The 1,153,433-nt window shown below is 38.0% G+C and overlaps 3 protein-coding genes and 1 long non-coding RNA gene across 13 annotated transcripts; 2 read left to right on the forward strand and 2 right to left on the reverse strand.

Moving 5' to 3' along the window:
• Positions 1-15,648: 15,648 nt before the first annotated feature.
• Positions 15,649-208,516, reverse strand: FER (FER tyrosine kinase). Of its 7 annotated transcripts, none has more exons than XM_055790584.1 (21): positions 208,439-208,516; positions 206,308-206,488; positions 194,286-194,390; positions 188,846-189,104; positions 184,746-184,919; positions 181,026-181,125; positions 163,338-163,521; positions 160,742-160,879; positions 159,679-159,798; positions 153,574-153,696; positions 149,836-150,025; positions 124,985-125,077; positions 119,636-119,839; positions 115,727-115,849; positions 89,412-89,468; positions 86,235-86,350; positions 84,522-84,616; positions 68,906-69,029; positions 32,089-32,243; positions 28,503-28,625; positions 15,649-24,280 (listed from the first exon to the last, which is right to left on the reverse strand). In XM_055790584.1, the coding sequence occupies exons 4-21, from the start codon at positions 189,050-189,052 to the stop codon at positions 24,138-24,140; spliced, it is 2,469 nt and encodes an 822-aa protein (XP_055646559.1). In that variant the 5' UTR covers positions 189,053-189,104; positions 194,286-194,390; positions 206,308-206,488; positions 208,439-208,516; the 3' UTR covers positions 15,649-24,137. The 7 variants fall into 7 exon arrangements, 6 of the variants coding, with proteins under 6 accessions (XP_055646559.1, XP_055646560.1, XP_055646561.1 ...); XM_055790585.1 differs by having other exon boundaries at positions 206,308-206,485; positions 208,439-208,467; XM_055790586.1 differs by lacking the exon at positions 206,308-206,488 and having other exon boundaries at positions 208,439-208,495.
• An 82,057-nt stretch (positions 208,517-290,573) lies between these two features.
• On the forward strand, positions 290,574-572,111 carry FBXL17 (F-box and leucine rich repeat protein 17). 4 transcript variants are annotated; one of them, XR_008744725.1, is made up of 9 exons: positions 290,575-292,864; positions 299,638-299,760; positions 303,097-303,354; positions 304,126-304,257; positions 371,673-371,780; positions 381,842-381,972; positions 476,479-476,555; positions 477,958-478,119; positions 556,188-556,320. XR_008744725.1 is itself a non-coding variant. In XM_055790427.1 (9 exons), exons 1-9 carry the CDS (start codon positions 292,109-292,111, stop codon positions 570,250-570,252), a joined length of 1,866 nt encoding a protein of 621 aa, XP_055646402.1. In that variant the 5' UTR covers positions 290,636-292,108; the 3' UTR covers positions 570,253-572,111. The 4 variants fall into 4 exon arrangements, 3 of the variants coding, with proteins under 3 accessions (XP_055646405.1, XP_055646403.1, XP_055646402.1); XM_055790427.1 differs by lacking the exon at positions 477,958-478,119 and adding an exon at positions 570,115-572,111 and having other exon boundaries at positions 290,636-292,864; positions 556,188-556,330; XM_055790428.1 differs by lacking the exons at positions 304,126-304,257; positions 477,958-478,119 and adding an exon at positions 570,115-572,111 and having other exon boundaries at positions 290,578-292,864; positions 556,188-556,330.
• On the reverse strand, positions 545,753-638,745 carry LOC129782701 (uncharacterized). The gene is made up of 3 exons (XR_008744726.1): positions 638,225-638,745; positions 635,219-635,290; positions 545,753-546,644 (listed from the first exon to the last, which is right to left on the reverse strand). It is a non-coding gene; the product is annotated as an uncharacterized LOC129782701 (long non-coding RNA).
• A 195-nt stretch (positions 638,746-638,940) lies between these two features.
• On the forward strand, positions 638,941-853,605 carry EFNA5 (ephrin A5). The gene is made up of 6 exons (XM_055791401.1): positions 638,941-639,057; positions 639,566-640,871; positions 811,510-811,802; positions 843,930-843,995; positions 844,379-844,459; positions 849,387-853,605. The coding sequence occupies exons 2-6, from the start codon at positions 640,747-640,749 to the stop codon at positions 849,506-849,508; spliced, it is 687 nt and encodes a 228-aa protein (XP_055647376.1). The 5' UTR covers positions 638,941-639,057; positions 639,566-640,746; the 3' UTR covers positions 849,509-853,605.
• Positions 853,606-1,153,433: the final 299,828 nt, after the last annotated feature.

Below are 1,153,433 nucleotides of genomic sequence, written 5' to 3' on the forward strand. Positions count from 1 at the left end.
GCCCGCCTCACCCCGCTGGGAATGATGTACATTCTTTGCATCTGCTGACTACTTCAGTGTTCCCTTCGCAATAGCAGTGGCAAATCCAGATCTGTGGTAGCTCCTCTCCGTGCTGCTGTGTCAGTTTCTGCACTGTGCCCAGAATAAGACCATGAAAGCAAGAATGTGGCTTACACTGGAGAGGCAAGTGACAGATATCTTAGGGTAGGCTCTTGCTTGATTTCTGCTTTCTTTTCCCTCCCAACAAATATGCAGGAATTCTAGCCATTTTAATCCCAACCAGAAAAAAGCAATTGAAAGGTGTGAATCTAATTATTTTCTTGAATCAGTGTGAGTTTCTACAGGGGAAAAAACTAACCTGGCAGGAACTGGGACTATGTGGTAGACATAGGACAAAACCATTGTTGCTTTGAGTTTTGGAGAAACTGTCAGCACGCCTTTCTAGAATACATGTGTTTCTTCAGTTTCTTCATATTGATCTTTCAGATAAATCAATAGTGACTTATGATAATTGGCACCTTGAAGGGTGACATGTTGTGCTAGAACACTTGAACATGTTTTCCTTTTTCTATGTTGTCAGTTGTACCCATAAATATAGACTAAGCAGAAATTCAGTGACTAGCATAATTTAATACATTCCAGACAATTTGTATTTTACAGTGCAAGAAACTGGATTTTCTTACATTCTTTTTCCCTGCCTTTGTTGCTTATTTTGGCTACTATATAGCCTCTGGCATTCCACAGCAGAAGTCCAAGGAAGATCAGTGCTGCACATTTGTCAGCCAGAGTATTTGGTAGTTCAATGGTCCGTAGATGTTTCTGTTACAAGCAGTGTTTCAGAAGGACCTCCAGGTGTAGCTGAGAAAGATGACTGTGCGGTGCACAGGAGTTCAGACGACATTTCATTTGTTTCAGCACTTTTGAAGCATTGCATGTGTTTATAGCAAACCTTCTTGAGACTTTTGCATGTTTCATCATTTTCTTCTTTCAAAAGCTAGATGTTCTTTCAAAAACTGGATGGTAGATGTTAACAAGTATGCATATTGAAGTAATGCAGTACCCTAAAATACCACTCTGTTTTGCTGTGTGTCATGAGGAGGAAGAAGACTCGTTGGGAAGGAAGAAGCATGGCAGACAAAAAAGTAACTTTTTCTTTATTACAAAACACTGTTCCCGTTTTCCCACTGGGGAACAATTACCCTTGGGGAGTAACAAGGTCTTGCCCTAAACTGTTGAGAATTCCATTTCAATGGGTATGAAAATGTTTTTTGTGCATAAGATCTGTTTTAATCTGTTACGTGAGGTGTCTAAAGTCATATAAAATAATTCAGTTTTCAAAAAATACATAATGTGAAAGGAGGAAGTTTAGTTGTGGAACAGCAAGGGAATTAAGCCAGACAGCTGAACTGCTGCTTTCACCAGCTTGCTCTTCTGTGTCCATTTAACCTGTAGAAGGGGAGTGGCTGAATGGCCATTCAGCTGGGTGAAAGTGAAAGTTAGCACTTGCTGATGGTATCCATATCCATTTTTAAAAAATTAAATTTAAAACTTCTGTGTCCTTTCTGCAGCATGGATATAGGAAGGAAGTGGTTTCCTGTTCACAAGGAAAATGGTTTCTGGTACCATTGCTAGATGCTGGGGCATATGGATAGGATGCATGCAGAATTACAGGAGTAGCGACAAATCAACTGTCTTGAAGGGTCCTTGCCAAATCAGACCCCTGGCTTGCCTGGTCTCTAAAAGGAGCCCGTAATATACTTGGCCAGGCTTGAAACCTGAACCTGAAGGCAGAAGAAGCATTGAAATAACTTGCCATCAACAGCCAGGCCAATGCCAGTGACAGCAAGGGACAGTCAAAGGTACCTGGAGACAAAAGACCACTCAGTTACTTTACTCTTGCAGTCACCAGATACACAGTGTTTGAGCACTCATTGCTGGTGTAAATGAGCCCTCTGCAATCCTCCTGACAGCTGGTTTACCGGTACCAGCGGCAGAGAGAGACACCAGCTGTGAGGCAGCCTGGCTAGGACTTCCTGCTAATGATACCTCTTTCACCTGAACCAGCTTGGTGACAGCATACTTTGAAGACCCACCCGAAGCCTCTGTAATTCCTGGATGCTACTGCATTTGAAGGTGGTACAAAATTTGCCCTTTCCAAAATTCAGAAACAATTAAACTTTAACTTTTTTTGTGTGTCTTTAGCTTGTAGCTTCAGAAAATGATTTTTTTTTCAAGATGGGAACTAGTCCATATTGATTTAACAGCGACACAGAAGCAATAACAAAGCTGCACCTTCCCTCTCGTTCCCCAGAGTATTTTTTAACACATCTCTGAATGAGAGCTGACTCAGGAAATCAAATGAAGTGCTCTCTTCAGATAAAACTTTGATCGTCATGAACAAGAAATTGAAAAATGGCAGGATGCAGAGGACACTTACTGTAAAACTTCTTCCCAGTTAAGTTTGCTTTTCTGCAACAGTTTCGCTACTCTTTGGAGCCCCAGTTTACTGAAGATGGAATTGGACATCTGTAAATCCACTCACAAGTTTTAAGAATGGGTGAGGGGTGTGTGTGAAGAGTGATGGATGAAGTGATGAGACTGTCTGGCAGAAGGTTGCCACCTTACTGCTCTGAGCCAGGGTGGCCCTGATGGGTGAGAGCTGGCTGCCTGCTAAGCCCACCTGCCCTGCAGGCTGTTTCTCCTTCAAGGGCCCTGGGCAGCCCTTGGGCAGAGGTCTAACTAGTGGAAGGCCAATAGTGGCAGGCCAAGCCCCCTGCCTGGGGCAACCCAAGGCAAAGGCTCTGCCATCAGTTCCCTTGATTTAGTGTGCACTGCTGGTCCAGTGGCATCACTGTTTGGTTGGATGCTGTTAATAACAGCACTGGTCATGCCTCGCTTAAATAAGACAGGAAGTATGAATTTACAGGGAAGATAATATTTTTTTTAGAAAACCTTCTTTTGTTGCACTTTTTTTTCCCCCATACAGTTTAGCACCACTAAAGCACAGCTCAATCATCCGAGCCTGATTTAGAATGCTAGTGTTTGGACAGGAGGGTATTAGGGAAGCTCTGTCTCCTCTTGCTCACCTCTATTAATAATTTGCTCTATGCCTTTTTAAAAAACTGGATATGGAGCAAGGTGACAGCCGTGTTCTGTGTGAGTGGGATTTCTCTCAAACAGAAATAATAAGCTGTCACAGGGCTCAAACACTGTAGCAGAGACTGAAAGGAGTTTCAGGAGAAAATGCATATAAAATAAACAAACTTGGAGATTGAAGTGAAATCTCTTTCTGAGAGAAGCAGTGTGTGTGCTTTAGGAAAGAATAGACAAAAATTCTTGCATTTGAAGATTTAAATACTATTTTCTACTGAGTGTTCATGTATCTTTTGTAACACTAGGACAAGCAAGGAGGCAGCTGGGACAGAGAGGATTTATGGAAGCAGGGTGGGACATCAGTGCAACACTGCGCGAATACTTCCAGATGTCTTCTGTTGCAGGCTTTGAGAAGGACTGATCTTCAGGGAGCTGTGCTCAGGCACTGATACCTGCACCTACCCATCACCCCACCTACCCTCATGAAACTTAATTGCCTTCTGTTTTGGCTGTAGTATTCACTGAGCTCACAGGTAGCAATGAAAATTCTTCGATATATTGCCTACTATGTAATCAATAACAAGAAAATTCAACCTGCATGCAGTGACAAGGGGGAAAGAAAGAGGTATGGGAAGGGAATGAAAGGTAATGGCTGCAACACCCTGTGTCTCCTGTCCCCCCTGGCTGTGCTTACCTACAGGATGCCCACAGAAGAGAAATGCCAGATTGAATAATGTTTGCACAGAAACCAACTGTAACTCCCTTGGGCAGCACAGTTAGAATGCTGTTTGTCAACGGCATGTCTTGTGATTGTAGTTCTAATGAGAGCTCTGCTGACGTGCTTTTCATCTAGAAAAACCCTACATTTTCTTGTATTCACCCTCTGTGTTAAGACTGATTGTGAGGATTGCACTGAATTGTAGAATAATCTTTGCTAATGCATAAGTAATGCACTCTGACTTACCAAAAAACATTTACTTTTTTATTAGGAAAAATAAAGAAATGGTTCATAAAGACAGCAACTCAATACTGGTTTTCACTTTCATTTTAATGTTTTATTTCCTCTTACAATCATGTAAGTTGGTGAGTGCCTTCTTGGGGGAAAAAAAAAAAGTACAAATCAAGATGGCATCTTGATGCTTGTGTTAATATATAGATCTTCTCCTCAGAAGTCTGCCTGTATTGACCATCAGATCTTTTCCTCCTTTAATCAGCAAGAAGACCTATTGTTCCTTTGGCACACATAGTAAGGCATACCACCCATCAAAGGTAACAGTACAGCTGACCTCCTGCATGCACAGGCAGGGTAGCCAGGAGTTTTTCTTGGGTGCTTAATTATGAGCTTCTTGATGTCCTTGGTGTGAAATGGGTCTGCTGCCTTGGAGGACAAGATGCCACATGTGGGTTTTCCTGCCCTCTGCCCTGCCATCCCTACCACACAGACCAGCTGTGCAGGCAGGAGTCAGGTTTGAGTAGCAGCTCTTATGAGGCATCCTGTGGCTCACAGTCCTGTGCTCCTGTACGGCGTTCAGCTTGCCCATGCACTGTAGATTACTTAACCCTACCAGCTCTTTTTCTTTAGAGCTGTATTAGTGCCAGAGATGCCTGTCTATAGACTGTTATTAACAACAAAGTTGTATTTATGCCTTTGAAAGCTGGTGGCTGTTTTTTGCTCCTCAGCATTTACATAGATGGGCAAATAAACAAAGGTAGGAACGTAATGGCTCCTTCTTCAAAACAAGTAAAAGCAGTAAGCATTGCAAATGTCTGAAAATTTAACATCTTTTTTGCTTTTTCTTCGTGTGAGTAGTTGCATTTACATAGCTGAAGAAGAATATGCGGGGCTACAAACTCTTATTCATGACACCAACCCCTTTGAGTGAAAATGATGAAAGAGCAGCTATTTTCAGAGTTTACTGGGAAGGTGAGGCTGATGTTACTTTTCAGGTTGTGCATAATGCCTCTTACTAGCTCGCACTAGTTTGCTCCCTAAGTATTAAAAACTAGTGCTGGCTATTTATCCTGCTTGTTTGTTAAAAAGAGGAATAAAAACCGTGCAGGAAACCATTTTGATCAGGAGTACTAGCCCTAGCCAGGCACCTGTCCCCAGGTTTCCCTAGCCATTGAATAATTCTGTCCTTTCTTCTGAGCACTTCTGTGCAGCTTGACAAGGTCCTGGCTTTGCTAGTGAGCCATTCCTTTTGGCACTACTGCCACAGCCGAGTCACTGTGACATGACCTGACCCAAATGGCACAGCAGATCAGCCTCTCGTGATTTTTCCACTTGACATGCAGTGTAGTGTCTATTCTTGGAGACAATAGTAAAAGACTAAGACTTGGAAATGTGTTTTCTGAAGTACAAATTGGTCTCCCTTGAGAAAACAACCTTGCTTTCAAAAGGGAGAATGTAAATAACTGCCTGCTCGCTGCGTATGGAGTGTCAGTGCCACATAAGTACCATAAAGACCTCCTCAATCCTAGATAACGGAGCATTTCTCCCGAGGCACAGCAGAAAATACAGTAAGAACAGGGTCATTCAAATGAGGCTGTGGTAATATTTTTGAGGGAATTTTACTTCCCACATGATGAAAATCTTTAAGTTTTAGCAACAGATTGGTTCTTGTTCACAGTTCCCTTTAAAAATACACTTTAAAACCAATTTCTTAGTAGGCATGAAATGAACTTGTTTAGAAATTTAGAAACAAAGTACTTCATGACATTTTTGTGAAGTCTAGATGTTAAAAAATTGGTAGATGATCTGAGAAAAGAAATGAAGCACAGTTGAATAATCAAGAAGCAGAATGCAGAAGTGAACGGGCTACCCAGTGCCGTGAGTACTTCTATGTTGCTCTCAGTATGAGGCAAATGAGACCGAAACATTGCCTGGGATGTGCAGAGCTGAGGTCTGAGAGGAGCAACTGCTAAACTCCATGTTTGAATCCTGTGCCCCTTGTCTTCATACCTAGGGCAACAAGAGGAAGAGAAGGGATGCTCAGAGCTAAAAAGCAGGCCCTTCTACCCGTTTGGCTCTGCCATCTGGGATGGCTGCCAGCTGGAGGGCAGGGTGGCAGCGATGATTGGTCACTGCCGGTTTGGGAACTGCCACCAGAACAGCTGCTGTGCTTGGTTGGGATTACAGCTGTAGGTATGTCAGTAGCATAAAGCTCTGTTTCCCAGCAGGTCTTGCCAGCTTTTGGCAATGGCCGAGATCCTTAACTACATTACGAGATGGCTGCTCAAGTGTTGGGGAGACCTGAAAAAGGCAGTGTTATTTCACACAGTGTTGCCATCTGTGGCCTCAGTGCTGGAAAGAGAACTAGGTGCCAAGATCTCTGCATGGTCTTCTTTGGCTTATATACAGATGTGATGTTCCAGGTCTTCACTGACTTCATCACACCCCACGCAGCGAAAAGAGGCAAGTCACAATATGAACAGTGATATGATAGGACTGTTGGGTGCTGTGTTTAATTTTGCATTTATCTAATATCAGAAGCTTGAAGTGCCCAAAAAAAGAGTCTATGCAGAGACGATTATTGGTGTTTTGCTGAACTCATTAAAAAGTGCAGGGACACAGCAGGCCTACAGCAATGTCATGAGCCTGTGTGCTGAATTCCTGCAGCACTCATGGAGCATGAAGCCTAGCAGTATTTCTATATGCTCCCACAGGTGCACTTGTTCTTCTAGCTTATGTTGTTGCTGAATATAGCCTACAGAGCCTCCATCACTCCTGTCACAACTCTCTCCTAAATGAAACCAACACTATCAGAAAAAACCAAACCCCACAGACATCTTTGTGCCAGCTCTGAGCACTGATACCACTCTCGTTCCCTTCATGCTGTCTTCCAAACATGTCTGGTAATAAAAAACCAAAAAGTAAATGCTACTGAAATCTAATCAGGCACAGGCAGGAGCCTCAGGAAAGGCTTCCTAGCATTTGGTGAGGGAAGGACAATATTTCCTAGGGGAAGGAGGGCAGCTGAAGTGAGATTTATTTAGACACTGTGTTGTCAGAAGTACATCTGAGTATGAATGTGCCACTGTAAAGAGGGTGGGTACACAATCTCTTAGTTTCCACATTTTCTTCCTTTTCATTCTGCTTGCTTTCTCTGCTTTGTGGGGAACCACAGGAGGTGCAGGTATGACATGCCTGCCCATTTGAAGCATTACAGTAGCCCATGGGACCTCAGAAGACCTGTCACAGTGCAGCTTTTGCTGGAGGCTATATAATGGATGGGTTATCCTCAAAGGGAATATAAGAGTCACAAATCATTTCCACACAGGGACCTGAGAAATCACATTATAGACTGAAAGGCCAGTGGAAAGTCAAAAAAATGCCCTTGGGCCTGAGCAAAATTTTGTCCTGGATCACAGAGATCACCAAGTTTGAGGGAAATAGACGTGGCATTGGAATTTGTTTTTCTGCTCCTGCAGTGAAATTTTTTTTTCAATATAAAAATAAATGCAGTGCCATTTTGCCGACATTATCAATTTGTTGGGCCAGTAAAAGACCAAGCCCAAGCGCCCTGGAGTTATGGCTGTCACCACTGAAGGCTCCACAGGGTCTAGGCAGACTGATATTCATGATCTGCTTCTGACTTGTGTGCCTAACCATGGCCCATGTCTGGGAGCCACCTCCCAGAGGTGCTGCCTCTGCTGGTGTTTGGGCATGGGTACTGCATGTAGAAGTTTGGTCCTTTAGCAGAAAAATAGGCATTAGTTTCTTTTAACATGTGAAAGAAATGAGACTCACTCTAAACAGAATGCCAGTCATCTTCTTAAGGCAGAGTATATGTGATTCATTATTCATTTTGGTGAAATGCAGAGTGCACCTTGCTGTGCAGGCCAGCTGCTCATTTATAAAATTGATTACACATTCTCTAAAGCCATCTCTAGGGAGCAGCTAAATTGCATTCATCGCCACCAAAGACTTTGGTATCCCTGTGGCTGAAGAATATTAATAATAACCAAGAATAAAAGAAAGACAGGCTGTGCTCTGATTTTTGGTGTTTGTCAAATTTTGCTTGTCTCAGAAAGTTTTAGGGGAATGTTTCTGGAGTGCAAGCTGTTCTTAACCTCACAGCAGGAGCACCTGAAGATGTCTAGGAGAGTCAAGGCTACTTTTACCGTGAAAGAAGCATAATAATTTCCCTGCTTTAAATTTTTTTCCCCACAGTTCAGGTGCTTAGTTCAAGTAATAGAATATTGGATCCCTGATTCTGTTGCTTCCATCTGAGTTCACCAACAGCCCTATGAAGTGTCAAATGGAGACAGAGGGGAAGGACCATTCACCGTGCTTTATGTAACACACTTCCCTTTAGGTGTGGAGTCCCAGGGGTGGTGCAAGGAGATGTTGCCAGCAAGACTGAGAATGGTAGGCAGCACCTGACCCCAAGCTGCATTGGAAACCACGAAGCTGTCCATCTCAGGGTGCCAGGCGCTCATACCAGGTGCAGGGGCTTCCTCCCCTATCTGGCTGTGACTGCAGCTTTTGAGCAGGGTGTGCACATCACTTTTCTCTGATGAAATGGGAGGAGAAGGGCTCCTGCCCACCTGGCAGTGCTCTGAGCACCTCTGACACAGACCAGGCTCCTAGCCCCTCTTCCCATAAACATTAGGACTGACTGTTGAAATTGGGCTTGAAGAGGTGGATGGTGTGTTTGCAGGTAACTGTCAGGGCTTAAGAAGCCTTATGAACTGGTGGTGATAACACTGTATGAAAGGCAAGATCCAGCAGTCTAGTATTCTCTCTGTAATATCAAATAGCTGTGTGTAAAACTGCCCAAACTTCGGCTTTTCTGCAATTGTTTGGCATAATTTTATTCTGAAATGTACCCTTAGTAAACTACTTTCCCCCACCCCCCACCCCCAGTACAAGCTCCTGTAAACCAGTGATGAGCATCGGACTGCAAAGCAGATACTGCTTTTAAATGGATCCTGAAGAAACTGCAGAAAACATTAAAAGGCTTTTCTCTTTTCCTACTTGTAAATTCACTTAAATCTTGTATTTCACAGTGATCTTGTAATTAGAGGAGTTCTAGCAATAAACCTAATAATCCCTGAGTGACAGACTGTGGCATATGTTGCCTATGCTTTCCAAAGCCATCTAGTCTCTGGTTTCCAGGAACTGCTTTCAGGTAGTGTCTTGCAGCTTAGAGGAGAGACGGACAGCTGTATGGATGTATGCAGGATGCTGGGTGGGAGCTGCCTAGGTCCAAGTCTGCATTGTGCAGGCTACTGATGGCTACAGACACTGGTTGTTGAAGTAGCAGATTGAGCCCTGCCAGGTGAAGACCCAGTGTTGCCTCCATGCTAGCCAAGTATCTTGCATGCTTTTCTGGATGAAGCCCATTTGAGTGCCTTGAAATGAGGCTCGATGCTTTCCCCCAGTTCAGTAGCAGCAGCTGGAATTGGGTCTGCAGGGGGTGGTGATGTTTTTTGCTCACAAGGCCTTGGTAAAGCTTCCCTTGCTGTTGTGGAGGTGCAGAAAAAAACAAGGTCACAGTTGCTGGGGAGGACTTTTCTCCCCACTTGCCTCCCCTGTTGTGAAAATAAAAGCTTCACAAGGCCAGAGGAGAGGAGTGTTTATGTCTGGGCTTCCAAAGAGGTATTTTGGTGTTCATGGGAGGACTGGTTAACCTTGAGGCCCAGTGAGCATCCCAGGAACATTTAGCATTTGTATGTTTTACTCCAATGACTGTTTAATATAAACACCTATGGGGTGCTTTCACTGGTAATCAACTGGCGCTGCCCTTATCCCTCCAGCCCTATCTGAGGAACAATGCTGCCCACCTGCTTCCTCCAACCAGCGTGTCTACAGCTCTTTCACAAGGAGAATTTCAGATCCATGGGGCTGGAGTGCGAAAGTGTGATTGCTGCTGTGAGCTCCACCCTGAGGAGCTTCACATGCACTGCCTCATATTTAACTTTTTTCCCTGTGCCCTATAGTGAGTGCCTGGCAACCAGAGGCTGGCGCACCCTTTCGAAGGGACCAGCTTTCAAAAAAAAAAGAAAAGAAAGGTGAGGGCAAGTGTCGACAGCTCTGTTCCTGCCTGGCTTAGCTCAGCAAGTTTTAGAAGATCAAACAGTTTCAAAGGTTCCTTGCCCAGGGTATTTTTCTTTTTTTAAATATTTTATTTTAGTCTGTCAAGTGGTTACAAGGAGGAGGTTGTTGTGCCATACTCAGTCCCTGCTCTGCAGGCTGTTTGCTTACAAGTGTACTTGTTGGGGACGGGAGCTGGTGAGTTTTGGGGGTGTTGGTGGATAACACTCTACTGCTCAGCTCATTCAGGAAACCTCATAATTGGTTACCATAGTATGTTGACTTGCCAGAAAAATGCATTTGTTGTCCCAGAAGTCTCATATAAATTCCTGTATGAAGAGTGAATCATATACATCTGTTATGTGTGTTCTGTTGTGAATGTGAATGTGTTCCCATCAGATACAAGTTCAATGGAAATTATTTTCTGTCCTGGAATGCAAGGCAATCCTACTTTCCTGTAAAGGAAAAGTGGAGATGAAACATGCTAGTTTGTACAAATAACAATTGAATTTTTTTGTTTGAGACTGTTAAAAGCATCAGTTATACCTGAAATTTCAACTACTGTGGCAAAAGGCAGCTATGGCTGACAGCTTCAAAGCTGGCCAATTGCTTCTAATAGCAGGGGGTTTCCATGGTTTTCCTCCTTAAACTTTATTGGTGGTTAAAAAAATAACCAAGCATCCCAAGCTTGACAGAGCTGCTGAGTGTGAGGGAGAGCTGGCTGAAGTAGGTATCAGGCAGGAATGCTGCTGTACACATCACAGCAAGAAAGCAGAATAGTCTGTCTCTTACGGTAGTCTGTCTCTCTTCTGTAAGAAACCTTGCTGGGACAGCAAAGGGGACTGGTTGGGAAGCTCTCCTGTATTTAAAAACAAAAAGAGGTTTTGGGGTTGAGCCTGTTCTGGCTGATCCAAGCCTACCTGAAGTTTATGGGTCACCTGTTTGTGATGAAGTACTCTAAAAGTCTTCTAACCTGATGTGATGGAAGTGCTCGCTTGCTCCTCCTGCTTTTAATGTTCATGCCAAGAGAGGACTGAGAGAGGAGGAAGACATTGCCCTGGTGCACCCGCTGCAACTTGTGCTGAAAAGAGCTGCTCTGAAAACACACCGACTCCTGCAATGAGCACACTGAAAATATTCCTCACCTCTTATCCTGGGCTTTGTGTTGGTTTGATTTTAAGCCCACTGAACACTCCTGTGTGAAACAGGCTGGGATTTTTGCATCTTGGCAACTTTGTCCCCACATGTCCACAGCTGGGGAGAGATGTTGGTGGCCCCACAGTATGGGATGCCCAAGCCCTCATTCCACAATCAGGGGAGATTTCCTAAGGGGAAGGCCAGGAGCTAGCTAGTGGGTGACACTGGGCCACGCGTGTGGCAGCAGGAGAGAGAAGTCGTGGCCCTGACTGTGTTTTGGATAAGGCTTGCTCAGGAGGTGTGCTCTGAATACGCCTCTGAGGTTAGCCCTGATGGTGAGAGACACAGGGACATGTCTCATCTCAGAAGCTCTGGGAGGGCCCAAGAATGAAAACCTGGATGGTGACCTGTACCTCCACTTGTGGAAGATCTGCATGTGGTAGACTGGGTAAGGTCAAATGCAATGACTAAATCTGCAAATTTGGATTTATATAAGAGCTTACTTCTGCTTCAAATGCAAAATCAAGCATTGAGGCTTCTCAGCAAGGAAGAAGTTTGGTTTCGGTCCCCATGTCAAGTAAAATTTAGTCTTTGCCTGTAGTTTAGACTATAACTGAGCCATATATGGGTAAAAACTTGGAATTGTCCCATTTACATCACTTGTTGATTGATGGTTTTGCACCTGTGTTTTATTGAATAGCCTTATTTTTGTGCTATGTGACTTATCGAGAGACTGACTTTCTGTCTTACCCCAGGCTTCAGGTGGATTTGACCACCCCTGCCTGCTCTACCACGTCCCACCCCCTGTGTCAGGTCTGGGGAAAGACAGAAAGTCAAGTCTCAATACATCAGCGGCATAGCACAAAAATGGCCCCTGTTCAGGCCCAGACATCAAGAGACCTTACCCTCTGGGTCCATGACTATGAGTGAAATGGAAACTACCTGTTTAGCTTGTTCATATTAGAAGGTGCTCTAATTAGATCTAGCTAGACTGAGGTCACTGCATTTTTTTCGCTTTAAACTCAGGGTTATGGAGTATTGGAAAGGCTTTTTTGAACTTGTGGGGCTGTAAGTTTAGATGAGCAAGGGTCTTTAGGAGTCAAAATTTTTATGGAACAGCTTAGTATGTGTGGGGTTAACTTTACAGTGGCTGTGACTTCCATGTGTTAGTGTTAACAGGATGGGCTTTCATACCTATTGATTGCACAGATTAAATTTTAGTAATTGGATGATCATACTAATCCTTCTCTGTGCTTCTCTTCAGTGAGTTAAACTTAGCAATGTAAGCTTCTAAGAGGAAGCAGAAAAATATTTCCATATACTCCAGCTGTTGCTAATACAATCTCATTTTTCCTTCAGCTGTCAGAGAGCTAATATATCATGAGTTGAAAATGTGTGTCAAAGACTCATGTTTCTTTCCATTAAAGAACAGTCAAATGCCAGTCCAGTTTTTTGAGGATTCAAAGCTAGCTAGTATTTGATTTTATTCTTCCCTGACTTCTCTTTGCAGCGTATTAGGTCATTGAAGGCTGTGGGAGCTTATGCATCAGAAAATTAGAGCACAGTGTCTCATTATTCTGTATTCTCAACACAGAGCTATTTCTCCAGTCCAGATGCACTTCTGCAGACTGTTCAGCAGCAGTGCTTTTAGTGTGGCAGACTTGCAAGAAACTGGGGGGGAATGGAGGAGGAGGTGAATACTGATGAAACTGCCTTGACGAAGGGCTCTGTGCATTGCAGGGTTAGTGGTTTGTGCACATGTCATTGACTTGTGTTTCCTCTGTGGTTGTCTGTACCACGTCCTTTGAGGTGAACAGTGTACAGCTGCAATTCAGACTCTATCAGTGATGTTACTGTTTTTTTGCATTTCTTATGATGAGAACATGATTTAAGGAGGACTGAAATCTAGCTGCAGAGTAGCCTCAGTGAATTTGTGTGAGGGAGACCACACAGTCCTTCAAAGCATTTTCGTATCAGACACTTACAATTTTGGCACTGCTGGAACTTCATACTCAGTGACCTGTGATGGTCTGATGTCCTCAGGCTCCACACTGAGCAAATGTGACTTATAGCAGGTTTCCTCAGACCTGTTTTATTTTGGAGGGTAGATCCACCAAACATCTTAAATATGGGAATAGTTGGCTTTCGAGCCCTCTATGGTCCTTGGCCTGAGTTAAGCTCCCAGAGTGTGGAGGTGGTGAAGACTTAGGTACCTAGGAGTAATATTCATGGAACTCAGCAGTCCCAGTGTGCCACTAAATTCAATATGCTGGAAAGGAAAAAATCAACTCCCAAAACCAACTCTCCCACTCTCTGCTCTTCCACTAACTTCCCCAAATCCCTTTCATCAGGCTGAAGGCAGGCACGTGCTTCTGCTTGGAGTCCTCAGCTGCGAGCCTCTTCTGTGTTTCTGAGCAAGACTAATGTCTCTCCCTCATTTAACAAGAACAGTATTCCTGTCAAACTGCAAGGGAGGTTTTGTACCTGAACAGCAAAAGATTGTTGCCTGTAGTACATGGCTTTAAGAGCAAGGTACATCTGCCACTTGTAGAGAGAAAGAACTGCCCTAGGTTTGACATGCAAACATTGGGTGATTAGAAAATACTGGCTGGATGGAAGCACTGCTATCCAGCACTTCTTTGCCCAGACGCCTTCTGTGTAGAGTTTTGCCAGCTGTACAGTACCTACAAGGTCAGGAGTCACAAGTCAGCTAGGCAGGAAAATGCTGTGATCTGCATTTAAAGTGGTCCTTGGGTGCCTAATGTCCTCTGGGATCTTCTGAGAAGAAGTGTTACCAACTTAATTTTTTTAACTCCAAGTCTTTTAAATCTACTTCTGAACTGTAAAAAATGCAGGACTGCACACAGGCATCGATCACCTTCAAGACTCCTTTCTTTAGCCTCATTCCTAATTAACTGCTGTGACACTTCAAATGAGGAAATTTGATGACCCTGTGCTGCCCAATGTTTGGCAGTAGCAGATTTTCAAACAACATGTTTTTATTATTTGGAGGCCAGGCATCACTGAGCAGAACAGATTTACTTGCAGTAAGCTTTTCTAAAATTATCCTGCTAATAAATTAGTCTCTCAGCAGAATTGTACCAGAGTTATGTGCAACACGCTGTGTTGTCTTCTGTTTCAGTGCACACCAGTAAATTCAGGGGATGAGGTTTGGACTTGCACCTCTCCCATTCATGATTGCTGGGAAATGGTGGGGAAAACTCCTTCAAAGTGTTTATAAGAGGGAACAATATTTTAATAATAAAAAAGTGACCAAAATAACAGGTACCTCAGTGCCACTTATGAACCAGTGCCATAAAACTGATTCTTTGCTAATTCCCTCTTCAGTCAGGCACCAAGTCTTGCAAATCACAGTATTGTGCCAGCACGCAGTGTGCTTTATTGTGCCAGCATGCAGTGTGCTTAACACTGCGTGAGGGTGCAAGTACACAAAACCCTCTCTTTCTACCCACTACTGGGTGTTAAAACAAAGTGCATCTGCAGGGAGCATAAGGTTGTAGAAGAATTCTTTCAATAGGGTATTCATACTTTACATTACCCACAAGATCTCAAAAGATTCGTTTAAATTTTTTAAGGCATAATAATGCTGATTTTTTACCTCAGTCGTAATTTTGTTATCACAGTCTTTATATGAGAAGGGATTATGGAAATCAAAGAAATGGCATCCAAGCGTGGTGAAAATGGTGATTATTATGGAGCCTGGTTTCATTCAAAGTAAATCATAAAGTAGCTTTAAACAATCTGCTTTAAAATGCAATTTGTATTTAGAATGCATTATGATTTTTTTTTAATATAAAGGGAACAGAGCACTAGATAATCTAAAAGAAACAGTATCAAGCTTGGATATGTCTTTAGATTAACTGGAAAAACTTGTAGGTTTTGCTTTGCTGTTGGAGTATAGAATATGCGTGTTTGCTTTTCAGTGCCTAGCCTCCTAACAAAACTTTGCCTTGAAGAGAAATGTGTGGTGCAACATCCTCAGAACTGCAGAGCTCCAGCCGTGAAGTTCTCAGCCTGTTTCAACATGTCCTTTCCCTTTTGCCCACTAGGTTACTCCTTTCAATACCTCCTGAAATACAAAAGGTAAACAAAACTGACAGCCAAACTCTTAAGTGAGGATCCACAGATATTATCCCGAAGTTGTCAAAAAAAAAAAAAAATTCATATAAGATTTCTTTTTCCCTCTGTGAAATTTTGAATTGTAGCTATTCCTGGTAAGATTGATCTTTTTCTTTGTGAAATGAGTATTTTGAATTGTAGCTACTCCTAAGAGCAATGCTGCTGGAGTCCATATTCCACTTGATTACAGAAGCAAGTGAATAAACACAACCTGTAAGTACCAAATAAAATGAGACATCTTGATACAAATATTTTACATTTATTGGAAGAGTACAGTAAAAAGGGGACTGCAGACTCATTAGTGGTAACTGGTCCATAAGAAAAGACAAAGGACTACTCGAGAAAGGTCTGCAGTTTACAAGAATACTGAAATTCTGTTTTGTAACAGCCTAGGAAAATAAAAAGTTAGCTTGAGTTCAGAAGTGTAACTTTAAAGTATATAAAAAATTGGCAAATAAATAAAGTTAAAATGCAGATCTATTTAAAATTATGAAGGACAGACAACCGGCAACTGTATTAAAAGTTATCATTTTCAGACTTGCTTAAACTCACAAGCGTTATTTCCTTTTTTTTTTTTTTTACATGTGTACTTTTGGGAAGATGCACCCATTTCCAGTGTTATGTATTACCGATCTGTTTCACAAATATATTATTTTTAAACAAGAAAGAGTATAAAAGGTGCTTTACCTGATATTAAACTTGCTGGTGCGTACTTTGGCACAAAAGTGAAGAGAAATCTAAACATGTTTGCAAACAGTATCTGTGCCCCACTCAAGGTTATGGTGTCAAAAGTCTTGCATGTGCCAGCAGATCAGTGAACCGACCTTCCCTCCTTCCCCTACACACCTCCTCTGTCTCCAGCTGCCTACAATTACATAAAGGAAAAGTAACACATGCAACTGAAAAAACAGTAGTCTCACTAACCTTAATTGGAAGTTTCATCCCTGGAAGTAATTTGAACATGTATACAATTACACAGAAGGGACAAGACAGGTGTTTATTGTTGTCTTTCAGTCCTCAAAATTTCTTTGCCTGCCTTTTGTGTCCTCTGTGATGAGACTGTATCATGATTTTTTTCCTATTGCATGATTTTTAGCATCTCAGAGAAAACTAGGTTGGGAAGCTTGGTGGAAAAATCAACTTGTCCATTGATCAGATCAGATAACGATACAATGAACCGCACAAACAGTTACGTTTCTTCTAGTTGTCCTGTCTACTGAAGACTTTGAATCTGTGACACAACCAAGTAGGAGGTGGAAGGAAGGAAGGAAATAATGCAGACTCTCCCCACTGTAGATTGCATTTGTGCATTTTGTGACAAAGAAAAAAATGTCACTATTTCTCCTTATGCACTACAACTATAGGTGATTTAAGGAATTGGCCACGCTCAGAGATATAGCAAAATTCCACTCCCCAGTGCACTGTATTTATTAGTGACTTGTAGCAACCACAGGTGTATTATAAAGAGGGGCCACGCAGACTGCAAGACCTTCTCTATGGCATCCTGGCTACATGCGCTCTACCTATCAGAATTGCTGACAGCACCTGAACTGGCTATTTGAACTCAACAGTTCCCTTCCCTGATAAACTAGAGAGGAAGGAAGGTACCGTTCTACCTTCCTGTTGAGTTCTAGTCAACTGGAAACATTACTATGGATGAGATACCTTAAGCAAGGAAAACTATTGTGCTTACTGTATAACAGTTTTTAATTGAAACCATTACTTCAGTGATACTTGAAATGCATTACATCTTTGCAACTCATGACACCTAGTGAAAGATCAGTTCCCTGTAGACTTAGCAACGCTTATCTTCTGAATTTGCAAGTCTCAGCACTTCGTGGTGGTGGTGGTGATATAATTACCACTACAAGTAACTGTTGTATGATAAACAGAAGTCAAATTTCTAAAAGCAAAATGGATGACAATAATGAAATTAACACTGGAAAGGTCTGTTAAGAAGGAAGCTTACAACGAAGCTTTGCTGGAATTAAGTCACTGCTGTTAATTTTAAAGCCATTGTTTGTATCTGGGCTGACAGCAAAAGTCTTCCTTTTTCAAGGAGTGTATTTAGCTTTACATTGTTCCACAGTAGGCATGGCATGCTCTGTATTGTAAACTAGGCTGTCAGGAATGTTGTTTTTCTGATGTCTTTTGCAATGTGGACAATTCACAATATATTTAGGGGTTTTAACTTGATTAAAAATGTGATTTGAAAAGTGTGCATCACCTTGATTCATGGTCACTTCAATTTTCACACAAATCCATTGCCACAGTTATCAAGGTTTAAAGCACTACAGTATTTCTGAGTCAAACTAAAGCAGGGATATATTTGAACTTTTCTGTCACATCAGTAACTTTTTTGAAGTATGTGAAAGGGCACCATTTGCAGTATGTGGAGCCATAAAAATTAGTAAATGTCTGAGATGCAACAGGCCAGATCGTTACAGCAGAGCTCAGCTAGAACTGTAAGCCTACCGCAGCCTTTTATAAAGAGCAGAAATATTCTTTAAGAAATGAATCAAAAGATCAGTGAAGCTGTTTACATTTCAGTAATCCAAGGATTTTGTACTACTACTGCATTTAACAATTACAGAATTCTTTATATGTTGAGAAAGACTGTGCTGACTGTATTTAAAGACAGTAGTGTGGCTCTTTCTTTTGTTAGTGGTGGATGTTTCTGGCTCGTACTTTGAATGTGTGTAATCTAGAAGGAATTGCTGATCAATCTGATTTTTCTTTTAAAAAGCATACCTGCTTTAAATTGACAAAGGGTTTCAATGGAGAAGCGTGCGCTGCCTCTTACCATAATCGCAAAACTTGTTATGTACTCATCTATGAACATTTGTAGTTCTAAAATCAGACGGACAGTTTGCTAGGAGCACTTTTTTCCAAGTCTTCTTTGCTGGTAGCAATATGAGTCCTAGGTTATCATACCTGTTCACAGGGCATATTTACCTATAAACACAAAGCCAGTTATTGCAAGTTTTATTTATAAAACATTCAGTTCTGGGACGGTAAAGGAAGAAAGACTGTAGTTCATGGCTCTTCTGTGTTTTCACTGTATGACCATAGTCAACTTTATTGAAGGGCTTTATCCATTTTTTGGAAGTATGGCTAACAGTTTTTGATTTAGAGAAGGCATCCATAACCAGATCTATACATGAACTACCCTCTCACAGCTGTAATCTGAAACAGCTGCAAAACAACAATGCATGTAGCTAGCAATCATCTAACTAGTCCTTCATCTCACAAAAAAACCCCAAACTATCTGGCAATTCTAAACTAAGTCCTGCCTAGATGACATCTGAGAAAATGGTGTTCTAAAGCAGCTAATAATATACAACTTCCTGAAAATTAAACAGCTCAGAATTAATACCCAAGTTCCATACCTGGACATACATTCCAGTTAGAATTTTATGTCAAAGAGGAGACAGATGGTCAAAAAGGGACGTACGGGTAAATTACGGTTATGGGTGGAGATAGCATTCCCTTGGAAATAACAGTAAATATATCTATGACCATTCCCATTTTATAGATTAGTAGTAAGGCTGAAATACAGAAATTGCTTTTGCTTATTTGACAGAGAACCAAAACCAAGTTGGCTTCTAGAGTCAAAACTGTGAAATTTTGGGGGATTAGCTGCTGATTTGAAGACAGTATCTAGCTTCCAGCTCCTGTTCTATGGGATGCTTATTAGAACGAACACAATGACACTGATAACTGAATGTGGAAACTGAGGAAAATGTGGGAGCCACCAGGCAGAACTTGCTGAACTTTTCAATGAAAGAGTCTTCCCTTCCTTGGTCTAAAAGTAAAGTAGGGTGTTAGTAGTGCACTAATATGCAATTCTGAAAAGAGCTGGGAATCACAGGTGCATTATCTGACAATACTTGAAAGACTGTTGAGAATGACAAGTGAAAGAATTCTTCTGCTTCAACTTGGAGCTTTTGGATTGTTAAGTTCCACTCCCCCTGCCCCGGAAAGCTATCCTGACGGACTTCTACTACAAGAGTACAAAAAAATATTCTTTACTGAAGTTACTCTTAAAGAAGCTTGATAGGTTTCTGAGGTTGATGGATTTTTCTTGTAAGTTATTACTGATGACTGTTTAAGGACTGCTTCTTTTTACAGTAAATCTGCAGAAGGAAACTAGAAGAAAACATTTTTAATAGACTTGACGTTCCAAATTTAGCAGGTCACTCTTGAAAACTCACGGTTGTTTGGAACTTCAGGAATACTGGACGTGCCCTGTACTTTCTAATCACTAATTAAAATCCTGTACTCCTGAAAGTGAAGGACTGCATGAATATGATTCTAGGGAGAAAAAATATGTACCTTGGTTGGTAGTATGGGTATTCTTCCCTCCATATATCCTGACTTGCCTAGCAAGAATGCTTCCAATAATATCATGTCCTTCTGTGCTTTAAGAAAAAAATAAAATGGTGAACTCTTCTTTTAATAGCAAACTATTTTATGCTCAGTCATAAAAATATTACAAATCCAATTGCACTGGCATACAAGACATTTCTATTGCCTACAAACAAGACAGCTGTTAGAGGAAGCAGATTCTCTCAATTAGCCTCTTTCTTTTTATTCCATCTTTATAATACTATCATTATTTGTGACAACCAGCCGTTTTGAGAACTACTGCTCTTGAGTACCATGTTTGATGATCCTATTTATACACTAACTCATCTCTTCAAATACTGCACTGTCTCAAGTGTGTCAATGGCATTGCCATTGAGAGGATGTGAGACAGTGAGAATAATGGCAACAAGGCTAGTAGTTAATCACTATTGTTAATATCTGTGCAGCAGCACACTAGACAGTCTGGGGAGCAGGGAGACATTTTTTAAATGCTTCTGAGAGTTGGTTACTCTGTAACCTCAGGAAAGTGTTTTTTCTTTAGTATCTTTACAATGGGTGCAAAAGGGATAACAAAAGAGTTACAAAAGATAAGAAATGGGTAACTTTATAGTTTTAGTGAAGTGCAGTAAGTTTTAGCAACGTGCTTGTAGAACTTGAGTAAGCATAACAAGTGGTCAAAGACACGGATGAAAAAATACTTCAGTGTGAATAACCTAGTAATTCTTTGACCATTTTTCTGCTTCTCATCAGTAAGATCAGGCTTATTTTAGAAACTGCAGTTCTTACTGATAGCCTCCTGGTGATATATGTTCCAATAAAAACTTCCAACAAAATTATTAGGCAACTCTGCAAAAACGCAGATTTTTGTTAAGAAGAAATGCAATATAACTGTACTTGCTAAAAGAAAAACTAGTCCATTGGTTTCATGAGAAACTAATGAAAATGTACGTTTCAAAGAGAATGTCTTGGTGGGATGCTGACTTTAAAAGATTACACTTTGCTGAAGCAAGGTTTGTTTTCAGACAAGACATTTTTCACTATTTTACTTTCCATAAAATCGAAAAGCTTCAGAATCGTCATGTTTTCACCAACGATGGAACTCTGAAGCTAATATATGTACTTAATTTCCACTGAAAACAAACTAAGTATGCATTTTTTGCCCTCAAAACAATCTTTCTTAAAATGATGAATGCAATTTCTTGGAAAAGGATGAAAATAACAGATAACCTGTTGAATTCCATCTTGTGTAACAGGCTGAGATATTTCAACCTGACCCTTAATAGTACTCAGAGTTTCTCCCATTTAACAATGTAAAAAATTCAGGATTCCCTCAGGGTCCCCCTAGCTGGGACACTGCCAGGGTAAGAACCTACCCGAAACACCACACTTACAAAAGAGAGTAAGTTAACTATTTTGTAAGTTCTCTAGGATAAACACAGTACATGAGCCAAATGACCAGTGTCTGGCTAACCTATAAAGAATGCAAGACTAAGTCATCAAAAGTCCACAGAAAGCAGATATGGCAGCTTTGGTTCTTGAATACTGCATTTTTTCCTTTAAATTTTGTTGTATGGTAGGTTTGTCTGTGGGAAGTCTACAAAAACTTAAAACCCAATATCTGTATGTATGGATTCCACTTCCTAAACTGTGTAATTGCAATAATTACAAATGAGACATGATGAACAAGTTCTGCCAGAAAATGTCGAATCAATGATAAGAAAACAGTTTAAATAATTGAAGAAACATGTACATGTGTTTAAATTCATTCTGTAACTATAAACTCATTCTGGTATTCTCCCAGAGTTATTATTTTTTAACTAAACTGATGCTTACTTCAGGAATAATAATAAATTTTCTTGCTGCTTTAGAAATCCCATGTATTAAAAAGTCTCTAAATTTAAACGAAGTGTGATATGAATTACAATTTCAGAATAAAATATGAGTACAATTTTTATCTTTATGTGAGAGTCAGGATGGTGACTGGTTAATTAAGACAAATAAAACAGTATTTTATTTTATAAAAATAAAACAGTATTTCTTTGCTGTCAAGAGGGCACACAGCGAAGAAACAGTTAATCTCTTTCATAGAAGAAGAATATATTAACTCTCCAGAGAAGCTATGAATGCTGACAGAGGAGACACCTTTATCCTCACCTGCAGGTTTTAGCGATGCATACATAAGGACCTGCAGTTGGATGAGTCTTGAATTTTTCCAAACAATTGTGGAATGTTCTTTAAATCTTAGTACACTTGCATTTGCATTAGCTTACTAGCAAATTAAGGCACAAACTTTGTGAACTACTTAAAAGCATGCAAATGAACAAGAATGTTTCCCATTACTCTTGAAAAATATCTTTGGGCTACTTGGAAGTACAGAACTAAGTAAATATATCCAGTAAGCTTGTAAGGAAGTTTATGCCACCAAGTTTTCCAAGCACTACACCTTCATGGGTATGTATATGCTTCCTTAGCTCCAAGAAAAAAATGACTTAAGAAATGCAAGAAACGCTCATCGTTCCCTATAGCTGGATGTCGACAGCTCCACCTCAAATTCAGGTGATGTGCTCCAGCATGATCATTCATTTTTTATTTGGACACTAACGCCAATGTAACAGACAAACTCTTCTAGACTACACATATTTTGGTCACACAGAGCCCTTAAACATTACCACTCAGTACTAATATAAATACACTTCAGAGGGCAAGAATATTGTGGACAAGAGAAAAGTCACCTTAACTTAAGAAGAAAAAATGTAATGTAGCCACTGACTTCACTACATCTCAATCCCACTTTAACAATAAAATACAGGGCTAATTAACATTCCAGATGCTGTGTTACTTACAGTCCCTGTTTGTTATTTCCATTAGCAGCAACTGGCATCCCTTGATCAAAAAACCTTTAGTTAAATCTTAGAAAAATTTTAAGCACCTTAACCTTGAGACTCAGACCAGGATACTTTAATTTGTTCCTGTTTCTGTGCAGAGCCCTAGAAAATAATTCCAGCTGCAAAGAGGACCCAGAGCCACCGTAGCGAACTGTGCCTTTACTCTCTCCCTTCTCTAGTTAGTTTTTATTCTTTCTGGCAGAGTATTTTATATATATATATATATATACACATATATGTATGTATGTATACACACATACAAGGCTTTTATTCCTTGTGGCATTTAAAACTTACTGGTCCCCAGACTTTTGAAATCTGACTGCAATGATTTAAAAAAGTTAGAATAGAAGGTTAGTATTTCTAGTCTGCCTTGCTCAGCCTGTCAGAGGCTTTGAACGTATTTCTTTATATTGGTTGCTTGAACAATTTCCTTACGCCATACAGAAGTAGTATTTTCCTTTGGACACTATGCACAGAATGTACCTTTGCTTAGCATAAACTTTTGTAGGCTACATCTGCATTCTGAGAATTATTACCAATTTAAGGAAAAAAATCAAGATCAAAAGCAAATCCAGCAATTCACATTCTTTAACTCCTCTAAGATCAATGATATATATCTGCTGCTATCATTAGCAACACTTTTTCTGTAGGCCTACTGCTTTTACATATTCTTTGGAAGGCAGACATCCTGGAGTATTTCTTAACATGTGCAGTAAAGACTTCGTATTGGGGTTTTTGTTTCTTAAATATAGGTCATTGTAAAGGACACATATTGCTGAATTCTGATGGCTTTGTAGGAAGAAAAGGCGTGGCTTAAGTAAATCACATCAGAAGTCAGAAATATTTACTACAGTATGGTAATAAATGCACAAGAAATTCAATTTTCTACAAAAGAAAATTCTGGATTTCACCATTCAGTAACCAGATTTGCATCCAGAATCTGACCTTCATCCTTAAATCAAAGTATCACTAAAAATATCAGTTGCAGAATGAATTTTAAAAATAGAAAAGTTTCTAGTTAAAATAGTTGTCAAAACTGTCTTCAGTTTTAAGGCCAACATGTATGACAGTCACCCCTTTAGAGTGCTGCTGGTGTTGACATACAGGGCAGGGACAGCAGAGTGAGAACACAGCTTAAAGTAGCAAACCTCTGAGAAATGTCACTAGTAGTTACTTCCCGTAAAACAGACAGAAGCCACAGTCCCTTATATCTATCCTATATGCTCTTCTATTTACATGTAACCTAAATGACAATATTACTGTGACTGGATATATAGCATTTTGCAGTATACGTCTTTAATGCAGGTGCAGACATCATTGAAGATGATACACATATATATAAACCCCAAATAATTTCAAAGTAACCCTAGAAGAATATTGCAAATAATGTTGTATAAATGCATAGTGTTTGAAGGGAAAAAATTATTTCACTGGAAAATAAAGTCCCACATATTGAGTTTGGCACTTGTGTATCACTATGTCACTTTTTTTTTGATTGAAGACAGCTCTTTCTGAATCTCACTGAATTTTGGCCGGTTTTCTGGTTTGTAGTCCCAGCACCTCTGCATTATTTTATATATTTCTTCTGGACATTTTTGTGGTGTTGACATTCGGTAGCCTGGTACACAAAAAAAAGGGGGAAAATGTTTAGCATTGAAAACGGATGCATATTGACAAACCAAAAAGGAAACAAGTGAAGTTCAAGATCATTGCATTAAAAAAGATTTTCAGGGTATATGAGGAAAGCCTTCAATATATAACCTATACAAGACAGATAATGATTAAACTAATCAAAGCTCAGGTACCAATGGCATTTAGATTGGGCATGGTAAATTATCCGTATGCTTCTCACCCCTAAGGGTAGCAACCTGTGCAGGTTTGTTTCCTGTATCTTAAAAAGTAGCTACTCTTTAGGTTTTAATTGTGTTCTGCCACCCCCCGACCCCTGTCACCCCCCCCCACACCCCCCACACCCCCCCCCCCACCCCCCAGGAAATCAACAATAATGATGGGGGTATATTTCTTGGCTTTTTCAGGGTGGATCAAGTTTTATTCTCATGTCTCTTCCTTTTTTGGTCTCCTTAAGAAGTTCCCTTCCCACCTGCACTTTACCCATTTATTTTTCCTCCCCCCTGTTTTCTTAAATTTTATATTTTCCCATCATCTTAACTCTTATTATTCTGGGTTGCTTAGATAGGCAGTGGCCTTCCACACCTCTCTACTGCCATCAGCTGAAGGTGATCTCTGATTTGGTGATGAGCAGGAGAATGAACAATCAGTTAAATAAATTAGCAGCTAATTATTCAGAAGCCACAGATAAGTGGCTGTTTCAGCATATTATCCATACCCTGGGCCAAAGACAGGTACTCACAGCAATAAAGGCAACTTCCGAATGAGTCGGAAGTTGGCCAAACCACCAGGACAGCATGGATGAACAAGGAATTCCTAGACAAATTCAAACATAAACCAGGTAATGCGGGAGGAATACAGAAGCACTGTCTGTGCATCCAGGGATGAAGTTAAGAAAGCTAAATCCCAAATGGGATTGAATCTGGTCAGGAATGTCAAAGACAAGAAAAAGAATGTAGGTGACAAATGGAAGGTAAAATGTGGGCCCACTGCTGAATGATGTAAGGCACCTGGAGACAACTGCCGTGGAAAAGGCTGACATACTGAATGCCTTCTTTGCCTCAGCCTTAACCAGCAAGACCTGCCTTCAGGAATCCCAGGCCCCACAGACCAGGCAGAACATCTGCAGCAAGGAAGATGTAGGCTTGGTGGAAGAGGATCTGGTCAGGGAATACTTAAGCGAAAAGGATTTGCGTAAATCCAAGGACCCTGATGGGATGCACCCACAAGTGCTGAGGGAGTTGGCTGATGTCACTGCAAGGCCACTCTCAAGAATCTTCCATCCATCCTGGTGACTGGGAGAAGTGCCTGAAGACTGGAGTGAAGCAAATGCCACCCAGGGAACTGCACGCTGGTCAGCCACACCTTGAGTCGTGGTGACATGATGGAGCAGCTAATCCTGGAAATGATTTCCAGACACAAGGTCTTTTATGCCATGAAGGACAAGCAAGTCATCAGGAGTAGTCAGCACGCATTCACTAAGGGCAAGTTATGCCCGATCAGCTTGAGAAACTTCTGCAATGAAATGACTGCGCTGGTAGATGAGAAGACTTCAGTAAGGCTTCCAACACTGTCTCCAATAAAATCCTCAAAAAGACACTGTTCAGTTCTGGGCTGGATGAGCAGTATGGTGGATGAGCAGTGAGGTGGATTGAGAATGGGCTGAATGGCTGGTCCCAGAGGGAAGTGATCAGTAGCCCAGAGTCTGGTTGGAGGCTGGTAACTATTGGTGTACCCCAGGGGCCAATACTGGGTTCAATACTGTTTCACACCTTCAGTAATGATCGTGATAATGGGGCAGAGTGCACCTCAGCAAGTTTGCAGACGACACCAGACTGGAGGAGTGTCTGTACACCAGTGGGTCATGCCTTTCAGAGGGACCTGGACAGGCTGTAGAAATGGGCTGACACGAACCTTGTGCAGTTCAACAAAGGGAAGTGCAAAGTCCACCACCTGGGGAGGAACAACCCCAGGCACCAGTAGGTGCTGGGGGCCATGCAGATGGAAAGCAGCTTGGCAGAAGGGGGCCTGAGGATCCTGGTGGACACCAAGGGTTGAACATGCACCATCAATGTGGCCTTGCAGCAAAGAAGGCTAATTGTACCCCTGGCTGCATAAGAAGTGTTGCCAGCGGGTTGACAGAGATGATCTGTCCCCTGTGTTCAGTTCTGGTGAGGCCACACCTGGAGTACTGTGTCCAGTGCTGCACTCCCCAGTACGAAAGAGTCATAGACATACTGGAGAGAATCCTATAAAGGGCCACCAATACAATGAAAGAATTGGAGCAACTCTCACATGAGGAAAGGCTGAGAGAGCTGGTGCTGTTCAGCCTGGAGAAGAGAAGGCTCAGGGGGACCTCACCAGTGTATATAAATACCTGCAGGGAGGGTGCGAAGACACAGCCAGGCTCTTTTCAGTGGTGCCCAGTGCCAGGGCCAGAGGCAATGGGCACCCAGGAAACACTGGAGGTCCCCTCTGAGCATCAGGAAACACTTGTGCACTCTGAGAGTGACAGAGCACTGGCACAGGTTGCCCACAGAGGTGGTAGTCTCCAACCTTGGAGATATGCAAGAGCTGTCTGGGAATGGCCCTGGGTACCTCTTTCTAGACGGCCCTGCTTGAACACTAGGGTCGAACCAGACGACCTCCAGAGGTCCTCACAGACCTCAGCCACTCTGTGACTCTGTTTACCACATGTAGCTCTCTTAGCAAACGACAGGCAGAGGGCAATAAAGCCAGCCGGCACATAGGACTCCACAGCTAAATGCAGCTCTGTGACTCAGACTTTCTGCACAGGTCTCTGTATCTGTCTTGTAAAAACAGAGTATAAATGACACTGGCTCATACAAAAGGTAAGTCTTGGAAATGGGGGCTGGATTAATGTATGTAATGTAAAGGAGAATGACTGAGCTCTAGGACACTTACAGACAAAATAATATGAAACAATTTAAAAATCTTTTCATATACAAGGTTTCCTCTAGAAACCACTCCTTGAAAACAGTGACAGCAGCAAGCATTTTTTGTCATTAAAGTGAAGTGATTCTATATAGTTATTTAGAATTGAAATTATCTTGGTTTAAAGCAAGCATTCAAGTGACTAAATTCACTGAAGGCTCTAACTGATTAACTGAGAGAAGATCAGGAAGAGAATCTGGAGTGTCTTAGCCCACTATCCTAATGAGAGAGCTATTACATACCATACCCCAAGAAAACAGGCTGGTAAAAGAAATTAAAACTCCATTTAAAGAAAAAAAAGAAAAGGAATCACTGATGGTCCAGTGGGACTCTTTTCCCCACATATCTGAAAATGGATAAGCATACTTCTAAATCTTTGAATTTTATCAATTTCAAGAGCTTATTATTCTCAGTGGATTAAAACAGAATCTCGGTCCTGAAGTAGTACGACTTGTTTTTACAAGCACTCCTCTGCTGTAGAGAACACTGGATTTTTTGATTTGGCCTTTTAAGAAACTCTGATGGTCATCTACAGTGTGTGTAACAAATACTGGCAATCTGTATAAATCAGCAAACTAGTTGTCTTTTTTTTTTTTTTTTGTAAATAATTTAGCAGTTTTACTAGCTTAGAACCTGTTTATGAATTACACAGTAGTTCTCTGTATAGGAGGAACAGTTCTGAAATGCCACTATATATTTGATGCAAATAAATCAATAAATCCTGAAATCCTCTCACAGTTACTTGCTACTTTAAATAAAAGCCTTTTGATTATTCTGTAAAAGAAAAATGTGGCTTTCAGCGCTCAACTACCTTACCATTCTCCATCATAATTGCTAAATCTTTGTCTGAAATGCTTTAATAGAGAAGATGGAATGATACACATTTTTTCTTCTGGCTCTTTAGAATATTTATACCTGCATTAGCATAATCTTAAGTAATTCATTCTGGTCAAGCCCTTGCTTTGCACAGCAGTAAATCCCTCCTCTCCATCTCACCTTTTAGTTTTGCAACAAAGAAAGTCAGCATGCTTTAAGTCTTCTGTCCTTTAAGTCACTGGTCAGTATATTCCTTTTTTCAAGAAGCCTATATATCACACTACTCCTCCTAGATAGCTACATTCAGCATTAAAAATGTCACAGTACTTTTGCTAAAGTTGCTGGATAATTCATGCATTATTTCTTTGCTGTTTTATACTGTATATACTACATCCTTATGAATCTATACAGGATTTCTTTCACTCCCTACGAGTAACTACCTTTCTCAACTTGTTCTCGTGCTTGCTGGTTGGTCATTCCAGGGTACGGACATACTCCTAAACTGAAGGTCTCCCACAAAAGGATTCCAAAGCTCCATACATCACTCTCAGATGTGTATCTTCCTAAGAAAAGGAGAGAAAAACCTCACTTAATGCACAGAGAAATTAAAGTTTCAGGTAATTATGGCCCCAGATTTTCTGTAAAGGCAAGGTGTTATATTGGCAAGCTTTAAGCACCACAAATCTATAGCTACTAACAATACATTCTGCAGATATCAGTGTCTCCTGCATTTCAAATGATAAACAAATTATCTTCCAGGTCAATACCTAGGAATAATATAAGCTAAGTTAAAGTTCTACTATTTGACGGACCTTACCATGTCAGTAATTTTTGATACAAATTAAGAATTTCTTTCATTCTTAACGCAATTTTTTTTCTCCTTTTAATATAAAAGGACAGAAAAATGTCAGGTGTGTCCCTCCCCTGTCCCGCCCCCGCCCCCCCCCCCCCAACCCTTGTTTATAATCACTTTGAATTCAAAAGATACTTTTAAAAAAATTAACTTTCCCAGGTCCCTAAAATAGCATAGCATTGAGTACTCTGAGAGAAGTTACCATCAGCGTATTTTGCAACTGCAAAAAGAGCCTGGTTTTCATGCTTTGACAAACTGTTCTCTGGAAATGGAAGTATATTGCATCAACTTGTTTAATTTGGACCCTGAAGGATGGAAGCACCCATCATTTAAAGACAAAGAAAAAAAATCTGGCCTTCTGGTGCCCTTATCTTCAGCTGTGCTTCAGAGACAGCAAAACAGATAATTGATATTGTATTCCAAACCTCTTTGTGTAATGAAAGCTTTACGTTATGGGAGAAGGGGAGATCTTGCAGCAGATATTTCTATTGTCCCTGATGGATTCACATAATGAAGAATGGATTCATATCAGAAAGTTAAGGCTCCTAACCCTTTGCAGCAGGTTCGGTGAAAGTGGCAACTTAAAAATCCATTTTCAACATTTTTCATGAGTTTTTCTTCTGTACTATTACATTCTGTATGTCTTTATTCTTTAAAATATACATGTTTGTGAATGCATTGTTTGTTCATCTCTAATCATTAAACAAAGCAAACTAAGCCACCTTCTGACTGGAAAAAAGGAAAAACACATGTAAATTATAGTGAAAGTTGGTGATATGACAACTGTTCCAATGTCAGAAAGTTCATTTTACTGTTAAACCAAGTATCACTTCCAGCTGTGCTACATTAGCTTGTGTACTTCATAGATGGCAATTATGGACATTCACCATGCTTTTTGTAGTAAGATTAGTTTTCTTCTCTATATATCAACTCTCTTCAAAGTCTGGCATCCAGTAATTTAACACTTTTCATTGAAATCACTCAGTAGATACAAGATAAGCCATTAGATTTTGTAAAGAAAGTACACGTTCTGCACAGTTAATTCTCTTTTCCACTATGGCATTATCAGGGCAAAAAAAAAAGGCCTGTTTATTCACAAAAAGACCTCTCCACACAATAATTGATTAACATGACAAACGACTCAAAATGTTGTACTGGAAAAACATACATACTAAATGTGCATTTAATTTTGAAAGAACAGGAATCAAAAATATCCTACACTTGGCCTAAGTAAGTAATTTCATTAGGAATTTTTCAAACATTTTTTTCCACTTACTGGAAGTGATGGAAATCATCTAGCTCCAAGCAAAAACAATGGGATGGGATGGCACCAAGCAGCACCCGCTAAACCAAAGGTTCAATCTCCCACAAGTTCCAGTAGCATCAGCCTGTGACTTCAGATACAACTGCCTAACCACTTCATCTCCCCCAACCTGTTTTCTAGACTTCACAACTTGTGTGTTTCTAATTTAAAATATTTTTGTGACTGCTATTAATTTGTAATATACAGTGAACCCAAAACTTCTAAGTAGTTTCTTATGCACTGTACCATTCATGCAATGGCCAAGTGACTCTACCCTTCATTTTCTTCCAAATCTTAAATGTTGCCATTGAGGAACAACATGGACAGTAGTTCCCAACAAGTTTTGAAATATTTCAATTTTTGTCCTATTTCACTGTGATATCCTTCAATACCTTCTGCCTTACACAAATTAATGCAATATTTATGACCACATTATTAGGATGGTAAATGGTAAAAGACAAACCAATTATTTTTACTCACATCTTTCAAAGGAGTGGAAAAGATCATCCTTGCAAAACACACAGAAACCTTCTCCAACATTTTGAAAGTTGAATAATGCTGAACTCATTAACAAATATTTGAGAGAGCTTACTTTCCAAAAACTACAGAAAATCACTTAGGGCTGCTTGAATATGTATGCATTTTAGGAAACACAAAATAAATAGATGTTAATCAACTATCCTCTCTTGTACTATGCAGAAAAAAAGACTCAGAAGTACAAAAGTGAAGGTGTTGTCACAACAGCCTGTTTACTGTTTAATGTAGTCCACTGGACTGCATATGGCTACAAAAGATAGGTTTCCATTATATATCAAATAAACTGTATGCGTTTCTGAAATAACAAAAATAAAAATTCAAACCACTGTTTATAGTGGAACAAACACCCAAACTAGAGAGGTTTGCTCCCCCGTGAACATTAGCAACAGTAACACATCTTAGAATGATTGATCATACAGGATCAACTATGTAACTAAATGTATTAGCCTACTAATCTAATTATGAGAGGAAATATTTTGCTATAAATCGTAAGTCACAAACTTAGGATTTCCAATGCATTCTTTTTTAAAAAAAGCTTTAAGACATGGCAGAAATATTTGTAGACACTTCAAATGAAGAATTTAAAACTATTTTTTTCTAAGTACTCAACTAAAGAACTGGGTGAAAGAACTACATCCAAAATGTCTCATTGTTCATTTAACACGCTGATTCTTCACAGCCCACTTTACTTAGAAGTTACTTTTCTAGTTTCATATAAGCTAAAAAACTAAATACAGCAGCTTCTGCTTCTGTTCTGGAACTATCACCAATGTAGTATGGACCACTTCCCTCAATCAGAAATAATATTTTTTTTCCCCCCAAGACAACAGCGTAGCAATATATAAAAATGGTAAAGAAAAGCTGCAGTTAAAAAAACATATAAATCAGTGACTATACTTTTCTCCAATGCAACGATTTATCTAACAGAGTTTTCTAGTATGTTGACACTTGCTACTTTTTTCAAAGAGGTGCTAGAATAATCACTGCCATAAGTAGGCAGAACTTGCCATTCATTTTGCTAACAATCATGATTTAGATGACTGCCTAGGTAGACTAGTAGGATGAATCAGCAATATAACCAAAACATTACTTCATTGCTGCACAATAGGAGTTTTGAGATTGCTTATTCTTTTTAAAGGAAAACAGTATTTTATGTATAACTTAAATAAGACTGATATATTACTATTATTTTAAACATTATTGATTTGAACTGTGCACTAAGAATATGTATATATATGAACAAATATTGCTGACAGCGTAGTCCTGGTGCTCCTTATGCTACCTTTTTTTTTTTTTTTTTTTTTTTGGCAAGAAACTGGAGGTATGTCCTTACCATAGTTGAGAGCTTCTGGAGCAGTCCACTTGATAGGAATCTGCTTTAGGCCTGACGATGAGTACACGCCATCATCCTCTTGCCGGGACATTCCAAAATCGCTTATTTTCAAAATGTTGCTTTCACCTACCAAGCAGTTCCTTGCAGCCAGGTCTCTAAGTTAGAAGAAGAAATAAACCCCCATAATTTTGCACATTTGAAAGTACTTGAAGCCTTTTAAAATGGCTCCCCTCAGCCAAGATGGTGGCACTCTCAGAAAACATATTTAAGAAAGGGTAAAAAACGCTGCACAACAGTTTTGAAAAAGAGCAGTAAGGGAGTGAAAATAAAAGTGTGAGAAATAATCCTGTGAACACCAAGGTCAGTGAAGAAGTCAGGAGAACAGGTGCTGGAGATGATGGACGTGCTCCAGGTGCTGGGGCAGAGTCCTGCAGCCCGTGGAAGGACCTACACTGGAGCAGGGAAACAGTGTGAGGCGGAAGGAGCAGCAGAGAGGAGCTGTTACGGACTTACTGCAACCCCCATTCTGCATACCTCTGCAGCCCTTGGTGGGGAGGAGGTGGAAGAGTCAGGAATGGAGTGAAGGTGAGCCTTGGAAGAAGGGAGGGGTGGGGGAAAGGTATTTCAGGTTTTGTCTCCACTTTTCACCATTCAACTCCATTTTAATTCACAGCAAATTAAATTTGTGTTCCCTAAGTTCAGTCTTTTGCTGATTGTGAGTGATCTCCCTGTTTTTATGATGACCCACAAGACTTTCTGCCTTATTTTGTCCCCTGTCCTGAGAGTGAGAGAGCAGCTGGGTGGGTGTCTGGCAGCCAGCCAAATTCAGCTCACCACAGCTGAACTCTCTGAGGTCCGAGAAATAAACCCATTGAATAACAAATAAGATTTTATGCAAAATGAAACAGAATTTGAAGAAGCACTCAAAAACATGTTCCTGTATTATGAAAGATGGTGAGAAACTAGAGAACTGGCTCCATTTTCTCTCTGCCCATCTTAGCATTAGTGTTTTCATCAAAAATAAAAAGCTACGCAATATTGCAGGAAAAGGAACTTTGGCTCAGTGATGGATGAGAAGATCAGAAAACCAACACACTTTCCCTCCCTCCATCTCAAACATGTTTTTTTTAGAAGACAGCCTGTAGTAATACCTGATAAAGGACCTACTGTGGTTTCTCTACAGCATACATTTGGAATAATAACACATGCTAATAATATATTATTAACATACCATAAGTATACCATGTTTTTTTTTTCCACAATGTGTTAAAATACTACACAATAGGTATTATTATTCCCATCTTAATGCAGTAAAATACAGGGAATTCTTGAAAGGAGAAAAACGTTAAGCAACAGAATTAAATTTGTAACGTTATGAACATCATGGGCATAAACTAAATTTACTATGTTTGTTTTCAGCTTAAACAGCCAATATGCTCACAAAGAGCTTGTCTTACGTGAATATGCCAGAATAATTAAATTAGCTTTAATGTTTGGATTAGAGCTGTAGCATAGTTTTGGAGCAAGTCCCCTGAGCACTTAATGCACATTTATTGGTTCTGAAGAATGATTTTGGTGCATGCAAACTAGATTACTCGTGGAAGAAACTAACCTAGAACTCTGCCTACAGTGGGCACCGAGTTTGCTTCTACAGCTAACGCAGAAAGAAAGGTCTGAACCAATGACAAACACTTTCAAACCCTATGGATGATGGGACTTTCATGACAAAGGACTGAACTATATTTAGTGTAAAGTAGAAGTTTTGAGCCATATATAGTGATGTTAAAGCTCATACATCTACAACTACTTTGATCAACTGATTCAAGTTCATATTGCACTACATTATTTGATGTATCGACAAACCCTGCATTTGAGCATAAATACTATAACTTGATTTAAGAATTTTAACCTGTGTGACTCATATAACTCTTCTGACACTAAGTACATTTATGGCTTTTGACCTCGATGCTACAATGATATAAATGCAGTTATTCCTGGAGTTAGAGAAGATGGACCACTTTAAACCAAGTCTGAAGTCACAGGCTCCAGCTGAAGATACGCACAAATGTATAAAACAGCTCAATATGCACTAGGTTACATAGCTTGATGTTAGCATGTGGCATCGTTTGGTGAAAATAAGACAGCTGCAAAACAAAACCAGATTTCTATTGCTTATACTAAAATCTGTAAAAAGTATCAGCATGAAACTTCAAGAATTTATGCCTCAGGTTCCAATCACACTTTAGTAATTACTATTATTATTATTTTTTACTCAGTTTAGTCTAGACGTTGTGACAAATGAACATCAGAGGTGGAAAAAGTAATGAGGTGATATCTCAAGAAAATTTACAGTTAATTACAATCATGGAAAACTTCTTACCTGAGTCTGACCTAGCATTTAAACAGGTTCTGAATCAGTTCACATAATTTTTGTCTGTTTCGTATGTAGCAGTTTTCTTTTTCTTTCAGAGTCATCTAGTGGAAATGTTTTTCATCATTACTGAACATTTACAAAAACATTTGCATGGAAATCAAACTGGTATTTGAGACAGCTGGTAAAGATTGTGATACTATGTTTAGGATATACATAAATTAACACTACATGTCCTGAAACACCACAGATACACGAAGTCTGTGCTTCATGAAACAGTAGTTTTCAAGCTGTCTGTTGGCTGGTAGTGAATCACACAACGACACTGTTCAAGCTGCTGCGCTGCAGACAGGTGCCAAGGGAGGAATCATGGGCCAGTGGTTAGCTAATGACCCACAACTTGTGCGGGTGGACACAACTGTCATGTCCACCATCAATCTTTCCAGGCAAAGTGCTTCTTTATGTTTGTATCAGTTTTTATTAAAAAACAAAGCATTTTCATTGCCATCTTCCACAGAGTATCAGTGACATTTTATGAAACAGTGAGTGCCGAGCTATTAACAATAAGACAGAAAAGGATGCATTATGACAACTGAAATTACTAATAAAGCTACAAATAGCAATGTAAATATAGTAGTGCTGGTTAGGCATCTCACAGTATTAATATCTTCTGCTTTTAGCTAAAACTCTTTAAATTCTTGAAGCTATATTACTGTGTATTACTTTTCAGACACTGTCTATCTCAATAAAGTCTTCTGAGCACTTAATATGTTTACTTCTGACTTAAGCAAATTTGCTTTTTTTTGTTTCTCATGTGTAAGATAGACTATTCCTCTCACTTATTTAGAAAATACTTCATATGAGAACTTTTCTTTCCCTTTTTCCTTCACTTCAGTCATAGTATTTTTAAAGAATGTTTGTAATCCTCCTCTCAGGCATGTAGGTTTTTTTTCATGATTCTTGTGAGGAGTTGGTTCTTGGAGTACATAGAAACCAACAGTGTTTAGCAGATCCAGTGGTATTTAGAATGATGCTAAATCCTGCCAAAAGTTCTGTTACTTTGCACTTTTAATAACTTGCCATTCAGTGGGGTGAAACAATATGTTTACAATTTCATTCTCAGTGCTCCACCACCAGCCACTTCAGATTCTGCAGTTACATCCACTGTAGATGCATTTTTCAGGTTCTTTTTTTTTTTCCCCTGACCTCTTACTTGTAATTTCTTCACAGTGTCTATTTGACTTACATTTATTATTTGATTCCTCAGTCTTATAAATGTCATGATAGTTGGAGTATCTTGTTAGCATTCCTGCTGCCATTTCACATGTTTTGTATTCTCAGTGATTTGTTGCTGAATCTTCCAGATTTCCTTCTATATATTTGCATGCTTAAAACCATTTTAAAAAATATTGTCACACTGAAGCCTATACATTCACCAAGCTTTTTTTTTATTTTATTCTGAGGGTCCGGCTAAGATCCTTCAATAGTTTTCAAGCAATTTCTTCAATAGTTTCTCCTCATGTCTAACAGCCTCTTTTAAAAGGATGTTCATATTTTTCATTCTTGATACAGAGAAAATTACCAAAAATGCAATTTAGTCACTGTGATTTGTTATAGAATTTATACCCAGAATCTGAAAAGAAGGTATCAAGAAGTATTATTTCCATTGCTTTAAATTATTAACTAATTTAATTATAACTATTTATATATAGTTTTTATTTATTTAATATAGTTATTAATTAATATATAGTAATTAATATAATTAATAAAGTTAATAATATTTAACTATAATAACTATTACTTCTAGAACCCTAACCAGGGTTCTAATTAATTTCAATTTGCTCCAGAAAAAAAGAAAGAGCTCTAGTATAATAGTATTAAGGGGCTTATAAAAAAGCCTTTACATCTTAACATTCCATATAAAATACACACAATGGGGGTTTCATTCAAGTATGTCTGATAGATGACACGAGTGAGGGAAAACAAGAAAATGTAAACATTTAGGCTGGTGACTGAAAACAACTATGAGAAGTCAGTATTACAGTTAACTTCAGTGTTAAATATTTCTAGTACATCATGACACTTTCTACATGGCTTTTTTTCCAAAAAACCCGTATCAACTTTGCTTTGCTTGTCTTCTTTCCCCTAAAAAAACACATATATTCTATTTCTTTTCCCTTCCTTCTCCTTAACGTTCCCTGAAGCCACCACCCTGGAGAAGTACAGATGTAATTACATGGAACTAGGTGTCTCTCTCTGCCTGGGACATTGTTTTTTTTCTCATATAGAATTTGCTACTTGTTGCAGTAATTCCATAAAATCAGCATTTTTCTTTAACATAGAAAACAAGAAAATATTCTTCATTTCACAACGTGAAAGCTGTACAAATTGGGCACAAATTACACTGAGCTGCTACCAAACAAGTTCATTAGCAAAAGAAAAGCTGACTCCCACTATTTAATACCAAGATTATGTAAGTGCTTAGTGCTGTTAGAAACAAAGCATCTTCCCTCCAACTACTACGGAATAAAAAAATAATATGTAAATTGGAATTTTCATTTTTAAGCACTGCTGTGCAGTCCCTATAAACACAAGCAGGATGTTGACATTAAGATGGGTTGAATATGCTGAACCTACAAGACAGAGCTCATAAGGCTTTTGCTAAAAATCCAATAGCCAGTTAAAGTGGAAGTAGAGGCAATTTCTCTGTGCTGGCAGTTGTTACCACCTGGATTCATGTCTGTCTGTAAGGACATAAGCCTCATAAACTTTTCTCTAAGGACATTTTCATACCCCCTCCCTGCTTCCTTCCACCATCCCAAAAGAATTACACAGCAAGTAATACCTAGAATGTCAAGGGAATTCCATCAATTAAAGCAAATCAAAACAAGATAGTAAACTCCTCATTACTAAACCAGTAGGACAGATTGCCTCACTGAACTAATTAGCCATTTTATATCCTCTCCCTGGATCATGCAGTTAAAACACTCTTAGGTGATAAAAGCAAGTAATTAATTAGTGAACAGAATCAGTTTGTCTCCTTTGCACTTTTAATTCAATGAAAATAGTCTATTACCTGATCAAACAGGTGGCAAGTCTAAAAGTGAAACAGTTGGTTTTTAGTGGACTGTAAGACACTACCTCTCCTTCCAACACCTGAGGTAATTTCCAGTGGTGTCTAAATCAAAACACACCTATTTCAGAACTTTCTTGAGACACATATACTGCTACCTTTGCTATATGTGGAGAACATAGCAAATAGTGTGTGTCTAATAATAAACTAGGAAAATATTAGAGGGTCAGAAGCACATCCTTCCATGCATTCTATGTTGTATTCCCCCCTTACAGTTTGTTTTACTCATTTCTTCATCTTATTTAGCTGTCACATTATGCATCCTAATGGAGCAATATTAACTACTATGCTAATGGTTTCTGAGTTCCTCATATAATGCAAGTGCATCTTTATCTAAAACAGTGCTAGGAATCCAGAGAAAGTTCTAGTTAGATGCAGTAGTCATTTCTCAATAATGTCAGGTGTTCTGCTTGCTATCCATAGTTTTGGATATTGCTCAGTTCTCAGGCACAAAATGAGTAAAATTTCCCACCTCACAGCATTAGTGACAATCAATTATTCCTTCTAAAGCACTTTGCAAATTTCTGATGAAGGTTGTAAAAATTTTGCAAAAAGAACTGAAAAAGAAAAAAAGCAACAAAAGAAACTCCAAATAAATATTCAGTAGGTGAACAAAAGCACAAAACCTAGCTTCTATCTAAAAATGCAGAGAACCTTTATTTCCTCCAGGGTAAAACATATCCTACATTCCAGAAACGGTCTGCATTGCCCTGTTCTCTCTCACTATCATGACAGTAAGAGCTCCCACACAAAATGCTTTGTAGCAATTTGGTGAACATATTCCTGTGAGCTAAGATTAGTAAGATCACATAAATTAAAAGACAAACTTCCAGTAGCAAAGGCCAAAGAAAACAGAAGAAAATAAAAAAGCCCAATAAAGCTTAAGCATCTAAAATATGTAATACACTATAACATTGTCTCACTAAAAATTGGTTGCTAAATTGGTAAACAAAGAATCTATTCATACATGTCAGATCTTTCCAAAATAACAAACCTGTATTAAAATACAAAATATGCTCCTTAGATACTGGGAGGAGTTGCTAAGTTTTTAAAACTCCTTTAAGGATAAACACACTGTTGAGGATCCCAGAGTTCCTAATTCAAAATGCCAAACATCTATGGATTATTATTGTCATCCCCAACCTCAAAAAATATACTTGGTAACTGTTATGCTCCTGATTTTCTCTAAGTGCTTTGTTTAATATATGATAGATTGCAGCATGGGTCACAGTAGCAGATGACAGAAAGCTGCAGCACCAGAACTACAGTGGGACACAAATGTGCCCTTGGTTCACAAGGACAAATCATATTGCTTCAGCTGTTGAGGATTGCTCAGCTCAGTAAGGAACACACCACTTGCAGTGGACTTAACACAGTCCCACCCCAAAAACCTTAATCTATTTACATTCCCACAGCAAGTTTTTGAACAGGTGACAGCTGTCCTGGACGGTACAGCAAGAAGAAACTTCTTAATGAACTGCTGTACAGAAAAATACATTAACATTTTCTGTACCACAGTTCGTTATTGCAAATGCCTTCACATACATATACTTGAAAATAAAAATAAGATATAAAGTCAGATAAAAACTTTACTTGTTGTACAGTCATTTATGATGGACAAGTATAGTATAAGAATCAGTGGATTATAGTATGTTTTATAGTCTACAAATTAGTCAGTTACTAGTAAAACCCCACACAATTACAGTAAGGTATACCTTAACGTTGGTACAAATATTTGGCGTACTAAGTTAGAGATACTATTTAATTATTTCTGTAGAGGAGTAGCAGAAATGACTTTAGGACTTTGAACAGGATACTTTCTCCAATATGCTTATTTCAGAGTCAAGCTTCCTGATCATGACAGAGGTCATCCACACCTCAAAGGGCATAAAGTGTCCCTTTGGAGGTACAAAAGTGAAGCACAAATGCTACATAATTTTATCACTTCTCACAGTATTAGTTCTGGTCTCCTAATACATGGTGTTTCACATAAGGAAGTCTAGTTTTAGAGTTGAATAACTGTGTTAAGTATGAATCTGAATGTTCATTCAAAAAGAAACCATCTAAGATGGATGACTAAAGAAGACACTAGAAATGAGCTCAGAGATAAAAGAGGAATAAAAAAGTAACCCAAGATTCCTGTTTTCTGAATGTTTTGCATGTTTAAGTGATGCAGTATTTTTTTATAAAAACAAGACTGGCAATTCTATATGGAAGATATTTGAGTTGATCCAGACTCCTTCTCTGAAGAGTGACAAGGTCACTCCTGCACCTTGGAACCTTCTCACTTGCCTCCTCTGGGTACATTTTTACTAGGACTTTTTTTCTGTCACACATTATATGGCACATGTCACCTACAGAGGTGATAAAGGAGGAAAATTAAGCAATTGTAAACTTACTGTAAAGCCAGAGGTGGCTCAAGGGACTACACAGATCTACTCTCACGTTACAAAACTTTTATCTTGAATTTTATTCAGGTAGAGTTACTATTTGTCTTCCATTTTCCTAGTAGGATAAAGTTTCTGTACCAGCTATTTTAAAAGAGATAAAAGATGGGCATAGCAGACAATGAGCAGCTCCCGAAGAGAATCAAAGCAGTAGACTATGAAGATGGAAATGAAGCAATAAATTGACACATCATTTATTCCTCCCACCTTTGTCCTATTTTCTGAGGTTTTCTTCACAATGCCCGGTTCTGGGACAGAAACATTCCTATGAGCAGCATCTAAAATTTGCATTGTTTCTCAACTTTTTTTGAATGTAATAGCTATTGTCTGTATTGTTTCTGAAGAAATATTTTGATGAAAATAGCATCAGTCACTTTAGTCTATAATAGTAGTCTTTGCATTGATATCCCTGTAGATTTTTATAACCCATTTTTCCTGTGCACTGCTGATTACATGTAATGTGCTGAGCAAGATGTAAGACTCATGAATGTCTAATTTTTTTTTCTTCTTGTACTTCATTTATAACTTGAAAGAAATGCTTGCAATTCAAATTCTTTTGTGTGCTGAGTTATTTCATTTGTTTGCCAGTTAAGCTTACCTTACCTTTGTCCAATGTGAATAACTTAACAGAGTACATTATTATTCCTTGCAATTTTGTACTAATACTCAACCTTCTATATGTTGCTGTTTTTTCCTTTCTAAAGTTAGGGGAATCAAAGATTCACAAAACACACATTTTATAGCCATGAGAAAGCCCTTTACAAATTAAGTTTGTACAGCTGAAAAGTAACCTACCCAGCCTCTTCACTTGCTCATAAAGTAATGGTTTACACCATGAGAGTGAACTCTAGAAAAAAAATTACAAAAGCAATCCTAGCAACAGTCTTAATGAAAACTAGGGGTCTGGATTGTCCTCAGACTGGATGTGAAGTAGCTCTACAGAAAACCTAGCATTAGGCCAACTGCAAAGTGGAAAAAACCTTCCAGAAATTCCCAATGACAAGATACACAGAGGAGTAATACCACTGCTGCATTCCATGCAACCACTCCTAGGCTCCTGAAGTTTTTAATAGAAACATTACAGAACATTAGAAGCACAAATATGGATAAATTTATGATATGGATAACATTTTTAATATTTTTTAAAAATCTATCTGATATTAATTGAATAATAGGGCAAATTAAGTGTCCAAAAAGTAATTAACCAAGATGGATAATTATCCAAGACGGACCAGAATGTAAGTTCATGTTTTGCGCTCCAAGAAAGTTGTAGTGGACTTAATTCATGATCACAGATGTCTTCCATTTCCAAAATCAGTTATACAAGTAGACTGTACTATTCATAGTGAAGGAAATACTATTTTCTAGCAAAAATTTCAACAAGTACAGTATCATTCACAGAAGCAACTAAAATGAAACACAACAATAGAGCATATGATTGTACTAAAAACCCTATTTTTTGTGATACCATGGTGTTATTCAACCAGTGTGATAACACAAAACTTGCTGCAATAATTGTCCTTGCCCTTTTATACAAGGAGGATGCCACAATTTAGTTCTTAATTATGAATTCAGTTCTGACTTATCTCTTCCTTATTCTATTCTATAGTATAACGACAAACCAACATAGATTTCTCCATAAAGAGGCATTAAACATTGGTTTAACTTGTTTACAAACTTGGTAAAATCTGAAGAGGCAGACCAGACATGGTCAAAGATCGTATTCACTTGTCCATTATACATCAGTGACAGAGAAACTTGCATGCTAATTTACAGAAAATGTCTAAATCAGAGTAGCTTCTAGCACTGACTTTCTCATGATTTTTTTTAGAAAATGAATTTTTTATTTTATTCAACAACGCCGTTTTTATTGTTAATACTATTATGTATTCTATTAAGTCTAAAAAACAGTTGAAGACTAATAATGAAAGCAAAGCATGAGAAGCACACAAAACCCACTTCAAGTGCTGAAGGAACCAAGAAATTCCTAAGCATAATTGTAATATAGGTCAGTCTTTTCCACCTTTGTCATTAGAATAAAATGAACAAGCACAATGGCATAGGTCTCGGTGAAAAGGAAATATTTTTAAATCTTTCTCTTCTCAGGTCAGAATGAAGTACTTCCAATTGGTGTATATCAAAGTTAATCTGAGGCAGGCAACAAGTTTAGCCACTATGCTGTTTCAACAGGTAACACCAGCAATGTTGTATTCTGGAATAGTTTGTTAGCTCCTTTAACTTAATTCTACTTGTGCTTCTACCAGCAGTCAGGCACGGATTAAGATTTTCAGAAGTTATAGGTAAGTATGGACTAAACGTCATGGGGTTTTAGTAGATAAAGTGTTATATAGGGACTAGATCCCAAGACACTGTATTTAAAAGTTTTTTAAACTAAAAAACAAAAAGTTAATAATCAGGTTACAAAGAAATGAAGCATCCAGCGTCACTAAGGTACAAGAGATTACATAGTTACGAAAATAATAAACAAGGGATAAGAAAGAAACCAAATAAATCAGGTCTGATTACAACTCAGGAGGGAAAGACAGCAGAGAAATAGTAAAATCAAATAGTGCAAGACAAGAGGGTTATGTTGTTGTCTAAAGCTTTGTGCCTAGAATATGAAAAAAACCCTAACCTCTTAAATTATTAAGATGAAGTCATAAAGAAAACCAGTAACAATGAGTGAGAGAAGAATCAACCACCATTTAAAACAATTATTACACTGTGGGTGTTTCTTACTTAGGAAGGGAGAAATTTCAGCAGATGGCACAGGTAAGCATTATTAACAATGGAAACCAGTTTGACAAAGATACATACTAATAGTTCACTAATTCATAATTTTCTAATTAGATTAAAAAACATTTTGTAATTTGTACTTTACAATATCTCTTTACTTTTAATCAAAGATTACAAGTAGATTAAACAAATGATTACTGGCATGTTTAGTATTCTAAAAACAGTCTGGTTTGTAAGTGTAATAAAAGAATCTAAAGCAAAGATGAATAAAAATGAAGATGAGTAGTAACTTACTAATTGTCCTAGACAGCCGAGGAAGATTTGCAGTTACCTTATAGAAATATGTAAAAGATTTTATACGGCTAATACGCTGTTGAGAATGACATACAGAAATTGAAAGAAATAAAATGACCTACTCATTTTCTATAAACTAACAAGTTAGGAAATAAATTGAACCTCTCTCCCTTTTTGCTGCTATTACTCAAAATCTACAATAGGTTTTCTACCCCAAAATAAAACATAAAAGTGGAAGAAAAAAACTGCACTCTTTTTTTGGTCACAAGAGGAATCTTGTGATGGGATCTTGACAATTTTGGTGGGGTACCTGAAGTAGGAAATGTGGAAGAAATATGAGGTGACAGCGTGCTGATTATGGACCATGATTACATCTCATATTGTATCAGCAGATGTGACAGGACTGACATAGCTTTCAGAAACTAGAAGAACTCACAGCACATGCACATTCATCATGGTAAGATTTTATAGCTGGGAAGAGTCAAGGAATACGTGTTAATATGCCCAGGAACATTAAGGTCATCATCTACTAAACTCCATCCTATTTCTCACGTTAAAACTTCATGCTATCTCGTGAAGTCATCTGTTACAAGACTGCCCTTCCTGGAAAATACAGACTTATGTATTTAGAAGAAGCCGCTCTGCCTCTGGCTGTTATCTGCCTCTGTTGAAGCATGCTCACTCATGTATAGTGTTGGTGGTCAATGGAGCTGGCGTGCTCCTGTGTCCTCTGGGGACTCAAAAGTTTGTTGGAGGTGCAGGACACAATTTCCAGTGCTTAATTTACAGACAGGAATAGAATGAACTATTAGAAAACTATTGCAAAACTATGAATTTACTATACTTGGCTATTATTCTGAAATATTTCCACACACAAAACCATTCTAGCACTACACTGTAGATACACAAGATCCTTTTTGCTATTTAACATATTATGTTCATTTTAGCATTTTCTGTGAGCAAAGGTTATAAAATAACCAAAGTTTAGCTAATCATTTGCTAAACTACTAAAACTTTCCTGCATAAAGAGATGATGGGTACACAATTTCTTAAAAGATCAGAGGAACTGTTACAGTCCATGGCAATAGACTGAAATGGTCTGTTTGCATTTAGGAGCTTTGTTAATGATCTACAAGAAAAGTCAAATAGCAATTTAATTAAATTTCCAGCAGATATCAAATTAGGAGCTGCTTCACACAACAGTGAGGGCAAAGAAATTAAAAAAATGAAAGAAAGAAAGGATGAAGAAATGTCTGTGGGAAACAAAATTAGAATTGCCCTGTAACCTTAAATTAATATATTTTGAAAAATTAAGCCTAAATAGAGACATTCAGCAAAATAAAAATACTAATATGCAATCATGTGGAAAGAAAAGAGAAGCAAACAAGGCATTTGGATTAAAACAAGGACTTTGATTAAATACAAGTAATGGAATTAAACTGAGCATAGGAAAATAAAGTCTTATTACTTACTAGACTGTGAGAAAGCTGCTTAGGAAAATTCTATTTTATTAATGCAGTTACTTAAAAAACCAAAACCAGTTAACCAGGTGTACAGACCAATGTCAGTTTCAAAGAGTCAGACTAAATAAACTAATACCACTCTTTATTGATTTAAAATAAACATGTGAATTGTCATATGTCCTGGAAACTATTATTATATTATCAGGTATATAGCACACCAAAAAAAGGTGGCAGTCAAAATAGGAACGACCCCAAGAAACATTAATTTTCTGAATGAGGGCATTTGTTTATTTTACCATATATGAAAAGATGACTTTTTCAAGAAGTATATATTTTTCTTCCACTTATAACATGAATTCCCAGCATTGTAACATGAATTGCCAGCACCTCAAACCAAAACAGCTCTACAGATTTATTTTTACTGTACATTTATTTCATTTTCAAGTAGAATGCACAGCAACTAGTATAAGCAAATTTAAGATGGCATTTTGGTATCTTATGATAAAATGAATCAGGTAACTGTTTGCTAGCTGCTAATTAATTGATAACCGGAGAGTGACATTTTTTGAAAAAAGCTTTTAAAATAAGTTTAATGATGGGCAAAACAAACTTCAAATGCATTTAATGACACAAACTGCTCATTTCTGTACAGAAAAGTACTACAGATGTTGCCATCTGGGTAAGGTAGGTTCCTACAAAGTCATATGTCAGAATCTTAAATCTGCTACATTGCCTATACTATTTTCATCAAAGCCTGCATCCACTGCATCTTTACTGTAATTCAGTCCCTCTATTAAAATTACTGAGCTGATGTGAACTTTGCTGCTACTAAAAGCATGCCATTTATGAAATCTCAGCATAAATACTAAAAACTCTAGACAATTTGAAAAAAGCTGCTGAGCTATGTGGTTTTAATTTTGTGAATTTTCACTCTCAACTTGAATACTATACTGATCACAACCTGCAGAAAGTTCAATGGCGGTGTACTGATGATTTGTGCTTCAAAGTGTGCCATCCCATACACAGTCCTTGTAGCACAGCAGAGGCTGCCAAGACTTCAGCATGAGTTGCCCACAGCATTATTTGCAAGGAGGTGATGAAACAGGAACTAGAAAGATGGAGGTTTTATTTTGAATTATTTTGGATCTTAATCCAAGATATTTAATAACAAGGCATGTTTGGAAGGTCATTGATATTATAGGGCAAGAGACACATCTTAATGCTTAAAAGCTCCCACACAGACAGAGCTTTGGATGGTGGATGCAGCTCTCCAAGCCCCGGGCTGCAGGGAGCATCTGGGGCCTCTCACTGATGCTAAGAGCAATGGTCCTCTGTCCTGCAGTGCTGTTGTGGAGCAGTTGTGCTGCAAAGTAGGAGTTACAGGAGGAAGTGAGTAGGCCAGGAAGCATCAGAAAAGATAAAAGGGAGACAGACAGAATCTTCTCTGAGACACAATATCTTAAAGAACTCCAGGTTCCAGCTGCAGCGGAGATGTAGGCAGCGTACACCCTTAGTACTAAGGTAAGACTCTGGAGAAGATGAAGCTCATGATTTCTGCCTCCAACAGGTACATTCCTGCCCTAACAACAAAATACGGTCACCACCCTCAAAGTGGAAGAGAAACCAGATGTGCTTTCAAGTAAAGGATTTGGGCCACCTGACCCTAAACCACGCAAGACCACCAGGAAGAAGTGAGTGACTGTAATGGGGAAGTCCCTGCTGTGGGGACCAGAGGTACCCATCTGCTGACCTGAGCTATCATTGAGAGGTTTGCTGCCTGCAGGAGGCCTGATTCACGATGATGTGAACTGTCAAAGCTTGTTCAACACTGTTACTCCTTCTTCTTCCATGTGGCCATCTGTGATACTGCCATAGACTACCTGGAGAGTAGCATAGGTGACTGCAGAGCTCTGGGGCAGAAGTCAAGGGCATTGGGGCCCAGGTAGTGTCCTCAATCGTGCTGGTGAGGGAAAGCATATGGGGAGGACAGTACTGATAGTACACGGCAATAATTGACTGTGGAGCCAGAGTTGGCAGCCGAGTTTTGGGTTCTGTGACCATGGGACCGTGCCTACAGATCAGTGTTTGCTCGGGAGAGCTGGGTCCAGTTCACTAAGTGGGGTAAAGCTATGTTTAAGAATAGGATAGCTGACCTGGTAAGGAGAGCTTCTTAACTAGGAATAATGAAAGAGGCAGGGAGTCACCAGCAATGCTGTGAAGGAGTGAACAGGATGGATGAGGAAAGGGCGAGGGGTGACGGAACAGGATGAATGCCTTCTTTGCCTCAGCGTTAACCAGCAAGACCTGCCTTCAGGAATCCCAGGCCCCACAGACCAGGCAGAACATCTGCAGCAAGGAAGATGTAGGCTTGGTGGAAGAGGATCTGGTCAGGGAATACTTAAGCGAAAAGGATTTGCGTAAATCCAAGGACCCTGATGGGATGCACCCACAAGTGCTGAGGGAGTTGGCTGATGTCACTGCAAGGCCACTCTCAAGAATCTTCCATCCATCCTGGTGACTGGGAGAAGTGCCTGAAGACTGGAGTGAAGCAAATGCCACCCAGGGAACTGCACGCTGGTCAGCCACACCTTGAGTCGTGGTGACATGATGGAGCAGCTAATCCTGGAAATGATTTCCAGACACAAGGTCTTTTATGCCATGAAGGACAAGCAAGTCATCAGGAGTAGTCAGCACGCATTCACTAAGGGCAAGTTATGCCCGATCAGCTTGAGAAACTTCTGCAATGAAATGACTGCGCTGGTAGATGAGAAGACTTCAGTAAGGCTTCCAACACTGTCTCCAATAAAATCCTCAAAAAGACACTGTTCAGTTCTGGGCTGGATGAGCAGTATGGTGGATGAGCAGTGAGGTGGATTGAGAATGGGCTGAATGGCTGGTCCCAGAGGGAAGTGATCAGTAGCCCAGAGTCTGGTTGGAGGCTGGTAACTATTGGTGTACCCCAGGGGCCAATACTGGGTTCAATACTGTTTCACACCTTCAGTAATGATCGTGATAATGGGGCAGAGTGCACCTCAGCAAGTTTGCAATGGCTCTTTTCACCACTCAAAGCAGTAACTTCCTGTAAGTTCTGGCTGGCAGCAAATGTTCCTCTCCTCTACATGGCTTAGCTCTGTTGACTTTTTTTCCAATGCAAAAAGGTTATGTACTCCTGAACAGAGGACTTACAGAAGGAGGTAAGAAATTTTGGTCCTACCATTCCATACCATTCTATACCATTCTATATGCCTACATGAAGCACTTTCCCTTTCCTTTTCTCACAGATGGTTCTCACTACAGAAACTGGCCATTGTCAAAGTGACCCAGACGACTGTTGGATTACTGAGCCTTCCTTTCCATGGTACACCTTGTAATCTTTTAATTATCTTTTCTTCTGTGGATTTTAAAACTTATAATCTCGTGGTGGGGGTGGTGTGTCCAGCTGGAAACCATGAGATCACTTCCATTGTCTATCTGCTGACATTAAAGGAAGCCTTTCCTGACTGCAGCTACCATGCTGCAAATGAAAAGATCTGGCGATTTCTTGCATTCCTACTTTTTAGTTTTACCCTTCTAGCCCCTTCTGGACTTTATAATCACATTACTGGTGAAAAGATTTGCCTACTTTTCCTGGAACTCTATCTTTGAAAAATGTTTAGCTACAGTATATGATATATTGAGGGGAAAGAAGGGTGATCAGCAGCTGTGGCTGCTCCATTGTAAAGTGTGTGGAATAGTCTTTGCAATACACAATTTCCACAGGACTAAAGTTATATGTCATTTGGATATGCAAGTCAACTGCAAGTTTGACTGCTTAAACTATCCTTGAGAGCTGGATTTAATGATGCAAACAACCCCCCAGGAAGAAACTGACCAGTCTCTAGCTCACTGCAGAGAAGTAAGTCTGAAAGGGATGAGGTTGGAATATGAACAAGTAATGATGCTGGCATTGTGAGCCAAACCTTCCTGCACATAAACAAAAACCAAATGTTTTGTGTATACAGTTAAAAACAGTCCTGTTTGTTAACTAGCCATTTCCTGTAAATATGAGACAGTGCAAAATCCTGGTTCTACTGAAGTTAACTAACTTAATCGAATTAGGAATTCAACCATTGTTTTTAAGCTGAATTTGTTCCAACGTTTCACTAGGTTTTTCCCAACTTTGTTTTCCTAAAAGCAGATATAGTGTCTTGGGAGAAATTCTGCAAAACTACTCTGTATATGAATTAACACAGGGGAGTGACACACAGAAAACCGGGCCCCAAGAACTGTCTTGGTGATAGGACAAAGTAAATTCCCTTTTTCCACAAAGAATAAATTACTAGCTTCCTTTAGAAGCACATAGTGGTTTTTAGCTGCAACCACAGCAACTATGGCAACTAGCTTCATAAGATAAATGCATTCTCCAGCTCTAAATGGAGGTCTTCCCTAACTTGGCTCATGTTTAATTTATGGACTCCCTCCCCATATATACACAAATCCAGACTCCAATCTTCAACTTCTGTTTTCAGAATATTTTTATTAGATCAACCAATAATCTGTTCATTTTACCTTTTGTATTCTTATCATAATGCAATTTGTTACCTTATTGGATAATTTAAACCAGGGGTCCTCACACTGTTTAACCAGGGGCCGGCGCGGATGCAGTGGCAGGCAGCCATCTGCGGCTGATTGGTTCCCCCCCCAAGCCCCGGTGGGTGGGGGCGGGGGGGTCTGTAAATACCGGGGGCCAGACTGAGGACCCTGGGGGCCGTATCCGGCCCGCGGGCTGTAGTCTGAGGACCCCTGATTTAAATCAAACTCTTATAATCCATTACATTTTTATTACTCAGCCTTCTCTATCAGTTTTGCCTATACTTCTGTTTTTTCCTGACTTACTACTTTATTTACCACTTTCTACTATCAATGTCTAGAGCTGCATGTAGTGTTCTGTTCAATGTATCTTTCTGCTCCCTCGCAGGCTGGCACATTTGTGCTTTTTTCTACCTGTTTCTAGTACTTGGATAACTATTGCACCTCCTTATCTCTGTAAAAGAGATAGGAGTGACACAATATACTAAATATGGAATTAATTTGTCTTGGATATATATATCAGAAAATAAAAGAAGCATATGATTAATCAGTGAAATGAAATTCAGTATTTAGGCCAGAATCATAGGGAAAATACTTGGAACAACATTTCAATGTTATTTTAAAAATATTGTCAGTAGCTGCAATTAGTAACTCTATGGAGATTTGAATTATGAAGGTCAAACAGGTACCTCTACATTAGCAAATAATTCAGTGCAAGAGAAGCAGATGAACAGACTGAAGTAGCTGGTGCTGAGTCTCCTCAGGTTTTGATTACATGCAGTTACAGAAGCTTACTTGGGATTAGATGCAGCCAGGTTTCACGTGCCAAACATGACGTTTGGCTTCCTCAGCTACAGGCTGCTTTAGGGAGCACCATTTTATCCTTTCCCTTATCCCTGATAATATCAGCAGCACATCAGTGACACATCAGAGCCCCTGCTATTACTGCTCACAGAAGACTCCCCATTATTTTTGCTTCTCCTCATAGCATTTTTGAGTTATGTCATTGCACCTGATGACTGTCCTACCTTCCAGCTCCAGGTCTAGACAACATCTGCTGCAAGGGGCTCAAAACACCAGTAGAGGTGAAATGTGTAGTTTTGAAGAATAGGTTAAAAATCTCATAGAAAAATACCGGCTCACGACCAAAACTAAAAGATCACAAAGTACTGTATCAGTTGCTATAAAATACTCTCCAAAAGGAAGATGAAGCACTTCAATTTAATAGCTACTTGATAGTCAAAATAAGCAACAACTGCCTGTTTAAGGAAAAAAGAGGTCTTTATATTTGACATAGAAAAATCTTCCATAACTCAGTCTTCCAGGAGTTCTGTCTGCCTGACTCTCTCTGAAGGTTACAATGCTCTATTGCAGTGGCAAAGATGGTTATTTACATACAAACAACTAGTTCCAATTTACAGCTGAAGCCCAGCTGTTTTACAGAAGAATAAAGAAGTTAAACAAACCCTTAGAAATTAAAATACATTAATAAATAACTAGGATAAATAAATATACCTGTAACCACAGTAATATTATTTCACACTTGAGTTTAGCTAAAATAAGACAATAGCAGCATGAGAGATATTGTCATCTCAGTTCTGCTATCTGTTTATGATACCCAGAATTTCCATTCAGGAATATGATAATCCTTGACAATTTCAAGCTAGAGAGATATTAAACTCCTATCTATGACTAGTTTGTCATCTAAGCAGTTACTCTAGCTCCCATAAGGATTATTTGCAATATGAAAGGGAGGCAAGGGTGGTCTCAGTAAAACAAAATGAGGAAGGAGTGGGGCTTTGTGTTTTCATGTATGACCCTGCAAGGAGGGCAAAAAACTTGCCCAGATAATCATGTGCAAGAGAGGATGGTCTGTGCAAGCAATAATGAGAAGAAAGGATGGCTTCCTGAATGAGAAGTCAGGAAGGTCTACGATACCAAACAGGGAATGGATATGTTTGTAACCAACTAACTATTAAGAAGCAATATTCATAGCAGGAAAGCATTTATAAGCGTACTCATCATACTGATCTCCAAAATCCTGCCCAGAAATTACTCCAAAAGCAGAAAGCCTTTTGAATCAAGTATTTTTACTTACTCTGCCATACTATTTCTGTATTTTTTTTTAGAACAGGGATTTGTCCCTTATTTCACTATTTTTATTTCCCAGAACCCATGAGACTTGATGAAGTATCTGACACACAGCTTTGCCAGGAGCTGCTTCTGTCAGGCTTGAGTGACTCGGCTTAGATCTGTGAACAACATAATACTGTAACATTGATTCAACAATTCTTACAGCTCCAGGTACCCTGATGATCTCTCTCAATCTTACAAATCAGTTAACATGCCAATAAGGCTTTCTTCACTGCCTAGTGCCTTGCATAAGGGATTCTGAAATAGCCTTTAACAAAGAGTAAGTCCATACTTCAATCAATACTCACAGTGATATTAAAATGTTTCATAAAAGCACATCCCTGTACTATAATTCTGCCAAGCAAGATAGAAAGAGGCTGAAAACTACAGAGCAATGACAAAAAGTGAGAGAACATAACATGCACTTAGCTTACTGTATGTTTTATTTTACTCATTCTCAGCAACTGCGATTCCCTTAAAATGCATTTTACTTGTTCAGAATCTTTTTGTGAGCTGTACCTATCAGAACTGAATTTACCTTTGAACTGAGCCGAACATGCAAAACTTCACCTAAGTTTCTCTTGGCTTTATCAGAAAAATATCTTGATTCTCAGGGAAACATGAACAATAAGCTGGAAAACAGCATTTTCTTTGTTATCTTGTATACCATATATGATCATGCAGAAGTCATATATTCTCTAAAACATAATGCTTTTCAGCTGCACAAACTTCAAAACTAACTTCTTGCATGAAGGCACACTAAAACCCATTTTACATTCCTCCTTCATCTGTTTTTCACTATGTACACAGCCAACACCTACGCCAAATGTAATACTTCAGTAATAAAACTACAGCAATGTAAAGCTTGGAGGCACTTCTGAAAACTCTCCTGAGACAGTGGGAAGAATAAAGTAAGGCATATCGTCACTAGTATAATTTGAAAAAAAGAGTAGATAAACTTTTTGTCAAATCCAGAAAACGTGTAACCTAGCATGCATCCATAAATGCATACATATGTATGTATAAAAACTGGAAAAGGGAAATATGATTATTTTCCCCAGGAAAGCAATATGGGAATTCATTATTCATGACTATTTACATACAGCCTAAAAATTTTTATTAAAATGAAAGTAGTTTCCTGTCTGAGACAACTGGGGTACACTCCTCTTCGGAATGTCAAGAATCATTACCAGGAAGCCAACAGAATACTGAAGTAATACATGATATCTTAGTACAACATGTATTTCCTTTTCTAGAAACACTAATTTGAATTTTCTGCTGTAAGAAATAAACCAGGATAAGTTCTACACCCTAAGGAAAACAGTGTACACGAAAGCATGCTTTGGCTTTACTAAACAAAAACCGACACACATCCTCTTCTGATCAATGACCTATGCTCAAAGAACCCTGCACCTCAGTTCTGAGGTGACTGGCATTTAGTTGACTACATTCTTCTTCTCCTCCCCAGTCCAGCTTCTGGTTTTGTCTTATCCTACCACCCAACCTATTGTTTATCATCTGCCACTAACACCTCCTTTACACATGAAATCTTGCAGACCATCTTTCTTTTCTGTACAGATTATCAAAAATACAGTTTAAAGATTCTGTGGAAACACCACCATTGATACAGTTCAGCCACAAACATGGTTTGCATCTCCTGGTTGTGAAGTATTTGGTATCTGACAAGGGTGTGTCTGAACAGCCTAAGCAGATTTAGTATGAAACTTTGAACTCCACAATACAGTAAACAGAGAAGAATTACTGCTGTAGCTTCATGGCAATGACTACAACAATTTGTTGAATAATATGTATTGGAGGTATAGCAAAAGCAGTCATTATCATCCAAGGCCCTACTTCTTTTCCAGTTGAATTCAATGACATTTTTTTTGTTGCTTTCAGCATGGCAGCTACATTTAATAAACTTACATAAACATGCAACACTGGTTTTGCAGTGTCTCCTGCACTTAAACTTCATTCTGTGGGATCAACTAATTTTTCACTACGATTTAATAGTATAATTATTACTTCAAAGATGGCAAGCAAACCACTATTCCATTTAAAATAACTAGATAGCCAGTGATAACAGCAAATTAATTTACTACTAATTCATGGAATAAAAGGATCAGACTGTTAAAATTTGCAGCTTTTTATTTACTATTAAATTCCAGTGGGAGACTGGGACCCTTAATTGAATAATGATTTCCCTTAATATCTCTTGATACTTCAGATTCACACCTTACCATTTCCTCTTAAGATACTATAACTAAAGCTACAGTGTTCTCCAAACTTCACTTGTAGATCCATTAAAAAAACACTGATTACAGAATAGATAAATACTTCAATAAAATGGATAATGGAGCTATTCCTGAAAAAGTATGCAAATGTTTACATTGTTCAACATTGGGTTGCATTTTTCCTTTCCGGAAGACATTAGGGAATTTCAAAGTTATTTGCAAATTATGTCTTTTCCTACTTAAAGAAACTAGTATACACAAACTAGCAAAACCTGGAGAAACACTGATGTCTGATGGCATACTGGAACTTCTTCCTCTTAAAAGCCCAATAATAAGTCACAGAAATTAAAATTCTTGTTGACATAGTGAAAGCTAAGAGGACATGGAACAGTTAAAAATGAGTCTTTAACAGCTACAGATGCCCACCAGCAAGGTCTGCAAGAAGAAACAGCACTAGCAGCACACTGTGGATACCATAAGAAGAAAGAGCACTTGTAGTGGGCGGTTCTCTGTTAAGGGGCATGGAGGCAGCCATCTGCCGGCTGACAGGGAGTCGTGTCAGGTATGCTGCCTTCCCCGAGCTAAGGTCCACGGTGTTGTCAAGAAGGTACCACAACTTGTCAAACAGCATGGGATATCATCCAGTGCTACTCTTTCACCGATGACACTGCAAGCCACAACCCGGGCAGAATCAATGAAGACTATAAAGCAAGTAAAAAATTTTCATGCCCAAGTTTTTTTTTCCATTTTACCACTAAAAGGAATGGATGCAGCCAGAAATAGATGTATAATGCAAGCCAACTTCTGGCTTCATTGCTAGTGCCATCACGAGGGTTTGCGCTTCTGAGACAACAAGCAATTCTTTGACTATAGCATGTTAGGGAGGGGTGGGATCCATCCGTCTAGAAGAGGCAAGGGGATCTCTGGCAGCGGGCTGGCCAGTGGGGTGAGGCGGGCTATAAACTGAAGGACTCGGGGCGGGGGGGTCCAAAGTGTCACTGATCATATCATCACATCCAACCAGGGAACAAGCAAGGCCAACCAGAGCACCGATACATGTTCCTTAGCCGCCTCCCAAAATGAGGACAAGAAGGCCAGACACCTCAAGCGTGGGCATGGCTACGCTGGATCTTCTTGCATCCCTCCTGGGAAACCTGCGTGCTGGATTACCTCTCTGCACTGCCTGTACCCCAGCGCACACAGCCTGGGGAATAAACTGGAAGAACCAGAGATCTGTGTGTGGTCGCAGGGCCATGATCTCGTTGCAGTTACAGGGACACGCTGGGACAGCTCGCACGACTGGAACTCTGCCATGGCTGGCTATGTACCTTTTAGGAAAGACAGGCCAGCGGGGCGAGGTGGTGGAATTGCTCCTCATGTGAGGGAGCAGCTGGAATGTATCGAGCTCTGCCTGGGGGTGGATGCAGAGCGAGTCGAGAGCTTATGGGTAAAGCATTAAGGGGCAGGCCAGCACGGGGGACACCGTTGTGGGTGTTTGCTGCAGGCCACCTGATCAGGGAGAGGAGCTTGATGAGCCCTTCTACAGACAGTTGCAGGCAGCCTCACAGTCGCAGGCCCTGGTTCTTATGAGGGACCTCAGCCACCCGATACTACTGGAAAGACAGCAGAGCTGGGAACACACAGCCCAGGAGGTTCCAGCAGGGCATTGATGATAGCTTTTTGATGCATGTGGTGGAGAAACCAAGAAGGCAAGGTGTGCTCCTGGACCTTGTACTCACAAACACAGAAGGACTGGTTGGGGATGTGAAGGCTGGGGGCAGCCTTGGCTGCAGTGACCATGAGAGGGTGGAGTTCAGGATCCTGCGTGAAGGAAGCAGGGCAATAAGTAGGACTGCAGCTGTGGACTTCAGGAGAGCTAACTTTGGTCTCTTCCAGGACCTGCTTGGGTCAGGGGTCTAGAAAGTACAGTGGTCCAAGAAAACTGGCTAATATTCAAGCATCTCTTCCTCCAAGCTCACAATTGGTGCATCCCTCTGAGTAAGAAATCAAGCAAGGGGAGCAGGAGACCTGTATGGATGAGCAAGAAGCTTCTGGCAAAACTCAAACAAAAGAAGGAAGTTTACAGGATATCTAAAAGGGGATAGGCCACTTGGGAGGGGTACAGAGATGTCAGAACATGCAGGGGTGCAACAAGAAAGGCTAAGGTCCACTTTGGATGAAACCTGGTGAAGGAGGTCAAAGACAACAAGAAAGACTTCTTCAAGTACATCAGCAGGAAAAGGATGACTAGGAAAAATGTGGGCCTGCTGCTGAATGTGGTGGGTGCCCTGGTGAGGAAGGACACAGAGAAGGCAGAGTTACTGAGTGCCTTCTTTGCTTTGGTCTTTACTGCTAAGGCCACCCCTCGGGAATCCCAGACCCTGGAGGTAAGGAAGTCTGGAGAAAGGAAGACTTCCTCTTGGTCAAGGAGGATCACGCTAGGCATCATTTAGGCGAACCTGATGCTCACAGATCCAGGGGCCCTGATGGGATGCAGCCCTGAGTGCCAAGGGAGCTGGCAGGTGTTATTGCTGAGCCACTGTCCCTCATCTTCTCATCATCTTCTCCCTCATCTCCCTCATCATCTGACAGGAGAGGTGCCCGAGGATGAGAGGAAAGCCAATGTCACTCCATTCTTCACAAAGGGCAAGAAGGAGCACTCAGGAAACTACAGACCATTCAGCCTCACCTCCATCCCTGGGAAGTGATGGAACAGCTCATCCTGGAGGTCATCTCAAAGCATGTGGAGGAAAAAAAGGTCATCAGGAGCAGTCAGCATGCATTCACCAAGGGAAAACCATGCTTGACCAACCTGATAGCCTTATGTGATGGAATGACTGGCTGGGTAGACGAGGGGAGGGTGGTGGATGTTGTCTGCCTTGACCTCAGCAAGGCTTTTGACACCGTCTCCCGTGACTCCCTCACAGGTGAGCTCAGGCAGTGTGGGTCAGGTGAGTGGATGGGGGGTGGACTGAGAACTGGCTGGTGGCAGAGCTCAGAGGGTTGTGATCAGCGCTGCAGAGCCTGGCTGGAGGCCTGTGGCTCACGGTGCTCCCCAGGGGTCAGTGCTGGGCCCAGTCCTGTTCAGCTTGTTCACCAGTGACCTGGGTGAAGGGGCAGGGTGTCCCCTCAGCACGTTGCTGATGGTGCAGAACCGGGAGGAGCGGCTGATGCACCAGAGGCTGCGCTGCCATTCAGGGAGACCTGGTCAGGAGAGCTGGGGCAGAGGGACCTCATGGAGCTCAACAAAGGCAAGTGCAGGGTCCTGCCCCTGGGGAGGGACAGCCCCAGGCACCAGCACAGGCTGGGGTGACCTGCTGGAAGGCAGCTCTGCGGAGAAGGACCTGGGAGTGCTGGTGGGCAGCAAGGTGCCCGTGGGCCAGCAGTGTGCCCTGGTGGCCACGAAGGCCGGTGGGATCCTGGGGGGCATCAGGAGAAGCGTGGCCAGCAGGCCGAGGGAGGTGATCCTCCCCCTCTGCTCTGCCCTGGTGGGGCACATCTGGAGTGCTGTGCCCAGTGCTGGGCTCCCCAGTTCAGGAGAGACAGGGAACTACTGGAGAGGGCCCAGCGGAGGGCTACGAAGGTGATGAGGGGACTGGAGCATCTCCCTGATGAGGAGAGGCTGAGGGAGCTGGGCTGTTTGGCCTGGAGCAGAGCAGACTGAGAGGGGATCTTACCAATGCACACAAACACCTTAAGGGTGGGCGTCAGGGGGACGGGGCCAGGCTCTTTTCAGTGGTGCCCAGCGACAGGACAAGGGGCAACGGGCACAAACTGCAACAGAAGACATTCCTTTTGAATGTGACTTTGAGGGTGACAGAGTGCTGGAACAGGCTGCCCAGAGAGGTTGTGGAGTCTCCTCTGAACACACTGAAAAAGCTGCCTGGACATGGTCCTGTGCACCTGGTTGTAGGTGAACCTGCTTTAGGAAGGGGTTGGACTAGGTGATCTCTAGAAGTCCCTTCTAATCTCAACCATTCTGTGATTCTGTGAATCTACTTATACTAAAATGAAGGTATGAGGTAGAAATATCTAGATGTTGTAGGCAAGAGTAACCTAATTAGTGGTGCACTCATAGCAGAAGTATAATACTCTCTTTTCTCTGCTTGTTTGTTCATAAGGTATATAGGTATGTCCTTTGACAACAGTTCCAGAGTGCATGCTTTTATTGACCCTGTACAACGTAAGACAGAAAATTCACAGACTGTGAACTTAAAGTTTGTTATTTCTCTCTACAGTAGATGTCCCTAAACTTTTGACATTTACCATAGGAAGTAACTATATTTCATCCACTATTCTCCATTGCAATAGGACTATGAGAGTTTAGAGAGTATTATTCATACTATGCAGGAAAGCTATCTGACTTTATGATCACCACAATGACTTTCACAAGCACTGGCTGTATGTTATTTTTATCTTAGTTTCAGTATCCTGTACTCTAATTTTTTACTTTTCACTTCTTAATTAGAGACAGCCTGTTGCTCTCATGCAGTGAGTACATTTATTATTCTAAAAATATGTTAGTCAAATGATCTTGTCTGAATAATACTTGTAAATTCCTAATATTTATCAGCAAAAACTGGTATTGCAGTTAAATTAAAACAACTCTAACACAATACCATAAATGCTACAGCTTGTTAAGCAGAATGACAGAGTCTAAGAAAATTTGCTTATATTTCTTTCAATCCTATTTGATTTATTTCTAGCAAAGAATAGTCATTTTTAAAGAGAGAGTTTTCTATATTAGGGATATCTCATGAGAAAAGATACTCTGATTCAACTCCAGAAAGGCAAAAAAAGAAGTACTACCCATAATATGTATCTTCTGTAACAAGAAAAAAACCCCTAAGCCTCCTCTGAAATTTCTTATTAATTGTTTATAACTCAAGAATTTATTCTGACTTCTTACAATAAATATAATCCTTTTTATAATTAACTTTTGACACTTAAGTTTTCTCCCCCTGTCTATAAAACAATGTTTCCTAATGCAAGATCTTTATTTTGGTTTTACACACAAGAACAGATGTCTCACAAGAATAAAACAGACACACTTCTAAAAGATCATGTAACTGTATGAATTCTATATAATATTTTACTATGTTATATCACAGTATTTTGAAGATATACTTTGTGTTGTCCTTTTGGACCCTCTAATGAGCCTTGGGACCCAAACACAAGTTCAGAGTGGCAGAAAGACCAACCATTATCTGAGATTTCCAGGAATGTATTCACTGTTCGTCGCTTGAACATGCAAAAGCATAAATACCAGCTAGCTAGTTGAACATATGTGCTTTACCTATGCTGTAAGAAGAACAAATAGTATTTCCTTCCTAAGAAATATTCCTTTAGCAAATCTTTTTCTCATTCACATCTTAGCCAATTATTCAGTAAAACCTGGAAGGGTAGGGACAATGTAAAGTTACCAGTTCTCAGAATAAGAAGCCCTGGTCCCTCAGAAAGTAAAGTAAGTTTAAAAAGTGGGTTTAGGTGAATTGTCTTTAGAAATGGTCTCCTAAAAATGGTACATTTCCTTCATTTTATATTTGTGTAGAACATGCGTTCCTCAGCAAGGATTCTCATGCTTTTCCTTTGTGAAGCTAAATCATCTTCCCATTCTGTGTGCCAGGAACCCAGTGCCACAGTCAGTCTCACTTCTTCCTCCAAATGACCGGGCAAATGCCTGGAGAGTCATCGTCTCCCATCTCTACACTACTCCTACTGCACCCGCCCCCCAAACAGTCCAATTACAGACCCTGTATCTCAGTAATTTGCAGTCATGTTATTGTTCAGGCATTGAGGTCCTTGAACGAGGAAAGCTGACCATTTCATTAGAACAAGGATGTAGATTATATGGATGTAATTCTTTAAAATTAGTTAATACTGCAAAATATTTAATTTACAAATGAGCTTGGATACATACTAATACTTAGATTATTAATTCAATATTATTACTCTTATTTTCATTATGCACATCAGGTTACATTAGGTAAATTTTGGCCTGGCAGTGTGCCCACGCATGCACTGAACAGAAAAACCAAGCTATGACCTGCCCCCCTCTGACCCCAAGTAAGAAAACTTGAGTTAGTACCATGATCTTTCAAGAAAACAAGAATGTTTTTTGGTAGTGTAAAAAAAAAAGGTGTTTTCAACTACAGATACCACCTCTGGAAGGTTATTCATTTGAATGCAGATCAGTTCTGAAAGAGGAAAAGGATGTTCCCAGCTAAGTCATAGATAGTAACTGCCATCCAATATAAATCCAGTGAGTGTGATTTTTACTTTCCATGTGGCAAACAATGTGTTATGCTTTCTTTAATGAAAAGACAGAGCAGAGAGGCTAAGAAACTCAAGTGGCCATGGAAATGCTGAAATCTAAGGAAATCTTTGGCAGGACAGGACAAGACATCAGTTGGAGTGGGCTGGCAGGGGCAGTCTGAATGGAAACCTCGTTCTGCTCTCATCCCCAGCCAAATGATTTCATTTACCAAGGCTGCTGCATTAGTTTGTTTCAGAAGTACAAAACCTGTAAGTGTTAAATTAAGGTCTCTGGTTACATATAAGTTATACATAAATACATGAAACACTTCTGGTTCCTTAAAAAGGCAATACAGAGTCAGTCAATCAGAATGAAGAATTTACCTTCCAATGGCAAATCTAACCTCTAACTGCCAACTGAAAGATGAGAGCTACCAAACCAGAACGCAAAAATGGAACCTGTTATACATTTCTAGCTATTACGAAAAATAATACATTTTCAGCTTCCCATGTATTAGCAGTTACTGGTGAATTCTATCACCCCATATATTTTCATTACAATAGTCTATTGTCAATATGGAAGTTGCATTTTTTTTAAAATAACTGCACCTACAAAGTAATTCTGCAATAACATGCCAAACACTTTATCTATTACTACCTTTAGTTTAACTCTACATGACATTTTAAATCATCATCCTCGAAAAAGTGACATATTGAAATCTTAGAGGTCTGAAATAATTGGGTATTTTCCCCATTTTACAGGGAACACATACAGGATATTCAAGCACAAGCTGAACAGGGAGCACTACAGAAAGTTTACTGTAAAGGAAAATATCAACCTCGCTGAAACCTTTAACAGACACTTCAAAACACTGATATAAAGAACTGTCTTTGGCTGATCATACAGGATTACCCCGATGCCATTCAGCTGATAAAGTAGACTGTGTATTGGTTAGATATAAGATGAAGCCTAAAGGAAATTTCAATTAAAGAAGACAAAATGTTATAACTGCCTTACCAAAAGAAAAGTCAATCATGGAAAGAAAAAAGTTCATTCTTTTTTATTTATTTCATATGAAGAAACTTCACTTTGGCATTCTAAATAGAGAAGCAGCAGAATGTAATACCCTGCAGTAAACTGGCCTCTGGGAACTATTCATTATTAATATTAGTCTCAGAATGACCACAGTTAAGCAACTTTGTTTTGCACTTGTATGAATAGATGCTTTATAATTTAATATTTAAGAAGAAGAGTAGCAAATGGTAGAGATAACTGGTGCTGGAAATTCCCAGTGGCAAATAAAATCTGTCCTAATAGCAGCCATTAAGCTAACATGATGTAACACAAAAAACCACAATTTAAATACATATTTCCTATATACTGTGACCCCTGATGACTCTGGTAACAGGACTGCATCCAGCACAATTCAGAAGTACAGGAAAGACACCACTACTTCAGTCTATTTGAGATAGCATGGTATGTTGAGATTCACAGTAAACAAAAATGTATTCAGACATTTCTCATATCACACTCTGACCATCCAAATCCACGCATCTGTTACTCTAATTACAAGCCTTCTGCAGCTGTGGCAAACATAAATCCGAGCTAACTCATTTTTAATAGTGGTTGGGGTGAACTTCAAGTAAAGTACACAAGGGGAAGTGGTATCACCTCTACAACAAATACACGGAGTCTGCAAGGAAAAACTGTATTCCTCTCCCTTTCTAGATCTTTTGTTACTCTGCCATGCCAGAATTCAATAGCTTAGGGAAACAGGTAATAGATTAGAAGGAAGCTCAATTTTTATTCAGAAGCAGCTCTTCACCATAGATCACATCCACTTACATTACAGCATATTATTGATTCAATAATATCTCTAATTAATTATAATGAATTTAAAGTATACAATATTAATAATATTTAATTTAATAAGTTTGGATACTTAAAACTTCCCCCCCCCCGATTTTTCCTTAATACTTTCAGATCAGACTCATACAAGCTCATTAATGAAAAAATAATCAAGTTGCTCAAATAAGATTTCAGACAACCAGAAGCAGCAACTCAGAACTGATTCAGCTTTAATTGTAAATGCATTTTTCTAGGATCAAGCCACATTTACCAATGTGACAGTGGACAGTTTTTTTCTGTGACTGCAGAAAAAAACCCTTGAAAATCTATTTTTAAAAGCTGAAACCTGGTATATAATACTCTAATCTATTCCTATGTGACAAGCAGAGTGAAAACATAGCAGTGTTCACCTGTCTCTCCTCCTAGATGACAGCAGCTGAAGAGCACTGTATTAGTTAATTTAGGGTTGGAAATACCACATTTTGAAAAAACACAGTAGTGTGAAAACCATTAAAAAGAATTTCCTGGAGCATTTGAAAGCACTGACACATTTATATTGATTAATGTTATGGTCCAGCATGCTGTTTTAATAGCCACTGATGAAAAAAGGATCATTGTACCCTTGGAGTGCAGAGACTCCAGCAGAGAGTGCTGAAGACTCCAAGCACCTTGGTACAGCATTAGCAGAATGTCAGCAAACACTGCAGCATTATGATGGTTGCAGCATTTCCTTCTTGCATTAGAAGCAAGAGTGCCAAGCAGCACCGCTAGGGGAGCAGCACCACTGCTTTGGAAAGAGTCAACACTTCCTTGATTTGCTCAGCAACAACTAAGACTCCAATGAGCTGCTCCTTGAACTTAGGTTTTTTGGAAAGACTTAGCAGACAGATCCTTAGCTACCCACCAGTAAGCTGGGAGGAGGGCTTCTGCAGTCTTCCTGTACACTTGCCATCTGGATCGTATCTCCAAATAAACACTATGCATTTGTAACTGTTCTTCCATTAGTACTTCTTATCACCAATAGACCAAACAAAAAATAATCAATAACCTGTGTAAAACCTGCAATGCTATAACTGCACAGTATCTTTACAAACTAATAAAGTCAGCAGAAATACTTGTTTTAGTGTAAAAAACCTTATTAGTTTATAGGCAACATGGAAGGCTGCATAAAGCACTTCATGTCCATATTATGAAATAAAATCTTAATACATGGCACTGTAACATGCCAGTTAAATTGAAAGTTTGACTAAAAATTATTTTATAGATATGACAGAATAAATTTTGGTAGTTTTCTCTGTTTTTTTTAAACACTAACAACATACCTACTCATAAACAACAACGCTTATAAACTGGCCTACAGAAAGCAGCAGTTTTTCATCATTTGTTGTTTTAACTTTAAATAGAATGGAAACATTTCTAATATTTATATTGTAAAAAACATGCTTTGAAACATCATTTTATATAAAGCAGAGGCATAATATTACAAATAAGACCTGAAATTATGATTATTCATTACATTTAGGTGGTGTTTCAACTGTACTACTGACAATAATTCTCTGACTTACTTGTTGAAGCATGATGAACTATAATTATTAATGCAACCGTACAGAATTTTTTGATTCAGTAATAAATGATTAAACATTTTCTGTGAAAGAAAAGCTATAGAAATGGAATCTTGCATCACCACTTGATTTTATGCATTCAGTTCTGAATGAATCATAAAAAGCTCATTAATAATGACAAATTAATGCTTACACAATAACTTTAGTGAAACACTGACACTGGGAATGTTTATTAATTGACCACTTTCAAGATTCTAACTTTTATTATAGCTCTCTCCTAATACTGCATCTTCAAATTTGTTTAATCACAAAATGGTCTGGGTTGGAGGGGACCTTCAAAGACCACTCTACCATGGGCAGGGACATCTTTCACAAGGTCAGGCTGCTCAAAGCACCATGCAACCTGTTCTTGAACATGTCCAGGGATGGGGCATCCACAGCTTCTTTGGGCAACCTGTTCCAGAGTCTCGCCACCATCACCATAAAAAATCTCTTCCTTTCAGTTTAAAACTGTTGCCCCTTGTTCTGTCACTACAAGTCCTGGCAAGAAGATTCTCTCCATCTTTCTTGTACAGTGGCCTTCATACAGTGAAAGGCCACAACAAAGTCTCTCTGGAGCCTTCACTTCTCCAGGCTAAACAACCCCAACTACCCCAGCCTTTCTTCACAGCAGAGGTGTTCCAGCCCTCTGATCGTTTTTGTGGCCCTCCACTGGTCTCAATCCAGCAGATCCATGTATTTCTTGTACTGGGGACCCCAGAGATGAAAGCAGTACTCCAGGTCGGGTCTCATGAGAGTGGGCCAGAGTGGGAGAAGCCCTTCTCTCACCCTGATGGCCACCGTTTTTTTAACGCCGCCCAGGACAGGGCTGGCCGCCTGGGCTGCGAGCACACATTGGCAGGTCGTGTCCAATTTTTCATAAACCAGGGTCCTCAAGTCCTCCTCTGCAGGAGTGCTCTCAATCCATTCATCACTCAGCCTGTCTTGATACTGGGCATTGCCATGACCCAAGTGCAGGACCTTGCACTTGGCCTTATTGGCCTCATGAGGCTTGTATTAAATTATTTTTTAAAAAATAAACTAGTTCTTAATGTATTTGTAAAAGCTCTTAAACAAGTAAACGTCAATCTACTCCTCAAGTAAAGCAGTGAAACCATTTGCAGAACACTATCAAGGAGCAGAGCAGCTAACTGAAAAAAAAAAATAAAATGCTAGTTTCAATTAGAATTATACACATATTACTTGTAGATAAAGGTACCACAAAAGTCTCCCCACAGTAATATTTTCAAGACCTAACTGTACCTTTGATTTTGAAAGGTTTTACGGACTACCAAATCACACAAACAGAGGAAATCCTACACATAATTGCTTCTCAATATTAAAATATTTTTCCAATTGAGTTCCACTATGATTTGAAATATTTTCATTACAAAACAATGGCGGTAAAGAGAAGGGAAAATAAAATAATCTATAGGTATGTCCAAATTCTCTGAATTGGGTAGTTGCAGCTTTTCTCCTACGCTTCCACAGAATCAGTCTGGAAACTAAACATAAATTATGGACAAATGCATTCATTCACATGCAAATAAAATACTGGGAAAGAAGACCACTCATAAATACTTACTGAACCAACTGAAATTATCACATCTCCATACTTATCTTGTGTTTCTAATTAACAGAAAAAAAATGGAACTACTTAAACAATAGCATATGGTAAAAATGAAATGCAAGAAACAATTCTTCAACCTCATGTTAATTAAATGGAGATGAAACGACTACATTCTTCTGTGTATGTTCAACCACTCTTTTTTTATTTCTTTTAACAATGTCTTTTCACACATCTTGGTTTTTGGTGGTTTTTTTTTCCCCCTTTAAGCCCACTCATTTCTGCTTTTTAAGCAGAACAAAGAGCGAGCAAAGAACAAGTGATATCTGGATGCTAGAAGAGATGAAAATGCAGATCAAATAATCACTCACATGCATTGAGCATTCTAAGTCTGACAGATTTTAACTTAATATTTGCACCTAATGAAACACCATAGCACACACAAAAATAGAAAACAAAGCACAGATTAGTTGTTGCACTGACCCCACCACTGAAAGGCTAAGTCAAAGTATGACTCAAATAGCAATTTCAGAAAGCCAGTACAGATTTAGCTTGACTTTTAAAACATAAAGACTAAATATTGCTAGTGGAGCTACAACTAAAAAGGGGCATTAAAAATAATTTTAATAAACTGCTGAGCAGCCTTTAGTTTCACATTAACATCAAGTCAAATGTACATGGTACTAAATTATAGTCATCTAAACTACTAAAAAAGCATGAGGATTCTGAACAAATCTTTAAAACAACAAATAGAATACTGCAGAAAAACAACAGCATGAAGGTAAACAATTTTGGTTTGCTGCAACCTACATAATTGAAACTATTTCTAATTATATATTACTGATCCTTCTTAAGTAATAATAATCAAAGCCTACGGACTTCTTGACAAAGTAAAAAAACATTCCACTGCTTAGTGCATTTTCTATCTAGTCAATTTTCTTATCTCTTTTTGACTTGAGAACCACTTTCAGTTGATGACAAAAAAGAACAAGTTTATTGTTCTTTCAAAAAAACTACGATTCTCTTTACATCCATCTTCTTTCTACTATGAATTAAATTGTTCCATTCTAATCTACATGCTCTCAACATTACATTTATTCATGAATAATTTGTCCTACCTGACCCAAAAAGGAGGGAACAAGGGCTCCCAAATTCCTTGTACAGACCATGCAGTCATATAGCTGGACTTTCCGTGCTTGCGTAAGGAGGGGCTGAAACTCCCGTGGGGTACTGAGTCCTGAACACCTAATTGCTGGCTTACAAAGCACCAGACAGTTTGACTTTTCCCTGCCAGCCTGTCATTCCCCTGTTTAGTGTACTTGCAGCACAGCACCAAGAGTGTTGGGCCCACTAGCACGCAACAGGTTCAAAGTACCCAGCAAGCAACAGATGCTCTGTGCTTCTGTGGCAGACCAGGATTCTAGACAAACGTATCTCCAGCCATTCCCCAGTGCCCAGAAATCCTGCTCAAACTCCTCAAACAGGGAACATACCTAGAAAAAAATTGTGTGTGCTAATCCTACTAAAATACAGTTTAGCCTTTGGTAAAACACATTTTAAAACTGCATAAGCTACCTTCCTAGAGTAAGCATTTGGCAATTAACCTGTATTAGTAACACAAAAAAACCCCACCCAGAAGTCCCTCTGTGATTACTGCTAAAATCACTAAACTTGGTTGGTTGTTGTCCTGATTCAGAAAATTTCTTTATGTTTGCCCATCATATTCAGAAGAATTAGATTATAAATATTAAAAGCATATATTATGGCTAAACAGATAAAACTTAAAAACATCCTGAATATCCCAGAAAATCAGATTGGTAAAATAATACTGGAAATGTATATTTTGATTTATTAATCCATGTGTTTCATAAAATTAAACAGTTTTCCTGAAGATACTGTTTGCTTGCTTGGTTGTACTTTATAACTGTGGTCTTCTTCAGAATAGCTTTACTAAATATTTTGTTTCTACTTTTAAGGAAAGTGGTAGCTCTCTCTGACAACTTCCTGTGTCAAACTGTGATAATAATACTGCTATTAAAAATTTTTGTGAACATTTTGAAAGTTAAAAGGTAAACAGGGTGAAAGAAATTTTTCCCTACTAGTACCATAGTATGTGTAATCCAGGCTGTGCATGTTGGCAACCCTATAGCACTAATAAAACACGTCAGATTACAGCTCTTTTTCCTGCTTGAGATCTCTATGAGACGTTTGTATTTTCTAACTGGAAACAAGGAAAAAATGAAATCTTCAGATGGTAAGACATTGCTACATATATCTCCTCTGTGAAATGTATTATCTGAATCACTATTAGCTTTGTAAACATACCTTAAGAATAGCTGTTCCCATTTACTGCTATCCACCAGCGCATCTTTCAGAGCTACAATGAAGCCACATTGTAATCTATATAGTCTATAGTAATTAGAACAGTACTAATCCACACAGATGAGCAGTGTTACCCTTTCCCCAGAATTAAAATTAAGAAAGGCGGGGGGGGGGGGGGGGGGCGGGGGGGGGGGGCGGGGGGAGAACAGTACTTCTACAAAAATAATAGTTTCTAAAATTATTTATATTTTGTAGGCATCACACTATCATTTAATGAACAAATACTGTACTCTTTTTCAGTAATTGCCATTACCAACGAAGACATTACACAATACGGTTCTAATAAATTTTAGTTCTTCAGCTATTACTTTTCCCCTCGGTTTTATCTTCTAAGAACACAGGAGTTCTAAACAGGTACTTTTGATATAACATTGATCTGACAGTTGCAGAAATTATTAGGCACTAGACCTTTCAAGATGGTCGTGTAAATCACAAGTGCTGTTATTACTTGCTCTGATTTTTATGCCATTATTTTCTTGGTAAACAGAGCCAGGCTGAAAAAAATTCTACCATGACAGAATGCTTAATCCTATTTCTTTCCATGGTGCTTACAATACTTTTGTGGGATTTCCCAAAGGAGTACTCCATAGTTTTATATCGTGAGTTAGGTGGGGATTTTTTCCTCTCAGTGTTTCTTATGTATCATGATCTTGCAGAAGTGTTTAAATCAACCTGCGTTTCAGAAAAAAATTTCCAGGTTTTGGAAACAGCATAAGATTACTATTCTATTGAAGCTTCCTTAAATCTAGCTGAACACAAAAAAGAGACTTACAATAATACTGTAATATTTTATAAATAGGGTTTGAGCTTAATCCTGTTGGAAGAATGTTTTTAAAGACAGATCTACTTCCTGACATAATCACAACTGAGCAATTAACTGTTGATAAAAATCTAAAAGAAATACCTCTCAAGGCCTCCAGTAACAACATTCATCGGAACAGTGCTAAATCTGAAATGGGCTGATTATGTAAGTGAAGTGGCATACAGTTCACCTACAAATGTTCTACAACACAAAGCAGAAATCATCAATATTATAAATGAAACTTGTTCTTCATATTTTTTCTGTAAAGTGGATTATCATCATGTTTATGTCCCATATTTCAGCCACATCATTGTATCATTGTATATACTCTGTATATAGAGAAAAATAGGTGGAAATTAAATACATTCCCTTTGATAGAAACTGAATGTAAGCAGTGCCACAGCAGCCAAACTCGAGATGAAACAGCAAAAAAGAATGGTAGAAATAGAAATAACGTACCCCAAGAGCATAATGCCTGATAATCTTCTGTAATTCAGAAAGAGCTGTCCAGGAAATTAGTATCTTAATATACAGAACTCTATAGTTTTCCTCCCTTTACTACCTGAGAAACCAGTGGATCTTGACAAAACACACTCCAAATGTATCTTAACTTCTCTGTTGGCCAGCCAAATACCTGTAAACTTCAGCCAGGATATAAGCCTCACAGATTGCTTTTTGCTGTGATTGTCATTGTATGAATTATGCTGCTATAATGCAAATTATTATGGAAAAAATCATTATGAACTTACATTAATAGCAATAAACTGTACAGATCAATAATGGAGTACTTATTTTTACCCAAATGAACAGGAACAGTTTTGAATTAGACAAGCAATAATGACCTCCTCTAAGAAAAAGTGTAGCCTTTTTGGTTTTTAAATTGTAGTCATCACTGATAATAGTAAGCACCATAAACACTTAAACAGCTAGCATTTCCAATGATCAAAATTACAATATTGAGAGAAAAAAAATCTTTCTTACCTATGTATACAATTTTTAGATTCTAGATATGCCATACCAGAAGCAGCATCTAATGAAAATTTCACCAACTGTTTGGTTTTTAGCTCATCCTTCTTTTTTCTTAAAAAGGACAGGAAATCACCTCCTACAAAAACAGAAAGATGGACAGTTAGACATGACGGATAGGATACTGACAATTAATCTCTCACTAGGGTTGAGAGACCAAACAAAATACAGCTATCAGCTGTTCTCACCAACTCATCAGTTTGAGTTTAGCCTGAGAAAAAGGAAGGGACTCACCATTCAAAATGCAGTTTCTGTAACTTAGTAGGTGCTTAAAAGTGAAAACCGCACCACAGAAAACTGCACATATGTTTTTGATATACCCAAAATCTTCACCAGGGTACATTAGATACAGACTTACATGAGAATTTCTGACAAAAATGATTGATAGTTTGTGATAAATGTAACTCTAATCACAGACTGGTTGCTGTAGGGATTTAATAAAAACTGTGAATAAAGGTTAGTTGCTTTTAGTTACATGACAGTGACTTGATTTTTAATTGATTTGCAGTGCTGTTTCTCACGTTCTACACTGATGTGTTTGGAGGGCTAAGTGTTTTACTTCTTGGGCAATATTAACTGCACATTTGACACTAACAATTCAAGGCAAAAAACCATTACTGTGACTTCACAGTCTTCTGCCTGGGGGGAATAAAGTTGATGCCCTCTTGTCTGAGGAGGCGCAAGGGTCAGCATGAAGTATTTCTAAAAAGTAACCTGCATTTTCAAAAAAAAAAAAAAAATCCTGAAAAATTGATTTAGGACAAAAATAATCAGGAGACACATTATACAAACACTGCAATGCCATGTTCTGATTGATATAACTGAATTAAAGATCTTTTTCTAAAAAAAGATTTTACTGTTCCAGTCAAAGGCAAAAAAATCATAGTGGAGCTTTCCACATCACACTACTTATTTGCTAGTGTACAGCCAGCCATTGCTCTGGTCTTTGATTCTTTTAACTTTGCACTGAATTCACTATAGAGATTCTCTCCTGCAAATAATGCACTGCTACACAATTTTATATACTGCCTTTCTTAGCAATATGAAAAGACACTATATATTAAAGGTTTCATATGGGATTTTCTTAGGAGGGTATTTCTATTTATATTTCATACTCTAAGAAATAAGAGACTATTAAAGAAAAAAAAGTCTGCTGTTAAGACATGTAACTGTAATACCTTTAAAATACTAAGTTGAAGTAACTGTAAAAAGGATTAACACCTTAACTGCCAACTGTTTTGTTTATTCATTTTGCCTGGGATCAGGCTTTTTTTAGTACAAATAATCTGGATATGATGGCTTTATAGGCTGACCGTTAATGAAAACTCTGAGATAATAAGCACCTGATAAACTGTAGATCAAAACAACTGTTACCATTTTGCTTGATTTCCTTTGTTGTAAACCTGTAATACCACAGGAAAGCCAGAAAATGCTCTATTTTCACACAATCATGTAACACTCGGGCTTCCAGGGACCTCTGGGGATTCAAACTGCCTGCTCAAGCAGGGCCACTTAAAGCTGCTTGCCTAGGACCACGACCAGATGGTCCTGGTGAACATCTCCAAGGAGGGAGACCCCACAACCTCTCTGGGCAACCTGTGTCATCCTCACAGGGAAAATAAAGTGTTCCTTCATGTTCAGGAGGAACCTCCTGTGTTTCAGTGTCTGCCCGTTGCCCTGGCACTGGGCACACACTGAAAAGACCCTGGGTCTGTCTTCTTTGCACCCTCCCTTCAGGTATTTATATTCACTGGTAAGATCCTCCTAAGCCTTCTCTTCTTCAGGCTGAACAGTCCCAGCTCTTTCAGCTTTTCATCCAAGGAAAGATGCTCCAGTTCTTTTATCATCTTCGTGGCTCTTCATTGGGCTGTCTCCACTACATCCATGTCTGTCTTGTACTGGGGAGACCAGCACTGGACACAGTACTCCAGATGTGGCCTCACCAGAGCTGAACAGCAGGGAAGGATCACCTCTAATGCAGCCCAAGATACCATTCACCTTCTTTAGAGCAGTAACACACCACTGGTGGATGTTCACTCGATGCCCAACAGGACCTCCAGGTCCATTTCTGCCAAGTTGCTTTCCAGTTGGGCAAGCACCAGTATGTACTGGTGGCCTCTCAGGTGCTGGACTTCGAACTCCTTGTTGAACAGCACAAGGTTCCTGTCAGCCCATTTCTCCAGTCTGTCCAGGTGCCTCCAGATGGCAGCATGACCCTCTGGTTTATCAGTCCCTTCTCCCCGTTTGGTGTCATAAGCAAACGTGCTGAGGGTGCACTCTGCCCTGTTACCAAGATCATTAATGAAGATGTGAAACAGTATCAGACCCAGTACTGACTGCTGGGGTAGACCAGTAGCTACTAGCCTCCAATTTTCTTAATACTCTTGATTCCAAACAAACAGGTGAATAAAATTACTGATACGTTCTTCTTCAGTGACGAACAGCAATTTTTAAAAAGCAGTGTACATAACAGCAAAAACCAGCCTGTTTTAAAGCCTATATGGTCTATTTTCAGTTTGTAAGGGTAACAAAGGGTTTGTATAAACCACGTAATACAAAACTACTGATCATGTAGGTGTTTAAAATCAGACTGCCAGAACAATTGTTAATGTGCAAGGATGAAAGCAAAGGTGAGTAATCTTTTTTACTCACAACACAGCAAATGCTCTCATGTTGGCCAACAAGAACCCCTCAGATGGGCAGGCAAATACTGCATCCTCAGCATCATCATACTATATCGTCTGCATCATCAACAGAGCCGCTGGCACACACAGAGCCCGTGATGCCCTTCGCTCCTAGGCTGGGTAACACAAAGATGAAAAATCCAGATCTGACTGGATGCCCTTGACTCTAAAGTCAGTTTGAAATACCATGTTTTACACACATTACATCTCCAAAGTTTGACAGGGTGAATATTGTGATACTGAATTTTAAAATTCTAATGAAATCTTAGAAGAATAGAATACTACTGTAAACTGGACTGGGTAATAATTGCCTTTCCTTTGATCTGAGAGGTTACTGACATCGTTTAGTAACAGGTAAAAAGTAGGTATTGCCAGAGAGAAGGAAGGTAAACACTACATTGAAATATGTGTCATTTCTTATAGATGTGAACAGAATTATTCTGGTTACAGCAGACAGATAACAATACTTCTTAAACAATTCCCCCCTCTAATACATACAAACAAGGTGATGAAAATTATTTTGTTTATATACTGAGAACTTACTGCTCTGTACATAGGAATAATCTTTTAATTCACAAGTATGATTATATGCCTTTATGAATGTGAAGTCTTTCAACCTTGACAAACTGTGGCATTATTTGAAGGAGAACAGTAAATCAAGGAAGCTTACAGGAAAAACATGTAAGTTCAACCTAAAAAAAATTTTATCTTTAGCCACCAATGTTCCAATATTGAAGACTAAGAATTTCTAACAATTTACTGCAGGAAGAACTGAAAATAAAGATAAGCGCAGTTTGATACACTGAAGAAAAAAAAAAAAAAAGCCTTCTCACATAGCCATACTAAAAATGAATGAACATGTCCTAAGTAAGAAAGGTCTCTTTATAAAAGGTGTTATAACAGCATCAGTGTTAATCTAAATTCAAATTCCTCACAGTTTGTATAAATTCTTTGGAGAAATTAGTTACTTCTTTTCAAAATCAATAGTAAAAAATCTGTTCTCAACAGATTACTAAAGATAATAAGGTATCAAAAGAAAAGCTAACCATATCCAGTAAAACATTAGAAACAATACATGTTATGAATTTGTTTCTAACATGCACAGGCAGTCAGATTAAGACCCTAATTTTCATGACATCATATCTGAACAGGATTAAATGCTGCTGAGTTCCTTCCAACAGAGTATGCTGAAATCTCACAGCACAAACCTGTAACCTCCCAATATAATCAGACCATCAAGAACTGATTTAGACTTGCTGATTTTCAGTGTTTGGCATGTACTGTATGAAATTCCAGAGTTCTGAGCAAAACCAGCACTGTATACCTCAAGTTGCATAAAAGGTATTTTATGCCTATCATCAAAACACTGTTTTCATAGTATTATCTTGCCTCAGTCTCAATGGTGAAAAAGGTCATCAAAGGTGCATTTTTGCTAGTAGTTCTGTCTTCACTTGTATCCATCCTCACACAGAGATAACAAAAATGTCTTTTAAATACTCTATTCAATACTGACTTAAAAGCACTGTTTGTTGCAGACAAAATAAATGAGCAAACTGATACACATCTCATTCTGTACAAGATATGTAATTTTAGGTTAAATCTGATTATCCTTATCATTGTGACACCAACACAGACAAGTGTCTGTCCTTCAACTAACAGAATTATTCTCATTAGTAAATTCGGAGTTTAAATGTTCACTGTGGCCAATGTCTCAGCTACTCATCTTCACAGGAAAGCATCTGCATGAATACTTTCAAAGCTGAGTTAAGCGGATTTCACTACAAACCTTTCTGTGCAGAACTATGGCTATGTAATATCTTCATGTACTTCTTAAAACAAGTTTAAATATAAAAAGCCCTAATTCACTATTTGCAGCACATAGTGTCAGAGCATTATCTCCAATATAATAGCTGTTGGTAAATAAACAGACCAATTAGACTATGAAACATCTGAAACAAAACTAGCTACCTACGTAATAGTAAGTAATGCTTTCTCTTATATGTGGAATTTCTATTGTATTCTAGACAGCTACCTGTTTTCCAGTTAATGGCACACAACACTACCAGTAAATGAGGTCTGCTCCCACCACTCTAATAACTACAGAAATAACTAGACCATTACAGTATGATCACCAAGCAGAAATCAACTGCCTGTTTTGGGTTTACAGAAAGATAAATAACAGTACTGGAGTGTCTGCTTAATATAATAGAATTATTTTACTAAATAGATGACAAAATGTAGTACATAAGCAGAAGCTCCATGAGATCAGCCCGCTATTCGTGTATTTCACTGTGAATGTGAGCTATTTATCATTACATGCAGAAATTTTAAGAGTGAAAATACCACATATAGGTATCTCCTAGTGTTGGCCATACTTTATAGCATAAACTTTATGCTGTATGTTAAGTAGTATTTTATGGCAGTATCACTGTTCACTTAATGGTGCGCACAAAAGTAAGCTAGTGTTTTGCAAGACAGAAAAACACTACCTGTGATCTCTGAGAAGAAATCAAAATGCAAGAAACAGTAATGAAATATGTTAAATCAGTTTACAAAATAATTAATTATGGTAATCTTTGAATTTAGTGGAATTTATAAGAAATTATGAGTACATACTTCAGGGTTCTCCTGAGCTCGTGCCCAAAATGTTCTAGGCACTCCTGGCAGCATTCTAATAACCAGTATTGACACTGAACGTAATTAAAACATATTTTTGAAACTTTGGTGTGAAATCTCCCACTCATTGATATCTAGATATACAGACAGACATTGTTTATGTATTACATCTCTATATAGCATCATACCATTTAAATAATGTTATGCATAATAATTATACAAATATTAACATATATGATAGTGTAATAGCAATTATTAATAATGAATGGAATTACACATATTATTATTCACATATAGGTTTTAATAAAGTGGGATAACTTCCTTTATTAATCAGCCTTGCTAAGCAGCAGTTTGTTTGGAGTCCACTCTTCTTAAATTTATACACACATTAATCATGTAGATACGGTATGCTTCTGGCCATACCACTTAATGGTCACTTAACACAGAGAAGATCCACGACTCAATATTCGTAATTGTTTTATAAGCTCTTATAATATTATTGAAATTACTTTTAACTGCTCCTGTATTTATAAATTTGATAATTCATATGATCAGTCTTCTGACTAACCTAAAAGATATTTAGAGCATCTTTATTGCCCAGTATCTTAATCCCACATACATCATCAACAAAAAAAACCCAAACACAGCTACTTAGAATTACGAATTTAAAATAGAAAACATGCATCTGCAGCAATTCTAGAAGACAGCTTTTTAACAAAGTAAGCAGTTGTTTGACAAACCATTAAAAATGTAAGAGTTTAGAAATGCTGAAGCACTCCTTTTCCTTTTGTGTGCCTTCACTTTCAACTAATGGATCATTTGTGTGGAGTGAAGTGCTTTCATTTTTTAAAAAACCTCTTACATAAGTAGTAACAGAAACTGTAAGTAAACCCAAGGTTTTTCAACTGCCTACAGAGTACTATTGTAAAATCCACTTAAAACATCATTTTTCCTGCTAAGCAAAGCAAATTAAAGTTGCTATAATCATGTAAGGTTTTGCCATACTAATGGCCAGTGGGATCCTGGGGGGCATCAGGAGAAGCGTGGCCAGCAGGCCGAGGGAGGTGATCCTCCCCCTCTGCTCTGCCCTGGTGGGGCACATCTGGAGTGCTGTGCCCAGTGCTGGGCTCCCCAGTTCAGGAGAGACAGGGAACTACTGGAGAGGGCCCAGCGGAGGGCTACGAAGGTGATGAGGGGACTGGAGCATCTCCCTGATGAGGAGAGGCTGAGGGAGCTGGGCTGTTTGGCCTGGAGCAGAGCAGACTGAGAGGGGATCTTACCAATGCACACAAACACCTTAAGGGTGGGCGTCAGGGGGACGGGGCCAGGCTCTTTTCAGTGGTGCCCAGCGACAGGACAAGGGGCAACGGGCACAAACTGCAACAGAAGACATTCCTTTTGAATGTGACTTTGAGGGTGACAGAGTGCTGGAACAGGCTGCCCAGAGAGGTTGTGGAGTCTCCTCTGAACACACTGAAAAAGCTGCCTGGACATGGTCCTGTGCACCTGGTTGTAGGTGAACCTGCTTTAGGAAGGGGTTGGACTAGGTGATCTCTAGAAGTTCCTTCCAACCCCAAGTATTCTGTGATTCTGTGATCCTGTGACTGATAATGGTCAGCAAACTTGCCTTAGACTTAAGGTGGATCAAAGAAGCTAGAGTGTGAAGCCAGTGATCCTACCATAAAAGCCTGTCCAAAAAACGAAGTCTGTCATTATCTGCCAAGAAGTAACCAGAAATCATAGTGAGACATCAACAGCCAGCATCTCCTGTCCTTTGTGCTGCATAAGATAACACTGCCTGGACTTACTTGTACTCGTGGTATTGTGGCTATTAGTATATAGGACTATAAATGGGTGGATAGAATCTACTTCGGAAGCTAACTAAAAGGGAGATAATCTTCCCCCGGGAAGACTTCCATGCAGTTTTGTTTCATTGATGCCTATAATTGGATTATGCTTAAAAAACAATAATCACTGGCCTTGAAAATTATTCCAGATTAGAAAGTCATGATAGTCTGTGTGAAACAGACCATACATGAAGAGCAGGGTTTTTTTAACCTAAAGAAAAACTATGAACATTTAAATACAGACACATAAAAAAATATTTTTACTTAAAGAGTTTCTGTAGGTAAAGCAAAAATAATAATGTGAAGGAATTCCAAAGAAGTAAGACAGATATAGACATTGTTGTAGCTATCAAAACATTTGCTGATTTTTTGTATTGGGTTGTTTTTATTTAGTTTTCAAACAGATTTTCTAGTTTCATCTACTTGCTGATTTACTTTTGTACGATCCTGATATAAAATAAAGTATCATCAAAGCCTAAAATAATTGAAAAGATAAACATCAAACTCCAGTCTCAAAAGAATACTGTACAGTGAGGCTTTGGTCTTGTTTTATCAAATAGAGAAACTCTGAGCTGCAAGGAATTTTTAATCACCACTACCTACACCCCAACAAAGGAATCTGACTGTTCCCCCTCTTCTCTTTGTATCTTCACAGCTGGAAACCATGTAGCAAATAGAAGCCCACATCAACGTACAAGACTAAGAAGGGAAGGGGGGAAGAAGAAATGGGGTCTGTATGTGTATGTACATGTGTGTGTAGTACAAGAGGACTCGGGGTGAGAGGATGAAGTTGGACTTATATATGGAAGAAGAAATCCACAGGGGGGTGTATGGTTCACAGGACGATGTGCCCAACAAGAGAGAAGATGGCAGAGGTTACAGAGAAGTAGAAACAACAAAAAATGGAAGCTGGAAGCTTATTTGGGTGCAGTAGGAAAGGATACAGTAAGAGACAAAACCTAAAGAAACAGACGTGGATCATATTTCTGTGAAGAGAAGCTGTAGGGTAGACAAGAATACGGCTTTAGCAACAGCTGGGTATTGAATGAGACAACTTATTTGGCTAGGTAAAAAAAAGAAAAAAAAAAAGAAGAATTGCATGGAATAATCCAGACAGTCACTATCACTGGTAAAAATCTGCACCTTATCTCTAATTTGAATTTGTCTAGCATTTGAATGACCATTTGTTGTTGTTGCACTGACTTTTGACAGCATGCAGTAAAGATTCAGGATGTGTCTGCAAGACAGAACACAGATCTGAAATTTGGTGGCAAAAGTCAGCTACTGAAGGTGTACTATACAACCAATAAGGCAGATCATGCCGGACTTCATTAAGTATTCAGGGATCTCTAAAGAGAAGCAATTGGAAAAAATCGTGAAGATCTCTCTGCCTTCAGAAGCAGGAAATAGAAAAAAAAGACACCATACAAAGTAGAAAGCACAGCAGTTAAATCACATAACATAAAATTAAAAGTTAACATTTTTTTCAGCATCAATCAGCCTTCCAGCAGACTCTTTTTGCTAGAGGGACAGAGGCACTTCTGAAAGTTCTGCAAGATCAACTGTTGAAATAGTTGCATGAAGTTGTAACTGCACCATAGGATTACACATCTATCTTCAAAATGCCCTACTCTAGAACACACAGCTCATGAACATAAAAAGTTCCTACCTCTAAACTAAGTTCTCACTTCAGGGCAAATTAAAATTCAATTCAATTAAAACGAACATGAAGAAGGAGAAGAAAAAAACTGTGGCTTGAGATTGCTTTTAGTATCTTACAGATTACATTTATTTTGGTTTGTTTTTCCCCTAAACCTAGGAAGAGAAAAAAAAATTCAAAGTTTAAAGGGACTCCCCCAGTTTGTTTTTGATTACATGGGAGACTGCATGATAAATTAAGAGCAGATGAAAACACAATTAAGTGATCCTGAGTGTTTCAGTATATTAAAACCCCTTATTCTCAAAGCAGAAATACTATAAGGTCCATGATCACTAGGAGAGAAGTTGGGACCTTCCTAAGACAGGAAGATAACAGTGAGGAAGGGTACAAGAGAAGAGTATTCTAGTTTCTTCTTTTTCCATCTTTTTCCGTGAAAAGATGCTGAGTTCACTCTGGAAGGAGAAAAGAACAGGAAGCAGGTTTTAACAACTCCTTCACCATTTTCCTGATAATCTTCCCTACACCCCATCAAAATCCGGCATCCATTTGTCTCAGGTTATCAGCCTGGACGCTGGCCAGCTTACAGATAATGCTAGCGGTATTCCAGGCAGTCTCTCTGATCATCACCTAAATTTGCTAAAAATGAGCTGTTATGAAAACTCCTCATGCCCTGTGTGGCCTTAAGAGACAATGGCAAATTGTTCTTCTCCTGTTCTGAATACCAAAGCAGTTCCTCATAATTACTTCCCTTTCCTCAGTTTTAAGGTCAACAATGCAGGACTGAAGCGCAAAAAAACCAACTGGGAAAAGATGCACAGAGCAAATTAAAATGAATACATTAACCCAGAAAATATGAGTAAAAAGCTCTATTTTTTAGATTTATGTGGCATCACAAAAAAATTACATACTTTCTTACATACTACAAACCATACTTCTACACAAGGTTCTGCTGTTCCTCACCAACCCTAACAAAGGCTTATCTATACTAGAAAATTCCTGTGGTGAAGGCTACAGACTACATTCAGAGTCTCAAATATACAGCAAACCTTACTGAACTGGTAGCCCACCCTTTCTACATTACTTTTCAGTCAGGCTAGCCAAGTCCATATGACAATACAAACTCATGGCGCTATACTAACATCAAGCATTTGGCAAATCTCAACATACCTGGTTTCTTTTCCCAAAATTCATTAGCAGTTCTCACTTTAACATCTTCTGTCTGTCTTAGGATAAACTGAATACTTAAAATGTATCACAACAGATTATTAAAAAGTTACTATACTGAGTTATGAAATAATGCATATTCACATTTTCAGATCAGAAGATATCAGAAAAAAACTCCGTCAAATACTACCTTTGCAACAAACCTTACCAAACCGTCTTAGCTGACATTTCATTATAAAGTAGTAAGAAGAAAAGGAAGAATAGTACAAAGAAAATAATTTATAGCAACATATGGGATCACCAGAGTTCTTTGTAATACTAACAGGTTCCATAACCTAGTGTTTCCAAGCAGCACTTTTGAAAGGTATGAAAATCCTGGGCAGTATACATCAACTTGAGAGTTGTACTCTACTTTTCCTGGAGTTCATCTGAATAATTTCTGCTCCTTCAATGCAGTATTTAAAATTCACTGCATGACACTGCAATTACAGTAAGATTTATTTCACTGTATTGTAAAATCAAACATGCCTTTTTGGCATGGACTTCTCATTAGCTATATGCTAACACAGCATCTCAAATCTGCTCTGGGGCAGTGGAGACAGAAGAAGAAACTGGCAAATACTGTTTTTCACTACTCAGTAGCCTCCCTGGAGTCAGAATCAGTAGGGAGAGTTTAGCCACTGTATTCTCCCCAGGTATTGGTGAAGCTTAGGTCATAAACCAAGTTTATAGGCTTCTTATCTGCACAACAGCTTACTATCAGAACACAGTCCTCCACTGGATGCATCCCACTTACTTTGCATATGCTATGCAGATGATAAGCAAATGCTCAGCAAATTAGATGGTGCAGCTCACTCTGCAGGGAACTGAAGTTACACTGAATGTGGATCTCACATCACATGCCCTCTGGCTCAAGACATCACACCACATGTTCAAGGAGCTGAGATTACCTGAACCTCTGTATCTAGAAACCAGCACATCTGACTTACTGCAAGTGCAGAGGGCATGCACATATACATTGTTCAGGGCTATCCTAAATTAAGAGTCCTAATAGAATGTGAAGAGCAGACACTAGCAATATGAAATCAGAAAATAAAAACAAAGGTCAGCACACAGCAAAAGAGAAATTGAAGTCCAACTTTTATTAGGAACACAAAACGCATAAAAAAAATCAGCATATAAATGCATGAGTGATGTACTCCTAAAATTTTCTTTCTTTTTAATAGTCTTAATATTTTCAAACTGATAACTATAGTTGTCACAGAGAAAGAGTTAGAACTACCAAAGAAAAAGAAGAAATCTCTATGGGAAGTTCTCCATTAACAAAACGTAATACAAAGATAATTTCCAAATAGAGTTGTTTTCTCAGTTCTTAGTCTACTAAAAAATTCACAGAAAAAACTATGCCACTGTAAAATACAGATTAATTTTTCTTATAGTAGCTGGGAAGCCACACAGCCACTTCAGCATTGGGCTCTTGTAAGGATCTGGGCATTAGTTCTTTTTAGTGAATATTTCAATGTCATTTAGGTAAAAAAGAATAAAACTAAGTATTTGCTAAGAGTGCTTTAGAGGTTATTACAGATTTATCTACTATGCAATCACAAATCAACATTTTAAAACCATCTGCTTTGCCAAATTGCTTTTTCACAGCAACTAGCTAGCATAACTTAAGCCTGCAAATAAGAATTTTCTATTGTTCTCTGGTAACGTATATATACATTTTATATATATATATATAAAAAACATAAATACATAAAATGTTTATAAGAAAAAATATTAAGGACGCTTCAACTCAGTTTCAGTGGTTATCTTAGCAATTTTGGGAAGGTAGGGGAGGGAGTACAATTTGCTTGGAATTTCAAAAATTATTGATTTTTTTTCAGTAACTCTCATTATGAATTCCTGAATGGCAGTTTTATGTCACATCTCTTCTATACATGTAAACTTCCATGTATATATGAAGGACATTGTTGCTGCTACATACATTTTAGCTTCTGTTTATATATGACAGGGAGTACTCTAATTAGTTTATTTTTTATCAATTAGAAGAATAGTTTTTAGAAAGCAGTAATAGGTCTAAATTACAGAACATATAAATACTATCTGACACAAAATAGAAGCATATACCTCCCAAAAAACGCTCTTTAGAATACTGCTTGGGATTTTCTTATTTGTAGGTAGCCACTCTATCTTACTGAGATTTTTATTTGTGGCACATATGCAAAAAAAAATAAAAAACAACTGCCATAATGTTCTCTCCTGTATTCAAAGAAACTAGTTCTTGTAAGTCTTTACTTGGGCAATAGTACCAGTTGCTTACCTGGAAAACAGAACTCAGCTCTTTAAAAAGTATTCCAGTAGGTTTTTTTCCTATATTAAAATGCACATTCCTTAAAATAAATTTTTAAAATGTAAGAAAGAAACTTACCTAGTAATGGCCATTGGGCATATTTTATTAGATAACTGTAAAACACATCTGTATTAAAGCATTTGTTATGATTTCTGAGTTCTCAGAAGCAACGCTCTTTCACCAATTTACTGGAGTCCCTCATCTTATACAAGAATCATGCATAGCTTAAATTTAAAAAAATCATTGACTCTTACTCATTTGTTTTCAATCTAGTAGATAAAGCATCCTAAATTCATGTCATCATCAATGGTACCATTAAAAAAAATATGGTTACAGTAACAAAAAAACCCCCAAGTTCTGTCATTCCTAGCCTTTTCCTTTCTCAATTTAAAGGACTGTTTTTTTCAATAGATATTGCCTGAGAAGCCAGAAGGACTGGAGTAACCTCACCCCAACCAAACACAGAAAAAGATGTCAATATTCTGCTTACAGGATGTTCCCCCCCTTCCCACCTGTAGAGGCTCTTGCAGAAAGACCTGCAGGACAAGACTGAGAACAGGCCTGGGCCTAACAACTGAGCCAATGGCAAGGAGATAGGATGTGTTTTTCCACATACTCATCCCTTAAAGAGATGTATATAATACACAAACACATCACATTAAGCTCTTTCCCTCATTTCTTGACAGGTGGTGGATTGTAAAAAAGATTAACACAGTCTTTCTGTACTGACGTCATCTACAATGGATTGACGCTGAGTGGACACATAACAGTGAGATCAGCACAGCCACCAGCAAGTAAGTGAACAGTAAGTAAATTATGCTTCTTTTTCATTAATATATATAATTTCTCATCTACCTTTTCACTTTGGCTATATATCCATAACACAATTTGCTACCTTATTTAATATTTCAGTTAATCCCTCCGAAATCATTCATCTTGAAAAGCCTTTATTGATGTGATGGCTTTAGGACACATGCCACTTGTTATGTTGACACCCCCCACCCCCCCTTCCCAGGAAAAGACATCTGCCTACAAAGGGTAATTGTCTTTGACAACTTGCTTTACTTCTCTGTTACCTGTTGGCAATGTCTGGTCTATTTTTGCATGTAACACTGGATGCACAGATGCTTCAATATGCATCTGCCACCTTTCTATTGTTTTCTCTGATGACTTTATCCAGATGCATAGTTTGTAATCCCATTTACATTTGCAACAAAGGAAAAAGATTTCTCTGCAGAGACAGTTTATGACAGAATCACTAACAAAGTAGCACATTTCTACATAAAGTGCCAAGTTTCAAAATAAGTTTTTAATACCTGAACAAATTAAGAATCTGAATTGAAATCTGAAACTGGAATGAAAAGCAGAATTAGCTGCTACTGAGCCACATGACAACAGTCTCAAAAGACACAGTAACTGTATAGCCTACATGTATCTGAGATATAAAAACAGTAGAAAAAGTGCAAACATTAAACTGAACTCAGAAAACACAGGAGAAACCCCACGTTCTACAGAGATGTTTCTAATCTTTTCCTCAGGGAAAAGACTGTCAGACATTTATTAATTACATGCCTTCTTAGCCATATACTTACAGAATACAGTTCTAAGCTAAACCATGCCATTTTAAAATGATTTTTTATTATTAAATAAAAAAAAATAGTTATTAAAAAGAATGTCAGAGTAAACTGCTTGAACACCTTCAAGTATTTAAGACAAAAGACAGACAAAGCACATACTGAGAAAGTTAAGTGTTAAATGCAGGTCAACAAGCCTACCACTATTCTTTCTTCAAAGGGCATCATTAAACACCAGATCAGTGCACTAATAATGTTTTTTTTGTAGGTAATTGCACCCAAACTCGCCATTAGAAAACAGAAAACCAGTAATGTCAGAGTCACTGCTTCCCTGAAGTGATCTAAGTGTTTTGTCTTTCCTGTGCTGACTTCTTCAGAGCTGGTATCCTTATGATTTCTAGCTGATTTGGTCAGTTTCATGGCATGCTAGCACAGGTGTAAAAGAATATGGAAATATGTGATGGCTTGAACACAGTACAGTCTTTCTGAGGTAAGGCATGCATGGAAGCTACCCAGAGGACTTACAGACCAGCAAAACAGGCTAAGAATTTAGAAGTTCCTTGCAAATGCAATGAGACAGAAGAATTTTGGATAGACTCGGACTGCAAAATATGCAGGAGAATCAGAGAAAGGTTCTCACTAATTCCTCCTTAAATTGTATTAGTATGTTTCAACTACTTGTCCTAGGCTCTGAAAACCCTGAACCAGGATGATGAAAGTATTAAAAGATTATGATTTGTTTTTATCTTCAGAGATGTCTGGAGAAGCTGATTACCAAAGTATTCCTTAAAACCAGGACACTGGTTTTAGTCTCCATTTTAATAAAGTTAATCACACGTACAAATAAAATAATCTAATATAATACAACCTAATTGAATAGAGGCAGAAAATTCCATTAGGTCAAATGTTTTTCATCAGTGCTCTTGTACTAAAGCCAGTACTCAAGAATTATAAACAATTTAAGTCTTCATGAATGAAATGGTTCTTAAAAAAGGTTACTGTATAATTTTGAAGACAAATCCAGTGATATATAAACCAAATACAGTGTTGCATATTAGGTGGTACAAGAGGCTACCAAATGCACACATTTTCCAGCTGCTGAAAAAATCAACAAAGAGGTAAAACTGCCCAAAATTGTTAATCATCCCAACAACCTGAAATTGTATCCAGCCATTATTGAATAATATGAACTCAAAATTCCAAAAATAAATCAAAAGCAACCCATAAACTGAACAACATATTTTGGTAAAGAAAAAACCTCTTATATTACCATTAGATGACTCAAATCTAAGTTATCAAAACCGAAACATTACCCAGCCACAATGTTTCTTTAAATACAACCATCTTAACATTCACTGCATAACTCTATTTTAAGGGAAGTACCATGTAGTATCTTGTCAGGAGGAAAATTAAGACACAGCTGAGATACCTTTCAGCAAATTATGTTGTCTTGAATGGCTACAGAAAAACTCACAACAGATTTGTGGAGCTCACTCCACTCCAAAGTTAGTAGAACCCAATATTTCCAACGATTCGTAAAACAGGTGACTTTTGAGATCACATATATAAGAATGGAGAAAAAGAAAAATAAATGTATAAACCAATACATTTTATACTATGAAAACAATACCTATGAAAATATGCTGGGGAAAAAAAAAGGAAAAGAAAATTACCTGGAACAAGTTCCATAACAATATAAATAGGTTGTCGTTGTGTGCAAACTCCTATAAGTTTTACAATATTAGGATGATCATACTGTTTGAGTATTCTGCAAAACACACAGGAAGTTTATTATATTAATATATGGTATTGTACAAACTGATTAAATATTATATGAAAATCTTTCAAACCCTTTATGTTATTTTAATGGAACATGTCATTACTGTTATCATAAAGAAAAAACCTCTACATGACAAATCAGTCATCATTCTGTTTGAGATGGAGGGCATACTGATTCACTAATAAATCAAGATTAAACACTATATTATTCTTATTATAATTTTACCATTTGTCTACATAACGTTTGTCTATATAACTGCAAAATGGACTGAGAGATTTGCAGTTTCTCAAGAAACTTTGTAATTAAGAGAGCATTTCAGTGGTGGACAAGAAGCAGAGCTACATCAAAAAGGCATGCGTAGCATGTCTCTACACTTCCCTGCTGCACTTTTTAAAAGCACTTCATTCCAATTTTACTTGAACAGATTAATTAATATAGTAAGTTTTAGAAGAATATAAGGACAGCAATTTTAATTTTGGGAATTAAACAAAAACATTTACATCTTCTTACACAAGAGTCTAATAATATTTGGAGCCTAAACCAGCATGCTATGATTTATAAGGGAAATGAAGGGCAAAGAAGAATTCTGCAGAGTCCGTGTACCTTTTTTTTTTTTTTAAGTCAGAAACAATTTCCTGACTTAAAGCATCTCCTCTTTTTCCCTTTTTTTCCTGGGATCAAAAGTAAAATACTAACCTACCTGGTAAATACATATTTAGGGAGAAATAACACATATAATGTTTTTTCAGACTAACACTGCTCCAGTAGTGGCACACTGCTTAACAAATGAAAGATCTTTGCAGTTGCCAAGTTACAAGCTGCTTAAAATTATTCAATAGATATAGTGGTCTAACTTCATTCTCTAAATGTAGACAGTATCTTTTACTTTTCCACATTGGATCATACTAGTTTGGGAGTAAAAATGACAACAGATGAAGCTTTGTAGGAAGAGGAAGCAGGTTAATTTAAACACTTCTGAAGTTATCTCAACACACCCCTCTACTCTGAGGCCTCAGAACCTACCTATCCACATCAGCTATATTCAGAATACTTAACATATTGTGGCATGACTGTCATTTGAAAAATAAGTATGCAATCACATTCTGCCTGACACAGCACAAAATATCTCCACTGAAGTGAACTCTTCTTAGAAAAAGAGTACTACTAAATGGGGTCTATATATTAACCTAGCCACATTTGATCAGCTCTATTAGTCATGCATGTCAGATAGGATTTATGACTGGTATAATCACATTTAAATTAACAGCATCTTCCAGTCTTCTTATCCCAATCCTCATGGCACATCTCAGAAGTTTTAAATGGAAGCATTTACAACAACAAAAGTGTGTTTTATAGGCATAACTTGCTCTGCTGAAGAGATAGTTTCATCAAGTGCAGATGCTACTGCATTCACACATTAAAAATGCCTATGTTTCATTACCAGGGCAACAGTTGTGGAGTGTACTGAGGGGTAGAAAGGAAGCAAAAAGTTTGACTACTGCTTTGATGGTTTTGAAGGTCAGATTTTGTAAATCCATCTAGTAACAGACCTTGAAAAAAAACCCCAATAACAAGTATATATTTTGATTAAAATCAGAGAACCTACCTGGCTTCTGACAGAAATTTTATTTTCAGTTCCTGAGGAAGATCTTCTTTACAAGTTTTTACAGCAACAGGAGTTTTATCCTTTAATGTTCCCTTATACACCTCACCAAAATTACCCTGAAAACGAGGCAGGGGGCAGGAATCATTATAAGTAAACAAAATCTTCACAAATATCCAGAATAATAATGCAAACCGCTAATGTAACTGGTACAGAACCCTGAAACGTGTTTATGAAGGCAAATGAGGTTTTCTTCCAGTATCTGCCCCTAACATAATGTATTTCACACTGATGTAGTACTATTACATGGACACAGTGTATGAGTTCTACTTTGACCTTGCTGGAAACAGAAAAATACACATTAATTGTGTAATTACAGTTTTCTCACAAAACCTCTTAGTAACTTCTACAGTCAACAGACACTGATAGTAGTACCTTTTTTCCTTATTCTTACTCCTGCTCTCTTTCATTTTCACACTATGGTATTTTATATATATAGTTTCTAATTTGCAGTCTGTAAGAGACCAGAAAGTGATCTGTGAAACTAGGATAAACTACACCAAAATAAGATAAAAAATTCTCACATATCCAAGAAAGAAAAAAATGCAAAACAAGAAACCCAAACACATTCAATATTAGTTTTGATCATAAATTAAAACTGCTGCAAAAACCCACATTGTTGCATCTGCCCTGAAAAAGCTGTGTGATACACATTTTTTTTCAAAGCTATGCTCGGCCCTACTCTGTAAGGCATGTGTGTGAGGCCTCAGATTTTTTAGGTCTTCAACAGCGTAACTCCAGGTGGGGTAAGTTGTTTATTTTTTTAGCTTTCATAGAAGAAAACAGAAATAATGAAGACCACAGAATAATCTCCATCAGATGTATTTTTTTAATTAAATAAAAGCAAATGGAAAATAAAATTAGGACACAAATTGAAGGAAGAAGGAAAGTGTGGGTTATAGAACAAAACACTGGTATCAATGAAAAAAACCAAGATAAGAAAAAGAAGAAAACTGAAGATCTCACACTTTTAGCTGAGTTTTGTATTTCCCAAAGAATAAATACACCTCAATTTTAAATCTATGCCTGATAAATTTCCACATGAATTCCACTTCTGTGTCCTGGTATCTGGGGCTGCATGTGACTTCAAAAAATAGTAAATCTCTGCTAGAAATGTTTTCCTGTCTTTCCTGACTAATGAAGATGTCATTACATTATGCATTTGAATATGGTATTTTATTGCCAAAGGAAGAAGACAGACAAGGGGAAAAAAGAAACTCACAGATGGAAAAAAGATAATGTGCTGCTAGCAACAAGGTAAGAAATTTAGGCCTAAACGCAGCTTTCCAATACTTTATATACTCTAGGATGAGGAAGACATACCTGGCAAGCAAGGCCATAACCTATGATCTACAACAGCAATCTGCCTTTCTAAAATAGCACTTCTAGAGGCCAGGACACCACCTCTGATATCTAAAGTGGCATGAGGTACCCATAGGTGAGAAGCTGTGTCATTCCCAACACACTTTTCCTCAAGCCTTCTGGTCAGAAGTATTTCACAGTGAAAGCTGAACCAATGTTAAGGACTACTTCAGTATTGAAAATGGTTTTCTTCTTTATTGAAAAGATTTAATTATTGTGCATATAGATAGATAGACAGATAGATATAGATATGTTTTTTAATAAAACATGCTCCTTTCATACAGCTTTCATTTTGTGAGTTATTATAGAATTAATAGTAAATAAACAGACCATTTACTCCTGAGGTGAAGGAAAATCTTCGTCTTTTCTAAAGTTTGCATGGTCTTCTGCCTTAGGCTTTCATGGTTTTCCTCATCTTTTCCAGGACACTCAAGACTTATAGACCCTCAGGTTTCTCACTTCCATAGTGAACAGCTGTGTAGTTTATTTAATATTCTGTCATACACATGCTGATGGTCCTTTCATTCTTACCTTTTCTAGTCTGACTGTATTTTTAGAGAGGGATGCATAACAGATTTGTACTGTGTTCCAAGACAGTTTTTATCCTGTTCTGTATTTTTAAAGAATGTATCCTTCTACAATCACTTTTAAGCATCAAGTTGTCTCCAATCAATGTTAAAAATGCTCTGTGCCAAAAACATGCAATGCATGTGTAAATTCAGTTTAGTAAACTAATCAATTTTCAGATTGCTTTAACTTTCTTTATTCATTAAAACTAATTCATATTTACTTTTTAGCATGACAAAGTTTTTTTTAATGCCTGAAACATCTTTATTTTTCTCCCCTGATACTATTCTGTTTAACAATGTGAAGCTGTCATGGTACATTATGTATTTTGTGCAGACACAAATGCTATGCAGACCCAGCTCTACCTACCAACAAATAATATTTTTTGTCATCTCATTGCCAAAAAGATTTTATCCTGGATAACAGAATTTTCTGACAGTACTGAATTCCCCCATTTCTTGAACAGTTTATCAATTCTTTCAGTGTGTATCATAGTAAGAAGGCAATTATTGCTTTCACTTGTCTCCCCCTCATTTAAGCCTGTTTTTCAGTTTTCGGGAAATCTTTTGGAACACTGCATCCAAAGTGGCACTTGAAACTAACATAAAAATATTAGTTATATTATTAGCATATAAATAACTAATATAAGTGAGGTATGGGGCTTACCTGACTTTAAAGACTTATAGCTCCTAAGCAGTATTTGTGACATAAACTACACTACCAAAAACTTAATTTAATACATACATGATTGTGAAGTTACATTATATTCAATAAGTCATACAAAAGCAATGAAAATTTAACAAATACTGATTTAATAATCTTATTATATCAACTTTTTAATATAACTTTTATTTATATTAAATATAAATATAAAATATTTATGTTTTTATATTTTGCAGCATTTTTGGTAAGACTACGTGAAGTGAAACAGCCACATCACGCTTTATAGAAATCTAGTTAGCTTATGGAAAATATGTATGCTAGTTGAACACTTTCAGCACACACATTGTATCATTTACCAGTTAATGTGACATATTTATTTAAAGCACAATGCTGTATCTTGTGTATTTAAGAATTGATATAAAAATTGCATACCACAGTAATTTAAAAGATAAGACAAACAGGAAATATCTAGTCTTAATGATTAATATATATTTATTTAAATGTTGTTCAGCTTACTTCATTACTTACCTTGCCTAGTAGTTCTCCCAGTGTGACATCTTCATGATTGAGAACCCATTTCTTATCCTACCAAAAGAAAAGGAAAGAAGAATTTTAAGTCTGTGCAAATACGTAAGGTACAGTTTCTGTAAGATACGTCTCAGTAGAAGTGGAGCTAAAGAAGCATTATATTCAGACTGCTAAATAAAAAGCTTGCCAGGAAGTTTTAAATCTAAATGTTTACAAAACAGAGTTTAGAAAACTTGCTATACAATAAAATATTGAACTATACCATATAGCAAATTTCCATCACCAGTTTAAGCCTACAATATGACAGTATGTATGTAGATAGACCACTCTGCAATTTTTCACACAAGCTCTGGAAATGGTAACTAGCACCCTGTTTTTAAAGTTACTTGAGTCAAAATCAGAAAAGAAAACTTCATTTTAGTATATAGAATAATTTATTGCTGTATCAAAAAAAAAAAATATTCTCCTCAGCATGTATGAAAAAGTACTGATTTTTCTACTTATTAACAAGACACGTATTTGCACCTCTTACATCTTCTGTGGTAGCTTGAAATATTACAGGCAACTACTTGAAAAGACAACATAACAAATGCCAGTTAAAGTATCTCTTTGCTGCTGCTGACCAACACTGCAAATATTCTTCAACAGTCTAAAGACATATGAAAACAATTATAAACTTCTTGCTGCACAGATGTATTGAATAAACACTTCCTTAAAATGCTACAGTAGAGTATTTTAAGTCTAATCCATATTTACTATTTTTCCATTTTATTTCTCTGTTAGCACCTCATCTACTTATCACCTCACATTGTTAGTGCTTCTAATGTTAGTGGTAAGGTCCTAAGCATTCTTTATTACTAATGAAAAAGGCAAATATCTAAACAAGCTTAAGCCAAGTCATTAAACGATTTCTCATTTAAGCTCACAGAAAACCAAGCCAAACTGGTGGCTCTGAAGTACACCTAACATATATCAGATTACCAGGTTTTCTGGACCATGCAGGACCTGCAGTGATCCTGACCGGAATACTGTTGTAAACCAAAGTGTCGCTGATCCATACAGCAGCTAACTGGAGTGAGCACAGGTCAGTGACGCGCTGCACAACCTCGGCATCAGGATGAACTCCACCAGCACACTGCAACGGAGCCTGCAGGGAGCTCCTGCTGGGGACCAGCCATTGCACCACCTGTGTGGCCTTGCCTTCATTTGCAAGTGCTCCAACAAGTTCTCATGTGGGCATCCTTTCTGTTTGCCAGTAGAAATAATGGACAGAGTTGTTTCCTTGTAAGGAAGTCCTGTTATAGCTTAAATGACCCAAATGTGAGAATCTCTGTTACAGGCAGGGAGTGCCTGGCATGCTGCATGTGGATCAGTGGCCCATTCAATCCTACACCCTCCAGGACTCCCACTGTCTAAAGGCATGCAAGATTGTCTACGCTATTCTCTCCTTACAATCTTAACTCTATAGATAGCATTTTAAATTATACCTTACAGACTCAGAGTGCCTCTCTTACCGGGATCGTAACAGTACCTCCTGGTGCAAAACGGGAGTTTTCCAATTCGTATAAGTACCTAACAGCAGGGTATGAAGAAAAGGGAGCCAGACTCTTCTCAGTGATGCTCAATGACAGGACATGAGGCAATGGGCACAAATTAGAAAACAGGAAAGTTGTTACAAACATAAGGAAACATGTTTAGTGTGAGGGTGGTCCAACACCAGAACAAGTTACTCAGAGAGACCTTGAAGTCTTCAGCTGTAGAGACACTCAAAACCAAACTGAACACAGTGCTGGCAAATCCACAGTAGCTGAACTACTACTGCCCGAGTTGAGGAGTTGGACTACACAATCTCAAGAATACCCTTCCAACCTAAATGAGCCTGTGATTCAAAGACAGAGAAAAACCTCCTGTAAGTAAACAGACAATAGAATCACAGAATGGTTTGGGTTGGAGGGGACCTCCAAAGATCATCTAGTCCAACCACTCGGCTGTGGGCAGGGACATCTTTCACAAGGTCAGGCTGCTCAAAGCACCATGCAACCTGTTCTTGAACATGTCCAGGGATGGGGCATCCACAGCTTCTTTGGGCAACCTGTTCCAGAGTCTCGCCACCATCACCATAAAAAATCTCTTCCTTTCAGTTTAAAACTGTTGCCCCCTGTTCTGTCACTACAAGTCCTGGCAAGAAGATTCTCTCCATCTTTCTTGTACAGTGGCCTTCATACAGTGAAAGGCCACAACAAAGTCTCTCTGGAGCCTTCACTTCTCCAGGCTAAACAACCCCAACTACCCCAGCCTTTCTTCACAGCAGAGGTGTTCCAGCCCTCTGATCATTTTTGTGGCCCTCCACTGGTCTCAATCCAGCAGATCCATGTATTTCTTGTACTGGGGACCCCAGAGATGAAAGCAGTACTCCAGGTCGGGTCTCATGAGAGTGGGCCAGAGTGGGAGAAGCCCTTCTCTCACCCTGATGGCCACCCTTTTTTTGACGCCGCCCAGGACAGGGCTGGCCGCCTGGGCTGCGAGCACACATTGGCAGGTCGTGTCCAATTTTTCATAAACCAGGATCCTCAAGTCCTCCTCTGCAGGAGTGCTCTCAATCCATTCATCACTCAGCCTGTCTTGATACTGGGCATTGCCATGACCCAAGTGCAGGACCTTGCACTTGGCCTTGTCGAGTTCACAAGGTTCCCATGGGCCTTCTACTCAAGCCTGTCAAGGCCTCTCTAGATGGGATGCCTTCCCTCTAGTGTAACAATTGACTACTCAGCATGGCGTCAACTGCAAACTTGCTGCGGGTGCACTCAATCCCACTATGTCATTAATAACAATATTGAGCATTACCAGTCCCAATATGGACCTCTGAGGTACACCACTTGTTACTGATCTTTGCCTGCAGCCATCCAGCCTGTTCCTTACCCATCAAACAGTCCATCCACCAAACCCATCTCTCTCCAATTTAGCAACAAGGGTGTTGTGTGGGGAATTTGCTTTTTTGTTATAGGAGGAACTTGCCTGTAATATGCTATGTGAAGCCATGTTATATGCTGAGAACCAAGTATTACATAAATAAGAATTCTGCCAAATACTGAATCCTAACAGAAAGCATTGCAACAGTCAACATTGCCTTTAACATTATGCATAATTATTATTTTTTTAGTTATTAGTGAGACATGTAAACAATACGGGAAATTTTGACTCCCTAGGTAAGAAAGCCATTTTAAAAATCTATCTAATATATTTATATACTCATCCCTGCCATGGCTGAATTCTAGGTCACTATTACAGAACATTACGTATGACCAGGGTACAAAGCTTTACGAACAGCCTTTTCTGTAACATAAAGCTTGAGATCACCTTAAAAGAAGGTGTAATACATTATTTTTTTTTTCAAACTGTGAAAATCTTTCTTCCCCTTCAGATGGGGGCTAAACCTTTAACAAAACGTTCCCCACTGGCAGCACTGTGAATCCAAACTATTTCCTTTGACCTACACAAACCATAAAGTCTGCTGTCAACTCCTAAGGAAGGTGCAGGCTAGTACTGACTTCTGTTTCCCTGTTTTTGCAAGGAGAAAACCATTCAGCAGGTAATCCATAGACGTTCTGGGTAACTGAAAGAATTAAAGGATTACAGAAGATTTATGCTGCACAGTGCACCTTGCTGGGAAGGTGGCAACTCATTACTAAGATCCACATTTGACTGAGTTGAATTTAGCAGAGGAAAAAAAAGGGCAGAGGGTGGTGGTGGTGGTGAGATCATTGCTGTTGCAATGTCTATGCTTTTTTCTTATGCATAACTTCATGAAATCACACAGACCATTGTTCTTGTAAACTGTGCTCAGTGCACATTCTAGAGACTCTTGAATACCTCTATTGAGCCAAACTTCCAGCACCCAACTCCTGTCAGCCCCTCACATGAATTCTTCTACCATACCACCATGCTCTGTAAAAGGGATCCACGCTTTGCCATTCATTTTCCCTGGGTGAGGTACTGGCAGCCTTGTGAGGAACTCTGCAATAACCATGAATTTATTTTTCTCCCATACATATTATTGATTAAAAATACTGCCTCACTGATCAGACATCATAAGTAATGTATTTCCTTCATCTCCTCTTCTCAATTTTGCTAAAAATCGTAAATATTCTGTTCGCTACAGATTTTCTAGATAATTTTTTCTGATTGGATGTCTCATTCAGAAGCTGTTACACTAGAAACAGGATGTGCTATCAGACTGCACATTTTCCTTTACCAGTAAGGCTCCAGTTTAAGAAAACAATTTACAAAGGAAGCTGTAAAGAAAAAACCCACACAATGACTACTTGGAGGTATTAACATAATAGTTCTTAACAATGAAATAAGTACTGCAAAACCCAACAAGTTATAGAATTAAAATTTAATGGATTTTTTTACCACTTAATTCCAAGGATTCAGTACTTCAGTGCATGATTTTTTGAAAATATTGACATATCATTGCAAAGGCTTGTTTATGAAGAAAAAATCTGACGCATAATCATTCAGAGGACTGATTAAAGAAAACAGCACCATCAACTGGAATCAAATGATCTGTTGAAGGATTTGTTATCACTGTATCAGGAAATTATACCAGTGTAATCCATTCATTACATTATCATGGTTCTGCCAGATTTTTCACAAAGAATTATTCAAAGTTTGATCAGCTTTGTTACTGAAGTTCTTGTGCTTGGTTTAGAAAGAAAAATCTTTATTGATGAATGTATTCAAATTGTGCTGCCCTGCTAGTATCAGTTTCACAAAGTATCAGTAAATGAATATTCATCTCAATGGTACATAAATTGACAGTTTGCTGCTTATAAAAGCTTTCTATGAATGGAAATCTTTAATTACTTTTGTAGGTATACACACTACATCTTAGATTTAGGTGACTCATCATACGTGTCACTTCTACGGCTACATGGGCTACATGGCTCAGACAGCAGACTGAAAAGGTGGCAGGTACTGCTTCAACAAGCTTTCTGCTTCTGGCTGGAATCACTTCAGAACTGTTCTTTCACTTCTCATCAGGTAACACCTGCACAGACCTCAAAAGCAGACAGCTAAAGGAAGCGATGCAATCCTTGGCATACTGCACTCTTTTTGATTGCACTTCTCGCCGTTCATTTAGTCTTTTAACTTGTATTTGCAATGGAACCTGACACCAGGAACAGACAGACAACCCACATGAGATTTGCATAAGATATGTACTGTCACACAATTAACACAACAGAAACTGTACCCCAAAACTTCTAATTTCTCTCCCCTCACCCTCCTTTCCCTGCCTCTTATACAGCCTTCACTTTGTGTGCTATCATTGAGCTTTCGGATAAAGAGATGGCAGCTTTCATAGTACATCCTACTCCTTTGAAAACTAAACTAATTCACTTGAGGATACTTTTCGAAAGAGGAGAAAAAGTTCAGGTTGCTGCAGGACATTTAGTACTGTAACGCCTATGCAGAGAGAAGTACTTAAGCCCTAGCACTAGCTAAGCCTGTAATTTTCTCCTAAGACTGTAATTTCCTCCTAAGGTACATGACCCCTTATGCACTGAGAATAGAGGCTGGAAGCCTAACTCAGAGCTTTGTATTCTGTGACGGTAGTGAAGCACTTCCAACTATGGTCCCTAAGCCCCTCTGTGAATTTAACTCTGAACCTGCAGATGGTCCCTCTGTCCCGCAGCACTACTCAAGTTGAAGAAAGCATTTCAAATATAAGCATTAAGTTAAAAAAGCTGGAGCTTCACATACATTAGTTTTATCTAGTATCTTAAGGCACTTATGCAGTGATATAACCCCTGTTAAACTGCACCAAAGCAGTTTTCTCAGCAGACAGTAACAAAGAATCTAAGAGAAGAGATGCTGTCATCTACATCATACCAGTATACAATTCTGGCATTAAAAATGAAACTAACTCAATTTTCTATTTTTCAATGTGTTAGAAATCCATTTAAATATTGTTTCAAAACAAAGTGTCACTTGTCCACATAATTAACTTTAATTAATGAACTATAATATGAACAGTACTGCAAGGTGGATAGTAACAAGGACAAGCCTGTTCCTACTGCAACTATGTTGTCTCACCAATTCTGCTCAAATAGCAGAGTTATGTCATCATTCAATATTTTCATTGCTACCAATAATTAAATAGATCAATTAAGCACACAAAGGAATGGATGCATATTAGCATATCATAAGCAAAAGTTATAAATTAAGTCATGTCTTTTGTCTTTTTTCTGTTGGTTCATAAACTACATAATCTTCTGTAAGTGCTTAACACTGATCAGGAATAGAATGTAAGTATTTCTCCAGTTAAATGCTGTTACTCTACAGATTCATCATGCGTGAGAAAGATATTGAAAGTTACAAAAGGAATGTGACAGCAAAATGGGGAATAAAAATAATCTTTAGTGTAGGTATAGATAAATAGTCACTGTAATGCCCATCAGTCTAAATCACAGAAATTCTCACTTCAGTAGAGTTTCTTCTAAACCAAATAGAGCAAATCCATACATTTCCATACCTAATCATAAACTAAGCTGAATGACAGAGGATGGGACTCCTGTTAATGTCACTATTATTCCCCCAGAAAGAAGCTGCTTACGATGTAGCCCTCTTCTTGTAAAACTACTGTAAATTTTTACCTCGTGCTTGTTCACATTTTCCTGTTGTTAATTTTGGGCACTTTAGACAAATCCAGTTACAGAAATTAGTGCTTGAGCATATTTGGTTACCTTATTTCCAAATGGTATTACTTAAGAAATCCAGAAACTTTACCAAATTCTCCTTTATTTATGTTTTCTGGTTTCCCCCAGGAGGGGAAACTGAATTACATGAATGCCATACTTCTCAGCCAAGCACAAAAACTGGTGTGGCTCAGCTCAGACAGAGCTTTAGCGCTTCTTAGGAGATAACCCTTTATCAGACATGAGGACATACTTGACAAAAGCACGCCTTTGAGATTCTCTATGGAAGAATGCCAGGGAAAAGACAAGACACCTAAAGGACAGGAAGGTACTGCCTCAAAGTGTCACTTCTTTGAAGGAAAGTGAAAGACACACAAGAACCCTACTGAGACTGCTCCCGTTAGAACATGGTTGTTTCCACAGCAGGCAAAGAGGTTCCTTCTTCCCTGGATGGGAAAGGTATTAATGTCTTCTGAAGCCACATCCTCCCACCTATTTTGTTCAATGGTATTACCACTCCCTGCTTATTCTCGTTAGTTACAGAGCAGCTGGAGCAGCAGTGTGTAGGTAGAGAGGGCTGGTTGCTCCCTGGAGCTAAGCAGCTGCAGGGGACCTCAGCTGCAGGAGCCAGCAGGGCTGAGGTTCTCCAGTCAGGACCCACCCTGCTGCCCTCAGTGATGGAGCAGGGCAGCCTGGGCAGTCAACCTCAAGTTCAGATCGGCCAAGTCTGTGGTGATAAAGCAGGTCTGGGGTCAAGCTGGGAGGTCAGCCTGTGGGTCAGGGTCAGAGGGAAGGCGAGTGAGAGGGACCAGCATCAGACACAGCCCCATGACCGAGGCGGTGCTGAGGTCAGTCCAGAAGCCAGCCGGGGGTCAGGGTCCCGGCGCAGATGAACAGGGTGCATGGCCAGGCACAGGCAGGGCTGTGAGGCAGCAGAGCTGGGCCTCAGGTGGGGCTGAGCAGTACAGCCTCAGCTGAAAGCGGCTCCCATGGGACAGGGTGCGACCCTGCCTGGGACCTTCTCCCCAAGGGGGTGAAGCCTCCAGCTGAGGTCTGGAAGGAGCAGCCCTCAGCAGCATTATTGTATGTTGGTCCTGAGCCCCAGCCAGGAGTGGAGATGCTCTCAGGGTCCTTACTGAGCCAGCTGTTTACTAGTAACACGTCTGGCATCCTATCACTGTATCTAACCTTTGGATATAATGCTAGATCTGATGGCCAAACACTGAGAAACAAGTCATCAACTAGGCAATTCACACAAGTGGCCTTGACACTGCCACCCTGCCCCAATGGTCAGGTACTAGCTAACAGTCACTATACTGAGGGTTTATATAAACAACAGTCCAGTACTGAAGTACCTTTCCAGAGTTTCTGAGACTGTCCAGGATACTTGTTTGTTTTCAGCAAAGACAAGCATTTTCACAGAGGAGAGTTATTTCAAGAGTTAACTGTAACTCACAAAAAATTCAAACAAACCAGTAATTAAAGAAATAAAACCTACATCGGTGAAGAAGAATACTTCAAAAATAACCAGAATTTTCTCTTTTTATTTGTAAAATGAAGTATTCTGGATATGAGATGATGTTAGTTAAGTTTCATGGTTCCCTGGACCATGGTAAGCTTCAAGCCTTGACCAACCAGCAGGGAATCAGTTGTGCATTGTCCTTTCTTCAGCGGAGGTGCAGGTACTGGAGTTGCGTGCAAGGCCACAGAGGCCACAGTATGAACAGCAGATGACCACTGTACAAGATGCAACCTCATTTTTCTTTTTCTGACCTATGAGACTGAAATGTTATCACCATTACCCAAGATTTCTTCCAAACATAAGCTCAAGTCTGAAGCAGTTTTCCTCCTGCCTATCTCCCTTCATTAGCAGAAACCACATCAAAGAAATCACAAATTATTATGCCAGGAAGAAGGCTTACAAATTAGTTGCAGTGAATTATAACAGCTTTGAATAAAATGGAAAACATAACCCAGAACGAATACTTAGTGTTCAAATTCCCCTAGCATTATTTTTCTTTAATTTTTGTTAACAATTTCAATCATGAGGAACTCTTAAAATGGTACTTTTTCAAGTTAACAACTAGCAGTAAGGCAATTAGATACTAAACATTTTTAAAACAGACATTTTGGGAATTAGATATGAATTTATGGGCCTCAGCTTAAACACTTGGTTTTAAAAATCTTACCATTTCTAATAGAAGAAAAAGGGATAAAAAGAAAATTCTATCTGGGCTTGCGCTTAGAGTACCATCAAACAAAACCAAGACTCTTACCCAGAGTCCAAAGCAAGATTTGTAAAAGAGGAAGAGTAAGCAAATCTTGATCAGGTTCCATCACAGTATGAATTTAAATAAGACTTCTACATTATCATCACTGTTATTTACTTATCTCATGTTCCCTGCCACATTTACTCCAGCTAGTTCAGACCACATTAAAATCATAAAGCTAGATTCCATCACACTAATGAAGGCAGGATCTATAGCAAGTTCTGCCACTTGTTTTCCTCTTAAGAGTAGATATAATGAAAGCAAAAAAAGGCTAAAAGCCTCTAAAAATTGGAAACCTTAGTTGATTTAGGGAGCACCAAAATGACTCAACCAAAAGCAAAACAGATTGCTTTAAGAGAACTGAAAACCTAAGACTTCCCAACCTAAGAATCTATCTGAACAGAACATATGGAATTTACCAAAAGTCTAAATATTCCTTCCCTTTAACCCAACCCAGGAAATTCATCACCAGCATGACTCGAAAAAACCCATAAAATAAAGGGATATTGTCAGAATTTCATTAGCATGGTACATAAACATGCCCTATGCCTGTTTCTTCATGCTGTAAGCAGAAACAATGCATTCAGAGAAATATTTTGAAAAGTAGTATTTTGCTTTCCTTCTTCCAAATGAAACAGAAAATATCAATAGTATGAATTACCACAGTCAAGAGCAATTCTTCCACACAACAACAAAAAATGGAAAGTCAATCTTTAATTTTCAGTATTAAGAATAATTACAGTAAGATTCCTTTTAAAGGTTAAGAAAACAACAATTGCAGATAATTTTTCATCATAACTTAATGCACCAGAGAAAAGAAAAAAAAAAAAAAAGAAAGTAACAGGTGTGGACATGTGGATAGGGCCCATCAATGCAGAAATTTTTGACGCCACCTATGCCAGTAGATCTAATGTACATATCAATTTCATGAATCATAAACTGTGTGTTTCAGGTCCTACAGATTAAGCACAGAAATTAAGGTAGCTAGTGGAAAAGATTTTTCATAAGAACAAGTCTGTTCTACAAGAGGGGTTTTGAAAATCCCCACTGACAACTTCTTTAAAACTGTTTCAGATTACTCTGAAAATAAAGCTGTAAAAATTGTAATGGAAGCTGTTCTGCATTATTATCAGCACTGTATTAAGCCACACTGACGAAACCAATGTGAGCTGTAAAACAGAATAATAGTGCAGATAGGTATAGCTCCTTGAAAAAGGTACTATTTCATCTGACTTGTTATTGTTCATAAAAAACCACTGTGAATGTCAGCCTTTCTGCTGAACTAAATTCTAAATGGCCATAAACCAAGAGGGTAGAAGTGAGATTTGCAAAAGCTACTATGTAGTGTATAAACTGTAGAAGTGACCTCAGATTAACTGCACAGCTTTTCTGTGAACAGTCTTTCCTGAAGATCAATAGACAAAATGACTGTAGAAATCAACATACAAAATCTGTTTTCTTCACTTTTTTTTGGAAGGATGTGCAGCATTTCCCCAAGTTTATATTCTCTTATTCATCAAAGGACTAGAAAGATGCTGAGGATCTTTCAGGAAAAATACCAGAAATAAAAAAAAATAAAGGAGGAAAAAAACCCCACCAAACTGAGAAGGAAGACACAGAATTTAAATTCCTTAAGCACAGGAAAAGGAAAGTCAAGTTTATGTCAAAACCATTGTATTTCAAACACATTAAAGAAACCTAGAGCATTCCTCTCTAGTTAATAAATTCAGCTCCCAAACCAAACTACTCTGAATTGCCTGTTAACCAGATATATGCAGAGAAATTATCTGCCCTTTATCAGATATGCCCTCCAAAACAGTGACAGTCTTCTGTACGCTGAAAGACAGAGCTGTGTGATAATGTAGTTTTTCATTTAGGCATTCTGTATGATTAAAAAAGAGAGGAATGCAAAAGCACAGTCATACTAAACAGGCATCAATAAATACACTCAAATGGTTAAAATCAGCTAGGATATTTTCCCATATGCACAAACAGTTTTACTTCCACCCATGTGCATGAAGAGGTATATACTGCTGGGGTTGTGGGACTACAGATGTATATAAAAATGTCCAAGAGAGTCTCCTTGAACTATGTAAGATACTTAGCCACATTAGTTTCATTCCAATTTAACTTTAAAACATCCAGCTGTTTCCAGTTAGCTGTTTTCTCTTCCCCAGGAGATAAAAAAAGTAACTGATTCTTTTGGCAATATCGACACACTAAGGTATACTCTCTGCAAGACTGCTCCTTTACGTAGCAAACAGTCCTTCCAAAACAATTTCTATATTACAGTGATTAGTATGCAATACCTTTCAAAGAGCTGCTATTTCCATATCACAGCTTCTACTAAATTACTATTTTGTTCAAAACAAAAGCCCAAGATCCTTCATCCTATCCCTTCCTAGCCACATCTGCTTATCTTGCATCGGCCTTCATGATCTTCAGATAACATGTTAAAACCACTGAAACGGACTAGAATTAACCTGGCAAAATTTCAAATACACTGTTATATTAGCTTACTTTGTGATTGAAAAAAAGCAAGAAAAAGGCAAAGCCACACAGAAAGGAAAAGAGAGTGAGAACACCCACCTCTCCCACACATACACACCTTGGTGGCACCAGCAATCTGTTCACTTGACTCAGCTATAACATGAAACTGCAGCTTTAATTTGTGAGACATTTTTCAGTGTGAATATCAGTAAGCTCCGCCTGCATTCCAAGCAAGACAGACAATGGCTTCTGATCAGAAGTCATACAACATTACATAAAAGCTAATAGTTTAAATGAAGCATGTTGCATTTTTTACATCAGATACACATTGCTCTTTAACAAGATATTGCTAACTTCTCACACACCACTAACTGATTAGTCAGAACATCTATGGTGGCAGAAACAGCACCAGTCAGTGAAGGACACACAAAGGGAAGAAGTGGTACAGACATACCAAGTGGCTCCCCTAAATATTAGAAGCGTCAATTATTACTCATGTACTCTTCTGAATGCTGTACTTAGCATTTTTTTTTCTCATGTATTAATGACTTCAGCTTGATAAAATTTTCCTATATGGTCTATGGCAACCTACTCTTTGTTACACCTTACTCTATCTTCTGTGTCTTTCTAAAACTCGTCTGAGAATTAATTATGCAGTGTCCTCAATGCGTCAGAACTCCGTTTGAACAAAGAGATCTATAATTAAGCAAACAAATTTACTGTTCATATTTTTTTAATTTAAAACATGAACACGGTGAGATAAGGAAAAACATCTATGTCTACAATTAAACTTCTTTAGCTTGCTTTTGTTACTTGGAAAGCACTGTAAGTCTACAAGTCTTTCTGCTGGTCATTCTGTAAAACACTTTAACTTGGAAAGAATCACCCCTTTTCACTTCATTCATATGTAGAAAAGAAATCCATTGAAAGCAGTGTTTCAACTTTCAGAAGCACATCACCCTCACAGACATCTAGCCCTTCAATGTGCCTTCACAGAACCACAGAATGGTTGAGGTCTGCAAGGACCTCTGGAGGTCATCTGGTCCAACCCCTGCAGCTATTTATATACATTGGTAAGATCACCTGAGCCTTCTCCAAGGCTAAACAGTCCCAGATCTCTCAGCTTTTCCTTGTATGAGAGATGTTTCAGTCCCTTCACCACCTTGGTGACCCTTCATGGGACTCTCTCCAGTATGTCCACGTCTGTCTTGTATTGGGGAGACCAGCACTGGACACAGTACTCCAGATGTGGCCTCACCAGAGCTGAATAGAGGGGACAGATCATCTCTGTCAACTTGCTGGCAGTACTGTGTTTAATGCAGCCCAGGATGCTGTCTTTTTTGACACAAGAGCATGTTGCTGGTGCATGTTCAGCTTGATGCCCAACACGACCTCCAGGTCCATTTCTGCCAAGTTGCTTTCCAGTTGGGCAAGCTCCAGTATGTACTGGTGGCCAGGGCTGTTCTTCTCCAGGTGCTGGACTTCGAACTCCTTGTTGAACAGCACAAGGTTCCTGTCAGCCCATTTCTCCAGTCTGTCCAGGTGCCTCCAGATGGCAGCATGACCCTCTGGTTTATCAGTCCCTTCTCCCCGTTTGCTGTCATAAGCAAACGTGCTGAGGGTGCATTCTGCCCTATCATCTAGTGCATTAATGACTATGTTAAAACAGGATCAGACCCAGTACTGACCCCTGGGGTAGACCTGTAGTTACTGGCCTCCACCTAGAGCTTGTTACACTGAACTCCTCTCTCTGAGGGTGATCTCGGGCTTAGTAACCACAGTGGATACACTATGTAAACGACTGGCAACCTTTTTAGCACTGCAACTGACTGAAAGGGCAAAACTAGTAATAGCATTATGAACTGATTATGAGATCCAGGCGTTGCACTATATAGTACACTAAATACAGTATTTGCCATGCATGTAAGGCATTCTGAAGTCCTGTCTAAACTGGCCCCTGAACTCCTCCTTAATCAACGCTTACATACCTCTCAAACAGACATCTTGAGTATTCAGACACTATTACACACGTCCGATGCACACAGCTGATTCAAGACAAGCCCTGCCTCCCTTAGTGTGGGGCTGCTTCTGTGTGCATCCTTTGCTTCTCCACATCCGAAATGTCCAAAGACAATGGACTTCACCAAATCAGTTCAATTCTTCTGTGGCTTGATCTTGTAGAATAACATATCTGTGATACATGTGATGAAATGCCAAGAAACTTAAGTGCAAGCAATCCTTAAGGAGTAATTGTATTTTTGGCAGTAACTACAAGATAGCTTCTGGAGATTCACATATATCTGTACAAGCACTATGCCACTGTAGATACTGTTGGAAAAGCTTGGTTTTTTTCATAAACAGTAGCTATTTATTTAAGTATTCAAGAGCAATTTCCAACTGAACTGCTCACTTTGAACTTGCAGTGCAACAGGTATAAAAATAAGCACTATGCTAACAACAACATTTACTAGTAGAAATTCTGGGGCTCTCCCATCCTTATAAATATATCACTTGCAGATTGCTTTTTGCTCTGTTGGAACGCCAGCAACCAAAGGCTGGGAAATAAAACTGAAAAAATGAAAGTGTAGGTACCCAGCAACCCCTGACAAAGAACACGCGGAAGGTGAGGTGCACTCACACTGTATACAGAAGGACAGAAAAGCCCCACAGCTCGACTGTTCTAGGAAACTTCCGCATGCACAACAGACAGTACACTGACAAGAGCCTCAATTACTAGCAAGTAATTTCTCTCAGTATCAGATACAATCACCTTAAACTTCCAAAACTCATTAAGACTATTTCTTTAAAACAGACTCTGTAAATCTATGGTAACATACGTACATTCTAGCACGTATACATACCATAATCAGAATAGTTGTGACAAGAATAAATTGTGCTTCTTAGAGGTTTTTGTTGGAGGACTCCTGAGGTATTTTATGTACATCCATGACTTGCTCCACTTACTGTAATGTACCGCAGATAGGAACCCAACTCAAGGGAATCTTCTATCAAAAATGACCTGCCCTATGCCTAAAACCAATATGCACTAGAGGTACAGAATCAACTCTTTTAATGATGTTTTACACATTTACACAAGATCATTGCACATCTGGAGTGGTTAATAACAGGACACACTCCTTTGCTTTAACACCCAGCTTCAGCTTGACCTACTTTTACCTTCCACACTTAAAGCTTCACATTTGGCTGCCTTATGGAAAGAGACAGATATACACGGTACACATAGAGAAAACACCCTCCAAGCTTCATATACACTACCAATTATATTTTTATCACCAAAATGTTTATTTTATTAGTAAGCTTTAGATGTGTTTATTGTTGGTAGTCTGCATACGAAATCTAACTCAACAGTGAAGATATTTCATGATGCTTAAAACAGACAAGCCTTAAGTCCACCGCTCTTCTACACACAGACATGCAAAAGTGAAAACTATATATTCATCAGGTTTCCTTTCATGTATGTGAATAGAGAAGACAGTTTGCATCTGAAGAAGACAATGACATGCTAAAGGGCAGTGGTATATATTCACCAGCAACACCATGGAAGGTCTAGGTACACTAAAGTTTGCAGCTACAGAAAGAACAGGCATCTATTCTCTTATGCTCTCCTACTCAGGAAATCAGGAAAAAATAGCTTGCTGTGATGCCATCATTTTCCATGCAAGTTTCTTGTAAAGGGCTTTGATGGGAGTCCATGAACCACATGCACCATCCTACTATTCCATCAGAACACATGTGCTGGCACCAAAGCACTGCAGGGTCTTTTTATGATAGGGTGATCTTCCTGAGAGGAAGTATTACTTGCTCTGAATAGCACACTCTGTTTATGATACGGCTACTGGAATTGCTAGTCCAATTTATACCCAGAATTTTAGTCTGCAAGCCCTGTGACTATCACTATCCTACTCTTCCAATATATATTGGTGGAAACCTCAGGTACTTCTGAGATAATCTGTGAAGACACACCACTGCGAATTCCAAAGCAGACAACTACTATAGCAGACACATGATTTGCTACAATTACATAAAGCTCCACACAAACTAATCTACACCTATGTGGGGATGTAGTCAGCATTTAATACTAAAAAAGTTCAATTTTAACAATGTCAACCTAAGCACTGATTCACTACAAGAAATAGTTTTAACAGCTCTAATAGCAGAAAAAACAACTGTTCAGCACTCTTCCTCTGCCCAAATAGAAACATGACAACATACTGTTTAAGTATTTGGCCATTTTGATGTTACAACATGGTAAGCTATTTCAGCACAAGTATTTACTTATTGATAAAACCTATACAGAATTACATTCTTGATTAAGAACAACAACCCCCCCAAAAAAAACCCCAAACTATAAATTTACATGTAACATTTGTAGCTAAATTACACTTCTTTTCTTTTAGTACATTTCAGTACCTACACGAAGTCATATACAAAGATGAAGGCATCTGGTATCAAAAAAGAATAGATGAGAAAGGCAATATACTTAATGACAAAGCAAACTGAAAGAATAAAATGGAATCAAAACTCGTATTATATTCCTTACTACCATCTCTGCCAACAATCCTGTTTTTCTTGTATCTTTTGGCCACATTACAAAAGGAAAACAAAAGCAAAAAGCCTAGTTGGTGTAGTATGTATGTCTTCAGCTGATCTATATAAAGAATCTGTCCATATTAATTATCGCTTCATCATCAGAATAAGAAACATTTCTTGGCCATTCTTTTGAGCCTCTAAATAAAAAGTTGTTTCAAAATTCTATGGAGTAATGCTTCTTCTTTTTCCCAGAATAACTTGCACAATGTGGACAATGAGTATGTAGATCATACCATTATACACCTAAGGTAAAACATACCTAAAGATAACACAACTATCTTGTTTTCCATCAAGAGAGGAAAAATGCCCAATGCACTTCTGCTGCAGTATCACCACAGAAAACATGACAGTCACTCTGATGACTACTTTAAAATGTACAGTAGCTTTTACTTGTAAGTCACAGAGAACTGTAACAGAGTTCCACACTCCCTGCTGCCTCTTTACATTCCACTCCTTTTTACCATTTTGTTCCACTTAAACTAGTGGAGGCTAAAATAGTTGGAGGCAATCACAAGCTACTTCATACTACCTCATTGTGCATAACTATAATTCTACAATGGCATTTAAAGAGCACAGACTCTGATTCTTACACTCAATATACACCGTGTTTTTTGATCCATGACAGCCTACATTCAAGTTAGGTTTCATACTTGTCAGCCACATCCTATGAAAATATTGTAAACTCAAAACATTATTTCTATTAAAGTCACACTGACAGCACTAGTAAAAACAAGAACAATATATTTAGAAGCCTACATGAAATCTGTAACACACAGTCTTCTAAAAAACAATTATTACAGAATGCTGGAATTACAAATCTGGAGATATTACTTCAGCAGAAAAACAATTTACTAGTACAACCTATCCAATTCTAATAAAATTTTATTATTATGCCATATTAATGTCTGATTATAAAGCTTCTGATGATACTGGAAAGCCACACTGCAAAGCCCCAGTGTTTACAAATGTTCCACAAAAGTGTGACTTACAGCTGGAATACTACTGAACACAGTCAATCCTTTGATTTCAAAATGTGCCTACAAAATGTTAGTAATAAAATCTAGTAAATCTGAGTCTTTGCTGAAGGATAGTTTAATACAAGTAGTTTATTTTCCTAGTTATAACTTTTTGTCAACACCTTCATCTGAAATCTTCCACTTAATATTTTTTCTTCCCCTTTTACCAACATAGTTTGTTATTTATTAGAGTCACAGAATCATAGAACCATTTCCCTTGGAAAAGACCTTTGAGATCATCAAGTCAAACTGTTAACCCAGAATTTTCAAGTCCATCACTAAACCATGACCCTAAGTACCACATCTACGTATTTTCTGAACACCTCCAGAGATGGTGTTCAAACCACCATGTCCCTGGCAGCCTGTTCCAATGCCTGAACACCCTCTCAGTGAAGAAAATTTTCCTAATATCCAATCTAACCTCCCCTGGTGTAGCTTAAGGCCATTTCCTCTTGTCCTATCACTTCTAATCTGGAAGAAGTGACCTACCCCCACCTGTCTACAACCTTCTTTCAGGTAGCTGTAGAGAGCAGTAAGGTCCCCAAGTCCCCTTTTCTCCAGGCTAAACACCCCCAGTCCCCTCAGCAGCTCCTCATCAGACCTGTGCCCCAGCCCCTTCCCCAGCCCCGCTGCCCGTCTCTGGACACGCTCCAGCCCCTCGATGTCCCCCTTGCAGTGAGGGGCCCAGACCTGAACACAGGGTTCAAGGGGCGGCCTCACCAGTGCCCAGGGCAGGGGGACGGTCACTGCCCTGGTCCTGCTGGCCACACTGTTTCTGATACAGGCCAGGGTGCTGCTGGCCGCCTGGGCCCCCTGGGCACACTGCTGGCTCCTGCCCAGCCGGCCGTCACCCAGCACCCCCAGGCCCTTTCCCACCAGGCCCTTTCCAGCCGCTCTGCCCCAGCCTGTAGCGCTGCGTGGGGCTGGTGTGACCCAAGGGCAGGACCCGGCACTGAGCCCTGCTGAACCTCATACAACTGGCCTGGGCCCATCGCTCCAGCCTGCCCAGGTCCCTCTGCAGAGCCTCCTGCCCTCAGGCAGGTCAGCACTCCCACCCACCTTGGTGTCACCTGAAAACTTACTGAGGATGCACTTGATCCACTCATCCAGATCCTTGATAAAGATACTAAATAGGCCTGGCCCATGTACCGAACCCTGGGGAACACCACTTGTGACTGGATGCCAGCTGGACGTAACTCCATTCACCACCACCCTTTGGGTTCAGCCATCCAGCCAGCTTTGCACCCACACAGAGTACACCCGTCCAAGCCATGAACAGCCGGGTTCTGCAGCACAATGCAGTGGGAGATGGTGTCAAAGGCTTTACTAAGGTCCAGGTAGACAACACCCACAGCTTTTCCCTCATCCAATAGGCAGGTCACCTTCTCATAGAAGGAGATCTGGTTCGTCAGGCAGGACCTGCCTTTCATAACCCCATGCTGGCTGGGTGCTGTGTGATGACACTCAAAGTGATCTGCTCCACAACCTTCCCCGGCACCAAGGTCAGGCTGACAGGCCTGTAGTTCCCCAGATCCTCCTTCCCACCCGTCCTGTAGATGGGCATCACACTGGCTAACCTCCAGTCTGCTGGGACCTCCCCAGTTAGCCAGGACTGTTGATAAATGATGGAGGGTGGCTTGGCGAGCTCCTCCACCAGATCCCTCAGGACCGTCAGGGGGATCCCATCCAGCACCATAGACTTTTGTACATCTAAGTGGAGGAGCAGGTCACTAACTTTCCTCCTGAACTGTGGGGACTTCATTCTGCTCCTCCTCATCCCTGTCTTCCAGATCAGGGGGCTGAGTACCCTGAAGATAACTGGTCTGACTGTTCAAGGCTGAGGCAAAGAAGGCATTAAGTATCTCAGCTTTCTCCTCATCCTTTGAGGCAATGTTCCCCACCACATCCAATAAAGGATGGAGATTCTCCTTGGCCTTCTTTTTGTTTCTAATGTATTTGTAAAAATATTTTTTGTTACCCTTTACAGCAGTGGCCAGGCTGATTTCCCTCTCTGATCTTCACCCTGCATAACCCTGTGACACCCTTATAGTCCCCCAGAGCTGCCTGCCCCTTCTTCCAAAGGTGGGAAACTCTCCTTTTCCCCCTGAGTTCCAGCCAAAGCTCTCTGTTCAGCCAGGCCAGTCTTCTGCCCCACCGGCTCATCTTTTGGCGCATGGGGACGGCCTGCTGCTGCACCTTAAGACTGCCTTCTTGAGCAGTGTCCAGCCTTCCTGGACCGTTGGCCCTTCAGGGCTGTCTGCCAAGGGGCTCTGTCAACCAGGCTCCTAAACAGGCCAAAGTCGGCCCTCCAGAAGTTCAAGGTAATGGTACTGCTGACCCCCCCCCTTACTTCTGTGAGAATCAAAAACTCTATCATCTCATGATCGATGTGCCCAAGATGTCCTCCAACCACCACATCACCCACCAGTCTATCCCTGTTTGTCAACACCAGGCCCAGTGGGGCATCTCCCCTGACTGGGCACTGACCAGCTGTGTTGGGAAGCTGTCTCCCACACACTCCATGGACTTCCAGGACTGTTTTCTCTCCACGAAGTTGTATTTCCAGTGGACATCTGGTAGGTTGAAGTCCTCCATGAGAACAAGGACTAGCGATCTTGAGACCTCTCTCAGATACCTGTAGAATGTTTTGTCTGCCTCTTCATCTTGGTTGGGTGATCTACAACAGACATCCACCAGGATATCTGCCTTGGCCCTCCCCCTGATTCTTACCCGTAAACATTCAACCTTGTTGTTACCACCATTAATCATGTTAACATCATTAAGGCAGTGGAGCTACCTCACCACCTCTCCTTCCTTGCCTATCCCTTCTGAAGTTTATAGCCATCCACTGCAGCACTCCAGTCATGCAGGTCATCCCACCATGTTTCCATGATGGTGACTATGTCATGGTCTCCCTGCTACACAGTGGTTTCCAGCTTCTCCTGTTTGTTGCTCATGCTTCAGGCTCTGGCATAGGGGCACTTAAGCTGTGCCATCGATCTCAATCTTGCCTCCAACCTTGGCATGCTGTCCACAGGCTCATCTCTAGTCAGCTGGTTTTTATTCATTTTCCCATTCAGTAAAAATGGCTTGCTTCCGTCTTCTGCTTCATAAATTTTGGTTCTTTTTCCTGCTTCCTAGTGATTCAGTTGTCTTTGAGACAATTTCTTTCACTAAATTTGTACTCCACATAGCAATATGGCATTCTTTAATTTTTTATACGAATGTACAAAACCCATGAATTCACACGCACCCAAGGTGCTCATTTAATATTTGTAAGACAGAGATTCTTCTTGAAGAGATTGCTCAAAAATGACACTTTGCTAGCTGAAATGGAATTAATATACTTCACAAAGTACACTTTTTTCTAGGTTTGAGCATAAGCTAATGCTTAGAGCCTTTAAGAGTGTTATCTTCCAATTTTATTCTAAAAATGATCATGGAAAGAAATACCATGAAGACAAGACTGAACCAGAAACATTCATGGGAACGGATTTTTAATGCCATGGCCTTTAGAAAAAAATACAGAAAACTTAAATCACTGGATATAAAACAAACTTTGTCACTCTTTTTTTCAGGTAGCCTTATGTGCCCCTGTTAATACATCATTTTTTTAAGGGATTTTTTTTTTTTTTTTAGAAAATATCCTCTAAATTTTAAAAGCAGTCAAGCTACCTGAAATTATATGTAAGTTTGGTTCACTGCTTTGTTAGCACAAAAATAAAACTACTCTTTCTGCATTTTCTCATTCGGATAAAACGCCTTGACAAGTACAGGCCACCATTATGGAAGATGCATTCCTTTTGCTACCTGACAAATACTGCAACTCTCTCTGCTAAAAAGTCTTAAAAGCAAATCCTTTACTACCTCTAAATTATGGGGAAATAGGAACACAACTGAAATGCATCTCTAGTATTAAGATATGAAACTGTTACCAAATATCAATAGCTGCAGGCTTTTCTTCAGATTTCAGGATTGAACTAAAGAACTTACTGAAAATCTGCCTAAATTCTTCTTAAAAATATATTGTCAATTTCCCTAACATATGAATCACAGGCCTTCTGGATGACCATACTACCATTGAATGGCAAATAAGTGGCAAGAGATCCATTTCATGCTTACGCAAGAAACACAGTCATTTTCTACAAGTGTATATTTTACATACCATAAATCCTTACTTTTTATTGTGGATTCCAGTTTCTTAAAGAACAGATATATTTTAACAATTAAAAATGCATATATCAGACTTGAATCATGCTCATGAGAATTACAGCTTTGAGCCAAAAACAACACATGGAGACCATAACCACCGGGGCTTCTCAGCATTCCCACCAGCCTGGCCAGATGCACAGGTACCACACAGGAAATTCACAGTGGGATCTTCTTTGGAGCTACAAAGCTAGCCCAGGTAAAATTGCACTAACCGAATCACTCACTGCTACAGCTTGCTTCTTTCTTTCAGCTGAGATTTCTGCTCCTAAAGAGCTCTCCTCGGTCAAACAAATGCAGGATGATCTTCCCAAAAGGTAGCACCATTACTGCAGTGCAGCTGTTTCCCTTTTCAGCATCTTCATTCTTTCCTGTCACCAGAAGAGCATCTTTAATTGAATGACAGTACTACACTGTGATAAACTTGAAAGTCTCCTTGCTACGTCTCTTTGCTTCTCTCAGCAGGCCTAGGAAGGCCTGTGAAAGTGAGGATATTCAGCAACCTCCTTCAATTCCTCCATGTTGGCCTTGCTGGCCTGAGAAACACACACTACCTGCACCACCAACATGCATATTACCTGCAACAGTGAACTTCAGCTTGTTTTTGCAAAATACAGCAAAACCAAACAAAACACATGCAAGGCCAAAACTAAGGGGAGCCAAAAACCAGGAAAACAACTTTTCCTTAGCTTTGCATGTGTAAGTGTATGTTAACTAATTTCTAAAGGAGCCAACGTTAGTTCTAGGATATTACTAAGAAGTTGAAACATGGGAGCTAATAGATCATTCATGCTTTCTATCTTTTAAAACTGAGCTCAAAGAATTCTAAATACAAACTACAGCTCAAATGGGTTCAGACACTGAAAAACTAGGGTCATGTCAGACTTTTATGAGTGCATTTTCATGAAAAAAACCTACCTTTACATTCTCACTTAAATTTATATTTCTTCATCATTTCTCCATGTCTAACTTATTAACATACTCATATCTTCCAAGACAGCATCAGAGCCACACAGAATTCTCATGTAATTTGCAAATTTATTCATCAATACTAGAACCCCTCCTACAAAATCAATCTTCTTTTTCTTTTTTAACACTTCATTCATCTCACTCAACATTATTTATGGTTCATAATTTTCCTGTGTACAGAAGATGTTTGAAGCTGTATCACAGGCTTCTTTTTCACATCAAAATAGATCCACAAGATTTAAATGAAAGTTACTGGCAACAAATACATACCTAACTCAACTGACAAAGTAGCGGTTCGGTTTTTTTCATGAGCTCAGAATTTGAATTTACTACAGAGCATCCAAAGACTAGGACTACATTAGCACTAGTGAAATAGTGGCAGATCTCCAGAATGAAACAGTTGGTGCTGGGCACCTGAAACACACATCTGGGGGGAAGAGAATTACTTCAGACTAGATCTCTCCTGGTTCTTAAGACTGAACTCCCTCCCATCAGCAATTGTGCTTATTCCTATTTTGTTTCAGCTGAAAGGAGTAAAGTTTGAATCCTTGGTGACTGCTCGATGATGGAAGCATAGCATCCTAAGCGACACTAGGCAGATTTGCTGCAAAGGTGATTTTCTGATCCAAACAAAAACATTAGCACAGATATATCAAAATAAAAATAGCATTCCTTATTTCCTTAATGATTCTTTTTCCTAGTAGTCAAATGAAAGCATATCCACAACTTAATACAGATTTCTTAAATGTAAAAAATGTATTTCAGAATATTAAAAAACCTCCACAATGTAAGGTCAAACATGTCAGAAAGTTAAAGTATATTTAATATGGTTAAAACAGCATTTCTACTAATAAAGTCCTTGGGTATGCACTGAGGTTACTCAGGGGGCTTTACATACTAGTCACTCCATCAATAACAAACCGAAGAACGTAACATACATTTTTTCTAAAACATTATAAATAAATATGAGAGACTTTTCCATTAAAGACATCACTTGCAGATATCTTTTTAATGTCCTCACTTTTTCTAATTCAAATTCTATTATTACAGTATCATTGAAATTCCAAGCAGGCAGATTTGGTCTACATGAAATGGGGTATGGGACAGGCCTTTTGTGACATAATTAAGACTGCTCCTTTCAAAGGCAACGTCACAGAAGGTGAGCACGAATTTTACTAATATGGTAAAGGAGGATAAATGACTAAGGGAAGGATAGGAAGCAAAACCAAACTATGTAGTGTAATTTTTTTCCTGTGAAGTTCTCTGTCATATTTAACTTTCACTTTCTAAATACGTTATTACAGGGACAGCAATTTGCACAAAAAGATTAAAGACTGCATGAAACGTCAAAGGCTGCTTTGCAGTTATAATACGAACAAGAAAAACAGTCTTTGCAGATGTCAAATGAATTTTAAGGAAATGATCAAAGATATTCTGACAATAGCACATGATGCATAAAGTACCGCCAACACTAGGTGTCAGAGTGCATATGCTATTTCTCAGAAAATAACTTAAAATATCTCCACTTCCCCATATGGAAGCCAGACCTCCATGCAAATTAAAAAGAAAAGCTCACAACAATCTTTTTTGTTAGTTCTGTAATACTTTTTCCCAACAACTAGTTTTTATCAGATGGGAGAACTAAAATCACAAAATTGTAGCTCAGACCAAAAGGTATTACGAAACAATTTAAATATTTTTAAAAAAACTGCTCTAAAGCAATTTAAATCATCTAGCTAGCACTCTTTTAAATACTCTTACTTGGTTCAAATTGCTGATTGTGAAGCACTAAGTACACTGTACATTGGTTTCAGTTTAAACCAAGTGTAAGTAGCAATCAGACACTCATACTCTATCTCACAAATTCTTGAAAGCTTACATACAATGTACGTAATATGCATATTTAAAAACTCCTATACCATGAAGTTTCCTTTCACCCAATACTCTTCTTAGCACTAACAGTATTACCATGGACATCCCCTCCATTATTTCACGTAACGTATCAGACTGGAAGTTGCAAAGTTCATCAACCCTGAACGAACTAGACTTCAATATTAAGACTGATGCACACCAGCACAAAGTCAGTCATACAGTGAAATAAATGGAGCCTGTGTGACTCCATTTTATGGATAGATGCCTGTTACTTGCAGCACTTTGGGAAACCTGAGCAGTCAAAAGTACTTTTGAACTGCAGCTCAAATCACCTACCCACTGGTTATAAAAATAGCATGATCCTAGAGGAAAAATTATTTCCACTAATTTTAGTTAATACTAAGACTAACTCAAGTCAACAAATCCAGAGGGGAATGGGCCCACCTCATCTTCTCCAAAAATAAGAAAAACACAAAAGTGACTGCACCCAGTGACAACAGAAAAGCTAAAAAGTCTGTTTCAAAAATTGTTCTCCATCACTTTGTAAGAAGGTTACGGTACAACTGAATGTAGTGGTAGGGGGATGGATTCAGGTCCTGGAAAGATGCACCGCACAGTCATACATGTCTACACGGTTATCATCAATGGATTTAGACTATTCCCTATGTGTATTTAACACCTCAAAGGCCATGAGATCAAGTACAGCCATGAAGAAATGATCGGGGAAGTCACTTGGGACCACATTTCTTCCACAGTATTGGTACTAGAAAAATTCTTTGACTATAGATAATTACATAAAACTATGCATAAATTAAAACTTCACTTTATTTTACAAAATTATAGCAAAATGAAACAAAATTTATGTTTTCCACCTTCTGTTTTCTTGTATAACCTTGGCAGAAAGCAACTAAGAATAAATTCTCTTATCATTTAGTGTGTAGTACCATACTGCACTATAGTTTTACATTTGCTAAATCAGGGCTGCTCTCACAGTGTGTACATTATAAAAAGGCAGAAAAAAACCCAGGAAACAGAAAAAGCATTAAACATTTAAAACAGATAGGGTACTGTAAAAGACAAAAATTTGCAAATAGATACAAAAAGATGTCAAGTTTGACAGCCCTTTATTTTTAAGGTTTATATCAAAATACAATTAATCACAAATCAAAAATAATATCTTATGCTTTCTCATATATTTTCTAACGCATTTAAGCATGATTTTATGTTTAATAAAGTGTCAATTTGGTAATCAGCAAGACATTAACCTAAAATATGAATTTACAAAGCCTCCTTCTTTAAATTTTAAAATTAGATAGAATAGGTCGGCACAGGTAGGTGCAAAAAAATCACATTTATTTTGAGAAAGGGTATATGCTTTTATTTCTCAGGATTATTAGCAGAAAACAACTAGGACCTTGGAGTAGGAAATTAACTCTGAAATACAAATTGTTACGTTTCCTAAAATTTTGTAGAACACAGAAGGTGCTTTACACATGCTTGAAACCAGTCTTTAAAAAAAAAATAAACAAATGGCTTACTCATAGTTAAAACACAAAGGTTTAAGTAGAAAAGAGTTGGCTCACAAACGAAATATCAACTAAGTAGATACTAACTGCAAAACTACTGGAAAAAGCCAAGGAGACTCTTAGGTTTTCTAAACAGTCATATAGTTTAATATTTTGATCCCTTTTGTTTCCCTCCTGAAAGACTTTCTGCAATAGCTTACTGATTAGAAAGAGAATTTTCATTTCAAATTTGCGATGACGCTGGAATGACAGTACCTTTTTCTGTGTCTGTAGAGCTTATTTCCAAGACACAAAGTACAGACAAAATGTTCTCAAAACTCTTCCAAATTTCTTCATCACAATGTTATGGGCGATGAACTACTACTTTCAATTACTGAGCAGTGAAATGCAAATGGAAAACCAAAAACATAAGTAGGATATTTTGTGAGATGCTGAATGCCGTTCTTTCAAGATAGTAACAGGATGGAACATTATTTTAAAGGAATGTGTTGCACAGAGCAGAAAAGGTTGAAAAAGCTCACAAAGTCACAAAATGAGCAAGAATGAAAAACCTTCTAAGAGTTATATAGGAACATATCTGAAATAAAAACACAAGCCTCACCCCCCCACCCCCCCCCTTCTTTTCAAACAGAGTTCTTGGAATGTATGCATTACCTTAACAACAGGATTCAGCAGAACAACACCTGATTTCTTTGTAATAACTTGCTTTGTTGTGTAATGATGTTCTATGAGCTGAGGAATAGTTGGAAACCCAGTTCCTTCAAAACGATACTGATTCTGTATGGAGGTAAAAGGAAATAATTGTTTCTCTACAAGCAATATTACAAACAAGAAACTGCAAAAGAGCATCACCAAGCCTCCCTCACTACTAACAAAACAAAGACATGTTCACCTTCACAGAATTAGATTTCTTTTCTGATCTGTTTAATAGGTTTTCTATTGACTTAAATGGAATTATAGGAAGATGACATATTAATAAATGCAAAATTACTGCTTCATTCATTAAATGCAACATGATAAAATAACTACCTATTTAAACTTAATTTAAAGAGATAGGACACAAACTTAAACTCTTGACATAATGAAATAAAAACATTAGAAATCAGAGGAAAGAACACTAACTTCCTAATTACTTAAATTTCTAAGAATTACAGAAAACAAACTAAAAATAAACATCTGACAATAAAATAAAGAGGAGATTAGTAACACCATCTTACTCAGATCTTACTGCATTTAGAATGCTTGTTAAAATTAATAAAACCCTGGCACAGAGTATAAGATGTGTGATTGGTCTTTAAGAAGGACTATATGCCAGGAGAGTCTACAGCAGCTAAAAACAAAAGGCAGGTCATGCATATAATTCATAGAGAAGCTGAGGAAGACAAAATTCCTCCCCCCTCTGCTGCATGAATTTTGAACACAATGGAAACAATTAACTCTTTTAATATTTTCTTAGAAGTATGTAACATTTTCTTTAATAAAGGCTGCTATGACATTTCATTCTTTCAGCTGTAAGTGGAAAAATGTATTTTTATTGCTTATCTTTGCCCATACACTTGAAGGGGAAAAAAGCAGTAACAAAGTGTTTATTTCATCCTCCTGGATGTCATAAATTACACACTGCAGCTGACTGGGAAATAGGGTAAAGTCTTATGCCTATAGGAGACTGCATCTACAGGTAGGGAACTCAAGTCCACAAGACAGGAACTGCCATAAGCTAGCCTGACAATGGCAATCATAAACAAGTACTACAATTAAAAAAACTCAAGCACAGCAGGTAAGTCAAGTTAATTTACACAACTAGACAATGAAAACCTCTGCCACTGGCATGAAAGCTTCTTTCTCTCTAGTCCCCAGGGTCAACTTCCTTGCATGATGCATCGTAAGTTTCTCTTCCTTTGGGGTTAAATCATTAACTTCCTGAAAGGTGTTACTGTTGTTAGTAAAGACAGCTTGGTCGTGTCACCTTTTTTTAACATTCCTGGTTCTCTATCATAAAAATGTTTTTATAGTCTGTATATTTTCTGTTGTTTATTTTGTTAACTTCATTCACTTATTGAATAGTGACTCAGCTGTGATTGACTAACAGCACTAGTTTCCATTTGTTTCAGGTAAACTTCGTATTTCTGTGCTGATGATCCAAAAAAACTGATGTCCTAAGAATCTCCCTAGCACAATAACCAGTACTGCCTATTATTTCCTCACCCCAGACCCAGCCACGTGCCCATTTGCTACCATCTATGTATGACCTCCAGGGCAGACACTGTTCTTCGACTGTGTGTTCACACAGGATCCTGACCATTATTAAAATCACTAACAAACAATTTTAAAATAGCACAGCCTCAAATAAGCAGCAGTGAAAAACAGTAGCCTTGAGTACCAGCAGAGAATTTTGATGCTTAAAGCTGAACAATGAATTAATCACATGCATATTTTATTAAGATTAGCCTTTAAAATAACAGTAAAACCAGAGAGAAACATTTATGCAATTAAGGGGCCAATGTTAAAACAGACGCATGCCCCACTGCCCCTCAGTATTTGATTCGGAAGAAAATCTCTATACAGAGACGAAGTTTGGTTTCTATACGGTGACTGTCAGAGATCCAACAGTGTGACTTGGCCACTCACAGGGACCCGATACCACATTGTTCATACCAATGTACACAAAGTTCTTGCACTAAATTCTCCTCAAACTTCCCTACCAAAATGTTTATGAATACAATCCCTCTTGTTACATGACCAAAACGGTCCCTCTGTCTACTCATTCCTTCTAAAAGCTTAATAAGCTTTTCTTCTTTTCACAATTGACACTTTTTCCACAACAAATGCAGAAAATTCACCCCTATACGAGTGCATAAGGAAGCCTGCATTTCTTTAAGAAAAAATTTTAACTTCCATGATTGTCAAGAAAATCTGCCACAAATGAATCCCAAGAGCAGATGAACATAATGCCCTATTACAATCAGACAGATCTAGTGAGCTGATGATGTTTGGACTGTCCAAGCTCTGCAATATTAAACAGTATCAGTCTTACATTTCAAATGTAATTCCTAAGAGATAGTAGTGAAAATATGGAAAGAAAGATAGCTTGCTAGATTTTTTTTTTCTTTTTTCTTTTTTTTCTTTTTTCTTTTCTTTGCGTGTGGAAAAAACAATATAAAAAAGACTCGGCTTACAGGTAAGCCTCAAAGTAATACTTAAAAAAAACCCCAACCCTCTATTTTAACTCACTTGAAAGTCCAATCTACATTTTTTTTATATCTACTTGCCACATACAATGATATACACAAAATTGTTTCAGGCACACCAAGTATACAACGTGCATTTATTTCTGCTGGATCAGGATCAGAGAACTCCAAGCATCTTGTGTCTAGGCACAGGTGATTTTATTGCTCTTATTTTCTCATTCAGCACTCTGACACATCAAAATAGTTCAAGGTCATAAAATCAAAATAAAATAAACACTGACTTTGTGTAAAGGTTCACTTCTACAAGGAAAACTCTAGGTGAAAATCAATGAAAATTCCAGCTGGACAAGTGTCCATAGTCATCGATCCTACAGAAGCCTTCCAACTTCTATGAAGCTTGCAAAATATCACTGCCTCCAATTAAAAAGAAATAGACCACGTACACAATATTGACTTCCCGCAGGCATCCTGCATTAGCTGGAGTTTTAGGCAAGGGAATTTCGTCAGTGTAAACACTCATAGGCGATTAGGTTTATGCATTTTTTTTGTATGTGGGAGATTTTATTATAGGAGACTGAAATACATTTTGGCAGCATCACTCAATCAAAACTGAGAATGATTTGCTGCTAATGTCATACTTCAAGAAGAATTTCTAGTATTGTTATGAGAACTGTTATATTTTGAATGAGTTTAAAATTCTGAAAGGTAAAACCAAAAATACATACATTTGAAACCCCAAGTAATACATTAAGAAGAATAAAAAGAAATACATTGGATAAAGGCATGACCGATTTTTCCTAAGTTAGAACAAGGGGATCAGTTCTGGTCCTCAGAATCATATATGCGTGCAACATCCACAAGCACTTGTGTTGTATTGAACAAAACAATATCCATAGGGCTAAAAAGAACATATGCATCTCTAGGGCAGCAGGGACTTCAATTCCCAACTGTATAGAGACCAACACAGATTATTTTCTTCTCTGTGAATGTTTCCATTTTTCAGAAGGAATCTTTACATTTGAATTAGAAGTAGCCTACTTAGCACCAACTATGAAAATGGGTTTAAAAATAAATACAGCTACATGCATAAATTAGTAGTAACAAGTTCTGGGTTTCAAAGCATTTACAAAAATATCTTGGTTTTTAAATATAAGATAAAATATGTTGAATAACTTCATACTTCATACTGTTCCTTTGTTTCTCAAAATGATCTTTTCCCCGATTTCCACACTGATGGAAATAATTCCAACAGCTTTCCTATTTTCATATAAAGGCAAAAGCCTTTTGCCATAGTAAATTATGTAGACCCTAAATTGTTTAGCTGGAATTATAAGCTTCCTAACTTTGAATATTCAGTACTGTATCAGAGACGTACATCAGCATATTGTATGATAAAGTGTCTCCGTTGTCCATCTGAAAACACAGAAAGGACATATTCACCAGGTTTCCCGTGGCTCTCTCGCACCAAGAAGTCTCCTTGCTGTTTTAACAGCTCCTGGGCTTCTATTCTTGGAATTGCACCATGATACCAGTCTTGCTCAGCCAATGGTTTCTCAGTGGTTGAAATTACATCAAAGAACTTGGGAAAAATATTGAAGAAAAATGTTACTATAACAGTACATTTTTAGAGTTCACTTTTACATGAAAAGCATGATAACAATAATTTCTGTTTCTCTAGCTAAATTATGTATTCCTATTAACAAACAAAATCAAAGCTTTTATATTCACACAGAAGACATACTGATCACCTTTTCTATTACCTAAAAACCTAATATATAAAAAGCAGCTTATGGAAATGTCCATAAACCATGTAATATTTTTCAATTAGCCTGCTACTTCTCCTAAGCCATACCAACCAACTCCTTCTTATGCATTCTAACGTGGTATTAACAGCAATTCAAAATGAACCATTTCTTTATCCAGACAGAAACTTCTCAGACATAAAAACTTAAGATATTGATTTATATAAAGTATTTCAAATGGATAAATTCTTTTCACAGGTTTTACGAATTGCCAATTACCAAATTTTACCGATTATACAATCTACCAATTACCAATCGCAAACCAATTACTAGCTCTATAAGACATTCTTCCTAGCATTTACACTGTAGCACAGAATATACACCTGGGTGTATGGTGCTTATGAACTTTAGCATAGAGTTTATGAAGGCACAAAGATTTTAAGAAATTCTTTTCATTGGCTATAACTGGAAGCTAATGAGTTTTAAGCTATAATCTCACATATTTAACAAGCTTACATTGTTTAAGCAAACACCAAGGAAAACTTCATACTTTGTTCAATGACCTCTTCAGATGTACTTGTATAGCTAGACAGATCTTACTTAAGCTGTGTATCATGTTAATACCACAGCTCACAGAAATTCTCACCGCCAGAGTGGTAAAGCTCTGAACAAAACAACGTAGGGTTTATCCAATCATGAGTTAAACAGATATGTGGATGTGTCCCAGGCAAGCCTGCTGAACTGCATTTAGGTAACAGCCAAAGACCCACACCTCAATTAAGCATGATCAAACAGATACAGACAAAGCATAGCATATGATTCTGAATTAACCTCTCCTACTGCTCTGCCCTGATAAAAAACCAAGTTTTTCTTTGTATCATCAATGACGATACCATATTTCCCCTAGGCAGATGGGGAAAGAGAACAGGAAACGCTCCACTGGTGCATGCAAGGGAAAAATTTGATGTGGTGCAGCTACGGACATGGTGGAGCCTATCCACACATTTATGGTCTTCCTGGGGAAACATTTAGGTTAAGATGACTTAGCTAGCCAAAAAACACTAGGAATAATCTCAGACTCTCAGAGTCTGAATGAGTAGATCCAAGAAAGGGCATCTACTCAAACTTCTTGTTTCCAAATATCTGTAATTCTTCAGCACTTTCATAGTAACATTTCCGGTATAAAAAAAATGCTTTTCTCTGTGGATTCCTGGCTGCCTTTCTAAGTTATACCTCGAAAGGTCTAGTTTAGTCAAGGATCCTGATGGGAAACTGGAGAACTTATTTAAGAGCCTGACAGAGCTCATATTCTCAGACATCAGCACTGGGATCTAGAGCCCTGGGCCTGCATGAAGGATAATTTCAGACATGAGATTTTAGGCCAGCACTGTAACCAACAGACTCATCACTAGAAAGAGTGAGTATGCTCTATTACAGATTTTGCTCTATTACAGATTCAGAGCCAGGAAGGGCTATTTAAGAAATAACAACAGCCTGAACATAAAGTGCACAGTCAGAGTTTTTAGGAGCAAAAGATGTACCTCAAGGAACTGTGTTTATCAGCATAGTGAACTACTAAAAGCCCAAGATATTGTTTAGCCAGGCAGGCAGTCATTTATTTCAATCCTATCAACAGTTAAATAGATCTTAGATCAGAGCTGTCTACCACTGTTAAATGATGCTGTGTCATTCTCTTTCAGAAATTTCTAAAAGAAAAAACTAGCTTTCAAAATGTTAGATAATGTTACTTATTTGGACATTCGTTGTTCAAAGATGCCAAGTATGGCTTGTCAGAAAACCCAGAAAACTATGTTATCAAGAAATGTTAAGGGGTTCAGAGTAGCAAAGCCTTTGCCAGAAAAACACATTTTTACTTGAGATGAAGTGTTTCTAAGGATAAAAGGCCAGTTCAGGGTCAATAAAATAGTTCATGGTTTTCACAAAGGAAGGTTAAAAAAATTTAAAAATCTGACTGGCAACTCATTTAGCTCACTTAAGAGGAAGCCACCAGATAATAACACCTGCCTATGTTTAGACTGGGTCAAGTTTGAGTCACTGTTCAGACAATCATGATCACTTTGCAGATTAAAACATCTTAAAACCCTTTATGACAGAGAAAGACAAGAACAAAGCATTTTAGACATGCCTAACTATGGCGTTGTTTATGACACTAACATCAAGCTTCCCCCTGCTTTTAAATATCATTAAACTATTATTTATTACTTTACAAGAAAACAGTGAAATTTCCACAAAGTATCCTCTGCTGATTGTCTCCTACCTTACACTACCTTTAGTTTTTGTCATATACTATGAGGCAATCATAATCAAGGTGGTTTCTCTGATGAAACAAACAGTAATTATACATGTTGTGAGTGTAAATAAAACAGCATTGTTTCTATGAACAAGTCTTCTAACTGGAACATATTTTCTGTATGATACAATATTCACCCTGACTGGCTATGAAAGAAAACATAGCTGAAAGCCCACAATGAAACAGTACAAATGCAAGATATGTAATCATTTTAATATTGATTTCAACTCAGTTTACACCACTTAGTGCTAACGTTTCTACTGAATTGTATAGTTAGAATTAAATGGTTTGAATACAAGAAAGGTTCGTCTTTAAGGAAGATAGAGGGAAAAAAGCCACCCACACAAAATTAAATTCACAACTTGTTTCCTTAACCTCTACTGAGTTTAAATATCATCAAGCAACTTAACATAACTAATTGGATACCTGAAAGCACAGACTTGCATTCTAGGCCTCTGCGTTTTACAATTTCATGTATGGAATAAGATCTCTTGCTCATTTATATGTATACAACTACAGAAGCACTTTCAACAGCTTAAATGAATAAATACTAAGATTTTTGTTGTTGATTTGACTGCAAGCCAAGAATAAAATAAATAATTAACAAAACCATACAAAAGGAAAGGAATTCACATTGCTAGATTTCTACTCTCCCTCTCAACCTTTCCTTTCACTTGCCTTTTCTTCCTTCAAGTTTCCCTTTATAGACTTATTTCGCTCATGGGTTATTGGGGGTGTCTGTGTGTTGCAGGGTGTGTGACTTTACATACTTCATCACACTTTTCCTTCTGTGAGGAAGGAAATGCCATCATATACTTCATCATGCTCCTCATGGACCTAGTACTGTCCTCTACTTACTCTGAGCCCCCCTCTCCCTATTTTTCTTCAGCAGTTTTTCTTCAGCAGTAAAACAATGTAGTCCCCAGCTGCTGGCCTTATTCAAGAGAAAAATGGAGCAAAGAGCAGCGTATTATTTCTAACTTCAAAAAATGAAATACTTTTCCTGTACTTAGGTGGTCAATGAAAAGAAAATTGTAATGGAAATGATATTTTACTTTGTGTACTTCCTTATTTTCCACTTTAAGCAAACAAAACATTTTGTCAAGGTATTTTTCTTTCAGTGTAAAAGAGGGGCACAGACACGAGAGAGGAAGTAAAGCAATAAATTTAGGTTGATAATTTGAGACAATTCCCTATGGAATAACCTGTCTTTACCCTCAGTGTACCTGGCTCATTCCCACATGTTAATATACCCTATGAAACCAATATTCATTCCACCTATTAGCCTATAAACAATAAAAAAAGTTATCCTATAAACAGTAACAGATTTCTGTGCCAAGCTCAAATTCCTCAGTGGCAAAAAAACTAAACAAAACAAACAAAAAAAACCAGGCAGAAGAGCAGAAGCTGGCATTCATGATGCAATGCATTCAGACTCCTCATTCGGTTCATTCATAGCACCGTCTTACAAGAAAGTTTTCCTTGTGTTTCCTCTCCTCATTTGATTAAATGCAGGTCTCTTGGTATTATAGAAAACTGGCTTACATTTTGTCCAAGAGAAGCCACCTGAATCCCCAGCCTTGCTGTTTTCTCTTCCAGCTATACTTCTTCCCTGTATTAGCTTCTGCCTTCCCATTCCGAGAGCAGGTGAATCATTTAAGTGCCAACATGTAAGTAACAGTTAAACTGGTTGCTTTTGGAAGTACATGGTTTCTAGACAACTTTCTTCAAATGACATAGAAAAAAAAATCTGTTTTCTGTAATTACACACAAAATTCAGCTTTTCTTGCCAATTAAATACGAAATGGTATTTTCAGAATAGCACCACATTTAATCCAGGACAGCCTCAACTTTCAAAGTTTCAATATACTTAAAATACATAATATGAAAATAGGTAGTTAACGTTTCATTTTCAGAGGATCAATACTGATCATTTTCCTACTCTGCTCTGAGATCCCTTTTTGTATTGGTGTACTTAAAAAAATATATTTTTTTATTTATGTATGCATGTATGTTATTGCTATTATTTCATAAAACATCTGCAATAATCACTTCGTATACTTTGTTGACGGGTAACAAGTATCAGTTTATACATTTAGTAATAAGCACGGTTATATAATTGTCACCAGGCAAAAGCTGAGCAGCTGACCACATTAACAGCCAACTACTAATCTGTGAAACAAGTTTAAGATGTATATGCACGGTTAGTTTTTCTAACACAGAATAAAGTGCTAAATCAGAACGCAAAGCAAAACTAAAAATTTATTGGACTATAAATTTTGACTTTGAAGCTTATTTAATTGATACATTATCAAGAGTACATGGGTGACCCAGCTTTTACCGTCTGCCTCAAATGACCCAATTCCAATCTTAGTTCTCCCAAACATATTCCAAGGCTTCAGCAATACTACTTAGCATGTACCTGCACCCAGGTTTACATCAATTTCCACAGAAGTTTCCTAATAGTAACACAGTTTGGAATGAAAAATTAAAAATGAGCCACGATGTTATCATGTCTGCTGATCAATCAGAAAAGTGGTTTTGTAACATTATTTTAATGTAATTTTTGTCTATGTTGATGGAAATGCATGATGCTTCAGAAAAAACGATCCTACTTAAACTGTAAAAATAACAAAATGTAGTACAACACTGTGTTATTTATACTACTTACCGATGACGACCCCAACATGGATTTTGGAGACCTTATAATTCCAGCTATGGAATGACGTATAGTGTCAAATCTTGAGACTTTGTCCTTCTTGTCCTAGGAGAAAAAAGTGGCATCTCCAGTGAAAGCAAGCAAAGTGGTACGATAACTGAATTATTAGAGAATGTGGAATATAGATATAGATTTTATTTAAATAAAAGATCAGGACTGAGCCTCTACTGATACATACTAGTAAGTGTCAACATCAGTGGGATTAAGCTAAGTCACATAAATTAAACTGCTGACAAATTCTGTAATTCCTTAAATATTTTGTGCAATTATTTTAAGTATCACTATTGTTAAGTATAAATAGTACATAAACCCTTTTGTACCCTAAAAACAAAGGACATAACTTTCAGTTCTCCTGAAATACCTATTGTTTTAGAAGGACATGGATTTGAAACCATATAAAGATAAAAAGCCCACACAGTAAAACAAAAATACGTATGTACATCATCCTTAATATATGGGGTGGGTTTTTTCCTTTTATTAACATGTTCTTCTCTAACGATACACTACTTGTAAGTATTAGTACCAATCAATGCAAGTTACAGGAACCATTTGGTTTCTGGCACAACTGCAAACCACAGGCGCAGCCACTGCCTAGTTTTTAGATTCTGTAAGAAGAGAGCTCTAATCGAATACTGAAACAGCCTTTAAGTGACTCTTGTTCAGCATAACTCAATGTAAATTCCAAGTGCCTATAACGTGATTTAGTCCAAAGACTGTGTATTTCTTTGTTAATTCCAAGTCCCTGTAACTTTATTTAGTCCAAAGACTGTGTATTTCTTAATCAGCTCTCCAAATCAGTATCAGAGAATCTTTCAGAAAAGTACAAAAATCTATTTTACACACTGACAGTTATTGTTCATAAGACACCCTCCAAAACAGCCAATATATTTTAATGAGTATTTGCAATGTAATTAAACCTGAAGAAGAGACCAGATATTAACAACCTCATTCTAACTAGCTATAGGTTACCTAAACTGTAAGAAAATGATAATGGAGACAGACTACAACTGTTTGCTAGTGTTACAAAGGAAAAACACTTCCAAGTTTTGGAAATACACCCTTGACTGAAAAACTGAAAATCTGATAATGTAATAAATGCAGCTTCGTTTAGTCTAGGACTTTTGAATAAGCAACAAAATCTATTCATTCTGTATACAGAATATAATACCAGTGTTTGAAAATACTCCAAAATAGTTTAGTTTACAGGATGTAGTAAAATAAATGTATTTTTTTGGTAGCAAAATTCTGTGATGTGCAATAATTTGTATGCTGTGAAAAAAAAGTGCAAAAACCAGTCAAACAGTCAAAACACTAATAAGGAATGTATTACTCACTGAAATACTCATTAACTATGTGCCCACTTACCCATCAATATATTTTCATTCCTTTTACCAGACTCAAGTAATATTGTATGCCAACTAATTGTCTTGTAATAAAAAACTCTGTGCTGAGTCCTGATCTTTGTTTTTATAATACTGATGAATTGAACTGGCGGGACAAAACCAAACCAAACCAACAAACAACAAAAAAAAATCTCATTAGCAATAGGGGGGTACAGAGTCTAATTTTGCTTGCATGCTGGGTGTGGAATAATCTGCTCATTTCACTCATCTCTTCAGAAATGATCCATGAGGTTTACCTGCAACTAAATGTATACTTCTATGACAGGAAAAAATAAATGACCAAAAGACGCATGAATTCCACTACACTTCCTCTAAACAAATTCAGAAGTTTTCTTTCTGGTTTACATTACTAGCACACTTATTTAATGACAACATCAAACTACAAGTAAGGTTCTACAGTCACTAGTTGCTCCTTATCAAAAAACGTTTTTAACAAGAGAGGGGTTTTTTTGACTCAAAATACCAGGAAGACTCATGGATGGGGACACCAGAGGACTCTGATAGGCACCACTGAATGATATATAAAGGTTAATAGCTGCATTATATAGAATAAGCATTAAAATGCAGATGTAACAGATAAACTTTGGCTTTGTTCAAAATGTAGCACATGCCCTACTCAAACTGCAATGCATTTACAAGCACTGTTCAGTATTTTCACAGCACCTTCCCCCTGACATACTGAAATGACTCTATAGCTTACAGCAATGAAGACTCATAATTTGTCTGCACAACAGGCATTATCAACCACATGACAAACACAACTGTAGCCTGTAACGAGTTTTACTTGTAAGTATTTTTAGGGCAACCTGAATAAAACTGAATAGCAGCGAAGTTGGTTTTTTACTGTTTTGTTGGGGTTTTTTTTGTCATTGCCCAGCTGTGTTTCACCTTAGAAGGACCCATTAGATCTTGCAGGAAACCAGTTTTCACTGAGAGTATGTATTCACCACTGTGAAGAGCTTTTTTCTTATATATTAGGTCTATTTTTTTTCCTAAACTAGTGTAAGAATAGAAACCAGCTTGGCCCATCTACATTTTTATACATATATATGTGTGTCTGTGTACAGTCTTATTACTTAATAAGTCATGGTGTTAATTGAAGCCTGCTTTCCAAAATAAAAAGAAATACACATCAGAGCTATTTTTCAATAATCTCCACCCTAGCCACATTAAATTTTGAATCTCTTAGCAAAGGATTCAGTAGATGAAAGGATTATCTCAGGATTTAGGTTATTTAAAGTTTCAGAAGGAGGCTAACAGAGAGCAGAACTGACTCTGTGTCCTCAGGAAGAAAAGTTCATTATAAATCCCCACCACACTCATTCCAACAAATATCAGACTTCTGACCAACAAGCACAACCATGCTGGCTATGTAGTCACCACAATACGCTTCAGACAAAACTTGTAAGACATGTTACTATTTGACTAACACACTTGAGAAGGACACTGGAAAAGAATTAGGAGTTCTGCATCATGGATGCTGTAGAGAGCATTCTGGAGTAATATGCCTGCTAGCATACACGATGCAGCTACTAATATGTATTGGCTGATTCAGTTTCATTTTGGTTTAAATGAATTACTTTCAGAGATACTAGCAAAATAGTAGTATAATTTGTCACTTCCTTTATTTCATACTATACCGAATGCATTCAAAAGAGAACTAATCTGTGTGCCATAGTATTTTATGCAATGACAGAATTACTGCAGAAGAAATTACCATTTACCATAAGAAGCTAGATATGTATGAAAATATATACTGTCATTAGAGAACAATTTTGATCTGTTTCTTTGACTGTGTTTAAATGTACCTGTGGCATGAGAACACATCATGAAAGGAATTATTAAAAGTGCATTGACTGATACTATCCTTTTAGGACTAGTCATATTTCTAATCACTGTCCAGAATAAATTAAAATTAATCTCCACCAGCCCTGGAACTGGCAAGTCATGAATTTTCTATCCAGTGGACAAGTACCCCTAGAAAAACTGTTGAAAATCAAATTGCTTATCCTGGAATGGTGCAAGACTGATGAACTTCTACACAGAACACAAACAGCTGTTTTATGGGTGGGACTTTTTTATCATCCTCCTCTTTGGCATATCATGCAAAGCACTACTGCTTTTATTTCCAAACAATATAGAAAGGATTTACTAAGACAAATAACTCTTATTGAGAAACTGATTGACAGCAACCGCTTGTAACAATCAGGTTAAGAGTGTTCTGTCATACTCTGCTAGCAACTGGGTTTTGACACAGCAGTGTTACAATTCTTCTGCTACAAAACAAGGAATGCCAAAACCCTCTTCCCAGTTGTATACACCTCACTCAGCCACTCTGGTTTCACTTCTCTTTTTCCTTCTTAATAGTCAAAACAATTACCTCAGCTCTTTTCAAGAAATGTCTCAGCAGAAAACAACCACTCTGGCCCTCTTCCATTTTTCTCTTCTGACAAGATGCAGAGGGAAAAAATTAAAGCATAAGAAGCCAAAAAGCAGTGCATGATTCAGGCCAGTTGAAAAATGCACGTGAAGCGCTCCCTATTTTGCTTGAGGATTTCCTCAGGTGCGTCTTTATATATACTAGAGAGCCGAGCTTCTGTTTTGTGTGTTCACACTGGGGGATCTTGTGCAACATGAGGTCCTGTCTATTTTAGTGGATTTTCCATTAGAATTTATCCTCTTTGGTCATGCACTACAACTGTTATGGTCTTGTGGACAAAAATACTCCTTTTGCCAGACATACATAAGAGTTCTATCACTGGGCAAAATCACGGCAGATCTTAAGAGTGCATGAAAAAACACAATACACCCAGAAGTGTGAAAAAATCAAAATGACAAGCCATACGAATCATATTCACAATGGTCTTTTGAATGAATGTAAGCAAAAACAAAGCAACAGGGCAAAATATTTTGTTCAAATTGAACTGCATAATGTAAAAGCCCAGAAAAGCATTTTAGCTGTATAAATGCAGAAAAATGTATCTTAAATGTTATTACAAAAGAAAAATAATATATACTCCTTTTAGAAAAGCAAGGAGATAAGAAGCTGAAGAGAGATCCAAGATACAGATAAAGCACAACTAATGCTTCTGAGGAACAGGCAAATAGTAACACCAACTCTACTGATCAAAAGGTGGAAGATTACCAATAAGAGGGAGAATGGACAATACAGCATATACTGAATACTGCTAAAAACACTACCCAGACATGTACCTATAGGTGGTATAAATAGGCCAATACTTGACCACCTAATGAATCAGATACAAACCATAAGCATGGGTAGAGAAGTTGAATTGGGGCTTGCACATAAAATTAAAGAACCTTCACAGGAAATTTAGAGGAAATAAGATGAGGACTTTTCAACTGAAAGAGAAAAAACTTTCAGAATAAAAGGAAATTTTAATTAGACGAACATAAACAGTAATACCTATAAGATAAGCATGATAGTACTGTTTCTGAGTATTCTGAGAATCCTCAGAGATTTTGATGAAAACAACTTCAGTACGGTACAAGAGCTCTAAGATAAAACCAGAAGGGAGGAATTCCTGGGAGTTACTGCAAATGATATGTTCAATGAACTTACAGATAACAAAGACATACCAGACAGTATCGGCCAGAGTAGTTAAGATGCTCTCCTTTTCGTCAAGTGAATGCTAGCTTCATTTCTAGTTTGAAAATACCATTTCCCTGATGAAAAAGGTGCCATAACAACACTCAACTTAAGGCCTCAAATTTAGATAATGGGGAGAACAAAGAAAATTTTTGCTTTTAGAAGGCTATAGATGTCTGGCATGAGAACAGAGTTTATAAGCAAAAATTCTTCAAAGACACTTCAGAAAAATTAATTTTCTGAAAATGATCCTCTGCATTGGTCACTCTAGCACTGGAGATTAAAAGTTGTTTAGGAGAGGACTCAAAAAGCACAATAAACTTAAAGACTATGACTATGATAGTAACTCTGGCCTGGCTATTGATGAGTGGATATAATAACCACAAAGCATCTGTATGTCCGTTTTACAGGTTTTAGCACATATTAAAGGAGATGTAAATGCTGACATATATCAAAACCTGAACATACAGCAGAACATGCTGGATGTCCATGAAGTCTATGATTTGATTTCAGAAGTAAGACTAATGACATACCTCAAAAGGCTTTTTTTTTTTTTTCTCCCCTCCTGATCCATGACAGACCTGGGTATTTCAGAAAGACCACACGTAGAAAACAAGATAAATGTACTATTTTTACCAAACAAAAGAGGGTATTTAAAACTGTTAACATGGCACTCACACACAGAATGAGTTGCTGGCTGAATATGAGCTGATTACTTGCGCTCAGTAAATCATCTATGTTCAGAGGACATTCTCACGAATTATAATATGCATTTTCTTAGTTTGCTATTGTAGATTACCTATAATTGGAAGCAGCACTGTGCAGAGCCATGAAGATGTAACATAGTTATTAAAATCAAAACAGCCAAAGTTAATAAAAATATCTTAAGTACACAGCGAAACCAACTGAACAAAACAGCTATTTAAAAATCATTTTGGTAAGATAACATTTTCTGTTTTAAACACAAGTAACACCTTCCAAAGCAGCAGAAATGATGCATAATTGACGTACACAAATGGTAAAACACTACAGTGGATGTAAATTAATGTTCCACCTTCTGAATGGCAGAGGGTAGCCTGAAAAACAAGACTTACTGGTGTGAAATTTAAGAATAGCTATATTTTCTCAGACCAAAGATATAACCCAGGCCATGCCAGTGGCCTAATGGCCTGTAAGAAAGGGAGAAAGATAATTCTTCAGAGAGTATCTTTGTCCTCTGAAGATCTGGTGTATAAGATCTGCTGTATAAGACCTGCCTTAGTCTAAGATATGATATTTCTACATGCAGCAGTCATGGAAGGATTTTCCTTCCACATATTTTTTTAGCTGCTTCCTGAATCTATAAAAACTAGTACAATCCATTGCTGTAGCAACCAGTTGCAAAACATAATTACATGTTTTTGAAGAACACATTTGTCTGCTTGCTTTGAATCATCTGTCTGTTGTGGTTATTTTATGGCCCCTACTTCTTGCTTCTGAAGACAGTGAACAACCATTATTTCCTATTTACTTTCTCCACACCACCCAATATCCAAGGCATTACATATATCTTCATCACATTCCCACTCAGTCTGCTTTTTCAAGTCTAAAAAGCCCAACCTACTTATTCACTAATTTTACAGAAGCTCTTCCACGTATCTGAGCATTATTTTGCCTTTCTGAATTCTCCTACATCAATTTTGTAATTCAGGGAGCTGAAAATAAAAGTGGTTATGTGGAGCCAGACTCTTCTCAGTGGTACACAGCAAAGGACAAGCAGCAACAGCCAATTTCCATCAAGAATAATTACAGTTAGATACTGAAAAAAAAAAATCACAATGAGGATGTTTATCAAATATTGAAACAGGCTGCCAAGAGAGATTTCCATCACTGGTGCTGCTAGAACCTCAACTGCAACAAGGCGTTGTGCAGCCTGATATAGTATCAAAGATGACCCTTCTCCAAGCAAGAAGTGGGACCAGATGGCCTCCCTGAGATCTCTTCCAATTTAAATTATCCTGCAGTCCTATGGCATTTGGGAAGCAGGTGCACATCAATTTATGATTTACAATTTACATCATAACAGTGATTAATGTTTTCCTCTCTATTGTCTGTTCCTTTTCTGAAAATTTCTAGTGTATTTTTTGGTGTTGATCACTAAGTAAATAGTGACCCGATATCTTCAGAACTTATACCTTATTTTGAGTGGCAAGTCAGGGTTCGCTACTGGTATATGTGAAATCAAGCACTGTTACTACAACCTGGTCTGCAGGAATGCAATTACACAATATGATACTAATATTAAAAAAGCCCAACTGTTAGAAATAATGTGCATAATTTATTTCTGCTCTTGTGATTATTTATATGCCTATGATTACTTACATACCAGAATCATGAAGGTGCAACACAGGCCAGACAGTAATTTTTTATTTGTTTACAGAAACAACAATAAGAGCATTATTTGGAGACAAAAACCTGAAAGCCTTTGGCAGATTTTACTTAGTAAAGCCTCAGATGTCAGTAACCATTCTGTATAAATAAGTTGATTCTAAACCAGGGGCATGAATACTGTGATTGACCCTTTTCTTTCTTTTTGAATGACTATCAGAACAGGATGTACAGTTAGGTTGTCTGCACTATGTTTTCTGTTTAATTAGTTTCAGAGGACCAATTTCTCAAGCTACATATAAACTGTCAAGGAAATGTCACCTTAATCTTTGACATTATTGGTCAAATCTGCCAAACACACAAATATGTATTAAGAGGTCTTTAAGGAAGTAGAGTACCTCTTAATGGGGGCTAGCAATAATGTTTCCAGAGACATGGCACATTTTAATTATTATATACTAAACAGCCCTTTTATTTTTTAAAAAGATGGGAATTTGATTTCACCTAATTATCATCAAGAATGTCAACTGTGCTCTAGAGAAGATGACTGCACCTAACTAAGAAAACGTATGGCACCTAACCTGAAGCACTGAGATCCTATCCAATAGCCGGTTTTGTTGGAGGAAAAACTAGCCAGACAAAGGCTTTTGCAAGGCAGATAGAGAGGCCCCTGAAATTCAGTAAGGAACTCCCACTTTGCTTAGTGAATGTATCTGTACACCACTAAATCCCAATACACCTCCATCCACTGATTGCACAATGATGCCAAATAATGGAGAATTGATTTCAGTAAAGGAAATTTAACAAACTTACTCAGACCTCTGAAAGCTTAGAGCCAAATTTAGAGTTAATAAAAAAGTTTAAATGCCATTACCTTACGTAACTGGGGAAACATGTAACAGGGAAAATTAAGACTTCTGTCCCACAAAAGCCCCAAGCTGGTTTGTAAATGTTCAGATATTAATTGTTTTAACTGATTTCAAGAATAGTTACTAATCAATAATTTTGTTATTAATGTACAAATACTTTACTAATTCTTACACTATCACTTTAATAGTTTCAAGTAATCAAAACTGATCAAATTTCAGTTTGTACAGCACCTGCTATAGCTGAAAGGGAAGTATCTGGTCATAACATGATCCTTCTTCTCCTTGGTTGTCATTGCCACATCACAGTAAGAGATCCCTGAACATACACAAAAGGGCTCTCTTGCTGTAATTCTGCATATGCTTATGAGGTTGCAATGAGAGAACATAAACCAGACATAACCGAGTGCTTCTAGCTGTACTGCAATACCTCATGTTCGCAAAAGCAAGAAAACCTACATCTTCTCACATCCTCTGGCAGCTCCCATCCAAAAATATACGATGATGAACTAGCTGCCAGTCAAACTCACCGTTTGCCAGGACATCTTGCTCAACGTTAAGGCATTGCGGCTGCTTGAGAAAATTAAGAATCACAACAAGCCAAAGAGCAGTGAATGAACTACTGCCACTGTTACAGGCAGGAAGTGACCAAAACTGAACCACAGCCAAAAACAAATGAGAGGCAGAAGTATACAAATGAATCGGAATGTATTACATTACTTCAAATACTCTCCTTGTTTCCAAACATTTTCATCTTCCTAAGCCAAATACAATTTTTAGTCTACAAACCAGCGTTTATGGTTTGGCAGTTACACATACTAACAACATCAGAATAAGCAATCAGTGAATCAGTGAGATTTCATGAATGTGACTTAAAATTTCAAGACTATTACTATAAATTTAAAAACAACATAGCTCAAAATATGATAGAGAAAAAATTTTAAGAGATCACAAAACATGCAAAGCAAATTGACCATGAGGAAATTTTATATTTCCATCATCTAAACATTAAAATTTTTCAGATGGAAAGTACACACATTATTAGCTAGAAATATAAGTGTATCAACAAATTATTCAAAGTTAACAATTCTTATCTGTATTTTTGATGCAAAGAGGCTAGTTTTATTCTGTACTTTATAAATTTTCACTTTAATACATTTTTACTTTATATACTTTTTACTGTATACATCCAGCTGAAATAGTTTCAGGTGTGTATGACTCAAATTCTACAGAAGAACAGAGAAATACAGTAACACTAGAACTGCTACCACAGAGTTGCAATCAAGACCAACACTACAGCTGTCATTTGAAACAATGAGGTCTTCAATGTGGAATATGTTTCAAAACTGGTTATATACATGCGCACACACACACACAAATTGACCTTGACACCCCTGTTTCAAGTTAAAAAAACAAAACCTGAGCTAGAAATAAAATTATTTCTAAGGTAACAGAAGAAATTTATTTCTTTTAAATACATACATATGTTCTGCTGCATTACTGTTATTTAGAAAATTAAACTCTATTTGACTAAATTGTGATAAAACAACAGATCAGTTTTCCTCCATTGAAGATGGACATTAGTGTAGACAATTCCAGAGTTCTTACATACTCATTTTTCCACAAAACGTACAAAGGCAGACAGTAGTTTTGACACTTGTTAACAAATGACAATATTCCATAATAGCACTTCCTTAATTGAATGGTAGAGTCTTAGGTGACCAATACATAGCTAACTTTTAAATAAGTTAACATCTAACTCTTCAAACTGATCAATATTACTTAAGGACTAACAGAACTTCATTACAAACACTGACCTAATAAAAGAGGTAGAGTCATTCATCCCTGCTGACCTATGTTCAAGAGAGCCATCAAAACAGGGCACTTCTAACACAGGTAAAATTTTGTAAAAGACAGTTACATGGGCTAATAACACAAAGCCACAGGTGAAGAACTCCTAGACTACATTTTGCATGAGGCATGAACAATTTTACAGTGCAGGTGGCTGAAGTACTGAACTATGCACACAGTGCATCACAATGAACTCAGCAGATTAAGCAGATATAAATACAACTTTCAGGCATTTTTATGTGAGGGTCCAGACTGTTGAACATAAAAGGTGTTGCACAAAATGGTCAAAACCCCTCAATTCCTAATAGTCTCTACAATGGTCAGTAGCTAAATTAAGAAAATTATGAAGATCACCCACAGGTACTGCAAGCATGCTGGTAAATCCCTGGAGAGCAGTGTACGTGCCAAAGAAAGCCACCTGGAACTGGAAATTATATTTACTAACCACATACTTAAAGTAACAGCCATAGGTTTGCAAGAATTCTGTGTATACTTACATAACCTACAGACCGAGAAACAAACAGTTCCCCTTTTCTCATTACGAGGAAATACCTGTGTTCTGGTTATTTTAAAATTCCAGATAGGAAGCAAAGCCACATTTCAGTAAGTCATAAGCCATTAACTGTTTTCACAGAATCATAGAATCGTTAGGGTTAGAAGAGACCTCTGGACACCATCCAGTCCAATCCCCTGCTAAAGCAGGTTCACCTGGAGCAGGTAGCACAGGATAACATCCAGCTGGCTTTTCAATGTCTCTGGAGATTGAGACTCCACAATCTCTCTGGGCAGCCTGTTCCAGCACTCTGTTATTCTTTATACTTCAGAAGGAATTTCAGATGTTGCAGTTTGTGCCCGTTGCCCCTTGTCCTGTCGCTGGGCACCACTGAAAAGAGCCTGGCCCCGTCCCCCTGACGCCCACCCTTAAGGTGTTTGTGTGCATTGGTAAGATCCCCTCTCAGTCTGCTCTGCTCCAGGCCAAACAGCCCAGCTCCCTCAGCCTCTCCTCATCAGGGAGATGCTCCAGTCCCCTCATCACCTTCGTAGCCCTCCGCTGGGCCCTCTCCAGTAGTTCCCTGTCTCTCCTGAACTGGGGAGCCCAGCACTGGGCACAGCACTCCAGATGTGCCCCACCAGGGCAGAGCAGAGGGGGAGGATCACCTCCCTCGGCCTGCTGGCCACGCTTCTCCTGATGCCCCCCAGGATCCCACCGGCCTTCGTGGCCACCAGGGCACACTGCTGGCCCACGGGCACCTTGCTGCCCACCAGCACTCCCAGGTCCTTCTCCGCAGAGCTGCCTTCCAGCAGGTCACCCCAGCCTGTGCTGGTGCCTGGGGCTGTCCCTCCCCAGGGGCAGGACCCTGCACTTGCCTTTGTTGAGCTCCATGAGGTCCCTCTGCCCCAGCTCTCCTGACCAGGTCTCCCTGAATGGCAGCGCAGCCTCTGGTGCATCAGCCGCTCCTCCCGGTTTTGCATCAGCTCCTTCATCCAGGTCATTGATGACTAAATTGAACAAGAATCCCCCTTTTCAATCCCTTTTTCCTGATCTGCACAGGCAAATCTCCTCTGGTCCCACTGATTACAATGGCATCAGAATCCTGAAGAAAGATGACCTCATACAGGAAATCCATCTGGCAGTTTGTAGAGAGGGAATCAGCAGGCAGCAAAGAGAAAAATCAGTTACGAGCTACAAGCAGGTGAATTATTGCTGCCATGGAGGCTAGTCAAAAGATGTTCCAGAAAAATACAGGGAATACAGAGCAAAGGTAAGCAGTCAATAAAATGGACAGTTTGGGGCTTGCCTGCTAGAAATACGAAAACAAAGTTTCACCTGTCATCAACTCAAGCAAAGGTTCCCTTCAAAAGAAGATTTTCTAAGGAGGACTGCATCTCTTTCAAGGTCAGCATTTTTTATCCAAAGAAGAAGACATGGATAGACAACTGAAGCAACTACTCAGATGATGTACCAGCTGCATAAAGAGAAAACTGAAGCTATGGGAGCAAGTAGTCTGTGCATCAGCCAACAAGGCAGAGTACTGTGCCAACTGGGGCTTATGCAGCCCAAAAGATATCCAAATACAGGATTTATAAACATAGCATGAACTGAATACAGCATGCTGTTAGCGACGATGCTTCGTATACTGGTAAATTACTTTAATTAGAATGCATTACTCAGTAACCGAAGGAATGACATAATCTTTCCAGATCTCATTAAATATATATTCAAAAAGCTGTAGTTCAGATTTGGTTGCTTTTTAGTCACAGATACACACTGTAATGTCTGCTAAAGAAATGACAAATCTAGTGGTGGAATCCAAATTTTCATCATTTAAGACCAATAAAGTCTGGTCCCTGGAAAACAATTAGAGGTACTGAAGCAACTATAGTCTGAAGAGCCAACAGCTGCTAAGGGGAAGGAACGAACAGAGAACAAGAACATCCTCGCTACATTGCATGACCTTGAAATCCACAAGTAACCGTAAATCCTTCCTGTGTTCACAAGACACCAAGAACTAAATAGTCCATAGCTGCAGACTCGCAGCCTGGAGGCAGGGACTAGCAACCCAACTTTGGCAGAGGTCCATGCCAACCTACAGAAGACAGTACTCCTTCAGGCTGGGGGGGGAACCCCTAAGTTTCCCCCTAACCTCAAAGGAAGTTCCTAGAGGCCCATGAAGAATCCAGTCTCCCCAGCCACCCACTACATGACAAGATGCATTGTCTGTAAGTCTATTATTACTGTTCTGACCAGTTTAAGGTGATGTTTGTTGGATTCTGCCTCCTCTATACTGTCACCCAAAAACTGGTATACAGTAATGAAGATCCCTCTTATGTCTCATTGACTGGCTCTAATTGACTCAATGACTGGCTTTAACGATGCCACCTTGGCAAATGCTACGTCAAGAGACATAAAATAGCATTACACGTTATGTGCTCTGACAGGCTATAAAGCCTTTTTCTTCCCTCAATAAATAGCATTATTAAATATGGACTGGAGATTGTATTCTGTTCTGAAAATCTTATTGTGAAGGGATGCATTTGTTTTATCACAGCAAAACAAAGCTTCATGGAGTTAAAACCTGAACAGCTTCAGTCAGATTGGACACAACAGGATCTTACCCAAACCCACATTTAAATTAGCTGTATTAAAGAATAAAACTGATCCTTTCATAATCAGAAAAGGTTTTGTAGTACAACTAGATCCAAATTTGATCAGGTATTTCTGTTTGACAGCTAGCACAGTCAGGATGTGAAGTTTGGTTTTGGTTTTCACAGATCCCTGCATCAGTTTACTAACAGAATCAGCTTGCATGTTAATAAATAAAATGATAGAACAACTTTGTGACAGCTGCAACACACAACTTTAGCAGCATATCTGATGTAGGCTTAATGAGTAATCTTCGTAGGGTGCCAATCTAAAATTAAGCTTTTATTTCTATAAATAATACATAAGTCATAACTACTGGAAATATATTAGTATTTCTGTTCAGATCAGACATGTACAATACACAAATACCCATTACTTTTAAGGGAGACAGCAAACCAACATAGTGTTAAGAAATTATCACACATTAAGTAAACACCACCACAAGTATCTGCCAATTTAAACAACAGAAGAACAAAAATGCAAATCCGATAAATAGGCAGTGTTCAAATCCTACTCTGAGTAAAGCCTATGGTCTACTGAACTCATGTCATGCCTCAGACCACAGCTGTGTATCTAATAAAAATGAACAAGACTATTCTGGAAATAGAGACATCAAGGAGGAAAGACTCAGTGTGCAAGTCTCAGTAATGGTACCAGAGAGTACACATTTCAATCCTAGCCAAGGTGAAGTTCATAAATTGCATCTAGCACCATGAGCTGAAATAAAGCAGGTAGCATTTCTCCTGCAGAATTACAAAAATACTCCGAGTTGTTATGCTTAGTGGTAAACAGAAGGAGTCTTTTCATGTGTTTCAGTCATTACTCATTAAAAGGGGACTCTCCAACAAAGGGATCTCTCCTCAAAATTCATCAGTAGTACCTATTAAGCATTCTCAAGCTGCTTTTAAAATCAAAGGTCAGTGTCCTCTGTTACAGAATAAACTTCTTTTGCAATCCCCCCAAAAAGAATTAATAATTTCCACAGATTATGGGTATAGTTATATATGACTCAATGCATCAACTTCTTCATAAGTATGCTGAGGAAAGTACCTAAAATGATACTTCAGCCATCTTGGCTGAAAGTGGTTATTTCCTCACTATTTTTTCTTACATATTATAAAGCTACATTTCATTATCACACTGTTCCTGAGACTCTTCAACATAAAGATCAAGTTGTAGATACAATGATCCATCTAAACAACGTTAATTTATGAACGACATATATATAAATCAAACAGACTTGAACAGATCAATCACACAAAAGCAGCAAGCATCTGAAGTGGGCCAAAATCCTCTAATACACAACCACAACTTCAGACATTTCCACAAGGGCTCTCGGCACAGCTCTGCAAACTGCATTAGGGACCTTAAAACGGATGTTTCCCCAGCCAGAACAGCCACAGAAGAAAACAATTACATTTTTCAAAAAGCTACTTCACTGCCCCATACAAAAATTACCTGAAGACAAATCATCCCTCCATTAATGGTACTTATGTACGTGTCTCATATTACTGTAGCCTGGAACTTGCATCAATGGATCACTAAAACAAGCACAATTACACTGTAATGAGATCCTATTAGGTAGGAAATACTCGCAATTTCCACCTGCAGATTTCTCTTTTTGTCCCCCCACTAGAGATAACATCTCCCTCTTATACTATAACAGCAGCTAACTTTTACAGCAAAATAGTTAACACAAGAAATTTGAATTTATTTCAGCTGTTCTAAACCTTCGTTTTCCTCGAGGATTGGGGCTTCTCCTTTAGAATGATGAAAGACTTGTGTACCTAAAACTTTGGAGGTTTTAACCCAGAAGTTACTTGTTTAACTTTTTTTTTTTTAATCAGAACTCTCTGAATATATCTTCCATTGCTTAAAAATAATACAAAATTCACATCCTGTTTTAGTACAATGGTATGGTCACCTCAGTGTAATGTTTGCTCAGTCACATCAGCTTCTGCACTGCGACATTCTCTGCTCACTCAGAATGAATTCAGTATAACAATTGCCAAGTTCAACTGCTCTACTGAGCTGCTAGCAGAGAGGATGAAACCTTCACATTACCACAACACAAAAATGGTCAATGCTATCAAGTACCTCATTTTAGCCCCCCTCCCCAATATATTGAAGTTTCCCTTTCTCCCTCCTACCTACAGTTCTTTGTTTTCATTTTTATCAGTCAGTAAGTAAATGCCAAACGCAGGTTTCCAGACTGAGATAATTTCAGTTATGTTAGCCATTGTGAAAGTCTGCATTGTCACAAAGTTTTGGCTAAACTAAGTTAATTTAATTTAACAGGGGAATGACAGAAGTTTGTACTACATATAAACCCAAACACTGAGTGATTTTATTTCATCTTGGTACTTGAAGTCATGATCTATAAATAAGCAATTTGCAGATATAGTTCCTAATTCTTTAAATTCTCAAACTGTATCACCTGTATCCTGTATTTTTCTTCATTATATTATTTATGCTTTGATTTAGCACCCAACGCATCACCGTGGCAACATGCGTTAATAAAGGCAAGGCCCCAGCCCGATGGAAACACTCTCTCTCATAGAATTACACTGACACCGACAACCTGTAGAACAGCAGAATCATCTTGAAATTGTCAAGTTGGCTCCATTTTCTCACCTTCCCATTTAACTAACCTACAGAGCAACTAATTAGAGCAAGTAATTTAATTTGGTAAGCAAGTAAGCTTCTATCAGAATATTAATGTGAGGGTCCTGAGGGCACCAATAGGCTTCAGTAGCCCTGACTAGCCTCACCTGGAGACTCACAGCACCCCTGCCCATGTGCCCACTAGCCCCATTACAGTCCAGCCCTGGGACTGAGTCCCGGCCTAAGCTGTACCGTGGGTACCCCATCTCCAGCTTTGTATCTGGCCCTGCCTCCTATATGGATCCTTTATACATACATTGTAGCTTTCTCCAGTCCAGCGTTTGCTTCTGTGTCCTGGACAGACTTCGGACCCACATTATCACCTTGACTCCAGCCCTGTCTCTGACCCCTTTTCCTTTTGCTCCTGACTGGACTCCTAGTTGGACTCTGAACCTGATTCACTGCTCTGCTGCCTCTGGAGCTGCCCATGGACCCTATTAACATTTGGCTCTGCCACTGTGCTCAGACCCCGCAGGATAGTACCACATCAGTGAGGGCACTGCCCAGCCTTGGGTCACCCTCATCTCCTGGATCACTCCTCCTCTTTGAGCAGCTGGCCCTCACTGCACCCCAACAACATTTACAACTCATTTCCTACCGTATCTCCGAGTACTGCCTATGCAAGGAGATTATAAAGTGCAATCAAATCTCAAAGAAAGAAACTGAGGAGACTTTCTCCCCATAATTTGATTCACGTCTCACGAGTTCCTATGATATGCTGAGACAGGAAATACCTGTAATTTCATTTCTCTCAAAATGTCATGTTTATGAAACTTAAGAAAGCTGCCAAATGTTAATAAGTCAAATGAAATACCTGTTCCAAATGGTTTTAATAACTCCCTAAAATGGCTAATAGAAAAGTAAGTATTTGACCAAGAACTATACTTGCTCAAGTAAATGCTGATTAGGAACCAAAGGACCAGTGAGGAGCACCTGGTAAAGAGGTGATCTAAATTCAGCATCTCACAGATGTAAGATTTGAACTTTTTTTCCCCAGAACAACCTTCTCTTCTTTCTCTCCAGCCAAGAGAATCATCATACAACCTGGAAAAGGACGTATCTTCGGGGGTTTTGATTTTTTCAGCAAATATGTTTTATTAATGTTTTTTACTTTTATATATATGTATATAAATATATATATATTTATTATGTTTTTTATTAAAGGCACTGAGTGAGACCAACAAAACTTAGAGGCAGGCAAGTCATTCTTATCTACTCTATCCTGAATTTGGGATTTTTAATTTTTTTTTAATTAGTTGTACAAAACTATAACCTACTTTCCAAACAATGAACTCTTGCTTCCTGCAATTAAGAAGCTTGGAAAAAAAAATAATTAAAAAAATTACTTTGCAGAAAAAATTTGCAGTAATTCCAGAAAACAAACCTGCTTTTGACCATACAATCTTACAGATCTGGAATGTTATTTGATTAAAAATATAAGTAATTCATCACAGTTCAATACTGCCCCAAAAGTAAAGGCCTTCAATCATTTCTCAAGAATGACACATTTCCATGCATCTTGGCTGTGATCCTTCAGGCTTTCTTTCTTCTTAGGATAAGAACATTAGTTTCAGAAACTCCTGGATATCTACTGTTATGTTCATGCAAAAGTCATTGCCTTTCTCATACGACCCTGACACATCACCCAAATAAAGGTAAGTTTCTTGCAGACTGATTCTGTACCTCCCTAAAAAGAAGTTGAGATGAGCAATCCTGTATTTTTTTTTTTACTGGATTACAATACCTATCACCTCTCACATGGGACTTCAGCTTTTCCTACCATTAAAGACTTCTTTGAGCCAAGAACTTCAAAGTGTCTCTTGCAAAGTGGGCTTCACATGTTTGGGTATTGATATCTAGTATAATTTATGGCTTAGGTTATCCAACACATCTACATGGGACTGGCAGAAATGAGTCACAGCTTGATGTCAGGCAGGATACCCTAAGCAACCTAAAAATGGCATTCATGCTGATACTCAGGCACCTGGTTCCCAAGTTAACCAGAAATGTTTTGCATCTATCTTACTGCAGGACGACCCAAAGAAAAAAAGTATCAGTGATATCTAAAACATGCTATTTCATTTACACCACTGTTAAAGATCACTGACAGAATAAAATAAAATGGAGAACAAAAAAATATCTGGTCTGTATCTTAAAGGTAGTGCTCCAAAAAATGGATTAGATTGCCATCCTGCTTTCTCAATCTGTACCAGGTAAGAGCTTCCCCACAGCAAAAAAGAGCAGAAGCTACAAACCAAACCATAAAATCATACACTGCAAAACTGGCAATAAATCACCAGTGGCACTACATTAAACCCATAAATTCTAATTCAAAGAAATATTTAATAGTAGATTTAAGAGTTTTGGAAGCGTAATAATTGCCTTTAAGAACAAGGGTATTTTTAACTAGCCACTTAAAAAATAAAAAAAGGAGAGAGATGATTTAAAGCAGCCAAATTCTATCACATTATTTACTGTGTGTTGCCTAGAAGCTATGAGAAGTTAATAATCACACTAATTCAGTCCCATTGCTACGAAAACGATGCAAGAAGCCAATGGTGTTAATTCTGGCAGAGAATTACTACCATCCTCCCAGCACAGAGACATTCCACCACATCCTGAAACATACAGTGGTTACCAGTATATGATTTCTGTTCAAAGAGAAACTTCTGGGTAAAGCTTTCCTAATTCACAGAGAAGATTTTCACTGAAATAACAAATCCCCAGTGGGTATGCAATGCTGCAACACTACTATGATGAAGTCTTCTTCCCCAAGGAAAACTGAAAGTTCTTGAAATATTTTTGGCAGTTCAAAAGAAGTATATACACTTATCTTAAGAACATAAACTCTCATTCATACAGAGAGGGTAAACCAATTCTGCACTTAAAATACTTGGAGTTTTGTTTACACTGAACAAGCCACCTCCCTCAGTTCTTCTCAAAGTTCACTCACACTTCTAATTTTGTCTTTCCCAAAACTAGGTTACAGCTCAACACTTTTTGATAGATAATTGCTATACCTTAAGAAATACATAGTTTCTAAGCCTTAATCTATGAAAATATTACTGTCAAGTTAATCTTTCACTTGAAAAGTTTCTAGGCATGTTCACTGGAAAGAGGCTTGACAGTTTCATTGACCTCCCATCTTGTAAATTCTGGACCAGTCAGTAATAACTACATGGGACAAAATACGACTGAGTTTATCTGCCTGTCACCTTAGTATCTTCTTTTGCACTGTTCTTCCTCTGGAACATGTCTGTCAGGCAAGTAGGATTTACAAAGAGGAGGAACAAAAGGTAGAACATACACACTCTCAGAGCAAGAGCACAGTTCCTCCATGCTTCCTAGAAGCATCTGACATTTGAGTATTTTTGCTCCATGTCAAGTTCTGGCTGTAAGCCAGAAAAACAGGTCCCAGCCAGCAAGCTTGGAAAGTGGCCCAAAGCAAAGATCACTTGGTTGAGCTTCACCTGTCCAAGCATCCAACAAATACAACTGGTTATTTCCAAGTCTTTTATGAATTAATAGCCACAAATTCTACAACATGACTGCATTGGCAGTGTCTCCTCCACTGAGACAAAAGTAAGAGAATCAGCAAGGATACCAATGCTGTACTGACTTACTTCGGTCCTGTTTTTATTCATAAGAAACTTAAAATCTTGAAATAGTACAGTGGAAGTCTACAAGGTTTATAAATATATAAATCAAATAACTGTGAAGTGCTCTCCCACCACTTCCTAAGATATGTCCTCATATAATCTTACTTTTTTATAAATGTCATGAGCCATAAATTAGTAGAGAATTACTTACACGGACAGATAAACAAGGGAGCTGTCTGGCGATGCACTACAAAGCATAGGAATGCCTCAATTCCTCTGAGTCAGTAAGAAAAAAAACCAACGAATTTTATCTCTACCATCAAGCTTTCTGCTACTGCTGCAATGGGCTGTCACAGAAGCCGTTTCCCTGCATTTGTTCGAACAAAAGGATCCTATATAACCTGAGGCAGTATGGGAAAAGGAAACCCCCTAGACTGTGGGCACATTTCTCAGCAGATTATGTTTCAGGGACTTACGATACATCATCTAAAATGCATTTAATGAAGCATCTTTAATCACATAACCAAGTCCTATAAATGCTCTTTCATATCTATGTAACTGACTTTAAAAAATTCAAAACATACAAATTGGTTAAATTAGTCAATTATCATTTTAGTGATAATCCTGAAAACATTCGCCTCAAACCCAAACCTGCAGAGAAAGGCAAAACTATTGGTTTCTTGATCACAATATTAGAAGGAGCACTGAATCATGGATTCTAGGAAGCAGGAGTGGAAATATAAAGCATTCACATTAGGAAAATAAAAAGGCACTTTTAGAATTATTTACAAAAGTGAAACTGGCACTTTAGCACTGTTTTATGCATGACTTTTCCTTCCATAACCACTGAAAGCTTTTTAGCTTTTTTTTTCTTTACCACAATCACCACAATCTCTACCACAATTACCACAAAAGCTGGCTTATCTCACTTTTAAAGTAATCACTGAGAGCAGGATCTCTGACGGCTTTTAAGGAAGAATGACAAATAGCAAAATCAATTAGATATCCACTGAACTTTTGTGGTTTGGTGTTTTTTTTCGCTTTCGGGTAATTCTGCTACAACAGATAAAACCAGAATTCAGAAATGTAATATCTCTTACTAATATCCATTTTCTGTCACCCCTCTGTGTACAGTTTTAAGCATAGCACTACTCTCCACTGACTGTATAATGGTATTACGATGCTTTAGCTTCCTTCTGCCTTGTATACCTTTCACCAGTTCACGTTACCAGAGATATTACGGTTTCCTTCTTGATTCACCTGCACTCCAGTGCCTTCCACCCTGACACCCCAGCGAAACTGGAAGTCCTTGAAGGAGCATATAGAGAAAGAACAGTGACTTTGTACTGTTGCTCCATGGGCCGTACAGCTGCACAGCTCTTTTACTTGGTTTACATGCTGTGGAAGACATGCATTAGGGTCTTTCTACCTTACAGTTGCATTTCATTATTTGCAAAAAAATCCTCAAAAAAATCAAATCAAAACAAAACAATCATTTCATATTATTCTGATGTCCAATAAATGAGAACACACATTTTTCCCCCCACATTTCTGTGTCTCACATGCCTTTTTTAAACATATGTAAAGATGAAAAATTTTGATTATTCAGTGATAACTAATCTTCTGGCACTGAGCTCCACCTGCTGACAAGTCTTTCAAGTGTTGCACAGCCTGCATACTAAGTCTGTTTTATCAGTGGTTCCAGTATAATGCTGTAGTACACAAAATAAGTCTGTATGAAATATTTCTGTAGTGAGAAAAAAATATAGTTTTAAATACATATTCTTAAAAATAATGGGTTTGCACCTTTGTAGTGTTTGTTTTTACCATGTAAGGAAACAGGAGAAAATATGTTAAAGTGGCATACATATTTCACTGTATTATTGCTAAACAAAATTAATTACTATTTTATACTAACTGTATCTATTGCCAGGCTTAAGCATGCTGCAACAATTCTGTCACAATTTTCAAGTCAATACTGATACTGTAAACTTGAAGTCTTAGTATGAAATGAAAACTACCACCATTGTACTTAATTACCTGAGTAAATGTTTAACTGGTACTGCAATATTCCAAATATCCCCAATGTTGTTATTTCTAATCAGATCATTAGACATATAAAAGCTTTGTTGTTGTTGTTTCTGTTTTAATTATGTTGGACTATTGCCATGCTCCGTGAATCACATTAATAGCAAGAATACCATAAGTATCTCAGGACAAATGGCAGGCCATACATCCATTGACTGAACACCTAAGCAGTGAAGAATTAGTTCAAGCTTCCAGTTACTGGCTAATTTTCACAAAGTGACATAAAATATATAATAATTTGGATACTAAAACATTTCAGGAAAAAAAAAGCAGCTGTTTTACAAGGAACAACTAGTTTCTTGTTTCCTTGTGCCTCCTTACTTTAATGTAAGTATAGAAGAAGTGAACTATGATTCTCTCAATTACATTGTAGATAGTATCATAAATGCGTAAGACTAAGGGGCTCAAAGACATTATTTTAAACTTGTAGCACCTTTAGCATCAAAATTACCTCTGCCTTGCATGGGTATTTCAGTAGGAAGTTATAAATGCTAGAAACAAAAAATATGCTTTGTTTTTCCACATATGATGCTAAAATTGTTAAAAACAAGGTTCAGAAATAGCCAGAAATGGAATTATTTTAACTACTTGCTATGACATCATGACTGAATAAAACAGAATCAAGCAGCAATTTCCTTTTTTCTTAAAATGTGTACATGGACACCAACACACAGCTAACATTCTACAAACAATAAAATATATTGGCTGAACCAAACAATACTGAAGACGCTAACAAAATATGAAACTTTCTACAGTTAACAGAGGCAAAAATGAACAAAGAAACAAAGGAAGCTATAACACACACACAACATAACACTGTCTATAGAAATACATCAAACAGCATTCCAGAATTCAATTCTTTTTTAGTATTCTATTGTGATGTTACATAATGTTAAGAGATGGAAAACAAAAGAATTTGCAAACTATTCCACTATGAAATTGGCTATATTTATATGATAACATATAAATACTTAGAGAGACATGAAACTTTATGAAGTTGTTTTTACATCATATTTTTTATTTTAAATTAAAAAAAAAATCTACTTGTGACTGAACACATGAAAATTTACTTCATATGCATGCTCACAACACAAGTCAATTATGATTTTGTCATTCTTAGGAAAAGAATTTGTAAAACAAGTGTTTACTATGGATTTCTGAAGAAGGATGAATAACCACATTCAGATGTAGTATCAGACAATATTTAGATTACATTATTTTAGATAAAGAGGAGAAACCTAAATAGATTTATAGCTGAAGAAACAATGATTCTCTTGAATGACACCAGGATGAGCAATCAGCAGTAAGAACATTTCATTTCTGATCATTTAGCAACTGTATAATTTTAAGGAGTTTTACTTAAAAAAAAATCCTATTATAAAAATCAACAGGATGCTTATTTATACAAACAGCCCATCAGTGTATTATATTTTCATCCTGAGATGAAGTCAAGACTGTCCTCTCAAAGAACAGCAATCTGAAAAAGTTTTAATTTATACTGCATTGTATCTACTGCTTTTTAGTCAATTTTACTAGCACACAGTATCAACTTCATAAGTTAAACATAACTTAAGTGGTATTTGCCTGTCTTAAATAACTTAATCAAGTAAAATTAGCCAGCCTTTAAATCACATTCCTTTATTTTTTATGCTGCATACTGCTTATAAGACAAAATCCTCAGACGCCAAAATAGCAACATTTTTCTTACTCTCAACACATTTAATATATGCAACATAGATGCAATATTCTAGAAATCTCAGTATGTACCTCCTCCAGAAAAGAAAAAAAAAAAAAAGATAAGCTTTCATAGATAAATTTTACTCCAAAAAATTAAGAGGTCAGAATTCTTCACTGTGTACTGTACATATATGCAAGGATTATTTTCTTTCACCCACTGAAACAGAGATTTGGACACCAGCAGACAGACTGTAGCAACCTTGAACAGAGGGAGAAGAATACCATTCTCTTGATTAGACTCATCACCTCAACTAACACTTACAGACTATATTCACTAGCACTACTACAGGATATTACATTAAATAACTAACAAGATAGCCCACCCCAAAAAGATTCCAAACTTTCACAATCATTACCCTGATCCTTCCTTTCTCCTCCATCTTTTTGTGCTTTATCAACGCCTCCTAGATCATGACAAGCATACAAGATTCGTAAAATAATGTTTTGTACCAGTGAATATTGCAACCACCCACTAGTGCCTTGTAAATATTAACCAGTTGTTGCCGAGGGGTTGGACCAGGTGACCTTTAAAGGTCCCTTCCAACCCAAACTATTTTATGAGTCTGTGAGACTATGAGTAGTAGTGGAAGCAAGAGAATACTGACAATTAAGTATAACTATAGAATGGGAATGGAAGAAAAAACCAAACTTGGTTGCACAAATAGAGAAAACAAAAACATTCCTCTCAGAAACAACAATTTCACTATCATTTTACTGAGCTACTGCTCTGCAGTTCAAAAGAAATGGCAAGCTAAACCTCTACAGAAAAAAAGTCACAAGCATCTTGTATATGTCAAATTAATCCTTAAAAGCAAACATTACTGCTTGTCCCTTTAGTAAACAGGTACTGCTTATTGGCTTTTTCATGTCGCCTACTATCTCTACACGTAGCTGCACTGAGAAAAGGAAGTCACACAAAATCTTAGCAAATTAAAGTACATGGGGGTCTCATCACAGCACAAAAAGTTCCTTGTGATTATTAAAAGCATGTAAACATTTAAAAGTAAGTTGCAAAGAAATGTGCATTTGTTTCTGTTTGAAGAAAAATGTAAATACAGTACATTCTCAATTACACGTGCAGTGATTCCAACACCTTTTACTGTTAGTTTCCTGTCTACAAGTGTCACTGTATTTCTTCAACACAGCCAATTAAATTACCAATTTCTACTACTCAGTTATGTTTACTAAATCTATTTAAGGGTTTACACTATTGATGATAGAAAAGGTTAACAAGAATCTAGCATCAAGTGTACAAAAGGCCAAACCAAGTCCACAGACATACAAAGGGTGTCACAAGTTATAGCAACTTCAAAAAACATCACATAACTGAACTGTTTTTCTAAACAAGTCTCCACAAATGCAAAGTGAAGTTTATTCACTTCAGTCATCCCCATGACTATCCCTGAGACTGATGTCAGGACTAAAGTACCACAGCAAGGCTGCACAATTCAGTAAAACAGGTGTAAAACTTACCATAGAAGTCACTGATCTAGCATCTTCTTCGTAGTTCACTACAGGTGGTGGCTCCTTCCCATCATTCTCTTGGACCTTTTGTTGCAGTAGTTCTTTCTGGGCTGCAAATTTTGCCTCTGAGCATCTTAATTGCTGAACTGTTTGCTTAAGTTCTTCCAGTGCTTGCTTTTGGCTTAGCAAGAGTACAATACTACAGAGAAAAATAACCATTTCAAAATACACATGACTTAAAATACATTATTTGTTCCATAAACCTAAAAAAAACCCATGAAAATTCCTCAACAGAATTATTTGTTCAAAGGCATAAACACATGAAGCGAATCTAGAAAATCTTCAAAGCTACTAGACGATGCAAGCGAACATCTACTTTGCCATTCTCTTTTCAATCTATCACAAATATGATGTAATAAATATAGATGAAACTAATACTTTCATCCTGAATTTACACTAGGGTTCCCCATCCTTTAGAGAAGCAATACATTTTTAGATATTTATTTCCAGCGATGAGAAATCCACTGCAATCCACATAGTTGTTGTAATAATAATTTGCACTATTAAAATCACTTTATATCCAGTATAAATTCCTCTGCCATCAAGTTAGAGGTATCTGTTGTCTCTTCTGAACTGAAAGGTCCCTACTGCTAAATATTTCTGGACTGCAGCGTACATTCTTCTTATGAAGCTAAATAAATTGAACTCTATGAGGAGTTAAAATCAATTTTTTCTTGTCTTCTGCATGTTTTTATGACTATTCTCTGAATACCTCTCATTCCTCTGAATGCTCCAAGACAGACATAATTCAATTACTGAAGGACAAGCAGACCACTTAGACCATCTACAGGTACCTAGGTGACTCTATTATCCCCAAGAACTGCCAAAACTAAATAGGAACAGAAGCCATCTGAAAGACAGAACCATCCACAGTACAATATAGACACCTTTAAAGGCATGCAACTGGAGCCCAGTGACATGCAGTCTGTAAAGAGATGCAGAGTTGTCACCATCTGCAAGAACAGATGAAGGGGTAAAGGGACCTGGACTATTAAGAATGAGGACAGTATGAAGAAAAATCACAGTATTTTGTCACCCTGTATCTTCAGCATAATCCCTGGAAGACAGACCCTCCTGCAAGCCTTACCCTTGAAGAAAAAAAGTCATTGAGATTGTTCCTTCACAAACAGATGCTGAGCCAAATGACTATGCAAAGAGGTTCCAAAGTGATAAGGAACCATCTGTCATAAAATTCTCATTGGCAGGAAAAGATAAAAAACGTATCCCTATAGATGAGCATTGTAGTAAGTCACCAAAGAACAGAACTCCATACAATCAGCAGAATGATCATTCATGTAAAAAGGATAATATGATGTATGAAGACACAATTAGAGGACCTGAATCTGAGAACTGGCATGAGAATGCACACATTTAAAAGCATCACACAGAGAAATGAAAAATTATCCTGGCATTATCTTCAAGATAGTAATCTTTCATCTGGTCCTCATTATGAGAGAAAAAAATAGATCACCCTATGAAAATGATGGCCCTCCACCATCAGCTGGGCTTTGGTGAATACACATTGGCTAGAATGACAAGATCCCAAACACTGAATGGTTTCAACTTACCATGATCTGCGTGTAACAAGATAGACCCTGCAAGTTAAAAAGCATGAGCTATACTCTTTCCTGAACTGTGGCAAGATGGATTATTTTCTCATTTATTTGCCCAAACCCAACACAGAATGCTCCCCATTCCATCTATGCATGAGGAATTAGAACCTATAAAATTATTTGCCTATGGCTTGCATGAGTGCAAACTTCATAGGCCTTGTGGCTAGCAAGAGCTACTAGCAAGCTCACAGAGTGAGAACTTGTGTAATTAATCCTGGCAAGCAGAACCGTCCAAAGGTTGGGAAGTAGCAAAAATATGAACTGAACCAAAACCCAAATATTCAATATGCTATCATGTTGAAAGGGCAGATGGTATACTTGACATACACATATATAAATAAAGCATAATAAAAACACTCTTGTGTTGCAGGTGATGCTGTCATTTGAAGGTGATAAAGGCATATTGGTGCCAGCATAATAGTATAAAGACAGCTAAATACTGATGAGGAACACAAAATCAGAGGCCTGCAGATAACACTGCTGCACATGCCCTAACGAAAAGTGCAGTACCTGCTAAGATCCATTTGCAGTGTTGCCAGAATTAGAGACGGAGAAATGCTTTCAAGCCCCAACTCAGACTGCCACTGCCAAGTCAGTGAAAAAATCAGAACTCGTGATTCTGAAGCTGTGTCAGAAGGGATCAGCAAGACAGCTGAAGTCCAAACTGGTTCAAGTGAAGAGACAGAAAACATGATTTTGAAGACTTTTACCATCATTCCTCCCAGATAACGCAGAGATTTCTGCAGCACTGAAGGGCAAAGCTCAGCGCCTTGGGTGAAGTTCAACAATAACACAGGGTCTAGAGCTCTTGCATTTGGAGTGGATGTCCTCACTTTATTTCCTGACAACAGGCTGGCATTGCACCAACAGAATGACCTCTGGCTCAAGAGGCAAGCTTTCATTTATTGCTCAATTACTTTTTATATTTCACCTTGCCTTGCAGCACCGAGGCCAGTGCCATATGCTATGACAGCAATCAAGAACATGCAACAGTTGGATAGGATCTTCTAGGGAACATAAGTACATGCAAAAATATCCTGATCACTCTGCACTGCAGTGAAAAGGTGAAAATGGGGTCTGCTGCAGGAAGGCATAACCAATGACAAATCAGAACTGGGCTGAATTCAGGGAAACTCTTATCTTACAACTAGAAAACGAAGACAGATTTCATGCTTTTTAATGTGACTTACATGTATTGGTGCAATCTGAACTGAAATAATCTCCTCAGCATCTCCTACAGCATCAGTCAAAGGAGTAGAAAGAAACACAGGGATGATCTGATCTATTTTCAGAGAGAGGCAACTGGTAACAAAACAATCTGGAGGCAGGGGGTAAACCTACTAAAAAACACCACAAGACTCATCTAATTCACAGCTTATCCTTCAAATAACATTCAACAAGGAAGGTAGGTCAAGAATCAAAAAAAATGGAAAATATACTGTGAGCACCTTCAACAACAAAAGAACAGGAAAGCATCTAATCAAAACACTGATACCATATACACACATATAGTTCTAGATATGAATGAAATACTATCCAATGTATCGAGTGAAAAGATGCCTTCAAGACAGGATTACCTGAGGGCTTACATTCCAATTCACCGGTATCGTAAACTAATATTTATGACCAAGTTAGTAAGGCTATGACTGATTGCAACAAGATCACTACAGACAGAAGGTGTCTTTATCTGTTGTATTAACTTCAGTTTAGACTGGAATGTGAATATTTTTTCTAATCAGAGCTAGGAGAAAACCTGAAGAACTTGCCCAAGAATGATACTTTATAATAATGTTTTATTTATGGCACTGTAAAACACTCATTAATCCCTTGCTTTCATTATTTAATACGCAGTACTACTAGGTACCAGATCTACATTTAGTTTGTAAAGCAAATGCAAAAAGAATGAACTCAGCCTGACAAGTTCCAAACACATTATTGCCTACGAAAGAATAAATCTTGCACACGAAAAGCAGAACAAGATTAGTGGAGGTTATTTCTTATTTAAGTCTTAGGAACTGCATTATAGACACTTTCCCCTCGAATTACTATATTTCGATATTTCATTTCAACTTACTCAGACTTCTTTTCACAAGTCTTAGAGGACTCTTCTATCTTTTTCTCCAGTTCCAACACAAGTTCCTCTTTGCTCAAAAGGGTTTGTTGTGTCTGAATCAGTTCTTCTATTACTGTTTTTAACCTGGAAGACATAGATTTCAGAAACCTACACTGTGAATATATAAACAGTAAATATTTGGGAACCTTTTTTTTTTTTCCTGAAGATGAAAAGGAGCATTACTTTTTATCTTACTTAGTGCTTGGTGATCTTTTTTTGTGGATATACCTTTATATTATGCTATTAACCCATAAAACTACAGATCCCACACTAGCCTCTGTATACATACAAGGTTACAGAACGATCTGCTGCCTGCAGGCTCTCCGATCAAGATTATTTTTTTCCAGAATGTGTGATGAGTTCTTTGAATTAATGCTTTCCTAATTACACTGCTAAATTATGAGACACTTTATGAAAGATGAAAGACTTCCAGCTTCTACAGTACATAAATACACAGAATCAGTAGCTGGGCCATATTCACCTCTAGAAATAAAAATACAAATTGACACTTTACGTTGTAAGGGTGATCTGTATAATTAACTTTTTTAAAGCCATACAATCTTTGGTAACGGTTAATTCAAAGGAAAGATAAAACTTTTACAAGGACACTCAATACTAACAGAGAAGGGGTTACTGCACATTAACACTTTCCAATTATACTGGCAAGCATTACAACAACCAAAAAGACAACAAATGCACAATACCATTTGTATTTTGAACAATGCAGATAAATAGCTCACACGATGCTGACTTCCAAAATACGTATTAAAATATATCTGTTGACTTCAAGCAATTGTTAAGCCAGGAGAACAATTTTTAAAAACTAACTCAATAAATATGTACCACATCTCCTTGGCATTCACCCACCCATCTTTAACTATCTTACTCTGCTTCCTCTGTATTTTCGAGGCCCATTTTTTAAAAAAAGTTATTGAAGTAAAGAGTTAAACAAAGGCAAAATACATACAGTACTTACCACTGCACAGATGTATTGCTCAAAATCATTCTCGATTAGGGAGTGGCACTGAAGGTCAACTGAGAGTAATTTACATGGATGCTAGACATCCAGGAGAACATGTTTCGTGTCCATATATACTAAACTAAATGATCTGATTCTAAACATTGAATTAGCTCTCTCCTCCCAGTCTAATTTATACAATGTTGATTACATATGTTCTTTATTCAGACAGTCCTGGATCTTATCTTGGATGACTTAGATTACTATAAAAAAGCCATCTAGTGAACGATAAAAGTTTATTTCCCAAATGAACAAGCATCTGCATGTGTTTATCTTGAGATAAGGGAAATACTTAAAACATTTCTCTCAAAGTAATATTCCCAAAGCTCCCTTCTTAACAAACATTTTTATTGGTTTTAGGCTAGTACAGTCTGTATGCTGAACTCAGAAATGATAATTTTCTTACACTGGGTCTTCAATTCACTATCAATTTTTTTCTTTCAAAACCTTCCTAAAAAATAACTACCAATTTTGTAACTACGGATACTGGTTTTTTGATCAGCTTTCTAATCAAAATTTTAATCAACATTGTATTGGCTTAACAATTGTTTTACAGGAAGCAGATGTTACATCTCATGATCAAGGACCAATATTCAAGAAATTAAAACTAAATTAAAAAGACTGTTCGTCACTGGAAGGTATGCGTGTATACATGCAGAAACAGCATATTAAAATATTTTAACATTTCAAAAATATTAGCTTTAATATTGCAGCATCACATTGAAATAGAAAGTTGATGTAGTTCTCCCTCAAATTTCAGAGATACCTTAGGATGTTTGTATTTATCCTCATGAAAACAAAACAAAGCAACCATATACACACTAACTTGTCTCCTTGTATTCAACCACTATTGTTTGTTTTAAAAAATTTTATTCCAACTGGCTAGAACTGACATCTCTGCATCTGCCTTGTATCATCTTGGTTGTGGTTTGTCAGAGAGAGTTTCTGGTGGCCTTTTATTTGCCTCTTGGGTAAAATCAGTTTACAAAAGGGGTTTGATTCCTAACCAGTTAGTCACTATAATACTTGCAACCTTTCAACAACCACAGAATCCCAAATTGTCAGGTTTGAACAGCATGAAAACACATGTAAATGAGACAAAAACAAATCTAGAAAGCAGATACCTTCAGATTAGGATCGGCCACCTGGAAAGCTGCCTTTCATATTTCTTTAGTCATTAGCACCCTTCTGCATCAAATATCAATAAAAATAAATCCTTGTGCTTACAGAAGATTTTTTAAATTCATTTGGACATGAATTCATATGCCCACTGATCAACACCTACTTCATTCTTGGCTGCCTCCTCTCAGTTTTTAATGCATGCATCTTTGTAGCATAAACTTTTATTATGTTACACTTTTCAGACAATCTCAATATTAGTCAGTGACAGTCATCAACATTTATCAGGACAGACCACACTTCTCTCACTGCTTAGAAAGGTTAGCTAGTCAACATTGACTTTTAGATACCTCCCTCTGTCAACACTTTATTCACAAATACAAACTTACTGAAAAATGTACAAGTGAGCCAACTTTCTCATCATGTTTCCTTAATATGTATTTTATGAAACCCTTTAAATAATAATGTATGTACAGCTGACGTTTTTCCCTCACATACTTGATAAATTAACTGATTCAACCACAAATTACTGATTCCAAATCAATATACATCTTTGAATCTGTTAAAAGTCTGTGAAATAAATTCACTATGTGTACTGCATTTATTTTCTTTGGTAAATACTGAAGGTAGTCCTCCTCTGAAGAAACATAATGATGTAGTATTTTGAAGATCCAATGCCATGATCTCAATACTAAAGACCAACAGTCAAATTCCTATTATTTCAGCACATACAAAACAGGTTCTTAAAAAGTCATCATCTTGGATAAAGGATGTAATACACTTATCTTACTTGTGAATTTCTAGTTACGAACAGTAAATTGATGCAAGTATCTGTGGGGTGGTTTGGGCTGTTGTGGTTTTAAAGCAAGATTATAACACAATATATCTTAAATTCAGTTAACAAGGTATATAGCATAGGCAGTTATAAGAGAACTAAACAATTTTAAAAGGGCTCTCATCTGTGCTAAAAAGCAATTTTTAAAAAAGGACAAAAAGGATAAGAACAAACACTTTTTACAGTGCCAGGAGCTAGTGGAGCTTTGCAAAATTCTGCACTACTTAATATGTTCATAATAATCCAAATAAAAGAACAGTTTAATAAGTGACAAAGCATGTTGACTGCACAATGTTATTTGAGGTAAGGGGAAGGGGTTGAACATTAAGAATACAAAACTATTATTCCGGATCTTATGATACTCAATAACTGGACTGCCATTTAGAAGATTAATTTCAATGCATATTGAAATAGGTGAATACACAAGGGGAAAAACAATCCAAAGCTTAATTTATGTGGTGAATGGCTCTAAGTTGACCATTACCAATCAGAAATGAGATCTTGGAACTACAGTAGAGGTTTCTGTGAAAATACTGGCTAGATATATACCACGGTCGTCATAAAATCAAACAGAACAATTCTCTACGATTTGTTACAAACAAAGCAGAACAAGGATACAGTGAAACCTCAATATGCCTTTCTCTAAACCACATCTGGATTACCTGTGCAATTCTGGTCATTCATCTCAAGGACAATACAGTAAACATTCAAAAACCTGAAAACATTCAAATAAAGATGACAACCTTGATAAAGGATATTAGTAAGTTTTGTGAAAGGACTGACTAAAGCTAAAGATGGCTCTAAAAAAAAGATCACAGATGAGAAGTATGACATGGGTCTACAATATATGCAGAAAGGAATAGATTGTTCCTATTCTCTTCCAAAACAAGTGTTTAAGGCCCATAAAATTGAACTCAGATGTAGCAGGTTCACATAATGCAACATTAAACTATGGAATTCCTTGTCTGAAAATTCTGTGGACACCAGATACTTGTACATAATGAAACTGACTGGACAAACTCATGAAAGAAAAATACTTCTAAGGCTATTATAAACAAATACTACTTCTGTGTCAAAACATTTCTGAGCTGAAAAGTAGGGGAGGCTGAGAGACCTTCTGAGGAAACAGTATTGCACAATTATCCTGTTCTTGTTCTCCTCCCTAAACTCTTCCCCATTGTCTAATGTAATAGAGAAGAAAATCGGCCAGGTCAATCTTCGATCTGACCTAAAACAGTTAAAACTTTTTTGATTGGGGTCCCAAATCCATACCAGAAAAGTGAACACCTTAAAGACAGCAACACTTAAAAAGAGCTATTTGATTCCTGTTCCAAAAAGAGTATCACACCATAAAATTTCTCTCCCAAATTCACAAAAAAAATCAAAATAGGTGAATATAAGATTTGTAACACAACACATCAGAAATGTGTGTATGTAGGCAAATACGCAAACACACGTCTAAAACACAAATAAGCATTTCATCAGAATAATTTACTAGAAAAGCAGCATTTCATCTCTTTCACTTCGACACGCTGATGTCTTATTTCTAAACAATGGGATACAGAAAACAAGCCAAACAAGAAATTATTTCTCTTTTTGAAGAATGGATGGAAGAATCTTTGAAAAACTTCAACACTACATTGAAAAGAGGGATTCAGTACATGTATTTTTCCTGTTACTGTGCTGAAGTACACCTAGATGTACAACACTTACATAATTTAAGCAGCAATAATCTTGATTTAGTAATGATGCAGAATATATTACAAACAGAAACACATATAAAGGGAAGGAAGGGGCTTTATTTATCATGGGATCCTTTCATAAGAAAGATGCAGCTGCTTCAGGACTAAAGAGGAGTCTGATAAAGGATGCTGAAACTTCATATTAAGTAGGCTATTTCCATCCCTATTAAAGAATAAATTCACAAAACTAATCAGATTGCACAAGATGATTAATGACTTCAAAAAGGAATTACTAAAATCCAGAGATTCTGCCATGTTGAGAAAATACAGGGATTAGAATAATCTGCAGAAGATACTGCAGTGTGTTTACATTTAAAATACCTCACTGCTACTACAACTCCCTATGATTGTGGTTTTTCAGAAAAACCTACAAGAAATAAGGATGATAGTTTGATTAAGCAGATCAAAATTTTTAAAAAACCCACAACACACCACTGATACCTTATTTGGATCAGTTAAGCTTTTTAAAGGAAAAAAAAACAACTTCAAATAAGTAAAACATAGTCTGAAATACAGTAGAGACAACAAAAACATCACCAACCAATGAAATTTTCCTTTTCAAATTGTTATGATCAATGTAAAAAAAGATTACATGTACAATTAATAGTTGCAGTCTCACAAGTGACTGCATTGGACCATTTTCTGTCAAAAGTTGAGGCTGATAGCATAGTAAGAAAGAACATCTTAACCTCAGCAGGAGGTTTGTCTCCCAGAAACAAATTATTAAAGGTGAAGCTGGTAAAAGTAATGGAAATATTTAACTAGGCAATATATTAACAAAACACACAGAGAGGTAGTTTATCACTCTGAATAGCTAAAAGCTCGATGAAATGTAATACAACAGCTCCATCTGTGTTAGTCAGTTAATATATTTTAAAGGTTATAATAATGAAGAATTTCCTTTGGAAAATGAAAGCAAACAGTTACAAAATGAGTGAAATAAATATATTCATTAGAATTTTCTGCATGGCAATTTAAATCACTGACTACATTACTGTACCGTGGTTTAATCAAAATATTTCAGTATTTTTCCTAGAGTGCTGAATATGGAAAGACTTTTGGGAAGATGAATCAGTACGTTCCCAAGGAGGATTCATGATGGATTTGGGCCATTGAATAAATTAACTGGCAAGGAAAGGAATATATATTCAAAGTGCTGGTAAGTTTCTGGAGGGTGGGAGAGGAGTATTTTGTGCAAAGGAACAATAAAACCGGCATGGAAAATAGTCTATAGCATGAAAATATTATTATTACAAAACAGACTTTAAAAATGCAGACACAGCTATGAGATGATCTGAGTATACACATGTATAACAGCATTTCCAAAGGATGAAAGATTCGTAAAGACTTACGTGACTTGTAAACTTTCTGCTGTTAGATTATTCCACATGATCTCATTAGCTTGAAGGTTTTCATTTTCTTCTAATAAAGACGTATCAAACTCTATTTCTTGTTCAACAACTTCTGATGACCTAATTTAGTAAATAAATGTTGTATTTTCAACATTAACAAACATCTTTGAGTAGACCATAAAGAAAATAAACACATTTTGAATTACTTTAATAACTATAATATAGTTAAATTTACATATGAAATAAAAGAAAAAGGAGCAACTAGATACATATTCTTTTTCCTTTGAATAAATAACAAAGTCTTAAAATCCTACCAGATACTAAAATAGCATACAGTTTTTTAAATCAAGATCACAGCATAAGCAAAGTTCTCAAGGGGTATCAATGTGAACGGGTCTACTCTTAGGTGATCCTGTTATAAACCTGCATGTGACAATTACCGATTCACACATAACACCAAAAAAGATAACGCAAGAAGTATTAGGACTGTTTCTGCATATACTAATACAAAGCAGCAGTTCAATAAATGGCAAACACCGTTTACTTTTAAAGTAAAAAACTTCCTTGCATTATCTGCATACCTTGTAGACTCAGGCACTGCTCAACCTGAAATAACTGCAGAGTACAGACAGGTAGCTAGAGTTCACTTTAAACCAGTATTTGCACAATAAATAAAGCAGAGAAACTTAGTTTAGCCCAGAATGCAAAATGCATCCAAATAAACAGTAGGTCAGCTCACACTGAATCTGGACTATCATGTGTAGTCTGCTGTCAGTATCAAATTATGGCTCTTCACATCTAACAACCATAACAGGAATTTTGTTCCTCTGAAGGCAGCCAAAGAGATGGATGATTAAAGAAACAATCAGGTTAAAAACCTGACTTTCAGCCAGTTTTCTGTACGTGCAAGTAGAACACTTTTCAAACTAGGATAAAGATTTACAAGTAACAATGTAAAAGGGACCAAACAGAAACAAATTGATCACTTAAGCACTGTTGCAGTGTAATGCAAGGTTTTCTCAAAAAGAAACATGAGCATGCACACTAAGATGAAAATGTGTACCTGTGAGTATCTATGAAGTCATTATACTCAGAGTTAGGATCTATCTGTTCAACTGAGGTCTGGATCTCTTTATGGACATTCACAATCTCTTCTGTTACAAGACTAGTGATCTGGCTATACTCATCCAAGATTCCTTTTCTAGAGAGGAAAAAAAATCATAGTGTATAACATGGCACTGAAGGCATAGATAGCATTGAAGATAGTTCAAAATTTCAATTTGCTGTTTCTATAAACTCTTGTTGCAACTGGCTAAGAAGGGAAAAAATAAGACAATATATTACTTGAAGAAATAACAGATCAGCTGCGGTCTTTTTCTTAGAGATTGGCTATGAGTCAGAAGTCTCTAAAACCATACTCCTTGTATTGATTTCAGTACCTCTATAAAGGGTAGCTGAACTCAAAACTGTTAGAGATTACAAGGAAGAGGACTGTATACAGTTCATTGATGACACTCTTTCTCACAAAGGACTTAACATGCACGTTATAACCTATACTAAGGCTTGTCATGTTCTGACTGGTAATTATATTCTGGCATAAAGCAAAACAAACCACAAAACAATGTGCATTTCCTATAAAATCTGAATTTCTTTATTGTTTTAGCTATCTTGGTCACTCAAGACAAAAACAGGCATAAATCACAAGTTAGCATGTATTTACAACAAGAAACAAAATCAAGCAAGAAGTTCCTGTAAGTAAATACAAGCAACCCAACCTTATCTTTACCTGCTTCTGAGAGTGGGAAAAACAAAGCTGGTAAGAGAATAGTAAAAGAATAGGTGATATTTTGCCACTGCTCTCAATTGCATCCAGTGACATATCCTCAGTATTCTCTTTAAGTTTCAGCTTTCCACAAATTACCTGCCAAATAATTTCCTATTTGATCTTTGACAAACTTGCTAGCATGCCAGGCTGTGAAGCACAGTAGGATTTCTTAAAATACTGATGAATTTTGGCCAGCCCACAAGGACACCCAGAGAAAAAAGTATCAACAGATTTTTCTTGGATAAGATCTGAAGTTACATTTACTCTGTAAGAAAAGTTACGTGATTGGATTTTTTCAATACTTCTTAGGAGGAGAAAACAGACAAGCAAAAGCATTAACTCTTGCTTTGCCCATGAACAACATGTGTGAAAAGGTTACAGAAAATAGTCCACAGTGTGATTAAAAGATAGACAAATATCAACTACAGCAATACCATATGGAAGAGAAAGGGAATCTACAACAATTAAAAAAAAATTCATTAGCAACATTAATCTACACTTCTTCAAGTTTACTGAACCAATTTATCTGCAAAATCAAGACAATTAAGGAAGTATGTTTCACACAGATGACCACACTGAGCTCTACACCTGTAATCACCACCTCTTTTTGTACACCAAAGGTACTACAAAGCAGCAATTTTCCAGTCATTCAGATCTCACAAAATATGTCTATGTAGTGACAAGAGTATTTTTTTACAGATTTTTACTCCAGACAGCAAAGGTGAGCAGTTTAAATAGGTTCTTGTTCCATCATAAAATTCCTCAGTGAATTATCATATCTCAAAATTCTGAAAAATCACCTTAATTATAACACACAAATTTAACTGCAGCCTTTTGCTGTGATTTTACATACAAAATTAAGACAAAAAAGACCATACAGAGACTACTACGAAGATCTATTTGATTTAGATACCTGCACCAGAATCAAAGGAATTAGTATGATACTCCATAGGGCAGTTAATGGTGCCTGCACCACACAAGCATGTACAGCATGAAATCCCCAACTCTCCTTCACTTCCTGTGTGCTGAAGTCAAGATGAAAGTAGACTTCTTAGAAGGTAAGAAGATGAGGTAAAGAAGAGTGCCTCATATCTGAATGAACAATACCTACAAAAAACCAGTAAGTACCCTTTCATTTAGGCTAACACAGCAGAAAAAGATCTACAAAACGGACTCCCTAACCAACTCCCATTCTTCAGGGAAGACAAACAGGCAGCATGGTGATTACAAACCAGAAAAGAGGGCTTAAAGTCCTCATTGTCTGTTCTCCAAGATCATCAGCTTGCATGTCTTCTGTAATGATGTAAAAAAAGATCTTTCAGGAAAAAGGTAATTGTATTTTTAAGGTTGGATTCCTTACAGTGAGACCAAATTTACAGTGTTGTTACTTCTCACACACACACACGATTAACCATGCATCTGCCTGGCACTCCTCCATAATGACTTTCAAGACAGTTGGCCAATTTAAACCAAATTTGTTGTTGGTGGAATTTTGTAAAAACAAGACTATCAAAGAGGCAACAGACTTGCTGTAGTATACCAGCTGAAGGACAAAACATGAGCTCAGCTATAAACACTGCAGTTAATCTGTAAGATTTTAAAGTTTTATGAGAGGACGATGCCTTGCTAGAATGTTTAAGTAATCACTCAAAATTACTGTCTGTATTATTTGGATAGACTTTTGCCAATTGAAACATTAAAACATCTTTTTTCATTACCCCCGACACACAATTAATTAACTAGTTTATTATTTTCAAATAATCCTACAATTTAGTTAGTATACTACACATATATAAAATTTCACAAGTTAAAAATATGTAAGAATACATCTTACAGGGCTTTAATCATTTCTTCTTGCATCTTCTGTAGTGAATCAAGTAACAGAGGAAGCGTAGTATCATAATACTGGTGCTGATGTAACTGTGCTCCTTTCAGTGCCAACACATACTGATTATGCAACATATGAAGCTTCATAGTGGCTTTATCACACCGATCTTTGGCTTTTTCAGTCTCTTTTCCTAAGAGAAAAAAAAAAAAGAAAAATTCATGCGGTGATTAAAAAATATATGACTTGTAGATGACACAAATCTAGCAGATTTACGGTAAACTTGCACCTTTTTCTACAGGAGTACGAAGAAGATAAAATCTGACCATTTTCACATCATTAGTAAGACCAAATATCTTGGTTTTCTAGTTAGAAGACTAAATAAGAAAAAAACTGCTGTATTTTCTTTGAGCAGAAATGTGAGAATTCTTTATCTAAAAGTATATAGAAACCACTATCTCCACAAGTATAAAAATTATACAACTATTAAGAATAAAGAACAAAACTCATACACATGACTACCATAACGCTAACCTTTTATTTGTCTCATAGCAAAAAAAAACAAACTTTTTTTTTAGGAAGAAAGAGATTTTCTAGTAAGTCAGATCCATGACTGACTGAAAATCTGTCATTCATTGTGAGCAGTAATTCTATTGTTACGTATCATTCCAATATAGCATCAATGCAGTCTACATATGGGTAGTTAAAATCTCACACTATTACTCCTGTCCAAAATGGGCAGCTTCTCCACTACAATTTAACATCTCCTTATCACTGTAAGTATTATGATCAGGAAGCTGGATCCTCATCTCAGCTCTATACTACTAAGAGATTCAAAGTCCTCAAGTTCATGCTGACCAGTTGAGTGCCGAACCTGAGAGCTACAAGTCACCTGTTCTATTCCTTGCCACAGTAACTGCACAACTATGTGGCACACGTTTTTACAATTTTCAAAAAAACTCCGGTGACACATAACTTTGCAACTTCCTAGTACCATTCAGGTCTAGTGCTATGCTAGCTGAAAGCATTCTCCACCTCCCTGCCCCTTCACTCTCCAATGTAAATCTTCTTTGCTTTCATGTAAACCTTTACTTCATATGTGCCATGGGTATGAAAAATAGATTCTACCATTCTCTGCAATACATCTTTTACATATTAGATTACACACTCTCCTCTTCTGCCCGATCTTCTAAACTTCATACAAACAGACCTACAGGTCTTCTCTTCTAAGTCCTGTTGTCTTTTTGCAGTTGACTGGTTCACAATCTTACACAAGTGCAACTTCATTCAAAACTCAAAGCCAATGAGTAACTTTACATTCTAGATACCTCTAGCTCATTTGAGAGAGAGTGAGAGCTTTAATACCATACAAACATAGTATCACTCATTACTTTTGCTTTGGCATCTGATCCTGCCAAGTAATACTAATTTTTAGGACTCACCTCTCATTTTTTCCAATTATTTTTAACTCTACAGCTGCCCTCCCATGCACTTTCAATGCATTCAAGGCATAGTGATGCCTGGAAATTTAACAAAACACTGAAACACTGAAACACTACCCAAACCTAACTTCAACATATATCCTGCAATGTCCCATAGGATACATTATTCTGACAGGACCTCATTAATAACCATTCTCCAAGAAGCTTTATGCAAACATTTTTGCATGTCTACTAGAATATTTTCAACTTGATCATGTATTGCCCTTCTCATAAAAGAGTATGACGTTATTTTGACATGATTCCTTACTGAGACACATATGATCTTATTCACATCCTTGTTATCTTTTTGATATTTATGAACTGTCTTAATACTTTTTTAGGAACCTAAGGCATTGTAAATGAAACCTGTATCTGCAATAATGAAATGCAGATTCACAACTACCTCCACAAGTAAGCATACACTAACTAAAGCAATCTCCTTCAGACTGCTACATTTCTTATAATCTTAAAATAGTTAAAGTAATAAAAAAGATTGTCTTCTAACATTTCTACCACCTGTCACAGAGTAGTTTTGAAAAAATAAAAAGGAAGCATTCATAGCTAAGTGGCAGAACAAAGGCTTGAGAGCAGACCTTGAAAAGCTGAAGTTGTATCACATGAGGAATATACAAATGACTATGAACTGCAATGAATTAAAATACAGAAACACATTAAGGCACGTCAAAAAAAAGTTGAGGGAAAAACCTGTAAAACAGTAACAAATCCTCTTTCATATACCTTGGAGTCAAAAGGCTTGTCAGAAAATGTAAAGGACAGTCACTATACAAAAGGAGCTGGCAGGGGGAAAAAAATAATTATTTTTGCATCTGTGTTCACCATGAAAAAACTTCAGAGATTTCCATGTCTCTCAATGAAAAAGTCAATGAATCTCTCCTCATGTGTCATTAAAAGAGGTCAGAGAATAAATGAAATAAAAAGAAATTGAGGACTGGATGGTGTTTAGCTTTAGAATTTTAAAGGAAATTGAGTAAGTTTTAGCTTAAATACAATTTTCAGTTTTTACAGGAGGAAGCAGGCACTCAGTGGAGTGCCCCAGAAATATTAGTTGGGTCCTCATATATGAGGTGATACAGATGATAATGAAGATGTTGTCTGAGGGGATCAAACAGGGGAACCAGATGGGAAGAACTGGGAAAAAAACCTTAAGATGTACTGATTAAATCACAAAATGGTAATCACAGCGTGAATATTTATAGATGCATATGAGGAAAAAAATACTCAAGTTTAGTAATCTGTTGTGAGCTTACCGAATGCACTCAGGCATGAGATCTTAGGGTTACTATAGAAAGATCAATGGAAATGTTAACTCAGTGTCCAGCAGTCATCAGACAAGATGTTACTTAGCAAAGGGCTAGACAGCATTATTATGCCACTTATTAGATCCACATAAAACAGCATGCAATTTTTTCACCTCAAGGAAGATATACTCAAAATGAAAAAGGTTTAGAGAAGGGCATCAAGCATCACAAAGGTAGGAAACGCACAGTATCCTGAAGGAATAACTAAAATGAGGACTGCTGAAGCACAAGGAGACTGAGGAGCAACATACGAGAAGAGAAATACAGTTAACGGACCTTCCCAATCTCCTTCAATGTAACTGTAAGGCATTATATGGAAAGAGTATGTAATTTGTTAAAAACACAGGACATTCTTCCTCAACTAGCATGTAGCTGATCTGTAAAATCTTTTGGTGAAAGTTATTGTAAGCATGAAAAACTTGTGCAGTTTCATGGTGAATGGACATGTGTACACAAAAAGAATCCTGAAGAGCTACTAAGGCAGCACTTTTGACTCAGGAATTCCCTAGGTAACTATGAAGTTGAGACAGCTGTCTGTTTGTCCTTTCATATGGCTTTCTGGACATTTACTACCTCACCACTGTCAGCTACATTTTAAACAAGAATAATAAAAAATACTTTAAAAGGATATTATATCTGTCATTTAATTGAAAACAATCTCAACTGCTGACCTAATTTTATATGTGGAAGGAACATACTTCTTACACGATAGTTTAGCTAAATGAACAAAGTCAATCTGCACAACAAAGACAAAATCCATCTCCAGAGTTGCACCAGAGGAGTATTTCTCATTTAAGTATAAATGAAATAATCCATTTTAAAAACTTCTGTAAAACTGTTTTGGAGAGACAACAATCTCAACTCTTACTAAATTTCTTGCCAGAGATAACAGGTTTTGTCTCTGTGAAACAATCAAAACTCATATTTCACTGAAAGACTGGATTTTTTCTATTTCCTCAAAACATAAAAAATTAGCATTGTTTATTTCCAAATTAAATATAGCTCATTTGAAGGAAACAACAAAACCAAAAACCAAATCCTAACACATCACACCCAGAATAACATCCTGAAAGATTCTACCAAACATGTGCATGTCTCGACACCAATGTACCAATACAATGGGATGGTATATCATCCCATTTTCACATCTGCCTTGACTAAATTCCTTCCATATATATATAATGCCAAACCAGAATACCTCAACTACTTTCAGAATAATTCTAAGTATCATATACACTCAGTTTCTAAACACAGTAGGCTACAGTGTCAACCTGGTCATCTGCAGACCAAGATGTAGACACTGTAATGTCTTTCTGGAGAAAGAGAGGCATGTGCATGTGAAGAAATAAAAGAAAGTGACTGAAGAGGGTTTGGAGGGGACTGCATTGCACAGGGGACACAGAGGACTGGGTTTGTATAGTGAGTGGATGAAAGAGGAGAAGACAAGGCAGCTGGAAGTCAAAGCTGGAAGCACCAAGTTTTGCTTGCCCTAGCCCATTCCCTTGGGAGATACACTGGCCAGGGAAAAAGGAAGAGGGAGACAATGTGGTAGCAGACAGAGGAATGCTGGATTATTTCTTGGGTTTATTGCATGTTTGGCCACTCCTACTCAAGTATGCCCTAGAGTACATAATCCAAAATTACCTCTATAAGTCATAGTTTAAAGGCTTAAAAACTACAACTTCTCCATGCATGTATTTAAAATACATCCCCTATCGGCTTTCAGCTTACCAGAAACCAGCATATGTCAAACTATACCATGTACCAGCACGGGCTTCTGACCCACAAACCACAACAAAGAGTCTTCAACAGTTAAACTGAACACTTACACTAAAAATTATCAAAAACACATAACCAGAGATTTATCAATACTATTTCTCTTTCAGAAACCTCACTAATGGCTAAACTGTCCCATTTTCCCATCTGCCTCAAGGACTGAATTCTTTTGCTATACATTATTCCTCAGCAGAACACATTGACTAATTACAAAATAAATAAAATTATCATAAACACTCAATTTTTAAATACAGCTTTTGGATCTACCATTAATATAAGAAACACAGCTACAGTATTACTCCCATATTATAATTTATTTTTTAAAGCAGCAAAACACAGTAAGGCAGAGTACACGGTTGTTCTACATGTCAATTAGCACAGATGAAAACATCCAATTTTCTTTATCTGTATACCAAATTTTATAAATAGATCTAATTATAATTCTACTGCTATCAGTTGTTGACAAAACTGTTCAATGTTTATAGAAACTGTATATACAACGTCATGCCATAAACAGAATTATGCAGCTTGAAAAGCTCAATTATGAAAGTTTGACATTTGCAAAGAAAAGGCTGGCATTCTTTTTAAAACATTCTAGAGAGTCAAGTACTTCAATTTCTAATAAAAACTTTTTTAAGATTTTACTACACACAGTATAACACAGCCATCCAGAAGAAAATATTTTAGGGTATTTTCTATTAAAAAGGTAGATTTGCTATTCCACAGTTCTTACAGTTGTAAGTATTAGTCTCTTGTAGCCTAATATTCACCTAAAATGGAAGAACAGAAACTGCATAAGACAACGAGACCAAATGAGAAAAAATTAAGCTCATAATGTTCACTTCCTCTTTTTTTAAGTAAGTATCAATATACAGTACAAATGCCCCAAATAAAATTCACTTGCAGAAAATAAATATTGCAAATACAGAAAATTTGCATACATATGGTGGATTACAAAGAAATAATTATACTGAAGAGCTCAGCTTTTAACACCTTAGAACTTTCTCCAATTGGTAAAAAATTGTAAGTCAAAGCTTGTATTCCTTTATAGAATCACAGAATGGTTTGGGTTTGAAGGGACCTTAAAGATCATCTATTTCCAGCCCCACTGCCATGGGCAGGGACACCTTCCACTAGGCCAGGTTGCTCAAAGCCCCGTCCAGCCTGGCCTTCAACACTCCCAGGGATGGGGCATCCACAGCTGCTCTGGGAAACCTGTTCCAGGATCTCAACACCCTCACAGTAAAGAGTTTCTTCCTCATATCTAATCTAAATCTACCCTCTTTCAGCTTACATCCATTCCCTTGTCCTACCACTACATGCCCCTGCAAAAAGTCCCTCTCCCGCTTCCCTGTAGGCCCCTTTAGGTGCTGGCAGGCTGCTGTAAGGTCTCCCAGAGCCTTCTCCTCTCCAGGCTGAACAACCCCAACTCTCACAGCCTGTCTTCATAGCAGAGGTGCTCCAGCCCTCGATCACCTTCATGGCCTTCTATGGACTCACTCCAGGTTCCTCTTATGCTGGGGACTCCAGGTCTGAATGCAGCACTCCAGGTGGGCTCTCACGAAAGCAGAGTAGAGCAGGAGAATCACCTCCCCCAACCTGCTGGCCATGCTTGCTGTGATGCAGCCCAGGGTACAGTCGGCTTTCTGGGCTGCAAGTGCACATTGCCAGGCCATGCTGAACTTCTCATCCCAACAGCTGTACAAGTCCTTCTCCTCTGGGCTGCTCTCTGATACGTTCACTGTTTTAGTTACCATCAATTTCAATAAAATTTAACACTTGTCTTCAAATTTGCATTATAGATTTTGATGTTTTATTCAAACAGCAAAATTCTGGCTCTGTGGAATACACAGAGTAAAGCACCCACTAATTTGCAGAGGACAAGGATCCACCTCCTGAAGGTTACCTGTAACATGACGTTTAAGACTCAAGTCAAGACTTGGTATAAGCTCAGCTGTTCAGATTTCAAATTCAGCTTCATGATAGCATAGATTAAAGAAATGACAAAGGCTTACAGCTACTGTTGTTTCGGCAACAGAAAATTCCAGTTCAGCTGTTTGAGTTACAGCCCCTCAGCTAAAACTTACATGCAAGTAAATGCCCCAAAGACGACATTATTTTCTCAAAAATCTGTTCTTTTCAAAGAGAAACAGCACACAGTGAAAATCTCAGGTTTGACTAACATGAAATACAAAGCTTTCCCCTCAAAATCAGAAGCTCAAACAAAAACATTTTAAATTGGTTAACTAGAGAAACATGTCACAAAGAATTCCAGAACTGAATGTAGTAATAAGTACTTCTTTATGTCTACACTATAGATCAGCTACTAGCAAAACAGCTCAACACTATACTTCAATGGATGCACACTACCTTGAGCCCTGAACTTCTGTTTCATTATACACGTAACAAATCAGCCTTTCAGCTCAGACAAAACCCTAATGATATCCCACTGTATAGAAAGATTGTATTTTTTTGTCTCGGTGTTGCTTTGGAACAATGGTAAAGAAAACTGTCTTCAAGACCTCCTGGAAGTATCAGCTATTAAGCTATTTGTTCTTAAGTTTGTTTTGGTTTTATTTGACTTGTTTCTTTGGGACCTTTGAGAACAAGAAAGAAGAAAAAAAGTTTCAAAGAATAAAAACTTGAGAAGATATAGAAGCTAACAACTTGTCAACATCTAAGCCTGTATTCATACTTGAGATGCTCTCCCAATTTTTTGCATCTTTAAGTCTTTGCTACAAATATCATAATTGCTCTTTAAGGAGACATAATAGAAATACTAAATAGTTTGTGAAAACAACATAAACCTGTCAGAGTTAGGCACGCTTTGGAATATCTCCAATTACAAATAATTTCTTGTCTAGTTTTCAGAAATCTCAGAAAAAGTCTTTCCAGAGTCCACAGTTACAGTATTTCAAGACAGACTGCTTCTTGACTCTCACTCTTTGGAACTTTAGCAATACCAATAGGTATGACCTTCGGCCATTCTGAAGTGATGACAAAGTGTTCATAAAAGAGACAATGGAGATCATTGTAAAGGTTTAATTCACAACAGATGAACTGTTTAACTTTCTGGTTTTATAGGTCCTGGCATTTACCATGACATTGGATTCAGTGCACAGTGAATGCTGTCCCATGAAGAAACACTAATGAAGATGGTGTCCATCTGACAAAGGAGAATATAAATTTAATATGCAAGTCCAGGTTTTGACAACTAATTTAATTTAGTTTCAAAAGCATGCAAAGACACACCTGACATGACAATGGAGGGTTATATCCCCAACAGAAACACAGTGAGGAACCTTAGTGGAAACAGGAAAGCAGCAGAATTACAGGACAAAATGAAAATTTGAAGGGCAAATGGAAGAGATACACATGAGTAACGGGGGGGGGGGGGGGGGGGGGGGGGGGCGGGGAAGAAAATCTTCATACATAAATACAACTGTGACTAACAATCCCAGAAAAACCTGAGAGGACAAGAACATGTCAAGAGTTCAATAACTGCCTCTGTAGTTCAGGAACAACAAAAAGCAAATCCACCTAAATTTCTGGGTATGGGTAAACACAGAGAAAACCAGGGGAGGAGATGCTACAATAAATGTGGGCACCAATGATACTGCCAGAGGAAACCTGGACAGTATCAAAAGTAACTACAGAGCTCTTGGGGCAGTTGTCAAGGTCATTGGGGCCCAAGTAGTGTCCTCCTTAATCCTATCACATTGTAAGTAGCTGCAGAGCTGGTGCTGGCAACAAGGTTTTGGGTTCTGCCACCATATGACCCCATTTGCAGACCACCACCTGCTTGGGAGATAGGAAGCACCTTAGTAAGCTGGGTAAAACTGTTTTTGGCAAGAGCATGCCTTACCTCATTGAGAGGGCTTTAAACTAGGAACAACAGAGGAGGGAAAGAATGACCCACAGTCCTGAGGTAGCAATGAGTGAGACTGCTGATCAAAAGGCATGGTGTGATGTGATGGGAAGGTGTCACAAAGTAAAATAAATGAGGCTTGGATGGGGTCACCTCCAGCACCTGCACACAGGCAAGGAGGTTCCTCCTTGGCATCACTCCAAGGCATCACTGTGGAAAAATCTCCCCAGATTTTCTCCAGAAACTCAACATGCTGGGGTGCCATGCTTAAGTTCTTGTATACTACTGCATGCGGCACAGAATAAACATGATGAGCTAAGAGATCTGTGTGCTGTTGCAGGGCTACAATCTTGTCAGGATCACAGAGGTGTGGTGGGATGATTCCCATGACTGCAATGAAGAGATACAGGCTCTTGGGGAAAGACAAGCCAGGCAGACAAGGAGAAGGAGTTGCCCTTTATGTGAGACAGCAGCTGGAGCACATGGAGCTCTGCCTGGAGACGGAGGAGGAGCCAACTAACAGTTTATACATTAGGATTAAAGACAGGATAGCGAAGGTCCCAGGAAAAGCCAAGAAGCTTCATTTCAGAGTTGTTGGAACTCTCTGTATTATAACCTCACTAGAGTACCATAGCATTTGATTTCAGAAAAGTTTAAAATGAAAAAAAAATTTTAAAAAAGGGGGGGGGGGGGGGGGGGGGGAAGGGAGGGAAAGCATCATGGCTTTTGCCTTTTTTTTTTTTTTTTTTGAGTGAAGTAACAATCCTCCTCTGAAAAAACATGCAAATCATCAGTGTATAGTAATGTCTCAGACAGAAAAAGCATTTCACCCTTGGTTTGCTTTAGAATCTTTTATTTTTGTAAATAACAGCACTACAGTATAAAGCTGTCAATGCACATAGTGATCTATCAGACATTTCACAATGTTCATGATAGCAGTTTTTCAAACAATTTCCCAGAACTGCATTCATCTTTTCATCTACGTATTTTTCAGCATTTTCAGTAACTGAGGTAATTTCTGAGTATCTTGCTGTCTCCACATTTGTTTATCAGTAACAAACCTCCCATAAAGTCACTTCCTTATTTATTTCAACTCTGGAGACACAAATTTTCACAGAGCACTATTCCATTGTGCCTGGAAAAGAGTATTCCTTTATATTATTTGTTTCCATTATTGTACTGAACATATTCATTATACTCTGGAATAAGATGACTAAGTCTTTCAAATAGGTCTTCCTCTAACAATTTTTTTAAAGCAATAAAATACTATTACATTGGAGAATCATAAAGTTTGACTTAAATCTATTTACACAGATTGATAAGTGGTTTGAATACTAGTGGGACAACAGCATGATCTTTCTCTTAAGTGAATTTTGGTAAGGACTAAGCACGTCTTAAATTAAAGCAAATAATTTTAAAACCTACATATGACAGAAAAAAAAGACTACCCTTGCAGTGATGTATCAAGCCAATGTATCTACATATATTCAGGGTTAACTGATTCACAATACTGAAGAATGTTAAACAATTTACAGTGAATTCCGGACAAAAATTTATTGCCTCCTGCTTTTGCAGGCAACCCTCTAAATTCTCCATTTTTTCTACTAAGCATTTCCTCATTGTTTGTTCTATTTCCCAAGCCTTCATCATTGAATAGGAAAAACAAAGCTCAAAGAACTTGCTTTATAATTGATTATTCTCTATTACGAATTTAATTAATTTTGGGAGCTTCCTGACCCAAGTTATCTGCTTAAACTCAGTAAGTATTACATATAATGTTAGGTATGTCTAAATAGCATAGGTGATTATTGAAGTTATTTCCTCATATGAAAGTTCTTATATAAACCACTACTGACACAACTTTCATCCAGTGACATGACTTCTGAAGTGTAATGTTTCCTGTGCTGAGCATGGCTTCATTTCCCCGAGACCAGAATAGAACAGACTATTTCATTTGGAAGGGGCGTACAACAACCACCCAGTCCAACTGCCTGAACAATTCAGGGCTGACTAAGAAGTTAAATCATGTTACTCAGGGCATTGTCCAAACGCCTCTCAAACACTGACAGGCATGGGGGGCATCCACCACCTCTCCAGGAAGCCTCTTCCAGTGCTTGACCACCCTCTTTTCCTCATGTCCAGTCTGAACCTCCCCTGGCGCAGCTTTGAGCCCTTCCCAGGTGACCTGTCACTGGTCCCTGGGGGAAGAGCTCAGCACCTCCCTCTCCCCTTCCCCTCCCCAGGCAGCTGCAGAGAGCAACGGGGTGGCCCCTCAGCCTCCTGGTCTCCAAACCAGACCACCCCAAAGCCCTCAGCCGCTCCTCACAGGACATGCCTTCCAGCCCTCCCCCCAGCAACGTTTCCCCTCTCTGGGCACATTCAAGGACCCTCACGCCCTTCTTACATGGTGGGGCCCAGCCCTGCACACAGTGCTCCAGGTGAGGCCGCAGCAGCGCCGGACACAGCGGGACAATCCCCTCTCCTGCCCGGCTGGCCGTGCTGTGCTGGGGGCACCCCAGGGTGCGGGCTGCCCTCCTGGCTGCCAGGGCTCACTGCTGACCCACGCTGAGCCTGCTGCCCACCAGCACCGCCAGCGCCCTCCCTGCAGGGATGCTCTCCAGGCACCCCTCTCCCGGTTTACACTTGTGCCCAGAAATCAGAAGACTTTAAAAATAATTTATACCAATCTACAATGTAGTTTATGCAAACTGCTGCAACTAAACTAGGACAGCTTTAACTGGTAGCTCTGTCTCAGGAAGCAAACTTGGAAATTAGCAAGTGACCAGCCTTATCATCACTCTCCAAATAAAGAGATGCAAATGCAGTGGTCTTAAATGACTTGGGTTTCACAAGACCAAAATCACAAAGATAAGAGAGAAGGTAGGATCTTGGCTTTTAATCTCTAAGGTCTTTTTTCCCTTTATGTCTTGCATTTCTTCAACAAATAAAATCACCCACTCCCTTCTCCACTCATTCCTGAGAAAGGTGTAAGAAGTTTTTTGCCAACCTTATTTAACAAATTAATGACTGCAAATAACAAATAGTTGTCTCATGAGAAAAAACTATATGTATATACTTACAGAGTTCAAATTTGCAGAATACCAGACCTAAACTTCTGAGTTAAGAATTACTTCAATAAAGTATCTGCTTAACGTTAAGATGAACAAATAACATAGTATAAAAATAGTAAAAATTAAAGTGCTATCTTTTGAACTTTTGTCACATGCTTGAGCTAATAAGCTAGTAAATTCTTTCAGACCTATAAGTGCTGGTGTGTGAGGACTGAGGAGAGCACACCTTGGGGTTGCATGACCATGTTGAGTGGAAACAATATACCTAAGCTGGTCCCACATCCAGAAGAAGTCTCCAAGATCTCTTGACTCTGCACTCCCCACATTTTCTGCTCTAGAAGCTTTATTTTAAACAGAAAAAACAACTCCTAGCCCTTGCAAACAGCATTGGTAGTGTCTATGAGTTGAAATGCTTACAGCAGGTTATCAATCTGAATCCCATCCAGCCTGCTGATGTTTGTGAATAGGACAAATCAGTTCGGCCAGTGTTACTTGTTTTGCCTTAAGAATGTGAGAGTTACAGTCAAAAATAAACTCAACAAATACCCTACTAGGAGTCTCCCTAATCTCAGCAACAACTGAAGGTGACACATGCTTCCAGGAAATGTAGTAGTATAATCACAATTTTACAGGCATCTCAGAATGAACGCACCAGCCATCTAATAAAAGTATTTTCTGGCCACACAGCTATTACGAAGAATAGTAGAAGAATAATTTCATTTAGCAAAAGCTTTTTCAACAGCTTCCCTATTTATCATAGATACAGCTTATCCTGTCATGCAACTTCAGTATATACCACAGAAGACACCAGTTCTGAAGTACTAAATCGCAAGAGTCGCAGGGATAGGAAAATGTTCCTCCAGCAGATGCAATGCTGTATAATATTCTAGGTGTACTCGTAATATTTCTAATCTCTAAATCACAGTGTTGTCAGGGAATACAAAGCAACCTAGGGAACCGTGGTACAATATTCTTTGCTGCTGCTGTAGCAGCAGAAAATGAGATTATGACATTAAATACTTAGAATCAATATAGTTTTCCTGTAGCATTTACTGCAGATCCATTCTGTCACATAAAAATGCTGCAACATAGTTTCTACATTCAATCAGTAATTAACTAGTAACAAGAACACAATAAACACCTGTAACAGATGTATTTACATGAAAACCGTAATTTTTGCTAAAGATTACATTGTATTAAAATCCAGTATGAACCTCCCAAACACTGGCTCTATCCCATCTTGCAATATTAACTGTTATAAGAGCAACTATTTCACACTTAAACATCTAACACCAAGATCAGCTACAAAAATAGACTAAATTGTTAAGAATGAATGCTTTAGAATATTTTTTTTAATATAAGGCAAAGAGAAAATTATTGTTTATGATTTCATGTAGTCATTTCTTGACTTAATTTTTATATAGCAGTAAGTAGTGTTTAATAAGAAAATGAAAGATGAAAACATTCAAAACAAATATTCTGAAGTACATTTAAAGATGCCAAACTGCAGAAACAAAAATAATTGTGGAAATCGCAAACTTAAGTGGAAGCTGTTACTGATCCAATCAAATGAGAAGAAAATTGTAATAAGATATTACGCTTGGTGTCTCCAACTGTTCTACAGTTTCCACTCTACCATTTCCCCTTTTTTTCTACAGTATCCACTTTACTCATTATTTATGAAACTTAAAAAGCTTTGTGACTTCTTCTTGAGCCAAACAATGTCTCTATCATTTGACATAACTGTTTTTTTAATGTGTTTTCCTAAGCAGCAACATCAACATGCCACAGTCTATTTACCTTGCTACTCAGCACTGTAGGCCCAGAGTTGTACACAATCTGTGTGTTATATTGGACTGCTGTTCTAAGAAGTTTACACCATTTTTTTCTCAGTATCACACACCCAAAAGATTTCAGAGAGCTGTCCATTTCATTATGGAAAAACAATCCAGTAAGTTTTTATCTTACATTTTGCTCCAATGACCCCAACATGCTCTAATGCCCCAATTTTGCAAAGGAGCATGCTGTGTATTCCCAGTACATACTGGTTTGGGGGGACTCTTGTACAAAGCTTCCTAATCCAGAACACTATTGGAATCAATGTTCATAGTCCCAGTTGCTCAAGTATGCCTCATTAGAGAGGTATTGAACTAGTTCAGCTTGCTGACTTTACCCCCTTCTCAGCTTACTTTCTCTCACCATACATTAAAAAAACATGAAGAATTAAGGTCTGGAAAAGAGGCAAAAAACTTATCAACCAGCTGAGTAACACCAACCAGACTGCCTGACACCTGGGGTCTCCATGCCCAGGAACAACTAACTAGGCTGCATTTGTGATTCCCATGGAAATCACTGGTCCAGACAGGAGCGGTAACACATAACTAAATGGGATAAAGCTTAGAACAAACAAGATACCTCAGCCACTTCTTATTGAGACAGCGTACAGACACTGGCAGCCACAACAGGCAGTGCAATCCAGCCCAAGGACCAAGTGGCAGCCAAGGCTCAGTGGCACACGCTCTGCAACACATCTGCCCCACTGCTTCCCTGATGCCCAAGCAGAAGCAGTGCTAGCAGAGCGTCCCCCAGAACAGTTCCTGAGCCAGCATTTCAGACACTTTCATCTTTCTCCAAATCTGGAGAGCACAAAGCCTTCCATAATGAAGGCCTGCATCCTTCAGAAAACAGTTCCCCTTTCCTCACCACGGAACTACAAAATTCCCACTAACTGCCTACCCATTGCCTAACACAAACAAAATCTGTAACTAACCAGTATCATTATTCAGCGTTTAACCCCTTATTCTTGTAACTCTTTCCACAGGTCCTCTTAGTGTTTTCAGCAAAAAGTGAAAACAGCTGTGACCTGCATTAGGGCATCAACATGTTAATTCAAAGTGACCATTTTGTTAGCTGGTAGAATATACAACACAGTAATTCAAGTGTATCTGAGAATACTTTGTGACTGCACGAAAACGTAAAACCAACTCAACTACTACTGCAGTTGATCATTTTCTACTGTTTGTAACTTTGCCAGACTTTACCCTTTTCAATTAATATCCTCTACTGTGTGTTTAGCCTAGAATTTAATACTACTTTTAACAACTCAACCAGAAAACAGGGCAATAATTCTCTTCTTAAACTAGAGAACCACTTGTATGTCTCTCACTAGCAGCTCTACTAAACTTACTAACTCAACAGAAGATGGCTTTGCTATCCCAAAAAAAAAGAAAACAAAAAAGTCACTAAATTTCAAAATCACTACACTGGCAAAACAGAGAAATTTGTAAGCCACTCCTTTGTGTGATTTGCATTCTTTCCATGCTGACGAACTTGTATGAGTACTGCAAAATTTACAGGTAATTCAGCATGCACAAGCCCATGGGCAAAGGCAAAGCAATATTTCCTAAAGAGCAGCTGTCTCCAGCTCCAGAAACACAGGACCAGGCACTATCATGGAGACTTGGTTTGCCAGAGTAACTTTGTTGAGAACAGCATCCTACAGAAGTGGACCAGGACTGGATCTTTTAAAACGTTTATTGCAGGAGCTGGTGTCCAAAGATTTTAAGTTACTGAAATAATGCCGAAATAATGAAACATTACAATTTTAAGACCTGCCTAACTTGTTCACTTCACAAACTAGTCTGACAGTTTGAGAGCTCAGGAACCCTATGAAAACACCATGGCTTTAAAAACTTCAAATAGCTCAGCTGACCTACAGCTGATATACAACTGTAGTAGTTCACCAACTACACAAATACCTGTAAACAAGAACATGGCCCAGGGTGTGACAAGGGAGAAGCAATTTTGCAATTTTCGGGAGAAAAACCTGCAACATTTTTCTAGAGGTCAGCGTTCATTAAAATAGGTACACACTAAGATGTTAGGGAAAGTGCAATTAAGTACAAATTGTAGTAAGACAAATACCAAATGGAAGTCTGTAAGAGAAGGTCAAGGAAAATCACAGCAGAAAGAAGTGTCCTAAAAACAGCTTGTGTTTTCTGAAGAAATATTAATGCAGTTAATCAGAACCACATCAAATCACAGCTGCTGACAGCCAAAACACTCTTTGATTTCAACAGGGAAATTTGGTGCTTCAGGAATGGAGAACGACCACAGCTGTAACAGGAAGATGGGATAAAAAGAACTTGCTAAGATCACAGCACCCTATTATATTTTCTGTGCTCTACACTGTATGTTCCCACATTAAGTAGTTACTTGGGAATAAACCAAGTAACCAAATTAAAGTTATATATAGAAAAACTGCTAGGGAACTGGACAAAATGACCAACTGAGTATATATTCACATTTTTAAGTGAGTATGAACATCAGTAAAAGATGCAAAAAGCTGAAGCTAAACAATGCTAAGCATAATATGCTGTTTTGTGGCTGTATTCACATATCAGCTTGGGCTCCAAATTTTAGACAAATTTGGAGAGAAACAATTTTTCTCTCAGCACTGATAGCTACTATATTGCACTGTGAATTACAGTAGGACAGTAACTGCCATTTTAGGCAGTGTTGTGGTTTAACCCCTGTGGATAACTGGCTAGCTGAAAAGGGTCACATAGACATAGTCCAGCTGGCTGGACAAAAATGCACATCGCTCTCAGCTTATCTGAAGTAAAGCAAAAATACACTGTCTTTGGCTGTTCTTGTTACACAGTAACAGGAAGATTTCGGTGGGAAAAGAACGTTGCAGGTGGGAACAGATAACTACAGAAGAGAAACTAGGGGTGGGCTTGATATTTAGGCAACTAACCAATAATGAGCTTAACTTTTGTAATATGTATGAGCTAATTATAACAAGGCATAAAAGGTGACTGTAAGGGACAATAAACGAAGTCTGCTGATCACTCATATTGAGTGACTGTGTCTTCCCTCCATCGTGACAAACCCCAGCCAGCAATTAAGTACCAGGTAGCTGCTCACTCGCTCACTCCCCCCTGCAGTGGGATGGGAAGGAGAATCACAGAAAGGTAAAACCCTAGTGGTTGAAATAAAGTTTTATAATTGAAATAAAATCAAAATAATCATCATCATAATAACAACAACAATAACTGCAACGAAGAAGAGAGGGAGAGAGGAATAAAACCCATGGGAAAACAAACTCGAGTGATGCCCAGTACAAGTGCTCACCACCCACTGACCGATGCCCAGCCAGTTCCTCAGCAGTGACTGCTGGCCCCTCGGCCAGCCTCCCCTGGTTTATATACTGAGCATGATGCCTTATGTTTCAGAATATCTCTTTGACTAGTTCGGGCCAGCTGTCCTGGCTCTGCTCCCTCCCAGCTTCCTGTGCACCTCCTCACTGGCAGAGGACAGGAAACTGAAAAGTCTTTGACTTGGCATAAGCACTACCTAGCAACTACTAAACATGTGTGTTAATAGCATTACTTTCATACTAAACCCAAACCACAGAACTGTACCAGCTACTAAGAAGAAAATTAACTCTATCCCAGATGAAATCAGGACAAGGCAGTCACACAAAAACTTTAAAGATAGATTTTGGAATTATATTTATAAAATGCAATCCAATTAATTTTCACTAAAGAAAGAAAAAAATCTCAGAAAGGCACAGAAGAACAATTATTAATGGTATTTCAATACATCATAGAACAAAAGCTAACCTTTATCTAATCATTAGCACAATTCAACATGAATCAAACTCCATGCAGTTTGGACACACCATTCCACAAAAATCTTTAAAATATCTCAGTTTGCAAATGAATTCTTTACCTGTTTTGCTTAAGGTTGACAAAGGTCAGATCTGTTATACTAACTGTCAGGAACTGATGCTGATGCCACTGCATCAACCATAATAGGTCACAGGATGCAAGTAAGCTGCAGCTACAATGTAGATGAGACAGAGTTGCAACCCACTTACTACTACTAACAGTTCATTTGAACAATCTTACATTTCAAATACAAGAACTTAAAATGATTACCATTTACATTAAAATAAAGACTATCCTTTATTTTATGATTTTTAGTAAGAGTACAACCAAATTCATGGCACCACCACACATGATGACAATGAGCCTGTCACTTAAGATACGAAATGAGCTTTTATATTGCAATCAAGTTGCTCAAAGTAAAAACATCATCCTGTTTCACTGTAAGAGTTTTAGCAGGTTTGAAAAAGGCACTAATAAACAGATGAAATTAACACAAGTCAGTCATACCTTTAGCCACAGCTTCTTTATATTTTTCTTTGGCAGAATTTACTTCTTTTATTAGTTGTCTATAGCTAGATTTTAGTTTCTCTAGTTCTGTCTTTGTGACCTTTAAGAAAACAGAAATATAGAAAGTATTGAAAATATTTATCCTCAACATATAAAAAACCTCACAGCATTAGTGAAAAAGAATTAACAGGTTTTATTTTCCAAAATAAGGATGTTACCACTTTCCATTGGCTTAATAGGGATGGTGGATCTAAATAGGGTATTATTATTAACAAGACATTACACAGTGTAACACAATCAAAATCAATAAATGCACGGAATGAAATAAAGAGGCCTGAAACAGCAATCTTCATCCACATCAGTGTAATGAACAATGTTTAGGAAATCCAGCTAATTATAAACAGTATTCCACTCCAATGACAAGGGGGGGAAAAAAAACACACCAAAAATATGCTTAATGAATCATACTAGATGAGAATGTTCTATGCATAGGAAGGAAACTCTTTAGCATCTTTTAAAAAATAAAAGGCAAGACAGAAGAATTTTTGGATATTACAGTTCATACAAAATGGCTTAGAAACAGCAACTGTGCATGAACCAATCCAGCTGTTTTAAGATTTAAATCCCTGAAAAGGCAAAGACAACAAAGTAAAAAAAACAACCACCAGGCCAACAAACAAACAAAAAAACCCCAAGCTACAGTGGAACACAGCACTGAAAAATCTTTTTACAGTGGAAGCAACTTCACTTTTTTGGTCAAAAAGTTTAAATAAAGTTGTCTCTTCTATACCCAACTTTCATTCACTGTGTGATAGAATTAGCACGCTGTTCAGAAATAAGTACAAGTCATGAATTTGCAAGCAAAACCCAAGAACAAACCAGTCACTACAATACCAGAAGGGTGGTATATATATTAAAGAAAAGCAAAAAACTCCAACAAAAAGAAAAATAACACTCATAAAGGAAATGGTTGCAGATAATAAATAAACTTAATTTAGTGGAAGTGCTGCCCTCAATGAATGTGCAGAAAAGGAAGTCTGTTCTACAGAAAAACTGTTCCTCTTGCACCGTCGTGAAGAAGGCTGCAGTTCAAAATTCTCCCTTTTTTCGTGAGGCAAGGCCCAGACACCACTACTTTGACCCACAAGAAAAACATCTGGAAACTTAATGGGATTCCTCGAAGAGCCAACAAGGTGCTATCTACAGTTTCTATTTCTGGTCCAACTGTGCAGAGATTTAATTTAAAGGCAGGAACTTTTCTCCACATCAATCCCATACTCTTACCTCATATTTCTTCATGCTTTAAATTATACTCACAATTCTTGCTATTATAGACCAAGAGAGGTGAGGAAGGAAAAAATATGACAAACTTATAAAGACATAGCAAGAAGTTGAGAAAAAGATGAAATTAGAAAGTAGTGAACATAATTAAGATATAAGTAACAAGGAACTGCTTCTCTTACAGAAAATGGAAAATAAAAGATAGGCAATTAATATTAAGAAACCTTTGCGGGAACTGCAAAATACATTTTACTGATTCATAGACACTGTTCTTCCAACAGACAAAAACAAAACCAAGAGCACCCCTGTCCCCAAATAACACCTAAGGAACTAAGATGTTCAAGGATTCCCTCAAACCCATTTTTTTCTGTCAGAAAGTTTTGCCCATGTAACTGGCATAGTACTCTACTTTTTTTTCCTCAAATCCCATGACAGAAAAAATACCCAATATCTTAATAGCAATTGGAATAAATATGAGTTCCAGTATATTTGTGTAAAAGATATGGTATTTCACTGTTCTTAAGAATTTTACCAAAAAGACTCCTCACCATAGGGGTGTTTAGAATAAGAACGGATGATACATACGCATTTCATCTAAAACACTTTTTTTTACCGGCATATCATAAAGGTATGAACGGCACAGACACTAACCTCCATAAGGTCTGGACAATGTCTTGGGAAATAATAGGTATTTTGCTTCTGTGTGTAACAAAACCGAAATAATACCACGGAACATGACAAGTATTTTGAATTTCTGGGAACCATTCTCTAAGTGCTCCAGTTACACAAAACCTCTGAACAAACAATGTCAGCTAACAATGAAAGAACATATCATATCTAACCAGAACGCTATTCAAATGCTTCTTAGGAAAATCAGGAAGGGGGGAACAACAACAACCAACAATGCAAGCTTATCCATCAGGATGCATAATATTTGCATGGCCATGCCGCCTACAGTTAATTAAAATCAATATGATTTGTAACGAACCTTTGGGGACTGCTCAATATGCACTGTATTTTTTTGAAAAGCCTTATTTTAGAAGACAGATTAATTACAGATTTTATTAGAGTTAACTTATTACCAGAAAAAAAATGTTTTACACAATCTCTTTTAAAAGTATACCTGAACTTCCAGCAGTCTCATTTCATCCAGCCTCTTTCTTGTGTTTCTTTCTTTCTTTATCCATTTCTCCAATTCTCTCTATATTTAATCTCTATTATTCCTTACATACGCTACCAGTTTTTCCTTTTCCTCCACCCTGACCATTTTCAGATGCACCAATCTGTAAGTGGTTCTAAGTGATTATCTGGCCTGGAAATGTTATGACAGCCTACTGACCATGCATCAAAAAGCATGTACTCCCCACAGTCAATACCTGGGAAAGATACCAAGACCCTAGAAAATTACAGAAGCATTCCTATTACAGCCAACATTTAACTTAATATATGTTTAGTTCTAGTTTAAAGTTCTTCTCACAACCAGCCCAAGAATCTTTTACTCATCTGTCCATGACATTTGTACTGTAGTACTCAGGTGTTACATTTTAACTACACTACTCCAAATCTCAAATTCTCTGCTGGAGGAAAGAAGAAACAGTGCTTTTCCTCCTCTCAGCAGACCTTTCAAACTATCAATCTGATTTTTGACATTCACCCTTAAACCTCCCCAGAGCACCTAAATGAAACTGTGATTTCTGTCAGCTTTACTGACTAGTTAAGCTTTACCTTCAAAATAAGCAGGACAACTGACATTAATAGAAAAAGCCCTGAAGAGCTCCATCTGCAGCCTTAATGTTTGGTTTACACTTGATTTATATTTTAGAACAGGGACTAGAATCCTGTCCCCATCCAAGAGCGTGAACTGTCAAGAGCAGGGGTCCTCACACTGTTTAACCAGGGGCCGGCACAGATGCAGTGGCAGGCAGCCATCTGCGGCTGCTTGGTTTCCCCCTCCCAACCGCCAGTGGGGGGGGGGGGGCGGGGGGGTCTGTAAATACCGGGGGCCGGATTGAGGACCCTGGCGGGCTGTATCCGGCCCGCTGGCCGTAGTTTGAGGACCCCTGGTCAAGAGCATTCATTAACAAAAGTTTTCAGTGCTGTGGTCCCAGGGATGATGAGTGGAATGAGAACAGGAAAAGAGATGGAGTAGAGAAGCGTCATACACATTCATCCTCTACTGGAATAAGAGCATTTCTAGTGCTATCTGTCCATAGAAATTTATATATGAGAGTTTTCCATCTCTGCCTTGTCAGCTAGCCAGGGAGAAAAAATGTGGAGGAAGTAACTAACATTTGAACTAGGCATTCTACATATCACAAGTCACTACTTTTACCATAGAACAAACAAAAACAGAGGAACTAAAAAAAATCCACTCTCAACATATTGTTTTTAAACATATTAAACTGTAATAAATTTCTAAAGCACAGTTGAATAAAATACCTTGTACATCTCTGCTTCTATTTGTTGATGAACACCTACGAAACTCTTCTTAACTTGCTGCTTATCTTTGATCATCATTGTAAGCCTATGCAAAGGCCCGGAATTAAGATCTTCTGCATGTGTCTTCATTATTTTGCTCAGCTGTTCTGTTTGCTGTACCACGAGCAACCAAGACTATAAAAAAAAAAAAACACAGAACAGGAAAGGCCATTCTTACTCTGCCTTACAAATAACCAAACGATGAACACAAACTGTGGGAAAACATGCACCACTGTTTAAAACAAATCAGCAAAAACCCAAATTTTAAACTTACACAAATGCACTTGAGATCTTCCAAAATAACATTCGTCCTGCTACAGCAAAATCTACCTCAAACTTATTCATAAAATCATAAAGCATCAGAGACAAAAATACAGTATTGTATGCTCATCCTTCAGCACTGTCCTGCACTTCTGAACACGGATGAAAGCTTTACAGCCTTTTCTGATATACATCCCCAACACCACTGACAAGCATTTGTTCTGTTTCCCAGCCACAGTTACTCTGTTCAAGCTGACTTCTCTGTCCTTGTCTAAAAACCTCATAGTAATATGCATTTGAATGGTTACTCTTACTTTAAGAGGCTATCATTCGTCAGCTGCTTCACATAACTGACAGCATCAGTCAGGCCACCAGTATCAAGGCATAAATTGCTAACAGGTTAAGACACAAGCAGTTACTCATCTGTCATAGTAACCCAAAATCTTTCTGTACCCTTACATTAATAATTTCCTTGGCCATTTTGTCAGTCAGTTTTCAGGACAGCTTAATGTGCTGTGTGTGGCTTTGAATTTTGGTTAAGAACTGTAAGGTGAACAGAGAGATAATTCCAATGCACCACAGATACAAACATGAAATTAAATTTCTGTTCAAGTAAAAGCATTTGTTACCTTAAAGATCCCTGTCATGCTTTGTTGATGGGAACAGTATTGGATTCCTTAAAGATATCTCCCTGACATTGAATGCTATCCTGTATCTAAAAATTAGAATTATCAGGTATTGAAGGCAGCTAGTATGTTAGTTTTACCAGCATTTATCACACTGTTATTAAAGACAGAAATCCACCTTAGATTATTAAAACACAGAAAAATACTTTTTTTTTGGTAGCTTTGGGGTTTCCCTGCATCTATGTATAAACATATTTACATAATATTTCCATCTCTACATGACAATGCTGCAACACAAACTAGATACAGAGGGAAACAAAAGACAGTTAACTCATGTATATATTAAACCACATCTGACTTTAGCTTGTGAACATCCCGCAGACTAGCATAGAACTATCTCAGGCTGCTTAAAGTGTGCTGCTGTAAAAGGTCATGGCCTAAAGCTTCCCAGCTATGGCTGAAAACTGTTGCACCTCTCCATTACAGAACACTTTTCAAATGACATCAGAAGCCATATTGCAAAGCTGCATAGGATAAAACCAGCACTAAACTGTCTGAGAATAGTGGGTCTTGTGCTTATAGAAGAGTTTATTAGAGTGCTCTCAGAGGTGAAAATGTAGTCAGAGTTCACCATTTTTTTAAGGTTGATTTATTACTGATGAGACAAGTACTGCTTCAATCAACCCTGAAAATCACAGCAAAATATTTATCAACAGGACAAGTACTCTGAAGACATATTTAAGCTTACAATTCACCAGATGAACCTAAATAAGCTAGAAACATAGTGAAAACTTCCCTTTCCATTTAAAAAAATCAGCTGCACGTTTTTTCATTCTTTACATCCCTCTTTCCACACTGAGTAAACATCGGTTAAGCAGGATTTCTGTGTTTTGTATGATTATATTTCATTGTTTTCAAATAGGGAAAGCTAAAGTGAAAAGCTATACTTGATGACAGGCTTGAAAAATTGAGATTTGCATGGGACAGAAAAGCATCTGGGTGGGGATAACAGAGAAGACAAAGCATTCTCTTTCACAGAAAATAACCATAATCCACCAAATGCAGTAAAATATAACATTGCTTGGGTTAACAGTATTTTTTAGACATATACACACACAGAAGAGCTGTTGAGAAACAATTTAAAATACTGCTTTTCCAGCATTAGCAGTGCTGCCGCTACACCTTCCAGCAAGTTTGCTGCCTCTGCATGAAAAAAATACAGGACAGGTTTCTCCAAATACCATTTCTCTCAAGGTGCTCACTCTTCCTGTACACTAAAAAAAAAAAAACCAAACCAAAAAAAACCCTAAAAACCAAACATAAAAGATTATACAGCTTGGTATTTGGTTTTGATGCCACATAGTACCAAAAATTTAATATACAGGTATTTTAAGGCTCAGGAGATGTAGGATACCAGTTTTATGTCCTGTAATATTTGGGTCATACTTTGATTCGGTAAAATGTCAGGCAGAGAGGAAAAAGCATTATAAAATAGTAAAGTAAATTAGAATGAGGTGAGTAAATTAATCAGTAATTCAGACATTTTAACTGCTAAAACCAATAAGACAATGTGTCACTACTCAACTTTAAAATCGTGACAGTGATATTTCAAGATAAGCCTACACAAAAGATCTGTCAGTAGCATCTCAATATTTTTGCTGTTATATGAAGATGTAGAGGCCACAGATACGGCTTGACAGAAAAATGGCACCTCCTTAAAAGGGGGGGGGGGGGGGGGGGGGGGAAGGGAAGAACAAAAATAATCCTGAAAGAACCATTTGACTGCCTGTGTCCAAAACAAGATTTCAAATTGTGACACACGTGCCTATCTTCAGCCCAAAAAGAATATGGTTCCAGTCAGTTCTTCAGCTTTTTAAAATGTATTTGCTCACAGGAAGTGGCCATCACTGACATGAACTGCTCTAGATTGAGCCAGCTACATGAAGGTTCTGATGCCAATGCTCCCTTACTGTTCTAGGCCTAAGGCACTGTTTCATTGCCTAAAAGAACTGCAAACCAGTTTAGCTAGCATGTAAGAGCAATTCTAGTGAGGCAGTAGAAGCAAGAATTATTAGTCACATCACCAAAAATTCTATGCAAAACTCTGGGATCCAACAGTAGAAAGCTTGAAGAAAATACCTGACTTCTGCCAATCCTAGGCTAATGACAATGTCTTAATGTTTATTTACCAAAATCACCAGAATGTGGGGCAGCTGAAGCCTGATAGCTATAGCCCACAGCTTTCAAGTCATACATGCTGCCACTTTAGTGCAGTTTAAATACTGACTGCTGCACAAGATGCCATCACATTCCTAATGCTATGCCATAGCTAGTATTCAAACAGCCACCCCATAAGCCCACTACACAAAAACTTCTTTGTCTAAAATCTAGCTTGACCTAAAAAGGGTGTTTTCCTGCAGAGGGGAGATCAGGATTCATGCCAAACTGAAGGGAACGTGTAATCACTGCTACAGCAGAAGGCCCAAGAATTTGATAAGCCATTAAAACAGAACAATTTTCTGTAGTCAGGAAGGGATTCAAGTCAGGAGTGAAGCTTACAAACAGGTGAAATAGGGAAGTCTGCTTCATCAGTACTCACACTGGACTTACTCTAAATCTGAAAATTAATAATCTGGGGGAAGGACAGCCTCACCTTTATAAAAAGTCAACACAATTATTTTAAATTGGATACAAAATAACTTCACAATTATGAGAAACATCCTGAATTAATGTTTTGTTTTTACAACACACACTGCAGTGCGAATAACAGCTGGAATGCTAGGCTTTGCCTTGGTTTCCTGGCATTTTTCTATTTCTGTCACAAATTCTATATAACATGAACAATAGTTCCTATTTAACTGTCTTAAAGAAAAGCTTACTAGAGCATACACTATTTTCAAAACACTAAACAAAGCAGCAGGCTCAACCCAGGAACCTAAAATACTGAATTTTAGAATTCAGGATTGATTCTAGTTCAGTTATTATTTTCAAAGCAAGACTGGAGCTCAACTTCTACATTGTCCACTGAGGAACTAAAGGGAGCCTATTTTACTCTTCGGCAACAATAACTCTCAAGAAGCTGAATCAACAGGAATCCAACTCAAACTAAAACAAAAATAAATCCAGTGCTGCTACTTGCAAGAATATTCCAAATTCAAAATACTTCAGTCTTACCTTGGACACATTGCTGATATAATCCAATTGACACGTGCTCTCTTTATCTACTTGATTACAAAGATTCTGTAAAGTTGAGGCATACTCTTTATCGCTTTTTACTCGCATTACCATAAATTTCTTCACCGTTTCCAGCAGTCGTAGTTCCCAGTCTTGTAGTTTTAATAAAGCATCATGAGAATACTTCAGGTCACCTCCAAACCCCATCTTTTAAGGCACTATATACAGCACAGGGGAAAATGCAGGCTTCTCACCACATCTGAAAGCAGAAAAAGATTCCTGAGACACATACCAAAAGAAAAACCTCCAGTGTGATAAAGAGCAAATATTAACGTCTAAACCTTGAAATTACTTAACCTTGAGATTAACCACGTACACACACATCCTCAAAACAAACTGAAAGCAGGACCAGAGCACTGTTTTGAAAACTCATCTATGACTGGCCCAGAACTGTCCTCCTGCAGTTTCCACCTGCAAAACGTACCTCCCTAACTTAAAGTGGAGTTATGAGTACACACATAAAAGCATCTAAAACAGATATTAAAGGCCAATTCACGTATTTAATTAAATAAGTATAACTTACGGTATCTCCAAACAAGAACTGCCACCTATACTGTTCCACTCCTGGGGAACTGCAGCATTTTGTTCCCGGTGTTCACTATCCACAGAGTCCAGAAAAATAACAGCTTTCAGGCACTGCATTTGTGGGAAATGGGTAACGAGAAACTAGTTTGCTTCTAAACACTGTTTTAGCAGGCCACTGCAGATTCAGCCTCCCCAAAATCAGAAAATATCCAACCCAGGCTCCCCATGAAACCGTTCATTGCTCCTTTGGGTCATACATTAGGACAAAGCTCTCAAGTTCGCACGATCTTCCCCTAAGGCAGTCCAGTTTTACTGTACCAAATGGACATAATCTGATAAACAGGTAAAAAATGCTGCCTTACAAAATCCTTTATCACAACTGCAGGTCAAAGACATCTGTTTGAGCTAGCACTAAACATGCAGCCACATCTTGGAAGACCTGAACTCACACATATGAGTAATTTCCACAGAGTTGCATAGGTTTTGTAATGCAGGCTGAACTCTTTTCTGTACATGTACCAAAACCCTGTTCCTATACTAATCAGCTTCACACCAATTAAGACAAACTTACATAAACTGCAAATATAGCTCTGGACCGCAGTGCAGACACGGACTGTGTACTGCTTATTCACTAGTTCCTACACTCCAGCAAAGTCTTAGCTCTTTTGAATGCAGAAGTACTGATTTCTTCATAGGCTTTACGTTGCACTTAAATTAGCAGTGTGTTTTACAAATGTTAATAGATTTACATTCCTAACAGCCCATGGGGCAAAGCAGGGGTAATAATCTTATTTTCACTGAGAACTGAGACACATAAACTAATGTCAGGATTGTACCATCTAATACTGGTATGCACAAGGCTTTAAGACAGTCTTTTCAGAGTGCGTAGCATTTTTAGCATGTTAAGTACCCAGAAAAGAAAAAGATGTTATTGGCTTCAGTTACCACATAGAATTTCAGAATATTTTGCAAATCAGAATCTAAACGATCTCTAGGGTAGCCTGACTCCCAGGATCATTCCTCTCTTCCTGAAGTTCCCTGCCTCTATTAGCTCTTCCAGTAACTTATGGAAATAAGCCTCATTCACTACGTGTTTATTTTCAGAACACAAGCTATGCTTATAAAGGAAAAAACAAAAGATCCTATAAAGAAAATAAGAATACTGCCATGGTTACTGTGCATCTACACAGTACAGACGAGTCAAGGTTGTATGAGTAACCTTAAATCTATTGCAAGCTTTCATATGCCCTTTAATTTGGAACTGTATATTTTGGTCAGATTCCTTGCTGATGACTAGGAGCTCAGTCATAAAAAGCGACACTAAGTAATTCACACTGTCTGTACTTATAAAGGATGGAGTATGTCATTATTAGTTATATTAATTATAATCTTTTCAGTTAAAATTGAAGAACAGTCTTGCAAAACCACTAATACTTTAGTAAAATGAGCAAAAGAAAAAAATCTTCCAAGTACCTACTTATTAACATGACTGGAACTGCACTTCTGATTTTTTTACACCGTTTAGACCTACACCCACTTTTGTGACCAAGCTCATTTTCCTCCTAGCAGCACATCTTAGCATATTACCTAAATATGCTAGCATGTTAGCTATGAGGAAAGCTAGTGTTTTTATTTTCTTACATTCCAGATTCAGAAGAGATGGGAACTGAATCTCAGGATGAAGTCTGGCCTTGTGCTATGAGTAAAGTGCTGGCTTGCTTGTTTTTACTCTCACCTCCGTATTTTACTGAGAGGCAGGCAGGCAAGGGAGGGAGGAAATATTCTCAGCATATGATATTTCAGGCTGCTTCCACTGACTCACTGTGGAGCTGTAAGATCACAAAAATCAATAGAATAGAAGATCCAGCAACATTTCATTCCAGTCTGCTAAGCTTCCCTTCACTAAATAGTAATTAGATTTTTTCTGATTACACTATTAGATGCCTGGGTACATAGACAAAAATTGTAACACATACTGGACTCTGGTCTTTGTTTTAAATTATTCCATTCACCGTGACAGAAACAGCACAGCACAGCATCATTTTTCAAAAGTGATGGAATTCTGACTTGGTAAGACCAACAAGCATAAAGTCTCAGAGCTGATGATTTCCAACTGGGTAAGCCTGCCTCCATATATTTTCATTGTAAATTAAGAAAATGTGCAATCAAGACATTCATTAAAACTCAAACACTCCAATATTATGGAGGCAAGGAAGTGGTGAACAAGTACCCAGGACCTGAGCCACTTAAATGTCAATAAGCTAAAACCCAATGCTTTTAAAAAAATGTTAAAAAAGTGGTTTTGATTTAATACTTTTGAACACTTTTAAACAACCAAAAACAGCACAGATCACAGAGTCACTTACTTGAGATCAAAACTATAAGACCTACCAAGGACGAGTAGGCATTTTCTATAAAATTTGTATTTCAAATATTCTTAAAAAGCACAAGCACATTTAAAAAGGCCAGTATTCAAAGAGACAACATCTGGCACCAATACAGACAGGTGGGTTGACAGCTGCCATACAGGACTGACCAACAGAATACAATATTTCAGTTGGAAGGGACCTACAACAACCATCTGGGCACAACAACCCATTCAGATCAGCACTCTGCCTCCCACCACAGCACCAGGAGATACTGTTAAGGGCAGCAAACAAGCTGGGCTATTGTGGCATGACCTTCCTTGTGCTTCCACATGTTCACAGCTAATGGATTACAGAAGAAATACTAATAGTGCCAATTTTGGACTTTACAACATTCCAATGCTCACACTGAACATACAACAACACAAACACAGATTCCCACCCAGATTTTGAAACCTCAGACTACGGACAATACTGAGTAGCGCAACAAAATCTGAACCCAGAAAAGATTTACTGTGGAACCAGTAGGAAATATGGGGAGTTTGAGACATAAACATACTCTCTACTCCAAGGCTGAAAAGGTAAAAATACAGTGTGGAAGATAATTGGGGTGGGGGTGGACTTTTTTTCAAAGCAGCATGGGAGAATATTTTCTCTTAAAGGAAAAAAACAGAGATGGCATCACATTTTAAAGTAGCTAGGGAGAATTGATGACAACAAACATGATATGCTTAATTCATACATTAAAAAAACCTGCAGAGAACGCTTAATTTTACTGTGAAAAGACTTTTCCTACTTCTGGCAGATACCCATGAGGTTTATCTCTTTTTCCACACATGGACAATGCTTGCATAACTTGACATGCCAATGAAGTCTCAAACTGAATTCTAGCATGTTTTGTAAAAGTAATAAAATCTCAGTGGCACAAAATAGGACAAATGAGTTTCAGCTAGTTTTTTTTTTTTTATTTTGAAATGTGTGAGAGAAGGGGAGGGAGGGAGGGAGGGAGAGATACACCCACACTACTATAAAAATTACTGGATATACAAATTAGCTATCAGTATTTGGTAAGCTTTAACAGTTAAAATATGTCTGAGCCAACTCCAAGAAAGTAAGACTTACCTTCTTTTTAGAGTCACTCTCAAAATAACAAACTAATCACTGACAGGAAGTAAACACTCAATGTACATTTAGAAATATGCTGTGAATGAGCAACGAGACCTTCAACAGTTCTAAATTTAAGTATAGTTACTGAAGACAGTTTATGACTTGTCTCAACTGTCTCCACCCCAGCAGTGTAGTAAGATTCCAAATGAAGCAATGTTACATTTTGTCATCATGACAGTGAGAAACTTCAGTGACAGTCCCCTCAGCAAATAAAGCTAACATCCCAGCATTAGTAGTCTTCCTGGATTCCAGCCACAACTCTGAAGAGTTCATTGTAGCCAATCTGCATTTAATTTAAAGACTGCAATCTGTCCATGACATGAGAGCAGCCATACCACGTCAGGACAAAGGTCCTGTGTTTCTGACATTGATCAAAATCAAATAAGCAGGGAAGAACAGAGCACGTATATCGTAATACTTTCCCAGGATGCTCTCCTAACCCTTTTAACAACTGGTGCCTTCTGTCACATATTGCCATGAAATGTATCCAAGACCATGATTGCTAATCTTAGAATAATGATGGATCCACATTTATCAGTTGGAACTTGTGGTTTCATAACGTCAGTGGCAAGACAGGCACCTAATAAACGACAAATTAGAAGCACACCTGGCCCCCAGTTAAATTCAGAACAGGAAAGCACAACACACATCTGGCACCAGAATATGGAATGGTCATGGTATACAGAGCACACCACACTCACTCTTGATCTGCTGTCAGCTCCCTTGCTCCTAAATCTGCATGGGCTTTAAATCACTTAGCATGGCTTATATTTTGCAGATTCTTTCTAGAACTGCAGAATCAGGGAAGGATGAGGACTTGGATTCAGGAGACATATCCTCAAATTCAAGGCTCATGTACTGATTTAAAGCAATTTTACAACAGGTGATCAATTTGTTGGACAGTCCATTTCATTTTCTGAATGTGAGGCTTGTAGTAGTTGTATTCCATCAAAACAATCAAATAAATCATTCTTAGCCCTCCACCCACACCTTAAACATGAATTAGACTGTTAAAGGATTGATATTACTGTTACTGTAGGATCTATTCCTGGAATGTACAAGACCATGGAATATAATACACATGCTTTACTTACCATTTGTTTACACTAACCACATATACAAAAAATTATCTATATATGCATTTCATGCAAAATACATGGCACATGAACTAGTTGAATTAATGCTTCCATAGAGCTAGTACCATCTATAAACAAATAAAGCGGTAATCTAAAGCCAGCCTGATCATTTCAAAAATGGTCTGAAATATTCGTCTACTCAAGGCAAAATAGGCAGCTTATTTTCAGAAAACATAGCACATTTACCTTAAAAAGTTGTCCTCAAGAAATTATCCTTAGTACACTTCTCTTAATGTCAGCAGCTACTTCTGATTTTCACTTTCTGAAATATACTTTTATTTTCTGGGGTCTCTGTGAAAGAAAAACAGATAAAATTTCTTATTGTTCTTCCAGCATTTTAAAACACACTGCAAAATTTAAATTTGGGTAGGTTGCTTTGGATTTTCAGATTATTAAGAGAAGACAGATTTTTTTAAAAGAGACAGAGTCCAAGAAAACTGAAAGAGTAGACTTCTCAAATGACTGCAACTAGTAGCATGCTATCCCTTCACACACATAATTTTGAGGGAATAATTTTGTCTTTACTCATGTAACCTAAGATTTATTTCTTTTTTATGTTCTTGGAATTTCTTGTTACGCAGTGTACTGTACCAAGAAAATTAGATAATTTCATTTATTTCTGAACTTGGCCCTTAATAAAACAAAAACAAAGCCCATTAATAAGGAAAATGAAAGCATGAAAGACTCAAATTCTTTACATGAAAGACAAACTTAGTGGCAGTATTTTCACTAGAATGTAAGAATACAAGTGGCAACATGAGAAAGGGACCAATCAAGACACAGAAATGTCTTACATGGCTCTAACTACTCCAATATCTAGAATAGTAAGAGGTCAGAAAGTTAAAATGACTGCAGCACTAAAATTTCAAGTTGCAACTGTGGACTGCAACCTAGGTGAAGCAAACTGCAACAAAAAGCTGGATCTTTGAGGTTTTATGTTAAGAAAAAAATATATAAAATGTATAAAAAAATAAGAAAAAGGCTTTGCATATATCTTACAAGTGCAGGGTATACTTTATAAGCTACGTGGACCAACGTTAAGCATTCACTCACAATCTCCTACCAGAATGTGTCATCTGAAGTTAAACCTTCAGATGAGGCTTTCAGTATTAGTTTAGCAATGCCCTTGTAAAAAAACAGAAAGGTTAAGCAAAACTGAAAGACCCGACACCATATATAAGGGTAAAGAAAAGAGAATTATTTTCAAGATCTCCATTACTTAAAGCACTAATCACAGTCACATTTGTAAAATCTCATGAAAGGATAGTTCTAGCTCATAATCAAGCGGACGTTATTCCTTTCTGGTTACTTAGTGACATTCTAGAAACAAAGTGCTGCCTAATATAAACACAAAACTTCCATTCTCCATGACCAAAAATAGAAAAAGCTGTAAGTGATGCTTACATTCAGTCACTGCAAAGAAACAACAGATACGCAAGCAGATATGAAAGGAGAAAAAAAGTGCAGCAGGCTAGAACCATTACCAAATTCACCACATTTTTAATAACAGATACAAAAATACTTGTTGCAAAGTTGCAAAACCCAAGAGAAAGTCTTCACCAGCCAAAAATCAGAAGCAAGAGCAAAACATTATAGAAAATTTGACTCCAGTCCTCCCAACACACATACAAACCAGCTGGAAACACCAGACTATCACAGGACAGGAATACTGTTTTGAACCCCTTTCCTCATTCAAACAGGACTCATGAAAGTAAAACACATGCTACCAACACCACCTGGGCACATTCAGATTTCAAGCAGATGTTAAGGAATTGCCTGTGGTAAAAATGAACCCCTTCTGAAAATTCCATTTATTACACGAAAAAACATATTGGAGCCACTTAAACACAGACAAGATGTATCTTCTTCTCTCCACACTGAGACAAAAAAGCACACTTTTTGTTTTAAAGAACTAGTCTATCACATACTTAGAATGGAGAATTTTGTCTATATAAACACAAAAATGCAAACCCAACTTTTCTTCAGAATTCCAGTTACTACCGACTTTTAATCTATGTGCATATTTTCATTTTCCTACAGGTCAGTAGCATAATTTACAACTGGTAATACAAGTCCTATACTGGTCTAATTGATAGGTGTATACTAGCTAATACACAGAAGCATAATAACAGCTTGCCAGTGAACTACACAGCCATCTGTAAGACAGCAATAAAATGTTACAAAATTCCCACTGCTGTCTCTGAGCTCAGACATAGCAGAATCTGATAGTTATAGGTGGCTTGCTACCTCAATGCAATAAACCACTAAACATATAAAACAATTGAAAGAAAGATAGTGCAGAAAACCTAAATGATCTGTTCTTTTCTGAAATTACCGCCGAGACAGTCAAAGCCAACCCCACACCAGACCCTCTTAAGAGACTGGGGATATATAGGGCATTCTCTCAAAACGAAGCATCAGAGGAACATTTAAAGGTTGCAAATTAATACTAAGAACTCACCAAGGCCAGATACTATTCAGTTGAAGTGTCGAAGCACCAAATATAAAATTGCCAAACTATTAATTCTGCAAAAACTTAGGCTTAAGGTGACCCAAGTAAAGAAGAGTGGAGAGTGGAAAATGCACCAGTTTTTTTCAGAGCTTGACAAGGCAATGTGTAGAAGCATGACAAAGATGACCTGACTTTCATACGAGGCAAGGTGATTAAAACTGTAATGAAGACTGGAAAAAAAACCCCACAGCTTTTGCAGAGGAAAGTCATGCTTCACAGCTTGAAGTGTTCTTTGAAGGAATCAAGGGTCTTGTGGATGAAGGTGTTGGAACTGGTAGTGAACAAAAGACTTCTAAAAGATTTCTGCTGATGTCTCTCATAGGAAGCTGTTACAGAAGTGAAGACCTTGCTGGGTAAGATTTAAGAGACAAAGATTCACAGGGGAGAGAGTCAGAAGCATCACCAGAATTTGTGCCAGGACTTGGGCTGCTGTTCAGAATGGTCACCTGTGTATCTTTTCATTTCACACATCATCTGTGTTTGAATTTGTAAATCATACAAAATTACTAAAAGCCAAACTGACAAGTCATAAAAAAATTTAAGGGAAGAGAGAACATAAGAATATTTTATGATGCTGATACATTTGTGGTGTTACTATTCCTGTTAAATTATTCTATCTCACGAAGAACATAAAACACCAAAAAGTACAGGTAATATTGATAACAGTATGGAGCAAGTTCTCCAGAAAGAAACTTTTTTAGCTCACAAAACAGGTAAGTATGGCAGGGTGTCAGATCAAAGTACAAAAAATATAATCATGATAGCACAAAGTGACATGGTATGTCAGATGCCTGAAGTGTTTCCCAGAAGAACATGGGGACATCAAATGAAATTTTAAAAATCTGCTCTTAAGTACTTCTTTGCCTAGTAAATAATTAAATGAGCGAATTCAATGCCTAAAGACATTTTTTTGAGACCAAGAAACAAACAGGTTCAAAAACAATTCTAAAATTCATGAAAAAATCCAACCTGCCAAACAGCAGAACTTCCATCTCAAGATATCTCTGAACTGCGCAAAAGCAGGACCAGAATTATTATTCTACCTTTGTGCCAAGAGACCCTTCTTATCTGACAGTAGCAAGTACTGAGCTAGATGGACTACACTTGATCGTGTACAAACATTCTCATACAGTGCACTGTCACTCTCTCACCCCTGCACATGTAGGAAGACCAGACTTTTCCCTAGCAGCTCTTGCAGCTGTGATCTTATTAAAAATACACAAATAGGACACAGCAGGCTCCCTCAAAGACTAAGATTTACACTTGTCAGTAGTTAAAAAAAAAACACAACCAACCAAAAAAATCCCCACCACCAGATAAAAGCCCAGGAACCAACTCTTAGACCCTCTGCCTAGAATTACAAGAAACGCTTCCTTTTCAAGTATACCAAGTTTTCATTTACCTGTTGGAATTCTTTTCACACATGCAAATGGTAGTTAAAGATACGACAGAAGTAAGTCATCAACAATCATGCAGAGGTAAGGCTTATAACCTAAAGACACCATCTAATGTATTCCCTTTGCAAAGAACCACACCTACTTACCTATGGCAGAAAGATCTTTTGTCAAGATTCAGCCTTCTCAAGCTATCTGATTTGGTATTCCCCTATCCTCAGCACAACAAAAAAAAGTTCTTCAATTACCAAATCTCACCTTCTCCACCCCATGACTGAGGAAAGAAGAAACTAGCCACTTCTTTGCAACCTGAATATCCTATTTTTTTACTAGACAATTCTAATTCCTTCAGTCTTTCATTTTAAATAATTTTCTAGACCACTGCCCTCTGAACACCCTTTAATTGGTCTCTGTCTCACTTAAGAGTTCAGAACCTAAACCAGTAGGGTACTGTAGGACTCACCAACTCCGAGAAGGTCAGAGATTACTACAAATTACTTTCAAGCTCCTGCCCAAGCACTTTAACCTCTTCCCAACAGCATGATACACTGTCTTTCTTAGTTTGTGATCAAAAAATTCCACGACCTTTTCCACAGAACTCTATCTTACCCTATTTCTTTCCCCATCACATACCCATCTGTGCCAGCCTACAGATAGTCTTGTTACTTTTGTGCTCACTGACACCCTGCTTTGTTGCAGATGATGTCTCCCATTTACCAAGGCTATTCTAAACAGTAATCTCATTCTCTACCACACCTGCAGCTCTTCCCAGCTCCCCATGAACTGAAAACTTCCTCAGTGTGCCCTTCATTTTATTATCTCGGGCCTCCTGTAAAAAATGTGCAATGGGAAGAGCTGCCATTTGGTAGTGAACCAAGTGGTGGTAAGTGTTCTTTACCAATCTTTACCAATTTTGTTTCCACTCTGTAGAAGTTTCCACCTCACAGTGGCAGGCAAATAGCAAAGCAGATACTGGAGACATAATCTCACCAGGCAGAAGAGTACAAGGTGAAAGCAGCTACAGTTTAGGAAGAGGAGAGCTAGGCTGGTGTGGTGAAAAATTATTAAATCGATTGCTGCTTATAAAAAAGTCTTCCATTAGGAATTGTTTAACTTGGACAGTGAGCTCAGGGAGCTCAAGGACAACTTTAATGAGTTGGTGGTGTTTGTCCTGAGCCCCCTGAACACACAAGACATGAGCAGGAACATCCAGACAATAATACTGTGTGCAGCTGTGTCATGACAGTAACTCCACCCCACCAGGTGTCTGGCCAACGTCCCTGGCATGTGCGAACCTTATGCATCATGAGACAGTGCACGCCTGCACTTGCACTTAGCCTAAACTTAAAAGTTTACATATGCTAGGTATATAAATATTTTTTGTTTTCACCAAGTACAAAGGTAGGCAAGCTCCAGGACTGGGCCAGAAGCCCCACAGAGGAATATTCCCAGTTACCGACAGACTCCCAACACCAGCTGCACCAGTGCCAGGAATGTGGGCCTGGATGACACTAAGGCAGTAGTCGGTGACGTATCCTTTTCTTGGTCTCTGTAAGGCTTTGCAGTAATGATTTGATGCTTCGCTCCTATTGCTCTTTTATCATATAATGCATAATAACTAGTACTGTTTCCTTTTATCATATTGCATGCTATTTTCCTTATTGTATTGTAATATAATAAACTGCATTTATTCTTGTATTTGATTTGGAATTCATTTTTGCTTGGTATCCAGTCAATCAGCAAAATAGTTGGCCGCCACAAGTCGTTCTGCCACCACACCTTGGGAATCAGTGCTGCACTCCTGTTAACTCTGGAAAAGGCAGTGCTGCATACAAAATAACAGACACACACACACACCCCTTGCTTTCAAAGGGTAAATGCGCCCAGTTTCTTGTTACCTTCCAAGTAAAGAAAGCTTTCCTTCCTGTATTTTTCCTGGAATTAAACTTTCTTTAAAATTTAAGTTGTAGGCTGCAAGGAAAGCCAAAGAAAAGCATGGCCTCCGTAGAGGGTACCTGACCAATGATTTTTCACTGAACTCTCAATTCTGCAACATTTATCTCCATGCTACATCTTAACAGTAAAAAGGACTGAGCAGGATGAGGCTAGTAAAAATAATTCTCATGTGGCTGGCACTGTGCTCTGGTATCTCCAACCCTGTTAAAAAGATCTGCCGGCTAAAGGACAGGACTGTGATAGAGCTACAAACAAACATACAATGCTAAAACGAAAGCTGGCCACAAATTGAAAACACCTAAATAGACATATTAATGAGGCAGGGTTATTGGAAGTGTATATTAACAGGAGCAACAAAAGTCAACTGAGGTATTGCATGTTGAAGAGATTTCTTGCCTTACATTAATAGCAAAGATGGAAACAACTCAGCAAAAGTGACAAGAGTCAACACTGAAATTAAAAAGTAGATGTGGTAACTTTGTAGACTAATGAGTTAGTCTATACACAGTTACCTTATTTCTTTGCTGACTTCATTCATTCATTCAGATGCTGAATTCTCCAGTCTGAAGGTAGAAAGCGGTCTTCCTCATTTGAAAAAAAAACCCAAAACCTCTGAATGAAACATATTTCATATGCCTTGAGGTAAGTACATGGCAAGTCAGAATGAACACGCACACAAAAATCCAAACAAAAACCCCCTGTCCTGAGGGCACCTACTGAAATACTTCTTCAGAGAAGCCAGAGGACAGAACAATACTGTCACAGTACTGAGGGGGTGTCATCATCACAAAGCACTATGTGAGACTCCTCCCTGGAAAGATTTCAGATCACAGAACTCTCCCAGCTACTGCCATTGCATGTTTCAACATAGAAATCCAGAATGCTGCCAGGAGCTTCTGCCAGAACCACTGTATAACCTCTTGAGGTTTAAGGACAGCCATAGAAAAACAAGAATCCACAGGACATGAAACAATTTTTAAAAAGTCTAGAGGCAGCTTAATGTCTTCTTGTGGCCCAACATCAGCCAGAATTTCTCACTGCAGCCAAAACAATTAGATTAAAAATTTGCCATTAGTCTGTAATACATGACAATACTGGTCTCCTCAGGAGAAATATAATCTAGTTCAAAGTATTTATCACTCCTTCAAAAGAAATTCAAAGAGCAATCAGGTGTGGCTGTTTCTTTCCTCCTTCATTAAACTAATTACAACCTTCTGGTTCATTAAACCCTCTATTTAGTTAACTCGCTGCTCATCCAGTCTTCTTGAGGTCACTTATTTCCTTGGCACCATTGTATCACATTTTATGCAGTTCGATTATGTCGTAGTCTGTACAGAAAATCAGCCCACAAGGAACTCAGGTCCATGAGGAGACAGTCCTGCCCCTTCCCAACAGCTGACACTCCAGCCTGTGACTCTGCAGGAAATGTAACATACTGTGTGGTTCAGTGAAAGGTGCTGCTTCAAGTCTGTTCACTGTTCCTGAGCTGAATGGTTTTTCCTTTGCATGCTCCGTATCTTAAAAGACACTGTGATAACTCTTAAATGGAATACAGTTACTCTCACTATAGAATCACCAAAAAGACAGATGACTGAACTATGCATCTGCACCTTCTTAAACATTTTAAATGCATAACAAATATATAAATTTTACAAACATATACCAGGGTTAACTTCTCAGGAGAAATGAGAAAACTACCCTATCTTTTTAGATCCAGTCACTTTTGTTTGGGTATCATCAGCCTTCCCAGTTACAAACACTCCTTCTGAAGTGTATCTTTCTCATTTGAGTATGTATAAATGGATCAAGCTTTAATTAATGGATGTCACAACAAACTTTTAAAAGATGTGGATGTTTAATCTCCCAGGTCTCTGGAAAAAAGGTACTGAAGTGCACATGAGCAAAACGAGTATGCTTGGGCTCTCCACATGGGAATTTATTTGAATACATAAGATTCAGCCTAACTGGTTCTTACTGCAAGAGGGGTTGCTTTTTATACTCAGACTTTCATTCTCCATATCAAAAATATTCTTCCTAGAAATGATACCAAGCAGCTAACTTGTAATTTAAGAGGCAAAGGTTCTTCATGACAGAGCGCCATTCATGGATATTCTTCAGGAAAAAAAATATATTTAGGGATGGTAATAATGTTTGTATTGTAGGTAAGGGTTATTTAGGTCCCTCAGAATTCTTGCCTTACTGTAATCTAAGACAGTTGCAGGGAATTTGACTGACTACATCTTTAAATCTGAAATCCCAACTTAATCTGAGAAGAATTCTTTAGAAGGGCATCGCCATCCTATTGTAGTAGTCAAATATTAACCACCATCTGCTTAATCGCTGCTTTGGAAATAGCGGCTCCTACCCCCTGAAAGCAGACTGACCACATCCACACTGCAGATCCCTGCATCTCCACTAGGCTTCCCCAACCTGGCTGGGGGGGACTTTGGTGATGAAATACTAGAGCACAAGAGATCACCATGTCACAGCCCATCAGAAGGATATTTTAGCAGCATGATACACACAGTATGCACTGCATGCTTTAAGAAAACATGAAGCCTTAGGTTTGAGGACACAAAGCATACACAGACAGGATACCTCCAGAACACTGCTCTCGACAGGACACAGATCTACTGAAGTGTGCATCTATACTGTGGCTGGAGCACAGTTTGGAGAAAACACGCCTGCCAGCTGTGGTCAGGTTTTCTTTCAGAGGGTACCAGCTAGCTCCAGAAGAGCAGAGCTGGAAAGCACGTGGCATGGAAAATCAAAAGACCACAGAGGAAGAGAAGGATTGAACCAAGCTGAGATCCTGATCTCAAAATGTATGTATGTAATTACTTCCTCGTATAAAAAAAAGAACCCGATACATCACATGATCTAGATGCCAATTATATTTGTTAAAATTGTAGCTTCAAATTTACTTAACACATTCACTGATGAGAGATCTCCCACTCCGATTTCAACATTCACCTAATCCAAAAGGCAGAACAGCATATTAACTGGCCGCCTTCTATCTTTGCTACAGACCTTCAACTCTTTACAATTCTTTGTTTCGGCTCCACACTTCAACTGCTAATATTTCTCTGTGTTTTGCAAATCAGGCATTTCCTTTTATCTGTTGAACTTCAGTTATCACAACTGCTGAACTGGTGAACAACCATATTGGGGGAATTACAGAAAACATACTCTCCTCAGGAGAAAACACACCATTCACTGTATCACCATACAACAAACGTACTCGTGCCAACAATAAACAAGCATGTGTTTTTCCGATTCCATGCTTTATATCTTTTAACCAGTTAAAAGGTGCTCCAAAGTCACATGATTTTCCTTGAAATTGGCTCCAAAAGCAAATCTTTCAGCATTTTGCTGAAGGGAGGGGTAATTATTTCAAAATACCATTTTTTACAGTGTTGACATTGTCACATTTGTAAAACTTAGCCACTGCACTTGGCTGCACCCCTTATCTGCAATTCCTGAAACTTACATGGGATACAAATACTGTGGGGTACTGTTCTACATTCATGAAAATTTCAAAGCAGAAGCCTCAATTAGGAAGTCAGACCAAAACCATTAAAGAAACCTTTAGCATAATCCACAAAAGCTGTATTTTAACAGACACGGTGGCACTACACTACACTAAACGGATTTTAACAAACTTACATAATGTAATAGCAGATAGAACAAGCTTTAGGTATTCAAAGATTTAGGTTTATCCTAAGATCCTACTCTTATGTGTTTTTATGTTCACCAATGATGAATTTTGTGATTTACTAGCCCCGTGGCTAACAACTTCCACCAGCAGAGCCATTATTAGTGTTTTATTTGTCTAAGCATCAGAGGACCAAATATTGAACAAAATTATTCCTCTCTATTAAATAATCATTAAAACCACGCCCTTTCCCACTGCAGTCTGTCTTGTACTGAGAACAACTTACTACTCCCATTCTCAGTTCAAACAGCAAACATTATAAATATGATGAACTGTGTCAGTTACAATATGCTATCAATATATGGAATAAGATTTTCCAATTTTTCTAAAGCAAAAAGTTAGGTATAAACAGAGCTGGAGAAAAGCAGCAAAGCTGACAAGTACTGAAATTAAGAGATTCACAAATTGAGGATGAAAACCTAAATGCCACCCTCTTTGAAATGCATTATGTGATCATGTAATTACTTCCACAGTGCTTTTCTGCATAAATGCCTGACTCATTTATTACAGAGGATGGAGTGCTCTGGGGATGATTCAGCATTCTGTCAGAGGGGCTCATCTTGACAACTCTATCATGCTCATTGCTGTAATTATATGTCTCCTAGTTTCTAAACAGACAATTTCAGGGAACAAAGGGCTCATGATTAATATAATACTTTAACACTGTTCTGGATTCTATTTCTGCTTCTGGCAAAGAGTGCTTACATAATATGCAACAATTCACAAACTTTTCACAGGTTGTCCCTACTTAAAAGGTAATTGATTTTTCATTAGGTCTTGATTATGGTAATTTACTTTGATGCTTAAGCTTAATTTCATAAATGTATCAGCTTCTCATGTCAAACTAAATCGCTTCCAAAAACCTAGTACGAAAAAAAGGTTGTGAGACTCTAAGATCAAGTGATGACAACTACAAGAGAGCTTGCAAAAGGACTGTCTTCAGACCAAGATTTGAATACCATATAGAAAAATGTCTCATACATGGCTGAACTATTAAGTAGTTATTCATCAAGCACTTTCATTACTAGCACTTGATAACACAGGATTCCAAATGGACCAGAGTACTGTGCAAGCAATACTGTAATGCATACATAAAGGACAGATCAAGAGTGCCCATACAATGTTTTTATTTCTCCCTTAACAGTTGAAAGTTTCATGTGATGATCTTAATGGAGAGCTACATCACAGAAATGTCTCACAGTACGTAACCACTCCTGTTAGTCCACATTCACCTTATCAATAACAGAAGGGCAACATGTGGCCCTAGTAGTAACTCTCTCCTCAGCAAAAAGTAGGAGCAACCATATCAAAAAGCCTAACAAAATACCCCCACTGCCCAAAGTGCAAGTTCACTACATAGACAAGATTAAGCAGCCAGAGCTCTGTTCTAACAAGCAGACTAATACATTTCAAAGATCAGGAATTCTGATAAATCTGTACAGCTGCCCAGAAAACAGTCACTGAACCACAGTACAGTTATGGAGTATAGAGATCTGTCTCTACACACTGCTATGACACTCACCTGCATGTCACGAGCAGGTTAGTGTGTCATTAGCAAGCTCGGATATGGGAAAGCAAGTTTGAAACTATGTGGTTAAACCGTTCGGCATTTTCCCTCTACTGCAGAAAGGCAGCAATGCAAAGGAAGATGGTGACTATAGAGCAAACAGTAATCTGAGATCCAAAGTAGAAAGATGTTATGAAGTACAATTCACTCACTTAAATTAGTAACAACATTAAGTCTTAATTTATTGGAAATTTATTTTTATTGTCATCAAGTAAACACACAGGACTGAAAAAACCACCTATTACTTCAGATTCATTACACTCAAAACCAACCAGAGCTCTGCATTTAAACTCACAGGAGAAATTAGAAAACATTACACTTATGCTCTCAAATATGATTTCATGCTACAAGATGAATGGAGTCAAAATTCTCCATCCCATGAAACTGTCCTAAAAGAAAAAGCTTTTTTAAAAGCACCTTTACTGCTTTTTTAAGAACCATTTCCAAAATATCCTATGCACTGTATGTGACCACACATGTACATCTTGAAAAGAAATATAAGCATATTCTCTCAAACCCCAGAAACAAAGCTACAAATTCCAATGCTTCACTACTAAAAAAGTTTCCAGAATAAATCTTTCCAAAGAAATGCTAGTTACCCAACACAAACGTTATACAGCACATGTTGCGTACTTGCATGCAGTGTTTTACACCCTTTAACTCCCTAATAAAACGGTGAATACTCAACAATTCCAAGACTATATCTACTGTATAATAAACCTCTCCACTAAGCTTTCAAAATCCATTTCTATAAGGCAAATACATTAACACTGTAATTAAGATTAAATAAGTACTAAGGGGACAGGGTGATGTTAAGATATGAGCATATACAGTTTACTTCCTGCTGGAATGAATTCAGGCTTTCCTCTTCACTTGCTGGCCCTCCGCCCTCCCCCGCCCCAGCAAAATAATCCCCTTTCCTTTTCCTAGACCCACTTCTCACACACTGCAAAAAAACTCCTCCCTGTGAAGTGATGACTTCATGCAGCTAGACCATCTCCTTGTACGGAGTTTCCGGGCTTGGTGCCAGCTTTCCCCGCCTTCAGGCTGACACGGCAACATACCTTCCTTCACCCCGCTGCTTCCCAGCTGAAAGAACGTCGAGGAGCGGCAGCAAGCGGCGGGGGCAGGCCGGGTAGGAAGAGGGGGTCTCTGCACGGACAAAGAACAGGCTGCCAGATGCCTGCCCCGGACTCACGCCTAGCATAAACCTTCTTTCTATCACCACGGCATGTCTCCTCTCTGCTGCATGAAGAACAAAACTGAACTCAATTTTTAAGTACGGAGATACACCCTGCATTACCTAACTGCAGTGCAACCCCACGTAGCTGAACCTTGCTTTCCCGTGTTAAATCTTTATTCCAGTGAAGCAAATGTTACCTCTCCCCTTCTCTTAACAAAGATCCATCTAATCTTCCTTTGTATTACTCTGAAATCCTCCCACCCCTTCTTAAGCCCGTCTTTACTTTCAGTGGCTCCTCAGAATAATTTCTGCATGACCACTTTATATGCTGGCAATCCAAACACCAATCAAAAAAGAACCACCCTTGGAAAGGTTTGGTTATGATTGTTACAGCTGTTATATATATAACATATATATGAAGTTATAGCTGTAGAAAAGCAGGAAAGGATCTTGGCAATGGTTACTGAGGTTTTGCTCAGTTATGAAGTAACTTAGTACATACAAGACTCGATCTTCTCCTTCAAAGAAATATCCCCAAAGCTGAACTCTTCCAGGGTTAACGTTCTACACCTGTATATTCTTAAGTTGTAACAGTACCAACAACTGCTTCAACAAATTAAAAAGGAATTTATAACAGAGAGAACATACATTTGCCTCACCAATAATACTTATTACTGTAACTCAACCTTTAACAGGTCCATCATTTGCAATTTGCTTTGACTATGAACGGATCAGAAGTATGAACATCCCACCTTCAGTCTTGCAAAGACTAGCACATACATGTAATAAACTGTATCAGTCATCTCTTTATTGTGTATTATTTAGTAGGTACAATTAACTAAAAATAATACCCAGGAAATTCTTTTGGTCAAAAAGTTTCAGGTGTTGCCTGCGTTTTCCTTAAAAGAAGCCACATTAAAACATAACAGAAGATCAAAGTCACTCTCTGCAGGTTTGGTACAAAGTGGGGAAAAGTTATGTTAACTACTTGAAAAGCACTGCTGCTTTCTTGCAAACAGAAGACAAGTTTGTTGGCTTGTTAAGGAGTATAACAAAACCCTAGGTGTTCACACAGGACATGTCACTTCTAAGGGTGCATGCTCATGTAAATTCAAACAAAACAAAACGTACTCCAATATGAAAAGGGAAGCTTAATGCCCTTCTACATATTTTGTTCTCAAAATACCAAACGTGAACATTTAGGGTTCCTGCTAATACCAAGGCCACAAACGCGCAAAGCATTAAAATGCACATTAAAAAAGGCAGGGCAGTAGCACTAAGAAGGCCCTGTCTATGCACGCTCTAGATTTAATGTGTAAGTTAAGAAGGTCGCTACGTTGTACAACATCGTCACGGCGGCGAGGGCAGGGGGCACAACAAAACGAGGGTCGTTGCGTTCATGGGAGCGGGTGGCCACACATCACAACGTTTCAAGCGGGGGCTGGCACGTCCTCCCCGTTATCCGCGGCGCTCACAGCCCGGCCGGCGCGCCGCGGCGCACCCGGAGCGTGGCAGGCGGACAGCCCTGCGGGCGCCGGTGGAGACGGGAACCGCGGGCGCCGGCCCGAGCCAGCCCCTTCCCTCCTCTCGCCTGCCGGCCCGGGGCCCGCCCCGACCCCGCGCCGGGCCCCGCGCCCCCGGCCCGAGAGGTAGCGCCGGGGGCGGGGATCCGCACCCGCCGCGCTGCCTGCCCCGCCGGGGCGGAGCCGCCGCCCGGCGACGGGCGCCCCTGACGTCTCCCCGCGCTATCGCCGCGGGAGGCGACCGGATGCCGCCGCCGCCGCCACCGCCCCCTCAGCGGAACGCGTGAGCGGCGCCGGTGTCCGCCCTGCCACGCCCGCCCGCAGGTAAACCCACGCGCGGGGCCTACCAGCCCCCCTACGCCGCCGCCTGCTGGACGGGCGGGCGGCGCACGGCAAGAGGCGGGGGCGGCCGCCCCCCAGCCCGGGCGCCGCTCCCGGGGCGCGGGCACCAGCGGCGGCGCCGCTGCGCCGCGCACAGCACCTACCTACCTGACAAGCCGAGCCCCTCCGCCACCGCGGGCGTCACGGCCCCACCAGCGCCACGTGACCGGCGCGGGCCAATCCGCGCCAGGCTCCGCGCTCCCTCCCGGCCAATCCAGCCGCTCCCCGCCTCCCGGTGACGCGCTGCAGCTCTGGCGGCCAGTCAGCGGGGAAAGACGCGCCACCGCTGCCGTCTCCCGGCCGGGAGCGGCGGCGCGATTGGCCAGCAGCCGTGCCGCTCCGGACCGGGGGGCGGGGCTGCCCCGCCTCTCTCCGCTCCGCCTCTGCTGCGCGGGGCGTCCGTCTCCCAGCAACGGGGTTTATCGCAACTTCTTTTTTTCTTAGACACGCCTAGAAATACCTTAGCGTTAGCAAAGGATGGCACGGGAGGTTAAATGTCAGGTTTACTGAGTGGTAAGGAATATTTACATCATGGCAACACTACGGTACCACGTACACCGGGTTTGAAGTATTGGTGTGATTTCTGTGCTGTTTATTGCTTGACCCTGGAGACGTAGGCACAAACATTGAAGAGATGTGTGAAACTTCAAGATGGCAAATCCTGAGAAAATAACTCTATAGACGTTGCAGGTCACAGACAGGCAGACAAGGAGTCTTTGTGTTTTGTTCCTTGCCAGCTGTTAAATGAGAAGCAGAAAAGAAGGGGGGTGGGGGTGTGGGGGTGTGGAGGGGGGTGGGGTGGGCAAAGGGGGAACAATAGCCAAAAAAATAAACAAGAAAACATGAAAAATGAAAAACAGCTCTTATAGTGACACTAACTTGACAGGTTTAGGGAAACTGCATGAATATTAAAGGCTTGTAACAGCCTGTGTTTATAAAGCAAATTAAAACCTCAGTTTAATTAAGCCACGTGGCCTGGTACCACCGCGTGCACCGGGAGCAGCGTGAGCACCGTGTAACGGGTGAGATCGGGGTCGGGGACAAATCTAAAAACACCCTCTCCCAAGGGGCTGCCGGTCGCTGGTTACTTGCAAAGGTGTCTACAAAACTGGCTGTGGGCAGAGCAATCGTATTCCAACCCACAGCTCCTTTTTCATCCAGAGTGCTTTGTGCTGCACACTTTGCTGTGTGCAGTTTTCTGCTTCTGTTACAGCCATTTGTGCCTTTTTTTCTTCCAAAACATCATATAGAAACACTTTCCTTTATTTACCTGCTTATCAGATGAGAAAGAATTACATTCTTTTGTACCTCATCTGTATGCATTTTGAGGCAAGTTGAGACCCATATACAGTTAGAAGCAAGTTTGCATAATAGTACAAAAAAAGCTATTTAGTCATAGTAGAAAGTGTGTTTTTAAGATGTAATTTACATTTGGATACTTATCAATAATGTTGTATTGAGATAAATATGTTAAATCAGATGCAAATACTGAATTCTGTCCAAGATATCATTAATGACAGGTTTTATGGTAAGTGCAGTTGCAAACATCCTGATTCAGTCTTGGTTCAGCTATATTCAAACATAACCTATTTTACTGGGCAGATACCTTGTCAGTCACACATGCCTAAAGGTCTTTTATGGTTATGTCTCTAGTTTGGTAATTTAGGTGGCCTTGAGACCTGTGAACACGATGAAAACTGGTAGACAGTGGTATGAGGATATAAAAATATCTTCTCATTAGTTTTCTGATTCGATTTTTTTAAACTTTGTTGAGAAACCTGCTTGACTTTTGAGGAAGAAAGGATTCCTTGTGCTTTTTTGTAGTCATTTTTTTCCCCTAAAGCTTTGAGATATTTGTTAGATTAAAGATGAAAAAAAAAAAACCGTAGGACTATAATGCAGTGACTGCCCTGGAGGCATTCAGTAAATGTGTAGATGTACGTATAAGCATGGTTTAGTGGTGGACTTTTCAGTCCTGGGTTGACGATTGGAATATATGATCTCAAAGGTCTTTTTCAACCTAAATGATTCTATGATTCTAAACTATTTTGAATACCAAATTGCCAATTTTATTTAGAAATTGCAATTATTAATTGAATATGAAAAGCTTTAAAAGTATATTAACACATAAAATTAAAAGCCAAATTATCAAGTTTATTTCTGCCAGGCTGCTGATGCTAATCCTTTCCTCCCTTTCCCATCCCAGCTATCTGGTTCTGCATACATTCCTTCACTCAACCCCATATGAGATATCCTCTGCCCCATACCTACCTGGCTTGACTTAGGGTCCATTATCTAACTCCAGAAGCAGAGAGGATGAGTCCTAAAAGTATCCGAAGGATGCAAAAAGGATCAAGATAATGAACATGCTTTGCTTCAGCGCATTCTGTCAAACCCTGGACATATGTTCTTCCAACCTCTCCCCTTTGCTCCTACATGTTAAATCCTACACATTAAATCTATAGCTTCATGCTAAACCAAAGCTGATCAAATTCAGTACTTTAAACCTGCTATTTTGCACAATGGTGTCATTGAAGCATTGTTTCAGACCTTATTGCAAAACTGCCTTCTGAGAAACTTGGCAAGCACCCGGTTGCATGACGAATTCTGTGGTGCAACACCTCAACACCTACCAGACAGAGCACTATATGGCTCAACTACCTGAAAAAATACCAACTGTCTAGTAAAAGTACCTGAAAATTTAAGTTTAATGTCCTGGATCTTTCTTCTCCTCCCACATGACTCATCTCTAAGTTCATGCTTTAATTTCTGCTGGCTTCCCAGCTACCAGAGAATTTTAAGTCTTTCTGTCGTAATCTATTCACCCACCATCGTGATCCTAGAAATACCAGAGGATTTGCTCCTTAAATAGCAAAACTCTTGTCCTATTTGATTAAGCTCTATGTTTCAAGAATCCTTTTCTTTTTGTTCTGTTTGCTGAAACTCTTCTGGTACACTGCGAGTCTATAATTCAGTCAGCACATTTTCATAATTTTGAATGCTTCTTTTCTACCTTTGTCTAATTTCTTTGTTTGTGGCTCATTGCCTAAAATTGCTGGACGTGACTGGCAAGTTATCTGCTTTATACTGCTGATTCTCCTGTTGAAAAACCTTAAAGTTATTCTTAGGGGACAGATACTGTAGCATTATATTACTTCAAGAATAATAACAAGTTTAAATTAAATTACATGCCTGGAGGGGAACCATAAATGCAGGAAAGAGAGAGAGGGAAAGTTCTTCATGATCACTTCTTCAAAATGCTGAAGTAAAATGGCAGTCATTGCAAAATCCAACATAAAAAAAAGAGTTCTATTATACACAAGTCAGTAATACAGAGAAATTATTATCGAGGTATACTCAGAATAAAAGATCACAAAAGAGATGTCTGTGAGGGATAAAAATAATAAATTGAGAAAAAAATCATCAGTAGTCTCAGGCTTTTGACCAACGATATGATTCCTTGATCCCCAGCGTGGGCATATTAATTCCTTCCTGTTGAGTTACATTTGTTGCAGTTCCTTGATGAGTTAGAGACAAATTAGTATCTCTTTCTAAACTATTGTACAGCTTTGGAAAAAAAATCATTGCAGTTTTCCATTCTACTTATTCTTTACCTATTTACTGTCACTGTTATTGTGAAGAAATATAGTAAAATGTTTAAATAACTACACAAGCTGGTATTAAGGCACTGGAGCTTTTGTGTCAAAACCAGAATGTTATGAAAATTACTCTTGTTCTTCTATTACGTATCTAGATAATAACATCATAAAACTCAGGCATGTTAAAGCAATGAAACAAAGAGCATATGAGTACGTAGCTGAGCAAACAGCTGAACTCTTTTCACCTCTGCCATAGACATTATACTTCCACAAAGCTATATCTGCCTCAGTATTTCTATCTATAAATGGCAACATCAATACTTTCCTTGAGGGATGTTAGAAGGCATAGACTGTTAATATGTATAAAGCATTTGCAAATTGTTGTATGGAAAAGGTAAAAAAACCGCAAGTAGTATTATGCAGAAAAAGGGATATTTTAGTTAGTTAGGGAAGTCTAATTTTCATATTCTTTTTACAGTTTTTCGTTACTTGCTATTTTTCTCTTCTCTATCCTTCTTTTTCTCCCACCCCCGTTTTGTAATTCATATTTTGAATTTCAATGTCTGTTGCTATGACAACACCATAATCTGACTAGTGCTGCCTTCAGACCCTTTTCAAATCTATGCTGTGCTATTTAAAACTACACATTCGTGTTTAAGGTGCCTGGAGATTTCCTTAGAATAACCTGACAGGGTTTTCCCAATCATAAGCTATGGTGAAGATATGCATTCCTAAATCCTAGTACCTGCCATTGCTTTTCTCTCCCCATACACATTACTTTGAATAATTGCCTCTCTGGGGCATGATGGCTAAATAGCAGATGGTGGGATTAACAGAAGGGAGCATAATTGTCAGTCTTTCCATGTAAGTAAGTATATATATGTACACAAACACACACACATATATATATACACAGACACATATGCAAATAGGCAGGCACACGTACATGTGCACATGCATAATTTGTTTTTCAGCTGTGTGCAGGCTGGAATCTGCAACAGAACTTCTTAGAGAAGTAAAAGAAGCCAGCAAATTCTGTTTAATTTTAAAATAATGAATTAAAACTCAACAGACATAAGGAAAGATTACCAATTATGTGAGGGAATTCAAGTCACGGTTTCATTCTTAGAAGGAGCTACTGACCCTTGCTAATCCCCAGATGCAAAAAACAAGCATGTAATGGTGGAACCACTCATAATCCAAAGCTAAGGACAAGCATTCAAATCTCTGATTTCCTAAGACTTCTTAAATTCCTGGTAAGTTTACTGCTGTTATCATTGATGAGAGTCATAAGCTGCAACCTCATAGGTGGTCACAGATACACTGCTCAAGTAGTGGAACACACTAAGTGTGGGATAAAAATTATTATCTGCATCAACTAGTGATAAGAGAGGGGACAGAATTCCTACAGAGAAGTCCCTGAGCACTTAGACCAATTTAAAAAATAATTACAGAGTTTATGCAAAGTCATTAAAAAAACTAGGCTCCCATTCCTAATATGACAAGCCCCAATTTTTTTCCTGTACATCAGATTACATTACAGACTGCTTTTATTTTCCTACCTCTAGCTCCATGGAGCAAGCATTGCTAATCCATAATATTATGGTCGTGACTAGTAAAAAAAAAAGAAGTACAATCTGCTGTGAAAATTTGTTTCAAATTCCCCTTCAGTTGCTGACCGAAGCACTAGTTACTCCCCTTAAGTCTGAGGAATAATAATGTCTCAGCTAACACCTTAAAAAAGTTCAGCAGGCTTAAGACAAATTAATTTTCCAGCTGCAAGAAAGCATGACAGCCATATGTGGGTCTACGAAAATAAAACCACAGTGAGCTTTCAGTTGGTATTTTCTCTCGGACCGTATTATCACAATGTGAATTTTTTGGATGCAATAGCTTAAGTCAGTATTTCTCCCTCAGCCACCCTTCCACTACCAGCTATTCCCCTCCTCGATCTTCAGCATGCCATTCCCTCACTTCTGTCCCCAGAAGTGTTTTTGCAGCTGTTCTGCAAAGTAGATAAAGGAGATGACCCAGCTTAAAAAATAGTCTTGCTATAAATTTTATTGTGGTTTTTTTTTAAACCAGGTATGTTCCTCATCTGGTTAACAGCACAGCCAGCTAGTTGGTCCGGCACAACTCTGCCACACAAGGCTAGGTATGAGCAGTCAGGGTGGATGGGTGTGGCAATACCTCAGTCTGCTATTGGCACTAAAAAGTATGATTCCTGAAAGGCTGTTACCTCTTTGGTGGCACCATACTAGTCCTCTGACCTTGGGATTAGGAAATGCATCTCTTTTTCAGTGTGTTTGGTCACTGTCTTATCTACTCGGAGGAGGAGACAGTAGTGTAATGCACATGATAAGCTACTTTATATGCTTAAACAAATCATGGCCTTCACTGTGCACACATTTGTATGAAACCATTGTCAGTGTATTAAAAAAAAAAAAACAAACACAAACCACCCTGAGGACAAATTCCACTTAAGGTATTCCTGCCTCTCTCCCACATTGCACGTTCCTTCTCCTGTGCTGCCATATGCTACTACTCTAGGTTGTGCTGATGCAGCTGTTGGTAGGATTACATTGTGAACAAAACTGATAAGACCAAATAAAATCCTGCAAACAAACAAAAATCTCTTAGGCAGGTTTTGTTAATCCAGTGGGATCTAGAAGTTGAGCCATTGCCTGAAGACATCAGCATGTTTTTCAGAACAGGTTGATGAGTTAATCCATCTGAAGAGGTTATGATTATACCTACTATGGTGAAGGACAGTAGTCTTTCTAAAATGTAAGCAGCAGCAGAAGATAAAGGTCAACATCTTGATTAACTTGAAAATCCCCAAGAAGGCAGACAGGAAACAGAAGGGAGGGTTTATGAGATTACATATTTCTTAGGTGTTCTTCTCTTAAGAGGAGCTTTTACGATGAAGCGTTTGTATAAATTGGTATCCACAGCACCATGGCTGATTAAATGGCTTGACATCTTTATAGACGAATGACGAAGAGAGGTGTTTCTCAGAGTTAGTGTACCAATAGATGTAACTCTTCCTCTAAATCTCTCCCTAGACCTCACATACAAGTTGCACACACCTGGTTTGTGGAATTAAATTACTCTACTTTTATTTTAATCTTTGTCTTGTGCCACAGGTAATTTCAGTATTAAAACCTGTATAAATCTTTTCCTCACTTTCTCATTTCCAGCCTTTGGAGGTTTTTTTCGGAGTGAGGTGTAAATTACCCCATATTTTAAAACTTTGATTTTGCTACCTAGATAGAGCTCAAGGAAAGAGCCAAAGTATTGTATCTGACATCTGACTGATGTCAGAAGCAGCTTATTAAAATCCTGTGTCTTTTCATACCAGAACTTTCCTTTCTGGCAATATTTTTCAATACCTATTAGTAAGAGTACCTGGAGGGACACCATGTCATTGCAACTACAGAGCAGGAGAATTTAGGAAGAGACAACAGGGGAGTTCCCAAGGCAAAAAATGTCAATTTTATCATTATTTACTTTGAAGCTTTTATGGAGAGACACAGGAACTTTCTTTAGAAGGTCTCTAAAATGGAATTTCTTCTTATCAGAAACCACTTCAGATTTCTGGAGCTCAGTCCTCTGGGATACTTTACACATCATTACCTGTCTTGAAACAGAAAGTATTTCACAACTAAAATTGTCTTTTACGTATTACACAGCAGGGCAATAACTGGGTACAAAGATGTACCTGCTACACAGTTACTGTCTCTGAGAGTGCATTCCAAATGTCTTCCAACTATACAAGAGCACACGTACCCTTTATTGGAAAGACCAGCTAGTCAGGTCTGTGAATAAGCAAACATGCATTAACAAGTAGATTGTCTCAGAAAGTGAATTGGGGGGCAGCAGGGAGAAAGGGGATCGATAACTTTCTCAGATTTTAGTACAAACTCTTCTACTACACATAACTGGTAAAATTATAGCAAATTGATTAGCTCATAGCACTGGAAATTCAGCTGGTGCTTTCTGGCACATGTTGTGCCACTGGACATTCAATGAGTATTTAGCAGATTGTAACGTGTTTATATAGTTTAGATAGCTCCTGGCAGACCTACACAATCTTTTTAAGAATGAATGAGTACACATACCCTTTTTCATAAGGCCTTTGGTCAGTGAACCACACCAAAATCAGCAGTAGAATTAGCAAATGAGTTTTATGCAAAAGCAATTATGTTTTCCACCTAGTGGGAAGCTTTTCCTGTAAGGTACTGATACTTTAATGCATATTGAAGCCAATGTGTATCGACAGCGATGGAGTGGGAGCATATGCAGCACACATCACTATGAATTCCACAGCTTGCAGCAATATACACCAAATGAAAAAACAGGGAGATATCCATCTTCCAACTTTGAACACCTGCAGGTGAAGCTGTAACAAATTGATCAGTGGATTTTACTTTTTTGCCCTTGTCTAATCTGCTACAGTAAATCAATCCTGCCCTCTAGAATCCAAAGCAGGATAAGACAAGCTTCTGAATTGATTCAATTTCATTATTTAAATATAAAAGTCAGCAAAAGATATTTTAAAGGAGAAGTTTAGCAAAATAGTTTGCTTTGTCTCATATATGTTAAACTCATCTCGCTTTTATTCATATTGTATGTAATTGTAAGTAGTGTTGCTTGTAAAACACAAGATTTTTCCTTGCTCTAATAAGATATTTTAGGATTATGTTGATACCATGGTAATGATGCCATTAGTAGAAACTGCACTAAAATTGTTGATATAAGTGCACAGAATAAAATGTCTGTAGCTTATCAGCATTCCTCATTTGTTATATATCAAATTACAGAAATTGCTTGGCTGGTTTATATTAAATGTCTGGAACAGTGTGCTTACCTAAAAGATAATCTTTTTCAACTGTAGCAGATATTGGTTTTATCTGATTTATTATGATCTTGTTAGATAATTGGGCTAGCACATTTAAAGACACATTCTGTTTCATCTGAGTCTCTTTTTATATAATTTATAAATGCAACAACATGCCTAACTTTGAAATGAGTGAATGTAGCAAGACTGGTCTTTCTGCATTATGGTGAGTTTACGTTTTGCAGAAGACTAAATGGATCTTCAAATAAAGTATATAATCAAAAATTTCCATCAGCACCTTTTCTACAGATTATCCAAATAACATTTTTAATTATCAATGTCTCATATTATTATTCTGTTTCAGCTTGAGCAAGACATGGCAGCTTTATTATCTTGAATATCCTCTATAATAATTAGGGGAGCTGTGAACCCCACAAGTATTTGTCTCTATGTGACAGGGTTAGATGCCTTGTTCCCAGGCACCTATATTTAAGCATGTGAGTTGTCAGTGCAGAGATCAAGCCACCTCAAAATGTAATCAAGACTAGCCAGATGCCAGAGCACAGTGAGAGCCATCTGCTTCCTAAGGGCCAGTACCTCCCTGAGTCCAGGGAGTTAAGGGGAATGCCAGGGCTGGCAGGGCAGGGACCTCAGCAGTCATCTCTCCACCCCAGGAGGAGAGCAGGACAGGTGACGGGATGGGGTGAGAGGTGGGGGGCATGAAGGAGGGGCAGCCCCAAGTCCAGGACATCTCACAAGTCTGTGAGGGTGGGGCAGCTCCAAGATCAAGCCAGGAAATCAGCCCACGGGGTCAGCGTTGGTGGAGTCTGTGGGCAGGAGTGGCTGAGACCAGCACTCATAGGTAGGAGCCAAAGACCCAAAGCCCAGTTTAAATGGAGTCCCTCCGCCCATGGGGCAGCGTGGCTGTCCATCACATGGGTGAGGGTCCCATGTGAGGCTAACCAGAGCCACAAAGGTCAATTAGTGCCCTACCAGGAGATTTCCAAGAAGGGATATTTGAGGGAGATAGGGACCATCTCGGTGGCCTTCTGCTTGACTTGCTCCAGTTTGTCAACATTTCTTGTACTGGTTGTCCAAAACTGGGTGCAGTAGCACACTAGATGTGCTCTAACAAGTGCTGCATAAGGTGGAATAATCATATCCCTTAATCTGTGCTTGTGTTAGTAGAGACCAGGATGTTGTTGGCCTTTGCTGCCAGAGCACACTGCTCACTCATCCTCAGCTTGCTGTATACCAGGACCTCCAGCTCTTTTCCAGCAGAGCTGCTCTCCAGTTTGTTAGCTGTTACATCTGTGACATCCTAACCTGGATACAAGAATATTGCACCTACAGCGTGTTCACAGCCTTGCCAGACTTGCAATGTAGTCAGTCAATGAAGCTGCAAACTGCAAAGGAAAAAAAGTAGTTCAAAAATGTAAAGGTTAAGACAAATGAATGTTTGCCACAGCAGTTGAATTCTGTCCTTTCCTTTGTTGTGCAGACATTATGTTGAGTTTGCATGTTAACAGCAGTTCTGAGAATCACAAACTTGGTGTTTTATAAAATCATAGAACAGTTTCAGTTGGAAGGGACCTTTAAAGGTCATCTAGTCCAACCCTCCTGCAATGAGCAGTCCATCACATAGCTGAGGGTCCTGTATGAGGCTGACCAGAGCTTCAACAAGATCAACTTGCTCAGAACCCCATCCAACCTGACCCTGAATGTTGCCAGGGATGAAGCATCTACCACCACTCTGGGCAACCTAATTCAGTGTTTCACTACCATCATCATAAAAAATCTCATTCTTATACCTAGTCTGAATCTACCCTCTTTCAGTTTAGAACCACTACCCCTTGTCCTACTGCAACATGCCCTACTAAAATGTCTGTTCTCATCTTTCTTGTAAGCCCCCTTTAGGTACTGAAAGGCTGCAATAACATCTCCCTAGAGCCTTTTCTTCCCCAGTGAACAACCCTAACTCTGATCATTTTTGGGGCCCTTGTTTGGACCCACTTCAACAGGTCCAAGTCTTTCCTTTACTGAGGACTCCAGAGCTGTATGTGGTACTCCAGGTGGGATCTCACTAGGGTGGAGTAGAGGGGCAGAATCACCTCTGCCACCCTCCTGATCATACTTCTTTTGATGCAGTCCAGGACACGGTTGGCTTTCTGGACTGCAAGTGCACATTGTTGGCTCATGTCCACCTTTTCATCCACCAGCACTCCCAAGTCATTCTCTGCAGGACTGCTGTCAACCTCTTCATCCTCCAGCCTGTAGTAATACCAGGACCTTGCACTTGGCTGCCTTGAACCTCATGAGGTTCAGACGGGCCCACTTTTCAAGCTTATCTAGGTCCCTCTGGAATATGTTCTGTCCCACAAGCGTGTCAACTGAACCCTCAGCTTGGTGTCATCTGCAAACATGCTGAGGGTACGCTCAATCCCACTGTCAATGTCAACGATGAAGATATTCAACAGTACTGGCTCCAGTAGTGTTTCCTTAGAGTACTTGATGTGACAACTTTAATGAGCTTATTTTAAGAAAAGTCTTTATATGCAATTAAACAAAATTTCACAAAGTTCACAAAGTGCTTCTCTTCCCTGCAATTCTGTATTCAATGCAGTACAGAAAAAATCTTGTAACTTAAATATAAGCAGTAATAGCTGTGTCTTTTCTGTTTTTTTCCCACTCTTCAGCTTTTTAAAACAATAGCAGTATCTAAAAATGTTTCTTTTGAAACATTTTTATGCCTTGAAATGGCATATGAATATTTCATAGTCCAGTTTCAAATCTGCATATGTCCTGCTGTCACAAGATGGCACTACAGAGAATCCAGTGTAACTCTGGTGTAAGCTACAGAGTCATATCCATCCCTAAATCTAAATTCACTTGATAGCTTAGAGATGTAGCTATCATCAAATCCAGGAATAAATCCTTTGTTGCTGTCGTCTTGAATCTGATCACTTACTTGGCACAAATTGGCTTCCATAGATAATGGATGTAAGAGTCTCACCAGTGAGCAAGCTGAAAGGTTCATTCTCTGTTGGGAAATTCTGTAACACTCCTCCAGAAGACCTGCAAAGGTTTGTGGTATATTCACCTGGGTTTTGGTTTATCTTTCTTATTCTATCCCTGGAAGAAACTGGTAGACAGCTACAATTTAAAATTATTTTCTGTTGAACAGGATAAAAATAATCAAATTCATAAGTGTTTTTCCTAACTGTAACTTAACAAATAGAGAGTAAATGTAGATTTAATGGGCAATAAGATCATGAAACTGTAAAACGGTCACCAACTTAGATGAGTGTCAAAGTCCAACTGTTCATCTACTAAATTGCTTCTTTTCATTTAATTGGTAACTATGCTTTTGATTTTCACATAAAGTCACTTACACTTTTACTGAGAAAAGGGAAGATGAAATTTAGCTTAGAATCCACCTCTTATTTTAGTAGGATAAATGCCCCATGTTCCAGCTGTGCACTACATTTTTAAACTTTCTTCTCAAGCTCCTAGGTGATAGCTATGACTTTGGGCATAAACCTCTAAGACTGCATAAATCATGCAGTGCTTTCTAGAATACATTTAAGTTTGGAATGCCTACTAATAAAATCTCCAAAATTTAGGTAGCACTGATCATCCCCCAGAAACAAAAAATGCTGTAAAAACTGTACACTCAGTCTTTTATTCCTGGCTCACAGTCATAGCAATGCGGTCCAGGTCTGCGGGTGAAGTAATTTTTTATAAGCCATGAAGGTTACTTCCACAGCTGTTAGATCCTAAGGCTGTTAAACTCTTTGGATATGCCTATATTAATATATTCCTTTGCGTATTTTAGTCCTGTGCCTAAAATGGCCCAATATTATCCTTGGGTATGATTTGGGAGTCAGAATTTATGGGCGCCTTCCCCACTCTGACAGGTAGTGTGCTTGCAGCCCCTCTTTTGGAGGTCTAGCTAGACACTTTACTAGAATAGCTGCAGTCATTTTGTGCCAGTTGCCCTCGATTTACAGGAACACTTCCCTGGCACATTTAATTTACTGGTGTGTTTGAAACGTCTGAGTAAACTTGGCATCAGCTGCAGTAGCCCTAGATGGTGTTTCAGGGTGCATTCACAGGTGTAGGGCAAGAGAAAGGGAAGAGGTTTGTCATTCTCATGTTTCTTCTAAAAGAAGCTTCGACTTCTGCATGCTGAAGTGATCTAAAACTTACCCATTCTCAGAATGATCTCTGCAGAGTAATATAAAAACACTTCCCAACTACTAGTTCCCTAAATATATCCCAGGCTATGAGTCCCTTAAGACTTACCTGCATTGCCCTCTGTCATTATATGCTGACACTGCAACCCCTGAAGAATATCAGCATGTCAGCATCACTCAACAGAAATCATCCTGTCCGATGTTGACTGCATACGCATACATAAATACTACATAAAACATTAGTCATGCACAAACTGTATGATGCACAGATTCTCTGATGTGTTACAGACTTTCTAATGAGGGCAGATAATAATGATAGTGATGACAGGGTTGATCATAAGCTGTTTTGCTTGGATAAAGTTGATCCTGCAGCATTTACCCTCTACCCTTCACCTGTTAATGAGGCTTCTGGGTCACAGTCCCAATGGGCTGCACCAGCAGCCAGTGGCTGAAGTACACAAATGTGATTTTCCCATGGCCACATACTAAGAATGGTAAGAAAGTATCTGGTCTAGCAGTGGACGTATCTGGTGAGGGCAAACTTAAGGTTTCTGTATGCTACTAGATTACCCAAGGCCATCTTAACAGAGTAGATTCAAATTCCAGAATATTTTCATACAGAGGGAACGAGGGCTGCAGTTATGAATTATTTAGTCCATGCTTGCATATGGCTCCTTTTAAGCAAAGTGAAGAGCTGAGCTACACATAGCAGTAATGCTTCCAGAAGTGAAGAATTTGTGTAAGTTTATTCAAAATTTTAAAGAGTATCTACTTTTAACAAGCAGATGACAATGACAATAAGCTGTCAGGCCAAATTGTTGTGCCCCACTTTAAAAATTATACCTTTGAACAGTATATCCCTTTGAGTTTTGCACTGTAGCACGTGACCAGAAATATATTAAAGACAAAATGTCACTTCCAAAATCTCTGATAGCATTTCATTTCATACTCATTTTATTCCTCTTATCGCTGAATATAAGAACGCTTCTTGTTTCTCACAGCCAATTCCAGCAAAAAGATCATATTATGATACAAATTATGATACAAATGAGGAATATTTTAAGTAAAATTAGAAAAGTTAGGAAGAGCAAAGAATTACTAAGTGTCACTGATAAAAGAGTATTCTTCTGTTGTAATTTATTTGCTGTTTGGCAATGCAGGGTGATGGCATAGCATACCCAGAGCTATGCTGGTTTTTTTTGCTGATACAACATTTCCAGCCACTAACAAAGTGTATTTCTATGGAAATCTTTTTTCTGCTTTATTTTCTGCCTTTTTTTTTTTTTTTTTTACCTTTTTCTTCACTTCTTCCAAGCTTGATATAGGTACTAACTTCCCACTGACTTTTTTTGCTTGCTCTCTAATGATATTGTTGGTTCACTGTCTTACTGTAACTATCAGTATTTTATGGCAGCTAGAGAATTTTTAGATTTCCTGCCACTCCTGGACTTTTTTTGTACTGTTTTTCTAGATATGTGTTTGCAAAATTTGTATTTCTCTGACTGATAGATTCAGTCTTATGTACTTATGTAACATAGCTTATGTTACACTTCAGAAATCAAATTACGAATTTTTTCCTTGGATACCACCTGTTATCTGACAGATTTAGATAGCTGCTATTGTTTATCTCTGTGAAGGGTTGCATCCGAATAAATGTATAATTTGTGTGCTGTTCCACAGAACCATCATATGAATGAGATGCTGTATCTTACAACAGCTTTTGTAAGCATTAGAAATATCAGGAAGAAATTTTGCTATAAAACATATGTATGATCTGTTTCACCAGTGTACAATGCTTAGTTTTGTAACCTGCAGTACAAGAAGCTTCCATACAGGAATTCTGACCAAACAATTTTCTATATAACTTTAAATGCTGTATTTTAAAATGAAAAGTGAGTATAATAGCTCTAAATGTCACACAATCAAACTACAAGTCACAAGGTGTTTGAATGAACTTGCAAGACACAAGGTCTTTTGAAAATCTGTATGCAACTGGATTTTTTGAAGCTATATAATGTATTTGAGATCAGTGTCCAGGGAATGCTAAAAAATCTGGTCTTTATTTGTTTGCTTCTGTGCTTTTGTAAGTTTATTGCTTTATGAAGAGAGAATCCAGTCCTTGAATCCAAATTCATGAAGATCCTCAGTAATGCCATGGAGATCCCCTCTCAGGCATGCCCAAGGTACCTAAAAACATCCATGGTCACAGAATCTTTATAAAACAAGGACAAATAGATAATGAAAAACATCACTTAAAAAAAACTTGGTATGTCTGGTCTCCTTCAGAACACTGACTCACTGAAGGACTATCGTTGTGCAAAATCACACAACACCAACATTCAAATATTCTGCAGACGCACTGGAGGGAAAGAGGATGCAATTGGCTGCATTTTCTTTGTCATAATGACTTCTTTTAAGAATTGCCTGATCTATGACTTGTTCGTAAAAAATAAATTATGCATTAGCAGACTTACAACTGGATTTCTTTGTATATCACCTGTGCATAAAATCTTCCAACCCTTTAATTATAAGTCAGTTTTTTAAAGTTTGTTTTGCTCTGTTTTTGTGGAATAATGGGGCAAAGACATATCTGATACACATAAACCATGAGTCTTCTTTTAATTTACTTAAAATATATCTAATTCATTGATTTTTTTGGTACTTTCGTAGTCCAGATTTTTCTGGTTTCAAACGAGCAAGTGCTCTGAGGTTGGAGATTATATGCTAACAGACACTCTAAAAGAATAGTTCTTCATTTTATGTAGAAAATGTACATCCAGCCTTAATAATGCAGTTGTGTACCACACCTTAATAGGGGGTTCTATTACACAAGGTGTGTGAAAAATTTTATACAACTTTATTAATAATATCATAAGACTTATTTATTGCAATGTAGAGTAGAAGTTGCAAGGCATTAATAACAAGATCCTATAAAGATATAGTCACCCTCAGATATTTAGAGATGGAGCTGAAAGGAAGGAGTGAAAGAACACAAACTTATGCTTGTATGCTATTTATTTTTAAACATTTATTGAATGATTGCTCAAGTTTACTAGCAAACAGGAAGACTGAGTTACATGGACTAGTTTTTATCTATCTTCAGGCCTGGCAAAACAAGGGCACTGGCACTCTGAACTCCCTGCTCTGTTTTGTCTGTTCTGCCGTTCGGGTTTTCCGGGGTGAGAGTACATGTCCAGTGTTGTGCCTGTTCAGTGCTTGTTTCCTCTGTTAAGATCAGCCAGGCTGCTTTGTTAGTTTGGCTAAGTAATGCAGACTCTACAAGCTTAGATTCAACAACTGAGACCTCTTTCTTCGTAGTTATTTACTGGTTGCACAACAGGGCTAGGATACAAAAGAGTTCACCAAGACTTATAAATTCAGGGCACTTTTAAGTTTTTTAAATATTAAGTCTACTTGTAAGAGTGGCTTTTGATTAAAAATGGAACAAAACAGGAGTTAAATACTGGATCTGTACATGGTGAGTTACCTGTTTCTCAGACTGAAATGTATGAATTCTCCAATGTTGAAGGAAGACATGCTTTCAGCAAAGCATGATCTATTGATACTTATACACACATTAAGGAGGATGTGAAAAACAGTCAGGCATGCTGCATCGTTGTGATTTATCTAAGCAGTTTAATTTCTAATATTATATTCATTTGTCTTGAAACCTGTCCTGCACATCATTACAATGGCATTTTTGTTTGGCAAATGGGCTTGGTCATCTTTTTTCAAACAGCAGGTAACTTCTACCATCAGGATTGTGAGATCTAGGTGCGAAAGAGATATTGACAGAGTATCTTTTTAGATGTCCTACTCATTGTTTTCCAGATATCAGAATATACAGAAGTATTACAGGAAGTACAGCAAGTATCACTACTGAAACTTGTGGCCTAAAACCCACAACAATTTGCATTGTACTAGAGGTTAGGGTTTCTGCTGAGGTCTTTTGAAACACCTGTTCTTGCACAAGGTGAAAAATTCTATCTGAATAGTTGGTACAGACTTATATTCAAAAAGATTAACTCTTTTGTTACACTTAACAGACCAAGAGAGATTTCTTAACTACTCAGGCATGCTGAAGCTCATCCACTGTGTGTGGCAACTTCTTGAAGCTTCTTAGCAAACATCTGCCAGTGACTGAAATTTCTGTCTACCTCTCTAAAGCATTTAAATTTATCTAGAGCAGAGGATTCTTAAAATTCTTTGGAAATCTAAACCCCATTGTCATGCAATGAGGAAAAATTATGAGAACTTCCAACTCTATTATGGTAATTGGTGCTTTGAACAATAAATGACACGCTGTACACTGTCCCATGGTGTCTTCTTAGACCCATCTGTTTGAACTTGGTGTGGAGGATGAGTTCAGACAATCCAATGTTCAGTTCCACAGAGATGCTTTCTTCTCTCAATTATGGCTGATTTTTTACCTGTCTCATTCTAGCTTTGCTTCTTGGAAGATGCCCAGGGATTCAGGTAAAGTTAATATACTTTCCTAAATCAGGAATTCTGCTTGATCTTTCAAAAATGGAGCATTTCTCCTGTGAAGTGAGACAAACTTACTTAACTATACCATTATCTGTATTTCCATGACTTATAAAATTTTACTATTTTTGACATCTATAATTTTGTTCTTCCTAGATTACAGTCATATTTGGTGTTCACATGATTCCTGTTAATGGGGGAAAAACATAAGAATCGAAGAGCACTAAACGCAGCAAATACCAGATGCCAACTACAGAAGTGTTTATTGTATTTACTGAGTAGCTATTCATGGTTGTGAAATCCAAGTAGTCTTTAAGCTGGGTCATTTAAATTCTCTTTCCCTATAATCATATTTAAAATATTTACAACTTTTAACCTTTAAACCCTTAGAATCAAATATATAAATTAAAATATACCTTACTTCTATTAAGCTTAACCTACTTTATAACTTATCAATTTGCATTAATTGTGAAGTTATGTACAGAACTACAAACTACTACATAGGTACTTTTAGCTAATAAACTAGTAATTCAACCTTCTTTGTTTCATAGGTATAAGAAATTATAGAATATGAAGATTGTTAAGTACCGTCTGGGAAAAGTGATGACCCGGGTTTATATTTTTGTAAAAAAACCCCAGTGTTCTACAAAACTGATAAATTTTAAAAATATAAGAAAAAAATCATTAAAAATACTTCCCTGTATCTGTTCTGCAGAGATCTTGAGAATAGCTCTTCCCCCTTCTAAAGAATTTTTTGAAAACAAGAAAAAGGAAATTTGTTGCTAAAGCAACATTGTCCTATATGACTAAGAATTCTTAGTCCATGTTTTATTAAAAGCTTGCTGTGAAGGAAGAGGATATAGGCTACTGGGACACTATGAAATTCATGGAATTTACTGATTGACTTCTTAAGGGACCATGCAGCAATCAGAGCAATGAAAAAAATCAGATAATCGGAGCAATGTCAACAGGAATAGAAAGGTGACTTTCTGAGGGCAAACCCAAACTGTCAGTGTGGATTTTTAATCTAGTTTTTATACTTTATAAATGCTGTAAGCAACCTTTTATTTGTTTAACTTAAGAGTGGTGGAATTGAAAAAACCACTACTGTAGTTAGGCATAACAATCTCAAGTGGGACTGATATTCTTCAAGTAATTCAGCCAGTGAATTTTAGTTTTCATTCATATAACATGTATTAGATTGGTACAATCAACTTTTTATTTATATTAACAGCATTCATTTTATGTATTACTATTACCAAAAAAATCGGTTGTCTGTGGTAGGATACTGCACATTTCCAAGAAGGTATCAAACTGACTTGAGAGAGGCAGGAAAAAGATTGCAGCAAATTTATTGAATTAGAAGATCAGCTGTAACATTAGACAAAACCATGGCCAGTTGTATCTCAGTGGAAGAAATCAAGGTAGGTAGAGGTTTTAAGCTTCTCCCATATTAAACTTAAAACATCTATTTTAAAAAAATATTACCATATATTTATAGTCAAGTACTCAACTGTTGAAATTGCCAGAATTTGGATCGTCCAGCTACTTTTATTTCCCCATCTTCTGGCATGTGTTACGAGCCTGGTTTTAATTAACTGATCACATATGGTCTGTCCCCCTGCTTCCCCCCGACCCTCACAGGACTCTTGTCTCCTGCCGTGCACAATATATAGATAATGCTCACTGAATGTGTAACTAGTCATCATTTTGTTTCTTTGTTATTGTTCACTGTATGGTCCCATGCCACATTTTTACGTTCCGTTCTGAAGACAGAATTTTTAATTTCCTCCTGGGCTTTTCTGTGGTGCACATCACTACAGTGTCTGAGTGCTTTGCGAATCTTAATGAAATTATCTTCACAGCACTCCTGTGCACTGAAGAGGAATTATTATTCTAATTTGACAGAGAAAAAGAACTGAGACAGAATAAATTAGAAAATATCCACTATTTTTGACAGTCAATTTGAGGTGCATATGAGCTGATTTTTCAGATGGTTTAGTATTATACAATACAGGATACGTTTAGTGCCTGTTGCCTATGTTGCAGGTGTAGGTACTTGTTGTTTTCAAACCACAGCAACTGCCTGCAGCTGCAAGAAAGAGGAACACAGAGGTAGTGACCATTTGCAAAATGTTCTGTTTGAGTGATTTGGTTGTGAGAGATCTGTTAAGAGAGAGGGGAATATAGTTCCTCAGGGCACTACTCCATTCCCTTGAATTTTCAGACCATCCTTTCTTTTCATCTAGTTTCTACTGCATCCACCACTGCACATCTTCCAGCTTCTGCAAAAGTAATGTAGGGATTATACAGCATTCTACTTTGTATAATTCCAATTTGTCCCCAGAGCAAGACTATCCAGAAAGCACTGGATGAGGAACAACTCATGTAAAATAAAGTTCCAAATTATAATGCAAAGACACAAGAGGGATTTATTAAGTTTGTGTAGGAAACTTCAGTAATGCTTTAAGCTATATTTTTGCGTGTGACCTCCTGTTTTTAAAAACAAACAAACAAACAAAAAAAAAAGCAAAGCAAAGCTGTGAAGTGTATGTCACCATACAGATACTCACCTGACTCATGCTGAGTCTCTCAACAGCTCAGAGCTGAGCTGGGGCAGCAGTCTCTTTATACTGACTGACAGTAAAGAGGATTTGCGAAGGATTTGCTGATAGCCCAGGACTATAAGATTTGGGAATTATAAGTTCTAATCTAATTTCTAAAGGAGATTGTGCCACTGTGAGCTCATGCCCCTTTTGTAAATTTGGCTCTTTCTGGTGCTTTCCCTCCAGTCTATGATAGATCCAGTGTTGTTGCTTTATTCCCATTTTGAATCCTCACTTACTATTGATGCCCCTTTCTCCCTGTTCATCACAGTTCTTATGATCTTATTCAATCTGCTCTGTCCTCTAGGGTCCCCAATCAAGCCTCAGGCTTCACAAAAACACCTCAGAAAGAATGGCTTTCAAAATACACTTTAGTGCAGTACTGTCATAGTCTTGCTTTCTAAATTATACCTGTATGCTCACAAATCCATTTGTTACACTCTGTTTAATGCATTACAATTCAAAATACTATTGCTTCTATGCTATTTTAGCTTAAACTTATTCCTTCTATTGATAAATAAACTGAAAAAAGAGAAAGATCCATAAGATTACTAACTGAAAAAAATTACATCTGGCTGTACCACGAATTTCTTTTGTGTCCTGGATAAATCACTTAAGTTGCTGTCACTTTCTACCCCATGGACAAAACAGGGGTAACAATATTTCCATTCTTTAAACCACAGTTTTCCTTGTCCTTGACTTACATGGACATGCTTAAAATTATTACTGTGCTTAATTCCACTATTTTCACAGGGTCAGAGGCTGAAGGTATTTTTGCCCCTTGGCAGTACTTTTCTAATAGGATCCTGATCTCAGTTAGGGCCTATGGACTCTATTATATTCCAGCAAATAATAGCAGAGTGGCATCAGTTATTATATAGAACATAAACCACACACAGTGCTGCGTGAAAGATTAGCTACAGCAAAATTGCCTTTCTTTCCTGCACAGGAAAATATGCAGTGCTTCAGCTCAAAGCCTGTTTGGTAAGTCAGTCATAAGTGGATTTTAATAGTTATTGCATTTATTTTAGAAGGAGAATATTATCTTTATTCTAGAAGGAGAACATACCTGATACTGACTCTCACTATGTCATAATGGTATCTATAGCAGCAGACATATGAAAATATAGGACTGTTGAAGAACTTGAGAATTAAGTTTGTTCCAACAAAGCAAACAGTTTAGGGGGGGCAAGAAAAAAGCAGTCACTATTTTGATACCAGTTCATTCCAGTTTCAAAAAGTTAATGGTTTTGTGTGACAGTGGGTATAACAACAGCAGCACAATGCTAAAACACTATAAATCATTTGTAAGAGGAGCAGGACAGGAAGACATGTCAGGGAATTAATGCATGCAGTGAAAAGAGGCAGCCAGGAATGTTCCTTTTTCACTACTTTTTCTGTGACTATTTTATTTTATTTTATTTTGCTGGAGGATGGGAGCTGATTAAACCAACCTACACATAGTAAGAACGAATACATGGAAGATGCTTCTTAGTAACCCCTCAGGCTGCAGCAATTCTATCTTATCATTGGCCGTGTGGATGTGTTTTATCTTCCAACATAAGCAGTTAAACTCAATAATCCTATTACTGTAGCAGATCAGGATGCAAGAATCCTCCAAAGCAGAAAAAAAAGCCCAAACGAAATTAAATACATTTTTGAGACATTAAAATATCCTTTAAAAATCTGCTTTATGCAGTGTTGGGATTTTTGCATAGCTTTTTGTTATTAAATAAGCAAATGAATAATCATTAAATGATTTGTAGTTATTCTACCCTGAAGGATACTTGATGGGATTCTGTGTCATGGTACTGCTCAATTTAAGTATCAAGCAATTGCAATTAGGGCAGTCTGTGAGGAAATATGGGTAGAAACATTTTCAGGATGGCAGCATGCACTCATCTTGTATCTGCAGCTCATCCTGCACAGACAGTGTGATCAAGCATCTCATTAAGAGCTTGGTAGAGACTGTGGTATGATTGAAAGCAAATTGATTAAAGTTCAGTCTGGATATTAATACTAAGATGATGAGACTGGGGAAAGCAACCAGAGGATGTGGAAAAGATGTCAGCCCTTTTACTGACGGTGTGCATCCATCAGTAGTGACTTCATCTGACTTCTGACTTCAGGGAGCATCTTACTAGATTTTCTAGAGCTTTTAAATCACCACGTAGCTGCATGGATCTGAGTGGTATTTTATTTATTTTAAACCTTAGTCAGGTCACAGTATTACAGCAGTCTCTCTGGTTTGGAGCTGATGCAAAATTAAGCTGCTGCTTTGTAGCGCACAGCATCCTACTATGAGCACCTCCTGCAAGGTTTTTTCTGTTCGACTTCTGCTAGTTCTGGATAAAGCAAGACTGCTGATTTGAGCTGATAGTATGGACCACTGAAGCTTTAACAGCATGGGATCTGACATCTATGAGACAAGAAGTAAGGAGATTGGGAGGTACTTTAGGCACACGACCTATGGACATATCACTTCTAAAATGGGAGTAATGTCACTCATTGTGGTGCTTCTTAAACAATTTTACAATCTTTAAAGAAGGCCCTATGAATTTTCTGGTTTTGATTTTTTTACAAATAAAGGGCTGATCATAACAATATTTTCTATGGAGCTGCTTGATTATGTCATTCAGGGAGCTCTCCTGTACCTCCCTCATCGAAACAAGGTCTGTTTTGGGTGGGGAGTGGGCAACAACAGGCTCTTGTGGGCAGAGACTGTGGCACTCCTGACACCATACTGATAAAATGTTAGACTGGGTGTCAGCTCTGTGATGATGAGGCTGGGGCAGGGGAAACAACGTGTAAATATATTGAGTTATCTATGTTTAACAAAAGCTGTGGTGCATTTAATAATTGGCTGCTTTTAGGTCTGAGGCTGTTATATCTAAATCCTTCCTTATCTGGGCACTAGTAATAGGCATCACAGTGAACAATATTAAGAAATAATTCAGGCTGAAAATGTGTCTTTTCTTTGGTAAGTTTTCAGTTTCATCAGTTCCTTGGTCTGCCTCCCCACTTAGCTGCAGGGTTATCAGCACCTGTATGAAGAAAAGTTTGGAAACAAATGTGAGTCTAAAAGAACAGTAGAGCTGTCATCTTAGCAACATTCATTACTAATCTATTCTTTTCCATATTCCCATATTTGAACCAGAAGCAAATATATTTATCTGCTTGGTTAATTTTTTTAAAATAGCTGATTTCTATATGCTAATGACAAATTTTTAAACAACTAGTCAAAACAAAAATATAGGGATAAAATGTCCATGAAAATATTAGAAACATTAAACTCCCCATTAAAAAAAAAAAAATCAGTTCTATTTCAAACTTATTACACCAGAAAGGAAGAAGGAAATTTCACTGTATCAGTAACAGAAAATGCTGACTGCTGAGCTCATGTCCTTTTTCTCCCATACCTGAACACATACCTGACTGTCCTGAGAGCACAGCCAGCAGAAGCAGCAGTTTGCAAAGAAGGGTGCGAAGAAAGGCCTCAGCTGAACTTGTACCTGCATAAACCATCTCAGGTATGGTGGCGGCAAGTCACAGGGCAACCTCCCCAGCAGGTGTTGGAGCCATCTCGCTGCTCCAGCCAGAGGAGACGCTCCCACACAGACAGAGCTGCAGATGGTGGGTGCAGCCCTTCAAGCCCCAGGCTGCAGGGAGCATCTGGGGCCTCTCACTGATGCCAGGAAAGATGGCCCGCTGTCCTGCAGAAGGAGCACTGGCTTGGAGCAGCTGTGCCACCAAATGGCAGAGTTACAGGAGGAAGTGAGCAGGCTATGCAGCATCAGAGAAAGTAAAGGGAGATGACAGGATCTTCTCTGAGATGCAACAGCTTGAAGTGCCCCAGTCTTCACCTACAGTAGAGATGCAGGCAGTGTCTGGCTCTAGTATTAAAGTAAGGGTGGCCTGTGGAGGACATGAAGGATGGAATCTCATGACTTCTGGCTTCAACGGGAAGGCTTCTGTCCCACCTCAGAGCTTACAACCAGAAAACGGGTTCATTACCCTCAAAGTGGAAGAGAAGCCAGATGTGCCTTCAAGTAAAGGATCTGGGCCACCTGACCCTGAACCATGCAAGACCACTTGGAAGAAGTGGTGAGTGATTGTAAGGGGCAACTCTGCTGTGGAAGACAGTCACCTGTCTGCAGACCTGACCTGTCACTGAGAGTTTTTCTGCCTGCTGGGGGCCTGGATCCAGGATGTTGTGGAGGAACTGGCAAAGTTTGTCCAACCCTCTGACTAGTGTCCCATCTTGTTCTTCCATATGGACACAAGTGGTACTGTCAGGGCAACCCACAAGTGCATGAGGACCTCTGCAGATGGGAGCAGCCTAACATTGGCGGGACTTTGTCCGCATGGGGAACTTCAGCCACCCTGCTATCTGCTGGAGAGACACAGCAGGGCATAATCCATCCAGGAGATTCCTGGAGTGCATCAATGAGAACATCCTGACCCAAGTGACAGAGGAAACAGTGATGAGAGGTGCTCTGCTGGACCTCATACTTGCCAGCGATGGGTTTATTGGGGCTGTGAAGGCTAAAGGCAGCACTGGCTACAGTGACCATGAGATGGCAGAGTTCAGGATCCTGAGAGAAGGGTCAAGGACAAAAACAAGATCACATCACTGGACTTCAGGAGAGCAGGCTGTGGCATTTTTACTTGAGAGAGTCCCACAGGATAACACCCTGGAGTGAAAAGAAGCCCAAGAAAACTGGTTAATATTAAAGGAGCACCTCATCCAATCTGAAGTCCATCCCAACAAGTAGGAAGTCAGCTAGAAATGCAAGGAGACTTGCATAAATGAAAAAGGAACTCCTGGCAAAACTCAAACATAGAAAGGAAGCATGCAGAGGGTGGAAGCAGAGACAGGTAATGTGGGAAGACTACAGAAACATTGTCCGAGCATCCAGGGATGAGGTTAGGGAAGCCAAAGTCCAAATGGACTTCAGTCTGGCAAGGGATGTCAAAGGCAAAAGAAAGGGCTTCTGTAAGTATACAGATGACAAAAAGAAGGCTAGGGCATGCTGCTGAAGGAGATGGAGGACTTAGTGGCATAGCACATGGAAAAGGCTGAAGTACTGAATGCTTTCTTTCCCTCAGTTTCTATTAGCAAGACCTGCCTTCAGGAATCCCAGGTCCCAATAACCAGGGAGAAAGTCTGGAGTAAGGAAGATGTAGTTGATCCTCTTCCTTCGTGGAAGAGGATCAGGTCAGGGAATACTTAAGCAAACTGTACTTACAGAAGTCCATGGGCCCTGATGGGATGCACCCGTGAGTGCTGAGGGAGCTAGCTGTGTCATTGCAAGGCCACCCTCAATGATCTTTGATTGATTGTGGTGACTGGGAGAAGTGCCTGAGGACTCAAGGAAATAAAACATCACTTCTGTCTTCAAGAAGGACCATAAGGATGAGCCAGGGAACTGCAGGCTGACCTCGATTCCTGGGAAGGTGAGGAAGGAGCATTTCCAGGCACATGATGGACAAGAAAGTCACTAGGAGTAGTCTAAAGGGCAAGTCATGTTTGACCAACCTGATTACCTTCTGTAATGAAATTGCTGGCTTGGTAGAAGATGGGAGGGCAGTGGGGACTGTCTGCTTGTCTTCAGTAACATTTTTTACACTGCCTCCTGTAAGATCCTCACAAAGGAGTTGTTGAAGTACAGGCTGGATGAGCGGACAGTGAGGTGGATTGAAAACAGGCCCAGAGGGTAGTGGCAAGTGGCACAAAATCTAGTTGGAGGCCTGATTAGGGGCCAGTGCTCGGTCCAGTTCCATTGAGCATCTTTGTTAATGAGCTGGGTGATAGGGAAAAGGGTACCCTTAGCAAGTTTCCTGATAACACGAAACTGGGAGGAGTGGCTAGGTCACTAGAGGGTTGTACTGCCATCCAGAGACACCTAGACAGGCTGGAGAAATGGGCTAACAGGAACATCATGCAGGCGAACAAGGAGAAGTGCCAAGTCCTGCACCTGGGGAGGAACAACCCCAGCCAACAGTGGATGCTGTGGGCTGCCTGGATGGAAAGCAACTTTCCAGAAAAGGACCTGGGGATCCTGGTGAACACCAAGTGTTGAACATGCACTAGCAACATGCTATTGCAGCAAAGAAGGCCTCTGGTATCCTGCTTTATGGGCTGCATTAGGAGGAATATTACCAGAAGGTTGAGGGAGATGATTCTTCCTCTCTACTCAGCAGTGGTGAGTCCATGTCTGGAGTACTGTGTCCAGTGCTGGGCTCCCCAGTACAAGACAGACATGGACACACAAGAGAGTCCTGCAAAGGGTCTATGAACTGGAGCATCTCTCTTAGGATGGAATGCTGAGAGAGCTGGGACTGTTCAGCCTGAACAAGAAAAGGGTCAGGGGGGATCTTATCAATGTATATAAAGGGCACAAACAAGACAGAGGCAGGCCTTTTTTCAGTGGTGCCCAGTGACAGAACAAGAGAAAATGGGCAGAGACCATGAGGGTGACCAAGCACTGGCACAGGTTGCCCAGAGAGGTTGTGGAATATCCCTCCTTGGAGATACTCAAAAGTTGCACATGGTCCCAGGCAACCAGGTTTAGGTGTTCCTGCTTGAGCTGGGGCATGTTGGATCAGGGCACCTCCAGAGAACCCTGCCAACCTCAGCCATTTCATGGTATGATAAAGAATAAATTGCATAGTATTTTCTGATTACTTTCTATAGCTTATATTTATTTTATAGCCCATTATAATAGATCATGTACATATAGTACTGCTATAGTAGTCTTTTCTCACACTGACAAGACACATATTTCTTGTATGTTTCTTGGAGAAAAGACTAGTGTGCGGTACTGGGTGTTTTAAAGTACTTTGCAGTTCTAAAAATGAACATAATAGGCAGGTAATTTAGAAAAAAAGTAATTCAGCAGCCCCATCTTTCAGTTCCTGAACATTTCTCTGTGACTGGTAACTGGGTTTATGCTAGGTAGATGGGAATGATTAAACCAGATAATATGAAAGCGTTCAGCTAGATGTCAGGGGGGATTGCTGTGATATGGTTGTAAAGCTCAAGAAAGGAGCACTCTTGTAGGAAGTCAGAGTGGGAATGCTAGGACAGTTTAGTACAGGAAAGAAAGGGTTACAGGTCAATGTATTCCTCTTTAAGTTCACAAAGGATGAGTCTGGAGTGACAGATGGGCTAATATTGACTGGTTGAAACTGGCTACATTTCCATTTACTGCAAACGGTGACATTTCTAATGCAAGATGGCCAGTCTGGCAGTTTTCCATTCCTCAGATAAAAAGACCTGAATGAAGAAGGACTACTTTGCTCTATTACATCATCTTCTTACATTGATTTTGTACATTTTTTTTCCCTTTGAGATGCTATATTCTGGCCATCTGGCTGCCTCTCACTTCCCTTGGCTCTGATACTGAAGTAAACAACATAGACTGTGGAAAAGACCAATATTATTTAGCACATTATTGAATCTCAAAGACATTCATACTCAAGCTTCCCACTCTTCTAATAAGCTTTGTTGGAAAGAAAAGAAGCTAGAAGTTATTGCATGTGAATTTATCTGTGTTTATTTACTGTGAGTGGAATTTTCAAGCTTTCTCAGTGTGAGAGCCTGAGTCTCTTTCCAAAAAAAATGATCTCACACTGAAACCAGATTGCCAAAACTATGCATATCCCAGATCCAAAAGAATAGTTAAGCTCCTAATTATAATATGCCTGTTTAAGGCCTCAACTTTCTATTAATTTCCTTAACTAGACAGTAGGATCCTAAATATTCTGTTGGTTCTGTGACTAGTGATCTAATGCATAAATAGGCACCAACTCCTACTTTGAGAAAAATCTATGTAGAGTATGTACCTGAATGTGTAATCACCCATCTATTAATAAAACTGGAATGATTCATATGAGAGATTAAAACCAGTTGACATGATCTATTTGGAAAATGTTGATGGCTCAGAAAGAACTAGGATGTGGTACTATATGCCAGAATTTACATCATCTGTTTCAATTCATTTACAGCCTGGAAGAAAATTATCTTGAATGCATATGCATTATTTTCCAATAGGTAAAGTCTACACCAGTGTCTTTTATACATCATATAAATGCAATATATCACTGTTACGAAAGTGCTGGGTAAGCAGCTCATTGCGCAACAATATATAATGTATAGGGTGAAAAAAAAGCCCTGAGCTACCAGTCTGAATGACATACGCCATGGGACTTGTCTACCAGTACAACATGTTTGAAAACTTTAAAACCCCTCAAGAATAAAGTCTTAATTCAAGATGAGGGAAGAGCATTCTATATCGGTCATTATTTTGTAATGTGGTATGTTTATTTGTGATGAAATATGAGTTTCGAACTGAATGATTGCTTATTGTAACTGATAACCATTGCATGAAAACAGAACCCAGTCCCACAACATACACTTGAGTCTTCACAAGTGGATTGGTAAGTCTTAGTGGCTGCCATGCTAAGGCACTTAAGCCTTCCAAATTCCAGGTGAGCTGCAGTTTATCACAAGGGAAATTTAAATTCAGTAACGATCTCAGTCGCTGACACTAGCATGCACTAGGTACCTAACACTGACTTCTGGGTATTCTAATACAGCTCAGCTTTTTCAGTGCTGACCAGCTTACTGCCTAGCGACTGCCAGAGCTTTCTCTGGATCCATGACCCAAACCTTGCAGAGGTGGTGCTTGATCCAGTTATTTACACACCAAACACAGTCATAGCCTAAAGAGATACAAGCTTTAAGCACACAAAAAGAGGCAGCAGAGGCTTCTAAAATTACCTTAAGTTTGCAGTATAGTTTGATGGTGAAGGTATATGTTTATGAGGGAGATGAGTGTCTGGATCTGCCTCAGGCAAAAGAGATGCTCAATGCTCTCAAAGACCAGGAAGTTTCCAGTAGGCTTTCGGAAAGACCACTCCTAATGAGGAAAAACCCAGGATATATTCCAGGTTTCATGTCCACATCTTATTTACTTAGATCCATGATAATAAGTTCATCAACAGAACTAATTAAAAGTGTATTACTGAATTGTAATTACAGGAATTGCTTTGCAATTCAACTTAAAGAATAACTTGAATTGGCTTTTTTGTATGGCACGCTAAACTGAAAGTTAGTAAAGCTAAGAAACGCTGTCGAGCAGGAACTGGCTATTGCATGTATTTAAAATTAAGGATCTTAAACTTAAATGGTGTTTGGAGTCCATAGTTCATGCTGTCCATCCTTCCAAAAAGTTACTGACAGGCATCTTGCTCACCCAGAGCCTGTAAATTAGTCTCAGGCTGCTTTTATACCGGTTTAACAATTAATAAGATCTATGATAGTTGAAAATTTAAAACATCGTTTTATTCAATTAAATTCTAAAGACAAAAGCCTTTCTTATTAATTATTAAAGCAGTATGAAAGCAGGCTGGAGACACTGGGATTTCACACTGGTTCTGTCAGAAATTTTAACTTACTATTAAATAGCTACCTGACAGAATTTTGAAAGGAAATGGTGAATGTGGGTTTTTTTAACAAAATTATTCCATTTAAGCAGACCTCTAGGTCAAGTCTTGGCCATCATTAACCAGCTGAAATTGTTAAGTTTGTATTTGACCTACAGTCCAATATTAGCTTCTACCAAACGCTTCTCTTGTTAGCTACGCAGGTCTGTTACCAACATGCATCAATTGCAAAAGAAAATGGTTGGATTTTTAAAAAGCCATTTAAATACGTATCCTTTGCCAACATACATGTTTTTTCGTAATGGTTAAATTATTTGGATTCCGCCTTTGCCAAGATTTGCTCAGTGAGAGGAGAAGGCTACAGGACTGCAATGTCCTTTGTACCTGCTTGGAAGTCTATGTCAATTACTAAAAACCAAGAATGGCTTTAATTTAGGCCAACTGACACACCATATTCAAATGAAGGGACAGGGAAGCTATCCACAAGTTGAAGGACAAAACAGCCAGCAGCTCTGTCCAGAACCTTACATCTTTACAAACATGTTTGCAAGCAGGTGCATGTTCCCCCTTTTTCCAAAAGCATTTGAAACCAGGCGTAACTGTATTTCTAGTTATGAACAGCAAGGAAAGACATGATCAGTTTAAATTTAAGAACTGGCAAGATCTCAGTATCTGTCACTTCCTGTAGCCAGTGAGTCCTCACAGACCATGGAAACTGTCTAAAAGGAAAATCAGTCATGAATGCAATAGTCCTTGTATTCATTACTGTCATCACTGCTGTGCATACTGGCTTCCACTTCTAGCCAGTCCTTTCCATCTGCTTAGTAATTGGATCCTCTTTAGACTTGGGAAGGCTTTGAAATGTGCAATAATTGTAAATAATAGTTTGGACCATGTTAATTTCCAAATGCCATTATTTTACCAGTGAGATGATCCAGTTGTCTCCACAGCACAATCCTCCAGTCTGCTTGGCATGGGAACATAAATGCAGTCTTTTGTATTTACATGGCTTCTGCTGTGTTGTGGTGTAGCCTTGGCTGGTAACCAAGCCCCAGGCAGCCGCTCGGTCACTCCCCCTCACCCAGAGGGGTGGGGAGGAGAATCAGAAAGAAATGTAAAACTCGAGGGCTGAGATAAGAACAATTTAGTAAGTAAAGCAAAAGCCACACACGCAAGCAAAGCAGAATGGGGAATTAATTCACCGCTTCCCATGGGCAGGCAGGTGCTCAGCCATCCCCAGGACAGCCGGGCTCCATCACGCGTAACGGTTACTTGGGAAGACAAACGCCATAGTGCCACATGTCCCCCCCTTCCTCCTTCTTCCCCCAGTTTATATACTCACCGTGACGCCCCCATGGTGTGGAATATCCCTTTGGGCAGCCCGGGCCAGCTGTCCCGGCTGTGTCCCCTCCCAGCTCCCCGTGCCCCCCCAGCCCTCTCGCTGGCTGGGCCTGAGACACTGAGAAGTCCCTGACTGAGGATAGACACCACCCGGGCGCAGCCAAACCCACCCGTGTGCTGTCAGCATTGCTCGCACAGCACAGCCACAGCACAGCTGCACCCGCTGCCGAGAAAACCTATGCCAGCTGAAACCAGGACATGCTGACAAACATTTCCAGTGCATACACTAAGGTAATATAAAAAACCTGACACTATTAGGAACAGGGAGAGCAGGGCATTTTAATTAAGTATGTGCAGTCACTTCTGCCTTACAGGGCAGTTACAGTACTTTGAAATTATTCCTTTTCTTCTACCTTCCATGACTGCATAAAAGGTCTCTAAAAGTCTCGTATTTATACCTCTCTAAGACAGCTTATAAGACGTGCAAAGCAAAAACCTGTTTGAGGCTACAACATATAGTAAATTTATCTTGCATAAATCATGTCATCCTCCTTGCCAAACTGCCACACCAACCTATCTGTGCCCTGCCTAGCAGCAACTCGCCAAGTTCTTTCTTCGCGGGGTAAGGGTTAACCACTCTGAATTTCTTACTTAGAAATGCGAGGAACACACTTTTTCACCACTTCCTGAGAAGTGTCTTAGTTTTCTTTGTGCTGTTTGGTCAAATTAGCAATCATACCATCTTGTCTTTCGTAGAATAATAGAATCACAGAATGGTTTGGGTTTGAAGGGACCTTAAAGATCATCTATTTCCAGCCCCACTGCCATGGGCAGGGACACCTTCCACTAGGCCAGGTTGCTCAAAGCCCCGTCCAGCCTGGCCTTCAACACTCCCAGGGATGGGGCATCCACAGCTGCTCTGGGAAACCTGTTCCAGTGTCTCAGCGCCCTCACAGTAAAGAGTTTCTTCCTCATATCTAATTGAAATCTACCCTCTTTCAGCTTACATCCATTCCCCTTTGTCCTATCACTACATGCCCCTGTAAAAAGTCCCTCTCCCGCTTCCCTGTAGGCCCCTTTAGGTGCTGGCAGGCTGCTGTAAGGTCTCCCAGAGCCTTCTCCTCTCCAGGCTGAACAACTCCAACTCTCGCAGCCTGTCTTCATGGGAGAGGTGCTCCAGCCCTCTGATCATCTTCATGGCCTTCTATGGACTCACTCCAGCAGGTCCAGGTTCCTCTTATGCTGGGGACTCCAGGTCTGAATGCAGCACTCCAGGTGGGCTCTCACGAAAGCAGAGTAGAGCGGGAGAATCACCTCCCCCAACCTGCTGGCCATGCTTGCTGTGATGCAGCCCAGGGTACAGTTGGCTTTCTGGGCTGCAAGTGCACATTGCCAGGCCATGTTGAGCTTCTTGTCCACCAGCACCTCCAAGTCTTTCTACTCAGGGCTGCTCTTAATCCACTTTCTGTGCAGCCTATATTGGTGCTTGGGATTGCCCCAACCAAGGTGCAGGACCTTGCTGTTGGCCTTGTTGAACTTCATGAGGTTCACACAGGCCCAGCATTCTTTTTCTCACTGATGCTGAGGATGAAAATACTTTGGAATATCCAATGGAGTTTAATGAGTTCGGCAAAATAAAGCTACTACTGTTCCTTATTAAGTGTTCACTTTTAAACATCTTACTGTCTATTTATTGTCTTCGCTGGCTAGCTGGTTTTGGCTACTGTTGCAGGTAAGTTATTGAGTTAGTGGACCTTCAGTCTGACTGAGCAGACCTCTGGTGTGGCTTTTATATTTGTACAGAAAATGAATAAATAAATCATTCAGAAAACTAAAATAAGAGAGCAAACCCCACAAAACTGAGATGAGTCTTTTATTGCTTTTTCTCTGAAAATTTGGGTCAGGTGAAGCTGGGATAGAAATAATTTCAGGTGTAAATGAAGTCAGTGCGATCCCTGCCCACCCACCCACGCACCCTGCCCCCCCACCCCCCCAAGATATTCTAGAAGTTGTCAGGTCTACAGAAAACGAAGTGCAAGTTAAAAACATGGTTTATGAATCAGTGGTAGATTAAAAATATGTGACTTACTGTAAACTATGTATTTTCATGTTGCTTATTCCTTTGTCTCTACCCTGTGTGAAGGCATCTGTTATATAAACAGTTAAATGGGAAAGGAGGACAGCATGTACAGACACTAATCTGAATTCTGAAACTTCTGTTTTGCCAAGGTTTTGGTCAGATTAGTTCCCTGGTTTTATCCACAGGATGCCCTCACAAGTAGTTGTGCTGGCAAAGGATGGGGATGGAGGGGGATTCTGTGATGTAGAAGCAGGGCCGAGTCAGCGTACTCGTTTTGGCTGAGATAGAATCAAGAAACAAGGAGCAGCTAAGTCAAAAGTAGAACTGTATCACTGCTGAGTGTAGACCTTTATTTTCAGGAAGGAGACATAACAGCAAAATATGTGCAGCCTATGGAATTTCAATCATATTAGGGCTCTGATGGTGAAATTTAGTTTATAGGATCTACTGTCTTTTCTTCTTCCTCATCTCAAACATTTCAGGATAACAAAATTATTATTTTTTCAAGCCATCAGCAGTCTTCTCTCACAATGCCTTCAATTTAAAAGGTTTGCTCATAGATCTGCTCTGATATGATACAACATCGGTGCTGGCAAAAATATAAAAATGATGCCATCTGTTGTTGAACTGGATACAGATGTCAATTTTTTTAACTGGGCAACCAATCTGAATTGTTCACAGCAGGAGTTATTCAGTTTGTCCTGAATGTTCACATCCTAAATTGGCCATCATGGTGATCCAGTGGTTACTCAATTAACATTGAGTAACTTAAAACATCTAATAATCACAAATTACACATTTAACTTTTACCCTTTTGAACTTTCCAACCCTTGGAATTAAATAGGAGTATGCTTCTGGCAACTGAAAATCAGCCTGAAGGCTTTATGATCAGAGAGAATAATAACTACCAATAATACATGTGAACAAACTATTTTACAGTTATTCTATTCCTATATATCAAGCTATAATTTAGTTTTCCATCTCTCTTTCCTGCTAGTGCTTTAAAGAAGTCCATTCCTGTATCAATAAAGGTGAAAATATAAATATCACAAAGTAAGAACCAGCTCTTAAAGGTTTAATGAAAATTCCGTGAACCCAAAGAAGGCCAGGTTTAAACACAAAGATAACGTCACATGTCTTTTTTATACCATGCCAGTTAAAAATTAATACGAGAGATAATAGTGCATTACATGTAAAAAATATTATTACAGCCAGTGCATTATCTATTTTGATGTTTATTTTACATTACATTCAAATAATTTCTACACTTTTGATGAAAGCAGCTAGACAAAAGCCTGGAGTATTGCCAGTTGTTCTAATTAGGAAAAAGAGTACCGATGCCCTTTTAACAACTCCATGTATTTTATTCTAAAGTAGCCCAGTATTCTTCTTGTTTGTATTAACCCCTGTTTACCTGAATGCTGGAAGAATGTTTATTATCTTAGGCCATGTCAGCTGTGGCTACCTCAAAAGCTCATGCTCTTGACTACTTTTAGGGTTAAATCCTGGTCTTCTTCAGCTTTACCTCAGGCTGTCAAGTTTCATACCATGAACATAAGGTGCATTGGCTTTTTACTCCCAGCCCCTAACAACAGCATCAGCATCTCCTGGCTTTGAGTGTCCTGCTATGGCATCTCTCCCTGCACCTGCTGCATGCAGACCCTGAGGCAGGAAATCCTGTGGCACTGTGCGGGTAGCCCAGGGATGAGCAAGCACACGCCAGTGGAGCCCAAGCTCAGGATGTCCAGCCACCACGGCCCCAAAAGCAGCTGCTTACTTTTACTGATTGAAGTTTCAGAGCACTGTTCACTAGGAAGAGATGAAAAGTGGGCAGCATACTGTGCTTGCTGAACTGTGAACAGTATGAGACCCTTGATTAGCGTAAAGAATATCCTGGAAAAGGACATAGTTGTGTGATCCCCTCGTCATGAGGATCATGTTTGATTGATCTTTTCACTTCTAGCAGCAGAGAGAAAAAGGAACAATACAGAGAGTTATAGCAGTGGAGCAGAGAATATATGCTTCCAAAAGAACTTAAATTAACCTCTGCAAGTAACTATGAACTGATTCTGGAATGCTTTTGCTTCCATTTGTGTCTCACTTAAATGTGATTGAGTATAAGTGGTTGTTCTATACAATGGACGTAGCTTTTAACAGTTACTGGCTAATTTGGGGCAAAACATTTCTAAATTAGTCTTTGCATCTGAAAATGTTAAAGGAGAAACAAATGTTTCTCAAGCCTGCTGCCTTGTAAACAGGAAGATAGCCACCCAAGTGCCTGTTCAGAACTAGGAAATTAATGTAGTTGATCTCTTTCTAGCCTCCAGCTAAGACCAGCATCTGCCAGTTTTGTGGGATATGCTGGGGTAGGTTTTCCATTGTCTCATCTGCTGAGGCACTTAGGAGCCTTTGCAACTGGAAAATTTAGATTTTCGTTAGCATTTAATTTTAAAATATTAAAAAAATAAATAGGTTATACAGCTTTAGCAGGAAAGGCTGTAAAATGGTTAATCACAGCAAAGCAACTAATTGACACAGTCCAGCTAGTGACTGGTGAACCAGATTTAGCCCATAGGCTGCTCATATGCAGCCTCATATCAAAGGCACCTGAGTGCCTGCCTGCCCTGCCACAGAAACTTCAGAAAATGCTGCAGTTGGGGCTGCCATGGAGAGGTGCTGCTGCTCAGCTGTCCTTTTACCTTGCCAGAAGCAGCAGCAGCTGCACCAGGAGGGTAAGGGCTCTAGCCTTCAAGTGCATCCACTTAGGGATTGCATTGGGGGTGGATGAGATACTCAGCAGTGGCTGCATATTCACACCCACAGTATCTTCTTCAGAACAAAGGAAGGTGGTTTTCAGTAATCTCCCCCAAACAATCTGATTGTAAGTATATTCAAGCATCCCTGAAAATCCCAACCCTAGCTTTATATTTAAACTCTTAAATAAAAATTCAGATCAGTATTTTTCATTTGCTTTTAAATTCTGTGTGATGATTTCCTTGAAATAGCTTACAGAAAAGGAAGGATTTAGATCTAAAAAGGCAGTCTTGCCTGTTACAGGTTGTAATGCTGAAATATAAGGAGAATGGTCTGATTTCAATCAAATGACATTTTAATTATTTAGTCTGTTTAATCTATTATTGAAAAACTCTCATAATGCAGCCTCGGAAAACCTTCCTATACTAAACTGAGGGTTTTTTCTGGCATTGTATCAGAGGTTTCCAATATTCTTGATTAATCATAGCTAGGTTATATGCCCTATAAAATTAACAATATATGAAGTTTCAATAATTCATTTGATCTTAATAAGAACAGTCCACCAGAGCCAGTGAATTTTTGAAAATAGATTAAGCTACAAAACCCAAATAATTAAACACTGATTTATTTTTAAAACCAGACCATCATTCTCAGTTTTTTTTCAGCACTTTCCACAATTAGAGTATTAGTATGTGTATGTAAGACTATTTTAAAGTTAATCCTCCCAAACACACTTCTCATGGAAAAAAAACCTATATCAATATTTACTGATTGTGCATCTATGAATTCTCCAATGATTTGGAGACCTGTAGCTCTGAAAAGATTGTTGGAAAGGAAGGTGATCCTTTAAATTCCAGCAAGCATATATTCTCATTCAGTCAAGGTCACTTATCAATCAAATGGATGTCATTTCATAAACACCCCTGAACAACTGTGTTCTATTATCTAAATGGGAAGGAGAGGTGTTAATGGGTGTCTGTGGGATGAAATCAATTTAGCTTGGAGGCACTCAGCTGTTAGAACAGTTGTGAACATGTCTGGCTGCTAATATATGCTGATTAGTATTAATATCATATGATGTCTGAAATGTGTCTGGCATGACATTTCTAAACCAATGAATGGTGATTACAACTCTGTTTTCTTTATTCTTTTATTTAAGTAATTGCTTCTGGCTGTGTGGACTATCAAGTTTGCAACACATGCAGTGCAGAGTTTGAAGATTTATACCCAGAGGCAACTTCTCGTTGCTGGGATCCTGTTGGAAAAGGAAAATAAAGAGTATTTGACCTGTTATTTACTGGCCGCAAAGGGTCCTGCAGAGCCCACTGAGAAAGTGACAAGGACCTGCACTGAAGAATTAGAAATATAAGCATATAATAGTATTCTTGGTACTTATGCTGACAACATATGATTGATGTGCTGATGCTGACAAATTATTATTATGGAGTTTTCAAGTCCTGAACTACAGAACAAACTTCAAAGGTAGTCCAGTTCATTTAGATTCAGGAATTCTCTTTATGACTCCACCTGCATCTGCCCACCCCCACCCCCCCAGCATGATACAGATATGACAGAAAAGTTTAGTGCCAGAGGGGACACAACATTAATTAAAAATATCAACAAAACAAATGTTTGGGTTTTTTCGCAAAGGAGTAACTTGTCCACTGTGCCATTTCAGTAAAGGAATGCAGAGGGATTAGGAAAATATCAGGGATGCCCAGACTGCACCACTTTGGTACGTCTCAAATACGTCAGTGAAGGCACTGTGCAACAGAAGTAAACTTGGGCTGTCTGTTCTAAGAAAAAAAAAAAAACATCTTCCAAAAAGCCTATTCAGAAGAAATGATTAAATCAGTTCCCTGAAAACCCTTGGCTCCGATTCAAGAGTATTCAGTGATTTCTGACAAAATAGGCAACAGTCGAACTTGAGGGGGGAAAAGGAAAATATTGACTAGTTATCAAAACAGGCAAAGCTCTTCATTAAAACTAAGTAAGTGTTATAGATAAAATTGAAAGTAGAAGAAGATAGTATGCTGAGATAAGACAGGTTTTCAAATGTCTTTGTCCAAGGTTGATAGTGCAAGCTTTTTTAAGTCTGGGTCATAGAGGAGCTAATCGCTAAACTGATGAGAAATATAGATAATTCCATTTTTATACACAGGATCCTTACATGTGAAAATAAAAAAGTGTACATACTTTGTGTGCAAGGGGAAACAGTTTCCAAAAGTTTCTATATCTTCATAAGAATTTTTAAAAAACATTATAATGTATGTAAACTGTTTCATAAAGCCTAATTTAAAATAAATTAATTAGACTTTATTCTAAAAAAAAAACCAAAAAAAAAACCACCAAAACCCCTAAAAAACCCAGAAAAGACCCTACCAGACCCTAAAACCTAAAAGACAAGGAAAAAATGCCAACAAATTGAAACAATTCAAAATTCCATTATCTGTCATATTCCAAACAGAACTCCAAGGTTTGTCTTGGGTATTAAGTTAGCCAGGATGAAACTGGAAAACATGTCCAGAAGCCTCAAAAAATAAATTGCTAAGCATCAGTTCCAAACACAGCTGTACCCTCCGCCAGAAATGAATGAGAGAAAATTATCTTTTTACCATGCTGGAATGCCATTAAGGAAGAGTTAGGGTAATGTGAGCCATGATATTACCTTGGATAAGTTATACTTTTTGTCCTGTCTATTTGTCATAGGGGGAAGAAAAGTCAATTTCAAGAGAAAAAAATTACATGGGACATAAGTAAAAAAGAAAAAAATTACTTTCACAATAACTTTGTAAGAAAACAAGGTCTCTGGTAATTGGTGGGAATCAGTCCTTAAACTCTATAGAAAGCTGGGAATAACTGCAGTTGGGTTCTCATGGAGATAATCTTCCCTTATATATTTTTTAACATGGAAAATCTATAGATCATTGTTTTTCTCAGCTTAAGGTAGCTTGCATATGCATTCATCCCCTGGCAACCTACTCCAAAGAAAAACAAAGTCTTTGCATCTTATGGGTTTTTTTAAACTATTCCAGCAATTTATGTATTTGTATTCATTAATATTTGTATGTCAATTTGTATTAAGTATATGTATTCAGAAGGATACACTGATTGTTACTGATACAAAACCTGCGGTAACCAAGACTTTAGCATGTGGATTTCATTTGTAAATAATTATAGCCACTGTTTAATTTTGCTTATGTAATCCAGATGAAATAAATCTTACTGATTAATTTAAAACCAAAACAATTAACAGATACAGATTTGAGGCAATGCTGTAGGTAATTCAGTTGTGGTTCTTATTCCAACTTGTAAACATCATTATTCCTTTATTGTCTTTATAGTGAAACTGTTCAAACTCTGGAGCTGGGGGAAAAAAGGGAAAGCATAATACAAAAGGAGATTTAAAACAAACAAACAAACAAAATAGAAATAGAGGAAGAGATATTTTAAAAAAACTCCAACACCTCAGAATTCAATGCAGAGAAAGCAACCTCGTACTCTCGTGCCAGTATGGTAGAATTTAGTAACCTAATTTGTGCATTGTAAGATTTAAAAATTAAAGTTTTCAAAGATAATTAAGGTAATACTAAAAAGGATGGAAAGGAAACTTATTTTAAAATTAATCTACTTTCAAAACAGATTTTTGGATTAATGATGTTCAAAATAATCTAAAAAATTTATTCCGTGCTCTATTATTTCTGTTGAGAAAATGTGAAGCCTTCAAAAATCTCTCTCACATTTGGTGCAATTTGATTCAGGTGTAGAAGTGGATAGCTGGTTGTTTTAACTACTTCATCTATGCTTTAACTCACTTCACATATTGAAAACCAGGTAATATTGTTCATAACAGTATTTCTGAATAAAAAAAAAAAAAAAAAGTCAAATGAGATTTCCAGTTGCTGAGCTTATAAAAATTGGAAGAAGCAAATTATTTAATGAAGTTACAGGTCTAAGGTTTTTTCCTCTAGTTATTTTGAAAGTGTTGTTTTATTAAAAAAATGATTTTATGTATTTTCAGAGTTATGATTGCAAACCAATACAGCAATTTAACAATTTAACAGTCAGAAATGCTATTTTTCTATGTATTTAAAGTTATGCACCTATTTAAAAACTTTAAAAAAAAGGTTTTGAAAGTACAGAATGAATCTATGTTTTCAAATCAAATGGAAATAATAAGCCTTTCAGCCAGAATAAACATACATTATTTAGAAAGGACTTCAGATGATATGTTGTTAGAGTGTAATTGTTTTGCTTTACTGTAGTATTTTAAACAATACATATTTTTAAGAATATGAAATAATGGAGGTGTTAGTGAACACAGGAGGATGAGTGAGAATCATCTGGACAACTGGGTACCTTTCAACAAGGAAGGTGCCTGAGAGAAGGCAAAACTTGATTACTTGTGTCTCTGTATCTTCTCCAAGGAGACCAACACAGACCCAGGGCAGTTTCTTTGCCTCTTGAGAAAACCTGAGGCGCACAGCGAGCATACCTGTGAGCAATAGTTCAATAAAAAACAGCCCTGGGATGACATGTCGTCATCCTGGGGCACCTGTATTTCATGTTGTACCAAACACCTTAGTCTGTAACATGTGTCATCTCAATCATAACAAACCTCCATGTTCATGAAACGGCAATGCACAAATCCAGACTTCTGTGGTGTCAGTAACGTATATCATTTTATCTGTTCAAAGCTCTCTCATGGGAACCACAAGATTTTGTTCTTGTAATAAAGAATGAGCAAGGTAGGGTGTGCTTTTCTTTAAGCATTTGCAGCAGTGATAGAGGTGGATGCCCTCATTACTTGAGGGGCCATGGTGCTTCCCTTCTGCAGTTCTACTGAACCAGGTTTTATGTCACTAGTACATCCCGTGACCCATATCTTGTCCTATCTTATGGCCCATAAGAAGTCTTTCTTTGAATTCATGTGTCTTAGCCTGTTCTTTCAATAAAACTGTGACCATACAAACGGTTTCAGAAGAAATAGAAGTGTACATGATAGTAATCATATAGGCTGAGTAAAAAAAAAACAAACCGAAACACCCCACGCACACACCCTACACCTCCCCCCCCCCCCTCCCCCCCAGACACCCCAGCCCCTAATTTTTAGGGAACATTTTATTTTGCTCCAAACTTGGTTCTCTATAATTAAACAAGATTGGATTCTGTGAGTACTTGGCTATGAGACTTTAAATGAAAGGCTTATTCAAAAGAAAAACTGTCTAACTGGGTTTATGAAAAAATCTAATTTTTTGTACTACTCTTCAGCATCACTTCTGCTCCATGATCTTCTCTGGAGTCTTACCATCCTTATGGTCTCTACAGCTACCTCAAAGGAGGTTGTAGGCAGGTGGGGGTAGTTTTTTTCCCACAGATAACAAGCATCAGGACAAGAGGCAACCGCCTCAAGTTCTGCCAGGGAAGGTTAGATTGGATAGTAGGAAAATTTTCTTCACAGAAAGTGTGGTCAATCATTGGAACAGGCTGCCCAGGGAAGCGGTAGAATCACCATCCCTGGAGTTGTTTTAAAAATGCATAGATGCAGTGCTTAGGGACATGGTTTAGTGGTGGACTTGGCAATCCTGGGTTAACAGTTGGGCTTGATGATCTCAGAGGTCTTTTCCAACCGAAATGATTCTAGGATTCTATTTCTGTAATATCTATTGGGATGCTGATGTAATGAAACGCAAGTAAATGGAATTTTAACAGGTGAAGAGGTCAGATTAGATTTAATTTCAGAGACTACTTCCATTGCCTTGACAGAATAATACTGCACTGAACAGTTTTTCCACAAAGATCTTATGTGTGGTACCTTTACCTATTCCAAACTTCAAAAATACCACTTATGCAGAGATCGTGATTGAAAGAGCTGAAGTGTTCATGAACATGAACACAGTGAAGAAACAAAATCACAGAAGTGAAAGTAGTGTTTTTCTATCTGGTCATGCGAAGTGGATTTTCTAACATACAGCATAACATATGACATGCTGAGTGGTTGTCTGGGATGTATCAAGACAAACATCCTTTTGTATCCCTATTACCTGAGAAAAAATTGTTATAAGGTCAAGAGGCAATTTAGGGTTGTACTGTATGAAAGAGGCAATATACACCTCAATTTCATAACTTCTTATTAATGCCATGCAAGGTTATGACTTCATATTGATTTCTTCCTTTATGAAATTTTCTCAATTTTGTTATGTTAATCTTCAGTGCTTTACGAGAAATTACCAGAGCAAAATAATTTAATAAATTAATTCTTAATTGTCATATTTCATGTGCCTAAGTATAAATGCAGTAGCAGGCTGGCAACGACCAAGACGAACAATACCACTGTGCAGCTGCCATAACCCTGGTGAATACAGACATCTGGATGTCATAATTTTCACCTTGTCTAAAAGTCGTCACATAAAAGAGATAAAGTTTGTGTCCATTTTGGCCTTAAGCAGCACATCACTGACAAAAGTTTGTCCAATTAGTTTATGCTGTGGAACAGGATTTCAATGTATTTTCTAAATCTGCAGGAAAAAAAAGACAATTGAACCTGCCAAAGTTCTCAAGCTGGTATCTCCTAAGGCTTCTGAGTTTGCAAGTAGCTAAAAACTGGCCTGTTGTGCTACACCCTAAAGCAACGCAGCAGTGTTGAAACTGTCTAATTAACCTCCTGCTAAATCTGATATGTCGTGAAGGAATATCCCTAAACCTCAAAGCCTTTTTAACTTAGTAGGTATGGATAGCACTAGTTTTTTTCTTGAATTCAAGTCAGTGACACTAAAAATTGACTAGGCAGTAATGAATAGCTAGTTTGCATTTAAAAGCTATGATTTTTCCACAAGGGAATTCTAATTTTCTCTATATTTTCAACCTAATGAGTTAGGCAGAATCTAATATGTGACATTAGTTTTCTGCTCTACAGTTTTTAAAGTGAGGTTTATTTGTAAGTAGTTGCTTTTTCCTGCTGTGGAGCTTTCCTCTCTGACATGTGCATAGAACAATTTTAATTCGTGTAAATGTGGTAAAGAGAAGTGATCATGTGTAGTAATTTTAATGTGAACGTTTCATTTATGTGTTTTAATTCTTGATCCTCAAAATGTGTATCTGGATGTCATGCAAAAATATTAATTAACATTTTTCTAGGTAGCTTAGTAAAACCAGATGAGAGGAAAAGGGAAAGCTTAGAAATGAAAATGCCCTCTATGAATCTCTGCCTGGCTGGGCAAATATTAGTTGTCGCATATTGATCTTGCACAAGTGCATCAGAAAAAAAGGGAATATGAATTTCAATATTTTAATCATTTAAGGTCAAATTTACATTTCCATATGCAAGAAAATGGATTGTTTCATTAAAATAAGATATTTTTTTTTCACTGGACTCCAGGAACTCTATGAACAGGCAGGCATAGATATTGTTCTTAGGTTTGTCTGCTATTGTTTATGAATTATCTTGCCCATGTTCAAACAAATTTGTCTTGGGAGACAAATCCCTACCCCAATCCACCCACCAGCCTTCCATCACCCCTCAAAAAGCCTCAAACCCTAACTGTATTTTGCTAGCAGAGAACTTAATTTTCCTCCTTCTTAAAGTATACTAGCATATGCAGTATCTTCCCAAAGCTGACAGCTGTGGAAATGGATGACCTCGTGGTCAAGGTTATGGATGAAGAGAGTGTCTGCAACTAAGAAATCTGTGGAAATACACATAACTCTTTGGAGTCCTGCAGAACACACAGAGAACCCTCTACCCACCTGTCATGACTTTCAAGCCTAAGGTGTAATAGATGAAGATGCACGTTTAGTTTGAGCGAAACAATAGCTTTCTATCTCTACTGCCTATGAAAACTTATTCACCATTCTGGGCTTTGCTTCCCTTTCCAGCTATTTTACTTTATCCAGTGCCACTGATAAAGAACACCTGAGTTAGCTCTGAAGGGTGCCAGTCTGGTCTGGCAGAGCTGATTTTCTTAGGCTTTGCAGTACAAGAAAGTGAAAATACCATTTCTGAGGTATCTTTCCACTTTTGGTTCTGGGAGGCTTTAGTAGTTTTGGACAGGCCGGACAATGCCTTTGGAGTCCTGCATGTGTGTTAATCACACACCCCAGAGCAGTGACACTGGACATAAATCTGAGTAATCAAACTTTGGTTTGGCTGCAATATGCAAGTATCATACTTAAGAGAATAAGTGGTGGGAATGAGCTTTCACACTATCAACTCAAAGTAGGTACTGCAGTTTAACAGGTATTTAAAAACCTTGCTAAAAATAGTAATTCCTTGCCAAGTTTTATAGAGCTTGGTTCATTTAACAAGTTTATTTCCATTTAATCTCCCTTTGCCTCCTTGCTCCTCCAAAAAAAAAGAAAGACCTTCTTGTTTTGAAACCTGAATTACTTTTCAGTCCTAAACCCTGAAATTGACTGAGTTTTTCCCTTAGAAGATCCTGCATTAGTATTGCATTGGATTTGAGTGACAAAAAATAGGGAGTAAACCACTCGGCAAAATATATGTTTATTCCGCAGTGTAACAGCAAGAACTGTTGGTGTCTGAGGACTTCTGAAGTCAAAAGAAAAACACCCTATGATTTCAGATGACAAATAATATTTGGCAATTATGGGAGTTTGCCGTAATAGTCTATGTATTCTTAAAAGCATGCCATTATATTAAACACTAAAGACCATCGCAAAAGTTGCAGTAAAGTGACCCTAGATACTTCTTATGGGGTTCCAAAATATTAGGAAATTAAACTTTGGTGGTATGAGCTCAGAAGGAGGAGGCACATGGTCCCAGTGAGGTCCGCAGTCTAAGAGTTCACTTAGCAGTGATAGATGATTACCAGGGATGGAAGAAATTATTAAAGAACAGATTGTAAATGTACTAGTTTGCAATGTCTGCTTATTGGAAACATGATGTGATAATTAGTCAACAATACACGTGATCACGAAGGTAAGAAGGCAACGTTTCTCCACCCATTCAGTACATGCCTCTCAAAGCTTATGCTGGGATTCCTGCATACTATTTGCTCAGAGGCTTTTTGGTTTCTCTTCAGTTACTTGCTGGAAACTTCTGTGGCACTGTCTGCAAGAAAAATGGAAGTGGGCTGTATATCAGCTGAGGGCACAAATTAATGTGAATATACATCTGCTATGTTTGCCTCTGGATTTTGAAACAATTTTGCATTATCTTTAGAGCAAAGGGATCCTGAATTTCTGTTCTTTAATTCTATATACTAATATACTGTCTGCAAGCCTTTCTACTGAACGGTATAGGCATCAAGCGTAAGCACTGCACTGTACTAATTTATCATTTATTTCATCTATGTTTATTTTTCATTGGTTACCCTCCTCCACCTAAAATACTCTCTTCACTTCATGGATGTGATGAATGGAATGAGCTTTGTAGGTTTAAGGATAGCATTAAAAGCCTGGTGATTGCTTATGTCAAAATTATCTTGTTGATTACATAGTCAAACAGCTTTTTGCTTTCATGTCATCTTTTCATTTTTACTTCTTCTTGCCCCATATAGACTATCAGATTTTAAAGAGATGTAACCACATGCTGTTTTGAGAATACTATTACTAGCTCTTTTGTGATACTTTTTTTTCAAAGAGGTTGTAATAATCTCAAGATATATAAGTGAATAGCAACTTTCACTCAAAATTAGTTTCTAATACTAAAAAATTATGGATACCTGATTTTTTTTACCAATCTCAGACAGTTACTTCCTGAGACAATGAGTTAAACTGAAAGAATATTTATAATGTAACAGTGATATTTTATTAACTCAGTTCTTCTATATTTTACATTTTACTGGCAGGTAGGTATCTGTTCAGCCTCCCAGAAGACCATGCAAAAGAGTAGGTAAAAAAAAATAATAAAATCAAGCAACTCTTATGGGACACATTGCTCTGGCTGGCTGAGTTAGATTTATAGTTCCTAGTGGGATAAATGGGTCCTGTATTTAAAATGTCTTAATTATCACCTGCTTGACAATATCCTTCTTAAATCTGGCAGATATGTGGATCTTCCATTTCTTTTGCCAGATGTTTGTATTCTGTCTTTGAAATTTGAACTCAAGTCTTACATTTACAAAGGAGTTTGACTCTGTCTTCTAAACTGTTTCACATTAAAAGTAATTTTGAAACAACACCCCTTGGGTCATAACTGGAAGAAGTGAGAAAGAGAAAACTGGTGATTAAGTGTAACATAAGGGAATTGCCTTCCTTCCATTGCAGAGGCAAGGGATAAGTGGTGTGCAGTTATGCTGCCTTCCTTCCTTTCACTGCTTCCCATTGAGAGTGCTTGCAAAAACTAGGAAGAAAAAGTAAAATCAAGCAAACAAAACTAGAACATCTGCTTTACCTTTTTGACTTGGAACTTTATTTAAATACATGAACCAGGAAGTCTGAATAAGTAAGAAGCTATCCAGCATGTTGAAGGTGTGCTTTGAATGGTAGGAAGTCACTGGGGCTACCCAGAACACAGCCACTGGGCCTTTGGTGAAATAAGAGTACCAACAGGTCTGCTTCAGGCCTTCAGTGGAGCTTGTGGTGCAAGGGATCCCCACACCTCCCGCCACCCCCCATACATCTACTTTTCCTCTTATTTGTTATTGACAGGAGAGTCACGGTAAAAATGGATGTTCACCTTACACAGGGAAAGTCCTCCTTTGGAAATCACAATCTGGCTTAAGTTCATTTTTTATTGTTTGTGTACGAGAGAGTGCTTCAGCAGGTAAGGGAGCCCAGCCAACATGTTCCGTAACTGTTGTGCCAGCCAGTCTGTCAAGCACAGGACTGCCAGATTTTTAACATTTTTTGGGTTTCATTTTCTCTTTTCACCTTAAAGAAAGTCAACTCAAAAAGCAGTGGATCTGCTTGTCTTTAAAAAAAATAAACACAGACACAACACACCTCAAATAACCATAATTTTATTCACCACATTCTTTTTTTATTTCATATGTATATAATGGAGGGAAACTAACACAACTGTGGGTGGAATCATGTTGCAAGACCTTGTGTGTCTACCAGAGTATCCCTTGGGTTGTGTATAAAGGCTGTAACATACTAGTTTCCAGTTGGTTTGGTGGTGGGGGGGGTGTCTTGGTTTTCTGTGGGTTTTTTTTCCCCTGTGTATTCTGCTGATGTGACATTCTTGGAACACATCTGCATTTTAAATGCTGTATAGCTTATCAATATTTGGAAATAACAGTCCACAATATTTTCTTCCAAAGTGACTTTCACAGTTCAAAGTTTCTGAAAATCATTCCACTGTCACTTCTCTTTACTTTAAAATGCAGAGTGATTATTTTCTTTCTTACTATCAGTGTAAGTCCTTCTTTTTGGTAACTTAAGTACTAGAGCAGTAAGGCTCACACATATTTTGTAAACAGTCACGCCCCCAAAACAGTTTAAAAAAGGAAGTATCTGGCCAGAATGTTGGGAATGCAGAACAAATTACAACTCAGTTTAAAGACATCTTTGCAGTCACAGTTGAACAGTGCTGAGGCAGTAATATGTTGATCTTTCCATTCTGCACATAATGAAACAAGGTCAAATGGTATTCCAGATGCTCATTTTGCTATTCAAGATGCTAGACCATCAATGCATTCTCTGAAAACTCAAAACAGATATTAGCATTCATACTAAAGTTGGAAAGAAATCTCTTAGAAGGAATAATTATTTTTTACATCAAAGGCAGAAAGTCCGGGACAGATTTATTATGAAGAATGAGTTCAATTGTACTAAATTACATGTTTACATAGAATATTAATGAAGTTTTTGAGGAATTGACTTAGAATTAGCTCACCCAATCAGATTGCAGGGAGCCTGTGCAGTCACTGACCCATAATGATGGGATTCCTCTCAGCTGTCCATTGTCTGTGTTCTGAGTGGTTCTAGGTCGTCGATTTGCATAACGGCAATGTTATTATTTGCCTAGTTAAATTAAAATGTGCATCTCTCTAAATGGATCACTGCAATTTCTCCACTCTGACTGGTTCCAAGCCACAATTTTAAAGCTTTTCGTTTATTTGTGTAGTCATACATTCTCTGTTTCAGCTTTCCAGAAAGTTAAAGGTAACAGACACTTGCATGAAAGTGATAGTTCAAAAGTTGAAAAGTTGAAAAATTGAAGTTTTGGTGCAAAGACTGAGAAAGAAGGACTAACATTAAAAGCAACTGCTTTTATTACACCCTTTCTCCCTCCTTTTTATCCATTTCCCTTCCTTCCAAATTCTGTTTTTATGAGTGAGTACAGGTTTTCTCTGTCAAGCATTCTTGCCTATCACAGTTCTTTGTGTAAGAAGAATCCCAGACTCAGTTCAAAAATTCTAATAAATAATAATTTATTTTTCTTTTCATATTTGATTCTGACATTTCCCTTTTTGTTGCTCTAAGATGCTAATATATTATGCATCTTCTATTTTCATAATAGTACACTTAGGTCAGTGTTAGAATCAATCTTGAAACGGATAGAGTTAAGATTAATTTAACATATTCATAACAGCCTAGACAGTGGATTTAAGACAGAAACTGGAAAAGGTGTAGGGAAAGCCTACTATAATGATCCAGGGAATGAAGGTTCCGTATTAGAAGAGGTGTCCGGAAGAACATTGTTACTTTGGCTTAGCAACATAAGAGAGAAAAAAGAGAGAAATTGCTCTTTGTAAACATGTGAATGACATGTCAGGAAAAAATTCCTTCACATATTGCTGGCAGAAGACCAAACGATTATAAACTGCTCCAAAGTATGTTTAGGTTGTAAACTAGAGGACTGCTTCTGACTATTAAAGGTGTTCTGCATCAGCTTTTTGGTAGGAATAGCCAGGGCTTGGGCTTCCTTATGGAAGTGTTATAGCATGCTTGTCTAAAACAGGTGAGGACTGGATATGACAAAATTATCTGTACAACATGTATCTCAAGCTCAAATCTGGCAACAATAAAGGGAACACTGAAAAACTTGCCTGTTTCTGGTATTTTTGAAGAATTTTATCTCCTACTGATGGGAAGTAAGTGTCTAAGAAAAAAAAGCTAGCAGAGGTTTGTCAAGCAGAGAACACCAAACAAAGTTTGTATGTGTCTTCTGACACGCAATCTCAGTGGATAAAGGCAATGCAGCATATCTGAACAAAGCTCATCTAGCTACACAGCACAGACAATCCACGGAAACAGCAAGAAAACACTGCCTCATTAGCAGTATAGAATAAGGGAGTACATTTTTTTTCATACCAGGCAAGCTCTCAGCAACGAATGTACTGATGCAAGGACTCAATAAGAAAACAAGTGTAATTCATGTATCTAGTAATGACCTAGAGGATGATGTTAATTGAACAATAATTAACTTTGGTAATAAGCAAAAGACAATTATACATCAAATACAAAATGTTCAATGTACATGTGGTCTTACTTTTCTCATCTTGTTTTGATCTATATGCTAGATAAAGCTTAAATATAAACCACCTTGCCATAATTTGTATTTTTTCTTGTAATTTTTTTTTTTTGTTTACAGAAATATCAATATAAACTACACCAGATGTCTGATGCCAGAGAAAAGCTTGTGAGGGAGAAATATCAGGTGTGTGATTTTTGATTCAATACTCTGGAATTAAAATATTTTAAATTTATTTTCTGCTCTTGTGACTTCATATAATTTAAGTAATTTGAATCCTAGTACATTCCACTATTTCAAAACCATGAATGCTTCTTTACTTATCTTTTTATCCAGGCTAAATTAGAAAACAGTATGAGCACTTATCAAAGCTGCTTTAGACAAAGACTCGTATTGTTAAGGAATGGGAACTAGTTTTTACTGAATATTTTTTCATATTTTCAATTTAAAAAAATGAGGAAGATAAGCTAGATGTACTTGCCATCCTTTCTGCTTGGACAGTTGCGTGCAGGAATAACTTGAGAACCGATCTGGGAAGAAAGAGTTAACTAAAAATCAAAGCAAAGCACTGTGAAAGAAAATTTTCTGGTTTAGCTATACAGAAAAAAAACATGTATTTGATAGCTTTTGCTGCCTGCTACTTTAAAGTTTAGCTTTAAAAGGGAAAATCAAACCAATAAATATATTTGAACAGTGTTTATGAAATCTACATGTGACCTTACATTTGGAACAACCAGAATGAAAATAGATTTTATTAAAAGAATTGAGTCAATTCTGATATTGACTGAAAAATAAATCCACTGAAATTATTCCATACCACAGAAATGTAGGCTAGAGCCTCCTCATTTTATGAAGATACTTACAACTCTTGCCATGTTCAAGAGAAGAGTCCCTGCTAGAAAAGGAATGCAGCAGTTATCTTTCTTCTCCATATAACTCTACATACATGTCTAGCCTAACCCAACTCAGCTTCAAAAAGTCATTCCTATAACAAAAATGTACTGTATTCAAGGTAATTTTTACTAGAGCATATCATAGGTTAATAAGAAATTCCAGACATTCTTCACTTAGCTGAACTCAAATAAATTGCTCAAATTGTCCTTTAATTGAATTTTGTACTGTCTTGCTATAAGACGGATTGCTGGAGTATGTTGTGAAAACAGAATAAACCAAATCCAAACATCATCAGAAAAAGCTAAAGCTCACCCATTATCAATGATTCTTGTTCCAATGGCAACTTTGGCACAGAACAGTACTTAAGCAATGCAAGTATAAGACAAAAACTACTGAACAGAGAAAAATCAATGTTTTTTCATCTTTTCAAGGAAACACCCTTTGGGTATAGAAAAAGAGCAAACTTTAAATAGTTTATTAATTGATGCTTCCATCTAATGCGAAGGAGTGCTGATGCTGACAAGTCAGCATGCAGCCAGCAGTGCCAAATAGCTTACTGTAGCCCAGCAGTTTCTCCATTTGGAGACATTACCCATTAGAAATATTGATGTAGGGGAACAGACATCAGTATATAACCTGCTGTTTATAAAATGCAGGGTAGACTACATAGGACAAGATACTGTTTTCAGGATTTTTCATTTCAGGAAAAGAAAGAAGCCAGCATTAAGTACTGAATGTGTAGCAAATGAAAAATTTGGATATGCTTATGGAAAAGCCTAAACATGTAGATTGCTAAATTTAAATTCTCTTCCCTCTTCATTCCTCAAAATTATTTATTTAGAATCTTCCCCCCTTTGTATCTACTGTCACTTCTACCCTGAGCTAAAATGCGCTGATACTTCTGGAGCCAGATTCCAACCTGGTGTTTGGCAGACAGCTACTCTGTTGGTGCCTAATCCCATTATATTGAGTTTTCACCAGCCCAGTCCCCCAAAGCATAACTTCTGACTTTCAGGCAATGCTAAGTTTCTTGGCACCCCATCACATATATTCCAGTAGGATTTAGATACCAGATGCTCCTCCTACTGCCTCTCATTTGAGGCCAAATGTGGTAAGTATGTTCAGAGCATGCTGATTTCTGTGAATCCTGTTCAGCAGGTTCCTAATCTTCTACACGCGATGAACAGGATAACTAAGACACTTAAGTTTAGATTATCAATTCCATTGGAAAAAACACTTTAAGTCTTTAGACCATTTTGTAAATGTATCCTTTTGCTTTAGCACATATAGGCTATTAGTCCAAGAAATAGCTTTTGCCAGTTTTGAAAAAAAAAATATTATTTTGAAATATAGCATAACAAAATCTTCATTCTTATATTTTATATGGTAATGTCAAACTAGCTGCAGTTTCTGGATACGTGTCTTCTGCTGAGTTTCTCTTTTCAGGTACTAATCTTGGAATTACGGATACTTCCATTTTTATCTCTATTTTTTACATCTGTTTTTTCCTAAAGACACAAAGGAAAAGTAATAAATCAGTCTACTAACATATGTCATAAATGATAGAGTAATGACTTACCAACTTTCATCCAGTATGTAACTGCACTGTCGTGGGCAACTCCATATAGCAAGCAACCTATGTTACTAGTTTTACGATCCACAGAATCAGGTTGTCAGTCCTCAGCAAAAGGATCCTACCTTCTTCATATTTTGCTGTGTCTTCATCTGCCTATACAAAGCTACAGGCTGATGAATGCAGAGGCTTGCTGGTTCTGCCTGCTAATTTTTCTCTTCATCTATGTTATTTATAAAACTATCACATCTTTCAAACTTAATATTCCTTTTGATCTTTGCACATAGTTTTCATACTTTCCTGTAGTTACTATCTCATGTACTTCCATGTGATGCTGTATTTGTTCTTCAAGAGTGTAATTCCTCATATGGGAAGGGTTCATTTTCAGGTTACTATTTAGGCTCAATATCTACCTGAAGCCAAAGATCTGGGATCTAAAAGACAAGCAAGCAGTATCTACCGACTGACTGATGGAGAGAGGGACCCCTTACCAAAGTGGGTCGACTGTGTCATTATTTTTTTTTATTTTTTAATTTGTGGCATAACATGGATATTTGAAAAATATTTCTTATGGTACTAATTAGTTAGAGCAGGGGGAATTTTCAGAGGTGTTATACTTAATCAAGTACAGTTAACGAAGTTAACTGCTTTGCTTGTTAGCAATGGCAGCTGAGGTATATCTGTTATATTAACCGTATAATATGATAGCCACTAATAAGAAATTTATAACAAACATTTTGCAATCTTGGTTAAATGAACACGCTACCTACATACATAATGCACATGGAGAGTATTGTGATCCCTTGCTTGCTGTGTGTTTTGGGAGGGGGTTTCACTGCTGGTGTAGCAGCAGCAGCTCTTGCTGCTGGCACCACTTACCGAGCTCTGCTGCCTTCTGCTATTGTGGAGCTGCACTTCCACTTCAGGATGTCAGTTTGCAGGTGACCTCTGAGAGAACTGCAAAGGTACAACATTGATGTTATACCTCTGATGTTTAATCTTAGTAAGTCACTATCACATAACTTCAACCAGCTGATACCGGTTAAATTCTGTACTCTTTGGGGACTGTTATTTTGAACTGTACAATGCCAGTCATGACAGCAGTACTTACTGCATATTTTTCTATTAAAATTTCCCATATTAAGTGAAGTGGAAAAAAATATTACAATTGTTAAATACAAGTATTGGGCTTGTGTTCTTTCAGAAGGGCAATAACTGTATGAACAGATAAGTCCCATTTTGCATTCGTCTAAAATACTATCCCTCTCTTTCTAGAGGGTGGAAAAAGGAGGAAATTCTTTGTTCCCATAAACCAATACTTCCGTGGCTCTATTTTTGAAAACTTGCTATTGCTGGGTTACACATTGCTATAGGTAGTACTCTTCTAAGGTAAAAGTCATTACAATAAATTATCGTACAAGGAATTGACTCAGATAAGAAATGTATCTTGATCCTGCAATATTGAGGGGAGATGGCGGGCAAAGGGGAAATTATTGTTTTTCTTGTTTGGGTTTTGGTTTCATTTTTTATCCTTTATTTTCAAATTGCTGGTTAATTCTTTTTCAGGAGTTTAGCATATGTGCTGTTGCAATTAGTTCCTCTGCAAACTTTTGAAAAAATGCTGCTGATGATTTGACTACTTTAAGAGAACACAGGTAGAAAACCAAGCCAGGGTTTCCCTGAGCCCCCCAAAGCATTTTTATATTTTTTTATTCTAAAATAATTCAAATTGCCTGAACTGTTCTACTGATACTTTTTTTAACTTACCATCAGTTATAGATGGTCTTACTCAATATGAAAAACCCCTCAAATCTGTAGGATATTATAACCTTCAGTATGGTTACTGCCTGGGAATAAGGCTCAATATTATTATAACCGGGGACTTGTACTTTTTATGTTCTCTTGCATTTTTTTTTTAATTGCCAATGCGTCATCTAAATGTCTTACACTATAGAATATGGCTTTAACCTTGAGCTCATTGTATCTGAAGCAGTCGCTGTCACTGAATTTTAAGTGAATATAGAATCCGTATTTATGGATAAGCTTATGGTTCAAATTGTCATCTCTCTAAAATACTAAGCAACATTTGTTCAAGATTAATCTGATAGCTTTCATGCAGCAAACTCACAGAAACGAAATAAATGTTTAAGTTAATTATTAACACATTTCTGATTCATTTCAGTGAGATCTGAGATCAGATTTCAGTCCCAGACACACGTATGTAACCTTTCATATAGTTCAAAGCTGACCTTTTCAACTTCGGGGGTTCTTCCTAAGTATTCTTACACAGCCAGTAACAAAACTGTTGAGAGTTTCTAAATATAGAAGCTTTTTTCCTTTTAAACAGCAAAAGTCTCTCCTTTTGCATGTGATAACACCCTATCAGATCTATGCAGAAATGCAGAGTTAAAGCTAAAATTTAGTGGCTGCCTGTAGTGGCAATGATCGTATTTTAAATATATTCTATGCATACAGAATGCAGTGCCAGTATGCAAAAACCAAGTCTGAATCTTTTTAAAAAGACAACTAGGCTTAAAGCAACTATTATTATAAGGATTTGAAACTCTCTTAAACCAAAAAAATTGAAAAGTACCAATGAAAACTATAAATTTTCTTGAAAGATACCTTACTGAATACCAAAAGCCATTATTCCATGAACAGAAGTTAAACTGTGCAAGAAGTCATGCAAGGCAGGTGTGGTGATAGGGCATTTTTTGTGACGTATGTGCTTTTAAATAGAGTATAAAACACAGAAATTAAATGTCATTGAATATGCACCTATAATGTAAATACAGGTTCTTAATGAGGAAAATTAAATGCACATCAATGGACACTACAATCAAGGACACAACTAATTAGGCCTCCTTAAGTCCTATATTCAGATCATTATAGAGACCCCTGTCAATTCATTGTGTGAAGGTTTGGCTTTCATAGCTTAATTGGTGGAAACACCAATGCAACTCACTGAACGCTGTCTGCCACTGGTGGGACAATGCATCCATATTCAGTACCTAGCAGCTTTGGCACTACAGAGCACAAATGTGACCTTGCTCTTAGGCACTGGCTGCACCAAAGTACAGTATCCTGTGCAGGTGGAATGGGATATTACATCCATAGCTTTCAGAGCTAACGCCAAAGAGCTAAAGAATTTCCTCTAAGCATAATCTTGTAATGTTTCAGTGACTTACCCCTGAAATGCTCAGCGCAATGAAAGCACCCAGCAAAACCAGTTCTGGGCAAACTACTGTACTATATATGCATCTTATGCCCATAGCAGCATAACTAAGTCAATGAGAGCATTGCTTTGGTAACAGATATTTGACAATAAGATGCAGATGGTGAAGCTGTAGGTGGCAGTGTAGAAAAAGTAAAAGTTTCTGTTTTGATTTTGGAACAATGTTGGAGATTGTAGCTGTAAAGAATGGTATTGTGGACAGATAGATCAATCCCATATCCTTTTTTTTTTTTTTTAATAGAAAAAATGTTAACAGCTTTAATTCAAGATAATCACAACAGTAATACCCCTATGAAAAGCTAGTTAAGTATAGATTTGCATCTAGTCCCAGGACTGGCATCCTTGAGAGGCAGGACAGTATGATTAAAGAATGCAAAGAAAAAGGCCAAGAAACAATCAAATCTGATCAAAATAATTGCACTGTAGTTCTGTCAGAAATGTTTTTATCCAACAGGTTGACAGGGTATTGATTATTTTAAACTGGATTTTTGCAGAGGCTTTATTTAGTACCACCTCATACTTCCATTGCTTAGCACAATATTGTATCTGTCAATAGCATTTCACAATTCCTTTATGTATGTCCTACTAACACCTACTGCAAGCTACTAAAACATTCAATTGGATTAAAAATTCTTTCTGGCAGACCTTAAAATGGTATCAAGATATAAGGTCAATGAACAGGGCATGCAGATTTCTCAGGAAACAGGGACTGACCCAGGATTTTAAAATTGTTCTCAAAAACTCAGTGGAAGTCAAATCTCTACTGATAAGCTTTAATGGTAACACAGCAGGAGATGTTAAACTGAATGAAAAGTTGCTGTTCAGTTGAAATAATTTCCCCGGCTAAATGTTTGCATCCAGTGTGAGGCACGTGGATTTCTTGTTTGTGTATCAAACTCATATGCTGAGAAGAAACCAATTTCCAGGTCAGCAATTTAGATTTACTAAGTATGATAAAGGAAAAAAGTAAGCAATATTTCACACCTTCCTTTCATAGCCAGAGGCAGAACTTCCTGGGCAGGCCCACGCAAGCACATTTTGCCCAGGAACCTTCTGCCAATGCAAAGGTAGGGGCACACTTGGCACTTCTTTTCAATTATTCCACTTGTCTCATGTGTGACGTGCTCCTGGAGTCGCTGTAGCCCACCATCAAAAAATAGCTTGCATTGCAGGAACAAAAGAGTGCAGCTGACCCGACTATCAAAGCTAATTCACATCAGCAAGGAAGAAAGTACTGTAAACTATACAGCTAACTGTAGTGACTTCTCAGAAAAGAAAATACCAAATTCTGCGCTGTGTGCACAGGTCTGCAACAGTTACCAAGCACTTGTACAATGACAATGTACAAAAACAAGACAATGGTGTCTGAGTTTGGAATGGGACTGAAGTTGTGGGTTCTCACTCTCCTTCCACCTTTTTCTTCCTATCCAGGGAGAGATCAATCTTTTTAAAAGCTGTAACACAAGGAGAAGATTTAATGTGATAGTTGGGAGAGGGGTGGGTTTTTTTTTTCTGGTGTGTAGTTCCCTACTGTAATTCACTGTAAGTTACTGAGTGTAGCAAAAAATAATTTGACATTAGCCTCTGGCCTATGGTGTTAACTCCTATCTTCTGTGAAGCTATAAATAAAATCAGATCACCCTATTCAGTTATTTTCAGGTGGTATGTTCATTAATGATATTCCCATCCCCAGTAATAAGTTCCTTCAAAATGCTGTACAAAATACTCAGAAGATTGACTACAAATAATAAATGCATGTTAAGCAAAGAATATTATTGCCTTTTTTGAAAGCACTGTGACGCAGCAAGATGACAGAAGCAGCTAGTATATAACCTATAAAAGTACAATGCAAATGATAATAGGACCCCAGTTTAATGAGAATTTTGGAGTGCTTCCACCTGTACAAGAAAGTGGCTTTCAATGTTTAAGGCTCTCTTTCATTTGAACACAAGGTAGCATAGAGCAAAGGTTTTAGAAAGCGTGGAGAAAATGGAGACAGAGTGCAGCTAAAGGATTCATTCACAAATCCTTCCTTGCCTTGTCAAATTTTCTGGCAAGACATTCCTTTCATTTAAGCTCAACCTGAGGCAAAAAAGCTTTTACTGGCCTCCTGAGTTGCCATGGAATTTCAGGACTCCGGGCTTCTCCAAATCCTTTGGGGAAGATCATGTCTTTTTCTGTCCTTTGCCACCTACCTTCAGATGATGTTGCCCTGTAGGCTGTCTCCTGTCCCAGCCCATGCCACAGGGACCCTCAAGGGAGAGTATGGTCTTTTCCTCCAGGCACAGAGCAGCCCCTGGCTGAGCAAAGAGGCTAACTTTGTTGCTGCTGCCCAGCCACCCCACTGAACATGCCCAACTGTCAAGCATTTATATAGCAGACGCTGAATGAATAAGCAGCTCTAAAGCCACACAAATACTTAAAAGAATAATTTACACCAGAGCAAGTAGCTGTGAGGGCTGCAAAGCACTAATATACTTGCTTGATTTGCAGATTGTCTTCTCTGGCTTAAATGGCATTATAAGTACTAAAGACACTGAAAAAATTGCCACAAAAGGATATATACTGTAAGGTGATACCTTTTTGCTATGTAAAGGTTTTTGATACTGTCCCTCACAGCATCCTTCTGGACAAGCTGTCCAACTGTGAGATGAGCAGGTACACAGTGTGCTGGGCTACACCTGGCCAGTGTCCAGTCACCAGTGGTGTTCCTCAGGGCTCAATTTTAGGACTAGTTCTGTTCAATTTTTTTATCAATGATCTGGATGCAGAAGTTGAATGCACCATTAGTAAATTTGCTGATGGTACCAAACTGGGAGATGCTGTTGGCTTTCTCAAGGGACAAGAGGCCCTGCAGAGGGATCTAGATAGATTGGAGCACTGGGCAATCATCAGTGCCATGAAATTTCACAAGAACAAATGCTGGACTCTGCACCTGGGATGGAGCAACACCGGCACAAGTGTAAACCGGGAGAGGGGTGCCTGGAGAGCATCCCTGCAGGGAGGGCGCTGGCGGTGCTGGTGGGCAGCAGGCTCAGCGTGGGTCAGCAGTGAGCCCTGGCAGCCAGGAGGGCAGCCCGCACCCTGGGGTGCCCCCAGCACAGCACGGCCAGCCGGGCAGGAGAGGGGATTGTCCCGCTGTGTCCGGCGCTGCTGCGGCCTCACCTGGAGCACTGTGTGCAGGGCTGGGCCCCACCATGTAAGAAGGGCGTGAGGGTCCTTGAATGTGCCCAGAGGGGAGCGACATCGCTGGGGGGAGGGCTGGAAGGCATGTCCTGTGAGGAGCGGCTGAGGGCTTTGGGGTGGTCTGGTTTGGAGACCAGGAGGCCGAGGGGCCACCCCGTTGCTCTCTGCAGCTGCCTGGGGAGGGGAAGGGGAGAGGGAGGTGCCGAGCTCTTCCCCCAGGGACCCAGTGACAGGTCACCTGGGAAGGGCTCAAAGCTGCGCCAGGGGAGGTTCAGACTGGACATGAGGAAAAGAGGGTGGTCAAGCACTGGAAGAGGCTTCCTGGAGAGGTGGTGGATGCCCCCCATGCCTGTCAGTGTTTGAGAGGTGTTTGGACAACACCCTGAGTAACATGATTTAACTTTTGATCAGCCTGTAAATGTTCAAGCAGTTGGACTAGATGGTCATAGGTCCCTTCCAACTGAAATAGAATATTCTATTCTATTCTGTTCTATTCTGTGCTATGCTTTCATAGAATCAACAGAACCATTTAGATTGTAAAAGACCTTTGAGATCATCAGGTCCCGCCATAAACCCAGAACTGGCAAGTCCACTAAACCATGTCATTAAGCACAGCATCTATGCATTTTTTAAGCATCTCCAGGGATGGTGATTCCACCACCTCCCTGGGCAGCCTGTTCCAATGCCTGACCACCCTTTCAGTGAAGAATTTTTTTCTAATACCCAATCTAAACCTCCCCAGCACAACTTAATGCTGCTTCCTCTGGTCCTGTCACTAGCTATGTGGGGGAAAAGACCTACCCTCACTGTAGAGGAATTATAGAGGAATGAAGACAGATTAATTATCATTGATAATATACAGCTGTGGGCTGGCTTCAGGGGCACTGGGCTGGCTGATGTGGATAAGATGCAGCTGTGGCTGGTTCCTGATAATTAGTTAAATAGCTCTAAGGGGTATGCAAGAGGAGCACCAGATGAAGAGAGACCTGGAAGAAGTAGAGAGAGCACCCCAGATGGAGAGGCCCCAGATGAGGAGAGGCTAGCTGCAAGAGGAGCCCAGAGAAGAAAGAATCTGGATGCAGCAGAGGCAAGAAGCAGGGTAGACTGTCCTGAAAAGGATGCAGAAACAGCATGGACAGTAGACGAACCTTTGAAACCTTGTGGGGGATTAGTGGCTGTGCTGGCTGGGGCAAGGTGTGGGAACTACTTATTGAAGTTAACCCAGTATGGGATGGTAAAAGTCTTGTTGCAGCCGGCTAGTTTTGATAGTGCTGCGACACCCCCACCTGCCTACAGCCTCCTTTCAGGTAGCTGTAGAGAGCAGTAAGGTCTCCCCTGAGTCTCTTCTCCTCCAGACTAAACACCCCCAGTTCCCTCAGCTGCTCCTCTGAAGATTGGTGTTCCAGACCCTTCACCAGCAGGACACGCTCCAGCACCTCTACATTGCTTTTGCAGTGAGGGGCCCAAACCTGAACACAGGGTTCGAGGGGCGGCCTCACCAGTGCCCAGTGCAGGGGGACGGTCACTGGCCTGGTCCTGCTGGCCACACTGTGTCTGATACAGGCCAGGGTGCTGCTGGCCGCCTGGGCACGTTCCTGGCTCATGTTCAGCTACCCATCAACCAGCACCCCCAGGTCTTTTTATGCTTGGGCAGCTTTCCAGCCACTCTTCCCCCAGCCTGTAGTGCTGTGTGGGGTTGTTGTGACCCAAAGGCAGGACAGGTTCAATTTTCCTCATTGAACCTCATACAACTGGCCTGGGCCCATCGGTTCAGCCTGCCCAGGTCCCTCTGCAGAACCTCCTGCCCTCAGGCAGATCAACACTCCCACCTAACTTGGTGTCATTGGCAAACTCACTGAGGGTGCACTCAAAACCTCATTTAGGTCATTGATAAAGATATTAAGCAGAACTGAGCCCTGGGGAACACCACTTGTGACCTGCTGCCAGCTGGATGTAACTCCATTTACTACCACTGTTTGGGCTCGGCCAGCCAGCCAGCTTTTCACCCAGAATAGTGTACATCCATCCAAGCCATAAGTGGCCAGTTTCTCCAGGAGAATGTTAGGGGAGACAGTGTCAAAGGCTTTACTAAGGTCTGGGTAGACAACATCCACAGCCTTTCCCTTATCCACTAGGTAGGTCATCTTGTCACAGAAGATCAGGATAACAAGCAGGACCTGCCTTTCATAAATCCATGCTGGTTGGGCCTAGCTAGCATAGCTATGCTATGCTACTCTGTTCTAAACAGGTATTTATGATAGCTTCATGCATTCTTTCCAGACAACATGTAGAGCAGTCTCTAACAGAGAAACCAAAATGTTCTCCAACAGGTACTGCATTGAGTGTCTGTGCCCAGGTGCTGGCAGAGGGGGCTGCAGAGGCAGCCTCTGTATGGAGATGCTGGTGCTGCCCTGCACTAGACACAACAGATTCCATCCAGCTCCAATGGATCCACTGCAGGGCAAAGCTGAGCCCCTCAGCCAAGATGGTCTTGGTTCTGCAATAACATATTTAAGACAGAGGAAAACCATGGCACAGCAGCTGTGAGAAAGAAGAGTGAGAAAAATGTGGGAGAAACAGGCCTGCAGACACCCAGGTCAGTGAAGAGAGCGAGGGGGAGCAGGAGCTCCAGGTACTGAAGCAGAGATTCACCTGCAGCCCTCGGAGAAGACCATGCCAATTCAGGCTGTCCACCTGCAGCCTATGGAGGTTCACAGCGAAGCACGTATCTGCTGATATGTGTGGAGCCTGTGGAGGACTCCATGCCACAGCAGATGGAGATGCTCTGGAGGATGTGGCAGCCTGTGGAAGCCCATGATGAAGCAGGCTCCTGGCAGGAGCTGCATCTTGTGGAAAGGAGCGCATGCAGGAGCAGGTTTCCTGGAAGGATCCATTGCGTCTGGGGGATCCATGCTGAAGTAGTTCATCGCTGAAGGACTGTACCCTGTGGAGAAGACTCATGCTGGAACAGTTCTTGAAGAAGTGCAACCCACGGGACGGACCTGTAGAGGAATGAAGGCAGTGGGTTGGTTAGCATTGATAATACGTAGCTGTGGCCTTGCCTGGAAGGCAGTGGGTTGGCTGACCTGGACGATGTGCAGCTCTAGCTCGTTCCTGCTAAGTGGTTAAATAGCCCTGAGGATTGTGGGAGAGGGGGTTGGACAGAGGAGGAGCAGTGTGGTCTGGCCTCTGGAGGAAGGAGGAACAGCACAGACAGTAGAATGTGACCAATGGTAAAAGCCTTGTTGCAGCCTACTAGTCTGCTTGTGCTGCAACAATTGGCCACAGCTGCATATTATCAATGCTAACCAGCCCACTGCCTTCATTCCTCTACAAGGACCCTCTTTGAAGAAGCTGATGAAGGATCGTATCCTGTGGGAGGAACTCTATGCTGGAGCAGGGGAAAAGTTCAAGAAGGAAGGAGCAGCAGAGAGGAACTGCTATGGACTGAGAACAACCTGTGTTCCCTGTCCCCGTGCTCTGCTTGGTGCAGAGGAGGTGGAAGAGCTGGCAATGAGAGAATGAAGTTGAGCCTGGGAAGAAGGGTTGGAGGGAGGTGGCTGAGTTTTGTCTTTGTTTCTCACCATCTTATTCTACTTTTCAAACTGGCAATAAACTAAATTAATTCTCCCCAAGCCCAAGCACTTTTGCCCATGATGGTGATTCGTGATTGGTGAGTGATCTCCTTGTCTTCAATCCAGACCCATAAGCTTTGCCATCTTATTTTCTCCCCCATCAGGTTGGGGAAGGGGAGTGAGAAAGCAGCTGAGTGGGTGTCTGGCCACCAGCCAAGGTCAATGCACCACAACCACTTTCCCCAGGTCCAGACTAGAGCTTTTTTTTTTCAAGCAGTTTTACCCTTATGAGTAAGTTTCTTTGAACTTTTACTTGACCCTCAGGAAGCTGTGGAGCAAGGAACATGATAAAGGCAACATCCCAATTGCACTTCCTGTCAATGTGGGCTTCAAGGACAGATGATTTGTGTGCCCACAAGTGCTATTTTCAGATCTTGCGAGCAATATACTGCTTGTGAACCAAAAGCTGGAAAATACTGATTAATACTGTAAAAGTAAAAAAAAAAAAAAAAAAAAAAAGACAAATTCTAGTAATGACTTTAAAATGCTGTCAGATTAAATTCAGTGCAGATGAAGTAGGAGGATGGGTTTATAATTTTCCATCTACATACTAATTAAGACTCGATTTTCTTATGTACTGGAGCCTTTCATGCTGATAGATCACAAGTTGTATGTCAAGTAATAATATAAAATTGTCTGAAGACTCAAAATAAATCTCTTCAAACCGGGAAGTGTTCCCTTTTCATCTCCAAATTATTTCACACCCTTTGCAACATGAAGTCTTCAGAACATTTAATCCTAGTGAAGTTGAATCATTTCAGGCATTTTAAGACACTCCAGCATTTTAGGATTTATCTCAGAGATAGTGTTATTCAGGGAAGCACGACAGTCCTGAACACTTCTCCCCTCTTCCCTGCATGAGATTCTAGTATTAAGATGTAGAACTAAATTAATTCCCAGCCTCCATTGCAGAGGATATGAGGTAAGTAAGGGGATCATAGGAAATGACTGGCAAGTTTTGTATCCTATTTATTATTCTGCCTCAGCCTTCCTACATGACTATAGGCTGTCTTATACTGCCTGTGCCTTATATTCCCCTTCTGTGCACGTAGATAACAGTTGGAGTTTTTTCTCTCTTCATGGTAACATGAATCTGAATTCATTAATCACTTTCTCTTATAGGAGACACACTTGCTGTGTACTGCTCCCTCAGTAAATGGAAAAGGCTCACATTATTCTTTTTTCTTCTTTTCCTGCACTTTTGAAGCATTGCTATTTCAGTGTCAGCTAAAACTTCCTTTCCAAGGCAGAAGAAAAGCCCTCTGTCCTCTCAGTTGTGTCTCTGACTGCCAATGCCAACAGCAAGGCTCTTCCTTAAGAAAATCTGAGAACAGTGGACTACAAGACAGAGAAGAAGAGGTTTATCTTTTGAAATAACTTCCCAAAAGAGAAGTATTAGGTAACTGGTACTGAGGAATCCATTTTCCAGTTCATCTGTGCTTTTCCCAAAAGTGCCCCAATTAATCTATATGAAAATTGTTAACAATTAAATATGAAAAGTTGTTATCTTAGGAACAGGCAAATCAAATGATCAGCCAACAACTGATTGGAGTGGCTGGTTTGCGTAGAAATGTTAAAATGCTTTTGTTGAAAAGAAGTCCAGATTTCATGGCTTAATGGCTTCCTGGAGAAGTGTGCTTGTAAGTGGCATGCCAGGTGAAACGGACATGAGCAAACTGAAATGTTTTCTCACATTCAGATCAAAACTTTAATCTGAAGCCTCTGATTTTAATAATATTAAAATAAATTTAGAGAAAACACTTTTTAAAATAATTTGAAATATTGTTCCTCTTAGAAAAAATGCTTTGAATGTGAATTCCACATGCCTTACGGAGGAAACACAAGATTACTTTGTGCATGCCCTACTACTGCATCTGAGGACTTGAAGAGTTGTAGGTAGGACTAATAATTGACTTCCTTTCACCAGCACAGATTCACACAGGAGATAAACTTAACAAGCAATCATCCCGCAACTTGTACTGTACTATATAGCCCATCTTATTACTGACAATCCTATATCAACAAATAGCGAAACACTTTTAAGCCAATACAGGAAACAGTAAAATGAGGCAGGCCAAGTGCATCTTTCCTTTGACCTTAACTCCATGTTCCCATTGTCTTCTTATCGAAACCAGAGTTTCACCAAGCTGTTCCTACTAGTCCCTCCATTGATCCTACTTCATTGAACATAACTACAGTTCATGTAGTTAATACAGATTGATTTCATACAGGTAATTTCCAGCATCTACCACCAGAAAGTGTCATGATAGATCTGAGGCATCTGTTCAGATAATGTTTTTTGCTTTTCAAAGACTTGTCATGGCACAAAACATTCTGGAAGAGCATAAAGCACCACAGGGCAACTTTAACTCTCTGTTAGTAATATGGAAAAGTGACTTCAGCCTATTTTAGACAGCCAGGTTATGACCAAAGCATTTATTTGAGCAAAGAACTTCATTCTGAATATTTAACAGGAAACATAATCATAAGCAATTCAAATTTACACCAGTGTACAAAGTGAAGAATAAGACACAGGATAATCCACAGGGAATACAAACCTTTAATTAATGAAAATTAGGCACTACTGCCCAAATTAACTGCGGCTGAGAGAGTGTTTCTCAAGCAGTAAAGGAATATTGTATGTGACAAGCAATTTGTGCAATTACTTCTAAATAATCCCACTTTATAACAAGACTGTATGTTTCTGAAAAGAAGCTGAACAAATATTAGATTTTATAAGTATAGCTGTGTCATTCTGCAAAACTAGGTAGCATATGCTCTAGTTCTTGCAGCCACTGACATGCAGTTGCTTTGCTACTGATTTCCTGTAATAGTACAATGCTTTCTGCAGCTACCATAGATAGTTGTGTTTGCTGTCCTGTCCTTTGCTTGTGCTGCAAAATGGAAGCCCTCTCTCTGAATCCTCTGACCTATATTCACCTGCAGGCTAGACAGTGTCATGCAGTGCACACACAGGTAGAAGAGGAATACGCTGAACCTTATGGATAGCAGCAATATTATTAGGAGATGCAGTCTTTGCCAAAGAAAAAAGCAAACAACACTCCTCAGGGTTCAGGTGGGCAAAAGAGTATGCTTTCATTTACATGGGTGAGAATACTGGAAACACTCATGCAATTGAAGAACAGATTTATGGTTTGCATTAGGAACTTTAATGATCTTGGTTTGTATGCCCAAGACACATTTTCAGACCCTGAGTTAGACATCTAGGTGATCAAGATCTACAATGAGCATCAGCTTTCAAGACTCCTCTAAAGCACTTGAATAACTTTTCAAGGTGTCTGCAACACCCTGAGCAGTTAAAGCAAGGCTGCATGTTCTGTGTAACGTTTTCAGATAGTTCTTTTGTTGATGTTTTTTCTCCTGAAGAAACCTGTATCGACCAAGCTAAACTCTTCCTGTTTTAATATTTGGAGAAAGAGTCTTCCAATGCTCCCATATTTCTGTCTTGTAGTTCCTTTAGTCTAAAGGAAGTCTCACAATTATTTTTTTTTCCCTAGCTTTTAGCCCCTGTATATTTACACATGCGTATGCAAACTGGACATTAAATCTCTGACAGAGAAGCTGAGCCTAAGTAGCAAAAAGAGCACCTCTTTTACAGCATGTTTATGCACAGGTGGGAGAGAGGCCCCTGACACTGCTCACATCCTTGAAAGAAGCATTATGGGCTTTCTCCCAGCCTGGGATCCCACTTAGTAGACATAGCCTGCTAACAGCCCAAGCCAGCTGGTTGCATCACCGGATCTTTTCACTCCATGCCCACATGACAGATATTGTTAGACGTACACATAGGGAGAGTGAAACAACAGCAAAATTTTTTAAGTCTTCACTTAGCACAGGAGACTGGCTATACAGAGCTGTTTCTGGCATTTCCTATCTACTTGCTGCACTTTTGCAGCAGGACCCTTCATTTAATCTTCTAGTGCAGTGGAATTGTTGCAGTATATCATTCAGGACTTGACCTTACAACCTTAAGCCTCATATAGCTATGCTAGACTTTTCACATGGATAAAAACTGGAGAGTCGGGTCCATCTATCCAACATTCAACGATGTGAGTGCAATATTGCATATAGCAACTGGGTAGCTTTATGCTGAGGCAGAACATTCATGGTTTGAAACAATCTCTATCTCTTTTGGGAAACACACCAGTAGGAAAAGTTAAAATTGTGTCCATAAAATGTGCAAAGCTTATTTTATGCATTTTTTAATTCAGTCAGTTTTGTTCCCTCCCATCCCTCAGCCATAGGACAGCATGGAACCCAAACAGGCTTGTGCACCCAGAAATGTGTGTCTTTTTCTAGCTAGGCTAGTTGATTTCATAATACATAGCACATGCATTTCAATGCCATGGTGACAGATGGAAGAAATGTGCATTTCATTCAATATGGGTCAATCTTTTAGGAATATGTCGTCCTATCTTACTAAAATGTGCAAAGTGCAGAAACATAAACTATCCTAACAGCAGCATTTATATAACCTGCCAAGGTGTCTTTCGCCTTCCTAGATGTTTTATATTTGCCTGTTAGATATTTTTTTTGTTTTAGGGATATGCATTTTGCAAGAGTACAAATGTTTAACATAGCTGCTCTTATGGGAGCAAGGTGATGAAATTTTGAGAGGTTACTGAGAGATACAGTTTCTCTGAAATGTGGTGCTGCAGCTGCTGCTTCCAGATAAAGGGCCAGTATGCCTGTAGGTTTTTGCCAGCAGTAGTTAACATGAATTCTGGCAAACGCCCCAACTTCTTTTCAAAGACAGAGACTGCAGGGAATTGGCACTGCCTAAAAATGTTGCTACAAAATGAAAGACTACCTTTTCAAAAAATCTTTTAGCCATGCTTGACTGCATTTTTCTTTTTTTAATATACATCTGCCAAGGTTTTAAGTTTATACCATCAGCCTAATAGACAGACACTAACTAGGCAGAATAATACAGCAGTGGCAGTCATCTATTTTCAGCCATTCTGCTGTTTGGCTGCTTTAAACAGAAACATTTGTGGGCAGGACAGCGAGATGAAGAAGAGTCCTTACAGGGAAGGAAGAGAATATGACAAGAATGATGTTACTGATTTATACATTTGTGAGAAAAATTTCTTACAAATTTTGCTTGAAAATGATTCTTCAAACATGTCTCTTCATGGAAAGTTATCATGAGCTATCATACTTGCTCTCCTGGAGGCTGTCAAGACAAAATCTTTGTTAAGTTGCCCCACTTTTGTCCAAAAAAATCAGAGAATCTTACCTTGGCAGGGGTTGTTCTCAGAAGGCTTTAGCATCTACTTTAATACTTAGACGTCCTATACCTAGACAGACTGTATTCACTGTCTGTGCCTGCTTGCAATTTAATTTTCCTGCAATATCACTTTTCTGCTCCTCATCCTTAGAGGTATATGGGAGAATGAGAAGTGGCATGGGTAGTATGTGGCTTATTGGTTTGTTGTTTGCTTGCTCTTGAAGGTACATGTATGAATCTTGTTTGGGAGCCACTGCCCAAAACACTTCCTGGTTGTTTGGTTGTTTGTTTTTTTTTAAATTCCTTACATTTCTTGGAACACTTCTAAATTACTGTGATTGGTTTTATTATAAATCCATTCCAAGACTGCTCTCCAACACAGATTAAACAAAGTGAAGTGTGCTGACAAGCCCTGATTAGAAATAATGACCCCAGTTAAAATTGGGAACTACTTAAAATGTCATGTTTCTGTGCATTAAGGAATTTCCCATACAGCTTCTCCTTTCTTTTTCTTTGTGTCCTTGAAATGACTGTGATGCTTTTAGCCAAAAATCAAACACAAACCAAAAACCTTGCAAAAAAAAATTGCCCACTTTCTGGAGCACTGGGTAACAGTTCTGGTGTCTTGCCACATATTCCAGTGCAAAATTTGAGCATTGTTCTAGACTTGCTAAAAGCTTCCTCTGCTCAGTCCAGTTGTAAACCATACCAGTCACTTGGACTGCAACGTCGAAAGCTGCAGGTATAATGTTTCCCCCATCACTCCTGTGCATGGCACTGCTTACAAGAGCTCCTAGCTTCAACTATTAGTTGTGGAGACTATGTACGCTCAAGTAAAGTAAGCCTCTGAGCTTTGGATAATAATTACTGGGGTAAATGGCATGTCTACGTGGCTGACAGGGCAGAATATCATCCTGCCTACCCTGGCATATGCAGCAGAAATGAAGGGGCACAGCGGTAGTCCTGCAGCAAGCGGTCCCTTGATGGTGGGCAGGGCGGACATGCAGCTCTCCAGTGTTACCTGCCATGTCTCACTAGCAGGCAGCTGCTGGCTGTAAATGCTCATAAGCCTGTTTCAAGGTGAATTCTAATGTGACCTAAACATGACCTGTACATATTTGGTTGCATTTCATATCCAGTTTCAGCTGCGAGAGTCCTAAAAAGCTGTTGTCCTTTTCCTGACACACAGTATTTAAGTGTGACAACAGGGACGTGTTCAGCACATATGAATACATCAAACGGATGCAAACAGTCAGTGATCTTAAAAGTACCATCAGCAAGCCCAGCACAGAAAGCCAACTTCCTACATAGATTATAAGCAAGGAGCAGAAGCTGCCACACCTTTTAGACAAAGGTCACATGCTTAGCCTTTACCCCTTTAAGGGATTAGAAGTACATCTGTGCCATAAAAGATGCACAAATAACCTCAAGTTTTAGAGAACTGCATTTATGAGCACAGAGTTTATCTCTGGTTATGATGAGAAGAGGATTTATGAACCCAGTATTTGGTTAGAGACCCCAAATTTACCTTCCTTCTGATCTTGCAAGACTCATAGCCCAGTTTGGGAACCACAACTCTACTTTGGAAGCAACTGTCCTAAATAATAAAAGGTGACCATATTACCAGAAACCGATTTCTCAATTTCGTAACCAGTCATGAGCATTCTAGCTACAATGTCCACGTGCGGCTTGCATTGAACCTCAGGGGTATTGTGGAGCCTTTAATCAAAGCAACAGAAAAATCTTCACACATCCATATAACCCAGTGGAGTGATTTGGGATGGTGAAAAAAGCATTTATGCATAATACAGGCAGGATTTCCACAGATAGAATAAGCCAAATATTCTATTTAAGATAGCTTTTATTTTGATTTGGGCTGGTTTTTTTGATTATTTATACTAGGTTTTCACATGATACTCTTGTAAAGAAGAAATTTGCTATAAGGCAACTCTAATGATTCTGTGAATTACTGAAAGAAATCTAGAGTGAATACTTATTATCAACTTGATTTTCTCCTAAGGTGATAGCCCCTTCAAAGCTACATGTGATTTTAACTTAAACATGGTACTTCATAACTAATCTTTTAATATCTGCACACAAAATTGTTTTTAGTACTGTAAATTCAATGTATTGTCAAATACTTAAATTTTGAAATGGAAGCAATAGGGTGCTGACATTTTTAGCATTGTCACTTCGTAATAGGGAAAATCTTAACTGGTAAATGATTAAACCCCCCCCCAAAAAAACAGAAATGAAGGATTGCCTAGGACAGTGTTGCTGAAGACTGGAATGCAAGTGTTTTGATACCTGTAAATAGATTATTACTATGCGCTCACTAGAGAATCTTCATGCTGCGAGAGAAGGAAAAATTATGGCAGGTCAAAAGACTGTGAAACATGTGCCCTCTATTCTCCTACCCTCCCTTTAATTATTGACAGCCTGTCACTTAGGTGCTGTGGTACAATGAATAATAAAACAGGATCCAAATGCAATTCAGCCAGCATTTATTCTTCCAAATCAAATACTGCCATCTTCAGGCAGATCACATTTCATATTTACTAGCCGGATGGTTTTTTAATTTTAGAGTAGATCATCATCTCAAACAAACAAAAAACTTGTTACTTCTATGCTCTGACAGGTAAGGGGTGCATAAGACAGAAGGGGATCTTGAGAGGTTGCCTTCTTGCTTAGGGTATAGGGTTACCACCACCTAAACACGCCTTCCAGTTATGTTGGGCTTAATGAAACATTAATCATCGAATCACAGAAACAGAATGATTTGGGTTGGAAGGGACCTTAAAGATGAACTAATTCCAACCCATCTGCCATGGGTAGGGACACCTTGCACTAGACCAGTTTAATGAAAACATCCAACTACTTCCCTTGTTGTAATGAGAGATAAGTGGTTAAGATTATAGCCATACCTGAGACCCTAACTGCTAAACACCTTGCAATTATGCATACTGCATGCTGTCAAACACATAGGCAGGTCATTGTAGAAGCAGAGTGCAAGCTATTACAAATAACTGGGTTGAAATTATGCATCATATTTATACATTTTTTTCCCTTCCAACAAATTAGAACTTTAAGATGCCATTTGAACATCAGAAGATATGATATGCAGAACGAATTAGAAAAGGCAATTTACCCCAGCAAACATATAATTGTACAGTATAGGCTACCCAATATTCAGCAGAGCCATAACATTAACTTTTCTTTTCCTCTTACAGTGCCCCAAAGTTGAGATGACCTACTGTATTCAGCCATAAGGATCACATAATGAATTACAACAGTACAACAGCTGAAATGAATAGGTCTGTAAAGATACTGATAAGTGGCCAAGTCTTTCATCTAAAGACCGAGACACAGATTCTTTAATTTCCTTACTAGAGTGCAAAATTAAATACTTAGATTTTCCCAAAAATACTTTTTTTTCATCATGTGAACCACTGCTGCTATCTTATTGTACTGGCAGGATATGATACGGTAATGCACACATACTGTATTCAGCGCAAACACATCAGAATGCCAGCCAACAAAAAACAAGTCAAGAGCAGCCGGATCCTGACTGCTGTTTTCAAACAAGCATGCAAGTCAGTTAAAATTAGGTAGGCTTTTTATATTTCTTAATATCCTGTGAAGGAGAAGTCAAATTCTTGATTATGCTCTCACAGACTTTATGATGTTTCACTTCCTTTTTGTGCTGTCTCTAAAACCGAAATATGTTACTAGGTGTGAGCTCTCTGATCTCAGAGAAAGCATTTTTCTATGCTGGAATATTCTTTTATACTTTCACATATGCAGTCTCTGTGTTGGGGAACTTATCCTCTAAAGTGATTTCTCCCACCCCACAAAGAACCAATTTTTGCATAACAGTATCTTTACAAAATTTATGATATAATTAATCAAGCATATAATGACTTCAAAAATCTTGTTCTCCCCAATTTCTCCACCTAATCCTGAAAAACATACTGAAATATGAACCTCCCACACTGCACAGGCTGAGATTTGAATTTCTACTAAGTTTTCAGGATAAGGGCTATAAGGCATTAGCCCCCTCAAATTCTGTTTCTTCTCTGAACCTACTGTAAGAGCTGGCCCTGTCTTGCCATTTTCCAAATGGTTATTTTTTCTGTTTCTGCTGAAGCTTTTGTGCCAGAAAAAGTACTATAACTTCTTGTAGTCTCTCCGAGACTCCCTTTTTAAATTTCCTTATATTATGGACAAACTTGTAAACTAGATAGATCTCTCAGGTGTTCAATAGTTGTTCTGATTTGCCTTCTTGAGTGCCTCCTTGCATTATTACAAGGTATGTAACATAGAACATGAATGCTGTTGAATTATCCTTTCAGTTAAAGTATCATCTTCCTTGAAGAATTGCCTCCTGGTCCATCAGGAGCAGGAACTTAGGACTGTTGCTGAATCTGCCTCTCCCACAGAAAGGAGAAGCATACTTCCTCTGATCCTTAGTAATTAACATTTTGCTCTTTGGAATATGAAAATTTGACATTTTAATTTGTTTTGAAGGAAAGCCAGTAAGAAATTTCAATGAATTTGTAATACTACAAAATATCAGATAGTGATACTTGTTGATGTGAGGGTGGAGAGGAGGAGAGGGAGAAATAAGGCATATTTGTGTAATCTGGAAAAGATTCAAGTGCATGGGTTTCTGTGGACTTTCAGGTAAAACTTTAAAAAGACACTTGCTTTCCCTCATGTTTTCTGTGATGAAGTATGTAAGTGATCTAAGTGTGATAACTTGTGGTATATCCTATATAATCACCACTGGCCTCAATAACCTTTATTAATCACCAACCTTTCAGCATTAGACAAATTATACATAGTAAAGGAAAATTTACCTTGTCAAAACAATTCTTTTGCAAGAACAAGCTTGGTACTTGCTTTAATGTTTGTAGAGAAAAAAACACAGACAAATGAATACAGCTAAAACTTGTCCATTGTGCTTTCCTGCAGCTGCAGCACTGGGTGAAAAATTGAACACAATCAGCCTGCTCTTACTTGAGGTGCTCAAGTAGCCCATGGTTTCACTGTGTAAAAGCACGGAAAAAGTTTGTATGCCCAAATGTACCTCCACAGTTGCAGATAAAATGAAAGACTGTGTTAGTAGTAATTTCCAGGCATGATCACAGTAATGACGTGCACTTACGCAGGTGCCATCTTCCCAGGTAATTTACAGCTAGGTCTCTGTCACTTCCTAGAACAGCCCACCAGTTTTATGCATGAGTACTGCAAGTCACCGTACATAGGGTATTTGCAGCTTCACAGTGGAGATGAATCCTGCTCTCCTTCCACAAATCTGGAAGAGCTTCTTCAGAGTTATTTTACATTTATAGATAAGAATTTAGATCTGTTTTATCAGTGGGACAAAATACACCTCCTGCCATCCGTCTTCTGTAGGAAATGAATGAAAAAGTGCCTTTACTGTCCCACACACTATTTCTGAGAGCTGCTCTGAGAAAATCCTGCTGGGTTCACTGTTTCCATCAGCACACAACACAAGAGACAGCAATGCCTTTCATTCTGCACTGCCCCTGCTTGCTCAGGGAACCAGCTCACCTCAGTTTTTACCCCAGGGCCAGGAGAAATAGGCAAAGTGAGAAAAAACTTGAAGAGGCATAATTTGAAATTAGAGGCTGAAGGAAGATATCTACTCTTGCCTTTTTCCCCTTTCCTCCCTCTTTTTTGCTCACTCCTATGCCTGAAGTTCCATACCAGTGCTCACCTGGTAAGACAGTGGACTGCCTCTCTCTCGCTGCCTTGTTGTCCTTCTCTGTGGCAAAACCAGTCAGGAGGAAGAGTACTTTCCTCATTCTCTGCACCCTGCCTAAGCAAAAGCTAGCATGATCTGGGAGGTGGGTTAACCCAAGAAAGGAGCTGGGATGGGATGGACATGGGGTGCCAGCTAGTGGAGAAGCTGCACAGGAATCTTTTTAAAAGGCAGGGCACAGGCAGGATTTTACAAATGAAGACTTCCCATGTCTCCCCCACATACCTGTCTTGGTGTGGCTGCAATCCAGGGGGTCACTAAAAGTTGCTGGGAAGATTAACTCTGGAAGAACAGAGTGCAGAAATGAGATTTATATGTACACCTTTTTAGGTCTCACCCAGCAGGTCTGAGATTTCTCTGATTAAAACTTTGTTCTTCTTGTCTGTGTCCCAGCAAAATACAGTTGTAGAGTTGCAAAACTCCAGAAGTTTTTAGAAGTAAAAAATGCATGTAGATCCTTATCAAAATTCTGGCTGGCTCAAGTCATTATCTTAACAGGCTCACAATTTTTTGATCCCTTCAGTATCTTTGGACTTTCCACTGCTCTGGTCCTTTTGCTATTGCCTTCCCCCCCGTCTTCCCAATCTAGTCTTCTAGCTAAGGAGATCTGCTCTCCACCAGCAATACCTTACTGCTGCATATTGGTGTAACCTTTGCAGCTTGTAAATATTGTAGGTCTACAGGGATGGAGGACTGGGGAACCTCTAGGCATACTCATGTTGACTGAGGGTACTCTTTACTAAGGGTGCTCTTTTTACTGTGGTTTAACCCCAGCCAGCAGCTCAGCCCCACACAGCTGCTCACTCGCTGCCCACAGCGGAACTGGGGAGAGAACTGGAAAGGTAAAAGTGAGAAAAATTGTGGGCTGAGATAAAGACAGTTTAATAGGTAAATGTGCAATCAAAGCAAAACAAGGAATTAATTCACCACTTCCCATGGGCAGGCAGGTGTTCAGCCATCTCCAGGAAAGCAGAGCTCCATCACGCTTAATGGTTATTGGGAGGACAAATGCCGTAACTCTGAATGCACTCCCTTCCTCCAGTTTTATTGCCAATCAAAATGCCATATGGTCTTGGGTATCCCTTTGGTCAGTTGGGGTCAGCTGTCCTGGCTGTGTGTCCTCCCAACATTCTGTGCAGTCCCAAGCCCTCTCACTGTCACACAGTGTAGTGAGTGAGTGGTTTAGCTTAAATTGCTTAAAGAATCACCATCAAATGAATTAGTGAAACAGTTTTAACATGAATTTGTGGGAGTGCAATTTCACAAAGTTTGACAGCAAGGTTCACTCTGTTACTTACTACACAGATAAATCACACAAAAAGCAAATTAAAATTAAGGTGGAATGATTTACACAGAGCTTAAAGAGGTGAATGGGTAACAGAGATCCTCCCATTAAGTCACGAGGTTCAGAGTGGACCCCCTTGCATACTAAACTCTTAATAGTGCTTAGGTGTGGCTAGATCCAACCTTTGTCTCAGACTTGGTCAACAGTTTATATCTAAAGGATGTCTAAGGTTTGTTCACAACTTAAGGCTGATCATAGGAATTTAGCAGTACTTTATCATTGCCTAATTTATCATTTACAAAATGAGTCAGACAGAATTTACTGCAATCACAACAGTAAGTAACTTAATTATGGATCTGAGATGGTAATACTTACACTATACTTATTATGAGGTACCTAGATCAATTCACACACACATGCTGACACAAATGAATAGATATATATAGATATATGCACAAAGGTATACCTGTTAAAAGTTCCCTTCAGGTTCAGTGAAATACTGTGGTGGGCTGACCTTGGCCGGATGGCAGGTGCCACCAAGCTGCTCTACCACTCCCCTCCTCAGCAGAACAGGAGTGAGGGTGTGGGGAGAAAATTAGATGACAAAAAAGTTGTGGGTCAAGATATAGGCAGCTTAATGAAGCAATAACAAAAGTTGCATGCACAGAAACAAAGCAAAGCAAAAGATTATATTCTCCACTTCCCACCAGCAGGGGATGTTCAGCCACTTCCTGGGAGGCAGAGCTTCAGTATGCATAGCAGTTGCTCTGGAAGAGAAACATCGTAAATAACGAATTGTCGGGTTTCTGCAATGGTCCCCCTAGTATCGCAAACTTGGGAGCTTTGAGCTCTGAGAGGTGTCCCACTCAGAGGAAGGTGCTGTTTGCAGCCCACCGCGGTCCAGGAGAGTTCAATGGGCCTCACTTGGGACCACTGTTTATAGGATCACAGGGGCTTTAGTCAACAGTAATTTTCTGTCCTGGCCACAATCTGAGCCAGTAATTACCAGAATTTTTCAACATTCCAGTGATGTTGATACCATACCACATGGATTCAGATGAAAAGTGTTCAAAGGATTATTCAGGAATGTTATGGTTTAAACAAGGAATGCTCCAAGGCTGTCAGGTGCTGCTGTGGTTCAGATGAGGAATGTTTCTGGTATTGGCAGCAGTTTCCCACCTCAGCCATGCAAGAGCTGCTGGTCCACTCAAAGGACACTTAACCACCCAACTCATTACACAGAGGCTAACAGGGATACCTGAGACTCTAGAGCAGCTCAAGGGAGGGGACAAGACACATCACCACAGATGGTGCGAGGAGCAGAGAAGGCACTCACACTGTAAAAACTGCTTGGCAACAACCAAAACATCCCTGTATTACCAACGCTGTTTTAGTCACAAATCCAAAACATAGCCATGTACAAGCTACTATGAAGAAATTCAACTCTATCCCAGGCAAAAACAGTACAACAGTGAAACAAGCAGGGTTTGCAAAAGAACTTTTATGCTGTTTCTAAACCCAAGGTGGAAATTCTGCTACGTCCTTCCATCTACTTCTTAATGGCATTCCTAACACACCATTTCAAAGCTAATCCATCCTTTTAAGAACCTGTTATCATGAACTGGTAATTTTATGAACTGTTGATAGGATCAACCAGTAACAAATTATGCCAATATGGCCAAAAAATTCTTACAGACCCAGCTTCTGAAAGGTCAGTCCTAAAATCCAGATGAACATGTACTTATGAGTATCAGGATCAGATATAATAGCATAGTATTTTTAAAATTATTATTTCTTGTGTTCTTTTGTAGCTCAAAAATGAAATACCATCCTAATCTTGGATCATCAGTCTGTGTGGCCTATTTCAATATGCACAGAGATAACACTGAAAAATGTCACAATCTATTGTTATGTATGTAATAAACCTTTAATATTATAAATTGAGGGGATTTTACTGCCTAATTACTAGATCATGATAGTTATAGTAGCTTTAAGGCTCCCAATATTACTGGTTTTATGGCTTCTAATTTCACAAAATATAAGCAGTGGTAATGAAGAAATTAATTGTTAGCTATACCTTCCTTCTGACCTTAATGTGGTGAAGATTTCACAGCTGATAAAGAGATTTGGCCTTGTAATATTTCATCCTGCCTCTACAGCAAGTGAAGATTCCCTTGCACGAAGCAATAGTGACACCCAGCGTTAAAACCCTTGCACTGACCAGAAGCACCCTGCCCTTTCCTCTTTTTCTCATTTGCCATTCGCCGCTGTAACTCAAAATTTGTTCAGCTCTTGCAAGCTATCAGAAAAAGACGTCTACCATCTTGGAAAATGCTCTAAAGCCTCCCTGTATGTTTCTATTTAAAAAGTTTTCCATAGATTATTAAAAACAAACTAATATTTATTTATGGTAATTACACTATTCTTTCGGAATGAGATCTTGATCAGATTGAATTTGCTTCACAGTTCAGAAACTGTAGTGGATGGTGTTTTGAGAGAAATGGGTTCCAACTTCAGATGGAAAAGTGAAAGCAATGGAAAGAATGCAGCATTCTCCAGCAGCCAACAAATATTGCAAACCCTTGAGGAAATTTGAAGACTTACTTGATTGAAACAGCTGGATGACTAGACACAAACATGTCTAAGTAATAAAGATATTTTAAGAGAATGCTGTTAATTAGGATGTGGATAAAGGGTACATCTGGCCACAGCTGGTAAGTCCCTGTCCTGTCTTGCCTGCCCCATGGGGACCCCCTGTGGTCCCTGGTGCCCTGATCTCCACAGCACCCTGACAGCATCACTGGCTTGCAACTTGCCAGCTTGTGGTTCAAAAGATTTATTACAAGGGGCAACTTCAGAAATATAATTTCTGATATGCATTACATCTGCCAACTCTTTTATGACAGTGGTCCAGCTGTACAAAATATTACATTCTGAGATAATGGTGGCATAAAACTGATGAGAGGAACAATCTGCTTGGAGGGGAAATAAAAATACTGAACATATTTATGGTAAACATAGTTGTCATGGTTTAAACCCAGCTGGCAACTAAGCACCACACAGTTGCTCACTCACTCCCCTCCCCCCACCCCAGTGGGACAGGGAAAGAACTGGAAGCATAAAGTGAGAAACAAACTCATGGATTGAGATAAAAACAGTTTAATAATTAAAAAGAAATCATAACAACAACAATAATAATAGCAACAAACCATAAGGACAAGAGAGAAAGAAAAAACAAAGAGGAAAATAAGCCCTCAGAAAGACAAGTGGTGCTAATGAAAACAATGGCTCATCACCAACGTACTCATGCCCTGCCAGGCCCCAACCAGCAGCCCCCTTGCCCCCCGACTTCCACCACCCCACCCCCTCCCCAACCCCTGGGTTTATTGCTGAGCGTGACGCCAGAATATCCCCCTGGTCAGCTGGGGTCAGCCACCCTGGCTGTTTCCTCCAGGTCAGTCAGAGGAGCAGAAAAGGCCATGATGCTGTGTAAGCGCTGCTCAGCAGTAACTAACACAACCCTGTGTTACCAACACTGCTTTCAGCACAAATCCAAAACACACACCATATTAGCTACTATGAAGAAATTTGACGCTATCCCAGGCAAACCCAGTACAATAGTGAAATACTTAGGATTTTGCAAAAGAAAGCACAATGCTACCTAATTGAATCTTGATACATAAAAAAATGACCTGCTGACACCCCATTACAGGAGATCATTCAGCTGTCTAAACATGGAATGCCATAGAGCAGCTGGTGGTCCCACCGGCTGTAACTATGCCCTCCACCACATGGCCTGCCCTTTGCAGACCGCTTAGTTGCTTGGCACATCAAAGAAAGTGCTACAACTATTTGTAGGCAGTTTAATCCCATCCTCTGAGACTGCATCCAGGTGACCATTTCTAAGTGTTTATCAGATGACCAAATGATTCTACGTATTAACAGCAGAATTGGCTAAATTGTGATCCTGACAGAGTAGTGAGATGAATTCAGTAAATTAAAATATCAATATAACAGATGGGCAGAGGAGGTGGAAAGAATGAGCAGCAGCAAGTGGAAATTAGAAGCTACCTATTACTTTAAAAATTGTTAAGGAGGTTGAAATCATTAAGAGAAATCCATGGTTTTCAAGGCTTAAAAAGTGAGATGATTATCGTATGTTATTGTCATAACCAAAAGCCCTTCTACCAACTGAATTGCTGCTGGTTTTCAGTCTGACAACTTCTAGAACAAAAAATTGCCAATGTATACAATTTATAGGAGTTAACATTTCCAACTGATTTCTTTAAAGAATTCTGAGGGATCCAGAAAATTGAAGAATGTTAAAAACAAGAATTGGTCTTTTCACAGATAAAGAGAATAAATTTGTCTTAATGTAACACTACAGAAAAGAAACATTAACTACAAAATTTATTTAATTCTTGACATGGTTTAATCCCAGCCAGTAATTAAGTGCCATGCAGCTGCTTGCTCACTCCCCCCTCACCCAGAGGGATGGGGAGGAGAATCAGAAAGGAATGTAAAACTCAATTCCTGTGCCCCTCCAGCTCTCCTGCTGGCAAGGCCAGAGAAACCAAAAAATCCCCAACCACACTGTTCCTACACCAAATCCAAAACACAGCACTGCACTAGCCACCACGAAGAAAATCCCTATCTATCCCAGCCAAAACCAGGACAGTTCTGTACTGGAAAAAAGAAGTAATTTGTAATTCTTATGATTTTTTTGTTTTTGTTTTTGTGACTGTTCTGCCATCATTTGTCATCATGTCAAAAATCTTTGTGGTATCTGTAATTTTATTGACAGTGAATTTATGTTTCACCCCTGTTGTGGATTGACCCCTGCCATCAATCAGTCTTAAACAGTGCAAAAAATACTTTAGGCAGTACTTTTAAAACCTGAGTTTCTTTTACTAGCTGAAGTAACCTGGAAAAATTCAAGTGTAACACATCTACTATTGATGGATTTCAGACAAATTGAACAACTAGTTATTTTGGATGGGAAAATGTGTCCCTGGTTTGAATATTGCCATACCCTCAAAGTTCTTTCAATCTCCTACAAGTTCTGCTTGTTCTATCTGGCTTTCAGACAGAGAGCTTGGGAGATGGAAAAGCTTTTAAGAAAACCAAGAAAGCCCCCCCCCCAACTTCTATTCAAAGTCCTCAGAAGGTTGAGTAAGAAAACCATCTTTGTGATTAATAGTCTCCGAAGTAGTTCATCATCCTCAGCTGAGATGAACATCATATATTTGCTTTGAATTTTCAAATAGATTATCCATACATTGGGAAATTAGCATACATATTCAAGCATGCACCCTTGCCTATTCAAATACAGCATCTAGTTAATAACATATCTCATACATTTTACCTGACATATTTATACTGTGCTGCATTTTTTCAGAGAACTCAAATGAATCATCATGCAAACATCCTTTTATGAATTCATTATGAAATTCTCTAATTTTCTGTGCTTGATCTACACTTTGTTTCACATCATGGCCACATCAAGAGGAAGAAGGAAAGTGGGGTAGGAGAGTGGGAAATACTCTTTCCTTACTTATAACTGGAAAACATTTGAGTAGAATAGCAGAAAGGATTTTCTGGTACAATTCTACTAGAAATGGAGCACAACCAGTTAACAACTTTCACAGATAAGCTCAGATTTACAATGTCTATGAACGAGCTATGAACACAGTCACAGCTTCTAAACAGCATTCATAACTGACGTAACATAGAATCATAGCATCATCCAATAATTTTGATTCAAAAAGACCCTTAAGATCATCAAGTCTAACTGTTAACCTAACACTACCAAATCCACTACTAAACCATGACCCTAAGCACTACATCTACATGCCCTTTAAATAAATACCTCCACGGATGCTTGCTCAACCACCTCCCTGGACAGCCTGTTCCAATGCTTGACAACCCTTCTGACAAAGAAATTTTTCCTAATATCCAATCTAAACCTTCCCTGGCACAACTTGAGGCTGTTTCTTCTTATCCTATCAATTGTTACTTGGGAGAACAGACTGACACACACCTGGCTACAACATCCTTTCAGGCAGCTGTAGACAGCAATTAGGTCTTGCCTGAGCCTTTTCTCCAGACTAAACAGCCCCAGTTCCCTCAGCCACTTCTCACAAGACCTGTGCTCCAGACCCTTCCCCAGCCCCGTTGCCTGTCTCTGGACACGCTCCAGCACCACAATGTCCCTCCTGAAGTGAGGGGCCCAAACCTGAACACAGGATTTGAGGTGCGGCCTCACCAGTGCCAAGTACGGGGGGACAATCACTGTCCTGCTGGCCACACTGTTTCTGATACAGGCCAGGGTGCTGCTGGCCGCCTGGGCCCCCTGGGCACACTGCTGGCTCCTGCCCAGCCGGCCGTCACCCAGCACCCCCAGGCCCTTTCCCACCAGGCCCTTTCCAGCCGCTCTGCCCCAGCCTGTAGCGCTGCGTGGGGCTGGTGTGACCCAAGGGCAGGACCCGGCACTGAGCCCTGCTGAACCTCATACAACTGGCCTGGGCCCATCGCTCCAGCCTGCCCAGGTCCCTCTGCAGAGCCTCCTCCCCTCAGGCAGATCAACATGACCCCCCAACTTGGTGTCATCTGCAAACTCACTGAGGGTGCACTCAATCACCTCATTCAGGTCATTGATAAAGGTGTTAAACAGAACTGGCCCAAGTACTGAGCCCTGGGGAACACCGCTGGGACAAGCCACCACCTAGATGTAACTCCATTTACTACCACTCACTGGGCCTGGCCATCCAGCCAGCTTTTAACCCCATGTAGAGTACACCCGTCCAAGCCATGAGCAGCCAGTTTATCCAGGAGAATGCTGTGGGAGATGGTGTAAAAGGCTTTACTAAAGTCATCTTGTTGCAGGAAGAGATCAGGTTAGTCAAGCAGGACCTGCCTTCATAACCCCATGCTGGCCAGGCCTGATCCCCCAGTTATCCTGTACGTGCCACTTGATGGCATGCAGGATGATCTGCTCCGTGCCCTTTCCTGGCACTGAAGTCAGGCTGACAGGCCTGTAGTTCCCCAGATCCTCCTTCCTGCCCTCTATACCTACAGGTGGGTGTCACACTGGCTAACCTCCAGTCAACTGGGATCTCCCTGGTTAGCCAGAACTGCTGATAAATGGTTAAGTGGCTTAGTGAGCACCTCCACCAGCTCCCTCAGTACCCTTGGGTGGATCCCATCTGGCCCCATAAACTTGTGGGTGTAAGCATTGTGTAGCAGGTCACTAACCGCCCTTGGATTATGGAGGCTTCATTCTGCTCCCTGTCTCTGCCCTCCAGCTCAGAGGGCTGGGTAGCCTGATAACAACTGGTCTTACTGAAAGCATCAAGTACCTCAGCCTTTTGCTCATCCTTTGCCACTATGTCTCCCCCAGCATCCGATAAAGAATGGAGGTTCTCCTTAGCCCTCCTTTTGTTGCTAAGGTATTTATAGAAACATTTTTTTGTCGTCTTTTATGACAGTAGTCAGGTAAAAGTTCTAGCTGGATTTTGGTCCTTCTAATTTTTTCTCTGCATAACCTCACAACGTCCTTGTCCTCCCAAGTGGCCTGCCCCTTCTTTCAAAGGTGGTAAATTCTCTTTTTTTCCATGAGTTTCAGTAAAAGCTCTTTTCAGAGAGTGCTCTCTTCAGGAAGAGTTCGCCCAGGCCAGTCTTCTTCCCTGCAGGATTGTGTTTCAGCACATGGGGATGGCCTGCTCTCGTGCCTTTAAGATTTCCTTCTTGAGGAATGTCCAACCTTCCTGGACTCCCTTGCCCTTCAGTACCGTCTCCCAAGGGATTGTCAATGAGGCCCGTAAAGAGGCCAAAGCCTGCCCTCCAGAAGGCCAAAGTAGTGGTTCTGCTCACCCCTCTCCTTACTTCTCCAAAAACTGAAAACTATCATTTCAAGATCACTATGCCCAAGACAGCCTCTGACCATCTCATCACCCACAAGTCCTTCCCTGTTTGCAAAAATATAAACCTTGAGCTAAGATTATTTTGTCATTATTATCATTATTGCCTCAGTTTCTCACCCCTGCTCAGTGGACAGCTAAAACTACTTTCTCTTACCTCATGCTGGAGCAGACAAATCACATACTTTACACCAAACCAGCAGAAGTTGTTCTAATATCTGCCAATAAAACTGCCAGTGGAACAGCTCTGCTGTTATCTTTAGGGTCAATATATTGTTACCATCTAAATAACAGAGCACTAAAGGAATGAGTAGCATACGAAAACTGACCGTTTATTGTCTTATCTTTCTTTCTTCCATTCTGCAATCCCCATAGCACCCACCACCCCCCCCCGCAATGTCCCAGAGACCAAATTCAAGGATTAAGCTTTAGTTTTCACAAGAAAAATAACAAGAATTAGATAGGAAAATGATCTGAAATTGCTTCAGAAAGAGAAGATTAGGTGAGATGTGTCCTTGTCTATGTTCTGTACAAGTCAAAAGGAGGCAGAAGAGATTGATCATGTCAAGATAAATACTAGGGGAATGGGAAGAATTCCATATGTGAGGTCCATGTATATGTGGTGTGTGTATATCTTAAAATAACGGGCAATATATATCAGAGTATTAGACATGAAAGTGACACACAGATGTCAGGCTCCCTTGCCAGCATTTCTGCAGGAAGTACTAGCATGTGCTGATGTAAGTAAGACCATGCCACAATGACTATTCAGAAGCTGCACAGACAGATTTAAAGATGAGATTTATTTTGAATATTTGACATTGCAAGCATTTATTCTGAATGTTGTTCAATGTGAAGGCTTGACTTTCATCTTTAAATGCTGTCTCTGTTTGCTCTTATTGAAACGTATTTTTAAAATCTGAGGGAGAAAAAGACCTTGCCAAATTTTTCTGCAGTTTCTATTGATGGATCTCAGTGAGTTATAAATTCAGACAAAATATTCTATTATTCTACTTCTATCCAACAGTATGTTAAGTTTTTTTTTCATAGCAAACGTTTTTACTGAGCTGCTGAAGACTAATAATACAGGTAACAAACAAAAAATAATAGCATCACAGCTATTTTAATCCTAACATAACTTGTTCCTGGGCAAAAGGCTTCACAGTATATAACAGTGTGCATTTCTTCTGGTGCCCTTTGTTATTTAATAGTAGTATTGCACCATATATACTGTAACTATAACTTGCCTTCTCCCTCTCCAAACACCTTTTACTAAAGAAAAAATTCCACGTGTATTTAGACCTCTGTATTTATGTCAATTTACATCAATAATTTAGAACTGAGTACTGAAACATGCAAACGAATTTTGCTAGGCATTGAGAAGAACCTTAATTAAAACATTATGGGCCACACTTGCGAATTTATACATCCTGGGCACCTGCAGCGAGCATCCCCAGGAGCAGGGCATACAGGGACAGAGGCCCCACGCGGGCCCCGTTTCTGGCTGGACAATGTCTTCAACCAGCAGAAACCAGGTATCTGCTGGAGCGGGTTGGCCAGAGGGTGGCATTGACAGAAAAAAATGGGAGAAATGCTGGTGGCCTCCGAGTTGAATTCGTGTTAGCCTGCCATTGCCAACACCCAGCCCCGGGCATGTGTGCCATCTGACAGCGGCAAACAGGAGCCCCGTCACCTTTCCCTACAAACTGTGGCCAAAATAACGCTTATTTCAGGTGTTCAAAACTGTGCAGCTACGTATTATATATATAATGACACGTGCAGATATACACTATATGCTCGCACACGCACTCTATACATCTGTAACATACGGTGAGCCCAAGCACCACGCGTACACAGCCCCTCTGGCCCACAAAGGCCGCTAGCGCAGACGGGGCGGCGGCCTGCGCCAGCCGGCGTAATCCTCACCGGCGACGCCGCGCCTGCCTGCCGCCGCTCCGAGGGGAGGCCGCCGGGGCCGCCTCTGCCGCCGCAGTCGCGGCTCCCGGCCCGGCCGCTGGCGGCAGTACCGGCGGGCGGCCACCAGGCCGCGGAGCGCCGCCCCCTCGCCTCCCCCGGGGGAGGTCAGGGCGGCGGTAGCGGAAGCTTCTCCCTCCCGGCGCCGCGTCCCGGAACCAGCCGCGCCGCCGCGTCCTGCCGTGTCCCGTGCTGTCCCGTCCCGTCCCCCGCCACCTTCCGCCCCCGCCAGCAGCATGACAGCGCCCACCGCCGCCTCCCGCAGGTGACACCGCACGGGCCCTTGCGCTTCTGCTGCCCTCCTATATGGGCCACCTGCTCTCCAGGGAGGCAAGCAGCCTGAGCCGGGACCGCCGCTGCCGCCGGGGGGGGAAGGTGTCGCCGCGCAGCCGGAGCTGCTTCCTGCGCGGGCCCTGCATGCTCTGCTTCATCGTGCACAGCGCCAGCCCGCCCGCCCAGGAGCAGCCCCTGCCCTCCGGGGACCCGCTGCTGCCACCGCCGCCCTACGCCGCCCTCGCCGCCGCCGAGCAGCGCGCCGCCCGCCGCCTTCTCCGCCTTCCGCCCGCCGCCTGGGAGCCGCGGGGCCGCTGCCAGCGCCTCTTCCTCTCGGGCCTGCTGCCCTCGCCGGTGCGGGGCCTCCTGGGGCAGGCCAGGTTGCCCGTCGAGGTCGCCTCCGAGATGGTGTGCAAGCGCAAGGGGGCCGGCCTGCCCGCCTCTCCACCCTGCAAGCAACCGCGCTGCGGAGCCGCGGCGGAGTCCGAGGCAGCCGCTTGCCAGTGCCCGGGGCAGCCGCAGCTCTGTGCCCTGCCCGCCGCCGACTGCTGCGCGGCAGGCGGTGGGAGCGCGCCGGGCCGCGGCGCCGCCGGGGACAGCGGCGGCGGGGGGCAGCCTGCCTCGCCGCCGCCGCCGCCCCCCGCGCCGGAGGAAGGCGAGAAAGAGAAGGAGAGGGGCGGCGAGGCGGGCTGCGAGCTGCCGCTGGAGCCCCCCTGCGACTGTTGCCGAGAGCCGCTGCCGCCGCCGGCCCCGGACATCAACCAGCTGCCGCCCTCTATCCTCCTTAAGGTGGGTCGGGGCGGGGGGCGTGGGCGGGCCTGTTCCCCGTGGCGGGGGAGGGAGGGCTGCGCGGAGGCCCGGGGCTGGGCCTGGACCAGCCCCCGCGGAGGCCGCCGGCGTACATGGGCGGGCTCGGTGGGGCACGGGAGCCGGGGGGAGGCGGCGGGCGCTGCCCTGAAGAGCGGCCCCGCCCCAGCCCGCGGCCGCGCGTCGCCGCCTCCCACACCGCCCCCTGCGGCGGCCGCTGGGCCGGGGGCAGCGCGGCGTCGGGCCGCGGGGTGCCGAGCCCGCCTGGCGTCGGGGCGGTGGTAATCGGGGCTGTGGGGGTGTTTTGGTGTCTTGGGTCGTTTTTGCCCCCCTTAGTTTTGGCTTGCTGTTGTAAACGAGTCATTGACCCGAGGTGAAGACACAGCTAAGGCAGAAGATGCCCCGTAAGTGGTGTGGCTCGCACCTCTTAGCTTGGTGACCAGCCCTTCGCAGGTGGCTTCTTAACCATGCCACTGGTGGGCGGTGGGGGCAAGGGGGACTGTTGCTGCATTTAGTGCTTCTGTCTAGGTCAGAACTGCAGAGACAAGTTCTCAGTGTTGATTGGAAAAAGAGAAAAAAAAAGTATTTCTATTTTGGGTCAATTTTGGCTTTACCGGTTTCACCTTCAGCCCGAGTATTTGTAGCCTTTTCGAAGTACATGCGTTTATAACCTCTTACTCCATGTTTCCAAAGAACAGTCTTGCTTTGTTTCCTGTCGCTTTTGCTGTCTTTTGGTTCCTTTAATACCGTTCTCTTTTGAGAACCACTTTCCATTTTTAAGCTACAGTTAATCTAGTTAGTACACTGACTTCAGCTAAACCTTAGCTATAAAGGTATCTGGCTGGAACTGAAGCCTGTGATGTTTTCCATAGTTACATGCAACTGCGTCTTTAAATTCTGGGGAATAGGGTTTCAGCATTACAGCAGTTTACTCCAGAGACAGATGGCAAAACTTAAAGTGGGGTGTGATAACGGAGGAGCATGAGACAGGTGATTTGTCCTGTTGTGCTTAGTATACTGCTAATTGTACAACCCCCGCGTAGAAAGTACCTCCTTCACTCTTCTGTTAAATAGTGATCTACTTGTCTGTCTTGCACATAAAATTAATTCCGTCAGGTTTTCAGTGGTTTGGTGGTGGTTTTTTTTAGGTATGCATGACTGTGTTAATAAAGGTACATCATGTTTCACAGATGCACTATTCCAATCTAAAATTCATGAACTATCATATCTGCATTAATCTCTTCTGTGATTGCAGAACTGAAACTTTGTCTTGTAGTTCTTCTAAAACACAATCCATCCATTTGCTACTATTCCTGTAAGGTAATTTTTTTTTCCATATTCTGTTGTTGTAGGTTTTGAAAGTGGACTGACTTGGTTAGTATGGCATAAATGCTTCTTCTGATCAATGATATGGGTACTTTTCCATGATTACTTTAGTACTTGGTTTCACTTTTTCAAAAATATCAGTATATAACTCTGCCATAAACCAGTTCTTTCAACATCTAAGGTTTGTCATGCCCATCACACCTGTGAACTAGTTTAAATGTGTGTTTTTTCCATATGGCCTTCTATTTTATACTGATACAGTACTGCATTTGTATCTGTACTTTCCAGGTTGGGTTTTTTTGATGTTCCCCACCTGTCCCAATGGTTTTGCCTCATTAGTCTCGCTGTAGTCCAGCTCCTTCTGCAGTGTTTTTGAAAAAGCCTGCCCTTAGTTCCAGCAGCTGGAACCAACATACTCACCTGTTGTGGGTTGGTTTGTTGGTTTTTTGGGTTTTTTTTTTTTTAGTTTTGGGTTGTTTGTTTGTTTTTTGGTTTTTGGGGTTTTTTTACATCACACCACACCACCCCCATTTGCCCTCCAGTCCTTAGCTAGACTTATGGATTAGGTTGGTTGGTTGGTGGGTTTTGGGGGGTTTGGTTTTTTGCTGCTTCCATAGCATCCTGATCTTTTATGGGTCTTTTAACTCATGATTTCTGACCAGGCATCTTTTTAACTGTATTATACGGGTGCCTAAAGACATTCATATGCTGGGTTTTGATACAGAAAATATCCCAAATGTAATCCTTTCTCCAAAGGTGCCATTTTATTATGAGTGGGTGGGAGCAAATATACACAAAGATTTTACTAAACTTTTCAGAGTAGGTAGCAGAGACATAAACCTTACTACAAGGACAAGAGATTCCATCCTTGAAAGTCTCAGGAGCCAGATCCTGTGCAGGTTTTTTGTTTCCTTCCCTTGAGTCCCACCTCTGTGACCTCCTGATGAAGTGGTGCTAGTGTAGGAGCAGCTGTCACCTGTGTCTGTATGTGGGCTGGAGGCAACAAAAAGAAACATTACAGGAACTGCTAAGTAATAGGTGGCCACTTAAAGTTGGCTGCCACAGGCTGCTTAGGTGCTGTTCTGTTGTTAAGTCTCCCCTGAGTGAAGGATACTGGGCTGGATGGAAGAGTTTGTCAGACTGAACTTGGCCTGCAGATCATTGGAGGTGCCCTACTGAGTCGGGAAGTTCATAGTGCAGTGTGGCAGTTGATCCTGTTCCCCTGGCTGGGAAAGAGGTCTCAGTTTTGGGGGATAAAAGAACTGTGGTTCCACAGATCAATCTTACAGGTTGTTTTGCTTTTCATTTGGTCACTGAAACACGTATCAGGAAAGTGTTTTACAGTGGACAGAATTTCATCGTTAATCTTTGTAGATGAGGGTGACTAACTTTGACTAAATCCATAACCTTTAAAATCTGAGGAGAAGATCTAAGGAATTATATGGATGGTCAACTTGACTGTGACCCAGACGTGTGAATGAAAAAAAAAAAACAGGGAGCTGCTTGTAAGCATGCAGTGTGGAAGATTACAAAATCTTGTGCTGTATATCACTTAAGTTTCCAAAATTTTTGTGCTGTATATTACAAATCTATGCCTAGTGCAATTTCACCGCTATTTATTTCTGGAAAACAGAAATAAATCTTCATGTTTTACCAGTTACCTCTTTGCAGTGCTGCTGTTTAATCAAAAAAGTTAACTGGTATAAAGTGGACTGCAGACTGAGTGAATTTACAATTCCTATTGAAGCGCTTCAGATTTCCTTTTGGGCTGTATTAACAAGAACTGTGGAAAGGAAGTTCTCTGCTTTCCTCGGTGCTTTTAAAGCCTCTGGTAGGGTACTGCATTAGGTTGTGGGCACTGGGGTCTCCTTAAAAAAACCCACAGGCAAATCAGAGAGGCATCAAAGGAGAGCTAGAGGTCATGGAAACATGGTCTGTGATGGTAGTTGGAAGATTCTGTTCAAACTGAATGCCGCTTCTATTATGAAAGAAGGCTGAGGTGCACTCTTTATGATTCCATGACTATGTTATTGTCCTTTGTCAAATAAAAAGAAATAATAAGATTAATTTGATGCGAGAGGAATTTAGGTAAGAGACTTGGAAAATGACGCAGTGTGAGAACATTCAAGTCTTGGCAACGGTGGTTTCCTGTCTCTGAGGTTATGTGAGGAGTTGGGATTTTTATTTATTTATTATTTTTTTAACACAAGGGGGATGTCCTTACCAGGTGTGTTCGAGGTGTGCTTGAACTTGCTTCAAAACAGAAGGTTCTTTTTTGATTTCTTCTTTCTCTATTTGCTGTGTTTATTTTTATGAAGTGTGAACATATGCTGCTCTGCAGCAGAGACCCTGTCAGTTTTAGCTTAGAGCTAATGCACTATGTGGGGAAGATAAGCATGTGTGTATTTATTTAACTTAAGGTTTTCATAAATACATTATTATTATTTGAGGCACTACTGGCTCCTTTTCTTGCATCTTTACTCAGCGTTTTTTACTTATTTTTCTCATTCTTCCCTTGCTGTAATAACTCACGTTTGCTTTTGTTCCCGTAATAACTTACCTGTTTGATTTTGATAATATTAAATACAGTGTTGCTATCACTGTGCTACTAGCACTTGCTTTAAGATTTTCTGAGCAATATGAAGTGGGTTTGATAGACCAGAGCTAGGCCTTTGGTTTTGTCTTCTGGCTTCTGAATGCTGGTATTTATTTTTAATAAACTTACACCTGAAAAGACTGGATATAAATGTTATAATTGCACTGTGATTTTTTTTTTTCTGACCTAGTCAGGAGACAGAGGCTTGGTAGGATGGTAGTTGGAACAAAAATTCTTTAAGGTCTTTCATATTGACAGTGGCAGCTGGATTAGCAGCAGTCTTCCCTATTCAATGTTTGCCATGTTCTTGTTTTAAGAACTTATATCTTTTGTTTCTCAAAGTGAAGGTGGTATTTCCACAAATGAGCATATTTATTTCCCTCTGTAGCAAAGATTAAAGTATTTTATAATGCCAGCCTTGACATCCCTCCTTAGCATTAACTGGCATCAGTCTGATGCCTGTCTAAGCATAACTTGGTTAGTATTGCGTTGTTCTCTTCCGAGGTTTTTGTAACTGTTAAAAGGTTTGGTCTCCTGTTTCATACTGGTAGTAGGAACTAAAATTTCCTACTTCTAATAACAGAATTGCAGAGAATCATCTTTTTCTATGCTTAGAATTACCCTTTTCAGTAGGAATGTCAGATGTCAAATTACTACTTACTGTTTGGTGCTTTTTCCCTGCTTGACAGGGAGTGATGGTGTTTTTTGGGTACACACCACAGCCACGTCCTTGCTCTGTGCATGTATTCACCAGTATGAAGAACTGCAGGGGGGAAGCAGGCTTTGATTGTTTCATCCACACTTCTGTCTGCCGGTGTTCAACTGATTCCCTAATAAGAACCACCCGTTGACTCTTGGTAGTGGTCAGGCAAAGACCTGCAGGAAAACAGGGTTCATGCGCAGTCCTTCAGCATTGCAAGGAGTCTTACATAAGAAATTTTGAGATTTTTCGCAGCTAGAAGAAGATGAGAGCAATAAATATTGTAAGCGTTTACAGAGGGTGGTGAGTTTGATTATTTCGCAGATCCTTGAGGAATAGTCAACTAACTTCCCTTCTCCAAGGGATCTTATCTGGATATACATACTCAAAACTGCTAAGCTAAGCCATCTCCTAGAACAGGGGGACGGTAATGGTTGTTATTGCTGACACTTGATTGTCTAGTCTGTTCTGAAGACCACCCACTGGTGGAAACTGTGGGTTACCAGGTATTTTATTACAATGCTTCATTATCCTTAGACTAACAATTTTTGAGACTGTCCTGCCCACCACAAAGATGAGTGGTGTTCTCTCTAGTTTGTTTACTGCCTTTGCCGTCCCTTTTCCTTGGTTAAACAGTCCTAGTCTTTTCTTTGAATGTTTTTACATTTTCTAGACCTCAGTGCTTTCCCATAGACGCTCTCCCAGTATTTTCAGATTTTCCTGAGCACAATGCCTGAAGATTGGCTGTTGTGATTCTCTTGGTACTTGATGCCCTCATTAGTTGAGTGGGAGGACTGTTTCATGTTTTGCACTCTGTATTCCTGTGTAGGTATCTTAATGCTGTGACTCCATTGTCTCATGTTAGGATAATATGTGGATTAAAGTTCATTTGTGGTTACAGGATACCTTCATATGTAACTCTTGATAGACCTTCTTTTTATATTTATTAATAAACAACATCACTTCTGAGGAAGGGCTGACTGTAATAAATGTAGCAACGATTTACTAGCCTGCCATGAAAGTGCAGTTTATTCTTTTTTGCAGGCTGCTATTGATAAGGAGAAATAGTGTGAAATGGGGACAATGGACATCGATCGTGATTGTGTATGTCTGCTCAAGGAATGTGGGTATGGTGACTGGTCATAGGTGTGGTGTCTGGTCACATAGCCACACAGCTTTGAGGAGACGCCTACCCTTCTTCCTCTGACAAAGGGGCTATTTATAAAAAGGATGAGAAAAGGATGAGAGACATTCCGATGTTATCTAGAGGGAGGGAGTGCTAAGGCTTCTTGCTGGAGAAGATCAGATGGTCACAAGGACATGAATCACCTTCAAACCTGCAAGACCACCACATTCCAGGCAAAGGACTGATAAGCTAATTAACATACGAAGCAGAGTAAGCGGGTTTAGGTAACGAATATGTATAGGCGTTAATTGAATATTCATTTGTTTTATTGTATAAATGTGAGATGGTTCGTCACTTTGGGCATGCATGCTTGTGGAGGAGCGATCCCCTGTGCATCTGCGTGCAATAAACATACCTACTTTATAACTTTTGAGTTACAGAGTCTAATTCCGCATGTCACTATAGTGCTCAAAACCTTGGGATATAAAATGCTAATTCTGTGTCTGGTTTCCATGTATGACACTGTTTTGCTGTGCTGATCTGCTCCACCATCCCATGCCCCCTTCCCACAAGACTGATGTATTAGGACCTTTGTGTCTCTTCCTTACAATTCAGTTAAGTAATAGAAGGAAAAGTTTTCCTACCTGAATCAGAAGAGGAATGAAAACACCTTTTAAATAGCTTGTGAATAGCATTAAGCTAATATTTGTAATGGTTTAGGTATGCCATCTCAGAGACATATTTGAAACTTGGTCCAAGGAATGAGTGCTTAAGTAGGATACATACTGCTGTTGGTTGTGCTACTGTGACTTACTAATATTGTCAGCTCTTGTGAGGTGTAGATGTTTTCGTTACTGTCCTTGACGAATTGAGTCAGGGGCAAGTTCTAGAACTGTGTATTGCAAGACATGCTAATGCTTTCCTGTCTTTTACAAGACAGTTTAGTAATAAAATATTTCTGTTTCTAAAGTATCTGACAAACAATATTTTTCTTCCTTTCTTTACAGATATTTTCCAGTTTATCCCTGAATGAGCGTTGCCTTTCAGCATCATTAGTCTGTAAATACTGGCGGGACCTGTGTTTAGATTTTCAGTTTTGGAAACAACTGGATCTCAGTAGTCGTCAACAGGTATGAAGGTATCATTGCAGAAAAATTATGTTTTGATGTCTCAGAATATGTTCTCAGAATGTATACTCTTGACCAAAGGTGAACAGAAGAAACCCATAAAATGGTGATGTCTGTGGACTCAGCGATTTTTCGCTTAGACACTGAAAATGTATGGACCCTTAGATGAACTTTAACTGTAGCTTCTTTTGACTGAGATCAGTTGTTAAACAATGTGTGGGTAAGTGCTGTTTGATGCAAGCAAGATGTCGATTTATTAGTGATTCTTTTACATTTATATAAGTTTCTACCTTCTACATGTTGCACACTGATTGGTTAAATCTTAAGTGTGAACTACACCAATTGGTTATCTTCTAAGACACATCATTTAAACAATAGGTACTGATTAGTCTATTTTATCTTAGCAACAATCTCTATTCTAAGATTAGGAGGTTTTTTTTCTACTTGACTTTCATGAATAACAAAGTTCCCTTGTCCTGCTGTATGTCCCTCTTTGTCCATCCAGTTGTCATCTCAAGAGCCTGCTGTTAACTTGTTCCTTTGTTCCCAGGGCTTATGCCCTACAAGTTCTAACATGTCTCTCTTCATCAGGCTAACAGTGCTTGGACTCTTGTCCTTGAGGCCTTGCCAACAGTGCATTACCTGTGTCACCCCTGCATCAGGTAGTGGTAGTTCCATTCATAAGAACTATCAGATCTCATACAAACTGAAAGACGTACCTGAACTTTTCTGAGGATGCTCTGGTTTGAAGAATGGTCACCTAACTGGTGCTTGTTCTGTTTGTTTTAACTAATTTGTTTAAACTAAACTAAATTTAACTTTAATTTTTCTTCAGCTGATGTGGCTTCTGCTGATCAGAAGACACATTATGTCGACAGTCTGAGGCATCTAGCTGATTCTAGAAGGCCTTTAGCTGATCCTAGAATTAAATGTGGCTGGGATTCATGGATTTCATTCAGTGAGATCCTTCAGAGCCTAGCCTTAGATTGTTAAGGGTAATTTTCTTCCTTGGAAAACTTTAAAGACGGTGTTTTTTGGCTGCCCCCTTTAGCTTTCTTGTAACTTAGTTACAGAGGTGTTTGAAACAATTTCTTGAGAGTTTCATGAAAATAAGGTGCAGGGTTACAACCACCAGAGGGTCCCATTTGAAGAAGCAGCAACATGAACTCACCTATGTTAGACATAAAGAATGTACATGGGTGTTGTGGTTTAACCCCAGTTGGCAACTACCATATAGCTGCTGGCTTACTGCATGCCCCTGCCCCCAGCAGGATGCAGAGGAGAATCAGGAAAAAGGTAAAACTTGGGGACTGAGATAAGAACAATTTAATAATTGAAACAAAATAAATGATATGGAAAAGGAGGGAGAAGGGGAAGAGGAGTAAAATCCAAAGAGAAGGGAAAAAACAAGTGATGTGCGATGCAATTGCTCACTGCCTGCTGACTGGTGCCCAGCCAGGTCCCGAACAGTGATAAGCTGGCCCTGGACAGTACCCCCCAATTTATATACTGAGCACGATGCCCTATGGTATACAGTATCTCTTTGGCTGGTTTGGGTCAGCTGCCCTGGCTCTGCTCTGTCCCGGCTTCTTGTGCCCCTGCTCGCTGGCAGAGCGTGGGAAACTGGAAAGTCCTTGAGTTGCTGCTAAGCAGTGCTTACCCTAACTGAAGCATCAGTGTGTTATCAACATTATTCTAACATTAAATTCAAAACACTGAAGACAAAATAACTATACCAGCTGAAACCAGGACAATGGGATATTATTTTCAGATCACCAGTTCATAAGAAACCGTGGAAGTTCTCTTGCTTCTAGAGTTACCAGTTAGCTTTTCTGTGGTGGTTCAGAAATATGCTCTCTAAGATTGTCTGATTTTTCTTAAGTGACTCCAGAGCAGTAGGTAGGTGTAGGTTCTATGTGTCAAGGAAGTCTTTCTTCTCTACTGTCTTAAGGTGTAGCACTATTTCTACTACAAAGCTTTTTAGTGGTTTTGCCTACTAGGTATGTTTATCAGTTGTGGCATTGCCCTGAGAAACCTATATTGCCAATTTTTTACTGAGTTCCTAAACCAATATTAAGCACGGACGTTGTCCTTATCCATGTGTGCAGGAGGTTTGGTGGTTTGAGGGTTTGTTTTTTTTGGTTACTGTTAGGATTTTCTTTAGGCAGGGCATGGGGGTGTGCAGGTTAGTGTTTGTTTATGCATTGTTTGTGGGTTTTGGTTATTTTGGGGTGGGTGGGAGGTTTGCAGTTTGTCATGTTCTTTTAGCTAACAGCTGCCTGATGAAATAGTGAGAGAAAGGATTTGAATTGCTACAGTGGAAGGAAAACAGATTGAATGCAGCAAAGAAAGTGTTTGTTTCTCAGCTATGTAAGAGAAAAACAAAAGGGTTTCATATCCTTCTTTTGCCTTTTCCAGGCTTAAAGCTAAATTTCATCTATGCTATATGATGGATAAGTATTGCTGAACAGTTGTTAGAAAGACTTTCATCATATGTCATTTCAGGGTTTTTGAAACCGAACTTTTAAAGTGAGAGAGTTCTATGCATTGTGCCTTACCTGCTTTGGTTTTGTTTGTTTTGTTTTAACTTACAAGCTTTAGCATGAAGAATATCTTATGTGCTTTATCTGCTTTGTAGGACTGGCTGCTTTTAAAATTGTTGGCATGTTAGCTAGCTATGATGTCTGCACAAAGTGGACAACCTTTTTTCTTCAAAGTAGGTCTGGCAAAATAGTGCGTGTATCAGATTTAATGGTCTTTCATAGACTAACACATAAAATACCCAAGTATTCAGTTTTAAAACTGAGCAAATAGCCGGAGGAAATTTTGGGGGTTTAATTGACTTTTTTTTTCCTTCTCGTCCCTTTGATTCACTGCTACCTTGTGTGACTGTTTTCCATTGTTAAGAAGCCCATTGTTACCTGCATCACATTGTCTGCTGGCACTTGGTTTTGGATGATTACCAAAGCTTAAGTAAAAACCTGTTGTATTTTAGAGACATATAAATCACTTATTTCTCTGTAAATTCTACCTTAGGAACATAAGTACAGTGCTGCTATAGAAGGGCAAGCATATAATTTTCTTCTAAAGGATGGAGAGATCTTTGCCTAAAATATGAAAAGGACCACTGACTATTATTCTCTCCAAGTGTTGGAACAGAATTCTTTGAAGATAACTGTAAAACTGATTATAGCACTATGTTCTTATCTTGGAAAACAAATCTTTTCATTCTCCCCATAGCTTATGGAAATGCATCTTACAAATAGCAGTTTTGGTGCTAATGAAATAAAATATATTTCTGAAAATTGTTAAATTTTAATATTTGGGTTTTCTTTGCAGGTCACTGATGAGCTGTTGGAGAAGATAGCATCAAGAAGCCAGAATATTACTGAAATCAATATTTCTGACTGTCGCAATGTGTCTGATAGAGGAGTATGCATATTAGCAATTAAATGTCCTGGACTCCTAAGGTATACGGCCTACAGATGTAAACAGCTTTCTGACACCTCTATTATTGCAGTTGCCTCTCAGTGTCCTCTCCTTCAGAAAGTGCATGTAGGCAATCAAGACAGACTCACTGATGAAGGCCTAAAGCAGGTAACCATCCATTCCACAAATTTCTTTTGTGAAATCAGTATCTATCAGTTTCTTACTAAGTGCAAAAAGGGACATGGAAGAAGGTACCCTCTTCTAGTACTTAATTAAAATCAGATCACCTCTTCTACTTTAAAAATTGGTTTATGGACATACTTTCTTGGTGCAGTAAAGGCTGTTCTCTAGAGGCTGCACTATTTTATTTTTTTTTTTTAATATTGAGGGATTAAATGATCTCTTTATGATGGACTATCTAGTTTGACATCCTGCTTTGCCTCTGGCTGATGGAGTGTTCCTGAGCTTAGTTGCTATTTGGAACCAGTATTTAAGTAACTTTTTTTTTTTTTTTTTTTTGCGTCATGAAAGACAAAGATGACTGAGATCTTTTCAGGCATGCATGAAGGTTTTATCAACTGTCTCCCTTGTGTTAAAGGAGCATTTAGGGTGAAGTAGTTATGTTAAATTAAATATGCTGTCAACAGTCTCGTGTACAGGCATTGTTAGATACTTAAATATTGCCCAGTAAATAACTTAGTTCTAATGTGCTGCTTTTGGCTCCGTTTTTTTTGATTGTAGTTAGCAACTTCATTTTGCCATGTATGTAATTATGATCTTTCTTGTTTGTGTATAGTGCTTAAAAAAACCTGTAAAGAAAGATAATTTTTAAGGGGTGGTGGTGAAGCAGGAAAAACACAGTTCTCCAGTTCAGTCAAATCCTAGTGTTTTTTTTCCCCCTTTATTCTTAAGTACTTGCTTTGATTTCATTAATTGCAGCTGGGTTCAAAATGCAGAGAATTGAAAGACATTCATTTTGGGCAATGTTACAAGATCTCAGATGAAGGAATGATGATTATAGCTAAAGGCTGTCTGAAGTTGCAAAGAATATACATGCAAGAAAACAAATTAGTAAGTACATGGTATGATTTTTTTTTTCCCACAGCATTTTCATTAAAGTTTTTTCTTGTGTTTTTTATCTGTTTAAAACTTTCTTCTGAATAGCCATTTTTTGGCAGTGAATTGCTTAAAAATGTTCTCTCGCTGTGAAAACTTTTGATTTTGCAGAGGTAGCTCAGAGGAGGACTCGAAGTACAAGTTAAGCTAATGCTGTTCCAGATACATATTGACTTTTGGTTTCAACATGATATTCCAGGTGTAATTGTTTGGGATGTGCCTGATTTGTGTAGGAAAATGCTTCGTCCATAAAGAATGTTTCTTTTGTTGACACCAGTACACTTTTCTCCAGTAAAAAGTGCAAACGTAGGCAAACGAAAAGATTTTTGGAGGTTAGTTTCTTGATTACAAATAATGCACTCTGATAATCCTCTTGAAAGATGTCACTTTCTCATCTACATGCAGTAGATTAGCGTGCCTGTGCTATTAGAAGGCAGTTGTTGAGGAGTAATAAAACTGTCTTGTGTCCCAATTATAAGCAGTCTCTGAAATGATGGTTTCTAATGTCAAAAGCCAGTATATACTAAATGGTATAGTAAAGCAATGGTGCTTTTTTGTTTTGGTTTGTTTTTTTCTTGCAAGGAAGTTGAAAAAGCTGCTTGCAGTTGAATTCTTAACTATCAGCTAATGTCAGGGTTGTAACCTTCAGTTTGAAAAAGCTGAACTGGAACAAATTAATTGTTTTTATAAGAAAACAGCATACCTTGTATTCAGAGTCATTTGCTATTTGTCTTAAATACAAACAGATAGTAATGCCTAGGATGGTTCATTTGAGAACAGTTTCTATTTGGGGGGGGACGACACACACCCAAACACCATTTATTGGTTTCGACCAGAATTACAGGAAGCTGAGAATAGGAGGTAACGGCCAAAACTGAGATCCCAGAGTAGTTCAAATGCAGAAGCAGAAGAAAGTGTCCCCCCTCCTCCCATATCAAAACAAAATCTTGAGTACTGTCAAAACTAATCTTTGTAACATTTATCATTAATACATGACAATCTTTTAATTAAAAAAAAAAAAAAAGAAAAAAAAAAGGAAAGAGAAATGAAAATTCTGAGAAACCTGGAAGGAAGGCATTCTCCTGCAAAAATTAAAAGTATTACTTATCTGTGAATCAAAGAGGAAAAACTTGTGCATATTCAAACTTTGCATAATCATACATTAAAGATTGCTTGATTGTATATAAACATTATTGTATGTAAAAAGACCTACGTAAGTGCATGATCATTGAAAAATATGTGGTTAGGGTGTTAATTTGACCTTCCTTACAGATACATCTCACACTTCTTGCCGCTGAAGTTTGTATTCTCTTTGTAGTCTGAAATGTCACCAAAGAAGTTGATGTTACAATTGTTAGCACTTAAAAGCCTGTGGTTTTATTATCTGTAATGAAATCTAAGTTCTCAGTTGAAACAGGACATAGGAAGTATCTTTTTGTTCTTAAGGCATTCAGGAAGGATTATCTTCACTTGCACTTTATTTGGTTGCCTTCATTATTGGAAGCGGAACATGAATTTTTCATTGGAAATAAGACAAAAATATGTACTCTCAAATGAATAGGAAACTTAATTATTTTGTCACTTCTGAAAGTCTGTTAGGTGACATCAAAACTAACTCTGTAATTTTTCATCAGTGTGTTTGGGTTTTTTTAAATGTCTAAATTTATTTGTCTAATTTTACTTAATGCCACTGCCCAATCTTAATTTTTCAGGCAAAAATAAACTTGCAGCAAACTTAAGTCCAAATTCAGCTTTTTAAGTCTTGACCTAGAAATGTAAACATTAAATAAGTTGTAAAGCTGTTATGAACTCCAGGGTGTTGAATCTTTAGAATAAAATAACACTTGAATAATTCCATTGGATGACAAAGCTGCAGAAACTGATGTGCTTTCCCCTTGCTCGGGCAAGAGATTTTCAAATCTTACTGGAAGTGTAACTTCGTGTGATGAACCAAGACAACTTGTAAGAAATTCTCATTTAGTTGTAAAATAAAAATTTTCACCTTCCCAAAGAAGAAAAGATAGGGTTTGTTTAATGCTGCAGAGTTAGCTTAAAAGGGAGTAATGGTTGGTGGCAAATGGTAATCCAGTGTTGGGTTTGTCAGGTGGGTTACTTTTGTTTTTAAGACTGCCTTAAATAAAATAAAACCACTGTTAATATTTGCTGTGGCACATCTTGCTTCCTACTCTTTTGGTGAAGAAGATGGTTTGGGGAAGTGTGTGTTTGTTTTCAATATAAGTTAGTATTCATTCTCTGCAATCAAAATATTCTGTGGCAAGAGAGGTGTACTTGACATACGGGGGCTTGGTTTTGTGTATTTGAAGTTCATTGATTGTCCGCCTGCTATAGGAGGAAGACCCCTTCCCTCTCTCGCCACCCCCATGTTTTTAAACAACTTTTGTACCTTCTGTGTAAATACTGTAAATCAAGTCTGTGTGTTTTGTATTTTCTTGTGTCTTCTGTTTTTGGAGGTGCTCAAAATCCTGTGACTCTTACAGGCAGTTCCCATTAATTTCAAAATGCGTAGTCTGTTATAGATGTTACCTGATGGCTAGGTTTTCATGTAGGCTTGTCTCAGACTAACGGATTTTATACTTCAAAAATACATCTCTACAGACACAACCAGCAGCTAAATAATGCCTTTGTGAGTGTTACTTTACAGTGAAATGTAGATCAGGCAACACAGTTCAGTTGCTTCATCTGTTGCTAAGTAACTCCATTATCAGACTGCTGAACAGAAATAGAGAAAGGAGAATTTATGTTCTGATTGTTTAATATGCTAGGAATTTCACAGTAGAAATAGACTCTCTCCTTTCTGTCAAATGCTGATTAAGTCATGGTAACACATGAAAGCTGTAAATATAATTGGGTGCAAAAGACATGCAAGGAAAAAGTTAACGTTGCAAGGCTAATTTAACAGCACAAGGTGGTGGTCGTTTGCGTAACTGTTTGATTTGTATTTCTTCGAAATACGTTTATTATTCCTCTGTCATTTGAATGGAAGAGTAATTATACACAAAGCCTTTTACCGGAAGCATACTGGCCTAATTGGGAACTTAATTAAAAAAAATAGTTGCAGGACTTGGAGAGTATGTCAGTATGTTGACTTGTCTTTCTTTACCTGTTCCCAAGCAGACTGATGCAATCATTCTCACAGGAATCCCGTGTAAATGGAGGAACAGACTATAACTGTGTCAGACAGTACTAGGAAGTTTCCCAGCTTCTTGACTGAGTTTAGTTGGACTTCTTAACTTCACGGTCATGGCTGGAATTGAATGCTATGAGTGGAACTTTAAATTTTGCCTCATGCGAGTGATTAATATGAATGAAGCTGGTGGAAGATGTCTTGGTTAATTTCATTGTTACCTTGCTAGTGAGCACTTTTTTGACCTTCCACCCCAGACAGACAGTACGTAGCTTCAACTGCAGAATCAGAGAACTGGTTCACACAACCAGCAGCGCTCTCACTGAGACATGGAGTGGGGCTATTCTTAACCTGAATTAGAAGAATGGAACCCTAAAAGGTTTTAAAAGTTTTGTGACATTTTCTTTGAGATGCAGAATGAGTTCGCGACTACAGTGCCCTCAAGGGGAAGGATTGCCCCCAGAAGCAATTTTGTATGAGCAATGTGTAAACTGTCTACTTGCGCGTTGTGAATAGAGTAGACCTATATTTGGGAGCTCATTTTAGAGCTAGGAAAAACCTCCTCCACTTAACTGTTGATTTTGCCCACTTAATTTCTTCTTCATCGCCTTTCCTTAACCGAGTGATGTAATGGATAAAATTATAATACTATGGTTGCTGAAACTTAGCAGACAGGAGCCATAGATTCGTACCTCCCTACTCCACCCAGTGTCTTTTTTCATGATACATTAGATACGGATGCAGAGGAGGAGGTTCTGGAGATGGAGTTTTAGATAGTATAACAGGACGACAACATTCCTACATCTATACTTTCTTCCCTTCCTCTCTTCTTGCTTTCTGAGGCTTGTTTTGGGTAGAAGGAAAATAATACTGCAACCGAGGTACTACAGTTGGAATGCTGGCAGCATTTCTTCCTTTCCCATAAAGCGACCTTGTGAAGTAGATGACTTAAAAGACAAATCATTTGTTCAATGGTTCCCAGGTATGTTCATGAAGATTATTATGGTCTAACTTGACCATGTTTCTAGTTCCTTATCTGTCTTTAGACATTGCCCAGGAGCAGTGTCTACTCTGAGTGGAAGCTGTTTAAAGGTAACAAAATTTTGACCCAATTGGCAATGTGTTTGATAACTTATTTTCATGTTTGAAGTGAGAGAACACTTCTATAATAAATATTTTACAGGTAATTATTTACTGGTGTTTTTAAAGATGAGTATTCTGTTAGTGTTCTGCCCACCTTTGCTGTTTGTAGCAGATAATACAGAGTAGAAATTAGTGTTAGTTGTGATGCCACATTTGATACAAGGTATAATCTTAAGATATGTGAATAATATACTTTTTACTTTCAGTAAAAAAGAATATTGACTAAAACAGAGATTTCAGTTTTAATTCTGTGACATAAATACTTAACACATCCTTTTAAATAATTGACTGGAATCAACCTATCATAAAAATCTATAGGACAAAATACTGTTCATGTTTTCTGAATAGTCACAGCATAGTGTGATCTCATTTATTTATCCTTATTTTGACCTTGGGAACCAGTTCTCTTCTTTGTACATGTCAGCTACAAAACACTTAGTTTAGCAGTGTGCCCTGTGTTACGACACAAGGCAGACATGGAGAGGAGGGACTGCTTTGCTTTGAGTTTAGTCCGTGCAAAATGTTTGAGAAGGAAAGTCAGTATTATGAGGCATATAAACTGCCCATCATCTGATCATGTGAACTGCTGAAGTTTACACATAGAAATAACTTCTTCATGGGTAACAAGTATATAAAAGAGACTTCCGGGGGAAAATATTTCTAAACACTGTGATTTCCTTGCCCTACTCCCAACGTATTCTATATACTATTTCAATTTTTACATATAATTACTTAAAACTGTTCTACTTGGAGAAATTTCAGAACAGTCATTTTCCCATGCCTCTTTGGAATATTTTCCCAAAATACTTTCTGACTGGCTTATTTCATTGTTTTGAGGTTTTGAAAAGAACTGTAGTTGTTCCAGACTTTTCCCCTTCAATTTTTTGATTTTTTTTTTTTAAATTTTTTTAATTAAAAGTTCATGGGTTGGAAGGGACCTTTAAAGGCACTCCAGGAGAGTGTTGCTGGTTTTCTTTGTAGGCACAGAGTGCACATATAGGACTAGTTACTTGCTAAATGTATGCATACTTACTAAGGATGATTTCTCTACTGTATATCATAGCTTTGGACAATTATGCTTCATCTTCTGTCAAGTATTAAATTACAGCTTTCTAAACCAAAAACTCCATACAGATGGCATTGTTGGCAGTGTTCACTAGCAATGATGAAGTTCCTCTTGTATTTTAGTTTCTCAGACACGTTACATATGCACCAACACCTACTAATGTACTGTAAAAATAATATTCAGTGCGGTTTTAAAGCACTGAACAACTACACTGAAAACTAAACTTCCGTAAAAGCATGCTTCCAGAAGAACTGTTGGAGATAACTTTCCGATGTGGCTTTTAATACTGAACAGGTAAGTCTTTCGATAAGCCCTTCTGAAACATTCATTTTGGGTTTTATGGCAAAATAAACTGGTTCAGTCATTTCTTCAGAAATCTGGTGCATCCATATTTCTCAGAGTTTGGTTATTTTTTTTTGCTTTTTTTTTGGGGGGGGGGGTTAGAACTTGCATTTTGATTTGGGTGGTTTCTGTAATACTGTTCTTAAGTTAAAACGTTCATGCCGAGTTTTATGTTAATAGAAGGAAAAAAAGAAAAGTGAAGATTATGTGCTTGAATGTAAATATGTATTTGCCGTAAAGGCAAGACTTGTATTCTCTGTATAAATGTTTCTGTAAATAATCTGTCAATAAATGCAATACTTGGTCGTCACCCGTAGGTGGCGGTATTGACTTTGTAGTGGTAAAAGGTTTTGGAGTCCTTGCTATAGCGACTTACCAGTACACAGCAGGTAACTTCTGAATATTGTGGTGGTTCCACAGATACTGTCGTCTTTTCGCTTCAGCCGCCAGGATCGCTGTCTAAGTAGTTCTTAATTGTCTTCAAACTGAGTATAACAAAGGCTACTCAACTATGTAGGGTTTGACTCTTGGAGTGTAGTTACGTGTATTCTTATTGAAGCATTTGAAGAGGTTTGCTTTGTGTAGTTCGTAAAATGTTAGCAAAGGGAAAGGAGAAAACTGATAGAATTTTGAGACGTTGCAGGGTATTTTGTGTTCTTTTAAAACAGAATGTGTTCAAAGAACTTAACAATGGAAATCTGTATATCTTGGAACAGGTTGCCCAGAGAGTGTTAGACACTCTTCACCCCTGGAAACATTCAAGGTCAGGCTGGACAGGGCTCTGAGCAACCTGACCTACCTGGAGATGCCCCTGCCTATTGCAGGGGTCTGGACTAGATGGCCTTTAAAGGTCCTTTCCAACCCACATCATTCTATGATCTGTACCAGATACACTAAATATAAACTGAATGAGTTGAAATTAACCACTACTAGCGATTCTGAGTGAAACCTTGGACAAAACCAACTGCTGTTCCTTGAATTGCTTTTTATCCATTCCTAGATAAGACCACCTTCTGAAATGATAATGCAATTTTGAATTTTGGCTTCTTGAACGCGAAGAATGCGTCTTCTGAGGATGCATATTTAGGAGTGCAACACAGGAAACTGCTTTTTGAAGCAAATTATTTTGTGTGCACACTTGTCTAATAGTGCAGATTTTCTTATTTACCACATTCATTTTATGTTTTAAGAGTGTAAAACACAAGTATTTCAAGTGTCTCTTCAGTTATACATCAAAGCTATGTGTCAAAGAGGCAAACTATTTCTGGTTAAGCCCTTGATGTCAGATAAATCAAGAGCCTCCTAAAGAAACAGTTTTCTGTGTAATACTTAACACCACACTTTGGGTTTTAAATGCAGTACCCTGAGTTATACTGACAGTAGTTTTCTGTGTTTTATTGTTCAAAAGATACCTTCTTTCTGCAGGAGGAGATTTCAAGATCTCACTCAAGAGTTGCGTGGTGTGGGTTGGTTTTTTTTTCATTGTTTTTTAACCATTGCTAATGCTTTCATCTTTGTGTAGGATTTCTGTCCCCCCATCCTCCCCACTCCAAATAAATATTTGTTTTAAATGGAGATACTTTGTGTTTAAGCCTGTGAAAGAAAATTTCATTGTAACATGAATTCAGTGTTTGTGAAACTCTTTAGACTGACAGCATTGGAAACTGAAGTCCTATTTTTGTCCACTAAACAGGTACAGCGTGAGCAGCAGCAGCAGTGCCAGCTTCACCCCACTGCCCCACCAAAGTGCTGCAAACTCTACCCTAGAGAGAGCTCTAGCAAGGGTTAAGAGGCTTGTTCAGTCTCTATGCTCACTCAGTCATTACTGTGGCTGCCAACAGGAGTACCCATTTGTGATAGTGGATATCCAGTGGATATCCAGTTCACAAAAGCACCAGAAAGTGGACAGAAAGCACCAGTTTATTTAATAAAAACTACTGACCCTCTGACAAATGATTTAACTTCAGTTGGCACGGTCCTGGGCCACTGGTAGAAGTGGATGGCTCCATGTCCCATTGCCAATTACCCAAGTTCAGTCTCTTTAGAAATACTAGTGTAGTTTCTTTTCACTGTATAATATGCAGAAACAAAACGTATGTACAGACTGTAATTTCTTGTAAATCTACTTGTATATCACTTTCAAATGCTTGACTGTACATGTAAATACTCTGGCTTAATAATAAGGTCGGCTGTATGGTTTCCTTGCTCAGTGCTTTTTTTTTCTTTGTAAACACGTACTGCATTTATTGAGCTTTTTAACCAACTATTTGATGTTGTGAGTTGACCTGTCATGTACAATGTGAATGCATATATATACATTCCAAAAGCAACTAAGAACTGTAGTTGTAATCTGTATTGTTGTATTAATTATGGGTTTTGATTCTTGTTAGGTTACATGTTGTAGATTGGCTCTGCCTACCAAAAAACTGAGTTAAAAAAATTAAAATTTTAATATTGATATGAAGTATTGCACCACTTAGGCTATAATTCTTAAGGCTGAAATATTTTGGCACTTTTAATGATTATTTTATGTACAAAAACGTAATACATACACTGTAAATTAACATAATGACAAAGAACTGAGAGGTGGAATAAATAGGAGTCAAAGTGGCTGATGTAGAACTTTTTTCTACTTTTTGCTCAACATTTTAAGATGGTTATTTGTTTGATACTTGCAGATGATATATTTTGCATACAAATTTTAAAAAGGTTAAATATATATATTTTTACATTGATGTCTGCTAATGCCTGCACACTAATGACTGGCATGTTAGTAAACTTGTACATCAAACTTACAAAGTACTTTAATGAGTAAGATTCTCAGTATTGAAGGTGCAGGTACTTAAAATGCAAATACATGAATGTAATGTGAAAAACCTGAAAGCAACCTACAGCAGATTGCAGCAAGGTGGGAGTTTTAAATACAAGTCAATTTTTATGCTTTCTGTAGAGTTACTGAAAGAGCTGTTGTATATTGTGATTGAAATACATACCGAAGACAATAGCAGTACAGAAACAAATAGTATTTATAGGGTATTTCTGTATTTCTAGAGCATGCAATATTTAGTTTTTATGAAGTGCTATATCAAGCTGCAAATAGAGAGTTAAAATGTAATTAGTAGTCAACTCAGAAGATGCCCATACAATTTCTTTACTGTTGTAGTATTTTGTCTAATTTGGCCTGTTACCATTTTATGTAAAAAGAATGAATGTAAGTAAAAGCGAATTAATAGAACATAGCTATAGCACATTGCTTTCAAAAGAGGCTTTTACTGAAGATATAAACCCTCTGTAATAATATGTTGCTGCTATACAGAAAAAGATGTATGCAGTGAATATTCACACACACCAGATTCCAGTAATTAATACATTTTATGAGAAAACTTATGCTTCAGTCAGCTTAGTGAAATGATTGATTGGTACTGAACCAAGCAAAATAGATGATTATGTATGGCAGATTTATAGAAATTTTAAGGGACATAGTAGATCTTGAATTAGTGTAGGCACATGTTTGGGGTTTTTTGTGGTTTTCTTATATGGTTGGGGTTTTTTTGGCTTTTGTTGTTTAACAAGATATTTGAGATTTTAATCTAATTAAAAAACTAGGTGACTGCGTGTGGTAGCTGGGTATGGAGCCTTTTTGATTGTTTGAAATACCCATATTTAATTACCATTTGGATCAATGGTTACAAGTGTTATTGCGCTAACTTCAGTCACAATAGAATTCCATGATACTAGAGTGCAAATCATTCCATTAAAATTTGTTTTAATAGAATGTGTGCTGCTCACCTAAACTGAGTTGTAACAGAAACCTTCAATCTCTGGAGTTTCTGGGGGGGGGGGGGGGGGGGGGGGGGGGGGCGGGGTGGATGAGTTGTTTCTGTTTTTTTAATCTACTGATGTCTTGTGGCAAAGAGACCACTGGCAAACTCCAGATGAATCATTTACAGTTCTTCAGTAGTTAAGTTGGTATCTTGACCCATGTTGTACTTCATAAAAAAACTTCAGTCATTCACTTAAGGATAGCAATAAATCAAAACTGATAATATTGCTCCCAGTGAGCTGTGATGCTTCCTGCTGAAAAAGATCTTCAGTACGATGCTGTGAAGCGAATCCTTAAAACTGTCAGTATCATTATTTTAAAATGGTGGTAATTTGCATCCATCAAAGGTAACACAAATACGTTTTTATTTGTATAGGACAAAGACAAGATTATGCAAAAATAATGACAGTCAGGCATCTTTGTTTATATCATCTGTTCCAACAAATTCCAGTTGAATTTTTTATCTTTATGAAGTTAGAAAAATGAAATTGTCAGATTTGTGAAGCTGGATGAAAGTACTTTGTTTCCTAAAGAACGTGACTGTAACTTTACATAGCTTAAAGTTTTAAGTATGAGAGATCAAATATTGTACGCAGTTAAGTGTAGTGGAAGCAAGTTTTACAAATGTCTGCATTCCCTCTCCTCATGCTGCTATAGTGACCAGTATCTGGGAACAAATATATTAATGTTCTGTCATGAATATCTTGAGGTGCTTTTCCAGGTAGTTCTGTTCACCAAAGTATTACATTGTTGGCATATTCATTACAGGGCAAATTGAGTGGGTGTGGAGAATTAACTGCTCAAACTATCCCAAGTATTGTCTTTTTTGAGTCAAGGTTAAACTGTTTTAACTTTTGAACTGCAAGATAAGTGACCCACGTGCACACATTCTTGGATATACACTTAGCTGAAGGCTTTTAATTGTTGATTTATCATCCATATCTAAAGCTGCTTTTGGTGTTCCATGTTTTACACACTTTCATCATCATAGAAATTTGAGTCTTATTTACTGTAGAGCTTGCTATGGTCTTTCAACTGTCATTGCTCCTTTTATCCAGAATGCTAACGCTTAAGAAACTGTGTGCTTTGGACATAGGTACTGTTGTACTTCTTGTATCTGATCTTGAACATCGTGTTCTTCCTTTCAGTTTTGTACAGCTTTGCCCCAGTATTTTAGAGTCCTTAGCTTAGTGTTTCTCCTTTCTTCTGTTCCGTATTTGTTTAACCCCACTCCTCCTCTGTATATTAACCATTTGAAAGTTTTGTTGTGTCTGAGGCTTTCCTACAGATTGTCTTGCTGGTGTGGTCTTCAGACGCCAACTTGTGACTGTCTTCTGCTCTCCTCATTTGCATCATGTTTTGTTTTTTCTCTATGGAGGGTTTGTACCTTCCTCTGACATTATGCAGAAATTACTGTTTTCTGAAAATACGGTATTCTTCTTAAAGGTTTGTAGATATATGTGTTATCTGGGACACGAATGCATGAGTGTAACTAAACTGACAATAGTAATGATTTTGTGAGTGTACTGGCTTTGGCTGGGATAGAGTTTAATTATTTTATAGTAGGTCATATGGTGCTAGGTTTTGGATTTGTGACCAGAAATGTTGGTGACTGAGGAGTGGTTACACAGAGCCAAGGTTGTCATCTCACCCTGCCCTGCCAGTGAGTGGGCTGGGGATGCACAAGAAGTTGGGAGGGGACACAGCGGGGAGAGCTGACCAGCTGGCCAAAGGGATATGTCATGCCATATGACATCATGCTCAGCAGTAAGATGTGGGTAAGGAGAAGAAAGGAGGGACATTCAGGGTTACAAAGTTGTCTTCCCAAGTAACCGATACGTGTGATGGAGCCCGGCTTCCCTGGTGATGGCTGAGCACCTGCCTGCCCGTGGGGAGTGGTGAATGAATTCCTTGCTCTGCTTTGCTTGTGTGCGTGGCTTTTGCTTTACCTGTTAAACTGTCTTTGTCTCAACCCTTGAGTTTTCTCACTGTTAGCCTTCCAGTTCTCTCCCCCATACCACTCTGGAGGCAGTGGGTGAGTGGCTGTGTGGGACTGAGCTGCAGGCTGGGGTTAAACCGTGACAGTGGAAAAGATTGTGTTTGTGTTCAGTCTCCTGTCAGTGTGGTAAAATTATAAGAATGGTTTAAGGATATTTTCTGTCTAAGCTATGAAAATATAAATAAGAAAAAAATCTAGGTTACAAAAATACGGCGGAAAAGATAAAATATGAATGAGAAGTATTTATTTTTTAATATTTTTCTCCTTTAAACATAGAGAAGACATAATAGCTGTGTATAAGCTGAAATGGAAAACAGCAATAACATTTTGAAGGGTGAACAAAAAATGGTTGCTGCTATTAATATTATCTAACTAGTACTTAAATGTTGTAGGACAGAATTGCTATTTGGAGGGCTAATCTATACAAGTAATAAGAGTAAGTTTGTTTCTTTAGGCTTCAGAGTGTTAATTGAGAATGAAATAAATGCATGCAATTAAATTCTCTTAAATGAGCTTGCCTTACTGGTAAGGAGAGGGAAAAAAGGCTATCTAGCTTGTATAACTTGATGTTCCAGCTCTTAAGAGATGCATGCTGTGTAGGATGGAGGAGTATTTGTGAGCTCACTAGCTGCTTGTCTGCCATCTGCAAAAAGTAATCACAAGTTAGATCTAAGTTCTGTAAAGCAGAGTTTGTTGCAAGGAATCAGTTCCACTGCATGCTGCCACTTTCTTCCCATGTGCCATCACTGCTGTTCTGACTTGGGTAATCTCAGCCTGTGGAGTGAGGGACATAAAAAATGAGTAGTTTTCTGTGGGGATGGTAAGCTGGGCTTATCGTGCAGTGAGCTTGAGAAGGTAATAGCTCTGTCAAGCAGCACGGCTGATGTAAGGGCAGGAGCGGGCTTGAGGGTAAGCAGAAGTGGGCAGTTGTGAACTGTTAAAGATAGCTTTACTGTTTCATTAAACAGTACTGTGAATTCTGGGAACTTCCCCACACTAAAAATGAAAATTAAAAAACAATTGGTAAGGTTCTCAGAAAGTATTTTCCTTCCTCCCAAAAGAAAAAAAAGCTTCTGTTTTTGTTAAATGTAAGCCAATGGGCCAGCTTTGATGTGAGTGATTGTGCAATGGCAACTGCAGTTTTCCAGAAGACTTCCTCTGACTGCTTCCAAGGATTGCATTTTATAGCGACAATTGCACAGTCAGACAGCGCTGCTGTTAAAGGCATAGCTGTGGCTCTGCTGTTGTCTCGGTTATTAACACAAATGTCATGTGCCCAAAGGATTTATTTCTAAGCCTTGTGTGTTTCGAAATGTTATACTTCTGATGCTCAGTGATTTTGCACTCGAGGTAGAGTTAGCCATTTTACTGCAGTCAGGCTTTGCAAAAGAACATAGTTGTTACAAAGGAGGTGTTTACCTTGCACAGAATGTCAGCTTTTCAGCTCTTTGAATCTGTGCAGTTCTCTTTTATTGTATTTCCAAATCTGTCCATGTTTGGAGACATTTATATTTTTGAGAAGATACTATTATAAAAGCAGCTGTATAGTTTTCTTTAAAGTAGTCTTAATACTTTTTAATACTTTTTTTGATTTGCTATTCTAAATATATGAAAACTAAAGTTTTTGGTTGCACCAAAGTGGTCTGATTTTTTTTTTTTTTTTTTTTGGAGGGGAGTGATAGCTTTTCAATCCTGTGTAGCTTCTTGAAATTACCGAGGAATACTCTAAGTATATAGTAAATATCTATACTGTATAACATAAGAGATTTGTGGTTGTATTCTTGAAAATGGATTATTTCAACACATGCTACATAAATCTGTTTACATATAGTTAATCCATGAAAATGTGAATTTCAAAAATGAAAATACCTTAATGAAGGATACTTCAGAAATTTATCTTACAGACTTCAGAACACATGTATATAGTACCATTTTCTTTTATTTTTAGTACTGCCCATTGCATCTCAGAATATCTTAGAATATTTCTTCATCCAGTAGGAGTAATTCTTGTGTTAATTTCTTGGGTTTCTTTTTTTTTTAAAGTCTGTTACCGCTGTACAGTCTGAAAAGCTCTGTACTGTTCTTGCTGCTTATAGATTATAATTTTTCTGGATTTTCAAGTACTTGCAACAAACTTTCAGTAACAAAGTGTTGCAGTGCATTTAATGAGACAGAAATAGTACATGTTTTAGCTGAAGTTGTTTACAGTACATATATCTTGTAGATGTTCTTTGCCTTGTTTTTTTTTCTGCTGTAGAAGTTTCATCTCACTTGGGAAAGGTGTTGCAAATAAACTATTATGGAAGGGTTGCTACAGCTGACCTTTTGTTTTTTCAGTTGCGATGGTAGTCCTCAGTGAAATAATGTGAAATTTGTGGAACTCAGGTGGCTGTAGAGAAGTGGTTGATTTTTTTTTATTTACCCCCCTTGCTGGAAGAAAATAAATCTGAACAGCAGTTTTTAAAACTTGAATGATGCTACATTGATACTTACACTATTGCAACTGAAAATAAAACAAAGAACATGATCATACTTTGGAGGAAGTAAATTTTTTTTGGCACAAGGTAACAAAGGTCTTGTGATTATATCTGTCAGGGCTGTGATGTCCTGTGAAGGTCTCTACTTGCACTTTCTATGAGCCTCATCTATGTTGTGGATGGAGTTATCTGGAAATTCAAAACTTCTTTGAAGGTAATTCCAGACATTTCAGGTAACAAGTAAGCTACAGCCATGTTGCTTTCATGCAGGTGACAGTTTAGCTGCATTGCTGTGTGGCCTCAGTAAAGGACTGGGTAACACATACTCATGTAGTAAATTGTTTCTTCTCTGGTTAAGTGCCCTCTTCTTGGACTGAAAATAATTATATAAACAAGGGATGTCCTATATTGGCATGGTGAGATACTACTGTTTTAATTTTTTTCTTGTTGCTTTTTCATGGAAGTAGTCATTCATTCTGTGGTATCTTGGACTGTAGGAAAGAGATCTAATGTATCTGTGAATCTACACTTTACTTCCCTAAACTAAAACTTGGGTGAGGTAATGCAAAAAATTGCAGTGTTAATTTTTTTCTTTTACGCAAACTTGGGATTTGCTAGTAATTTGCTCTGATGCTATGGAGATGGTGAAATTAGTGTCTAAGCATCAGATCAGACACAAGTAGAAGACTGAAAAAACTTAAAGCTCAAAGCTCCTGTTCTCCAGCTACATTTATTATTAAGGAAAATTCCCAGTACATTTTAAATAAGTGTTATATATAAACAAGAAATAACTAAATCAGGATAACTATTTTGACCATTTTTTGTCAGTTTTAAGCTATTTACTTAATAATGTATAAAAAGTGGTATCATGTGACACTAATGTCATCATTCATGAGGTGTAGGTATTTTTGTGTCTGCAGAACAATTTCTACTTGTCATTTAGTATGAGCTTTTAACTTTGAAGATTTTTGAGGTGATAAAAGTACTAAAGCATGTTAAAGATACTGAATGTACATTGAAAACAGTTGAAAACTTGGTGTTTGTGGTGGTATAAGGTTTTTTTGATCTGAAGAGTATCTTTCTGATTGCAGTTGGTTTACATTCAGATGCTACTAGAGTGTGGAAGTGTTTTTAGTGTATATATATATATTTTTTTTTTTATACTGTGTGTATATATATAAACACTCCATTTCCAGCCTGTTATTTGAAGAACAATAATTCAAATATTTCACTCTGTAATATTACTAGTTTTATATTTTTGAAGAAAATGTGCAAGCAAAAATGTAATATTTTTGTCCAGTAGTTCAAAAATAAATCTTAATAGATTCTTCTTTAATTGAGCATGCCTTCTATCTTTCTATGGCCGGTATTTGCAGGAAATGGTGCTTTCAAAGAGGATAAATTCTGATGCATAATAAAAAGCAACAGACAGATGAAAGATTTAGATACCTTGGCTTAAGACTTTGTGCCCAAAATGAATTGTTCCTTTTATCTGGTGACTCTGTTAATGATGTCATTCTTTATGTATCAAATCTGCCATGCTGGAATCGTTGGTATGCTGTGGCTGTGTTTGCTAGGACAATTGACTGCTGCGATAGTTATTGTTCGTCACAGGAGAATGCAGTCCTCTTCCATCTATCTAATTTACCGGGAATATTTGTTTCTGACAGATTTTGTTGTCTTAAAAGTAACAGTAAATTTCTCTTAATTTCTAAAAGCTGAAATTAGATTTCTATTTATTTATTTAAGTAAGCACTGCAAGTTTTGTCTTTGCTGAATGCCATGGAAAGGGGACATAATTATTACTGTTATTACCTGTTAACCTGTTTGTCGTTGTATTCAGAACATGTTTGGTTATGGTTTTCTTGATTTAACCTTGTTAAGCAGGAAAGTTAGGCTTGTGAGTTTAAGGAGTTTATTTAGTTAATTACTAGCCTCTTACACACCGCAAAATCAGCAGTTTTGTAAAAGCAGCTGTTGACTTTGAAAAAAGGTATTAGAAGAACTACCTGTTCGTTGCTGTCTGTGCAGTTTGCAGTACCTACATAAGTATTTCCATTTTTCGTTTTGAGACTCCAAGTTTTCAGTTACATGTAACATTCCTTCCTTGTTTACTTTGGAATTTTCCTTCTAGCTTGTAAGTGTGTGTGTAAGCAAATATTTTGCTTAGAGAAGTTTTCATTGTTCACAAAAAAGTAAGAAACCTGGATGAACGCATGTTTATGAATCATTACAAATAGTTCCTCTGTAGCAATTAGCAGGGGAAACTGCCACAGTATAAAGGCTGTGCTTTTGCTCTTTTATTGTCCTCTGAAAAATATAGCTTGCCAGTGTTCAAAACAGGGCTTGAAAAGAAACTATTATTATTTTTCAGCATATATGTTCTATGTTAAAGATAATTCATTCTGATATGGATTACTTAGCTAAATGTATATAGAACAATGTAGCATTACATGGCACAAGATTAGCATTTTCTGAATAGATCTGGTAAGGCTATCTGAAATTTTTTTTCTTAGATGCTCCGGTCTGCTGTAAATGTGGGATCAAGTAAAAGCAGACAATTGTGGGTTTGTTTGGGGGTTTTGTTGGTTTATTTTTCCTCATCTATGTTTTGTACCTTGGTGGTTTTATGTGAGAAACTTGGAAAAATGAGTAAACAGGGAGGCTCTGGACTCTCTCTGATGTAGAAAATGGATGCAACAGTTTAAAAAAGAGGTTCTACTCTTCTCTGAGAGACTCCCCATCCCTGTAGCAAAAAGTAGTGGAGGGAATGTGCTGAAGAACAGACCAGTGCGATACCATAAAACTTGGTTTGGCAGCTTTAACTGAAATGCGAAGCTTTTGTGTTGGAAAAATGAAGAATAAAGTTGTTCGGGGTGGGTTTTCTGTGGTGATTTTTTTGTTTGTTTGTTTGGTCATTTTGGGGGTTTGTGTTTTTTTTTGTTGTTGTGGTTTTTTTTGTTGTTGTTGGGCTTGTTTGTTGTTTGTTTGTGTGTGGGTGTGGGTGGGTTTTTTTGTGTTTGGTTTTTTTTTTTAAGATCAATCTGGGAATATAGCCTGGGGATTAAAAAGAATGAGAAGAGTCCTGGAAGAGCCTTGCTGGTCAAGTCCTTATGATGAATAAACTACACTTGCTTTCCTAGAAGTTATGTGTTCTGTGATACTAAAAAGAGACTTTATAACAGGTGCTTTAAACTTAAATTCTACTTTTTTTTTCTGTGGATTGCCTTAAAGTTGGGACTAGGCCTAATCAGAGGATAGGTCAGTCATCTTGACTAACAATGCTGGTTTCCAAACATTCCCAGTATTACATCCTGTTCTGCCTTTTCTCAAGTGGAAGAGAATGGGATGTAGTAGTTTAATTCCCCTCAAACCAACTTGCTGCCCCCTTCCCGATTTTCACGTTTGGAATATGTTTAAGTCTACACTGTTATTACTTCTGAAAATTATGTATAATACGTTATACATAAAGTAAATGTAAGGTACTTTTATCACAGAGGATTACTAATTCCTACTCCTTGTGATCTTGTCTTAAAAAAAAAAAATAATAATACCAAAGCAAAATAGAGATGTGGAATAAAAGGTGTAAGTTATGAGCATCAGACTCAGGGAAAATTCATTCTTGAGTGCTTTCCATGGTGTATAGTTTCCTCAAAATGAAAAGGTTGGAGAAGAATTACATCTTAAAACATTGTCTGCTGATTTGAATTATGAAAAATGGTTTTGAATTCATCTTGAAAAGTGAAATCTCAGACAGCTCCACAGCACAATGTAAAAAAATTAAATCACTGCTGAGCTGGAGTGTTTTGCTATAGGTAGACTTCTACCATATAGATTGTAGGTATAAACTGACACAGATATTTTCATGTTTTGTCATATGCTACCATGTCTATTTCATCAGTATTTACCAATGGATTTCAGTTATCTGAAACTGTCTTTAAAAAAGACAAATGTGTTAGTGAAGTAAAGGCTAAGAACTGGCAAGTAGGCGGGTACCCACTCAGTGATGGTGCCTCATTTATAACTTTGGGAACTTTTAACTTAATTTACATCTATTTTGATGTTTTGATGAAGCCCAGTCTATTACATTAACACTGTGATTTTTATCAGCTAAACCAGAAATTTTTATCAGGCTGTTTTTAAACTGTTTCTATATGAATTTGAGCCAGCAGGTGCCAAAATCAGTTCTTAAGCTTTCTATATGTGAATTACACTGATAGTGAAGTTTTAAGTTACTCACTACCTAGTGGCTGCTATTTGTACAGTCTTTGACTTACTGTTGGAATTGAAGGCATTTTGTCATGCAGTGTTCATGTTGTTGCTTGGTGTCCTTTGTCAAAATACAAACATATAACATTATGTAGGTAGTATCAGTATCAATTTATAAAATACTTAAATTGCTATGTTATAATTTACTTCGTTAAAAGTAAATTTTATGTATCTGTAAGATAAAGAGCTCTGCTATCTCAAAATTGAGGGTTTATTGGTCTTTCTTGGTCCTTTTTAGTTTTGTTTTGTTTTGTTTTTGGCATTGGTGGTTTTTCTGTTGGCTTTGGGGTTGGTTTTTTTTGCCTTTTTGTTGTTGTTGTTTGGGGTTTTTTTTGCCCAACACACAACACTGTTTGGTGAATCTCATGAGTCATTACCAGTGTGTGTGTTCTTCTGATGGAGTGAGGCTGACAATTCAGCTTCAGTATTGTATTCCTGTTACTATGAATGTGTTTTTTCTGACCACTGTGGACTGCTTGGGATGAGGGGTGGTGAAGACAGGAGGAATTTTCTTCTACCTAATTATTGTGTATTTCAGAGGAACTATTTATTTCTTACTGTAATCAAAGTTGGACTGCAGAGTGGTTTTAGAGTCTCTTGTCTCTTTCAAAACTCTCTTAACTCTTCAGCCAAGTAAACAAAAACAGAATTCCAAAGATTCAGGTAAAGAAAAATCAAACTCAAGATCAACTGTTGATCAAGAATTTTGATTTAACAGTAGCAGTATTAAATGCTGACCTTAAAAAAAAACCCAAACAAAACCCAAAAAAACAACAAACCCAAAAACCAAAACCCAAACCCAAACAAAACCCCCACAACAACCAATAAGCTTTTCTATGAAGTACAGGGTGGGTTGTTTTGTGGTTCTGTATGTAACTGTATTTTTTTAGATCCACATTTTTTTCCTTTACCATTTTTCCTCTGAAAGTGAAATTATTTTGCAGAGGTTTTATTTTTGTTATTGAATCTAATCTAGTTGTTATACAAAATAACATGTCTTTTCTTTCAGTAACTAACTCACTTTTTTCAATACAGTGCAAGTGGTCTGTGTATCAAACATTTGTTGAAAGTTATTATTTGTCTCAAGATTTTTGATTGTTTTTATTACTCGTGTTTTGCAAACTGTTTGAAGGAGGCAAAAGGCTTCTGTCTTCGCAGACCTTAATTTCTTTTCAAATTCAAGTAGGAGATTACAGTTACGATACAACCCCATAATTTTTACCACGTTCTTCAGTGTTATTGAGAACCTTTTAAGTTGACAGAAGTGATTTCCTTCTCTGCCCCAGCATTCCCTTTGTTCAGCAGTTTTCTCTTTGCCTGGTATACTTTCACAGTTTATTTTCAGTTTTCACTTATTGACACCAAGTTTGTTCAAGGTCAGTTGGGTTAGCTTTAAACCTGTCTGATGCCATTAAGAATGGCATCCTCCCTCCAGTGAGTACAGAAAAATAAAATTTCAAAAAGATTGCTGTTGCTCATCAGAACAAGAGTGTTAAGACTTCTGTGAAGAGGGAAAAGGAATCACCCGCAAGAATCCCTGAGTTAAGGGCACTCAGCTGACAGCAGAATCTGTTCCGCTTTGCACAAAACAGTAATGCACTAGGATGTGATCAGTAGAGGCCAAGGTGGCATGTGGGTGGAGGGGGCTGGATTGCTGGGTTTTTTCATTTCCTCCTCCTGGGCGCTGGCCGCTCCCCGCCCCCCCCCGCCTCAGCCCCCTACGTGTTAGTGGCAGGTGCAAACATGCTGTGTGCGGGACGGTTAGTGAGTACATGCCATTTAGTACAGTGTAGTGTGTAGGCCTGGTTTACATGTAAGACAGGCTCAGACCTGGCATTATGCTGACCTAGTTCAGATTGCTTCCATTTAGTCTAAAGTAAAGATTAGCCTGAAATAAATCCTGTGTTGATACTTTATGCTCAATCATTGTAAATGTGCTTCAGTGTCCAGGCTGCAGAATCTGCACACTATTCTTATCTTGTTTGACAGGGAGAACGTCTCTCCTTCTTGCAGTTGGTCATCTATTCCCCTGAAAGTCACAATTCCAGTGGACTTTTCAGCTGTTGTGGAAAAGTATCTAGCAGTCTTTAAATGCCTGCTGTCTTTCTAATTATTGCTTTCATTATCTTTAAAGATTGCTAGACTTAACTTTTGCTCTTTTTCCCCATTTTCTGAGTTCTTTTAAATTTCAGAATAGTTGAAGTATTTGCCTTCTAGGCTATGTTTGAAGTTTCATATACGTTGCCATATGCAAAGATGTCTCATTGGTTTGATTCATGTGCATTTTGTTATATTCTGTTCAGATAAGCCAAGAAGTATTGCAGATACTTTCCATTTTTTCCTTGGGTCTTGAAATGTTTTTGTCATCCTTGTGATTTTCTTTTAAAGCCTGTAGCTTTGTATTTTAATTTAAATCAGAGAGAGATCTGTTGCAGTTTAATTCTCAGAATTTTGTGTACTTGCCCTTCCTGTATTATTTTGTTCTGAAGATCTATTTTGTATCAGTTATATTCATCCAGTAACCCACTTTTTAGGTAAAAAAAAAAATAAATTACAACAAAGCTGATGTAGGGATAGACAGTGACATATAGGCTAAATTGTCAGGCAAAATGTGATTGTTTTATTTGAAAAAGCTGAATTCTGGCAAGAAACCGTGGTTGTATTAAAACCTCTGAGAATCATTGTCTGTCTATCTTGTCTACCAGCTTCCTTAAATATGGTCATATGATTGCAACGCTTTAGCATTCCCAGTTAGTGCTTTGCACAAAGTCTGACAAATCCACCTCTTGTAGTGTCTTCCTTTACCTGTATGCTTTTTGTCTGATCTTGCAAGGACTGACAGTAAATCATAATGATGTTAATATAGTGGCCCAGAGCTTCTTGATGAAAAGGGCTGAGCAGAGACTTAATTTTCTACGCAGTCTTTACCTTCATGTCAGGGTTATTCCAGGATGCGTGTGGGGATGTCAGCAGGTTATGATGCACTATTGCTATGGTTATCTTGACACATGAGGTTCAGCAGGCCTTGACAATATTGTTTCAGCTTTTCAAACGTCAACAGTTAGATTCTGGAGTTTGATTATTATTTTTAAGAGGACATAATTGGAAAAATGAGTTGCATTTTCAACAGAACTTAGTTAAAATGTAAATAGTGACTGGAGGTACTGATTCAGACTCATAAGCGTTAGTTGGACCTACAGCTCTTTAGAAAAATCTGGTTTCAGTTTTGGAAGTAGAGCAGTTTACATAACTGTGTTCCTGAACTCACACTTAGGTCCTCGAAAAAGTTATTTCCAAAGACCTGTACTATGCTCAGTTCCTATTAGTTTTAAAATGTGAGTATGCTGCAGCACTCTGTGGAAGCCAGGACCCTTTTATTTCGGGTATCAGATGTGTAATCTTTAGGAATGGACTCTGACCCATGTCATGCAAATCTTTGTTTAGATAGTAGTGGAAGAGTGAGATTGTATCCTTCGCAATGTGAGCTTCAGCTGTTTAACTGGACTTCCAGACCGAAAAAGGTTTTGTATCTTTCAAGTATGTTACCACACTGAAATTCAAACAACAATACTATTAAAATACTTGTAATTAAAAGCAAAAAAAAACCCCCAAAAACAATTTTAATATTTTTTTATTTATTCTGTGTACTACCTGTGTAGTTTTTATCCTTTTGTTACATATTCTCAGAGTGACGTGTTTTGATTTAAAATCCTCCTCTACTTTTCTTTACCTGCTGTTAAAGCACGCAATAGTTCCAGAGGAAAAATGGATATAAAGAACTTACTCATTTAACTCTCAAGTGCTTTTTGTCAATAAAACAAATCATATCCTTCCCCTCCCGCTTTCTCTGCCCTCTCAGTGCTGCCAGCCATCTGGCCTGTAGTGACCTTCTACAACATCAGTTGGAAAACTTTAATAATAATAGTTGAGAGAGGCAAAAAAAAAATGCTGTTTAGTTTAACTAGAGGACATTCAGTGGCTTTTCTTTTTTGCGGAAAGAGGATTTAAACAAACTTTCCATAACATTTGTTGGACGTGTATTTCATAGTAACCACCATGAAGTTCACTGCATTTAAGGAGACGATGAAGCCGAGATGAAAAGGTATAAATTCATGAAGGCTCAGCTTCACAGCTGGTGTATAATCCTTTCTGTTGTCACTGCTGCCCTGGCCCCGATACCCAGCAGAACAAAGGGAGCTGAATTGGAAATGGTGGGAGCTGGGGAGCCTTTCGCTGGCAGCACATCTCATGGCCATAGGCCTTGTCAGGGCGCAGTGTGATACCCTTTATTCTGGGTGACAGATGCGAGGTGGGTTCTGTGAGGGGGAAGTCATTACTAGCGCAAGGGCAGTGTCAGATCAAAAGTAACCAGCGATCAAACAAGGTAAAGGGCTGTGGAAAACAGGCTTTCTCTCTGGCCTCAGCACCTGCCTGATCACTGAGGGGACTAGTCCTTGTGTGTCAGGTTGCGTTGATTCCCTTTGATGTACGGTGAATGAGTGAAGATGGAGACTGAAGTGGAGAGGGAAGAGTTTTATTTCCCGTTTCTTCAGGGCAATTAAAGGTGCCGTGCTATGTAATGCTGACAAGGACTCTACAACTGAAAAAAATCTCTGAAAGATCCCTGTTTGAAGGGAAATGTTCAGGGCTTGGGCTTTGTTTCCAGCCTGGTGTCTCACTGATGAATTTTTCAATGGCGTTGCATTTCGATGACTGAGGGAAAAAACCGACATTAATATTTTATTTTAGTTTCTTGACGAAAAAGATGAATTCTTATAATTCTGTTACTTTTTTGAAGCTGTTTAATGAATTACTGCATACGAAAGATTAATAATTTATGGATTTGCTCAGAACTGCAGGGTTTAGATTTTCTAAATATAATTTTTTGGCGAATGTACTTATTAAGGCATCTTAGGCTCGGTTTCTGCATTCTGTTCAAAATTTCCTGAATTTATCAAAAATTCTTTGAACGGAAATGGAGGTGTAGAAGTGTATACAAGTACACAGATTTTTTTTTTTATGCATGAAGACTTTTACTACAATTCAGAAGATAAGATCTAGCTAGCTGTAAAGTAACTCTAAGTAATTACCTATTAACACTTCAAGCTTGATTATAATATGCCATACTCGATGTTCTACAGATATAGTGTTCATACAAATAAATACAAATAGTGTTTCATTTATGAAATATTTTTCTATATATACACACCTGCAAAACAGAAGTAATTTTATAGCTTTGATGGTTTTTCTTAGTGTTTCATGACATAATTCTGTAAATTATTTTATTAAGCAAACTTACTGGAATTTAAGCTGACTTCCTCAATTCTGCATGCTTTTTATTCTATTAAAGATGTTTTACAATACTTTCTGTTACGGACGGCTGTCTTTATACAGCAAAAGTAATAACAAAAAAAGAGTATTTTATTAGGAGGCATAATTGTCACGTTTCAATTATAAATCAGTTTTCCAATCTTAAAATAAGAAGTATCCAGATCATCTTGTGTAGTATGTCTTACTGAAAATTTATCAAATCATCTATTAGAAAAAGTTTTTCAGTTTCTTTAAAAATTACATAAACCTTTTTGCTGCTACCTGTAATTTTCAGTAAAAGAGATTCCAAATTTTGCTGCCACTCCCCACCTCCATGAGCATGTGTTTTGGTGTTTTTTGTTAAATCTGGAAGTGTGACTGTTTGTATATTGCCAGATATTTCAGCGTAAAAGGATTAATTACTACCTCCCTTGATAACTTAGAATAAAACCAAAATAAAACTTGCGTAAAAAACCTCCAGCAGTTTTATTAACAGTTGGAAAAGGTTTACGTAGTTCAGTATTGACTACGCACAATTGAAATGTCTCCGCAGCTCTGTAAGCATTTGAAAGGTAGTGCAGAATTAACAGAGACAGTAATACCTGCACTATTGCAATGCCTAAAAAAATACCAGTGTTCTCAAATCATTCTGTACATTTGTGGCAGGCGTTTTGTTCTTTATTGTGTAATAGTTTAGCTTTCATGTAACTTTTCAGATTTTACTGTTACATTAATTGACCTCAGAGTCTTCCATTTCAGATGACCATGTGGTTTAAAATCAAAAGAATTTTCACACATACAATAGTTCCCATCAGTGACTAGTATTCTTATATCTTTTGAAGAAAAGCACATTTTAGTTTGGTTTATTCTTTTCATCTCTGAGCTACAGAAAAATAACTCTAAATCCACCAAAAATGAAATTAAAAATGCATTTATGTATTTAAATAGGAAGTTGTATATATGGTTTTCATCCTGTTGTAATCTAGATAAATGGAAATGAATTTGCTATGTATGTGTAAGGACTTTATTATTTCTATTATTGTTATTAAATAATGTGGTCCTTGAAATCTTAGAAGTTCCTGTGAGCAGTAAACTATAATAGAACTTCAGCTGTGGTTCCTGTGAGCAGTAAACTATAGTAGAACTTCAGCTGTGGTGCCTTTCGAGTCCTCATGGTAATCACTTTGGCCTAAAAGTTGCAAAGAACAGTATTACATTTTGCCTTTAGTTTTTGTTCCCCTCACAGATTTATTGTTTAACATCTAACTTTAGGTGATTTGTTTATCTTCTGAAAGTTAATGTTCCAATTGGCAAAAAATAAAACTCTAGCCAAAACAAAAATGCCTTCCTAAATTTGTTCTGCATTCTGTCTGGATTTGCAACCAGTGGGAAAAAAGCCTGTGTGAGACCTTTTTGAAGGAAATAGGCTGTTTGTCTTTTTTTTTTTTTTTTTTTTTTTTTCCCCCCCTCTTTTTTTCTTTTCATTTGTGTGGAGTATACTAGACCTACTTAATGTGCTATACTAATTTTGTATTTTTTGTAGCTCTAGCTTTAGGCTCAATTTAAAACCCCAAAAAAATAGATACCAGAAATTGCCCAGATTTTTTAAATAATGCAGCCTTTTACATTAAGCTAAATTTGTTTGCCTTAAGTTACTTATAAAGCATTGCATAATCTTAGAGGTATCTTTCATGTGTCTAGGAATTGAGATCTCTTTCATATTAGATTATTCTGAATTGTTTTTCCACCTCCCTCCACTGGTTGATTTTGTTTTGCTTCTCTTTTAGAAGAAAAAGTTTTTCCTTGTGTGCTCTTTAAAAGTAATGTGACCCTGAGCATCTGCTTTTTAATCCACAGCCTTTTACATTTTGTTCTTATATACTTATTCCATTTAAGTCTAAAACTATAATTACTTGTGACGATAAATGCATGATTAGTTGCAGGGTCCGTGAAACTCTCCAGGCTTTATGTTCTTTTGTATACTAACTCTGTCTACATTTGTTTCAAATTTAGATGCCTGCCTTGTTTTTTTCATGGCATTTCTAACTCTGTTAGAAAAGTAAAATCAAAGCTTCCTTCCATGTTTACTTTTGAAACCTTTTTAAAATTCTGAATGTACAAAGCATTATTGTTGGATCACATTTTTCCGTGAAAAAGCTAAATAACTCTTTGCAGTGTTAAAATGGAAGTTCTGAATCTTACCAGGAATACTGAAATCATCTAAGCTTCTCTGGGAAGTTACCATAAAAGAAATTTAGTTGGATGTAAAGCTAAGAAAAATAATGACTACATAAAGGGTGGATGGGTATTTTTATTCTATAAATACAAGCTAATCAGAACATTAGACCTCAGAAAGAATAAAGAAGTCAATCAGCTAGCCTTTTTCAGCTGATAGTTGCTAGAAAGGTCCAAGGCAAATCTTTCTGCTCATTGAAAATGAACAGAGCCCTACAGGTCCCTTTATTTTTAGAGTGCTGTAGTTAGAGAGGAGAGTAACACTTTACACATTAACAGTGTTTTACCTAATACAGGTAAAGATCTTTTGAACTTGGGAGAAGAGGAAATTGAAGGGGAAATTAGATTTAGAACATTGAATAAAATTACTTCTAATATCTAACGTATTAATCCACTTAAAAGACAAATAACTATTGAAATGTGTCCTAACTTAAAGGTAGGAACTAACTGTATTCTTAAATTTGCAGTTCTGAATTACACAGAGTTGTCTAATATTAATATCTAATTAGTCATCTAATCCCACTTACACATTCAAGATTTTTTGAAGGCAGTGGTTGGCTTTTAATTTGGTATAAGCTTTGTTTGTGCCACTTACTGTGCAAGAGCGTGGCTGTGGTATAGGAACAAAAGCAACTAATGGGAGTCAAAATGGTCATTCGGTTCTACGCCAGTTGGCTACACAGCACAAAACTTACTATAATGGCATTTGAATGTTATGTGCAGTCTTAATCTGGCACTGGTATGTATGGAGTCATCCATTAGAAATATGTGTAAATTATTTTACTTACTAAATTAATTCAGAAGTAGTTTGCATACTGACAGCTGTTTAATTCTGTAGTCGTTTGAAAATGGTATGAGGTGCTTTCCCTGTAGGTTCATGATACATAGTGTTTTGAACTCTTTTGAGCTCTCTGATAAATGTATCACAGTTTGAGAAAGTGAATTAAGGTATTAATTTGGGCTGATTAATTACTTTGGATGTTTTGAGAAATGTTCAGCTGTGCCCACTGGATTTGCCTTTAAGAATAAGAGTTCTCAGTATGTGTAAGGTTATAATCTTGCTTCCAGTTTCAGGTTTTTCCCTTTTAGCAAGAACTAGACCGTATCTTGTGCCAACTGTTTCTAAGCTAATGCTGAAGAAAGCAGAACCCTCTGTGTGTGTGTGTTGGATGATTTAGGTAGTTACTTCAGTAAGCATTCTATAATAGTGGTACAGTTCATTTCATGAAGCAAGATAAATTCACAGGATGCTGTAACACTGTGGTTGTTAAAGCTCAAATCCAGAATTAATGGTAAACATACATTTTAAGTTTTAGAGTATTTGAGGAAATTTGAGGAAACAAGGGCCCCAACTCAAAACCTGTGTGGTATCCTACTGATTTCAGTGTTTTGTGGGTTGGGGCTTTTTGGCAGTTGGTTGGGTTGGTTGTGTGTTTTGTGGGGTATTTCTTTTGTGTGTTGGCTGTTCTTTGTTTTGGTGGTTTTTTGCTCCTTAAAGGCACTATGCTGGCACAGTGTGCTTTCTTCAATATTGCTGTAAACGCATTTACCCAAAGTATGGTCTTCTAACGGAGGACAGAGCTCATTGTTAAATATTCAAAATTATTAAAAAACACCCATGAAATATTAAATCTGGCAAAAACAACACTGTAGTTTGGCACATCAGAAATACTGCAGATATTCAAATGAAGGGCTCTTTGATCTACAAACATCTTTTTGATGTGTCAGCTATTTATATACTGACTGAAGCTCAGATACCTCAGTTTCACATACATTGCGTAGGATGTGTGTAACTGATAAAATGGTGTGTGTTACAGTAAGATGAGCGTATCAATAGATTTCCCTTTATGATGGCATTAGTAATATATGTAGCCTGTACAAATTTTTAAGGATTCAGTTAAAAGGATTGTTCTAACATAATTTCAGTAGATTAAAGGGCTATTAAACTGATTTATGTCAATAGTAAATACACCAGTGAGAGTACTTTCAGCGTAAGGAACATATTCACAATTGCAAGAAAAGGCTGCAACCTGACCTTACAAACTACACTGGAACTGCAGTATATCTTAAAAATCCTGCTGGAACGTTCTGTATTTCAGTGAATAAAATAGCTTTGAAATCCTGAAAAAGATTATTGATATGTTTTGCGCATTTATGAATACTCTTTCACAGCTGGTGAGGTATCTGTTTGCAGGAAAATACCACTTTGGCAGTAAGGTAAGACCCTTGACGTGTGCCAAGGTGTTGACTACCACTTCAGTTTCTTATCTGTTTGCTAGAGTGCAGAGAACAAACAGGAGGGGAGGGGTGGGAAAAAGGAAAGCTTGGACAGTTTCCAAGGCCCCAGTATATGTGTATGAGAAGTTATAATTACAGGCTGTGAGGCTGACTTTTATTGGGCAGGCTTTTCTGGTGGATTTAAAGCTCCGCTCCATCCTTTCCCAGGTGGTAGCTGGCTTTCATGGGCAGAATTGCTTGACATTCTCAGACAGGGCTAAATGGGACCTCCACCCTGGGGTTCACATGCTGCCAGCTGAAAGAAAGTAACAAATGAGAAGAGATGACAAAACAGAACTGCATAGTAAGAGAGGGGAAGAAGAAAAGCAAAACCAAAAGGTAGGAATAATAAAGAAAAGGGAAATCGTAGGGGAGGAAAGGGTGCTGAAGAAATGAAATGCCATTAGATAATGAGCTCTAGGAAGTTGTATTGGTATGGTAGGCACTCTTTTTGTTGCAACAAGAAATGCAGGAGAGTTAGCATTTAGTATTTTGATGGTCTTTGTTGTACAGTGGTAGTGTGCTTTCTAATGCTAAAAGTTACCAGGATGGTGAAATTTGAGGAGTATTTAACGGTGTTTTTTTGTCAAGACCATGTGGTTGTTGACCCTCTTGTAATAATTTTGTAGAGTAGCTTGTTCATATTTGATAGAAGTTTCTTCAAATATTTGTTTTGGTCTTCTTTCTTACTTGTATAAGCTGTATGCTTGAGGTGGCAAAATCCTCTATAATATAGAGATCCACTTAACTTGCTGAATGGATACTAATGAACATCACAGAAAAATAATTTATAAAAAAACATATGAAGTTGAAATTAAAAAGAAGGGCAATAGGTCTGGAAATGAAAGGAATACTGCACTTAACATGCTAATACAGGTTCTAAATTACATGTTCTTAAATTGTGTTTAAGTCTTTGTTTACTGTTCTGAAAGGAAAGGATGCCCCTGTTTTTTAGATTAGATTGCCTTTCACACAAGAAAACTTTATTGTGGTTTAAGATACTGCTAATCCTTTTTGGTCTGCCTGAACTGTGTCGTGTATTAAGTTCTACTAATAAGTAAGAATTATTACAAATTTGAGTACTGATCTCATCTAATTAGCTGTGATTCTTAAGATGAGTAACTACTTGTAATTTAGCTTAAATCTTAAATATCACAAACATAAGAATTTTCTTACTAATATATATATTTTTTTTTTCATGCAAAAGGATTTTAAGACTCAGATGGTACCTGAGCATGGTAAATACCAGGTCATGTATGTGCAGTCTGCATTGGCTATTTTAAATGTGGTGTTTTTTGTCCCTTATATTTAAAACTATCTTGTAATACTGATTGCAACACGAACTGGGTTTATTGCATGAAACTGTAATAAATGAGGGATAGTTTAAAATAATGTACAAGTATTTATGTAATAAACTTCTAAAATGTAAAAAGCAGTTGGTATTTAAAAAACATATGCCATGCATAACTTGACTCCTTTAGTTATACTTTTAACTTTAGTACCAGATGAATAGAGTCTTTGTATTTTACAAATACATACTTTGGCAGAGGTGAGACCTTCCATTGGCATCTGAATTTGTAAGCTTAAGTATAAATTTCTGATGGCTGAAAAAAATAGAAAATAGCTAATGTAGACAAGTGGTGTGGATTATTCTTATACACTGTCCTTTTTTCTACATCAGGCTTCAGGACCAGCAATCCGCTGGTTAGTCATGCACTGCTAAAACACAAATAAAGATATTTTTAGGAATTGATTGAGAAGGACAAAACACAAAGCTATAATGTGAAGACAGTTGGGAATGTGGAAGTAAGTAATTTTAAATTTCCTTTGAGCAAAAGTTAAGTAACTGAGGATGGAAGAATCCTGTTGCAGCTAGTACCGCTCCAGAAAGAAAAAGTAGTTGTGAGTGGGGGATATGTGTGATCTGGCAGGTGGATTTTTAAAAGATGACTTGTTCATAAAATGCTGTGAAATCTAATACTTCATTTTCTTCGTCCATCTATTCTGTCTTTACTCTTTCTTGAAAAAAATTAATAAACATTATGGGAAAGTATAATGATAGAGCACTAGTCATACAGCACATGTTTCCAAGGTGCTGATTTCTGCTGCTCTATGTATGACTAGGCTCATCAACTCATGATATATCTAATTAGTATTACAAAGTGGTGCCAGGTCATTTTTGTACTGTCAGAAGAGCTTTCGTGGAAGTTAACAGTAAAAGTATGATCGAAGCATGTTTTTTGTTTCTCATATATAATTTAGCAGGAGAGGGTTGGAGCAGGGTCTTAGATTACAATCTTGTTTCATGTACTGTACATTAATTTTCATATTATTGGATTACCATTATGTTTTATATTTTCAAGACATATGAATGAAGTATTTATTTAAAGTGGAGAAAATACAAGAAAACAGTTGTGTCTCTCCTCCCGCTGCCATTTTTTGTGAAAGTCAATGTACTGTACATTAATTTTCATATTATTGGATTACCATTATGTTTTATATTTTCAAGACATATGAATGAAGTATTTATCTAAAGTGGAGAAAATACAAGAAAACAGTTGTGTCTCTCCTCCCGCTGCCATTTTTTGTGAAAGTCAATGCTTTTTCTTGAAAATGTTAGTAAGGTTTCACTTGGTATATTGTTTACTCATGATGATTTGATCCTTATCCCCTGAGTTTTAATTTCATTACTGTTCTGTAATTTTAATATTAAATATGAATGTAATAGAAACATATAATCAGCTATATTAGGAATTCTTGCTGTTTCGCTGGGACTTATATTAGCTGTCCGTATGTTTCATACCTTTTTGTTCTTCTGTAAGTGTATTATGTGCTTAAACAATTGCAGATGTATAGAACAAGGACTCAGCTTTTCTTTTGTAATTCTGGTAAGTCTAATGAACATAATTAACTAACTTCAAGGAAGAAACTTCTGCTTGCTTTAGTATTAAACACCACAAGTATCTACAAAGTAAAGAACAAGTGAAATAAATCCTTCAAAAGGGACATACGTTACTATCTGTATTGTATTTACTGGTTCAGAAACATTAATTTGAAGCTGAATGCCAAAACCATTAACTGAACAGCAAAGTAATAACAGAAGTGTCCTGTGTGCACTTTTCCAGTATCCTTTCTGTATTTTCAACTTCTTTTTGAGACTGTGTTTAACTAGTAGAAAAAAATGTATATTTTTATTAAACTGCTTCAAATGCAGCCTTTTAGGTTCAATCTTTTATTAAGGAAATAGTGTTTAGATTTCTTAACTTTCTGTTTGAAATAGAAGATGCTTTTTATTTATCATTCAAGAAAATACTATTCTAAACAGTTACTATTTTGTTGGGGTTTTTTTGTGCAGGGACACTGAATGTTATGCTAAATTTATTGAGATGCTTGTTTTAAAATTTTAAATAAGTAATTTCACAATTATTAGGTTTTATTTGAATTTACTTTCACTTACCAGTATAAAATATGTTCTAATTAGTGTTCCCTTTTTCCCGTATAAAAGTTTTTATTATTATTTTATTTTAATGAAGACATGGATGCTTTTGTGTTTACTCAGCTTCCCCGTGGGCAAAGAATTTGCAGGTTATGCCAGTCCTATCTGGCAATATTATTGGTAACGTGGCAGCAACTTGAGATTTTTTTTTCTTTTCTGTTCTTAATTGGAACATTGGCGAGCAAAGTTAATGAAAGGCTACCTTTTGTTCAGTGTGCTTATTGCTATGTTTTGTGAAGCAAGTAAGATGAAAATTACAACATCATATTCTATGTGTGTAATAATAGTGAGCATTGACTGGTATTCTAAATATTGGTATGTGTAACAGCATCTATTCAGCAGGGCATTGTTTTGCTTTTCAATTCATATGAAAAATGACCAAAATCATACCAGTGTGCTATTACAGCAACTGTCTTAAAGCACACCTAGTATTTGATAAAATAGTATTGCAATTAGCAATCTGTGTATAATACTTACAGTAGAATCTAAAGAAATTGTAAAAAATTCAAAATATTTTTTATGTGTGCATTTAAGTCCTGAATTTAAGAATCATCTAGCTTATAAGAGGTGTCATGAGTGATTTTGCATAACAGAAAATCATTCTGTCTTTATACAGTTAAATGTATAATTAAATGTATAGGTTAATGTAAATCTGTTTATACAGAAACTATTTAGTGTTTGCACAGAGATTAATTTTTAAGTGTTATGCAGTATTTTTCAGAAACTGGAAAAAACCCTCTGCATGCAATATTGTGAACGCATTATTGAATTCCCATTAACTGTATGTTCAATATCTAACCACGCATGTGAGGGGGGGTGTGTGCCTGCCTGTGTATCTGTACCTTTATTTTAAGCTTTGTGCATGTGGCAATTCTGAGAGAACTTGTAAATTAATGCAAGGACTTAACATTTACTTTCTAATAACTTGTTGTAAAGAAATTGGGGGTATGTGCAAGTCATATATTTTGTTTGCATACAATTTAATAACTGTAAACAAGACTGTTAAAAGCCCCTGTATCTCCTTCTAAATTGAAGACAATGGTATACAGTACCTTTTCTCAATGGGCTGTTAATCACTGTAGATTGCATGTAGATTGCAATCACATGTACATTGCATCTGTAACCAAAAAGATTTTTAATGGAAAATAGTACCTTTTAAATTAAAAAAAAATCAAAATTGAATTAAAAATGCAGCTAATTAATCAGTATGGAGTAGTATCCAGTTAGTATGAAACAGTATTTTTCTTTCAAAATTACTCTAGCTGTTCTGAACAGTAACAGAAGACAAAATTAATAATAGAAGCTTAATAAATTTGATTTTGTTCCTGACATTTGTATGTGATTAACCATTATGTGTTGATCTTCAGAATTGTAATGTAACATATAATAAATGCAATCAGTTAAAAAATAATAGTAGTTCCAATTATTATCAACAATGCTGTGGCTCTGTAGAATAGAGTTGTTGCTGTGCTTTGAAATTGCAGAGGTAGTTTCATACTGACCGTTTGTATACGCTGTTGTCACACATTTTGGTTGTTAATCGTGCCTATACTTAATATTTTATTAATTTAACTAATGGTATTTTTGAAATACTGAAAACTAATGCATGCTATGCCAGATGCCAACAGAAGGAATATCAGAATATTTCCTATCTCCTGAGTTACAAAAATAATCTTGAGGGGCAATATGCAATCAGTTTTGGATGTGATGTTCAGTAGCTGTGTATTAAAAGTTTGTATTAAAAGTTTGTGCTAAAGTATCTAATGTAAAGTTGTTATAGCTGAAAACACTGTGGTCATTAGTTAGCAATGTAATTGTGAAGAATGGTTGAGGTGTGTTAATAAGGGAAACAGTAGCATGATACCTTGGGTGGTTTCATGCATCTTCAGATCATTAGCAATGAAAGACTGTTACTTACACCATTGCTTTTTACTGTATGTGTAACAGGTAATTGCTTTGTTCTTGTGATAGGCTATCTTCTTGGTGCTGTGAACATTAAAGTAGCTTTTTTTTGTGAGATTTTTTTTTTTCAGGTATTCTTTTCTTCTTTGTGCTCTAGAGTAGTATCTCACTTTAGGTTCACTGTTTTGTACAAATTTTCAGTGGAGCCAAAAAGAACTAATTAATACTATATGTCAGGCTGTATAGTATAAAATATATCCTTATGCAATTATGTGATAGTAGTTTTTTTGTGTAGCAGGTGTTTTGTTTGAGCAAGTCCCTTTTTTTTCCCTGTTCTTGACTAGCATTACTCTGTATGATCCGTGTAGTGCTGCAAGAGGATAGATCCATTTGCTCTACTTATAGCTCAAGTAAAACAAAACAGATTGCCACCTTATTAGTCACCATTTTTATCTCAGCATGCAGATAGTAATAAATCTGTAGAAAAAGAAGAGGTACATAAAAGAAAGCACCTCATCACAAAAAAAGGGCTCCTTTTTGAAGAGGGTCTAATCAAATGACACTGATGAAGAGGGGTCTTTGACTCTATTATCTGATGTAGATGGCTGAGATCTCAAATTTCGTACTTACGAGTCACATTTTTCAATGCAGTTTGTCAAACTAGAATGTGATTAATCTATCTGTCATTCTGAATTGATATTGGGCAGCCTTGTCAGAGTATACATAATGATATATGACTCTGTTGGCTTTAGATAGTAATATTATATTTACAACTAACAAAATTTAAACATGCATCATTTTGACCTTGAAATGAGCTTATTCTGTTCCCTTGACTTTTTTGAAAATGTGGCTTTTGATAAAAAGGAGAACAGCACATTGCCAGAAAAATGTAGTTCATTTTAGCTTTTTGCACTCATTAATTAAGAATGCTTGTTGTTGGACATGAGCTCGTGTGTTAACAGTTTGTTTGAAATTTGATTATAATTTTTTTTTTTTCTGCCATTCCTTGCAGCCTTTGTGTATCTATCATTTGAAAGACATACAAATGTTTTGAAGTAGCATTCATATGTTCAGGTACTACCTAACGTGTCAAAATATTATTTTACAATGTTGTCAGGCAGTCCTGTGCCTAAGACAGGTTTAAAACTGAAGAGAAGCAGGCAGTGTATAGGAGATATATATATATTTTAATATATATTTTTATATATATATATATATGTTTTTTGTTTTACTTCGAAGTCAGAGTGATTTATTTTTTTTCACTGCCAGCAGGAGCTGGCTGAAAGCCTGCAGAGTGTCAAGGCAGAGGAAATACTTGTTCTTTCTCTGTGATAAGCTCTTCTAGATACTGTACCACTAGAGTTTGTGGAATATGACAAGTTTTCCTTGTCATCTTGGGTATATCGCCTAACTCCCTTATTCATTGATTTCCCCATTGATACAGCATTGCTAATAAGAGCTACCCCATGAACCATTTGAAGAACAGTTAGTATTTTCAGTCTGCTTTAAGACTGAGATGTAGGCCTTGTGGAAGGCATTACGTGAGTTGTTCAAGTTTGACTCTTGAAAATACATTAATTTAGGTGGGAATCAGAATAGCTGTTAAAGTATATACTAAAATTTTTGGTAATAATTAACACTAAGGAAAAAGAACCTGCTTGTACAAGTCCTAGAATTGTCTGTCATAAAATCGCTTAGATTGGAATGGACCTCCAGAAGTTAGCTAGTCCAGCCTTCTGGTCAAAGCTAGAGCAGGTTCTTCAGGTCTTGTTCTCAGGTGAGTTTTGAATATCTGCAAAATGGAGATGCCACAGGCCCTCTAGGCAGCCTTTTCAATGTCTGACCATGTTCCTGCTCTTGTACTTTTGCTAGCACAGTCTGTTAGTCATTCCAGTGAGGCAAATACTTGGAATATCCATTCATCTGCTCCACCATTTCACTGGTGGAGATGGAGAATTTGCAGTCAAGCGGTTCTTCCAAGAGCTGTAGTCCAGTAATTCTGAAAATCCTCTTTTTAATGCATTTGATTATTTTTTTTTTTTTAAAGGACCGTATCTTCCTTTAGCTTATTGGCCCAGAGTGCTTTGAATGTAGCTCTTGTATAATTATCTGCCTTTGTAAAGCACTCTATAAATAGAGTAGTTAATCCTCTTGAAGTGTATCAATATTAAACAATGAAAAGCTTCATGAAATGCAGACTTTTTCTGATACCTCAGATCCTCAGGCCCACAAGAATTAAAACCTTTTTTCCCTTCTCATAGGATGTTTTTCTAATTGTTTTTTTGGTGGTGAATGTCTGTAATTAATGTGATTTTTTCAGATTATTATAAACACAATTGTATTCTAAGATTTTTTTTACTGCCACAAAGTCTTTTACAACTGTGGGATTGCATATGTGCTTCCTGTCCTTGTAACCATAGAACTAACTGTGACTATAGCATAATAATGGCAGGGACTTGAATAGTGCCTACTAAAACATTGATTCAGATTAAAAACATGTAACAGATTTTGTTAAGTGGTCTGTGAGATGATCACTACTACATGGAGATCTGTTAGTGCTCTAGTGCTGAGATTCTGGTGGCCTCTAAGCCATGGTTACTAAGCAACAGAGAAGGGTGCCGGTTTATGGTTGATATGGTTAGCTGTCGGTGAATGCATTGTGGCTCTTATGGAAACTAGCAAATAACGTAGCTAGAATCAGATGCAAGCCTGCTCTCTCCAACTTTGGAGAGCGGGTGTAGCATGGTATAAAGCTGATTCAAGATCAAGGGAGTAGGGCACAGTGATTACTTCTCTGTCCTGTCTTTGGACATTCTCTTTGTAGTTTGTGGTATACTTGAGGAGGTAAACCCAGTTGGGCTGTTGGGTTGTGCAGTCAGACACTCATAGCTGAAGAACCACTATGAATAATATTGATATTAAATACTTTCAGAAAGAAAGGTGCAGTTAGTGTATCTTCTGCACTACTTAGGAATATTAGACTGGAAATATCATTCCAGTATTTCTTCCGGTAATGAAAGATGCAGTTGTTTATTTTGATCTTGTCACTTCTGAATCATTCTGCTGTTGTGTAATTTTGTTTCCAAATTACCTTAGCTCATCTGAAAATTTGACATCGTATCTACCCCCAGAAGTTTCATGTTCCTGCCTTTGTACACCTTGTGTCAACATTGAATTCCTCTCTTATTTAGTTTAAAAGTGTTACTCTGTCATTACACCAAATGAATCAAGGATTAGTAGGGATTTTTCTATATTCTGAATCCGGTTCCAGTGGTAGCCTGTAGTTATTTCACTATGTAAATGTTTGCATTCTGGACTTCCTTCTGAAGTATATTTGAGAATATTTTGTGTAGCGTAACTTCCTGGGGTGCTTGCTGCTGCCCCTTTCCCCTCACCTCACCCTCCCACCTTCCCAACCTCAAGTGCAGTGTGGCATAGAAAGCGGGGAATAAATTAGATCAGTCACAGAAGGGAAGAAGTGTAAATGTAGTGTTATACTTAAGTAAAGTATTTCCTTTCCCTCTTTTTCCCAACCTTCCAAAGACCTTTTAAAAACATATTCAAGAACACCAAAATTGAGACACACATTTAGAGGATGTACTTATTTAGAAAGCAACAGAAAAAGACAAAAGTTTGAGGCAATGAGTAAACAGTACAATTTATATTAATTTGAAATCTTATCTGCTTAGCATTGCTTCTGTGAAACTACTGAAAATTTTCATGTTTAGTTTTAGAAAACAGTAACTTCATGGTTGTCTTGTTGAGAGCAGTTTTCTTAATTTAAGGCTTTCAGCAGTGTTCAGTCAATGTACATGATTTTAATAGCAATTGTATTGTCATTCTCAGTAAAATGTGGAGAATGAAGGAGAAATGAAAGTACTATATTAAATATAACATCCACAGTGGAAAGTCTTAGAATGAAGAAATGTTTCAGAAAGAGCATTTTTACTGAGGTTTCTAAACATGTTCTGTGTCAGCGTAGACGTTTTGTTGTTTTGCTTAAAATAAAACCGAAGTAAATTCTTTCTGTATTGAAAATAGTCTGTCTCATGTTTTGCTTCTGTTCTGCAGTGTAAGTTTTCATGGTAAAATTCACATTAAGCTGTGCACATGTTTTTAATTAAACCATTTATAACAAGGCAATATTTAAAGCAGAGATTAAAGAAAGGGTAATAACTTGCCAGCCTACCACAGTATAATATAAGACATATGAAAAATACTGGAAGTGGAAAAATTACTAGTGAAAGTTTCGGAAGATAACTTCTTTAACAAACTGTGGTTTTCAAACTATCACGTGCATTTAACTTTTAATCCTGTGCTTCAGAAATCTACAATGTATTAATTTATAACATTGGGGATGAAAAGTTCAATGATCTGCCAGTGATTATTTGGCAACGTGAATGAGCATGTCTGAAGAATCCTTTTACATTTCTCTTTACCCTACTCTTAGGAAGATCAGACGGGTATAGCGAGGAAGACATTTAAAATAGCGTTGGGAAAATTATGCACCTGTAAATCCAAGCTGTTATTCTTGCATGAAGTAAGAGTGATCTGTCCTACTAGTTATTTTACTGCTCTACAGTAAACTTATTGTATGTGAACTTGACAAGTAACAAGGTAGGATTCTTTACAGAGTTAGCAGTAATGCTTAAAGTAACTGCATACTTTAGATGTGTAATGTGTTTATAATTGGATCCTATGTTTAGTGGCAAAGTTGACTGGTCAGAAATCAGGAAAACGATTTAAGGTTGTATGTGTAGCCTTTCTTAGCCTTCTTGGCATGCATACTATGAGACAATTTTTAATTTGAAAGATCGCATTTTCCATTTCTTACTTCAGAACTTCATTTTATTCAAACACAAAATGGATGTTGCTTATATTAGTGGGAATTTAGCCAATCTTTTATTTCCATTTATTTTTCAAGTTATGGCCACTGGTCATATTTTACTGTTTGCTCCCCAGTTCATACACTGTTTGAAGGCAGAACTTTTTACCTCCTATTCACTCACAGATGCAAGTGCCTCACAAACATTAGCTGACTAATTTAAAAAAAATTGCTGTTGAACTAAGGAGGAAGTGGGGAGAAAGTTAAGTCTAAGGGATCTAGCAATTAGGGTAAACAGGTTGGGAGCAACATTGACAAAGTTTCAGCTTCACTTCTGTAGCAGTTTGCAGAAGAGAGTATGAAATGGCTGCTGCTGAAGGGTGGGGATGAAGGGATGAAGAGAATTTTCCAACCTATTTTATCTGTCTGAGTGGTGGGTTGTTTGTTGGGCTTTTTTTTGTGTGTGTGTATGTGTGATTTTATATTCTAAAGGGATTTAATGATTATTCTGAATAAATGATACCTGAATATTCTGAAGGGAGGATAATGAAAAGCAGACAAAGCTAGATGTGTCGCAATTTAAAAATATCTCAGGATAATCTATCTTTCAGATGATCTTCAGTAGAATCAGGAAACTTTACTGTTATAAATGCTTCAAGAGCCAATAGTTGCATATTGTTAATGTGTTGTAGACTGCGATTCTGTGATTCATATAGGCCCAGGAAGGAATCAAGAGTTTCATTTAGTTTTTTTGCTTCGTGTTCATTCCAGGAGCATTTTGTGAGGTTGAATGATTTATGAAGAGGTGATAGTTGATGTTGTAAGGGAGAAGGCATTTTATTTCTGTGTCAATTTAGGGGAAATAATTTAAATGGCTCACTGTTTTGAATGTTAAAAGACATTTTAAAATAGTAATACAATGTAAATTTTTGCAAGAATGAAAAATTATGTAATTCTTTGACACAGGTATATAAATTTGGTCTTTTTAGGAAAACAATAGATCATCTAGGACAATGGATTGATTGTCCTTACCTTTTTGTGTTCACAAATGGTTTTCATTGTAAACAAACAGGATTTGTCTGAATTATAATTATTCTATTGTTTGATACATAACTTGAATGATAAGAATTTCTTGGTTTTTCTCAGGATCCTCAGAAACAAATGATTTGTTGTATGTCACTCTCTACTCTTCCTGGTTTCATTTTTGAGGGGAAAAAACCCCTTTATTTTCTAGAGACAGAACAGTATGTCCCAGAATGGGATGACACTATTTTAATAGGTTATTTTTTCCTCAAATAAAATTGCTTTGAATGTTAAGTTTTGTAAGCGCAACTATGGTGAGAAAGAGCTCTGTTCTCTTTAGAAATACTGCAAAGTGAGTGGAATTCAGAGAGCTCATACATGCATACCTTACTTTACACTTCTTACGTTGTTCCTCCTAACTATTTTTGGCAGTGAGGTTCCACATCAGCTTAAATGGTTTTGATGTTTATGGTTCCAAAACAGTGCATTAGATAAAAAATGGCTCTTCATATATATGGGAAAGAGAGAATTACATAGTTCACAGCGGGCTTCCAGAAATTTAGGATACTTTATTGGCAAGAGGTGTAGTTGAAGACATGATGTGATGATAAGTTCGTATTATGTTTGAAGCAAAGGTAAAAGTGTGTGATGGGTGTTACTGAACTATGTGCTTTGAGTTACCTATAGTAACAGGTATGTTCCGTATTAGCATAATTCTTTAATGTAATGATTCAAAAGTATGCATTTTCTAAATAAAGTTAGAGCTTTATTTTGCTGTAGGTGTAACTCCTCAAACTCTCTTGTCATCTGTCAGGGTTTGAGCAAACAAATTTTGACACAAATCAGAAAACTATGACAGTTGAGCGACAAGCTGTCAAAGGTTCCGGATCAATCGTACAGTTTATTGCCTTAAACTGCTAAGCAGATAAATATCAGGGAAACCCCTGAAATTAATCATTACAAATACTGGAAAAAATTAAGTGATTTAAAAATAATAGATACCTAGGCTCTTAAGTTATTTCAGGTCTAGAAAGAATGTTGTAGCAATGCTTTTTATGGAAATCATCAATGCTAAATAATACTTTATATCTTAGGAAACTCAATTTGAGTATTTTCAAAGATTGTGATAAACATGAGTTAAATTTTAGGGTTTAGAAGAAGGCATGGAAATGAAAATGTCAGTAGACCATTTTCATCTCATAAATACTGTGTGTGTAACCAGGTCTAATGGGAAGGGTGAGGTTGATGCCTGAGCCCTAGTGGGTTGCTGCTGCACCCTACTCTTGGAGTCTAGCTGGGATGGAGTTAACTTTCTTCATTGCAGCCCATATAGTGCTGAGCTTTGCATTTGTGGCTGAACAGTGTTGATAACACACCAGTGCTCTGGCTGTCATTGAACAGGTGCTTGCACAGCATCAAGGTTCTATGTCTGACCCAGGCCTTCCCAAAGGTCGGTAAGCTGGGGGTGGGTGAGAGGTTCTGCTTTCCAGGAAGTTGCTGGACATTGCCTGCCAATGAGAAGTAGTGAAAGAATTCTTGATTTTGCTTCATTTCCATGTGCACCTTTTGATTTTTGTTATTAAACTTCCTTTATCTTGATCCACAAGCTCTTCCAGCTTATTTTCTCCCCCTGTCCTTTTGAGGAGGAGTAGTGAGAGAACAGCTGGATGGGCATCTGGTAGCAGGCAAGGTCAGCCCACCACACCTATGTAAGATTTCTGAATGAACAGTGTTAACAAATAGAAGACTTAAAACACAGGCTATGCCAGGGATGGTCTTACTGCAGAAAATATTAAGTAGATTTTTGTGGAGCATTAGGGTACTTTTAGTTTCAGAGATGCCCAGATATGTTGGATCCTTGTAGGCCTGGTCTCCTCTTTTCATACGTTGGTACTCATTCAGTTGAGGTTTTCATTATTTTATTATATTTTTTTTTTTAGTACTGAAACATAGGGAAGGTGTGCCTGTGTTCTTATGCTGGACTCTTATCATACACACATCCCAAACTCCCCCTGCCACCAACCTACCTATATACCTACCTACAAATATATTTGCAGCCTTCCACTTTCACTATGACTTCAGTGTCTGTGTTTGCTTACTTGTAGAAACCAACATCTATAGAATGCACTAAAGACTGTTCTGCTTTTTAGCGTTGTTGTATCACTTCTTCCTGATACTGTGATCATTATGTAAGGTAAGTATGGTGTGAAAAATAAGAAAAAAGGCCAGTTCTGTGGCTGAAACAGTTATCTCTTAATTCATCAAGCCAGTTCATTATTGGTGGACTAATAAAAATCACTTTTCTGTTAGCTTTATATCTGTAGATGTTTTGCTTTTTTGAAAAAAAAAAAAAAAAAAATACACCTTTGACCTATTTGGTAATTCAGATTTTCCTCCTTCTGAAGAACAGAATAATTACTTTCTGAGCTATTGCAGAAAAAAAGATTAAACATCTTCAGTTAAAATCTCAGACTAATTCACTTAGAATTTCAGACTAATTAATTAAATCTTTCCTCAGTGCTGATTTTTTCTGGTTTTCCTTGAAGCTGATACTATCATTTTGAAATTGATCTTAAATATCTGAGTTTCAAAATTTTACAGAAAAATGTGTTCGTAGTAGGGACTTGAATTTTCAGATATGGCTGTACACTATGTCACTTCTTCCAGTTCTTTGTTGTGATATACTTCCGAAGGAATAACTGCTGAACATTCATTAGTTCAGTCACTAGAATTGCAAGTGTTCTGAAAACATTTTATGTTGGTTTAAAAATAGCATATTAATGATGAGTATATTTATTTGTAGACCTGAAGTATGAATGTAACACAAGGAATGATTTCTTTTTATAATATGACTATTTTCAAGTAAGCTTTTACAAGGTAGATTAACAGTTTTTGGGGGTTGGTTTAGACTTTCTGTATTTGCAGAAGAAGCATTTTACTTCCCGTTAGTGTAAAGCTGTTTCATGAGTTTGAATTTGCATTTATATGCATGTGAGGGGAAGTTATTTTTAACCTTGATGTCCAGCAGTTTTGTGTAACCCTAGAAAGTTGTAGTTTGTTAGCAAGAATTGCACTGGGTGCTATTTGTGTGTAAAGTTTAGGGTGACGAGGCAATCTATTTTTAAATTTACTGAGGTTTTATGAATCTAAGCTTCATGTCATAAATAAATCTCATTCATAGTGCTTTTAGAATAGCAAACTTTTTTTGAATGTTTCGGTTATTTTAAGAAAAGTTTTCAAAAAAAGTGAAAGTGGAGAAACACTCAAGATGGCGGCGGAAAAGAATGAAAGGCTAGTAGAGGCTTTTCCTTGGACAGACACTTTAAAATGTTTCAGAATCATTATTTATTATATATTTATTTTAAATTTTAGAAAGATTTTACATCTATTATGTATTTATTTTATATTTACCTGTATTTATCATAATGATGAATTCAAAGACAATCTGTCTAGGTTTCCGTTTCTAAACTAGCAGTACTAGGTACATATTTCCATTAGTTTATTAATTGAACTTATGTTGTAGCATTTAGTAAATAGAAGCTTAATAATTATATATATAAAGTATGCTGAGTTCTACTGAATGTCTGTCCTTTGCAGTAAGAAATATAAGAATTATTTTTTTTCTTAGATCTACCGAGGAAAATGCCTATCTAACCAAAATTTCAGCATCTGTCTTTGTCTTCATTTTTTTACTTTTATTTTTAATTCAGAGTAAGTTATCTGGTGCTGTTTTTTAATGATTTGAACTTTAAGATGAATTTGATTCTTTACACATAGGGAATAATATTTTAAAATGGGACAAAGAAGAAAAATAGTTCTTACATTATCAAATTCTGTTGTTCTGTTGATTTTTCTAGTGCAAAGAATGTCTTCAATTTTTAAAAATTTTCAGTCTGAAAGACCGACAGGAAAATTCTCTTGAGTTTTCCATTATGTGACCACCTGGCTAAATAAAGTCTGAGATGTAATGTACGTTGAACATCTTGATGCCTTCCCCAGTATTCTCTTAACTGTGGCTTTCTTTAAAAAAAATGGTCTGTCTTTATTTGGTACTATAAAGCCATGAGAGGATGCACAAGGAAAAATAATTCTATGTATATTGAGTTTCTAATAAAATTCTGTATATGAAGACATAGATGGAATGGACATCTTCTAACCTAGATGGGAAAGAGGGAAATCGGGTCATGAAGGTAGTGATACATGCCAAGAGACTTTAGGATTGGATCAATTTAACAAAATGATCACCTCATCGTGCATAATTTTTGTAGGTAGAAATGCTAGGCTTTAACAGGAATAGTGTAGTATAGTTTCTGGTTACTAACAGCCTCACCAGGATGGTGGCACTGGCTGTATAGAATATATACAGGAAGAGAGATAAGAGCAAGAAATATAGTGGTCTGGAGGTACAGTAGTCATGGCAGACAACAGTTATGGGAGAATTTCACACTGAGATGCAACTAAAGTGAGATTCCTAGGCTGTCAATGATAGCAAGAACTGGTCATGGAGCGTGCAGAAGGAGATTTAACCAGCGGGGGTGGTGCTGAGTGAAAAATTTTGCGAATCAATATAAAAAAAAAAAACAAACAAACCCACCAAAACCAACAGCAGAACACACCTTCCACACCTGTTAGTGTGCACAACTTCAAGGAAATAAGTAAACCAAAACAACTTACTGAAAAGAAGGTAAGATGTACAGTTAAGAAAATTAAACCCGTGTAGTCACTGGAAGATAATTTAAGGAAGAAGAGGAAACATAAAATAAGAAAGATCTAAAGAATGGCAAAAAGTTAACAAGCAAGGTTGAACATGTTGGTGAGAAATTGCAGGAGGCAAGCACACATCCATTAAGAGTTGAAGTTACAGTCAAATGAAGGAAACAGCATCATAAAATCTGGCAGATTAAATTTAAGTATACAGTAAAGCAGTAAAAAACAGTATGAAGAACAGTTAGCAAAAGAAGAAAGCTCTTGAACCTTTTCACAGATGACTTGGGCTTGGCAGCATGGTTGGGGAGGTTGCAGGGACCAGCCTCTACAGGTGCTAAATGAGTTTCTCACAATGCTCTTCACAGTGGAGGACTCTAAGCCAGAGCCTCCCTTCACAGATTGCTTATCAGAGGTTGTGTTTGAAACTGAAATGCCTACAGAAGAGCTGTGGAGTGTGGGCACATACATTCCTTTTTGTAGTGAAATGAGCATGAACAAGTTGCTGGACCAGCTGGCATTCACTGCAGAGTTCTTAAGGAACTTACATATAAAAACCTCAATTACTGATAGAGGTGTATAACATCTTGCTGAGGGCTACCTTATCCACTGAGGACTGCAGGCTGACAAGTGTGCCATTAAGTATTTTTCTTGTTTATTTTCATTGTTTTAATGTTTCTGTCCATATGATCCAGGGACAGTAAACTATGAAAATGCACTGGACACAGTAGCCAAAATAATAGTAGAAAATGGAGTCTGTGAATACTTGAGCAAGATCCATTTAGGATGAATGTTTAAAGAGAGAATTATTTTGAGAGGATTAAAAATCATAGAAAAAACATTTGGGTTGATGTAGTCCATTTGGATTTCCAAAAGGTTTTTTTTATGGCCACCTGTGGAAAGCCTTTCAGGAAACTATTAATAGGATAAGAGGGAATACCTTTAAATGACTAATGAACACCTTAAAGCATAAGAAACAGAAGGGGAGGGGTAATGGATCATCAGCTAGGTTTAAAAAGTGAAGTTATATAAATTATTGAGCTTTATATAACTTCGAAAACGTTGTTTTATTAAGCAATAATTACTTCACTTTTTGCTGTAATCCATGTTAAGTGTAATATAGAAGCCTTAATAGTTGGAATTTATTTTATTGAAGTGACCAGAAAATGATGTGCATTTTGTATGCACTTGGATTTGTTGATTCATTGTCCTATTTCTCTAAAGATGAATAGTGTTGCATTACTATTACACAAAGAAGAAAGTATTTTATGCCTTTGTTTATATATGACTGTAGCTAATTATATGTGGAAGAATGATTTGGTTATTGGTGGTATTGCTCTTCAATATTCTGTTGTATATTCAAAGTTAGTTTTATTAAATGCTTTATTATGTTTATTTCCTTTTATGTGCAGAGATATGTTAAGGCAGACTGGAAAAGAATTTAGTAAATTTTTTTTACTTAGTTTTATTCAATAAAATTACTTAGCATATTTCTGCATAGTTGTTACATAAGGAAGATAGTTTAACTGGGGGCATTATGTAGAAAACGACCTAAAAATATTTTTAAAAATCTTTAATACCTTCAATTTATGTGTGTCAGATTTCTAACTGTAATTTTTCTGGTTTGTCTCTTCCATTTTGCCTTTGCATTTTAAAGAAGATGTAGCAAAGTTAACATACAGTAATATGCATGAAGATTTATTTAAATTGTAGCAAGGAGTTGAGCAACAGATCACTTATTGTGAAATAAATAAATATTACAAAATATATGCTGATTTCAGGTATACGTTGAAATTATTGAGGGCATTGGTGGTTGTGTGATTTTCTAATTAGTTAATAATCTTCTCATGTTATTAGTATCTTTTATTCATAACCTGAATACTACTTCAGTTTAGGAAAATACTTGACAACAATGTATAACCAGCTATTCAGGCACTTTGTTATAAGTTGGTGAGATAGAATCATACAATAGTTTGGGTTGGAGAGGACCTTTAAGGGTCATTTAGTCCAAGCCTCTGCAGTGAGCAGGGACATCTCCAGCTAGATTGGATTACTCACAATTCTCCAGCCTGACCTTGAATGTTGTCAGGGATGGATGGGGTGTCTACCACCTCTCTGGGCAACCTGTTCCAGTGTTTCACCACCTTCATTGTAAAAAAAATTCTTCCTTGTATTTAGTTTGACTCTACCCTCTTTCAGTTTAGAATCATTACACCTTGTCCTGATGCTGCAGGCCCTGCTAAGAAGTCCATCCCCATCTTTCTTATAAGCCCCCTTATTGAAAGCAATGCTGCCAAAAATAAGTGTTGTTTCTTAATGATGCTTGTATTTTTCAAATGTGAGAAGTTTGTGTTAAAAATATAAATAGGTACTATAATTAATATGGAACACTGATACATGTTTTGCATACAAAACGTTTGGTTTTGTAGAAACAATTTAGCACTTGAGAAGAAGTTCTAAATTAAGTTTACCTGAATTCAGCGGCTCTGCCAAAATCTGTGATGCCCTCCTCTGTTGTCTTGTGGTGTTGACAATGTAGCAGGCATTTTGGAAGAAAATCCCTGTAAGCTTATCCCATAAACTCTTCCAGCTGGTTTTAAGGAAAAGGAGAAGAAATGGTGCTTTTCTAAAGAAAAAGAGGCTTTGATGTGATTTCTAGTTCCTCACTGTTGGCTAATGATGAGGAGAAAGTAGTTCAGTCCTTCCCTGAGGCTATATGTCTTTTGGTGTAGGTTTTGCAAGTAAGAAGAGAGGTCTGTGTTCTTATACCTTGTATCTGCAGCAGCGAAAGGAGGTATGATTGATTTGTTTACAACAGTATGTCTTTCTGAAGTGGGAGATTTCTTGTGTTTTTGTCAAAGGCATCTATTTGGTTATCCATTCAAATCTAATCACAAGAGAATAGTGTATTTTTTGCAAGCACTTTCAAAATTATCATTGATGTTGATGAATCCCAATAATCAGATATTTGTCAGTTTTCTGAACGTTCTGGTTACCGTTTTAGCAGGCACAGCACAATATGGTCTTATTTAGATACTGTCAGTGCAGTATCCAATTATTTAACTATTTGTGCTTTTGAGCTTCAGTCTTTTAGCCATACCAGTTATCTGCAAGCACTTGAAAGATGTAAACATAGAAAGAATGACTTAAGTTGGCACAAAGCAACACAACTAGGACAAAATGCACAGAAAATAAGTGACTTATCTTCAAAAGATTGAGCAAACCAGCAATGGTGTATTTATAGTAAATGTGTTTCACTCCATTGTTTTTGTACAGCCAAAATGTATAGCGGTTTTTAGGTGGACTGTTTGGTTTTATTCTAGCCTGTGCTTTGCAGTCTGTGTGCCTGCTGGGATTTCTTTGTAGCACCAACACTACATAGCATGCATGGGGCCAGCAGGTTCCTAGAAATTGTGATCCTGTAGAAAGAGCAGGATCCTTTGAGCAAGTTTGATTTGGAAAATTAATACAAAGCGAAACAACCCTGGTATTGTATGCTGACCTGTCTGAAAATGTGTCTATTCCTTGGGTAATGTGTATATAAATGATGTATTTTGTAATACAGTGTATATGCTAGATTTTTATAGATTAAGTTACTGTTATGTAGTAGTGTTTCTTGGGTTAAGATTTCATGTATAGTTTTAGATACAGCTTTGCAATGCTTTATATAGCTTCATATACTCAGGTGTTCAGAAGTGCTAAAGGGGGAAGAGTTAAGATTTACTGAGAAGCGGAAAATTATTACCACCTTAAAAGACCAGGGTTTTTTAGTACTGGGGATGTTCATAGTTTTCTTTTTAACACCACTTTCTTCTTCTGTAGTTTAGCTTCTGAAGATACTGCTTTAACCTTTAGAATAGCCTAATTGAAGTATGTGAAATTACAGTTTATAGCTGAAAATATTAATGAATAGGGTGCTGTGATTTGAACTGAGAGGTGTTTAAAGCTAAAGCAGTGCTTCAGTGGTAAAAGCAAAGGAGTGGGATTGAAGAGATTTGCAGTCTTTCATGAGATTGCTTCGGATCAGCTCTGTGACCTGAAGCAATTGAATCTGTGTCTATATAATGGAATAATACTGCACTTTTACTAAAAACTGCGGAGACCAGCTAATGGAAGTCAGAGCCAGGTAATATGTTTTTAGCAGTATAAGCCTACAGATATAACCTTGCTATGAAATGGTTTTTGTGTATTAGAATCCAGAAGTATGGGCATGGTTTGAATCTCAACTTCCTGGAGTCAAAGGCAGTTAGAAGCGCTACTTTAGTAGTAGTCACTATTTAGAAGTCCACATCTAGTTGCAACCTTCAGATACATGATATAGTGTCTTTGTCTTGCTCCTACCTAGTCTAGAAAAGAACCTAAAAAAGGTTCTTTTCTAGTTTGTTGTCGTTGTTCATTTGTCAGTGTAGTAGGTGTCTGTGGTGAGGTGCTGGCAGTGGGGTAGCTGCAGGGAGGCCTCTGAGGGCAGAGGTTTTGGTGCAGTTTTTAGCAATCAAAGTTAGTCAGCAAATAAATTTCTGCTTTGTGACTTACTGAGGAGATCTCCTTTTAGGTCATTTGGACCTGTGACATTCATGAACCTGTCTGTAAATGAGAAACCTTCCTGATCTTATGCAGAAGACTTACTGTTATTTGTACAGAGGTAGAGTTACTTCCTAGGTATGTATCCTGAAGAACACTGTCAGCATGACCTGAATAACTGGGTTCCCGTGTGAATTAAGATGTGCTGTTTTCAAAGACTGAAAGTAAGAGAGAATTTTCATCATGCCTAGAGCCCAAATGAGTAAATGCTCTGAATCTTTTCTGGCTCCTTTCAAAGCCCTTCTGGTTATCATTGCATCATGTGGGGCACCTGAACTCAGTGTCAGGGAAAAATGGGTCAGGCACACTTGAGTAGCTCAGCAGGACAGACTGTCTCTGATCAGGTGTGTCTAGAATATGTGTGTTGAATACAATTACTTTTTTTTTTTTTTTACTTTCCATTGAATCACATTGAATTTTACTTTTCATTGAATACAGTTGAGTTATACCTGCTACTATTCAGAATCTGTAGAATTTTCTGGCTATTCACGGTGCTGGATATGTGCAGACTAGGTTTGGATGTTATTATCCCATCACATAAAATTATGTTCTCTGCTAAAGCTCTGTCACAGCACCTCATAAGCACAAAAATTAAAAACATTTGTTAGAATGCAGTATTTTATTCTTGCATGTTATTGATCCATAAACACTTTCAGTCTGTTGTGAGATCACTGTTGAAAGACAGGAAAAAATTAAGAAACTGTACTTAGAAAAGTCATCATTATAATGACAGACAATTTAGTTTGAGGTAACTGGAGCAGTGAAGAATGCAATAAATCATATTGGGAAGTATCTTAACATTTGTCAGAGACTAATAAAATTTGTAATACAGATCATCAAGGTCATTTCATAGTGAAGCTGAGGTATTGTTTTCATGTTCTTAAAGCAACAAGAGTGCTTTGAATAAACTACATGTCCAGTTCCATGGGGTTCCTACTGTGCAGTGAAGCAGTGAGACAGGAAATAAAAACAGCTGCAAAATGAGAGACAGTCGTTTTTCCTTTTTGTGTAGGGCACATTTTCCGGCTAACTGTTCTAACTCTGGGGGGAAACAGCCGTCTTAGTGACAGTCACTGTCAGGTACTGAGTCTTCTTATCTTTCTGGTCCCTGTTCAATGACTTTACCCTAGTGAAGCACATTCCATGGGCGTTGGGTTAATTGTATTTGCACAAGGCAATTGTTGGATCTATTTCTCACAAGAAAATTAACAACCAGACTTTGTAGCATACAGAGACAACTATACATCCCTTAGATAAGACCTCATGAAATTAAATCCCCCAGTTGAAAACACAAAAAGGTTTAATATAGATGCAATACTAACTTTTCTAATGTAAGTTTTTCAATAAATAGCAAGGGTATTGTCATTTTCCTTCAAAAAGCAAAGTCTTTTCTTATTGCACTCCCTTGAAAACTTAACCATTAAGCTTTTGATGTTGTCAAATAGGCATTTTGGGAAGATACCAAATTTGGTATTTCCTCCAACCTTACGTTTTTCTTTCTGAAACAATTTTGTTCTTATGGTTAGTTACTAATATATGTGTCTGTAGTCACTGACTGCTGAGTGAAAGTCCCAGCCTGGTGGATATAGTTGGTTTTGGGTTTGTTTTTCTTTTACTTCTTCTTTACTTTCTATATTGAAACTGATTTCCTTTCAAAAGCATTTGTCATGAACTGGAGGACTATTTGGCATTTTAAGTTATTAAGGAGAGTGAAGAAGAGTAAAAATCACTAAGCAGATCTGCTGGCAGCCATGTCTACACTTGAGTTATGTTTTTATGCTCTGAATACTATACTGCTGTTTCAGCAGGATGGCTATTACATTCTGTTCCGTATTTTTCCTGTGTAGTAGTAGTCATTGAATTCTTCCAAGTAGTCCAGACTCAGTGGAATTTCTAGTTAAATCTCAAGGTTCCTAAAGTCTATGAGATGTGGCTGAGTGTTAGCTAGTGTAAGGGATATATGGAAGCATACAGAAAAGAGACTTACTCCATCAGGGAGTCCTGTTGCTTGCTACCATAGCTAATCACATGGTCTGGTGCTGTTTAGAGGTATATCTGTTTTGATCCAAAAACTGAGAAGTTAAAATGCTGTGAAATCTCAAACTTTATTTGAATTCCTAGTCTTTTTCACCAGTCTTTCCATGTAAGATTTGTGGTTATAGTTGTCCTTAGCTAAGATAATTTTTCATTATGTTCTCACCTCCTGGTTCATATCAGGTGAGAGATCAGATCCTGGTGGTATCTTTGATAAACTGGGCTCTCTTGAAGTGTCTCGTTTGCTTTTATTCCAGTCCATGATCTTAGTACCTCTTTTTTTACATTGGTCTGGTCTGAATATGAGTGAACAGAATTGCAAAGAACTTCCTTTGCACACCTTTACTGAGTGGGTTGCAGAATTGTGTCCTTCTCTCTTGTAGGAAAACCTTACCTGATAGATTTTAGGGTAGTTCATCCTTACATGGCTGCATCTAATCTGTGCTTGTAGTACTAATCTATAACTGGATACACAGTGTTTTCTCCTCTGATGTGTTTCTAGCTGGTAAGATCTGAGTTTGTAAGGAAGTTCTAGTGACTTTGAGCATAATGTTCTTCGGTTTCATCCTGTTTGCTTTATTCCAGTCTTCATACTCATCCAGGTCTTCGTGAACAGGTCTGTTATTCTCATCTGTGTTGACTATACTCCCAGTTTTACCAGTAAAGTTCCTTGCATTCTGTCTCTTGGGGGTTACGTATTCTTCTTAAAACTATTTAATACCTATTCCAAGACTTGTTGCAAACTCTGCATTTAACTGTTCACTCCCACCCAGCTCAATTATTCTTTCAATCCAGTTCATTGCTATCACCATTTTAGTTCCTTTCCTGTCTTTTAATTCTTATATTGATTTCCACCTTCCTCAGTTTAATAACTTAGTCTGTGATATTCTGTGAAGGACATTACTCATACAAATTGTTGTTGCTGCTTTTTCTTCATCAAAGAAAACTCCCCCAAACAGTTGTAAAAAATACAGATGCTAAGTTAATAGTAGCCTACTTTAGGTAAACATGTGCTTTAGATTTTTCATTTATTTCTGCATCCTTTTTCTTACCTTAAAATTTATTCTGGTAGTTGTCTGAATAATTTATACTAAGGAGGTGAGAAGAAGAGGAATTGAGTTAATGAGTTTGTGGAGCCAGTGTCTCTGCAAGTCTCATTTCAAGGTAACGAAGCTAAGACAGCTAAGGGTCCAGCTGTTCAAGGATAAAGGAAAAAGGCAGGAGATTATTTTTGTGATTGTCCAACTGGTGGTTCCGGTTTTTTCTGAAAAAGCAGGTCACCAAGGTGGGCCTGAAGAGGCCTGAGCCCCCATTTTTTTATTCTTCTGGTTCTGCAGATGTGTGAGGATGTGAGAGTGAGTTGGGGATGAAGAGAGACAAGAAAGAAAAATATGTTTCTTACAGCTTTCCAGATATTATATTGGGAACAGATATGACATAATTGCTCTTCTGTTTATAATTACGAGTAGGGGGAGCTTAATTCTTGCTGTCTCTGTCTCTCTTGCCCCCCCTGCCCCCACCCAAGAAAACTGCTGATGCAATCATTAAACAGTGTACTTTGGCACTGCTGATGATTATTTGAGAGCTGACCTAATTGATTGCTTTGCCAGAAGCTGGAGATGTTGATGATGCATTGATTATGGAAAACATTGGATCTTGCATAGTTTGCTGTTCTCACGAAATTGCAGCTGATTTGTGAAGGAATTCATTGAAAGAATTAGGAGGCTAGCAATACTGTGTGTGCTTTTCAGTAAGGTAATGGCTCATCTTCCCTTATCAAGTTACATGGCTTTTTTCACACTTCTGGCATAAAAAATTACTTTTCTGCTTGTAATTGTCATATTTACCAATAGGGAGGGGTGGGGTAGAGGTGAAGTGTGTTACATTGGCAAAGATTAGAAAGATCAGAAAAAAATAAAGGTGTTACTTCTTTCAAAAAATCTTGTTGGCTAGCTTGACTAGAATAAAAATACTTGAAATGTCTTATTTTACATGTCTAGTCAGAATTGGGTTGGTTTGAAGGCGTATTGGTTTTGGTTGGTTGGTTTTTGTTGTTGTGACTTACTTTAACCAAAGCGAGGGTTTGTGATGATACTGTGTACTGGTTTTGGCTGGAATAAGGTTAAACTTCTCCATAGGAGCTTGAATAGGGCTGTGCTTTGGATTTTTCGCTGAAAGCTGTGTTGGTAACAGGGATGTTTTCATTATTGCTGGCCAGCGCTTACACAGCCCCAAGGCCTTTTCTGCCCCTCACCCCACCCCACCAGCGAGAGGGCTGGGGGCACAAGGGGTTGGGAGGGGGAGCATCCAGGACAGCTGATCCCAGCTGACCAGAGGAATATTCCATACCATATGGCATCATGCTCAGCAGGTAAAGCTGGGGAGGAAGGAAGGGGGTTGACCAGGCGGCCATTGCTTGGGGACTGGCTGAGCATTGGTCAGTTGGTTGTGAGCAATTGTTTTGTTTGGTTTTTTTATTTTGCATAATTTGTTTTTCTTGGTTTGGGTTTTTCCCCCTTTTTATTGTTGTTTTTTTTGTTTGTTTGTTTGTTGGTTGTTTTTTTTTAACTATTAAACTCTTTTTACTCAGCCTATGAGTTTTCTCACCTTTACCGTTCTGATTATCTCCCCCATCCCACGGGGTGAGGGACTGAGCAGGTGGCTGTGTGGTGCTTAGCTGCTTACCAGTGTTAAACTAAGACATACTGACTTGGTGAGAACTTTCAAGATTTAACGTGGTTTTTTTTCCTGCTTGCTATTTTCTTATTTTGCTTTGGTTTGTTGTTTTTTTTTCCTTTTTCTTTATGATGGCCTAGGGACTGGCAGCAGTTGTAATCTGTTCTCTGAATGTGCTAAATTCTGGGAAGAGTAAGCAGGTGTTTCTTTTTCTTCTCTCCTTTTAAAACCGAGTTGCTGAACTTCAGCACCCTCTTGTGCTGGTCCTGCTGTTATCACACAGCATGCAGGGTTTCACACCAGCCTGTCAGCTGTCAGGTTGTGGATCCATGTGATGACAGGTTCTCCCATTTCAGCCTCTGCATGGAGATCTGGTTCTGCACTAGGTTTAATCAGGATTGTAGCCTGCTTCCAATCGTGACTAATACAGCAGGCCCACTTGCATTTCTCATTAGCAAGATGCTGTTCTTAAATGCATGTATGCAATGCTAGATTGAAATAATCTGAACAGGTTTTTCATATGCCTTTAGACAACATACAAGGATAAAAAAGTCAAATCTAACTCATGGTCAAACTCACATCGTATCATCTACTCCTAATACCTTCTGTAATTTATCAGCTGTAGTCTTCTGGGCCTGTTTTAAATTACGCCTTGATATGATGGGTAACATCCTTAATTTCTACTTTATGTATCTGTGTGCTTCTCTTGGAGCTGTAGTTTCCCATTCCTTCACTTTCTACTGTGTCAGTGAGGGCCCTTACGAGATGATTCGTCTTCCTATTTTAATCTTTGGCCTTGGAAATGTAAAATTGTTTAACCCAGATAACAAAAAGACAAATGTCTGTCATTAATATCTTTAAGTGCCTCCCTGACTGTATTTTATTTATGCTTATTGTTACATATTCTGTTTCTTTTGCCATCTGCATCCAGATGGCCTCTTTAGACTTAGCTGATAGATCAAAATTAGTGATATGAATGATGCCAGCCAGGTAGGCTATGTACATATGATTTTCTTACCAAATAACACTGAGTTCCTTGTTTGCCCAGCTTTCAGAAAGGAAGAAATCAAGACTTCTTTAAATATTATAAGAACAAACAAAAGAATTCCCCCATATTTGTTTTTTGACAAACTTATTTGATGCAAAAGTCTGTTTCAAAAAAAATCAACACAAAGAAACATGTCTGTTATGAAGAATTTTGGTAGATTTTCTGTTACCAGCTACGAAGACCTTTTCATTAATGCTTTTTTGGAGGTAATAGCTTTTCCTTGCTATTGTAATTAGGACAGAACAAAGGTTAAGGGGTTTTGGGTTTAGTTTGGGGTTTTTGTTTGGGATTTTTGCAATTGTTAACAAAAATACAGTTCAGTTTCTATTTTAATATTTTAATTTTCTTGTCACAAAAGAAAGATCTGAGTAATAAAACACCAAAAGTGCAGAACTTCCACTTAAAAGAGTTTTCTTTTCTGGGCTAGAGGTGATTGCTTGCTAAAAGCTATACATTAGTTTTCCAGTGAGGTGTATGCAAGAATGTGTATATGTATCCTATGCGATACCCATTTTTATTTTAACTTTTTTGAACCAAAATGTGTTATTTGGGTCTGAGCCCTTGTGTAACATGCATATTAAAGCTCTATTTTTGCTGTTATAATTTTTTTTTTTATTGTTACTATGTTTGGAGTTTGCTCCTACCAGTTACTGCTGATATCAAACTGTGATTGTAATGAAGTAGTCAATCACAGTAGTGAATGCTGAAGACTACCATTTTAATGACAAATTTTCCTGCAGCTTTTCATTGTAGGCCAGTACCATTCATGTAATAAATCTCACAGGGTGTAGCGTGTTTACTTCTTACCATAAAATTTCTTGGAGAACTCTGTACCAATTTGTAAATGTAGGGACAAGCTGCTAAGACAGTCATGATGTCCAGCCTGTTAAGCTAGTGTCTTTGCTGAGCAGACCATGTGTCCATTGATTGTAGTGCTGGGTAGATCAGAAAGCATGAAAACAAATATATTTCATAGAAGTGCAGAACCTAGAGAACTATATTAAACCACATCTTCTATTAGTCTTTTCATCGTCTGATGCATTTCAAGATTTTAACTACTTTGTGATTTAAAGCTAACTCTGCTTCAGATTGATAGAATATGTCAGTTGATGTACTAGATCAGACTACTGTAACTGGTTTATTTTAAATTAAATTAGTTGAAATGCATGTAGTTCACTAAGGAAAAATGACAAAGAGAAAGTCTCTTCCTATTATTTCTAATTATCAAGTTGTATCCTTTTAATGGTAGTTCTCTTGTTTGAAGAGCATTCATAAATCAAATCAAAACCATTTCAATTTCTATGCAATGTTTCTCACTTTTACTGATGGTGAGGTAGGTTCATGCACCATTTCCTGAGTTCATCTGAACTTGTAATTTTGAATACAGGTGCTTAGAAAAAAATGTCTGCTCCAGTTGGGATTTCAATTCTGGAATATTTATAGATTTTTCATTAATGAAACTTGAAGACTTCTAGTACTGAGTTTGAGCAGGATGAATAAGCTTTGCTACTGAATACCTAATATTTATTACTGGTAGTAATAAAGATAAAATACTGTATCCATTAACCTATATTACAATAAATCCTTTTTTTCTGCACATATAAATCGTTATATTTTCTGTTTAGAAAGACTTCTTATAGGGAGAATGTAATTTTGTTGTACCACCTTACAATATCGAAAGGAAATCTGCAAGGCTGGTTACAATCTGTTTCTGTGTCCTACCTCAGAGATGCATTAAAATAAACTCAGCCAGTAACCTTGTTTATATCTGAAATTTGAATGCTATTTTGTGTGTTGTTTTCTTGTTTGTTTTAAACATAATTACATACGTATAATAAGTGTGTCACCCAAGAAGGCTAATATGTTAACTAGTGTGAGCAAGTTTTAACTAATTTAAGAAGCTTTTTTGTATCCCAATAAATGATAATGTCCATTAGATGATTTTTTTTTTTTTTTGTGAGCTTCACTATGGAATGTTTGGTTTAGATATTACATACAGAGTCATTTAATGTTTTTCAGTGAAATACCTTTTCCCTTTTCTTCTTGTGCAGTAAAGTTATTAGTGTGGAAGAGGAAAACAATTATGGAATACTTTGTTTGACTTACGTGGTTGTAATCACAGGTCTTCTGCTGTGTTCATGTTAAATTGTATTTATTGCAGTGTGTAGGAAATTTTCATGTTATTTCTTCTCCTGTTTCCTATGTGACGTGGGAGGCTTTTCACCAAGTTAGAAGCCTATGCTTCACATTGAAGGGCATAATCTGCAGCATAAGACTTTTTTTTCTTCCTCCACTTAATGCATGTATTTATCCCATCAACTGTAACATATGATGATCATATGCTTCAAATGGAATCCACATAATCAGAATTGAACAGTTTCCTGGATGAAATTTATTTTGGTTGCTTGGGCAGTCAAAATTTTGCACCATAACCTATACTGGAAAATTTGGGGAAATCTTGTCTTTCTACGCTTGTAAAAGAGGAGGAGGTAATGCATCTGTAAATGGCGTGTGTGGAATGCTTTAGGATGGAAATGTCTTGAGAGTGGGTTGCAAAAAAGGTTTTGGTTTTGTGCCCACTTTCAGTTTCTGCAGTAGCAATCTTTAGATATTTGCTGGTGACAGCCTTACCTATATATTACAGCTGACGATAGCAGCTTCATGATGTCATACTGTATTTCAGTTGTAGTTTCATGTGTGCCTAGTATGAGTAGATTTATCTTAAACCCCCCAGGGTTATCTGCATGAAAAAGGATGCAAATGCTATGATTTCTTGAGTGATTTGTATGGTATAGAATGTACTCTATGTGTACATTACATTACATTTTCAACTCCTACAAGTTTCCCTGCTTATTAATATTTCATGATATCTCTGAAACTCAAAGAAAAGATTTGAACAGGAATTGTGTAATTTTCTAGTTGTACTAAATGTTCTAAGTGTCTAATTTTTTAAAGAGAAAATGTTCACTTATTTTAAAAGATTACCTTTTTAGTGATATTTACTAACTCTTTAAATAAACATGTGATACCAATGGATAGATTCTATTTTTCCTCTTTAAGATTTCTGGATGATTTTATAGGCATGCGTAAATACCAGATATTTGCTGTCTTTGTGTGCATATTGGCCTCAGAGGCTACGATGGCTGCATTACCAGTGTTGTATGTGTTTTTTTATTGCTATGTAGCTGTTACAGGCCTGTATTATGGATTGCATTTCATACTAGGAATATGCTTACGTGTTGGTCAGATGGAAGGACTTGGGATTTTGATTAGATATGCCACTCTTTCTGCTAGTGTTTTGGCTTGCTTCAGTTTGTTTATCACTTTGTTTGACTGAGGAAACTTCTGTAGACATAGTGAAGAATCTGGCAAATATTTATCCCCATTGCATACCACAGTGATGCATATAGTAAATTTTGGTAGGAAGAGATTTAAAGTGTGTTCATACTGTTCTGTTGCTTTGTTAATGTACAAAAGGTTTAATATGTGAAAACTGTCAGAAACTACTATTTCTGAGTTGGTATTGTGTGATAGCAGTGAGAGTGTTGCCTAAGTTGGTATTTACATTTCTTACCTGAAACAAAAATATTGAGGGAATAATAGCTTAGTTTTGCCCATGACGGTGATCTTATAGTAGAGCAAGCTTATTCTACGATCATGATGTTGCTTTTCATGAAAAGAGTATGGATTTGTCAGATTCTTGACCAAGAAAACTGAGAGGTTTTATCTGGACAGTTAGGAGGCCTTCAGAAGTTAACCAGGGTAATGAACAAAATAAAACAATGTCTTTGATATGTGAAAATGACAGTGTTCTTGGAATAAAGCAAAAGGAAGTAGACTAGCAGTGTTTAATAGATTGCAGGCATAATGACTTTAGTAACTGAAGGTTTCTTCTGTATATCTTAACATTATCAATGCTCTTCTGGGTCTATTTTAGAGGGGAGAGTATGAGCACAAAGCAGTTGTGTGAATCTGTTACTGTAAAATGAACTTCTAGACCCATTAGAAGCCTTGAAGTCTTGGCAAACAGATAAACGTGCCAGAGTATGTAATTTTAATGGGAATGTGTAAGATCAAATTCCATAGGTGAAGTGAAAATGGAAGTTAATGTCTTTACAAAAATATTTGAAATGGGAATGAGTTCTGTTCTCTTACGCTGAACGATAAACCTGTTGAATAAACTGGGGGTTTGTGTTGTTTTTCTACTCATAATACAGAACAGGAAATGTGCTTGTATAATAGCTCTGAGAGCAGGAAAAGGGGAGATAATGCAAAGTCATCTTCTGTCACAGAAAGGATGAATATTTAGTTCGTATACTCCTTACATAAGGAGGAAAGATTAAGTGGCTGGACCAGTAAACCATGGACCTATTTTGCAGTTACATAGAAATATTGTTGTTCCTTTGCATTCAGAATGATACTGAGTGAAAATGCTGGATATGTATTTCTTAGCATGTAGACACATCAGTCTTTGATTCAGTACTATGAATAAAAAAGGTTGGTTAGAAATTATTATGCATTCTTCCATTTAAAAACTATGCTGAGCAACACTTGGTTTTCCCATAACCTTTTGTGAATATATGGTATTTCTGATGTGTGGTTCTCATTGCATAATTTGTAATACTGTGGCACTATCTGTCTGCAAATTGAAATTTTAATGGTTGTCAGGTTATGTATACATGCTGAAGAGTTTTGTTTTGGAAGCAGTGTTTTGTCAATCCAGGGTAAACATATTTTGGTGCTAAATTTTGTCTTTTGGTACGAGGGTAGTATTTTATAAACCAAAGAATTGTTTTTACGATGTTGCAACAAACAAATCAGGGTGTGCTGATACCCTTGTTAAATATAAGTACAGTCAAACTGTACTCTATAGAATTTTGAGTTAACGGGAACCAGAGATACTTTATATTGAGAACTGAGATTTGTTTTTTAAGCTGGACAGTGAAACCATTTTGAAGATAGCAGTTGTCTATAGTTACTTACTAGTGCAAACGCTGTAGTTGTGTGTTGTGTTGTTTGGTGTTAATTCAGGGGATAAAATAGATCAATATAGGAAGAACAATTCATCTGTTTTGATGTCTTTGTCATTGGTAACAGGAAGACAGTAAGACTAAACAGTGACACGCTGTACCACAGAAATGGAACGAGTACTATTTACGGCACTTAACTGAGCTACTTAGAGTTCTACATCTAAAAGTTACGTTAGATGAATTAACAAGAATCTCTTGCACTACTATGAAGATAAAACGGGGACACTTCTTTATAGCCAGTTGCTCAGTCCTCTTAAAAACAAGGAAGAAACACTACATCCAAATGCATTCTAAAAGGATACCTGATAACATTGATTCCTTTAGGTTGAATATTGGCCTGACTATATGGCAAAATTGTTGGGGTTTTTTGGTTGGTTTTTTTTGTTTGTTTTTGTGGGGGTTTTTTGGTGTGTGTGTTTTGTTGTGTTTGTCTTTTTTTTACATTTACAGTATTTTCAAGTAGTTGATATTACCAGAATGTGGTTGATGAGGCCAGCTGGTAAATACAACGTAAAACAAAATACTTTTTCAGCTCTTTATATTTGCCTTTGTACTCTTGTCTTGTCCTCTTGTTTTGTGGGCAGATAGTAACACTAACTCCTGAGCTAATGCATAAGGATGAGGAAAAGGATGGCAATGAAATCCTCTCTTTTCCTCCTCTCAGATGTGAAGGTGGGGTGGCATAGTGTTGCACAGCTCCTCATCAAGACTGCATTCTGATGAGGTATGAGGTAGCCATGGGTGCACAGGGCAGAAACTCCAGACATGTCACATTCTTATCTCAAGATGAGATAGCCAGAGAGTTAGTGCTTCACAGGGACAGGGCAGCAAGCACTGCCAGACCAAGTTCTGTACTTCGAATGCTGCTTCAGGCAGCTAAGGCCTCCTCTGAGGCCATGCTTTTATTATTGTGTTAGTCGTCTTTACTGTGAATTGTTGATTCTGATGGAATAGCTCATACTGGAAGGTTCACCTTACAGTACAGGCTCTGCTTCTGCATTCCATGTTTGCATTTCAGCTTAAATGGTGAGACCCATTTCAAGATGCATGTTTATGAAATAAATTAACATTTTAAAATTGTATTTATCCTTAAAATATTGTAGAATATTTTTTTCCTTTTTTTGTAAAGTCATTGAAATTGGTGGACTGTTATCCCTTTCAGTTAACAATGAAACAAGATTTAACCGCCATTAGTAAGCAAGTGTTCTGTTTTATGTTATGTTACGCAGAAAGACTGCACGTTTGTTTCTTAGAAAAATCTTCTTTTATAGTGAAAATAAATCAAAGCCTATAAACCCAGATTGTGAAGAGATTGAAGATCTAGCCTAAACTTTACAAACATATATTGAAAAATGGGGATCATTTCCTTTTCAGTTAGATTGTTTCCTTCAAAGATGAAGGAATAGAAATATTTATATTTCTCTATTTTGGGTCCTCATAGAAATTGGCAGCACTTCTTAAATCTTCCTTTACTACTGCAAGTTAAAGGTGACAGTTATTGAATTTCTTTTGTGATTAAGCAAATGGTTACATTTATCCGTATTTCTTACTGATCGTGAAGAAATACACAGTTTGTCCAATGGTAGTTAGTTAAGATGAGCCTTGCCTTGCTGCTGCTCACTAATGAAATTTGGGTGTCCTGAAAATGAGCATGATGACAAATTATCTGTGCCTTATTTTTGTCAACGCTCTGTAATTGCAGTATGGGGTCATGAATTAAATGCATCTTTGCCAATAATAATTACTTTGTCACAGTTTTTATGACCAATATTATTTAAGTTGATGCTTGTGGAGAGCAGGCAATGTATCACTGCTATTGAACAGGGGAAGTCTTTTCCAGTTTAAGTCTGAAATAAATCCTTTAAACATAAACTTCGTATTTCACCTCTTCTGCCTTTTGTTTTCTGGTGGAGGGAGAACAAGACAGCTCTTTATCAGGATTTGTGTGTGTGTTTGTGAGATACATTTCTGCAATATGTTTGTGCCATATTGCCTTTTAATTTAAAATTACTTGGGTTTATATTCATGGTCAATCAAATAATATGATCTGTTTCTAATAAATTCTATTATTAAAGTTAGGAACTGATGCTATTAGTGCCCTGGCATGTTTGTTGGAATGTTAGGATTAAATCTATAAGCAAATACTTTGGGTATTGCAGCCTCCTGTGGAAATGAATTTAAAACTGAAATTGAATTTTTATTTGAATTCAAAACTGGTTAAATTAAAACAATTTGCTTGTAATTTCTTGATCATTGAGTAAGGAAAATATGCATAATCTAAAATGTTTGTATGTTTTAGTTTAATAATGTAAAATGTACTAGTATTTAACTTCTGGTGTAATACTGTGATCTCTGTTTGACCCTTTGTTAAAAAGTAATTCTAAAAAATGTTAGTCAAAAGAGAGACAATGTTATCTTTCCCTGTGTGGCAAAGAGAGATCATCTGATCATAATTCCTTGCAATGACAAGCCTTTATTTACATCTTCACCTTTTGACAAAGTGCAATATATTCAACAATTTCTACCTTGTGTCTTGGCAAATTGTTGGGTGGTTATGTTTTAGTATAGAGGTAGCAATGCAAATTTTAAGCTAAGCAGGAGGAACCTATATAAACACGTATACCTATAGCAGGCAGTTTCTCGCAAAACTATTTCATTGCTGTGATTATTTTTTAAGCTTTTTATTTAATTATTTTCTTTGATGCTGATAGAACAATGGTGGCCTGGCTGCCTTTGTTTACAGTAGGTACAGATATTTCTGTATCTGAGCAGTCTTGGTGCTTAGTGTTTCTTTATTTTGTATGTATTACATCCTGGTCTATGTAATTGAGCTCGCCTGTAAGCTGGTGAGCTGAGTTACTCCAGGATAGATGCCTTCGCTCTGTGTGATTTGCCTGTATCTTGTGAAATGGATGCATTTCAGGATTTTTGGTAAAAAGGAGTAAAAGTTATGTCCAAGTTATACCTAACCTAAGTTATACCTAACTGTACATTATGGCCAGTTTTGGCGTGCAAGGATTTCAGGGAAAATGTACGTTGTTCAAGTATGTCGTATAAAATCACAGTATTGGAGAACGTGGCCACGTGCTTTGTTGCTTTGTGCACAGCATGTTTCGGAGTGGGCTGTTCATGAGCCTTAGTCTGTGGTGTATAAGAACACAGAGGTAAGGCAAGAAAGTTTTAGGACTGAATTAGCAGATGAGCTTTTTGGAAAACTCAGTTTAATGTCTGAAAAGAGAGAATTTCAGCAAGTCCTCTCTGACCCTTCCCTTCCTCCTGTGCTGCCCAAAAGTGGGTATGGTTAAGCTGGTGTCTGACCAAGACAGGTAAAGGCTTATGGAGTAAAGGAATTGGGAGAAAAGGGGCTGCTTCTACTGTTACAGTTGACTTCTGCAGTGAATACTTACCTATTATATTCATGGCAGACTGTCTGCTTACATGAAAACATATTTTACTCTGTCAGGGTTTAGCCTCCTAGAGGAAAAACACCTGAGGAATATTTTACATATTTTGCAAACTTTTATTTATGCATTTTATGTAGACAAAAATCGCACATTAGAATTTTACATTGCAGTGCACCTGTTTAAATAAGAGAACGTGGTGTTCGTTCTGTGCCAGTTACTATTTACATTCCAACCTCTTTTTCAGTTATTTCTGTTTGAGGTTGTTTTTATTAATTGTGACTCTTTGTAGTTGGAATTTCAGTGTCTTATATTGTTGTACCTCAAACTTTCTTTTAGAATTATAATCTTTGCTTCAGAACTGTTCCTTTCTGCCTGTTAAGTTATTGAATAGATTGTAAAATAAACTAATACTTAGAGAATCTAACTCTGAATAGTAAAAATACTTAATTTCTTTAAAACAATGCAGAACTGGAATTCATATATATAATAGGCTTCAATACATAAAAAGAAAATGATTAAACCATATCTTACTTATCATAGATCTTTTTAATAGGAGCAAAATCTGTGCCATTAGTTCCAGACCAGCCTATTTCCCATTCACAATGCTTTAGTGCATAACTTATAAATCTGTCCTCATCATCCTATATTACTTTTTCAAAGCAAGACTAACATCAAGCAAGGCAGGATGAATGAAAGTCAATGAAGGTCGACTAGACAGTCCAATTATTAAGGATTCTTGGAAGAACAGTACTGTGATCTATAAAAGATTTGGGTGTGAATTTCTGTATCTTTGTTGACAAAGGTCATTTGTGTAGAACTGCAGTATATTTTTCTATGGTAATCTGTTTTTAGATTATGCTAGTCTAATCTGTTTGTATAGTACCTCAGTTGTTCATACTTTAAAATATTTGTTAGTTTGCAGAAGTCATATTTATAGAACACATTTCAAGTATCTGTTCTGTCTCCTGAGTTGTGGAAAGGCCTTTGAGGAAAATGTAACATACAATTCCATATTGCATTACAAAGGAACAGTGTTAAGATTCCATAATCATAGCATACGTGCCATTGCTAACTTTCCATGCACTTTTTTCATCAGTGACTTTACCTTTTTTTCATTCTGCAGAACAGGCCTTCTCTTGGGAGCATAAAGCACATTCATACAATAAGAGAGGTTTTTCTGGCACCTACTTACAGTAGAAATAGCGAGCTGGCCTGCATGTTTGAGTTAAAATGTAAATGTATATTAGCTGTCTGTACTAGACACTGCAGAGGATAAAATAGAAGAAAGTCTAAATAACAGAAGAATAGTTGTTTTCAGTCTTAGAAAGTTACTTGAGATTTAATTTTAGCTTTGTTGCTTCTATTTCAGATCTGTCTGAAACTTACATTTATTCCTCCCTTATAAAAATAGGTCTGATGAAAAATAATATTTCTGCATACTAACCTTATTATGATATGTTTTTTGAGCCATGTATAAATAAGGACAGATAGGATTCAAATATCAATTACTCTTAACTGAAACCTAGGTAATTGACTATAATGCTACACATATGTTTATAAACAGATTCCAAACTACGATGTTCTTACTGTCCCTCACTCCTGAAAAAAGGAGAACAAAACAGCCTAATTTTTTTTACCTTTTCATTGGATACTTAGTTTAAAAGTGTTTTGATCTGTTATTTCTATATGCTATCTTACATTCATTTTATATGAAGCCATTCTTGTGAAATTGCAAGCATGTGTGTGCATATATAGAAATATATATGTATATTTTCCTTCCCAACTAATAGAATCACAGGAGAGTGTAGTCATGTGTTGATAGTAGCTAACCAGAGTATCAAGTGGCATTCATTACAGGCTGTCTGAGTGGCAATCACATTATTAAAATATCAATTGCTATAAATGATACAGGGTCTCAAAAAGAAGTAATGTATTCCTAGACATTGTTGCAGTAAAGAATGCTGACTGTGAGATTACAGTGCTGATTGAGAAAATTTTTACAGTGTTTCCCAATAAAACTTGAAGTCAGCTTCTCTAGGTGTTAAGAGTTGCGGAGTTTTGAGGCTGACAGCAAAAGATAGGATCTGTTAAATGAAATGAACTTAAAAGACAGCAATAGGTTCAATGCACTGCTATTTTACTTAAGTCAAGATTTAAGAACAGAAATTGCCGTTTGCAGTAGCAAAATGCCTGTCTTGAAGTGTCTTTTCACTTCATGAAAAGTGGTGATTTCTACACAGTAGTTGTAAAGAATATTCAGGTAATCTCACACTACTTTTGACAGATTGTGAATAGTTTTTCTAAACCTGAAAAATCACGAGGCATACACAGGTAATGAAAAATCTTCTTCTGACTAGATAGATGCTGCATATCTAATGAGCACTAAAAATGTTCACTACTAATCTGTATAATATTTAATATATAGTCATAATTTACTAACTTTTACCAAAACTATTTTCACAAATTTTGTTTAGGATGCAGAAAAATCCATATAATGAACAGAAAATCTTTTAAGACATACTAATTTTATTGTTTGTATTCAAGACATGAATTTTTAAAGTCTTCATGTACCCAAATGTCAGCTATATGTAAGAAATTGTATTTGGAAGTTTTAAGCTCAGTAATGAATTTGTGAGGTTAGGCATTTATTATGTTGATTTCTCTTTACTGCATTTTCTTGCTAGTTAGGGCAAATCTGTCTGCCACAGAGAACCATACTGTCATCCTCTGTAGAGAGTGGAGGGTAGGGTTGTCAAAGGGTCCTCCTGTTAGATTGTTAGCTGAAACAGAGGATTTCATTTATCTTCTCCAAAACATTCCCCTCTGGTAGAGTGCTAAATAGTGCAAATCTGTAAGTCTTTGACTTCTGATAGTATTTGTCAAAGATTCTTAGTAGTCAGTATCTTAAAATTCCCAAATAGTTGGTGTGGCTGTCCTCAGCTGAGAGGAGTATGAAAAAATAAAAATGTAAGGTCGTGTCAGATCAAAATCAAAGAAGAAATTTCTTACTACACTGGGTGTTTTGTTCCAGACCCGAGAAATGGGTCTGTGCAGATTCAACATGATCGCTACACCATTTGTGATTGAATCTGTTCAGCTGGCCCTTTTTTCCTTCCTTTTGGCCTGCCTTTTACTTTTATTTGACAGATGTGCAATAATAAAAATATTTCCTCACTGTGAAATTGTTGGTTTGAGAAAGCTGTGTTAGAAATATAACCGTATTCAGTATCCCCATACCAATACAGCTTACATGCAGTGGTGTATCTATAGTCTTGTTGGCCTCCTTTCTCCCTGGGTTATCTTCTCAGAAATCATTTTGCTAGAGTCTTCACCAAAGTCAATATAACTGCCAGTGTGCAGTTAAGTGACATGTTGGTCAGGCAAGTTGGAATTGTAGGTAAAGGTGATCCACAGCATAGCAGGAATGATGTTCCTATGTATGTCGTCACCTGAGGCTCAGTTGTGGACTAGATACTTCAAAACTTGTTTTGTTTCCGAGTTCCGCAATAACAAGGAGGCATCCTTACAATCTCAGAATGTCCTCAGTGTTCAGGACTTTCAATTCCACACTTAGTGAGACATTCCTGAGCAGTTTGACTGGAAAATACAGGTTTTGTCCCAGAATCAATAGAGTTTTGCATTACTGTCATTTACACTGGAAATATATACTTCTCAGGAAAAAAACCCCAAACAACCAAAAACCAAAACAAGACACCAAAACCAAACCGCCCCAAAAATCAACACTGTGTTTAAAGGAAGATACACAGGTATCTTACATATACCCATGTCAATATTATATTCTTCACAGAGTTCACTAAATTGTCCTTTTGAATATTTAGTCTACCTGCACAGCATTATATTTATGTAATGGATTGTGTTTTGTAGTTATTAAATTTTATTAGGCAAACTTAACTATAAAGAAAAAATAGTTGTAGAAATAAATAAACCAAGTAATAAACTAGGTAGCTTTCAACTGATAACTGACGCAATAGTATATTACCATGATATACAAGCCTGATGTGGGAAACAGATGTAGTATAATCTTCAAGTTAAAATCATCTATTGCTTTGTTTTAGCAAAAATGCTTAGAAAAGGAATATAAACTTAAAATACCACACAATTCAAATTCTGTGTAGTCAATGATGGCTATAGCATGAGTCTGCAGGATAGCAATAACATAAATTTGTTAACATTTTCATGTTTTTATATAGTTTATGGGAATAGTAAATAGAATGGTCTCTTGGGGTATTTGCAGATAAACGGGATGAAAATAATACTTGAATTTGTGGCCATCATTCTCTGTTTTCTTCCATTTCTTCTCTTACTTCAAGAAGATGATCCATATCTGTCAGAGACTGTCTTTTTCCTTTTCATGTACCTATATAGATGTGTGTGCATATTCAATGTTTTCTCTTAAACTCTTGAAATAATTAATAGTAATGATAATAATAATGGAAGTATTAATGAGCAGCTTGCCAATGTTACGGAGAAACTGGTTAGACTGTATTGAGTATGTGCTTATATCACCTATTCAACTGCTACCTGTGTATCTTTTCTGTAGGTGACGGATCAGTCTGTGAAAGCTTTTGCTGAACATTGCCCTGAGCTACAGTATGTTGGGTTTATGGGCTGCTCTGTTACATCAAAAGGAGTCATTCACCTCACTAATGTAAGTATTGTAGCTACTTTTATCTCGTCATTAGTATGTTTGACTATTGCCAAACCACAGGTATCAGCCAGGGTAAGTTTGTATACATACGATGAGTAACAGTCATGGATAGAAATCTGACAAGGTAAATGAACATTGCATTATTTGAGCAGACGCATTCAGAATTCCCTATGTAAACCATTCAGGCCAAAAGTCTTTAAAATGCCTAGTTATACCAGATTCCATTGCAAACAAGACAGTTCCATGACTGGAAGTGCGGAATTCTTATTGCCAGAGATTTAGACAGGACCCTTAGTGCAACAGTATATCCCCTATGCACATACATTTTGTTTATGTCCATCTTTGTATTTTAACATCGATAGTATGACAGATTTTCTTCTATGTAAGAGGAGTGATGTGTGGGAGAACCAGCTTGAGTGAATCTGCAGAAAATAATGGAAGTGTTCACTAAAATGAATGACCTGGATGAGGTGGACATACAGCATATTAAAATTTGTAACTGAAAGTAGATTCAGGGATTAAGCACACATGAGGGAGAACAGAACTAAAATGCATCTGGAATAGATAAATTATTATTTATAGCTAAGAATGAATAAATGTTCAAGTACGAAAATGGAACTTAAAACTTGTAAAGATGACTGTAGAAATGGATATTGAATATGAAAAGTTCTGGTAAACATAAAGATGGTTAAAGAGACCTTGAAGTAGTAAGCGGAGAGCATATTTAGTGAAAACAGAACATGCCTGAAGAAAATACAGGTCTTTTTGATGCAGCTGTGCTGTTTTTGTGTTGTTATACAGAACCATTCAGCATATCTGCGAAATATTTTCATTGGCCTAGGACAGCTCAGTAGCTGAAAATACAGAAGAATTGAAAACATTTTGGAACACATGCAAAAAGAAAAAAGCCAGAGAATTTAATTTGCATGGCGAAATTACAGCACCTCGAAGGATGCAATTTGGGAAGGACCGTGTGTATACTGAGATGATGTGTAAAAGTGGTATTTATCTGTGGGAGAGAGAGGAATAATACAATAATTTTCATGTCCTATGAAAACTATGCATGTATGACTATAGGTTATATTTACATACCTCCTACTTTTATGTTGGGTATATAATTTGGAAATCAGACAGATGGGTTATGTAGTCCAAGGCTTTGTGGGAAATTCCCACACAGATTGCTTTTCAGGTGCATGCTTTGGTTGCTGCATTACTCCGGCCTAGATTTATTGAGTATTTAATAGATGTCTTATCCTTCAACGAAGTGACTTTATAATACCATTTATTTGATTGAAGAAAAGTCAAGATCTTGATTTTTCTTATTAACATTTAGTTCTGATTTTCATGTGGTTTAATAATAATAAACTATTCGAAATCATTTACGTAGGAGTGACATTGTTGCACATAGCCCTTCAAAAAATAACAACTAAAAGACTTTGCATAAACTTGGAAAAAGTCATATGGCGTAAGTAAGTGGTGCACGTGCTTTTTGTTGGGATTTGAGACTTGGGGATTCTAATTTCCTTCCCTGAAGCTGTGCCAGTAGAAGCTTTCTGTAGGCTATTGACGCTGCAAAGACAGTGATGTGATAATCCTGAACACTAGGTGGTGTTCAGCCTGGCGAAGGGAAGGCTCTGGGGAGACATTGAAGCCTTTCAGTACTTGAAGGGGGCTCATAAGAAAGATGAGGACAGACTTTTTAGTAGGGCCTGTCGTGATAGGACAAGGCGTAATAGTTTTAAACTGAGAGAGTGTAAATTCAGACTAGATAAGGAAGGAATTTTTTATAGTAAGGGTGGTGACACACTAGAACAGGTCGCTGGGAGAGGATGCCCCATCCCTGGAAACATTCAAGGTCAGGCTGGATGGGGCTCTGAGCAACCTCATCTAGTTGAAGATGTCCCCGACCATTGCAGGGGGTTGGACTAGATGACCTCTAAAGGTCCCCTCCAACCCAAAGTATTCTATGAATCAGTGATATGACATCTTCTGTAAGGTTTGCAAAGTATTTTTTCACATACAGATGACTTCTGTGCATGATAATGAGGTATTTTTTACATTGATGGCTACTTCAATACAGGCAAGTGGGGTGCTGCCATATATTGAGGGGGAAAAAGAAGTGAGATGTTCCTAGTCATACAGTGGCTGGGCAATGGTATTGGAATTCAGTGTGCTTTACTCTAAGCTACCAACAAGGGATACCTGGTTAATCTCGCTGCAGTGACTTCAGCAGTGCTTCCATGTGGCTCCTCTGTCAGGTATTACTTCCTCATAGTACAGCAGGCAGTTTTAACAGAAACTGAATTGCACTGAAGTATCCGGCACAGGCATGTTCCATTTCTACAGTTCTTTGGAGGACATAAACTCCAGCAGGGAATTAAAGCGAATACCTGTGGAGGAGCAACATGATATTCAACTCCTGGGTCTGTCTTTTTCATTACTGATCTGTTGATGACATCATTATTTTTGTTCTAACCATCAAGTATTTCTTATGGTCATTTTCTTGTTGAGTTCTTAACTGGAACTTTGTATGTGCATAGTAGTAATTCCAGTCCCATGTTCTTAGAGAATGTGGAATCTGATTTTTGCTTTACGTGGCCTGTGAGTGTGTCCTGCAAGGCTGTGTAGAGCTAGTTCCCTTCTGTCCTGCTTCCTGTGTGCAAACTGGAGATAACAGCCCTGGCCTCTGTTGGAAAATTGCTTTGAGGCTGATGGATGTATAAAAAGTGAGTGGGTTATTATTACTGTATTTCCCCCCTGGTAATGTTAGCTGTCTTTAAAAATAGTGGCACTTGAAAATTCTGAATTACAGTGCTGCTGAATCACAGAGCAATTTTAATAGCTAATTTTGGAGTATGGTAGAGAAAATACATATTTTAGAAAAAGAAGAAACATTCAGGGTTTATTTTCATTATTTTTATGTTGAACATAATGACATGCAACAAAACTTACTTCTTGAACAAAACCATGTTATCACACTGCTGCCTTTTTTCCTTGAAGTTATTGTAAACTAAAAAAAAAAAAATGCACCTAAAGTAAATAGTGATTATTGGCCAAGATGAGAGGCACTGCATGACACAGGGAGAGAGAAGGGGAATGAGGGGGAGTGTGAGTGTGTGTATACGCAATTCACAGTTATACTCCCAATTGAAACCAGTGGTTTGTTCTGGTGATGTAGAATGTTTTATTTTTCTTTGTAGCTGTAACCTGTACAAGTGTCACGAAAGATCTGCATGATCTGTTTTATTAGAAAAATTAGTCCTACATGTGTCAGCTTTGTTCCTATGGAGGAGGGAAGAACACATACTGGATATAGTGTTGATTCATCTTCTGTTATCAGTACATCCCCAACTATTGTTTGCTTGCTTTATTTTTTTTCTCATTCTATTATTTACTTACCTTTCCCTGCATCATTTGTTTTTGTGGTTTTTTTTGGTTTTTTTTTTTATTGTTTTCTCCTTTCCTCTCCTCACATCCTTTTTTCTTTCAAGAGTTTATTGCTGGTTATTTTTCACTTCTCACTTTCTTCTTCTCCTGTAAGCATGAAGGCCTATGGAAATGTGCAAAGTACCTATGCATGTTAGGTAATTGCATTGAAGACAGAATAACCACACTGGGTCATTTTTATTCATTAACTAAATATGAAAAAGAAACTCTATATGCTTAACTAGTGAAGTAGTGGTTTTTTAATTTTGTAACTTGGGCCCCAAAAGTGGTGGTCTTTTTTCCCCTCCTGTGATAATTGCCTCTCAGCAATTCAAATGTTGCACTTCTAACAGAAATTCAACAGCTGGCACCAGCAAATCTCAGCATCCAGGCATAGTTTTATTTCCAAGCCTCTTCCTTGGCTTCTTCCTTTGAGTTCTGATACATACACAAGAGTAGTTGCTTTCTAGCAGTATAACTCATCTGTGCTTCTTACCATGTATTTCTGACAGTCTGTGTCAGGTGAATTTTATTACAGACGTTTTCATCTAAATATGTGTGAATCCTTGGACAACATCTTGATAGAAAAATGTTCTAACTTACTCTTCTAATCACCAATACATGGAGTCAGTTTATCTAAGAACTTTTTTTGGAACAATGTGATCTCACTTCTTTCTTTGTCTCATAATTGTTATCTGATAGTCATGTCCAATCTAACTGAGTTGTACCTGCGTCTTAGTTGGTGGCCAGTATGAAGTCAATCAAAATTCAGATTTATAGAGCAAATATTTAGGGCTCAGTGCAGACATTATTTGCTTGAGAGATATATGTAATGATACTCTACACATGAGAAAACTGATTTTTGCAGGAGCCTTTTCTAAACTGAGGTACTGTATGGTCCTTTAGTAACTGATTTGGTTTGACATGAAGTGCTCAGCTTTTTGCTCTTTGTATGGTAACATTTCAGCATACCTTCTACTCTTACAAAGTCATGCTTCCTATATGAGAACATGATTGTTCTTTGGCTAGGTCTAGAGAAAACAATTTTTTTTAAGCAATTTATGTAATGAACTATATTTCATATGATGGCATATGATTTATTTGAATCTGTGTGCATTTAATAAGATGCCTTTTTAAATGCTGGTCTTCCAGTCATAGGAAAAAGTAAGTAATTTCTGAACGTAGTGGTGTTGGGAAATTCTTTGTGAGGATTGGCTTGATACTTTAAATGGCATGGTGCTACAGACTCTGTAAGGGAACCTTTTTACATCTTGTCAAACTAAAGCTAACAATTCTGTTGAATGAACAAGAAATTCTTCTAATAATTTTTAAGGATCTAGTAGTTGTACCCAACTGCAGTTTCTTTCAAGTTGCAATGAAGTAAAAAAGGTATTGTAGAGAAGAATGATTGCATGGTTGAAAGGGTTTCAGTGCTCTGTGGGGGTGTGAAGCTTTCCAGGAAAAAAAAAGCCAAGGTTCTTTAGTGGTACTTGAGAGTAAATAACACAAAGGGAGGGTAAATTATGACTCAGCAATAGTGTAATTCAACAGCAGCTTTTAAAGTTCATAAAGTGGAGGTGAGTCTTGTAACACAGGTACTACATATGCAGTTTATATATGTGTACAAGTAGCTCCTCTGCAATGGGTCTTTATGTTTGAAAGGAGGGCAATATATTTATTTTTGTAGCATGACTTGTAAAGTATACATGCAATACATCAAAACCCAAATTATTATTATCAATCATCTTGGAAGGAGTAGCAGCTTGAATACAAATGTCATCCACTTTAGTATTGTGTTTTGCTGTGGTACATTACAAAACAAAGGCAAATTTATTTCCTTAATCAACACATACTTTCTTTTATTCTCAGGCAAGGTTCTTTACAAATACCTATACTCTTCAAAACAGACTTTTTCTGTGTTGCTTTATTGTGAGTGATGCAAATTAAATGTGCTTATGACACTAGTTTTTAATGTGTATTTTTTATTTAAGCAATGGGAGCTCAATGTTCTGTAATATTTAAGAAATTAAATTAAAAGTTGTGCATATGCGGAACATTAAATCAGTCTGTGGGAAAACAGTCTCCTCAGTAACCATTAAATCATTTTCCAATTCTTTAAACCATGTATGATTACTGTTTCAGGAACACAGTGTATCTCAATAACATAGTTCAGTTACTGAATCTCTTAAGTAAAAATTAATGTATGTGACTTTTTAAAAAATAGTTTATAGATTCTATTGACATAATAATAAAAAGAATGTGATTGGTAGTTTTCTCAGTTTGCTATTTTTTATATCCTGTGATGATACATTTGTTTTGAGGGGCTTAAATTAGAGAGCAGTTTGTTCCCTGAAGGCAAATATACACAGAGAGCATCAAGAAAATTAAGCTTAATTAGCAAAAGATGCGAGTTTAAAGCTCATTAAGTCCTTATAAACACTTTCCTTCAGAAATAATTTGGCTTTAGTTCTGAAGAGCGTTGATCTTATGTGAATTGTTTAGTGGTGAACTTGGCAGTGTTAAGTTTATGCTTGGACTCGTTCTTAAAGGCATATAATTCTATTCTATGATTTTTAAGGAAGCAGATCTCTACGGGAATTGTGGAAGAATGTGGGGAACAAAAACCAGTAAAAAATATTGCATGCTCATATTGATAGACCTCTACAATAACAGCTAAATATGCACAGGAGTTGATACATCCACACTGAAAAACTACCTGTGATAATAATTTTTTATCATCTGAAGTATAGGAAATTTATCCTAAACTTGAACAGCCTCTTTTCTCTCTCCTTTTTTTCTTTTTTTTTTTTGTTACGGTAGTTTTCAAATGATCTAGCTTCTTGATTAGCATTGCATATATTTTAATATTACAAGTTCTAGTAATCAAGATAGAGGTCTTAGGAAATCCATAACATTCAGGCACACAAATAGTATGATAATCTCTGAATCTTTGAATATATCAACTGCCATAAAATTTAATTTAAACCAACTAACGAGAGTGTTGAACAAAAATGATTTGAAATATTTGAGATCCAAAAGTAGTAGGTATTTTCTTATAAATAATAGTATTTAATTTTTTAATCTTAACATGTTTTTAAAAGACATGAAGGTCTGTTTTTCAAACTTCATTTGTCCATTTTGTGATCTCAGTGGTTCTTTTGCATCTGTCATTCACAGTGGAACAATTCCCTTTCAGTACATTGTAACAGGCAATCTCCTCAGAAAACCTTCACATACTGGGCTGTCAATTCAGTCTGTAGGACTGGGAGGAAGGGACCAACATCCTGCTCCCTTCTAATCTCATTCAGCTAACCAGGCTCCCTCTGAAATTTAAATGCTATTATTATACTATCTCATAACGATTTTAACACTGAGTCAATATTCAGTAATTTCAGTAAGGTTGTTTATATATGTGGCACACACAATTAGTTTAACTGTTCTTGCTTTCTCTTAATTCTTGTATTTTATTTTCTATTTCATATTTTTAAGCCCTCTGTCTACTCTTTCCATTGTCTGTTTTATTGCCACATTAAGTATTCCTCGTTCAGTTAAAGCATTTTGGCTGCTGGAGCTGAGTTCAGAGTTTAAATTCTGCTCATGCTGAGCATTCTTTGTAGAGCTATAAAATTAAGAGTTGCAAGAAAGTGTGAATATCTGTAGAAGAACGGCCCTGAAATTGCTCAATAAAATGGTGTAGCTGCATGAAGTAAATGGGGGGGAGAGGGAAGAAAAAGAAAAAATTTATTCATCCTGGTGTGCCAAGATTGAGTATTTAAGTCACAGAATATCCTTTTCCTATGGAAAAATGCTAATTAAAATTATGCTATTTTAATCTCAAGATTCATGCATGCACTGAAGATAGGAACATCTCAACTGTCCAGTTGTCCACTTCAGAGAAGTTTAATCTTTTAAAATATCATACCACCTTAAATGTGAGGGTTAGAGGTAGAATATAAAACTTGCATAATTTTTCTTGCCATTTTCTTATAATACTAGCGATTAATAAAGAATTCAGCATTGTAGCATTAATTCCTTAAGATTATTTTTTCAGGTAAAATATAAAATGGGACATTTGTCATTGAAGTATGTATCCTGGGTGTTTTGTTTTTTTTTTTTAATGAAAAATGGTTACCTGTCCATTTATAACAATTTTCTGACTGGTACTAAGACGTTGATTTAAATAGGCAAAGGGGTATTCTTTTCACCTGCTATGTTCAGATCGATACAAAATCATGTCAGACGGTCCAGTACTTAAGGGAGTGTGTATCCAGTTCTGCAGCTCTTCGAAGTCATTCACTCGTCTGAAATGGCAATAGTGAGGTTGTATAGAGCAAATTACACTTGAGGAGTTTGTATCAGTCTGAGGCAGTCTCTTCAAACTTCAAAAGGCAGTAAGGTTTTCTGGATTGACTGTTATGCTTGATAAAAAGAAGAATTAACCTACCGAGTAGGTCAGGTGTCAGGTAGGCTGTTTCAAACGAATGAATGTGACTGTAAAAAAGGCAAGTGATGGTTGAGTTACTGTATAGTGAATATAATGGTAGATCATTACTCGTATGAAGGAAGGAAACAATGAGGGAATGATCATTCTGTGACAGTAAAGGGTAAAATCTACCTTGCAAACCTTATTAATTTGGTCAATAGGAATACTAGGAATTCAATTTTGGTTTTGAGTCTACCCATCAAATGCAAAAGTCTCCGTTTTCCCTGGGAAATCACAAATTCTTTCTGCTGCATTCATCACTGCCTCAATAAAGTAGATACTCTACCATTACCTCTTACTTAAATGTCTAACATGGCCTGAAATTTAAAGAAGCGCTGACCTCCATGCATTAATTTGTCTTCAATGTAAGTTCATGTTTTTTACTCTCTAGAGTAATGACAAAAATATCATCAGTATTGTCACCTGGATATAAGAAGATTGTTGTCTTGAAAGAACATGTGTTTTCGTTAAGACTTCTGTTGTGGTTTGTTTGGGTTTTTTTTAATGGGAAGATTTTCTCTGCGTCTTTGAGGTCTTCTGGTGAATATTGGTTTACTGTCATAGAACATATCCATTGTTGAATTGTCGAATCATTCTTGTTATTGCCAACATAGTATAAAGGCTAAAGTATCTAACAGGAATAGCTGTATGGAGGTGAGGGAACCTCAAGTTGCTGTTAAGTTTCAGCACCTTCTTGTAACTTGTACAGAAAAAATGAGGGATTGATTGTGAGCATTTTTTGGGTGCATAGAAGGCAAGTCTTTTAAACTCCTGCTAGAGCAATACATATGGAATGGAGAGAGACAGAGCTGATAAAATCTGTCCATTTTACCAACACAGTATTAATCATTGTGTGTTTTTATGCCTAATAGGCAAGTAAGATTATCAGAAGTTTATATGGGATTGCAGCAAGCAGCTCCACCGTACACCTGTGGTAGTGTCCTAATAATAGGAATATTACTGTCCTACTTCCTGTAGATGTACCCTGGAGTTGTTTCTCCTTAAGTTGTGTCATGTTCCTTAATTCTTATGCTTGTTCTGCAGAATTTTTGGAAGCAGTATGTGGTTTATCTTCAGCTTTAGTTTGGAGAATGTTAAGAACTTCTGGAACAAAACACTAAAACACCTGTTCCTGTAGAAGACTACCTACATGTGAAGTCCTCATTTTTTTCCTTTTCATCTCTTTTTATCACTCCCTCCCCCCCTTCCCCAGCACTGACTTAATAATTAACTACTGAAGTGGACCAATTATATGATCTCAGTTGTATGCCTTTGCTTAAGCAAATCCTTAGTGACTTAAATCACTGAACAGGATTATTTTTTCTCTCTTGCGGGGAAGGTAGGTTTAATTAAAGTGTCAGTATTACCTAATGCAATTATTTTTCCAGAGTATAACAGAGATTATTTCAGACAGCTTAAGAAGCAAACAGCACTTCGAGGTTATTATGACTAAACTGATCTGTTTTTCAAGGATATTGCAGAAATCTGTAAAAATCTTCTTTGAATCCATAGCTAATAAAAGTAGTAAGAGGGTTTTGTTTACTTTTGAAGGACGTTGTAATGATTAACAATAGTAATAAATCAGATTAATCAGTGCATAAATCTTAATCATACTGTTCTGTGACTCCAACTGCTGTTGTTCAGAATATCCAAGTTGTTGTTGATGGCTGCACAAGTGAGACTACAGTAAAAATTCTTTATTTTCAGGGAGTCTCTAGTATTTACTTAGTTTGAAAGCCTTAGGCTTTGGAGTCTTTAATCATGTGCATTTGAATGTAAGCACAAATGTGCTGTCTCCCTTCCATGCTATGCTTTTCTTGTAACTAAATGAGTTGGTATGCTACTTTTAACTATATGGAGTGTAAGATACCAAAGGAGGAAGGTGTAGGCCCCTATTGTCGATGTATTGGAGCATGAATGAGAGTGTCCTGATTTCATGGAGTCACCGAGTGCCTGAATTCCAGATTTACTAAAGTTGGATTTTATTAATATCTTTGATATGTTTCCTTTCTGATAAAAATACAGTAATTTCATCTGTCTTGACTAGCTCACACACATTATACGTGATTCCAAGAAGTGTAACAGTTTTTATAGCAGTTATATATAAGAACAGATTTTAGATCAATTCTTTCTATTATATTTGTCTCAACAGCTAAGAAATCTTTCCAGTTTGGACCTACGTCATATCACAGAACTGGACAATGAAACAGTGATGGAAATAGTAAAGAGATGCAAAAACCTTAATTCCCTCAATCTGTGTCTGAACTGGATCATTAATGACAGGTAACTTCATTTTAGCATCTAAAACCAGTATAAGGTACATTTAACTGGTTGTATTAGTTGAGAATAATTCCTCATGGCTCGGGGGTTGCAGGGGATCAATAAATGCAAGCAGTGTTTTCTGAGTGCTTGTTCTTGCTTGTTTTGTTTAAATCATCTAGATGTATTTTACAGACTGTACATTTCTGTAGCAAGGAAAAGTTTATTTATGACTAGATGGCAGCACTAATCTGTTTACTGTAGATTTAATGAGAATGCGCTCTTTACCATGTGTCATTGAATTGTACAATTGGAATTGACTCCTTCTGTAGGTAGCTAGGATTTAAACAGATTTATATGCATACAAAAAATGAAGCATATTTTTGACTACATAAGGAAAAATAAACTGCTTGTGGGTTAACTAGTGGAATTCATGTTTCTGTAGAAAACCAAAAGTCCTTCATTGTTTGGGGGAGAGACTTGCCAGGATGAGACTTGAAAGAATAACTGGGCTATTACTTCAGGCTTTTCCTTTTGACCTGAATACCTCCTATCCTGATGCATTCTGTCCTTTTGATTAATTTATTTTAACATTAAATAAATACACACAGATGATATATCAGTCTGTTGCAAATTAGATGAAAAATGAAAAAACTATTGAGAATCTAAAAAGCTGAAGTTTCCTCTTAAAATGAGAAAATACGAGAAAGCCACACCTCAAGGTGTGCAGAAGAGAACATTTTGAATTACTTAGGACAGATTGGTTTATTATAACTGGTGTTTTAAACAAAATGAAAGAAACACTTTTAACAGAGAGGGGTTCTAAAACAGTTTCATATAAACCAGAATGATGTTTTAGCAATTACACTTCTTCCCCTTGGTTGCAGATTTTTTTCTAACATACTCTCTTTCAATGTTTTCCGAAGTCTTTAAGAATTCGCTAAAGTGTAAATGAGATCTAGACTTCGGCAGAAGTATAATGTTCTAAAAATACTACAGTTCAGCTGTGAAAACAGGAAGTATGATTGAACTTTTATTGTAACTCCTTTTAGCCTTTAAGACTGTTTCTTGATTTTTGTAGGTTTAGGTCAGACCCTTAATGCAACTTCACAGGTTTTGGAAGAACTTAGTTGCCTCAGATCTTTCTGTCTGTAGGGTCTTATTTTCATATGCAGAATAAGGCTACTGTAATGGAAAATTTTAAAGTAAGTCAGAAAAAAATAATAATAAGAAAAATGTAAATTTAAGACAGGCACTTTACAGGTTTTAATTAAAGTGCTTAGAAATAGTATACCTTTTCTGCATGAAAGTTTTGAGCAGGACAGTCTGCTAAGTATGATCCAAAATGACGCCAAAGTATTCTTGAAATTACTAGAATTACTAGAATAAGAAATACATCTTTTAAGTAAATGCATATAACTCTCAAACATCATATTGAATATAGTTAAATTATGAAGCTTAAAAAGAAAAGGAAACCCTTTCCAGCAATGACAGATAGCCTGCTATTGTATGTAAACTTTTAGATCATTGACTTTTGTCTCTGTAGTTCTCTGCATTTTGTCTCTATTTCTAATTATACCTGTCAGTACTTTTTCAACATACAACTGATAACTAAAACTTGACTACAAATTTAAGTTTAGTTATTTCAATTAGCTTCTAGCTAAAAAAGCAAAGAGAGAATATAGAAAATAGGGCCTTTGTTGAATCTTATTCATAGGCAGACATTTGGCAATTCAAGTATGTTTTTCTGTTTTACAAGTGAGATGAAGCTCCAAATACTAGTCTTAATTTTGCCTACTCCTCCTAAATGCTGAATTAAGAATTGCTGAAAACTATGTAAAAGGAACGTGATACAACCACTTGTGGTTTAATCAATGTAGACACTGGTTCAGCAGAGTATTATGAGCATACTCACTTTGAGGGTATGAGTGAGCCTTCAGATGTTCACAGGACTGTTTCAAGTGCTTACCTTGGGTAAAAAACCAAGTTGATTTAAAGTAAATTAGTTTGTTAATCATTTAAGGCAAGGCGAACTTTATCTTTTTTGTTGTTTTTATTTGATGGCTCCTAATCAAGAGGGGATGTCAGAGGAGATTTTGCATCTTCATACCCTTAAGTAAACCTTTTGCTTATTGTTGTTGCTAACACATAAGAGATAGTAGCAGTCTAATGTTTTACCTTATTCTTCGTTTCAAAACAGAGAGATCAGTTCTACCACCTCACCACCACACCTCCCACCCCCCATTATTGAGCCTGCTTACTTCTGAGATCCAACTACACAGGGATTCTATTCCAGATTTTTTTCAAACTTTACAGGACACTTTTTTGTTCTGTTTAGAATGGCTAAGGGTTGGTGGGGATTTTTTTTGTTTTTGTTGTTGTTGTTTTTTAAAGCCTTGGAAAACTGTTTCCCTCCATTCCTTTTTGCAAAGTCAAGGGAGAAAGAAAAAAAAGTTCTCAAAAAAATGGTATAGCTTAAAAAGGTATCTGTGATTTGTCTCTTAGCGGTAGTTGATTATTGGTATGTTTTAGAGCAGAAGTAAACCACTGGTTTTAAAACTTTGTTTTAGATTTCTTTATTGCTTCCAGGAATCCATAACAATTCTTCCATAAGGAAATCTGTGGCCCCAGAATATTTATAACATTCTCTTGCTTGTGACACAGTATTGGATCTAATGCTGTGATAGTTACAGTTCTTGCTAAGTAACTGAAAGTATCTGAATTACAGAGAACAAGATTCTTGCATGGCAGGCACTTACTAAGATTTTTTGGTGCTGTGATTCTTTTTCACGTGCAGTAATTAACAAGAACTATTATTTCTCTATTTTGATTAAAGCTATTTTTGTTTTTGAAAGTATGCAACTCAAAGGCTTATGTAGGGCAGTAAAAAATAATTTAATTTTACCTAAGGCAAAAGATATGTTCAGTGTGTTCAGTTGAGATACTCTTGACATTATTTTTAAAACGAAAGAAAACTCGGTCTCTTATAATGACTTGTAAAAAAAGGCTCTAAAAGTTGCGAGTTAAGCAAGATCAAAAAAAGACCTATTAAAGTAATCTAGCATAATGATTTCTTCTCAAAGAATTACAGCTCCCTCAAAAGCTTCATATACTATTTGTCATGTTGGTTAAATATGTTATAGAAACAGTCCTACTAGTTCTGTAAAATGGGAACAAAACCAAACTTGCAAATTCTTTTAGGATGCATCATGAGTAGATTATCTCAGGTCTTTGCAATTGGAAAGGAGTAAAAGTGAGTTCTCTGTACATGGTGGTGTGAATAATATATCCTAAGGCTTGATTTGAATAACCTTATGACCTTGAAGTTGTCTTAATGGTCACTGCATTTGCTCTTTTGACTTTTAATTGATACAATAAAAATACTGACATGTAGAAATAAATCTCACGGAGGATTGAGGAAAATGTAGTATGACATACTGGCAGTTTTCAGGGATGTGTGATTTTTCTAATAGTTCGAGGGATGTCTGCCATGTAGTATATCCATAAATGACCAAGGAGCAAGCAGCAAGTAATCTAACATTATTTTTTTTGTGGATCTTATCTCTGTGGGCCTTGAGTTGCAATTCACTTTGATTTCTGTATTACATAATTTAGCTATAGGTAGACATTTAAGAGCTGTGCAGTGACAGTCAAGTCTTTAGAGTATTTCTGCTTCCATAAGTCATCCTTCATACTAAAACACTCCCTTAGAAATATTTGTATAGGATTGAGGATGTTTGCTAGCCCCTATTGTATCTGTGGTTCTTCTAATAAACATCATGGCATATGTACTACTGCAGATAAGGTAAGGGACTTTACCTAGTGCTACAGTGATATTTTTTTGGTGCTATAGCACTGCCAGTCATCTGCGGTAAGGTTCCACCTGCATAACAAAATTAATGATTGGTTTTGAAGCCACAGGACAATAATTTCCCAGCCATTTGAGAACATTGGTCCTTCTGTAGGTAGTGCCATGTGTTCTTGTAGTAATTGTCAAGAGAGCTGTATTTTTCACGTAAATTATCGCACACTGATTGTAGGTGACTTTGTTAGCAGGTGCTGAGATTTGCAGAGCACCTGGAGGTTGTTGAGAGTAAGATGTGTTTTGTGACTTGGAGGCAGATAAGCAGTATCTGCATGGCACAGTGAATCAGCAAGGAATGTAGGTTGATGACCTTCTAGTAGTATCACTGCCATCAGACTTCTGATTAGTGATGTGGGACAAGGTAAGCCTTACGTGTTCCTCCTTGAGCTTTCAGCACAGGTGGGAAGCCTGGATTTGGTCTAATTATACAAGTTCTGAGAAAACTGCTGTCCTTCTGTAGTGCTTTCATGAAATACTGCTTTGGATAAAAGAGTACATGGTGTAACGGGACAGTCTCCCCATACTGTAATGATTAAGACTTGGTGAGGATTCTGGTTGGAGTCCAGGATTTGGAAATACAGACTTTTTGACAAGGGTAGTAGTCAGGAAGTCAAGATATGGAAGACATTCAGAGGAACTGTGGTTGGAAGCCAGACCGTAAGCCTGAAAACCAAAATGTTTACAGCAGCACAGGAGAAAGGAGCATTTTCTCCTTTGAAAGAGGCTTCATCTGCTTTGTTCTACTGGGCCACTAATGCAGCATTGTTTTCTCAGGACTGGGTATCATACTTGTTGGCATAGAGCATATGGGGGTTTCTATGTTGTTACTTAGCACAGTAAATTGTTAATGTGGTCTTCCATACGCTTTATAAGTGTTTAAAAAAATCTGTGTTGACTGCCTACCATGACTTCATGTGAAGCCATGTAATCTGCCTTGGGAGCATCTGCTATGATCTGGATGTGTTGTGGGTAGATGATACAATGCTGAAGATAGTCTCAGCATGTGATGAGTTTACTGTGTTTAGCCCCAGAACTGCTGGTGTATGTGAATGGCCCAACATTTCATGAGCAGATGTAAGCATCAAAATAGTAGCTCAATTCTTAGAATATATTATTAATAAAATGCAGGATTAGTGAATGCTAGAATTATTTTCAAGAAATGTAATAAAATGAATCTTATCTTCCTGAAAGTGTAAGCCTCTTCATACTTGATGTGGAAATTATTTTAATAAAATGACTTCTAAAATAAAAATGTATAAAGCTTTCAGCTTGCATATATTTTTGCCCAGGCAAAGATGTTCATTTTATCTGTGGTGCCTACAAATGCTAATAGAGTATCTTAGTATTCATCACTTTTAATCTGACTGAGGTGGAAATGTACTTCAGGAGCACTGATACTTATTCCTGTCGTTTTGTATAATCTGATTTTGGGGGTAAAGTAGAGCCTTCTAGAAAAGTAACTGTATTTTTATATGTTATTAGTCATGAACCATTCTAGGTGAATACCAACATTTCTTAATTTTAATTTAATTTCACCTTTTCAGTGTTATCTGAAAGATGATCTCCTTTGAGTTCTCTGCATATTTATCAGGTGTTTAGTCAGCTACATTAAAAACTTAAACTAAAAATTAAAAACTCAGTAAAAAGTTACATAATGTCACACAAATTAATTTTACTTTTAAAATTACTTATTCTTTTGAATGTCTTTTTAATGAAATTTGTAAGAAAATTGGCTTCACCCTGCAGATGTGTTTTGTAAAATGATTTGAGGCTGACTGTCAGATTTTTTTTTAATTTCAAAATACAGCATAGAAGTTGGACAAAGGAAGATAATTGGCATGCTTTGGTGAATTATCAACTTTAAATTCTGGGTCGTCATTTCTTTTTTTTAAGTGTTTATGAAATAATCCAGAGTGGTGGGTTAATGTTGGTGGGCTGCCAGATGCCCACCAGCTGCTCAGTCACTTCTCTCGTCCCTTCTGTGTTTGTCCCCCCACCAATAGGCCAGGAGGAGAAAGTAAGATGGAAAAGCTCGTGGGTCAAGATAAAGACAGGGAGATCACTCATCAATTACTGTATGGTCGAAAAAGACTTAACTTGGAGCAGATTAATTTATTGCCAATTAAAAATAGAGTAGGATAGTGAGGAAAAAAGGGAAAAAATAAACCATCTTCCCTCACCCTCCCCTTCTTCCCAGGCTCAACTTCAGTACTTCATTCCCAGCTTGTTGACCACCTCCCCCTGAAGCCATGCAGGGCGGTAGGGAACAGGGACTGCAGTCAGTCCGTAAGACTTCATCTCTGCCACTCTATCCTCACACTATTCCTCTGCTCCAGTATGTCATCTTGCAGCATTTTAGGAGCAGGGAGGCTGCAGGGGTGGCTTCTGTGAGAAAAAGCCAGAAAGTGCTCCTATGTCAGATAGCCAGTTCCAGCTGGCTGCAAAACAGACCCACTGCTGGCCAAAGCTGAGGCAGGCAGCGATGTGGTAACATATTTACAAAGGGTAGAAGACGCTGCACAACAGAGGGGTGAGGGAAATGGACACCAATATCAGTGAAAAAGGAGGAGGTGCTCCAGGCACCTTCTGCAGCCTGTAGTGAAGACCATAGTGAGCCAGGCTGTCCTTCTGCAGCCCATGGAGGTCTATGATGGAGCAGATATCTGCCCGTGGGGGACCCCATGGTAGAGCAGGTAGATGTGCCCTGAAGGAAACTGTGACCTCATGGAGAGCTCGTGCTGGAGCAGGCTCCTGGCAGGAAACATTAGATTGGAACAGATCACTCTCATACTGTCTGCAAAGTTTTAACAATAATAAAAATAGAAAATGCGTTCTAATAATTAAGTGTAACAGTCCTTTCATTGAGGTTTTAGCCTGCTAATTCTACTTCTATGACTGGTATTAAAATAAGTAAGTTTTTAGGAGTCATTTTCCAGTGGAAATGGATGTTATCAAACAGTAAAACTTTAAAGCTATTGTCATGATTTTCCACCCTTTTTATCTTTCTTAACATACTTGAAAAAGAGGGAAAATAGTCCACTGTTGTCACACTGCTGAAATGTATGATAAATGAAGCTTTGTAAATAGTGAAAATATGAGGAGGGTGATTAAGTCTGACAATTCTCATGTAAAATACTTGAGATGATTAATGTCTACTGTGATTAGTTATTAATGTAGTGCGAGGGACTTAGCATCAGCCTAAACACTTTTATGAGTTGTGGCATTAAAAAAAAAAATTGGAAGATAGGTATGCACTTGTTAAACCAAAGGAGAAATTTCTTAGACTTGATTGCTAATAATTAAAAATGGCAGACATGACACAAATGTGGCTTGACTATTTTCTGTATGACGTTCCTTACAGAAATTAAGAAAGTGCAATGTTTCCTGAAGGCATGGAAATGACAGTGTGTTATAAATCGGAGTCCTTAGTGCATCATGAAAACGGAAAGGTTTTGCGTATATATAATTTCTGTACAGATAAAATCTATGCCGTGTTATATTTTGAAGTAGTATAAAAAATAAAAAATCCAACCTACTAATGCTCAGAAAAGATGTAGTCCTTATTGCAATTACCATTGCATTCTGAGGTTGCAACCTATAATTCACTGTGTCGTCAGAATAGACACTAGACACGGTACTTGAAAAAAAAGAGAGAAGAGATAGCTGTCGTAATGATTTACTGGTGTCATAATGATTTACTGCACTGACTATATTGTTTAGAGACTGTCAGAGAATCCTTTAGAAATAGTATTTGAAGGGAGTATAACCGTGTTCTAAATTTGCTTTAGACTGTTCCTTGCTGCATGGGGTTAAGCTCAAAATTAAAATAATTTTGCAGGTTTTTGGTGGGATTTTTTGTGTGTAGGTGAGCATAAGACCTGTGTTATTGGTGGCATCTTGCCATCATATTAGCAGGAAATGTGTCAGCTGCTATACACTAATGGCCTTCAATCCTGATCAGATAACTCAGTGATCCCACCTTTTTCTCCTGTTGAAACCAAAGAAGGCTGGTATATGCTGAATTTTATATGAAGTTAAATGTAGTTATTTTGTGTGTTTAGATTCAAGATTAACCACTAAGTACTGAATTGTAAAGGAGATGAAAAATTTATGTACCTTTGAGAAGTCGTAGCAAGCTTGAAGAGGAAGATGGTGATGAAATCAAAGTTGAGCTGACAGAATGTATGACTAGGTAGTTCTGGAATTAGCAGTAGTAATGTAATGAAGAAAATAAGAGTAACTTAAATTTAAAGTGATGATCATGGTGATGCCTATAGGGTAAAGTTCATGAACAAATGAGTGATGCAGAGAAGAAAAAACAGCAAACCCTTAACAGTGACATGTTTGGATTGGAGTCTCCCTGACTTCTGTGTATGCCCTGTGATTGTGATCTACTGGTTTTCAGAACTGTGGTGAAATGATCTGAGACTTCCTTCAATCTGTGCATCTCGTTTTTAATCTCATGGAGTGAGAAAGAAACTGGTATATACCACCTCTGTGTGCCACAAGGGAGCTGGGACTCAGCCAGCTTGTACAACTGACCATCAGAGGGTCAGAGTGTTTTCCAGGCCTCACAGTTCCAATACACACAGAGAAGGCAGGAAACAACCTGCCTGCTCATTAAATACAGCCTGAATTTCACTGGCAACCTTTTTTGTAACCTGTAGAGCGCTCTGTGGCATTATGCCACGTGTGGAGGACAGCGTCCGTTTCTGGGCTCACCAGTACAAGAAAGACATGGACATATTGCAAGGAGTCCCACAAAGGTGGTGAAGGGCCTGGAGCATCTCTCCTATGAGAAAAGGCTGAGAGAGCTGGGACTTCAGCCTGGAGAAGAGAAGGCTCAGGGGGACCTCACCAGTGTATATAAATACCTGCAGGGAGGGTGCAAAGACACAGCCAGGCTCTTTTCAGTGGTGCCCAGTGCCAGGGCCAGAGGCAATGGGCACCCAGGAAACACTGGAGGTCCCCTCTGAACACCAGGAAACACTTGTGCACTCTGAGAGTGACAGAGCACTGGCACAGGTTGTGTGAAGAAGCTATGGAGTGTCCCTCCTTGGAGACAAGGGCTCTGAGTGACCTTGGTTGAGCAGGAGGTTAGGCCAGACGGCCTCCAGAGGTCCCTGCCAACTTCATCCGTTCTGTGATTCTCGTACTAACACATGCTAGACAGTTTGTGTTGAATTATTCTGTTAAGAAAACTGGTGGTAGAATAAGTGAGCCTCACCATAGCAGTCATCTTCCTTGCTGGCTCCAACTTTTTCAAGGCTTGTTGTGATGTGTTTGGACAGACAGTTATCTCCTAATTCTGGGAAATGAATTGGCCAAGCAGGACCTAAAGGAGGTCCCCAGGGAATATAAGACATAATATTAACATCACCATCATTGATGTTAGTGTTTACAGTGAAGAGTGAGAAAAATTTGGTTTCTGCTCTTATTCTTTCCATGTTCTCCCCCAGTACCAGTTACCTCCTCTTACTTCTTTCCTTTTCCTCCCCCTCAGATTTCATCTAATAAGCATCTAATCTATGTAGCCAATGGCATTTAACAGGTGGTTGTGGACCTGTGGTAGCGGAGAGTTAGGAGCAATGACAAAAGTTGTGCACAGGAACAAGTTTGCCAGGTTGCAGTCTGTAGTATCCTAGTGTTGCACCACCATCAGAATGTTCGTTTCCAAAGACAGATACTGTTTCCTGGATGTAATGTCATTCCTCCTCCCCTGCTCTGGCAACACTTTCCAACTTCTTAAAGAAAAAGAAGAAAAAGAAGGACTAGGGTCTTAGTGCCATCATCACTGTCTAATCTTAAGTACTTTTGGCTTTTACCAAAGAGGACAGCTAATGCAATCTTTATATAAGCTAAAAGATTACTGGGAAAGCAGTTTCTTTACAAATTCTCTCTTGTTTCTAAAGGTCTAGAGTTAAAATAAAACTAGTTTACAAGTCCTTAGTACTTTTCAGCTCAGATTTTTGTATTTTTCTCAATAAGTTTAGAATAATTTTGAAGGTGGTTATTGCCATTCATATGATCAGTTAGTAGTTCTGATGGAAAGCCCATTTGCATTTCACTGTTTGGTTTTACACAAGGGAAGAGCCACCTTTGCTTTGCTGGGTCTGTTTAGTTCTTTACAGCAGTACTTCTGTTTCCATTGTGAAAAGAGGTGGTGTTACCTCTTCAGATGCTGCAGCTGGCTGGATTGATGAAGATCTGCCGGCTTGTCATTTTTGAAGGCTTTTTTTCTAAATCTTTGATGAAACATATGTATCCTTAATCAAGGAAAAGTTCTCCTAATAAATAGAAAGTATCTTTGGGGTAACAGCACTGCCAATAATGTTTTCATAGCTTCTTTCTTAAGTTTTCCACAGTCAGAGAGAAAGCAATACAATAAAATATTAACCTACTTGTAAAACTGTTTAAATTGTATGGCTGGTAAGATAGATTTCTCTTTTGTTTGACTTTAGAACCAGAGTCTTCACAAGTAGAAATGACAACTCATTAATAATTAATACTGTAACTCCATTCCTAGAAAATGAGCTAGTGTACTTTTAAATGAACATTCTATTGAAGTCAGTGAAACAAGAGCCATACATGATATGTCTGACATATAAAAAGTGTGTTAAAATACACCTTACACTTGTTATCTGAGGTTAGTGAAATTCAACTTTTGGAACATTTTCTGATATATTTTGGTATTTTCTGATATATTTTGTGGTATTTTTTTTAATTTTATTTATCATCAGTTATTTTCTTTCAAAATACATACATTTTAAAGTTTATGCTTTTGTTTCCTTGTTGTATTTCATATTTTTATTGTATGCAGATGTGCACATATAGATACAGTGTGTATGTAACAAAAAACTTTGAATGCAATATGCTGTGTTTTCTGGGTGGATGAAAAGAGATTTTTGCATTTGTGTCAGCATGCTAGTGTTGAATGAATGAATGCTGCCTATTTAGAAAAGTCTACATCTGGATAAGAGTTACATCTAGGTAAGTTTGTAAATCTGAGTTACTCTAATTTGTTCACTTCAGTAATAACATACCAGACAGCAGTATTTTTTTAGTTGAAGCCACACCATGTTCCAGTTTCAGACTTTACCAAGAGTTAGGTGTAAACCCTTTGTGCCAAAACCTGGGGTTGGATGCAGGAACTAAAAACCCGGGTTGCAAGAAAGAAACAGGTTTGCAAACCTTGCCCAGTGCAGAATAGAACAGAACCGAAAAGCTAATTTTGGTTGTCCACCTACTGTTAAACAATTTCTAAACAATGTGAATTTGTTTACAAAACCGAATTTCGAACTCAAGCATGTGTACAGTGGGTTATCTGTTAATTGTTCTGCTCTTTGATTCTTTCCTGGCTAAACTTTATTAACAGTTACACAGTACTGCCAATGGATAATGCTAAGCTCCTTGAAAGGCCCTTTCAACACTACTGAAGTTGCAGTTTACTTCTATCCAGAAAATCAAGCATAAGTTGATTTTAAAAGGAAAAAAAAAATTCTGTATTGGAAGAATACTGAGACAAATTTGATTTTCACAATAACATGAGACAAAAGGCCTTTTATCGCTCTCAGTTTATTGAACACTAGGTATATAATATAAAATGCATTCATTCAGACATATTTCCAGCATGATTATTAATCATATGTTGATTGACCTGGGATGTAATAAACTTAATTTTTTATGGGTTTGATTGCAGTGTCTGAGAAGATATCTGTTTAGATAATTCAGAGTAAAAAGCACTCTTGAAGTATTTATTTCCTTGCTAGAATATCTTCAGGTAAATTTTACTCGCAAAGTCCAGATATCATTCAATTGTAGAAGTTGCTTTTCCATGCTGATCTTGGCAGCTATGTATCAACAAGGCATAACAATAAGCTTCTTAGACTGAACAATGTATAAAATGGCACTAAGCAACGCATGTCAGACGGCATTCAAATATTCATGCAGTCTTTTCAGATATTGAAAGTATTTCCCACTGTGAATAAAGTACTTAAAGCACAATGTCTTACGTTCAGAATTTTATAGCTCTGCTGTTCACAATCTCTGTATTTCTTTTGGCCAATGGTTTCAGTGGTTTCTTTTTCTACAAATGTATATGCAGTGGTTCTGAAGTGATCCTTTAAATTCTGACATATGTTGGCTATATTGAGACAGTACTTTTCCTCACTATTTGATATAGGCTAGATATTTTGTTATACTTGCATATTAAAAACTGTAGAAAAAATAAAAATATGAAATATTTGGTAAAAATTCAGATGATTAATAGTGTATTTTGACTATACTTGTGTTTACTGATAATATGCTCTAATTCATTGAAAATAATTTATATAGATAATGTGAATCTGTAGTCATTTAAACTCTTCTTGTATAAACACATGTAAATTCAATTTCTGTGTTCTAACAATGTTTCAAACTTTTAGCTAATAGAACAGTAATGTAATTGATCATTTAGACTTTAAAGAAAGCATTTTTCTAATCTGTATTGCAAATTGTTGCCCCATTTCTACTTTCAGACATATCAATTAAATATTGGCCAGCTGAATTTGGCTGAGAAAGTTTGTGCCACCCTTTAGCATTTCAGCAGGGGAAAAATAAAAAGTCTGTGCACAAGCTTTCATCCATTAGTTGTCTTCTGGCCTGAGAGACTGTGGCAGGAATTTACAATTATATTAGACTCCCCTGGGGCAAACAAACAAGAAGGAAAATACATTCTATGCAGCATAGTTGTGCTCAGTGGTCTCCATTTGGGCTCTTTTCCTGCCTGTTTCTGGTCTCTTTGTTGATGACTGTAGCAGCAGAATTGCCAAGAGTTGTTGTAGCTTGGAGCTGAATGTAATGGACGTTTCTAATTTTACATAATTGCAAATCTAGCTCAGAAATTCCAAGTTACCTTCAACCTTCAATTCATTGTTGAACCACAAAAATTTGTTTTATTTCAGTACTCTAGACTTTCCAGGGAAAAATAAATATTTTTTTAAAATCTAGCATTCCGAATTCGAAAGAGAATTGAAATACAACTGAAAACTAGATTTTCTAGTAATATCTCACTCTGTCAAACATTACTTAAAAACTAAGGCTCTTGCCTTAGATGCATCTCAAACTTCAAATCATCGCATTTGCAATTATCAATTAATCATTTTGACAAACCATATTTTATGATATTTTTCGCAGCTCACTGAACTGCAGTCTACATGAATTGCATTTAAAGACTAACGGAGAAGTATTCTTTAGACAACTCATCAGAATAACCTTTTCTGTACTCCCCCTTCTTTCCTGTAATGCTGAACAGTTTTCTTAAACGTGTTCTAACCAATGTGTGTATGCAAAAATGTGTCCAGATTAGCCCTGATCTAGATGGTAATATATTAATATATCTATGAATCTGAATAGCTGTGAGTTTTATGAAATAAATAAGTTGAAGCAACGTGAAAACTGTAATTATTTTTAAAAAGCAGTACAAAAGTTAGTTTGAATTTTCACTGTTATAGCCATTTTTTTGTATTGGCTGCAAAAATGGAAACTACCGTGTTAGAAATAACAGGTGCCATTTTTTTTTTCTTTAGATTTTGCCTTAGTCTCTGATCCTTTCATTTACATGCTTATTCAAACATTAATTATTGTTTATTTAATTTTTAATGGCTTCAATTCAGATTTGGTTGTTTACACATCTTACTGTTACAGAATTTAGCCTTCAAGATCTCTGCGTTTGTCCTGAATTTCTGTGAATTTTTTCCATTTGTATAAATAACATACTGAATAGCCTTTTTGTTGTTTTTTTGGTGCATAGATGTCTCATGGAAGAGATGATTAGTATGTTTATAAAGCATTATTCAAAATGTAGCTGAACAATGGACTTCTTCCTAGTACATTAGGACTTTTCAACCAAGCAACCATGCTTGAAACAGTAATTATATCAGGAATTAAACCATGTTGTATTGGAGATAGAAAGCATTTTTATTTTTAAGAACATGAAACTCTGATCTAGAGATCACAGAGTAGCTATGGCTACTTGGCTGGACCAGAAGACAGTGACAGTGCTCCCACAGCCGGGAACAGTTTGAAGGCTAGAGTTGCACCTTGGCAGGAGCCATGATCTGTGGGAAAGAACTGGGATGAGCTTTAGGTGACTTGGCTGCCCCCAACCCCTCTGAATGTTATAGATTACAGTGGCATTATCTGATACTACTCTATTAGTTTCATCTCTGGGCAATTTTTTGCTCTCTGGTACTTGGCTTTTTCAGGCTATCTTCATGCACTGTCCAGGTGCTCCCAGCAATTTTGCTTAATTGTCCTTTAAAAATACTTCACTTACCAGTATTCACCATTTCCAGTTTATCTGGATATAACCCTTTGTTTGTCTTCATTGTTTTCTTTATTGTTAGTATTTTGAGTAAAGCCTGTATCTCCTGTTTGTGCAGGATTAGAGTCTTCAGCCCAGTCTTCATGGTGTCAAGACAACACTCCAGCCGTATGTCCTAGCTTGTAAGGGATGAGAAAGCAGGCTGCTGTGCCTCTGGGTCTTACTAAATCTGGCCTTGCAGTCAGAAGCTGATTCCAGACCCTGCATGCTACTGGTGGGCACTAGATGAGCAAAATCGGTGTTGTACTGTACTTCACTGGCAGTTTAGGTGATGATTTTCAAGCAAACTGCAGTCCCTAGGTCCTAACCTGAGACAAGCACTCAAAAATGAGCAGCTAAAATATGTCACTGAATCTTCAGTTTAATTATTTACTCACACTTCTCTTTCAACCTTCATTTTACATGGATCGTTTGAGTATTCAAAGGGTAAAATACAGTATTGTAGAACAAAGTAAAGCGTCTCTTTCTGAGACTGCAAATTATGCTCGTCATTTTGTCAGGAGAGCAGGACTTACAAGCACACACCCTTCTTGGTACACTGCCTGTCACTATTAGTCTTTTTTTGGCAAATGCCTTGAAAATAATGGTATTAAATAGACACTTGCATCAAAGTAACTTTTGTTATAGGAAGTCATACAGTTCTGTAAAGATTCATATATATTGTTCAATTGCATCTTAAAAGGCCTACAGGAAAAGCAAATAGTTCATTTTTTTAGGTATTTTGAATGGGCAGCAGCTCTCCGTTTACAATACCTTAAAATCCACTGGTGGTATAGTTTAGATGAGTAACCCAGCTATGTTCAAGTTAAAAGAAAACACCATTTGAATAGTAAAAAAAATAGTAAAAAACTTGAAAATGTCTAAAGGCAAGAGCTGCACAAAAATCCCTCCACTTCTGGAAACAGTAAATATTTCAACAAATACAAGGCTAATTACTCTTACAAAATACTTTAAGGATGTGAGACTTGCATGTGATTTAAACCATTATTTTTACTCACAAAGTAAGTACAAATTATGTTTTACAATTTTTATCATAAAGGCTTCATTATCTAATGTAATATGTTAATGTTTCCTGAAATGTTTAATGGTACTTTTTTGCATTAAGATATGAAATACTCTAACATCCATATACATAAATACATGTACATGCCTGCATATTATGCAGAATTTGTTCAGAAACTTCAAAGTGAATTTCTGTACAGAATTTTCCGTAAAGAATATATATTTGAACATAGGAGAAGTTTTACTGATAAATGTACAGTATCGAGACTTTTAAAGTCATATGTCAAGATCTAATAGTATTCTAGAAATATTAGATTAAAGCTAATAATATTACATCATTAAATCTGTTTTATGAACTTATTCTCATGTTCATACGATTTCCCCAAGCTCATTGTAACATCACATTTAAAAACAAGATTAAAATCTTAACACACGTTCTACAAGATATTAATTTTGCTGGTTTTCCACATGTACGTTGCTAGTAGCTGTCCATGTCTGTCTTGTGAAATAATCCCTTCCTAAAATAGGATGCTCTATAATTTCCCGTTAACAATGAAGAGTATTTTGATTAATGATGTAGCAGAAAGATCAGCACATACTATTCTTTTGTCATCTCACCTTTGACATCCCACAGTAAGTACGTGCAGAAGAGATGTAAAATCCAGCTGTTAGGAATAGCTAAACCTTCTTGACATCCGCAGGTGGTTTAGACTGTGTCTATGTAAAACTAGGTGCTCATTTTATTACTTGAAAAACATGGCCTCTAAGTGAGCCAAAGGATAAGTGAAAGGGTGAATTGTCAGGAAAAAACTTTTATTATGGTATTAGTAAAGGACACAAATGTTCTATTTAGGACACAGTATTTGGAGATCGGATGATGTAGAGTATTTCTTAACATAGTTTTCACTTTTCATTATAGTATAGGATTTAAGAATTTTTTTCATCCCAGTTTTCACTCATGAATGCAAGTCTAAAATGCTATTCTGCTGTAACATCAGCACGAGAAGGTGATTGAGAATCCCATACTTTCGCTTTTTATTTAGTATGTGTGGGAAACAATAGAGGTGATGATTTGTCTAATTGCTCTACTGTAGTTGCAGTTACAGAGAAAAGGTCAATCTAGTCATTGCCAATTACACTATGAAAGAAAACACATTTATAGCCCTGAATAACCATTATGCCAATTTTATGCTGTTCATCAGTGTATAACACATTTGCTAGGATATATAAATCTTATCTTTCTTCGTATTGCGGCAGACTTGCTCTATTACAAGCACTTTGTGCTGCCGAGTAGAGATAATCTTAAGTATTGTCTGTTTTTTGCACATACTTTCATTGCCACGTGTGGTTTGTGCACAGGAAAACCTGGCTGCCTTAATGAATAGCAATGGATGTGCCAGATTACAGTTTGACCCTTCTGTTTTCACATAGTTAAGACACGATGTGCAACAGGACAAAATCTCTAGCTTGTAGCTGCTATAGTTGTGTTGGCATCAAGTTTAACAAATGAATTGGGGAAACTTGCTAAAATTGCACATATTCTGTTTTACATATCCTTCCTGCCCTTTGGGAAAGTTTAGTATCTCCTGTGGGTACTATTATAGGGAGTACTTCTTTTGTAAGGGCTTTGTATACTATGTTTACTCTATAGTGATAGGAGACGAGATAATGAGCAAGTACGAGAAAGTAAATCAACAATGCTGATACAATATTAAGTGAAACTTCAGCCCTTATGGTTGGCCAGTAGTTATTTTGTCTTTTTGTCTTATACTCTAGTATGATTAACAAAGTGACTCTTTTATGATGTGTTACCTCTCTTTTTCACTTTGCTGGTTTGCTCATGGGAAGTTATATCGCCTAGGAGCATATTCAGGAATAATGAACAAACGCCCTTGTTGTTGTCTGCTGCTTTGCACTGCAAGCAATCCTGTGGCTGCATTTTGGACTATTATCTGCAGCAGCAATACCATGTCCACATGTCCATCATATTGGTCTGGCTGGCTACCGCAGCCACCTCTGACTCACTTAGTCAAGTTTAGCTGTATATGCCTGGACAACATAAAATGAGTTTGCAGTATTCTGCAGGTTTAGGGAGCAATTAGTATTTTTTTTTTTCCTTTTTTTTTGTTTGTTTTTGTTTTAATCTGTTGTTGCTCTGCCAGATCAAGTTTAGATCAGCCCTCATAATCAGTCTTCTGATCATAGTGGTGCAGACTGACACTTTTGGGTATGGAAGAGCTTGGCACAACCATAGGAATAATGGGAAATAGTCTTTGTGAGTTCCAGTTCCATTAGAGCAAAATTTGTCATTAAAATAGGGGAGCCTGGTAAGAAAAAGTTCTGGTTTCCAGCAGTACAGTATTTTCCAGTATTGTCTATCTCTTATGCAGCTTTTAGGAATATTTTTTTTTCAGGTGGAGGTGAAAAACATGGTTTCTTGCTCATAGCTGCCAAATAACTTTTTTCTGAGTCTACTCATTGAGGATGTAGTAGAGTAGGAACAGTAACATGGAACTATTTCTTACTTACATACTAAAATATGCACAATAATCTAATAAATTTTTTTTTGCCCTGTTAAAGGGAATGAGCAGTTTTATAGAAACACTCTCATTGTCTTTAAGTCATTATTTTAGCTTCTTATAACTGCATGCTGTCTTCCTCACCTGCTATCACATTTTGTAGATAAAAATTATTAAATAATAAACCTTATAAAGTCTTACAGCTTCTTAGAACTGAAGACACTGTCTTCCTTACCTGCTGTCAGACAAAAATTAAATTAGAAACCTTTCAAAGGCTTATGTTATTGCATGAGGAGATCAGATGTATGCAGTATTTTGAAATTTAAAGGATTAAGTGGTAAATTAACTGGTCTGTTTCTCCCCTCTGTGGCAGGTGTTTTCTCTCTGTGTGTGTGTGACTGCGTAAAGATAGTCTTTTATACACCATTAAGGGAATATTTTGCAGGTTACTCAGGAGCACAAACAACCAGTAATAGAGTACTCTCTAAATGAGAGTGTGGGAGAGAAAAACAACCAACCAGCTCTTGATTAAGAATAAAATATTAAATATGTAAATAGTAAATTTAATTAAAAAATAAACAGTGAAAGTTATTGACTGCTTTGTGAAATCTGTCTGAATGCAGGAACAGCATTCAGTAATGCAGAGTAAGTTCTGTTTCAGATTTCTGTATCAATTTCACCTTGTTAAATAAAGCAGAGACTCATGTGATGCAAATACAAGCTTACGTTTGTTAGAAGACCTATTTTTTTCCTGCTTACAAAGACTTTGAGACCTCCTTAACCTTTGTATTGAACTTGCATAATCTGAAATGGTTACAGAGTTACAGCAAATGACTAGATTATCATTTATTCAAGTACTTGAACTGGTAACAAAATGTATTTTTAATGCATAGTAATGTTAAATATTGAAATACTTCAGCTAATTTTGATGTAGTACATATCAAAAAAGACAGCAGTATGTTAACGAAGACACTGTGTTTTCTGCTTTCATTTCTTTCCCTGCTCTTTCATTCTTGATCCTCTCCAAGATACATACACAAAACAGATGTCAGTTATCAGTATAATTTAAGTACACTCCTGACAGCTATATTAATTGTGCGTTATGTTTCTACATGTTGTCTTGAAAATATGTTTTGTACTAAGAAATTGTTGAGACCATTTTTTATCCACAAAAAGTTTCAAGGACTCTCAGTGTATGGTATCATCTTATCTGTAAATTGTGTTCTTATTTAAATAATCAGCAAGGAATAAATTAATTTTAAGGGAAATCTTCAGAAATGGAAGAGCACTAAAAGTTTCATAAAATTTGAGATATTTCAAAGGAGTTGCACCAAACTGAATAGGTTGTTGAGGGGCAGGCTGACAGAAATGAGAACCAAGTCAGTGGAAACAGAAAAAAATGTCTTTTAAAGATTGAAAGTTACAATCGAGGTTAAGGTACCAACTGAAGTTGGTATTGGTTTTCTTTGTGAAGGGTTCAGCAGAGGAATGTGAAGTGATACAGCGATCTGTGGTTAAGTATTTGTACTTTTGAAGTTCTCATTTCTTGCCTTCAATGGAAATCACTCAAGGTATGAAAAAAACCCAGATGTCTGCACTGTTGGAACATAGCCAAAAAATTGAGTTTTTCTCCAAATAAGCCAATTATTAATCCACATGCCTGGAAATAACCTAAGAGAAAAGCTGAATCTTCCATCATACCTCCAAAGTGATTGTCACTGTGTCAGATCACAGGTTGTTTCTGTAACAACACCTAATAGAGCTGTATGTGTCAAACTGGAACATTGAATTAAAATTAACAAAACAAGCAATCCATAAATTGACTTAATCTCTCAATTATGGTTTTAAGATAAAGTTGTTTTGTTTACATATGATAAGTACATGGGAAATATGAACATAGGAAGTATACTGCTGAAAGATGGTTTGCTTTTGGGATGCATTCTCTAGCAATGTGATGGAGATATTCATGGAGGCATTCATAGCAGTGCAGGTATCCAAAATACCTAGAAGGCAAAACATGAATTACCAATGCGCCATGTTTATAAAGGGGGTGTAGAACAGTAACAAAAAGCAGAGACATAGACAGCTGCTTACAGCTGGTCCCAGAAGAACAGGAACTGTGAGCTAGCTGAATTTTTTTATCCAGGTGTGTAGACTGGCGTAATTCAAAAGAACACCTGTGACAGAATGGCTGTGCAGCTGCTGTTTCTTGTGAAGTATTTGGCCATATGTCACCTGACTGCCTGCAAGTCCCACAAGGCCCTCCATAGGTTCTTGGGCAACCTTACCTTGGTATGTTTGGTTAGAGCAGGCTTTAGGGTTATTTCAGCATCCGATTTGTTGTGTTTTGAACCAATACTTTTACCACACAGTGCATTTTTCATCACTTTATTTTCAGAGTTCATGGGGAAGTCTTCTTGAAAGGTTAAATCAGCCTTAGATGGACTATAATCTTCCGTGCTTCCATGCTCTATGTACCCCTGCATAGCATCCTTTTTTGGTTGTGTTTATGGCTTTTTTGATTATTTTTTTTTTAATTGGTTGAAATGGTGAGATCTAATAGAACTGGTGTTACAGGTGCTGTGCCTCAGGATTGCTGGTATTGTGGGTGTGAAGTAGGAGTTGAGTGAGAGTTGAGTGGGAGACTCATGAGACTAGAGTCTTCTGCTTATTTCCCAAAAGAAAGAATAAACTGATAGTATGTGGGGCTAGACATTATGTCTAGATGTATTTGTTTTAATTTAGGTTTTTCATCCTATGTCTGTTATCATCTAGTTAGTCAACATTCTGGCAGATATATCTGAGTACTTTCAGCAGAAAAGGATAGAACAACAGGTTTTAGAGAGAAGAATTGTGCCAGGGTTTGGAGCTGCTGTGACCTTTCCACTTCTCTGTTGTATGGAAAACAAAGGCCAAGGTGGAAACTCTTTAACTATTATTTCATAATCTTTGAAAGGTCATAATATGTAGGTATTTGTTGTTTGGGGACTTTTGATAGACCTTGTAAAATGATTTTCTATTACTTACTAGTGTATTTCCAAGGATCTACAAAGAAGTAGAGCCTGGACACTTGCATTTCCTTCAGCTCTTGGTACACCGAACAAGGTACTAAACTTCTGGGAGGGGTCAGTGGATTGAGACACTGAAGTTAACAAGATGAAGCAGTGTTGTGTATGATAGTAGTTCACTTTTGACCCACACTTTCTGCTGAATTGTATTCATTGATTAATGTGTGCTCAAAAGTTTTTAAAGAGTAGTTGAAACTTAAAAGTTTCGAACTAGTTTGACTTTAAATGGCAGATATCTCAGGAGGAGAGGTTTTATTTTTAACATTGTTCTATATCATAAGCAGGATAAACTTTATACTTAAGGAAGAGAGCATTATGTATTTGCATAGGAGATGGATTGAAAAAAAAAAAAAGAAATGCTGAGACATTTTGGGAAACTAGTACAGTCCTGTGAATATGGTATCAGTTCAGTGCTATTACAGGCTTTACTGTACCGTCTTTTTTTAGCTTAACTCATTTAAACACTCGATGACTCAATTTCTTCCTTTATAAAATAAGATGGGGAAATGATCTTTTTAAGGACTACTAATTAAAAGATCACAAATATTTATTGTTCATTTACAAAGCACAGCTAAAGTGGATAGAGATCATTCATTGTAAAAATTGGGAATTGAGTTTAAGAAAAGCAGAAATGGCTATATATCAATATCTAATAATTTGACTGTCTTAAGATTTAATATGATACATCAGATCTGTAGTATTTGTAGCTCTGCAGGATTCTTTTCATATGTTGAAAAAAGACTAAATTAAGTAAAGTGTAGTATCATTTATTTATAAAGACAGCGTTTTATAGATCAGAGATTTACTGTATTCATTTTTCACTTGTGCTGTGCTTCCCAAAAGAAGAACTAAGTATCTGTTAAATGCGTGCAGAAAGAGATCAGAATGTGTCACTTGCTGCTGTAGTACTGGGAGTTCTCTAATGCTTATCAAAAGCTGAGATTTGTAACTGTGGTATTCCCTTGCAAGGGACGTAACACATGATTGCTTGGGAAGCCTCTTCTTCCTGGGCAGCCTTGTCACATTTGTTTCTTTCTCAAGCAACAGAATAGGGACTATGAAATACCTATTTATTCATAAATTTGAAGACTAGTCTAGCTCATACTTATAAATCCAATTTTTATATCCTTCAGAATGAAGATAATATCATCTTTCTTTTACTTTAGAATGTTACTCTTATTTTTTCCATGCATTTTGCTTTCTTAATTGGAACCGAGGCTGGCATCATATATTGAAAGAGATTGGTAAGAGATCAACAGTCATTCATTATTTGGATGTGTATCTTGTAGGTGTATATTAAATTAGAGCTGGTAAGATCTGTGGATGATGCAGAAGGAGGGAAGTAGTAAATAAAAATGAACGCAAACTGTTGATGCCAAGCCATCTAGATTATTTTAGTCAACTGAGTGCATGTTGGGAATGCATTTCAATATAGCCATATGCAAAATTTTATGTTGGGAAACACAGAATGCAGAATATACTTACACAATGAGGAAAGAGTTACATCTTTGAGAGCAGTGGTTCTGAAACAGATTTAGGGATTATAAAGAGTAAAGTGAACTCAAGCTACTATCTAATGTGACAAAACAGCATTTGTTGAAAGGGGCTAGCATGAAGGAGCTTGTTTCATCTTTGCATGTACCCTTAAAAAGGATAATGTGACAATATGACAAACAGTTCCCATATTATTATTTTTTTAAATAAAAAGATATGGTCTTCTAACATTTCAGAAAGATTCAAAGGCAATTCACTTAAAAACAGGTGTAGAAGGGTTTTGAGATAACAGTGAAATTTTGAAATCTGTAAGTAGGTATTGAAAGAACTTGTATTTGGAAATAGACATTTAAATCTGAAATGAAGCAGATTTTAAATATTAATTATATCTTAGAACGAATTAGAAAGTGTTTACTGTGTTGGTTGTTTGGTGGTGTTTTTTTTTTTTTTTTTCATTTTCAGACTGTAACTGTCTTAAATTTTCCTAAACCACTGGCTTACTAGTATAAGATATAATTAGACTACGATCATTCAGCCTGGACCTCAGGAGGCCTGTCTTCCAACCTGCTCACAGCAGGACCGGCTGTGAGATTAGACCAGGAGAGACAGGTATCAAAGTCTTTAAGGACAGGGTCTGCACAGCCTCTCTGGTCAACCTCTGTGACTGCCTGACTGTCTCCATGGGGAAAAAGTCTGAAGTAGACACCCAGTTCGGAGCCATGGTTTCAGTTTACACAGGTTTTTCTCATTCTCCCAGCATACATTCCTATTAAGAGCCTTGCTCTGTCCTGTTGGTGACCTTGTAGGTACAGGAAAGCTGCTTTATGTCCCCCCCAAACCATCTTTCCTCCAGGCTGAAAATGCCCCCCTCTCTCAGCCTGTCCTTGCAGGGCCTGTGCTCCAACCACAGACCGTAGTGGGGGGGTACAGTCAGCCTTTGCGGCCAGGGTGCACCGCTGGCGCATGTTCATTCTGCTTTCTGCCAAGACCCCAAGTCCTTTTATGCAGAACTGCTTCCCACGCTGTCAGTCTACAGTCCGTACCATTGCAAGGGGTCCTTCTTCTCACAGACAAGTGCAGATGAAGATAGTTAATAAATTTCAAATTGATCTACTGTAGTTATTTCGTCGCTATACACTCTGCTGATGTTTAAAAACCTTGAGAAACAGGAATTGTTCTGTAGGATCTTTGTGACATAAATGCTTTAGGATTGGTGGCCATTTGTATCAGGGGTTTGGTAGCTGCACAATGTATCATTGCTGACCTCTCTATCCTAAGATGAGCGTGTTGAACTTTGCTACAAATAGTAGCAACCAGTTCAGAAAGTTGTAATAGTGTCTTCTATTACAAGAAGGAATATTACAAGGAGGAAAGGAATGCCAATGGATTAACTGTTGCTACCGTGTGACAGAGCTCAAAGAGTGGGTGAATGCAGAATTGTTTAGATGTATGGAACAGAAAATTTCATTTTACTACTATCCCTGAAAAAATAGTTTTTCCATAGCTACCGCAATGCACATTCTTAGCATTTTTGGAAGTATTTTATAAATAAAAGTACTGTACAAAACTCTTCTCTGGTTTTATCAGTAAATTCAAGTTAGTTTCTACACATATTCAGGCTTTTTTAAATGTAGCATGGTGCCCTAGAACAGATGTCTGCAACTTCTCTAGGACTCTCATATGCCTGCCAAAATTGGGCAAGAATACATGTAAATTATTTTAATTCTCCTCACATACTGTCTTCCCCCCCCCCCCCCCCCCCCCCCCCCCCGTGTTCATGTAACTGAAAGCATGGCTATAGTTGGTATTATATAACCTACAGTAACCTTTAAAGGAGGTCTCATGTAATGTATGCTTTATGCAGTGATTAGCTTCATAAATTCTGGTTCACCATACATCTCTGTAATTACTGTTAAAGCGTTAGGACATTAGCAGGACATTAAAAAGGCCATGCTGGGTTGTTTGGGTTTTTTTTCTTTACATATTGTGTAATGCTTCTGTAGTGTCTCAGAGAAAAATTGGTATTTAGATATAATTAGCCTAAAGACCTTTTAAGAGATTACAAGTCCAGCCAGGCAAAATGGCGTAAGCCCTTCATGTTTTATTAAAGAGCCTTCTTGAATGGTTTGTACTGTCCTGTGGCTGTAACAACTTAAATGTGAGATTTCTCTGTTTTGCTGGGTATAATCATGATTCTATTTCATGTTTTATGCAAGTCATGTCTTATGTAATCTTTTCATTTGAGCCTTGTGTTTAACTTATTCAGATTTAAGTTTTTCTTACGGGAAAAGAAAGAAATTCAGAAAAGAAGTCATGCAACTTAACTAAGTATATTTGAGGAGGAGAATACTCAATGTCAAACTGACAAGGTTTAAATGCTTCTAGTAGGGTTTATGGGTATGTATCTTTTCCTAATTTTTTTTTTTTTTTTAAAGTACATTCTGCTTATTGGAATATTTGGAAGGCATGTGCAAAACACTAAGTCTGATAAGAAACTAAATGATATTAAACATACTACTTGAAAAAATGAGAAACACTTATTTTCAGTTTGCAACTAAAGGTATTTGGTGTGCTTATTTAGATAAGATGGGTGTAGTACCGGATTTTTTTTCTTTTTACAGGAAGAGGCTGATAATAATACACCAGTAAACTTTATATTTTGTGAAAAACTGGAACTTACGTACTTAACTTTAGTAGAGCACACCATTTTTCAAAATAACGGATTATGCAAAATTTTGATAAAGGTGTGTTCACAGATGACACAGATTTTATTAAAAACTTTAGTGGTCTTTACTCTTTTAATGGAGAATGATATGATTAATACAGATAAATACTTTGCACTTCTTCCTCTTACTATCACTTACATGATAAAATGTTTCCTTGAAAAAGCTGTCAGGGTCGTTTATGTATGCTTCACCCATATTATCGGTGTCTTTGGGTGTCTTTAGAAGTTTAAAATAGCATTTGGTATTGATATTACATGTGTGTTTTCATCTTCTTCCCCCACCTTTTTATTATATTTAATTTTTGTCATCTTTATATTTGGAAATCACTATACATAGAAATTGTTTAGGGCTGCAGTTGCCTGAGTTTGGGTTTGGTTTTCCAGTAAATTGGATTTAATCTTTAGATGTAATTGCAGTGGCATAATAACTAAAAAAAAAAAAAAAAAAGCGAACCCAAACCTTTAAGAACCAGTCCCCAAAACAAAACAAAAACCAGATAAATGGAGAATTGTGTACAACATTTATACCATTACTTTTCTGTGAATATGTTACATCCTCTGATGCAGATGTATATATTGCAATGCCCAAAGGTAGTAACAGATTATTAGAAAGGGATTGTTAAAATCTATGAAGGAACTAAATATCTAAAAAGTTGCTGCCCCATAGTTGTGTATCATTCCATAGCAATCACTTGGTGCTTTAATCATTGAAATCTGCAAGCTGGCCATGTACATACTGATAGTCCCTTGCAGGACAAAGAACAAAAGGTTCACTGTTGCAGAGTTCAGCAGAAGATTAGGCAAACTTGTTTCATTTTGGGTGGCTGAGAGCTGGCAACATGATTGTATGCACCTTGACTAGACAAGGATGGTAGCTTAGTATTAATATGCTAGCAGCAGTCATCCATTCAGGTCCTGTGCAAATTCTAAATGAAAAACAGTATTTTGCACACAAAAGCTGGGGAGAGAGATTCATTCTGATCCCTGAAAGTGAAGGTGATTGACATCTGAGCAGAAAGAGAATACTCGCCTGATAGTTGTTCGGAAAGCAAGGCAGAAGGCTGACTCCTGCTGTGGGGCTACTCAAAGTAGTGTTGCCATGTACTGCTAAGAGGAACGTATGGTCTACCACAGAAAAAAAAGAATGCCAACATTATGTTTGTGTCTAGGGCTTTTAACCAATGCGAGGAGAATAAATTGGTCTCTATTACTATAGATTCACTTTCCAAATTAGCTTGAGTAAAATATTCCTGTATTGCTGATTGTTATTACTGTCTGAAGACTCTGCATATGGAACTTTTGTACTCTTACTGGGTAACACCTTGGATAATCCTTAAATGGAATGTAAGATTCCAGTAAAGAAAGAGCAGTGGGGGTCACTTCTTTCATGAAAAAGTCAAGAGCAAAGAGCTTTGTGGGTGCTGGAAGACTATCACAACAGGTATGTATATTCTGTTAGGAGGTTCTAACAAAATAATACTTCTGTGCCTGACAGAAGTTACAGCTCCCTCATCTGAAGTAACTAATAATCTGCTGGTTTTTCTGCTTGTTTTTGTATGACTCCAAGTCACAAATTACTTGAAAATAAGAATGTAATAATCCTGTGCTGCTTTTGATTGCTAAAATCTTGCTAATCTCATTTGAGTATATTCAAGTGGTTAACTAGAGCATATGCTGAAATACATTGCTGAATTGACTCTTAAATTGGTAGAGTGGAAGAAGGAGTTGTAATCTCCTTCTTCTACAGTACTTCATATTTCAAAAACTGGGTTTGAATGAAACTGTTATTGTGAGGAATATGTAAAAATCAACTTTTTCTTCATTGGTGAGCTGATCTAATTAAAAGAATTGCAGATGTTAGTTCAAGCACTTCACAAAGCTTTATTCAAGGATAGAACTGCTTGACAGTGACAACAAGCAAATGTTTGTGAAATATCTGTGCTAGCACTTATGGTAGTTAAATTTATATTGCTTGTGAGCCTATTAAAACCCACTTAAGCATCTTGAATTTTTATCTGTGGAGACAAAGGAAGTCAGATGTTTGTTGATTCTACAAGATCCAGACATACATGTTTCTTCAGGGCCTAAGTCTTACAACCGCAATTTGTCTTCATTCTCATAGATCTTCATTATATTAATTCCGTTGGTCCAGTTCACTCACGTCCAACTTTATCTACCCTATAAACATCACAAATTCTGATTTGTCTGCAGTGGATCTGCACTAGGTTTCCCCTCTAAACCTCTATGCCAAATGGCAGTGAGAAAGAAGTATTTTCTTCAGAAGTAGTTTTCTTGATATTATTTCCCAAAGCCTTTTTGAAAAAGAAATGGTGATACAAGATTTATTAATTTTGTTTTACCCAAAACCTGAAAATCTTGTCTTAGAGTTATATTTTAATTATATAGGTTCCAGATACCTAGAGGGCAAATAGTAGTTGTTTTTTCTTCATAATAGTGGTTGAAAAACAGCTGAAGCTAGTGCAGTATGCCAATTGTCATCTTAAAGTGTGTGTATTCACAATAAAATCATAGCTCAGTGGAACATAGACCCTTAGCTTTTATGGATGTAGTTAAACGATGCTGGGGTTTGTCGGTATGTTTGCTTTATTTCTTTTCTTCACCATCTGCTTCTCTGAGCTGTGACGACCAGGCTGTGGGGCATTGCAGGACCCCGGAGAGCAGCTGGCTCGGCCTTTGGCAAGCAGCAGCCCTGGTAGCCTCTAGGCTTCCTAATAAGGCAGTATGTATATCTGGCTAAGCATATTTCCTAATGAAAAAAAAAATCATGAAATTTAGCAACTTACTTGGAAACATGTACTGACAATTTTACTGTTCCTTCTTAATGAAGTGGTCCCAAAAGGTTTCTAAGTTGCTGTGATAAAACAAGTGGCCCAGAAGTACATGACACAAAATAATTTCAGAGAGCCTTCCAAAGAGAAAAAAATTATATTCTACCTTGATCGTAATGTTCCTGTTTCATTCAACAAAAATACCAAATCTTTTTTTGTATTACATTTTATCTATACAATACTGTGTACTAATGTAACCTACTTACCTTTCATTTCACAATCATACTACTGCATTTTTAATTCCTTAAACCACAACAAACTAACAAGGAACTACTGATGTAAAGCTTTTCTTTATTCTTGCAAATTTAAAACTTAAAGTGTATTTCAGGAAAGCAATAATTGCAATTAAATTGCAAATAGATATCAAATGTCGAGGCAAAAGGAGTCAACATATTGTAAGAAACTGACATAAAAAAATAACTGCAAAGTATTCTATGGACTGAGATTGTCTCCTGAGTTTCTTTGAGTAGACTTGCAAAAAAAGATACGGAGCATTTGGACGTTTATAACACAGATAGCTTATAATTCTGGAAATGAATCAAATTTAGCTTATTAAACACCTTCTAAAACTCACCTGCTGCTGGAATAAAAGGGGGGTGGGGGGTTGGGGGATTTCCTGTAAAAGAAAGAGAAGGAAAACGTTGACGGCAAAAATAATCACTGTCACAATGTAGCTGCTAACTTTTCCCATGAAGTTGTGTTACAGCTTGCGGTAAAGTAAAACTCTGAAGAAGTATACAGATAAATAAACAGAAATATTTGTTATTAAAATACTAGATATTCTTTCCGCTATGTTATCAGGAGATGATGATGTTAAATCCGCTGTATAAGGATCATACAGGCACAGCACATTCTGATTCTAAGCTAGATCAGTGTTTCTTAAATGAAAATCTTCCTAAGATGACACCTAATGACATAAAAATAACAACTTTGCTAAGTACAACTAAACAGAACTAATGCTAAAACTGTTCTTGAGTACAAGCTGGAAAATACTTGGGAAAAGTGTCTGACAATAGAGAATTTATGCATTAGAAGGTTTCCAAAGCCTTCTGGGACATTTCATAGATTTAGGTATTTGTAGGATTTGCAGCACATTGCTTCTTATGCAGTGTTGTTTTACCTTTCCTATTTTAGTATAAGACCCCTTTACCATTCCAAGGAACTTGTAGTTAAAATGACATTTATTTTATATTAAGACAGGGGAAGGGGAAGGTGCAGAAGGGGAAAAGTCTGTCTAGAGGCATTCTAGACTTCCATCTGTGCTGACAGTGCTGGATTGCTGTCTTTTTTTGGCTCAGATGAACTTTCACAGTAAGGATGCAAAGTTAAGGCTGCAAAGGATGCTCCCTCCCCCACCCCAACTTTTTACCTGTCAGAAAGTATTTCCAGGTGAAAAATCTGTACACAAGAAATGGATACCTACTAGATGCATAACTAGATACATATGGCCTGAAACCTGTACACATAAGTTATTTCAACATTTTAGTCTTTCACAGCTATCTCCAAAGCCTGTAAAGACGTAGACAAACTGTAAGAATTTCCTTTGCTTGCGCCCACAGAAATCTGTGCTTTTTATTCAGTGTTTTAAAATGTGATGATAGGGCAGTGCTGCCAAGTGCGTGTTACCTGATCTGATCTGCTTTCTGGATCTGCCAGCTGCAGACCAGCTGTGCTGACCTGAGTGATGCCAGGATGCAGTCTGCCCTGCAGAGAGGCTATGTGCAGGCAGGCAGCAGCAGGGGGAGCTCAGATTAATGAAATCTGTTTGACCTCTTTTGAAGGAGTGAGGTAAGCTGGGCTGCGGTGACAGCCTGACTTGGGATCCATATGAGAAACTAGAAATCATACATGATTTCAGTAAGAACTGAATTAATCTGTTTTGGAGTTTCTCAGGAAAGCCAGACAAAATGACTGTTTGCAGTGGTAGTATCCTGGTGTTCTAGTTTGAGTGGTGCTAGCAGCACTGCCGCTTCTAATATTGGGTCCTTCTATTTTGTGTTCATCTCTCTGCTGCTGTTTTTGTTATTCCCATGGAAAAAGTTATGGTTGAAGCAGCTTAACTTTTCTTGCTTTATGATTTGTTAGGGTTTGATATATACCTGGTTTCAAAGTTCTGTGTTTGAAAATAAAGTTTCCTGTCAATCAACTCTTAAGCTGAATTTTCTCCCCTCTTGCCTGTCATCAGTACGTTAACAACAGAAGATAAGAAAGGAGGTGATGAGGGGGGGGGGGGGGGGGGACGGGACGACTATAAGCCCAACTGCTTAATTAGATTGTAAATCCTTTGAGGCAGAGTGATAAGGAGATAAAACATAGGAACAAAACAGGTTATTCACTGATGTTACCAGAATCACCATATTAACCTGCTGTCTTCAGAAGGCATTATAAGGCTCTAATAATTGTTTTGCATCAGTGCCTCTCCCAAATTTCTTTACTGTTGATGCAATTTTTTTTCATTTGTAGTCTTGGGACTTCTATGTGTTGACTTTTTGGGTTTTGATGGGTTTTGTTGTTTTGTTTTTAATACATAACATCTGTTGAGCTGTGAATTGTGTAAATAAACATCAGGCATGCTGCAAAGAGCAGTAATACAGTGCACCCCCCAAAAAAGCAGAGAGGTGATTGGAAGTAAACATCTTTATCATATACCCTAGCTGAAAGGCTCTGCCAAGGAACAAGCCACGTATTCTGGAATAAGTAGAGTATGTAGTTTGTTTCATCTTCACATGTTTTATACCAGGAATTCAGCTGTGTTGATAAATTCTTCTTCCTCTACTGGTCATATATTACTCCCACAGTAGAGATAGACTGGTGGAGGTCAAAATCAGACCCATTAGTGCAACTTATAAATGGCTTAACCACAGTTCTTAATGGTTTATCTTATGCTTCATCATTTGTGTGGACTGCTTGTCCTGACTAACTTCTTTCTGTGTACGTGTACAACCACCACCACCAAAACCTAATTTTTTACACTGAGGTGCTTCTTCATATTCACTGTTTCTTTGAAAACAAGAGCAGAGAGATTTCAATGTCAGTACATGGTGCAGTTGCACCAAATACTTTTACACTCGCTTGGGAAATTGCATGGTGCCTGTACCTTCCGAAAGCTGTGACTTTGACCCCTATTGTCATTGGATTAGCTGCAGGCTATGAGCTTTCTGTCCTTTCTGCACTTTTTGTTATCTTGGGTATCTGATGTCATGATTGTTTTTCGTATGCTTGTCCTGCTGCTCATACCTTTTTTTCTCTCTGCCTCATAATGCTGTAGTGTTTTCTTCTTGCTTTCCTTTCTCTAAATTTTGTACGTGAATATAGCTATAAAGTTCTGTGCTGTTGTGTCAACCTCCAGAACTTTCTGGTCTTTGTGTAATTTAGTGACCAGTTACTGTTTCTGAGCTGAAGAGATTTTTCCCTAGTAGTACTTTAAGTAAACTTCCCTAGATTGAGTAACATTCACATACTGTCATCAGGTTTGCATTTTCACATTTTTCCAACTTCTTCCTGTTCACTTTCACAAATGCAATTTTTCACACTCAGAATTCTTCCCTTGTCTGATGTTCTCTTTATCCTTCCCAATAGCACTGTTCTTCAAACCATCTTCTCTAACTTTTGGAAATAAAAAATAATGATGCTCTCTCCTCTCTACTGAATTTGTCTGTATTGTTCCCCTCCATCACCTGTATGCACGTAGATTTTGTGTTCTTCACTGTTTTGAAAATAAACTCATCAGAGTGTCTTGACATTGTGGATCAACCATTGGTACCTTATCTCAGTGATACTAACTTGGTCAGTTGCATAGTGATGATGTGACAGGGTCAGGTTGTCTCTTTAGATTGCATTAGTGTCCTTTGGGATTTGACCAAACTTCCAGCAAACCTGGGCTGAGATATTTGGAAAAAGGATTTGTGAAATTTAGTTAGAAACAGTGATGTTTAGTGGCTAATACAACTGAAATTCATATTAATCAATCTAATAATATTTTATATATAGAATCATAATAATTTTAAATTATGTAGTTGCAGTCACTATTTTAGATACATTTATTTTTCTGTGTTGGTCCATTTGTTTGTGACTGTGACTAAGTTGTATGAAATATTAATCACTCGTGCATCAGTGCCCAATTTCTTCCACTCTCTTGCACAAATCAAACTATTTAAAAACAAGTAACAGCCATTTCACTGCTTTTGAGAACCCTGGATCATTTTGTAGATCTTGCACTTGCTATCTTAAAATCTCTCAATAAATTTGATTAAGGCTACCTGGTAACTTTTATTTTCTGGAAAAGCCATGCAAGGAAGAACCAGTTTTGTCATCTTTGTTCTCCTTAAAAGATTACTTAAAGAGTTAAAATACCAAATTTTACTTACCATTGTGTAATCGTAACAGTCATGACATAAGCTTTTTGTCATGCCTGTTTACGTTGCCAGTACCAGAGTTTAGACCCATTCTTTGGTGTCTTGCTTCCGGGGTGAGTGAAGGTTGCATTTTAGTTGGAAACCCATTTAAGTTGTTATTTTTCAGGTCTGAATTTCAGCCTCCTGCTGTCAGTTTTGTAAATATACAGAATTCTTACTTTTTCAACCAAAATCAATCTGAGGCTTTTGCAGTCTTAAAAAAAAAAAAAAAAAAAAAAAAAAAAGAGAGAGAGAGAAAAATTGTAGTGTTTGAAAATCTAGAGTCATTGGAAAGCTATGCACCTTGGGGTTGACTAAATTGTTACAAAAGTTTCTGTTCTCATCCTTTTGAGTATCTGCTATCTAAGAGAAGGTACTGTCTTCCCTAGTAGTAAAAAAGGGACTACTAAAAAGAAGCCTTGGTCAAAATTGGGGAGAATCATTAAATGAAATAGAGAGTAGCATCTCAATGAATGCAGTGTTTCTTTTGGCACAGGTAACTGAAAATACTGATTGTACTAGCTAAGGAAATTAGATAACTGATTCATTTTTCTTTCTACACTGTGAAAATGCCAAGGTAACTCCAAAATATATCAGCCTCTGTGATGATGTCCCAATCTATTTTTATTCAGAATCTGCTGCTCTTGATTGTAAATAGTTGCTTAGTTGTGCCTTGGGTTGCATATACTGGTAAGCAGAAGGCTTGCATGTCTGTGGTTGGCAGGTAGTCTTATAATACATGGTAGGTTTTACTACCAGCTCTTAAAAGTTCTTCCAGCTCCTTGTTTTTCCAGCACCAGATGGCAACATCTCTGTGGGACTCCAGTGAAGTCTGAGGAGCTTTGCATGATTCTAAGGGAACAGTCCCTAAGTGAATCCTAACTGATTGCAGATCTAGTTCCCAGTTCAGATATTTGTCAGACAGCAAACATCGTGTGTGACAAATTGTCATGTAATGGAAAAGGAAGTTCTACATCTGTATTGCATTGTATCAGTAAATTGATTTTTTTCAAAATAGCTTTTAGTTTTATAATAAAGATGTAATTCATCCAGAAAAACTCTCCAGATGAACTAATCATTTGTTAAATATCAAATAGGAAAATTTATCTTTTAAATTATATTAAACAGGGGTGCAGCAATTATCATTGGGATAGTATTGCTCTGACATTATTCGATTATGCATTTTGTAAAATTAATCTTGGTATGTTTTGTCCCTTAAACAATAACAGTTTAAAAAAAAATGTTCTTCTGAATGTATGACTTCATATTCTGAAGCTCATTGTTGGAATTATCATCATCTGTGTACTGAAGTGTTTCCCTGTTGCTTCTTTTTAACAAGTGATATAAGAGATCAACATCTTACTACCTTTAAAAAATGCATTGAAATAAAATGGTGCTGTGGAACTTCTCATGAATTTCAGCTGTGCTTTGTGGACTTTTATTGCATTGGAAACTCTGTGAGTGAGATCACCACCACCGCTGGAAGATTTCTGTTTGGGATTTTTTGGTTGTTTTTTTGTTTGTTTGTTTTATAAATATTGGAATACTAATTGCTTCAGGGCAAGTTATGGTAGGGTGAAAAACTAATGTCAGTGTGATGTTAATCCTTTCAATTCTCCATTTATTTTGCAATGCTTTTGATTTGATGATAAAGCAGTGACCAAGCTGATTGGCTGCAAGTGTCCAACTGTTTACATCTGCAGTTGTGAGATAGGAGCTGTATCCAATACTAACCAGGTGAAACTATGCTGTCTTGTTTGTACATCAGAGCTCTTGTAATCCTAACTAAATCTGTGGCTGACAGGTATGCATTTGGGAAAAATCTAAAGGAATTTTTTTGCTTCTTTAACAGGATCATGTCGGTCGTCTTACTTTAGGATGTCAGGATTTTTTTTTTTACATGGTATCTGATAATAAGACTTTAAAAAAAGAAAACAAAACCAAACGAAACAACAACAACAAAAAACCCCCACCAAAATAAAAAAAAAAAAACCCACTTTCACTAACTTATGCATAGCTTCTCCACAGTTATTTTATGGCACAAGAAGAAAACTAAAAAAAAAAAAAAAAAAAAAAAGTCAGACCTTTCACATAATGACATTTCAGTTTTGAGTTCATCAGACTTTTCTCTCACTAAAAAAAGAAATATGTTTGTGCTTGAAGACATGACAAAAAGGTTTTCTAGATATACTTTTAACTACCTTTGATTTGAGATTGAGCTGCTTTTACTGTTCTAAACGGTATTCTTGTCTAGTGGCCACCAATTTTGGCTGTTTTTCTTACTTGCTTGTAGTCCATGTACAAGAACACTGGACCTTCTGGGTCTGTAATACATGATAGCTATATTCTTAGTTCATGGTATCTGAGGACTGCTATCACTGTATAATACTACTTTTTGGAGACTCAAGAACACCAAGAGCTGTTATGGTGTTGGTGGCAAGCCTCAGACAAAGAATGGAATTTTTTCTTACCAATCTGTGGCAGGTTCTTCTGAATATTCTGCAAATTGGGTTCTTGGTGAACCGTCAAATATCAGCCCTGAACTTGCTCAAGTTTATTCCATTTCTTTATTCCATTTCTTTCGAAGAGGAAAGAATATTCCACTTGCTGTGGGAGCAACATTGGGAGCCAACACCTTTGCTACATGAGGTGTTGAATTTCCTGAGGCAGATTTATCAGACTTCTATATAAATGTCTCTGTATGAGACCTCTTTGTTTAGTGTCTGGGTTTCTGCTTTATATTCTTGAGCATCTCAGCTTATTTGTATTGATCGTAGGAAGCTGTGTGGGAGCTTACTTGAAATGTGGTACCAGAAATGGTATCGGAAAACTCTGTATTTCTTCCTATGAAGACTTTTCTATTTCTTCAAGCAGCTGGACAAAATCTTCTGGCTCTAAGGACAGTCAGCTTTCAGGAGTAAGTTAACTATTTTAGAGAAAGCAAGCATGAGGGTTATAGCATCCCATTTCTGAGAGCTTGACTCATACATGTAGTGGAAATTCTTTTCAAGTTTTCTTTGAACGTCTTTCAGGGCTTCATTTTCTCTAGCACTACACGTGGGCATTTAGTTTGGAAAATTGTGGCCAGTTAGTCTTTTATTGTTGTGTGTTCCTCCATTCCATGCAAACAGTTCTGTTCATATGGATAGCACTGAGAACATCTTTATCAGGCTGTAAAAATAAAATATTGGTGAGCGTAATGACTTATAAATGAATACTATGTAGCAATGTAGCAATATTATGCATGGGGTGGGTGGGTGTATTATTTACCCCCCCCCCCCAACATATCAACCAATATAATAGATCACTGTAGCTGGGACAGTTTCCTAAGTGAGCTCCATCTGTGGGAAAAGAGTATTTACAGTTTTTAAAAATGGTGAGTTTTCTAAAGCTGCATTGGCTAGGTTTTGTGTTGTCAGCAAGTGGAATATTGTTTTCGGTTCTTGATCTTTTAAATACTGCTGAGGGGCTTATGTACAGTATAATTGATACATGCAGAAAAAAAATAGAATTTTATATTCTTTAGTTTGCCACACTTACGTGGAAGAGAATAATGAGGCTGGGAAGGATATTTTCCTATGAGAGTAATACAGCTTATTGCCTGAATGTTTACACCTCCTAAACCTTTTTTGCAGTATATTTTCATATAGAGCTGGTTATGTAGCCAAGATGTTGTTATAGAATAGTATTTTAGGACAGAAAAGACCCTTAGACTTGTTTTGTTAATACATTTTGACACAAACCAGATTTGTGTATCCTGTTCTGATCATAAAATTATAGAAGGTGTTTTTGGACAAGAGACACTATGCCATCAGTCCTTGCCCACTGAAGGCATTGTTGTTTACCATGTAAAGACCTCATAGTTCTGCTAACCATAAACCCTTATATTGCCACACAGTTGCTTCCAGTCGATGATCGGCTTAAGGGAGTAGATACATAGTGTGTGTACAGGCAGCAAATGATGCCTCCTTTTCATAAGGCGTTACAGCTTCATAACAAAAAAAACGCCCTTACTCCACTGTGAGGAAGCATGTAAAGGTTTGCCAGGGTGTAAAAAGAGGAAAAAGAACAGTTGCTAATTAACAGAATGCTTTGCCCATCCTGTTAATGTGTAGGAATTCTGCCTATGTGTAGGAATTTCCATGAAAACAATTTCAGTGCCTTTTCCTTACATCAGAGTGATAAACTGTTTTCAAAATGCTCCCTTCAAGGGCCATGAATCACGAATTCAAAGGCAAGTTTAGCTGAGTCCTCTGCTGTGAAGTGTGGAGAATGGAGTCTTTGATATTTGGGTCAGTGTGCTCTTCTTTTACTTACCTGTTGATACCTGTATATCCCATTGCAAAGAGAATCAGTATGACACCCTGGCAGATTAAACTATGTAGAACAGAATGTAAGTATACTGAAAGTGTATTTGTACAGTCTAGGAGGACTGATAGAAGTTAATATGAGGTAGAAGGGACTTTGTGGGTAGATGAAGAACCCACGATATTAAATGCAAACTTAAGTACTGTCACACAAACAGGAAGACTTGCATCTGTACACTTGCCCAGTTCCTTTAAATATTTTTCTCACATTGAGTTGAGATTATATAGATAAGGTACTTTGATATTAATTAAGAAGAAGCAAAATAATAAATTTGGTATGTCATACATAAAAACAGAAACAGAGGCTTGCTTTGTGGAGGGGGAATGTGTAAGTAAGCATCTTTTGTCGTTGCAGACCACACTGTGACACATCACTCAATAATTCATCATGGCTTTTGCCTCTCCTCCTTTGAACGTTCTCACACAGTGGAGTAGCAGAGAATGTTATGCTTGAGATTACTTAAAGTGAGTTCTAGATTTCATACATATTTATTTTAAAATTTTAGCCAGAGCAATACACCATATACCAGCTAAGGAGTCAGGTGGTTCAAAACCAAAATAAATGAACTAAAGGGAGGAATTATAAGATGGAATGATAGAGAATGCACTGAATTAAGGTATTATATATTTAATGCTTTATAGCGATATTTTTTTTCAGAGATAAAGAAGCATAATGGACTAATAGGTATGTTTTAGGTTCTCAATGACAGCTTTAAGTATTCCAGCAGTTAGGTGGAATAAAACCAGTGTAATCATTTTGCAGCAGAAACCACTTGGTTTATAGGTTGCAGCATTGCAGTGTGATTTCCAGCACTGAATTTTCGCTGTTTTTCTCCTTACTATTGAAAAGTGTCTCAGTCTGTTCTCTTCTGCCTTTTCTACTAAGCTTACTGGTGAAGAAGAGTATGGATTTTTAATTTATAGGAGTTACAGTTACCTCTGTTTTTCTGCACTACACATAGGTTCCTAGGTCTGTTTTTGTCCCCGTACTGGAACCGAGTTGTAGAAGAAGACAGCCTTATTTGTGTATTTATGACCAATTCCCAAAGTTCCAGTGAGGAGGTTCTCTGGTTTCCTATATGTCATATTAAAGAAGTTTAAACCAGTTTGAATAGTTGTTCAGCAAAACAAGCAAGCTTCAATGTAACTGCAGTAACCTAAAGGAAAGTACTTAATTCAGTGCTTTACTGAACAAGAATGAACTTAATCATTGTGCTTTCCTGATTTCTTCCCCAAATGAACCAGTAGAACAATGTATGATGATGTTTTCATAACTTCACAATGTCAAGTACTTCTGGTTCTACTTTCTTCAGTGTTTGGCCTGCTTTGTCCCTTGTCTCCACATACAGTAAATGAAGGTGTCTTTCCCAATTTCCTCCTTCTGTTTTTTAGTTTAAGGCTCCCTCAGCTGATTGCAGACAGTCATATAAGACAAATCCGTTGAGAACAGTTTTCTTTTTTGTGAATATCTTCCAAATGCTAAACTTGCAAAAAATCCACATCTTGAGTTTTCATAAGTTTGTAAATTTTCCCACCTCGTATCAGAGTGGGAATAATCTCTTGTCATCAAGGAGTTTGTGTAAGTGTTACAGAGCTAATTTTAGGCTTAGATTCTCTTATCTTCCATGCTATAGCATAAAATGGAATGATTACAACATGATTTTCATATTAGAGGATACATTAGTAGTCTTGCAGTAATTCTTAATTATTTGGAAGTGACCAAACTTGTGAAATCTCCTAAAAAAAAGGTTGAAAGCCATTATGCCATTATTTGTAGCAGAGTGTTATCCTTCTCTGAATTATGAGAAAATTTCATTAAATGGATTTTTCTGCTCTACTGTTACCTACCTTTGTGTAGTCTCTTTACATTATCCCCAACCTAAAGGGAAAAAGAGGAACAAAAGGGAAGAAAACCAAATGTATGAATAAACAATACTATCATTCTCTGCCACTTATGAACTGAGTATCATATGAGTATCACAGATCTTCAGCGTTGTTAATTGTGGGATATTGTCTTCAAACTGAGTTCAGTAACACATCGTGAGACCTGTGTGCCACTGGGAATTTACAAAGGATGGAGGGAGTACCTGAATAGAGTTGAGAGTATGATACTACTGCTCTTTAAAGTGTAATTCTCTGGGAAACCACATTAGATTATGTGGTAAAGTAAGTAAAGAGGTATCCCATGCTGCTGCACTCCTGATGGCAGGCATTAGGAAAAGGAATTTTTATGTTCCATGCACAACTATTACAGCTCCTTGTACTCTTCCCACTGCCTCTGTGTTTCTCTTGAGTAGCTGTGCCTGTATGAGCAGCGTTCAGCAACCAATCAGTAGTACATTTTCATACTCAGTTAATCCAGTCAAAATCATGGCAAACCCAAACTTCCTAGTTTGTGAAGACATGCTTTTACATGTATTTTAATACTTCAGATAATTACAGCATTCTGTGAAACACATACCGAACAGTAAGATTATTTGGTTCTAACGTAGTACTATAATTTGTTGTGGAAGGCATTTTAGTACTATTACATTCGCTCAAATTCTTATTTTATATTTTCATTTATGTGTGTTAATTTCCTAAGACAAGTAATTGAAATTATTATAAAAATCATATAAGATAAAATCAATAATGAAGGACATCATGACTTCTAGTTTTCACTTCAGACAGTTGAAAACTAAGCTATGCTTTAATTAGGTTTCAGTTCCTTAACTCTTTTTCACTTGTTTCTGTCTGTGTTCTGAAAATCTCTGTCTGCAGATAGTTGTTTGTATGTATAAAGTCCCTGGCTCATTCTAGTGCAAAACAGGTCATTCTGGAACAGTGAGAAACATCACTGAATTTCAAGCAGTTTTTGCTGCTCAAATGGCTCTGTTGAAAAGAGCTTTAGATTAGTACTTGTTTAAGGTTGCTTTGTTGTCTGCTAGAAACCTAATGCTGGTATGAATTGTCACTTGACTGCATATATGCATTATGAGAAAATACACTGTTGTAACCAAAATATTTGACTAGAATATCTTTAGGGCTAAAATGTCACCCAGAGTTTTGAGGTTTTCATTTTAATTATCAAAGAAATACGTATGTCAGTCTTTGACACTTCCAGTTTCTGTGTTTTATTCTAATTTTGACCTTCTAGTCTGCAGCACCTTTTGAAATATTGAGCCCATGTCATCTGCAGAATTAAGCATCTTAAGTCCTGATTCTTCCTTCCTTAATGTTAGAAGTTACTCTGTCTTATTTTGAAATGCATGACAATTAAGTTTGTGCTTTTTATTTTATAGTATAAGCTTCTGTGTAACTTTTCTGCCTGTGGTGTTTGTGCATATGAATTTGAGAGTGGGAGGAGAGGATAGGCTACATGAGTGGGTCTCTTTTCATTTCAGTCATGTTGTACTCAGCATGAGCACCTCAACTTACCATTTCTCATGAAGCTAGAGACCAAAAAGGCTATGTGATATGCTATTTATCCATCAGTAAGCTGTCCTGTAAGCAAAAGCCTGTAGCCTGTCACTGCCTAACAGAGAATACTGAAAGCACATCAGGGACTGTGTTGTGAGAAAGAATTTGAGAAATAAAATTATTTTTAGCTTTATTTTCAAAATTAGAGGCTAATCTTAGTGAAAAAGGTGATTTGCTGTAAAACTAACAATAAGGTACAAATCATGCCTCTTGTATAAACATTTATTTTGCCATATAATTAATCAGATGCTGCTTATTCCTTATAGAAGGTAGAGATGCATCCAGGAAATGTATTAGTAGCTATATGAGTAGCCACACATTGAAATACTAAATAATAAAGTTAGTTTTAATTAATTTTTAAAATTATATTGTAATTTGTATAAATTATATATAACTATATACATTCATAAATTTATAAATTATTACATTTATAAATAAAAAATAAAGTGTACAGTGCTCTGTTCTCATTACTATTTTCAGTTAGATGTAAAGAGATTAAATTATACCAATTTGATGGTTCATTTGGGCTATGCTTATTCACTTAGAATTTCTGAGTAATGAAAACTAGTATGTTGCTTACTTGTAAATAATAGATGTGGAGACTTTTTTATGATCCTCAGATATGATTCAGAAGAATAATCTGGCTGCCTTTTTCCCGAGGAGTATCCTGAAGGCCTACCAAAGTTGAGTAAAATCCTAATGAAGAGCAAGAGACTTTTGATGTCTTTTTTCACTGTAATTACTGATTTCTTGTTCCATAAATAATCAAATATATTTGTTAAATATAGAAATGGAAGCATTATTAAGAATCTGGAAACCAAATACTTAAAAGTCAGGAAGTCCTTAATATCATATATAAATTTCTGCCTTAATAGATTTGCTTGTGCTTATACTCTAATGAATTAATTTTGTTTATTAAATGAGTATTGTCCATGTTCTGTGCTTCTTAGTCATGCCTGCTTTTTTTGAACAGTGCATGAGTGAAGCATATATTTTGTCTTTCGTAGTGTAGCATCCAGAGCTGCATATAATGCAAATTTAAATATGTAAATTAAAATGTAAGTGACACAAACTTAATGAAACTTTTCCCTTCTGAAATCTGAAATGGAAAGTCTTTGTTATTTCAGTCATAACATTGGATTAATTGTAGTTTATTTTATTGTCATGGTTTTTTTGAAGGGAATGAAGGAGATGAAGAATTCAGTTGAGATGCTGTCATCTGCAGATCTGCATAAAATACTCCAATCTCTAAATTTAAGCATGAAGTCCTCTTTCCTAACCATTTCTGACTTAGAGAACTTCCCAAACCCATTCTGTAAGATAATTACCTTTAGTTCCATTTTAGATCTGTACAAATCTGAGGCTTTTCCAGAGATGTGATGTTAAAGACCTGTGGCTTTGAATTAAGCTAAAATTGACAGATTTAGATATCCCAAACTTTTAAAAGTACTCAGCTTCCCCAGATAGCCTTAGTCTTGTTCTCATTTTTAAAGTCCTGCTGATGCGCGTAACACAATAAACACTGAATATTCTACTTATCTGATGAACTGAATTTGCAAAGGACAACAAATTCTTCACTTGAATTATATCAGTTTGATGTTGTAAAAGTAATTTTTAGGTTTAGACTTAAAATGGAGAATTTCTTTGGAGAACTGAATGTTTGGACATTCCAAATAATTGGTTAGGACAAACTGTAATTTGGAGCTGAGCAGACACAACTCATTTCTAGTTTATCACTGGCACTTTTTAGCTCCATTGCTGGTTTCTGTCCAATAAATGTAGTTCCAGAACTTAAATATTAGTCAGATTGCTGGGCAGGGTACAGCGTGGGATTTGTATTATCCCATTTCTCCAGGTGGTAATAGAGAAATGAGCTGGTGCAAACTTTGGGGCCAGGCTGAGAATTTACCAGTGTGTGTGTTGCATATATCCCTTTCCAATACCAGGAATATGTTTTTGAAAGAAAAAGGAAACTGCCAGTCTCCTATATCACACAGAAATATATACTATGCTTTCTATGCTATAGTGCTTAGTATATGTAACTTATATTTCTTTGAAATTTGTCCCGATAGTATATGGGTTTCCATTTTCCACAGCTTGTTCTGTATTGCAAAGGAAGTGAAGTTAATTTCTTTAGGATAAAACTTTTATTTTTTAATTCAGCAATGACTTCCCTACTTATGCTGGGTGATACTGAAGTTCAAGAGAAAAGTTACTTGATATAGTTCAAAAGCCACTTTGTAAATCAGAAGAATTAACTGGGAACAGTATCACATTAATAAATTATACCAGCAGCTGAGCACACAAAACACTGGCTCATGTTCTTCTAGAGTTCCTTTGGAGCTAGCGTTCAGCTTACACTGAGTGAGCTCTGGCTGAAGCTTGGCAGGGACCAGGGAATGATGGTATGTGTTGTAATGAATAGTGGAACATGGAAAGGTTTGAGTGTGTTGGCACAACCCGTGTCTCAGTATGATGAGCTGAACTTGCATATTAGAAATTAAGTCTTGGCCAATGAATGTTAGGTCTGTGTACGCATACTGAATTTACTTGTCTTTAGACTGTGGTATTTCATTCATAATTAAATATATAAAGCAAAGTTCAAAAGAGATTCTTGAATGCATTGTCCTTCATCTATGCCCTGAAACAAGTTGTTGATGTGAGGATGGCGTGGTTGTCTCCCTTTATTTGGTAGCATTCTTCAGTTCAATTCAGTTCACATCAAAAGCTTTAAGAACAAACTTAGAATACAACCTACATTTGCTACTACAAACTTAACACAGAAATGTATGGCTGTTGGTGTTACAGTGCTTATAAATTCTGTAGTAAAAATGAAATTTACAATTAAAAATGTAAGGTACAGCACATTTGTATCCAGAATAGCCCTGAATTTGCAGTTTTATTTCCAAACCCACCTCAGAATAAATTTAAAGAACCTGTCTTCTAACAGAAAGCTTCTGTATGAGTGCAGAACAATATGAAAGAGAAATTATTGTTTAAGGTCATGAAAACTGATCTGTCTATTGTTTCTGAAATTCTCCTTGAACATTTCAGCACTGTTCCTTTTGTTCCCTGAATTTAGTAACTTAGCAGTATCAGATAATTGAGAAAAAGTCAGGTTAATGAATACAGGCCTTTTGCTGTGCATTTCAAATATGGCTCACTGTTGTGTTCTAGTGGTTCTGCAGTCATGTAATTGTTTGTGGAAGGTGTCAGTCTTCGCTAGGTCATGCAAAACTCCCTAGATTTTATAAGAGATATTAAAATCATTTAAGGACATGTAAATCATTACTGTGCATAGATTTTGAATTCTGAGCAGACTTCTTGGTGGGGAGAGTTCCAAATGTTTAGCAACTGTTCTTACAAGAAATAGTAATACTTCTTCAAGAGATAAGTAACTTCTACAAAATGTGCAAATTCTGTATTCTCCAGAACCTTACTGAGGAAGTGGCTGAGGCATGGAAGTCATACAAATATATTGTTACATGCCTCAAGAGTATTTTTCAGTTGCATAGGAAATATTGCTGGACTTTTTTTGCTTTGAGCAAAAGTATATTTGCCTTGCAATACTTGCTGTGTAAATTCTTGAAATTGAACAATGATCCAGACAAGTAAATAATTTGTGTTTACACCTTTTGGGTTTTTTTACATATTGGAAAAATATTAGTCAAATTTATTGATCTTCCATAAATTAAACATCTCACAACTGCTTTCTAAAGTGCACCTTGCAGATTTCAAATGTTTTGTATTTTTACCATAATTTCTTTTAATTTCACTGACTAAGCTTGTAATATCTAAGGACACATGTGAAGAAGAAGAACTTACAGACGCTGTAGTGTGTCAGTATCACATTAAATGACTAAATGCTGTATTGCAGTTGAAATTCTGTTGACACTGAACTGCTTTCTTCTTCCCTTGATCATTCTAAAACGTGTTATAGCTGACTTCTGGCTTTGACCTGTTTTCAACATTCAGCCAGTACGTCTTTATATCATTTAAAGTATCGTTCTCCAAAGCAATGTGAGTTTATTATGGCCAAATTTTGTATTAAGAGTAGTTCAGGATAGGGTAGCACTGAGAATCTGTGTGGTTTAACCTGCTCTGGGGTTTTTTTGGGAGTTAAACTGTGCTGTTTTAAAGTCATTTTCACAAGCTACATACCACAGAAAGATAGCTCTGTGATCTTCCTTTGCACTATAGTGCTTGCATGAGAAGATCATGACAGTCATGATGCCTGTGTTTTATAATAGATGAAGTACTTACTAGGCGAGTACTGTGATTATTTTAAAGTGTACTCCTACCAAAAGTTATTTTGACAAATATATTTAATTGCAGTCAAGCAAAATTAGCAATAATGGATCAATGCAATGCATATTATGGGGGAATTTTAATTGACAGCATTCTTCTTGGTCACACAAAGTGACGTTCTTTATAGATTTTGAACATTATGTTTCTTATTTGTGAACAAAAAAGTTACTAGAGTGACATTCTGTAGCTAATTTCTTTCCATTTTTCAAAGCAATGTTTGTTTTTTTTAAAAGTGAAAGGAAGATCATGATTATTTTTCAGTTTTGTAATCATAAATTTATAAATGGTATTTGTAAGGATTAACCCAATAGTTTAAAATATTGTGGAGTTCAAAAACAATAGCTGGTTGCACCGTAACAAAAAGAAATTAGACTCAGTGTTAGCAATCCTTCCACATGTATGATGGAAAAATGTGTCCCTGACATGTTCAACTAGGAATGAAAAACAGTCTTTTCTGTAAACAATTTTCTTCTTAGAAAACCATTTTATAGGTAGTACAGATATTAATGGGTTTTACTCATACTTTCCCTAACTATTTACCAAGTACATAATTACTCAGACATTATAGAAGTTTGAGGCAATCACCAATGAGTATATAATTCATTTTGTTCTTAAAAAAATCTGGAGGTACATTCCACTTGTTTGTGCAGGACTGTGTTTCCCTCCTGGTTTGTCTTTTCTTTAACTCAGTAGTCTCATGGCACTCAGTTTGTATAGAATAATGGGTAAGGGAACAGCATGTTTGAGTATTAGAGGTTAGTTAATCAGACCTGTGCTTTAATGATGTGAGTCAAGAGAATTTTTATAGATGTCTGTTATTGAATAGTTCCAGATTGGCAGCACAATACCATACATTCCTTACAAAACCTTGATATATTTCTCCTAATTTACTCACCATTTCTAGTAAAATAGGCTGCCTATACAATTGTAACATGGAACTTAGGGGTTAATAGGTGATACTAGTATGGTGAGGATCGGAAGAATAAAAGTAAGTAAACACATAGGTTGAGATAAAGACAGTTTAAGAGGTAAAGCAAAAGCCACGCACACAAGCAAAGGACAACAAGGAATTCATTCACCGCTTCCTATGGTCAGGCAGGTGCTCAGCCATCCCCAGGACAGCCGGGCTCCATCACGCGTAACGGTTACTTGGGAAGACAAACGCCATAGTGCCACATGTGCTCCCCTTCCTCCTTCTTCCCCCAGTTTATATACTCACCGTGACACCCCATGGTGTGGAATATCCCTTTGGGCAGCCCGGGCCAGCTGTCCCGGCTGTGTCCCCTCCCAGCTCCCCGTGCCCCCCCAGCCCTCTCGCTGGCCGGGCCTGAGACACTGAGAAGTCCCTGACTGAGGATAGACACCACCCGGGCGCAGCCAAACCCACCCGTGTGCTGTCAGCATTGCTCGCACAGCACAGCCACAGCACAGCTGCACCCGCTGCCGAGAAGGAAGTTAACTGCACCCCAGCTGGAACCAGGAAAATTCCACTTTATCTAATAATCTGTGCTTTGTTATTGGGCACAAATAGAAATTTAAATGCTCATTTTAGGAGCACTGTATGTCTTCTCATATGTTGCCTAGTGATTCTGATTTCATGTTTATTTAGATTACAGCAAACAATTCAACTGAGTTAGCTTATAGAGCATTTAAATTACATCTGAAGTTAAAGCAAACTTTAAGAGGGTGCATTTGCTTTTTCCATGCTACCTGCAGTTCTACAACATGAATTCTGTATGCCCTGAGGTATTTAAATAGATACATCTTCAGAATTCAGGATTTGAGAGCTTGTTGAACTTTATTACAGATAATACATGTGTCCTTTTGGGTTATAGTTCTCTCTGTATAGTCTCTTACTTATCAAAATGCAGCAAGAGTGCTATTTTGGAAGATGTCTTAAGTTGTCAGTACAGCACTTATGAAAATAATCCTGCAAGAAGTTAGAAGTAGTTAGATTTATTCTTAATTACTGGGGGGGAGGGTACATAAAGAGAGAGTAACACTCAATGTAGCAGGAGAATTGTATAATTTAAGAGGATATAGCAGTACAAATTGAGTTTGTGGCTTTTAGGTAAGTTGCAAGATGAGTTTCATATTAAAATTCAAAGCAAATATTTTTTACCATGCTCGTGTTCTGTTTGCATCTTTCCTATTTTTTCTATCTATGTCAGATACTTAAAAGAAAAAAGAAAAAAAAAAAAAGAAAAGAACTGGGATGCTTTTTTACTGTGTTATAGAATAGGACAATTCTAAGAAACAACACAAACTTCTCACTTGCAATGTTTGAATTTTATTTGTTTAAAGCATAATAGTAACTAATTACTATATAGTACCAGGATGAATGAAAAAATAGGTTGAAATTTTTTAGTTTTTTCAGCTGTCCATGGTTTTAGTTGAAGGCAAAGGTTGTTGCTGGCTGCATTTATTCTAAATTACATTTTAAAATATATTCCAGTCCATCAATAATAGAACTACAGCTTCATAGATTAATTTAGATTGGAAAACACCTGAAGTCCAACTGTTAATCTAACACTGCCAAGTCCACCACTAAACCGTGACCCTCAGTGCCACATCTACTCGTCTTTTAAACACCTCCAGGGGTGGTGACTCAACCACCTCCCTGGGCAGCCTGTTCCAACGCTTGACAATACTGTCAGTATTTTTCCTAATATCCAATCTAAACCTCCCCTGGTGGAACTTGAGGCCTTTTCCTCTTGTTCTATTGCTTGTTACTTGGGAGAAGAAACTGACACCCACCTGCCTACAGCCTCCTGTCAGGTAGCTGTAGAGAGCAGTAAGGTTCCCCCCAAGTCTGCTTTTCTCCAGACTAAACACCCCCAGTCCCCTCAGCGGCTCCTTATCAGCCCTGTGCCCCAGCCCCTTCCCCAGCCCCGCTGCCCGTCTCTGGACACGCTGCAGCCCCTCGATGTCCCCCTTGCAGTGAGGGGCCCAGACCTGAACACAGGGTTCGAGGGGCGGCCTCACCAGTGCCCAGGGCAGGGGGACGGTCACTGCCCTGGTCCTGCTGGCCACACTGTGTCTGATACAGGTCAGGGTGCCGCTGGCCTTCTTGGCCACCTGGGCACACTGCTGGCTCATGTTCATCGGGCTGTTGACCAGCACCCCCAGGCCCTTTTCTGCTGGGCATCTTTCCAGCCGCTTTGCCCCAGCCTGTAGCATTACATGGCATTGTTGTGACCATGTGTTACCTTTCTTATTCCAGTGAAATGCCTCAAGATAACAATTACTCTGCTGAAATTTGTGTGAGGGGACAACACCACACTTAACAGATTTTAAAAGGCTTAGTTTGTCAATATACTTCAAAACTGGAAAATAGTTTTTTAACACAATTCAAACTTTTCAGGCTTTCTTTTTAGAAAATATTTTTTCCTCAAATTCACAACACAAATTATCTATGCGATTTGTGTTACATTATTAAATGTGGTTTTACCCTCCGGTTTACTGTATCTCCTGAAAAAAAATTAAATCATCCATCTATATGGGTTCAGTAAATACAGTTAAGGACTCCTAAAAGCATACTTCAAGTTTAACATAGAGCAAATGAATTGTGAATTCCCCTCTTATTTCCATGAAGAAGATAATGTATCTTAACTGAGCCTCAAATTGTGATACAGAAGAGATAGCTCACTCTTCTTTGCCAGAATAATTCAAAGTTTTGTAAAAAAGTGAGTAGAAAGACCAATATTCCATTACTGTATTCCAGTGGAGAAATTATACAACATAGAGACAATACATGTGCTGTACGGATACATTTTTTTATATATTTTTTAATTTTTATTACTAAATCTGTTTCATTTGTTTCATTATACAACACTGTGGATGTATGTGATATAACAACAGAAGGTATTATAATAGCGGCAGAAGAAATGCTGTCACATGCAGAGATTTTAGGAGCAGCGTTAATGAGTGACAACAAGTCAAACGGGTTTTAATAACAGTGTTTATTGAATTGATTGAAAATATATAAGGGGACATGTAAGAATATAATCCATTGTAACCTGGTATAATGATTCTTAAAAATACAATTTTATTTCTTTGTTAAAAAATTGTCATTGCAAGTGGATGAGTTTGCAAGCTTAGTCACACTTAATTATACTAAGTTTTTAGTTTTAATTAGAGCAACTCTTTTGAGACTAAACCTTTTACCATTAGGCCGTTTAAAACCTATGAGATAAAAAAGAAGAGTTCTTTCAGAATATTATTTACATTATTTTAATTAATGATTATAATCTCCATGGTCATTTTTGAAAAAAAGCACTTAATCCCTTAACCAGTTTCCATGATTTGCATTTTGCAAAAACATGCAAGCCCTGCAGGCTTATTATCTCCAATTTTTTTCAAACCAAACTTACTTTTAGAGGATTTTATTTTGTTCCTGTTCCAAGTCCTATTTCCTATCATAACACCTGTTTCTCATGCAGAGTGAACCAATTGGCAGAAAAGTAAAGTTTGCTTCCTTTTGCCAAGACAGAACATGGCCCTTGGCAAGGTTACCTTTGAAAACAGTTTTTCATGCAGAGATGTTGTAGAAGCAGTATTGCTGTTGCCATGATCCTCTGACTAATGAAGGGTCGGAGCAATGGTGTATTCATTCTCATTGCTGGTGGCACGTATATGTAGCCACCTTCTGAGGAAAGTCACTCTGGTGTTTCAAACAGAAGCTAGAGGCTTAACCTTCTAGGAGGAAGGTCAGTGTTAGTTTTTATTGGTAACACAGAAGAAAGCAACTTTATAGCAATATGAAAGATAAATTCTATAGCAAGCTGAAACTCTTAAATTAAAACAATGAGTTTTCAGATGATTTTTAACAAAAACTAGTGGGAAAACTTGCATGTTTACAAAGTTCCTTCTTTGAATCTCAGAGCAGGCTTATGCTTAGTGTTCCATATTGATTTGGGGAACCAATTCCTAACTAGGAGGGATTAGCATATAGACTGAATTTAAAGGTCAGAACTTCAGCAGCTCACTTACAGATTAATTTTTTTCTTTTTTCCACTTAATGGAAAAATGTGTAGCAAAAAAGGTAGAATATTCCTATTAGTACCAATTGTGTTTAGAGAACCTGGCTATTTCCTTTTCCTCCAGTATGTGCAGCAAATAATCTTTTCTGTGACATAGAATGAATACTCAGGTATCTTCAACCCAGAATTTTAAAAGAAAGCTTCCAGTAAAAGTTATTTAAAATGGATAGGCTGTAATCTATTAAGGAGCCAGGAATTTCTAAAGTAAAATCTAAATTAATATATTAAGTGTCTCACAGCTAGAGAAATATTGAGTAAGTATTTATTCTAGCAACAAATGAGCAAATGAAGACAAAATGGAGGAACATATTTTAGGTAAATGAGTTAGTAGCTACTCTGTGGGTGTCCTCAGATAGTTAATAAAAGACCCTAATTCTCAGATAGTGCCTAGTGAACTTCTTGTGTACTGTGATTCTTAAGAAACCGTAGTAGTCCTTTCATATGGAGCACTCTTCAAGGTGAGGGCCTTAGTTAACGTAGCAGCCACACTCAGTGATTATAATCGGCTGCATAGAAACAGCAACTAAACCCTCCCTTTATAACTGTTTTTTCTCAAACTGTTAACTAATTTCTAGGACAAACTTCTATGTCTTAGATTACACTTAGGTCTCAGATTACACTTAACTGATTGCAGGAGATTTTTTTTTTTGTGATTATCAGAATATGGTGGAAAAATACATATTATTTTTTTTTGTTTTCATTGTCCCAAGTGTACGTTTCTACACTTCAGCTTGATAGAACTTACTTTGATTGTAATAAAGTATAATAACTTATTTTCATTGCACATACATTTTTTAAGAAATCAAAGCATCCCTATCATATATCTTAGACTTAAATAGCAATTGTGCTTTGACATTTACTCTTAAAATAGATTTTTCTAGGGAATCTTTGCTTTTCTTTTTTTTACTTGATATTTTTAATTAAACATCAGCACTGAATATGTAAACTGAGGAGTTCCTATGAGACGTAATTTTGACACAGCACTTCTTCAACTTATTACAGATATTGTCATTTTTGCTTTCAGATACAGATTCATTTGCACTCTTTGACTGAATGCACAGAAGCATCACAATGGGTAGACAAACTAAGTTTTTGCCTACTTTGAAATTGGCAGCATAGTGAAAGTGTAAACATCCCGTCATACCCAGCTTGCATTGTTATTGAACAATGCTAACCACCATTCAGTATTCCTAGGAGAATATACTTTAAGAGATGTTGTTAGGGGACAAAAAGGCATGCTGGTAGAGACAGCAATAGCCCTCCTTACCAGGGCAAGTCTGTGGCTGCAATCCTGTTGAAAACAATACTATATATCATAACCAATCTGAAAGAGGTCAACTTTTTAAATTCTCTGATAATCTAGTATTTTTGAACATGAGTGCTGCCTTTACATTTTAACAGGCACGTCTCTATGGGAAATTTGAAATGCCCTGTGTTGTTCTGGTAGTGTTACTGGAGACCACAAAGATGTCATTAAATGGTATTCATAAGTCTATCCTGTTCATCAGTCTGTGCTAGAGAGGATGATATCTCACTACCTCAAATGTAGTTAGCCACTACTGAGAAAGTCTTCCAGAGAGAAACTCAAAGCTTAAAACTGCCTTGAATAGTCAGTCTCCCTCTCCCTTACCCTCTTACTGATTATAAGGAGAGCCCAGAAAGCTCAGCCTTGCTGAAGTTAACCTTTGTGAATATCCCTCATGGTACTTCCATTCTTTCAGGACCAATATTCAAAATGCATTTTTTGACCAAACACCTTAAGGTACATATTTCAAGATTCATAAAATTGCTTACATACTCATTTTATGTAACTTTTAGTTTTGTGGTAGAATTTGCCCATGTGATAGAAATTGAACCTGTTTTTAGATGCAAAGTGAATCTGTACTGAGAAGCTGCAGGATCCTCTTTTCACTTTCTTCAGGGTGTGTCATTTCTTCCTTCAAACCGAGTAATATCTCTTGTTAAATAAAACTGTTTAATAACAAGGTCATGGATTGTCTGTTGTATTTAACACTTTATTGAATAACGTGCCATTGGTTTGAAACTCTTCATGTTAGCTTGACATGTACATACCACAAACAGTTAAGTGTATCTAAAATAATTTTGAAGCATCCTTTGTGTGCTGTTAGTGATCTTTCTAATTAAATTGACTTGGGTCTTGACTAGCAGGATAATTAGTTCATCCCTTCAGGTTTTTTTCGGATAGAATTTGGTATATATTTTCAGAATCAGTACATTTCCTTGCTTCATCGTCAGTGGTGAGGCAGACATAAAGTGCTTGCTTACAATAAGGCATATGTATTCTGTGACATGTATAAAAGAAGTACTGTAGAATCTTGAGCTTAAGATTAGTATCTTGACTTCAGATTTTAATTGGATTGTTTACTCTTGGGGCATGAGGATGAAGTGAATAACACCATAGGAACGACACTGTTTCTTGAACACAGTTAATTAGTCTTTCTCAAGTTTTCTTTAAGTCATTTCTGCATAACTAGTGTAAATTGCTGTAGCTGTGTGATAAACCAGGTACCACCCATTATCATATAACATACGATGTACCACACACTTGATAATTGTCAAAACTTTATGTGATAACCAGTAAAAGCTCTGCACTTACACAAGTAGCAGGATGAATCAATTATGTCATTCTAGTCATTGAATTAGATAGTAAATTTTTTCACTAAATGTTTATGGTAGTAGCTCTGTATTTTCAGTAAGTTTTCTCAAAACTCGTACTCTACGCAATGAGTTTTTATCAATCTGGAATACAAATAACTACCTATAAGGTATTCCCGCATCAACCCTACAGAACAAAAATAAATATGTGCAATCCCAACAGAGAAATAACAGTCTGAGAAAACCTTTAGGAAACTGGATAGTTTGTTAGTTCGGTACTATGCAGAAATCACTTATCTTCATGACTGTTTCATTTCCCCACTAGCAAGTTGAGGTATGACCATCTGAAGTTCAAACAGCAGCTCATCTGTCAATTACCTAGCAGAACTTGTGAGAGATTTGAACCATAACTGCTGAAATCACTCAAGTAATTCCTCAGCTGATAAGCAATTCTTTATATAAGATCAGCAGTCTTTCCTTGGATAATTGGTGGCTTATTTTTTTTACAAATCCCTTCATGATGTTCCTCTGACAAATTCAAAACTCAGCTTGTATGGTTCCATTACATTATAGTATAGATGTGTATAAGAGCTGATGCTCTTTGGTTTTCACTTGCTTATTCAGTGACATTTACCCTAACATGGCAAGTGTGTTCCATGACTTGGAAGTAGTATCTAACTGAAAATCCCAAGCAACAGAAAAAAACCCCAATTATTTGGTTCCATATTTTAGACTTTAAAATACAGAAGCAACACCTGTAGCACTTCCTTCTTTTAGATATTTTAACATGTTCTGCAAGGTTGTTTAATATAATACATTTGATAACCAGCGCAGCCAGTTAAACTGAGCTTTGCAACATTAAGGTCACTGTTCTGAATTTAATATGGAATCCCAGAAAAGTCTATGCAGCAGGGGTCTGTGGGGTTCACCTGGTCCTACCTGCTTCTGAAAGCAGAGTTTTATTTAGGTTATCAAGGGCCCTGTCAAGCCAAGTCTTGAGTATTTCAACTGAGGGAGATTCCACCACTTTTGCAAAACTTACTCCGATGTTTAATTACTTTCTGGGTTGTCTTGGTCTCTTCCAGTGTAAGACTGAAAAAATACAGAGGAAAGAGAGAGGAAGCTGTGAATTTTATCTTATTCTGTGCCCTTCCCTTACCCACCCCTCCATCAAAAGGAAAACCCTAAATTAAAAAAAACTCTTTAAGAATTAGCTAAAATGCATTCCAGAGAAAGCAGGTTGTTTTAATGTTTCATTTGACTCTAATTAAAATTGCAGCCAAGGACTGGAGCTTGTGTGTTGGTTTAGTCCTTAATGTCAGCAATGACATAAGTTCAATCATACTTTCTGTCATCTTTTAATTGTTAGTAATTCATCAAAGAAAAATCACTACTCTGAACTTTGAACAGCAGTTCTTCAGGGAATTTGCTGAGATGTTCCCAATTTCAAACAGTATTGAATACCTCCTATTGAAAAAGTCATTTTTAGATCTTTTTTCTATTGTGTTTACAGGGCAGCCAAAAATACTAATTAATTTTTAAAAACATAGGTCATAAAAAGTACAATTCTTCATATTATTCGAACACAATTTCGTATTGTTTAACATATAATACAAATACAGCTTTTCTTTGAAAAATTAAAGTAGTTTTTCTATATTTAAAGGCAGCAATGAAGACCAGGTCTAACTTAGTAACTTTTTACTGATTTAAATCTAATTCTGTGTCTTTTTCCAGAAAGAACTGCTGTCTTAAGATTCAGTCTTTTAAACTTTCATCATGCAGAATGAGTAGGACATCAATAAACTAATGATAAAGCTGATTTGAGCAGAAGTTTGTACCCTTGCTTATATTGTATATAGCATTTTCAATTTGTAAATTACATTTTTAGAGTGGTAATCTATTTAGTTCTTCTGTATGTTAATCTTCTAAAGATATTTCTTTACCAAATGAAGCAATACCAAGACATGCTGTGTTGTTTTTAAACTTCATTTAATACAAGAAAAATAAAAATTTAGAGTTGGAAGAAAAATGCTATTAATGCAGCTAGTATTCAGTAACTCATTTGAAAGAATTCCATTCTTGGGCACTTTGGTGTTAGAAGCCATACGCTTTTACATGGTGTTCTCAAGTGGACTGTCAGCCATAGCTCAAGCATTTGTAAAATAGACTTTATGCTTAGAACAGTTTAACATTGGTTTTGAAAGATGTTTTGGGTTTTTAATAGAAAATTACTTGTTAAAAAGCAGTGGGTTTGTAACTTACTAGTATTCCTATTCAATAATTAATTCTTGTACTAAACTGTGACAGAAGCCTATTAATGAAGGCATTATTTCATTTTATAAACTTCCCTGTATATAATCATCACATTGTAGAAGCCCTTGATCTGAAGGTTTATTTATACCATTCTAGCTTACTACTTCCTAAGTCCTCCCTCCATAAAGTTCTCTGAAGAATTTTGTTCAGAAGTGGTTTTATTACAGTTCAGGTCCCTGCTATGCTCCCACATTATAACATGATCTTTTTAAGAGATTATTCACAAGGTAACTGGACAAGGCCTGACTAATCAAGTCTAGTCTATGGTGCTGCTTCTAAAACAGAGTGTATACAATTTTGGAAGCTTGTTCTGACCTCTTAATCACCAGATAAATTCTCTTGCATTCATTTTAAAATTCTCTGGAAAATCTGCATATCCTTTTTTAAAGCTTTGTTGATCCGTTGACTTCATAGGGTGGTCTTACAAGATTTTGTGTAACGAAATGGCTCACTACTACAACTTTTCAGCTACTTCAGATACTTTTGTGTCACAGCACTGTGCTGGTCCCTCCAGCCCACTACTGTTGTACTCCTGTATTTGGACAAGTGCAGCATATTCTAATGCACTCTCCACAGCACCACTGAAGTACCTTCCTGTGTTGTGTTCTTAATCATCAGTGTTGTCTCCCTGCAGCTATTTTTAGCTTGGATTTATGTACAAATCTGAGAGGCAAGCCCAAGGACAAACTGCAGTATCTTCAGGAGTCAGTCAGAAGACAGCAGTTGAGGCCGGTGGGCAGTAGGAGCTTGGGATCTGCAGCTGCGGTGTACGACCAGGCAAAAATAAGCCTGAATTTAATATAGGTACAGGATATTTTGCACTGGATAGGGTAGTTATCAGGGAATGAAAGGCAGGATGAAAGAGGCTTGGGAGTAGCAACCATTGGGTGAGACAGGCTGTTGGGCTCTGACCTGATTTAGGGACTTACTGTAAAGGCAAATTCAGACAAGGGGCTGGAAGAATTGGGGAGCGCAGGCTGATGCTTAGGCAGTTTTCCTTTGTTGAGGTCTGTGCTAAAGTGGCGAGGCGGAATGAACATGGGAGTGACTTAGCTGAGCTAAGTGACACTTAGACAGTTGTTTCTCTGCCTTAACTGCAGGCAGGCATTTTGTTGGTTTGTTAACACTGCATGAAAACCTTGCCTACCTGTCATTGTTAATTGTGGTATGAAACAGTACTAAAATAGTATTTTATGAACAGCACTGAATAAAGAGAAAGAATTCGTTCACAAGTCTTAAAAGCTTTAGTTGGTCAGGTTATGCAACCTTACGTGCTGATTGCCTATTTTACAACATCCTAGTGTTCAGTCATCTTCGGTTTATTACAAAGTATAGTTTACGGGTTGTTTTTCATTAAGTTACTCCCCACTTTGTATTTGCTCTGTTGAGTATTCTGTTGTGGATGTAAGAGTGATTATGGGAGCTATGTAGATTTGACTGTTGCTAAACAGAGAACTTTTCTCTTGTCTTCTTTGAATTTAATCATATATTTTAATCATTTCTGTAATTGCTTGTTGTCATTCTGAATTATAATTCAATCATCCAAACTGCCTTTTCATTTAAAGAGCACACATTTTAGTCCATTGTCCAGGTCAGTCACAGGCTTTGTTGTTGTTGTAATTGGGTTAGCCCTCTGATCATAGGTGATTCCTTTAGTGAAGTCAGAAGTAGAAAGGGCATTTAATTCTGGTCTTTCAGTGTGATACGTTGACAGATTTCCTTAGCTATTGAATGGTCAAGCAGTCCTTTCTGGGGTCTTCCTATAACTACTGAGCATTCTTACGGCATAGTTTGTGTTGTTCTTTGTGCCTTAGTAGTTTTGTTTCAGTTTGTGCCCAGTTCTTTCTGATTTTGTCCCTAAATTGCGAGTCTATTATGCTTACTCTTTTGACACAGTATTTATTTCTACTTAATTACTTCTGAGTTCAGGATTGTTGAGGAGTTATGATTTATCCATAATGGCTTTTTCTTACTATTCTTCCTCGTTCAGATAAATTGTGCTTGTTTGACCAGCAGTTCTGTTTCCCTAATGACTGAAAAGAAAGATAGAAAAAGAGAAAGGAGACCAGTTAGTTCAAGATTTGGAATACTTGGAATATAACCAGTTCATTGTGACTTCAATTTGATCTCTTCTATCTCTTATTTCATAATCACTTCCATTACATTGTCCTAAGGTCACTAGATAAGCAGCCCTCTAGTTAAATGTGTCCTAAAAAGTCTCATTTCTAGTTGCCTCCTTTGTCAAAAACAGCCACAAAAACATTACAAAACATTAGGGAATTGTCTGATGTCTTCTGCAGTTGATGGAAGTCTCAGGTCTCCTAATTCAGATCATTTTCGTAGAAAGCCTTGTTTGTGATGTTCCTCTCTATCACATTCTTCCCATGAAAATACGAAGTCCTTGCCTAGTCTGATTCTGTACTTCAGCAAGTTTCAAGTGAATAGGCCTCATTATAGCTATTTTTTTTTCCAGTAACATTAAATAATTTTTAGAATTTGCAAATTAGTTATTATCTTACAAGCTCAAAATGTTTTATTCAGGAAGAAGCAGCATGTATGTCCACAGTTACTGCCATAACTTTTTGTATGCTTTTATACATATAAACCACATTTGAGATACAGCAGAAGATAACACCATAACTTAACTACATATATACTTGTAATTTTTGCTCTCTTATGTTCTTTATAAGCAGTGAAAAGTCCGTAATTAATAACTTATCTCAGTATGATGATTAACCTTAAATAACTAAGAAAGTGGCATCTTGCTCAAGTTAGTAGAGAGTTGATGAGGCTGGTCTCATGGGCTCTATATTAAATACCAATTTAATGGAATCTGTATTAAATACCAATTAAACAACTGTGTGAGATGGCCCTAATACTGTGAAAATACAGCTAGGAAGCTTCTTTTGGTTCCACCACTAGTGAAGTGTGATAGTTTTACATTTCCATAAGAAAGGCATTATTCATTTTTCACATAGTTTGTGTGTTAATGTATTTTCTTTTTCATACATGAGTAAATATAATAATTATCTCCTAGGTAATAAAATAAGTCTTTTTCCATTAGGAAATTATAGATTTATTTTTTTTCCCCCCACAAATCACTTCATAATAAAACTTCTACTGGCATTTCTTGGCCTAACATAGTGGACTCAGTGATTATTATGCCATGGTTCTATCAGAGTGGCAAAACTTAAATTTTTCTAATACATAGCCTATATTTAATTTCTTTGAGAAGAAACTTCATTAGGTCTTTATGAAACAGTTTCTGGAGAAAAATTCTATTTGGGTTTTAGATTTAAAATACCCATGTAGAAGAATATTCCAACCAAATCTTACAGTAAAACTTCTTTTTAAGCCCTTATTTGCAGGAATATTTTTTCATATATATCCAGATATAAAACAGTTACTCTTAAGTGGAAATTGTTAATTATAGAAGGGTTTCTGCCATTAGATAATACAGGATTGGAACAAGTGAGTATCATTCTACTTGAATTTAGAGGCTCTTTATGTTGCGAAAAGGGTATCCTCAGGATGTTTTATGTATTACAAAGCATGGAATTAAATTATAAATTAAATAAAACCATTATGTGTGCTTTAGTCACACAGTAGAACTCGTCTGTCCAACAAACCAGTCAATACGGCTGAACACTGGTAGAGTAAGTGTTTTTTAACTAAGTTACACATATGTTTCAAACAGTAATTCAGTTACAGCATAATATTTTCCTGTGCTGTTATTTAAGGTAATGCAAGTCCATCTTGTTAAGCTTTGTGAAATTAGGAATTAGAGATTACAGAGACTAGATTTTGAAAATTCATTTGATATAAAATCTGGACTGTCACAGTTTAAAAAAGGACTAAAAATGTGTCTATGTATATAAACACTTTATATTCTTGTACATATGTATAAAAGCAGAAATTTAAAACAGTGGTCAGTGGACTGCCAGTGGGTCAGCAGCCTTCTCCTATCTGCTTTCTGAAGGAACTTTCTGTGCATTGCTGACAGTATCCCTCTCAGTTGCTTGCCAGGTGGGCAGTTTGGGAGGATCACTAGTAGGGTAGGAGGGGATGTTACAGAGCTATACAGCAGCCGCTGTTGCACCCTGCCTGAACAAGGCTTCTGCTGCTGCAGGGTGCAGAGCTGGTCTCCATCCTGCATCACCACCTGCAGCAGTCACGGTGCAGCAGTTCGGGACCCTTCACAAAGGAGAGGTGCATTTGGCACAGCAAGGGGACACTGCCACAGGCTGGTTGTCCCCAGTACCCTGGAGCTGTACTGGCAGCTGAGGCGCTGAAGTCACAGTGACACTGTGCTGCCATGCATTAGGTGGGGATGCAAGACAGAGGCTAAAGGGCATGAACTGGTGCACTGGTACACTTGCACCAGTTCAGATTTCCATGCTATGGTCAAGAAGGATAGTGAGATTTATTTGGAGGTGTAAAGGTATCTTCACTGTCTTTTCCTTTCCAGAAACATTTTTGCTTACATTCAAAGCAAATACTGGGTTTTCATACTGTTATTTTGTAATGCTTCAAAGTTTATTATTAGCCTTAAAGATCGTGTGAAAGTCAGGTGTTTGATCTGGTGAGCATAATATTTGAATGATGAATCTGATAGATCGGTTACAATAAAATGTACAGAGGGACAGCAGAGCACAAGAGGAATTTTTGTTTACTCGTAGATCATGATGATTCCAATAGCTTCAATGTACTAAATAACTCTTTTATGTTCTAGTGTAGCTATATATATGTGTTTGTGAGGAGGCAAAACAACCCTGGGAACTAAGCAAAACTTATCTCAATTAGGCCTTAAGAATTTGTACTGAGCTTGTGACAGAGAACATTAAGTTCAGTGATGCCGTTAGTGAAGGAACAGAGGTATCCCACGGTGCTGTCAGTGTGGGCAGGGAGGCTGGCACAGCATGGTCCTGCTCTACTCATAGGTGTACCAGCTGTCCCCTCCCCCAGGCTCGCTGCCCTCCTTTCCTCCACTGTGCAGCGAGTTTCCCCTAACAGCTCCTGATTTTGTGAGAGAACTGCCTCAGGTAGGTGTCATGCCTGTTCTTGTGCTCGGGCAGTCTTTAGAGTTTCTATGGAACAGTTTCCATAGGGAGCAGTGTTCCTTTTATCCCCCTTTAAAGCTTTAAGGGCTAAAGCCTTGCCTTAAAGGGAATCCGCACTGAGGCGCTTATGGGGTTGTGGTGTTTCTGCAGCAAAACTATCAAGAAACAGGAAAAGAAAAAAAGTTTTGCAACATTATTTAAATTGTAGTAAATGTGGTGATAAAGGGCAGAATCACTGTGTTTAGTATTACTGAGTGCCACAGGTGCACAGTAATAAACAGGATATAATTATGGAAGTCTTAATGTGATATTAGCTATGTAGTTTCATTTCTTTTCGTACTGTAGCATAATTGTGTATTTAGGAACCCCTTCAGAGACATTTCCTTCAAATTTTAGATTTTTTTATAGACACTGAGGTTAAAAATAGAAATAATTATTTCTATAGTTAGTAAATTTATAATGCTTCAGGTATCCCTGGAACTTCTTATACCACCGCCTTATAAGTATATAGCACTGATATGTAGCAATAAAAAAGGCAAAATAGAGTAATACCATTATCTCCAATTGAAGGCAATGTTACCATTAAGAGAATCTGCCCCAAAGGTTGTATGTGTTTCTCAGATATGCCACATAAGTTTTAGATAGACTTTGTGTTGAACATGTTTCTGTGGAACAGTAGAATACTGATTTTGCCTCTGGCTTCCTTCCAATTGGCTTTTCATCTCCAGAGTTACAGTTAAAAATAATATTGGTTAAAGGCCACCTCTTGGTCTCTTCCTTTAATTGTTCATCTGGGTACACCAACTTGTACTTTTAATGCCTAAGTTGCAGTATGGTTACCTCTGTCTAAAATATTAACCAGATAAGTCACTCCTAACCCTATACTAGCAACACAATGGTCTGTCTCCTTTGATGAAATACAAAATTAAAACCATTAGTCAAGACAGAGCTGTAATAACAGCATGTATCATTTGACATAGTGCTCAAACTTTGTAAAGTGTAGAAGTAATATCCTTCTTTGGTCTTCATTTAACAATCGTGTGCTTTCACAGGCTTTTCAAGAGAACATTTTAGACACTGGAAGTGCCTGGAAATCAAATCTTTATTAAATATTTATGGAGGAGGACACCTAATGACTTCTGGGGGACCCTGCAAAGAGATTCAGTATCCACAGAGTGCACTTATCATCGCTTGTTATTATTATTGTTGTTGTTATTAATTATTTAAGTGCTGGCAATTTTCTCAAAGCTGTACAAGACACAAAAAAATACTATTCCAGCCTTTTAAAACTTTGTCTCAATTAAACTAATGTGTAAAATACACTAACTCACTATGGAACAGACGCTTCTGAAAAGCAAGCCTGGTTCTGAGGGAGAGCACCTTTTTTTACTGTGCCTCACATTACCTCTTCTTTCCCTCTGCCATCCTCACTTACCTGCCTTGCAAGAGCAGAAGTTGCTGCAGGAAACAAATGCATGCTGTTAGAGAAAAAGTAAATGAAGGCCACTGTGTGCTTTCTGATGTTCACAGTAACTGTAGGTAGTTTTGATTTTTCCATCTCTCCTGTGACACCTTGCTGGAGAGGCTGGGAAGGGGCACTGTTACTGCCTTCTGAAAGAGGAGGCCTGCATACCCAAAGGCTTTGTGGACCTAAGAAAGGTCAGGGCAAGAGAAAATGGGGCCAAAGTTCTTTGTGGACTGGGTGAAAATAGAAGAGGTTGGCTGCTTGGCGTACCGGTACTGATTGTCATTGCATGGAGGGCACTTGACAGTCTGAAGGAGAGAGATTAAAAAAAGACTTAGTACCCAGTGCTGCTGGTGAAAAAAGGGGGGTTATTTTTAGGTGCTGTTCAACATCTAGGCTAAACAGATACGCATAAGATTTTTAAAAGACAAAGCAGATTAAAATTACGAGGAGGCTTGTTTTGATGGGCAATACAGTTTGACAGAAAGTGGAACATTGTAGCACGTGTGTTTCAAAATGGTTAGGTAGCAGTGATACCAAACAAGCAACTGGACAATTGATTAGCTTGTGTGGGTAGAGACAGGGAGGAGGCAACCCTGAATTGAAACTTCTGACCTTAAATAATGAGGAAATGGTGCAGAATACAATACTATTATCTTCCTTGAATAATAATTTTGTAGATCCTGATTTATGTTTTGCAAAACAAACTAGCAGAGAAGGAAGTTTGGCAGTTACCAGCATGTGAATGAATTTCCACAAGAACAGAGGATAAAATGACAAATAATTAGAAATGGGAACTACCAGTAAAATAAAATTAGAAGAAAGAGTAGGCATCACAAGATGTGACCACTGAAATCCCAGTGCCAAGGAGTGTTCAAAACCTTTGGAGAAAAAAAATGACTGAGAACGAAGTGGCCTCAAGGATTTTCTAGGACAGGGAAACAGGAGCCTGTGAGAGCAATTCATTCAAACTAAGCTGGAAACAAAAGTATGCTAAACTAGATTGCACACAATTCAAATGAGAAGCAGTAGCAGATGGAGAGGTGAATATGTGTGTATTGGTCCTTGCAGGTAGCTCCTCCAAGCTGTGTTCATTACAAATTATGATGAACTCAAACCATTGTGTGTATTAGGTCTTTTATGTTAATTAGGAATTGATTATGGTTTACTAGCAGTCCTGGTTTGTACATACCACACAATGTTATAACAGATCTGTGTGTGTTGTTTAATGTATATCTGTCAGCTGGCAAAAGAAAGACTTTAAATCAGTAAAACATTTGCAGTTTGGTGCAGTTACTTCTGGTTTGGACCATTATCTGATTTTTCTAATATTATTTAAAAATAGAAAGCTCTAATGTTTTAGCACCAGTGGATTCTTCTTTCAGTTTATTACACATTTCCAGATACTTTCATGTTGGATAATGTTTACTTCATTAAAAAGGATTACACTTCCTTTTAATATTCCTTTACTTTGTAAAAGGAGAACAACATCCACAGATTTGAACTGTATTTCCTGAATTTAAACAATGTAAGTTTTTTCAGATGTTAAATGCATTTAAAAATAGAGCTCCTGAAACCACCCATGTGAAGAATTATCACATCTAGAATTAAATATTGAAAATCTTAGTTTATTGCAGTTTTCTACTGCAGATTAAACAGAAACATCAAAAACTTTAAGTATAATCTTTTGCCTCAAAGTTTGAATGATGTAATCATCAATCCATCACATCACACAATCCATCCAAGTGTTCAGCCCAAATTAAGGAAAATCATGTAACATCAATGCATTGAGATTTGTTTCCCTGAACAGAAACACTAAATATGAACATAGAGTGAGTTAGATTTTTAGAAAAGTTGCTTCCTGCAAATAAGGAGGGAACAAAACAGCCTTTTAAACAAAATCTGAACAAATTGGTTCTTGCATTATTTTTTACCTTTAGAAGTACTATATTCGGTGGGGTGCTTATTGTGTGTGAAAGAAATGCTAGTTACCTGATAACAAATTTGTATGATTGTGTGCATGGAGTAGACTGTGGAATATGGTAGGGAAAACTATGGGAAAAGACACAAAGAAAATTGTCATAATTTTAGTTTGATGATAGCCATGATAACTAATGGGAGATGAGGAGCTGTTCATTATGCTACCTGTAGTTCTATCTGGATATGGATATGTTGCGCTTTGGTAAAGTTTACAAAACTGCTTTTGCTCCCAAGTGTCATTTTGCATAATAAGGAAGGGAAGGCAGATAGCAGTTACTGAATTTTGCAAGATGAAATCAGGAGTCTTTATGAAAATTACAGGATCATAAAAATGTAAATCTGGAAGAGTAATAATTTACTTTAAATTCATTCTCTGTTCTGAGGCAATTATCAAGTATACTAGGAATATCCATCACAAAACTACGTCTAACCTCTTATACCACACTGCTTCCTAGGAAACTTGTTCTCGTGTTTAACTGTTCTGACAGTAAAGTGGGGGGACATAAGCGAAACAATCTTTGCTACAAGTGGTTTCTTTTTCTTCCAGAGGTCATGGAGAACAATATATCAGTGTCTTTTTTAATAGCTACATTTGATGTGTTGTAAATCTGTTGTTATATGGCTCCTTCATATCACACCAGCTAAACCCAGTACACTCAACCTGTCATTCAGTTGCTAAAAAATCTATCTGGAAGTGATTTTACCAATTTTGAAAATGATTTTGAAATTTCCGGAGCTGGAAACAGAAGGGAGTGTGAAACAACTCCGCAATAGAAATCACCCCTTGTGCCTCGCACTTTTTAATTTCATTAATACAATGCTGAATGAGGTTCACTTGCATTGTGCTGTTGACTCCTGAATAGTGCCTGTAATAAGTTTCTACCAGTCTTTGGTCTCTTTGCCTTTATCTTTACCAAAGCAGGGGAAAAAAAATACAAATCTCTGTCTGTTCGTTTTCTCTGCTTTAACCTGAAGAGGGGTCTAATTTTGTGTATATTTAGAAAGAAAACATGTTGAAATCACACTTCGGTTTTACATTATCGTATCATGAGTAATAAATTATTTTTAATTATTCAAGGCTTGCCGGTGAACTCCTGTGTACTTCTGGGCAGGATCTGAGTTACAGGGAAAAATGGGAAAATAATATTTATAGTTTTTTGTCATGTGTAAAATATAAAGTATATGTAAACTCAGTAACCAAATAGGAGAAGTACATAAATTAATAGAAGTTCTGTTGTCAGTTGCTTGTGAGAGAGTGTGTAAGAGTAATTTTGGAAAATTGATGTGGTGGAGCATGACAGTTGTCTAAGTAGTTTGTAATCAGAAATCTTGAGTCACGTCATTGTTAATAGTATATTAAATCTGTTAAATATATATTGCTACTGCAGCTGTCAACATCTCCCTTTTCCACTTTCCTGCCATACAGACTCTCTCTTTAACTTTTCTTTCTCTCGCTGTTCTTTCTTACGCTCCTTTCCCCGCTGTCTTTCGCCCTTTCTCTTTCCCCTCTCTGTTTTTCACCTCTTGCTACACACTTGACAGTATAGCAGCAACTTTCACACCCTTGGTTGCGAGAAAGTGCAGAAGGAAACAGTCAGAAATTCTCATGGTATTTTAATATTTGCAATATGAAATAAAAATAGCTCTCCTTACAAATAAATTACCAGGAAAGACAAAGCCAAGTGACAAACTATTCTTTCTTTTAAATCACTGAATTTAAATGAAGTAAAATGTTTCGGGTCAGATGTGGGTTAAGATGGGAAAAATGAAAAAAACTTTTTGGTTGCCTAACTCTGATAAGAACTGAGAGTTCTACTGAGACAAAGTCATCATGCCCGAGACCATCAGCAGAACAGGCAGCAGGGTATACTTTCTCATCAGATAGCACCGGTTCAGGCTTATCAAAATCAAATTAGCTAGCAGGAAGCCAGAATTCAAACACTGTTGGTTGCATTTGTACTTTTAGTTCTTCACCTGATGTATCTCTTTGGGTACTAGTTACCAAAGCATGACAATTTGTAACTAAATGGTTATGAAGTCTATGCAGTCTATATTTATATGATACAGTGCAGTGCTCCGAGTAAGCTAGGTCACATCCTACATTAATGCAGCCCTCTGCCACAGCTGATTTGTCCTACAGAGAAGCGTTATCTGCATCTGCACAGCACTGCATTGTGCTGTGTAGATGGTGCCTACATTCTATTTGTTTCTTTGTGAGTGAGGAAGATATACTATGTACATACTGAAGTATTCACAGAACTCAGTATCTGTTTAACTGGATTCTTATTGTTTAAATTTTATTAGACAGTTGTTAGGTTAAGGCATGAGGGTTTTCTTCTTTACTGACAGTGTGTGGGAAGCTACATTTGCATGAGCACTGGATTTGGTTGTGGTGCACAAAACAACATTTCTGATCATTTTTAATGTAGTTGATAGTTCATAATAAAATTTGCTCTTGATTTGCATCATGAATCCACAGTTAATTATGAATAGCTATATTTCTGATGCAAAGGTGCATATAATTGCATTTTAAATAAATCAGACAAAATAATTTGAGATGTGTTTTGATATGTGATTATATATCTCTTTAAATGTATTTTAACATTTAAACCAAATCTCCTTCCATCCTCCAGGCTGAAAAAAGCAATGCATCGAAATGTTCAGCCCAAATTAAGGAAAATCATGTAACATCAATGCATTGTGATTGGTTTCCCTAAACAGAAACGCTAAATATGAACTTAGAGTTTTTAGAAAAGTTGCTTTCTGCAAATAAGGAGGGAACAAAACAGCCTTTTAAACAAAATCTGAACAAATTGGTTCTTGCATTAATTTTTACCTTTAGAAGTTCTGTGGCGTGCTTATGGTGTGAGAAAGAAATGCACACAAGAATTGTTTCATAAAGAGATGTGAAACCTGAGATAATTTATGGTTAACATTTTAATGATGGTATTTACAAAGTTACTTATTTAATTGATATGTGAACCTTAACATGTCTTGGATGCATCTGGTTCCTCATTGGAGAAAATCTCACGAGGAAGTATCAAGTTCTTTCAATGTGTTCTTCAGGGATTTCAGATTTACTTCTTGTCTTAAAAAAATTTCTGTATTATTAAAGTTTCATGCACTGTGACCTGATATTGACACCCTGGCAGGTTATTGCCTTGTGTCCTGTTTCTGTTTTCCTGATTTGCAGCATTGGAAGAGCTGTAGTGAGACAATTCTTGCTATGTATTGCTGCCCATAAATGTTTTTGATAATCGTCAGTTCAGATACTGAAATAGGTATGGAAGGGCTACTGTATTGTTACTTTTCTAGGTGATCTCTTCTAGGTTTGCTAGAGATCAGGTAAATTGCTGAAATTAGTCGGTGTGTCTGTTTTCTTTCTGTACTGTTGACTGGAGATTGTTGATCCATATGCAAATCGCATTTGTCTAAGGATAGGAAATTACTTGGATGTGTTTTTATCTCTTTAAATCTTGGTTTTGAGATTAATGGGAAAGTGCTCATGGCTGCTAGAAACGTTTTTGTATATGATTCTGTCTTGTGGTGCATGTTTTTCAATATTAAGCATTTCTTGAATAAATTAAAAAACATGGACTGTGGTGGTTTCAGTAGAAAAGATTTTACTGTGGATTGAATGAAATCCAAGCATTAGTGCCAATTAATGACAGAGATACAGACCAGGCAAAAGTGAAACTGGATGTAGAAGCAAGCACAAGGCAAAGCAAGACTTCGTGTTCTTCAGGTATCTGTCTGCCATCATTGATCTAAAAACTAATATACTGAGGAAATCAGTAGGTGCTGAGCTGTTAACTGAAAAGACTGTAATATTTCAAAGACTCACTAGCATGTAACACTAAACAAATATGAAATAATGTTTTATTTAAAAATAGGAGGTATTTCTTCGTAACTTTGCTGTATTCATTTGTTGGTTCACTTTTTTGTTTGGAGTGCCGGGGCAGTACCTTCATGGTGCTGAGTACAGCTGTCCTTCCTACGCTTACTTTGTCTTGGAGAAATCCTTGGGGTTTTTTGAAACAAAAATAAAGTGCAATGAATAGTGATGTTTTAAGAATCAATTGCAAACCTTTGTTTGCATGTTTATTCTTGATATTTTCTTCATACTTGGTAATTTGGTAGCCAGTATTTTTTATTAAGTCATCATATTTTTTGTAGTTCTTTTATTTTTTTAATTATTTTTCCCCATCAATTTAAATGTTTTAAAATATTATTGACACAGGAATTAAATGGTGTGATTAAAAATTGTGTGAATGAAAAAGGTTTTCAAGTAGCAACGATAATAAGTCAGTTCAATTAGCATTAAAGAATCAAACAGCTGTAGTATCCAAGTCTTATCCAGTAGCTTTACTTTTATAAAAAATTTTAAACCATCCTGCAGTATGGGTTGCTTATAATGTCTGTCAATAAGTAACTCAAAGAACAATTTCCAGCCCCTACTTAGTGAGATTTTTTTAGAATGAATGTCAGAACACAGCTTTATCATTTAACAGCTAATTCAAAAAATATTGTATTTTCATATATATCAGCACATCACATATATCCCATACATCAAAAAAAGTTACATTTGTAAAATATTTTCTACTGTTACTTGGAGGTGCTAATCTCATACATTTCTCTTGGTTCATTCTAATTTAGGGTTTTTTCTGTCATATAATCATCTTTTTCTATCATTTATATCCTTCCTTCAATGTACATTTACAGTCATTACAATATAAGAGAGGATGCAGCAAGCAGTTATTTTTTTATCCTTTATTCATTCTTTTATGTCTCCACTTAAAAGTTTTAATTAGTCCAATAAGCAAATTATTGTCCTTTCTAAATATGAGCATAAATAACACTTTGATTCAGTCATTTAGTTTTCATGGGCTCAGAGTGATTAAAAAATTCATTTTTATATTAATTAGCTGCTTGATAATCAAGTCATTATTATCAATTTACTCAAAATACTGAATGGAGAAAATTAGGATGGGCATATGAAATGACGTTTTCTACTTTTCAAGCAATCCAGGAAGTTTAACAAATAACCTAATGCAGCCTTTCATCACAAAGTAAAAATGGTTGTTCTAAGAGCAACAGCTATTTTATTCACCAGCAAGAGACTTTCAAGCTTTTATTTTATACAATGTTTATTTTGTTGTTTGGGTTTTTTGTCTTTTAACACTTTTTTATTGATGAGCAGGCTGTCTCTCTCAGGTGATCACTTGGACCACAAATGTCATGTACCCTGTTTTTATTGAGTTTTATACTCACTTCTTCTGTTGACATGGTACTATTATTAAGAACATTTTAAGATTTGAGTACAGTTCTGTCATCTTCTGATATGGGATAAAACCTTATACATAGTGACAGACACTGATCTCTGGAAATTGCTTTGTTTCAGTATATCTAATTTTCTTCCCCACATGATCTCTAGCTGTTATTGTGGCCTTTCCCCCAGTAACTCACACCAATATTCAAATGCTGTTGCTAGCCCAGCAGTGTATGAAAGATATATCTGAAGTGTAGGATTGCAGGTTTCCTACTATTGTGCTTGAAATTTGTAATGATGTGTTCTAAGGCAGGGGTCTAAATAACATTGTTTTCTGAGAATGAAGAACTGAACTATATAAAAAATTTCTTTGTATAGTATCTATTGTACTAACAAAGCATCTCAACTTAGATTATCATATATGCTTGAACTTCTAGCAGTGTAATTACCTTATATAAATTTTTATGAGTTTACAAGACTGTACTTACTGCCATTATTTCTTAATTTGTCTAGTTTGATCACATTTCAGTATTTTTCTTTTAATGTGTTCTATAATAACTTAATAATAATTCATCGCTGTTTTGTAATTGACTAGCAACTAAAAAAAAAGGCTGTAACATATATTATTTTTCTTATGATGAATGTATAAATCAGTATTAATCTGTATTAACCAGTACAATCTTTATGGCAAAATTGGCCCTTTGTAATCTGTCCTCTGTCTGGGGCAGGAAATAATTGCACATTTAAACCTGGTTGCCCTTCCTCTGCATGCTGTTATGGTTATGGTTTTAACAGCCAAGAAAGCTGAGCGGAATTGCAATTTAATTTCAGAATTCCAATTGCCAGTTTCCTATACAGCTATTTGATGGATGCTGATGATAAAGCTTATTGAGGTATAGATGAGAAAAGCCGACATTTCTCAGGTCACAGAAATTATTGAAAGCTCATGCATGTTTCAGGTTTATTTTAAATGTGACCATGCATAATATGTCCTAGTGGAAATTATTTTTGCTTTCCTTTATGGAGCAGAATTACAAAATATCTCTGTGTTTTGAGGGGTTAAATTTACATGCTATTGAATGAGCTACAGCAGCTTTCACAGGCGTATTATTTTAATAAATGCATTTGTGGTTAATTGCTCCCTTGACGATAAAGGGAATTGAATTGCCAAGCCCCAGAGCTAAAAACCTCTCCAGATTTAGCCCAACAGCCAATGCTCTGTAACTGTTGAGTTTCAGCAGCTCATAGCCTCTGTGTATTGGGGCAAAGAGGGATTTGTATTGTACATTTACTTTTGGAATAGATACCCACTTACATTGGAGCCATAGTGCAGATATTTATCTCCCAGAGAGAACAGCTTGTCTTAAGTGAGGGAATGACTCTTTAAGTAACATGGTGACCATCGTAGGATGCCCATTGTAATAAGGCAGAAAAGATCTTCTGGTGACAGTTTGGCAGTGGAAAAACTTAGTCGTGGATGGAGCTGTCATGCACACCAGGTGGCAGCTAAATACACTGTTCAGGAAGCCCTTTAGAAAGCCCTTCAAATCAGCCCGGATGTTGTTTAGGCATCTTAAAGTATTGTTTGGCATGTCTACTTCACCCGGTAAGGGCTTCTGTGCATAGTGTTTGCAGGAATTCTTGAAATGTCGGAGAAGCATTACTGGTTTTGGTTAACTCAGTGAACGAAGGATTACTGGCAGGTTGGGATTTTTCTCTTCAAGCATTTCTGTGGTAAGCTTGCTATGCTGTGCTGAATTAGTTCTCTGTATAGAAAATTCCCATTTTATCAGCTTTGTCTGGCTTTGAGCACTTTGGGACTCATTTTAAGTTGTAATGGTTGACAAGAAAGTGCCCAATTTATTGTGTAAAAGTAGAAAATACATAGTGTTTTGTAATACAGTTTTGTAATTCCTCTCTTCATCTGGATTGCTGATTTTAAGGGGTGAAAAACGTTTTAAGGACAGAGGGTAGGCTAGTAACATTTCAGTGTACTAAACTAAACTAAACTAAAGGTTCTTGCTGGCTTTCACTGCTTATGTTTTAACATCCTAGGTCTCAATATTGTAATACTTATGTGTGTTGTCTTTTTTCAAAAGAACAGATTTTCAATTGGCAGCTATGGTCTTCAGGGAGCACAACGAGCTTGGGCAAAAATAGTGGAGGTAGCTTTTATATCAAAAGACTTACTGGTATAGCTGGCATTTAGAGGAGTTATGAAAGGGTAAGAACCTGTAGATTGATTGTGTCTCTGCTCTTTGAAGGTGATGTGTTATATGCTGTGTTTTGCAGAAGGAGAGTTACATAGAGACTGCAAGTGTTTTGTTCTGATATATTTTTATTCTTGCAGTTGTGCATTTTTTTTACTTTGGCTTGGATAATTGCAGCTATAATTTGGAGTTGTTCAAAATTTCTTTCTGAATAGGCTTACAAGTCTCCTGACAAACTTTATTCTTCAAACTTTGAAGGCAAGGTAGTTGACTGAGGTGGGCTTTTTGTCTATATTATTGAGGATTTTTTGTAGGTTGTCCAAGACTCATGAAAGAATAAAAGTTTTTCTCCTCATGTAGGATCTAGGCTCTGATGGCTTTTGTCTGAGTTATTAATGGATGGGTTAACAGCCTAGGGAGATATTGTGGGTTCCATATTCCTCTATGGAAAGAGCCACTTGGTTGCTGTTTAGGTTCCAGCTTGTTAGAGTACAGATAAGTGGTATGCTCGTCCCAGTATGAAGCTGGATGAACTGTGTATTTGTTTTCACTGGGACAGAGGAAATTTTTTTATTGTTCATTGTGAGTCTGAACTAACAACAAAGTAAATCCATAAGCTCCTGGAGGTCAAATCACAGCATTCTTTTTTATATATCTGGCAGGAAGACTTGTCAGCAGTTTTCTTTCCCATCTTTCTACTCCAACCCACTTTATATCATAGAATCATAGCATAGAAGAGCTTCTTCCAGAGCTTGTTTAGGGAAGGGCAAACCGCCAGGTGGTAAGGTGAGAAGCAGAGAATACAGCAGGCTCAGTAGTATGTTGATCAAAAGCTGGAAAGAGCCACTGGGTTTTGGATGGTTTTAAATTGTTGGCATGGCCACATAATTGAAAAAGTAAAACAATAGCATTCAACTTGGTTATAGGAAACATTTAGGTTATAGGTTTGGACACAGTTGACCCTGGTGGAAGGAGATGTTATTCCAGGATCCTCCTTTTTCTAGCATGGTACTTACACAGAGATCTCCAGGTGAAGGTCAAGGGTCCTTTATTTGCAGTATAGATGCTGATTGTCCTTTAATGTATTTTGTGTTGGTTAATTATGGTGGTGGCGTTCAGTGTGTCCCTTATTTCTGTGCATGTGTTATCATTTTGTCTGGCACCAAAGTTACTCAGTGCTCATACATACTATACCTTATTTTGTACCCTATGGGTTTCTGTACCCTGGCTTTCTAGGTTGATAACTGCTACGCTTAACACTTTCTGAGCTAACTGTTAGTCTGGAGGAATTGGTGCCCTTGCTGGTAATGAAGTAAGAAATGGTGGGAATCAAATTTAAAGAGCCACTTAAACAAAAGAAGAAAATAGATAGTGAAAGTATGTATGTGACATGCTCCCTGACCTGGGTCGTGTGCCAAAGGATCTTTGCATCAGAATATACAACACAAGAGTTGAGTGTGGTAGTCAAACTGAGGGTCATGTCTATTCTTTCTGTGACACTGAACAAAGTTTAGATGGTTAGATATAAGACACTTGCATAAGAGAAGGGTGAAGGGGAAAATCTACTTCTTGCTGAAAATCTGTGACAAAATACTATTGCAAATATTTTTGACAAGGTGTCGGGAGTAATTTTTAGTTTTCTGGGAGTGTTCTGACCAAAGAGGAATGTCTGGTTACTTTATTTGAAATACAGAGCTCAGTATAATTGTAGATCTTCAATAATACTGATACAAAAAAAGTACACATTTATAGCTGGATATCCCACTTTCTACAGGTATGCTTCCCCTTGTACCCTGAACTGTTTGAAACATTTGATGCTTATATAGTTTACCATGAAACACTAAAAACAAGATGTTTTCAATACCCAGCTTCAGGCAAAATGCATCTCCTTATGAGCATAGATCTCTCCAATAGTCCCCAATTTCTTTTATATGGTTTCCTCTAATGAAAGCCAGTTGTCAATCCTATTCTCAAACACAGCTTGAGGCAGTTTGTACTTATATGAGGTTTTATTAATTCTTCATTTCAGTGCAAAAGATCCTTCCTGGCTTATTACAATAGCCACTGTACTATTGAATATAAGAATATTTTTAAGATTTCAAAAATTCATGAGAAGTGGCTCAGGCATGTTCTCCTGTGTGGCATTGTATGTTGAATTATCTTAATTTTGTTGCCATAAACTGCTGTTGTGAAAAGGCTTTCTATTTATTTCAGCTGGCAAGTAACAATACTGTTACAGATCTTCCTATTTTTATGCATAAGGCAACATATTTTATCTTAGTTATAAAAACCAGACAGCTGAAGCATCTGCTTTCAATACACTTAAAAGGAATTGCATTGATGTTTTTGTTGCAGAAGGAGCAAAGAATATGTATTTTTCATATCTGAAATAAATGAACTGATGTTAAGAGGCTGTGATTTTAAAAAGGCCTACATAGAAGTGAAATCACGTTTGCTGTATTTATTTCTACAGTAAACTGGTATTGGCTCTGACACATGTCTAAATGTATGATGCACAATGTGCAGAGGTTCATTTGGAATCATGATTTTTACTGACTTTTCCTGAGGATTAATAAAGCATCCTCATGTTCCCACATGAGGGTTATCTGTATGGAGCAGGCAACCTCTTAATTCACGGCTTGAAGCCCTTTGATCTGCTACAGATAGCAGCCTCTGTCATTTATATTGAACTTCCCACTTATTTTGGAAAGCTGGACTGATTTTCTCCTGTCTCATGCATTCCCACTAGATGTTTTAAGATTCAGAATTTTAGCTGCTTTCATGACTACTGATTGCTGCCATGGTTTTCTGAAACATCAGTGCCAGCATGAAACACTTGAGGAAGTGTGGAGACATCTTTCTGGAGGACTGGAAGGAAATCTTACTTTTGAAATGAACGATAAAAAGACACTCAGTATGCTGTTATGTGTCAGTTTTCCTCGATTTTCTAAGGTCCATTCCTGTCCTCCTTCCCCTCACTTGTAGATAAATGCCAAAGTAAGACAAGTCAATGTGAAATTCTTCAGATAAATTAAGTTTTGCATCTCATGTTTTGTACATGTTCTTTTTTTTTTGCCTTTTTGTCACATCTGACAGATTCTTCGATGTAACTATGCAGCAACTTGCGTTTTCAGAAACAAAATTCAATATATAATTTAAATGTATTATCATACATATTTATCTGGCTTTTATTCATAGGGCTGCTTGGGAAGCTGTGTATCTATTTGCAATTGTAGTCACATGTGTACAAACATAGATACTAACACTTGGCTCAGACTGCTGTCCAAAACCATGAACCATTACTATATTAAGGCCTCTGTAATATTTATTACATAGCCTGTATTATTATTCATTACATAGCCTGTATTAGTATAACAACTTGTATTTACTATTCAGTGATGGTTATGATAATTACTTGTATTGTTTTATCTTTGATTTTCCGTAATTACACAGCAAATAACTGTTTCGAACATCATTCAACATTAAAAAAGTATTTGTTATTTGTAATGTTCAAGATACCTAACCTGCAACAATTCTTTGTAAGATCTGTAAATCCATGTTTGATTATTCCCTAAGAGACAAAACCTTTTTTTTTTTTTTCCTTCTTAGAATTATGTATAGTGGGTTTGGGGGTGCTTTGTATTGTTACATGGTTTTTTTTATTTGTATTTATGCTTAGTAGCATAAGCATTGATGTCCCCTGTCTGGGGATGGATAAGGAGGTGACCAAGAGCTTGTGAGTCAGGATTAAAGGCAGGGCAGGGACAGGTGAAGTTATAGTGGGCATCTGCTACAGGGTGCCTGTCTAGGAAGACCGAGTGGATGAGGCCTTCTGTTAGACCAGTAGGAGCAGCCTCATGTTCACAAGTCCTGATCCTCATGGGGGTCTTCAACCATGCTGATATCTGTTGGAGGGGCCACACAGCAGGGCATAAGCAATCCAGGAGGTTTTTGGAACACGTTGATGATAACCTCCTCCTCCAAGTGGTTAGAGGAGCCAACAAGGAGACATGCTGTGCTGGACCTAGTTCTCACCAACAAGGAGGGGCTGGTGGGGAATGTGAAGCTCATGGGCAGCCTTGGCTGCACTGACCATGAAATGGTGGAGTTCAAGATCCTTAGGACAGAAAAGAGGGTGCACAGCAGGATCGCTACCCTGGGCTTCAGGAGAGGAGCCTTTGGCCTCTTCAGGGGTCATGGGATGAAGTGCTGGAATGAAGAAGGGCCCAAGAAAACTGGTTAGTATTCAAGGATCGCCTCCTCCAAGCTCACGAGTAATACATCCCAACGAAGAGGAAGTTGGAAAGAAGGGCTGGGAGACTGCACGGATCAATAAGGAGCCTCTGGACAAACTGAAAGCCAAAAAGGAAGCCTACAGAGGGTGGAAGAAAGGACTGGTAGCCTGGGAGGAATGCAGAGAAATTGTCTGAGTAGTCAGGATTCAGATTAGAAAGCTAAAACCTGGATAGAATTAAATCTGTCCAGGGGCATCAAGGGCAAGAAGAACTTCTGTAGGCATGTCAGTGATAAAAGGAAGACTAGGGAAAACGCAGACCCTTTCCAGAAGGAAGTGGGAGACCTGGTTAGCCAGGACATGGAGAAGGCTCAGGTATTCAATGACTTTTGCCTCATTCTTCACTGCCAAGTGCTCCAGCCACACCACCCAAGTCACAGAAGGCAAAGGCAGGGACTGGGAAAGTGAAGAACTGTCTGCTGTAAGACAAGACCAGGTTTGAGACCATCTAAGGAACCTGAAGGTGCACAAGTCTGAGGGACCTAATGAGATGCATTTGTGGGTCCTGAGGGAACTGGCAGATGAATCGGTTAAGCCACTGTTCATCGTATTTGAGAAGTCATGGCAGTACAGTGAGGTTCCCACTGACTGGAAGAGGGGAAATGTATCCTCCATTTTTTAAAAAGTGAAAAAAGGAAGACTTGGGGAGCTGCAGGCCAGTCAGTCTCACCTCTGTGCCTGGTAAGATCATGGAGCAGGTCCTCCTGAAAACTACACTAAAGCACATGGAAAATAAGGATGTTCTTCACTAAGGGCAAGGTGCGTCTGACGTAATTGGTGGCCTTCATAACAGGGTTACAGCATTGGTGGATGAGGGAAGAGCAAGTGATGGCACCTACCTGGACTTGTGCAAAGCATTTGATACTGTTCTGCAAGACATCTTTTACTCTAAATTGGAGAGACATGGATTTGATGGGTAGACCACTCAGTAGCTAAGGAATTAGCTGGATGGTCACACTCAAAAGAGTTGCCATCAGTGGCTTGATGTCCAAGGAGAAATGGAGAGAGAACACCACGAATGATGAGTATAATGTTCCTCAGGGGGTTGGTACTGGGACCGGAGCTGCTTAACACCTTTGTTGGGGACATGGACACTAGGATTGAGTGCATCCTCAGCAAGTTTGCTGACAGTACCAAGCTGTGTGGTGCAGTTGGCATGCTGGAGGGAGGGAGTGCCTTCCAGAGGGAACTTGACAGGCTTGAGGGATGGGTCAATGCGAACTTCATGAAGTTCAACAGGGTCAAGTGCAAGGTCCTACGCATGGGTTGGGGCAATCTCAAGAACAAATACAGCCTGGGAAGAGAATGGTCTGAGAGCAGCCCTGAGGAGGACTTGGGGGTGTTGGTGGATGAGATCAGCGTGGCGCTGCAACACACACTTAAAGCCCAGAGGGCCAATCATATCCTGGGCTGCGTCAAAAAGAAGTGTGGGCAGCCAGTCAAGGTGATTCTCCCCCTCTACTCCCTGTTGTGAGATCCTACTCGAAGTACTGCATTCAGCTCTGGGGCTTCCAGCATAGGAGTAACATGGACCTGTTGGAGTGAGTCCAGAGGAGGCCATGAAGATGATCAGAGGGCTGGAGCACCTCTGCTATGAAGACAGGTTGAGAGAGTTGGGGTTGTTCAGCCTGGAGAGGGGAAGGCTCTGGGAGACCTTACAGCAGCCTGCCAGCACCTAAAGGGGCCTACAGGGAAGCGGGAGAGGGACTTTTTACAGGGGCATGTAGTGGTAGGACAAGGGAATGGATGTAAGCTGAAAGAGGGTAGATTTCAATTAGATATGAGGAAGAAACTCTTTACTGTGAGGGCGCTGAGACACTGGAACAGGTTTCCCAGAGCAGCTGTGGATGCCCCATCCCTGGGAGTGTTGAAGGCCAGGCTGGACGGGGCTTTGAGCAACCTGGTCTAGTGGAAGGTGTCCCTGCCCACAGCACATGGGTTGCAACTAGGTGATTTTTAAGTTCCTTCCCAACCCATTCTGTGACTCTCTCATTCTATGATCTTAATATAAGGAGCTTGAACAGAACTACAAAGACCTGTTTTTTTCCCAGTATACAGTCTTTAAAAAAAACCACTGAAACCTTTAATGGGGACTCACAGTATGTTTGGGAAGTATATGGATATGCTAAGCAATTGCAGGGCAAAATCTGCATTGACTGTACTTTTATTCCATTGCATTTTTTCAGCAGATACAAGATACAGTATAATCATCTAGTTTATTAACTGGTAGATTCAATACACAAGTTAAAGCACTCTAATTTTACCTTTGATTTTTAATATTGCTGTTTCCAAAGGTGTTCTTTTAAACATTTTTCTTTAAATGCTTTTTGACCCTAGAGAATTCCTTTTCCTGCATAAAACTTTATATAGCTCATTTATTCTTGTACTAGGAAATACGTTTTTTCCTGATTCCTTAATTTAGTCCTTTTTTTATTATTTTTCTTGTCACTCAATTACTGTATTACACTGTGTTATTGACCTCATTCTCTAGTTTTGGAGGCTTTTCATGTATTACATTGAGAAACTCTTTTTTTCCCTTTCCTATAAAAGAGAAAAGCAAATAACTTTTTTCCATCAACTTAGATGTTAGTATTTGAGTGTGTTTGTACGGGAGTATAAACTATAATAATAAGTTGTTAATTACATCAGTGTAATTTTCTTCAATGACCACTGCAGAACTGTTTGAGAATCCTTAAGAACAGCTGATTAAGAACCTTTATATGCCTTTGACCATAAATAGAGTGCTTTTAAAGATCAGCGGCCACTTCTGTCTTCCTTGATCTTGCTGGTTTGAGAGGTCTGCAAAGGATTATTTGAATGACTGAGATTTTGCTGGTTTACACAAATCACTGAGGTCGTAGCTGAATCGTTTTATGTGAGGCATAAACAAAATTTAGAACCATGTTATATATAAACTCAGGGAGTATATGGTTTTGATTTGTTCTTTTTGTATTCTATTTTGTTATACTAAGAGGAAAAACAGATTTTAAACGTTTTTGGATGTTTGCAAAGTGTCTTTCCCCCACCCCCCCACCCCCACCCCTGTTGCTTCAACTTTGAGAATTTCTGGGGAAGAGCTTTAATTACGTGAATATATTGCAGTAACAGGTACGGTGAACTTTACCTGTCATCTTAATGTTTCCTTTAAGTGGTTGTAGGTGTAAACTTTTCTTTTATGGCTTTTTCTAATAGACCTACCAGGTTAAGGAAGTGTTCCAAACTATGTAGGAAGTCAAATACTCCTACTGTACAAACATAATCTGAAAATTCTCCTCCTCCATGTTTGACAGACATCACTGTTCTCACCCTTAATAACTCTTGAACTTGACTTGAGCTGTTAACTTCTTGTCTTGTATCTTAAGCACAATTGGTCTGGATAAGTACGAATGAAAACGATGAGTGTAAGTAGACATGTGTTTAAGTGGACACTAGAGGGAGACTTAATGGTTAAGAAGGTGCAAAGAGAATAACTAGTTTCCCATCCTAACTCCTCAGAGTAGGAGTTGCCAACCCATCCTAGCCATTGCCTAACAATAACCAAAACTAACTATGGCCACCTCTGTTCAGTGGTTTAGTTGCTTTCCTCATTGTCAGGGAATATGCTACAGCACACAATTATTACCGAAGACAACAGAAGGAAGTGGACACAGACACCGAATTCCGTATCAAAAGCTATTCCTCTGTGGCAGCCCAAGTCTGTGTGGGCTCCTTCACCATTGCTTCTTTGTTTTTATGTGAAAGTAACAGAACAATGAAGCTTCTGGATGTTTGCAAAATGGTATCATAGGCATGTATTTAATTTGGGGACCTGTGCTGCTGGAACTGTATAGCTAGTTAAAATAGAAATGAAGCCCAAGGCCTTTGGCTCATCAGTGAGGTTTTGATACTTTTAACTGAAATAGGAGTGTAAATGTTAATGTCTTAGAATAAGAGGACATGCCATTATTTGCAGTCACTAATCAGTTGTGAAAATTTAGATTATATGATAGTGTAGGTTCATCTTAATTTCTGGGATTAAAATAATTTTAACTGCTCTTGGTTTTACATTTGTGCTGCAATCCGAACAAAAGAAAGCCATTTGACAGAGATCTTTTTAGAGGAAAAAGGTGCTATGTCAGTAGATGTTACTATTGTTAATAAATATTTACAAAATTATATGTGTCAAGGCATCCTGAAGTCCCCGTGCCACAGCTCATAATCTTATTTTTGAAGTAAGGAGCCCAGATGGTGGCAGTGAAGGCAAAGTTATCCAGTTTTGTCCAAGCATTTCATACAAAGATGAGCCATACTGAAAAGTAGAGACATTTTAGAAATCACCAGGTTACCACTGGTAAAAAGAAACTGGCTGCAGTGGAAAGGGAAATTTTTTTTCTGTCTCCAGCTGCCTACGAGAGAGACACACAAGAAATCAAGATCTGAGATTACTGTAATCACTGTGGTATTTTGTGCAGGGACAGACCTTGGTTTCATAATTTCTCATACTGAAGGAAACTGAAAATGGTTCAGAATAATGTATCGGGAGTCGATGGTGGTTATGATAGCTGATGCCAGCTGATGGGCAAGAATTATGGCTGTTTCTTTATTCCTACAGTAGCAAAGTTATTAAAGGACAGAAAAGTCTCCAAATCCTGATCCAATTGAATAGATACCTGGATTTCAGTTAGATATCTTTCTTACTTGAATACGCTTAGCGCAGTTTCAGTTTCTTACATCAAGGTGCTAAAGACTGTGGATTATTATTCTAACAGCATATTACAGTAATAAAGGTTAATGGTTTATTTTAGGATGCCTTCTACGCTGCATCCATTTCACTGAATTCTTCTAAATTATCCATTAATAACTGTTGTTTATATCCCAAATAAGATTAATAAAAATTCATTTTAGAAGAGGGACTGCCTTTTTTTAAACATGAACTGTTGACTAATTGATATTAGCTGATTATCTGGATTTGAAATTAAGGAAGTTGATGGACAGAAGATTTACATTGTCTCCAACAATTATAAAATCCTATAGAATGTCTGAGTCAGAATGACTGAAAGGTATATACTTTTGAGATTATTTCTGATGAATGCTCCAAAAATTATTTCTTGTCAAATTGTAAATTAGTTGCAGGTCTTTGTGATGTAGTCAGAGTGTGACTACAACCATATCCATCCCTGACATGAAGAAGTTTGTACTCACACTTGCAGGACTTTTTCTTAAGAAAAAATTAGCATTGTTTTATGGACTGTTTTATAGTCACATTATTTATGTCTAATTTACATATGCAAGGTGGCAGTGTTTTGTTTGGGAGTGATAGTAAGGGGTGGAATTAGATCATGTGAAACCGCTTCCTCTTTCCAGTATATATGCACACAATATGCTACTGTAATATCGTTACCATTGTTTTCATATTCATATACCAGAAAAACGGAAAAACCCTACATAAATGGAAGTTTAGAAAAATATGCAGATACTGTTTATCTGTTATGTTTCATCTATTCATCATCTATTAATTCACAGTACACACAAAAATCTTTATCGGAAAAACTTGGCATTAAAGATCACAAAGACAGCAGACTGTCATAATCATTATCATTTCTATCTAAATTGATGCCTGCTGATTATTTACTTCCTTAAACGTGTAGTACTGTATTCAGATATACAATTCAGCATTCTTGATGTTGCAGTGATAATAACTGACTCTTCAATGTTAGCGGGAATATCTAAATCTTTAGCAAAACAACTCTCATCTAGCAGTTGTTAAAGTGTAATATAAATACCTGATTCAAAGATCTTTCACTTTTTGTACTTTGCTGAGACAGTGTTAACATGACCATGTCCCTCTGCTTGTAACTGTGTGATACAATGGGAGGGAATCGTTGTTAGCCAAGGTTCATCAATTACAGATTTTTAAGTGAAAATACAATACATAAGCAGGAATCAAGGGAAGTCTATTAGGAAGATTCTTAGTCAGCCAGTCACATTCTGCACTATTGCACGTTGACAGTTTTGAAAGTTTGAGAAAATCTTACTTCGTAATATTCAAATATGTAAGCAACATATTTTTAAGAAACAAGTATTTTAAAAAAAAATTATGAGCTTCAAAAAAAAAATAATTTAGTGGTGACTTAGGATTAAAGGAAGTGTTACAAATGCTTTATCTGTTTTCATACCTATGATGGTCACCATCTTGTTTGACCACATGTTAGATTGGAAGCCTGCTGAACTGGAAAACATGATTGGTGACAGCCTGACTTATAGATATGTTAGTCTGTTTCTGTATCTGTAATAGAATAATGTAATCTCAGGAGAGGATACAATGTTGGTTTTCCTGTGACGTGTAACCCACATTCTTCATGATCTGCCACTTCAGCTGGTTGCTCCACTTAGCACAGGAACATTTTTTCACACTGGTCTAGGTTAAGTCTCTGCTGTCAGAAACCCCATCACAGAGTAGGTAAATTTTATTCAGAAGATCAGAGGGAATGGAGTCAGCTTGAAGATGCTTAGACTTTATTTCATCATGGTGATGAACGAAATCACATCTCTAAGTGCCTAGAATATAGTGATTAATTCTGCCAGAGCCACACAACTAAGTCAAACAGGAGAGAGTGGTCACATCAAGATCAATGGAGAGAAAGATCTCAGGACATACGAGCTCTGCTTATTGAAACTCCCCTTGGTTTTGCTGCGAGAGAAATAAACAGAGCTACTGTCATAATTTTCTCAACAAAACCAGTAGAGATACTGAAAGAAGTTCAGCCACATGTGAAGAATTCATGCCGATGCCAGAGGGAAATAAGAAGCGAACTCTAGATAAAGCCCAAAGTTGCTGAAATAATAAAAAAAGGCATTAACATTCCACTTATTAATGGAGTAACCTTACTGAAAACTTCATAAATGTAATTGTGTGACAGCTGGCTAGACCGTGAATATGAAGAGTCTGGCTCTGATTTTTGTGGCACAATTTTCAGAAGAGACTGGTGTCTTTGAGTGCTTAAATAATGTTAATTTGTTCCATTCATGGCCCCAAGCTACGGACTTAGTCTGCCATATCACTACCTACATGTTTCCTGGTATGTCTGAGACCAACATTAACTAAAACACATCTCTGCAAGCACATTGTGATGCTATTTAGTAGAGGAAATATTTCAAGATCTTGTCATCACTTTGAAGTAACCAGTAGTGGAGTTAAACCTGTCGTCAAGACAGTTTGAAGGCCTAATACTGTTTCTGGCCACATCAGAGAGAATCTGTACCTGGACTTCGAAACTACTTGCCATGGCAAAGAATTTTACATTTATGATTTATGGAGAAATGTAATTTTTCTGCCATGGGGAGGGTCATTATCTCTAAACCAGACTCATCAGGTGTACTTGATGCTGAAAGTAACAAGTGTCAGCCAAAAAATGAAGTGGGAGCAACAGGTAGAAACTCATTTTTCAATCTAATGTGAGCACAGTGCCAGTGTTTTGTGAACTGCCCTAGTTGCCAATTCACCTCCTAATGGAATTCCAATCTTGCACTTAGAAAACAAGTTTTCAGGCCTCCTGTAAGTTCTGGGACCTAAAGACAAATAGAAACTCAAGTGTACCTGTGTCTATTTTAGATCCAGGCAGGTTAGTAAGAAATATCAAGAAAGCTTTTATCTAGGTGACAATTTGAATTTATAATGTTACTGCACTATGTCTAGCAGTGAATAACAGACTCCCTTATGGGTTCTGCCAATAATCCAGGAATTATTTGAGGCTTCCATGTGAACCTTGAAAACTGTTAATTTAATCAGAACTAAGAGAGTGAGAGCATAATCTTTTCCTATTATCTCTGTCAGTGTAACCTGTGAATATCTTAGTATACACTGGAAACTTCTGAAACAAGGTGTCCTCTGACACTATTTATTCTTAAAGTACAGAATGTGCTGATGTTATTTTAGAGATTTCTTCTTACAGGTTTTCTAATGAGGTGCAGCAAATGTGGTGGCAGCCTTAGAAATTCTGAACACAATAGATGTCAGAACAACTTTAGGGAGCAATATCTGCTTTGAATTAATTTCTTAATAACCTGAAACATTGTGTTGAGTGGTGGGCATGTTTCCTCCGGCTGACCATCAGTATGCTTCTGCTGTCTAGGTTGCTCAGCTGTCTGGAAATAAAAGTGCAACTTGTTCTTATGTCTTAGTACTATTCCTTCAGTGATTTCTCAGAGTTGCACGTACGGAAAATATGTAACACTTTCCTGCTCCCCTGCTGTTTCTATCAAGCGCACGCACTAGTTACTTTGCTTTTCCCCCATCTTCCCTGTTGAGTGAAAAAATGTGCCTGTGTTACCTTGATACGGAAATTACTTCTTACATAGAGAGATTGGCAATTCCAACTCTGTTTGACCTGGTTTAAGTGGCTGCCAAGTTTTAGACCTACGACTAATGTAGTAACACTGTCCTTTCCTTGTAAAGCTTCAACCATCAGCAACATTTATGATTTAGATGCAATATATGTAGAATTAAAAGGTATGTCTTTAAAGTTGTCAGTGAAATAAATGTGGCTTGCTCTAACCCTAATTTAAATGTATTACTACAGGAAAGTGGGGAAAGACAGATCTGCAGTTAAGTGATTTCATAGATTTTTTTTATATTTTATGAATAACGGTTTATTAAAAATTCTATGGAATGATAGTTACATATAATGATTTATGAATACATCACAAAATTCTTGCCTGTGTTCTCCAGAGAGGCAAAAATACAACCTGTGGAAATTTCCTTGGCTTTTTGAATATGTAGACTTTGACTACATAATTTCTGATGGTTTAGACAGTTGCACCCTTGTGGGTCCAGTTGGATCAATTTAAGCAATCATTTGAAGCTGTTCCTGATTGTCTTGCAGCAGAACATAATAATCACTGTCATAGCTGAGATGCCATTAAGGAATTAGATGACTGTTTCTGTTCTGTTTCAGTGCAAAGTTAGCTGAAGCCTTGCTGGAAAGACATCTAAACTTAGAGAAGATTCAGGATATTTACATTAGTGAACAGAGAAACAGCTAGAATATTATATTAATTGTTGGGTGCAATAGTTTGTTAAATGCTTCTGGTAGATTAGGAAGAAGAAATTACCAAACTCATAGAACTTCGTCAAAATCATGCTATTTGTTCTTAAGGTTTTTTTTCTTTTGTTTTGGGTGGCAATTTATTACATGTTAACAAATAAGATAGCTTTTAGCCAGTGAGACAATGTTCTGCAGATGCAAGTGCTAGCAGAAACACTCAGTGATGTTTCTTTTACAAAACTATAAGCAATGCTATGATACACCAAATATATATAATTACCAGCAGGCTCAATCCCCTCACAAAATCAGAACCATCTTAACAAGACTCAGGGGACCCTAAGACGGGGGACCGAAAAATGTTTCTTCACTTACATCTTACTGTGTAAAGCATCTGTCATCACATTATATAAGGTAAATTTATAATCTTCTTGTGCTTTTGGACTTCTTAATTATGCAAAGATGTTCAAGGTGCCAAAAATTGTTTCTGTTGCTGCATAACTGTCTGGGAAACTGCATTTTCTGTGAGATTCTAAGTGGTCACAGGGATCAGCATTCAGGCTCAATTAATAAAGCTAATTTTTACAGATTATGTACATTGCATGTAAAAATATAAATCCTTGATTTAGGTAGAATATATCTTCTAGGGTTTACTTTTAGTTTACAGATTTTAACAATGGGTTAACCTACCTGTTGAAAATTTTCAGTTTTTACCTACTACAGCAATTCAGACTAATTATCTGATTGATTTTTTGATGGTACTTTAAATCAGGAACAGAAAGGAATATCTCCTTCTTTTCATTTGCTAGTTGTGGATTTTCCAGCTACTGAAAACTGACATGTTTTCTTCCTACAGTTTAAAAGGGTGCAGTATATCCTACTACTCTGCCTAGCCACATCATTTTCCAGTAGGATAATATGAAAAGTTGCTCTGTTGAGTGTTGAAGAACATTTAAGAATTCAATAATACTAGGTGAAGTTCGTACATTATTTGGTGGTATTAAAAACCGTATTTACAGAACATAATTGGTGATCTGCTAAGATTTTGACACATATTAACAAATACTGTTCTTTCATTTCTGGTAAATATTTTTGCTAGTATCCTTGCTGTCTTGAGTTAAAAGGAGGCAATTTTACTTAATACAAAGCACAGACAGTACCATCAGGCTTTGTTGTTGTTGTTGCTTTCTCCAAGCAGTGTACCAGCAATAGAAATGCTAGCCAGACAGCCTTATGGAAAGGAATTCATAATAATTTTGTGAAGAGGTTCTGAAATATGTCTTTAGGCATTTTTTTTTTTGTAAGAGTCATTGCTATCTCAGTGCATTCTCTCTAGGTTAAAGTGAAATTTCTAAGAACTTTGGCATTCTTATCAAGATTTATATAGCACTCCACAGCAAATCAAGACTTTTAATAATGTAGTAGTTATGGAGGTTTTTTCCTTGGCTGAAATTTGTATACTTAAAAATTTATTGTAACACGCTATCAGAAATATACCAGATTTCACATACAAGTTTTGCTGTGATGCTGACCTTTGAGAGAGACCTGAGTGTACTGGCCTTGCCTGAGAACTGTAGAAATCAGTTATTGCTCATTCTTTAATCTCTCTTCTTAATAGCATTTGTCCAAAACCGAGCTTCATTTTTTTCTGTCATCAGTTTTACTAACATCAGCAGCATTAAATTAATGTAACATATCTACCAACTTGTTCTAATTCTTAAAATATAAAGAGAATTGGACCCCAAATCAATTCCAAAGATACATGAATTATGATGAGTACTGGGTTTTATTTTTTTCCTCTTTAATTATCTTGGCTTTTCTTCTGCTCTATCATCATTTTATATAAGCAGAAATTCTCTCCAATCTTAAATGTCCTTCAGCAGTAGAGGAGAAAGATCAGATCTGATGATAGGACTGTTTTGCAGAAAGCTTCCTTATGTCCTGTAAAAGACTTTACTTTCTTAACTGTCTAATGAAAGATATTTCCTCTCCCTGTAAACCTTGTTCATCTCATATAAATTTAGATCATGATATCTCTTAGAAATAGTACTGCTCCCAAGAATAGAATTCAGAGTATCTATCAAAATTTTATACGGATTTTATGTTTTCACAGAACCCAGCCTTTACCCGTATTTAATCACTTCTGCTTACAGCACAATAAAAGATAAATTTATAGAACGTGTTTGCGTTTCAGAAAGGAGAAACTGAGGCAGAGGTTTTGCTCTTTTTTTAAAGTTAGCAGGAGAGACCCTTCGTTAAGTCCATTCTCAGTCCACATCACCCATTGACCATGATCTGCACTGCCATTTCAAGAAACAATAGTCTTTAAAGGTATACATAAAAGAATAGCTGGTTAGAGGTTAGGGTTTTATCTGGATTAGAAAAAAGTGATGCAAAGGACTGAAAGAGTAAATCTCAATAGATTACTTTAGCTGCCTGTGTGCAAAGCTCAGTGAAGTGTATCTCAACTTCTCTGGTATGAAAATCAAGCAGTGAATGTGGTGAAATCTTCTTTCATATGTGTGCAGTCCTTGTTGAGATAAAGAAGTATAGAGCTGTATAAACACTTTATTTATAAATACTTTATTTTCAAAATACCAGGTGATTTTTTTAATTTTTATGAAAATATTGTAAAGTTTATCCAAGTGTTCTAAAACGACAGTATAAAGAACATTTTGAGGAAGTCAGAGCACAGCAGTACAGTTACCATTTCTTATTTTTACTGTTAAACTTTTTTTAAGGCAAGAAGGCTATTGTGCATACAGTAAAAATAAATGGATTATGGACACTCTTACTCTACATACTATACCTTAATGGGATGGCACAAGACTACTTTAAAAAAAAAAAATCTATCAAAACCAAGGCCACTGTAACTCCAGGAAAAATCTTGAGGCCTGAAGCATGTAAATATAATGTCTAAAAGGCCAGGAAGAAGTAAAGCTAGTCCTGCTCAAAGTGCAGTCTTCCCATGCAAGAAATGGTGCAACTGCGCTGTCATATGCGCTTGTGTGATTTGTGCTGGAAGAGAGAGTTACAGCAAACACTTCAGGCTTTCCTTCTCCTGAGTGTCTCTTCGTTGCACTCTGAAGCAGCAGCATGCGTCATGTTCTGTCTCTGAACTTCTTTCCATGTACAGTGTCAATTACTAATAATTTCAACTATTCAGCCAGAACACACATTCAGCAGCTGAATGTCATCACACCCTCTCTGTATACTGCAGTACACTTTATGTAAATAAAACCAAGGTGGTGGGACATCAAGTATCTTGTTTGAATTCACAAGGATTTATTTACATACATAGAAGTAGAATCTAGTTTGCCAACTCCTGATCCTGTCTACAGCTGCTGTGTAGTCATTATTTTCTAAATCTGTACATTTTTGTATTTGCAATTAGATAACATTATGATAGTTACCTTTACGCTTGCCTTAGGAAAAGCCATCATGACATTAGCCGTGAAGAAGCAACATGTATGTAAGCAATGCCTTTTCTACACCAGCACCCTAATATAGCAAAGTAATCCAGCTGTATCATAACTGTAAAGCAAGTATATTACCAGTTTTCCAGTGGAAAGGCCCAACTGAAACAGTTCAAGAAGGAAGACTTTATTTGTTTGCATAATACAAAACAATGCTTGCTAAGAAACGTGCATTGGCTTGCTGGTATTAACAGTTCCTTGTCTTTGCTTATGATAGGTGACAAGTTGCCACAGTGGATTTAAGAAACTGTATTTGAAGTGCTGTATTAAATGGGTTTTTTCATCTCAAATCTGAATTCCAAAATATTTCAAAGTTCTTAAAAACTAAGAGATACCATTTAATTGTCTTTCAGACTTCAGCATGATTAGCTGTGGAAAATCAGATCCGTGAGGGGTTTAGAATAAAATTATTTTTCATAGTTGTTTATTTCTGTCAAATCCATTATGGTATCTAGTTCCTCCAAGCCAGAAAGGAATCAAAGGCCACCTGAAATACTACTACATGTAGATGTCAGATAGTGGAATTAAACAACTTGCTAAATCTCTCCTTTCTTGGCTCTAATTGCTTGCTGGATTTACATGCAGTCAGGGCAACAGGAATTATAAAGGCATTTAATTTTAGATAAGACTACTAATAAATATTTGAAAATAGATATTTATTGCTGAAAGACAGGGCATTATGGCTTAAGCACAGTGCTGATTAATTTATCTGTGTAGTTCTCTGACTGGAGCTTGCTTGTGTCTGACTGGCTCAGAGCACAGGAAGACACGGTGGGACTGGTCTGCCCTTACTTCTGTAGTTTGTGAGCTCCAGTGTGAAAAAAAGCTTATCTATTTTCCTGTGCTATAAGTGGCAAAACTCTTTGGTAAACCTAATTTTAAATTACATTGATTTTCTAAAAAATGCCTCCCTGCTAATCAAAAATTAGTGACTGCCATAAGATAGTTGCTGTTAACTTGCGTAACTAGAGACACTTTGCATATCGGCTCCTGATGAAAAGTGCTTTTCAAATTCAGTTTGTGTTTTTGATTGAAAGTCTTACCCTGTGTTGCTGCTTCTGTGATTAATACTGTTTCTTACATATGCAGTTCTTGCTGTTCAAATTAAAAACAATTTTAAAATACGTATTTTGAATGTGATTGGAATACTAAAATGGCAGTAAAAATTGTATAGCGGTGTCATGGTTAACCCTGGCTGGCAACGAAGCACCATGCAGCCACTTGCTCACTCCCCCTCACCCAGAGCATGACATCATATGGTGTGGAATATCCCTTTGGGGGGTTCAGGTCACCTGTCCTGGCTTCGTCCCCTCCCAGTTTCCCATGCCCCCCCAGCCATCTCACTGGCAGGGCCCCAGAAACCGAATAGTCCTGGATTTAATATAAACATCACCCAGCAACAACTAAAAACATCAGTGTCCTACCAACATTGCTCTCACATCAGAGCCAAAGCACAGCACTGCACCAGCTACTAAGAAGAAAACTTAACTATCCCAGCTGAAACCAGGACAAGCAGGATAATGGAAAGACAAGTAAAAATCATACTACTTCTTCTTCTTCTAAAGTATTAGGAAAAAATATATTGAGATATGTTGTTCATAATGTAAATAAAGAGAGACCAATAAAAGAGAATCCTGAACCAAGGATAAGTATTCATCAGCCTATGAAGTTCATCATCTATTGTTACAAGGTTTTACAAGGAGTTACAGATCTCTCAGTAAAATGTTAGACCTTTCACTATTTTAGCCTTCAGATTATTCCCTCTGAGTGCAGAAGGCTTCAGATCACATCAGTTTCTTAAGACTCTGTATGTGCTTCTGTGGTAAGAAGTTCAGTTTAGTTATTGAAGAGACTTGGGTATTATATTACATTGTTGCCTTCCATAGGAATTTTTGAGTTATCAAAACCAATGACTCTATTATTTTGTAGACAGCTACTGTTTTCTGCCTGATTTTAACTTTTGAAATTCTAATTTTTGAGGAGTTCCTTATATCTCCTTGTGAAAGGTTTCTGGTTTTTCATGATATATATTTTAGTCTTTTTGTTCTTTCCAGGCTTTTTTTTTTGGTTTCCAGTAGTGGCCTTGGTTATGTTTTGAAGGATAGTAAGGTGTTCATTTTACTGCTCAGAGACAAATATGCCAATGAAATGCAAAGAAGCCATGTAAACACTCTGATGTTAATTTTGAATCTTGCCAAGGTAGTCTGTTAATGTTTTGGATTTTTTCACCTCTGTGGTCAGTGAAGCTCACTCCCTTAAATTGTGATCTCTTAACCAGTATATAGCAACTCCAGTTAGCTTCACTTGGGACTGCAGAGCATCTCAGGCTGTAACGAGGTCTCCCAGGACCATTTACTCCACAAATAGCGTAGTCATATTTTCTCATTAGTTCCTTTCAGTTGTTACAAACATGATTTTCCAATGTTTTTAGAATTAGACCGAAAACATAAAAGCCGTGTATATGTATAGAAAACACAATGAATTTCTGTTACTCAAAGATCTTTTGTATCTTTTCTCACAGGTAGAAGCTTGCACAGTTTAAATCATTAACCTTAAGCTTTCATTTAAGTCAAAGAACGTAGGTATCAGTTGGGTAAAGAGAAGAAAATTATGGGGCTTTAAATTACTTATTTTCTGATTTTTAAGCTCTTCCATTTTGCATTACATCATGGAAAGTCAGAAACCTTGACTTCTCGAATTCATTGCACAGATTTATCTGTCAGAGCCATCCAGATGATAGTCCTAAATTTGAAGTTACCTATGCCTCAGTCATGCAGTTATGTTACTTTTGAAGAAGAGATTTGTTTGCAGAGAAGCTTTATACCAGTAAATCTTTGTACACTTAAGTAATTTTTCCGGTCCTGTATTCAGACCAGGTGGGAAGAGCAATAAATGCACGTACATATTAGTAGACAGATTTCCATAGTTTCTGTAACCCAGATTGCGAGTTTTAAATGCTGGCATTTTAGCAACATTATAATTGTATCGTTTTGTTCTTGAGATTTGTTTAGCTTTTCAAGTAGGAGGACATTTTTAGAAATTATAACAGTGAGAGACAGTCTTAACTTTGTTAGTCTCTGAACATAGTGAACTTTGGGATGTTGAAATGATGTGTTCAATATCAGTGCTGAGCAAGCTCTAGTTGTCTTACATCTCTGGTCTTGTAAGTATTTGTATTGACAGTAAGTAGTATGGTTTTAGTTATATTCTTAGTTTCTGAAATATTGTTTGATTGGCTTGTTTGTGTGGAATCAATTTCTTATCTTTGCCTTTTGCTTATGATTGCACTGTAAATTTTACAGTGTGTGATATTAATTTCTCTACTGTTAGAATCAAATGCGATAAAACTGAATTGCATATCAGTCTGTCAGAGAAAAGCATTCATAAAATATTGAGTAGATCTAGAGAAAGCTTGGCATAAGAATTTGCTGAATAATATTTTCAAGTTTAATTAATAAGCAGTTTCTTCCTAAAATAAGTATTTTATGTTCTCTGTTTTGATATTTTCATGTATTACATGGTTCTAAATAATACTGATTTATAAAGTAAGAAGTGAAGAGATTTTAGCTTTGGGCAGCTCTGATCCAGAGTTGTGTATTATCAAAGCTCTAATTATAGTTTTATTTCTTTATCCTTTGGCCAGTGAACCTTTGTCTCATTTTTGGTAATAAATTACTTTGAGTGTGAAAATTACTTTTCTTCCTGGAAGAATGTTTTTATTTTAATACATTAGGAGGAAAAATATAAAAGAAATATCTGTGTCCCTGTAACTTTCTCTGCTTCCCCGAAATGTTGCATGCCTCTTTGTTATTAAAATTAGTAGGATGAGCTGATAAAAGCCTGTTCAGTAACCGTGGGTTAAGAGATTTAGAAAGATCTCCCTGCCTTGGCACTCTCTTGTTACCATGCCCAAGAGGCATCACATTAGCTACCTGGCACATAGGGGTTGGTCCCCAAGTTTTACAGGGCTCAACTATCTTTTTGCCCACTTCTGTCATTTGCTACTCTTTAAATAATAACTTAGATTCTCTTTATTTACCAGTATAATGCTGATGTGTTTTTAAGGTTAACTTCTTTGTTGTCTATATTCAACAACATTGTAAATACAAAGACTTCCAGAGAGAGATATGGCAATAATCTGATGTAATTTTGATGGATTATTACAAAAGAATTAACATGACTTGATCCTTGCTTTTTAGAAAAGGTTAATTTAATTTTGTTCTTTTAACCTTTTTCTTGCTGTCATATTTAACAGAGATTAAAAGGTAGAAGTAATAAATACACAAGTACTCTTATTTTTCCTAATGTTGTGAAGAAATCAGTTGTTACTAACAATTATGCATTGTGTGACCCTCTACCGTACAGAGGATAATGAGGCCCTATATAGTGTTTCTTCTATGTCTGCAAGTTGATTTACATGGAAATGATCTGTAGAAAGAACAACAGAAATTAAAACTGAAGTTAGATTGAGTTATGCAAGTTATAGAAGGCAGAGAAAAAAAACCCTATAAATTCAATATTTCAACTATATTTAGATTTTTTCTTCTCTAAGCTAGATATGTCATTACCTCATTCTTTTAGATGTTACATGATTGTAATATTTTCAAAAAACAAAAAGAAATGAGGCAGTCAAAGCTATATTTTTTGCCTCTTTTTTGTTGTTTTGTTTAATAGAAATAGCTAAAGACTGTGAACATTTTCTTTTTCCATTAGGACAACATGAACAGTATTTCATTTAGACTCCAAGATGTCATTAGGAACAGGATTGAAGTCACTCAAGCCACTTGAAAAAGCTTTAACCCTTAGATCTGGCACTATATGGAAGGATTAAAGGATATAAAGGCCACGCTGGCAAGTAGTTTTGTCCTTTGTTCCTGGAATCAAGTGACTGACTGCATCTAAAATTTCTTCTCAAACACTGCATTTCTAGCACTCCTTTATTAGCTAAGAGAGGTCTGTAAATATATGCCAGCATCCTATGGGAGTGGGGACAGAAATTACAACTTCCTTTCTGCACAGTTGAAGTGATTTTGTTTGAAGCCAGAGAATGTCCAACATCCTGAGATTTAAGCATACAAGAATGCTGAAGGATGCACATGCAGATATGTCTATGCCCCAATAATAAAAAATTGACCCTGATTGATTGAAAATTTGCATAACTGAAGTGGTAGGGAAAATTGGGTAGTCTTTTATGTCATCTTGACTGTCTTCTGATATTGTTAGACACTGAGTGCTATATTTGATTTCTCATCAATTAATTGTCTCTCACTAGGCAAAAATTACCAGAATATTTTGAAAACTTGTAGAGTCATTAGATAAAATTTTCAAAATATTTTTCTAGGTTCGGAATTTTTATCCAAAGTAAGAAGTGTCTCATAATTTCAGTACTCTGTTAAATTATATATGTGATAAAAATTAATAAAAGCTTCTTTTAACTGCTGTGTCCATTCACTTTTCATTTCTAGCTTATTTGCTGAAATATCTAATGAACATACTGTCTAATAAAATACAGGTTGATAATTTTCTTTTTATTCATATTACTAATATCAATAAAAATCTCATTATTAGGACATATTTTACTAAATAAGTTTTTTTAAAAATCTTTCTCATGGCCTAGGTGATGTCAATAAGCCAATTAACAAAGGCAAGTATTCTTGTTCAAAATCATGTATTACAGGAACAGAAGTTTTTTTGACATACGTAGAATGTGTTTAATGCTCTAAATCTTACCTGATTTTTAGGAAAATAACCTAATGAAAATGTATAATTTTGGGGTTAATTTACATTAAAAAGCATAGTCCTGTTGTAACTTCTAAAAGAGAAATAACTGTCATGCTTGCTGATTTTCTTAGCAGAGAAGTTGCGGGTTTAAACAAATATAGAATCTAGAGGTTAACCCTGTTTTTCTTCCCTGTCAGGGGTTACCGTGTTAAATATTCTTTCCTTTCTTTGTATATTCATACAGTAAGGCAACCTCTTCCCAGTAATAAGTGTTGCAAAAGTTTTCTAAATATTATGCTCTCACAATTTTCAAGGGTTGAAAATTTATAATGGTGATAAAGGAATTATGATTAAGGTATTCTGTCAGAGGCATGCTGTTTTAGCAGTAGTAGTGAATTTTTGTTCTAGATTTTAGAAGAAGGAAGCAGGGAGTGGACAAATAGATAGGAAGGGCTATCATTCAGTTATTATGTTATTGTAAGCTGTAAGATTTAGGTGGTTGCTTTTAAAATCTAAAATTGGCAGCATGAACAGTTAGATTGGGAGATAATCTATTGGTGGTGGTAAGTGGAAGAAAAAGGTCCCTGAGGATGTTGGTATATTTTCCAAAAGCTATGACAAATTCAGCAGTACCTTTTTTGTTGTTGTTGGTTTTAAATTGGCAAGTAATTTAATTTTGTGTACACTAGAACGGTTGATTTAAGAGGCAGAGTAGATGATCGGGTAATTGATCAGAAAATTAAAGAGGAATATATTGGATCAGAAGAAATTCTTAAGATTTATCCTATAAAATATACGTGTTAAATTGTTTTTATGTGTACAATAGTCATGTTGGCTGATCTAATGAACAGCAGTGCCTTTTACATTAATTGGAATAAAAATATATTTTATGAACTATATTTTTGAAGTGATACACTACAGACAATGCAGTTGCAAACATAACATTAATACAGACTTGATCACAAGTATGTAGTAACCCTGTTTTATTTCATTAATCATTTATTTAATTAATTAATTCATATTAATGTTCTTGCTTACAAGAAGTCAAACAAGATTAACAGAAAAAATCTTAACGTGTTTCATTGCAAATTCATCACAGCTGGGACAAGGCAAACAACTAAGCTCTTCTGATCTGTACAAGCTTCTCTGGCAACATATTGGAACATCAGTGGCATGTAGCATTTCATGATCTGATGCATGCTGACTCCTGCAATAATCGCTGAAGGAATACAAACATGGACTTGAAATTAATTTTCTTATCTTTTGTCCTCATTACAGTGCATTTACAGTTCTTCCCTAGAAGAAGGAACTCAAAGCTTAAATCTTTCAACAGAAGCTTTCCAAAGTTACAGACTAATAAAGAAATGGAAATTCACATTTGTGTTATTCTCCCAAGGACTTGTCTGTATATGTTTCAAGCAACTCACATATTCAAATATTTATCAAAATATTGATATAAAAGCATTCAAGATACAATAATATTTTTTGCCAGTGCATACATGTAGCCATATATATTTTCATTGAACTGTATGGAACAATTTACAAAATGAAAAAATTGAGATACAATACATTAGACTTATGGACTGTGCTTTTGCTATTTGAAAATGATCTTGTGTCTTTTAACAGTGATTTTACTGTGTGTGTCTTCCAGATGTGTGGAGGTGATTGCCAAAGAAGGCCAGAACCTGAGGGAGCTGTATTTAGTGTCCTGTAAGATCACTGACTATGGTATGTAATACAACTACATCTTTTAGTTTTGTGAAGATAGAGCTGTACTAGCTTTGCACAGGGTCTCTTACAAAAAGTGTCTGAAATTTATAGATAAAAATTTTCAAACCCTTTATCAATAAAAATAGGAAATATACAAAAAGTGACATGCCTAAAAATATCTGTGGTTAGATGTATGAAAGTCAGTGTGCATATGTGCTGCAAAGTGTTCCTTATAGAAGTGACGGTTACTGGGCAGACTGGGTGGAGTGGCCTTTGGATTGTCCTGGAAACCAGGAGACCATTTGAGAGAAAATCAAAATATATATGTGCATTTCTGGATGGTGTAAAAGCAAAACTAAGCAGCTATGAGTGTGGATTGATTACCTATTGTAGGCTGTAAAATTTGAATAAACTTCATGATCCCTTTAAAATGCTGTTATGATAAAATAGGAGCAGCTTATGCATTAGGCTTTCTGGCTGATAGGCCACATAGAGAGGCAAAATTTGTGTCTGGAATAGGAAAGCTTCTGAGCACTTGAGTATGTTTGCGGAGGCTGCTTTATCTTTTTTTGATTTTTTCAAATGAGACACTGACCTCAAGTAAGACACTTATTTCTGCAGTAAAGTCAAATGCTCAAATTTCTCCCACTTAACATGCCTACATTTCAGTAGGCTTTACAAACTGTATCTTTGAGATGTGCGTCACAGGTTTTCAGATTTTTTAGTTTCTCATCCACTCTTTTTTTTATTTTAACTTTTTACTCCATAGCTTTTATAAAGAATTACTATGTCAAAGTGATAAATTACCTTTGCAGTGGTCACAAACTCATTCTTTTATTTTCCCATTCATATTTTGCACTTCACTGGGGTTTGCAGGGGTGCGTTCAAGGGTACATTGGTCTGCAGAGTTCAGCTTGCCTCACATCCATGGTATTTGAACATGAGCTCACAATACAGCTGTAGGGAGAAACACAAAACACTTGTGGGAGTTTTGGGCATGGCAGAGGAGAGGGAGCATGAGTCTGTAATACTGTTTTCTCTGGTTTGCAGAGATGCGTTGTCCTTCCATGTGGAGAACAGATCTTGCCAAAGTTGAAAATTTACATTTTCTTGGCCTGGATACCACTTGGCCAAGGTGAATTTGTGAAATGGGAACTGTCTGCTGGAAATTCAGGGAGGGGAATTGACTGTAGAACACAAATGGACAATGAAGGTGCTTCTTATCAGTGCTATAGGGTCAAAAGTGCAGGACCTCAGCTGGAAGTGAGACTGTCCATTTGTGTATTGCAGGTCTGTTAGCTGTATTTTTGTCCTTTCTGACTTTGGCAACCCATGTAGAAAGAATTGTCGTAGGAATAATAGGATCTACATCTTGAGGATTAATAATTTCTCAAACTGATTTCACCTTCATTGGCTGCAGGTATTGAGAGGAAAACAGGATTTTTCCCCAAGTAGGGAAACGCACTGAGAAACTGAAGCAAAGAAATGAGGATGGGAAAGGTCTTGCTTATGAAAGAATGGAGGGAGGGGAAAGGAGTGACCATGGCCAGATGAAAACTGGGAAGCGTGTTACACAGAATGAGTAAGTGGAGAACATATGGAGAGCTTAGATGACTAGCTTGGCAACCATAGTCATCCAACCTGAGCTTCTTTTGTCTTCTGTGGACTGAGGCTCACCGATCACTAATGTGTTGGATTCTGCAGTCATTCCACATCATTGCAGTCCATTACTGGGAACTGGAGAACATTTTCAGTTGATAGTGTTGATACTAGGTTTAACTGCTCACTTAATTTTTTTAATATTTATGTTAATAAGGATCAGTAAGACATCCAGCAAAACAGCTGTGATACTGATTTTTGATACATTATTAAGACTAAGTGATTATCATCATAATCTTCAGCATATCTCAGCATGCCAGCCTGACAAATATATTCATCTGTTTCTGATAGCCGAGCTGAAAATGCAAAATAAACTGTAGCAAAGTAGAATTTATAAGCATATTTTATGCTTTGTAAGGAGTCAAAATTTTGTCTTAAAGATTAATAATGTGATAGCAAGTGAATATTAATTAGGTTAGCAGGAGTGTTGCATGGTGGAGTCAGGCTTCGCCATTTTCCTTTCTTCCTTTTTCACTTATTTCCTGATGCTTCATTGGAAGACTTTCCCACATTTGTTTGAGGTGCTGCCAAATTAAAAATGTGAGCTCCTTACAGCGCTGCAAGCTCAGCTTGTAGTTGAACTTCATTGTCAAAGAAGCTGCCTCCTTCTACAACAGGAAAAGAGCAGCCATTCTCTTCCGTAGAGGCTTTTGAAGCCTCTGCACCTTTGTGTTTGTGCCAAGTAGAGGAAATCAGCTGAGAAGCATGTGCCTGAGTTCTTGTGGGATCATTCAGGTGGTCTTGAGTGGTCTTAGAGACTCATAACTTCACATGCATAGTTGTTCAGACTGTGTGAGGCTATGACTGGGTGGAAGCATCCAGATGCATGCAACCATGCTTTTTTGTTTGATAATCCTGAGGGTGAAACACATAATTGTGCTGGCTTTGGAAATTAAAATCTTGACACCAAGTTTAAGTAAATTGCAGTAAATAAATAAAATAATTACAGCAAAAAATGTAATTGTTGCCCTGCAACTAATGCTATAGTAAGTATGAGGTAATTTCATGTACTCTAGTGAAGACTATGAAGCATGAACTTCATCATTTTATTAATTTCATTCTTTTGTTTTCCAATTTCTACAATAAGATGGTATGCAGACTACCAGACAGACCTGCTTATATGCAATTAGTATTTTTAAAGTACACTAAAATACTGAGTTTTGTTTTGAAGCTTAAAAGATTAATTAAAAAGCCTACACCCTGATAATGTAGTCATAGGCAGCAGTACTTTCTCTGACATGTTGTTGCCCAGAAAAATGTTTTATTATACAAAAAGACTGACAGCAGAGGATTCAAACAAGAGCTGAAGGATGCGTTCATACTAAAAGTTGTTAATTTGTGAGAAAATAAATTTGCTGTATTTCATGTTACATTACAAACTTGTTAATTTTTATATTTTTTTGTATACAAAGTGTGATTTCTTTACTTCTGAAAGACTTATAGAATATCTTTATTTATGTTTGTCTAGCATAATCTTCCAAAAATCCATTTTTAATAAATTATGTTTATTACAGTGTAACATGCTATGGTGCTGGAAAATAGTTTAAAGTTTCTTTACATCCAGCACGTTGTTAAATGCCAAGTAATCACTAAAATTTACCTAGATTGACAGGAGAGACTGAATTAGTATAAGCTTTGAGATGCAAACCTGTTTGCCCAAGAACATAGAGCGAAGTTAAAGCTGACATTAGTTCCTCATATTGTTTTGCCCTTTTGTTAAACAATCATGAATTAAGCATGGATTGTCAGTGTTATCTTTGAATTTCCTGCCTTTTTTTGTTTGGTGTCACAACCTTAACATTACTTAAACATGGGGGTGGTGGTGTATTTAAGCTTTTACTAAGAACTAGTAAGAAAGCTAGGCTTTCTCAGCTCTGTAGAGACTGTGTGTCAAATGAATTAGGTTGATGTGAAGATGTATAGCAGTGAGCTGGGGCAGCAAGCACACACAAGAATTGTGTAACTGTCTTTTCAATTTTATGCTCTAGTTCTGGGTTTTATTGATATCCTTAGTGCTGGGAATTTGGTTTAAGTAAATTCTTACTTAGAAAGTTTGTAATGGTGCAGAATACTATGCACTCTGAACCACAGAAGAGAAATTTTGTTTTCAAAGATGAAAAGATCTGATGAGACTAGCCTGTGAAACAGGACTAGATGTTTTAAGGGTCTGATCTTGCAGTAGTGTTAGGTGTAAATTTACTAAGAATTACTTTAGAACTGCTCTCTTACTAGTGGTGAAAGATAAAAGTCTCTAATGCTTTGCTTCCACTTTCAGACCAGTGGTTTTTGCCTGTATGTGCAGAATATCATTTAAAGGCAAGCCTTAAATTGCAGGTTTCCACTAACAGAGCAAAGAAAAAGAAAAACAAAAAACTCCAAAACAAACCAAACACCGCTACCCCCCCGCCCCCCCCCCCCCAAAAAAAAAAAAAACCAACCAAAAAACCCAAAAACAATTTCTGAAAAAAGTGTTGAAGGAAATGTTCAAACTCAGCACTTTGTACAGCTGCGCCGTGGCACATCACTTAAGAAATTTCTGAAAAACGGAAGTACCCAAGCTGTCATTAGTAAGAGTGCAGTTAGCACAGTTTGCGGAATATGTTTATCTTGTAACGATTCTTGTCAAGTAACCTGCAGAAGGTGACAGTTTTCTCAATAGTTATCTTGTAGAATTTCCATTACCGAGTAGTTCTGGGTTTTGCCCAACTTAGAAGTCTCTATTTCTAGCTATAAAGTAATTGCACATAGCTTTTCAAATTAGATGCTTGGCACAAGGACGAACCACAGTATTTTGCTGATACCTTTAAGGTTCTGACTATTGAAAAAGGGGCTCACTTGGTATGTCACCTTTTTGTTTTCTAAAATGGTGAGTATTCCTTTCTCATATTGCCTCTTTTCATCATTTGCTGGTATATTTAGTGTCTCTGAGGACACGAGATTTTTTTAAAAGGTTTTTCTTCTGTGAGAATGTTTGCGGAAGCAAAAATATGCATTTCAGCAAACTATAATTGAATTATTTAGTTTTTATTTTAAAATGTTATAGATGGGGCATAGCTGTTACAAGTAGATGTCAGGAGGAATAAGACAGTGTCCAGCTGTCACAAGACAAAACATAAATGTAAGTTACGGCTTTTTCTTTGTAACTGGATTATGGATTCTTTTCTGAGAGGTGAGATACAGCTAACAATGTTAAAATAGTTTTTCAAGATGCTGTTAAATTCTAATGGTTTAGTATTTCAACTACATATGCTTTCTATTTTAAAATAGAGTATTTTAATTATCAAGGGATCAGTTCTTCCTACTGAATAATACAGATAAATCCCGTGAGAGTCACTTGAGTTTTTTCTCTAGTATTTAGTGTTTGTCATATAAATCATAAAGAATAAGCATACTGTATTTCCTCACAAAAGATTGTTTCATTTCTACTTCTCACTTGGATTAGTAAATCTCTCTAATGCTTGATCTCTCTACAGCTATTTCTTTCCTAATGTTAACATTTTAAAATCTGTTTCTAAAACATCATGCCTTTTGTACAGTATTACTCTGAAGGGAGATACATTTTTTTGTGGGATAAATGCAGCACTTACGTATAGACAGAATCAAACAGGTAGTAAATACCTTTTTGAGTTAAAAAGATTTCATCTTCACACATTACTGGTTTGCAATCTCTTCCTTAATTTGTACAATTTAAATAAATACAGCTTTCATTTTCTTTTTCAAAATGATTTGAATACCTGCTGTATTGAGTTCCAAGTTTTCCTTCTTCTCAAAATCAGTCTTTCCCCTATTATGTCTTACTATCCTCTGCAGATTTTCTTTCTCTTTCATACTCTTTTAATGACCCAATGTATGGAAACAGTAATCACACTGAGAACTATGTTTATGCTTGTAAGTGTACAGATAATCTTTTAAGGACCAGGGTCTCTGTCATCTTCAGTGGTTATGAATGTGAGATATATATGTATGTGTGTTTATGTGTGTATAAAATGGTGATATTATTTTATCTAATTACTTTATGTATTTATTGCTATATACATTTGAAAGAAAAAGCAGCTATATATATATTTCTTATGAAATTTTTTCTTCCTTTCTGCAAAAGCATTTTCTGCCTACTTTTTGTTCAGTTACTTCATTATTCAGAAACATGAGTTCACTAAAGCAAATCGGCAGGATTGTTGATGTTTAGTGCCAAATGTTGAGGGGTTTTGCTTAATTTTAAGATTCCTTTCCCATGGATAGCTTGCAACTTTAACTCCAGCAGACTGTAAGAATTAATTACCTGAAGAATAAGTAGGTGGTAAGCAATCTGTACCTTGTTGTGTACATTAATGTTACTTACTTCCTTTGACAAAATCTCTAGCAGCTAGTAAAGCCTTTTTGTTTGCTTTTATATTAAAATGTTCATTCTTTCAAAATTCTGAAGCAAATACTTCTCTAGAAAATCTGGTAATTATAAGGATCAGAGAAAGCTTACTCTAACAGAAGAGGTTAGTTAGAGAGTGTTAACGTAGTTTAACAAAGCAGCAATACACAGTATAACTTACTATTCCTTCCTCCGTATAAATAGCATTACTGTTTATGTTGGAGTTTGCAGAGTGAAGTTTTGCAGTCTTTTCATGTATTTCAGGACTTCTGTATGTTTCCCTCTAGCTAGGAGAAAAAAAAATATAGAGTATATTGCTTTTGGAAGGACAGTTTTTGACTTTTTTGTTCTAAGTTTTTGTATTTCTTTTATGTTGTTTTAGTTTGGAGTAGTTGTTCATATATAGCCTTGCATGTATTGACATCTGATTTTATTTCCTTAAAGGATTCTGTTGACATTGAAACCAAGAGGATTATAAATGTAAGGATATATAGCTCTCTAGTCATGTATTTTGGGATTGGAAACCTATCAGAGGACATCATCTTTAGTTCTGTTAAGAATGTTCAAGGAGATAAGTTTAGTCACCTGGAATTTTCAGTAGAAATCATTCGTAAGACGGAGTCAAATTAAAACTTTATCAAAAGTAATCCCTGAAACAGAAAAGAGCCCTTGAACAATCTGCCAGCATCAACTATAATCTGTAACTATCAACAAGCAAATTTTCTTTGAGTTAGTTTATCATTATTCCCAATGTCACGGAAATTCTATGCAGTTTTCTTTAAAAGTTGATTTGAGATACCACCATGCGTCTTCAAGACCCATACAGTGAGGTAAATTACTGCAACAGCATATTTCTGAAAGAACAGATAGTTGCAAATCCCTTGTCCTATAGTACATGTTAAAGGTTTTTCTCTTTGAGCAATGAGATGAGACAAACCTCAAACTATTTTTTGTCCTACTAGAAGACGGGTTGTCCTCCTTAACCTGTACCCTTAAAAATAGTGTAGTATAATAGCTAGTTGGAAGAAGCTGGATGTGGAATGCACTTTTGAATCCTCAGGATGAACAGAGAAGCATCCTGTGATTTGTACACAGTTTGTTCCCATAAGATTGTTCTAAATGTGGAAAATGGAAATGTATTGTACTTCAGGTATAGTTTGTCTTGTAGAAAGATCCACAGGTACTGTTGTTTTAATTTAACTTCTTCTGTGGGAACGTTAGTGGTTTGGGTTGTTATTTCAATTCTTTGGTGACAAACTTGGCAGTAGTTTATCAATCATAATAGAAAGTTTAATTTAGTGCTTTTTTACCTCTACAGAGAGGCGCTTCAGTTAATCTTTGGAAAAATGCAGCTCATTTCTGATTACCGAAATGCAAAATAGATTTCAGACAAAAATTGAAATGGCTACAACCTCTGCCTTTGTTGCCAGAAATACATTTTCAGGTTCTTGTTTATTCATTTGCTGTTATTTACTGTGTTAGGAAACTGTCCTATAATACTGAACTTTCATTTGACCCAGGAACCAGCTTCTGTTCTCTTGTGATATTTGTATTTCCCTTGACCTTTAAAAAGTAACATGAAGCTTTATTCCTCTTAGTGTGGGTGTTAATCCTTATCTTGAAATCAGTGTGCTAGGTACCTCTTCAGTGAGCTAAAATGTTTTTGAAATTATTGTATCTAAAGACTTGTTGTTTGCAGCTCAATGCTGATTTAAAGGGTAAATAAATTGTATGTAAACTATGTAAATATGATCATAGTATGAACATTAGTGTCATTGCAACTTGGTTTTGTATTTGGCTAAACTCCCTCAACCATAGAAATATATTGTCATTTTACATTTTTACCTTATCTTTCATTTCAAACAGTATCTGTTAATTTTATGGTGCAATGGAGAATACTGTTCCCGAGAGAACATTTGATTTGGAGTCAGGGATAGCCTTCCTTGATAAAAAAAACCTGTGCAACTTATACTTAACATATTCATGTTAGAATATAATGTAATTCAAACATTTAATATTTTCTGACAAACACCAATAACAACTCACATTAGCACACTGTTGCTGTAGTCCAGCTTTCTATTTAAGTCATTGAACTTTTGAATTATTCTAAAATTTGTCCCTAAACCACTTTATTTGCTGAGTAGCAATTACCAGTATACTTTAAGCAATCCGTACATCAGCTGTATTTAAAATTATTCTTATAAATCTTAATGTTAGTCTCCATGGGGACTATTTAAGGTTCCCTCTCATAATTCTGAATTTAAAAGCAGTATTTGTATTTTTCTTAAGTGAGAGAAGACAGTGCAAAAAGGAAAAAAATAAGGAATTTACTGAGTCATCTTCCGTTTAATCAGTAATGATACAACTCTGGTTGGTGTAGGTTATCATACAAGTAAAGAATTGCACCATATTTTAAAGTGGCTGTGCTAGCCTGCAGTTGCAATTTATTTTTTCTAAATTCTGTTTTTGTGATCTCCTTTTTAATGCACTGTAAAATATATTTTAGCAAGTTACATTTCAAAACTAGTCTGTTACTTAAGTGTTGCCTGAATAAAAGTGATTATTTTCATCAGGCAGCATCCATGAGGGAGATAGCCATTTAGAGTGTTTAAATATGGTAACTTGTTCTTAGTAGGTGTTACAGTTGCTTCAACATAATTGCTCAAACTAAGTTAAGTCTTTAAAAATACTCATTTTTGGTGGTAGGATTGCCTTCTACGTTCTAAGTTCTCTTGGCTAGTTGTTTAATTCCAGTAATACTCAGATTACTGAAAGAAAGGCTCATTTTGACCATAATGTGACTGTCTGCCTCCCTTTAAAAAAACATATGAAGTACTTCATGGAGGTACTAATAATGCAATGATTTTGAATGCCTATGTTTAAAAAAAATATATATATTAATCATTTCAGTAGTCTCAAGGGTTGCACAGAGTCTGAATACCTGAAACGATTTTTGTCTTTAAATGCCTGAAAACATGCTGATTAAGATATTGATGTAGCCCTCTCAAATAGAAATAAACCCAAATGGCTAATGTCACAGCAATATTATAAATATTGTTTTAGAGCTTTATGGTTTTAATAAAAAATGAAAATATTTAATAAAACAGTTGAGGGGTTAAATATTTTTAAGAATGGAAAGGAGAGCATGAAAGTAATTTCTTAATCTGTTGCATCTCTGCATTGTGGTGTGTTGCTGAGACCTCTTTATGTACGTACATTTCTTGAAGACCTCTGGGGACAGAGGTTCTACCACATCTCTGGGCAGTGATTCAGTGCTGCACCTACAGTCCTAAAGATATTTTTTTCTTGTTTTCCTAATGCCCAACCTAAACCTCCCAAGCCACACTGTAGTCATTGACCTTGTTACATCTTTTGGTGAGCTCGTGAATTAACTTTCATTCCATCATTTTCATAACCACCAATACAACTCAGATCTCCAGGTTTGAACCTGAAACTTAATAACATCAGAAATGAACAAATGTTAACAAATACTCATAAAATGAACTTTCTGTTTCTTGGTTAGCCAGCCAATGGCTTTTCCTATCAGGAGCATTTTATGCTGCATATTTATCACTTTGAATTTTTCCTTAGGGCCACAAGCACTTTTTTTTTACTATTTCCTTTTAACTTACTGACTTACTGTTTAGAGGAAAAAACTAACGCCTTGTGAATTAATTATATTTGCTTTCTTTTTGGAGTTATATTGAAACATCATTAAAAGTCAGTGACAGTGTTGCCTATAGCTTTGTTTTATACCAGTGGGGATATTGGAAAAATAGTAAAAGCTTCTTTTGACTGCTTGGGTATTGCTGTATTTTCATGTTGGTAAACCACAAGTTCTTTAACTTTCATTTTGTTTTGAAAGCAAACAAAACAAAGAAAACTTGTATTTGAGCAGCAATACAAATCGAAGTTCTCTAACATCCTTAACCTACTAGCTTGGCTGGTAGCATCTCGTGTTACGGAAAGTGAAAGAGAAGAGTTCATAGTACTTAACAGGTGCTGCCTAGTGAAAGGACACAGAGCTTTATTAACTTAAACAGTTGCTAGTCTGGTTAACAAATCCCAAATTATGTGTTTTGCACATGTCCTATACTCCTCTCACTTTTGGTCTGAACCCCTGCTGTTTCTGTAGAAGCAGAGGTTTGTACCTCTTTTGACCATGAAGTGAAAAATAGCAGTGGAATGTAGCCTTTACTGCTAGCCCACAATTGGCTCTCTTTCTTGATTTCTACTACCATAAAACTTTGGTGTCAGATTTACTATATCAGCTTTTCTTGAATAATATTGAGGAGGAACAAAAACAGTGTAACAGAGTTTAGAAGCTATTTCCAGAACCAAAGTTGGGAAGTCAGGTTTGTAACTAACAATGTCCTCAAGTGGCATTCCTGTGCCTGAGTTCTAGGAACTTTGTCACATAGAGGAACCCAGAACTGCTGACTGGGCACACAGTATCCATCAGGTTTTTGGGTACCTCAAATGTCCAGGCAGAAAGATGACACTACATTGAAAGTTGTTTGGAGCTACATTTTTAAGAAAAAATGAGCACAATAACATATTTAAAAATTCACTCTTTTCTTTGACCTGTGCATTTTAGTTACATCGTGTTCATCTATCACACTGATCGTGGCTGGTGTATTTTGTGTTGAATTTGGTGGCACCAGCACACGTGAAGAGCCCCTGTACTGGAATGACTCCATGAAGGACTTTGGTCTTTCTTTCTGGGTGCACACAGGACTGGTTAGATCAAGACAGTTCTTGTATATGCAGAGAAAGTGGAAAATAGGGATTTTTCTATGAAAAAGAGGTAGTTTTTTGGGGGTGATACTTTTGGCAGCTGCTAACCAGCATGCTTAACCAAAATCTTGAAGTACCCATTTTTGCCTGTAAATCCTTGAAGTGATGCTGCTTGTGCCTGTCACTGAAAAAGATGATAATACCCACAGATTTCACTTTTTTTCCCTTTGATAGATTAGGGACAAATCAGTTCTTTATTTTTCCTAGATGTAGTTCAACAATTTTCTATAAACTGAAGGTGTTTTCTCTATCATGCTGTATTCTTGTCAGATAATTAAATGAGCAGCGTTAAGAAAACATTCTGATCAAATGTTATTACTAAGAAAAAAGAATAAAAAAATAGATGTATTTTGCCCTTTAATTAATAAATATACAAGTATACCTTGCAAATAATAGAGACTGCAGACTGAAATAAATCTAATTCTTCAAGGTCTCTATTCCCCCTGCAATTCGTATTTTCTTACGAGCTCTGATTTATGAACAGTGAGGGTTTACACAGGTTTTGTAGAAGGGGCTAAAAGGTACACTGGCTTTGTATCTGCACAAAACCCCTCAACTGGGAGGGGCTGCCAACAGCTGTGTGTTTGCACTTGTACACATTTAACCATAACTGCACATACATGTACAAACACGCACACAGAAAAAATACCTTGGATGAATGCTTTTTCTTTATATTTGTTTTTTATATAATCATAATTTAAACATTTTCTTTAGAGTACAGAAATAGAACACATCTTGCAAGGATTTCTTCAAGGGAAAAGAAAGAAGATTAAATAGCAGTTTAATATACTTTTTTACATATTTGACTTATTTATAATGCAGTTGAACATTTTGTAAGTCAAGTACATTGCTGGTGAATTTATTCACACGTGTTCCTGTTATTTCTTTAATCAAAATAAAAAGGTCAACAGTGTAGTCATTCTGGTAAAATAAAGTACAATTTGATTACTTTCTACTAATGCATAATAGTATTTAATTTGATTTTAAGAAGAGGAAGGTCTCTAATGGAAGGGAAATGGACTGTATAAATTAGGTGCATCCTCTTATATTTACTTCTCTTCATGCAATTGTAAATATTGCTGCTAGTGCCAAACAAAGAAATAACAGCACTTGAATTGTAAAGAGTTTTGAGAGATATATATGAAATGTGCACGCACAAAACCTGTTTCAGATTCACAAAGTGCCTGAATCTCATTGAGGTATCTAACTGTGCTGTGGTATTTAAAAAAAAAAATAATGAAAAATTAGAAGGTAACTTTGAAAGCTGTGAGGTCTAACGGTACAAGCCACTACAGAAGAACCCAGTTCCCCAGTTCATGGAAATAAAATTAATTATATGGGTCAGAAACCCTGTAGCACTTTTTTAGTATAGGTACACACAGCTCTTTCTTTAGATGGGTGAAGCTACCTATCCACACGTCTATGCTCTGTCCTTATGTAAGATGTTCATGATTCTCTAATCATCATAGTTGCAACTTTGTGTATTGTCACTCATCAGATTACCAAAGATTCCAGAACTAGAGATTTTGAAGCGCCTCACAGTTTGCAGATAAAAAGTCTATAATCTTGAATCAAGATTTAACAACGAACCATTTGTGTAGCTCCTATGGGAAGTGGCTTAGAACTGCACACAGAAAGTTAAGCTTATTACTGTACTTCATAATGGAGCTACTGACAGGTCTTTTGTTGAATGAGAGTTGGTGAACATCAGATTGTGAAAGATGGAAAGCCTTGTTGGGTTTTTTTGCTGACATAGACTTTAAATCTTGAACATCTGATGATATCACATAGGGAATAAAAGCAGCTTTAGATGTATGGGAAGAAAAGCAAAAGAATTCAAAATAAAACCAGTCAGTCATAGCAATAATATGTGCAGCCACGGTTTAGGAGAAAAGTCCTTGGATTTTTGCTGTCAGCTGAAACCTTGATCTGTTCTGGAACTCAGAAAAGATTCTCTCTGCTTTTCAGAGTTTTAATTGATTATGTAAAATATTTTCAAATTGTGCTACAATGAATACAGTTTGTGGTAACTTTCAACTCTGTTCATGGTCTCAAGGCAACTGTGATGTGTTTTGGAGACATTGATCTTTATCTGTTATGTTTCAGAATCTTTGGGGGGGGTGGAAATAATAATCAGGTGTTAACTTTGGCCATCGCAAATTTGGGATATGCATAGCTAAATTTCAGTCACTTTGTATGAGGAACGCTACTGTGGGTGCCCTTTTACGTAGAGCTGGCCTCTTTTCACTTTCCTAATATTCTTGCAAGTGCAGCGTAGGTGTTTTAAATCTCTTCCAAAGTCAAGAGCCAAACCACCTTTTCTCTGAATGGCCAAGCAAGATAGCAGGCTCACCTAGAAGCCACTAATAGGTACTGATGGCCCTTGGGATTAATGGAGGAGAAGGAGGGTCCAGGGACTTGATCACTCCAGCAGTTTGACTGGCCCACATGGAGTTAGGATGTAGTTTCAGCCAGTGGGATGTGGGCTGTGATATGAGGAGCTCTGAGGTGAGATCCTTAACAAAACCGGGGAGCAGGGGGTTCCTGGCCAGGAATAGGAGGAACAGCAGGTATGGATGTTAGAGTAGAAGCGGTAGGAAGAGGGTCTTTCAGTCAGGGTTAGGGAATACCCAGGCCACCCCTTCGCTTGAAGAAAAGAATATACACACAGGCACATGCCATTATCCTTCTGCCCTGTACAGGAATGTTAATTCCCAACCCATTCAGCTTCTCTGTGGCTACTAGAAAGGTAGTAAGTTAGAGCACTTTTAATAAACATGCTCTCTCGCAAATTTAAGTCAGCCTTATCTCTATTATGTTTACATTCTTTCTTTTCCAGGTGAGAAACTGGAAACTAGAAAATGGTATCAGTTTGCAACAACGGTACATATGCATCATAGATTAAAAGCTTTTCTTAGAGTTGTGTGCTTTATATGATAAGTGTTTGTGAATGTTTAGAAGAAAACTGCAGAGTCTCTGTTCTGAAGTCATGGAACCTCTTACTGTCTGATGTGTTGTAGAGCCATTATTCATTTGGGTTTTAAGCTCTGTGTAATAGCAATTATTTTTTTTAAGAAAAAAACATTTTGCTATTTTCAAAAGATAGAATATTCTAGACTGTCTGGTACAAATACTAACATGAAGAAAATTTCCATGCAGATGTGGGCTATTGGAGTCAGAAATTTACAGAAAGCCACACACTTTTCTTTTTCATTCTTTTTTCATTCTTTATGACTGTTGTGAATTCAATCATTTACATAAGAAGTCTTTAGCTAGTCTTTTGCTTTAGGACTGCTCAGTACTGAGGCCAGTCCTGTTCCATATCTTTATCAAGGATCTGGATGAGGTGATCAAGTGCACCCTCAGTGAGTTTGCAGATGACACCAAGTTGGGTGGGAGTGCTGACCTGCCTGAGGGCAGGAGGCTCTGCAGAGGGACCTGGGCAGGCTGGAGCGATGGGCCCAGGCCAGTTGTATGAGGTTCAGCAGGGCTCAGTGCCGGGTCCTGCCCTTGGGTCACACCAGCCCCACGCAGCGCTACAGGCTGGGGCAGAGCGGCTGGAAAGGGCCTGGTGGGAAAGGGCCTGGGGGTGCTGGGTGACGGCCGGCTGGGCAGGAGCCAGCAGTGTGCCCAGGGGGCCCAGGCGGCCAGCAGCACCCTGGCCTGTGTCCCCAGCAGTGTGGCCAGCAGGACCAGGGCAGTGACCGTCCCCCTGCACTGGGCACTGGTGAGGCCGCCCCTCGAACCCTGTGTTCAGGTCTGGGCCCCTCACTGCAAGGGGGACATTGAGGGGCTGGAGCGTGTCCAGAGACGGGCAGCGGGGCTGGTGAAGGGTCTGGAGCACAAGTGTTGTGAGAAGCAGCTGAGGGAACTGGGGTTGTTTAGCCTAGAGAAAAGGAGACTCATGGGGGACCTTATTGCTCTCTCCAACTCCCTGATAGGGATGAGATAGGATAGGATGAGAGGAAATGGCCTGAAGTTATGCCAGGGGATTTATTAGGAAAAATTTCTTCACTGAAAGTGTGATCAAGCAACAGGCTGCTCAGGGATGTGGTGGAATAACCATCCCAGGAGGTATTCAAAAGACATGTAGATGTGGTGCCTGGGGACATGGTTTAGTGGTGGTCTCGGTAGTGTTAGGTTTATGAGTGGACTCAATGATGTCCATCTCTGTTTTTAATTTACAGTGGCATTACAAACAACAGCTTTACCACACGTTCTTGTTTAGGAAGTTCGTCATTTATAGGATGAACATTTCTGCTGCCCCTGTTGTTTTGTTGGTTTTGGTTTTGTTGGTATCAAATGAGTTTCTCTAATTTGCCATTGTTAACCTGCATATTTACAGGAAATTTTCTTAGCTTGTATAGATTTAAACCACTTGTTCTGCAGATATGCCCTGTGCCCTCAGTTTTAATTTGTTCTTGAAGCAGAAGAATCACCTATTCAAAAATGGCTTCTTTGTGATGAGAAAGAAACTTAGGGGGTTTTTAGTTGTTGTTTCCAGCTCCATGCTCATGTCTGATTTCAGGTGTCAATATTTAGTACTTACATTTAGTAAGTAATGTACTAAAAGTACCAAATATTTAGTACTTACATTCCAAATGTTTTCCATCTTACCTCTTAGTGTAGAGGCACGCAAAAAAAATGCCTTCACATTTTAGCTGTGATAGTGAGGACAGAGTGCATCTGAAGTTGGGTTTTGTTTCTGTTTGCAAAAAGTAATACAATAAAAGGTACATAGGTCTTAAATATTTGCTTGTGCATTTCATGACTATAACATCAGTAATCTGACTAAAACTAGATACAGTATTTATGGGTTTTGTAAATACTCTTGCACATACAACTTTTAAGCATATTTAAGAAATACTGTTTGTGTCAACCAGCATTTGAAAGCTCTTTTGTAAGCTTCTTGTTAGTATCAGCGTTGTCAGTTTAAAAGTGGAGTTAGGTAACAGGCATTTTAAAATGCTTCTATCCAAATAGCATCTAAGTATCTAGAGAGCAATATTGATTGATAAAATATTTGTTGCTCTGTCTAGAATCTTTGGCACCAATTCATTGTTCTTATTGAAGAAAGAATAGGCTAAAATTACATAAAACTAAGTTAGGTGGGGAAAGTAACTGTATTTGTGGCAGGGATACGTAATAATCTTGGAGCTGTTTTACGTATAAGCAGTCAGAGTGACATTTTAAAGGGAAAATTAAGACTGAAAATAAAAGACGGGTATAAAACTGATGTGATCCAGAAAACTCACAAATTTATCTGTTATTCTAGTAAAAAAAAACTTCTTTCTACTTCTAATGAACAAAAGAAAACTTAGTATAAGAAAATGTAAAAATTAGGAAAAACCCTCTCTGTTAAAGGAACTTGGGAAATAATTATCTGACTGTCAAGGTCCAGGAGACATCTTTTCCATCCTGCAGGCACAGGTAAGCCTCAGACTTTCTGGCAGCAAATAAACGGAAAATTAGGCACAAAATACATGTCTGCTTTAGACTCCAAATTAGGCAAGCTGACCTGCAGAGTCACCATTTCAGAAAGAAAAATGGACACAGTCAAATGTAAGAAGCTTTGCAAATGCATTAGTCAGAGAGAAGTCACCAGCACAAGACTGAAAAATAGGAGCAGGAGAAAGAAGGATTTATTTTCTCTGCTTTGTAGAAATTGGCTTCCTGAAGTTTTGCTTTTGGATATCATAGATGACTAGAATTATTTGGAGCTTATCAAATCCCTCTTAGAAAGCAAAATCAGTAAGCATTACAATATATGATATAAAGAAGCGGACAGTTTTCATGAGAAAGATATTTTGTAACTGGAAAATACTATTTTCATAGTCCCAGATGTCAGCTACACTATACAGGCAAAAAAACAGTCCTTCATTCTGCCTAAGTGTTTCTCTATTGTCTTGAAAACTGGCATCTGTTGTTTCCTGCAACGATCTGCATTAATTATCAGGCCAAGACTCCTCCTTTTTGTCATTCTTTGGCTTCCTGCAGAATTGTAACAGAATTAATGATGAAGTAAGTTCTTGTGGTTTTTACTCTGGAAAGGTAAAGTTGCTTTAAGTGATGTGATTGGAAGAACCCTGAAAATTTTTCTTCTTGTCTGTTGCAGTAGTAGCACAGTTCTGAAGTCCCTATGTCTTGACATAAAAAATCCAAGCCTACCTGCCATGATTTCACGGTTGTCTGTGCAAAGTAGAACATTTTACGCAGTTTCTAGTCTTTTCTTCTTGCAGTGAGTATTTTTCAGTTGGGTTGTTCATTCCTGCCCACTGTTCCTGCATGTCTGACTTCTGCTCAGCCTCTCTTTATGTGGGTGATGCCATTTCCCAGATTCCTCTTTTACTGCCTCTGGTAGGAAGGGCAAATTTTGCACATTATGAGATGCAGAATGATGCTTGAGGAGTTAGTAAAAAATAAGATTCAGTTTGGTCTCTCTGTTGAGAGTAATTTTTGGCTTTATATACCAGAGTAGGTCAGAAAAAAAGCAGAATCAAGTGTTATGGAGTATTAAAAGCAGAGACTGAAAGAGAAGTTTTGAAGAAACGAGGTATTTAAAGGAAGGTAGAGAAGGGGAGAGAGGAGGATGTATAGAATATACGACATGATTGAGAAAAATTAAATTGCGCTTTAATATCTAATCCATCTTACTTCTTTGCTTTGGAATCGTCTTCCCAGTCTTGTTACTGACTAGGAAAGACAGAGTCCAAAATTGACTGCTGTCACTTTTCCCTTTCTTCTTCTTCTTCCTAGGAGGAAAAAGGATTAAAATTTTGATATTTTGAGTTATGTATATCTCTAGTAACTTACATAATAAAAAGTATACGTCCTCTACTGTTACTAGCACTTTATGCTTTATGTTCTCTATGTGTGGGACAATACCAATTATGCATACTTTGGGATGCAGGATAATTTTCTACTCAAGGACTTAATGAAGCATAAAGTACAATTACTAAATTCATACCCTAAATTATTTTGCCTTAGCTTTCTAGGTAGGCAAACCAGAAGAACTGTAGAGCTATCCTGCACCTTCTGAATTAATTCTGTATCATGAATCATCTGCCAGGCAACATACTTCATATGTAACCAAATGGTTTAATATCATCTCTTAGTCCTAGCATATAATGAGCAAAGTCTTCTACAGGTTAGAATCATAATGTTTCTTAAAGGAATGTTTCTGTGTTATATTCATGAATAATAAAACCCCCCTAACTTTCATAAGAAAAACTTACACAGCTACATGAAAAATGGAAGAAAAGATACAAAAGGAAACAGTTACTTGAGAATGAAACCTTTTTAAAACATTTTTCAAGTGCCTAAAAGGTTTTGTTGAAGAATCTTTATTTTGTTGATGGTGGTCTTCTTTTTACAAACAGCGTTCATAGTGTATGCTAGGGTAAAGCCTAAACCCCTTAAACAAAGCTTTAAAAGGGAAATTGTAACTTAACTGGTCAGCAGTTCTTTTATTTCATCACTTTAATATCTCATAGTTTCTAGGGAATACAGATGTACTAAATTGAAAAATGGGAGTATGATTTTATCGAATAAGCAGTCTGGTAATTGTGATGAGATACTTCCATGAATGGAACAGTTTTCCAGACATGCAGTGATTCTTCAGCAAATTTCTGCCATATGATTTAGACAAGTAGAAAAGTGTTTGTTGAACTAGCTAGGAAAAAGACCAATTTCTGGTATTGTAGGAGACATTTTTCTTACAAATAAATGATCTATACTGAGGTAGCAATTTATCTGGCATTGAAGAAAACAAGCTGGTTTCAGGATTTTTTAGCAGTTGGAAAAAATTATTAAAGCTAAATGTCTTCCTGCACTATGTTCACATACTGTTGTCAACAGTCCTATTTCTGTTTACTGCAAACACATTTCAGGAGAGGATTCCTGTTCACAAAAATATTGAAGTACCAGCTTCTGTGAATAGAGGTGGCTTTAAATGCAAGTTGAACTATCATCTGAAAGTAATGCTTATTTTTGCTATGTATAAAAATATTTCTAGTTATATGTGCTTCTTTATTTATTGGTGTTATTTGTTAATAGCCTTGTAGTAAGTCTATCTGAACAAGATGAACAAGTCTATCTCCAGATGATTTGTCTCCTTGTAATTTTTTCTTTACTTTATAAATGTTTATAAATGTTGTTGTTACAAAATGCAGTCCAAGCAATGGGCAGGTACTAGAAACACTTCTTAGGTCAGAAAGAGAGAAACATGGTGTGTGTACTAGAGCAAATCTTGTCTTTCATGTTTTTCAATTATGGTATAATCTGAGGTACAAGGAAATTGAAAGAGTTACTAAAGAAAGATAAAAACATAGAAGCTTCTGCTTAGATATCTTGAACTCAGTAGCTGTCATTGATGTTGTATCTTGATTTTTGTTTCAGTGAGTATTGTTTTGATGTATGACAGGCTGGGTTTTTTTAAAGTGGAGGATAGTTATTTTCAACAAGTGCTGCAATTTTCAATGCAGATCTTATAAAAATACTCTCTATAAATACACTTTTTATAATTTATGTATAGCTATGTTATTGTGACAGTCATAACAAATAGAGCTTTGCAAAATTGTCAAGATATCATCCTTTACAAAAAATTTCTAACAACATTTGTAGAATGAAAGTGTGTATGGACTAAGTAATACTTTCCCCTCCCACCTATGTAAAGCATGCCAGATACATGCATGCAGAGGCACCCCAGGGCTATCTTTCTGTAGCATCTTAAAAATTTTTTGCACAGCTATGTCCTTGGATATTTTGTTCCATGTACACATGATCTCAAATGTATACATACCTCTACAAATGCTTCATTATGCAAGCTAATACTCTTTATGCCTGTAAGTGCCATGCTTACACAAGACAACCAACACATCACACTGATTGTTTATCCCTTATTCTGATTGTGCCACATGCAGACCATCCATTTAAGTCGCTACTTGTATTCCTCCATATGAGAAATACTTCCTATTTTCTCCTGTAGGATATACTGGGAAATATCTAAATCATTATTGTGAGCATTGCTGCTGTCTTGGTTTCTTGCTGTGGGGCAAAATTAAGAGACTCTGCTAAAAGAACTAGCAAGCAAGACAAAGACTTAAATCAGCAAACAAGTACAATACGCAAGTTAGCTGTACAGAATTTAGCTGTTTGGCACCAGCAGTTATTTTAAAAGCATGTATGGAACTTCTGTAGGGAGTGTCCTATCTATTCTTCATATGTTATCTTCATAGATTGTGCTTCTAGTAGTTTTATGTTTCGATGTATATATTTGACCAGCTTCTACCATTAATTTGTATGTACTGCTGATACTACTGCTGTCAGTGGTACAAGCTGTAATGATAAAGGCTGTTCATACTTATGCTCAGTGCAGTAGCAGTTAATTTTTGTTCAGGTGGTCCTTTATGAAAATATGAGTTATGTGCACATGCAATAGTAGATTTTTCAATAATACCTTAAAAGCTGCAGAAATAACTTTTCATTTTAACCTTGCTAGCAATCTGCTTTCTGGAAGTGAAAAAATAATGTGTAATACCAATTGATTGTCTATAAAGTTGATGTTATGTCAGTAAAAAATAACATGTTAAGTAGTGCTGTTTGCCACATTACTACATAGTCTGTAATGTAAAAGGGGAGAAAGCTCAAGAGGCCAAACTGAGATGCTTCCTAGGACAGTTTGTAGCATATCAAGAAACAACATGACTTCAGAGGAATCAGACTGTTCTCCAAGGTAACCCAAGAATAGCTACACCATCTGTACCTCATGTACTGGATTTTTAGTTTTCTCTTGAGACAGCTGGCAGTGTGCCATAACAGCCTGATGCCAAAAGTAAATGGCTCATCATCCCTAACACCCTTACATATCAGCTACAGAGGTGTGTAGCAATCTTTCAAAAACAAAAATCTGATCACAGGCTGAGACATCTTTTTGCAATTAGTTTGGTCACTGAAGTTTATCAGTCATCTTTATCCTGTAACAAGAATTTGTGATAAACCTGTTTCACATGGATAGACCTCGTTTCATGTGAAACTGGGGTGCAATGTTTTATTTTTTAGTCATTTCCTTTTTGACACTTTTGATTTAAAATTATCCATGTGGTTAAAGAGAAACCTGACATTTGCAAAACTGCTTGAGAAGGAATTGGTTTGTACCTCTGGTGTAATGACAAAGTGGGTTATAGTATTTTTCATGTTAATTTGTTCTGGTTCCATAATAAAGTTAATTTATTCTAGTTCCATGGTAGATTATGTTTCTAGGATGAAGGAGGAAGGACGGTGTGGGGTGAAAGAAGTTACAACTCTTCGTATCCTGGTTTAAACTCTGTATGTGTTAAACAATGTCATTTATTGTCTCACAAAAACCCAAACATTAGTTGCATCATCTTCAGTATATCACACTGAATATTTAGAATTAATTTACCAGTGCTTACCATATACCTTTTTTTGACTGGGACAATTTCTGTGATAGAACAGTCTGGAATGGATATGGATGAAAACTTAAATAGACACTTTAATTTTTCAGTGGAACATCCTAATACTTCTTTCCAGCATCTTGTTCTGTAAGAATTAACTCTGCTTTTAATGAAGATGAAGCATGTTCATATGATTGTAACTGCTGCATATATAACCTGTTTTGCAAGAGATGTGTGCTAACTGGGCCAACTGAGCCACAAATGTTAACATGACCTTTTTGTTGTATATTAATTAACAAGTTTCAAGTACAGAAACCTGAGTAAACTTAATCCCGTGATACATAAGCTACAGAATTCAAGACAAATTCTTAAGTGTCCTAAGGCTAAGTCTATGATAGTAAGTGATAGCAGTAGACTTTTTATTATTATTATTATTTCAGTTTGGCTCCCTTTTTAATCTTTGTCATTAGTTTAATGTTGTAAGTTATTGGAATATTTTGTAAACTTCCTTTCCCATGAGTGTGCTTACAGCTGGGGTAAACATGGCCCCAGTTATTTCAAGACATACCTATATCCAAAAATGTTATAAACAGCAGATGCTTTAGCAATAATCAGACTTCTGTCTGATGATGTTACTGAGGCATTACTCAATTTTTGCAGGTTTCCCCTTTAGGTGTGGAACCTCATTACAGCTTGGCGTCAATCCTATATTTGTGTGCATTAATCTCCTTATATCAAAAAGGGGGACAATTGTTATGCAAGGAAGATGGAAAGATGTTTGGTGAATCTGAGGAATGTCACCATCGTAGACGGAGGAAGTTCTTGAAAAATATGTGCTTCCATGAGGAAGTGTGCTTGACAACTCAGCAATTAGGTAGTTAGTTGTTTGGGGGAGTTTTAAAAATTCATCCTTCTGATATTGCTGCTGCTTGTTACTAAATCTCATGATGTGCTAGGTGCTGTGTAAGTGCATACTTATTATTTAAAAGCTAACATTCACAAATTCCACATCTAATGATTTATGCCTGATGTAGGTAGAAAGTGAAGGTATTTTGTAACAGAAATATGACAGAACTTTAACTGGAAAGGCTGTGCAGGGCATTGGTGTAATTCATCACCTGTTCTGTACATTTAGGCTGTTTTCTAGAAATCCATTAACTATGATGGGAAGATGGATTGTAGTCTATTTCTGAATGACATTATAATCGGTACATACGGTAATTAAGATCAGCTTATAGAAATGTTGTCTGCAGGGTCTATCAGTTGGCTAGAAATTTGGAATAAACTGAGGTGGCTGGAACTTACTAATTTCAGAATAACTTCTAGCTGTAGAAATACATTCAGCATAAAACAGATATTTTTCTGAACTTTTGATTTCTGTTAATACATGTGTAATTTCTTCAGGACATATTAAAGTTCATAGCAATGTTTCTGATGCTTAAATGTGAACCAAGGGCTTTAAATCTGTAAAATCAAACATCCATTTACAACAACATAAAGGACAAGACTGCTGTTTAACTAATGATACCTCCTCTGTGAGTTCTTTGTGTTACTGTCTCTCAAGTGGATACCAAATAGCACAAAATTTATTGTTGTCATCATATTCTGCTTTCTTTAAGGAGACTCTAGTCCAAACAAAACAGAGAAATACGTAAAATCTAAAATGAGATATGACTGTAAGTATGTATTCTATGTCATAAAAATAATTTATAACAGAAAGTGCAGATACCTGAAAAACATATCCCTTTTGCTTGCAAGCGTAGCTTGACAAACAGGCAGTAGAGCATGTGTCAAACTACAGCATGGCTGAGGAATGACTCTGCAGTTGTTATGCATTAAAGGAAATCCACGAGTTTGTGCACTAAGCATGTCATTGCATTCATGTTTCCGTAAATGGTAGTGTCTTGTATAAGTTTGAGCCTCAAAGAGGTTTAGCGTTATGTACAAAATGGACACGTATCTGTGTGACTGTAAATTTGGTGTGTTCTGTATGTGGTTAGTAGCCAGCCATCAAAAGGTGCAAGAGTGCTGCATTGTATTAAATTTTATTTACTTTTTAAAAAAATCTTTAAGGAGCTGCTCAGTTGTGCTTCTTTTGTTTGAAAAGGAAAACACAGCAGCTGAAAAGATGTCCAAGATCTGGAATGTGTAGTCTCCTGTAATATTCTTTCTGGCATGTTTCACAGGAAAATAAATGGGCCTCGTATCAGCCCTTGAAGTTTTATTAACACTGAATAGTTTGAACCTGAAAGAAAAGCTTCAAATAATAAATCCTGTGTAAGCCATACCCAAAGAGAAGTTTGAATATAGCAGGTATTTGTCATTATTTTGGTTCAGGTTTTGTTACTTCCCACAAGCCCCTATCCCTATGAACTAGGACCCTGTTGTGAGGTAGTGCATGACCAATGTTTACACTTTAATCTACACAAAAAGTTTAAAATAAAATAAAAACAAAAGATAGAATGTCATTTTCGTGTTCATTAACTTTACACTCAGAAAAACAGATGAAAGTTTTTTTTATAGGTGGTAGTGATAGTATCCTCTGTTACTACAATATGTTAGCATTCAATAAAACTATTGCCACATATAACATTTTACAAAGCAGTAGCTTTAGGGTTGAAATTTTGCCAAGTTTAGTATTCATCGCAGGCTAACCCTTTTGTGTAGGTCAAAGTGGTTAATTATTCTGCAGAACAGTAAAAGAAGAAAAATATTGCTTTCCCCGTGTTAAATGTTTTATAGACCTTTTTGCTTGAAATGCTGTGGCACCTGCAGACTTCAGAAGAGGGACCTGACATTTAGAGGAGCATGGTCTTAGTATGAGAGACTGCCCTCCTCTGGAAAATCCACTCAGTTAACCTAAGTTATAAATCTTTGGAGCATTGCAGCTCATACAAGCTTGTAGAATTTGCAAGACTGAAAAATATGAAGCCTTATTAGTATTAGGCGTAAGTCCCCAGTGCTCCCTGAACTGACCAGACCTGCCATGGCCACAAAACAAAGAACAAACAGGGGAGAGTGCTTCAGTGCAAAGCTCGTCCTGCCTTGCCTGCGCTCCCCATTCGTGGGCTGAGCTGGGCCTGGGCATTGTCGCTGAAAGTGGAGCATTTCTCTGTTCTTCACTGGCAATAACCCTTTTGCTGACCATTTGGTGTCACGACAAAGAAAGCTCTGTTTCCAAAGCCGTGTAGCCAAAACTGTACTGAAGGGAAAGGAAAGGGCACAGGAAACAGTTCAAAGAATATGAACTGGAAGCTGGAAAGAAGGAAAACCTGGGAGTGACAGAAAGGAAGGTTGAAACAAAGATGGCAGGGGTGAACTAAGGAAGGATCAACAACGGTAGAATTAGGACCGTAAGACTGGATAGTCATGTTGGGAATAGAGAGTGGAGAGGCTGGGTGTTGTAGCCAGCTTGCACTCAGGTAATCCAGCCTCATGCCCATGCTGGCTGAAGCAGAAGGAAACTCCAGGAGTTGAACATCAAGGTTTGCTTGGCTGTGGCTAAGGTTGAGTTGGGCAGGAGCCCAGCTGTCTGAAGAAGAGGCTTGATGGGGAGTCAGTGTCAAATGCTTATAGTTTTGGTACAGGCTTCCTGTGCCAGCTGAGGGTGACTTCCGTGCAGCCTGCAACGTCCTTAAGGGGGGCAGCAGAGGGCGAGGTGCTGGTGACCAGCAGTAGGACATGGGAAATGGAATGAACCTGCTTCAGGAGAAGTTCAGACTGGACATTAGGAAAAGGTTCTTTACCGAGAGGGGGTCGGTCACTGGAACAGGCTCCTCAGGGAAGTAGTTACAGCACCAAGCCTGTCAGAGTTCAAGGAGCATGTGGATGATGCTCTTGGTCATATGGTTTACTTTTAGGCAGTCCTGTAAGAAGCACAGAGATGGACTTGACAGTCTGTATGAGTCCTTTCCAACTTGAGATAGTCTGTGACTTTATGATTCTGTAAGTATTCATGAGGTTAGAGTGGATGGTACGTTAAGTGCAAAAGACTCCAAGAGCGCTGGCCCTCATGAAAGGGAGGGCCTTACTGAAACAGGTGCTGTGGAGTGGACACCAGCTTTCACCAAATATGTTGGGTAGGAAATAACTGCTTTTAAGTTAGAGCACTTTTACTTTACTTTGGCAAAGCAGTACTGACTCCTGCTTTGAAAGCTTCAGGATGCTGGAGGAGATAGAGCAGCATAAAGTTGTTGCCATCCTTTTAGAATGACTTGGTTGAAAGTGCTGAGGGTCAGGTACTACCATGTGGTTCTGGGGTTAGGAGTTATGGCCAAGAAACATCAACGTGCTGGCAGCCAAAGGTGTTCAGATATTCCGCCCATCCATTGATGAGGACAAGTTTTTCTTGCTCCTAGGAAGAGATTCAGGTGTTCGCAGCTTAGTAGCCAGATATGCATGTAAAACCATTATGAGTGACTTAAAGATGTGGGACAAATCTGTTTTTATAGTAAGTTGTGCCTTTTATTAGTCAAGATCCTGTGTCCTGTGTCACCAGAAAGTAGTTTAAACAACTATATGACTTAACAAAAACATAGCTTATTTTTTATGTTTTTTAAGTTAGAGCACAGCAGGCATCATATTTTCTGAGTTTTTACTTGTATACCTGTGATTTGTATCAGGCACCATTTGCCTAGAAATTAGGAATACAATTTAAATGTTCAAAATCAGCATCTCATTTTTGGTGCTATTGGTTAAGTAAAACTACTTTGAATGCATGGAATGCATAAAAAAATACTTATCAAAACATGTTTCATACTAACAGTCCAAACACACTGAAATTCTTTAATCTCTAGCTTGGCAGCATTCATACTTTGCTGCCTACCTATTGCCACAGCTACTAAAAGATGAATGCGTACCAAATAATAGGATTTAAAACATGACAAAACATATCTGAAACCCTTATTTACCTTCGAAAAGATTTTCTGTTGCTTTTGAGTAAATACAGTCCCCATATGACGAAACTGGAGAGTTCCTTTATTCCCTCATGTCTCCATCATATTTCTTACTGTGGATGTTATTAAGATAGTACAGGACATTCCTTAGCTAATCAAGAGCTGTCCATAGTATGATGTATTTATTTTAATATACGAAGTTGGTTTTCATTAAGAAATTGTTAGATAAAAACTAGCAGTGTGTTTGTGTGCTCTTGAAGTGTGTCTGGGCTTTACCTGTGAAGTGGTGATGTACATGAAGGACATTACAACTTAGTCATAGTAGCTTCTCTTTTCTTTCTGACAGAAATATATGTTCTGATGTTTGTTTCGGAACATTTTTTTCCCTGCAAGAATACTCAAATACAGCAAATCACTTTTTGGCTTATTTTTTCTTCTGCTTTTGAAGTAAATAGATGGCAAATGCTCATCTATATTTCACCTGGAAATACTTGTGAAAAAGCACTGTTCGGCGATTAGGGAGTGCTCACCCTGAGGATGTTGCATCTTAAAGAGTGGGCTTGCTAAACTCATTGTCCATGTAGGTAGGATAGGTGACTGACTTAACAGCCAGATTTTTAATTAAGGAATTGAAAGATACAGATAAAACCCTCATCTTTAAACTGCTTATGAAGCTTTAACCTTGGCTGATGGTCAGTTTTGAGATGTGGGAAGAGTGGCAAACTGCACTGTGGGTCCTACTCAGCATGCAGAAAGATCTGGCTTTTGAGATTTAAATAACATTGTTAAACATTTTGGAAAGTCCTGGTGCAATACAGGAACAGGCAATTGAAAAGCTTTATAACCCACCTGACTGCTGTTTGGTTCTTCACAGTCATGTGATATCAATCGGTTGAATATCATATTATTGTGATAATGTAGTCACATTATTGTGTTGGGCCAGTTTGTGGCTTTTTCTACCATCTTCCAAGATGCCTATGCTATGACATAAATAATTTTCTACCATATACAGGTATTAGGGCATGAAGCATTTCACAATATTTGATCAATTATTTCTAATGGTAAGTTAATATCTATCAGTTCTGTAACAGGATTGGCTTTTAGCTGATGTAATCCCTCCTTCAGGGGACCCTCAGTAGGTCCCACTAGGAAGCTTGTCTGCCTGCTGCCTGTGCCCTGCAGCACCTTGTTATAGTTCTTGCTGAACACCACTGGTCTTTTGACCCTTCCTTAGAGCATCTGTTGACTACCAAGACCTATTTGAGTCCTAATTGGTCTCCTTAGACCTGCTTCCAGTACTACAGATCTGGGAAAAGTTCCTTTTTTTGTTCTGTTTTTTTGATGTGTCAAATTTTGGTAAAGACTACTAAGTAAATGACAATTATCCATTCATTTTAATGCATTACATTGCATAATGCATCCATTCAATACCAGGATGATGTACCATTTATCTGATTAAAGAGAACTTGAGAAAAAAATGTATTTGGTAGGCTAAATCATCATGGTTTTTCTTTTATGTAGATAATACTGGAGATTATTTTTTTAATATTTTCTCATTTTTAGTATTAATATTTCTTATTTTCTTTTCTTATATGGAATTACCCATTTTGAAACCATTTTGTCAGCATGGGGACAAATAACCTTGAGATGCTGGAAAGTACTAAAGGCTAATGGTGTGGTTAGGATGCAAAGTATTGCTTCTAGCTGGTAACCAACTGTTGTGGTTTAACCCTGGTCAGCAGCTAAGCAACACGCAAGCCGCGTGCTCACTTCCAACCCAGCCCTCCTGGCATGAGGAGGAGGATCAGAAAAAAGTAAAACCCATGGGGTTTGAGATAAAAACAGATTAATACTTGAAATAAAGTGAAAATAACAGCTACAATAATAATTGTAATGAAGAGGAGAGGGAGAGAGAGGAGTAAGGGAAGGGGGGGGCGGGACGGGGACAAACAAAAAAACGAGTGATGCACAACACCGTTGCTTACCATTCACTGACTGATGCCCAGCCAGGCCCCGAACAGCTGTTGCCACCTCCCAGCCAACATCCCCGAGTTTATATACTGACCGTGATGCTCTGTGGTATGGAATATCTCTTTGGCTAGTTTGGGTGAGCTGTCCTGGCTCTGCTCCCTCACGGCTTTTTGTGCACCTGCTCACTGGCAGAGCATGAGAAACTGAAAAAAAGGCCTTGACTTACAAAGCAAGCACTACTTAGCAACAACTAAAACATCAGTGTGTTATCAGCATTATTTTCATAGTAAATCCAAAACACAGTGCTGTACCAGCTACTAAGAAGAAAATTAACTCCAGCTGAAACCAGGACACCAAGCTTAGAAGTCGGGGTGTCAGTCAAGCTAACTAAGCTTGAGATAAGTATTTCGGAGAGATGTTCTGCAAAGTGCTTGATGGTCAGCAAGCATTCTTCGTTGTGGAGACATGGACTGGATAGTAACACTGTGGGAAGTGAGAATGTCCTTCTCTTCACATATGTAAGGCATTTCTAATGCTAGAATTTGGCCTTCGTCTCAGTAGCTGTCATTCATAAGTTTAAACGTACAAGGTGCTAAAAAGACAAGAAGATGAGAGGGTGGGGTGGGGGAATGGAAACCAGCTAATGGAATGGAGTGCACTGCTACTAAAGCAGGAGAAAATCTGGCAGCCTCATCAGTATTCTGTCAAAGTATTTGATTTTGTAGAACATACTGATAGAACATACCAGTGTCATTAACAGTGACGCACCTTTTGCTTCCAAACTGAATGTGTGCCATTTAGGTTTATTTCTAATGCTTGTTACTAGAGTTAATAGGTAAATGTTATTTAAAAAGATGCCCCTAAAATTTAATTATTTCAGAGCTGTTTTAATCATGTTTATAAATGCTAAAATGTTATGAATTGAACAATTGAATGAATCATTCCATCATTGTATAATTAAGACTGACTAAAAGTAAAATTATATTTTAATGGCCCTCTTCTTTTACCATCGAGGCCAACGGCAAAAGTCCCATTGACGTCAGAAAGTGCAGGATTAGGCCTTAATATGATCTGCCTTTTTTGTGACTAATCTCAATATAAAATGATCTGTCTCTTTTTTTAAAGACGTTTAGCTGACTGTTTAGTTGCTTGCTCAGAGCTTGTAGATGGAAAAAGTGCTTCTGAGCTGACATAAACACTTTTCTTAAAATCTAGCCAAAACTATCATCACTTTTTAAACCCCAAAACCATATTATTAAAACATTGATCCTATTCCTTGAGGTTTGTCAAAGACTAACTTTTTTAGTCTGTGTAGAATTATTTAGTGGGAACAACGTTAAAATTACTTGGCTTGCTTTGAGATGCGTCCATCCATCACCAAGTTCTGTTCCAGCGGCACACAGTGAAGTCCAGAGCCATTTCAAAGTGACAAGCTGGACTCAGACATTTTGGGCTCAGCTCAGCTCTTTAATTGTTGGTGCAAGTTTGGATTCACAAAACTAGAAATCTCAGTAGAATATCAAAGAGTTGACCACAGCATGGTGAAATTTGTCTCAGGGACATTAAGAATATCAGTCCAATGGACTGTACTAAAGTATGGAACTAGAGAAACGCGATTACTCTTGGGGTTTAAAATCCTTCTGCATTTTAACACGTGCTCTGGCTATAAGTGTGTGAGTTAATTGACTTTTTTTTTCAACTCCTGAAACAGAAAAGACAAAAATAATATTTTTTTTTGTTTAATGAGGTGAAACAGAACAAGTATGACATTTGTTCGATGCTGTGTTTGTTTTTTTGATGATGATTTCTCTTGCGTATTTGTATTAAAAGCAGAGAAAGGGAAGCTTCTGCTTTTTATCAGTCCAAAGCTGGACTTCTTACTCCCTTCTAATGATGCATCGCTATTTTTCATAACTAACTGAACACACTCCTAGTGTGTAAACATTTTACAGAAAATCAATTGGATCCAACTAGGAAGAATTGAGAAAGATCAAATGTTGAATATTCTATGTGGGTAGTGTTTAATTTATTATTAGAGAATGTAAGAAGTTTTCTGTCAAATTCTTGGCCTCACCTAGGTGACAGTTAAAGTTGTGCTTTGTGTATCTCAGTGATTTCTTTAACTGTGGAATTAAGATGGACAAGGAAAAGAAGAAGAAACAATAGAAACCACCAATTGATTTTCTGACAGCTTTATGCAAACAAAATGCCAACCCAAAATACTGCCCTGTTATTAGGGTGGCTGAAGCTGTTCTTTCTAAAAGGTGCTTTATTTGTCAGAAACTTTGTGTCATTTCTAAATAGAAATAATTATCTCTTATGAATCTTGGTAATGTAAAGATTGCAACTATAGTGTAAGCTAGGAGTCTTGTGTGAACCTAGAATTATCTTAATTCTTCCAAATATTATTTTCATAGAATTAGAATTCTAGAATGGTTGCAGTTGGAAGGGACCTTAAAGATCGTTTAGTTCCAACCCCGCTGCCATAGGCAGGGACAGTAGACCAGGTTGATCAAAGCCCCATTTAGCCTGTCCTTGAACACTTCCACAGAGGGAGCATATACACACGCACGCACGCGCACGCATACACACACACTTTTTGAAAGGTTTTGTGTCTGTGAGAGGTTCCTTAAAATGAAACAAGAAACAGCAGTTAGACATTTTCCCTGTGAAGTGGAATATTAGTGCATAGAATAGTTCATGTCTTTGTGTTACTGAAATTAGAGATCAAAATGTGTTCTATAAAGAGCTCTTTCTTTCCAGATACTTAGTCTGAAAGAGCATTGCTATATGCATGATTTTGTAGCTATTCTAGTGTACTACATTAAGTTTATTCCCTTCATGAAATACATTTTTTCTTATTGAAGATTTTGAAATGGGAGATTCTTTGCAGCTGACTCTCACTGCTACTGTGGTGTTAATTCTAAACCTGTATTTTTAGGGTTTAACAGTGTAAGTCAAGACATAAAGAATGCGTATCTGCGGGAAAGCTTATGGGAGAGTTGGCACATACAGCCTTTTTTGTAAATGGGGACAGAGGTCTGTAACCCAGCTAGTAAATTCACAGCTGTTAAGAAGTCCATCTTAGAGACAAGGGTGCTCAAGACAACTGGAATGAGAATGATTTGTTCAGTTCATTATTCAGTGTACATCTTACAGCAGACTGGAAAAAAAAAATAGACATAACTCAAAATTCTTCTCTTCCAGTTCAGGATGAAAAAGAAATCTGAAAGATCAGTCCAGTGTAATTGTAATCTAATATGATGTTATATTCTCTCCTTGATTTCTCTAGTATCAAAGTTTTAAAAACTCTGCTGAAGGTATCATGCAAGCTCTTAAGCCTAGGTAATTTGTTTCATATGACTTTAACATGTTTTACATATTGTGCATTTAATAATGAACAAAGTAGTTAGGCCAATAATAAACCACTACAATATAGACAAAAGAGAACACTGATTTAAGGTCATTGTGTCAAATGCAGCAAAATACTCTGTTTATAGCATGTCAGGAATGGCTTTACAATTAGCACTAATTACTGAGAAAAAAGTCAAAACAGCAGCTTTAAGGAAGGACACTTTTCAGTGCAAGATCAAAGCCATGTCTCTACAGAATAGCAAAGCTATTTAATTGCACTGAAGTGCTAATTGGATTTTGAGGTGCTTTCATGTGTTCCCCCCAATTAGCCAGTCATCCCTGACCAAATCCACCTAAGAAGAGATTATGAGTTTTAAAACTTCTGTCTCCACAGTTTCAGCTGGAGGTACCTGTGTAAAAACAGTAGTTCCTTCTTTTTATGTAAAATGAGGTCTTTCTGGTCATGTTAGTAGGCTTGTGGGGATGAATAGATAAGGAGTAAAGCAACCCCACACTATGTGGTAAACAATTATCTAGATATTCTGCCATCTAGGTACCAGTGCCAGAAAACAGAAAAGCTACAGCTAACCCCCTTTTTTGTTACTTAGTTCATTGGTACATAGTGTTGAAAGAGAGGTTTTCATGCCTGAGGAAAGTCTTGTCTTCAGAGACTTTGTCTGTGCTCTACATTTCTGTTAGTTAGACAAAATTATTTTTGTTAATATTTTTTAGGGAAAAATTTGCAGTCTTTTCCTAACTTTTAAAATAATTTAATTTGTATTTTTCAGATTTGTAAAAATTACTGCCATTATTTTTTCACTAGCCTGCCTTATTCGTGAATTTTAATCATCATACACATTTATAAAAGCACAAAAAGTCAAGATAGTAGTGACAACTGATAGAGCTCATACAGTTTCAGAAAAACTATGATTTGTTACTAGTTGAATGGTCAAATACTCATAAACTGCAATCCTTCTAGGCAAGATTGCAGTTGCACTGTTTTCCTAAGAAGATTTCTTCTGTGTCCTGAAGAGTCTTACATCTTCCTCTTCCATATGCTTAGAAAACTTGCTCTCATCCAGTCATAACTCTAGTGAAATTTTTAGGAAGCAGAGATTTTGAGGAAGCAGAGACTTTTCAGCGTGATGGAAGAGGCACATAAAGCAGATCTGTCTAAATAAGGACATAGCAAAGCCCTAAATCAATATGCTTTTTTTATGTGCTTTGTGACTCTCCGAGTTGGAAGAGTGTGACATCATGCATCCTTGAAGAACTCTATATGAAATCCCATCACAAATTGCTCACAAAAGTCCTATTGAGATTTCTGTAATAGAGCAAAAGGATTTGTGTAAACCGGAGTCCATCCAGATTGCTGAGATCTTGCCATGCATTGTGACGGTGGGATTCATTGCATGGCTACTGTGCAAGTTACCCTACCTGAGTTCTGAGTATTCGTATTGTAAGACCCTGCTTTTGTAGTCACTCTGTCCTGCCTGGTGCTTTCTTCCTCCCTTTGTGCTACAGAGCTCCTGGGATGAGTCCACTGGCTTTTGTACTTCCTTAGGAAGAGTTTTTCTCTTCAGTTAATCAGTTAATCGTAGCAGACCTGGATCCTTTGTATGTAGTGGAGTCATTGTGGGAAGGTAGGGTGAAGTGGTCAGTAGTCAGGAACTTTAAGGTTAGATGTAGGAAGGGACTTGGGTCCAAACCAACTGAGTGCTGCAACATCTGCATTTTGACACCCTATACAGAAGGGACTGAAGATTCATGGAATCAGGAAAGTGAATAGGAACCAGCATGGCTCTATGACCCTTGGATTAGAGGAAAACATATGAGTTTGGTGACAAGTGTCCTACTTCCCTCATAAGTTTGTGCATTTTACATTAAATACGCAATTGGATGCAGAGATTTTCCCTCAAACTATGGGATTTATTATTGGTTGTGGTTACTTGGTAAATTGTAGGGTTTACTATTGCTCTGATTGAAAGTACTCCATTAAGCAAACACCCTTGACATGTCCTCATGCTGCATACTTGACATTTTATTACAATTTAAGGTCATTCACCCAAGGCTCCCATGATTTAAGAGGCAGCACAAGCAACAGGCCTGTCATGCTGATTTCAAGACTGTTTTTCTTCTTTCAGAACACTGCAAGACAATATATTCCTGATTAGTCATTTGAATATCTGCTTGACTTTAAGAGAACATATAGTTCCCTTGAAACCATGTTCTTCAAAGTTTTTGAATTGAGTTTGAATTTGAGGAACATTTATTGTTTTTAGAAACTGTTAACTTCATCTTGTAAGACCTAGTTTCATTGCTTCTTGACTGTGAGAAGACACCCAATAGAGCATATCGCTGGAATGAATTGTGTAGGATTTGCAGGCAAAAAACGTACTTGCATGTGAAGTATTCTTGAGATGTAGCTCACTTTATTGCTCTCAAACAGAAAGCCACTATGATAATGAAATGTAAGAATTTCAGAGCCCAGATCACATAATTTGCTTAGCAGACTAGACCAATAACAAATAATTCCTGCATCTAAGAATAACTAGGATAACATGCTTTACAGGAAGATACCAAGGAAATAACCTATCCATGGAGAAGATTAATTCTAACCCCAACCTGTTAGCAATCAAGCTATAGCATTTTCTAAGAAGTGGTAAATGAGGAAGATGTACATGAGGAAGTAAATGCTATACTGCAGTATTGATATAGCCCCCATTGTTTATTCAAGTATTTTTAATGATACTTTTCAATTACATAATTTTAATGAAAAGTAGATAATATCACTGCTTACTCTTTTGAAAGTACTTAGCAAAATATTTAGAGTATGCACTGTAGTTGTGTCAATGGTATCATTACTAAATATACCATCTAATTACTTTTTTATTGTATTATATCAGCCTACAGTTGCTGTTTCCTTACATCAGCATGAAATTGGTTTAGGGTTATAGTCTTAGTTTTAGAACATTGTTCATTTCTACCCATAGCAGTATGTTCTGTGCTTTTACCTAATATCATCTGAAATTCTGCTAGCTTTTAGTTAGAACGTATTCATATATAAATACAGCATGAGCTGTACCCCTACCGCATGCAGTATGGCTATGTTTATCCTTTTTAAAAATCAGAACTGTTACTTATCCAAGGATAAAGTACCATGAAAACAGTAATTCCAATATAAGCTTTCAAGCAAAAGACTTCTCCCATTTTATTTTGTGTTGAATTATTCCTTTTTTTCATAAACAACTTTTGTATTAGCTCAGCTCGTGGCCTTTCCTCAGCCGAGACTGGCAACAGTTAAGAACCTATGATTTAGTAAGTTAGGATTATTTGTTAAGTAATTTAGAAGCAGAAGTGAAAAGTCTCAGCATTAATAAATTGTTTCAAATACAGCTGGGACAGCAGACATACAGTTTGTATTTTATGCTTATTCTGTTCTTTCACATATTAAAGACTATATGCTTTGCACCACAGCTTTTATGTCTGCTAATGTGTTGGAGTTTATTCACTGTTAGTCTGAGTTCAATCAGAAACATATCCTTGTATGACCTTGGTCAATAGCATTTTCATCCTTCTTTGGTGTTCAAAAACTTATTTTTAAAGGAAGCCTGAAAAGCACTAGCTTAACTGGAGCCATAGTGCTTGGGAAAAATTCTTTCTAAAATCTATGAAAAAACTTAGCTCAGTTTGCATTAAAAGACTGAAGTGTTCCACTCCTTTGTGCCTTTCTCTTTCTTAAATGATCCAGTATTTCACAGTGTCTATGTGGACATCATTACCATATTGCTCTCAACGCTTTCAATTCTGCCAGGGTCTGAGCACAGTGAAATACAATGGAGTATAAGGATGCTTTGGAATTTTAAATTATTTCCTCATAGGAAAAGCCTTTGTTTGAAAGGCTCTGAGGATGAGCGGCCCATTTTTTATTTTTTTTTTTAAGTTCCATGAGGTCATGGTCCTTTTCAGTTTTCACCTCCCCTTCCTATGTGCTGAAGGACTGGAAGTGACTGGGAGTCCAGGCCATTCTAAGCATTTCTACATATTTTTTTTTTATTTATTCTGATGAAATTAAAGCTGAGTGCTATCTTTTTGGGGTTTTTTGTTTGTTTGTTTTTTGTTTTTTTAATGGAAATGTTCTCTGTATTTTCAATCTCAGTGTATCATGGAACCATAGAATCATAGAATGGTATGGATTTAAAGATACCTAACCCTCCTGCCATGGGCAAGGACACCTTCCACTGGACCAGGTTGCTCAAAGCCCCATCCAGCCTGGCCTTCAACACTCCCAGGGATGGGGAGTCCACAACTTCTCTGAGTAACCTGTGCCAAGTGCCTCACTACCCTCACCTCTACCGTTGTATTTTCAAGCAGTTCGTATGACTCCTGAAGAGCATCTTTGTAAGAGCAGACATAGAGGGAACTTAAGAGTACAGATCTAAATATTATCTTCAGAGAAATAAGCTCACTTTCAATGAAAGGATAGGTTTGAAATAAATAAGGCACAGATGATACTCTATCACTATGAGGCAAATTTTTTGTTTAAAATAATAAATTATGGTTTTCTGACATGTTGGAGCATTTTTCATGGAGAAGGGCTGTTGGTGACACTTTCTAAAGTGCTGCAACATTTTACTAATTTAAAAAAGTCTGCCTCAGATCGATTGCGACCTTATCAATAGGATAGTCTCATTCATCTCCTAAGCAGGCTGCTGTCGCATTGCACACTAATAGCTTTCAGCTGCAGTTACTCTTTTTAGAAGATTCAACACTTAGTAATGCTCTCAAATGAGCTTTAGAGAAGGGGAAGCAGTGTTGGTGGCTTCCTTCAAGACAATGTTTTTCATTATTAAATCCCTAAATTGCAAATGTAGCTTACTAAATCTTAAATTACATGGGATTAGTGTTTTCTTAGAGGTGATTAAGAGAATTATGGTAGATTTGTAGTTTAAAAAAAAGTTTCCTATGCAATAATTAATACTATCAATAACATTTACTTCAAATAGTTTTCCTAGTTGTAGATGATAAGTATGGTCCATAACTATGGTTGTTTGGCAGTCTTCATTAGATAGCTGTTTTCGTTTTCTTTACAACTTGGCCAAAGCTTTGGGAATAATTCTCCATGGGAGATGTATGTTTCAGTTTAACTTTCTGAAAGACTTTCATTCTAGCAGTTCAGCAGTTTTCAAGAATTAAATTAGGTTGTTTTGTCCATTAATGTTAACCATTAATAAAATAATTTCGTTGAGTAGCTGTCATGACTTTGAAATGGCATGAAGTTCGAAGGCAGGGTCATACTGGTGTAATTGCTCTCCTTGTACAAATTCATCCACATATGGCTAAATTATAAACTTTTTTAAAAAATTCTTCTTGCATCTATTCAGAGAAGACTTCCTAGAGATTGGCAGTAATCATTCTATAGTGGATATTGTGTATTCCTTCATAGCTGTTCATGTAAATTGTATTGAAAGAGGGAAGGTTTTTTGGCACAAGTGTTTGAGGACTCTTGGCTGATAATGGCAACTGGAAAGTAACCAACCATTTGCCCCATGGGGGAAGTCAGAGAAAAGCTTTCCTGCACGCCTTGCACTTCTTCATCCAGCATTCTGGATCCTGGCAAGGCAGAAGGTTGGAAATCATTAGGTATGGGGAGGAGAGAGTAGAGAGGTTAGAAGTGGAGGTCGAGAGAGAAGGTGTGCAAAGAAATGCTGGGAGGAGTGTAGAAGGTGGTTGCTGGAAACCTGGGAGGAGGGTAAAATCAAAGTGAAAGGGAGGTATTAGAGCTACGAAGAAGGCAGCAATACTTTGAAGGCTGAGGAGAAGAAGACAGAAAATGCTGGGAGGTAAGAATCAGGAGCTGGTCAAAGGAATAGGGGACAATGTGAGCTAGAGACAAGAAAAGAGGAGGAATCAGGACAAACAAGTCTGTACTCACTAGAGCATAAACCTCCAGAATCCAGAAATTTTGTCAGCTTAGTCTCAAGGAGAAACAGGATGTTGCATGTTTGTATGAGACCCTTTGAGGGTATTTGAATTTTTTTTAAATTCTGTCATTTTAAAAATCTTAAGAAAAATGTATGGAAAAAGGGGTATTTGGCGTTAAGATTCCAAGATACCAAATTCACCGATGATGAAAATTCTGATTTATTAGTTGTGTGGTTATTTTGTGTACTTTGTATGATAGATTTTAAATATCTGTTGCGTAATGCTTTTCATCCTCTCCCTTGAACAGGATGAGTTGTGTACTGAGGACACATTGGGCTTGCAATGAGACTGTTGTCTGTAGTACATCTGCTTCTTTCATTGCGGAAGTTGGAAAATATGTAGTGGATGAATTGGAGACTGTAGAAGAAAATATAGTGTCATGCTAAGGCAGCTGAATGCTCTGGCAGAGAACTTAACTGCTGCATGCCTCTACCAGAGGGTTCTTGTGTGCCGCTGGGCAAGTCATGTATCTAGACTTTTTACAGGCCCTTCTGTGTTCCAGTGTATTGACCTACTGTATTTAGGATGCATAGGTGAAGTTAGGGTGCTCAAGTGAGGTTCAGTGAAAACTTCTGCTGGCAGGTATTTCAGCGTTATTTGATGTTTTCAACCCTCTGGCCATTTCTGGCTTTAATCTGCATCTCAATTCTGCCTGTGTAGAATTGTGATGATAACACAATTCTGTCTAGTTCACAGACAGTTATGGACATACCATCAGATCTTAATTTTTGTGAAGAGCAATGATACAGTAGCAGTATCACCATATCCCTATGTTGTAAGCATAAAAGCATGCTGTATACAAAAATAACACTTCGTTCATGTTGAGGTTAGTAAGAAATACTAGATTCTCGTTCAGCAGCAAGCAATCTGTTCTGCACAATCAGTGTGGCAGGGGTTTGTTTGGATCTCATGCTTAATTACCATTCTGTCCTCATCACATTATCTGAAAGATAAAGTCAAGGTAAGCAGCTAACTCTCAGCACTAGTTTTACATAACTTGTGTGTTTGGATTTACAGTGTTCCTTATCGCTCTGTGTTTGCTTGCATATTTGCATCTATTTTTCCCCTCCTACAAATAAATATATATTTTTAGGTTTTCAGCTAATTTAAGCTAAATCTCAGGTGTATTAAGTTCCAACAAATTTCATGAAAACAGTCTTTTCAGTAAAAGAGAGAAACACCAGCAGTTGCCCCAGTTAGCAAAATGTCCAAAATGCTATGTGCCAATTTTTATTAGATGCTCAAAGATCCAGGTAAATAGAGCTACAATGAATGCTCTGAATTGTTAGAGGGAATGCTACATTAGACATCAGAGTACTTCTTTTCTGGCTGAGTTTGTTAGTCCTTGATGGCTTTCACTTCCTATCTTGGTTCTCTTGATAGATAAAAAATTAAGAGGTTTTCCTTTGCACTCTTAGTGTAATGCAATTAAAAATTCAATTAGCAACAAAGTATTCCTTTGGAAACCAGGCTTCAAACAGAAGGTGCTCTAGCTACTTGTTTCATTTTATGTTTTGGGGGGGTGGGGGTGGGTGTCTGTTTGGTTTTTGGGTTTTTTTAATTCATTTAATTTTAAAGTACTTTGGGAGAAATGCTGAGAACCTTTTGTCATAACGGGTTGTGCACTGCAAGAACTTGGCCTAAGGCCATTAGACCATGCACATCCCATCTGCAGTGTAGGTCTCCTAAAGACTGGGTCTGAGTCCTCCGCTAAACTGTCCAGTCTGTCACCTTGTCTAACAGTACGTTTTGTGTCTTGTTGCTTCTAAAACCAATACTGGTAAAAAAAGTCTCTGTTCCCCAGTGTTCTCACTAGGTGCTGGATTAAGGGGCCGTGTACGAGTGTATTTGGTGCAGTATAATGCCAAACTAAAGTAACTTGCCGTATTTCAAAGTATTGAATATTGTTTATTGAAACAGTTTGCTGAATTTGTTACTCCATGTGTAAGGTATCCCTTCAGTCTTTGGGGTAATGCCTGCTACCCTGATACTGTTGCTCACATTCACACTGAGCTGCACCAGAACAGTCATTAATTTGCAGTGTTACTGCACTATTCATCGCAGCACCATTAAGTAACTATAAAATCTCTAGCAGCAAACTGGGGAATCCACTTGTACAAGGCACTACTTAAAAGCAGAACAAAAAAGTCCCTGAGGTCATTGTCCTTCAGAGCTCATACTTTGTGTATAAAACTGGAGACCAGAGGTAGATAAAACGAAACTGGAAAATACACAAGAATCAATGAGGCAATCCCGGTCAACATGAAAGACAGCAGTCTCAGCATGCCAGTGATATGGCACTGATGATGGTTTCTGACAATCCGTGATACTTCATGCACTTAAATTAGCAAACGTTACTGGAGGCTGGAGGGTAAGAAATTGTAAGAGGAGTCTGACATTTTTATTGGTTGGGTCACATGCAGTTTCTGTAGGCTGGTGCACATTTAGTAATTTGAGAATGGTTTTTCCCAAGTAGCTGTTCCTGAGTAATTTTGTGTATGATAGAGTATGCTTTACCAGATCTTTTATAAATTGTGAGACTTTTCCACCACAATTCTGAAAGCTTCCAGTGCATCCTTTAAACTGTCTCCCCTTTCTCTGATTTCTGCCACTCAGTGTTCTTGGTCAGGATTTTTCAGTATGTTCCGTTTAGACAGCATTGTTTTTTTCTTCCAACTTTTTCTGGTAAAAAATCTGTTTGGTTTCACTAGACAACAGAAATACTGAAGAGATATAAACAACTTCAGAACTCTTCCCTGTAATAAAACCTAAATTATTGTTGTTTCAGGTAATCTTTCAGTGTGTGCTGAATGTATGGAAGTGTATACTGGCTATAAGGAATTCCTCTTACATGAAATCTTCATTACATGATTTTAAAAAAAAAATCATTAAAAATAAGATAATGGGTTTTTTTGTTCTCAAGAAACATGAAATAAATGTAATGCCAGGTAAGGTGGAAAGATACAAGATGATAACCTCAGTCTCATTGCTAGAAAAGATAGTGTGTGAGATTGAAAGAAAATGAGATAAAATTGGTCAGTGAATCTTGAAATCAAACAGAAACATGAATTGTTATAGACTGCTTTTAGGACAGAAAAAGAAATTGAGAAATGTGACAGTCTGGATAATTTTCTGGAATATCCTGTCAGTACATAAAATAATAAAAATGAACACGGGTAATTCAGCCAATTCTGATCTTGTTCTTCATACAAAATTTTTGTTTTAGAATTACGGAAACCATTATAAATAGTGGACGTGCCTCCAGAAACCAGTCCTTACATATTTACTTGCTTATGTAAACACATGTCGACATTGTAAGTGATTAGAATCATTGAAAATACATATGAAAGCCTTAGCAAAAAAGTGTTGATGGACTTGGACAACAGGATTGTGAGAAGTGAGTTAGAATTCTCAAAAATATTGCCTTGAACCAGCAATAAAACATGCTTTATGCCAGTAACCTCTGACTTCAGGCATGTCTAGTCTGGTGTGCTAGCAGTAGCATCTGTGTGATCCTTGCTACAAGCAAAGGTCTCCATGGCTTCTTCTGCTGTTAAATATGACCTCAAAAACAGTCAGTTCTTCAAATATGTATGTTTGTTCTACATAGAAAAGGCAACAGGTTTGAAACTCATTATTATAATTCAAACATTGCCTGTATTGATACATAGCATCTGGAATTACAGGCAGCATGTTAATCAACTAGCATGCCTTTATTTACATGTGATGATTGTCACAGGTAATGACTCAGGAATCTCTACTGTGCATGAAATATAGCTTACAATTACTCATTAATATTCTAATTATTTTCCAAGTGTTAACATGTATTTACATCTCTACATACAAAATTACATATTTATAAATTACGAAGGTACCTATACATTCCTACATACTCCTTTGCACTATCATTGTGTGTTAAATGTCTTCAATTTTAAGGAAAAACATTCCTAAAATGAGGAAGGCATAATACAGTGTCTGTGGGCAGCACCAAGAAGAAAAATACAAAATTCTTGAGAATGAAGTAACTGCAAAAAAAGCAAAAAGATTTGTACATCTAGGAAATTCTAAGCCTCTTAGATTAAATATATTTCTAGGATGACCAAATTGAAGGTGAGGAGCATCTGTATATAAATGTGTGTGCGTGTATGTGTCTATGAATATATGTACATATATACAAAATAGTTCTCAAAAGAATAGTTTTGTATTTGGCAAAGTTTGATGGCGATAACTTCTCTTGAAAAATATTTTTACTATATCTCAAAATTAGGGAAAGGGAAAACTTTTATGGCAATTATCTGTCAGCTATCTTAGAGCTTTATGCTGGTTTTGTACTAATTGACAGCTTCAGCTATATCCCCTCAGAATGTGTGATGAACTTATGACATTTATGTGTCTTTCTTTGTACAAATGTGCTATATTCTGGAAGATAATTAAGATTTATGTTCACACTGAACTCCCAAAATGATGCTTTCTTAGATTTTACCAGACTTGATCAATTACTTCATGCCAGTCAGTGTTACCTACCACCCTATGAGACAAGATGCAAAATAGGTCTTGTGATACAGTGTAGGTACAGCCCTGTTGTAAGTAGTAGAAAGTTGTATCACAGCTGATGGGCTCATACAGCAGCATTAGTTATATTGATATTATCCATTGAGTTTCCTTATGCATACCTGCTTCCTTCTTTTTCTTCTTTTTTTCTGGCTCAGAAAGGCATTTAGGGGGAAAGAAAAGGAAAAATGAACCCATTCTTCTGCATTTTGCTCCTATGTGAACATCAGAGGAGTAAAAATCATGGCTAATACTGGTAACAGTAACTTGAATATTGAGATTATTTTAGGATAGGTAGGATCTGTTTCTGTGTACTTTACCACAGAGCCATTGTTTAGTCTGGGCTAAAATGGCCAAGTTATTTAAAACTGGGTATACATCCTCTGCAAGCTGAGATTTTATGAGGCATGAGTAAAATACCACTCCTGTGCGTCACTTCAAAGATATTGAGAAGAAATCTCAAACTTCAGGTTTAGTTGTTACAGTTTTCTGTTCCATTTAATATTTGTATGTTACAGTGTATTAGTTTTAGAAAACTATTTTCTGAGCAGCACAACCAATGTGCTGTCCCTATGGACCTGCATTTGTGGACTAAGCTCATGTTGAGTCCCTGATGTCTAAAAATCAAGGATGAGCTCACACTGCAACCGTTTCCTCCATGCGAGCATGGATGGGTCCTCAGAAAACAGTTCTAAAAAAAAACTCCTAACAATTTAGCAACTTGGAGACTTTGTTGGAATTGAGTGACAAGTCAGGTTCAACTGGGTCATTAGGCTTTGCAGGTTTTGTTGGTTAGTGGAGGTTCAGAAAAGGCAAACCTGGCACACAGACACACACAAGTATGGAATGTGCTTGGTTTACCCTCCATTTCCTTAGGGCACCAGGCCAAAGACCCTGTGCCAGTTGTTGGTGGGTCTGGTCTTGGCCCTGCTACCCTGAGTGACCATGCTGGCAGTATATCTAGGTGCACAGTCCACTATAGAGAATTTTGAAGCCTGGGGTTTACCACAGCAAATTTCCCTCAGTGACACGTACATGTGGAAAGTAGTATGTCATGGCAGTCTACATAGGCTGTAATCTGTTCTTTTCTCCCGGTAAACAAATTCTGTAGTCAGTTCTGCAAATCAATTTACTTCTAGGCTTCAAAGAATCAGTTTTGGTACTGAGTGGAATACAGTGGCATTTACATTGTGGTACACAACTACTAAGAAGAAGGAACATTAATCAGTGTTAAAAATCCTTTAAAAATTTTTCAGGATTGAAACATTTAGGAAAAATGCAGGTTAATGGATTTGATTTGTTTTCTGTGTTGGATTGTAAGAATATAAAGCAGGTGGCAGAAAAGGCTGTTACTGACTGTGATACTCCTTAAATTTTCTTGTAGTAAATTCCAAGTTCATTGTTTTTTTCTGCACTAATTATTTCATTTCTGAAATAAGTATTTCAATGACATATCATGAGATGTGTAGTGCAAATCGATCACAGATTATAAGTAAATTCAAAATCAGAGGCTAATACACTATTGTACATATTTTTCTTGATGGTTGTATTTTATACACAGAAATATTTTTTTTTATCTTATTTTAGTAAAATACTGAGTTACTGTAGATAAGATAGGTAGTAATATTTTATCATTTATCTTCTTTGGTTCTCAAAATAAATAAAGCAGATGTCTGCAAACATAACATACTGTGTTAATACACTTCAGGGCTTTTCTGTGTAGTGATGAATTACTGTATATAAACACATATGAATGTGGGAAGTGTAACTCAAATTCATCTTCTGCTGCTGACATAAACCAAGGGCAGAATAAGAGAAATAAAATCACATTTAATATAGTATTGGGATATCTATATTTCATTTCTATATTTGGAGTTTAGTTTTGCAGATACCTTGCTAAAACTAGTACCACTGAAGTATATGTTATGTTCAGTGTGCATAAAGATGCATTTATATGCATTGATGTAAAGTTTTTTATATCTGCAGGTTTTGTAGTTACTTAGATACAGAACCTCTGCATGTATTAATTGTGTTTACAATCACGACCTTCACTGGAAATTTGTATTTCTTTTTAAAGAGAGTAGATAAAAGTGTAGCAGGAGACATCAGTTACCAGGCAAAGTTGCCTTGTCCTTTACTACACTGCACTTTTATTATCATTTTCACCTTGTGTGAGTAGGAGAAGGAAAGAACATACACTATGTGATAGCTAGATAGCTCTCTGTTTAGGAGGATTGGTATTTTAGCCTGGTGTGTTTTAATTGTATAAACAATGGCATGAATCAACTGAAAATAAACTAGCTTTTGTTTTTTTTATATAGATACAACAATTAAATTGTAAGAACAGTTGTGCGTTTTTAAAGAAACACCGCAACTGCAAAATCGTACTGCAGTTGTTGAACACCTTATTAAGTGCATACTAAACAAACAAACAAACAAACAGACAAACAGATTTTCTTTGATCTCTGTGGGAACAAGTCAAGCAATAAAACAAGAAATAGTGACATAACACTGAAACAGCACGCAAAATGTAGTTGTTGATCAATAAAAGTACATCATGCTGTGAAAATGTTACTACAAATGGCAGTAGAGAAAAGAGCTTCTGACTAGATGCTTTCACTGGACAGCTTTAATTTTTTATATATTCTGTTTAAATTCAAAACCAATGAATAAAAAAAGTGTTTAGAAAGATCTTGCAAAATCAGTACCAGTCTCATCAGTTCTCTTCTCCTTATAAGCATTAACACTTGTGTTTAGCTACACTTTACAATTTGAGACAAGGCAAGGAAAACATGACATGAAAAAGTCCATAGGCTTATTTTAATTTTCCACAAGGGCATTCTTTTTTTTCCTCAGTAACGTGGCGTTTCCTCTGCAACTGTATCTCAAGATGAGGGGTTGAGTCTTACAGGCTCAGAAATAGCTCAGCTCCATGAAATCTACTTCAGAGCTACAGGAATCTTAGAAGTTAATGCACTCTGCCATTAGTAGCCTATCCACTATCTTTTTCTATGCCCAGAGTGTGTCTGCATCTCTGGGAAGAGCCAGGGTGAGATGGCACGTGAACTGTATTGGTTCCAGCTGTCTCTTTGCCAGGCTGCGTGTGAGGCTTGCATGGGTTCTCTAACTAGAATGTCGGTCTGCTCTTGTAGCAAGACTGCGGGGTGGCGTAAGCAGAGAGATGTAAAAGGGTGGGAGAACAGATGGAGAGGACACTGCTCTTCCAGCCCAGTCCTGGAGAGTATAGTTTTTCAGCCTCAGGCTCATAGCCTGAGCCTGGCCTGATAGGAAGGATGGATGTTCAGAGGGTCCCACCGCACTCCTGAGCAATGCTGTGACTGCACAGAGATGCGGACTATTGAATCACCTTTAGAATTTAGGACTAAATTCAAGAGTGAATGTTCTTTTTTTCTCTGTATTACATTAATAAATACTGCTGTTCTTAGGAAAAGAAGGAGGAGCGTGCACAGTCAACACTGAAGTCAAGAAATATGTATTTTTAAAAAAATAATAATTGCAGAAATCAGACTAGAGTGTGGAAGCACTTCTAATGAGAGCACTGCACAGAGTTCAATGTAACATTAATTATTCTCATGCTACTTAATACCCACAGGTATTTCAAATGCACAGTGAGAACTACTGTAAAAATACAAGGAATTCTTTAAATTATACAGGTTTAAAAGTGAAACATATGGCTATTTCTTAGAGGATATGTTGCTAGTAGTAGAGCATATGGGTGTCCATATGGAAAGGGTTGCACTGCCAGTGCTGTAAAGATTAAACTAATGTATCACTACTAAGGAGACAGAAAAATGTGCCTTATTCATTTGCTGATTGTTGGTGTTGCTAATAGAATTTTTTGGTTTGTTTATTTTTTTAAAGGTGCAGGGTAGTTAGAATGATTATTTTGCAAAGGCATAGGTTACAAAATTGTAAAATATAGCTACAGGGTATTCATAAGCTTATCTAATTCAAGTTACTGCATTTCTGTAACTGTACTTAACTGCACTCTGCATCAAAAAATAAATCTGTTTTTATTCATTAAAACAAAGTGATTCATACTATAGCAGTTCAGTTATACTCCACAGCTTTGTTTCTTAAGCCACTCATGAAGTTCTTTGATTTATTCTGTCTTTTCAGTAGGTGAGATTCAGTGGGGTATTTGTATGCTCCCCCATTTTCATACCTGGCAAACAACCAATGCTCTTATGTAATGTTTTTCTCTACCTTACTTATTTCTTTCCTTGTTCAGACTATACTCATCTTTCGTGCTGTTTTTGGTTGATAGCATGTAGAGCAGGAGGGGTTTCCTCTCTATGAACTTGGCGATAGAAGAAAATATCCAGACTGCCTTGGCATTGCTCTGTGTCAGGAACACGAGCACTTCCCAGTAGTGTCAGGTCCAGCATGTGAGTTAACAATTTTGAAGCCTAAAATTTGTATTGTTACATATTTGATCTGTAACAGATAGAAAATGTCTCAGAAAGACACGGTAGTCAGGTACAACACATCCTTACTTATGCTTAGGATGGATATTCTCCAGCATAAACTCTCAGCTGTGTGATTAGTTTGCAGCTGCACTGATTCAGAAATTACTCACATTTCTGCCCACTTTTATTTTCAGCAATCAGGGATATTAGTGATGGTGGTAAAATCAAGACTCCTGGCAGAACTTTGTAGCACTTTCATCAAAGATCTCTATCAGATTTTGTGTCAGCCTTGTTAAGGTTTTCAGTAATGGAAATGATTTTAAAGTAAAGCCATCTTTGGAAGAAACATTTATAGGATATTCTTGAAGGTGTGCTTGAAGGTAATTTTGCAGGTGAGGCTAACAAAAAGTAGTAATACTCCAGCCTGGTGATGTTAAGTCTATGCCCAGTACAAAACAACTAAGTGCCAAGCATTTGTAGTGCATGTTTTTTTTTTCTTTATTTTCTTTTATTTTCTTTTTTTAACCTGTATAAATGGATAATGTATTCATCTGAGGTGTGCATCTGCAGCAACCTTCTAGACAATAATACCCACCTGTAGCAATTAAAGAAAACAAATACGCTTTTGTGGTGTGCTAGTGAAATGCTAGTCATCCAAGACTTGTGTTCAGTGCTAGTCTTGCAGTGGTTCATACAAAGTCTACACTAAGATGAATGAAAACATTAAATATAGCAATATCTATAATAAAGCAAAAATGTATTTACTGAAAAAAGGTAAAATATGCAAGCAGATTTTGAGTTTGAAGTGATTAATGCTTTCTAAATGACATAAGAGGCAGGGTGAAAAACAGTTCTGCAAAAGAATCTTAGAAGCACATTTGCTCCTTTTATAAAAAACGTATCTTCTATGAAGTTTAAACCTGCAAACTTATTACACATTGGTGCATATGCATCCCTAGCATGTATCGTATTTTAACAATGTGGATTTTGTTAAAGCAAAAAAAAAAAAATTATACTTAAAAAAATGATACTTGAGAAGTATGGCATGGCTGTTATGACCATTCCCTATGTTATGACTATATACTATTAACAGCAGTTTTCATATAAAATATGTAAGTAATTGTTCATGTTGCTTATGTTTGCCTTCCATTTTTAGTAGGATAGTGTGGGATTCAACTCACCTTGTGTTAGCCATGAGTCTAAGCCATCTGTACCTCTTTAGCTGTCAAGGAGTGAAACCTTGGTCCCCAGGATGATTCATCTGTTTCAGGCATCTCCAGAAGTACCACTCCACTGAGCTCAATACTCACTTTTTTTAGACAACAGTAAAGATGAGAATTCTAACTCTCCATGGCTAAAATAAGATGAGGTTAATCCGTCCTTAACTTTCATTTTAAGTTTTATTACTGTACATTTAAAGAGAGAACACAATTTTATGTTGGTAAACATAAAAACAAATAAAAAACAGTAAGAAAAAAGTTCGTTAAAAGTTTGTGTGAAAAACACCCAGTGATATCATAAGCAAATATAGTCATATCTTTTATACTTAATAATATCAGTAGCATTTAACAGTGACCTTAAACCATGCAGTTAGTTATCTGATAATTTGAAAACAGCTTACCAAAAAATACTAGAATTAGCAAAGAATACCAGGTCAACTAGGTAAAGACAAACTTTGATGAAAAAACACTTAAAACACCCAGCCCCTCTTTCTCCTCACTTTTTAAAATTGCAGATGCATTTTTATGTATCCTAGTAAATTATCAAACCAAGACATACTGTAGCATTTTTACAGACTTTTTTAAACCATTAAAATCAGTAATCCAGAATTTTCTTCCAGAAACCTTAAATACAACTGTTTCTTTCATCCTCCTGAAAATGAGAGGCAATACAATATCTAGTCCAGTTGGGAACATGTTAATAAATTTCTCTAAATGCTTCAGTGTTAAGTTGATCCAATATTAACTTAGTCGTGCATTTACTGTAAGATATGTATTGGTGGGAAAGTTTGAATGCTAAAAATTAGACCATCAGAGACTAAGCAAATGGTAATGGTCATGATCTCAGGTGTTGAGGGAGAGATTCAGGCTCATCTGATTCATCTGTAGGATTGGGGTTAGAAAGGCAAAAAGACATTTAAACAGATTTTTAGCTAGAATCCTGGAGTAGGAGTCAGAGTGCCAGTAAACTTCAGGAAGAGGAGAAAGCTAGCTGCAAAATCAAAAAAGGCAGAAAGTAGTCTGGTGGAAATAGAACACAAGGAGCAGAAGTGTCACGTACAACTATGCCAGCTGCAGTGAATTTACATTATCGTCTACTTCGGTCTTAATGGGAATAAAAGCCTACCTGCTGTAGCTGCCTTCTGTATTCCGGTAGCTGTACTTTCTTTTAAAATCTTGAGCTAGCAAAGTTAAGTTAAGAGTTAATGTGGATTTGTGCAGATGCCTTCAGCTGCACTGCTTCTGCTTACATACCGAGGTGGTGGAATAGGTGTGTTTATGAGACACGGGGGTGCAGCTGTGTTATCACACAAGGTAAGACTCTGTCACTTCTAGACTGCACAGGCTTGCTTCTCAGCCATGAGGTGTTGAGGACTTGCCCTGCACCCGTCTGTAGATCCATGCCTCCCAAAACTACCAAGGTTGATCTGGTATGAAAGTTTGCTTAAAAGCATGCAGCGGCCTCTCTTTTGGTGGGAGGGAGAAAACTAACCTTGATGCCTTTTGCCACTCGTCATCCCTCTTGTGAGGCTCACTTTAAAATACATGTGATGGAGACTACCACAACAGGAAATTCCCAGGCTAACTGAATTGATATGCAAAAGAGAAGCCTTTTTGAATACTGCACTAGTATTTTTGTAACAGATGTACAAGTTTCCATTATGGGAAGTGACTTTTTAAAAAGCCATGCCACAATTCTACTTGTATTGTATTTCATTTATACCCAAAACAGGTTTCTTCAATTCATAACTATGTGTTCAGGATTTGGGGTTTGGTTGTTGATTTGGGTTTTTTTTCCTTTCTTGTTTTTCTACTGGTCCTAAAAAATCGTTTGGCATCTGAACATTAATCTTGGTTCTAGTGTACCTACTCCCCAGTGCCGGTTACACAGTATAGGTACCGTTTGTCAGCAGAGGGGTACCCAAGTGGAATCCAGGACTGATTTCAGTTTGCATGCAGTACAACTACATATGCTGCTTTGCTTCTCAGCCTTGGGGATTTAAATCTTGGCCATATGAGATGTTACACTGTTTTAATTAAACTGTTTTTAAGTCAATATAGTTAAATCTGTTCAAACTCCTTATACAGAAGCACTTAAACCTGCTTAACCTTTGTTAGAATTGGTTTAGTTAACATTGATAAATTGCTAAAGTAAGCTAAATCAATTTAAGTGAGGTCTTAGCTGGGGTAAGTGCATTTACATTAGATGTTTGCACCAGTTTAACTGGATTTAAAACCAATCAGTTCAGTTAAATCAATGATTTTTTCCTTGTATAGGCATGACCTTAGTTAACTAACTTTGTTGTGTGAAGCATGGGTCTTGCAAAAAAAGCCCCATCTTCTTGAACTACATATTTTTATTTCTAAATAAATTGGCTGAAAGTTTGAGTACGTAGTTGAGCTTAGGACAGGACTGTGATATTTGCAAATGATGTTTAGCATTCCTTGGCAGTTCTGCTCAGGATGGTTTTTATTTTAGAGGGAGGCAACTGTTCACCTTTTGGAACAGAGAGGTCTAGAATCCCTGCCAGCTGACCCTGGAACTTTTTTCCATGCTTCTATCATAATGATGTGTACAAAATAACAAATAATTGCTCACTTCGCTGATTTGTCCAGGAGCAAAAATACACTTCTAGATAGATTTCACCAAAAGAAGCAGGTTTAAGTTATTAAAGAAAATAAACCTCACTGCTTTATTATCTGTTATAGTGGATTTAACTGATAACTGTAATATAATGCAGGCACATAACTTGAAATCCATGATCTTTTAAAATATAAATTCTGAGCATCAATCCAAAAAACTGACTGCTGGAATTCACATTGACAACTTTTCAACATTTCTGCTTTCTGATCCAGTATGAATTCTTACAGAATGATCTTGGGAACTCAAGTCCAATTCCCTAATGTCCTTCCAAAAAAAAATCTCAAATATCTGGAGAGAAAAAGCTGATGGCTTATATAAATATTATTCCTTCATGAGATGTGTTATCTAAATGTTGCTGTACACCTTGTCAGTAATTAAAATTTTTCAGGTTTTTTTAGTGTGTTTAGGTTAGTCACACTCTTGATTTCACAGAAGAAGCTGAAATAGATGTATAGTTTGTTTTATGTGAAGTACTTTGGGTAACAGTTTGGGAAACTGTGTTCAGCTTTACTTTGTAATCCAAAAGTACATAGTAGTAAACAAGGAAATTAATTTTTAGTTTTTTTAGTTTTGGGGTTTTTTTTATCTTCTATGCACCTAAGAGTCATTAAGAAAAATCTTAACTGTATTTTTTGCAGGGAAGCAAAGTAATCCTGATCTTTCAAGTCAGAGACTAAACTAACTACTTTTATTTTACATGCCAGAAAATTAAATTTGAATTGTGGTTTTAACAACATTTTAAATAGATATACTTTGGATGATATGATTCCATATGTTGCTAGTCATCCACCTGTAATACCTGTCAGTATTCCTGAACAAAGCTGGTCTCAGGTACCTCTGACTTCCTAGGTAAAAAAGCGATACTTTGTGACAGCTTTTAAAATATGTTTTGAACATACAGCTGTTACTTAAAATTGTTTATCTCATTGAAATTGTCAAAGACTGCATCATAAAACTTTAAATTTGTCATCTTTTTTTCCAAAAAAACCCCAAACAAACAAACAAAACCAGAAAACACCCACCTGACAGGCTGTGATCCTTTCTTAGACATAAGTTCCCAGCGAAAGTAATAGTAATTAGAGTAGTGCAGCTCTTCGGAAACAGCATTTCCAGGAGAACAGAGGATGTCCATTAGTCCTTGCAAATGGGTCTGATCTGTCATAATACCCATAGGGTTCCTCAGTTTTTTTGGATAAACCCCACAGTTTAATTCACTTCAGCTAAAATGCTAGAGCTCTCTCAGCTGGAAGACACTGGGGACCCTGTGCAAGGGGATTAGTTTGGTATTTTGTTTTCTCATCTCATGAGCTACCTTCTGCAGAAGCGAAACATTGAATAGACTTAAAATCTTCTTTTATCACCATCAAATCTATTGTTCATCTTAGAAAAAGTATATTATTTTCCTGAGTGTAAAGTTTTTTTCTTTAATTTTATATATCTCAAAATAGATCTGTGAAACTATCATATTCTAAAAGTCTTACGCCATATTATTATCTTCTTCCAACTGTCTATTAGTGTAATTAAGTTTCCATTCTATAACTCTTCTTAATAGGCTCTGGATGCTCTGCAGTACATGCTGGGTACTGGGCTTTTGCCCAGTAAAGCTTGAAATCTGAGCCGTTAGATGAATGATCCATCTCTTTTTATTTTCATCAGAGGCACTTTGTCAGGATTTCTGTTTTCATAGCAAAGTTCATGATAAGGAGTCTGCAGTACTTGTAATGTATTTGTGCTGATCTGTGTTCTATGGGTTCTTTTGGCACTACCGTGCTGAAATACCGTGTTGAAAATGTTCCAGTGAAATTTGCAGCTGTACAAATATTCATAGCACAAATGAGGAGGAAAAAAAATTGGAAAAAAACCCTGGACTCATGCAGTTTGATCCCAGACATGTGGTTAGCATCTGATTCTTAGCTTTTAACGTAGATTCTGCAGTTTGTTGTGATGGTGTAGTGAACAATTTGAGGTTGTGGCACACTCTGGCATGTATGCCGCAAGTTATTTTCCCAGCTGTTTAAATCAGCCTCTACCAAACACTCATTGTATAGGTATGAATGTTTTCATATAGTTCAGGGAGTGCTCTCACTATATGCTTGTCTTATTATATCTAATTATACTAAACTGTAGTCTCAATGTTTTGTTTTTGTTTACTACATAGTCTTTCAGGGAATTTGAAGGCAGACCACTTAGCAATGCATTTGCTTGAAACTCTTAAAACTTTTAGTAATTCATGTATTGTTTTGGGAAGAACTCCCAGGACAATGTATTTTAGAAACACAGAACTGATGTATATAAGAGTTAGGAGTGATAAAATGTTTTGACATACAATCTCTGAATCTCTTTATTCCAAAAAAAATTAATAGAAAGATCACTTGATCGGTTACAAAGTACCAGAACTTGTTACTGTGTTTTTTCAGTCATCTGAGTGCTCTGTATTGACAGACAGGTTTCTTTTCACTGTTGATATGACAAGATACTTTGAGGGACCTATATACAGAGAGGGAGAGGGAGAAAGATTTTACCTTTCATTGCCAATATTTGTTGCTCTCCATTATATGACCTGTAGATATATAACCCATAAAAGACTGTGTTTGACAAATCAGGGTTTGAATCATTTGGTCCTTTATACCTAAAGATACTCTGTACTTTCAGTATGTGAATGTAGACATTTGCCAAGTCAAGTATCTTTTTGAGGAAGTTTAAAATGGGTAATATTTTTAAATGTCGTACTTTAAAGAACTACCTATATGCTGTTTGAATAATTGATGTAATTATAAGTAGTTGTGCAGCTAACTAAAAGGTGAAAGTGCTCATCCTGGAACTGGGAAAAGACAGCTTTCTATTCTCTTTGTAAGGAGTAATTCTAGATCAACAGTAAGCCTGTTAATGAAAAGAGATCCTTTTTCTGAAAGCATGGACCATCCGTGCAGCTGCTGTCCACTTGTTTTAATGCCACTGATCAAAAAAGCTGCAGTCATTTTTAAAGACTTTTGACCTAAGTTCATTTTTAAATATTAACATCTACTGGAGAAATAAAATTGCTCTACATTCAAAGGCAGTCTACAGGTAAAATGCCATTTTATTGTTCTTGTTTAGAAAAGAGATCTCTATTGAAAATGAAATCAATGTCCTGCTTGCCAAGTCAAATCATAAAACAAAACTATCTTACATAAATACAGCATAAAAGAAGTTTTAGAGCCCTGAATTAGAAATGGATTGCTACTGTATACTCACTTCACTGCAAAGCTAGTCAAAGGTTCACTGCAAAGCTAGTCAAAGGATTCAGTTTCATTTCGCTTTTTAATCTTGATAAAAGCTATTCCCTGAGAGTTTGAACATGCACCATAGGCGTCCTATTTTCCCATTATTTGCCTCTTCGTGCTTCTTCTCTTCACAAGACTTTCTGATACAACCAGGTTTCCTACACCAGTGGTCAAAGAGAAACAATATATTCTCACACTTATTAATATTTAGAATCTCTTTTGTTATGGATGAGAGTATGTCCAAAGGCTGCTTTTCCCAGGACGCTAATGTTTTTAAATGGCCTCTGCAGGCAACCGGAACTTCAGATCTGTAAGAGTGACACATGCAGCCCTGAAATACTTTCTTTTCTGCACTTAAATGCCAAAGAAGGTCAGGTAAAAAAACCTAGGTGGAAGAAGTTTAATTCATGCTGTTGCGTGGGAAGAGTGGTAATGCTTGCAGAACAAATGCTCAGCTTTGAATTGAAAAAAAAAAAAAAAAAAAAAGCAGTGGTTTATTATTCCTGTCTTCCCTTTCTGGCATTCTGCAGCAAAACTCGAAGTGGCTATATATTGGTTTTAAAGATGCAGAGACTATTGAAGAAAAATATTAAAAGCAATGAAGAGTGCATAATAATGCCCTATAATTAGTGTCAATTAAGTTTTATTTTATGTTTATATTGTGTATGGAGAAGACAGCATGTCAAAAGACTAAATAAACTGGGGGAAAAGCATGCTTTGTTCCTGTCCCTGTCAGAGATTTCTTGATGTCTTAGGAATTACACTTAATCTGTCCTGTTCTGTTTTCCTATCTGGTAAAAACACCTTTTCTGAAAGGTTTTTTGGATGGTGTATTCTACCCATGATACCAACGCTACAGGCAAGCCTTTATTCAAGCATGTTTTATTCTAATTACATGTTTATGTTGGAATAGTGCTTCAGGACCATTACTGAGACTGAAATCTCATTTTGGTGCATCAGCTAAGTGTTCTAGTATAGGCATAGTCAAATGCTTTGGCAGTGCAACATAGCACATGAACTGCAGACTCCTATCACTTGCCACAGTGTAAACATGGCATTTAGATATGGCTTTGTTGTTACACTTGTTTTGATTTTCTGTGAGGAAATTCAGTGAAGAAAATGCTGTAAACAGGACAGCAGACAAAAGAGTGGGAAGTTGCTAGGGGATTAGCTGTGTGCATGAAGACTTTCAAGTCTTCTAAGAACTCAGACTTTTTACGTTATGTCATTAAAAGTGGAAAGTCAGGACCAAGTTTTTCCATGCAAAAAGTTTCACCTATGATTCCCGGTTACAGGGATGATACGGTATCAGATACACTGCGTATGTTGTAGGAAGACACTTGTGTAAACTCCTTAGTTAACCTTGAAAAGCAATGAAGTTTTTAAAGAAGGGTCAAAACAAATGCACTATGCAAAATCTTGAGGAAAGTGGTTTTTTGATAATGGGGAAAATTAAGTTCAAAATTGTATTTGTTATTTCTCTTTTTTAATCTTTTCTGATAGTTATTTTATTTGCTATATAGTAACTAGTACTATATATTACTAGTATAGCTACTATTTACTGGTCTAGCAAACCATTCAGGTAAGTTTATATTCTTTCCCAAATTGAAAGATAGTTTTTAAGTTGTGTAAAATAACCTGCAGTTTGTCGTCTTAGCAGAAAAAGATGAATGAATACCACAAATTAATCAGATGTGCATTTTTTCTTCTTCCTGGGAGCAAACTTACAAAATCTCTCGAGTCAAAATAAAGAGGACCTGATCCCATTCTTTTTAAAAAAAGTCAGTGGCAACTTTATAGCTGACTGTTGGAGAGGTATTGACCCCAAACACAGCACTATTTTTGTAAAATGATTTTCAGAACTCTATGCAATAGTTCATCAATTGAGGAAAAAGCCTATAATCAAAACCTATGCACATACACAAGAGGGAAATCAGCTTCATCCTGATTCTTTGACATTTTGTTGCTTTTGAGTAGATATAAATAAAAGTGTGTGTATCAGCTTTTCAGTAGTTACCCTGCAATCAGCTGGCCTAGAGACATTTCTCAAGTTACATTTTTCATCACTTTTGCACTGAACATTACACTTGGTCTTTTTCTTTCCCTCTGTTTCTGTCTCTATCTGTATGTATTCATAAAATATGAAGGATGCAAGAGCAAAAACATAATTAACAAAGATACCAGTTAACAAAGGAATCCAGTAAATTTAATTGTAAATTATTATAATTATTTATCTATTACTAATGCAACTATTTGACAGTAATCCTCAAGTCTGCAACTAGAGCAGTCAGCTCAAAAAAAGACAAAAGAAAAATAAGGTATTAATTAGATCATGATTTTTCTACTCTTTGAAAGCTGTTTTATAAAGAACATACCCATGCCTCCAAAATCTTATTTAAATACCTTAGTTTGATTTAGTCTACGCATATTTCACATTTAGATTTTAATTCTCCAGTAAGGAGAATTCTTATTTCAGCATTTTTCTGAATCATACAGGAGTTTGGATTTTAAAAAACCTGCTTGCGCAGGTGTCTCATTCACAGTCAGAAAAACACTACTACTCAGGGAAAAAGGTAATGTTTAATACGTTTGGAAGAAATTCTATGGGCTAGCTTTCTATTCTTCAGTTTTGGAGATACTAAAACTTTTTAAGTTTAAAATGCAATGTCAGATCTAAGATTTTGGTTTTGTATATAGGAAGGTCTTGAAAGGTCAGGATCTTGGTGAAAAGCAGTAGGTTTCAGGAAGAAATCAGCAAATTGTGCTTAATGAGAACTGCCTTTTCAATAGTCCACATCACAAATTGGTTTTAAATGACCTGCTATTTTTCATAAATATGCTCCATTAGCTTCTCTTCTGGTCACCTTCCTGTTCTTGATTCACCTGATTACACAGGTTTCCAAGTGGTCAGTCTATCTGGTCTGTTCTAATGTGAGGTGTAAGGGTGAATTCTTTTTTGCCCAAGAATCTTCTTGCCTTTATTTCCACTGCCCTTTTGCAAATCACTTGAACGAAATTGATTGTTGAGTGGTGCATCCATACCTGTTACATTGGTGTGCATGTCCAAGTGTTAAGAAGGTATTTCTTCCAAGTTCTGGTGCCTGTTTACACTGCCCTGAGAGCTCACCCTTTTCAAGAAACCTGAAAAGTTACTTGAAATTTTATTTTCTGTAACTTTATTTTTTCTTCATTTTCATTATTTGTTTGTTGCAGTTCCCCAGAATTTTTTTGTCCAAGCCTTCAAATTTTGCTGGTTTAAGATTCTGTGCTGATATTATACACCTAAAGCAGAGCGAGGAGTCTTAATGACAGTGGTTGCTGAGGAAAGAAATGTGGGTTTGTGTGTGTTCTACTTGTCAGTAATGAGCAGTACTCTACAATCTGTTACGGGTGTGGGTAAACCTTCCTGCTGAGATAGTAGAGAAATACAGTATTTAATGTAATTTAGTGCAGCCACAAAATGGTCCGGATCTTTGGTCATGAAAATAAGATAGTACCATTGAAAACTTCAGATTATGACAGGATAGGTCTGTCTCAGTGACTGATAATGCCTATTATAATGTACTTGTGCTGCCATACTAAGATACTGGTTTCAGTGCATCTGGAAAATGGACTGTAGGTGTGACTGAGAACAAAAATGTTTAACAGACATGAAAAATTTCTCATGTTTTGCTTGAAGCAAGCTTTTCTGTGATTCAAAGGGCGTGTGCCAGCCTGTAATGATTAAAGTAACAATTCTTAGTAATGATTCTGGAGAGTACTTCTTAGGGAACATCTTTTTCTTTGGGAATAACCTTCACTTGTTGCTGAAGAATACAGCAGAAACCATTGTCTAACTACATCCAATAGTTCTTCTTTTGGAAATTTTCATATAAAATATCCGTGCCAGGAGAACTGTCATTTTTGTCTCACAAAGATAACATGTAGAGCAGAACTGCTTTACACAAATACAGAATATTTGCACACTAGGATTTTGTTACGAGTTCATTAATTGTGGGGGAACATTAATATCAAACTCTGTCAGTTCTGCTGCCCACTTGGACGCTTAACTGGTTTGCTGCTGTAGGCATTCAGCTAAGCAGAAATGGTCACTGTTATCTCTGTAAAGTTGCTTGAGGAGGACAACATCCTGTGAAAGTATCTTAACTGAAAGGGTCGTTATCGTGCTTCTTGAACACTACAATACATTGATTTCTTGATAATATGCAAACTGAGGGTAGCTGCATACATGTTAGCTGACAAGTTGCTGCAGCAGGAGTTGTACATCTGGCACCATCACTCCAGTGACCAGCATCTCACTTCTGTATCATGTCCAGTCTATAGTAGTTCAATCAGAGCTGGTTTTTTTACTTCAGGACTGAAGTTATTTCCCATATGGCAGAGAAATTCTCTTAAGCGTCCTTTCAAAAAAATATGTATTTTACATTTACTAAACCTGAAAAAAGGAGACAAGTCTTGTTACTGTTTTGCATTAGGAAACATCATCTCATTGAGGTGATTGGCTGTAAAATCACATTAAATTATTTTTTTCCAGTGCTTTTTTTCCCCTAGTATCTGATGTACCTAGTCTGGGGTCAAATCAATCTAAAAACCAGATGACTAAGGCAAGTGTGCTCACCAGTGTATTTTGGTGTCCTAAAACTGTGGTTAACCCACTTCTGCTAAGATTATGTGTGAGGTTTATCAGACTGTAGTCTCACTAGCTGAAAGATTTCAGAGGTTAAACAGAATCATGTCAAAATAGATTAATTTGTCTATATAGTTTGCATACCCTGTAGATACAGAGTTTGCAAGTGGGTGTAGAGATGAAGCTGGCCTTACATCTGAACTTTCTAAATCTATTGGCAGTGAACATATATTCTAGGGAGATGAGCATCATCTAACTACTTACTAAAAATGCAGGCGAGTGGGAGATAATGTGAAACCTATGCTTGGGCCCAGTGGAACTGGTAAGCACCTGTTCTAGTTGTTTTGACACAAGGAGCTTGTACAGTTTCTAGTGGAGCTGTGCAGCTGTTTCCGTAGCTTTAAAGTTGCAGCACAATCTTCTAGCACTGAGAGATTGTGCTTTGGAGGCCTGTTAAACATTTAGCCATGGTGGACACTGAATATGCCTCAGCAACAGGTTTATTGCCATGTGGAGGTACTTGTTTCAGGTTACTAGGTTGTATGTGTGGTATTGATCTGAACCAGTGAGCAGTTCAGTTGATTTAGAACAGGTTATTATATGCATTTAATTTCTGAAAATTGTCTCTGAAGTCTTGCTATGTAGTATACCTTTTCTTTTAAGAAATTGTTTCATTTAACAGTACTCTGTAAAAACATTTTGGCTACATGACTCTATTTTCTAACATTGAGCAGCAAGCCCATTAATATAAGGCTTAAGTAGCTGCGGGGGGGGTGTGTGTGTGTGTGCTTGCTCCCAGTACTGTTTGACATCTTTGAGGTATTTAGAATAAACAACAGGTAACAGACCTAAATCTAGGTGGTTTTGCCACTGACGTCGAAGGATTTGTTAACATATTAAAGTTCTCTTTATGGTTAATGCACTCCCTTCTTTAAGGTCTTCCAGTGTTTTCTTTTAGAAGGTGAGGAAAATATGTTTACATTTTGGTTTATAATGGACTCCAAACAAGTAGTCAAGTTTGTGTTTTTCATTGAGATGAAGGAAGAAACGTATTTCTGATTCAGGTGTATAATAAGGATGGATATATGGAAGAGGGCTGCCTACACACCTATCAATTTATACTGTGTAAAAGCGATCACTTTCAGCAAAAGAAATTCGTTTAGAAGATGCAGTCAGATGATTTTATACCAATGCTACTTACATTAGCTGGTAACACGTTCTGTATATGAAAATTTCTCAGTTGTCCCCTGCCTTGAAATGATTAAATAGAAGTAAACAAGCAGGAATTGTGTTTGTTGAGGAGGCTTCAATTTTTTTTCCTGGCTGTGGCCTCCACTCCGTTAATTCTTTGTCTTCATCTGGTAACTTGAGGGCATATTAAGGCAGTGTACTCTTCTTGAAGCCACGTCTGAAACCTATTTTAAAATTCTGACTAAACAGAATATCGCTGCCTACTGTTTTGGTGGATTCTCTGCAGAATTTTTCTGTCTGTACTCCAGATTATGCTCTAGTTTTTAGGTAGTTTTTAACTGCATTCAAGATGTTGATTTTACTGTAAAACCTTGTGTGATTTTGTTCCAGATAATTTCTCTAGGCGTGTTCTGACCTATAAGTTAAATTTAGTTCAACAGCTAATTTGCAACAACTAGAATAGACAAAGATACTATAGTATCTGATTGTAAAAGACTGATGATTTCATTCAATGTCTCAGGGTCCTGGACTTTAATCTCCCAATAAATCATAGAGTATCTGTCTTTGTAAGTGTAATGTTCACATTTTTATCTTTCTATTGAGTCTTTTTAAAGAAGGAGTGGGTGTCTGTGGAAGGCTTCAGGGCAGGGAGTGTTTCTTTTAAAATTTTAGAAATTTTGAGCCAAGTGATGAAGCAATTGATTCTTTGGTTGTTTTGTTAATCTTTTTAAGATGTCCATGCAGATTTATTAGTACATTTATACTTTTGTGCACTTAATAAATGCATGCTTGTGTTGAAAACTAAGCAACTTTGATATGTATAATATGGTGTATTTACTGCTTTAAATGCGACAATTTTCATCAGAGTCTTTCAGGCCTTTAATGCATTTATACAAAATATAAATGCACTTTTCTTTTAAATATACCTACATTGATGTAGATAGTGATTCATGCTGGCAGAGTTCAGCCTTCTGTAATTTGTGGATCTCTAAAAATTTTCTAATGGAAATGTGGATGTTCTGGAAATGTAGATAAATTACACCATGTCATATTTGAGTCTCTGTGAAAACTTCAGAGGTATTGCAGATTCCTACAGTCCACAGAAGACTGTTTGAAAACCACTACATTATACCAACAAAAAGCTAAGCTATGTTCATTCTCTCTTAACCACATCAGGCAGATATAACTTGAGTAGTATTATAGAATTATGGATTAGTTCAATGTTGCATTTGAAAAAAATGCAGCGTAGGGAAAAAAAATATTTTTTTTCAGTACCAAATTTACAGTGTAATTTTGTTAAAACCCTTAATCATCTTGGCTGTGCTATTTTCTGTTTGTGTTATGCTGTTACCGCTGACTATTGGAAAGACGAAGGGAATTTGTATCTGGTGTAATTCAGACTTTTGCTTTTCCTTTACTGACTTTAGAATTGCAACTAAGATATAATTTGATATACAACAAGATATACTTGAACATGGCTGGATTAATTAAATGATAGTCTGCTGCTTTCTGTACTATTTATCAACCCTTACAGGGGCCATCTGCTTATGACACAGTCACGATGTCTCCTTTTAATTCATCTACCCTTCTTGTAAGTTTATCTGTAATTTTTACCATGAAAACGTAATCTTTTTTGGTTTGTTTAGGTTTTTGAAGCAGGAATAGGAGAAAAGGCTACTTTTTATTTGCACAGACATCCCAGAAAAGGAATTTCCAACAGTTTTATCTGCATGGAAACTTAAATTATTTTTTACAAGAAAAGGGACCATGGCTTAGTGATACATTTATAATTACAATTTAAGCCTAAATTTCTAACTTGTCATCTTAATGAAAGGTTTTCAGTGAAGAAATGTAAGTTATATTAATGGTATGTAATAAGACCATTCTCCAGTAAAATCAGTCAGAAATGCACTCCATTTCAAAGAAAACAAGAATACAGGTGAGCTGGGGCTTTTTTCCCTGAAACAGTGACGTGAAAGTTAAGTATCTTCATCACTTGCACTAAAGTTTAGAAGACTGAAGAAGAGGTGTTGCCGTTTGGGGATTTCATTTGTAGGAATTTTCAGTTGCGAGTGACTTTGCCATAAAATCTGTGTAACCTGGAAAACAGAAGAGTAGAGAAACTTTCACATCTCCAAACCTCAAGCTAGCTTTATATTCTTTTCTCTTCTTACCACCTTTGTCATGGATCTGTCATACTTTGAAGAGTAATAGGCCAATAGCAAGGGAGAAAAAAGTCCACAGATTTCTTCTGATTACAGTACTTTCATGGCAAAAAAGATTAGTGGGTGAGTGGAAATCATAAGCCATAATGAATTTTGTGTCTCCCACCACTAGTGAAAGTTACAGCTGCTGTGAATGTATGAAACTTTTTTCTGTATGTGAATATATAAAATATTTTTTCCTTCCAAGATAAGGCTTGCTTTAGTGAAGCAACTTCAGTTTCCTGAATTTTTAATGTGGCTGTTTTGTGGAGTGCAGTGAGAGAGGCTTATGGGTTCTGTTCTGTTACCATTCTTAAAAGATACGTACTCCATATGCCTCTGAAATATATATGGTGCTAGCCTCTCAATGACATCTTAGTAATTTCCTGTGCGATTCTGCAACAAGTAACAGGCAGAATTGACACAAAATATTTGAAATGGCTGACTTCAGAAGGCTGGAAGAAAAGCTATCACATGTAGACTTATCAGAAGATAGTGTTATTTAGCTCCTGACTGATGTCCTAGCTAATAATGGCTTTTACAAGGTAGGTTCTATGCAGCATCTTATTTTTTGAACAACCAAAATGTTTAAGTACAAAGGATAGAGGTTTACAGCAGTGAGCACAGAGTTCTGGCACAAGTACTGTTTTGGATGAGAAGTTGTTCAAACTTTTTTTTTTAAACAATTACTGTCAATATGATTGAAGACAGAGATAGTTGAGGGAAAAAGCAATAACAAAATGTGGTGGAAGTCCATTTCAGGTTTGGGGACATATTTTCTGCAATATAGTAGAAAAAAAGACATCCAGAATAAAAGCAATGCTCACAGCTGGGAAAAACAGAGATACTGATCTATTGCAAGGATCAAAAATATTTTTTTTACATTACATGCACAAAGGTGTGTTTGGTGTTGAAAATTATATGTAGCAGCACTACTAATATTTCTGAGTAATATTCACAGAAATTTTGACTTGCAGAGAGAGAGGGAAAAAATACTTTAAATCCTTGACAAAATTTTGCCTTTCTTTTTCTCCTCTTACTGTTGAAGAAAAAAGGAACTTTGGATTTGAGTTTAAATGTCATTACACTGACATATTCTTGTTGCCTTCTCCATCCCTGGTCAGTAGTTTTTGAGAACACATAGTCTGGAATTTCAGTAGCATGCAGATTGAAGTTTGAAAATAACTTACCAATATATCTCCCAGAAGAAAATTTCCTTTGTACATGCATACACTTGAAAATTCTTGACCCATAATATTTAGTGAGAACTGGGGACCTGTCACCCGTACACCAAGTGGTCTGTACTGGGACTGTACTGTTCTGCATTCCATTAAAAGCTGTCAGAGGACAAGCCAAAGAAGAGTGAATTGAATGCTTAGATTATGTATCTGGAAATTTCAGTTAGCAGCAGTTCAGCTTTCACTTTCATAGTCACTGTTATGCTAACAGTACAACTGTACCCTTCTGGATTACAAAACAGAGAATGATTCACCATGTTCTTGCTCATAAAATTCTAAAATTCATGCTTAGGAGTATAAATAGTATTGGAAGGAATTATTCTTCCAGCAGAAAGGAGCAAATGTGTTTCTTCAGCCTGTGTGACTGCTTACGCATCAAGAAAAGACTTCAAAACTGCTGCAGATGCGGTACAGATAAATGCTTGCCACTTTCTAACAAGATTCCATGAACCACCACTCTTCATTTGGGAGTGTTTGACTGTTCAGACCCTTCCCATGAGCTAAAATCTGCTTAATTTTTTTATGAATTTTACCTGATAATGCAACGAACAGCTTTGACATTCCCAGAAAGATTGTTCTTACAGAAGACAAGGCAAGATTCTTGATTCATTTATATGTATGATACCACTGTTGAAGGGAAGGACTTTTCCTGTGACAAAGTGGAACAAAGGGTTTGCTGAAAGGCTCAAATGTAGCTCCAATAGTTTTTTATTAGGACCGTGTTTAGACTGCAAGTTTTAAACTTTATTAATGGGTAAAGATACCAAACCTCAAAATTCCAGTGGTTGCCTGACCTAAGGTGTGTTTGTATGTGGTTATCACTATAATCACTAAGATGACTTTCACTTAAGCTTGCATTCAGTATTCTATTAATTTAAATGTATGTATGTATATAAAGGAATACATGCAGTGCCATTAAAAACTTCCGATCATTATTGAGTGATATTATATCCTCAATTTATCAGGGACCTTTTTCTTCCTCCCAAGCTTTATCACAGATAATACTGATAGGCATTACCTATCATTTGTGGCAAACATGTATTTACTATGATTTTCACACCTGCATTAAGAAAATATAATACTTTATGTATCAAAAATTGCTATTGCCATGACAGCACAAACTGAAAGGAAAAGAAATAGCTGACATGCAAATAGAATGAACCATTAGCTCCCAGTATACAGCTTTGCTTGACCTTATACTTGGGCCACTGGTTATATCCCAACTGGCAAACAGAAGAGTGTGTTTTTCAGTATTAAGGCATTCCACTTTTTGGAAAAAAACAGTACTTGATACAAAATGGGATAAATTTTTATCTTCTAGATTAGTGTTGTCTGTGTGCATTCCAGTTCTTTATCTAGCCAAGGAAAAAAAGAAAAGACAAAACCCCCCACAATTTTCACTTCATTAAAATCTTGATTTTTCTTTCAGTTTTTAGTTTCTTTTGAGCAAGGTGTTCTGAATGAAGTTATTAGGTAAGCTATTGCTTTTTTATATAAGAACATAAAAGGAGAAAAGTTCCATGTTTATATTAAGCAGTCAAAAAGAAAATTATGCCTACTAAGCATCTTAGATAAGCAGTCGCTCCAGCAGTTGGTATGGATGTGCATTTTTATTTTGTTGAAGATGTATTTATATTTTAAATTTGGGATTTTATTAATGCATAGTACTAATAACTAGAAAATATCTAAATGGCATAAACTCTTCTGTATTTTCTTATCTGGTTAGATAAAAATTCCAGATTTTGTCAGAGAGGACAGGTTCTACTGTGCCAAGCTGCTTTCCTATATAGTTCCCAAGAAAATGGCCTTTATTACTAAGGGAATCGTTTAGATGCATGAATGTGAAGTACACTGGAGAAATACTTCATAAAACAAGTATTTTTCAAGCCCTTAGGAACTAACATTTTTTGTTTGCATTTCATCATGCTAATTATTGTTTAAAGAGTTCCTTAGGTGATTACACTCAGCTAATTTTATGAAGTTTCATTCTATTCATTATACAGGACAGCTAATTAATGCTGTTATATAATGCTGTAAAATGTTATTATTCTAAGGAAGATTGTATAACTGTTGAGCTACCGACATCTTGCAGATGTACTGGAGGTATCATTACTTGATGGCAGTTTGATGACTGCATTGAAATATTCTTGGAAGAAATAACAGATACAATAATGGGTTTTTTTCGTGGAAACACAACTCCAGCTTTTGTACTAGAATATTCACAACATGTTTCAGTTATTTAACAGAGATGATCTTTAAAATCAGTTCCCTGAAAGTAGACCCTTCATTATTTTTCAGGCTTACTTGTGATAATTCACAGTATGGAACCTGTTTAAATTATCTGCATTTCTCCCTGGCAGTTGTACTCACTCTCAGCATCCAGTTGCATTGATTTAAAAGAACAACCTCAGTTTCATTAGTCATAATGAAATTAATGACAAGTTACATCACTCTTTTCTGACTGTTTGGGTTTTTTTTCAAAAGCAGAACAATATAACTGCATTGGAACGTATTAAATGTTATGTTAACAGACACAAAGTCCTGTGTTAAAGTTAATTTGTGTTGAGCTGTGGAGTGATACATGCCGACAAAAACAGAAAAATGCAAAATTGAGGCTGACAGTCTGTCCTTTCCTGATTGTATAGATTTGTTGCAGCACATGCTATATGTAACTTCATGCTGTGATTTGAGACCTAAGCAACGATTAGCACAATAGGAAACAGTCAGAGCAGTCTGTCAGCCACTACATCAAATTTTGTTGTCCTTTTCAGATCTCTTTAAAGATCTAAAAGATACTTTCAGTAATATACTTCAACTCGGCAATTTTAACAAAAGTATTGTATCAGTTCCATAATTCATAAAATTAAATTAAATACATGCTTTTACATGCAATGTATATGTATTTCAATCATACTGTGGTTTTAATTTAAAAATGACAGGAACACATCTTTACAACAGCTTAAAATATATTTTGGCAAAGATACATGTGATTCTATTATGTATTACAGCATAGAAAGTTAACCTGGACCTTGAATTGGTTGTGTGAACCCTTTTCATACCTTCTTCTGTGGGTGTCCAGTCTCCTCTGTTTGTGAAGATTTGCCTTTCCTTGACAAAATGCAGTGCTTGTGCTTCTGCTGATCACTGCAAAACCTTTAACAGCAAATGGTGTTTCCAGAGCTGTCTTAAACTCTCAGGTAAAAATGTACTCTGGCATAAACAGATGTCTTCACATGCTTAAGGTTTTAAAATAGTACTATCACTGTCTATATTTGTATCATCCTGCCATATCCTACCTTCATACCTTCTCCTGTCTTACTGTGTTTTGCCTCATCAGCAGTAGAAATAGAAACAACATTGTTCCCACTATACTTGCACTGTATGTATTACTCCTGTCCCATAGCTATAGCTGTCCCAATGCTTTTGAATCACAGAATCATGGAATCATTGTGGTTGAAAAAGACCTGTAAGGTCATCTAGTCCAACCCTTAACCAACCTAACACTACCAAGTCCACCACTAAACCATGTCACTAATATCTACACGTTTTTTAAATACCTTCAGAGATGATGAATCAACCACTTCCCTGGGCAGCCTGTTCCCGTGCTTGACAACCCTATCCAATCTAAACCTCCCCTGGCACAACCTGAGGCCATTGCCTCTTGTCCTGCCACCTCCTACTTGAGACCAACACCCACCTTAATACAAGCCTCCTTTTGGGTAGTTGTAAAGAGCAATAAGGTCTCCCATCACCCCTCAGGCTCCTTTTCTCAAGGCTAAACAGCCCCAGATCTGGGAGCCTCAGCCGCTCCTTGTAAGTCTTGTTCTCCAGACCCTTCACCAGCTCCATTGTCCTTCTTTGGATGCACTCCAGTACCTCAATATCTTTCTTGTAGTGAGAGGCTCAAAACTCATCACAGGATTCAAGGTATGGTCTCACGAGCCAGCGCTAGGTCTGTAGAGAAACTTTCTACGTATCATAGCCATATTAATGTTAGTTCCATAAATAAAAATTGTTGTGGATGAAAGAAGGTAAAGCTAGTGTATGAAGTTGGTCTTTTCCAGCTAGATAAGATAAACATTAAAAATAAAATTCAGGTATCTGAAAAGTAAGAAACCGTTGAAAGATCCGTGATGGTGCACCTGAATTATTTTGTCTGAATGTTTTATTTGAGGCTTCTTTCTTTAATGCTGTGGAAATGTCATAGTAGTATCTCAGTCACATCACTAGGTAATGTCTGTTATTGCTGCTGTTTTCCAGACAGCTTTTCTGATACAAGCGTAAGCATTCTGCATTTCTTCATTTGTTCAATATGTTTTAGACTAATCTGGAGGTTTCTACCACTGTCTGAAGCTGAGTACTTTCTTCTTTCTCTTTATGGACTTCTTGAGTCTCCTGTTTTTAAAGTAGTGGCTTTCAAACTGTCATCCTGAAGACTGGGAGGTAGCCATTGGACGGCTATTAAACACAGGTCTTTTGCAGACAAATTTGATAATCAGGATGTGATGGCTTATGGGTTGTACTGAGGCTTGGCATTGAAGTGGTTTGTTCGTTCATGTTTTCAGCAGCTCACTGCACAGCCAAACTGTTACAGACATGCATGGGGCAAGCAAAATACAGTGTTTGATGCCAACATTATTTCTGGGGGGAGGGGGTGGGGGGGAAGCCCAGGAGTGATTATAGAGGAAACATAATGTCTCAGAGAATGATATTCCAAGGCTATAAAGAGTTTTAATAAAGATGCTACTCTTTTTTGTTATTATTTATTTGTGGATTTCTGGGGGCTATACAGATAAATCTATACTTGTAGGAATTTTTTCCTTTTTTTAACTTTTAAAATGTAATTTCTGCTCCTTTCTTCTTTCAATATGTGTTATATTTCACATGATCACTCACCTTCTGCCCTGCCTAGCCATTTCATAGAGCTAGATCTGTTTTTGTAACACAATCCATAGTACCTTGAAATCCACAGAAGATTTTTCATTCTGTTCAGTACTGCTCTGTCGAGCCCATATTCTGAGTTCCTAGGCCTACAGCTTTCCAAGACTATGCAACACTCCTCACCCTATTACAAGAATCTCAGTTTTCCAGTCTTCACTTACCATTTTGCAAGAACTCTGAGTAAGGATAGCAAATATGAACTGGCTGAGTTAGAAAAATAAATATCTAATTCTTCATTAATAATAACTAGTACTCCTAAAGCTGGGAACTGTTTAAAATTGTATAAATATCTTAAAAAGACATTGGGTGTGCTTCTGGGAGTTAAAAAGTACTTCCTGTGTATGTTTATTGCAGTGCATGAACAGTCTGTCTGGTGTAGCATCTTGGTTTTATTGTCTGTTACTTTTCATGAGTTTTGGTGAACAGTCAAGTATCTACCCTCATGATGAGTACTGAACAGTTATACACCAGGAGTTTTACAACAAAATCCAAAATTTTCAGTAGCCATTTTTTTCCATTTTTAGATTGTAGACCTAAAATATTTTTTAAGCAATCTTTATCTTCTAGTAAGTATTTATTTGGCTTGTCTCCCTTTAAAATTAATTGTAATTAATTTTAAAATTAATTAAAATCTATGTACTAAAAATGTATCTATTACTTTCTATTTGCTGCTAAGTCCATAAAAACTTACAAGTTGTTACACTAAATCATGTTTTAAGTAGTCATTGTTATCATCAAACAGTGTGAAATGCTTTAGTGCATGGCAGAAGTAACATGTTGTCGTGTACTTATTGGATGTTCTCCTTTCTCCAGTCTTCTGGTCTTTTTGATGTGTAGTCTTTCAAATTGATAAATTTATGAGTCTTTTTTGAAAGGGCAAAATGCACAGTCCTATTGTTCTTCAGCTTAGGATCTCTGTTTTCAACATTTTGCCTCTGTGGCAGAATGAGTATAGACCTCTGTCATAGATGTCATCCTTTGTCTCAGCAAGTATTTACAGACCATTGAGCAGCCTTTTCAAAGTCAGTATTTATTAATCAGAAGAATACAGTAGCTAGAGTCCTTCGACAAGAAGGACAAAGCTAAATTTGCAAAAGGGTATGTTCCCACATCATTTAGGATTACTTTCTGTCATTCTCTAGAAAGGCGCTCTTATCTTGGCTGATCCCACAATTGAACAGGCTAAACAGTAAAATCCCTCACTGTGAAAACATCTTTTTCTGTCTCTGCCCCCTCTCTTACAATCCCATGTGACCCAGGACTAACTAAAATTATTTTTTTTTTACAGTCAGCGTCTCAGCATCCTGATTTTTATTTCTTTAGTGAAATTTGGACTTGCCAAACCCAACTCTATCAGAAGTTTGGTATAATAAGAGATGGTGAATAAGAGATTGTAATAGTATTAATTATATATATATATATATGTAACACATACTCTATATGTACAATGATACACATACTATTATCCATCACTTATAATTGTATATTAATATATTTAGTAAGCGATATAAAGTGAATTTCTGCCAGTTTATTGTCTCAACCTGTTCCAGGAAAATATTATGTGGATTTTACATCTGGTCTGTATGTGTTATTCCGCATTCTGTGACTGTCTTTATAGCATCTGAAATGCTCCAAGATCCAGCTTTCTCAAGGCATTCACAGAAGTTCATAAGCAGTGCATACACCAGTTCTCCAAACAATGCCAGATTTCAAAAAAGATTTTTTCTTTCCTATGTCTCTGGGTTATTGCATGTAACTCACATCATTGAAGATTATAGCCTTTATTTTTAATGCTGTCTAGGTCTGGGTTTTCACTGTCATCAATAATTGTGACTGTCATCTCTGAATGCTACTAAGTTCCTGCATGCAGTATCAGCCTGGAGTAACAGCTTTCATATGTTAGGTGCATGTTGTTTAAACAAGCTCAAACCCCATTATCTTTTTTGAAAAGATTGTATTTAAATTCCCTTGTGTATCTTTTGTTCCTCTTTTAAGGGGTAATTTTTGGTGTCTTTGTTACCCCAAGATAAAATTTGTTTCCATCTTTGAACTGGAAAAGGAAGTAATCGTATTTCAGTCTATAGCACTTCTTCTCAATCCTCTTCTGACAAAAAAAAAAAAAAAAAAATTACATATCCCTTGTCCACAGAGTCAGTCACGTCATCACAGAATAGCCATCAGTTTGACCAGGCTTTGTTTCCACATGGTAGATCTGTGCTGGCTGTTCCCCGTCATCTTTGTGTCCTTCAGATGTGGCTTCCAGGAAAATTGGCTCCATGATTTTCTTGGGGATTGAAGTCAGGCTTACTGTTTTCCATTTGCAATCAGACTGTGTCTGTGGCAATCATGGAGATTACTCCTAGGCAAAATAATGGAAAGAAGAAAAGTTATGTTTTAGTGTCCTCAGGCAAGTGAAAATAGAGCAGGTTTTAACAGCTTGGTCCACAGGGGCTATTTGTCTTAAAACCATGGGGTTAAAGCAAGCGGCAACTACCACTTTCAAGGTCCATCTCTGAAATGGGTATTCTAAAATATTTTCATGAGAGGTGTGCAGTCAGGACAGAACCAAGTATGCTGCATGGCTGCTGTTTCCAGTAGTAGTATCTTTTTGCATCCTCATCTTCAAGATTTTGGGCATTTCTTTGCTTGGGCAAACTTACAGATGTATTTAGCATTAATTCATTGTTGTCGATGTTGAAAATTTTTCTTAAAGAGTCCTGTATAAAATACAGCAAACCTTTTTGTATGATTTTGTCCATGGTTTTGCCTTGTTCTTAGTGTAGACTTCTGAGAAAACAGCTGTTAAACACCTGTTACATTAAAGGTGATTTTGAAAAATTACTCTTTTCTGCTTTTTCAATTTCATTTCTCACTTATGGCAGAGTTTTACTTGGATATATAGGACAACAGGTAGGTTTTGTTTAATCACCTTTGTAGAAATGTACTATTTTGTTTATGGTTTTGTCTGGTCAAATATGCAAGATGAAAAAGTAAAGCAAGCACTAAGATTAATTGGACTTGGGAAAATCATAGCCCTCTAATCGCCCCATGTGTCTGGGGTTTGAACTATAGAATAAAAGCTGATTTAGCAGTTGCCCTTTTTCTATGTACCAGACAATAAAGTTGGCATTGAATACAGAACTGTATACTGTACACACTTAATGGTACCATATACTACAACCGGACCATGATGGATTAATTATATACCAATTACTTTTATGTCTCTTACAGAAAAAAAAAATACCTGTGTTAAATATATTTTATGTAGAAAAATATAAAATTAAATACTTTTCCTGCATAAAAGCAGCCTCTGCCATGTTTCCTTTCACAAGTGTTAGGTCTTTTCAGTTCCTTGGGGTTTTTCTTGCCTCCAGGCGTTATCTTTAGGCTTCCTTAGGTAACTAGTACTTTAAATAATGAGATTTTATTTTCAAAAGAGAAACCAGAAATACATTGTTTTAAAATGTATGTGTTATCTCCTTCAAACAGATTTTTAGTCAAAATTGCAGTTGTATCACTAGTTGAGTGGTTTGCCACCATACTTCCAAATCAAGGTCAAAATACTCATCCAGAGAGAAGGGATTTAACCAGATTTCCTGAACTCTTGGAGAAAACAGATTTGCTCAAGGGATAGAGTCTGTCTCCTTTTCATTTCTGTGAGGCATCTTATTAGATTGGTTTCCCAGTGTGGTCATGCCCCTATATCTTTCTGCATTTTATTGCAGTCCCATACTTCATTCTCAAGAAATGTTGCCCATAGCCACATATGCACAAAGGTAAAACAATAAAATTATCACAGGGGACCTCAAGCAGCCTGAGGCAGGTGAAGACAATAGATAAAACAAAATACACCAAGTATTTTAAAATGCAGGCTTGCCATCCAGAGAGATGATACAGCATTCCATTGGGAAACTTTTTCAGACTGGGCAACTTTTTTTCTAACCTTTTTTAGTATTTACAAAAGCTTATGTCTTTACCTATTTACATACCTTTCTGGTTACTGTGTTCTGTGAGCACTTGCTATAAATATTAAAATAATGCTAGTATAAAATATTTTCAAAAATAACACTAACAAATCTCCCTTTTGCATCACTGTCACTAGGGAAAAGGACTTAATTGCTTCCCTGTTTGCTTATTATATGGATGTGTGTACTGTAAGAAAAACTAGTTAGTGAATTAGGATTGACATCTGATTTGAGAACAGTTAAGTTCATGGTTACCTCTTCTTTTTATGTATTTACTTTTATTACAAGGGAACTGCTTATACAGATAAAGTCAGGAATGTATTTAAGTGGTTGATTATAAATGGGATTGGCTGAGTTCCCTGGTAGAAAGCCAGTTCTTGTACAAATTCTGTCTGTCTTGCTCTGCTATTTCATGGTGGCACTGAAATGTAGATGTTAGGTGAGTTCATGATGATGAAGGAAAAAATAGGTCATACTACCTGTCAACTGGACATGCTGAAGCCTAAGCAGAATTAGATTTTTGACTGGGAAACCAGCACAAACTGAAATTTTGGAGTGATATACCCGTGATACCCTTTATTTGGGAGCAGATGAACTACAGTGCTTGATGCATAAAATATATCAGTATATGATGAACAAGCATTTATTTAGTCATCGAAACACCCTTAGAAATTTGAAACAGGAGTAGATGGATTGTATAAAGAGTTGTATCATGCAGTGAGTTTTATACAAATGGTTTTCATTTAAGGCAGACGTAATGTGAGTTGTGAGCTATGATTCCTGTGCTGGGTGAGCAAAGCAGCAGAGAACTCAAGCAGTGATTTCTTCAGCTGCTGTCTGTAGGTACAGCAGTAAAACATCTTTAACAAATGGAAAGGGGATTAGGCATGTGTTGCGTCTCTGCACATAACAGATGAGATAAACTGCAAGACCTCATGCAATTTGCATGGCATATAACTGTCAACCTTATCAGTGCAGGGGTAAACACAGCCCCTATCCATTGGTGGGAAAAATGATCAAACTTTTGCTTATGGCATCAAGATTTGCTCTGAAGAATCAAATTCTGTTGCCTTAATTCAGGGGGAAAAAAAGTCACTGAAAATTTTTCTGAAAAGAAGTTTTTAGAGGTTTGCATTTGTAAAGAAGAGCCTTTTCTATGTATAAGCAATATTTGTATTAACTAAATATTCAATACTTAATATGTTGTATACTGTGGTGGGTATTATTAACATATATAAGTTAATGTTCTAATTTGTAAATATAATAAAATATCAAAATTAGTTGGCAGTATATTGTCTATGTACTCAACTGTATTTTACAATTGAAAAGTGTTAGTGTCTAGTTGGGCTAATCTATAAATGCCTTTCTACATATCACTGGAAATGGAACATCAAACTAATATTGGTGACTGGTAAAGCTTCAATGCATTCAAATGTTTACAATTTATCCACAGAAATTACATCTTTCTTTTCTGTTTCTAATTCAACAGAATAATGGAAATGAAACATGGAAAAGACTGTTTATCTTTTAAAACGTTTTTCTGTAGCCTCTCCTGAGCTTTGTCCACTCATAGTTTACATAATTGAAGCAGATGAGAGCAACTTTTAACTCTACCAACAGAAGAATGTTTCACAGTCCACTAAGCTGAACTGTTAACACCATTCTCTTAACATCTAAATGTATAGTGTTCTTTACTAATTTTATTTTTATTACATCTGCTTATTGCAATTTTAACTTCCATAAGCTTCCTCCCAGTTTTTTTGTACATTAGGCTTTTCAGGAGCTAGTAGATAGTTATCAAAGCCACCTTAATAGCTTTGGCTATATAATAAATAAAAGATAATGGAAAGTTCCATAAGAAGACTATTACTTTGTAATACTTGGTTGACTGATTGATTTCTACTCTGTGTTAAACCCTTAGAGAGGTTGGAAATTTTAAATTCTAATTCTTGCACATTTAAATGCTTTTGACATTAATGAAAAAAGAACTTAATAAACAAATGCTAGAATGTTTTTTGCATGAGTGCATGTATATATATAATGCCCTGGTGTCAGGGTGATGTCAATCATAATCAATTTTTAAAAACATTAACATCCAGTCCTCACTGAAGGCTGACCAAATGCAGTTCCTTTTCCATATGCAGTGTGTTAGGGGTTGAAAGGAGCAAAACAGCAACACAGTTAAACCTCACAGAGGTTTATTTTCAGTTAAATTGGACTAGGATTTCTTGATAAAGGAAGTACTTTATTGTGTAGTGGGTGCATGTCAGTAAAAATATGTTTGATTAGGTGTAGTTCTGCTTAATACACCGTATTTCCAAACAATTTCATTTGCTAAGATTATGCATAACCTGGAGCATTTGTTTTCAGATTTTAAAATACATTAAAATTAAATTAAGCATAGGCCAAATATCTATTGTTCATACCAAAGATATGTATGTTTTTTCCATTGTAGTGAACTTAAACTTAAGAATGGTCATGACTAAATTATAAATGTTAGATTACTGGTTTTTTTTAACATATTAGTGTAATACCTGTTTCTGATTTATTTTTTATATACACAAAATCAAGGAGGAAATCCTCAAGATGATGCACTGCCAACTGTAGTTTACCAAAACAATCCTGGAAAATAAATACAGCAGTCTCATCCCCCCAGTTTTGTTAGATGTGAGAGCTTGTTGCCTGCTTGGATCAAGTCCAGCAGTGGACCTAACCATGGCAACATTCTCATTGCAACCATTTGTTTCACAGTTTGCGCACAGTTAAATGGAGATCTTTCCTCTCTGACTAAAGCAGTCATTTCTGCCTGTATTAGCAGATGCATTTAGCTATGTCAGTTTAACTTAATCAGTTTAAAATAAAATGAGACCAAATTACTATTTGCTCTTAATGGTGCTGCACTAAGGACAAAGTTTCTCTTATTTTTCCAACTATTCCAGCTGTTCAGCTACAAGATGCTACCTCTGCCTACAGAACTGGTGCTGCATAGGTCCTTTCGCCTTCTCAGCTACAACAAACTACCATTTCAACAGGAAAATATTTTTGCTTAATACAGCTCAAGCCTGTGGGGTGATTTTCCAATTCCAGTTGGAGACATTACACTTTATCTTGTGCTATGTAGGAGCTGTACATCAGCTGATTTCCATTCCACCAACCTCACCCTGGAAAAGGAAACGTAAAATTTCACTTTTGCCAAAATAAATGGCAATATAAAAAAGTGAGAGAAAATAATTGGATGTATTGTTAAATATTCACACACAGAGAGGTTCATATGTCAAAGCCAGCATCTTTAAAATTACACCATGGATTTTTGTGTACCCACCTCTACTTACTTTCAATGTGTCATGTTCTTCTGTTTGGTCACTCACTATATTTTTAAGCCTGGTTGTCATTAGTATTGAAACACACCTTTGACTGTTCTTTACTGCTGATTGAGTTACAAGTTCCTAAGACACAGAATCCAGACTTGTAAGGCTTTTACTGTATGTTTTCTTGTTAAATTATTGCCAGACTTTCTGAGAACAGCAACATATTCTGATTATTGTGGGCAAATGCAGAGGAAGAAAAGCTGTTGAGCAATGCAAACATTTTCTTAGCTGAAGCTTGTGGCTTAAAGTATTTTGCTCCAACAAGCAGAAGAGCTGTGTGTACTCAAGACTTCTAAAAGAACTCAAGGATGAAATAGCCGAGCTCCTAACGGCACTGTGTAATCCTTCACTTAAACCTGCTTGGCTACCACAGGACTGCTTGGCAGAGGTATTTCAAAAAAAGTTTCAGGAAAGATCAGATAAATATTAACTGATAAACCTGTGGTCTTTATAAGGCAAATTAGTAGTAATATGGAATACAATTAGTGAACACATTAATAAGTATGACATATCAGGGAAGAGCTGACACAGCTTCTGTTCTATGAGAGGTGCTGTACAATCGTATCAGACAAAGTACTTTGAAGAAGTCAGGAAGCAATAAGGAAGACCTGATTCCATACATTCTGTTGGGAACTCCAGAGAGCATTTGCAAAGGAGCTAAGCAGGCATGAAAGGTGGAAGTCCAGGATCAAGTTTTACAGCAGGTTCCAAACAAAAAAAGAGAGGGTGGTTTTCAAAAGAGAAGGTAGCTGAGCCAAGGTATGCCTTGCCACAGGCTGTTGTGGAACCTGAAAAATTTTTGTGGATTACAAGACTGATTAGATGAATTTACAGAAGTAGAGAGGCATAAATCCCAGTTCAGAAAGTCCCTAATCCACTTTTTTTTTTTTTCTGAGAGGAAAGTTTTCTGGGAAAGTATTGTTACATTTTCACCTGTTCTCATGGCCTTTCTTTATCTTCCACTGTTGAGTGCTGAATTGTGTCTCTTTTCTCTGACCAAGAGTGTTCTTGTGAGGATGCAGTCGCACACCTTGACATTTTCTGAAAATATAGCCATTGGTGTTTTAAAATGGCATACTCTTTTTGCGTTTGCTGGATGAACTGTTGCAATATATGACCACAGTGTAACACTGTATGCTGGTCAGAATATTCAGTTTTCCAGGAAGGTGTCCACTAATCTGGGGGCAAGGAGTTGCAAGGTACAAGATAAATATGTTACTTTCTACTAGCATATGACAGCATATTGAAAGTCTTCAGTAGTCTGTAATGCAGTAATTGATTTCTGGTGTCATTTGTAATTGGATTAGAGAAATGTTGTCAATTGATTTTACGTATTGGAGAATACCCAGCTATTTAATACTGATAGACAGAAAATCTAGTATGTGCTTACGGCATCTGTGGGCTCTGTAGGAGCAGTTAGGTTGAGACAGTGGTGAGGAATGCTGCAAGGGAAAGGCCAGCCAGACAAAAATATTACCCATTCAGCAGTGCTAATCTAAAGTACACCTCAGCCATGGTCAGCCTAGGACATACCTGATGCACAGATTAAGACACACAGGTTGACTGAAGCATGAAATTTCATTCAGTTATTTGTGTATGTACAAATGTGGAACACGGGTGAAGGCAGCAGATTAACAGTTGTCTGAAAATCAGTCTGGAACTTCTGAACTGCTAAATACATTTGCTTAGAAAGCCCTGCTCCCCAAATGTCACAGCTGGAATTTTTTTAGTTTCCATTTTGTTTTTTAGGTATCATATTGATATGTAACATCCTGAGGTTTTTTTATTCCATTTTGTGTTGTTCTCGTAAATATTGTTACTTATACAAAAAAAAAACCCTGGTGGTTGTCTCATGGTATCATTGAAGTTCTGTTCTGGCTTTCCTAATAATTGACAGAATACAGTAATGACAATGTAGTCCAAAAATCATGCATACACACTTTGATGTATGGAAAATTACTCATGCTTTCCAAATCCCAGGGATTATCTTTTTCATTCTTTAATGTTTCAGAAAAGTAACACTAGTAACAATCGACTGGTTAAAGTATAGATCTTCAGAAGACAAGCATTGAAAGCCAGTTCTTCAAAGAGGCTTCACGATCTGTCATTTGATGATTATTTTGTAATTTTTTCAATAATTATTAAGTCCCTTTTCCATTATGTAGAAATATTTTCATCTTTATATTAAAAAATAAATAAAACTTAACTGAGATTTAAATAAGGTCCTACTTTAGAAATGAAATACTTTACCCACAGAAATGCCAAAACAGCTATCAAATGATGAATTTACATGTTTAAAATTATGTGTTGTTATACAACAGTTTTCTATGAATATTCTGTTGTAAAATGGTGGTTATGAATAAGAAAGAGAATCTTCCATTCTTTCAGTTTGTTTTATACGTGCATGTGAAGATACCTACATGAAATCTCATGCTTCAAACCATCTTTTTGCCACAATCAGGGCAGCTTCTTGGACTAATGATGCTTTAGTCTTCAGCTTCTGCACACAGTATAACACCCTTTTTCGGTCGCTCAATAGTATTATCCCCTACTTTCTCTCTAATCTTAAGTCTTTTAAGGGAGTTCCCAGATATGGTATCTATTTCCTTTAATGCCTTTACTAGGAAAATCCCTCAGTGTCATCTGATGATCTTTTAAGTTACTCTCATAAAAGTATTCTCTGCAGGTTTTCTTGTCTTTATCAGTTTTACATGAAGCATTGAAAATGACAGAATATGATTGTAAAATTAAAAAAACTAGCAAAAATTTAACACTATTTAAAATTTTGTTTAACTGACAGTATTTTGAATGTAATGGCAAGCTTTCAGTATTCCTGCACAATTTCAGGTCTACTTTGTGGAGTTACAATCATCTATCATTGCTATAGTGTTTGTTAGTGCAAGATATATGCAGAAAGTTTCTGTCTTCCTATAATTTTTATTATAGTGGTATACTAAAATGACTCTGTAAAAAAGTACAAAGTTTATGTTCTGCTATACATATATTTACATATTTGCAAAATTAGGACTTGTTTTTTAGGGAGGTACTGGGAAGAGAACGGAAAGTTGGTATTACTCTGCAAAAATCAATGAAACCTTAATGAAACTACACAGATGATTGTATCATAACTTCATTATGTCAGTTAGAAAATTCAGTTACCTTTGCCCTTTTTGGTGAACTGCTACAGGAAAAGAAATAGGTACTACTGCACCTTCCACCACTTCTGAGAATGTATTTGGCCTCTTTTGGCTGATTTTATCTGCCAATTAAGTCCACTCGAATATTTATAAATTATGAAATTATCCTTACTGCTGTCTACCATCAGTATAGGTCTTTGTAAAACTGCTGCAAGGTCAGGTGGGTTCTTTCTCTCTGCTTCTAGGTCTCAGTTACACCCTGATTAGCTAAGATTGACATCTGGCATATCAAGAGCTAACAGCTCTTCATAATTTTTTTTTATTATTATTTTTTTCTGACAGTAGGTTCTGTAGCATGAACAGCACTGGCCCACAGCTGCTGAAAAATCATCTCTTTAAAGATACTTGCATCGTTTAGATGAAGTCACTCATTCATCTTCCTTTTCAGCAACTGCATTATAACTGGAGTTAAAAATTGTAAACATCCTGCCCTTTGGCTACGTGCAGATGGCTGACTTCTACACCAGAAACCCTGGACTTTTTTCTTACACTGAGATTGTAGCTACTGAAGGGTGTTGCTCATTCATGTTAAGAAATCCCAAGCTGATTTAATAGTTTCCAACTCTGTATTTTCTGAAAAGTGTTCTGTAGTCCATGGTGACCAGAATGTTAGTGATTTGTGTCCCTTTCTATTATTCCAGACTAGTTGTGCCATGACAAAGCCTTCCCCACTTGTTCAGATGCCTCATGGTTTCTCCCACCTGCCATTTTTCAGTCTTTTCAGAACTTCCAGATCTTTTTCCTTTCCTTTTATAAAAATTCAGTCTTTTGTTTTAATTTTAAAAGAAGAAAACATGAGACATACTGTTGTTATTACATCATCAATATGAACAATAGGAAACAAATGCAATTTCAGAATATAGTTATAAAATGTATGACATAAGATACCTGCAGGGTTTTATAAAACTCTTTATTTTATTGACACAGAAAATTTTCTGTTATCCTCTGTGCTGTCTTAGGAATATTATTTTGCTGGAAAAGGTATTAATAGTATAAAATCAGTTAATTCTCTCAGAAGAGTGAGGTAGAATTGTTTTTATTCTATAGTTAGTTAAATTTCAGTTAACTGATCCTTGATCCTTCAAAAATAAGTAATTAAAAGAATTTTTATAGAATATCTCTACTAACTGGTCTATTTATCTTGATTGATAGAAAAATACATAGAAAGGTCTGTTTATCTATGTATGTGTTTGCACGTGTGTATTTCTAATTTGAAGAGACAGCTATTTCATAATTAAAAATGCTGAAATACAAGATTTTTTACAAGGTACATGACAACTGCTTCTCAAAATTTAATTTCAACATCATTAAGTGTATACATGGAACTGAGCTTAGTATAGCTATATAGTTCATACTTTTAATATCTTTACAGCTCTGATAGCCATTGGACGATACAGCACAACAATAGAGACAGTGGATGTTGGATGGTGCAAAGAAATCACAGACTATGGAGCCACGCAAATTGCACAAAGCAGCAAGTCTCTCAGATATTTAGGGCTGATGAGATGCGATCAGGTAAGGAGCATTTGCATGAACTGGTGCCCACTTCTGAGTGCATGTGAGACTGAGTGTTCGTGTTTTTATGTGTGAGGGAGGGAGAGACGGGAAGATGTGTTTTTCTGTACAAACAGGTTTGGTGTTCACTACTTCAGTAACTCTTCTAGTGTACTGTGCTCACATGTTAAGCTAAAAAAGTATCTAGAGAACTAAAAAGAGCTTATATTGTGCTGACATTTTCAAAATACACCCGCAGGCTACACCCACAGCCTGGGGTGCTCACAAAAGGTTTATGTAAAAACTGCCCTCTGAGGCTTTTGAATACTTTTGGCTAAAAGTGATTGGTATGTCATGTCATTACTATGGAAGACTACTTTGTTTTTTAAAAAGAAAGAGAAAAAGAAAGAAAAGAATAATAAATATACTTAAGTGTTACTTCCAGAGTAGTTTTCTATACATGCGTTGGTATGCTCACATATAATGTTTTAAAGAACACAAGGGCAAGGATTTGGATAAAACCATAATGCTAAAAGAAAAGAAAAAACTACTGCTTTCTTATTATGTAGCTTTTTTACTTGGAATATAATAAGAACGTCTGTAATTTTTAACATTTTATCATTAAAAGAAAAAAGACAAGGCAATGCAGCTCCACCTCACCATGTATGTAGCCTTCAGGAATTGTGTCTCTGTTGAGTGAAAAGAGATCAAGAAGCCTGGGATCACAGCAGAAATAGCTAAAGTCATGGGAGATTCAGAGTCTCTGATCTCAAATCTTCAAATATGCCTGCAGGGATTGTTTCTTTTCCAGCCATCATGAATGAAATGTCCAGCTTGTGATGCCCATCATAAGCACATCTGTCTCAGCCTTGTGAATTTCTGATTGGATACAGCCTGTGGAAACACAGGGTTTTAGTCTAAGAAACTTTATGCTCAAAACCATTCCCTTGCATCCCTTGCAGTGCTTTACAGAAGACAATTACAAAACCCAGTATTTCAGCTGGCAAGAATAATAATTTCCAGGTCAGCTGTAGAGTTAAAAACAACATTTTGCAAACCCAGCCTTAGACAGTTTCCAGTTTGAGAGGAGGTTGAGCACTTTGGAAGAATTGCTCTGTCTGTTAAAGCTGACTCCACTTAATGTCCTAAACATTAGTGTTTTATAAGAGCCAATAGACAAAAAGAGCATGTGCATCTGATGGGTTGTAGTAAGATTATGTACTTAGAGAATGTTCAAAGGGTTACTTGACCTTGGGAATTAGATCTGACCTGAATCACCTGATCAGTTTTACATATATATTTGTTTTGTGAATTTAGGTAATGTTGAACAATCAACAAGGATCTAGTAAGTGCAATAATTCAGTCCTGTCTTCAGCTGCTATAGAAAATCAATGATCTTGATGCTGTAAACAAGTTTTACTACCTCATCAGTTAAGCTCCATGTACTACGGTCTGTATTCCTCTAATTCCTGGTTAATGCTTTCCTAGTTCTTCACAAAGGATTATGCACTGTCTTTTGTGTTATGAAAGTCAACTGCTAAAAGGAAAAAAACGTTTTTTTGAGAAAGCTTCAAGGAAGATAGAAAAGCAGTGTTGATTGCGTGTCTGCAAGTGCATGTGTGTGTGTGTGCATGTTGCACACAGGCATGTGTGCATGTGTATGAGCACCCAAGTATGGTAGCTAAAACTTGTTGTTACAGCAAACATTGTAGTAGTAGGGCTACCACTGGGAATTATTTTCTTGCTTGCAAAGCCTTGACAGGAAAAATAGCTCCACAGACAGAATGAAGTAAGTATCCTTGACTTAAGAGTTTTTGGCAGCTAGAAGATGCCAGCTCCCTTTTTCCACTGCAGATGAACAGAGAATTTACTGAACAAAATCATGTCTTCAACTGTCTCTCCCCAGTATCATGCAGAACTAATTTTTTCCAGTGGCTGCTCTATTAAATTAAAAAGTCAGTGTCCGGCACATCATTAAAAAGAATTCTTGGGTCGTGCAGAAGGGTTTATTTAAATGCCCATTGACTGAAATTCTTGTCTTTGGGCCATTGTTAGCTTGCAGTGAGGGGAAGGTTAGAAGATTTGCCCCTTCTCAACAGCCTTCCTTTTCTAAGGTACTGACTTTTATGCTAGTACTAGGTAGCATTTGTGCCTTTCTAGGAATTCCCAGGCATTGGAGGGGAAGTACTTAAACACAGTTACATAAGGAACATATGTAAGTAGACTTCAAATGGTTACCATTAAAATACTCTTTATGACCCAGGCTCTTTGGAATTTCTTTGATATGCAGTTGACATAAATTAGAGGCGTCAAGGGTCCTCCCAAGAAAGATCAGAGAGGCTGCAAGCCTGGGTAAAGGCAGGCTCTGTTTTATGCCATTGATTATATGAGTGCCTCCAGGCAATGTGCTTCAGTAGATGCAGAGCATTATTGATCCACACCATGAAAATAATCAAATTATTCATTTTTCATCAAACTGCTGTTGCCATGACCTTTCTTTTTATCGTATCTCCTGCCATCTAACACGCACACCACAGGAGCAATATGGTCTTTGCCTTAAAATAAATGTAATTTTTTTGAGAAATCTCACAAAAAATGCTGACATTACCATGAGCTCGTCATAAGGAGGGCATATATTTCAGTTGGAAGTTTTCTAATAAACCTTTTGACACTATTTTAACACTTATTTTTTCAGTTTTTAAGTGTTGCTAAGTAACAGTATAATCACTGTTTACAAATCAGTTACAGAAAAAGGTGAAATACTATTAAATATTGGAAGACTTTCGGAACTATCCATACTAGAATTTTAGTTCATAAAACATGTTTATGCTTAGATACACAAAATCTAAAAATTCTTCTCAATGTAAAAACATTAGAGGCAAGTTACTGAAGTAATGTTTCTTCTGTTTTTTTTTGATTTTCCCTAGCACCTCCATGACTTAGGCAAACTTGGCTTTACCTGCACTACACGCCAGTGGTGTCTGAGTCCCAGAGAGAGCTCTGAACAAACTGGTACTACTGGAAAGGTGCAGGGTGCTGTGGACATGTGAGCATTAGCCCTGAAAGCAGCTTAACTGCCAAAATACTACACGTTGCCCAGGAAAACTAGCATTCAGCAAGGCTTATGAGATACTGTGATATAGATGTGGTAGTGTAACTTAATGCTTCCATTTCCGTGAGTAGCTCAGGAAATGGTGGATTGAACTGTGCAGGGTCCTGCATCGTACAGCATAGGTACAGTGTGATGCATACCATTAGTTTTCTGTGTCAGAGAGTCTTCTGAAGTACTATGATCCAGACCTCCAAAAAGTATTTAGGTGTTCAGATAGTAGACCCTAAATATTCTTAAGTACTTGTATTTTAGACAATGAAATTCCCCAGTTGCCTGCATACCAACATCAAGACGTTGGAAGCAGCCGGGACGCTTGGCCCTTCTGATCTCTGTCGTGGTACAGGGTATCAGCTGTGTGGAAGTGTGTCTGTATGTGTGGGTCTGTACAGGCACCCGACAGCACCTGGGGCTGCACAAGTCTTGTGTTTCATTAAAACAAAATGTTGCCATTCATCTCAGTTTCTTTTGAGAGCAGTAAGAGAGAAAATCCGTAGTTACTTAAGGCCTAAGCAGAACATTTTAGAGGTTTGTAATTGGAAAGGCCTAAAAGTCATAGTATTTCTGTTGTGCATTCTGGTGTTACCACCTACACTGGTACTGTGCTGCACTCCCAGAGGCAGTGATCCAGGCTTCATTCCCTCATGTCGCCTCATCCCGATGCTCTGGCAGCGCCGTGGAACCACACACCCCCAGTTTCTCGCACAGCAGAGTGCTGTGCTTTTGCAGGCTGCAGCCCAGGGTTGTGTTTTGGGACTTGACATGGGTGTGTGGGAACACATAGCTGATTTGCATACTCCCGGGGTACACTGACGCTCTGATTCATTACCTCAGTAAATACCAAGAAAGGCAGAGAGTTGCCTCCAGAACCAGAGGTGATGTTCAGTTCACCCCAGTTCAGTGCCCTGCTCCCCGCACTACCACCCCAGCAGAAAGGCAACGTGAATATCTGTTCTTCAAACCAAATTTTAATTGTAGCTCTGTATTTTTCTATCACAGCTTAGGAAAGTAGGTATCTTAAAGTGCAGTTCATCCTTGCCTTTGAGAGAGGTGTGGGCAGTTACAGTGTGCTTTTTTAAGTCATCCATAAACACTGACATCAGGATTCCTAAGAGCCATACTTGCATCCTAAGGGCTGTAATGATGCCTACATCAGATTCAGAGGTTGAAATCCACGTTTCAAGCTTATTTTTCTGAACACAATTTTACACATTCCTACCCCCAAACTGATCTAGATCATATTTACTTAATGTAGTTCTCATTATTTCTAAATATTTTATCTTTCTTATTTCAAAAATAAATCAGAGGAAGAGGGCAATGCTGTCTATGGTATTTGTTGCTAGAACTCATTTCAAAAATGCCTTTGTAGCTCTTCTTTATTGTGCTCACAACAACTCAAACAGCTTTAAATAATGGCAGCTTGAAATCTTCACCTTTATGGAAAATGGCTGGGTATCACCTTGGAAATAGTGGCTAAAAACTTTATCTGTTTTTCTGGCTGATAGCTTGGCTGGTTGAACAATGTGTCAGAATAATCTTCCTGTGGAGTCTGCAACTTTTCTCACACAGATTTTCATATTTCAAGATCCTTTTCCTATAGCTGTGGTGCTATTTGCAATGGTTATCAGCTGTGCTACCACATAGATGCAGGAGCCATTTCTAGGGAAAATACACAAAAAAATGACACAGAAAAACAGAGGCTACAAAATGCAACATTTACAGCTATGTGTGAATGAAATTAAGTGAGTCTGACATAGCTGGCTGTGAATGGATACACAGCTTCTGTTAATAAATCATCATGGCCTTTATTCCTTGCTTTTTTTGCTTTTTTTTCTTCTGGGTGGTTGTTGGGGTTTTTTTGGAGAAATTCAGATTGCTTTTCATGAAAATACTTCTGAAAGCCTGTAGCTTATTTCAGATGACTTTCTCAGATGAATTGTAGCATGTATTCCCTATTATAGTTTTACTGAGATGTTATAAATCAGAAATTGATGGTCAGTACTACCGACAAAAAGACAAACTCTTTTAAGTTACCACAGAGAGCAAGGAAGATAGATGACACCTAAAAATAAAAATGGTCCATCATTTGCATCTTAAGCAAGAATATTTTTTTTTTAGAAAATCAGTGCATTTTAAAAATAACTTATCACTTTATTCTTCTATAAAATCTGTTCTAGAAATACTTGTAAATATATATCCTGTGCAAACGGCAAATCATTTTGGAGCTAAACTGTTCTTAATCAACAACAGAACAGCAAGAATACAGAGCCATCACTTGTTTTAATACAAATATCACACCAATTTGCCTTCCACCTTCAAAAAATGCTATCATTAGCCTGATCAAAAAAAATTACAAATTGCTACCATTTCTTCTTTTATATTTTAAGGCATTCATTTTGAGATTTGAAGTTACGGTTCTGTGATATTGAAGAAGACTGAAAATATCTAATCCTTCCCTTTAAGAAAAATTCTATAGCACTTACTTTCTCTTAAATCACTATAATTTGTTCAAGTTACTTTGCTGCATATTAAAAAGAACACACTGTATTTTTTAAAGTTTTATATTTATAATGTAGGAGCTGTGATTGATACATCTCTCTATGAATAATGAAGATTTTAGATTCATAAAATCTGTGAAACATTAGAAGGAAACTACATAAATCCTTACTAACCCACAACAAAACAGAAGTAGCATTTATTTCACTTCGATTTTCAATACAACAATTTTAAAAGACTGAATAATACTTTTTTCCCCCTTCCTAGCTAACTAGTATAACAGATCCATTATGCGTATGAATGAAAGCATCTGCTAAAATATAAAAAAGGATTCTTTATATAAATTGAACTTTTTGTACTTCTAGTTTAACTGTTTTTTTACCAGAAGTTTTTTAACTTCCAGGCTGACAGTTCAGCAACAAATCCGTGGCAGTAGGCTGAAGATGGAATCTTCCTGAGCTGATGAGTCTATCACGGTTTTTAAAAAGCAAACACCTGACCACTCATACTGTAATAGAAAGATGGGCCCTCAGGTACTGATCAGTGATTTAAAATCAGGATAAGGCCAACTATCAAGGAAAAATGTAGTGTGAAGTAGTCAGCATTTTTATTAAAAAAAAATTTAAAAAAAGATTTTTTTAAAAAGCATTGTCCCCTGGAACCTCCAGTCATTTTTGCCAGCTGGCAGCTTCTGAGAATGATTTCTCTGTTAGTTTCACACACCGTCATTTTGACAAGTATTTCAATAATGTGCTCAAATTATTGTTAATGTAGCAGAATAGGAATGAAAACATTCAATGCTATTCATTCAACAGGCAGAAAGTAATCCAAAAGAATATTTATCACTATATAAACAAGTACTGTCATTTCACTGCATATGGATCTCTATTAACTGCAATTTTTATCAGTTAAGAACAAAGCAACACACAGACTTCCGTCACAAATTTGAAATGCTAGCAATACTGGTAGTATTTTTATCTTGAAATCTTGTATAGGTGGAGTCTAGAAGTTCACCTGACTGAAATTAACAAAATTAGGAAACCAACCAACCAACTAAACTAAAGGGCTCCTTTAGAATGGTTTATCTGTTTTAATAGAAAAGTAAACCCTCACGATAAGCAAAGGGAACTGAGAACAAAAACTCCATCACTTACACAAATTTAATACTCAGTATGGTGTTGGCAGTGGTGATTAGGACAGCAAACCCTGAAATGATGGCTCTGCTTGAAAACTGTGCAAACTCATAGAGACCTGAAGTGGATTATTGTGTTAGTTTGCAGTAATGCAGTGACTGCAGCAATTGTGCATGGACTGGCAGTTGGAGGCAATAGCATTCACCTGTGTAAACAACCACAACAATGAATTTCATCCCTCCTGGACTCTACCTTTCTGTCAAGATTTAAGCAAAGAACTGTAAAGGAGCATAAGCAACCTTGCTAGATTTTCTGAAATCCTTCCAGAAGTGCTACCACTGAATATATGAAGGTTTGTGTATTCCATTTACCGCACTTCACACCACAGAAAAGATTACGGATATTTCTTTTTACCCACTCCTTCCCCTTTCCAAATATAAGTGGGAAATTAATTGCTAAGAATTAACACAATTACGTTGTAGAATGTCGTGATAGTAATAGTACATTAGGCAGTACTTGTCAATATCATTACTTATGAGTCCACAAATATAGTGTTTGTATGTGCATGTATGTGTTCTTTTTGTTTTTAATAACAGCATCCACTAAGTCAAAATACAGTCTTTGCTGAAATTGTAAGGGACTTTATTTGAACTACAGGATATTGTGCTAATATTGGTAGTGCTGTTATTTTATTAAAGTCCTAAACAAAGGTTCTGCCCCAGGGCCTGAGGGCAGTCACTGAAACTCTGTGGAATATGTCTGCCTTAGCTGATCAAGTGCACTTCACGCAAAACATTTCCAGAAATCTTTAATTTTGTTATGGCTACAGGCAACAGTTATAATTGGGCCACCTGAGAATATAATTCATTCAACTATTAGCAGGAAAAAAATCAAACAAAGTGCACTTTTTATGAGACACTGACTTGAGGAAGCAAACTACAGCTTAGAAAACAGAAAGTGTGTATGAAAATGTGGTTCTTAATAACTCTAAGTGTGTATATTTGGGATTTTATTGTTAAAACATTAGAGAAATTGGAACATTAAATGTGTCCAAAATCCACGATTATGGATAGACACAATGTATAGAGTTGTCTACTACATACAAATTTGTCTTCAATGTAATGCTGCTTTATATACAGACACAAATGCACACAAATTTCAGTACCCCTAATGCTGCAATACCACTCCATAAGCAAAAATTTCAGTAACATGATAAAAAAGCCCTTTTGGAACAAATAAATTTGCATTTCTCTTGTGTAAAGTGCATTTTTTGATCCTTTATATGCAGAAATGTAGTGATAATACTTGCGCCGTGTGGACCTTTATTATCAAACGTGATCTGTATGGCAGCCCTCAAACTATTTTGGTTACTTCTCACCTACTAACAGTTACCTAAAATTCTTTACAAGTACTATATCTCCAAAATTAACCTAGCAGTTCTCTATATTTTTCTACACAGATACTGCAGACTAACAATGTTACAACTTGTTATGTTTTTTCTTATTAATGGCTGGCCTATGAAGTGATATAACTAGATACCTGTATTGTCCTCAGAGCCTATGATGTCAGTGCTCTCCCAAATCAGCTAGTCACATGCCTATTCCAAGGACTAGGTTAGATTCTATGCAAAAATTCTTTCAGCAGTCCATCCCTCTATGGTGTTATGAACCACTGAGGAGCATAGGCACGTTTGCTCTAATCCAGTTTTGCAAGTCTGTTTTTTTTGCTTATAAGCCTGGGTTTGGGGGACTTTTTTTTTTTTTTTAAATTATATGGCTGCTTCTTGATTTCTGTTATTAAACTGGAATGGAGATAACTTATTCTTTTCAATTATAAAGTGAATTGGATGTTACCCTGAAGCTTTTGCTTGCACAGGAAACCTTTTAAATTAACAGTGACTACTTCTTCACTGTGTAGAGCAGCATCAAATTTGCAGTCCAGATGGTGACTCTACTATCCCTTTTCAGTATTGCTGTAAATGATGCAACACAGACATTCTCGGGACCTTTTAGTGGCTTTAGAATCAGAACTGTGTTCTAGGACTGCCCTTGGTACACCTACAGGAGGAATTTTTTAGATCAGTAGGCAGTCTTACAGATCCTCTTAGAAGTATAGTAGAGGAGTTGTCTTAGTTAAAACCAACACTTTTTAAAGCCCCTTTATGTGCCACTTGATATTCCAGTCCAAGAGAGTATCTTCTGGACATGATATCAACTAAAGGCAAGTTAACTAAAAGTAAGTAGGAAAGTCCTGTTTAGGAAGGGTCCTTAAACCTGTTTCTGTTCCTTATTTGTGAATGAAGCTATCGATCTCATTAAAGAGAAATCTCTAGTTCAACCGGTGGTTTCACTTGTAAGCCGTAACTTATCAAAATGCGACTCCCTTGAATTTAGTAAGATCTGTCCTAGGAAGATAAAGTAAAGAAAAATAGATTGTAACCGTTTGGAATGATTTGATTTCTTTAGATAATTTCCTGATTTTAGAATCTAGAAATGAAAGAAAATGGTGCTGAAATTATCACTAGAACTCTGTCAAACTATATGGCGCATTTAAAACAAAACCTAAAAACTATCTAGTAACTAAGTTTAGAGTTTGAATTTTCCATGAGTGAGAACTTGTGGAAGATGGCATAAAAGAAATTGCTCATGGTGGTCTGTGGCAGACACAAGTGATGTACCAAATCAGCAAATACTGGCAGTCAGACCAGATAAGTCCAGCATACCAAATCAAAAATCTGAGTGAATATTTTTCTGTGAGTAGCTTATTTATTGAAAACTGTATGTTCAGTTTATCCTGAACCTGAAAAATCAGCTCATAAACGCCATTTAGTTTATTCTGGGTAAAACATTTACAGACTGGAGGGGGTTTGCAAGCTTTCTATTGTAGGTAGGTCATTTTACCTAAAGGAGAGAAAGAGTTTTGAACACTGTTTTCCCATTTTTCTTAGTATTTCACCCATATTATGTGTATACCTGATAGAGTGAGATTGAAGTCCTGCGAAGAACTCCCAAAACCATTTTGTGAATATTCTTCCATTTCACATGGACTAGATGGGTGTTCGTGTTCTTCTTTCCCAGATGTATTCTTAATTATCACATGAGGAAGTAGTATTTTTCTCTAGTGCAGATAATATTTAGATACTCCCTGAACAACCACACTATCATCAGAAGAAGAAATTAAGGAGGTCCCACATCAGATAACATTTGTCACAAAGTCAAGTATATTCTTCTAGGAAATAGATGGTGTATGTTCAGTCTTTAAGCAAAAAGCATTCAGAATTCTAGGTAACTGCTCTAATTGAGTTAAAAGGAGTTGATATTACTTGGACCTGTCTGTTTCTGTAGCCCATCTTCTCCTTTGTTTTTTTTTTAATCTGTTCTTTGGCCTGGAATAGATTTTTATTTTGGCAAGAAAAAATAAGTTTTAAACCAATCTTTGTTGTTTTCTTTTTTCTGTTTGATGACCAGGATTCACACAAACCAATTACTTTGACTCTTAATGATAAAGACTGCATTCCTTCATTATGTGTTAAAACCTAATTGAAGGGCTATTCAAATTCAAATGAATGATTATGTATTAGATAATCTAACTAGTTTATCTTCAGACAGTAGTCTTCCTTCTGACAACTGAAAAGATGAAGATTAATGAAAGTTCTGTGGAAGAAAAATACAACATTTTAAAGTGTATTAAGAAGTGAATATTTTCAGTTTTCATTCATTGAACAAGACTGTTCAAGCTCAGAAGGGGAAAATGCCTCTGTTTGTGTAATGAATTTGTTTTGGGAATGGCGTGCAGTACTTTTTATAACCAGCCAGACTGCATCTTAACAAAGAGAAGCTCGTGTTCTAACGGTTAGGTGTAAGACTTCTTTTCATCTTAATCCTACTATTAGGGTAACTGATAACAAGTATAGGAAGGGAGTTGACTTAGGTATTACTTATCTCATTCATTAACAAAGAACAAAATTTTGATTTCTCTGTTTTCCTACCTTTTAGGTAGTGCAGTTTTAGTCCAGTGCTGCAAAAACTTTAAAATACTAAAATTTTTACACTGTTGCAGTGTTTGACCTGACTTTTCTCATGATGAAGGAAAAGCTTTTAACATCATCTGATAGGAAATAATTTGTGGCTTAATTTTACACACTTGTTTCTCATCCTGGGATCCATGTAGGTTGTCCCACTGTGTATTCTTACATTGAATTCCTATTGTCCAGCATAATTTTTACCTATTTGCTGTTACTTTCTTAGTGTTAACAATATTTACACTTAACTAAAAATTGCATATATTTCATCATTTCTCATGAAGCTTGGTAGGATAATTCTTTCCTCTTTCATGACAGTAAACATTTTTTAAACTGAAAGTAATTTCTTTCTGTAACTGTTATGGTTCCAAATGTGTATATAGGATTTGTCATTACTTTGCTGTTTAATACCACTCAGATTATTGTCTGAGATCAAACTAATAATTTAAAATGTTCATTTTAAAATTTATTAACATTAAAATTTAGCACTCCAGCAAAAATGCAGAAAACCTTCTACTAATCAGGTTTTGTTCATAAAATAGCAAATTTTGTCAGTGTCACTTCTGCATGGTCATGTTTATTTTGTAATGGTATATGGCACTCAATACCAGAAGTTTCTTTCTCCTGTTTAGTAAAGTAGTAATAGCAATTAGTAACAATTGTATTAATCCAGTAATAATTGTATCAGAAAACTGGGGACAAATGGCTAGTTCTGAATGGTCTGCCATAGATTTCTTCATAGTTTTTAAGGCTAAAAGATTTCATTGTAACATCATCTGCCTTCCTGAGTGTCATGCACTGCTATTTCATATCTAGCTAGACTGTAGCCTCTGTAAATGTGTTCAGTCCTGAATCAGACACCAGAACATGGAGATCATTACATGGCTTCCTGTGTCTGAACATCATCTTTGTAACAAATTTGACTTACTTCTTTCCTGTGACAGAAAATCTGCTTATGATACTGGCTCTAAAGCTATAATATCCATGCTATTCTAACAAATAAAGCCCAACAGGTGTGTGTCAAATCATAATAACTGCTATCTACTAGTAATATTTGCAGATATCTAGTAGATAAACAACATCTCTTCTTTAAGTTTCCCATTAAGAAAGGGCAGAATGAGAAGCTGTCTGTGGTAAGCATCTTCGTTGTGGCTGAGTTAACCATTAAGGGAAATTTCTGGTAGTATGATAGATTGTGCCATGGCTCTCTGCACCACAAATCTAAAGAAAAGAAGCTGTTGACTATTTTTGAATAGGCAAAATCTAGCAAATACTGCTACGTTTGGGGATTCTTGCCTTCCAAGTAATATTTCTATGAAGTGTTGCTGTCAGTTTTAAAGTATGTATTCAGCTATAAATATCAGATATTTTGGAGGACTTGTGCTATCTCTGATTTCATTTTTGATTTATTAAAAGTCACTTCTTGTTTTTCAGCACTGGAAGATGTTACTGTAACATAGCAATTTGCCAAAAGTGTAGTTTGTGCTGTGAAGGGAAGTTAAACCAGTTTTCTATCCAAGTCAGTTTCAGCTAGATGAAACTTCCAATGAAGATTGAATGTTTCTATTATCAAAGCAGAAGAACTGGATATTAAATCTTTCATTTATCCTTGTCATTGGGTGCAATCACTGTTCAGAAGGATGTGCTCCTTGTTATCTTTTAAGGACAAAAATATTATTAGATACTGTGGTCACTATGCTTTAGAATATTGTTCCCAAGATGGGTTTTTGTAATGGTAGTAAACGTTTTAGTCTCGTTTTTTAGTTTTAGCCTTGACGGTGGAACACCATGGGGAAAAGCATATCAGTCATACATCCTACTGATCTAGGTGGTTCAGTATTTAAATGTAGTATTGATGCATTTTAAAATGCCCGAGTGTTCAGCAAAGATTTCAGAGAGAGCTACCTAGAAGTTGTGGTTCTTAGGTTAATCTTTTATTTATCTAAAGGCTAAAGAAAGCTGTCTACTTCTGTGATATGAACTGCAGTCATCTTAAAAATAATTGACAAATTAATCCCCTCACAGCACTGCAATTGTAAAGATGTTGGGTTTAGCTAGGCTTGTCTGATTGCCTGGTCTAATCAAGAATAAAGGTGCTACCTTTGATGTCTAAGATTTAGAAGGGACATCCCAAACCCAGCAAGCATCTGTGTTTTAATTATTGATCCCACCACTTCTTCCCACAAAACCTTTTGAGCAGTATTAGCCTCACAGCAAAAGGCTAAAATAAAAACTTCTACCAGCAATGTACACGAAAATATGCAGGGCTTCTGACCTTTGGAAAAGTTGACCTATATTGGCAATTGGTAAACTAATAAATTGATTTACCTGCAATATGGAATAGTTTGCGCTCTTTTCCCCACGTTTAGTTATCTCTTATTTTTCGTTGCAACCACCTTGAGAGCTGGTGTACAGTGCAAGTGCATTTTGATAAGGTTAATTATAGAGTTACTACATAGTATGGGTAAAAATACCATAACTGTGCCATAAATTAATTAATGGATGTAATCAACTTTCATTTTCCGAAGCCAAGAAAGTCTTACATTTCAGACCTATGTCTGCTTGAGTGAGTTTGAATAAATATGCTTCTATTTCAAGATCTGTTACTCTGGGCAGCACTTCATTAGACAGGATGGCTTTTCTTTGAATAATCAGGTTTGGAGCTCTGTGAGTGGCCAGCATAGTCAAGCATGGCATGAAAATAGTTTAATAGGTTGTTAAATGTTGCTGCAGTTTTCTAAACAAAGCTGTTTGCAAATGGAGACTGTCTTTCATATTTGTTTTCAATCACAAATAACCAAACAGGACTTAGTAGAATAAAATCAAGGTGTGGTGTGTTTTGGTTTGGTTTTTTTTTTTCTCTAACAGATCTTTACATTCGGTATATTTGTTTTTTGTTAAGTGCACCCAAACCTATAGTATCAGCAAATGGCCCAATCCTGCAAGTCCTCCCAGGAGTTCAAGGTTCGATCATTCAATTAGCTTGCATAACGTTGCCCTTTTTATTCATGTTTTGCACATCACAGATTCTTTTCTTCAATTGCAGGTGAATGAAGCCACAGTGGAGCAGCTAGTGCAGCAGTATCCACATATAACCTTCAGTACCGTACTACAGGATTGCAAGAGGACATTGGAACGGGCTTACCAAATGGGCTGGACACCCAATATGTCTACTGCCTCTTAACCTCCTATACCTACATGACAGTTCCACTCTGCTGCATTCAGTAGATCTAATGGGGATTGCAGAGGGTTCACAACCTTTCATATGATGCAATATAATTGTGAGTTTACAGAGATTACAGTAAAATGGCAAAAGCTGTACACTGACTTTAAGTACTGTACAACTAAATACCAATATTAAAGCAAAACTTTAGAAATGCATTATGGTTTTGTTTGCATAAAAGATATAAAAGCCTCTGGCAGATTTCTTGAAGTGGTTTCTTACTAGTTCTCTGGATAGTTTGAGTTATAGAAGATGTTAAGCTTGTTTTCCTCTGTTTACATTACTTCATCTTGGTATGTGTATTTGCTTTGATTTGTAAATGGTAACTCAGTGCTAGCACTCATGCAGTTCATCAGACAGGCTTGAAACTGGGAGCTGAACTTGATGCTTATTATTTACTGAAGCTACCCCAGGAGATTTAAGATGCACAGTAATAAGAAAATGTACAAAGAATTGTGATTTTCTTATAAACATTTTGATAATTATACAAATCATTCTTCTAAACAGAAGTCTTAGTAAATGGTGGTAATGACAGAATGGATATTTACTGCACAATCTTACTTCCTTTCTGTCTATCACTTCACCAAATTGATATCTTCTTTCATTTTGTTTTGTTTAAAATAGGAGATGCTGTAGAGATTTCCAAATCTTTCCATCTTGTAATTTTTATAGTGAGTTGAGTGCTTAACACTGATAACCAGTTCCCACTTTATAAAGTCAAACAGTAATTGAATACACCATCAAAAATAAGTTAACCGACAATGTTTAAATACCTGAGTGAAAAAATTTTTTTTCTTTTTTTCTTTTTTTTTTTTTTAGTGAACTTGTCTGCTCTGACTATGCTGTTATATTGTTCAGTTGGGAAATTCAGATGAGTGGGTGTAAGCCAATAACAGGATTCCTCTCATTTCCTGTGTGGTTGTACTTTTACAGCAGATCTTACAATTCAGAGAGCAGTTACCTCGAGAAGGCCATCTAAACATGAGTCCCATTGTGGGTATCACTTTGTAGGATCAGATGCTTCGTAATGCAGTGTATGCAAGAAAGTACTCAGAATAAATACATAAAACAATTAATTTTCTGTGTGTCACATTGCATTTTAAGGAGTTAAATTTGACCAGGGGATACTGACAGTACAGACATTGTGGCTTCAATTTGAAGTTGCACTAACCTTTAGAGTATTACCATTTGGTTAAGAATGTTTTCAGGTGTGTAACACTGGATATTTGTTTTTAAAAGGTTACAGCATTTTGATCCAAGGTATGAAATACATAAGCTTCAGCTTGAGAGTTGCCATTATTGTCAAAATGTTTTGCTAATCCAAAAAATCTAATGCAGCATAACCTAGAAGCTTATTTAGTATGACTGTATAACTCTCTGTAAAACTGTTTGTTGATTTCCATAGCATAATTTTTTACAACAGAAACATCAGTTCACAGTTATTCCAGTGAGGTTGTTGAATGTTTTCTTATTAGACTTTAAAAATGGGGATGAAATAACTTCTCTGGAAAAAATATATGGTAAAGTTTTTAGCTTAAGTAAGTGGTACTTACGTGTGAACATGTGTAATGCTAGGCTTTTTATTTACTCATATTTACTATATTTTATTTACTCATATATTACTATATTCTGAAAATATTTACTATATTTTCAGAATAAAGCCAGTTGATTATATTGCAGATATAGTACAGAATCTTAGTCATTTCTCATTTAATGTCTTTCTATGAGTGCATTAAAACTATTCACACAATTTGTAAGTTTCTATTTTTTCGTGAAACCTTTGATCTTGCAATAGGTTTAAATAAAAGAAAAAAGAAATACATGGTGTCTTCTGTTTATCTGTGCTGCTAACTGTACTTAGACTATGCTAATAGAAAGGCTGAAATCTCCATCCGTGACTGTGCAGAACTCATCTGGACATGGTCCTGACAAACTCATCCAATAGGGCTGCATTGTGAGCGACAGAGTTTGACTAGATAACCTCCAGAGGGCTTTTTCAAGCGGGAATACTCTGCTTCTCTAAGGGGTTTTTTTGTATATTACAGATCTAGTTGATCATCTCTTTTCACTTTTGCTATTAAGTCACTTCCAGTAGTCTTGCCTTCTACTGGCTATTCATCTCTCTCTTATTTTTCTGAGCATACTAATCTTTATAGATCTCAGTGTGGCTAATTCATTTCCGTAGATCTTGTCATTTATGTAATTTGGAAGTTTATGTGGTATAGGACAGAAATATGTTCTTCTAACTGCAGTGTCACAGGTAGCTCTTTAATTTCCTTATGATAAATCAATGTTTCCTAAGTAGTTTTATAGGAATAAATAACAAGGTTGTGCACACTTTAATTTTTGAAATGTCATTTAGGGGAAGTATCATTTAGGGGAAAAAGAAAAGCTATTGCCTCATAAAAAGAGGTTTTTTTTCTTTCCCTGTTTTCTCTTCCTCAGAACTTACAGTGGATTCAAAAGCTCACAGGCAGCTTACTTGCTGGATTTCCTAGTTCCAGCAGGCCTCCTTTACTGACAAAATGTCTTTGTTCCTTCAAGATATTTGTGGGAACCTGCCATTAAGGTTGGTAGCCTGTGGCTTAGCATTTGTCATATCAGAGACCTTTCTAGGCCAGAGAAGTTGGGTTTGTTCAACCTGCAGAAGAGGTGGCTAAGGCAAGTTCTAAGTGCTTTCTTAACTAAACAATAGGTGATTGTGGAAAAAAGACAGATAACATCTACTTTCAGTCATTCGCTCTTCTAAATACAGGTATAAGTCCAGAGTTCACTTTGGTGGTTGCTCTACCCGTCTGTCACCACTAAAATGCAGCGTGGAGGTGGGTGTCCTCGGGGGAAATGTCTACCATGGTGTTTCACATGCAGATCCAAATTCACTCTGCTCAGGCTCCCAGATTAGTGGGAAGTTCAGTGGATTGCCAAATCCAAGTTGGCCTATTCCTCATCTTAGCAAGCACTCTGTGTAGTACCAGGCAGCTTCTAGTCATCTCTGAGCAGGGACAAAGTGAACTTCTCTGAAAAATATCATAGATAAAGATAAACTGATCCCAGCGTGGCCACAGGTGGCTACTGGGAGTGACTTTTCAGCATTTGCAAAATGGTTGCCCAGAGGTCTTCTGTGCTACTGCTACAGCATTTGACTCAACTTTCAAAACTCAGCCATGGCCACAGAACCCCCTGGCTTCACTCACAGGAAACATTTCTTCCCTTGCAGGTCCTATGAAAGAGCTTGAGCCATGCTTGACAGTTTCTTAGAACTATTAAACTTAGCAAGCTCTCTACATGTGTGTTCAGTATTTGGTAAAACAAGCTGTAATCTCTTTTCAATGAGAAAACAGCCCTAGTAAGAATAATTAACCAACAGATAATTTTTTTTCAGTCTCTCAGCTGGCTTCCATGTGAGCTCACTGATGTCCACCCAGATTCTTAAGAAATAGATATGGCCTTGCTATTGCTTAATGAACTATGGCATTGACAGGAACAAAATCGAGAAAGGCAGCAGGTCACATACACAATGGTTACATGAAAACAGAGGCACAAAGCTCTTTAGGAGGCTGACAGGGCCTTCTTCAGGTGATGTGACCATGAACAAGAAAAGGAAAAGGACTCTTACATCTTATAAATGAGAGGAGAGGAGGGGAGAGGGAGAGGGAGGGGAGGGGGAGATGGAGAGGGAGAGGGAGAGGGGAGTATTTCAGTTGGAAGGGGCGTACAAAAACCACCCAGTCTAACTGGCTGACCTCTTCAGGGCCGCCCAAAAGTTAAATCATGTTACTCAGGGTATTGTCCAAACGCCTCTCAAACACTGACAGGCGTGGGGGCATCCACCACCTCTCCAGGAAGCCAGGTCCAGAGCTCAACAACCCTCTCAGTAAAGAAATTCTTCCTAATAAAAGAACGCATTGCACAGTAACAATTGTAAAAGCATATGTAAAAAGGCTACGATGATGTCTGATCTTGTAAATGTTTAGATTTATATTTTAAATTAGGTGAGAGCTTATGCTGCTTATTTATGAAACTCCATATTAACAGAGTGACTTTAAAGCAGATCTATTTAAAGAGTCCTCTAAAATAAAATTATTTAAAGTGACGTTATTTTTTCACCCTGTAGTTGTTTTTCTCCCAGCCTTCTCCATGACTGACCTGCTATGTTGGCAGAATAGGTGACTGAGATTTTATTTGAAGTTCTCGTAGATTTAGAAGTGGAGTTACCAAATGGTTTTCCAAACCACAGACACCCCAGGAGATGCTCCAGGCTCGAGCATGTGATCTCCTGTATATTGTCACAACTTAAAAACCTAATAATGCTTTGTGAGAGTAGTTGTCTTTTGCCAATATCAATAGGGTGGGTACTTGGTGAATATTTGTGAGTTTTTATTTTGGTTATTTGGGTTCAGGTTTGGGTTTTTTTCTGAAAACCTTATAAAAGATACTTACTGACTGCAAAGTTTTCTTCTCCCTTCATTCTTCTTACCCTGCCTTTTTTTTTCACTTGTAATTTCTTTGTCTTTTCCCCCATTGTTATCATGTAGGGAAATGCAGAATAATCATATCATGGCTGTCTTACATAAAAATGTTGAGTTGATGAATTTATGTGGCAGTTCCCATATATGATATTGTTATGTAGGATTATGATAAATGTAGACATTTGCAAACTTGTACTTCTTTTTTTTCTTCTATTTCTCTGGTTACAGAAGTCTGCTGATCCTTAAAACTACAATTGAGTCACCTGATCAAAAAAAGTAGCATTAGCTGCTGGATTACCATATACCTCTTGGTAACCTAATTTTTTGTACAAAAGTATATCTGAAATTATCTTTTATCAGTATTGTACTTGATCTTGAGACTACAGAATATGATACAAGTTGTTTAAAAAGGGGGCTTTCTGGTTTTGAAAGGTTTTTTTTATAAGGGTGGAAGGTTCAAGTACTATTTTTCTCTGTTTTTCCGTTGTATAGACATTGATCACAAGACATTTATTTTTCATTGAGAAATATGTGAAAACTCTGCATTTAATTGGTTTCAGATTGGAGGAGAGGAATTGGAACAAGCTTGTGTTTGCCCAAATCCTGAATCAAGTTTGCAAGCTGATAAAACAGTCCTGCTTTCAGGTCAGGAACAGAACCTGTATTGGTTGGATTGTGTGGTGTTTTCATGGTTTTGCTTGATAAACAGTTCCACCCATTAAATTGTCTGTAGTTCTGCTGAGGAAGAGAAATAGTCATTTAACTGCAAAAGTCTTATCAAAATCAAGCTAAGGACTTACTAGTAAATATTTGCTAAAGTTCCCAAATCCCAGTAATCTATTCTTCAACTGCTCTTGAGCTACTATATAATTTTTTCTCTGCTTCTAGTCAGTCTCAGCCTGGGAAGTAGCACTGAGCTGACAAGTAGGTATATGCAGAGCTAAAAATTGAGATTTACAGACAGATGCTTATTGATCAGACAGCTGCACAGAAATTTCCTTTCTGTTCATTCTGGTTGTCTTGTTTTTTTGAGAAAGAGACACAAATGCAGAAACATTTAATGGTGGACATCAAGTCCAAAGCAAATTCCATGTCATAAAGATTAAAACATCAGATTTTTTTAAAGATATCTATTTTGTATATCTCGTGCTTGCAGGGCTCAATTCAAGCAAGAATAAAATAAAATACTGTTTGATAACTCCAGATCGGGATTATTAGGTAATTACAAGAATTTCAGAAATTTAATTTCTGAGTTGTTTACAGCCAAGAAATTTTGGCCAAACTGACTGCCTCCACTAAATATCTTCAACTAAACTACAGGCATCAGTAACCTCAGGGTAAGAGATTTACACTGATGTCAAATATCCATACTTCTAGCAAATTAAATTATTCATTTGCTGTTGTGTCTCTGTGATGTTCTTTATTTATACTCTTGGGAATTATAAAACGTAGTATCTTCTTGAGCACTCCTGTTTCACTTGATCCACTGCTGCAATGCTGCAGGTCAAAAAGGGAACTGAAGGACAAAGTGAATAAGGAAACGGAGCTGTCACATGGGTAAGAGGTTACACAACAGCTGAAACAGAGAAGCCCAACATTTCATATTACAGCATGAACTATCTCATCCTAACTTCTCATACAAATGAAATGGGCTATTTCTTCTTTTGGTAGAGAAGGAAGAATAGAAAATGAGGACAGTAGTCAAATTAATTACAGGAATTCACTGCCTGTTCATTAAACAATGTTTATACCAAGAGTGCAGACAGCTCATTATTTTATGGTTTTTTATATTTCCAAGACTTGTACACAAAACTGAGGGCACTAAATGATTTGAGATTCCTTGCCTCCCTCTGTTTGGCTTCTTGCTTGGCTTGTCCACAGATGCAATCACTGTAGATGATCTGAGCTGCTGAAGGACAGTCAAATAGCTCAGCTGTTCCTCTGGATCTTTGTCTGCATTAGGCTCAGATTCACACGAATAAATAGGCTAAGTCCCACCACTGCAGCTGCGGTTGCTTGACTGGAGACATTTTCACAAGCTGGAATAAGGTAGCACTGAAATAAAGGTCTGTGTAACAGCTGCATCTCCACAGTTGTTAAAAAGGAACCCGGGCCAAAATTTTTTTATTTAGGTCGTAGGCTGCTTTTTTGTAAAGGCTGTCAGGATTATGTAAGGTAAATCCAAGTGTTCCATCTTTATAAAATTTTAGTAATGGGATTATGTTTCAAATTTATTCCTGGGAGAAAATCAACAATAACTGCAAGCTGAACTGTTTCCACTTCCATGTTCCAGGAAGTCTCTCTATATGTAGCTTGCAGAAAGTGTTTGTGTATAAATAAGCTTTAGAAGTCTTAAAATAAAAAATTTTGCAACCCAGATTATTGGACATTTCCAGCTGCTATGAAATTATAAAGGCTCCTGGACTGAAAATTGCATAATCTCATGCTTTCATCATGTACCTTATTGCAAAGTGCTATGGCCCTTTGTGTTTTCAAAATACCAATTGTTAGAGAAAGCTGCAAGAAATGTCTTCACAGCACTTAACTCTTAGTGAGCACAGGTAACTTCTCTGAGGTGTCTTGCTCTGGCTCCTTGAATCAAGTTCAACATCTCATTACTTACCTTTGATGGACTGAAAGATTGTCTTCATACTGTTATTTCAGTATATGGTCACCTCCCTGGATCACAGTAAAGTGTCTTATGTGAAGCATAGTCTCTGAACTAATATAAACTAAATAATTCCCTGCTTTACGGGATGGGTTTGTGGTTTTTTTCTCTAAAACAGGCAGCAAATTAATGTTTCTATACAAAACAAAATGCTTCGTATCCTTCTGTCCTTGGAGACAGATGAGAAACAAATGTAGTGAATGTTAATCACTTTGCTTGATGCTTTGAAAGGTGCTCAAATACTGAGGTGAATGAGCAAGACTGAAAATAGAAATAAAATATTTTTCTTGAATATTCTCTTGCCCCTTCCCTGGGAGTGTTCCAAGGCTAGGTTGGATGTGGGTTTGAGCAACCTGGTCCAGTGGAAAATGTCCTTGCCCATGGCAGGGGAGTTGGAACCAGATGATCTTTAAGATCCCTTCCAACCCAAACCAATTTGTGTGCTACAAGGAAGGATTTGATTAGGAAGCAAATGCACCTGGAAATGTTTAATAGCAACCAAAAAGGTTGCAGCTAAAGAAAAATCACTTTTGAATGACCCTGCAGAAGTGTGAAGAGAATTCCAACCTCCAAATGCCTTCATGATCTTCCCAATAGAAAAAAAAAAAGGAAGAGTTTGTTCATTACAAGTTTTCAAATGTTACTCTTTGGCTCAGGAATTAATAAAGATTAATACAGTATCTTTGAAGCAATGGAAGTAATGACAACCTAAGGAAACTGCGGAGTGTTCAGACCAGTGTAGTTTTAAATGACAGTAAGGAACTGGAGTATAGAACCGGTCTGAAATCCAGGGATGCAGCTTCAGTCTGGCAGTGGCCCTTGACTAGGCACTGTGTATTTTTCAGGATGTGACATTAGTTTCTGTGGCTACACTTGTGGTAATATGAGCAGTGCCGGGGCACTGCTGAGCTGTCAGATCACTCCAGCAGTCACCTGCATGCTCTTGGCCCATGACTACTGTTCTCCTACACAAACTCGGTGTTAGTAGTGCCCAGTAGCCATCTCCTTAGGCTCCCTGGATGCAGCCACTGCTTCCTGAGGGCAGGAAGATGTAATGGCACAGGCATGTGCTTTCCTGTACCCATCAACCTCAGCACCAGAGGGTTGTCCTGGGCAAGTTTGATTTATTCATGCATAGATGCATGGCTCTGTTATTAGCAGGTCACGGTTATCTATCAGAAGCTGCTTCTGTGTCACAGGTCCCAAAGCAGAGCCCTGGTCCTGTACAGCACAGCACCCCAAGGCATCAGCTTACTTCCACAGTGGGGTACAAGCAGTACACTGCAGGGCAGCAGCCCTTTCCCAGACACCCAGTTGAGAAGAGGCCATGGAGAGCCCTCGCCAGGCCAGGCACCAGGGCCCTGCTCCACCCTTGGCACGTGGGTGACCTCAGACCCACTGTCCACCCTGCCTCCCTCCCTGGCTGCAGCTGGCTAGGCGAGCGTAGCTGCAGGATGGGATGAGGCAGCGAAGGTACCGGGGCAGGCTGGCACAAAAGGTGTGGTGACGTGGAGGCCGTGTCACCATGAGGGCTCCAGGGTTCTTATAGAGGAAGAAGCTGCTGGTAAGCTGAAGCCTGTAACTTTGCCCCATAGCTTGTCTGTGAGTTGAGTTTTCCAGCTCTAGAGCAGAAGTTGTCACCAATTCCTTCTATGGTCTGAATGGATCACTACTTTCCACAAAATTTTCTGAAAGCAGAACTTAAGGAATATTCCTGTACTTGGCGCTTCCTGCAACAGTACAGGCATTGAAGTCTTTTGCTGGTATAAAGACCAAGTAACCTGATGGCCTTTCTGTTTGAATATATGCCATTTCCTTTATGTTCTCTTGTATGTGGCTTCAGAAATGGTTAACAGTAGGAAGACTATTTGTATTGCATTAGCCAGATACAGAAGAAAAATGCATTTATGGATCAGTGTAATCCAGTCATTGGTTTATGGCTGTAAAGTCCTTCAGGGACTGTCACAAATTCCCAGCTGTCTGTAAGTGCTAGATTTTTGCAATTGCATCTCTGAGCTATCTGCAAGGCATGTAAAATCATATATAGCCAGGCAGCTCCCTATGACTTTGCATCTGCAAAGGCTTGAGAACTATTCCAGCAAGGATGTGCAGTAAATTAAGATCAAGACATTTGCCTCTGAAAAAATTGCCTCTGAAAAATAAAGATACTGGGCAAATCTTCCATGGGTGGAAGCCTCTTTAGCAGAGGTAGAGCTGAGCAAATGCGGGCAGCTGTTCAATACTGAAATAATTACCAGCCCTCAAAAACTTATCTTTCTGACCTTTGTATGTTTGTGAGTGTGAATTCAATTTTTTTAATGAAGCTCTGTTGATTTTCTTGAAAACTGGAGAGGAATATTACATCAGAATCAAAAAATAAGAATAAAGCCATCTAACTTCCTTAAATATTCTAGAGTTCAATATACCATGACATCAGAGTAAGATTTGTTACTTGGCAGAAACAAAGATGCCTTGTGTAGGATCTTTGCCAACAGGACAGAATATGTTTGGGAAGCAGCAAGAGCAACATTATAGAAGAGAAATTCTCAGTAAGTCAGATCAGCCCATCGGTTTGTTGCTAGTCAAGGCAATTGCCCGGTATGCCTAGGGGAGGAGGAAGGTATATTTCCATAGTGTGAATGTATGGGGCTAAGAGATATACATCAATTGGAAACACAAAAAAAACCCCTCTTGGGACAGCTAATGACCATGAATGGTAACTCTTTGCATTATCAAATTGTAACAGACAAGAATCACAGATTACTGCTGGTATCAGACACCAGACAAGAATTCCAAAAGCCTTTGCATGACTTGGTTGACTAGGTCCTTGAGGCATTTTGGAAAATTAACAGAAGATGCCCATATACTATTATGATAAGGCCCACAGAAATTTCTGTCTTCTTGTTTTTGTAAGTCAAGCCTGCATCAATAAAAGCAAAAATATGGGCTTCCTTGCTACATGTGCATCTGCCCTTCCCTCCCCATGTTTGGTAATGTCCAATAAAGGGATGATTCTTTTCTCCTGCCAGAAAGCATAAGTAAAATAATTAAGAAACAAGTGATACGTAGATTGTGCTTCCTTTTAGGATGTCTGCAAAATGATCAGCCTAACTTTCGGGCAGCTACCTTGTGAAGACTGTTTTTTAATTTATTGACTTGCCTAAAGTCACCCCTAAAGTATTTTTTTTTCAACCAGTCTTTAAGGCTCAGTCAAACCCACTTCTAAAGCGACTGTTACTATGTTAACATTTTTATATCAGTTATCTAAAACATAGTGTGAAGGGTATTTCATCATCATTACATTAGTCTATGTACTTATATGTGTGTTAATAAGATTGATCATTTTAGTTACACCTTGTTCTTGACCCTTTGCTTAGAAAATACTTGGTGTTAAGTATGAAATACACAGAATTAGCATTTGCACTAGCACTAGCATTAGTATTAATGCTAAAATGCTCAGTGATACTGAGCTTCCATAAAAGAGTAGGGCTGCTACCCCTCTAATTTTGAGCAGCTTTGACCTTAGCCTTTTAAATAAAAATGCTATTAGTCTCATAGGTTATGTCTCAAAATTCTGGTGTCTATTGTAGTTTCCTAGTAAGTAATAATATACAGAAGCTAGCAGCTGAAAACACTAGCCAATAATGTGCCACATCTGCACTTGGATTTAATGGATCAGGCTTTAAGGAGTGGTCAAGGTCTAACCATTTGACAATCCTTCAAGATGAACATATCACAAATTTGGGCCCATTTAGCCTGAGTTGCAGTCTTAATACTCACACCACCTTGGAACTTACCTCCCTAGGTCAGAATTGGTTCCTCTAAGTGTTCATAGTCTGAGCTGAGGACCTTCGGAGTGCCAAAAAGCATTAAAAAGCCACAATCGTAAGTGTGTCTACTATTCATTCTAACTTGAGTTCTGTCAATTTCAGCAGGCTCTGAGCAGGCTGATGTTTTTGAAGCCTGTGAAAAAGCTACTGGAGAGAATAAATAACATTTTCTCATTGAGAAGCACAGCTTTTATAAAGTGCTTGATACTGAAAAGAGCAACAGGGTCTTCCTCAGGTCACTCAGGAAGTGAGAAAAGAGTTAATACTACTTTTTAACAAGTTTCCAAAGAGACTTAATAGTGGCTTATAGAAGAGAAAACATTTAGAAATTATTTTCACCCCTAAAATAAAGCTATCTCTGCAAGACATATTAATAAAGTAGATATTTAGTATAGATTACAGTTAACCTTTACTTTAAATGTTCAGACCAAGAATGTACTATTAAGTGGAATAAAACTTGTTAAACTGTTATCTATTTAAGCAGTTGATTGTATTTTGTTTTATCAAGAATTGTTGACACTACAGTGATATTAATACTGCTAACAAAACTAACAAAAGACCTTCTAAATTTGATGCTTTTTTGTGTCTGGAGTGGTTACAGAAGTAAGTTGTCTTCTTTCAAGTTGTTCTAACAAGCACAGTAGAAAATCAGCTAATCCCTTCTGAACGGGAAAAAAAACCCAACCAAACAAAAAACATACCAACAGCTGCTCACCTTTCCTAGATGCAATCTCTTCTCAATGTTCATGCTTTATGGACTTTTTTTTAAAAAAAAAAAAGTATCAAAAAACCTACCACTATTATTCTCAATATTCCATTCTTAATTTCTTACTATGTTAAATGAATTTTTGTTTCTCAGATTTCATTTGTTCAATATCAAAAACAAACTATAAAACAAAGAAGCAGAAAATAATGTGGTAGAAAGCCTAATTCCACTGAAATCAACAAGACCAAGAATTCATCAGGAAAACCCATCACATGTTCCTCACCCACTCCAAATCAATAGCAGACAGCTCCTATAGTTACTGGGACGTTGTGAGTTTTCTGGTTAACAGAAAGCTATGCTACTGCTGGTACTTATGCATTTACTGAGAATGAACCTATTAAATAATATTGCTGGACACTTGCACTGTCACACCTATCAATCTAAATGAGTCTTGACACTTGAGTTTAATTGATAGACCAGATTCCTGCTGCTCTGTCTGCTCAGTTTCAGAGTCCCTCACTTCAGACTTCAAATATAACAGATTTCGGGAAAAATTAATCTTTTGTTTCAAAGCTGCATTTAATAAAATAATGAAGAAGGAAGAGACCATTTTCTCTTCTCTGGCCATCTGGAGTTCAAACTCTCCCTTGTAAATCCTGCTGTACCTATATTCAAGTTAAATTTGTTACATCCCTTGGATTCTTTAGCATCTTCCCCTCCTATCGTATTCTGGCCCCACTTCCTCAAGGAAAAAACCCAGGCATTTAGGGTCAGCTCTGTACAGCAGTAGTTCTTCCCTTCCAAATCCTTCTCTACTTCACTTTGTGGCCTGTGGCTGTGAAAAGGAGCACAGGTTCATGTTCTTAATGGAATGAAAATGACGGTGTGATGCTTTTTACTACCGTTTCTTCATTCCCCAAAACAGGACAACAATAGACCTTTGCCTCAGAGAAACTATAGTGGAGATTAATTTGGCCACATGTAATGAGATGAGCATTTTTGTCTTTTTAACTGCACAAACCTCTCTTTCCAGGAAAAAATTTAAACTGGTCTTTGTATAGCATTTACATTGATAAGCAAGTGGGCTTTTGAATAATTTACCCATGTTGCTACAAAGAGGGGGAGAAGGACTGCAAGTTTAAAACACGGAAGAGAAAAGTTAATTTAAAGTGATGTTTGGTAAAAAGCCCCCTTTGAGATCCTGTTGTGTAATTGAACAGATTAAGAGAACTGACAGTAACTTCACGGTATGCCTAAGTGGAGGTCTCTACGGGTCAAGTCTTGGATCTTGTACCAACACATTAAACAAGTTTGTCAATTTTCCATCAGATTGATTTTTCTCACAAGTCTGGAAGCCTCATCTCATTTCATCTTATTTCCACAGGGGTTCTTAACATTGCAAACTGCCATTTACTTTTGTCTCAAAGTGTGAGGAATGATTTTTATCTCTGAGTGGCAATCACGGCAGGCAGCTCCAACCTGCTTATAATGTCACACATTGTCCTCCCTCACCAACTGGGGTTTCTTTTGTGTTTTTCCCCTCTTTGGGAATGATGTGGATTTTTAGAATACATTCAAAATAATTATTAACAGAATGTACTTAGGACAGATGTCTGTAGTCTCTGAAGTGAACAAAAAAAGCAACAGAAACTGTGGGTTTTTTTCTTTGCAGTTTTCAGCATAATGAGGGGTCAGCTTGAGAAAATAAGATGTCTCTGGGAAGGTCACAGGGAAGAGTATTAACCTCTCTTTACATTTCCATGTCTATTATCCCCTCCTGTTAATGTCAAGGGAAGTTATGTGCACATAATACAGAGAGAGCATGCTTCTGAATAGGTGAATGCTGCTAAAGATTATAATGGTATATATTTGGATTAATTGCACTAATGACAAGAATCTACTCTTACTCTACACCAAGTTAAACAAGAGCAAAATTTGTCTGCAAGCCTGTGGGACCTGATGGTACTCACATGGTTGTACAACCGTGCAGTCCCCTTGACTCAAATTAAGCTACTTGGAACTTAACAACTTGGTTGACCTAATGACCTCTTGTTGGAAGAAGACTGCCATTTATATCAGTGGTATGAGGGTAAAATCATAGGAGACCCTAAATCCCATGTTTTCTCTAGCCTGCAGCTCTGGTAGCCATTTCCACTTGTGAAAACAGGCTGTAGTTGATCATTAAAGCCGTAATCCCTGTTATAGTATTTGTAAGAATTTCTTCACAAGCATCAGTATCTCTGTCATACAAAACAACGAGCCTGATTCTGACTTTCCTTGATGCTAGTTACATCCTTTCACCATAGTGCAGAAAGACTCATCATTCTGTCTTTTGGAGTCTTGTACAATGTCAAAGTTTGAATACAAATACGAATAAGGTCCATTATTTTTTTGCCTGAAATGTGATATGCTTGACCTATTAAGTGATCAAAGACAATGTGAAAATTTACCAGATTATTTGGTTATAAACAATTCATCACTGCTTTAAAATATTTGTCACAATTCTAGAAATCTATGTGAAAAAGCATGGGGGAAAAAACCAACCAAACAACAACAAAAAAAACTTGTTGTGGTGATTTTTACCATCAGCATGACTACAAAACGAAGCAAACCTGAAGACTGGGGCTGTTGAACTGGTGGCCCATGGGGCACTTCCAGTCCAGGAGAAACCACTGGATGCTACCCAGCACTAAGCACCTGGCATGAGAGGTACTGTCCCCTGTCAAAAGCCTTTCCATGGAACAAGTGTACCTGTGGCTTGTGCTGGTTGCTCAAGGTGTAAGGAAAGAGGTGGGTAAACCAGGAAGGCCCCAAGCAGCCTTGCAGTTGGAGCTGGACCAGACTGCCTCCTGGTTCACACTGTGGAAAAGGTGGTGAAGACCTGGACAGCTCCTGGGAGGGTGAGGTGTTGCATGGGGCAAGGCTGGGGCAGGATGGTCAGATGGCCTTGAGGTCAGTGCACGGTGCGTGGTGGTGGGGAGGCCAGGGCAGAGGAACCAGGGCCACAATGAGGACGTGAGGGGCTCAGAGCAGGGGGGAGCTGAGTGGTTCTGCCCTTCCTCCTTCCTTTCCTTCTTCCTTCCCTGTTTAATGTTTAGCGGACACATGATCCAAGGGTGCCTTTCCTAGGAGAGTTGTTACTGTCTCCACAATCTGTGCAGTCCCAGATGCTCTTATGGAATTGACTTGCCAGAGACAGAGTTAACCTTAAAAATCTCTACTGAATATTGCAAATAGCAGTAAGAAAGGGATATCTAATAGATTTCCCACCACACCCCCCAAAAACTGATCTTGAGTTCTATTTTACATTCCTTGGTTACAGCCAGTAGGTGTCCCCCCAAAAAAACACCTGAGCAAAACTCCTTCCATTCCACATTGTGAGTGAGTTATTTCACCATAATGAGGGATGACTTTGCTGTGCCAATGTTTGTATCCATGACAGGTCAGCTTGGTTTGCACAAGTCAGCTCAGCAGTGTTACTCTTTAGCAAACCCTCTGGAGAGTCTCCTGGGTAAGCGCTTCCTTTTTGCCAGGATTTTCAGAAGGAACGGGCAAACTGCTGTGTTGTCTTGTTGCAGCTTGGTGTGAAAATACACAACAGCAGACTACTAGTAGAAAGACATGTAAACAAGCTATTTACAGGCTTTTGATCATGGTGTAGATGCCCCTAACAACACTGCCTGAAATGGTAATCTGTCACAGAGATGGTTTAGTGAGATAAGGTGAGATAATTTAATGAGCTTTAAAATATAAAAATAGGGGGTTTTCAGCTATTATCAGTTTCTATGTAAACACTTCCCCAAAGCTGAGCTTTCACCATCTGAATGAGGAACTGCTTCCATCAAAGCCAGGTTTGCAGAAGGGTGGAGCTAAGCAGGGCGGACCCAGATCTGCCAGCCCTCCCCTGGGGTCGGGCTGCCCAGCCCACCTCCCCTCTCCCATGTACCTGGTCACCTTTGGTCAAGGGAGAAAGCCTCCTCACCTATACCCATGTGATGGCAATAAAAAGATACCATGCCTAGGCTCTGGGCTGCATAGTAAGAACTGGGGGTTTTGTGGACTCCTTGTGTATCCCAGAAGGAGAAAATCACAGTCTTCTGGTTATTTAGGCATTTCAAACCTGGCACAAATGCTTAAAAATCTTATGGGAAGTTCACTGCAAAGTCAGCTTAATAGACACTTCTCACAATTAAATATTTCAGACATCTTACCTTTTTCCCATAATTCCAACAATAATTAGATCACAACATTGATTAATTTCTTGTCACATCCAATTTTTAATGGCAAGATGTTTTGAGGGAGTGGGAGACAAAAACAAGTTGCTGACATTTGTAAACTCTCCCTTTTGTTGAACACGTAAACATAAAATAGCTGACATTTGGCTCTTGCATCTTTCCTTTCCGGCTTGTTCAGTGCAAATATTATCCAGACGGACATGTTAAACAAATATCATATTATCTACTAACACAGATACATAAATCTCATTGCCCCGGGCAGCAGCTCAGGAGCAAGCTATCCTCCTAAGCAAGTCTGATGGGTAACTGACCTTGAGCTAATTGCTTTCCCACTCTGTTACATTAAGGTCATTATACTTTCTAATCTTACAAAGTTTATTTATTTATAGGTAGCAATACTGTATCAATACCAAAAAGGTAACCTCTAAATTACATTCATGTATTTATATAGGATGGGATGGCAGGATGATTTATAAGGAAATTTGTGACACTGTTTTTTGGTAACTGTAATTGTACAAATGTAATCAAACTATAATTAAAGTTTTTTCATCTATTCTTGGGATGGAATGAGGTGCTGAAATTGACAACTTTCTGTTCAGTGGCAGAACTACAACCTCTCTGAAAATCAGTAGGAGCTATGCCCGCTAAAACTCCATACTCCCCAGTGCAAATGTACTCAGCAGTGCATTTCTTCAGAATTTGTGTCTTGGTGCTGTCATCTTTTAAAAAATACTGCAGGAGAATTGGCTAGTACCAAAAGTGTCTGTCCTGTGCATTCATTGCTGAATGCTAAATGCTCCAGTATCTCAAGACCCCTTTAAATAAGAATGCTGCTATTTTATGCTTTAAGATTTTTGTTGATATGTGAAAATATGTATAATCAGAAAAACATATGCTTTGCTTTAATGACAAGCTGTGTTAAGTTATACGATGGCCTCTGTGGTGGCTTGTGTAAGCACTGTCAATGCTCAGCATATCCCAGGATCAAACATCTCATGAGAAAGGACTGAATTGCTTCACTGTTTCCTGCTTTCTTATTGAATGCTTTTATTTTCCTGCTTTCCTATTGAATGCTTTTGTTTTCTTTCATAAGCAAGTAATACTCCGATCATATAAAATGAAGAGGTTATGGAGAAATGGCAAAAGTAGCTAATTAGAAGAGCCATTCTCCTCTGGGAACTGATTCTGGAAGAACTGCACACTTTAAAGCCCTGATTCAGGGACATGTGTCAATACTGTGAATAGTGCTTAATCATGAAATCAATACTTCAAATTAAGTGCATGTGCTTACCTCTTGGCCAGGAGCTGGTCTGCAATAACATTTCCATACTGTTTAAGAACACAGTGCTAATTTCCTTTGAAATGTTTTCTTATCATCTTATTGTTCATCTCTCTACAGATCTGCTTTCCCCTCATAAGCCTCAGTAAAACCTGAAGAGATTGTTACCAATTGTGACTGAACCACTTGGAGAGAGGGTTGGCAAAGCATTTAGCTGTGAACCGGTTTACAAGCCCTGACTTCCAGACTCATTCTCAGCCACTGGACACTGGTCACAGCGGCAGTGGAGGATCCCTAAATGTGTTTTCTGGTGAGCAGCAAAACTGGCCAGGAACTAGTTATGTTTGGGATTTTGTTTGCCTTTCTGACAGCATGAGCAGGCAGGAAGCCATAATGTATACATTTGGCTCGCTTGGGTTTTGTCAGAATCTGTCTGTGCAGCCAGTGTGGCAGGATAGCCACAGCAAGGCAGAGACACCAAAGCAGACTGAAAGGTTTTGAGCCTGTGCTAAGAACTACCCTGGAACTGCAAAAATTGAGAGCCAAAAAAACCTCCTAAAACCCAACAACAACCAAAAAATCCCAGCCCCAAACCTATGAGAGCAAAGCTGGTATATATGCTGAGACTGACCTGTAGATATCCCAGCTGGTCTGTGTTGCAGTGGGGCTTTCTTTTTACCTTTCCAGACTTTGGCAGCCTCCAATACCACACTTGTTTATCTTGCAAGCTGGTGACCAAGCTGTTTGTGTCAAACCCACTGCATTTATTCCATCTTGGAGACACTGGTCTGACCCTATGCTGGTCAGGAATCCAAGACACAAAAGTTTCGCTGCACAAATGGCAGGCAGATTGAGAAAAACAAACAAATGAAAGTGTACACTTCGTCTAATTCTGGGCTTTGATATAGATGTGGCAAAAATTTGACATGTAATAAAATTTGGCTAACATAAATATGTGTCTATATAAGGATATAGGGGTACACAGCAAAAACAGGATGGAGGTCTGACATCTGAAACAATGAGCCACAATAGGTGAGGATAGCAGCAGTGATAAGAAAAACATTTAGACAATAGGTCTAAATTGTATATATGTTGTCTAATAGTCTATATATATTGTCTAATAGTGTTTTCTAGAAGAAAAACACTTTTTATTTCTTACAGGCAAACCTGGCTTCTCTTAATAAATTAGTCTTCTCTCACATATAGTTTTGCATGGAAACTCTGAGAGCACATAGTTTCAGTGACATATTTTTATGTGTGTCTATAGGGCAGTTACTCTTTCCCAAGCAGGACAATTCATTTTGAAGTGGCCATTGCAGGAAAACCACATATAACTGAGCAATAGCGTATCATACGCTTGCAGTGTGCATGCAAGTGTGCTTGCTCTCAGTAGCCTCACACTGGATCTCCACCTTCTGAGACTCAAGCTGATTCTTCATATTTGCTTCAAAATTAGCAAGTGATTCATTCCAGCATGCTAGCAATGGCAGAATACCAGCCTGACGACACCTGGAGCAGCATCTCCTGCAGCTAAATGCACAGTATGTCTTAAACCCAAGTCACGATCTCATGCCTGAGACAATATTATGAGGAAAAAGATTAGGTTTAGCTAACCTGTAAAGCCCACCCAGAAATACCAGTCTGTAAAAAACAGTCCTTTGCCTGTTTGCAGGAGTGTGGGGCTGTGACAAAGCCTTTAGCATAGCCTGTGAGAATGTCATCTTATTGGCAACCTACCCCAGCCACTTGTGGTCTTACCATTTGGAAACAAGGTATGAAGACACCATGCAGAGATGCTATCTGCTTCTTATTATGAGTTACCTGATACTGCTACTCTTGTAGCCCTAGTGGCTTTTGTCATGCTGCGTACATGCTCACATGCTGGAAGCCAAGGTGCAGACAAAGTGAAATGTATTTGTGTAGTGGAGCAGGGCAGCAGCTCTGACACCATGCACTTAGGGCTACAGGGCTGACTGCGGGGTCAGGTGGCTGTGAGGCCGTAGCGGGCTGACCTTGGCTGGCCGCCAGGTGCCCACTCAGACACTCTTTCATTCCCCCTCATCAACAGGATGGGGGAGGGGAGACAAGACAAGACAGAAAAGCTTGTATGGGTCGAAATAAAGACAGGAAGATCACTCACCAGTTACGGTCAGGGATAACATGGACTCAGCTTGGGGAAAATGAATTTAGTTTATTGCCAATGAAAATAAAGTGAGAAAGAAAGACAAAAACTAAAACAACTTCGTCCCCCCAGCCCTTCACCCAGGCTCAACATCTCTTCTTCATTCCCAGCTCCTTCACCACCTCCCTGCAATAACCACAGAGACAGATCCTCTCTGACACTTCTTCCTCCTCGGCAGCTTTCTTACCTTCTCTCTGACACCAGAGAGGCCCAGGCTGTATTTTCAGCCAGCCCACCTGAGCACTGAAGCTGTGTAATTACCCTGCTGGGAAAAGTGGCACATGCCTTGCAGACAAAGACTTAGTAAGTGCCAGCGCTCCCAAGACCCAATGGCAGCCTAAAAATGGATGTGTGCACATTTCCTTTCCTTCTAGGTTCTGTGATACTGTTTGCAACTGTTTCAGAGAAGCTGGTTTTCCCAGTGGGGAGCAGACCTCTGGTCAGCAATCAATAAAGCAATCCTTCATTATTCCTCTGACTGGGAAAAAAAAAAGAGGTGTGTACTATAAATTTGTATTGAAAAGACACTGTACCCCCCTCCTCTAAGGAAGCGCCTGTGATAGAAAAAGATGGATAAACAAGTAATCCTCTGGTTTTAATGAACACATCCATTATATCAGCAATAGTTATGGCAACAGGAATTATGTACTTTGAGGCAGCATCTCTTGTGCCTTGTAAACACCTCAACCTTCTGTCAGGGCCCCCACTGAGGCTATTTACAGCTTCAATATTACAAGGTAGCTAGTGTCTAATTATACACAACTGGATTGGTTTCTACCACTCAGGTCCTTGGTTAAACCTTAATAATAATTAATTTTTTACTGTTACGCTGTATATCAACTTAAAATTTTCAAGACGCTAAGGTGTCCCAGTAGAGTAGAAAACCTATTAAGATATCAAGACATGCATGCTTTGCAACTTCTGTTTTTGTTAGTGGTAAAAGGCCCCCCTAGAAAAAAAAAAGAAAAAAAAAAAAAGAGGAAAAAAGGGAGCAGCACAAAGTCATTGGAACTGGGACTCAGAGCTTATACAACAGCACTTGCGTAGCAAGAGGCCTGTTGTCCTTATTTACTTCTGAGGTTTTTTAATGAAGAATTAGCCTGCACTCAGGACTTCATTCCAACGTATGAGTGTGTTAATCAAATCTGCATTAGGCAGTCAGTATGTGACATACAGCCCTGGCTCAGTTGGATTTGAGTTTTCCTCACTACTAAGCTTGGAGGGATTTCATTTGTCCTGTCAGTGGGGGCTGCAATCTTTATGCGGACATTTATTTAAGTCTTCTTATAAACAGAAATGGCCTGCTTAGAGGAGATGAGGTGAAGGAAAGGGAATATCTGCTGGTAGCATAGCACAGTTCTTCATAGTGATGCCCTTTGAATGATCAGAACTACCCTTGGGTCCACACCAAAAGGGCAATTAGGACCCTCTGCTCAACATGCACCCACAGACCACACTTTTACAGTGGGAGAAGCAATAGAAAAGTGTAATCTATTTCTCCCAGCATTCCTCCTTTTCCTCCCATAGCATTTGATTAAAAGAATAGGCTGGGCTGGGCTTTCTTTGTCACAGGTTGTAATCAAGCAAATCAGGGAATACACATTTCTCTCAGTCCAGGAAACATTCAGGGATATAGAAGAACAGCTGGTGAGAAGTGAATGTGGAGCCATTTGACAGGAAGGAAGATCTACCCCTGAGAGCCATTCCAGAGGAAATAAACATCAAAATGAATGACTTACAAGGCACTGTAACCACATTTGTTGGCAAATTGAATACTCTTACCAGACATAAATATTCTTGAGCAGAGATCAGGTCTTGTGGGCTCACAGTTATTAAAACAGCACAGTTTTAACAGCATGCAAGAAGAGGTTGAACAAACATCTTAGCTATAAAACTCATTAATGAGCCATCATAAAACAGTAAATTTGAGAGTATAAATGCTAGAAAATCAAGTCAGGTCTCACAGTATTCACACATGGATGAACAGAGGAAATAGCAAGGAGAAGAGCACCTCAGGTGGGGTGAAATAGCTCTGCTGGGTGAGCTGTAAGAGGGGAGGATGCTCCTGCTGTACAGAGCAGGTTGTAGGTGCTCTTCAGCAGGAGGCAGGCACACGGGTGGATGGTGCATCAGTGCATTGCTCAGACCTGAGGGGTTTGTAGGCAACGCATAGGCCTTCTGGGCTGATCCCTGCTGCAGTTAGATAAGCTCAGAGTACAACACAGGGATAATGACAAAATCTACGTCCAAAGCTGAGAGTAGGTAAAAAACAGATGAACTGGTAGATTCACAGCGTTATATCCAGAATGGGACTGTGGTAGATGCTAGAATGAGAGACTGCTAAAACAGGAGGACTCTCAATTTCTTGTGCCCGTGCCTTCAGGCTAAGAAAATGTGTTTTCCTTTATCACCTAAAGGGAAGCGAATTAAAGGGAAAACAGCCTATTTTGGGTCTCTCTTGCAAGAGAAATTAAGAACACGCCTTTATTAGCTCTGGGAGCCATTTCTAGAACTCTGTGTTTTAAACAAGAAAATTATTACATTATTAAATAAACCTTTGGGTATTCATTTAAATTTGCTTTTTCTCCTTTATGTTTAAAGCTTCAACTACTGTAGCAAATGCATACAGAGGTTTGTGTCAGCCCTGACAATGCAATTTACATGATGCTTGTGTTGCATCCTCTCTTTTTAAACCCAGGAGAGAAAGCTGTGATTAATTTAATGGTAAGGCTTCCTGCATTTATCAAAATGACTAAAGCTAGGGTTTTTTCTGTGGACGCGTGAATACAGAATGTTTATTGTCACATTTTCAAAAGGCATACTTTTTAGAGAGAATAGACTTTTCAACACACAGTTGCTGTATTTCTGAGCCTAGATCAGATAACATTAATTGTATAGTTAATCATTTGCCCATGCAAATGTGGCCACTGGATGTCTACACTGGTAGATGAATGTGATCGCGTGCAAAATGAAAACCATTACAAATTCAGACTGATGTACCTGAAAATATACAAGAAAGAACAGGCTTTTTTACAGCTCTGTCCTACCGATATACTCAGTTTCTATTTCCTTCATTCACTGCAGGGAGATATTGCAACGTTTATGAGTCTTTCTAAATTTGCTAATGGACCTACCTACTAAAGCAGGACCTTGAAACACGCATGCTCATTTCTCTTAACTAATATCCTTGATAATTTTCCTCTTTGCAAAACTGCAGATGCTTGAATTTATTTAGCTATTTTCCAAAAGTATTTTGGTTTGAGTTTAATTTTTTGTTTGTATAATATGGGTCAGAGGTGACAAGAAATAGTTTGGCTGTCCTTAAATATTACCTCACAAAATTTTGCACCAACACACCAAGCAAAAGCCAGGGTAGAGGGAGAACTGCGATAGAAACAGGAAAAAAAGCAGCTCCAGAGTGTCTGGCAGTGATACAGTGTACAGCATTATAATGCCATCATACCCTCTCAGCATGCTGCTTTATATAAGTTGAAGCTGGTTTTTCACCTTCTCAGTTGCAACTTGCAAAAAGAAAAGAGTGTGTGGTAGACTTCTATCGAACACCTAAATTCACACTTTTCCTATTCAAGGTCTTTTTTATTTTTTGGCAGAAAAGCTTCAGATATCACTATTAATTATTTTTTTTCACCTTCTCCTGATTTTTCCTTTTCTGCCTATGCCTAGGCAGGCTAGTTTTTATTTCCATGTGTACTTTTACTTTTTTCCACCTTTCTATATTCCATACATTTTTGTGCTTACAAAGGTTACAGAGTGACAAAAGAATAAAAGTGCTGCAGAATTTTTACTCTGCAACTTGAGAACACTGCAGAATATTTAAAAACTGGCTGAGCAGAAAGGAATGAGGGAATAATAGAAAAAAATGAAAAAAATATATTTTTTTGTTTTATTTTATATAGAAGCAACAGAGGAAAAAAAGACAATAAATACAAATTTTGGTTTTGTTTTGAATAGTCAAAAAATAATGTTTCTGTTCCCAAACTTTTCCAGAGTCCCTAGGTAAAAATCAACAATGGCATTTATAAACCAAAATAAATCTATCAACTCTTTAAAGAAGTTCTTGCATGAAGGGAACATTTAGCTGAAAACCCTTGATCCTTCCTACTAAAGCCTCTCATTCCAGTCACTAATACCTAGCTTTTCAATCATGCTTCTATTTCTGTGGTTCTACTGTAGCTGCTGATCCGAAGTTCAGTGGTCAGTTAAAACCACAACCTATTTGGTATATGCTGGTATGGTGATGCCCCATCACCCATGTTGTAAGTGGATAAATTGCAGACCTGCATTACCTTCAAGCAAAAATGAAAGTAAAACTTAATGTATAGACTAATAAAGTGCCACGTCATAAATCCTTTAATTGTTTTATTGCTTTAAAAAATTATTTAGTCAGAAATTTCTATAGGCAGGTACATAATTGTCAAGTCAGACAGTTTTCATACTACCAAGCTTGCACTGTAATTTAAGACACCAGCTCAAGATTCAGACAATCTAATGTGTGTGTATCCTTGGGTTTTGTACAGGGTCCATCACTGCATTTTGTAGACTCCCTGGGTAATCTCTGTGTGGGGCAAGTCAGGTCAAAACAAAACACCAACCCAATAGCCCACTACACATTGCAGACCTTCAGCTTCAACAAGCCCTTGAAAGAAAAAATTTGCCTTTGGGAACTTTTGGGAAAAGAGAAAAAGGTTAAATAACTGGGTGTTCATTAGGAAACTGTTTCAAGCACAGTACATGCATCAGGCATGCATCAGCTTTGGAGTTGGCAGGTGGCACAGGTACGGCATTGCTCTGCTGTCAACCCAGCTTAATAGTCATTTTGGCATCCTTGCTTCTCACTAACTGCGGATGAAATCCTACCCCCACAAAAGTCATTGGTAAAACTTGTGCCAGCATGAGCAGGGAGCAGTTTAGGTTATGCTTTCTGCAACAAAAGGGCAACGTTTTTACTCTTATTGTACTGACGAGCTAGGAATTAGATTCTGGCAAGTCTATGTTATGTCCTTGGCTTGGGTTTCATCTATCTTGCTGGCATAGTCTGTTTGTTTGTAAAATAAGTGTAAAATTGACTACTTCACAAGGCTCTTCACTGCCTTAAATGTATACTTTGGGATGAAAATGTCTCTGTAAGTGCAAAGTAATAAAAACCATGTGAAAATTTTGAATTCTACTCTCAGTGTTTATATTTATGCAGCAGCAGGCTGAAAACATCACAAGATAAAAAACAAACATAGACCTCCAGAAGTCAGTTTAATTCCCCAGCTAGTGCACTCCCTAGCAGTATTCCCCTATTGCTCTGCTAGGTGCTATCAAATGATATGACAATAAACAGAGGCATTGGAAATGGAGTAACAGGGTAAAAATAAAAAGAAAAAAAATCAAGAGCTCTTCATTGCCGTATGAAAAAATATCCCCCAGTGTTTTAAATAAATTCTCATCTCCTTGAAGTCATTTTTCTATGAGATGTATTAATATATTTTTCAAAACAAGCTCTCTGCCACACTAAGTTCCTTGTTGACTCATTTGGTGGGGCCTGACAGAGCATCATGAGAGCTTTATTTGGAAGGACACTGGGGGAGGGCAGATTAAACAGGCTTCTGGCTGCATTCAATTTTCTGTACTTGGGGGAGATTTTGCACCTTTCTTGGAGATTGTATCAGCTGGGATTAGCACATTCCATTTCCTGCACTCCTCATAAGGCTGAGAACTAAAGAAAATTAAAATAAAGGTCAGTGAACTTGGCTATGCTCTTCCCTTGCTAAAAATTTGTCCATATGTTTACTTCTTTTTGTTTTGATCACATCTTGTTTTAGCAGGCTATACATATGTGCATGTAAAGGGCTTTCATGTTTTTCCGTCCCACCATGTACTGTTGTGTGGATTCATCGGATTCAGCACATTTCTATTCACTTTTTTTGTGGAAATAATTTGTATTTAACCTTGCTTTCAGTCTTTCATCAAATTTTCTTACTTAATGATTGAGGATATAATCATGGAATCATAGAATCATTTAGGTTGGAAAAGACCTCTGAGATCATCAAGTCCAACCTTTAATCCAGGACCACCAAGTCCATCACTAAACCGCATCACTAAGCACTGCATCTAAACGTTTTTTAAACACTTCCAGGATGGTGACTCAACCACTTCCCTGGGCAGCCTGTTCCAATACTTGACAACACGGTCAGTGAAGAAATATTTTCCTAATATCCAATCTAAACCTTCCCTTGGCACAACTTAAGGACGTTTCCTCTAGTCCTCTCGCTAGTTATCTGGGAGAAGAGAACAACCTCCACCTACCTACAGCCTCCGTTCAGGCAGCTGTAGAGAGCAATAAGGTCCCCCCTCAGCCTCCTTTTCTCCAGGCTAAACAACCCCAGTTCCATCAGCTGCTCCTCACGAGACCTGTGCTCCAGACCCTTCACCAGCTCCACTGCTCTTCTCCGGACACCCTCCATCACCTCTGTGTCCCTCTTGAAGTAAAACTGAAAACAGGATTTGAGGTGCAGCCTCACCACTGCTGAATACAGAGGGACAATCACTTCCCCTGTTCTGCTGGCCACACTATTTCAGATACCAGCCAGGATGCTATTGGCCTTCTTGGCCACCTGGGCACACTGCTGGCTCATGTTCAGCCAGCTGTCAACCAGCAACCCCAGGTCCTTTCCTGCTGGGCAGCTTTCCAGCAGCTCTGCCCCAGCCTGTAGCGCTGCATGGGGTTGTTGTGACCCAAGTGAAGGACCCCGCACTTCTTGTTGAACCTCATGGTCCAGCCTGTCCCTCTGCAGAGCCTTCCTGCCCTCAGGCAGATCAACATTTCCCCCCCAGCTTGGTGCCATCTGCAGACTCACTGAGGGTGCACTCAATCACCTCATCCAGATTTTCAGTAAAGATAGTAAACAGAACTGGCCCCAGTACAAAGTCCTGGGAAACACCAGTTGTGGCTGGCCGCCAGCTGGTTGTAACTCCATTTACTACCACACTGTGGGCTTGGCCAGCAGCCAGCTTTTCACCCAATGTAATTTACACCTGTCCATGGCTTGGAGCAGCCGATTTCTCCAGGAGAATGCTGTGGGAGATGATGTTAAAGACTTCACTACAGTCCAGGTAGACAACATCCACAGCCTTTCCCTCATCCACTGCATGGGTCATCGTGTTGTACAAGGAGATCAGGTCTGTGAAGCAGGACCTGCTTGTCATAAAGCCCTGCTGCTTGGGCTTGATCCCCCCATTCTCCTGCACGTGTCATGTGATGGTGCTGAGGACGATCTCCTTCATAACCTTCCCCAGCACTGACATATCTAGTTTCCCAGATGCTCCTTCCTGCCCTTCTTGTAGATGGGCATCACGTTGGTTGACCACCAGTCTTCTGGGACCTCTCCAGATTGCCAGGACCATTGATAAATGATGGAGAGTGCTTGGTGAGCTCTTCTGCTAGCTTCCTCAGTACCCTCAGGTGGATCTTTTCTGGCCCCATAGACTTGTGCATACCTAATTGAAGCAGCAGGTCACTAACTTTCCTCCTGGACTGCGGGGACTTCATTCTGCTCCTCCACATCCCTGTCTTCCAGATCAAGTATATGAGTACCCAGAAGCAAAAGACTTAAGGGCTGAGGCAAAGAAGGCATTAAGTAGCTCAGCCTTCTCCTCATCCTTTGTGGCAACGTTCCCCACCACATCCAACAGAGGATGGAGATTATCCTTGGCCCTCCTTTTGTTTCTCGTGTATTTGTAAAAGCGTTTTTTGTTATCTTTTATGGCAGTGGCCAGCCCGAGTTCTAGCTGGGCTTTTGCCTCTCTAATCTTCACCTCACATAACCTCCCACCATGGTTACAGTCCCCCAGAGCTGCCTGCCCCTTCTTCCAAAGGTGGGAAACTCTCCTTTTCCCCTGAGTTCCAGCCAAACCTCTCTGTTCAGCCAGGCCAGTCTTCTCCCCTGACAGCTCACCTTTTGGCACATAGGGACGGCCTGCTCCTGCACCTTTAAGACTGCCTTCTTGAGCAATGTCCAGCCTTCCTGGAACCTTGGTCCTCCAGGACTGTCTGCCAAGGGGCTCTGTTAGCCAGGCTCTGAAACAGGCCAAAGTCAGCCCTCAGAAGTCCAAGGTAATGGTTCTGCCGAACACCCTCCTTACTTCTCCAGGAATCACAAACTCTATCACCTCATGATCACTGTGCCCAGGAAGTCCTCTGACCACCTCATCACCCGCCAGTCCGTCCCTGTTTGGAGGCCCAGTGGGGCATCTCCCCTGGTTGGGGCACTGACCGGCTGTGTCAGGAAGCTGTCTTCCACACACTCCAGAGACCTCCTGGACTGTTTCCTCTCCGCTGTGTTGTATTTCCAGCAGACATCCAATAGGTTGAAGTCCCCCCTGATAACCAAGGCTAGCAACCTTGAGACTTCTCCCAGCTACTTGTAGAATGTTTAATATGCCTCTTCATCCTGGTTGGGTGGTCTGTAACAGACCCACCAGGATATCTGCCCTGTTGGCCCTCCCCCTGATTCTTACCCATAAACACTCACCTTGTCACCATCATTCAGCAATAGGCAGCTGAAATGCTCCCTGACATGCAGAGCTACCCCACCACCTCTCTTACCTTGCCTATCCTTTCTGAAGAGCTTTTAGCCTCCCATTGCAGCACTCCAGTCATGTGAGTCATCCCACCACGTTTCCATGATGGTGACTATGTCATGGTCTCCCTGCTGCTCGGTGGCTTCCAACTCCTCCTGTTAGTTGCTTTTGCTTCGGGCACTGGCGTAGAGGCACTTCAACTGTGCTTTCAGTCTCGATCTCACCTCAAACACTGGCATGCTACCCGCAGGCTCATCTCTAAGGAGCTTGGTTTCGTTCCCTTCACCCTTCAAATCTAGTTTAAAGCTCTGTCAATGAGCCCTGCTAACTCCTGATGTGGGATCCTTTTCCACCTTTGAGACAGGTGAACCCCATCTGTTGTCAGCCAGCCTGCTGCCATGTAAACTGACCCACAATCAAACAAAATGAAATTTAGGATAGCTCAAGGTGTCCCTTTTTCTGGCTTTGAGTTGGCAGTGCCCCCTTGCCCCTCCCCAGGAGAGATGTCCTCTCCTGCCTGGCTTGCAGGGCAGCACTGTCCTACCAGCTTGCTGTGGCCCCAAGCCTGCAGTGGCACATGCTCTGCTGTGCCCTGGAGACACACACACATGCGTACCCCATAGCCTCGCTTAGCAGGCCCAGTGCCCTAAGTGCTGTGCAAGGAATCATTGAAAGCCTCTGTGTGAGTCTCCTTTCTGCCAGCCCTCAATGCCAGCAGTGGGATTTTGGGGGCAGGTCACCTGTCTCTTTTGTTCTGGACCAAGGGCACCAAACCCATGTCACACAGCCCATCAGTCAGTCACTTGGTAGTTAATTCAGGTCATTTGAACAGGCTGGATTTAAATCAGTAAACTAATTGTCACTACCAACCTCCTGAGCCAACTGCTAATCTTTGCATATTTATACACCTGTTTTTTCTTATCATAGTTCTGAAAAAATACACAGAGGGCTTTTTTCAATATACCAACACCCACCTCTCGGAACAGGTCTGAGATCAGGCCTGACAGCTTTAAACTGGACTTGGTGGCTTATCTATGTGCTTTGTAAACTATGTGGCAAACGTGTGAACAATTTCTATTGATGAGATTTCACCGCTAAAAAAAACCCGAAGTGCTGGGCAACAGGACACAGCTCCTCAGCAGTATCTGCACAACCCAAGGGAATGAGGGAGCGTGGGGGCTCCCTTAACATCCATCCATAAAGCCTATATAAAATATTAATCTCAGGACTCAGGATCATAGCACACTCCCCTTTGCTTGCCTGCAGTACACCACCCTCTCCATTTAGTTGTGTGTTCAGAGGCTTTTTGCCAGTTCCCCATTAGCGTATCATAATGAGGTTCAGCCTCTATTTGATTTCTACAATACGTCTCCGCAGCAGAGCCCAGGAGAAGTCAAATAAGGGCAGATACTTTATGCAACAGGATCTGAAGTACGGCTGAACTCGACTAAACCTAGAAGGGACAGCAAAGGGTAAAACAGCTTAAACTGGTCAGGCCTTAGTGCTTTTCTTCCTCCTGCCTCTAATTCCATGTTCTAAGCATCTTGGGCCTACAAAGAGCTTTACAGCATATGTCATTAGAAGTTCTTTTAATTTCCTTTTTTCTTTCTCACTAACATATTTCAAGTTAATTTCAAGTAAAATCTCACTAACTCAGAGTCTCCAAAAGCACCTCTTCTGCACTGCTCTCTGTAGGAATGCTTGCTCAGAGCTCTAACTTGTCGACTTCCCATTTCACAGTGAGTTCTGTCAAGTGAAAAGTCATGTCAATGCTGTTCTCTGGGATACACCACATTACCTGTAACTCATAACACAGTAAAACTTGGGAAGTGCAAAACACCTGGCTCCCATGGCTACAATTCTTGCTTCTTGCTTTATAGTGCAGTTCAAGTGAGCAAACTAAGGCATGAATTTGCAATCTGTAATTCCTGCTTAGCTAAGAGATTAAAAAGGAAGATTAGGATCACAGCGAGGGAGATTTGCAGGTATTATGGGCAGAGAAAATGTTAAATATTTGAGTAAGTAAAATACATAAATGAATGTATTTAGAGTTTAGGATTTTACTTAATTTAACATATGTCAGGAATACTCCCCAGCCAAAATTTCTGTCAGCAGTTCAGGGCTCCAGTAACAATCACTGACAAATGTACTGCAGGAGATTAGGAGCAGTTTGCAGACATTTTGTACTCAAGGTCTACTTACTCGCTTCCATTCACAGAAAACCTGGCACCAGGCTGAGCACCATCTGTGAAGCTCTGCATGACAGAGATCTGGTGAGGCACTTGGGAAGATGTCTATTTTTCATCACATGTGTAATTTTTGCTAGAAAACAGGCTGTTGGGGAAACCTGTAAATCACCAAAACATATGCTTCCAGTGGAAGGCGGGAAAAAACACTGCCCAAGTTCTGTTGCTTGGCTAGCCATTCTCCAACTGTAATATGGAAAGAGAGGTGGATTTCAAGTGAGTTGCTATAAAATGAGACACCTAGAGCACTGAATACTGCAAACATGAAAAGTAAATCATGCATACAATAGAAATGGATTATTGCCAACACACTGAAGTGCTGAGGTAGGACTGGTGGTGTAAATACATTAGTGATCAAGAAAGAAGAATAATCAAGGATATTGAGGCATTTTCATTAGTACGGATGGCACTGTGAGACACTTCAGAGGGCATGACAAAGCTAAGGCAATGAACAAATGAAATCATCTGGTGGAAAATAGATACTGGGAGGAACTTTTTAAGTGTTTTGTGCTAATTGTTAAGTTTTACAGTAACAGTACAGCACATCAGCTGATCAGCTCATCAAAACCCCGTTTGGTTACACAGCTGTGGAGAAAAATCTAGACTTGGAATACATAAGAACTGGAATAGAAACTAAAATCTAAAATTTTATCATGTCACTCTATACAGCAGCACTGAAGTACCCTCACTTGGTATTCTGCTCTGTTCATTTTCCTGTGTCAGTTACACAGCAGAAATTAATAGATTCAGAGGCTAGATATGAACTAATACGTAACTGTCCTGACACTTCTGAGTTCAAGTGACAGGCTCTCCTTTCGACTTCTTGGTGAACTGATTAATGTAACTATTAATGAAAAGAAAATGAAGCTGAGAAAAGGTAATGCCATCTCTTTCTTCCTCATCTATTAAAGAAATTATGTCTTCAATTACATAAATTAAACTATGACCACTTCTTTCCCAAGTCAACAAATACCCATGCTGCCTCCTTCTCCCTAGTCTTCACAGTTCAGAAGGAACACAGCACTGAAAAAAACCATGTGCTTCACATGCCCCTATAACATTAACAGTTACGCTATAAAAAAACATGTCACAAAACCACTGTTTTCACTGTGGGCTCATGTGTTGGCCTGCAGCATAGTCTAGGAAAGGGTGGCAGGCAGAGCCTGAGTAATTGGAAACTGTGAAGTAGATAATGGTGGTGACGATGCACCACAGTGTGCTAAACTCATGCCCTTTAGTTACCACAGCTCTTGAAGAATGCAGCTATGGCAATCACATATATCAGGAGGCTTAGTGCAGCCAAGTGATAAATAGGGCAAATTGGGTGCAGATCAAAGGGTCTTTTTGTAGCGTCCATTCACAGGCGTGGGCAGACAATGGCTGGGTAAGTAAGGACATGGCAAGGCATGTGTGAAAAATTATCTCTGTGGCAATAATTCTACCAGTGACAGATAATCAGAAATTTAAATGTTATTCTCGTCTTCGTAGAGCTCCTAAAATAATAGAGGATGCATAAAACCATTTGTATTTGAAGAGAGATGCTAAATAATTTAATATTACAGAGCAGGATGCACAGGACTGGGCAGATAAATGATGAAATCCCACTGCAGTCTATCTTGTGCAGTTGCCACACTAATTACAGATCAATTACTTCCCAGTTGTTTGCAACCTTATCAAAGAATAGTAGATTTACCGAAAGCAAAATGTGATAAGATGTCTTTTCATTATTACAGCAGATTTGTTGAAACAGCTCTGTCATTGAGATTAATAAAAGCTTTCCCAAAGGTATTATGTTCTGTGTATATATATAGTCAGAATTTTAAAAGCTAAAAACTTCATCCTAGGCACTACCATAAAAATTTTTGCTTCTATTAATTGTTATCATGCAAGCATCCTTAATACAGAGGAGGTGGAGGAAAGAAGAAAATTAGTCTGATGATAAACTGAAAGCTTGTTATAAAAATATAAATATACCTCTTGCCTTCCACAGATCAGATAATGAATGAGAGTAAAATACAAACCCTGAGAAAATCTGCAATTCATATTTTAAGGAGGGTTACAATGCTGGAAAGGGAGTGCAGGGGAACAAGGGATGACTTTTACAGAATATTAGCATGGAGAGAAGGAAGCAGTGAACCTACAAAATGTCAAAATGACTGAAACAGAGTTTTGTAATTTGAGAAGAGCCATTACACATCAAAATGTCTTGACTTTTCCCCCCAGAATTTCCAATGTCTTGACTTTCCCCCCCCAGGATTTCTACTGACTTGCTTTGTAAATCCTGAGACCTCTCTCTACATAAGTTTGCATATCAGCAACATCAACTCACACTCCCAAAACTTGTTCTGATGGTAAACTTATACAGTTTTACTGATCCTAGGTTTCAAGATTCTGGACAATTATTATGATTGCAATGTTACTGTCTTTCAGTTCTTCTACCACTTTTTTGAGGTCTTTTGATATTGGTTTCTTTTGGACTTTTTCTGCCAAAATCAGCCAGACTTGAGAGAAAATAGAGTTTAACTTGTAGACATCCGACTGCAATAATTTAATGTTTTTGTCACTATGACAACTGCTTAAAATACCATAGCTGTTACTTGTTCCTGTTCTGCTCCTCTGGGACAATCCAGGCACTCTTACCAGGACTGAATCCTGCTATACCACCTATTACTCCAGGAGAGTTTAATGAACTTGTAAGTTCAAACAAGCCTGAAGCCTAATTTGTACACTTTCTAATGGGGCCATGGATAATGGGCTGCTAGTCTGGAAAAGCTGTAACTCTGGTGGTGTGCAGGAGGAGGAGAGATACAACTGGCCCTGACTGCTTTCATGTATGAAAGGGGACAACTCTTGGGTTGCTCTTCAGCGGATAAACTCAGGAATCTTCTGTGCTGTGTGCCCTTCCTAAATCTTGGCTTCTGAAGAAAAGACTTGGCACACAAGCTGAAATGGAGCTGGACAATTAGGAGATCAGGATCCATGGCTCACTGCAGTGCTCTCCTATTACTCAAACAAGACGCCTTTGAATGTCAATTCTCCTAAAGTGGACATAGCAGCACTACAAGATGAAGCAACCTTTCAGGGTGCCAAATTGCTGGTGGTTCAACAAGTCCAGTCCAGGTAACAACAGATTTTCCCCAGAAAATCCCATTTCTCTGTTTGTTTTCATCAGCTCAATAGCTTTTTTTAATTCTTCCAGTCATAACGTATACAGTGGAGAAGTACAGGTTTACTGATTTCTATTGGAGTTGGATCAGACCCTCTATTAAGACTTTGCATTAATTGACCATACAGATAACTTGCATATTGAAACTAGCAATCTGCGATACCATGGCTCTGAACATTCAGAAAATAACAATTAAGATTAAGATGGGTTTTATTCCATGGCACTCTGCCATTTATGAAAGAGCAATACAAATTAATTTGTTAATGGTGGTAAAGTGTTCTAAAGGAAAAAAAAAATAGATATGATGTATTGAGAGTGCATTTTTCTTAAAAAACTAATTCGGAAATAAAATTGCCTATTATTTTACTTAACATATATTCCAGCAAATAGAAAAAATATAAACGTTCAGTTTAGAGGGATTTTTTTTTAATAGCAAATTGCAAATATGCCATAAATTTATGAAGAAGGTATTTAATCTCTTCAATAAATACAGCTTACTTTCAAACAAGTTAAAATAATTTGATACAAAGAATCAAAATCTGAGAACCTTGAAGTTCAGACTGTCTAATTCACCTGGCTCTGGCCATATTTTATCAGGATGTGTGTACTATGCCAAGAGACCTTGAAAGACACTTCAGGGTGAATCTTAAATGAATCCAGGTCCCTGAAATCTTCCTCCACATTTCCTGTTTCACTCAAGCAAATATTTCTCAGCTTTATGTCCATTCTCAGGTGCATAATTCCTTTCCTGCACTTCATTCAAGCTTGCAAGACAGGATTTAACCCCCCAAAATACCTGTGCCAGAGTTCTGTAAGGTTGGCTGTTGATATGTGCCCCAGTCTCTCCTGTGGATCTACCCCCTGAGGATCTAGTAAGGTAACATCATCAAGGTAACCTTAACCTGTGATTTCTGCTGATGAGCCTTGAATTTGGAAGACACTGTGCAGTCATGGTTGACATGTCACTACTAGGACTGTAACAACCACCGACAGTCAAGAAAATTGTGTCCCTGAAAGAAATGGAAAATAGTATTATAAATATTACATTCATGTGCAGAAAAGGTTACTTTTCACCTTTGCCTAGCTGTGGAGGATGTATCTTCAGGTATTCCCAGAGGGATTAATCACATTTTGTGAACTAGAGCTTGTGTAAGGAACTGGGACTGGTAGTTTGTCCCAACTGCTCAAGGACCTTGAAAAGTCACACTAATTTTGGGGACTTGAGCAACACCATGTGCTGTCCTAATTAATTTTTAAAGAGCAAGTGTAGCTATTGAGAATTTTCATGGTTTGGGATCACTCTTAGGTTAAATTCTTTTTTTGCTTTAACTCCTACTCTTTGGAAGCTGAGAGTTTTTGGATGAAATGTGCAGTTCTGACTCCAGAACTGACACCAGTGCTTATTGAACTGGCTAGAGCTCTGTTGCATCTGGCCCACAGATGCTAGTAAAAAGTAGTACAAGAGAGAGCAATAGCAGGACTTGCATAAAACCTGAGACACACAACAAATACTAGGATGGTCAGATAAGAGAGGAAATTGCATTGAGTAAAATTGTTTAACTAGGCACAAAGAAACAACGGTGAAAACATGAAGGAGGTTTTCAAATAATTGCAAGGCATTTATGCAAATTGTAGTAAAACTGGAAAGCCTTTTCTTTACCTTTGCTCCACACCATGATCGATTACAAGGAAGTAAAAGTACAGTCAGAATACAAACAAGGAAATCTTGATTCTCCTGGGGAGCAGCAGTTCACTGATGTGGCAGGTGCCTGAGTTAACTACTTTGGATATTTGAAAGATGTTTATAAACTTATGACAGCTCACAGTATTTATAGTTTTGCAAATTAGAACAGCAATAAGCATAGTATAGAAGCTCTGAGAGCTGGAAGACACCCTCCTACATTCAGTGCTCTTGGGGTATCTTCCCTGCTCCCACACAGGCGCATGGAGCTCCTGCTGGAGGCTCTGGTGTGGGTTGTCAAATGAGGAGGGAAACCACTCTCAGTGGAAATGGTGCCATGATCCAGCATGGCAAATCCTTTGCTGTTAAATCAAGGCTTTAAAGCATTTTCTCAGTATTCGGAGAGGCCTTTCCTTTTTAGACAACAATGGAAAATAATCTGGATAGACCCTGACCCTTAACCCACAATAGTGAATGTCTCAAGCACGGTACAACGGATCAGAGTTGTTCTTAGTGCCCTTTGCCCTTTAGCATGTCTGAAAGGCAAACTTCTCACAGCATCAGGGATAATCACTCCTGAATGCTTAGCACCCCTGGGGTTTCAGCCTTAGGGCATGGGGGGTGGAAAGATGACCTTCTGAGGACCCTCCTGTGCTTTTCCTTATAATTCTATGATTCAAGCTGTCAACTGAAGATATTTCAATGAATTTTGAGCAAATATAGGATGCATGTGACTTATATACCAAAAATATTGCCCAAACATTATTCATTAGCTTGTAGCTTCTATTAATGAGCCAAGTTTCACTGGTTTTGTTACTTAGTATGCTAGAAGCATCTCACACTGAGCAGAAGCGGATTTTGTGTGTGGTAGGGCCACTTCATGCCCAGGGCACTGAAAATCTAAAGTTCTTCAGAATTCTGCAAAGTCTAAAGCGCCTTTCTTGATAAGCAGATCAATAATGGTCCAAAAGTCATAGATCTGAGTAAACTGTTGATACGTTGTACCTATTACCAGACTGCATGGAATCACCCTGCCCTTCATTTTGACCAGGAGTTCTGGGTTTCCCAGCTATACGTGGGCCAGGTGGGAACTATTTAGTATGTGTGGAGGCCAGCTGATGTGCCAGAAGGGGTAAGATTGGTAAGCCTGCATTTAATTTCTCTTCTGTAGTTTTGTTGAGGGGGTATTGTCACAGTGCTCTAGAGTTCCTCAGTTTGGGGTATATGAGGAACAACATTTATAACTGAGATGTCCTTTTGTGATAAAGGAAAGCTACACAGGGCCAGCATGGATAAATAGAAACCTAGAGCCTAATGATTCAAGTCTCCAGAGGGGTGCTGTACTAGTCACCCTTACCTCTGTGCTGGATTGCATCATGTCCTCCTGTAAATGGTCTTCTGTAAGCAAAAATGTAGTCAGGAAGAAGTTTAAGTCTTTTTTCTTCACTCAGGCAAATTAAAGGGCCTGACTTTCACAATATTTAGTAGTGCAGTTCGCATGGCACTAATATATGGGAGAGAGGTTCCTCCCTTCCCTTCTTCCCTTCCCTGCTCTAAGTGGCTTCCAGATAGACATCATGGTTATGGTTGCTTGCTCTGGAGTGGATTTTGGCTACTTCTCACAAGTACTGGGTGTATACAAGGAAAAAACTCTCCATGCTTTCTTTTCCAGGTCGACTTACAGAATGCATCAACAAAAAACCCTGAATAGCCCATTTCCTCACATTTTCACAAGCAAGTCAGAAGCCTATGTATCTTTTTTATATGCCTGCACAATTATCTTTCCAGATAATGGCTGTACTGTTTTTGTGTGCCCTATCTTAAAGAGGGGAGCTCTTGGAAAGTTGGTCTTTTCAGAATTTAAGTCCTTAAATTCTGCCTTGTTCCTTGTGAGAGGCAATGGGAAGTACTGGGACCCTCTGATAGCCTCCAAGGAGGAATTCAAAGGAGCTGTATGAAGCGCTGAGGGGAGGATCCCCCCTCAGATCCTAGAGAGACAGGTAGGATTTGAACTGTCCCAATAGGACCCAAGGTTTGTAGAGTTTGCTATCCTGGGTTGCTGTGAATATTCACTCGTATTTTTTTTTTTTTTTTACCAGAATGAAAATCACTATAGAATTAATGTAATGTAGTTAGAAAGTTGGATATCCCTCAGCTCCCTACATTAGATTTATGTATTAAGTTACCTAAATGGACCAGTGTCCAGTCAGGACAGCATTTTCCGGACTCCTGACTCACTGGTGGTCTGTGGCTGAAGTGAGCTAAGTAATATTGTAATAATTCTTGCAGATTATTTAACAAATATTAAATTATTTTCTTGAAAGGCCTTCTTCCGCCACTGCTGATTTGTATCATGGTGCCTGAAGTGCTCTGCTTCCATCTCAAGCTTTTTATGCCTAAGCCTCTGCCTTCTGCTGCCCTACCTGTCTTGATCTTTTTGCAGCTGCCACTTCAGAATTTGGAGATAAGGGGCCATCTAACATAGCAGGATTTTTTTTTTTCTTTCCATGGCCATTAACGTTTTTTCTTTTTTAGTACCTTTTTTTTTTCCCCCTTAAAAAGGTACCTTTGTCTGTAGCTTCCTGCTACAACTTCAAGGAAGAGACATTTATCTATTACCTTACTGCTGCACTGTAAAAGTCATGAATTATGCTCATCTACCCAGATAGATTTTCGCCCTGCTTTCAGTAGGTCTCCATTAACCCGCATCTGCCAAATTAAACTGACAGGTTTAGAAAAACTTGACACAACAGATTCTAAAATTAGGTCTGCTACAAAAATCAGAGGGATTGAGACTGTGCTTTCCTCCCTCTGTGCAGCTTTAGTTGAATCAGAGTGACATGGTAATACAAAGAGGTAAAAGGGGGAAACAATGTTTCAGTCCTCCTTTATAATAGGGTTTTGTTATTCTTGCTTTAAATTTCAGTGACAAAAGTGGTTCAGAAATCACTAACAAGAATTTTCTGACATAGATGTGCCTTGTGTTCCTTTACTGAGGGCTTTATTCCTTTTTTTCTTTCCTTTTTTGTTTCTTTTTCTTTTCTTTTTTTTTTTCTTTTTTTTTTTGGGGGGGGGGGGGGGGGAGGCAGGGGGGATGTTACCATTCTGAAGACTTCCAAAGACAGTACATAGAGCGATTGTTGGGAAAGAAGGGAACATCATTTTAAAGAGCAAATGCCAAGCTTAATTGGCAAAAAATGAACACGACCTAAAGTTCCAAAACATGAAATCCCTACAGCCAGTGTGTGTTCATAGTGAAGTGCAGTCAGTGAACTCAGGAATATTTTAAAAGGACTTTGGCCACAGTTATCAAATAATCATATGTTTTAGCTGAAGTCTCAGCAGTGAAGCCACCAACAGGCTTGAAAGCCTTCTCCATGTTGAGAACACTGGGGTGAGCCCCATGCTTGCCCCTGGTGCATGAGAACCCAGGGCAGGAACAGTCCCTGGGGTCTGGTACAATGCTGCTCGAGGTCTCCCACTGCCAACCAGTCGTAAGCATTTGTCTGGCACCTAAATATTTTAGGAAAGTCTCAGAAGGCTCTGGTCCTTCCAGCTCCCCTCTGTAGAAGTTATTTGTTTCTAATGAGAAAAGAAAGAAAAAAAAAAAAAAAAAGAAGGAAGGAAAAAGGAAACAAGTAATCTTGGTGAACTACTTGAACTCCAGCATGTTCACGTGTGTTGAGCATAAGTTTACACTTCATTGCTGTGAAACATCAAGTCACCTTAGAGAGATTCCTTGCAACTATGCAAGAGGGAAACAATGTTATTAACTAAGATCTACTGTTTTCAGAAACTGAAGGAAGCAGAGGAGCTGGCACAGGGCATCCAGGCTACCCCAAGATCACACGCACCATTTTCTCTGTATTCAGAGAAGGAAGTTCACGTCCTCTCATAAAACTCCAGAATGACTTGCTTGATAGGAACACTGGATTAACAAATGTATAATCCCAAATCTTGCCCTTACTCAACATCTCTTACATTTTACCACAGAGTTCTTTATGGAGCTCCACTGCTGAGGAAGCCTCAGAAATCCTCAAGGAAATGCAAAAAGATGAATAATTTTTCTTTTCTTAAAACTTGGCAACAGTGAAACAGGCAGCACTGACTATCTAGAAATTAAAATTTAATACACAACAGATGACGCTTAATTTTCCCTTCTGAAAGTGAAAATCAAAAAAGCAAAGGAGAAAAATGGGAAAGCTGCTATGTCACAAGCCACAGTTTGAAACAGAATTTGTAAACATTTTTTTTCATCAGGTGTCCAAGAAAGACTCCTGCCATACAGCGCCTGTTCCAGTTTGCAGAAAGCTGGGCCTCTGTTGTTTTCTTGCTTCAAGAACTCCTGAGATTACTAAATCCAGGGGACCCAATTACTCCTCCCCCTTCTGATTGTTTTCTGATGTTGCTGTTTTACAGTGTCTGGGGGGGCTGGGACCTGAGAATCTTGGTATATCTGCCTAGCAAATAATTTGGCAGTTGGTGTTTCTGTGAAGGTGAAATACATCACTTCATAAAGAGCCAAACTGAAGCTGCAGGAAAATACCTTGGTATTCCATAATACCACTGCTTTTACCGAACAGTGGCCTTGCACTGTTCTTCACTTGAGGTGATCTTTAGTGAACTGAATGTCAATATTTTAGCATGTTTGTAATTTGTATTAACTCATTGTCAATATTTAGTTAGTTTTACAGGATTTAACATTTTATAGCAATGACCAGACCTCATATTACTACGCGGTCTCCCTGCAGTTGGCTGTATCAATACAAATGTCTGCAGCCCAATGCTTTTAATATTTTTAAATGAATGTAACAACACATGTAATTATAACAGGCTATCTGAGTGATTTTAGGTTATTTTTATCCTACACAAAATATAAAGCTGAACTATCTGGTGGTTTCTTTGTCAGACTCCAAATGAATAACAGCAGCATTGAGCAAATGACTTTTATGTTGATGTATGCTGCAACACAGTCTCACTGGACTTGTTTCTCTGGGATCACCTGTAAATGTAACATTTTCCCCTGGGTATTTCTAAGTACTAATAAAGTCACTGGGAGTTCTGCCTCCCCTTGAAAAACTATAAGAAATTTTGATTCTAAACCAACAAATCTGCACTCAGCAGACTGGATTTTGTTTGTTGGTTTTGAGTTAGGTTTTTTTTCTCCTCCAAAATGAGTAAGGACTGTGTTGGAAATCTTATTTTGGTCAAAGATCAGTGCCAAAATTCTAGAAACTCGTTACAACCATTTAATCAAACACCTTTAAGAGCGGATTGTTATGTGTTGTCTTTCTGACTATCACACACTACATTATAGCACATGCAGAGCTCAGTATGTGTACAGATGTTCCTGTGCACATGCATACATTTAACCTGGTCTGCATAGATGTACGTGACTTATCTGTATCTCAGACAGGGTTGCACAGGACTAAAAGTAGGTCTTTCACCAAGAATATGATAATAACCTCTAGAATACTTGAGATTCAGACCTGTTAAAGCCAGAATCCCATAATCTCAGAGAGGGAGTTTTTGTTATATAATATGTATCTCTGTATTATTGTGTGGTAAGAATACCTTCCTATAGTCCATACCATTTCTATATATATTTATATTTTTTTTACAAAATTGTACTTCCCTGTGCAAATGTTATAAAAGCTATGCACAATAGGTTTATTTTACTATTCACTTAATTTAAAACGCCTGTGTGCTAGTCCAATTTAAACAACTGTAGGAGATCAGACTGTAACAAACAGAAAAAAATTACTTCCTCCAGTGTTGACTTTCAAATTACTTGAAGGACCCCAGAGATTAAACGATGGATGTTTGGTATCTCTCTGTTAGGATCATTTTTTATTTTTAATAGAAAATTTCTGACTGAGACAAAAAGGCCAAGCAAGTTAGTGCCTAGCAAAGTATATCTCATGTGGATAAGGCAATGGGAAAATAAAAAATCCCAAGCATCATATGGCACCTCAATCCCTTTACATGAGCCAAGCATCTTTGAAGCTAGTAGTAATTCATCCATCTATGGATCTACATCTGTTAGCTTAATAGGTGACACAGGCTGGATTTTAAATGAGTCTAACCCAATAACTAGACTTATGTAATAGGCTTTTCAGGAAGACAGAGAACCAAGCCTTAATGTTAAGAAACCCTAGCCCAAAGTATCAGTTCCCGTAGCTCCAATGGCTAACATTAAACCTTTCTGTCTGTCTGTCAGTATAACCTTCCTTTGTATTTGCTTTACCCTGGCTATCACATTTGCACTAAAGGCTCCTTTTGCCCTGCTGTTAACCTATGTGAACGCACAGGTGTGTGCATAATACAAAATGGAAGAAATACTACTGTTTCAAATAATTTATTTCTCATGGTTGACGTAGAAAAAATGCACATCACATGGCACTATTTTTCTTAATTACTTCCAAAATGTTACTGATATTATGTGTTCCACTCTCTGACACCCAAACTACACTAAAAAGCATAGTAAGGAGTAAGTTTCTGTAACTTGGTTGTTCATAATAAAGGTTGTCTCTTTCTTTTACAGGGCTGATCAGGCAGAACATGATTTTCTCTTCCTGTATGCTGGTCTAACTCCATTGACTTCAGAAGAATTACTCTTGATTTATTCTGGTGAGAGATGAAGAGGCTGCTGATTTTCTACCTTAGATGAGTTGCTGGCACAATAGCAGAAATATTTCATGTGTTGGAGAAAAAATATAGTGTGCACAGGCAGAATGTCCCACACAACTCAGTTAGTTTAACTTAAGAAATGTTTTCTCTCAGAAAATGCCAATAAACTAGAGCAACATTTTATTTAATGATGTGGAAAAATTCCACAATATAACCATATGAGAAATGTATTTAATTTTCTTTTTTTAAGCAAGTCAGCAAGTAAAGCAAGAGTGCATATTACTAAGTTTGCTAGCACAGCCTAGAAGAGCATACTGAAAGATCCCCTGTAATGCACAATTGAACGCAATGCTAAGATGGAGTGTTTTGTGCAGCTGCAGAGCACTTTGCTGAACTGATCGGTTTCAGATGCTCTGAATCTCCAACCTTGTTATTGGCAGGCATTAAAACAACAGTGTAAACCTTTTGTCTCTTATTCTTTCCTGATTATACAGGACATGGCGGGACAGAACAAACATTAGCGAGGCCTCTTTGCATTGGAGACAGTTTCAGTGATAAATACAACCCTGGCATAGGGAGGCACAACTCTTGTTGACTTCAGTCAGTGCTACGCTGGATTACTCTCAGGGTGAGTTTGATCCTCGCTGTCTTTCTAGTAATGAGTGCTCTGGCAAGAGCATTAAGCACTACAAGCAGAGAATTAGCAGCTCCAGTATTATCCATGTTGTCAACAGACATGGACAGCAAGCAGGAGGCAGAAGGAAAATACTGTGTGTGTGCTTTACTGGTTTGCAAATATGCACTGATTAAATCAGCAATACACTGACAAAGTTAGGACTTTTTTCTGCTCTCTTGTAACTGTGCATAAATAATACATATTTAATACAGTTTAAGGTGTTTTTTGAGACGTATTAACTGCAAGGAAAAGTAGGTGGTTAGCAAGGACTGTAAGGGGACTAGATGTGATGCTGTCTTCGAGAGGTATTCACAGCGCTGAAAAACATTTCATACATGAAAGTTGCAAAACAGTAGGTATCCTACCTTGAAAACAGATTGTCAATATCTTAACATGAATAAGGAAGTTCACGTTGGCAGTACAAGAAGTCTGGGAATGTTTATGTATGTTCTTGTTAAAACTGGTGTGTTTAATTCCTGTCTGAACTCCAAGTAAAGCCTTTCTGTTCAATATGATTTTATTTTATGACAGGGCAAGGAGGGTACACTCTGAGATAAAGAACTAAATTTTAATAACCTCCAAGCAGGAAAAAAAAAAAAAAAAAAAAAAAAGATATTGAGACAGGAAAAAAAAGAGCCAGCAGCAGGCATCAAATGAGACAGAAAGAAATAAAAAAAGAAATTGGCAGCCAGAGACAGGTGAGAAAAGAATAGTAACAGACATACCAGGTTTTCAGAGACGTGCTCTCTCTCTTTCTCTCCCCTTTCCACACTTAGCAATAATCCCAGTTGCAGGCAGCGCTCCCCCTGCTCCTGGTGCATCCTTCTGGCCTGGGTCCAGCAGGACTTGGACCAAGCTGGGGGGTGAGAGGGAGGCACAGGGGAGGTAGCTGAAAGGCTGCTGGCTGCTTCCCCTCCTCTTTTGTGTGCTCCTTCTCTGCTCCACATCACAGCAAGTGGTTGTGCTTTGCCTGTGGGTCCACAAGAGCTTAATCCCAGGAAAGGGATGTCTGGGTATCCCACCTGATCAGTGCTGTCACCTGGGGAGGCAGCACTTGTACCACCAGAACTTACCCCTCTGCCACCGTGCCAAGTGGTCCTTGTCAAGGACAAGACTCTTTCTTAGTCCCAGAGAGATCTGTCTTTGAAATTTTGTGCCTTTCTGTCTTCCTCCCTCTGTTCTACTTGCTCTTTCTCCTTCTTTTCTTTTCCTCTGTGTTCCTTGGAGAACAGGCCTGATCTTTTCCCTGCATTTCTGAAGCACCAAACACTTCCTACGATGCTGGGTAAACAACAGTCTTCTGAAAAGTCCTTTTGTGGAGTCTGGAGGATAGCTCGAGTCTTTTTTTGGTGTGTGTGTGTTAATCACACATTTCCCTCTGAGTTTTGAACTCAGATGACTAGGAAAGAACACTGAAGACTGCTGTTAAGTCTGTGTTCTAGCTACACACGGGTTTCTCTTTGAAACTCAAGGAAATCATTCTAAAGATGAAAGCCATTAGACACTTTCAGACAGAGAGAATATAGTCCTAAAGTTTGTTACATTATAACACCTGAAAAGAAAGGGCTTCCAGCCACTTAAGGTTTGTTTCTGAGCTAGATGAAGCTATGCAAGCCATAAATGACCAATAGTCTTTACAGTATAATAGCACTGGGAAGTTATTCCAGGTATGTCTGTGGACTCAGTTTTGTGAGTTTATCTTTATAAATGGCTTATAGAAATAAATGTCACATTCCCTGGTAAATGGGGAAGCTTCTACCGTGAATAATGCAAGCTTACCAGAGATAAAAGAACTGATGAATTATAGCTATCATTTCCATATTTACTACTGCAAGCTCTAATATTTTATCCTATGAACAAGTAAACTGTGAAGGGATGGATTGATTTCTGATAAAACAAAAGCTGATAAAAGCCCAGGTGGAGAATGAAGTATATTTGGGTTGTTTATAGCATGCAGTTAGTTTTTCTCCCTAATCTCTGGACCTTTGCTGCTGCTACTAACTCAAGAGTATCCTCTTCTATGCTGTAGGTCTTCTACCAAGTTACAGAAGCATAATTCCTTTACTAGTCTTTTCTTTAAGGAAAAAGAGATTTAAAAGAACATTTTGAGAGTAGCTTCTGAGCTTCATCTAAATAAGTCCATTTTCATACACTGGAAATCAAACAACATCCAGCATGTCAAGAAAATTATATACTTAACCATGAGGAAGTCATTGGTTTAGAGAATGCTTGTGGGAAGGTTCCTCTGGAAGTCATCTAGTTTAGCCTCTCCCATGAAGCAAAGTTATCACTGGCTGTAGATCAGGTGAGGCATGAGTCAACCTCTTACTATTCCAGTGCTGCACTTATTATCTAGTTTAGGAATTTTCCCCAAACATTTAATCTGAACCCCCCAGCTGCAGGCAGGTGTTTACCGCTCCTTTTGATGTTATTTGCTTCTAATAGAAAGAGTTTGGCTCTATCTATGATCATAAATTCCCTTCCAGAAGTTGTAGGCTGCTATCAGACAACCTCTGCATCACACTGAACAAGTCTACCTCTCTCAGCGTCTCCTTGAAGGTCATGTGCTCTAGGCTCCTAACTATCTTGGTAGCTCCTGTTTGACACTCTTTCTCCTTACCCCTCTTGATCTAGAATCCAAAATTGGACACAATATTTTAGGTGCAACCTCACAGGGGCCAAGAGCGGTGTGTAGTAACTCCCCTTCATCGGTCAGGCTACTCCTAATAGGCAGAGTACATGTTCCCTTATTTGTGATATGATTGCAATGCTAGCTTATATTTTGCTTGGTATTCACTGCCACTTCCAGGCATTTACATCAGGGCTGCAAATCAGTTCCAGCCCATATTTGTGTATGAATTAGGGTTTCATGCCCATATGCAGAATTTACACTTCTTGGACCGCATGTCTGTTGACCAATCTTCAAGTTTCTTGAGGTCCCTTAGGACTGAAGTTTTACTTTCCAGCTTAATAATCTCTTCCTCTTATTTACTGCTATTCACAAACTCCTTTCTTATTATCCAAGTTACTGATTAAATTATTGAAGCATATAGGCCTCAAGTCAGTTTGTTTCCATCTGCCAACCAGCCAGTGTTGATTACTACAGATTAGGTTGTCTTCCTCATTCAGCAACAGGCCCATGTTTTCTCCAAACCTCCTTTCACTACTAGCATACTTACTGAAGTTACATTATCCTCTAAGTCTAGACCTGGGTTTAGTTCCACCTGAGCTTTGGCCTTCTCCCAAAGTATTTTAGCAAACAAATTTAACCAATCACTACAGGTGTCTGAGGCATGTGACATATTTTTTCTAAAATGTTTTCCCCATTATATCCCCAGGGTTCATTGGACTTGATCCAAAGACAACTAAAAGACAAGCCTCTGATTCCATACCAGAGCTGTACCATCAAGAAGCTCCTTTATACAAGGCGCAATCCTCCCTCCCCTCCCCAAAGAAGCCTGTGCCCATGGTGCACATACTGTCTCACTCAGTCTCTGTGACTGTGCTCTGCAACCAGTCATGACCTTGAAACTCTTCCTGGCTCCATACGCTAATGTAGAGACACTAGAGGCAGGTCTCAGAATGCATGTGGCTCTGAGCACAGACTTGATTCACTGGTCAGCAGGCTCTGTCACAACAGTCCACTAGCTGTGGCAAACCCAACCAAGAAGCTGATCAAAGAGGCTTGATAGAGAAGCATACAAAAAAGGAGAAACAAAAATCTTTTCATCAGACAGTTCTGATGATTCAGAAATAGTAATTGGCCCTGGGCAATGGCTGGCCTTGATCCTGCAGAGAAGGCAAATTTTATAAGGTACCCACCACTGATACTACAGGTGGATGAGGCATGGGACACTTTTTTCTAACCTGCTTCCCTTCCCCCTTGAGTGTCTATGTGCCAAAACATGAGAGCAGACTGCCTGTCACTTGGATAACCATAGCGTCATCATGAAGTTATCACTGACAATGAGTTCTACCAAGCAGAATACACAGACTGCAAACAGTTGCTTCTTCTTTTGCTCTGTGTTTACTGGCCATTATATTCAGCTTACTCATTGGTATTTCTATGATTTGACATTTTTATTTCCTTTGGTACTCCTGGATGAGTTTTATCTGAGCCATGGATTTGCTGTACTTGAATTAAAGGACCTGCTCCCCAGGATTCACTGTAGCAATATGTCCATCACTCTGGTATGTGCATACTTGCCTGTCAAGGCTGTCACTCTCCAAAATCTGACAGAGTCCCCCCTTTTTCTCCGTAACACTTTTGGTCATCTGTCCTATTGACAGTGCTGCATTCCAGCATGTCGTTGTAGCCCCAGTATTCTCCATGACAGCTTCTCTGTGTTGCCCGCCAGCTGCTTCACAAAATTGGTAAGAATGGGTGGGGTTTGCTCCAGTCCACGCTATCTCAGACAGACTCTCTAACAACTGTTTCATAATTATTAACCTATTCACTTCAGCCCAATCCGCCAAGCGCACTGTAAAGAAGAAACAACTTCTACAAGCACTCCTCTTTCTTCTCAGACAAATTGTTCAGAATATCTGCTTTTTAGCCACATGATCAGTAAATGTAACTGTACCCATGGTCTGGTGGTTTGTGGTTTTCATCCCACCAAATAAATTAATGGAAGTGTGCCTCACTATAAACTGTTGTTGGCACCTATTCAAAGGTGATCACCCTGCCCAAGGCTGGTGAAGACTTAATAGAAACATGTCCATTTATACAAGCAAACAAATCCCCAAAGTAGTTTCTTGAAGAGCTGTTGTCATCACTGCTGTGGTTTTCAGACTGATTTAGCTGCAATTCATGGACTATTGATGTTCCTCTCTGAATTTCATGAAGTTGTAAACACAGGAGGATTATCACCTTATTCTCATCAGGCAATCCTCAGTAGTACTTAGATGAAATATTTCTTTTAATTAGGAACTCTGATAAAAGTACACAAACCTCATCTTTCTCTGGCATTAATTCCTCTGCAACAGGTTGAGAAGAAAGCTGCAGCTTCTGTTGCATTCCATGGTGTATCACAATGTACCAACATGGAGGAAGTACCTCACAAGCTTACACTATGAGTAACTTCCCTTAACATCTGCTTTTGGTTATTGACAGAGACAAGACACTGTGCTAGATGGCTTGGTCTGATTTAGCAGGACTGCTTTCATCTTACGTTCTTGCCTTCATGACTCGAAGTAGAGCATAAAAGGGTAATGCAAGGACCCTGTCTGCTACATACACTCTGTCCTACTGCAGGCAGCTGCTCGCAATGTACTGGGTTGTGCTCTACTTCCTAGGTAATCAGGTCGCTCCCTACAGAATTACAATTTTATGAAGGGAAAAAAATCTGTGAATGAGAAGCCAAATTTACTCCTGTCTGTGTTAAAGGTGACCAAGGCCACAACAGGAGAAAAGCTGCAGAGCAGAGGAGAGTGGCTGCAGTGACAGAATTCTCGATCTTCTATCCATAGATAGATGGGAGCTGGGGAAGTGGCTGAAAAGCAGTGCCTTTTGGTAAAAAGGGTGCTGTCAGCATGATCAATAGCTGTAGTGACAATCCAGACTCCTGCGGACTGCTAGCAACAAACACAAAATTTCTCCATTCAGATAAATTCCCCTGGGCGTAGGAGGCCTGTTTGGCTTAAAATATTCACTCTTTATATTTCTTTGCATGTATTGTGTTGAAATAGGCAGTATCCATTCTTATTTTGTGGTAGTAAGGCTTTGGGACTAACTGATCAGAAGACTGTACTTCAGGAATAGTATTCTACTGTATTCAGATGAATTCTTTTCCTTAATATTCAGATATATTGTCTTGGGAAAATAGGACTACTAGTAAAACATAAAAATGCAAGCCAAACAATTTCTTCCCCCATTAACTTGAGGTGTCTGTCGATCCTCAGGTTTTCTTATTTAATATCATAATGACTTATTGCTTTATGAAATGTTTATGTTCTGACAGTCTTCCTCTATAGCTCTCTCTGAGGCATACTGCAAAGTCTGCCTGGTTCTTGTACTGAGCTCAGAACTGTTCTTTTACAGCAGAAATAGCAAGCATTATTTGTGCAATGGAGTAGCTCATGCTTTATGATGGTTTAAGGTAATGTGGAGTGAATGTGGTCCAACAATAAAAGCATTCTGTTTATCTGCTACAAGGTAGTGTATCACACAGTGTGTTGCATTGTCAGCAATATTATTGTTTCATGCACTGAGCTGACTGTGCCTACCCATTCTGGCAAAATGCTTAAATACCTATACAAAAACTGGTATGTTTTTGTATCATAACACACACCCTCTCCTACAACCTTAATATTCTTCGCTATATTTTCTCTTAAAGTACCTGTGAAGTGCTTACTGGATTTTAGAAACATTAGATCAACAACCTAATGACCTATGTTTATCTACTGAACTGAACAGGAACAGCTTCTGAACAGATAGAGGCACTATGAAAAGTTGGACATGCTCATAAGAGATGACCTGGAAAGCCTGCACAAGTTTCCAACAGTCTCTATGTATTTCCTTTTGCCTTGTCTACCTGGAGCAAGACCTCGGCGTATACTACTGAACAGCTGATACAGCTGAAGACTTACTTGGATTTGAATTGAGCTGGTGAGTATTGCCTGTGAGCATTCACCTTCTCTATTCTAATGCAAGCTCTAAGTCAAAATTCACCTGGGGTCAGTTTCTGATAAGAAATAACATACACTTCACCAGACTTGGATGTTCCTGAGGATTCGCAGCACTGCTTTCTTCTTTCACTGTCTGGCTGAAGGATATGAGTGATGTGCTATGGTGAGAACATTTCCTAACTCTGCAGATATATAAAGGGGTCCCAGCTTTAGTTGCCATCTCCTTTAAGCACAAAATCCTCAGGAAAGAGAGTTCTTTTAACTTTTTTAACAAAGAAGCAGTTAGCTCATAGCTGGTAAAAACACACTGGGCAAACAGCACTCTCAGTGTACCGAGACTCTTGCCGTGGTAGTAGCATATGTTTAGAATGTGCAATGGTATATTTATTCACTGTGGCTAAGAAGAAATGAGTAAAAGTAACAGGAAGGCTCATTTTGTGCCTGGTAGGATGGTATCTTTTTGCTGCTGTCTATTATTGACTAGATCACATTGACGGTGATGCTTCAAACACTGTAATTCATCAGACAGATGCTGACTAGCTACTTGTTCATTGTTTATTTATGAGGAGGGAAAGATTTCCAAAAGTGTTCAGATAATTTAGAACCAGCAATCAATAAGTATATGTATCTTTTTAGGTTACAAAATAATAAACCTAAGTTAAATTATATTTTGTTGTACGAGAGAGAAAAAAATGAACAATCAAGGGGCAAACAAACTGTTGTTACTGAAAGAATTACCCATTCAGGATGGACTCAGCTGCATAACTCCTCATTAACTATTTATCAGTTCCTTGGAAGGAAAAATCTACTATACAGTGAATTCCCATCAATTTTTAATACAGTGGTGCCTGGAGCGCTGGACTGAGTTTCTCACTTGTGTAGGCAGCATAAGCAAAGTGTATATACTGCCACATCTTTTAATGGGGGAAATCTCAGATAAATCCCAAGGCTTCCTTCTTTTGTTATGGTTTACTTTATATACTTCTTAGAATTGTTAATGACCTGTTGCTGAGCATTTTTACAGGGTTGATGCCAGTCTTTTCCTTTCACACACACAGAAAGTACACTTATTGATTATCAAGCAGTTTCATCTGAAAGCCAAAAATACACCCTATTGACTTAATGCTACCATCTTCTGGTTTGGAAAGTACCTTTGCTAGCCTCGCTAGCTGTCCATTTCTTTCAATTTTTTAATGTGATAAAACTAGCATATCTGGGTGGTTTTTTTTGTCTTACTGCCCTAGTTTTGGTCCCTGATATACAAAGCACACACTATAAAAATAATTGGGCTGTCTTCATTAATATGATTTTCTTACAATTTCAGAATCATCCATCATAGTCAGAAAACTTTACCAAAACCTTGTTAGCCATCACAGAATTAAATTTACAGCTGCCAGATTACCACTAAAATGGTTTTCATCACACTTTTAGCCAAGCCTCAGTTCTCAAGCTCTTCCATTTTTCACTGTCCAAGGCCTGTTCCTGACGTAGTGTGACACTGCAGTAGGGACAAAGGAACATGTTAATTCTTTACTCTGACAGTGTCACAGCTATCTAACCTGTCCTGAAACAGAAGTGTAGGAACTTATTTTGCACTGCTCTGTGGCAGAAGGTTGTCATGACATTTGTGAAGTGGCAACTTCACAAAGTAAGATGCTGCCTACTGAAGAACACTAAATGGTCTTGGTCTCAGTACCGACAGCTATCCCCAAAAAAGGCAGTGGGGTTTTTTTTAACCTGAAGGCAGCAGAGACTGCCATAGATCAGCATCAGGTGGAAGAGAAACAGCCAAATGTGAAATTTCTAAAAGTCATAAATTAACTAAAATTACTTTTTTTTAAGGTAACCCAATCTGCCTATTCTTATTTATTCTATCACCCTGTTCACTGCAACCTAATGAGTCTACTTCGAACTGTCTGCAAAAATGCCCTGCTCTAAGCTGAAGATAACAAATATATTCTTCTTCCCAACAGATTTGTGCACAGTAGCCTATTCATTCCCACTTGGGCATGAAGTAATCTTCATCACCTAGCTACCACAGCAGTCAATGAGGCAACAGACCTAAAGAAAAAAATGTGATTTGCCCTTCTCAAAGCTATCTGTCATACACACTAATCTGCTAAAGCCTTAAGCAGCCAGTGGTGATGTGACACAAATTTGGCCCTTTTGATCTGATTTCCCTTACAACCTTGAAATATTTTGCCTTTAATTCTTTTTCTCTGGCTGCTCATATTGCACTTTGATGATCACATTCTCTCCTTGTTTTATTTTGCAGCTATTTGGGAACACAGTGGTAACGTGCCACGAAGATCGGGTTTATTCCACTTCCTTCCACTTACCATTTGCTTTACTTCATTCTTTAGTCTCCTCAAGACTTATTAGAAAGTCTTACCTTGTGTAGCACCCAGCCCTTCTACCAGATTTACATAGAAGCTCTTAAAATCCAAAGCAATCTGTCTGTCAGAGGAGTTGCCAATGACCTTTTTACAGTGCTGTTGACCTGTTAATCTAGAGCTGTCACTCAGAATGCAGAAACTGTATTGCTGGTAAGAGATTCCCCAAGAGCACATGGTTTGACAAGAACAGCTAGAATTAGCAAAACACATAAACAACTTTTAGACTACCATTAGAAATAATGGTATATTACAAAATTTAGAAGTATTAATTACGGTATTTACCAACTGCTGCAGTTTAGTTTTAGATGAGGGACTCAACTCAGAAAGCTAGTAATGCCTACATTGCTTTTCACACAGGTTTTACTTGGGGAAAACACAGTGCATGTCCAGCAGATAAATCAAGCCCTCAGATGACCATGCTGCATTTTATGAATTTGAGTTGTTGGCTGGAGAATTCTGGATACATAAATTTGTGAAAAGACTTACAGTCAACTGCAGTAAGCAGGAATACATTTGAGGGTATTATCATCAATGTCCACTTCTACTGGAAGTATCCTGCCCACTTGCCTTCCTATCTGCTAACTACGGTTTACAAACCAGAGCTTACATTTAAGTATAGCAGTTTGCCTGCTTCACAAATGCACTTGAATATTAATGAAACCTATGTAACTGTGTATGAAATGTTAGTTATGATGCATATAGAACATTTACTCACCTTCCTATCTTTCCCTCAGATAGTGAATTACAATGTGCTGAACAATTAATTTTCATGCACAGCTCATTAATTTGGAAGAAACTTGAATTTATTTTCCTGGCTCTATCATTGCAGACAAACTATTTTTCATTGGGTTTGGGCATTATTAACACTATGAGTTTCCAGTGAGTCTTAAGAAACTCTTCAGAAACTAGCAGGACATTTCAGAATGGAAGTTTCATCTTGGAATGAATCCTCAGAAATTGGCAGCCTGTAGGTGTAATTGAGAAGCAGCAGGAGTGATGGAACACCCTTCTCTGCAACTCTATTGCATCTCAGGGATGGAGAAACAAGGAAAGACCTGTGAAATGATTTAAATCATGAAGAGTGGTTACACTTTCCACCCATCAAATACTACCTGACTCCCATGTCTGGTGTGTACAGTTGGGAACTGAAGAGAACCTACACATTGTGCTATAGGAGGAGGATGGTTAAGCAGCAGTGGAAAGGGAGGGTAATTTTTTATTTGTGAGGATTCTTGCTTTTTTGTGTTCATCTGTGACTTGTTCCATGTCCAAGAATACAGCTTTTTAGTGTATATTCACTTAAATGTAGATACATAAATGCATATATTGACATACTCACTTTATATATAATAACAAAGTTACAATCTTGTTGCAGTAGCAACTGTTCCTAGCTGTGATTATGTACCACTAATATACTCAGGCATTACATGTATATGCTCTGCTCAGGTCTTCAAGTCAAATGTAATAACGCTATTATGTCAGAGTTTGGTGGAATAACTCATTTAGCCTACTCTTGCATTTGTAAAGCTATTAGAATAATTCAGAGTCAAGCGTACTTCCCAGAGGAATACTGTAGTCTTAGATTGGTATTTACTTTGAGATCTTTGCCTGAAAGGAGTTAAAGTAAGATTTAGCCGGGTTTATAAGCATATCAGTCTTGGTTTGTTCACCTCTACTGTTTAAGGTAATTTAAGAAAAAGGGCCATAATCCATTTAAGAAATGTATTTCTTTCAAAAGGTTTTTGGATTAAAACACTTCTCAAATTTGACTGACACTAGTTAGTGGCACTGGTGATGCTCCTATTACATTAAGAACATAAGAGCAGCTGCTCCAGGTCAGTCAAAAGGTTTGTCAGATCCAGTGTCCTGTCATGACAGTGTCGACAGGGACACTTAGAAAAAAAGCCTTAGGAAAGGATAAGCATAAAAAAAATCCTGGATGGCAAATGCACTCCAAATTCACTGTTAGAAGTACTTAGTCTAATGTATAGACCTCAACTGGATTTTTATTATGCTTTCTGCTTCTTCAGAATGGTGTGATACGTGTGTAACAGCTTGTGCCATCCCTACTGTTTTCATTCCTGATGACCTCACTTGTGCATTAGCTAAAATGCACGTATCTTAACATAATTGCTTTCCTCTTTCTGTGGAAATAACTGCAAAATCACTAAGATCAGGTCACATCAACTGTAACTGATCAACGAACCCCCACAATGGAAGAAGGCTCAGAGGACATGGGCAAAGACATGCTCATGAAGCTCAGGGAAGAACAGAAGGAGTGGCTACAGCTGTTGTAAAGAAAGCTGAACTTACCCCAACACAAAGGGGACATAAGAATGGCCTTTGGTTTAGACCAATGGTTCTATCAGTTGAGTGGATCAATTAGCTATGTAAATGGCCTTCGCTCAGTTAGCAAAAAAAGGTGTGAATATCTTCCCAAGCCAGACAGACAAGCATGAAAGAGGTGTACAAGTGACTCAGCCCAACACAGAGCAAAAAAATTGAGCAACCAATAGAATGAACCTTGAAGAGAGCAGCAGGCTTGAGCTGGAGTCAACCCATGTATTCCTTTCCATGGCTGGGGATGGCCAGCACCATGATGTAAGCATATAGAGACTGGTAACGGGAATCACATTTTTATTGTTAATTGGCTGTATATTGCAATTGGTTTATTATCTTTGTGTTGCAATTTCCGTAAATTGCTCAATCACTCTGATGAATCAAAATCCCATGTAATGACAAATATCTTGAAGTAAGTAAATTTGGTATTAAAACATGAAAACTGTCCTTGTATGGAATATCTAGAAGAACCTAGTCAGAGAGCATCGGACTCTAACATCAACCTAGTCCAATAAGACATATGCAAAACTAATGTTGATCATTTTGATTTGAAACATCTTATAATTAAATTCAACCACAAGCACTGCAAGACTGTAAAGCCCATGAAGGAAGAGAAATTGTTTATGGATACAGCTAGCAAGGATGGCCTAAGATTAAAATGCAACAAAATGTAGTTTGAGTGTCAGAATAAAAATCTTCATGGTTAGATCTGCAACATTATGGAATAGCTTCTGAAGAGAAGATGAAGATTCAACACATGGCATTTGAAAATCCACTGGCAAAATCACTAGGGACTTCACCAGAGGAATTTGTCTATCTCTGTGAATATTTTTTTTTAAATCTACTGTATATGCTTACAATACTGTTTCTTTCTAATATACTGACTTTTTCTAGTAGGAGTCTTTGGTTTTCTTGTCACTGATGTTACCATTTCCTTAAAAAGAGGACAAAGAAAGTCACAAATATAATTTATGTTATTAAACGGGAAACAGACATATTTTCAGGTGGAAAAAAGGCTATAGTGATCTAACTAATACAGAATAAAAGGAACTGAACAAAATGCACTTTATACATTGTTCAGATGAGTATAAAGATGAAGGTTCCAGAGGAACAAAGCAAGGAGACAGTGTCCTTAAGGATTGTTCTAGTCAGTCTGAAAGAAAGCAAAATGCAAGAAAGGAGCAGAGGAATAAAATTTGGGGAAGCAAAAATAAGGTTCTGTGAAACAAATTCTTGCTAGATGAAGTTATTGCCTGAGGATCATACAAGTCCTAAAGTATGCAAAACTATAAAAATATGGTGCATAAAAAGGCTCCTGCTCTCCCAAAAATTTTAAATGTATCCCTGCAATAGAGGAACACATAGTTTTTTACACACTGCTCCTGTGAACGTAAAGTCTGACACATGATGCTTGAGTTGATTAAATGTAGAAAAACATTAATTTATGCTACTCTTTTTTAATGCCCAAGCAACCAAATAGAGAAAACACTGGTCATTTTAAAAGACCAATCAGCTACAAAGCTTTTCAAAAGCCACTGCTTTTTTTCTTCAGGGTGAATAATCAAGTGCTTATGAGCCTCTTTATTTATTTGATTCAACATTACTCATTGAGATAATGCAGTTGTCAGAGGTGTAGGTAGGGGAATATTTATCTGTGAGAAGTGAGAGGATCTGTTAGTGTTATGCAGCTTGCTGAGTCCATCTGCATCCAGTTCTAGTATCTACACCAAAAAATGCTGAAAATTATGGAAATATTCTGTGAAGAACTACAGAAACTAATGGAAAACTGAAAAGCAGGTTATTATTTGAGCTCCTAGAGTCACTCAGTTGGTCCAGTTTATCAGAGCTTTTTCAGAGGGAAGCATAAGCATCAACTAGAAGAGAAGATACAGGATGAGACAGAAGATATAGAGCCGAGCACTTATACATAGCAGACAAAAGCCTAAAAGAAATCAAGAGGGATAAAAGCTGTAGCTCAGCGAATTTGATCCAGTTGTGTAACAAGTAGTTTTATAGTACTACCAGGTTACAGCTGTCTAGGAAAATCAGATTGTCCATCCCTCAAACTTTTTAAATCCAAGTACTAGAGATGATTTGAAGAGAGAGATTCTTCAGCAATCACATAGTCAAATGCAATGAATTTATAGGGACTTTAGTATTTGAGATCAGATGAATCATTAAAATAGTCCTTGCTGGCATTTAAAATTATGAGCCTAAAAGCAATTTTTATTTTTATTTTTTTTAATTTAGTGTCTTTCATCCAAGGGATTTTAAGTGCTTAACAAACACTAATTAATTAATCCCCTCAACACTTGTGAAAAGTAGGTAGTTATTACTAAATCTGCTTTGCAGATATGTAAGCTGTGGATCAGAGAGGTTAAATGATTTGTCAAAAGTTGTGCAACAAGCAAATACCAGATACGGACTGCCTGAAAATCTAGGTTGTGAGGATTCTCCTAACTGTGATAACTATTATATTCTGGGTAGAACAATGTTGATCTTTAAATTCTTAGCAGTCAGTTGGTGCTAACTTAGTATTTGCAGTGGTAATGAAACAGATCTGAACAGAGGAGGTGATAGCCTGGAGTGCTGATCTGTGAAGCTGAGAAGTTAGTGAAAAGATACCAACGAGAGAATAAGTTTATTTATCAAACTCCAAAACAGCTGATGATATTAATAAGGCTTCAGGTGCAGTGCCTTTTCTTTGTCTAAAAACGATGGTGGAACACATTTCTAAGGACTTTAAAGGACACTTTATTGAAGCTACTCACCACGGACAGCATGCTCTGACTTTCCACTATCTGATTAAATACAGCTTGGTGCTGCCTGGTATCAGCATGCAGGGTATTCATAAATCCTGGCCTGGATTATGCTACATTAAACTGGGCAACATTGTGATTTCATTGAAGTCAGCAGCAATACTCTTCCAGACAGCAGTCTTTTAACTTGTGTCACTCCAAACTCTCAGTCCAAATTACAGTTTTCACTGCTGTTACCTTTTATCCCCCTTTATGCTTGCCTGGGGAGTAATTTGTCCCTCTTGTTTGTAGCATCCTATTAAATTGCCTCACGGAGAACCTGTGAAAATGGAATGAAAGCTCTAAGGCATGCCTTTCACAGTGTTTTCTCTGCAGCATACTTCCTGAGTTGAGGAGCTTGGTCCTACTGCAGTTCCTAATAGAAGAGTGTTTTGGGTACCACTTGGAGAATGAAGCCAGTATAGCAGTATTCCACAGTTCTGGTTTCTTGATGGGATGGCTCCTACAAAAATCATGATACCATTAGGTAAGTCTTCCTGATGACTATTCAGGAACAGCTGAGGAAAGCAGAAAAAAGGAACTGTAGGTTTCAGAACTACAATATGAAGATGTTGTATTTATGGGTAAAAACTTGCTGTAGTGATCTTTAATTCACAGCCATCCCTAACTTCAGGGACCTACAGAAAACTCACAGCTACAGACTTAAAGCAGATGCTCCTAGAAAAGTACTGGACTCAAATGCCTCAGACCTCCCAGCCAATGAGAAGACAAGTCTTCTCTACCTTTCTTTGTAAAATAAATTTTAATTGCTGAGTACTTAAACATGGCACTTTCTAATTGGTGGGGTCACAGAGTGACCCCAAACTGTGCGGCCACTCATATTTCAGGGTGGGTTGTCAGTACCCAGTGGCGATTCTTAGAAACACGAAGAACACAACAGAGGGAAGCATCTCCTAGGACTCAGACCATGAATTCAATGCCTTGCTACTGTAGGTAACCTTGCTTCACATTACTGCTCGAATAACCATGGGCTAGTTCATCACTGCTAGATTGTTATGACTTCTATGCCCGCTTGAATCATCTCCTGTTTGTGCATAATGTCAAGAAAAATGTTAATATGAGACTGAATGTAATGCATTATTTCATTCCAGCTCACATTCAGCCTCATATATTTTTCCCTTGTTTACTACCAACTATATTTTCCACATATTCTTCTGTACGCTCCTTGAGTAAGCAAGACCTGTCTTCATACCTGCAGAATGCAAGAAATCAGATAATATTCTTTTATACTTTGGACTGAAATTTGCAGACTTCTGAAATCACTTAAAATATATACCTTTTCTTTTTTTCTGTAAGCTGCAAATAAAACGTAACTCTGTGAGGAGATCTGACACAGTATTCCGAGATTTAACACCATTGAGATGGCATATTGCAGATACTGTTTGGTGCTGTTAGGTTACTTACTCTGAGTGAAATCCAGAACTCACTAAAGTCCAGGAGGAATTTTGCCTCTATCTCTCTAAGCAGACCAAATAAAAAACTCCAACTGTAAAAAGTCTAGCTCAATACACACAACAAGTTATTGGCAAGCAAGGATGAATACTTTCAAAAAATTGTTATGCGTATGCAGTGCAAACAATAGTATACTGTGTATGTGGAAACTTTGTGCAAGTCTGACACCTTCACTGCTGCTGTATCTTTTGATGTTAAAACTGCCACTTCTTTTAAAATGCATGCTACCAAATCACAGCCAGCTCTTATAAATCAGTATCAAAAGCAAAGAGAAGCTAGAAAATATTAGAGTAATACAAGTGCAAGTATAGCTGTCAAATGTAACCTGACTTGCTTTTTAAGAGCAGTTGCTTAAACGAGTAGAAGAAAAACAGATAAATACAGTAGATGAGGAAAAGGTGAAAGGACAGTAGAAGTATCTTGGGAAAACAATACAACAAAACATCTGTTTTTTTTCAGTTCTCTAAAGGGCTGACATGCAAGGTGTTGTTCTTTTCTAACCTTTTTTCTTTTTAAATGCTTCCAAATAGCTTTAATATATTCCACCTATGCTGAGAGAAAATAATGAACTGATGAATAGATGATACTTTGAAGGGATTAACTGACTGCTGTGAAACAACCTAGATCAACTACAAGCTAACCCAAAAACCTAGTGAACTTATTATTTATAGGGCCTTGCCAAAAAAAAAAAAAGCAATATAGTAAAAAATAAGTAGTCTTTCTTTGGAAATTGTAGTTATTTTGATAAACAGTGCTGTCAAAGCAACAAACGTGAATGCCACAAACTCTAGGTCATTCACTTTCATGTAAGGTTTACAAGGTTTCTTGTGAGAATACTTCATAGTTAAAGTATGTCTTCCCTTGGGGATCACACAAGCATTTAATTTTTGTTTTGGCATTAGGCCCATTGTGTTTATGAGGTTCTTTGGAGAAGTGGAATTGATGACCACAAAGGAAAATTTGAAAGTTACTTATTTTAAACCATGATTATAACCTTTCAAGATTTTCAGAAAAAGATATGCTTTCTTCCAGATATATATGTATAAAAAGGGACTTTGTTGCAAAATAGCTTTAGAGTTCCATATTTAGCCTATCAATATAAACAGTCATACCAGGCTTTATACTATAGGGTTATTTATCGTGCTGTAATGATATCCTTTGCTGTTTTGCCAGTTACACTAAATACCGTGTACTACACTTTCTTGATCTACAATGCACAGTATTTTTGTTGGCGAGCGTAAGTTTACAGGTAAAACTTCAACTCAGTTGAATATTCTTCGATTTTTCACATAAGCTTTTCAATTATTAATGAAAATTTATCATACATTTTATCAATCTTCATTTCTCAACTACCACATATTTAAATTTACACTACAGATACAAGAATCCTTTAAGTCCTAAAGCCTACGCAGTGGAGCATGATCTTACAGGTACAAGCCATGCCAGAGAAACCCTGCTGTGGCACGTCTGCACGATACAGGCAGGACTGTGTTAAGTGTGTTGCTATAGCTTTTCTCAGAAGTGACTTGCAAGCCACTCTTTCTGACTATTTGCATGGATCCTGGGCACAATCAGTTATCTTTTCTACTGATACACTAATTTTATTTTACTGTAACTGACAGAAGACTCAGGCACTGGAGGCCTAATGCTGTTGAATTCAGTCCCATAAAACTCTAGGCATCCTTTACTGCACCGAAGATAATGAGAAATGAATATGCTCAGTGTGTGACAGTCTCACTCAGTGCCTTCCAGGAGCAAGAAGTTTAACTGAGCACTACTATACAGCAGTTGCAATGTTAGTGGTGCACTGTGTTTGAATAAAGAACATCCATTCTGCTGCTTATTTTTCTTTGCTGCTACACGTTTGTCATGTAGACAAATGTGGAATTTAACCTCAGAGATCTGTTAAATGGGAAGATGTGGCAATAAATTACGTGGCAAATTCCTTCTGATAAAGTTCTGATATTCTAATACATCTTGAAGGAATGTCAAACTGGTCAAATCCTAGGTAACTTAGTAATAAGAAAACCCACTATGACTGTTGACCTCAGATGTCGAGTGTCCCATTCTGGTTTGATTTGTTCAGGTTTTTTTCTTTTTCCCTTTTTTCTTGGTTGTTTTTTTTTTCCTCTGAAGTAAAGTTTAATAGTTACACAAAATTGTTACTCCTATTTCTTTGCTCAGAGAAGATGCAGCGACATTTGCACAGCAGAAAACATCAATTGTCACTCAAAATGAAAACCTTTTTACTGTTGCAAGTGATAGCAGATCTGTTGATTTCATCAGCAGCCTTTAGAGTAATACAATTTTCCACTCTGTTTCTGCCATATGCCTGTTGACAAAGGATTTCAGAAGTATAAAACAATTACCATTTGTTTTCTTTTGTTTATGTAGAAATGCTAAATGCTCTAACACAAAGAATACACTGTGGATTTTACAAGATATTAATAATCCCTTCTAATTAAGAAGTATGCTTATGAATTCTTTTCATTATCATATTTCTGCCCTTTTATGATTTATTAGTAATTGCTCAATTCTTTACTTTGGCATTTCCCCTCCATGATTGTAAGATAGTCTTACATTTCAGAACTGTTCTTTAGTCATCTGTTAGTTGAATTCTACTATCTCCTCTGGTTTCTTCACTTTGAAATGGAAATTTGATATAAATTAGTTCTGAGAAAACCTTTCCAATGTCAAATATAAGATGCATGTCACCGGAGTGTGTATGGCAAAGGTCCAAGACGAAGGACAGTAAAAGCAAATGATTGCCAAAAAGATGTGAAATTAAATTCTTAACTGTACAAGTCTTCTGTAACTTCAATTTCAAAAAGTAATATTTTCATGAACAATTTTCATTAAGCAGTGCAAATTCTGTATGAAAGCTAAGCTGAGATGGAACACATGAAAAAAAATATCATAATGAAACAAGAGGGATCATGAGTGCCAAAAGACTACTTTCTCTCATCTGAGTTTGTGACATTATGGTCTAAGAAAATAAAATTCTATTTTCTTCTCTAACGGTTTTGCAAGGCTATGGCATGGCTCATGATAAGGAGAATAATATTCACTCAGAACTGGCACAAAGTAGATGATGTCATTCAAACCTTTGCAATGTTTTCATAAATTCATTCTCCACTACGTCCACAGGAGTTTCACTGACAATAAGACTATAATCAAAGCCTCGCTAAGCAGGCTTAAAAAATTTTAATCTTATTCCTTTTCTGCTTCTGGCTTTCCATGACGAATATCAGACTGGCACTTGTCAAGCTGACATCTGTTTTGTTGGCATAGATCACACGCGGCAGCTAATTCTGCTGTGTTTTTGTTTGGCTGAGTCTAATCTATTGGAATTCAAGAGTCAGCCAGATATGCTATAGTGTATGCAATGGAAAAGGCTGCATATGAAATCTACAACCGAAGTGCTATGTTAGTGGGTTTCTCTGGTTTAGGAATAGAGAAGGGTAAGAAAATGTTCTCCTAGTCCCTTCTTCCATGCCTCTGTCTTGAAAGTTGCAGTTTAGCTGCTTTCCAAAATGTCTTTGATACCTTTCCTTTCTATGGTGTAATGGAATTGCAGCAAACACAGAACTGCAAATGCCAGGTACCCAGTCATGACTGTGAGATCTGCTGATTAAAAACCACTTAGGGTTCATTCTTCAAACTCTGCTCTGCAAACTGTGCAGAAATATATTTTTTTAAATTAAAAGGTGGACTTTCTTTTAGTCTAATAACCATTTTTTTCATTAAAAACACTGTTGTAGTACAAACACTATAGCTAAAGACACTGCAAGTGCCTTCCACATTACCTAAAGTAAATGCGTTCTCTGCATTTCATCACTGAAACCTCTGAGATTTCTTTCATCCAACTAGGACCTTCCCAGGTGCATAGCTGCACACAGACCTCCCCAGAATTTGCTTGCTAATTAGTTGTAATAATATATATCAGTCTTGTTTCTGTTTGTTCTTTTAACCAGATAAGATTTTCTCCACAACACAAAGGACTTTGTTCCATTGCTGCAGTTCCAGTGCAACTGCTGTTCTACAACGTAAACGGCACTGGTGAGAAGCTACACCCAGTATCCACTGAAGTAACCTTTACGCCATGCTGACAGCCGTCTTGAAGACCACCATCTGCATACACCATGTACCATCCATGGCATATAGCAACTCACTGTCAAGTCTGTTGCTTCTGTTAAAAAAGCAGCTCCTCTGCAAATGATCCTCCAGCATGTAATGCACACAAAGCTTGTATTAGCAAAGGAGCTCTGAAGTTTCCTAAATGGAAGGACTACCTCGTGCCACTTAGCTAGCTTTGTATAGAAACTTCTTAGAGCTGCTTTTAGACTATAAAACTCTACCTATTTCTTGTGCTGCATACCAGGGCAAGTGTCTCCGGTGCTAACAGAACACGGGTGTAGCATAGTCTGTAATAACCTTCTTTGCAGTCCTTTGTTTGGGTTTGGTGTTTTCTTTATTTTTCTTTTTTTCCTGTTGATTAATTTTCGATAATGTGAGTCATGTTAGTTGATGGGTGGTGCTGTGTGAGGAGGGAATGGTGTCAAAGTCTAAGACTTGTGCTATGCCCTGGAAAATACGAACAAGCAAGTGCAGGGTATTGCAACAGATAGGAACTGTTTGTTTTATGGCTTATGATTCATACATGAAATGGACAGCAAGAATAATGGTTGCAGTTTTGCAAACTTAAATGGAAAATGAACCTGAATGTTGATTAAATTCTGAAAAGTGTTAAAGGGTATCTTGGGAATGTTTTACTCTTGCAAAGTGTGTTATTAATAACAAAAATGAATAATCATGTTTACTACATAGGGCTTGAAGGCAATCAAGTACAGGATTTCCATCATGTTTCCAGATAACAGTAGTCCACTCCTGCCTTGATTTTTTAACTTGTTTTTCTTCACTTATCTGAACATAGAAAAAAACCCTGCTAGCTGTCCATCCCATGGAACAAGACTTAAAAAAGCAATAAACAAAAGACAGCATGCCCATAAAGAGGATCAATGATTTTGTCCACTAATCAATGTATTACGACAAAACCAGGAACCACAAATACCTGCAAACACCTATTGCTTATCATACATTATTCTGAATTCAGTATTCAGTTTTATCTGCAGGTGTAGCTCTCTTGGTTTTCTGGTGTTTGGGGTTTTTGTTTTGTTTTGTTTTGTTTATCTGTTGGTTTTTTTTTTTAACATCCCCTCTGTCGATTTTTAAAAGACTGATTAAAACCAGGGTTTCTAAGTAAACACTGATGTTCTAGACCACCAGCTGCAGTTACTCAATGCAGAAAAAGCATCCTGAAAAGCTAACTTTGTCAAAAGAACTCTGGAAAAATGCAGTCTCAGCATGGGCATTTGAAGAGCAAGCAACACAAAACATTTAAAAATATCACAAGGTCAAACAGGATTATTATTTACCTTAACTGGCTTTAATACTGCCATGTCATCATTGGAGATGCACAGATGCTGAAATAGGAGCCTGCTCTTGTAACGTAATCTGTATGATGTGTATAGTGTATCTGCTCAATACAGAGCTTTTTACAGGAGTGAACAGCAATCTTTATGATACCTATATTCATATTGTCCATTGTATCTGATTGCTTTTTTTGGTCTTCAGTTTTACAATATAGTATTTAATCTTTTTTGCAACTACAATTTTTAAGTACTTGTTTCTACAGTGATAATACCAAAATTGCAGGTTTTGTAAAATACTGGCTCTGTAATAATTAAGATTGAGCAATAGCTTTCAAAAGCATTTTTAAAGCATCTTTAAATTAATGTCTTTAACTTGAAGAGAGTGGATGAAGTAGATGGCAAATAGGCAAGTTGTACATTTATCCTAGGGCCACAGGTTCTCTTGCTTTGTCTTCGTTGCTGGACTATTTCAGTTATTCTTACTGACTCAACATGAAAGACAAATCAATGCAATGGGCTCTACTTTTTGTAAAGCCATAAACTGTTCATAGGATCTTCACTGAGTAGAAATAAATGCTTTCATTTAGCTTTTCAAAATGACAGTAGTAAAAATATTTTAACTTCACAAGGGCATAAAATTAAAGCTCTTTAAAGTGTGTCAACGAACAAATTCCTCACAATTAGATATTTAGCAAACGTAAGCAAAAGTATTTGTAAAGACATACATGAACTTGAATGGCAACACACTACATCAAAGTTACTACCTATATGTATGGAGGAAACATGACACTGAACTTCACAGTAGATTCTTCTATTGTCTCAAGGGGCAGATAAGTACCCTGCTTCCATTTATGCTTTCAAAAATCTCCTACCTTGTAATTCTTTTTATTGCAAGCTTTGGAAAAAAAATCATAAAATGTCAATACGAAGCCAGGAAATCTTTTGTTTTCATCTCAAAGTTTTCCTCAATGTATTAGCATTCTGAAGTCTCCAACTAACGTCCAGATAGTTACGTGCTGAAGAGGTCATGCCTAATTTGTGAGCGGAAGCTCTTTTGACTGCTCAGCCAGACATGCAGATTTTGAACCGAAAAACTGAAACGGGAGCAAAGCAGGTAACTGTAGATAATTTTCCTTAAGAACAATAGCAAATTCTTAAGAACCATATGCAAAAAGAAAAAGGTATGATTTCTGGACATAATAGTCAGCCTGAAAATGTTTCTAAATGATGTCACCCCAGAAGCTACCTAGAATTCATTACTGTATTTTGTGTTATGGCATTTTCTTTTTTTATACAAGGATCTCAAAGTTACTCCTTTGAAGACCTGAAAACATGATGTTATTGAGCCGCAGTACGTCACAGTAAAGTAAGCATGTATGTTATGTCCGGTTGGAGAGTGGAAAATGAGGGTTAGAGAAGTACAGGAGTTGCCAGATAGTTTAATAAAAAGAGTATCAAGAATCTTCACTTAATTCCTCTGTTCTAGCCAGCCAAAAATACTCACACACAAGTAAATACTGGCTCAGGTTTCTCTGCAGCCATAAATTGTTCTCTTCCGTAAGATTATTTCTTCCTCCTAGGAAGACAAAAGAAGAAAAAATCCATGTATGCAGTACACATACAGAGTGTCCCTCGGAGGTAAATGTATGAGAGGGAAAAAACTATCTTTAAGTTAGAGAAACCACCTGGAAAGAAAGCTCTTATCTTACTCAAGAATATTTGCAAACGATGATTACACTTCTCTATAAAGAATTCAGTGATTCTCTCTAAGTGTATTATTTATGCCTTTGGTACCTATGCCTCTCATATGGAAATTAGTCTCAGATTTTGTTCTGTATTACTCTTTGACAGCTTACAGTATCAGGGATTACAGAAAAAGATGAGAGAATCTGTAATGATTAACCACTCTGTTCAGTTATTAATTTGCAAAAGTTGAAGCTGAGATTGCTTCTAAGTCATTTTTCAGCAAGGTATTTATGAGAGCAGAGAATGATTAAAAATACAAGAAAGCGTGATCATTTCAGGTCCTGAAAAACACATTTCTACGGATACCAATGATAAACAAAAAAGGTATATTTTTGTGCAGTCATTTTAACAAAACATCAAAGATGATTTAAACACGGATCAACAAGAAGTTTATTTATTTTTCTGCCTGGCTACCTTTAATCAAATTCTACTGAAATGTTAACATATGATCTAAAAATACACATTTTCACAGAATTTAGACAAAAAAGTTTTAAAATGCAGCTATATTCTTCCCTGATTTGCAGTACGCATCCATTTTTCCAGAAGGGTCTTTCCTTAATTCTCTATGTTTTAAGAAAAGGGAAAAAACCCATGGGATTTGCTTGTTCAACTCACTTAAAGACACTGGAGTTAATGCTAGAAAAAGCTGGACTGGGCCCTACTAGCTAGTTTTATGTCTGAAGCAGTACTCAAATTTATAAAAGATAAAAATCTTACACACAGGCTATAGGAAAAATGTAGAGATATCTTTGTTTTTTTCTATGCTTCATGGGTGATAAAATATCTTTGCATGACAAAGCAAATTAATTATTTTAACAATATTACCTACATTGTAATGCCAGAAGTTGCTTCTATCTGTTTAAGATACCAAATCTTGGGGAGCATTGATAGGAATACTACGTGTATTTTTAAGGGAAACCAGCAAAGACAAAAAATCTACAGTTTTATTACTTTTCCCTGAAACAAAGTCTTAAGCTGTGCTTAGTTTAATTATTTTGAGGGACATGATCAGTCAGCATAGTAACTGCAGCACAGGGTATTAGTACTTGGAAATTCTGTGCAGCCACCAAGAAAGTACATGCTGTACGGTGTACGTTAAAGACACATTTACACTGCGAAGCTGGAGGTTCAGGGGCAGAGAGGCTTGTCAGGGGCAGTCTCAGGCACCTACTGTTGCATGCCTCCTCCTTTTTCTAAAGGCTGTATTCAAGAGAGTTTAACTGATGTTAAACCACTTGGTAACTGTCATTACCTTTCTGCCAAAGGAAGGCTAATGCCAGAGAACACTGGTATATACAGGCAGCTCACAGCTATGATATCAATGAGTCTTTAATCATGTGGTCACAAAAATGGAGAGTGGACTGTAAGCTGGCATGCTGCTGGGTATTGGGTATTTGACAGGTTCTCACGAATTGGTTGAGATGTTACAAAAAGCTTACTTTCTGTCTATTAAAGTACTATTTTTTGTACTCACTGAATTGATTTTACTTTTATTTTGAGCCCAAAGGATTTATGTCTTTGCATTGTTCAAAACCTAATAAGATGCTGCCACTCACAACTTGCTAAGTAAAGCAACGGAAAAAAAAGTATCTTCCTGTTGTAATTAGTCTTTCTGAGAGTTTTTTTGCCATTATTAATAGTTTGACTCCTTTTCACAGTGTCGTATGTGTTAAAAAAAGTACTGTAGGCTGCAAAGATATTCTACAATGGACTAAGCTCTGACTCTGCTATTAAAAGGTGTTTTAAGTACAACCCAACCCCTCAGTCCTTCACAAGGCATGAAGAAAGGTGGACACACACACACACACACAAATCAAGCTTTTCTTACAAATGTGGCTGAGGAAATTATTTGGGAAAAAAAGTGTTATTTATTCTGCTTCATGTAGGGGCAGTGATTTCCACACATCTGTCTGTACTGGAGAAAAAAGACTGAGGAAACAGTGGATGTGCCCATTCCTGTACAACGAACTTGGTTAAGGTAGCAAATAATTGGAAATGCTGGGGGGGGGGGCGGGGGGGGAGGGGGGTAATGAAAAGGGATTTTAAAAGTGTGCGTTTACGGTGCACTTTAGACTCGCTATGCACTTTAGACTGGCTGATGTACTTCAAATCCTGACACTAATTTTTAGATGCCAACGTGTTAAAAACAAGGCTGAAGGAGACCACAGGGAGACAAAATGCAGGCAAGTTTTCAGGCCTTTTATGAGAAAGATTTGAAAATCGTACAGGCCCTTTGCTAAAAAAAAAAAAAAGTAATAAAAAACATCAAGGGATTCGAGCGTTTGTTTTTAACTTCAGCCTGTGCTCCCTCGCTTCCCGCAATCACTTCCGAGAGGAGGGCGGCCCGCAGCAATCCCGCTGTCCCCCGGCCAAAGGCCGGATCGGTCAGGTGGTGCGGCCGATGCGGGTTGACCTGGAACCTCTTTCGGCGCCGAGAAAAACCGTGCGCCCCCCCTGAACACCGAAAGGAAAGCCGAGACACTCCGGCCCCCCTCGCACGACGCCGCCGAGGCAGGTGACGCCGTGCCCCGCCGCTCCCGCCGCCCTGCGGCGCCGGCCGCCGCCGCTGGGGGGAGTCGGGGCGCTTCCGAACGGCGGCGAGGCGGGCTGCGCGCCCTGGCCCAGCCCCGAGGGCCCGGCGGCGGGACGCCGCGCTGGCCGCCGTCACCCCGGCAACGCCGTCGGGGCGGGGGCGGCGGGAGCGCCCTCCCACCCGGAGGAGGCCCCGCCCCTCGCACCGCACCTCCCCGCCCCTCCCGCTCACCTGCCCGCGCCGCGCGGCTCCGCGGCTGCTGGCCGCGCTGGGGCTGCGGGGCGCGGCGCGTCCCCTCCGCCTCGTCGGAGCCGACGGTTCCCGGTGGCGGAGCCCGGCAGCCGCCGGCAGCGCGGCTCCTGCAGGAGGGGGTGGCGGGCGAAGCAGAGCGGAGTCTCCCTCCCGGCTGCGGACCGGCCGCCCGCGCGTCGGTGCCTCACGCAGCGCCCGGCCGTACGGCGCTGGCCGGCCGAGCCGCGCAGCCGGTGCCGCCGCGCAGCCTGTGCCGCGCAGCGCCCGTGGCGTACAAGCCGAGCCCCGCCGCAGGGGAACGTGGGGAAGGAGCTGCCTGTCACGTTTCAGTTGCTTGGTGTACTGCTTTTCCGTGGCAGACGGACACTCATCCGCACGCAGCCCGCGTAAAACCCTACCATAGCGTCCGGCGTGGAAACGGTTACCTTTAGCAGCAAGGCTGCACAGGAACCCCCCCGATGGCTTACTAATTCAATTAGACAGGTTTCCAGAATGTGGGGTTGGGTGTTTTTTTGGCATGGAGGAGGAGAACCTTAGGGCTACGCCTCCTTTCTCGTGTTGCAAGCCAATCAGGTCGAGGTGTAAGAAAAAAAAAAAAAAAAAAAGCAATCTGTAAGCAAACAGACGGCAGGCTGTGCCCTGACTGGCTGCGCCGGCAAATCCCCCCCCTTTCCCAAGTAAACTGCATGCAAAAATCCCACATGATCAAGCAGCAGCGCCCGTGCTCCGAGCTGGCTGCCTGCACCTCCTCCTCGCCTTCATCCCTCACGCACACCGGCGCCAGATCCCGCCTCGGACACACGCGTGTGCATGTATGTATGCCTGCGTACCTCTATATACCGCGTATATATCTCTGCGGGTGCCTATCACACATACGCATGCACAGAGACAACCCAGTACGCCAGGCTCCTGGCTTTTCCAGGTTGCTGATGTCGGATTTACACGCAGTGAAGGGACCGGTCATTGCAAAAGGGGGCGTGACTGTTTAAAGATTTTTTTTTTTCCTCCCATAAAGCAATTTTTTTTTTTTTCAAAACTGACTTTTGCCCCTCCAATCCTCGTCGCTCTTTATGATCCCTCCCTGCCTGCCGCTGCATTCAAGTTTATTTATTTGCCTGCTGGCGTGGTATATTTTTTCTTGCTGCTCTTGCTGCTGCTTCAGAGGGAAAGGGGGAGCAGCTGTTGGGCAAGACGAGAAGAAGAATTGCGTGTTGTTCCCCCCCACCCCCTCCCCCGATCTCCTTGTGTAGTCAACTGAGGGGTGGATTCTTTTTCTCTCACCCCCTCCCTGCTCTTTCAAACTGTTTTGTCCTTCCGCAGAAGTTCATGTTCCCGGCACTGGACCCTGCTTTATCACAGAGAGGCTCCGGGAGGCTGAAGCAGGAGATTTCCGCACCTCGCCGTATCGCTCCCTTCGTCCCCCGAGCAGGAGAGGCCAGCCAAGACCAGCATCATCAGAGGAGTTTGCAGGCTTGATTTTCCACTTCTCCGAGGTTTTGCTTCTTTCCACGCCCTCTCATAAACCATTTTTTAAAAAAATGTCCATCTCTTTGGTTTCCACGCCGCAATATTTCTAGGATTGGCCGTTGTTTTTTTCTGCCCTCCTTTTTATTGCCCCCCCCCCCCCCTTTTGTTTTTTTTTGCCGCCTTTGCTGTTGCTCAGTCCTTGGTGCATCCACCGCCCAGGAACAGGAAGGACAAGAAAACCACTCCACAAAGTCTCCTTCAAGACTGTGCTGCAGAACAGGCTCCCCAACTCCACCAGCGCAGCAAACAAACTCCTCAGGGCTTTTACGCCCCCCCCCCCCCCCCCCCCATTTTTTTTTCCCCGTTTTGTTTATCATTTGCGCCGGGCGGAGAGCCGAGAAGGAAGACACAAACTTTGCACTTTAAGATCTGCTGGTACTTCTCGCCCCTCTCTCAGCCGGCGGCCTTTAATACACAGCCAGGACCCCCCCTGGGCTTCCAGAAGGAAGATCTTCCCCTCCGCCCCGTTGTTCTGCCCCCTCTCCCGCTCGCTCCCTCCATCCCCGCGCCCCCCGGCCGCCCCCGAGCCGCGGGGCCGCAGCGCCGGGGCCGCTCGCAGGGGGCGGAGGAGCGGCGCCACTCGCTCGCCCGCCCGCCGCAGCGGCGGGCCGGTGTATGTCGTGCCGTGGGCTCCGCACGGGACTCCCGGTGAATGAGCACCGCCCGCCGCCTGCCGTCGCCGCCCGCCTCGGCCCCCACCTCCCCCTGCCGGGGTGAGACTCCCTGAGGGACCGCGGATCGCGCCTCCCTGCCGGCTGCCCGTCTGCGGCGGCAGGCGCCCTCCGCTCGCTGCGGCGCTGCACGCTGCGCAGCCCCACCCGCCTCTGCGCCTCGCTTTTTATTTATTCACCCCCACCTCCCGCCCCGGCTCCGTCCCGTCTGCCCCCCCTCCCTCTTCTTTTTTTTTTTTTTTTTCCCCTTCCCGCTTTCTTATTTTTCCGCATCCCGTCTCGCCGCGCCGCCGGCCGGGCGCGATGCCGCACGTGGAGATGCTGCTGCTGGCGGCCGCGGCGCTGTGGGTGTGCGTGCGCGGGCAGGAGCCCGGCGCCAAGGCGGTGGCCGACCGCTACGCCGTCTACTGGAACAGCACCAACCCCAGGTACGCGGGGCGGCCGCGGGCACGCACCGGGCGGCGGGCGGGGGGGCTCTGCGGGGGGAAGCGGGCGGCGCCCCGGCGCCGGCTGGAGCTACCCCGGCTGCAAGACGGGGTGGAAAACTTTGTGTTCCGGAGGGTCAGGGCTACGGGCGGCGGTGGCGTTCCGCCCCTCTTGGCCCCCGCCGCCCCTCCCCGGCGCTGCACCGGGCCAGCCGCTTCCCTGGGCTCAGCCGCTGCCGGTCCGCGGGCGCCGGGCGGGCGCGCCCCCCCGTGCGGCGTGTGCGCCCCGAGCCGCGGGACGAACCGCGCCTGCGGCCAAGCCCGCTCCGGGACTTCGGGTGGGACAAGGGGGCGCAGGTGGCGGCCCCGCGGTTGTGCCGCGGCGGGTGCCTGTGGCATGCAGGGCGCGGCCCCGAGCCGCACGCCGGCGGCGGGGAGTCGGCCCCGGGCAGGGAGGCGGGGGGCTGCCCTCCCCGGCGGCACGGAGCGGGGCGCCGGGTCCCGGCTTCGCGGCGGCCCCGGGCTGGACCGCTGCCGCGGCGGAGGGGTGGCTTTCCCCCGGCCCGGCCCGCCCGGCGCGGGGCTCTTCCGGGCAGGCTAGAGGTAGCCGTGGGGAAGCGAGGTGGGTACGGCGTCCCGGGCCGGGAGGATGCCGGTGACGCCGGGGACACGACGGCGCGCGGCCGGTGTCCCCGTCGGGGCTGAGCGGTGCGGGTACAGCCTCCCCGCACCCCTCGCGCCGAACCGCGCCAGGCGGTTTCTGACACCGGGCTTTGCCTGCAGTGTACCGAGCCTTCTGCTGGAGAGAGAGGTTTCCTTTAATTTTTCTGGAGTTTTCCTTCATGCCTAGAAATGTAATTGGAAAATTACAGTCCTGCCCCAAATGGTGTCCATGTGTTTGGGTAAAAAGTCACCTGGGTATTAATTTTTTTGCCTTGTTGAAGTGCGTGTGAGCAGACTCACTTTTTTGGGTTTTTTTTTGTTTTTGTTTTTAAACCTGTCAAGCTAGTCTAAGTAAATTTGGGGACCTTTTATCTTAGGTTATCTCTTTTTTATGCTGTTTGGTTTGAGATTAGCACATTGATTTTTGTCACAGGTCGTGTTTTTTTAGTAGATCTGTGTTGCCTGCAGAAAACTCCTCTCTACTCGGTATTCCAGAGTGCCTTCAAAATAGGTGACGCAGAAGTTAATGGGCAGAATTTTCAAGTGCCCAGAGTTAGCTAGTCTGTACAGCACTTCTGATACTGTGCTCCTGGTAACAATGCCTCAGCGATAAATAGTTGGCACCAAAAGCTTGAGACAAAGAGGATTCCTCAAAGTAACAATCATGCTTGGCAACGATCAGCATCTGTAATTTTAAATGCTTATCTAAATTTTCTTCTCTTTGTGTGTGTTACTTAAAAAAAATGCATAGAGCAAATAAGACTAAAAGTTAACATCTCACATCATACGTCCCCAAAAAATCGCTTGGCTTTCAAAACCAGAGTTTTTTCTGTTGTTAGGCAAAATTAAATGTAACTGCTGGAAAAAAAATAGTATTCTTAAATCCCACTGGGCAGATGGAGGATTGTCAGAAGAAATAGGTTTGACTACATGTGCACGCTGCTGGCATAATGGCTAAAATACTTCAAAAATAATCTTACATTCAAGATTTTTCACTTCTGCTCTCTTGTGTCTGATGAGCTTACACGGTAACTGCACAGAGGTAAAGATAGTTGAAGGTACAAGCAACACTTTCCTCGCATACCTACCATCATTACCTTGAATGGATTTGTAAAGATTTTAGTAAGTTTAATTATATTTTATTACCATTAATGGAATGCCTTCTTAGTCCCAACATTAAACATCAGCAGACTGCAAGGAAAACTTAGTTTTGTTATTCTTCCAAATACTAGAGGAAGAGTTAATTGTAAGACGTCGCTAAATCTTCCCTTTTAAAAACAAACATTTCTTCTTGTCTTAAAATACTCGCTGTGCTCTCACAATGGGAGTAGCTATTTGGACATGTCATGTTTATCCATGAGTTAAAAATGTGAGAAAGAGTAGGGTGCAGATGTATTTCTCCTTTGTTTTACACAGTGTGCCAGTTTTTGTGTGCTTTCCAAGTTACACGATCATTACAGAAAAGCTGGCAAACACCTGAATGGTAGGTGCAAGAGACCCAATGAAAAGAAAACACTTCTGTTTTGAATTCGTTTTGTCAGAATCTAAGCTGAAGACAAAATTCACTTTTGTTATCAGAATTTTAGAGCAGTTAACAATGTTGCAGGAATAACTTCGCAGTGATTTATCTGCTTCCAGAAACAGACTTGGGAGGTGAGCAGTCTGTTTTTTATACACATAGAAGTAAGTAGTGATGCTTACTTGGTGATAACCATTTCAAATTAGAAGAGAAAATATACTGTCATTCTTTAAACACAAATGCCACCATTGTGCTTTAGCTTAATTCCTTATTGTATTTATTCAGAATTAAGAAACTGCTGTAGAACTAATTAATTCACTTTAAAAATGAAATATTGATCATTTTGATAGTGATTAAAAGCACTTTAAATTAAGTTTTCATGAAAACTTTGAAGAATTTAATAAGGATTGTTCTTCCCGCAGATATCAATGATGTTTAGGTTTTTAGTATGAAACTTCAGCAATTTATTGAAATGCATAAAGATCTCGTCCTTATTAAAAGACACATTAGTAAACTGATGAGTGGCCCAACTGATAAGTGCTCCTGGTGTGAATAATATTTATTAAATAAGAAGTCCTAAGAGTCTATTAGCAAAATTCATATCACATATCTTGGTTAGTTGCCAAAGTCCTGCTACAACAATTAAAAAATGTTCTGTGATCATAGCTGTTAGTGCGTATGATTAACAAAGTCATGTATTCTTACGGAGCCTAAGTCTGTTCTGAGAAATGTTTTAAGTATTCTGGTGCCTTATTTTTGTTATGTATTTAATTATCAACATACATGAAGTACCATAAATGCTGTAGTCCAATTCCAGATGAGAATATGCTAAGTATTAGGATTTGGAACTGTAACTAAGTAAGTTTTTTTAATCCTTTTTTTTTTGTGTGTGGATTGGAAATTAATCCTCAAGTAAGCTTGAAAATGTGTTCTAATATTTTTGTTATTTAGGTAGGCTTAGAATTAAGTGTAAATAAATTCTAATTATCACCTTAAACCGCATTAGTCTTTCAGCACTGTTTGCATATGTGTTCTTAAATGGGACAGCAAAATATTGCTGTCAAAGAATATTGTTTTTAATGCAACACTTGAAATAGTTTGGGAAGTTTGTTTTGTAATGAAGCATATTAATTTAATCCTGGTTTACTACTGTCCTTTTAATTAGAATTCAGCCAAAATGTCATGTACCTGGGCCAGTTTTTGAAGCGGTCTACTTAGTGCTTGCTACTGCTTTTAATCTTGTAAGAATTCAAGCAGAACTACTTGCAATTATTGCTACATTTTTCAGCTTGAACGATTGTGCTTCAAGATTGTGGTTTATATTTAGGTATTTCCCCCACAAGTTGTTTCAGTGGCAGGTTATGTAGCTTCATAAATTGTTACTAGTTGCAAGGTGGTTAAAAATACTTGCATTTCAAGTCTGGTTTCTGATCATATATAGAGGCCAAACCTTGTAGTCACACGAGAACAAATATTTTTTGTTAGGAGTATTATTGGATTTGACTGTATCTTATACAGGAAAATTGTGTATAAAGTTACATCCACAAGAGAATTACTGTAACAACATGGGATGCTGATACATTTTTCTGTTTGTGTATTTATGTGGATAATTAAATCAAGAAATCAGATGGTAATTGGAGAATTTAGATACTGAAAAATCATTTCAAGTTAAACTGGTTAGTTCCCAAAATTAAGCTGGATACCACAATTTCATCAGTACTGCTAGAGGGTGGTGTTTTTTAAGACAGGTACTCGGGAAGAGCGAATAGAAAAATGAGTGGATGCTTCTGAAAATTCGAAGCATGTACCAGAATTTCACAACTTGGATGTCTAAACATAGGTGAATTCTGTAGCTGACAATTTAGGCACTGATTCAGCAAAGGCTCTGACTCCTCTGAAGTGCATACTGACATACAAGTTCTGTTGCAGCTGTGTGGATGGATGGATGTGTACTTAAGTGCCTCCCTGAACCAGCCAAATGCGTAGAGTTAATTTTGAGAAGCTGTGGTTGTGGCTGCTCATGGACACCTGGCAGTTCTCAGGAGCATGCTGGCCAGCTGGGTGGATGTCTTGAGTATTCTGCCATCCATTTGTATGTGTTTGCAGATTTCACCGTGGCACATTGGTTGTATATGCTGATGGCATGTGGCTAGTTTTTTGTTTGGTTTGGCTTGTTTGTTTTCCATCTAGGAATAGTTCTTCCTGTGTACAGAGATTAGGGAAACCATGCAGAAATGGTTAGAATAGGGATAAGGCAGTTAGGTTAGTTAAGAACACCTTAATAATTCTTATTAAATCTTTTCCAAATTGTAGAATCTGTGCTTTAGTTCTTGGCCATCTTCCCACTGTGGTGTTTCTTCGCATGCTAGTAGTCCTTGGGTTGGTAGGTGGGCAGGTAGATAAGCAAGCATTCAGACATTAGGGATGAAGAGGGGCAAAACCAGGGCATTTGCTTTGATTTTGGTATTCCATATTATTATTATATGTGAAGGAAAGCATAAGAGCTTAAGCGCTTGGGATATGCACACACTTACATGTATATATGTAATCGTTTTGAAACAGCAGAGCTTGTATTTTTGAGAGCATTTTATCCTGCAGCTTGCTCTGAGAGCTGAAGAAATCTGACTGATTTCTTGTAATTAAAAGATCAATAGTAGAGCCTTCAATTCTTTACACTTACCTTCTGTGCTTTTAATAGCTTCACTAATACCTTGTGTGTCCAAAAGAATATTGGTGCTTATTTTAAAAGTGGGGTTTTGAGACATTCTATGAAAAAAATACATAAAGAACAATAGTTTCACTGTCTTCCACCTTTGTATGAAAGGCACCTTGTTAAGTGGTACATGGTCTTCATGAAATGCTTCTTATTAAATCTTTTCCAAATGCACATAGTGAGGACACTTCACGGCATTCTTGCTGTTAGCTCTATATCCTTTTCGAGGGGGACACATAAAGATGAGCCTTCCTTTCTCTCCCCTGTTGCTATGATCCCAGCAACCTACCAGCTTCATGCTGGGCTGAGAAAATGAATGAATGCAATTAGTCCTTCAAGAGTTTTGGATTTTGCATTCATACAAAGAGGTGTATGTAATATATATATATACATTCATATGCGAATATGTATGCATTTCAATATAAGTATATGTATACTTATGTATATATACACATATATATGTATGTATGTATCCATGCAGTGAGGTGTGTCATTACAAGGTGATGTGGTATAGAGTAAATCAGGAGTGTTGTGTGAGGGGGAAAAAAAATCTCTGAAAATGAAACTTTTTAATTGATAAACTAGAAAAGCAATAGCTTTACAAACTGATTCCCAGCTCCCGTCTTCCAGCTCAGACTGTTTTAAAATTAATAATTTTTAAAAAATAATTGTAGAATCTGTGCTTTAGTTATTGACCATCTTCCCACTGTGGTGTTTCTTCGCATGCTAGTAGTCCTTGGGTCTGTAGGTGGGAAGGTAGATAAGCAAGTATTCAGACACACAGTTGTAAAATTAAACAGAAAAGATTACAGGGATATGCTTTGAGAATTCTCTGGGGTTTTTAGAGTACCTTGCTACTGCTTCTTCGTAAACCAGTGTGTCACTGGTTAGAGAACTGCATTGTTGAAGTATTAGACTTTAAGACAAGGCATAAAGAAGGTTGGTCATTTGGATCACCTCAGCGAAGATGCTAACAAAGATGCAACTTTCCTTGGAGGAAACATGAGTAGACAGTAGTTTGTCCATAGCTGTGAGATGTACCTCTCTTGCTTTGACTCACTTGTTTTTCCATTTTTAAAAAAATGCGATTTGAAGTATTCTGGAACTGGGATTTTCTTCCAGTAATAACTCTTTGCTCTGATACCCAGTTCTGAGCATTGGGGTTCTTTAAAATGTCTTCAGTCTGATGATTAATCTAATCTTCCAGTGTTTCTGAATGGTGTAATTCACTATTGAGAATAAAGGGCTCTGTTTTGTTTAAGTTTTCATTGCACTTGTGCTTAGAATTCAGTCAGTCAGCAGCACACCAACGTAATGAAATGGAAATGTTTGGTTTGAAATAAACAGATACGTTATTGAAATTGCTTTCTGGTGGTATTACAGTTATTGTGAGTAAGCCCTACTATAATGTACTTCAGCATAGCTGAATGGAAGAAAAGAATCCTTCACACATTAGAAGTCTTCCTTGCATTTTTGCATTTTTCCTGTTCATTGTAGTGTCTACAAGCTATATTATAGTTGAGCTCACTTAAAATAGTATTATTTTATAGCGTGCAAACATGTATACATGTCTGCAATTGTCTTTTTTAAGAAACCGAGCATAGATTGTTATATTACAAAACCACAAATTCCCACTCCTACACATTTTTAAAAATAATTTGTGTTAAAATCAAGGATTTGAAAATATAATAAAAAAGGATGCAGTTCCATGAGGACTGAGATTTTATTTCTCTCCTGTAGAATGCCAAGTTTTCCAATAAAGGAATACACACACACACACACACACACACCCCACCCCCCCCATATATATTTATATGTATATTTATTACAGGGTTTTTTTTATCTGGGGAAACATCCTTCATATTTTACTGTTGACAGGTTGATGAAAATACATTGTTAGGTCCTAGTTTTATGAAAAAAATGAGTTTATTTTTGAGTGCTGCAAAATGTAGAGAAACGGTTAGATGCCTGTGTTCTCCTAACTGGTATGCTACGCGTTTTAGGGCCATTTCTCTGTTTAAATGCATGACCAGTAAAAATGCTGTCAAAAGAAAAATCAGCTAACAAGAAGATACACAAGAGTCTTATTAATTAGCAAGATCTGCTTAACTTGCTAATACCAATTTATAGCGGATTTTTCAGGTTTGGCAATTTTAACTTGTAAAGCCTTGAAAATTATAATTCTTATTGTTACTTGCATTATAAACTAGTGGAAGGATTTACCTGTCCATGCCAACACATAGCATGGGAAAAAAAAGGATCTTAGACTCTCAAAACCTGTAAGTACAGTATTAGTTAATTTTCACTTAATTTATTTTCTTTTCTGTCATTAAATTTGCATATTAGTCTAAGGAGGAACTGTTCAACAGTAATACAATATTTTTTTTTACTTCAGGTTTATCACTTAGTAACTTTATATTTTTGGTTTGTTTTAATCAGACTACTGAAGAACCATCTTATTTGATAGGCACCATTTTTAGTTTTTGATGGCAGTAATGAAATGGTGCTGGAGTGCAGAGAAGGCATGATTTACTTATGAATCATCTGGTGAGGTGAAAAATGGGAGTAGGATATATGTTTGCTTTGACTCCAATCACTCTTTGCTAAAATATCTTTTTGTTCCGTTCTGAAAGATAAGATTTGGCCTCATGACATCTAAAAGTATGCATATTTTGACATAATGTATTTTGTGCTGTAATTAATGTTTTCTGTGTAGCACTAACGTTCTTTGTTTGTTAAATTAATACAATTTTTCTTACCCAAAATTATTTAATTTTTTTGGTTGGGATGGCTGGTTGCAGGCATATTCTCATTGTGTGAGTAGTAGTTGAGCACTGCGGCCTTTCTCTAGTGGGTAGCAATGAAGCACTACCTTTTTGCTTTTGTGGACTTTAAAGTAGTATTTTCCATATTAATATTACAGTTGAGAGGAACTTCCTTCTTTCTACACAATTCAAATTGCATTATCTTATCAGGCAGGCAGAAATATATATACATTTTTATTACAATACCAGTACGTTACATAGGATTTTTTATTTTAGTTTTTACTTCACTCTTGGTTTAATTTTGAAAATAAATATGAGTATCTTATTTCAGTCTGTGCCTTTGAAATAGGAGCTGGAGCTGAGTATGTTCTAAATTGTTGCAGATAAACTAAACAAAAAAAAAAAGAAAACAACAAATCTCTGAATGTCTAATATTTTGTTGGTTTTGTAGTGCTGTATAAGTAGAGGTGTATTTTTCATGAGGAGACAGAAAAAAGTAAGTGTTTTATATTACTTAATTGGTAGATTTGATGATGATCTTTGTAGCATGGTTCTCAGTCTGCTAGTTCATCAGTGTTGGGTAAGGACTGCTAGCAGCTTTAATAATGTTGGGTCCCTTGCAATTGTTAAAAGTCGTTGCAAATAAAATCGCTAATTAATGTTGTTAGTGAGCAGGGAAACCAGCTGCATTGTTTGGTTGTTGGTTTTTTTTGTTGTTTGTTTTTTTCTTACTTTTGCTGATGTCTGATCAGATTTTTAAAAAATAGTTATGTATTCAGCCAGGGCATTTGGTGAGCAGAAGTTAACAAAGTAGGAGCTATCAATCCTGCTCTCTTTCCTATTGTTTCCAGAAAAGAAGGAAATAAAGAGAGACTCTGGAATTTAAAAGTATTGACCTCTGACATGCACACACAGCATGGTCATTGCACTGGCACACAAAGTGCCTTAAGCCACCATAATGGCAAACTGCATTTTTGAAGTTACTGATATGAGAGCCAGCTGGATGGGGGATGGACAGCCAACATTGATTCTGCAGCTATTTGCAAGTTACCACTTTAGGGCCAGACAGCTTCACTTTTATATTCCCAAACTTACCACTTAGGAATAATGTTGCTTTGTTCGGTTTAGCCGGGGATTTGTGACTGCTACATAGACTTGGAACCGTTTGGTCCAGAATTGTGTGGTCATTCTTCATAGAGGTCTGCTTCACAAAGTAATTTTATTCATCTGGTGGTGGGGGAGGGATGAGAAACAGTGAAGGGACATTCATATATAGCATTCTTCAAGAAAAATGTGCATCCATATTAGCTAGTTGCTTTTTTAAAGCTTTTCAAAGATAAAGGCAGAGATTCGGATCATGTAGTTGAAAGCCAGTTCTGACCCATGTCTTCAGACTACATGTCACCCTTCTGGATAGGGTCTCCACGCATAGTCTGGAAAAGACCAAATATTTTATGTACTGTATGCTCTCCCACTGCCCCCCCCCCCCCCCTTTTTTTTTTTTATTTGTTTACAGTTATTGCTCCAATACACTTACACATCTCTTTGCAGTTCTCTTGGGGCTCACTTTATTAAAAATTAGTGATCCATCACTAAGTGGGGTACAGTACAAATACAGTTGCTCCCGCAAGGCAGTTTTTGTGCCAAACCAGAAGAAATAAGAGGGATACAAAAGCAGCCAAAAAGCGTGTCTCCCAGTTGCTAATTAATCAGGCAAAAAAGCACCTCAGCAACTACATCTGAATGTGGGACAGTTTTTTTTTGATTATACATAGCAACAAATAAAATTATACTATGCCCTCTTAACATACCTTTATTCAGAATAAAAAGTCAACCGTGTACCAGAGTTGGTGAGGTTATGTTAATGGCATTATCTGTGGATAGACCTCTTTCAAAAAAACTCATGTTGCTTTTGAACAAAAAAAATACTGTTTTGTCTGTTTATTTTTTTCTGTCTGTTTCTAATGTGGTGGTTATTAATAACATCTGTAGGCCACGAGCAAAACTTTAGAAAAGATGCTTTAAAAAATTATCTTCAGTAATCTGGGGTACAAGGTATGGGAGAAAAAGAGCCATTGCTGTGAATATCTGGTATCCAAAGCTGCCAATCACTCTTGGCACAGCTCCCATCATGGTTGCTGTGCCCACAATTAAATGCCTGTCATTAGCGTATTTTTCCATAACATTTACAATGGAAAAGGCAAGGGGTCCTTGCAGAGCTATGGCTGTCAAGGGAACAATAAAAACTAATTACACACTCTGCTGTCACCATTGTCAGCTCTGCTTTTGGGGGGAAAGAACATGGGAAGTGTGTGCGCAATAATTATATATATAAAATTATATACATACAATACCCAATTGGGGAAACTCAGTCATAGTGAAGTGACATTTACTTGGAAGTTTATTATTCCTGCTTTCAAAAGATCTTAATTCTAGGGTTTTATTTGTCCCTTCACTTATGCCTAAGTTGCATACACTTTTTCCTTTGCATTTCAGTCACTTTTGCCTTTCTCTCTTTCTTTCTGTCTTGGACACTTTCTGGTGAACTGAGCTTTCCAATAAAATTGCTGAGATCAAAGCCGGTATTTGCCTGCATTTATTAAGTGGGTGCAAATCATCTTATCCTTTATATGCTTTTGCTTGTGTCCTGCATAGTAAACTGGATTAAAAAAAAGCTGAATGAAAGCAGCTAGTCTGCACGTTCACTTTTTTTTCTGTTTTCAGCCCATGGTGTGCAGGTCATCTTCAGTGAAATCAGGTTAAGATTTTGGAGTACTGCAGTAGCGGCTTTAGTGAAATGTGTGCCAGTTCTATTATCAGTGCACAGATATTTCCAAATGTAAGCGTAAGTGCATAATTGCAGCGTGAATTATCTTGACTGCTGTCTTTAAAGACATTGAAAGAGTGAAGTTGTGCCCTCACAACAATATTTGCTGATTTTTTTTTATAGTCTGTAAAATGAATAGTTTATTTAAGCAACTATTTTAGCCTACTGATTTGAGAAAGAATAGATCCTCAGAACCAGAATTTTTAATATATTTAGGTATCTAGAGTTGTAGACAGGAGCCATGTGGGATTTTTGAGGCTGCTTGGTGCCAAACTGTCTTAGATTTTATTTCCTCTTTACACCCATAAAGTCTTAAATATCTTTCAAAAAATGGTTCTTGAAGCCAGTTAAGGAAAGTAGTTTAAATAAATAACCTAGTTGTTAAACGTTGCTGAAGTCAGTAGGAGCTGATGGGTACTAGTGAGGAATGGAAGTCATCTTTATTATATGTATGCCTCGATAGATACTACAGGATCTAATGTTGGTCTTTTTTTCTTTTTTTCTTTCTTTTTTTTTTTTTAAGGCACCAGCTTTTGATGCTTTTTTCTTGGTATTTTTGGCAGTGTTCAGATCCAACTCTATTGAAGTAAAAAGATTCTCCCACTGCTTTGGATGGGGATTTATTTAGGTGCTATATTATGATTTTATGGTGTAGTTCATTAGAAAGGGTTTCTGTAATCAGGTTTGTCAGTTTTTGTGCGAGGCCACCCAATCTATGTGAATTAAATTTAGTGAGAGGGCACAGCAGCACAGGACTGTATATTCTTTTGGGTATATTTCTGCTTGGGTCTGAGTTCTAGACTGTGGTGTTTTTAACATTTTTGCAGAGTTGAGACCTCCACCTTTGGGGGGCTGGATGGGGTAAAAGTGAACCTGTTAGAATGGGTAGTTGCTTTGCTCTCAGCAGTTTCATAAAGTGGAACTGGCTTACCATATGGGATTGGCAGATAAGCATTAGTGAGACTCTGAGGTGTTGGATGCCTTATACAGTGGAGAACCATCTGGCATGTGCCAGAAAAAATTTACGAATTTAAGATCATGAAGGTAAAATTAATCAGATATAGTAGTACACCACTGGGATACAGTTTTATGTATTTTCCAAAGCACTATATACAATATAGTGCTCTCTTCTAGATAAGATTATACTTATAGACTAGATGGATCTTGTGAATGGCCAAGTAGGATAGAATTGTTTCCTTACTGAAATAATTAAAACACTGTATTTGGGAACAAACTCTCAGTTTTCTAGAAAATATAACATTAGTCTTCTACAAAACAGAAGTCCGTGTTTTGCTGCAGAATGCTACTTGTCGTTTCATATGTAAAATATAATATATAAACCATGTAATTTATCATCTGTTTACCAAAATGGTGAGCAAGGGTCTCTTGTCATGTGGTGTGTCACTGTGTTTTGAGGCTGCTGGGAGAATGAGAAAGCAATTTTTATTGATACTATTTCATTTAATGGAGTACCAAGTATTACATTTTTCTTGATTTCCACTGGACTTTCTGATGTCTCATGGCTATGAGATACGACGTAATGAGAGGAAGACACTTCTTTCAGGAAATTTGACACATGTTTAGTTTGAGGGGACACATGTTCATGAAATAAACTTATTTTTCTTAAAATCAAGTCTTGCAAAAAATGAAGTTCTAGTTCTTGAACTGTATCCATCATCCCAATGCATACATGTGAAATTTGGTCATGTTTTGTAGTCACTGTGTTGGTAGATGCAGTTGGAAGACATTGGGCCTGCTTTAATGTTACTTGTGTGTATTCGTAGTGAGTTGCCTGCAAGGTTCCCAGAAATATTTGAAAATTTTCTGTAAAGTTGGTTTTTTAAATGTATTTCAAAAATGTCCTTTTTTGTTTAATAATTTTATGTGAATGTTTAATAGATTTTTATGTTGAGTTCACAAATGTTGTAAAGGAATGCATAATACGCAGCTTTATTGAAGAACTTATGTCTTAAACAGTCCTCAAACTACCTTTACAAAAATATACTAGGAACACTTCCTGCAGAGAACATGATAATTTTATAACATGCTTAATAGCATAATCCTCACTTAAAAACATGAAACATATATAACTCTCTCAAGTTGTATTGTAGATAGGAATTTCACTAGCCGAAGTTCTGTACATTTGTCGAGGGTTTTGAGAGTATAAAGAAATTCTTCATTAAAATAAAAACAAAATAAAAAGAGTGTAATTATTTGCAGTATCTTTAATCAAGGTGGTATGAAATTTCTCATTAAGGTTAAGATTCACATTATCATAACAAGTGACAGTGTGGGTGAAGAAGGAAAATTAATTAGAGAGGTAGATCGTACCTGTTTCTCATTATATCATGGCTATTCACTGCATTCAAATTCCAAGCAAACCCTTTCTCTATATCTCGATTATATAAAACTTACTTGTGAACAATTTATGAAGAGAATCTTCTTATTCACTGTTTCTAGTCCAAAGCACAATAGTTAGCTTTTAAAAAAAATTTTTTTAGTGATTTACAGCATCACTTTAATATTACTTTTTCAGACCCTGTCTCCAACTGAACTACATTTTATAGCTTACTGTAAAACGAAATCTCCATTTTTCATACTAGCTGTCTTGATTTAGTGCTGATATAATGGCTTTCTTCAGAACAAAGCATTTGGAAGAGTTTCCTGAGCGCTTTGTTTTAGGTGTAGAGTTTGGAGCTAATATATTATTACTGATGAAAGCAATTCTGCCTTTGTAACTTCTCTGAGTAAATCAGACTCAGTTGCAGTGCCCAATTAGGATTTCTGCACTGTTTTTTCTTTATGTACAACAGGAATGATTGCATCTTTTTTGTGTTTGTGTGATTATTTTCTTCATAGAACTAGTACAGTGGGTGCCTACAACACTTGGGTTTTGGATAGAATTAGGATCCAAGTATGTTTAAACCAATCTTCTTGAACTATCTGTTTTCTTTCATACTCAGCCTTACGCTTAAGACAAAATGTCCTCTGCTTTCCGCACTGTAAAGAAAATGTCAGAAACAAAGCAAGTCTTTGTAGTGTCATAGTCCCAGAAGTATGGTGATGTACCCAGGTGACAAAGTTCTGTTGTTTTCATTTAAATGTTGTAGAGAACAGTACTGTTACCTGTGATTCCTGTTAGGGGTAGTATTCTTAATAGTTTTGGTCTGAGAAACATTCCCACCTTTGAGAAGGAAAAAATAAATCTTTTATTTTTTAAGATAAATTCATAGGTTTTGTAACCTTTCCTGCACACTCTACTTATTGTGGACCACATCACTGCAGTAATGGTCTTATTTAATATATCAGAAGTAAGAATAGTGTTTACACAAAGACAGCTTTTATTTGGGAAATATCTGGTTAATACAGAATATCCAAATATAAGATAAAATGGAATTACTAATTACCTTTTCCTGCAGTATTCCGTAGTAAGTGATCAGGAATAGACTGTAAGTATTATTCTGCAGTATTTTTCTAATGAACAGAGGGTAAAAGAAATATTGTGTTAACATACTCTGACCAGATGCCATGCTGTATTTGCATGGAATTCCCATTGGGCTTACTGCATCATTGGGGATGTGGTGTGGGGTTTTTTAAGTTGTAGTAATAGAGGAGAAGGAAGTAAGTATCAACTGTTGAGGCGACTGTACTTCATTGTGCCAAATTCTCTTTTATTAGTCTCCAAATTTCAAAAACATTATTAGTAATACTAAGTTATTTTAAAAAATAGAACACAATTAAATCTCTCTAAAAAAATTTACAGTGTGTTTTCATTTACCACTTCTGCAAAGGGTATTTTACTTTTTATTTTGGTTGTTATTTACTGAAAGTTTTTTTTACTTGAAACCTTTGGTTCCATTTTAGCTAATGTTTCAATCATGGTTTTATATATTTTTGATATCTATTTTATATATATTAAATATATAATTGTATATATATTAAAGCTTATTTATCTGTATATTGCTTAAAATTTTCACCCTGCATATGGAAAAGTATGGAGAAAGTAATAGAAAAGATGAGTGAGAGAAATTTGTTACAGACTGACTTTGGTATAAAGGAGCCTGTACTTTGTTCTTTAGGGCTGGGAAGCCATTGAAACTTTATTCTTTGGAACTCTGTTTTGGAAACAAGCGTTTGTCAGTTACTCAGGAGTCTTACCTCTGTTGAAGATGTGTTTATGTCTTCCTTTAATTGTACTTTTCCTTTCTACCTAACTTTTGGTGCTTAAAAATTTTACTGCATTCTCTTAAAGTGAGAGGAGTGGTATTGGGAATCCCATCTGATGTTATCAAATCTTAAAAATCAAACAAATGCCATGACGATAATGTAACATTCTGAAAGCAACTCAAACAATCAGAACTCCATGCATCTGGAAACTGAACATGCAAGGTGGAGAGGTGCATCTGTTCTGCTGCTGCATGCCCTTTAACCCCAAGTGCTGACATAAAATGTGTTTTTCAGAAGATCCTGACACATCTGAAGCTAAAGCTGTAATTTTTCCTGTTTTAACTGTGGTTTGTCAGACTCTGACTCAGAACTTTCAGTGGAGTCTAATGTGGGAAAGCGTGTTCAGACAAGACTCCAACCCTCTAAATGAAAGATCATGTAGCTGCCTTTTTGTTTGGATGGGTAAATGATGATTGTCGATCCAGTTGTATTTCACTGTCAGAAAAACATGATTTTGGGAGGTTAGGTTTTTTTAATTTTTTTTTTTTATTTTGATGGTTATGGGGAGTGAGGGAAGAAGCTGAAGAAGAAGCAGGGGGGAGATTCTGCAACTGACAACATCAGTTTTCTGCCAGGATGCTTCTTTTGGTTTTGTTCGTTGTGCTGCAGTTCTTCAAGTTTCTGGAAGTAGATGAATACTTCTACAGAGCATGATTGCAATGCAAAAAAAAAAAATAATCCTGAGATTTTAGTTAGAAAAATGTTTATTTAATGACCTTTAATTGTACTGTTATTACATGTGAAGTCATCCTTTTCTGGGGCAAGTAATTATATCTCACATGTGACTTAGGTCTTTAATGTGAAAAATGTAATTTCTAACCCTTTTTCTATCTTTGGTCTCTTGATAAACTGAAGTTGTGTTCTTCGCTTACATTGGTAAAGATCAGAAGGTTGTATCTGTGCAAAAAGGTGCATTGCTGTAATCTGTGGTCACGCTATAATCTGTGGTTATGCTGTGACCCAGGTGTTGCAAAGAGAATGAGAGCTTTAGGTTGTTGATGCGGTGGGTTTCTTTGCATACCTCATTTACTTGGGTCACTTTAAATATATTTGCATATAGTAGCTGTCTGATCTGTGATTTTCAAACTTTGCTAATCATTTCAGGGGAAAAACACTTTCCTAATTATACATGGCTGATTACTCTTCAAACGTAAATTGTGGCATTGTTCTGTGTCCTCCATACCTTTCCTGTAACACTTTTTGTTGTTGTTGTTGTGTCACCATGAGTATTTCCAAGAAAAAGTATTTTTGTTTGTAATCTGTTTATCTCCTTATTTTTACATTGTTAGAATAAAATCATGTAAGATGTCAGGGTTCCTGACTGGTATGTTCTGCTTGGAAGGAGCCATGAAACAGTGGCTTCCAACTGCAGTAAATATTGACTGAGTCCCTGAGCTGAGCCTTGCTCAAAGCTTGCTCTGAAGACATGGAAGGCATCTATTGTTCCTTGTCAGTCAGCACTCCATAGCCAAGGCTAAAGTATGCATGTGTTAGGAGAGGAAGAAAGGCAGTGCGGGAAATTAAGCAGTGAACACAGCCGAAGGTGCAACTGCTCAGCACAGGGAAAAGGGAAGTGTCCAACAAAAAAGAGGCAAGGGCTTGCTGCAGGTTGCATAAAGCTTTGGAGAAGTGGTGTGTCCGATACCATCCACCCTCTTTCTGCGTGAAGTGCTAGATGAACGTAGCCTTAGCATCACTTAGGTAGCATGGGCAGGGGGGGATACTAGCTTTTTCCTTCAGGCGATAGTTCCTGCCAGAAATTCTGTAATCCTTTGTGAACAGCTAGGCAGTGAAGGTGGGTTCTTGGACAGCTCTCTGTCCCCCTCCGTATTTGAGGGTCTGATCAGAGCAACTATGGATGAAGTTGCTGTGCAGAAAGCAGGCAAGATGCAGAGGGTGTAGTTTAATTAGGCTACCACTTTTTATTAATTCATTTGGGAACATAGCTTGGCAATAAAACACAGACTGCAGATTGTTGTGCTTTCCTTGGCCAGTCCAACCTGATTGGAGAAGCTTCTGTCAGCCAGTGCTGGATGGGTGATGGACCCTTGCTCTGAGGCAGGATGGGGAGCTGTCCCATCTATTCATACCTTCCTGTCCCCTTTCTGTTTTTCTTAGGAGTGTTTTTTCCTAAGTTCCTTTCAAATTCTTATTTGCCAGGGTATTTAACTTCTTTTTAGGATAAGTAGTTGTGTTGGCTGGGTGGGTAATACAGCCTACTATGTTATATTAACCTGAACCAAATCTCTATATGCATATAGATCCCTGACTTGCTGTGATGAAAGTGAAATTCTTCTCACCAGGCTTTCTAGCTCCCTCCCTCCCTTTCAGCCCAAGAAAAGCTTTCAAAGAAAAATATGATTAGCATTGTACCTGCTGCAGTCTTAAAAAAAGTAAAAATCTTCCCTGCTGATTAATTTTTGCTTCTAGATAGGTGCTCCCTGAATGTGATAAGAAAGATGTATCTTCCACATTTCACAATGGCCAGCTGTCCTGCTACCTTCCTATTTTGTATTAGTTATGTTCTCCATTCCCTCCTGTCCTTCAGTCTAGGTGATGTAAGGAAACTTCAAAGGACCCATGACCTCCTTTTCTTCCTACTAGCAAGACAAAGCCTTGCCCTCTGTGTTTAAGATCACAGAAATGACAGTGTATCTATCTCATTATTGTAAAGCATATTGGGATATTTTGAATATGAAAGGAGCTGTATAAAAGCAAATTCTGTTTACTCTCCTCAGATGGGAATAGGATTGTCTTGTTACTGCAGTGGTCCTTTATCTAAGAAGAAGTGCTTGACATACTGCTAATAACGAGTTTGCTCTGCACTTTTCTTGCACTCTCTAGCAGCACTGTAGCAGAATGAAAGCCAGTCTTCAAGGTTGGGGCAGGAGGAGTTGAAACAAGGATGGGAATTGCCTGAAATATGAATATGCTGTTGATAAGAAACTTCAAGCACAGTGCCTTAAACCTAGTAAATGCATTGTTTTTCAGGCTTATAGAGAGTGGTACTATTTCAAAGCTGAAAAAAACCCCCTTTTGATAAGTAGGTAACACATTATTATAGATCGCTGTGGAGTGATATGAATGAATTTTATTTAACAAGGGTTTTCATTTCACTAGAGATCACCCGATTTGTTGTGTAGAATACTTAAGAATATAAAATCTGTTAGGTTAAGTAGATTGCTCCCACCCAAACATTTTTTTCCTTTTTTTTTTTCTCTAATGAGAATACTCTATGTAAATTGAGTATCCTGATTGCCAGATCCTGTTTAAGTTTGTTTATCTGTTCTGAAGACAAATGCATAGTTGAGGCACTTGTAGTTGTGATGCAGAAGAGGAAGGTTTATGATTATTTTTTTCTGCAGTGAATCTGTTTTCCTTTGAACTAGTATTTTAAACACATAACAGACTTATATCTTGTTAGTTTTCCAGTTTTAACCATTACTTATGTTTTCTTCTGTCTTGGAGTTTAAACCAACAGCTGGAAAATATATTTTATTGAAAACCACTGCATCACAAACACCAACTTTAAAAAGTTAAACATCATTAGAAAGAATTTTTGTATATGCCTTGAATGCAAAGTGACTTTCAATAAAACCCGCATAAGGAAACAAGTAGCCAGACTCCTGTCTAGGCCAGTTTTCTTTTCTTTTTTAATATCCTTCTCATTTGTGTGTATGCCTCCCTTCCTCCTTCCTCACCTAACACAACAATTTTCATATTATGCTTGATGTTTTACAGACAGGAAAATTCCAAGTTACTGTTTCTGCAACAATTGGAATGCTGCTCTGTTACATGAGCAGCCGTAAGATTTTTATTTTAACGTTAAAGTATGTGTGTATGAGATAGCGTAAAATGCCTGCATTTTGGAAGGGTTTATTGCTCAGACTGGAAGACAACATATTGTACAAATTATCCCTCTTCTACTTTTAGAATTTAGTGTAGAGTTCTTTCTTTGTACCTGCAAATCCACTTTTCTAAATTACACTTACGTGTGAATTGACTGGCTTTTGTTAAGAAGGAATGACTAATCAAAATTGTAATGTATTTATGTGCTCTCTTTCCTCAGTCTCATGCTAAAAAAAACCCCAAAATTGTGTTTCTTCAATACCGTAGCTGATACTTCAACTGCAATCATGAGTTTTTTAGAAAGCTTGTAAGTCTTAGTAGAAATATGGTCTTACTTTTTTTCTGTCTCTGTAGTGCTTCGTTTGCCTGACAGCTCCATAATGCAGCTTTATTCGGTACGCTAGCATTCTAACCAGCTGTTTTCCCATTTTAGCAGAAGTCAGTTTGAAAAACAGGTAGTTGTTGGTAGTTACCACTGTGCACTGAGTTGCATCTGTTTTTTTCAAACTTTTTTGATTCTCTTACTCTGTAAACGTTTATCTGAATTTCAAATTAGTACAATAACTGCACTGTATTAATGCAAAATGCTCTCCTTTGTATGTAGTCATGCCCGCTGTTTCTCTTAGAAGTTCTACAATTATCTTTCCTGTTTTATAATAAAGAAATTTTATGACGGACAATTATTATCACAAAATTGAATGGGTTTATTACAATCTTTTTATTTTATTGTTTTAAATCTAATTCTACCAGGTTTTTCTTAAAAGTCCTTCAAGTATTAAAATGTTGTAAGGGTTGGGAGGAGTTGAATTTCTGCAGCACTCTTCTTGAGAAGAGTTTTATTTTACAGTAGGAGTCTGCAGAGTGGAACAAAATCATTCAAAGACCTGTTAGCTATGTCTCTATGAAAACTGAAGCAACGGGTTTGGGAGGAGGTGGCAACATGGAGTTACATTGCTTAGTGCACTGCTAACCATTAGTTACTATTAGCTAACCATTAGTGCACTGCTAACCTTCCTATTGAAAAAGAACCACTAAGAACAAAGGGAAGAAAAACCCTTATCAACCATGCAGGTACTGATTTTTAGTTCAGCTTCACCATAATCAGTTTCCTAGCTTGATTGGTACAGCTCGTATCCTATGGCAGTGTGGCCTTTTGGTGAATTATTTGAAATCACAAAACATGATTAAGAGCTGTTCTTCTAGAGCGTGGGGTTTGTGCCCAGGCAGTCTGTTGCTTCAGGTAGATTAATCAGGGATATACACAACCTCTTAACTGATCACAGTTCATGTGTCTGCCTCTGTTTCAGATTCAGAAAGGAGCTGAATTTTATGTGCTTCTGTATTTGTCTATTAACCAGATTCTGCATTGGCTTGTTCATTTGTGACTAACGAAAATGTAAAATTGAGGTTTAGCAGAACTAAACTTAACTTGGCTTGGTGAGTCAGAAACAATAGCAAACAATGGTACTGTAATTGGGCAACATAATGTTATTTCTTGACAGTTGCTATATTTTAATTATAATGAGAGGGTAATTTAGGACGTGAAATTCAGGAAAGTATACACATGTATATTTTTGTTATGATACCTTTTAATTTTTTGGGGGAGGGATTACTGGAATTGCTGCTTTTGCCCACACTGAGGTTATGTGTATATAACTGCTATATATATTTCATAGTTATTTAAAAAAAAAAAAGTTGTGACTTACACCTATGAAATAAAAGCAGTTTTTACCAAGCTGTTATGTCTAAGCCAATTTCCTTCTGTTTTTCTGTATCCTTCACATTAGTGTGTATGCCTTGCTTCGTTATTTCTCATCTAATATAACAGTTTTAATATTATGATTGGTGTTTTACAGCCAGCAAATTTCAGGATACATCAATGCAAGTTTTTTTTGAAGCATTAAAATTTGCTTCTTTACGTTATGGAGTCCACAACATGCATGGGCATTTTCTTTTGTGTAATTACCTGTCCTATTGCAAGGTATTGGAATGGCTGTACTAAAAAAGGCATAACAAAGTATGAACCCAATGGGTTCCTGAAGGTCTCTGTTGTAGTTTATAGTCCATTATCTGAACTAAAAGTTCAAAACAACATAGTTTTATATCATTTTTGTAAACAGAATATGAAAATACTTATTCAGTCTCTGAGGATGTTAAATACAATTCCAGATCATCCTTAAAAAGCAGATGCCTGGAGAGGATACTCAGTGGTTTGACACAAGGATTTTTGCTAAAACCTGCAGTAACTGCCTCGTGGAATATCAAAATTGATGCATGTTTTACAATATTCATGATATCTGGTCTAGCACTCTGCCTTAATGGAGATTAAAGAAAATGATACAGACTTACATATGTACATTTATGCATGAGAATTACTCTTATTAGTCATGTTTTTGAAAAAATGTCCTGAAATTCTGGTCTAATATCTGTAAAAATACTTCAAACATGTCATGTAAGTGCCTGTCTGATCAAGTACCTTTCTAAAGTACAGGGACATTGTAGTGTTTTAGAAAAGTGTGAAACTGTGGAGGGCTGGTTTTATTTGAATTAAGGTATTCTGTTGTTTGTGCTTAAAATAGTTTAAAGAAATGTATAACACGCTTTGTCATGAATAGTCAGTAAACGCAAGTGATCTGATTTTTCTGTCTGCTCTTTTACTTTAGCAGTCAACCTCTGTCATACTGGGAAAAAAATATTTATTTCCAAAAATGGATTTTGCAAATACAATACCTCAAAATACAAAATCTGTAAATTCCAGCTAGAGAACAGATGTGTCATTTTATCCTTAGGGCCTTACATGATGAATTACTTAATTCATAGTATACAAAACAAATACCTTGAATGGCTTTCAACTTTATTAATGCAGAATTTCAAAATTCTGGCCTCTAGAATATTTTTTAAAACTGCATTTAAGTTATAGCAGTTTCTGGAGATATGCAAATTGCACATTCAGCTTTAGTTTGGAGTACATTTTTGTACTAAAATATAGCAATTGACCAGCTCATATTCTTCATTTTCCACAGCCTCCATTTTCCAGATAATGGAAATTATCTGGAAATATTCCAGTTCAATAATGCCTTTTCAACAGCTTGTCTAAATAATTGCTGAAATGAGAGAAAGCTTTCACTTACTTGGTGAATTGTAAAACACACATAAAAATCCCTGCACTTTGGAAGGGTTAAAGCTTTTCATGAAGGTTAATAGAAAATAAAGAAGTGTAGCAATGTAGTGTTTGTTTGAAGAATTTGAGCCAAGGTGTCTATTTATCTCTAATGGAGGATGACAATGACGGTTTTAAAAAGTCATCCCACTTATTGTCTCCCAACACAAAAACCTTCCGCCTGCATCTTTCAACTTGCTTCAACACTTCTGAAGAAGCAATGGGCAAACTGCTGAATTTTTATTAATCAGCTTAACCTAATGAGATGAAAAGACCTTTTCAGAATTACAGGGGGAAAGATATGCACATACAGAGAAAACTGTTTCTGAATGCTTTCACATCTAGAAATTTTCTTCGTACCAGCTGGGAAAAGACAGACCTCAGTTCTGCTTCTGGCTCCCTCACCTGCCTTCCTCATTTTGCTTTCCTACCTAATTTTAGATCTTCTGCAAGCATATGTTCATGAGGTGTTCCACAGCTTCCCCACTCCTTCAGGAACAAGTAAAAGGAAGACTTAATGCAGTTTGGGGTGGGGATGCCTTTGGAAACTGAGGCAAGCAAGCCTAAGCTATAAAATGCAACTCTTCTGATGGGAGCCCTCTTCTAAATTCTTCTTTCCCCTTCCTCTGTCCCTCCCCCCAGCTCCCTCTCCTTTTCTCTCTCTTGTCAAGCCCACTTCATAAACGGTAGCAGCTGGAGATCTTTTTAGTGGTATTCAGGGATTACTGCCCTTCAGGATTTTAATAAGCCCCACTGCCTGAAATGCCTGTGAGGGTGCTCTCTGAGACAATTACCATTCAGGGCTGGGATTGAGGGCCCTTCATGGCCCAGATGGCCAAGGCACTGTGCAGAGACAGATAGCATTCCCCAAACAACAGATCCCTGGAGCAAAGAGAGAGTGTTGGTTTTTGGCTTTTTTTTGTTGTTGCTGTTGTGGGTTCAGATGAGGAGTGGGGAGAGGGAGAAAAGGAAGTGAATAAGGAGGTTCTATCACTTTGCAGCTAATCAAAGCTAAGTTTGCTCATCCTCTTATACATAACTGGATTTAAACTGTGACCTCTTAAGAACTGCAATTTGAGGTTACATATCCCTATTCACTGTAAGGCAGCTGTTCTTTGTAATTTAAAAACACAATACCCCTGATTATGAGGAGTATTTCTTAGCTGCCCCCACAGGAAGAAATAAACTGCAAAGGGCTAGGAGATCTCTTCTTACTTTTGTACTGGGAACAGAGGACAAAAATTGCAGGCAGAACTAATTGGTATCTGTGGATGTCTGGAACAGTCTGCGAAATACAGCTGATTAACAGAGGGGTAAATGTTTAGCCAGAAGGAGTTGCTCATTTAGGTTTGCTTCTACCTGCAGTATGTCATGGCTTCTAGACGAAGCACATGGAAATGAAGTGGTGGACTTTTCCTTGGATGAAATTTTAACCACTGAATTAAAGGAAGCGCAGTGTTTAGGACAGAAGGTTTGGAGTTTATTTTGCAAGGAACGCTCCTTAGTGACTTAAGTGCTTGCAAAGCTACTTTAAGTACAGCCAGAGCTTTTTGGTCTTGCAGTCCTGTGCAAAAAGTGGAAAATGTGGCTTATTAGCTGAACAGCTGTTCTGTGTCTGGATGGACAGACATTAATTTTTTAATCCTTGGACCCCCTGATGTCAGAAAAACCAATTTGTGCCTCTTCACATTAAAGTTAGTATTTGTGATACAGAGCTCAGTTGCTGCCCATTTGCTTTTGACTTCTACAATGAATACTTCATTCTTTTAAATCATATTTAATAAGAAAATGAAATGCATCATGTCATAAAAGAGAGAAATTGCCTTAAATAAAAAGCATGCGGCTGGACTGTCTTATGGCTGAATAGTTTGGATGAATGGGACTAATTCTTTAGATATTGATCTTGAGGTTTCTTCTCTCATACCCCAGTAAGCTGAAGCAAGTTGATTTGTGGAATGGCTGAAACTCCAATTTCAAACTTCAGAAAGAGTATTTGATTGCGCTCCAAGAAAAATAATGGATATGAATTGGTGGTAGCATTTGGTATGCTGATAGTATATATGTAAACAGCTCTGCTTCATAAATGGTTGATTTCAAAGAGTTACACTGAATTGAAGTAGGATGATAATTTCTTACTCTAGAACATGTGGTGGTGACCAGGGCACAGACATAGGTTCTGCTGTTTGTTTTAACACTACTGAACTCTTCTGCTTTCCTCTGAATAGTCAGACTTCCCAAGTAGAGCAGCAGTGTTGAGAGGTATCTCTGTGATTAAGAAATAACTTGTGTCAGAAGTAGTAGTACAGGAAGCCAGTTAACCTGATGATGATGTTTCATTAGCTCCTTTCAAACTTCTAAGCGTGATTGCTTGGATATACTCTCATTATAGAACTGAGTATCAGTCTGCTTCTCACTTGCAGTCACATCAGACCCTTTTTTCCTCTGCACTTAAGTGTTACTAGGATTACAAAATTAAAAAGAATAAAACATTCATAAATCAGGGAGGACTTGATTTTAGTAATGGGTGCAGGTTGCTGAACATGTTAACAACTCTGGTATCAATGGCCAAGTGAGCCAGACAGTGCAACGCTTGCAGCAGTTTTTTTAAGTGTTACAGGTATTGAAGCAAACTGCTTGCCATACTTTGATGAGTAGACTCGTCGAAATAATTGGGAAGCTCACTAAAGTGGATAAGGTGAGTAAAATGTCTGCAGTTTTAAGAAATAATACTGTTTTATTTATTATCTTGAATTCTCAAATTCAATTTGCATGAGAGACAGCATTATAAATTAGAACAATTTATTTAACATTGCCGTTTGAGTCATCTATTCAGTTTGAATTGGTAAGACTGGGAAACTTCAGCTAGAGATAACTTGTGTATATATTAAACCGCGCTTCAAAAAGTGGTATATGGTCTGACACTTTTGAGAATATCCCGCATATGTACTGCTGCATTTCAGTTGTAGGTTGTGGGATGTGAGTTTCATGGTAGAACATACAGGCTTTTATTTTGGTAATAGATAACGTGTAATGTTACATATAATAGCAGCTGTGTTCTTCAGGGGCATCAGTGTGATTCGCTGATTACCCTAGAATTCAATGAATATAAGATGGGACTAACTGTCATGACACATCAGGCTAAAACTTTAGCTAGGATGTACAGAACTATTTAGAATAATGGTACAGTGCTTCTGTGTGTCAATGTAATGTTTAACTTGCTTTATGGAGTTGGTTTTTTTTTATATGATTTTGGATCATTTCAAGGTATTTCCAGTTTCTGGCGTGTGATTTGTTTTGGGAATGGTGTATTTTCAGAAGGACTTCTTGTCCGTAAGTTAGTGCCATGTGCATCCCCTCACCTCTGGGCATTGCTATTGCAACATCCAAATATTGATCAAAGTAAGTATTTAAGCTCCTATATGGTATTTCCTGTATAAGACACATGATTCCTCAGACCATGTTCAACATCTAGGTTTTTTCTCAGTGTTCAAGGTTTTGCCAAATTTTTTTTGGTCTCTATTTTTCCCCAGTACTAGGATGGGTCTAAGTTTTAATATGATTCAGAGATTAATTTCTCACTTACTGTCTTCTGTCAGTTAATTCTTTGTTAATAGCAAAGAATGCTAGAGATACATGCAAAGACAGGACTTGAAAAACGGATGCCACCTTTAAAGGCCTATTTGTAACATATAAAAGCATATACTGCTGGAATATTTTTATTCCTTTCCTTCATCTTCCAGCGTGACATGTCTGATTTTAGCCTTTTCACATTTTTTTATTTTAGTGTCAGCAGACAGTGTATGTGTGGTAATTTACCTGACAGTGTCTACTGCTACCAGGTCTAGAAGCCTGATGGAGTTATGGAACAGCATTATAGTGCTTGTCATTCTAAATGTCATGGGCATTTAGCTAAGGGCTCCTACAGCCTAAGTGGATTCTCCAGTTTTTGTTTTAAGAAAGGTATAACCCTTAATTAGTATTTATGCATTTTTTCCTAGTTAATAATACATGCCATGAAATAATTATTGGATCTTAGAATCATAAAGGCAAGTGTGTAAAAAATTATTTTCCTTTAATTTATTAACAATTTTGACTGTCCTCTGTGTTCTGTATTCCTGAGTAGTTGCAGAAATCACTGTGGAAATACTTCTTATAAGCCTAGATCAGCTGGATAAAATAAAAACAGTAAAAAGGTGGTTGATGGGCCATTACCATAATCTGTAGGTACTATTTATAAACTTAACCAGCAATTTTCAATCTCCTTCTAGTGGAATTAATAGTTTAACATGAAAATGTAATTTATTTTATTAACATGTATTTCCTTCAACTATTTTTCTGTTAAATACAGAATCACATTCTGTACGTGATAAAAAGCAGTTTCATTTCAGAACTTCTGAAATTTTGGACTTCTATCTCATGTCTTCAATGAAGTCTGTGTTTTTAGATTTCTGTTAACAGAGAAGGGTGTTGCTATCTAAATGCCTCCATGAGCATGTCCAGACCACACTGTTCAAAATGCTGTCCCACAGCACAGTCTGAGACACTGTAAATGGCCAAGATTTTTAGGTGTCCTTTAGTGAAATGAGGTGATAGTGTTAGTCTTCATGTGTGGGAAAGTTAAGGCAATCCTAAAAATATAGTGAAATTTAGCAGTTAATAGGGATCCTTTTCAAAGCTTTTTTTTGATATAGTTTCCCATTTGTATGTTAGGGTGGATTTATTAAATTAGCAGTGTTTTTTTCCATTTTGTGAATTAAACCCATATTCTCATGGGTGAAAAAAAATGAGGGAAACAATTTTTAATGACAAAAAAAAGATGGGGGGCAAAATGTTTCAAAGAATTCATCAGAGTAAAAGTACTCTGGTAATCAGTTGGGCCCTTGATATTGGGTCTGGTTTTATGCATTGGTGAACAAAAGGCACTTAATTGGTGTTTATTCACTCCAAGTGTCCCAAACAGTAAACAGGAATGAAAGTGTTCAGAAGTGTGTGCACATCATTTCCTCACAACTTGCCATGACTCCCTGGTGCTTCTGGTTTTGTCAGATTATTAGTCTGTGAAGGAAGAGATAAAGCATTTCCTTGTATTGAATTTGAGCACGCTCTGTGCTTTGGGCTGAATGAAATATTAAAGGCTGTGTGTGATATCACAGATGAGTAGGGCAGGCAAACTTTCGCACGCACATGGAAGGGGGAGGGACAGGACTGAGGCAGAGGTATCCATAGATTCCCAGATTTAGGAGATTGGTTCACGGTTGCTGGTAGTTCCCTGCAACATGCAAGAATGTTCCACCCACATTGTTTTGAATAATACTTTTAATTGTATTTGTAAGCATTCAGGACCGTATGTACTTAGTTGTTAATCCTTCCGTTGACTGTGGCTACTTGAACTATTTCATAAACACAGTAAACATCACTAATTGTAATGAACTCTTCCAATCTAGCATTTCTGAAACCGTGGAACCTGCAAGACGTGCTCCTGCAAATGAGAGGGTGTGGATGTACTGCTCTCGTTTTCATCAATGAGAGATTAATTACAGTTGAGAAGAAAACTAGTAAATGATAGAGTCCACTTGGGAAAGGAAAATACTTTGTGATCCTGTGGGGTGGTTAAAACGTAAAGGGTTGAGCATATTATCCATCTTTTTTTCTCATTTTTTATAAGTATGTGTGTTTGGTATACATGCTTACGTAGTGGCATACTGTCATTATAGTGAGATGGTCAGAGAAGAATTTCTATAGTGTTCACTCATGTTCTTAATACTGTATAGTACTACACGAATGGTAATTGTCCTATGGAGACATGTTCATGGCTCCTTCTTGATTAAAATTACCTTACCTGTTGGCTCACTGCTGAGACCTTTCATCCCATGGATGGCTGGGGTTTACAAGTTTGGCCTTACCTGTCAGCCTGCCTGTGTGGAACCAGCTGAAATGTATCTATGTTACTTAATGAGAAACTTTGTCTTCAGTGTAAGGAAGTCTTCCACTATGAGGCTGTCAGCTACCTAATCTTAAAATCCATGATAATTACTGTGCCTATAATATGCCCCTCATTATGGCATATAAAATACTTGGCTGCAGAGAACTGCTGTGTGAAGATTGTGCGCTGCATAGCCATCAGCACAAAATAAAACTCTTGGGTAAAAAAAAAAAATAAATGCATAGACATCATACTTGGTTTCATTTGTGCATTTTTTGATGAAGGAGATTTCCAAGTTGTCTGGCAGTGGTACAGCAACATTTTCACACATGCAGTCTTCACCATAGAGGAGCTCAGTGGCACTTCCACAGTCTGGTGTGCCCTTCTGGTCTGTTACGAATAAATGTGCTGTCCCTGGAAGAAAGAGGTGCATAAGGCGTTAAGCAAGGCTATTTGCTGTTGATCAATACTGGAAAAAATATGCAGTAAGAATGTAGTAACATTCCTAAGAAGTTTCTTTGAAATATTCATGCAACATTAAAGGTGAAAATCCTCCTCTTTATTTGAAGGCAACTTAGCAAAGATGCATCTAACAGGAGGAAATATGAAAACACTTTTCCTCAATTACTGATCGTTAGCTCAAAGCAAGTAATGAAATTGTTTCAGAAAATAACTGCATGATTATTTATTGACTTTGGCCACATTGATTTGCTAAATCATATGGATGCTATTAAGGTTTGCTGTTTTAAGCAACAACACCCACTGCCCCCCTTCACCTCTTTCTTTCAATTGACATGGCCAAGTCCCAACACAGTTTTTAAACCACAGTTTGAAAGATGGTGTATTTCAGTTATACATGTAATGGTTTCATATTTCTTAATTCTGTCCCCTTCGCCATCTCTACCCTTTGTATTTTCGAGTTTTTCTGTGTAGCATGACCCTCAGTTCAGATGTGAAACTATGAACTATGTTATTTTATGTGTGCTTTTGGTTCAAAACTCATTTAACTGGAGTGTGGACTATGTTTTCCAAGTGGAAACATTCCATGTATCCTACATTACAACGTCAAATTATTCGTGGATTTTCAAAGCAAACAAAAAATGTAATTTAAAGCCATCTCTCTCAACTTCAGTTTTTTTCAACAGTTCCCTGGTTGTTTTAAAATAGCATATGTTAGAGCTGTCCCACATCTTATTACTGTGAAGACTGGTGACAGAAATGCTGAATCATGCAAAAGTTATTCTAAAAAACTTGGAGCATACTTAAACTAATCCAGATATTGCGAAGTTGTTCCTTAGCCATTTTTATCTGAGGCGGGCCCCATTTTGACCTTTACTTACGCGTTTTGAAGGAGGTATCAGGTACTTGACCTTCGGCTGTTTGTGCGATAGCTCTGAGTTGCGTAGTAGGGGCAAAATTAAACTCTCTGTCATAGAAGTTGTAAAATTTTGTATCAGTGTCCAAGTGGCAGAACTGATGTACTGAACGGCCTAGCAAAGGAAAATGGACTTTCTATAGTTAATAGTACAAAATCAGTTTTTCTGGTGTGCTGTTCCTTAAAAAGGCAGGTTTCTCCTCTACTCTTAAGTAGCCTAAGATTTTTTTACTCCTGCCTTTTATAACTTTAACATTGCACTCCCCGACTGAGACCCCATTTTTAACCTTACCTTTGAATGAGTTACAGGTAAGGGAGTCTATGTACCAGAGATGAAAAGAGTTTGCCGACTTCTCTGGACCATAGACTTTGAAACTTGCTTCTTCTCACATGTGACTGTTAGTAATTCTCTATTCTAATTAAGAAACTCTTTTTTAACCCTCTGTGTTGTTAGACCAACAGCAGCATTGTAGCAGGCTCTCCCCACCATCTGAACAGGGGACTTGTCATTACATTAAAAGGCTGAGCCTTCCCTGTGAGCGCATTGCATCCACCAGCCACGTATCACTGCTAAAAGAAACGTGGCACGCAGGTGTTTAAATTATTTACACTGATAATCGGCCTTTATGTTACATTGCTGAGCCGAGCCTCTGTTATTCTAGTGCATAATTGATAGTGCTCAGTAGTGGAAAAGTTAGAAAAGCGGAAGTAATGTGATGCGAAAGTTGAGTGAAACGGCTAGCTGGCTTCAGCCTGGAGAAGGCAGGGTTGGGACTAGGCATCGTGTCAGGGGCTTGAATTGGCATTGCAGGGGGAAAGGATTTCTTCAGCTGAGACATGTGACTAGTAAGGACTGCTTTGGTAGTTTGTTGCAAACTGCTTACGTAAAGCTTTCAGAGGAATTAGAAATCTGTATTCTCAGAAAGGGGTAGTTTAGTGTGAATCCTGCATGATTTTGCATGGTGCCATGACAGGTGTCAGTGGATGGCAAAAGGGTCGTAGCGCCCTAGTCATTCTAGTAGAGAGAATTTTATAACTAGGAGTGTTTCATAAAGGCTACAGAGCTTCAGAAATTCTGACTGTGTTGTCACACACAGGAATTTCTCACACACAACAAGTAATCCAAAGACAGCTCTGTTTTGGAATGACTTTTGTGATATTCTGGCTATCTTGGATGCAGTTTAGTACAATATAGAATACACCCAATTATTTATAAATATCAATTACATTTATTTCCGGAAGCTTCTGCTGATTTAGAAAGTAACTTAATATCTCATTTCTGACATAAATATTGAAATATTTTGTAAATAATGTATGTGATATAAAATATGAGCTCAGTTTAAAGGTTTATTCCTGCCATCCCCTCGCTTGGTGGGGCTTGTTTAAATTTCAGTCAGTGGTTTTATTTTTCTGTCTCTCCAGCATGCTACATGCGTGTCTTGTATGGTAATGCACCTCACACCATGATATGACAGAGGAGTGATTGCTTCTCCAATAGGAAAATAAATAACCTTTTTATTAAACAATAATGATCCTTGTCTGGGGCTTTGGCCTGTATGTACTAAAGTCTGTAAAAGGTTAGTACTAAATTGTTTTGGAACAGCAGTAATTCCTTTGTTGCTAGTTTTTCTAGATGAATGTCCTTATCAGAACCACCCACCCACCCCCACCCACCCCAGCATTTCTTGATGTTACCATCAGGATAAAAAAAAAAAATGTTTTACTACAGAAACAAGGAAGATGGTCAGAGTAACGAAGTTAGTCAGGAAGCTATTGTGGTTTGTATTGCTGATTTCTAGGTACACTGAATTTTTTTGTAGCAGTATTTGTCTTTGAGGCCATTTGTCTTATTTAGTCACGTGGTGTAGCTGCAAGCAGAGCTCTTGTGTAACTAGAAATGAATAGTACTAATGAGCAGTACTTTCTCCACTCTCCACTGCAACTAGTGTTTAACCATGTGGTGTAGTTGCAAGCAGACTTCTTGTGTAACTGGCAATGAATAGTACTAATGAGCAGTGCTTTCTCCACTTTTGTGAAAACAAGGGCTGCAGCTTGTGTAAACACTACTGGTGTAGCTGAAATGGATATATTGTGACAATTGATGCATGGCTGAAATAAACATTTGTGCACCTCACTTATTTTGATAGAAATTGATGCACTTCTGACAGCTGGAGCCCTTGACACACACAGTCTTTAATGCACTTGGACTGATGATGTGTTTTTACACTAACAAACACACTTTCTTGTGTGCATGTTGTAAATGACCACACACTATTTAACTAAACCTCTATCTACTTACATTAACTTTGTACACAGAGCTAGTTCTGGCATTTGCATGCTAAATGCTCACTCTGACAATTCTTCATGTGATATAGTGGATAATAACTTTTATTATTATTTCTGAGCAGAGAAAATGAATGTTTCATCCCCGTTTGTTGTTAAGAATAGTGCAGAGATCCCAAATCATTTCACTGCTGTGCTTTAATAAGCTTATCTCATTAATATTTCCTATATTAATTCAAACAAACAAACAAAGAGCAAGAAAATACGAAAAAAAAAAAAGAAATTAAGGAAATCTTGCAAAGTTTATTATGACAATAAAAATGAAAAAAATTGTACAAAATTATATTTCATATAGAAAAGGAGGTGTTGTAACATTTAATGAAGCAACACAAATCCTTACAGCTTCTTTGATGATGGTGCTATAAAACACCCTAATAAGCTGTAAAGAAGGGAACCTGTGTCCTGTTGAAAATAATGACTATAGCAAACTCTTGTGCCACAACATTAGGGAGGCAAAAACAGAGAGAAAAGTAATTAGATGCTGAGGAAGAAAAATCCTCAAGCAATCTTTTTACCTGGCATTGCATTAAACAAGAGCTGTAAGGTTATGATATTAAGAAGCACAGTTTTTTCAATTAGAAAACATTGTGATGAATTTGATTTTGTTAAAGTTATTTGCACACCAGAAATTGTGTTCCAGAATAAGGAAATCAGTGTTTTCAGATAGGTACATACCATTTCTACATTTCTATCTATTTGTATAGATACATGATCATGTGTCTGTGTATATGTAATTGCTATAAAAACTCACAGTTTTGCAGACTCTTTCTGTAACACAAGTATATGAATATCAGTGTCTCTAAGTCAAGACTCTAGCCTACCTTTGGCTTTGGAAGGAGGAGGAGGAAGAGAAGACTTTGTGGTGTGAATTGGGGTCTGTTTTTCCTTGGCTTCCATCTTTCAATTCATTATTTGAAACATCTGCTTTAAAGAAAAAGATCTGTAGTCCTTCAGTTGGGTGAAGGATTTAGCACTGGCAGAAATTCATATCCCAGCTGCAGAGGTGTAATGGGAATAGTGACAGGCTGAGTTTTAAAGGTTGTATCGGGAAAGTTCTTGCATGCCAGCACAGTTACTATTTCTTGTGTATTATACACCTTAGTGAGTCACCAAATTTAAGTATTTACAATTTAAGAAGTCAGGTATTCGATCAAATGTTCTTGAAATGGGATATATCAATCTATGACACATTTTCAGATGTAGGCTACTAATATGTGTCGGTTTCTTAATGCATTGTTTACATCCCAGGACTTCAGCAATCTAAGGTTTTGTATCTTGTTTTTGAGTTACCTTCTGTTGCTGGGACACTTTTTCTAAGATAGCTATATATATTATTTGTAATATAAATGTGTCTATGTACACATACATAATTATATTTGTAAGATAGCTATATATTTAGTAGCTAGAAATATGTAAGGGTATGAAATTAAAGAGTCTCCTTTCTGCTTCTCCAGAAAAAAAGATGGGCTCTGTTTTCTCAAACCTGTCCAGCTATGTTCCTTGTTAAGACTGTAGGGAGAAGGCTCTGATCCTTTAATACTTAGTTGTAATTGTTAATTAGTGCTACATTGTAGTAAATCTGTCTTGTAGAACTACATTTCTTATTGATCCAAAATTAAACTGTTAATCATATAATTGTTTAGATTGGAAGCGACACTTAAGATCATCAAGTCTAACCATTAATTTAACACTGCCAAGTCCACCACTAAACCATGACCCTCAGTGCCACATCTACTTGTCTTTTAAACACCTCCAAGGGTGGTGACTCAACCACCTCCCTGGACAGCCTGTTCCAATGCTTGACAACACTGTCAGTGAAGAAGAAATTTTTTCCGAATATTCAGTCTAAACCTCCCCTGGTGCAACTTGAGGCCATTGCGTCCAGTCCTATTGCTTGTTACCTGGGAGAAGAAACTGACACCCACCTGCCTACAGCCTCCTGTCAGGTAGCTGCAGAGAGCGATGAGGTCTCCCCTAAGCCTCCTCCAAGCTAAAAAAACCCAGTTCCCTTTGACACTCCTCAGAAGACTTTTCCTATAGACTCTTCATCAGATTCATTGCTCTTCTTTTCAGCATGCTTCAGCACCTCGATGTCCCTCTTGCAGTGAGGGGTCCAAAACTGAACACAGGATTCAAGGTGCAGCCTCACCAGTGCTGAGTACAGGGGGACAATGCCTTCCCTGGTCCTGCTGGCCACACTGTTTCTGACACAGGCCAGGGTGCTGCTGGCCGCCTGGGCCCCCTGGGCACACTGCTGGCTCCTGCCCAGCTGGCCGTCACCCAGCACCCCCAGGCCCTTTCCCACCAGGCCCTTTCCAGCCGCTCTGCCCCAGCCTGTAGCGCTGCGTGGGGCTGGTGTGACCCAAGGGCAGGACCCGGCACTGAGCCCTGCTGAACCTCATACAACTGGCCTGGGCCCATCGCTCCAGCCTGCCCAGGTCCCTCTGCAGAGCCTCCTGCCCTCAGGCAGGTCAGCACTCCCACCCAACTTGGTGTCATCTGCGAACTCACTGAGGGTGCAGTTGATCACCTCATCTGGACATTGATAAAGATAAGGAACAGGACTGGCCCCAGTACTGAGCTCTGGGAAACACTACTGGCACCAGCCACCAGCTGGTTGTAACTCAACCACCACTTTTTGGGCTTGGCCATCCAGCCAGCTTTTCACCCAGTGTAGAGTATACCCATCCAAACCATGAGCTGCCAGTTTCTCCAGGAGAATGCTGTAGGAAACAGTTTCAAAGACTTTATGGAAGTCCAGGTAGACAACATCCACACCCTTTCCCTTGTTCACTAAGCGGGTCACCGTGGCATAGAAAGAGATCAGGTTCATGAAGCAGGACCTGCCTTTCATAACCCCATGCTAGCTGGGCCTGATCCCCCGGTTGTCCTGTGCGTGCTGTGTGATGACACTCGAAGTGGTCTGCTCCACAACCTTCCCTGGCACCAAGGTCAGGCTGACAGGCCTGTAGTTCCCCAGATCCTCCTTCCTGCCCTTATTGTAGGTGGGCATCACACTGGCTAACCTCCAGTCTGCTGGGATCTCCCTGGTTAGCTAGAACTGCTGATAAGTGGTTGGAATTGGCTTGGTGAGTACTTCTACCAGCTCCCTTAGTACCCTTGGGTGGATCCCATCCAGCCCCTTAGACTTGTGTGTATCTAAGTGGTGTAGCACATCGCTGATTGTGTTTACTGCTTTGACTGGAGCAGTGTGCTTAGGGGTGGTTGGTGAGAATCCAGCCTGGGGCATGGTGGTAGATGGCTAATGAGCTTTCTATCAAAAGGATGACAGTTAAATCTCAGATCACAGCACCAGCCAGGCTGGAAGGGACCTCAGGAGGTCTCTAGTGCTACCAGGTGCCCCTGAAGCCATCCCTGCTCTCAATGGACAGGGCCAACTCCACTGGCCTCTCTTTGCAGGGCCTGTGCTACAGCCGTGATGGTCTCTGTGGCCTCAAGTGCAGCTCACTCCAGTCTGTCTGGAGCAGCAATGCATGAGAGGATTACACAGAACATACATAAACCACAAGACCTTATAGTGCTGTTCCCAGAGGGGTCTGTGCAGGGTGTCCAAACCACTCATCTGTCGCACTGAACCAGGAGGGGTCAGATTGTACCTGTGTCTCCCACCTCCCAGCTGCCATTTCAAGCACTTAGGCTCACTTGAGCATCAAGCCTTTCGTCAGCACAGGGCTGGCCCTCTGCACGCCATGGCTGTCGAGGGAGCCTGCTGCTTATGCCTTGGGAAGAAATAACTAACCCGCATTGCCATTCCCGCAGTCCGCTCACCATGCAGGAGGTGGAGGCTTCTAAGAAATGTTTTGCTCTCCTTAAGTAAATCGGAACATAATTGTTTATTTTCATTTAGGGTCATTTTGAGTCTCTTTTATTAATTTTTCACATACTACTTCCTCTGCTGCCAGTCTCAGGTGTAAATCTCAAAACATCTTGACCTCAGAAGCTGCTCATTTTTTTGTTTTGTTTTGTGTGTGTGCCTGTATTTTCTTTTTTGATGTGCTTCCTGGGTTAAAAAAAAAAAGTTAAAACTGAAACAAATATTTCCAGAGGCAGGTTAAGTTACAGAAGCTGCCAGTTCCCTTCTTGGCTGCTTTTAAAATTATACTAGTTGTCTCAGAAACTTGTGTCTAAGATGTGCATTTGAGTAAGTGCCTTCTGTCACATAGCTTCCCTCTTTTCTTGGTCCTTGTATTTTTTCTTTTTGTGTCCAACAATATAGTTCTGTGTTTGACTTTGTAGGGAGAGAGGTGTCTTTAGAGGGGAGGGCATACTTATCAAAGTGTATAGCCTGTTTCTTGGGAATTGCATATCTGGATGGTCTGGATAGCTCCATGGTGTTTACCTGACTTCTTACTGGCCTTATTTATGATTTGTGCTTGTGGAGAGAGCATAAATAGCTGGGGAGAAAAACATGCAGGGAATACTATCCTGCAGATGAAGGGAGGTGGTGTATTTCTGTATTTAGCTTATCTTTCTCCACTGGAGAAGGAAGAATTAGTGTATCCTTCAGGGACATAAAAGATTTTTATTCAGAGTAATTTATAGCATGGACTAAGTACTTTTTGTAGTTGCCAAGTGTTTTTTTTTTTAATGTTTTTGGAAGTAATAAGGCAGGATTACAAACTATAAATTATTGTAGCAGTAGCTGCTCACAAGCTTGCCCACCCATTCATGTTGCATAGTACTTTAAGGAAAGTTATATTTAATTTCACTTAATGAATACTTAGGACTGAGTCCACTCAAATGCTTTGATGGGCTGTTAAATTTACAAATGTCCTGCAGCTATAAATTACCGGTAAAGATTAGTAGAAAGAGTACATTGCCATATATTTCACAAGATTTACTTAATGCCACAGTCTTTTTCTTTTTTCCCAAACTGGAGACTCACAAATGGTACGGCAGGATATGCCCACCATCTGTGACGATTCTTATTTCTTTAAGGTTTAACTAATTTCTGGTGGTTTGATTATTTTTTTTCTGTTTGTTTTTCTTATAAGAAATGAGCAGAAGGATGTGTGTACATTTGTTACCTCATGGACAACAAAAGGCAATATAGTAACAATTAAATCTGAGAGAAATACCTTCTCACCTACAAATGGAAGTCAGATAGTACTTTCTATTCTCAAATATTATTGAGTGTTGCTTCTAACAATAGAACACATACTAACCAAACTTAATTAAAGGCTTAGTCATGAAAATCATCTGTGTAATCAAGTAGCCATTATTCTTTGACTTGACTGATACTTTTTTAAGTGGAAAAGGTTTATTTTCACTTAGTCTATGGGTTTTGGAGTTGAGCCCAAAATAATTTACTTTGTATATATAACTGAAGGGCAAATGCAGTTTGTACCTTTTTGAAACAGATTTGGTTTTTTTTTAATGTGAAGGGGACAGCTTGAACAGCAGATGAAACAATTGCATTTCTTGTCTCTTGCTTATTTTCCAAATTTGTATAAAACAGCTGTCAAGCTCTAGAATGAATTGTTCTCCTTCTTATATTCTTGAATTTCAGTTGGGTTTTAGATAAAGAAATCTGGCTGCTTTGATTATTTTTTATCTTTAACATGTCATGTTGTCCTCCCATCATCCCCTAAAAATAATCTTTCATTGCACTTGCTTTAATAAATGTAAAAGCTGTGGGTAATAGATTAGAAGTAAAAATGGTACTGATTGATAACTGTGTATGAACAGCTCACTTAAGGAGTAATAAATGTGCTTTCCTAAGAGTATTTTAAATAAGATACTTTTTAAGAATTTTTTTTGTTGATTATTTTTCTGTAAATGTATATCTGAAAATGAGTGATAGCTCTGTAGTTTTGCATGACCGAGATTTTGTGGAGGGAAACATTGTTGTGGTTAAGTGCCTTTGAGGAGAGCCCTGTATGGCTCTGAGGACTTTTTAAAAATATTGCTAACTCTGTCTTGTGTAGGACATTAGGAATTTGTGGGATATTTAATATGTTATAAAGTATAAGACCTGGAGAGTTGTCAACAAAATTTTCTTTTTTTTTTTTTTTTTTATTGGATGACTAATAAAATTGTGGTGCTGTTTCTAGGTAGATGCTATCTTCCTGTGAAGACAATAAAAATTACAGACAGAACGTAGGCTCCTACAAAGAATCATATGGGAGATAAATGTTTCACTGGTCGTAGATTATGGGACAGAATTCTTAGTGGGGGTCTTACAGCAGGAATTGGGTTATTAAAGTACAGTAGTTACCTTTACATGTATTAATAATTAAAGAGCTGTAAAGCCATTTTATATTATACACTAAACAAGAACATGGACTCCCTTACTATTATTTTCTCAAGGAAATAATGTTTGTTGTCTTCAGAAGAGTCTTAAGAGAAAAAAAGCAAAGCAACTTACTAAAAAATCACTGATAGGAAAGATATCCCATATATAGTTCATCCTGCTTAATTTGAACTAGATCTTTTCAGTGCTGTGTCTGATTTAAAGGACAGTTGAGGAAAGTTGGTATGTGATTTTTCAGAGCAGTTGTGTGGAAGTTTTTTTGCTTTATATGGGAAATGCAGCAAGACACTGCAGTTTTTACCTTTAAGTACTGGGGTTTTCTTATGTGGTAGGTACCAGCAAATTCTTCTTTGTATCCGATGTTCATCTGAAGTTTTGACACTGAGATAGGAGATGTATTTTAGAGGTATTTCAGAATTCACTCAATCTGAGATTTGCATCTTTTGATTTCTCTAACAGCCTGACACCAGTAGGTATTGCTATTGCTGATGTAGCTGGGGAGCAGTACCATAGGACCATATAAGAAGTTGTTTGATACCTCTCTTCAGAAACTGGGAAAGACACTTAACATGTAGGACAGGAAACCTCAGAAAAGATAATATTTAAAAGTATTTGTAGGTCAATATATTAGGATTGATGGCAAGTTAGTAAGGTCGTTGAACTGTGAGCACCGCCAGATGTTCTGATGAATAGCTTGGTGAGTAAACTATTGCAAGTCACTTGACTTTTCTCTGCCAGGAATCTCAACTGTAAAAACTAATATTAAAAGTAGGACTTATATGTGATTCTTGAGAGCTACTGCCAAATAATGATTTTAAAATTCTGTATTTGTGTTCTAGTATCAGCAAAAGAGTAGGAAGTAGATGGTAAAGGAGATAGGTGAGCCAGAAACCTCTTAATACTAATGTGAGCGTGGTAGATTTTTCTGAAGGCAGGTAATTCTTTGGAAACTGTTAATACAAACCAGGTGGAATAATACCTGGATATTCTGAAATCTGCATGCTAAGACATTGGAATTTGGCCATTCATTAAGTAAAACAATTAAAAAAAGACAATTTTTTGAGCTTTGGTTTTGTAGGGAGAGAACTTAAGGAGACAGTTAACTGTATTTTCTCCTTAAAGATGCCATTTTCTGAAGTTCTGCTCTGCCATTTTTGACAACTATACTTTGCAGTGATCAGTCATTTCTGAAAGAGAGTAACTGAAGATTAACAAGGATATCATTAATGTCATTAATATACAGTTTTATATTTTACATCATTAATAGTAGATTTTTACTTGAAAACAAGCGATTTGCTGCCTTGTGGATAGTTTCACTTTTTAAAAAAGTATCTGAAAGTCTCCCCACAGTTTTTGTTTCTGGTCGTGGCTGATTCAACAATATTTGTAAGAGGTATGTACCCAAGGGAAGCCACACCTGTATTGATTGCACCTTATGGAAAGCAAGAATGTAAATGTTGGGTCAGTGTTTAAAAGTCAGAAGTGCAGTGTTTAAAATCCAAGAGCTGTGTCTATTGAGGGATGTTTTTAGTGCCTTCTTTAGAAGTGTGAGAGGAGCGGTAGCAGTTTGCCACACTTACACAGTTTGGTGAAGATCAGATCTTTTTGAATTCATTGCTTGTGAGTTATTATTTCTAATCACACGCTTGATTCACTCCAGCTAAATGACTCTGACTGAAAAGGCAGGGATTTAAATGTAAAACTGTAAGTATGTATTTTAACTGAAAATAGGGATCATCATGGAATGTGTTCTCAATCAGCACTTGACATTCATCTGAATATATAGCTTAAAAGGAAAAAAAAAAAAAAGGTAAGCACTGTTCTATCCTTGGGCATGAGCAGAGTGTGGAAAACTGTGATTGAGCTCTGAGGATGAAAATGGAAGCCCTGGAGGGTACATAGAAATAATAAAACTGAGGCCCCTGATGGTGTTATGCTAAGTGCAGTTAATATTGCAAATGTACTATGAGAGGAAAATCAAGTGACCCTTTGAAATCCTTTCTGAGATTGCCAAGTCATTTTGAAGTTTCAGAAAGATACCTATAAATGAGCTAACGAAAGAACTGATTTTTAGAATAAAATGGGAGTATATGCAAAAGTTATCAATGTTTGGAAGATGCACACTACTGTTTCCCAGACAAGATGATCTTACAAGATGCAAAGGAGAGTTTTTCGTTTTGTTTAATTTTTTTAAAATAAGGGAAAAGTAATGCTACTTGCAGATTCTTTTTTTAATAGGTATTGGAATTGTTTTTTTTCCCTGTCCTTCAGATACTTGACTGTAATTTTTGTTTTATCTCATAATGCAGATGGAGATTGAAGTGTATAAGATACTGATCGAGCTCCTTCTAGATTCAACAATTTCTTGTTCTATTATTTTACAATTTAATGGTGAACAAAATGCTTTTTGTCCCAGCAAACCTGTATGCTATGGAATATTCAAGATGACAGAAGGAAATTGGCTGTTACAAGATGTGAATGTATTTGAAATTGGCAACCATAATTAAGAATAGAATTGGCAAAGTGAATCCTTTGCAAGGTCTAACAATGAAAATATCTTTTGTTTTCTTTTTAAGAGAGAAAACTGGCAGCATATGTGGATAATAAATTATGAGATCTGTTATTTTGCAATTGTTACGTCCAACCCATGTTCTCATTGAAATCAGTGGAAAAAACTGCTGTTGCCTTAAGTAAAATCATAAGGATGATCTTTCGGAGAACAAAAATTGAGTTAACCTCTAATAACTCCATGTGTGTTGGGGTTTTTTTCTGGTTTTTTTTTGTTTGTTTGTTTGTTTGTTTTTTAAGGCAAGTCACATGTGCTCAGTTTTTGCTTAGGAGATTATTATTTCTGTGAGTTCTAGCAATTTAAAAGTGAGGTGATTTATAAGGCGATTTCAGACATTTTGACTTGTTCAGAGTATTTGGTTTTCTTACAGGTAGAGGATGCTGATGGAACATTCAGCCATAACAAAACTGTTTTACATTTGCAGATGAGAGTAAGATTTGCATTTACTGGATGTCATAGATGAGAGTAAAATATGGTTCATGTTGGTGCATGTGGTAGACAGCCCCATACACCAGTAAGAGTATTTTTGTGAAGGTTGTCAGATAGTCACCACAGACAGGTGCTTGAGTGGCTGTAGGTTCTCCTGGGATCTGAAGGTTAGACAAACTGCTCCTAGGATTTAAACAGGGCAGTTGTTTCATGTCAGTTTAATTATCCTTATGTTTTGTGAAGCAGTCACTCAAGTGGTCTGGAAATATTAGGAAATTGGAGGCTTTCACAGCTTTAAGGGCAAAGTTCTGATTGGGTTTGTTTGGTATTCATTCACTTTGTGATAGTGTTAATGCAAGTGATGGGCTGTTAGAACCACAAGGCATGCTTAGTGCCAGTACAAGATGTAATCGAGACACTATCATTCAGCAGGAAATGCCTTTCAGTCCAATTTTATTTATATGAATTTACTGTGCAACTCAGTAATCTCTGCTTGGGGTCATTACTTTGATTTTAACTTAGCAATTTAACTCCTGAAGTGCTTCAAGTAAAAATATCCTTGAAGGAGTAATAAGTTTAAATAGCTCTGAATCAATTGAAAATAGTTTTTTAATGTAGTTCAGGCTGGGAGTGCAAAGTGGCAGGAAAACAAGTAGATGGAGGAGGAAAAAAGAGATTAAGCATAAATAGTCACACTGTGCCGTACAGTTAAAGAATTTAGAGATGGGGCAAAAAGGTTAAATATACCCCTTTCTAGCATCCTGGTATTAATAAATATCTAGTAACAATAAATAAAAAGTAATCACCCAAAAATATTTACTTCAGTACTTGGGTTTTTTTGTTGTTGTTTGGCTTTGATTATTTTTATGGCATTACTAATACAGGAGATATAAAAATGTAACTACTGCTTCCTAAATTAACAATTTAGTTACTAAATGCAGAGAAAATGTCTTAACATAAATAAAATAAAAATCTCTATAGTCATTTCAGCCAACCCCATTGCTTTTATAAAGCACTTGAGATTTTATTTTCATTAGCAGTGAGAGGCACTTTGAAATGAGTAACTAGCAAATAAACAGACTGAGATAATTCAAGTTTATATTGTTGAGTTAATAAAACTAATAAAATCTCTACATTTCCCAAGGTTTTCCATTATTACTATTTAATTTTTTTTATTGCAGAAGAAAATTGTTAGGGTTATATTGTCTTAAGCATCATGGAAATTTTCTTTACCCGTTTTATGTTCTTTTATGACTTGATGAAGAAAATGAGGCTTGCTTTGCAGCTTGTGAACAGGGAAAATGCATCTTTTTAGTGGTTTCATCGGGGTGATTGTTTGGTTCCTCATTGTCTTTTGCCTGATGGTGTGTGCTTGAAGGTTCATTTCTAAAGCAGCTTTCCCTCTAAGAGGATTCTGGCAGCATAGTGAAGATTTTACAGGATAGTAAGCAGAAAGTTTCTTAGGAGCTCCTTTCCTTCAGGAGTTACTCTGTTGTATTAACACCATGACCGATACAAACACCAGGAGTTGCAGTCCTGCATAAGGTGCCCCAGTCAGTCAGTTCTGTACAGTGCTGTGCTTTGCCATACTGTTGGCAGTTTTTCTCCTGTGCGGCTGCAGAAATTTTCAGATTTTTATTCTTTTATTCATTGCATCTCTGCCCCCATCTTCCTTCCCCTATGTTGTTTTCGGGTTTGTAGTGGCTTTTCTCTTTCTTTTTTTTAATCTTTTCTTTTTTTTTCCCTTTTTTCTTTTTACCTTTTCTCTTTCTTCTTTTTTCCTTTTTCCTTCTTTTCTTTTTTCCTTTTTTCTTCTTTTTTCTTTTCCTTTTTTCTTTTTTCCCCCTTTCCCTTCCCCTTCCTCTTCCCCTTCTTTTCTTCTTTCCATACAGACTTCAGGTACACTGCGGAAGGGGAAAGATCTTAGTCAGTTAGAAATACAGAAGCCTAATTTAAAAGGACATCGATAATTTATAAAAGAGAAGTTTAAAAAAGCATTTTTTTCCCCTTACCATGTGCCTTTCTTGTGCTCATTTGGATCGCTGCCATGTAATATGTACTTTCTAGTAACAGGAAACCTTCCCTTAATCTCAACAAACAGTCTGGGAATAGACCAGATAATTTTGAAAGGTGACCTAGGGATTGTTCAGTAAGGTGTGATACTGAAGATACATAATCATCTTATTTTAGGAGAGGATATTTTTTGCATTATGCTGGGTGGCTTTTTTTCCCCATTTTTTTTTCCAGTTGTATTGTAATTTGCATTCATTATCTGACACCATTATTAAATACCTGACACTTAAATCTCAGTAAATATCAAATGAGAGGACAACGTGAATGTGAGCAGAGCAGAAATTCATACAAAATAGCCTAGCAAAGTTTGAATAATCTAAAAATATGAATACACAACAAAATACTGGAGTGTTATTTTAATTAGGTCATGGATTTTCTTTTAGTTTTTAAAATAAGTGCGCATTTAACTTATTTACTTTCCTGACTTCATGGTTAATAACACAGTTTTATGATCTGTACATTGTACCCATAAATAACTCTGTGCATATGTATGTCTATCCGAGGGTGTGTGTGTGTGCATCGCTTCTGATCTGTGTGTATATGTATATATTCTTTCAAAACAAACCAAATCAAAACTTTCTTTTTTTAGCATGGCAATGGCATTAGATTTAAATAAATGTAATTTGTATATAAATATAACAATTATTTGTAAAATATGATAATTAATTTTCACTGCTTATACAGCAGTATTTCAGAGGGAAGAAATGGAAGAGCTGAAACTGCACTCTGTTTAATGCTCCTTATTTTGATTTTCCTCCACTTTTTATTGTAGTCGAAATCCAGAGAGAACATTTTGTGCAGAAGAGGGAGGATGGCACTTCTTGAATAAGCAGATGTTTTGGTTTTTTCCACTTTGTCTTGCGGGTAGCGAGGTGGTATCCTGAACAAAGGCTTGGCTTGGGATGAGTGAGCCATCGAATGAAGGTAATTTCTTTTCAGTGTACAACTGAAGAAGAGGTTTCCCCTAACCCACTTTTTTTGGTTCAGGTCAATTCCAGTGTTTGCTGTTTCACCCCAGGCTGGGTTGCAAGTCTGATTTACAGCTCATGCCCCATTGTCAGTGCCCCTCCTCCCCCCCCCCCCCCCCCCCTTTTTTTTTTTGCTTTGTTTGAATGTCACATTAGTCAGTAAGGAGTTAATTTCCAATGAATACTAGACTGGAGCTCCTCCCAGGTGTTTCACGCAAGGTTTCATGTCTGTCACTGCCCCTCTTTCATGCTTCTGTGGGTATGGAAATGTTTGGAGACAGAGTGGGGAGCAGGCGCAGGGCTTGCTCCGACTGCCCGGTGCATCACCCACTGCCAGCGCCTCCCTCATGCTTCTCTGCAGTTTGTGGCACGCAATGCTCCAGGGAGAGTGGCAGAGGTAGTGCTGGCCCAGATCCACCCTTCCAGAAATTCCTCTCTGAAGCCAAGCCCTCCTCCCTCCCAGGGAGAGGAACACCCCCGTATGACAGTGTTAGGGTCATGGTAAAAGGGCCACCCAACACAAGTGATAAAATGTGGGTGACGGCAGCGGTCAGTCACATAATTGTGTTTTGTTGTGGTTGGGTTTTAATAGTCTTATTTAGTTAGATTTGATGCCCGAAACCTGTGTGCTGCATTGAAAATGGCAGCTAGCCTGTTTTGTGGAAGTCTGACTAACAGCATAGCTCCCCAACAGTCATGCGTGTATTTTATCCTTTGTCCAACTCTCGGCAAAGTAAAACCTGAAGCACTGGGGAGGAAGCACCATGAAGCAATATGGGAGTGGTTCTCTATGTTTTTTGTGATAAGATATAAAAGGTAACAGCTCTGCAGTTTTAAGGGGTTGTCTTGCTTTCTACCTAGATTTGTTAATATGGCTTTGTTACAAAGACTGTCTTTGAATAGTGAGCCGGTTCATGCATTTGTTACACTGTTCAGGCTTTCAAAGCCTCTTCTATTGGAAAATATGGACATTCCAATGATGCAGTGTTTACTAGCCTGTCTGAAATGGGTATTGTAACCTCTGAACCTAAAAGAAAAAAATAGGTCGTACTTCCTAAAGCTGTTGTGCTCAGCAGAAATTGTTTGTATATTGTGTTGTCTTCGAATGCTCAGAAATGGGAGAAACTAGTAACAGTATTTTAATGAAACAAAAAAAGTCTGAAAGTTTTTATAGCTGGCACAAAGTGCTATATTTTTTTTTCCTCAAGCAAAAATTGCCTAAGTATGTTGCTTCTCTCTATAAAAAATTACAGTGGTGTGTGGTATTTTGTACCCTTATCAATCTCTATTTAAACCTAGAAGTAAAAGGGAGAGTATAACTTTAGCATGCGTTTTGAACAGAGGGGCTTTTTTTTTTCTTTTATGTTGCCATCCTGTTGGGTGTTACCTATCCGTTACTCTTACTGTCCTTACTGGTCACATTCCTTCTTTTTTATTTGTTATTTTGCTTTTACTCATTTTTTTCACTTTATTTTTTTCATTTGACAATAATAAATTGGATTTGTTACTGTAGTCTTCTGAGATGTTCAACTTTGGTCATCCTTTTTTAATTAACTGTTGAATATGGAAGTAAGAAAAAAGCAGAATACAGGCTAGTGTCACATGCAAATATTTTGTTGTTTAGAAAATTACGTGCAAAACAAATAAATAAAAACTTTTTAAAATATCGATGTTTCTTATGAGTCTTCAAGATTAGCTGTAGTTGACTGTATGCTGACAGAAAGCTGTTTTGCCTGTGAATCAACATGCTGCTGAATTTCCCAGCCATACTTTTTGTTGGGATTATTTGCAGTGGTGACTACAAGAATTGTTCTTACTGTTATTTTTTCTGAACAGTTCAGGCTGGCATCTCGGCTCCTTGCCAGTTTCAGCTTCATTCCACTCAGGAATTATTCACTACATTCCTACTTGAACCTGCCACTCCTGCAGCTCATGTTTGTAACAGAGATGGACAGATCAAAGGAGTCAGAGTCCCAGGAAGAGGGAAGCGGGGCAGTCCTTGTTGGCACAAAAGGCAATTAATTTTAATTGTTAGGATTATTATTTCTTTATTCTATAGGAGGGCTTTCGTAATGGAAACTGTGGATTAAGTAAGTATTCTCAATGATAAATCACGATGGTTTAAGAACAATAGTTTCGTGCATGCAGACTTGGAGTTCTATCCCAGTCCTGAAAACAATACAAGCAAGGCTGCTGGCATCCCACCAGGATGAACAGGAGGACTAAAGCTAGTAGGTGCCGTGCTGCATACCATGAATTGTCACAGGGCCGAGTCCGCAGAAACTACTAGAGGCAGGTCTGTCTGTAGTGTATATGGGTTCAAGTGCTTGAAGGACCTGCTATGGAGGAGCAAGGTTTTAGCCAAAACCATTTTAATAATTGTTTTAGGTTAACACCAAACAAAGATACTTGGCTTTGGAATTATTTTCCCAGATGCTATTTTGCATAGGTCTGTGGTCTACATTGTTAGTGGAGTGAGTGTTTTGGTCAGATCCAAAGCCAGAAACCAAATGGATGGTAAGGAGGAAGAGCTACATCCTTTGGAAGAAGATGAGGATCCTTGCCTTTAATTAGCATGCCTTCTCTTCTGGTGTCTCCAGTAAGTGACATGATCAGTTTCCTTTTTCAACTGTGTCTTTGTTGTTTGAGAAGTAGTAAAAGTGGTCCAGTTGTCGCCCTTCTTCAGCCATTCTGCATCCCAAGGTGTTACAGTTGTGCTGCTTCTCTTTACTGCCACGCTGTGGAAAAAGAAGCCTAGCTTGGATGCTGTACTGTGTTTTCCACAGCATGGCAGTAAAGCAAAACATTGCAGCTTTATTTCACTCAGAAGCCGGGTTGGCTTTTCTGTGTTTTTTCTTCTCTTTTTTTTTTTCTCCTTTTTTTTTTCCCCCCTCTTTCTTCCCACTCACACTAAGCAGCCAGTAGATGCATCCTTACAGTTTTTGTCTGGGGTAAGGATTGATGTACTACTCTCCTCCCATACTGTGGCACTGTATTGACTGATAAAATCAGTATGGAAAGAAACACATTTTAAATAAAGTTATGTGCTTCGGAATTGGTCATGTAGATGTGAATTGAACTATCAGCACCATATTTGGGGATCCGTCTGGGTAAGAGTCGTGTTTCAGAGCCTGGGAGGGAAAGGCATTGTGGCAAGGGGTGCATGCTGAGGGAGGGAGAGCCTGGTGCTGTGCAGCACGTGGGATGGCTCAGCCATGGGCTGGAAATCTCCCTCATGAGGGTGCCTGTTCAGGAGGGAGCGAATGTGCTTGGACACAGTCTGTGTCGAGTGAGCTGTTTTTCATTCTTCAGCCTTGCCTCTTGCCAGATTAGCTTTTGGTGAGCAGCTGGACAGATTTACTGAATGACACTTAGGTAGTAAAAAACTGAGTGTTAGCTGTTTAATTTTAAGAGTCTGTTTCACTGCATCTGTACCATAGATGTAACTTGTCAGACAGTGAGAAGGGTTTGCCAGCCATAGTGGATTCACTGGATACTTTGTTCAGTGAAGAAAGGTACTGCTAATTGCTTTGGCTGCTCTGCTGCTCTTCCTGCATAATTTTTGCATTTATTTATTTAGGAGTTTTTGTCTTATTCCTGTCTATTTAGTAGGTTTTGTCTTATTCCTGTCTATTTCCCCTTCCTCCACTTCTTCCTTCCCTTCCGATTGGCAAAGAATCAGAGGAATGCAGGAGTAAGGATAGCGGGAACTCTTAGCCCTCCCAGTCAGTCTGCTTTGGTCCTTTCCAGGAGGGGAAGCAATGCAGGAAATGCTCAGGAAGTCGAGTCTACTCTAGGTTACTGCCATTTAAAGGCCATTCATATGCACATGAAATTTTTTTGTTTCTGTCACTCCCTTGCAAATTCTTTCAAAGACAGTAGCTAATATTTATTTCTTTTTGACCAATCTCAGGCAGACAAGGAATAGTTGATGCCTTTAATGTAACAACAAATAGGCATAGCAGTCTAGAAAAATTTAAATTTGCTTTGTCACAAGACAAGGTCTTTTCAGAATTCAGCCTTTACAGCCTCAGCTGTCTGTGAACATCCGGGAGAATAAATACATGTGATAGCAATGCTGGGACAACTATTGGGGTTTTGTTGTTTTGTTTTGTTGTGTGAGGGTTTTTATGGGTTTTGTTTTGTTTTGTGGGGTTTTTTCTTCTTCAGAGTGATAGGGATAGCTCAGTTGCTCAGCTCTCATCCTGTTTTTTTTTTATTCTGTCCATCGAGTCTTAATTAAATGTGTGGCAGAGTGCTTCGCTGAGCATTGTACCCATGTATATGTTCATATAAATACATGTACTAAAAAGACTGAGAGGGCATGGTGTTTTCCTGTATGAGTATGTAGAAAATGTTACTCCCTTTTTGCAGAGGTTATTAGGTGTCACCTTAGAGTGGTAGTTCAAAACACCCATTTAGATCTTTTAGAATTCCTTCTACATCATAAAAGTAACAGTAGGAAGGGTAGTTACTGCAAGAAGAACCTGTAATTTAGTGTGGAAAACAGTTTTCTGTTATGTCTGTTCTTAGCAAGAAGAAATACCTTTCCTGCCTAAAGTCATTAACAGTGTTATGGTGGGATCATGAATTAGTTAACTTTCTCAAGAAATTGGAAGCTAGGTGAATAGAATGCAATCATTAATTCTGGGTATGCTTTCTGTTGTTTATTGCAAAGAACACAAAAGCAAAACATTCAAAAAAACCCTAACCTGTTTCACTCTTCGTAAACTAGATGCTTTTTGTCTTGTTTCTTTCTAATTAAAACTTTTGGGTTTTAGGACTAACTGAAAGGCATGATCATTTGTTTCAAAAGATACGAGAATATATTTAATTGCAGACAGTAACAGAGGAGCAGCCTCTGACTGGGGTCCCAGGTAGCTTGCTATTGGGGATTGTGGATTTAGAACATTTTGCCAGTGTCACTGAAGTACAAAACCTCATCTTATTTTTTGTTCATATGACTTTGGGACATGCTCACAGCAAACTGAGAGCCTACTTTTAGGTGACTGCTAGACTGCAGAAAGTCATATTGTTGTAGTATTGTCTTTGTTAGCATCACCTGTTGAGGGGTTGAATGCAATGATACGCTGGCAAACTAGGACCAAAGCACATAATTACATGGAAGGTGTGAACTGTGAAAGGCACGGGTGTGCTACTAAGCTTATCTCTGATCCATTCACCCAGCAGGGAAAGTCAAACCATTTGAGAAGTTAAAGGAAAATCATTCTTGAATTCATCTGTGAGCTTTGGTCAGGTGCTTGTGTTTTGTTTTTCTGTGATTGCACTTAAAACTTTTTATGCTGTTTTGCCTCTAAATTTCACCCATGGAGTGAGATCAGTTTTTCTAATGTATTCCTTCTTAAGAGGAACAGAGAGAGTGAAGTGGACTTCTTTGGCTCTGGTGCAGTTAGGTTTCTATGCCAGTTCTGATTTGCCTGGAAGTTTGAAATCCAGATATTTGCCATTTCACTTGTGGCTTCATAGGTGGAATAAGCATGGAGGGAGAAATAAGAGGCAGAGGAAAGGTGGGGAATAACAAATGGGGAGAGGCAGAACTATCTTTGGAGGAACTGGGGATTGTCGGCTGTTCAGTGGTTTGGAACAAGTATCCTGTGCTGTGTCCCATTCATTCATTCCTTCTATCACCTCTTCTACTATCTGTGACTTTGGTGTTCATCCCACCCTAAAATGACCTGAGCTGCTATTACATGAAGACTGTGGTAAGGTACAGGGGGGCTGATATCCCTATGAGTACTGATTTAACTATTAATTAACAATAGCTATTGAACTTGTTCCCCTTGATTGCATTACATGGAGTATTATAATAGTTGGTGGGGAGGTAGTCATGAGAAGATGTGAAAGGGAAGAATTCCTTGAGGGGTTGAAATTTTCTTTATCTTTTGTATTTTTGGTACCATGTATGCATTACTTACTGTATGTTAAAACTCAAACTACTGAGAATCTTTCTTTTTTTTTTTTTCCATCTGAATAAGCAACACTTCGGTACATGGTGATGTGCCTTGTTAACAGTTGATGTTTTGATATTTAGAGGGGGAGGTGGATGAGGGAGTACAAGTTTGATCCAGCAACAGGACTGCCACTTACAAAACCCAGGTGGAGCATTAGGTCTCCAGTTCCAGATTGCAGCTCACTTCATAATTAAAACTGATGTTCTAAAATTGCAGTTTTACGGCATGTTACGATACTTGGATAAGAAAAACGTTAGTTTTTCCCTTAAATAAGTGGCTCTACTAGTTGTTTTTATTTCTGTTACCAGGTTGCCTTTCTCATACAAACTGCATTATATTCCCGTGCCTTCTGTATGGAGAAGAGGGGTCAGTGTTGCATGCTTGCTCACTTGCTCTTGCTTATGCACATACGCATACACATGCTTACTTTCTTTCATAATATTCATAAGAGGGTTAAGGGAGGGAAAGAGAAGAATATAAACAGAAAAACCACATCCTGACAGCTGCCTCCAGTTAGTCCCATTTTTCCCCCAGACTTTTAAATCTTACAGTGGCTCCTAATTTGTCCCACATGAGTCTTCTCCCAGTGGGGCTGTTTTCCGTTTCCTTATTGCTTTCATTTGATCCAAAGTAAACAGTTAACAAAGAATAAACCAATTCAGGCAGCTGTCAATGGACCATCAACTTTCAGGTATCTCGGACAGGAAGAAGAGGGCATATTATTTTGACAGTAAGAAGGGAAAATGGGACTGAAACCTGATGCCTGCATGGATCAGAAAAGTATTTCCAGGTCAAGTCTGCTTAAGACAATGTGGCCACAGTTTGTCCAGGAGATAAATTTTGGGACGGCTGATTTTGTTTTGTGAACGTGTACAAATGTCTCCACGTGAAAAGCCTTTTAGATTAAAAATGCATGGGGTGCATGACTCGGGGGGGAAATCGCAACACTTTGCCAGTAATTCATGAGATCTCAAGACACTTTTGACAGGGACTTGTTGGAGTGTGCAAACATTGCAGCTACCAAATATGGTGATGCTTAATTTGTTGGCTGATTTTTAAGATGAAGTTACTTACAGAGTCTGAATGTGTCTGCCCTTTTGCATAAAGGAGCATTTAGGTGCGGGTGGGGGGGGTGGGGGGGGTGGCAGGGAGGGGGTAACCTACCTTTCTCTTAGAGATGTATAGAGCGTGTCAGAGCAGCTTTCTCCTGCTTGTCCAGTTAGGTTAATCTCTTCTAAGTACAAATTGCTTATCATGCCTGTAAAACTCAACAAAGTCATTTATCATGTCATTGGGAGACTTCTCTAGTCTATGTTTAGGAAGGATCTAAAGGATTCCTGTGGCATTTCCTCCAAAAAAACCCAACCCAGAACAAGAATTGATGCCAAAATAATACACTTTATATTGAGGTCTCCAAAATAAATGGCATTGCAGCTAGTTGCCTGCAGGTCATTATTGGCTCTGCCTTACTGTATTAGAGTAAACCCTATCTTGCCAGCTTTCTAGGTCTGTTTGCAAAAAACTATCACTATTATTGATGCTTTGCTTCCACTGAAAGTTGGAGTTAGATCTACATAGGCTCTCTTGCTGTCATTTCCTGGCTTTGGTGGCTTGTTTTTTTCTTTTCCATCTTGTCTACAGCTTATATGAGAATGATTTTCAGAAAGATGATTCCTGGTGTAATGATACATGGTGCATTTGTGTGGTGCAGCTCTCAGGGCACAGTGCAGGTTCTCCCATTTCTCAAAAAAAGTGATCCATTAGAAGAAAGTGAACTGTGTTTCTTAATTTTGCTTTCATCATTTTCCATTATATTGAAGTAGGTAATAGGTAATGCAGAAGCCATTCTCTAATGATAAAGAATAATGCAATTGGCTTTGAGCACCTAATTCTTTCTCAGGCAAATAGCCCTGTTGGCTTCATTTGAACTTCAGGGAGAGAAGGGATCCAAGGGAGACACAGGCTCCTGAAGGGTAAAATAAGTTCAAGTCCTTGCAGTAGTCCTGTAGGAGAGCAACATAGTGAGGGCTGGCTGGGGCTTGGATATGTTTGCCAGGAAAAGTTTGATCTGCTGAAAATGAAGAGAGAAGTGTATGGCAGAAGTGGACCCTGAGGTCAGTCGGGCCTTTTGAGAGCAGGCAGGTTAGAGGGAGCTTGTGGTCAGGGCACCTCTGGGAAGATTTTTGGAGGGTTGGTGCTTGGCCGCAGCTGAGGTTGTGAACAGATAGATGGAGGCAAGCTTAAGCAAACAGTGAATTTCAGGGAAAGAAAGCAATCGAGCCTGTAGGTGGCATAAGGTGTCTCATCTGTGTTTTTTCATGAAACTGCAGGGCTGCCTACTGAAATGTCAGAGAAACATAGAGGTCTGTGTGTGTGGTGAATGCTGCTGGGGTGCTTGTGGGAGGCTGAGCTTAGGGGCAAGTACAGGTGTCTTCTGGGGTGGGGGCAGTTGAAGTATTGAACTATAGTTCAGTATAGACAGTAGGTGTGCTATGTGTATGCTGCTCACTGTTAACTACCAATTTTGTGATTTACTCTTATAAAGAAGGAATTGGTGCTTTTTTCTATTTGGAATGACTGGTAAAGCTTGCATGGCATTCACGGTGAGTATTTCTGTCAACATGTTGTCATGACATCTATCTATGTAACTTTTAATCTTAAGTTAAAATACCCCAAATTCCTCCCTGCACTCCCAGTATTTTTCAGCTTAATGTTTATTTTGGTGAGGCGCAGCAGTGGGGCTTAGTTGAAGTACAGCAGCAGGGTTACTTTTTCTCCTCTTCCTGAAATTATGTAACTGACAAAGCGGTTCCTGAGCGGTTTCATACTAAAATGGTGTGGATATATACGCATTCTGATTATTCTTATTTCTAAACTTCTGTTGAGCCATGAACTCAGTCCACACCTTATCAGAAACGGTCGTGGTTTAACCCCAGCTGGTAATTTAAGCCCCACACAGACGCACGCTCACTCCCCCTCACCCAGAGGGATGGGGTGGAGAATCGGAAAGGAATGTAAAAGTCATGAGTTGAGATAAGAACAGTTTAATAGGTAAAGCAAAAGCCGGGCATGCGAGCACAGCAAAACAAGGGATTCATTCACCGCTTCCCACGGGCAGGCAGGTGCTCAGCCATCCCCAGGACAGCCGGGCTCCATCACGCGTAACTGTTACTTGGGAAGACAAACGCCATAGTGCCACATGTCCCCCCCCCCTTCCTCCTTCTTCCCCCAGTATATATGCTCAGCACCGCACCCCATGGTGTGGAATATCCCTTTGGGTAGTTCGGGCCAGCTGTCCCGGCTGTGTCCCCTCCCAGCTCCCCGTGCCCCCCCAGCCCTCTCGCTGGCCGGGCCTGAGACACTGAGAAGTCCCTGACTGAGGATAGACACCACCCGGGCGCAGCCAAACCCACCCGTGTGCTGTCAACACTGTTCTCACATCAGAGACAAAACACAGCACTGCACCAGATACTAAGAAGAAAATTAACCCTATCTCAGGCTGAAACGAGGACAGAAACACAGGAATCTCCAGTTTTCTGCTGCTTTAGCAGTTCTAAAAATAGAATATGTGTGTTTCCTTATCCCACAGAAAATTTCTTGTTTAACATTTATTGAAATGGATCTTATGCCTGATGTGTGTCTTGTGGACAAGCAACAAGGAAGCTTTAGGGCAGAGTTGCTCTCCCTGAGGTTTTGGTTTTATCACTTTTACTTAACCTAAGTGCTGGACTGTTTTTCATTTCTGCCATTTTATTGTCAAAATTGAGTGTCTGTGTATGCTCTGGTTTGGTTGTGTGCTTTGGAGAGAGGATATGGCATATTGTTTCAGTGAGCCTATCATCATATACACCAAGAAAAGCTCAGTTCCGGGGGGGGGGGGGGGGGGGGGGGGGGGGGGGGGAGGGGTGGGAACCCCACCCAGAAAACAGGAGTTAGAAAAAACTTCCAGTAATGAGATGGCTAAGTTGAAGGCATACTTCTGTTGGAGGTTTATGTCTAAGTGAACAAGTTATGTTGTGAACTATATGTTAATTTCCCTAGTTATATTTTTTGCTAAAGAGCAAAAAGAAATGTGATTGAGAGGGAGCAGGGCAGAGCTGGTGAAGGCGCTGGGAAGGAGGAGAGGTGTCCTCTGCAGGAGTTGGGACTTGGAGTAGAAATGCGGAGGCAGATGTGAATGAGTACTTTGTGCCAGAGAGAGAAAGCAGTGCATGCACCACATGCGCACAAAATGTATGTACACAAATGTGCATGTTTATGCGACTCTTAAGGGGTGGTGTATATTTATGCTGCTATGACAGTGGTAGGTGTTGAAATAAGTATCAACAATGCACATTTTATGGGATTTTTATCGCTGGCACCACTATTTGCCTAACTGGATATAGTAACACATGCTTGTCTACTGCAAAATACTCCTTTCATCTCCAGCTAATGCTGTTTAATGGGCCTGGATAAGGACTGCATAAACAGAGGCAGAAGCTGCGTGGTTTGTGTGTGTGTATGTGTGTGTATTTAGCTTCACTGTTTTTACTCACTCTCTCTTTTTCTCTCTGTGAAACAGCAATTAGAAAAACATCGCCTGGAATGGAGGAAGGGCCTTGTGTGAGGCTGTCATCTCTCACCTGTTTTTACATGCTCTTACTTCAGCTGCATCATTACCTTCACTTGAGTTGCCTTAGAAGTATACCCAGCACTGCTGGAATAAATCAGCTGTATCTCTACGTATTTGCTGATTTTTATGCTGAAGTGTGGGAAGAGAGAAGAGGATCAGGTACAGATACTGCCAGCTGATTTTTGAGAAGATGAATGTGAGGCACCTGGTTTGGAATGAGATCTTTTGCTCTGTTATCCCCACCACCCCCCCCCTTAAACCATCTTAACGTTTTTATAAGTAAAACATAGTCTGGGTCCCATTCTTGGCATGGCAGAAACTTAGAAAGAAAAAGGCGTATTTGCTAAGATCTTTGCTTTGGATTTGTTCTTTAGATTTTTCTAAGATGGTATTTATGACCCTCTCTGTCTACTTTCCCCATCACCTATCTTTCCCTCCAGCAAAAAGAACAAAAATGACCCTCCTTCCCAAGTTCTTAGAAAGCCTTGTCCTGCCTCCTACTCTGTCTTGTACCCTGAGCTGTGTGAGAGCAAGTCAGTCCAATGATGAAGACATGTCTACTGCCTTGCAGTATTTGTTAGAAGGACAGAGTAATGCATGTTCGTCAGAGATTTTCATGAAGCTGATGTGAAGGTAACTGAAACAGCTTGGAAGAATTGTAATTTTCTGCGTGGTCTTTTTGTGTATGCTAAAGCTGAGGACACAGTCAGACCACAGCAGTCATGTACAGTGAAAGAAACTGCCACTATTCACTGTTGTTCTTGTTTCTTCTCTAGTCAGTGTCTTAAGCTAAAAGTAATAGATATTGGCCTCTTGTGTGAGGTGTTTCTGTTTCTCAGTGAGTCCCTGGTCTGGTTAGTTGTTTCTGCATTTATTAAATGACACAGAGGGCCTCCCTTTGCAAAGAGTTGTTGCCTTTCCCACTACTTATGAAGATGAATTAATAATTTTTCTTTCTTAATTAGGTTCCATCTGCTGTTCCTGTCTTGAATTCTAAAGGTTATAGTTATTACCATATTCATAAAATCACCCAACTGTGTAAGAGAACTTTAACAACAATTTTAAAGCGAAGTTCCTTTATTATGCCTTATTCAGTGTATGTTTTGCTGCCAGTGACAGGGGAGATGATTGTGTGGGGCAAGTCCTGCAAATGCTTTTCTCTTGTCTCATAGCAGAAACATGCTGCTGTGCCAAGAAAAATGTGTCTGTATTTCAATAAAACTCATATAAACTAGAGCTTACAAACACAAAATGCCTAAATAGCCATAGCTCTTGGATGAAAATCTTTTTAATATTCTGGCTTCCTATAAATCTGTAGCACTCAGTATCTTGTTTCTCACTATTATAGATTGAATGCCTAAGAATATATACTGGCTTTTAGTTGGGAGCAGATTTGGCATGAACACGCAGCCTTGTCTTTCTGTCTCAACGAATCTGAAAAGAAAGCCTGGTGGACCAAGATGAACACTATGTGAGGATCGAGTGATGATGTATTCTTCCGTAAGGGGTGAAGGGCACTAGGGATGTGATCTTAATGTGTGTGTCACTTCAGGCACAAGACCTGCAGCTACAAAATAATCACATTGCAGTGTTTGGCACAAGGTTAAATTTTTCTTCTCTCATACCCTACATGTATACAACTTTTCTTACTTTCTCTGCTTTTCTCCCCTGTGCTCTCACTTAGTCCACAGCAAGTACCTGAAGGTAAAACTTAACTTTCATCTGCTTCCCAGCCATCCATTCCTTTTGATCTAGGCTTACACTGGTTATCTTTTAAATTATAGTATGTTTACAAGAAGAAAGAAAATAAAGACGTCTCTGGAATGCTTGTTTGATATAATCCCTTTCTTTAAGGAATACCTGGTTGTTCCACTGATAGCTAAATAGTATGGACACTGTCTGAAATCAGCTTTTAGAAATCAATTCCTCATTTTGCCTTGTGGGTGATTCCTCACCTCATCCTGTGGGCGGTTGCCTTTGTTTCTGTCCCATATCCTCTTTTCCCTTGCATTTTACAGTCCTGTGCAATACGCCGTGTTCCTAGGTGAATCTGCATGGAACACGCAACAGGACAGATGATCTTTGGCATCAATATCAGGCAGTTCCTACGAACCAGAGATTTGGAGGTCTGAGAGTTGAGATCTAGCAATTCTTCTCTAGCCAATTTTAATAGCTTATTTCCCCTGGCAACCTGCTTTACCCCTTCATTCAAAATTACTGGCTGTTCAGTGTGATGTATTCACTTAACCCTCTGCCAGAGGTTACCAGCTTTGTACCTAAGTGCTGAAAGGGAACATGTGCCACTTCTCCCTTCACAGGTCACTGCGTTAGTTTGAGCTGCTGAGGAGAGCGAGTGCACTGAAGACTCTGGGTGAAGATGGCTGAGGGGTTGCTCAGTGATGGAGGGGCAGGCAGGCAGCTGGTATTCAGCCATCCCAGCATGGTTTGCCAGAGACATCTGTCAGTGCCCTCAGTCCTTTGTTATAAAGGTGGTAATTTTTTGCCTGCCTGCAGCGGTGAATTACAGTACTCAACCCCTGCCTGTGTTCTTGTTTGGATCTATTTCAGAGGTTTTGTCTTCGTGTTATTTGAGAATGTCCAGGGAGCTCTGGAGCAAAGTGGGTTAAATGTTTGTTAATCACTGTTAATACTCTTTCTGCAGTTGACAATTACGCACACTTGATTCCTCTCTACCTTACATCTCAGTTGGTTCCCTACCATGCTGCCTATGTTCTTGACGGAGAGAGGCAGCAATATATACTCATCATTGTTGTCTGTAGACTGAAAACCAGTATGAACTGTGTGCACGTGGTGTGCAGACTGAGTCAGTTTGTATACTCTGAGTGACAGTTCATTCAAGTATTGAGGTACTAGAGAAATAATCTTAGCTGTGTTGCCATTTAATTAACTCTTGATGCAGCTGGGAAAGCATGCACAAGTGTAATTTACATACTGACATCTATTTCAGAAAGTAGTAATATATTATGGGAGCTAAAAATGAGACCACATTTAATTTCAGCTTTTGGTGATAGGGTTTTTTTCTGAGTCTGTTGCTAATGGTAAAAGAGCTTTGGGCATCTCCTCTGTAGATTTGTTTGTGTAGCATAAATTGTACTCACACTTGCAAAGAGAGCCCTGGGACATGGATATTTGACACTGAGCTATAAATTTCCTTTATCTAACAGGCATTTGAATGTATTTCTTCAAGCACTTCAAGAATCCCATCCTTCTCAGTGTTGCCCTTAGAGTTTAAGATTTCACAGAAGAAATGCATCCCAGAAGAAGGGTCAAATTCTGTTTGGATTTGTGAAGCTCAGATATATATTATGGGATTGGTAACACTCTGCAGTTTGTGTCTGGTTGTTTTTTTAAGCTTGATGAAATGTGTGGTTATTGCCAAATATATGTTTTCCCTAAGGCCTTTTGTGGGTGGGTAATATCTGCCTCCTCTGTCCTCAGGGGAAAGAGTGTAGTTGGATCCCATTTACAGATTAGTCAAGAGTGACTTGCTGACCTCTTGGCAAGTTGCTACATTCATCCCTGTCTCCATTGTCTCTTCTGTCTTTAAGGACCTCTTGGAATTGCAATAATTTTAGGAATTATCTCTTGGGAGGCAGAGAATAAATAGGAAGTACCTCAGCCTCCCTACATCACCTTAATTGCAGTTATTCTCATGATTTCAATTTTGCTGCGTGTCTTCCATCTCTAGGTTGTGGTTGTTATTCCAGAATTTGGTGAGGAGCTGATTTAGCATTGCCCATTTTACTGAACTGAGCAAGTCTGCCTGGGCAGGAGTTCAGTGCATGTTTGTGTAGGCAGCTGATGACTTCGTGTTTCTTTCTGAATTCAAGATGCTGCTGTACCAACCACTGGTGGGATTTTTGCATAGAATTATCAGCTCCATAGTTTAGGAGGCTGAAAAGTGGTTGAACTCATAAAGGAATGTATTTAATCTGGATGCGTTCTATTTTGAGTTGAAAATCAAAACAATTTAGATCTTACTTGAAATGTAACATACAAGAAGGTGTGGTCTTGTGTGGCTGCTGTCTTTCCTTTTTTGTGTAAAATGAATGAATGGAGAGCAAACCAGTAACACTTCTTTTTTCTGGTTTGGCTCATATGTCTAGAAAATTAATAATTAACAACTGGGAAAGATTTTGGCTTACATACTGGAGTAGTTGTGACGGGGATGGCCCCCAACAAAGGTGACTGGTAGCATTTGGAATGAAATCCAGCTCTCTTGGGATTAGTAGCAGTTGCTGAAGCCATGAATAAACCAGAAGTTAAAGGCTGGTCATTTTTTAATGTTTTGGAGCAATAGTGAGGAAACAGCAGCAAAGGACTTACCTCCTTGCCCACCAAATGGAAGAAGTGCCCCTCCTTCCTTTTGCTGGAGTTCTTAGAAAGTGGGAAAGTGTTACACAAAATCTAGGTGGAAAAGTATGTTTGTGTTGCACTAAAATGTCCTTATATAAAATTCTTATGTGTTCTCTGCCATAAATGTGCTAGCAGATTTAGGTACTGCATATAGCTTAAGGCCTCATGTGAGACTATATACATTGCTGATCATAAGGAGAAAATAAAAGATTTTCCCCCTCTCCTCCAAACAAAGGCGAATTCTGATGCAGAGCCAGTCAATGAAATGCTGCCTGTGCCAGAATGGTGTATGCATTTGTGCTTTGCCATGGAGGCAAAGCACCTGCTCCACAAGAGCCATCAGTGAAATTACTAGACGTAATTGATGTTTGTGCAAAACAGGGAGCATTTGGTTTTTTCCTTCTTGTGGTTAATGTTCAGTGTGATGATGCAAATGAATCCTCTGTACTACTCCCTACTCTACCCTGTCACATGTACTTTGTATCTTTTTCCTTTGTCTTGTGGGTACTTGCACTTGCTAAATGGCTGTTATGGAGGATAATATATTTAGGAAGCAATTTCCATTTGAGATTTTTACTGCTACCTCTCTCTTTCTGTGACCTAGGGAGTGGAAGGCTGATATAATACAGTTATCTTTACAAGTTAAGTCACTTTAAAGCATGTGCTTGTAATATATGGCTTTTAATAATCTCTTCTGCCACAAGAGCAGAAACTGGTCTCTGAATGAGGACAACCAGATGAAACTTGCTTCCGTGTAAGCATGGCTTGGGCAGAATCAGCCAATTTCAAGGCGGATTAGTGTCAGCACAGTGAAAACAGGATAAGGAAAGTATGAATATGGGGAGAGCTTGAGCATCACTTGTGAGAAAAGAAAAATCTGCATGGGATTGTTTCCCTTCCTCAGTCCCCCCAGCTCCAAAATCTTCTTGTCCTGTCTCATGAGCCTTTTGTGCGCTAAGGATAGGGCAACACAACAGGACAAAAAACTGAATGGAGAGCTGGCCTCCTACGCAGTCAAGCAGAGCCTAGCACTGGCTGTTCTCCCATCCCGATCTGCAAGGCTGCAGGTCCGAAGCAACAGGTTTCTGTCCCTGCAGCTCCTCCCGGATGCTGCCTCTGTTTGCTGTCCTGTTTTTGACCAACCTGGGTTTCTCATTTTAAGCGTGTTGGTGTCCAGGCTGAGGAAGAAATATTTTAAAGAAAAAAGGCCTTATGGGGTAACATATTTTGAGAGATTTGTACCAGCTGTATTGACAGAGTCTTTATGCCTGGGTTATCTAGGCACCTGCAGAGACCTTTTTTCTTAGGAGTCTATCCTGTAAATAACCTTTCACCGGGAATGCTGCGTTTAGGCAGAGGGTGCACCCTTTTGGCTCTTGGGAGAGGTCCCAGGAGCTGCAGCTCAACTTGCAGTGGTGTGTAGTATAAAAACTTGTATGCATTGCAGATTTACCTTTGAGAACCTGGCTGAGCAGCCTGGAGCTCATGTCATCGCTAACTGTTGTCTTCCCCTTTACACCTCTATGATGATAGTCCAGGACATGGTTACATGGGTTTCTGCTGCAGGTTTCATGTGCAGTGCTAACAGGGCGTTTTTATTCTGTCAAGTATATAGCGTGTCTGAATATTTTCCTCCTCCAAATTATCTTTATCCATGAAAACAGTAAAAAGTGCAATTTAATTTGGAAATCTTATTTAATGGGTTTACAAGGAGCTTACTCATTCTTAGCACTTCTCTGAGATTTGAATTTCTTTAAATGGCCTGCTAAAATTATCTGAGAATGAAGCTATAAAAGCCGAGGGTTTGCACATCTGAAATGAAGAAAAAGAACCCCACAGAAATTTCATTGTGATTTCCATATTGGGAGTGATAGCTGGGGTTTTGCCTTGAGGAACAAAAGATTAGCAAGAGACAAAGCTTTCTGTAGGAGTTTGGCAGTAATGATGTGGTTGTCCCAGCTTGCAGCAGCTCACTGAAAAGCATAAAATATATTACTGGATCAGCTTGCTCCTAGACTACGTAATTTAGGATAGCATAAATGTGTTTAATATTAAGTTGTATCTTCTGTTGATTTATTACCTGGGTAATGTCATTCTTCCTATCCAAAGTGGTGTGTTTCCAGATTCCATTTCCTACTGATCGTTAGTACATAGTTTCTCCAAGGCTGTACTGTGAAGGGACTTTCTCTTGGGATGAAACATTTCTGGAAGAAGGCTGCTTTTTGCTAAGGAGCCGCATGTTGATTGGCAATGTTTTCTAAGCAGGTTCAGCCAACAGCCTTCCACATATTTCAATCTTCAGCGATTTCTATGAAAGATAAATTCTTTTTAACAGTTGCTTTCAGTCCCCTCGGCTTTCATTTTGCCCCTCTTTGCAAATGTAAATAATCCCAAAAGGTTTCTTTTTTTTTTTCTCCTCCTAGAAAAATGGATGCAAACCAAGAAATGAGGCATTTCTGCTGTAATATTTTGGATAAGCTTGCAGCTTTACTAACTCTATTTTATTTTAATCTTCTGTCACACACTGTAGATTTTGGCAAGCTGAAAAGTTGTGGTTCAGCTGTTGTTTCCATTTTGTTTTCTAAAGATGTGATATGTTTACCCAAATAATGAAAAGCTGTGAAAAGAGCATGATAAACTCTTTTCTGTACCTCCTTTCCTCCACCAAAGTATTTTAGGGGTGTATAAAAAAATGAAATAATTACCCTGCATCTCAGGAAGTATCCAACTACTTTGTTATGGTGGGTTAGATACAACATGGGGACTCCTTCTCTGAAACTGTAAAAGGAATCCTGACTAGAACTTACTTAAGCTGTTTTTCCAAAAAGCCAAAATTCTCCCTGTCTGTTGTTTAAAATTACTATATGGCTGTTTATGATGTTTGTCTTGCTTTATGTCTCATACTTCTTTAATACAGCAAACTGTGGCGATAAAGTAATTCTCTGTTATAATATGGAAGCAAAGAAGCAGTGATTTTACAGAAATTTTTTTTTCATAGCAGAATCTCTCAAGCAGTTAAGCTTGTTGTCATTTTAGAATCGAGTGCATGCACCGTAAGCAATAAAATTTCCAGTTCAGTGGTAAACAGTCTTTTTGAACTGAGCTGGGGAGCAAGCTGTCTAATTTAGGTCTTGAGCATGACTGTTGGTAAAGGTAGGAAAACATTGTGCTGGAAGAGTTATTTTCAAGTTGCCTGATATCTCTGAGGTCTCTGAAAGGAGCGCAGAGGAGCCTAGTTAGCCTCTGTTCTAGCTATTTTAGTGTTACACAAAATTGGTAACAGCAGTTTGCTTTCTTCTGTTGCTAATTTTGGTCTGTACTTATGCACCTGGCATTACTGCAATTGCTTTGTAAGTTTTATAAACTTGCAAGGAAGCAGTCATTAAGCATCTGTTTGTAACTATGGAAGAAACGCTGTCAATGCTTTCACAGAGAATCCATTCTTTCTGATTTTTTTTTTTACTTTGATTGTGCACAGATTAGTTTGGATAATAAGAGCAGCAGTATTGGCTCTGTCTTGCACAGAATTAGATCTTTGATTCTGGTAGTAACAATATTGAAGGCTTCTAAGGAAGTCTGTAAAAATACTGCAAATACAAAACAAAACCAAACGAAAAACAACTTGAAATGGAGATTCAGTAAAAGTATTGTTTAAGAATGAGATGTGGAAACATTTTAACTTCTGATTTTGAACAGATGCTGGTTTTTTTTTTGTGTGGAACTAATTCTACGAACACTTCTGATGACCTAAAATTGCACAAAATCATTCTTTTTGTTGCCCATAGGTTTTAAGGAGTTAAAAAACAGAAGGAGAAACTGCTGGGCTCTTATGAAAAACTTGACTAGTGTTCCTATGTGTCTATGCAGTATTCTTTAAATTATTTCACGTCATTTTCCTGTGGAGTGGGGATATGAATTGTTCACCTTACCAAAGTGTATTTTGATCATGGGAAAAATGCTACATTATCTGAAAATACCTTCATCCCAAAGCCAATTAGTAGACATATTCTGATATCTTCATGGCAGTAACATTTCTGAAACTAAACATCTTGACACCATTCAAAAAGCAGAGAAAAAGTAGTACAAAAATATTAAATATTTAATATGTTATTTTAATGAATATAATTCTGACATTAAAATGGCCAGGAAATGGAACTTTAGTACAAAGGTGACCCAGAGATGAATACACTTGAAAGGTGTTTGTGTGAGTAATTTTTTATTTTTAAAACCATGGACCTTCGGTAGCAAGCAGTGTTCTGGCTGCTGTGTGGTTGTCAGGAGCTGTTGCGTGGATGTCTGTGTGGCTAAATATGCTTTCTTCCAGCTTCAAGAACGTAGCTGACTAATATGTTGTCTTTATGACAAGGCTGAGTTATTGTTCAATGCCTTGTCCAGAGCACGTAAGATCAGTTTTTATGTGCCATATAGTCGGTGATATACTTGAAACCCACAAAATATTTACTAAGAAAGACTTCAAGATTGACTATTCCATGTCGTTTAATTGATGAGGCATTCTCTTCCTCACAAGTTACAGTTGCTATAAGCAGGGAAGAGTGAAAGTAACTGTGGTATAAAATTACTGAACAAAGCAGCAACAGAATTACAGCTTAATACAGTCTTATATACCATGTCAGAGATCACAAACTACATCTTTTAAAAGATAGGTGGAGTGCAGCTGGTGATCCAGTAGCCTCCTGGGGCTTGCTGTTGCTCCTTTTCAATTTCCCCTCATCCTGAGTTTCCAGCTTTAGTCTGGTGAGGATTTGAAGGACTTTTGCAGCTCACTGCAGGGATCTTTCAAAGATATGCATGGGAGCAGCTGAGCCATTTGAGCATAGAGAAAGCCTGAAAATGAGCTGACCTTGAACAAAACATTTTGCTTTGGTTATCATTGAAGGTAGGAGGGCTGCCTGTTAGTTTCTGCCAGATAGTTCACCCATTGAAGTGAGAACCTTAGCTTCCCCTCGGATTAGCCGTGAAGCTGGCGTACTAAGCGCTTCACTCCAGTGTGTGTACAGGTTTTTGCTTACTAGTGCAAAATCAATTTGCTTGCATCTTCCCAATTTGAGCATTGTCTTTTGCCTGACCAAAGTTTTACAAAATGTTTAGCACAGATTTCTGCCAAGCAGGATGGAGTAGCACAGTTTATTTTTTCCTTTAAAAACAAAGTGGTTGCACGTACAAAAGAGAGCAACGCTTTTCTTATCCAAAGCATACCAAAAATCTGCAGTTAAAGAGGGTGTCCCCACCCTCCGCTCCAGCCAAATCCCAATTGAAAAGCCTGCAAGTTTGAAATGGGGCCCTTAAGTTGGTGTAAGCTCCAGCATGCTGAGTTTTTTCTCAGCTTTTGGGTGGTAAACAAGGTCTGTGATTTCCATTGATGATACAGTTTAACTTTTGGCAAGGTATATGGCTTTGTTCAGAAAGGAGAGGTGAGATCTGTGGCTGAAGCTACTGAGGGACACATTTTACATTTAAAGATCACCCAACTAATCTCTCTTCTCTACAAAAGCAGCTTTTTATGGAGATCAGCAATGGAAAATAAAATCTTTTTTGCCTTTCCAAAACTTGGCAAAACACAGTGCCCAGATTTCTTCTAAGTAGGGAAGAGGCCAAGCTGATCTCTCTTTATATTTTGTAATGATACTCTTTCTTGTTCTGTGTTGGACAAGTGGATTTTGGATGCCGTCCATCTGGAACATTAGGTGCATCGTAGAAACATCCCACTGTTGTGAAGAGCTGCTCTAATTTCCAAGTGCTACTAGACAAATTGCAACTCTGGTTCTGTCAACATTATCTCTTGGGGGTTTAACAGATAGGGGTCACCATCCGTGAGACAAAGGCAGGTGTGCTTTTTCCCTGTACTGAAAACACTGCTGTATAAGCAGCATCTATATAAAAATACAGAAACAAACCCTTTGTCAGAATCCCAGGGGAGCTTACTCTTCATATATTTGTGATTCATTTGTTCAAGAAAACAATAACCAAATGTGAATGATGGCTTCAGATAAACTCTGAAGGACACAAGAAATCAGAAGGCTGTTTGCTGCTTTGAAGGTGAGGATCTTGGCTTAGGTTTTGTGACCTGAAAAGAAGTGCTGGCAATGAGAGGTGAAAACCTGTTTGATTGGCCTGTGGTCTTTTTGATCTGTGAACACAATTTAGCGTACCATCTGGGGAAAATGTCTTCTACTGGCACAGAGAGGAAGCAGGCAAACCACGAACAGTGTCCAAATGCACTTTAATTTCTGTTGCTCTTGAATCTGTTCAATTTCATTTTGATGAAGGGACTAGAATTGTACATCTGCAATGCACGATGCACAGCTATCCAGCCACTGGATGCTAGATTACAGGGATATATTTAATCAAATCCCTATTACAGTCTATTACCAGGGCTTTAATGATGCCTCCTCCCTGCTTTGCCCTCAGCTTCCTCTGTCCAAAAACCATCAGAAACTTGTTTTAGATATGTGTAAAGCTGCTTCTTTTAAAAGGAGCACTACAAACTAGCAAAGAAAAATCAAGATTTGCTACTGTAAATATGTTTATTTTTATTTAGTCATTATTGAGGATGTGTACACTGCTGTCTAGATTGCATAGAAATCATAATTGAATCTTGTATCAAAGTATGTATTAATTAATTGGATATAGTGACTTACCAGGGTTCTTTTGTTAGACTGTACTATACTAGCATAGTTTTTTGTAAAACTTCAGGGGTTTGTGTAGGGTTTTTTTTTTTTACAAACATATCTGTATCTCTCTGTGTCAAGAAAGAACCTTCTAATTTAATCCTAAAATAGATTGTTTTTTTGGAACTGGAACACAAAATGTATCCAAGGCATCTCTAGAAGCTAGTGCTCCCTCAGTAGTGGTCAAATACCAGATCTTTTCTCCCTATAAAATTCCTTACAGACATGGAGTAAATTTAGACTCCTTTGCTTCTGTTTTTGCAATTCTCTGCTGAGTATGTCTGGAAGGCATGAAATAAAAATTAAGAATTAAAGAACAGAGTAGAAATGCAGTACAACGTAACTAAAGAGAAAACAAAACTGGATGTATAGAAACTGAGGGATATATGAGAAGGAAAAAGGGAAGAGCTTAAAGCACACTTAAACAGAGATGGAGCCAAGTCTTCACAAGGGATCTGAAGACATCTGTCTTTTCAAAGGGCATTCAGAAATACTGGGCAGATGAAATGTTGTTGAAAGCAGAAAAAGAAGCTGCTGGCATAAGTAAGTTAAACATTAAAAGGAGTTAGATCTGTATGGCTTTCTTCCACCCTCTACTGTGCCAAATTAACCTTCTTCTAAATATTCCTTATTCATTAAACAAATCAAATCCTCTTGCAGAGTTTGAGAAATATCAGAAACTTCATGCTTTTAGCTGAAGCTGAATTGCTTCCCTAATTGCTTTTCATCACTTTGATGCTCTTACAGAAGGTACTGCTGCCACAGAGTTTTTGGAATAAATACTCATGTTTTGGCTAGAATAGGCTGGGTTTAAAACAAATCCTACTAGTAAATGTGTACAAGTCTGCCCTGACATACGGGCGCCATACCAGGGTGTATTGCAGAAGCAGGGGAGCGGGGGTGGTGGTGGTGGGGTGGGAGCAGCACAAGGGCTGTCACCAGCATCAGCAGCACAGGCAGAATGGGCGAAGGGTTTGGGAGAGTTTGTTTCTGACTCGTCATGAAACTGATGGACCCCTCTTGGTGTGGGACAGTCCTCTGCTAATGAGGAGGTGGAGAGCAGAGTTTGGGTGGATTTGCTATCCCCACCTGCTGGATATGGGATCAGTGTACCCCGAGACTGGCCAGGCTGGGACTGAGAAGGAATGTGGTTTAGGAGTGTGTCAAACTGCTCTCTTTTTCTCATTTGATAATCACGGAAGATTCCGGAATTGGTGCAAAATTGTAAAATACCTTGCCTGGAAAAAATCCTCCAGTCTTTTGTAAGAGACCACTTTATGGCAAATATTTTTACATCCCTGAGCCCTACTACTAATTCTAGTATTTGACCGTTCTCCAAATTATTTTTCAAACAAAACTGTAGATTTTACTCCTTCCAAAGGGAAGTTTATAAAATCATCACTTGGTGTATAATCCAGGTGTTGTTTTTTTCTCCTTTTTGGACAGTCAAGGAAAACCTGGCACTGTTTGCTTCAATAACATTCTAACATTGTAGGGCTGCAGGACTGTTCTAGCATGTGAGTCTGAGCAACACAGTTGTAAAGTAGAAAGTACTATAGATTTATCTTTACCAGTTTATATGTTAGAGGATGAAAGATGATCATGTGTAAAATGACTTACCAGAGGCAGGGGGTTGTTAGTTAAGGAAACAGTGCCATGGTAATAGTTGCTGTGTTTCTCCACATCTTACACCTAGCCAAAATGCTGATCGCTTTGAAATCTGTCCTGTGTAGAGAGCACTTGTTAAGCTTACGGTTGGAGATGATCCTTTAATGGTTGATGTCCGGTGTGCATTGAATGCTTGAGTTTACTGTGAGTCTTCAGAGACGAGTTAATTTATATGGCACAGCATATGAGGTGTTGAATGCATGTGCTGGAGGGGGTGGTGGCCCCTGGGGAATATTTCTTGCAGGGGAAAGGTTACTATGGTGATGCCAGTAAAGCAAGAAATGAGGTGATACTTTGTAATGGTTGGAGGGAGAAGTGAACGATTCTCACAGATTACTTTTTTGATACCTTGAGCACTGAAGAATATGTTTTGATATTTTTTTTAATGTTTAATCTGATAAATTGGTTATGAATTTATGTCTGCAAGAGTTACATTTCACACTGTATTTTCACCTTACGGTCCACTTTGATTAATCATCCATGTCTTCCCCTGGATGAGAAGCAATGAAAGACTCCAGTTTCTCTCTTTTCTGTATTTCAGGGATTAATGGGAAATAGTGTCATGCTTTGTCAAGGGATGATTTTTCATATTAACATTTGCAGAGCTGAGACAGTGCCCTGTGCTGTGGCTCTTTACCATATTAAACAGGAATGTCCTTCAAAGTCTTTGTCAATGATGGGTATAAATCAAAGTGAGAAAAATGATACATACTGAATTTAACATAACTGCATTTTTTAATATGTAAGTAGGCTTAACTTTTTCCCTGTCTGAAGTCCATCAAGATCAAACTCAAGCAGGCGTTTGCATCCACAATTGAAACTCGCCAACCTTTTCCTTTAAGTTAATGATAGTCCAAACTCTCCCCCACTGCTTTTGTCAATATATCTTTTAAAGGCAAGCATGAACCTTAGGTTTGCCTTAGTCTTTCTTTTCTTTATTCTTTTTTTATTCTTCTGCACAGCTTCAGGCCTAAAGACTTCTTTTAATAGACATTAGTTAAGGCCTGGAATTGAGTAGACATTTGTGAAGGAGACTTGAAGTTTGGAACAGAATTGTCCTTTATAATTTTTCCATGGAGGAAAAAAATCTTCTTACGCGAATAAAGACTTTAGCCTAATCTCTTGCCATCTGGAAAATGTAGAAGCCAGAGGTTGTTGGCACTAGGTCACATCCCTTATGTAAACTGTCAAATTCTTTTCATATTAATGGCATATCAAGTTAAACCCATGTGCTTTGTCATGGGCCAGAGCTTATTTATCGATTTCTTTTTTCTTTTTCTTTTTCTTTTTTTTTTAATTTTTATTCTGTCCTGTTAGTACTTGATAGTGCCAACTGATTTTTGCTGAATGTTGGTCATCTCAGTTTACTACAGAATTTTCTAGTCTTTCCCAGTCCGTCACTTCTCTAGTAAGTGATGATGTTTTTTAGAGCCCTTTATGTGAAATCCCCATGAAGGGGAGAATTTCCTCAAGTGACTTCTGCAGCTAATTAGCTTGAAATGAAGCTGGAGACAACTGTTAGGTGCAGTGAGATGGCCCGACACATGCCACCATATATAATTGTAGCGCTTCAAATTTCTGGATCCAGGCCAGGATCCAGTGTGGTACTTACATGTGGGTGACTTCTCCACAGCCTGAAGCACTATCAATCAAATCATGAGTTTTTTCCCCCCCCTCCCCCGGAGGATTTAGCATGGTAGTTGTTGTTGCTTTTTGTTTCTTTGTTGGTTTGTTTGTTTGTTCTACTAGCAGCCAGGCTGGGGGGAGTAGGTTTGCAGTGACATCACCCTCCCCTTCTTTGTGCTCTCAACACACACATAAAAGGGGCAGCTTACCTCTGCCCATCACCGCAGGAAAACAAGGAGTGCGGCCATGGGGCAGGAACAAGGAATGTTTTTAATCATTAATTTTTCAGTCTGGGAAGGTAACTCTCTGTGGAAATTGACCCTTAAGCTCTTGGCTATATTGGCAGCTTTATTCAAAGAAGGAGCATTTGCCAACCGTTGCTGTTACCAAAGTTGATACGTATTGATTATTTTTTTGATTATTATTATTATTTTCTGAAATCTTTCAGAGCTTCCCTCCCATCCCCAAATAAAAGAGAAACCATGAACTCTGTTTTAGACCTTATGACAGGCTAAAACATTGCACTGGTGAAACCCTCGAAGACTTACTATTGCAGAAAACAGACTTTAATGTTGCATGCTGAGAATAATGGCCAATAGAAGGAAACCGTAATATTTTATTGCCATACACTTTGTATCCAGAATATTTTACCAGAAAGTAAGACATGTTTGGGAGAGAAAGGCATACTTGCTTTCTGTAATACTTTCTTCTTCCCTTTCCCCCTTCCCACGTGATTAGTGTTTGATCTGAAGCAGAACAGTGAAACAAGACCAGACAAACTAATGGTTGTTAAGACCGGTGGTTTGTTTCAGCCACTCGTAGATCCTGCCTTCTCTTGGGATGTTTGGAGGAGGGAGACAGAAGGTGCGGGGCAGGGGGCAGAGGTCCCTGGGGGAGCCAGGCTGTCCTCTCCCTGCGGCGGGTTGTTCTCCCGCAGGTTGCGGAACAGGAGGGTGGGTTTTTGCCCTAGGACAGCACATCTGAAGCAGAGTAGCTAAGAGAGGGGAGGCTTTCAGGGGTGGCAGCGGCAGCCCTCGCAGTAGGTTGCCTGGTGCTCGTTTCTAGCAGTGGCATTGCCGCAGAGCAGGCAGAGCCGAGTGGAACATACTGGCAGATTTTCTTAAGTAAGCGTTTCCAATTGATGATGGTGGGAATGTGCTGGCAGACAAGCTTGCTGTCTGTGTTACACAGGATTTTCTGTCAAAACCCTGAGGTACTACAGGGTCGTTGATAAAAGGGGCCCCACTCCGGTGGTGCAGAAAACTGTTGCTATCTTTGTCAACCCCAGCCACAAAACAATGTGAAAAGGGAGGGTTGAATTAAGTGTGGAGGTGGGATGAAGAATAAAAGCATGATGGGAGGGAGAGAAAAAGAGGCGAAACTCAGTCAGTTGCTGTACAGAGCTCTTGGTCTGTATTGCAGTAACTCCAAATAATGTGCCCTAGTGTTGACTAGCAGGACGTAAAATTGTTTTATGACTGCGCCTTGTAAATATTTGTTTATAAAATTTAAGCATTTGCTTGACTTGCTAGTTTTCAGTGAAGGGAACATGTGTGTTTCTCAGTGGTGTGGCGCTGCAGTGGGGGTGCAGAGCCAAGGGGTGCAGAGCCACAGGGCTGCAGCCTTGCTGGTGCCAGCTTGAGGTGTGTTGTCTTTGATGGTAACTGGAGCTGGAAAAGTATTGTGGCTTAACGGTTGTTATTTTACCAAACCACTTTCTTTTCTTGTATGCCTTGGTAAGTTCTTGCAGTGGCACAGTTAGTCAGGGTACAGCTGATCAGGTTAAGGACCTTTCTGGCAAGGGAGAGTCCCCATGTTGAGGATGACAGCAGGAGGTGCCCTGGGCAATTAAAGACAGATGTGGGAAAGGTACCAGATCAGCGGAGAGAGGGAGAGTTCACACAATCCATTTCAGTTTCTCTGCTTTTGCTAAATTAATCAGCAGTTCAGCAAAACTGAAGCAATTCCACAGGTTTTCCCCATATTTCCAATCCCCTTCCCCCCCCAACCCACCCTCCAACCCACTGATACTGTTTTGCTTTTGACAGAAGCTGTGGAATTGTGCATTCTTTATAATATTTAGTATCCTGTGTCTGTTCAAAATGCATTTCAGTAGGTGGGTTCTCTATTGTCTTAGCTGGGCTGTAGGGAAATTGCTGTGTATGAATAATAAACATCTTTAGGGAACAGCCATTACTTTTCAACAGTAATACTCCCAAGTTGTGTTATAGAGTTGCTAAAATATGTCAAGCCTTTAATTCCTCTGGAGTAAGGGGAGCTTGTTCCTCTGCTGTGTGTTCCTCCACATACAGGGGTGTATGTACACTCCCTTGTCAGTATGAGAACCATTTTAAATGCCCTTACATTTGAAACATACTAGAAATTCTAGCAGGAGAATCCCACTGAATTTTTTTCTTGTAGCTTGGTGAGGAATGTGTATTATTAGTTGTAGTATGATTTTATTCTGAAGGCAAAAGGCTGACCTATCTTTGCTGTTACATTTTAATTGGCAGATGTAGATTTCTCCCATTGCAGTTCTTAAAGCAAGTGGTAAAATTTAGCGCCAGCCCCCTGAAGCATGAGTAACTTTAAAAAATTAAATAAAATTTAAAAAATCAAAAGAGATCCCTTTTACTGGCTTTAGGTGTGTTATGCTGTATCCAGACAGCAAGCCATTTGCACAGTGAAAAGTTCACTGGTTGTGTGCTTCAAGCTCGTAACCACAATGTGTTGCTTTATCACTGAGTGCCTTGGCTTGAATGACTGACCCAGTGGGTTCCCATGCACCATCCCCCCTGTCGAATTATGCACATCCCTGATGCTGGAGTGCTTCCCGCTCTAACTGAGGCAAACCAGAAGAACAGAAGCCACGCAGCAGGTTGCACAGCTTTTGATGAAGCTTTTTGCACAGACTACTTTCCCTTTAATGGGGAATGATCCCCAATAACAGCTGCTACCAGTGCTACTATTAGTCACTCAGTTTCACTTACAGACAAATCTAATCCAAGAAGGTAATGTTAACAAAATGTACATACTGGCAGAACACTTGAAATTACATGCTGCAGACAACTCTTGCAGTGTTGTTTTTTGTGAGGGTTTTTTTTTGTTGTTTTTGTGGTTTATGTCAGGTTTTGTGTATATTGTTGTTGCAGATTTCTACTGCTTTAATTTTTAATTGCCTCCCTTTGGAAATAGTCTTGTGAACACTGCTAAGTCTGGGTAAGGCTCACACCTGTTGCTCCCTAATGTGCTCACAATTAATGAAAATGTGTCTAATGTATGTAAAGTCACCTGTTAAAATTCCCTAATATATGAGGTTTTATTGTTCACAAATTAATGTCATGAATCCATTTGGACACCAACCAGGAACTTGTTGTAATTGCTCACACATAAGTAGTCTTTCTGTGTGTTTTAATTAGTTGATGCAAGGGGTTAAGATGATTATGTGGAAGGCAGTGCAGTTTCTCTCTTAATAAATCAGGCAGTAAGGGTGCCAAATGAGCCCTCGATCCTATTTGGGCAGAGCGCTTTGATAAAGGCACCAGTCGGACCACTGAGGCTTCCTGTGGCAGCAGCAATGTAGATCATTTGGGTTTGCTGATACTGTTGATGAGCAGTGTGGCTTATTAATCAGGACTAATTATACGCACTGGCTATGAAACAAATTCAAGGCCAATGCAGGGCATGCTTCTGTTTGTAATTACTGACTTTAAGGTACTGGGTTAATTGATAGAAATTAAGAAGACCGTCCATTTACTGACACTGCATTTCAGAATACCAGCTCCTTCTTTGCAGTTTGGTCCAGTTAGTTTTAAACATGTGCCAGTATATGGTTAAGAAGACATCCATTACCCTTTGCCTATTTTTTGCTTTCTTGTTCTCTACCTTTTTAATTTTCTTGTAAACCCTACCAGAGAGGCAGCAGACAATGAAATACTTCTAATAACGATAGGCAGCATGCTCTGAGACTGCTGTGCAGAATGTCATTAGCTTATGTTGGACATTCAGAAGAATTGCTCACTCTGTTTTGTGAGCAACAGAGGGCTGCTTTTTTGATGCAGATTAGTGTATGTGCATGTTTACCATATGCATCTGATAATGCACTTCAATGTGTTTTGTTAGGGCAGCAAATGTGTGTATATATGAGATAAAATCTCAATCCCGTGCACTCTGGTATCTGTGTATCTAAGTTTGAGTCGGTGAGTCTTTCTGATAAGCTTATTCAGAGCTTACTAAGCTTATTCAGGAGGGCTGAGAGGTGATCTTAAACACTTGCCTGTGCAGATGGGAAACTGGTATAAAACGAGTTTGAGTATTCTTTGACAGAGATGATTGCAGATGCTTTTGAGTTCTTACATCTTAGTCCATCAAAGGTAAGCTAAGATTGATTACAGAATTGGATAGGACTGTCATTCAGGGCTTTAGCCAGAATAATAGACGGAGAGAAGAGAATTCAACAAGCATTCCTTTTGCTATTTATTAACTTTACTCTTCTGCAACTGTAAGTGTAAATGGAAGAGGAAGGTCTGAGTACCTGAGTTAAAGCAGATATTTCTATTTGGCTTTCATGTCCCTACTTCCTGGGCACATACTGTTTGCTGGATGAACCAAATAAAATGTAAGAGTCAGGTTTTGCTTTTTTGATGTGTTTTGTTGTCACCTGTGCAGCTATGAGAAGAACACTGTTCTGGCTCTATCAGGTCTGTTTTAATAATAATTGGTGCCAATGGTAATAGTGCTATCTTCTTTTAGTAGAAATTATTTGATTGCAGTTCACTCAGCGCCATCCATAACAAGCAGGAAACTTGCTTCTGTCAAAGCCTTTTTTCTTCAAGTCTGAACTTCTGTGGCATAAATTGCTTGTAGATGGGGTGTGAGCCAGTCCATTCCCATTGTCTGTGCAGAACTAGCCACGTGAATGCCACAAATTAATCACATCTAGTGCGAGAATAGAAAGCTCTCACCCACTAACACGTTTGTGAAAGCAGCTTTGAATCTGAGGGAAAGAACCTCTCAAATGAACATGAAAAATGTTGGGCTTTTGAAGGCTGGGGAATTGTGCAGCCTGACCAGACCTGCCTGCTACCATGTGGGGGTAGTGAGGGATGGGAAGACTTACCAGCCTGGGAGGTTTTCTGCTAAATGATCTGCTTTGACTGACTGATGCTGGGGTCGTAAATGAGCTGCTGGCTGTGGCCGGGTTGGCGCTCAGAGAGCAGTGCCAGCTGTCTGCCTTGCTGGGGAACAATAGCAGTACCCTTTGGCGTGTGAGAAAGCAACATTCAGGCATAATGTTTTATTAGACTTTGGGATAACCTTTCCTTTTGCAGACCTCAGTATTCTTAGATAGGAATTATACAGTGTCATTTATAATTAACCTTTTTTCTCCATACCCATTTGTGCATAAGAATTCCTTAAAAGTTATCCGTGAATGGCCAGCATTATGTATTCTGGTCTTGTATTTCTTCTTCTCTTTTATGTTTCCTATCTGAAAACTGAGGTGATTTTGAATCATTCTCTTATTGTAATGTAGGAGGAGGAAAGAAAACTCAAATCACCCAACAACCAAGTCAGGAGTACGTGCAAGAATAATTACTATATTTCTTTAGGGCATGCTGGTAATGCTGAGCCTGAAGAGAAGCGTATTGATGACCTTTCGCTTCTGCTCAAGTCCCCTGGACGTAAAGGGATGATATATGGAGAACTTTTGAGCCCCTTTGTTTCACAGGATTCTTGGAGTACAAATTCTTTGGAACAGAAACTGTTTCTATTTAGGTGCATGCATGAAAGCAGACACATACCAGCCACTGTCAGAACATACACATAATTATTATATTTATAGTTTATGATAACAGGACTGAACATGAACTGAAATGGTAGCTAAAGGACAACTTATTAAATGGTGTGTTAAATGCGTGGTGTTTGCCTCATCAAAAAACCTGCAGTTAAATGCTGTTTTCCCTAGTCTTTTCTTTAAACATTTACCCTGAGATGCTAAAAAATCTTTAACAGAAAAAGTGTACTTCATTGTGAAAGGCCAGAAATTATATTAGCAAAGACAATAAAAGATATGGTGACATTTACATAAAGATTATAAAAATACAAAGCATCAAGCCTGCATACTTTCTCTGTTTTTTCTGATCACCTGAACATCTTAGCTAAATTGGAAGTAATTTCTAATGTGCAGCCTGAGTTTTTGGGCTGCAGCCTTTGTATTATTTTCTTGCTTAAATCTTCATAAGGCATGTTTTCTGCATCATGTATACCTTTCTTCCTTCTTTTTGTTTTCTGTGCATAGAAAGCACACAGAACCCATGGCGTGAGGTGTGGGCTGGGGGGGAGCACGCGTCTGCTGTGCAGCATCATTTAATCATGGACTTTCCTCATGGCTTTGCCTTGGGACTGCTCTCACACCACTGCTACCCCTCAGATCTGCTGCAGCATCTGTACTTTTCCAACCTCAAGCCTCAAGTCACGCTGAAGGTCGCATTACAGCTAACCCCAGAGAGTAAAACATGAAGTAAAGGGTATACAGTTTCTCAAAGAGGTGACCCTTCTGCACTTGGCCTCTGGGAAGCTCTGGTATAATGACAGAGCATAACAGCTTGTGCTAGCGCTAGTGGCTTGGGGTTAGCCCTGTTAAACAAATGGCTGGCTCACATTACTCACTGTCTCTGTCATATTCATAAATTGATATTCAAGAAGCACACTTTAGGAAGTTATGAAAAAAAGAGGAAGTAGAAGAATTGCAGAGACTTGGTGGTTCGTTACTCACAGATGTAATTTAGCAGTTTGTCTGTGTATCATTTTTTCATCTCTGCAAATAGGTTGTGGAAAATCCTGTAAGACAAAGTGAGCAGCACTGTTATCTGAAATGTTGAAAATGCTAGAAAAGAACACTTTGCAGGTACTCCAGAACTAACCAAAAGACATTTCTGAAATCGGGTCAGCCCTGAACCACACCTTTGTAGGTATAGAAATTTTATGCCAAATTCAAATGTAGTATTGTTTTAAGGAGGAATATGTGAATCAAAGTGGGGAAAGGCTGATTTTGTCACTGAGATGGAGTTAGCAGTATGATAAGAACTACTGTTAGATACTTCTGTCACCAGACCAAGTTCTGCACTGCATACATCTGTTGACAGCTGATGCTTACTTTCTATTCATAAATGATTTTGGACCACTCATATTATCACAAGCTCTTACTAGTCTCCTTATCACTTCTTGTTGAGAAACCATAGTATTCAGAAAACCATGTGGAAACCCTGATGGTGCTCTAAAGGCATGAAATACTATCCTGTTCCCTAACAAACTGTAATTCCTGTTCCCTAAGTAAACTAAAAAGCAAATCTAGAAACTGGTTCCACTTCCATCTGCAGCAATCTGAAGGAATCCTTGACAGGTAAAAAATGTGGTTGACATGTCAGAGCAGTATCCAGTGTCTGGACTTTTGGGATACCTGTGAGAAGAAGAATCTGGAAGGTTGTCATTGCTAAATAGTTGATGCAGTATCTTAGGAAGAATTTGGTGTAGTCTGGAGAGTAGGGTACGTGCTAAAGTAGCTCTGTAGTACAATGTTCACTGTAAAATGGTGTTGTTGCTGGAAAAGGCTATCTGATCTTTCCCTGTCTTCTCCCTTCTCATTACCTCTTCCTTTGTGTCAGCAGAAACATCTGTTTGCAGCACCGGGTACCTATGTCAGTTCAAAGGGATTGTGAACATGTATCATAAGTCAAGCAGTCTCTGTAGTAAAGGTGCAGATAGCTACTGACATAGTCCAGCATGGTCTCAAAGCCAGAAGAATGTTATTTCGAAACTCCCTTGTCTCAACTTAAGAATTTGGTTCGTTTGCTCTGAAAGATTTGTTTTGGGGGGGAGGTGGGTTAGTAGTTGTTGCTTGATTTTTTTGTGTTTTTGTTTTTTTTAAGTATGGTTAGAAAAAATGTATCAGTTATGGAATCATTGCACAGCTGTCAGAGGACACAGTAATTTTTATAGCCTGAGGGTTGGTGTATTGCTGTGTTTGGTTGTTTTTTTAATGTAGTTAAAACTGAAATGTCCTTTTACAACTACTTGCATTTATATGGTTATATTTATCTATATTATATTTTTGTTAACTGTCAATGATTCTAACCTTTACAAAAGTATGGTTTGCCTCTTGTAGATTACCTAGATCCTGAGGTAGTACAGATCTTCACAGGTACGCTCTCAAACTCAGTGGAAGGCTCTTCAGCAGTGGGACATCACCATGCTGCTGTATTAAAACAGGCCTGTATTATAGGGACTGTATACGTACAGTATGTGAGCTGACTGCCTGATTCTCTCCTGTTGTCCATTACGCAAATATTTCTTATGTCAGCACTGTATTATGAATGGATAGGTTTGTACTGTAATTAATTTCATAATGTAAGAAAAATCTTTAAAAAAAAAAAGTGCAAGGAACTTAAACCTCAGTGGTAGGAATCTAAGGAATTTAAAGTACATTTTATATAGCATCTTACAGATTTTTTTTGTATCTCAGAGTACTTCACAATAATTGGTTAGTGGTTAGAACCAGTCTGAATACATTATATCGAAAGCTAGTGTACTTATCTTGTCAATTTCAGAATCTATGTTGAGGTAAGTTATGTATATGTGCATTTCAGTTTAAAACATTCTGGATTCTTCTATTTTGAAGTTGCAACTCTAAATAAGTTTCTTTTCTAAAGGATAATGGGCTTTCCAGATATATCGGCAACCATCTTTCCTGTTCATGTTTGAGTTATAATGCGACTGACATTCTCTCTCAGTAATTCCCCTCATTATACCACAGAGATCACTACGGACACCTCCCTCTTCAGCAAAGCAGAGAGTTGTTTTTAAAAGAACTGCTTTCCAATAATTTATTTCCCCTATTTTGAGAGAAAATACTCTTTCCACTCTTTATGCTATTTAACTCAATGTACATGCTGATGAAATCCTTGAGAGAGAGTCACTCTGCATTTAGTCACAGATGGATCAGCAGTGTCACAGATTATTACTACGTTTTGGACTAAGGAGTTGAAGAATTCACTGCATATATGTTTTCGGAAAAGGACAGATGGCACTGGAACTGTGTTTCTACCTTGTTTTTAAATATCCTTTAAGCAATGGTTGTATAGGAAAATAAGTACCTAGTCACGTTTGGTTTCATAAATCTTTGGAAACAAGCACACTGATTCTCCTTATTAAAACTCTATGGAGCAGAACCCATACACAGCTACATTTGACTTCCTCATATCCTCTAAATCCCCTAATTTTTTTTCCTTTTGAAAATAATGTTACCATATTATTTCATTTCTTTAATAGAAGTGAGTTGTTGGGGGATGAGAGGGGTATTCGCTGGCTAATATGGCTTCCAAATTCAAAATTACTGTCAAACATGGTATTTGTATGCTAGGTTTCTGCGTATTTGATGGACTACTATCTTATTTTGTGAGCAGTTTGAGATCTTTTTTATCTCTGTTGATGAGACCTACTCTGTATGGCATATAGCAGGGGCGGACAGCTAGATGGCTTTGAGTTTTCGTTCTATATCTGTTGTCCAAAATGCCCAGTATTAATATTAAGGCTGTGCTTGTGTTTCTTCAAGAAACATGTGAATGCAAAACTCAGAGCTGAGGAGTCAGTAGAAATAGGGAGTGGTTATAAGCGGTTTGTCATCTTAGTTGTTCTGGGGTTTTTCTAGGCTTCTGCCATCATTCCCCGAATCTTTTTCATGTGACACTGTTGTCCCCTCCCTGCCCTCAGCCTGGATTCCATTAAGGTTCCTCAGTGCCACAGGCAGAACACTTTTCAAAAGAGAAGTTACAGAGCTGCTTTCTACTGCTCTTGAGGTATATCCTCCGCTAGAGTAATGTGTACTGCAAGATCTGCTTTAGATGGCTCTCATTGCCGTATGTGAAGAGTGTGAGCAGATACGAGGTTTTTACCCTAGCAGTCGAAAGCATGTGCAGAAATGATGCAGCTATTGTTTTCTGAGCCCTGCTGGAGGCAGAAGAATATTCATGTAGGAACAATCAGGATATCATAGATTATGGTGCTTTTTTTGTTTTGTTTCTTTGTCTTTGCTTAAAAGAAAAGGAAGGTGAGGGAATGTGTTAACTTGGTTAGTGTCAAGGGCATGCATGAATGTTCATCTCCGCAGGCTGCAGAATGAGGACGGAGTTTTCTAACTGTTAGTCTTAGCTGGGACCTAGTAACTTTTTGTCTGCAGTGTAAAGACCAGAGTATCTTCAGTGAAGAGAAGAATACTGGGTATCATTACATGTTCATATTTCATAACCACTCCTCAGCAGTGCTCCGTACACACCAGTTCCTCAGCAGACAAAAACTATAGCTTGGTTTCCTTACATTTTATGCAATACTTTGCAGCCAAAAGATGTTAAGATGACTGAGCCTGATAAAATGAGGTAGTGAATCTTTAAGCTGTTGATACTCACTGTAAATACAATGTCAAAATAATGCTTCAGGCAGCACCTTTGTTTTTGTGGCAAGGATGTCAACTTGTAAATCGCTGCAGCTCTGCAGGCTGAAGTTCAGTTGATTGTGGGTGGGAGAGACAAAGAAATAAGTCACAGTAAAATGAGATAGAAAGTAAGAACGCATAGACCCCCACTGGCAGGACCACACAGATCTGCTTTCTGGATGTCCTGCCACATGATGGGGGAGGATAGCCGTCTGAAGGTTTTGCAGGTTTTGTCATAGTAGGGTAATGGCATTGGCTGGCTGGCAGACAATCTGATTTGGGAATTCCAGCCAGCTACACACCCATGTGTTGACTAATAAGCCAGTGGCTCACTAAGCCTTGTCCTTACTTAATATGTTTTTAACAACCTGGGGCCTTGCAGGAGAGCCCTGTTTACAACTGTAGTTTCTCCGTGTTTTATTCTTTTTCCCCTGCTTCAGAGCTCTGTGAGCTTCAGAAACTCGGAGGTGAAGGCTCTCGTGGGGAGATGCGCCTGCATTTCCCATGTGCTTGCGATACAGTTGTTGGTGTTACTGAGTAAGGAGGTCTGCACCCTTGACATCATACCACTTAATTGCCTGTCGAGAAAGTGGAGGCAGTATTATTACCAGTATCACCACTTTGAGAGTTTGTAATTACTGAGGCAATATAATTGCTTGATTTGTGTGGCTGAACCAAATAGCTGTTGGCATTCATTTCAATAAAGTAGGAATTCTTTTAAAGCCTTTTAAAAGGAGATTTCATACTGTCCAAATTTGAAACTTTGATCTGGGTTTCTTAGTATGACATACTATGAATACGTGTATATCGTCCAGTATTTTTCCATGTCTGCTTCTGTGGCTAAACTTTGGCATATACAAGCAGCTGCACAGGTTTTGATAGTGTTTTTTCTGCTTTGATATGCCAGTACTTTGACATGTAAATACTTGTTCGCGTGCCTAAGCCTGGTGATTTCAGTAATATGTGTCACTGATTTGTTACAGGCAGAAAACTGAGAGCCTGCAAAAACGCTTGCAAAATTCAAGGCCTGGTCAAGTCCCAATCATAGTTCAGACATTTAATTGCTTGTGTGTTTGCTGTCTTTGTAAGTTCATTCTCTGTTACATAGGAAATAATTTTTCATGTCCAAAAAAACTAAAAAGTGTTCCCTTCCAGCAAGACTTTTTTCTTTTTATGTGAAATGGCTCATGTTTTTCCTATCAAAGAGCAAGGTAGCCAACAGAGGGAGCACAAATTCTGTCATGTTCACAGTCTTGCGTGCTGATGATAGCCTGACTGGAAGGACAACTAGCAGCCAGTTCTCATAACATATGTCACAGAGAACAGTGTTAAAATACTGCATCAGCACATTGATATTTGAATACATACAGAGTGTTGTTACTTTCCATAAGTAAAATCTATCTTGATTTTTCTTTTTCGATGAATCATCTTTAGGACACAAAGTACTACTGAGGAAATAAGACTTGAAAAAAACATATATGGAAGTTTTGTTGCTGTCTTTAGGTGGATTCAATTTAATACAACACTGCAAATGTATTGCATGCATTATTTATTATTTCTTTTCAAGATTTGTGAGGGCAGGGACAAAAGGGTAGCATCTGTGCATAGTTTGAATACATGATTAAGGGTCATAATCTCCTCTAACTCTACTTACCTAGAAAAGCTGGACAAAAATGAGACTCTGTGACCCTTCCATTAAATGGGCTTATGAACAAATCACTATGATTTTTGTTACTATGACGTTCTGAAGTTAGAAAGTATATTAGTGTAGATAGTACCATTGTGATAATTGCTGTAGTATTTATTAAATCAGTTTTCCTTGACAGTATAAAGTTTTCCTTTTGACTTTATATTCAGTTGCAGCATTTGTGCACTTGAGCTTTAAATTATTACTTTGACAGTGTGTTTCATATTTAGTCATTTTAGCCTTATTGTGCAAATATCTAAGCACGTGTATCACTGAATATGAGTTGTTTCTCTGAAGTCAGTAGGACTGCTTGTATGCAAAAACATTTGGGCACATGTCCCTGCAAAGCATACTGAGTTTATGCTGCTTAAGTTACAACGAAAACAGTTTTATTAACTTCAATTTAAAATATGCATTTCCCCATAGATGGTTTTTTAACCTCTGAATTTACAGGATGTTGTGATCAGTTTGTAATGCAGAGCGGGAACAGAGGCTTGCCAAACTCATCTTTCATGTACTTGGAGAGACTGCTAGGTATAGAAATGGCTGAATTGGGTTGCTTTCAAACTGGGGAAATCCAAAGATCTAAAAGTCTTTGTAGCTTGCTAGCAGTGCTCTGACACAGCCAGCCACCTGGCGAGTGCTAGTGTGAAACCTTTGAGAGTGGAGTCTGCTTCCCTGGAATTTTATTAAATCAAATGCTGACCTTTTTAAAGACAGTAAAGGCAAGTGTTTCCTCTATCTGGATATACAAGCAAATCTCCAGCATTATGGTCTTGCAAGCACAACTCCACAACCTGCTGCCCTACCCTTTTGTAAAAGAGGTGCCACACAGTGATGACACAAATAGTGTTGAAATCCTGTAATGGTCTCCTAAAGACCATCCTATCCCAACTGTTCTATTAATTTGTACTGAAGGAGCAACTTTAAACTACACAATAAAAAAAGGGAAAACATTGCTAGTAACAATAAGGATTCCTGTTAGTTGTAGCGAAAACTGACAGCAGCATTGTCTGGCATATACTTGAAGCTCTGCATGTGTGACCAGCATGATTTAAGCTGTAGTTTTATAGATCAGCTTGGTGTATTTATTCTGAAAGGTAGTGGGCATGGGTCTTAGCCTTGTCCTGCACAAACATGGGGGTCTGTTTTCAGTTCTCCTTGAATGGAATTGATGCAATGTCTTAGCTTCCTGAAATGTGGAAGAAATGTCAGTTTCTTGCCCCCTGGACAGTTGTGAAAATTTTGTCACTGAAAGAGGGGTATTGAACTGCACAATGGTTTTGCGTTGCCCAGTAGAAGAGATGAAACCAGAACTCCTGGGCTGCAAAGCAGGCAAGAACTGTGCTGTACGCGTATGAAGCAGACACACAGGTATTTTTGCCTTGGTGTTTTTACTTCACTTTTTTTACCATTGCAGTGTTCTTTAGCTTGTTTATTTGGAAGGCAGAGAGGAAGAAGCTCTTAGCATGCTGCAGCATGTAGAAAACATTCTGTACTTCTAGAAGAAATGGTTTCTTAAGGTCAAATTTTACTTCTTTGTCTCACATAAGCAATGATCGTAAACTCAGGGAAACCACAGTGCTTAAATTTGACACTTAGAATTGTATTTAAGTACTTTCTCTTATCTACAGGCTTTGCAAAACAATGGAAATAATGATTAGCAAGTGCTAGGCAATAAAATGGACCATGGAAAATGTAGCCTGCAAGGGTAACTACGGTTTAGAAACAAGCAGCAGCTTTACCTTTAAGTTTATAAGGAGGGCATTTTATATTTCATCCTCTTTCAACACTTGGATCATTTATTTCCCCCTGAGCAATATGAAACTGTAATGTGAAAAGGTTCTGGCCCTTCTTCCCCATCCATATTAGTGATTAACAGAGTGAGTAATGACTTCAGGTGCCTTTGTGGCACAGTGATTGCAGGAGCAGAGTCCCACCATAGTGAAATGTGGTAACAAATGTAGTGAAGTAGGAGAAAGGCAAAATTTTAAGCACAGCCAAAACGCAGATAATATCTCTGTCCTTTTGTTGTACTTGACTAAAACGAATAGTGATTCCTTAAATGTCTTGAAAAGAAAGAAAAACAGTTTAAGAATGTCCAGGGATTCTCAAATCTTTTTATTATTGAGTTGTTCTATAAAAGTCCTATTTTCCCTTCACAGTCATTTTTTAGATTTTGATAAATTTATTTGTGTGCAAGAAATTCTCTGAGGAAAATCCATATTAACCTCATGCTAGGGAAAACCAAAACAAAGCTGAAAACATTTTATTTGAGGACTAGGAATAGGCAGGATATTGGGGTATGAAGAAAAACAATATAAAAATGCCATCTTAGCAAAGCATCATCTGTGTAATTGTAATTCCAGTTGTAATTGTAATTGGAGAGAACTCTGTAACCATGCAGCACTACACGCATCTGTTTCAATAACTTTGAATTAACTTATTTCATGTTCAGACTGCTATGGGAGAGCACTGAACTATGTGGTTGGCACTGATCAATGCTAAAATACACAGGCAGGCTGTGAAGAATTTCATGGTTTTCTTGTGTACTGAGCTATCTTTTAAAATGCATCTAATTGCTCTGCCATCTAAATTCCACTTTCTCAGTCAGGATTTTGGAACTCGGTTATATGCAGTTATATGCCCAAGTTGCAGCCATGACTTCTGTCAGAACAGGAAAAACTGGTTTACTGTTTATCTGCCTATGTAGATTGTGTGTACAGCCAAGTTTGTTAAAAGTTAACAGCTGGCATGTTTAGAAGAAGTTCAGCTCACTGCACAGCTTTCCTGTCTGGCTTTTAAAACACTGATTTGAATGAGGAAAGAGGGAGATCAGTTTATTCATGCCTTGACTTCTTTGCAGAGGACTATTAGCAACACAAGACTATCTCAAAAGTAATGGTAGTACCCATGAATTGGTACCTGTCCACATGGATGAAGACCATCAACTCACTTCCTAAAGTTACTAAGATATGAATGTCAGCTAATAGGAGACCTTATGTCCTTTGTCACTATGCATGAGCAACTTGAAGTAATTTTGTGTTGCTTCTAAGCACTTCTGTATCATTTCTGAGCTGTTACAGCAGCTAAGAAGTTTGATTTATTCATAGCCCTGTGTTTGAGGAAATTTCAAGACTAAAAAAAAATGTGTATATCTTTATGGAAAGAATGTACTTAGGCCATTCCTGGGCATTACCAGTCTTAAGGCATTTTGCCCAAGAGCCTCTGAAAGAAGAACTCATTCATTTTATTTATTTCTTCTTTCCATATATTTACAGGCACATGCAGCAGACAAGTATAAGACAGGATTAATAGCCCTGGAGATGATGGGTTGCTTGTGTGTCTGGTGGCTCTCTGCCTGACTAGTGAAATGCACATTGCTGCAGCAGCCTCCATCACTCACTCACTCTGGTCTATGGTCTGCAGTTGCTGTTGCAGGATGTGATCCCAGGCCCTCTGTGCAGCACAGGGTGTGGGAAGTACAACTTACTCAGCCAGTGAAGGAAGCTCAACCTCTTGGTCCATTCTGTTTTCTGCTGCTTTGCAAAGTTGTCTTATAAATACAACAATTAATGCCACGGCTTGTTTTTTTCTGTGCCTGGTTGATTGATCTTATTCTGTGCCATGCATTCAGTTTCTTGCCGGTAGGAATAAGATTGAAGTCACTGATGAATTTCGTATAGGTCAGTAGCCTGTATTTCTAGCCGTATTTCATTTGGTCAGCAGCAATGAGGACTGTACTGAGATCAGACGCCTAGAGATTACTCTATCTCTGAGCCCTCCTGCACCCCATTAGCTGTGTTCTTGCTCCATATGTTCCACTTTTTCTGAGGAACAAAGTGAATTTGTCTCACTGTCAAAGAAAATTTTGGCTAGGTATGCTTGGATTGCAATTATCAGTGAATGTGGGAAGCTAAAGGCAGTAATTAAATATCACAGAACTGCCACAGTGGCAGCTAACGCGGCTTCCCTGCTCCAGCTCTAAGCTTCCCTTTAGGACCTTTCTCCTCCCTCGGAAAACTCTGCTAACGCTGGTGGCAAGACTCATGGCTTTGCCCTGAAAGTCGTGCTGTTAATGGATAGTAACTGTATGACTTCAGTGAAGATGCAATAAAGAAGTACAGGTCTTGATTCTGGTGACACCAGATCTCCTGCATCTCCTGCTCCTCCATGCTGGGTACCTGTGCTTGAGAGAGCGCACCATGGGAAACACTTCTAACCACAGCAGAACCTTGCTCATCTGGAGTGAACTGGGAGGTGCTAGCAGGATTTTATCCTCTGTGAAATGGAGACACTGGGTCAAGGCAGTTTATTGCTCCCCAAGGTACTGCCTGTCAGCTGTGCAGCATCGCCAGACTGCTAGGCAGTTACCTGTCTGCTGTCATAGTCATAGAATGGTTTCAGTTGGAAGGGGCCTTTAAAGGCCATCTAGTCCAACCCCCTGCAATGAGCAGGGACATCTTCAACTAGATCGGGTTGCTCAGAGCCCTGTCCAACCTGACCTTGAATGTTTACAGGGATGGGGCATCTACCACCTCTCTGGGAAGCCTGTTTCAGTGTTTCATCACCCTCATTGTAAAAATGTCTTCCTTACATCTAGCCTGAACCTACCCTTTTTGAGTTTAAAACCATTACCCCTTGTCCTGTCACTACAGGCCCTACTAAAAAGTCTGTCCCCATCTTCCTTGTAGGAGCCCTTTAAGCTGCTACAAGGTCTCCCAGAGCCTGCTCTTCTCCAGGCTAAACAACCCCAACTCTTTCAGTCTGTCCTCACAGGTGAGGTGCTCCAGCCCTCTGATCATCTTTGTGGCCCTCCTCTGGACCCACTACAACAGGTCTATGTCTTTCCTGAACTGGGGACCCCAGAGATGGATGCAGTGCTCCAGGTGAGGTCTCACTGGAGTGGAGAGGAGGGGAGAACCACCTCTCTCAACCTGCTGGCCATGCATCTGTTGATGCAGCACAGGATACTGTTGGCTTTCTGGGCTGCCAGTGCACATTGTCGACTCATGTCCAGCTTTTCACCCACCAGTACCCCTAAGTCCTTCTCTGCAGAGCTGCTCTCAATCCCTTCATCCCCCAGCCTCTATTGATAGCAGGGGTTGCCCCTGCCCAGGTGCAGCGTTGACCTTGTACTTGGCCTTGTTGAATCTCACAGGGTTCACGTGGGCCCACTTCTCAAGGTTGTCCAGGTCCCTCTGAATGACATCCCAAAACTATCTCTAAGCCTATCTATTTGAATCCCTGTTAGCATTAGAGGGGTGCATACATTTAGTGGACAGTGCAGTCCATCTCCTGGGAAACAGCTAATTGGATCTTATTATATATTCCTGTTAAATTTGTGAAAACTTGCATATCTGATAATTGTTATCCACAATCTGTGAATAAATATTATTATTGTGTGGAATATGCATGCACTAGATGGTAGGATGTAAGTCATCCAGCTACTCTAAGGGAGGTAAATGTTATGTTATGCTTACAGACTAATGAGTCTGTGTGTAGCCCAGCGTCTTCGTTGGCATTACAAGCATGCCATAGCTTGTAAGTCAGGGTTTATGTGATGCTGCCTTTATTAGAAAGAGTCTTTTTTGTGTCTCAGGGTGTTGGGGGGGTGACCATTTGTGTTATTTTCAACATGTTACAATTTTCAGACAGAGAAATATGGTGCAGTATTTTCCATGCTCTGTGTTTGCAATAAGAGGAATTACACAAAGAGCTGCTTTTTCTCACAGTTTGATTGAAACAATCCTGCTTATATCGGCTAGATTGTCAGCTCAGGCTGGTCTCCAGCTCCTTTCCTGCCTCATTTTTCCATCCATCATTCCTGAGAGCACAGAAGGAGGAATAGATATACTGTTCTGTGCTTGCTTAGGCCTTGGCAAATAACAATTCATCAACATCCTAGCTTTAAAAAAGGACCATTCTTTGGCTTGAAAGAGCATTACAATTTACCCAGGTTTTCCCTGGTGTCAGGAAAATCACATGACCGGATCTAAAACAAAGACAATCCTGCAATATATTCTTGGAGATATTAATAAAAATAACTGCTGTGTGGAAGGGAAAGTGTATGAAAGCCCTTGTTGGGTGACCTTGATATTTTGTGGATATTTCTTGGAGAAAAATGTTTCAAAATAATATTCCCCTTGCACGCCTCCCAAAGCAAGAACAAAAAAATTAAACCCCACAAAATGTTGCTAGGAGGTTTTCTTTCTATAGAGGCTCTTTTATTATTATATTTTCAGAGCTGTTGTTACACTGGGGAAGACTAATGTAATCAAACCAATTGGCTGCCGGAGATCTTTTTTAACGCACTGCTTTGGACACAGTACATATGCTCTGCAAATAAATACAGAATTAGTGTTCCTGTTGGAAGCACTTAGTGAGAATGAGTGATTTGTCTTCCTTATGAAAGGTGCATATATTTCTTCTGTTAGCTGTTTATCAGACTGCTGGTTTTCTGCTTATGGATTCTGAGATGGGATTCATCATTTGTCAGCTTGTGAGCAGATGTTCTCGAGACAACCAAATTGATCACAAAGATGAACTGAACAGCGGTACCAATGTTGGAGGGCAGCCTTTACAAACTATATCTCTGTCCTGTTCTGGCCCCTCCATCCTCTTATTTTCAGTCATTAACTGTCCTTCAGAAAGTTACAAGAGGAAAGAAGAACCTTGTTTGTGTGTGTGTGTGTGCACGTGCACAAGTTTGGTTCTATTTGGAGAGACAGTCTCTAGCACAAGACAAAAAGCAGGCAATGGCTGAGTCTGTAGGGAAATGTCTCTGCTGCAAACCAATCTATAATGCCGTCAGGGAAGGCAACGTTTAGTATCACTACTCTTTTTTTAATAAAACAAAAGAAAACAAATCCCTGACATGCAAACTGCAGAGTTATAACTCTTTGGGAAGTATTGCTTGCTGTTTTATCAAGCAGTTGCTGTGATGATTTACTTGATTTGTTTGTCTGGTGTGCATATCAGTGCTTCAGCAAAGTTGATAGGAAGCGAGGGGTAACATGTTACTTGTCAAAACCAACTTTCAAAAGTTTGATTTGGTCTTAGCGGATACAGAAAATAACTGCTGGAGCTGTGTTGATTACACAGCCATTAAAGACCTTTCTTGCCAAAAAAACCCTTCCTTTTGCGCTTGTGTGCTGTTGAAAATTGTGGGCTGGTGCCAGAGGATTGAAGAGCTAAACACATGCTGCTGAAGAGCTACATGTGGCTTTCAAATGACAGGTTTCTGACCCCAGCCTTAAGTAATTAACAGCAGCCCCTGGAATGATGCAGTACTCAGTAAGAATTGCTGAGAAGAAATACCTGTCCTTCTTCAAAAAATTGAAAGGTTTGGAAGCAGGCATTCTTCTTTATTTAGAGCTCAGAGCAGAAATGGAGTACTTTGTAACCTTTGTAAATGGATTGGGGCAGGAAGGAGAGGGGCTGTTGTGAAATGTCCTGGTCAGAATGGTGGATGAGGGAGCACATTGTGTTCAGTGCTCTACAAACAAGATTGGTATAAAAAAAAATGTGCTTAGAAATAGTTGAATATTTGTCCTTTAGAAACTGGAAATCCTGTACATGGTTTTGTATTTAATACGGGTCTGAATGTTTTCTGCAGCATGGGGTTTTTATTTCATCATGATTTTCTTCATTTGTGCCAGAAAATAGGAGGATGAACTGCTTAACCTTTTTGATACCAGTATAATTTCATGCAGATATTCTGAAGACAACCAAATTGATCACAAAGATGAACTCAACAGCGGTACCAATGTTGGAGGGCAGCCTTTACTAACTGTATCTCTGTCCTGTCCTGGCTCCTCCATCCTCTTATTTTCAGTCATTAACTGAAGATGCACAAACACGAGGCTTTTCATACAGCAGCTGATGTAGTAAATATATATGGCTAGCAGCTGAGATCACAAAATGCATGCATCGCTTGGCATGCCAAGGCCTGATGCACACTGTCAGCTGCGTTTGTTACCACTGTACTGAAGTGTATTCAGTGCAAACAGTAAATATCATAGGTAGGCTAGTGTGAAGCCACAGGTTATAAATGAAGAGGAGATTATGGCTTTTTAGGGTGACTTCTAAGAAATTGTGTCTGTCCACAAGAAAACGGGATCCTTCCTTGATCTGCAGTCCAGTTTTCGAAAGGTTAAAAAAGAATTGCTTTCGAAGTTCACAAAAATCCAATATTTGCTTTTTTCCAGGCAAACGACAGAGGTTTCTTTCTTGCTAGCTGCCTTTCCTTGAATGAACGAATATTAAGTTCAGTGTCTTGAATTCATTTTTAAATTAATACCAGGCCCAGCTCTGTCTCTGACTCGTGTCTCGATATCAATCTCTTCAAAAAATGCTTCTAAATTCTAATGTTTTCATGTTTTTATCACAGTGCCAAACTTCAGATATTTTTCTCAGATGCCTTTTTATGACTGGTGCTGGCTTTCTCAGGAGCTGAGGGTCCTCAGAATATCTTATGGCCTCTTTTTCAATGTCTCGAGTTGGGCACTCCAGACTGACGCACAGAATTAATGGACACTTTGGAAATATAGCTTTTAATCTCTGTGCCCTAGTTTCCTCTTGTAAAATGCAGGTTTATAATACTTGAATGCATCAGATGGGAATATGGGGTTGTGAGGATTAATTAGTTAATTTTTAAAAGTAGTTTACACGTGTGAAGTGCCATAGAAATGCTGATAGGAGTTCTTGCTGCTGCTGTTTTTTTCCCTTCTGCCTCCTACCTTTCATTAGTATGTTTGACCTGGTTAAAGATAAAATAAATTAGTCATCTAACCAGATTGTCTCTGTGTTCCTTCCTATATGTCTTAGATATCTCACACCTTTTTCTCCTGTTCTTCACCTTACTACTTAAGGACCTTTCACAAAAGATGAATATTCATAGCCAATTGCTTGCAGTTACCTGAAGGATTCTTGGGTCCTTCTCTTCCAAAGTAAAAACGCTGCTTTGGTTAGAAATTTTGTTGTTGAGTGATTTATTATTTTATTGATTTCCTTCACGATGTAGACCTAGTTGCAGTGGCGTCTTCTTGGACAGAAAGTGGTAGTTTATTGTATGGTAATAAGCTACTTTATCCCCACTAGGCACAGAAGAAATATGATTTAGTAAGTGAAGTAAACTTTTTAAAAAGGGTTTCTGTGTGGTTTTAGGCAAATGGCTTAACCTAGACTTTTCACAGATGATTACTAAACTGCATGTTCTTCATTTTCTGGGTGACTTGAGTTGAAACTATGGGATCTGATCTGCAAAAATACTGAACTCTCACAGGTGCAATTGTAGTCAATGGGAACTACTCTTTGAACATGAGTGACAAAGTGCTAAACACCCTGAACCACTGCAAATTGGGGGTCCCAGATCGGTCACTCTTAGCATTATTCTTTTTCTGCCTCAATTCCATCTCTGTACAGTACGGTTAATAATACCTTTCATCTGACAGAAGTGTTAGAATCTAAGCTTTATCAATATTTGCAGCCTAAGTAAATACTGGTGTAGGAGGCAATGAGGAGTTTCTGACTTTTTTTTTTGTTGCAAGGCTGTTTTTTAAATAGCGAGGGGGGGGAAACACCTCAGTTCTGTTAATTGAAATGTTTTCTGAAAAAAATTAACTGTTCCTTGAACAGACTTTTCTCACTCTCACTGATAGAGGCAGGGGTCCCATAGGACAAATAGTACTATAATCATGTGGTTACGGACTATAATGTAGTAGATGCAAACTGAGACCAAGGTAAAATGCCACATTTTTAGCATTTCCTAACTTTGAAAAGCTTGAATTTGCAATCTGGCAAATGTTTTTAACAGTGTTCTGAAGTGTGTGAGTGCATCTCTTTTTGTAACAAATCAAACTGCTGGAGATCGTTGAGAATGCTAGAATTTGTTATTCACTCCATAGTTATCTGCTATTTGAGCTAACTGAATAAATGTTAATAACAGCAGGTCGTCATATTTGCATAGTAGCACTGTGCAGGGAAGGATCTGCTGATGGGCTTTGATACCTTCTGACAGCGGGGTAGTGGTGGGAGTTGGGAATCTCCATGCCAGGCTCTATAGGGAAGCATCTTCTGATGGGCAGAGATTCTACTAGCCTTCCTTCTGCCTTCTCATCTGTACTGTCCAGTGTTAATCTTTTTTCCTGTTTAAAATACTCAACAGAAATGTTCCAATTGATGAAAATTGTGCAAAATAAGAATGATATTAAAAACTGGGGTTTATGAATGGAAAATATTGTATTATCTCCACAGATGTTGCCTCCAGTGTTACTTTCAATGTAAATGTCTTTGTGGGAAGATCTGATGTGTTTCTCAGTTGCAGTAGTTAGTTTTATATGTTATTGTTCAGTCCTGGTGCCAGGACTGTGGTAATAATAACAAACAAATTTATAAAAAAAAAGAACAGAAATCCTGGGTGTCATGCTTCCATCTGCAGAACAGTAGCTGACCTCCTGTTACGGAAGCCCATGTTATTTAGCTTGTTGTTTGGGGTTTGAATTACTGAGAAGACTATGCTCAAATGTATATGGTCCTAAATTCGAAAAAAATAGGCTGAACCCATAGCAATTAATATACCTGAAGACCATGTACATTTTCCACATAAAATCCTTACGTAGCTATTTAAAATCTCATTCTTCTCCCGCCCCGCCACCATAAAGATGCAAAGATAAAGTGCTGAATAGCCCTATAAGTGGACACATTAAAATAAATCGGAGAGTTGCTGATGCTACTTGCAAAAGATTCAAGAGTAGGAGTGATTGTTTTTTTTCCTGTCTTCTATTTTTATATAAGCAATTCAGTTTTGTACTCAAGAAAGAGACAGAGAACCCCTGTGTCAAAGAGACACCTTTGCCAGTGCACACTGATTCTGGTCTTCAGAGCTCCAGCTATTTTCATCTTTGACCTCTCCTGAGAAGAAACTGCCAGATGTCAGCTTGCTTTAAGCTTTTTTTTTTTTTTTTTAAATAATTTATTTTTTATCTGACATGAGTTCCGTACACCAATGAACAGTTGAATTTGCCTATTATTATTGCTTCTTACTATCTTAAGCCTCCGTCCCTTCCATGTTTATGCATGAGCTCGACTGACTTGGTTTTCTATATGAGCTCTGGTGAAGTTTCTTACATGAACAAACTCACAAGCCTTTGTGTTTGTGGGATCAGAGTAAGGGAGAAAGAGCAAAGGGATCAGGGAAGAGAGTTTGAATTCAGCTCTTCAGTCCTGAACGTTAACAGTAAAAAATACTATCTTGCCCCTCTTAAGGGGAAATGTTCTTGAACTGGATCAAAAAAATCCATTAATGACATGAAACTGAGAAATGAGTATCATAGGTATTTTCTAAGGTGCTGCACTAATCGTAAGAACGCAGGCTTGGATTCTGTTTACTTGGTGAAGCACATATGAAGGCTATTTGCTACTAGTAGACAAGGCATGCCTTTTCTATCTGCCTGCGTGATGTAGGCTTTTTGCATACATTTGAGTTTAGCATTCCTGTCTTCACTGGACCAGGTCCTGGAATCTGCATCTTCCTTTTTTTCCCCTCCTTTGGAAATGGAGACTTGTGGTCCTCTACACAGCAAGCTCTTGATGTGCCTAAAGGACTATATAAAAAGAATATTTTACATACATTTCTCTTTGTCAGTACCATGATATTATTTTGTCAAAGTATTTTTTACTTCCTGAAACCCTTTGTCATTGCTTCCCACAAGTTTTTCCAGTCATAAAACAAAAACATAGACAAAACTGCTGTTTCAGAAGAAGATGGTTGAGAAAATATAATTAGGATATAAAATACAGTCTCCTACTGTTCTCTTTGTTCTTTTGTCCTCTCAGTGATGAGTTGTAGTCCAGGGCTGTGATGAAAAAAATTCAAGGCCATAACCCATGAAGACGGTGGCAAAACAGTGCAGGACCAGGAACATTGTTGATAGAACTGGAAAGTTTAATGTTGAATATATTGAAGTCACATTAACTTGTAGTTCTCATTACTGGGTATAATTAACACGAGTCTTTACATGCCCAATATTATACTGTAATTTGTGCAATGAAATCCTGAAAGAGATTAGCTCTCAGGCCTAGCCTTGAACTGGGACATACAACGTAAGTTTTCTTCAAACTTAGGAAGGTGGTAATAGTAAATGCATAAAACTTAAGGAAGATCCTGAATCTCCCAAATAAATCTTCTGTTTGAAGGTGTGGCTTGAAAGGCTTTATTGTCCTCATATGCTTATAACACCTGTGAACTGGCGGGCTGTAATCCAAGAGTAGTTCACTGATAGTATGTGACTGTAGTTCTGCTTATATCTACATGCATAGGAATTGTATTTCAGCATAAGCAGCATTTCATACTACAAGAAGTGGCTAGAATTTTTTTGGTCTTTGAAATTCCCTCATTTCTGTTTTTTCATCTCAGTCTGTCAGGCCATCTGTCTCAGTGCACAGAATTTCCTAGCCTTCCTAAAATAGTTTGGAAGAAATAGTCATGGCCATAAGATAGCTAATGAGTCTTCTAGTGTGAAATGCACTATAATAGCTGTGGCTGGTACCTGCTCAAAGTGTACAAAGCAACTAAAGCTACAGACTAATTTTTTTTTGAAGGTTATTTTGGATACTCATGGTTTGAAGCTTGTTCTAATAGCAAAACAGCAGTAGCATAGCCATTGGCTGTAGTAATATATCCGTACTTGGTATGGGTTTATAAAATTATTTAGAGTATAAATGGTCCAAATCTTTTCAAGATCTTTGTAAAGCCCAGGAGGATTTTTCATAAATCCCTTTTGTGTACAGGAGTAGTTTCTTTGCAAGACAGTGATCGTGAATTGCGAACACTCCCAGGAAACTGAACTGATGTTCATTGCTGCCTCTTGCAGCTCTGCCATTAGCTCTTGAAAGATGGGCATAATTCCTTGTGCATGCAGTGCAAGCTATAGCTCCTTGCATTTTCTGTGTAAGAGCTTCAGCTCCCCTAAAAACATAATTAAATTAGCATGTGTTGTGCCCTTAAACAGTCCAGACATGTAAAGCATAGTTATCTTGCTGAGAAAATGATCACAACAACATTCAAAGAGCCCAGTATCTCCCAGCAATCTCCCAAGGACATCTCAATGTGGCGTGACCTTTTCAGGATAAATGGGATTTTAAATTCAGCCTTTTCATTAGTGTCCTCTCTGTGTATTATGTCTTGCAAGTTGGAGAGCTTTGAAGCTGTGAATGTTGTGGCAGTGGCTATTGTTTCTGTAGTGCATTGTTAATTGTAATAGCAGGAAATGTGCAAGCCATATCAAAACAAGTGAGAAGAGGGCAGAGACAGAAGCCCGAAGGGAGAAAACTTCAAAGTGAATGTAAACAGAAAAGGTGCAAAAACTGCAATTATGTTATAGAGGAGTGAAGCTGTATAGGCAAACCAGTCGTACACCCCACCCCCACCCCACCCCCCTGCCCCATAAGAGAGTAATATGGAAGCATCAGCAGCCAAACTATTTACATCCCTGAAACATGTTTTGCTCTGAAGGGAGTATTTAACTCTCTCTGAAGAGGTAAAGAAGAGCAAGCCATTGATCTCAGTGCAATGCAGAGCACTTGCTTGAATGCTGAAAAGATGCAGTATATATATCTGAAATACAGTGTTGATCACAGGGTTACACTGTGTATATCTGGTACCAGACATATTTTTGTAGTTAAATGAGCAAAAGTGGAATAAAGTAAGTAGTTGGAATAGGCCACTAAGCCTTTCTGCTGGCCCTATTTTGGGAAAAGGGTCGTGATCAAAGAATTATTTCACTGATTCAAATGAAGCAGACCAGAGGATCAAAACTGACTCAAAGAGCAAAGCATGGTGGTACAGAAATTATACTAATACAGACAGAAATAATGCTTGTTATTGTTATTAAGATAAAAGGAGGTGCTTAAGGAAAAGTACATTTCTATAAATGGACTAAACATACCTGACAATATTTTACATCGACTATACTTAATAGCAAAATTGTAGCTCAAATGTGACGTGCATTTGCAAATAAGAGTTGTAGTTCTGTTAAGCTTTTGTTCATTTCTGATCTGTGCTTTGATTTCTGTGGGCTCATTGAGATTGTGGATAACTAAAGCTAGGGTATGGTGCTCCTTGAAGGCTAAAAAGAAATTGTGGGAAGAAATGACTGGGATCTTAAGAATGCTCTTCAAGCAATGTCATCAGTTTTAAAAAACATCTTCATTTGTATTTTTAAGGCCAGTTATAACATGCTCAGTCACTGTTATTTCCCACTTTCTGTTCTCTGACTGTGATGCTCACAGGTGAGAGACAGGGAGGCAGAATGTGAAGGATGCGTGTGGGTAGGCTTGGACAAACAAAATCTTTAGTTATAGAAAAAAGATAAGGTTTTTTGGAGTTCAGGGATTTTTTTCTTTCTGTTTAGGTGTTAAGATTATTTGCAAGGGTGGTTGTGAAGGGGAAGAAAAAGTGCATATTCTCGCTTTCTAATTTGAGCAAACTTTGAAATTGAAACAGTATGTAAAAGATTGTCTACATAATGTCACTTGGAGTACTCACTTTGTAACATTTAAATAACATAATTGAATGGTTAAGTAACATCACAGCTATGCAGTATTAAAAAAGGGAAAGAATCAGAAAGAAAAGAAAATGGGAGTCAGGACTCCATTTTACTTTTAATTCTGCTAGTCCATTTTTATATGGAGAGCACACAGTTAAGATTAGAAGCACTAAAAAAATAATGTATGGATAAATTTAAGAGGGTTTTTTTCACTGTTCAACTCAGATGATATTAAGACCTTTTCTAATGACTTCTCAATTATAAAGGTCTCACTGAATTTTGAGAGAATCTGGGGGTGAGGGGAAGGTATTCTAAGCAACACTATGTTGTGTGGTGCTATTTTAGTCTTTCTTTGGTTAAAGTAGGTATTTTATTTCTTAATGTCCATGATTCATTTAAAGGGATTCTCCTTATTAACACTAGTTGCCAACAGTCATTATGGTTTTGACCTGTGGGATGCATTAGTTAGATTTTATATCAACCCTTCTGTTTTGCTCTCTTCCTGTGTTCCTGCCTTTTCCTACCAAATGAACAAAATTGTATATGCTTACTAAGAAATTCTTATTCCATGTCCCTTTTATGTGCCATACCTTCGCTGTATTCCTTACTTGCTGAGTGTGTAAAAATTTAAATATTACTGCCTTATTGGAGGGTTTGGACAGCAACGGTGAGAGATAAATCATGAAGTAGATATGGGTATGAAGAATACCAGACAGACATGCTAGTGGAATTGCATGAACTGGAAAGTGGAAGTTGCTCAGATGTTAGGGAAAAGAGAAATAGATGCCCTGTATTTCTCCTGGAATTATCATGCTGGTGACAGAAGCTGTAAACATCTTCCTAAATTGAAAATGAACCTATCTCTGCTATTGGTATCAAAATTTGCAATCCAGCAGTGTTTATAGAAGTCATTAACAGCTGCTGTACTTAGTCCTGAATATCCAGTGTTTACCTTCACTCCCTATGCTATTCCCTCAGCTACGCATATGCCTCCTTCCAGTGCAGAAGAAGAGTTAGGTCCTAGGCTGTGTTCTTGATGTAGCAGAGAGCACATTATGTCTTGCCACATGTGTGTTAAACTGTATTTATGGTGAAAGTCAGGGTCTTGATATGCTCACTGTTCCCCATTTTAATTGGTTTTATCTGCTGCTATCGTAACTGTCTTATCTCTGCAGACAGTTGCATGGATAATATTTGGAGATCAGAATTCAAGCCCAGCCACCCAGTGTCATCCAGCAATTAAGTGTTATTTGATAGTTCTGTCTGTGGCTCAGGTGCCGAGGAGCTCTCTTCTCTGGTTGACAGTCTTTATAGCATCATAAAACATTTATCAGGGGAAATCTGGATATGGAAGGCTTTCCGAATGGAAATGGGTTGAAAAGCCTGGGCAAAGTGCAGTTTGAGCTCTTGTGGCAGTTCAAATCATTGACTGTTGGCTAATGACCATGCAGTTCAGGTCTGGAAGATGTTTAATTATTTCTGTTATTGCATTCAGTGAAGGAATAAAAAAGCTTCTGTCTCCGTGACATGGATGCTTAATGTGTACTATGAGAGAGAACGTTAAATGTTTCAGTATTGCTTTTCTCATGGTTAATTTAATCTTTCATATGAGAACTATGTAAAAAACATACTATGTGTATGGGAATACTGGATGACTGCAGTCTAACTGCATAAATCCAATTAATTGCAGTTGCAACTCCCCAGGTGATTCACTGGTTGATTAGGTAGTCGCTCTGTTATTTTATTGGGGTTTTGGCTTTTTTTCCCTACTATATGTTGAAAGAAACAAAAACATTTCATAAAGAAGCTGTGGAGGGAACATGACACTTGGTGTAAATAGAGTTTGCAATGACTGTAGCATTTCTTTAGATCCTTTTTTTGTACTAATACTGTTTCTTACTTCTCCCTGCCTGCCTAGGGAAAAATGAGGTAGATACACTAAGGGTTCTGTGTCTTAGATGTTTTAATTGTTCATTGTGCCTTGTAGGTGGATTAACTATTGTAGAGCCTGATTATTTCCTTCTTTTTATCTAGTGCAGATGAGGGCAGAGACAAAAGAATGACAAATGGGATTGCTGAGTGGAGCACTGATCAATAGAGAGTGCTGTCCATTTGGGTAATGGACATCTCTGTCATATCAGCTGTTAAAAGAATTCAGTTGAGATGGGTCCCTGTAGATCTACAAACTGTAAACCATCCAGTACAAGAACCATTACTCTACACCCCTAATATATAGAGGTAAATCTCAGGAGCTCTGTCTTTGAGATGCTAGGAGCTCTCATTTGCTGAATTTATTAGGGTTTTGGTGGGGTTTTTTTATAATAATCCATTGCCTGGAGACAGCACTTCTTCTCTTGAAAGGAAAGATATATTCACATACATGTTATGAAGATCATCATGCTTGTTTTGTTTAATAGAAGCAATAGCTCTCCAGTTCCCCTGTAGCCAAAGAAAGTAATAGTTTTCTTTAAGAAGACTGATAAATAGCTTTATCCTCTTGGAGCAGTTGTGAATAACTAGTATGACATTTTCTAATGATTGTTCAGGAGTCCCCTTGAGTTTGAAGGTGGCTACATTCCTCCCAAGTTACGCCAATTGGGCTGTCATCATCATCTTTGTGAAGTACATAAGCCAGTGATGTTTAGACCGGCTTTAGAATGAATCTTTTCTGATCATCGTAACATAAATCCTTCCCTGCCCATGAACGGTCAGATTTTCTGAAACTGCACTCATGGGCCCTTTGGACTGCACAAGCTCCAGGCAGAAGGCTGAATAATACAGTTCTTTTGGCCTGACACTCCCCATCTCTGCAAGATCTTCTAAAAGCCCATGCTCCAGTGTGGCTGGATCAGCTCATGAAGATCTCACAGGAGAAAGATTTCCCTGGCAGACAACTGAAGACTTTTGAGGTGAAAAAACATCTCTGTATCTCTCCATCCTTGATCACTTTTTTTGAGTTTTGTGTGATGGGATCCTCTCATCATTGGCTCCTTTTTACATGCTTTTTAGTCTTTCACATGTGCCTTCTTCAAGCTAGCAGGAGCTGTCGTGCTTAATAGGGCCTCTCCTGCCATTTGTTTTCCTTTACTCCCATTCTCATTCAGAGTATAATACTACTTTCAGTCTTGATTCTTTTTTCTATGTCCCCTGTGTTTCCATTCAACATGCTACTGCTTCTCAGCGCTCTCGTTGTTAATTCTCAGGTCAGTATATTCCATCAATGGCTTTCCTGTAACTGCTGTCCAACAAGAACCAGGAATATTCTTTCCAGATATTACTAAGCAGAGTAAATTGAATAATTCCCTCCCACTTCAGAAATGAAGGCACCAGGATGTGGTTTGTTTTTTCTAAATTTGGTGGCAAATCTACAACAGTTAAAAAGATCTGTCAAGAAAGGGTCCTGTAGCATGTGAGGAAAAAAAGTTTTGAGAAAATCTGAAAGTAAAGGGGGCTAAAATACATAGGTAAAAGTTTAAATATACCTACATTTATAAAAGAAATAATTTTAGCATTTAATTTTAGTGGGAGTGGTTTTGGATTATTGTTACTACATGCCATCTTGCCATTTTGGAGAGGCTTCTTGTTGCATGTGTAACTGTTTTCTGTGCTGATTATTCTCTCAAGTTAAATCTTTCTCTGAAGTAAGGTCCAAGGCCAAAATGGTAAGCTTTTGTTAGGCGGTTATTACTTAACTGTTGAGGTACATCTTATTTTTAGGTTTATATTGTTTACTTTTCAGATGATAAATTGAGAAGGACGTGGAATGAAGTGTGCTGTGTGGCAGTGAAGACCCAAAACTGCACTTTAGCTAAAACCTTTGTTGTACCTTAATTTCCTTTCCTCAGTTACTTCCTATTTCTTTTTATTTATCATCCTTCAGTGTTACCATCCCATCTTTGTCTGATACAGCCAGCGTTAGCCCCGACTACTGTGTTTGTATGTAAGAAACTGTTTCAAAAATTACCCCAGAGGCAGAGATTACACAATATTGAAAATATGATGCTGGTACAAATTAGAAAAAAAGGGAGGGAAAAGGATCAAGGAAAAGGGCTGAGAAGTTCGTAGTCCTTTTTGAAGCTGGAGGCTAAACTTTTGTGTTTCCCTAATTGAATTCAATGGGATAAAGTTTTCATTTGAGTCAGAGAAATTAGTTGAAAAGTGAGATTTACTTTATTGCTCTTTTCAACCTCTTATCTATTTTTCCTTTTGTCTAATTTTTCTGCATCAGCTGATTAAGTTAAACATTTCTGCTTCTGTTCATTAGCTGGAAAATCCGGGTTAGAGGGATCAACTGAAGCAAAGGTAGGTTAGTAGTTTGAGTACACAGGGTATGGTTAGTGGAAAATAATTCTACTATACTGATTATTTGTTTACTCCATCACTTTAATTCATACTTTATCTGAATTAATTAACTTTATGATTACATAAGAAGTGCTTACCTATAGATTAATAATCACATGGTGCCCTTGAACCTTAAGTAGTTTACATAGTTTGGTGTCAGCATAATGCCAGGATGATGTGGTTAGTACTTTTGTGTTTGATATAACACATTGTTCTTATTTACATCATGCTTTCTGATACCTTTTGATTTAAAGCATCCACTTTGCTGGGTACTTTATCACTGCTATGCTCTAAAGGCCTTCACATTGTTGTTTACAGATTAGCTGATGTGTGTCAGTGTATGGGGCACTGAACGTCATACTTGCTTTTCTGTGTTGTGCACTACAGAGCTGAATCTAAGAGAACTTCCATGAGCTGTATGCTAGCATATCCATCCCAATCCTTCCATCTTCTGCTGTACACATTATGGAGTCCACAGAATGTAATTTTTATTTCTTCTGCTTTAATGATTTCTAGTTAAAATTAGTTGTTCTCAAGTAGCCTACAGTAACTGCTACCTGCTAAATCCATTCTCAAATGTAACCGTTGTGAAGAGTAGATTTTCACTGGGCAGTCAGATGCAGGTCATTCATTTTCAGCACTGCTGTTTGACTGTTAATGAGGTCATGACCCAAATGGCAAGAGTGATTTTACCTATCAAATGTCCTACGTATCCCAACAGGCTGCTCACTTTCAGCCAGGGGTCTTCACCAGTAATTGTCCCATGTAGCATTCTCACTCCATTGCTTTGTCTTTTATGCTTACCTTCTAAATAGTAGACAATTCCTTATGCTCCTCTCTACCATCATTTATCTTCAGCGGGACTCATAAAACAAAGCTGTCCCCATACTCCATTAATCTCCATGTCCTGAGCCTAATTGATGTACATACCTGTTTTGTCTACGGACTACCTGTTTCCCATCAGTATGTTTCTTAGCTGGCCCTTAGTTTGAGGCGCGTCACTCCCCCTTGTTACTTACCTTATACAAATGTGCTGTTCCCTTGCTCATACAACTGACATTTATTTATAGCTGACATACTGGGGGTGTGTGTGTGTGTGTGTGCGTGCGCGCGCGCGTTGAGGGGAAGGAAAAATATGATATCCACAAAATAGGTTGCCTAGCATAACAAATGCAGGTTATGTATGGATTTTTGAAACCTTACAGAACTATGAGGTATCTTTCCTCTGGTGTGCCCTTAAGGTCCAGGGATTATGTCGAAGTACACTCTGAAAAGACAATCTTCTTGTGATTCTTCTGTTGTTTACTGTCTTTTCTGTTGCTTTTGCTGTGGCATGCAGTTTTGTACACTGGATATGGATGGTGCATATTGTGCTCTCATTTTTAAAACTGTACACTCAAAAGGAAACAGAGTAATAGTGGTATGCGTCCTGTAACTAGAACTGTGTTAAAAATAATTTGTTTTGCTTTGTATTCTGTGGCAGGCTAGCTGCATAACCTTGGATAAGCCAGTTACTTTTTTTGTTCCTCCATTCTCTGTCTGGTAAAATCGAAATTATTTTAATTCCATTTTCCACCACCAGTGGGGTGGGACAATTTATAGGTGCTTGTGGTATTTGAATGATAAGTATGGCACTGGAGCTGTCCAGATACCCAGATGATCTTAAATACTGAGACCCTGAAGAGACAGTCCCAACAAAACAGCATCCATTTCCCACAGCAGAAAGCCGTATTCTGCAGTTCTGAACCAATGCTTTTGAATTTTAGATTTTAAAATGTCTTGATTTAAAACAGACACACATGCACACACCCCAAAAACCCTAAAATAGGTATCCTAGACTTGGCTAGTAAAGTCCGCACGCTTCCTCTTATGAAAAAAGTGGAGAAAGTAAGTTTTAGGCTAAACTTGTTAGAGCCCCTGTTGGAGTTAAAGCCCCTGCCATAATTCTGCGATGAAAAGAAGAAAGGTGCTAAAGACATACTAGAATCCCTACATTGACTTTTCTCATTAAAAACATATGATATCCAGTAAAAACTGCCTTGCCTTACAGTTAAGCATGTGGATTCACTGGAATACAAAGAAAGAGTAATAAAAATGGGATATTTGTGTATGTGGATTTGGCCTGTTTTTCAGCTGAACTACAGTATATTTTTCAGCTGAGTGCATTACTGTTTTCCTGGTAATATACACCTACTTCTGCAGTACTGGTCTTATAAATATGTTTGACAGAATTTGTACATTAAAAACAGGCTTCAGCATGCAAATTCATTGCAATCTGGAAAATAAAGAAGCATACAAATAATAAATCCAGGTATATAACCAGGATTTTACATGTCAACAGTGTATACATATGTTTAAATTACTGTGTGTAATACTGTCTTCTGTGCTATTTTAAGCATACAGAAAAGGTGTTTCTTACAATTATAATATTTATGGCAAATATTAAACTTTCTTTTATATATATATTGCCATGGGAACTATAACTGATCCCTCTATATATTACAGAACTTGTTTTCCGAAAGAGAATTAACAAGTTTAAATGGAACCCCACTCATATTATTAGGATCTATTTATATAGGTAAGCCCAAATCTATGGCAGAAGAGGAAATAAAACTATGACAGATAAAAGCATTAAAACTCCATATTGGGAATTCAGACTTAAGTTTGCGTTGTGAATTTTCAAAGGAATCCTAAATACAAGTATTTAAAAATTCAATTTAGATTTATGTTCCTGCACTCCAGCTTTCCTTAGCTCAGCTGCAAAATAAAACCATTATTATAGTTTTATTACAGCTAAGCATTTTGGAGGCAAGACTCCCTAGCATTTGTGTGATGTTCTTCTGCAAGTGCACTTAGAACAGGCTGCAGATAAATTCACTTAATGATGACTGCAGTGCAAAATGAAAAAAAAGCAAAGTTTTTTGTTTACCTTGCAGAGCACACTTGCTCCGTGCAGCATACAGTATGAAAATTATGACGTGTCAGTATTTTTGCCCTGGCACACTGTTCAATACATTCTGTAATTTATGGAATGCTGTAGTTGCCTGTTTTTCTGTTTATCTGTAGCTTGCCATAGCAAGGAAAGGCTCTGTTTAAAATTCAGGACTTTCCTTTGAGAGACCTCGTGTTATCCTTTTTCAAAGCAGTCTCCCTGTAGTGATGATTTGACATTATATTGGGTGACACTAGCAGCTTTGGGTCAGCCAGTTTTATTTGCTTATAAGAATATTTTCCAACATAGAGGAACATAGCTCTGATCATGATCCTTGGGAATATACACCTTTCACAGGTTAATAAGTACTTCAAGAAATCCTGGTTTGATTCCAGTAATTGTTATTCTGTTGATGCTTTTCCCATTCAGTTCTGTTCACTTGTGAAATAATACTGTTCCATTTACCTTACTTGGACTTTTAATTGTCATTTTTAGTCTTAAAAGAAAACAATTTAAAAAGACTGTCCACACATATTTAGCTTAATTTTGTGGAATCAAATTCTCTTAGAGGATGAATGTGAAAAATCTGGGAAACATGACCTGAACCCTCATTCTGAAGGTGTCCCCAGGCTTAGCATTGGATACGTTCAGGTAACTTAATCCCACCAGTGACTGTGAAGCCTAGACTGTTCCAATAACATGGGAGGTCACTTGCTGACGTAGAAGACTTCTGCTGTTGTTGGAAAGATGATATTCATGCTGATGGAGGTGAGCAGGGTTTCCTTCAAAATGTGACAAGCATTTACTCTTAACTGTTGTGTGCAGGCCATGCTTAATGATTAATGACTTTTCCAAGTGTTGTTCTTGGGAATTCCAGTTCAAGATATGTGACCTTCCAGTTGCATGTGCTAACTTCAGTTTAACTTCTATGTCATGTGCTACTGATTTTTTATCTCCTGAGTGGATAGCACAACACTGTGGAAAAAATAAAAGCAATAGGAAATCTTTAACAATAGGTATGCTATAGCTGGGTTGCATAAAGGGAGATGACAAAAGCTCAGATGCTGTGTGATCATAGCTAGCTACAGGAGGACAGAAAAATGTCCAGAGCATTTTAGACTTTCTATTTGTATGGTAAATGATCATAAACTGAGCAAAAATGGGTCTGAACATTTCAGATGTCTCCAGGTCTGTCAAAACAGAGAGCCTGGCTATTGCCACCTGTGCCCCCAGCACCAGGTGCTGATTAAATATTGATTTTGCCAGTACTTAGCTGAGCTTGTGAACATTTCAGCTTCTGTGGGTTTTTTGGGGGTAGGGTGATTGGATTTTTTGAGGTTACACCGGCACAGCCTTGATTGCTTTCATGCCTACATTACAAACTAACATTCTAGGACAGCCCCAGACATCACATTCTAATGAGATGTTTCCAGTCTAGAAGCATATAATAGCTTTTTAAAATGCTCTCTTTAGCATAAAAAACCAATCTGTTTGTTACGTTTAGACTAATGGGTGTAGGCTTAATTCACCTGCTCTGTAAATATATGAGTTCTTACAACATGAACAATCTGAGTTTTATTGAAGACAATGAGTCAAATTCTCTGACATGTTACTAAATCTGTGAATTAGAATACTGTAATTGAGGCGATTCACAGTAATGTGTCTTTCTTGGATAGATATCACCATACAGGCTTTAAACGCTGAACAAGTAAACAGATGTATTAAAAAAATCATTAGGAAAAAATGCAATGCCTCAATATCTGATTTGAGTAACGGTAGCAAAATTAATTCCTGAAGCAGATTCACTGATACTTTCATCCACAGTGTTTGGTTTATTTTGAAGAGATAAATGTTACAGGTATGGAACAGTATTTTTTTCTGGTGAGGATGGCTAGGAATATTTTTGCAGTTAGTCTGTATATATCAACCATTTCATTCTAGAGCAAATGTTTAATGTTTCTTGCAAGATGAAGAAATGGATGTAGAGAAGGGGCATCTCTTGGATGCATCTGTCAAAATACTGATGCTGAGGGCAATCGTATATTACTTGCATACACTACATCTTGATAAGATGTCAGAATATGACTAACACCTAGGCCCTGGAATTTCTGTCTGATAATTTTCTGTATGCTAGGAATTTATATATTTTTTAAGTTTTTAAGCTGTACTGGGTGTTAGATAATTATGCATATAGGTATTTTCATCAAATCATCATTTATATTGATCATAGAGGGAAGTGCTCACCAATGTAATTCTCTAAACCCTTTCCGGATGCAATGTGCTCAATACTCAAACAGTCCAGTTGTATCTGTAAGTGTAGGTGTCAAATTAAAGAATATAAAATGTGATTGACCAGCACTTTTTCAGGAATCACAAGTGGATGGAAGGAAGGAAATACATGAATGCATTAAATTCTAGATGTCATATATCAAAGGTAGAATTTAGATGTGCTGTTCCAACTGCACCTGACTAAGGTTAAAGGTCTTATTGCTTCTAATCATGCTAATTACTGCATGTGTGGTTATGCTTCAACCTGGTTCTGTCAGTCAATCTTGAATTCCTACTAAGTGTATAAACTAACCCAGGTGATACTGAGGAATTAAGGGCTGGCTAGTTACACATTTGTTTATGCTAGAAAACCGGAGGAGAAAGTCTCCTGTGTCAGAAAGCTGAAAGTGGGGCCTGCATGAAATGTCTTCTTTATGTGGCTCAGCTTCAGCTTCTCAGCTTTGACATGGTCTATTCACCACAACAATATTATTGAAAAAATTATGCAGCTGCAATTTAATTATATGAAAGAAGACCATATACAGGTAGGACTAAAGTTATTGGTTGTCATGATACTTCTTAAAGTCAACCCTTTTAATGATGATTTTCAGATAAGAAGAAATGCATAGAACTCTCTGGTGATTCAGCGGCACAACTCTAGTTGTTCTGCTTGTCTGTGCTTTCTTTTCCTTTTACAAAACTAAAGATGATTTTCAGTGTTTCTCCAAACATTTTCTGGAGAGAGAGATAAAGTTACCTGGTTGGTAGCATGTTTAAGAGCAGTGGAAATGTGTTGTATGCAGCAAAACTGTGTGAGTTCAGGGCACTGGAAATACACAGTTCAGGAATATTTTCTTCTAAATTGGTTTTCATTTTAACTGTTCTTCACTTAGGAACACCTAAAACTCCCACAGAGGTGTTACAGATTGTCAAGTAAATATAAAGGAATATACGCTGTCAGTCTTGCTGTCAGCATGTTTCTGTATGCTGGTTGGGTTTGTAAACTATGTTCATAACATTTTATATGCTGTTTTAACTGAGAAATGTACGGACACTGTAGCCCACCACATTGCATCTTTCATGTTAAGAGTATCCAAGCTCAACAAAACCCAATTTGATTACATAGTCTCTTAGCAAATAAAAAAGTGGTAAAGTGTTTTAAGAGTTAAATTTGTTTAGTTTCCATGTTATAGTAGAATATATGAAAGACTATATTAAAGCTCAATTAAAATGCTTATCTTTTTGTACATAGGTAAGTACTGGTTTCAGTGATAGTGTTACATGTGAGAGGAACAGCAGTTTCCTTCAGAAATTAATACTGCATCCTGCTTCTCCACCTGTCCAGTTCTGCTCTCTAGAAACTGGACAGTTCTTTACTGCAAGGTATTTGCATCAGTCTCTGCATTCACAGCTCTTATTAATGAACAGCCTTGAAGGTAAAAATAAAAAAGCCCAAATGTCAGAAAGTGAAGATTCTTCCATTTGTGGCATAAAAGAAGAAAAAAAAAATATTTTTAGTGACAGGGAGACTGGCAAGGCACTGAAGGACAGATCAGGAAATTACTAAGAAAGCATGGACAATAAACTAAAAATGTTATATTTTCTTTTCACATAAATATGGTAATAAATAAGAGTGCTGTTATAGGAGAAGAAAAGGATGGAAAGAAATTCCAAAACACAGCCTTGTGTTGATAACCTGCGTAAATAGCTAATTTATTTTTAAATTCTGTAGGCAAAGTGTATTGTGAGAATGATGTTAGGATATTAGAATCAGCATAAAGGGTGGGGGTTATTGTTTCTATTTTTAGAAAATTCCAAAGGTACTTATGGCCTGGAGCCTTTCCTGAGCCCTTTACAATTTCTATGGATGGATTTGTGTTTGCAGTTTTAGATCTTTATATGATATAAATAGTAAATGCTCAAGAGAAGTAACGTAAAGCCATGTTTGGCTCTTCAGTTTGTTTTGTTTTTTCTTAGTTACAGTGCTTTTGAGGCTATTTAATTCTTCATAGACTATGAGGAGTGACTAATTTTGAGTTGTTGGTGTGTAAAACATTGGGGCTTTTAAACTGCAGAGGAAACTTGTGTAATTCATTTTATAATGGACAATTCAGCATTTTGGAACTAATCCTTTATCATCTTTACTCATGTGAATGTCCTCTTTGTCTTCAAGCCCCACATGACAGAAATCACAGATGCAGTCAAGACCCCTGTGCCCTTGCTGAATGAAGTCTCAGGCTATTTCTGTCGCTTTTAAAATATTTTTAAATTATTCCAACTTTTTTTTGTTAACTTTCTAATTTCTTTGTTTACTGAAAAACACATAATTTATATATTGCCATCTAAAGAACATACAAGTACATTCAGAAAATCATTTTTCTATAATAAGCTTTTGGTCATCCCCCTCTTCTTTAGATTTATAATAACTACAATGAACATTTGTATTCTTCTTCACAGCCAATTTTTAATAGCATTCCTGAGCTGGTGAACTGTAGGTTATCCTGAACTCTGTAAGTGACTTAGGCCTTTGAAAGCCTATGGCAGGAATTGGTGCTGCATAAAAAATCTGAAACAGTTCCCCTCACTCCTTGTTTCTGCCTGCTCTGAGCCTGGGAATGTGTTCTTAAAAATCACTAATTTAAAAATAACTTAAGTAAAATGACAGTCACCAAAATTATACGGAGAGCTGTAGCTTTTAAACACTGTACATTGAAATTACTCTGTTATCCTAAGAAGGGTTAAAGAACTTGGTGGGAGAAGGGGGGAAGCAGGGACATCCATTTAGTTAAATTTACCTGTAATCCCTGAGCAGTTCAGCTACCTGTGTGGATTGTCTTCTGCCAGCCAGATGTGACAGCAGCTCTGTCCCTCCTCATCTGCATACAGGCTAAGTATTAAGTCTCATTTGTTATTACAAAGGGATTTATTTCAATGAAGAAATGAAGCAGGAGGTTGGCAGATAAGGGCACTTAAGCCCTTTGAGCATTACAGCAAGCTTGTAAGAATATGGGCACTGAGCACGATAAGCCTGGCCTTCTTTGTTAGCGATAGAGCCTTACTGAGCAAACGCGGTGTGGCGTGGCCTGCGGTCGCCTTCTGTGCTTCTCTGGAAGCCTTGATCCTTGCGGAAAGCCTGGTGTACAGGTGCACTACTGAGATTTCCTTCCACTTACCATTGAAAACAAGGACATACTGCTTCTAGTGACATAATCCATGGTGTATGTTTCGCATTCACACATACACATGCGGGCATTTCTGCTTCTCTGTTTTTATGTTGCGTCTCGGTTTGAGACTTTGAGACGATTTCTTCATTGTGGAGCTCTCTTTGTGATAGGCAAATTTAAGGGGCTGGTCAAAACATCTGGTGGCTTGATCATCCTGAAAAAAGGAAAGACATGCAACTGACTTTTGACTCTTTATCATAGTCTCAGAAACATCGTAGCTGAGCTGGCACGAGACACTCCTCTGCCTCGCCAAAACCAGAGGTGCCGCAGTTGGCCTGTGCAAGGAGCCTTTCCCTGTTACTCACTTGGTTATGGTAGGGTGAGCATGGCTCCAGAAATTTAGATTTAAGGCTCCAATAAAAATATATATATAAAAAAATCAAGCTTTCTTTCCTTTCTTCCCCTGCATAGAAAGCGTTTTTTTTATTTCCCATTGTGGAAGGAAAAAACCACGTTTCTGAAGGGGTGACATGGCTCTTGCATTTTGTGTCTGCAAAATGGATGGCACCTTCTGAGGAGGTGTGCTTGGGTAGCAGCAGTACAGGAGCTAATAGTAAGCATGTTGGTACATGGGTTAGCCAAACGGACTAAGGAAAGGAAGGACTGTCAAGAGTTTTACAAAAAGATGTTCAATGGAAGTGCATCACATGAGTTTAGAGCTATTTCAGAGTTAATTTATACATTTAACACATTCTCTAAAAGTATATGTGTATATATCCTGTTGTGTTAAGAGTATTTGTTCAGCTTGAAAATGATGACAGGCTGCTTGTCAGTTGCTGTTGGTTTTAGGTTCTCGGACCAACATCTGTTAAGTGATGTGAGCAGATTACTATAACACATTACGTGGCTTTGCCATCTTTATTTTTCAGAAGAGCACTGATAAGTCATCTTCAGAGATGGTATGTTTGTATTCTACTTCATCCAGTCTACCTGCTTTAAATACCCCATAAAATACATGTGCAAATGTTAGTAAGTGTAGAAATATGATAAAAGAGTATCTGAATACACATCGTACATTGAGGCAGGAGTCATTTGCTAATGTCAGATGAATGGGAAATGTTAATATCTAATTCAGTTTGACTGCCTCATTTGTCCTTTATGTATCTTTGTCAATTTAATTTTAAACAGGTACGCTTAAGTATACATACGTTCTATAAATATCTTTGTCATGCCTGCCAGCCATGCTGCTACCAAAATGAAATAATGTTGTGGCCATGGGGAACCTTCAGATAATGCACAAAGTCATGTAGCTTTTAGTTGCATGAAAGAAATTTTACATAATTTTAGAGGATTTTGTGGTTTGTCATGAGCTTACCATAATTGGATTTGTGATCTGAGGAACCAACAACTTAAACCAAGTTCTCTACATTAAAAAAAAAGGGGTTGGGGTGGGGGGGTGGCGGGGGTTTATCTCTAAACTCTCCAGGGATTAGAAAGTGATGGTTTTCCCACGCCATAGAAACTTCTAGCTGTGAAAGGTTACAAGAAATCAGATCTTTAAATCTGTGACTTTTGCAGAACAAAATTATGCTGGGCGTAATACTAGGGTAGTTGGGAATGGATTTTTTTTTCATATTTGGAAATGAAGAAAGATTTCTCTACTAATATGAAGCTACTGAAAGACTTTAAATTTAGGGAAAGATAAAAATGGCTGGGATTAATGGGCAGACCAACAATTAAGTACTCAGAAGTGAATGGTGAATGTGATCTACTGCGTGGACATGACGTGTGTGTGTGTGCGCGCGCGTGTGTGTGTGTGTGAATAAATAAACAACCAAGACTTGGAGAACAACAGATGTGTAGTGGAAATAAAAAATCGGCTAGATAGTTCAATTTGCAGAAATGGGTAAAGGTCCCTTTTTTCATAAACTTGTCCCAAAGTGGCTGTATCATGTTGCTGCAATATGGGAAGGATTTTAAATATAGTTAAATGCTTTGAAGTGTGGGCTAGAGACTTTGGAGGAGGGGAAACAAGTGCCCTACTTCCAAATGCTAAAGCACTATCTTTGTATAAATAGCCTGCCACAGCTGATGATTCCTCATGTTATGGAGCTGGAATAAAACTAAGTTTTCACAACAAGTATCACGAAGACCCCACCCATCCTTTATCACTGTCAAACTAGATTAGATTAAATGAAATCATGTAGGAAAAAAAATTCCTTATAAAATTTGAAAATGAACAGCCTCAGGTGGCAGCCTTGGCAGGACTGCTAACGGTATTGCAGCGGAGCAGGTACATGACAGTTACCATGGTGTGGAGCACTCTGACGAAACAGGTCTTTGTACCCTCTCCAGGGTCTTGTCATTTGAGCCATTATCTTGAACCTGGTAATCAGGGCTGGTAATACCTCATGTGGTCGGTGTCTGTGAAAGCTGTCTGTAACAGACCATATCAAGAACTGAGGAACAGTCTCTTGGTTTATTCCATTTATAGTAGTTAGTGACAAGCCAGCTGTGGTATTTGCAAACTATATCAACTAACCCATACAGAAAGGGATAACCCGGAGTATGTTACAAGAGAGCAGTTATTGTTGTAATACAGAGACACTGTGATTTATGAAACATCTGACAAACATGCCATTGAAGAAGTCTGTTCTTTGTATCTGTCTTTTGTGCTTACTTGTGTTGTCCTGGTGACATCCTGTCCCTGTACCTCCTGAAATACTTTTGAGCCCCTGCTGGAAATGAATGGAAGGCCCCTCTTTCTTTCCAAGTCGGAAAAACCAAGCTGTGAATGAGAACTTGGGAGAGAGTAGGAAAGTAAGTTACTGTGCTTTGTCAGAGTTGCACCCATTTTATCACACTTGACATGAGCTAAGCAGTATTTACAGTTCAAAGGACAAATCCAGTCCTTACTCTGGTATCATTTAGTTTCACTTCCAGAGCTGCTGAATACTAAAGTGCTTCTCAAATGTGTGCATGGCCTTTTTTTTGTTTGTTTTTGCTTTCCAAGAAAATATACAAATGAAGATTGTTTAAGCAAGACTCCATTTTTCTTTAACCTCAAGCATTTTTACCAAGTCTGTGAAATAACTGTGGCACTTCTTTAAGATCTTAATTTCACTTTTAAGAGGTACAGCCATATTTTATTCTTTTTTGGTGTTACATGCTTTCCAGGGATGCATGTGTTTTGCTGAAAATAACTACCTGGCCAAGCCTTCTAACAGTATCTTTAAAAAAAAAAAAGTTTAATAAGAAAGAGTATACTTTGCTGGCTCTGGTATCAATTTTCTTGTAGTGGTGAATGCATTATTTTTTCAGTGGAACTTTTTTGCTGCACTTTTATCTGTCTTGTTTCCATATCACACTTGAACTGCACACTAGGCTTTCACAACAATATGTGGAATGAAATAGTTGAAGAGCCCAGCCTTACTCGCTGTGCTCCCCTTGTCTGCAGGACTGGACCAAGCCCTGGTTCCTTTCTGGACAGAAAAGACCAGCTGTTGGTGAAGGAAAAAAGATGAGGGCCCAGCAAGTCTTGGAAATATAACTGTGCCAAGGCTTCATGATTGTTACTAGATTTATTTTTTTTTTCAGTTTGTCACAATAGCACTAAGGAAAAGTGCGTGAGAAAAGAAATGAACAGTAGTTCTTTGTGCAATAATGGTACCCTACATGTAAGTGCCAATGCTGACTTCCTTTGTAAAATTCTATTGAGTTTTACTAGTGAAAAGTGCTAAGATCAAAGTATTGTTCTTATTGCAAGTGTGGTGCCTAAGGTGACTTCAGTAAAATAAAATAACACCGATTTTTTTTTTCTTGCCACCTACTGTTGTTGAAAGTGTAGTCACATTTGTATTATTATTCCTCTAGCCTACGTAGAGATTCAGTAAAGCATCAAAAGCGTAGTCAATATTATCAGTCAATAGTTCTGTTTGTTGAAGGTATACATTTAAACACTGAATAGGGCTGGTTTTCCTTGGCTAAACAGACACAGCTGGCTTTAAAATGCTAGCTGAAGTTAGATGCAACTTGAGGTGTAACCTAATGAGTTACGCCATGCCTTCAAAACAGCAAGGAAAAGTTAAAACAGCTGCAGAAGTAGATGAGCACATACACAGGAGGACAAATCCGTGGAATCACATCATAAACCACCATTGCAAGCATGCCTGTGGAAGTAGTTTGCTGTGTTTAACCATACATAGAACAGATGAACCCCACAAGACCTGGTTTATAAAGAGAAGAAGGGAGAGTCATCATCGGCTTCCCCAGGGGTGTTTCTCCTCTTTGCGCTGCCTGAGTGGAGGCTAGGGACTGAATGGGGAGCCGCTGAGAGCTGCTGGCAGTCCAGCAATGTGCTGGGCAGCATTTGGCTGAGGCTGCAGCAAGTGCTCAGGGTGAGATCTGTTTGGAAGGAGCTCTGTCTGGCTTGAAGCCATGGTTTCCTGTCTCTGTCACACCTTATGAAACTCCAGTCTTAGCACTTAGGTTATGGTAGGATGTAGAAACTCAAGCCTTCCCGTTGTGGCTCAAATTGCTTTTCTAAACAACTTTACTGCTCTAGTAACACGTACCTCAAATTCCCTGGTGTGAGCCCAGGCATGTGCGTGCAGTAGTAAGGTGCTTGCTAAGAAGTAGCAACAAAGGTAGCTTTATGAAAATGCCTTGGAGTTGGGGGGGGGGGGAGATCTTTGTTTTTAATGATATACCATGCCCTCCTGCTTTCTAATGGGTACTAATTGATAGAGAATGTAATTTGCAATCTTTCAGCCACCCTTAATTCAGGACGGTTTGCTTCCTACATTGTTCAGCCTACCGGCTGCCCTTTGCTTATTAGGCATGGTCAGTACCCAGAGGTTGCCTCTCAAGCGATGTGTATGCATTAGCAGCCCTCCTACAGGCACCAAAGGCTTGTCAATCAATGTGACCTCCAGAGCCCTCTAACCAGCCCAGCAAACAAGGCATTGAGGTTTGCAGTGGGTTTTTTTTATTTTTTTCAGTCAGGCTTTTTGGAGTGGGTTTCTCTAATTATTTGAAAGTGTATGCAAACACTGAAGGAGAATTAGGAGCATCAAGTGGGGCCTCTGCTTTTATTAGGAGACTTTTTCTTTTCTAAATAGATGTCAGACATATTCTTTACTCTTTAGACAGTTAACCTTTCATCTCTCCTGTAGCAGAAATTCCACTCTGAGGTATGCTAATTTGCTATTTGCAGCATTCTAAAGTAGAGGGGAAATGTCATTCGCAGTGCCTTCATTAAAAAGTCCTTTATCCAGATTGTACACATTTTTTGCATTCTGGTTAGTTACACTATTAAATAAAAACACCCATCCAGTCCCCTTGTCCTGGAGGAAAAAAAAAAAAAAAAAGAGTCCTAGTCATAAATGACTCACTCTAGGCTTGAATTCAGCCCAAAGTATCCCCTGGCTTCATTTACTAAGAGTCCCCCACCATCTCCCGTGTTTCTTCTACCCTTTACCGCAGACTGGAACTACAAAGCCTTCTTCCACAGATATAGTTAATAGTATTAAATAAATATTTTCTATGCAAGGCAGGGTGCTAGAAGGGATAAAAATGGGAAGTAGGAGGCACAACAGGGCAAGGCTTCTGTGAAGAAATGAAGCTTCTGCTGCCTCTTTCCTAAGTGACCTTCCCTGTTCCACCTCTTCGGTTGCTCTTTGTGATACAGTAAGGTATCAGAGCCAGCTCTGGCTGCAGAAAGGAAGAGATGCCTGTCGACCTGAACTGGTGTGCTCAGACATACTGCACTGTTGGAGCTAGTGCAGATTTCCCTGTATGACACGCTGCCACCAGTAGTACCGGTGTTGTGTTGTTAGTTGCAGAGGAGAGAGAAAACTTATTTACTGCAGTTTGTTAGCAGTGCTGGATTTCGTACGGTACCAGGAACACCCATGCTGGCGGCTTCTTATTTTAATTTTAGTTGATTTTAAAAAAGGAAGGTGAAAGGAGAATGAAAAAGGCTGTCTGGTGCTTGTCAATATTGATCAGCTCTGCTGTGCTGTCTGTCAAATTAGCTGTCATTACCTGTGGCTGTCTCCAGCACAGGTATTTTTACATGTGCGTACAAGTTTACGGCTGCTGTAGGAAGAGAGGGAGCTGTTTGAAGAACTTCCTATATGCTTTAGGGGTGCTGTTGTTTCAGGCTGTGGTCAGGCAGGCTGCGGGGAAGAAGCTTGCACCATGCTGGGGGGGTGGACCCTTCACACCATGCTGTTGTTTGTGGAGGAGATACGCCTGCAGAAAAACAGTAGCTGCATCTTTGATGTCATCTGTCAGGAGATAAATGTAGTGGGGTTTGTTAATTTTTTTATGCTTTTTCCTCGACATTCTCCATACTCCTCATAAAAAGACTCATGTTCAGGGGCAGCTGTGAGGTATACCACGTTGTTTAATGCCCACGATTTAATCTCGGGGGAGAAAACATACCAAACTTCTCAAACCACTAGGTAAAATGAATAGCTCTTCCACTCAGACTCCACCTGTAATATATTTTATTTCTAGTACTTCCTTCTTTCTTGTTTTGTTTGTTTAATAGTAAGTAATTGCCTGAGCTATTCATGGATTTTGTGATGTTCCTAGCTTAGGTATTTATTTTTTTTCATTTACCACATAAAGTTAAGGAAGGAACTAGCAGCCATATGAAGGGAAAAGTAATAAAAAGTCACTTTTTTAAGCCTAAGTAGTTAAAAAACAAATGTTCTGACCATTGAAAAGCAGTCAGTCACTTGGAGAGCATCAGGTTCAATAAACAGATTCAGAGCATTTTTAGGATATGTACTTTTTTGTTTCTTTTTTCTTTTACAAGGAGTTTGTTTTCCTGACAAAGTAAGGGAATCTCTCGTTTGAGTTGTTTCTGTAAGTGCTGAAGGCACTCATGTTCTTGGGCAAATTAATTTAGCCCTTCACATGTGAACAGTCATTCCTCAGTACCATTGCTTCCTACACAGCTAAGGGAAAAATTAAAGCTTTGTAAATTTATTCAGTTTGGGGTGTTGGTATGCTGTTTCGTCTGCTTACCCTGGGAATAGGAAGGATGAAAGGGGGAGGAGAAATAATTATGGGCAAAACAGTAACCTTTTCTTCTTCTCCCAGACATTCTCATAGGCAAAGAAAAACACACAGATGTCTCCTTGCCTATCACATACTTGGACATTTTGTTAAGACAGATTTTTGTGGATTCCTAGGAGGAGACTCCCAATTTGTATTTAGTCTGAAGAGCTTGGCGGCAGGGGGCTGGGGAGTGGCACACCAGAAGCCCCGTGCAATGGTCCTCCTTTGTTTAGATCTGGAAAACTGGCTCTGCTCAGGTCTCAACGGGGGGATGTTTCCAAACAGTTTCAAGGAAAGCAGAAATATTACTGTTTTCTTTAATGATGTGGCAAAACACACAGCTTAAACAAGGAAATTGGGAACAGAGTGGCTGGTGAATGCAATGGTCACAGAAAAAACTTTTTTTTTTCTTCTTTTGTGTTGTTTTGTGGGTTACTTTGCTCCATGCAATGTGAGATGTGTTATTTTTTTCTCCCTCCTTGGTACTGGCAGTTATTTTTTATGTTTGCTGCAGATGTTCAGGAAACTAATTCCAAGGCTTGCACCTGTGTGACACTGACCTCAGTCCACCTTGCCACATCCTGCTTTTATTCTGCTGCACAGATCAATTTGCAGTTTATTCCTCATCCCTCTCTCTTTTGTCCACAAAACCATCCGTCAACCGCCTCCTCCCTCCCCACACTGCTAGTGGGGGGAGGGACTGCTCATTTCTGCGTCTCAAGGCTGCTTTGGCAGAGGAATAGAGGCCAAATTTCTGTCAGGTCAAGGTGCCATCTATTAAGACAGTGTCCACATTTTCATTATGAGACCCTGTTTGAAGGATTTATAACTTGGCTGCACAAACTTGCTGCAGGCAGAGCTTGCAATACAGAATTTCATCTGGGGTAGTATTTGCTGGTCTCTCCTAGATTCTCAGCCAAAAGCCATGCATAGGCTCTGCTTCTCCCCCCACCAGGAGGTGGAGGCAGTGGCATTGCTAGAGAGCATTTTCATTTCTGTTTTGTTTTTGTTTTTAGACATCCGGGGGGTCTCAGATGTGCTAACGCTTTTAGCTAAGATTGTGTTTTGGCAGGCTCTCACAGACTTTCTGAAGCCTGAAGTCAGGCTGCTGCTGCCAGCTTCCTCCTTCTGTTTTTATTCTGCTTATAACCTGAGCCCAAATTACCTTTATCTTACATTGACGTCAGGACAATAAAGAACAAAAAGTAAAGCCTCTGCTTGAGGCTTGCTGCGTGCAGCTGGAAGTGTGCTGAAGCAAGATGGCTGCTGCAAAGTGCTCTCAGGGTTGGGAGCCTTCAAAGCCTCAGCAGAAGCAAGGTAGCTGTGGAGTGGGAATGCCTCCTCCCAGCTGGCAGCCTCCCCTTGCCTACCCTGCAAGGGACTGCTGACATGGTCAAAGCCAGAAGTGCTCTCCAAGGCCCTGCAGGGCCGTGTCATATACTGCATTTTTATGAAGCAGACTGGGTTTGTGGCATGCAAAAGAAAGGGGCCAAGCTGGGGGACCAAGGGGAGACAGGAAAGAGTGATAGAAAGAAGCACCTCTGCTGGGCTCCTGCATGTGTGTTTGTGGATCCAGTTATGTGTGAGACCTCAGGGAATGCAAGCAAGGAGAGATCAACATTGCTAAAAAATTCTTCACTGATCCCACAACTAAGGAAACAATGATGAGTGCCTCATTAAGCAATTCCTTATCTTCCTAAATACCAACTACCATGGATTTAAGAACAGGGAAAGGAAAACCTCCAGACACTTAACACTGGAAAAGTCATTTTGAACTTGCCAGGGGCTGTGTGTGTTGCTGGCAGATCCACCTACCAGGAATTTAATAACATACTGGTGATAATTCATTTACTTTAGATAGGCAGATTTTCTGTGATAGCAGTGTAGCGGAGCACCTCAAGTTGAGGAATCTCCTTATCCAAGGCTACGAAGCCAAGCCGTACTTCCCAGAGAACAGGACTGCTTCTTTAATAACTTGGTCAAATAGTAGGCTTTTTAATAAGTCAGTTTGTGTGATTTTTCTATATATTGACACACTTTAGTCAAAGAAATATTGTTAATGGTTATATAGACTTGCTAACCTTACAGATTTACAAAGTTTAAAGGAAGAAAATTGTTCAATGCCAAATTTAGTAAATACCACAAAGGAGACTTCAATTTCCTTTTTTTAATTTAGGAACAGAAAAATGGCACAAGTTACAGAAAAATCCACCTAGGACTCATTTATGAAACAGCTTTATCATCTAGATTTTGTAATCAGATAGATGGAAGGTAGGTTTTGCATTTACAAATTACACATTCCTTAGGCGGATTTAGTACATGATCTGCAGTTTACACACATACATCTCGGGCTGCTCTATGCAGTCTTGAGGTTATTATTTTATCACCTTTTTTTCCAAGTAAGTGGTAAGAATTACTGCTTGGTCTTTTTACTCTATTAAATTGATATGATAATGCCAGTGCTACAGTGGCAGACATCAGCTTGCGGAGTCTTCTCCAAGTGTAAGTATTTGCCAGTTCTCTTCATAGGAAATGAATTTTGCTCTAAAAACAGAACAATAAAACTAGTTACAAAGTACGTGTGATAAATGTAGGAAAATTATACAGTAATGAATGTAGTGCCAAATTTGAAACAGGTATCTCTCAGGGAAGATGTGCTTCTCAGCCTTATTTCTATTATTCTGGAATATATCTCATCTATTTTGAAAAATGTTACTGTAGCATTGCTACAGTATTTCTTTTCTGGTTCCTTTTCATTCAATTGGGCTGTCTTTGTCACTGGCTGTTAGCATCGCAGTAACTCTTAATTTTAGTGAAATGAGTAAAAAACTTATTGCTTTTATGCAGAGGCTTGCATTACCTGAAGCTGCAATTGGATTTGGCTACATGTTGTTATGTAGTGGACAACTAGTCTGCACCTCTTGAATGGTTTAAGTGTGGTTTCCAGTCCTGGTAACCCAGTTTTGGCACTCGGTGAAGCTACAGAGTTGAGTGGAGATGGTAGTTGTTCCCCATGTGGGACTAGTCCTGGAAGCATCTCCTTTTCCATAGCTCACTAGGAGGTATTGGTGTGCCTCTGGTTGTTCATGAAGGGCTACAGGCTTTTTGAGGGATTTGGCATCCATTACACATTATCTGTCATGGTACTTAAGCATTTACCAACTTTCCATTATAAATTGATTAACATTTATTATCAGCTAAATCATAGCACTTAGATCTTGACTTGTTTTAAAAAAGCAAATATCTATAGCTACTTTAAGAAAAAAAAAATAACTTAGGAGCTAAAAAGAAGTCTCATGCTAGGTACCTCTTCAAATTTGATTTTAAAAATGTTTATGACATTGACAAATATTTAGATCAAAGCCAGTATTTGTTGTGTAGCTGTGATCCTGGCAAGGATTAAAAATCATCTTTGTAGGTGGTGTTTTTTTTTTAAAAAAAATCCATAGTTGTAGTCATTTGCAGTGCAGGTATGTGTACGAACTAGATCCTAGTAGATTGTAATTACTTAGTAGGAGAGTTTCTGGTCCGTAACAAGGTTATGCTCTAACCTAAAATTTTACATGGCAAAAATGGAAATGTGAAGGATCTGTTAATGACAAGCATTCAGTTTTAATCAGGTGACTGCACAAATGGTGGTGAACTTCAAGTTTGATACTGTGATACAGGATCTCCCAAAAGTTCTTTTCTAAGCCACAGCTACATGGTGTGCAGGGTTTTGACAGATTGGCTGGGTTTACGTCTAGTTTCTTACTCCTTGGCTGACTGCTGAGATCTCCCTGTAGTTGCATATTTGTCATTCTCAGTTGTGCTGACAGCTTGCCCACTATGAGATGGATCAAGGGATGATGAAGATGAAAAATAACTCTGCCTTGGGCCACCTACTGTTATTTTAACCAAATCACATATCAGGGTCCGCCTCATAGCCCCAAAAGCAGTTGTTTTGGTGCAATTAGGGGGCTACAGTTTAGGAACTCCTTTAGGTGAACAACAGTGCTGAAAACCTTGTGTCATTGAAGAACTACAGGTTCAGGAGAATGTTTTCATCATTGTGTAAATGGCCTAAATTTTACAAGGTAGGCAAAGGTACTTAAGTACTTCAAAGCTAGTTTGAATAAATTAGCTTTTATTGTGCTTACAGTGTTACATTATAGCAGATTTTGACATCTGAAGGCAATGGGATCATATAAAATGGAGCAGTGTTACATTTCATATGCATATTTTTAACCACAGAGCCGCACTGTTGTGTCATCATCGGCAATGACACTCATGACTTTGGTGTTCCATGTTTTTGTTACCTGGACAATTTGCCCTTCAAGTGATCAAATTAATACATAAAGCAGTGGTCAGTTTTGCTACAAATGAAATTTGTCCAATCACTGACACACAAATGCACATTATTTTGCATGCAATTACTTCAAGAAATCCACCGGCAAGGTTAGATCCACAGGTATAATAGTGCAGCCTGCTTGCAGGCTCAGTATTATTTTACATGTCTATGAAGAAAACTGATTTTTCTCTGGTACAGTTCACTAAAGGATTTTCTTCAGGCAGATTAGGCTGTGTTTTTTATTAAATCTTTTTATATGCAGTGTGACTACAAGAAGTTAGCATATTTAAAATTTTATTTTTTTCATTAGAGTCAGCGGATAGACCTTGACATCTCTAGCAATAAGATATGTTGTCTAATAAGGTGAAGTCGTATGAACTTTTGTTTAAAAAATGACATTTGTTTTCTGCCCAGTTAATATAAATTCATACAGAACATGCATTTGAAATTTGTTTTTTTTTTTCCTTTGCTTCTGCTTGGAATTGCTATTAGTAAGTTGTATCAGGGCATGATTCCAAACTTATATGTTGCATTCAACAAAACAGCAAGTAACTTCAAGGTAATGATGCTTTCAAGACATATACACATCCAGTCCCATGTTATAGCATAGTTTTCTGTCTTGGTAAAGGCTTTTTCAACTTTAATAGTAGTTTTTGTTTTCCTAATGGAATAAAAAGTCGACATATTGAAATACCCATGAGTTGAAGGTGATGGAAGTGTAAGATTTTGCATTAAAACATTTTTAGCAGAGTATGTCCTGAGGGGGAAAGAGGACTGTAGGAGGTAAATGACTTAATTAGGATGCAGCTAAAAATTCTCTCAAAATAACCATCTATTGTATAAGCTGAGACAATAAGCAGCATGCAGGGCAGAGCTGATTTTTGCTGACAACTTTAGATCATTGTTTTGGGATGTACTCGGGTTAACACTCTCTGTACCACCCAAGCTCCCAATTCAGTTCAGATTCAGAAAAAGCCTGTAATTGTATTTGTTTGGAGTAAATTTAGCAAGCTGCTCCTGATTACACCTTAGCCTGGGACCATCTGTTGATGGCAAGTCTCTCAATGGAGTCGTTCCTGCAGGCAATGGATGGGAAAAGGAGTGGAGCACTAGTGCTGTTAGTAAGCAGATGCGTGCTATCAGTGAACGTCCTTCCTGCCTTTCAAGCTGCCAGCTCTCAATATTGATGGAGTGTCACATGCCTGCAAGCTATTGCAGCCGAAGGCAAGGAGATGTGCTCTCTCAGGGCCCATTCATCAAGTCTTTCTGCTGGGATTTGATGAAGAGGAGTTCTGAAGGTACGATTTTCTATGTGAACAGAAGAAAAGGGCTGATTCTTCTGTGCTGTTCCCCCAATTTGCTCATGACCATGTGTGTGATTTCCAGCAGCAGGCTGTCAAAAGACTCCCATCACAAATAGCACCGTACAGCTATTTGTAACAAAATGAGTAAACCCCAAAGTGTCAGGGTTAGGTTATTTTAATTCCATTTCCACTACTGAGGTTCCTGCTAGTTAATTTACTTTGGATGAAAAAGATGCCAGGTGAAATACACCGTTTTAGGGGATCACATTTAGGAAGTCTGTCCTTGACATGCTGGAGAATTTGTAACAGCTTGTTGCTGATGATAGCACTGTTAAAGGTGCTGTAAGTCTGCTGCTGGTGTGAGGTTTTTTGTTTTGGAGGGTTTTTTTCCTTTCAGTCCACTGTGAGCAGCAGCTTTGTTTTGCAGGGAGACTCAGAAAACGGGTTGTATAAGTTAGCATGAGTTGCTTCATCCTGTGTCTTGAAACAATTGGAGGAGAGAGGTAGACAGGCAGTGTGATGGACTGGATAATGAGTTGTCTGTTAAACTCTGGGAAGCCTGAACAAGATCAGTGAAGTGAAATGACTGGTTTACAGTTTGATCGTAAGTGGTGTATAGCTCACTTCAGACAACCAGCAGTGTGCTACTCATTAGAGTTAGCAGCTTCATTTAAATCTCCTTTCTGAGTCACCAAGGGTGGAAGGATAATTTACCAGTCCAGATACTGTTAATCTTGCTCAGATAACAGGGTATGCTGTAGAGGCTTCACTTGATCTACAGTTTCTGTTGATGAACCATAGAATCTGGGTGCTTCCATTAGCTCTCAGCTTCTGTGAACCAGGAAAGGCAGGGGAAAGATACAAGAAAGAAATTGTACATCCATCAAAATCTTCCTGTATCATACCCACTGCATACATTTAAAATCCACGTATCCTGGTTCAAGGCAAAGGAAAGTAGTGAGAGTCACTAAATCTTAAGCTGCTGGCAGAAGTTCCTGAAATCCTGAATTAACAATTTAATGAATGTGTATTTGATTTAGTTTTATGACAAAATGTTACGACAGCATGTTTAATATAAAATGGGTGGCTAAGGAGGTAAGGTTGCTGATCTATATTCAGTATCACCTGTCAGTAGTTCAGTATTGAATCTTTTCCCTTCTTGAAGTGGAATGAGAAGTGAAAGTACTTGGAGCTGCTGAGTAGCCTGAGACAGTTCGGTTTGTAATGCTGGAATTCAACAAATGCAAGATTTAATCTTCAGTCATTATTACACTAGTCCAGTAAATGAGCATAATTGCTCAAAAAATGAGCCGCAACCATGGCACAAGGTGTAATTCTGTGCAGAACTGCACAAGTGTACAATGTGCCCAAAAAAGTGAGACGAGTTAAATGTGTGGTTTGGGCTGATTCTTTGATAGCTTTTTCATTTTTTCTAAATGTAGTCAGATCTTATATTTAGTTATGGTATCCAGTGATTCCAAAAAAAAATGTCAAACTTCAGCTGTTTCTACAAATTATAGGAATTACTTGTGTAACAGTATCCTTTGGATTCATAAGCTGAATTAATTTGTGGTGACTGTGCTGTATTGAAGTGAGGGCTGGGCAACATGCAGGAGAGGCACAAGACAATGCTGGGGGAACAGACGTATAAAGCAGCACATTTTCCAGGGTCGTAGAGCATGTTTCTGATCAAACTGGGATTTGGAGGTAGACGACTACTCCAAGTCTAGTGGCCAGTTTGCTAGATAATGTGCCTTTCCTATCAGATATGCACCTCAAGCAAATAGAGAACTAATCAAAAGCTCTGTTACAGAGATACTCATTTTGGGTGCTAGACTTTGACCATACAACTGCTTACTGACTCCAAAACAAGGCATTTTTAGGTGTGACTGTTAGCTGGGTTCGTACTTCCCTACTAATCCCACTCTGCTTTCATTGACGGCAACATAAAAAATCTGATTTTTGGATGGAGCTGATCTTGAGCTCTTTGTAGATTTGACTGTGACATTTCAGGTCAGTCCTAGCTAATGATCCTCATGAAGTCATGCTTAGTAGCTTCCTTGAAGGCTTTCATATGCAATAGCTTAAATCATAAAACCATCTGAATAAATTGATGGACGAGGCCTTGCTTGAAAAATCTCTTAGCTACATCAAAAGGAATTGTTTTTTTGCAGGTCATGGCAGGTGGCTGTTCTTGGGAGTTTCAGTAGTATTTTGTTCTTCTGCTGCATCTGGTTTGGTGATGCATGAGGAACAGTTCAGTCTTCATTTCTGATACGGTAGTGTCAAGGTTATATGGTGCAGCACGGCCCTTACCTTGACACATTTAAAGATTGTGGTTGTAGCACAGGACCACTTCGCAAATTCTTGACTGTTGAACACAGTGTAAAACAGTAAACAAACAATGCATGTGTCATTGCCCTTGAGTACGGGTGAAGGTCTAGCATATTTGAGTTCAGGTTTTATGCCTGGCAGTATGATACAAAAGGAAAAAGAGATTTAGAAATGTAACTAGACAACAGCAGCAGAAACCCATTGGTTTTGGACATTTCTTAAGCTGGTCTGTTGAATGAAATTGCAACATACAATAGAACATAACAGCACTTGGTCAGGTAGGAAAATACAGATTAATGACATCCTGTTTTTTTCATCATAATGGAAACACATGACAGAAGTGCCAATATGAATTCTGTACCAAGTTATAAAGGATAATCTTTCTTTCCCCTGTCTCTTCCCCTATGTGGCCTTTTTTCAAAGAACCCAACCAAAACAAAGCTCAAAAAGCAGACTACTTGTTTATGATGAGCTGTTACAATCAGGAAGAGATAATGTCAACATCTGCTGATGGGACCTTGCAGCCTGGGTCAGGCTGCAAAAGTGTGGCATTTGGATTAAGGGGAAAAAAAAAAAAGGTTCTAGTCAATAGACTGTCACAGAGCCAAGTCACAGCTGCCTTGGAGCTATTGATCAGTACAATTTCACAAGGCAAATTATCTCTACCAGAATGGCTGTGGAGCACCACAGAACTGAGTCACTGACCTGTTTTTGTTTATTTTGCTTTCTCCAGATACTTTGTATGGTTTACCTGCTTTGTGATCTGTGTGTCATTCGTGCTTGGAAGATTGATCCATCTGTGTTGGTAATGCTTCCACCTTAGGGCATTCGTATCTTTTCTCCCATGTTAAAGTAAAGCATTACAATAAAATGGCTTACACTGACAGGAAAAGAGTCAGTGTGGAAGAAATAAGCTCCCCATTATGGCAGCTTTAATTAAAACCAGAAAAAATCTTTTATTCTGGTGTAGTCATTAGTTGATACCTCTATATTTAGCATACATCTGGGCTAAAACTTTTGCCAGGCATCTGCTTCAAGTGTTAGGGTTTATGGGCTTCTTCGTCATTGTCTGTGCCTGTTAGTTTCAAAAGATGGTGATCACAGCTTCAGGGTGAAAATATGTCAGGATTTTTATGCTACAAAAGGCGTAAAGCAAGGGTGATGTGAATATGTGGAGAAAATGCCGCTGAATAAGAGAAGTATAAACACGTACTGATAGAAAATAAGCAAATAGGATTATTTTTGCTTGCTGAATTTGAAGTGTTCGTTGCAGATACACTATATCTTTTTAATAAGAATTAACCTGGGTACTGCTGAGTGCTCCCTGGTGGCATCCTGCTTGACCCTATAAGTGAATAGCACATTGTAGGTAAGAAGCAAAGTTCCTCAATGCTAACAGCATGTGATGTTTGTCAAGGGTTTTAGAGGAGGACTGGCTGTATACTCTTTTGCATCAGCAGCTATTCTGAAGGATAACCTGTATGTTTATTTATGTAAAGTAGATCCAGACATTAAGCAGTTGCTAAAGAGCCTGCAGGATCAAGTCACAACCTGGTGAAAATGTTAAAAAACTAGAAATGCTGTTGTAATATTTTTTGTGGAGCAACTGGTAAGCCTGAACATCAGGTCTGTTATGCATGATTTTTCTAGCGGTAACATATTTCATATATGCCAGCAGAAAAAACTTGAAAGATTTTTCTTCTCCAAACAGAGCACCCTGAAGAACAGAGGAGCAAAGGATATGCCATTAGGGAAGCACCATGTTTCTGTTGTAATTGTCACTGTTTCTAGGTCTGCTCTGTGACAATGAAACTGGAAATGGTGGTTTAATCCCCATGCTATCTTTTTAGCATAGATCTGGAAGTATCTTCCATTGGAACAGCCACTTTACCTTATATAACGCTTGATCAAGGCAGTCTAGCTGAGCAGGCTTGGACTTCAGCAAAGGAACATTGTAATGCTCCTCAACTTCAGAAAGCTTCTCACTGGGGGCACTGGGAAGTGGACATGAATAATCTTTGCAGTATAAAGAAAGCATTATTGAATGTAACTTTTTTCCCTACCACCACCTCCCCACCCACCAAAGAAAAACCCAAAAAACAAAACACCAAACCCAAAATCATAACACCCCTGCTGAATGCGCTTGGACTGCCGTAACTGTGTCCGATGAATGGCTATTTTGGAACAACTATTGCACTTCAAATTCATAGACTGTTGTATTTGGGAATAATTTTTCCGTGTATACAAGACCCAGGGAAGATAGAAGCAGCTGCTCAGTTTACTTATGTAATTAGGAAGGTATTTCTTTGATTGCAGAATTCTTCAAGCAGGACAGACATTTTACAGGTGTTGATCAGAGAACTGATAAGCTCCAAATGTAACCATCCGAAACACAGCTTTTTATGAACCAGGTGGTTTTCTTCCACCACTACCCACCACCCCCTCTAATCTCTCCTTCATTTAACAAGCTGGAATAGGTAAGGTGTACCCAATTCTTTTATAGAGTAATTCAGTGAGAATTTTTTCTAAAGATCATGGAGAAGGTTGCAGGAGCTAAGATTTGTACCTGTGGAATAATCTTCAGTGTTGTGGAGACTTGCTTTGCGTTGTGTAAAAAAAAAAAAAAAAAAAAAAGTTACTTAAAATCACTACTAAATCCTGCTAAATATTAACAGTTTTATATCACTACTAAATCCTGCTAAATATTAACAGTTTTATAATTGGTCGATTTTGCATTTCTTGTAGTGGGCTTTTAAGTAGATGATACATCATTTTAACAAAAGAAGTGTTCTGGAGGATTCAGAGCTCTGGTGAGAGTAGCCCCACTTATTTAGAATACGTATCAGTTTGACATACAGGATTTAGAAAAAGATCAATTGCTAGAGTTTATCTATGCAAGAATTTTTACTGATACAACCCCCCTGAATTTAGGCCATTCAAGAAAACTTAGCTGACTCTGCAGAAGGACTCACTTTCCATTTTCTTGGCTCAGCTGTGAGAGTGAATACAAGGTTTTGGCTCACCAGTGAATATTCTTACTACAGAGTAAAACAGATTAATTTCATTGCTCTTTTAGTTCATGTTGTTCCGGAAGCAGTGCAAGCCATACCAGAAAAACAAACCTCAGAACAGTCATGCACTTCTATTCTGCGGCTCTTTGTACAGGAATGTCTTGTGATGTAGCCATAGCTCTATGATTATTCTGGTATAGTAATATGATTTTATATCCTCAGATAACTGTGAATATAATAATATTTCTAGATAAGTAACTTCTTTTATAGCAGTAGGCTGTCTTGCCAGAGATATGCTTGTCTAGAAGTTGTCTTTAGGTGCTAACCTCTGAGTTAGCACCAAGCAGGTTTGGGCTTTTGGGGGAACTACAGTGCCTCAGAAGGTTTCAGTAAATGCATGAAGGAATGAAGCAGTGGTTAAAATCAGAGAAAATTATGCCCTTATAAATGTGGGTTTAGTTTTTCAGGAGGTTTTTGGGTTTTTTAAAAATTGATTGTTATTATGTCTTTTGTCCAACAGTGATTTCCAGCCTCAGCTGTGATTGATATTCAGGGTGGATTGGTTTAGCAGAGAGATTTAGTAGAGAGACAAGGAGGTGTGAGAGCTGGGGTCCAACTGCTTAACACATTCTGCTGCTGAGCCCTTTAATTTTTCTTACCAGCTATTCACTTAAGAATTCTGTAGCTAAAGTTGATCTTCAAGAAGAAGAAAGGGGAAGGAAACAGAGGTTTCATTGGCCTTTAGCAGCTTATTCTAAAAAGCATTTTACTCTAAATGTTCAAAAATGCCCAAAAAACTATTCTTTTGGTAGTAAACAAACAAAATGTCGAAGCTGAGGGCAAATACTGACTGAAATGTGTTTGCCTGTCCTTGGTCTCTGGCCCTATCCTTTCTTTGCTCCTTGTCACCATGGTTTTCTTGGTTTTGAGCAGTCCAATGAACAGCTACTTAAGGTTAACCCTTTCTTCCACTCAGGGCAACACATTAGGACCTGCCCTGCTCTAGCTGTCATTTGTATTCACTTCATTTTGTTCACAACTCTGCTCTCAGATCAGAGCCTTATCTTGGGAGAAGAGCATATGAGAGAATCATTAAGCAAAGCCAAGAGGTTCCTGTTTAGGACCTGCAATTATGATGATATGTAGTTGAGGAGAAATTGCAGTGCTACATAAAGATTAATTATGATTCTCTGCACACTGATGGCTTCAAATAAGAGTACTTACCTAGCTTTTTTGTTATTGTTTTTGGAAAATAATGATTATAGCGATTGTGTAATCTTCCTTTTTCACATGGTGAGATTATGCTTGTGATAGTGTGGGGATACTTAGGATGATGAGTGGTGGAAGGATGTAATTAACAAGCAGTTAGTTAATTTATTAATTTACCACACCGAGAACTCTCTACCTCTCTTGGAGAGTTGAGATATTTTTTTTCTTTTGCAGGGCTGTTGAAGTAGTTAGGTTCTAGAAAGACAATACAGGCTCATAATTATAAGCCAGCCAGATGGCCCTTTGCACCCACTGTTCTGCATGTGGTGGCTGCTTCTTTACCATTTTTCATCTCTCATGTTGTCTCTTTGTGTAATTTTGTAAGTTGTGCTTATTTAAGAGGTGCAGCTGCAGTTAGAAAGAAAAGCACATCTTGTTATTGCAGTTCACTTTAGCACATCTGCTCTCCCAGCCTTTAGTTTTGCAAACACAGGTAGGACCAGAGAAGAGCTGAATTACTTTCTGTCATTTATCAGAGGTAACGAAGTTTTAAAATTTATTTCACAGCCAGTTTCTGCTGTCAAAAGCACATACCTGTCCATTGACAGTAAAAGCACACATGGCTAAATTTTCATTCACCCAGCTATTTCTTGTTACTGGTGATGGCTGAGGTATTAAGGATCACCTCTTCTCTTCTAAATAAAGGACTGGCTTCTGAAAGAAATACCTGTTAAGTATGCATGCTGCTCAGGTTTTCTCTGAAACACCTTGAAACACATAGACAAAATCAGAATTTTTTGAAGCTACCTTGAAGCTGACCTGCATAATAAGCCAAAATATTTTTTTCTGTATCATTAGAATGTCTTTGAGTGAGATGGTCCAGATAATTTGAAAGGTAACTGGGAAATGAAACTGGGTTTTGCATGTTCTAACTTATTCTAACCAGAACATGCTGATTGGATACTTTCAAAAGATGAAATTCTTTGTCAGCTGTCGGTCATATATATGAGATATGGTTCAGATTCAGTTATACGAAATAGTGAGAGACATACAGAATATTGGAGTTAAGCTAAATCCTTCCAGTTCATATTGTGACATGAAGAAGGTTAAAGATTAGAATAATTCCATTAAATCAAAAGGATCTATAATAACAAGGAAACAGCATGTTCATATACCGATACTTTTATTTTTCTTTTTAAAATGTTCTCAAACACGAAGGAGAAAAACTAGAGAAACTTCTGCAGTTGATACAGTCTATATATTACAAAATAAATTTGCAGAATAACTACTGATTTTTTCTGATCAAATACTGACACACTGGATTAGCATCTCACAGTGTGCCTGCTCTCATAAAACAATTCACAATAGCCTAGTTCGATTTTAAAAATATATTTTACTTTTTATATATATATAGAAAGAAAGGGTTTAGTACAAGAAACACTAAAAGTGTATCCATATCTAAATACATATTGGATTATTATGAGTTAAACCTATAGGTTGTTAAGGTAGAAATATTATTTCTGATAACGGTTATCATTAACTGAAGCCACAGATGATGGCTGTAGTAGGAATATTGTCATTGTTCTTGTGACTGGCAAAATAATGATTTATGCTATATTGTTACTACACTAGGCTCATTAGATTTATGCTGTCAAGCATTTCAAGTAAAGAAAATTCCTATTTATTCTCTGTTTCTATTCACATAGTTAAATATTTTCAAGACTTTTTATTTACATGCATAGAAATGTGAGGGTGACATATAATTGCAGTGGGTATTTTTTTAGATAAACCTTCTTTATTTCTCTTATCATTTTTAGCTTATGTTCCCTTTATTCCTGAGACCTACAATATCTTTTTACCTACATTAATTCCTACCTGAGCTGGTAAAAATTATCAGGTTCAGGCATTACCGTAGCCACCACTGGTGCCAGGACCTAACAGTTTTCTTTTTACCAAGGTAGAAAGAGTACCAGCCGTCAATTACTTGGAATAGTCTGAAAAATCTCAGAGCATTAACTCAGCCAGAAACATAATTCACAGCAGCAATTTCAGTCTAATTTATTATCTTCTGGGCTCTGAGCTTTGAAGAGAGTTTGTGCACATCTGAATATAGTCCTGCACTACTTCTTTATGGTAACAGAGGGACTTTATGGAAAAGAGAAGATGGTGTTTTTAAAGATCAAAACACAGCTTTGAGAAGCAAGCCTTACTGTAGGAGTGCTGTTCTTTTACTGGTGTAAAGCAGATAGTTTTCAAACACAAAGTGAAAAGCTGAAATGAGGCTGGACAGGTGGATTACAAACAGCAGTAGACAAGAGAGAAGTTTGAGTGCTCATATTAAATAAGTTTATTTTAAAACATCTTGCAACACTTTTTACTTCCATAACCCTTTGGGGAAGGTGTGTGGCATCTGTATTTTCTTGTAAGTAAAACTGTTACAAGCTAAAGACTGTTGCGGGTGTGAGATTTTTTATTAGTGTTCAGCAGGCACCTTTGACTGATACTTGTGAAGCAGCTTGATCAGTAATCAACAATCTGATGCCCATAAACACAGAGTGCAAACCCCAGTAGTGTTGCTTTGTGATAAAACTGCAGCAGGAGAGGACAAGTAACAGTTCCTTTCTCAATTATTTCGCAATTACCTTTTTATTATTTTTATTTTTAATACCATACCTGAGGAGCTGCATGTAGTTGTCTGTGCCACTAGTGGGATTTACTGACGTGTGCATAAAACTTGAGTTGTGTAAGAAACCGTTCAGATCTGAAATTGGTGGTGGGAGCCTCTCCTGCTGATGTGCAGAGCACGACAGTCCTGCAGCGCAGGGGGAGATTTTCCGCAGTGAAGGGCAAGCAGAGCTTGTAGCATTCGCCCTTTCAGGCAGAGGGGGGTGTGTGTAGTCTGAGTGTGAAGAGAGTGAGAATTCCTTTGGGAACGAGCAGCTATAACACAATATATGTAGTGCAGAGCTGTGTAAAGCGTTTCTTAGGGAGAAAAATGGTGGATTTTTTTCTTCAAATGTAATCAAGGCTGAAATCCTTCCCACAGTAATTGTGCTCTATATCATTCAATTTATGTTGTGTTTCCTAACTTTGGAATTGGATAAGGGTAAGTACAATAGCTGCGGGTGGATACATCTTTTATAATAACAACTGTCTTTGGAATATAATTTCTGGGCTTCATTTGTATTTGTAGGTATCTTAGCAACTCTTAATGGAGTCAGTCTTGAAACAAACTGCTCTCAGTCAAGTGAGGAGGTGTTAGCAGTGGCCACTGCTGGCCTGGGAGAGTTCCAGGTATGGTGCATGGACTGTGATTTAAACTATGATAGCAGGTGCAGTCAGAGCTAGCAGTCATCAGGGACAAAGCACAAATTGTGCTTTGTCAGAAAAAAACCCAAAACCAAAACAAAAATCAGAAGGTAGGAAGAAACCTCCAAGAAACAGTAATGGGACATCACATACATGGAATCTAGCCAAGCTTTGGCTAGTGATTAAAAAAAAAAAAAAAAAAGGTGAGGAGATATTAAGTACTATTTTTGTTTGATAAGAAAGTAGGTAAGTTGAGGGGTTGCATTTAATAGGAACGGTGCTTGATGGATTTCTATCACATGGCTATTTAATGAGAAGTCTTGTCTGTAGACTTTAATTAAAGAGAATGAAAAACCTGTGAGCTCTCCCAGATATGCATAGATGTTTTCTGGCCATGGTAAGTCATGTACCTATTTACTCTTAAATAATAATAATAAAAAAATAATAAAAAAGACAATTCATCAGGAATGTGCAAGGATGAAGTTGAGAAATAAAACAAAACATGAAATACTGTATAAGTATTTAATCCACTTGAATACATTTACTATGACACTTTATAATCTTTTGTCGATCACAGTAATAGGTTCAGAAAAATCAGAAAAAAACAAACTAAAAAACCTCATCTGTGAAGATGAGCCTACAGAGATTTGACTTTTCTGCTGCAGAATGAAATTTCCTGCTGACCAGAAAAAAACCCGTTGCCAAATTGGTCTTATCCAGTCTTAGCTGATGCGATTAATTTTCTTAAGAAGTATGGCAAACATAAAAAATTTGCCTGTTTTATCAGCTCCCGTGAGTCACGCTATTTTTTTCTGGGAAGAAAACTCTTTCCTTGTGAACAAAAGGTTAAAGCTTTTTAGAGGGTGTTGGAATATATTAGTGGATTATATTAAGATTAATAACAGGTCTGCTTCATATATTGCTAAGTATTAAATGTAAATTGAAAAAATACATGCTTTTTGCTTTAAATGAGAGAAAAGAAGTGGAACAATTGCCTGTCTAGCATCCCGCTCCAATCCTCATTAAATTAGTCCAAAACTAAACCATAAAATGAGAGAAATTAAGAAGCTTTCAAAATCTTCCTGTGAATAAAGGGTTACAAAATTATGTGCTTATGAAGCTTTATTGTTTCACATCTTTCATTCCTTCCAGCCTGTTTACTGGTACCAGTCTGTGTTGAATAGAAAAGCCTGCATATATTATAATATTGGAAAGTGCATGTGTTCTTAAAGAGAAAATTTGTAAGCAAAACTTCAACCCATAAAGTTTTAATCCAGTAAATTAGGATGTAAATTGAAGGTTAATGGAAGTTAATATCGCATTAATATTTTTCACGCTTTTGACGCCTTTACAAAGTTTGTTCCTGTAAACTTTCAAGCATTCAGAAATAATGCAAATGGTCTACAGTCACTAAATCCCTGAGTAGCTGGGAGATTTCAGGTATCGTCAGTTAAGCAGCCTGTGCAGTTGCTGGCTCCCAGAGGAGTCATAGGCATTAACCTTGGGGGAGAAGGGAGAAGTCCCTTGAGCACAACAGGACAGAGTTCTTGCTGGTGTTCTTGCCCTCGTGAAGCCTCAGCGGTCACCTCTCTGTACTAATTAAGAGTTACTGAGAATCCAACAGCTAAGGACAGCGTGAACTTTAACGTGGATAAGCATGCTGGGGAGACAGCAGACAGTTCTAAAGCAGGGAAAGAATCAGAAAGTAAAATAATGTTGACTGCGTATGCTTCAACAATCTGCATGAAATGAATGTCCAAGTACAGGACTGGTCACTGTTGACAAATGGTGCATCCTTGTGAGAGAGCAGTATCAAGGACAAGGTTTAGGCGCTTACCAGCTAAACACCGAGATGTCTAACATCTTGCTTAGAGTTAAAACTGTTCAAAAGTATGGAAGAGTTTGTTTTCCTCTCTCACCTTGTGGCTGGAGCATTGTTTTCATGTTTTCAGGATGGTTTGTGCATTTTACATCAAGCAGCCTTTGTGTAAAATCAGAAATAATATCAAAGGCAGGAATATGTGTGTACAGTACTTGTAGAACATGCAACTACACTGCTGGATAAAAGGCATGTACTACCATCTCCCTTTCCCTACTTTAAAAAGACAGTTGCTGCGACTGTTGCAGAAAGTCCAATGCTGGCTGTATGTGTTGGGCACAAAAGACAATCCTCCCGTGACCCTGGCTGGAGTCACCTAAAAACCTGCTGTCCCCAGCTGCCCATTAATAAGCTTGAACATATGTTTTGACTGGAAAATCTAACTAGCTCTCTGAGAAAATCTGATCTTTACCTATTGGTTTACTAAACCTATCTTCAACATTGGTTGCATGCAGCCGCAGCTTGGTATGCACCTGGCAGCTTTTTGCTGATTTTGCTTATCACACAGTAATGGCAAGAGGCAGAATGACCAGGTGGGACAGTAACACCTTGGTCTCTGCAGATGACATCCTGCATCCCTACTGGGTCAAGCTTTTCAAAAGACTCGCGCACGTTTTTGGACCCCAATGTGAAATAGGGAGGGTGGTAGTCAGATGTTGTGGTTGAACTAGCTCCAGCCGTGCCTGCAGTCCTGCACTACACCAAAGGCACTTTTAAGGGACCTGGGAAAGAGCCCCATTTCCAGGCTCCTGAATAGGCGTTATTTGGTTGGTTTATTTATATGTTTTCTTCTAATTCAAGCCAGTTGTTGCTGATGAAAGTGAAACGATGAACCTGCTTCACATTTAAAGGTCTGCTTGGTTAATTTTTAACTGGTTATTATTAGCTTTTCCAGTACTTTTTAAAACAAGTGGAACAAAGATTGTAAGCTATGGACAGTCTCCGATTACTAGGACCCATGAGGGAGAAGAGTTTTATTTTCAGAGGAAAACAAATACAGTTGCTTTCTGAGGGATAGTAAAGATGAGAAATTAAATGAACTCGATAAGATTATTAAAAAAAAAAAAAAAGGAAGAAGAAGAAGAAAAAGTATAGCACAAAAAAAATCTTGAAGATATTTGAAAAACTAATGAATTGGTGCTGTTTATATTGTTCTCCCCAAGAAGAAAAGTAGGGAAGGGTAGGGTAGTTTGATGGCTAAACGAAATAATCTCCAGGAAAAAAAGAGATTATATTTGTTAAACTGTATAAGAAAAAAAAGAGAAGATAATATGGCTTTGTTTGCAGTATTACATAAAGAAGATTAAAGACGGGAAACAAGCTGCTTAAACACTGTAAACTAATTAGTTCAACGAATTGTTTTCCCGAGGTTCATGAGATATGAAACATTGGCACCAGTGCATGAAATACACTCTGCCTCAGTGCTCTTTTCAATTTATTTTTCTGTTAGTGTCATATGTGTATATAAAAAAAGAGCAGCCAAAAAGAAAGAGGTTACAGAGGGAGACCAAAGCCTGTCAGATGATTGAAGCTGACGTTTTGTCATCTTAAGCCCGATATGGGAGGGCCCCTTTCTAATGCCCGTGTATAAATACTGGCTTCATTTTCTTCTGTCACAGGCTACACTGCCCAAATGATGTCATGATGAGGCCCAAAGGGATTCCTGTTGTTGCCCTGTGCCCAGCTCCATGCTAAGCTATGCACAAGCGAGCTGACAGGTTGCTAATTAGCTCACCCAGCATCAGGGTGGTTGAGGGTGAGGCAGGTGGACAGGGACACTGCACAGGCTTTGGCTGTGCATTGTGAGAGGTTGGCTGGATGGGGTATAGCAATGGCAGGTGTTAGGCATGGTAAGTGTTCCAGCAGCTTTGGATTTTTTTCTTTTGTCAGTTGACACATGAATTGGGTAACAGGCTGAATTATGCAAATGTTCCAATACTCTGTAGAACACAAATTTGTCTATGTGCTGAAGTGGCTTTCCTTTAGGAAGCCAGTAGCTTTAATAAATATAATTATTTATCACTATAGTTTGATAAGTATAACTTGTTAAATTATGTTTTAGTAAACTATTTGTTTTGTTCTGTGCCGTACCTAAACACTTGATGAGATGTGTCCACTATTGTCATGTTTGTAAGAAGATACTTCTATCTCTTGATATGGGACAGAATACATAGAATCTGGCTGCTCTACAGAAATAAAGCAATATAGATTCCTCATTTTCACTTCTTTTCTTTTTTTTCTCCTTCAATGCATATAGCATTATGTAGGATATGACCATATGGAACTGTACGTAAACTTTCATATCAGGTGAGAATGTCAGAGAGTAGTGCTTGGGGGTACTGCACAAGTACAAGAATAGTTTTGCTTAGAGAAAATTACAAGGGAGAAATCCCATTGTGACTTCAGGTTGTATTTTTAATAGTACTGAAATACTGAGGATAGTGAACATTTCAATTTAGACAATAGCCCGAGGGGTTTTAAGTAATATCTGAGGGGCACTGAATATATAGCTGAGGTAACGTAGTAAGGATATAGTGGATACATCATTTAGCTGAGGCTTCATCAGTTGCTTTCTGGAGGTGAGGGGAGAAGGAGATTTGATTTTTCCTCTGGGTTTCGTAATGATTTTTGCTTTCTATGGGACACACGTGACATTCTCTTGTATATAACTAGTGCAGAACTTGGGACTTGTTGATATTTACACTGCTACCTCTGAAAAGAAGTCTGTCTGTCTAGCTGGTTTTGTTTTGTTATTTTTTAATGAATACAAATCTTTTTGCAAATGTTATGTCTTAGGTGGTAATCACCTGCTGTGTTTGAGGTTGAGTTTCTTAAGTATGCTGCTATGGAATATAGGTTTGTAGCTTGAAAAACAAAGCAATGGGTTTGGAATGGAAAAAAGGAACCAGGGAAAGGAAGGGAGGAGGGAAACGCTCTCAGAACCAGTTACTGTGTCATGCCCTACTTTCTAAAGCTCCCTGGTAATGCCTGTTTGGCAGCAGGGGTACCTATCCGGTTCTGCAGTGGCACCTTCAGCAAAAAGCACCTCACTTGAACACAAATCATTTGGCCGGAGTAACAGAGGGCAGGGGTGCATGAACAGACCTCTTGCTCCCACTTGCTCTTGGGTTTTTGAGCTGTTGAGGTCAGTACATCAGTTCCTAAACAATGAAACCAGCCTGGGAGTCTTGGTTGCATGGGTTCTGCTCGATTACAGCTTTTAAATAGGCAAATCAGATTCTAATTAGTGCCACAGTCAGGACAAAGTGCTGTTTTTATTACCCAGTACAATGCATTTGCTTACCCTGCAGTTACAGATGTGTTATTATTTGTTTTCATTGGTCACAAGGGTAGCATTTGTTACTTATGATTTCTTCAAGTTACCAACCTGAGTGACACTATAAAATCATTGTTCACAAAAACATGAACAAGCATACTTGTCAATATTATGTCAGGCCCAATGAACTAAAGATCTGCCTGGAGAGGATGATTGCCTCCTTGTAGAGGTGACAGTACAGCCTCGTCTTTCCCCTGGCATGGTGATGGAAAAGATGTGTTCATATTCTGCAGTAAAGTAGAAATTTGGAAGTGAAAGCTCTTGATCTTAATTTGACATTTTCTTCAAAATCTGGAGCTAGTATATGGCCTAATGCCACGACCAATTTTTTTGTTACATGCTTCTCCTAAGAAACTCGTTTTCTGTTACTCCCATTAAGATACAGTGTTTAAGACTACTTAGTAATACTCCCTTGGAAGAACATATGGTACATAGGATTCTATCATGTCAATAAGAAACCAACCTTAGCTTCTTAAAAGGAGTGTATTTCAATTTAAAATTGTATCCGATGAAGAATGAGCTAATCTGTTGAGGAATAAAAGGGAATTATACCACAGATTTTTTTTCAGAAATAATTAGATACTTAGGGACCTTTATGGGTTCCAGAAGTAAACCCATGTGACCCTGTCCTATTTATTAAGACTGATGAACTCTTGTTAGTGTATTTACCATTTACCTCGTGCATTGCCACAGTTTTACAAGCTGCCTAGAAGGTTGCAACTTCTGCGCCATGTATTTTTTTGCCATCTGACTTTCATGACTTTTTGCGTAGAATTTATTGGTTGTGGAAGTCTTACGAAATTCTAAATTCTTAATGGTTCTGGCTGTATCCATTGTATAGTCCTTTTTTTTTTTTTCCCTTTACCCCCTGCCCCCCACCGCACCCACCCACCATCTGTGTAGATCTCTTATGAAATTTACAAAACCTTTGTGATTAATCCCATAGGCTGACCTACACACTGAAATCTACCACTGTTTGTTGCTGCTAATTATTCTGGGTAAACCTGTGGGAATCAGGCCCTTTCTTAATGAGTTTGGGAAAGAACTAAAAAATTTCCTTCGCTCTCAAGATTACTTACCTCATCTTTGTGACTTCAGTTTAGGGTAAAACCTGTGTTCTGCATAGAGGCGGTGTCTACAAAACTGCTAGTTTAATTTTGTTCTTTGTTAATTTAGAGTGAGAAAGAGGGAAAGATAGGGGCTGTATTTGGCACTGCAGTGTAACAAAAACAGCTGTGTAATGTGGCACAAATAGGTTATTAGATAGGACATAATGTGTAGTATTTCTATCATGGCATTATATATCTGTCAGGGCTTTTGGCAGTCAATTTTTCCTGAGTTTGAAGTCCTTCTTATGTATTTTCAGTGGGTATCAGTTAAAATATCCAGAAATCCCTCTGCAACCAATCAGTTTTGCTTCTTCTAAATATCTGCCTTTAATTGATGGCTTGTTAAACTGAGTTAGGAAGCCATGGGGAGCTCAGACTACACTGTGTGGACAGTCATAACAACACAGAGAGTATGGATTTGGAAAGGTTTAGTCAGCATGGGTACATCCAGATAACTTTTTTTGTAATTAGAAATCTGTGTAATTGGACACCTGACACATTTTTAATTACTCTTTTGGTCAGGAATGCATGCTATACCTGCATGTTTTGAAAATACTATATATGTCTATTTTCTAGTGACTGTTAGAGAAGAAACACATGAACAACAGGGGTTTTTTTTGGGGTTTTTTTTTTTTGTTTCCTTGTAATTGCACAGGCAATTGGTTTTGAAAGCAGTTGAAACAGCCAGCAGTCTGTGGTGGTGTGAAAGATATTTTCCTTCCACTTCTTTTTGCCAAAAGGAGATACCAAAAAATACCCCAAAACAACCCCCTGAAAAATCTGTTCCTACTTTTGCATATCTTTGCTTTATGTAGTCTATGTATCAGCAAGTGTCTTTTTTAGGTACCTTATTAAGACACACACTGATACCCTTGTTCTTTTAAGTATTTATGCAGTGGTATGTGGTGCAGACATTTCAGAACAGCAAAATTGATCTGGAAAAAGAAAATGTTACTGCATTTCAGCACAGCCTATTGGTTTTCTTCCAGGATGTACCTTACATGTAGTAGAATGTAAAAGGAGTGTCCAAATACTGAGGTCCTTCTTGACTTCCTGCCAGGGATTTTAGGGCCACACTACAAATGTGAATGAACTGGTGAGATTTTACCCATACTAAACTGCTGGTGGCATTTTTTTGGATAAAAATGAGACACTAAACCCATAACTTTTGCATTCTGCTCAACCACTCTGCAGCTTTGTGTTGCTTCAGGCTGTGCTGCAGAATTCAGTAACATTACACTTGGAGTTATCAGTAACCAAAGTGAGTAAATCTTTGCAGTCTTGAGTAGCTCCGCAGTTTTACCAAGCACTAAAGTGGTTACTTCCAGCTGTTATTTCATGCAGCTCTGTATATTGCTCGTAAGTGCTGAGAACTTTTCTTTTATATATATATGTATAAAAAAGCTCTTTTTAAAAAGTGTATATATGTCAAAGTCTGATAATGAGTTGTTTAAGTGTCATGACTATAAATTGTTCCTTGGCAATGTGGTAATACAAACCCCTCTAAATTTCTAAGTGGTTAAACAAGAAATTGGATTGAAAGAAGAAAAAGAGCAGTGTGATGAGTAAGTACAAATGGACTGAAGAAGGGCTGGAACTTCTTGAGGTTTGAAACAGAAGACTGTCTGAAGTGGGACTGCTGGACACAAGAGAGAGGGTGTAGGACTACAGTCAGCAGATAGGGATTCCTCTGGAAGTTTGGGGGTGATCTTGTTTTTACAAAGATCCTTAGGGAAATTTACATTTCTAACAAACTGCCTTCAACAAATGTAGCTTTGATGATGTGAGGTCTTGCTGCCCACAGCTGGCCATCATACCTTGCTGTCAACCCTGGTGCAGCAGCGGAGGTGGCAGAAGGTGCCCATGCCCTGGGGCTCTGGCTTACCTCATCAGGCAGCCCACGAAATCTGGTTGTGCTAAGGTAGTGGACAGGCATTCCAGAAGTGTGCACCTGCTGATTCATGGGCAAGTGTTTCTGTATGCCACCACTTGCATGGTAACAGGCAGCTTTTGAGGGCTGAGGTGTGCTGGGGCCACAGACACATAAGTAGCTGCAGCTGCTTCCTCAGGGGATATATGCTGAGGGCTCAAGGGTCAGCAACGTTATCAAATTAAAATTAAGTAGAGAATAAGTCCTTCAGAAAATGCCTGCCAAAAATTGTTTACGGATTTATATTGTGATCATGTGATTTGCTTATGCAATTTTTCATGCTCACTTTGAGGACTTTGCATCCTGTTTTTCTTTAATGATGTATCTTACAGATTAAAAAAAATGAATTCTTCTGTTTGTTTTCTTTAATTTTATTTCTTTTCTCTGACAAGTTTTGATGTGTCCAGGCATGGAAGCAGTCTGTGTGGTTGAAAACAGGAAGGATCAGCCTAAAAGTTTGCAGCTATTCTACACTAATTTATTGAAAAATTTTCATTATTGATTTCTTGGATTCTAATGGGGATGTAGGAGGACAAAGTTGCAGGAATGCAAAGTTCTCTGAGTTGTATTTGTGCATGTGCATAACTCTGCCAAGTTCTCTTCCAGCCATAATCTTATTTTACCATTTGAATTTCTTGAATTCTATTTGGTGTATAATATTCGATCATTCAGCTCCGAATTGTCACAAATCATCTTGGATAGACTGAAAGATCTGTGCTTTGGGGGTGGGAGAAATGAAATTTCTAGTTACATCTGTAACAGAGACTTTTCCCAAAGTATGTCTTGTTTTGGGAGGAGGACGGAATTCACAGTTAGAAGGATTTGCTTGCCGTAAACTGTAGTAGCAAGAACTGTGAGTAAACAAATCAGCATTTTTAGCTTAACTTAAGGTCCTTAGCAAAAATATAAGATGAAGTCAACGTACTTCTCAGAGGAACTTGTGGCACAGTCTGCACCATAATGTCTGAACAGATGAATGACATTTTGCGTGTCATTGGAGAATTGTTCTCACTGTAAAGATTCCAGTAAGTCAGTTTGCCAATGTTACAGTTAAGGCTTTTCATCAGTCTTGCATTTGTGTAACTTAGGTAGTTCTATTTCAGAAGTACGTATAGCTCAGGTAACTGATCAGGTTCGTGTAACTGATCTGTGTCTGTGATTCTACCCTCTTTACCTCCCACATGAGTTGTACCTTTTTTTGTGCAAATAAGCTGTCCCTTCTGCCTCTGCTTGATCTCTATACTACAGATGTTTCTCATTAACTCTACTGTGACAGGCCAGGAGTATACAGTTACAGAGGTTGACAGGTCCCAGAATCTTTGGAGGCACTGTTCTGTCACCTGATGTATTCCTTGTGCTAACATCTTTTTGGCAAGCTTTCCTAATTATTATAGCCAACCAGTACCTCTGTGTTTAATATGGAGAGTGTGGAGTGATAGCATCTAAAAAGTCAGCAAAGAATGTGGGCTTCTGAGAACCAAAGGGTTTCACTGTTTTGTGTTTAGAGGTATTGGTTCTGCCATTATGCCTGATTTTGGGTTCTTTCTGCATTGTTTTTCTTTGCACCAAAAATGCACTTAGGCTTTTTTTTGCTGTTTAAATTCTCAGGTAAGATTCCCTTCCCCTCCCTGAACTTATCGAAGCTTGATACCCACAAGAAGGACTGTGATATTCTTGCTTTCTTGGAAGATGTAGCTTGTAAAGATCATTGATAGCCAAGCATTGGCATGCAAGTTACTATGGGTCACCTTCATTGCATTGCAAATATTAAGTTGTGATTGTGCTATGTGATGCACTTGCATCTGTCCCCACATGATGTTTTTTCCTCAGACAGGATCAGAGAACCATCAACCGAAGAGTACTTGCATACAAGAGGAATCTGTTGTGTTAAATGAGCATGTTTTTTGATTCTGGGTGAACTTTGCATTTGGAGGCATCTGGAAGAGGCAAACAGTGTTGGTGAGGAGGATATTGCACTTGCATCTGGAGGTAGATGGGTGTCCTGAAAATGTCTTTAGCTCACTGCTTGATATTATCAAACAGAAGTGAAGGTGCACGCATACTTCAGTAATGAAAGACAGGAGATAGCTTTCCAATAAAGAAAAACTGATTACATCTTAGACAAGGAAATGTGATGTGAGCTGCCCGTCTGATGAATTTAAGTTTGGGAGTCTTATTCTCTTAGATCTATCACTTGAGAATAAGAGTAATTATTTCCTATTGCTCTTCATGGAATACAGTTATAATTGCCTTACTGTAACAGTGTTCACTTTAACACTTAATTGTTAATGTCCTCCTAATTTGAGGAAATCATCACCTCTTCATATTTCATCACCAGAGAACGTTTTTACATTGGGAAGAGCGTTTAGAATCACTGAATAAGGAAAGACTACATTTGACATATCTTTAGCAGGGAAGGTATGATTTAGATACATATCTTCATTTTCTTGAAATTTGTTTCTATTGTCTTTTGGGTAGTCAAAGTTTTAGAAGCTAAATTGCACTGACAAAATTGTTTATTGTACAGAAACAGGAACTCTTGGGTAGTGTAAATACTGTAATGGTGTTCACTGGCAGAAAAGGGCAGTGGCTTTCTTTATCTCATTTGTACATTCTTTCTTGTGCTGAAAGACACATTAGTAAGGACAGAAAAATTACGTAGGGGCAAGGTCTGGCTAATGGTCATCTGCAGTTTTCCGCTTCCAGATGACTGCAACTTGTTCCTTTGTACCAGACTCAAAATTATTTATGGACACAGCCCTTAGGCATGGATTTGACTGTACACTGAGCACCAGTGTATATTGCATATTCATATGTGCTGTAGAAAGGTAGGGAATGGTCACAATGTCTCTTTGCTTTGTCAAAACAAGCTAATGCTTGCTTTGAGAGCACTGAAGGATTGCTGTCTTCAGTCAGTAAGATCAACTCATCAACCTTAGCAATGGCCACATGGTTCGAGTGCCATTTTGTCTGATGAGACTGAAGAAAGAGAAAAAGAAGTATGGAAGTCTGTAAGTGTAAGTAGCTGTACACCAAAGCAACACACATTTAACATAGTCCACTTCCTAAATACAGTGGAGAGAATATTCATGAAGACGACAGTGGAGCAGCATACTCCTCATGTTTTTGTGCCAATCTGTGGACTGTCCATTGCTGTTGTTTGGACCAGCTAGGGTGGAAAAATATGTGCCTAACTAGCACTGCATACAAATGGGTGACAGGTTACCTGGTGTTTCCCTCTTGTATTTGTTGTTTCAAAAGAAAATTCGTCAAAAATATAGTTTGAGTCTTTAGCATGACAGAGGCCATAGGAGGCTGGAAAGGGAAATGGAAAGAATGAATGGTGAATTTCTTGCCCGAAAAACTCTTTCCTTCCCCTTCAAGTTGCCTTACCTACTGTCTGGAGAGGTTCCTTGCAGGGGTGCCCTTCTGTTTTGCTGCTTCTTCAGACTTCACTAGGATGTTCTCCCATAACTGTCTGAGATGGGAAAACTTCCTGGACCAGGGAGAACAAGAAAGAAAGGAAAAACAGAGGAGAAGGGAAAACTAGCCTTGTCTTACTAGCTTTTATTCATTTCCTTCTATTGTTGACTAGAGATTAGCAGACATTGTATTTTGAGGATATTAATTTCATATTAAAAACTGTGTTTGTCCACCAGCTGCACCAACAAATACAAAAAGTGTTTGTCCACCACTAGAGCCAATGCTCTGTAATGCTGTTTTTACTACCATTCACTTACATTTCAACAATTCCCTTTAGGTCCATTTTCACTAAATAACAAAGCACATTGCAGCTGTGTTCTCTTTTGCTGGAGTACAAATGGTTAATCTTCAGTCATGTGGATTTTAGCGTATAATTTCAGTTCTTAGATCTGTCAGAGCTACTGATTCAAAGTTGGTTCCTAAAAACAAAATACGTGTGTGTGTAAAAGGAGGAAAGGTTTTATTGTAGGACCCCAGGGAACTCCTTGTATTGTAGGAGTGTGATAGCTGAATACTGGAGTATTTCAAAAACACCTTTGGAAAGTGAGCCGACTCCTCTAAATAACGTTGATTGGCACAGTTATGATTCAAGAATGTCTGTGAAAAGATAGCTTCTAGCATGAGCTGATCTCTTATGAAGTAGTTCCCTGACAAGTGAGAAACTATACAATTAATTTTCTTCTACTCTCATACTAATACACTCATTAGTTTGTTTTCTCATCCACATCTTTTCCCCCACCTTTTATTGAAAGTTCATGCTAAAAATATTATCATTAAAAGCAATTTTTTTTTCTTTTCTGCCTAAGGAAGATTGTTTAAAATGAAATCTTCATTATTTTTTTTATGAGATAGGTCTTGCCTGTTTAAATTTCTGTTATAATCCTGTTTTATTTGGTGATAAACTGGTTTTCAACTTTCAGGCTTTGTGAGAAAAAACGTTTTCAATAGTTCTTCTACTTAAATAAATAAATAAGCATTTGTGGTTTAATGTCCCTTTAAGTATAACTCATGACAGATTTCATGTAGATATATTTGTTCCATCTAATCTATACTAGCTGTGCACCTGACGTGCATATTAGTTTTCTGTTTCAAGACAAACACAACTGGAATTCTGTAGAGACCAAAAGAGAAATAGTGAAGCACATCCTTCTCATCAGAAAAGCTAGGCAAGGCAAGTAACCCCTTATTAAGAACCTAGCAAACCTATTTCTTAGAAAATACATGTAAAATAATATGAGGAGTAGATGCTAACCACATGAGATACGAAATGAGATTTTAAGTAATGGGTGCTGTACATTTTTCTAGCTTCAGTCCACTAGTAATATGTGCTTTTCTGCTCTAGTATGTGCAGTCTGGAAAAAATCTGTTTCTGTAAAACAAGTGCTTATTATTTTTCCTCCTGATTCTCTATGATTTATGCTGTACTGTTGCATCTGCTGGAACACTCTCTTCTAACATCCATGCAAATTGTAATTTGTGCTGGCTTCACAATTGTGCAGGTGATTGTCACAGCAACTGCTAGATTAATGTGCTTTGTGTGTGCACAAGTGCAATATATCCTAGCCAACATAAAAGAGAAGTAATCCCCAGCGAGAAATATTAAGAAATAAAGATCAGTGTGTGCACATTTTGGCTTTCCATATTTGAATTAAAAGATTTAAGTGGGATGTTGAGTTTTACTTTGGCTGTGTTTAGGCTTGTTCACAGTCCCTGACATGGTACGTATGGACTCTTCAACAACTACAGAGCCTGACCTGAGATTCTCTACCGTAGCATGTATGCGTATACATATGGTTGCTCATTCATTCACTTTAAACATTTTTTCTGGGCCCCAGTTACAGTTTCATAACTGTTATTATAGTCACAAGATACACACCGTGATCTCTGTGACTTTTCTCCAGCGAACGGTGTAGGAGGCAAGGGGTGTAAAGATCATGGCTATGTATTCTCTCCCTGGGTATCTGAGAGGACTGTTTTGCCATGACCTTGGTCTGGTTTTTCTCTACATTCTTTGCTGTCCCCAAGCTGTGAGACTGATGTGTTTGGACAAACTCATTTTGTTAAGTGGAAATCCCCTTAGAAAACTAGGAATAGAAATTGATGGGAACTCGACATGATTAAGTGTTCTGTGAATTTTTTCTGCAACCTATGATAAATTTACTTAGGAGCAAAGTCTAATAAGTATTTTGATTATCTGCTTCATATGCTTTCAGCTGAAGTACTGTAAATTCTTTCTATAGTTACTGTGACACATTAGTTAACAGTCTGGCTTAGTCAATGTGTTAAGCCACATTTGCGGAAAGAATACATCAATAATTTTCCTTTGCCAAAGGTTTTGTTTTCAGTTTTAAATAGCTATCATAAGAGAATCTTAAATATGTTGCATTTTTCTCTCTCTTTTTAAAGAGGAAAAAGAAGCTGAAAAGGTTTTCAAGGGAATAGAAAGAGGGATAGAGGGAAGTGCTGGTTCACTGCTGTGTAATTCTTAAGCCAACGAGAGACTATGCTAGCCTACAGAAGCAATGCAGTCAGTAGAAGAGCAAGCTCTATTTTTAAAAAGGAATAGTTTCACTTATATTCCTGTCTTTATAAAACGTAGTCACCTGCTTGTCCTGTGAAAATACCAAACTGGTGGAAAGGAAAAATATGTATTATAAAGCAGTCACTGAAAAAATGTGGGCTGCTAATGTTTGGGTCATAGGTATAATACCTTTTGGTGCTGTTTTGCCCGCAGCTCCATGAACTGGCACCAATAATAACTGAGAAATTGAGGAAGTTTATTTCAGCTGGGTTCTTTCCATTTGGTTGAGGACATGCAAGTTGCAGCAACTTTCTTTCCAAATTTAGGACAGCTAATGTGGTGGAAGCCTGAGTTTTATTGGCTCACTTTAATACCTCAGTCAAGAAGTACCAGGCACGGAACAGAAAGCTACAACATTTTAAGGGTGAAGCCATGGCCAAAATACTTTGTGGTAACTTGCTCCAGTGCAAGAGTGCCTCTTATTTGTATCTCAGTGAAATTGTGTGTAATAAATTTCCTACTGATGCTGTATCAGCAAGTAATTACTTTTACTGTATCTTAAAAGCTTTTCATACTTTAAGTTCTTCAGTGCTCTTTAAATTTTCTGTATTGCTTTGAATGACTTTCCTTCATACTTAAACCCGCTCCTGCTTCCAGCCTTACTGAAAGTGAACCCTGCAGAAGAAAATTACTGCTGTGCTTAAAAGAGGTTTGCCAGCTAAACACTTCATTCCCAGGTATATAGCTTAATAACTGCATCCTTACACCTTTAAAACAGATCATGAGTCATGTACAATTGTAGGGTTTTCAGATTAAAATCTCTTGCTCCCTTTCCTCTCCATATTGTTTCCCTCCCCCTTCCTCAAAAGGAAAGAGAAAATGGGATGTGGGGAGGTTTGTGGAATTACTTAAAACTATGTAAAACATAATATTCAGCTGTTGTGTGAGGAAACGTATCCAGCTATATTATCCATAGATCAATTCTGGCAGGAGTTTTCTTAACCATATACTCTAGATCTAATCATTCCATTGGTTACAGTTCTGTTTTATATCAGTATTACATTCTTACACTATCTGCAGTGTTAAGCCCAAGTGATTTTATTTCTGAATACTTTTTTAGAAAACATATTTTTAGCTGTGTCTGTTTTCTTGCTACATAGTGATTTAAGAGGTATTTGATCCATTTCTCTAATTTTTGGCTGGGAAGAGGCTTGTGGGATCGTTCAGAGGAAGGTCATACACTTAAAAGCAGCAGTAAGTCTCAAAGATACAGAAAGAGGATCACTCCTTAATGGAAGCAATTCCATGTGCATACTTATATATGCTAAAAAAACCTACTTTTTTTGTAGACAGCGTGTTGGCATCTTGGTGTATGTTGGTTTTCTGTTTTCCTTTTCTTCAAGCTGCCTTAATGTACAACAAAAAGTTTCTCTGTTTAGTCAAGTGGCTAGAGGCTGCTCTTAAACGTGCAAGAAAGGAGCACACATGAGACTCATCAGAAAATCACAAGTAAAATTCTAGCCTCACAGGTGCTGATTATTTTTTTTCTTTTTTAAATCTGCAGCCAAAAAGCAGAGGTATTGAGGAATCTTATTTAAGATAGTGGTAGAATTCCCAGTGACTTTTAACAGAAAAGGTCTTCAGTATTAATTTGTTGTCTCTTACACAGCATTGTGGGTGGCTTGCTTGGAACAAAGTTTGCAATTGAATTTACAGTACTAACACCAAATTGTCAGTGGAGCAGATGTTTTATTTTCTGTTTATTTGCACCTTTCTTCAATGCAAGCCTTGGTGTTTTGGCCAAAACTTATTACATGCATCTAAAATGCTTGTGTCTTAGTCTGACAAATAGCTGCATGCAGTTAAGATCTTCAGCATGAAGTACAATTATTATAGTTTCATTGATCATCTGATACACCCAAGGCATATCAAGGCAAACCTAAAAAACATTTTGATAGGTTGCAGGAAATAATTGATCAAGAGGTTACAGTATGTAGGAGACACTGAATTTGTGTAGTCTGAAGAAGAATTTTTTTTCTTCCTTTCAAGCCTTTTTGCAAACCTCTGAAAGTGTTTGGTGAGGGATTCAGAAATCAGTTTAACTGATTTAAACTCTGAGTCTACAATATTGCAGGAGCTGTTGCATCAGTTAGATGGTTATTTAAAGGTATTGCCTGTATTAGATAATTGCTTTTTTTTTAAGTCAGCTTGATTAAATCAGTTAATCGGCTTATTGCTGTATCTGTTTAATGTCTGTTGTGCTTTACGTTGATTGTTACAGTGGTCTTCTGCAAAAGGAGGTAGCCTTGACTCTACCATATTCCATCATCACTGGATAGCTTCTCAGTGGTACTATAATTGTCAGCTAAAGTGACAACTAGCAGTGGGATGACGAGCGAGTCTGTATGGTTGCCTGGATGCAGGCACAGTCACCTGGCCAAGTAGCAAGTAGCTGGTGTGGCACTGAGATGTCCACTCCTTTCTGGGAAGCTGTGGCCGGTGCCGGTGGTGAATGAGGGAAGTGGCTGTCTTGGTGGTGAGGGCGGGTGGGTCACAGCCAAGCTGGTTACCTCACCCGGTGCAATATTGTGAGCGGTGCGCGGCAGCAGGAGAGCGGGTGCTGGGCTGCAGGGTAGGAGGGCTGATCAGAGCTGTGCTGCCCTGGGCCATCCATTGTCAGCCTGTTGGGTTGGGGGGGTCCTTCTGGAGTGGCGAGGGAGAGAGGCTAGGCGGTATGTGCAAGCATGAGCTGCCAAGGGAACAGTATTTCTGGGGCAGAAGGTTAGCAGAGACACTCGTCCTGCCTTCAAGTCTTATCTAATGTGCCTTAAGACCCAAGAGATTGATTCAATGTCTGCTGAGTGCCTCTGGAGCCAGGGTAGGGCTGACAAAGCTGTGCTAATGCATGGCTAGTGGGACATTATGAAACCGAGAGAATATATTGAAGTAAAATATCCTGTGGTACGTTACCCATAACGCTTTTCTATTACCCATAGCATTTGCTTGCCTCTTACCTTAGGTAATTCGGAGATGAATTACCCTATTATACTGAACAGTTTGAATGGTTAGTCACAGCAAAATACTGTCCGTGAGTATGTAAAAGGACTACATCCTTGACTGAAAATAAATTGGTGTCCAGTGTGCACAGCTTGTGAATTGGTCAGAATGAAATAATGTTGCTTATTGTTCTCATTTTGAGTAATGACCTTGTCAGAGTTTAGAAATAGCTGTGAAGGATCTAGATAACTGGAAGTTAAATGACAAGATATTCAGATGGAGCTGCTGCTTTTTCTGGAGTGTTTCACACCAATGAAAAATCTCTTTCAGAAGAACTTCAGTTTAGTTGGTAATAAAGATTACCTGGGCAAGATGATCTCAGTTTTTCATTTGCTGTTCTCAAAGTTAATTGTAAGGGGAATGCTATTCAGAGTAACTTTAAATACTATTTTTACCAGCAAACAATGTTTTAAAAATGCAAACGAAAATTTTATCATGTTATTCTTTTATAGTTTTCCTTTGCTGAATTATACATTACTCCATCAACTTTAAAAAAATAATCAGTTACATTGATACACTTTCTGTGTAGTGGGCTACAACTGAACCTCATTATTCATACAATATATCTGTGTAATGTTACCAAATCAATTTGTGCTGTAACCATTTTGTGCTTATTGGATAGTTTGCACTCTCTTACGAGCAGAAGTAGTCAGCTGGCAATAGTAGAAGACAAAGCAAAAAATGGATGGAATCCACAACCCTTTTCTATGTGGCAGTAGGTCCTTCGTTCATCCACTTTCGTTTTTTTCCTTGTCTCATCAGTATGTACAAATCGGATGCTAAATCAGAAAGTAGATACACTCTTAGTCCTTTATAAATCAATGTTTTACGTTGTAAAAGGCAGAAAGTTAAATGAGGGTAGGGAAAGGTCTCTATCTTTTCTGACTGGCAGAAAAAGGGCCATGCCTAACTGTAATTGCTTATTGGGTGTAATTCTGTTCAAAGGCATTGACTTGGCAGACAGTCTTGCCAGAGCCCAGGCTAGTGTAAAAGCACAGGGTATTTCTTGTGTGGCTGAGATGCAGTTCGCAGCATGCGTGAATGAAGGAACAATATGTTGTTACAAGATTAGTAAATAAAGAGAAAAAGAAATACAAAGAAAAAGAAAAATAAAGTCTTACTGGCGTATAGCATATGTTTGGGAATTGGGGAGTGTGTGGTCTGATAATTTCGTACTCTTACTGTCCAGTTCTGTTCCCTGATTTATCTCAGAAACCTTTTTTCACAAGTTGGAAGTAAGATGGCAACTTGAAAGGACAGGATATGAAATCGATCAGAAGAGGATGTCAGAATGACTTCTGCAGTTACGGGAGTGCAGCTGGACGCAGTGCGGTTACTGCTTCTCTCTGCTTTGTTCCTTGTTCACTTCCTTTGTGAAGTACACAAGCACATCATTGACCTTTGGCAGCTGATGCTATAAATGTGTCCAGTGAGTGCAAATTCCAGTGTAGTCCTTCACTGCCAGTTGTCACCCACCTCTCTGATGCTTGGAGCTCATGTGTGCCTTCTCTGGAGTGAGGCTTCACTGTCCCTCATTAAAAAGACAAAAACTTTTTTTTCTTTTTTTTCCTCACTGCCTGATGAAACTTGCTCTCTGAAACTTAGTTTGATTTTATTTCTAATTCTCAGCTGTGCTAAATGCACTGGGAAATAAATTAACAAAGCCAATGTTACCTCATGTTCTGCAAACTAGCTCCCTGAGGCATTTCATCTCTGTGCACACTTGAGACTTTAGTGTGCTGCAGCAGGGCTGTAAAGTGCCTAAACAAAACATTATTAAGTTATTAAAATGAAAATAAAATAATAGTAAAAGAACAGGTTAAAAGGGAGAGAAACTCTTCCAGCCAGGTTTCTAGGCAGAACTGCCAAGTGCCACATATCCCTGGTGATGCGCGTTTGGCAAGCAGGTCCTGGACTCCTGATGCAGTCTGCAGGGAGGCGGCAGGGATTGCCCTGTGATTCATTCTGCCCACCGAGCAGTGCTGTTCTCCCCGCTGGACGCCACGGCCAGGGGTGTGGAGGGAATAGAAGAGGGACATACGCTGCTCCCCTCTGGAGGGGTCCCTCGCCACAAAGCAGTAAGGCAGCAGCAGTGGGGGTTAGCTCCAGGCATCTTTTCTGGGGTGAAACACTGTGCAGAAGCAGGCATGGAGAAAGAAGAGGAGGTTGCTTTGGACTCCTTTTGACCACTGAGCCCTAGCCCAGCTGAAACTGATCTGTCAACAGCAAGTTCTCGTCCTCTGTTAACGCGATCGTGCGCTCCAGCTTCTCATTGCTCCTTTTCTGTATTACGATCACCCACTAATAGGGATCTTGAGTATTGTTTTTGTTATTTTTTGTATTAAATTCTTGCTCACGATCTCCACTTGTATGAGGAGAGTTGTGCCTGTTGTGAAAGGACCTGACCAAACTTATGTTTGGCTCTTGAAGCTTCTGTTCAGAATTTATTGAGAGAGGAAGAAAGTAAAATTGTGTGTTTTACTGAATTCTATTCAGCTGTTTTTCTGTGCATTAAAATAATAATTAAAAATCAGATTCAGGTCAACTAAAGGTATTCCTAAATTCATGTTCAATTCTTTGAGTGGTTTAGGCAAAACAGTTGCAAAAGATGAAGCAGTCATTTCAGCATTTAAAAAGAAAATTAAATCTTTAAGAAATGTTAATTAAATTATGAGTTAAGCTTTTCCTGTGTTCCAAAACTAAAAGTTACTTGCACAGCAGTAATGCATACATATTTATTCATCCTACACACCACAGCTAGTTCTTCCAGCCAATTCCAATGGTGACTGCTTCAGTGAGGAAATGGTCTTGTGCAAGCCCCTGCATCCAACTGCATGAAGAGCTTTGGGTGAAGTTCAGGTTACAGAAGCTACTCCTGGTGCTGACAGATCTCCTGGCTGTGCAGCTGCTCGAAATCCATTGCAGAAAGCAAAACTGGATATTGAGATTGCAGGAACAGCAAGATAAATCTGATAATTGGATGTACGGCTCATCTCATTTCCCTAATTAGATATTTATGTGGCCTCATACTATACAAATGACTCAGTCTTCAGTGGTTATCTACCCACAGCAATGCAATACTGCTGTTTTTAACCAAGGAGAACCTGAGGTAGGACAGCATACAGGAGATCTGTTATTAGGCCAGCCCTGGACAGTGTTGTTAATATACCTAATCTACTGCTCCATGCCTTGTTTTCTCTCACCGAGGCTGTCTATCTGCCTTTTTGTTGCAGGCCATAATGGACAAGAATGAGTACTATTAAAAAAATAATGTGGACGGTCATAGTAGGGTCTAACTTTTTGTGTTTCTTAATGCATCCCATTCTTCAGGTGTCTCAAAATGCCTTGATGAGCTCCTGCTTCTTTATGTTAAAATTGTGCAGAAGCTTGCTTCTTGGCAGGAGAAGACAAGGTAGACAGGGTAACAGGGAGCCCCGGCAGTGTCAGCAGTACTGACACTGATCATCAGCTGATGAGTCTCAGCATATATGTAGTCAGGTGCTAAGTGGCTGGGAGGAGCAGTACTCAGTGCATTCAAGTTCCTGATAAAAGGTCTGCAAGTGTGGGGAAAGGCTTCATTGCACTTTGCCAGCGGGTAAGTTAGAGGGGCAGAGCCTTACAAGCTGTCTTCTGTTACTTATCTTTCCTGCTGTGGGAGCTCTGAGTCAAAGGAGCACTGCTCTGAAGAATGCCATCTGGGTGGAAAATAACACAGACTTGAGTTGTCAGAGCCTTAGACCAAAAAAAGAAGAGTGTGGAATACTTGCCTCCATCCTAAGATTAGGACCAGTAGGACTCCATACAGGTATTCTGCTGAGTGTCAATGACAATGTTTCACGCTGACCTGCAAAATCCTTCAGAGAAGGCTGGAAACAAAAATGAGAGCAGTTTTGTAGATGCTGGATGTAACCTTTCCAGCCCATTCCAAACCACCTCTGCAGGACGTTTATCGGTGTTGTAAATCTAAGGCTTACTGACAGGGCAGGGGGATTTACAGTACAAAAACCTAAGTTATTTCCTGAAAGTGTAATAAGTCAGTGGCAAAGGCAAGTGTTTTGCACTGACACTCGTGTGAGACTGCTTTTGGGTCATCAGTGGTTTGGTTAAGCTCATAGGAACATTTGTTTACACTGAGATTTTTACTGTGTTCCAAGAGGATGTTTACATTTTCTGCAGTCTTAATGGGTACTGAAAGGTCTGGAATGTGTCTTTAGCTGAAGCAGACATTGATTGCATATTGCTAGTGTTACAAACCTTGAAAGCAGTGCAACTGCATTCTCTTGTTCAGACAAACCCATCTTGGCTATGTGGCAGTTATGAGAGGAGCTGGCTTTCCTGCCGCCTGTAGTGTTGCTGTGTGCTCCCAGTACTGTACATTGGTTTTGTGGGATGGGGGAAGCCTTTAGCTCAGAGACCAGTTTGTGGGTTTGAGGAGAGTGCTACAAACGCTTCTGCAGAAGAGGTCCACCGTCATCTCTGTGGAGACTGGGAACCAGGTGCTAGACAGAGGAGCAAGATCCTGAGTGGGCTCAGATCTGGCAGTGACCAAGCTTTGTGGGAGCATAGGCAGTGCCCCTGACCACTGCTACCAGTCACATCAATGTAAACCAGCAGACATCAACAAAGTTAATAAATGAATAAAGCAGTGCAGTCAAAAGTTGATTTAATTACCTGTTGGTTCTAATTAAAGTGTTGAGTGCCTTACTGGATTTCATATCAGAAGAGCAGTTGGAATACTATATGTATGTATAGGTAAGGTATAGGAGGTACATGTGCATGTATGCATTAAAAATTGAGTGAAAATCCTGCTAGCAAAACAAAATGATGCAGGTGAACGTTATGTGCTGAAGACTCAAAATTGGAGGTTCTGCTTCAGTAAGGCAGTGTGGCCGTCTATTACAAGAGCTGGGATGCCAATGTTAACCGAACCAAAATGTTGGTTTTACAGTTCATTAGCAGCCTTGGTGAAAAAAGCAGCTTGCACTGAGCAGTCTGAAAAAATTTGTTTCTAGAATGCTCTGAGCCCCAGCTACGACACTGAGGAAAGACAGCAGATATTTTGTCAGTCAACATTTGTTTGAACGGATGGACTTGGGGGTAGGAAAAAAGTATTTTCTCTTTCAGTACTTGCACAACACTGTGAGAGCAGGGAGCGGTTGTTGTTTCAAGACAATTTCTATTTGGCAAAAACATATGGTGGCCTGACACATAGAGGATCTATATAAACTAGGTCTCCAGTAAGCTCTTTCACACATTTACTCATTCCTTCTTTGGCTAAACGATTGCCGGCAGCATGCTTGACAGTTGTAAATGTAAGGGTCCTGCACATCTCTCTGTGGACAAGACCTGTTAGCAGCATGAGCGGGTCTGGGCACAGATATGCACAGCTAGCTGATTCTTGCTTATCCTGACAAGAGGAATGTAAAAAATGTGCCAGCTTTCCAGGGTCAGAGGCTAAAATATGGATGTGTTTATTGCATATTTTGGTTGTCCCTTTAATAGACAGTTTGACACATTCTTTCGGTGAACTTTCTGGAAGACAAATAGCTCAAAATGGACACAGGAGAAATTGCTCCTGTCAGGATTCCCATACATGTAATTACCTTCAGGTGTCAAGTGTACTTAGTAACTGTTGATTATTATTATTTTTTTTTGCTGTTCAGACATTTATACCTTGTTGTCAGTGAGGTATTTGATTTTATTAATGTGGACATTCTTAAAGGGAGGACAGGAAAGATCAGTTGTTTCAGACTTTGCTTTCCCTTATGAAATGGCTGGTATCACATTGTAGATAATTCTTTTGAAGATACGCTTTTGGTCTACTTTTTTGGTCAGCCGTGTGGAAGGATGCCTAGATCTCCTTGCATAACTTAAGCACTGAAAGCTGCTCTTAAGCCTCTCCTTCTATGTGTATGATAGCTAGATCATTATGAAGAACTGTTTCGAGCTCCTTTGTTCCTTTGCTTTTAAGTTTCTTGTGTGTGATATGCTTAACAGTTTTAGAAGTTATTAAATCAGCTAATCTACCATGGTGCAAAAACAGTGGCAAGACGTGCTTCTTAAAATGACTAGCCTGGGAATATAATTGTCAATACATACTACTCTGCATTCAAATGAATACTCAGGTTTTTTACAGCAGCAAGCAGCTAAAGCAAGGATGAAATTATTGTAGTTGTAAACCAGAAGTCTCAGAACTGAGAAGAGAGCAGTGCTGAGAAAACTTAGTATGAAATCTGTGTTGAGTATGTCTGGCTTAAAGTTTTCCTGATGACTGGGGTTGAAAATTGTGGACCAAAAAACCTGGGAGAGACAATTTAGTCAGTTACAGAAAGGAAAATGGATGTTTTATTGTGGATGCACATATTCAAATAAAATCAGTGATAACACCACTACAAAAATAATTCAGATTAGTTTGTATCATATGCAGCCAGCTCTTAATAATTTAATTTAACATTAGATAACCTTTTGCTGATCAGGGACCACTGGAATATTGGAATATCACAACTGTTGTTTGACAGTCACAAAGTATGACTGGTTTTCCATATCCATGAAAAACTGGAGACCACTATTTTTTTAGTCTACATGAATGCAATCTCAAAATGACAGAAGGAGAATATTCAAGCTAATTACGGAGGAAATTATTGGCTTTGTTCATATAGGATCCCCTTTAATATTTGAAAGAGTGGTTTAATGATGTGATCTGGCATCCATTCTGCAGTGCATCATCATCATCAAACAGAAAAAAGAAAACAGAAGAATGAAGCCCTCCATTGGTGTTTTTACCTAAGGGCTGCTGAGAGCTGATTATTCTTCTAATCAGGACGATCACAATCAATGCAGACAATTAGCTAGGTTAGGTCTTTGCTGATTTCTTCTGTGGCCCTAAGCGTCAGGTGGTCTTGAGCACTCTTGAATCCTATCAACAGGTATTTGAGTAATACCTGTTTTGCTCCACCTGTTGTCATTAAGATCCTCTTTTCTTCTATTGAAGTGTTTGGTTGTGTGCATGCTTATTTATATTACACTGATCCCAGAAGGCATTAGCTGTCCTTCAAAAGAGAAAGCTTACTAGACTGAGCAATAGAGAGTTTAAGTTTCAGGTGTGTAGTATAAAATTGTAGACACTATCTTTATATACCACAAATGTGTACCTAATTCTGTATTGTTATCAGTAACATTTCTATTATTTCAACAGTCAGCTACGTAAGCGAATATACAATTTGGGCGTGTCATGGGTGAACCTCTGTGTCTGTAAATGGCCACATGCTCCTTCTGCCAGCAGCCTGCTTCAGTCATTAATTCTGTTTCTTTCCCGCCCCCCCCCCCCCCCCCCCCCCCCCGTTACTTTTGCACACAGCTGATGCTGTTCTGCTTAATTGGACTTGTCTACCCAGTGGTCTACTTGATACCTGTTTGAACTAAATATTACAGTTAGTAGGCCTGATTTCATCCTATTCAACCCATGTATTTACATGCTGAAACCAGGGAATTGCTCCCTGTTTTGCCCCGCTGCAGCAAAAGGTGAAACTTGACCCAGCAGTTCTTGCAGGGTGGACGTTTTTGTCTACAGATAACTGTGTAACTGAAGTAAATTGCAAGCTGTCACATTAACTTAATAATCCCTTCTCTCTGCTGTATTCATATAACCCCTTCATAACTAAACAATGCTTTCCTTCCTTCAGCTTCTAGTCTCCTTTTGTATACTGTGTGGTTTACTATTGTTAAAAAAATGAGACAAGACCAATTGTATTTAAAATGTAAAAGGCATGTTTAGCTTATAGCTAACACAGGCAAAGAAAAGGTAGACCACAGAAGGTGACTGAACGGGTAATTCACCTCAACATGTGCCATGACTCTCTGAAGCCTGTTGGTACTATTCATGTATATTTCATAATATTTCTTTAGCATAAAAATTATGATGAAGTGATGAAAAAAATTGGGATTTTTTTTTTTTTTTCAGAGTATGTATTCCTGTAGTTATTATTGAATATAAGAATTTCTTCTTGGGACAATCTGAGAGTTTTACACCAAATTTAATCCATTCTTAAAAGTAATTATTTATGTCAAGGTGGTTCTTTTTCTGTATTTGTTGACGAAGACCTCAGCTTGCTATGTGGCTGTGTTTTAGCTGTGTGATCTCACTGCCACTGGGACTGAACAAAATTCTGGGAACAGGAACTGTTTTTTGGAGTGTTGGATCACAGTATGGAGATTCTTGAGTTTTATCTATTTTGAAGAATTTAAGTAACAGTGTTCAGCAGACAAAAAGATGTAATTTTAAGGTTATAGAAATGAGTGAAACAATGTTTAGCCAATCAACCCCAACATATTAAGAAGTCATCTTCTTCTCTGTTGTGCTGCACTGGAAAATGATCTCTGTGTTTCAGGTTGAGAAGTTTAAAATAATTTATTTTGAAAGGGAGAACAGGGTTCAAATAGCCTTAATGCAAGTTTACTCATTTGTAATGCATTAAGAAGTAGATATTCCATACCCCATGTGTTATGAGCACACACATTTTAACAGGCTCTATGTTTCTATGCAACACACACATACATAACTCATACTAACCAGCGGAGCTGATTTAGTCTCTTGCTGTCTGGGTATTTAATCAAGAGCATCATCTCAGCACATAAAAGCGAAAAAATTAAATGGGTGAAGTGAATTAAGCTTTAATGTTTGGACACATAAGAATTACGTGCTGCCACATGCATTCAGGTTACTGGTAAGATCAATGGTAGCGTATTGCTAGAGTCTCAGGTCATTTTTTATCTTGCTTAGTGCGGGGATAGTGGTGGTGATGTCATGACCTTCTAATGGACCAAAGAACCATATTTAAAATGTTAATCCTGGTAAGAATTTTTTCTTTTGTGCTAAAAAGGGTGCCCGATTATTAAAGTAAAAGCTTTTTAACCCTTTCCCTCTGTGGAGTAAGAGTCAAATACTGACCGCTAAGGTATCTGTAGTTCAGTTTCCCGGAGATGGAATAATTAAATAAAAGTCATAAGAGGTATTACTGTAATAATTTTGGTAATGAATGATTCTCAATATGAAGTTACTCATTATCATGCTTCATATCATTAAACGCTGTGTTCACACATTCCTCTTTGGCTGAGGTAGTTCTCCTCTGACATCAGCATAATAATGAATAATTTTACACCACTTTGTAGTCCATGCAGATTCACTGCTTTGTTGAATGCTTTCTGCACAGTTAGCCCTCAATTCAGGAAAGCATTTAACCATTTACCTAAATCCTTTGGCTTAGTATGTACTTAATTCTAAAGCATCAGCTTAATTGCTGTCTTGAACAGAGCTGCTTATTAGAACAGAGGACCCTAATAGCCACATATCTGTAACCTTTTGGGAACTTTGGAGATACTGTGTCAGGATGTATTTTTTACATCAGTCATAGCTACGATTTAAATAAAGAATAAATATTCATGCACTGTTACTTGGACCATTCTTTAATCTAACAAAAGATCTCTGAATATATATTTGAGTGCATTTAAATGCCTAAGTTAAAACATGCCAAGGTGTAAGGGGGAAAATGCACTAAAAAGCTGAAGATGCTTGATAATTAACAGAACTAGTATATAAACAAAGGTAAAATAACTGATGAAATGGGGAAAAATGTAGTTAAACAGCTTGATACAGCAACTCAGCAAAACCAGTCTAATAGCTTAGCAAAAGGCAGTAATTTTCTGTTGGCTTTTTTCTTTCTGTAATCCAAAGAACTGTTAACCTTTTTTTAAAGGATTTGGAAGGTTCAGGCTTTGTTTCTTTGACGTAAAAGCTAAAGTAGATAGATAAATTACTAGATTTAAGTTAACATCATAATAAATTAAAACTTCTATGATGATATATTTAAAACCAAGATTTGTATTTCATTTGACTTATTTAATGTACAAAATTACTAAGTTTTTTTCCACTTCATTGATGAAGGGAAAAATTAGGGTATCAAAGCAAATGGCCTCCAGCTGTGCAGCACATTTGTCTGCAAGTTTGGCGAACACCAAAGCCTGAAATTGCCTTTTGCTGCTGGGAACTTGGAAGGCATAATTTAGGAGAAGATTTTTTTATGAGAGAAGGAAGTAGAGGTCTCTACAGATGTTTCTTGCCATGCGGTAAGAAAAAGTGGGTGTAAACAAGTTTGACTGTTCTTCACTGTAAAATTATTGTAGCACACCTTTGGGTATAGATAACCTCCCAACAACCTTAGAAAGCAAGCTTGGGCAGTAGAAGAGTTTTCCTAAAGAACTGACCATCTGATTATGAAGTGTACATCTCTAAAAGCACAGGACAAGATGAGCAATATAAATGTCTATTGAAGTGCAATAAAAGACTTTTCGGTCGTATTATTTTTGTTATGAGCCATAACATGCAAGGTGAAAGGACAAATCTTGGGGTCTGTATTCTATTTCAGTTAATCCTTAGCTAAACTTGTATTGCAGACAGTAGGCAACTAAGCAGCCTTCATTTGTCTAGGCTTTTTTATGTAGCAGCCTCCTTGGAGAGCAGGTGAGATACGTTCAGAGATTTTAGTATATTGTTTTATGTAAGGTTTCATTTTGCTTAAAATTAGGTACTGGAATAATGGAAATCAAGATCTAACTTTTCTCCAATTAATAAATCTGTCTCCAAAAAAGAATCTTGTCTCTGAGGGTTGACAAGGTACACTCTTGCCTCTGATAGTTACAGGCAGCAAAGGTGAAAATGTTCAACTGATAAACATTTGAGGACTAGGCACTTGTGATCAGCTTTATCATTTCTTACCACCCTTCTTCTAAGCAATACAGCATCATAGATTATATGTTACTTTCTTAGCTATGAAATTCATGGTAAAATTGTATCTCTGGTAGAATTTGTCAGGTATCAGGCTCAAATGCACAGGAGCAGGTAAGCTGCACAACTTGGCAAGCAAGCTGTGCAACTCAGTGTCCACAGACTAGTACACCTAATTCCAGAAGTTTCTGGGGGTTCAAAAAATGATCAGACCTGGTCAAGAAAAATCCACCATTCTGTTAAGCACAGAGAGCCTAAACCTCTGGCTATGCAAAAGATTGGTGGCTGTTCTGAGAATACACTGGGGAGATCTATCTGTGTAGGTATTTAGTGTAGCCTAGACATCTTCCATTGGCCAGTATTGGGACTGTTTTGTTGGCCTTGATGGGAGTTTGCTCTGAACCAGGATGAGTACTGTCATTGCTTGCATCTCACATTCTTTAACTGGGATTTTACCCACGCAGTTGGTCTAAGTTGTATGTGCTGTCTGTCTAGCCTCAGATTATGTGTTTATGCTCCAACTATGTGCTTAAGTTATGAACGCTTCGTTCTTGAATTGTAGGGTCTGTTTTGTTTCCGTATTGCTAAACTAGTACTTAAGATTAGAATGAAAGGAAGAAATAGCTCATATGCTCAATAATTCATTTTAAGATCAAAGGAGTGATGGAAGGCTTCCCAATAGACTAATGGTTCTTGCCCAACCTATGCAGTCCCTTCCTCATACCTGCCTGCTGCTGTCTTTATAGTAAGTAGGAAGAAGAAAGGAGGGCAGGGGAAAAAAACTTCTGTTTAATTTGTCTGTGGTATTCTCTGCTTATCTTAAACCTTAGTGTCTGTACTTTTAAAAATAGTTACTCTGGTTTATGCAGACAAGATCATTGTTCAGTTGTGAGTGAAGTGATCTCACTACTGGTTGAAGATTAGAATTCATTTAAGATTAATTTGGAAACACTTTTAGACAAAATGCATTAGGGAAATTAAGAGAATAGCTTCAGTTTTACCTCTCTGAATTTTTTGATTATCTGAGAGCAGTGCCTTCTTTTGCTCTCTATTTTTCTCCCTATATGAATATTTTACACATGCATATGAAAGTAAATGACCAGGTTTTGCACCTTTTATCAAGTCGAGCTTCATTTATACATATTGAAAAACTGTTTTTGTCACTTTTGAAGAAATAAATTCCCAAACCCCATAATAGGAACCATATTATGGGGACTTTGTAATTTGAAAAGGGGACAGGGCAGGGAGGGGATAATATAAAAGCTGCATTGAATTCCACCATTTGTCAATCTCATTCAGTCAAAAAAAAATAATTGTTGCCCATCAGATTGTAATCTTTGTAATGTCTTAGGTGTTTTACAAACTAATTGGCAGCTTTTCAGATTATATTTGTAAACCGAGAAACTGATTTGGATCAGGACCTGCCTTGTTCATATGACATACAAAGCTTAAGATGAATTTCTCTAGGTAAAAAACATTCTTTTTAAGTCCTGTTGTTCAGAGACCAAGTGTATCAAGATTAATCTTGAAGGAAAATTGTATTGTCTATGTGCTCTAAGTCTTTTGAAGAAATAACAGGAATTAAAAGAAAAAAATTCTAACATTTGTAAAATGTGCTACTTGGTGCTGCTGCAGCCTGTCATCTAAAACTCTGCTTGCTCTTCTTTTGCTAGTTTGCCCAGCATAAGAGAGAAACTAATATGGAAAGGTAACAACAACATGGTTAAATTATTAGATTTCACCATGGAACTTTCTCCAAAATGCTGTTTCTGTGTCAGGAAAGGAAATATTTTTCCTATGGATCTCTTAAATAAACACAAGGCAATTGTTTAGCAAGAAATTTAAATTCATCGATTGAAGCCCTCTTTCCTGAGAGTGAATTGTCTGCAAATATAGTTATGCACTTGTTAGCTATTCTAGCTTTGTTTTTACGTGAACAAGTTCAAATAGCTTCTGAGAATGTATTTGAATATATAGGTTATTCATGTTAATAGCAAGTCATGTTTTGATGCTGGTGAGTCTGTGATTGCTGGGTTTTTATCCTCTGTATTTTGCTCAGGCTGTTTGATATTGCATCTGGATTCATTCCTTTTAGCTGGAAGGTGTGTATTATGACCAGAGCTCATTGAAACATACACAGTTGAAATACAAAAAGACTGTGAAACATCTTGAGGATTAGTTTCATTTTATACACTTACATATTGGGAAATTAAGGGGTAGTTTTTTCCAGTTGCAATTCATTAGGATGTCAGAGTCTCCAAATTCTAATTTGATCACAAAATATTTATATTGAGTTTGTTGGCAGATTGATAGATTAGTAATAAACAGCTATAGCTTAATGTCATCGAAAATTATTTCTAATGCAACAGCAAGTGTAGGTGTATATGCAACAGACAGGCACTTTTATCAGAATGTTTCTTCTCAAATACTGCCCATATATTTACTTGCACAAATTGATGCAGCATTTTTTCCCTAGGAGTATGGAAGAGATGGATATTTGAGCTTATGAGTTAGCCATCACTCTGCTTTTAATATATTAGTGGGATAATAAATTTGCGAAACTGACTCCTGTTATGTACACTTCCTCATGGAAACAGACAGCAGTTTATCTCAATTATTCAGTGTGCAGGTCAACATGCTTGTTGGGCAAGTGTTCTTTTCTTCATTCTGTGAGTGTGAGAAGCAAGACCTTTCTGCAGATAGGGCATTGTTCTCCATATCCATTAACAGATGTCAGCACATGCCTCAGGCTTACAGTAACCCTGTCTATTATACCAGTCACAGAATCACATTCCATCCAGGCTGATAGACTGTGTCTTCTGAGTTAGACACATGGTCAACACATGTTGTTAGAGTCCAGTTTTCAGACTTTTTAGTAGTACTCCTACCTGTGGGGTTTTTTTAATTATTATTTTATTTTGGTTTGTTAGACTTTAAACTCTGAATAGGTTTTTTTCTCCCAAATGTGTTTGATAGTAAAGTGTGTGTTAGTACAGCAGAGATCAGGTCAGATTTTCTTGCTTTTCTAAGGTATATGCTAATGAATCAGAAAACTGCAGTTTTTCAGTATAGGCCAGAGGTAGCTGAGGTGGGGTTTGTATTTTCAAGCAAAAGCATGGAATAAAAGATGAAGCTGGCATCTTGTGTGGTGTTAGTGAATACAGCAGACAAATGGAGAGTCATGCATGGATGGTGCTGATGACCATGTTTAAAAATATGAGGGTAGTAATTACCAGATCTCCTCATGCCACCTCAGATAAAGTGGGATAAATGTTGCTGGTGAGCTCCAGAGTAGTACAAATGGGAACGCAAGTAATAAGCTTGTGTTCACAAATCAACTTAACAAAGAGACAGCTTCAGCTCACACATTCTGGATTCACTGTGTGGATATAGGCTCCAAACACAAGTATCAGGCTGCCTTTAGTATCTGGTTGTGTATGGTATCTTTCAGATGATGTTACTAGGGTCTTCAACACTGAGGTTTGTCCTGTAAGTCTTAAGTGATGCCTTTAACAGCATAGTAACTCTTCCTTTACCTTCCCCTCCCTCCTTCACTCTTCATCCATCTCTACAAGTTAAATGCCCACAGCAATAGAAAATCAATAAGCAGGTAGAGTCTGTAGTCATGGGGATTAAAGCTATCAGAGCTGGGACAGCTGAGAATGAGAGCCTAACCTCTTTGGGAGCAATGCTGTGACATGTTGAACCACTTTATCACCCTTATCATCCACTGCATGACTGTGTCACCCAAGCCCCCAAGATGCAATGCATGCTTCACGTCAGAAGTTGCAGCAAAAGAGAAATTCTGAGAGATCAGGTGAAAGTCATGTGTGCCAGCTTTGAACACATTTTACAAATACAGAGTCTGAGGAAACAGTTTTAATAAACAGAATGAAAAATGTCCAGCTCATCGATTAGGAGGTGCAGAATGATGGGAAGTTAAGTGCGTGAGGGTGTTGGAGTACTTGAGAATCTCTGGAGTACTCCGATTTATAGGTGGGAAATAAATGTTGATTTGTTTATTCCCTCCCTCCCTCGTATCTTCTCAGGGAAGAGCAATTAGTTTCTATTTTTTAATGTTTGCATTATCATTGAACATATATCTTTCTGCAGTGCCAGCTATAAAAAGCCAATACAGGACCCAGCCGTACAAATGAAAACAGTTATGACTGTAAGGATAAAATTATTAACAGTAAGTGGAGTAAACACGGTTTTGCAGAATTTATTTCTTAAAGAGCTTTTAAGCATAAAAATAAATAAAAGATGTGTCTATACTTTAAATTCAATGTCATTGCTAACTGTTATGATGCAACTGAATTTTTTGTTCAGCAACAGAATCAGAGAAAAAGGTATTTCAGGTCTTTCAGGTTAATGGAATTAAAACAACATGTCATTCAGAGAACTCTTACATTTTAAATAGGCTATATCCTTTTCCCATTCAAATCTAGTCCTTTCCTTCTGTGTTTTGCAGTCTTTTTTGCCTTGATTTTGCCTGTAGAATCCCCTTCCTTCTGAGTGCAGGCTTTCTTTGCAAAGGGTGTGTTTGAGGGAACATTGGGAAGTTTCCAACAATCAGATTTTATTTAAAAAAAAAAAAAAGTGGAGATTTTTAAATTTGTATTTTATTTTATTTTCCAGAAAGTCAAAGACTTTTAACCAGACGGGTTTTGAGGAAGTTTCTTGGTTCTGGAAGTTAGAATTAAAAGTTGGTCACCTGCAGGATACCTGTAAACTTCAATAGCTTGATTCTTCACAGCTGCTCAGTACTTAATGAGTTCTTTTCTTTAAAAACCTAAATGCTAGCTCAAACTTACTTGTTTCACATTTCTTCCCATGTTCTAGTCCCTATAGCAGATCATTTGTCTCATTTAAATAGGCAGTATGAAGTACCAGATACAATGGTAACTGATCAGAAATTGTTATTTAACAAGAAAAAACCCAGCCCTCCGAACAGGAAGGCACAATGTCTGTCTTGTACTGTTGGCTGATAAGAAGGGCTAAAGACATGAGATTCTCCAGGGAGACAAGTCACATAAAACTGACTCTGTTCTTGCTGATTTTCATTTGTTTGTGGTTTTTGCTTTCGGACCCATCCAAGCAGTGTGAAAGATCTTCCAGGCGAGAGGGACATAAGCAGGAATAAGAGAGGAAGGTAAGATCTCTGACAGATGTATATGAAGTGAAATGCAGGAGGATGGCTCAGCTCTTTGAAGAAATGTGATAGGCTCTTGCAGCCAGTTGTGAAACAGTAATTTGAAGTCTGATGAACTCTTTCAAGTGCAGGAGCCTGATTCTGCTCAGCTGTGTAATTGTGATGGAAGGCAGCCAGCTGAAGGCAGAGACCTGGGCGCAACCTTTTGGGAGGCTTGTTCTGGCAGAGTGGGTGGGAGAGTAAAATGAAGATTGATAATGAACTAGTAATAAGTGGCCTTATTATAGTAATAAGTTTCCCATGGAAGCCCGGTGATTGCAGAGAAGCCTTAGCTGAGAGCATGTGACCGCATCTTATTTTGATCAGCTGTAGCACACAGCAAAGCTGTGTAATTATCATAATCTAACAATTAGCCTGGCATCCTTTCCCAGTGTTTAATTACTCCAATAAATGGTAATTGAATAGAGGACTTAATGACAAGAGAATAAGTTTCTTTCTGCGTTGTGTATTTAACTTGCAGTCTTTTCTAGGAATGATTTTTGAATAGTGTTTTTTTGAACAACAGCCTTGATTAGTTGTTTCTCCTTTGTTTTGTCAGTCAGTATTTTGCTTCCTACGTAGTGTTTTCTCGTGGTGTTTTGAACTTGTCTTAACTTGTGAAACTGTAACCTAAGGACTGAAGGGTCATAGAAAGCTCCTGTATATTACAGGAGTTTTTTGTTTGCTTGGGTAGCAATATCCTGCTAGAGATCTAAAATATCACTGGCTTGCTACTGTTAGCAAACCCACTTCTCTTAGCATCTGGAAAACGTTGAATTTTCTTTTGGTTTGAATAGAGCTAAAATTAAAATAGCTCTTTGATTACTTCATTGTTTGTGCATCAGTATCATTGTTGATGTCAGCAGAGCTATGGGAACAGAGTTTATTAAATGTTGTGACAGAGCCAGTAAAAAGAGCAGAAAAGCATTGAAGAGGTTATTTTTGCATAGCACAGAAATAGCATTTTTAAAATTATCTGCAGTAAAATGGCACACTTAATCCCACAACCCCTCAGATACTTAACAACCGCATGATTTCCCCCATCACAGTTAACGGTTTTAAGTTATTTGAAATGTGGGGGCTTGCTTGAACTGTGTAAAAGAATGACGAGGCACAAGTTACCCTGCTGTGTTCCAGCCACAGCTTGTGAGTTGAGTGGAATAGCCTAATGTGCTGCACTTGTCACCTAAACAGAGGCAAAAGCTTGTGAGCAAGCTCAGTAGTGTGGAATGGTAAATAACTGACTTCACCACATCCTAAGAGCAATTTATATGTTGTTCTTTTAAAGGATGTTAACATTTTCCAGAAGATGTTTGGGTTTTGTGTATTATTGCATATGCAAATACCTACACTATTTTCATTCCTCTGTTATTAATAATTTTAGCAAATAGTTTCATAACTAGCTAATAGAAATAAACTTAATTTCCAATCTATTTATGTATTCTTCCAGTTGAAGTTTTTCGTGTGTTTAGTACTTTTGTGAGAGGTGTTTCTATATTCCAATAACATTTAATCTGCTGGCGGTCGTTTCTATATTCTAATAGAAATATTTAACCTACCGGTGCTTCAGCCTTTTGGTATATTTATGGGATCTTCTGATCTGGCTGCTTTTTTCATGATGCTTGTATGAATGGACTTCTATCTGGGACCTCTCAATCTCCGTTAAATTTAGTTAAAATGGCTTAGTGGCTGTGAAAGCAAAAAGGAGGAGCTGGGTGAGCAGCAGTTACAGGGGTATGGACATGTGCTGCTCAGAGAAGCCTTTTTTTACTTGGGGAACAGAACAAGTAACTTTTTGCTATGCTCTTTCTGGAGAACTATGGGTAATTATAGTTTGTATTTACCCCAAGAATAAATCAATTCAGTGAATTTTGTATAATGTTGCCTTGCATTTCAGATTGCAATTTGAGAGCAAGGCAGCTGGTGTAAGGTGTTTAGCAATGGCAGTGTCCTCTGTGCATTGGTGTTACAGGCTGTGCAGGCTCCAGGCAGCAGAATTGGGGCATTTGCATCTGATCCCTTCTAATGCACGACTGAAGACCAGAATTTTGTAAATCATTGTTGGAGCAGTTATTTGAAGTCTTTTCTGGTTCACAATGAAGCCTTGCCACATACATTTGACAGAACAGACTCCAAATAAAGAAAGGTTGACATAGTAAAAGCAAAATTTTCCAGTACACTTACCTTGAAGCAGAGCATCTGGTGTGTCAATTTTGCAGGAAGGGTGATAGAATATAACTAATAAGATTGGTATGGGAGGCAACAAGCAGAAGCTATTGCATTTTTTTATCTATCTAAATGGTAATGGTCAATTAGTGTTATTTGTGCTGTTCTTAACCTGGATTTTTATAGTGCTTATTCCAAGCAAGAAAGGAAGAAAGAAACAAGAAACAAGCAAACAACACTGTTACTGCATTCTAAATATCTGTTTAAACAAATCATCACTTGTTTCAGTGACCAGCAAAGTTATTAAATTCAAGACAAGCCACTTATGCTTCAGATGGGCTTAAAATGATGAAGAGAAACATGCACACAGACTGTGTACTTTCACTTGTGTTAATGGATAAACAGAACACAGAAGACATTAATTACTTTGAAATGTTTTGCTAGTCTTGTGTTTCTGTGGTTAAAATTGCCATGAAGTTCTTTCTCTGCATCCTCAATACATGGAAATGTCATCGCTGGCACTTGACACAGAAACATCCACATGATTGTCTTTGCTGGAAACAGTATGCGAGTTTTGTGTAGCGAGCTGATGTTCGTTGGTTATGGAAACGTTTAGGTTTAGAAGGTACTTTTACTATCCACCTCTGTTTTCAAAGTGACTTTTAAAGCCCTACTGCCCAATAGCTAGCTTTGTAGTATGCACATTTCCAAGACACTGTTTGAATGCCACCTGACAAAAAAAAAAAGGTTCATTATATTTGAGGAATAGCTGTGTTTTGCTGTCTGTAAGTCAGAGTGCACAGACACAAATGACATTATTGCTAAAAGGTTTGTAGATCCTCTCAGAGTTTTGGAGAAGCCTTTTGGGCTGGTTTCTACCACAACACAATGTTCTTTTATGCAAAATCCAGATAGGACTGATTTTTTCCTTGTAGTGGGATTTCTATGAAGACCCTGATCACTGCATGGTTTCAGAAGGGCATGGGAGTCCAGATGAGGATCTGCCAGAACAGCTGGAAGACCTAACCTAGAAAAGGAAAAACACAGGAGTAGCATTACTAGAGAGTGTTGGAAAACAAGCTTTCTGTTCTGAGTGGGAGTGCAAAAAGGGACAAACTTATTAAACCTTAAATGCAGACAACAGGAGACTTGTTATTCTGGTTATCTCCACCAATCTGTTAATGGATTCCACCTTCCCTTTATATGTTGTGTTCCTTAATATATGTAGGTGGCTTTGGTACACATCGATAGATGCTTTCATTTGAAGTGGAACTTTTGTTTCACTCTAATACCTGACATTACACTATTTATAAGAGGGTTTCAGCCTGTAAATGTTAAGTGCTTTTCTCTCTGTTGTGGTTTTAAATTCTTGGAAGTGTGTTTCTGAACTGTTTCCTCTAATGGCTTTGAGGAGTATGAACTGATGGATTTTTTTGTGAGTTGTTCATGGCCATCCCTTGCCTTTCTGTTCACATTAGAGGTCTTTGTGTTTCCTCTTCAAGAGGTAAATACAACACACTGCCTTGTAGCTAGAGAGAAGCGAGAATGGTCTCAGTTTGCTCCAGGAGGCACACTGGACATGTTGTAGCCCCTTTTGGAAAAACAAAATTAGTTCTACAACTCTTCAGTACGCATGCTGAGGTTTTGATTACTGACTTCTTTAAGATATTACATGAGGAGAAATAAATACCAGCTTTCTGCTTCTTAGTTGGCTAATAATCTCTTTTCAGTATTGCTGTTACTATATGGAGTGAAGAGACTTCATTTCAGAGCTGCTTGGTAAATACCTCAGTACATTTTTCCATGGAGCAGGTTCACCGCTGTGCCAGGAGTATCAGTTAAAGGCCAGTTTAGATCACTTAAAATATGTACCACCTCCTTCCCTTTTCAGACATGTAAATGTAAACACTTTCTGGCTACAGTGAATGACTTTGGAATGAAAATATTGGGAGGGCAGGGGAGCTGGGAGGGAAGGATACTGGGGTAAAGAGGACTTGGTTGTGCGCTTCGCCTGCAGACCTGCTTTTGCATTTGCTTGGTTTTTGCTTTCCACCTGTTTGACAGGCAAGGGTGTGCTGGGGCGAACGAAGACTCTCAAGTGTTTCAGCACTTAAGGAAGCAAAAATAAGAATGAATCTACTAAAATACCAGTGATCAAAGAGGACAGTTGTGTTGTGGTTTCGCTGGTTTCGCAGGAGCGCAATAGGGGACTTTGGCAGCAGGGAGTCAGATGACCTCTGTGTGCAGTGTTCGGTAAAAGAGCTCACTGGTGCAGATGACAAGGTTGATTTCATTGCTAACAGGGATTTAAAGTGTGATCACAAATTTAGTTGCCTATCTTTTTGTATTTATCATTTCCATTATCATAGACTGTATGGTCGGATTCTTTCCTTCAAATTCAGCTGTTCACAGACTGTGTCTGGGAAATGTCTGTCTAGACTCTCCTTTTGGTTAAAGGAGAAAGATAGCTGCCTCTGGAGTGTGCTCCATCTCATTCCAGCCTACCTTGGGCCTAAACAGGCCAGATGAGTTGGACTGGAGAAGTTCCTGTTTCTCTCCATTGACTTAAGAGAGAATGTGGAGGATCAGTTCACATAAGGCTGTAAGAGTCTGATGTTAAGGAGACCACTCAGATCCTGAATGTCTGCATTTACGTAAATGTAGTTGTGAAAGCATATAGTCTCTGTCACAAAACCGTAATCAGGCATTACTGTGAAGGCACAGGCTGATACAAGAGGTAACCTTGAGAATCTCTTGAGAAAATTATATTGTCTGTCATCTGCATGGTTGTAAAAAAAGCATGCACACACACACAGAGATAAAATATATATTAATTTTTGCTTACTAAAACTGTAATTAAAACCCCCTAAAAAATAATAGAGCTATGGTTGCCAGGATGTGGCTTCTCTATTCATAATTTAGAAGATACTCTTTTTCATTACCTGTAAGAAATGGCATACTGTTAACTGATACAGAGAACAGACAGCAACTTGAAAACAATATGTTCTTGTAAATGTGTTGATAGTACCTGTTCAGGTGACAGTTTTTGAAAGCACTGGTGTGCAAAAGTATTTTTAACTAACGGTTCAGATACATGTAAATTCTCCTGGAAGAACTGTGGTACAGAGAGACTTTTCCATGTTACAGAATGGAGCCATGAGACTGTGCACTGGCTGAAATTATACAGATACATCATGCTTTGATGCATGTTCAGTTTTTTGTCTTTAAAAAGCTATTTTATTGAAGTTAAATTATTGTAGGGATATGAAAAGGTGTAGTTAGCTCTGAATTTATCCTTGGAGGGCCAGCAGATCATTGCTTTTTCTCTGAAATTAGATAGAAGGATCCAGATGGCAGATTTCAAGCCCATCAGGTGTTTAAAATATGCCCCTCAGCTAAAAAGAAGTATTATAGTTAAATCTGTCATGGCCTTTTTATTGCTCTGTGGTACACTTGACAACTGGAGCCGTCAAAGAGAGAAGCTACAAGTAGCTCAGTCAGCCTGAAGTGGAGTAGGTCAGTGGTTGGTTCCTTTGGCTGCCCCAGGGAGTTTGATAGACGTACAGACCTGGTTTATGGAATCATTAAATCCATCATGGTATAAGCTCCCATGGAGGCAGTGAATTTGTTCCCATAGTTTCATCCAGATACTGTGGTAGGCGTTAGAGAAGTAATGTAAGTGTAATGTGGAGGGGAGGAAAAAGGACACCCTCTCCACCCCCAACAAAACAAGAATCTCACATCTCTAAGGAGTCCTCAATGATAATAACAACAGTAATAATAAAGTGCATCTGGGCCCGTGCCTTGCGCTGCATTTCTCAGCTGGCACTCATTCAGAGCTGTCACATTAGGCTGAGTGCTGATAATTCATATCCCAGAATCCTTTTATCTGAACAGAGAGCAATGTCTCCACTGTGTATTTTTGGCAAAGGAGATGCACTGCTTTTCAAATATCTTTAAAAAGCAGTACAGGCTTTTCTTTGCATCTTGACAAACTGCTGCTAATCATGAAGAAAGAGGAAACCTGTTTGTGCTCTTGTAGTAACTATAAGTACTTGCAGTCAAATCAGCTATAAGCACAGGGGTGATTACTGCCTGATTCAGAGAAGAGGATTTGTTTGGGTTATTTATTTGCATGCATATGTAGATGTTTATATAGACACTGATTTGGGGAGGCTGATACAATTTTGGCTTCTTTGCTGCTTCTTGCTTCTTTCTGCAATTAAAAAAAAAAAAAAAAAGGCAAAATACAACCAAATAAAGCAGACAGTTTCTTTGTTTATTCAATAAGCCATAGGGAAAGATAGCCTATATCTTGGGGTGTGTTAGCAACAACTCATTTTGTAAGAGAAGAGAGCAAAACCTTTATCCAGAAGGTCGTATGATTATAGTTCTGCATAAGCAGTCTCTGATAGCTCTGGTGAATTGTAAGGGTTATTTCTGAGAGTCGATGTGCATGGCTGGAGTGAAATTAAGTGCCTTTAGTGATGCCCATCTTATGAGAACATTACCCTGCAACAAGGTCATCCTGACTTAACTGTGCTTATGTCTGAACTCTTCCTGTGATTTCAGATTCCAGCGGGGCGACTACCACATCGATGTCTGCATCAATGACTACCTGGATGTGTTCTGCCCTCACTATGAAGACTCAGTGCCAGAAGATAAGACCGAGCGCTATGTTCTATACATGGTGAACTTTGATGGCTACAGCTCCTGCGATCACACCTCCAAAGGGTTCAAAAGGTGGGAGTGTAATCGGCCACATTCCCCGAATGGACCATTGAAGTTCTCGGAAAAATTCCAGCTGTTCACACCCTTCTCACTAGGATTTGAGTTCAGGCCAGGCCGGGAATATTTCTACATCTGTGAGTATACAGAGATTTACCACTGTTGCACAGCAGGTGCAAGAAACCCAGCTAATTTTTCACCTAGGCTTTGTGCAAATACAGCGGGCCAAACCATATATAATGCAGATGTCTTACAGTGAATGCAGACTTAACCATCCCCAGATAGATTAGCTAGCAATCTAGCTAGTGAAAATAAGATTAAATCACAGCTTCTTTTCTCACATGAAATAGCATAGCAGCCTTGTTCACTGAACCGTGGCTGACTTTTAGAGCAAAATGCACTATTACATTTATTCCAGCACTCTGAGGAGGAGGAGGGGGCAAGAGGGGTAGGAGGGAAGCTGTCCCCAAAGATGAGAAAAAATAATTAATCTTCTGCATGTGAAATTCCTGAATTTTCTTATTTGGTCAGATGAAATACTCTTTGTAATATTTATCACCCAAGGAAAGTGGGGTCTGCCAAGTTTGTAAGTGGTGTAGCTGCTGATGTCAGTAGTCCAGTGGTATTTATAGTTATATTTACTTAGGATGAATACTTCTAGCATCAGACCAAGTGGCTCCTTTTTTAATTCCTCCCCTTTTCCCCTCCTGCCTTTTTCTTGGACAAGCTGTTGATGTCAGCATGGGCGACAGGGGGTGCCGTGGGAGCAGGTGGCAAGCAGAGGAGGGTGGATGGGTTCTTGCACTTTCCCACTTGCTCCCTGAAGCAACGGGGAGCACCCTCCCAGGGCTCGAGGGTCTCCTCCGTGGAGGCCTCCATCAGGGCTGCTCTGGGCACCCAGTGGAGATGCAGGATGACATCTGAGTCTAAGGAAGTAAAAAAAACCTGGGAGGTTAAAAAACGGTGGGTTAAGCAGACTGATTCCCTGACCCCACTGTGCAGTTGATACTGCTTCAGCTGTCTCATCTCTTTAATCCTCCAGCAAAGATCTTATTTCATCAGTTTGGTTTGTACCTGAATCTTCCACTCCTAACAAGTTTTGTTTGCTCACTTCAGCAACGTATTTTTTTCCTGTTTTTAGTGTCAGACTAGAGAGTTGAAAGCTTTAGACAAGACTGTAGATCCCAATAAATACTGCCTTCATATGTGTAGCTGGCCTTTCTACTGTGAAACGGTCATTCCACCTCATTTCACTGAGTATATGTGATCCCTGTTTTTCAGCCTCATTTCTTCAGCATTGAGATTTTTCTTTGCCTTTCGTAATCTGTAGGGAAATACATTCCTAGTGGATAGTTTTCCATTCATTTCTTTTTCTTCCAGCAAATAAAACCCGCTAATGAGTGGTGGTTCAGCATCAGAAGAACAGTGCCTTGTTCCTGTGCTGAAGTACAATAACAACAACAATAATAATAATAATAAACTGAAATGTTACTTAAAACTGTTTTTTAATATGGTTATGAGAAGTTGTGTTATCTGTCAGAGTTAAGTGGATAATGTTGTAGGATAAATAAATCTGCACTGTGTAGAACCAGTCCTGCTTCTGTCAGGACTTAACTCACAAAAGCTTCCCGTTAATTTCAACAGGAGTTTTGTGTCATTCAAACTCTAATACTAGGCCCCCTTGGAACACTGGATTTTTGGTGCCTTTTTTTTTGGTTGGTTTTGGGGTTTTTTTATTCCATTCCTGAGCATCATCAGTAAAACAAGCAGGAATACTTAACTAAGGAAAGCAATCTTTACCATCGCGTGATCACAATAAAATGCAGCACAGGGATGGCGTCAGTAGCTGCAAGCATAAAAAAACACCCAACCCCACAAAAAAACCCCAACCTACAATAAAAAAATTTGTTTTCTAAAAAAAGAAAAAAAAGGAAAGAAACTAAAGGTGAAAACCAAACATGAAAGTGAAGGAAAAAAATATGAGAAATATCAGCTTGGTCTGTCTAGCTAATGGCTTCATTGTTAAAACATACAAAAGCCATTGAACTCTCAAGCAAGACATTATTATTCAAATACACCCAGGTTGCTTATGCCTGGTTTTCTTCATTTGTGGTTAAATTCAATATTTCACTAAAAACCATTATGTGTCTTCTATAACATTCATTTAACGGAGTCATTTAACTGTCAAGGGCTCCCTTCAAAATAATTGTTCCAAAGTGCTTTAAAATATGAAGAGTTTTATGATATTCAAATGCATTTAGATGGAATTATTTTTTTTTAATGAAAGTTAAAATAGCAAAAAAATAGCAGCAAATAGGTGTTCATGTACTAGTAGCTTACTGGCCTGGTATTCACTGAAATCAAATTTTTAGGCACGTTTCAGAGACACAAAAGCACTTTTCCTTCTTTTCCGTAATTTATTTTTTGCCTTCATGTTTCACTCTGCTGAGAACAGTAACAAGGTTGGCATTGCCGCAGTTGCAGGGAAGCACTGTACACTAAGTTAATTACAGGTAAACCTTCTCAGGGGAGAGTTGTCCATCCTGGGATGTTTTTATCTTAGTTTCTTGAAGAAACAAGCTGGTGAGATGTTGTTCCTTGTTTCCTCATCCAAACTGTAAACAGGCTTTGGTCCAGGCTGCAGACACCACCCTTGTTACCTTTCTGTATCTGCATGTTGAAGAAATCACTCCTTCAGCATGGAAGGTTTCCTTTCCTCAGCAGATCTGAAACCTTTGTCCTCTGTGCAGGGGAGAGGGAAGGCTCACTATGTAGCATCAGTCTGGTATATTCTGTTTAAGGGTTAGAAAATATTTTGTGTAGTCTAGACCTCTGGAAAGACAGAAATAAGAAGTGGTTGGATAGATGTTTAGCTTAATTGCTGTCTGGTGCTTTTTTGAAAATCTTTGCAGTTTACCTTTTAAGAACATGACTTGCCTCTTGCTTCAATTATTTTTAGAAACTGCAGTAATTTGAGAAAAATCACTGTCTTTTTTTCTGACCTATTGTTTGGAAAATGCCACTTTCCTTTGTTATGTCATTGCCTTCATATATTGCTTAGATGAACTTGGATCTCCCTTCTTTGCATGTTCATTCTAGGAAAATACAAGGAAAAAATATCTTTCTGATATCAAATTTGCATTAAAGAAGAGGAGTCAGCATCACAGACATGCAGTCAACAAGTACTGATTGAGTTACTTTTTAAAGAGGAAAAAGTTATTAAATATTTTCAGAGAAAATTAACTTCTATTTACTTAGGGGTTGCACAGTAGTGGGCTTGGGAAAGTAAAGATTACATCATGACCTAAAGTCTCAATTTTTACTTAGTTCTTAACAGGTGCTCATCAGGTCAGTGTACATTAGCCTGAAAATAGACAAAATAATACTACTGCTGAAACAGAAGCAAATGAAATATAGAGAAAGCAAAACCTAAATATTTGCTGGTACAACAGTGATTTTAATGTCCTTCAGAAGGGAGCATAGGTTTGGGTACGCAGGTTAAGGTGGGACACTGTGCAAGGGGAGACAAACACAAAAGCAAGGAAGGGGTAAAAAAAAAAGATCCTAAAATGTATAATGTTATATAATTAGATAATTCAAAATACAGGTATAATTTTCATTACTTTAATTGTGTGTGGTTTATTTTTATTAATGTGCTAAGTGTTCAATAAAATACTAGTAACAACTTGGCAAATATACATCAGGGCTGTTGAAATAAAAAAAAATTAAGACATTACTATAACCGGATCAGTACGAATTACTGCAGAGTCCTGACTGCGGTTTCGGAACCAAGCTCCTGTGTCAATTTAAGCTGGACCACATTGCTTTTTTTCTTGAAAACTATGTATCATTGGTGTAGTGTCAGAAGTTGTACTGATACTAAGCTGCAGCATATGCTTTTTTCTGAGTGATAGGTCCAGTTATTCCATCAAATAATTGGGTATTTGACATGATTTATCCTTGAAAATCTATGCTGGTTTTATCATGTCCTTCAAGATTTTATATGGATTGTTTATTTAGTCGTTTGGTCACTGTTATTATTGTAATTTATATTTGCTTCTACCGTTTTCTCAGAATGGCCAGGTAGGTTTACCCTTGCTCACAGTTCTCTTGCAGCTCTGCTGTTCTCTTGGAGGTTTTTGCTGGCAGTTAGCGGGCTTTAGGTTAATGTAGCTAAACATAAAGTGGTTCTTTCTCCATTCTTACTGAGAAAAGAGTTAGTTTCATCTTTTTAAAATCCTATTTTCCACCAGGGATTTATTTATGTAACCATTTTTTGTTACTGTTTCTTTCTAGTTTGAGTTCATGCATGTGTCTTTCTCATTTTGTTTCAAAATACTTGTGCTGTTTTTTTGTATTGCCTTTAATAATGTATCATTATCACGATATATTCATTGTCACCATTTATTTGCATGCATCTGCTGATTGTCAATTCAGGAAACTTTCATTGTAACCATATTGCTCCTGAACACACCAGGATAGTATACTTCTGTGATTTTGATGTAATTATGGTTGCAAATAATACTTTTAATAGTTCTTAAATTTGTGATTAACTTAAGAAACTGAGTTTATGAGGTTGTACATACGGTTGTATATACCCTTCTTCTTAATAACATCCAGCTCTCCTGTACTCCTTTTCCTCATAGAATACATCGCTAGAGAACCTGCTGTTACCTATTTCCTTGATTTTCTTCAGGTTTGCATTTGTTCCCTATCATTCTTGTTTCTCTGCACTATTTCCTTCTTTTCCTGAAATTTTTGACTCTTACCTCCTGAGGGCTTTTCTTCAAATGGTGTTCCACCCTAACAGTCTTAGCTGCTGCTTCTATAGGATAACCTGTGATTTTTCATAATTTTGAATATAAAATTATCTCTCTTCTGGTAGCTTGTTCCATCTCTGTGACTGGAAGTCATCCTCACCATGGTCCAAAATCCATGGAACTGTTTGAATCCTGCTGTCATTTTTCTCTAACAGCTGTCAGGTAGCTGGACCATCTCTACAACCATCTGCACACCTCTGGAAGCTTCTCTGATTCAAAAGATCTTAAGGAAAAAAAGAGTAGCAGAAAAAAGTGTTTCTAATACCTCCACTTCTTTTTGTCTTTTTTTTGCCTATTAATTAGGTAGGTAGCTCATCTTACCACTAAGGTCCTGTAGCTGAAGTCTTGTTGAGGGAGTAACAGTATCTGATGACAGTTAAGCTGAACTTAGCCTCTCTTCTCCCTTCTGCTATGTTTTGTGAAGTGTGTGTTTAAGTGTTTTGTGTTTGCTTGTGCTGTTATTTTCCTTTAGTTTCTCTTGCAATCCTCTAGCAGTTTCTCTGTTCCATGCAATTCCATGTTCCATGACCAAGTCAATTTTTGGGAGGGTGACTGGCTTTTTGTCCCAAAGCTGTAAGCATATTTTAGAATCAGTATCATCAAGTTGCCTCGTTCCTGTTCCCTCCTTTCCACCTGAGATGTTTGCAGTAGAACCTGTACTGGAATGCTTTCTCCAGGTGGCCTAGCCACTGAATTTTGGAGATGGGGATGGACACAGAACTACCACTGCTTGGTGGTGGTCATGGTAAGGATTTTTGGTTGTTAATGAAGAATTATTGACAGAGTTTAGAAGTCTCAACTCACAGGGAGGAACTGTGCATATCCCTGTACAAATCAGCAGTTAGCATAGGAGGGTACTGTCCTCTTTTTGTGGAAGTTAACACAGATCTAACAAAAGCTTTCCGTGACTAAGAACCTGGGATGGCTTCCCAGATTGCCAGCTCAGCTGTTATTTTTTCAGGATTGGTTTCAATACAGCAGAATTAAGAAAGGGGATTTGATAGAGGCAAAGCTGAGTAGCCTGTGATACTATACAGGAGAAAACTACTGAGAAATCTTTACACTATAGTTTATTAACTGTTACTTGATACTTTTCATGTGCTCAAGAAATGGTATTAAACAGCTGCATAGAGTTCATTGCTTTTGCTTGAGCACCAGTGTAATATTAGTGGGTATCAATGTTTTGCATGAACAGACACAACTCACTGTAAGGTGATTATTTGATTTAGGTATCTCTGCATTTTTGCCAGAGGTTTAGATCAATGTAATGGGAGCACAAAACAGAAAAACTATGAACTGCAATCTTGACCTATCAGAAAGGGTAAATGTGAGTCCTGCCCAAAAATTATACTTCTCTATCTTTTTTTTTTTTTTTTTTTCATCCTGTTATAGACCTGGAAATCCTGCCTGTCCAGAAGCAGTTGGTGTTGCCAGTACAGCAGTCTATACCACTGACTGTAGGTCTGCTGGTAGGAGGTGCTGTCTGAGGGCATATGTACAGTATTCCTCATACTTTGAGTCTGACTTGTTTGAGGAAATCCCTGCTGGAAAAGGAGATAACCTAAAGAAACCACTGTGACTGCTCAGTTGCATCCTGGAGAGTATTAGAATCAATCAAAGGTTACTGTAGGCAGCTTGGCTAATGGTTAGGTTAGGTTACATTACTTTTTTTTTTGGAGGAAGTCGGCTGTTTCTTTTGTTACTGTATTCCAGCTGGGTTAGCACAGTAATATTTAATCAGTAATACTTTAGAAACACTTTTTTTCTTTTTTTTTTCCTCCAACGCTTAGAATATATGGTTTCTCTGTAAGCAGTCATACCAGTAAAGACAAATCTCTTAACCAGCAAACTGACCTCATTGTAAGGGGCAAATTATACCATCTTGAAAATGCAAAGAAAGCACAATGGATGTTTTATCTATGCATTTGCCACTATAATTGTAAAGACACTGTCAGTCTGATTTTAAAGTTGCCTTTATGTAAAAGAGAATTGCTTCTTGATGTTCACCAATGCCCTTAATACTGATTCTTCTTCACAGTGTCCTTACAGTTATGGGGAATAAATTACTTTCCATTTAATTGCATTACTTTGTATTTCTGGGAATTTCTGTTCTTCTGTTTGTAATTGTGATACGGAGTGGGTATCTCTTGCAATCACCCATTGCATACCCTGTGTATCTGCTTGTTCAGACAGTTGGTCATTTTGTACTCTTCTAATGCTACTTGTCTCACAAAGTCCTTGGCTAAATCTCTATTTTGCTTCTTGACCAATACCCATGGTACATTTTTCTGTAGGACAAAATAAGACTATCCATACATGAGAACAGGTTATTTTGCTTTTTCCACTGAACACAATTTATGATTGTATGAGAAGACCTTCCAGCAAAACACCTGTTTGGATGTTTTTTTCCCCTCGTATCAATAACTTATATGCTGTAAAAGGCTTGCTTTGGGTATTTCCTCCCCTTGAGTCTGTCAATACCAGGACTCAAAGTCAAAGATTTGACTTGGGGCACAGTTTGGACTTTAGCTTTAGAGAGCTGTGTGACCTCTGGAGAAATGAGTAGAGCAGATTGATGGTAAGTCTTGTCATGCCATACTCAGCTTATACCAGGGACAGTGGAGTCATTGTATTTACTCTGTAGGCTAGACTGTTATTAAAATTTTTTTTCCTTGTTGAAATGGTTGACTTAAATAGCAGATATTTTGTTTTGAAAGTGAAGATGGGACTTGTCTCTCAGCAAGTGTAAAAAGGCCATCTGTCTTCAATTCAGGAGGTGTTGGTTAATGCAGGTGCTGCTCGTGTTGTGTTTTCTTGTTGCTTTTTGAAGACATGAGGTCAGAAGATCCCTTTTGGAACTCTCTCTCTCTCTCTGGACATCCTGGCTCTCACCAAAAGCTAAAAAATGAAGGCTGACTAAAGAGTGTTATTAAAGGATGCTGAGAGAATTACAAACATTTTTAGTGTGTTAATTGCACTTTCCTTTTGGGGAAACATTGTTTATTGCCAGGTCTTCCATTAACCTTTCAATCAAGATCTGATCAGCATAAACACTGATGCTACTTTGACAGCAGTGGGCTCAGACATGCCACTCTACTACAAATCCTGCTTTGATGGCTGGTTTACCAGAATCACTCGAGATGTTATGGATGAAATCAAAGCAATTGAAAGGGTTTGATAAATGTGTACTTAAAAAAAATATTTTTGTTTGATAACATTAGACAGACAAGGAAGGTGACCTTTAAAAGGGAATTCATGCTTAGCCTAGTGTGTAGATTAAAGGACTGGTTTCTGTTAGAAAGCATCAGAAGAATCAAGTGCTGGTCCGGCTAAAAAGAAAGCAGAAACAATCACCAATGTCTAATAGATTTTGACATCGGTAGAGTTCTTAGGCTCCTCAAAGGGAGCATTAAAAGCTGTGGAATAATTTGGGACTCGGGAGAAATCCATAAATGAAAATGAAGAGAGAACCCATGGAAGTGCTGATCTCATTTGTTTGAGTTTTTCAAAGGGAATGAATGTCTTTCAGATAAGTTTAAAGAAGATGATTTGGATTCATGTGCTTTAAAAATTCAAGTGCTGTTAAGATCCTAATAGCAGCAGAAATATAAAAGAGGGGAGGACATACTACACATCTGCAACTTTGAAAGCTGTCTCGTGAGCATATTGTATAAGGTCCTGTGGGAAGACCAGTGCCTTGTATTGCTTTCTACTGAGGTACTGATTTCAGATGTTAGAACAATGAGGGAGTGCCCACAGACAGAAAGGGTGAGGGACAAGGTTTTCTTTCTTCTGTCTTTTTTCTTTCTCACCAAACATACTCAATGAAAGCCAGTTCATTTTGTAGGGTAAAGCATGTATTAAATATTGTTGTATGATCATCAAATCACAGATGTTAAAAAGATAGATTGGTTAGAACTTAGATAAAAGACCTCCAAGGAGCATTAAGAACTTGATAAGGCCATATGTGACACACCTGCCCTAAACGAAATGGTGACTGAATGTTCCATACTGGTGGCTATGGATTACTGTAATTTTTAACATTTGTGGTTCTTGTAGAAATCCCATTGCAACTTTCTTAAAAGTAAGTATTTAAATTCCAGTGTTCTGCTGGAAGTACAATTGAATGAACTGCACACAGTCCTTTAAATCCTGATGGTCCTTTCATCATTCCTTGCTTTAAATCAGTTTTGATGTTCAACACTACAACTTAACATCTTGGTGGTGACTGCATTTCAGTGGTGGGTGGGCTTTTTGCAGTGGTACTTCACTGGGATGTTATGAGATTAATAAGATGAAGCATGCGGATTCCTTGAATGGAAGAATTCATAGGAGTGGAGAGTATTATTAATAATTATCTGAGGACTTATAACTCTGTAACAGTGTTCTAATTTGATTTCTGAGCAAACTGAAACCTGTTTAATGAGCTGTTGTATTGGAAGTATGTGTTTTGTAACACGGAGCAGATGCCAACAGAAATTAAAATAACATAGCAGTGACACTTGGAATAACAGTGTTGTACTTCATTGCCTCCATGTCATCATCATGTTAGTCTCCCTGTTCCTCAGGCTAATTCACCAAGGCAACACTTTCTCTGGTGGTACTGTGTCATGATACAGAGTTATATATGCATGCCTGCAAGCAATAGACCAAACCCAGACTCCCTCAATGAAAAAATGCATCCGCATGCTGACTAATTGGTTGATGATCTTGTTTCATAAATTAGTATTCAACATTCAAGTCCATATTTTCATAAATACTTGGATTTAGAAGAAGCAAATCTGTTTCTAAGTTACTTAACCCTCTGATATTAAAGGAGGCTGTAAAATAGAAGAGTGTTGCGGAATTCTCAATAACTTTTTCTTTTTATTCCACAGTAATGCATACTATTCAGACAAGGTAGCCAAGACTCTAGGCTCCGGACAGGCTGGACCAATGGGCTGAGGCCGACTGTATGAGGTTCGGCAGGGCTCAGTGCCGGGTCCTGCCCTTGGGTCACACCAGCCCCACGCAGCGCTACAGGCTGGGGCAGAGCGGCTGGAAAGGGCCTGGTGGGAAAGGGCCTGGGGGTGCTGGGTGACGGCCGGCTGGGCAGGAGCCAGCAGTGTGCCCAGGGGGCCCAGGCGGCCAGCAGCACCCTGGCCGGTGTCCCCAGCAGTGTGGCCAGCAGGACCAGGGCAGTGACCGTCCCCCTGCCCTGGGCACTGGTGAGGCCGCCCCTCGAACCCTGTGTTCAGGTTTGGGCCCCTCACTGCAAGGGGGACATCGAGGGGCTGGAGCGTGTCCAGAGACGGGCAGCGGGGCTGGGGAAGGGGCTGGGGCACAGGTCTGATGAGGAGCAGCTGAGGGGACTGGGGGTGTTTAGTCTGGGGAGGAGGATGCTCAGAAGGGACCTTACTGCTCTCCACAACTCCCTGACAGGAGGCTGTAGGCAGGTGGGGGTTGGTCTCTTCTCCCAGGTAACAAGTGATAGGACAAGAGGAAATGGCCTCAAGTTATGCTAGGGGAGGTTTAGATTGCACAGTAGGAAAAATTTCTTCACTGAAAGGGTGGTGAAACATTGGCACAGGCTGCCCAGGGAGGTGGTGGAATTGCCATCCCTGGAGGTATTTAAAAAACATGTAGATGCAGTGTTTAGGGATGTGGTTTAGTGATGGACTTGGCAGTTCTGGGTTAAAGATTGGACTTGATGATCTCAAAGGTCTTTTCCAACCTAAATGATTCTAGGATTAAAAGCATATGCAGTTAATACTGCTATCTCCAAGATTCTTGACAAGTCGATATAAATCACATAGAATAAGACTCTTCACAGAGTATTCAGAAATGCATAGAAGTGCTTTAGTCTGAAAAATTACAGAAAAGTCTTTTCAGACTTCCAAATGTTTCTACTTTCCCTCAGGAAAGCAGTAGGTCATCCTCAGATCTATGTTATTGGTCAAATGAGATTTTTACTGCCTCTAAAATCTCCCTGGCTTCCCTTTTACATCATAGATATTTAATATTAAAAGTATCAAGTGGTATAGCCAGCTAGATACAGCACTGCTTTGGGGAATTAAGAATGGCCTGAAGGTGTATCAGAGTCTCACTTGTGTGGTACCTCTGTGCACAAAGGTAACCAGGCTCCTCATGATGGATATGGGGAATAACGTTGCAGTTGCTGATCTTCTGGGGGTGAAATTATCTTAATTATTTGAAGGATAATCAGAATGGGAGCATATTAATCAATTTAAAGAGCCTTGACAATTCAGTTGTAGTGGTGTTTAAAATGTGTTCGGGGAAAAATACACTAGAAGGGCTTAACATACATTATGTTTTAAGAGTTGTAAGTGGGGATATTGTGAAGATAGGAGCTTGGATTTCTTCCTACGTAGTTTTTTTTTGACACCTCTGCTTTTAGTAATACTGGGTCATCTTCCTGTATCTTGATGCCTATATCATTAAAAACTGTGGACTACTTATCTCTAATATTTTAGGGGTTTGCAGAAGATGTTCAGCTGTGAGGCATTGAAGAATGAATTATCCTGCAGCAAAGCCCTCTGTTGAGACTGAAGTCAAGGTCTCTAGCAGCAGCTGCAGCAGGTCTTGCTGTCTGTACACATGTGAATGTGTTTCTGCCTGAGAAATCTTGAGCAGAAATAAAGTAGCCTTAGGCTGAAAAAGAGATGTCTGTCTTCAACATCTTGGGGACTGTAAAAGAATGCAGCCTCTCCTCTTGAAGAGGGCTTGGTATTAACACCTCTCTGCTTCTGGCTGGTGATGCACAGAAAAGTCATGAACCTGTTTTTACCCAGGGAAATGGAGTTATCTGTGCAGTTCTCATTCATGCTTCGTGGAGGTGGGATCTGGCTTCCTTAGGTCCTTTCTGTAAATAGCATCAAGAAGTAGAAGGGAGGAATGGCATAGTGAAAAGTCCATAGGCACATCAGCAAGGTAGAAAATGTGTTTCTTTATCAGAGAGAAGTGCAGAAGCAAAACATGTTTTGTCAGAAATAAAGATATGTTCCAGTGAGGGTGATGACAGTGTTGTGGAGTTCAGATGTGAGCAAATGACATGGGTAGGTTATTGTGTAGCAATCTGTTCTCAAATGTTCTTAGATTTTGTAAGACTTTTAAAATTATTTTATTAATATGTTGAATATAAGCAGGCAAATTATAATGCAGCTGGAGTTTTGAATTAATAATCATGTGTAAGAACATTTATATCACATTTATTTCAAGACAAAGATTTCTGTTGTCAAACCAGTTGTCTGAAGCCTTGAAATATGGATATTATTTATTTTTCACCATTGATAGTGCTGTATATCTTACCTGGGTCTCACTAGAGTAGTTGTGCAATCACAAACTGCCTCTGAGGAATGAAGCAGCTCCTTGACAGCTGCTCAGTGGTGTGCTGCGAAGTGCCCACATTCCAGCCCACATGCTTTGCTGCAGTACTGAGTTTTGAACTTAAGTTGGTAGGAGTTTAGCTGTCTTCCATTGCAGCACTAAAAAATGCTGCCGACTAATTAACAGCCACCTCACAGCCTCAGAGTTTGTTGTAACTGGCTCCCATGTCTGTACAAAATCTGCCACTTTCAACTTACATAGAAGCTTTCACCACTGACCCTTTCCCCCTGGCCCAAGCAGAGCATTAGCCAGTATGCTGAGAAGCTGTTGCCAGAGGTAGGGTTTCTCATCTGTCGTGCTGCACCTGTGGTAGCTTTGCTTAGAAACGTACACCAGTGCAACAACATTTTTTGTTTGCAGTCCCACTTGTCATTGCTCAGTGGCAGCTCAGGCAAAACTGTGTAAATTAGTCACTGTCACGTTTAGGCATTAAAAGTGGAATTAGTTATTTATATTAATCACAAATGTTTCTCCAGGTTTTATTAACAAGCAGATTGGCTGCCAAAATGCTTTCTGGAAGACATTTTTTTCTCCCAACTGCCACAGAGAACAAAACAGCTATTATGGGCATTTAGATAAAGATTTAACGGTTTCAGCAATTCATTTGAGGAAAACTGTCTTTTACTATACATGCCACTTGAGTGTTGACTGTCACTGCCAGCATGATTTGTCACCTCTGATAAAATTATACAGCAGAGACACAAGATGGTGTAATTAGTTTTAAGAGCAGAAACAGGTTAATCAACAAAGCAGAATGACGTTAAAAAAAACAGACCCACATATCTTTTTTGGCAAGTCCAGATTTCCAATAGGGGAAGTGAGATGTCTATCTAACTGCTGTTTTAGCACATTTTGGTTCATTTTGTCTTCAAGCTTTCTTCTTTCTTTGACTGCACCCAGCTTTTCTTTTCCTCAAGATGGTTTCCTGTGCCCTGTTTAGATCTCCAGGAGAAAGTAGTACAGGTGACTGCTTCATATTCTGTGCATCTGCAAGTCGTTCTGTGGAAAACTGTAGGACTGGTCCGTGAACTCAGTACATGGTGTGAAGAAATGACTAGAATGATAAGAAAGAGGTCAACATGAATATTGCAGGGTTTAACAGCAATGCAGGGCAGGCTGCCAACATGACCTTCACACTTCCACGTGTTTTGGACAGGAAAAAATCCATTTCCTAGCGTACTACTTTTTGAGCTTATCATGTTCCAAAGAATTAAAGACTAGGCATGCTATATGTTGTTCTGACTAGCTTCCGTTTTTCTTCCACTTCAGCATTTTAGGGTGGTATAAAATGAAGGAAATGAAAACACAAGTGAAAAATCAGCTGTTTGCTACAAAGGAGGCAAACAAGGGTTAAAGGAGGAAAAAACTCATTACAGAGAGATTAGAAAATTAATTGATTGGTGGCTCTGACAGTTCCCATTGGATGTCTAAGGATCCTGTGAAAAGAATGTATAGTCTCAAACATAACATTTCTTCCTATTATTGCTTTTTCCCGCATAGAGACTCCTCTGAAGCATCATTAGGTTCCAATTATTTTCAGTGAAGTATTTCACAAGGAAAGGGCATGATAAAATCGGTAGAGGTAGTGTTATTCCCCTGAGAAACTTACTATGGCTAATACTCAGACTGTAATAGGGAAGGCTTCTGTTCAGCATCCAACTTAAGAGATTTCAGCAGGGGTGATTGTGTTTCATGGAGGTTTTGGAACTCCTGTGACACAAAGTTAATGTGCCCCCTCTTCCCCCAGAAGTAGTACAGGGCAGCTGATTAATTCAGTGGAGTCTGAGAATTTGATCATATCCATGGCTTAATATAACCATGTCTGACATTTGCAGTGAATCTATTTAGTGAAAGATCTATTTTTTAAATTTTTTTTCCCTAAGGCCGAGTGTTGGCTTAGAGGTACTGTTCTTTCATAAATGACAAAATATTTGTAACTGTTTTCTTTGCCACCAACTGACCTGTTTTCCTATATTTATCATGTATTTATTTAGCAGCTATGTGTGTATGAGTTGTATGCTCTTTTATATAAATACATATACACACATATATAAAAATAGTAATTTGAAAAAGTCACGTATTAGTTAAATCTTTGATAAAAAGTAATCTTTTGTGTTAAAGGCTTTAGCTATTGTGATTATGAAATACTGTCGTGGTTTAACCCTGGTGGTGACTAAGCCCCAGGCAGCCCCTCGCTCCCTCCCCCCACAGTGGGATGGTGAGAAGATCAGAAGAATAAAAGTCAGAAAAATCAAGGGTTGAGATAAAGACAGTTTAATAAGTAAAGCAAAAGCCGTGCACACAAGCAAAGCAGACCAAGGAATTCATTCACCGCTTCCCGTGGGCAGGCAGGTGCTCAGCCATCCCCAGGACAGCTGGGCTCCATCACGTGTAACAGTTACTTAGGAAGACAAACACCATAATGCTGGATGTCCCCCCCTTCCTTCTAACTTCTAACCCCCTTTAACTCTGCTGAAAGGTAAGATGTTTGTAATATAAAATGCCAGTGCCTCCTGGCCCTTGTATTACACTTTGACCAGGTTATCTTTCTCCTCTACAGGCTGAGCTGACCAGTTCTTTCTTGCCCTTGATAACATGTCCTTGGGATGTGAAATATAAAATGTTCATTTTCAGTGGAGTTCTCCAAACTATTTGTCATGCCATGCTATCGCTGCCTTCTTAACTGAGGGAGAAACTGCCTTTTCCAGTAGCTTTGCAGTTACCTGGCACCTCATTCTATGTAACAATCAGTGTTTGCTGTGAGGGGTGAGTTGAGGTGCTGTGCACTCTCAGACCCTTAAACTTCTCTCTACACAGCCACACCAGCTGCTCATTCTCATCAGAAACGATAGCATTGCTTCTAACCAAATTATGGGATAATTTGGAAATGCAATTATTTGTTCTAGGTTTAGCACAGGTCTAAAAGATGTATAGTAAGAGTTAGCTTGGGAACATGCTTAATAGGCTAACCTAGCTGAGAAGAGCTATTTCTACCTAGGACTTTTTTGTAGTCAACTAGACAATATTTTGAGTGAAAAATAAGGCAAAATTAAGTATTTTGGGGAACTGGTGCCACATCTAAGATGCAGGCAGAAAAGGAAGAGAAAATTTTCAGCACTGTGTCACCTATGAGGATGAGGGACACTCTGCTTTAGAAATGTATGTTAAAATTGGACTTTTGGTACTTGTATGAGTACACAAGTTTTTCACTGGATTTTCCACAAGGATATATGTGTTTCACAGAGTGCTTGTGAACAGCATATGGTATTCTGTGTGCTAACAAGTACATTTAAATCTGCACTTCACCCTTATCAAAATGAGGTGAAATTTTAAGTGCAAGTGTATTCTACAAAGAAGTCAGCAACAAAAGCCACACAAATAAAACAACAACAAAACTCTCCCAAAATTGCCCTAGCTCTTCAGCAACTGTGCTTTAGGCTGAAGGAGGAAGACCCTGAAATAGTAATTTTCTGTGAGGGGAGGGGGAAAAAAGACAAAAATTAGTGGTGTTTTTTTGTGATATTTCATGAAGAAACAGCTTTTTTATTTATAGACATGAATGTCACAGTGATAGTTTTGCTTTGGGTTTGAAAAGTAAATAGAGATAGCATATGTGCATTGAATGCTAAAAATTATCAATTTGATTCATTTTCAATGGAATTGTAAAAAAAAAATCTGACAACTGTGTACACAGATTATTTGATCATCATGGTCTTTTTTGACTTGACCATCAGTCAAGTCAGTGTCATTGAAAATGACATAGATTTCGGTGTATCTACATTTAAGTGGAATCTGGACTTCAGGGGCCTGATCTGAAATGCACCTGAATACACAAATTTTCAAAAAAGAAAAAAAAAAAGAAAATGAAAAAAAAGCAACCACCAGCAACACAACTAAACCCAGGGTAAATGCAATATCTGTTATTTGTTCTATGTAAATTCCACATATGCAACTTTAATTCTGTTCTTCCTTGATCCTAGTCCAAAAATAGGTAAAATAAATAGATGGCATATTACAGGCCATATGTCAGAAGTGCTTAGCATTCCCAATTAGAGTCATAATTTTAGAAGTACTTAGCTGTCACTTAGGTATCCAGAGATTTGGCCTGGTTTCTAAAATGCTTTTCACATGAAGCACTGAGTTCTTCTGAAAATGTGATCTCTATTGCAGATTGTAAACATCTTGAAAGCTTGTCAGTAGGTTCTTTTGAATGGTATGTTTGTATTTTACCTTTTTTGTTTGTTTGGGTGTTTTTTTAATGTGCAAATACAATATTCTTTATCACCTTGAGCTCCATTTCTGCTTTCCCATAATCAAGAGCAAAGATAGTCTAGTATTGTTAGCGGTTTCTTCCTTTTAACACAAAGTGCAACTGTTAGCTTAGAAACACATAAAAGAGTCATTGTAGTGTTGATGGGGATGGAAACTGACTTGAAAGTACAAGGTTTCTTTTACCTTTAACTAGTTTCAAACAGCTATCTCTCAAGAGCAAGTGTGTGTCTCTAGACAGGTAATGCTTTAATCAGACAGAAACATCTAGATGGAGAGACCAATAACAGGGTGCTGGAGCATTGGGCTGTCTTGGCCTTTTGCTGTGGTGCCATCTGAGTCCTGCCATGCTCCTCAGAGGTGCTGAGAGCAGGGCTCGTACCCTCTCTTGGTATGAAAATGCTCCACTACTCAGCAGTGGGATCTCCTGTAGTGCTTTTGTCATAAATTGTGTAGCAGAGCCCTGACATTTAGCTGATGAGATTTTTTTTTAGGGTTTTTTTTTGAGGCTGTAGGTGGGCCTTTTATCAGTAGTCATATCTCAGGTGGGAAAATACTAAAGAAAAATATTTTTAACCCCGCCACCTTTGTTGTAAGCTGCTAATGGCTGTGGTCTGTGGATACAGACATAGGAAGCTTCTCCTCCCCCAAGCAAGTGCACACGATTTCTGTAATTGGAGCTGATGGAAACTTGTCTTTACAAACACCATCATCTTCCATTGGAAGTGGCTCCCACATGTCACTGCTGAGGCTTGGGCTGAAAAGCAGACCTAATGAAGGAGTTTTCCAGTCCTTGGTGCCTCTCTGGCATTTGCTTTCCCTGCTGTGCTGAATAGTGCACCGGCCATTTGTTGGCAAGTTCATATTTCACACTGCAGGGAATTGAAATGATTGAACAGACAGGAGAAGAGTTTTATTTGCCGTAGTCTGTGTATCCCTAGACTCTGATTTGGCATAAACATCTGCTTCATGATCTGTTTCAAGGCCAGCTCCCTTCCACTAACAAAGGTTATGACTTCAGGCAAGCTGTGCCTTCACTGGTGGGGGGAGATTTGGCTGACAACTTGATTTAGTTAGAATCAAAGCATCCTGCCATAGAAATCCTTTTTTCAATTACTCCTGAAAAAGCAGACAGAAGGTAAATGTATTAACATATTAAATGGTGAGTAAAGGAGGCTTCTGACTTTTGTTGTATGGGTTTTTGTGAGAAGTTGATATAAACCATATCTGTGTGCATGTAGCTAAGAATAAACATTCATTATTGTTCTAACAGTAAAAGAAGTGACAGACACTCTACATGCACCTGCTTAACGAGCAGAGTCAGTACGTAAATCTATTGGTTTCAACTACAGTTTATACATATTTTTGATTTACAAAGTTAATTGGTGTGAATTGATATAGTTTCTATTAAAATCTAGGGAGTAGGCCCTACAAGAGGCAATATTTGGAGACAAATTGATGCTTTAAATCTTTTTTGTATTCATGGTGGGTACCTAATTTCAGGGGGGGTTGTCTTCTTACCAAAAAGTCAATTTTTAAAGATGGATACAGATTTCTTTGCAGAAGTGTCATCTTGATCCACACTTACCTACGTACAAACAAAATCCATGTTGCCTCTTGCAATAACATAGTTAGATTCAACCTTTATTGCAGCAAGCAGCGTATTGCCATCTATGTACTTCACTGCCATTGATGCACTGTCTTTGCAATATATGGCTATTTTTCCTCCTCCTCCTCAAAAAAAAATCCTTTCTCAACTTAAAAAAATAGTAATCGAATATTTGCATATCTCCAAGGAGCCACGTGGGTTAAACTATGCATTCATCTTTTGCAGTTCTTAGGCTGCTTTTAGTTTAAGAGTAGGAACTATTGCTTTTATGAAGTGCCTTTTTCTATAAAGTCAAAACCTCACAGCAGTGCACAGAAAGCCAATGCTATAAAGGAGCCAAGTAGAGTCTTTAATAGAGAGAGCTAGGTTGTAAGTGTTTTTGTTCCTATGGAGCAGATAGATTTGGTTCCATCTGTTCCATATTCATAACAAAGGAGCTCACTTGCAGGAGGACTGACTTCCTGGGAGTAGCATGGTAATGATCCTTTCACCACAGATTGAAAGGATCTGAAAATGGTCACTTCAGCTCAGCAGAAAGCAGCTAGCACTGGTAGTCATTCAGACCTACTACAATTTTTCTGCAGCTATGTGTCAACATGCATGATTTTTTCGAATAAAACAAAACAAAACCATAAACCTTGATCTCCTTTCCCCCCCGCCACATCAGTCATCCTTCTGAGGAGTTCAGGATGTTTTCTCACACAAAAATGGTACAATATGTTACAAATACAGTGTCATTTTTTCTTTATTTGATCTTGGTATTAAAGGCAGAAATGAAAAGTGATTCACTTCGAATCTGGGTTCTGTCTCCTGAACTTTTCTCATGATCTCTACTTTCTCAGCAAGAAGATTCAGTGAACAAGAAATCTGAAGTCCACAAAATGTGTGCAAAAGTTCCTTGCTGGGTTTTGTAATTAGGATGCTCCAGTGCCAGCTTTGATTACACACCTCATGGGCTTTAAAAAAAACACACACACAAAAAAAACCAACCAACAAGAAAACAAACTTGATCCAAGAAAAAAATATTCTTGTCTCTGCAGGATATTTCACTAGGGGAGAACAGAAAAATGCAGCAGTGTACCACAAGCACTCTTGCTTGGCTAAAGAACAAATTATTCAGTGACCCCTAAAAGATGAACTGAAAGCTTAAAGAGATCCTAAAAATTAACTAGCAACACAGAATGAGAAGAATGCCTCTGTGTCATTGATTCTGATTATGCGGTCTCCAAAAGAGGCCATGAGACAGACCCAGATTCACTGTTGTCCTGGCTGGAAGTCCTGCTGGGGCATGCTGGATCCCATGTGTCTCCATGCTCCAGGACAGTAGGCACCTGAGGCAGCTGTGAGAGCGGGATGGGCAAGCAGCAGGCTTGCACAGCCTGCCTTACCTGGTACTGTAGCATCCATGTAGGCATCCTCAGGACTTTTGACATCCAGCCAACATAACCATATCATATAATTCATAGTTGTGTATGGAGGCATCTGCTACCCTTGTTTAAGACTCCAGATCAAACAGTGTGCATGTATTTGCAGACCTGATGCTTTCTCCCACCCCAAAGTGAGAGATTTGATCTCAGACAAGTGTTTTGTTTGTTCAGTTGGGAATTTCTCTGAGTGCTGCATGTTTTGCTGCAGTAACTCCAGGAGATGGTACATGGACTTAGAGTGACTCTTTTCCATGCTAAGGTAAATGCATGTATCCAGGCTTCTTTAGAGAAACTCAGTACACTGAACCTTCTTGTAAACATGAGAGGAAAGAAGCATTTGATGCACACTGTTGTGCAGCTCTGCGCAGCTACCAGAATTATATCCAGTGCAGATGTTCTTTGTTATGGACTAGCCAGGAACTGAGATACAAATGTAAGTAGCTCTTCATAATTACAGAACATGGGATAGGCGTTGTGCAGTTGACTACCAGTGTTGCTCCAGTATGGCCAGGCTTGAAGGCTCCACCCACTGAGGAGTGAAGACATCACATTAGGTCAGAGGCACTTAAATCAAGCAGTGATAGATACGGTGTGGTTGAGAGAAGTTAACTTGGCAGAGTTTTTGTCCATCTCTTTTGAAGTGAAATATGTTTCAGCAAGGAGGTTTCAAGTATGTGGTTTTGTGTTATCGCATAATGTTTTCCGTATGTATGATCTTAGATACATATGGGAAGCACGTATTAGAAGCCGCTCACAGCTTGGTTACACAAGTTCCTTTAACTGGTTAAAATGTAAAGAGTAGAGGAGCAAACTTGCAGTTGTGAGGTGCTCACTTAGATCAGAAAGTAGCAGGTGGCAAAGAGAAATGGCAATTCCCAATCTGCTTGGGTGGGTTGTTAGTGTGAAATGGGCTTTTCTGGAAGACAGGTGGAGAAATGCTTCTGTTCTGAAAGAGCAATTGTTACAGCATTCAGGAAGAGAAAAGCTCAAGAGGTACCTGTGTATTTCAGCAGTCTGATGTGGTATTCATTGCTTTTAAGAAATTATTTCCAAGCTACCAAAGTTTTTGAGTCCCAGTTGTAGAAAAGTGTACAAATATATATATATAATTTTGAGTTCATCTGGGAATGATCACTGGAAATAGGGCTAAACATCCTGTGGTATATATTAATCTAAAAAAAAAAAAAAAACACAGAAGGAAATAATTTGTGGAGAGTAAAATGAAAGGTTAGCTGTCCCATGGGTGTTTTAGACTTTTCCCACAGTCATAGTTATGACAGTCTACAGTCCTTTTGTGGCACAGGTGAAACATTTAGAATTCCTGACAAGGCAGCAGTTTTACTTGATGAGGCTGGGGCTATTCTCACATAGGTTGGCTTTTTTTAAATATGGATTTCAAAGCATGAGTGTGACTTGTGGCACTGAACAGAAGCTAGACAAGTGAAAGAAAGAAGCAAGGATCCAGAAGTTTAAAACTGCTATTGCCTGGTACACTGGACAAATTTTTGTTAAAGAGAAAACTTCAGCTTGATGTGTTCCAGAAGTTTTCATGGTAAAGGTGACAAAATGAAGAGTTAAGAAAGATAAAAATTTCTGGCTCATATGGTACAGTGATTGAAGGTTCAATAGTCCCTCTGCAGGACATGAGCAAACTGGGAATTCACCTGATAGAGATGTACTGGTATTAATATAGTGCTGGCATCTGTTACTGTGTTTGTACTCTACTCGGTCATGACCAGGGACCCCACCATAGTAGGTGTAATGAAACAGACAGTCTCTGCCTTGAGAATCTTTACTTTTCAGCGTAGCTTGAGTTACAGTGGTCTGTCATGTGCCTTACAAACCTTACCTTTCCAGTTTCATATCTGGTTTTCATCCTGCACAAATTTGGATTTATTGATGTAAGAGCTGACTGTGCACATAAAGGCATTTTTTGTAAAGGCTGTGCCAAGGCACTGTTAGAGCTTTACCAAGAGAAAAAGCCCTTCAGAAATCTTTTGAGCAATGGTATTCTCTCTAAGCAGCATTTGCAAAGTTCTGGGCATGCATGAGCACTCAAACACATTCAGACTTGCGTTATTCACACTGCTTGCCTTCATTTTAAATAACAACAAAATACAACCTCTCTGTCTGTGCTTTTCTTTCCGAATTTCCCCTGACCCTAAGGCAGCTAGCTTCTCGAAGATCTCTTCCTGACTTTACATCATCTTCCCCCTTCACAAAACACAAACAAGGTATTTTGTTGCTTTGCTTAGGTGAGGCAGCAGAGGTAACTTTTCATGTGTATGTACATGTCACACACCTAGCATAATACAACATTTATAATTACTTCTGTATTTTTATAAACTGACAAAATTTACAAGCATAGCATAGGAAGCTAGAAATGTTTCTAAATATTTTAAAGATAGTGGCAAGCCCATGAAGATGGACTAGAATAGAATGCTTCTCTCTGCTTTGATTATACTGTCAGCAGTGGTAGAGCTAGACATGGATAATATGAAGTCCATTAAAGTATATAAGGTTTAGTAATATGATACAAAACCCACAAATTCCATGTGGGTGAACATGTTGCTTTAAAGATCAAAAAGAGAAGGTCATTTCTAATAAGACTATAATGTCTCTTCAAAGGATTTACTTATGCCTAGCTCTTAGAGATGGAAATTAGCAAAACAGATAGCCTGCTTGAAGAAAAACATTTTGTTTCTAGTGATACTAAGGGAAAATCAAAGTACAAAAGTGCTTATGAAAAGTATGAGGAGGATATATTTTTCTCTAAATGTTCTATTTGATAGTATTAACTTGTTTTATTAGCAATTTACTCTAATACAGTCTTAATATTGTACAATAACTGTATTTGGTTTTGTTAATGCTGCTGAAAACAGTAATGAGATCTGAGGTTTTTATTTCATTCTAGTTAATAAGTGTTGGTTTGTTGCAATAGAAAAGTATGACATCAGTAATTTATATTGTGCTAGTGCAGAAACGTTAGCCCTAATTTTATGGTATGTAACACAGTTTGCATTTATGAAAGAGAAAGCTCCTTATATGAGAGGAAGACCTGCAAATATTTTGTGTGTAAGCAACTATATGATCTTTTCTTCATCTGTAGCTCCTTATATTTCACAACTAAAAGTCCATTCAGGGTAGGATATGCCTTTCATTTATTTCCAGCTGAGCTTTGTTTGTTTTTTAATGAGAAAAAGTACCACAGAGGCAAGAATGATTCTCTAGGAAGCTCAGGCAGCAGTTAGTTGACAGCTTTGCCCTGGTTCATAAACTAACATAACTGTTCTTGCTTTTATGAAAAAAAAAAAAAAAAGTCTTTGTCAAGAACAGCTGAGCTTAGTTCTTGTATTGGTTCAGGGCTTGGTTTAGGAGAACAGCTGAGACAGGGCTGGGTCCTTCTGCAGCTGAAATGTCTGCTTTGTCCTCCTGAAGGTGTGAAGGATATCGGCTGCCCTGCACTGAGGTGATTTTGTATTTTCCTGAACTCAACTGGACTTGGCAACTTGAGAGGACAGATGATAACAGTATGACTATAATAAACATTTGGACAGGATCCAAAGTGATGCTGTCTGCCTCAGATGAGCCCTCAGCTGCTGGTCACCTCTGGAGGTACCCAGCACTGTGAAGGAGTGGGCTTTGAGATGCTTTGATGTTCTGCGCTTTAGAAGTCTGACTTCAGTACACCAGCCAGGCCAACACAGAGAAGTCTCATCATTGAATCACCCTCTAGAGCAGATAAGGGACCTTCCTGAGAGAGATGCAGGTCTGCATCATGCCAAGAGGAAGTACTGGGCAAATGGCTTAATTAAACTGCATGTCCATGGTTTACATCTCTTACCATACATGTTGATTTTGTTTTGTATGACTTTGATCTGAAACCTACTTCCCATACATGCAGCCTTCAACTAGGTGTATAACCTGCAATGGATTAGGAACTGCAAGAAATAGTATATTCTTTCTGGCCAAGCAGTTGCAATAGGTCGGTTAAATCAACATTAAGTGCTAATGCAGAAACAGTAACTATGTATTGCTTTCTTCCAAGAACTCTCACTAAAATAGCATTTGTATGGCAAGTCATTTCCATTTCCTAGGCTGCTTTTAGGTGGTCTCAGAAATATAGTCACTTGTGACAGAGGCCATAATAACCCAGTGCTTTTACACAGTTCAAAGCCAGTGCAAATTAGGTATAAGACATTAGGAAATAAAAGTAGTATTTCACAATCTTTTTTCTCTTTGTGTTGTGCACACAGCTTTTATCAAGTCTTTTTCTCCATTGTGGTGCACTTCATGATTTATATTTTGCATAAAGTGCAGAATATGTCTGTATGTGTGTAGGCATGTATATACACACACACGGAGTTGAGTACAGAAATACAATAGGATTTTTTTTACCTTCATACAGAGGTAGTTGAGCATGCAGAATGAAAGCGAAATACGCATTTGTATTAAGTGCCCTTCTAATACTATGAATTTTAAAACTTCTTTTGGATAGTATCCATAGTACTTTTGTCTGTACTAAGCCATATGCAGTATTAGCTGTGACCTTGCATCTGTTTGTTTATTTCTTTTCCTTGTTAGGTAATTTTTCTTAGTTTTCAAGCGTTGTTGGCCGTCCTAGATCAGGTGGTTTTCCAGACAATATTCTTTCTTTGTCTCTTGGCTTGAGATTTCTGAGACTTGAACTTGCTCAGTATTTTTTTTTTTTGTGTGGTCTCATCTTGGTGATGACTAAATACAGACACATGGTAGACTCAGCAGTAGCAAAGATACAAATAAGCTCAATTATGATTTACTGAGGAAGTGTGCTTAATTATTAGGTCTGAGGAATGAATAAGTCATGGATATTCAATATTTCAATTTTCTCAGAATAGAGTCATGTTTATGCTACCAGAACAAAACTTTTGCTGGTATGTTGGAATGAAAGAGCAGACATGCAAAGACTCTTTCAAATTAAACTCAAGTATTGGTAGAAGCTGGAGTTTCCATTGGACCAGTATTTATCTATTTTTAATTTTTTATTAACATTTACAAGGATAAAATTATGAGTAAATAATTTCAGGTAGCTTCTTTTTTTGATTAATAATTTTGAAGACCACTTTGTTGTCCTTAGATATGGATCTTACTTCATGTATGTGCACAAAGGAGTGTTTTATTAAATTCTAGCAGACTTTTTCAGTTGTAACATTTATGCAAATTTGTAACTTTTTTCTATCTAAAGTCTGAGAAGAATATTAATAACTAATCCTGCATTTACCTGGCTAATTTGCATACATTTGTGCTGTATGGTAAATCACACGAAAACCTACAAGGGAAAGGCTCAGCTCTTCTAACAACTAATAGGCTATTTTTTTCTTTTGACTTGCACAAATCGAGAAATATTGCCTGTGGCAAACATAATGGAAAACTGCATTTTTAATGCTCTCACACATACTGATTTCTTTACAAAGAAAGAAGCAGATGACTGTTCTTAAAAATAAAACTTTCTAAAGCTCTGTAGCTGACAGAAGATATTGGATGCTGAAACACTTCACGTTGGTGGAATTATGATTTGCAGGTTGTATAAGGTTACCTGGATATTGCATTTGACTAATGGGAGTGGTATTGTGCCTGAAAGGGCTAGAGGCAAATCACAGCTATAAATATTTTCTCCTGAAGAGATTGTAACTTGCAAGACTGGGAGAGTGGGAGGACTGCATAAACATTGAGTTTCTGGTTTACAACACACAGTGTCCTGTGTATGGGGTTGCTGCAGGTTCTCTTTTTGAGGTGTTTCTCAGGTGATTACAGAAGTTACACATGCAACCCTTTTAACTGGGCAGCAAGTGTTAGGTGTTTACTCCAGCTAAATGCATGTGGCATCTCAATTTAGTGTGCTAGGGATAAGTTCAAAATTAATTCTCTATTGGCTTCCGAAGTAGTTCTCTTAAGTGCTTGTGGTTGTGAAGCACTTACCAGTGCCAGAATTTGTGTAACACAGAAAGGGTGCTGGTAGTAGTAGATCTGCAGTGAACTGAGGTGAGATCTTGGTGTCATTTGTCAGACCTTCTCCACAAGAAGTTTTTTGCAGGGCATCTTAGCAGAAAGCAGAAGAAAACATTCAATTCAGTTAAAAAAAAATAGTGAGAACAGACTTGTGTCTGCAGTGTTTAATGAGCACTGCTTCAGAGAATACTCAAAGAAACTTGAAATACAAAGTAGTAAGACAATTATTATCTGCAGAACGTCTGCAGCATGTTATATCAGGGCCACGAGAAGATGCAGTGAGGGGTGTTGGGTTTCCATGTGAGGAAAGGATGCTTCTTTACCAGTGTCCCCTCATTCTAAAACCAAGTCTGAGTGACTTAGATAAAGGCAGCACTACTTGTACACTGAACGGTTCCAGTTTTGCTGTCTAATAGGGCCCATAGCGGATTGTGCTTTGAATATTAAAAATATTTGTAGTCCTGAATGAGGATTTGAATTGCATGTATTATTTCTTTTTTTCTATACCAGGACTTGTGTTTTAGGAAAAGGTGCAATGCTGTAATTAGAAAGCTAAGAATGAGTGAGGAAGCAAGGAGAGGAAGCTACTGATTACATGTGAATATCAGTAAATAGGGTGGTTGAGACAGATTTTATATGCGGCAGCCTAATAACTTGCTCTTAGGTTAGGAACTGAGCCTCAGTTGCCAGCCAAACTGCTGCCTGTCTCAGGAAAGGGAATACTTAATTACTGCTTTTGTTACATGACTAGCAGGTCCTCATAACCAAGTTACTTTTGAAATTTTAATACCTTTTTTGTGTATTTACTTTTTAATTAGCTTACTTTGTAAGTTGATTGGGCCATATCTTGATGACTCCTTTAAGGAGTTTTTGGGATTTAACATAGTAAATGCAACTGCAAAACTGTTGGGGAAACCCCCACACACACACTGTTTTCTGTGTATGTTACTTCTTGTTCTCTATTTGGGGCTTCCTGCAGTCACTGAATAACTCCTCTAAGCCATTTCAGACTGAGGAAGGACCTAACCTGTTATTTATATCTAATATATTAAGAATGTGCCATGTGTTTTCTAGCAGAGGACTGTTTAGTAGTGGGATGAAGGGAGCAGGATTTCTTTTTTTCCCCAATATTTAAATATAGCTAGCAAATACTGAGATATTTATGGTTTGGCTTTAGATGAGGAAAGAGTAATTTTCTTCACTCCCTTTCCTTACAGGGTATAAAAATGGTAACCAGAATTGGTTCAGTTTTGTCATATGATTTGTCTTTATGGGCCATTTTTTTGATCCAGCTTGGATCTAGTCCTATGTGCATTAGTTCATTGCATGGGTGGTTTGTGGTTTTTTTTCTAATTCAACTAAAAGAGGTGAAATTTTCATCTCAAGAACACGGAGATCATTACTTGAATGTCTCCTGAACCGTGGAATTGTCTTATTGGGAGAAAAAAAAAAAAAAAAAAAAAAGAGAGACCAAACCAGTTATTTTTATAATAATTGAGGTGTTTTCATATATATCTTTTCATTTCAGAGGGATTTTAGTATGTACTTCCTTCTAATGCCAAGTCTTTATGCAACCATGAAGTCTGTAACATGTTCTTTAAAAGAGAGACTCAGGAGATTGTCATGAAGTTGCTGGTAAAGGTGAAATAGGGGAGGGGAGAAGTGAAGTGTCACAGGAATTGTAATGACATACAGGAACCAGCAGCTCAAACCAGCAACACTACGGAGTCCCCACTCTGATTTTCATTGTGATTCATCCTGACATGAACTAAACCAGTTAGACCTTTTTTATTCTAATATCATTCATGGGAAAAAAGAGAGGATATAACCTCCTTTGCTCCTTATAAGGGATCTTTTTTTCCAGAAGTTTCTTTTTGTTGTGCAGCAAGGTTTCAGGGTTGGTTTGGTTTTTTTTTTCCCTTGGGAATTTTGGCTTTTGAAATGGAAAGTGTTGCATGGGACAGGTTCCATTAGCATCAGAGGCTTCCTACTTTTAGAACTGGCCTCTATTTTATAGCTAATACCACCTTTAAAATGGACAAGTAGAAAAGCCTTATACCAAAGCCTTAGGGGCTCACCTGGTTTTGTGCAGAAAGGAGAATGAAATTTCTCTTTGCACCACCTAGAAAGGACATCTTTTCATATACTGTAGCTAATTTCAGTGGAATGTAGCAACAGGAACAGTTGGTTTACCTGGGGAGCAACTAGAACAGATCCCATCTGACAGCGAGCTGTTCTCTTTCTGTTTTTCCAGCGTTCAGCAATGTTGCTCTCTTGCAAGCATGCAAGAGAGTGTCAGGGAGTTTGCCAGACTCTGCTGCATTGGAAACCCATCTTTCCTGAAAGGAAAACAACTTAAAATCACTGAACTTCCTTCTGCTAAAGCACTTCCCTACCCTTAGGTCCTGAAGTCAAGACCTGAATTTTTCCAGTTGCAGTCAGTTTGATAGGAGAGCTTTGGCTTAAACTGATCCCACAATTTTTCATGTAAGCCTAGCTTTTGTTAGCTCACAGCTGCAGCATTATGGCTGCTCCAGAAAAAACATATTTAGCATTCATTCTTAGTAAATGTTTATATGTGCAGTGTATCCTTTCTACTGTATTGCTTTGGTCATTTGGTGTTTCTTTGTAGCTCTTAGTCAACTACTGTCAAACATACCACCCTGATTTGGAGTTTGTCCTCTTTAGCAAGGGTTTGCCATTAAAGCTACTTTAATGTAGAAGAGTAGGACTTAAAAACTTCAACTTTAGTTCAAGCTTTGAGGCATTAACTTACAAAAAACCCCAGATTTAATGAGGGCTCTTGGCTTTCCATAGTAGAAAGCATGTGTTATGTGCTGAACATTTGGAGAAAAAATACCTTGAGCTAGAGGGTTAAAAAAAATATTCCAGCTGTTGCTGTCATATCCTGGACATCTTAGTTCAACAGGCATGGTTTTCATAGGATATTGTTCAAAATATTGCAGAATAAAGAAGACAGAAAAGAGAACAGAACAATACTGACAAAGTAACTGTGACGTGTGTGAGAGGAGGACAAATGATATGAGCCAACCTGACTCTTCCCTGTGGGTGATACATCCGGTCTTAAGGCAAAAACTTCAACTGGTCTGTGTTTTTTCTTTTAAGATGAAAAGAAGAAGGGAGAGAGAGAGAGGCAAAGAAAAGGAAATAAAAAGCCAAATTTATTGCAGTCATGCTTCTTGGCAAGCAGTTCTTAATTTCTCAGGAAGGCCAAAGGTTATAGCATATCCCTTCATCACCTTGGTCTTGGTTGTTGAGGCAGATGTGAGAGAATAGTTTTTCATGATATTTTGTTTTATTATTATTCATTATTATTCCTTCAGAAGGAGTAAAACACTGATTAAAGAGGAATCCTTCTGGGTTTACTGCAGACATTGACAGTACATAATTTCCTTGGAAAGGAAAAAAGCCCCACTTTTTCATACTTATTGCTAAAACAGTGTCAGTTTCTGGGATGATGACTGAAATGCAAGTGCTGTGGTTGCAGTAGGACTGCAGTTCATTAGATAGTCTATAGTTACAAACCCATGTGAGGACTGGTGGAAAAAGATTTAAGCAGGGAAGAGATTTTAATATTTTTCTTCCAAACAACATGGCCGATCACTAGCTGTTATAGCTAGTTAGTCACTGACTAACAGACTATTCTAGTAAACAGCAGTGAGCAAAACATGCTTATTTTATGGACATAAACAAAAGCATGTAGGCATCAAAGCTAGAACTTGCCTTTAAAAAAATGTGTGTCGTGAGCATTTCTGAAATAACTTCTGAGCAGGAAAAATCCATTAGTGATAAAATTACTGTAGGGACATTTTGGCTAATGTTGCAAATGTTACTTCCACCTTTATGCTAGTAATGTGGTAATGACTATAGTATTCTTATCTTTTGAGAAATCTACAACTGTCTGTTTACGCTGAGCAAAGCATTTAGCCAGTTGCATATATTCAATGAGGGCCACAGAAAGGACACAATTTCCTGACTGTAACCACAGAGTGCAAATATTGTGCCCTAAATAACACACCAGTTACTGTAAATGTCAGTAGAGGGAGTTTTGTTGACTTTGATTTAGTAAAAGCCTATAGCAAAGCCAGCTGTTAACACTTCTTAACTGCTTGTCATTGTGAAGGGGGAGCATCATTTCTGCACACTTTTGTCTTTTGATTAAAAGAAGGAAACAATTTTTCAAGCACTTACCAACAGGTGCAGAACCACAGCATTAGCTGTATTGGACTCTTTAATTTGCTCCTTTTTTTGTGTTTGTACGGAGTTTGCTGGTTCTTTTTAGGAAAAAGCTGACGCCTGCCTTGGAAACACATCATCAAAGACTAAGGGAATTTATTTCAAGTTAGTTGAGGAGCGCTTCAAGTGTGAGCTGAGCATGAAGACAGAGTGTGCATTCATATGTCTGTGTACAACACGTTTTAGTTATTTGTCACAAACAGGGACAGAATTAATAAAAATTTATGGAACATGAAAAACAGAACAAACTAATATCTTGCTGGCCCAATCATCTTTTGTAAATCAAGACAGCTTCCAATAGTTGCCATTTGCCACAAAATGGAACTTGTTCTGCTCTAATACATAGCTTTTTGAACAATGGAGGAGACTATGCAATGAAATAAAAATTAATTTGCAGTGCTCCAGGCAATATTTTTCAGCTATAGCTTGGATGATTTTTGGAAGGGTAAAAAAAAAAGTGTATGCAAATCGTCTTTTGCAATGGAAAGTCTGCATGCCCAAGTCAAGTTGCTTGGTTGCCAGCATGCATGTTGAATGGCAGGGCAATGTGCAATTTCAAAATTGCAGATGTTGGTGAAGGTTACCAGTATGTTCAGACTGGCAGACAATACACTAGGGAGTCCAGTCTGTGGTGGCAGGCGGTCTGGTTTCCCTATGGTCATGGATTTTGAGGCAAGCACCATTCTAAAAAGGAAGTTTGCACAGCAGCACTTGTTCCTGGGAAATAACTAGGTGGTGACACTAATCCTATGTGTATGATCTTTAGCATTAGTGCTAGCCATGTTGTTTTCACTTACTCTTTTTCTTCTGATACAGTAGGTACTCTTAAAATGGAATACTTTGAATGGGAAATGATGGGGGAGAGCAGAAAGAAGGAATAAGCTGGTTTTGATCTGTTATGTAACACAAGGAATCATGTTTTTACTGAAGCAAGTATTTTCTCAGCAAAGGCAGATGTATTGGAGCTTATGGAGGCTGACTTTGCTATAGACTTTAATGGTGTGTATTTCTGCTTTTGTGGGACTATATACATAGTTCTGTTTTTAGCATTGTCACCTTCCATGTGATTTTGTTTTTTCATCCCTTTTTGTGTTGCTGAAGCCTATGGCCTAGTGTTTCAAGACTAGCTTTTCTCTAAGTGATCTTAATTATTCTGAAGTGTAATTTTTCAGAGTAGACATCTGCATTACAGCAGAAACTGTATTAAACAACCTCTTGAGAAAAAGGTGTGGAAAGGTGAAAGGAGATAATAAAACATTGAAAATACCACGTGCTTCACTTCTTCAATGTAAAAGAATCAAAAAAGGGGTTAGAATAAAATGTGCAGTTCTTCCCCTGCTTTTGCATATGTGGTGGTTGGATGCCAGGTGCCCACCAAAGTGGCTCTATCACTCCCCTCCTCAACTGGACAGGGGAGAGGAAATATAATGAAAGGTTTATGGGTCGAGATAAGGACAGGGAGATCACTCAGCAATTGCCGTCACAGGCAAAAAAGACTTGACTTGGGGAAATTAGTTAAAATATATTACCATTCACATCAGAAAAAAAAAAACCACCTTGCCCCCAACCCTCCCTTCCTCCCCGGCTTAATTCCTGTTTCTCTACCTCCTCCCCCAAGCGGCACAGGGGGACTGAGAATGGGGGTTACGTTCAGTTCATCACATGCTGTCCCTGCCACTCCTTCCTCCTCACACTCTTCCCCTGCTCCAGCGTGGGGTCCCTCCCATGGGAGACAGTTCTCCATGAGCTCCAATGTGGGTCCTTTGCCTGGGCTGCAGTTCTTCACCCACTGCTCCTGGCTGGGTCCCTTCACAGGGTGCAGTCCCTTAGGAACAAACTGCTCCAGCATGGGTCCCCCATGGAGTCACAAGTCCTGCCAGCAAACCAGCTCCAGCATGGGCTTCCCACAGGTCACATCCTCCTTCAGGCATCCCCCTGCTCTGGCGTGGGGTCTGCCATGAGCTGCAGTGTGGGTATGTGCCCCTCCATGGGCTGAGGGGCACAGCCTGCCTCACCACGGGCTGCAGGGGAATCTCTGCTCTGGTGCTGGGAGCACCTCCTGACCTCCTTCTTTGTTGGCCTGTGGGTCTGCAGAGTTGTTGCTCTCACATGGTCTCACTCCTGTCTTCCACTAGTGCAGATATTATTTTTTTCCCCCTTCTTGATGTGCTATCCCAGAGGCACCACCACCATCGCTGATGGGCCAGCGGTGGATCCATCTTGGAGCCGACTGGTGTTGGCTCCATTGGACATGGGGGAAACCTCTTGGCACCTTCTCACGGAAGCCACTTCTGTAGCTCCCCCACTACCAAAACCTTGCCATGCAAACCCACTGCAGCACAGCAAAGCTACTTTGTGCTCCTGAAGGCTTTACATGCAGAGGCTGTATAATATGTCCAGCCCTTCAGATGAAGGAAGAATAAGGGATATTTCATTTTAGCACAGAAGATGATTTCCATTCTCACTCACTTACTCGTCCACTTGTCTTTCCTTCTTCCCCATTTACAGCTTCTGCGATCCCAGATAATGGAAGGAGATCCTGTCTAAAGCTTAAGGTCTTTGTGCGACCAGCAAGTAAGTTCTTCCGATAAAGCTTTCAAGGGTGGCTTTGTAGTGCATGCTTTATTGCGTGGTCTGGTAAACAGCAGTAAATCTTTTTTTTTAACTGTTAAATCTTGTGTATCTGTTCTGTACAGCAACATTTGTGTTATGATTTTCATCGTATTTTCTTACCATTTTTCATAAAACTTTGTTTTAAATACATGGCAGTTGCTAACTTGTTGTTTCTTAAACTGTTGTACAAATGCAAGACTATACTGGCATTTGGACAAGTGCCACAAACTTTAAAATATAAATATGCTTAATTATATATAGTAAATAGATAGAAAAAAGGAAAGTGGGGAGTTGTAAGGGTGTCTTACTAACATATTTGGCTGTTATCTCTATTTTTGTTATAGACAGCTGTATGAAAACTATAGGTGTTCATGATCGTGTTTTTGATGTTAACGACAAAGTAGAAAATTCGTTAGAACCAGCAGGTTAGTATGCTTAGAGAATCTCTTCTAATGAATTTGTGTACCCCTCTGATGCTTCAGTACTTTTTTTCCTCTTCTCTCTGCATGCTTTGTATGGTACAACTGCTCAGCTTTTGCACATTTCTAGCAGTGCTAGTATCACTTATGATATATTTTCTGTATCCTTTATTAATGCCGGGGAGGAACAGTATTGCTTTATTTGTTTTTGGGATGATGTGGTTTAATAAAATACAGGGTGTGCCAGTGTAAAGTTTTCACCAGCATCCTGAAATTACTGGCCCTTCCAAATCAAACACTCAGCATGTTGGAAAAACACTCTACTTAGTAACTGGGCCCAAAGTTCTAGAAATAGAGTCGATGGGCACAATTCATCTAGTTTCAAAAGACTATCTGAACTACTGCTTGTTTACTGCTGGTGCATGACACAGGCATGCAGCTGACACACACACACTCTGAGGTATATATATACACACATATAAAAATATAAATAGAAATATATATATACACACATATTTATATATAAAAATTCCTATTCTGTTTTTATTAAAGCAAACTGAAGTTTGGGGGGGGATGTGTATCTTTTTTTGCAAAACACTGTTTTAAGAATGAGAATAAGAATAATGCTTGCAATGTAAAACCCCTCATCTGCCCAGGGCAAAGTTAGATCAGCTTCCACCATCAATCAAGCTGATGTGTCACTATGTTTGTATGGCTCAGGTTTATGACAAATAGAAGCATGTTTAATTCTAGGGGTGTGATTAATCCCACCAACTTCAATGGGATAGCTTATAACACTAAAATTAGGCAGGTATATAGGAGAAGTATTTGCAATAGTAGTAATACCGGTTTGTTTTATGTGTACCTACGCTGCGTATACAGTGTTGTATTCAAGTCTCAATAATTAAAATACACAGTTAAATTAACAAATTATACCAGAAAAAAATCACATACCATTTAGCACATACCCTTAAGAACAGATTGCCGAGATAGTTTTTTTTTTTCTCTTACGCTATTTGAAAGAGACTTCCCCTTTGGTATGAAACAACATACTATTTTTCTGCTCTTTATTATTTGCAGTTCCTTCAACTGAAAGTCATTATTTATACAGAAGTATCAATAAGGCTTTCACAAGTTACCCAGTTATTTACCTATGAATATGCGATAGATTTTATTCTTCTTCTTTAAGAGGATTTTCAGAACTCTCTTAGAAGTGGGGTTTTTTTTGAGAATTGAAGGTGTTCTCTTAGCAAATCTAAATGCAAGGAGAGTGCATTTACATTAGGTACATTTGTACTTTTATTAACAGTGTTCTTCTACAGAAGACATTGGGATGATCTTTCCCTATCTTTAGATAACCCATGAATCTAGAAACTCAGTGCACTTTTTTACATTTTGTGATGTGGTGAACATGGGCTTATTAATGTGTATTTATCCTGTTACTGGTTTACCAAAGAGATCATCTGAGTAATAAAAGCCTGCTTTTAGTGAACTTGCTGAGCATTTCTTTTCAGCAGTGCTGCTCACTTCCCACTGAATGGTTATACCTAACTAGCACCATCACAAAAGCATATCGTTAGAAAGCAGCAGGCAAAACATGGAACCAAAATCATACAAAGAACATCCTGCTGTCTAAGATGAAATATTGGTTCTGTTACCAGGAGGAAATAATAGCTTTAATGAGAAGATTTGAAACCAAAAATTTCTACTCCTGACATCAGTGTATATTTGCATTATTATTTGGACCAGTCACCATTAGATAAACAGCTATTCCCAGATCTGCCAGCTGCTGTCACACTTTTCTGCCACTGCCTCGTTGGATCTTGTTGCATGTGATCTGTGCCATGTACTAATTTACCTGCCTCTGATGTGCATCTTCTGCTTCTGTGCTCTCCCCTAGCCTGCCACTGTCTTCTTCCACAGTAGACAGAAGAGTTGAGAGGCAGGAGGGTAATGTTCAGTGGATTATTTACTGTCACCTTTCTTTTAAAAATCACCATTTGCGTGATCTTTGAACCCTTGTAATTTCACTGGATTTGTTTGGGAATTTGTAGGAAACTGGTCTATAGAGACCACACACTTGTTTCAGAGGTGTTGACAGTAATTGGCCCTATTCCTACCCTCCCCTTCTCTTCCTCCTTAACAATAAAAATAAAAAGTCCCTAAACAAAAATTGCAGCTGTGCCTGTCGGGCAAAATTATACCTGAAGCATGTGATCTCAAAAATTCATAGCTCTCAAATTAATTCTTTTCCTAATTACTACTGGCATTCCCAGTCATTAGCAGTGACCTTCCAAATTTTACTCAGGAATTTTGTCCTCTTCATCACTTGCCTTCAGTGTTTAAAATAAAGCAAAACCTTTTCCCCAAGCATTAAAGGTTGTGCAACATTACAACTGTGCACCTCCAAGGAAAATCATATTTGTAAAGTGACTTTAAGAACCACAGATTAATTGTGTGCTCTAATATACAAGTTCAGAAACCTTGGGACTGAGCTGGGAGAAAATGATGATTTCTTGAAAGAAACCCTTTAATGTTACATGCAAATTAGTTCTTCTGTCAAGAATGGCTCTATAAAAATGACATCATAGAAGACCTCCGTATTTTTCATTTAAGAGAAGTAATCTGTTTAGTTTAGGGCTTTTTTGTTGAATTTTTTCAGCAGTAACCAGTGTTCTAGTCGTGGCAGTATCTGATAGTCAAAGAGAATGAGGATTTATTACTGCTGTAAACTAGTTCTGCCCTACTGTGTTTTAATGCTGACTCATGGAGGTAATTAGGACAAAACTGTTGACATTCAATGTTGCAAATTCAGAGTTATTTGCAATTTTATTGATGATGCAAGAGGTAGAAAGCAATGCACATCATTCTCTTCTGTAGTTTTAGTTCATCAGCAGTGAGTAAATGTTTCCAAACTGGGAAGAGCTGACTCTATATGAAAGGAGGTAGAGCTGACAGTTAGAACAGGGATATTTTTCCCTGTAACATTTTAGAGTATGATTTAATTGGAAAGCTGCTCTTGTGAAGTACTTTATTCTCATTGTGGTGTTACCAAAGTACTAGAGTGTAGCTCAGAAGTGAAATGTGAAACAGCTTTTTGTACTGACAACCACTGGAGCTGGCACTTTTCAGGAGCCAACATTCACTGAAATTTTTAGATGCCTTTGGAGTAATTCTGGAGGAAGAATATTAGGGCCTTGTTCAGGGCCCAAGTGCCTGGGAGGGTCTCCTGGCTGTGCATGGTGAGGAACTGTAACCAAAGTAAATCCAGCCAGTCTTTTCCACAGATGTCAGTGAGACTTTCATGTGATAATGTCTCTTTCTTACAAATGTGAACATATTTAAAGCTGATCAGCACTCGTTTTTCATACTTTTACCTTGAGCAGCACTGAAGACCTGTTGATAAGCTTGATGTAATTGTAGCATCAATTAGTGCTGGAAAAAAACAGGATAAATTGCTAATCCAGTTTACCATGCACCTTGCTGTGTAACTGAACTAGAGCTGAAGAGCCTATTAACCTAAATGATGCTAAGTGCTCTACCTGCTTTTGTGCTAGGTGTCAAGGGTATGAAGGGGAGGGAGCTTGCTTCTAGCTAAAGCTAAGTAACATGAAAGGCTTTATACCAGTGTGGCATGGTGATCCCAGTGTCCTGACTCCTGCTTCCCTTAGTGCCTTTAATTGGAATTGCACCGCTCTCACCCAGTGTAATCCTGGCAGTGCATTTTGTGGAGATGGGAGCTACGTGACAGATATATCATAGATACATCAACATCTCTCATAAAATGGGGAAGCTTATTAAACTAAGTAGTGAGATACTATTAATTTTCCTGGAAACTTAGGCACTCTAAAATAACTTATGAATACCTTCTGAAGCCACTTCACACTTTCTAAAAAGGTTTAGCTTGTTTCATTCATTTAGTACTAAGAAAATTCAAACCCACAGCTGGCTTTTTGTGGCAAGCCTCAGACAGATTACTTTTAAAATAGCCAAGTTAGATAGCTGTGGATATGGATGGCTTTGAAGAGAAAAATACCACACCTGTAACAATACTGATGGTGAATTTGATTTTGCCTGCCTTTTTTTATGTTACAAGCTGTGGCTTTAAAGCTGATCTTCAGTTTACAAAAACTAAGAGCTTTATTTGGTATCATAACTTTAGTATTTGCTGCTGTGTTCTCTTCTGCCACTAATGTATAAGCACATTTTTTTCCCAAATCAGCTGATTCATTTTTCATTAGTTTTAGCAGCATATTTGTAAATCTGCATTTTTTTGTTCCATAAAAGATAGTCTCTAACCTATGAGGTTTTCCAGATTGAGTATGTATTCTGTAAAATCAGAGATTGCAACGTGTTAGCCTTTAAAATTTTTTTTCAAGAAAGGGAGACTGCCCTTAGCCCTGTGCATCCCCAGATGCAGTATACTTCAGTGGAAATTTTATGTGTGGAAGTGGAACTTATGCTTGGGCTTACAGGCTGTCATTTCAAATTCAGGAGCCAAAATCTGTAACTCAGTAAGGGGATTAACTGTGAAATTAATTCTGAGCACATGCTACTCTTTCTTCAAGCCTTTTTGAAAACTGGGTGTTTTTATTTAGCTGCCTCCCTATTGACATTGCTATCTAATGAGCCATCCAAAGCTAAAGCTACAGTCTTTTATTAGAAGAGGAATCTTTCATTCCTCAATCTGCTGAAATCAGACTTACTTTCTGCTCCTCTGGTCTTCAGTGGGAGTTTTGCCAGTAAGAAATGCAGGACTTGGCCCCAAGTTGGTTACATAATGAGGTATTACACGCTTGTGAAAGTCAATGACAGCACAAGGTTCATTGCCCTATTTCATAAAGGCACTGAAATCTACTTACAGTTGTCGGCTCAGTGAGAGTTTATTAAGGATGCAAAATCTCATTGGAATGTATGCTTTCTGTTTGAACAGATGATACCGTACATGAGTCAGCCGAGCCATCCCGTGGTGAGAATGCGGCACAGACACCAAGGATACCCAGCCGGCTTTTGGCAACTCTATTGTTCCTCCTGGCAATGCTTTTGATATTATAGCACAGTATGCTCCGGCAACCTGTCGCAGAAAATATCAGGGTCTTGGAACATCAAAGATCCACCTAACTGCTCATCCCAGGAAAGGGACTTTATTGTTTTTGCAGATGTCAAATTGTTATTTTTCCCTTTTCCCTTTTCTTCTCCCTTTTAGCCTGAACTCAGCAAAAATTTGAAGGGGATAACTAGCTTCAGCACCCATCCCTACCTACCCTATGACTTTCTTAACCCCTCCATATAAATAAAAGGACTCCAAATGAAAATGCCAAACTATAATAGTGACACTAGTGATTCTTATTCTCCTCTGCATTCTCCTTTAAGAAGTCACCTCTGTTAGCTCACTGTCTCATCCATGTGGACAAGGAATAGTGGCAGACATAGTCAGTGAAGGATAATGAAAGTGAATGAAAGCCTGAGAGAATTTTTCTCTCTGATACAACATTTATGCCTTCTCATTCAGCACTGTAAGATGATCATGCAAGGCATCGTGTCACCATGTCAGGACTGGAAGGGAAATATTAAGAATAGATATAATATAACACCATTTCCTCCAGGAGTTTCTAAATGAACAGGCTTCTGAAAGGGAAATGGGATGTTTCTTACAGGACTGTTTTGAAACATTCTTTGACAGTAGAGTTTGTGCTCATGAGTAGAAATGCTGTCTTCGGTGAGAGGAAGAAGTTAGTATTTAGGAATGTTAGCACACAGCAGGCAAGGTCAGGTTTAGGAAACTTCACTGGGGGTGTGAGTGCCTCTGTTATTTCGTTTTAAGGGGATAATGCACACCGGATTATTTTATTTTAAAACAAATCACCGTGGTGCTACAATTTTTTTCTTGAAATGCAGAGGCACTTTTGAGAATAAAGTGACCTTCCCCAGCGCTGACTTAGTAGCTGATAGCCTTGGATGCTGCTCTGGGTGTTAATACATACTGAGAGAGGATGTCAGTGGCCAGAGGAAATATGTTTAGGACACAGGATCTCCAGTGTGCTCTTGATTTGTCTCTCCTGCAAGTTCCTCAATCATGGGAATAAACCATATGTAGAAAAATATCCAGGACAGTCTAGTAGTATTGTTTGGTTGGGGGGGGGTGAAAGAAGTGTGGAATATGAATTCAAGTGTTGATTTTCTTATCTTTTCCCCTTCCAGCACAGTTTGAAGAGTAGAGGAAATGTGTTTATCAGCCAGAGATAAACTAGATGGGCTCCCAAAGACTTAACAAAATATTTTTTTAAAAATCCACTAGAATAGAAAATACATTATTTAGATATACTTTATGCTGAGAGTGAGTATATATGCTTGTCCTATTTAAACATGTGAGAGAAGTGGTAACCCTTGATGCAATTAGGAAATGGGACTGTCTTGTTTGGTGGAATTAGGAGTGACCCTGTTTAAGGAATCTAAGCCTTGGCTAACATAGAACTTTTACAAGTCATTTGCCAGGAAGTGCAAGCCTTGGGGTGTTTTTTGGCTAGGCTGCTATGAAATTTGGACTGCTAAGCATAGCTAGGGAAATATCAGACGAAGACTGAAGCAGAGCTTTTCTAACAAAAACTGTGATAATTACATTAAATGTGAAATTAAACATGGAGCGCATTCAAGCCAAACAAGGATTTTCCGAATTAATTCTGAAGAAAAACGCTGCCATAACAAAACTCAGTGATACCATTAACGGACAGCACTTTGTGAGCTTTTTTTTAATGATGAAAAGCTTTCCAGAAGTTGAAGCAGCCCGCTATTCAAACAAGGAGGAAAGGGGGAAGTGATTTTAAGGTGTAAAGGGAGGTTTGTGCATGCTAAACTATGATCTGGGCTTGCCTGATGTCATACACCATGGTCATTAATGCAGGGCTTGTGCTTACAGGAGGAATGCAGGAAATTTCCTGTAGTGTGAAGTGCACACAGTCTAAACAATGAGGGAAGTCAACATCTCATTGCAGGCTGTCTGGTACTTTTCTCTGTTTAATGTGGATGTGCTTAGTACACACAGTAATACTTCCTGTAGGAAGGAATTAAAAAGCTTTGGATGAGGTGAGATTCATCAAAATGCACCTTATCAAATGGATTTTTAACCAAAAGTACAGATACTATTGTGTGATTGGTAACCATATCAAAATGACTTTTAGCAATTGCAGGCAGTCATATCGATAGTGCCAATTTAATGTAGAAGTGGTGACTTCATTTTTCATCCTTTGTCCCTGGATGGTGTTGGAGTTCAAGATGTATGTTTATCCACAGAAAAGGATTTTCACTAGTCTTACTCCTGGTGAAATTCACCCCTTTGTTTTATCACAGAGCCGTCCTGAGCAGCTAAGGAACAACACACATGAGGCAGCTGCAAGGCAGCCACAAAACCAGGTGGTGTGGCTGGGAGTGTACTAGACACTGTCAGTTTGATGGTTGATGGCATCAGGCAATCCCAATCATACCAAGTGCATAAATGCTGATGGGCTTTGTGTTGCATTGCAAATCTCTGGATGGTTTAAATGCAGATATTGGTGCAAATTAAGAGGATTTCTGCACCCTTCCCGTTTATCTTCCCCAGCTTAAGTCTGAGGGACTGGTTCTCCCTCAGCCTAGGTGGCTTACTTACTGCCATGAGCTGCACTCCTGGCTGCCAAGGGCACTGCAATGCGAAGCAGGGAAAATAGGGATCGGTGGGTTTAGTGGATACTATGTATCCTTTAATAGACAAGGTAACATTTCGTGTTAGTTTAGAATATTGTTTTGTACTGTACTTACTTGGATGGTGAGGAAAGACAAGTAAAGCTATGTTCTTTAAATTCTGTATTATTAGCAACCTCTGTTGTATATAGTGTTTGATAATAAAGTATTAATTTGTCTTTTGTAAGTGAGAACAATAGACTTTCAGGATATTAAAATCACGTGTTGATTACAAGACAGAGCTTTGAAGCATCAAGTGTGATCATGGCTGAGAACTGAGAGACAAGTGGCCATGACACTGCAGCATACAGAACTCATCTTTGAAAATCATTCATCTATTGCAAGACTTCACAATGTCAAGACCTGGAACAACATGACTTTTGATGATCTATGTTTTGTCCTCAGTGTTTAAAGGTCTGATGTTGGAGCCCTGTGGTTTCTGTGTTAGTTTTTGTTCTTTTGTATCATGTTTGTTTCTAAAAAGGCTTTGGGGATATAACAGCTCTTCTGTTATTTTTTTTTCTTTATTTTTTCTTTAATTTTTTTCTTCCTGTTTTCCTTCTGCTTTTGTTTCCAGGAATAGTTTTTTCTAGAAAGGATCTTGCCAGTGTCATGTGTGATATATGTATGTACCTGGTTCCAAAAGAACTAGAAACAAATTTGGGAGATACTGAGAGTAGATGGGTAGATTGTTTCCTTTCCTATATAACTTTGGAAGGAAAATGGTTGTATTTGTACGTGTTGATTCCCATCCCTAGCCCTCAAAACTGAACTTAATCCATTGCCTTCTGAGAGCAATGGTTCAGTTGTTTTCAGAGGCTTAGAGTTAACTCTTCCCCTCCTTTCATTACACTTGGATTTTGTAATCACCAGTTTTAATGTACAACCCTCCACACTTCCCTCTTCTTGCCCTTCCTCCTCTCCCACCCTCCTCCTTTTTTTAATTTGGAGCTGTGAATGGGCAGATCTGTTTCTGGTCTGGCATCACTGAGTTTTTCCCATGCATTTGCCCTCGAGCTTCTCGGATGTGAGACAAATCTCCCTACAATAGGCTTGCTGCCATTGTCTGTACAGTTTAATAGATGCTGGCATGTTGGAGGTTACCCATGAGTCTGCGAAATCCGCTTTCCATGCTTACTCTTGACACCCCATTGAAGACACTCATTGTGTATGCATCTGGGTATGAAAGTCCAGCTCAGTGTGGTCCTGTGCTTGTACTGCCCTGCTTTGCAGTTTCTTTGCACTTACTCATTGAGTGCTGTTTTTGAAATGCTTACATTATATGAACTTAAAAGAAAATGTTTAAAAGAACAAAACCCCACACACACAAAAAAACAAAAACCACCCCAAATCCCTGCCCCATAAGATCTGTATTTGTATATACACGTGTCCGTACAATTATACCTAAATAAAATTAAAGATTTTCATCATTTTAATTGGTTCTTTTAGGCTACATTTTTCTTCAATTAATTACGTCTTTATTTTGGGAGCTATTTGTACCTACCTTACATAGAATCATAGAATGGTTTGGGTTGGAAGGGACCTTTAAAGGTCATCTAGTCCAACCCCCTGCAATGAGCAGGGACATCTCCAGCTAGATGAGGTTGCTCAGAGCCCTGTCCAACCTGACCTTGAATGTTTCCAGAGGTGGGGCAAGCAGTGAGGAGGATGATTGGGAGTGTGAAGAATGCAGTGGGCATAACAACTGACTGTCTAGAGCTGTAACTGCCGTGACCTGGCTGATATAAAGCCTGGCTGCTCTGCTCTTCACTTTTATTTAATGTGTTCATAGCTCTTTCAAATACTTAGAAGAGTAAGGAATTACATCAACCAAGTGCTGGAGCATTACATGTTTTCTACCATCACTTTTGCCCTTCTCTGGGCCTCCTGAGCAGACTTTATTACTCCCCTGGGTAACAGGTGGTTGTACAGCTGTAACTTTTGCTTCTTGACGAACAGAGCCAGGCACAGAGGTGTGCAAACAGGACAGTTGCACACGGTGCCCCTCAGACTGACAAAAGAGACGGGGTTGGAAATGGCTTTGAAATTGCAGCCATGTTTTTCTTTACAAACGGAGGAAAAGGTCAGAGAGCAGATGGGATAGTTCGAGCAAGGGTGCCTCCTGAAGGGAAGGAGAAGGATAGGGAAGTGAGCAACTGGCTGGCTGTTTCTCCTCCCCGTCCTTCCACCCCTGCCCCCAGAGGCTGATGTAGTGCCTCTAAAATTGCACAGGATTGGATTGGGGTTGACTTGTATTTAGATCTGAAATGGTTGTCTTTGGCAGTGCCAGCTCGCTGATCATGTGATAGGTTTAACCTGAGAATTTAGGTCATTGAAGGTGGGGGGCACATACCAAAACCTATAGTACATACACCATGCATTCAAAACTCAGCTGTAATTACACCATGTTAGCATTAAGCTCACTGAAAGCTTTTTATTAATTTAATTAGTTGACAGGGCAGCAAGTACTAATTATAACTTATTCTAACCTTCCTTACAAATAAGAAGTGACAGCTTGGTAAGAGGAGAAGTGTGTGTAGTATTTGATAGAAAGAATTGATGCACCAGACTTTTTTGCTCTCGAGCTGTGATGCTACAGCAGGGCAGGGTTATAAGTGACACGTTTGGTATGTCTTAACATAATAGCCATGTCCAGAAAATATCCTGCTTTGATTTATATAGGTTAGAGATGTGGTAATCAAATGGGATGGTCAAAAAATTTACAAGCTTCAACAGCTCAGGATTGAAAAGTACCTCCTTCCTTATAACTCTTAGTTTTGTTAGCATTTGCCCTTACTAGGAAGTTTAAAACAAGATTTAACTTGATATTACAGGTGTATGCCTAAGAGCCCGGATCAAGACTCAGTCTTCACTGTAAAGGCTGCAGTACAGACAGCTCTTGTACAAGATGGCTATTTATGTTTGCTTTCAGCACAATTTTGATTTGCTGCTACAAATCAGAGTTAACTGAAGTATTACCAATTTTAAACTTTTGTTAGAATTTTCTTCTAGAGCACAGAGAGGCTTTTAAAACAAAATATTTATTAGATGCAAAAATATCCTTTAAAGAAAATTCAAAATGGAAGTGACACTGCAAAAAAAAGTTGAAGAGCTAAGCGGGTTTTTTGTTGGTTCCCTCCTCCTATATAAATCTGTTAGCTGACTGATACTGTCAGTCATATTCAATTTGGAAGAATTCAAACCACAAGATAACTCTTGTAGCCACCAGCACATCTTGAAACACTCATTTTTCCTATGATAGTTCTTCAGGCAAGTTTTCATGTAATTTGATTACACAAGATGGAATATAAATACAAGAAATTGAAGGGTGGCAAGCTAGATGTCTGCTCTGAGAGAAAGAAGAATTTTCTGTTTTGCCTAGAATTTTACAAAAGCGTACACTTCATTCAAGATCAGGAGTACAGAGGGATTTCTAGATCTTTATCCACCTTGTAACCTATCTCTGAAGTAAAGAAAGAAAGGAAGAAAGGTACCTGTACCTTTTTCTGTATATACAATCTTAAATGCATTCTTCCACACAGCTGTCTTTCAGTTCTTATGTTCAAAGCATGCTCTAAGTGCTGCTGTGTGTGAAACACTTGCCCACTTCGCAATTCATATTTTCCAGTACTAATTTTAACATTTAAACACATTTCTTTAGCCACAGACAAAACTGCTTTTGGCAAAACTGAAGTTTTTGTCTGGCTGATACTTGTAAAAGGTCAACTAAATCGATAGGATGCTGTAGGTATAAGCATCCCTCTGTTCCTGCTACTGCTGAGAATCAATTGTGCCTTTTGTTCTCATGTACCGTAACTTGCTGTATCTTGACTAAAGGTTCAACTAATCACTGACTACCTAGTCCAAGAAGTTTAGGAGGCTTCTTTGGTTTGTTTCTTGAGGTGTTGGGGTTGTTTTATTATTCTCTCCTCACTGTCACTGCCTCTTGCAAAACAAAGGAATAAGAAATCTAGAAATTGAATGTGATGAAAGCAAAGCATCTTTAGGCCTAAAGTCACAACCCTGATGTGATACCGAAGTTTTGTACTTGGGTATTGGGAATAAATGGAATGCTACATATTGCATATGGCAAGCTGTTGTCCTGCAGCAACTGTCCTTGCCTGAGAAGGGTTAGAAGAATCAGGCCCTTGGCTGGGTGTGAATGCTTCAGTGGAAATTTGGCATGCTGTGCATTACATAGCACTGCGTGTATCCCAGTGCTTCTGCTTTCTACAGTGGGGATGGAGAAAGGGTAGGGAAGAAAGAGAGAGCTCGTTCAGTCACAGATGGTGAAGCAGCAGTGGGAAGTATACAGCAGAATTTGAACCAAGGAAATGGCTACTGGTGTAAACTGTCCACAAGTAAAAGTCCTGCTTACTTGTTGATATTCATAAAAACATTATACAGAAAATCTGCATTGTGCCAGATTGTGTTCTCTAGAAGTAGTTCTCTGGTAAAGTGCTGTACTTGTCAAAGTCAGGAAAAGATTTTCATTCAGTCAGGCCAGTATCAGTTTTGAAAACCCACTAGCATTTAAAAACATACACCTCACCTTGCCATTCTAAAACAGGAAAAACTTGAAATCTTGCAGTCTGAAAGGCCCCTCGAGGCTGTATCAGGAACTGTTGCATGTGGAGCTGTTAGGTCAGGATTTTAAAGAATCAGGCCATTTTGAAAGGTCTCCCCTCATTGCTGACTACTCTGTGTAGTGAATAATGGTGGCTTTTAAACTTGGTTTTGGGAGTAACTTTTTTTGGTTTTAGGATGACTACAAAAAGAACAAAGACTGCTCTGCCTTAAAAAGGATTAACAAAAGCATGGATCATGCATGATGTTAATGGTTAGATGTTAAATGTGAGGCAAAACCTGACAAACCCATGCAGTGATGCTTATCAGGCTTTGTACATTAGTTTTACAATATCCTGGTTCCTGCACATACTTGCATTACAAAAGGCCTTGTGTTTCCCTTGACACAGAAGCCAAAACAAATGCATATCATCCTTCTGAGAGAATACGGCCCCTTTTGTTGCTGTTTATATAATTAGCTGTTCTGCATTTATTTGCAGGTAAAAAGAAAGGAAAACCCATGCACACTTCCTGTGCTCTGGTCTCATTAACCAGATTTCCTGAAAACTCTTGTACACCAGAGAAGTTTTGCCAAGTGGCTAAATGAAATGCACATAGTATGAATATTTATGCTGTTTTAATGATGGGGTTTTTGCATTCATGAATAATAAAGGTTTTAATAGGAACAGATAACGAGATTGGCACAAAATAGTGAAGTGGTTAATATAAGCACCCTCTCCATGAGGAGACTCCATTGAGATCACCAGGCAGTGCATGCCTCCCTCCCCTTCCTCGTCCTCCAGCACCAAAATTAGTCTGATGAGACATGCAGATCTTCCAGACAGCTTTGCAGAAAGCCGGTGCTTTATCTATGCTTTTTGCTATGGCTACCTCTTACAGGCTTCATTTGAGAAAGCTCAGCACTTTTCTGAGAGAGGACCTTCAACTTTTGAACATGATTTTTATTTCAGGTACTCTTCAGCTGTGTTTGCATTTGAATCTGAAGCTTTGTCTTTTCAGGAGCAACTGACTGACAAGTATTTACAAGATTCAGAGCTTTGGGGGCTGTAAGCCAAAGCAGCACAGTTTTCATGAGCTGAGGCAGGGAAGGGCAATCCCTGCTCCCCCTTGCTACAGCTGAATGATGCTGAAGGGGGATTGCTTTAAGGTCTCATCTTTGGTGAGATACAGGGAAGCTGCAAGGGTTACCACAGCCCTCTTTGTACTTGTCTACAGCCACAATTATTACAAGCCTGATTAGTGTCAAAGTGAGATGCTGTAAGGTCAGATAATGGCATGCTTGGAGGGAATGCTGAGCATTTTTTAGAGCAAAGGTTTATTAGGTGTTTACTACACCTAGGTGTGCTGGACCTGTGGGAGCAAGTGCCGGGCTATTCACATGTAGACAAGTATTGTCAAAGAAACAAAAACACCCTCTTAAAAGACCTGTGTGCTCACCCTTTCTCACTTAGGCAGCTGTTCAGCACTGTCCTGTTGTCAGACTGCTTTGCTGCCATCCCTGCTGCCCCTCTCCCAGCAAAAATGCTCTGTTCAAGGGTTGGTTTGATCATGGGTAAATGCCATCATTCCATATTTTTTCCACTTGGAGATACCAAAAACCATTTGCCTGAATCTTGACTTTTGGCCAAACCTGTCCTTCAGGGCTGCTGTTCAGGGCTGTGCTCCATTGCTCATCGTGAAGTTGCCTGCCACAGCTCACTATACATCTTGAGTATATATGGATATATACTCAATATACACGGATCAGGCCTCCAACTGGGCCATTGCCAGCAGCCTTGCTCTCAAAGTAGGAGCCAAAAGATGCTTAAGAGCTGGACTGGAAAAGCTGCAGCGGGCTAGGCTCCGGGGTCTGTGTGAGTCAGAGAGACAGATGTTATCACATGCATTTTAGACAAAATAAAGGAATTATTTATTATATTAAAACTGCTTTTTGTAAAAAAAAAAAAAAAGAAAAAGAAAAAAAAAGAAAAGGAAATAGAATTTAAAACAAAACTGACTTGAAAGAAGGCACAGCTGAGTGCTTTTAAAAATATTTAATTTGCTTGAATGGACATTCAGGGAAATAAAAGAAGACTTTTGATCTTCAGTGCAGACTAAAATAAATCAACATAGATTTTATGTTACTTTCTTGCCATATTCTCCATATGGAAGTTTATTTGGTGTTATATCTAACACTGTCAAAGTGAAGAGAAGAAAAATTCTTTCAGATTTTTAACAGCTAAACTATTTTTAAACTGTTTTTAAAACTTTCATCAAGGGTCTATAAGCTCACTATGAAACAGGCAGTTCCTTTTCTGTGTTGACACACACCAGTATTATGGAACAAGTTATCCCTGGTGTTATTATCTGGATGTCACCGTTCTTTTCAACTGTTTGTTCTTTTTGCATCCTTTCAGTGAAAATGTGTCCCAGAAGCCACCACAAAAGCTATTTACTTTGTTTCAAACATAATTAAAACAAGAAAGTCACAAAGGAGTAAATGGAAGATTACAGCCACTACCCTAGTTTTAGCAGTCTCAGACAACAAACTGTCTTAAATGTGTGGTTTAATACACTGAAGAATAATAAAACTCTTCTATTTTGAGATTTAATGCAGCTTGCTAGCTGGTTGTGTTTCAGGAGACTGAGTACATTAAAAGAACTTTGCATTTTGTTCTTTCTCTCCTGAATAGAGAAGTCTGGAGAAACTGCTGTGGAAAAGACAAAAATGAAAACACACACCTCTGCCGTGTGAAGCTTCTGTTGTATCTCCAGGAGCAGGGAGAAGACATAACCCAGGACAAGCCCTCAGAATATATATCCCAGACACTAAATCTGGGATTGAGGAACTGAAAACCACGATGTTTTCAGAAATGGAAAAGCAAAATACACACAGTATAGCAATGCAGTTTGGGGGATTAAAAAATGAATCAAAAGAATGTCCTAATTGAGCATCCTACAGAGAAATAAAAAAAGAAAGCCATTCTTGTGGTAGAGCAGCAGGGTGTGGGGACTCCCGAGATGAATCTTCTGAAGGAGGGAGAAAACACAGAGTGACTCACTGGGCAAGTAGCTTCCATTTGGAAAAATTAAGCAAGAAACTAACACGCCAGATTTGGGAGCTGTTTACATCCACACAATAAACTGCTTATTGTATGTACAGGGTGAGTGATGCCAAGCCTGTTAACCATCATGTCTCATATAACCTCAGAGTATCCACTGTTAGTTGAAAAGGACAAGTGAGAAACAATGCAAGTGTTTGAAATCTAGCAATAAACAGAGAGGAACTTTATGAACCGGGCACCTGGTGCTGTGCTGTGATCTCTGGCTTTTCATTTCTGGTCTATCTCCAACTAAATTAGAAGAGAAGGTAGCATATCTAATAGCAATTCTGTCTGTAGGGCATGAGGAAAGGAACAGAATTTAAACACCGTATTACCACACAAAGTGTGTCTTGTAGACAGTTGTTCTAGCGCAGCTACCAATATACTCACACACTGCTGCGCTGTATGTATTCAGCTGTGTAATTTGCCTCTCTACTTATTTGCTGGAAATTATTACCTCCACCATTAGGAATGAAAATTAATACCTAAGTACAGAAGTTGAATCTTTTGAAACACAGCTGCTGAATAGACTGGGAGTAAGAATGGGTGGGAAACTACCATAAAGCTAAGGAAATGCTTTGGCTTTTCCTTGTGAGCCACTGCACACTCTCCCTTTTGCCCAATCAGAGCAACCAGTCATTTCTTAGTAAATGAACCTGAAAACATTCCCTTCATTACCTAGTACTGTAGGACAGGTGGCCAGGAGAGATACTGTGACAAACGTGTTTGGGCAGAGTGCTAGGTATGGGTACATACCTGTGGCTGAAAAGACTGCACAGGCAAAAATTCACATGATGTACTGTTTTTAACAGAGGAAGGTGTCCATGACTATGACAGACTGCATGTTCATGGCCAAGAGTGCTCCAGGCCCTAAGGAACATTGTAAACCAATTGCCAGTCTGTGCTGAGCCTGGCTGTTAAACATAGGAAACAGAGGTCCATTTTGCCCAAAAGTGTTAAATGCAATGGGCCGTGGGTCCACTGGGGACATGCTGGCAGGGTGAGGACAGAAGCAACAGGCACTCTGGGCACTGCTGCATTTCCAGTTCAACACAGCCTTAGATTTTCCCTTATGAACCCCATCTGGCACTCCACACAGAAACACGGAGTCAGGAAAGCCCCCTAAGACAAAGATACTTCAGCTTTCAGATCAGCGTTGGCATTGCTCCCTGGCCAGTTCCCAAAAAGCTTTTTAAGATGCAATTTTTCTGCTCTCTCCCCTCACCCCACTCAACCCTGCTTCTTTGAAACTCTTTATATATAGCAATCAACTCTGCCTCGGCCAGGCTTTTGTTAGGGTGACAGGAAGGATGGAGCATTTTGTGCAGTGGGTAAATATTCCCCAAATCGGGAGGCCCTCGTAAGATATAGGTTACATGGAGTAAGTTACACAGCTAGAAAAAGATGGTGACAAGTAGTGTGGTCTCTTTAAATGGCTCCTAGGCACTGTCTCTTGCCAGACCAAAGATCTGGGGTTTTTTCTTGATCAGAATTCATTGACCTCTCACTGAATTTGTTTACACAAATGTGATTTCCATCAGATGGATAGTGACCTTGTTTTCTTCTTCAAACCTTTTCTTTAAGTCTTGTTTCAAACTCAATTCTGTGCTGTCACATCACATGCAGCTTTTGCCAGCCCCATCTGCTGAAAGACACAGCTGGGAGGCTAAAGCCACTTGTGATGCCTCACACTCAAGAAACACTCATCTTGAAACAAATCTCTGTAAAATATTCTGCCGAATGGCATCTTTGTAAATCTCTCTGTCTACTGTCACAGAAAGAAGCAGACACCAGAAGCTCCATGTGCACAAGGAGAAGCAGTCACTAGCCACCCACCTGAAGCAAATAAGAAAAACTCTGTAATTCGGAGTGCTTTACTGATCTACCCACTTCTGGTTTTATGTGGCAATATAAATCCCGTTTGAATGGCTGTTAAAACTAAAAACTTGGAGTAATAGGAATGGTTCAAAGGGGTAAAAAATGATCCGAGAGTTTGAACAATGCTATATAATTCTTCACTCACTCTGTAAGCAGTCATTGGCCTATTTTAAAATTAGCTGTAATTTGCATAACATATTGTACTGTTATAACTCATTGTCTGTATTTATAGCCATGTCAAAACAATCCAGTGTTTTCTTTTTATTTTTTCTTTTGGCTCAAGTTTATGATCTGTATGAAAACCGAGTGTAAGTCATGCACTGTTTGTTTCAAAAGCACAAGCCAGATGAAGAGACATTGGGTTGTCGCAAGTTTGGAGCACTGTTTGATATGATAATTACAGTCTCCAAGACTTAGCCTCACCATCTCTTGGTTTTTGTCTCTTAACTAAACAAAGTGAACCTTTTGGAGTGACTAATAGTTTGAAATAGCACGACACTTTTATTTTTACATATTGATCCAGAAACAAAAGGCGGCACTGAATGCCGATGTCCTGCAGAAATAGTCAGCTACAAGGCCTGAAAATCACTACAGGAACACACTGCTGCAACAGAGCAAACCGAAGAAAAGGTCATTTCACTGCCTTTGTTATTTTGGCGGGATTTAAACTCAGCACAGATAGGTCTTTGCTTTCCAGTAGAATTGCCACTTTGCAACAGTTTTGAAGCTTACATCAGCAAAGACGGCTAGACCAAAATTGCCAGAACAAAATTCTCACAGGCCATGTGTGGAGGCTTCAAACAACAAAAGCTGTACTGAGGAGACATCTCAGCCTGTCAGGCCATGAAGCATAAGCATATGTTGATAAGAGACATGAATATCATTTTTGATTGGTTTGATTTGTGTGAAACTTTTGCTGTTCATGTGTTCGCCATGAGCCCAGCTTTTCATAGATGTTTCAAACAAATATGTTTATTAGCATGTCCATAGCTTGCTCTTCTTCAGCGTTCTGTCTGCCTACAAAATGTGTTAAAGGAGAAGCTGTGAAAATGTTTCTGAGAAGTTTTTGGTGTGTGTCTTCTCCATTTTTCTGAGAAGTAAAGTTGAGCAAATTTTAGTGGCACAGGTGTGAAGCTGGCAGGTTTATCTGGCCAATGGCAAAACTACACATCAGGGTTGCTTCCTATAGAAAGAAACATTTAGAAGGCAGCAAGTCTTTCAGGCTGTGTCTGATAAACACAGAAGACCCTGGGTCTCTCATTCTTCACTGTTCACCGTCACCTTCATCATTCAACAGGCAGACAGAAAATGCAAAATAAAAGTGGACAGAACAACAAACTGAGATATATATGTAGGATATACCTATCTTGTCAGGTTTGAATTTCAGTATGTGACCAGTTAACACTGATCCCTTGGATATATTTATGTGATATGATACTGGGTTCTGTAACATCTGGCTGACTGGGGTAATGGCAACAGCATAGCCGTGCTAGGGTACCCAAAAAAAAAAAAAAAAAAATCAGCTGAGCAAGCCTTCCCAACATCTTGGGAGCCAAGCAGACAAGTGTGTCGGACAGGCTGCTGTGTTAAAACAGACATACTAGTGCCTAAAACTGTCCTGTTCACCGTTATCTTTGATGTTTTTTCACAACGTTGTATTTGTATGGAGACATGCTTTTTGTTCTCTACAGTCCGCTGTTCTTGGAATAAGCCACTTTTTTTCTCGCAGAAAACCCTTTGTAAAGCAGATGAGTAAGCTTGCTTGCAGGTCATCATCCTGCTGTGTTAGATGATCATTTATGTGTACTAAGGTATATATGTTTTTGTGGAAGTAGTCAGGCAGAGGAGATGATAGTCACCTCTAAGTCCTGTTTCAGTATTTTCTTAGCTAATGAGATATGTGGGGAGGAGACATTAAGTAATTTCTAATGTGCAATTCAAATATCAGGCCAATGTCCTTCTTGCCTTCCTGGCTGAATGCCAGACAAATGAAAGAAACAAAACAAAGCAAGCTCCAGACCCTTATATACCACGAGATAATTGGGCAAAATGAGAAAAACCCCCAAACTACACAGCACACTGCCAAGTTTGCAAAAGCCCAGCTGGGGATTAGCCAACAGAATACAGTGCAGCTGGCACCATATCTTTCTAAGAACCTGGTGTCTCCTATGATCTTGTTATCTTGTGCAAAACTTCCTTGTGATGATATTACCAGCTGTGGTGGGTTGACCTTGGGTGGATGCCAGGTGCCCACCAAGCCACTCTATCACTCTCCCTCCTCAACTGAGTAAGGGAGAGAAAAAATAACCAAAGGTTTGTGGGTTGAGATAAGGACAGAGAGATCACTCACTGGTTACCATCATGGGCAAAACAGACTCAACTTGGGGAAATTAATTTAATTTGTTACCAATCAGATCAGACCAGGGTAATGAGAAACAAAACCAAATACTAAAACACCTTCTTTCAACTCCTCCCTTCTTCCTGGGTTTAACTTCACTTCCAGTTTCTCTGCTTCCTCCCTGCAAGCAGCACAGGGCACTGGGAAATGGGGTAACGGTCAGTTCATCACACAGTGTCTCTGCCACTCCGTCCTCTTCACACTCTTCTCCTGCTCCAGGTCCTTCCCATGGGAGACAGTCCTCCAGAAACTTCTCCAACATGGTTCCTTCCCCTGGATACAGTTCTTCACACATTGCTCCTGCATGGGTCCCTTCCATGGGGCGCAATCCTTCAGGAACAGGCAGCTCCAGCGTGGGTCCCCCATGGGGACACAGGTCCTGCCAGCAAACCTGCTCCAGCATGGGCTCCGATTTCCATGAGGCCACAGGCTCTGGCAGGAGCTGCTCCAGCGTGGGCTGCCCACAGGTCACAGCCTCCTTCGGGCATCCCCCTGCTTTGGCATGGAGTACAGCACTGGCTGCAGGTGGGTACCTGCTCCACCATGAGCCTCCATGGGCTGCAGGTGGGTGCCTGCCCCACGGTGTGCCTCCATGGGCTGAGGGGCACAGCCTGCCTCACCGTGGGCTTCACCATGGGCTGGGGGGAATCTCTGCTGCGGCCCCTGGAGCCCCCCCACCCCTCCTGTGGTGCTGGCCTGGGGGGCTGCAGGGCTGTTGCTCTCACATGGTCTAGCTCCTCTCTCCCAGCTGCTGTTTTTCCCCTTCTTAAATGTGTTATCACAGAGGTGCTACCACCGTCACTGATGGGCTGGGCCTTGGACAGCGGTGGGTCTGTCTTGGAGCTGGCTAGCACTGGCTCCATCAGACATGGGGAAATCTTCTGGCATCTTCTCACAGAAGCCACCCCTATAGGCCTCCCCACCTCCGCTACCAAAACCTTCCCCCGTAAGCCAAATACACCAGCCAACATTGCAAGGAAAGAGTATGGCTATTTCAGGGCATACTGTGACAGAGTACTGAAAGTGGTTTGCTGTCCACAGACTCGGCCTACAGCTCCTAAAAGACATGTCTGTCTGACCCTTGAGAATATGACATTGCTTGTGCTAAAAATTACAGTTTGAGTGTCTAAGGATATTTGGATAAGCCAAACTGCTGAAAATAGCCCATTTCCTCTTCTTCACCTTCTTCTCACATATGATTGTGTATATGCTGAACACTGAATGGATTCTTGTAATGTTCTAAAACTACCAATATGCGCTAACAGCAGCATCTTCCATTTGCCTTGAAACTGCTTCATGTTTCTAGTCAACACTGGGCTAAAAGCTAGTTCCCAATCTGCAGGTTTGGGGGGGTAGGATTATTTAAAAGTTTGGGGTTTGGCTGATAGCAGCTTTTTATTTTTATTGCTGTAAGGAGTAGGTGCAAGGGAAGGAAAAGTACTTTCCTGTTCAACTCTTTGTTTTAAAAGGCTGCCCTACAACAAATGTACCTACCTGGTGTCAAGCGCTATAAAAAAATCAAATATGAAAGGTAATCTAAGAGCTATAGCCTGGTGTAAATCTATGCACCAATGGAGTTCCCTCAATTTGCCTTGCAAAATATAGTCAATTCTTCTATTTCTCTTTCTTGTGCTAGCTTTATAATTCTTAGATAGCTTGGCTGACCTCAGTGTTGTGGGAAGATAGCTATTGGGGATCAAGTTCATCACAGGTACCAAAAAGACACGAGAGTTTTTGTTTGCTCTCTGAGAGATGGTCATACTCAGGGTGACTTCTAGCCATTAATTTATCTGAGGTCATTCAGGATGAAACCCTCCCACTGCTCTGTTTGTGTGCTTGTAAAATTCAGTTCAGCCTTTATGGGTGGACCCCTCTGCAAAATATGGTGTCTGGGGCACTAAATTGTTAACACTGATCAATCTTGCAGATACTAATTGTGATTTGATCTTATGACCCCTGAACAACCAGGCAACGGACAACAGGTGACATTAAGCCTACTATGACCACTTTATCATTGTTTTGGACAGCAAACACACTGACTTGGGATATTCAGAAATTGGGGGTAGTTGGGAGTAAGAACTTGAATACAATGTGTCAATTCTGCATTGTTATGTGGGACACACTAAAAGATCTAAGGAGGTCATGTTTAAAAATAGAGCAATAAAATTAGTACAGTGCTGTCTACCCTGCAGGGCTGACATGACCTGACTTGATGAAGCTGCACATACAGAATGGCTTTTATTTTTATGGCACTCTATCTGGGGTAACAATGACTCTGCTCATAGTGAAGCAGTGGGTATAGTTTGTCTTGATGGCTGGCACTTATGCCTGAAAAGAACAGAATAGCATATTTAAACTGTCAGGCCTTAATTGTTTCATTAGACAGTGGTACCTTTTGCAAAGGAGCAAAGGGAGCTGCTTACAAAAAGAGCAAGGGAACTGCTGAAAGGAAGAATGATGAACAGCAATTCTGGAAGGGCACAAAGGTGCTGCAGGAGTTACTTCTCTTTCTTTGTTTCTTCCCCGTTCATCTCTGACACAAGAAGAAGTTTCATTTTTTAACATAATGACTGTTATTAAAATCAGCTTGAAGAATTTCATGAGCACTATGGTATATATCTCCTATTTTCAGATACAAACAAATTTAAAAAAATGTTCATGCTTCTGAATTTGGCTTTTGTGTCTCCAACATCCAATTTACTAATAATAATTATGTTTTGCATTTCTGAATGTGTCTTTTATCTTGTAGGATCCCAAAGTGTTTTTAGAGACATAATATATATGCACAAATCACTTCACCTACTATGGGAAGTTTAGTCAACACTGAGGTGTCAGCTGTTTGTGCAAAACAACACAAGAAAACAGCTTGAGCTAGAAAGTGAAGAACATTAATCATAATCAAACAAAATTATTACAGAGCACCCACACTCTGAGGGCCCTAATAACACAGGCAGTAATTGGGTGGTGGCACCAGCGCTGACCATCAAAGCTCTGAACTTACATACTGTCTGAAAGGACAGCTTAAGAGTATACTCAGGCTGCAAGAAGTCTGCACATATTTCCGCCTCCATTGCTGGAAGGTATCCTGAAACAGAGAGATTTGATGGAAATATTTCCCTCTGTAAAACAGAGAAACACAGCTAACTGCCCACTTATACAGACACAGGGATTCAGAACCTCTCCAACAAAGAGGTGGTTATATTTCATCATGAAATGTGATCCCAAAGGTAGGTGTTTTTTCTCAGTCATATTATTCCCTCCCCGCAGCCACCCCGAGTAGTTTTTCCTCAGATACAAAGGGTGGAATGTGATTAATGCCTCCTCAACTCCCGCGCGTGCTACTCTGGAGAAACTGAAGGGAGGACTTTTTTACAGATGTCCTCTTTTATCCCCTGGAATGAGGATGGCAGTAGTTTGGCTGCTTGTCCTGCGTGGGTTGTGCTTCTCTGCCTTTTAAGATGAGTTAGCTGATTTATTTTGCATTCCATTTTTTAATTAGTTCTCTTTAAGTAGGATGGTATCTTCTGAGTCCAGTCTGACTCTCAGTTAAGTCTTAGTGCGTGCAGACATATCCATAGCTGAGTTATACAAGACTGAGGGATCCTGGGCCTGATTCTTATCTATACTGAATGCTTGAATACATTGTTCTGACAGTGTAAATTGGTTAAAACCATCCCTAGCATTCATCCTACACGTACCAGAGTTCTGGAAAAGGCCTGGTTGTGACAAAAATTTGGCTATCTGATACTTGGAGAATAATTTTAAAAATTAGTTGTGTTGCTTCTGAGTGGTATGGTACGGTTTTAGCCTTGTTTCAGTACTGGGTCTCCAAAAAGACATAGTTAAGGGAACAAAAGCTTGTTCTGCATCTGTTCTTGCAGAGCAAGTAGAAGAGCAGGGTGCAGGGAAAGTGGATGCACCCTGCAGCTTTCCACGAAATGCCCACTTCTCACAGACTCAAACTCAGCAACTCTATGGAACTCAGTTTAGTTGCTCACAATTTAAAATGATGAGAGGACTGAACAGAGCAGGAAAGGGAGGAATACCCTAGAGAAGTCTGGGCAAATGAGAATGCCTTTGGAAGCGTCCTCTGGGAGTGCTGTGCCTGAAAACCGGAATTTTCAGAAAGCTGTTGCAGAGAGCAAAGGAAATAAAAAGGGAAATACTGTTGCAGAGCGAGAAACTGTCTTCACATACTGTAGTGGTATTACCTGTTGCATTTGCATTTACATTGAAAGAGAGCATAGGAAAAGAAGGTGAGTTGCAAGAAGAGTCCCTAGATTAGTAATACAAGATACTGGGCAGGGTTAGCTTTCTATAATGAGCTTGCTACAATACAAAAGCTGATGTCAGTATTTTATGGCTCCCTCCACCCAGAGGTCCAAGCCACTAATTTTTGCTTTGAAGTTGAGTTGCAGTTTCTGCCAGGTGATTCACTGTGTTGCCTAGACCAGTGTGATGCTCGCTTGCTCATTTGAAATCTTCACAGCCCTTTAGATCTAGTTTTTTAATACTTAAAGTATTGCACCTTATTAAGGTTTTAGGTTTCTGTTTAAATAGGTGTTAGCGTTATTTGGCAGCCAGATTATTCATAGTTAACAAAATGGTTCGTGTCATACCATGATTAGGAAAGGATACTGTTACATATCCTATATAGTTAGTGTGTGAATCCTTCTATAGGCAGACCAAAGCAGCTGATAACCTTACGGTGCAAAACCATGGAAGTTCACAAACTGGAAAAGGTTGAGAAACATGGTGAGAACTTGGCCTATATCAGATTATGCTTTTTGTTCTTCTGTTCTCTCGTTCTGCAGTGGCACATGGTTTGTTCTGTTTACTTCAGTAACTGTGAACACTAACAATTTTTGAGTTGAAAATTATTCATTTGGTCTTGGATACACTGTTTCTGTTCTCTGCTCTGAATTCTTAAATGTTAGTTTCACATGTTTCTGACTGGGTTCCTGTCCATTAGCTTCTACTGTCTTTGCATCCTTTTCTTCGGATTGGGATTAACATCCAGATTAAAATATCTGAAATTAGGTATCTGTGGTAGCTCTTCTACAGTATACTTGATGTAGGTGCCTACTTTAAAGTGTGTTTGTGTGTGTGTGGTTTTCTAGACTCTTCTGACCAGAGTGTCATTGACTATAATGGGATTTTGGACAGTGAGGCTTCTGCATAGCTGTGCGTACTCACATTTAGCTGTGTGTACTTTGTCTTGGAGCCAAATTGAACTCAGGTGAATGAAATTGAAAATTTGGGGTTGATTGTGTTGTGTAAGCACAGGTATTTAGATACCCTAAAGTATCTAACGCATCTGCCTGAAGTGATAGGTACAACACATGAGGAGTCCTGCAGCCTTCTGGTGACACAGATGGAGGCTGAGTGGTATACAGCATCACATTTGACGTGGCACCAGACACCTAAGAGATGGCAACCGAGTCAGGGCCTTGGAGCCCATTCAAATAACCTCAGATGGTACTCCTTCTGGAGCCTTGGTCTTCACATTTAGGCCCATTATTTTTAACTCATCCAGTGGCTGAGATAAGGACATTATTATATTAAAAAGCTTTATACTAAGACTGAAGGTGGTCAGTATGGCAAAGCATTTTGTTGAGGGCATTGTACAGACCATACTTCTTGAAGTAAAAACAGTGCACTTGGATGTTGGTAATTCCTGTACAGAGCATAATTCACAGCTATAGGATTTTCTTCCTTGGTTATTTTTATACTAGTAATGGATTTCTTGGTGTTCTCTCTGTCTCTCTCTTACTCCCGTATATAAAATATATGTGCATGACAGTAAATAGGTTTTGGTCACTGTCCATCAAAGCCACTTGTCAAGGCACATGGCACCATTCCACATGATGCAATAACTCCTTCTTCCTTACATCTGAGTTGCACCTGCCTTTCTGTAAACCACACCAGCCTGATCTCTGCCAGTTTAAACAAAGTTATTAGCTTTATGACCAGCATGCCTAACAAGATACAGACATTGTGAGAAACACAGAATACTCTCTGCATGGTGGGTTAAAGCTTTCAGAGACCTGGGGTTGGCAGCTTGCCCTGGGAGACGGTACACGTTCTGGAGCTGCTTTATTAGGATTTCTCCTCTGGTGAACTTATTCTGTAGTCAGCTTCAGTTTTCTCTGCCTCTAGACAAGTGATGAGTTCCTGATTTACCACTCCTTATATGCTGCTCTTAACCCACGACCCTTGTCTTTGTTCAATTCCTCGCTTTCAGTTTATCATAACTTTTCTTTCCTATATCATCCATTAGTCTTTCTCTCACTATAAGTACTTCAACATAGACATGTTGCAGCAGAAAAAAATCCTACGGCAATTCTGCATGTTCCAAAGCCTCAACATGTTAGTTTTCCTATTTTCTCTAAGATCTTTACATGTGCTCCCCACCTCACCTATTTGTAAAGCATCATTTCTTGGGCTTGATAGAAGCTAGGTTTGACTGAGAGTTTTGTAACCTTGACAGATACTCATTTTTTAATGTGTACTTACTGTTGTCTTTTCTTTGACAGCTTCATTCTACTTTGAAAACAATTTTCAAAACAACAGGTGGATATAAAAATTCAAAGTTAACCATGAGGACTGGTAAGAAGTCAGTATTTTAAATACATGAAGGCATATCCATTAAATTGGAAAGCAAAAACCGGCAAATATGCAGGAAAACACTTTTAGTGACAGCTACAGGAGTACAGAGATTTTTAAAAACAAAGTATTCTGTGTAACTTAAACCTGATAAAGTTAATTACATTGTTGAGATGATCTGATGCCTAAACAACTGTTTATATATGCAGAAGAGAATTGCTGTTCAGTTTTCCTTTGCTTGTTTAAAGTCGGCAGAAGACAGCAGTTCAAAGCAAAGCAGAAAAAGAACAATTCGAGAGCTTCAAGTTTCTAACAAACTTGGATAAGACTGCATGTTGCAATATTTTTTTCTTCTTGTGGTTGCTTATGATGAGTCTATGTATATGTATACTATATACATACTTTTCTAATCACATAGTGCACTGCAGTCATACAATATTAAATTGCAAATGGTTAGAGGTGGACAAAACATGGACTGTTGCTTAACTATGCATATAAATTACTGTGTTCAATGTACTTTTAAAAGTCCTCTCATACAGCTGCTGATCTGAGAGATTTTATTTATGAAGGTTGAGTTGAACTAGAACTCCCAAGGGAATTTAGAAGCAAGCTACTAGAGAACTTATTTAGGGATGTGAGAGTTATTAGAAATCTATGGGATCCTCTGTCAATGCATTTACCTAATCCTTAAATTGTTGTCTTCTTTCTGCATCTATGAGGTAACTGCTGGCTAACAGAGGTAGACTTTCTCTTATTGTGAAAGAAAATGGAAGGAAAATGTCATCTTTCATCTAGGGCCAGGCTACTGGAAAATGACAGGCAAGGGACACAGTTTATGGCATACAGAGAAACCCAAGAGAGTGAGAGACTGGATCCATGGATCATTTACATGCTTCATCTCTACCTTGCCTGGCAGAAAATGCTTGGCTTTTTTCAGCCACTGTAGTATCACTGACTCCCTTGAAGAATCCAGGAAGACTCCAAGACTGTATAACTGAAGTTAATGGCTGTGTCTTTTCGTATTAACTTAAGATGAATGTGCTAGAGTTAATAGCCAGCAGCCACTTTTTTTTCTATTCAGTCAGTTTTCTGTAGTTGTTTATTCAGTATTTTCTGCAGGCAAGGTACTCATGGTACTCACTGAACACTTTCATTCCAAAAGAATAAACCCCTGAAAATAGCTTTGTGGTGGAATATTTATGAACAAAGATACTTCTCAGTCAGTATATATTATGCATTGCTCTTTATGTTTTTGTCCAGAGTTCATACCACCTCTCTTGTCAAATCAAACTAGTCTGAAAATAACTAGATGGTATCAAGATTCATTGCCTTTTCAGACTGCAAGGGTTTGGCTGAAGGACTGAAACCATAACATACCAAACTGAAATTCTTCCCCAGGTCCTGAGCAAGTAAAATTCATACTTAACTGAGTGGATTTTTGTCTTAATGAGAGCCACAAAAAGATTTTGAGATGTGGCTCTGAATCAACACAGAGAATTACAGGTACTGCTCCTGAAGTTCCTGGCTGTCTGAATTTAATTAGTTTGTGACATCCAATTGCCTCAGTCACCAAATGACTAAAACTGAAAGAGAATAACTTGTTCTCCCAATACTAAAATTCTGCAAATATAAGTTAATTTCCTGTAAGATCTGTTTGCAATTGTGAAGAGAAATACTAACTTGAGAATCTGAATGCAGCTAGCAGCAGAACTGTTGAAACACACCTACAAAATAAAGGCTGAAGGAGTGAACTGCAATAACAAAAGTAATGTTACTGTGAAGAAACATTGATGTTAATGCCAGTAAAAGTGCTTCCTCAACTAGCAAACACATTAGCAATTTCTTTTTTCCTTCTGTAGTCATAAATTTTTTTCTAGCACTATCTTCTTAGCAGTGGTAAATAAAAATTAAAAAATGTGTTCCAAAGACTTCTTTTCTGTGTATATTGTTATGCTGCAGTAAGTTATTAATCAGCCTATTCAGGAGGCTAGGCCATGGTAGTGGTCAGCTATCAGACAGCCCCTTGTAAACTTAGCACATTGGTGTGATACATGTCTCCACAACAGGTTAGATAAGCGTTATTTTTCTGCTTAGTTCTTATAATTAAAGAAATCAGTCTGAAATAAAAAAAAAAAACAACCAAACAACAACAAATAACCCAGGCTAAAACATATAAATGCCCCATGCCAGAGACTTTCTTTTATTAAATATTATTCTTTGCATTTGTTTAAGTACTTCTCAAATATAATGGACAAGGAAAATTCAGTATTATGTCTTTGGAAGGGAAGGTAAGCACATAGCTCCAAAAGGTGCTGTTTGATCAGCTTCTTCAATACACTGTTGCTGAGGTGTATTTTCAGTGTATTATTACTAAACATAAAACTGTCTTAAAATGCAAGTAAGAACAAAAAATGTGTGTAGACCACAAGCAGGATTCCACACAAAAAAATGCTGCCAGAATTTGATCTGTCCCAGGTTACAAGCAACACCTTGAGGAGAGCATTTAGCTGATAGTATGGTTCCGGTTTCTGAAATCATCTAATGTCCAGCCTCAGGTAGACTTTATTTTTCTTCCCAGACTATTCACTCATGCACCCTGAAATCCTTTAGTATTCAGGTATCATCACTCCTTTTGAAAGCTTCTTGTGGTTGAATGTTTAAGTGCTCTAAGAACTGAAAGGTATTTAAATGTTATAATGATTCCTTATAATTAGATTTGCTCCTTTTAATCAAGGATGCAAAACAGTATTTCTAGCTCTTAATGAATCTTCTGTTGAGACAGCAAATGTGGAAAAACAACTGAATCTGCTTTTACACATTAGAAACTGTGCATCTCACTTGACTAGTTCTTATTATTCCCTAATGTTCTTCTTTGTGAACAATTATTTTTAGGGATGATTACATAGCTCCATACTTATGTACACATATATATTTGTGTATATAAACACCTCTTACCAAAATTTCAGCTAAGAAGAATGTCAGCCTAGCAGCAATGTGACTTGTACCATGAAAAGAATGATGTTTGAGCAGGCGAAGTGAGTGAGGAGAATATTGGCAAGGAGAACAAGATGATGCTTTTGAGAAAAGTGGAGCTGCATCTAGCTTTTGCATTTGGAAGATTCAACACCTGTCACATAGAAGCCAACAAAAGCAGGATATTAGAATGCAAAATTGTTGTTTCTTTTAGAACTGTTATGGACTCAGTAAAGATCTCTTTCCTAAAACATTCATTTTAGCTAAAATGAATTTGTCGAGTTCAGAAACCAGTTTCCAGCTCCAGATGAAAAATGAACTTGTTTTGATTTATGTATTTAATATTTCACACTGAAAATGTAAAACCACAGCAGTTATTTTATAGTGACTGAGATCACAAAATATAGGGGTAATTTATTATATTTATTATTTTGCTTTATAAAACTATAAATCAACATTATTGAAAATTAAATGTATGTTAGACTGTGAGGGACTTTTGACGTATAACAATGTTTTACATATGACTTTTGAAGACATGACGTTAATCTGAATTATTCATGGGAACCTTGGATTTTTCTTTGACTTAATCAAATTAATAAAATAATTTCATTTCTAAAACTTATGATGGTCTGCAGGAGGAAAGCACCAGTAATGAATTTATCTTTAGTGGGGTTTTTTTCTTTGTTTTCTATAGGACTGTAAGCAAACAAAAGAGAATGCAATAATCCTAGGGGTTTTATACTTTGCTTTGTCGTAGAACTTGATTGTAGGGCTACTGTTTAGGATCTGTCACTAGTCCTGTTATAAACTCTATAGTTCAGGAATTATTTCAGCTGTAAAAATTGATCAGGACAGAAACTGCAATGGAGGTCTCAGAATAAATGCAATTTTTAAAATCAATTATTAAAAAACCACATTAATTTACAAATGTCAATATCCATTTACTAGAGTAGATTGGTTATTTCAAGTGTTCCATTGTGGTTTGGGTTTTTTTTCTTATTTTCTTCTTTTTTTTTTTTTTTTTTTAATTGTGGGAGTGTTTTATGGTCTTAGTAAAAATGAGATGTGAACTACAAAACCAGCTTACTCTTTACTGGCCCAGATTTAGGTACGATATTGCCAATGTGTTTTCAAATCTGGCCTGTGTACACTCAGGCCATTCCAGTGATAAGTTTCTTGTACTTGCACACCCAGACATGTTATTTTGCTTCCCTGTACATCCCATACTGCAGTCAGATCAAATATGCAGCTCTCTAAAATGGACCTTTAAAAGGCTCTGTAGATGTAGCTTTGCTGCAGCACATACTTGTCTCTATCATACATTATCCTGCAAAGGAATGGCATGTCCAAGAGTACAACATATGGCATTTTAAGTCTATTTTAATTTTCAAGAGATGGTAGTCCACATTAGTGTATTCTGTATCTTTAAAATAACCAATACGATGAAAAGGATCACATGTGTGATTAGAAGCAATATTTCTAAAAATATGTGTCCAATGTAAAACTTCAAAGTTTACGCTTCGGCTCCAGGACCCATATTTAGCTAAATATGAGAGCTCTTAGGGAATTAAATACTAAAAAATCCAGATTACTTATTCAAATGATTGAATACAGATTTAAGATAGAATCCTGGGACCGTGGAGGTCAATGGGAATTAGTTATAGATTTGGACAGAGATAGGTTTTTAGCCTTAGTTCTTAAGAAAGAGAATTTAAAGATGCTTAGCAGCTAAACATGCAGACAGAGAGCCAGCAGGATTTTCAGTAGCATTCTGCTGCTTATGTCCATATGGCATCAAGGGGAACTGAATACCCACATGCATTTGAAGATCTCTCCCCAACTTTATGTACACTACCTACGGTCTGAATATTGTGCATGTTTTTACCCAGCTACAGGACTCATTCAAACACAGTTATGGGAATTTAAGTGTTAACCTCTCATTTTTTTGAAAATGTTGGTTGTGTATCCCTTCATAACATGTCATCATAACACCCATGTCTTCTTCCTGGTGAGAAGACGAGCAGAGGTGAGATTGCTTAGCCAAGAGAGAAGCCTGTCAGATGTCTCCTCCATGCTGGATAGACAGGATGCTGCCAGAGGATGGGCATATACTCGAAGAGGCACACAAGCCCTCCCACACAGTGGGAAACATTGCCTTGTGAGGGTCATCCACTCTGGGTGAGCTATTATTTGGTAAGCAACCTTTCACACTGAGCAAAGATTTGTGCAGGTTGGTGGTGCAGAGACCCCTGGGGTAAACAGGCATATAAACTGACCTACTGCTGGACCCACAGTTGTGGAGTTACAGCAGGCTGGATGAGCGGTCTGGATCAGCAGCTGGAGCCTCCAATGGGCATGGGGAACTGGTGCTGAGCAGGTGTGCTGGGAGCTGTGTCTTTGCTCTCACACTGTATTTCCCTTCCAGATCACGGCTAGAACACAGTTTAAGACAATTTTTCTGTAGTTTGGGCTTTCTGTTTAAGGCATATTTGGGCATATTGTATTGTTACTGGGATTTGATGGGTGAATGTCCTTTAATAGTCTCTCTTCCTGATTGCTATGTTGTCTGTTCCCTTCAGGTGGCAGAAGCACCTATCTGTGTGGTGTGGTTTTGAATAAAACCATGCCTGGAACCCCCAAAAGTTACATAAGAGAGTCCAGAAAAGATCAATATACTTCACCATTAGACCCTGGACTGTGGGTTTTGGGTTTCAAAACTACAGTGTGAACTTTAGTTCTGCGACTGCATAGAGAAAACTGGATTGAGCAAGAAATGGATCTTCCAAATGCCTTCCTGTGCTCTAATTGACTTCAGGAGAAAAGAAATTATTCCTCAGAGATGACTTGTCAGCTGTCCTTCATCACATCATCAGTTGTACTCAAATAGAAGGTTCCTTTTGGCACATACTCCATACTGCAATCTCTTAACTGATAATTAAACTCGCATTTCTGAAAAATTTCCATGAGTTGCAGCACGTTTCATAGTTTTAAGGGACTTATTTCAACTTATGGTCTTGGCATGGCTGCTGGAAAACATAAGGAAATAGATGATTAGCTACAGCCTTCCCAGTAATTTCGAAGCCTTCATGAACACTAGCTCAAATTGTAGTGAGTACTAGAAGAAGAGTAACGTATTGAAAGCTTGACTGTTGCTTTCCATGTAAATTAGAAAAATAACAAGTCTTCTAGGCTAGCTATTACCTTTATTTTTATATAAATCATGTGTCTAATAGTTATAAGGGGGTTTACATTTCTGTGCAAAAAAGAAATCATAACAACAAATTTAGAGCAGGACATGTAATCCATCTCTACAACTCTCCTGTGGAGTCTTCAAATGGGAACACAGACAAGCAGAAGATAGTCTAGGTTTGCGGGGATGTGGGCAAAACTGAGTGCTGGAAAGGTACAATGTGTTAAGGCCAATCTTTACTAGAAGAACACATGGACCTGCAGTCCACTAGTGGAGAACCAGCTGACTTTGACTCTTCTGATTTTTTTCCTTCCAGACACAGACGATGCCTTGCATGCTGACTCCAGTAGAGTTGTAGTTGTTTGGGCTGAGGGACAAGTCTTGCATTTCTTCTCATGCTTATCTCCTCTGTTGGCACAAATGAGGCAGACAAAAGCCCATGACTTCACTGGAGTTATCTTGCCTCTTCTGGCCACATGCTGCCTAAGCAACTTGCTTTGCCTGCACTTTTGTTTCATTCTTCATTATTTAGTGTCATCTTAGTTGTCTTTCACTTCCTGTTTGTGATGCTGTAAGTAGCAATGCTACTCCTGTTTGTCCTTCTTGTAGTTTGCCAGGCTCCTGAACATTAACAGTACTACTGTCATTTGATTCAGACACTGAAATCTTTTGATAAAATGAGAGGGGAAGCTGCCAGGTCTGAAAGGGTCTGATGAAGGTACAAGACCAAGGAAACACTCAGTGTCCCCCAAAGATAGTAAATTCAGCACAGAAAAAGAAATACTTTTTTCTATCTTGCAGAGTTAACTCTTACTACCACAGGATGTTGTTGAGATCCAGAATTTAGAGACAGTTTCGGATTAAACAGCTAATTTGACGTAGATATAAAATACAATTCCAAAGACAGAAACATTAACAGAAAAACTTCTATTTCAGAGTTTATTTCTGGGTATCAAGGTTGGAATATAATCTTGATTGCCAGGAGGAGGTGAGGAAGATATTCTGTCATGGGGAGATAATAGGATAGCTGCCTACCTCTGAAGCTTCTCATGTTGACCAGTGCTGGAGACAGAATACTGGGGCAGATGGACCACATTTCTGGTTTTTGTGTAGAAGTTCTAATTTCTTCTGATATGATAGATGAAAATCTGAATATCTAAATGTGGCTGTATCTTAATAGTTAAAACTTCAACACAAAAGAAACATGCATTTTCATGCAGTTCTTTGAAAAATGTGTTTTTCCTTTTTCTTTGCCCAAATACAATGAAATAAAATAAAACCATTTAGCTAACCATTACAACTAATCACTGTTACACTGAAAGAATTGTGTTAGTGCCAAGCCCTGAGGTAAGCTTATGGGTGGAGTTCTTTCTGCCTACTGTAATACTAGTATTGTTATAATAGCAATGTCACAGAATATTTTCAGTATTTCAAACTATCAATGAGTTATAGGCAAACTTTTATGTATTCCAGAACTGATTCTTTGCCCTTTGTCTCAAAACCCGGTAACTGGATGACTCTTGTGAATGGCTTCTTGAATTAGTCAATATTTTCAAAGTAAGAAAATTTCACACTTTCATTCCATAGGGAGGAGAAAAAAAAGCAAAACAACAAAACACCCAAAGGAAAAAAGAAAGGAATGCTAAATTCCTGTAAAGTGCTTGATAGAGCAACAAAGTGAGGAAACTCCTAATTGCCTCTCTTAGCTAGTCCAAGCATGCTTTGTTATTACAGCATGCAGATTGCATTAAGCAGGGTTCCAAGATTTCAAGCTACATGGAGGGAATCTCAGGCTCTTTGTGTGTACATATGCTTTACAAGCAAATGTTGAGTAGCTTTGTTGTGGTTTCGTGAAAATATTTTCAAGTACACATTGAAATAGAGTGACTAGCTGTAAAATCTACCAGTGGCTTGTTTTTATCATTTTACACACAGAGTAGTCTTCTTAACCATAGCTGGTTTGTTTTTAATGTAGGTAAAGGAACAGGGTTTGCATGGCTGTGCTGCATTAAGACACAGAAGAAATTCAGAGCAGGCTGTGGAGGCTGGGATTGTGCTATAAGCCTTGTTCACTCGGGCTCCTGAAAGATTCCTTGTGAGGAGAGTCCTAGTGACTGTGTTCTGCAACCATATGGCTGATCTTCTCCCTATATGTTTTCCCTACTGAATACTGATCTGTGCCACTACCCAAATATGCAGTACAAATGAACAGAGAATGTCATTCCTCCTCCTAACCTTTACCCCACGTTATAGAGTTCAGATGAGACAGAGAACTTCCTACTGACTTTCTGCACCAGTTAATTTTAATCTTTAAATACCTAAAGGGGAAAATGCATATGCATTTCTCAAAAAGCAGGCTTTACTTTTTGACTGAAACTCTGGAATAAAGTACCAGCCATGGAAATGGCACTGAGGGAGCAATACAAGGCAGGCAAATGTAATTACAGCCTAGGCAGAGGTGAGGTATGGAGGGGCTGAAGAAGCCCCCTAGCCAATAACCCTATGTGTGGGTTATCCATGCCTCCATTTGTTTGTTCTTCATTATTTGTATTACATGCCATAGTACCGTGGCAATGGGGATAATGAAATCCTTGTATTGGATGGACTGCTGCAAGGGAAGAATGAGAGAGCATCTAAAAATGCTCTTAACCAGAGCCTTATCACAGAAAAACAATAACTCCTACTGCTCCCTCACAGGCTCCCTGTCAGCAGAACATTAGGAGGAGAGATTTCACCAGGATACGTCTGGTGCAGAGCCATGCCTTTTGTCACACATTAAGCAGATTTTGCTGAATTTAGCTTCCTGCATCAATGTAACCACCTACCTGGTTTAGTATGAACCAAACAAATACAGTTATAACAGGTTTGGAACATTTGGAACACTCCCCATCAGGGATGTGTATTTGATAAGGAAAATGCTAGAGCGTGGGTAAATTTATCTTAAGCCATGACAGACAATGGTCTGTCACTAACCAATACCAAGAAGAAAAATGTGGTAGATCAGCTATCAGATAAAATATTGGACAATGACTTAATCCAACTCTCTCAATTTTATCTCCTATTCATGAGGTGCTGAACTTTTGAGTCTAATCTTCATTTTCCTGTAATCACAGTCAGACAATAGTGATTTAAACCAGAGCATATGATCTTCCTGGTCTGTATCACTCAGCTAGCAAACAACCAATACTGAATCATCTTCCTTAATAAATCAGTGGATTTAGAAAAAGCCTGGGCAGAGTGGACTAGCAGCTCTTAGAAAAGTGTTTCTTAAACAGGCAGGGACAGCTCACGAACTGATAGGCCTCCAGTGAAGAAAGGCGCAGTGTTATTGATTAAAGTCCAAGTACAACATACTTGACTGGAGCTTTTGTAAATTTCACTGCTCCTTTGCTTCACTTTAACCTTAGGAGGATATACACAAAATACTATTTTTAGGTATACTGTTTGTTCCTTAAGGGAACAAAGAGAAAGTCTTCTTCTTTGACCTGATCCTATATTTCCGGAGGGGTACACTTTTATTTGAGTTGCCAGATCAAATTACTGACAATCCATTATAATATTATTATTAAGTAAATAAGTGAATGCCTCAAGTAAAAGTCTTGATTGTGTTTATTGTCTTCTGAGCTCAGTAAGCCAGTTTTATTTATATAATGTATAAAAATATTTGGTCAATAAGCAAACACTACTAAATAACTCTTCAGGAACAAGGAACGTCTTTAATTGTTTGTTTTTTAAAGCCAGACTGTTTTACTTACTTCTGGAGCTGGTGCCAAGAAAGAGAGGCAGATCAGGAGAATGGGTGCCTGTTGTGAGCAGTAACAGGATGCCAGAACTGATTCACCTTTGTCAAACCTGTAGTTGTTCATGTAGGGCAAAGTACTGGCTTTTTGTTTGAAAACATATGTTGAGAAATGGGCAGAGGATATACTCTTCCGTTCTCTTTGTTCTCTTCAGTGTTGGGGTTTTTTTTACAAATTTGGTCTTTACAGGATTGGCTGCAGTGGACTAGCAAGGCAGATAGTGCTGTGCAGCCCATAAGACTCAGCACTGCTGTAGAAGGAGGAGGAGGGAGGAGCCCTTCTGTTTTTCTTTCATTTAAATTCATTGCATGTTTACCAAGGTGAAAGGATTAGTGCCTTGGAGATCACTTGCTTTCATAAGCTTTAAACTAGAGTAGAAGAAGTTTCAGGTCTTGATTCTCTTCCAACAGCCCGCTCTCTCTCAGCAAGGCATATAGGAGCAAGCTGAGACATATTGATTGCCAGCAGACTCTTCCAACAAAATTGCCCTGTCTCAATCAGTTAAACTGGGTGGGAAGAGATAACTTTTGCCAGTTTTCTCCCATCATCTCTCTTAGTATGTGGTGAAACACCCAGGGCATTCCTTAGGGTTTTATAATCAAGACGAAATACTCCAGATTTCTCTATCCAAATAATGTCAAAACTCTAGCACAAATGTAGCTATACTTCACATAGCTTGTGGCCTTTTTGTGTCTTATACAACTTGCTGAAATATATTGGTTCTCTTCATGTTTCATAGAGGGAAAAAAGTTTAAAACCAGACAGGAAATAGGAATTTTTATTTCCTTTTTGTCCCTATTTAAACCTAATGTGAATGGTAGGTAATGTTTAAATTGTTGCTCTCCTGAAATACACTTCTGGTGGGATGTATGTGTGACTGATAGCAATGAAAAAAAAAAGCCAAGCCCAAGTCATAAAAACTATCTGACTCACACAGTTAATTCCATCCAGAACACACTGAACTCCAGAGCAGCAAACTTAAAACTGACTGAATTTAACCAGATTGCTTTCTCTGACTAACATTTTCAGAAAATTATTATAATATTTTTCATGGTGATTGTTTTAAAGCAACAGCCAGCAATGATGGTTTGTTTACTGATTTGAAACAAAATACTCTGAAGGTATTTAAGGGACAATAAGAGGAATCTCTTACTTTACTAGAGAATAATCCAATTTCCAGTTCCCAAATGGATTAACTACCAGACTGAAGGTCAGATGTTTTGCCTAATCAAGGCTACTGGATCACTGCTGAGGCAATCAGAGCTGCCTTTCTGCTTCTGGCACTGTCTAATGGGTCTAATTCTTATTGGAAGAAAAATTAAGATTCCTTGCAACCAGCTTGTCCATTGCATTTTAAGTGCTCAATGATAACATTTTTTTTTTTTTCTCTACAGTGGCAGAGAGAAAACCCCAGCACAAGGGATCTGGAGCACGAAACAACCTTATAAAAGCAAACCAGTGCAGAGTGCAGTCTATTAGGCAGTTTGGTCTTGAGAGCAGGGAGTCAAGAGTTTCCAACTCCTGGTTATAGTTCCACCACTGACTTACTGGGTGCCCTGGGCGAGTTATTGCCTCTCTTTGTGTCTCTCTAGAATAGCAATTACAATGCCTAACTGTGCCTCAGTAATGTTAAGCAGATTAATTGAATGCTGTATTAATCTGTTGTCATGATTGAATCTGAACAGTTCTTTCCTATATCAACAGTCCCAATTCGCTACCTGATTCAAACCTGGAGTAGTGCACTGCAAAACCCTTGATCTCTATGACCTCTTATAAACCCACTGGTAGCTTCTCATAGGCATGGAGGGTAACTTCTTCCTACTTTCTAGAGTAAAGGAAAGAGAGTGTTGTAGAAATTAATGAAAATTATTTTTCCGCTTCTGTAATAATGATGGTGCACCTTTTTCTATGAGGAAATTCATGAGCCAAAGATGGCTCAAAGCCAGAAGTTGAATGGCATCCTTTTTCCTGTTTTCTTCCTTATTTGCTATCTTTTAATGCACTCTGGTTTAAATGTGATCATGGGTGAGCTTCCACAGCTTATCAGGTCAAAGAGTATTGACTTTTTGTCTAGTATGTAGTTCAGCTTCTTTGTTACTGCAGAAAACCCAAAATTAGCCTAGTGTAGAAAGATTGTTCCAAAAGCCCATGTAAATTACATTTCTGCTGAGCAAGACTAATGTAGCTGAGCTAGGACAAAGCACATTACTGTAGACACAATATGGTTTTATTTACAATTACTCATTGTGAAAAACACTTCCCCCCCCCCCCCCCCCAGTTCTAACTAGATTTTCGTGTATCAGTACTGCATTCTGAATAGAGAGATACAATAGGGATTACATTATTGTTTTATGTATAAGAATAAATACCAGAGTCAGCATTATTTAAACCTGGAGAGATGTTTTCTCTACAGAGGAGTTAGGTGCTGCAAATACTTATTTATTTTCTCTAAGAAGATGTTAAATGGAAACTTCACACTGACAGTTATTTGCATCATGGTGCAACCTGTGTTAGAATCATTAGTGGTTTAAATGTCATTACCCTATTACTAAGGAGGCAATGACTCTCCAGGTGTTGAAATTTCAGGATAGTGGATTATAACCAGAGTTGTTCAGCAAATATTGAAGCGTTTCCCCGTATTTAAGCCTCCATATTTTTTACTTCAGTGGCTGTGAAGGTAGTTACTCTGTAAATCAATATGCTGCGGTTTTGTTGGTTCCATAGTCCAGAGACTGAAACAAAAGGTGTGAAGTTACCCTATTCATCTTAATGGGGTGTTAATGACTTCAAAGGCTGGTTGTGACCATTTAAATGTGAATGCTATTAATCACCAGGATAAAACACAAACACCCAGCTTGAGTCATGGAAATGTAATTGCACAGGGCAGAGGGGTCCAATTTTGGCTGCTGAATGAACATGCATGTTTGGAAATAGAAATGAGGGGGCTGGAAATCCCTTTTTGCTTTGACAAAACTAAGGTGAAAAAAAACCCCTAGCTAATGCTTCACTGCAGTTCTAGAAACGTATTGCTACCACAATCACAAATTAGGTAGTCTGCAGGAAACGAGTAACTCTCAGCAGTGCTGTCATTTTGATTATTGGTACAAGACAGCAAAATACAAAATTAAATTTCCTTCCAAACAGTTCTCCTGTGTACTTTGATCGCAAAGTTCATTTTAATAGCTGTGTCCCCCACAGCCCCGCTTTTGGGATTGTTGGGGAAGATTTTACTAGCCATTATTTGAGTGGTAATTTTTTTGATGCCATATAGGCTCAGTGACTTCAACCTGTATTATACTTGCAACATCGTATGGTTTGGGGGTGGGAGTGGTGGAATGATGCTGACATTTTCTGTCAATTTGGACACACAGGGTATACCAGTACTTACTTTTCAAGAGCAGCAGTATTTGGAAGGTTTTGAGGGGGGCGGAAGCAGTCAGCAACTATGCTGCTGTGGGTGCTTAATGGCCTTATTGTGACTATTCCATTCGATTTTGTGCTCCTCCCTCTTGATGTTACTTCTTGCGCTGTCTCTGCTGGAAAAGGGCCCATTCCTCTGTGGTCTGCTGACACAGGGAGGAACTGACTGGTGATTGTGAGCTCCACAGTTGTGTTACTAGTAAAAACGACTATGCATTTCATCTTTCATTTTCCTGCCTTTTCCTCCTTTTCTACGTGTGAACATGGTTGAACCATATAACTATTTCAACTTCACTTTTCGCTAAACCTAGCACATCTGTCACAGTTTCAATATCCTGCAGAGTCACAGCCTTTTTAAAGGAATCACAATTTATATAAACTGTGGGTGGTGAGAGATGTATTCTGCATACAGTTTAGGGAGAAAAGCAAGAAAAAGCAGAATCACTTATCCTGCACGGATGATAAGGGAGGGTTTCCACGTGAGGTGAAGCTAGTAGAGTGGAGCAGACCAATGCCCATTTTATCCTTCTCACAGGTTTGTTTGGAAGTGACAGAATCTGCTGCAGTTCAATACCATGACCTTATGCAGCTCCTACCTTTCTACTGTTTTTCTCCCTTTTTGTTTTATTTTTTTTTTCTTTCTGTTTTGTTTTGTTTTGGTTTGGTTTGTTTGTTTGTTTGTTTGTTTTCAGGACAGGATTTACTGCGGGAACTCTCCCTGCCTGAGCTCCTCTGCTCATAAAGCAGGTGGCCTATGGCCAGGCTGTTCTCACCATGGGTGCTGAGAGCCTCTGCTCTTCTCTATGATTGCTTGTGCACCCTTTTTAGTGGATGCCCCCTCAGTCCTACTCTGTTCCCCTGCCCTGGCTTTTCTTCAATCTCTGGATGATGTTTCCAGTATCAGTTTTTCCCAGACACTTCCATTCTGACATGCTTCTTGTTTCACTTACTGATGCACCATCCCTGAACAAACACTTATTATTTTTGGTCTGGAACCAGGTGTTTTGCATGAGGGATTTGCCTAAGAGCTCTGGTGTCATCTTTCTCTTGCCAGGTGATATGGCCTGTAGCCTCATGATCGAGATTGGACTACATTATCTGTTTTAAAGTGACCTGCATTCTTTTCAACTAATTTATCCATGTAGTAGGTCTTTTGAGAGAATGGCATTTTTACAGTCTTTTTCTCTGTGTTTATGCCTGATATAAGGACCTGAAAGGGCTGTTAGTAAACATGTATCTTAAATAATTACTGGAACAAAATCACATTTGTCATGATTTCCTATTGTTGGAAAGTGTAATTCTGTTACAAGACATAATTTCTATACAAATTACGTTTTTTCTCCTGTTGTTTCCTGCTCTATACACGGTCTCCTAGCAGCTTCCCAGAGACTCCTCTGGACCAGGGCTGGAGACAGTCTTGGCTAGGCTAGCTATTGTATAGCTCTGGAGCTTGAACACTTTGAAGAGGTGAACCAGATAAGATATAGAAATATAGCTTCTTTTCATTCAACTCCTCCTACAGAACAGTCCTCCACAGCTGATTGAAGCAGAGCTGTCAACATCTTCATGGCTATGTCGTGCACATATCACATGGGCCACTGTGTGAGGAGAGGAGAAACCACACCAGTAGTTGTTACAGTGGGGACAGTTACACGTCATGTAGTTTGGACTAACATAATCATAAGTGTTACCTACACATAAAGCCATCCTCTTGCATCTCCTTGACCACCTTTGGATTCAGCCAACAGGGAGCCATTCTGAAGTCACTAACTTTTGGCTTCACAAGAAAATCTTTGTTCTGATGCTGATATGACTTCTGGCTGGTTTGTTTTGAAGATAAGGCACTATTGGGTTTTTTGTGTCTCTTTCAGAAACAAGGTGCTGTGCCAGAAATTATTTTTTTTATAATTATAACATCTTCTGTTGAGAAACCTTCCAGGTTACTGCCCACTTTCTTCCAGAGGTAAACAGTAGGATTCTTCGGAGGAGAGAAACAGGAAATTTACTCCATGCAATCTGCTTCAAATTATCCTGTAATGACTTTTGAATCAGAGAAAGCTTCCGTGTCTTTTAATATATTTTATTGCTTCATTGGCTGCTTGTCAAAATTTGCATCTTGTTTAAAAAACAGAAAACGAACCTTTCTGAGAGAGGAATGCTAAATTGCCCTCAATGATCATGAGCGTTTCTTCAAAATAGTTTTGTAAGTGTTTATTAGGGAAAGTTTTTACTCTTCTGAAGAAGTTTTGCAAGTGCCTGCTTTCCAAAATATTCTTTAATTTTTACCTAATTTTAGATGTAGTTGCTCTGAGAGATTTCCACCACTGTTGATATTTCTCTTCATTAATGTGGAAGTCTAAAATCTATGATATGCATTATTTCTTTTATGTAAACTGAATCTCAGTTTCAATATTATCAAATATTATACTAATCTGTCCGTTTTCCATTAATGCTTCCTACAGTGTTACATTGATCTACTTGAAACTGGCAGGCAGTCCTCTCTTTTCCTTTCATTAAACGATCTGCCAAGTCCATTAGATGTTTCTGTGGGGTGATTGGATATAAGCAACATGGCCATCAATCCATACCAGGGTAGCTGTAAGACAGATACTATAAATTCAAGTTCAGGGGTTATGTGTAACCAAATTTTTATGACTGACTTTAGGAAGTAGAAGAGGTTATAAGAAAATGATCTATTTTGTAGAGCAACAGCAACAACATCCAAACAAAAAACCGAGGCTGAGTGAACTCAGAAAGGGTCCATATAAATAAACTCTTGCAGAGCTTTAATGGGAAGGGAAAATGACCTACAGTTCCTTTCCAGAATCCACCTACATTCTGGATTCCTGTTTTTGGGATCTTCAACAGAGCAGCTGTCCTGGGATTTTCTTTGGTTTTAACTCCCACTAAGGTCTTCCAACCTTAAACACAGGTCTTCCACTGCAGACAAGCCTTAAAAGAAGAATAATATGGCATTAAGAGTGTTCATGTTGACAGATACTATCAGGCTGGTAAGCCAATACATATACTCTCATGAGGCTCTACCGCCCTTCCAGCCTAGCACCACACACTCTCCTCTCCTCTGTCTTCTCTGCCTCCCCCACTCACATCCCTGGAGGCTATTGAAGGAGTGGGAATATGGTCACCTGTTCCACCTGAGCTTATCCCTGCTTAGGCTGTGGGGCAGGAGACTGCCCTGACATTCCAGGGAGGTTAATCAGCCCAGCCTCAAAGCCTTTGAACTAAAGCTTCTCTACACATTAGTTCTGAATTTGGCCTTATGGTATTGTCAGGTAGCCTTAAGGTAAAGGACAGTCAAGCTGGTACAAGCTCTTGTTGAATTATAATCAGATGGAATTTATTAGTACTTTTTTTTGGCATTGCTGACATACTGGCTTTGCATGCCTTGAAAACATCAAAGCTTACAAATGAGCAAGAAACAGCAATGCCAACAGCACCACAGAAAGGAACAGGAAAAGGCTGAATTAAAAAAAAAAAATCATGAAGGGACCGGTACCAGCAAGTGAGTCAGCAAAACCTGTTGTATCTGACAGGTTTCCTGCATCGTCCATGAGAGCTTCCTGCTGCTTGGGAGGCTGGGAGTAGGGCAATGCCAGTTCTGTGGTCCTCCATGGTACCGTCCCTCCTGTCCAGGCTATGGCTCCTTGTTACCACCTCACTGCTAGGCTGTATGCAGCTGTCAGTGAAAGCTATGGTGTCTTTCCACTGTGGGTTGGAAAGCACATGTTTTCAAATGTAAACAGGGAAGGAATTTTTAGATCAGTTGATCCATTATTTTGGAATTATGTTAGGAGTTCAAGTATAAAAAGAACATGTGGAAACACAGCTGAGCAGTTCTACTGTGGGCCCAAACAGCAGGAAGAAATAAACACTTGTAGTAAAGTGATAAAATAAGGAAGGCATAAACTGGAAATATATTTCCTCAAGTGGAATGGCTTATTTTCTTTTAGAAGAAAGTGGTAGAACAACAGTTTTTAATTTCCATGTCAGTCAGAAGGATGATGGAAAATTGTCATAAAGGTTCAACAATGACTCACTTTAGTGACCAGTTTTGTGAGATTTACCATAAACAGAGCTTAGTCCGTCATCGATCAGTATTGTAAAATACAACCTATACATCATGCACATTTATTAGAGCAGACAAAATGAAACAGGAGGTTGAAATTAAAAGTGTCCACCAAAGTGCACAGGGATAAATGGCAGACCAGGGGTCTGCTTGGTAGAAGTCGCTGAGAGTGCAGAATCTGGGCTGTATATGGTCAAGTGAGAAAAAAAAATTCCTCTAATAGTCAAGATATCAGTATTTAATATGGACGCTGGCGATAATATTTTAAGGAATGAAAATTGTTACAGCTGTTGGAGGCTAAAGAGCTGTAAGTAGCAGGGCCACAAAAAGTCCTGACTTTAAGGGAAAGAAGACAATCTGTCTAGAAATGATCAGTCGTCCCTGAACTAAATGCTAACCTTCTTTCGACACGCATGTGAAGTGCCCTGGTTTTATATGCTGTGACGTCCTTGTGCCTCACCTGTCTGACTAAGGGGGCTGGCAGGGGGAGCCCTGGTGGCTGGTGTAGTGCGTGGGTGTTTGTTGCTTCCCTACGCTGCTGTTACTGCCCCTGTGGGAAAAGCAGTGGGAGTGAATCTAGGAGTCTGGTGTGGTAGTCTAAACCACCTTCCATTTCAGTTTAAGTTGATACACCGAGTTGTAAGCCACAGCTGCTGAGTATCTGGCTCATACCTCCTTCTGGTAATTCCAGCAGAAGAGCAGGATAAACACCTGGAGATGTCTAATACATAAATCCGTTCCTACAGCAAGACTTGTCTGTTAGTTCCCTCAGATGTGAAATGGAAAAAAAAGAAAAAAGATTCATACTAAGTTTTTTCCTGACTCTCTATAAAGAAATCATTGATTAACTAAAAGCTGGTGAACAAGAGATGCCTGGACCAAAGAGAAGGTAGAAACTAAATAATAATGCTTCAATGACTTAAGCATACTCAATGGCAGTCACTAGGTTTCTCTCCCTCAGTTCTATAACCCCATGTTCAGATTTTAGCTGAAAACCCCCACAAAATTAATGAACTAATGTATTTAATAAATTGATCAGGAAATCATAAATATGTTGGATCAAACTCAAGGTCCCATTATTAATCTTCAAGACCACTGATGAACAGGACTCAGAATTTCCCTGGGAGGACTTTTCTCTTTGTATTGATGACATCCTTTGACAACAACATTCTGTCAGAAACTACGAGCTTGTCAGCCTCAAGGGTGAAGCTTGTGGGAGCTGGAGATGGGGCTTCCTTGGCACCAAGGCAAGTGGTTTGGATCTCATTATCAGAGGAAATAAGAAAGGCCACATATCTCATTGCCTTCAGAAAAAAGTCCGAGGCTCACTTTTTCATCTTCACTTTTCCAAAGCTGCTGCTAAAAAATACCCAGGAAGAAGAGACAAAGGCAAAAGGGGAGGCGGGGGGTGGGTGCGTGGAGAGGGGTGGGGAAGAAATATCAAGGCAGAGAAAACAACCTGGTTTTGTTTCCAGCTAGCTGTGGGAAGTAGGAAGAGAATTATGTATCTACTGTCCACTATTAATTTAGTGATAATTTATTGTGGGTTGGCATGGATAATTTTATAAGAATCTAAATAGGAAAACATGTATAGATCCATAGTGATTTTTCTCTTGCTTTCAGTTTCAATGTTAAACACCCTAATCACCCAGGTAATCAAAAGAGTGATTGGTAATAACAGATTAGCTACTTGAGAAACTGATCTGTAGCTTTATCAGGGGTGACTGAGGGCACCTTTCCCTGTTGGATACTTCATAATTCTTCGTCTTACTGGCGCATTTCTGTATGACTGCCACTGTAACTGTGGCATATGCATGGTAACCTATGAGATAAATTCCTGAGCACTGTTAGCCTTATCATCCTGTCCCATTGTAGTCCTTTCTTAATTACTTCAAAACTCTGGCTTTGGTTGCTGATTTAGAGATATCTTTCAGCTTTCATCTCTCAAATTGAGAAATTTGTTGAGCTACTGATCATTCCTGACTCAATATGGACTTAGTTACAGGGTCTGTAGATGCTGGGGATATACATGCATTTCACAGTGGAGTCTGGTCCAGTCACAGCCAAGATAACATGATTAAACCAGGACTGCATCCAGAAACAGTGTAGACCCCCACCAGCGCAGCACAGCACTAATGGTAATTCAGTTTGCTGAGCAGCAGGACTGATGGGTTTGGACATGATACTGCATAGAATCACACCGTCAGCAAGTGTCTCCAGTAGGCCCTGTGCCCTGCCTTTGCCGTTGTCTGCTGACATCTTCAAAAATACCAGTGTCCTCCCACCCAACCCAACAGGTTCCTGAACTCCTTTACACGTAACTTTCTACTTGTTGGCATGTGGGCATGAGAAACACTCATGTTTCAGGTCCTTATCTTTGCTTGCTCAGTGATCACCTCTCCTTGTGGCATTTTCTCCTGTCAGGAAGAGATGATTCAGCTTTCAGGCTTCTGTGAACTCCATTCATCTGGATTAGACTCAAAGACCCCCTGCTTGTTGCAGAGGTGGAAATTCCTATGGCAAGAAGATAGCTACAAAATGATGGCACAATTTTTAAACTGATCTATCTCATTATGGGGACAAGCTTTGATTCTTTCTGGACATAGACTATTTCTGGAACAAATACGTGCCTAAAACTAGTTGGGTCACATTTCATTTTAGACACATATGTAGACTCCCTTGATTTCATACATTTGAATATGTCTCTTAGACCTTGTTGGCTATATGTGAATACAGAATAATGGTTATAGGTAATGATTATTTGTTCCTGTAGTAATTTCCTTCTTCATCTTTTCCCTATTATGAATACAATGAGTTTCCCCAGCTGGAAAACAGCTTTGCAGGAAAGGGCTTGGGAGTTCTGGTGGACACCAAGTTGAATATAAGCCAACAACATTCCCTTGCATTAAAAAAGGCTACTGCTATTCTGGGCTGCATTAAGAAAAGCATTGCTAGCAGGTCAAGAGAGATGATCTTTAGCCTCTGCTTAGCCGTGATGAGGCTACACCTGGACTGATCTGTGTACAATTCTGGACTCCCCAGTTTGAGACATGGACATACTGAAAAGAGTCCAGTGAAGAACCATGAAGGTGATTAAGGGACTGAAGCACCTCTCCTATAAGGAAGAACTGAGTGAGGTGGGACTGTTCACCCTGGAGAAGAGAAGGCTCAGGGGCAACGTCATGAATGTGTATAAACATCTGAAAGGACGATTCAGAGAAGACAGTGCTAGACTTGTTTCAGTGGTGCCCAGTGTCAGGACCAGAGGCAATGGGCACACACTGAAATGCTGGAGGTTCCTCCTGAACATCAGGAAACACTTTTTCACTGTGAGGGTGACTGAGCACTGGCACAAGTTGACCAGAGCGGTTATGAAGTCTACCTCCTTGGAGATATTTAATAGCTGTCTGGACGTGGTCCTGGGCAACTGACTCTAGCTGGCCCTGCTTGAGCAGAGTGTTTGGACCAGAAGACCTCCAGAGGTCACTTCCATCCTCAACCACTTTGCAATTATATGTCTCTGTGTGTGTGCATGTGATATATGAATCGCACATTAAAATCAGTCAATGGATTTTCTAATGGCTCGTAAAGGCCTAAAGAAAACCTTTCAAGGACTATCTGAGTAGCTAAAAATGGTATGATTGGTCTTGGAAAGGTGTTTATCAAGCTTTTGGCAGTTTTTACTGTCATTAACCTACTTTCTTTCTCTGATCATAACTAACTAGTATTTCTGCATTTGTATCATTGTTCCTCTAAATGGCTAGTTGCTTCTGCCAAGGATCAAGCCTTTGATGTAAAAATCTCTAGCCTTTGGAAATATGCCTTGGGTTCTAGTATAAATTGCAACTGTAAGATGCAGGTATGATGTATGATGAAACTGAGGTATCTTGCTGTAATGTGATTTTATTTGATATGGCTGTAATCTGCTTAGAGGCATGTCTCTTATCTGCAACCAAGCTTAGGAAAGATATATTAATTTTGCTGTGGTGAATTTCAGGAAGTGTATCTAGATTTTTTTAATGTTGCAGTCCCAGAATTGTTTACCTGGTGTTTAAAAAAAAGTAAGTTCATAGTCTTGGTGAATGTTGTATCTGTCTTCATCTTAACCAGAACCCTTTAACTGCCTGTGTACTGATGTGTCATATTTCCTTTTATGATTAAGCCATTTAGCAGAGCAGAGAGATGTGGGTCTACCATTGCATCTGACTCAGGAAAATGTGTGGGTCTGACAAAGATGGGACAGATACATGCACAGTTCTTTTGGGAGCAGCTACCTAACAAGCAGGGAGGTGATCAGCGAGCTGTTTTTTTCCAAACACAGAACCTAGCTGCCACCTCGTGCTGAGGTGGAAGCTCCAGTAGTCTAGTAGACAAACTAAATTTTATTAATAAAACATTATAGTCTAAATTAGATTGAAATTTTGGAGTTACCAGAAACATGACACTGACAGTAAACTTGATATGAATGTTTATTTCATTCAACATAAAGAGTGTGGTCTCTAATTAAGAATGTGTTTCTTCTGTCCAGTCATGACAAATGTGTTTCTTATCTTAAGAATGACCAGTAAATAAATTCTTACTTTGTTACTGGGTATTCTGTGAATATAGAAATTCTCTTCTGAGGGTAATAACAATGCTAATACTGCATTAATAAAGATAAAGACATAAACCACAATGCTGCAATAAATATGTCTTGCTCAATGCAGGGACACTAGCTGAAAATTGTCTCAGAACACCTTAATGCTTTCTATTGCTACAGCTGCAGAATTAGTAAAAGCACATTGCTAAGGGAACCTCTATTAATGAGATTTATAAGAACACTAATAGGTAAATCTAAAGCTATCAATGGTAACACAAATTAAAACAACTCAGACTCTTCACAATTCCGGATTATAAATATTCATAATTGTCCTGTGCTCTCATAGGTATGAGTATTTCTGAGCATATTTATATATTCAATATTTGTATCCCTATACAAAGATAAAATAGGTCCAAATATGTCTGTCCTATACCACTGAGGAGATACTACATCAGCTCAGTGTGTAAGGATTAAGTCATGTCACTTTAGTTATTAATAAAGCAGATTTTATAATTTATACATATAATTAAAGTACATTTATACCTCAAAGTGATATTTATGTTATTTAAACCTTTTTTTCACTTGCTGCACACAGTATTAATATGTTCTTTGTTGCCTGCTTTTCTTTTTCCTGTTCTTAAAGAGATGAAGATGAAAAAGGAGCTTAATGTTAAAGGTACTGGAAATCGAAACAGTATTAGAAAGACAAAATATTTAATGGTGTCATATGGTTATAATATGGTAAATTAATGTCAATTACATGGTGATAATATCAATGTATGTAATATTATGTTTATAATATGCTGTAGTGTTGCACAAAGTGAAAGTTGTCTAGTTTATAAATATCAGTTGAATATCTGCAGTATTAAAATCAGCTTAATTGGCCTATATTTAAACTTACTGTCTGTTCAAACTCAAGGGAGTGCTCACTTAGCTATTTCAGAGCACTCATCTGAAAACTTGTGGTTTTTTTTTTAAACAGCACTAGCTGAAGGGCTAATTTTAATCCTATTTTCTCTCTACAGAAGAACTTATGTATCAAGAAAATAGGTGGGAATTTCCATTTTCAAAAGACTAGACTCAGTCTAGTTCTGATCTCACTCAAGTAATTGGTAAATAAATTATTTTTTCCAAACAGATTCTTAGTGTTTTTCTTCTGTTATCAATTTCAGACTTTCTCAGAATTAATTTCTTATTTTGCAATAGGCATCTGACACATAATTTCACTGCAAAGTGCTTTTTCTTTTACTTTCTCTCACTACTTTTCTCCAGAAAAACTCATTTTTCACCTGCCATTTACCCTCCTACTTTGTGCATTCTGAGTTTCTTCGCTTTTGGCAAGGTCAGCACTCAAAATGTCTTATTTCTGAACTCCTAGTTCTTGTAAACATTGCAAAAGGTGGTAGTTTGGCTCTTAGGATCAGCAGCTTCGCCCTGAGAATGCTTCACAAGATAATGCAGTAGAACATATGTGATTTCTTCTTTATATTTTTATTGAAATAAGAAACAAGGAATATATTCCACTGCAAAATGACAAAGGTTTGTTGTTGTTGCTTTTGGTTGTTTTTGGTTTGGGGGTTTTTTTTGAGCTTTTTAGTTCATAAATAGCTTTAAATCACTTCACCTAACTTCTGCAGAAAAACTTGATGCCTTAGTGGAGAATAAAAGACATTGTGAGGACTGTCAGCCAATGTGTGATATCCCCAGACCGCCACCCATGTACATCACACATCTGCTGTAGTGTGAGTAAGCTCAACAGTACACAGATGTACACAGAAACAATTTCAATGATTTTCTTTGACTGCCTTTAACTATTTCTGCTAGAGTCCTTTAAGCAGCACACACCAGCAACACTGAATCACGAAAGAGCAAAGGGGAAACCAGTAATGAGATACAGCAAGAAAATCCACAATCAGCACCAGCTGTTGCCCAATTAAACTCAACATTTCACAGGTGTTCACAAGAGGATACAGAGTTTTGCCTATGCCAAAGTACCTTTCTAAATAACCCTTATAAGAACAATACAAAATTAATTTTCTTTACATATTTTTAAAGCTTTAAAATTTTGATATGTCAATAGTAACAATTTTAAAAACTAAATGTCTCTCTCCATTTTTGACATCATACTCAAAACAAAAAATGTCAGAGTTAATAGCTGAAGTGTCTATCATTCTTGTCTTGGCTTTTCTCAGCTACATTATCTTTTCTACTGCCATTCTTAGTTAATATCTTTCTAAGCAGTTTTTATTACTATTGCTTTGTATTTATAAGTCCCAAAAGTTGACAATCCATTTGGACATCAGGATATTGCATGTGGCTTAAATGGATATGTTTATCTATGTCCAGATACGGCCTGATTTTTGAAACAGCAAATTAATGTACACTACAATCCTCTCACACCTCTGCATGTGGGCACTACTGATGATTTAGCAAGTATGCATTGATGCTGCTTTGTGATATGCTTGCTTTGTGATTGCACAGAGGACCTTGGTCTCCAGGGCTGGCATTTTAATAGCTTTAGTTAGCATCTTAAAGCATGAAAATCAACAGCAAGAATCAGAGAGAAAACTAGTAGTCCTGCTATTTTTTATTCATTCCTTTTCAGGAAAACCTTCCAAGTCTTGGAATTTCTGTATGGGTAGACACTGATTTGAATTTCACAATATAAAATTAGGGGCTTAAAAACTAAGAGGTTTGCACTTGATCCACACAGTTTGTATTTACATTGTGTATTCTTAAAGCCAAAGAAATTTAAACATGAATTTATTATTTGCTTCCTTTTGTAATACAAAATTACCTTACAAAGTTCCTTGGCAATTACAGTATTTTGGCTGTCAACTACCTGTTTAGCCCATGGCTGGGAGGTTGGAAGCCCAGGGGAGCTTTATCTCTGCAGTGTAAATGAGATACATATGGTGTCGGTGCTTTAAAGGTTAAATTTGCAACAGAGACCAGTTCTCAGATTTAACCTACAGGGAAACATTTATGATGTTCTCTGCCTCCAATTTATTTTAATAACACTTAATAATACTAACTTGCTCTTAACCAAAGTAATGCCTTTCATGCAAAGATCTCAAAGCACTTTCTGCATAGGAATTAATTTTCACCGCACCCTAATGAGAAAGAGAAGGGGTATTTTACCTGCTTGCAATTTCTCTTTATTAAACTTACCTTCAGTCTAACGTTAAGAGCTTTAGGAGATGGTTAGAGTTTGTATTTTTATACTCCAAGTTTCATTAGCTCTGAACTGGCTATAGTCCTGATGAGCTTTTGTATCTGGAAATTAAGATGGGTCTTCTCTAGAAACAACCAGGCAAAAACTTCCAGGCAACACTGACAGAAAACATAAACGAATAATGAAACACATGATAAAATAGAACAGAGTCATTTGGGGCTTAGAGTCTGATAATTCCTTTTTTTTCTTTTTTTTTAACTTTCAGAATAAATGTGTTTTTTTTTTTAAATCTGTCCATGCTGAGCTTTAGAAGGTTAGCTTAGTGGTAGCTCAGCTTTCAGACATGCTTTTCTGTGAAAATATTAATGTAATTCAAAACATTTCAAAAATACAGTACTAGGTATTTAAAATCCTGGTGTGATGCATGCAGAACACAGAGTAGTAACAGTAGGCTAGCAAAAATGCAGCCTATTCGCAAAGGTGAAAGATCAACCTTCACAGTTTAGGGGAAAATAATTGTGGCTTCTTGTCACTTTTTCCTTCTTTTTTTCTCTCATTTTTTTGCCTCTAGTCACAGCAGGATAACATCTGTTCTCAGACAGGAGACAGAAATTTGGCCTATTATACATGTATACAAAAACCATTCACGTAGGGGCTGGTATTCCCGAGTGAAGTATTTTCCTTGAATAGAAAGTCAGAGTGCTTACTGTCAATGTGAGGTAGACCTCTGTGGGGGGTTTTGAGGTAAAATGCAAATTCCTGAAACAATTGTTATGCAGCCCCTCAGAGGGATTACTGTCCCCTGTTGCCTGAGGAAGGCTGGTTACTGCTGCTCTGCTCGGTCAGGAGGAAAGCAGGACTCAGCAGACATGAAATTTTTTGATTGTGTCCCTGCTTATGAGTAAACTTCAGCTCTTGTCTATTGTCTATTTCACCAGTCTACCCTGAGCTATCTTAAGGCTATTGTATGTTACAACTGGGCTTTTTCATTTCTGTAGCTGAATCACACATTTGCTTAATCCATCATGGTCATTCTCTGCATTAAAAGAGATTAAGGAAGGCCCTATTGCCAAGAAAGGAGGGGTTTGGTGTAGAAATAAAGAGACAAAATGTTAAGGCTTGCTGTTTATCCAAGCTAAATAAAATTTCCCACGTCTCTGGATGTTAGTTCACTGATGATTTGTGCTATTACAAGAAGTAATTTATTATGCCTGTGTGCTACGTACAAGTAGGGCCAGCAGGTAGTGTGATAATCCCCTCTGCTCTCCTGCTAATGAAAGAGGAGCCTACTGAACAAGGTAGATGGTTTCAAATTTAGTGAGAACCTAAACCAGAAAGCCTAGAAAAGACATGGAGGGGAAAAAGGCTGTGGATAGCAGAGTATCAGACCCAGCAACAGAAGCACCAGATTGTTCTACAATCTCACCTGGGTTGCTCCTTACACAGTGTTTCTCCATTTGATATTTCTTCCTTTCCATGAGGTTAGGCATTAACTGTTTCTGTTGTTTCACCTTGAACTTTTTTTTTTTTCCCTTGGACATGAATAAAACCCTAAAATGGCAAGTGAAAGCCTTTGCTGACTTCCCTGTGGTTTTCTGCTTTTAATGTGAATAGGCACTGACACAGGATAAAATTTATGCCAGTGAAGAGACCCTGACCGCTGCTGGAATACCATCGAAGTTTCCTCTTCCTCTTCAGGTACTCTGCAAGGAAGAGAATTATTCATGCTAGTCTTGTGGTGGATACACTTACAATATGCACAAAAGAATACACAGCTGGCACAGTTTTCCAAAGAATAAGCAGGACCAAGGGTTTTATGTGAAAATTGGCTATGTCCTAAAAGATGTTCTGCTTCATTAAGTGTCAGGTTTTATTCAGGCCTCATTGGGATAAATTCTTTATAGCCTGTTGGTAGATGTAAATGTATGATCATAACTAATGATCCCTCTTGGCCCTAAAAATCTATGAATTTACAGTAATACACTAGGGTTGGATACACCTGAACAGATCCTTTAACACGATCCAGGTCCCAAGGAGCCCCAGTTACTGCTTTCTTGTGCTTTTGGGTTTTACTCATTCTTCCTTGTAATTGTTTCTGAGAAGTCTGAAAAAAATAATTTAATTCCCTGCTCTTTATTTCCTTTTTGGTTTGGCAGGCATTCAGGCTTTTCTTCCATTTGTTTGCATACAAGTATGCAGAGCTACAAGCAACCACACAAACATGTCACTTAAAATGGTAGAATGAGATTACCATAACTAATACAGTTCTTTCTTAATACAATTTTAGATGCAAAGATTGCTAAACTGAAGTGTTAAATGCAAGAATTAAGTGTCATTTGCAGAACCAGATTTTTGCTTTTGTTCCTTTTCCTCATGGGGAACATATGAAAGGTGATCAAACTAGTGTCCCTGAAATGGCTAAGTGTCAATCAATCATGGGGAGTTTGCCTTTCCTTTGTTGCCAGCTTTGGAGCATGGTGATTATCCAGGTGCCATCCCTGCATGCTCTGAGTAGCTGGAGGCATGGAAATGTTTTAAACTGGATGGGTGTTTGATGCAAAATCGGCACAAAGCTTTTGGGCTGTTTTGTGCTCAGCTGCAGGATCTTGAACTTGCACATTGTGTTTTTGTGAGCTTAAATACTAGTAGGTAGAATTTAACTCTATGTATTCAAAATGGCATGAAAGTGTGGGATTTTTTTCCCCTTTTTACATTCCAGTCCTTTGGTTTTCACAGTGCCAGTGCACTCATTTGCCTTAACATGAGCTGTGCTTCTATGTGGACTACATATCTGCACCCTTAGCTGTGAAAAATCTGCGCTTTCCTGTGGACAAGTATTTCATTCAGTTGCATTGCCTTTCAGTCTTCTCAGTCTTCTCCTTTTTGTTTTGTTTGTGTGTGTTTATTGTGAAAATATAAAACACCAAAAAGCACCACTACAAAGCGTATTGTGTGATGCAGGGCATAAAGAGCAAAGTTTATTCCCCTCCCTCCTCTTTGCCAGTTTTTGGAAGGAATGTTACTATTTCCAGTTCAGAAATAGGAGTACGGACTGGCTCTTTCTAGCTGCATATAAGGGCAGTGGTGCCATGCTCTTCTGAATGCTACAATAAATCTCTTCTTTCTGTTTACAGTTCTTAAGTGATTGATTTTAGATGCTTTTAGAGTGTGTCCAATGGCCAAGACTATCCTCAAGTCCTAGCCCATTCTGTAGCTTGACGCTCGTGGTAAAATCGTATGACTCATTTAGGTGTGAATCGGATGCTATTAACTTGTACTTCTAATGGAACCCCTTCCACACAAAAGGTTAAGCTGTGGAGCTTTTTTGTTGTTGAAGATTTCATGATTATTACAAAGAGAGTAATGGTGTCCTTGATGCTTTTCATCTTCATTGTTAAAAGAAATCAAATACATGTGTAAATTAACTATATTTCGCAGAACTTTATGTAACTCTTTCATAGGTTTTATAGATTGCACTGAGGAACAAAAGTAATTTTTATATATATAATAATATATATGTATATGTGTGTTTTAAAATAATTCTGTATGATAGCAGGGAAACCTAACATCTGGGTCTGTATTTCTCAACATCTTGCATAGAATTTCCTGCTGCCACAGGCTTCAGCATTAATGGGAATCTTTGCAGCAAGCCTCAAGTAAGGTAAAGTGGTAAAGTACCTTTGGACTCCAGTGAAGGTCTCTCCACACTGACAGATCAGGACTAGAGACAGATGTGTGCGAGAGAGCACTTGGCTGTGATTTACAGCACCCTTCTTCCCAGCTGACACTGCACTGCTCTTGTGTAATGTTTTGGGTTTGATCTGTCTCTGTTTAAAATATGAAACACATTTTTTGGAAAAAGTAACTTGATGCTGGCATTGTTTTCTACATCTCACATAATTTCTTTAAGTGTATTTGGTTTTGGTTTTAGTTTTGTTCATTAACAGCAGAAATAACAAAGGTGAAACCCTAAATCTTTATTTAGACTACAGCAGCTTCCAGGAAGCACTTATAGACATGACTGTAATGCAAATAAAACAGTAAAGATAATGTTATGGGAAGGCATGATTGCTGCTTTCTGAGCACTGCCTAAAGATGCCAGCTAAGAGTCCCCAACCACTTTTGCCTGAGCAAGTTTATTTTTATTAGAAAGCACTTATATTGACTAACAAGTGTACCTCAGTAAGACATTCATTTGGGCTGTATCATAGTCCTAGTTGCTTATGTATGACACAGCTTCACACCAGCAGAAAAGTTAGATAAGAGCTCCAGATCTCTGAAATGCTTATAAAAGCAGAAAAACCAAACTCACTTGGCTTAATATTTTTTTACAAATTCAGGCCAGATTTTAACCAAGGTTCCCATCAGTTCATGGCTTCTTCAAATTAAACTATGGTTTGGGGTTCTGCATTGAAACTGGAGATAATCTTGAGGTGCAGGTACATCTGAATAATGATTTTTCTGTGTGTTCTTAATCCATGCTTCATTTTTTTCCCATCATACAGTCAGGGATTAGTTGCAAATGTGAGATTCTAAACTTTAATTTGCCACAGGAAGAAGATACTTATCTATGTGAGTCAAGATGAGTAAAAGTACTCCTTGAGTGCATTGTTTATGTATATGTATAAGTATATTGCTGGTAACTTGTAAAGGTATATCTGAATTTCTTTTAATATGTATTTCAGCTGCAAGTTATTGATTAAAAGTTGGTATCTCCTATAAGAAAAGATACTGATTTAACAAAGAAAAAAAAATGAAGAATGCCAATTTTACTTTCAAATGAACATACACAAAATTCTAATGACTCTTCAAAGTCTTAAAAATATAATTTCATATAACAGAATAGGTGTGTCATAGCTCACACACTGATGAGTGTTTCCTACCTTTCAAGTATGTTGTACCTTTTAGTCTCTCTTTTTCTATTGGTTTTTTTCTTTTGGGTGAACAGCTACCTAAAAATCTACTACTTAGATACCTGAAAAGAAGACTGGGCCTGTAGTATCTCTGTTTTTCTTATAACAGAAGATTCTAATGCCTTCAATGTATTTGAACACGTGTATCCTTAATGTTTGTAAAGAAATGACTTCATGAAGAAAAAACAGAAGTAAAGATTCAGGCATGATTTTTTATTCATTGGATTATTCTATTTGTACAAACGCATACAACCTAATCTTTACAGTGTGCTGGAAGTGTAAAATAATGATAGCCCTGCGGCAGCTGGTACACTTGTGTCCTTTTAATTGTGCTTCTGTCAGACAGTGCTGGTGGACTGGGCTGTGGGACTGGGTTGGTCAGCCGAGTGTCCAGCACATTACAGTTCACTGTGTGCTGGACGTCTGCCTTTCACATTTCATTTCCCCTCCAAAGCATAAGGTGACCAAATAGCAGAATCACTTAGATAAGTCAACATGGCGTGGTGCATTGCCCCATAATAATATCACGAATGAACTCACTGAGTGTCTGGAAGCCACAGCTTTGTGTTAGTGTGGTGCCCTGCCTTGGCATGTAGAGCCTGCCCCCAGGAGCAGCTCCTTAGCCCCTACAAACCCCAGCTAACGCAGCTGGCCCACTGCCAGCTTCCAGCTAGCATCCTTAGAGCTAACATGAGTGACCTTGCCTGGCACTGCAATTTGTTACATAGACATATCCCGACTGAGAAACTGTAATGCACTCACGATCTAGCCCTCTATTAGAAAGTCAAATATCTTGTTCTGTATAGTACCATTTTTGGAAATGTCAGAGACACAATTATATCTATGATTGTCTGGTTTTTTTATGTGTTTATTTTCAGAAAATCTCAGGAGTCCCAAGTTAGCCAAGACTCTCCAAGCCAGCATAAATTATAAACCCAAGCAAAGTGGAGACAAAGTATTGTGGAGAACCACCTTCCCTCTGTACTTTACATGTGAGTATTTAGGATTATTTAACTTTTATGCCACAGAACATAACCATGCTTCTTAAAATCAAAGGTTATGACCTTCTGGTCATGTTGCTGGCATCAAAGATGGCATTTTTTTTTTTTTAAAAAATTGTAATACTGGAGACACAGTTGCTGACTTTGCCAGAAAAATGTTGTGCTAATATGTTCCCTTACAAGCTGTCCTTCCTGAGACAGAGTGTGAAAAGAGCGGGGAATGTGAGGCAAGGGTTTGAGGAAGGTGAAGATGAGACGTTGGAGATTAATATCTATAGGATCACATTTATCTAAATTACCTCCATTTATTATACACACAGAGCTTGTGTTTTGGGTAAGGACACAGATAAAAATGTCCAGCAGACCACCTGATACTGGATGGGTCAGGAAGAGACCCGAGATATTCTTGGCTCATGAGGAGAAACAACAGCATGAGTGCACATTCAAGACCTGTACCCTGTCCGATTCTTTGGGTGAAAGAAAAATGATCTGTGGCAACCCCACCAAAAAACAAAAATAAACTGTTGTAGGCACAGGGAGCTGTACTTCCTACTTGCTGGTTGCATGAATGTTTAAATGTAATACTGAAATCTGAGGAAAAGTGTTAATAACTTTACACAGGTGAAGGGCTCATTACAGAGTGGGGCACAGAATATGAAGTGCTGTGGATGGCCAAACTGCAACTAGGGCAAGAAGTACTCAAGGCAAAGAAGGGGACAATGTGGGTACTTGTCACTGAAAGCATAGCTTTATTTGTTTTTTCTTGTGCTCCCAGGTGCTTTATCCTTCCTCTCTACCTGTCAAATCAGATCATGCATGGGCCAGGAATAAAGTAACTGTTTTTGAAATGGTTAGAAGACACATTCAGAGCAAATACTGGCAGCCTGATGCCACTCTCTCCCCTGAATCTTCCAAGGGACTATCTAAACAGAGAAAAAGAACTTCTAAATTATCTAGTAGTTTTGGATGCATTGAAAACCTCATAGAACAAAAATCACGCACGTAGAATTTATTACTTTAAAAAATGAAAAAAAATTCATTCTAACAAGCACCTGAGCATTCAAATTAAAACATGAACTGGCTACTTAAATGACTTCGCAGAAATAATTTTAGTAAATATATTGGAAATTTTTTCCTTGCACAGTGCAAATAAACTTTGGTAAAAAGCAGAACATTTGTCAGGCTTAGAAAGCTTCAGTTGGAACAGGTAATCTAACTAACTACACAGCAGAATCTGAGAGAAGCTTCTGGTTTATTTTAGCACAATCAACCTTTGCCTGCTGGCATAATTTCACTGCTATATCAAATAAAGCTGTTGTGATTTTTGCATTTGGGGAAAACAAGCTCAGTTTTACTTTACTGGAGAAAACTTTTTGATGTTGCTTTTCAACAAGGTCTGAGAGCAACATCACTGTTAAGAGGCTGGTAGTCTGTGATCCTACTATCTCAGACAGCTCTGAGTACTTCAGGCTTCCTATGTTTTAACACATTGCAACCCAACCCGTATGTCCTCTAATATCATATAATCAACATATCATTGCCTGTAAGAAGCTTATCTAGCTACTTAATATATAACTTCATCCCAAGTAATGAAGGCAAGAATATATAAATAAATTCTAACAACATCTCTGTGGACACAATATTCAAAATCTCACATATTCCAGGAAGTGTATTTTATAACTGCAGTATTTGTGGCTTTCCTGCCTATCTGAAAAAGAAATGGTTAGTCTTGCTACAGCATTAAGTTAGATCAGTGCAGATACCCTAATGTAGATGCAGTTACGCTAGGGTAAAGAAGATTTTATAACTTAAAAAAAATGCAACACGAATCCCACCGAAATTGCATTATTTCTTGTGAGGTAGAAATAGGCAAGTGTGGGGATAATGATGAAATCCTCATTTGTACCTGGAAAAGGAAGGGAAGAAGTGGGCTGTGCTAGTGAGGTGAAAAAGTAGGAGCCCAAAGAGAAAAAAAGAGCTTAAAAGGGGAGAAAACTCAAGCAGCTTCCAGATCTTTTTCACAGGTCTCTCATCGCTGCGTCCAGCAGTTCCTACTGCTCAGTTTCCTCCCCCCACTATCAGCTGCCTTGCTGCTGCTGCAAGGCGGCACTTCCCCTCTGCCTTGGGGGAAGCAGCTGTCTCAGGAAGGTTCTGCCGAGAGGAACTGAGAAATGACCGTTAAGCACAAGGGATTCAATGAAATCTAAGTAATTGTTCCAAATGCTGGGAGGCACAAACGGACAAACTAGGTATTCCTCAGGTTTTGGAAATCTGGAAAATCTGGCGGTGGTGGTTTGCACCCAGTGCAGCATGTAGAGACTATTAAAAATTGTTCTTCAGATCCCGTGGCACTTTGTCATGCAGTTTGTTAGTTTAAATATTTGTAGAAAGTGAGCATCAAAATGCAGTACAAACATGATCAAAGATGTTTAACTTACTTTCACTTAGGTGAGTATTTCCCACCTAATAAACACAAAAGTGTTCCCTCAATTTTGTGAATGGCAAACCTACGCATTCAGATTTTTTAATGTAAGTGCAAGCACAGGAAATTCTGCCATAAGCAAAGGTATGTGCAGACTTTTGTAGATCTGAAGAGTTTGATGGGGTGTAACTCCACCACTACACGATGATAAATTATTTAGACTATTCTATGGAGAATATGGATCACAGCTGTGGTCTTTCCCTTACTCTGTAAGTATTCTTATGGTGAGAGCTGCAGCAAAATGATGGAAATGTAAGGATTGAAACTATGGTTTTCCCAGTCAGTGAACCAATCCAATTTTTATTCCTAGAGGACATTATAGCAGCTGTTGTATGAAATAGTAAGTGGTTCATCACCTTACTACACCAATCTAAGTCCTTTTGGGTTTTTTTTGGTTGTTTTTTCTTTTTCCTAGGGATTCCAAATAAAGTCTTGCAAACTGAAAAAACCCAGGATATTCAATGTACAGCAGACTTTGTATTTTTGAAGGAAATGGCTAAAACTACTTTGAAAACAAAAACAACCCCCAGCAAGAAGGAAATGGACTGTTTTGGCTTCCTTACTGATGCATTGCTGTATTTGATTTGAGATGCACAATGAGAAGATATTTTGGCAGGTCACTAAATAGTACCTGCATCTTCTACCTTCAAAGATACATCACTAATAACGTGTGTTCTTTTTCTTGTATGCTGGATTACAGAAGGCTTGAGTCTGCCAATTGCCACCCTCATATTACCCACAACCTTGTCATTACTGTTCAGAAGCAGGCACAGGGCTGTTTATCTTCAAATAAGTTCTGTTTTTATTGGTTGGTGTATCATAGATGCACATGATACTGATCTGGCAATGAAGGCAACAAACTTTTGGTGCTGGGGTTGGCAGTCTACAAAGTTAACAGGAAGAGATGTCAAGAATACAATGTTTTACTGTTTAAGGTCAGCCTCTTCAATTCAGAGCTGCAGGAAGAATAATTTTTTAATTATTATTATTATTTATTAGATTTAGGAAGTTGATTTGTCCATGTCTGTTTTCTTGACATTATCAGAAAACTATCAACAGCAAAGAGTTATTAACACGACTTTTGGAAAAGCAGAGCTGGGAAAGCGGTAAGGAAACACAGGCAGCAGAGCTTGCCCTGTGAGTGTTGGTTTACAAAAATCTCAAACGTTATCTGAAATCAGTATATTTGCATTTAAAATGGCCACTGCATGCCATCTTGTAGCAAGCTCTGTAGATAATCCTTGCTTTCTTCAGCACTTTATTGCTTTTGCTGTGCCAGGATTCTTACTGATGGTTTTTGTGGGCATCACTAATAACAAACTCCTCATTATTTTCTTTTGATTTACTCCTATCTGTGGCTCTGGCTGACATCAGTTAAGTAGGAATGGAGTCACTCTGCTGGGTGTGCTCAGCGGACAACTTTTCAGGCATGTCAGCACCTAGCTGTCAGCTGCTGTTTCTCTAAGTACAAAACACAGTATCGTAATATGATCTATGCTGTCCTTTCTGAGAAAAAGGATTGCATATATTTGTGGAAGGGAAAGCAGAAGGAGGAGAGCCAGCCAAAGAACACTTAATATTACATTACAGTTTTAATTATTAATTTCATGTTATTTAACATCATAAATATTTAGAAATATTACATTTAGTGTACTTGTACTTGAAAAGATGCCTAAAGATGGAGCTTATTGCCATTGGCCTCATGTCACAAAACTTTGTCAATAAACTAGAAGAAGACACTCACCCATCATAAAAAAAAAAAAGAAATAACATGGAATTTTAAAGCAATTATGTGTGGGTTTTGACTAACAGAAACTGATTTTGTAGTGAAGCAATAGGTTGTTTGTACTATTATTTTTTTTATTATAAAATCAAGCAGATGTACCACTCATCTTCAAATAAGACAAAACCATGCTAACAAAGCGCCTATGTAAACATCCTTAAGGAAAGCTCTTCCTGAATTTCCCAGTTAAGACAGGTGGAGAGAGGTGAACACAGGTCATCCAATCTGCAATTTGTTTTGTTCTAAAACCTATGCATTCTGATTTGATGCACTGAAAGGATCTTGAAACTGAGTTCATGTATGTTTTTTTTTTTAACATGAAAAGTCTAGACATAAAATAAAGTTGGATTATAGTAAAGATATATATACAAATAACTGTGGATTTATGAAATGGTGAAGTATAAAGACTCGCGACAGACATAGAGTTTACTTTAGTGGCACTGGATTTGCACTTAATCTGCTTTCCACAAATGTTTGAATAATCTTCAATTATCTGCAAAAATCTGTTATTATGAACCTCATAATTTATCAGAGATTAAAAGAGCAATGTTTTGACAACATAGCTGTTTTAAGTGCAACTCATTATTTGTACTTCATTAATCCAAATTGATTAGCACCCAAATTTTCTGACCCTGGTAAATGTATCCCAGCTGTTTGCATTTTGGGCAATTGATATTTCTTTTACTATGCATGTTGAAGTTCAAAGCTATCTTATGTCAAGTATGCATGTTTTGGAAACTGCTTTTGTCTCTATCTTGTGAGAGTCAAGGTTTCATAGCTTTTCAGAAATCAATCAGCATGCTGTGGCTGATTTCTGAAACCAAAAATAAACCTCCTGCAAAATGAAGTTGCTGCTTATCCTAGAATTACAGGTCCCTAGGAGACAGGGGGTGGTATGACATTATTTACTTAACAGGTTTACTAAATAACATGACAAAATAAAGCATTTAAAAAAAGATAGGGTGAAGAAATCCTTTTAGATAATTGTAATTTTCTTTGAAGCCAGCATTTGAGAAGAGATTGTGAACTTCTCACATTTTTGTTCAAAGAGTTCTTACTTTCCTTTGTTACAGGAACTTGAAACTAAAAGGTAGAGATGGACTTTTCCAACTGCAAGCTCTCTGCTATTACTATTGCAAAAAAATCATTAGCAAATAGAATTTCTTCAGAAGAATTAATGAGATAAAGCTTTGAAAGATCGCTTATGATTTCAGCATTTTAAATTTTGAAGTTTCAGCTTAAAAGACCTGAAAAACTTGTCAAAGTTGATTTCAATCATGGAATGTTATTTAGTATCTTAAGTTGAACATACGAAATGGAAGAACTAAAACTCAAGTTATTTTTTCCAAACAACTCACTTCTAATTTATATTTGTGTGGCTTTTATCTCCTCTTACTTTTATTCTGTAAGGAAGTGTAACAGATGCACTGTTTTATCACATGATGTGCAAATGTAAAATACCTTAAGAAAATTGTGCTGATTAATCTTCAGTCTCAGTTGACAGATGGTTTCTGCATTGTTTCACTTTTCAACAATTTTACTGCAAATCCAAATAGATGATGCAGTTCGAAAGAACAATTTTGTGGTACCAGGAAGATAGAGTTATTTCTATTATATCTGAAGGTGTTGTAGGTTCCAATGCAAAAATAGAAGACTTAAGCAACATTCCATATAACTTCTGGTTACTAAAAACCCTGAAATCTACTGTTTCCCAAATTGGCAATATCATCCACAAAGGTTGATACAGCAGCGATTCAATTTTATAGTATCTGCTTTCCCTGGGTATTCATTTATCTGCCCTGTTCTTTCCTAATGTTTCCTACAGAGCTCTCTGTGGTTTTCAATATCCTGCTGGCACTGTTTCTTCATATATGGCATACAAAATTTTAGATACTAAACCATTTCCAAAAGATCAAATCAACTTGTCTAACATATCATACCTGCTAGTGTCTTTAGTATGAGTGATGAGTCTGTGCTTTGCGATTTTAGAAGCATTTGTAAGTATGCTCTTTGGCTCTGAGCATCCCAAAGACTGTATTCAGGCTACAATACGATGACTAGATGGAAGAAAATGAAGAGTGCTGCCCCATCTGTTATCGTCTTTACAGTTTCTGGTGTGAAATGGAGAAATGAAAACATATTCCTACTTATTATGAGTTATAATGCAGTACAAGCAAGGCTCAAGGCTCTCCTTTCTTCCTGCTAGTGAAGTCTGTCATTGCCTGAATGTAGGGTACCTTCTCTGGATGGATGTCCTTGGTAGCCAGGCAATTAGCATATCACAAGCCAGTCAAACTAACAGGAAGCAAGAGCAGAGGTATCTGGAGAATGGTGTTCTGTCACTAGCTGGCATAGAAGAGGCAGCTGCAGAGTGCAGGCTCAGCTGCTAGTACATCTGAATTCTATTTGTCTCTCCTGTCTTAATTGCATCGATTTCAGTTTTGCATTTTAGAGTACTTTCTAAATTGAACATTAATGACTGATACTCTAACTTAGCAGTCTTGCAATATGCAGGGCAAACTATTAAATTCTGTAAGTATACTTGTTTTAAAAAATCCTGCTGTTTCACTGCTATATGTGTAACATTTATTCAGAACATTTTAAACTGTGGCAGCATTTATATAAAAAAGACAAAACAAACCTGACTAAGTATCTAAATCAAAGTCCAAATGGACCCAGATATCTTGGTATAGCATTTTGTGAGTATTGTAATACAATACAGGTTATTCTCATAACTGAACTTTGTTTATAAGAGAGGGGGGAGAAGGACCTTGTCTATATTCAATTAAGCAAAAGGAAACATTAAATTAATTGAAGGATAGCTCTCACTCAGTTGTGTTATGTCATGTGTTGGTCACACTAGCACAACTTTATTAAAAATAATGGTGAAGATCTAAAGCATTATACAAGAAAGGAAAATAATAAACATTACAACAGAGAAAAGATGCAAATTAAAGATTCAAAAGGAGTGAAAGAAAAATTGTTGAATTGAACAAGTGATGAAGAAAAAGCTAAATAAAATTGCCTTAATCTTGGAAATAAAAAAGATGGATGGGAGGCTAACAAGTAAAGAGGCAAAAAATAAATAGTACAGCAAAAGCAGCGTGATAGTTACATGGATGCACAGCACAGTTAAAAAAAATGGGTCTCTTACCTGCCATAGTCTAATCTTTAAGCTCTTGCTTACCAGGATAGAGTCACTGAAAAGCTGCAGTATCATGGAAATGACTACAGAATGAAGCTTCTAGAAAAAATACTGTGGAAGCCTGTGGTACAAAGAATATGCTGAAATATTTCAACTTTATATTTATGGTAAGCAGAACATATAAATTGTCAATCATCCATTCTTTCTGGTGACTTGGTTCTGATAACAGCCAGTGCCATGCTAGAGGAAGGTGTCAGACCTGGTATGGAAACATCTCCCAAAGACAGGCTATCTGATCCTCACTCTAACCATCTAAAACTACATTTAAATGTAAAGAACCTAACTTCCACTCATTTGACAAAGGAAGTTATGACTGTCACAGGAAAAAAAAAAAAAGCGAATGGAAAGACCTGTGCCTTAAGACATGCCTAAGGTAAACTAGGCTGTACAGGGATTTTTCACAGATGATATTTAACAGTATGGGAGTTCCCATCATCTAATACTAAGTCCTGAAAGGCAGGTCCTTCTGGTCAAACCAAAAAAAGGGTGCGTCTTACAAGGTCCCTCCTATAAGGCCCAAGTGGCAGAGGAAAAGATGGCTCTTGGCAAGCCTGGAAGAACTGGGACAGTCACTGTGTCCTCCTATACACTCCCTCCAGTCCCTGTAGTACTATGCAGAGATCTTTATAATGCTGTCTTCACAGTTTCAGTGAAGTAGTTGTGTTTTCAGCATGTGCCACACAATCCAGACTATAGGCATACATAATGTGTATGCCCTTTCAAAAGCAAACATGTAATATAACCCAAGATTTGTCATTTATTACTGGTGGAGATCATAAATCATTTTCCACTAATAATGAAAATCCATCAGGAGAACGATGATGGAAATAGTCACTTTATCAGAAGTATAATGCCAGCCTGAGGAGGGAACAGGATCAGCAATGGAAGAGAAATTGGGCACATCTTAAAACAGTAAAAGACAGAAAATTCTGCTAGTTTTATTACCATATCTTTAGACATTCATTGCTTTATTACCAATTTTATTATTACCATATATTTATTTTTATTATTATTTTATTACCAATTTTATTATTACCATATATTTAGATACTTATTGATTGCAATGAGTGATTGCAACTAATAAGGTCACTGAATTCTCACATCTATCCCTAAAACATTCAAAATGTATTTTGGAGTTCTATTATCTGTTTCTTTATACTCTTCCAGGTCTACTTGATGGTATCTACTTGCCTTTTTCTGTAAGCTGTTTTGGGTATGGACTCTGTTTTGCTCTGTGTTTATGCAAAGAAAAAGACACTAACATTTCTCATTCACAGCCAGGATCCCTATCTACTCCAGCAAAAAAAGTCCTATTTAATTCTTCATATTATTTTTTGTGGTTTATATTAGTTTGCTGTAGAAATCCTGCACCTCAGGTATAGGATTCTATGGATCTCCCTTGCTTAGCTCTACTGCCTGGAAAACAAAAGAAAAAAATAAAAAAACTTGGCACAGAGAACGTGGGGCAACTGGTGAATCTGTACTTGGGGTATGTGAATGTGAGAATTATCACCACTGCTCCATCGTTTCCTCAATTCCATACAACCTGGAGACAATGCATACCTAAGCCATGGTATCCATGCAGGGCAAAACTGAAATGTAAATTCTTTGTACCTTTCTAGCATTATTGGCACTTGTTGAAACATTAAAATAAGCACTTTTTTTTGTTTGTTTGTTTATAAAATCCCTTGGAGATGGTTGTAGTTTCTCAGGGCAAAAAAATACGTCTCCATGCCCTTACCATTAGGAATATGCAGAAAACCGGACATAGCAGAGAACCCAGAAGAGGACATCATTCCAGGAAACACTTTGATGAACACGGATAATATACCTGTATTTAAGTAAAATAGTGACACCGCCCATATCCCTGCATCACCTAGTGATTCCCATTCACTTTGATATGTGAAATAATTTTGCCACAAATACTATAGTAGCAAGACAGCAATAATATATTAGACCTCTCTCACATTTGTATTGTGAAAATTGCTACTTGATGGGGCCCAACAGTGGGACCATTTTCCCAAGTTAGGAAAGATGGATTGGTCCAATTTTTTTTTAATGAATGGTGAAACTAATGAATTAAGAACTGCAGGAGTTCATGGTGCCTGAAAACACGGGGTTTTTAAAGGCTGGAAATGTGTATAAGCTTCCTTTAGCTTGGTTAAACCTGCTGCTTCATAGGTAGATGCACAGGAATTCTGCTGTTCTTTTGCACGGGACTGAATTAGACCTCAGTTGATGTTACAGTCAATTGCTTTGCTGGACCTATTCTTTTTCCAGCAGTTTTTTCCCAGTAGGTATCTCAACAGCATTTTAAAATTCAGGCATCAATGTTTCTCAGAACCAATGAGAAAGGTGCTCCACCTTTTCCTCTAATGTAATAGGGCCCAAGTATATATTTAAGAAGGGTAAAAAAATATTATTTCTGCTACTCACAGCAGTGAATATATAATTAAAACTGCACAAAATTACCTTTGTAATGTTCCCAACTGTATTTTATTAGTAGGCCCTTAAGGATTTAATGAACAAAGCATTTTAATGCATTCCTTAGCCCTTAAAATGGCCTAACAGCTATTGGATACGTTTCACCCCCGTCCTCCTCTTTTTGTGTGAAATCCCTTGCCTGAAACCAATAGCAGGAACAGCAGCTCCTCCTGATTCCCATGTACTACATTATCATTGTGATGGTGATGATGATTTCCTGATGTTTCACTGAGTGTGATGCAAATGAGACTATACCCAAGATCACTCAGTCCTAATGTCTTAATCCATACCTTTTATTCAGCCCAAGCAGTGAATATCAAGAGTCTCTTGAGAAAGAAAGGCATCCTCTGCATGATTAAGCAATAGACAGATGACCAGTGCATGCCAGAACACTAAATTATGACTTTTATTTGTACAGCAAACCTGATGCATTAAGATTGTGCCCACATCCTTGCCCACACAACACATAACAAAGCAGAAGAAACTTTTTTTGCTATTTCACAAAAAATCTTTGGGCGGTTAATCCCACAACAAGTAAAGATGGGAACTGCAAAACTATTTAAAGTTCACTATCCCTTCCTCAGGAAGGGAGTCTCTCAATACAGTGTTTTTATTTGAAACTGTAGCTCCATATTCATATTCCACGTTATCAGTTAAACACAACTTTTGCTTTTTATTGGTGACCATCTGTGCTCTGAGGACTAGTTGCGTTGCGCATACTTTCAATCTGCACAGCCTGTCTGGGGTGAGTCAGGACAAACCTCTACACCTTGTAATATTCAACTCGCTAAGCAGTGATCAGCAGGACACTTCTGGTCTTGCTCCCTTCAGTGCTTGGGGGTATAGCCATTTAGCTATCTTTTTTTTATCATTGGACTTCTGAAACATACCTCACCTTCTATCTGCATATCTCTGGCACCCTATTAACAGGCACATTATTTTTCATTATATTCTTAAGACCAAGCAAAAGAGAACTCTATGGTAACTGTCCTTTCCACTCTTGTAGTAACAACCATCTCATTTTGGTTGCTTACGTGCTGATTATGTGGAAAAGGTGGAGAAATATACCGATGTTTTCTTTGATATTTAACAGCTTAAAAATTCTACTTTAGCTTCACTGACTTGCAAAATAATTTATGTTGAACCTATTAAAACATTTATACCAAGTTTACTTTCACTTTTTTCTTTTTCTTGCATGAGATTTAATTGTACTACATAGCAGTCTACGGCTCATTAAATTGCAGGTTGACCCTGTGAGTTTTGGAAGCTTGAATCTTTGATTTGGTTTGCATAAACCCAAGGTATGTGAAACACAGAGCTGCATTATTTATATTGGCTTATTTTGTTTCTAGAAGTATGCAGGAAGTATTGCATTTTGGGTGGTTTACATTTACTAACCCTGACTAAAACCATTCAGTTAACTTCCCTGTCAGAGCTCAAGTAGCCATGTGTATTTTAGTGATGTTCATATTGCTTCCCAGTAAGTATATTCTGTGAACAGCTCTGGTAACCTAACATTTTGGGATATATTTTATGCCTGGATGCATGTTTCGCTTCTCCCTCATATGTCCTAAAATGCATACATGATAGATTAGAGATGTCTTGGGCTAAAACAGACACTGAAAAATAGTCCTTTAGAGATTCAGGCACATACTATGTATTTCATATAATACTGGCCTACTGAATTTGCCTTAGAGTAGGGTAGGGTTCTTTTAGTGGTTCTTCATTGGATATTTTAAAAATAATGTATCTTCTGCCAGCTGGTTTCTTTTATTAACAGTAGATCGTAGAAGTTTGGGACTGGACTGGGAAAACACAGCAAGAATGCAACAGTGGAGGTGTTTCCTGGGTATCAATTAAATAACCATGGAATCCCATGTAAATTCTGGTTTATGAAATAGAAAAAAAGAAAATCAGTTATCAAGAGCTTAGTTACTGTGATGCAAATGTTCAGATTCATTAGTGATCCTATGAAGAGATCAACCATTCATTGCTTAATAAATATTTGGATCATATCTTTGGATTTCAGAGGTTTTTCTTTCATGTTTTATGCATGTCAGAAATCAGAAGAAAAGTGAGTCTGCTCTTTCCTTTTATGTGCTGTTGCTTGACATTGTATTGTTTGATGAACGTATATTTTACTTGTCTTTGAAAGTGTTACTGTGTACGTTAATGCTATTTCAGAAGTGGTTATCTAATTCTTGCATTTAAAGTTTCCCTTTCACACTTAGGAGTGATGTGCTCATCTAAGTAAGTGAGGAAATTAACAGAATTGGTTTAACTTAGATATGACCTATAGCAGACATAGGTCATGCTATGTTGCCCACTGTAACGCACCCCAAGAATATTTTGAAATTTCTTGCTTATTTGATGTCTTATCTTGAAAAAACAACTGTCAAACAGACAGAAGTGAAAGACAGTTTTATGATGTGGTAAAAACAGTTTTTCCACTTTGATTTCAATACATCTGTAGAACACCATACATGACTGGTAAGATTGTGACACTGGAATTCCCTCAGACAACCTGAAATACAATTTATTTGAGTCTTTGAGTATACTGTAATATGTGTGGTTTCAGAAAAAAAAGTCTACATTTGTATTGATATGACTTTATAACTTTATTATATCAGTATTGATGTAACACTGTAGCAGTTGTCTGTAGTATTTTCCAGCTACTGACATGCAGCCTGATTAGATTTGTGTATTGTCTGAAACTTGGTAGATACTGATCTATATAGAAAGACAATTACATATCTGTCTGAACTAATGTGTGAGAGTAAGTAAGTGCAGTCTACCCTCTTTATAAGCCATCAAAGTAAATATCAAAACAAAACAAGTGTCATTTACCAAGTTGTTATAAACCAGCATGTTCTATGTAGCTATGTAAAAGAAAATTCTCCTAATTTTTCCCCTTCTAATGAATGCTGGTTTTGATTAAGCATTATAGCAAAATATGGTAAAATATCCTCAAAACAAGATATAACTCTTTTTCTGGGCTGGTGCTGAAAAGATTATGGCTGTGTACATGGAGTCTAATATTATTGACCTTAGTAGGAATCCGGTAGCTAGAAAGTATCTTTGGAATATAACACTTTTTTAAAGCTTTGTTTTAGGTGACCATGAAAGCTCACTTTCACCATGAATTAAAACAGAGGACAGATTAAGAAAAAATGTTGGCAGTTGGTAAGCATGTACAGTTTAGTTTCTACTGGCCTCAGTGCACATCATCTCATTAAGTCTGTACATTATTCCGAATAACCTAAGGAAAGAAGTGAGACAAAGAGTGAAAGAAGCATAAAGAACAGGAGAAGAGGAAAGGTGTAAAAAGACCGCATTATATATTAAAAATTTTTAAACGTTGTTCTTTTCCCCAAGAATGAATGTCGTCTGAGGGCCCATATCTTTCTATTCCTTGTGTACCTTCAGTACTGCAATGCAGTCAGATGTGCTCTGTGTTTGCACTATTCAAAGCATCCTCAGGCTTGTTCAGCGAATGTTCACATCTGTAATTTAGGCTGAGGACTACTTTAGCCGCTGTGATTTTATGGAGAAGGGCAAAAAACTGTGTGAAGCCATAAAACCACCTGTCGTAGCTGAAACACTGTTCTGGAATGGTCACAGCTGAATTACTGAGGTGTAGGGAAACATTTTCTTTTGTTTCGTTCTGTTGGGCAAGGTCCTATTTCACATCCTTCCTTTGTTGCTGTGCCTTCCCCCTATGTCTCTGATAAACCTGTCTCCTATTACCTCCCTTTGTCAAAAAAGGCAGCCAAGGATCAGCAGTGAGGTGAGGGGAAACATGAAACTCTCTCTGGATCTCTGCACCATGTCCTCTGCTTGACTGACACTCTGCTCCCTACATGTATCCTTTAACCTACAAACCTGAAAGAGTTTTCTATCCCTTGCAATATATGAAAGAATTCCATAAGGTATTTTGTTTGGGCTTTTTTTTTTTTTTTTTTTTTTTTATCCTTGTTGATGGCTATTTTGATAGACTCTTGTGAACTTTGTTGGGCAAATTTCATTTTCTAACAGGTTGTCACAAATGTTTTATGTCAACAACCAACAAAACGGTTCTTCATAAAACAGAACAAATGAACGCATATGCTTGATGTTTCTTCTGTATGAGTCATTCATAAAAGCCTGGGTAATAATTATAACAGGAGTGGATGGGCAGTGGTAGATATAAAATGGGAAGAACAAGTTTAGGAGGAAGATGGTTTGCTGAACTGCCAGGCAAACTGAAATAAAAAGAACCCTACCCGTGTAACTGGGAAACAAGAAACAAGAGTCTCTTTCAAAGGCCTGTGGTGGTAGCACATTTATTGTTAATTATTTCAGCCTTGACGCCAAAGGATCTGCTTTCATGAAACCAGAACAGACATGTGTCATTATTTCTGCCTGTTAAGAGGACAGCTTTGTTAAGTTCATATTCACACAATTCACAATGGGAACTCATGTTGTCTAGAAAGCACAAGACAAGTGAACCAGATTTTGATTTCTAAATTGATCAGTACATCTTTATTGTTAGGTCCTATGTATGGCATTTGGTGAGATCATAACCCCCTGCATGATTAATCATGTGTAGACTTGTCAGGGTTTACCATCTTTGCCAGTCTGATAAATAACATAGATCTATATACTTAATGTGGGCCAAGTCTGAGAAGATTCAGAGCTTTGATTTGATTTAGAATTCACATCCTGAAACACATTTAGGGTGAGATTAAACTGGGAGGTTGTCACATGGCCGGGCAAATAAATATATATATGTTTAAATTGATTGAGAAAGGCTCTTTTGTTTGCTGATTGCCCCTGTGCAGCTTATATTCTTCACATTCATTCATTGAGTAAAATATTATAATGTATTTTGTGGGAAGGGATGTTGAAAAATCATCTAGTTCAACTTCCTCCTCAAATCAGTGCCTACTACGCCTAGCTGCCTTGGGCTTTGCTGAGTCAGGTTTGAATATCTCTTAGGACTAAGATTTCATAGCCTTTTTGGGCCCCTGCTTCAGTGTTTGATTAGTCTCACTGTGATTAGTGCCAATTAGCCTCACCTCTAAAATCTAATCATAATTCCCTTTTTTGCAGCTTGTGACTGTTTTCTTCCAGCCTCTCAGTGTTCATCTCCAAGAGGTGCCTTGCTCTTTGCTTCTCTATCTCCTTCCACTGGGTAGTGCCAAAGACCAAAAAGGTCCCCTTTAGACGACTTCTCTCCAAGCTAAAAAACCCCAGTTCGCTCAGCTTCTCTTCCTACAGTAGGCAACCCAGCCCCATAAGCATCTTTGTGGCCCTCCACTGGACTAGCTCCGGTAAGACAGTGTACTTGTGCTGGGGAGTGCAGAACCATGCAGAGCACTCCCGATGTGGCCCATCCATACCAAATAGAAGGGAAAGATCATGTCCTTCCACCCACTGGTTACACTTGAGCTGACACAACACAGTATGTGGCCCATTTTGATATTGTCTACAGAATGATTTGCACAACCAATATTAGTTTATTCTCCTTAGTTGGGATGATTCCCCTACCTTTGTGTCATCACAAAGGAACTAAAATAAAAATGCAGATTGATGTTTATATAAAAATTCTTACTGTGTACTGGACAGGCTGAAGTAGCTTTCACCTCAGCCATTGTGCTGTACACACAAGGGGTACACTCAAAATCCAGCCATTAAAAGTATTTTGCCACCCACACTCTTTCTACCGGAAGGACTGCTGCCATGGTGTTGCTCTGTACTGTCTTTCTGTCTTGGTACTCAGGTTTCATTTTCTTGTCACAGAAGAATAAATGATACTTCTGTTGTCAACACCTTTTCTTAATCACTACTGGCCAATGCACACTTCCATGGTTTTGTGCAGACTGTGGCTGCCCACTGGGAATGAGAGGAAATATGAATAAAATTCTTAATGTTTTCGTTGCTGAAGTGTCTCTTTCCAGAAGTTGAGTCATGTCAGGGCTTTTACTTCAGTACTTCTTCATCTCACACTCCTGTCCTGAATAGCAGAAAAAAATAATCAGCTCTATGAAAAGCTATTTCTAATTAGAGCATTTCATGATTGTTTCTGCATAAAGACTCAGATTACCTCAGAAGGTTTCCCATCTACTTTCATTCTAGTTTTGTCTTTGCATTTATTTCCTTCTTTTCCCTTAACTCATTGCTTTAAATGGCTTTTACCACACTGGCTGCAATTTTTTTGCAGCGTCCTTCACAAACCCTGGGACTAAACCCAAAGATGCCCTATTCCAGCCCAAGCCTGGCTGATGCACCTTGGACAAAAAAAGTCTGTTGGTTAAAATCTTGCTTAAGAGTCACAAAATCTTGAGTTATTTTGATTTAAAAGACACACACATCTTCACACCAGGAAAATATAAGGACCCCACCCCTCACCTTATTTGAAATGAATTAGAGCTGGCAGGCTTCTGTGTCTAGTGTTAACTTATGGCACTCAGTACTAAAATGTAGCCCCTTGAAATCATTATAATAAATTAAAGCCACTGTCAGAGGCTGAAGACATCAAACTAGAGCAAAAAATATATTGCCAACTCCTAACTTTTGTGTTGTAAAAAGAATTCCATTCTTCAGCAAGTTGACAGTAAAAATAGACAAAACCAATATTTTAGGATGTTGTGCCAAAGACCATGTGTGAGAGTCTGTGAGTGCCTTGCTTAAAGCTGTGAGTTATAGCTGCTCAGTCTTGAGGAGTGACAAACGGCATATTTCTTGAGGCTCTTAGGACATGCAAGCTATATACTGCTCTTTTATCGAGTGACAATACGGTCAAACTCTTCAGCCAGCAACACGTTTGTGTGTTTTTTACTTTTTCAGTTGTCTTTTATGTATGATATAAAGTTGCTATTAATTTAAAATCTGTCACTTTACAGAAGGTGGGAAAGAAAGACCAAATGAGACAAGCATTCAATAACTGAAACTGGTATCCTGAGACAGGTGATAATTTGGTACAGCTAATTATAATTTTTCCCATATGAAATAATGTCAGAAACATAGTAAGTTGGTTTTGCTTTGATAAAGCATATTTTAAAGCCTGCAGTCAATGATGACTTTGTCATATAACCCTGCTGCTTGTTTAAAAGAAATAAAAGGACCAAAGAAAAAACCACCAAAGACAGTGACTGTGAATTTTCTTAGTGATGATTCATTCTTCACCTAGCCCTGACCTTGTGAATCATATTGACCACTGTTATTTCAAGTTAGTCCCTTGTATTAATGGTAAAGATCTGAGTTTGTTAAGCTGTCCAAATGATATAATTTGAGCAGCTTGTTCTTGAGTTTGAAGGGAAGAGTAGGTATATACACATTTTTTAACAGCTCTTCCATGTATGTTTGGTCTAATTGTTTCTGGTTTTTTATGGGTTTGTGTTTAATCTTATTATGTTATTGCTGATCACCTCCCTCTCATATTCCTGAGGATATCTGTTGCTGGTGTCACGTGAGTATGTTTTTTGGACAGCCATGCTTCAGAGAGAGGGAATGGCTCAGTCCCTGCAACTGTATTCCTGGGGACTCTGGAATACGAGTCCCTTACTCTTATCCAGCAAGGTGCTCAGTTCCACATGACTTCAGGACCTTCATTATCTTCCTATTTTTTACTGGTCAGATGAATTTGGGTAAGTTTACACTCTGAACATTAGTAGGTGGTAGACAGATATCATGCATACAAACACCTAAAGAAACAATGCTAAAACAGTTTTAACTTCATAGCTGTGTATTACAAACTTCACTTCCTGCTCCTTTCTTTCTTCTCTAGTATGCTCAGACTCTGTAGAAACTTGCTCTGAACATCTAAGATGACCTGTTCAATTTTGCATTCCATTTGGCTAGAAATATTCACCTGTGTAAAATTATGCATGTATTTTAATTTTTAAAGGATCAAGCCTCCTGGCAGAAAGATTCATATAATTGATGTGGTCCTTAGGTCCCCTAGGTTCTATCTACTTTCTGAAAATCCATGGAATTCTTTGCTTAACAATTGTTGATCAATTGACCTGGTTTTCTCTATTTAAATTCCTACCAGCCTTGCTATAAATCATTCTGGATGATTCATCAGTTTAGACTTTTGTGTCTTTGAGCTGTGCTGTATCAGGGTTCTATATTACTTGCAATTACTATAACTAAACAATAAATGTTCATATCATTCCATATAAACAAACAGTTCTGGAACTTACCACTGTCAATAAAAAATCCAAAAAAACAGTTTTGTGTTTCTGGCTTAAGCATTTGGCGTGCTGTTATATTATTAGTGACAGAATGCTAACTTCTGTGCAAAAATTAGTTTAATCAGTGCTTGTCACAATTATCATAGGCTTTATATAGTCCTTTCACTGTAGGATTGTTTCTGAATTTACCTCTGGTGATGTTCCAGCAGTAAAAAGTATTATGAAGAAAGTCTGTAACAAGAATTATTTCTGTAATGCAAGAATTATTTAAAACCATTATTTTCTTCTCTAAAGTAATCTTCTTATGAACAGACATCCTTTGATACCCTTTATGCTTGATATTGCATAGTTGTGCATTTTCTACAGTTTGCAAGCTTGTGTCAGTTTATCTTTCTCCCCTCTTGACATTTACTAACTTGTGATTTTGCGCTGTCTTGGAAACTGACCTATTTTTACACACAGCTACTTCGACACTCAAGAAATCACACATATTTAACTACCTCACAGGCTTATTACTGAATTCATTATTTTCACTTTGTGTTACAAAATGCCTCTTGCCTTATTCAGTTTTGATTTCCTGGGAATAAGAACAAGTATGCTTTAGGTGGTAGATGTTCAGGCCAGAAAGTTATGACTTCATGACACCGGCAATGTAGTACATTTTTACAAGAGTAAGGTGGTACTCTGGAGCCTGGTATTTTTAACCTAGTTTCTAAAGCCTTCCAACCCCCTTGCTTCTTTACACGAATGATCAATGTTTTCATGAGATAGCTATTGTCTGAAGAGCAGTAATAATCTTACAAAGCTAGAAAGATGTCTGGTTTAACCTGTGCTATTTTTTGAGGTGTATCTTCCCGTCACAATGGGAGCTTTTCCAGCTTTTCTGCCTTTCCAACCATCATAAGTACAATATACAACATGAAAAGATTATGTTTTACAGTATTTGTTGTGTATAAACCAGTATTTGTTTATTTTACGGTATTTGTGTATTTTACAGTATTTGTTTGTGTAACAAACCAACAAAAAACATCTTTTTTTTTTTTTTAAATGTGATTTGAGTTCTCCAAACACAGAAGGAAATTAGAAAGTCAATCTCTCTGGTTTAAACTGAAATCATAACATCTTTGTCTATGTATTTGTTGTTCACATTAGATACATTCAGAATGAAGCTTAGCATCACAGTGGCAACTGAGTTTGCGTCGATTGTCACAATGAGAAGCAATGTCTACCACAATATACAGATCTAGGACCATTCATTTTGTGTCTGTCTTTTTTATGTTTGTAAAACGTTGTGTACTTTTCTTACATACTACAATTGCTAATTAATGTATGTTGCTGAGCTGTTTCTGTCCTCTCTTTCTCATTTTCCCTTCTTTCCACCTGCTTTTCTATTCCTGAATGTTTTTCCATTTAGAACAGGAGTTGAAAACACTCATGTCACAAGTTGTGGAAAAAGATTTGACATGTAAACTGCAAAATTCCATTGGAACTCTTATTTCAGTTCTAAATTTCACCTATACTATTTACAAAATTTGGAGCAAGTCCTGCTGGGATGTCCTTCACAGAGATCAAGGAATTAAACAGTGTTACTACTAACAAGCTGAGGGAATTGGGGAATGCTGAGGAATGGCTGCCAAATAAATCAGTAATATTCATTTACTATTTTGATATTTGAATATTTTAGCCATATACCTAGATTTTATCTTCTCATTCCATTTTGAAGATGGTGATGATCATTCCCACCTAAGCTGAGTAGCCAGACTTTCAGACACATATTTTGTATGTGGATTCAGTTGTCAGTGGCTAACGGTAGTCATGCTACTAATCAACGCATACATAATCTTTAAAGAAAGTTATCTGAATAACCACTAAGAGAATTAAATTATTTTCCTGATGCTTTTATTGCTTCTTCCACACTGCTCAATCTTCAAGAAGTTAATTTACACCTTGTATCCCTTACATAAGTAAAGTACCTTTCACCTAAAAGTCTGAGCTGTTCCTTTTCAGAAACAAATAGATGCTCTGCTTGCCAGGCATCTAAACTGATCTTCAGCTTCTCAGAATTCTCTAAAGCACTTTTCTGTCTTAAAGTAAAAGTATCCTCATTAATTCTTCACATAAAAGTCCAGAACGGTAGTGTGAGACTTACAATTTATATACCTTACCCTATTTTTATCAGAAAAATATGTGACAGCAGAAACGTATCGGGCAATTGCAGAAGACACATGAGGCAAGTTGAAGAATGGAAAACCGAACTCTGCTTTCTCTGAGGCATGCCTGTTGTGTTTTGCTTGGTGAATGGCAGTAATGGCAATACAGCTGTGAATTTATACTCATCTTTCTACCATGTGTACCCCTTCTGCTTATGTCCACATATACCCAACACACCAGACCATGCACCCCACCCTTACTCATTTTGCAATTCTAATTAAGCTATTTCCCCCTTTTTCTACTTCATTTTTTCTTAGAAAGAAGATGTGAGAACACTGTTACCTAGAAACTCTTCCCAAACTGAGTGACTATGTTTCATTTGGTATTTTCTCATCCCGTCCTGGAACCACACCCCTGTAAGAAGCAAAGGTTTCCCAGCTAGTTCTCTGAAGGCAGCTCCTTTCCCCTCATTATTCTTTCTGCTAATAAGAACTCTCCTCTATGCTTCCTCTATGTCATCAGGACAGATTTTAAGTTGTTGGGGTCTCATTTTGCATTGCCACTGGGAGTTCATACAGCTGGCCATTGTGGCTCCCATTTCAAAACATGACTTATACAAAAGGTATGGGTACTATGCTGTCTTCATATCAAGTGCAGATATGAAACCGGTGTATTGTTAATTTCTTTCTTTTAAAGTGCTAAGGGAAGCAAACACAGACTATCACACCTTTTGAATATGGTAGTTAAAGAAATGCCACATGGAAAAAGGATAAAGAGCTACTTCTGTTGGATTTCTTTTTCACAAAGACACAGTTGAAAATCTCACTTACGCAGATGCACTCATTTGTACCAAGTTACAAGGCTGAATTTTGGTAAATAAGCCACTATGTGTATAAAGACTATTTGTTGTTTAAGTGCATTACATTTTGATTTTCACTTTTTAAGCAGTAACTGTCAATAGTGTCATTTTAAATATTCTCTTTTTGTAGTCTGGTGTACTTTAATGGCTATTCTGCAGAACTAGTTTTTACTTTAATAGTTATTCCTGATTTCCTGATGTGGTTGTGTACTGAACATTAGAAATTATCTGCAGAGAGAATTAGAGGGCGTAAGTGTGATTGTCTGAGTCACGTAAATGCCAAAAGATTTTTGTGACATTTTTCAGACTTTAAAAATGGAAATATGTTATTTGCACATTGGCTTCTGATGGAATATGACACACTGCAGGCATGCCATGAGTTTAAGTCTGGGCTTTAGGCCATTAGGGGCTGTGTGTATGGGGGCCACATGCTTCTAGAAATAAAGGCAATGATCTTTCTGCATGGACATCCCTTCTTGATGAGCCCCAGAAACTCCATCAGGTCAATGAAAACTAATAAGATTTATGGACTTGCTGAAGCCTGTTATTCAGAGTCAAAGCTTATGGAGCATAATTTAGACTTGATGTAACTTTTGTCTTTTCTCCCAGATGAGTTTCAACATCCTTGTATTTGCCTATGAAATTTTAATGTTGTCCAGTACAGTGTTTAAATGCAGAAATCTGAGCTGTATTGTATTTTAAATTTGTACGAAGGACCACCATCCTCTTAAATCTATGACCTTTAAGCACTCCACATCCTCCAATGTATTAATAGTTTCCCTTAAATTAGTCCCAAAAGATTTTTTTTTTCATGTATTTTGTTACCTATTTTGCTGGGTTGCATGCATATAACAGAGAGTTTTTCCAGTGCTGCTTTTCTGCCTTCTCCAGGCCTTCCTCAAAATCATGATGGAAACGACAGAGGATGACACTTAAGCACCTGGAAGTTCTCAGAGAGAAATACCTGGTGGCACTCCGTAACACAGATCAACACCAGAGCCATGCCACTGAAATTTGGTACCAACTGTATACTTATAGGATCCCAAATTGTTTGTTTCTGGATGTACCCTTGATGAGGTTAGCCTATAATTTTATTGCTGTTTGCTCTTCTCTTCAGAATTATGATGTGATAGGAGCATGAGGATAAGATGTATTTATGGTCCTTTAGCCTATTCATTTTCTGATATCTAGAAAGGATGAACACTGCTCAAATGCACTGCCAGAGCTGATGGGTGTGGGTTGTTGATGAGTCATATATACAATGACTCCAGTGCATGTCAGCTACTAATATTAAATGTTCTCAACACACCTCAGGATTAGGGTGTAAACATGAGTTTTGTCTAGCAGGCACATTTGCAATTTGGAAACAAATATCCCTTGAGGTCTCTTATGTGTATTAATAAACTTTTTTGGTCTGTTTTTATGTGGCAAAAAGGAACTAGATGGATGTAATCCCTCAACATAAAGTATTTAATTTTCTGTTGGTGAGATGGGTTGATCTTGGGTGGATGCCAGGTGCCCACCAAGCCGCTCTATCGCTCTCCCTCCTCAACTGAACAGGGGAAACAAAATATAACCAAAGGCTCATGGATCAAGATAAGGACAGGGAGATCACTCAGCAATTACCATCACAGGAAAATTAGACTCAACTCAGGAAAATTAATTTATTATTTAAAATATTTCAATATATATTATATAATACAATAATTATTATGATATATAATTTATAATTTTTATATAATTATAAATACATTTTATATTTTATATATAGTACAATACCAATATATATAATATAATACAATAACTATAATTTAATCATATCAGAGTAGGGTAATGAGAAATAAAACTAAATTTTAAAACACCTTGTCCCAACCCTTTCTTTCCTCCTGGGCTTAACTACACTCTTGATTTTCTCTACTTCCTCCCCCTGAGCAGTGCAGGGGGATGGGAAACGGGGTTGCAGTCAGTTCATCACACACTGTCTCTGCCGCTCCTTCCTCCTCACACTCTTCCCCTGCTCCAGTGTGAGGTCCCTCCCACAGGAGACAGTCCTCCACAAACATGGTTCCTTCCCCTGGATACAGTTCTTCACACATTGCTCCTGCATGGGTCCCTTCCATGGGGCGCAGTCCTTCAGGAACAGGCAGCTCCAGCGTGGGTCCCCCATGGGGACACAGGTCCTGCCAGCAAACCTGCTCCAGCATGGGCTCCGATTTCCATGAGGCCACAGGCCCTGGCAGGAGCTGCTCCAGCGTGGGCTGCCCACAGGTCACAGCCTCCTTCGGGCATCCCCCTGCTTTGGCATGGAGTACAGCACTGGCTGCAGGTGGGTACCTGCTCCACCATGAGCCTCCATGGGCTGCAGGTGGGTGCCTGCCCCACGGTGTGCCTCCATGGGCTGAGGGGCACAGCCTGCCTCACCGTGGGCTTCACCACGGGCTGGGGGGAATCTCTGCTGCGGCCCCTGGAGCCCCCCCACCCCTCCTGTGGTGCTGGCCTGGGGGGCTGCAGGGCTGTTGCTCTCACATGGTCTCCCTCTCTCGTAGCTGCTGTTGTGCAGCAGTTTTTGCCCTTTCTTAAATATGTTATCACAGAGATGCTACCACTGCTGGTGGTGGAATCAGCTTTGGCCAGCAACATGTCAATGTTGGAGCTGGTTGACACTGGCTATGTCAGACATGTGGGAAACTCTTAGCAGCTTCTCACAGAAGCTACCTCTTCAGCCCCTCCATTACCAAAACCTTGCCATGCAAACCAAACAGAATTGGTAAACATTTTCTTTTTAGCCAGACATATCTTTCTAATTTTTACTTACTAGATGAAGAAAACCCTCCATGCACATATATGTAAAGTGTGAGTAAGGAAACAATACAGAAGCAGAAATCAGGTTATCTACATCTACTAACTGCCCTCATTTCCTGATGCAGTTCCTGCTCTTTAATCTTCAGTGAAGAGTGGCTTTTACAAGCAATCAAGAAAGCAGCCATGACTTCCAACACATTCTGTTGCTTTGCCTTCTAAAACTAAGGACTCTCTAGAGAGTACATGCAGCTCACAGTTAATACTTTCTGTTGAACCTGTAACAAACATAAGGAAATGAACACCTTCAGAAAACAACTATTACATGAAAACTTGATATTAAAAAGAAGCACACTAGCAGAAAGGTGGTTGGTTGTCACTCCTTCTTCATAGATATTTAGCAACAAAAATGAGATGCCTGCAAAGTATTGGCTTTATACAGACCTTCCACAGAAAAGGGCATTGTCAGAAAGTAATGATTTCAAGCTTTTCATGTACCTTGTGAAGAAGAAGAAGAGGTTGGCTTCAGATCATGAGAATACTTTGTATTCTTGCTAGATGATCTGAGGTCCGTCCATCATTATTCTCAATCTCATTTCAGCCAATCACTTGTATATTATTGTACTTCACTATAATTCTAATTATTGCTCATCTCAGTAGCTGGTAGCTTTTCTGTTATTAAATAATCATCTGTTGGCCCTGTGGCAGTCCCGTAGCTTCCAGGTCTTTCTAGTGATGTTGCATCAGATTATCTGCCTTTATTAAAATTTAGATTTAACCCAAAGTAGGAGTAGGAAAATGTACTCCTAGTGTCTATATACCTAAATATATATCACTGCATGTTTTGAGCACCTGAGTTGCACAGCAAACTGTACCACTCTGACTTAGGGAAAATAAAGCATATTAGTGTTATAGATGAGATAAACATCATGGGAGGGATTTCTGTTGCACACATTCTTTAAAGTAATTGACAATCATTTTTGTGTGTTGCATGTGGATAGCAAAATTCATGTTTTGAATATGTTAAGCTGACTGCAGGTAATACTTCGATTAATAAGAAATGCTGTATGGACCCTTATCCAAATATTCATAAAGTGAATCGAAAGTTATCTAGTTTTGGTGCATAAAAGATCTAGCAAGATATATTATAGTTAGCAATGGCATTGTGTAGTAATAACATGTGATGTCACAGGACTAAAATTTCAGACTCCATAATGGAGTCCTGATTTAAAATCATAATCTGCTTTGAAATTGTCATGTGCACCATGATAATTAAAAAAGACATTTGATAATTTTGGATTACTTTGTATTTTATAGTAAGCATGTATATTAAAGAAAGTATAAGTGCAAAATACGTATTTTTCATAACATTATCTTCAAGAATAATTCTGTCCTCAAGGAATTACACAGAGCTGTCTGAAATGGTATAAAAGACCACAAATGAGTGTGGGACATAAATTCACCTAGCGTTTGTTGTAAGTTCACTAGACTTTATTTTTGTTGAATGGAGTAGATTTTACGGACAATGGGAGGTTTTATACTCTGTTCTTTACTTTTCTGTGTTTCCTCTCTATTTTGTAGCCTGTATCTTAGTCCTTTATAAGCTGTTCTGTGGCTATCACAAAGCAGTAAGGATACAGCAAAGTATTCTTGCAGATCACATTCATCTCTTTGGAGAACAGGAGAATGCAATATTAAAGTTATGGATATTAAAGCTATGAATGACTTTTACCAAAATTATCAGAATATGGCAGTCATTGTCCTGTTTTTTTTTAGCTAACAGTGTCAATCATAGAATAAAGTGAAGAGGTTAAGTGCTTGCAATGGACAGAGTGTGAACTCTACTCAGATAATATGGCAAAAGTGAAATAGTACCTTCCTTTAGCTCTGAGTGAATCCTGATTTCAGTCTGATACATGGCTATTGAGAGAACTAACAGCCTGCAGTTCTCATTAAAATAGGAAAAACCTGTGTTATTATGCCTGATCACTGCATTTGTATTTCCTTCTCATGCTGGCATCATTAGCTCTAAAGTGAGTCAATTTACTTACAGGGGAGAACTACAGCTCAGGCACACAACTGAGTTGCACAGGATTAATACATTTCTATGCATCAGCAGCGCCATGGTAACTGCTGTTAACTGCCTGTGCAGATGTTTTGAGCTCACTACAGTTGCAAGGCTAAGTGATTTATCTGCAATCCTGGAAGAAGTTTCTAGTAAGCTACATTAGTTTTTCAATTGGTAATAGCCTGTGGAGCAGTGAGGGACTGAATGTTTCCAAGATACAGAGGCAAGGGTGCAATTGGGTCCCAATGGATGTGAGGGGAAGGGCAGCCCAGAGGAAAGGTCAGCACCACAGTGGAAACCCAGGAGGAGAGGGTTGCGTTTGGTGGGTGTGAGGCCCGTGAGGGTGAGCCAGCCTCAGCTAGGTGGCCTGACTGACGGCACTGGGTGTGAGCAGCAGGCTGCTGAGGCCATCCTGCCTCCCTGCTCTTTAGGCTCCTGAACAAGACCATTGCAGTCCAAAATACCTGGGTGAATTTTGTTGTTAAAGTTGCATGAATATTTGGTGAATGAAGATGCTATAACTACCCAAAGAAAATTAACAATCCCTACTGGTGTCTTGCTCAGTTATAACCATAAAATTGTGCTGAAAAGGGTTATTGGTAGGATTTCAAGGGACAGATCAGTTGATTTCAAGCATTAAAATGCCTGAGCCAGTACTCCTTCTGTAAGACTATCTGAAAATTCATTTTACTACTCTTAAAATAATAAAGATTTTTTGGGAATGTTTGATTTGGCCACTGGCTTGTGTGTCTTGGATGTACCTCAGTAACATTTTCTGCTACAAGGCCTTAAAAACAGAAGCTGATTTTAACCCTGAGATGTCTCCAGGATCTGGGATTTTTTAAATAAAAAAGAAAAATAAATCCCAAATAATTAAAAGGTGGTAATTCTGAACAGAGAATTAATCTTAAAGATTATGATAACTGCAAATTTTGTACTTGTTATGGTCATAATCAGTTTAAAATGATGTCGAGATTTTATACTGAAAGTTCTCCCTTCCCTTCCCTTCCCTTCCCTTCCCTTCCCTTCCCTTCCCTTCCCTTCCCTTCCCTTCCCTTCCCTTCCCTTCCCTTCCCTTCCCTTCCCTTCCCTTCCCTTCCCTTCCCTTCCCTTCCCTTCCCTTCCCTTCCCTTCCCTTCCCTTCCCTTCCCTTCCCTTCCCTTCCCTTCCCTTCCCTGCCCTTCCCTGCCCTTCCCTGCCCTTCCCTTCCCTTCCCTTCCCTTCCCTTCCCTTCCCTTCCCTTCCCTTCCCTTCCCTTCCCTTCCCTTCCCTTCCCTTCCCTTCCCTCCCCTCCCCTCCCCTCCCCTCCCCTCCCCTCCCCTCCCCTCCCCTCCCTTTCAAGAAGGCTGAAGGAAAGCCTTATCCAGACTAGTTTACTTGCTTTATGCAATCAAGGAAGACATGTTCATTGCCTCACTAAAGATTTTCACCATTAAGGTACAGCCAGTGTCTGAAGATGTGAAGGTTTATTAGAGCAGCAGCAGCAATTAGATTGAAATCCTCTTCTTCTATTTCTTTTCCTTTACATGTCTGACTTCTGCAATGGAGAAAGTTCCTTGTCACACAGGCATCTACTTTGATCTTCTAGACTTTTCTACACTAGAACATTTTTTTTGCCTCTTCTCACTATGTAAGATTTGACTATTTACAATTTAAAGAGAAAGGTCGTTTTTTTTATACTGTTAGTCTGTCTTTTAACTTTATGTCCCCTCATGGCTGCCGGTTGTGTTTTTTTTTTTTTTTAAAAAAAACATTATTTCTAGTAGAGTACACTTATTTTCCCCTTCAACCTCAACCGTCTTTTCTTAATCAACATAACACCAAGCAAAACAGTGAAAGAACTGCTACAGACTTGATTAACAAAGGATTTAAGAAGTGTAATACAATTAATAACAATCAATATAGTTTTATGGAAATTGAATCTGTCAGATGAACTTCATAATGATATATATGTGTGAGATCACAAATTTAGTTGATAACAGTCACATTGTTGATATAATCGGCTCCTGTGTGATTTGATACAGCATGTTTTGACAAATAAGAATGGTACAAAACAACATGTTATACGTGGCATGGATAAATAATTCAGTTAGCTTATATGTTTCCAAAGGTGACTGGAAACTGAAAGTAGATCTGAATGTGAATTAGAGACCTCTTGCTAACATAAAGCTATTAAGTGTCCCAGTCGATGACTGGGAAGATTAGTGAAACTTTGCTGATCTACTCTGCAGAAGACATTAATATTCTGGTACCTGCAAACAAGTAAAAGGAAGTAAAAATGCAGAAAATAGTTTTTAGTAGATCATCAGTGGCAGTTTTTCAGGGGTGGCCAATTGAATGGTCACCTACTTAGAAAACTGAGTGGTTGTCTACTTGGAAAAAGAACTGAGTCTGGCTTGTTAGATAGAAAAAGACCTGCTATTGAAAAACAGTATCCTTGTGTCAGAAATGAGGATATGTTTAGGGAGGTGTAACACATTCTTACTTTGCTGTGGTTTTCCTGGACCCTCCTCTTACTCACCAATTAAAAAAAAAAAGAAAAAACCCTACTTAGCTTAGCTTGAATTTCTTGATTTCTTTTCTAATCCTTAATCGTTTCTTCAGTTACATTATTAGGAAGCATAGTTTGAAATTGCCGTTCAATTAATGAAAATATTTTGTTTGATCTAAAATTTCAAAACAGTTTGTATTTTAATAACTCTCCACTTAATTTCAGGGAATTTCACATACATTTTCTTGATAACATTTGAACTCTTCAACAAGAAAGATGCTATGTCAAAAGATTTTCCTGTCTTTGAGTACAATACTTACCTATTGGCCACTGATGCTGTCCATTTATTCCAATTTCCCAGTCCAAAAATAACTCTTACAATCCATTAGACTACACTGCCAAGGGGCAAAGGACTGGGAAAAAATATCTTTTGAATAAACATTTTAAGGGCTAAAAATCACCATATTTTTACTTTAATGGAAGAAGGTTGACTGGATCAATTTGTAAGTACATGCTGGAGAATGGAAACTTGATTATAACACTTTTTTTAACTTATTAGAAAAGGTCCAGATTAGTACCATCTGGAAATGAGGAATCAACTTTAATAGTAAGTAGCAGCAAACAGCATATCAAGATTTCTATTAAATTCTTTATTATTAGAAATGTTAACACTAATATTGTATATTTTGCTGAGATGAGCTTTCACTCCATTTGGAATTACTGCCATAGCCCCTTCTATTTTAGAAGTCTGGAATCTAATCTAGAGATTTGGTAATCTATCATTTCTGTGGTTAAATCAGCCACTAAATTGGGGTGTCATTTTATATTCTGAGCAGTGTCTAAAGCATCCTCTCTGAGCTATTTCTACGTCTTACTGATTATTTCTGGCTAATGGTATCAAGAAACAAATGTTTAGCTACCCACAAAACTGAGTCTCATCCAAGCTCTCATCCTTGCAAAATGCTTTCCACTAGGCTTGAGAAACACAACACTCTCCTGCTTTTATCCATCCTGAGTGCTTATGAAAGGACCATTTTTGTATGATCACTTCAGTCTGTCATTTTGCTCATAATACTCTTTGTATATGCAAAGTTCCTTGCATACCATCTGGCTCCTTGTTATCTCCTGTATCCAACACAGGCTGCCTGTTTTACCATTCAAAGGCTTTCCTGACCTATCGTTAGTACACATCAATTAATTGTCAAAATATTGACTGTAGATTCTACACTGACTGGGATGCCAGCTTCCATTTTCTACTTCTACTTGTCTAAGTATCTGTCATGATTGGGAAAAGCTGCCTATAAGCATTCACTCCGCTTGTTCTCCTCTTTTAATGCCTTTCTTTATAATAAACTCCTCAATGGCTTGCTTCTTGTCAGTAAACAGTGGCTGGAGCACAGAAGACAGTTTTTGTCAGGCTGAACATCATTTCAATGTTTCTTTGCATTTCCCCGCCTGCCTTTAATGTTATAATCTATCGCTTCATTTTATAAAGTCCTGCGGTTTTATAGGGAGGGGTAGGGACGTAAGGGATGTTTCTAAGTGCTTCAGTGTGGAAAACCTTGGAACAGATAAACTTGCAGGGCAGCCCTACCTATGAGCTTTAAATATTCCTCATGTGGTATTCACAGTCTCTGGGAACACGAGGGCCCCAGTATTGGCGTATACTGTTTTGTTCCTCTCTGTACCAGCTGTGGTACTGAGTGGCTGTTTTGTCAGGCCAGTACAGAAATCCACAGCTTTGTACCTGTGCCTCTCCTAGCATTCCTGGTCAAAGCTGTCCCTTCAGAGATGTGCTGTGGCTGGGCTGTGCTCCAGGGCAGGGACAGGCTGAGGCTGAGGCTGGTGCAGGGTCTGCCCAGGCTGCCCCAGCTGTGCCCAAGCCTGTTCAAGGTGATACTGGGGCTGCAGGAGGAGCTCAAGGCTCCTGCTCTAATACCATCTAGCTAAATCAAAGGATTAACATCATTAATTCTAATTTAAACCCAGTTTCCTTTAAACAACACTGTAAAGAAGCACAGATTCCTATCCTCAAACCATCACCTTCTCACTGTGATTTGAATGTAAATCCATTTTTCTTTGCTGCGGAAGTTAATCTAAAATTCAACAGTCAAAGAGTAGTACAGGTTAGTAAAATACTCCCAGAGTCTTACTGCTCTGAGTTACTTTGTTGCTCTTCCCAGATAGTAGAACTAATAAAACAGGTGATTTGTATATGCATTGCTTATTCAAACCAACATTCATTTTTTTACAGGAGCTTAACAAAACAAATAAGCTACTGACTGGATTTACAAAATGGGTGAATAATTTTATGGCCACTAATAATAGATATAGCTGTGTAACTTAATGAGAAAGTTAATCAGCTTTCACACTTCTAGGGCAAACCTGATAACCTAATTTAAAGTGTTGTGCCTTCCTCTTAGTCCTTGAATATGATCACTGCTGGAGGAGGGGTGCAAGGCTTGAAACAACAGTAAACCAATCTGGCATATATTTCAAATCCTTCAGGCAATATTCATTACTTCCTATCTAGAATATCACTGAATTCAACCCTAGGAAGTGATGGGCAGAATATAGTCAGGCTATGAGTTAAAGTAAGAGATATGATGAAAGTAGAATAAACATTTTGTTTTGATCCAAATTCAAGCATGTGTATAGTATGGATGCTATAACATACACACTGATATGTATAATATGCATGGAACTCAATTCCTGGGTAGCTTGTAGTAGAGATAAAATTTTACCTAATATCTGGCCTTGCTTATTGGAAAAATAAGGAACAGATCCATGCATAAAGTTTTAGTTCTGTCCTTAATGAAACTTTTCAAAATTATTTTGAATTCCCTTCCATTACATCTGAGAAAGACCATTTTATAAGCCTGGAAACTAAAAATAGATGAAGATTTAAAAGAACAGTTTGAGGAGTATCAAGAAGGATTACAGAGCCCTGGGAGTGATGGTAAGGGACTTGGGAGCCCAGGGAGTTATTTCACCAGTCCTCCTGGTCAAAGGGAAGGGGTTTGAAAGGGCTAGTCAAATCTGGCAAACCAACAAATGATTACAGGACTGGTGTCACAGGCAGGTGTTTGGCTATTTAGACCACGGGACTCGCTTTCGAGGAACCTGGTCTGCTGGGGGCTGATGGGGTCCATCTGTCAGAGGAGGGGGAAAGCATCTTTGGTCATAGGCTTGCCAACCTGGTGAAGAGGGCTTTAAACTGAAGTTGCCAGTAGAGAGGAATCTGAGTCCATCCTACTCCTACCCCTTTGCTGCCAGTTACAGCAGGAGAGCACCTGAAAAGTAGCACAAAGGAATTCCAGCCACTCCAGCTGGCAAGTGAGCTTTGTTGGGGGCCCAACTTAAATTACTCTGTGCAAATGCATATATCATGGGGTATAAATAAGAGAAGACAGAGATGTCCACACACCTGCAGGGCTACAATCTTACTGGCATCACAGAAACGTGGTAGGATGGCTTCTATGACTGGAGTGTTGGAATAGAGGGGTGCAGACTCTTTAGGAAGGACAGACAAGAGAGGTAAGGAGGGTGTGTCACCCTCTATGTCAATGACCAGCTGGAGTGCATGGAGCTCTGCCTGGGGATGGATGAGGAGTCGACAGAGAACTAATGTGTCAGGATTAAAGGGAGGACAGGGACAGATGACATTATTGTGGACATCTGCTACAAATGCCCAATCGGGAAGACCGAGCAGATAAGGCCCTTTATACACAGATAGGAGCAGCCTCGTGTTTACAAGTCTTAGTCCACATGGGGGACTTCAGCCACCCTGATATCTGCTGGAGGGACAGCACAGCAGGGCATAAGCAATGCAGGAAGTTCCCAGAATGCATTGACAATAACTTCTCCTCCAAGTGATTAGAGGAGCCAACGAGGAGATGTGCTATGCTGGACCTTGTTCTCACCAACAAGGAGGGGCTGGTGGGGAATGTGAAGCTCAAGGGCAGCCTTGGTGGCACTGACCATGAAATGGTGGAGTTCAAGATCCTTAGGACAGAAAAGAGGGTGCACAGCAGGATCGCTATCCTGGGCAAGTGCAAGGTCCTGCACCTAGAGAGAGACAACCCTGTGCCTCAGTACAGGCTAGAGGTTGGCCTCCTGGAAGGCAGCTCTGTGGAGAAGGACCTGGGAGTGCTGGTGGACAGCAATTTGCCCATGAGCCAGCAGTGTGGTATCCATCATATTTGAGAAGTCATGACAGTTTGGTGAAGTTCCCTCTGACTGGAAAAGGGGAAATATAACCCCTGTTTTTAAAAAGGAAAAAAAGGAAGACTTTGGGAACTGCAGTCAGTCAGTCTCACCTCTATGCTTGACAAAATCGTGGAATAGATCCTCCTGGAAACTGTGCTAAGGCACATGGAAAATAAGGATGTGATTTCTGAGAACCAGCATGGCTTCACTAAGGGCAAGTTGTACCTGACAAATCTGGTGGCATTCATGATGGGGTTAAAGTGTTGGATCAGGGAAGGGCAACTGATGGTATCTACCTGGACTTGTGCAAAGCATTTGACAGTGTCCTGCATGACATCTTTGTCTCTAAACTGGAGAGACATTAATTTGATGGATGGACCCTTTGGTAAATAAGGAATTGGCTGGATAGTCACACTTAAAGACTTGCGATCAATGTCTTGATGTCAAGGTAGAGACCAGTGATGAGTGGCGTTCCTCAGGGGTTGGTACTGTGACCGGAGCTGTTTAATATCTTTGCTGGGGACACAGACACTGCAGTTGAGTGGACACTCAGCAACTTTGCCAAAAACACCAAACTATGTGGTGCAGTTGACGTGCTGGAGGGAAGGGATGCCAACCAGAGGTACCTTAACAGGCTTGAGAGGTGGGTCAGTGCAAACTTCATGAAGTTCAACATGGCCAAGTGCAAGGTCGTGCACCTGTGTCAGGGCAATTCAAGAACAAATACAGACTGGGGCAGGGAACAGATTGAGAGCAGCTCTGAGGAGAAGGATACGAGTATGGTGGTGGACAAAAAGCTCAGCATGGCCCTGCAACGTGTGCTTGCAGCCTGGAAAGTCAACTATATCCTGGCCTGCATCAAAAGAAGCGTGGCCAGCCAGCCGTGGGAGCTGATTCTTCCCCTCTACTTGGCTTTCATGAGATGCTACCTGGAGTTCTGTGATCAGCTTTGCAGCCCCCAGTATAAGAAGTACATGGACTTGTTCGGCTGAGTCCAGAGGAGGCCACGAATGTGATCAGAGGGCTGGAGCACCTCTCCTGTGAAGACAGGTTGAGAGAGTTGGGGTTGTTCAGCCTGGAGAGGAGAAGGCTCTGGGGAGACCTTATAGCAGCCTGCCAGCACCTAAAGGGGCCTACAGGGAAGCGGGAGAGGGACTTTTTGCAAGGGCATGTAGTGATAGGACAAGGGGGGATAGTTTTAAACTGAAAGAGGGTAGATTTAGATCAGGTATAAGGAAGAAATTCTTTACTGTGAGGGTGTTGAGATGCTGGAACAGGTTTCCCAGTGAAGCTGTGAATGCCCCATCCCTGGAAGTGTTGATGTTGGATGAGGTTTTGAGTAACCTGGTCTAGTGGGTGGTGTCCCTGCCCATGGGGAGCTGGAACTAGGTGATCTTTAAGGTCCTTTCCAATCCAAACTGTTCTATGATTCTATGGTTCTATGAACCTGACTTTGCCAATGAAGTCCAAAGCTGAGATTTGGAATGACACATTCAGAGGTGGTTTAGTCCATATTTGTCACCACAAAAAAGAATTCTAGGGGATTTCTTAAAAAAAAAAAAAAAAAAAAAAAGTAATCCAAAGATCTTGTAGATATGGCTTAAAGGAGCTGCCATCTCAAAAGTACTGGCAGTGAGCAAAAAACTATGCCTGTTTTGGGATGAAATCTGAGTGAGTGTCAGGCAGGTAGTTCATGAATGTAATTTTAACCAAGACAGGGTTTTCTGATAGGTTTTCATGTTCCTCTAGGAAATTCTCTACATCTCTTACAGATTAAGAATTTTTAACAATTTCAATTTAATCTTCCCACTAATGAGACTGGCATGAGAAAGTCTTTGAAATCTTTGGGTAATTCAGCAGTGTTTACAGCAGATGGCTTCCTCTTTGAAGATTTGACACATTATTAGTAGGTTAGTATTGAGTTCTGACAAAACTTCAGTGAAGATATTTTGGTTCTAAATCTAAATTAAAATCCTTTGATAGCAAATCTGATCTGATCTTCTTGGATCAATTGCTTCAAATTGGATTATTGTACTGAGCAAGTGATTGTAATGCAGCATATCAGGATTGATTTGCTATACAAGAGTTTATCTCACTTTAATTAGATAAAGGGAAATATGTTATCACTTCAGACTTTTACTAGTTTTGATATATAATGGGTTTTGATCTATAATGATGTTTTATGCAAAACTGCATCTGGTGGTTTACTGAAGTGAATTACTATTACCTACTGCGTTATGACACATGGCACATAGATTCTGATTCTATGATATTAAAAAAAAAATATGTAATACCCCCCCCTCCATTTATGCTTTATGTGTACATTGGCTAGATGCAAATTATTCCTACACACCTGCTGTGTGCATAATTTTGGGAACTCTGAAGATCACGTTAATGAAATTTGTCATAAATAGTCTTTAAACAACTTTGTTCATGGAATAGTTTGTTTAGAGCAAACATTCTGTTTTATTTTCTGTGGTGTTTTGTCATCTGTGGTTTTTTTTTCCCATGATATGGGTGGTAGAGACAATAAGGAAACTCAAGAAACACCTAGAAGGTTAGATTTATGAATGAAACTCTCTCCCCTCAAAAGCTAAGTGATCAACTTGAAGATGCTTCTAGGCAGCTGTACGTTCCTAGCTGCTGCTTTTATGCCAGATTGCAGAGACTGCCTTTGGCAACATTTCCTGCTTCAGATTTCCACAAGGATGAACTGTTCTTGAAGACTTTTTGACTGTTTTTTTCACTCTGTTTTTACTTCTGAATGAAGGACTGGAACTTCATGGGAACTCTTAATTTTGGGTGAGTCTCTGTCACCTAGCACTTTGCTATTTTTTAGATGTTTAATTGTTCTTCAGAGCCACTGCCTGTTTATAGATCCCCTCAAGAGCTAAAAAAGGTCATGAATAGAGCCACAGGGAAACTACCCAGAGAAATCCTTTGGATTGCAGTGATAAAATTCTCTGAAATGGACTCGATTTGTTAAAGCAGAGAATTGATGCAGTTAAAAAAGAAAAGAAAAAAATCCTTAATGAATTCTGATAGAAACTGATTCTTCATGTGAAGGTTCCACAGGAAAATTGTGCCTGAACATACCATCTTTTTAGTTTAGGGTGGAAATAAGACTGAGGTTATCTAGGCTTTCATATTTGTAAAACAATCCGGTAGATTCAATCTTTGTTTTCTATGACCCACCACCTTTTTTTTTTTTTTCTTTTTCTTTTCATCCTTTTCTGGCCTGTTTGTTTGAATTTGGATTTTATATGATTGTGAGATAATTTCCTGCTGATGACTCTTTACCTTGATTTTAGGACTGTGCAAATAAGAAAATATTCACACACTTGTCTCTGGACCACGTAAGTATGAAATACACAAATATGTAGTAAGTGTATTGAAAGTTTAGCAGAACGTGTTAAGCTAGACTCCATTACCACAAATGCAGCTTTTTTAGACTTAAAATTTTTCAGCTATTTTTTAAAGAGATGAGAAGAACATTTCTAAGCTTGCAGCTTGCAGCAAGGCAGCACCACCATAGCTAGCATGAGCTTGTTGTTCTCATCTCAAGTCTTACCTTCCAACAGCAGAAGTGCTACACTGTCTTTAAAAAACACTCATTGACGTTAATTAATAGTGGTGTCTTCTTTTGAGCACATAAGTGATATTTCTGAAATGCAGTCCAACATTGTGCTATACATCTAATTGTCCAGCTCCTTAGCTGTGTCCAGTTGCTTACCATTGTCCAGTTCCTCACCTGTGATGATGTCGCTGGTGTTGTTGGTTTTGCTGGTAAACTTGTAACCATGATTTATCTTTCCTTCAATTTCACTGATTTCCTGAAAGAGAAGAGCTGTGGGACTTTTGATTTGCATAAAGTTGAAACCTGTTCCACATGCATCTCTTGACAATTGATTAATGTAGTAGCATTTAGCATTAAGATTCATGTGTAATTTGAACATAGGGTTGCTTTTGATATAAGATATTTTTACAAACAAAATCTAAAGTAAAATCTGATTAAAACCTTGAAAAGTAATCAATTTTTTTTTTTAAACAATTTTCGTAAGAAATTTTAGCACACACCCAAAGACATGGCTAAATTGCAGGTGCTATGCAGCTGCAAATGTCTTTTAGATAAGTGATTCATAAATACAGGCTCATTTGGTTGAGAAGGATGACACTGATGTACCCAGCAGACAGCTACAGGACCACAGTATTTATTTTAACAAAATCTGTCTGAAATACAAACTGTAGTGTATTTATCCAAGAGAAAAAACATATTTTATAAAGTTTGTGTAAATTTTTCTTTGTAGTGCTTTAACTTGTGCAGTCCTAGTGTGATGCTGATGCCGTACACGTTCAGCATATTAAAAGGACTGGGGAGGAATAAATACAAAGTGTATATACATATGTATATGTATATAAAATGCTAAACACCCCCGTAAGATCTTATAAAGGTTTGGCATGGATTCATTTATTTATTAGTGTTAAGAATGACTGTTTACCATAAGGCTGCTTTCTTAAAGGTTTAAAAGATCTGTACCTGATGTAAGACAGCATAATGCAGTCTGGCTTTTTTCTCAGGAATTAGTGAAGTCACACAATGAAGGCTGTACTTCTCATTATTTTTTCTGTTCACTGGCAGGAAAACATGTACTTTCAGTCTAGATTACTTTTATTTTAAATGAGAGAGAAAACTAAGCAGATGGAGAGCAATTATAAGTAATCCCACAAAACTGAAATGCCAGTTGTTGACCTCAAATATTCCCCACCTTGAAATCTCTTAAAGTCTTGCTGCTGGTATATCCCACTTCTTTAAAGGTGTAAGTGGCAGAGAAGATGATGAGAGCCCTTTTCTGGCAAGATGTTTCCACTATTCATTAAGAGACTTCCCCCTGCTTCAAGAACTGCATTCCTTTCCTCTCCCACAAACCTTTAATTTTTCATTTTGCAGTAATGACAAAGAGTTAATATCATGTATTGCTCATTCTGCGTTCTGGGCAATAACACAGAACTCAACTGGCTCTCTGAAGTTAGCATCCAGGTTATGTGCTCACAGGCACTGGGGACATTTCTAGACCATCACCCAAGCTCAAGTGCTACTGAGAGTAAAAAACATGAGCAATTGATGGCTGTCAGGTCTACCAACACAACAGTTGCTGGAGGTATTGCCAGTTTTCAGGTGGTGATGAATAGTGGTTTCAGGTAGGATTTTGTTTCTAGAGTCCTGCAGTTTTAAGAGATAACTTTATAAGAAAATTACAAGTTGCAGAAGATGTATCCTTTTTCCTTGCCTTCTGTTTCTACAGTTTCTGTGAAAGTTCAGCTGCTGTTGCCATTTGGAAACATTATTTTTGGTGTAGTTGCATTTATCTCAAAAACTTCATCTATAGATAATCATCAGCTGTTTGAGAAGCAGAAGATATACATGAATAGTAAAATATTTTTAGCTTATACACAGATACATGTATTTTCTACTGTAGCTACTCCTGTTGCATTTCCCATTTGCAGGTAGGAAAGAATGCTGATATTTTCCTGCAGACTCATTCAGAGTTATGAAATACTTTTACCACCTGTTTTAATATTATACCTTATAACTATTACTGTATTCTTGTAACAGTTTCCCACTGACTTATTAAAGTCTTTGTTTTTCCTCTTGGATTCTTTTCCCATGGGCAAAATCAGTTTGTCCTCCTGGTCTGTGCATACTCATGATAATTTAAATCTGAAAATACAGTATTCTGGTAGTAAAAATCTACCCATATCCCCTATTTCATTCTTTTTATATGTTGTTTGATTTTATTCTTAATACCATTCAATTCACAAATGTGGTCACTAAATGTCTGTCTTTACATTCATGGTCTTTGCCATTTGGTGTTGTGAGGGAATCTTGTGTCTGCAAATTCAGATGGGCTCTTGAACAGTGCAGACATTACAGAAATAGCTGACCAGTGTAGCAGTTGGCCAAGACATTTGAATGCAGATGTGCTACCTTTCTACTTGCATTTTTTCCACTTCCCAGCTGCTGTGCTAGTTACTATGCAATTGTATCCAAAACAAAGTAAGTGCATGAACTTAACCCTGGCTCTTGGAACTTCCTGAGCTGAAGAAAGGATATGGCAGCTCTTGACCACCCACTGCCTCCCTGAAAGGCTGCTGTCAGGTCCAGCTGCTGCTCCTGGGCAGCGGGACAAGGCCATGTGCAGGGAACATGACTGGTGGCAGCCAGCGCTGGCTGCTCATGCTCACACCAAGGCAGAGCACCCTGTCGATCACTGCTGTGCAGCTGCCAGATAAATCAAGCACCTGGTGTAAATCCAGGCACATGAGGCAATACCTGGCGTTTCCTGTACTACCTGGGCTTCCTGGAAAAGCAAATGGATTAAAACAGTGTAGAACTGACTACTGTTATTCTTTTTCTGTCAATGCTTATAAAGCACCTATAGAATACGTATAGTAATTTTTTTTTTTTTTAATAAACATATTCAGAGATCTTTGGGACAAACAATTTAACATATTTAAACAAAAAAATTGGTCTGCTTGAATGAAGAAAAATGGTAATTTTCTTCTTGTAACACTGTACTTCTGATTGTATTTTAACTAAATCATCAGTGTGGGGAAACTAAAGTGAAAGCTTTAAGTTTCTTTCCTGTCATGGTATTTATAGTCTGCTGGGATACTTCACTTCTGTCCACTCTCTAAGAACCAAACCAGCAATGAGGAATAGTATGAGTAACTCAGTTTTATTTGTTGTTTTTCCAGCTGTATCTCCAAATATTTGCAATGCTGAGGAAACGGGTTGGAAGTAAGTTCTAATTCTCAGACCCATGCAATGATGGAATCTGTTGTCTTTCATGAAAGATCTCACAAAATTTCTTCTGATTTGCCACATAAATATAGGGAAACCAAACTATAGGGGTGTGGCTTCCTTCGGTGATATACAAGTGTAGTTAACTTAGCAGCAAAAAATATCTGTTGATAAAACACTCAGACACAAAGCAGGATTATTCTGCCTCCAAGTTGCTTAAATACCTTGTTCAGGTGAAACTTTCTTGATTGTATAAATTATGAAAATAAAAATTAAAATGACCATCTGTTAAATAACTTCTAGATTTATCCATTCTTTGCAGCTCTTCCTACAATGTTCCTACAATGAGGAAGGAAATAATTAAGTAAAGTTGGATAGAATAGTGTTTTTAATATAGAAATATTTTAACATCTTGATCTTTTTTATTTCTAGAAATTACTACCTCATAAAATGTTTCCAGTTAAATATTACCTGCTTTATTTGAAATTCCTTTTTTCTGCCCCCAAGATCAGTGTTCTCACATCATTTGAAGACAATGATTGTTGATGCAGGAACTCAATTAATGGATAAGGAAGAAGGAATTATTCCTTTCTGTTGTGATTAAGATACATTTTTTAAAAAACTATCTTAAGATATGCCTTTTTTTTGCTCTCTGTTGTCATGATATTGATGATTAGAATATTTCTATACCTTGGTTTTTTTAAAATTATTATTATCTACATTAATCTGGATTATAATCACTTCCTGATACCTGTTTCATGTTTTCTATTTGAGCCTGGCCTGGAAATCGCTGTATTGCTGTGTTAAATTAAGAATTTCCTTTCACTTGCTTCCATTCTTGGAATACCATAAATATCCTCGTCATATTCTATCCATCTTGATCCCTGAGCAATAAAAACTAGCTTAGTTAGACATTCCTAACCTTATCCAAATATTTTTATAACAGATTCTCCCACTTTATCACTTAGTGTTTTCAATGAGTGCTATAACTCTTTCCTCACATGATTTAGGCCGCATTTTTCAAGCTTGTGAGTCTTACATTAGGCATATTGGTCTATGTGCCCAGAGCAGTTGTTTGAATATTGAGCCTCAACCTAAATGTCTGAACATAGGCAGCTGCATTTTAAAGTTAAGCTCAGAAATTACACGACTGGGGATTTGTCCTTGTAGGTCATTCAGAAGTCAGTATTAATTAAGTGGGCTGTGCTAGCATTATGTATGCACCATATTTGTCTTAGCAGTGGAGGTGGATTGGAGTTTCAAAATTTCACTTGCAAATTTGTTTTTATGTAGTATAATCTGTGTTTAATGAATCTAATTGACTGTATAATGGTAGGAAATTATCTGTATGTCTGGAAAACATGCTTTAGTCTTCTAAATCATCTTGCAGTGGAGATTTCAATATTTGAATGATTTATGATTATCTGTAACATGTACTCTGTTTTTGAAATGCAAGACACCAAGAAAGGAATGAGAGAATTAAAGTAACAGAACGTATTCCTTATGAAGAATAGTCAAACTTCTTGCAACTGGATTCATGTAAACAACTTCTAAGAGAGATCTTAATTATCGGTGTGTCTGCCACCTCTTGCTATTTTATTCAGTGTAAGGCTCCCTTTTTTTTTTTACCCTCATGAGAGTTAACATCTTCATTTTCCAAATGATAAAAACCCCAACATTATTTGTACATTTTATGACACTGCAGCCTTTCCATCTGTCCTGGGTGTCACTGCCTGCATTCGTGCACCACCATGTAATGAGGTATGTTTTAGGAGCTAAAATCCCCCTTTCCTCTTCATTATGCATGTGGCATGCAATGCAATTTACTACATAACAGATGTCATAGCTAAGTACCCAGGCTCATGTCATGATTCATTCATTTGAAGACAATCTGTTGCAACAAAGTTGAGCTTTTCAAAACCTAGGCAAAATTTTGTGTTTGCCTGAGCGCTCCAGGTTTTGTGCTGTACTGTGTTAAGCTGGATAGGCTAAAACATCAGGGATAAGAAGACTTGTGCTGGGGCCTAGAATCCAGGTTGGAAATTTGACATTTGAGTATGTATCTGCTTCTTTGGCTTTTTACCTTGCCTCAAAAATAATCCTATTTCTAAGTTACAGTGATTATCTTCTTTTAAATTTTGTCTTGATTCAACTGTTACTTCTCCAGACTCCTATAAAAATAAATTACACAGTTAAAAATTCACTGGTGCAGTTATTGGAAGAACTTTGTGGATCTTAAAAAATAAGAGTTTGATGTCTAGACAAATTTGGTGGAACATTATTACACTGCCCTTTTAAAGCTAGACGAATTCATAGCAGGTGGTATTTTATAGAAGATTGCCATTAAACATTGTCTGTCTTTAGGGGAAAAGGTAGACAATAGTAAGTTATATAGGAATGAAGAATTACCTGAATCTGAGATGAAGTTGCAAATTGGGTAATTCAAATCACTATTATGGTTATAAATACAATCGACATATGAATAGAGCAAAATTTTAAGTCTTCACCAGGCACTGCAGATTTCACCAAGAGGCATCCAGCACTTCTGGCAGATGCTCAGAATTTGTGATTGGAAGTATGCAATGACAATAAAACAGTTTTGAATCTCTACAGATTATATAAAATTTTGGATTTCTAGTTTATACCAGTAAGAGAAAACCATTTCTGTGCAGGAGTTTAATAGGAAAAAAAGAGATGTGTCTCATACAGACATATCCAAGTGGGATAACTCACCAGAATCTGACATCTCCACTGTGTGTGAAAACTACAGTTGTCTCACTCAAGTGGATGACAAAGCTTCTTTGAAAAAAGAGAAAATATTAGTTTTTAAAAAAAATATTTTTATTTTGATGATTAAGAAGCCATGTGCAGTAGCTGAAATGAAGTCCATAGATTGTGTTTGTCCATTTAATATTGTTCTGGTTCTTGCAAGGGACAATGCAAAAACCCAGCAGGAGAGTTTCTCACTGGGAGTTGTTCGGAACACTCTCCTGAGAATATAGAAATTGATTTCCCATCTGCATTTGAGGAAGCCTGGTGGGGGGTATTTTTCTTGTGATTGTGCTGTCAACTGCTGTCTGCAAGCATCTCTAATGATAGGTTGTAGTGCCCACCAACACATAGTTTCAACAAGAATGGGTCCAAAGTCTACAGAAAATCCTGTATGTCAGATGGAGTTCTGGTTGTGCAGGCTTTATTAATACCAATAAAGATTTTACATACTCTTCTCCAGAAAACAGCTGGAATGCTATTCAGTGTAGTACTGTCACATTGTGTATATAACATTATCTAGAAAAACCTTTTATATCAGTAATACTCATCTACTGAACCTCCAGATTCCTTTGTGAAAAATTATTATCCTGTTTCATCAGAATAGTTTTGATGATGTGTTCAAGACAGATTAGCATGATACCTTAAGGGCCTGTTTTTTTCAGCATTTGTATTATAATGCTTCAAAATAGATTTCTGATGAGCTCATTCCATTAGTTTCTACTTTACTTTATCTGTACTTAAGGTAAAAGATGTCCAGGAAATGTGACAATAATGAAAGTCTGCTGATAGCACAGCGGGAAAAAAATAATCCCTTCTCACCTTTCCCACTAAAGCTGTAGTGGTAGTTTTAAGCACAGCTGATAAAGAAGCGAATTTCAGTTTTGTGGGAAACTCTGGCCTGCTGGCGTTGCACTTCGCTCTGCATCAGAAGAGAAAGTGAAGATGGATAATTTCCCAATGGCACGGGGTGATGACCTTTTGAGGAAGCCTGTGGGTGATGGGTGCGTGGGGCAGGCCCCTGAACGGCAGCAGGCTGGCCAGCAGGGCGTGGAGCCAGCAGGCAGGGAGCTGGGGAGCTCTGTGCCCAGGGATGGAGCAGCGCTGTGCCTCCAGCGAGCTCTCCCAGTGTGCAGGAAAGGGTAGTGGGAGCAGGTGTTTCAATTCCAACAGCTGAGTGTTTTCAGACAAACAATGCCATCAGAAGACTTCCCCTCCCAGAGTTTTTGATCAACTGTGATTTTTAAAAAAGTCAGATGCACAAAATATCTTTTGCTGCTGTTTCAAGCTGGTGCCGGAAACACCAGAACTTAACGATTTCTCCTACATTACAACTAGGGGAAGATAGCCTCAGAAATCCCCTCTGAATTCTCACATCTGAGGCTCTGGGAAATATGGACTCTGAAAACAGCATGTCCAAAATTGAAGTAGATTCTTGGTCCAGGCTGGAAGTTGAGGCATTGGCACTACTGGCTCTGTGCATTTAGCAGTATGGTTCCCTTTTCAGTTCCGTTAAATCAAGTCATAGTCTCCTTTGCTTGTATACTTCCTAACCATGCTAGTATTGCAATAGCACATCCCTGTTTACCTACAGAACAGTTATAAAATTCTCCACATATAAAGGCTGAAATTGTTTGCAGTTTTTTTTCCAGTGAGTTCCTATGCAGAACTTACTGAACAAAGAAAGCATTAGCTTGTTTTTCTACCCACCTTAAAATTTCCAATTAAGACAATTCTTTAAATAGATTTTCTTAGCCCTAGGATATTTTGAAAGAAGGGGTTTCTTCTCTGCTAGTTTTTCTGTTTAAGACTTGGTATGCTTTAGTGTAAATATAATGTATAAACTACCTAAGCTTCGTCAGTATCTGCATCTCTGATTTTAACAACAACCTTTGCTATCATAGAGGCAAGTGTTGTTTAACACTAACACAGAAATAATATTTTGTTCTTAAATAGTTATAAATAGTCATGTGAAAATGAGATGATAGCCATGACTGATTTTTTTTTTTTGTGATGCACAAATTTATCTCCCTTGGGCTAGGGCTATACTTCAATTTGTTCTGTGTGTATTAGGCAAGGAATATTACTCCAGATGGAGACGTATGTCTACATATGTCTGTATGTGACAGTCTTGAAAGAAACTAGATGACTGAAATTTGTATAGAATTTCATTTAGTTCAGCAAACAAAATGAACAAAATTGGGAAGATTTTCGTAACTGAGATTCAGTTGTATACTCCTGTGAACTAATCTTGACTGTAGTTTAAATAGCATAGTTTAAAAAGGTGATTGACAGGTTGGGTTTAGTTTCTTCATAAAGGTGAATTTCACCCTTTTGGTAAAAGAAAATACACTTCTTTTTCTTGAGAAGAAACGTATGTGAGAAGATAATCTAGTCTAGAAATAAGAGAAAAATATCAGAATGATGTAAAAGAGATCTATTGTTGCCTTATTTTAGGCTTCATTTCTTTTGTTAATGGATTTTTTTTTTTTTTTTAGTGTAAAATCTTAGTGGTACGTGAAGAACTTTGACTCTAGCTCCAGGGTTTTTACAAGGAACAGCTACTGTTGTGGGGAAGAAAAACAGTGAAGAAGAATAGTATACTGAGATTATTATTGTTTTATTTATTATTGTTTTATTTTATATATATATAAATAAATATATATATATATTTTAAAGTACTAGTGTAAAGCTGTACTGGGCATTGCTGTTACTAGACAATGGAGTATAGGTAAAACACAATTTCTCAGTTCAGACACCCACTATGTGCCTTTGGCACTAGAAATTAAATAACAGAATTTCAGAACTAGAGTATTTTTAAAAAATATTCTGTTGCTTTTGCATGTTACTTGCTACTCTCACCTACCCATTACTTCAGGCTATCTGCCACACTGTTGGTTTATCTTCTTTTAACCAGGGAAATTGCAAAAGCAGCATATGAGTGTACACCCAGCTGTATGATGAAGTCAGTAGTGCTTTCTGATGTGACATCATTTGAATGCACATAGAGTATTGCTGTGATAAAAGAAAAATGTACGGTGAGATAGTTCATTCTAATTTATACATACTGAATTTTTTTTTTACTGTATTTTATATTTTGGACATATAGGGAGTGCCTCTGATTTTAAAACCTGTGTTACCTTTCATTATTCCAGCAATCACTGCCATATCATTAACTCTGGAACAATTTATTAATTTGCTACTCTGCAGAGTGCACAGGCTCTGCAGTATGATGATTTGCAAACTCAAAGGTAAAGACAGCAAGAGATGTACAGCATAGCGGCTCTGGGCTATCTTCTGTGGACAATTTGACAACCTGGAAAAGGGTCTTTGAAGATGTGATGACTGCAGTTGTCTGAGAATCTCCTTGGAGCTATACTACACACCTTAAAGAAGCACACATGCCTGCCCATCTAGCCCAGGTAGTTTGAAAAGGGAATTGTCACCATCATCCTATGAAAACTGTGAGGCTGTGGCGTAGCAGGGGTGTGAGTGCATGAGGGGGAAGAAGCAAGGGGTGGGTGAAGGAATTTCAGAGTAATGAATTTTATGGCTAGAAAATCCTTTCTCTGTGTGGATTTATTAGCCTCACCAGAGAGTTGCCAACCTATAAATCCTATTCCTCATTTCCTGCTCCTGTTTCTACAGAAGCCGTGACCTGTAGTGTGTGCTAGACATGGAAATGTAGGCTTTTTCTGACCACTGTCATAGGGCAGGCAGCACACGGCAAATACAAACTTACACTCTGGTGAAACAAAAACCCATAACTTTTTTGTATATGATAGATGAGCAAGTTAAAACCAGAAAAGTGGAACAATTTCTAATGAAGGAATTACCACTTTCTCATATTAGGTGCATTGTTGCTAGCATGTCTTAAAATTTGTAACTTATCAACATGAAATTTTTCAGCAAAAAAGGGGGATATTTTTATATTGACCTTTTTTTAAGCTTACTGCATTTTAGCCCATTTTTTCCAGACTGTATATCTCATAAACCCAGATTTTTCTTAGAAAATTAATATATATGTAAGCCTGCTAATGTGCCTCCTTTGTAAGTTTACACTAGGACTGAATGCAGTATTACAGGAATATTCTACTTACCATGTTGATTAAGTTCCCACTGTTTTGGGATCATCCTATTCTTGTTAGTGAAGAGTACAAGATCCTCTACACAAGGAAACTATTTACACTACAGTGTGAAATTACTTTTTTGTTTATTTGCAGAGGAAGCTTCTCTTCTAAAAAAATAGGAAGTTAACAGGTTAGTAACAGCCTGGAATATATGGGAATTATAATGTCTGAGTGTGTTTTTGTTTTTGTTTATGCTTTTTTATTTTCCTAATAGGAACTCGTACTACTGTAGGAAAAAATGTTGTGCCTTGTACCAGATATTTTCAGTGCAATGTTAAGACAAATATTCTATGCAACCTGCATCAAATAAATACATTCAGAGTGTTATTTTCAGGAAAAAATACAGAGATGTGCTTCTGTAAAACTCAAAACTTGGTATCTGTGAGAAAAAAACCAGAAATATATCTCCACAAGGTCCTACTGGTTCCCTGGAGAGCTGACATACCGAAATAAATCAGACAAACACTGTATAGTTACTGCAATAATATGGTGGGTTTAAAAATAATGCTGGGTTGCTACTACTTTTCTTAATAATGTTAGGTTGGTTTTGAACTGATACATGCTTGTGTGTGTGTGTGCGCTTACATAAAAATTCAGAAACATATAGAAAACACATACACATATTGCAAAATATTTCACTCAAGTACAATAAACAATAAACTACTATGTGACATGTAATACAGGAATGCGTAGTTCGTGAAGTCATAAATTTCTATCCCATTGCTCCTGCACCATCAAAGAAACTGATATGACAATAATGGACAAAATGTCTGTATCTACAATACATTTATTTGTTCCTTGTGAAAGAAAATAAAAGAAAACTGAACAAACCCCCACACCAAAAAGCTAACAAACAAAAACGCCAAGCAACAACCCCCCTCCCCTTAGAATAGTGTGATTTTTTTCCCCATTAACATTGTTATTATCTAGCTGATGCAGACATCATGTTTCCCATGGTGCCCCTGTTGGGTAGATGTGAGACCTTTCTCTCTGTATTACAGGTTCTGTAAACTATAGTTTAGATGTAAACTGGAGGTTACATCAGTGAGGTTTCCAGTTGTTCGGCTTCAGTGTCATTGAGCGTTATCACTGTGAGGTATCAAGATAATAGTGAATCTTTAGCTGTCCATGTGTTCGGATCCATCTCTCTCTCAGTATTGATACCACTTTACACCTCTGCGGTTTTGCGTGTGCATATATGTGTATGTATACACATACATATATATAGTTATCTCCATACATTAGATGTTTATGTAAGTGCAGGCTATTCTCTGTAATAATGAGGAAATGTATATGTTGAAACAAAGAAAAAGGATATCCATTTACATGGATAGAAAACCAGGGAACCTATGAAAATATCTGGGACACATGTATGAGGAAAGGTCTTTGAAACAACAAATTAAAAACCTACCTTTTGAAAACATTTACCTCCTTTAAAAGACAAAAGAGGATGAAATGTATATGTTCTGTTTTAACTCTTTAATGGTGCTCCCAGATGATGAGCTTGATAGAATGAGTACATCAAACATTTAAACCTATCTACTCACTTTGTAAAAGGCCAGTGCTTTCTTAGCCTTGTAATAACAGAAGGGTATCTCTCTCATTCTTTCTTTCTTCCTCCCTTTTTTCTTTTTCCCTTTTCTATTTTTTCTTTTTCTTTTCTTTTTATTTTTAATTTTTTTTCTCTTTCTCTTTCTCTTTCTCTTTCTCTTTCTCTTTCTCTTTCTCTTTCTCTTTCTCTTTCTCTCTTTCTCTTTCTCTCTCTCTTTCTCTGTCTTCTTGTAATATAGTTTTCCAGCACAGCTGCTGCTGATATGACTCTTTTGATGCTTTTGGACAGCACTCTGTTGTCCAATGATAATTTTATTCCTTGAAGGGATACAGATAGAAACTTAAAGTGTGAAAACAATAATAATTATCCCCAAATCTAAATGCCTCAAATATTTTTCTTCTATTTAGTTCCACTATGTTTTCATGTAAAAAAAGCCAATAGCCCCCAAAAGCAAACTCCTCTCTGCCAAAACCCCAAAACCTAAACATAGTTTTATACTATATATTAAATTTAAATAGCACTGAATTGAACTCTGATAATTTTCTGACTTATTCCTACAGTTGTCTGACAATATCTACTTGGTCTAATACATGTTTAGTAGTTTTTACATCCAATTGATTGAAGACACATTAAATGGAGAATCATAATCATCTTGAACAATGATTTGGGAAACCAGGAAATGGCTTGAATACAGTGGGTTGATGAAAGAGGGGAAATACTCATGAACAGTTGAAATAACTGTTTTCTGCTCTTCAGATATGAAAAGGAAACTTACCTTGACTATCACTGCCTTTTTAACCTTTTTTCTCTACTTCATTTTGGAATTATTTCTGCTCACTTATTTTTCCTCGGTTAAAAAGCAGACAGGAGAAATGGTAAATTAGAGCATGAAGATGGGAGAAAAGGGAAAGTTATTTTTAAAATGGTGAGAAATTAAGACAGGTTCTGTTGTATGTTTTCACTTTTAGTGGGAGACCTACTAGGAAAGCTTTGGAAATAAATTTTTTAATAAAAGAGAGCTTCATTCAAAATCCTGCAGGTAGCTGTACATTGGCAGAATACAACAGACAGGTCTGTGAGGCTGTACTCTGATAAGGTAATCTTAGCTAACTACTGTCTTTCTTGTGAACTCATAATCCATCTGACTGAATATCAGACTGCTCCATGCAGAGCAGGGTTTGTTAATGTGGGCTCCCCTCTGTTGCAGTTAGGAACATATTTATTATTGTTAAGTCCCACATAAGTAATTGGCTGCTAGTTGTCAAGAAAATCTTCTTTGCAAAATGATGGATTGGAAAAATGTGAAAGTATCTCTGTGCCTGAAATTTAAGGCCATGACAGTAACAATATTTGCAATTGATTTAGTTGCAAAGGTAACACTGTTAATGGTCTCTGGGCTACAAAATTTGCATGATCCAATGTGAAAACATGTGCTATTGTTGTTAACATGTGTGCTATAGGTAGGCATATTTATTTTCCAGAGTGTCAAAGTACTTTTTAGTCATACAAATAGGTGTTATGTAGGATTTATCAATACTTTCCAGTGCAATGAAGTCTACCTTAATTGCCTTGCAGCCAAAACTCTAAATTTAGTCCTCTATAGTGAGTGGGTGTTAAGTCATCCCACAAAAACCTTGGCAGTGGTAGTCGCTAGATTGTATGTCAGCTCTGCATGACCTGCATCTCTAATTGGTATGAAAGGTGGCTGCAGCCCCCACTAAGCAGAGGAATCCACAGAAAGCACAAAATACCTTTGCTATGGGGCCTGCTCTGATACCAGATGGGTGGGAGGTCATGTCCATGTGCATGCCTTTCTTACTACATTTCCTACAATCTGAGGCAGTGATGCTGAATCTCCACTAGTATGTTACTAGTAACAAGGGGTGTCAGGAAGCACCAGGAGTTCCTAATGGCCTGCACCCCTACTCTAAAAGAGTCTGGGTTTAATATCAGGGCATGCAGGTGGGTGGATGTCTTCACATAGCTTTGGAAAAGAGGAAAGCAATATGAAAAATAGATGATTGTCTTATTTTTGATTTTTACAAATGTTTCTTGGAGGAAAAAGAATGAAGTTATTGAACTTCCCATTCCATTTTATATTTCTGGTTAAGTGACAGATACTCAGAGATTTTCTTCTTTCTCTGAACTCAGAGAAAAGAAAAAAAAATCAAATAGAAGATCAGGCCGGATGTCTATATTTCTGTCACACATTGTTTTATTGACATGTAATGGTAGTGAATTGACATTGGCTGGCCACCAGCTGCTGCAACCCAGCCACACTGCCACCCCTCTCCTCAACAGGACAGTGGGGAGACAGTGAGATAGAAAAGCTTGTGCGTAGAGATAAAGACAAGGAGATCACTCACCAGCTAATCATGGGAAAAAGAGACACAGCTTGGAGAAAATTAATTTAATTTATTGTCCATAAACAGAAATTTGGATGGTGAAACAAAAAGGCAATAAAAATTAAAGGCTGAGGTACTTAATGCCTTCTTTTCCTCAGTCTTCGATAGCAAGACCAGTTACGCTCTGGGTAATCAGCCCCCTCACCTGGAAGGCAGGGATGAGGAGGAGTGGTATGAAGTCCCCACGGTCCAGGAGGAAAATGCTGCTCTGTTTAAACACACATAAGTCGATGGGGCCAGATGGGACCCACCCAAGGATACTGACAGAGTGGCTCACCAAGCCACTCTCCATCATTTATCAACAGTCCTGGCAAACTGGAAACGTCCCAACAGACTGGAGGTTAGACAGTGTGATGCCCATCTACAAGAGGGGCAGGAAGGAGCATCTGGAAAACTACAGGTCTGTCAGTCTGACCTCGGTGCCAGGGAAGGTTATGGAGCAGATCATCCTCAGTGCTATCATGCAGCACGTGCAAGACAACTGAGGCATCAGACCCAGTCAGCATGGGTTTATGAAAGGCAGGTCCTGCTTTTTGAACCTGATCTCTTACAAGATGACTCACGTAGTGGATGAGGGAAAGGGTGTGGATGTTGTCGATCTGGACTTTAGTAAAGCCCTTCACACCATCTCCCACAGCATTCTCCTGGAGAAACTGACCATCTCAAGCCATGGACAGGTGTACTCTACGCTGGCTAAAGAGCTGGCTGGACGAGAGGAGCCCAGAGAGTGGTGGTGAATGGGCTTACATCCAGCTGGCAGACGGTGACAAGTGATGTTCTGCAGGGCTCAGCATTAGGGCCAGTTCTGTTAAATATCTTTATCAATGATCTGGATGAGGGGGTCGAGTGCACCCTCGGTGAGTTTGCAGGTGACACCAAGTTGGGGCCAGTGTTGAGCTGCTTGAGGGCAGGAAGGCTCTGCTCAGAGGGATCTGGACAGGCTGGTCTGATGGGCCAAGGCCAATTGTGTGAGATTCAACAAGGAGAAGTGCCAGGTCTTGCACCTGGGTCACACCAACCCCACGCAGCGCTACAGTCTTGGGGAAGAGCGTCTGGAAAGCTGCCTCGTGGAAAAGGACCTGGGGGTGCTGGTTGATGGGCAGCTGAACATGAGGCAGCAGCGTGCCCAGGTGGCCAAGAAGGCCAACAGCATCCGTGTCCTGGCTTGTATCTGAAGCAGTGTGGCCAGCAGGACAGGGGAAATGAGGCCTCGCCTTGAGCCCCATATTCAGTTTTGGGCCCTTCACTTCAGGAGGGACGTAGAGGTGCTGGAGTGTGCCCAGAGAAAGACAATGAAGCCGGTGAAGGTTCTGGAGAACAAATCTTCTGAGGAGCAGCTGAGGCAACTGGGGCTGTTCAGCCTGGAGAAGAGAAGAGTCGGGGGGGTCCTCACTGCTCTCATCAGCTACCTGAAAGTAGGTTGTAGGCAGGTGGGGATCAGTCTCTTCTCCCAGATAACAAGTGACAGGACAAGAGGAAACCTCCTCAAGTTACACCAGGGGAGGTTTAGATTGGATATTAGGAAAAATGTCTTCACTGAAAAGGTGATCAAGCATTGGAACAGGCTGCCCAGGGAGGTGGTGGAATCACCATCCCTGGAAGTGTTTAAAAACATTAGCAATGGACTTGGCAGTGCTGGGTTAACAGTTAGACTTTATGATCTCAAAGTTTTTCTCCAATCTCATTGATTCTACGTTTCTATGTTTCTATTATTCTATGAAAATGTCTCACTCCGCCCACCTCTACTTCTTCTGAGACTCACCTTCACTCCTTGATTCCTGAATTCTCCACCTTCTCTCATCCGAAGGGTGCAGGGAGCTGGGGAATTGGGGCTGGGGCCAGTCTATCACAGCCCCTCTCTGTTGCTCCTTCCTCCTCACACTGTTCCACTGCTCTGTGTGCGTCCTGTCTACGGGCTGCAGGGGAATCTCTGCCTGGAGTACCTCATCTCCTTCTTCTCTGACCTTGTTGTCCACAAGGTTCTTTCTCACAGTTTTTTAACGTCATATCTCTCAGAAGCTGCCAAGCAACATTTTTTTACCCTTTCTTACACATAGCCAGAGGTGCCACCATCTTGGCCGAAGGTCTCAGGTGTGCCCTGCGGCAGGTGGGCTGGATCCGGCTGGAACCGGCTGTGCCTGGCAGGTGGCAGCTGCAGCCCCCCTGAGGGAGACGCCCTGCAGCCGCCCGCCAGCGCCTGGGCACCGGCACCCGGTGCAGTAAAACACGTCAGGTTTGCACTGAAATGCACTGGCCCAGGAGCAGAAGTATCCCTCCTTGACAGTCACCATTAATTAATGATAATAAACAAAGCCCCCATATTGACTAAATATATTTACTCGTCAATGAAGAAAATTGCTTTCTGAAGGGTGAACAGAGGATATTCTTTTGAATTGTATGTAGACATCTCTGTGTAAGTGCACATGTTCTTCCACACAGGAGAGAGACAGGTTTTGCCAAAATACTGAGGGGCACGAGGCAACTGAAAGAAAAATCTCAGCTGCAAAGGATGATGCATTTTGCAGCTTTGACAGTGCAAGTACAAAGGACTGGAGTTCCATTCCAGTTTTGGGAAAGAAATACAACATTTTGAAAAATAGTATTTTCAGTGAAAAGTGATTGAAAGATTGGAATTTCATGCTTACTTGCAATGCTGATGTACCATTAAAGCTAAAGTAAAATAAAGGAAATTAGGGCTCTCAGCATATTCAGCAGTGGATCAAGAAGAAATCAGTTATGTTGCAAATTTATACTTGCTAGCAAATCAGAGTTTTTCTTTTTAATTAGCAACTTAAGACTAAATTTTGTTAGTAACAAAAGCAGGAAATTTACAAGTAAAATAAGCATTTTGGTTTAGATTCTTGGTTTTATCTTGCTCCTCTGCATATGTAAGAAGGGAAGTAGTTGTGCAGTTTCCAATGGCGCACACAATCAAGTATCATTTGCAAACTGAGTTGATGGTCATATGCTTTTTGTATTCCTTCCAGCCATAGTTTTACCCCTTTTGGATACAGCAGCATTTTCACAAGATGGAGTAGACTGCATGCCAGATTAGCATTTTACAATCTTTGACTCTTACGCTGCTTCAGCTGCTGCCGTTGGCAAAACGTTTGTTGAATGAAATGAGACCAGTATCTGATTTTTCTGATTGATTTGTGAACATTATGCCCTTAACAGATTGCTTTTCTTTAAAGTCTCTGCTAGAATGAGTTAAGGGAAGGAAGTTGCAGGGAGAATGGTATTGTTTCTCCGTCTTAGAAAGAGCAGTAGGCCAGCTTCCAGCTCCACAGAGTACACAGATAAACTAAACCATTCATACATTGTGGTTCCTGTTTTCATCAGCTCATGGTTCCTTGTGAGTTCGTGCATTTTGACTGTAGAGTTTACATCAAAAGCATTCCAGTGCACTAGAGGCTTTGGACTGCTTCCCTGCTGCCATGTGAGAGATAGTACAGTTTAAAACCAGAACCCAAGAAAACAAAAGTGTGGGAGTGTTTAGGTTTTATAAAGACCTCTAAGAAAGAGATATGCTTATCATTTCAGTAATCCTTTATGTGGAATGGCAAGTGCTTCATTCTCTGTCAGATACATCACCTATCAACATTTCAAAAAAACCAAACCACTGCACTGAAGTGATAAGATATTTCTAAAATAATGAATGATACATTAATAGAAATGTGTGGTTTGTATAATTTAAAATGCAGTTTTACATATTCCACTACATGGAAGATTTGTAGGACCTGACATACATCAGGCGTTGGTCAAATGACATGCAAATATCAAAGTATTAAAGTGGATTGTGTCTTGTCTTGTAGCTTGTGCCAGTATTTTTTCTGTTTTCTTGGGAGAGAAATTATTCTGTTGCCCCTGCTGGGAATTATAATGTACTGATGCAGCAGACCTGGCATGCTGTTTTCTTTTCTAGTGGAATTACTACTGTAATCTCTATTACCCTCTATTTGCTCATATTGCTTACAATGTATCAGACAGTGTGCAACATAAAATCACTTTTCCCACTCACCCAAAAACAAAGATGAAGACTGGGTGTGGAGGAAGTACATAATTAATAAAGCAATCTCTCAGTAATGACACATCTTTCTACATCTTGTCTGTATATATATTTTCATGTAGGTTTGACTTATATTTATGCAGAAGGACAAGTAGGCAGATCAATACATACAAAAAAAATATTGTTGTAGGTGCCTTAGCTCTTACAGAGCCTTGAGAGATGAATGGCTTAGAGTGATCTCTCTACAAATGTTCAAAATAAAAGTAGTTCACCTATTGAACCAGAAATTCAGTATACCACCCCTGAAGGATGGAAAGAAAGGGGAGTGGGTTTTCAGATTTTCCCTTCCACACCTCAGCAGAACTATTTTCTATAAACTTGCAGATGGTACACAAAACATTTGGGCGTTGCTACTGATAGGCATTAATTGCTGGGAAATACATATTTAAACAGCTCATATTTTAGAACAATTGAGAGATCATAGGACTTCAAGCTGCTTCCACTTCAGGTTGACATCTCAGCAGTAGCAAAGCTAGCAAAGTGTGATGTGAAATATTCCATATGCTAGGCTGAAATAATCACAAATGAAAGCCATTACATAATCAGAGCTGCTTTGGCTGGGGTTGATTGACAGTGCTTACTATTCAATTAAGAAGCATGTTATTGGGCTCAGATGCTGATGCAAATCTAAAAGAAAGCTTAATTTGTTTGACCTTTGTAACCCACCAGCTTTGATTTTATTGGAGACTGTGCTTAATGCATTTTATGTATCCAAGGAACAGATTATTTCATCATAAGAAGGAGATTTCCAGTTGCTACACTACAACCCTACTTAAGTTTTGTTAGCATAATGATTTATTAAAAAAAAAAAAAAAAGGAAACAGGCTTAGAGAACCTTTAACCTTCATTTAATCTTTTTTTTATCTGCTAACCTAAACAAGAACTAATCATTGGTGCAAAGGATTAACAGACACAGGAGACCAGATTATACATTTTTAAGTTTTGCTTTTGAGTCTTGAGGGAATCCTATAGTGTGGAATTGGATTAACCTTTCTGACACTTCTTCTAATAACCCAAAAGCTACAGTATAAGACTTATTCTCCTGACAATCAGCATGGTTGCTTTGCTTACTGTGTAGATTCTACATTCATATGTGTGAAGGTGTATGTTATCGAGCACAGCATGAACAATAAGGAATATCCAGAGTCTGCAGTGAATATTCATTCTTTATACATTAGACACAGTATTTGCAAATGATGGCCAGGTACCAGAAAATGTTAGTAGTAGCAATATTGATAGGATCTGAAGTGATCACTCATGTTTTCTCAATGAACTTTTTTAAGCAGATTTGTGTATGACCTATCTAAGTGAAAGTGATCACTTATAAATTTCATTCTTTCTCTTATGAGTCTAGTCTTCCTCATTTTCTTTCAAAACAGCTGGCACTAACTTAGCTGGAACTCACTTTTTAAAATATGATCTTCTTCCATTTTAAGAGTGTAAGACAATCAAGAGCAGTTACACGTGGGATGGATCTGAAGTCTAAGACAGGAGTTCATAAAGTCTGTGTGAAAAGTTATGCCTTTATTAAAATCTCAGCAAATTTCATTCTTTAAATCAATAGAACGAGAAAGGACAAAAGTAAGATCACAGAATCATTTAAGTTGGAACTCTGAGAACTCTGAGATCACCAAGTCCAATCATTAACCCAGGACTGCCAAGTACATCACTAAATCATGGCCCTAAACACTGAATTTACAGATTTTTAAACACTTAAAGACATCCACCCACCTGCATGCCCTGATACTAAACCCAGACTGATTACCCAGAGGGTAATTTACTGTTAAAGACTGAGGAAAAGAAGGCAAGTACTTCAGGCTTTTCCTCATCCTTTGCACTATGTTCCCCACCATATCCAATGAAGGATGAAGGCTATCCTTGGCCCTCCTTTTGTTTCTCGTGTATTCGTAAAAATTTTTTTTGTTACCTGTTATGGCAGAGGTCAGCCTGAGGTCTAGCTGGGCTTTCACTGCTCTAATCTTCAGCCTGCATAACCTCCTGACATGGTTATAGTCCTGAGCTCCAGCTACATCTCTCTGTTCAGCCAGACTGGTCTTCTTCCCTGTCAGCTCAGTTTTAAGGACTTGGGGACAGACTACTCCTGTGCCTTTGAGATTGCCTTCTTGAGCAATGTCCAGCCTTCCTGGAACCCTTGGCCATTCAGAACTGTCTGCCAAGGGACTCTGTTGATCAGGCTCTTAAACAGGCCAAAGTCCATCCTCTGAAAGTCCAAGGCAGTGGTTCTGCTAACCCCCCTCCTTTGAGAACTGAATACTCTATCATCTTGTGATTGCTATACCCACTTGCATCAACCACTACACCACCCACCAGTCCTTTCTTGTTTGTAAATGGCAGGTCCTGTGGCATATCTCCCCTGCTTGGGGCACTGACCAGATGTGTCCAGAAGCTGTCTCCCACACAGTCCAGGGACCTCCTGGACTGTTTCCTCTACTGCAGTACTATATTTCCAGTGGACATCCAGTAAGTTGAATTCTCCCATGAGAACAAGGCCTAGAGATCACAAGACTTCTCTCAGCTGTCTGCAGAATATTTCATCTGCCTTTTATTCTGCTTGGGTGGTCTATAACAGACTCCCACCAGGTTATCTGCCCTGTCGACCCTCCCCCTGATTCTTATCAGTAAACACTCAAATCCTACTGTCACCACCATTCAGCTCTAGGCAGTCGAAATGCTCCATGACATACAGAGCTACGCCACTGCCTCTCCCTCCTTGCCTATCCCCTCCAAAGTGTTTGTAGCCACCTGGAGCAACACTCCAGTCATGAGAGGCATCCCACCACATTTCTGTGATGGTCACTATGTCATCATCTTCCTGCTGCACTGTGGCTTCTAGCTCCTCCTGTTTGTTGCCCATGCTTCAGGCATTGGCATAGAGGCACTTCAGCTGTGCTGTTTTGCTGGTGTAATTAAAACTGCTGTATATCCAGATTTACCCTAGGTATGTCTCCTCTTTTCCAAATGGGTAAAAAAACCACAACAAAACCACAACAAAACCAGGCAGTATTATTGTTCTGGAAATCTGGACAAATCTGGCAGTCTGTAGCTTACATGGCTGTCACTATGAGGCTTTGGGCATAATCCATTTTGTCCTAGGTGGGATATATCAGAGAGTCTTGCATGTAAGCTGCTTATGCTTGGATGGTCTGAGAACATAATTTTTCAGCTCTTGCTGCAACAGTGTTGTGAAGAGTTTAGAACATAGGTCTGTTCTCCTTGACTATTCGCCTTGAGCTTAAATCAATGTAAGGAACTCCTATTTACACGCTCTTCTTTGAAACAGCAACAATACTGTTATGAAAGGAAAAAAAAAGTTGTAAATGTGCATAGCTGTAGTATATTTATATATTTGCATAGCTGAAAAAATCTGATAGACTTTCTTCTGCACAGATCAGTACTGTAAATTGTCAAGCTGATTTTTTGGAGTGTTATTTTTGCTTATGCATGAGTGGCCTAGAGAAATTCAGTCCTGCTCTTCTAAAGATCACCTTACGCATGTAATGCAGTTGAAACGCAGAAATATAAATATTTTCGTTAGGGATGCAATGTGGTCTGTATGTTTCTCACCTATTTGTCATCCATTTGCCACTTGTTTTTCAAATTTTCTCTTACTCTGTTGCTCTTCTCTCTGTCTCAGATACACTCAAATTTTTTAGGGTGTTTTGGCAACAATGCCATCCATAAGTGACTCTTGCACATTCTCTAATCTGATCTGTGGGGTTAATCAATAGATTTGGTATTATTGTAATCTATAAAACCGAAGGCTGACTGAAGATTATGGCACATGTTTTAGTAGTTACAGCATCATATACTAATGATTCTTCCCCTTCAACTTCACCCTGCCAGTAACAAGCCATCAACACCAAGACTTGCAGAATTGGGAGGCAGAAGGCCTGCTAAGGGTCTGGATATCATAGTTTTGTTTTTCCTTGTCACTGTGTAGCACTGTGTTGCATTTTTATTATTGCTCAGTTAACACATTTTCTAGCTTTTTCATGTGCTTTCTATTTTTTTTTTCCACTTTTCTTGTATGAATTTTCTTATGTTTTCTTTTTTTTTTGTGTTTCTTAAAGACTGTACTTTTTAAAAAGAGGTTAAAAAATCATATAAAAAACCAGTGGACTCTCATAACAGCAAAACTCGTATTTTAAACTATTTGCAGAAATCTCTAATGGTGTACTTAAAGCAAAGAGCTGTACAGGAACCAATGACAATTAACTAGGCAATGCCTAGAATTTCTTTCGTTTGCTGACTCTCTCAGTACAAAATATAAACACCCCTAGGTGTATGTTCTAATAAATGCATTTGAGGCAGCTTTATGCTTTGCTGTGATATTTTGTAAATCACAATTCATAAACAAATTAAAAAATCTCTTTACCCCTAATTAGCAATTGACTGCCTGTGATATGAAAACTTGCATTCAAATGACAAAAGCCTGTTTATCAGTTTATTTTTGTGTGCCATTAATTGCACAATGGCTGGTGGAAAGCTGCAATATTAGCCCTTGGAAGCAATATAGCCATTCTCATTTTGAAGCAGACATTTGAAATGACATTTAAAGAATTTCCCAGTACATTTACTAAAATCAGCTAAATAGTATGCTTAGTGTATTATACTTTTGTGCATGGAAACAAGGAAAAGTGTTTCATTTTAGTAAACTCTGAAAGAAAGACTACTTTCTTCTGTCAGAAACAAGGTAAAAATGTACTTAGTTTGACATTTTAACACACAGGTTTTACTTAAATTTAGCAGCTGTTTCTAGCCTGCCATACCTTCCATACAGTGACAGTGTCAAGACAAACCACAGCATCTGCTTCCCAAAGGAGATTCTATCTTCAGATTGCTCTTGAAGTGACACAGAGATATGTACAAGAAAGCTCTGTTAAGACCAGCAATATCCTTACAAAAGTGTTGCATAATGTTATATGTACAAGTTCTAAGTTCAGTGAGTTTTGTTTATAAAATATTTATGAAGAAATGAAAGAAGAAAAAGTACTAGCAGCTTCCAAGGGAAGGTTATGCAGACAGAACTCCCACTGTTTTCAGTGGGGATTTTCTCTGCTTGTGGTCTTATCTAATAGCCATTGATATTAATGGGAGTCATTCCTTTGATTTTAGTGGGCTTTGGATCATGGATTTTGGTTCTGAGAGGGCCTGGGCTGTATTTAGAAATAGTCATATATCTTTTATACAGGAATAAATGCTCAGCCAGATTTTTTTACTGACTTACTTTTAAATATCAGTCTTCGTAATAGTGGCCTATGCTTAAACACACTGTTCAGGTGAACGAAGGGACATTTTTCCTCCATCTCTTGTCTGTTCTGGAAAAACAAGATGTATTAGCATTTGGCAGGTATTTCTTCTTGGAAACTTTTTTAAAATTTTCTTTAATTCACTAGAGTTTACAGAGAGCTAACTGTAGCGGAGTTCAGTGGGATTTACTGTATCTTTAATGAGTTAGAGATGAATCAAACAACCCTTTCTGATCTGTTAGATAGTCTACTGACTTGTGATTTATAAAGCTTTTCATTACCTTCTCAGCTAATACACTAAGTTGACTATCCATTTCAAGCAGAATCCAAGTGGATTTGAGTCCATAACAAAGCTACTCTGAATGCAGCAAAGCATTCTAACACTGTATTAGCTAATGCCTGAAGAGAAATGAAATCTAAAGTGAGTCCTTCAAGCCCAACACCAACAATGGATTGAATTTGTGAAAATCCTGCATCAGTACTGCGTAAAAATGAAAGTTTTCAGGAGTTTTGTTTCAGTTGCAGGGTTTAGAAGAGTTTAGCACTTTTCATACTAATTTGAAATATCTGACTGCATCACTATGTCTGCTGAGTCAGCCACGAGTAGTGTTTCATGAATATATGAATATCCAATACATTGAAGATTCCTGAAAAATAAAGTAACTTTGACATGTGCAAACCCCTTCTTCAGAGTCCATGTGACTAGTCAGTATATGCTACAAGACAATTATGGAAGTGTAAGGGGTTAGCAATCCCAGTGAAAAACACTCTTTTCTTGACGTTTGTAGAAGACTGTTAACTGTTGATTAGCATTAAAATGAAATGCCAGAGGCACCTGTTGTGGTATGTTGGGATGCACTTTGTGCAGAAATAAAAATGTGAGCCATATCCTTAGTCCATCCTGCTTCACATTTGAGAGCAGTTTGATGTTTGGCATATAAGCAAAGGATATTTTAACATGTAGCCATAAAATTGTTCAGTATTTGGTCTCAGGTGTCTCCAAGGCAATTTCATTTGCCTTGTGCCATTTAGCCATCCATAAAAGAAAAGAAAAGAAAAAGAAAAAGACGCTAATAAAAAAGCTAATGTTACTACATTCTGATGATTCAGTGGCTAAGTCAGGTTTCTAGTTATTTGAAAATGATCTTTTCCAATGGGAAACACAAGCAGCTGAGAGAAGATATACTTCAAGGAGAAATCTTCTGCCAGCTGGTTATTGCTTGTGAATTTCATTATTTGCATATTTGCTAGTACTGGATCATCTCTGTACTTAGAAACATTTGATATATCTTTTCATATATTTTTGTATTTTTATCAAGACAGTAAAAAATCAGCATCATAATATGGCATACATAATGAAACTGGAGAAATTTGTCCTCCTGAGATGGAGTGCGTGGGTATTAGTATGTGGTAATAGCATCTTATAGAATCCATTGTACTGATGGCTCGTTCCAGGCTTTGCTTTCACTGTAATCAAAGCCTGTGAGCTTGATTAGTGTTATTTCACTGTTCTGGTCTACTCTTCCACCTGCTGTAAGGCACAAGAGCATCTGGAAATGGACTCTACATTTTCCATACTGTCAAAGTTGGTGTCTTGACAAGCTCCTTTGCTCAGGTGCATGCGAGATTTACTGTCGTTCCAGACCAGTGTATTTTAAAGTCTAAATAATGAAATAAAATAAAACTGTGATGACAGAAGCTTGAGGTTCTCTCCCCCAAGAGGTTCCCTGAAAAAGAAGGAACTCTTATACCTCTATAGTACATTGAAAACTGTGCCAAAAAATTGATGCGCAGTAGGAAGAACTAGGCAAGGTGACCATGTCAATTACTATTCTGCAAAGACCTGCTGAGATACAGAGCAGAAGTGGAAAAACAGGACATCTGGGAGTGTAAGGAAATACTGCCAGTGTGTGCCAGCCTTCTTAGTTTGACGGATAAAGCGAACAAAATGAAGAAGTATAGACACTGAGATTTTCTTAGTTCTCTGCAGAAATTCCTATTGCAAATGAAAATTTTGAACAAGGCTAGGACTGGACTTTGTATTGGCAGAGGAAGAATGGAGAAGAAACGATTATGTGGGTATGACTCAAATGAGAGTTGACTACTGTGTCTGCAGTTCTTGGTGTCAAGAGAGGACATTCTCAGGCAGGTTCATTCTGATTAGAAAAAGAAATGGTAAAATTGGTTTATCTTCCTATTCCCCTAACTTCATTGGCCTGGAAGGAAAGCACCATGAGTGAAATGGGAAGAAATTTGCTTTAACTGAAATATTTTTGTTTCTCTGGGATGGTCCAGGCTTGCACATGAAACAGAAACTGGCCCTTAGCCTCGTTGTATTTTAATTTCATCAGTTAAAAGTGTTCTGAGATGAAAAATGCTGTATGACTGGAAATACAGGAAAAATATTATAGCTATGGTTTAAACTGAAAAGAAACTTGTGTAAAGAAGGGGGGAACTTTATTTTCCTTACAAAAATAGTGAATTGCATATATATTGGCAGAAATTGAAATAATCTGGGAGTTTTTTTTCATCATTCAGGCCTTGCTGGTTACTATCTCCTGTTCATAGCCTTACTAAAAGCCTATTCAACAGTTACAGCAATGGACTAAAATCGCTTTGCCAGCTGAAACACTCTGAATTTGTGAATCCGACTTTTTTCTCTCCCCCAAAATTGTTGAAGTGAAGGAAAGAAATTGATGCTCTTTGTGAATCTTTCCCAGTAATTTCTCAGTCTCCTTGATGAATCCCATTATCTGGAAAGCGACCTTTACAGTTCATATCTCTTTCATGCCTAATGCAGTTATTCTCCATTCTGTTGTAATGAAAGTATTACATGGATAACTATCAAGCATTATCTTCCAGAAGGAGAACTAATTTGGGAAAGAAATGAAGTACTTTGACATGAAACCTGATTTCTTTTTTTTTTAACCTTGTAGATACTTGAGAGTGAGTGCTTAGTAAGTTCACAGACATGGTAAATACACTGAACTACGTACTTACTGTAAAAGGTAATTCCTGTTTCAGAATTTATGGACAGTTGAATCAATTCCTCACTTCAATTACAATACTTGGATGAGTATTTTGTGCTGCTGGACATACTGAAAAAAGACCTGTTTGAGTTTTTTAGGTATATAACTAGGCAGGTTATATGTGGATACATATTTTTCCCAGCTGTATGCCCCTTGACATGATATCTTTGCTTTTGTGAACAGTATCAAAGAAACTAATACCTGCTGTAATTATTAATTTTATACCTTTTTTAGTTTCGGATTGCTTTGAAGTAGCTATGCAGCACAGTGTAATCTGTTCCACAAAGAGCTGTGAATCAGGTGAAACTTAGGCTGTACAGGTTTGTGCTAGTAGAGCTGTTAAGTTTTAGCTTCAGCTGGTTGGCTTAGGACAGATGAAACTCTCTCCTGCTTCCCATTTGATTTACTTCTCTGTGAAGATAATTATATAATACCCAGTAATTTCTAGGGAAGGATGGGTCATAGCCAATTGACAGAAATATGCAGGAAAGTGTAAGTGCTCTACAGAATGTGCAATTATGTCAAGTTCAGATCACATGAGATCCTCTCATGCCATGAATGATGTGTATCATACTTTGCTGAGTAATCATTTCCTCCTTTTTCCCTAGGAATGGAGCTTGGCTAGAGGCAAAGTAAAATTGTGTTAGGTTTTAGCAATCAATAAAAAATCTAGTTGATCCATGCTGCTGTTGTGACTATCCCATCTTAAGGAACAAAATACTCACTGCTAATCGCAAAAATGGTAACATTACCTGCCTGAAAGTTTTGGTTTCTCAGAATGATGAAAGAAATCAGGGAATAGCTGTCAACAGACATGGGGAAGTTGAGGTAATCAAAGATTCAAGTTCTGACATATATCAAATGGCTATGCTATTTCTTATACCCATGTTAGCACCAATAAACCAACGTGGACCGCTTTTTGCTGCTAACATGGTGAATGAGATCAGGAAAAAAAAAGAAGAATGCTTCAAGTTTAATGGAAACAAACTGAAAGAAACAATGTAGACAGCCTATCAGTAGGACACAAGGCTGTGCAAAATAGTACTTTTTTTGAAAAGTGTTAGTTCTCTATAGTTGTAAAAGACAGCAGCATAACTGAATTGGATATACTGACATGTCTGCATAGAAAAATCTGCTGAAACCTGCCAAGTTTCTGCTTATAGTCTTCTTTAGAAAATGACTTGTTATTGATGAATCTTCCAGTCTGCTGCTATGGCTAATTTCAACAGCTGGAAAAAAGGTTCACTAGCCCTTCTGTGAGACTGTCAAACTGTTGCTTCCAGTAACAACACCATATATTTGAAAAGAAGCAAAGGCTCAAGTTGATACTGTAAAATACTTGTAGCTCGTATTTTCTGCATTGTAGGACTGTAAATAATTAATGTTTTTGGCTTTTTGGCAACCAAACTAAGAATTAAAACAAAATGGTTTGATTTTGTATTATCAAAATGTTCTATTCAATACGAAAGTAAACATTTCATTTGCAGATATTTGGAAAGAAAAAGAGATGGAAGGGTAGTTTTAAAATACTTCTAGAAAATGCAAGATACTTTTTTCCGAGAGCCCTGTCTTTAGGGCTTTTAGCCAGGTTGCTGGAGAGCCAAGTTCATCCTGCATGAGCAGACTTGAACTCCCCCAGGGAGTGCCCTAGCAGTCAGACCAAGGGCAGTCTCCATCTCTTCTGTTGGTGATTTCTTTGTCATAAACAATAAACCTATGCGATACCAGCAATCTTCCCTGAAGTGCTATGTTCCCTAGTGAAAAAGCATGAGGAGAAGAGGGAGTGAAAGAGACATTTTCACGCAGTAAATTATGTTCTGAGAAGGTCTTGCACTTTAGTAAGCAGAGAGGAGAGCAGAGTGTTACCTTGGCAGCTCAGGTGCTATTTAGCACGGTAGGAAGCTTGGATCAGGTCACTGCAGATCAAGAAGGGGAATGAATTTTGGTAGCGCCACACAGGCAAAGGTATAAACCACTGAGTTACTTTGTCAATGACACTACTGCTTTTTGTTCAGGTTGCTAGTTCCACCTCTCACTTCTATTTCTCAGTTAGGACAAGTTGATGAATTTACAAAGATATTGCTATGTCAGAATTATTTTTTTAGTGCCTGACTCAGCAGAAAAACAAATAATTACCAAGTTCTACCATACCAAATAAGGTCTTATTAGGATCTAAAGGAGGCCACATGTTGTTTTGCAGTACTTGTGTCTTCTTCTACACAGGAATTTTGCAGATTCCCCACATTGTCTGCCAGTACCTTTGAGAGACCACCTTGACTCCATACAAGGAATATGTGACAAAGCAGAGCTGGGAACTGCTAGTGTTGCCATCTCTGCAGCCTTCTGCTACATGCTAGCCTTGTCATGTGATGTGATTCTTCCCTTTCCCATTATTAAGGTCTAAGATGGGAAGAAGATGACACAGCTACCTCTCTTCCATTCTCATCAGACGTGATTGTCTGTGTACAGATTTTCTGTATATATGCAGATTTTTACAGTACCAGAAAGCAGAAAGTATGCCAGAACTCTAGACAGCATAGGAAGAAATGGGAAAGATGACATGTTTTCCTGTTGGTACATCTATTTTCAGACATCTTAGGACATGTTACTTCATTGAAGGTAAATTGACAGTTAACTGTAACTCAGTTATGTGATAAAAGATTTAAATTATCTTTAATTCTTCTCTTAAGTCTGGGTAAATTGTGGTTAGCTTTGACACATATTTTGCCTTTTATGTTCATATATATAATGAGGAAAATGATACAAAGGCAATTACTGGGTTGACTGGAAGGAGACCCTGACAAATTCTGTTGAAATTTGTTCTCCCTTCACAAGCAAGCAATGAAGATTTTCTTTGGTGGCTCCTTTTAGTGGAGCATGGATATTCTTTGTCTTCTGCATTGAATTGACTTCCACAGCTTCACCAACCCTGAATAATTTAATGAATCAAGAATATTTTGAAGAAGATCTCTCTATTCTCTCTGATAACTTTTTTTCCTTTCCATTTTCATTCACTTTCTCAGTCCTCTTTCCTTTCCCTTCTATTCATCAGGGAGCAAACTCTATTTTTGCAATCTGTAGGGAGAAATTATCTTCCAGGCAGAACATAAGGTCCATGCACACTCCCCTACATTTAGTTAGCAGCCACCTAAGTGCACCAAAGTGCCTACAGGTAGGCTTGCTAGAACTGCTATTCCCCCCATTTGTTTTCTCTAAAGCAATTTTATCCACGGAGGACTAACGTGTTTGAAAAATTCATGAAACAGAACTTGCCCTTTCTCTTTATTTTTATTAAATAAATTGATCCACAACTGCACAAAAAGCTGTTAATTTTCCCATGTTAGTGTATAGCATTCTGTGAACTTTTCAGTAATTTCTCATGCATTCTCTTGATCCTGTGCATTCCGTTCTCTTCAAAGCTTTCTTTTGCCTTTTCACAAAGATCTTGCTTGTAAGCCTCTTGTCTTTCTGTTCCTAGTATTCTTTCTTAAGGAAAGAAATGGGTTCAGTTTCACAGTCTATTTCTGATTTGGTCCAAATGCAGACTATATGATGTGTTTCAGGCTAACTGTGATTTTCATCTATTTTTTTCCATTCAAAAAGTGAGAGTATTAAAAGAGTGATAGCTATCTGGGAAGAAGTTAAGTTACTAACATATTGTTTTAATGGAGTCTGGAAGAGATTGTAAAAAGTTAATACAAATAGGAAAATGGCTTTGTAATAGGAATTGGGCCTGCTACCATGCACAAAATGATGTCTGAAGTTTTAGAAGTAGCAATCTCTTTCTTTTTTCCAGGGCAATGGACTTTTAAAAAAGTATTTTTAAAAAGCAGGTAGTGAACTTTATCACAAATACCTGTATTAAGATACTGCAAATATTGACCTAGAGACTGTAATATGAAATTGAAATCTAGCTGAAGTGTTGTTTAGTGAAGATACCAAACTGGTACTTTTGGACAGAAAATTATCTGATTCTGTTCTTGATCTTGCTCAGAGACAAGACATGTAGTTTAATACTTCCTAGAAAATGTTTTTCTGTTTTTACTGTGGTGAACCTAATGATAATTTTTCCCATTTACAAGAACATAAGGAAGTACTTTAGCCGGAGAGAAGTATTTTAACTCTATTGTACTCAGTACAAGTGACAACATGTAGCAACTGAGAAGCTGGACCAGTATTTTAATCAGGTTTTCAGAAGAAATGAATGACTGATTTAGAGTTTCATCAAAAGATTGACTTTTAAAGGATCTTTACAGTAAAAAAACTTTCTGTTGAAATTCATTTGGGGAGAAAGTAAGACAATACCCTGCCTTAAAATGTGTCGGAAAACCTGTCCAAAGTTTGATGCTGCCAACTGGGCTGTAGAAATTTCTGTAGTTGGTTACAACAGAGCAGGTAGAGTGTCTGGCACAAGTGCAAGCTGGAAAAATTGAAGGGAAAATAAGAGAACAGGTCACATTAGGATAAGAACCTTAGCAATGCAGAAGCCAGAACCAGTGAGGACAGCAGACAAGAAAAATACAAACAAGAAATCCCTCTTCTCTTCCTAAATCTTTTCAGGGACTCAGAGTAACTAAGTTTTGAAATGAGATATAAATCACTCAGAATTAAAAAGGGGATGAGATGACCTGAAAAAGTTATGAAGCCATCAATTGCATCTGAAATAGACCCTGGAAAAGCAGATGGTTGAAATGAAATGAGCTGATAGGTGAGCTATCTAAAATGAACTTTAAATGATTTTTAAATGAGTCCTAGGGCTTCTATCTTGGAATTAGAATGAAGGATATGGCTTGTGGATTGGGTTATCTGTAATAAAGTAGAAGGTGCTTATGATGAAGAATCATGTTTGTTTATTGCCATGAGATGGTATAGGTTTTTAGAACCAAAACTGTTTTGAACCCAAGGTACCAAACTTGACTCACACCAGTGTTGTAACCACCAAAACCACAGTTCTACTGCATTTGAAGTGTAATATATACAAGTAGAGTTGATGTTGCCCAAAGATATATGAGGCATACACCAAAGGAAGAAAGAAAACTTGATTTTTGTGTGGAGGAACCTACAATGTAAACTAAACAAGATGTAACTGGTAGTGTAATACACAGGTATTACATTACCTATGGCAAGGTTTGTGGCGTAACATGAGAAAGCTTTTTCTTGTGGCTTTTTTTTTTAAACTCTGTAAGTCAAATAGATGCTCTAGTTGCCCAGTTTTGTGCTACAGTTAAAAAAAAGTCATTCTTAAGTAGAACAAAACTTGAGAATAGGTAAAAGCTGTTGCAGCGTTAGTCCACATCCCCAGCAGAAGATGTATGGAAGTGAGGTTATCAGCTGGAATAGGCAGTACTCAACAATAAGGGGTTTAGCTTTTGGGTGTCAGAGAGATAAGACTCAGGACAGATGCCCAATATTTGGTGCTATTTGGTGTCTGTAATAAGAAAGAGAATAGTACAGAGCAGATATAGTAAGAAGTGGCAAGACAGACTGACCATGTTATGGCAAGAGACAGAGTGACAGGTCTGACCAACTTTTATACATTCCTCAGTTCCAGGCTGTCCTTCCTTCCTTCATTAAAGTGAAATAGTCAGTTCAGGCACTGAAAGGAAGAAATGGAGACTGAAAAGGAGGCAGGAGCACGGTGCAAGGCTGTGTTGATGAAGACAGTGAGGAGGGCTGTTTTCTAAGTAAAACTTATTTGGAGAGCAGAACTGCTAGAAGTCTGTACTTGTGTATGGCTTCTGTTCTTTGGCCTACCTCATTCTAGCTTTGAAGACCTGGTTCTTAACTTAGTACTTTCTAATGTTCTTAGGCTATGCATTTTTTTGTTTAATTTTCTTAAACAAATAACTTCCAATTTCTTTAGAAATAGCCAAAATATCAAAATAGAGTCTGTTGTGTTTTTTTGTTTTGTTTTGTTTGGTTTTTTTTTTTTTTTTTTTCTCCAAGTGGAGCTTAAATTTGATGGGTTTCTAAAATGTTTCAGGTAGTGCAAAGTGGTTTTAAGCCAAAAAAGCATAAGGAATTTTTGTTAGAGAACCTGATTCCACTGCACAAGGTAATTTTCTTTTTCTTTTTAATGTCCTTTCCATCCAAGAGGTTTAGACTCCTCTTGGCTCGAGGATCAAAGAAATAACAACAAGACAGGTAGGGTAAAGGAGAATTCATATTCTCAGAATATTCACATATATAGGAGAATATATGCGAATGAAAGCAAATTCTGGAAGTGCTAGTGGGATGTATTGTTGCTAATGAAATGATTAAGACACACACTTGCAGTTGGACCCCATACTTCTTGTGAATATGACTAAATGTCATAGCTTTAACATTCTCAAAATTTTTCTTATTCTATTGCAGTAATTTTGGGTGCAGCATTTCTGAACTATAAGCAAGAAGCAATATTACTTGTAGCCTTATAACAAGAGGACAAAGCTGGAACCCAGAACTCCTGAATTTCTTTGCCCCATGAAGTTATTAAGTCTCTGTATGGAACTTGGCATCTTATTGATTTCCCTGGGCTAACATTTTAAAGCATGAACTCTTACTATGGGAGATGCAGTCAGAAGGACCCAGGAAAAAGCAAACTCAATTATTTTTTTTTGTTTTTGTTAGAAGTAGTTGCTACCTAGAACTACCTAAATGCTAAGTATTTTAGAAAAATGTAAGTATAAGACTACTGTCCCTTTCTGAGTATTCTTTTGCGTGACAGTTATATAGAGAAATGGCTAACAAAAATCTTACAACCTGCCTACTCTAATAATTAGGTGATACTTTTGCTTAACTGGCACTTGTAGATACATGATGAAAAACAAAGATTCAAGGAAACTTTGGCAAAAATAGTATATTAAAATCTGTTAGAACTGGAAAGAACAAATCTGGGGGGAAACCCACAATTCTTTTATAACTGATTGGTATATCCTTCTACCTGAGAACTTGTATTAGTCACTGCATAATTCATTTAAAAACATGGGAGAAGTAGTAATGAGTTAATATTTCTTGCACTTCATAGAGCGAGAAGATTTGTAAAAATTTATTTTAGACTAATAACATATTGTCTGTAGTGTAGCTGAACTAGAAGAATCATGTTTGTTTTAGTTAAAAAATTCAGCTCCTTTGAACATTGTGCCATATGGCAGGAGTACGGATATCCAAGGTCTTACTGTAAGGAAAAAAAACTACTATAGTGCTTGGCAAATAACTAGGTCTTATTACTCAGTAAAAGCTATGGAGAAAGAAGTATAAAAGTACAAGATGATAACTTGAAAAACTACCTAAAAACTATGGTAAAGTTTCAACACTCCAGAAGACTTACCCCAAGCCTGCTTTCTGTTTGGAAAATTTAGAAAGCTTATTCCCTATGAGAAGAAGGGCTTTCGATAATTTTCCAAGTGTAGTCTCGACAGCAACGTCCTTGAAGTGTTTCTTGGATATGAAACTTTATCACAATTAATTCAACTTCTGTAATAGCTCTGAAGCAGACAGCTGAGCTGAACTAGAGTATAATATCATTCATAAGTTTAAAAATACCAAAAGCCCTTGTTATGAGTATTAGCTTGCAGTCAACGGCTGGAGCAGTACTTTCATGAAACCTTGTATAACCTTGTATATTAATCAATTCTCTAGGTTGGTGATCCAGCAGAGAAGGATTCCTTTTTCTGTGTAAAGCAGGTTTCTGTCCTTCGAAAAGGTGAAATGTGTTTTTTTTTATTATATTATTTATTTTGTGTGTATAAGTGGTAAGACAAATTAAACATTAGAAAAGCCCTAAAACCAGCTTTCATTCCCTGTCAGCTACTTTGACAGTTGGGCATAAAATGTTTTTTATCAGTTTTTTTTGAGGTAGGCTAGATGTGACTCCATCTTTGAAAAGAAGGTTGATTTTGGTGGAAGAGTCCAAAGAAGCCATCATGAAATTAGGGGTTTGCATGCAAGGGCAAGGACAGTAAAAGAAGGAGTGAGGCAGGACATAATGAGGGAAACCTTCACTCCCCAGGTCTGTATTTTCAGCAAACTCCAGAGACCTTGAGAGGCTAGGGGCCCACACTGAGAAAGGCAAAGGACAAAGCTGTGAGAAATGTCCGTTTTGTGCCAAGAAACTTTTAGAAGTTTTGAATCTTTGGCCCAGATCTCCACCTGGTGTTAATTTGACTGAAATCAAAGTAATTATGCAAGGACTACCTGTGAGAAAAGTTTATAATTGTATCCTTGAAAATGAACATGAGTTCACAGAAATAGAGCATGTCTAGACAAATAGATAACTATAAGCAGCTAGTTATTGTATTGTACTGTAATGTTTACTGTTGCATGATGTAGTCAGGGTAACTGCTTTAATTAAGTAACTCTGAATTCCCCCTAACCTTTACCTTATTCTCAGCTGGTTGGAGATAAACCTTCTATTATTGCATATGTGTCAATCCTCGGAGGCACATAAGAGAAGAAACTGCTAGCTGAAGCACCTGTGAGTGTATCAGTACTTTCACTGTTACAGCTATGCTAGATCTTTGTATATAGTTGTTCATTTATCCAAGGGAAAATATGAAAAATACATGAATACATTAAATTGATGACATATATATACATTAAAATAAGCAACTGATCTTTCTTGAATTTGTTTTTGTGTTATTTGCTATATATTTTTAGGTTTTTATTGTCTTTACTGTTGGCTTTTTCTTACCATGCATGGCAAAACAGAACACTCTTTGTTAGCTTTATAACAAGAGTTTGTGTTGGTATTATCACATTCTAGAAACAACTTATGGTGTTGGGTTATTTTTATTTGCATCGTTTTGGTTTGTTATTTTGTTGTTGTTGTTTTCTTTTGGTGCCTCATCCCCCACCCCCACCCCCCCTCCCCACTGACATAAAATTTTGATTACTTCATTCTGTGAATGCCTTCTGGAGTGTGCTTTACATTTTGTCTTTGTCTTGTCTTTTACTGGATCTTTATAGATGCTCTTTCTCTTTTTCTGCTCTACATAAAGCATTCACGTGCTTTACAGATTAAAAAGTCAAAACATTTACATACATGAAAACTTCGCCTTCGGATGTAGGTGAAATCTGTTTACTAACAATGTCATAGTTAAATTTTGTCTGTATTTCTACTACGTTACTTTGACTTTTGATAGTGAGAAAGTTGTAAATAGATGCATTTTCATTAAATTTTTGTTAAGGCACGTTTTCTCAAGGCTAGAATGCTATCAGGAAGGAAATTACCCTGTACTTCAAGGGTGATTCTGAACTTTAATCATTCCATTACCCTATTTCTAATAGATCACTAAAGTCTCTATTCTTATCTTGTACTGCATAGAAAAAAGCAGTGATGTCTGTTTTACAATCGGAAAATGGTGAGGTTTACTTATTGAAAACTGGTCAAAAAGCTAGACTCTTTGATAAAGTTGGGAAATACAATATGGGATATAAAATTCCTAAGCCTGACACAGTATTGAAATACTTATCTGCTTTGGGTATTTCGCATTTGTAGTTATATTATGTGGTATTACTTACTGCTAAGCAAGCAAGCGCTCATATTTATTTTATCTACAGTTTTTAACTTCTGCAAAGTGAGTGATTCAAGTGTCAGTCAAAGATGTTTAGGTGTTGCTTGTGATAGTTGAGAACAGCAGAAACTCCTGTGATATTTATTTATGTATGTAAGAAACACAAGTTATGTAGTTTTACAAAGAATGCTAGATCCTTCAGGGGAGCAGAGGTTGTGATGGGTACGTGGATTTCCTAGGGGAGTGGCAGTTAAACAGACTCGCTTGACTGAAAACCTGTACTGAAGAAACATACCTGGCTGTGATTCTTATGATTGTGCATGGGCTTAATTTTTGAGCTGGCAGGAAGGCAGGTGCTGTGTGAGCAGTGGAGCAGGTGGCACACCCTGAAGGACCTGGGTGACTTCACGTTGCAGAACTTTTAAGCAGCTCTATGGATAACAGACACCACTACACCTTTCATATTGTACTACAACAATACACTTGTTGCATCTTGGAGTGCCAGTTCATGAGGGTCAGAATGTAAACAACCAGTCTGGGATGTCATTCTTTGAATGGAAGATTGTCAGGTTTTTATTTTTGTGGCATCAACACTGGAGAATTTCACCTTGGGCAGCACTCCAGAGTCAAAGGAGGAACACTGCAGCTCTATGTGTAACTATGTCTCTAGATCTCCTATCTGCTGATGTCTCCCCATTCTTAGCACAGCAGTTCAATAAATTATCAAATTTTATAACAGCAACAGGAATTGAAGAAAAGTGCAATACAAATGAATTGGGTATACAGTTTAAAAGAAGAAGAACAGAACATATTTATAATATGAATTGTGGAAAGAAAATCTTAGTCCATCTTTCTGTGTTCTGTTCTGATTTAGATTTTGTGTAAATTAAGAATAAAGTAAATAAAAATGTGATCTTAAAAATTAAATAGGAAAGTAATGGAGTTATCTGAGGTTAGCAAAATCCCTCTTCTCCATATAATCATGCACATATATTTATTTGTTGATCCTCAGGAAGAACATTTTTTTTTAGTCCCTTAGAGCTTGTTTCATTACTGTTTTTCCAAGCAGGGTACAAGATACCATGTATTGCAAATAACAAAAAAATTACATAGGAATTAGTATCTGACTCCAGAACATTTATCTTCTCATGCTGAATCCACAGGCTGTTGCTACCAAAATTGAATCTAACTACTATTAGAAGAAAATTTCCTTAAAGGCAGAAACATAATATATGCATATATGTGTACATAAACACATGCTGTGCCTGGACATTTCAGAATATTCAGCTGAGAGCTAAGCTTTCAGGTCTGGAGCTCCAAACAAATGTGAACAATGAAAACTTTTGGTTGTTTCAGCTTAGAGTTTATACAAATTAGTCTTGTTATGATAGACTGAGTCACTGGCTATCTGAGGCATTCTACTATTACACGTGAAAGAACCCTAAATAAATCCATAAGTCATTGTCTAGCAAGAAGGATTAGCTGTTTTCTATGTCCATTGCCCATCAGCAGTAATGTACAAGTTCTGGAGAAAAGTCTCAGTCTATAGCCTATGCTCTTGCATTCTGTCTGTTTTCTCAAAGAACTGTGAAATTTACAGTTTTGAAGGTCTTATCATTATAATTTGAAGTCTTACATTTCCAAAATATAAAATATTTCTGAAGACTCAATTAAGTGATACTGACATTTTTCTTTAAAATAGGAAATTAAAATGGCATATGCAAATTGTTCAAGAAGCTGTATGTAGTTAAAAACAGTCAGTTTAGTACTGTGTTGTATATTTAAGTATGTAAAACTGGCATATCTGGCATATCCATATCAAGGTTTGGGTTTGTTTTGGTGTTTTGCATCAATCTTCTAAAATGTCCTGAGGTTCACAGCATGCAAAAGGTTCAATTTTCTCAGGCATTGCAGAATAAAGAAATAAATTCACATATTTTCTATTGTATGTAAAAATATTTGGCAATATCTTTTCATGTAATTTACTTTGTTAATGTAACAAAACCCGTGAGTGCTGTCAGTCACAGCAGATGTAGAGACCTGAAACAATGAGAGTGGAGACTTATACCACAGCTTTCTGAGACATTAATGAAATAATAAAAATATATATAGCTTTCTTCAAGTGAAGAGTCATTCTAAAAGAAACACACTGTCAGTGGGTAAATCCAGAGAGCCCACAGACAACTGTACAGTACTACTTGTTTAGGGAAGGTCTTTATAATGAAACTACAATCTCTATAAAAAGCTACAAGTCTCAGCAAAAATAATGCAAGACTCCCAACAGTTTTGTTTTCCCTGACCCTTTCCTTTCCAAGGTCTAACATTAACAAAGCATATGCTCTAGAATTACTCTTGATGTTTAGTTTTGTGCCCACTAGGGAATTAGCGATGCTATTGAAAACAAAAGTAAAGAATAATGTAATATTCTTAAGGGTAGCATTTAGCTAGATTTCAGTAGGCCAAACACAGCTATCCTGGTGATGACTGTACCACTAAGAATATAAATATATGTGCTTGTGAATATGATCTCCCGCAAGTATTTTCTTTCACCAGCCATTGCCCAGGCTGGAGTATTTCTTTGATGTTTTCATATGTACTAAAGAACTATTTTTGGAAATGAAATAGTGCAACCCAGACAGGTGCAGGTAGACAGATGGGGAAATGCTGGTGCTGAGGACACTGATACTGTTATGCTTTCCTTTGCTTACTCTTTGCAACCAGGGGATGTTGTTTTCCTAACACATATTCTCTTCTGCTCAGTCCACTGCCACAAACTAACAGCTCCTTCTTCCTGTATAGTAGAAGGGTATGTTTGCAGCTGCTGAGTGTTTCTTGTTTTCCATTAGTTACAAGTTTATCTGAAAAGTCTACCTCACAAGAACAAATCAGACCATTTTCAGATGTAGTGACAGTGTGTATGTTAGTGAAAGGAGAGTTGGAAAGGGGAGAAGAGAAAGAAAGCAGAAAGCAAAAGATGGGAGAGTATTTATGACGGAAGCAACACTGGCTGTGCTAACAGGTGGTATTGACACAGAAAGGGGAACACTAGCCCTGTGTGGCTGCAAATGGATAGAAGGGAGCTATACTTTAGAGGATTAAGATCCTTGAATGGCCTTCTGGTAAAAATAATGTGGGCAATAAGTAACTTATAAGATGAGGTTCAGTAACCTTATTAAAGAGATTAGGTGATAATAGAAGAGTGGAGTTGATGAACCAAGAGATTAATTCATTCCCATTGCCTCTCACACTTTTTTCAAGGGATAGTTTCAATGAAGATTGAGTGCATTGCTGAATCTCATTTTGTTTTGAAAAGTAAATGTCATGCTCAGCCATTATCACAGTATACTTCCTTAAAAGTACTCTTGGAAGGGAGAAGTGCTTTATATGCCTTAAAATGCTCTTCTTGTAGCGCAGATTAATCTGATCTTGATTAATCACATCTTTTGCCATCCCTGGAGAGTTACTAGAGAGAAGGCAAGCATAGATAAATCGAAAGAGCTGTTTTTAGCACTATTTTCTTGCATATATAGATGAATATGGAGGAAAGGCAGGTCCTGCTTTTTGAACCTGATCTCTTACAAGATGACCCACGTAGTGGATGAGGGAAAGGGTGTGGATGTTGTCGATCTGGACTTTAGTAAAGCCCTTCACACCATCTCCCACAGCATTCTCCTGGAGAAACTGACCATCTCAAGCCATGGACAGGTGTACTCTACGCTGGCTAAAGAGCTGGCTGGACGAGAGGAGCCCAGAGAGTGGTGGTGAATGGGCTTACATCCAGCTGGCAGATGGTGACAAGTGATGTTCTGCAGGGCTCAGCATTAGGGCCAGTTCTGTTAAATATCTTTATCAATGATCTGGATGAGGGGGTCGAGTGCACCCTCGGTGAGTTTGCAGGTGACACCAAGTTGGGGCCAGTGTTGAGCTGCTTGAGGGCAGGAAGGCTCTGCTCAGAGGGATCTGGACAGGCTGGTCTGATGGGCCAAGGCCAATTGTGTGAGATTCAACAAGGAGAAGTGCCAGGTCTTGCACCTGGGTCACACCAACCCCACGCAGCGCTACAGTCTTGGGGAAGAGCGTCTGGAAAGCTGCCTCGTGGAAAAGGACCTAGGGGTGCTGGTTGATGGGCAGCTGAACATGAGGCAGCAGCGTGCCCAGGTGGCCAAGAAGGCCAACAGCATCCGCGTCCTGGCTTGTATCTGAAGCAGTGTGGCCAGCAGGACAGGGGAAATGAGGCCTCGCCTTGAGCCCCATATTCAGTTTTGGGCCCTTCACTTCAGGAGGGACGTAGAGGTGCTGGAGTGTGCCCAGAGAAAGACAATGAAGCCGGTGAAGGTTCTGGAGAACAAATCTTCTGAGGAGCAGCTGAGGCAACTGGGGCTGTTCAGCCTGGAGAAGAGAAGAGTCGGGGGGGTCCTCACTGCTCTCATCAGCTACCTGAAAGTAGGTTGTAGGCAGGTGGGGATCAGTCTCTTCTCCCAGATAACAAGTGACAGGACAAGAGGAAACCTCCTCAAGTTACACCAGGGGAGGTTTAGATTGGATATTAGGAAAAATGTCTTCACTGAAAAGGTGATCAAGCATTGGAACAGGCTGCCCAGGGAGGTGGTGGAATCACCATCCCTGGAAGTGTTTAAAAATCTGTAGATTCATTGTTTAGAGCCATGGTTGGCAGTCCTGGGTTAATGGTTGGAACTGATCTCAGAGGTCTTTTCCTATCTAAATGATTCTATCATTCTATGATTGCATGAATTAGGTGTACATACAGACCTCAGTAAGGAGTAAATAATCCTGTCAGGTATAAAACAATGGAAAGAACATTTCTCCCCCTTTCTTGTAATTCTGGCATCATATTGAACAATGATAGTCTGTTTCATGCAAAGTGTGAAAGCAGCATTCCTTTGATGTAACATTATTTCGTTTTTGATGTTGGACATCACACTCATTGTAAAACATAACAGCCTACTCATGCACCTTTTCAAGGAGCAAATCTTGTGTCTCAAGTTGTTTTGTCTACTAGGAAATACAGGAAATGTCTCTCTATACAATATTTTAAATGAATAAAAGATGTTTAAATAGCTTGCAATCATGTTGATATTTGCAACAGTCAGGAATAATGTGGAAACCCAGACTTGTCCATTTGTTACCCAAGTTTTTTATTCCTTGCATCTTGCAGAGATTACCTCAGCCCATTACCTCACCTTCTTCCTTATGACTCCTTACATACATCTGCAGGGTCTTGGTCAAATGCAATTCTTTATTTAGTAACACCAAAATTTAGTCCTTTCATGCCACTGAACTCCACAGTGGAGAGTCTGCACAAACCTGATACATATATATATATATATATATATATATATATACATATGTATATATAATATTTTATCTTTTTAGTTTAATGGCCAGAATAGGAAGATTTCATCAACAAATCACCAAAATGTGTAGAAAAGATCTCAGATTAATCTAACACCTAAGACTGGCTGGAGCAATGACACACTTATGCTTGACTGGAAGCTGAAGAGATGCATAACATGTGCTGCATTATACAAACAAATAATCTTCCTGATTCAGCAGGATACTTAGTTTAATATTAAGGACATACGTAAGCATATGCAAGATCAAAAGACTCATTATGTAAAAGCATCTTTATCTTATGCCTACATCTTATTATTCTACGGTTACCTACTTTTTGAGCAGTGCCTGAATTAAGATAGGAATCCGCTGTGGCACTGTTCTGTATTTTCATTGTATGAGAGTCTACTTCTCAGTGATTTGCAGTTAACTGAAAAACAGCTATTGGGAGTTAGGCACGCATACACAAAATTTGGAGTGGAATATGAATTTTTTTCTTAGTCTGTACATTTTTAATCTGACTGTTAGACAAGGAAGTCTGTGAGCAGGGTTGGATGAAAAGACTACTTTTAAAACTGCTTACAACTCACAAGATAAGTACATTGTAACTAATTTGGTGCATACTTAGATAACTAAAATAGTGTGGTTTTTGTTAATGAACATTTTTTTGCCCAGACTGATCTGTTCACATACACAGATGCACAGATGGAGGACGTGGGAATTAATGGAGTTAAAATTGCCTTAAATTTGTTAGAAAATACCAACTTGAGTTACATTAATGAAAAGAAAAATCCAGAAGTATCTGCTTGACTGACACTTTGTATAATCCAGATTTTCTTGTTGTTTCTGCCAGCTGTTTATGGGGTAACATTTTTGTCATTTTGAAGAACTGGCTTTGTACAGCTGCCTTTTTGAGAACTTGAAGGTCATTCAGTTTTTGCCACAGCTCAGTTCATGCCATAAAGCTAATTTATTTTGCTTTGCATTTTAAAACACACACACACACACACACACACTGTCTTGCACACCAGTAGCTTTAGATACAGCAGAGAATGCCTCCCTATATCATTGCTATAAAACTTGTTGTTTAAGTCAGATCCTGATGATTTCACAAAAAAAAATCCTCAGAATTCAGAGTCCTCATTGACATTCTACTGAGATTTCCAAGTTTATTTTAAGCTCTTATTTCTAAAACTTGATTTGCTACCATGTCGTGTGTGTTAATGTGTGCTATTGTGTTTGTCTGTAAGCATGCTGACCTACCTGAGCTGTTTATGAATGAGCTAATGTGAGTATTGTTTAACCAGAGCAGTAAAGAGCTTAGTTGAAGCTAGTGAACCTTAACTACTTCGATTACACCGACTACACCATATCTGTGTGGTTCAGTGAACAGTTATCATAGTTTCTTTTTATTATAACATAAAGCACTGATATCTAGAAGTTGTTGCAAAGTTACAGAGGGATTTTGAACACTTTTGACTACTTTGCCTCTTCTGCTTCCATGTTGATTGTGGGTGACAAGCACAAAAAGCCTTGTGGGAAGTACAAGCACCTCTCTGGGCTAACATTTATGCCCCTGCAAGCCTTGCCCTTCTCATATGACATGCATTGTGGAGGGTGCTGAGGTGCAAGGATCAGTCATGTCCTTCTCTGCACCTGGAGGTAGCCCAGATAGGACTGGCCATCTGGAGAGTGAAACCAACCTGGCTGTGTTAGCAGTTCTCTACAAGACATGCTAACACAGCCTGCTTGCAACACCTGTGAAATTAAATTGTTCTCATTGTCTGTGATCTCTAACTCCAGTTTATAAGAGAAATGAGTGGTTTCTTATTCTGGGTTTGGCTAGTGGTGCAATAGTAGGTCATATTTAGCACTGTGAGGTAAAAAGAAGTTTTCTGACTTGTATATATTAAGTGAAATTGTATTGTGCCTGATCCAACAGCCTAAAGGAGATGAGGCTGCTGCAGCTCCATGTCCCTAGGTCCAACCAACAGCAAGGCTGAAAATGTCTTCCCACTTGGTGTGTGCATACAGAACAGATATAGGCACCACACATACACAGATATGTGTGTGTGGCCACACATATCACAGACATACACACTGAGCACTCACGTGAACTCAAACAGCACCAATGGCTGCGTCCTGCTCCCCTCTCTGGCTGAGCAGAATGGAGGCACCTTGGTAAGAATATATGTATAGATACAGTGGATCTATCCACTAGGTGCCCCCAGATCCCAGTCTCCTCAGTTGCTGGCACCCAGACATAAAAGCCCCTGAGACTGCAGGCCCACTCTTGTTGTTGGTACAAATCGTCTTACTCCCCACTGCTTTGCTCCAGGATGGCCAGGACACCCCTCATCCACCCATCACCAAGTTTTTCTCCTAGATCACCCCAGGAGGCACCCAGACAGGGTGTCCTTCCTTCTGAGAACCTTGGCTTCCCACCTGCCTTTGTGTATCTGCACTCTGAGCTTGTGCAGATGAGGTTTTGAGGGACGGATGCTCCTGTGCAGGTGGGCCTGGGATTAACCTTCCAGATTGATACTTGAGCCTTCCCCTCTTGCCATTGTTTCTGAGCTCTTTCATGGGCATGCAGACCAGCTTTTATCACATAACAGTTTGTCCTGTTTGTTTCCCTGCAGTTTTCCATCCCTAAGCAATCACTAAGTGGTACAGTTTATGAACCTTTTTGGTTTCAGTCAGAAAATGAGCCCAGGTTAGTTAAATATACCAAATCCAGAGAGCAACAGTTTAAGATATGGACCATGTGCAGTTTAGCTCCTCCTGCTTTGGGAACAGGAAGCTCTTGGCTGAAAAGTGACAAACACTGTGGCTGAGTGTGACCTTTGAAGTTATACATGTGCATGAGTCAATTAATTAATTACCTATCAAGGAATACTGATAATGGACCAGAAGAGAAAGCCTTTCTTGCCAAGGGAGGGTTGCTTTCACACAGGATGCAAAGGCCATTTCAGCCTCCATCCAACTAGGGAGCAACCCCCCTGTGACAGTTTTAAAAACATTGAGAAGCATGGCAGCATTTTTGCCAGCTTGAGTGCCAGTGGGGAGGCCAGTGAAAAAATGGCCTTGTGACAATGTGAAGGTGCAAAGCACAGAAAGCCTTTCTGGTGTGACCTCTGGATGCTAATCAAAGTGGGCTCGTGAATGAGTGGAGCTGACTGTGGAAAATGTGCCATCAGTGCATTTACTGGCTGTGATCACTTACTCTACCACATCCCCTCTCATTCTGCACTCCTGTGCTTTCTGTTTAAATCCTCCACTGCAGGGTATGACAATCACTGTGTATACTAATGTCTGGTCAGATTAAATTGATTCACAAAATAATGCCAATTAAATTGTTTGATCTTGGCCACATTTTAATTTCTTACCCCCAACCCCCAAATCTGTATCTTTAGGCAAGAAGAATCCAAACAGCTACTGGCACTGTTAAGGTCCTTCTCCACCATCTGTGGCTTTAGCTTGTGCAACCATGCATTTACTCCGACTGTCCTGCCTTGCCTTTTTGCCAAAAGCCTGTCACTTTTCTCCAAAGGCAGAATAGTACCTATAACTATGTCAAGCTCATCTCTGGGTAGCTGAAGCAGGAGAACTTGGGGAAACTTTGACCACAGGTGAAATTTGCTCTCCCTGATGCTAGCTGCAGCATATCATGCTACATGAACTCTCTCTCGAAACACATAGTCACTTCCTGTAGTACATTTATGGTTTTTTTTTTGACTTTGCTGTCTTTACATGCATTGTATAACCAGAAAAATGATTGCATCTGATTAGTATGTTTTCCAGAGGGAAAAAATCTATGTTGCTTTTTTATTTGAATTCTCATACATTGTCCTTAAATTGAATAATGACATAAAACATAGCAGTACCACTAAGGGTATATGATTTGAGTTCTCTCTATAATAGAAAATAACAAGTATTAGAGGAACACATTAAAAAAATAAATGAAAAGAATCTCTAACACCTGTCTGCATTCCTATGAAAGACCATCGTTTTTCATGGTCATGTTTTGGAGCCCTGTTTAACTTTACATATTGTGCCTGCAGATTAAAGGTAATGTAGTACTTTCTTTTAATGGGATGTGTTGATGGAATTCCAGTGCATAGGTCTCCCTCCCTCACCAGTTTTATGGATGTACAAAAGTATTGCATTTCACAGTGGTGGAGTTATCCCGATTTCATAAAAGCCAGAAGAGATCCTTAGCCGAAGCTGTCATTTCATGAGGGATCTGAGCAGGAAGGCATTCATGTGGGATATGCTACAAAAAGGATTCACAGTGGAAAGGCAGATCAAACCATTACAGCCTTTCAAATAATAAGACAAAAAGATTTCAGACTTCATGATGATTCCTAATCCATAGACACTTTTCAGAGCTAAATCTGTTTTCCGTTGTTGTGAATAAACCTACAGAAGGTGAGGAAGTCTCGCAAGAGAAGCAGATTTTAAATCATAATCTTCTGTCATTTCTATACGGAAAATAGGGAGAGAACATGATTAACTTGCTGCAGGCTGAACAGGTGGAAGAAGCCAAAGCATACAAATACAGCAAAAAATTCAAATAAAAAAATCCTAGTTTCTCTTTTGATGGTAGCAAGCAGGATTTTGCTGGTTTTATTTTTATTTTTCACTATGGAAGTAGTGCTTATGGCTAGGTATAAAGGAAATGCATTTTTTAATATATACCAATAAAAATGTTATTCCTGCAGTAAAGCTGATTCTGCTCTGAAGAGTGGCATTTACTAAAGAAAATATTTTTCTGTTTTTCCAGTGGCACATATGTGACTAAGGTTGGTTATGAAGATAATATGATCAGGTTTTGGTCAGAAGCTCATATCCAAATTTTCAAACAGACTTTCTAATTTCTTCCCTTGTGGTTGAAGGTGATTTTCTTAATATCCTCACATGACACAGATCAACAGGGGATTCAGCTCTATTAAAGGAGATCTTTAGAATGAAATCAACTGTGGAATGTTTTACAAATGTGGTTCAATAAACTCCATATAATTTCAAAAGGAAAATGGTGCATACAGGAGTATCTGGGGAATTAGCATAAATACAGTGTTTCACTTGGATTCATACAAGAAGTACCTCTGGGAGAGTAAGACACTTTTCAAATAGTCTATGAAAAAAACATAGCTCTTTCTAGGGTCCTAAAGAAGAAAATTTACATATTAATAGAAGATTAAAGTGCCCATCAAGTATTTGTTAGCTGTTGCATTCTCTTGTCTATTTTGCTCTTCGCATAAACATCCTTCATAATAAAAAAGACTCCTGCATCTCCATTTATTACACTGAATCACTAAAGTTTCATGTTACAATAGCATACAGGATTTTTGTGTTTGAACCCTTTTGAGATATGCTCACTGGATTCCCTGTTAACTGATTTTCACCTTTCTTTGCACTCCTATCCTCAAGTTTTACCTGACCTTTTTAACAGTGTCTGAGTGGTTTTTTAAAGGCTAATTTCTAGGTGGTTTTGGGTCCCATCACAGTCATGCTTTTAGATATGAGTCTTACAAGTCTATTCAATTGTAAATTTTATGTTTAATAATTAAAAAGCACCTGAAGTGAAAGTCTATTGCTTAGCTAGGTCCAAAGGGAGTGTTCTGTTCTGGAGGGTCCAACCAACAGTAAAACCCACAGTTGTTTAAGCAAGCTAAAGTAAGGAAGTGCAGAGGAGATTAGTGGAACTAGAAACTCAGAAATGAAGACGTACAGCAGATAATATTTTAAAATTATTTCTTAACATTTTAATATTTGATATTTAATATTTAATATTTTAAATTATTAACAATTAACCTAATTGTGAATATGATGATTATATATAAAGGCACTCAAAAATTATTTACAGTAATTACTGTAGGTTTAGGTGCTGCTACAATTATAACTATCTTAGCTCAAAGAAATAAGTCAATGAGAAAGATGTCATATAGTGCTGTACTTCATGGATCTCTGTACGCAAGATAAGACAGCTGTTCAGACAGACCTATCTTTTCTCAAGGCAGGTACTGACTTTAAAAACCACTCAATTTATCAGTAAACAATAGTGCTCAACAAAACCCAGAAATGACTGAAGCTTTTCATTCTTAGTGATGATGCTAAATTCTTTTAAAATACATACTTATTGGATTCTTACAACCTGTGCAGGGCTCTTCCTTGTTAGCAAGACAGACTAAAACTGAATATCTTAAGCAAGAATATTTATATAAATGCTTAAAGCTGCTGGTTGTCTCAAATGACACATCAATCTGTTTCATGGGTATCTGTCTTTCACGTCACAGTATTAAAATGAGCTTTGGGGTGGTAGGAAGTCCTTCAGTTTCTGTAAACACAGCACACAGTATAGCTCCCAAAGTCTGAGCTTCATTACAGGATCAAAGTGTTCCCCAGTCTTGGCCAGTGCCCAGTTATACAAGCCAAAGCAGTCTCTTGTTATTCACTGTTGGTGGTCTTCTGTGGTAGCAGCACTTCCATACCCATGATCGGTGTGTTTTTCTGTGGTCTCTACTTTACTTGGTCTCCTGCTTGCAGCTGTTCCTAGGGACTCTACTAGGCTTTTGTCAATCTCCCTCTGACTTTCCATTGACTCTTCTTGCCTCTAGGTGAGAAGGGCACTGGTTTTTGCTGATTCTTTCTGAGCTCACTTGCTTAGCTTTCCTACTAAAGGAGCCACAGTGGACATGGTGTACAGGCAGAAATTGTTTCCAGTAACTCTCACAGTCCCATGAGTGCAGTTGCAGGCATGATGGATGAATGGAAGTGCAATGTCAGGATTTTTACAGCAAGACTGGGATGACTTGTTCTACGGGGACTGTGATTGTAGTGAAGGGCATTATGCAACTTTAGCTATTTTGTAGGTTTTTGGAAGTCATCAGTGCAATTTCTGTCACATTGATGTCATTTCTGCAAATTAGATAGTAAAGGAACAACACACCTAGCAAAGGCAACATCAGTTGTTTTCTTGCGAGTCATACTTCATTGTCTGAACTAAATTGAGATCAAGACCTCAGAGACAGAACGTGAAAAAAAGTGTGCAGAAAATTCCCAGTAACAATTTCTTGAATTTAATGACAACAGAGATTCTTGAAATAAATTACTATAAAGCAAAATTCCAGTCCTTCACTTTGCAGCTGTGCTTTTTAGGGGAAGCTGAGTACCCCAAAAGGTGTTTGGTGGAGTCCTTTTTGCTTTGAAGTAGATAGAATCCTTATGACAAGCAAATATGCAATTGATTGTCATATGTATGCCAACAATATGTGCTGGAGGGGAGACTGTGTGTTCTGACAAGACAAATGTTTATGCCATAGGGTTGGGTCTATGTGAAAATGGGTGATCAGTCATCAAATCTGTGGGTACTAGATGCATTCAGTAATGTTTCTTGTTCTCTTTTTCTGAATGGATTTGCAAGCTGGGCTGTGAAGTAAGGTTACAGTTCTGGAAACTGGGCTTTTTTTTTTTTCCCAGCTGATGAAATTGTGGTCTCCCAGCAAATGTGTTATGGGTAATTAGGTGGCACTGCTTAAAGAGGTAAGCTGTTATGAACTTCTACAATAATGAAAAGGCCTTTGGTCCTCATAGCATTATTTAAGATTTTATTGCTTTTATGAAAAGAAAATTCTGTTGGTACAAGTAAATGAGAGGGCCTCAGTCTTATGTTTGGTATCAAATTAAACTGAAGAAAGTCTATGAGAAACATGAGCTGTAGGAAACATCCCAGAAGTTCTTTATTGAAAGAGATGTATGTGATTGTTGTGTGGGTATATGATAAAGAATCAGAGCTTGCTTTCTACATCTTTATTTTTTATCTTTTAATTCTTTTTAGATTCCAAAAAGGAGTGGTGAAAACTCCTGACAGAAAAGTATTTCCAAATTTTGGTCCACCCATTCAAACCAAGACAGACCGTCGAACACACCAGTGACTCCTGTCTCAAGAGGTCTCTGTGTTTTCCATTTGTGCTGCTTGTAAACTGGAGGGCATTTAGGTAGACTGAATTCCTAATCCTACCAACAAGGAACTGTCCTGTTTTTTTCTGTTGTATTTACATGACATCATTATTTTTAATAAAACACCATAGGCTTTACTGGAAACTGTCTTACTAGCCAGACCAGAAAAGAATCCCTGCCTTATGGAGCTGTCAATTTGACTGCTTTCCTGGGTAAAGCTGGTGGCATAATGTTCTAGAGAAGTCAATAGGAATGAAGATCTATTATTGGACTTCTAATCAGGGAATTAATAATCAGTCAAGGAAAGGGATAGAAGAAAGACAGAATGAGGTAACTAAAGCTAAAGTATTCAGACTGAGCAGATATTTTGTTTCTGGGTTTGTCTGGTCTTTTAAATACACAACAGTTTTTATAGGCAATGACTATAATATTTATACATCTATGTTTTATTATTATAACCTTCTTTAAAATAGTATGGCTGTAATCAATAAAGAAAGAGAGTACATGAATTCATAATAATAATCAAAAAACTTCCTTGACATAAAGACAGTCTCTGTTTTTATGGGATTTTGGTTAATATTTGATAAGGGCAACAATAGTTTCTGGTAGAGGATCACAATGTGAAAGAGGCTCTTCTAGTCTGTTCTCATTTCTGTCCTGGGCATAATCACAGCATTTGCATCCCCAAGTAGCCTGGTTCATCCCCTCAGAAGGATAACTCCCCAGCTAAAGTGAAGTATTTGGCTGGTGATGAGGATGTGTCCTTCATTTTCAGATATTTATTCCTGTACTAGAGGAGGTGTTCCAACTTTGCTAGTGAGTATGCCACAGGAAAAGCTGTGGAAAAGCATAATTTTGGGCTGGGTAGATGTATGTTTCCTGTAAGCAGACTTACTTTTAATAGTTTTAGATCCTGATTTCAGGAAACACCTCGTTCCATATGTAGGCACTTGCTGACAGAATCTGTTGCTATGAGATATTCTGATGTCTTCAAGCACAGGCTTTAACAAAAAGGTAGATCTGACACAGGGGCCCCTTAGGCAGGAGTACCGCTGTGATCACATTGCCTGATGCAGATGTATGAGCCATAGCAGCTGGTGGTAATGGCTGAGGAGGTGGCTAGAGGCCACCCACTGCCCTCAGGAAATTCATTTTTACAATTCTGTGAAGACAGAGAGTTTTAATTTCCACATCAGTGAAAAAAGTGATAGTGATAGATCCGTACCAGTATAAAATATAATCAGTGAACTCTCATGTTACTTGCATCACATCATATTGTCCACATTGCTTATTTAATGTTTTTTGCATGCTAGAAATTTTTTATATTGTGTAATAACATATTATAATAATTTTGTTCATTCTCAATAACAACATCAACCAACCCCCCCCCAAATCAAAAGTAAATTTTATTGGGTGTCAGAACTAACATGACTTAGGTACTGCAGTATTTTATTCAAGAATATGAAGCTGGTATATTCAGCTCGGTGGTTCAGAAACCTGTAGAAGTAAGGGTCAGAGCAGAAGTCAGGCTCTTATCTACTATTAACTATACAGTGCTAAATATAAGTAGATGAATTCTACATTTAATGTTAAAAATAGAATGGAATCTTGCACATATTCAACTCATGACCTGAGTGGCTCAAAGTACTTTGCAAGCCTTATTTAATTAAGCTTTACAATACCCTTAAGATAAAGGCTAAAAGGAATTTTTATCTCCTGTACAGCCACCTTAAACTCTATAGAATAACCTTCGTGTTTTCTGTTTGTGTTAAACAGCTTCCAATATTACAAGAAGTTGCTGAAGGTTTAATCCATTTGTACAGTTCCTTTAGCACTGGCTTTTTATGGAGTGTCCTGAAATAGCTTGACAACAAACACATACAAATATACTAAAAAAGAGGTTTATTGTAGTTAGAGTGTAAAGATTTTCTTTAATTTCTTTCTTTAGAGCCATCTGTGTAACCAAACTCTTGACTCCCAAGGACAAACTTAGCAGCTACTCTAATTAAACAAAGTGCAGCAAGTATTGGACAGTGATAGACCACTTGGAAGTCCTTACCTTTTATTTTGAAGTAGCAATGATTAATGGTTCATCATGGTATCTTTAAGATGCATAGTCCAGCTTATACAGCTGAAGTCTTCACCTGTTAACAGGATGCAGGCAGAATAAAAGAGGAGAATAGAACTATCACTAACTGGTCTAAAGCACTAAAAGAGAGGATACAACCAATTTCTCAGCAAATTTTTCCAGAAGGTTTTCCAGGTGAGATTTTTATAATTATTTAAGTATGTGCTACATCAAAGATCTACCAGAAATATCTAAATCCAACTGTGTAACCTTAGGCAACAAGGACATTTTCTTTATAGGTTGATTGCTTTCCTATAAAAGCTGTTATTTTTTATTTACACAGCCTCTGATGTTAGCTCTGTTAAAGCTTCTGAATAATCCAATAAAGATTATACAGTACTTTGCTCTTTAAATTTCCTTCAGTAGCTGTATATGGAGGTCTTTGTTTACTATTCAGGAAATGAGCTAAAAGGTTCTTTGGTTCACCTGTGTTCACAAAATTTGTTTTGTGATATTAATAGCCAGCCTCTTGAATTTTAATAATGTAGGCAGTAAATCTAAAGCAGTACCATTATGCTTTCTGTGTGTCCAGAAGACTTTCTCCCCAGAGCTCTCTTTCAAGCTAACTTCATTCCTGGATTCTCCTCTAGATCCCATACTGTTGTGTATATTTGGTTTCGACTAAGCTGCTACAGTAATGAATGTAGGTGTGTGAGGTAACAAGTTTGCTCTAGCATATTTAAAATAAAATTTTAAAAGTTCAAGGGCACAAAACACATAAAAAGGTTTCACTTCTGGTGAGTATTTGCTGAAATATATTGTATATTACTTATTTAGTTTAGTTTCACAGATCATTATGCCTTTCTTTATAATCATCTTTTTGCATGGATTTTTACTTACTAGTTCTGCCTTAGCATGTTTTCACTGAAAGGATTTTTAAGTTTTTAATTTTGGAAAATGTTCCATTGCACTCTTCGTAGACAATAAGAAATCTGTATATGAATGTGCACATTTCATGTTGGAAACTCAGAAATAAGAAAAGAAAAATCTCATGCCACATGAAAGAGCAAAATCAGAGAATCTTATTCTAATTGTACTTTTCTCAATTCTACTTTCCCTCTCCTGGTAAAAATCTAATCACTAATACAGCACACATTGCAGTGGCACTACATCGGCAAATACTTCAGAGGAAGAACATCTTTTGTATATATGAAAACCATTTGATATTGATGTAACAAGATGTAACAAGAGAGCAAGAGTGAGTCATAAAAGAGACCTTCACCACAGAGATATAAATTTGAATTTAGCAGAAGCATTCACCTGACAAACTCCAGGGAATTTATTTTTTCTGACCATCTTCTTTCTTCCCTGGAAGGAATAAGTTTATGAAAGTTTCTGACTGATGCAATGAGCAAAGGCTGATTCCAAAATGTAAATGTAGGTTAACTGATGCCTGATACTTACTTAGCTCCTCTGTACACTAACCTTCTCATCTGGGATATATGTTTGTTTTTCTGTTGTAAACTTAGAAGTATACAGGCTAAAATAAATCCAAGCAAAATTATTCTGCCTCCAGAATAAACTCTATATATGAAATAGATTAATATGATACAATGTGCGATATTTATGCAATAATTCTGCATTATGAGGTGTGCATCAGCTCTTCAGGTGTATCTGATGTGTTAAGAGGGATAGTGTTTTCCAGTGGAATTCTAATTTTTTAAGCAGACACAAATCATAACTCCCAGGATCTGTGATTTTTCATTATTTTGTTGAAATTAGTAATACACTGACAGTATATAAAAGACAGGTAACTGACTCCAGACAGTCATATGAATCCTAATTCATCTGTTGTGACTGGCAAGTTGATGCCTTAGGAAAAAAAAGTTCAGTACATTAGGATTCCTTTACTAAGAAAGGGAATAAGGGAAATCTGACAGATGTTTGTAAATGATCTTTTTTGACTGAATTGCTCTCACAAGCTAATATTAGAAACAATTTACAATAATCTGTAAAGTACAAGATAGAAGTCTAAGAAGACATTTCAGGATAAGCTTAATAATGAATTCTTTTCATCGGAAGATTTGAGCAGATCTAGTCAGTGATACAGTCTGTGCGATGAATGGATAGGCTGCATTGTAGCTCTCTTTAAAGATTGTGGGTAAGATTATACTAGTCGAATCTTGCCCCAAATGTAATTTTTTTATTTCTTGATACTCTAGGTCGATTAGCAAAGGATTTGAGGGGAAGTAGCTTTTATGAAAGCCTTTTAATGAAGTACAGGATTTACAGAGTTAAGATAAACTCTTAGCTGCTGGGGTATGTTGAGCTATAAAATAAATCACAAATTATGTGTAACAGACCGAAAGTCTCCTTCCCTTCTTTTTGTACATACTTGAAGGTATCCTATTTTATCTAGTACTTTATAGATTATTTTTTTAAATGAACATTTAAAAAATGTGCTATGATGTCTTAAGCTGTATGTCATAGGAGATCAATGGTTTTCAGACTGCTAATACAAAGTAGTTTTTAGATTCTACAGGGTTTAAAAAAAGAGAGCACAGAGAATTGTATCTCTTTTTATGTATCTCAGTGCCACTGAGAGATGTTTTGGGCACTGGAGAATCCAAACATTCTGTTTTCCCTAGTTTATCTTGTTCCCAGCCCTGAGCAATGGTTAATATGGAAAACCTAGGGAAGTGGCTGAATGGGTCCAAAGAGGGTAGAAGGGAATGGAGTGCTGGACTTGTGCCTGGGAATAGCAGAGTTAATGGTGGAAAGGTCCTCTGGGCCATCTAATGACACCAAGCTCCACAGAAATTGTATCATCCCTCTTTCTTCCGTGCCCCATTCTTATCCCTTTACCAGTGTAGACCAGTCAGTGCATAAAATGGTTTGGCTGGAAGTATAGTCACTTTTAAGTTATTGTTTTCTGTTTGTAGAGTACCATGATACTACATGATCTATCTGTGATAAAGACCTTTGCAAAATTTAAAATTTATAAAGACTTATTAGACACTCTGTATTAGCAAAACTGTGCAATATGCAGAGTTGTGGCAATGGGGTTCTAAGCAATCTAGGCAACAGTGAGAAAGATCCAGGAAAGTGGTGAAAGGTGTCAATATCTCATAAAGTAAATAAGAAAGACAGAATTACTACACAGCACAAAGTTGTCTTAAATAAAACTCATTTTACTGCAGCTAAATGTGGACTCAAGTAAAGATATGGAATTCTTTATTGTGAGAAAAAAACGTCTTGTGTTACAAAGTGGGTCACACTGTCCTGGGCTGCTGTGGCCATAAAATAGAGGTAGAATTGAAGACAGGTTCATTAGCTGAAGTCCTATTACAAAGCTCAGAGAACAAACTGTAAGTGTAAAAGCAGAATATTGACTAAGAAATAGTAATAGCTCTGAATATGATATTTGTAAGAATATGAATAAAATTCTGTGTCCATTCCTGATGCCAGATTCCAGCAGGTTAACTGTAAAAGTGGGAGACTATACTGTAAGTCATCAGCTATGGAAGATCAATCCACTTTGCTTAATTGAGAAAAGTCTAGCCTACAGGCACCTAGAGAATACATACCTCATAATGAAAAACTATTTAAACTTGCCAAAAAAAAAAAAAAAACCACCCCCAAAAAACCCAAGCAAGCATCAGGGACATTCAATGAGTGGAACACTACCATTTCATGTCTTTCTAGAAAATATGTTCAACCATAACAAGAAGTTAAGATTTGATGGAAAAGTTACTGGATGTGTTTCTGTATCTTTTGCTGCAAAGGACAGCAGTTATCTTAATTTTAAAATTTTCTTATAGTCTAAATATGTATTGACCTGATTAGAGTACAAGTAATTTCCACCCATAAAACTAGCTTTTTAGTAAAGCCATATGTTTTTCCATTATATTTTCAAGTAAAATTTCTGGAAGGCTTGGGAAACATTAAAAATTATGCAAGGGGAGAGCTCTTTTTGACCCTTCTTCCCTCCCAAATAAAACAACTTCTGTTCAGAACTAAAAGGAAAATTAAAAACCCGTTCTTAACTGGTATCAAAACCTTTTCATTCCCTCTGTATGAATGCATTGTTGAGATACACAGCAACTTAAGTGCTATTTTAATTGCTTTAATTATTAACAACCTTGATTTCAGTTATGTGTTTTTCTGTGTAAAAGCTTCTCAAAGGCATATAAAAAACCCCCTTCCTGCTGACATTCCTTCCATGCTTCTGCTTAGAGAAAGCGTCACAATGTTTTTAGTAAAAGGTCTCCAGTGTGTTGATGGAGACATTATTACACACACACAGTATCAGAAAGAGGCAGGAGAGAAAAGTGTGATAGCTAGTTAAAACAGGAGGAACTTCATGAGAATATTGGATCTAAAGGGTATTATAGTACATAATATGTGTGTAACACATATACACTGAGAAGTAGGCTGACATTTTTAATGTCAGAACACATAAACCTAAATACGAGGTCCTGGTTTGAAATGTATAGATGCTGAATATGTATGCCACATCTAACTACAGATTGCTTAGTAAATGCCAAGAACTGAGAATCTTACCACTTTTACTTAGCTGCTGGCAGACACGAGGCCTTAGGAACCCAGCTGGCACACTACAGTGGTCAAATGTTGCCCTTAATTGTAGGGTTTGCCTTGTGATTAGGCTTTACACACAGACCAAATGGCCAGCTTGGTCCCAGTAACTATGGTTTAGAGGCTCCTACAGGTGAACAGAGTTAAAAAAAAATAAAAATGTCTTCCACTGAATGTTCTAAGAAAACATCAACTTTTAATGCAAATATCCATTTTTAATGCAAATAATTTTGTGAATAAGAAAGCAGACTTCTGAATTTGTCTGAGATAAAATATGCTGTAGCAGTGCAGTAACTGGGACCAAAATTAATCAAATGATCTCTCCCATAAAAGCCCATTTCTATGGCAGCTAGAGAGAGAAACAGTAAGCGCATGGAGTGAACAACATTATCAGCTGTATAAGGAAAATGAGGGCCAGCGATCCTGGTCTCCATATCACTAAAATTGATTTCAATTTTGTACTGCACCAGTTTTAGACATAATCTGAAAAAATACTCAAAAATCATTAGGAAATTTTAACTTGTGAGAACCTAAGCAGTTAGCAACAAATTAGAAAGCATTTACCTTGGTAGGGAAGTCAGGATTTTCTTATGTCGGTTTTTAAAAATCTTTATGAGCTTTTTAAACAGGAGTGGTGTATCTACATAGAAAAATCCAATCTGAGAAATAGAAACAGAACCATAGGATGATATCTCATTTATTGTATGAGGAAATATTAACCAATTCAGTCAGCTGAATTTATAATGAATTTTGAACAAATTGGTGGAATTGAAAACTTGACTGGCAGAGGAAAATGATACTTAGTTTTGCCATGTATGGGATGATGGGGCTGACTTCAGAACGTAGTGCCAAGGAATATTCTGGAAGGCAGGCTGAAATAAGAAGGGGAAAGATGTAGATAAAGGGAAATTTAGAGGTTAAGGAATTGAAACTGTCAATGGCTAACAAATATAGTGAATCATTCTTCACTGAGCCAGAGGCTAGAAGACCTAATGAGCTAATAATAGTGCACATTTCACAACTGCAGGACAAGGGAGATATCAGAATGACATAGCAAGATAAAAAGGATTGAAAGAGTAACTTGATTGGGATCATATGTGATTAAAATTTCTTGTCATTAATTGCAGGAAATGATAGAAATATTTTCCACTATGGAAACAATAACAAAATGTGATAGTATTTCAAAGCACTGTATCCCCAGATATGGATCGTAGAAAGATTTTATTGCTTTGTTTTGGCACCCTTTTCTTCATTTGTCTGTCCAGAAAGAGAAAAGTGCAGGAAGAAATGCTTCCTGAATAGAAATAAGTAACGTAAGTACGGCCCCCAATGTGGAATACTCATGTATGATACAGCTTTGAGTTGAAAGGTTAACATAAAAAATAATAGTAAAGCAGCAGGGAAGAAAAGTGATGAGAATTTGGGAGTCAACCAAGGACGTGGGTTTTTATTTAACAAAAATAATTGTTACATTTAGTGTTATTTGTATTCAAGTCAGACTTCGCAGGTATAAGCTGGCTTTTGACTTTATTGAGGCCTATGACAATTAAACACAGCAAGGTCTGATCTATGTTTTAGTGGTATCAATTTCAAGTATTCTTCTGGGACGTTACTCTTTCTGGGAAACCTTAGGTGAGATGGGAACAGTAGCAATGGCATTATGTATTTTAAGTCTGACATTACAACAGCAGCTGAAAGACATGATCAATTCTTGCCTTGTATAAGGTCACTCAAAGGAAGAGCGCTGTGAGTAGACTTCTGGGGGATGGAGGGAGTAAACAGTAGAGAAATGTTTTTGGTTTGGTCTTCATTCAATCAAGTGAGAAAAGCAGGGCTCTGGAGGCATGTGATGAGTATGTTTGGAATCAAAAATACTCATTGCAGGTAGTCATTTTTAAAAGTAGAAGCAGCTCATAATCTCTGACTACTCAGGTTTCCCAGGTGATCTGAAATGTCAGCACAGCTATCTTGATCAGGTTCCAATACTCCTCTTTTTCAGCTGTGTTTTCGCTGCACACCTTCTACTCCTTGAGCCCTCTCAACCACTGTTAAGTTTCCTAAAAAGAGCAGATAAGCTGTTCTTACCAGAAGAAGTCTCACTTCAGAATGATTGAGCTGGTTTTCATGTAGGGCCTGTACAGTGCGGTACACACATGAAGATGTTAAGTATTTTAATCATAAGCCACTATGAGATCTGTGCTTTATATGTTGAAAAATATTTACAAGAAAATAATTTCAAACCATTTCACATAAGAAACATCTTCATTATCTATGTCAATTCCTCACCTTAAAGGAAAGAAAGCATGAACTTTTGTAAAGTTGGTCAATAGTTTACTAAGTTCAAGCAGGCAAAAGGTTCAGGATATTTTATCTCTACCCCCTGTCATTACCTGCTTTATAAACTGACATCAGACAGATGTAAAGTATGAAAATAATCTCATCTATTTGCTGCTTTTCCTGGTGACATTTTGTTGCCAAATCTCTCTGACTTGTAAAGTTGTTCATCTCACAGGTGTCGTTATACCAGAGATCTCAATGGAAATTCTTTTTTTCTTTTTAATTTTCAGCAAACTAATCTGTCAGTGAAAAATAGGAAATACAATTGTTTCTTTAGTGGCAATGAATTACAGGAAGGCTAGGTATTCCCAGCAAGCACAACTGTGAAACTAAAAAGCATTCAGGATCCCTTAGTGACATGCTTGCACATTTCTTTCTGAAGATCTGTTCTATCAGGTAACTGCAGCCGTGTCTTTTGAGAAATGCTTATATTGAGGTGATGAAACCGGGACCCCCACAGGTAGTTTAGCCAATGGTCTATTTCCCATCCTAGTTTTTAAATGCATACTGTTGTTCTGTTTGTATCCTGCCATTTATACTATTCCCAGCATGTATTTTTACATTATAAGTCCATGTTGTTTGTCTGAAAAATAATGAAGTTCCTATGTCCAATTTTTAAATGTACTTATTTTAGAAATTTCTGTTTTCAATTTTTTCCACAGTTGAGTGTTATCCAGTATTTCTTTTTCTTTTCTGCAAAGAAAACATGCACAGGCTAATCTCCTTTCCCTCTTTCCCTTCTTTACCTTCCTTTCCTTCCTTCTCAACTTTTTGTAAGCAAAAAACACTTTTCATGCAACATAATAAATTCTATTTAATCTTGAGTGTTGTTGATTCATATAATTGTAGGCTAAGGTAGGCAAAATAAATGGTGATGTGGTCCTGTATGACACAGCTCAGTACTCGCCACAGATCTCAGAAATCTGTGTTTAATTATTTTCCTTGTTTGAAGGGCTTTTGAACTTGTATTTCCACCTCAGAAACATTTCCTTAACCACCAGGCAACAGACTTCTGGAGGACAGGAAATACCCTGCTGACATTGATCTACTTTCTATAAACAAGTCAACAGTCTGAAGAGCCATTAACTCATGAATAGTCCATTTTACAGGAGAAATAGTCTTAGACCAGGCTAGGATTAATCTTCCCTCACCTTTACTTTTTATGCAACATAAAATTGTTTTGGTAAAAACACCTCAGCAAATGAAAACCTCTTACCTCTGAGTATTCTCTTCTCCTGTGGTTGAACAATCCCTTAGAGGTGACAACTAAGATTAATTACAATTGGGTTCATACAATCAAGCTGATAGATACTAGTAGATGGGGATACCTACATTTGAAATACTCACCCTACATGTTCATCTATATATACTCTATGTAGAGAAACAGGCGCTGCAGACATTGCTTAACTTTATAACTGTCTGCGCTTGACTAATGCTGTGCGCATCTGTAAAACTCTTACTTTCTGTACCTGTTGAGGGCAGAGATACAGACTATGATGTCCCACAGAGTGAGATATGCTATACCACTGGACACTGTTGAAGGAAACACTCTGCTTTTTTTTTTTGACTGTGAATCTAACTCTGCTGTATATTCCTTTTGTTGACAAAACCATCTCATGTCCTAGTATATGTTACTATTTATTTCAGTGTGATTTGATGTGTGCTAATTTTTGACATTCTTTTCATGGTTAACTGAAATTTTTTTACAAACTCTAGCTGTGTTTATCCTTAGAAGGAAAAGTCATTGATGGGTGTGCTTAGAAAGGACTTAAGTTTACATGGTAACTTGTCAAAGAAGTAAGACTAAGGACATTAAGTCTGAAGGACTCCTGTTGACTGACTACAGGGAGTTTTGGTTTTGGATCATGGTTAATAATAAATCCAGTTAAACCCAAACTTTACTGGTTGTATTTAATGTGCATAAACAGAGCAAAGTGAGCTTCTGAATTAAAAATTAGGTGATGAGAGTAATCCAGCAGCAAAAAACCCTCAAGTGCATGAAAAAAGACAGACAACTAATGTGTTACCTTGAAGTAGTGCTGAATGTAGAGAAACAGAATTTGGTGAGAATTCACTGACTGGAGTATGACACCTTCTTATATTACTTTTTAATGAATAATGCATATTCCTCTTTGTTGAAGAAAATGTGATGGTATGATTGATAGGAGTCTGTCAGGATCATCTAGGTATAGTCCCGGAGAGCAAAGAGGTGGAACAAGTGACCTCCTAAAGTTCCTTCTGTTTGTATGATATGTTGACCTTTTTCAAACAGAATGATGCATCCCTGAGTTCTACCTTCAGCCCTGATTTCCTGGTTGAACTGTGTGTACATATTCTCCTGAATATGTAGACAACCCAGCTGGTATTAATTCCATTTAAAAAATATTTCTGCACATCCTGCGTTTGTATATCTTTAAGCGGTTTTCTTAATGGCATTTTTCTGTAGTGAAAACAGCAGTATTTAACCTTTTACTTTTAATCTTGAGTACTGTATATGTCTACCTTTTTATAATAAGTAATGAACAAAAAAGAAAAGAGTGAGATTTAGCTGTTTTAAAACCCTTTCTGTAAATAAACCAGCCTCACCCCTTGTGAAGAATTCCTCTGACACCTTGCTTGAGCAAGGTGTGAAGCACTGGGTCCAATGCCAAAGTTGTGATTTTGTAGCTGGGGGCAGAACAGGACCAAGGGGTTCATGTCTGCTGAAATAATTACTTCAGGAAACAAGCACTGCATCGTTTCTAAAGAAATTAGAATATAAATTAAAAATTTCATAGTACAATTTCTATTAGTGTTCAAAAGCTTGGGGCCTCATTCAGATCCCAGATTTTGTGTGGTGTAGCTTCACTGAGGCTAATGGAATAACGCTGGTCTCCTGCTCAATAAGGATATGGTGAATTTGTCCTATAATTTTTAATTTGTAATTCTCTATAGGTCTTGATTGACTAAATTCATGTAAAAATAAATTGCTTGGCATTTAATTGTATAGTGTTTGATTGGTCAGGGAATTTAGAGAGCTCACAGGAGAACAATTTATATTTCCAGTCCTGTTTATAGTCAGTTCATTCTTTGCACAATTGCTACAATTTTTCACAGTAGAAGAGCATTTTCAGACATCACATTTTCTTTTTAATAGGCAAATAATGTATTTTAGTTGATCATTTAAGTAAGTTTGAGGGCAGTTTTTGTTATGTGCTTGAGAAATAAATAACATAATCAGGTTTTGGATAGTGGAGGCTGTTTGACTGCTAAGTAACAGCAGAAGTGAAAGCATGTGTAACTCCCTCCTTCCATAGTTGTCAATGGTATTTAGACCCTGTCATAAACACCAGTAACAGTTCTTAGGTGTAAACAGATTCAAACTGGAGTCAAAACAGAATTTACTTGATTTTAACATTATTAATTTTGAGCAAATTTGGAAGGCAAGATACTAGACTTAGGTCAAACCTCAAACTATGATAGCACTACAGTGAAAAGATGCAACTATTAAATGTAATCTGCTGCAGTAATTTTCCATAAAGACACTCAGAATCTTGGTGTCTGGGTTTCAGATTTTCTTCTTAGTAGCTGGTGCAGTGCTGTGCTTTGGATTCGGTGTGAGAACAACATTGATATCATGCTGGTATTTTTAGTTGCTGCTAGGTAACGTTTATTCCAACTCAAGAATAAGTTTTTCAGGTCTTGCCAGGAGAAGGCTGGAGGGGCACAAGAGACTGGGAGGGAACACACCCAGGGAAGCTGACCTGAACCATCCAAAGAGGTATTCCATACCATGGGATATCATGCTCAGTATATAAACTGGGGGGTTAGCTGGGGCCTGGGGATCGTTGCTCTTGGGGACTGGCTGGGCATTGGTCAGCAGGTGGTGAGCAGTTGTACTGTGCATTGCTTGTTTTCTTTTCTCCCTTCTCTTTGAAATTAATTCCTTTCCCCCTCTCCCTCCTTTTAATTATAACTGTTGTTGTTATGATTGTTATGGTTTCATTTTTATTTTATTTCAATTATTAAATTGTTCTTATTTCAGACCTTGAGTTTTACATTCCTTTCTGATTCCTCTCCCCATCCCTCTGAGTGAGGGGGCAGTGAGTGAGTGGTCGTGTGGCGCCTGGTTGCCAGCCGGGGTTAAACCACAATACTGGAGCAAGTATTTCATTAGAGTAAAATGTGTAAGAAACAGGAGTATCTTTACACATACAAATTTACATATTCAATATGCACATGTGCATATCTGTTTTTGGTAAAGAAAAACGTATGTCTATTTTATGTTTACAACTGTCACTACTTGCCAAATATCTTTTTTGCTACATTTGAGATACTAATGATTTTACTGCAAAATTGAACAACTTAATGGGCTGAATATGTTTAATGAAATCACTTTAATTGTGACTTTCACTGTCTTCCCTAGGCACTGAAGGCTCTGTAGAACAACCAGACCATTTTACAGAAATTAATGATGCAAACACTTACTTCTAAACCGTTTGAAAGACAGATTGTAAAAATTATTTCTGCGACTTTTGGTAACAAACAGTAAACCAGTGAATTTTGTTGAAGAAGGTTGGAAAGGCCGAGTGAAAGTGGTATGACCTATACCTGCTTCACATCCCAGGAAAATATCCCTTGACTTGCTTGACTTTTCTTCCAAAGCATTGGTTTTCCACTGCTTATTGTTAAGAGAAATACTGAAGAACATGGAGATACTCTGTTGTTTTAGCAGTAGTAGTGTAAGCAATGTGATAATTCATGAGCTGGTGTTTACTTCTACAGCAGAGGAAAGATTATATTTACTATTCAAAAAAGAACAGACTGTGCAATGGGGTCTTTCTTACATAAATACTTTATCTCCAGCTTTTCATTTATTTCTAGCACTGGGACATTACATTCAGTCCAGTTATATTTCTAAGGTTCTGGAGGTAGATAAATAGAAACGATTAGTATCTATTGATGATTGTGATGTAGGTGATAGTTAGTCTTTGATGGCAGACAACCTAGATAATTTGAGTGTCCATACCAAAAGAAATAAGCTAAAAATTTGGAGGGAAAAAAAGGATTGCTGGAGAAGGAAAATCACACTTACATTTGTGCAAAATTGCTCAGAATCTAGTTATGTTCTTTTCATTTTATGTAAGGGGGGGTTTATATGGCTAAATGAATATGTGATTCTTTGAAAAATTAGAGCTGTCTTTTCCCCATGTACTTCTAACATTTGTTTCACTGAGAAACAATGTGAAGAGGGTTCAATGATAGTCTTAGAAACATGTTCTTTTTATATTTAATTTTTTTATAACTTAATATGAAAAATTGAATAGATCTGATGCATCTTTTAAACATTGAAAATGGCTTTTGTTTATGTGATTAGTTAATAAAACCACTGAAGTAAAAACCAAATTATCCACAAAATGGTTGCAAACAAATAGCAAAGAAACAAAGACAGACATCATTGGACAAATGCAGCTGAAGTTATGTCATTTGCTATTATAGCACAACCTACAGATCTACTGAAAGTCATGGAGGCTTAAGACGTAGGCACTAGGTCAGATTAATTAAAATCCCCTGCATCTTCACTGAGGTCTTAAAACCTCAGATGTTTTATTTCAGACTTATTTTGGGTGATTTGCATTTTTTTCCTGCTTCAAGTTAATATCTTTGCATATTTCTGAGCTAAAAGATTTTTTTTTGTTTTGTTTAAAGAGTATAATGTGGTAATGTATGTAAATGAGAACAAGTGTACTATTTCAAAACCTATTACAAGCCAGAAAACATGAGCTCTTCTTCATCAGCTAGTTACATCTGTTTTGTGAATTCAGATGTTTCTAGTTCCAATCACTTTGCTTACCTTTTCTACTTAATATTTTAATCTCAGTTCCTCCAAAATAATTTGTTTTCTAAATAGTGTGGCTCTGTATCTATGTTTATGGCTCTGTTTTGGCATGGACATTGAGAAGAGAGGAACCAACACTTGAAACTGGGTCACTTCAGTGAAAAATTATGCATAATTTGATAAATGTGGGAAGTAGATGCTCTCAGGCAGTCATCAAAGTTAGGGTATTATTTTAGCTCATCTTGTCAAACTTGAGAACACTACATGGTAGATGGTCTTTAATACATTGCTCCTTAAGATGTGGGTATAAACATTTGTGACTTTACAAATTACAATAACATGGAGAGTGAGGTAAGAAACTTTCGACAGTATGGTTGATCATGTTGACTGTCTTTTTATATATTTCAGTGCTCATTTTTTTTTGTAACTATGCTTGAAATACTCCATTGGTTCTTGTATGTATCAGCCCTGAAACAATACTTCTCAGAGACCTTTCAGCTCAGTATTAATGCCTGCCTCTAAGCTCTGGCTCTGTTGTAACAGTTGACATCAGTCAGAGACCAAAAAATCCCTCTGTTCAGAACCCTGTACTACTAAAACCACTTTTATTACTAAAAGTGAACATTTGGTATCACATAAAGAAACAGGCAGACATGTCTGATAGCTCCATCTTGTTACATAGACTTTATTCTCTAAGATATATAATTGGAGGTTTCTCTCTGGAATTTTGTCTGAAAGATCTACTATAAACCATAAAGCTGGTAATTGTTCATCTTTGTACAGAAGACATGTTTGGGCTTAGGGTGTCTGTTTAGCTTACGAACCTGGACTTTCAGCACCCAAGAATGAAATTCCCTCTTCTGCTGAGGTTCTTTTGTAAGAGAAGCAATGGAAGTTGTTTGAATTTTTATGCTTACCATTTGCATGTCAACAAAATCTGCAAAAAATTTCTAGTGTAGCTCTAGGAAGGTGCATTTGGAAGCAGCAGGGCTAAATGTAAGAAAAGAAGATATAGTTATTCTATAATTTCTCTTAAATCATTAAAGAGGTCAGGAAATGGTCTGGACTTTTGCTAGGGAATGTGTTCTAAGTATTCTGTTAACAGTCTCTAACTTGGCATGAGATTAGATTGCTGAACTTTAATAAATGAGCCAAAGATTTTGTATGTGTGTTGCAACACTAGGAAGTCACATGCAGTTTAGGCCCAAGATTCTAAAGAACTCTCCAAAACTGAGCAGTGGTGATGATCAATGTGTGAAGAATACATACACAAGCTAAACATTTCTCATTTATTTTATTGATATCAAAAGTAATTTACAATTTTCCTCTATTAGTACATCTAGACTATGCTGTTTCGCTAAATGAAAATATTCCTTAAATCTAATCACATCTGAAGGAAAAAAGCTAGCTTTATGACTACTTTGCCCTGTAATGAAATAATTCAGTACCTGAATTACCACCTGAAGGACTTTTAGAAATGATAGATTGTTTCACAGTCTTACATGTCTTCATAAATTACTTTAACAAAGTAAGTTGATAAGCTATAATGGTACAATAGGATAAATGTGATTGGGAAAGCAGCATTTTATTTTATTAAAATTATAGAGTACATCCTGAACTTGAGATAGTTTATTTCTTAGACATTAACTGTATGGTTGCTGATGGAAAAACCTGGAAATGTTCACGGAACAGGTCTGATTATGAAATCTTTTGATAAGCATCCTTTTACTTGGAGTGAAGAGATGAACAACCAGGATTTTTTTTGTATCCTGGGGACATACTGTGATGCTGGTACTAAGAATGTATCAGATTCTTTGGATGAAAAAGATTTGTTAACATTGTCTTTTCATTGATCTAAATCTGCATTGCAACTTTGCTGTCTAGAATAGAATCAGGAAGACTTCTCTGCAGCTGAGGTTAAGCAAAGGTTATGATATTACAAATTAGAACTAAATAGGAGAGTGATATCGAGAAACTGGAAACTTGTTAGCTATACTAATAATGAATCAAGTCTCTGAGACAAAGGGTCCCTAAAGGTGAGATAGCTGGAATTTGAATACAAATGGCTGTGTTATTATTAACACATCCATTCATGAAAGCAGGTTTGTAATACATATTTGAAACTGAGCTCTCAGGGAGATTAACCAAAGTCTGTGTAAATAAAGCATATAGGGAGGCTGAGATATATTTCTTTGGCTGTAGCTACTTTAATTAAATAACATAACACGAATATATTTCTCCATGAGAAAATCACATTAAAAGAACATTTTTGGGGTTGCAAAGTCAAATGCTGGAAAACCAGGAAAGATGTGAAAACCGTACTGCTTTGCAGCACATTTGCACAATGGAGCAGTTTCTCCTTATGTTAAATGCTGATCCCAGATTTGTTCTGTGCAAGTGATAAGCGATATCACTCAATGGCCAGCTATTCAACTTCTTGCCTACATGTGTTATGTAAAACTGTAATGTACTCACTACATATTGACCAAATTCTGCTTTGAAGACACTTTTTTTACTCTCCTCATTTCTGCTGTGCTCATTACTATTGTAGCTGAAGAGTTCACAGGTGTGTTTGTGAACGTAGGCTGATTTTTTTTCTGAAAGGTAGTTCCATTTATATATAGGGATAGTACATTTTATCTGATACTTTTAGAGAATTTTAAAGTAGTGAGAATTTGTTGGGTTCTGTTCCCCTCCTCCCCCTCCAAGTGTTTTCATGTTCAGTATTATCTAGCACTCCAGATATCTAAAGCACAGATCCCAGTGACTTCACTTGCAGTTCTGACAATTTGAGGAGGGACAGTTTTATTTGTGCTACTTGCTCTGAATTCTAGTGGAAGGTAGCACATGTGTCCCCGGATTACTTCTTTTTCTCCCTCAGTATTAGTGTTTATTTTTCAAAGAACTTTCTCCAACTCAGTCCACTCCACCTGTTTCCTTCTCAGACTTTTTGCAAAACTTAAGGGGTCTAAGTCTGCCCTTTGAGGTCTTTCCAGATCTTCTCTAAATTCTTTTCTTATCATCAGTTGTGTGGCTTCTTATGAGGCATCTCTTCTGAGTCCCAATTTGAGTTCACATGCCTGGCATGTCTATAGCAGCTGGTATCTGAATCAATAGAGTAAGTATCTGTTTTAAAAACAGTAACATAGAATAGCTGTCTCAAGTGGAAAACTTCACATCAAATATTTTACCTCCAACACTTGACTTCGCTTCAAGTTAACATTTGTGACTATTTGCATGGCTGCTGGCAATGCCACTAAATAGTATTCCACAAAAAAAAATTGCTTCTGGAATTCCATCGTGTCTTCTGTTCCTGCTCTTCTCAGGCTTTGCCTGTTGGTTTAACTGCATAATAAGATTAAAGCCCTTGGGCACAGAGAAACATGTAAATGTACAGTTGGACCCACCTGACCAATACCTTAGCAGGTACTTACCCTACCCTAAGCTCACAAATAAGCATTGCTGATTATGAGGGGACACTTAAAATCCCTCTCAGATTCTTTATTTCAGCCATGTGAAAATGTGCCTCTGTACAAACCAGGAATACAAAGTTCATTGGCTGAGAGAGAGAACAGAGGGAACATGAAGTGGTAGGATGCTCTTGCATCTTTCCCAAGTGAGCTAGTCCTATCCTCTTTGCTCTTGCACAGGGCAGAATTACCACCATCTTTTGCTGCATTCTTTAAAATAATTGATGACTTTGCTTAAATTTGCTTAGATTTGTGTGAAGCTTTCATGGACCGTTAAGAATTTCTTCTGTAATACACTGGCCTAGAAGTATAACACACTTAATTTTCAGTCTAGCCATCGTAAAGTAGAGCTTTTGAAAAAAACTTTCCAAGAGGAGCAATATGATGTCAATGTTTTATGATGGAAATTACTGTCTGCTTGTGATAGGAGGAGACTTAACTCAGTTACTGCAAACTCTGTCCCAATCTATGCTCTTCTGTACAGCATGCTTTGTGAATGTTTTTAATATTTCTACTGATTCTGTCTGGGAAGTTATGAAGTTTTATTTCTTCATGATAGCTCGTATAGTGCTGTGCTTTATATTTGTTGCCAAAACAGTGTTGATAACATGCCAGTGTTCTGGCTACTGTTGAGCAGTGTTTAGTGCCAAGGCTTTCTCTCTTTCCGCTGCCCAGCCCAAAAAAGAGTAGGCTGGGTGTAAAAGCCTGAGAGGGGACACGGTCAGGACAGCTGACACAAGTTGACCAAAGGGATATTCCATACCATATGGTATCATGCTCAAGCAATAAAAGGTCAGGAAAAATGAGAGAAAAGCAGGATATTGGTGGTTATGGCATCTGTCATCCCAGGCGGACGTTTTGTGTGCTGAGGCCCAGCTTTCCTGGAAGTGGCTGGACATCAGCTTGGCAATGGGAAGTAGTGAATGAATTCCTCTTTTTTGTTCTACTTGCTTGTGCAGCTTTTATCTTCCTTATCAAATGGTCATTATTTTGATCCATGAGACTTTTTGTTTTCCTTATATTTTTCTCCCCATGCCCTGGGAGAGGGGAGTGTATGAAGGCAAGAGTGTGTGTTTGGCTGCTGGCTGGTGTCAATGCACTGCAATGTTTAAGATAGAACTTTGGCAAAATTTAGGCATTGTAATAATTTTTGGTCTTGTTTTGGAGATGAAGTCTTTAATTATAGTGTCAGCTTCTTGCATTTCTGCGCTTAAGCAGAAGTGCTAATCAGCATGGGTTAGGTCTTTGGTTTCTGTTCAAACAGATCTGTAAATTATATTACATACATAAATATATTAACTAATGTATGGCTTGCTGTGGAAGCTGTAACAATGCTTGAAGCAACTCCTTTTTTTTATATTTTATGTTCACATTGCTTGAACTGATCTTGACATGACCATAAACAGAAGACTGCCAATTGTCCCCACACTTGTGAACTTTTTGTCAGTTGAAGAGAATGAAAGTGAGAACACAGGAGAAAGATTATGTGATAGCAGAAATATGAAATCACTACAAGTCGTATCAAGCAAATGTTTCACTGGAGAGAAAAATCATTTTTACATGCTCCAATCAAAAGGTGATATGGGTATGTGAGCATGTATATTTTAACAAAGGTTCCTTTTTTACAGGCTGTATAGGCAATCTCTCTTCAAATCCCTGTGGATCTCTCTAATCAGAAAACTAACCTTATTACCATATGTTCTCAACTTTCTTGACCTAGATATTCAGAGTAAATTCTTTATACTTTTATAGATTGCAGAATAGTTTCATTTTATGTTACTGTTGTCTTAAAGTACTTAAAGGGTACTTGTGTCTCAAGAGGTCAAGCCTTGTTTTGAATGGCAGTGTCAAAATATCTCCCTATAACACATATTATCAAAATATGAATTCCAGTATACAGAATTGGATTCCTTTAATAATCTAATACTGTCACTGCTGTGGTTCATATAAACAGACTCATTCATATTCAAAATATTCTGCTTTATTGAACGCTATTTAAAATGTGTATCCAATAAGTTCTTCCTGCAAGTATTCATGTAATACTTTATACATGCTATGTAAGAGGATGTGTGACACTTGTGTGAATATTAATCTTACTCTTACTGTTTATCAAATTATTTTCATTGGTTTTACTCAGGAAACATTACAAACCCTCACAATATGTTGATTAGTAATTGTGTAATTGTGGGATGCTGAGATTCTGTGTGACATGCAGTAGTCATATATTGTGGCTGGCATTATGCAGTCTGCATGCATACCTGAACGGAAAGTTGGGTCGTCACTGTTCATTAGGAATACCAGGAAAAATTTTTGCATATAAGTTGTATGCAAAATGTGTTTTTGAGTATGTGTCTACTAGACCTACTCAAAACAGACAAGCTTCTCATTCATAGGATGGCACAGATTTGTTCTTGGGCATTTTGCTTTAGTTTGGTGTGAATGAGGAGACCTGTAAGGCTACTAGATCGTCTGTGTTGGTTTTTTGTTTTGTTTTGTTTTCCTTCTCCATTTCCACTATGTTTTCTGTGAAGTAGAAGCAATGGATTAAATTACCTTTTCACAGTTTACCAGTATAGTTGATATGTGGCTGGAGTATGCTAGTGCATATGGATCATCTTAGGTGTTTTCAACTCTTAAAAGCCCATGAATCTGCTGCTGTAGACAAGAAAGGCACATCCGAGTCTAAAGTTTGCTCTGTGTGTGTGTATGGTAGAATTATGTAACTTAGAGCAGTTCACCTTGCATTTTGTATATTCTTTCATTCATTCATTTTGTTAGGGTAGAGGGAAATAACATTATTTGTCTTCAAATACTCTATCGTTGCATGTATTGTCTTTCATGCTTCATATTTTAGTATTCTGATACCATCATGCATAACTTTGTCAGCAAATCACTACTGTAGGTACTAAATTCTGCGTTAAAAGTATTTGCATCTTGCCTTATTTTTAGTATAAAAATAGTTGTGGAAAACCTAAACCCAGGTTCCAATATGTATTTGTTTCTCTATAAAAACAGCTTCATGTACATAAACTGGTTTACTTTAAATTTCTTTTCTTTGTAACTCTATGCATGTGAGAGAAATGTAAAGTCAGAAAAAAAATTGTATAGTTTGTAACTAAAAAAAGGTACAGGAAGATCATGTTAACTAAATATTAAATTTCTACATGTAGTCTATTACTAAATCAATCTAAAAAAAATACCTGCAAAAGCTTTGATATCCATTCCTACATACATTCTAGAGTATTCCAGCAATTTATGCTCCAAGTGAAGTTGAAAACAGCCTAGTTACACATTTACATTGGCAAATTACAGTGACATGAAGGTTATAGGTCGATTCAAAATTGCACAACCTGAAATGGTTCCTTTTTCAAATGAAGTATGACTCAGCTGTCAAGTTGAGTAATTTATTACAAGTTTGTATCTGGCTGAGATCACAGGTCATATCTAAAAGGTGTTAGGCTACAGTGGGCATCGGAAAGCTACGTTTGCATTTTCTCTGATGCGCAGAAAGTGTCCCCAGGATGAGCTCAGAATCAACAATTCTGATTGTTGCCAAAATTAACACAGTCACTTTGCTGTGACTGACTGTCAAAAATGCAGAAAATCTGGCATATTAAAAAATGAAGGCTGGGGGTAAACATCAATGAGATTTGATTTGTTTACATAACAGCTGTGAAAGAGGAATGCCTGAAAGTGGATCTGGGTCCAAATTAATTACGCAAATTACTATTATTTTCTATTTGTTAGCTACATAAGATACATAATATATGCAAAATGTCCAATAAAAATGCCTTCTGCTTCTGTTCTGTGCAATCTTCTGTTGTCATTCCTTACTACCTTTGACTTAATCCCAATGTTCCTTGGCAAACGTCGACATATTTCAGGATAAAGCAGTGGATGATGTATTCGTGGGTATGGCTTGTGAATGCAGACGAGATCTGGCTACAGAATCCAGTTGAAGAGATTTAGTAGAAGTTCATACTTCACCTTTCTTATATTGGAAAATATTTTGGTTTTTTGTTTTGTTCGTGGAATAATTCTGTTCGCAGTGTTTTCACTATTCTGAAGAATTATGCAACTAGAAGTTCACAACATTTTATAGACAACTGTTTTGGTTAGACAAAGCCACTGATACCTACGTGTTCCTGAGCCAGGAAATGCCAGTTGCACCCTGGTATCAAATAATCTATACAATGCTTTAAAATCTTAAACTAAAATAGATGAAATATTTTGCATCTGCTAAGTCATTTGAGCTATTTTTGTGGCTGGCACCCATTAGAATATAATTTGTGCCCATTTTTAGTTTCGAAGATGTTAAAATTTAATTGTAGCGGGGAACATATCACTAGCCTTGAACATCTGCCAGATATTAAGTTCTCTAGTGGCCCACATTCTCACAAAGCTTTGAAACATGGTCTTTGGGTTCACTAATGGTTTGGTATCATTTGACTGCAGAAGCCTGTAAAAAAATTATTCATAAATGTTAAAGTTTGTTTTATGTTAACAATGCATTCTGAGTGAAATGCGGAGAAATATGTATCAAGGTAAATAGGTCTTCCTGTTTACTCGGTTCTCTTTTGCTTTCATAAATTACAAGCAAATTTATTTCTTAAGTTATATGTATGTATCTTGTATGTTATTTGTATTAAAAGGAATTCTACTGGGAGAAACACCATATGGAAAATTGATTGATGCATTTTTGTCTTTAAATTATGCCAACATTACGCTTTTCCTGGTGTCGTAAAAGGCATGATATCCCATATGGAACTACCCAAATTTTTTATTGAAAACTCATCTACTGCCACTTTTAGAAGAATAGCATGGATGAAATCTCTGTTTGATAGGTGATTTGTTCTCTTCACTGGAGGCACTTCTAAACAGTACCAACCTAGAACATAATGTATATAGAAGAGGACTCATGGACTGATTTTGGTCTATATGGAGAAGTATGCTCTGTATTGTCTTCCTGTAAGGAACTATCAAAAAGAAAGAAAAATAAATGTGGACTCAGATAATAGCAAAAAAACCAAGTTATTGCTTCTTGAACTGTATTTCCTTTTTGGGCTATGATACATTACCCATAAGGTCAGTATTTCTGGTATTATCTAGTATTTTCAGGAAAATGGAAATGAAGCTTTCAAAAAACAATTCTAATGCTGCATGGTCATTAAATCATAGCACCTTAAAGAAGGTAATTCTTTGCTTACCTGCAGTGCAAAATTCATTTTATCATTATTATCATTATTATTATTCATTATCTGCACATATTAACAAAATGTATTTCTAAATTATTTAAAAGCAGAATTTTAAAAAAAAGTTTGAAAATTATGGCACCTCTTCAAGAGGAGTTCACCTTGAAGTTGCCTCGCATAACCCCTCTCTTTTTACTGTGGTTCATAAACCTTACATTTTTTGTGGAAGTAAGAATATTACCTGTAGAAGCACACTATAAATAAAAATAAAATTTTCTCAAGGAGGTGGCTAACTAGAAGTTTCTGCTTCTATGCTCTAATATCCCAAAGTTTTCCAAGTGACCAAATAAGAAAAAAACAGAAATGTTAGTATTATGCAGGTAGAAATCCTGCCATCTTGCTCTTAACCGTGCTGTAATTATCATCAACTCTTGCTATGTTTGCTATCATATAGAAGATAAGAAATTGTACCTGGCAGTAAATTGGTGACAAGATGGACCACTTTGGCCTAAGGAAAAAGAACATAGAATATTTTTATCCCAACTAATGATTTAGGAAGGGATATGATGCATCCTATTTTTTTCTTTTTGCAAATTGGAAAGCCTTTTAACTATTGCAGAAAACTTGTTCAGTCAAAGGTTTCTCACTTATTCTAAAAATCTAAAGTATTCTTACTGAACGGTGCTTCATGTGTTTATAGCTATAAGAATAACAGAAAATAGAAACCAAAACAGAGCTGGCTGTGAATTACTGAGACTGGATTCGATCTTAGCATGGAAAATCCAAGTGGAAGAACGCCAAGTCATCTTTCAGCCTTCTCTTTCTCCACTGTTTCCTAGGATGTTCTGGCCTCCCTCCAGTCAAATTATTTTGTATGTTATTTGCCCATTGGTGGTGATGGTTGCACTTCTCATTCTTACTCATCTCCTTATGACTGGTTTATATCTAACCTGAAATGTAATGCCAAAATCAAGATGTATGTACCAAACGAGCCCTTAGTACACACAGTTAGAATCAAAGCATTACTTCACATGTTTCTTGTATGTTTCTGCTGTTTTCGTATTGCAGTATGACGTTAGTTATTTTCTTTTCCTTAAACTGTAGGATGGCTTTGGTTCATCACCACACTATGATGCCCTCTAACTCCCGGACCAATTTTTGTAGAACTGTGTCCAAATCATTCTATCTGGTTGCTGTTCAATTAATTTTTTTATTGCTCATATTGTTAAAGAACTGTAGCTATTTCTGACCATTTCCTCATTTTTTTTCAAGTTGATTTTAAAATTAGTCCATTCTACAACTAGCTGCATACAATGTAGCTTCAGGATGTCTGCAAATGTAATAATGGGAATACTGTATTTATCATCCATTTTGTCAACGAAAAATTCAAATAGGGGCTGAGGATAGTTTTACACTTACCTTACACTATAATTTATATTTTGTCATCACTAATTCATTTACTAATGAAACTCTTGAACAGAGCTAGACTTTACATTGACTACTGCAAAAACGTTATTAGTTCTTCCTTGTTGATATTGAAATTTTTGTCACAGTTGCATAGACAATTGTCACTCAGTTTCATATCCTTCTCTGGAATACGCTTTCTGGACTTCCAGAAAATCATGTGAGATCATAAAAAGCCTTATTAATGAAATAACATATCAGTTACTTCTCCTTAATCTAAAAGACCTGCCATAGAAAAATGTCAGGTGGTTCCTGATGATTTTCTCTTGAGCAATCCATGCTTGCTGTGAGTCATATTCTTACTATACTCCAGATATTTTTTCCAGAGTTTCTCAAAACCAGAATTAAGGCAAGTGTCCATAATTCATGATCCACTGTAGCATTTTTTTAAGATACATGTTATTTATTTCATCTACTTTATAAGTAAAGTATGTTTGGACAGAACTACCTTCCTTGTCTTATCAGTGCAGAGGGACAATATCCTGCAGGATATTCTTCAGTAACTAAAGCTAATTTATGAGTGAACATTCTTTTCTCCCTTACTTTCTTCTACCTTTTTACACTTTATTGCCTTTTCCCAGCTTCCAGATTCTTAGCCAACCTCCAAGAGTTCTTGAAGCTAATCAGAATTTGCCCCAGGCATTATTTCACATAATTTGGGGTGAATTTCATCAGACACAGGTAGGTGGATAACAAAAAAATTCTTTCTGGATCTGTTTTCCTTCTTACTGCCTTCTGTCACTGATAATTAATTGTCTGATCAAAGTTAACCTTTCCAGTGAAAACTGAAACAAAAGAGGGCATTAAACATGTCAGACTTCTTGACATTGTTTATCATTATCCTCCAGTTCCTATAGTGGCATGGACTGATACTTTGCTTAGGTTTCCTTCTAATCTAATGGTAGAATGGTTTGTTGTTGCCCTTTATGTTCCTTGCTAGTTGTATCTCATTTTGAGGCTTGACCTTTCTAATTTTGGGCCTATGTGCTTCTGATTTTTTTTTTTTTTCCTACTTAAACAATGTCCTTAAACATTTGCCTTTTTTGTTTCTCCCTTGGTGCTTCCTTCTTGAGTTTCAGGACACTGAACAGTTTATTGAACAAAAGGAACACTTGCTGTACTTTCTGTATTCTTTTGCCTTAAGAAAATTTGCACTTAATACGGAGCATATAAGATTTTTTTTTTTTAAAGGCCCGCCATTCTTGTTTCAGGAATTACTGTCCTTTTTTTCCCCCCTTAGATTCACTTCTCCAGAGATCCTTCCTACAGGGTTTTCCTGTTTTAAAGTACATTTTTAATCAGTTAGTCTAGTCTCACTTCTTGTTTTTGAGTTAATAAATTCTGGGAAGAATTACACCTGGAGGAAGTCTTCTCTCAGTCTTTTTCTCCAGAAAACACATACAAAAAACGTGCTGGCTTATCCACATCGGTGTTTCCCAACAAACGTGTAAATAGGATTAATTTTTAATAGCAGTCACTATGCTTTTGATGTTTTTCATAGTTACCAGGCTTTTTTTTTAAAAGAAAGAATTAATAAATAACTTTTCCTTCTTTGGTGGCCTGCAACAGACATAATCCTAAAATGCCCTTGTTTTTCTCTTTTATCAACATGTAGAGACTCTTAACATTTATTGTCTACTGCAGTTTGGACTCCAGGACTGCTCCTGCCCATCCTTCCCAAATATTTATTTTTCCATCCCCCACTTGCAAAACCCTAAGAAGACAGCTGTTAAATAAGAACAATTAAAAGTCATTACACATTGATGGGCATACAATTATAGATGGAACATAGTTAGGCTTTGGTTCTTTTTCATTTGTGTTACAGTATATCTTGTAATGATACTAACCATCAGACGATGGGACTAGACATAACTCATCAACCCAGTAGATAATAACTACAGGTCAATGCATACCATTGTCATCTTCTTTTTCTTTACCTAAATTACTGTGCTTCACTCTCCTTTAACTGCCTTTAGGCTCTAAAAGACTTTGTTCAGGTGCCCATAACAATATGGCTAATCTATTCCTTATCACATTATTTAACTTTTTGATCTTACTTTTTCCTCAAGTAGTAATTTCTTTTGAAATAAAAGCATAATTCTGGATTAAATATCTGAAGTTTAAGATCACTGAGAACGTATCACCAAAACATCTGAAAACTCCAAGCTGTTTCTTTGGAATTTATGAAGAACAGTAATCAGCCACAGAACAAGAACTAATGTATAGATATGTGATTACTGAATAGTAACTAACGGCAGTAGTGACCTGCTGAAAACATTGATGGACTTAAATAATTGAGAAATGAGTTAGCAGTTGTCAGTTGGACACTGCAGCACCACTGAGTCCTGATTAGTTGATATAACTGCTTAGAACATGTTGGTGGGTGTATTCTCATAACACTATGGCAAACTTGACTGAATTCTCACACAGTGAAAAATGAAGCAAAATTCCATAACTCAGGATTTAAGATTATGCAAATACTTTTCCTCTCCTGCCCTGCCCTGCCCTGTCCTGCCCTCCTTTTTTTTTATCTCAGAAAGATTCTTGGGATGAAACTTGCTTATATTCTATTGGATTTGAAATTAAACAGAAGACATCTTCATTTCTTGTTAGGCTTTGCATGAACCATTAGGAACCTGACTTATGAACTCAACTGCGCTTTGCAGCAGAAAATATCTTAAATCTGCACTTTAACATATCAGATTGTCACAGCTGGATACTTTGCTTTTCTATTTTTCATTTGAATCCATAAAACATGGATATTTGACAACAGTTCTCTGGGGAAAGTGTATAGTCACAGCCAGGCCCCTTAGACCCCATTAACGTTGTCTTGGTTTGAAAGTACTGAGCAGCTATCGACCTGGGGACACTTAAATGTTTCCTCTATAGTCACAATTAGGCAGAATCATAGTTCAGAAATGAACCGTAATTTAAAAATTAGATGAGCCATGGTTTAGAAACATTCTAGCTAGGAAAGGATTGGCATTTTGGTATAGAATATCAAGATTAAAAAACATGAAGCCCTTTTAAAGTGAAAAAGCAACATTACTCTTTTTTAAAATTATTTTTTATTTTTTTTATTTGTGCTTTTCAATTTAGAAGAAGCCTCCAACATCTGAATCCATTTTCTTGTATGTTTTTTATATCTCATCACATTTTATTAGTTTCTTTGAGCACTGCAATGAGATGCAACAGAAGTTTAACAAAAAATCTCATAGAAGAACAAATATTTTTCTTTGCAGTACTGCAGTTTTATTAGTTAACACATTTATTTGAACTCTTAATGTACACTCTAAATTATTTTGGAGAACTGAAAACACAAGAAAGTGTCACTTGCTTATAAAAATGTGTTATGTTACACACTGAAGCCACTTTAAACACTGCAGGAGGTATTCATATCTTGAAATCATTACAATGATACTGGAAGTCTAAGAAGGCTATTAGAGAGAGAAACTGCTGGGTCCATCATAAAATGAAGTTATGATATTATAGTCTGTTGCCAGTGAAAGAAAAAATGCATCAAAACAGAAAGGGTTTTTTAGTTCCTGTTTAACTGGAAAAGCAAAATAAATAGTATTGCAATGGCTTTCTGTTTCTCCAAATGAATGAGCATGTTCCTTCATCCTGGGAAATTGAGTGAGTTTTAGGTTCTGCATCATCATCTGTATAGCAAATGCAGAAGAACTGCATTTACTCTTACACATCTGTTACAAATATGTTAAATTACATTATGAACTTCAGAATCCATTGTTAATTTTCCTCATAAAACTGTTTAACTTCTATGCAATTAATGGCACACAGAGGTATAATTGGACAAACTAGCAATTTTTTTTGGCATTTTATATCTGTTGCTGAAGTATTTTGCAGTTAACTTTCTAATTCTTTCACATCACTGAGTAAATTTCTTCAATAGTTCAGAAAGGATAAGAAAATGTAGTATGATACTTATAAATCATGTACAAATATGTGGATCAGTATGTCAGATTATGGTGCATCAAATCATTTGCACATGCAGTCAAATGCAGAAATCAGTTTATTATATTAAGTATCCATATAATGAATGAAACATTTTTCCAGTGTCTCAAGATTTGCTTAAACCCTGAGGTTTTTAAGCCCTCATGCATTTTTTTGAGATGTACCTAATGTAAATATAGGTTATCTGTAATTACTAAATTGACACATGTGTAATCTTCTAATTCCCATTAAGGTCCTTGCCTATGTGATATACTGTGTTAGGAGTGATACACATGTAAAACAGTGCATACTGTATTATTTCAACCATACTGATACACTTGCTTGCTCTCAAGGTTTTATCTATGTCACATAAAACAATATTTTGGATATTTTTAGACAATTAGAAAAATAGAAAAAACCCAATTATTCTATGAAGTATCATTTGTAATAAGAGAGTGCCTTAGGGACTGTTTGGACATGGAAATAGAGTATGATGATATTAGTATAATTGTACTGTGGTAGTTACCTGAAAACTGTTTCTCATCAAGGCATCCTTATTTTGAAATAAAAATACCTTTTCCCAGAAGAAGAAAAGGTGCTTCCCACCTAGACAAATAGTTGTGCATTTATGCTGACAAAGATCTTAATCTTTACTAACATCTTAGTTATAAAGGCTAATAGGTCACTATTGATGTAAACGACAAGATTGTGATTAATTTATATATAGTTCTATTTTCATAATTTAAAATCTTTTGTGATTTTTCAGAGCACTAAACATTTCCTACTACATTTTGAAAGTCTGAAGTGCAATGTGAAAGACTGAATGTGGAGTTGAATACAGGAGTGAATACAAGTACCTGATCATATCTGACTATCTTCCTGTTCTTGCTCAAGCAGACAAAAGTCAGTGAATGTTTTTTTCCTGAGTATACGTAAGTTTCAAAGGATTTGTTCATATGTGATGGGTTCAAACTTGGATATTTTGCATGGTTGCATAGGACAGTACGCAAACATTAAGTACTTTGTAACATAAGTTATCATTCTTGTCAGGTACGTTGGGTAGTGGCAGAATTCAAATCCTAAATGACATACAGAACAGTTAGAAGGTTTGATGTGACAGGAGGTTTATGCACACTTCAAAATAATGAAAAACAATTATTGGAAAAATGTCATGTACTTACAGCTTGCTCTACATACTGCATCTAATCTTATTTGTACAAGTATGCAAAAATCTAACAACACAGACCATCTTCTCTGTTGTTAACCTATGGTATTAATCTAATCAACTCAAGGTTGATATCAAAATTCAGAATGGATTTAATTGCAAATATAAAAAAATAATTAACAAAATGGCCAAGGGAGTATGGTACTCTTTATTCTTTCCCAATTTTGGTATTGCAGTGAAAGAACAGAAGTAATAAGGGTAAAATATATAATGGGAACAGTGTGTGTTGTAGAAGTCTAGTGTATAAACTCCTAAATTTAGAATTCAATTTTTGCATTCATTGTTCTTCACTGTTGTTTTTTTTAAACAGAAATATTGTGACTTTCTTTTTTATCTTATGTTTCTACCCATAGCAGAAGACTGTTTACACAGTCACTGTTAGAGGAAGGTGAATTCATTTCCCATGTCATCTCTTATGAAAAGGATTATTTACACAAGAAAAGAAGGGGGGAAAAAATTACACCAAATGCTGTACTCAGTGCTGGCCTTTTGAAAAAACAAGGAAAAATGAAAATACAGAATTAAACAGCAGATCTTTTGAATAAGGATGAGAATCTCTGTTTAACATAACAAGAGGCCACTTCATTGTATTCTTAAACAGCTTTTATCATCTTTAATACAGAGGGTTAACGAATAATGCACTGCATCTCTGAGTCAACAGTCTCTCTGAAATTTGTCACTCAGCAAACAATGAAAAAATTCAGAAATTATTCTGAGTAAGGTGGCCTTGGCTATGTTTTAAGGCATGTAAACTGTCAGCAAAAAGTCCTTGGTTAATAACTATAGGACAATGCAACTGAATAATTCAAAGACATTAACTTATGTTTGAAATAGCAAGCTTTTTATTTTATTCATCTTTTACTTATTCAGTTCTAATTATTTATCCTCAGATGAGGAAACCCCAGAAAAAAAAGTGGCATACTTTGCTCCTTAGAAAGACAAGACAAAAGACGCACAAATTAAACTGTGTCTTCTTTCATCCAACTAGTTTTTAATTAAAAAACAAAAAATAGAAGTCAGAAAAGACAGAGAGGCAAGTACAGGTAAAACACAGGAAGAAGAGTCAAGAGGAGGACTAACACTTTGTACTTCACTACACAGAGTAGGATGGGCAGGAGATATATATATCTGCATATGTTGAAGGAAGCAAATGATCCTCAGAAACAAATTATAATGTAAGATTAAAAAGTCTGAAGCCTATTCCATAGGAGTAGTAGAATGATATAGTTATGAAAATTAGACAAATAAGCAGAGCCTAGTAATAAAACATAATGCACATATTTTAAAATCTTGGAGTAAATAAGCAGAAACTTCCAAAGAGAAGTTGTTATTTACTTAGTGTACCGGTTGTGAGCAATGTACATGACCCACCTCAAAATATTACAACTGAAGAGCTGCTCTAGAACTGTCTCCACTGTCTAGTCAAATTCAAGATGCAGCAGTGAAAGAATTCTCTCTAAAAAGACCCATGGGTGTAATGTTGAGATCTGAAAAGATAGTTTCGTAAGAAAAGGAGTAGCTTGTTAAAAGAAATTAAAAGGTACAGCCAAAAGACTTAATTACTTGCAAGTGCTGAAGACACCATATTAGAGGTTACAAACTATAGGGATTATATCTGTCAAAAAAACATTCTACCTCAAAGGAATCATGATTAAGCAGTATAGCAAAACCTGTTATTAGAAATAAAAATAAATCTTAAATAAATGGTAGTAACTTCCAAACAGGAAAAAGGGCATACACTTTGGCAAGTTAAATGTTGATTATGTATAATTAGAGAAAGGGATGATTAAAAAAGTTGAGGAAAAACTTTGTAAACCATGAAAACTACTGATTAAATCTTTTTGAACACAGTGGAAGCAAGAAGCCTGCCAAAGAATACAGAAACCGTATATGGCCAGTATAGTTTATTACCATAAATTTAAGAGAATACTTTTCTTCACTGATTAGTATGAAGGAGATTCAGGGGATTTCCATGCTGGAACATTTTATTATAGGGAGTGAGTTGGAAAGCATTTTGTGTGAAGTGTCAGTAGGAGTTAGAACAAAACATTAGAATGAAGAGTAACTAACTGGTGTTTTATATTTATCTCAGACTTGTAAAGGGATCAGATACAATTCCATTAAGATCTATCAAATCAATTCTATCAGAGCTATCAGCACCAGAAAAAATGACAAGTAGGTTGTGTTTAAGCTCCCTCCCAACCTGATTCCTGGAAAATCCAGAAAAAACAGTTCATGAACTTCCTAATAAGTTTCTTAAATGCTCCCTTTTCAAAAGTTCCACTAAAAGGAGTTGAAAAAGGTCAATGCTTTTCTGATTTGAATATCTAATTAAATTTTAGGAAATGTGGTATATGTTGGTACACAGTGAAAACTGACAATGTATAAAAAGTATGACTGGGCTCTGCAAGAGTACATGCTTGGACTGTTATGGATAGACATACTCAGATAAAACCTCGAAAGTGCATATGTAGTGAATGACAAAGTTTATTAATGTTAAAAAATCATAAATGAAAGTTTATTAATGCTATAAAAATGTTAATGAAAATAAATGCTAAGTTAAGTAGTTGAATTCCTGTGCAATATGTTAGGGAATGATACTTTGGCATGGTTAAAGAAAACTACTATGTGCATATGCCTATACCTATCCACTTGGTCAATGTTGCTCTTCCCTCAGTATCTGAGCAGCAAATTCACTCAGAAACTGAAAGAAATGTGTAAGCCATACAAATAAATATTAAAGAAAAAAAGTACAATACAATATCTCTAACAAAACAGCCAAAAAGTTTAGCTTTGCTGTGGGCAGGGGGTTAGAGCTAAAGATCTCAAAAGGTCTCTTCCAGCCTAAACCATTCTATGATTCTAACTTCAATATCAATATAGTAGTAATATTAATACATAATATCTGTTAAAGTACCATTTTCTGTAAGTGTTACATAGGCCCTTCCTCTGTAGAAGATTTTGTCTGTGATGAGGCAGGTAGAAAACTGTGACATAGCAACCAGTTCTAGGCAGCAAGTAGATTGTCAAAAAATGTGGGGGATTTCCTACCAATTTACAAAAGACACATGGTTAAATACTTCACACTACAATTAGGGACCTAAACTGACAAGAAAATGAAGTTTATATGGATGTTTTGCAATTGAAGTTTAGGCTAGGCCATTAGGGATAAAACAAATGCAACATCATCAGTAAATAAGAGCCTGGTTTTACTGCTCACATGAAAACTCAGCATTGCAGTTTCTGTTAAAACTTTGTTGGTATTCAATAAAATAGGGCGAGTTGCTGCTGAAATATTCGGAAATTTGCAGAAGGTTTTTGCTTAATATCACAGCTATGGCAGATTCTTTGCAAAGTCCTGGCAGGATTTATGATTACCGTATCATTCAGTCTACACTTACAAGGTCCATTTTAATAGGATGTTGGGCTATAGTCACACAGGTCTTTTGGTGGATAATCACCACATACTTTGACAAAGAGAGGAAAGGAGATCTGTACTTGATGATAGAAGGAGGAATAACCTATCAAACTTTTTTACGGGTTTGCCAAGTCAAGCATTAGCAAAAGGAAATGTGCAAACCAGGGTTATGTGGAGGTTTCTGCAATGAGGCGGAAAAGATCTGGCACATTTACTGGGAAAATGGGTGAACCAGTTGAGAAAGCCCATGAAAGAACCAGAGACCAAGATCTGCAGTTCCTGCTGCCTTTCAAAAATGATGGTTCAAATTGCTTGGCTACAAAGAAATGGGCCAAACCCTCCTTCAGTAAATGTTACCGCTCTAATGCCCTAAGAAATACGCAATGGACTCATGCAAGTATGAAGCTGTAATCACCTGTTTGAGTATCCTGTTATTCTCTAGCATGAAAAAGATAGGGTATTTTTTTTTTGTCTATACTTTGCCATTTCAAATATATTTCAAAATATTTCTGTGATGGCAACACTTAGGAAAATTCTTGATCAATCCATTTAAATCAGATGTCAGCCTCACTGACATCAACACATTAAACAGACAAAAAAGCATGCTTGCAGCTTCAGTAATCCTTGTATCGACCAAGGGGAACCTGTGAAATTAATCATCTGATAAGAAATGTATACTAGTCCATACAACTGTTCAGTAAAATATAAATGATAAAACCCAAACAGTTTCTTTGAAACAAAATAAATTTTCTTCACAAAAACATTATAAAATAGAAGTAGTTGTGCAGAAAAATTGTGGAAAAGTGTAATAAACCTTGTCATTAGCAGTATATGATCAAATGCAGAAAACAGTTGTGCTTGAATAGAGAAGAGATACGAGTATGTATCTGATTCCAGATCATGGAGTTATTTGCAATTTTTAATGGACTGACTATCTTTAGGCATTGTGGCTGTGTGTACACTGTTAAACCATGCCTAGGAATGCTTTGGGCTCTGGAACTTGCACATTTATACTGTTTGAGTTAGACGTAATATAACATTTAAAAGATACAGGTGGTTTTTTTTTTTGTTGTTGTTGTTTGTTTTTTTTTAAATAAAATATGTAACACTTTAGGCTTGTTTACTGGAGAAGTAAAGAATATTTACTTGCTGCATCAAAGTGCATTAGAAAAAAATTTAAGTCCTGGGTGAACAGGGAGGCACTCAGTGGAAAAATTCCTGTTCATCCTATGTAGGTGCAATGCCAGTAAAGATTTTCTATCTTGCTTTAGTATGGAAAATATGGTCATTTAGAGATAAATAGGCTAGATGATTCTCCATTGCTACAGCTTAAATATTTTGGCTTTACTTATGGTTTTGAACTACATCTCAACAGATAAACATTTATATTTTAAAGAACAAAAGAAAACACTAATTCTAAATCACACAGAATTACTCTGACTCAAGCAGATATTTATTTGATTTTAGGCACTCATATTTTTAAGCCTTTCATTCATTATGTGTGGTAAAGAAATGTTGAAATAGTTTTATAAGGAAATAAATTTTATTCAGCCATGCATAGTTTTGTTGAACACATGTATCTGTCCCCTGAATTCTTAGCTGAATTTTTAAGTTTTGATACATGTGTATTCTGGCAAATGTCTTTCACATAACTCAATATTGTGATATTGTGAAGGACAGTGATGAGAGTAGAATGTTTCTAATAAGAATGTGAATATTTATTGATGTATAATAGTGGGGATAAAACCAATGACTTCTATTATATCAATTTCAGCACATTTATGGGGCCTTTGGTAGTTCATTCATTTGCATTACACCTCATTTACAGTAGTGTGAAATAAGAATCAAGTCCTGTGTACCATCATTTGAAAGTTTTTTTTTTTTTCACAGAAATCTGTTATCTCAAAGATTAAAATTGATTAAATTTCCTTTTGCCTACCTTGTCATGTGAGACTGATGTCCTTATTTTTTGTGGTTCCTTGTAAAACGAGAAAAAAGGTAAAAAAAATTAGCTAATGTTATCATCACTTTATAAGTTGTATATTTTATAAACTATGTAGTTTTATGTTTCACTAGAAAACTAGATGAAAAATACATATTAAAAAGGAAGGAAGGGATGCCATCCAGAGGTACCTTGACAGGCTTGAGAGGTGGGTCAGTGCAAACTTCATGAATTTCAAGACCAAATGCAAGGTTCTGCCTGTGGGATGGGGCTGGGTCAGGAATGGATTTAGCCCAGCCCTGAGGAGAAAGACTTGGCTGTGCTGGTGGGCAAAAAGCTCAGCGTGGCCTGCCAATGTGCAGTTGCAATGCAGAAAGCCAACTATATCCAGAGCTGCATCAAAAGAAATGTGGGCAGCCAGTCAAGGGAGGTGAATTTCCCCCTCTACTCGGCTCTCATGAGACCCCACCTGGAGTTCTGCGCTCAGCTCTGGGGCCCCCACTATATGCAGGGCATGGACCTGTTGGGTTGAGTCCAGAGGAGGGCCATGAATGTGATCAGAGGGCTGGAGCACCTCTGCTATGAAGACAGGCTGAGAGAGTTGGGGTTGTTCAGCCTGGAGAGGAGAAGGCTCTGGGAGACCTTACAGCAGCCTGCCAGCACCTAAAGGGGCCTACAGGGAAGCAGGAGAGGGACTTTTTACAAGCACATGTAGCGATAGGACAAAGGGGAATAGTTTTAAACTGAAAGAGGGTAGATTTAGATTAGCTGTAAGGAAGAAACCCTTTACCATGAGGATGTTGAGATGCTGGCACAGGTTGCCCAGAGGAGCTGTGGATGCCCCATCCCTGGAAGTGTTGAAGGCCAGGTTAGATGAGGTTTTGAGCAACCTGGTCTAGTGGGTGGTGTCCCTGCACATGGCAGGGGAGTTGGAACTAGATGATCTTTAAGGTCCCCTCCAATCCAAAATATTATATGATTCTGTTATTCTACTAAAAAAAATGCTTTAACTAAAATGCAAAAGCCAATTTTAAAATATAATGAAAAAGTAGTTAAAGTTTTTGTGAACTCCGAGTAACTTCAGCAAAAAAAAATCCAAAAAAGGAAAAAAGGCTTTAGAAATACCTTCAGTTAAATATACAAGCCTATAGCAGGTCTAAAGACTGCATTAGGAATGGAATTATTGTTATAATTAAGGAGGCACATATCCAATTATCTGTTACCTAAAATCCTTTCTTTTGTCATCTCTCATGACAAAAGTCATATAGAGAAATGCATTGTTGATTAAAATTAAAATTGAAAAAAGTCAAGAAACAATTTGAATTTTGATTTTAAGTGGCTGCATTGCAGTGTTCTATTCAGAGCTCTGTAACTTTAGTTATCTGGCATAACATTCGCTAAATAGAAGTAGAATGAAGTTTAAAATTAATTGATGTATTTATCTAACGTTAAGGATTTGTACTTTGGGATACTGTTAACATGTAGGGTCAGATAAAGGATATGTCCATCTAATTTAACCAAGAAATTCACAGAACAGATCCTGCCATTTTCAGGGTACCTGTCCTTTGCTTGGTTCATGTGATTTATGAATTAAGTACCGTGTTTTATAGACAGTGAGAGTAAACCACACCGCATTATTTGGTGAGCCCATTATATAGGCCATCTTAAGTTCTTGATTTTTAAAGCTAATTAAATCTAAATCCCACTCTTTTCTTTCTTTTATTTTTTTTTCCTTTCCTTTGGTATTATTTAAATAGTTTATCTATGTTTATTTTCACTGTTCCAAGTGAAATTATCTTTGATAGTTCTTCTAATTTTCAGTTGGTTCTAGTAGTCTCTTTCACCTAACAGCCTTTATTTGTCTACTTACCTGGTCCACTTCACAGCATAGCATAGAGGAAAAAAGAACATCTTGCCTCAATGAACTAAATGCTGTATGAGTTGTATAAACTGAATGAGCTGAATGTGTGGGTATCTGAAAGGAAGAACATCAAGGGGATAGCTGCATTCTCTGTAAATCTCTTTGAATAAAAATTATAGCAACCAGGCAAAGAGAATTTTGTTACTTGTTTAAATAAGGAAAAAAATTCACTTTTTAAATTGTCAATTGACAGTCAGAGATATAATGGGCTAATATTACTGCGGAGTGAGGATTTTAGCTTTGCCCCAAATGTCAGGATAATTTTTCAAGGCTTTTAGTGTAGCTTCTAATGCTGGATGTCCCAGCTGGGTTCAGTTGTGCAGTGCCTCCCCTGGGCAAAGTGCCCTGGGGCATTCTCTGAACAGGCAGGGTAGCTCTGCATTTCCTCCAGGCCGTAATTTGCTGCCTTTGTCCAATCTGGTACCTTAGTAACAGGTTTACTATTTATAGGAGTGTTTGTGTTGCAACCACTTTATATGAATATACAGAGATTCAGAGAGAATTCCTGACAAACCAAAGACACTAACATAATCCCCAAGATTTCTGTGGAGGGAGTAGTCATTCATTCACAGTCCCTTGTAACAGCAATGTTCATATTTTCCAGGATAATAAATGTTATTATATCAAGTTTCAAAATGTCTGAAACAGGTGTGAATGCAAATTAATTTTCAAACATCCTCTCCAACGCAATTTTTATTGTAGAGGAATGTAAAAGCAGACTATAAAAATGCTCAAGTAAAAAAATCAGTCCTTTCTTCAAACACCATAGAATGAATACAGCTCTTTAAAAAACCTCCTCAAACACAGAAGTCTTCATAGCATGAAAGGAAACTAAATGAAAAGAAAATCTATAGAAACTCTGTTTCTGCTGTGAAATCCTAAAATTTCTCTTGGATACTGTCTCCTTTGTGATCTCATTCTCTTCCATTGGTTCTGTTGCAAGTAAAATAACTAAATTTGTAAATATAAATGACAGTATTATCAACTTGCAAGTTCATTTCTCGCCCCAAGTCTAATGCATGAACCAACAGTATATGTGAATATGTTCAAGGTCTATCAATCCAGCCCAAAGGGTCTAACTGTAGCTGTAATTTGGATATGACAGATATAATCAGAGGAAAGCATAATTCAGTAGATTACATATCTAAATGTCATATCATTTAGTATTTGTAACTGAGGCATTACCTAGCCAAAAAGTTTACTGCCTGAAAATATTCTTTTAGGTTTTTGATGATAGTCCAGAGTTTGTTTTTTATTTGCATAGAAAAGCCTTAGAGATAACCTCTGCTTGTCCACCCTAGTAATTCCTTATTTGTTTAAAAATAACTCCCCTAAACCTTCAATCCTAGCCATGAATCAACATCACAAATCCTACATAATGATTGAAAGAAGATCCTGAAACCTCTGCTCAGCTCTGGTTACGGATGAACAGAGAGCATAAATTTAGATAGATTCTAGTTGACCATGAAATCACAAACTTAGATAATGAGTTTACCATTTATTAATCTCCTGCCAGAGAATTGTATGCCAGGGTATATTCTTTATTTTTCAAACAATACATTACCCTTATTTTGGGTGTGGAAGGAGAGGAATAGAAACAATCCATTTTCAAAATGTAAACTGTTACAACATGTCTGTACAAACCAGCATATATGCTAGGAACATACGACTTAACCAATGCAGCTTAGTGGGAAGTCACAGCAGTCTTTTAATAATCATAACCTAAATGCCAATATTGTTAATAATCTCGCTGAAGACATAATTAGTTTGCATAACCAAATTTGTTTATACAATAATCCTAATAATTGAGATAAAATGGGGTACTTTATTCCCAAACTATACTTGGCTTTAAGCTCCTTCTTTACAGTTGTAGAAGGACAAGGATACTTTCCTGCATTAATTGGTTTAATAACAACAATATCTTTCACAACATAATCTTGTTGTGCTTATTGATTTTGATTGTTCCTGTTACAGTGCTTACTATTACAAAGTTCTTCCTGTACTTTGTTTTCCTTCTGAAGTCCTGCATGTATCCCAGGTACCTGTGAGGGTAGCTGTGGCTCCTGTAGCATTTCTTGTCTCCTGCAATAACCATGAGACTTAAATGACAGACTGAATTTCTGCTTGAATACCATTTTTAAATTCTCCCCTGATCAGTCAAAAGTAATACAGGAGACTGCCAGTTCAGAATGATAATCTTGGGAGGAGAAGTTATTCAAAGCTAACCAGTATGTCACAATTACGGAAATCCAGGTAGGAAGATAATTCCTCCACACCCCTGTTTGTTTGTTTGTTTTTAAATTTTGTTTCCAGAATTGACAAGTGCTAATAGTTTGTCTAGTACTATGTACATGGCTCAAAGACCATCAAATGCTGGGCAGGCAATTGCCTCAGAATTGTGAGAGTCCCAACCACTTTTAATTGGTTTTAACTCCTCCAGAGTTACCTGTGCAGAGTTATAATTCATGAAGATCTCTTTAGAAACTAGACAGAAACCCTAAAAATTTTTATATTGGTAGGAGACACCCACACACCCTTTATAATCTTTCTGTTCGTCACAAGGTTTTGTGACTAGGAGAGGGTAACTTTGCAACTTTGGATGAAAGCAGACTATTTTCTTGACTTATATTTTCAGGTCCTGACATTCTTATATTATTTTTTTCTCTATTTTAAAATGTAATGCCTTACTTTTTATACTACCCAGGCTGGACCTATGTTCAGCACTCATGTGAGTGCTGGAAATAAAGTTATTTTAAGCTTTCTACTTGTCTTCTTTTTAAAAAGACATGATTTAGTTAGAGTCAGTTTGCAGACTGAACAGTACATCAATCAATAATTGTACCCATTATTACAGCAGCCAGGTTTATATTGGAATTTGATTAATAACAATGTGCCCCTCACTTACATTTTTCCATTAAGTAGCACAAATTGCACTGCAGCTGCCGTTCAAAACCAAGCAAAGTGTATCTACAATGTCATTTAGTGCAGCTAGATTTGCCTGAAATGTAACTTCGAAGCTGCCGGTGCAACTAGTAGGGCCTTGAATTAGTGGCAATTTAAAATAAATTCTGTGTCTCTTTCCACTGCCTTTGAGAAGCTTCTGTCTTAGCATATTTTAGCAAATCAGTGGAGTAATGTAAGATGATTCTAAAGATGGGAGAAGAAAAGTAGTAATTGTTAGAAGTTCCATATTGTCAGAATCTCCTACTTTCAGAATTAATTTGGAACTTTATGACTTTACTCAAAATCCTTTTCTTTAAAAAGAAGTCAGTACAGTTATTGTTTGATTACAGGACAGTGTGGCCTTAAAGGAAATATCCGTTTTCAAGGATTTTCCTGGGAGGTATAACCTTAGGTTATAGAAAATAATTGATCTGGAACAATTCTGTCTAAGCACTCCTGCTATAGCATACTCATCCAATAACTTTTCTTGTACTTTTAGAGCTTGAGAACAGATTTGTTTGTCAAAATAAAGCAAAACAATTGAAAGCATGTTTTTCAATTAACTTGGTCCTAATTCTGAGTAATGTGTTCACAAATCTTTTCTAATTGGTTATACTTACAGGTTGTCAAGGCTTGGATCTTTGTTATTAATTTTATTTTCAAAAAAGATTAGGTTTTGGTTTTTTTTTTTAATATGAATAATTTCCCCCTTTCTTTTCAAAGATGCCATCATGTAGCATATTTATCTTGTTTTTATTTAAAAGTGTAAGAATTGGTTTTGAGTGTACTGTTTGTACATTTCCTTGGGATATTAGTATAAATTGTACTACATTAGAGAACATTACTGTGCATTTAATATATTTTTAAACAATTTTAAAATTAAGACACATGGCATATTATGCACTGTATGTTAATGCTTTATGTAAAACACAGCTAAGATGAATCAGTGAATCTAGGATGACTAATTCTTTGCTAATTATGCTCTGTTCTTCCTGCCTGAACAGAATTACTTTGAGTGTATATGTGTGCCAAATTTGTCCTAGAGATTGTATTGTAGAGACATCAGACCAAATTCTCCTTCTGCTAAATATGAATACTTACATACTGTGTTGAATTCTGTATTCAGATAAAACTTAGTTTTGATGTTTAACTTAAACTCCAATGTATTTGATACACCTTCAGCTGAAAATTTAATTAAGAAAAATGTATCTTTATTTTTTAAAAAAATATAGGTTGAGGGCCTGCAAACATTAAGCAGCCGAAAGAGCAGTTTAATGATGTCACATTCGTTCAGGAGTACCTTTTCCACTGGCTGGTTGTGAGACAAATTCCAGCCCAACTTTTGCACAAATAGGGCTTGATCTTGCAAGCTGGTGAATCACTAAGACCTGTCTTACTCATACGATGATGAGGTGGCTCAGCTTCTTACAGGTGATATTAAAACAGATCAGTTTTTCAGTATTGTCTCTGCCACTGTGTAGCCAGTCTGGTTCTATTACATCCCATAACCGTAGCAGCAGCAGAAATCAAGTGAATTCATTTGCGACATCTGGAACATTGACAGTCTAACTTGTTCAAAACCTGTAATGGTTGTACAGTTTCTAAATTAGTGCCACTTCAATTGCTCTGTATTCTGCCAAAGAATTTTTTTATATAGCTTGACTACTTTAGTCTTATTATTTTGTGTCCAGTTTCTCCATTAACTACAGTGGAACTGAACTTGCCATGTGTTGCTTTCCACAGGATGCTGTTTCTTTGATTTGTGAAACATTACAGTTCAAACATCCCTCTAATCTTGAGTATTTAGAATTGCCATGGGGAGCTCAGGGACACCACCTCTGTTGCTGTTAGACACAAACTCTTTCAAAACACATTGAAATTTGGAGGGAGCCTCCATTCAAAAGTTCCCAAAATGTATTCTAAAATATGTGGTTTATGGTCCTGCATAGGTAAAAACTTAGAAAACTTTTACTGACAGTCATTAAGATGAGCTTTCAGCAGTGTTTTGCTCTCTTTTAATATGCTTAGTAAATGCAGAACTCCCATGCAAAGAAAGTATTGTTGTACCCATTTTGAAGACGAGGAAACAATTACCTAGGAATGACACTGTTTTGCTGGTATTTGTAGCTCTTGGAGAGAGATGCTGGGATTCTTGAGTTTTGAATGACTGTTTTCATTATATGACAATTACTTAAGAAATGTCTTAAAAACTCCTTTTGTGACATTATATTTTACTTTTATGTTTAGAATGGCTAGGAAAAAAGAGTAGCTTCACAGTTCCTTTATGAGACTCCTAATTTTCTGCAACAACTAGACATCAAAGATTCAAAAGGTTTTCAGCATTTTTATTTCCTCCCCACAATGTAGGTCTTGTTCATATTGCCTCTGGCTTGTCAGTTGCAGAATCATTTTAAAACAATATAATTTGTTATAAATGCCTGAATCCAAGCATTGCTTCTGCCTTCTCCATGCCTTTTTTTCACTATTAAAATAACAGTGTTACAGGGCAACTCTTTGTTCTCTGGCCTATTGTATTGAAAAATGAATGAGTGAGAGCCTTGATTACCTTACAGATAAATCTGGTTAACTGTTATATTAATTAAAATGCATGATTTTGAGGCTACTCTGAACTATTTATACGTGATTTAATTCATATCAGCAGCTAATTTGTATTTAATGCAAACTAATAGGTTTTATGTAAATGAAGCATGTGGCAGTCTATTTAAAAAACAAATTATCTGTAGTTCCATTTCAGTTATTTTAATTAAATTTAGAGCATGTGTGCAGTGGGGAGGGATAAAGGATGTGTTATATATGAAGTGTTGATGATTAAAACCAATTTAAATATATAGAATAAGAAACAAGTGATTCTCTTAGCAGAAACACAGATTCATTTTCTGACATTTGCATTTGCTAAAAGACTAGACACAAGAACAGGCAAGGGCATATGCCTGGTGGTTTTTGAACTGAAGAATACAAATAATTCTGTGAGTTATTTATAATAATACTGTGAAGATTAACTAGTTCACGTTTATAAAATGCTTTGAAAATTATTGGCAAATTATATTCTGAACGTGCCTGAATATTGGAGTAAAGAAATTGGCAACTGTTTACATCAGGATGGGTTTTGTTCCAAAACCACTATGCAAGTCCCAGGTACTACCTTACAACAGTTATCATGTAATGGAGTCTGTTTTAGCTTTGCAAATATGTTGTTTCAGTGTAATCACTATGGAGAGGCACTTGCCAACCCTGGTTCTGTAATTTTATGCCAAGAGACAAAGGGTTGTTTAAAACTTACAGTTGCTGAGGAGACTGTATGGTAGCTGAGGAGACCACTGTACAGGTAACTGATGAAACAAACTTGGACTCTTCTTGGGCTCTTCATATAAGGGAACTAAATTAAGGTTCGGTGATCAATCAGCTGTAGCTATAGGGTTGACTGTTGTTTTGAGATCCTTTAGAAGACTTGGAGATACCTGTGAGGATCATCCACAACACTTCTTTAACATAATACTGACTATTGAATGAATGTGTATGATTTTTCTGAGAAAGGTAATGCATAAACGTAAGTGTGGACTATAGTATTTTGTTTGAATGAAATGCAGCATGCATGTTAGGTGGAGCATTCCCCCGTGCATCCAGCGCAGCAATAAAGAACGCCTGCTCCTCAGTGCTACACTGGCCTTAAGGAGTTTTCTAATTCCCGATTTTGGTGACACAACCAATGAAGCCTGCTATGCAACATAATGACTGTACTGGTTGTTTTCACATCAGGCAAGAGATTATTTCAAGATTTTTTATGGCAAGTATTAATATTAGTTACCAGTTTTGAAACCTGAATGAACACATGATTATCTCATGCCCTATTTGTTTGGATTTCCTGAGTGTGGCTGAATAATCAGTGTCCTTATTTAATACTACTCTGAGGAAATTTTCTCACAGCATCAGCGCAATATCTTCATGACTTTATCTCATCCATTTTTGACCAGTCAGACAGTTTTTGCAGGAGAAATGCTGTAATGAAAAAAATTTCCAAACATTTCTCATCTTCATTGTTCCAAGGCCTTGGCAGGAAATGTACCCTCAATTATTGTTGTTCATATTAACTCTTCTCTGTGGAGAGAAGTTGCAAAGGTTAGAATATCTTTTCAGGAGTTTAGCCTGGATCTTCATCAACAGTTGTGGTATAGGCACAACAGCTTGTATACAAGATGTCAGTCAGCTGCTAAACTTAATTAATGTTTTTGTGTCATCAGGGATGGAAATGCCAACTCAAAACAATTGTTTGCAAATGTTAATCCTCGTTCCAAGATTGTCTGACAGTTTCTCTAATTTCAAAAGCCACAATGGGAGCTTTAGCTTTTTGCCTTGCTCCCATTGTGAATACTGTGACTTTTGTTAATTCCTCATCGCAGGGTTTGTTCAGCTGAAATGGAAATCAGTGCTTGGAAGTTTAAGTACTCTGACTCTGCTAGGAACTCGAGAACCAAATAAAACCTCTTCAGGTATGTTTAATTCCAGAAAGAATTTGTGTTTGAAATAAGTTATTCTAATAAAAAGTTACTTAACCCAGAGATGATAAAGCAGATCAGCACACCTCTTGCCTATGTTGACAGCTATGGGAATGTATCTACATTTCCACACACAGACTTGACCAACATACTGTGTTGGTCATATTCAACAGATAGCATAAACTCATTTTTAATTCTGTTCCCTTAATGAAACAAGACATAAACATATGATATGATAATTAATGAAGTTTTAAATCCATTATGAAAATTCAGAAATTGCCTCTGTGCTATACTAAACCAAGACCAAGATACTGGCATGTTAAACTCTGGCTAAACAAGAAGGCTACAGATGTTATGAAATAAAACTAACCTTCCTGTTAGAAGAGTTATTTACAAAAATCAATATTCATTTTCTGTCTGTCACATGTGAGCAGCAAGTTTGCTTTACCTATCAGTTTCGAGGTTATTTAAACGTGATGCCAATGTAATAGTACAGGTGACCTGGCTGATAAAGAGAACAAAACTATTTGGTTGTTATCACTGGGATCTGGGATAAAATGCTGAAAAACTTCAAAGAAATAAACAAAAAATATTTTTTAAAAGTAAGGTATTCCTCAATGGAAGTTGCCTGAAGCACTGACCTTTGAGATCTCCTGCCTCTTTTTATGCTCTGTGCCAGCCATTATAAAACAGAATTCACCAGGTTGGTCTTTGTACAGGTATTATTTTTATTTAAAGAAAGTCATAAAGCAATGCATGTTATCGAAGCTCCAAATGCAGGAAATAATTTTAGAAATAGAGAAGAATTCCCTAATCTAATAATATATCCATGACTCATGGTGCTTCTGCTGGAGTCTACCTTCTAGGGAAGAGATATTTGCCTTGATTGATTCTTTTCTTATCTCACTGACCATTTCTCACTCACTTCTGCAAGTCTTCTGAGTTTATTTTTTGGATAGTTTGGGAGATTGGATTAGCTGTATTGCAAAAAGACTGATCTGTTGGTCTCAAATTGATGCCATATCCAAATGTTTTCCTTTGGATGATGTGATTTGCTGAAATCATGCATTATTTCATAGATTTGCCAGTCATACTGAGTTGAACTCTGTCTGCAGTTGTATTTTGGGATTATTTTGTGCTGTCTCTGCTGTCTTGATTCCAGACGGGTATTTAGTCATGGATGAGCAATAATTCACTTTTTTTCAGATTATGTGTGCTATGATATTATCAGAGTCTGTGAATATGTAGGACAAACCCTTACCTGCTGTTACACCACTGAGGTGATCGGTTTCATAGCTGGTATACCCCTGTATACCTGTGGTGCCCCTTAACAATTAGGCATGTTTTATCTGTATTAAACTAACTATTGTCCTCAGAATGCCATGTCTAAGAATTAGATTTTTACTTGGATAGTTTGTCTATGTTGGCCCTAGTGAAACCATATGGTCAATCCATCTGCATGCTTTATTTATATATTTAAAATATCTAAATATGTGTTTCAAATATCAAACAAATGCTTATAGTTTTTCCAGGTGTTTTTCTTACTTTGTTTCAAGACATTCTTCTATATCGTTTCTGGCCCATGTAATCAATAAGAAGTAGCAGCCTTGCATGAATTTTTGCAGGCTTCATACTCTACCTGTTTCAAAAGTCTTGATTTCTGGTATGGAGGAAGCTGCTTTTATCCAGTGAGAGTGACATTTAAGCAGCTCAGTAGCTTGCCTTAACCTCTTACATTAGACACTGTAAAAGAACTTTTATTACGAGTAACTGCCATTCTGCCACATTAGAGTCATGTCAGTTAAATGAGAACTTAAAATGAGCTGAATTGTAACCCAGATGATAACATATGTTTTATAAAGTGTGTTTTAGAATGCTGTTTTCAGTAATTAATGTATAAGAGAATCATAGAAGCACTTTGGTTGGAAAAGATCCTTAAGATCATTAAGTCCAATCTTTAACCCAGGACTCCCAAGTCCACCACTAAGCCATGTCCCTAAGCACCACAGCTATGTGTCTTTTAAATACCTCCAGGGACGGTGACACAACCACTTCCCTGGATAGCCAGTTCCAGTGCTTGATAGCCCCTTTCAGTGAAGAAATGTTGCCTAATATCTGAGTTAAACCTTCCCTGGCACAACTTGAGCATGTTTCCTCTTGTCCTATCACTTGTTATCTGGGAGAAGAGACCAAGCCCCACCTGCCTACAACCTCCTTTCAGGGAGCTGTAGAAAGCGATGAGGTCTCCCTTCAGCCTCCCCTCCAGACAAAACAACCCCAGGTCCCTCAGCTGCTCCTCACAAGACTTGTGCTCAGACCCTTCAGCAGCTTTGTTGCCCTTCTCTGGACATGCTCCAGCACCTCTACGCCCCTTCTGAAGTGAAGGGTCCAAAACTGAACACAGGATTTGAATTGCGGACGCGCTAGTGCCAAGTAGAGGGGGGGTGACCACTGCCCTTGCTCTGCTGGCCATGCTGTTTGACATACAAGCCAGGATGCTGCTGGCCTTCTTGGCCACCTGGGCACGCTGCTGCCTCATTTTCAGCTGCCCATCAACCAGCACCCCCAGGCCCTTTTCCCCCAGGCAGCTTTTCAGCCACTCTGACCCAAGCCTGTAGCGCTGCGTGGGGTTGGTGCGACCCATGTGCAGGGCCCGGCACTTCTTCTTGTTGACCCTCATACAACTGGCCTTCGCCCATCAAATCAGTCTGTCCAGATCCCTCTGCGGAGCCTTCCTGCTCTCAAGCAGGTCAACGTTCCCCCCAACTTGGTGTCATCCGCAGACTTGCTGAGGGTGCACTCCATCCCTTCATCCACGCCATTGATGAAGACATTAAACAGGACTGGCCCCAATACTGAGCCCTGGAGAACATCGCTTGTGACTTGTGGCCTTGTGATTCAAGGAAGTTATTTTCTAGGCTATAGTCTAATCATGGTACCTCTCTTCCTTTTACTCCTTCTATATCCACCAGCTGCCATCCATTGCCAGGCTAAGTAAGACAATACCTTTCTGTGGTACATGACTTGTTAGCCAGGGTAATGTCTAATAACCCATGTCCAAGGAATCACAGCAGAGGCTGTCACCATTAAATTTTCTTGCCGTGGTAGTGGAGCAAAACTTTTATTATGTATTACCCTTTTTTTTGTTTTTAAATACATATATATATACACCCAAGCTCTCATAACCCATTTGTTATGCATGAACCTCCACCTAAATTAATAATTGTGTGATTAGGTGAAATAGCATCTGAAGCTCAACAGAGAAGTATCTCATTCTGATTTTGAAACCAGAAACTTAGCATAGAGCAAAGAAGAACAACAATATGGATTTTATCAATTTTCCCATTCAGGTAGTATCATTAATAATCTTCAAATTCTAGCTGGCTTTGAAATGCACAGTAACAACCTTCCTGTAATAAACTATGCAATATCCTCCATTACAACCAGTTCAACAAGAAAATTTAGAGTTTAATGCTTTCAAGTTCATGTGTTCACATGCACCAAAACAATGTGGAAGAATCAACACAAAATCCCCAAAAAATGTTCTGTTAACCATCCTGAAATGTTATACATATTGCTGGTTTATAGCACAACCTTTTGTATTGTTCAATACTTGTTTTGTGAGAACATAAACATTGCTGCACCAAGAGAAACCAATCCAAGAAACTGATCTAAGCAGCTGGTCAGCGTCCTTCTCATCCTCATTGTTCTCCCACTGCAGCTGTAAGCATTTATCTACTGGTGATGTTGCCAAAAACCTCTGCAAAAGCTGCTTGGTGGTCTGTTATTGGCTTGCAAAACTGAGGCTGATCATCAGCAAAGTGTCAAATATGACTCTACAAGCTGTAGGTCATTTGAAATGATCACCATCACAACATTGACCTTGAAAATGGTGAAGGCTAACTGATAAGAGACAGATCATAGGGATTTGTGTGCCCCAGGACTTCTAGATTTACATCTGCTTCTGCCTAGCAAAACTGACTACTTTCTGGGCGAAAGTAGCACAGAAAAGTCACCGAGAACACAATGTAAGAGAATCATTTCAGGTGAAAAAAAGATATGCATAGTGCACTGGCTGCATTCATACACCTACGTTGCAACAGCATATCATCAAGCAATATTCAACTCATCATCAACTAGATAGGTCAAATATAGGCAGGAGCTAAATGCTTCAAAGATTGTAACAAAAACCCATAACTCATCACTTCCAAGTACTTAGTGTTTTTTCACAGCTTTCAAATCACTTAAAAGCAAATGTGACCCCAAACACAAAACACCTCCTTATATTACCATTTGGCTCTTAGGTTCATATTTCCTACCTTCTTCAAACATCTACCAGCCTCCCAATAGCCATTGTAGTTCATGTCCCATTACTGCTAATTGTCAGCCTAGCTATACCTCTGTCTTAAGACACACACATAACAGAGCAGATTAGACCAAGGATCGACTAAGAAATAAGAAGTTTCTTTTTAAATCTATATACTACTCATAACTGTTCTTTACACCAATCTTGGTCAACTCTGAGAAAAAACAATATTCTAGCTAAGCTAAACATTGTTTCATGAGGCAATAGCACCCTAAATGAAAATCTGTTAAAAGAAATGTGCCTGCTACAGTGAATCAACATTCTCTATCAATAAGGCTCTGTATTTCACAGGTTAGTACTTTATCTTTAGTCTAAATATCTAGAGGCTTTACCCTTTAACTTAATGTATAAATTGATTCTACTCTGTCTCACCACACCTAATGAGTATATTTGGTTCTTTGTCAATAAAAGCTAGTGATTAAATGAAGGAAGTTAATCAGATTGAAATAAAGATAAGACATATTTCTGCTATAGCAGACTGGAATACACTATTGTCATAGCCTTTATTTGTGGAAGAAAAGTTAGATCCAGTCTCTTGTATCTTTTTTGATACCAACAGGCAAGGCCTTCAGGCAAGAATTATTTCAAAAGCTATGCAAAGGTACTCATAAATGTACTATTCAATTAGTGAGACGAGGCAGTTTTTCTACCTTGTGTACAAATCCTCATTATACATGAAGGAAAACAATCACATCCTGCCCTTCTTTCTGTAAATGATAACTATTTTCAGTGCTAAGAGAAAATCCTTGAGAAATACAGTGCAACAGAACAGAGGGAGTTTTACCCTCTTTAACACTTTTCATGTATTTCTTCAAAAAATGTATGGAAGCATAAATTTCTTTGGAATACAAGTAAAAGAAGAGAGAGACTTGAGATGTTTTCACTAGGGAGTAAGCAAGCAAACTAAAGGAATACAACAATAGAAATCATTACTTTTATTTCTTTCTTATGATTGAGAAGTTGTATAGCAGACATTAGCACAGGTCCACAATGAATCTCACTGAAGATTGTGATTACACTATGGTTCAGAATTTTGTGTAAAGTTAACTATTCTGTGATCTAATATCTCTTAATTAAAAAAAAAAAAAGATGCTATGTAACTTATATTACGATGGAAAAATCCTCCCCCCCCCCCCAAAAAAAAAAAAAAAAAGAGTATGCAAATTCATCAGACAAAGACAGGAAATAAATGAGGTTTTTTTTTTTCTTCTGGCAAAGAGTTATTATTATACTCTGCTTTCCACCCACTTCTCAATATAAGCTATTTATATAAAGGAAAATATGTATTAATTGTGAATGGTGTCAATAAAATTTACAGCAGCAAATCCCTGGATTCTGTCCCCTCTTATTTCAGAGCTAAATTACTATTGTACTTTTAAGCACAATGAAAGTTTCTTGAATATTTAATAGTTTGGATTGGATATTGATTTAGTGGAAATCATCAATTACACAGGAAAATCAGAAGTATGCAAAAGAAAATTATGCAGAAGGAGGAATTCAATCACAGTGACAGTTTAACTCTTAAGACAGAAGTGGTAAAATGTGCCTTTACTGCTTATTGGTGAATCTCACACACTAGTTTTTCAAAAACTCAGTGCAGTTTGTTGTGCTTTTTTTTAAAAAAACATAAGTTGCAGACACAATATTTGCACCTTTGGCTGAAGTCTGAATCTATAATCACTCAACTGGAATACAAGTCTTAGAATTATCTTGGCAATGCCTTCAGGCTAGGAATTACTATCACTTTGTGGATCCATTTGCTCTGTACCTGTTCCTTTAAATTGAACTGCCTTGTGATTAGCCTTCATGTATTTCAATAACTCAAAGTTAACCACATATCTTTTCTTGACTGTTTTGGAATGTGCCACTCTACCTATCTTCACCAGAGCCTCACTCTCAGGATACCAAAGTGAGAAAATTTTAGCCTAGATATACAGCATAATATTTTTTCTTAGAAAGCTGGAACTACTAATAGGACTTATAAAGCATGTTGCCAGCAACTTGTTACATTTTCCCCAGTGAGCATTGTCTCTGTTGGTAGCCCAGATAATGGTACATGATAATAAATAATGTGTTTAGATATAAAACTTACTTGACCTTGGTCAATCCTGCCGCAGCCAACCATTCTCTTACTCTGTTCCTTGCATGGCCTTCTTGAAAGTGGAAAAGTCACTACAAGTTTGAATAATTTTACTGTTCTGATAGAAAGCAATTACATTTGGAGAGCGCGTGCTCCAAGTTGTGTATTTTCCCACTCTTTTCCCCTCAGATAAGATACAACATCATTATACTCTGTCATCTGATTGTTGACTATGATCATCCCAGGATGGAAATCCTTACCTTACTTGTGAACCAGAACTCAAAAAGTCCTAGATCTCATCTCTCTCTGTGGTATCAAAGGAATGTAATATACCAGAAGGGTGTACCTCATGGTGGCTTAGAAAACCACCATGGGCCCTGTAGTTTACAAAGGCTCCACAAATTTACTGCAAGATATTTAATATCTTTCAGCTGCCAACTAAATTTTCATTCATATCTGGAGTGAAACTATACAGAAACCAGCTCAGCTTTAAGTTCTGACTGGCAAAACAACAGTGCTTTAAGTACTTGATAGTTAATTCTTAAGAGGCCCTAATTTTGAAAATAATTAATTTATTCTGTATTCTAATAACACATATCAGAATGAATCCATTTGTTTTCCACACTTCCATAAAGTTTCCCAGTGTTTTATCATTAAGATCATAAGCATCTACTTCTGCCCTTATTTAGTTAATTTCTTATTTCATTTATTTGCTACATGAATGGCTGTTCATGCCTTGGATGTGTGTAATCTATCCTGAGTAACAAACTGGCTGGATGGCTGAGCACAAAAAGCAGTGGTGAATGAACTTAAATCCAGTTGGCAACCGGCCACAAGCGATGTTCTCCAGGGCTCAGTATTGGGGCCAGTCCTGTTTAATGTCTTCATCAATGGCGTGGATGAGGGGATGGAGTGCACCCTCAGCAAGTTTGCGGATGACACCAAGTTGGGGGGAATGTTGACCTGCTTGAGAGCAGGAAGGCTCCGCAGAGGGATCTGGACAGACTGATTTGATGGGCGAAGGCCAGTTGTATGAGGGTCAACAAGAAGAAGTGCCGGGCCCTGCACATGGGTCGCGCCAACCCCACGCAGCGCTACAGGCTTGGGTCAGAGTGGCTGAAAAGCTGCCTGGGAGAAAAGGGCCTGGGGGTGCTGGTTGATGGGCAGCTGAAAATGAGGCAGCAGCGTGCCCAGGTGGCCAAGAAGGCCAGCAGCATCCTGGCTTGTATGTCAAACAGCATGGCCAGCAGAGCAAGGGCAGTGGTCACCCCCCTCTACTTGGCACTAGCGCGTCCGCAATTCAAATCCTGTGTTCAGTTTTGGACCCTTCACTTCAGAAGGGGCGTAGAGGTGCTGGAGCATGTCCAGAGAAGGGCAACAAAGCTGCTGAAGGGTCTGAGCACAAGTCTTGTGAGGAGCAGCTGAGGGACCTGGGGTTGTTTTGTCTGGAGGGGAGGCTGAAGGGAGACCTCATCGCTTTCTACAGCTCCCTGAAAGGAGGTTGTAGGCAGGTGGGGCTTGGTCTCTTCTCCCAGATAACAAGTGATAGGACAAGAGGAAACATGCTCAAGTTGTGCCAGGGAAGGTTTAACTCAGATATTAGGCAACATTTCTTCACTGAAAGGGGCTATCAAGCACTGGAACTGGCTATCCAGGGAAGTGGTTGAGTCACCGTCCCTGGAGGTATTTAAAAGACACATAGCTGTGGTGCTTAGGGACATGGCTTAGTGGTGGACTTGGGAGTCCTGGGTTAAAGATTGGACTTAATGATCTTAAGGATCTTTTCCAACCAAAGTGCTTCTATGATTCTACAAAAGCTGTGGGCTGCCTGTTATGCAGCTTATGTAAGATATGGGGATTGTCATCAAAGGTTAGGAGATCTAAAATTAGAAGCTCTCAGGAGCCATACAGCCAAACCCCACACTCCGCATTCTGGAGGCATCCTGCCCAGCTGAGTTGTCTTTTTCAAAATGACAGTATTAGGGTAAATATGGTAGGCATGATGTAAGAACTTTGGTGTTTCTATGATGAATATAAGATTTAGATTTTATTTTGCTCTTTGTTTTTTCTTTTTTTTTCTTTTTTAAATTAATTTTACAGCCCAAATTCAATAATTCAGTGGGCATATAATTTTCCTTTTGCTGTATGTAATACTTTTGTATACTACTTGCAAATACATCAAATTACTCCATGAAATACTGTAAATACTAAGTGTACTTCCCCTGTATTCAATAAGAAAAAGTTACATTTTCCATAACTTTTTTTTTGTTGGAAATGCTGTATGTAGGTGTTGTGGTTAAACTCTGGCTTGCGACCAAGCCCCAAGCAGCTGCTCACTCACTCCCCCCACACTGGGATGAGGGAGAGAATCAGAAGAGTAAAAGTGAGAATACTGGTGGGCTGAGATGACAGTTTAACAGGTAAAGCAAAAGCCGCGCACACAAGCAAAGCAGAACGGGGAATTAATTCACCGCTTCCCATGGGCAGGCAGGTGCTCAGCCATCCCCAGGGAACAGGGCTCCATCACGCGTAACGGTTACTTGGGAAGACAAACGCCATGCCACATGTCCCCCCCCTTCCTCCTTCTTCCCCCAGTTTATATACTCAGCACGGCTCCCCATGGTGTGGAATATCCCTTTGGGCAGCCCAGGCCAGCTGTCCCGGCTGTGTCCCCTCCCAGCTCCCCGTGCCCCCCCAGCCCTCTTGCTGGCCAGGCCTGAGACACTGAGAAGTCCCTGACTGAGTATAGACACCATGGAGAAGAAAATTAATCCTATCTCAGGCTGAAACCAGGACACTAGGGACTACACTTTCATACTTATTCTGCATGGAATGTGGTTATGTTATTGTAAATATTAATAATGAAAATTCTAAACTATGAGTACTGTTCATCACAGTTGATTAGAATCAGTCTTTTCATTAAAATGCAAATAAGACAACCCAAAAAGTCTTAGTGATTGAGGCAAAAGTAACCCTGAATATAAATGGTGGTAATAAGACACAGCAGTGAAAACAACAACATGAAAAGCGACATTCAAAATGATCAGCTTTGACTATCTCAAGATAGTATCAGCTGTTAATAATATTGAAAGCAAGAAAAGTATTGATACAGCAATATTAGCTTTTAAAAAGAGGTCTCTCAAAATTTTCTCTTCTTGTGGGGAAGAGGTGTTTTCAGATTTCTTGAAGGATGTGCAGCTGGGATGGTAATGGAAGGTAGATTTTGCCATGGCAAAACAGTTCACCCTCCAATGATGAATACTATTATGTGCTACACCGATCCTAGACCAACCTTCTGATTTTTGTTTTCTTTGTTTTGTTTTGTTTTGTTTTACAAGTCCTTATTAAAACAGCCTCGGTAGATAAGATCATTGAAGTTTGTAGTTGGAGGTGTTTGACTATGTAGTCCTAAGTGGGAAAAGGAAGTGTCTTAGAGCAGATTATCTGGGAAATTTTAGAACACAAACGACTGCCCTTTAGACTTTTCTGTGGTCTCAATCTTCACAGATCTGGGAGGTCCATGGCTGTGATGAAACCTTTCTTACCTTCAAGACTTTTATTTCAGTCTGTATTTCCTCCTTGAGAAATGTCATGCATTACTGAGAGTCTAGCCTTGAATTTAGAGACTACTAGTGTGTCTAAAGAGGGCTATGCAATATTGTGTGTAACTTATGCATATAGTTCATGGAGTATATGAACCACATGGCACAGAGTGAGGGCAGATATGACTAATGCAGATTGCATTGAATGGCATAGACAACTTTGTCTAATATTGCATAACTTTTTGCTTTTTTCCTTCTTGTGGTTTTCTCCTCCAAGTTGTCTGACACTGATAAAAGCAGATAGCGTGCATATTTAGAAAGGCTAAAGGGAATCTTGCAAGATATTCATTGATATTACTCAGCTGAATGGTCCCAGCTGCCATTCTGCATGCCTGAAAGGACAGGGCATCATCACTGATCTTGGAATGAAGAGCAGAGCACTCTCTCCATCCAGTGTCTGAGCCATAAAAATGTGTGGTCTCCATAGCCCAGAGATGCTGAAAATGTGTGGCAAAGTAAATGGAACTTTCTGCACACTCTTTGGGTTTAACCATATCTTGCATCTCTTCAATCCTGGAGATTGCCAAGAATGTCTACATATTTCTTAAGTTGAATTAATTTGAAAAATGCCCTAGAAATTACTGTAGTTGAAATGCTTCAGTTTTTCCCTTTAAGATGTCTGGAATATATGCAGTGTTAGATGCTTTGAAATGTGCTTTATAAAAAGTTAAGAGAACTAAACTTTAAGCAAAAGAAGGCACCCCCCCCCAGGTGTGGATGAAAATACTGAGATGAGTATAGGAACTAATATAGATCTTCTGTGCCTTGCACTTAATAATTACATAATAAAGCTCTGATTTTTCTTTAAGTCTAATATCTGAATGGGAGAAGTTTCTCTGCTGTGCATGCTGAGGAATAAAGGATGTTGCTATGTAGGATGGGAGAGGTAGCCTGGAAAGAGAAATGGTGATGACATATGAGAGAATTACTATTTGGCTAAAACTTCTAAATGTAGATAGCAATACTGTGACTGCAAAAAGATTCCCATCTGCCCACCACTGAAAAAAACTCCTACCAGTCTTTCTCACAACTGTAAGTCCTAATCAGGTGTTGCTGAACAAGTAGAAATGGCCCATTTCAAGATGTTTCCTGTTACAAAGACCAGGAATAAGATGGGTTAAGACAAAGCTAGGGTAGACTCTGATGACCCACTTTTTTTGCTTATTAGTGCAGTGCAGCAGGGCTCATGGGTACTGAGATGAATTGTGATAGCTTTTGCTTCCCCATCAGTTCTTCTCAAAGAGGAGAAGCAGGAAAACTATGAAGCAGAAGTATGAAGAGAAATATCAAATAGCAGAAAACAGAGCTGAGCTGTTTAAGCAGTATGCATTTCTTGTTTTTTTTCCCCACATCCAGATCAACTGCATGGAAAGAGAGTATAGAATACAGTTCTGTATGGTCATATTAGCTGAAACACCCTACAGTAGTATTCAGAAATGTCCAGCTCCAGACAAACTCATCCAGGCCAACTTGTCATTGTCATTGCAGGCTGGCAGTGTGACCCAATACTAGAAAGACCACAGAGGTAAGTAGAAGAGTTCATCCTGATAGGATGCTAAGCAATAAAGGGTTACTAAGTTGAACTGTCAAAAAACATGCACAATACAGTTATGTTCAAATGAATGTTGGTTCATATCAAATGACATTAGAACATCCATTTCAAATGCAACAAACTTGTTTTTCTTGTAAAAAGAAGTTAAAACATTTTAAATAAAAGCACTCATTATTCTGCTCGTCTGCTTTACCATGAGCGATTTACTATGAACACAGTTAAAAGCTGGGACACATTGCTTAGAGAGGTGTAGGATCTCCAACCCTGCAGATTGTTAAAACTTGACTGAACATGGCCCTGAGCAATCTGCTCTGACTGGAGCTGTTTTGAGCAAAAGTTGAACTAGATAACCACTGGAGACTGCTTCAGCTTACATAGTTCTGTAATTTTACTGAGAAATGTATCATATGAATAATGACTTGTATGATTGCATAGTGTTTGGGTTCAGCCAGGTCCTAAGAGGTAGGGAAACTAAAGTACATTAATTGTGTGATTAGCCCCTAGGGCTTGGTATGACTATCAATAGGTGTCAAGGGAAGCTTGTAGATGGACTTTGACATGTCAGTGCATAGTCCCTGCAGAGTTTTGTTACCCTTTATGCTGAATTATGCAACACACAAGGAAAGCTTGGCCCCTGAAAATAGGATTTGTAGAGTTCATGAAGCTGGAAAAAAATATGTCTAAAAAGGGAGGAAGTAACCATGGAGAAGAAACTTGGGGGTTGAGCTGAGACCACTGGGCACTGCAGTGAAGACAGGTAGAAGGTACAGTGCCTGGTCTTGGGATCACAATTATGTTTAAGCTGAAGATTAACTTGTCATCAGGCTGTCAGTAGCAGAAGCTAGTTAGTTTGGCAGACTGATGCTCCTAGAATCTGAACAGTCAAGAGCTATTTAATATGGGATGTAATTGAAGCAACAGCTAACTCCAAGTGCAGATGTATCCTTAAATGAACATCTGTATTAACATATAAGCAATATTTGAGATCCACTTTTTTTGCTAGGTTTGTAACATTATTCATTTTAATAGTTGATATGCTAAAAGATGAAAGGGTTTTCATGGTTGTACTTTAAGGATAAAATTATTGATTAGCTAGCAAATTTTAGTCAATTAATGACAATAAAAAGATTTAAATAGTGTTACAAAGATGTAACTCAGAGAACAGTAAAGGATACTATGTTAACTTGGCAGTGGTTGAAGGAGGGGATACATTTTCTCACTTAACAAATGCTGTTACTTGCTTGTCAAATTCAAAGATTTTCCTGCCCTCTGATATGGTGATCTTCCCTGCCCCTTTACCACCACCACACTCCCACCCCCCCACCCCGAAACATATTTATGGAGCTACTTTCAATGTATTAAAAAGTGGTTGTTTTCCCCCTCCCCTGTATCTGCCCCCCACTCCGCCAACTGTAATCCCTCTGCATTATCACATGCATTTCTCTTTCAAAATGACCTACTCTTGAACTTCATGAAAATTCTACGATATTCCAGAAAGAGCAAGGAAACTTGCTTGGGCTGCTGCATGTGAAAGAATGACATATTAAAGTTGCCAATGCTAACACAAAGACAGCAGTAGAACATTACTTTAGGCATTAAATTACATTTCAGTGTAGTTTTGCTCCTCCTTGACTGACTGAATTTTGAGTGTGCAAGAATAAAAGACAAAGACAGAAGCAGGCAGGAGGCTCTGCTTTGACCTCCCATCCCTTCAGTCTTGTTGTAGACACTCATCAACATTTCATGTGGAGCCTCTCAAGTCATATTGAGTTCACAAAATCAAATTACCTCTCAAATTACCCTTTTGCGTATCTTAGTGCTTTCCTCTCCTTTCTGAAAACTGTCCTTTAAAGCCATACCACTCACCTGATCAGGTTTCCTATCATCACACCTGTCTGCAAAGAGAAATACATCAGAGATGTATGCTGTCATCTATTTATACAAATTAACATAATAAGTCTATCAAGTATATTCTGAATGACAGGTTTTTTTGCCATGGCCAAGCAACAGGGTGATCACTGGCCTATCAGAAACTGCTTTGCTGTCCAATATGATGTAATTGGTCAGTATGATGTAATTTGGTTTTCTTTAACAAGATGGAATCTTCTTCCCATTCCCTTTGAAAATTTTAATCTAGAGCAACAGATTAGCTGTCACTTAGTGCAATTCCCTTTTTTTTCTCATCTAGCCAGTTGTGATAGCATTTTGTTATACTTTACTGAAAAAGAACGTTGCCCTCTAGAATAGTTACAGATGAAAGAGTGTATCTGGGGCTGTCATCTTTATCAAATCTGTGCTTAATGGCATCATTAGCCAAGCAGAGCTACTCTGAAGTACCATGCAGATTATTTCAGTATTCTGTTTTCAGTTAAAATACATATTTTCTCATATTCCTTCCCTGCAAAACATGTTCTGTATGAATACAATAGACATATAACAGTAGTATCTCCAAATTTTAGGGGTTTCTTCCTGCCCTCTTGTCTTTACAGTTCATCATTCATAATAGCTTCACTGTTCAGGATAAACAGTTGAAAATAAGGATGTGTAGGGGTTTTTAAGTGTCAGAAAGTAATTTTATAAATTAAAAAATTAAAAATGGTTCAGCACACCCACCTTTAGTTTTCCACTGCTAGTCATTTCACTGACCTCAAATTAGGCTAAGGCATACTACTATAGAACCAACTGTTCTCATTGTTGTTGGTTGTATACCACTTGCTATTTACTCGTACACATAAGATTTCTTTTTTACTCTTGTGTGTGTGTGGAGTGAGATTACTGAAGGAGTTTGAGTTCAAAAAACTGTTGAGATGCATCTTAAAGAAGAACCTCAGGGCTGGCCTCAGTCATTCACTGAACCTGATGTACAACCACCATCTATTTTGCAGTCTTTTTTTTCCCACCATTAATCTTTCCAACATTATGGCTTTCAGCATGTATAAAACTCCCTAAAACTTCAGATAAAGTAAAAGAAGACCACAAGACCTTGCCATTTTGAAATTGTGTGGAAAATTCATTATAGCTGTATAAGCAGAGAATCCAACAAGGTGAAAACACAAGTCTGACGCAGTAGCTATGGGAAGGAAATGGAAAACAGTGTAGGGGAGTTAATGTCATTTAAAATTTGAGAAAGGGAAATTAAAAAACCAATAAAAGCAAAAGATAAGGGTATTCAGGTAATATCATTCACTGAGCTCTAAACTGATAGCAAAGAAGATGCAGATAATTGTTTAATACTGTCTGGTTCTCCCCACTTCCACATGTCCAGACTGCAGGTCACTCACTGTCTCAGTCATTCAGGATTTCTCTCTCCTGTACTCATACTTCCCATTTGATACCTTAAGCCCTAAACCAAAAAAAACATCAAACGTTTTGTATTTCTTCTAAAAATGTGGAACAAATGTTACCTTTCTGCTTGTATGCACAGTGTATCTTTTATATATGTTATTCAAAACCTGGAAATTTTTAAAGTTTTTACTCTTTTATCCATAATTATAGCAAAGACAGGGATACAGCGTCCAGTGTTTTTTCGTCTGACTGATGCTGGATGAAGGGTCATGTTCCTTTGCCTGGGGGTAAAATCACACTAAAATATCTCTTGCAGTTGAGTCTCATTAGATTCTAATGTGTTTTTTGTTTTTTTGTTTTTTTTTTTTTTTTCTTTGAGGAGCAGAACTTAAATGCCTACTTTTTTTTTACTTTTCCAGTGGGGATGATTGAACAAGTCTGTATGATTCAGCAGTGGCTTATGTTACATCTACATTTAGAATGAAATTGATTGATTGGTTTAGAGTGATTAATGAGACCTTGAATCTATGTAGAGAAAAATAAAAATCTGCCAGAGCTTTAGTCTCTTTTTACATTGTGGCTAAAATGCTAGAATTTTCTGAAAAAAAAACAACCTCCAACTTAATTGTTCATTGTACCTCAGATATTTACATATTCCTCTGACGTGGAGTGAAGCTGATGTGAGAATACTCATGTTCATATATGTGTAATGCCTAAGCCTATAAAATCGTGAACAATGGCTCTTCTGCTGGACTGAAGAAGAAAAGCCACCCTTGGTTTGCATTACTTAAATTAACTACCGTGCTTATCCATCATTTCACTTCTGACCTCTATTACTATAGAATTTGTATAGTGGTATGTAAAACATGAAAGTGTATTACTCTGATTTGCTTAAGAAGAGATATAAGAAGTATACAAGATATGCTGTAGGTCTTGGGTAGCTTTGACATTATAAATAACAAACTGTGGTGGATAATGATGCTTAGGTTGAAAAAAAAGGACAGAACAGACTTTATTCTGGGTATGAGAAGGACTATTGCAATAGACCAAGGAGACTATCCAAAGGGTCTTTTGTGCTCTGAATCCCCCTTATGTGCTACCTTGGTGGAAGAGGATAGTAGTAGAACTTGAGTGCTGTTATATGTACAAAGTGTTGAAATAGTGGTAGTGGTAGCAAAGCTGAAAGTAGAAAATACGGAGTGTTGTTTTGTTTGGGGTCTTTTTTCTGTTGTTTGGTTTTTGTTTGTTTGTTTTTGTGCATTAGTAAGAATGAGTGATGACTTGGGTCTTAGCCAAGACAGGAAAGGTAAACAGTCTCAGAAACTGGAGTTCTCCCTTCCCTTCCCTTCCCTTCCCTTCCCTTCCCTTCCCTTCCCTTCCCTTCCCTTCCCTTCCCTTCCCTTCCCTTCCCTTCCCTTCCCTTCCCTTCCCTTCCCTTCCCTTCCCTTCCCTTCCCTTCCCTTCCCTTCCCTTCCCTTCCCTTCCCTTCCCTTCCCTTCCCTTCCCTTCCCTTCCCTTCCCTTCCCTTCCCTTCCCTTCCCTTCCCTTCCCTTCCCTTCCCTTCCCTTCCCTTCCCTTCCCTTCCCTGCCCTTCCCTGCCCTTCCCTGCCCTTCCCTGCCCTTCCCTGCCCTTCCCTGCCCTTCCCTTCCCTTCCCTTCCCTTCCCTTCCCTTCCCTTCCCTTCCCTTCCCTTCCCTTCCCTTCCCTTCCCTGCCCTGCCCTGCCCTGCCCTGCCCTTCCCTGCCCTGCCCTGCCCTGCCCTGCCCTGCCCTGCCCTGCCCTGCCCTGCCCTGCTCTTCGTTTCTTTCCTAATAGTAAAACAGGGGGTTATTATACATCTGAAACATTAACATTGTACTAGAAAGAGATTTGAAGAGATTAGTCCACGAAGTAAGATATACAGGAAAATACTGATATCAGCTCATGACGAGAAGAAAGAGAGAATAGAAATGGTGAACAATAAACAACCAAACCCGCCCATTCTCTGAACATGCATTATGAATCCAACACTGTGTCCTGAAGTATGTGCAGGTGGAAAGGAGAACGGAAAAAAGTCAGGGAGCCAAGTTTGGTCACATATCCACCAGTACTTCAGTTTCTTAATTTGCCAAATGGAAACAGTACTGCTTATATTTTAGAATAGTATTCTGTGCACGAGCAAAGCATGCTCTTATGTGGTGTTTGTAATACTTGAAATTTTCAGATAAGAAATGTTGTTTTAGTAAGAAATATTTTCTGCTTGTCTTTACATAGCTACAAAGACTTGATATAAGAGCTAGATGATAAAACACATAGAAGATACTCAGGTCTCTAAATCAGCTGATATTTGTAGAAACCAATAGTACTTAAAATCAAACACGAGTTTATCTCTTTGCAGAATCAAGACCTTAAGGTGATGTTAACCCTAAAAAACTTTCTGGTTGAAAAGTTTCTGTTCCATGTTTTGCAGCCCAGCTGTGAAGATTTAATTCAACTTCATAAATTGTATATAGGACTCCTGCTGGCCCAAAAGACAAGGGCAAACTTAGCATGTGCTAATTCTGCAAGTCCAGCATTCACATCAGTTATTGGTGGGACCTTCATAGTTATGGAACAGATCTACACTACTAATGTCATATTTTCTCTGCTGGGCTGAGTGACTAGTTATACACAAGGATCCTATGTGGCTGATTATAGCCCATTGTATTGGTTTCCTGTTTTGGTGCAAATCCCTGAATAGAATAGCTTTTAGGGTGAGAATCTTTTTGATGCCATTACAAACACAACGACTATGGAGAGGTGTGGAGAAATACTTAGGATGGTTAGCCTTTGGCTGATGTTACAAAATACATATTTCCAATAGTTTTCATGTTTATAAATAGAACATTATTTATAAAGAATAATGATGATAGTAATGGAAGCTAATTATGGAGTTTCAGGTGACATTAATTCAAAGACCTGCCTATGAGGGTACAAGCTATGCGGTACTGCTCTCTTAGAGCTATTTATTATAGAGCCTTACCATCCTTCCATTTAAATGTAATTTATTAACACCCATTAAAAAGCAGTAACTACAAATTAGTTTGCTTGTGCTGACCTGTAGAAACTCTGATTTCTACAAAGCACTTCTGTCATCAGCAGTATGATTAGAAAGTTAAGGCTGTGCAGGTGAATAAAGCTTAACACATCACAGCCTTAAAAAACAGCAAAAAAAGAGACCTGTTTTTATATTATATATATGTTTATATATAATGTGGAACTCACTTATTTGGAAATGTTAATCAATTGTCTGGTGATCACCTTGTCAGACGAAACAGAGATTTTCCTCTTTTGTTGCCATCTTTGGATATTGCATGTTTATGAAACAGTCCTCCAACTGGTATTCTATGGACTCTAATGTCTATATTTCACAGCATCCCACCTATGAAGTAAGATCCAAACTATCCCATCCCACTAGTTATTTCTTTCCTTTCAAGTGCTTAGGTTTGTTCAACGCACCTTCTTTTATTTCTCCCCTGGGCAGAAACTCTCATATTCCTTATCCTTCCAGAAAGTGCTTCAGACTGCAAAAATGTCTTGAAAAGGAATGGTTCAGGAACGGTTTTGTGCTCTTCACCATTACACAAGGGGATAGCCAGCAGATAGGAACAGCCAGTGTTTTCTTATAAGTCACGTATGCTCAGGACACATCTCTAAGAGCACCTGAGCCCAAGTAAGTCTATGTAAATGCACAGCCTGTCTTTTAATTCATGCACATCTTGTAATGTTTGTTCATTTACATTTGTCCCATCTTGATACTTATCTGAATACTCCTCTGAATTATTCAATAGAACAACTATCAATGTTTCTGCAATATTAGTCACTTTTTTTTGCTGCTCTCTCTTGCAGTATATCCATAGTGCAGTGGAGTTGTAAGTATGGAAGACAAATTTGCGTACATGCTGTGTTCAACAGCTTGAAAAGTTTCAGGTTTCTTTGCAGCTAAATTTTCTTTCACTGCCACAGAAAATTACATCATGGGTATTCCTCTTCTTCTTACGTACTCAACATCCTCAGCAATTGCTGGAACAGGCCCTCTGTGTATTGCAAAAGTTAAATAGCCAGGAATAAGTCATATTTCACTTGGGCCAGAGAAGTAAACCAATTTCTAATGTGTAGTCCTAATATCTACTATCATGGGCCAGGAAACCCAGGTGCTTGAGTTGTCATTGTTGAAGTCAAGCTGGGCATATGTTTTGCATATGACTAAAGGAACAGACAGTTTTAAGAGTTGTATTCATGGATCATATCTGATAGGTAGGGCATATCAAATGTTTCAAAAATAACTATGTTTTATTTGCGTCGAAAAATCTACCATTTGCAGGAAATTCTTGGGAATGCCAAGTATTGTTTAGAAGACACATCTATCAATTACCTGCAATCTTTTCTGAAAAGGCAACATTTTAGATAAGATTCATAAATACCTTTATATTTTTCTAAGCTAACTGGAATAATTAGAACTAATTTAGAAACTGTCCCAATGCATTCATGAAGATAGGTAGATGATGTTCATAACCCTTAAATACTCGGGAAAGTTTTGATTTTAATAGAGAGGAAAAAAGGCCCACATTCCAAAGTAAACTAGTATTGGCTGTTAACTTGTTTCTTGGTGCTGTATGTGACAATGAAAAACTCACAAGGAAAGCTTATAGTTTCCTGCCGTCTTCAGTTAGGCTTGCAAAACAGTTTCATCTCATCCAGTACTCATTACTTTTTAGTTTATCTGCTCACTGTGTGAATTTGTGTTCTTTTCCTTAAATTATCAACTTCATGGAAAAATAGGAACCACCTAAGATTTGAGAATCAATGTGGAGTACTGAGGGGTTGTGAGGTACAAGACTGCACAAATAACAGTTGCTAATAGAGTGGCAGCTATTCTAGTAAAGTGACTTTACCAGTGAATCATCAGACTAGGTTTCTGTTTAGTAACTCCAGCTGGCTGTTTTTATGTTTTTAACTAAACAATGAGAGGAAAAAATGCTGTATTTTCCAAATCTTCTGAAGGGAAAGGAAGCTCAGAAGCACACTTATTTGCTGCTCTCAGGGGAACAATTTGTTGCTTCTGATGCCACGTCTCACCCACCAACCTGTCTGCATGTGTGCTGCTGTCACTGGCATACAAATGGCACTCTTGCTTCCTGAGGTGCAGTCACTTGCTATTGAGATCACATGCAGCATTTTGAAAGTTAGAAGAATTCAGCTCCGTGAAAACTTGACAATTGTTCTTGAAAATTGCTTTATAAAGGCTTTCATTTATTGGGTCCTTGCTTATCCAGTGCTTTGGAATGCTGGTGCATTTCTAGCAGGCTCTGAAGACTTCCATGTGATAACACTATATACAACAACTATTTTTGTCCCTAGGATGACTCTAATGATGAGTTGAAAATAGATACACCAAAGAGATCCCAAATTAAGACCTTATTGCAACAAGAAGAATGCATTGAGATTTATGAACTCTTTAGAGAACTGTGTTGTTCCTCCTTCTGTTTAACCCTCATGTCTGAGAATGAATGTATATAAAGCTGCTTTTACTTCTTTTAGTTCCTGCGGTTATTTTTACAACATTCATGTTCTTTAATTAGGTTATATCACCTGGCACTCACCTAGGAATATTTCTGATTTAGCAAAGTCTTTCCGTGTTTAGTATTTGTAAGTATTTTTAACACATTTCAGTTTGTTACAGTATGGTTCCTATTGTTCACAGGCACTGATGCCTATTTAGTTTCCTGTTCATTGTGTTGAAAACTAACCCTGTTAATGTGTATTTTTTATGTAAGCAGTAGTCAAAAATGCAATTTTCTCTTATTTTCACCTTTATATCAGTCAAAATTAAATGCCTGGAAAGATGACACTTTTCTCAACCTTTCTTGGTCAAAATAATTTTGCTTAAAGCTTACTTTTTCTCCTTCCTTCCTATCTAATGTAAACTAATGATTTCAAATGATAAACAGCCAAGCTCTACACAAAGATGGAATTAATGCTTTGAGATATCTGTTGGTATCCTATATGTACAAGATCACAAGGACGTTACACATCAAATGAAGAAAGGTTTGAATAAGATAAAGATTTGGGGAAGCAAACTCATGAAAAAGGTAATTTAAAGAGGAAAGTTGCACAGTCTAATAACATGCACAGTAGGGTGTAAGTTCAGACCAGTGAACTTGGCATGTTTATGAACATGTTCTGAGCTGGAAAATTTTTTTGGAACAGACATGAGAATAACAGCTTCAAAATTTCTGCTTTGCTTCTGAACTCCAGCCTTAGTAATGCCGCAAGTACCCAAAGATTAAAGGAACCAATGTTGTGTGAATCGGACACTCAGCTGGCATAAATCAGGACAGATCTAGTTGAAATAATGAACTGCTGAGGTACACCAGCTGTGGATGTGGCCTCATATTTCTAATGCTATAGGAGAAGTTACTCTGTGCTACATTCTAAACTGCATCCACTGTATTTATTGATGGTATGTTTGTCTACAGGGCAAGAGCTTTCCTGCTGGGCTTTTCTGGGAGAAAGCGAGCAGGCTGCAGGCTGGGAGAAGGCAGAGTACTCTGCCCTCCCCATCATGAGCTGGATTCAGCATGCTTTCAGGCTAACATGGGGAAGCAGCAGTATGTTGCTACAGTTTTGCCCTCATGCTGTTCCCTGTCTGTGTCTGAGGAGGTTCTGGGAAAACGTGGAGGGGAAAGACCATTACCAGCTTGACAGAAATCCACAAAGGCCATCATAATCTCCTTAGTCCCATGAAGGAAAAAGGCTGATGTCTTCATTGATCAGACTGCTATCTTCCCTTAACCATTCCCCCTTCACATGCCTGCACGTGCACGTGCTGTATAATGGAGGGTGAGTCATAACAGTTCTCTGAAAATAATGCAAATGAGAGTGGACCTGCTTCTAAGGTGACTTAGGAAACATCTAGCGGGAGAAAGCTAATAAAGTGTTCCAGAGCTCTGTGCGTAGTGCTCTGGCCATCTGTTGATCACTCTGTACCAGGGATGTTGAAGATAAATAAAAGTGGGCTGTCAGGGTTCTCAAGAGCTACCTAATTTGTCCTTTCCTGAAGGAAGATGAGTATTGCCAGCTAGGTGTATGACATGTTATCTTTAACTTTTTGATAAAGAAATCCAAAAGTGAGGACTGTTTCTGTTTAAACAATATGAGAACGTACTTTGCAGTTCTTGCTGACAGGAAGTTTTTGATATCAGTCAGCCTGAATTTTCATTCACCAGTGGTACATCCATGAACACAGAGAATAAGCTTGTTCCTTTCTTCTTTGTGTCAGTCTGCTACTTTTACATATTTATTTATGTATTACATATATATATCTATATTTATTCTTGAAGACAAGCAAATCTTAATTCTCAGGTTTTTGTCAGAAGACAAGAAAGCTTGACCATTCCTTTTAGTGTCCATTAGATTGGTATCTTTCTTTAAAGGCATCCTTTCAGATGGGGTGCAGAATTATCTATGAGAGATTACTTAGTAAATTCTGCAAGCTATATAAGCTATAGACCTTGCTTATTTGCCTTTTGGCATATAAATTACTTTACTGAGGTGCTGTGCTTGTAAGTCACTACACCCCTAAACTCCTGTTATTTAAAACAGCTATCTACAAGTTTGTCTTAGTCATTGTAATTATCTCCACTGAATTAAATTAATTTTGATTTATCAGTTTTCCAGTTTGATAAGACAGTTCTGAATTCCAATCATGTTTTACAACTTGCGTGCAGCCCCTTCCATCTTCTTGTTACTGCAAACTTAGTAAGAGTAGTGAGGAGTTTTTGGTACAGAAGAATTTCACGGTTTGAAGCTGGAGGGAAAACTGTTCTGGATTTGTTTCAGACCTTCAGAGGAAAACTGCCTGAGTCTGTGAGAGTGCAAGGCAACTTAGACAAAGGTTAACAACCCATTGTAAAGAAAGGAAAAGGAACAGAAAAATAAAAACAGTGGACTTCAAGAATGCAAATATAAATAAGGTCTGAAAATCAGTAGGTAAAATTTTACAAGTAGAAAAATTTCCTCAGGAAAAAGAGTTAAGGAAAAGGTTGCTTTCTTGTAAAGAAGCAATACTAAGGATGACAAATCAAATTATCCTGGAATGTAGATATGTGAAAAAGTGTGTTGGGAAACAGCTTGACTAAATTCGGCTAGAGAAGAATACAAAAATAGAGTTTGGGTCAGATTATGAAGGCTAAACAGAAAAGGAAAATCAGAAAGACTGAAGCACAAAATTACAATGTTTCCCAAGACTTTCTTTTAGATAGACTGTACAGGAAGACTTTAGTCTGTCATTCACCTACATGCTTGTTGTGGTCTGGACTGGTATCTACAATGATAGTGTCTCTAGTCTTCTCTGTCACAATTTCATTCAACAATCCAATTTCTTCTGGCTAAACCAAGCTTTAGAATTTTTCTGTGGTCAGATGAGTTGCACAAAGCCTTTGTACAGTAATTTACATTATACAAGTAAATTGATTGTGTTTTAGATGAATAAATCTGGCATCAACCAAAAAAAAAAATTCTTAGAAGGGGATGTAGGGCCTATTTCAGGATAAAAAATGTTTGGTTTCTTGGATCTTGCACACATGAGTCCATGTTCTGACAAGAGTAATTATTGTGGTACACCAAAATTTTTCACTCAGTTATCAAGATTTCATATGTTGATTCTATATGGATATGCAGAGACATACAACTGTCTTCACAGTCCATTTTGTTAAATACATTTTAATCTTTCTGTTTGCTTGTGGTTCTTTTTTTTTTTTTTGTGTGTGTGTGTGTAAAATAAAGATAATAGTATGGATGCTTCAGGTATGCTTCTTGGAAAGATGACAGTCAAGGTATAATTGTTGCAAACATTTTTTGGAAAAAAGCTTTAGAATAGAAATGGAAAATGACCTTTCAAGTAAGGTGATAGAGTGAAAATTAACCATTAAGCAATGTAAATTTTGGAATTCTGGAAACTGTTTTTTTTTTTTTTTTTTTTTTTTTTCCCTGGAACTCTTACTATATTTCTTTCAAATAACTTAGATTTTACCAGTACCGCTGATTTTGTAGTTTTATAATCTTGATTTGGGGGGTTATACAGGTTTTGCATCTATATGGACCATATGTAACAGGACAACACAACCTGGGAAAAAGAAGGAAGTTTACTGAAGGAACTTAATGTCTCCAGAAAAGCTTATTTTGTGGAATTACATTATAGACGAGAAATCAGTAACTTGGTAGCAGTAAGACCTTATAGGAAGAGTGAAAAAATAGTTTCTTAGGTAGGTAACTACTCATCTTCCTCCTTATTTATTATATTAATAAAAGCTAAACCCAAATATCTGCCTTTTCTTAGTTAAGCTCAAAGCTTGATTTGAAATAGGATGTGTTTATCTTAAAGCAGTTTTATATATATATATTTTTAATCTGTGATTACAAAACATGGCGGGAAAATCAGATGCTATTAGTACTGTTAAAATGTTCTAATAGCTTCTGGGGAAGCAGATATCTATTTAAAAAAGTGACATTTCTCATGCTGCTGAAATAATGGAAAAACAAGTTGTGAAGCTTTTACTTTATGAGCGCTTGTGGCAGTCCACAAATAATAATTCCTATTAATAAGACCTATAATGTTTCTCAACATGTGTCCTGATCTGCAACTATTATGTCAATAAACATAGCTAATCGGTTTAATGTGCTTAGGGTGAGACAAGCCGTGAATACCAATACAGAGATAACAAGAAAAGAAACTTTTAAATATTTTTTTCTGTGGTAAGGCAAGCCTGATCACCCATCTTTGGCCTATTCTCTTAATGAATAATGACTGAAAAATTTTCCGAAAAGGTATATTTCACATTAATAAAAAATATTACTTTGTATATTTTTAAGAGACATTTTTTAAAAAAAGTACCTGATGTCTTCACTATGTCACTGTAATATGTTAATGTCTCTTTTCACACTAAGTCATTTTTACAGAAACTTGGCAATATTTACTCAATAATGATTAGACTTTGACTTTTCCAGAGGAAATTTAGAAAAGCTTTAATCTGGGGTAGTTCTTACCTTGCACTGAACTCTTTCTTTTTTGTACTGTTCTGGAATTTTTTCCTAAAGCTTCTCTTCTACCTGTTCATTTGCTGTTTTTTCTTCTTTTTTCTCCAGTCTGGGATATTTATATTTGTCTTTCCAAAACATACTTAATGTTTACCTTGTCTTAACAACTGCTGTATTATTGTAATTTTGAAATGACTTTTTAAGAGCTGACTGAAGACTAGAGAAACTGACCACAAATAAGTAGGGATGCTTGTATTGGAAAAGACTGGGGTTTTATACATACATACATACATACATACATACATACATACATACATACATACGTAATTGAATGTCTACCTTTTTGTCTCATTATCTTCATTACTCTGCATTCAGATGATGGGATAAAGCATGCATAATCATCATCATCAGATCCAGACAATCAGACAATCATTGTAGAGATTTCTTTTTTGTAAAGTGATGTAGTCTTAATTTTTACATCTTGGGTAGGAAAAAACAAATACTTTCAAGCATACCAAAGACAGAAATATTCCTTTAATAAGCAGATGTGATCTATTGAAAGGCTGTAGAATGCATTTTAATTGCTGTTTTTTTCAAACATATTTAATTAGATCTGTGTAGTCTTGCAGAATGTGCTGGTTTTGGCTGGATAGAGTTAATTTTCTTCACAGCAGCTAGTATGGGGCTGTTTTGGATTTGTAGTGAAAACAGTGTTTTTCTGTTGATCATAGAAAGATAGTTTTGTTATTGCTGAGCAGTGCTTAGACAGAGTCAAGACCTTTTCTGCTTCTCACATCACCCCACCAGCAGGTAGGCTGGAGAGCCAAGAAGTTGGGAGGTGGCACAGCCAGGACAGCTGACCCCAGCTGGCCAAAAGGTTATTCCATATTATATGATGCCATTCTCAGCGTGTAAACCTGGGAGAAGAAGAAGGTGGGGACATCTGGCATTATGGCATTTGTCTTCCCAAGCAACAGTTAAGTGTGATGAAGCCTGGCTTTCTTGGAGATGGCCAAACACCTGCCTGCCCATGGGAAGCGGTGAACAAATTCCTTGTTTTGCTTTGATTGCGTGTGAGGCTTTTGCTTTACATATTAATCTGTCTTTATCTCAGCCTGTGAGTTTTCTCACTTTTGCTTTTCTGATTTTCTCCCCCTCCCACTGTGGCAACTAAGTACCATGCAGCCCCTTGCTCAGTCCCTTCCCTCCCTCAGTGGGATGGGGAGGAGAATCAGAAAACAGTTAAAACTCTTGGGCTGAGATAAGAACAATGTAATAATTAAAATAACAATAACAACAATAATAATCTTAATATAACAGCAACAAAAAAAACTGTAATGAAAAGTAGAGAGAAGGAGAGAGGAATAAAACCCCAAAGGAAAAAAACCCCAAACAAATAAGTGATGCACAACACAATTGCTCACCACCCGCTGAGCGATGCCCAGCCAGTCCCTGAGCAGCAATCAGCAGCTTGCGGCCAGCTCCCCTCAGTATATGTACTGAGCATGATGCTGTATGGTATGGACTATCCCTTTGGTTAGTTTGCGTCAGCTGTCCTGCTCTGCTCCCTCCTGGCTTTTTGTGCCCCTGCTCACTGGCAGAGCATGGGAAACTGGAAAGACCTCAACTTATAGAACAAGCATGACTTAGCAACTAAAACATTGGTGCGTTATCAATGTTATTCTTACACTAAATCCAAGACACCAGCTACTAAGAAGAATATAAACTTGATCCCAACCAAAACCAGCACTCAGAGCTACATTAAAACAAAGAAAAAAGAAATGGAAAAGACCAATTAGGTCACCTGGTCAGTCGCTTAGGGGGTCAGTAAAGTATTGTTCCTTACAGTGTACAATAATCATTTTATCTAATTACACAACTCCTAAGAACAGCCAATCAATACAATCTCTCAATTAAAAAAGCTTTTGATGAGTCTTTTTCAATAAATAAAGGTGTTTTGTTTCCTAAGAAAGTGAGCTATTACAGTTGAATGAAAGAGTAAAACCCCAAAACATATGTGTATTAAGTTTTTTAAACAAACTTCTGACAAAAGTCGGGTCTTCTTTGCCATTCTTTGTAGGTTCATGGACAGGATTGCATGAAGCACTGCAGTATGGAATAGTCAAGTGTATTAGGATAAAGGTTTGTGAATCAAGTAGACAATTGAGAACTAGCATTTTCTTTCCACCTATCAAAAGGGATTTTTAAATTATATATCTGATGACAAGAACCCTCAGTTCTGGGGCGTCTAATTTTTAGCCTATCTAAGATGTCACTTACCGCAACAAGTTGTGTATTTCCCAGCATGTAGTTTTAGTATATATTTCACAGCAGATTGAAGGACAATATGAAATAAGTAAGTACACTTTGTGCAAATCACGAATCATCTTTTGCCCTAACAGAATCTTATTAACCGTTCAGTTATTGGTTTCCAGCTGAGCAATACTCTGCCTGTTCGTATTTTGGCTGGCAGCTTTGTTTTCCTCTTTTAGTCCACCCTGAGTATTCGCTTCCCAGTTAAACCAGAATAGAAAAGAAGCTAAGACAGGAGAACCTATGTTAACTCTATTGTCTAAAGCTGAAATACGTATGACAGCCTGGATGCATTCTTGCAACTAACTGAGATTCTATTTGCTTTGCAGAGCTGGTTTTTTTGTTTGTTTGGGTTTTGTTTTGCTTTGTTTTGTTTTTGGTTGTTTTTTGTTTTTTGATTTTTGTTTTTGGATAGCACTTTAATGGACTCTCTTGCTTTACCAAAGGTGATACTTTCTCTTGTGACTCAATGGCGTTCTCTTCTAATGAGATCTTTTCTTCTTGATTTTTTTCCCTTTGAGCATAAGCTCTGCAGAAAGTAAGTTTCCCAGCCATCTGGACTGATAAACTTTATCCTCAGTCCTTAAATAAACATGTACATTCTTTCCTGCTAATATAAATGAGAGTTTTGTGTAAGTAAAGATGAAAGAATCGTTTCTTCAATATTTACATTATTTCCACAATGAATCCTCATTGCTGTGTATATATGTAGACTAATAATGTTTATAATGAAATTTTAGAAGTTGTAACACAAGTCCAGGTATTACTTAACATGTAGAATCTCAGGAGATCCTTCACTCTTGGCAACTGATATTGTACCTGTTTCTGAGAGCTTTAATCTGTGTCTTTATCTGTTTGCTCATCTATGAAAAGATTAGCTCTTATAATAATTTACATTCTCTATTTCTTGTACATAGATGGATGAAGAGTTCCTGGCAGTCTGACAAGGACTAGGCATGTCAACTGGTGCTGAATTAAACAGACTTGTGTTTCATTTTGAAGGTCACCTCTGCATGGATACTTCAAAAATGAATAATTTAGGTGCATTTCTCTCCTTAAAAATTCTGAAGATTGTGTAATATGATTTATTTTATTGTTTGTTTTTTAAAGTACAGTATTCATACTTTAAAAAAATCTTGGACTTGTCAATGGGTGAGCTGTAGTAACTAGTTGCCACTGCTGCAAACAATCACCACCACCACTAGTTTTAGCAATTACCAAATATTCATTAATTGAGATATTCCTAGCTAATTAGGAAAATAGATTTTTTTCTGCTTCTTTCTTCACTGTAGAATAGAGTTGTGACTGGTTAAAAATAGAAGAGAATCTAACTAGGGTTACTCAATTATAAATGAATATTGGAAACACTAATCTGGTTGATGCAATTTAGAATAGCCTTCAGGTTTATTTGCGTTGCATATCTGAAACAGACAGACATGTTGGAATGCTGGAGGTGGGTTAAAGTTGATTAAGCCTTGCAGAGCTGCACCACCTGGAGACTAGAATGCTTTGAGCCTCTGGATTCGAACCTTCATGGAACTTTCTCCCTCACCTATGCAATAAAGCCAGGAAAGGTACTTTCTTCTAGGCACATTAGCGGATTTGAACAGTTAACAATTGCTTTTGACTGTAAACGTTTGAATCTTGCATTCTATTTTTTTCTTCTGATTGCTTAAATTGGGACATAATTATAGTTATATGAGTCCATTACTGTAGTGTCTTTAGCTATACCTATACTCTTAAACTAAACAGTGCAAGAGAATGTTCCTGGGTACTGGGGCATTGTTAGCATAGTCATTAGCATGGTTTACTAACCGGCTCTTTCAAACAAATTGCAGGCATGATTCATGAAGTAGCATGAGGCAGGGACAATTTCCAACAGGAAAATTGAATGAAGTCACCTGGTTTGGGAGGCTACCAGAGCCAGATGGTGCGCTAGATGTGCAGAAATATGATGGAATTAAGAATGGTCTGTACCTACAAAAGAAGGAGAGAACATTTATTTTTAATGATGACCTTTTTTGTCCATGAACATAGTTTTTTCCTTTTATTTCCTATTGGTTAAAATCCTGACATGTTCCAACAAATCTGTTGTGTTCTATTTTCTACTCAGGTACAAGTTACTTCATGTTTATTGACTCTTGTAGCTCCCGTTGTTAAAATATTTTTTAAGTGGGCCTATGTTCTGTAGGATTAAGATGTCAAGCACATTCACAGATGTCCTTTTTTTCTGGCTGACACTTTCATTGTCAGTAAAATTATTGTTTGTTACTGCCTTCCAGAATGGGTGGCAAGGGTCAATTTAAAAAGTGAAATTTGAACTGCATGAGTGAGAAAACAATTATATCCTCAAAGACTCATTATATTTCCATCATAGCATTAAGTTTTCATAAATTATGTAGATTTCATATTGGTCATGTGAACTACATGTAGGTCAGTTTTCCATATTTTAAAATAAGAGATACAGCATGATCTACTATAATATTAATCTATTTTACAGATTATAATCTTTCTTTTGCAGTATCCTTTTACCTATTGCACTTTTAAATGATCTGGAGGTCCTTGTTATTAATAGCAAAATGCAGTAATCATGCAGATCAGAACTCTTTCCAAACCAGAAGAAATGTCTCCGGTACACAAATAATAAACCTTGCCTACCATCTACAGTGCAAATGCTGTAACAAGGAGTCTTGTTGACTTGGAGTGTCTATTATGACAAAATTGTGATTATTATTGCACAGATCATTTAAGATCTATGCCAAAAATTAAATTTCTTGCTCCCAAAGCACATCCCATTTATTGTTAAAAGAAAAACATAGAAATGAAAAATCTGCACAGAAATACATGTGCAAAGAAAGACTACCTGGATTCTGCAGTGTTGTTTCAGTTTAAACAATTCAGCTTGATTAGCTAGTAAAATATTAGTTGTTCTGGATTATAGGAAGTGAGAACTGTTTTGCTAATTAAGAAATTCAATTTGGAAGATCTTCTCAGTTGTAGCTTGCAGATATGTCTTATTTTCATGGAGAAATTTGCTAAGTGTTGAACAATTCTGAACCAACTTTTGTTGAGTCTCTAGTATCCGTATTCTTCAGGATCTTAGTAAAAGCTATAGAATTTAATTTCGTTCTTGTTATTCCCATTTAATTACAGCACCATAATAAAGAAGAAAATTACCTTTCTGGCTTTAAAAGGCAAGTTGGTGCTTTTTTAGTTTTTTGTTATATAGGTAAAATGGACTCTATAAAACCAAGCCCAACCAACCTATCAACAAGCAGCCCCCTTGCACTTGCAAATACACACTAAATGGAAGAAATACTAGGTTTTCTGGTTTTCTTACTGTAGCTGAATTTTGTTGCAAGAAAGGAAAGTCAGTAGTGGGTAAGTGTTGAAAAAATCAGGAACTCTAAAGATTGGAGGGCAGCTGTAGACAGTAAGACTAAAATGAAACCCAAGATGGAAGGACACGACACACGATGCCAAATATATCTCAGTACATGCAGACCACACTTTCCTTCCTTTGAAGTGACCTCCCCCTCAAACACTTTTTTTGCAAGAATCAGGAAAACTAACTGCAGTGTGACTTTTGAGAGTGGGAAGTAGGAAACAAGAGGAAAGGTAGTAAAAAATGTCTGATTAGAATTCTGGTTGGGAAACTCCTACCCATGCTGTTGGCTACCGCATATGTAATCCTTTCCAGTCTCTGAGGTACATATATGTACAAGTTAAATAATAAATTTATATTTGCTTTGAATGTTATGGCTTATAAATTATGAAATCTCAGACCACCTGCAATAAAACTGTTTTGTTGAATGAATAGAAATATTTAATAGGGGGAATTACAGATGAAAAATCCCATATAAAACTGAAATATAAAGTATGTTTTCATAAAGCTGGAGCCAACACTTACCTTCTCTTTAATTCTTTCTGAAATGTAAAAGCTCCACAATTATTTGTCTTTTTTAACTGTTTGCATACTCTTAGTCCAGCTGCTGGTGCAGGTGTGAGGAAGTGTAGTCTTGTATTACTTCCAGTCCAAACATAAGGAGGAAGTAGGTAAAGATTAAGGGTACTGGGAATTCTCTCTTTAAGTTGGAAGTTCAAGAAGAACCACTAAGAAAAGTACTTTGTGGAACTAAGACGCTCCTTATTCTTGCAATATTGCAGAGAATCTTTATTATCTCAACTGGCCAACTGGCTGCTTCTTGAGGCTCCAGGATTTGGAGTCAATGGCAAAAGGGAAAAAGGAAGGGAGACAAAACCCTCAAGCCAGTTGTTTCAAAACCAGACGTAAAATTATTCAGATTTTTAAGATCAAAAGTGGGACATAAACCAGAAGTTTACAATAGAAAAATAGTTTTTTAAAAAACTGTACAGTTCCAGATCAGTTAAGAATAACATGTTGATACATTACAAATTATGTTTCAGTGGTATGTTTTAAAATAGTTTTATTATTGCAATGAAAAGAAGTTTACAGTGAATAAGGAAATTATCCTACAGTGCAGTATCAATTCAGATGGTACAGTACAAACAAAGAGAGCCAACTGGGTTGTAAGTTTATTCTGTAAAGTAAAAGAATTACTTTTTAGGTTTTTTTTTTAAGTTTCAAACTAATGCTAACTCTCATTAGGAAGCGGCTTTTTGAACCAGGTCTTACATGTGGGAGAAAGGCCACTTTTGCCTTACAAAAATGTTGTGTTAATTAGGCCTGACATTTAGGTCTAGTATTTACACTGTGCAGTTAAGTGTATTCCTGTACTATACCAACTGGTGTAGAGATACTGAAATAATGCTTCTGAAATAAAATAAACTCAACATTGTATGCACTGTTAATATTAGCATATTATTTTTCATACTTTTCTGTCCTGATGTCATTCATATAGATGGTATGATTTATTTTGCCTACATCATCCTTTTCCAGTGAGCGCTCTTGCGAGCAGCATGTCTTGATTTGAATTTCTCTGTAGCCTTCATATGATGGGAAAAAGTCCCCACAGAAGAATTGATACCTTAAAGATACATGTCAGGGAAGCCATAAATAAACCTCAGTGCAGTGATTCCAGTAGTAAATGAACACTTTTTTTTCAGTTAAGATTTCCCACCAAGTGTAACTTGGAAGGCAGGAAAAGAAGGAGAAGAGTAGCAAAAAAGCATTTTCTTGGAACAACATTTAAGCTATTTGAAAATCTCCATTGAAGGAGACTGAATTAGCATTATAGTAGTGGGATTTTCTCAATGTGATTGCAGTCAGGAAAAAGAAGATAAGTACAGAAAGATTTACTAGGAATAAATAAACTCTTGAGGAGTTGATGCAGATGAGCAGTGGTTCGAAATGGGTAGATCTATCAAGCTTGTAAAACCTGTTGTTAGAGAATTGTATGTAAAACTTATTAGATTGGTGAGTAACAGAATTTTCAGATACTGATTGCTACCAAACTCTTTAGCAAGCATTACAAATTATACTGATGGAGAACTAATCTGTTGTTTGCAATAGGGGAAAACATAGTTTTGATTTATTTATGGGGAATTGAAATTATATTTATAAATACATTATCAGAAGTTTCAGAAAGTCACCTGTATGTTAAATTTCCCAAAGACAGTTGCATTAAGCTTCTGTAGTCCAATGCTTAATTTAGCAAAGGGCAAGTTGATTGACACAAATATAAAATACCCTAAATCTGGAAGCCCTCTTTGTTTAATATGTAGACTTTCATACATTTGATGAATTTATATTTATGATTTTAGATGGCAGAGTCTCACTTTCATTAAATTTGTTTACCATAATTATGGAAGGCCTGTCACAATAACCATTAAGTTTGATCCATTTCTGTGCATTCCCACTTCTCTCTGCTTCCCAGAATTTTCATTCCAGCCACGAGTGCTGGTGTTCCTTAGTTGTACATCTGGTACAGTGTTTCTGACAGCAACATCACTCTGCAGGGACTGAATGTGCCATCTGTATGACACTTTCAGTATCTAATGGTTTAAGAGCTAAAGACTCATAACTGTCTGGAAAACTACATTCTCCAGGATGCTATACTTTTGGCCTCTGATCCACATTTTACCAACAAAGTATGTATTACCCAATGTTACAGCTCTGTGTTTCTTTCTTTATAAGTATGAGAAAGGAGGAGAGGAGGCACCTCTGGTTTAAACATCCAGGATGCCCTTATTATGTCTGGCTGCAGGCAAAAGTAAAGGAGAGAGATGTTCAAAAAACCCTTGCCAAATAGGACCCTAAGAGATACTAATCCCGGCAGAAGAGCTGATTCTAATAGAAATGTAATGTGAAATCATCTTGTGAAAAGAGGAGTGTATAAACAGATGTTTAGCATTGTCTATAAAACATGCAAGTGTTGCCTTAAGCTACAGTAGTTAAAGGGATGAACCAGCATTTCCCAAATAAAGAACATAAGATGCCAAATGGAAGTCACAATAAAATATGCATCAGTAGAAAATTCTTACTCCTGTAGTCAAGACTTCCGCAAGACTTTTGCACTTGCCTGAACTTCAGTGTAATTATGGAGTAGTGAAGACGTAGAACCCTGTAAGTCAAACCAAGCCTGGTGAAACAGCATGGAAAAGATTTTCATCATAAATGTAACTCCTTTTTTTGTAGGATAAGGACAAAACATCATTTATGAGGCTCTAGCCTTATACAATGGGAAATATCAGTTAGCAGACCACTTGAATTATAGCCAGAAGAGAAAATTGTTGCTGGAACGTAAGAAGTTGCTGGAAAGTAAGAAGCTTTCAGATGGTCTTTCTTTTTTTTTCTTTTTTTTTTTCCTTGTTTTTCTTCTCTTGAATTCCTGCTGTTCATTAAGAACCAGTTTCTACTCATTGCTTGCATTAAGGTTTATAGATACATAATTGCTCCAGAAAAAGACATAAGCTCAAAGTGCTCATTATTTATGACTTTTTCTTAACATACAAGCTGAAACCGTTTAAAGTTAGTAATGCCGTTTACATGGAAGCAGTTCTGGACTATTTTATTTTTCTAATGACCATTCCTGTGGCTTATTTTCTCCTTCAGCCTGTATAGGCAATAAAACAAGGAACATTTTTTTGTTTTTAAATGTATGACTTAGATGCTTGTGACTTTGTTCCATGGAGAGCAATTTACAAATAGTAATAGAAGTGACTGACAAATGTATTTCTTTACAGAATGTACGAGCTAGTGGAAAAGATTTTAATGATCATTTGCTAGTCAATATTATTATTGCACAAGTATTCATAATGGAAGAAAAACAGAAGAAGAAAAATGTAATTAAGTTGAGACCATTCGATGTGAAACTTGTCAGTCCAGGTTTTAATTATTGTAAATCATTATAAATGAAGAGTTTTAGAGCTTATCCTAGAATTTGCTTACACCAAAGTAAATCCAGTTAGGGAATTACATACTGCAACATCATGTGGGTAGATAAGTTTGAATATGACTACTGATGTTAGGTCTTCTTAAAATCTGTGATTAGCATAACAACTGTAGTTACCATTTGTCTACCTCATTTGTTTTGTTTTTTAACCTTCGCACCAGATGACTTTCACCCCTTGGTATATCAGTTCTCTGATGTAGCAATGAAACGTGTTTTCAAAATCAGTCAGTGATGAATACCTTGCTTTTTTGGGGAAGAAAATCTAACACAACTTGAAGGCAGAAGATATTCAGTGTTCAAAGTTTAGTCTGCTAAAACGGGCTCATTTAAAGTTTCTTAAATTGTTCACCTGAAAATAAAATCGCTGTAGCTTACAAATCAGATTTGAGAATCCTTTTTTTTCTTGGTTTTATACATTTGGAAAACACTGAGCTCACCAGAAGGACTACTAGAAACAAAATTAAAATGAATAATCAGATCAGTTTATGCTTCCTCCTTTAGCAGAGACCTTGTAAAGATGAATGCTTGAAAAGGACATGGACATATGATAAACTGTGCAATTTGATTCTTCAGTGACAAACATTCATGTTGATGCTGTGATAGCACCTTCTTTCTTCTTGCTTCTCTCTCTCTTTCTTTTTTTTCTTTTTTTCCCTTTAAAATGAAGGACAAATGTATATTAAAATGGCGTGTGGGGTATACCTTTCCTACTTGGAACAAGATAATGTTCCCATTAGAAGTTTATTGCTCTCCAATGTCATTTGCACTTGGACTGTCATCCAAAGGAACTGGAGACATACTGGTACAACTGTTACCAGAGAGATGAAATTTCTTCATTGGCTGAGCAAAGACAGTATTGTTCTTTCACCCTCTTAATGTGAAGGACAGCCTAGAAGTCATGGTCTGGCTGTCTTTCTGCTGCATATATAGTGTCAGTATGTCATACGTCTTTTTTCAAATGCAGAAAGGCTGGATTTTGTAATGGCAGGAGTAGAAAGAGAATTACTTGTAATTTGATGAGGTTGATATTAGCATGAATGCACTTTGATTAGTCTAGAATGGGATAAAATATGAGGTTATTCAACAACATGAATTTATTTTTGTAAGCCTTCTAATGCAGGATAACCAATAATAATAAAGTGACAGAAAGATGACAAAGTCATGGTAAAAATTGCTTCTGATCCATAACATCTTCTCAGCATCTAAAGAGAGCTTTATCTTCAAAACAGTGGTACTGATTTTGATGCAGAAGGATTACACATTATTTATCAGTGCTAATAGTGCACTGTATGGCATTCTCCAGTGCAACAGATGGCCTAGTACTGACTGAGGTGAACACCAGAAGCAATATAGAAATGACAGTGTATGTCAAATCTGGGAGTTGTACCTTCAAGGGCGATGTCACATTGAAATTAAACTGTCTCCAAGGCCTGATCTAGTACTGGCCACAGGCAGTGCATTTCTCTGGGTACATGGACCTTCTCTATTGGGTTTAGCTGTTTCACCTCTGATTTGGTCCTGTGTCACTGTGCCCTAGGCACCATAGGCACACCCAAGGGAATATTCAGATTGTAAAACATCAGAAAAACTCTGAGTCTTTGGAAGATGATTTCAGCCACCTTGACTCATCTGGTATGTCTTGAATTGCATTGGAAAAAACAAGCTTACAGTATTTTCTACCTATGACCTGTGTGCAACAGAGGCAAGGAAACAAGTATTTATTGTGTTTCTATGCTATTAGTTTAGCGCAGGAAGAAGAGAAAATTAAAGCAAATTCTAGGTGATGTTTTTATGGTAATATTTTTGGTGTGGCTTCTAGAGGTTGGATGGTGAAGAAGGAGGAAAAATCCACTACTAGATAACAATCTCTGCAGCCGGTCCTCTAGAGTGGTTGACTGACCTAGAAGGAAGAGTAAAGGATCTCAGAAAAAGTGTAACTTCTGGTTGCTTATGGGAGATGTGGGACATGAGAGAAGAGTGGACTCAGCATCACTGTGTAAGAGAAAGAACAAGCAATATTTTATTTCCTTGCTAGTACAGATGTATCCCAATTCAGATTGATTCTACTCTTTTGGTGATGTGTCTTTGACACTATCCCACATAATACCCTTGTTTCTAAAATGGAGAGGTATGGATTTGATGGGTGGACCACTTCATGAATAAGGAATTATCTGGATGATCACACTCAAAGAGTTGTAGTCAATGGCTCAATGTCCAAGTGAAGACTGGTCATGAGTGGCATTCCTCAGGGGTTGGTACTGGGACTGGAGAAGCTTAACATCTTTGTTGTAGACTTAGATACTGAGATTCAGTGGACCCTTAGAAAGTCTGCTGATGATACCAAGCTGTGTGGTGTGGTTGACATGCTGGAGGGAAGGGACGCCATCCAAAGGCACCTTGACAGGCTTGAGAGGTGGGCCATAGTGAACCTCATGAAGTTCAACAAGTCAAGTGCAAGGTCCTGCACTTGGGTCAGGGCAATCTCAAGAGCAAATACAGGCTGAGTGGAGAATGGATTGAGTCCAGCCCTGAGGAGAAAGACTTGGCTGTGCTGGTGGACAAAAAGCTCAGCGTGGCCTGCCAATGTGCAGTTGCAATGCAGAAAGCCAACTATATCCAGAGCTGCATCAAAAGAAATGTGGGCAGCCAGTCAAGGGAGGTGAATTTCCCCCTCTACTCGGCTCTCATGAGACCCCACCTGGAGTTCTGCGCTCAGCTCTGGGGCCCCCACTATATGCAGGGCATGGACCTGTTGGGTTGAGTCCAGAGGAGGGCCATGAATGTGATCAGAGGGCTGGAGCACCTCTGCTACGAAGACAGGTTGAGAGAGTTGGGGTTGTTCAGCCTGGAGAGGAGAAGGCTCTGGGAGACCTTACAGCAGCCTGCCAGCACCTAAAGGGGCCTACAGGGAAGCGGGAGAGGGACTTTTTACAAGCACATGTAGCGATAGGACAAAGGGGAATAGTTTTAAACTGAAAGAGGGTAGATTTAGATTAGCTGTAAGGAAGAAACCCTTTACCATGAGGATGTTGAGATGCTGGCACAGGTTGCCCAGAGGAGCTGTGGATGCCCCATCCCTGGAAGTGTTGAAGGCCAGGTTAGATGAGGTTTTGAGCAACCTGGTCTAGTGGGTGGTGTCCCTGCACATGGCAGGGGAGTTGGAACTAGATGATCTTTAAGGTCCCCTCCAGCCCAAACCATTCTATGATTATATGATCTTCTATGCCATTTTACCAATCTGACACAAAAACCTGAGGACTTCTCTATGAAATTATTCCTCTGCTTCTTCATATTCCCACTGTTTTCTGGGATCTAATTATGAAATAATCATTATGCTTCCAGAAAAGTTTTTCCTTCCTGTTTCTTGAGTCTGGTACTTCAGGTCTTTGTGATCAGTTAACCAAAAAAGCCTTTGAATGGTATTTGATGTTCAAGACCTGAGCATCACAACAAATCCCTCTGGAAGTAACACTTTTTGTGCCAGTTTCCAGGTAGAAACTTCATCTTTGTCTTCAAAAATCACTTACTTACAAATTATTCAACATCAGCTTACAGGTGTTGAAGTATCATGTACATAAAGCAATGCCCAAGAAAGAAAGCAAAAAGGGATATTCAGGTTGGGAAGGTGAAAGAGTAGGTGAGAAAATTCTGGACTTTCATTCTTGTATTTCAGTATACAATTAGTCTTATCTTGGATCTGAACGTTGGTATTTTTGTCTTTTTGTAGATAGGAGTCAGACTTCTTGAGTTAAAGCCACACTGGAATATTTAATCTATTGGATTTTACTGAGATATTTATGTATGTGTCTAAATTCAACTCCTATGTCTAACGATGTTAATCCCATCTCTCTCATGCGGGATTGATTTCACATACATAGGTGAACACATAAAGTTTTGAGAATGAAGTCTTCATGTTATATATTGTTTAGCTTGCTCTCTAGCTTAAGAAGGCAGACATTGAGGAACAAAATGCTGACAATCAGTCATTCAATATGCATCCATTAAAATACAGAATGAAGAGAAGCTTTTGTGCAGGTGGTAGAATAGTCTGATCTGAAAATCCAGCTTCGAACCAAATGCTGTTACATTTGCAAAGTCTATATTTAGGCATGGTGTGTTCATTGATTTTTTTTCCTTATGTTAATGATGAGACTATGGGAAGCACAATCTGTACAAATTGCTAGAAGTATATTAAGAATGAATTTGGTTCTCCTCAAATTTGGTTAATGAAGTTTTCTTCCTGACTTGTCGCTATGTAAGCTCTAGTCAAAACAACAATGAAACAGACAAGGTTTCAATCAGATACAATTTCCTATGTAAGCCAGTGTCTGCATTTGAGTGTATTGTCTACCCTACAATTACACTCTGACACCAAGAAATTCAAAGACAATCTGTTTTTCTAGAATTAATTCTAATTAACACTCCTCCATACATATATGTCAGCAATAGATAGTTATTCTGCTTACATTTCTGTGAAAATCAATAGATCACTATTTATGTCACATTATTTTGAAATGAAATGGAACAAGTTCTTAAAAAACAAGATTAGTCAGCATGAGTTTGGTACCATGCTCTGGATGATGCTCTGTTTGTGTTGAGAAAGGAATGTACTCTGAATAATTAGGAAAGGTTCCACTGAATTTACTCTGAATAATTAGAAAAGATAAGGTGGGCACCTGAAGGAGATAAGGAGACCATCAAGTCAGGAAATCATTGAACAAAGAAAACTGAAAGGTCTACTCCACCTATATCCCACCTATTGTGAATGGAATGATTAGGTGTTAGGTGTTAAAATCAAATGAGTATGTATGTAAAGATGTTGCGTAACCTTTCACAAAAACTGTATAAAATACCTAACTGTTCACAAAAACTGTATAAAATACCTAACTTTTCACTGAAAACTTTGGAGCTAGTTTGGTGCGAATCAACTAGCTGCCCAACGTTGCATGAAATAAATACCTTTGCTGCTTAATAACAAAATTGTTCTCTGAGCTGTTACTCTGCTGGTTTGGCATTAGAAAATTGCCTCATGTCTTATTATGAGAAAATGACTCACAACTTTTGTTGTAGTTCTCCAGCATGGTCTATGCTAGTTGCTGAAGTCCTTGCTTAGCCTCATATAAAGGTAGTAGGAGACAACCCTAGGCTTAGCCACTATGAGTGGTTCCTCCTAAAGGGTAGGAATAAGAGGTGGGAGTAAGGGTGGACAATATGTATCTTAAAGAAGAGAGAAAGAAAGAAATCAACTCAGAGGAATCTGTAGTAGGTTTATAGAGGCAAAGTGTCTTTCCTTTGCTAGCAACTTTATCTGCTCCACATGGGACTGTAGTCATTTAACATGCAATGTGCCAGCTAGGCCTGGTCAGAGAGTTTTCTCCTGAGAACAACTCCTTAGTTACTCCTGAGAAAATCCCTCTGCCAAGCTCCAGAAGTGGACACTTTCAAGAGGCCTTCCAGTGCTCTGAGAAAAGAAAATGCATTAGGTAGTGTACATGTCAGTGTATTCAGACTCATTTTCCATTAAGTGGGAACAAATGCTGAAGCACTGCAATTTATTTTTATGAGGAAAAATCTAATGCATTTGAAAAGCTCTGGTCATGTTCTATTAAATACAATTATTATTAGGGTTGCCTATGTCTGGCAGTTATTTAGACAGAAATTTCTCTTACTTGGACTATCACACTTTTAAAAATAATAATGAAAAATCAATTCCTTTCTTCTGTTGAAGTCTAAAATTTTGATGGTGAGTACAGCCAAGATGCTACATATTTGGAGAAGTTCAATGAGTTTCTGTATCTAAGCGTCATAACTTAGGTACTTCTACTTCAGGTTTCTATTACTAGGAATCCTATAATTAAAGAGAGTGTTATTCCCGTAAGTGTTCATCTTCTGATGCTGTTTCCCACTTGGAGTCATCTTTTAGTTGTGATATTACTGTATTCTCTCAAGGTAATCAGAGGTAAGAATTTCAGGTGGGTATAAATAACAGAAGACGGACTTACATACTTCACTAGAGTAAAAAAAAAAAACCAACCAAAACTACTAAAAAAAAATAATAAAAATATCCCCAAAACATTTTTAGGACAAAAAACGACACTGTGGGCTGTTCTTTCCACTTTCTTCCTTCTGAACTCCCTTACTTTTTCTCATAAAATGCTGACTAACGATGAGACTGGGCTGAAGATTTTGAACAGTTTGGAAAAAGGTGGGCTCACAGACAAGCTAGAGCAGCTGTTGTGTTATTGTTATTAAAACTATAAGTATGAGCATTAGTAAGCATAATTCACTGAAATATCAGACACTGTGACTGAATTAATCTGCCAGGGAAAGATTTAAAACTCTTTTATGTTTGGTTGCAGTGTGTACATATGTGAATTCTATTTATGTGCTACTACAAACTGCAGCTGACTCAGAGGATGATTTGTTTGTGAAAGCAGAGCCTGAATTTTTCACAGATTTGGTGCTGGGAAATTCACAACAAGGCTGCCCCAGTTACTTCTATTCTTGGTTTGCCCCTTAAGGAACAGTTTGCTTTGTAATAGAGGGGAGATATCAAGACGACCTGTCAAACTGTCATTTTGTGTGCCTGTCCTGATACTTGCAGTAACATAGCCAAAAGTGATACAAACACAAGGTTAGCATGCCAGAAAAGACAGCGTGAAGAACAGGACTTCCCTTGTGATTGAAAAGCTAGATAACTAATTAATTTGCTACCTCTTATCCATTATACTTAGCTATGGTATGTTCTCTGAAAATATCTGATAGTGTAATTACAATAGCACATAGTTGGAAACTACCTTTTAACTTTACAGTTCAATATACAGAGGATTGCTCTGTGAAGTACAGTCCCTACCATCACAGCGTACTATATACTTCGCTTTAATTCCTAAGGCATTTTTTCAGTCAAGCTTTCCACAGGAATGTTGATTACCTGTAAATGAACACCAAAGCATAAAAAGAACTTGTTCAACAATGCTAGAGTTGTGTATAATGCAAGTAATTCAGGTTAATGAGTCTCATTTTCTCATGATTTTGTTTGTATTGGATTGCTTTATGAAATTTTGTAAATAATAATAAAAATAGAAACAATGATGAAAATTTCTTTCCAGTGACTAAGTTTTCTTACAGCATATTTCAGTTTTTGAAAAAACAATTGCCTCGACCTTATTTTAAACACAATTTCTTTTTTTCATCTGTAGACTGACAAATTAATCTTCCTTATTGTTTTGTGGCTCTTAAGGATAGCTGGAATGACAGACAGTGTACAGTACAAAGACTTCTGTCAGACCTGTATTGAAATACAGATTTTTACATTGGCATATGGAAGAAGAAGACAATGAACAAAGAATTCTTTCATTAAACAAGAACTCTTTCAGTACTGGGTTAACAACTCTTTAGTTGCAAGGATTTTTTTTTTATTTTAGCAGAAAAGAAATAAAATTCCTCCTTATTATATGTCATTTAGAAAAGCAATTAACAATTTAGTGTTGCTACTCTTGGGCTCAGTTTGCAAGTTCTTACAAAGAGTTTCTGAATGAGAATATATTTGCAGTACTAGTTACAACAAAGAACGAGAGGCAAGGTAATACAGGTTGATTCTGCGCATAAAATACATGGCATAATTAATTTCCCTGATAATACCATATCACAAGTAACAGTACATAACCACAGACTACTGCGTATAACAGAAAACGTACAAAATGACTGACAATGTTGTGTCTCAGATCCTCTGCTTGTCATAGCTTTATATCATAATTTTCACACAGTTTTTCAGAGAAAATAGAGCTGAGGTTTGTCTAATATACTCATGTATTTTCATCCTCTTTCTTCCTATGAAAGACCTGTCAGTCCAAAGCTGTTTGCTGCGGACACAAGTTTACAGTGAGGAGTCAGTATACTTTGGATGACTGTCATGCAGCTGTGATTCACCAAAACCAAGACAAGTGATCTAGTGAAGAGGAACAGCAAGATGCAGTGTCTGTCATACTGTCTCTGTGTCAATGGGGTGTTTCTATTGTCAATGCAGAACAGAGGTGTCTAGTTGGAATGGTTTGTCTTTTTGGCGCGCCGTCAGGTCTTCACAAAGCCTCTGCTAGAGGACTGCACATCTGGAAGCAAAGGCATCCCAGGCTTTACACTGTTCTCCTACTTCAGCGTTAGTCATTCAGTCCATGAAAAGAGGCTGAGAAGCAGAGAACGGCAAACAGTGATCTTGGTCTTGAGAACACTAATGTGTTTTATGTCAAGATTTCAGTTTAAATGCATATGTTAACTTTAATGGACAGGATGTTTACATAAACATATGCAGGCTTGCAAGATGGTGGTCTTCCTCAGAGATCAAAATTATAGCACCTTTTTTTATTAAAACCAATGAGAAATCAAATGTATAGAAAGATGTTTGCCAGCAACTAAGTACCTCACACCCACTCCTTCACTCCCCTCCCTCCAGCTCCCAGTGGGATGAGGAGGAGAATCAGAAGAAAGTAAAACCTGTAGGCTGAGGTAAGGAGTTTAATAATTAAAATAAAATTAATAATAATAGTAACAACAACAACAGTAACAATTGTAATGAAGAGGAAAGAGAGAGGAATAAAATCTGAGGAGGGGCCCTCGCCCCCCACCTGCCCCAAAAAAGCCCCAAAATCTCACCAATGATGCCCCTCTCCCCAACCCAACCCAACCCAAGCCCACCAAAAAACCACCCCCAAAACCAAGTGATGTACAATATAATTGCCCACCACCTGCTGACCGATGTCCAGCCATTCTCTAGGCAGTGATTGACAGGTCCCAGCCAATTCCCTTTAGTTTATATACTGAGCATGGCATTCCATGGTATGGATTGTCCCTTTGGCTAGTTCAGGCAGCTGTCCTGGCTCTGCTCCCTCCTGGCTTCTTGTGCACACTGGCAGAGCATGGGAATGTCCTTGAGTTAGGGTAACCACTATTCAGCAACTACTAAAACATCAGTGTATTATCAATATTATTCTTATACCAATTCCAAAACACAGCATTGTAACAGCTACTAAGAAGAAAATTAACTCTATCCCAGGTGAAACCAGGACAACGTTTAATTAAAGGAAGTCAAAATGGTCTTCTATTTGTTCAGTGTTTCCACAATTCCAGTTATTAATCTGTCAATAACAGAAGCTATCAGTAGCAGGATACTTACAGTATGTAAAACAAGAGAAAATTGGAAAAAGTGTACTATTGCAACAGAAAAACAAAGTGTTAGAACAAACTTCTTTTTGTGGGAAGGACAGGTGTGAACAAAAGTAATATCAGATACTGAAAGCCATGGTTTTGGTACAGAACATCAACATGAAATGGAGAGAGGGAAACTTTGGGGTCCATTAGAATGTCACGTTGCTCAGCTACACAACTGGAAGGGCATGGCAGGAGGCAAATTAGCTCCAGGTGCTTCTCTGACATAATGTCAGGTAAGAAAACAGGTTTCAGCAATAATCACAGCATGATTCCCCTTCTATGCTGGAGCTCCAGGAGTGGCAAGCAGCTCAAGTTCTGGGACTGCCTTCTGCTGATGTTACCATCAGACATTTATAGTCTGAACAAAGCTGTTGCCTGGAGAAACCCTGTTGATCCTATTCTTTTTCAGATGTTCATGCTGGAGGCTTCTTGTAGTGTCTCTACTTGCATGTTGTGCTGGTGGATCTGGGGATGGATGGATACTTGTAGGTTTGTTATGTGCTTATAATTTATATACCAATATTTCTGTTTTTAATAAAACATCAGACAACAGCTACAGATGTGTCAAGAAGTCAAAGAGATATGTTTCACTTATCCTTTGTATAAATAGATAAGGCACAGTAATCAAAATATGACCCATCAAGGCTACCCATCTAAACTTGCAGGTCAGAAGCAGACTACAATGTAATTGCAGTGGTAGCAATGAAACAGTGTTTATTGAAAAATATCTATTGATGATGATACACAGTGGATATAGGACTCTGCTAGCATTCTGCTGTGGAAGAGTTGACTGTATTTCTGAAATCAAAATAAATAAATGCAATGACTAAATGAGGATTAAAAAATCATATTCATGTTATCACACCAGCTTTACCAAGGTAAGAAACCATACCAAGTTCAGAAATTATCTGGAATAATTGTATTTTGTGTTTGCTTAATCTTCTTTCAGAACAAAGACATTCTGGGCAGCATGACCTGCTAATAGCAAGTTACAGCTCTAGGTCTTCATTTTTAGAAATGAACCTTCACCTGGTTGCAAAGCCAAATAAAAGGCAAATTTTGTTTGTGTATGAATTTGTTAAACTAAGGTGAAGGTACAGTTTCCTCTGTAGATTTGCACACTGAAAACAAAAGCAGTACAGGAAAGGAGACATTTACCCTAGAGGCACTGTACTATGAGAGATTTTAGAGTAGTAGAAAAAACACATCTCTTTAGAACATCTACGTCCTCTTCAAAAGGAAAGTATTACATTAATGATCAGTTGTATACCCTGTGAGGAAGTGTTTGGGGCTAAAGCAGCTACCCAAGCTAATAGTGAACAGATGTACAGAATTTCTCTTGTGATAGCTGACTGCTTAAAGCAGAAGGTAGAAACAACTTTTTTGCTACAGTTCCAGAAAGCAGGAAGCTACTTTATTTTTAGTTTTGCTGGTTTTCTGACTCCATTTATTGCATCACTTAGATCTACCTGTTGATTTGGAGCAGTAGTGGAGTTTGAAGGAAATCTCTCAATCATTTCCAGTTACTGAGAGCTGGTTCAGTTCACAGAACTTAGGCATGCATTAAGTAGTTTTCTTTACAAAAAAGAAAAAAAAAAAGAAACTGTAAACTTCAGTCCATGTGTGCACCAGATGTGTTCCAACTTTTCACTGGAATTTTAGGGTTTGGCTGGTTTTTTGGACATCATTGCTACACTTATGTGGTGTGCTATACCAGGAGACCAGACTAAATGTGTCTGAAGAAAAAGGCCTGAGCTGAAAATAATGTAGTTGTGGGGGCCAAGCACCAGCTGCTTCAACCTAATGATCAGCTCCTTTTTCACTTAATTAATGTAGACATAACATAGACATACCCCAGGATTACCCAGGACAATTCTAGGCAGTCAAACAAATCAGGAAACAAACTGTAGATTGAGGTACAGTTAAAATTTCTGCTGTCAATAACATCCCAAGTATTCTGGTATTTGAGACTATGTGTCTAGGATGGGCAGATTTGCTCCTTGTAATTGCAAAATTAATTTGAAGATCACAGATTGGAAATGTATGAATGGAATCCAGTTTCACTGAGTGTCTGGAGAACATATTTAAAATGTCAGCATCATTACTTTATAGATGACATAAACCTTAGTACTCTAGGATAACTTCACTGTCACATTATATGTAGTATTTCAGTTTTAGAGTATTGGTCCTGGAGAATAAAAGGCTATTTTCACCAGCAACAGCCTCGGTTTAGTGAGTGATTCTGCAAACTTCCAATGGACAACACACATCTGAGTTCAGGAGGTACTTTTTGGAGTAAAAAGTTCATTTGACTGTTTAAATATTCAAGATTTGGCCCTTTTGTCATCCAGTGTCAAATGCAGTTAGATTTAGTAAAGTGGATTAGGGTGTCCTGAAAAGAGGACTGAGACCACCAGATCCATTTTATTTCAGCTGAAACCACCAGATCCATTTTATTTCAGATGGGAAGCACTCACCAGATGGTAACAATTTTGACAACTGTCAATGAATATGAAAAGATTTCTGTGCTAAACTGTCTGATATTATCAATCTTTTGAGCAAGCCAGCCTCAGAAGTGGCTTCATTTTCATTTTAGCTTTAACAATAGTTCTGCACCAAGCTAGAGATCTGTCTTTTTGTTAGTTTAGATCAAATAATTTTTCAGGTTTTAATTTTCATTATGAACAGCCTTTTTTTTTTTTTTTTTTTTTTTTTTAGAAAACAGGTTGAAATACAACTATGAAAGAAACAATGTCATGAAAAACAATAATTATTTTCCTAAACCCAGTAACTAGCAACTTTTTAAAAGTGATGAGGGATGGTATAATGCTTTAACTATTTTCTGTGTAAATTTTTTCTGTTTTTAAGAAATGGCTGTAAGTTAGGGGAGGGGGTGGAAGGACTGAGAGCTCTAGCTTATGAACTTGTTAACAACAGCAGAAATAATAGTGGAGTCTTTCTGAAATGAAAAACATAATTTATTCCACAGTAATGGGGAGAAATGCAAGATATGATTATGACACAGCCTTCACAGACTGAATTAGTGACAGATTAATGAAGAGGAAAAGAAATGCATTGTGAGAATCATGAACTCATGACAGCTATGTCATCCTTTTTGGGAAACTCACCAGTGAAGTCTCCCTATGAGACTAGAGTAAGAGTGTCATTAGCTCAGCATTGCCTTTTTTCTCCCACTACAGACTTCAGTTTTTAAAATAATTAAAGAATAATGCCTGAATCTCATCTGAATCACTTTTAAGGTTTAACTTGCTGAACCTATTCACAGACCTGCACTTGTAAAGGAGACTGAACAGATCTGCACAACTAATTGTGGAGTCTTACATAGATGCTGCTTCTCCCATATCAATACCAATTAAGTCTGCCCAGAGTGCATCCCATGTAATTTTAATAGGGACAGAATTTTTAATCTGGTAAGGTATTTATCTGTGTGTATGAATGCACTTTTCCAGTAAGACTTAGAGGTTTGTTCAGGACCCTGACTGACTAAGATTTCTACAGAAGTTGTTTAGCCATGAGAATTGTAAATATTCTGTTCTTTGCTAGAGTGACTTTGTTTCATTAGCATAAATAAAAAATAAAGCATAATAAGACAACGTTGCTTAATGTGTATGTATACAGAAATACTATTATAGGCATCTGGCAATTGGTGGGAGATGGTAAGAAGAGAACAGGGAATGAGCTGTATAGAAGCAGCACTGGATTCCTTTTTGTGATGGGAGCTTCGGTTAAGTTAATTTTCCCAGCATAGCTTAGTACTTTCCATTCTAGATCTAAGGAAATTTTTTAGGCACTAGTCTTCAAAGAAAGACTAGTGTCTGAACAAGTATCAGGATATTATTAATACTTTTATTTATATTTGGCAACACAAAAAGGTTTTACATATAAAGGTGAAAGAAAATGCCTACTTCAGGCACTTGGGAAGTAGATGAGTAATACATGGGACTGAAATACTCTGCAAATTCTAACCAACCTCAATATTCTTCGTTTATTTCAGTCAACTGCTGAAATGCTGCAAGTTTGCTGTACTGTTTCAGTGTTTGCCATTCCTACCACATAGAGGCACTAACACAGCTGAGAGAAAGAAATGCTCTCTCCATCAAGTTCATTTTTGTATCCCACCATCATGTGGCCAGTAAGGCTGACAGTGTCAAGATTTTATGCTTTTATTTGAAGCGGTTGCTCATCTAGTAGGAGCTGGGTAAAAAATAATTCAAATTTTACAGTGTTCCCTGCACATACGCAGCAGAAAGCAGTGAAATCACCTTGAATATCCAGAAGTCACATACAGACAACAGTATTAACTATAGCAATTTTTAGATCTGCACCATCTACAAAAAATGCTAGCCTATGTTATTAGATAACATTTTTTGCACTGTACTTCATTACTCGGATGGCAACAATGATGGAAACTGACTAGTATGTGACACTGTATCATTCTGACTTTTCTTAGAACACTGGACATAGATGATTTTTGAAGCATATATTGTTTTCCTTGAAAAAAAAGATCTCTATTTGTGTGCTAGAAATTAAAAATATTCATTCCAATCAAAGATGGAAATATTTTAGAAGCACTAAGTATTACTGATTGCGATATTTTAAGGTACATAAAAGTGGCTAGCATGTTTTATTTGATGACTTTTATGACCAATGCTGAAAACTTTGGATGCATCTTGACTAAAATAGGTCCACTAGCAGCTAAGTCCCTGATTTCAGAAATCTAGCTGTGTTTAGAAAGTAAAGCTTGTGTTGTGTTTTCAGAGAATGGTGCTGGTCAGCAGTGGTAACATGTTAATATAGGCTTGAACTAACTCTGTGATGATGATGATGATGATTTAAGAGTACTTTAATTGCTGTGAATTTTTATGTAAGTTATTAGGCAATGTTACAGTTAGAAAATATTTAGATAATTTACAAATTATACTCAAAAAGTATTCTGACATAGAATTGACTGCTCAGACCATTCCTAGATGATGTAGTATGAACTTTTAGACCACACTAAACGTTCAAGATAGTCTGAGCACTTAAATTGTTTTATGATGGCATAAGTGCTTAAATTGCCTAAAATCCTCAGAGTAGTGTATGATTTTAAGGCACATTAAGTCCTCTGGTGCCATGATTGCCTAAACCACCTCAGATTCTTCAAATGGCAAAAACTTTCAAATCATCTTAAATAACAATTGGGGTGGCATAAAGGCTTAAACTGCTCTATGGAGGTATAAATGCTGAAACCACTAGTAGACTAATTTGAAAACTGTTAGCTTTAGAATTTATGTAACTTCTTAGAGACTGCTTGGTCATGAAAAGAATACTAAGAAACTAATCCTGATAATGCATTATATATAGTCCTGCCTTAAATCTCAGCTCGAAATTCTTTGATCATATTGAAAGGTGCTGCAGACACTTGCTAAAGTGCATCTCTAAAAAACATCTTCCAGAAATGCAAATTATACCTGCTGCATTTGCTTCTTACTGCGGCTGCTAGTCTTCACTGAACAGCTAACGTCACGTAAAATTATGATGCCTGACCTTATGCATGACCATATCAGTTTCTCCTGCTGTAAGATCTCTTTCTGTTCCTATGCAGAGGGAACAAAACCTTACATGTGCACTCAGAACACACAGGTCATCACCGCAGTAAGCAGAGGTATATGGCAAACAAAGAAGGATAAGGGATCTTGTGCTCCCTTTCCACAATGTGTCGGGTAGGCTACCCACCAATCTGCTAGCTGGTGGGAGTTATGAGTGGTGACATGGCTCCTCAAAATGTGGCTGCAGTGGTGTTAGCTGCCAATCCCCCCTTGACTTGGCAGGACTCCATGACTGCTCTTGTGTTCTGTAGTTGCAAAAGACTTGTACACAAAAGGAAATGAACCCCTGATGAACTCTTTCCTCAGTATTTCTTCTAGTAACAAAGCACAGCTTGTCAGAAGCCATCTTTAAATATAGATGAAGTAGCTGGAATGAGTATGTATGTTCTTTGCAACAGTACGTTCTAAGAAAACTAATCAGTAAAATAGGACATACCTGTTTAGTCCGTCTGCAGGGCTTCTTCCATTCCATGATTATGGGATCAACTATGAAATTTATAAGTGAGTGATGAGACCTTTTATCTTTAAACAAGGACAATGAAGGCATCTATAGTAATAGCTTTAAACTTTGTAAATAACAATCCACAGTATAAAGTCCAACATGACTTTGAGTAAAACCACTTAGGGTAGTTCTAGAAAAGGATACTGGAATCAGTCTAAGAGAATGATCCTAAGACTCCCATGTAATCCTTAAACCAGCTGAGGTTTCTGCAGCAAAACACTAGAATAATTTACTCTTTCCTAAGTCAGTCTTTTCATGGCTGGCCTTGCCAGCACCCAAACTCACTTAAGTTTAATCAGGCTTTCAAGTAAGCCTTTTGCTACCCTACATGCCCCATCTAAGAGGCTGCTATGGAAAAATTTAGCTACCCTGGTAGCCATATGCAAATCCTAGTGGTTGCCCCACACACATTCTAAGCCAGGCAGGAGACAGGATCTTTCATATAAATACAACTGTTACATAAAAGTGGGCACAGCACTAGTTTTACTAGTCTGTGATGTAATTGTGAGCTATCACTCTCTCTTATTTCTAAATCTAGGTTTGGAGCAAAAGCCAGCTACCTAAAAGTAAGACATTGTGGTTTGGAGGACTGCTGTACCTTATACCTCTTTCTGGATATTAACTCTGTAGGCATCTTTTCTGTTCTTCTGGCTCAGGTTTCAGCCCATGTCTCAAGCATGGTTTCCTTAAAACATTAAAGTTTTCTTCTTCCTGCTATTAGGTATATTCTAGCTCCAGTTTGCAAGAGGTTAGTTCCAGGCAGAAAATTGGGGTTTGGAGAAAAAGACAAATAGAGCAGGACAAAAAATTACAGAACTCAAAATACACCCTACAGACATTTTAGAGCAGCTGGCTGAACGATACTCAGATAAAGCTGACCAAGACAACATAGGACATATAGCTCTATTCATGTAAAATGGAGCTAGGCGTGTCTTTCTGCCCCAGAGAAACACGAAGATAGAAACGGAATACTCCAGAATTTAATACTACAATGTATAGGGAGCTCATATACATGTTGTGGTACATATGTACAGATGGAGCTATGCCATATGAAAGAGCATCTACTTCCATACAAGCTGAGTAACAAAGCAAGTTCCATTGGCATTACATATGCTACTGCATAATTTCTAAACACATGATTATTATAGTAGCAACTATATTTTGTGTATGTGTAACTTTGAAGCTGGTAGTTATGAGCCTACATCAAGGGAATCAGACCCATCATGAGTTAAACAGCTCCTTGATTTTTAATAGCAATTGCTCTGTATCTTTTGTTTCATTTACCTTTGTTGAATGATTCAGGACTTCATTATCTGTTCTTGGTTTTGTTACCAAATGCAAATGATTTTGGAGTAACATAGATGTCCTTGGTTATGATTGTAGCAGCACTCCATTAGTATTAACGTTCCTTTCCTGAACATGTGCCACATGGATAGCTTTGTCTCCATAATGATAAGATTGATTCTGTAAAGTAACAAACCCAGCCATTGCAAATCAGCAGGTATAAATTGCAGGTGATATTTAACTTCTGTAAAATAAGCCTGAAAATTTATTTGGATAGCAAGCTCTTATCTGAGGCTGGATTCTGCTAGGTTATATTGTTATTGTCAGTGAAGCAGGAGGAAAAGATGTTGGCTCATAAAGAGGGACTTCTTTTTAGTTGTATTTTGATCATTTGGTAAAACATATACTAACTGATAGGAGTATGAAGCTGTATGAAGACCAGTTAATTTCCATTCTGTAGACAACTGCGGTTATTGTGGGTGAGTGTAGGCACAGGTCTGAGAAAGTAGTGACCCTTAATTGCTCTTCCTCAGGAGGAGATCGGAGAGGCAACTCAGAAACGACCAGACCGTACTAGTGTCAAACAACCACTGACCCCTGCCAGCTCATTACAAGCCAGTTCTCATTGCTAAATGGCAATTTAAAGGCAAAGTAGTGAGACTATCACATGCAGTTGGCAAAACAACCATGTTCCTTATTCAGTCCTATTACTGGTGTACTGTCTATGGAGTTGGAAGAGAGGGGATTTTTTTTCTCCATGTACTTACATAGTTTATGGAGTTTCCTTCCTCTGCATTTTAAGTTCTCAAGTTGCCGTCTTGACAGACCACCTGACTTGATAACAGACAACGTAATTCTATTAATACATTATTGTGGATTAATCTAAAATCTGCACATTAGCTGTACCAGATATTCACAGATGTAACAGTGAATACACCAGTTAGATAACAGTGCTGATCAGATTTTCCTCAGGTATTGTTTTATTTAGTTAGTAGCATTAGCAAAAAATATGCCACAGTATATAGGAGAATTTTTAACACTGGGTAGTCAAGGAAGCTGGCTTTTATTTTAAACAATGAGTGTCAGCCCATTAGCAACAATTTAGGGAATTAAAAATATGTCATTCACATTTTCTGGTGAGTGGGTGTTTTTCAGTCCCCTTCAGCTAAACTAGAGAGCTCCTGCTTGAATCATTGATTTTTCCAGTTGGCTGAAGAAATAAAATAGTTTTAGATTAAGCAAATTTAATTTTATTTTATTTTTATTTATTTTTTTTTTAGCTGAAGAAAATAAAAAGTTTTGGTTGACATACATATTTCTTTTTGTCTGGGAGCATTTCTAAAAATAACAAAATGAAATGCCACTCTTAAAATCAATGACTGTGTAGTCAGTTCAGGGAGAACACCCTAACTTCCATCCAAACAAATTTAATGAAAGCACTGGGATCTTTACAAGGAATGCTCAGTCTCCTTAAGATTATAATTAGCACATTCCTACCAAAATAATTTGGAAAGCAGTGTTATGAATGTTTTAAATGAGTGAGTACTTTTTTTTTTTTTTTCCTGGATTAAAATGTCACTGACTTTAACCCTTTTTTATAAACCCCAAAATGTCAGGGCACCCAAGAACTTAATTTTTTGGAGAGGAAAACACTTGTAAAAAATGTTTCTTTCCATAGCTTAGTAAATTGTAACCAATGCAAACTCATTAGAAAAACCAATGTTCTTTCAGTTACTGAAATTTCGGAAAAAGAATTTCTGAAATGTAATTGCCTGAATGTGAAATCATGACTGACCTTAGCAAAAATCACTGAAGTTACAATTTTCAGTACAAAAGGTGAACAACAGATGCTCAGCAGCATGAGGGGCTAGCTAGAAGCTAAACTAAGCAGTGATGAGAGATGAAACAGCATGGGAACATCCAAGTGAACTCCAGCTTGGAGTACAGAAGTAAGCTCAGTGTGCAGCAAGAAGGAAATGGTGCTAACACCAGTGTTGTTTCAGCACCTGCAAACATGTCCTGTTGTGAAGAAGGTGATGTGGTAAGGCTTTGTGCTCTTGCTCTTTGCCTGTCTGCAAACATGTGAGAATAAAATGTTCCCCTCTGGTTAGCTCCTTTGATCACCTGGTATTCAGGGTGTTTGAGTGTTGCTGCAAACAGCTCACTCATGCAGCTCAAAAAAATAATGAGGGAAACAGGAGCATGGCAGGAGGACAAACCGACTGCAGCTAAAATTTATTGTGTGGATTAGTTGCTCTGCAGACCTTCATTATAAGGCTAAGAAAAAGTGGGCACAGTCTAACAGCTACATAATTGAGCTCTAGTACAAATGGTGCTATTTGCAGCAGCTGTAATACTTATGAAAGGAGCTGCTTTGTTAAAATTCATAAAAAAGTTGGAGTGTGGGAGTTGTCATTTTGTAAAACTTATGAGTAACACCCCATGCAGCCGTGAAAGTTTGGCATACTTTTTTTGAAAGTTGTCACACAGTTTAGGGAATTCAGTCCAACAGGAATTGTATGAGGACAGACAAAGAACATCACTGGACAGTTGACTTCAGACTTTAGAAGCAGTCTTCAAACTGTCTGAGCTTTCTCCTGTAAACTCAAGATCATAACAGGGCTTTCTGCCAACTGTGAAAAAAGGTTATTCCGAATTTCAGATAAAATTATGGATTCAGGTATCAATCAGGATGACCTTTGCTATTTCTTGTTTTCTTCTTTTTTTTTTTTTTCCTAATTTGTTTTGAGTAGCCACTTGAATTTTCACATGAATGTGAGTTACGTTAAATACATTATATGCTGTGGTTATAAAGTGTTCTTTCCATTCATCACTGCAAGCAAGCAGCAGCATCTACCAACCTAGAAGGATTAAAAACTTCTATAAACAAACACATTAATTTTATTGTACTTATACATCTGTTAAATTGGTGCAAAGGAGGACACTACTATTGGAATAGTTCTCTTGTTCTGGGGAACATGTTCACATAGTCTTTTCAACATGGGATAGAAAAGCTTCTCCCAAAGCAGCAAAAGCAACAAAGAGAAAGGAATGCCAGGAACATTTTGCAAGGAATTCAAACTGCAGTGTCACCAAAATCAGGACCTTTAAGTGCACTGCAGGAACACGTTGTTTATTTTTTATGTCCCCAAAATTCATAAGAGGCTCTTAAACATAATTTGTATCTCTTTTCTGAGGTCCAGTACAATCTCCACAGGATCTTCAAGTGTGTTAATTTTAGATCTGCATGTCTTGCTGTTTTATAAACTTGTCCTCCATATGTTATAACATTCACATTCACAGTACATTGCTAGTGTAATTTTCCCATTTTCTTTTTAGTTTTATGGTATATTGGGGTTTGCATTTAATAACTAGTTATATACTGAGGGGGATTGATGTGGTTTATGTTTTATGAGTTTCAGTGGATTATTAAGGATGAATTCATGTGGGGGTGGATGAGTTACTCCATCTATATATTTAATTTTTCTTACTTGAGGGTTCTTTATAGAGTGATGCAGTTGTAAAACCTGGGAAGAATTCATCACAGCTTCACTGACATGGTGATTTTGGCTTGCAGTTCCTATCTGCATTTTCTAACTTTGCTCAGATATGCAAATCTGAAAGTATAACATATTAATTTCCTGAACATAGTCCTTTTTTTTGTCTGGTGTCTTCTCAGGTACCTTTGTTTGCATTTACTTTTGTTTTTAATTTTACTTATTTCAGGGATGTTTCTTAGTATCATACTGGAGCTCTGCAGACAATACTGCTGCCACAGTAGAAAGTCTGCGATCAATCTCACCAGTACTTCCTTTAGTGTTAGGGTCACTTTTAAGTCCATAATAAATGCAATGACACAACTAAGGACTTGTAGGATTTTCAGGAGATAAATTTACAGGATGGGTTGCACAAATACTTGTACTGATCAGAATGATGCAGTGACACCTGCCCTCTATGTTGTGAAAGAAAACAAGAACACTGTGCAAATAGTATGATATGTTAGCATTTAAAGCCTTAATGCATTTTAAGTTTTACATAATTGACAGTTTAAGGCACAGATTTAAGGCCTTTCTTCTTCTGAAGCCTCAAATTGAAATGCAAGCAAGATTAAGCAAACCTTACCCAAAGCTAAGCCATATTAAGGTTTCTGTGCAAAATTTTGAAGGGAACTTCCTTGCTAGCAGCAGGAAGGGTTGAGCAGTGCATTTGTGACAGCTTTCTCTAGCTAGCTGGAACACCAACTAAACTGAAGAAGAATCAGCAAGGTGTCACTATGCACCTGCAAGCAGAGTATGAAGCTAGTGATCCTGGAGGAATTAGTTTCCTGAATACCAGTACACACAGAAACACACCACAGCACTTCACTGCTAAACCAGCAGTGCTGTGCTACAGTGACATATTCATTTTGCTGCATAGACTTTATATGACATGTCAAGAGACAAAGGATTGATTCTGCCAACAGCAGACACATTCTTTTACTGTTCACCAGCTCTGAAGTGGAAATTTCTCCAGCGCTTTTTGTAGTCTGTTACCTTAATACAGCTAGACAGGCTGGGCTGTGGCTTTACCCTTTGAAGACTAATTTCAGCAGATGGATCCCCATGTGGCCAGTGAAGCTAGATGAAAATTGCTACTAATAAAGCAAAGCCTGTAAAATTCACCCTTTTCCTGTTTCAATAAAATGCTGTAAGTTCACTTTGAACCACATACATTTAGTGAAATATTGCCACAAGCCAATGCATTGCAGCTTATTATACTATTGAAAAACTCATTGAAAAAAGCTCTTAGACACAGTCCAAACCATTACAAAAGGCTACTGAATTATTCTCTTAAATTGGAGCAGACTCACAGAACATTTTATTGCAGAGGATACACTAATTCATGAAAGAATGTGTCACCAACACTTTCATTTTATATTAGCACTATTATACTTTTTTTTTTTTAAAGTGAATAAAGGAGAATTGGAGAAAGGTTTCAAGAAACTGGAGACAAAAACTGCATTTGAACACATATAAAAATTAACATACTTGAAGCCTCATAAACAGGATTATTCTTCAAGCTATATGACATATTTAATAGCTTATGTTTTTTTCCTAATGTAGAAATAAAAACTTAACCAAAAATATTTTGCTTAACAGAACTTGATAGAATAAAAATCACTTTGTGTAAGAATACTACTAATATTAAAGAAGGAATTTCAATTACTACTTTAGTATAGCTAATCTGAGCTATTTCACAGTTATAAATTGAGTTTGTTTCCATAGTAATTAATGTTTCTAACTTTTACAGTCCATTTTCTATCCACATGACTTCTTGTGAATCTCCAGTTATTTTTGTCTCAGGCTGGACAATCAGATTTCTTAAACTGAGAAGGAAACTGTCTTTAACATTATCTGCCTTTATGAGCTTTTCACAGGCTTCTTCTGGAATCATCTTTTACTGAAGAAAGGGGAAAAGTAAGAAAAAAAAATCAGAAGACAGCAATGATACTGACTATCATGTGACCATATGATACGTTTTTTTTACTTCTACTGTTTTTACTTCATTTTTTTTTAATGGATCATGAGATGATCTGTGATAGCAAGCACATTCACAGTAATATATATTTTACCTGTTTCCACCAACGTATTTGCTTTCACGTTTACAATAATGATTCTATGGCTTATCAGCTACAATTCAATATTTGCCAGCAACAGCCACATTACAGGTCCTGAGATTATTTAATTTTTCTCTTACGATTAAATAGGAGATCTTTGTGGTAACATGGAAAAAACTTAAAGTATCATCCGTCACTGCACTGCTGCAGAAAGTTTTCATTTATAGCCGTGTGATACTGCTGAAATAAGGAGAAAGTCTGGGCATGTCTTTCAACATAAAATTCTTTGCTTGTGGTAATGCTGTTCACACATAACAAGTAACCAGACTTGATGAACTTCCACAGTTATGGTGGTTTTAGGTGCTATTGCTTGTGTTTGCTGTACTTCCTTCAAATTCTGTTCCTGTTACGCTTCTGGTGAGCATTAACATATTACTCTTTGAACTCTGATACAACTCTCTCTCTCAGAACCAGACCAGCAAAGCTTTTTTTCAACATGATTTCTTTGCAGACTAATTTCCATGGAACTTCGTGTGCTTTTCCAGTACTTAGCAGAGGTCTGTACTGTTTTGCAGAGAATGGGAAGTTCCTCCAGTTCTAACCACTAATTATGTTGTTTACAAGCATATCCATCATCCCAGATGTCAGTAGTATGGGGCATACAAAAAAACATGAGGGGTACCTAAATGGGCTGGTATAGGCTATATACAAACAGCAATGCAATACTGGATTGATGATATGTCCATGCTGTCAATTACTGGTACAAAAAGGTTTGACAGATAGATTAAATGTGCCTTGATTTTAAAACAGAGTTTCCGTTATACCAAATGGAAGAATCTTTGAAAACAATGAAGCTTTCAACAATCTGTTATCCTGAGACCGATTACCAACTAAAGGATTTCTATTGATATTTTGCATCTTGTTGCCTGAAATATTAAGTGCATTTATGGCTTTGTATGGTCTTGACAGCAATTAAAGGTGTTATAGAAGGAAATATACAATTCAATTGCTAACTTTTAAGTACCAGTGGATTTTTTAGCAATAAAGTGGGAAGAAAACACTCAATTTTTCCTACTAGCTTTATAGTTGGTGTCAAAGACATTTCTGAAGCTTTTTTATTCTGCTGTTTAGGTATCAATATTTTTCATAAATTATGAAAAATTATAAATTATGAAAATTCCTCATAAATTTTTCCGTATGTTTGTCTTTTGCATCCCTTTGCTGGGTTTCCAGATGCTCACCAATTGAGTTAACAGTTATATACAAATGAAAAATAACAACATGCAGCTTCAAAAATGAAGTGTAAAAAATTAAGTCTTATTCAAGTAAGCAGCCTTTAACAAGAAGACTTACCGCTAAATAATGCTTTTTTTTTTTAACCTTTCTGATCTTCTCAGTCTCTCTGGAAGGATCCACTAATGTTCTTGAGATCATGATCAAGGAAATTTGATAATGTTCAAATTCAGATTTCTGTTGTCCTAATTTAGAGTTCTGCTTCACCTACTCTTGCACAATTTCTGAATCTACTTTTTTGACTGAAGTATGCCAGGCCTTAACCAAAAATTTACAAAGGTGAATGTAGTAATCCCTTCTGCTTCCTGGGGTAAGGCAGCCAAATTAGGCAAGTCTGGGAATATGAATGAAAAAAAAAAAGAATTATTATTGTAATATTCTTTGTGCCATTACTTGATCTGTTGGAAACATTGGGGTTTTTTCGTGGGTTTGTGTGTTTGTTTGTTTTGTTTTGGGTTTTTTTGGTTGTTTTTTTTTTTCTGGGTAAATCATAGTCTCTAGAAAATGGTGGGGATAAGGGGATAAATTGATGGGAAGTTTAGTGAAACTTCTTTCTCTCCTAGAAAATATTAAATCAAGATTTTAAACATTGAATTAACTTATCCTCTCAAGATGTCTCTAATACTCGCATCTCATATTCCTTAGTTCTTGGTGTCCTTATAATTATACTTATGTTTCACCTAAAAATATGACTTCTGTGTACCATTAGAAAGGATTTTTCATAACTAATAATTTAGAGCTGTTAAACCATAACCTACCTCAATTACAGATAGTAAGGTTTTTTAGAGCTTGAATGTTCAGCTTTTTAATTACATTGGTTGAACAAAAGGCCAGCTTCTGGAAATGTTTGTTCTTGAAGTCAACACATTATTTTAATTTAAGGAGCTGAGATTTAGTTTTCATTTGTATGACTAGGGAACCTAATAGGTTTATAGAACAGCATTTGAATTCTTCCAGTGTAATTTTATGCTGCTATTATTTCTTGGATGTGAAGTATTTAGAAATCTTAAGAAAAAGGAACGTAAGAATGGTGGACTCACCTTATAATCAAATGTATTTCTGCATGTATACATATATATTTATACATACCAAAAGGAGTAAGGAAATAATGTAATTCTGAGTTTTCATACCTGCATATGCATTTCAGTCTGGGATTCATTACAGCAGACTGAAAACACTATCTAGGTTGAAGTGTAGTTTGCATTGGTTTCTTCATTGTCATAGTGAGTGGGCAGTTCAACCCACATGGACCTCAAGTCTTAGCTGGAACTGCTGTTAAACGTTCTGAACTGCCAGTTTAAATTTTACAAATAAGGAAAATACATACTTGGCTCATACTATAAAGATTCTTTATTTCATTGCAATGGCAAAAAAGGTTATCCTAGGATATGTGGTTATCATAAAATAGTCACAGTCCTGGATATCATGGAATCAGAGTATTCCAACTCATGACAACCACTCCTTTATTCTAAATCTTTTATTGCCTAGATAATGAAAACCATACTAAGCTGAATATAATTGACAAAGAAACTAACCTCTTGCTTAAGCATTTCAAATGGTTTTTCTCTTCTTTTGTTTTCTCTTTACCTCCTGTTTCTAATTTTTAATGATAAATTTATGTCTGCACAATGAAGACATTGTTCACAGGAAAAAAAACCCACTTCAAACCCTTGCCTGACTTAGTAGTGTGTTTCCCTTTGCTGTTGTGAGATACACTGAGAAAGAGACATTATCACCTAATGATGTTTTGGGAAATTTGAGACTCCTAGGTTACCCAGTTTCTCCCTTTTATTTTACTAGAGACTTAGTTGGTAAATTGTTACACCTAAGTTAATGTCCAATTTTGTAATTCCACAGGTTCTTAATTTTCCTTCTAACATCACCATGATTTCAATGGATTTGGGGACTTCATTAGGAGATTTAACTATTCAGTGTGGAAGATTGTGGTTCATTTCCATAGCAGAAGAAATAAAATCATTTAGGTTGGAAAGAACCTTTAGGATGTCCAACCATTATGATGTACTCAAACCTTTAAGCTGACACAGCAAATACACAAGGCTTGTTTGATCCCTGCAGCTTTCTGGTTCTGGGGCCAGATTTTCTTAGGAGACTGTGAAAGACAAGCAATTGGAACGAATAAGGAGCGTAATCTTTGGAGAGTTTGTTCTCAGGATCCCCAGGAGAGGTCTTGGCTAAATGAAATTCCTAATTTTGAATTGAATCACAGGCGCTATACCAGAATTTTTTTCTATTTTGATTTGTTATTATTGAATAATAAGAGTATTTTTCATATGCTCATTTCAGTCCTAAACCAGGGCACTAAAACTAAAAGAGAACTGTGCCTGGACAAAGAGACCAGGATTAGGCTTCCTCATTTCAGTACTTATGTGAGGTTGTTACACACGATATCTGAAAATACGTTGGCTTTGTCCTTTAGGAACTGAACTAGCTCAATCATTTTTTTCCATATTGGGGTATAGGGTAAGGTACTAGCTCTGTGCCTATTTATGGTACGCATGATTGAAGCAGAGTTCTTGTCTCAAAAGAAACTTGGCAAAAAGCGGTACTTTATTTAATGAACCACACTCATTAATGAATCACAAGAAAGTGATTTCTTAATCAATTTTAGACAGTCGTTCTGCATAAAATATGCTAATTAACATCAAAATACATACCTTTATGTTTTTCAGCACAGAGAATTCTTTGCCAGATCTGAGTGTGACTTTCGTATTGAAAATAATCTTAAAGTCAATGTTTACTGGCATGATCTAGTCCATGACCTTAAAGTTATGACTCAGCTCTACAGTGTAACAAAGAAAACACCTCTGAGGCTGCAAGGGCAGGGATAGTAATGGAGCAGGAACAGAAGCTGAAATGGGAACTATGAGTCCATACTGAGAAGGCTGAAGGCAGAGACAAGAATGAAGATTTAGGTCTGAGCAGGTGCTGAAGCTAGTAAAGTCAGAGCTGTGCCAAGACCTTCACAAAGAAAGAAGGATCACCATGCCCTTGAATGGATCACACTGCCTGGGACTAGGGAGGAGGGCTGGTCGCCCAGACGTGTCAGTAATGCCCTTTGCAGCAGTGGGGCGCTCCAGACAGCTCCAATCCTGTCCCGGTTGTGTGTGCTCCTGTTGTCTCTGTCTATCCTGCACAGATAACTTGGTAACTTAGAGCGTCTCAAATGCTAGTAGATACGTTTAGGCAGACTGGATCCTGTCCCTCTGGCCTCAGTTCCTTCCACATGAAGGAAGAAAAGGAGTCAAAGTACTTGTCCCTTTTGAGAGCTGGTGAAGGTGGTGTCTTTGGTCATAGTCACTGGTAACCTGTGGCTGACTTCCATGGAGTCAGTATAATGGTAGCTCTAATGTTTTATAAAGATAATGAACTAATTAAATCAGTGATTCAGTGAGTCATCCAATTGGGCAAATCACTCTCGGAGACACTCAATACCAAATGGCTAGACTGCTTCTTATAACTGAACTTGGTTAGTTAAGTCTTGCATTTCTCTGAACTACAAAGCCTTGTGTAGCTAGACATGCCCTTAAACTTTGTAGAGGTTAAGTAAATTTATCTGAGGATAACTGCAGCTGAAGGTTAATCAGCAGCCCTGTTGAGAGTAGAACAGAGTTAATCTCACCTTCCCATCAAGGGTTCAACAATGCTCAAAAAGAAAAAAAAATGTACAAATTTGTCAGGAAAATTAATAGACTATAAATCAGACTATGTGCAAAGAAGGATTAAGCTGCAGAGATTTCTTACAAGGTTCACATTATTTCAAGAGATCAGTGTGCGGAGTTAGAAAATTCTGTGGTTATTTCATAGAAGAATTAGTATATTGGCTCTTATGTTGTACTTTATGGAACAAAATTCTGTTAATTACTTTATTTTTACCTCAGAAAGATGCCTTAGGTGTTTAGAACTTCTTTTTTTTTAATGCTGTTTTTTCTTTCAATGTTCAAAGCTTGCCCCCTGGATATGAAAATCTAATTAGTAGCTCAGACTTTAAATTTCAAGTTTAGAATATGACCAATAGGTTGTAAACAAGCATGGTATGATGGCCCATGACAGACAAGAAAGAAAACTTAGGAATACAAAACCCTGGAAACAATTTATTAGAAAATTTTAGGTAGCTAGATGAGCTGTGGGAGCTGTGATAATTCCCACAGATGCTGACAGACACCTGTCTGCAGAAAAAAAGCCACAAAAAAGAAGACCTAAATCTTGATTAAGTGTTAGATATATTATTAATTTTCTTCTAAAAATATATATAAGCTAGTTGTTTAGCTAATATATACTAAATAATGTTCTTTATTTTTAGTTGTTCATATAGTTGGCAGACTGGAAAACAAGTGTTCTAAGTGTCCTACACATTAATTCCACATAAAGTTCTTTACAAAAGGAAAGGATATTTCATTTGTAAGGCTTAAAAATTTAACAAATGAGACTATACCTGTGAGACCACAGACCATTTAGCATCACTAGATTGATTTCTTTCTGTGCTAAAGTCTTGATGATACTTTTCAACACAGTTCATTGTAAGTAGAATGATACCTCAAATATACATTCACTAAAGAGTCTTTGGAGACTGTGTTAAAGAGATGAAAGTCTGGGCAGCAAGGAACTGGTAGTGTTTAATAAGTAAAGAAGCAAAACCGTATCCTGATATATTCAGAATAAATAAAATCAAGCATTGTAATGTAGACAAAAGCCAAATGTAAATAAACTTGTTTCATGCTACACAGCTATCTGAAGGCATTTCTCTCCTGACCAATGAAAAACAAGTTAATAATTGTCAACAAAGCATCAATTTTCCATATTTACTGTTTCAATTTCTGCTCTTCTTCCTTTTATTGGTTGTGATTTTTCTAAGGTATTTCTCAATATGTGGAAGCATCTCTTCAAATGAACCATAGCATCAGTTACAAGGCTCCCATAGGGGATACTGCACTGAATAACAGAGAAGCTTTCAATTTGAAAAGAGCCAGAGATTTTTAGGCTACTGCAGTACTGAAACACTAAACTTTGGTTTCTACAGAATGGCATATAGAGTATTTGGTCTGACAAACATTGCAAATTAAAAGACAGGCATGTCCACCGTTTTTCTTGATATCTTTCCGAACTAACTTCTTGTTTCCGAGGCTGTTGGCCATTTCTGTTAGTGTTGTCACAGAGACTGGAAGATGTTTTCAGGCTGAGGAGGGGGGAGGAGTGGGGAAGCACATTCCGCTGATTTTAGCCATGAAGAGTCCCTTCTTTTCAGTTCCCCAGCTTATTAACTGCATGTTTTCCAGCTTTTGTAGTGAGACACTGTTCTGCCTGTTTAAGTGTTCAGAAATGGGGGACGGATTAATTTATAAGCAGATGCAAGGCCTCCTAAGACACAATATTAATCCCACATGCTTTCTAACACACTAGGAGCCAAGAATGATTAAGGTGGCAACTGTGCTATCTTCATGGGGTTCAGTTGATATAATGATATATTTGGTTTACATGGCAAGTTTTTGGTAATGGAAGGGGTACAGGGGCTGCCTCTGTAAGAAGATGCTAAAGGCTTCCCCCATGTCAAACAGAGCAAATGCCAGGTAGCACCTCTGTGATAATGTGTTTAAGGAGGGGTAGAAACTGCTGTGCAACAGTAGCGGGGGTAGAGGAGTGAGAATATGTGGGAGCAACAGTGTGCCTGCAGCCCCCCAGGCCAGCGCCGCAGGAGGGGCGGGGGGGCTCCAGGCACCAGGGCAGAGATTCCCCTGCAGCCTGTGGTGAAGACCATGGTGGGGCAGGCTGTGCCCCTCAGCCCATGGAGGCCCGTGGTGGAGCATGGGGATGTGCCCTGAAGGAGGCTGTGACCTCATGGAGATTCCGTGCTGGAGTGGGCCCTGAAAGAAGCCCACACTGGATCAGGTTTGCTGGCAGGACTTTTGATCCTGTGATGGACACATGCTGGTGCAGTCTGTTCCTGAAGGGCTGCACCCCATGGAAAGGACCTGCACTGGAGCTGTTCATGAAAGACTGCAGCCAGGGGGAAGGACCCACATTGGAGAAGTTTGTGGAGGACTGTATCCTGTGAGAGGGACCCAACACTGGAGCAGGGGAAGAGGGTGAGGAGGGAGGAGCAGCAGAGACAACCTGTGGCGAACTGACCACAGCCCTCATTCCCCATCTTCCTCAGCTGCTTGGATGGAGGTAGAAGAGATGGGAGTGAAGTTGAGACCAGGAAGAAGGGAGAGGTGGGGAGAGAATCCGTTTTAAGATTTGTTTTTTATTTCTCATTATCCTACTCTGATTTTGATTAGCAATAAATTAAATTACTTTCCCTAGGTTGTCTGTTTTGCCCATGATTGTAATTGTTGAGTGATCTCCCTGTCTGTATCTTGACCCCTGAACCTTTCCTCATATTGTCTCTACCCTTTCCAGTCAAGGAGGGAGAATGGTAGGGTGGCTTGCTGGACACCTAACAGCTAGCCAAGATAAGCCCGCTACATCTGTAGATGGCCATTTTAATCCAAGACTGTCTGTGATGGGATGAAAGTGGATGCAGCAACTGTGTCATCATGTTGAATATAGCTTTGAAACTTCCGCAGACAGGTCCTCATTATGGCACAGACAGCCTTTCACACTACATTGCAGAGAAAGTTCTTGTTCATATCCTGCCTTTCTATAGTGCAACACAGCAGTTTTACTGCTAAGTGGGATCTTCAAAGTCTTCAAGCAAAAGGAGAATAAGTTAGGTATTATTGCTCTCCTTAAAGAAATATTTTGGCTGAGGGTCTAAATAACCAACCATATTTAATCAATGCAGATTAAACCGTAATAAGTGTTACAAGTATTGGTGTATAGTAGCCGACGATTTGGAATATTGATGTCTGCTGCAGAGCACCTGGAGAAGGAAACAGGAACGTAAGCAAGAAAATAGGTACGGTCTTAACAAGAAGAAAACTCTACTCTGAAAGACAATATTCAAGTTGTAAACATATAAATATTCTGCAAAAGTAATAATGCAGAAAAACCTTTCCTCCATTTTACTGCTATATCCTGTGGCAAGCACAAAAGAGAAAATGCTCTATAAATTGTCATTTTACCAGCTTCCTTTGAACAACACCACATAAAACTTAGCTTTTCTTCGATGTCATTTGCATTAAATTTTCATGAAGGTAATTCAGTTCATGTTGCATTCTGCTCTGTGGTAATAGTCATTGTCATTCTGCCCCCACCCCCTTTGGGTTTTTTACAGGCCTAACAAGTATTTGTATACCAGCATCATATATTCTGAACTGCTTCCAAACTTCAAGGGTTTTTTTTTGCCTCAACCACAGGACAGTCTTCCTAAGAGCTTGACACTGAATATCCAGAGATTATTAATTGTATTCAGGCAAGCTTTTAGTGTGAGGCTAGTATAGGATTACCACATGGAATTTCCCATACTGAAATTATGTTGAAATATCCAATTAGTGTATCGTAGGCAGGCATGAATTTCATTGTAGTTAAACATTTGCTGACAAGCTGGCCTTTCAGATTAGCTTTGTGCGTTGAGAGAAGAAATCTGATCTCATCTGGCTTTCTTTTGAGCAAATTCTCAAAATGCTTTCCCATTAGATCCAGTCCCTCTCTAAGTAGCTCTTATGTGCAAACAGGAAGAATCCTTTATATGCTTCAACTTTATTGTTTGCAAATACTGTATTTTAAAAGAATACATATTATTGGTATTCACCATTCAAAGCAAAAAACTCTCGAAAGGAAAATGGAAGGTGTGGTTCAAATTGAATACAAACTTGTTTCTAAATTAAGGTTATGTGGTGGTATGGTAAATTACTTCTTGGGGGAAGAATACTACAGCATATTTTCTTTTGGTTTGATCATATATTAATTATTTTAATATCAGAATTATAAATATTTTACCATTTATACAATGTAAGTCTGAGTGTTTTCCTGAGCAAATGTTGTCATGTAAAATTAAAAGAAAGCTGCAGCACTTCTGCCCATTTTCTTTAGGCAATATCCTCAACCAGGCTTTTTTTTTTTTTTTTTTTTTTTTTTTCCCCAGCATGGCTAATCACCAGGAAAGTAGTTATATTTTTGCTTTGGAATTTAAGTTACCGAATATTGATTAGACAGTAAGAAATACTTCACAGCTGATATTTTCTCTTTCTTATATCTCTGGAAGCAACGATCTCAGGCACATTTACAGTGAAAAGTCTAACCCTGTGGTTGGCATGTTTTTTAACTTTGCTAATCGGGGTGGGTTTCTTTAAATTATTAAATAAAAATAGACCTTGGACTAGAATAATTCAGTACAACAGCTTCTCTTTGAAGAAATGGGAAAAGACTGTTCAGTAAGTGTAAGCAGGTCTGAGATTTGAGAAACAGTCAAAGAGCAACAGGTAAAATAAGTTTATGCTCTCCATTTTCAGCTTTACATTTAAAGAACACTGAAATAATGTTGACTGATATAAATTTCATCTCATGTCCTTGAAACTACAGAAATCAATGCATTTCACTTATTTTCATAAGTATTTTATGAGGATAGCGTATGTTTTAAAGGATGCTAGTAACTTGTGCACGTAAATGTTTCAACAGACAGGATCTTTGACAGGAAATGTTATGCTTATGAACATGAATAGGTTTTATTAGAAGTCCTGTTGTTTACCAAGTCTAAGATAACACAAGGATTTATTATTTAAATTTTTCTTTTTAAAATAGAGCTAAATGTTGCAGGTCTCTTATTTTGTATTCTTCTTTTGTGATACATCTTTACTCTAGCTCTGTTCTTGGCTGTCTGGGATATTGTAAACAAATTCAAGTTCTTGCATTTTCTGTTGCTGAAAGTTGTTCAGACATTGTAGAATTTTTTTCTTTTCCATTTTTTCAGTGAATGAGAATATTGAATTAGTCTAGTCTCCAGACTGATCAAAAAAATACTTTGTTCAGTACATGTTCTGTTATCTGTAATCAGATTTGGATCAAGTTTGAGGTTAAATATGCGAAACTACATGGTAAAAGATTTCAATTTCAGTTCCTGCTAACTCCGACATATGTCAATGACAGCAGAATATAATGGGTAATGACGCTTTTGCAAGTCACTCACCTCCCTAGAGAATTAGTGTGCAAATATGGCCACTGCTAGGAGAAATCTTAGGCATAATCCTTTCCATTTAATTGTGAGTTTACATTATTCTTAAATTTTTATCAACAAATTGACAACCTTGGCAACAGCACTGAGAGTTTATTTTATTACACAGAGTTTACATCAAATTTCCTATGTTGATTATATTTTTATATAATAGTGTGGGCAAAGAGAGGAATTGCATGTTTTTTAAAACTTCCCTGTTCTCAGATGCATTATTGCTGGTCTTATTGACCTTTAAGTAACTAGGATAACAGCTGGTCACAGTTCTACTGCTTCATACTTCCCACTCTGTAGATACTAGTCTTTTATTTTGGAGGAACTTGCCTTAGTTTATACTTCATTGATAACTCAAGATGATTGTTAAAAGGCTGCAGCAGCACCCATTTACGATATCTATTCCCAGCGAGCTCTGAGTTTTTAACTGTTGCTTTATGTTTACTTCAATATAGGGTCATGTTCCAGTGATGTCAGTTTCTAGTCAACAACTGCAAGCTGATGTGGTTATGAATCCTAACTTTATAAGACCTTACCCTCTGAGCACTGTCAATTTTATGAAGCCCCAATATGGTTTCTTGTTTACTCAAGTTCAATACAAGAAGTAAAATGCGAAACAAGCCACTGGTGTTTTTTTTGTTAGAATACAGACTCAGACTAAGCAAGCTCTCTGGATCCAGTAGGTGGATAATATGAGACCATAGAACACCTGAGATCTTGATAATTCTTCAAAAATTTATTGACAGAGAATGCTCTGTGTGTAGGGAAGAATTATTAAACCCATTTTATAAGCAGACAGCTAAGATTCAGAGCTAGATGAAAGGGAGGCACTTAACCCCCATATCAAGGAACCAGCAAAGGTATTCCAGCCTTTCAGATGAATGCTTATATTTCAATGCCAGAAATAAAATTTCTACTGCTGATACGTACAAGGTCATACCATCCAGCTGACTCCATACTCCAAGACCTATCAGAAGCTCCAGCAAAATACTGTAGCAAAGAAGATGCGTCACCTGTTTTGCCCAGGAGTGCAATTAGATGTTTTAAGTGACAAATTCTCATGTATTTTGGTTTGAAACAGAAATTGCCTGTTTTCCTGCGAAGTGGAAAATCTAGGTTCATCTCTGGTCCAACTCTAAAGGATGTCTTTTCCAACCTGAACTGAATAATGCAACTATCAGAGCAATCAGCAGAACAGATCAGCTTCATAAGTTATGTACAAGAAGGAGGTATACAGTAACAGTTCAAGCAGATGTCAACAGTTCAAGTGACACTATTTACTAAGCAGAGCCCTGAAATCCAAGTGATACCTGATTTAAATATCCTCCAGGGACAGAAATGGAAGACAGGGCTGCAGAGCATTGGGATTTAGGAGGTTTTTGTCAATGGTCCCCCGCTTCAGGAACTTAAGTGATATGAAAGTTCACATGCTGCAGGACTGCATGCATCTGTAGATTTGGATGTCACTCAAGCAGTACTGAATCTCAGTGGCATCTCTGTGCTTGTGTTCAGCTCCAAGGTAAGACTGTGACTTTAGCTGTAAGTCTCTAGCAAGAACAGGAAAGAATTCAGTTTTCTGTACTGCTCCCACTGTCAAGTTTTCTGGCCTCTGACTTTTATAGCTATTATACCTTAAGAAGCTGTAAACATACTGGTTACAGTAGCAAATAAGCCCTATTCTCCTATACATTTATACTTGCAAGAGACATATCTAGACAATGTTTTTGCATAATACTTTTAAATGTTGTTTCTTGTACAATTTTTGTACTTTATTAATTCAGAGCTAAAAATATAAATATTCATTCTAACAAGTTTCAAAGCTATTAACCCAAAGTGTTCTTATTTTACTCATCTTAATTTTTTAATTATTTCACCACTATTAATTGAAAAAGTGCCTGTTATAGTACCTAGAAAACCATGATACTGAACCAGGAACTGCAATCCTGAGCTGATAGTTTAAAATATTTTAATTTTTTTTAAAAAACAAGCAACTTTATTTTTTTTATATTTATTCTGTGCCAAGCCATTTTCTATGTGCTTTAACCGCTAAAGAAAAAAAATATATTCTGTTTTTCCTCTATGCCGTCTGTCATAGGGCAGTCCTGACAAGTGGTGCCTCCAGTGATATGGTATATTGGGCCTTTGATTGCCACCAGCTGCACACGGTATGCTTTGTTGCAGTGTTTGCATAGATGCTCTCTGATTTTTCAGGAATGTAGTGCGTAATAACCTATGCTTACTGGAATTTGCTTTTAAAGAAGATAATTTTTATGAAAACCTGAAAGGAAAATCACATTTTCCTGCTGCACACTAAAGAAAAAAAAATGTGACATTGTATCTGAGCTATTTGTATCACTGATACCCCTTGAGACCAAAGGGACTAATATCATGCTTTATAGTGTGGCAAATGATGTTAAGGTCTGGATTCCCCTGCGGCGAGAGAGACTGCTGCAAGAACATTCAGAGAAAGCTCTATGTATAGCAGTTCTGCATCCCCTACAATACATGTGTGCATGGAAAAAATCTACCTGTATAGGTACCTAGTGCATATGGCATTATTGCATTTGTTAATTAGATACTTTCTACCTCTGTGATTTTGTCATGTTTGGATTCATTTATGCTTTGCTGTTGAGGGTCCTATTCTAAAAAAAGTTTGGCCTCTAGCAATTCTTCTGAGACAAGTGAAATTTAGGCATGCTTATCTCTCAAGCAAACATGAAGGGCATAGTAGTACATCAGATCTACAATGGTCACTTGAAGAATTTTGGTGAGCTTGAGAAAGAACCTTAGAAACAAGGCAGAAAAATACATTTCCTGTTTGCATCAAAGACATTGTAACAGTACTCATCAAAAAAAAAAAAAAAAAGTTACATTGATTAATTTCTTTTTAAAGTAAAAGGTTTATGACAGGGCAAAAGGTAGTAGCCTTTTTGCTACTACTACCAATTGACCTCATGATGAGGGAATTGCCAGTACCTCAGCCAGGCTTTGGGCTTACTGTGACACACACTGTATAAAAACAAGTATAAAAATATGTTTAGAAATGTCAGTCACTGTTCAGAAGATAAACTATATGGGTTAGTTTCCTAAAATCAGTGAATAAATGATATTATTTTTTTGAGGAAAATATCTTGACTTAAGATTCTGATCAGCACAAAAAGCAAGCTAAAAACACAGAAGTTTTATGTGAATCACAAGCTGGTCAGGGTTGGAAGGGAACTCTAGAGATCATCCAGTCCAACTCCCTGCTAGAGCAGGTTGCACAAATCATGTCTGAGTGGGTTTTGAATGTCTCCAGAGAAGGAGACTCCAGGGCTCTTGTTACTCAGGATCGAGTAGTTTTTCCCCATATTTAGATGGAACTTCTTGTATTGCAGTTTGTTCCTGTTGCCTCTGGTGCTGTTGCTTGGCACTATTGACAAAGCCTGGCTCCATCCTCCAGACCCTTGCCATTAAGGTATTTGTAGACATTGATAAGATCCCCTCTCAGTCTTCTCTTTTCCAGGCCAAACAGCCCCAGCTCCCTCAGCCTTTCCTCATCAGGGAGATGCTTCAGTCCCCTCATCACCTTCATAACCCTCTTCTGGGCCCTCTCCAGTAGTTCCCTCTTTCCCTTGAACTGGAGAGCCTAGCACTGGACACAGCATTCCAGATGTGCCCCACCAGGGCAGAGCAGAGGGGGAGGATCACCTCCCTTGGCCTGCTGGCCATGCTTCTCCTGATGCCCCCCAGGATCCCACCGGCCTTTGTGGCCACCAGGGCACACTGCTGGCCCACGGGCACCTTGCTGCCCACCAGCACTCCCAGGTCCTTCTCCGCAGAGCTGCCTTCCAGCAGGTCACCCCAGCCTGTGCTGGTGCCTGGGGCTGTCCCTCCCCAGGGGCAGGACCCTGCACTTGCCTTTGTTGAGCTCCATGAGGTCCCTCTGCCCCAGCTCTCCTGACCAGGTCTCCCTGAATGGCAGCGCAGCCTCTGGTGCATCAGCCGCTCCTCCCGGTTCTGCACCATCAGCAACGTCCTGAGGGGACACCCTGCCCCTTCACCCAGGTCACTGGTGAACAAGCTGAACAGGACTGGGCCCAGCACTGACCCCTGGGGAGCACCGTGAGCCACAGGCCTCCAGCCAGGCTCTGCAGCGCTGATCACAACCCTCTGAGCTCTGCCACCAGCCAGTTCTCAGTCCACCCCCCATCCGCTCACCTGACTCACACTGCCTGAGCTCACCTGTGAGGGTGTTACAGGAGGCAGTGTCAAAAGCCTTGCTGAGGTCAAGCTAAACAACACCTACTGCTCTCCCTTCATCTACCCAGCCAGTCATTCCATTGTAGGAGGCTATTAGGTTGGTGAGGCATGATTTCTCCTTGGTGAATCCATGTTGACCACTCCTGATAACTTCTTTTCCTCCACATGCTTAGAAATGACAACCATCAGAGTTCCATCACCTTTCCAGGGGTGGAGGTGTCTGACTGGCCTGTGGTTTCCTGGGTGTTCCTTCTTGCCCTTTGTGAAGACTGGAGTGACATTGGCTTTCCTCTAGTCCTCAGGCATCTCCTCTGTCCTCCATGACCTTTCAAAGACGATGGAAAGTGGCTCAGCAATAACATCTGCCAGCTCCCTCGGCACTCGGAGGTGCATCCCATCAGGGCCCCTGGATTTATGAGTATCAGGTTTGCTTAAATGATCTCTAACATGATCCTTTTTGACCCGAGGAAAGTCTTCCTTTCTCCAGATGTCCCCTCTTGCCTGCAGTGTCTGGGAAACTGGAGGGCCAGCCTTGGCAGTGAAGACTGAAGAAAGCACTCAGTAACTCTGCCTTCTCTGTGTCCTGCATCACCAGGGCACCCATGTCATTCAGCAGCAGGTCCACATTTTCCCTAGTCATACCTTTCCTGCTGATGTACTTGAAGAAGCCCTTCTTGTTGTCCTTGACCGCCCTTGCCAGATTTAATCCCAAAGACTTTTTAGCCTTCCTCATCTCCCCCCTGCACGTTCTAACAACATTCCTATATCCCTCGCAAGTGCTCTGTCCCTTTTTCCACATCCTGTAAACTCTCTTCTGTTCGAGTTTTGCCAGAAGCTTCTTACTCCATGCAAGCCTCCTGCCCCTCTTGCTTGATTTCTTGCTCATAGGGATGCACTGATCTTGAATTTGGAGGAAGAGATGATTTAATACTAGCCAGTTTTATTGGATCACCCTACTTTCTGGAGCCCTGACTCATGGAATTCCTGCAAGCAGGTCTTAGAAGTGGCCAAAGTTAGCTCTCCTGAAGTCCACTGTTGCAATCTTACTTATTGTCCTGCTTTGCCATGCAGGATCCTGAACTCCACCCACTCATGGTCACTGCAGCCAAGGCTGCCCACAACCTTCACAGCCTCAATCAGTCCTTCTTTGTTTTGAGTGCAAGGTCAAGAAATGTAGCCTGCCTCATTGGCTCCTTTATCACCTGCATCACAAAGCTATCATCAGTGCTCTGCAGGATCCTCCTGGGCTGTGTGTGCCCAGCTCTGCTGCCTTTCCAGCAGATACCAGGGAGATTGAAGTCCCCCATGAGAACCAGGGCCTGAGACTGGGGGGCTACCTCCAACTGTAGAAGGGCTCATCAAGCTCCTCTCCCTGATCAGGTGGCTTGCAGCAAACACCCACAACGGTGTCCCCTGTGCTGGCCTGCCCCTTAATGCTTTACCCATAAGCTCTTGACTCGCTCTGCATCCACCCCCAGGCAGAGCTCGATACATTCCAGCTGCTCCCTCACATGAGGAGCAATTCCACCACCTCGCCCCACTGGCCTGTCTTTCCTAAAAAGTACATAACCATCCATGGCAGAATTCGAGTCATGCGAGCTATCCCAGCGTGTCCCTGTAATTGCAACGAGATCATGGCCCTGCGACCACACACAGATCTCTGGTTCTTCCAGTTTATTCCCCAGGCTGTGTGCGCTGGGGTACAGGCAGTGCAGAGAGGTAATCCAGCACGCGGGTTTCCCAGGAGGGATGCAAGAAGATCCAGCGTAGCCATGCCCACGCTTGAGGTGTCTGGCCTTCTTGTCCTCATCTTGGGAGGCAGCTAAGGAACATGTATCGGTGCTCTGGTTGGCCTTGCTTGTTCCCTGGTTGGATGTGATGTTATGATCAGTGACACTTTGGACCCCTCCCCCCGAGTCCTTCAGTTTATAGCCCGCCTCACCCCGCTGGCCAGCCCGCTGCCAGAGATCCCCTTGCCTCTTCTAGATGTATGGTTCCCACCCCTCCCTAACATGCTATAGTCAAAAAATGACCTGTTGTCTCAGAAGTCAAAACCCTCATGATGGCACCAGCTATGAAGGCAGAAGTTGATGTGCATTATATATCTATTTCTGGTTATATCTTTTCATCTTATTGGTAAAACAGAAAAAAACATAACTTGGGCACCAAAATTTTTCACTTGCATCTCCAGGGCTTTATAGTCTTCTTTGACTATAGCCTAGGTTCTGGCTTGTGGTATCAGTCATGCCCATGTGAAAGAGTAGCAGCAAATAGCAGTCCATGCTCTTGACAAGTTGTGGCACACGCTTGGCAACATCTGGGACTTGAGGTCCTAGACAGCAGCACACCTCACATGACTCCCTGTCAGACCAGGAGATGGGCACCTCAGTGCCCTTTAACAGAGAGTTGCCCTTTACAAGCATTTAACATTTCTTTTTGCATTGTAACCATGGTGTGCTGCTACTGTAGTTTCTCCATGCAGACCTTGCATGTGGGTGTCTATAGCTGTTGAAGTTTCATATCTGTTTCTAGCTGTGATGCAGGATGGTGGAGACGGAAGCAGAGTCCTGCTTTTGTGGGTTGCTAGGGTTCAAGATGCCTTATTCTCTGTGGTGTCTGCTAGAGAAGCATGGTTCTGAAAGCACCTATCTATATCCATTTTGGACTTTCTGATGCTGCACAGCCTTTTAACCATTTCCTCCAGCTCAGCCACTTGTCATTACAGATCATTAACCTGCACACACCTTAGGCAGGTACCTACCTTTTCTCCAGCAGAAGGGTCTGGGCAATCCTATCTTGCAAGGTTACTGTGTACAGATTATTCCGCTGAATGTCCTTCATTCTCATTATAAGATACTATTTCTTACTACTTACTGTATGCATTTTGTGAGACATAAAAGTACTGTTTCAGGAAAATAGAATATTAGTTTCTCCAGATGTGATGAAAGCAATGGCTCATAGGAAAGGAGTCCATGCTTCTGAGGAAAACATGAAACATGATTAGGAAAAACTCATTTTTGCATATGTTTGCCACTGTCAAGTGTATTGGAACAACACATTTGTTACACAATATAGACAAACACTAATAAAAAGACTATTAAACAAAGCATGCATTTGTATTCTTTTGGGAGACCCTTTGAGTTTTGAAGTAGGAAGGCTGGAAATACAGACCACAGAATTAGTCACACTGCATCTACTTCTATGATAATAATATCTAGATAACAGATAAAAGCAGGTTTTTTTGATAAATTTATGGAATATATTTGACAAAGCTAATGTCGTGTCCTGATCCATGTCCGTCCCCCCACCCCCCTTCCCCCCTTCTTGTATAGTTTTTCGAGAGCTTACACTTTTGTGAATAGATTTACAACTAGACATTATTTCCTTAGAAGTTTCAGCTATCATATTTGTTCTGTGCACTGTAATAGTAAGAAATTACAAAATCAAATGATGATGGATAGTATTATCTTGACATGTTCTTTCTATTCACTTAATAGTCATCAGATTTGAAAACATTTTTCTACTGTAAATAGTTGTATTTAAAGGTTATCCCTCAAAACTTCTAACAATTATTGCTTTCATGTATGTTTCTGTCAGCTTTACTGACTTGCTAGGATTTTGACAAATTTGGCCTGGTTTTAACTCTAGATTAAAAAAAAAAAAAAGAAAAGAAAAAGGAGAGGTTTCATAATGCTTGCTTTTTATAAGACTTAGTTGTTTCTTATTATCTAGGCTTCAATTTGAAATTGTAGATATGAAATAGATTTAACGTTATGCTTTGATTCTGTTATTATTTACCTGTTTGCTTAGTTAGGAGATTTTTTTCCCCATCTGTTTGATAGGCCAAAGGTAATCACTGAATTATGGGTATTTATACCCTTTATTAATGATTCCTTCATTCCTCACTTTAGAGGAACCTTTTTATTGGAACTTTATTAGATTGTCTGTGTGTAAGAAGGAATATTTTGTGGTTCACTGTAACAGTTCCTCACTAGACTGAAGCCTCTGATATTTTTGATGCTATACATGGTATGAATAGTGTAATTCTTAAGAAATGAAAATGATGAGGGTAACATTTATATAGTTATTTAACTATGAAACAGATTTTCATCCTGATGAACTGAAAGAACAGTAGGTTTAAAACGCATATTTTGTTTTCACTTACAGAACAAAACACGGAATGTAACTTCTTTAACCTACTACTTTTCTAGTATCACAGCACCACATGTAGAAATAGATCATGGCATTAGAAAAGTTACTGAAAAAGAAAACAACAAAGCACTTGTATCTTCTGCCAGGGTGTCTATCACGTCCTAGGTCAGAAATTACTCTAGTGCTCCAAAGAGTGACATTAGTCAAGTAGGGAAAAAGCAAAACCTGTTTTTCTAAAGATGGTGTAAAAACAGGAGAAGGAGAATACTCCCACTGTGAGCAGAAAGCCCCTGAAATTTATGTTACATTCCTGCTTTCAAAATACGCCCAAGTAATAAATGAAATTTATGAAAAGTCAGTGTTCCAATCAAAAGCAGAAGAGTGCAAATCTGGCTTTGAATTTGGCAAGGCTCTGATTCAGACCAAACAAGAATAATCATACAGAACAATGTTGTGTCTGTATAGAGTACCTTGAGTTTCTTCAGTTGGGGGGGCAAAGTGTGTTCTTACGTTAGACTTCTGCCTCTGTGTTAAACACATGCTCACTTAATTGCATCTTCCTCAATGATTTTGCAAGGTCTTCCTGAAACTGAATATGGTCTTTATTTCAGGGATGTGAAGGAGGAGAATTAGGTTTCCCTCCCTGCATGCACAAATATTACATTTTTGATATAAAATAGTTAAATAATTATGGGTAGAAATACCTTCTGGCTGAAGAGTGGGTCTTGCATATTTTGTGTGAGTGGTATAGCAATTACCCAACTGCATGACAAGCAATAATTATCAATGATTTTTCCTCTGCTGTGTTTTGAATGCACTCCAGTTTCCTGATTGCTTTCTGGATATGCCCTGTTGTTGATGGAGATGGAAATGCTAATGGAGAAATACTTAGTACATATACAATGTAATATATTTGGTCATGAACTAGACACCTAGTTACTCAACACTGAAATGATTCCAACACTCTGTATGTAGAAGCAAGTGGTTTTAGGGTACCTTTTTTGGGAAGCTTATATTTCTAGACACTTGAGGTAGCAAGTCAGTGGATGATCCAAGATCAAAACTGACATGTAGAACATGCTTCAAATAGAGAACCAAAGGCAGGCAGGTGACAATGGCAATGTTAAGATAACTATTAGTTACCATGTGCATTAACAGATAACTTCACAGTTCTGCACCTTGGTTTGTGTTAATAGAAATGTCTTCCATTTAGCAATTTTAGTTGTTTTGGGAAGACAATTTACATATATATCCTGGAAAATTTATAGTATTCCTGTAGTTGAGTCTATAGATATTTCTGTAGTTTTGACAAAGTGTGTACGGCTATAAAAAGATTTGTTGGAACTTCAGGAAATAGCCTCTAATTATGATGCCAACAATGCTATTAACTTCCATACCATTATCTACAAAGAAGATTGTACTGCAATACTCTGTTGCAAAAAAAAAAAATAAAATCTTTTGGCAAAATGATTAATTCATTACTTCCCACCCTCCCTTCCTCCCCTACCCACACTCCCCACCCCCACCCCCAATTTAATATCTCATTATAGGATGCACTGAATACAATTTGAATGAAATTTGTAGTGACTCCCTAGTAGTGTTTCCACTCACAGAATTTTTGGTAAGTACTTTCTAAGGTCTGTCCTGCCCTTGCAAAAGTAGCAGTTAAGTATGATTGTCTTTCCCTAGTGGGTGATCCAGATTAGATGTTACCAACTCTCGCATCTTTCAACTAAGCAGTCAAACAGGAAAAACTGATATTCCTAGATAAGATGATGCTAAACCCAGTCTTTGAAAGCTTTCCAGGCAGTTAGGGAACTCCTTCCACACAGAAGGGATGTAGATTGTCAGAAAGCATATGGTTTCTTCCTCTAAATCTCATTCAGTGTGAAAACAGCAGGAATTTTTATCTTTTGGCTGTCAGATATGTTCATGTGCACATACTGTAATAACCACAAATGCTATCCTTGAGACTTCTGCATTGTTAGTTGTTATTTTTGTCTTATATGTGTGAATGTCTACACTTGCACATGCATCTCATTTTTATTTTCAATCTTTCCCATACAACCAGGGCCATTGTAATTGCTATAAATAACAGTCATACTTAGAAAGCCTCTTGACATATATGTTGATTATTAGCAGCTAAGTATTTGTTACTCAGCAGCAATATGGGATTTGGTCAGTTTAATCCTTTATTGTATAATTGTTGTTTGAAAATTCAATAAAATGTTAATATAAAAAAGTATTAATACTAAAGAAAATCTGATGGGCATTCAATGCTATATAACTGTAGGCTGAGAAACATTGCAGCAGTACTGATTATCTAATTTATAATGAAGGAAAGCTTGTGGACTTAATCTTAAGTCCATGAAACAGATTAACAAAACAACTCAATTGTTTTAAATGTTGATTATGTATTTCATCTTGACAAAAATGGCCTGCACTAAGAGAATCATTATTCAGCTCTGGCATTTTACCTGAAAGAGGAAAAGTAGCATACAGAATAATAAAGCAATTTTACTTCTTTATATAAGAGAAACAGGTAATTCAGCATTGAGATGAACACAGCTAGTTTTTTCAGCAACAGTGTTGCATGAGAAGTGACACATTACCTTTAAAGGGTAAATGTGATTTGGACAGAAGTCGAAGTAGCTAATGTATTTATACACTTTATACCAGAAAGTGACCTTTTTTTCTCAGATAAATATTCCTGTAATGACTACTGTACATTTACAGTGTGTAATTGTAAACTCTGTACTTGCATTGTCTTTTGTAAGCACAAATTCAGTCTCTGCTTTGGTCACCATGGAGAGCCTCTTTGTAGTAGTACAAAGCAACTCTGTTTTGTGAACTATGGGGGATTAAAGTAGAATAGAATACAAGCAGTTTATTTATGGGTCTCACTGCTGCAGCTATTCCACATGCCATGTGGATGTTTCTTCCATGATTTGATTCTACATGCCATGATGTTTACATGTGGATGTTTCTTCCATGATTTGATTCTACATGCCATGATGTTTATTCTACCTGACCCATAAGTTTTATGTGTATTGATGCATTTGAAGATTCCAGCAGTATGCAGGAAAACCTGCTTAAGCACCGAAAATGTTTTCCTGATCAGAGAGGTAATTTACTCAAAGTTTTCCCTGCATAGTGAATTTTTCCTTCATCAAGCTGCCCACCTCCTGCTTGCATGTGGATGAAGATAGGACATATATTAACCTCTAATAATCTCTAGAAAATGGGTGTGCACAGGGTGGCACTGAATCTGCCATGATACTAAGAAAACAGAGAAAAGTGAAGTGGAATCTAGTCTGGCATTCTCATGCCACTGAAGCTCAGATATTTACCTCAAAGGGTTATGTCCTGCATAATTGCACTGTACGAGTCTCATTTGCAGCCCAGCTTCACATTGTAACGACAACCTTTCTTCTTTTAGTGGCTTCTTTTTAGCAATAGGAAGAAGTGTTAGCATGCACAAAGCGCTTGCGGTTTTTGAAATACTGTGTCGGCATAAAACACACAATTATTAAGAAGTCTGTCAGCAAGTATAATTTTAATATTTCAAACATTCTAGCCTGAATTCTAACAAAGGACATCAGAAACCTGTTTATACTTATGCTTAAAATAGTACCATCTTTGCATAATGGGAATACTTGCATTGAATATCCATGTACACTACTTTTCTTGTATATAAATAAACCAGCTTCACCTTTTATGCCCTTTGCTTGCTTGTGTGGCATATTAATCACTTCAAAATGCTCCAAAATCTAATTTCTTTTCATATATGGAGGGAAAAGAGTCAGAACCAAGTACACCAACAAGCTTTGTCTTATTTCATGTGATAGGACCTCACAGTTTGATGGCCTCTTAACAACTGTAGAAAGGAATATTCTTTGAAAAGCTCATGCTGCAGGCTATTTTATATAAGTTGAAGTTAAGTTTGAGATATGAGAGAGAGGTCTCTCTCCTAACTAAAAACACCTTTTTGTGCTGGAGTTTCATTTACCTGGGGAAAAATACAAATGCGTGGTAGCAGCATTTTCACACACAGTTAAAGGTTGTGTTAGCACTTTTATTTTTTAAAGGTTTCTAATGCAGCTATAAAAGAAAAATTGCTCCAGGACAACCTTGTTCACAATTAAAATTAATTATAGTGACAGATTGAGCAGAATGGTGAGAGTAGGAGTAAATAGGGGAGAAGCATTGAGGGGAAATCAAGACGTTTTCCTCCAGTCATGGTTTTTTTGCCCTTTAATAGCTGAAAAAGAGCTGTAATTTCTAAAACAACAAAAGGGTGAGTATTTGTACAATGGTTTCTTTATATCCTTCTGGGAAACAAAAACATATTTCACTCATAAATGAGCAGAGGCAGTGGCTGATTTCTGAAGGCTATTTTTTATTCTTGAAAGAGGATTATCTTTGGTCTTGTCATTGTTCATGCAGTAGTTCAATGGAAGGTTGCATTTATGCAAAGCGATTGGAAAAAAGGTGAGAGAATTGAGTGGGAAGTCCAAAGAAAGTTTAGGAGACACGAAGATGAGATAAATTAGGAAAAAAAAAAAAGTAAACATTACTTGAGAAAGAAGAATATTAATGAAAAGGACCTTAATCTTTGCTGTAAAAAACAGTGAAAACTATATGAAATAGTGAGTGATAGCTAAGATAATTTAATGGAAACCTAAAGCAGACAAACATCCAGATATGGATATCCATAAACCTGAATATGGTGAAGTCATATATAGAAAACCATAAAAAAGATGCAAGAAAAAAAGTATATGAAAGCCAGAAATAAAATAAAAACTATGTAGTGTTTTCATTGCAATACTTTCTCTAGCAAACATTAGAGCTGCAACAGTTATTGCTAGAATAACAAATGCACTGATTATTCAGAACTAACCAGCCTGAATGTGAGAATTGGAAAAAAATATTAGAAGCATTTGTGTTTTCCTGATGTCAAGCTCCTACTAGACAGATTTCTGTTTCTGAAGCCCTCCATGTGCAGTGCTGGCTACACAAATATAGTATGAGAAAATTGTCAGATGTTTGGAAGAGATACAAGTCTAGCTCTCCATATCCCCTTTAGAAAATACAAACTTTTTGTTTCCCTTTCTCTGTTACACAGATGCTGCAACCCCTCATCTTCAAGCAATACTAATGTGGACCTCTCTGACAAAAGATGAGGGGACCACATAGTCCCTAAAAGAATGCAGTCACTCCCAGTTGAGTCAGAGGATGACATTGGTGGGGCTTAACAGGTTGAGGTACATTTAATATCATCATCAAAAGATCAAATTCAAAACAATGAAAACAGAAAGGATAAGGGAGATTTTTTAAAGGGATAGTAGTTTTTCAACAACTTCAAAAGAGTTGTTCATCAGATTAATAGTCTGAAGCTAAATTATGTATCAAAGCCTAAGTGTAAGGAATTTAGGAATAAAATTATGTTATTGCATAAAACTTTTTATGAAATATTTTTTGTAAAATGCAGTATGATAGATGTGAAAGAACATAGTTTAATTCACCGTGATATGACACATACCTTTCTGTAGGAAGAAAATCTTGTAACACTTAGAGATTTTTTTTTGCTGAAAAAGTGAGTGACATCCTGGTAAATGCTAGTGTAAAGTATGAATAAATATAATTAATTTTATTTGATATTCTTCAAGTTATTTACCAGGTGACCATGCAGTCAGATAATTTTCTCCTCTGTCAGCTTCAGGCTCTCATTTAATCAATTACAGTATCATCTATATGGTCATAATATTCATTCTGGTTAAGCTTCGTGGTCATGTGTAGATGACAGATACTGTATAAAGTGATGGTTGAATAGTAGAATTGACAGAGCTAAGTGTATTTATGTTGTCAATTAACCACTCCTGTTATGATTAATTATGTCATTTTCAGACAATCATGCAACGGTTTCTTTAAATAAGAACGTCCAATAACCTTTCCTCCTGATTTAAATGTATGTCCTATCAACATGGTAACTTGCATGCATATATTCAAGTACAGCGGTGCAGACTGAGAGTTTAGATCTTGAAGCAGCACCAATCAGCTTTCAACAGGCTTTATTACCTTGCCATTACTATATTCAATCTTTCTTCTGCAAATCCCTATGCATCAGAACAATTTTGAGACCGAAATGAAAATAAGTAAATGCAACAGATGAAATTCTTCACATAAATAAAGGCTTGTAGGAGTGGAGCTAAATGAAAAGTTATTATGTGTTCCAAACATACCTTTTGCTTTTTATCCCTTTGTATCCCTTGCTTTGAGTTTAAGTGGCCATTTACTTTGTTTTAATTAAATTATAATTAATGTGACCATAGTTGGAGAAAGGGTTCTGATTTCTGCACTAAGTATTTCTTCTGAAAATTTAAGATGCTGAAGACATTAAATGGTAAAGGAAAAAAGCTTCAGCTGCTCATCAATATTTGAAAAGCATGATGCCATACAACAGAAAAACTATACATTCATATTCTACCAAAATTAAAAGGACACTAGCCATGCTAGACTGAGCAGAAGATGAAATTAAAGACTATATGAAGTAAAATATTAAATTACTTTGCATAGAAGGGTATGAGCATTTAGCATTGGGTTTCATTTTGATCATCCAACAAGGCTATGTTTATAGATGTTAAACTAGATCAAGGTTTGGCATGACCGTGAGTAAAGTTGATTTTTGTGTTGAATATTTGTTTGTATGCAAGACAACAAACTGAAAGACAAAACCAGAAAGACTTGTTCCATTATCTTTGTAGATAAAATTGGTTCTTCTGTTTGAGAAACTTGAAAACATTCTTTGGATAATTCGTACAAATAAGTAACTAAAAAGAAAGGGGTTCAGTTTGTCATGTCTCTTTAAATCTCTGCTATTGCTCTCACCTTGTCTTTTCACTGGAAGCCTAGTGTTAGTAATGCAGGCAGCCTGCTGTGGCCAGAACAGCAGTTTCATAAAACAGGGTAGTGGTAATGATGTCTGTGAACCCCATGGAGATAGCTCGAAAGTTCTGACACTTGCTTAATGAAATTAGGACTTTCTTTTTTGCTTGGAAATATTTTTATTTCACTAATTGGACTGTATTTTATGGTGATGTAATACATGGTTAAAACTTACATCTGTGTTTTGTCATTTTTAGTTTCAATCTCTATGTTCTTGAACTGTTTATTTACCGAGAACAATTACCCTTTTAAGTAGTGTTATATATTCTTACTAGCTGAAATGGCCTTTGGAAGTTAAAATAATTAAGTATTCTATCATATTGACAACAAGCCTTACCTGATAAAAATCTGAGCATTAACAAAGAGGTAGGGTTTGTTCTACAGGAAAGGTTGGTACGTGTCACTGATTACCACAAATGGTTTTATGAGGAGTTAATTGTTCCATTTGTCTTAACTCAAATAATTAGAAGATCTGGTCACCAGGTCTGCCCACTGTGCAGTATCTTTTTGTCCACTGTAAGCTGCAGTGTACCAAGAAATGAGATTTGGAGCTGATCTTCATCCCACAAATAAAGTTAGTGCATCCAGATTTGGAAAATGACAGCAGTAATATTCCCTTAGTAAAGCTGGAGCTTAGCCCTGTTATACTTATTGAAAAGCCTATTCATACAAATTAAATCCATTCCATATCCTGGCCTCTGATGACAGCTCCATTTTTTTTTCTTGTCTGGTTTGAATTACCTCAAGTCTGTACCCAGAAAGAATTTATCCCTTTCAAGAGACTTCTCCAAGCCTATAATAAATCCACATGGGTCATCCCATCAATGTGGTGAATTTGCATTATTATTTCATTATGAGGAGGAAAGAAAGAGGATTAGTTCTCTTGCAGCATTGGCAGCGCCTAATTCAACCTGAACACATGATTAAAGCTGGCATTTATGACTAACTGTCAAAGAAAACTAATTGTAAACTGAGAGTTGTGGATAATTATGGCCTTTGTTATTAAACGTTTTTCTCCTATTTATCACAGGATAAACTACAGACAGTACTACTGTTTGCATTTAGCTCTCAGTTACTTGGAGCCTGTTTATGCAAACAAAAATTGATCTAGATTCTCAAATTGATGGCTCTGTGTAAACTTAGTTTCAATCATGCTGTAAAAAACATGAAAAAAGGTGGCACTTATGCTGCAATATCCATGACACTGCATTTTGTATTGTCTCACTTGTAAGATCCCTTCATTTTTATTGTCTGCCTGGTTAATTTGTTTCACATGAATGCTACTGAATAAGTAAGTTACTTAAACTACCTTCTTACAGGAGATATTTTCCTTTGTGTTTTATTATCATTCATGTGTTACTTGCGTGAATTTGTTGTCTTTTAGAGGTATATGCATCATAGTTTAATAAATTACTTGTACATTTGTAGAGAAAGGAGTCCCTGAGACTTGGGAATAAAAGTTGTGATAATAACAGGTTTAATGTTTTTTGTTGGAAAACAGTTACAGGAGAGTAGTTTAGATGTTTCCCTTCATGCTGCTTTTTCTTTTTTTGCTCCTCTCCCCCTCCCCCCATCCAACCCCCACCCGCAGCCCCCAAATGTATTCCAGATAGGAAAGATTAGACATGTGGGGAGCAGGAAATTCTGGATGTTGCAAGGGATTCAAGCCACAGTTTCTGAGTTTTTCTTGGGTTACTGTTATCTGAAACCCGTAATACTTTGACTGGGGCTTCCAACCTTTTAAAAGAGGCATGAATGAAAAAGGAGACACAAATAAGAAATAAAAAAAATCAATGAAAAAATATATAGGAAATAACGTTATGGCATATCACAGTAAAAGAGTTATCATCAACCAACAGCTGTCTATGAGACAGAAATACTTTTTTCACAGTGATGTATAATTATTAATTGTCCCAGAATACTGTTGTAACCAAATACAAGAGTTTACAAGTGTTAGCTTCATTAGTGACCTCTAACATGACAATCTTGAGTGTAATCCTTGGGCCAGAAATTCCTATATCTCTAGTTACTGGATTTGGAAGAGCTGTTGTCAGTATTTCCTGTATTCTCCCCCTAAATACCTGCTGGATACAGTGAAAAACAGGAGACCTGAAAATGGATTTTTGGTGTGACAGTTTAATGTAATATGTGCAGTTTCCAGAAGGAGGAAAATAGAAACAAGGGTCTTAGAAGGACTGACAATGCAGCAGAAGCAATTATTTGGGGTGCTGTAATTAGGAACTCTTTTTGAGCATTACCAGCCAATTAAACAAAAAGTAGTTGATGGCAACAGGCAACAGAGAACAAAAGTGCAAATATAAAAATACTATTAGGATGTAAACTACAGTAAAATACTGAAGTACTATGAACAGATCCTAACCGAACTGATTTTCTTAATCTAATGACCATTGTTTTCAGTTTTTCATTCGGTTATCTTTGAGAATCTGGGTCTTAAATAGTATTTTCCTGTGTGTGAAGGCCAACTTTCTGATGGAATAGGTTTTGACTGTTACCAAGCTGGAAAAACAAAACCCAAACAATCCACAACAAAATTCCCTGGGAATACAAGTAAATGTGTACTTTAGCACTGAACAAAATATTAAATGAATCAGCCTTTGCCCTGGAGAAACTTACAGTGCAGTTTTAACAACAGACAAAATACAGATTCATACTTTTGTATGGCAACTAAATCAAGAGGATGCCCATTTCAATACATTTTGAGACTGTAGTTCCAGAACGTGTTGGACTAGAAAGGGGCACTTAAAGATGTGAGCTGTTTTATATTCAGTCCAAATTTCATTTTTTTCTGAGTTTTACTTACAAATCCTGATTTGTGTGTATCTGTCTGCTCTCTGCATCTCATTGCAGCCACAGTTAATTTAGGCCATAACACCAATAATCTGTGTTTGCTGGATGTTACCTGTTGTGAAATGGTGTGTGCTATTTCTAATCAGGTGGGCTGACAACTGAATCTGTTTAGATGCCAAACTAGTTGTAAGCATTCCCAGTCCAGTTTTTAGATATTTAAATGGATATGATACCCAGACCAGTTAAGTTAATCCAATTTAATTCAGGTACAAATCTACACTGACAAGATGTGAATGGTGACAATAACTAACATTCTAGAAGAAACAGGTTTCTTGAGGAGGACACAATTAAGGTTTTAACTTTTTTTACCGTTTAATAGATCGATGTTTCTCTCTAGGAGCTTGTGATGGAGAAACCTGATAGCTCCACAGTTTCAGGTATTCTGAAGAAATAATAATCTGATTCAAAGTGTTACACTTCTGAAATTAATAAAAATATTCATAAAGCAGTAACATGTTTGCAAAATAGTCAAAACAGAAAGTCAGACACATTAAGGTATTTAGATACAATGAGGACACCCAGAACACTGCTGGTTTCAGAGGCACCTGTGTGTTTAAAAATCTCTGTCAATACGGCTTCCAATATTTAAACTTTGTTTAAAAATTTGTCAGCTTTTTACGACACATCCTTCAGGAACTTGGACTGGAGAAAAAAGCATGGAAGAGAATATTAAAAATATTAAAATGAGTCAAGACTTTAAAGTATAGATAATAGTGGCTTTATCTGCAAAGAAAGACCACCAGCAAACCTTATCAACACAGGCAATAGATCTGAATACAACAAATTCTTAAGACAGGGTGTGCTGTAAGGAGACAAAAGGTGAGGAAAGAAACAAAGGTCAAAAATAAACATTTATTTCTTATAAACTGTATCACCTATGTAATAAAGACATATTGTGCAATTGGTATCTCACCAGAAATAATAGAAAAAATGAGGAGGACCTTGAAGAAAAAATATCTGTAGCGAAATTCCAGAAAATGCAATAGAACCTTAGCAAACCATAGAAAAAAATTCTTTAAGACACATTAGGCTTTAAGACACTTTAAGACAAATTAGGCTTTAATCTTTGAACACATTAGAAATGGTAAAACAATGCAGTACAATGCCTTTGAGAGGCAATCTGGCAAGGACCTAGAATATAGTGAAATTTTAAATTTTATTTTCACAGTTGGGAAAGAGGTAAGGTAAAAATGAAAAGAAAATTTGGCTTTTAATTAGAAACATCAATCACCAGAAACAGTTAACAAGTACACAAATGGACTTTGAATATTTAAAGACAATTGAAACATTACAAGGATAGCTTTTCTCACTCTGTAGATCTGTTGGAAGGAATATGGGACTTTGTTTTTCAACCAGGTGTTGTTTCTAAAGAAAGTTGAAGTTATGATAATTTTTACATGAACTGGAGGAATGAATAGATAAGAAGGATTTTTTTCAGTTCAACACTGATAGACTATGAACTAAACAAACAAACAACCCCTCAAAACACAACAAAGCATTTTCTAGCAGTGATACATTAAAAGTGTCCACCAGCATAGTCCAGAACGGTATTATTTAATAGAAAGTTGCACGATGCTTGACATAAGACTTTAGATCAGTCAGAGAAGGTCATGAGTAATTATTCTGCTATGACATCATTAAAATCTGAGAACATATTTTGGATTGCAGCACTGGTAATACCATATAACAGACAGCATACAACTGAGAGGAAAACAGTACAATGAAGGACAATCAGACCCTCCAGGATTTTAGCTATACAAAGGTCATCAGAACAGTTGCAAGGGAAAGGGTTGAACTGTGACAAGGAAAAATGAGTATGTTGACTTTGCTGATACAGTGTTAGAACTTGGAAAGGGTAGGACATGGCAGCAAGCATAAATAGACATGAGTAATCAGGTGAGTTAAAACCAGTTTGCAGATTTGAAAATAAAAGGCAACACCCCACTGTGGTGAGGCTGTGGTTAGATTTCAGAGATTTGTTAGCTCTCAAAATTTAGGAACAGAATGACATTTATGCTGGTAACAAGCACATTGAGGATTGTTGTAGCAAGGTGATTATTGTGTTTAATTAAGGGGAAGGAAATTCACGTTTTAGGACTTTATTTTTACTTCTTAGAAACTGGCATAAGATTTAATGGGTGAAAACCTTTCACATCTATCTAGTAGGTGATTCATACATTTTCTTTCATCTGCTGAATGTTATTTCACTTCTGATGTAGTGAGAAAACACCTATGATTCAAAGCCTTTTTGGTCTGTGGAAAGGCTCCTCCTGACTTTCCTTGAGTCTGGATCTGGGCCATATAGCTGCTTATATGAATGAATAGGAGGGAAGGACATAGCCTTATTACTTCCTGACATCCTTCTGTCCTCAGGATAGAGTATCCTTAAACACTTTCAGGAGTCATATGGTGAGAACTTTTTTTGCCATGAGAAATACAGCCATCTAAATTGTATTTTAATTATATTTTTTTCTCTTTTTCTTTTTTTTTTAATCCACTAGATTTAAAAAAAAGAACTATGACATGAAACCCTTTGTGGTATTCTTTTTTAATGAATTTTCATTTTCATTTCTGTCTGGGAAGCTTTTTCTTCAGCTGCTTTGCCAGAAACCACAATTTCTCCAGGAAATCAGACACGCTGATGGTTTCATTCTGAGGTAGCAGATTGTTGTAGAACTACTTCAGCTCATTTAAAAGATGTATTTTTTCCTGGGGAACATACTTCAGCAATTTATAGTGCCAATCTGGTAACTGAATCCTGTTAAATGAACTTTCTTGCCTTGTGTGTATGTATCAAGATACATACATGCATCTTTTTTCTGATGAAAAAGGACTAGTGACAGCAATAATAAACTTTCTTTTTGAGATTTTTTCCCTAAACCACTAAATACATGTTTTCTTAACTCCAGTAAAACCAACTAAGAGCATGTCAGAAAAGAAAGAAAAAAAAAAAAGAGATTTGGGTATCAATTTGTCTTCAAGATAAATATATTAAAATTATGATCATGAGTGAATATCGACAGAAGAAAAAGTGCTTATGCTTCAGAAGCATGTAGAGTTCTATTTGCAGAGGTGATTTCACATTAAAAATGTATCTTACAGAGCTATTTAAATGGCAAAATACCAGGACTTTGATCTTCTTGAGGCCTTTACATTCCTACAATGAAATTGTCCAAGTATAATTGAATGTTTTATTTCATAAACTATGGACAACTCAGTGAAAAGCAGTGAATACCATAGTGACTAAGAATTTAGACTGACTTAAAAGTTAGTGTCTGAGTTCTATCTTGCTGACTGAGACACATGCAAGACTAGCATGAACTCATTCCCTAGAGAAAATGCCAGGGATATCCAAGCAACCATACTGACAGCAGGTTTTTTGGATCCATTTTCTGATTGCTGTGCTGCATAGGTATTTGTGATGGATGCCTAGTGGCTGTCTACAGCATATTACTCCAGTAGTGCTTACCTTCATGGGATTTATGAGCTAGTGTAGCTGTTATGCTGTCTGCAAAAGGCATTTAATTTTTCAGCTCATAAACCTTCTGTTAGGAGACCTTATAAGAACAAAAACCAAATTTCATGGGAGTATTAGTTGCTTGCTGTTAATTATTGCTTGCTTTGAAGACAAGATGATCAGACTTTCGGCAGAACACAAAAAAAACCAGTCTTGGACAGTCAAGAATTCATTAAAAGAAAAATAAAAATACATCAGGGCACTCATTTCCTAGTTCAAAATACAGTTAAAAATGCAGAATTTAGGATAGGTATCTACCAATTCTGTGCATAGCTACCCACTACAAATCATCTCACTGTTTAGTGGTACTTGACATAGCTTGTCACTTTCTACAGCACTATAGAATACAATGTATAAACATTTGTACAAATCCTGCAGGGTTGCCTGTAATACACAAGAGAACTCAACAGTATGTAAGATTACAATGAACTATTTGGAAGTTGTCTTTTATTATTATTATTGTGTTTTATTAGACACTGTTCCTAATTTCTTCTTTCTAAATAACACCACAGTGGAGGAATTATAGAAGGCAAAATTCAAATAATTAAAACTAAAGTATTCATTTATTTACATTCCCTGAAGGTACATTACACTGACTTACCTCAGTCACTGCAACATACCAGCGGGTGTGTACACAGCATCTCAGACACCAGCACTTGAAAATCACCCTGAAGAACAATGGCCAACCTTTATGAACTGCAGAGGATTTTCATGTTGCAGCTAGTATAACTGAAAGCAGCCATGGGCACACTCTGATTTCTGTGCCAGCTTGCATTTCTGAACCATGAACAGAAGTCAGTATCACAGAAATATGCTTTAATAATTTTGTCTTGAAATGGCAGAGATCGTAGTTTCTAAGTTTACCTCAAAAAGGAATGGTTGTTGTTCTCTGTCAGGCTTACAAACATGACACACTTTGCTCTTTTCTGTCTCCTTTAGTTTAAAAGACCTGGGAATCTTTCTGTTTCCCTTCGTCTTTACAGGAAAATGTCCTTAAACGGGAATGTTTGTGAGGAGAGCATCATGAGTATTATATGATGTATAATATCTTTTCTACATGACAAAGGCTGATAATTTCTAGAGTTACCTATTTCTGGGGCCATTTTTCATGCTGTATTCTAATGAGATCATAGCCACTAGCCGGAGACACCTGTTCGCTGCTCTGAAATCCAGACAGACAGTGACAAGCAGCACTTCTTTGAAGTTCTTTGTGCTCAGGTCTTTGAGAGATTCATGTACAGTTCTTAGCTATGAAAGGAACTATATTACTACTCTGACTGCTGGATACTAAGGTAGGGGCACTCATCATGTTTCCTAAAATAAGCTGTTCTCAGACTTTCCCTCAAGCCAAAAGAGTAGCATTACTGAAGCTTTTCCTCTAAGAATTCTGCAAGATCCTCATTTGTTATTGGGAGATTAAACCTGTCACTCCTAAAGGATTTTTAAGAAAATTTGACAAACCAGTGTCTGGCTGTTTGTAAAAGCTCAGGAAGATTTAATTAATGGAGATGGCATGATGCTCAGAGTTTTGAAAGCACCAAAAGACACTCAGGGTTAGCATAGTCTAAAATTAGTAATTTTTTTCTTCTTGGTTTCCCAATGCATGCTTCAGAGCACTTTTATGAGATTTTGATGGCAATTTCCAACATTCCAGAAGCTTTCTTAACTAGTCTGCTTGATTTTTGTGGTGGTACATTCAGTGCTTGGTTTTCCACTGGCAGTATTTGCAAATTCTTTCTTTTCTTGAGCCACTCTCATTGCCACAGTGAAAAAAAATATTCTGAACACACTGAAATTGTTTTACCATATGACTACCTTCGATGACTGAAGGCCTTCAAAGTTATGGAACAATATTCACAGAGATGAGCAAAAATAAAAAAAAAAATTGAAATGAGTAACTGGTGGCTGAAAATTGCAGTCTCTCTGGAGGTGCCAAAACATTCTAGTCCTACTGTCACCTTCAAGATGTAACTCTTAGATCTTTCAAGAGGCAGGTTCCAATAGCCACAACCTATGGTTATGGTAGCTGTGTCTGCTTATGTAAATAAGGCACTAAAGGTCCCAGTTCACAAAGATATTTCCATGTCCATCTGTCATTGATTTCAGTGGGAATTAGAGTCATAAGTAAGAATTAGGAACTGAATACTTTGGCTAAACTGGAACTGTTGTTTCTTTTGTCTTAATAGCAAAAGACATGCTTAGTCACTGTAATTCTGAAAATTGAGCATAAGCAGTTCGAACTTTCTTCTGTAACAAACTCCAGGAAACTCAAGTGTAAGTATGGTGGAAACTCTCTGAAAATGTTAGTGCTAGTGGGTATTTTTCATGCTGTGACTGCTTCTGTAAGAGGGCAAACCCCAACAAAATACAAAGAATTAAGATGAAAATGAGAACTAAATTATTAATATAACAAAGCACTTCTGCTTTCTCTGTGCACATTTTCAGATCTATTGGATTTTCTCTTATTGTTCTGCATAAATTGCTTCTGACTATACAATGGACTTCAGCAGGGCCATAGCTTTCAGGTGCTTGATTTTTCATAATTCACTCAAATGCCAGCTCAATGACATTAAGTGGAAAAATAGAAAAAAATGCCTTCACTTTTCCACAGAAACAATTTTGAAAATCCATTTACATGGAAAATAAAGAGGCATTAAACCCAGTGCAAATCTCAGCTGAATACAAAAATCTGAAAGCATAATATTTTATTTTTCCAGATAACACAATACAAACTGTTATTTACTGTCTGAAAGGGCTGAAGAGTTCTGAGTTCCATGGAAGGGGGTTGTTTTTCTAATTTACAGTGTGGTAAAATAACTGGCTAAAAGTTATTTCTTTCTTTTTAAAGAAAATAAACCTTAAACAAAGGCCTTCATGAGGCAGTTTTAAAAAGTAAAGTATTAGTGTTTATTAAATAGCCTTTCATTTTTATTCATTCATGCTAATGCTTCTCAAATGTTCAGTCCTCGAAACAGTGTTGTAAGATTTTTATTCCTACAAACCATTTACCACTTGCCAAGCTGCAGTGCTCAAATGAGTGTTCTTTTAGATGTTTTGCTGAATAAGGTTATCAACAACAGAGTTAAGGCAGGAAAATAGAATTACTATACTAAGAGGAAAAGTGCTAACCCATGTTAGCTAAGTGAAGGAAAGTAGAAAAGACATTAGCAATAATGCAAGTATTTAATAAAACTATGCATAGTCTCTAACCAGGACATCTCAAATGCTACAACATGAGAGTATGAACCTGTCTGACTGGCGCTAGTGAAAATATGTTTCAGTGGTTTGGGTATGTCCTCCAGCTGCCTAAGAACAACAGACTGTATGATGGTTAAACAGCCTGTAGATTTTCTTGAAGGTCAAAAAAGTTAGGGTCAGGCAGACATTTTTACTACAAGATTGTTTACATATATTGCTAGTAAAGTGACACGTGTACATCTGCAACAGTGGAAAAGTACAGACATCGTGTTCACTAAGGTGCCTTGAGGTAATGCCAAAAGACATGACAGATGAAAGAGCTCTGTCTTCTTTGAGTTCCTGTACCTTGGCTCTTCCCTGAAAGACCTGGAGAATGTGATCTTGTCCTGCCAGGTTCTAAACTCAGCCTTGTGTGTTGGACAAGTTTAGGCAACAGGTCACATGAAGTGTAAGGAAGACTGCTTTCAAAGATACAGCAAAAGTCAGTGTCAGTACCTTGATGAAATTCCCAAAAAACTCGGATTTGCATGTTCACAAATTTAATTTCTCTTGATGTAAAAATTTTATGTGTATTCCAGATGAATTAAATCCCTGAGTAAGAAGAAGCGAAGCTTGCCATAATCTGAAAGAAAAAAAAAAAATCACCCACAAAAAAAGCTGGCATTCATACAAATGTTCTTGCCAAAAGTTAGCATAATCCATTAATATTCATATCAACAAAATATGGAATCATCTCCTAATGGCAAATAAAAAGTACTAAGGAATAAGATATTCTATGTGCCTTGCTGGGATATTGCTTTAACCAGCTGAGAAATGGCCATATCCCAGCATGGCACATACATAATATTTGTTGTTATGATTATAGAGTGGTATCATGCTAATAGTATAAAACTGAAAACTTAGAAGTCAAAAGAAAAAGTCAAGAAAAAGAGAGAGAATATTAGGATGAAATAAGTTGATGACGTAATTGTCTTAATATTGCTTTCTTCCTGGAAAACATTGACAACACTATTGTTTCAAAATTGCCTTTCTGTTACTCTTTCACTACAAATATTTTTTAGAGACAATTCTTATTTCAGTTCATCCTCATAGTCCCTTATGATCTTCTGAATTATGATCAAACCTGTGAATTTTAAAAAAGCATTGCCACTTTATTATTTACTGCTCATCCACTCACACAGGGAAAGTGTAGGAAACCTAGCTCCCATATACAAGAAGAAGCCTCCAGATTCTGATGTGTGTTTCATACCAGCTAAACTATCAGAATCCAGCAGTTTGGTATGTTGTCTTTCATGGTTAAGCTGTTTTTCTAGCAGTCTTCCCCACTTAAGTTGCACTATATTCCTGCCTTTTTAGTTGTTCTCCATAAGAAGGTTAGATTGTGTCCTTCCTACAGATGACAATGAAATACACATGGTGATGAATATTTAGCCAAACACTTCTGTGGGCAGGTATTGAGTACTTCCTTGCTTACATTTAGCAGAAATCTGGAAATTAAGGTGTTTCCAGGCAGCACAAATAAAAGTTAATCAAGGGCTTTCATGAGGCTCCATCCAGATTGATATAATAACTACACACAGGTGTTGACAGGAATCAGGAAGCAGAAAATTCTTCTCATCGTTCACTGTCTGCAGCAGGAATCAGCCCTCAATATATCATGTTTTCGGGTGGGGTTGCTTAAAGTTAGCAACCTAAGCTATTAGTTAAATGACATGAAAAATTTTCTAAACACAAGCTATCTGTGAACAGTTCATTTAATGCTTTGCAAAACAATATATTTTAAAATATTTCAAGAGTTTGGGCATAATGGCAGATGGTTTGCATGAGACATAATCTTTAGAAAGATTCTTTGTTCTGTCGAAAGACCTAACTGCCATCATTCATGAATGGATGCTGCTAGCCTTCCTAAATTACTTCAACAAAGGAAGTAATCTCAAATACTGAAAAACCTGTGTCAGTTGATTTTTTCTGACTTTTCTGTTTTCCCACTTATTTTCATTCTGTCTGTGAAAGCTACAACCACTGCAAGTTTTCATTGGGATATAAAGATCTCTTCACACTGGGACTCTGGAACACTAAACAAAGGCCCAGAGGCTGCAGGTCCTATGTGACACTGAAAAAAATATATGGTGGTCTGGGTTAGTGTGGGTCTCCTGGCATATAAAAGCACAGAAAATTGACATGACAGCAGCTTCTGCTCAATCATATATAGCACAGGTGGCAGCTGCTCCAACAATTTCCAATTCTCGCTCTGCTTAGCTTTTCCCAGCAGTGGCAGTGGCAGAAGTACCATGACTCAAGCTTTCAAAAGCATGAACCTCTGGAGAAATCTGGCACAGAATACTGTTGCACCAATTCAGGTAAAGGCAAAGCAATTGCTGCCTGCAGTGGTGCATTTTTACCTTGATGAATTACTTACAGAAATCGGAAACTGTCCATCTGAAAACTTGTAATAAAAACTTGCTGCTGGTCTGATCTTGCTAGTTTAGCCTGTTGGATTGCTTGCTTGCACATCAACAAGCATATAGATGTTTAGCATGAATGGATATGTTTAGCATGGCAGGAATTATTGCAACAGACAGACAAGAGATTCAGATTGCTATTGCAAAATGCAGAGCATCTGGCGGACATGAAAGTGAACTTGCCGAGAATGAATTAGAAATGTGCATATAGTTCTGAAATTGCTTTGTTGCTGGTTTGTAAATTAGAAGGTGACCAAGGTATATTCCACTGTATAACAGCAATTAGAAACTTAGGCCTTCTCTTTCATTTTTGCCCCATTTGATGCTCAATTTATTATGTTCTACCCTATTATAATTTTATGGGCTGCATTAGCCAACGGTCTCTTGCTGTTACATCAGGTTAAACACTAATGCTACTTATTTATTTATTTTTTATTAAAATTGAAGAGTCACACTGAAAAAGAGTTTTTATGATATCCACACTTTGCAGCTCTCAATTTTCTTTTGAATAACAAAACAGTATTTGTTAAGCAAAAGGAGGTGTGCACTTCATCTTGATTTTAATGAGCAGTTTTAACCAGTTCTCATAACACCTTCCACAACTGGGGTTTGATATTTAGTGCAGCTTTGGAGCATCCTAGATCCATTGTAAAAGCAGCAATAACAAATGAAAGAGGTTTTTTTTAGAAGTACTTGATTAATGACAATATATGGACTAGCAAAATACCATTGTGGCAATAATAAGATAGTGTGCATGCTGCTGGTTTGAGTTGAATAAGTTCCATTATGAAATTGAATACATCATTTACTACGCTTTGCAGCACACTGAGAGTTGCAAGTTTTTCTTGCATTGTACTGGCCAATTTATTATCAGAATTCATAAATATCTGTAAGCTTAAGATGTTTTACTACAGAGAAGCTGAATTGATCTACAATAAAAAGAACATAAATTATAGATCTGTCATAAAGGAATAAACAAAGGACAAAATAGAAAAAACATAGTGGTTAAAAGCAGTTTTCATGGTCCTGCATTTTGCTGTATGAAAGCCTGCTTGACTGTAACGCCAATTATGTATCCCAGCTGTTCTGTGTGATGAGAAGAAAGAGTGCATCAAAAGCAGGTTGTGGCCATGGTAATCGAGAAAAGAAAAATTTTCCGAGTATATTGATCAGAGAAAGAGAGTGTGGGTTAGGGGCAACTAAATTCTAACCTCTCTTGAGACAACACAGAAAGAATAATAAAAAAAAAAAAAAAATTATAGTCAGCACAGTCAAGTATTTAAGATGACAAAAATAAAAAAAAAAAACAACCAACCTGAAAGATTGTTCACCGCAAAACTCAGCTTTTTATTTCTCATGTCAGCAAAGCAGGAAGAGGAAAAGAAGAGAGGGAAATGGTGACAGCAGTATTACCTGCCTGCTAGCTGAGGCATACACACACTGCAAAGGTTTAATAACTGCTTATTTATGAATGAGACTAATTATATTTCCTTTCCATTCTTATGAGCAGCAAAGCGTAAATGAGATATTAGAGTAGATTTAGAGAAGGCAAAACCAGTGACTTAATGAATAAGTTTAGTCACAGTACAAAAGACATAGAATCATGAAAGAAACTGTGAAATTAGTGTCTGTGTGGGAAATGCATGAAATATTAATTTCATAGAAATATCAACCTTGGTGGAGTGTAAGGTCTACAGGAGGACATGAAAAGAGATGAAGGAGTATATAAAGGATTTTTATAATATAGTGGCTTGAAGGCCAGGATGAACAGTCAGATTTTGATCCATAGCTCAGGACTTTTGGGCTTCTTGTGTTGACATTATGGAGTGCTCAAGGACAGTATAGGACAATGTCTTTTGGTAACTTTTTTCCCTTTCTTTTGTTACATAACCATTCACTATAAAAATAATTGATTGATACTTTTTAAACTATAAAATGAAAAAAGACTAAAGAATAATCTTGCAACTCCAGGTGGATTTGTCACACAAAATCTTTTATCAGCTTTGTTTAACTCACAAACCCCCAAATTCCATGGGATTTATTCTCTCTAAACTACATCAAGTACTGCTACTAAATGAAAATACTGCCACATAGTAAATCAGTGTTTCTACTCAAACATGTAGTCTTTTCAGGATGGGCAATATTCCTTGGTGTAACAGTGTAAATCAGGAACTTTTTTAGAATAATTGGAAATGTACGTTGAGAAAACAGTGTAAATCAGATCTTTGGAATCCAAATCCCCATACCTGTGAGCCCCATGTGCATAGCCATTTTTTTCTCTGCAATATATTTTATCAAAATAATCTACTTATCTGTGAAGCAGAGTCAGCTTTAATCTACAAGATTGTATAAAAACTTTATATTATACTCTTATGTGGGTAATAGTGACCACATTCCTAAGCACACTAACATGGTACATGTCCCTGTCCTTGGAGTTTCTGTCTCTACCATGAAATCTCAGAGGAATCTGAGAGGAAACAGTGTGCAACAATCATCTTTACATTTCTTACAATGACATGTGTAGGAGAGAAGGAAATACCAAAACTGGCAACAGGCGCCTCTGTTCCCTATCAAAGAAAAGACTGGTTGAAAGGAGGTGAGATTTATTGTGTCTGTTTTTCTCCTTGAAAATTGTTTTTCAGGGTCTCTTCAGATGCCAGTAGGAATCAGTCTTGCAGCTGGAGTTAGTCTTGGCTATCACAGAGAAACCAACATTTTTTTTTGTTTTCACACGACTCCAGGATCTAAGATGTTAGAATTTATGTCCCAGTTAAATGATTACTACAATTCTCTTTTGTTTTTTTCTCCCCCCCCCCCCCCCCGCATTACAGTGCTCTGTTCAAAGTTCAACCATGCAATATGCTTGCTCTGTTTCATGCAGCTCTATTTGTTCAGTGTTTTTGTTTGAAGAATGTGCTTTAAAAGTAGGTATTTCTTGAAAAACAGCTGCTGAATAATTTTACTTGTTCAGCTATATCAGGAATACTGGCCACTAAGAGATCCAGTATAAATTCCAATTTAATCCAAAATTCCACAGAAGTTTTCAACATAAAGGCACACAGCAGTGCTTCCAAGGCACAGTTGTTAAGGCATGCCTGTTCAAACAGAAGTGAACTCTGACATGGGCAGAATGGAAGCTTTCACAGCTAGACTTCCTATGGCAGGACTGCCAACTTAAATCCTCTTTGTTAAGGCTGGATAGTTCTAGCTGGCAGCCATCTGACCCAGTCTCATGTTTATGATAGATCCAAGGTTGCAGCTAGAGTTTACTGGGAGGGGAGGAGGAGAGAGCCAGCTGCTCAAAGAGAAATGTTCTTGGAGGAAGGGTCCGAGAAACATCCCTGTAGAACTTGCCAAAGCAAAGGAATAGGAATCACAGTGTACATATATGTGAAACACAAAGGAAATCACAATTTAGTAATTTTCTCACTTCCAGAATCACCCTTTCTCATATGTAGTGTGCACACACACACACACACACACTCTTATGTACACATACACGTAGATGAAAATTTCATGCTTGCAGTTGGACATAGGCCAAGGCACAACAATTTAATTTTTTTTACATATTACTGTTAGGTTAGAAAAAAATATATTAATAACTTTTCCCAGCTTCTTTCAATTCCAAGGTTTAAAGCAATTCAGACAGTTCCTTACTTATTTATTTAATGCTAGATTCTACCCCATCCTTCATGCAAGCAAGGAGAAAAGAGAAAGATGCATACCTGCCTATGTTCATGCTTTGTTCTCCATCAGAAAAAAGTTGACATGTCCTCATCTTGTGTATGGAAATGAAACAGTCCAGTGTTGCCTTTCCTTCCTTATCACGTGCCTTGCAGTGGAACTCTGGGTGTATGCTTCGGGGTGTACACAGAAACAGATCTGTTTCAATTTAAATTGCTTCTATATGCAGTGTAAAGAACCTGTTCCAATGACATTATAATGACACAACATGAATACTTTGTCTTTTCTTTTCCCCAGGTCTTCCAGCTGTTTGTACATGGCCTGCACCAGGAACTATAGGTAAAGTATTCTAGTGAATGCCTTCTGGGTCCAAACTGAATTGTTTGAGGGCAAAATGATCACTAGCCCCTTCTTTATGCTGTTTAAAAGATGCATATGGAGTAGGACAGAACAGAGAAAAACAATGTGAGAGGAAAAAAGGAATTTGTTAGAAAAGTTTTTAGAAGTTGTCCGGCAAGGGAGTGCAGCTGAATAAACTAAATATTTGTTGGATTGTTCTTTTGCTCTTCCCCATTTTTTTCTTTTTCTACTTAGATATTTCTACAAACAGCTCTCTCATTCTTTTTGAGCTCAGATGTTTGCTTTCCGTACAACCCTCAAAACATTATGCAGTTGTGTAAAAATATTTTGGATAAGCAGCCTAAATCTGTTTAAATTGCATTTGTCTAGTAATGATATATAAAATATAGTTATGACATTGTGTCCAGTTTCTCCCAGTTCCATTTCACTATACAAAGGCTTTATTGTGGTTTTGGGTTGTGGTTTGGTTTTTTTTGTTTGTTGTTTTTTGTTTTTGTTTTTTTTTTTTTTAAATTATGGCAGGGGTCTAGAAGGACCTTTTGCTTAAAGAAAATTGGACAATGTACTTCTTAAGCTAACTTTTTCATGGAAATGCCTTAAACAGAAGTAATTTAAATCTATTCAAATCAACACTGGCAAGAAAAGCAATGATTTTGTGACCATTAAAGTTATTTTTCGCCATCAGCTTGGCCATATGTCAACACAACACTGCAGCTACCTTTCAAAGATTTTATTCCTGTTGTGATCTTGTGTACTTACAAGTACACATCTTGTTTTTCCCACTGATCCTTTGTAGAGTTGAATTAGTATGTATACTGTGTGGCGTTCAAGCTTTTGCTGTCACCATAGCAAAAGTAGTGAGAGACACAGGCAAACAAAATATTTTGAACTTTGAATATGGCAGCCAAGATCCTTGGTGTTCTCACAAAATACGGCAATAGGACACCATCCAGGAGTAGGTTTTCTGCTGAATGTACAGGAAAGGTGACAGTCTGCACCCTAATGAAGCACTGAAGTGCTTTGATTTCTAGAAAGTGGATAATACATATGTCTTCAGTGCATTCCAGTTATTGCTAGTGCTTCCATTTCTTACAACCCTGAAAAAGCTACTCATTCTCTTGTGCTCTCGGTGCTTCACACTAAGGACACAAAGGAAGCTGCAAGGGCTAAAGCCTTTGGTTCTTAGTACAAAGCTGATTCCAGTAAGGTTTAACACCATCACTGCAGTAATTTATTTTTTTCTCCACTACAGATGTCAAGCTGATAAGCAAGAGGTTTGGGTTTTTTTCTCCCTGTTTTCAGTCTGACCAAGATTTCAAGAAAAGTCTACGCTTGAGTTCCTATGTATTAGTTGAAATTCCAAATAACTGGTTCTGTGCAAGAATATGCCCTACTATTTTGTAAATTCTTTGCTTTTGCAAGCGTTGTACTGAACTGTGTTGTATCCTTTTTGACAAAAACTTCCACCATCTGGGCATCCTCATACAGTATGACATTGATGTAGAGATTTCAATTCTGTACTTCAGATACCACAACAGAGTATATTTTATATATAAAAGTATTTAGGAGAAATCCAAAATTATATTAAATTGGTTGCCATAAAACCTATTTAGCTGTTCTCCACATACAGATTTGTCTTCCAGTGTATTATCCATAAAATAGAGTGGACATGAATTTGAGTTAGAAAATTCGCTGACTTGAATAGGGAAAATGCTGCTATACTTTGCCATGAGGTTAGTGGTCAAGACCAAAATGTTTTTTATTACACTTCTGCACTGCAAAACAGGCTTAGGACACCTTTCTTTAGAATCAGGCAACTTGTGCAAGAGAGGGTCTTGGTTTTCCCTTCATAGTTCTGGCTGGGAATACCTGCTATCAGAGAGCTGAAAGTCCTTACATTTAGTGGCATACATTCCTTTTCTTTCTTCTATGTTTTCAGTTTTAATATTTTTCTTCACTATTTTCCATATGTCTTAGTCTTCAGGGAGAGATTTTTCCAGCATGTTGCTGTGTCATGGAAGTGTAATTTATGGAAGTTTCTGGCAGTTAATAAGGGATTTCACACTCATGCCAGATAGGTGGAGATTGCTGAAGACGTTTGCATTTTGCTCCGGAAAGGACATAAATGATCTCTAGTATAACTTCAGAAAATCCTTGGGATTATTAAGGTATAAATGGATGGATTTCCCCTCCTATTTTCTTGTACTGACTTCAGTGTGTTGATGGATAACGACATTCCCCTTTTTCTCTTTACTGCTTTCACTTCATTAAGATCCTCTTTCCTTCTGCTTTCCAGACTCCGGTTAAATAGTTTCAAAGGCTATCAGTTTCTCTATCTTCCCTGAACTTCGTCTGCACCTCTAACACCTGACCCTCCAACAAGCTTAATCACTGCTTAGCTGCACTGCCATACTCTGGTTTCTAATCTGTCTTCTGCTTTCTTGCACAGCCTGTCTCTTGCTCACCTGTGCCACTGTCATGATTTCAGCTGGGGTAATTTTCTTCTTAGTAGCTGATGCAGTGCTGTGCTTTGGCTCTGATGTGAGAGCAATGTTGGCAGGACACTGATGTTTTCAGTTGTTGCTGGGTGATGTTTATACTAAATCAAGGACTTTTCAGTTCCTTGGGTCCTGCCAGCCAGAGGGCTGGAGGGGCATGGGGAGCTGGGAGGGGACACAGCCAGGACAGGTGACGCAAGCTAGCCAAAGAGGTATTCCATACCATATGGCATCATGCTGAGTATATAAACTGGGGGAAGAAGGAGACAGGGGGGACAAGTGGCATTATGGCGTTTGTCTTCCCAAGTAATGGTTACACGTGATGGAACCCAGCTGTCCTGGGGATGGCTGAGCACCTGCCTGCCCGTGGGAAGTGGTGAATGAATTCCCTGTTCCGCTTTGCTTACATGCGCAGCTTTTGCTTTACCCCTTTTCCCCCACCTTTCAATTTTGTTATTATTATTGTTATTATCATTGTTGTTCTTACCTCTTTATTCTGTTTACTTATCAAATTTATCTTCTCCCAACCCTTGACTTTTGCATTGCTTTCTGATTCTCCTCCCCATCCCTCTGAGTGAGGGGGAGTGAGCTGTGTGGTGCTTGGTTGCCAGCTGGGGTTAAACCATGACAGACAGTCATGACAATTTATCTGCATTTCCCATCCTTCCCCTTTCATAGTGCAACTAGGTGTGCCACTTACAAGTTGCTCTGAAGACGTGTATTTGGTTGGCCCATTGAAACAAAAAGGATTTTGGGAGGTATTTAGACTTACATGAAGTGTAGAGGCTGTGAAATTCCTCTGGAGTTTAGGCTTGAGACAGATGCCGAACAGCTCAAGCATTTCAGTGCTATACAGACCTATATTGAGGATCTAGGATTTCAGGTGTTCCAAATACAAATATTTTCTTCTGGGTTTGAATGCAAACACTTGATGTGTCAATTATGTTTCTAAGAACATTTTAATGTAGCAGAAGCTCTTAAATGGTCTATACGCTGCAGCTATATGACTTTCAGTTGTGAATTGGTACATCTGGCTGTATGTTACTATGTTGTGCCCATGTGGATGTCCTAGCTTGCTTGCTTAAGTCAGCATTAGCATGGAATTTCTGCTTTGTATTCCACTGGGACCTTCAGAAGTGTTTCATGTTCCCTTATTTATCCAGATCTCTCTGCAGTTAGCTGTTTACAGTTTTAAACCCAGTTCTCTGATATTTCACTCTTCTGGTGACTCATGAAGGGAATACTAAGACTCCAAAGAATAATTGTGCAGGAATAGCCCTCAAAGACTATGAAGTTAAGAGTTTGTGGAAGGTTCTGAAAGGACCACAGTGGGTAAAAGGGTTGGCTGAACATTAAAAATTATTTAAGGAAAAAGGAAAACAGACACAGAATGTTTGGTAAATGAGAGAATTTTCCTACAGAGAAAGTGGTTTGGACCAGCCTGGAAAAAATACAAGATTCTTTTTCGTAAGTATCCAAGACCTGTTCTGTTGAGTTATAGTTTCTCTGAGTAATTCCTGGCCAAAATCTGCATTAGAACCACAGGATCAAAATATTTTGAAGACAAAGGCTGATATAATATTGTCACAGGAAGAGTATAAGATAAGATAGATGAATGATTTCAGCATTCAAAAAGTAAACCACAAACTTATTTAATTAGGCAACTTTTGCCTTTTTCCCCCTTAACTTTCCATCTGGAGGTTGCAGTAAATGATAGTATTGAAAGCATTTAATGATCTATGTGATTTAATACTCAAAAATCTTTCTGTTGCTTGTGTTCATAAACACCTACTGTAAATGCCAAATCTGTGTGTGTGATGATTCATTTGTCATACTTGGGTAATTTTTTTATTTAGGACTGCATGGGAAAGGATTCCCGTTATTTCATGTTGAATCTCTAATTATGTTTTGCTTTTTATTTATAGACTTCAGCTGTATCCCCATCTTGCTTTGGTACCATATGAAAACCTACGAATAGTTTTTCAAAAGAAAAAACACTATAAAAATACCCTTGGTTTTATATAAATTTCTACTATATTTCCACTGCTTGGTTGAAGCTTTTTTCCTAGCTCCTACTTTATGAGTTTGGGGTTTGTTGTTGTTGTTTTAAGTAAAGCAAGTATCGGGTAGCCTTGAATCTAAAAATTGTGTAGCAAAAAGTGTGTAAAAAGTGCAAGCAATATCTCACCAGCCTTGGAAGAACTGTATTCATGGTACCACAGGACTAATAAATTAATTCTCAAGTTCTTATACAGAAGTGTTAGTGAAAAAATGTTTTGTGTTTCCAAGGTTTCAAAGGCTGAAAAATATATTTTTTGTCTTTGAATCCTGTAGCATGACACTTAAGTCTTTGCGCTTTGGACTATCTGCAAAGGGGACACAGCTTTTGTGCAACCTTAGATTCAAATGGTCTTGGTAAGTCAATGACATCAGATACAATAGCTTTCAGTAATTTCAGGTTCACATGAAGAATGAAACCTGCTTATACAGCCTGTTACCTAGATGTCCTGCTAGTGAACACATTCAAGTTCCTGGTCTTGATCTTCAGGGGTCTCATTAGACTTGAAAGCAAGTTGTCTCTGGGATTTCATCTCTTGACTGTGAAAATTCACTGGGGAGGAAAGCTCCCCCACTGACAATGAGGAAAAGAATGGCACAGGTGTTCTTTTAAGGAGACACTTTCTCAGATTGTGACATGGAGCTCTTCTTGCTACAGGTATGAAAGATGTTCAGGAAGAAATGTAAACACCACCTATACATAGCAGTCTTTCTACACTAATTGCTAGTTCTAGGAGCAGTAGCTAAGTGACGATAGATGTAAAGGCAGAGTGAAGAGAAAAAAAAAAGCCAGCTGTAGACAGCTTCCTACAAGCAACTGTGCAAGAAAAATGAGTAAAGATACAAACTATATCTGGTTTTAGCTTACACTTAGCTTTCTGTAATCTCTGTAGGGTATCCAGATACAACAGTAATTAATAGTATGAATTAGGCTATGCACTCCTTCAGATAACTGCATCTGGAGGAGTACATACAGGAGGTACAGGTTATGGACTTGACATACAGCTGTAAAATCTCAGGACAAACTGCAGGCAGCTACAAAAGCAAACAAATGAATGCACCTTTTCAATCCAGTTAGGTTTCCAAAATAATTTCTGCTTTGTAAGAAGTTATTAACTATACCTCCAGGACCATATAAACAAATATAAATCATATATACAAACCAATTTTTCATCAAGGACTGGCTTAAAATTTGTGCCTTTGGCTTTATTCTTTACCCTTTGAACTTTATATAACATTGTTACTGACTCATCTAGTTACCTTGAGATGTTATTTGTACCCATCAGATTTCTATGCAATTATCTTTTTAGTCCAAGTAGAGAAATAAATAATCTCTATTTTATATGAGGTGTTGACATTTATTGATTTAATGTTCTTGTGAAGCCTTTCAGGGAAGCAGTTTTAAGATACAAAATCAAATGACTGGAAATTAAGAGATAACATTGTAACAAATTCAGATAAGTTATCATTATGAAGTTTTCAGAGAAATAATGTAATAAAACACACTTTCTAAAGATGTACAGAATATTCACTGCTAAAATAGTCCTGTTGTTTGCTTTTTGCTTTATAGTGTGATTTACTATTTTTTGTGTGGGTTTTTCTGTTTGTTTTGCCCAAAGAAAATATAATTCCACTTTACTTTAAAATTTCCTTCCTAGTTGTCACAGTCAAAATTCTGAAGCACCTGTTGGGAAGCATAATCTGTCCACTGTGGTTATGTATTGTTTCCACTTCACCATGCAGAGTTGTCTAAATGAGTAGCTACAAAAGGTTAAAAATCATAAATAACTTAGAATAAGAAAAGATTAATCTTATGCATAAAATGTTGCCTTTGGACTCAGAAAAAAATTGTCTTACATCTGGCAAAGACTGTGTCCTTAAACAAATCAATTAATTGTTCTATATTCACCTTACATATGTAGACTGAGGCTTTTCCAATAACAAAATACACCTGAGTAGTGATGACAGACTGAAAAAAGTAAATTATCATTGATGCAAACCATTGTTCTGTAAGGATTTCCTCTTATATATGTATATAATTATATACGTATATAATTATATACGTATATAATTATATATAAATATACTTATAATAGATTTTAAAAAGTTTTTTCAATGTCTTTTCCACTTTGCACAGAAGAATGTGTTCTTCAGCTATCATATTTGCACGTTTGAGATGTAAGTGACCCAAAGAATGGATGCTTGGAAGTTGTATTAAAATCAGTAGCTATAAGGGATCAAGCTATATGAACTTTCACAAAGATTTTGAACTACTAAACATTACTAAAAGAGTCTTTTTAACTACCATAATGTTCCAGAAGCATAACGACAGATTCCTACAGGTAATTTAGCTATTTGCTGTTCTCTGTAGCTTTCATATTTTTTATTTCTGTGCTATCAGGTTTCTACTGACAGCTTTTATCTGCTGAAGAGATTTTTGTTGTTGTTTTTCTTTCCCTTTATATGAACCTTGCTAGTTTTACCTTTAGGGCAAAGCAGTGATCCAGGTGTGTGGCCTCTTGTCTAATCATCATTTACATGTGCTGGGTCTACATTTCAAAAGCAATATCCTTCCAGGCTATTTTTAAAGTAACCTCTGAATTTTATGAAGTTGTCTGAGACAGGGAGAGCTATCTAATAGCTTGTAATAAAATGAAGCTGTTCCTTTTTATAATTCTTCTTGGTAATACTGTGTGACTAGTCAGGAAATGGAACTTATACTGCTGTTCTGTGGAAACTTTCTGCATAAAACACAGGTTTTAATTCACAACTAATGTGTTTTGCCATCCGTGACAGGCTCAGACTGTGGAGTATTTGAGTGCAGAAATTAGTATACTAGTCTGCATTGCACTTTTGTCTTTTCAAAGAAGCAGGCTGAAATGCCAGAAAATAAAGTTAATAACAGGGAAATATGAATAGTTCTGTAAAAAGACAAAGTGAACTCTTTGGGGTGAATCACTACATGCAGTCTGATATCTGAGTTCAGGAAAAAAAGTCACTGCTGGAATTAAGCTACTCTGTCCTGTTCTCAGTCTCTGCAGCCACACAGAGGGTTACAGCAATGCAGGGTGACCTTGCTTTGCCCATAAGAGGCTTTAATCGTGATCCTGAATATCTTTGTACTGAATATCCACCATGCTGAATTCTTTATTTACCACCAAATACGTGCCACCATATCTGATCTTACACTCAGACACGAGGCCTGCCAAGCTCCCCTATGATCAGATAGCTTCCCCTCAGGCTCACAGTCCTCCGTAACTCTGGGGCCATCTTTCAAACACTGAAGACATGAAAAAAGAAGGCTACTTCAAGCTGTAGATAACATGACAGTGATTAGCAAGAAGTGTTGTATTAGATTCCTGACTTAAGACATATGTTCAATGCATCCTTTGAATTAATTATCTGGGGAGAAACTTTTTAAAGCCAGTTTTAAAAAAGTACCTGGGCTTATATGGTTTTATGTTTAATTCAAATGCAAATATTTATTTTGAGGCCAGAGCCTTTATTTTTCTTGTCTACTTTAGCTTTACTTTTTGTTGCGGCGGAAGGGTGGGTGTCTGTGGATATAGAAACCACTGACTGGGTAAGGTGCTTGTCATACAACCAAAAATGGATTCTGAAATTTGACAATGTATCTGCAATTTCAAAATTTCTCCCTTTACATGCAGTTAACTAGAAGTATCAGCCTGGAGGTGTTTGCGTCTTCCCTACCTGTGCAAGTTTATCTTGTAGGGGAGTGGAGAAGCTCCTTATATCCTCTTCTCTTTCTGTGGACATTAACCTGGACTTTATTTTAATGCAGATTGAGTACTTTAATCACCTCAGCCCTCTATTTAACCTAGATATATGGCAAACAGAAGAAAAGGTGTGTGGTACTATTTGTTTTCACTCTAGAAACAGGAAGACTATATCCCTAAGTAGAAAACTGAAACCAAACTGAATATCAAAAGCATTTAAAGACATTAAAAATTGAACATCCTTCTTCCACCTAGTACTATCCCTACACAGTATACAGAAACAAAAAAACAATGGACAGGCTGTTTTATTATGAGTGTAGGAAAAAGCATTAAGAGGCAAAAGCAAGAAAATCAAAGCCAGGGACAGATACCTGGAAAAGGAGAAAAATGAAGCTTGGCTAAATACATACTAATCAGCCTTTTTGGTTTGTTTTTTTTTTGAGAATAATATGGTCAGAGTAGAAAGGTATTTATTTTTTACAAAAGGTTTTCTGTTGGGTCTACTGTCCTTGATAGAAACTCCAGATGGAAGAATATAAATAAATAAATTAATTAATAAACCCAACTCTATAGGAAGTATTAGAGTAAGCAGCCAGGGAGGGCACTTTGATAACTTTTTAAAAACTTAACGATTGTATTCCTGTGTCTGCTGTCCTCTGCTGCTTATTTTTAGTCTTAATTTTGTACTCTTTTTTCTGCCCATGGAAGATTATATTTTTCTATAATAACCACAAGCAAATCTTTTTTTGGCAGCCCATGTAGTGACTAATTGCATTTCCTTTACTGCAGTAGTGGGTAGCTTTTGTGATTCCTCTTTTTATAGATAGTCTTTAATTTTCTGTATTACAGGTGGTACTAAGTTTTCTTGTAGCAACAAAGATAAAAATTAACTACATATGTTACTGAGCTAGAGCTCTTAGGCTGTTTGTAATCTTTTTGAGGTGTATGTACCTGTTCTTTATGGGTTTGCATAACTACCAGAAAAAAAGAAAGAAATACCGTCTACCTATGATAGAAAACTGTATTTAGAGAGTGCAAGTTAGAAACAAATTCTTCCTTCTCTCTCCTAAAATTTGATACTGTAATAGCTTAAACACTGGATGAGTCATCCTACTCATTAAAACTGGAACCATCAATAAAAATGGTAATGCAGAAAATGCAGTCCTTCAGGAAAGTACAGACAGAGTGAAGCAATGAAGCAAACTGCCAGGCTGCTGGGGTTTAGGGCAGATTTGGCTGTGGGTTCTCTGGTATGACTCTAAGCCATACTGTTCTATTTAAAATGAAAGAATATTTAAGACTGCTGAAGTTAGGCTTTGAAAATGTAGGTACTGATTATATGTGGAGTCATTACTCTGCATATGATAAGAAACCACAGAATTTGTTATGTTGGCGTGACCTGTGTCATTTCAAGTATCTTGTTTGCTGTGAGTACCTGTTTGAAATCCCTTGCATAAACCCTGAGGGTTTAGGCACTTTCCCCACAGTACCACAACATGCCAGGACCCTAAGATTTGTCAGTGTGAGATGCTTTTCCCCCACAGTTCTCACTACCAGGTCCCAAAAAGCTTTGTGCATATCCTAGAAAACTGAACTGTGGTGCAGGGTACTGCAAGAGCAGCTGGACACCCGAGTGACCACAAAGGAATGGGATGCCTGCTAGATCACTCATTTTCCTCACAGATCAATTCAGACAGATTAAAAAGGAATGCTACTTGAATCTGTGGATAACATGACAGTGATTAGCAAGAAGATTGAAATACAAGACCCTTTAGTAAGACTGTTACTCATGAGAATTTTTCCCATCTGCCCTTGTGTCTTAATTGTCTTTGGAATATCTAATGATCTCTGGTGAGTTCTTACAGGTACATCTTCATTGTACGTATTGCTAAAGGTGACTGCCAGAACCACCCGCAGCAGCTGTGACTGACCTGGTCCTCCTATAGATCTCAATGGACTTCTTTCCGTGTGCTCACTTTCAGATTCCCTGTACTCATTTTATGCGTTTGCATAATGGGACATCCCCCAGCAATGTGGTTATTACATTCTTTCTACCCCATCCCCTCTTGAAATTCCTTTAAACAACACCTCTATGGCATTTCTGGACTCTGAGGCAGTAACAGGAGAAAACAGCCAGAAGACACACAGGTGAAATTCTATATTGTGAGAGATACGAAATGAGTCCTCTCAGTGGTGAATCTGATGCTGCTTTTTCTGGCACTGTATGAGAACTTAGCATGATATTACAGGTGGTGAATTTAAGTACACAGTACTTGAACTGTGTTAATTCTTTATGTCTCTGTACCTGCACATGCACTGTAGGAAAAATTGGGAGATTCTGCCACCATGCTTTTCCCCATATGAGTCGGTATCAAGCAGGAACAACTTCAAAAGTTAATATTTCTTTGAGGAAGAACAAGATTTGTAAGACTTGGCATCATTTAAATACTATTTGAATATAAAGAGTGATATCCTAGCTATGAGAGTCAGTGCCAAATGAGGATTGGGTCCAAAGACTAGAGTCATATAATTTGCAATACTCGAGGCTACATCTCAATAAGACCATCTGGAAACCGAAGCTGTTTCAGAATAGGGATATCCACTTTTCCAGTGCAGTTTCATGCTAATTGTAATCAGCTGGTGTGTGCGTTTCACTAACAGCTTGTTAGTTTCTAGTTGGAGGTTGTTTTTAACCTAGAAAACTCTAGGGCTACATTGTCTGCTGCTGGTGTAATTTATACAGAATTAACCTGAAGGTCTCGTTCCTAAGTGATTTGGGACTTGGTTACCTCAGAGAGTTGTACAAAGACTATCTTAATTTTACTAGCATATGAGAAAGAGGCAAAATGAAAGATTTAGGATGAACAGATATTATTATAGCTTTCATCATGAGGTCAGGTAAATGTCAGTTTTGTTTTATGTGGGTTTTACTTTCGATAGGGTATTAGATAATCCTCATAAAAGTACTAGGGAAGTAGATAGTGCCTTCACAGGAATTGAGGCAAATATATAAATTATTTCCAAGTAAATGTATTCCTTTGAAAATAAGATAATTAAAAAATAATGCAGGTACAATTTCTTGAGTCACTTGAACAGATTTTCACAGAAAGCTCAATTGCTGCATAGAAGTCTCCCTTTGTTATTTGTGGAAAACTGTAAAACTGAACCACCCAGCCCATAAATTATGTGGAGGACTAGAAGGGTACTTCTAGCTGAAGAAATAGAGTATATCTTATTCTAATATCACTTACAGACAGTTAAATTAAGAGTAATTTCTGTGAAGTGAAAGGAGTAACATTGGTCTCGAAAACTTTTAAGGGATGTTAGATTAGCATCTGGTGTAACGTTGTAAATACTATGCAGGTGTATTTGCATACATAAAGTATTTGTGCAGGGTCCAACAGCTGACTTTGTTGACCTGCCCTGCATAAGTACTCACTCTGTTTAAATAAGGTACAAAGAGACACCCAAATCCGTATTTGTCATTGCACTCAGTATAGATGACAAAGATGACAAAGTATATGCATATATAAACAGTAGCAAACAATGACCTGATGCAGATTTCCATTTTGTTTCCTGGTTTTGTTCATAAGCTGAATTTCTTTAATCCTTAAAATTCAGGGCCAAATTGCCCCTTGAGATTTGGGAAATGAGATGGGAAATTAATCTTTCTTTCTAGATTGCTCAGAGTTTCTCAATGAGGTGCAATATGATAATGAAAAGGAAATGTAGTAGGCTAATGTATATAGTTGTTTGCCCTTCTGAAATACAATTAAAGTCGGCCATGTCAGAGGAGTGTCAGTGATATACGTCCTACTGGGAGGGGGTTCAGATTACACTGTGCAGAGCTCCTATAGCTGTCCCTGATGCCCTAATGGTGAATCTATACTCATTGTTTTAAAAGGGTCTAAATTACGTTGTGTTGAAGGTAGGGATTTCAACACCTTATCCTCTTCTTTGTAGTGAGTTCTAGTGAAAAGGAAGAAGCATGACACTGGTACATAAGATGATAAAAAGAAAGGGCCCTTTTTCTCTTTTATTTAGAAGTTACCCCTGAGGCAGTGCTGGCTTTAGGTCCTGTGGGTCTGCGTAGTAATGTTCTTCCAAGCAGGTTTTGAAGTGCGTGCTTATTCCAGTAGGGGATCTACTACATGAGAATTGTAATAACACTCATTTGTGCCTCAGTGGATGATGTTCTGCAGCAAAGGGCATTTCCATTTAAGGCCTGTGTATCTACATATTTCCTCAGAGAACCAAGGCTGAATTGTATTTCTCTTTTTCACAGAGAGTTCAGTGAGAGTTGCACAATGCTATATTTTATGTCCTTAGGATGCAGTTCACAACATCTAAGCTCCATAAAGCTCAGCATTACACAAATGACAGATATGTATGTAGCTGAGGCTCTGCGAAGGTAGAATTCTGACCTTAATGTGACAGGCTAGACTGTGCGAGGCCTTTTATAAGACTGCTCTCACTGTCAGCTGAGGCACTCAGCTCCTTTGTGCTGTATATGTGGTATGTAATGATCACTGGATTAACATAAGTACTGAACTTTTTGGACTGTCTTGTGGATCTGTTGCTAAGCATTTGTTACAGGCCATCTTCTGCGATGATCCACAGAGGACACAAGCTACTGACTTGAGCTAGAGAGTCTTAGTTATTCATCTTGGGGAGCAGTGGCTTGTGTTTTTCTTTCTGGAGTTCCAAGATTAAACTTTTGTGTGATTTTCCAAGAGGGTGTCTATTCCACCAGCTTGCCTGCTGATCTTTCTCCTCCTGTTGGTTGTGTTTGAAGACCCCATCTGTTCCCCTAAGGTGCTGATCCATTTTTCTTAATTCTTTATTTAGGGGTGTCGTGGTTTAACATGGTACCAGGACAAGGGGTCAAGCAGTGTGAAAATAATCTCTGAGTTCACCCTACTGGGTTAAATACTAAAATAAAAAAATACTTTGTGTGTATGTGTGTGTATGTAATTCTTTGTGCTAGGATGACTCAGGGAGAAGTGGCTGATCTAAAGAAGTAGCCTACAATCTCCTCAGGTAGGACAGTGAAGGAGGAGGTACTGATCTCATGGCAGTGACCAGCAATAGGACATGAAGAAATGGAATGAAGCTGTGTCAGGGAAGTTCAAACTGGACGTCAGGAGAAGGTTCTTCACAGAAAGGGTGGCTGGTCACTGGACAGACTCACCAGAAAAGTGGTTACAGCACCAAGCCAGTCAGAATTTGAAATGCATCTAAACTACACTCATAGTCATTAGTTGAGTTGGACTTGATGATCCTTATGGCTTCCTTCCAATTTGAGAAATTCTGTGATTCTATTATTCTAGGTGGTAAAAAACGTCTGAGACTGTATAGTAATGCTTTTCCTTTCTCACCTTATTTTGACTTGTCTTTACAGCAACAGAAAAAAAAAAAAAGTACAAAAGATAGACATCCTAATTGTAATTGTCATATATATCCAATTGTGGCACACATCTAATGTATCTAATAGAATATATTGTGTATATGTAATACCTGATAATTAATATATATCTACTAATTTATACAAATGTATTAATTTACTAGTATATCTATAGTAAATATACTTATTTATTCCTAGTGTTAACTGTCATCCAAGATATTGCAGCAGGGACATAGAAAACAAATTAGGAGTACTGAAAATTAACTGGGAAAAACAGTGCTAAAAGAGGTGTTGTATAGGTTGTACTATCAGCTGAATAACTGGACATGTGCAAAGAAATTCTGCTGACCATTTTGATCAGAAGGATAAAAATACATGGTTCTATTTTCATACTTATCACTCCTTTGCATAATAACAGATTGTACATGAATCTGTATTAACTGGTCAGCAAAGATTTATTTAAAAAAACAGTTCTGCTTCTGCAGTGACAGGCCAGATACCTGCTTTTAAGTCACAGAGTAAAAAACTACTCTTGATAGTCAAACTATTTTAGCAGTGTGTTGACACCACAATGTGGGCATTTTGCTTCCCTTCTAAATGGAACTATTGATGATATGCTTGGGTGTCTTTTCAACAGAAAAATACAGTGGTGACCAAAGCTGTAAATAACTGCTGTAAAATGCAAAAAGGTAATTTTGTTACTAAAGCCATCTGGGTTACCACTTAATTCAGTCCTACCCCTGCTTCCTGAGGTTGAAAATCGTGCTGTTACCATGATAGATTAATCTTCATTTCAGTACGTTCAGGTTCAGCCTGCTTAATCAATGTTTTTGTGTGATAAAAGAAGATCTTCAGTCATCCTGTTTACACTTGTCTTTTATCCATTAAGTGTGTTTTAATGGAAAAGAGTTTTAAAAGTTATTCGCATGTAGCATCAGATGTGATGTCAGAATCAGCCAAATTAGGCAATAATCTATGTAAAATAATTGATGGTGATTCTCAAATAAATTTACAATGCATAGCAACTTTTTTTATTTTATTTTTTTTTTAATTAGAAGAGCAGACAGGACATGGAGGCATGCTGAGATGAGCTCAAAAGGGAGAATTCAGAATCCAGCAACATTAAGTACTAGTGTAACTGCTTGCTTAAGAAGTGAGAACTGCAGAGATAAATGAGTCAAATTGCATAAAGCATGAAAAAAACCCTGAAAACCAGAAGCATCTAGGGCACTTTAACAATTGAGTAGGCCTGAATTTCTATATAAAATATGGACCTTAATGACTTCAGCTTACAATTTCTAATCAGAAACTTTCAGAGGTTTCTGAGCAACAAATGTTTTTGACTTGACAGTCATAATAAAGGCAAGGCAATGTTTTAAATACAGGTGCACCATGCTAAGACAACATTTCTTGCTGACTTACTATTGTTTCTTTGCATATTGTTCAAAAGTTGTGCATGGGGGCATTGGTATCTTTACTACTTAAATGTGTTAGCTTGTGTATTTGTACACAAATTTGTACAAAGTGCCATCTTCTTACTGTCAGCACTCTTCATACATTCTTCTCTTCCTTCTTTCCCATTCTGGCTCTTTCGTTTTGAATCTGGACACCAGGATTCCATGTTGAAATTATCCTGTTGTGAAGCCTGCAATGTGGAGGTTATTAGTCCCATTTAAAAATCACCACTTTCTATGTATAATTTTACTTTTGCAGTCTTCAGCCATTGTATGCTTTGTTATACCCTTCTGCTTCCACACATTTATTTTCACAAAATAAAAGAGAAAATTAGAAAGGTAGTAGCCTGGAACATAAAAATATGTGAGACATGAAAAACAAAACCAAGTTCTTCACCAACCATACGTAAAAAGAACATTTTAGGCCTAACACAGAATGATAATGTCTCTCCAAAACAAGGGGTTTGTATCTAAATCAAAGGAAATGTAAGAAAAGCCTACTGACTGAAAACACTAAACATCACAAAACCAAACATTTTGATAAGTCACTTTATCCTTCATTTGTTGAAGAGGATAGATAATGGGTTTGTTTGTGATATCAGAAAAGGACAGGAAGATAGGGGAGAAAGAGGAATGAAAGACTAATAACTCAATGAAATTTCGTGCCTTGAGATACCCATTATGTCACTTATATGCAGTGCAAGTATGTATGGGTTTAGTTTTGTTTTATTTCACATCACATTTGTTTAGTGGCACAAAAAATACCAAGAATATATCACCCTATTGTCCTCATACTTTTAGGAGACCAATTACAGAAGATGAGAAAAACACCTGCACTCCTGAGCAAAGCCCCTTCTCTGTTCTCTTCCACCGTCAAATGCAGGGAAAGATGTGGAAGCGTATAGCCCGATTCAATATGACTTTTTATTTGATGCATTCTCAAGATACATGGAAGCTTATTGAGGCTTTCCTACAAGTTGCCATAGCCTCAGGGCTTCCCTCAGTTTAGGTGATCAAGGCTGCCCTGAATTAATAGAAAATACATTATGCTTTACTCCTCTCCCACTGGTAAACCTCTTGCCTTTGGGGACCAGTGCAGAAACAGCCTTGCCCCTTTTAAATCAGAGCCAGCTTGTGCCATATCAGCAGGAAGCATAGACAGAGCAATCTTGTGTTTGTCTGCAGTGGGCCAAGCTGATGATGGGGTTGGAGAAAAGGTGAAAGACCAGAGGTCAGAGAGGTAACGGGTGAAACAGGTAAATTACGTTAGACCTCTTTCAGTCAGATGTTCTGAGTTTGTGTTACTAGATACTGAACTAGTAGTGCCTCATCTCAGTGTCTGTAGCCTTGTAAATTACCTAAGCCATATTTTAAAAATCTTCTTAGTTTTTAAACAAAATTATTTTCCTTTAGTAATGTAGCACATTGACTAGCAATTATGTATGGAACATAACACTTCGGTACTGTTGTCAGTATTGCTGACTTCAGCCTCTTATACATTATTTAGTCAAGAACATTTATATTTACAAAAGCTACATTCAATCTCATGACATGAATGTACACGACAAGTGTGTTGAGATGGTTATTTAAGGTGGTTTTACCCCAGGTAGGAAACTTCATGGATAAGAAAACACTTACTTTATTTGTAATACAGTCTTGCCAGTTTTACAAATTAACTGCATGTAGGTTGCCATAATTTCTTTCATGAATTTATATTTTCTTTAAGATGGGCTAGGGGAAAAATGACAATGAGATAGGATAGCTTAATAGTTGAAAGAGGGAGGAAGAGAGAAAGTAATTTCAATATTATGCCATGCCTGCTGGGCTGGATTTATAAAAATAAAAGTGCAGGTTTTCTTTCCTTGTAGCTAATCCACTTCTGGGAGTGTCCTATGCAGTAGCCTTCCAAGTAATACACATTTTTATTTGCTTCATTAACTTCTTTTCTAGTGGACAATGCTATATAGTTGACAGCAAGGGAGTCCTTGAAGAAAAAAAGACAGATAAGCATTAAGACCTTCCATACAGGGAACAACAGGATTAGATTTATTTTTCACAAAGGGTATGTTGCCAAAATTCAAATATATCCAAAGCCTAGCTGAGGATAGTGCCATTTGGATTCTTTTATATCCTGTTTACCAGATGTTGTCTGCTATTCAGTAATGTACAGTTCCTATAGCAACTGTAGCAAAATACGGTACATATACTCTAATACTAAAGAAATAAAAAGGACAAACTCCAGTATCTTTGAAGAAAATGAAAAAAGAAAAAGATATGCATAAAGCACTTTTCATAAGTGTAGATACACAGCTAGAACCCTGCACTTACATATATATGAGACAGCATGTTTCTGAAACCTTGTAATGCATGCACAGTTCAATTGATTAAATTTTGACAAAATATGAAAGACAGTAAAAGTCTTTAATGATCCAATATGGTTACATCCACAAAAATTTGCACTGAGTTCAGCTGAGATCAAAATCTACCCAAAATAGGCTTTTCCTCTCCCCTTACTTATTCAGAAAAACCTAAGATAAACAGACCATGTAAGGAGATCTCATATGAAACATAAGAACATCTTAGGCAGCACCCAAAGAGGATTCTTTATTGGGTTTGTAGCTGTGTGCCAGCAATCCAATTACAGCCCAAGTAACAGTGTCTGTAAAGGAGCTCAAAACACTTGAGTCTGTGATGTGATTAAGACAGTATGTGTCTTCAAACAAGTACATGTTCAGTACCTGCCAGGAAAATAATAATGTAACATGGATTGAAATAGTCACTAAGACAGTATCCAAAGGTTCCCACAGTGTGGAAAAAATATGATTTAAAACATATAAGAGATACTTTTATCTTGCAGCTGTTATTTGAAAATTAGTCCACATAGACTGTTTCTAAGATAATTTATCAAAATTGCAGTGAAAACTTTTAGCTGAAGTCAAAACCTTGGATGCTAATTATGACAAAACCCAAGGTTTTGCAGTGATGCCTTGAAGTGACATAGTTGAGCTTTACAAGCCACAGTATGTTAATATAATTTTCTACCTTCACATATGATTAAAAGGTAAATGTCGTCATCCACTTTTGCAGCAGCAATATTTCTGCATTTTGTGTCTTTTTCCTTTGTGTTTTTTTAGCCATACTGAATTAACATATATTCCAGGTGAGGCTGAAGAAAACAAATAATATTTTTAGAGCACTGTATTTGTGCCACAAATGTGCTATACTTTCATTCATTTAGAATCTCTCATTACCTCTAGCCTTTCAATAGGTAAGAAATAAGTAGATGATAATAAAATGTGATATACTTAGGATAAATTCTGCTTTATGCAGTATTTAGACAATACAAAATGTCACTAACACAAATAAATATAATTTCATATACATAGTGGACTTTAAAAGGATTTCAGAACTGGTCTCACCAAAACCAACATTGCAAGGGTGGCTAAGGCAATTAGGTCAGCTGAATATTGTGCATTGGAACGACAGATTAACTGGTTGTTAGAAACCAAAAAAAGGGTTCCCAGCCATTAGTCTCATGCTCAGCAGTGCACGCAAGATGGTTGGAAGGCTAAAATTGAGGGCATAAAGTGTGCTGTGTGCCATAGATGTGCTCTCCCAGGAACAGACACTGTAATCCTATCTGATTTTTAGATTAAATATAAATCCATGCCAGTATGGGGAACTGCCCCTTTCTGGGTACATATCTGCGGAAGACCCATGTTGCTGTCCCAGTTGTCTCAAAAGAAGAGGCAGGAATGCTTATTTGATTTACCTGGGGCACAGCATGTTTCCTACCTCTGGGGCAGGACCGCAAATTAGATTGGTTGTGACAAAGTGAAGCAAACTCCTGGCTTTGCAGTGAAGGCTAAAATTTTAAAATTTGACATGTATTATAACAGAGTATTTGGGTTCAGGTGAATATCCCCAGTACACAGATGAACCCAAAACTAGCTTTGCATGCACAGATGGGCACTTTTGTGCAAATATCGATAGTGTCATGCTTAAATACCCAATCTTCTTATCCAAACACTGGTTCTGAGAATGCAAAAGACAGTGTGTACACAGTCCTAGGATGGAATTTTAAGACACTGGCAATTTGGCCCTTAGTGTATTTGTGTTTAGTGCCTGTTATTCATTCCCTAGAGCAGACTTCTTATAAGTATTTTCTTATAACAGAAATAAATGTTCTTCATGTGAAGTTTAGCACTAACATTAAACACCAAAAGAGCTGAGCTAGATCCCCACCCCGCACCCCCCACATCCCCATTTAAATGTTTTTTTAGGAAAAGATTTCCTCTCCTGCCTGTTAAAAAAATGAAATATTAACAATTTAAAAGACAGAAGAACCATATCCCCCTGTGTACAGGTCTGACTATTTATACCTGTTGTATTTGTACCTGATACATAAAAAATCCTATTTAGAATAGACAAGACGTGGAATTTGACAATGTATATTGTTCAGCTTGTGATTTTACCAATTCAAAAGTCACAAACAAGGAACAAACACATTATACATTGTCTCTCTCCTTCGTATTTTCCCCAGGCAAGCTGATACTGTTAAGCAGCAGTTCTGTGCCTGCTTTTCCTACATGTTCAGCCACAGAGCGGAGAATATGTCAGGCTCATGTTTCATTCTTCTCAACCCACTAAGTGCTAAAGGTTTGTACTGGTCTAATAGGATGGAAATCAGTAATAGTCCTTGGTAATTAGTCCAGGAACTGATTTCCTGTTGACAGTATCCTTTGGAGAACATTCCCTATCTGATGTTACCAGGATGTCGTAACTAAATAATACAGAATAGAATAGTTAAAGGCAATCTAGGCTTAGATGACCATCTGAAATACTAAAAATCAAACCCAACACTTTCTCTTAGAAAAATCCAAATGAAAAGCAACAATCTATTATTAACTTGGTATAAGCAACTTTTCTGTGTCTTCGCAGTTTATTGTCCTTGTAAATATTTTCTGAGGAAGATACTTTCAAAAATTACTGTGCAGGGATGGAAAACCAAGCAGTTAGTAACTCTTCTCAGAATGTCTAGATGTTGGTTGAATAAAGGCTCCAATAATTTTAAAATATGTATTTATCATAAGGAAAAAAAAAAGCTAGCCTTGAGCTAACAGGTGAGTTTTGTATACATTCACTGGCAGTTATAATGACTGCTAAAATAAGAGTTGCACCAAAACAGTGGTTTAATTAAAAATTTGCTAGTTTCGAGTCTGACATTCATCCGCTAGGTCTGACTATACTACTAGTGCAAACTGCAAACAGAAACAACCTTTTATTTTTCCTCTACATACTGGTTATGACTGAGTTTTACTATGGTTTTGCCACTGCCGGGCAGAAGAAATTTTCTGTGAGGAACAGGGTGGTGTTTAAGAGGTCAGACTCTTTCGGGTGTGCAGATGATGTTGGGGTACCATTGCTACCACTGTAACACATCTGAAACATAGTTTAGACCATGCCTTCACTTTGGAAACCAGGCAGGCAGGGGATCAGGGGAGTGGAAAAGTGTCGCAGAAACATCATGTCTTCACCACTCTGGGATTTACATGAACAGAGTTTTGGTGAGCCTGATCATCTGTCTACTGTAAGAAAATTGAATCTCTTGTTAAAATAATCTGTAGTCTGTTTACCAAATACCATTTGCAGAACTCGATAATGTGATTCTCATGCGCACTTGAGCTCCCTTCAGGCGGAAGTTTCTGCTGGTTTCTCCCCATTGCACCCACTGAAGGAGCAAATCATCTCGACAGCAGCGCTGTCTGATGGTGTCAGGTTCCTCGAGAAGGAGGGCAAGGAACAGGGAAATCTGCTGAGGGGTAGGAGATGGCAATCAGTATTCTAGCTGTGTACTGGTAGAAGGCAGAAAAATTCAGGCTTCTCATCAATTTTACTAGCACTGCCATTGTTGCAAGAGAGGCATATTATCCTGTAAATATGCTTTTAGAAAGATGCTATTTTTGTATGCAGGTATAGCAATTTGGAGTAGAGTGAATGAGCCTGCCTGATGATGTTAATACCAGAATATTTTGTGAGCTGATGATATGCTAGAGACCCTGTGACTTTCCCTGTGGGTCTGACAGTCTGTTTGCCTGTCTTAGAGGGAGAAGTTTCTCTTGCTTGACTAAAAGTGCTGCTGAGTTACTTTTGTACTCTTATCTGGAAATCTTTTTCCCCTTTTCAAGAAACTTGTTAATTCCCAAGGCCTCTGAGGTACTTCTTATCTGTGCCAGTAACAGAAACTATTTCTAAAGATTTCATCCCATTGGCCTGTGTAAAAATCCTTGCTCATAGTCTTTGTTGTATGTGGTTGTTTTGTTCAGTGTATGAATACTTCTGAAACACTAACACCTCAGAGGACTTAAATATTCTATAAACTGCTCTTTAAAATGTACAGGTTTCACATCAGGAAGATTGCATAATAGCTTAAAAATTCACTGTATTTAATTAAAAAATTATAATATACTCAGATGAAGTAAGAATTCTGAGAATTTCTAAGATTTTTCAGATAGTTTTTTTTTTTTTTTAACTGTAGAGGTTGCAAACTTTGGAACCTCTCTCCTTAGCCAGTGTAAGTGGTTGATGAATTATTGAATGTCCTCAGTGTGCTTAGTGCTGTATAAACCTGGAGAAAATGTTTCCCTGCTGCAGGAAAATCAATTTTTGAGTGTGGTGGATCCTGCTTGGTGTGAATTTTGGTCCTAAACCCAGCATGCCTGTACTGAGAAGGGTTAGTTGAGTGTAATAAGGCAACACAAGGAAGGCTTTTACTCCTTTCTGTATGCTGTATTTCAGCTTCACTTTTTCTCTACCAGCCAGAAATCATAGCCACCTAAAATTTGTTCTGAATTATACTGTATGAAACTGAACTGTCTCACAGGTGAATAAGCTTGCATAGCCCTTTCCATGAGCCGTAATGATCAATCACAGCTGTAGATCTGGGCCCCTGAACACTGACAGGCAATTAGATGGCCATAGTCCAATCACCAGGAGGTCATGATACAATTACTACAATTGCTATTCATTTATACTAATGACATAATGATTATTTGTACTCAAAGAATGTCACAGCATAAGAGCCTGCACAACACAAGAATTCATCAGGCACATTTAAGGTGGTTTTCATATGGAAAATCTTACAAATTTAGTAAGTGCTCTTGGCTTTTTCCAGTACTTCACTGGTACTGCAGTTTCCGCTTCGTTGTTAATAGAGTAAAACAGAGCTTTTTATGGTACTGGTAGACCATAAATGACTTGAACTTCCTTTATCTCTGTGGCTTTAGTGTTACAGCATTTAGCTGTGGCAAAACAGCTGTTCATGGTCACATCAGACAAGGTGAACTGTCACA

Source organism: Falco peregrinus, chromosome Z, assembly GCF_023634155.1.
Source record: "Falco peregrinus isolate bFalPer1 chromosome Z, bFalPer1.pri, whole genome shotgun sequence".
Taxonomy (NCBI): domain Eukaryota; kingdom Metazoa; phylum Chordata; class Aves; order Falconiformes; family Falconidae; genus Falco; species Falco peregrinus.

Excerpts from the sequence above, each read along its gene's own strand:
- FER (XM_055790584.1), bottom strand. The coding sequence starts at position 189,052 with ATGGGGTTTGGAGGTGACCTGAAGTATTCTCATGATGCTTTATTAAAA. Across the intron at positions 86,351-89,411 it reads TGGGAGAACTACTAGGCAAG|GGTAATTTTGGTGAGGTGTA; the intron begins GTAAGTAATGAA and ends CCTCGTTTTCAG. Across the intron at positions 84,617-86,234 it reads AAATTTCTGTCAGAAGCCAG|AATACTCAAACAGTATGATC; the intron begins GTAGGTTCTCTG and ends TGTGTTTTGCAG.
- EFNA5 (XM_055791401.1), top strand. The coding sequence starts at position 640,747 with ATGCCGCACGTGGAGATGCTGCTGCTGGCGGCCGCGGCGCTGTGGGTG. Across the intron at positions 640,872-811,509 it reads TGGAACAGCACCAACCCCAG|ATTCCAGCGGGGCGACTACC; the intron begins GTACGCGGGGCG and ends CTGTGATTTCAG. Across the intron at positions 843,996-844,378 it reads GGTCTTTGTGCGACCAGCAA|ACAGCTGTATGAAAACTATA; the intron begins GTAAGTTCTTCC and ends TTTTTGTTATAG.
- FBXL17 (XM_055790427.1), top strand. The coding sequence starts at position 292,109 with ATGGGCCACCTGCTCTCCAGGGAGGCAAGCAGCCTGAGCCGGGACCGC. Across the intron at positions 476,556-556,187 it reads CTGTAAGATCACTGACTATG|CTCTGATAGCCATTGGACGA; the intron begins GTATGTAATACA and ends ATATCTTTACAG. Across the intron at positions 556,331-570,114 it reads GGCTGATGAGATGCGATCAG|GTGAATGAAGCCACAGTGGA; the intron begins GTAAGGAGCATT and ends CTTCAATTGCAG.